General features: G+C 39.2%; 3 protein-coding genes across 20 annotated transcripts; 2 read left to right on the top strand and 1 right to left on the bottom strand.

Moving 5' to 3' along the window:
- Positions 1–101,125: 101,125 nt before the first annotated feature.
- SPATA17 (spermatogenesis associated 17) lies at positions 101,126–274,273 on the bottom strand. Of its 3 annotated transcripts, none has more exons than XM_033099356.1 (10): positions 274,189–274,273; positions 264,003–264,092; positions 262,725–262,806; positions 255,916–255,966; positions 249,211–249,314; positions 231,145–231,268; positions 204,427–204,630; positions 198,415–198,563; positions 150,712–150,794; positions 101,126–101,148 (listed from the first exon to the last, which is right to left on the bottom strand). In XM_033099356.1, exons 1-10 carry the CDS (start codon positions 274,254–274,256, stop codon positions 101,141–101,143), a joined length of 963 nt encoding a protein of 320 aa, XP_032955247.1. In that variant the 5' UTR covers positions 274,257–274,273; the 3' UTR covers positions 101,126–101,140. The 3 variants fall into 3 exon arrangements, with proteins under 3 accessions (XP_032955247.1, XP_032955245.1, XP_032955246.1); XM_033099354.1 differs by lacking the exon at positions 101,126–101,148 and adding an exon at positions 185,076–185,211; XM_033099355.1 differs by lacking the exons at positions 101,126–101,148; positions 150,712–150,794 and adding exons at positions 170,128–170,546; positions 185,076–185,211.
- A 275-nt stretch (positions 274,274–274,548) lies between these two features.
- On the top strand, positions 274,549–421,182 carry GPATCH2 (G-patch domain containing 2). 2 transcript variants are annotated; one of them, XM_033099743.1, is made up of 10 exons: positions 274,549–274,715; positions 283,356–284,072; positions 289,404–289,465; positions 292,225–292,407; positions 292,860–292,939; positions 367,248–367,315; positions 376,478–376,517; positions 382,824–382,894; positions 406,408–406,496; positions 418,178–421,182. In XM_033099743.1, the coding sequence occupies exons 1-10, from the start codon at positions 274,660–274,662 to the stop codon at positions 418,396–418,398; spliced, it is 1,587 nt and encodes a 528-aa protein (XP_032955634.1). In that variant the 5' UTR covers positions 274,549–274,659; the 3' UTR covers positions 418,399–421,182. The 2 variants fall into 2 exon arrangements, with proteins under 2 accessions (XP_032955634.1, XP_032955633.1); XM_033099742.1 differs by lacking the exons at positions 367,248–367,315; positions 376,478–376,517; positions 382,824–382,894; positions 406,408–406,496; positions 418,178–421,182 and adding an exon at positions 293,070–295,113.
- A 180,067-nt stretch (positions 421,183–601,249) lies between these two features.
- ESRRG (estrogen related receptor gamma) lies at positions 601,250–1,150,510 on the top strand. 15 transcript variants are annotated; one of them, XM_033099785.1, is made up of 9 exons: positions 601,250–601,293; positions 603,190–603,270; positions 761,473–761,570; positions 985,104–985,519; positions 1,007,206–1,007,322; positions 1,088,054–1,088,164; positions 1,091,785–1,091,946; positions 1,134,000–1,134,269; positions 1,146,667–1,150,510. In XM_033099785.1, exons 4-9 carry the CDS (start codon positions 985,117–985,119, stop codon positions 1,146,909–1,146,911), a joined length of 1,308 nt encoding a protein of 435 aa, XP_032955676.1. In that variant the 5' UTR covers positions 601,250–601,293; positions 603,190–603,270; positions 761,473–761,570; positions 985,104–985,116; the 3' UTR covers positions 1,146,912–1,150,510. The 15 variants fall into 15 exon arrangements, with proteins under 15 accessions (XP_032955676.1, XP_032955674.1, XP_032955675.1 ...); XM_033099784.1 differs by lacking the exons at positions 601,250–601,293; positions 603,190–603,270 and adding an exon at positions 638,587–638,935; XM_033099787.1 differs by lacking the exons at positions 601,250–601,293; positions 603,190–603,270 and adding an exon at positions 639,069–639,215.
- The last annotated feature ends 2,923 nt before the right edge of the window (positions 1,150,511–1,153,433 follow it).

The raw sequence follows: 1,153,433 nt of genomic DNA, 5'->3' as shown, positions 1-1,153,433 counted from the left end.
AGTAGCATTATTTGGGATCTTTTGTTAAGTATTTAATAAAAGCGCTCTCTCTCTCTTTCTCTCTCTCTCTCTCTCTCTCTCTCTCTCTCTTTCTCTCTCTCTCTCTTTTTTTTACAAACGAACTTCTGTCAAAGACACCCCATACCACAGTAATTGAAATTTTCATCCATTATTTATTCCAGTCTACTGAGCTCTGTTGAAAGCCTGCTTTTATGATCCAAGAGATAACTCCTTATTTCATCTTTGTCATCTCAAGATTTGATCAGCATGTCGTTAGACACACTGTGACCCAGTTTCCTTATCTATAAAATGGGGATAATAACACCTAATTCAAAGTCTTCTTCTGACTATTGAATGAGTAAATGCATGAAAAGTTTCTAGGAAACTCAATATTTAAAATACTGTTATTGTTACCATTGTTCAATAAATTGATTTAAGACAATGAAGAACTCAAACCAAGACAAAACTCCACATGCCACCACACATGATACTACAAGCCTCTTTCCAGGGAACAATGGCATAATAATCAAAATTGTTTGAGTTTCCTTGTTTTAACAGTGACAAATCCATGTCACTGGATCCACTGCCGACCAATCCATTGGTTGGACCAGCAGTCCGTCCATCTGCTTCATCTCCCAAGAATAAAACGTTAACAGTTTCTGATCATCGTGTTGCTCAAATCGAAGTGCCCCATGTATTCTCTTGATATAAATAAATAACCCCAAATCCACACAGGAAACAAATTTTCATTATATTTTATTTTTCCTCTGTGAATGTCTGGCATTCTAGAAATCATCACTGTCTTTCAAAAATGTTATGATACTCTTCGTGAATTCATTCTTTTGTTTTGATGAGTATGTTCTACGAGCTAGGGTAATGGTGTATACATGAGAGATAAAGAAATAGATGTATATTATTGTTTGGGATTTCTTATAGTTTAGGGAATTATAGATAATCATCATAATTTTATGGATAATTTTATGCAGGTGCCATGAAAGTTCAGAGGTGGGGTACATGTGCGATTTCCTTAACGATGCAACCTGCACCAAGTCTTGAAGACAAGTGAACCACAGTTAAAAGAGGAGGGCACTTTAAGAAGAAGTAAAGGTGTGCATGAAAGGAAAGAGGTGTGTGAGAAAGGCAACTGCTGAGACACAGGGAAATAGTCAGTGTGACCTGTAGGGTTGTTGGGAAATAGTAGGAAATGATGCTGGAGAGGTGGGCAAGATCAACTGACATCAATTAATTAGAGAATAATATCATATAACACATGGTTTAGTGCTAGATTACTTGTTAAAGACTGTGATGTCAAAGAAGTTGAAGGCCAAGAGACGGCTCTGGGATGAGGAAAGGTCATGTAAGAGGCTGATGGGGGATATGGCTGCTCCATGACTTGTGACTCTTAACCCTCCCAATACACCTCTTCTCTGGAAAGAGGTCATGAGGAGGGCACCATGCTCCAACATCAGTGCAGGTCACGAGGCCCATGGCAGCCCCAAGGACTTGACAGCTTTAACGCAACTCCCTTGTGGGCAGTGGGATGATGACTTTTCCTGTCTTCCCCGGTAGCCCTTAGTGAAGACATCCAATATGAAGCTAGTTCACCCGTTTCCCTGCAAAAGCAAAAACTAAGTGTAGCTTCCATTTTATAACTGGTGGCTTCTTGCATGTGTGGGTTCTTTTGTTCTCCACACAATGGGAAAGAAGAAAAACTTGTCTGAAGACCAAGCAACACGGGAATTGCTATCCAATTTCAACCCATTCTTAGTTCACGCCTCACTTCTGGTTTTACAAAGTTTTCTGTTTGAATCCCATAGGCTTTTTTAAAGCTCTCAGAATAATGAAACGAAAATGTCTATGTTCTACAGAGAAATTTGAATTCAATAAATTTCCTGGGACCTAGCCATTAAAGGATGTGACATTTTCCTTGAGTTGGAGCCTAAGACTTCAATGAGTGTTACTATATTAAGGGTCAAATGGTGTCACCAACCACTCCGGACCAATCCTTGCTGACTTAATCCCAAATTGATTAGTTTAAAGAACCCCAGGAAGTGTCTTACTTCTTAAGATTGTTGTTGTCACAAAATCTTAATGGTCCTTTCAAATGAAAATGTACCTCACAGGCCTAGTAACTGACCTATTTGATTCCAACATAGATCATAATAATTTGACAGTGTCACTTATTTTAGAGTCTGATTGCCTTCTTTGCCTCCGGGTGCGAAAGAAAGAAAGGGGTTTGTGACTGAAAGGGTTAAGTGGGTTTTATTACAATGTGCTCCTGTTTCATTTCCCTCCCTTCAGCTCCTTCACAAAATGTTAATCTAATTGTGATACTATCACTTTGATGACAATATGACAAGACAGACAAATTTGATTTTATTCTCCACAGAGCAAAGCATATGCTGCTTGGGAGGTTTTGACAGAGAGAAGGACATAAAACAAATGGAGTTCATGAATATACAATTTTTATTGTACACAGTAGTGACATCCAAACTTCAGAGAGTAGGTGGGTAAGACTGGGGCTTTCTTTACTATTGAGATTAATGGGTACGTAAAAAGGTGCCAACGGAGAGTACTACAAGTTTATGTTAAAAATGTCGATGTGTGTAAGAATAATTTTCTTCTCAAGATGAATGATGCACTTAATGGCTGTGAGACATTTGTGCCCAGTAGCAGTTCTTCCAAAGTAATTTTTTGTTGTTATTGTAAATTATATAATCTTAACTGCAATTATAGTCCTGTTTAGGTAAAGGTCAAGTTAGTGCTGCGGATGGTTATAAAGCCACAAGGAAATTGGCACGTGGAGTCCCCTGTTGATAGCTTATGAACGATTTCAAGATGATTTTTTGGTAACTCTATTTCTCGTTTAATGCAATATAGCAAGTAAAGACAGCACACATTAACAAAACACAAATTAGATTTCTCTAAGTAAATATGTATCTTCTAAAGGAGTAGGGCTGTTGGGGAAAGGACAGTTTGAAGGTTAAAGACAGTGTGAAACCAGGGGGTGCTCATTTTCAAGAAAATCAGAGAAATGAGAAGGGTTGAGAAATTCTTATTATTGGGTCTACATCTCTATTTTTTTAATGTGGCTCACTGAGACACAAAATCCAACATGACTCTTGGTCTTTGCTTTTAAAAGCCTACTCTGATATTAAATGAGGTTCAACACCCCTTAAACTAGAAAGGAAATGATTATCTGAATATCCCAGTTGCTAAACAGTAGTTTGGATTGTCATCTGATAATGAGCTCAGAATGATTCAATACAGGTCAAATTTGAATCTCAAAATTCCTTCTTCATTTTACAAAGAATAAATACCTAGATCACAATGTGAGGGGCAAAAGCAGCTTGTAAAACTTGAAAGATTTTTTTAAAAGAATGTAACACATTTCCTAAAATTAAAGACCTGAAAAAATATACGTGGAATTAACTGAGGTAATATGTCTCAAGAAGTACGAGACTTTATGATTTTAACTACATAATTTCCTTCCACTGGAGATTTCATATGATTCTGGTCAACAGGAAAATGTTCACAGAATATAGTGTTGAATGGAAAGGGTTAGACTAACCTTAATATTTGTCTTTTAAGATCATCTAGTGTAACTAGATTTTCTCCCCTTGAATAAACATATCCTTTTGGCTAGCCAGTGTCTTTGGGGGACATGCCTTTTCTTGAATCATGGTAGGGCTGACTCTCTCAAGCTGTGACAGTAGGTTTATGACTCAGGCACGCTCTGTCCATGCTCTCCTGGAGTTTTTTTCTAGAACACTCAAGAAAGAAGTACTGTCTTTTCTTCCCTAGCAGCCGGCCTCCATGTGGCTAGTGAAGCTCTTTGCCACTCTTGAGGAAACCCGCCTGAGAGTGACCCCATTCCAGGAGACAGCAAATCTGAGAGGAAGGAAGAGTGTGCATGGGAGTGCATGTCCTGGACCCAGCCATTGTCACGTAACTCTGAACATCCCAGAGACATGAGCCATCACATTTCTTTCTTGGTTAAGCAAGATGGAGCTTTGTTTCCTGTCCTTTATAAATGCAAGTATCTTAAGAAATTCTCTAAAGACCATTTTTGCTAATTCTCCTATAATATCCCTCATGTCTAAATGGAAAAAAATATATATATACAAATAACTAGGCTAGAAAGGAGAAGAGCAGAGTCTGTGAACAGTTTGGTTACTAACATGCTCTCTCCTTAGCAGAATATTCATTTATCATGAATTTTCTACTGTCTAATCCTTCTCACAAAAGATTCTCTTTTATTATTTCCTCTGGTGTACCCTGTGTTGTGTAAGATTGTGCCTGCTAAATCTGCTAATAATAACAAAGTCATTTTCCTGTTATCAAATAACTGAATATGCTTACACTTGATAATCAGAGTTTTAGATTAGTGGAGATACCAGTTTTAGTATTCTAAATTCTAAATTCCAGCCAAAAGCAAGTTCAATGACTTAATTGGCCTGTGCTGGCTCAAAATGAGCCAGGTACTTATACAATTTCCATTAGGGTTTTAAAAATACTGACAATATCTCACAGACCCTTTTTACTATCTTCAAGGGCACCTTTGCAAAACACAGCCTTGGGCCGTCATAAAGGTCACTTCTGGATTTGATGACATTCTCAGAAACCTCTTTAGGGGAGAACATGTTGTTCAACTGTGTTGGATTATCTTGGGTACCAACCATATACAGAAAGGTAATTATAAATTCAGTTTTGTTCCCATTTTTACTTGACACAAGTATTTTTAGTGTTACATAAAAAATAGCCTTGGAGCTATTCCAGACCACTTAGAGGCAAGAGAGTCTAGACGAGTGATTGAGAAGATGGATTCTTAACTCTTGCCAGGTTGGGTTTAAATCTTAACACTTGCCACTTACTAGATGTGTGATCTCAGGCAAAATACTTGATATATTTGTTCTTGATCTTCTGTCTAAACTGAAGAACCGAATTGTATTAGTGTGGGGAATAAATGAGAGAATACATGCAAATTACTTGGAGAAGTATTTGATGCTTACTATGTGCTTTGCACTTAACTGTTGTTATTATTGTTACTTTTCCCATCTGTATTTCATGTCTTTCCCCGCTCCCATCTGCCTGCCAAATCAGTGACTTCTTCCTCTGTGTGTTCTCCTGGGTCCTGTTATAGGTTATGGCAGCAATTCCACTTAAACCAGTTGTTCTCATCTTGGCTACACAGTAGAATCACTTAGAAAACATTAAAACACCTTAATGCCCAGTCTGGACCTCAGAACTCATAATATCAGATCTGGGGGTGGGCCTCAGACATGGGATCTTATGAAGTTCTTCAAAGCTTTAAGCAAATTAGCATTACCTGGGGTAGTTTTTAAGCAGTCTTGACACTGGTCCTCTACTTCCAGGAGTTCCATCTTAAGAAATCTGGGGTGGGACTGGGGACTGATATTTTTACAAAGCTCCTAAACTGATTTTCAAAATACAATTCAGGCAGAATTGTGAAACTGAGCAAGGAGAACCAGGACACATCATCAGAGCAGGATTTGCAGAAAAAGAAAAAAGAAAAGCAAGTGAAAGAGTAAACTTAAAACTAGTTGGAAACAGCTGACTAGAAGCTACAACAGGTAGAGCCAGGTTCTTACACAATTTCCATTAGGATTTCCAATGGAATTAAATTCCATTACATCCATTGAATAATTTAAAGGAGAGTAAGATAGATGGTATGGCTGGAGCACAAGTAGAGAATGATTTGGGGTGAGGCTGAGAAGAGTAGGTGGGGCTCAGACAGGTAAAGGCTTGCTGGCCATGTTAGGGCTTGATGTGCCTCATACGAAGATACTCGAACTATGACCACCTTTTCTCCCAGGTGGTCAACCCCCTTATTCAGCTTTAGGATGCTTCATAGCACTTATCACTGTCTTATTTACTATACATTTAATATGTTGAGCCATATGAAACACCTGATATAAAATCATTTTTTTTACCTACAAAAATGGCAATTTCATGTAGGACAATTTAATACTTGTTTAGCTTTATTTCTATGCCATTGGAATGCAAGTTGCATGAAGACAGGGGTTTTTGTCTTTTCTTTCTATTACTGTGCCCTTCGAGTTTAGAACAGTAACTGGCACCTAAAAAGTGTGCAATGAATATTTGTTGGATAAATAAATACATTCAATAGATAGTGCTCACTGAGGATTACAGAAAACCAATGAAAAAGATCTGTATTTGTGTCAGCTGGGGAGACGTTTGAATTTAAAGAAGAAAGAAAATTATATCTACATATGTTCAGACCAGAAAAAAAAACAAAAACAGATTTCCTGCCAAAGGAAAAAAAAAATCCCTTTGGTATCAGATTTTTTTGTTGCACTCAATTAACTAGTAGCCGCTGGAACACACCTCCCAGATTCGGGTGGAAAGAGCCATCACTCCAGAATTCTATATCTCACCCATTTTCCATTTATATGCAAAAGCAATAGAAAGATTCTCAGTCATAAAAGGACTAAATAAAAATAGGCTACAGTGTTTCTCCAAAAATAAGACCTACCCGGATCATCAGCTCTAATGCGTCTTTTGGAGCAAAAATTAATTTTACCATAATATAAGACCGGGTCTTAAATAATGGAATAGAATAGAATAGAATAGAATAGAATAGAATAGAATAGAATAGAATAGAATAGAATAGAATAGAATAGAATAGAATAGAATAGAATAGAATGCCGAGTCTTATATTAATTTTTGCTCCAAAAGACGCAGTAGAGCTGGTTGTCCAGCTAGGTCTTATTTTCGGGAAAACACAATATTTTCAAACTTTTCTGGAAAAAAAGATCTCCCGAAGAAAAACTGTAGAGGACTGAGAAATGAGTCATAATAAGGACTTAAGAATTGGAAACACTTGGTTTAGAAGTAAATAGTGCTGAGAAATGGAACCATAAAATGTGGTATTAACCTAGTGCCACTACAAGGCATAGCTGCATAGGGTTCCATGCACATTACTTGTTGGCACAATGCAAGTGGCAAAATAATTCCTGAAGGATAAAATTAAATATTACAACCCACATCTAAAATTCCAGATTAACTCAGTGAAAACTTGGAGACATAAAGAAGGAAGTTTAAAGACTATTATTTATAATAATAGAGAAATACAAATACACGTATATTAATTTCTGCCTCTGGGTCTACCATTCTTAAACAATTTCAACTTAAAAGAAGCAATATTTTGGGATATCAAGGTTAAGTTCATTGACTTAATTTATGTTCTTAAGAATTAATATTATATTTTATCTTACTTTTACATACGCAAAAACAGTTAATAAATGATATTACTCTCTCATACGTCCACCAATATTCATGGGATACTAGATAGCTCTGAATTTTATGCTTTTTTAAAAAATAGAAAACTACAAGCTATCACATATGCAACTGTGTCTAAGGTAATTCACCTCGCCAGTGGATTTGTATGGAACAAAATTATTAATTTTCTTTATAGTAAGTCTGTGTTCTCCAGTTCGCTGGAGGGGCAGGATGTGGATATCTGCCCACACTATGTAGGATGCTGGCAAACAGCTCCTGTAACCCATCCTAACTTCCCAAGAGTAGCAGGGGTGACAGGGCCCTTCCCCTCCCTCAATGAATGCCAAGGCTGACCTCTCTCCTTTATGACCTCCCTCTGCGACTCAAGTCATTCTCATTAACCAAAACTTTGTGAAAAATGAGCTCTGGGGCTATTTGCATGTTTTCGAGTATTCATCAATATCCTGCGGGGGTGAAGGCTTTACAAAGCAATTGTGACAGAGCTTGAAAAATGCCAGTTCTGTCCATCAATAGGTAGGAGCATTATAAAGCAATCCTTTCCCATGGTCTTTTTTGTCCCTTTGTTCTTTTAGTGTCCCCTTGTTTTGCGAGAATCATTTTTCCATGTGCAAGGCCTTATTTGCCAAAACAAACAAACAAACAAACAAACAACCTGCCAGAATGTGGGATTGAAAAGCCAGGGCGATTCATGGTGGATGGGCTTTCACAAGCTTCTAGAAGAATACACTTGGCAGGGCAGGGTATGAACAACGTATTCCATTTCCTGTAGGATGTTGTCAGATTTCAATTATAGGATGAATGAATTACATAGCTGCCTACGTAAGAACTATGTATGTGTATGACGCCTCTACTGGTTTTAAATTCCTTTAAGACCCTATCTTATGGGTTCCGTGGCCCTTCCCTTGTCTAGACAGTGTGACCTAGAGAAATTGAAGCAGTTTTAGGGCAGGTAAAAAGTTTTCTCCAATTCCATTTTTCTTCCTTACTATCTCTACTCTTTCATAACTGCGTGTCTCTCCACACACACCATATGCAATTGGCCACCAAACCCTGATCATTTTGCTTTCTAGATCTGAAATTAAAAAAAAAAAAAATCATTAAGAAAATGCCCAGATCTTGTTTCTGATTTGATGAATCTTTTATTTTGTGTATCTATCATTTATCTCTTTACCTATACATCAGAATAATCATCATTTCATTCAAGATATAGAACATATCCAACATCCCAGAAAGTTCTCCCATGCCCTTTTTGGCTACTTTCCTTCTCTTTCTCACAACCCCCCCCAAAAAATCACAGTTCTAATTATTCTCACTTTAGATTTCATTTTGCCCTTTTCTTGAACTTCTTACAAAAGGAATTTTAGAATATGTATTTTTTTCTGGTCTATTTCATTCAACATGATGTTTCTGAGCTTTATAGCTTTACATATGTATATATATGTATATAGCTTTACATATGAAATACATATATATATATATATATATATATATATATATATATATATATATATCAGCTGTTCATTCCTTTTTGCATTTATGTTCAGGAGGGAATTAAAAACTAGAACTGGAATGTACTTTTATTTTCTTGAAATATCTTTATTAGTGTTTTGGTATTAGGGTTATGTTGGACTCATAAAATGAGCTAAGACATGTTCTCACTTTCTCTTTTATTTTCTAAAAGAATTTATGTAAAATTAGTATTAATTCCTTCGAAAATATTTAAGAAAATTCACCAGTGAAACCATCCGGATATTGAGTTCTTTGTGAAAAGATTTTTGGGGATGAATTCAAAGTCTTTGATAGATATAGGGCAATTTTGAATTTTCTATATCTTCTTGCTTAATTTGGGTTGGTTGTATTTTTAAAGGAATTTGTTCTCTTTATCTAAACTGTCAAATGTGTTGATTATTCATAATATTTTCTTGTTATTCTTCAAATGTCTGCAATATATCCTTCATTCCTGAAATTGGTGGTCATCCATTTATTACTCTTTATAGAGAACCAGTTTCTTTCTTTGTTCATTTTCTCTGTTTATTTCTTACTTCATTGATAGCTGCTGTCTTTATATCCTTACTTCCACATACTTTGAGTTTAATTTACTCATCTTTTCCTAGCTTCTTAAGGTGTAAGCTTATAACATTTTTGTTATGCCTTTGATTTTCAACAATTTGACTATAATGTGCTTAAATGGTTCTCTTTACATTATCCTGAAAATTTTGGAAATTTTCAGCCACTTCTTTTGGAAGTTATTTTTTCCTGCCTCATCTCTCCTCTCCCTCTGGAACTTCTTTCATGGTTTTCTTTTTTTGAGACTTTTTTTTCTCTGTGTTCTTCAGGTTAGATAATATCTGTTGATTTGTCTTCAGGTACATTGAAGGTACATACTCTTCAGGTACATACTCTTTTTCTGTCTTCATATTGCTGTTAGGCTTTTTAGGTTTATTTTATTATTATTAAATTTCTGATGTGATCTTTTTTAGCTCTAGATTTTAGCACTTGGTTCTCTTTTTATCACTTCCATGTCTATGTTGAGAATCCCTGTTTCTTCACTCATCATAACTAGCTTTCCCTTTAAGCCTTGGAACATACTTACTCATATAATAACTCTTTTAAAGTCCTTGCCTACTAATTCCAATACGTGAGACATCTCAAATTCTATTTCTGTTCATTGTTTTTATTCTTGATTAAAATTTTTAATCAAGGCCATGTTTTCCTGTATCTAGGATTTTTTTAATTCTGTGTTAGACATTTGGGTGGTGTTGTAGGGATTCTGTATTATGTTAGCTTCTTTTAATTATTTTAATGTAGTTTTGTTCTGGAAGACAAATTACTGGCAGCTCCTTTTGAACTTGTCAATCTTGTTGTTGTTGTTGTTGTTGTTGTTGTCAGGGTCAATTTCTATGGTTTTGACAAGCCCTTGAGTGTGGCAATATCCTCATTCCTAATCTGTAGCTCTGGGGGGCCTCCACTAAATGCATGGGGGGCCTCCACTAAATTCCTTAGGTCTCTCTTCCCTGGCTGAGCTGGAACTCCAATTCCTCCCAGCCCTGTATGACTTGGATCTCACCATTTGGCTTTCAGTCCCACAGCTGTCACTCTCTGTTCGTTCTTGCAGAGTTGTTCCCATTCACATATGGCTTAGCTTTTAAGGGCACATGGGGAACTGCCCACACAGACTTTTAGTGACCTTTCGTCAACCCTTAAATGATTCCTTTTCATTTTTAAGAAAGAGTATTCCTTTTTATCGTGGTAAAATATGCATAAGAGTCGCGCAGCACTAAGTCCATTCACATCGGCACAGCTCCCTTTCCTCAGGTACCCTGTCCCCCAAATTCCAGCTACTGTAGCAACCTCAAATTCTGCTCTCTCCTCAATTCAGTCTGTCTACTGCTCTGTTCAAGCTCTGCCTCCCGCACTAGCCGTAGGGAAAGTGTCCCCATTCAGAGCTGCTTCATCGAGGAGGCTTGTTTCACGAGTTTCCCTTCTCTCAAGTTCCGTCTGTTTCCTACCTGAAAACAGTTGCATCACATATTTTGTCCACTTTTATACTTGCTTACTGCAGAAGGACAGATCTGATAGCAATTGCAGGGTCATGGACCAAAAGAGAAACTCCTGGAAGGTTTTTTGTTTTGTTTTGTTTTAATCATATAACTACTTTTCAGTATCTACAATCACCATTAATTTTTATTGGATAGTCTAGTTACTGATTGGCCCACTAATATTTACTCTGGTCCCTATCGATTTCTGTTCCCATTCAGAAGTCAAAACGGTGTCTTTCAAGTGTGGGTTTGATTATGCCATCCCGTTTCTTAAAGCCGGCACTGCTTCATAGTTCTTTCAGGTGAAAGGTGAGGTTTCTCCAGTGGGCTGCATGGCCTGGTCTGAATGCACGTCTTAAGCATCCTATAAACAAAGATCACTCCTGAGCTCTCTCTCTGGCCTAACCCTGTCAGACCTGCATATCCAGGGCTTATGCCTATTGCTTTTACTTCTCCCTGGAATTCTCTGTGCTCTGAATTAACTTCTTCAGAACTCAATTCAAGCATCACTTTTTAGAAAAGACTTCCTTGATCTCCTTGACAAGGTCAGACCCTACAAGGTCAGCTTCCTCAACACCTCAAACATCTTCTGCATAGCACTTACCAGTGTGGCAATTTTACATGTGTTTCTATAGTGATTGGACTAAGGTTCTCTCTCCCAGTAACCTAAAGGCTCTCATTGGGAGGGGACCACGCCTGGCTTTGCTCACTGTTACCTCCCCCCCCCCCCCCAATGCTTGGCTATAGCAGGCACAGAAGAAATATTTGCTGAATAAAAGAATTCCTGCAGTTAGGTCCCTGGACTCTTTGAAATATATTTGTAGGTATTCGATATAATTTCTGCACATTTATAAAGACAGAGGAAGCCAAAATCGATTTGATTGAGGGAATTTAGTAAACACTATATAAGCAGCTTGTGCAGGAAGGAAAAAACTGTTTGGCTGTGTCTATGCAAAGTTACACTATACAGTCAAAATATAAAAAGTCAATTAAACATTTGTATGCTTGGAAATAACTTATGGCATCCTATTTTATTTTCCATTCCCCAAATATCTATAGATTTACATCAGGAAATTTTCAATATAATTTTTGGAGCTAGAAACTCAAACAGCTGAAATTCTTTGGATAATTTTACTTGATGAAATAATTTTATGATTTCTTAAAAAAAAAATGTGAATTGCCCATTTCTAAAGGCTCAAACTCATGAATAAATACATCTGGCTTAGTTACAACGTATGTATTTTATTTATTTATTATATAAATAAGTAAATTTTGTTGGTATTCCATCAGAATTTAAGCTAGATTTAATATGAAAAATATATGAAGATGAAACTGACAAAAAAAACCCACACTGATATATAACAAATCACACTGAATTACAAGGAATTATAAACTTCATGAGACTGTACAGATTCTTTATTCTGATGATCATTATCTTTATTTTGCCTCAAATATTGCTAGAAATGCAATCACAGTATAAAAATTTATGCTGATATTTTAATTGTGACATTATTTATATCACAAGATTTTTCTATCAGTCTTCACTTTCAGACTTACAGCAGGACTGAAAGTCACTTAAATAAAGGACTTATTATTCATACAGTCACATATATAAGTGTGTGTGTGTGTGTGTGTGTGTGTGTCCCTTATTAAATAGCATGGCCATATAGTGGAATAGTAAGTAAAATTTACTGAATGAGTATTGAGAAAAAGCAGAGACCCTATGTAGTGTGAACTGCTCATAAAGCAACCAAGACTGTCGTATAACTGAAATAAGATTATTATCTATGTGAAGATCTCTGCTGTGGTTTTTGATATGAATGTCCCTTTCAGATTTCTTCTTAGATGAACTGGTTAAGAGACAAACAATTGTGTTTTCTTTTTTTCATGGCAGCTATAATTTCTTTCTTTTTTTCTTTTTTAACAATTGGGTTTTCGTATAGTTGAGAAAGAGATGAATAAATTGGGCAGCGTTTGGATATTTTGATTATAGTTTCTTTACTTTTGTTTAGAATCGTGCATTAATAGTGACAGATCATCTGATAAAAACGATGTAAAAAATGAGAGGATTTGTGTACTGAAAAACACATTTGGGGACAGGTGAGGTTCTGAGCATCTTGTGTAATATATGTAATTTCATCCTTTCTACCATAAACTAGAAGAGACTTGGGCAGGACTAGGGGTAGGAAAGAAAATGGTAAGGACAGGGGTGGCAACAAGGGAAAAAATACTTTTTCATTTTGTTTCGTTCTGTTTTAACAGCAGTCAGGTGGCACTTTGCATAAAACTACCTAACTTAATTTTGGAAACAAAATTAGTTTTGTTCCACCAAGTAGCTATTGTTACCTTATTTTGTTTTAAAGAAAGAAACCTGACGTACAGAGAGAGTTAAGTACCACGTCAATTATGAAGAGCTGATAAAGTTGGCTTGGACCTCAAAATAAACTTGAATGAAATCCTGACCCTTTTTCTAGCATGATACTTAGGGAGATCAGTCTGATTCTTTATTGTAAAATGTCTACAGTTTAACATCTTACCTGTGGCATTAGCTATCAAAAGGACACTTTAAATCTCCAAGGAAGTAGGATACTAGTATCCTCCATCTAATAAGATGTGATGGGAGATACAGGACAAGATGAGGCTGTGTTAACTAAGCTGGTCTGTGACACACTCGAGAAGAGAATATTCTTGCTTTGTCTCTTAACACTATCCGAAGGGGATGAACTGCCACTCGCAGGACGTGCTGAGCTTAAAGGAACTTGGGTGAGGGTGATATGCTGTGTCCTCTGCTGTGTGGATGCTTCTAGAAGGCTCCAAGCTGCCATGGGGCACTGTCTCAGCTTTCCCCTTCTCTTGTAACGTGCATTTGATTCAAGGTTAGTTTTCTCACATTTATAAAAGTGCTGCTACAGCTACAAATCAAACAGATGGTTGTTTCCCAAGCATAGTTAACCAAAAGGCATATACAATGTATTTTAAATTTCACCCCATACAACTATTATAATGTCATTCACCTTTAAAGATAAACAGGGCTCCTTACAGATAAAACTTAGTTATCCACATGAATATTAAGTGTTTTCTAGCAAAGTTTAGTACCAGACAGTATTTATGAAGATGGTAAGATTAAAGTAAGTGAAAAAGTTCTGGTCTCTCTGTTAACCACGTCAAAAGTATTATGCATGTCACTTCGGTTCTCAGTAGCTCAATATTTCTCACCCAGAAAATGTGTAACTGGATACGCGTGTAGGCAACAACTGAGACTTCCTCATGTATCCAGCCATTTCCACCCTGTCGAAACTCACTGTTAATCAAATAAAACCCAATTTTATTGTAAGCCTAGATAAATCCCAATTAGGAAGATAAATGTTCCAGTAAAGTCACATATTACAATCTCAGGTCAAATCGATCTGCATATAGTCTATGTACATACTTCCAGTAAAGTCCTATATTACAATCTGAGGTCGAATCGATCTACCTATGTTAGATGTACCTACACATGCACAAACGGACACACATTTTCGTGAATTTCATAAAGCATATAAATGATTTGTTGTTTTAGCTGATAAGCATCATTATTCCTCCGCCTGTTGCTGTATCCATATTCCTTCATCTACCCAGCGTTTATTCTTTGTGTTGTCTACCCGAGGCCCAGGTTCCACATAATCTAGGAATCACTCCTTCTCCTCACAGGAGCTATTTTTTTCCGCTACAGTTTTACAATATGAGACAATCCCCATGACTTCAGTTGCCTGTTTCAGAGGTGGGCACTTGACATAGTTGGGTGAATGAGATAATTTAATTTGGGGAATGAGCCAAGGACAGGTAGACTGAGGAGGATGCTAAGCGAGATGTGCTCGACCACTGATGTAGAAGGTACCAAAAAAAAACCCACTAAACAATTTACAAAAAGAAAAGAAATGGACAGATGTACAGAGGGATGTGGATGGAGAATGAGGACAAAAGTGTCCACACCTACTTCCCAACTGCTCCAAAGGCCAACTACATCTGTACCTTCAGATTCTGCAAAACACTCTTTCTTGTATTTCTACAATCAACTCCTTTTTTGGAAGGTGGCTTCAGAGGGGTGTTATTTGCAACCAAAGTAGTCCTAACCAATGCTGCTTCTGCGCAGTCAGGTTTCCCTCCTGTCAGTCAAATGTGTTTAATTCTTTCTCTGTGTAATAAGTACTGTGATCTGCACAACTTAGATCCAATGTGCATGCACTTTGATCAGTATGCACAGCTACCATAACAGCCTGTCAAGGTAACTTGCATTAAAAAATATTCTCTACTCCATTTCCCCATTTTTCTTGGTGTTGAGGAAAATAGACTAGATGGTTGCAGTTTATAAGGTGTTTCTTTTAAGAAATGAACTGAAATGTGTAAAGGACACTATTGTTTCTGACCTTATGATTTTAACAATATGTAAAGCATCGTAAAATCCACAAAACATTTTTGTTCTGTTCCGTTCATTCATCTATTCAGTCTGTCAGTCTTGACTAAATACTGCAGCATCCCAGACCCTCTCTTAGACCAGACACGGTCCATGCTCTCTGCAGCTAACTGTGGGTGTGGGCTGGATGGTGGGGAGGGATGTTCAACAGGTTCCTGAAATAGAAAATTTCAGGTTACTTGAACCCTTCGGTTCGGATTTGGGAAAGGCCTGATTGAGGAAATCAAGTTTAGTCTGAGACTTTAGAAACAATCATCAGTTAACTAGGTCAAGAGTGGAGAAAAGAAGGTTCCAGAGAGATGACAGAGCACTTGCACAGGCTTTAAGATGGGATAAAGCATCGAGCATTTCTGAGAAAATGCTCGTGGGACCGGAGTGCAGATGGACAGAGAACGTGAGTCAGATCACATGGGGTCTTTAAGGCCATGGATGGAATCTCATTGGAGGCAATGAGAAGCTATTCAAAGGTGCAGGTAGGGGGTTGCTATGATCAGATTTGCATTTTTAAGAGATCACTGGCTGCAAAGTGAGAAATTAATCAGAGGTGATGATAGTGAAAGTTGATACTAAAAAAAATCCACGGGAATCAACTGAAAAACTATCAGAAGTAATGGAAAAGGTTAGTAGATCAGAAAACTAAAGCTAATATTTTCCATATGCGTTGCAAGAATCCCCAGGAGGTTCAATGCATTTCTCAAGCTACACAGCTCATACATGGGAAGGCTGGAGACCGAAAGTTCTCCTGACTCATCCAGACTCAAAATTCCTGGACATGCAGATCTCTAAGGCTTGACTTATTTCAAGAAATAATTTATTTCAGTTTAGAAATTACCTTCTTTAAACAAACCAGATATTAGGAAATCCATAAACTAAAAAAACAGCTATTAATTGAAAAATATATTTAAAGATTTTTAAATGGTTTTTAAAATCACCAGAGCCCAGGTTTACAGATAGTATTAAATATCCTTGTACAACTCAATGGATTGATTAATGATATTGTCCCAGTTATCTCGTGCCAAATCACAAATTGCTTCTGAAACATGGTGGCTTAAAACAACTATTTTACGATATCTCTTGATTTTGTGGGTCAAGGATGAGAGGAGCTCAGCCGGGAGATTCTTTGGCTCCAGGTAGCACTGACCGATGTCATTCACTGGCATCCCTGTAGTGGCTGGACTGCTTTGGAGGGTCCAGAAGGACTTGCTCACATATCTGACCCCTTGGTGAAGATGGCCAAGGGTGGCCAGGAATAGCCAGAAGCTAGGAGAAAGCCATGGAACAGATTATTTCCTGGAGCCTTTGGAAGGACTGTAGTCCTCTCAACAACTTGATTTCAAACTTCTAGCCTCTGGAATTATAAGGGAATAAATTTCTGTTCTTTGAAGCTACCAGTTTATGGCAATTTTTTAAAGGCTGCCCTAGGAAATTAACACACCCACCAATGGTGGAACAGAGAAACAAAATGTAGTGATTCATACAATGGAATACTATGCGACAAGAAAAAAGAATAAATTACTGATCGATGCTACAACCAGGATTAATCTCAGTCTCACTATGTTGAGTGAAAGGAACAAGGCAGAGAAGAGTTTAAACTGTATGATTCTGTTTATATAATATTCTTCAAAACTGCAAATTAATGTACAGTAACACTACTATATAGTGAGCTGTAGCCTAGGGCGGAGGGCGGAAGGAAGGAGGGGCTGGGAAGTACCTGGGGGAATTTGGGGTGGGGAGGTGGCGTTTATTTTATTGTGTTAGTTTCAGAGATACATACAAATGTCAAAACCTATTGAATTGTATGCTCCAAGGGTACACTTTAAATGAATTGTACACATAAATTATACTGTAAAACATGGTTTATGATACATTAATTATACCTCAATGAAGTTGATTAAAAAATTGCCATGAGCTTGAATAAACCCAAGCTATAGACAATTCAACCAAAACAAAACAAAACAAAACAAAGCAATTCACTTGAGTATCCCTCACTTTCTGAAGTAAAGAACATGTAACCACTTCGATTACCGATGTTGTTTAAAGCAAAAGATCGTAGGCACGCGGAATGGTGTCATGCATATCTCTAGCGTTTAGCGACATAAAGTCATAATGTGCTGAAGCTCTTTGAACGTTGCCAAGTGGATGGATGGATGTGAAAGAAACAAGGTGGGCACTCAGGGGACGGTAACACGGCAGGAGGTAACCTCACTGAGATCTCGGGAGATGCAGAAATAAACTTGTTTCGATGTTTTCTGTTATTTCTAAACACAGATATCCATCTTAAAACTTAGAAGGCTTTTTCACAAACACATTAATGGCACCGTGCCATAAGGAATTCCACGGTCCTCCAGTAATGAAGCCCTACCATAAGGACCAGTCAATGATCTCGTTATTTTCCTCACTTTCCTGCCTGTGTGCCACACCTGCCTGTTCCTAAAACCACACTGTAATTTCTAGAAACATGTGTGAGCTGCATTGTACGCAGGACACATTGGGCCAGAAGGTCCCTGGCCAGCATCACACAGGCGGTTGACGTCCATCAGACTGCTACCGTGGCAGATGGCAGCCTTTTTGCAGCCTAGTGACATATGGTCTGTATTCTCCGTGGTGAGCAATTCTCCGATTGCTGCACCAGCCACTGTTCTTCCCGCCTCAGGTTCATCTTGCACAGATCACTATTCCTGAAGCACCATCCATGGTCATTATGTCTCACCCCTATTCAGAAATGACACAACATACTAGCGTTTATTGTGCTGTCCCTCCCAGGTATCGCTGTGCTAGTTGCTTTCCCGCATGTTATCTAAATGAGTTTTTACAATACACCCACGACGTGCTCAGGGATCTAGGGGGATGTCTTGGTCCCACTCAGATCACATTCCACTTACGGTATTCACACAGTGTGTACCTTAGACAGCCAACCCATCTCTCGTTACTCCTCATAAGCCTGGGTCAAGTAGGGCATGTCCTCCATATTTTCGCTCCATGTTTTCTCCTTGCCATAACAAGTCCTTGCTCTTCTCCACCTATTCAGGTTTTTAATTTCTTCAAGACGCACTCCCAGATCTCCTCCTCCAGAAAGCCATTTTTAACCAACTGCCTCTTCCCTTTCAAAGTGGTCTTTTCCTTTCATATTTATCCATCTGTAGAGTCTCTGCCTTCTTGGTACAGATGTGTCAATGCATTACTTTGAAATAAATAGTTGTCTAGATTCTTCCACGATTGTCTAATTATCCGTTTGAGTAGACTGTAATCACCTTAAAGACCTTATTTTCTCCCTCTACATATATATGTTGTAATTTCCTAGGGTGGCTTTTGTAGTCTTAGATATTGACATTAACCATTGAATTGAGTTGTATGCTCGTGAGAGAAAATTTAGGTGAATTTCCCTCGAACTTTAGGTTCCCATGATTTTAAATATGATAATGATCGCCTGAACATGGGTTGGAATGATGGTCGGGCTGGGTCCTTCTGTTACTCCGTGGGCCGCCTGTGCGGTGTTGTCTCAGGAGTGTTACTGCTATTGCCCCAGACCTTCTCCATCCAGAGTGAGTGTAGCGTCATGTCCATGAATGATGTCACATGGTGCAAAAGTGCTTCAGACACTCAAGCCTGTCAGAACATGACACTACAAAGGATGTCAAGTGAGCGATTGGAAAGAGTATTTATAGTACCTTCTATACAACCAATCAGAGCCTCATGTCCTTTTGGTCACAGCATCAGAAAAGACTTTCTTGGTCATTGGGACACATACTCTCTTGAAATAGAATGTCCTACATCCACCAGAGAGAGAGACAGAGAGTGTGTGTCTTGGTACAGAAGTAAGGTGCTCAGCCAGAAAGAGAATCTTAAGCGTTCCAACCCCGAAGTCCCGATTGCTTTGAACCAATGTCCGTCAGTTATTTTCACCTTTCTTTTTATGGCTGTTTAAATTACAGCACCCCTATTTCCGTTCTACTAAATATGAATGAAGCAGGTGAAGTGTGGCCCCGTTGGAGCATTACAGTGTTTGGGGCTGGTTACTGTCTTTAGCAGAAATGCTGGGATTCATTCTCATCTCATTTGCTGAGCGCTCTGTCATTAAAGTGTCATTGAGAACTGACACCACTTAATTTTAGCAGCTTTCAATTCTCGTTTGCAGCAAGAATAGCTTTAAATAGAGAGGAGTGCAAATTACAGAGAGAGGGATATTTTTACACCACACTCAGCATTTTATCAAACAAAGCAGCCTCCCGGGGAATAGAGGACAATACATTATAAAACCAAACTCTCTTCTGATCCTGGTAAATGGGTATTTAATCTTCCGATTGCAGACATCCACTCTGATGAGCCTGTAATGAATATACTGGCAGGGACATTATCTGAGCTGTTGTGCTTTCCTACTCCTTAAAATATCCTTGGTTTTTATTTCGGGTGTGGTCAAAATTAAAAAGGAAAAAAGAAAGAAAAAGAAAAAGCTTCAGAGCTCAGCTGTCCCCTGCAGGCCACAGTAGAACCTTTACCTCTTTGCAAATTACAGAGCTCTGGAGATTTTTCCCCTATTAATTGCATAATTGCTTTTCCTGCCAAAGTAATTTGAACCCTTGGGGGTTAAGAAAATCACTCACTGTGAAATAGTGGCAATTTTTAACCCATTCTGCTGAAGTTTCTTTGCCTAATTAAATGTAAAATGGCTGTTTGCTGCCCATGGTGTGTGTGTGTTTCAGATATTACTCAAATAGCTTTGCCCTAGAAGCTTCTGGGTATTTAAACCTTGACAGAATGGTGGCTTTCATGTGTCCTGGCTACTTGCATCATTTTTTTATGCAGGGAAAAAACTTTGCTTGATCACTGACTGATCTCTAATATTTGTGTCTCTTTCTGCGCATGAAAAAATAAAGCCATCATCTGTTATAGAGACTATTTTGGCTGCTGGAAAACTACTTTGCCGCGTGCTGGCTTTGAGGGCTGCTCAATGGGTTTTCATAGAAATCCAAGTTATTATTTCATGTCACAAAAAGTTGGGCCTAGAGGCTCAAGGAGTTCTACAAGGTCACACCTGAAGTCAACTTTTGTACTCCCAAATTACCCCCTGCATTTTTTTTTCTTTTTTGCCTCTTTGTTTCTTGCTTTAGCATAAGTCACATTCTTATATCACGAACCATTCATAAGAAGCAATTTAACCAAAAGGTTTTATGGTTCTAACCAGTAGATGTAATTTGGTGTTTTTCAGATAGAAATTTTTACCTGTGGCAAAGCAACTTTAAGCCCTGCCAAGGTAAGAACTGAAACCAATTCAAAATAATGAAGAGAATCCTGGAATGTGGAATCTGGAAGGAACTGAGGATGACAAGTTCAAGGCTTTATAGATGAGCAGACTCCGTATCAAAGAGATCCAAGTGACTTACTTGCCTGAGGTTTTACAGCTAATAAGGACCAGTGTTGGGACTCAAGTCTTGGTCTTTTTATTCCAAGCACATTGCTCATTTTGTCATGTGACAGCCAGCTCTGTGTGGAGGGCTCATTACTGAAAAGCCTGGTCAGCCCGGGGAATCTGGCGTCCATCCATTACCTTCTGGTGGCCAATGCGGTCTTCCCTTACTGCTCGTTGGCACATGATGTGTGTAGATCTAGCGGAAGACATGTAGCGATGAGAGTGGACTTAGGAGGGAGAGGAAAGGAAGTAACCCAGGGAGTAAAGATCAAAACGTACCCTTCCTCCATATTTTGAACCAGTGGCTTACATGGGGCCCTCTGAGGAAGAGATGCCCTTCAGCTGTGGCTCCACTCCTTTTGCTCTGTATTTCTGCAGCACTGAGATTCCAGGCCCTTCAGACTCGCTTTGTTTCTGTTTCCTTGAGTGTCTTGCCGCTCACCAGTGTCACAGTGGAACTCTTTCGCTTGGCATCGCGGCATGAAATATTTGAGAGGAAGCTGATACCCAACAGGTCTGCGCTGCTCTTGCAGGCAAAAGTGACCACGTGACCCACTACGATCATACGCTGCTGAGAGAATATACAGCAATGAGTCTAAACCATAGGGCACGATAATGTGTATCTTTGGAACACTGAACACAGATACTCACATTTCAAATTTAATTCTATTCTACATGTTGGAATTGGGCAGTCGTAATGGTATTTTTCCAAGAATTTGCATAGATCTTTATTTTTTTCATTCCAATCATTTCACTAGAATTCCACTTGGACAATATATGATGTTTCCTAAATTTAGTATTTTATTTTGCATGATAAGGGAGCATGTATTGTGGAGACTTTGTCTTTTGAATTTTTCTCCCCAACAAGGACCTGAAATCCCACAGCATGTCATTTATACATTTGTGTCTATTATTGTACAGGTCATAGATTAATCTGGTATTCTTAAAAGCTTATATAACAGTCGTCTGTCCCTCAAGGGGGATGACTTACCCCTTGAGTCATCCTTTGGAATTACTTTTATTGCATTGAGCATGGAATTGGACTGATCCATATACCTGACTCATACAACCTCTTTCTAAAAAGATGTCTTTTCCTAAGAAGGCCACACACAGTGACAGGTAGAGTCTAGAGTCAAGAGAGATAATGAGAAAATAGAACTTCTATGTGTAGACTGAAGCCCACTATTTTAAGCAGCTAAATCATCCAACCAAAAAAGCCTACTAAGGTACCACAGAAATATGATTAGGCCACCAAACCTTGATACTGTTGATGCTTTTCCTTTGGTGGTAGAACAACAGGATGTATTCTTTCACTCCTTTTTCTTATATTTCTGCCCATCCTTGCTTTACTAACCTACTAGATCAGGATATCAAAATTCCCTTTGCTCTGTTCTCAAGTCCTAGTTTTAATTCCTTTATCACGCTGCAGTTCATGATTATTAGATTTCCCTTGGACCTTTATTCAAAAGATAATACATCAAATATACAATACGCAGAGCTTCTCTGCATACTGAAAAAAACCATGTGCTTTAGTGTTTGGAACATGATATGATATCCACATACATAAATATATTTGAAATCTAAGTGTCTCCTTCAGATCTTCTTCTAAAAGAAGCCAGAAAGTAGATCATGGTGGGGGTGGGGTGGTGGATGTCTGGGGAGGGGGGGAGGGCAGAAAATTGAACTTTCCGAGATCAGTACTTAACATAAAAATTTCATCACAATCTTTATCATCTTGCAGTGGTTGCAGAAAAAGGCCTAGGCTCCTTCCACCTTTAACTTCCTAAAGTCGCCTCTTTTACCTTCAAATCTGATGAAGTGTCAAAGTCATTTACCAGTAATGAGTTCTGCGGCAAATTTTATTTTGCTTGGAATTTAATTAATGGGCCAAAGACTTTCCATTGTGATTTGAGCAAATGAATAATAAATCAAGAAAGGAGATTTGTCAGGGAACGAACATCTGTTTCTTACAAGCGTTACAACATGACTACAGCTTGGCCGTGCATCACCAGCACAAAGACGGTAGGAGTCCTCGCGGCTGACGCTCTCTTCATTTATTGCTCCACTGAAGGTGAACAGAGAGCGCGCTAATGGGCCTCTGGTGTTAATAAAGCCTTCGCGCTTCTCCCGTTGGCCTGCAGCCTCTTCCTTAAGGGTGCTCCTGTCCTTAGTCCATGGTTTGTTGAGCCACGTCAGGATTCTGCAGTGTCAGGACTTTATTGGATGATTAATAAGGGAAAGACAAATTCATAAGCAGAAACAATATGAAATTACCATCATATTAGTGTTCAGTGTCACGCTTTCTATTTTGGGGCGCGGGGTGGTTTGTAAATGAGACCGTGATGGAAGTTAAGTGTTTTGACTCGCACTGTCAAAAAGCAAAACTAGGTCACCCGACCTGTTGGATGGGCTTCGTCTAGTTAACCAGGAACAGGAGGGTGACTTTTGTAAGGGCGCCAACGTGACTGGCTGATGGTTCAAAAGAGGAGAATTAGTCTGATCCACCCAGGAGGTCTGCACCTGTGGGGAGAACAGGACACGGTAGTGCTTTCTCTGCCATTTATTGTTGGAACACACTTTGCTCCTGCACACCAAGGAGGTCTGAGTGCCCACGACGTAGGAATAAATTGCTTGATGAAAAGTGGCTCCAAAGGGCTCACGATAACCCTGTAATGTTGATAATGTATGTATAACAGTCACGGGCACGAATGTCACTCAGAAATAACACCAGGGCCCACGTGTTACCCCTTTTAAAACCCTTTTTTGGGAAGCTGGCATGATGATAAAACAGAATTTCAAATTTTATGATTTCTTTTGTATGTCTTGGAATACACACACCTGAGAGGAATGTTTCCTCGACGGACGCAGCACGTTCCATCATTGGAATAACATGTGGCCCCACAAACGATTCTTTCTAGCATCCTGTACAATGTGTCTTTGTTTGATACGGCATCCTTCATGCAATTTGTGTCTGAAATAGCTCTAGAGAGCGAAAATATACATATCAGCTATGAGAAAGAAGACATCATGAAGATAGAGAAAGGGGTTTTTTGGACTAACTATAGTATGTACTGAGTCAGTAAGACAGGCTGGGCTTGTTCCCGTTTTTTGATGGTTGGGAATCAAGAAAATAAACGTACCCCTAAAATTATTATATTGAAAGCCCCACTCACAATTTCTCCTACTCATTATTTTTGAATATAACAGAAGTAAATTCTTAATTCACTCTAGATAAAGGTTGCCAAATAAAATGCAGGACATTAGTTAAATTTGAATGTCAGAGAATATATTATATAGTAATATAATAGATTATGTCATATTATTATTACATAATATCTATAATATTACATAATATATTATTATATAATAATTTAGCATACGTAAACTTCTAAGAGGGGAACATACTCATACTAAAAATTATATATAAACATAGGTAAAGTTTATATAAACTTATAAAATGCATAAACTTACAAGTATGGGGCATACTTATACTAAAACATTATTCATTATTTATCTGAGATTGAATTGTAACCAGGCATTCTACACTTTATTTGCTAAATCTGGGTGCCTTATTCCAGAGAAAAGTTCATATAATAAGCATTAAAATTTCAAGTGCTCAACACATTATCTTCTGAATACAATCACTTAAATATATACTTGCAAATGGAAGAGGACAGAGAATAAGAAGTAGACATAGTCTGCCATTACATGCAATGATTTTAATGATAGACAATAATGTTTGGTGTTTAAAGTGAAGAAAACCCTTCTGTGAGACAGGCACAGGCTAACATATTTAACTGTGAAATGTGAAGGTATAAACATCATGTCATATATGCCCACCTATAATGTGAGCTCCAATATAAGGCAAGATTCATTTCTCTCATGTTTTAAAGTCTCAAGTTAAGACTTTAAAAATAATTACTGAACTTAAATAAAAAATTTGGTGATATATTTGGAATACGCAAATGTCTCCTTCCATAATTTACTTCAGAGATTTACAGACACATGGCCTAAGAGAGCAATTTTAACAATAAATGCTTGTCTACTCTCACATCTCACACGCGTCTTATTCAAACTCTTTCGTCACCTCTTTGACATCAATGTCTTGATCACAACTGAACCTCATTTGTCATCAGCGTTTTAGAGGGGTTTTCTTTTCATTTTCTTCTAAGCTGCTTGAGATGAAACACCTTTAAATCTGCATATGATAGTGTCACTAAACTATAATCCCAAACTATGGAAATATAGAGGTAACATCTGGATGACTTTTGGCTTTCTACTCATCCTATAAGTATACATTTGTAAGTATATAATAGTCACAGAGTGACTATTCATGGTACCGTTTTAAAGTGATCTTTAAAAGACTTGATTACAATGATAGACAATATTTGTAATTGTGGTTTATGCTCCCAGAATAATTACTAAGCTTTGTTGTGTTATACTTAAGACTTTTTTCTTCTTAAGCCATTTCCATTAGCAATATTAATTGAGGTCACTGAGGGCTGTTCATCTTTTTTTTCCTTAAACAATATGTTACTTTTCAAAGTGAAGTAACTGAGAGTAAACTGCTTGGCTGTGGAAAAGCTCCTAAGGCTTCGGCTATAAAGTGACTCTTTTCTGAGGAATAATTTTTGGAAAAATATCTTACTTTGTTATTGGCCATATAACAGGACTGTGGCCCATCACAAAAGCTTGCAGGTAGATTTTGCTATTGGAAGGTGTCAAGGTCATTTTGGGAACTAACTGACAGTCCTTTTAAGCCCCACAGATACGGCTATGCCCATTTTTCCTGTGAGTCACAGGAAACAAGAAAGACCTTCACATTTGGATATATATATACCACAGGACCTTAGAAATTGGAAACCCACCCAGGCATGGTCAAGAACAAAACAATTAATCAAGGTAAAGGGAACAGAGTTATAAGTATTATTATACTTTTGTGATTCCATCTTTCTTAATTGTCTAGGTAAATTATATGTTAAAGTGAGGGTCAGAGATCTTATATTTTATGTTGGAACGTTTGATATTAATTAAATGACCAAGCTCATGTGGTATATTAGTCACCTAATTCTGGATATTAATCTTTGGTTAATACAGTTAAATTGTGTGTGTCTGCATACCATGCACATGTAGATACATGTATATAATATGCAGTTATACAAATATACAGAACATTGAACTGGAAAGCTACTTAGGCTTAAAAAAAAGCATAAGGGAAATTCACTTCTCAAATTTCAAACTAGCTTTTATTTAGTTTTACACTCCTAATGATGAAATGCATCTGTTGGACTGGGTTTTGAGGCCAATTTAAGATTTGTTTTTCAATGCCCAATAAACCCAATAAACTGGCAACTCTCAGGGCTATACAATGTGGAATCGTGGAAACCCAGAATATAGAAAGTAGATGCACCAAAATGGACACTGAGTGAATGGACAGATAAGCAAAGTACAGACTGAAATGATTTCTTGATTTCTTCAATGAGCACTACCCTTCCCCAAACTGATGACGAAGAAAGAAGGGGAGGGTAGTAGTTTTGTTTCAAAACTTGTCGCGCAATCGTGAAAGCTGATTAATCCCCTATCATTCTTTTCTAGTTTTCTATCTCGGTTTGCTCATGCAAGGCTAGCCTTACAATCGGTCTAGAGTTTTAATCTTTGAACATGGAGGACTTAAATGCCATAATTGATGATGTCATTTTCAGTGTGATGCCCCTGAAACAGCTCAGTCATAAAACGCCTCATTTCTACTTAGTCTTTGCCATGTGACGGTCCCCTAGGGGCACATCTCAGAGTCACCTGAGGGACTTTTTCAACTCCTTCCCTCTATTCAGACTTGAACAGGCCCTCTCTCTACTTGAGAATTACTCTAACTGATGGCATGTGCTGTAACCCTCAGGTGTGGGGGGGTAGAAAATAATTTGAAAATAACCAATCAAATGAAAAGCCAAACATCTGGCCAATTATCAGTTACTTTCCTTTATGCCGATGTAGGTGTTATATTCGGATAACAGAATTTTCTTCTTAATCCAGTATTTGCCATCATGGAAATGCGGCTTTAGACTCAATAGAGTTTGTATAAAAACTACTCTTTTTATAGACATACAGAAATGTTAGCAGCCTAGCTGATCTTTTTCAAAACCTGGTAGGCAGTGAAATTTCTTCCTATGTTCTGATAACTTTTTTATGAACCTCTAACAATTATAAAGGGATTTCTATTCATAAAACAGAGAGTCTTAATGTAAGAGGAAATAATTTTCACTTCAATTCACCAATCAAATTTAACTAGATAACTTTATCTACATAGGGGGTCCTGAGAATGGGGACTGTGAAAGTTCTCAAAGTACGATGCCAAAATGTGGTCTAATGGAATATTTCAGCTGTTCATCAAGTCAGTTTTGGAAGACTTCTCTTTAGTGAGACATACACCATTTGGGCAGAGAAACAATACCCTTTGTCTCACAGGACACTCTAATCTGAGTACCATGTTTATGGTCTACTAGGATTTTCCCAACCAATCAAGTAAGTCTGTTATTTCAGAACACACCTTTCGTGGAAGGGGAAGTGCATGATCCCTCAGCCTGCATGTTCTTACATACTGGGTAGGAGACGCTCATCTTTAAAGAGCTCGGGCAGGGAAACGTTAGGGCTGGTTGACTTACATGTATGGAGGGATTGAAAAACTCTTCCCCGCTTTCCCAAAGTAGCAAGACATAGAAGGTCTTCTTTCCCCTCATCAGAGAAATTGCACTTGCTTTCCCTTTGCCTGTATCACCCTTCCCGCACGGCCCTCTCCCCACAACTTTCTATGGCTGGCTTCTTCTCATTTTTCAGGTCTTAGCTTATAGATTCTGAGAGGTTTACTCTCAAATTGATTCAATCTCTTCTTAGCCAACTACGCCCTCTCTATTTGCTATCACCACATCCTGATAGTTACCTTTGTCATACCTGTCATTTAAATTCCTTCTATTCCAGATATTCCCTTCTGTTCCCTTTACTGAAACTATTGATGCCAGATGCATGTCTGAATTTGATATATTTTTTTAATTTTAGAAAGATGATATGGTGCATCAACCTTATTTTAAAGAATCTGGGTCAGCACTTTGCCATCAAGCACATTTATATTTCTATAGTAAAGAGACAAATATTTTCACCAAGTGGGATGGATAGATAAATACATAAACAAACAAATGTGGCTTCAAGTCAATGCAGATAACGTTTTAATGCTAAAAGAATTAGGAAAATACTTTCTGGTTTCAGAGAAGATGTTTTCTGCTTTTATATCCTCATAGACATCAAAATAATTGCTAAGGAATGATGAACGGTATATATTTGTTTGTTTGTTCATGGTCTGTCATTACACTAGCCTAGAACTTCCAAAAGGAGAGGGACAAGGTCTGTTTTGTTCATTTCTGTAAGAGCCCCTCGCACCTGGCACTGTACTAGGTAATAACAGATATTCAAGAGATACATATTAAATGAATAAGTAAACATATATGATTTTGTTTATGAATGAGTCTTTACTTATCGTGTGTTGTCCCATAAAATACTGTAGTCATAATTAAGAGGCACTCATAATTCAGAGGTTCCACAGAAAACTTTCCATCTATTTGTTGTTTGTTCCTGTCCCAGGATGCATGGCACTGCGATATGTGACAGGAGAAACCAATGTATCTGCATTTTGGGGAGTGGGAGGTGTTATGAACTATCCTTGTTTTTCATGCGCAGACAATTATAATCAGAATTCAAGATAACATTCAGCAGGGGAAGGAAATCCTGTATCATCAGAGAAAGGCTGAGTAGCATTATTTTAATATTACTCTTTTTAAAAATTAGCAGTCCTCAAATGATACAAAGGTGATTATTTAAAATGTCATTTGTAAGTCAGTTTTTTGAAATTTAGAAATAGTTTTCCTAAGGAGGGAAAAGAGAGTGGGAAAGTGAGAAGGAAGAAGAGAGAAAAATGAAAGAAAGCAAATATGTCAAAAGGTTAGTGTTGATGAATTTGGTGAAGGGTAGAGGGTATTGTACTATTCATTCTTTTAACTTTTCTGTAAGTTTGACATATTCCAAAATGAAAGGTCAGAGGCCATTCATAATAGAAGCAAACAGAATAAAATAATGAGGAATAAATTTAACCAAAGAAGTGTAAGAGTGGTAAACTGAAAACCACAAAACGTTGTTGAAAGAAATTGAAGAAAGTCTAAAGAGATGGAACAATGTCCTAAATTGGAAGAATTGGACTGGAAGACTTAACACTGTTATGATTACAATACTCCCCCAACTGATTTACACAGAGTCAATGAAGTTGCCAAAATCCCAACTGCCTGTACTGCAGAAATGGACAAACTGCTCCAAAAATTTCTAGGGTAATGGATGGGTCCCATAATAACCGAAACAATCCAGAAAAAGAAGAAAGATGCAGGCATCACACATCCCTATTTCAAAACTTACTACACAGCTACAGTGATCAGAAGAGTGTGGTCGTGACATAAGGATAAACATACAGATTAAAGGAAGAAAACTGAGAGAACAGGTATCAACCCATATGTCTATGGTCAACTGATTTTTGACAGGGGTGCCACAAACATTCTGTGGGAGAAGAATAGTCTTTTCAACAAATGGTGATAGGACAACGGGATATCCACTTGTAAAAGAATGAACTTGAATCTCTACTTCACATAATAAGAAAAAATTAACTCAAAACTAATCAAAGATCTAAATGTAAGAGCTAAAATGATAAAACGCAGAATAAATCATAAGCATAAATCTTTGTGACCTTGGAATAGGCAACAGTTTCTTAGCTATGACATCAAAAGCACAAGCAACCAAAGAAAAAGTATATATGCTTGACTATTAAAATTAAAAATTTTTGTGCATCAAAAGATCATGTCAAGAAAGTGAAAAGACAATCCACAGAAGGGGAGAAAATCTTTGTAAATCGCATGTCTGATAAAGTTTTGGTACCTCGGATATATAAAGAATTCTTACAACTCAATGACAAAAAAAGAGAAATATCCAATTAAAAAATGGAGAATGAATTTGAATATACATTTTCCCAAAGAAGATATAGGAATGGCCAACAAGCACATGAAAAGATGTCTAGTTTGGTGGGGCTGGAAAGGGCCGAGACAAAAAGAGGGACATGCACACTCACATAAATAAATTGATAAAGTATAAACTCAAAGGTGAGAGCTGAGCTGTTTTCTGATGTTCTGGGAGACTTAGAAGCAACGTCATTTCACATTTGGCTACTATTGGACATGGGGGAAGCATTGTTCTTATGTTTTTAGTTGACACCTGGTTGACTGTGTTCAAATTCCCTAGAAGTCAGGGAACATGCTTTCCCTTTTTAAATGCCTTGTGGAAATCAGAGAATATTTTATCAAAAACGGCAATAAGGAACAATTGATTCAAAATTTCAGTGTCTTCTCACTGGGACATATGTAGTTGCAAATAAACATTTCACACATATGCAAACTGGAATCTGTCGGTAGTGTTTCATTGGTAAACCCAAATCTTCCTGATGAAAGTTTCCATAAAACACATCAAAACCACTCTGTTCCACTCTGGGTTTCCAGCCAAAATTAATTAGGGCCTAATCAAGAGAAGCACTCACCTTGACTTTCAATGAGCCATACATAAATAATGAACTAAGTTTCGGTTGATGATAAAAGGGGCTTACAGAGAAAAGAAGGTGCCAGGTTTAATACTTGGCTTGGACAGAGTCACCCAGGCCCCGTCTCTTATTCTTCCTCCTAATATCTGTCTATAAAGCCCCACCATAGCCCTCTGACTTGTCAAAAGAGAGCATGAGCCCCAAATGTAACTAAGTTTAGATAAAGACAAGTTTGGGGTCACATCTCTGTCCTCGAGAACAATGTTCCCTCAGACAACCAATCTCTTATAACTATCTCCAGAAGCCCCTGTGAGAAACGAATGCTAGGCAGGATGAGCACTGGGTCTGGACCTTTCCACACTGAGATTCTGATCACAGAACAATCTTTTATCCTCTGAACGCAGGCAGGCACCTTAGTACCCAAAGTAGCCAGCTCCTATCTCCCTGCTATATGCATTTCATTGTAGTTTGTGTAATAGATTTTGATTTGAGCTCAAAGCAACTCAAGTTAATGCATCTTTTAATAATAATGCAAAGCATTTATTTATCCAAGGAAGTCTTCACCGCCGTTGTCATACTTCACAAAACTGAGGTGCAACTTATTTGTTTGGACGGCAACTTAATCCATGGGCAAGAAACATTGATTCTACAGGTCCAGACCACATGTGACAGACACCCTGGATCTGAGTGAGAAGTTTGTGGGTTTGGAGTTATTATTTCTCTTTCAACCATGTCCTATTTGGAAGAGGGTAATAGTGCCCCACAGATCTTTTGTTTAGTGCTTCTTATATACAGTCAAATACTGTAATTTAACAGCTTGCTGGGGGAACAAGAATTTGTTCCAGTTCCTGATTTAAATGTTTATGCTAATTGCTATTTATTGGCCCAGATGCAAATGATAGGTTGGCCAAAGTGAAATTTTATGGCGAGCAAACTCCCCCCTTTTGTGCAAATTGAAAAAGTGAAACAAGAGGAGGATGAAATGAGCCGAAGATGGTCTTAATGGCTGCTTTTTAATGGGGAAGATAAAATTAAGACTGATTTACGCGGCCAACTCCCCTGTTTTCTCTTATCAGCTCATTTGGCAGGAAAAATGGAAAAGTAATTGTTCCTCTTTCAATGTGGGCCTCAAACCATTATTTATTGGCGGAAATTAATCGCTGTTTATCCTTCATTCACGTGGAAACCGCTCTATCAGCATTATGAACTCCAGCAACTCAACTAGTCCCTTGCAATTTAGTCGACAGCAAGCTCGGATCCTGATGAGGCGTGCCTTAATTTTCTGGGCTGTGGGAGTTAATGAAGACTCCTTCTGAGGTGGACATATTTGTATTTCTACAACATTAATAACAAAGACCCACACTTTCTCTTCGGCAGCAAAAAAAAAAAAAACTTTTTCAAAACAAAAAATTAAACAGGAAAAATTACTGAAAGTACAGTGCTTGGGGAGAAAATCTGAAATAGAATGATGAAGCCAGTTTGTTTTTTCTTCAAGCACGTCTACGACAGGAGGCGATGTGCTGACATTCGGAGGGTGGATGTAGACACAAGTGCTCCTGAGAATATCCCCCAAATCAGCAAAGGTGAAGGGAAGAAAGTGCGAAAGCCGAACATTCAAGAATAACTTCCCCGGTCTTTTTTCTTCCACTCTGCCTCTTCTCAACATTGCCTGATGCATGTAATTGACAGCCTGTGGTTTTTCTGGGGCAGAGCTTCCTGCATCGCCTCCTGTTCTTCCTCAGGGGACCATCTGGAACTGACAGTCTGTTCTTCAGACTCATATCTTTCTCCTTCCACTCAACCAGTCAATCACCAAGCATCCAGGCACACCTTATGTGCCCAACAGGCTCGCTTTGCCGTGGGATAAGCACACAGGATAGAGTGCCCCCGCCTCGACAAGAAGCACAGCAAAGTGTCACAAGTCAGATTAAATCTCTAGGAAGCCTTTGGGGGGGGCACGTTGTAATTGCAAGTTATTCAGAGACACATGGGGCTATCTGTGGGTTCCTTTGGATCCCATCTCGGGCATTTTCCTGCCAAGACTCATCTCCCCAACCTTGCCTGACTGATTATATCCTAGGGTTTTTGATCTAGGGGAATACGTCAGTAAATGTTTTCACAGATCTCCAGTACCCACAGTGAAAAGTTGAATTACCTTGCCACCTAATCGCTTAACAAATGTCGTGAGCACAAATTCTCACTTAAACTTTATTTGGTGTTTAATTATTTTTCCTGAAGAAACAAACAGCATATTTTTCAACTTTTAAGCGATTTATATATATACTTGGGCTATTACTCTACGTGCAATTTTATACCCTTTTTAAAATTATTTATTCTTCTAGTCAACAAGTATTTAGTGAGCACATATTATGTGTCAGATACTCTGGGTTGAGGCTCTGGGGCATAGAGTAGTGATCCAAAGACAAAATACCCCACCTCCATTATGGTGGACTCTTAACATTATGAGGCAAAAATTCGCTATATCCTCAAGTCTTCATAATTATGACCAGCCACATGCCGTCCATTTATATAACATAGTATATTTAATTTACTATAATAGCAAGTCACTAATTTGCTATTGTAAGTGAGTTGGTGATAGACATCTCTATGCATATTTGTTTTCCTCATTTCTGATTATTTCCTTAGGACGTGCAGATTTGCTATGCTCGGAATTTAGTTTTTTACCCTGACTACACACCAGAATCACTCCATCCCAGGCTTAATAAATCAGCCACGTCCAGGATAGTTTCCAGGCCATGTGTATCTCTGATTGTCAGCCAAAGTTTAGATATTATCTTGTTAGGATCATGCAATGTCACTGATTTTTTTCAATTGCATACTTACATATTTATTATATATTACATAGAATATTTATTATACGTATAATCTCAAACTTATCTAGTTTTTAATACTATTGTAATGTAATTAAACCATAGTTACACTGCTGTCCTGTTGGTTTGGATCCCATGGGAGCTGGGCTCAGTCTCTCTTATTCTACCAGCATTCATATTTTAAATAAAATGCTACCAAAAGAATGAAAAGAAAAAAGAAAAAAAAATGTGTTCATCTCGACTGTTCCTAACCTTCCCTAAGAAGAATTTTCTCAAGTTATATTGCAATATTGACTTTAGAATCCATATTATGGATTTTTATATACTGACGGTGTCTTTTAACTATTTCTATTGACTCTCCATTAGCACTTAACTGTATTAAAAAATAAACAAACCAAAGCATCAATTTTACTAATTCACAGAATTATTAAAAAAAAAAAATCCCATTTCTAAGTAAGATTCCTTTGGACTGGTAAAAATGGATAACCCTTTAGATTATTTGGATTAAGGTTGGGGATGGTAGTAAGTTTGTGTGAGTGTGCAGAGGTGGAGAAGTTACTGCCTAGTGAGAAATCTGGAATCTAGCATCTTAGAATTTCTCTCTTTTAGAAAAATTGTACCCTAGTCTGATATTTTTAAAATGAGGTATTTTAAAATAAAAATAAAAATCAGAGATAAAAATAATCATTTAGATTTGATATTTTACAGTATAAATACAGTATAAAAACCAAAAACAAAAACTTGGAGATCCATACAACTGTAGGTCACTAAATTCAATTATAAACATCCTGGCAGCCAAGAACAAAAAGGGGGGAAAACTATAGTTCTTACTGGTCTAGTGAACCATATCAGTTCATTTAGAAATCTTTCCCCTGGAAGGTTTTATGAGATACAGCCCCAAAACCTTTGAAATTAAAATAGTGTTTTCTGAGAATCAGAATGATTTCCAAAATCTTTCAAGACTTTCGATCCCATTTCTGCTTCTTATTCTCTTCATCACTTTTCTTGTTTTATCTTTATAATTTGGCCCTGTTTGGATTGAATTTTTAAAAACTAAAAAAAAAAAAAAATTATTGAATTAATTAAACATTGGTTAATAATTTTATGTAAATTTCAGGTGTACGACACTATGATTCAACATCTGTGTACTCTATTGTGTGCTCACCACCAGAAGTCTAGTTTCCTTCTGTCTCCATATATTTGACTCCTTTGACCCAATTATTCTTCTTCCTTAACCCCTTTGGTAACTATGCTTCTGTTGTCTGCATCTATGAATTTGTTATTGTTTTGTTTTGGTAGTTCACGCATGTGGAATATAAAACAAAACAAGTCACAAATGAACAAAAACAAGCTCATGGATATGGGCTGACTCGTAGGTGTTGTCATCAAAGACAAGTAGAGAGACTCCTGACGATGGCTCCACCCCTGCCTCCTGGGTACTTGAATTATTTAATGCAAGTGGGGAGAACTCACCAGAAGGCTGCTGTGTTTACTTACCTCAACCGAATTTTTCTAATTACATCATTAAATTCCATTAGACAAGGACAAGGAATGAACTTTTTTAGCATTAAAATAAAAAATTAATTTTACGATTTCAATTATTAAAATTATGTAAGATTGTTCTTAGCCCTTGGAGATCGTACTCATTTGTTTTCACTGCTATAAGAGTCCACTTGGGTATTTTTTTCATCTTTATGGTGAAGCCCTTAAATGCAGCTGTATGAATTATTGAATACTCTTTGACCTTGCTGATCAGCATATTTTCTGGTAGAAATTTTTGATAGAGAACATATTTTGGGTTGAAATAAATTTCGAGGCCCAAAATGGAGCCTTTCCTGCCCGGGGTCACAATAGCAAATTGAAAGGGAAATGAATTCGGTGTTCCTGTAAACGTTCCACTTGACCAGAAATAGTCTATCTGGTCAGCCAGGCCCGACACACCAAGTCAGCTGTGGGTTCTGTACTTATTTCCTATTCCTTCTCACTCCAAACAAGGTTGATTACTCGTATGTGGCTCCAGCCAATCAACTGTTTTCTATCTGTCTCTTCCTTGTTCTTTATTCTATCCTATAAAAGCTTCTTGCCTTCTGTCCCACTTTACAGTTCTCTGGATCCCGGCTTCATGGAATGTTAAATAGTTGTTTGTATCACCTAAATTGCCTCCTTTTAATCACTTTTTAATACTTGGTATTATAGTTCTCAGAAGACCAGGGATATTTGCTTTTTTAAATGGAATATTAGTGTTTTGGGAATAACGGCAATATGCAGTTCCAAGCAACAATTTAAATTTCTTATTTACTTAACAGATACGTATGTATCACAGACTGTTCACATACACTGTTCTAAATGCTTTAAAAATAACCTCATGTAATCATCATAAAAAATCCTATGAAACGGAGGCACGGAGAGGTTCAGGAAAAATACAACTATTCAAAGTTCTAGACATCACGATCCTGCTCTCTCTAATTCCTGTCCAGTAGAAACCAGAGGCCAAATAGATTTGCACTTTAAGGTAGATTTCACCAGCCCCTTACTACACTCTTGGCCCTAGCTGAAGAATAAGACTCGTCATGTATTCAACCTCACCCCACAGAACAATCTCTGCTGTAGTACAGAGGCTCAAATGTATTTATTGAATGACCAAGTAAGTAAATCCCTAAACGTGATACAACCAAGGATACAATCTTTCATATAGATCAGTGGAACATCTAAATAAATCTGTTCTAAAAACGGAAAGAATGCAGTCTTCATAATTCTGACTCAAGTTTCACCCATTCTCCGTAATTCAGATCTGTCTTCATTCCATGAATGCAGCTGTTCTTATTGTTGATGTTTAGCCACTTGATTGGAACATGTCGTTATTTATTCATTTACTTAAGAAATAAGCATTGAGCATGCAAGCTGTGATCTAGGCGTGGGGGTTGCCGCAATGGATACCAGAGTCTTTCGGGAGCCTACAGTCCAGTGTGGAAAACAGAACCTAAATAAACAAACACAAGTGTTACCTGCTTATCTCAAAAGGTTCTGCTACTAACTGGCAATGGGTCCTCTAGTTGGTCCCTTCAGCCTTCTAAGAGTCATTCTCTGCATCTGTGAAGTGGGAATTACAATCACTGTTTTGCTTACTTCACAGGAGTTTTTAAAAAGAATCAAGTGAGATGAGTTGTGTGAAAAGCCCTAGAGATGTACGAAATATTACAAATTTAAGGTTACAATGAGGTCTGTGTGTATTTGAAGAAAAGAAAGCTTAAGGTTAAATAGAAACTGTAAACAGACGTGGGAAGTTCCCACCAATCTGGCAGCACTGGGGAGAGTTTGTCACTCCCCTCCCTGTAGCCTGTGCTGAGTTTCAGTAACGGTGCTGATGATTGTATAACAGTATTTCATCCGTACCGTCACGGTGACCCTTCAAAGCAGCTCCAGAATTATCTTCTCCTGACTAAATACAGTTACCTCAACACACAAAAGGGCTTCCTAACGAGCAAATGGCCTTTATATTGGCTGTACTCACTTAGAAATAATAAAGAAGACAATTTGCTGAATTGGCAGCTTTCCCTTCTCAGAACTTTGAGTTTAAGTTGCCTGCAGGGAAAGGTTGTGTATGTAATATATATTTAGGAAAAGGAAAAACATCTTTCAAAAACAAAAGGTAAACTTTTTCTTGGTTAAAGGAGATTTGTTTAGTTTTACAATCTGTCTCTTGGGACTATTTAATCTTTGGAGTTTAAAAATGATTGCCCTGGACACACCTTTTCTCTTTCCTGATTCCTTTATTTAACCTTTGAATTGAGTAAAATGTTGTCTCAGTTTTATTACAGCTAAAATAAAGACTGACGCTGACTTTTACATTCTTTTTTTAAATTCAAAACTTGGGTCACTTTTCCTTTTTAATATGAGATAGTTACGTAAAATTGATCCACCTACAAATGATGCAGGAATTTGAAGGTCTCTCATTGAGGTTAGTCTCTATTAATTAATGATAAGATGCATTATTTACACTCGAAATGATAATTAGCCTTTTCTCTGATCTATTGCTGGTTTTCTCATTGGCTTCATACTTTCTGCAAATGAATATTTAAGTCTGAAACTTTGTCTGAAAGACTAACTTTATTAGTAAAGTTTCCTACATTGCTCAGAAGGTTTGAAAGGCTTGATCAATTGTAGAACTATTACGTAGCTATAAGTTAACAGCAGCATTATTATATATTCAATTTTGCTGTTTGCTGATTTCTCTCCAAACAGCTGCTTTACTCTTAAATCACTAGCACTGCATCTATTGTCATTGATCTTCCTTTGTCTCCTAACTTTTTTCCCATGAAATTCTCTTCCACTTTCTATCTTTTCTTTCTGTTGCCACCTTTGTCTAGACTCCTTTTCTCTGATTTGAAAACATGGATGTCCTCAATATTCTGTCCTTGGCTTGTCTCTGGGTTTGTTTCACCTATACTTTCTCCTTTAGTGATCCTTTTATCTCCGAACAATGATTCTTGAATTATATTATTTTATATGTTAATTCCTTCTTCTTAGTTATCAATTCCAGGGGCTTTAAGCCATCACTGGTGTGTGGGTGCACCCAGAATCTATAACCTATAGTCCCGAGCTCTGTTCCCACTCTAATACCACCCTTCTGCCTGCTGCCTGAGACCATGTTTTGGATATGCCCGGAGACGATCAATCTCACTTAAATCCTAACTCAGAATCTTTCTCCCTGGACTCGGTGTTTCTTTTCATAGTCCTATTTCTATTGCACCTCCTAACGTTGGCCCCCGGGAGTGACCTTGGCCTCTTTCTTTCACTCTCGATATCCAATCGGTCTCCAACTTCTATGGATTCAACTGCTAACATGCACTTTCTCTATATCCTAGAAAACCCTCATGAACACCTGCCTGGGTTCCTTGAAACAGTCTAACTGGCTTCCCCTCCGTGAAATGCAAATCTCTTTAACTGGTGTTCTAATTTCATTCGTGATCTAGCTTCAGCTTAGTTCCCAAACTTCTTTGCTATTGATTTTCTGTGGTCTAGCCAAACATAATTATTCACCTTTTCTAAAAATATCCCACTATTCGTGTTTCTTTGCTTACCCACTTACCTTGTTACTTCCACTCCTTTGAACTATCATTCTTATTCAAGTTCCAACTCAAATGTCACCACCTCCATGAAGCCAATATGATCTCCTCTCACTCTGAATTGCTATAGAAATTTGGACATTGTCAATGGCTTTCGTTACATATAGTCTAATATGATGGCTCTGTACGCATGTCATCTCTGTCATTGCCCTTGGGGGCTGAGTCTGTCACTAGTTGGCTCAATGCTTTGCACACGATAGGCGCACAATACACCATTGTGAATGACTGAATCGATTGATCCTGTAAGAGTCTTGACGTTGTGATTATCTTAAGACATTAGCCAGCAGGCCAACTTCAGTGAGCCACCCCACTGGATTTCCAGAAATCATCCCTTCCTCAAGATGAAAGGCCAAGGAGTCAACAAGAGTGCTTAATATTTTCCTAGACCATGTACTTTGCAGAGAAAAAAAAAAAAAAAGGATACAGCTCTCTAGGGAATTTTGAAATGTCCTTGAAGGGGGTGAAATTAACACAGGTATCCCCATGCTTTTAACAGTGGTCTTTTGATACACGTAAAAATGTCCGTGTTGACTAAAAATCCATCATTCAGTGAGAACTAATGGGAGCAAGACCTGTGAAGGTAAAGCACCTCAGACAGCCCAGTGTAAAGCTGCCAGAGCCTTCGGAGCAAAATGCTGTGCCACCTTAAGACCTGGAGGAAATAAACTTGGGTTACATACAGACACATTCCCCCATTATGTCTTTTCTCTCCAAGGATAAGGGATGGATTGCCGGGTCTCTCTTTGAGTCTGGTAGTTGCATTTATCCTGAAGTGGGCATGCACTTACTTGTAAAATATTGCTCCGTTTTAGAATATTAAAAACATTATTATTTCTGGCTTTCAGAGTGATGCTGTCACTTGCACCTATTATGGAGGACATCAGCTGTTATTTAGAAAACTGCAGAGAGAACACGGACGTGATACCGACTCTGAGAATTGGAAAATACCACATGGGAACAAGAATTATACTAAAGTCTAATTTACAGGGGGGCAAGTGGCAAAACTAACGCAGTAGCTGCTTTTAAACGATGATATTCAGATAAACGACCTCGGAGCACCTTGAGTTTTTAGGATTGAACATTTCAAGTTCCTCAGCTTGCTTGTCTAAACCTGGAAATGAGAGCAGAGGATAAAGTGACCTAGACGTTTTGCACATAAAGCTCCAGTTGCCTATCACCTCAAAAGCCTGCTGCTATCACTTTAACTCCCACCCGATTCCACCTGATTCCGAAGGGATAACATTGAGTATAACAAATTCTTTACCTTGCCTGTCTGTTGCTGGAAAATCATATCCCACATCTGAAAGGCAATTCGATAGTTCTAAAGCACATGACTTAAAATGTATATTGTAGACTTTTCCTTTCTAACAGCTTTGTGAGATAATTCACATACCACAGAATTCACCCATTTAAAGTGTACAATGCAATGGATTTTAGTATACTCACAGACATGTGCAACCATCACCACAGTCAATTTTAATAGATTTTCATCGCCTCAAAAACAAACCTGTGCGCTTTAGCTGCCATTCGTCTACCTGCCTCCCCCACCTCTTTCGCTTGTCCTACATAACTGCCAATTTACCTTCTATCCTTATAGATTTCCCTCTTCTGGACTTTCACATGAATGCAATCATAAAATACATGATCTTTTGTGCCTCGCTTATTTCCCTTAGCATAATGTCTTCAAGGTTCATCTATGTTGTAGGACATGTGCCAGTACATTCATTCTTTTTTATGGCTGAATAATATTCCAGTGTATGACAATATTGTTGGCCCTTGAAAAACACGGGTTTGACCTGCATGGGTCCACTTATCACAGATTTTTTTCAGTCAATACTGTAAATGTATTTTCTCTTCTTTATAATTTTCTTAAGACTTTCTTTTCTCTAGCTTACTTGATTGTAAGAATACAGTATGTAAAGAGATATAACATACAAAATAGGTGTTACTTAACTGTTTATGTTATTGGTAAGGCTTCTGGTCAACAGTAGGCTATTCGTAGTTAAGTTTTAGTGGAGTCAAAAGTTATACACAAGTTTTCAATTGCATGGGAGTCGTCACCCTTAGCTCTGTGTGTTCAAGGGGTCAACTGTACTATATTTTCTTTATCAATATGAGTCGATGGACATTTGGGTTGCTTCCAGCTTTTGCCTGTTATGAATATTACTGACTTAAACAGTCATGTATGGGTTTTACTGTGGTTATATGTTTTAATTCTCTTGAGTACATATACGTAGGAGTGGACTTGCTAGATCATATTAGTAACTCTATGTGTAATCATTGGAGGAAGTACCAGACTGTTTTCCAAAGCACCTGCACCCTTCTACATTCTGTCAGCAATGCATGAGTGTTTTGGTTTCTACTTATTCTTGACAATGCTGGTTATTGTCTGACGTTTTTGAGTCTAGCTTTTCTAAGGGATGTGAAATGGTATCTCATTGTAATTTCGATTTAATTTCTCTGATGACTAGTGGTATTGAACTGTTTTCACTCATGACACTGCTGACACCAAAAGTGTGAGGTCCCTCCCCCTCTACACCAACCCATTTTCCAACCCTTCAGATACCAACTGGGTGTCTTACACGACAATTCAAATCTGACACTAACTACCACATTAGCACAGAACCTACCAGTAAAGGGCTCAGTCCCACAAGACGGCCCCTAGTGCAGACACCAGATGCAAGTGTCAGATCCACCAACCAGCTTGAAATCCGGTGTTCCCATAGCCTGCTCCTCAGGTTTGATAATTTGCTAGAAAACATCTCAAAAAAGACTCAGGAAAGCGCTTTACTTATTATTACTGGCTTATTATAAAAAATATTATAAAAGATACAGATGAACAGCCCGATGAAGAGGCACATCGAGTAAGGTCTGGATAGGTTCCAAGCACAGGAGCTTCTATCCCCATGGAGTTGGGATGTGCCAACTTCCTGTCACGTGGATGTGTTCATCAGCCCAGAAGCTCTCCACAGCCCATCGTTAAAGGGCTTTTAGGGAGGTTTCAACCCATGGGCAGGATCAATTGTCAACTCAATCTCCAGCTCCTTTCCCCTTCCCAGAGGTTGGAAGTGGGGCTGAAAGTTCTGAGCTTCTAATCAAGATTTGGTCTTTTTGGTAACAAGCTCCCATCCTGAAGCTATGTGGGGCCCACCAAGAGTTGCCTTATTAGAACAAAAGATGTCCCCATCACTCTTATCACTCGGGAGATTCTAAGAGTTTTAGAAACTCTTGTGCTAGGAACCAGGGACAAAGACCAAAAATACATTTCTTATTATATCATAATATCACTGATGTTGAGCCTCTTTTCATATGCTTGTTGGTCATTTGCATGTATTGCTTAGAGAAATATCTATTCGGATACTTTGCTCATTTTAAATTGGATTTTCCTTATTATTAGGTTATAAGTGTTCTTTATATATTGTATTTATCAGTCCCTTATTGAATATATGATTTGCAAATATTTTCTCCCATCCTACCTTTTCAATTTCTTGATGGTGTCCTTTGAAGAACAAAAGCTTTTATTTTGTTGAAATTCAATATATCTATTTCTTTTCTTTTTTTGTTCATGGTTTTGATGCTAATTCTAAGAATCCTTTGAGAAATCAAAGGTAAGTAAGATTAATCTATGTTTTCTTGTAAGAGTTTGATAGTTTTAACTCTTCCATACAGGTTTTTGATCCATTTTCAGTTAATGTTTATGTGATGTGAGGTAAGAGTCCAACTTCATTCTCTTGCACATGGCTATCCAATTGTCTCAGTATCATTTCTTGGAAAAATACTATTCTTTCCCCATTGAATGGTCTTGGCCCCCTTGTTGAAAATCAGTTAACCATAGAGTATAGGGTTTCTTTCTGGACTCTCAGATCTATTCCATTGATCTATATGTCTATTCTTGTGCCAGTACCAAACTGTCTTGATTACTGTTGCTTTGTAGTAAGTTTTCAAATCAGGAAGTGTGAGTCCTTCAACTTTGTTTTTGTTTTTCAAGATCGCTTTGGCTATTTTGGTTCCCTTAGAATTCCATACGAATTTTAGAACCAAATCGTTAATTTTCGTAAAGAATTCAGCTAGGATTCTGACTAGGGATAATTTTCATAAAGGAATTCAGCCAGGAATAGCATTGAATCTGTACATCAGTTAGTAGACTATTGTCATCCTAACACTGGTAAGTCTTCCAATCCTTGAACATGGTATGTTTTCCCATTTAGTTGGTCCTTTTTTTTTTAGTTATTTTCAGTAATCGTTTGTTACATTTTCAGAGTATAAGTTTTGCACTTTTAAAATAAATTTATTCACAACTATTTTATTCTTTTTAAAGCTCTTGTGAATAAAATTGTTTCCTGAATTTCATTACCAGATTGTTCCTTACAAGCGAATAGAAAGGCAATTGACTTTTGTGTGTTGATCTTTTGTATCCTACAAGCTTGCTGAAGTCGTTTATTGGTACTACCAGTGTTTTAGTGGATTCCTTAGGATTCTCTCTATATAATGCCATATGAACAAAGATAGTTTTATTTCTTCCTTTCCAATCTCTATTCCTTTTATTTCTTTTTCTTGCCTAACTATCATAGCTTAAACCTCTAGTACAAATGTCAAACAGAAGTGGCAAGGACTTCTGTTATTTTATTCCTGATCTAAAGGAAACAGTCTTTCACCGCTAAATATAATGTTAGCTTGGGTTTCTGTAGAAGTCCCTCATTTGTTGAGTGCTTTTATTACAAGTGTCAGGTTTTGTTAAGTGATTCTGTGTCTATTGAGATATTGTGTGTTTTTTTTGGGTTTTATTCTATTGATATGATGTTTTCCATTAATTGATTTTGGGATGTTAAACTAACTTTTCACCCCTGGAATAGATTCCACTTGGACATAGTGCATCATTCTTTTTATTTGTTGCTGGATATACTGTAGACTTTTTAATGGGTTTCATGCATTATATAGAGCGTGGTCATATTCTTGGCAGCGTGATGATGCAAGAGAAACGCAGGCATTGCTCTGAAGGTTCTACATTTTATATTCATTGTAACATGTGAACATTATTTGTTGGCTGAAACTCTAACCATCATTAAAACGATTTGGCTTCCTCCACAATTACAAGTGAACTCACTTAGTCATGTGATAGTTTACTGCATTCTTATCAATCTAAATCTCAAATACCATTTGAGTAAAAAAAGGCCAACCCGCTCCTTACTGTTACATAGTCGATGCTCTGGACATATTTGTGGGCTGATTAATCAAGTGATCTATGTTTTTTCAACTGGGTCATGAGACAAGCAAGCAACTTACATGTCATGTCTGATATCATGAGCATATTCATCAGCTTTCCATAGAGAGAGTGTCAGCCTCAACATGGAGTGGCAGGCTGAGAGACCCAACACAGAAATTTAGAAGCAGGGCAAAGAAAGCATGTTATATTCAGGAAGCAGCTCCAAACCTTTCAGGAGTAGTTGTGTTGTGAGCTGAAGAAACACAACTTTAATTGAACTGTTAAGGAAGAATAGATAGGTGACTGTTGGTTGACCTGTGAGCTGGACCTGGGCAACCAGGAAAGCCTCTCCCCTTCCCTGTCCTTGGAATGGATGCTCTGTCCCTCTGTCCACCATTCCGACAGTGGGAGCTGTTACCAAGACTCAGCCTTGAGAGAGTAAGGAGTTGTTGAGACCACCTGAAAGGTGTTAAGTGACTGTACTTAACACCTAGTTAAGGGCTCAAAGTAAATTTTTCGGATTCTGGTGGGAGCCTGCAGAGATTTACTTGTCTTGGGGTCCCCTAAGACAAGCCTCGTATGTCAGGTCCCTTGCCTACTAAACCTGCCACCTTCCAATCTGGAGTGGTCTGCCTCTTTCTTATGTCTCTCCTTGCCCTCCGTCTGCAGGCGACAATTTGCAAACCAACAATGCCTTTCTCTGAGTTCCTATGTTGTCTGAATAGGCCTCAGTCATGACACTTATCACAGCTCACTACTGATTTACTTGCCAGGCTCCATAACTAGGATGTCTGTATATCAAAGGCTTGACATATGGAAAGTCTAATAATTGCTTGTTGAATGAATGAATGGTAAGCTGGATGATCCACTTGGTAGGTGGCAGAAAAAGGCAGACTGGCTTTGACCAAGCAAAACAAAGCAGATGGCAGGGAAAGAGGCAAAGACTATCACAAAAGATTCTTTTATAACGGTAGCTGCTGTGATCAAATAATATATTTCAATGGATCTGGCTTTAGCGGAAGTGTAATTCACGCCCTCTGTCAGATTTCTTAGATAACTTGAGCAATGCCATTTTATACTCCAAAAACCAAGCTGCTGTGCTCACATGCTTTACCTCTCATTTCTAGGAAACAATAATCAACTTCCATTTAACCCTCAAAAAGCAGTTTTTCCAAGGTTAAAACAGACTCAACAGATCAAAAATTTAAAAAGAATGTATATACCTTTAAGTTGTTCACAACATTTCCCTAATTCTAAGACATCTTCAATTATAACAGATTTTCTAGAATTAAAAAAAAAAAGTACTGTTAAATACGTAATTGATTGCAAGGTTGGATCCAAATTTTAGAAACATTAAAATATGCATTTTAGAAGTAAAGAAATGTGTTCTGTTTTCACTTTTCAATTCATGATATCTCACTAGAAAATCAAAAAGCATTTAAAACGTGCTTAATGTGTGGTGTGTTTTCTTCATTGTGTCATAACAACATGATAGAGAGGTACTTTACTGATCATACTTATGACCATAGTACTCTTTAAACCCTGCTTGGATATTTATCCAATAGGGCGTACCTTGTAGGTAAATAGATGTCTGATTATATCTATGCAAACCAATAGCAATTATTCTTGTCCTTCAGATAATAAGGGCTTCCTAGCTTTGTGTGGTTTCAAAGGAAAGCATTTTAGTCTTTGAAACACAATCACCAGCAGGCAGAAATTGGAACAACAGCATGTAAATTCCTGGGGAAAAGAGTATCTCTGTTATACAGAGTCAGAGAAAGCAAAACATGGCTCCCAACGTGGTTTTCTCTGACTTAAGCTCTTGGTTCTCAGTTCTCTTGGTTTCATAGTTGATAATTTCTTTCATTTAGGAAAATCAGTAGACGGGGAAGCCTTTTATCCTCTAAATATAACTGCTTAGCTCAGACAACAGGGATAACCTATTTGGTCTTAGTAATGTGTACGAGACATTTTCATTTCACCCAATGACTTAATAGGCTAAAACCTAAGATAGTAGACCGTTTGAGCTTACGGTATGTGAAAGTCCAGTGAAATTTTCAAAAGTCTCCACTCCTACCTGCACATCCCTGATGCAAGAGATGTTCTTGTTAATCTTCTTTAAGGTCCTATTCACTTAATGGAAATGCTTAGCTGCATAATTGCTTTGAGCCTATTGCTATTCGAAATGGAAAATATAATAATCTAATGGTATTGTCTCTATAAACGAATGAGAATTTCAGGAGTGGCTGTTGGTGCCACCCACGTGATCCAGAGAGGTTAATGCAGTTAAAGTTATTTCACAGTCCATTAAGGAGCTTACGGTGACCTCACGACCTTTGCGCCAACAACACAGAATCCATTATCATCACAATGGAAGAGCTGTGGGTTCGGCTGACTTGACAATGGGCCCGGGAAATCCCAAGTTAGTACTTAGTTTAAAAAAATGCACTTTTCTTTCTGCTTCTTGGGTATGGCTATTAATATGCCCTCCTATAATTTGTAACATTAACATTGCTGAAGGTACAGAAAAGGACATTGAAATGAAGATGTCAAAACTGCTGACTTAGTTCAGTGCATGATAATATTGGCTATGCATTGAAGTGGTAGATATCTAACAGGAAAATCAAGATGAAGACAGTCAAGGAACTCAGTTAATTAATGATAAATTATCACAGGTTGTGAAATTCACTTAGGCAAATAATAGCTTTCCTCCATTTTTAATGTTACATTCTCTTCTGAGATTTAGTATATGATTTAAAGAGAAGCAAACCCTTTGAATTTTAGAATAAAACTATCATAAATATAATTAAAACTTCATTAAACTATTTACTGCATCAGAATTCAAATTTCAGAGAAATATGACACACCACAGATTCTCAAGAATATCTCACCACAAGAAATAATGTCCCTCTACAGACATTAATCGTTTATCTTTCTTCTGTATGTAATTTGGTAAAAGACATCCCTGTCATTCACATTTAAAGACGGATTGAACGCATGGTGTTAAAATGCAAAGATTTTTTTCAAAACACTGGTTGATATGAAAGTGTTAATTAGCATTTTTGGCCTCTAAAATGAACTTGACCGCACAACAGTCTCCTTTGGAGAAATAAGAAGCATGGAATTTAAAATTAGACTTTGCAGTGCTTTGAATTAATAGAAAAGAAATACTAGATCAAATAATCCCTCTGCCCCCCGAAATAAATAAATAAACAAGATTGTTTATAGATATAAAGGTTAAATTGTAAACATGGACTCTGAAAGAACCATTTATATTCCCAGAACCCAAAAAGGAAGCATTTTGAAATAATTTAAGGAAAGCATTTAAAGGTAATTAAAGAATCCAGCAGCACGTTTCAAAGATAGTTATTGCTGATGGTAGTTAACATATCTTACCTCATTTAAACACAATAAGGTTTCAGCACTTTACTGCAGCTCTAAATGCCTGTAATATAATCACGCTAAAACGGAAGCCAAGTTCTCGAGTTAATTTTCAGGAACACATTGTGATGATGTCTTTTTATGGTTTGCTATCTGAGAAAATAATTGGAAAAAAAAAAGTATCACCTACTTCTAATGATTCAAAAGAAATTAACATGATCAAAGGGTGTTTCCTAAACATAGCCCTACTTGAAACCTATTTTATTTAATTATTCAAAGAATATATTATATTTAGTGTTTGAAACTGGTGTTAAAAAGTCTGTTTCAGAGTATTGAGAACTAAAACCAAAGTATCTTATAATAGGGTTATGTCAAGTTTGAATAAGTATAACTAACAAATAATGCACATAATAAGTATTTAATCATTTATTATTTAAAAAGTTTTCAAAAGCAGTAGTCACTAGGCATTAAACCTACAGGGGTGTTATTGCTAAAAGAGGATTTAACAGTATTCAGTTTTTGAATTTTTACATTGTTTTTTAAATTCTTGAATATCAAAGCCAACCAGGACCTTGTTTGAAAAAAATCATTAATTTAATTCTGTAATTCATTATATAATTTACAAAGCAAAAATGGCTAGATAATACGTTTCAGTTATCTGCTCTAATTCATTACCTGAAATGTTTTGCAAGATATTTACAGTCGTTGAAAGGTGCAGTTTTACTTATGACTTTCTAAAAGGGATGTTTTTAGTTTTTCTTCCTCAGCAAATATTTGTTTCAGGGACTAATCTAATTTTCATTGTACTGTGCCTCTACCTAAGCATTTTATTCCTTACATGAGCCAGGATTCCACACAAGAAGTGTAAAGAAGGAACAGAATGAAAAATTGGCAAAGAGAAGAGCAACCACAGTCAACGAATTAAAAAGAGTATATATTTTAAAGGTGAAGAGATAATACAAAGGAATCACAAGCCAGAATTTTATGTGAGCAAACTGTCTAATTTTGCTGGTGTCCTGATTATTTATGCATATAAATAAACAAATAAATAGATAAATAAATGAATTCCACAATTTATATATATATATATATGAATTCCACAATTTGCTAAGTAGAATATTAAAAATCATTTAAAGTACATTTAGACATGCAATGTACCTGATGCCAAAAGTGACACAGCCATCAGGATTGACTCCCTCATATTGTTGAATATGTACTGGATAGTATTATTAGTATCGTTATAAGCCCCATCAGAAACTGAAGATTCAAGCATTCACTGCTTTGGGCTTTAACTTTTCTTAGAACAATGCTGGTTCTGATGGTTCTGTTTCCCCGAGCTTCTACCGAAGTAAGAATCAATAATCAGAAAAAAAAAAAAACAACCCTGAGAAACTCTGTCAATATATAAAACAAGGCTCTTAGGGAAGGAATGTGTAGCAGACCTAATTTTGCTGGGTAAAGACGTCTCTATTGGACTGAAGAGAAAGTTATCGCTGAGAGGCGGGCATAAAGCGTGAAAGTGCAAATGATGCTACAAAGTGAGGCTCAGACTTCAGTAGCCAAAAATAAACTGGTTCTTGGCTGAAAGACATAAGTGCAATTGTGAAATTGATATCCCTCCTTGGCCGAGTCCCAGACAATATGTTGCCTTTCGGGGGCTGATCAACGTGATTGATGTGATCTGCGAAATCCAGGGGGGGCCTCCCCTTTAATCAACCCACTGTCCTCGACAGACAAGCAGCTGTGGACTAACAAGTTTCTTTAAGCTTCCTCCCTCCAGGTCTCCTTAGAAACCTGACAGCCCAGAAGGAGAAAAAGTGGCAAAACAGCCACAAAATGAACTCCACCCTGGAAAAGAAAAGCAGACAAGAGAGAGAAAAGACAAGCTATTGATTGAGACATAAGATGGCAGCAACTGAACAGTTTGTCATCTTTCAAAGAGAAATTCAGACTTCACTTTTAATGTCAAAGCAAACTTACTAAAGATATGCTAAGTGTTTTCTTCTTCTAAAAATATAGTTGTTTCTGTTTCTCTCTGTCAAATGGGGATGATCAGGGTCTACGTCTGTTTTTTTATTTCCTTCTTCAGTTTTCATGTTTGTGTCATATATTTTAGAGTTGTGGTAATCTGTCCCCAAAATAACACGTGAGGATAAAGTCACAGAGAGAAAATTAACCTAAAATCTTCCCAAGACCTACATTAAGCTTGCAGACATGCGGTGGGTATGAATGGTGAATTCTAAACACCAGTTCCCTAATCATATAAGCATTAATTCATCACTTATTCAGACTCTTCTCAACTGCAATTGATGAAAGAATAGGAATATCAAATTGGAGTTTTTGTACTTCCTATGGTAAATGTCTCGAAGCCTGTAACAAATTGGCATGTTGCTTCTGCAGCAATAATGTGTCAAATTAATTTTAGCTTAAAAGATCAATACTGGGATATAATTTACTTTTTCAGGGTTTCCTCTAATGTTTGAAAGGCTTCCAAATTGGTTAACCTTACCACACTCTCCTGCACTGTTGTCGTATTTGCACATAATATTCTGGTGCCAGATTGTCAGCTAATTATGTCACAGGCAATCAGCTAAAAAGCACAGCCATTGTCACCTGGAGAATGAACCTTGTTTCAGAGTTACTCCAAAGAAAAGAATAGTCCCCTTTTCACTGAAGAAATCTGGAGTGAGGGTTTTACACTTTACCCTACATTCCATTTCAGCACTGCTGTTTCCTTGGGTTGGAAGGATGCTGAGTGCTGGTTATTTCTTAAGCAGCTGTATGGGGAACATCCTGGTATCACTGAGCCCACGGTTCATCCCACACATATGGGAAGACACACAACTATTTGGCAAACTTCTATGAAGTTAATCTGTCAAATGAAAACCAATATGTTGTCTTCCTCCAAGAGGCCATTGGCTTCATCTCTTCAAACAATTATCTCAGCTTTCTTCCGTAAAGACCAAATATGGAATAGAAATACAGCAAGTTTTCCATGCTCTGTTTTAATGAAGACGAGATTTAGCAAAGACACGCAAACTAAGGGAATGCCCAGAGATCAATGACGGTAGAAAATGAGATGGGCAGAGTTGTCTGGATGTTTTCATAGCAGGTGAGAGAGTGTCTGCAATAGTATTGGCATTCAGTAAAGACTAGTTCCATCATTTGTGCAGGCAAACTTTAAAATTAATTCTCAGTTTTGGAGTTCATGCATCTTTGGAGGTAGAGAGAGCTAGCCAAGTGACACAGCAATAAAGAGTCTTCTTGGATAAAACATTTGCTAAGAATAAATGAGTTACATTGGTATTCTTCTTTCCATTCAACTCCTAAGGCTTTAATATTATTCATGAACTGATTAATAAAATAATAATAATTTAATGATGACTATATCTTAAAATCCTACTGGGGAGCAAGAACTAACACACAAGAAGGAAGTGGATAGAACATTACAATACGTAGTTATGTGGTGCACTCCATGGCATGTGTAATAAATGCAACAGAAATTCCGAAAATAGGAAAATTTGCTAATGGTCTCTTCTTAAGGTTTTGGGATTGTTTCCAGTGTTTTGAAGGCAGGAAGAGCTTTTGGGTTCTTGGTTATTAACAGACAGGAAAACAGTCTCTTGAAATATTGAAATATTATTATCCTCCTACTTCCTCTAACAATGAAAATTAAAAACTCTAAGTCCGGATAAATTAGGATTAGGATCAAAACTAAAGTTTTAAGTGCCACAATCACCAGGATTTCGGGTATGTTTTTTCTATCCTTTCTATCCTTTACTATAGAGCTCTACTTACTATTCTCATAGATTTCTTTAATTATATTGACTTGGAAAGAAGTATTTTCAAGGTGAGTCCTTTAAAAAATGCAAAATTGCCAAAGATATTAATGAGATCTTCATTAAAAATAGAGACAGAGAGAGAAATGTGTTTGGCACGCACACTTTGCATTTTCCGTAACACATGCTGTGTTTTCATCTAGTGCAACCACAACAAACACCTTCATCCAAAGGGTTTTATGTCTTATAACAGACGATTCTTAGAAAATAAAATCTGAGCTAGAGAAATGAGTAGATACACAGGAATATGGCAGAAAAGGATGCAATTCACAGTGTTTCACAAGCTGAAACAATTCAGCCTTGCAGCATCTTTACAAAATTATGATCTTGAAAGTACAAATAGAAGAAACCAAAGAAATAATTCACTAACGCTCTCATTATATTGACAATGCTCAGAACTTAGTTTCAAGGTCTTTAACTAAACGGGGTAAACTCGAATTCTTAAGAGAGTCATGGAAACAAAAATGGATGTTCAAATTAGGCGTATGGCAAAACCCGTAGAAATCTGCGTTTTCCAGCTTTGGTGAAGTGAAAACCAAGAAATGATTTGGGATTAATATCCTAGTGCCTAAGAAGTGAGAAGAAATTAAAGAGAATGTGTTCAGATAGTTGCAATTTCCACCAACATGGAGAAAAGAAAGGGTAAGTTTAAATGAATGAAGGGGATTAAGGTTAGAAATCCTGAAACAAGGAAGGATTTTCATTGTACTGAAATTTGTGAATAGAAAAAGTCTGAAACCATTTTCCCCTGGAGATCTTGGGAAATCGAAGAGAAATGATGCATTTTGGTCCAGAATGATTTTAATGCCATCCTTTCTAGAGTGAAACGATGGAGGGACCAAAAATGTCCATAAAGACTAAAAATGGCTTGGAGAACAAGACCCTTATTAAGTCAGCCTGCATTCTTCCAGTGAAAATATGTCAACTGGGAAAGGACAGTTAGGGTGTTTTTGGTGATAGAATAATGGGTTTAGTGTAACTTTTCTATTTATAAGTTGCACATTCAATAATACATTTTCTTCAAAGGTCTTCTTCTGCCCTCTTAAAAATTAAAACAGTCAACAAAGACAGGAGAGCTATCTACACACCTTCCTTTTCAGATCTGCTTTTCAGATCTGTAATTGGGGAGCCTCAGGTAGGTCTCTATCTTCATGGGACTCTTAAGACTTGATATTTGGAAGGAAATTTAGAAGTTCTAAGACATTAACGTGGCACAATTATTCCTATTTTAGCATTAGTTTGGGGACTTTTCAGGCATGATAGACTTTTCTTGCATTTTCTCTTCTGATAACAGAATGGAGAGACGCAAAGATTAACTAAAATAATAGTTCATAATTGCATCCACTTTGAAGCTGGAAGTCCTTCAATAAACAATTAGCAAAGGTATATATAGAACCTGCACGTGATAACAATTCTATTTTAGTGCCTCTTTAACTGAGAAGGGGAGAATAATATGATTGCACGCATACAATACATGCACTTTGCAATGAATTTTCAAAAGTTTTATTAATCACGTACACATGTTAAACCCGTGTGTACGTCTGCATGGTGCTCATAGAGTGACTGGTAGAAACTCCTTAGGGACTCTCAAGGACTCACTGTCCTTGGGTTAGGAATCTCTGTTTGAAAGGATGTAACAGTTGTCCTTTTTGGCATCTTTCCTCCTATAATGTAACATTATCATTAATAGAGGAATACATCTGTTTTTAGGACGAGCTCATATTTGAAATAAAGAACAACTGTGATGGGAGATGACTTAGAGCACAGAGAAAATAATACGCTATTTACTGTGACAGATTTCACAGTCGTTTAACTTCAACCCGTGTTAACTCTTTAGGGAAAATTTATTTATTCAGCCACTCAACTTAAAGAAAGCAGCCTCTGGAATTACCTAATTTATATTTTTTTAAGGTGTCTTTTTAAAAACCAGCACCTTATTTTTTGTCTACATTCTACATCAACATTTGAAAGGTCTTTCTTCAGTCCCTGTCAGACAGGCTTATTAGGAAGTGGGTAAATTTAATAAACACGCAACTGTACTAAGTATGCATTGCCTGATTTGCATGTCTGCCTGGGTCCAAGTGCAGGCAGAGTGGGTAAAGAGCTGTCTGCTCTGGGTTTGTGTGGGTGTGTAAATGAGACCCTCGGAAAGTGTATTTCTACCGGCACAGCATAGAAGGTTCTGGATGGGGGTTGCAGAAACCATCCAGGACATCTGCAGGTACAGTACATTCAAGCCATCCCAGGGGGGCATTAGTTTGCTTGTTAAGATGATTAGACGAGGATAGACCTCTGAAGAGAGTAGGCAAGAACAACATACGCGTAGGAGAAAAAAATATATACAGTGTGCATTTAAAATTCTTTTTTATGTTCAGTCTGATAGGAGGTATAGCACCATTATTTCATTCTGGATCACTCATTATTTTAAAAACTGGAATCAAAACCCATTTGCTGCAGAATGAAATATGTAAATCGATTAGCTGCTGTCTTTGCTTTCCACAGTAGTAAGCATTTGCGATATATACCATGCAGAGCATAATACCAAATAGGGTCCCAATATTGGGAAGAGTACGCAGGGCTGGGGTGAGGGGTTGTAGGTGATATGGGTCCCCTAGATCATTTATTAGATTCACTAGATTATACCAGCTTTGAAAAACAAAAAACCAAAACCAACATAGTACAGTCCCCTAGGAGTTAAACGTATAATTGAGTTCTGTAAACTTTTTCTATGTCCATACTTTGCGATACAGTGAGATTTAGCCAGAGAACTTTGTTTTCTTCCTATAAGTAAATCACTCACAATGTGCAGATCTTTGTGTTGTTTTGTGTTCTCAACCCACACAGCTTTTTGCATAAGAATCAAAAATCCTCGCAACGTAACAAGAGTCTGAGGGTGGTGGGGGGAGCCGGCTTCTCATCTCGAGCAGTTTCATAACGTCACGATACCATAAAAGATACAAGATAAACATTTCTAATATGAATCAGTTCCGTTGGCCACACATGTAAATGCATTTGCAATGATTGTACGCTAAGAGTAATGTTTATAGTCCTGTTAATGTGCATTCTTTGGAAATGCTTTCTCAGTGAATATCCCATTTATTAAAGTCTCAATAGAGGCACGCTCTGCAAGATTTTGCCATCTGATCTGGGGGCCGGGATACTGAGGTGGGTGCTACAGACACCGTCTGATGCATAGTTTCTGAACGTGGCTTATGTTGCCAAATTCTTATTTGTCCTTCAAATGAAGTCCATATTGACTGCTTCAAAAACTCTTTGTATGAGCTATTATTTTCAAATTGTTTCCCAACTTCTACTGCAATTGAAAATTGGACAGCTTTTCAATTGCTCTCGCATTCCAATTGATTACCAATACAGTTTTTCAGAATTAAGAATATCAGTCTATTCTCTTCCCTGGCGTCCTGTTGACTCTCTGTGGCTTTCATTTAAATATTGCAGGATAGTTTGTGCCTGACTCTGTGTTAAGATAATGTACAAGGCGATCCATTAGATTTATTATCTCTTCTCTTGACTCCGTGGTATGTGTCACTGTGAGAAAAACAAAACAAAACAAACAGACAACCCCCAGACATAACGTTGCCTTCACTTCACGGTCTCCGGGGGTCAGTATCTGAGCTTAGTTTCTGCAGCATCAGACAGGTCTCAAGGTTTGTGATTTTTTTTTTTTCATGCTTTAGGATGAGGCGGTTGTAATGATCAAGTGAGTAATATGTTTTCTGAATAAATGCATTCTAACACTGTTAAGTTATCAGATCAAATCGATAAATATGTATTGAGTGATTACTATGTATAAGGCACTATGCTAGACCCTGGAGGATGGGACAGGGAGAGCATTTCAAACCTTATCTTGAAACCTCAGAAAATACTTAAAAGTGAAATCAATAGGAAAGAGGGAAAGAATCATTTAATTTGTCTAAGGATTTTCTGAGTACTTTAAAAATCACTTTGTAACTTCCTTCGTGGTCCTGTGATCATTCATAGGAGTCACCATTTTCAGAGGGGACAATAACTTTTCTCAAGGTCACACAGCCATACAGAGGCAAAGCTGAGACGGCTACGGAAGCAGTGCTGTCCTGGCTTTGTGTTAAACTGTTCTGGAACAGTCCCTGGTGTGGGGGGTTGGGGCAGAGCGTGCTTCGGCTTGGCTGTGACTGCTAACTGGCATTTATGACATACTTAATTGACATAAAACTGCTGGCATTTAAATTAGCATAATATAACTTGTCTTCTATCAGTATGGGGTGCTCTCGGAGTCTAACCCCTCAGCTGTTATATGGCTAAAGATGCTTCTTTTGAATGAGGTCTCCCCCCAACATTGTCCTGTGAAGATTTCCCAAATGAACAAATTTGACAATGAATACCTGTATACCCGTCACCTCGATATTATCCTTTATATTTACTATACTTACTTTGGGGCATATTTAGCCTTTCTTCTATTCATCTATCAATCCGTCTTCGATTTTGAAGCATTTTAAAACAAAACGCAAATATAACCTTTCGGAAATTATTTGCACTATACGGCAAAAAGGCTTATAACAGTGGCAATGATGGTATGGGAGGAAGTAATTATAACTGATGTCCAAACAAATTTGTTCAAGATTCTACTAAGTATTGTGTGGTCCTACATTCATTAGTGGGTCTGATTCTGGCAATAAGTCCATAGGGATAGAAAGGCAGACAAAATAACTTCATGTTACAAATGAGAAAACTGAGGCTTGGAGATGAAACGTCAGGTTCAAGGTCACCCAGGAGGGGGCACATCTCCAAAACAAATGACTTCTTCTAGCTCCTGGCCCAGTGCTCTTCTCACTAGACCATGGCATCCAGCCTCTTGTCAAGAACCTCAAGGTATGTTTTTCATGAGTACTCTAGTAACTAGCTCTTAAAACATAAATATTTAAACAGCTGGATATATGCCGGAGCCACCACATTAACACCCATAATCTTGTTCCATTTGGTCCTTTTGTTAAACGTGGCTCCAAAACTTTTACTGAGAAAAAGCTGTAGGGCCAAGAAGGTCTTACACCAACTTCCCTGATACTGCTATGTTTTAGCAGTCCGTGGCTAAGTGCTTCTAAATATCCAATAATATTTCTTCTATCAGCTCTGTTTGTGGATTTCCTATGAAAACTTAACATGGAAAAAAAACTCGTTTGTAATCCTGTACATTAATCTTCCCTTACCTCCATTTCGCCAAACTTATTTTTTAAAAAGTTTTGGTTTTATATCATAACAATGATAATGTTTCTCATTAAAAACTTGAACAAAACAAAAATGTTCTAACACACTTACTATGGAATCCAACTCTCCAAAGAAAACTTTCCATTCGGCAGTTTGATTTGTATTCTCTAAGTCTGAGATTATCCTGCTTTGCAACTTGCTTTTTTCGCTGAGCAGTAAATCTATTTTGTGGTTTGCCAATGCTTCGTGGTCTCCCATTCAATAATTGTATCATGATGTACTTAATCTCTTATGATGGATATTTAGTTTGTTTGTGTTTTCCAATTATTACAAACAATGCCAAGTAGACACTCTTCTCATACTTTAGTTCTTGTTGGCTATATCTGCAGAGGACAGATTCCTAAAAGTGTGCGGTGGGGGAAGGAGGTATGAAAGACAAGTGAACAGAACCAAAATGGAGTTGCTTATGCTAAGTCCCACATCACCAAACCGAGACAATTTAATTACAGTTTTGGCTCTCTCAGACATGGAACCTTAAGCCAGTCAATAAGGAATCTCCTGATCAACACAAGTCAGGTCATCTGCCTGATAGGCCCCCGCCGTCCCCTGTAAGGGAAGTAACCTTGCAATAACCAATCTAGTTTTTTTCCCTAGTTTAAATTCTTTGTTCCAGGTCCCTCTGCCTATAAAACCTCTTGCTTTGTGTATCGTTTTGGAACTCCTTTCTATCTGCTAGATTGGATGTTCTCTGATTTATGAATCGCTGAATAAAGCCAATACGATCTTCAAAACTTACTCAGTTGAATGAAGGAATGGAGGCCCATAAGTGAGGAGCAGTCTTAAAGGTCAATATATTTTAGACAGGTTAAATTGGAGATACCTGCTAGAGGTAAGTGGAAAATGTAGACACCACGTGCTAGAGGAGAAGTTAGGAGAAGAGATACCGATTGGTGAATGCATGACATCTAGTTGGTGCTGAAAGCCTCAAGGTAGGATGAGATGGGATCGTCTGGGGGAGAGTATGGTTAAAGAATAAGATCAACAGACAACAGTTTAGTGGTTACCAGAGGGTAAGGGGGAAGAGGGGATACGATAGGAGAGGGCGAAGGGGGGGTCAAATATATGGTGATGGAAAGAGAACTAGCTCTGGGGGGTGAGCACACAGTGTGATATATAGATGATGTGTTATACAAATGCACACTTGAAGCCTATGTAATTTCACTAACTATTATTACCCCAATACATTTAATTAAAAAAAATAAAAAAGAATAGGGTCAAAACCTTTGGATGCTCCAACATGCAGAGGTTTGGCTGAAACAAAGTCCGCAAAGGAACCCAAGGAAAAGAGGACAGAATGTGAGACACCTATAGCTTAAGAATGTCAGAGTAGAAAAATGAGTGTGACAAGTGTCTGAACCTGAACAGACTTCTTGGTATGTGTGATAATTAGATTTCTATTTTTTAACACATGGTTGGGATTTATGTCACTTGCAGCTAAACACTTTTTCAGTAGATGTATATATTTATTACCAATTTTTATAATAACTTCCCAGTGAGTCCCCTCTACGCTATTGGACCTAGGTTTGTCTGCTGCATTTTTGCAATGACCCTCTATGTAAAGAATACAACCTCTGAAAAGTGCGTGAGATCTTTCCGTATATCCTATATATGAGTGCTAAATATTCCACATTCTCACAACTTCTTTGAATGTTTTCTCTACCTCACATGTCACGTCCATTGTGTCAACGAAGTCCTGAGGTTCTTCCTTCTTTCATGTCATTAATTGCCTCATGCTTAGACCTGGTTCCCCCGATTCCAGCCTTTCGGTTCTCTAGGTCACCCTATCGTCCTCTGCGGCCAAGGCTTTCCAAAGCTACCGTTATTTGATTTCTCTGCACCTGACGTAGCAAAGATTACTCAATATATTAGAAATAGGCAAATTCTTTAGCCTGAAATACTCTGTTGTCTCCATTGTCTTTCTGATCTCACTTTATAGTCTTGATTTTCACATGAACGGTTCATTCTAATAGAACGGTTTTCCCGGCCTAAGTATATCTATCAAATATACTTTCCTCTGTATTAACTCACTTTTATCCTCTCCTTTCCTCTTCAAATCCCACTCATTTCCCAAGATTCAGCTCAAATCCCACTCCTCTGTTAAAGCTTTCTTTTACAACACGAGCTGATCTTCTCTTTCCTTTTTCTTAAATCCCAGTTCTTAGGACCAGTATTATTTTCATCTTCCATGACATTTGCTCACCTACGATGTGCCCCAGTACCTTGGGCTAATCAACCATTCTCCAAACACACTTTATCTTTTGCTCAGGGTGTTCTCGGAACCTGAAATGCTTTCTCTCCTCTTCCCTTACCAGAAATGCTACTTATCATTCAAGACCCCGCTCAAAGGTTTCTTCCTCTTAACTCTTTCTTCATGCCTAGATTAAGATTACCAGCTTTTTCAACCAATTTGTTAGGACTTGTTTTGCCGTGTCTTATCTAAGTACTATTTGTTTACAAGATTTTTTCTTACAAAAATCTGCAACTCCTATGACCCAGTATACCAGGTACCGTGTCCTCAGTTTATCGTTCATCAAATCATAGCTCTCTTTGTGAGAAGAAATTGTACTCATCATTCTATCTAATCCTCCAGTTTATAAAAGAGGTAATAAACCTATAGACAGGTAGTGACTTGTACAAAGTCACAGAGTTCAGTTCCACAGGAAGGCCTAATCTGGTGTCAGTGCTCTGGATAAAACAATGAATGAGAGACAGCTCCCGCTTGCAAGAAGCTAATCATTTGATGACGATAATCACCCATATTTAATTAATAAGTCACAGCTTTATTTTCTGAAAACAAAAATCATGCTGTACTACTTCCTAAAGCTTCCATAATGCAAGAGAAGATTCATTCTATTTGGAGAGACAACATTAGAGAAGTTTTAAATGTCAGCAAATTAATTTCCTGCTAATTTAAAATTTAAAGGAGACAAACCATGAAAATGGGCAACCAAGATCATCTGAATCAAATTATTTTAGCAATATTATTTTAATTTTGCAAATTTCTCCATTGTTACATAAGCAAAGCAGTACAGAATGAAACAGACTAAGCACATGGATCATATCTTCATTTTAAATTAATGAAAAAAAAATTTTACCCATTGCTTCTATGTTTTAAGAATAATAAGAAAATAATTCTAATTCATGCCATGATACTCATGTTTCAGTCCATCTACTCTGTAATTTACAGGAGAGAACATAATGGAAAACGGGAAACCATTTGCCCACGACCCCTTAATGGGTTAGTTCTACCAGTTGTTTATTTTTTTCCAGAATGGACTGATGAATTTTTAGTGCAGTGATATGTGTAATTAGGGGAGTCAGAATTAGATATTGGGCCATATGTGTCAAAATCAAATTTATGTTTAAATAGTTTCTTGTTTTTGCATTACCTACTAAAAGACTCACTATATTTGTTTGTATAGTTGAATGTACTGTTAACTCTCAGTAAATTATTGTTAATAAAATTAAAATTATCCTTATTTTCCCCTCTAAACATCAACATAATTTAATACAGCTCAGTTTAAATTAAGTACAAACTGTGGTCATTCATAGAAAAAAAAAAAGAATCATTACTAGGCAAATTCAACATCCCATGAGTTACTGATGATCAAATCCTGTTAGAGCTTAAAGAACAATGTTTGATGCAATTAAATAGGATCTTGCAATTCTTTAGTCTGGTTGTATTAAGTACTATTTCTTTGCACTGGCTTTAATCTGAAACTACCTACATGTCATCATCTCCATTCAACAGGGTCCTCATTTCAGTGGCTGGTGGGAGCAATAGCTTTGCTTATCATAATTTGGAAACAAGGCTATTATTGTAAAAGGTGAGCACCTGGTTTCTTTTACTTTAAACTATTAGTGAACAAATTTAAAAATATATTGGAGACAGAAAGGAGGATGGGTTTTCAAAATACTCAGCAATTAATTTCTGAGTTATCCTGGGTATTTGTTCATTAAAATGTGAAATAAAACTGATTAATCAAAGTGACTAAAGTTGTTGACTTTGGAAGATTTATTAAGACCTGAAAACTCTAAACTGGGTTTAGATTACTTCTGACCGTGAGTCAAAAGACTTGAGTATCATCCAAAGTGAATGGTAATTATATTTGTAAGAGAAAAATCCACCAACATGCAATGAAACAGTAATGGTATAGATTTGGCAGCAGTTTAGACGGCAAATCAGAATAATGTGTCAAGCTCTGAATCAAGCGACAGGTGACCAAGTAGAATCAGAGGGGTAAGGGAACTTGGATTTTATTTAACCTGCCCAAATAACTAAGGAAATTTGTTAGTTTTGTTCTCCCCATGCATGGTTTTGTTTGGCATTAGTTATCTTTGGCTGTCAGTGGGTTAGTGGTTTGATACGATGGCTCAGAAGATCCTTATTTCACAGGCATAAACTTGGCCATCAAATGGTATGTAACTTCAATGCCTGAAGATCCCTAGTTGGACACAATTTTTATTCATGAAACTGATGGAAGAGCCAAAGGAACCGGAACACTCTTCCACCTTCCAAACTCAGGCACACACCCCAACCCAGAAGCCTAGACTTTGGCCTTAAGCAAAGATTAAAACTTTAACTCTTTTATCATTTGTGTATTTTTTTTAAACCTCGATTCACAAGATAACTGCAATCATTTGTTTTTATATCTACAACAAATGCTTATTGACTTTAGTCAAGTACCCGCAGAGTGCTGATTGCTTGGGATAAATCAAACTTCTTTCTCTTTCCCAGGCATGTCAAGTCGGTCTACAGTGGCAAATGGATGTCCAATGCCAACCAGTCCTGGAGTCAATCTCTGATAACAAAGTTGTTGTATGTTCGTGTTTTTCTGTTCGTTTGGTTGACTCTCCGTGATCCCCTGCAATCTGTTTTGTCTGTAGCTGCTGACAATATCTCAGGGAACCGGGCCTAGTTAGATTGATTGGAACCTCCAACTTAGCCCTTTCCTTGTGGAATGGTTACTTCCCACCTCCACCTCCCTCCTTCTTGTTCTCCCTGCAACAGCGATGCTACATTTGTCCTGCGGATGACGTACAGCACGCTGCCCAGGATGAACGGCGGGGCTCGGTTGTTCCTTCCTTGGCAAGTGCTCACACTTCACAGCAGCCCGCCTCGGCACCGTTAATATTATATATAGATTCCCTTGTCACAGATGGACATGCGGCGATCCGAAATCAGGACGGGAGGGTGAAGTGTGTGAGAGGAGGGGGTGGAGGAAAGCCGGCTGATTTACGGTGGGGGGTGTGAGAGAATACAAAGGAGGTGATCAAATTGATAGGAACGTCCTGACCTCTATTCTTTAAACTGCTTTTTGCTCATTTCAGTGCTTAAGCATTTTGCTGCCGGAAGCGAGAAAAGGGAAGGGAAAGGAAAGAAAAAGGGAAAAAAAGGGGGGGAAAAAAAGCACCATGTTGCCTTGTTATTTATTTATTCTCTTTATGTGCTGGAGAGTTGTTCACTTTATCATCCTCGTGTGAGCTTGAATGGAGAATATGAAGATGGAGTGTTTCTAGAGATTGACAGCCCCCGGTGTCTCCTTCTCCCTGGCAGCAGGCAGTGGAAGATTCTGTAGGTTTCATCTGTCCTGGCCGGATCTGGTTCCACAGAACCCAGAAAGACTTCTTAGGACACTAAAAACATTTCATTATATGTGGGTCATGTTCTGAAGGTCTAGAGGAAGATGTATTATCTAAGGTACTGAGGTAACGTTTGCGTGATCCTCCAAATGTCAGGCCTATTTTTGATGGATGGGTTGCCAACTTTTCAAATAAAATTAGAACTCATTGCTCTTTAGCTCATTGTTATTCTAAATTAAAGGAGTTACCAAGGTTCTAAAATTCTCCTCCATGTTTTATGTGTGTGTCTATCAATTTCTATCATTCTTCCTGCAAAGGATTTGTCAACCCTACCGCCCAGGACTCCTATTTCCCTGCTCAATAAAGACCACTCCCCATTGTGTTTGGGGACTAATCGGATATGGCCCTTAATGGCAGTCTCCCTTTCATGTACAGTAGCAAGGATTTCTGAGGCCCTCAAGTTTTTATTTGCTATTCAGGATTCATTATTAAAAACAGTTGGTTAGTGCAAAGAAAAATAAGGAGACTTCCTTTCTAGTCTTTCAAAATATTCTTAGCAATTTTACACAGCAAGCAGCTTTTTAAAGTACATACTTTCTGCATTTATCCCCTTTCCAAAGACACTCTATAGAATCAAAATCATCCCATCCCAAGGACGCGCGTATCAGAACCACTGACTAAACTGAGAGTCCCTGGTAGAGTGGAAAGTGGACAATGGTGAGCTCAGTGCTGAGAGTTCTACCTATTTACAGGTCAAAACGATATTTACATTCGGAAAAGTGTTCTGCGTGGTCGTTTGAGGTCTAAGAAAGTTTCATTTTTTGTGGTTTTGGTCATTTTCATTTACCGAGGCTCAGTTGTGTGTAGACCTCTGTAGTGGGTATTGGACTAAATCCCAATGTTAGTAGTTGGCGGTCCACCTGTCCTATGCTCTTGGTGGTACTTTAGCTAAATCCCTTCGTCCTAGCAGCTACTCCTTGTGAATTAAAGCACAAATTGTGGGCATTCATGAACTACGAATTGAAGGTGGCCTTTTTGTGAGTCCTATCTATTTTTACTTATGGGTATGATTAATAGAAATTGTAGATTGCCCCTAATTTCTCCTAGACCAGAATTATAATTTTCACTCCCCATTACTGTCTAGAAAGCTGCTCATAGACTGAGAGTTTACTCCAAAGCTGTTCTCCATTGTAATTATTCTACTCTTAAAAGCTACGTGTTGGACTCATCTCTCCATCCTTTGACTTTCCTCAGTAGGTGACTCTGACCCATTATTTGAAGACGTGCACTAGTGTTTTCTAAATGTGATCATTGTATTCTTCCTCTACAGAGGGGAACGTACTCTGCCAGGATTCTTGAGGTTGGTTGGGCACACTTGAGGCAGGTAGGGCCGGGGCCACCATCAGAGAATGCCAACTACTACAGGCAATTAATCACATTCCTCTTGGTTTGCACTTGCTTTGACAGACCTAAAAATGATGTGATGCTTTGGATTCTGTCCTCAGAGCCAGGCAAGAGGATCCAGGGTCTGCAAGTTAGGGGACACTGCGTATCACAAATGCTGAAACACGAGACCAGATTTATTTTCCTAAGAAAGTGTTTTGAAGGTTCTGTAATGAATGAGCAAAAAGGCCTTACAGGTGAGGAACTGAGGCTAGGGGCCCCAGGCCGGAGAGCAGAGCAGGCACTGTGTGAGTGTGTATGAGGGAGGAGAGGCTCTAACCCCTGTCCTGGGGCTGACTTTGAGACAGAGAGACAGAGAGCGGACTTTGCGGAAATTTGGCTGCTCCAGTCTCCAAGGTCTGTGCCTAGACAGAGCAGATTCCCCCAATACGGCACTCCCTCCCTCCTTCACGTTCAAGGCTTTCATTTTAGGAGGCATCTGGGACTGCCTGAGAAGCTTGAGTGGTCAAAGTGTGGTGAAGGGAACCTATCCTGCCTGGCTCCCTGAGGAGCTTGACTTGCTCAATTCCATTCTGCGTTTGGGCTGGTCCCCGTCCAGGGCCTGTGGTCTAGGCCTTGCCCCAGCACATCTGTGTTCCCACTCAGGCCAGCATGCCCTCGGAGTGAGCTACGGCCCCCAAGGAGGGAGCACCCAGGGAGGGAGGGAAGGTGAGCGGGTCTTGGGCAAAGCTTGAGTTATAACTAAAACCTAACACATATCGGATGTGGGCCTCCACCTGTATCACTGTATCAGGCCACGCACATTTTAGGCTTGGTCTCCTGATACTTTCTCTGCCCAGTCCAAATGCTGATTTTTCTGTCTTTGATGATAACATTGCATGCTGACTTTGAATATATTCTTTTCTCAAAAAATTGAGGTATAATTGACATGTAACATTATATTAATTTCAGGTATACAACATAATGGTTCAATATTTTTACATATTGAGAGATGATCATGTATTTGATTTCAATCTGCGTTTGCATCCTTCCCCTTCCCCTCCTATTTGACCTTCATATTTCTGACCCACGCTTCCTTTGCTTAACGGTGTCACATTGTGTATATTCCCCTTCTTGCCCTGGTCTAGAAATCACACCTAAGGTATCCCCTCTAAAAGGTTTAGCTGAAGGGACCTTACTGTAATTGTTCTCACGTAAATATTCTTTTGGGATGCATGGCATGGCAGGGTATATTGGGTGAGGTTGAAGCAAAAAAAGAAAAAAGAAAGACAAAAGGCAATACTAGCAGGAGGGTTTCTTAAACTTCAGCTACACGCTTTGGTTGTAATATTTGGTAACGTGAATAGGGGTTCATGAATTACTATTCGGGTCCCCAAGTAGAACTTAGCTCATGCCACTCGGACATTTACTTATAAGCTGAGTGCCAAGTGGCAATGTTATATTAGGGGCGCTATTTGACTGACGTTAAGCTGTCCTTGTTTGGTGGCTGTTCAATGGGGGTTCCCTGGGTGATTGTAAATGCAGGCAGCTAATGGTGCTGGCATCTTAGCCAATATTTTTTGCGGTAGGAACAGAAGTTGCAGATACAAACGCTTCACATGGATAGTAATCCACTTACGCCACAAAAATCATTGCAAATTAAGTCAATAGGTTTCCAGACAAATGAGTTAAGAGTCAATGTGGGGAGATACCACCATTGCCCCCGTTTATCACACTTGTTTTTTAATATGAAGATCACATTTGCTACCTTCTTGTTAGAGCGTAAAGAACACATGTTCTTTAGTTTCCTTTAGTTTTTATTTTAATGAACATTTGGACAATTTTAACAACTTATAAAAGATGGAGCAGGCTTTGAGGCACAGAGTGAGCTTTCTTCAAAACATCACAACTTTACAACATCTCAAGTTCAAGCTCACAGGGCGTACAGCGTGGGAAGGAAAAACAGACCAAAACAGACCGTCCCCTCTCTTGCCCACCAAGGAAGACCTTTTCTAAAGAAACTACACGAGGACGGAGGAGAGGGGCAACTAGGTTGTTTATCAGGGGGAGGGGCTTATTTGCATCTATGTATCTATTCTAGGTGCTTGTTGACCACTTTCCGTTTACCCAACGTTAACGTAGTACAGGGGACTGTTGTTTCAGGGGAAGGCCGTATTACGGCCAGACCAAGGTTTACTGTCGACTCCGCTCCTTACAAGATGAGTGAACTTGGGCATCCTCCTTACCGTCTCTAGGTTATCAGTTTTCTCGTTTCTAAACTAGAGACGACAGAACTTTCTGCATAAGGATGATGAGGGGAGTAAATGAGATGATCTGTGCCATGCAGAGATAGAGAGCAGAATGTCACAGTTGACTGAAGGTAGAAAGGCGCTAAGTAGTAAGACGGTACAGCTGTTCCTTAGCCTTCTCCTCTGCTGTGTTCATATGGACTGTGCTCGATCCCCCGTTGCTGTGTGTGGTCTTTAGCTTATTCAATTCTCTTTACAATGGGGCAACATTCAGTATGACATGCATTGTGCATCAAAACAGGCCTTATGGACTGGCTATCAGGAGTTTATCTCACGCTGATATGCTTTAGTCTAGGAGAACATGGCACACAAATACTGTCGTTATAGACAAACAGCGAGGACCTGGTCTGTCTTGCTCACTTCTGAACACTCAGCACACAGAATAGTGCCTGCCATACACTCAACAAATCCATGTTACAAAAATAAAAAAAATGCACAAAAAACTTTGGGAGGGGAGTGAGATTGGAACAGCAGAACAAGCTACTGAAATTGGGAAACTCCCATCCTTGCATTATGTTCTGCTGTTGGGACTGGCCCCTTTTGGTATTTTTTAGAAAATAGCAATAATACTTTATAGCACATAGGTCACTCTAAATGCGTAGATCTCATCTTTAGAGTAGGAGAGAGGAAAAAGAAGAGCCAGCATCTCATAAGAGGACATGAATTTAGTTGTGCTTGGGATATCAAATGATTATTGTTAACACAATTAGAGATAAGTTAATTTCCCTCAAGTTTTGGTCATAATTTTTATAAATGTCTTTTAATGTTTTAAATGTTAATTTTGTTATGAAGCCAGCATATTTAGATTAGGGAATTAAACTGAATTAATTTCAATGCCCAAGATTCTTAATTGCCAATCACACTAGAAGTCTCCTCTTGCCCACTTTACAATTAGCCCTAATTGTAGGTCTATAACGTGTTTATTTAGTTATTCAAAGCTTTGTGTGCTTTGGAGCATAAAACAATCCAAGGAGCACTTAAACTTATGGCCAAGAAAAAAATGAAAAAGCACTGTGGTCACAAAAGTTACTATTTGAAGTAACTGGGACATTACCTACAGACCTAGAGAAATGAATTACTGAGGCTCAATGTATCTATCAATAAAGAAAGATAAATATTTAAGTTGCACTATAATAATGTTATAGATAAGAGAAAAATAAGGACGTGATCCATCAATCAGCATTAGTGGCCACGACTATTTACTTACTGAGCTATTATAAAATTGGAGAGCAACTTTCTCATGGTCCCTTTTTGGCATCTCAAAAGTGCATGGCCAGGGTCAGGAAAGGAAAAGAGGAATCCTGAGAGATGGGAAATATGGGAAGGAGACGGAGAATTTGATGGAATTCATAGGAGAGGAAAGGAATCTGAATTGTATTGAGAACACGGACAAATAGATGATCTCAAACGACAAATGAGGGCATTTTATCCTCTGATATAGACAAAAGAACGGGAGTGGATATGGAGATATTTGTTATGGAAGGGAGATAAATGGAAAAACGCTCAAATGACCTTGCTTTCTTCACCTGGACGTGTCAGTAGAGTTAATCAGGTTCATAGTAGCTTCTATGGAGCACTGGTTGGGACTGGGAGAGAGTACCAGGTGTTTGGAAATGAGATGATGTGATGAGCTACTTTGTGGATTCAGCTGAGGTTTATACAATTTAATTTATGGCGAACCCAGCCAGTGCAAGTTGCATAATTTACCCGGAATCTGGAATGGATCAGAACAAAAAGATAAAAATATTTTGAGTTGGATGAATCCAAGTTGAGGGACGTATGACCTAGCACCATAAATGTGTAGTAATCTAAAGTGCTGATGATGAAAGAGTTGGAAGAGTGTCTAATAGCCAAACTAGGGAAGAAAATAAAGGTGGGAAGGACTTGTAGAATCTATGAAGAGAGAAAATTAAATGACTTGAGAATAAAGAGTTTGTTCTGTGGAAATATATGGCAAGGTACTGTCATGCGGTCGGCCTGCAGGGTCTCTGGTCCCGCTCCCCACATAAGAACGCAGGGTATGGCTAGGCCAAAAAGGAACACCCACGGAGCCATAGGTAGGGGAGTCACACCACTATGGTCTCACTGGAGGCTGGGTTTACACGACGTGCGACCTGCTGTCCACTTGCTAGCTCAGTCACCATCTTCTTGCTAGCCCCCTTTTTCTGCTAGCCTAGCCACGACAGTTATATTAGTGCCCAATGGCTCACTGGTTACAGCTGACGGCCAACTAGCCACAGCTGATGGCCATTTGATCGCAGTCGACGGCCATTTACTACCTGAGCCAGCACCTTTCTATGTGAGGCCGAGAGCCTGGAAACTGCTTTTTGGGGCTCTCTCCCCACAGGTACTTAGTAAAAACAATGTGTTTTTGGTAAAAGAGGTGAATTTCAGAATTGATCATCTTGGAGGTGGGCAGCTCACATATGGTTGGTATAATTGCTGGGGTGAAGATCTTACTATTTGTGTCCCTTTTCTATTGGAATAAATGCCAGAAGGCGAGGGGTTGGTGGTGGAAGAGATGGTGGTAGCCATCTTAGGCACTCTTTATTTTTGTTTTCGTTTATATCTTGCCCTGAATGTATAATTCCATGGAATACATAGAACTAGACTTAGGTTGTATTACCAATCTATGCTACTGAACCACATGCTATCATGTTCCATGATTTATACAGCTAGTTTCTTTTGTTTTTATACACCAGGACAATATGTCGGGATGTTGAGGGTTATGTCACACTGAGGGAGAAGTGCCAGGACACTGACCCACTAGGTACACCCCATCCAAGTAATGTCACCGGGATTATTCCACTGTGTGAAGCTCCTTGAGGGCAAACTCTCTGTCTTACTTATTTCTACATTTCTGACACTTAGCAGAATCTCTGACACTTAGGGAATATTTGATAAATGTTTGATGACTAAAGGGGTGAATGAATGAATGAACAAGAGCAAGGCTAGAACAGAAAACTATGAAGTCCCTTTGGAGAAAGTGGAGAAATAAAGACGGAGTTGGGTGGGTGACCTAAGGACAAGGAAATTAATGAAATGACATTAATTCTTCACATGAGGGAGTGTTATGGAACTGTATTTGTGGAGTCGCAGCAGGAAATGAGAAGAATTCAGGCCCTTCTCTTTAGTGCTGAGGGGGAGGCATGGGCAGTAACAAGAAAAGGTAGTAAGGAAAGAGGTGTCATGAGGGAAAGCCACAAACGGTGCGGACGTCTTTCAAGGAGAAATGATTCCCAGGAATACTGCGCACCCGTTAAAAGACATGACATTTTCCGTGGTGCTCGGCGGGCCTCCGCGCGCATATTTTAAAGTTTGCTGGAGTGTGGCTTTCATCGTTCAAGAAGTCTGAGGGCAGATGAGCTCTTCTTTGCTAAATATTTCTTATGGAAGTAATTTTTCAATCTTGTTCTTTGTATTGCTACCGTCTGTATAACATGATTTACAATTCTGGTCTCACGTGGCTAGTTTCAAAATACAGTTTTGATTAATCAGAGAATTGGTTTAATCATTTGTTGCAAGGAATAATGAATCATGGTGGCTGAACACTCTATGGCTGTCTTCCGAACTACGTCTGTTTTGGCCTACTGCTAATACGGTACCCTGTGATCATGTTCAAATAGGAGTGAATGATGTACAGACTCTGGAATTAAAAACAAAACAAAACAATGGTATGCAGATTAAAAGCAGGAAAACATATCAGAATTATATCAGATTGTTACTGTCTTACCTAACGAAAGAAGAAAATGCAAAATCATGGCAAAATACCAGATGAGTGGTTCATGTGTGGGCGCAACTGGGGCTAGATGATGAAACTAAGAGATCTTATAAAGCTCAAAAATGAGTTACAGCAAGTTCACAAACTGGTGGCTGATGACTTCTTAGAGTCTGAGTTGTTTACTCAAAATTATCTACCCTGCAAGACAGAGGCCATTCTCCTGTTTCTACCATATTCTTCCAACACGATAAGTTATTCGGTGTTTATTGTTGTCTAATACCAACTGCTTTCAAAAAGGGGAAAGGCCTATTATACAGCATCAAGCAAATTAAACAGCAGAACTGAAGTGCCACCTCATAAAATATTCATAAAGCAGCTTTCATTTGTTCTAACTCATGAAGCTGCCATGCAAAACCCACCCCAGTTTCTGACATGCCTCTCAGATTTCTGGGAATTCAGGAAGAAATTCAGAATTCCCAAGAAAATATAGAATAAGTGATTTTTTTTTTTTTTTTTGAAGGGAAGTTTCACTCAAATAAATTTCGGCTGCCAGACCCTGGTGACTTGCAGCAAAAATGAATACCAAATGATGTAATATAACATAGACATTTTTACAAAGCAAAACAAAACAGTATTTCCTGTGATGCGTCAAATCTGTAGAAAGAAAGGACAGGAAATCAATGCCTAGAGTAAGAAATGCAATGAAATGGGCTTTTTCTTAAGCATGTTGCTTCCTTCCATCTTATCTGTGTATCAATAGACCTTGTTTCTTTCTTCTCATTGCTCATCTTTCCCACAATGTCTCAGCCTGAAGTCGCTCACCACATTCTAGAAGAATCTCTGGTACACTTTCTCTCCTCACTCTGAGCTTTGCCTACACTGGTGGTTCTGACCTAGGGTGGGGGACAATCCTGCCTCCTGGGGTGCATTTTGGATGTCACAATGATGGGAGGTGATTTTGGCATTTAGGCTAGCGGTGGTAAAGTGACTATTCATGTGTCTGTTTTCTGCATACATTCTTGAAGTTATGGACCTTATATTATTCATCTTAGTTACTCTACCTCCTAGCTCAATAAATGTTTGTTGAATGCATGAGAAGTGAATGAATGAAAAAAACCAAGAAGTGTGTGTGTGTGTGTGTGTGTGTGTGTGTGTTTAATTAAAGATCGTGTTTGATGGAACCAATGGATTTTTAAAAATTTACTCTGTTAAATAAAAGATGTAAGGGACAATTAATGAATTTAAGATTTAGAGCAGTCACAAACTTTTGAATGGATAAGGAACCGTTTTTATAATAGCCTTTCAGATTTATTTACTGAGAGAATCATTGCACTTTTGACAGTTGTTGTGATTGATGAAAATGGCCAAGGAAATAATGGCCTTACAAAAATCAAAAGACTCTTGAATCCCCCTTTTAAGAAAATCTATTTTCTTAAATGATGAATATTAGAATTTGCTTCCGTGACCCGAGACAGAAACATGTTCAGAATCTTAAAAGCAACTCAAAAGAAAACCTTCCTGGAAGTTGATTTCTGCCGAATGCTGTAATTTCCTTTAGAAACTCCAGCTGTTCCACGGCATGCAGTTAAATTAAGTCTAAGCGCTCTTAAATAGGAGGTAACCATTAGAATATTTAAAAAAATATATGACTAGCATCCAATGTTTTAATCAAATAATTTGCTAATCGCTCGGTATGGTGTAGCCTTTCAATCAGCTACTCGGTTAACTCAATCCTCCCTGAGCCCTGCGTCCCCTCCTTCCTCCTCCTCTTCTTCCTCTTTCCCTCAGCGGCGACTAGGCCCTAATTTCTCTTTGGAATGTTCCTCAGATCCCATTAAGGACTGCTTTAATCCAAGTTATCTAGATGATCAAGAAAAATTAAGTTCCTAATAACAGCAAAATTGTAAGAAATTTGGACAAAATGACTCTCCGCATCACGGATTTTGTTTACTAGTGGGTAATTAATTCTCCACATATGTTGGGAACATCTGTCGCCGTGACCTGCCATCGGATCTGCGAAATGACTGCTGTGCGGCTTCCCCACAAGTCATTAGCAGTGCTCTGAAAGGAAGCTCTTTCCTCCTGCCCTCAGCCCCGGCAACTTTCTCTTTCGCCGGGAGGCTCTCCATGTAAGTTCCTCGGAGTGAGATGCCCTCTGCCACTTCTCCCTCTGTCACTGGAGGGCATCTCTGGCCACCTCCTGCTCTCCCCTCCCACCGGGTTGGAAACAAGAGGAAAACAGCTACCTGGTTGTGGGGGAAAAAGAAGCTGGAGGGTGAGATGCAGGACGAAGCCTTTCCACTGCCTTTCTGGCTGTCTGGTTCCATGTTCAAGCTGAATGGGATCCAACAGAAATCTGGACATTTCTGACTTATGACTTCCTAGTATAATTGGTGAGAAATTGGCCTCAGATTTCTAGGTTATCATTGCCAAGAGACCTTGTCTTTGACAGAAACTAAAGATGGCAGAGAAAGTCTGGGAAGGGGCTTTGGCAGACACAACGAAATGCTCACTGGTTGGCATTTGGGCAATCAAAGGAAAGGGGAGGGGAGGGAGGCTTGGGGAGAAGGAAGAGCATTTGCCCCTCTCTCTCTGAGGTTCTAGTCCAAGGTCAGCTCTCCTTCTGGCAGCTGTAGGAGCCACCAAGTAGCCTGGAAAAGCAGAGATGAAAAATCACCAATACAGAGGAACTTTTAAAATAAAATGGTGAGAGAAGGGACCCTGCTTACCACTGACTATGGGTTATAAAACTGGCACACGTTGTATGCTCCCTCAGCATCCTACCACAGCGCTTAGCACACTTTCTTCTTTGTTTACTTGTCTGTTCTCACTGGCAAAATCAAAAACTTCTCAACTATAGGGAATCTGCCTTACTCACCTTAGTATCTCTAGCCTCTTACTACGTTACCTGCTGCAGAGCAAATGCTCAAAAAATGCATTCTATATTATTTAAGGGAGCATACATAGAGATTTTGGAAAAGTGAGTGAGAGAAGAAGGAACACCTTTCCAACGCAAAAACGAAAACTGTCGGGGCACTTGCTAAACAGCAAACACAGAAGCACATTAGAACAGGGTTGAAAGGACACCTTGGTCTTTCCAATTGCACTCCCGTAGGCCCCTTCCCTCTATGGGGGCTGGAAGAGGACCACTGGCTAAGTTCTTCTAAGGTAAGTCACAGTCAGACAACCTTTACTTGTGAAAGTGCCTACGGTTCTACACCTCGTAGTTTATTTACTGGGCAGTTATTTTGGAGACTACAAGTTGGTATTTGTCCGTTTTTTCAATTTGCTGTTTCCGTTTAACACTTCCAAACTCCAGGGTCCATCTACAGATAGCTTCGAATGATGGCATATGGAACTGAAACTATGAAAAGCTCTTAAAAGATTTTATGTGGGAGAATGACGTGATAACTCAGCAGCATTTCAGGTTAGGAAAAACAGGAAAAGAGACTCAGCAAGTTGTAAAAGACCAGACGAGAATGGATGTATTGTGGAAGCCAGATAAGGAGGAATTTCAAGAATAAAAGTGTGGAAACCACTTCCAAGACTATGTTGAGAGGATTCTGTCTGACATTTTAAATCATGTGATAAATTATTCTTCTATGACAATCATTTCAACAGAGTGGTAGGTTTTAAATTTTAAGGAGTTAGTGGATGTTGAGACACTGAAGGCAATACCAGTAGACAATTTTGGCCACAGCAGCAGGGTGAAGGGTGATGGCTTGGAGACATCACGGGATTCAGGGAGAGGGCTTTCTTCCTGAGCACAGTTGTACATGGAGAGGAAGGTTCCAGGAGAACAGACAGATGGAACGAGGAAGTAAGAAAAGGCATAACTGAAGGGAGATAATTCAAGAAAAGGCAGGATCATTTTTAGGTGTGTTATGGTAAACCCGATTTCAAACAAGAATTTTGGTTTTCATGACCCAAATTTTAGGATAGTTAGACAAAAGATGCTTTGTTGATTTATTCGCCGAGGTTAGCATTGTGACTTTCCTCAAAATACAACTAGGCTATAAGACTGAAGGGATCCTTACTTTTTATACTCCAGCCTTTCTTTGATGCCTGTTTTATGCTGGTGTCTATAATTAGTATTCAAATGTCTTGATGGATGTATGGGAATTGTTTTAGTCTTTTGTAATCATTCAGTCCATTTTATCTTATAATTATGAGGAGCAGGATTAGCTGGAAAATCCTCTCCATCTATCAGGATTAAGCCTGAACTAAACAAAAACACAAACGCCACAGGACTAACTGAGAGGAAGTCATGCTCAGCAAATGTGCTGACTTTGTGTCATGCAAGCAGAGCTCTGGAGTGAGACAGTCACCCGGAAGCATCGTGTCAAGCAGGCGACGACAAAGGCTTCCTAATAGGAAGAATGTTGTGTCTTTAATAAAAGATAAAGACAACTGATGTTCAGCTTCTGCTTATTCCTTGGGAGAACAAGTCACTGGTGGGGAGATTGAAAAGGACGGAAGCACCCGCTGCCCACTCACTCTCGGACAGGCAGCCATCCTCTTCCCATCCACATCCTGCCAGGACCAAGTATACGTCACTATCTAGCAAAGCTTGAGGAGCTCCCCTTTGTTGGACAAGGGACAGCCTGACCTAGTACTAATGGCATTCAGGGATGCCTAAGTGTGAGAAATGCAAGAGGGGAAGATGGAGGCATCAGGGAGAGACGGTTGGAAACAGTTACCAGGAACCCTCCACATCTAAGGTCCTGATTACCAGAGCCGAGCTAAGTTCAACAGAGATTCCCAGCCTCAGTTTTGTTCAGACTGACGGCTGCCCTAACCGCCTTCCATCAAAGCACCCCAGAAACCTCTATGAGACAAATGCTTTAGACTGAAACAACCCAGTTTTTTTTTTTAATTAAAGCACACTTTTTTCCCCCTAAATTAACCAAAACATAGGATTATGGCTTACCTTGTACAAATGGTCACTAAGCTGTCAAAGAAGGTAAGTAGTTGTCAGATATTCTTTTTAAATTAGTAAATATTGCGAAGATACCTCTTCAAAAAAAAAATCCAGCAGGAAAGAAAAATATGACAGCCTGTATAGTATAGTGAACTCGGCACGTCCAAACCAAAGGTTCTTACCTTCTCCAGTAGCAGTCTTGCTCATCCGAATTCATGGCGATTCTTTTCTTCTGATTGTTCATCATTCAGTCCTCTGTTTTTCGCATATTCTCCATCCAATCAGGAACCCCAACCAGCTCAATTTTCACAATATACCCACTCTGACCACCGCCTTCACTGCCATTTCCTTAGTCTAGGTTCCGAGTGATCTCTTGCTAGATCCTCCACCTGCCAGCTTGCCCCCTGACAATCTTTTATCAAACCATCAGACAGAGTTATCCTTTTATCATATGAATCAAAAGGTGTCCTCTGTGACAGCGCTGCAGCGGCCCCCATGTCACTCCACATAAAACCCAAATCCTTCCATGGCTTCCAAGGCTTGGCCCCCGCTGGCCTGCCATTGATTCCCGAAGCTTGTCTCTGACACGTCTCTCACTGGCTCACCTCACTCCGGCTGCAGGGCCCTCCATGCTGTTCTTTTGGCTCCATCTATCAAGTTTTTGTCCAAATATATCCTTCTTACTAAGCTTACTCGGACCACCCTGGTTACTATCATACCACGCAATCCTCACCCCCAACCCTGGCGTGAAGGGTTCCCTTATCCTGCTCTGATTTTCTTTCCATATCACTTCTAACCTTCGGACATTGTCTCCCCCACCAAGAATATAAATTTCTTTGGAGAAGAAATTTTGTCTGTCTTGTTACTGATATATCTCTAGCATTTCAAAAAGCACGTAGTACATACAAAGTAGTAAACATTTGTTGAATAAATGAATGGAGTTGGACTTACCCCTGTGCTTCAGTTACTGTGAGACATGGAACAGCAGTGATCACTTCAAAGGGTTGCTGAGGGAATTAAATGAGATAATACATGTAAGGCACTCAGAATTTACCAGGGGCATAGTAAATAAGCAAAACATATTTTAGTTATTTTGTATATTTGGGTATACTATAGAATCAGACTCCTTAAAAAGTATTTTATGAGAGTTGTTTACGTTCCATGGGAAATACATTATTTAACCTTTACCTCAAGTTGTATGAGGTAGCCCCATTTAACGGATGAGGAAACTGAGGCTCAGAGATATGAAGTAATTTAGTTGAGGTGGCAGAGCTGGAGTTGGGATGAGGAAGTGTCCTAAGCCTATTGGACTCTAAAGCTGAGTCTTGTGATAAGCCTTTAACCACTCTTCTCCTCCAGACCCATGTACACAGATACGGTTTACCCTCCCAAGAAGTCTTTCATTAGCCTGGGATTCTGGCACACTTTTCCATGTTATCAGGGTCATTGTAGTGTTTAAAACAACACATGTGGGCTGTCACATCTGTGAGCATATTATTCTTCTCACTGTCTCCTGTCAGATCAGCTTTCACCTGTGTGTGAAATATTGGATATACCTGGTTCTCTGTCCTTGAACCTCTTCTCTTCTCACTCTAGTCTTCTCTCCAGACCCACTAATCCATTGTCATGACTGTAAGCGCCTGTGGCCAAGAACTCCTGCACGTGTACCTCCAGTCGCCACCTGTCTTCTGAGATCTGGACACATACACACCTCACTATTTAACTGCCCCACCATAAATCCACAGAGTATATCTCACAGGCTCCTCACAGACACCTTGCCCAACACGGAGTTTATAATTTTTGCTTCTAAATTCACTCCTCCTTATCATTACCTGGGTAGATGGCATACTTTCCTGTCTAGCCTTATAGGTTCCAATCAGTGGTAAACAATCCCTATTGCACGTGAGAAACCCAGAGTCCGTTTTGATTCTCCCGTCTCCCTCAGATTCACTCACTCACCAAGTCCAGTCTTCACTGGCTCCCAAAGCCGTCCTCTTAGTTCTGTCTTCACTCCTGCCACATTCGCTCGAGCCTTCATAATCTCCCTCTGTGGTCCCTGAATAACTTCCTGCCTGATTTTTCTACTCTCCAAACTTATTCCACTTCCAGGTCCCCTTCCACACGTTAGCCACAGCGATTGCAATCGTGCCACTTCTCTGCTGAAAACTCAAAGGCTTTCCATTGACCTTGCCATCAAGACCGTGTGATGACTTCTGATATTTCAAAGCGGGTAGGCTAAACTCAGTTCCCTGATGACCGATTAAACACGAATGTAGGTGCTACTGTGAAAGAATTTTTAGATGTAATTAAAGTCCCTAACAAATTAAATTTAAGTTGATCCAAAAGGAGATTATCCTGGGTGGGCCTCTCTTAGTCAGGCAAGACCTTTAAAAGATGGTTTAGGCCTTTCCTAAGTTTAGGGACTCCAACCAGCTCATGCCTGTGGGGTTGCAGCCTGCTGGGATCTTCTCTTCCTGACTGCTTGCGTTACAGACTTTAGACTTACTTAGTATTCCTCACAATTGTGTAAGCAATCAATGTGTGTGTATATATGTGTATGTGTGTGTATATATATGTATATTTGTATATACACACACACATATACATACACATACACACATATATTCATATATATATGCAAGCATGCTTGCATTCTGACTGTATCCACTCACACACATACACACATAGTTCTGCTTCTCTGATTAAACCCTGACTGATACAATCCTTAAAATGGCCTGTGAGGTCTGGCACTGTTAAGCCCTCGTCTATGTCTTCAATTCATCTTTCCTTTCCTGTATCACTTAGCTGCAAACAACAGCACTTAGCTGCAAACAACAGCAACTCCAAATAACCTTAGCCTAAAGATAGGGTTTATTTTTCTCACAAGCAAGAAGTCTGCCCCAGGTCTTAAAGAAGTCCAGGTTTGGGGACACTACACGACAGTGCTTCAGGGACCCAGGCGATACTTCCTCCTTCGCCAGTGTTTTGTCTCATGCTTGTCATCTCAGTGTGGCAAAATGGCAATTGCACTTTTGGGCATCACATGAATATACCAGAAGAAGGGAGAAGGTCATTAAAAGGAAAAAAAAAAAGCAAAGGGCAAAGGTGAAAGGACAAGAAAAGCTTTGTCATTGCAAAGCTTTGTCTTTTGATCAGGGAGGCAGTGCTCTAGTCAGAGATTTACAGCTCTAGCTCATGGCCAGAACAGCATGCATGACAACCACAGCTGGAAGGGAGTCTGGGAGATCACATTTTTAGCATACATTTGCGTGGTATAGGCAGGCAAGAAAAAGGGGCTGGAGATTGTCTTTGGGTCTGCCAACGGGTAGCATTTACAAAATTTCCTATCCCCTTTTTTGAGCTGACGAACTCGTACCTCATTTTGCAATTTCAACGTAAATATCATCTTCTCAGGAAAGGCCTTTTTCATTCATCAGACCACGTTGAGTCCAACTATTGATTATTGCACCCAATGCTTACTCCACCCAAGTCAATCTGCCCTGGTAGACGATAAGCTGCCCGGCAGGGCTGAGACCATATCGCTAATATTTTTAGTGTTTAGCACAACACCTGAACACATGTCCCCTTCATCGTCCTGGCGTGCCGGGTGAGCACTCTAGGCTGCGATGGAAGGCCGTCGGCCTCATCCATCCCGAAGGAAGAGCCTGGTGTGTTTACCAACAGGGCTCCCTTACTTCCGGCAGCAGTTTCCACTCCAGCAATGCTCAGGAAACGGCATCGTTGATTTCTAGTATGTGGGAGAAAGGAAGTCGCCAGGAGAGACAGCACACACACAATCTTCAAGGGAACCCCGGCGGCCTGCACCTAATTAGCTGTCATTTACTGGGCGGGTTTCTTCACCACATACAAAACATACGTAATTACAGTTCACTGAAAGAGGATTCAGTTCTTCACCAGCCAGTCCTTTTAGGTTTCACGGGATGCAAAAGATTGCGCTCTTGTCTTGGCTACTTGGATACTGAACCTGAGCAGAAGATGGCTCTGTAGGAGCCCCGGCGAGCTAAAGGACAGTCCACTTGACCAACGCTGCGGCCAGTGTCCCACATGCACTCACTCCTTCCTGGGGTCTACCTACTGCTCCCATCAGCGGGGGGATGCTCACACAGGGTGCTACAACACCCTTTCACTTTCAGGAACGGTCCCCAGATCCCCAGTGTGCTTTCTGGTGAGAATCTGTTGGCATTTGGGGGGGGGGGTCCTCTATTTTCAGGGCCACCAAAAGCCCCGTTGCTTCCTCTTTGCCTCTTCCTGCATGATGTCATGATACCACGTGGATCTCTTAGCATTTAATTGTCTCTACACGTTTTGGTGTTTTGACGTTTCTAGGGATACCCTGCCGTCGAGTGTTTCTGTAGATGGTCTCTGCGGATTTTTCATTTTACTGTCCGAGCTGATCTATGTATTTTGTGAAGAGAAAGAAAGGACGTAGAAAGCAAACCTGCTACCACCTTGTCCTTCTCTTTTCAACCCACTGTAATCAGGCTTTCAACCCCAGATTGTACCGAAGTTGTCTTGTAAATCTCGCTAATAATCTCCATCTTTCTCAATGCAACGGTCAATTTTCTTATTCCTTGACGTTCCTAGCAGCATTTGACTCCATTTTTACCACTCTCTTTTCCTTGATATTCTTTCTTCTTTAGCTTCTGGGACGCCCCCGCCCCCTTCAGTTTTCCATGTATTAATAGATTATTAGTTGATCCTACATAGTTTTCTTTGATGGTTTCTCCTCTTTTTTCCCAACCCCTTAATGTTGGACCTTGCTCTGGAATGAACTATGCCCCCCTCCCCAAATTCATATGTTGATGCCCCAACCCCATATGTAGAAGGACCTTCGGGGGGTGATTAGAGATCGATGATGTCATGGGAGTGGGGCCTTCATGATGGGGTCAGTGGGTTTATATGGAGGAGCGAGACAGAGATCACTTTCTCCACCAGTGAGGACACAGCGAGAAGGTAATCAGTCACCTGCAAGCCAGGTGGCAGACAGGAGAGTAAACTGTCCCAACTCTTACGATTTTAATACGAGTATTTATGAAAATCCACAGCATTGGTTATCTTTTCACTTTCTGTTCAGAGTTCATAGTTGTGAAAAAGCAGACATTATCACCAATAATTAATTACCTATAGTATTTCATCAATTCTAAGAGGTATTTTAATATGCTAACATCTGTGAAATCAAGCTGTATCTTATAATAGCATCTCATGTGTGATGAAATTGAGTAATATTTTGCGGTGTTTATTATCCATCAGGCAGTATTCTCATTGCTCTGGTTAATACTGCCATTGTTCAAAATTCCCATTAACACTACATGGAGGTGATACTATTCACCCCATTTTGCAGGCGGAGAAGTTGAGGCACAGGAAGATTAAATAACATCCTCAAGGCCACACATCTAATACGTGGCAGAAATGAGATTTGAACCTTCAGAGTCTGGTGCCAGAGCCTGCGTTCTTAACCAAAAAGGACATGCTGTCCACTCACTGCTCCCTTGGCCGGAGAGGAGTTGAACTCACAGAGATTAATGAAGGTTAGGAGGTTGACTGTATTATGTGGCCTTAACGTCCTTCCTTCCTCTCAGGCCTTCCTTCCAAACTTCCTTCTAGCACTGCGTTTTCATCAAGGATGTTGGGTCCATTTCTACAAGGCCAAACACTATGTGAAATAGGTAAAGAGAGGGGGAAGATGTCAGAAGCATATCACCCTGGAAAAGTTCTGACTGTGTTTTGCTCCCTGAAGGCCACTTGGCCACATACGAGAGGACATCTGGCATGAGCTGCGGGACTGACTTCCAGAATTTTTTTCCCTCCCATGCTTTTTTGGCCCTGAATTCAGTGGACACTTTGTGTTTTTGTTTTTGTTTGTGCTGAAACCAGGAAAGGAGAATGGAATGAAAAAAGGAGGGAATTGTTCCAATTATCCAGCTATACCTTCCAAATGCTGGTTGAAGTGCACATTAAAAAAAAACAAAAAAAACCCCACAAGACCCAAAGCTGATACAGATGTAGTTCTTATGATAAATCACTTTTTAATCAGTCATAATTTCACATTAAGTGCTGAATAAATGCCCTTTGTTTCATACTTAAACTGTCAGCGACTAACATTGGAGGGCAGACTAGTGTCTATCATTAGAGCAGAGAAAAATCAATACTATTTTTAATTAAAGGCAGGCACAGCTGAGCTTTGAGACAAGCACATCTTCTTGTCAGTTCATCTCCCCTTTCAACTCATAAGTTCAGTTCAGAAGTTAAGATGCAGCCAAATGCAGGAACAGAGTAACTAACATAAATGCTTTGGGGGGTGTGTGTGAGTGTGTTTTAGGGAGGGGAGGCAAATGGATGGAGAAGACAGAAGGAGACACTGGGAAATGCATGCTTTTCATTCAGCCAGCCCCTAAGGGACCATCTAAGGTATGATCAAAGGTAGAAACCTGCTCATGCTACAGAGATGATAGTTTCACTTGCAGACTGAAAGAGAATTAAAGGACAGTCAGACACATATTCTTGTCAGTCATATTTTTTTATGGGTTAGAAGCTAGCACATGGCATTTTTCAAATGATTCCTTTCATATTATGTTTTACAATTTTGGAACTTCCGAGTAAGAGTCTAGCAGGACAGAACTCACCACGGGCTTTTACAATGCAATGACAGGAGTGACATTCCGTCACTTTTTCTATACAGGCACATCTGTGAGTTTGGTTCCAGACCACAGCAATAGAGGGAGTGACAGGGATTTTTTGGTTTCCCGGTACATATTAAAGTTATGTTTACATTCGACTGCAGTCTATAATTGTGTGTCTAAAAAACAGTGTACACAACTTAACTAGAAATACTTTACTGCTAAAAAATGCTAACCATCACGTGAGCCTTCAGAGAGTTGTAATATTCTTGTTGGTGGGGAGGTCTTACCTCATTGTTGATGTAAATGCAAAAGTATCCGCAAAGTGTAATAAAGCGAAATGCAATAAAATGAACTGTGCCTGTATTCTATTTGTTGGAAGCAAGTCATCAGGCCAGCACACACTAAGAAGGGGATTACATAAGGTTGTGAATGAAAGTGGGGGAGAGTCACACACAGACATAGGTATGTATGTATATGTATGTATATATGTATATATACATATATCTACAAAAGAAACAGAATTTCTGAAGCTTGATCACTCAAATTATATAGCTTATGTAAGATCAGAAACATACACACACGCACACACACATTCATGAATGTATACACACACACACACATGAATGTATACACACACACACACACACACATACACACATATAGTCATGAGATAATTTGTCCTATGAGAAACAAGTTTGTTCAAATCTGGTTTATCTAAGGCTCAACCAAAGAATTCTTAATAATATTGTGCTGACATTTGATTGATTCACAAATTGTAATTCCCCATTTCCTATAAAATGATCAAAATTTTTGGTGGCCCCCATAGTTTTCCCTCCACCTCAGCTCTAACCGCCCATTCTTTCACATAGAACCTCTATTCTCTTCTAGTCATAATATCCATTGTTTCTTACTGTCATCCCTGTCCCATACCTCTGTGCCACACTTTTCCTAAATTCCCTATTTCCTACCAATTCCAGTCCGACACTGTTTCAAGGCCTGGCTCAAGTTCATTTGTTCCCCTTGCAAAACCGTGGCGTAAGAAACTGCAGTAACCCGCAACCCTGAATGGTCATTAGAAATGGTTATATTTACCGTTTATGCCAGTTATTTGGAGATTAACCACATAAACGTTCGATTCCAGCTTTGTCTTACGTTTTTCTTTAACTTTTTGTTCTGTTCTGTTCTGTTTTGGATTGCTCTTAGCAATTGCACAAAGTTGATTGTCACCATGTATGTATCTACTATATAAAGGGAATTGTACGGAATTCCAGACGGACCTTTGACCCAAGAGGTGATTCAATCAACTACAATTCACAGAGTTGGGTGATGGGGTTGGGTACAGAGTGTGACAAGTGTGTGAGAGTGAGAGACGGCGGCGAGAGAAATGCGTGTGACCACTGGATAATATTATACGCTACTTATTACAAGAAGTGTTTTACTAATAATGACACAGTGAAATAAGACCTACCTCTAAGTTAAAAAAAAAACACAAAAAAAACAAAGAAACAAAAACCCTCCCTACTGGATTTCTTACAGCCTTTTTTTGCAATTATAGAATAAACAATGAAGTAGTTCCAAATGATGTCAATAGTAACTAGTCCCTGATCTTTTTAATCTTAAAATTAAATCTGTAAGTCTAATTTGGCAATACTCTAGTGTTTTGATTATCTGATGAGGACCAACTGTACAGAAAAAGGAATTTATTCTAGAAGTCTCTGAATTTTTTCCCCACTTGACTGAAAGTTCTTTGAGAGCAGAGATATGTTATTCACTTTTTTAAATAGTCTTACTTTTTTTAGAACAGTTTCAGATTGATAGGAAAACTGAGATGATAACACAGAGGTCCCATACAGCCAAGCACCCAGTTTCCCTGATTACTAGTATCGTACACCAGGATGGTTCGTTTGTTACAAATACTGGACCAATATTCATATATGTTATTATTAATTCAAGTCCATACTTTATTCAGATTTCCTTACTTTTACCTCATGCCCTTTTTCTCTTCCAGGACCCTGCCTAGGATACCGCATTTTTCATTAAGTCATCATGTCTCCTAAGGTTCCTCTCAGCTGTGACATTTTCTCAGACTGTCATTGCTTTTTGTTGACCTTGACAGTTTGGAGAAGTTTTGGTCTGGTATTTTGAAGGATGCACATCTGTTGGAATTTATCTTTTTCTCTCATGATTAGACTGGGGCTATGGGTTTTTAGGAGAATGATCACAGAGGTAATGTGTCATTTCTACCACATCATACTAAGGGTTCATACTGTCAACATGGCATCACTATTAACGGTGACTTAAATCAACTGGTTGAGGTAGGGCTTGTCAGGTTTCCTCACTGTGAAATTGGTGTTTTCCCCCTTTCCCTTCCCGTCCTCTTTGGAAGGAAGCCACCACGCACAGAGCACACTTAAAGGAGTGGGGAGTTTATACTCTAGATCCTTGAGGAGCAGGTATCTGCATAAATTAATTGGAATTCTGCTACACAGGATATTTGTCTCTTCTCCCCATTAATTAATATCAGGATGCACTCGTGAATATTTAGATATTCATTTTATACGTTGGGTCTTAATCCTAGAGTACATTATTTTGTCGCCCAACTTATCTCAGCTTTGGGATCTCTTTTAGTTGGTTTCTGTCACCTTTTGATATGCCTCATTAATATACTGTTGTGGCTTTGAGAATTATCATACCTTCTGGTACATGTCATTCACTTTTGTCTACCTCCCACTCCTAGTGTCTCAATTAAGTATGTGTTAAATAAATGTGGTGTGTGTTGAATTATGGGGCAGCCTATTTTGTTAGCATATTTAGCCACAGTTAAGTTTGCAATAATGCCTCTGGGTGTAGTTTCACTCTTGTAGAGATACACATGCCACCTATGCTGACCAAATATATTTACATTTCCCTTTCTGAACATTTCTCTCTATATATTTCAGTTATTGGCAAGAAGTCTAGAGACATCTTAGCAACATTTTTGTGTATTTACTTAAATAATTCTAAGGCCCTGCTATAATTTAAAGAGCGCTAAAGCAAAACTCTCAGAGCTCGAATGATTCCATAGCCACGTTGGAGACAAAAGCTTTGATTTGTTTCCTTACTTTAGGGCTTGCTCTTCCATCTCCCAAGGCCAACATGAAACAAGACATTGACCTGGGAGTGGAAAAAGCAAAGAAAAGGCCCCGGCACACACGTAAGTGTGCGTCCACGCACTAAATCTACATCCTGGGTCAACGCAGTTTACTCCTGCTGCGCCCCCGCCCAGGTCTCCTTCACCCCCCTAGTCTTGCTTCAGACAATGAATTTCCAGGGAGTCTTTTGCCTTTTGATCTCCTCACTGATCTAATGCAATTGTCCACTGGCAGAAGCGCTGTGAGGTGCAGAATAAAGTAATGAAGCTAATTTGATTTGCACTCCACCTGCTCCCTTAAGATCTGCATGCCTTTATTGTATTAGATTCCTAATGAGATTCTCTGTGGGCACTCCGGCAAGGGACCCAGAGAACCGTGGGAGCTGTGTGTGTGTGTTTGGGGGGGGCGGGGGGGTCATCTCAGGAGATTTCCTCCCATTTACATTCCATCTTTAATGGATACGGACCTGCCTGCCCTTGAAGCATAAGGTGACCATATTTCCCTTCCCGGACTATCCCGGGCAAGAAGTGGCAAAGCAGCCACTGCCACAAGGAAGTGTGGGTTTCTTTTCAATTCCAGGGGGGAAAAGAAACAACAACAAAAAAACAGGACTAAAGATTAGTGCTGGGCTGAGCAGTTCATAGAAAGAGCTCCAAGCAAATTTCCAGCCTCACATCATATTTCAGAAAGAGATTTCCTTCTGTGTAGAAGAGCTCTTTTCTATTTTGCCACCAGTACTATAAATAGTGGGCAACACACATAACATTTCCAAAGACCTTCCCCCAGGGCACCGAGTTCCCTGAACCATTTCAGTTGCACTGAGGTGGTTCCAAGGATTCTAGATTATATCCTGGCAAAGCCTGGCTGGCCAGGGACCATTTAGAAAAGACATAAACAGGAAATTTAATTTGGAGAATGCTGTCCCTTACAATACAATCCTTATTCATTGCCTCCACCATCCCCACCAAATGAGAGATTTAAACCATTTCATAAATGTCTGTTTATCTAGCATCTTATTATATTCACCAAGATTTCTGCCGTGCAGCTGACATTACCCTTTTCCAATTTTCCAGACCCAAAACAGTTGATTTACCTATCTTCAATAATAACATACACCAGGAGTAGAGTGCGATGTAATTTTGCCTTTTTTTCAATCCCAGAACTGGTTGATCACCTTGGTGGAAACTGACTTAATTAATATAATGCACTTATTTATCTAATTTACTGAATTATTTTAAGACCCAGTTGGGCAGGGGGCAAACCTCGGGAATTCACAATTCACAAGTTTTCTGCTCCGACATAAAAGGGTTTTTGACTGTTTCAGAAAAATGCAGAAAAAGACGGAAACTGGAGTGCTAGCCAAAGAATCGTTTATAAAAGCAAACATTGCTCCGTTTGTTTTAGGTTTCCCTCGGATCCCTGAGATCATGGGAGGAAAGGAAAGGAGAAGTGATTGGCATCGTGGCAACTTTTCTAGTGGGAAAAAGGCAGTTTATATCTAATCTAAGGTCTTTAAGAGGAATCTATCAGCTCTGGTTTGGCTCTCAGTGGACAGGTGTTTGTATCACAGAAGCACCATACATAATTCACCACCAGAGAGCCCCAGAACTTAGCAAGAGGCTAAATTACCTGTCACTTCCAGGAAAGGTGTTCCCTTCAGGTCAAGGTTGAAAGCTCTGGTAAACCCCGGTGAGGAAGGGCACATCAGTCTGTACTGAAATGTCAGCACTGCTTCTCAGCGGCTGAGATGCAGGCTGGCTACGGTATCTGCCCCTCCACTCTGCCTACCTTTTCACAGGGCCAATTAGCACGTTCTCATTCTGAAATTAGACTGGAAAGAAGGAAGCGCAGTTGCTTGTTTTAATGATCAGAGACCACTTTGTTTGTTTATGTCAAATCGATGGATGCTGGAGAGCCTTACTCTCTTCACAGAGGAGGTGGGCTGGGGGTCCTGTCAAAAGTGTGAGCCATTACAGCTTACACGGAATACAAACACATCTCATTACTACCCGGGAGAGGACACTGAGCCTCGTCCCAGGCAGACTCGGACTTAGGAGCACACTCCATCTGGCTGTCATTAAGCTCCTGAATGTGCTTCTTGCCTTGATTGACAGGTGATGGATTGACAGGTGAAGGGGAGCCCAATGGAGCCTGCGTCAGGGAGATGGGGAGACTTTGTGTCTCACCTCTGTAGTTTTGGGGAACCTATTCGAGGCATCATGTGTGGATGTCCCTTTAGAGTTATCACCTATATTTCAGGAAACTTATTTTTGAAGCAATGCAATACAAAATGAAACATCATGTAAAGCACGACCAACCCTTCCCACAAATGGGTGGAGGAGGCAGAACAGAAAGCTTATTTTAAGAAATGTTTCCTAGGTTTAATTCTGAGGGCAGTGAGAGAAGGTTACTTGTGTAGCACTTTTACCTCTTCTGTTGCTTTACAATTTCTTATAGCTATGAAGCAAATTTATAATTTCAATTAAAGAATTGAGTTTTGTAAGTTCTTTATTTCTAATACAATGAAAAGGGTGAATGCTTAAGATTTCTGAGATCCTTGTATTAATATATTGAAGAATGTTTTGTTATATTAAAACACTAATCACATGTGTTAATCAAATTGATACAATCAAAATTAAGAATCAACTCTGCAATATCTGAGAAATTTTTTGTGTTTAGTAATGCAGGAGGAGAAAAATCACAGTCACAAAAATTCCTAAAAGCAAGAAGCAAAATGCAAGGCAACTGGGTGTCAGAATTACCAGATGTTGCTTGATAACATTTGATTGATTGATTGAGAACTACTGGCCCCAACTTGGAAAAATCTTTAGTGCTTAAATTCAGATGATCTTTTAGCAGAGAAAACTTTCTCAGCTGTATCTCAATAATAGAGATGTAGCTTTCTCAATAATAGCTTTCTAATTGTATTAAAATAAAGTGTGATTTTTAATTTGGTAAGCTCAGGAGAGGCAGAAGTAAAAATCATTAATTAATTCAACAAAGAGAATTTTCCACATTTTTGATGGTAGAAATTAATGCTCTCTTCAGAATATTATTTTGAGATGATATACGCATACATAAAACTAATGTGTTTTAAAATCTAGCTTTTATAAATATATATAATTTACAAAAATTAGTTAAATATGAAAAGTTCCTGCTAACTACTGATTCTGAAGTGAAAGCAAAATTTTCTCTTTTGCATATTATTTGTGTAAATGTACTTTTTATACATAGTTACACAGTATAAATTTTGTTTATATGCACATTCCAAGGTTCCTCTCTAGTTTTACTTCTATTAATAAATATTTCTCTCTATAACCAAATGAAAATGATTTTAATTAAAAACTGTCTGAAATCAAACATTATATATACCAGGGGTGCCAGAAAAATGTATACAAGTGGACACTTAGGTCAGTGTGACTCAAGCCGTAGTTCACCGTCATCAGAAGTGTCTGGAAGCTGATGGTAACCACTTTGAGCACCTCTTGTCATTGCAGAAATCAAACGTGACTTGTATTAATCTTTTGCTATTGGTATGTATTGAGTATTACAATTTTAATACAGTTTTCCTTTCTTGAAATGTGTGTACTTTTTTGGGGAGCACCCTCTGTATACTTATAGCAAATTCCTAGGTGACCTCACTTTAAAAGCCACTGCTCTGTGCACACCCTTGATACACAGGGGAATTCTCAGGAAGCAGATATGAAAACAAAAGGAGAAGCTTTTATTGCTATCATTTCAAGGCCAATTCTCACTTTCAGGTTAAATGTTTGGAAAAGCTCACTTCATGCTTCTTGCTGAGATTTCTGGGGAGTGGGGAGAGGTGCAGTGTATAGAAGCTAAGAGCTACGTTCTGTTTTGCAAAGGTGGAAGCATCTGGATATACCTATGGGACCCTTTGGTTGAGAAAATTATTTGAATGGGTTCCACGAGTCCAAACACCATCTACATACTGATGACACCCAAATTTACATCTCCTCCTTGGATTTCTCCCCTGAACTCCAAACTCATATACCAAACTGTCCACCAGACATCTCCACTTGGAAATCCACATTTCAAACGTAACAAATGAAAACATGAACTTGTATTTTGAACTGGTAATGTTCTCTTCCAGACCTGTTCTTCCAACAGCCGTTCTAGTTAACAGCAAGTCCATCCTTCCAGTAGATCAACCCCAAACATCCTTGACTTCACTCTTTCTCTTACCCTCTATATCTAGTCTGTGATGAAATCCTGTTATCTTTAATTCCAGGTATATCTAGGACCCAATGGCTCTTCACCAACTCTACCACCACCACCTTAGTCTAAGCCACCTCTCTCCGTGGACTGCACTAGTCCCCTGACTGGGTTCTCTCTTGTATTCCCTCCCACCCAAACCATAGACTCTATTTTCACACAGCAGCCATACTGATTCCTTTTAAGTGCAAATGCGATCTCATTGCTCCCGTACTTGAGACGCTCCAACAGCACTCCTTCTCACACAGAGTAAAGCCAAGGGTGACTAGAATCCTCACAAGACCCACCTCCCTGACCCTTCTGACCGACCTCCTTTCCCTCTGCTGTCCTTCCCAGCTCCCAGACCAGCCATATCTCTTCTTCTTCTTGGGTTGCACCAGGCACATTTCTCCCTCAGGACCTCAGTGCCTTTCCGTGGTCTTCCCTGAGATAACCACAGGGCCCATCCTCTTATCTTCTTCAAGACTTTGCTCAAATGTTACCTTCTTAGAGAAGCCCTCCTCTATATTTCTCATCTCTGCTTCCCTGTGCTCTACAGCACTTACCATGATCTAATCTTACTTAGTTATTTTGCTGACTGTCTTCCCCACTAGAATGAAAGCTCCCTGGACGCAGACGTTCTGTCTATTCACTGTTCCATCCCCAGGAACTACCAGGGCCTGTAATATAACAGTACTCACTAAATAATTGCTGAACGAATAAACACATTTCTTAAGCAAAGGTATAGCTGAAACCTGATAATGTCTATACTCCTTTGAATATATTTTGTAAAATTTCTTTTGTGTGAACATTGAGTGAAATTGAGCCTTTTTGGTGTGTAGTTTTGTGCATTTGACAAATGCATACAGTCATGTAACTCCCACCTCAACCAAGATACATACAATTCCATCACCCACCCCCCAAAAGAAAAAAAATACCTCATGCTGTCTCTTTCTAGTTAAACCCTTCTCCCATCTTTAATCCCCTGGCAACCACTGATCTGTTCTCCATTCTACAGTTTTGCCTTTTCCAGAATGTCATATAAATTCAACCCTATTGCACGTAGCTCTTTTAGGTCTGGCTTCTTTCTCTTAGCATAATGCTTTTGAGCTTCACCCATGTCCTTGTGTATATTAATAGTCCATACTGTTTTCTTACTGAGTAGGATCCCATTATAAGTATATACCAGTTTGAATTTTATGTATTTCCCGGAGACCGTGAAAGCAGGGAATATGCCATCAAGCTGCGTATCACAAAACCAAGTTTCCAGGAGAACACAAATACTTTGTAGAAATTATAGGACTAAGTTTAGTTGTTTGTTTCTGAACTGAGTTTGGAAAAAGACATGAAGAAAATACAATGAAAACATTAATAGTGGCTGTCTTTGTAAGTAACCTCTTTTCTTTTTTTCTATTTTTTATTTGTTTTTATAAAGGACACACATCACTTTTATAATAGAAAAACTTTATGTTGAAAAAAGATGATAAAATTATATGGATACTAAAATACCAGGAAATATAATTTGGAAAAAATGAGAATATACTTGATTTCCTTTTGATTTAAGTGATATCTAATCATCTTAGCTACACTTTTATTGAGGAATGAGGAACAATTGGGTTCAGCAACATGTTTACTTAACTCAGAGGAGGAAAATAGATACTAACTTTCAAATGACAATTTACAATTTTTCCAGTGATGATTTTATAACTGCCATCAAGAAGGCTGCTGCTTCTTTAAGAAGTGTGGGTCTCCAAACAGTTTATGAAGTAATAGATCATATATAAATAGGCTGTTTGCTCTCAGTACAGATGCCATCATTACTGACTACTTTCAGGCTCTTTGAGAGCTAAATAATTCCGTAATGCATCATTGAACATTTAGTTGCTTCATAGCAGATGGTTTCAGGGGTCCATCTGCTCACAGCAATGTTTTCAACAAGCCCCCTTCACCTTCACCAAAAGGTTCGGAAACATTAGAATATTCATTCTCCACTACAGGTGCATTTCCTTGGCTCCCCTGTATTAAGAAGGGGCCACTGTATTTTTTTTTTTTTTTCTTTTTTCCTGAAAGGAGATGCTGGACCGTGTAGTTTCAGAAGTCTTCCTGTGAGTGCCAGGGAGACAAGTGAAAGAGTACTTTGATTTAAAGAATTTGTAAACTCACCTAAGTTATCGTGCGTGCATGCATGTGTGTATATGTGTGTGTGGTGTTTGTGTGTATGGGTGTGTGGGTGAAGTGGCTAGGTTCCTGAGCTGACTGTGTTAAAAATAGGCAGTGGACTTTGTTCCATTACGCCCGTCCCTCATATGTGCAGGAGCATTGTCAGCTTCTTTCGGGGCTTTTGGGGGAAAGAATGCCTTCTCTCTGCCTTTGAGGCCACACAGGTGTTCTTCAGGTAGGTTACGATGAACACGAAATACACAAAAGAGTTCCAACTAAAACCATACGGATAAGAGCAAACTGAATATAAGAACTGTATGCTGAGGAGATCCAGGGGTGAGCGTTATGGGACCACGGCTGGTTTGATTCCAGAAAACCAACGGCCCCATTATCTAAGGGATCACTGAAATTTGCAGTCAGATGGCTGGAGAAACGGGGTGGTGGCATGCAATGAGTAAGAGCAGCAGCTGCTCTCTAAACACGTAGAGTGTTTTTTTCCCAGTTGGAAAATAGTAAGACAAAGGTGGTGGTTAGGAAGTATAGAACATTAAGTAGAGAACTTTTAAAAGACCACCAGAAACTCAGAGTCAATTATTTGGCTTGAGTCAATGGACATCCTTGATCCAATACATCAAACATGGATTCGACACCATGAACTATATATATAAATATCTTTCAGGTATTGAATAGAGATGTCGCTTTATCACCAATTGGTTAGCCAGGGGGACAGTGAAGAGCCTGCTGTTTCAGAGAACCGTGCAAATACTGTCTACTGCTGCTGTCTGTGGCCACTCAGGGGCATCTAGAGGGGACAGCAGTCTGTGTTTTGTGTCCAAGGGGCTGTATGTGAATGTGTCTTCAGAGAAGGAACACATGGATTCAGAGGAGGACATTAAAAAGAATTACTGAAGCTTTCAGAGTCATTGCAGAGAGCTGATTGAAGGCAAGTTACCTATTATCTCCTTCTTTTAAGAAGCAAAAAGTATTAGAAGAAAATGAGAATCTGTGGTTGACTGAAATGAATGGTACTTAGTCTATGCAGTTGTCACTGGTGGTGGCTCTAGCATTTTTAGTGCATTACACTAGAGACTGTCTTTCAAACTTTTAGGATCTTCCTAGTGTGTAAGCTGGAACTCCTTTGCTCAGTGGTTTGTGTCAGAGATGAATGATTTATTACCAGTAGTGAGTCCAAAGGAGTGGCCTGAGTAGGGGGATGGGAGGGAGCCCACACTCCTGATCGTGCCATCGGTGTCATCCTGATCATCCTGTCAAGAATATCCACGGAAATTGACGTTACCATCACTCCTACCGTTGCCGTGAAAGCACAAATACTATAGACATGCTTTGTTTTTCAGTTATTAGAATATGTAATGCTGAAAATTCAGGATGTTATCAGCTTAAAGTTTTCTATAAATCTGGTCCACCCTTTCCCTTATTTCTCAGTAATGCATTATTTCCCAAGAGATGACTAACTCTGACTCTGCAATCAAGGGGCAAATTCTTTCAGCATCTAAAGGTTTAATTCCCAGGAGTCCTGGAGTCCTGAACTCTGTTGAAGTGAGTGGATAGTCCTTCTTTCTCCACATATTGTGGGCTTCTTATTCAACATTAGGTTTGTTCATTTACATACACGAATGAAGCACCAGGATGTGCTGAACTTGGACAAATTGTTTTTGGACAAATTTTTTTAAAACGTGGAAGTCATTTTAGGTCTGTGTGTTTGGACAAAGGCAGAGCCTCTGAGTAACTGAATAACCAAGGAGTTTACTGTCCATTTGGAGATGGCCATCTGTATGTCTCCAGCCAATACGCACTCTCGTGTGAATGAAATGGATTGGATGGAGGAGATGAAATTCTGTATGTGAAAGGAGCTTGTCTTAAAGTTCTGAATTTCTAATACTACACTATGGATTTTCAGACTGTAAAGTTTGTCCCAGGGGCCATGGATAATGGTAAGAGTTTTATCTTGGAGGGGCTGGAGACTGGTTTCCGGGGGAAATTTTGATTTTTTTCTAGCTTTAAAATATTCTTTATTTTGTCTGGAAGATGGAAGCAATATAGTAAAATCCAACTCTCTCTTTATCTCTCTCTCTCTCTTTTTTTTTTTTCCCCCAGCTACTAAAATCATACCATTTCCCTCAGGCAATAGGCCTATTTCATTTTCTTTTTCTTTCTTTCTTTTTTTAAAAATTTTTATTAAACTTATTAGGGTGACATTGGTTAGTAAAATTATATAGATTTCAAGTGTACAATTCTATAATACATCATCTCTATATTGTACTGTGTGCTGACCACATATTTCTGTGTTTGTGAAAGCTTTAGACTCCAGTTAATTTTATCCAATTTTCTCTTTTAGGTATTAATTGACTATTCAAGTGTGTTCAGCACTATTAGTTGTGTGAATGAAAGGAAAGAACTTGTCCCGTGCCCTCAAGTAGTAACCTGTTGGCGAAAGAAGCTAGGCTTAACTGAAACTGTAAGGAACAGATACAGGACAGTCCAGGAGTGCATCATTAAGGACCGAGAGCCTTCTAACCAGGGAGAGGAGGAACGTGGAGTGGGGCAAATCAGAAAGACATCCATCTTCTTGGACCATCATGGACTCTGTCACTCATTTGATGTCTGTAGAGAAGAAGAGGGCTTGGGTTCACTGTAAGGAATTTTAGGTGAATTTTTTTAAAACGTGGAAGTCATTTTAGGTCTGTGTGTTTAGACAAAGGCAGAGCCTGAGTGAATAAACAGACAGTAGCAGATGGAGTAGAATCAAGGAATAGTTGTTGGCAGTGAGGGACGTAGCTGAAGCTGAAGGGCTGTGGTTTGAAATTGTGAGAAAGGAGGTAGCCAGACAAATTGGACCCTGGGAGCGGCTGGCCTTAAGTAGGGAGGCACACACACGGAAGCTGAACTCTATTTGACGTGTATCATTCACAACTCAACAGAGCACAACTCTTTGGTACAATGGAGACTGGCTGAGAGCCAGACCTGCCCAGGTAGAACCAGAGCACCAGAGAGCCTGGTTCTAATGAGCGTTTGTAACAAACAGCTTCAGTGAAGAGCACTGACCAGCAAGGATCTGACATCAGACCTCAGGAGACAGGCTTGGTTTTAGGAGATACACATATCAATTACTTCAAACTTTTCAGGAGGAAAATCACTTACGAGAAAGCATTGCCAAGAATAGGCTGATCAGAATGAGTGAGGATTCTCAGAGCCAGGGAGGTCCTTGCATTTTACAGATCAGAAAATAAATACACTACCACACGCGTTTAATTCTTTCAAAAGGTGTGCATTCAGTAGAACAAGTTATGATTAGAAGAATCGCTGATTCTTAAGTGTGGATTTCGATACGCCCAGGCGTGCTTCCAGTGATTGTTAAGGGATACTGTGAAATCGTGTGATCTCAAAAAACTGTAAGTGAATGAACTAATCAGAAACAGTTTTGGAGACAAAGAGGAAAAACTGAGGGTTGCTAGATGGGCGGGAGGGGTGCGGGGTGGGGGGGAGGGTGAGGGGATTGAAGGGCAGTCGGTGACCACAGGATGGCCATGGGTTTGAAAATTAATCTGGGGAACGTAATTTAGTAGTTACCAGAGGGTAAGGGGGTTGGGGGTTGGAAGATGAGGGTGAGGGGGATCAAATGTATGGTGATGGAAGGGGAGCTGACTCTGGGTGGTGAACACACAGTGTAATTTATGGATGATGTGATACAGAATTGCACACCTGAAATCTATGTAATTTTACTAACAATTGTCACCCCAATAAATTTTAAAAAAAATAAAAAATAAATAAAAAATAAAAAAACTGTATGTTAATTAACTTTGGATGGCTCCGTCTATCTACTTATCTACCTAGTGCCCATAACTGTGTAGGGTGGCAGCTTTAAAAAGTCATAGCAGGAAACGATGCCAAAGCAATTATTTCATTTTTTTTTTCCCCAAGCAGCCCAGCCCTGGTTTTAACTGAAACCTTCTGTAGGAGCCTAACATACGAACCTGGTAAAACAGGAGTCGTTTTTTGCTAATGTAGGAGACGTTAGACCCCAGGGCCTCCCCTTAGATCCCTGACCCCCACATCTTCCCAGACACGCTAGTGCTACCCAGCAAGCTTTCTGCCTGGGGTCAGACCTGAGGGGCCTGAATTTCTCACTTATCATCAATGCCTGTGATATCCACAACAACATGGGGTAGTTAGTTTTACTTGTGTACTGACCTACTTCCATCTTTCTATGTAACTGTACCTGTATTTTTCTTTACTCACCTGTGCAATAAATGATAATATCTTGCAGCATCTGTACTAAAATAGCCTTTCATATCGCACCACTAGAATATAGTCTATTTGCAGAGTCCTCAAAAAAGCTGTGTCAAAAATGACTTTATCTTAAGTACTCTAAAGTTAAATTTTCTTTACAGGATTTGTATACAATGACTCAGATTTTGTATCTTTGAACTAAAGAAAAACAACAACCATAATTTTCCATTTAATTGTAAGGAGATACAGAAGCCATTTAATTACAGGCCACTGTTTATAAATCTTAGTGTAAGGCAAACGTATTTGTTTCTTAAGGCTGCTATAACCAAGTACCCACAAACTAGGTGGCTTACACCACAGAAATGTACCGTCTTCTAGTTCCGGAGGCTGGAAATTTGAGATCAAGGTGTCATCAGTGTTGGCTCCTTCTGAGGGTTGGGAGGGAGAATCTCTTCCTTGTCTCTCCTAGCTTCCTGTGGTTTGCTGGCAACCTTAGGCATTCTCCGGCTTATAGAAGCATCACCCTGGTCTCTGCTTTCACCTTCACGTGGCATTCTCCCTCTGTGTGCGTGTGTTTCTGTGTTCAAATTTCCCCTTTTTATAAGGATGCCAGTCATATTGGATTATGTCCAACCTACTGACCTCATCTGAACTTGACTTCATCTGCAACGACCCTATTTCCAAATAAGGTTGCATTCAAACACAATGAGGGTTAGGGCTGCAATATCATTTTGGGGGGACACAAGTCAACCCATAAGAGCAAGTCCTATTTTGCTGCCATTCCACATAGGGATCACTTGTAAAGGCAAAGTCAGGTACACAGAGTCACAGCCAGCGTGACCTCCAGTTCCCGACTCAACAACACACAGAGATGTACCTATGTTGCTAAACTGAGAAGTGGCCTCTAAAAGAACATCTTTAAGGAAAGTTATTAGTTGACCAGAAAGCAAACTAATATTAGTGATTCAGTAAAAACAAACAAAAGTACTCTCAGGGACTTTTTGGGAACCTGCATAGATTCTCCCTAATCTCATGGGCCATTTACATCTACAACTATGGTCTACCACAAAGGTTATTATTATTTTTTAAAGTCTCTATCTCTTAAATAGAAAAGTTAATTCATTAATAGTGTTAGAGGCTTTCTACTGTTGAAGTTCATTCTTTCCAGATACCATGGAGGGGCTCGAGCCCCTCTCCTGCTAGCAATATTTGACCTCTTCTCTGGGTGCCTAGCCAGTTCTTAAATCCCTTGATTATTGAGAGATGGCCATGTGTCAGACACTGGGGGCGAAATGATAAGTAAGATAAAAGGAAGCCTCGTACAAGAGACAGACAAGTAAACAGATGACTAAGATGAAGTGGTTGAGTTTTGCATAGACTGGCAATGTATCTGAGGAATGCCAAGAAATTATGGAATCCCAGGGTATTTACTGAGTGCTTGCTATGAGCATGGAGCCATACCAGGCGCTCTGAGGTGACGAAATGTGATGGATTCAAGATACACGCGTGGACTCGTGAGGCAGAATTACCACGGGGTATGAAATTCAAAAGCCCTGACTTCAAATCCTGATTCCACCACTGAATAATTAGATCACTATGAGCACCTTATTTAATGTCTCAGAGACTCAGTCCATCATCCTTCCTGTGTAAAATGGGGGCGGTCTTACTCTCCTCATACCATTATCCGGATCACACAGGACAGCCTACCTCAGGGCCTACTAGATTGTGGGGACTGGAAAGTGTTTTAGAACGTGTGATTGGGGGAGAGAAGACAAGTCCATATTGGGAGACAAGGGCTAGCAGGAGAAAGTTTGTATTTGAATATATAGTAAATGAACTTTACTTGCTATGGAACCGGAGGGGGTAGGGAGATCACTAGGGCTTCCCTGGTAGGTGGTGGCCTCGCAGAGGAGCTGGCTGGGTCCGTCGCTAGTAAGAGAGAACATGGGCCCAGCAGTGCTTTTGTACCTAAACCGTTCAACTAAGAGCGATGCTTCATGGCACTTACTAGGTTGGCTAACAGTGGGTTACAAAACATTTATAGAAATGAGAAATTTATAGAAATGAGTCCTAGAGTGTGAGGATTTAAAATTCTTACCCCAAAGGCAGGCTGCATATTGCCACATAGAATTTTAGTGATTTGTCACAAAATGAAGCAAAGAGAAACCCTTGGTTGAACTTAGTGCCCTGAAAAAAATCTGCATTTTAGCAAACCCAAATTATGCACGTGTGTGAATTGGTCACAATTTCAAAACAATCTAGCTTCAGCTTTGTTAAATGTAAGGCTTCCTCAAGCTGATGTTTCAAATAACAACACATATTTGTATTGCCAAAGCTATGAAACGTGTCATACGCATTACAGCTCTACTATTGATAAAAATAGTAATTGTAGATGACAATAAATTTTTACTACATAACATTGATAATTTTGTATTTCTTTGGAATAAATTGACTCCAAATTTGAAGGTTATTAGTGAAAGAATGTGCTCTTTAAATTAAAAAAAAAAATCACTGCCAACAAATGGCTGACCTACATTTGAAAAATTACTAAATTATGGTGATTAAATCTGAGGCAATTTACAAATATATATATATATTTTTACAGTAGGAAATCGCCTTTCCTATCATGTTTACTTATTGGTACTAGCTGCTTATTTTAGCGTTTGGCTCAGTCTTTCTAAAATTAGCAGTGTTTTGTTGTCTTAGAATAAGAAAGAAGAAGGATATGTACAGCTGAATCAAAACACTTTCCTCATTCAGAACAAAGTTTGATTTAGTGAGAGGTGTACTTTCTAAACTGTGAAAGACGATTTTTGTCAAACCCACATTAACAAAAGGCCCTCGTGTTTCCGTTTGAATATTTTCTTTGGGCCCATGGAGTCACTTGGTTTCCACAATTAAGGTCTGGGTTACTCCACAACTTCTTTCAGAAGCACAATAAAATGAACCTACCCCTGGACTCTAAAGTAGAATTTAATCTCACGAAACCATCTCCCTCGTCCCTGTTCCATTTCATTTATATACAGTGAATGTCCAACAAGCTCTGACTGATGCCGCTTTCCTTCTTAACATTCCCAGTCTCCCAACACTAGTCCAGACGGAATCAGAGTCATTTACTTTTCAGTCTGCTGTGCCCGTGGTGCCAGACCAGTTGGAGAGGGTGACACAGCTGAGGAGCCAGCTAATCTCAATAGCCCTTGGGTCTTTCCTCTAAAAGACACAGCAAGCAAACATGCCAAGTGCTATATGTGAAAAGGTGGAATGTCATTGCTGTAGGAAAGCACTCACGGTGTTATGTGTCCACCGCCGTGATTTTTGAGATCATGTACAACTTGGAAAAGCACCCGTGGCAAGAACAGTTGCCACTCTGAATCACGGTTCCCTTTTTACAGTACTGGTGGAGAAGGGCTAATCAAGCTTTTGATTCTTCTCTGCAAATGCATGCAGACGGAGGTCTAAGTTGGACCGATACAAAATGGATCACTTAATTATTGTCTAACTGGACAGACAGATGAGTTCAGGAACAGGAAAAAGTCACTTTGGAGACCAGTTCTCTTTCCAAAAAGTGTACCAACCACGAATGGCCTTCTTTATGATAAATACAGCCCTTAGGTGAGGTAAATAGAAATCCTATAATTGACACGATACAACCAAATATGCTCTGAAAATCTCTGAATGCTAATGATCTTCAGAAGTGTCACCTCTCTTTTTTTTTATGATTTTCTCTATGACATTCAGCAATTTTTATTATAAAAAGTATGAAAAAGAATAGTTATGTTCTTAAATATTAATTGAATAGCTATTGTAGTAGCTTAATTATTCTAGGAGCTACACCAAGTCGTGTTTCAAATTAAAAAAAAAAACATAGATGAATTCTGATGTCTTCATAAAATAAAGCATATAAATATTTTAGTGAATGATACCATCATTCTCTTTTCTAAAAATCACTTATAATAAAATTGAAAGATTTTCATCTATGCAAATGGCATCTACTGGACTAAAAAAAGTATGAGCTTCTCTATGTTTGCTTTCCTAATACATGTACAAATGACCAGAAATGAAATATTTTAAATAAATTTTAAATGAAAGTGTCATAGTTCATAAGGATCATGAATTCAGAATAAACCTTAAAGGACTAATGTTAGCTTTACAAAATGCTTTTTAATAATCTCATGGGAAAAATTATTAAGAAAAATTAAATTGGGAAGATATAAATTTGTTAATGTTTTTAATCATTCAAAATGTTTTCTAAATTAAAAAAGAAAATTCTTTCTTGGAAAATTATGTGTTCACGTGCAGAGTTCCTGACACTATTGACAAGAGAAGCATATTAACTTTTATGTTTACTATAATTAGTTAAATTTTTTATCGTTTTGTCATAAATTATTAGTAATAATTAAACGTGCTATTATAGGACTGACCTACCAACCTCACAAAACCATTCTCTTTTCCACTGGACATAACATAATTTTGATTTTAATAAAATTTGAAAAATATTTTATAATTAATTGTTTACTGTGCCTTTGTACTTATTTCCACAGAGTAGAATTTCTCAAGAGAAGATGACTATAATCTTAATTAAACTATTATTTCAATTACTTAAACTATTCAGGGTATTAGCTGTAAGAAAGAAAAATCTAAGATTATTTAAGGTTTCCAACACTAGAATGCCTTGTGTTCTTTTTCTCTTGAATGAATGTGTTTTCAAGTTTAGAATCTTTGCAGTAGTGAAAAAAATGTTTTATCGCCGAGATACAAATGCTGGAAGCCAGCGTGTGGTGGTGGGCACATGGGGAGCAGGGGGAGGTGCGGAGAGCTGAGGGAGCTCTGTTTTCATTTCTTTTTATTATGTGTGAAATGCTGTCCACCTTTAGTAGCCATCACTCCAGGTCTTAAATAGTTTGGCCCAACAGCATTTGAAACCCTATAACCTCAATTTTTAAATGGCCTAGTTGGGCTGTGACATTATTTCGTCTGCCTTCCGAGTTAAGAAAATTACTTTTAGCAGGTCATAGTAAAGACAGGATTATTACATAATTGGAAGAAGCATGTTCCATTTTTCAGGAACCAGACAGTATTACCGGGGTGCTCGTATGTGTTTTCCTTTCTCTTCCACCATCTATACAAGTGCCCTGTGTTCCTTTTGGATAAAGACAAGACTTCTCAGCACCCATTTCGCCTCCAATTTAATGAAGTTGTTAAAGTAGCAAGACTGACAGGTTAATTATCCTTTATAAAAGGGGGACAAATTGAACTGTGTCTTTCCATCATTTTTTGATATATCAAGAAGCTCTGAGGTGCCCAGACGCGGCTCTGGTGAATAGAGCAGCTAATCCAGTCTGCAATTCAATGCTGACCCTGCTCTCCCCACCGGGGCCTCACTAGATTGCAGTTGGTTTTTGTTTCACATTCAACAGATCCCACTGTATTATAAATTCAGAAGGATTTTTTTTTTCTTCCTCTCTCCATATGTTGGCTGACAGCTCCCCTGAAATAACTGATGGCTAAATTTAAACTCTGATGAAAATTAACCCAAGTGTTAAGTGCAAACAGGAGCCGCTTGGAAGAGAAAAGAGTTATCATGGTAGATGCCAAACAGTGGAAAATGTGTATAAATTAATAGAGCCTGGCTGGTGACAAGCCGTCAGGCAGTTTGACGGCTCTTGCTAGCGTTTTAGTCCCACTGAAGTTGGCCAGAGGGCAGCACGGACAAGCCCTGCTTTTCAAAAAGACCGCGGGATGCTTGACAGTAACGCTAACTAGATCATCGAAAGTTCATGGTCAAATAAGAGAATCTTTTTTTTTTTTATTCCTGCAAAGCTTTGCACTAAACAGAGTTTGCAGACGGGTGAGCCATGAATGAGATATCAAATTGCAAGTGCAGCAAAATTATCAACAGGAGAGAAGAAAACCAGTGCGGAACGATTTAAAGAAACAAACTGACAAATATGCTGCTGATTTCAAAGTTAATGTTGAGAAATTAGTTTTGGTAAAAAATAATAGGCATTTGACGTGAAACATTTCCTACTTGGAGAATAATGCTTCACTTACTCTAGGCGTTTTCACAGAAATTACATTTGTATTTCTCAATTTTTCAGATTAAAATATGTAATTGTAGTGAAGCTCATTGAAAGGAAATGGAAATCTAATCAAATATAACACTGCTTCATGTTGTGGTGTGTCTGTGACATTCATATGAATCTGAGGAAAAAGGTTCAACCAGTCATCCACTTTTCTCCACAAATAAGGTAATATTTTGCTTCTATAAAAAGGTAACATTAATAACGTACTATTACAGCTTAATATTAGTAGGATATAATGGATAGGCTATTGAATCACGAAGTAGAAAACCTGTCCACGGGTCTGTTAAGTCCAGGCTCAATGTCTTACCAGACCCGTGACCTTGAACACGTCAGTCAGCCTCAGTTTGCTCATTTGTGAAAGGGGAGTAACAGTAATAACAGCCAATGGGATTCTGAAGGGGGAAGCTATTCTTACACCAAATGAGCTAAAGGAAACTTGCATCAACCAAACGCAGACTTCTGGGCGGGGAAGAAGGATCCTGAGTACGGGCTAGTGAGGCTGAAGTTAGAAAAGCAACGTCAAGTCTAGACTAGCTGATAGGCTGCATGTCTTTGGTCAATAGCAAAAAGGATGTCTCTCTCGCCCCGAGATCGTTCTGGGCATCCAGCACGCGATGAAGCATATGAAGTGGCTTTTTCTGTAAACTGCAACTTTCTATACACCTATTAGTTCTTCTTTGGTTGCCCCTCCTTCCTTCACTTGTCTAATCCTGCCCATCAAACGAAAGTGGAACATAAAGCTCACTTTTCTTACCTCCCAGGGCTCCAACCTCCTTCATTCAGTGTGCTTTTTTTCTTCAGCAGGGCTCAGTAGCCTGGGAATAAAAAGAGAATTTAGAAGATTGAGGTTTTGAAGGGTCAGCACATCAGAAAGACAATGAAGTGTGCTAAGTACAAATTTGAGTCCCCAAAGCTGCTCTGTGACAAGGTATGTATTTTTTTCCCTATAACTAAATTCAATTGGTATCTTGAGCCTCCTGTTCCTTTTTCTTGGCAGGAAACTTATCTGATAATTCTAGGTTAACTCAGTCAAATTTGCTCATTTAACAGTCATTTCAGGTCTAAATTCAGGCAAGAAAAGGATTTTCTTTTTTCTTTTTCTTTGTCCTCCTTCCTCCTTCTCCTGGGGTTTTCATAGTGTCATGGCAGCCCTGCAGGGGAGGAGGGGTATCTGGTCAACAGCTGAGGTCTTCAGTCCAATGTTGTACTGCGCTGAGTTGTAACTCTTCCCAACGTTTTGTTTTTTAAACTTCCTTTGTAGGGCAGTTTTGAGTTACAGCAATATTAAGGGGCAGGTACAGAGAGTTCCCGTATCCCCCGTACCCCACTCACACACAGCCTCCCCCATTATCAACATGCCCCACCAGAGTGGTACGTTTGTCACAACTGACAAACCTGCGTTGACACATCATAATTGCCCAAAGCCCGTTGCTCACTCTTGGTGTACGTTCTGTGGATTTGGACAAATATATAATGACATTTACCCATCATTATATCATAACGAGTATTTTCACTGCCTTAACAATCTTCTTTGTTCCACTTATTCATCTCCCCTTACCCATGTTTTTCAAGTGTATCATCTCCAAGGGGCTTCTGCTGAGAGATAAAGACTGATTTCCACTGTGTGGCCCAAACTGTTTCTTCCTTTTCAGCTTCTCCTCACATCGGTTGCAAACCTCCCTGCACCTCTCCCAGCTAGCTCAGCTAACTTTCACAACCCCCCCTGGGGCTAGTGGGAGCATTGGGGATTTAAAATGCTCTTTTTGCTCATTGGGGACGGCAGGAGACTCCCCCATCTCATTACTGCCTATTGTCCCTTGACCGTTCTGGTTGCGGGGCACCTATGCACCTATGGAAATTGGGCCTCTACTGTGTGACTTCAGATGCCCAAATACTTGAAGTAAGAGGATCGTGACCCTTATCTCCCCCGACACACACTCATATCTCATTTGTCTCCTTCCCCATCCTGCTTCTTTCTCCTTTTTATCCCCCTTGGAGGTCAGCAAGAAAAAATAAATTCTAAGTAATCGCGTATATTTCCTGCTCTTTCTTAACTGTGACCTAGACTGAGGCTTTTGAACAGGAGAAATAAGAGTGGGCTGTCTTCATCCATGACAGCTTTCTAATGCAGTGGCTGACCACCGGCCTAACTGCTTCAATTGGGGAAGGTCACAGACCAGCACATCCATTCAATATTTCATATATGGATTGAAGTTTTGATGTGTCTGTGCATGCATTAGGTGGGGTGGGAGGGGCCTAGGTCATAGGTGAGATAATGGTTGAACAAAGGAAACTTAGAACTTGGTTGGAGAGAGAAGGGTTACCGAGAGTTACCGAGATACGAAGCTCTCCTAAATAGTGTGAATCACGTAGCGAATGAGAGGAAGACAACTGGAGCAACTACAAGTTGTGTTCAGGGGGTGATGGATTTTAGTTAAAACTTCTAAGACAGAAAAGTTCTGAGTATTTCAGGATGAAGTGGGTTCCTGAAATGGAGAGGCAGTAAAGGTCATGGAATTGAGGAAGCTGAGAAGTATCCGTTCTCAGAAAGTTGGTAATCCTCTGGATTTTGAGCTTATGTGATTTATTGCTTAACTTCTAGCGCAACAATTATACTCACATATACTTTTAAAACTTGCCATTTCTTGTACAGTTAGTGTCCTTAGATGTGAGTTAGGGAGTTAGAGAGAGTTCTTTTCGTTGGGGTGAGGAACTGTACCTCTTGTACTCCAGAGGATAATATAAGACTATATCTCTATCTATATCTACATCTATAAAATCTATCAATCATCTATATATTATCTATCTATCTATCTACCTAACATCTATCTATTTTGCCAGGGAGAAAAAAAAGCGTAAATATTGCATTCCAAGTTGCAACATGCAACACTGCATTTGGATAATACATGACTTCGAAGTATCTATTTCCCTCCTTTTATAGTACATTTAAAAGGTTCATTCTATACCACCATCCTGATTTTACTTCTTTGAGTTTCTAAGCTGCCTCACCTCCCAATACAGCCAAAATGTATTCCTGAGTTTGTTGTTGGTTGAATCAAATCAAAACCGGGAAAGGAGTCTGTTGTCAAAATCATGTCATATGGCCAGAGAGCCATAGGTTTATTTTCTTAAAGTCCTGCCTTGGATTAAAAGAGCCAAATGTACCCATATCCAACTGGTTCTACATCCAAGAAGGGATCTGAAGGTCTGTGTTGCAGGAAGGCGGCGGGAATCCAGTGAGCAGTTCCTGCAGCCAGGCTGCGTCTGGGCCAGGTGCCGGGGAAGTCCCTCTGTGCCGGGTGGGAGTGATGGAAAGCTGCTGACATCTGACGGCCCTTCCCGTGGCCTCTGCCAAGAGAACAGGGACGGGTTTGGGTCCTCGGAGGACCCATCTCCACAGCACAGCTTGCACTAATTGGTCCTCTCGCTGGCTCTCACGGCGGGGAGGCCGGAGATTGGCACAGCGTCGTGTGTGCGGCCGGGCAGTGCACGCCCAGGTCGGCCGTGGCTACGGGCACACAGAGGCTCGGGGGCGCCCACGGTCCACTCAACTCGGCCCGGCGGCCCGCGCGGGAAGCCGAGTGAGAAACGGGGCCCTTCTGTGAGTCTGGCTCCAAGCGCCTGCAGGCTGCCCCCTAGTTTTAAAACCACTGGGCTGATTCCTTGGGAAATGTGGGAAGGGAACGTTTAAAACAGAAAGCTGCCTCCTCACCATATTTTTGTAAAAATTCTAAAGCTTTTTAATTATTGTCCTTTACTGCCTTCCGTTAATTGAAAGAAGAAGAAAAAAAAACACCAACAAACCTAAATCTCACATGACAAAGCATTTTATTTTTATGGAAGCTGTATGTACCTGTACATTTACCTACCTGTCCCTGTCCCCATCTCTCTCTCTCTCTCTCTCTCTCTCTCTCTCTCTCTCTCTCTCTCTCTCTCTCTCTCTCTCTGTCTCTATCTCTCTCCCTTCTTCCCATGGCCCTCACTGGACTCACTGGAGGCAAAGTCTAAGGTGAGACAGAGAAGATTTGGAAAATCACAGAACCATACAGACAGTAAGGGCAGGTGTGCAGGGTGGTGTTGGGGTACAGGGAAGGGAAATTGCAAAATGGGGGCCGTGAATGTCCTCCTGGGAGACTGATGCTTGAGTTGGCTTTGAAGGAAAATATATCTTAATCAGATTAAGGAGAGGGGAGAACATTCTCGGAGTCAGGAGGGGCCTGTTCAGAAGGACGTGGGTGTTACCAGCCACGTGCGTTCAGAGGACGGGACAGACTTGTGTGTGGCTGTGATGACAGCTATGAGGAAAGAACAGGACGTGAACACAGAGGTGGGTCCTGAAAGCATGGGAGGATGGAGGCAGGGGCACATCGGGAAAGGCCTTTGTGGAACGCTAACGGGACACAGAAGCTCAGATAAAGTGCTTGAGTTAGCACAGGCACATTCCGAAATGATTCAAGGAGAGACAGAATCTGAAAAAGATGGAGGGGTTTGGACCTGCGGAGGGAGGAGGATGGGCTTCTAAGTGAAGACGACACGTTGGCATAGCTGGGGGTGGGAAACCACATACACGACCAGGGTTGTCGGTGGGGGGGGGGGGGGGAGGCTCAGTTCAGCTTTGGGGCCAGATTATGTACTGACACGTTGTCACCTGCTGGGCACGACGTGATCTCACGGACATACATGCACACCACATACGTGGGCAGAGTACACAAATGAACAGGTAACTGCAGTGACGATACACGGATGATGGGACGAGCAACGTAACACTGATAATATCACCACTGCACACTCCTAACCGGAAGTCTGTGCCGCTTTGGGCTGCAGCCAGAGCACAGTTGTACGGTCCAAGTGTGCAGGGGGCTCCAGGATACAGGAGGGGAGGTCATGGCACTGTGGACAGGTCAGTGTAGGCCAGGGTAGATAGAATTTGGCTAAAACTGTGCTCCTCTAGACCCTTCTCCCTGGAGCTCCACAAGGGAACTCTGGGATTTTCCCTCTGTCCAGAGTCCCCAGCACTGGGCACTGGGTCTAAGAGGGCAGAAAGCCCATCCTTTGAAGCCATCACCGGGTCCCAGAGCTGTGGGGCTTCCCAGGATTCTTGGGGCTTTTCCAGAGGCTTTTTGGGTGGGAAGAACGGGAAAAGTGTGGATGAAATCACACATAGTATCTCTAGTTTCCTAGGGCTGCCATAACAAAGTGACTTGCTTAAACAACAGAAATGGATTGTCTCACAGGCCTGGATGCGAGAAGTGTGAGATGAAGGTGCCAAAGGGGCCATTCGCCCTCGGAAGGCTCGCGAGAAGGCTCTGTTCCAGGCATCTCTCCCAGCTCTGCTGGCGCCTTAGCTGGTGGTACCACAACTTCAGTCTTTACATGGCACTCTCCCCGAGTGGTTGCTTCTGTACCCACATTTCCTCTTTGTCTAATGACAAGAGTCTTACTCGGTTAAGGGTCCCCGCTACTCCAGCATGAGCTCATCGTGACTAATTACATCTGTAGTGACACTGAAGACCACATTCTGAGGCCCTAGGGGTTAGGACTTCCACGTATGAATTGGGGGAGAAGGGCCGGGGGGCACAGTGGAACCCACAGCAGTATCCGGCGAGGCAAGTGCCGAGCTAGCCCCTCAGCCTGTGCTTCCATCTCTGCACGTGGGCACAGCTGCAGATAAAGTGGGCAGTGGACTCTTGAGTGGGGTCACTTTTTACCACTGTGGCCCGAATGTGCGGATTTGACTGCTTTTTAAACCAACTGCTACATTCTCCCTGGGATGCAGCATGAGAGAGAGCGTAGCAATAACTAAACTTCAAAAACCACCGAGGGAGGCAGCAGGGGAGAACTGAAGAAATAAATGGCTCAGCTGCTGAGTAATTCACTGAACGCGCCCGTCCTTGCAGGCATTGCAGGAACCTCAGTATTGGAAAAGTGAATTAAATGAGAATGAGAACCCGCGAACGTGTTGTTAGCTCACGGTTACAATGCGCTGTGACATTTACTTTGAGAATCATGTGGAAGTGGTTAACAAATTCTATTACAGTATTTACACAACTTCGCCGCAGCTGCCTCTCCCTGAAAGGGAGGCCTGAAGCAGTTGATCAGAGCTCAGAAGTGGGGCCCCTGCACGTGCAGGTGGCAGAGGCAGAAGGGACAGTGAGAAGTCCCTGCGGGCTGGCCCAAGTGACTTAGCCTTTCAGAGCTTCACGGTCCTCACCCAAGAAAAGAGGATAAATGGTAACACAACAACACGGGTCAGCGTGCATCACAGCCCATAGGGCCAAAATGTGTATTAAAAAAAAAAAAAGAAAAGTAGTTAAGAGTCAAAAGGCATATGAACCAAGATAACTGAATTTGAAAGCTCTGGCTTCTTTCCATGACTCATGACGGAGCCAAAACATCTATTGTGCCTCAGTTTCCCCTTCCCCCTGAATATTATCAGGATTAATAGAGATCAAAGCCTTTGATTTTTTTTTTGAGGGGAGATAATTTTAGAGAAACTGTGGTATGCATACGAGTATATAGACATCAGCAGGCATTTATACTTTACTCTGCATGTGCCCCAAAATGGTTTAAAAAAGTGGGATGATTTCTACATCATTGCTACAAAAGACATAATAGCGCTGCCATCCAGCAGCCAGGTCAGTTTCTCAAAGACCAGAGTTATTCAAAGCATATTTAGCAGAGGGAAGAATTGAGGATTTCACATGGGTACAGTACTCTTTGCATCCCATTGATCAGGGGCCAGGAACCAGGAAGGACTTTCTCGCTAAGTGATGCCAATAGGATTAGGTGCCGGCGATTAGGAGAGGAAGAGGAGAAAGCTTGCTGGGCCTTGCGCTGTGAGGTGGCAGGGAGGAGACCAGAAGAGAACCCAGCGCAAGAATGAGGGGACTTGGGAGACCCAGCTGAGCCCCCGAGGGCTGCTACTGGTCCTCTTACCCCTTATCACACTTTTGTTTTGCTCCTGGCTTTTAAAACAACCCTAATTTACAGAGGTGCTGTGAATACAAAGCCAGATAAGCCAAGTGAACGTGTTATGAAATGTAAAAGGCCCAGTGGAAAGAGATGAGTATGTCTCCCACAAGCCCTCTCCGGAAGGGGCTTCCCGTCAGTGGGCCATTTGAAGGCCACGATTAGATCTGTGTATCAAGCTCCTCGTCCCTTCCCGTCTCCCTACGCTGCCAACGATGTTGACCCTGCAGTTTAGGCTGCATTCAGTATTTCCAGGATTTTAGGTGCCCGTCCTGGTATAAACTGAGCCACAGGAGCCCCATTCTCAGACCACAATGTGTGTTAAGTTCGCTGGGAGGCCTCAGGGGCCTCGGAGACAGTTGACAGGACCAGAGAGTGTGGGGTGAACAAGGGTGGTCTTATCCAACCTAAAACACCCCATCTGCTAATGGACTAGCTCAAGGAGACCTGGATCCCAGATCCATCCCAGTTAGATTTGATTGGAGGCACCCATTTTCCAGGCCCGTATTTTTTTCTTTTCTGTATGATAAGTAAATACCTTGGAAATACTAACCACCATTGCAGAGTGGGGGTGTATCTTGTATTTTCCTTGAGCCCAGGCCTTGGTTGAAAGCTTGGGAGACTAGAGAATGAGCGAGAACTGGATTTCTGACCCAGAATAGATGAGGTTTCTCTGAGTAGGCGTAGCAGGGAAGTCAAGGGTGCGTGGGTATCGGCAGAACCTGCCCCTGCCTTGTGCCTTTGAGGAAATGAGCCAGGAACAGAATGATCTCAATGAACCCAAGTCAAAAGGCTAGATGGAGCCTGACGCAGCCCACAGCGTTTCCCTAGCCTGGCCCAGCCCTGGCGCCCTAGACTCATAGCTGTGCAAGCCAGAAGGACCTGCAAGAAAGAGGACTAAGGGCGCCCAGGAAGGCCCTTGGACAGCAATCAGCATGGGCCACTGACCGTGGGCTGAAGGGATGACGGGTTTCTCAGCAAATAATAAAGCGGACCGACGACGACACGAAAACTTAATGCCCCTCCCTTGGAACTTTCTAAGTCTCCCCATATTTCCATGAATTCGAGCGGAAGGGAGGATGCTGAATGAAATAAACTTTCCGTCCCTCCAGCAGGGCATGACCAGAAAACAGAACTGAGTTCAGTTATAGAAAAATAAAGTTAGACATATTGCACGCGGGGGTTTGCAGACTGACATTCATTCAAGGGGCAAGAAATGGGCTCTCACTCCCCTTTCCTCTCTCTTCGTATCTCTGTCTCTATCGATATCTCCTTTTTGGCAGAAAGCAGAAATTCCTTTTTGGCAGAAAGCAGAAATTGAGTGTACACAAACCACGAGTGGAATGGGGGCCTGGCCCTGCAGGCCCGCGCGGAAGAATCCCGGGTGCCGTTGTCAGACGACGAACATCGTTCCACTGCGTCCAGAGTTCCCTGTGCCCTGAAGCAAGAGGCGGTGTTTAAGGATCACGGAGGCCCCATCCCTGTCCTGTGGGCTCCATCTGACTGCCCAGGCAACTGACATTCCACCTTTCCCCAGTCTCTCCAGCAAGTTGGGCTTCTCCATCTTTTTCCCTTCCTAGCCATCTGTTCCTGCTGCTCCCGCAGCCTCTCTGCTCTCCCCCCGCCAGGGCCTGTCTGAGCAGGACGGTGTGAGGGTCTCTGATGAGGTCGGCCTCGGCCCCTCCATCACTCGCAGCCGCGAGGAAAGCACCAGCTGTCTGGCTTCATTTGCATTTTTCTCTCCCAAATAATGAAATTAGCCATGAGTTTCCTGAGGTGATGCAAGACGCAAATTTAGGCTGGATGTGTCAGTGTGTGATGGAGAGGGAAGGAGAAGGTCAGGGAAGCATTTTGATAACAAATTTCCGGCACTGAAACAGAAAGGAAAATGATAACAAATTTTACTGGAGACGTACCTTTTAGCTCAGGGGAAAATGGACCTTTTTAGCTCAGAGGAAAGTTAGATGAGGCCTTTAAAAGGTAATTTCCCCAACCTCTGGGATAAAGGCACAACCATTTCATGAACAAACAGAGGAAGATGTCAGGCAAGGCTGAAGCAGTTCTCAGTTACTGAACATTTCTTTGGCCAGAAACAGAACTGTCTTACCATGACGGTATTTGCTGAGGTGCAGGGGCCAGGAAGCCAGACAGGGCAGCTACACCACTGGCGATGTGCAGAAGCGAACGGCTCTTTCCTCCAGATGCCCATTGGAAGCCTTCTGGTCACAAGTAAAGTGAGTCCCCTCATTTGCCATGAGGGTTTGGTTACCAGTTCCGTAAATCGTTCCGAAATTTGTCATCTCTTTTTCATATTTGTAACTAATTAATTTGTTCTCATCCCTGAGGCAAATATACAGACTCTTGGAGATTATATATATATAATATATATATATAACAACTCTCAATATAATATATATATTATATATATATATATATATAATATATATAATATATATAATATATATATAATAAATATATATATATATAATTACATATATATATAATCTCCAAGAGTCTGTGTGTGTAGGAGGGTGCTATTTAAAAGGAGTTTTAAAATAATTGAGAAGATGACCTCTGAACAAAGGTTTGAGGGAAGTGAAGGAGTGAGCCCTGAGGATATCAGAAGGTAGAGGCGTCTGGGCAAAGGAAGCAGCCAACACAAGAGGCTGGAAGCGGAAACAAGCCTGACATGTTGGAGGAGGTGCATGGAGGCCACTGTGGACAGAGTGGACAGAGGGCAGTGAGAAAGTAAAAAAAAGTAGTAGGAGATGATATCAAAGAGGCCACAGGGGCCAGATTTCGTGGGGTCCTGGAGGCTACGGTAAGGACTTGGGCAACACAACTCCAATCTCGGCCTCCATTGTCACATCGTCATCTTCTCTGTGTCCCTGTGCCTTCTCCTCATCTCCTAAGGTCAGCAGTCATTGGATTGAGGGCCCACCCTAACGCTGTATGACGTCATCACTATCCTGAACTAATTACATCTACAAAGACCCTATTTCCAAATAAAGTCACATCCTGAGGTTCTCGGTAGACACGGATATTAGGGTAACACTATTCAACCCACCACAGACAACCAATGGGGTTTTCACACCAGATAAATGAGAGTTGTGACAGAAAGAGAAGGATCAAAGACGATCCTTTTAGCCTAAGCAACTGGAAAAATGGAGTTGCCATTTACAGAGAGGAAATGATTGCAGGAGAAGCAGGTTTGCAATGGGGGTGGTATACAGAGTTTCATTTGGGTCACGCTAAGTTTGAGGTACACTTAGGCATCCAAGTGGAGATGTCAAGTCAGCAATTGGATTTGCAAGTCTTCCTGACACGGCTAGTTTTGATGTCATCATAGACCTATTTCATATAGAATGGAACGTTTTAAAACTCTCTATGTTTTGGAAAAACGTAAAATACAAGATGTCTTTGGAATGTCCTCTAAGCCATCTCAGCCTCGGCCATTTTCACAGACTGCCAAGTTTACCCAAGAATTCCATTGCCGCTGGCCACTTTCAACTTCCGCCATTAACTGTGTGACTTCAGGGAAGGTACTAACCTTAGTCTCTGTTTCCTCATCCATAAAAATGGGATGAAAACAATACCTATCTTAGAAGAGTGTTGTAAGAATTATATTAGATTTAATAGTATATGTAAAATGCCAGTGGGCACTAATGGAAAGATTATATAGGATTGCACTCTTGTACAACAGGGAAATCTGGGCTTTTTTCGACTCCTGCACTATGAGAGGCGAGTGTTTGGACATTTTTCCCTCCAGAACTCAGTCTGTATTGTGAACCTGTCTGATTTCCAAGTAGACATAGAATAAATTTCTTGGGGACACAGGGAGGAGATGTACATATTGGAGCCTTGTATAGACAAGGCCCCAATAGATGGTATGCCCAAGTAAGGATATTTACAAAGAGGTTCATCACAAAGTATGATGGGTTGTGGGGACCACTAGACATACTTGAAGAATCAATGAGAAAGTTGGTTAGCACAGCATCTGGTTGGGAAAGAGGCATCTAAGAGTAAAAGTGGCACCAGCCATCAAGTGAAGGGCATTCCGAGTTTGGGAAACCGCATGATTTAACAATGGAAACCTGCTGCTCTCAGGCTGCAGAATCACAACTCAAAAGTGAAAAGCTGAACTGTACAGTTACAGCTGCTGGACACATGGAGGCACCTAAATGAAATACCTTTCCGATATCAGTGGGATTAAAATAGAGAATAAATGATGTTACAAAAATAGGACACACATAACACCACTGCCCCTTGCAGAAGTCATATGCCCAAATGCTAAAGTAGGAACAGCACAGATTAGCTGTTCTGGAATACTCTCATATTCCCATGCATGTTTTTGTTGAAGGCTGCAAATTTTCCTCTGTGATTGCATGGGAAAATTTTACTATAAACTTTTTTTCTTGTAGTCATTGTGAAACAGGGATTAAAAATAATATTGGTAATAAGGTTTTATTTGATCGAGATGAACTTTAATTTCTTTCTAGTTTCATTCATGGAGCTCTCAGATTTCACCGGAATCGCCCTATCTTTCACCCAGCACAGGTACGGAATATAATCAGCAAACTTGCAGTTGCTGGGGGTGCACCTGGGGGGACACAGATGTGTCCACCAGGGCGTGAGGTCCTTCCCTGGGTTTCCTTTTCCTCCCTCTCCTCCCCTCCTGCCTCACTGTCATCACTGGAAAAGACGATTTCTTCTTGACAGCTCTTCATGTCAGTCAAAAGTCTAGGTCAGACACTTATCAATTGACCCGGTGTTAAAGGTAGACACTCATTTCAGCATCTGTCAATAGGCTCTTTTGATCCATTTAGACCAGAGCCTGCATCCCTGTAGTGATTTATACTGACGCGTGAACGGACTTTTAAAGACAGGGGAACATTTCTAGAGCTCTGGAAATCAGCTGGTGTGTGCACTGCTGTTTCTGTAGCTTTCAAACAAAGAACTCTAGAGAGAAGTTGGTACCTGGGGAATAATAATACCTAAGACCTTCAAAGACACTGACTATGCATCGGACCCTGAAGCTGGGCGCTCTCCCGGGCCTGAGGAGGGAAGCTCGGTGTTCATTTGCTGTGTCTTATGAAGCTTGTGGTCTCAGCACTCCTTGGACAGGGAAGGTCCCCACCAAGTCAGCTGAGCTAACTCCTGAGTCACCAGGCTGTGGAGCCGCGTTTCCAGGGGGCAGAGGCCACAGCTACTCTATGTACTCCCTGGGAGAAGTGCCCCAAAATAGAGAGCACAGGGCCAGTGGACAATGTCCCTGTAGCCTGCCGTCCCCTCCAAGTTGGCAAGATATCGGGAGACACTTCCCACTTGAACGCAAGAGCCTTCCCCCTCACCACCACCCCCCTTCCTAACAGGGACAATGCACATTTCTCTTTCCCAGGTGTTTGTCACCAAGCTGCCAATCCCTCCCTCCTTGTGAGACAGGAAAAGAAATGTGAACATGTAAGAAATTCAGAGGGGCTAAGGAAATTTTCCTGACACGCTCCTGCTGTGACACCACGGCAGTTGAAGAAGGCCTGTCATTGGGCTGTCAACCTTTAACCTCCCCCAGACGTATTTTGAAATGATGTGAAAAGAATTGCTGTGCTGTACCACTGGCTCCTTCCAGCTCTGCACGTCTGTCCTTGATGTCAGTCAAAAGTAGTTAACTGGCACCCATGGCGCCATAAAAAAAAAAAAAAAAGAAAAAAGAAAATTCCCTCCACAAAATATCGGTAATGACTTTGGTTAGGAAGACTAGCTCTTGTCAAGTAATGACTTTTTGACATAAGGTATTGTTTACCTAGGCAACGTTCTCTTACCTGCATTTTAATGAGCCTAATTAATAATAAGTTAGGAGTCCTCAGCTATTTCTTCACAGCTGGACCATATGCACTAATTACACTGATGATGCAAACCTAAAATAATTCATTTGGTCAGAGGAAATAGTTTGAATAGAGAGAAAAGTCTCAGTTTGTATGTATTTTTGCTTGATCCCCTTAACGATCTCAACAGTGATATCAAAGCAATTTGTAAATAATTAAGGCAGCTATCATCTTTAAAAGGTAGGTTTTGTTTGTGTTGTGTTGGCGGAAGTTTTCATTGGTAGAAGTCTGAAGAGTAGGCGTGAGGAAATGACTGAAAGATTTGCTTGGAACATCCTATGTACACATCCTACGTACACATTCTAAGTGTAACAAACCAGAAGAGCTCTCAAGTGGGATAATAAACATCAGTGGTAGAGAAGGGTAATCTATTAATGGGAATATTTCACTTATAAAGAATCAATAACCTCCAAAGGGCCATTTTGGAACTTATGAAACTCTTTTATGTATTCTATAAAGCGTGCTTTTATTGGCTTTCCTTAGTGTTAAGCTCCTATTTAGATTTTGTATGTTCCTCAATAGAATCTTAGGAAATAAAACAAGTATTTAGAATCAAGGCAAGACAACAATTCAAAAAAAGGCACCATGCCATGTCCCTGGACAGATTTCCCAAGAATGCCCAGACGCCTCTGCTTCACATGTGCAGGGTACCCGATGGCAGCTTCCTTGGGAAAGTGCAAGGGACCCTATTGTCTCAGAGAGAGTTCAGTCCTCTTCACAGGCAGACACAGAACTAGGGAAACTTTAGTGACTATTTGATCCTGGGACATGGGTACTGGGACTGTCACAGGAACAGCGAGAGCTCAGCTGCAGCTGTTGACGATAATCTGTAATGCAGCATTGATCGTCCGAGCTGAGAGTCAATTATTTATTTTTCTTTTTCAAAATAAATCGTGCCATGTAATTTTTCAGTTGTGGAAAGATCTTGGAGGAAATGTCGTGAGAAATGCTTCAGTGAAGGCGTTGCTCAGAATCTCTACCGAGATTCTTCCAGAAGTCAAAGTGACAACCTTGAGCACTGAAATCTCTAACTGCATTAAGTGGGAGAGAAATGTTGGCATCAGGGCTGTATCAGGAGGCTCGGTTCTCTTGGAGTGACTTTTGGACTTCTTCACCAGGTCCCCATCCACCCATGTTTTAACAAGGCATAGTTCAGAGCAGTCAGAGACGATTCGAGCTAATTGGTTGATTCAGCAAGAAACCTGGGAGAGGTGATGCTGAGGTTGGAAGGCATCAGGCTGGCAGGGTTAGCAGATGCTCTCCAGAAAGGGCCGTGGAGTGGAGGTGCCCCCTGCCAGGCACCATATGTGTGACGGACATGATGGTGAGCGCAGGATGCCTGAGCGAAGGTGACAGACTGGCTCTCGTTTGTAGAGGAGAAGACACAAGTGAAATAATGTCCACAAATTGCGCACATTTTCAGGCTACTGGCCACTTGGCAGACTTTTCCCTGCTGCCCTCCCTCCCCCAAGGAGGAAAAACACCCGCACTATTTGCCATGGCAGGACAGCCACGCCAGTTGTCCTCCAGGGCTCTCAAAGACACCAGAGGAGGAATGACACGATGGGGAGACACAAGCACCGAGCACGTCTACAACGCACCTCGCAAACACGTTCACACACATTCTCTCCCCAAATCTTCACGGCACTCACAGGTACAGGTACAATTAGTCGAGAGTGGAGCCAGAGCTCAAACTCATGTCTTCCTGACTCCACGGCCACTACTGGCTTCACTCTGCCTTCTTGAGTTTAAGTCACAGAGACTGGGTTGAACGTCATCACAAAATGTTACATTGAAAACTGCTGTTCCTTTTGAATAGGACAGATGTCACTCATTGAAGACATTTGTTAGGTCCCAAACAGTCCCCACGCTCTCCTTTCCCTGCCTCTGCTGCGAACTTCTTTGCATCCCCAATCTGTGCTTGGAAAACCTACTGTTAAAGATGCCCCACTCAATCCCATACCCTTTCCGAAATAGAAGATGCTTAAAATCTGCTCTAGTGTTACATAAAAATGTGATGTTTGAGCGCATGCAGGTGGATGGCGGTTTTAAAGACCGAACTCACCAAAGGACCTCCAGCAGTTTGCTGGATGTGGCTTCCAAGTAGAAACCATTTTTTGTCTTCCTTAGTCTCACTACAATCAGAGAACATTTATAAAGTACCTGTGTGACTGCAGAGGAAGGAGGTGGCAGAGAAGTCACAGAGGCACATCCTCTGACCCTAGGAGCTCACTGTCTTCACAGGTGATGAGAAGGAAGTTAGGAAAGAAGTTAGTCATCAGTCATCTCACCGAGGACGTGGCAATTGCCATCATTGCCGAGGTCTGGGCATCAGACAAGCCAACTGAATCATCACTTCCACCGCTTAGCACGGACCTGTAGCATCTGAGCTGTCTATCACACTTAAGCTTACAAATTGCCACTCACTCATAGGTCCAAGGCCACTAACGGATTCCACACAAGTAGAAGATGCCCATTTTATTAATCGTTATTTCCCAGTGGTCTTTGCGGTATAGTAGAGCTGCGAGAAGTCAGCGGGTGGACTGCATATTCTTTACTGAAATGAAAGGTTGGCAGTCATGAGCCCTGGCATCCATCGCTGCTGCCCCAATTGCCTCGCACCCAACCTCCAGCACCAGCTCCTCATCTAGTTGTCACCTGCCGGTGGGGTCAGCCTGAGATAGCCCCAGGGTAAGTGTTAACTTGACCCAGTCCTGGGACCTTCACACACACACACACACACACACACACACACACACAAGTTCATCTGGGATTGATCTCAAACCGGAATTTATCATCTTTAGTCTCAGCTGGCGGTCTTGGAGTGACACTGGATTGACATTCAGGCCAACATTTCATTCTGGAACCCCACCCTTGGATGAGCCTAAGCTAGAATTATCCTCCAGAACCCAGATGAGAAGAATATGACCCTGGGTGTTTTAGAGCACGTCCGGGTCCTCAGCTAGATCTTGAGCTCCCCCTCCCACTACCCTTCCTCCAGCTGCTTTCTCCTCTGGAAATTTCTCTGCACTGCACACCTCCTTGCCCAGTTTGATTATTTTAAACTTACTCTTTGAGATTCACATTTAATCCTGACTCCCCAACCCCCATCCCTTCCCAGTCCCTTACCTGCTAATGTAAATTCATCCCTTTTTGGAATGATGTCCCTTTGTTTCTGTCTCTTCCATGGTCCACTTATTGTATTCGTGTATTTCTGCCATAACAAATGACCACAGATTTAATGGCTTAAAAAAACGACACTTGTTATAGTCTCACAGCTCTGCAGGTCAGAAGTCTGTGCACAGGGCAGTTCATTTGGGTTCCCAGCTTACGGTCTCACGGGGCGAATGTCAAGCCGTTGGCCAGGGCTGTAGTTACCATCCGGGACTCAGATGGCCTCCCAGTCTCACTGGTTACTGGTAGAATTCATGCCCGTCTCACAATTCCCACATGTCTCCCTCCATCTTCTGCTCTTAGCAAGAAAAAAGGCCTGCTTTTAAGGGCTCACATAATTACATTGGGCGGGCCAGAATAATGCAGGAGAGTCGCCCTTTCCTAAGCCCCTGGTTAGGGACATCAGTTACAGCCGCGAAGTTCCCGTTGCCATGCAACAGGACATATTCATGGGCAAAACACCAGAGGGTGAAGGTCATGGAGGCCAAAATTCTGCTGTCACACATGTCAAGCAGCCCCTAGTGTGGGGCTAGCCCAGAGAGGTTGACTGTGAACTCCTGTGGAAAGGCTTCAATGCCCACTACGCCTCTTCCTTGGCTTCCCTGGAATTCGGCAAGGGCATCCCGCAGAGGTTCCCAAAGATCTGGGTGTGGTCCAAGAAGATTGGAGGATGTCCTGGTGCGAACTAAAGAAATCCTTCACAAAGGCAAATAAGGCCGAGACTTGAGTCCAGTTCAACTTCTAAGAAGTTACAAGCTTTTGAATTTGCCTCTCCCCACACCCTCACCCAGTTTCTGTCTTACCCAGAGATTACAGAAATCATTTATGGTCACACAGATGAAAGTATCCAAACAAAGCTAGAGGCACCACACCAATAGAGGGATAGCTTCCTATTGCTACTGCAACAAATGACTACAAACACAGTGGCTTACCAGAATACATATTTACCTTACAGTACTTACGGTGAGAAGCCTCAGTATCTCTGGGCTAAAACCGAAGTATCGGCAGGGCTGCATTCCTTTCGGGAAATTCTGGGGGAGAATCTACTCCCTTGACTTTCTAGTTTCTAAGGAGGCTGGCATTCCTTGGCTCCGGACATGCTTTCGTCTTCACAGCCAGTGACAGAAGGTGGAGTCTTTCTCACATCACATCACTCTGACACTGACGCTTCTGCCTCCAGCTTCCACTTCCAGGGACCCTGGTGACGCCATTGGGCCCACCCAGGCAATCCCGCATCGTGTCTGGATTTTGAAGTCTGTTGATTAGCAATCTGAGTTCCACAGGCAACTTGAACTTCTCACGTAACACGACATAGTCGTGAGTTCTGGGGATGAGCACATAGACAACTTTCAGGGGCCACTGTTCTGCCTGCCGCAGTGAGTAGGGGACCAGATCCCCACTCTCCTCCTTGAAGCCTGGTGTGCCTGCCTGCCCCGGTGTCAGGGCTGGGCCCACTTCTGCGCTTTGAGGAGCCACTGCTGGTTTCTCGCTCCTTTGTGGCACTTCTCACACCTCCTCTCCCATGGGCAGGTCAAAGTAAGAAGTGCTTTGCTAGTTCCCCACCCTGGGAGTCGCTGGTCACATGTGTGTGTGAGTGTGAGTGTGTGTGTGTGTGTGTGTGTGTTTAATCCTCCAGTCTCTGGCCCTCCATCTCTCTCTGACACTGCTCAAGTAGTACCAAATGGGTACTTCTCCCGCAACCTCCGCTTCAAACCATTTCTTGCTATCCTGCCCCATTCTCTCCATTTTCTACAGGTAGTTTGTATAAGTAATCAGATAGCGTAGGCTCCAGCTAGTATTCCCACCAAGCCACACAGTGCAAACTTTTGACTTCATTTATTCATTCACTAAAACACTTATTGAATGTGTATTATGTGCCATGCACATAACACGTCGCACAGACAACAGTCACCAGCTACACCTTCCTTGGACTAACCCTTAAAACAGTCGATTCTTGGTATTTGCAGTAGTTATGTCCTATAGTCACTGGATACACCGAATCAGCAGATACGGAAACTTTGCTTCTTGGGGTAAAAGCAGGGTTAGGTGGCTGCGAGCCTCTGGTCACAACATTTTTATCAACTGATCAACACACAAGCTCATTTTAGGTGTGTCCTGTTGAAACCCACCTTATTTAATATTGTTGATTCGTTAACACTGAACTCACAGCCAACGGCCCTATAACTCACGCCTGAACAAAGCTTCTCTCACACACTCATTTCCTCCATAAGGTACATATGGCCCCATTGCACTTGGAAACACTTTAGCACTACACCGGGGATCCATTGCAAACAGCAAAACCACCAACAAAAAGCACAAAAATATGAAAAAGGTAGCAGTAAATAGACCCTGAAAAGAACACTTACTTATAGTACACGAGAACTGAAACAAGCAGGTAAAACGTCGCTTTGTCCAACCTCAAGTGACTCATTTCTCAGCACTTTGCACACGCCTTCAAATGATCAGAAAACACCACGGGACTTGCTTTGAGGGGTTACAGATACATTTTAGTGAGTAGGTGCGTCCACAAACACAGAATCCGCGAATGAGCACTGACTAATTTACATAGAAAGGTATGCTTGAAAAGTCAGCTAAGAGGCAATGTTGTCACAGGGCCTCCAAACGAACACCTTGCTATTTTTTTAAACAGTGGTTAAAAAAAAAAAAAAAGGGCATCATTTGTGTTTACACAAAAGGGAACTTTTTCCGACACAGAATGAAAAATGCTGGAGGTTGGGATTCAGCAGCATTCCCTTGGATATCTGAAGGCTATTGATTACTTGTTTAATTGGTATCATTTCTTTCAGCTCCTTAGACAAATTGAGCTGTTTTGCCATCCGATCTGCCCTCAATTATGCATTTTATGTTCTTATCCTTTAGTTTCTCCCAACGCACGGAGGTAGCTAAGCTCATTCCAGCCTGCCCTAGCTTTCTCAGGATGGGTCTGCTGGAGGAGTGTGGACCCACTGTGTGCCTCCTGCCTTCATGCCTTGTGATCCTAGAGTGCTTGGCACTCAGTACTTTCATAGCAACTGCCACGCTGAACTTATCTCAAGAGGGAGATGAGCTAGGTAAGTAAACCCAGCCTGTCTTGGGTTGGGCTTTTTAAGTATAATGGTAAATTACTCTATTTCTGCATCTGTGAAATGGGAACACTGGGAACTGTCTCCCTTCTCCAAGGGCAGCTCTCATTATATCAGGCTGGAATGAGACAGAGCATGTTAGAGGTACTTATACATTGTAAGTGAATAATAAGATTGTTAAATTTATCTGGACCCTTTGCTTCTTTTCTTCTTCTTTTTTTCCCTGTCTCTCTCTGAGGCTTTCATCCTTAGAAAAGTAGCTAATAAACCCACGACAATTTTTTTTTTGGTGACCGGTTATAGCAAAATTGAAGTAAATATAAACCTTCTGACTAAACCAGATGTTGTTGTCCTCCCCCGGCCCCCGGCTCGTGCCCATAAGTAATGAATATGGTCTAGGTCTTGACTTCTTTTTCCTTATTTGTCAAACAAGCTCTTAGGTCTTGCGAGTTAAAAGCAGTGCTCTTTTAGCAGCAGCATCTCATAAAACAATTCCGCTGAAACATGTGCAACACTAAGCACTTATTAAAACGCTCACAGTGAGTGAGACCCATGACCTGTACTGCAGCCGATAGAAACGTTAAATCACGACCCTTCACTCTGAAGGCAACACGTCAAGAAAATACTTGGAGAACAGTTGACAACCCTTCTGAATTGTCAACTAATTGAATTTTGGAGAATGATTTAGGCAAAGGCAAATTATTTAAGCAAAGTTATTGGTGCCTAGAGAAGTCTTGATCACGCTCCATTGTGCCTGGAAAGCATACCTACCCCACACTGGATGCCTGAGGACGAGTCTCTTCCTTACGTAAGTGTGAGCTCAGATTAGTTACTCAACCTCTTTGAGCTTTAGCTTCCTCACGTACCACATGGGGAGCGCTGTGTCTCCTTCAGGAGGTTTTGTGAGAATTAGACACAATTTTGCCGGTGAGAACTCAAAGACTAGTGACGAGTACATAGGAGACAACCAAAAAAAAAAAAAAGATAGATGATCTTCTCTCAGGGAGCCCCTCGGTGGAACAATTCAGAGTGACTTTGTCTACATGGTCACATCCCCCCACCTTACATTTTTATGTTAATAGGCCCTCTACTAAGTATTGGGGATAAAGATAAAATAATATATACTTTTGCCCTAAAGGAACTTGCAACCTAGTGAATTTAATCAAAGGATAGATCACAGTCACTTCAAATTGAATAAAACTTCATTCAGAGAGGAACATTCTTCAAAAAGTCAATTTCAGAATCCCTGAATTCAGTCATTTCTCCACGGAGACAATATGGTGATGGCAGAAGTCATGCAGTACATTTATTTGCTTTCCCACCGAGGTCTTTTTTGAAAAATCCACTGAGTTCTGCCAGAAGAAATTCATGGCATGTTGTAAGTTTAATTATGTTCCATTCATTAACACAATTAGAGCTGTGAACAAATTTATCGACACAGCCAGATTCACTTAGTAACAGGAAGTAAGTTCGAGATTTAAAAACAACAACAACAACAACAAAACCTCATTCTTGTAGGCCTCTAAACTCAGGGAATGAGAAATGGGAAATTCATCTTTAGTTCCCTGGAACAGTTCCAGGAGACCTGACCAGAGGTTGCCACTAATAATTCATTGCGAGAACAGTTCATATTTTAAGAACGGTTCTTATGTCCCTTGGAACATAAATTGAATCTCCTTGAAATACTACTTTTCATTTTAACGTAATAAGTGATCCAAACAAGGAGATTTGATAAATACGAATTTGATTTTAGCGTAGCTGTGGGGGCTTCCCTCACAGTCAGGGGTGGAGTCACGCTCTTGCTTTTCTAGTGAAGACCAAAGGAATCCTGTGGGTTGAGAACCAAATGATCCACGGCCTTTGCTCTGGAATGAATCCCTTCCAGCTACATTTCTGCCCTTCTGCCGGAGTTGATTTGCACACACAAGTGGTCGAGAAACTTGAGGCACGTATCTGAAGCAAAGTTTACCAAGAAAGAATTTAGGATAGTTTTAAGAATATTCTTTCGGATAAGAGTCAATTTGTCCATCTTCATGCAAACAGTTTTGAAAGAAATCCTCAATAAAATACCACTTTTTTTTTAAGTTTTTTCTTTTTAAACATCACATATAATTAGCCCCTTTTTTTTCCCAGCCAGAATTGCCTGCTTTCTTGAACAATCCTTAGTTGACATAACACCATTGGCAACTTGATTCAAAGACAGTTTTACATATGTATTTTTGAAAACCAAGGCTAGGAAAGATACCTCAGGTAATCTCTACCTGGGTCTACTTACTTCCACTTTACAACTGTGTGCTTGTAACAATAAATAAAGTGAGTAGATATGCAAGTCCTTTAGCATCCTTCACTGACAACTTAGTAAGTTACTAGACTGATTTGGAGCACGTTTTTAGTGTTTCTGTGCCTTAGTTTCTACATCTATGAAAAATAGCCGTAATAATTGTGTCTCTCACAAGTATTTGCTTGAAGTGTAAATGAGATGTGAAAAAAACCTTAGAATAGTGGCTGACACGTTATAAGCACCCACAAAATGATAGCAGTTATCACCATGTACAGCCTCTCATCAATCCCACACCACCTGGTGGGGCTCACATTTTTAAGTTGCCCATTTCCCAGGTCCTGGAACCCAGGGACCTAACAATGACGGGTGGGATTCTTATATAACTTCTCAGGTATTTGTTGCTACTTATCAGATAACATCTTTGCACATACCACTAGCTCACCATCTTTGCAAAAGAGGAGATTTTTTAATTGGAAAAAAAAATCTGTATTTTATATCCGTTGTAAAGCAGTTTTTAAAATTTCAGCTGATAGGCAGTGCGTTTTAGTAAAGAGATGGGAAGTAGACTTATGGATGGAAAGTTCAACATGTGGCTTAGATGTTCTGAGAGCCATGACCTGGAAAATGTACTAAACACTTAGTAATGGTGAGCCATGGTCATAGCAAAATCTGATTTGGACGCAATCACAGGAGACACTATTCCTGGGCAAGCAACAAGTTGGTAGGTTTTAATTATCATGTGTTTTTGCGTCTCACACGATGGTGGGAAGTGGATGTTCTGTGAGACAAAAATCAGCTGGTACCCGCTGCACAGTGTACCATGTGGCACCCAGCTGAAGCTGAATGCTGAATGGTGAAGACGAGCACAGAAGTGCAGCAGCAGGTACTGGGGGCCATCATATGAGAGAAAATTCAACAGAGATCAATAAAAATGATTAAGGGACTCAGAGAATTGATTTTTGAGAATAAATATTAAGATGTATAAACGTGTACTGTGACACTTCGCCAAAGAGGAATGTGGTAACTGGGTGGTCAAATGAGGCACGCGAGACGCGGAGGGAAGGCGTTCATTCTCCAGGAAGGTGGAGACATTCCCTCTGGTCTCTGGGGAGAGTTTTCACCCAGAGGTGGTGGGAAGACCTGCCCCTGGAAGTGCTGACTCAAGTGGCCAGAAGCTTCGTGGTGCAGGATTTGGTGGCAGGCAGAAGTGGATGAGATGACCGTGTGTGTGTGTGTGTGTGTGTGTGTGTGTGTGTGTGTGTGTGTGTGTGTGTTTCCAGTGTGATTTTACTAATTTCTGGAAACAAGGGTACATAACGTGACAGAGTTACAATTCCAACCAAACTCCTATTTGCAGGTTGCTGTCGTTCAAACTACCTCAGCCCTCATAACTAAAGTTAAGGAACGAGGAATTACTAATCTGCAATTTGATATATCTCTGCCTTAAAACTAATACATACATACTATATGTGTATGTATAAACACATCTGTGGTATAAATACACACAAAACATGGCCATGACATACACACATATGTACATAGGTAACTATATCAATGGAATGTATTTCGTGGTGTACCGTCGTTTCCAAGTTGAGGTGGGTGATGATGGAACCCCTTAGTGAATTACCTCTGTCCTTTCGTTCGGGCAGTTTCCAGAAAAGGCACCTCTGCCAAGTATGAATCATCTTTTTCTGGCACTGAAAAAGCTATTTTCAGCAGAGCCACATTGCAGGGTCATCACTCTTACGGCTGCATTACAGGCATCAGCGGAAATGACATAATCCAAATCAATTCACAAAGATTGGCAAGTGGACGAAGCTTAAGGCTACCTCATACCATCTATATATTCTTTCCCCAAAGTCACACAACTTCCTCATCCAGTCCCTGAAGGAGAAAAATCTCTCTAAGGATAAATGGGAGGAAATGGCCAGAGATACATCCTGCTGGTATAAAAGTACCTTCCTATATTTATTGTAATAATAACTGGATTTAACAATAAACATAAAACTATAACACACCTTTATTTATATTAAAAATATACATATACTCAATGTTCAGCTGCTATTTTTCACACTTTCCACATAGCGCATGAGACCTTTTAATAACCATTATCATCATAAAATTGCACAGAGAATAAAATGACTGTGAAAAAGCACTGGGGAAAATGTTGACCTGCGTATTTTTGACGACGTTGCCTCCCACTCATTGTACGGTGTTACTTAGATTTACTTCCCTCATTATTGAAAGAATGCAGAGGGCTACTATGCCACCTTTTCGCTGCTTCAGGACTGAAAGAGAATTTGACTTTCCTCTCAAGTGAACAATGTGCTGGACTCCAGTGAACAGGTTTCCCAACAGGCCTTTCAGTGTTCGTATGCCTTGAAAAGGACTAAGTGGCCATGTTGTCATTGGTACCTGTGTCAACTGCATCAAAGCCAAACTTGAACTGACTCAGGTCAGTTTTTGCAGACTTCCTATCACATTGTTTGCTATTTCTTCGAGTGACTTGTTCTGCCCTGAAAAGATCTAAACGTTACTGTTTATAATTAAATTGTAACAAAGCAAAACAAAACAAGCCTTTCTGCTTCTCTGGGAGATAAGCGTAGCCTCTATAATAAACAGAAATTGGGAGGCAGGTCAGGATACCTACAGCGGGAGCTAGAGTTTCCGGACAGCTCTGAACCACTCATGGTTTTGCTGACCTTCATTATGTTTGTTTTTCTGAACCACATTGACACCCAAGCTGTTAGGAAGAATTACCAATGGCGTGTACAGTCCTGAATGTTTTCATTATATTTACATTCTCACTTGTCATTTCTTCTCTTTCTCCTCCATTACTCGTCATCCTTTATATGTGCTACTCTCCTTCCTCTATAAAACCTAAAGTGGAGACTAAGTGAATGGAATTTGCATAGAGTTTGTAGATTAGGGGAGAAAATTCCGATTCTTTTTTCTACCTTCTCTAATCTCCCATGGGAAGACAACACTGTTTCTCTGCTGTGTTTGAAAAATGAATTATTTGTAATGACATCTTACATAATTTATTTGTTTATTTATGCACATATGTGTGTATGCATTCATTTGTTTTAACTCTTTACTTTGGAACAAGTTTTAGATTTACAGAAAAGTTGCCAAGATAGAACAGACAGTTCCCATTCCACCCAGCTTTTTTTACTGTTAACTTCATACATAATTGTGCGATATTTGTCAAAACTAAGGAATTAACACTAGTATAATACCATTAACTAAGCTGCAGACTGTTTGGCTGTCACCAGTTTTTTTCACTAATGTCCTTTTTCTATCCCAGTATCTAATTCAGGACACCACAGTGCATTAATTTGTCATGTCTCCTTTGTTTCCTCTAATCTGTGATAATTTCCTCGTCTTTCTTTCTCTTTCAGAACCATGACAGTTTTGAAGGGTGCTGGTCAGGGATATTACAGAATGTCCCTCAATTTCAAAGGGGGGGTGAAAGGTTTTGGGGAAAAAATACCAGAGAGGTAAGCTACACGTCGTATCAGGGAGCACATGAGATAATATGTTTTATCATAAGTGATGTTAATCTTGATTATTTGGTCAACATGGCGTCAGCCAGGTTGTTCCACTGTAAAGGTATTATTTTTCCCTTTCCATATTCTATTCTTTGGAAGCACATCATTAAGTCCAGCCAATATAAGAGAGGGGAATGAAGCTTCACCTCCTAGACGGGGGAATTTCTACCTATATAATTGCAGATTCTTCTATAATATAAGGAACATTTCTTTGTTCTTTTCCATTTACGTATTGATGTCAGTATGCAGTCACGCGCTCATACATCTATAACATTATTTGGGTTTATAGTCCAATACTGCCATCATTACTTTGTCCCTCAATCTTCTAGTTTTGGCACCTAGGAGCTCTTTCAGGTTGGCTCCTGTGTTTTCTTGATGTGACCAAATCATCCATTCTCTGCCTTTTTTTTTTTTTTGAGCACTTTCTTAGCTCTGTCACTACAACACTGAAATGCTACAAGCTGCTCTAGAGCCATCCTGCATTTCTTTGGCTCAGGCCTAGAATCAGCTGTTTCTCATATGTCCAAGGGTACCTGGTCCCTATTGTTTGAGAGTGGTGTTTAGAAACCAGGGTTTGGAAACTAGGTGCGTTCACTGCTACTGGGGTATCATTGCTGTTAGGCTGTCTCAGGAGCCAGGGCTAGAATACATGTACGCATATTAATCCATGTACAAATATTTATCTGTTTCTATAGTTATCTATTTGTATATATGCAAACATAAATCATACTGCTATCTCCTCCTCCAAGCCACCACCACAGGAATTGTTCTAGCCTTTCCTCCACTGCTGCTTATTTGTAACTTGTTTCTCTGACATTGGGAATGCTGGCTTCCATTATTTCCAATCTATTTAATTATTTGTTCAGCCCTAGTATACATGTTGATTAGTTTCAGAATTGATAACCCATAACCCTTATGAGAAAAAATTACCAACCAGAGTAACCAAGATGTAGCTCAACAGGTGAATGGATGGTACCGCCATACAATAAAATGATACACAATTGATTCATGTAACAACATGGAAGAATCTTAAATGTATTTTGCTAAGTGCGAGAAGGCAGAACTAACCGTCTACATAGTATGCAATTAATTCCATTGATATGACGTTATAGAAAAAGGAAAATTATGGGGATGGAAAACAGATCAGTGGTTACCGAAGAATGGGGGAGGAAGGAAAGGGTTAAATATACAGCAGACACACAGGGAAGCTCTTAGGGCGATGGAACTCTTATGCATGGTACAGTGTTGGTAGATACACAACTCTGTGGATTTGCAAAAACATGCAGAACTGTATGCAACAAAGAGGAAGCCTTTCTGTGTGCAAATTAAAAGAAAAAAAAAATCAACCAAGATGTTGGGTACCACAGGATGGAAAGAAGTTTTACCTAATTTTATTATAAGCATGGCATAATAAAAGGATGCGGGGTGGGGGAGGAGACAATGTAAGTAACTTAGGAAAAACGGTGTTGTGACAGGACACTGTAATTCTAGAGAAAAAAAAATAGCTATGGATACACGATGTCCCACCTACTCTGCCTCATGGGAGTCCACATTTCTTCCATTATGAACTTTTTCTAAATAATGAAAATTGATAGTTCACTCTATTGTATACAATTAAGTATCTACCGTGAATGCGTTAAATCACCCTGTATTTCAAAGGCACCAGGTCCAATGAACTGAAGCTCACCTCTTTGAAGGGTGAAGGCACTCAAAGCCTCACCCACTTCCTGGCTCTGTAGTCACCCTGTCATGTTTAAAGGAATTGCCCCAGCGGTGCTCCAGCTGTCAGATGTTACCCCCCTCGGCCTGTGGAGCCAGTATGCCCCCGATCTTTTCTTTTTCCTAAAGCACCAGAACTGTGTCTATTGCTAGTGGAGTGACTGGGGTGGCCGGCAGGCACAGAGCTGACGGACGGACCGTGGCGCATCCCTCAATTAAGCAGAAGCTACTAACAAAAATGAACTTAGTGGGTGATTTGCAGGGTCCTAGCCACACAGCCTCACGGCACTAGGAAACAGGAGCGGCCCCCAGCTAGTATCCCAGCTGACAATGGAGATTAACATTTTACTGTAAAACGGGGAAATTTTTAGCAGCCCCCTTTGGCTTTGCAGAGTGAAAACTGAGAGCATCTGACCTAACACGTTGTTTGTATTATTTTCTGGCTCAGCTGCTCTGACATTGCCCCGCACTTCTGCCCTCCCCCACCGGGGAGAGCGGGAAGGGCCTAAGGGGTTCAGCTTAGTTTCCCCAAGGCCCTTCGGGGGCTGTATGGAGGGAATGCGAGGGGCAGAGACGAATGGACTGGGGGTGGGCTTCTGTGCATTTCCTTCCTTGCCTTTTGAAAAGTCTCAACTAATGTATTCCATGGAAAGGGCACTCTGTTTGTCCTGAGGAACTTATACATTCCAGAGAAAGTCTACGATGTGGTCAGATTACATTAGCCTTCTGTTCTTCCAGGAGCTCCTCCGATCTCACTTCCTCTATGACCCCATCATAATTAAGTGCCTGCCCAACACAGACGCTTGTTCCTTTGGCTGATGCTAGCAGACGGTGCCAACGTCTGATGTACTGCCCTCCATTTCTAGCTGTTCTTACTTTCTCTGTTGTCATGGCTGTGGACCAGATAAGCTCAGGGCCTCCCCATTCCTGAGTTGGTCAGCTCACACTGAAGTCTTAGACGCTGGGCTCCAGGCCCCTACCTTGTCAGGCAGACTTTCCCTGGTCACCCTAGGTCAAATTCCAACCCTTCTCCAATACCTCTTCTGACCACTGAGCACCCTCTAACACACTGTTTTTTCTTCTCTATTATCTCCCTCCCACTAAAATGTAAGCTCTGTGAGCTCGGGAATTTGGGTTTCATTTCATCTATCCTATATCCCCAGCTTGTAGAACAGTGCCCAGCAGAGTAAGTACTCAGTTAATACTTACTGAATGTAATAAATAAATGATCTTTTCTAGAGGCATTTTCCTAAGGCAGAGGGTGTCTATTTCGTTCAGACTATACAAGCCCTTGCAATAAATGGTCTTTAATAAAGGTCTTCGATGCTAAACATGAGGATTGTACTTTCATTTATGGTGGGTGATAACTATTTTGAACAGTAGGCCTATTGCTACTTCTAATGTGAGGACGTAGAGATATTTTGGTTTTTCTCCTATCCAGATCCTTTCTTCACACTGAAATCTTCTGCAAAGTCCTCTCCTGACTCTCAGGCATAAGGGGACATGGAAATCTAAGCCCATCATTTTTTTTTCTTTCTTTTTTCCAGCCTTAAGATCAGGCTGCCATCTGGCTGCCCAGCACATTTGGTGTCTGGAGGAAGTCATGAGTCTGAGTTAACGTCAACATTGTTTGGAACACAGCCTTTTCTTTTCTTTCCTTTTTCGTATATCGGTGGCTAACAAATAATACATATTCATAAATGCTGATGAGGTGGTATATCTGATTTGACATGGTCTCTGAAGAGCAGCAGGACAAGTGTGAGTTTGAGGATAGATGGAAAGCCATAATGTATTGCATACCTCCCTCGGGGGTAGAAGTCCTGTCCTATGGGACATTTTTTTTTTTTTTTTTTACAAAAGTCACATTTCCTGTAGTGCACCTAAAGTGAAGTTTCAGGGTTGATTTGACTTTTGTTGCTCTAGGTTTTTATTATTTGATTTTTTATTTTTGCCCAGGGATCATACAACACGTTTCTTTAGTATTTATTATATAAAGGGCACTGTGTTAAGGGCCAAAAACAAAGTCGCACATGGTCCTGTGCTTCCAACCAAGAAGCACGCATTGAATTTTACTTGGGTAAAGTAAAATTTACAGCGGTCTGGCAGCTGGCAGAGCTGTGTTTGGTGAGCATCTGCTTCTGGTTCATAGAGGGCTGTCTTCTTGCTGTGTCCTCACATGGTGGGAGGAGTGAGCAAACTCTCGGGGCTCCCTGATAAGGGCACTAATTCCACTCCTGGGGTGTTGCTTGCCAACGGCCCCACCTCCAAGTATCATCACGTTGGGGAACAGGTCTCAACATAAGAATTTTGGGGAGACACAAACATTCAGTCTATAGCAGTTGCTAATTTCTCAAAATCGGTCAACTAGCTCATATTAAGAATATATTGATGATGGAAGGAGAACTGACTCTGGGTGGTGAACACACAATGTAATTTATAGATGATGTGATACAGAATTGCACACCTGAAATCTATGTAATTTTACTAACAATTGTCACCCCAATAAATTTAAAAAATAAAAAAAATAATAAATTGAACCTAAAAAAAAAAGAATATATTTATTTCGCTTTACATTATAATCTCCAGATCCATCCATGTTGTTGCAAATGGCACTATTTCATCTTTTCTTATGGCAGAGTAGTATTCCATTGTGTGTGTGTGTGTGTGTGTGTGTGTGTGTGTATGTATATAATATATATACCACATCTTCTTTATCCAAGCATCTTTCGAAGGACACTTTGCTTGTTTCCACAGCTTGGCCACTGTAAATAAAGCTGCAATGAATGTCAGTGCACATATGTCTTTATGGATAAATGTTTTCAGATTTTTTGGAGAAAAAAAAAGAATTTATTTTTTTTACTTCACACATTTTTGATTATTTGTATTTGTTTCCTGAACTTTAATTTTAGTAAATTTAATGTTACTTTTGCTTAGACCAAGAGCAATTCTTCCACGATTAGAGTCTGTGCCATTCTTTCTCATTTTTGTAATAAATGAGCTCTTAACTTAATGGGATTGTTCTAGAATTACACAAACTGTGAACTGGCCATCACATCTCCCTTTCCGTGGTGATGTTTAATGATACATTGTCCCAATCTGCAGGAGTAATGATTTCCGATGACGGCCTCCTCCACCATTTGTAGAGATGCCATTCTCTCCAATCAGCGAGGCAAGTACCGCTCAGCAGCGAGCAGATGGCACGTCCTGGATGTTCACTGGCCTTGTTCAATGCTGAGTCAAATTCACCTGCTCAAATAGGCACTGACTGCCTTACTCTTGCAGTAGAAAATCTCTTTCCACAAAGGCACAGCCATGGTGGCTTTCAAATTCATTTCGGCGTCCTATGAACAGTCACCTTCCTCTTGCCGAGAACTGGGATACTAGCTCAGTACCTAAGGTGTAATCATCACAAATAACCTCAGTACTCCACAATGAATCCACCTTCTACCTGAGGTGGGAAGTGCCAAAAATATGCTCTGTCGACGAAAACATTCCATGCTGCTTTTGCAGCCTGATCTGCTGAGTTGACTCTGGATCTGGTTTAGCTTCTGAGCTTAGGAGTGTTTCAGCAGCAACAACAACAAAGGAATCTGGGTAAAGTCAGTCTAAATGTAAACTACCCAAGAGATAAAGGAATACACTTTCAGATTTTTTTTTCCCCTAGACAAGAGGACTCCATGAGGCTTGGTAACTATTTCAGTTTTTCATGTTCTTTTTAGTTAGCAAATTGTCCTCAAATTGAACCTAAATTCTTCTCGCCACAAAAGAAACACATCTCCCCCCCCCCCTTTTTTTTTCTTATTTTAAACAGCTGCTAAACACTACTTATCCGGCAGCAATTAGCCTGAACTAATCTTCAAAGTCTCCTGAGAGGCACTCATTTTCCAGAGATCTGGGTGGGGAGGGCCAAAAGAGGGTGGGGGTGCAACTTGAAAAATGCCAACCACTTGTCTTTACAAGCTGAATGCAAAGATAAAGAGAACTATGACCTAACTGTAAGAAATACACAAAAAAATGTGTCCTTGCTTTGCATACTGGCGTTTCTTAAACTATTTGCTGAAAGAGAATAGTTTTTAAAGCTTACTCGGCTTCTTTATAGCTTAAAAATTTAAATCAGTGGCCTCGCATTTTAGAGCTAGGCGTAGAGCTTGGTCCATATCTCGCCTTCACCTTAAGTTTATGGATGAAGACAACTAGGCACAGACAGAGGTCAAATGATGAACGGCAAAAGAGTAACTCAGGGCTATCCACATGCTGACCATCTCAGAGAAAGTTCTGGGCTTTGCCAGACTCCGACGGGTAAACCTATAAAGACCCGGAATGTCCTGCCAGATAAGATTGTCCTTGTGTACCCAAGAGTCTGTGCCAACAATGTGATTTGAGGTGGGGACCTCGGGCCATGTGGTATCAGGTTGACCTTTGGGGGCGTGGAGACTAAGGTCAGCCACATGGGTGGTCAGTCATGCCTCTGTGACTGACCCCCCAAAAAAATCCCTGGACACTAAGGCTCAAGTGAGCTTCCCTGGTTAGACAGCCACGTCTTGTCGAACATTGTAGCAGACTGGCTCCAGGGAGCCACCTCCCATGCAGAGCTTTCCCCAGCACCCTGAAGAGTAGACTTCTTTGTCACTCAGTGAGCCAGAGCCATGCCCTCCAACTGTCCTAGCATGTGGGCATGGCTCTGCCTTAGATGCTGCACGTCAGCCCCGGGGCTAGCAGCTGCCCTTGTCTCTGCAACTCCTATACTCTTTAGGGTTCCCTCTACGTTGTGCCCTTGGCACTCACTCTTGCGTTAGAGTTTCTAATTCTCTTTATACTAAACTTTCTCTGTCTCTCAAATTACTCTGTGGTTTTGTATCCTGATCAGACCCTGACTAATACATTCTGGTTTCTATGAGTAACTGCAAAGTAATTTATAGCGTGAGGATAGGGCTTGCATAATTGCTTATACTTATTTTTCCTATGAAATAAAGCAGCCATGTAATCTGCAAGTTTTTTTTTTTCCCCCTCTCCAAGCTTGCTTCTAAAAATGCTACTCTCAATGCTAGGTCAGATTTATTGATATTTTACTATAGAGCTTCATTTAGAGAGGTATTTCAATCCATGGCTTTCACCAAACATAACACCAAAGCCAGAATGATTTCACTGTCCAAGTCTCTTTGGAGAGCATTATATCAGAGCATATAAAAATTTGGGAAAGTGATCTCACTTCCTTCTCCCTTCTCCTTTAATCAGTCTCCTCTAGACAAACTCTGAGAGAACTTTTCACTGCCCTGTCCATCTTCTGCCTTTGCTGGGATGTATCATGGGCTACGTTTGAGCAAATAGAGGGTGAAACCAAGGTGTCTAAATTCAACCTCTCCAAGTCTAAACATGACAGATTAGACATTTGAAAAATCTTCAAATTTCCTTGACATCAGTGATAAAGATTTGAAGCAGGAATAGCAGGAGTAATCTGCTCACAACCTCTAAAGCATCCTATTAGTGAGATTACAAGACCTTGGAGACCTTATAAAACAGGCTGAACTGTAGTTATATCCCCAAGAAGGGAGAAATAGATAAGCTCTTCCAGACCTTGGGTTAATTTGAAATTGTCTTAAATGGCTTTGTATATTGTTTATTTATCAATTGTTATGGAATGGATAGCTCATTTGATCAGACATTCTTTTAACTATCTACTGCCTTTTCCGGTGACTTATTTTATGGGGGGGGGGCAGAAATTGATGGCAGCTTTTGGACATATTCCATAATTTGCTACTCTAAAAAAAATACATGGTGGTATTATAATCATGTTATTCAAGAAATTATAGAGTGAGTATTACATGTTTAAAATCCCAGAAGTAATTTGAAAGGTAGGTATACTGCCATATAAAGGAATGTGAATGACTTTGACGTCAATTTCTATAGTGTTAGGATGTCCGATATGATCGCTCGTTTCCTCTCTCTCAATCTGGATTGACGCTAGTTTAGGCTGATGGTATTTCGGTACGTAATCATGATTTGTCTGCCTCTGTAATAATCCATACAGACTTGTCAGCTCACCTCAAGAGCAACACGTGTTAGTTTCTTTTTGCTGCATAATGAATTACCACACATTGAGGCGCTTAAAACAGCACCCATTTAGTAGCTCATAGTTCTGTAGGTTAGAAGTCTGGTACAGTGGTCTGGGTTCTTTACGCAGGGAATCACAAGGATGGAATCAAAGTGTTGGCCAGGCTGAGTTTTCTCGTGGAGTATCTGCTTCCAAGTTCATCCTTGTTGTTGGCAGAACTTTGTTCCTTGTGGTTGGTTTCCTTGCTGGCTTTCAGTCTCAGGCTTCTCTCAGCTCCAAGAGGCCACCCACACTCCTCACATGTGGTTTCCTCCATCTTCAAGGCAATGACAACGCATCAGATTCTTCTCTTGCTTCAAATCTCACTCATTCTGTGACCCACCAGAGATAGCTCTGTTTTAAAGGAGTCATACGATTAGGTCAGACCAATCTGGATAATCTCCATACTGTGCCATATACTATTACTTGACCCACCTAATTCACACTCCTGGGGATTATACACGGTGTGCATACCTGAGGAGCAGGGAGTTTGGGCGCCATTTTAGAATTCTGCCCACCACACACGTATCAGATGGAAAAGAGTTAGGCAAAGTAAATGACCTAAAAGTTGCTTTGTGTGAACTGAGGTTCAAAAGAAGACGGTGGTGGAGAGATACATTTGAATTAAAAATAAATAAAAGCATGGATGTGGTCGATTAGAATTGTTCACCAAATGCTACAATAATAGAACCAGAGGGTACATCCTGAAACTCAAAGGAGGAAAAATAAGTATAGAATACATTTACACAAGAAAAATTGAAAATTCATCAAAGGAAAGGGTGACACACCCTGGAAACAACAGGTCCATTTAATGTAAATAAAATATTTGAGTTCCTATTATATGTCAGAAGCAGAAATCAACAGAAGGTACAGTAATAATTTTACTGAGGCCTTACTGTGTGCTAGAGCAGCCAGACACCATTCTAAAAGATGTGAATGTATTTGCTCATTTAATATTCAAAACATACCTAGGGACTATTATCATCCTTGTTTTGTATTTATGGAAAGTGAAGCAGAAAGACTGAGTAACTTGCCTGAGATCACCTTATAAGTGGCAGAGTCAAATTAAACCCAGGAAATTAGATCCTAGGGCCTGTACGAAAGGGAAGGAGAGAAGGAGGAAGTGAGAGGTGCAGGGAGGAAAGATGGAGAGAGAGAGGTCAAAGGGCAAGAGGAAGCCTACTTGGTACCTATCGTTCATAGTAAGAGCATTAGAGGTGTGATGACTAAGTGATCTCTCTTTTGGGTAGCGCTTGGATGGGCACCATTGCCTTTTGCCTTTGTGTCCCCCTGTTCAACTAACCTACATGAATACATGAAACCTCATTATAGGGAAGAATTGCTGACCAATGAATCATCCACCTCCTCTGTATTAATTCACTTATTCATTCATTTATTCAACAAATATTTGAGCACCCACTATGTGTCAGATATTGTTTGAGGTGCTGAGACTCCATTAGGAACACATTTTAGTTCTTAGGAAGCACATATTCCGGGAAGATCTTCAACAAACAAAGGGACATCAGGTAGTAGCAAGAACTATGAAGAAAATAAAATAGGGTTGAAGTATGGACGGAGGGATAGAGATGTTGGGTTTTGTGATCAGGGACGGTCTCTCTCAACAAGTAATATTTAAATTGTGACTATATTAACAAGAGGAGGTCAGCCTCTAGCTTTGTATATTTCTGTTCTGCTCTGTGTTGGTTTTACAGTTTTATCTATACGGACAATACATTTCCTTTCTAATTCTTGTAGGGGAAGACACCCCAGATTCTCGCAACACAAGGCATGCTATTAGATTTGGGGTTTTTTTTTGTTTTTTGTTTTTTTAAGTAAATTTTGGATGAAAGAACAGTCAACAGACTTAAGGGAAGTTAGGAATTTGAGTGGTGCCCCAACTTCTTCTCTCAAAGGAAAAAATGCTCCTACGATGCAGTCTGTGATAAACTATTTCTGCAGTAAAGGGATTTATCTACAGTCAGTTTTCGCAGTCATGAGCGAGCAGTGGTCATTTTGCCAGCCACTCTAAAGTACATTCTTGGTTCAGTGTTGTTACTCAAAGAGCATGAGATACAAACATGTTGCTTATTTTCAGAATAAACCCACTGCTTCAGTTCTTCCACACTGTTGCCTTTAATTAGGTTTTCCAATCAGTCATCTCTGTGTATTGTTCCATGTCCAGAAGTCCATATTAACAAAACGTCTGTTTACTTATAAGAATTTGGTGAAAAGTTTAATTTCAGGATGCTAATCCATCTGGCCTTGCCAACTGCAGAGCTACAGAAGGATACGTTGACAGTAAAGGGAACACCATCTGTTTCTGAGAATTTAGTTGATCTCTGCGTGATGAGCAGAAAGTCAATTGCAAGACTGAAGAGTCAAGATGGTGAACAGAAAGTGAAGAGTTTATTGGGCCTTTTATTTCAGACATGAGCACAATTTTCACAAGATGTATCATAGCCAATGACCAAAAGGTTCATCTAGTCACTTGGAAGAAATCATGCCCCATATGTTTGCTTTTTCTTTCTGCCTCTTTGGTAGCAACCAAATTGTTAGGGAACTATATTCTTTCTGCCTAAACATATGCTTCTTCAAATGAAATAACTTGTTTATCCATTAGTGTTGACTCAATCCGGCGTTATATAATACAATGCAACGTGAACCAAATGTTTAGGCTACTTAGCTCAGTTGATCGTGGCATATCAATGTCCCAAACTCCTCAACTTTTATATAGTCAGGTTAGTGTTACACAGGAATAGACTTCAATCCGTAACCGGAGCTCCATCCTATCCTTAGCTAAGCAGCTGAAAGACGCCATCAGGAGAGAGAGAGATGATGCAACCCATCACATTTATTCAATAAAAGTACTTCTAAGTTCATGTACTTGTGATGGCGACCTATTTGAATTGTGACTTGCGACCACTAAGAGCAGCACTTTACAAAAATCAGTGAGAATGGTTTGGTTACTGGGTACAATTGGAAGAGCCAGTGACAAGAAAAGTCAATTCAACTGAACTTTGTCTAACCACTGACACCACGTTCATAGGCAGCCTTTGGAGCAGACGGCCACTGCTTCTTTGAACTGTCTCTTCCTTCGGCTTCTATGACAGTTAAAAGTAATTCTGTTCTTACGCTGCTTCTTTTTCCTCTGCATTCTTCTCTTATGCTGAACTCCCACTCTGTGCACTTTTAATCACTTGAGTGAACTAATCCCCTATCATTGCTTCAGATACAACCTGAATCCTGATTGATACTTAAATTCATATTTTGGGTCCTGACTTTTCACCAGAACTACAGCTTCATAATTTCACATTTTACAAGACATTTTTACTTAAATATCATACAGTCACTTCAAAGTAAATGTATCTCAGACTGAGTCATCTTGCATACCAAACAAGGCCCTTTTCCAAGATTTACACAGTAGCAAGATTCTCTAAGTCAATAGGACTCTTCATTAGGGGTTCTTACCCATTTATTTCCCCACTAAGGCCTGCTTTTATCCACCCAACCATCTTCTTGGCATTCATTTTTTAAAATATGTTCACCAAAAGATTCATCTAAGTTTTAGTTTTTCCTTTCTTATTAAGCAAAGGCATTTGGGCTGTGATTCTAAGAAAATAAACTGTTACTACACTGAATTCCAGCGACAAGCAGAAATACTTTAGGTTTATTCAGTCTGTGCTACCAGCATATATAGAACATATAGGTCAAGTGGGAAGAAATTGAGTGCTCTGTTATTGTTTGAAAGCAAGGTATTGTTTGATTAAAAGATAATCAAACCTAACAAGTTTAATATTTCTTTATTTCAGATGGGCTCTGTATTTGTATGTGTAACTTCTTTACGAAAACTTGTACCCAAAGAGCCACAAAATTATATTAATGGTTATTCATCCATAAATTTCAATGGTTTCCTGATGCTGACAGATGGAGAAATATGTACTTTGGGTGGCCTGTCTGAAGTTTGGCAGAAGATGTGCATGATATCATGCAACAAAGACAGAACATTCTGCAGTTCTCTTGGCAGAAGATGACGAGGTACATAAAAGTAGATTGAGCTTCTGAGCAATATTTTCTTCTAAAATCTGCTGTAAGTGTTTAAGAAAGAAAGAACACTCCCACATGAAACCTGTCATGAACTTAAGGTACATTTTGCTGTCAAACAAGGATATTCTAAATTCTAGGTATTAAGACAAATCGTGAAATATAAGAACTTGAATAAAAAGCTAATTAATCATTTCTTAAACTAAGCCAAATCAACGTTCTGACATAATGTTTACAAATATCACTCAGGCATTCACTTTTATTGCCTAGCTTTCTTAATAATCTGGCACTGAGGATCTTGCCAAATATGGGTATTTTGATCGTAATGATCTGTACAGAAACAGTTCTTTTTAATGGAATCTGAATTATCAAGGTCAGCATTGGCACCCGATATAATTCCTTAATTTAATTTGAAGTAGAGGAAGCACTGACATCAACTTTGGACCAGTACCCAAAGTAGGTCATGTTCAGATTACTAAAGGGCTTTCTTTATTCCACTACCCGGTCTTCATCTTCACTGAGCTTTATCATGCTGAAACCACAATACCAAGGATGGTGAATGGGTTTCAATTTGCATTCCAGTTCAAATGCAATAGTCGCTGCGGGAGAGCCATGGGGAGAAGGATTCTGAGCTCAGTTTTGCAGAAATAAGGATTGTGATGAGCAATAATGTCTGCCATGGAGAGGCAGTGGTAGAAACAACTAGAGGATAAAGCTCTGGAACCCAAGGATGGTTAACAGAGAGAAACGAAATCTCAGGCAAGGCATAGCATCTTAGTTACATGCTTGAAGGATGGTAAATATGAAAAAGGGAATCAACTTACTGTAAAGCACCAAATTAGTACCAGTAAGTGAAATCACAAACTCCACAGAATGAAAAACTTAAATACTAATTAGAAAACACATTCTCTTGAAATGGAGAATTATCCCCAAGACTTAGAAGTACCCAAGTGGGGGTATGGATATCTTAGAATGGATTCTAGCAGATGAGGGAAGTTACAATGAATGATTTCTTAGGCATCTTACAACATGCCATCAAACCTCAAACAATGAAAAGCATTAACTTCTAGAGTAGAGTTATTTGTATGGAGACATAAACGAAGACAAATATCCAGCTATTTCAGATAAATATATTTAGTATTTCCACTGAAATTTCATCCCAATCTGACGCAATGTCTGCACCGTGATAGCACGTGAAAAAGATATTTTCTATTTGAAATAAAATATAGAAATAAAAACACTGAAATTGGACATCGTCTTTCAAAACCTCAGAATTCAGGATTCTAATGTGTGAAGGTGGATATACTTGAACTAGTATAGTCTTGCCCGGATGGAACGTTATCGAAAGCCTGTGTGCCATCCATTTGCAACCAATTGGTTGCCCTGGAAGGTTAGGTGTAGGATCTGTTATTGTCCCATCAGCCATCGGCAGTTTTGCCACAGAGTGAAGGAGGTGGGCAGAAAATCACACAAGACAGAGATGGAAGCTTTGTAGTGGGAAGAAAGAAGCCTTCTTGATTATGCTGTGGACTTTCTGGAGTCTTTAATTCTCCCTCTCGCCCATCTTCATTCTGGCATGTGGGACGTACCGTAGATGGATGACGATTCTCATCAGGGAAGCACGCACATATATCTTGTGGCTTGATTTTTTTATTTGCCAGCTCAAGAGGAGCGGGGAGATTTATTTGGAAGGATGGTAATGAAGGTGGGGAGGTGCTAGCTAGACTGCAGTTTCTGTTCCCCATACGTTATTCTCCCTGTTTTTTCCTTGTCTTGATACTGAGTTGCACTCTTTACTTTCACTTACTTTTCTTTCAAGGGGGATATGTTGGTATAATGAGCCAGGGGCTCGAGAGAGGATGGTAGTGAAGATACGGGAACAATAGAATTTCCGTGTGTGATATTTGCTGAGGTATTTCACATGTTTTAATTACACTCTATATTTTTATTATACACAGACGTATTTGCTTAGACACAATCATATCCTATCTGAAATAATTGTTTTCTTCACCCCCAAATGAGATGTCATATTTCCTTTCATGCTGTCTTTCTTTTGCGCTGCCTTGCAAGAATGAAATAGTTCACTACAATGAAAAAAATAACTTCCTGCCTTCATAACAATGGCACAAGGAAATGGGCTGGCTTTGCTGGATCTTATAAAATACAGCAAAAGAGATCCCCATCACCCTCTGATCTAAGCCAAAGGACGGAATTATTCACTAAAAGGAAGGAGTAACTTGCTACATTCTTGGCTTCCAGAATGCTGTTTCCTGCCAGGAGGCAAAGGCAGGGCCTGGAGGACAGTTACTCATCATCACTGGGGACGTCACTCTAATGTGACAACTAATCCCCTGAGTTGACGACTCACTAGACCTGAGTCTAATCTCAATTTTTCTATTTACCATGTGACATTCGTTTAGTTACCTATCCTGTCTTAATTTCCTCATCTGAATATGGGGAAAATAAATTCGAACCTCATAGGGCTTTGGAAATATTAATTAGAATAATTACGAGGCACACCATGCAAATGATGTTTGATTATTGACTGTTACTGATTTTCAGTGTAAACATTGTATAAAAGTGCCAGATGGAGAACTATACCCAAAAGCGTTTTGAATACCTAAAATCAACCGTAGATGGTCAAAATATAGGAGAGCAAGTTCTTGATTAGATAGGCGGTTGTTAATTCACTTTTTCATTTACCCTTAAGGTTTGTATCTCTCTGCCATGGCTTGTCTTTTGTTTTCCTTTTGTGCATATATGAAATTTAAGAGTCTTACTATTATGGTATAAGAAGCCCCATGTCAAAACACAGGTATGTACCAAATTTTCATTTTTAGGCAGTTTGAAATTGCAAATGCATACACACACTCACACACACACATCTGAAGATACTGCTGTATTATTTATCATGGATAGTGTCCAGAGCAGTTTACAAAACCTATCCAATTCATATCCTACTTTTTCTAGAACAGGAATACAATTTTAGAAATAAAGCACCATATACGGTAGTATTTCTATGAGGAAAAATGAGTTCAGAGACTCAACATGAGGGAATAGAAATAGATCTTCCAGCTGCCCCAGGCCCATTTTCATTCTAAACAAGTGGCGGTGGTTTCTGTGGTCTGTAGTAAGGCTCTGGCAGAGGAGATTTACGACAGGAAGGCAGTTAGTAGGAGAGGAGCAAGGGAGGGATGACAGGAAAATATGGGTGTGGAAAGCTGTAGCTGCATGTTTTTGTTTCAAGCCGTTACCCTTTTTTTCTTTTCAGATATCCCAGAGAGTACTCTGGCAATAATAATAATAATAATAATAATAATAATAATAATGGCAACATTTATCATTTATTGAGAGCTTCCTGAATTATAGGCACAGCATCAAGTGATTTTAACATGCAGCCAATCCTCTTTATAACTCTGAGAGGAATGTATTATTATTCTAATTCTTATAGATGAGAAAATTGAGGCTTTAGAGAGGCTGAGAAACGGTGCCAGGACCACGCACATGGTAAGTGACTGAGCCACCTGAAATACCCATGGCAGTTGCCAAAAGTGCCAACCAAGGTCAGAATCCAGCTCTGGTTGTGCTCTGTATGGTTTTCACAATGTTTTTATAATGGAAATCTTTGCTAACACCCGAAAATAGGAAATTTCGTGTAAATGTTTTCAGCTTCCCTTAAAACATAGATGGTTTGAAGTCATTGGGCGGCCTTCTCATTGGCAGAAGCAAGTGGCTGAGAAGGAGCTGCCGTCTTCAGAGAGAATGGGTGCTCTCCCGGGTTTCAGGTGTTTCCTCCGTCCTTACCCCCATTGTCCTTGTACTCTTACTGCATTAACTATAAATAAAGTTAAACATACACACACACACACACACACACACACATATGTGTATATATATATATATATATACACATACATACATATGAATGTGCACAATTCATGAAAAATACAGTTCATTACATCCTCAAGTGAAACATCAATGTATCTATAATGTGAGTCAATAAATAGAACATCCCCAGTACTTATACCCCTAGAAGGCCCATGATGCCCCCTTGCAGTCACTTTGCCTCATCCCAAATCACCAGAGACTAGTTCCATCTAGTTTTTACCTTATATAAGGGGACTTATTTATTTGTATGTATGCTGTGTATCTGACGGCTATTTCTCCACATGATATTTATGAGATTTTTCTGTGTGTTGAGAGGAGCGGTAGTTGTGGTAGTTTATTTTTGTTGTTGTATTGTTGGAGGAGGTCACTGAGAGGGTGTGGCTGCTGGTTGACCCGACGGCTGGCCCTAGGCAACTGGAGGCTCCCCCCGCTTCCCTGTTCCTGGAATGGACACTCTGTCCACCATTCCCACAGCGGGTGCTGTTCCAAGGACATAGCCTCGAGAGGGTCAGGTGTCGTTGAGACCATCTGGACTGTACATGTGCCTGAACCCAGTAAGGCCTCTATTACAAACTTTTAAGATTCTGGCAGGCAGGTGCAGAGATCTACATGTCTCGGGGTTGACCAAGACAAGCCTCATACGTTCCCTTGCTTATTAAGCCTGCCATCTACCAATCTTGAGTGCTCTGCCTCTTTCTTTGGTCTCTGCTTGACCTCCATGCATGAGGCCAGCTTGTGAGCCAATAGTATTCTATTTTATGATTCTACGGTAAAGTATTTATCATTTCTACTGCTGGTAGCCATGTGGGTTATTTCCAGTTTGGGGCTGTTACAATAGTATTTCCATTAACATTCTTGTATTTGTCTTTTAGTGAGCATATATACACATCTCTCTTAGGTCTACATATAAGAGAAGTACTGCATTATAGGATACACCCATGTTAAGTTTTTGTGGCTATATCTAAAACATTTTCCAAAGGCATTGTAATAATTTATATTCCTACAGACTAACTGGATGAACGCTACAGTAGTGCCATTGTCTTATGATCACTATTTTTTTTTTTAATTTTAGCTATTATAATGAGTATGTACTGGTATCTCACTGTGTTTTTAAAAACAGTTTCATTGGGTTACAATGAACATATCATAAAATTCACCCATTGCCCAAAGCAATCTACAGATTCAATGCAATCCACATAAAAATACAAATGGCATTTTTCATATAACTAGAACAAATTAATCCTTAATTTTGTATGGAACCACAAGAAACCTCGAATAGCCAAAGCAATCTTGAGAAAGAACAAAGTTGAAGTTATCACGCTCCCTGATTTCAAACTATATTACAAAACTATATCGTAATCAAAACATATGGTATTGGGATAAAAACAGACACATAGATTAATTCAACAGAATAGGGAGCCCAGAAATAAATACATGCATATATGGTCAATTAATTTATGACAAAGAAGCCAAGAATATACAATGGGGAAATGACAGTCATTTCAATAAATGCTGTTGGGAAAACTGGAGAGACATATGCAAAAGAATGAAAATGGACTATTTTACACCATACACAAAAACTAACTCAAAAATGCATTAAAGACTGTAATGTAAGACCTAAAACCATAAAATTCCTAGAGTAAAATATAGTTGGTAAGCTCCTTGATATAACTCTGCAATGATTTTTTTTGGATATCATTCCAAAAGCAAAGACAACAAAAGAAAAAAAAAAAACCTAGTGGGACTACATTAGACTGAAAAGCTCTGCACAGCAAAGGAAATCATCAACAAAATGAAAAGATAACCAATAGAATGGAAGAAAATATTGGCAAATGATATATCTGATAGGCGGTTAATATCCAAAATACAAAAAGACGTCAAACAACTCAATGGCAAAAAGACAAATAATCCTATTAAAAAATGGGTGGAGGATCTGAATATACTGTTTCCCAAGAAGACATACAGATGGCCACCAGGCACATGAAAAGATGCTCAATATCACTAATAACCAGGGAAATGCAAATTAAAACCACAATGACATATCATCTAACACCTGTTAGAATGGCTATTATCAATTAGATAACAAATGGCAAGTGATGACAAGGAGGTGGAGAAAAGGCAAAACTTGTGCCCTGTTGCTAGAACTGTAAACTGGTGCAGCCACTATGGAAGACAGCATGGAGCTTCCTCAAAAAATCAAGAATGGAACTGCTATATGATTGAGCCAATTCCACTTATGGGTATCTTTCTGAAAAAAACAAAAACACTAATTTGAAAAGATATATGCACCCCAATGTTCACTGCAGCATTATTTATAATAGCCAAGATACGGAACAACCTAAGTGTCTATCGACAGATGACTGAATTAAGAAAGTGTGGTGTGTATGTGTGTATATATATATATATATATATAATGGAATATTATACTCAGTCATAAAAAAGAATCAAATCTTGTCACCTGCAATAACATGGATGGACCCAGAGGGGATTATGCTAAGTGATATAAGCCTGACAGAGAAAGACAAATACCCTATGATTACACTTATATGTGGAATCTAAAAAACAAAACAAACAAAACAAAAACAAACTCATAGATACAGAAAACATTTTGATTGCTGCCAGATGGGAGGGGGGTTGAGGAAATGGGTAAAAAAGGGGAAGGGATTAAGCTGCACAAATTGCCAGTTATGAAAACAGTCACGGGGATATAAAGTACAGCACAGGGAATATAGTCAATAATTTTGTAATAACTATGTAACTGTCAGATGGGTACCAGACTTATGGGGTGATCACTTTGTAAGGTTAATAAATGTCTAATCACTATTTTGTACACCTGAAGCTAAGATAATATGGTATGTCAACAGTAATTGAAAAATAAAAAAAATTATTAAAAAGAGAATATAATCTAGACTTTAAAACCACAATGATATATTGCATAAATAAGGATAACTACTCAAAAATGTACAGATATGAATGGTTATTTACCAGAAGGAGCACCTTACACAAGCAGCAGTCATAACTTGAGTCAGCAGGAACCAACTTAATGTGTATCAAGACCTATATCCAAAGTCATATGCGACATAACTATACATTAATGAGACTAGTTAAAAATAACATTCCACAGCATGTGCCTGCAAATAAACAGTGTCTTTATCGGCATTATCTTAGAAAACTATCTGCTATTTTATAGCTTCTAGTCCTTGAAAACAATTTGGAACTTCCTTACCATTTATTCAACAGATATTTTACTCCGTGCCAGGTGCTCTGCTAGATGTTGGACATAGGACATTTATCAAAAGAGACAGTTTTTGCCCTTAAAGAAATTAGAGAGCAGTGGGGAAGAAAGACATTACCTGATTAAGTACAAGAGGTTGATGAGTATTTTGATTTCAGAAGAACTGGAGGGTCCGATTCTGAATGCTCCCAAGCTGTATGCCTTCACACAGCCACAGTGCTTTAGATCTTCTTAATGGTCAATATTCATTCAGAATCAAGTTTGGTGAATAAGACGGGTGACAGAGTTATCACCAGGTTTAGTAAAACACTAAGTCACACTCATTTTCTTGAGTGGCTTGTATTGAGAGTGCATGAAAAAAATTCTATGTAAGGTAATATAGTTAAATAGTTTCCCAGAAGAAACACACTAACTGCTTTCCCTGATTATATGCTCTAATAATATTCCATATCTCGTTCTCTCTCTTCAATGCAAAGGCATTTCTGACTCACCTGGACACCTCTACAGTTATCAGGAGCATGTATGTGTGCGTGCATGTGTGTGTATGTGTGTATGAGTGCGTGTGTGTATGTGTGCGTGCATGTGTGTGTACGTGTTTACCCTGTTTCCCCAAAAATAAGACCTAGTTGGACAATCAGTTCTAATATGTCTTTTGGAGCAAAAATTCATATAAGACCCAATCATTTCATTATATTATATTATATTATATTAATTATATATATTATATTTTATATTATACCTGGTCTTACATTATAGTAAAATAAGACCAGGTCTTATATGAATTTTTGCTCCAAAAGATGCATTAGAGCTGATTGTCCGGCTAGGTCTTATTTTCGGGAAAACACGGTATGTATGTGTGTATGTGTGTGCATGTGTGTGTGCATGTGTGTGTGTGTACGTGTGTGTGTAAGTGTGTGTATGAGGAACAGTAACATTACATAAATTGGCTATAGCGCACCTTAAGCATTAAAGAGCTTGAATCTCTGTAAGAGAGATAACTGGCATTCTCGACAGTGAAATACTTAGCAGTTCCCAAGAATAAATATGTCAAGAGCAGGAATTATTTCTCTTGGATGTACTAAGATAACTTAGAAGAAGAGGAAGAGGGGGAGGAGAGAAAAAGGGAGAGGGAGGCAGGGAGAGAGGAAAGGAGGGAGGAAAGATAGATGTGTTTAGATTACTGCATGTGAACCTCACAGACCCACACAGGTTAATTTACATTTTCTGAGTCGAGAAGTCAGATGGCACTCACAGTTACTCTAGTTTCTAAATTTCCAAGGACGGGTAACTTTGGAGTCCTGAGGCTGTGCAATAGCGTCTAACTGATGCTGAAAGTTATTTTAAAAGAATGACTTCCCAACATGTTGTGAGCCTTGGCAGCAGCATGAGAATAAGATTCCAGTCTCCTAATATTACTAGTAAAAGAGAACAGGAATCATTGATCACATTACTATAAATAATACAGCCTATTAAAAAGAGAGAGAGAGAGATAGAAATAATTGAGGAAGGGAACAAATAGGCTTACTAGAGTTCAGAACCATTATAATTAGAGGCCACGTGATATATTCCCCAAACCCCCAAAATGTCACCTTGGTTTTTTTCTTTCATTAGTTGTTTTTAGAGTAAATGAAGTTTGATTGTTGCCTTGTCATCTGGGATAGATCCAATACATAATGTTTCAAAGGACTGAATCTAGCTACTTCTACTCAATTCTTACACTCTACAGTTAACATATTTTTCTATTCTATATCCTCTAACCCCAAATGCCAGCAAAGTCCTCCTTGCAATAAATGTTTTTTATTAAGAAAGCATTTGCTTTTGTATTTGAATATTCTACAAACCCATACTTACTGTAACTCTCACCGTATTCACCAAATTTGGTTCTAAATGAATGTTAACTGTTTGAAAACAAACCCAAAAAACTAGCATTGAAGATATTTTAAAAAGGAATCTTTTTCACATACAACTCCACAAATCATCAACCCTTGCATAATACCTTGTTACATCAAACAGTTTTAGAAATTCTAGTTTAGATGATAGACAGACGGACAAGGGTAAGGTTATGGAACTAATCACAAGACTGGTCATGTAGCTTTGAAGTGGGCAAGACTCAGACTCTTTCTAATTCTAGCTAATTGTCTTACAGGTTTGTGCTAAGGTCAGAATCAACAAATATTCACCCAGAACCCAGACTGCCACTTGCTATTAAAGATTCAAAGGGCTAAAAGCACACTCTAAAATTTCACATTCTAATCAGCCAGACACGTGTTTCTCATTCGGAAACCCCTTGTTGAGTGAAGACGCTGTGCTAATATAACCCTAGCAACGAGATGCTCTCTTTGTAGAGGAGACTGGGAAATGTCTTCTCTATTTGAGGTGCCCACGAATCCGTGTCTGTGTGTTTCAAGTTCAGTGTACTGAGGAAGGTTTCTAATTGGTCTGATGAGTCACTATTACGCTCGGGACAAAGCTTTAATGCAAACCACTCCTTACCATTCATACTTGAAACCATTCGTCATTCCTACTTCTATGTTGGCTGCTCTTAACTTGGGTTCTCAACACTGGACTCAGCATTTGTGACTAAGGTGATGGGGTGTGAATGTGGCCACTTCAGGGGCACCATTTATGGCACTTTTGGTCACCAGGGGCTGTGGTTGTGACAGACATTCTCAGAGGTAAAAGACTCACTATTCACACACTATATAAAACTAGTCAGCTGTAAAATATTAAGAGTTTATTGAATCATAAGAAGAAGTATGATTTAAGTGTATTTTCTGTAGAATCCTCATTTGTGTTTTCCTTTTAGATTTGTAGAGTTTTTGAACAAACCACAGATGGTTCCCACATCTTCGTTGGACAGAGGAGAGAGAGAGAGGGAGAAACACTTCAGAGGTTAAGACACTTGTGTCAAGGTCACTGAGCCAGCCATGGAAGTAGGATTCCAGGCAGCGGGGTTCTTCCACACCTTAACCTCACTTTTACATTTTTGTCTTCTTTTATTTTCTAAAAACAAAACAGCAAAATGAAAGAAGATATTTTTCTAAAACCAAAATAATAAAATGAGAAAAGAAAAAGAACCCAATGACAGAAGAGTCCTCAAATTCTCTATTTGAATCGTCCTCACTTAGCATTAGCTCAGTTAAAAGTCTGGGAGGCTACAGCCCTGATTTGACTCATTTCTATCCCCCCTGTTCTCTGCTCTGTCTACACCACTGCAGATCCTCAGAAACAATGCTGATCACACAGAGTTTTCAGCCAGCCTGCCTCAGTCATGGAGCAACACAGAGAATGTCTTCCTATAGGCACATGTGTTGTTTATATCATCTTTATTCAAAGGAAAATTTTACCAAGAGAAAGATACTAAAGATACCTTAATTTTTAAATTTTTTTTTTTTTTTTTTGCCAATTCATTACAACAACACTGACAGGGTTATAAATTCACATAGTGCTAAACTGAACGACAAGGTTTAACAATTCTTCATGTCGAATTAAAAACTTTACTCCCACTGGGCACATATATACCTTATATGTCTGATTATTAGTCTTCCCTCATGTACCTTCTTTTTCCTTACACTGTTGCTAAGCCCGCATTTCCTCTAAAAAAGACAATGGAATTTAACCCCTTTCCCAATTCAGGTGCTAACCAAACTTATTTTTCATTTTAATTTTCTTTCTCAGCTATTTGAATATTTCAAATACCTAATTCCTTTGAAGAAGGAAAAAAGTACACTGTTTTTCATGCAAAACAAATAATTTAATTAAAACTCATCTCATCTAGCCTCAAAATTGACCTCCTTTTCAGCAGAAAGATAGCCTGGACCAAAGGACATTACAAAGAAGAATTTGAGAAAACTGAGAAGCACATAACACAAGAAACGGTCACTGAAGCCGGACCAACTCATGATTTCACCTGACCTTGCTAATTTTTCTTCAATCTCATCTTTAAAGATACTTTTCTACCTGGAAAGATGAAGGGAGCTAAAAGAGGGCAAAGCACTCTGACAGGATATAGTATATTCTGATTTAGACAAAGCCGTCTTTGGGAAACTATCACAGGTTACCAAAGCCATCGATTATAAATAAAAATTAAAGAACTTAAAAGGAGTCAGGTTATCCGTGTCAGAGAGTAGATTTCAAAATATGCGTGTGTTTAAAATCTAATTCATTCTGAGCAGTTTTCCAGGGGCTGAAATCTCAGTATACTAATCAAAATGGGTAGGGGTAGGCTCTGTTTTCCCTAAACTCAGGTGTGCTACAGGATAGGAAGATGAATCTGATAAAGGCACCAGTGTTTCTAATCCCACTGATGGGAGAACAGAGTTTGGGTGTGAGAGGAAAAGTTGGGTGAATTATAGTCAAGTGACGAACTACCTTGAAGCTGAAGCGGTCAAATGAACAGCTCTAAAAATTACTGTGGCGTTTTTATCTGACACTTTGGTGCAAGTGTCCCCGTCTTGGCCCTTTTTACAAAGAGCAGAAGCACTTTATCATATTTGGTGAAATTAAATTTTCATAGGAGAGCCTCAGCTAAGGCGGCTACTCTTCACTTACGAGAATTAAACACTAGACAGATTTCCTTTCTAAGAGGAGGAGATGACATTTTGACAACATTCTCAATTCACAAAATAGTTAAAAATCCAAGAGAAGAGTTAGCGAGCATTTTTTTTTCAATTTCTGTCATATATTTGTATCTGTGCATTGAGCACTGTTTTTAATGAAAAGTAATTGTGAAACATGTGCTATGCATCCTTGTCTTATAAATAATTTAGCCATAAATTGTTTGGTCTTCAGAAAAAAAAAAAGATAATCGTCTCTAAATTATTGTGATCGAATAGAATAAAGTCAAGGTGTGTAAGTAATTGGCAGAGAAGAGCAAGTAATTCCTATTGGAGTATTTTGTACTAACACTTTGTTTTTTGTCTGATGAAATAATTTTCAATAAATGAGAATACAAAGACGTATTTCCTAAAAAGCTATCTACAAAATTACTGTTCAGAAATAACTACCATTAACATTTTTGCACAATACAACATATAAATGTACACATATATATGTAATATAGAAGTACATGCTGGTGTGCTTTTTATAAAAGCATGCACATTATACAATGAGTGTGTGTGTGTGTGTGTGTGTGTGTGTACACACACATACAGGTTTTTTCTAAATGGAATTAAGCTACAGGTTCTTTTGAACCCAGCCTTCCTATTTTACAAAAATATTAAGGATTTTTTTTTCCTTCTAAGTAATAGGTAAAGACGTTTTCAATGTCTTCGCAGCATTGCATTTTATGTCTTATCATTTATTTAGCAGCGTATATCAATGACTATTTAAGTTGTTTTCAACCTTTCACCATTATAAATACACTATACCTTTGAGTTAAAATCTAAATCACACACAAATATGAAAAATTTTATTTAGACTACTTTATACTGTGAGTTACAAATACTAGATAAATGCTCCCGTGGGTAACGATACTTTATAAACCTTTGAAACTGCAATTCCACTTGGCGTTACTATATGTGTTCCCAATAGCTCAGAATATTTCATATTTCCCTTCATGTATTCCTTTGGAGTCATTACAAGGTGGATATCGGTATCTGTATTTAACATACTGACTTCCCTGCTGAAGCATCCAGAGTTATAATTGGTGGAGAGGAGACACAGATTACATCTAAGGAACCTAAGTTGCTGCCGTCCACTCTGTGTCCTTTCCAACGGACCAGAGCTTTCCCCCTGGTTCTCCGTGAGCAAAGACACCTGGGGGATCCTAACTAATGGGATTTCTCATTCTTGCCTCTTTCCATTGACTGCAGTGGTTGGTGCTGTCTTCATCCAATACTTCCTTCAACTTGGCTGAAAACGCCAGAATACCACCTATAAGTGTCAGTTTGATTGTAATCACTTCTCTATTTGTAAACACCTTAGCAATGAGACACAACACCTGTGGAGAGCTTGTTCTGTGATCCTGAATTCTATGTCAGTTTCTGTTGTTCTCTAGAGTGGAAACTCTGATAATCAGAGACCCCAGACACTATTTATAATACTTAGAATCTTCTGAAGACACTTCATACTTCAAATAACACACGTACTGAATGTACTGTTTTAAACTATACTGTATCAATAGAGTATTGAGAAAAGTTTTAGCTCAATATTTTTCATTGTATTGTGTAAAACTATGTATTTATTGTATTCATTTAAAGAGAAGGAGTACTTAAGATTTTTGTCAGTTCTACTTCTTAACATAGTTTGAGTCCATTTTGGAAAAGAGATTTGAAAAACAAAGCCCAGGATTTTTGAATGTTGAAAACCATTAAGCTAGAATGAAAAAGAGTGCCTAGTTTTGTTATGCATAAATGTTACTATAGCATGGTTTTTAAAACACTTGACAGCTAAGTCAATGTTATTTGATTTTTTTGATGTAACTTAAAATACTTTTTGAAGCACTTCTTAGGGAAAATGCTTACCTTTATAAAATTTGTCCAGCTTTTGAATACAGTTTTCCATACTTTGAGAAGAGATCAAATGCTGGCAATACAGTCTGGAAATCCTAGAAGGAAGAAAAGCAAAGATCACCACAAAGAACTTAACTGACTTTGTATTATTACTATTACTAGTATTATTATTGTATTATAATTTATATTATAATAAATGGCTGAACGACAGATTTTAACTGCACTTCAAATTTCCCATCATATTCTCAAATAAAACAAAATTAGCAGTTAGGTTTCATCAGTTGAACCAGGGAGATAGATGCTTTCGTAAATGACATCCCCAGAAGCTCTGGGCAATGTGATAATGAGACAAAGCTCCCTGTCTTCAAGGTGCTTACAATCTCATTAGTTTACCTTGACTTGTAAGGCTCTAAATGATCCTGCTTCTGGGTCCTTTTCTGACATGATTTATTGTCTTCCTCATTTCCCCATCATTTCTAGCGACACTTCCATCATCATCTCTAGCAACACTTCCGTTTCCTGAGCATGTTTCCTCTCAGAGTCTATAAATGCCTCCATCACGACAGTTATCGCCATGGTCCTTCCCTCCCTTCATCACTTCGCTGTTTGAGGAGGTCTCCCTGACCTGCGGGGCATGACATACCAGCCCTGAAACTCTCTATCACTTCAACTGACTCTATTTTCTTCACAGTAGTTACTGCTCTTTGATATTTTCTATTTATTGATTTTGTGTCCCTCATGAGTTTGCAAGCTTCGTTTTGTGCAAAGTAAATATCTGTTGAACGAACAAGTGAAAAGGGACAGGTGATACACCCAAGTAACTATAACAGAGGGCCACCTGTTGTAAGAACCACAGAATCGATGCAAAGGAATGCTACAGGTGTTCAGAGGGAAGAGGGGAAACCCATTTTCTGCTGAGTAGTCATAGAAGCAGCATTTGATTGAGGATGGAAATAAATGCTTTCATGCAGTTTAAACAGGCAAAGTCCTTAAAGAGGTAAAGTACTAAATCATCAGTGGATACTGTCAATAAATGGTCAGACTATATGTATAATGGCATATGCTTCTCCCTCTCTGGAGGCCTAACAGTAATGAAGATGCTTTTGGATAATTTTTTTTTTTTTCCCTTAAAGAACCTTGGAGAGAAATACACCTGCCCCGGGCCCAGCTCTTTAGAGGGTTCGTACATTACAAACGCAACAAATAACTGTATTAAAGAACATGCCGGTAATTGTCACCAGGGATTGGCTCTCCACTCCGGTACCACAGAGCCACTGACCCTACATATCTGCCTTTATACTAACGCCATTCAGGCCCCAGGGAACAGTTCCACATCTGTTGTTCTGTGTTTGTGAAACAAAAGTGACTAAGCCCAAGTGAGGTGAAGGCGGGTAGGTTGTAACAGACACTGCTTTCAAGTACGAAGAGAATTTGAGTGACAAACATGCTCAGATAAAAGACAAATTAATTGAATTGAATAACAGACTTCCTCTTGGATAGCATGAATGCAACAGATCCTTATATAATGAAGTTATTTCCCCGCGGAGCTGAATATCCATATTCCTGCTTTCTTTTTGTTCCAAATACTGATTCTAGAGGCACTCAGGAATTGACATAGTATTTGCAGCAGTTACATGTGACGTATCAGGTACATTTTGCAATGGTAAAGAATTCACACTACTCTTAAATTTGAGTGTATGAAACTTAGGCATGTGTGTAAAGCATGATAGTGATTTTTTATGTTGCTACTTGATGAACCTAGAACTGTGAATAGATTTAGTTTTAAAGACATATGTAACAATAATTAATTTAATTTTCAAAAAAGTACATGAAATGGTTAATTTTATGTAAATGATCTTAAACTTCTGATATTAATTACATTCATTTTTCATTTTAATATAATAGATAATTTTAAATATTTAAAATAACATTTCTAAAACATGTACATTTCAACTTCTGTTTTTTAAATTTACTTTGGATAAAAATATCGTAAAATTGTATATACTTTAAACGCATTGAATGCATATAGAAAAAAAGAAAGATCTAAAATCAAGAATCTAAGGTTCCATTTTAGGAAATTAGAAAAAAAAGCAAATTAAACCCCAAGGGAGTAGAAGTAAAGAAATAATAAAATCAGAGCAAAAGTCATGAAATTGAAAACAGGAAATGAATAAAGAAAATCAACAAAACCAAAAACTGATTCTTTGAAAACATCAAGAAAATTGATAAACAGGCTAAGAAAAAAGAGAGAAGACAGAAATTATAAATAATTACTAAAAAAGATGGGACATCACTTCTGATATCACGGACATGAAAAGGGTAAAGAAATATTATGAACAGCTGTCCACAAATTTGGTAACTAGATAACATGGACCAATTCTTGAAAGATACAACCTACCAAAACTCACACAAGAAGAAACATAGTAATAATCTGAATAGGCCTAAATATTTTTAAAAAATTGTATCAATAATTAACAACCTTCCCAAACAAGCCTAGATGATTTCACTGGCAAACTCAACCAAACAAGGAAAAAAAATGATACCATTTCTCTATAAATTGTTCTGGAAAACAGAAGCTTCCTACAGGAAGTACATCCTAATTCATTCTGTTTCATCATCTATAAAATGGAGATATCTACCTCACCGGGTTGTCGTGAGGATTACACAGGATTAAACAGCTGGCACTTGGCACTAGTATATTCCTCCCTCCTTCATTCAGTGGTAAAAGTCTATTCATATTCTACCCACCACGTTCTTTCAAATATCGAATTAAATACAGTTAACTCACACCTATGGGGGACTAATCATGGTGAATTAATGTAGTGAAACAGCACCCAAAGGATTTTGATCATATCCTTCTCCCCCCGTAAAAATATTTTGAGCAAACACTCTCAATATATATCTAATTATTTGTGCTAAGTTATATATGTGGTGGTGTAATGTAATGTGAAGTAAATATGTAAATGTGATAAAAATAAATAGCATTAGAAATTCTAGTATTTTCTTCCTACGTTCCTGTGGATCTTCTCGCCTACTTAATTTTGAACTCCTCCAACATAATGAATGAAGCATCACTTCATTTTGTGATACTTTCATCTGTACATTCCATGAACATGTGATCATCTGCAATGAGTCAGGACTGTAGTAGCTAGCTTCCAACTGATGGTAACCAAAACTTCCAGAGTAGGAGAGTCAGATGGGAGGCATTTAAAGTTGTGCAAATAAACTAGGATTCACTCTTTAGGTACCTACACTCTACATCCCTAAAAGAAAATTGGAAATTCTTTATCGCTCTTATTTTTTAATTTAAAATCCCACATTCTTACTTGGCCTCAGGCAACCGATAACTGTTATTACCTCTGATACAGGAAGAGGTGGATATGCCATTAAGACATCTTTGGTTTTGGAAAAAAATCTGGTGCTGATTTTCATTTGTTTAAAATTTGCCTCTACCACCTAAAACAGGCCACCCTGCCATGGGAAGCTATCGATGCGCTCAAGAAAACCACCTGCACAGCACTCGTGCAGTGTCACTTTTTCAGTGAGAGGTTGGGGACTGCTTTTCTGAAAAATAACCTCATGAAGACAAAACACTGGGGATGGTAATTCTAAATCCTGCCACAGCCCTTGCTTGCCAGAGCAGACAGCTTTTGCTATTAGGACGGCCAGCCAAACACAAATAATCCACTCTCCAAATGAGCTCCTTGGGACAATTTAGGAGTCTTTGGATGTGAACGGCTCTTTGAGCTGGAATGCAGCCCAGGTCCGTTTTCAAACCCAAGTCAAAATGACAAAGAGCGAATCTGCTGGGCCACTCACCCCCTAAGTGTAAGATGACTTTAGGTTGGCAGATGCACTGTGTATCGTTATTTAAAGCTTTGGTATGCACATTACTACTTTTATTTCAGTATGGGTACGTCCAAATTCTAAAGTGATGTAATTGTCTTTTCTTTTCTTTTTTCTTTTTTCTTTTTTTTTTTTTTTACATTTTTATGTATCTTCTTCTTAATAGTTTCATCTGTGTTTCTCTTATTTAGTTCATGTTCCTCCTCTACCTTTATAGCTTCGGCTATGAACGCACTAGTGGGGAAAAACAGGTCGGACATATACATTAAAACATGTAAACTCATTGTATTATGGTGTTTATGTATTAAGGCTACATAAAACATGCAAGATATAGTAGAAGGCATAGATCTAGAGAGAGAAATAGAGATAGATAAAATGTGGCTTTAATTGTTGAATTTCAACTAAAAACAGTAAGAATGTCATGTAAATAAAAGGCACTGGCATGGAACACCCAACTAGCTACAATGTGTAGTTAGAATGACCTGTAGCCTGTTAGCTGATCTAATAACTGAACTGACCATACCAGGACAAGAGGTTCCAGTGACATTATTTTCCTATACAAAGACAGACCATTTAAAATAGAGGAAATGCTATATGAAACCGGTACTAAAGGGGACATTTGGGCTTGCATATGGTTACTGTACTGGAAACTATGCTGCAAAAATGTTCAGAGATAGAATGGTTTAGGGGAACCACTTAGAGTAGAAATAACTAACATCAGGATTGTGACATTCCCAAATACCAAGTGTTTCTTAGTGGGAAAGAAACTGAATGTCTTTAAGTAATTAGGTACTCCTAGGAAATCCACAAGAGGGGGATTAACTGATTACAGACTGACCACACTGTGTTTCCAGCTGTATTCCCAGGGTCTGGTACAAAGTTGAGGCTTGATAAATATTATTTGGTCAAAGGAATGGCTGAGTAATGAATAAACGGTGTTGGCCCTGGCGAAGCCATGAACCCATTAGAAGTTTGAGAGTTTGGGCCTTCTGGAATAACACAGCCTTACTCTCTCATTCAACCCCGTCACTTTAGGAACCGAGAGGAGATGGAAACTGTATGCCCTGGACTCTGTCATCAAGAGGGTTTTCCCAAAGTGCACTCCACATGCTGAAACCTTTTCTCTTCCAGCTACTAGATGCTATGCTCAAGCCCCTCTGTACCTTCAGTAACTTCAGTCTAAAAGTACTTGGGGGGGGAGACAGAGAAATCAGGATGGAAGCAGGGAGGGAGGAAAAGAGGGAGGAAGGGAGGGAGGGAAGGAAAAAGGAGAGAGGGTAGGGAGAAGGAGGGAGGGAGGGGGAGATGGAAAGGGAGAGACATATTTATCTATGAGAACTGAGGAACGGGGGCGGGGGGCTCTGTCTGTCTTGTCTGCTGTATTATCATGACAGTGTTGGACACACATCATGACTCAATAAATCCTGGTTGAGTAGAAATACAGGATTTCTAATTGTGACCCTGTTTTGCACAGATAATAATGTCTAGAGTCATCAGTAAATAGGCTACAACGATGTGTTCACTGATGACTTTATAAAAAACTCTGTCACCATTGATTCTCATTATTCAGATTCCTTATTTGCAAGTTCACCTACTTGCTAAAATTTATCGGTAACCCCCAAAGCAGTAGTCACTGTGCCTGCAAGGTCACTCATCGACATGAGCAGAGTGGTAAAAAATTTGAGTCACCTGACACACACACACACATTCCCAGCGGAGCCTTGCTTTCCTCATGCTCTGTGTAGTGCCACCTTTTTCACATTTTTGTTCTTTTTGGTTGGAGATTTCACTGTTTAAAATGGACCCAAAGCATACTGCTGAACTGCTGTCTAGCGTCCCTACGTGCAAAAAGGCTACTGTGTGCCTTACAGAGAACAAACTTCATTGCGCCAGGAGTTATGGTGCTGTTTGCCATGAGTTCAAAGGTAATGAATCAACAATATACACAGCAAAGAAGGAGCCTTGAAACAGAAACACACATAAAATAATGTCATGCCATCGATTAGCTGACCAGAGGCTTGCAGGAACCCAGCCCTGCGTTTCCCCTAGGAGCGACGGCTCAGAATGACTGCCAAACACTAACTTCTGCAAATACAACAACCAACCTCGAATCCATAGAGCAGTTGGGCTCCATCGTGATGCAGTCACTGTTGTAGGAACTCGTGTATTCTACCAACATATTGCAAGTACCATGCCTTCTAGGGCGCGAGTAAGACTGAACAGACGAATGAATGAGACCACGAACACATAAAATCAACAAATGGATTCAATATTGTTTACCACTCTTGATGGGGTGGGTTGTAACGGACTCTTTGTGAATCCTAGCCATATCCAGACAATAACCTGAAATTTTAGTTTTATAAGAAACAGTTCTCATTTCAGTGTAATTTCCCTGAGATTAAAAATAAGATAAAGTACAAATGAAGCTTCAATAAACAGACTTCTCATAACCCTCTACCAAACCTAGATTTTCATATTATCATCAGGAATTCTGTTTGTGTAATTTCTTTCTGCTTTTGGAAGAATTGGTTTTTTAAACAGTTATTTCTCCTCCCTTCCTCCACTCCCTCTCTTCCTCTCTCTTTGCCTCCCTGTCTCCTTCCCTGCCTCCCTCTCTTCCTTTCTTCCTTTAAAAACCTATTAATCCAGTGCCTACACATGCCAAGCTCTGTTCCAGGACACAGAAACGAACAAGTTAGGCACAAATTCCTGTCTTTATAGAACTTAAATTTCTAGCGAGAAGAGACAGACAAGCAAACAAATGCCAGGTAATAACAAGCGCTACCGGTATAAAGAAAAAAACAAAGAGGTAAAGGCGAAAGGTTGAGGGAATTAGGACAAGGGCTGGCAACTTCCAATCAGGTGGCCAGGAAAGGCTGCTCTGAGGTGACACTTGTGCACCAACTTGAATGAGGTGAAAATGCCACCATGCCAACTAAGATCATAACTACAGCCAACAATTTTGTCACGATACCGCTACCAAACCACTTCAAGTAACGCAAACCTACTAAGCTACCCTAAAAAGATTGATTTGTCTGCTCTAAGATGTTTGGAGGGCAAAATGTTCCCAAGTCTGGAGCCTGTTAGAGCACTGGGACCTTTGCAGTATGCAGAATGTAGGTAAGCAGCAGGAAATAAAAAGGTATTGCCTTTTCCTGTAGGTAGCACAGAGCAGATACCGTGGTCTTCTCGCGTACGATTAGAGCTCCATTCATTTTCCTTCCTCCACAGGCACTGTCATATCCTAATGTGGTTGGCACACACATGTGCTGACAGCATCCCAGCTCTTGAAGAAGAGGTGTGCAATAGTTCAGCAAGCGATGGGGCCTAGCTCATAATTTCTAATTTCCACTGGGCCATTGATTTACCTTAAACAACACTATTCCAGAGACAGACGCATTTGGAGAAATAAAGAGAACTAGTAATCATGGCTACCTATTTCTTTCATTGATACCAAAAATGGTGTCTAATATATATATTAAAAAAAAGTAATTAGCCAGAAAAAAATTCACACAGAACTAACACTTGATGCATTGTCTGGATAAGTGGCAGCTGTAGATCTTTTTTTTTTTTTTTAAGAAAGCTATAACTAATTTTTGTCAGGTTGGGTTTTCTTTTGGAGATAGTGGGTTCCCATGAGAAAAGTGATCCTCCGCCAAGAGAAGTACTGACAGAATGCATCTTGCCTCCATTTCTCTTGAAATTGTCTACATCTAAGTTTCTGTTATTCTAATTTCTTAGTTAGCTGGAGGGGAGGCCTCAGTATAACGTGTTCATTTTCTAATTACCTCCTAAAACAGCAAATAAAATGAAGGGCAGGCAATTTTCTACTCATTTGAATGGCTTTAAAAGTACAAATTTTACCCTTGGAATCAACTAGTCATCAGATCTTAAAATAAACATTAATACTGCCTTGCCTTCATAAAAGCCAGCTTATCTCTTTCTGTAGCATATTGTTTTCATCAAACAATGTTTTCTACTTGTTGGTTTACTCTTTTACTGCGAAAATATGTATGATGATGTTTGGTATAAAAATCAAGAAATTAGTCTCGCAGCAGGGAGTCTGTTAACAACACCATTTTAATCTTACCCTTCAAGCAGCAGCAGAAAACATATTAATTGCAGTTTAATGTATGCAACACATATTTCGTTTTAATTACGCTTAATTTTTGTCAAGCTATAAAAATGTCAATAGTTCTGACATTTTTTTCTTACAAGTTTTTTTAAGTGAAAGAATTAAAATCAAGTGCTGTTCCTGAAAGAAATTATGAAAGATTTCTAATTACTGCTTATGTTTTTGAAAAATTGCTAATCTAGTAGCCCTCCAGATAACATCTGGGAACATGCGAACTTGAAGCTTTATTACTCAATATTTATAATTCTTAATAATACACATGCATCATTAACATGATGGAATTCTTACAGGAAGCATTTTTTTGTGGTAATTATAGGATATATCAATAACTGTCATTGAATGGTGAATTTTCTCTATAGAAATGTTTTTAATTCCTCTCAGGGAAACTAAGATAAGAATAAGTGAATCTGATTGCTGCCAATACACTGCAGTGAAGAGAAGACTATTTACCATTAACAAGAATGGAAAGAAAAATGGCAAACCACCAAAGCTGAATAGTATTAATTATAGTCAGTAAATATTTATTAAGCTCTTACTAGGTGCAAATCCTACCCAAACATTAAGTCTCACACAAGAAATGCTCCCTCCTCCTGGAAATCTTTCTCTCTTCAGATGTAAATTAAATCTGCCTGTACTGAATGTCTATGGTGCATAATTATACCTTTCTCATAGCCCTTTTAGATTTTCTGTTTTGTATCACAGTGATTCCCGGACATGTTTCAGCTCCTCCACTAGACTGATGAGGTTCTTGGGGGAAGGATCCAGGCCTTGTGTGTTTATACCTACCACCTCTCACATTCAGATACACTTGAAAATGAAAATCTGTCGGTATGCATAAACTGTTCTGGGAGTCATATTTTTGGAAATAACACTATTATTTCAAAAGCCTCTCTATAAAAGTTGTATAGACCTGTATTTTGAAATTTTTCATTTGGAAGACTTCTAGTTTTAAGGTGGCAGAGCAATGAATTTCCTACCTTATCTTATCCTTTCTGAAATGGCCCCTCAAAACATGGAGAATTCTAAACATCTACAAAACTGCCTGTTCAATGAAAGCAGGAGAAAGCAGTGACGCCAAATTACAATTTATGTTGAGAAATAGATGAGGAGTGGTGTCATGCCAGACCTAAGAGAAATGGAGAATAGAGACATCTTGAGGTATACCTGTGAAATTCCATTCTATTCTTCCCGCCTAAACCCATAACCCAGAGGCATTGGGATCTTCAGATATCTCAGGAGGCAGAGTGAGGTTCAGGGCTTGGCTGAAAGTCTAAACAAGGAACATTTAACTTCCAAGCTCCCTCTGCGTCTCTCCTCAGGTTCAGGTAGTTTGTTTTCTGAGGGAAAAACTGAAAAAAAAAAACAAAAACCCAAAAACAAACAAATAAAAAATGAACAACAAAACAAAACCTGAAGAGACTAGGTATAAGTAGAGCGCAAGGGTAGGGAATTCTACTGGGAATTCAGGGAAAGTTTTCATAATGAATGGTGAAGACACGGTCTTCCTCCCCACCCCTATTTCCAATTCCCAATTTGGGAGGAGATTAAAAAACTTTTTGTGTTTGAGAAACAGAATGGCCAGAATGGCCAAAAACAGTGGCCTCTCACAAGAAAGTCAGCTGTAAGTTGAAAGCCACTCGTCATCAAGCCTGCCCATACACACAGTGATTTCAACCAGCATTTCAAAATATGATGAACAGCCAAAGATCAACAGATATTTGAGAAAACCTCCATCCTAAAAGACAGAGATTAAAAAAAAAAGAATGTAAAACAAATATTCTAAGAAACATTGGAAAGGATGATGTATCTATTACGCAAGCACTATAGGTGCTACTATAAGATTTTTTTAAAAAAACAAACTTTATTGAATTAGTAATATGAAAGCAGAAAAACAAATTGATAGAAAAATTGGAACTTCACACTAAGGAACTCTCCAAGAAAGTAAAACAAACGGACAACAAAATTGAAAGAGGAGATGTGAGATTTAAAAAAAAAACAAGAAGCTGAGGATCAATGTAGAGAATCTCTTCTCTGGCTATAAGAGTTCCAAAACAAAAGAAAAATCTGAGAAAACAAAGAAGAATTAGGGAAGAATGCAAGAAAATGTCCCCAAAGCAGAATGACAGATCACAATGGCTTAAAACAGAATGGAAATAAGTTTCAAATTAAAATTCTATATCTAATTAATATCAATGACATGTGAGATGGAATTTTCAGAATTAAAAATTGTATTGAGAGGCTGTCACTGGGTATGAGGAAACTTGACAAGAGGTGTGAAGAAAACTGAGCAAATGGGGGAAACGGCAATTATTAACTCCAGGAAATATACGAAGTTATGCGAGAAGCAAACATCATCTTAAAAAACTTCTTGGATCAACAGGAAACAATCTTTGCATAGCTAAAAAAAAAAATAAAGTCTGAATACTTGTTGACTCAAGACTTATATTCTAGAAAATATGACTATGATGACATAAAAGGGCTAAATTCTCTTCCTGCATAGTTGAAGGTTAACGGCTAACATCCGCAACTGGTAAATCACGACATAGCCATATTATTTAGATAGAAGATAAAAGAGTTGAAAGTGGTCGCTGGAAAGAAGGATCATACATGAAAGACGGTGGAGGGCAGGAGTGTGCCACTTAGCATTTCAAATCTTTCAGCATATCTACTTAACTATCCACATGTTTTACTTCGATATAAATAAAGCAAAATAATAATAAGAAGAACAATAATTAGTGCATGAACATGTTTACTATTTCTCTTAGAATTAAGTATCCTTTCTACTCGGGGACTTAACCAACTGCATTCCTCTCAGTAATTGATACCCTACTTTGTATCATTTATACAAAATACCTAAACATGGTTTCTCATTTGTTTTTTTTGTTTTGTTTTTTTTACATTTTCCTTTCTAAGCACTTTTAACAATGCTTTCTGTAAGCAAGTCTACCTAATGAAACATACTAAAATGCAGATAAGATAGTCAATAGAAATAAATGTATTTTATAATGTCAAATCCCTTTACAAGCGTTGGGAAAATTATATACACATTTACTAGTCTATGTACAATACTTAATGTCTATATTTTGAACCCAAATTATTAAAGACAAAGATCTATTTTATGAACTAGTGTCCTTTTCCCCAACTAAATCAAATTAAGAAAGTAATGTGAATTTCCCCACAAGCTATTTCATACTTGGATGCCCTTGAACTTTACTGAGTCTGAACTCAAAAACATGTGTATGTAAAATACTTTGGTATTCAAAATACTGAGGAATGTTTATATGATGTTGCCATTAAAGCACAATTTATTACAGAACATTTCAATATAACTCCTAAGTTATTTAAACTTTATTAAAGAGAGACTGTGAACTCAAGAACACTGACATATGATACATATAAAATTCTCAATATTTAATACATTATTTCTGAACAATATAAGATGGTTTAAAGATTAAAAGGATATAAAAACAGAATAAAATTGTGACAAGTATACATTCATTTTACTTCAGAAAAGAAAGGAAGTATAAGAATTGTTGTGTATTGAAAAGCCAAATTAAAACTTGGTCAAAAATATAATATTAATACGCTAGACTGAAATAATTATGAGTTGTAGATTCCTTAATGCAAACATTATTTAGCAGTGTAGTTTAAGACATTAATGAGTAATACTTTACATATCTCTTATGTTGCCATGTGTTTAGCTAATATAGATTATGACATAGGTGTTGGTCATCATTAATGATATTTCTAAAAACCCATTAGTTTCTGGAAGCTTGGAAATTAATGGCCAAGTATTTCAATTAGTTTTGTCTGCTCTCCGAAGTATATGGTTAGGGCCTATCCAAATTTTCAAAACTGTTAATGTGATTTAGTGGATATTAACCTCACACACGTTCCATTAAGCTCTTATCCATCACGGGGGCTAGTTAATTAGCCTACAGGAAGCATTTCCTCTTCCAAGAAATCTTATTTTTAGAGCCCTCAGAACTCTTTGCCATCTCTACCATCAGGAGCTCCTGGAAGAATTGGCTTGGGACGTGGGAGGAAAATTGCAAATAACTACTACTAATATCGTTATCTTCATGGGTGGAACTGAAGAAGTCATCACATGGGGACCTGGTACTCACGCTGCTACCCCAATAAGTCACCTGAAGCTTTCAAACAGCAGGTAATTCTCAGTCTAAGTAAATTGCTCCAAAACTCCTCCTTACTGAACTTTTGACTTTCTCACAAGCATTCAAATTGTATTTTTTGGGGGGTCATTGTTTTTTCCAAGAGAAATTTCTATCCCTTCAAGAGAATTCAGGATAATGAGTGGAAAACACAATGGTTCAGCTACAGAAGCTAAACTGTAGTCTAGGCTTTCTACAGGTTCTTGCAGAATCGCTGCATGCAGGGCCTCTATGCCATGGAAAGAAGAGCTGTAAGAGGCCATACCGGGCTTGAATTATAAACTTTCATCTTTTCCACCAAGTATGAGTGTTGGAGAACTAGGAAATGGAGGCAGGGGAATTGGGTTGCCTTCCAACTGAAGCCTGAAAGTGTCCTTGATCCAGAGATTGAAGACGCAAATACAGTTCCTCTGTGTTGGTAAACAATAAAAATATCTAGTGCTTTGTGAATAGAAGAATGATAAAAGAGAAAATTACACAGGCTCATGGAAGAAAAACAGACCTGCATAGTAAAGACTCAGATGAAAAGCAGACATCTGAACATTATCATTTCCAGGAACCTGAAGAAAATTTCAGTGTTAGACAATAGTTGCCAACTTCATGGAGCTCCTGAAAATATGGATTCTATAGAAGAGACCTAAAGACCAAAAGGATAAACGAGTTTAAAATATCAGGACTAGATGCCCATAAGAACAACAAGGTCACAGATGGGAGGCAAAAAGAGTCAATAAGCTAAGATTACAACAGCAGAATTAAAGTTCACTTTAGAGGTAACAACTGGCTATTCCAAGTTGAACTGGTGATAAACATTATAGTATAAAGAAAATAATTTAAAAAAGGATCCCCTTACACATACACACACAAAGATTCAGTCTTATCTCTTATTTCTTTGGTAGCAGTAATTGATAGATAGATTACAAACTAATATCTATAAAACTAAGAGAAAAATGGTGTGAGCCTAGGATTTCAAACACGCTCTAGTGATCACTTACATATGAAAGCAACAGAAAGGCATCCTTAGATATTCTATTAATTGGGATTAGACACAGCTGCAGCTGCCAGAAAGACCAAATTAACAGTGCAATTAAATAATTGCAAAGTTTATTTCTCTTTTACACAAAAGTCCAGGGTTGGTGTAATACTCCACAGGATAATACACCCAGGATTCTTTTATGTTATTGCTCCATCTTTTGAGGCCTGCACGGATCCAAAGATTACAGTATGATGGAAGATGTCAACCCATCTCTAGCTATCAAATCCCACATTCCAGACATACTGAAGGAAGAAATGAGAATAACGACACTTACTTGTCTTTAAAAATGCTATGAAAGGCAGCCCACAATGGGACTCTTGAATTCCCACGTCTTGTTGAACGTGTCAGAATCACAAAGCCTTGATCATTCTTTTACCCAGAGCGAGGACCACTTCTCAAGTATTGTTTGTGTAACTGGCGATGTAACATCACCAAGAAGTTATGTAACACCTCACAGTACGTACGTGCCACAGACCTGCAAAGCACCTGGTCTCCCTCTAGACAGAACAGGATGGCTTACTGCTTCCTAGAAAAGTGGTGGATTTCCTATATGCAGGCTTTTTCTCCTAAGGCACACTGGCACGTGCAGCCCCACCTGGCTCTCTGTACCACACAATCGGATTTGAGAGTCAGGGAACTGGCACGACTATGCCAAAACTCCTCTGACTGAGGAGGCATGTGTCTCTTGCCAGCATCTGTGGAACTGTATCAGGCTAATTTACTAGTTTGTGTAGTTCTTTTTGTGTTCTGCTGTTGGCTGTCCTTCCCATTCTGACTTATTTACGTAGGGAAATTCCTGATCAATAATTCCTGGGAGTCGGAACTACATTTTGGCTTGCATTCCGTTTCCTGGTAGGACATGATCATAGGAAGATAACTAGTTTAAAAAGGTGGTTGATGAATGCACCTTCAAATTTCAGACAGCCCTATACCCAGCTATAAATCAGGGGTTCTATTAGTATAAAACAGAAGCCAACAAACTACAGCACACAAGCCCAAGACAGCCCATTTCCTCATTTTTAAATAAAGTTTTATTGGATCACAGTCATGCTCATTCTTTTATGTGTTGTCTACAGCTGCTTTTGTACTACAACGGCAGGCTTGAGTGTGGTAACGTGGACCACGTGGCCTTCGAAACCTAAAATATTTACTATTTGGCCCTTTAAGAGAATGTCGTGTGCTGGTAGAGAGGGGAACACGGATACTGAGGGACAATGAACTCTCTGCACATATACTCAAGGCCTCAGAAAATGTACTGTCCATGCCCACCTTTAAATAAAGCCTTCATTAGATAGCCCGTGCATCAAAGAAATGATTCATTTTAATATCTCAGGAAGAAGAGTCAGTAATACTGGTATCAGTCATCTCAATATGACCTCAAACAAACAAACAAACAAAAACATAAGGATGGAGAAAATTTGGACATTATTAACCTTGAGAAGACTGGTAAATACAGAACCCTGTATTCAACAATGGCAGAAAAATATATTCTTTTTAATGTAATTGGAACATTTACCACAGTTGACCAGATCGTAGGCTATAAATCAATTCTCAACAACATTCCGGAGATTAAAATCACAGAGTATGTTCTCTGACCACAGAGGAATTAAACTAGTAAATTAATAAAAATACAAACAGGAAATCTCCAAATGTTAGAAAATTCAGGAATACACTTCGAAACAAAACATGAGTCAAAATAGAAAACATTTTGAAATCTAATATGAAAATTTGTGGAATGTCACTAAATCCATGTTTTGAAACTTAAGAGCATTTGAGATATTTCTCCCTGGCATATGTCATCAATTTGGCTCCAAAAAACCTCATAAAAATTCTCTCTCTAAAAAAAAAGGAACTAATAGCCTTATATGCACATATTGGAAATACAGATTGAAAAATAATTATTTAATTATGTATCTCAAGAAGTAATAAAAAGAACAGCAAATTAAACCCAAAAAAGTTGAAAGAAAAAAAATAAAGAGCAAATATTAATGAAATAGAAAACATCATTCAATTAAGAAAATCAATAAAGTCAAAAGTTAGTTTTATAAATACATTGATGAAATTGAAAAATCCCTAGAAAAATTAATAAGAAAATATTTATCAACATCATGAATTAAAAAAAGGAAGATGTAAAATTTTTCTTGCTAAAAGATGATATAAGTGATTTATGATTGTTTATCATAAAAAGGTGACATCACTACATATGCTAAAGGCATTACTTATATAATAAAGAAAATTGTGAACAATGTTTGCCAGTAAATTTGAAAATTTAGCTAAATAGGTCAAACTATGAAAAAACACATTTTAACACAAAAGGCACAATGAGAAACAAAAATCTAAAATTGTCCTATAAAAATTAAAGGAATTGAATCATTAAATAAAAATCTATCCACAAAGAACACTCCAAACCCAGTGGGCACACTAGTGAATTTCCCCAAATATTTCAAGAAGAAATAACACAGTTGTACACAAGTTCTTCCAAAAATAGACATAGAGGGAACAGGATCCAAATGATTTTATGTGACCAGCATAACTTAATATCAAAATCTGACAAAAATGTTTATAAGAAAGAAAAACTAGAGACCCATCTATTTCACAAACATATGAGTAAAAAATATTTAAAAGTATTAGCAAATTAAATGCAGTGACATATAAAAAAAAAACTCATGCTCAAGTTTATGCTAAAATAAGAACTTTAAAAAATCAAACTATATAATTGACTACAATAACAAAGAAATCATATGATCATCTTTAGATGCAGAAGCATTTGATAAATATCTACTATTATCTTAAAATTAATCTTTTAGAAAAGAACAAAGGAAACATTTTTCATATGATAAAGTATTGATGAAATATGATTACTGAAAAACAGTGTAAGTATTAGTATTTACTTGATATCAGAAATGATGAGAAAGGAAGAAATAAAATAAAATTATATTTACAGAAAACATGAGTTTGCATATAGAAAAAATATCTATAGGTAAATTATTATTATTAGCAAATTTAGAAAAATCACTGGATATAAAGTCAGAGTTGAGAAAAAACATAGTTACAAAAGAATACATAAAATATGATATTATTTATGTATATTTTAACTATAAATAATATATATATATACATACCATGCACCCACCATTGAGGTTTAACCAATATATTTCGTTGTACTTTTTTATGTACCCATGTAGTGTATGTATGTACATACGTAAAATTCCTCATAATTAAAAAATGTTGTATGACTTTTAGTGAGAAAATAAAGAAGTACCAAAATTTATCAAATGTAGTCAAAACTCTTCTCAAAGGCTATTTATTACCATAAATATTGTCATCATTCTATCTTGATCTCTCCAAATTTTTCCTTGTCTATCTTTGAAAGTAATTTAATGTTTGGACAAAAAAGAGAAAGGTAAATAATCAAATAGGTTTAGAAACTTCATGTTGCACATCATTTCACTTCTTCATATTGTTTACTGGATCCTTAATAATAAAAATTGCATGGTTAAATGCAAAATTCTATCACTTCAATGCAAAAGTAAGTATTCTATTGTAAAAGAATCATGAAAACTCAGAGAAAATTTATTTCAAAAATTAATTGTAACACATTTAATATTTTATCAATGTGTATTTATACTTGTGCCTATGTATGTGTACACAATATATACATCTCTCTATATATTTATATCATTTATATGTGCATTTTTTCCCTAAATTCATAAACTAGAGCTAAATTATTTTCAACTTGACTTCCAGCTCCAATATTCTACAATAGTATGATTACCAGTAAGTCTTCTAAACATCTGGAAAGAATTGATAAAATCTTAGAAAATGGAATACGATAGGAGAAAGTAGGTTTAAAGAGCTAGTTGAGGTAGTAAAGTGTAATGGTTAATAGTCCAGACTTTAACAAAGATTTGATTTATTCTCATTTTTTAGTCTATACAATGAGAGGAAATGATAGTATCAACATCCTAGGTTAGTTCTGAAGGTTCAAAGTGATGACACAGTCAGCCCTCCGTATCCGTGGGTTCCGCGTTCTTGGATTCAACCAACCTCGGATAGAAACTGTCAGAAAATGAAAGGTATATTGTTGCTGACTGTACAATGTAGTTAGGTGTACAATGGTTGCTTCTGTACTGAACGTGTACAGACTATTTTTCTTGTCATTATTCCCTAAACAATACAGTATATCAATGATTTATGTAGCATTTACATTGTAGTAAGTATTCTAAATAATCTAGAGATGATTCAAATATGTGAGAGGATGTGAGTAAGGTTATATGCAAATCCCATGGCATTTTATATAAGGGACCTGATCAGCGGAGGACTTGGGGGCCTGCAGGGGGTCTTAGCACCAATCCCAGGCTATTGAGGGATGACTCTATATCTGTAGCTCTTTCTAAATATATGTCGGTTTACTAAGAACAATTTTAACTCCAAGATAATTTATCAATAAAAAGGGGAGAAACAAAACAAAACAGAGCAAAACTTTGTTGCTCATATAGCCTGCCTCCAAAGGAGAAAGAAATACAGAAAACATCCCAAAAGCCTTTTTCTTATTTTAAAGGACGTAACCCAGGCGAGTAGAATTGAATACCCATTTGATTGTTTGCCTTACAAATCGAGGCAGTGCTCTGTACATAATAATTAGTGCTCACCATTTGCTGTTGATGAACTCTTAACATTAAATATGAGATTTAATTGTTTAGAAATTGCAGTCATGCCTGCAAAATGACTGATTACCTTTTCTAGATAAGAGAAAAACCTTAAAACTCGGTTTTCTGAGTTGAACTTCAGGTTTATGCAGAGTGATTTAAGTGGAAATATACAGTTCTTTGGTTTTAATGTTTTAAAATGTTTGGTTCAATGCAAAATGTGGAAACCTTATAAACCAATGCTGAATGACAAATGGAAAACTAGTCCTCCCTAACCATAGATTACCACCTATGTATTCATTTCATAGATACTCTTGCTGGAATTTTAGTCACTAACCACCAACTATGATTCTCCTATGCTGTATTATACCTATATTTGAAAAAATAATGATATACATGGATATGCTTTATTGCTCCCTTTAGCGGGATTGAAACAGTATATCAAATTTTATTTTGGTGGTCCTTTTATTCGCTTTCTACCACTTGATCAGCTGATATCGCTAATAATAAATTTTTTATTTTTTTTTTTTTTATAAACTCGAGTTTACAGGTCCTGTCCTGAGACTGTAATATTTCAAAAAAACAGTCTAAGCTTTAGGGAAAAAACCAATTACAGAAACAGCATTAAAAATGCCAAGCGCCGGGCAAAAGCAATTCTGGATCAGTTTAAAAAAGTGATTGATGAAACTCTAATCCAAACTGAAGGAACAGTTTCACGACAAGCTGTGACCATTCCACACACTTCATTAGCTGCCATAATTAGCCTGGTGTTTCAATTTGTTAGAACTGGTGGGGACAATTTTCCTCAGAATGCAAACATCAAAAAACAGGGTCCCTCAGACTTCAGAAGAGGCTGATGAGAGGCTTTTCTAGCCTCTGTTAACTAAAAGATTAATTATTGCTGATGGGGGCCTGTGCTGTGATTGTCACTCTGTCTACGTGCATTACTTTGAGCATTAGAAGGAAGATATGGTTGACACCACACTACTCAATCAAGCAGCTTCACATTAGAGCACAGAGTCGGTTTTAATATCCAGGGTATTTTTGATTGATCTTTTCTTCCTGTTTTTGGAGTCCAAGACTCAAACTTATTTATTTGTACCAGAATTTTAAAACAGCCTCTAAAGTATTGAGCAGTTGGGTTAATGTACTTTGCCTCAAGCTAGAGCTTCCTTCTTTAATGATGGAGATCAGCAAAAGAGCAGTTTCATACAGTACTATGATTGCATAGTGACATCTTCCAAACATGTTTATAAATCTGCCAAGACTACAAATGTTCTAACCAGCCTATGAAGCTACATTAATTTTAACTGTATTTATAGCAATGCAATCTTATCCCTGGATGAAGGGGATATACTCTGATTTCCCAAAATATAAATTCATGAAATCTAATTAAAAGGGATGGTAGGAAGGAGATGCCTACTTAGTTTCCCTAGAACTAAAGTGATTTCTTTTAGTCCTTCGGCTATAGGCCAAGCTTATCCAAAACCAACAGTACACACCTATAGACAGTGTCAGTAAACTTGTCTCTCCCCTTGGCTTTATAATCATTTAATTATTTATAATACATTACATTACATTATGATAAATGAGAAATTGGGAGCTCTGGGATTATCTGTCCATTTAGTACCTGTGAAGTATAGTTAGCAAATAATTATACTTAGCAAGGTAACTATGAAGCCAAAACTTTAAGTATGTTTTTTTAAAAACTCATTGAGTGCACCAGAAGGAGCAACTTAGTGAACTGAGGAGGAAGCAGACATAGCCGAAGAAACTGGTGGTACTATCAAATACACTACATAGCAGTGAAAAAACAAACAAACAAACAAAAAAACACATAAGGACATCAGAGGCAAATGCTTGTCTGAGCTTCCAGAGGGAAATTTGCCAAAGGTTCCATTAAAATCAAGTCCTTTTTATCCCAACAACTGGGCAGATGTATGGTGTACAGCAGCGCTGGCCAATGGAAATACAACATGGGTCCCATCCGTAGTTTTAATTTTCTAGTAGCCCTATTAGAAATAGTAACAAGAAAGAGGTGAGATTACCTGTATGGTAACGAAACATGGTAATAAAACATTTTAACCCAGTAAGTCTAAAATATTGTCAGTGTAACATACGATTACTATAAAAATGTGGCTATATTGCTTCATTTTCATACTAAGCCTATGGAATCCAGTGTTTATTTCACACAGCCCATCTTGGGTCAGAGAAAATACAGGTCAAGTGCTCAGTGCCTACGAGTCCATGACTGTCATACTGAACAACCCACATTTAGGGAATGTGGAGCTTTCTTTCTCAGGAGTTTTTCTGTGACTTCGTGAGCAGAGCACTTCTGGAAGTCTATGGTGTCACATGGACAACAAGAAGATCTTTATGATCAGATGCAGTAACAGGCAAGTCAACTTTTTACAATGAAGAGTAGAAGTACTTCTCTCTTAATAAATGCACACGGATGCAATGCAAAAAAATGATAAGAATCCCAACCACCAGTGATGGTGAGACTTAAGAAATCAACAGACCAGGCATACCAGTGAGACAGAGAATAGCCACACACACAGGTCCAGAAAGATAGTGCCAATTCCTAGGCAGGAAAGTATGGTTAAAACAAGATCCACACTGTGACCAGAAATGACATGCAGCCAGCATGCACCGTATGGTCAGACTGGTTATTAACACATGGAAATGCTTTCATATTTTCATAGCTGTCAGTAAATACCTGCTAACGTAAGCACCACTTCCAACATCCCCCATAATCCAGCAGTTAAAGTTATCCCAGCAGGGAGCTCTGAGATGACTGTCCATTCTGACAATTTAGTACCTGTGAAGTATAGTTAGCAAATATTTCAATTTTACTCATGCCTATAATATATACATAATTAGCTTGGCAGATTGACCAGAGTTAATTATCTGGTAAATCTATGGTTAACTTCGCCATATTATTCTTTTTGATCTTCTCATCAAGTTGCTTTTTCCTAAAATCTCAAGAAACACGCTCAGAACCAAAATGTCTAAATTTAGTAGCTCTAAAAAGCCACGCCAGAGGCATATAGAAACTACTCTCAATCGAGTCTGCCAAGCCATTTGCAATTCAAAAGAGATTACAGAGATTATTTCTCCTTGAGTATTGCAATGCGGGGAAGGTTTTACCTCCGTAAGTCTACACCTTTACTATTTCTACTTGATTTAATTTTTGAACAGCGGAGGATATAACCAGAATAACTCTTGTAGTTAGTTCTACATAATATTAAAAACTGTGTGGAATCATTCATCTTAATATATAACAAAGAAACAGAATCCTGAGACTTAGAGTATCAAACAGCACAGAAAATGAACAACTTCTTGAGTAGTGAAGGTTCCACCATTAAAAACATGGATTAAATACAGCTGGAGCACTTCTGTCCTATGGGAAAGTACTTCAGAGGATGTGACTCTTTGTCAAAAAAAAAAGGGGGCTAGATTTGAGAAGGCTGGAAATGAACCAAACTATGATTTGCCCCATCCAAGGACCTCTGTGTGGAAATATTTCATAAGGCGAATAGAAGAAGCCACATAACACAGGGGAGAAATCATGTGCCATTCAAATAAATGTTGGAGATGATTTGTGACTTAGAATAAAATCGAAGAAATACTTCACATTCCCCCAAATAGTTGATATTTTCTAGCATGTCATAGAGTAAATGAGAGAGTCAACATTTTCCTTCAGAATACCACAATTCATGAGTTTGGACTGGTATATTCCTACTAACATCATGATAAAAAAAAAATCCTACTTTGTGAGCCCCTTTTGGAAACGATACAGGCTGTTTTCCTGACTTCAAAATGATTCAAAGCTCTTTTGATGAGCACAACTTCGACTGGAAGAAAAATCTTGAAATCTCATGACTAGGTACAGTACATTATCTGTAATCTCTGGAAACACATTTGGCTTTATAGTGTGGTGGAAAAAATTCCACATACCATCTTGATCACTTCTTTCTAAATTGGCAAGAATTACTGCCAAAGATGCCACCCCAAAACCCTGAATAGAGGCGTGCTTATGGCTTTAGAGCTGTCAAATTCAGAACCAGACTTTTCTCAGGGAATTTTTGTGAGAAAATGAGAGCCAAATATGAAAAGTCTTTAAGATAAGGAGTCAACTTTAAGTAAAAGTTTCAAAATATTTGAGAGAACTGGGAAGCCCTAGTCAGAACAATATGATAAAGAGTTCATTCATGGATTGGATTATTAGATCAATTACTATTATTATTATTATTATTATTATTATTATTATTCAATGCCCTATAGCAATAATATGCATGGTACTGAAAAGTCATGAATCAGTCTAAACAAGCTCTTACTCTGGAAAATAAGATTAGAGGAAGATAATTAAGCCAACTCTCTAATTCTGGAAGAAATGATTTTGTGGGCTGAAGTAGAAAATGACAATCTGCTTATTTCTTCTGCATAGGCAGAAATCTCTGAACATCTAGGAAGATTACAAATCTCTTCTGCTTCAGTATTACTAACATGATACACAGATTTATAACTTTCAGCTGTCACAGACTGTATCAATACCGCAGACTCCAAAACACACAACTTCAACAGCTTAAGGATAAAGAAAATGAAATGGCGTGAATTCAGCCTAGAGAGTCTTATAGAACTTTTATATTCCCTCACTCGTCTTTGCTCCCTGACAAAGCAAGTTGTTAGAGTTCTAATTCCATTTGACACTACATACCTAGGTAAATTATTATTTTTAACATTTGTGGCCACTAGAACAAAAATTTGAAATCGAATTCCTGTCAAAGATAGGTGCAGTGCCATATGAAAAGGCTACCCCAACCTTTCAAGATTTTACTCAAGTGCAACTATAGTGTTTTCACTGAAATTTACTTTTATGCAATTTCTTACTTACTAAATTTGGATTCCACATTTTTGTAAACCAGACACTTGAGAGCAATAATTGTAAACAAAAACTTGAAAAAAATGCCTTATTTGACCTCTGAAGGAAATGAGTTTCCACTAAAAGAAAATGGAGGGCATGAAAATGTTGTGATGCATTTGCACATTTGCCCTTACTTCTTCTCTGGAGAGAAGGACTACAGCTTCAAGTAGATTACCTAAAGAGTCAGATGTCAAAAAAGGTTTCAATTTATTCATTTGAAGATCTCACATTATTTCTGAAGAAAAACAGCAGTCTCCTGAATACAACTGAAAACCCACTTTGCCCCTCTCTATTTTAATCAAACTGCCTACATAAAATGAAATGAGGTTGGCAAAGAGAAATAAAACCACAGGGTTAATGGAAGAAAGGTAGTAAGTCTGTGTACGAGCCTACCACCATGTCACCGGCACTGGTAATGGATTATTTGTCTTGTGTCACTCTTGCTAACTATACTTCGAAAGGAAAATTATCACAGCGTAGAACATTACTTTTATATGTAACTTTCAATATGAGAGAGCTGGCTTTTCAATTATTTGTCCTTTCCATCCCATCCCATGATGCCTTTCCTGCATGTGGATTTTGTGTTTATAGTTTGCAGAAAAGGACTAGTGAGCTTAATGGGGCAAAGACAGACAAACCTTGAGTATATGCAGCAGACATACTTCAGTAAATGTGTCCTGAAGGTAACTAACTTTTTTACTATAATGTTGAAAATTAAAAATAAGTACACTGTTCATCCTACCAGACCATGATAGACAATAATGATGAAAATGATTATTTATCCAAAGTTAAAAAATATATATTGGAAAGAGGGAAAACTTGAAAAGAAGTGTCTTTTTTTTTTTTGCTTTGGAATAATAGACGACTTACTATGGCAGTATTTTAAGCTATACTGTACTCTAGAGTAGAAAGAAGCTTTCTTAAAAGTGAACTTTATGTCATCAAAAATCAATCCTTAAATCTACCAATGATTATTTCAATGCTACTGAGCCATAACTTTATATTAATATAGCAGCTACAGTCTGAGATGATTTTCTTCATAGAGTACCAAATACTTAACATTTAATACTTGAAAATCTCCCAATTGACAAAATCATGCAACTTCAGATCCTTTTTTAATATCAGCATTTATGTCTACGATAGATCAGTCAGATGAGAGTTAGGAAGTTAAAGGACGAGAAATTTTATCACTAGTATTTTGGGGTATGCAAGAAAGTTTTTATGTTAGCTAAAAATATATCTAACATGTCCTATCATCTTTTTTCTGAGATTTCTTTTAAATTTTTACTATACTTTGAAATTTGGGTAAACACTAGCTATGAATGTGGAAACTTTCAAAGTTGAGTATGCATTTTACACATAGTATTTTGTACTTTGTTAATTATTCTGTTAGAACTAGAAAGTGTATTCATACTTGCAGATTAGATTGCTTCCACCTTTTGGACATTATTTATGTATATTACATGTCAAAACTAAACTGACAAATGATTTCTGAATTCAATTAGAAAAACAATATGCCATGTCTCAAAAATCATATAGAGATAAAGCAAGCAAAGGTTCAGATTTCAACAAGTATAGTTTCACATTCCACTTGTTTCTTTTAAAAAATACTATTTTGAAGAAAATGCTTTAACCCTTTTTAATGGTTTTTTGGTGTTAGCAATATAAATGAGTTTCTACTAAATATGTTGACAAATAAAATAGAAGTGATTTTCTTAAAATAGTGAGGTGAAGGAAGAAAGTATATGGTAAATGCCATTTGCTCTTCATTATGGCTGTGATAAACGTAATCCTGATATACGGCATTAGGTTGGTGAGCTACAAAGAAATCCGGACAGACAAGCTTGCAACCCAGTCTTCTAATGACAAATAATTAGATTCACAACAAAACATACTCGGATAGAACATACAGTGAAAATAATAAAACACTGAATGAATGCACAGAAATGATATTTTATTTACCCTGAGAAAAACTAATTTTGGACTAGTGTGTAATATTTGAATCAGCGTTGAATTTTTTTGAAATACTGAACTTGCCAATCACAGACAGCTTCACTCGGGAGAGGGGATGGTGTTAGGAAAAAGCTTTCCAAAGGAAGCAAAGGGAGGAAACTAGTTGTCCCCTAGTATTTGGCATAAGTGCGTGACTGTGTAAATGAAGGGAATTTGGAAGAGACCAGGTGTCGGGGAGGAGATGCAGGCCTGTACTGGGCATAAGCCATGTGAGCTGTCTCTGGGATAAGCAAGGAAAACAATTGAGAGAGTAATACAGCAATATTTTTCTCTCATGCTGCTTACAGGCAAGTTACATGATTAAATGAAGAAGGTAGGCAAAGCAAGACATTTATAATACAACAGACAAATGACAATGCATTGCTAGCTAGACAGCATAATAAGTACCATCTAATTTTCTCTTTAAAATCCATTTATTCTTCAAAGCCCTAGATCATCATCAAGGGACCACATTTTCCAACTGAGGAATTACAAAGGAGGAAAACGAGATTTTATTAAATATTCCAATTGTTGTGAGCAAACTCTTTGCAAATAGCTCTTGGAATAGATTTAATAAGAAAGTAAGGTCAATATCTGCATCCTTACATCCTACATTGTGAAATATATTTTGACTACTTTTGCACCCTCAAAGTGTTTAATTAATATCCTTAAAGTCAGTTGCTGCCAAGACCATCGTTACCACTTTTTAGTCATCTGATATTTCATATTTGTTAAACTTTTAACATGTTCTCAGAGTTAAGATTTTCCTTAATAGTTTATAACCGTATAACAGCCACCTAAGAAGCAATTTGTAAATTAAGCCAGAATTAATCACACAATTATTAAACTGCCACTTAATAAAACTGAAGTTACAAATTGTAACATTCTCAAAATCAGTCTGGTAGTATGACTTCTAACAATTTTTCAGTCTGAATATAAAAGTTTAGTTAAATAACCCTGTGAAGAATGTCTGTAGGGGAAAATATATTACACTTAGGCATAATTTGGGAACTATTCAGTTAAGTATGTTAAAATAAATTAAATCCACAATAATAATTTTCACAATGGAACAATTTCTTCAAATTAATGCTCAGGCAGGAAGCCCAGGTGAGTAGAGTGAAACAGGTGAGTAGAGTTCTGGGAACCTACTGGTGCTCAATGTATAAGGTGGTATCAAGTGATAAGGCAACAAAATGAAGAGAAGTGTTTGGCTCGTCCTTTATTTTTTTATAGTCTGTGGCACTACTGGTTTCCTTTGCTTTTTTTTGTAAGAGTTAAAAAAAAAGTTTTAAGCACCAACTTGGAAGTTTACCAAAAATAATTTTCAAAGGACTGTTTTCACATAAAATCAACTGAAAGATACAAAGGATTTGAAATGTTACCTATACGTGAAAATTTGACTTGATGGCAAGCTTTTACGTATTTGCCTTAGAAGAAACACAAGTTCGATGTTTGATATGTTTAAATTTCAATATTTAATTTTTATAATATTAAAACATAAACTATATAGTATGGGAAATACATTTAAATTAATGAGAACCAAATTAATCTTTTAATCAACGTGAACTTGGTCAATTTATTCATGTGATTTTATTATTACTTTCTAAATAACTTATTATAATGCTAACACATGAAAATAGGACTAATAATAGATAAATTTTAAATGATACATACAGAGAGCACTAGAGATTTAGGATATCATTATTACATAAGTGATTAAAATATAGTAGGCCATATACTTATCTATAAAGTCCCCATGCCTGGGTGTGACATGGCACATGGTCAAGAAATTGACACCTGGGGCTGCAGAGGAGTAGGACGTTAAATAACCAGCACTCTTGAAAAATAGCATTCTTAGTAGGTGAGCTACAAAAGGTAAAAGACCCTACTAGGGAGACTTTGAGAAAGACCCCACCTCATTCTTGGTTCTGGGTTGAGTGGAGACAAGAAAAAAAAAAGAAAAGAATTTCCTAAGAGTTTCTATATAGGTTTGGATGTCAAACCAAAATGTAATTTTCAGAGTCCCAGGTGGGCAGTACCACTTGCTGTTGGCAGAAGCAAACAAAAACCTTCTCTGAAGAAATGCACTTTAACTCAGGTTTCAAAGAATTCCCATATATAAAGTTCCAAGGAACAAAAACTCACAAGCAAAAATTTTAAGACAATAAAAAAGGGTAAACAAACAAAATAATTGATGCTAAACTTCTTCCATCTTAAAAAAAAAGAGGAAACTTTACTGTATATCTCCCTGTAGCTATTGCCCTATCAATCTCTCTTCTTTTCACAGCCAAACTTATTAAAATTATCTGCACTCAATACATCCACCCCCCTTTTTTTTACTCCCCCTTCAACCTACTTCGATCTGGATTAGTCCCCCATATTGTTATTGAATCAGCTCTTGCTAAGTAACCGGTGACTTTCATTTTGCTAAATCAATGGGACTTTTCCAGGCCTCATTTTATTTGAGTTCACAGCATCATTTGCCATGGCTCATAATTCCTTTATTCGTATTGCATTATCTTTCTATGACTTCTTTGATAAGCATATTCTCTTGGTTTTCTTCAGTTTATCTACCTTTTTTCTACAGGCTCATCCCGTTCCAAATGATATATTAGTATTCCTCAAAAATTCCAGCTCTCCTCTCTTCTTATTCTATGTTTTTACTCTAGGTTATTTCATTAGCTTTCACGGTTTCAACTACAATTTATGAATCAAATATACTCAATTTTGTGACTCTGGTCAGGACTATTGTTCCAAGCAACAGGTTTATATATTCAGCTATCTGACTTTTCTATTTGGATGAATCAAAGTCATCCGCATTCAAACATGTCCAAGACTGACCTCAAGGTCTCTTCTCGACAGTTACTCCCCAAATTCTGATCCTTTTCTTTTTCCAATCTCAATAAATAGTATCACCATAAATTCAGTTTCCCCCTTGCAGGAACTTAGGAGTGATCAATGAATGAACTTCCTTCTTTCTTACTCCATCATATTCAATTCATTTCCAACTGTTAAGGTTATTTGTACTCTTAATACTTCTATTACCAATTCACATCTCTCCAAATTTACTGCCAGTCTTCTACAAAAACCTACCATTAATTCTGGTACTACAGCCTGCTCAAGCTGACACCTAAAACTAGCCATCACCGCCCTGACTCAGAAATTTCACTTTCAGGACTTCATTAGGGCAAAGCTGTATGTATAAGAATGGTCGCTGCAGTGGGAGTGCTCAGACATTATTAAGTGGTCTGACAGAGGCCTACCTAGAAGGACACACAAATACCCCTTTGATTTCCCTACGCCAAACCTGCAGACATAGCCAGAATGACACTGAATAAGTAGTGTGAATGCTAATTCTTGTGTTCATGTAATACTTCGGTGATTCCCAAGATCAAAGTCAGTCCCTTTCTAAGAGACTGAGTCTAATTCCTACTTATATTTCTAGTCATTTGGGGCTCTTGATTCTGGTAAAGCTACTCTTTTGCCAAGTCATATCAAGATATCACCTGGAGGTCACAAAAAGGAATTAAAGCTATGCTCCTATATATGGAAACTAAGACAATAGGTCTGGACCCCTGAAATTCCCACTGATAGGTTAACCTAGTTTCCAACAACAGCAACAACCACAACAAGGTAAGTTGGCCTTTAAGAAAAATTTAGAGCTTAATTGCAGAAAAGTGCAGGTAACACGTTTCGTAATCTTTGTCAGATGAAGAATTTAACTCGTTATTCTAGATTAGCAATAATGGACAGAAGATGAGAATATGTTGAATTTTTAAAGATAAAGGTTAAGAGAAACTGTTCATAAAGTTCAAGAATCACAATGGGATCCCAAGCTTTCAGAGGAAAATTTGATACACAAGCTAGACAACCTTTCGCTGTCAAACAAAGATTCTGTCGTATGCCACCGTGTACAGCTGCACCGCCAGGGCGAGCAGCTTACCTGGGGTAAGGTAAATCTTATAGGCCTCACACAGAAGGAAACGTCTGCCATGGTCTCTTTAGAGCTGAACGCTTGTTACTAATCTCATGGAGAGATCTTTCAATCTCAGACTTTACTGCAGTTATAAAATAGTTTTTAAACATGGCTTACCATGCTTTATAAAAATGCATTCCATTAGGCTTGCTCATCACTCAAATGTAATATTTTAGACTCAAATGAAAATTGAGCCCTTAGGTTAATAATTATAGACTAACAATGGTCCGATCTAATCTATTAAAAATCTTGGACACAACACTGCACATATTTTCATCCATAGGTTAAAATTCAAGTAAGAAACTCTTCTGAAGCCATTTTTAAAACTCTGATTAAAAAGTACTACAGAATGTAATAAATGTATCGGAAACAAGACAGTGATTAAAAAGCAAAGGTAGTGTAAATGTATACATCTTAACATTACACATTTAAACTATTCTATGGGTTAGATGTTATTTTAATAAACAATATGACAATGTTTGGTTGTGTCCAATTTTCTAAAGTGCATAATAGAGTATATATAAATATTATATGCAAATACCAAAGCAGCTATCGATGTATAATAAAAATTGTACAAACTTATACTTTTCCTTCAGCCCACTGACCTCAAGAAGATGGATACAAGAGTAATGAAAGAGGGGAAATTGAAGACTTTCAGTCCCTGATGTGTTGTGAGACAGAAAAAAAAAACACAAAACAAAAACCCTTAAGTTGAATATTTGATTATTGATGGCCATCCGCATAAGCAAAATATTTTCCCTCAATTACACCTAATTATTTAATTGTTTACACTTACTAATGAAACGAAACAACACAAAACAAACAAAGAGAAAGGGGCCGTTTTTCAGCAAGTGCATAATCATCAATCAACATGTACAGAAAGCTTCTTAAAATTATATGAAGCTGGTCTGTTTAAACAGAAAGGCATATTTTACCCCAATCAAATGCATAAACGTAAAATTATCCCTCACTGAGGCCTGTGCCTCTGCTGTACGGTTCAGCCGTAACGCTCCCCACACACTGCACTTGCACATCAATTATGATAATGATAATCACAGTCGTTAAGCCGAATGTTCATTATTATCAGGATGCTGGTGACAGCAGATTCAATCACCGGGTGCAGTGGGCAAGCAGTCACAGTCCCACCCAAGTTTCTGCAGACAGCGACGTGCCACATTAAATCTATGATGTGTTCCACAGCCCACTCCGTTCCAAAAGCCATAGACGGGAAAGGTCAACTTTATGTTCTGTGCAATATGCTTAGGCTCTCGAAATCCATTCTTTGGAGGATTCGATATTTTTATGCTTTGTAGCTTATCAAATCCTCGTTAGGACGAAAATGCACATGAAAATAACAAGAAAGGGCTGCTCTTCTGTTGTCATTCACCTGTAATAAGGCACGTGAGCAAGGCTCTAGCAACATGAACCACCTTAAAAAGTCTCTTCCTGAATTTTGCAAGCAAGGGAAAACATGAAACGCTTCCATTAAAGTCAGTTGTCTAAGGTGAACATGAAAAGTAATTTCAATTGAGATACAGGCCTTAGACCATCGTTTCTGCTTCGGTAAATACGAACATATGTGAATGTTTTGACAACCAAAAGAATGTTTTTAGTATACTGAAATTTTTATTGTCCAACTCTGTTAGACCTAACCAAAGCGATGAAATTAGTAGTGACTGATAGACTCTCCTTATTTAATTTCACTTCTGCTTTAAATACTGAAATCAGCACAATGAAGAATTTATAAATACAAAGTGGTTCCTTGAACCTAAAAAGTTTGACCATTGAAGACACAGAGCTAGAAGCTAGCAATTTAACATGGGGCCTTTTACAAATAGATCAAAGAATTATGAGTAAGTTAGTTATATGATACATACATTATTATCGATTTCTATACTTTCCAGAAAAATTCTATATACATGTTATTTTTCATTATTAATTTTCATACTTTCAAGGAAAAAATAGGATTATTTGTTCTCAATTTTCTGACTTTGTGATGTCTTTGTATAGTGTTCTTCAAATTAATGGCATTAAAATTAAAGCAAAAATATTAACTAATATTTGATATATTAATTCATTTAATGTGAATGTTATTAGAGAAAGAATATTTAATTAACATTTGATTTTCTTTCAACTGATATCCTTTAATACAATTGTGTAACAAATCATTTGAAAATTATAACTTTTGTGCTTGCAGATGACAAGAGAAAGAAAATTCTCCATGCAGACAATCTTAAAACATGATAGAAAGTTTGAGGAACAGGAACCAAATATACTTAACTGAGCTGTTTCTTGGCTGAAATTGATGTACTGCATTCAATTAAATCATATGTGCACTGAAATGTTTGTAAATAGTCCATCTCCCCATAATAGAAGCATAAAACCATATTAGTCTTTTTCTTCTTCAACAATTTGAACTTAACAGCTGTACACTGCCTAAAACTGTCTTCAATCAACTAAAAATGAGTAAGTTGTTGCCTATAATTTCTAAGATCAAGAGACAAAGCTTTATAAAAAAATAAAGAGTAAGTCTGCTTTTAGCATTTGGGCACAAGTAGCATGCAAGCCACTTATACTAAATCAAAATAAAAAATATTTTAATAGTGCTAAGATTTTACATATACATAATAGAATGACTACCTCCGTAGTATTGTGAGGTTATATTAGCTACACAGAGGGATAATTTATTTATTCACTATAGTTATTTGAAGAGATCAGAAAGAAGGTGGAAAGAAAGAAGGAAGGGAGGAAATAAAGGGAGGGAAGGAGGAACAGAGAAATTGAAGTTTGCATTTAATATTTTTCTACATGGTTTTGTGTAGGGTTAAGTAGATTTGTTAAATGTAAAGAATTCCTACACTTTTCTTTCTTTTTTTTTAATTAAAGTTTATTGGGGGTGACAATTGTTAGTAAAGTTACATAGATTTCAGGTGAACAATTCTGTATTACATCATCTATAAATCCCATTGTGTGTTCAGCACCTAGAGTCAGTTCTCCTTCCATCACCATATATTTGATCCCCCTTACCCTCATCTCCCACCCCCCACCCCCTTACCCTCTGGTAACCACTAAACTATTGTCTGTGTTCTATGAGTTTTTGTTTCTCATTTGTTTGTTTTGTTCTTTTGTTGTTTTGGGTTCATATACCACATGTCAGTGAAATCATATGGTTCTCTGTTTTTTCTGTCTGCCTTATTTCGCTTAGCATTATAATCTCAAAGATCCATCCATGCTGTCACAAATGTCACTTTTCTCACTTAACTTTCAGGGTCTACAAGAATAATTATTTGTCATTAAGTTTTTAACTATGTATACTTTCTAAAAGTATACAGGGGCAAACGATTCTTTCAAAAAACAAAATAAAATACTTTTCTTTTTAATAAATATCCAAAAGTCTCTTTATTTCCATGAACTTGTTTACTTCAACTAGATAAATGGATGTCCTCGGAATATGTCAGAATGTATGAAGTGAATCTGTTGCATAAAACTAAAAATACCATATTATTTTAGGAAAGAAACATTTGCACAAAGATCTTTGTTACTCTGAAGTAGCTTAATGTCCTAAGGAAAATCATTTATATTTTAAAGAGCTGAATCCTTCCTCGAATGAAAAAGAATAGTGAGAGGGCATAAAAGAGCAAAATGTTTATGTCAAAAAACAACAAAGGAACAAGACAAACAAATGAAGAAACAAAAACTCATAGACACAGACAATAGTTTAGTAGTTACCAGAGGGCGGGGGTAGATGGTAAAAGGGATCAAATATATGGTGACGGAAGGATAACTGATTCTGGATGGTGTAATACATATAGATGATGTATTACAGAATTATACACCTGAAACCTATGTACCTTTACTAACCATTGTCACCCCAATGAACTTTAATTTTAAAAAATAATTATAATACGAGCTCCACCAAAGCCCATGGAAGGAGCTAAGTCCTTAAGGACTGAAGAAATATTCTCTGGGGGAAAAAATAAAATGGAAATTATACTTAAAAAAAAAAAAAAAAAGGAAAGACAAAAAGAAAATGAGAAGTAGACCACATTATGTACATTCAAAATACAAAATTAAATATTTTAAATTCTTAGCCTATATTCTGAATGATTGCATGTTAGGTAAAAACAAATGCTAGAATAGTTTTAGTGGGGATTTTTATGAAATAACATTGTCACCGACATTTAGGTTCATCAATTAGTAGACCAAACTGAACCACTCATTGTACATATTCTTTATGCCATGGAATCATTATTTGGTGTTTTAGATGACCAATTTATTTGAAAGATGACCTTGTAGCTGCAAAAGAAAAACACACTTTCTGAAGTATCCAAGTTACTCCCTCGTATGACTTATCCTTGGTAATCCCATGTTTACAATGTCCTTTAAATAGGAACTTTTGCTAGAGTTTGGTAAGGAAAGGTCTTATTTTCCTTAAAGGCCTAATGTGTTTCTTCCTGTTGAGTAAAGAGTGTACCTCCACCACCTGTGTTCCAGCTTTGCCATCCACAGGCTAGGTCACTAGCCACCACAAAGATGTCCTCTTTTATTTTGTGGGTATAGGCACTCTTCTCATCTAAGGTCATTTCCCTTTATTTTTATTTCTAGAACATGACCTTTATTGTATTTTCCTCTTAGTAACAGGCCTTAAAAGCCTTTTGGAAGGAGATTGTGTGCAAATGAGTAAATTCTCTTCGGCCGACTATTAATAGAACCAATAGATTTGGTAGTGTAAGGAACTCAGTGGCCCTAACCACTTTCCATTTACTACTTCATTTTAGCTGTGCAATTTTGCTATAAATAAGTTGTATTTTCTAACTTCTAAACAATAGCTTAAACACATAGTAAGAACTTTTCACGAATAGTGTAAGACATTTGATGTTTTCCCAATTTAGAAATTTTTATCTAAGGGCTAACAAAGAGTCTGGAATCAGATAAGTACAGAGGGTGCTAAAAAAATGTATACACATCTTAAGAAAGGGAAACTGTATTAGAATTGCAATACTCAATATATACTGATAACAAAAGATGAATACAAGTCACGTTTGACTTCTGCAATGACAAGAGGTGCTCAAAGTGGTTCACATCAGCGTCCAGACACTTCTGATGACAGCGAACTACTGCTTGAGCAACACTGACCTAAGTGTCCACTGTACACATTTTTGGGCACCCCTGGTATTTATTTGCTTTCTGCTTTTCTCTATGATATACACATAGATATTATATCACAGCTATATCTATGTCTGTCTGTCTATCTAGCTACTGATCTAGCTACAAAGATGGAGAGAATCAAGCACTGGTCTCCATGCCTCAGCTTTAAGCTTAACTCCGTTCTGTGACCACAGATTCAAGCCTTGATTCTGGATGGCTTTGCCAAAGATAATGATCCATGCCATTGATCATAGGGTAGCTGAGCCATAAAACATAAGAACACAACACTAAACAAACACACAAGCAAACAAAACCCCTGAAAACAAATCTCTTACTGACATAGGTCAGCAGCAACCCTGTTACATTAAACAGCTGTAAATAATTTTGTAACCAGGACGGCATTCACTGTAATGAGACTATTTATATTTGCTGTAATCAGTGTGTATGTTTAGCCATTTAAAAGGGACACCATTTTTTTTAAATGTTGCACTAACTTACTTTGTCACAGATCCATTTCTTAGGATTTTCATCTCTGAAACATTGACGTCCAAGAGAATTGGGACCATACTTGCTCGAAGAATGCATTGATGGGATGTACGTTTTATTCTTATGGTAGGAAGAAAATGGCAAAAACCTGAAAGACAATTAAGGTGATAGTCTTAATTTGACTTCTTGAGACATTTGATTTTTTAAAAAAGTAGAATTTAGAAAAGAAGGATTTAGAAAAATTTTTTAAAAAGAAGAATTTAGAATGCATTGATGGGATGTAATTTTTATTCTTAGTGTAGGAAGAAAATGGCAAAAACCTGGAAGAACATTAAGGTGATATTCTTAATTTGACTTCTGGAGACATTTGATTTTTTCAAAAAGAAGAATTTAGAAGTATGGTGAAAAGAAAATGGCTTTGGACGGGAATGCCTGAGTCCCACTTCAGGTGTTCTATCGCTGCCTCTATCACTGTTAGTCACATCTAGGAATCTTCATTTCTTATTCTTCAAGTGGAGACACGAAACCTTTCTTCACAGAGTTTTTGTGAGTCTCAAATACTTTGTAAATAGAGAAAATGTTAAATACCACATTTATTATTGAATGGTGCTAAATAATTCCCAACTCATCATGTAAGTAAAAATGTTCTTAGTTTTAAAATGGTATCCGAAAATGAAAAGGATGGCCGAGATAGGCAATTCTCATTGAAGTGGGTTTTCTTCGGATCTTAACTCAACCAAATAAGGGTGGCAATTTGAGTAGCGCTTGTGAATAACGAGGCTACTGAGTCAGCCAGACCCGTATTCACATCTCAGCTTTGCCCTCAATAGCTGGGTCCCTTGTGCAAGTCACTTGACTTCTATGAGATTTTCTTTTCGCATGGAGTTATAGAGAATGAATAACTTAATATATGTAGAGCTTTTTATGGAGGCTGAAAAGGGCAAGTGTCCAGTAAATAAAAATCTCAATAAAAGTAGAAGTAGGTTGCCATTGTAGCTCTCCATCAGCGATTTTCGTCACCATCAGCGATTTTCGGTCTTAATTATGGTCAATTAAAAGATCAAATTTTTAAAACCCATATAAACTCTCCCAGAACGTCTAAGATTGTGGTCTGCTTTCAGTGTAACCTGGTGAATTATTTAGCTCCTGCACCAAAACCCTCTGAAATAAGAGTGAAGGAAGAAAAAAAAAGTTATAAACCCACAAGAAGAAAGATGACAAAAGAAGAGAAACAGCAGATGAAAAATACCAACAAATCTTTGGCACATGGAACGCAGATAGAAAGTTCAAACACTGAAGTCTAATGCCAGAACAGGGCGAGGCCAAAGAGAACAGGGGCCATTTGTCCCTCAGAAGCCCGGAAAAGCTCAGAAACCAAAGCTACGGTTATTGCATAGGGTAAGAGTGAGGGATACAGCTGAAAACAGATGCTAAGTCTATACAAGGAGGGATAAACCCCCAGATTCCTCACCTAGTTCATGTATCCACGAGAAGAGCCTATTCTCAGACAACTTGACACCAGAGAGCACAGATCTCAGGGAAAGCAGGAATGGCAGATGCTGGGAGGCACAGAATGCATATATGGATTTTCGTTCAAAATTTGCCCACTGGACCCTACTTGGTTCATCCCTCTAAGTCAGGGGTGTCCCAACTGCAGCCCACGGGCCAATTGCGGCCCGCAATCCATTTTTCATTGGCCTGCAGCAAATTCCAAAAATATATTTATTTTACTTAAATAAACCAGGTGAGGCAATACATACTTCACCTCAAGTGAGTGGCCCGGCTGTTTGTGTTTTTTACTGCATATGGCCCTTGGTGAGAAACGTTGAAAAATGTTTGGACACCCCTGCTCTAAGTGAACTGACTGTTGGACTTAATTCCTTCAGAAGACTGATGCTGCTTCTCAAAACATACTGAGAGTCCCAGAGAAGCAACTTCAAATATCAACATTTGGGGATTTCTTAATTAAAAGGTCGTACCACAGTGCAATCAAGTATATCAGTCAAAAAAAACCACTCTTGCACAGAAACACTGTTTTTAATCTGACTTTTAGAGTCGCCTTTTGAATATGAATTTAAGAACGGATTACCAGTTGGGGAAACTTCCAACGTGAAGGGAAGACACGAATCCAAACACGAAAGATAATTGAGAGGGAACAGATGTAATGCAGGAAACAGGGGTAAACCTCAGGAATTTTTAATTAATATAACCAAAGGACATACGGTATCAGTAAAATTAGAGGTTGATGTTTCAAATAAAAGGAACAGTTAAAGAAAAAGAGAAAGCTCTGGGAAATCAAAAGGTATATGTCGTAAAAGGAAATATTATGCCAAGAAAAATATTCTGAAATTCAGATTTTGAAAAACATTAAGTTGAAGTTCTACAAATTTGTTGAGCCATTACCATATGCAAATATTTTCACATATATTATCTCATGTAATTAAGCCAAAGAAGGGGCATTTTAAAATCTCAATTCAACTAAACATTTTGTTTTTACCATTATATTAATACATTGGTCTAAAAAATAATACACAGGAAAAGCAATGTCAGTTCATCAACTTCTACACCTCTCTATAATTTCTTTTTAATGCTTATGAATAGAGTCCTTTTTAATATTTTTGCCAACAAAATATTCCCTAATACTATCTAAAGTGAAAACAAACAGAACACAGAGCTTTGAATTGTACACAATTGCACAGCATGTGTTCTCTTGGGAAAAGAGCTCTCATATATGACAGAGTATGGTCCGTCCAGTGTTAATTTGCACATGGGATAGACATCACACACACAAAAATTAATGTAGCCCCAATGTCCCTGAGTATATAGCGGAGGTGCTGTGAGCCGGCTGTTGCACTTCACTTCTGAATTGCATTTTAATCGTACATTTTTCTTTTGTGTCTGAACAAAATTTGCTTTCTCAACGGAATGGATGGCTAAGTAGACAAGGCTGAAAAACTAGTATTTCTCCATCCACAAATTAATTTTACTTTCATTCAGTCATGATGTTGCATTCAAGTAACATGAATGCATATTCTTAAGTACAGGTATGTATGTGCATATGTAAATAGATCCAAAAATACTTAGATGTTTTGTAAATAATATTTAAATATTTACCCTCAAATTACGAAGAAATTACTTACTTCCTAAATAGGAGTTGCTCTACAAAAGTATAAACAGATTTGAAAACCATAAAAATCACTTTTAGTTTATAATCAAACTTTTAGATAGTTATCAGTTACTTTAAAAAATGTTATCTTTTACCGATTTTAAATGCATATGCAGAGGTATGTTATGCTTGCACTGAGTAAATTTCAATTAACTGAAAACCATATTAAAGAAGAAGATACGGGTTTGCCTATCATCTTTTATTATTTCACAAAAACACACATTTGGGAGAAATTCTTAACTATGTGGAGATATAGTGGTATATACAAACAAGCCGTTACTTGAATGTCTGAGCAGTTAGAGAGCAATTGATAGAGGCCTCAGAAGCAAAAATTAAAAATACTCAATTATTATAGCTTCAGGGAAAATAGATCCACTGCAAATATAGTCATGATTGAGAATTAATATACTTAATATTATTTTCTAAATAAGAAGACAATTATCATTTATCTTTTCTTCCCCTTCCAATTCTCTTTCATTTGAGCCAATTTTTACAGTCCTACTATTGTCATTCATAATTCTAGGTTTTCCTCTAACCCATTTATTTCACTGCCAGATAATTCAAATCTACAAATTATGAACCCTGTTGCCTACTGGTTCTGACCTATATTGTTCAGCCCAGCTGTCAGGCCTCTTAGAATGCACTGGGTCGGCTTGGTCTCACCAATCCTTCCCTCCCTCCCTCTATTCTTTCATCTCTGCCTCTCCCTCCCTCCCTCCCTTCTTTCCTTCCTTCTATCCTTTTCCTTTCCTTCCTTCCTTCCTTCCTTCCTTCCTTCCTTCCTTCCTTCCTTCCTTCCTTCCTTCCTTCCTTCCCTTTCCTTCTTTCTTTCTTTCTATATTTTCTTCCTACCTCTGCCTCTGTCCATCCATGCTCCTCTTCCTGAAATGCTGATCCATGCACCACTCACCTTTCAAACTCCAGCTTAACATCCAGCTTACCTGGGCAACGTAACTGTCCCACTTTAACCCACACTAATTTCTCTGCTTCCTTAATATGTATTCTTAAGCAAACGTTAAGCGAAATGCTTCCATATATGAAGTACCTTGACAATACTGGGATATAATGATGTGTGCCTCAAAGGAATTTCCCTTGGGGTAGGAGGTGGAGAATGGGGCAACACGGTGGGATGTGCTAAGTTTTGAGACGGATATGTGCACAAGACGCGGGTAAGGCACAGAGGAAGGTACGTGTTTGCACGTGCACAGTGTTCATAATATGCCTGCGTGTGACACAGGTTACCGGGGGTGGGGCCGGGAACAGCTATCTCCCCAGACCATGTACGGCACAGCTGAGTACTGAAAGACAAGTAGTGTCAGTCATGTTGAAAAGCTGGTGAAGGCTATTTTAGATAGAAGAAACAACATATGCCAAGTATGGAGGTGAGTTAGAGCATATAAAGAAATGCGGAAGGAGCCACAGCCAGAAAAACGGGTCCTTCACGAAAGACTCAAAGTAGCATGAACTCATGAACAGCATGGATTTGTCTCATGAACAGCCTGATGGTGGAGATGACTGCCAAGGAGACAATGTAAAGTGATACATTACATATCTTTATAAATTGCAAAACATTTTGCTTTATTTTTATGTAGATATAAATTTTGACTGTCCAGTAGGGTAATGATCCAAACCACAACGGATTCTGGCTTAGGTGAATCATTTCGAAATGAACATGGTCATAATGATTTTTAGAAATCAAGGTGCAGGCCTGTGGAAGAGTCTCAACCCCCAAAACGTCCCTAGATCAGCCCCACTCCAATAACGGGCTCTTAGTGAAATACATGCACTAAGCACAAAGTGGGATAAAAGGACACTTTGCTAAGTTAAGAATGTGGCTCCAGGTGACAATACATTCTCTACTGAGCTATGCAAGAGCAAGCAAATGTCTTTTTGCCTAGGATAGAGGCAGAAGAAACAGCAAACCAGTACAGGTTTGTCCCAAAATGTATAGCAGAATTTGTGTGATCCAATCTTTCTAATGGGGGGACTACTCCTTGTTCTGCCCTCAGAGTCTCGACAGCAAAAACTGAGGTGTGACAAGAGACAGTGCAGATGTTCCTTCAGAGAGGAAAGCCTTACTCTCTAAGCACTGGCCAGAAAGGAAAAGGAGGGATAGCTAGGCTTCTCCCCATGGAGCAAATCCAGGGCAGCACTTGACCGCATGCCTCCTGATAGGTCAGGAGAGAGTCTGGAGAGACGCAAACCTCAGTAGAACGTGGCCGCGTGTGGTTCTGACCACTCCTGTTCCTCGAGGGGAACGGAGACATCGCTGGGGAAGGAGAGGCCAGGGGAGGCCGAGCGAGCCTCAAGCTTTCCCTAAAGGCAGCAGCTCCTTCAATACTGAAATGGATACTTAGGTCTAGGCCTGCACCCAGTAAGCAAAGTCTGAGTATAATATAAAGGCTGGATGACTGGATTCATACCAGCTGTGTCTCAAATAACTGTGTCCAACGCATTGTACTTAGACACTCTGGGTACAGAAAGGTGAATAAGCAGATCCCTCACGCTCGGACCCTTAAAATCTAACGAGGAAGAAAGACAAATCACTACAATGATATCAAGGAGGGAAAGTGAAGGGTGACGAGAGAGGTAAACAACGGTGTGGTGCTGGAGCACTGGGGACGGGCTCTAGCCTGGGATTAACAAACAGGTCAGACTTCATTAGACAGACATGGAAACTGAGGAAGAAGATGCAAGTAGGGGAGCGGCATGAGGAGATGGTCAGCCGTGAAAGCTTGGAACGCACGTGTAAGGTCTTATAAGTCTGTCACGAATTTGCTGGAAAATAAAAGTGTATTCTTCCCAGGGTGCTTATACTGGCTCCTATCAGAACAGGCTAAACTTCTGCAGTCTTAGCATGTCTTACTTAAGATCTCCAGGGAATGTTTTCTCAGTTACTCTATCCACTGCTCACAGATACTGTGGCCAAACCTTGTAACCATCTCTGGGGTGTTGTGAGTCCCTGAGGGGCAGACTTGGCCACAGCGTCACAATCTCGGATATCAGACTAAGGAAGGGCGGGCCATGACACATGCCTCTCTCTCAAATAAGCTGCTGAATTACATGCCTTATCATTGCTTTAATACCAAGACACATCTGACATTTTCCACTGTTTATTGGAAGAGATGTCTTTTCTTATTTAGGAATTATGAAATACCTACAGGATTCTTAATGAAGTAACTACCACTCTTATCATGTGGGAAAAGAGAAACAAAAATATTTTTCCATCACTTCAGACTGGGTATAAACTGATTCAGACTTCAAGTGTTTAAAACTCCGACACTTTATACACAAGAAATTGTAATGTAATGAGATGATAGCATAGCAAATAGGGTCTTGTGAATTTCACTGTCTTATCAGTTTTATCTTGTATGCCACACGGAGTGGGAATGCCAATTGTTTTTTCTGTTCTTATAGCAAAACCATGGAACATGCTTAGAAGATCACAAGCTGCATTAGTAAAGACCTTAGTATATGAGTCGCCCGTCTCATGCCTCTTATGACAGGACAATCATGAGTGAGTGCCAGGATTCATCCCAGGAACTTGGCTTCAAAGGTACATCTAAGTTTTCATCGTTAAGAGCAGCATTTGATTGAGGATGGAAATAAATGCTTTCATGCAGGTTAAACAGGCAAAGTCTTTAAAGAGGTAACGTACTAAATCATCAGTGGATACTGCACATAAATGGTCGGACTGTATAATGGTATATGTTTCTCTTTGTAAAGAAGGCCTCATATTTCTGTAAGATTCCTCAATGTATCTCTCTAAACACATCCTTAATTTTTTGAGTTACCTTGAATGGATCTTTGTTCTTTGCAAATAAGAAAGCTCTAAGACAGTGACCCTATCTGTGCCCCTAACCACACTATTAGCAGGTTACCCCCTAATCAGGTTGATTGAGGGTTTATAGGGTGCTACCTATGAAGCGATTTGTCAACCTTTGTTTTCCCGTCCACCACCAATGTCCTTGTGCTATTACAAGTCTCTTTGTCTCTGGACTGGACTAAGGAAACAGCCTCCTAACTGGTCTCCCTCACCAGTGACACCCATTTCTTCACCACGGACATAACTAAGTGATGTTTCTAAGCTATCTGATCCTTTCAATCCGGTGATTAAAACAATATGATGCTTTTACTCTGTCGCTATATGGTCAAGTGCAAACACTTTATCGTAGGATTTATGGCGCCACCTATACTTTCCATATCATTGCTGCCACTTTGCACGAGGTACCAAAGTTATGAGCTAAGCTTTTCAAGATACCGCAGACAGCAAACCAAAACCCCCATGAGCTATCACTTTGGAACCTAAAGATGGCTTTGTCCAGGCCACCTCCTCTGGGCCAGGCTCCTTGCTCTGCCTGGCAAACTTCTGCTCAACCTTCAATTTTTCAATTCTCTTCTGATCCATGCCCCCCCCACACCCCGCATCGCTCCTTTGAACCCAAAATGGTAACAGGATAATCCAGGGTGTATAAATGCCACACCAACATAAGGAGGTAAGTGTGGCATAAAATGACGGTCTTTCACAAAGAAAATCCATGTGCCTCACAAGCTGACTGAAAGTCAACTGGCAAACCTTTAGTTATCATATGTTAGGAAGAGTGCTTACAATATGATAAAAATCTCACTAAAAAGACTGAAAGGGTCTTTTTTTATGACTTGTCGGATTGTATACACTGAAAGCATTCGTGATATTTTCAAGTATATCACTAAAAGTATTCCAAATTATCACCATTACGCTGATGTCATAAATCTTAAACTTCTTTAAACTTCTGCTTATAATAATGGAATTCCAGTACTCTGTGTTCATTTATTTAAAACACACACATACAAATACCTTTTTTTTTTTTTTTTTTTTTTTAAGGAACCAGTGGACAAAAAAAGAGAGCACAGTTTTTGCTTTATGGCCAAACTAATAAAGGGCTTTTTTGTAGACAAATTCTAGAACTTCTTAATTATATACAGCCTTATTATCTGTATCCCCAGTGTTATAAAGTACCAGAACTTCATTAGAAAAATTAAGCTGGGAAAATGAAGGCAGCACTTTGTAAATTTCCACTGGAAATTAGCCGGGAGAGGCAGAGGAATACTGGATCAAAAGAGGGTAATCATGCTTAACTGTGCCCTCGAGCACCCGCATGTGTAATGCGATTTGCACAGTAACTACCTCTCCTATTATTGCTTGTTTGGAGTATTCTGTGTTAATGGGGTTAGCTAATTCGGTATGTTAACTTAAAAAGGCTGTGCTGATTAATAAATGTTGCACACTGTGCTAGTAATTAAAATAAATGGAAGAGTTACAAATTAAAAGTTGAATTGTTAAGAACACATTCCCTGAAAATATATGATAATCCCTATTTATCATAATACAATACCAGTTCAGAAAAATATGCAAATCATAAAGGTCTAAAGTGTTTGAAAAAATCACAAAAGTCAAAAAAAGTTTGGAGGTGTGGTAAATTCTCTTACCACTATTCATTAGTGACAAGTAGAACCCAGATGTCATCTATATACATAAATCACATTTTTTCAAACGCCCTTTCTACAAACTGTTAATTGAAGATCCAGTTTCTTAACCTTGCCTACATTTTTCCTACGGTGCTTGTCTATGAAATGGTACTGATATTTAACTAGAAACAGTATTTAAAAGGTTGAAAAATGAGTAATCTTTTATTTACCAAGGCTTCTGCTGAGTTGGGCTGTGAATTTGGGGGAAGTGTAGGCAAATACCTAAGATTTGTAGCTACTCAACAATGAGTAGGAGCTCAGGAAATTGAGTTGCTACTTCTGCCATGTCACTGAATATATTGAAAGGATGTCTCTCATTTCACCTACTCTGCATAATGAAGGGTGGCAGAATATACCCCCAATAAAGCCACTTTGGTAAAGGATTATTTTGAGTTAAAGGTACTTGAAAACAACAGGTACAAGGAAAGGGATCTGAGCTCTGCTTTTTGCCCTAAAATCGGGAGCTAATACTCCCATATGACAACTGTCTTTCCTCTACTACGAGGGAAAAAACATTCTTATCACCAGATAAGGGGGAGTTGGGGCCGAGAGAAATCTGTACCAACAGACCTTATTAAATAACTTTTCTCTTCCTTTGGCCTCCCCAAATATTTTAGTTACTTTTTAACAATTGCTTCTCTTTGTTCAACCTAATATATATGTATATACATGTGTGTGTATATATATATATATATATATATATATATATATATATATAAGCATTATATATAATTATAATTATATATATAATATATATAAGCATTATATATAAACATTTTATATAAGCATTTTATATATATATAAACATTAGGGTTTGCCACTTTTGGGGTATTCATTTCCTTATGGGGGCTCCTATGTCACATAAAACTTAATCTGAATACTTTCCTCCTGTTAATCTGTTTTACAGCAATCTAATTCTCAGGCCCAGTGGAAGACCTGAACAGGGTAAAGTCTGGCCACCCTTCCAATCACTATCAAAAAATTAACACCTGTTATTTTTTGAAAAGATGTTGACACAGCTATTGAGCTGTCGGTACTCAGGTTCTCATGGAAGCCTATACCAGTTCAAAATAAAATATCCTTACAATATGATTTAATCCTAAACTTCTCTTGACAGGGAAGCTCAAGACAGTCAGATTTTCTTTACCCTAAACCTGCAGAAGAATGGTGAATCCTTAGGGATCGAAGGATTTCTCTCAAGTTTAGCTCAAGTCTATAATGAATCTAAACGCCAAAGGCTGATCTAGCAAGGTAACTCCTGGATTTGAAGAACATTTGTATTAGTTTCCTATGGCTGCTGTAACAAATCAGCACAAACTTAGTGGCTTAAAGAATAGAATTTTATTATCTTAGCATTCTGGAGGCCAGAAGTTGGAAATGGGTCTCGCTAGGCTAAAATCAAGGCTTTGGCAGAGGTGTATTCCTTTTGGGGGCTCAAAGGGAGAATCCATTTCTTTTATTTCCCCACTTTCTAGTGGCTGCCAGCATTTCTTGGTTGCGGCCTGTTCCTCCTTCTTGAAGTCCCTGTCACATGGCATCACTCCGACCTTGTATGTATTCAGATACCTTTCTGCCTCCCTCTTCCACTTTTAAGGACCCTTGTGACAAGACTGGGCCCACCCAGATAATCCAGATCACCTCCCCGTTTTTAAATCCTTCACCACATCTGCAAAGTCCTCTTTATAGGACTTTATCATCTAAGGGAACAGTCACAGGCTCCTGGACTAGGCCGTCAGCTCTGTAGGAGGACATTATTCTGGCTAGGAGAACACAGATGGACATTGGCTTCTATTGCCATGTCCTAAACCCACTGCATTTTGGATACGGTGGTAGTCAGCATAATTGTCGTCTCCAGGATTCAGCCAAGATGCTTACAGTGAATAGAAGGTATTAACTTCTAGGACCTCGGTTCCTCTCAGAAGATTTGAGTGAAGACTCTATCGCCTGATTTATGATCACCTGTTCTTTTCCATCTCTGCCATTCTGATGGGTAAATTAAACACGTACTTTGATAGCTCTGGTGCCGTTGTGGTCTTCTATTTCTGCTACCTCTTAATAATAATGACTTCTTTCCCCACTTATCTAGGCAACTTGCACTGTCCCATTTCACATCTGAAAATAGCCTTTAAAATACTCTTTGAAAAATACCCTAAAATGCTCTCTGACCACAATCTCCGATAAAGATGAAGTACAGGGTGTATAACATTCTGCCTTTTTAAAGTGAAGGAACAATATATACATATATAATTGCACATGCAAAAAGATAAATATCTGCATAAGACATACAAGACATGGTTAACAGCAGGTGCCTCTAAAAACCATGTTTTGCTGTTTCCGTTTTTTAAAAATACACAAGCCATCCTTTTTAAATTTGTTTTTTAAGTGAATTTGAGCAGATTCAGTAAAGCAGGAAGGTCGAAAATTACTTCGAGGAAGCAGAAGAAAACAGACTGTAAAGGGGAATGGAAACATCTGAGCCGCTTTAGAGCACAGTTTCCTATGGAATGTGGAAGATTTGCTAAAGAAAGGAGCCTAGATCAGATCCTGAATGGCCTGTGTCTTGCAATAAGGAAGTGACGTTTTTTCCTGGAGTTGATAAAAAGCCATTTTAAAGCATTTTGGCTAAATAAATGCTTGCTTAAATTGCTCTAGTGTTACGCTAATGCGCCGAACAGGACTGAGATTGGGCAGACCAGGCAGGCTTTGCACGGCAATTAAAAGCAGACATTGTAAGCGCCTAAATTAGAGTAGTAGACTGGAAAAGAGGGGCTGGATTTGAGATATACTTCAAAGACAGGATTTGAGGAGCAATACAGTGCTGCAAAAGGGAGAACAGGCTAACTCGCAAATCCCTCCCTTGGGCAGATGGCTGGTGCTGCAAATCACACTCAAGGCCAAAAAAACCAGGACAACGTGGGACATACTGAGTTTGGGGCCTCTGGTGGAGATGTACACAAAGCTGGCGACGGAAAAGGCAAATCTGGAATGCAGGAGTAAGGTCTTCGAGATTTAGAGACATCATTGGCATAGAGGTGGAAGTTGATGTCTTCCAAACAGAAGCGATTGGAGAGATTATGTATACAAAGAAGAAAGTACAGAAAGAAGACAGTAAAGAAAGAGTGGCATAGTGAATGCGGCCGTCACCTTAGTTCTATCGCACTACCTTTCACCAGAATTATTGCAATATTCTCCAAATGGGTTTCAGTCCCTCCAGCATATTTCTTCTTAAATACATCAGTCTCACAATCAACAAATTCATAATCTTTTTATAACATCTTCTTACTCAAAAGCATGAAATAATTCTCCATTATCTACCGATAAACCCTCAAACCGTTGGCCCTGAAGCCTCACACAATTTTTCTTTCTACTGTATTTCACATAAAACTTAGTTTCAAACAAATTGGTCTTATTATTCTGTGAACTTTTCCTACCATTACTATTTTTTTTTTCACACCATCAATCTGCTTTCATTGTTTCTCTTCCTTTCCCTATCAAAACCTAGATCATCAGAGACTAGAGCAAACTCTACAAAAAAAAACACAACAGTCATGGCACTTATGGTCTTTCACACACTCTGGACCATTTTGAATAGCTTTCCTATAGTCATTCCTCAGAATTTCATTAGGATTTCTGGTTCACTTTAAAGCTAGAAGCACAGAAGATCCATGAGACCAGAGATTGTGAATCTCCCTCCTGGCTATCTCCCTAGAGCCTAGACCTACAACAGACATGTAAACATTTACTGAATCAATACACATCCCTCCATATTTCTCACAATATCTAGCTGAGAGCTTTTCACATAAAAGGTACTCGGCAATTACTTACTAACTGCTTATGTAATATCCTGGCTTCATAAAGATATATGATTAAGGAAAATCATTTTCTTCAAGAATGCATGAGAAAATGGAATAAGTATTTTTAGGAACAAGAATAAACAAACAAAGCTTTCAAATGACTTCCAAAAAGACCCCTCTGGAATCCATACTTTATGTGTAAAATATTACTGTTCTACTTCCTATGCTTATTTAAAAGAACATGTAGAAAAAGAAAAAAGAAACAAAAAAGAAAATTAAAAAAATTATAAAAAAACATATTAAAGATTGTGATATAATAAGATGAGGTCATACCGGAGTAGGGTGGTCCCCTACTCCAATATGACTGGGGTTTTATATATATATATATATATATATATATATATATATATATATATATACACACACACACACACACACACACCAGGGGTGCCAAAAAATGTATACAAATGGACACTTTGGTCAACGTTGCTCAAGCAGTAGTTCACTGTCATCAGAAGTGTCTGGACGCTGATGGGAACCACTTTGAGCACTTTTGTCACTGCAGAAGTCAAACGGGACTTCTATTCATCTTTTGTTATTGGTATATATTGAATATTACAATTTTAATACAGTTTTCCTTTCTTAAAATGTGTACATTTTTTGGCACCCTCTGTATACACACACACACACAATCAACACTGTCATAAATGTTGACCTTATTTAAAACATCTGCATGTTGAAAAATGGTTGCTTCTGACAGGTCAAGGGTGACTTCACCTTTTTTCACAAATAAAAGAATCTCTACAATGTTAAGAAATAGAAAATAGTAGACAACTTAAGGCACCAAACGTGGTACAGCTATCTTTTTAAGCTGAGAACTCACATATTGTCATGAATGTTTTTGGTCCATTCTTGTCTTCTTAAGTCCTCTCTGGCTGCTTTTAGCTCATTGATTGGTTCTTCTGATCGCAAAGTTGGCTCCAACGGCTTGTAGCGCTGCTTCAATACTTCAGCAATGTCACGGAAGGGTCCCTGACAAGACAGAAGGAGGTAAATATTTTATTGTGGAGAAGTTTTTATCATATTATTGTTGACCAGGGCTACTGAATATCTATAAAGAATAGCAAGTTTACTAAGTTATTTTTAAGGAACAACTTGTTTTTTCCTGAATTAGAAAAATACATGACATAAGAACACACATCTTCAAGAAACGTTCACACTAATATAAGTGATTATACTAAATTCTTTTAAATGAAGCAGAATTTTCCTCACATCAGAAGAGTTTTTATGCTAGAACTGGTAAACTTGTCGTTATAGGTTGCTTAGCTTTCTAATTTTAAAAAGCATGTTTCTTCTAATATAATTTTAAAAGAATTCTCTCCTTTTTGAATAAGTAAAGATATTAAAAATGATTCGGAGCATAGCTTCCAAAGGGCATGCCTATAAACAGAAATAGGATACCAAGTGTTTTTTCATTAAAATAAAGCTTTTAGGTGAATGCCAAATATTATATTTAATTGGTGCCCCCCCAAAACATAGAAGGGCCCTATTTTTAATTATTTTAAGTGTTCTTTACTTAACATTCTAAATTTTATTGCTTAACAACTTTGATATAATAGCAACCATTTAATCACACAAATATATAGCAGAGGAAAGTCCAGAAGCTGCAACTGTGAAAAATGATTTATAACATATCCTACCTTTAAATTAGTAGTTACTTATACTAGTTATTAGAATTCACTGGCTGTGTAATTAGCATCATATAGAGAGCACAGCACACATCAGAGGTGGCTTGAGATTCTGCTGTGCCATCAATTACTATTGTTTTCTTTTTTCACCACTATTGTGCACGAGAGAAGTGATATAAAATGGACAAAGATTTCTAATCATCTTCTTATCATTAAAGATCTCTTCTTTAAATAGGTTATCACTAACAAGACACAGCTGGAGTTACTGCAAGCACTGAGTGAGGACTGTGGGCTAATAAAAAGAAATGATTCACGCCTCATTTATGTTCACTTATGTTTTACATTAATAGAAACCAATAATAGGAACCAGTTACCATAAAAGTCATGGACCGTAAATAACACAAATGGCAAATAAGTATCATCCAGTACTTTACGCAGCTGGACAGGAGGATTGCTATATTTGAAAGTAGTTAATGGATTTTTATTGGAACTTTACTTTTTAAAGATACAGAAACGTGATTCCAAGTTCATGATTAAGAAATTAAATGAGGATATATATATAAACATATATTACATATAAATTACATGTATATATACATGTATACATACACACACACATATATATACATATATACACACATACATGTATATACTTTAGAGGTTCTTAATCTTTTACTTTCAACAATTCTGTTTTAAAAATTAATATTTGATTGTTTTATCAGAGGTAAATTGCTTCTCTAGACCTTTTTTCCTCATATATACATAATGGAATGATAACTATCTCACAAAGTTGCCCTTAAGACAAGTTAAAATAATGTAGCACTTAGCATTGTACTTAGAACACAGTAAATACTCAAAAATGATACTGATGCCTTTATGATTATTTTCATTGCTATTATTATTAGTGTCAAGAGGAGTTTGAAAAAGATACTCGACAGGAGCAGCATCAAATACACGTGTATAAGCCAATGGCCAAGGTTATGACTTTGAAGGGGCCAGGATTCACCAGGAGAACTGGCCTTCTCGGCGGCCAAGCTCTGCCTTCTAACCTTTGTTGGTGTATCAGCATAACACACATCCATTTGTTGACTTGCCCCACTACTTGTTCCCCAACTCACTACCATATTTTCCCAAAAATAAGACCTAACCAGAAAAGAAGCCCTAGCACGATTTTTCAGGATGACATCCCCTGAACATAAGCCCTAATGCGTCTTTTGGAGCAAAAATTACTATAAGACACAGTCTTATTTTCGGGGAAACACGTTAGTTCCAACGAGCCTGGAAAATGAAAGAGGGGGAACCCTACTCGAGTAGCAAAATTTAGAATAAAGACAGACTCAAGTCACCCTCTGGAGGTTCACTACAATCTTTGTGGCCCCGATCCTCTTGGAATCATGTCCATCTTCTTATGTCTTTCAGTGCCTGGTCCATGTGTTTGTATCTGAGACAATCAGTGTCTTGCCTTTCAGCTCAGTAGTCCTCCTCCCTGGGACTGCCCGGGTTCTTGTTGCCGAAGCTTCTGTTAATTTTATATTTCTGTTGGTAGACTGACTGCCTGTTAGATCTCAAGGGATCACTCATATCAATCACGTCTGGAGCGATATGTGACCAGAGTTTGGACACAGCTTCAAACTTCAGATCTGCTCGTTGTACTCATTTCCAAATAGGAATCGTTAGAATGCCCAGATCATCAGGACTCAACTGGAAACTATAAATCTCCTTGGACCCCTAGCTAGTTTTCCAAAGTTCGACTTCCTTTGCCTCCAACCAAATCCTGATTATGAGTGTAATATATTTATATTCTTTTATATTCTTAATAGCCCATGACACTTTACAGTCATCTGGCATTTTAAATTTTTACTCAGAGCTTAAATAACAATGGAGTTATTTCTTAAACTTACAACAATTATCTCATGCATTTAAGAAATTCCCTCCACAAGTACAGACTGACTGTCAGAGTATAAATATTATCAGGCGGTCTATAACATATATAATCTCTTCAATGTTGTATATACCTTTTTATTATTAGGTTACATATAGGAAATGCAGTTTAGTCCACAATATTAAAAGTCCTCATATAACCCCAAGTAAAAGCACAATATTAAAAATCCCATTCTGTGAAAACAGAAAAAAGAAGGGAAGAAATTAAAAAAAAAAAAGAAGGGAAGAAAGAGACAAAGGAAGAAAGAATACAGTGGGAAGAAAGATGGATTAAGGAAGAATGGGAAGGAAGGGAGGACGAGATGGGGTGGAGGGGAGGGCGGAGGACCAGGGATAAGAAGGAAGGAATTAGGAAAAGGAAGGGAAAAAGAATAAGGGAAGAGAAAAGAAGGAAAAAAACAAGAGAGAAGGGAACAGGAAAATAAATAGTAGTAAGGAACACTATTTTGTGGTATGCTAGATAAATGTAATTGTGTGTGTGTGTGTATGTGTGTACACATATGCATATATATGTGTGTATAAGTATACACATATAAGTACACATGTATATATCTGCATAAGTATACATATATATACACATACACACATACACATACCATGTTTCCCCCAAAATAAGACCTACCCCAAAAATAAGCCCCAGTTAAGATCATCAGATGGGCACATTTAGTATGTTATGACGATGTTCCAGAAGAAGATGACATGACTGTATTTGAATAAATGTAGATGGTTGTACATGAAAAAAATAAGACATCCCCTGAAAATACACCTTAATGCATCTTTTGCAGCAAAAATTAATATAAGACCTGGTCTTATTTTTGGGGAAACACAGTATATATACACATATATATATATAAGTATACACACACACATATATATACACACACACATATATATATACACACACAATACATATACAATCTTCTATGTATACTATTTTCCACACATACATAGACATATACATATTTATATAAATATATATATATTTTCTGTACCTTCATATCATACCATTGTGATATAATAAGATATATACAGAGGGTGCCAAAAAATGTATACACATATTAAGACAGGAAAAAAGTGTATTAAAATTACACCGATGGTAACCACTTTGAGCACCTCTTGTAATTGCAGAAGTCAAATGTGACTTGTATTCATCTTTTGTTATCAGTATATATTGAGTATCACAATTTTAATACAGTTTTCCTAACTGGTTTGAATTGCTGAGCACCCATTTGGTAGCCAGAGAGCCAGGAAACTGGTTGTGGTTTTGGAAAACACCCCATCATATATACTCGTACATATATATCTTTCACATGTATTACATAAATATATATATGTTTAGATACACATAAATACATAAAGATATACATAAATATATATCTTTCATATGGATATATAATCATTTATATATTTTTTTATGTACATATATATAGTCCACATATATCTTTTATATAACTATATGTATAACATGTTTCATGTACATTCCAATTATACTAAATACATATATGCATATAAATGTACATATAAACAGAATGGTATGGGGGGAAGCCATGTGAAGTAATAAAAGTGGTTGTATTGAGAAAAGTGCATCAATAGAGATGAAGAGTGAATACAAACCATATTATAAAAGCATAAAAAAAATCAAAGCAGTGAAGCTAATGTGAAATATCAACATTATAAAACTCAAATAAGCTAATATTAAATGAGTCACGGTTCACGTTGTGAACACCAGACAGTGTGGCAGTTTGGTTTGAATGACCTCTAGAGTGTTCCCAACTCAGAAACATTTATGTACCCAAATCTTATTAATCCCGTATAATTTCACGTTTTCTATGAAGTTGCATGTAGAATTACTCTATAAATGCCATGTAGTGCCAACAGCTATCCCAGTGAATACAGCATGAAATATGGAATATTGACTATTCAACATACAATGTTATCTGACACTTAGCAACCATTGAACACTCGATACACATGCAATGGAAATAGTAGAGTTGTTTTTTCTTTATAGAATAAGTAATGCATGCATTGCTCATTTAGACGGCATATATAAAACCATTACTTGCATTAATAGAAATACTTCCTGGTATTCATGCCCTTGCATGGACTGGACTTATTCATATCTAACAAACAGAACATGGCAGAATGAGATGTCACTTGTGGCATTAGGTCATTAAAAGGCTGTGGCTTCTGTTTTGAGAGCTCTGTCTTACTCTTTCTTAGATCACTCACTCTGAGGAATGCCAGCTGCCATGTTTGAAGACATAAAAACAACCAATCATCAGAGTGACCTTCGTAATGGGTTTCCCCACCCTCTTCTTCTCTGCACAGCTGAGCTTTCCCATGAAATCACAGCCTTGGCTGACACCTTGAGTGCACCTTTCTGAGTGATCTTGAGTCAGAGGCACTCACCTAAGCTGTTCCTACAATGCTGACCCACAGAAATGGTGAGGTAAAAACTGCGTGTTAGCTTAAGCCACCAGGTTTTGGAGTAATTTATTGCACATCAAGAGATTAACAGACACAACTGTTTGCAGGGAACTAATAATTAGGAGTTTTGGGAGCTTGGCAGGGTGAACCAAAAATAAATCCACTTCTGGCTTGATACTACCTGGTGGCAGTTGTCTAGTGCAGTTTAAATGCTGATGAAAATGATGGAACTGTTGCTCTCTGGGGCTTTCCAGACGGTGACCCTCATCTCCCAACACACCCCACCCCACCTTTGGCCCTAGGAAGTCGTTTGCCAGTCCCGCTTTATTCCAATCCACAGAGAAGATACTTTTTCTCTCTGCTTGACTCTTCCATTGTTTTGAGCCCTCTCTAATTTACACTTTCTAAAGCACTCAAACTTACATTTTTTAAATCACTCAAACTTAAATTATGTTTACAATTGTATATGAAGATATGGCTCACCCGACGAGAGATTAAATATATTTGACAAAACGTAAGATTTTTCTAGAAACAACAGTTTATAACAAGCACTGCTATAACAATACTTTTACATAAAAAGCTAGATCCTAGCTCCAGACCCTATGTGGTAACTTCATCGTGAAAAATACAGTTCAATACCAAAGAAATGTTTGATTACTTCCTTGATACATATTTTAAACATACTTTATGCTTATTATTTCAAAGTAGATTCTGTAAAAAATAATTTTCCTTTCTTGGCACAACGACAAAACAACAGCAACTTAAAAAACAAACAAACAAACAAAAACCCCGCAAAGATACAATGATTGACAGAATTCTTATATAGGAGCAATGAGTACCTGACACGGTTTCCTATCAATGGGTGGCAGAAATTCGGACCGAGGAAAGGATCGAGCACTAGTACAAGCCAGCCAGCTGCTGAGCTGGACGGAGCGCGTGGGCTTGACCTGATATCTTCGGTGTGTTAAAGGCTTTGCCTTCTGTAGCCTCAGCTCCCACGGATCAGGTTCCTTTCTGAATGGTGAATTGTATATGCCTGGAATCTAAAGAAAAATAAATTAATTTTGATTTTTTTTAATCTTTAAATAAAAGGAAGATAAAGTGGAACCCTAAAATGTTTCATTTGTTTCAGGACTATTTTACACTACCACTGTAATTCTGAAACGGGAGGGGAATTTCAGATTTATCGAAGGAGATGACACAATACTCGTGCTTCGTCTTCACTCCAGACCAACAACTGCAGAATCATTCAAGGTGGAAGACTAAATATGCTACAAACGGCTGAACTATAGTTTCTATCTGCCACACAGGACCTGTTTTTTATCACTGTACTTATGAAAAAAATTTGCAGCAGGACCTTAAGTCATTTATTTTATATTCTAACCACTAACTATGCATATGTACATGTAACCATACCTGTACGTCACACATTCACTCACACAAACTCAAGTACATATGTTTGAACCAGTTTCAGGTACGAAATATGGACTCAATAAATATTTGATTGTTTGAGTGATTATTTATTACACAATGTAATTAATGGAAGCTATTTTAAGTACTTCAAAATAATAAAGTGAATACAGACACACTCAAACATATACAGTATCATTTAAAATAATGTCCTGTACTTTGTATTCATGTGGTCTGAAACTGTACTTCTGTAGTGTCACATTACCCTTGTTGTTCCATCATTGACCTTGTCACATTGCGTCAAAATAGTCAAGACTTACTTAGCACAACACCTGCTATGCAACAGAGGTTCAATATATGTATATATGACACATGCTAAATTCAAGTTCAGCAGATGTCCATTTTCTGAAAATTCAATGGTGTTTGAATATAAAATCATATTTTGATACCCTTTTAATATATACAAATGCATATTCATAAGGAAAAGTTACATTTTAAAGGACAATATGATTTGTTTGGTTGCTCTGCAGACACTCTAGACTAATGCAAAGAATGCATCTATTGAACCTGTTTTTCCTGAGAATGTGCTTTGCTCTCATGCCACCATCATAGCCACAAATATTTCTGGTTGCTACATTTACCTCCTGGAACCAGTTCCAAAGTATTATGATCAATTAGCATAGTTGTCTTTGAAAAACTATTCTAGAAAATTTTGTATTTGTAGCCCAACACTTTCAAAGAGTGTTCACCTCTACGTAATACCAGCTCAGGCTACATGCAGTTCCCTATCCCTAGCACTTCCTTAATAGCCTGGGGATAACTCTATCACAATACCTATCACATTGTTTCATTCTTATCTTTGCATGTGTCATTCTTTGCGTGTGTCAAGCACTCAAAAAACGAATGTTAAATGCTTATCTAGAATAACAACGCACCACGCGGAAAGGCACATGAAGCCTCTCTTTTCACTCGTTTTCCAAAGACACATAAATATGTTAGTAGAATGTTTGAGGTTTATTTCAAAATCCTATGACTTCTTTCAAAGAAGTTATAGATTGTATACCCTTTTATCTTTCTTTTTAAAACATTTTTATTAAATTTATTGGGGTGACATTGGTTAGTAAAATTATATAGGCTTCAAGTGTTTCAATTTGCTTTTGAGCACATTGTGATTGAGAATCAAATTACCACAGACCCACTTGAGTCATCTCCAACTACACTATGTTATAATCAAGAACCGAATTTTATTAGATAAAATAAAATTAATGTAAACATATTTACATATTTTAAAAATATTTTGAATTGGCTCTTCTTTGAAATATTTTTTCCTCTATATTTATACAAGAAAAAACTATTGGAAACATTATAGGCAATAGTTTCTACCATTTTTAATGTTACGTTAACATTCTCTCACTATACTATTAAATATAGAACAAGGTAGATACACAAACAGATAGTTAAATGATCTTAATAAAAGAAAAACAGCTTTCAGCAGATAGTAACTTTTGAGTGAATGGTAATTTTTAAGATAATTTTAGGATGCTTTTCTATGATGAGAATGTATCAACTGTAATGAGAAAAAAAACAATAAATATTATATTAAAAAGACTGTTCTGACATAAAATATAACTGAATCTACATAGTGTCTGAAAGAGATATAAGAAAAAACCATTCTGTTTAGTGATGATCTAGTTAAATGAAAGTCTGTTAGTTTATCATTTCCACAATCTTATAGATTTAAGTAGGAAAATACACAATTTAACTAGATTATAATTTATGCTTTAAAATATCTATCTACCTGAATAACTGCTACCAGCTATTAACTTTACCCGCATTAGAAATCTTCTTTGATCTTCTCCATTTGCATGCACATGTATACACAGGCTAGATGGGAAATGCAAATAGATCAGTAGACATGATAGCTTTCTTAAATTATATTTTGCAACCTATATGGAGACCTCCTCATGTGTATTCTCTTTGCAATTTAAATCAAATATAGATAGAAAATATATTTTAATTGAATTTAAAATGTATCATTTAAAATCTTCAAGGTGTCAGTATTTTAGAAATTAATTTAATACATTTGCTAACTTAATGACGGTGACCAAAGTTCAGCCTTCCCTCAGTCCCTATTTATTTAGACTGATACAATATTCATTTAATTATTATTCTTTAAGTAAATAAAACAACCTTAACTTACTACTGTCTCAATTGCTGTATTGCATAATTTGTAATCCACTTGTGAGTAATGGTCTGTTGTTGATTTTAAAAAATATTACTATGAGTCACAAAAGACAAAGTTAATCCTAAGAGACTCTGACATATTTTTCAGTTTTCACATTTTTCACAACTTAGAAGGGCTACTGCCAAGCTAGCTTTTGGGACTTCATTTTCAGCAATAATTTTCTAGAGTGACCAACACTATGGGGAAATCTGTGCTAACTGTTTAAAAAAAAAAAAAGCCTACAACTGAGTTATTTGCAGTACTGTCATGCTAACATTCAACTCAATAAGACCCAGGAAATCTCAGGAGAGGACTCTGCTAATAGCTTCTTACTGACCTCCTTGCATCAGGCCCGGCTGCTGACTGGTGGCCCAGTGGTGAATACGGCAAATGAGGTGTGAAAGCACTGATTTTTTTTAAAGGCTATGATTCTGACTCGTCAAAAGGGGGAAAAAAAAAAAGGCAATGAGTTATATAATAGATATATATTTTTCTTGAATTCCCTCCTCCAGACCCTTCATCATGGGAACTTAAGCATGACCTAGAATATTAATTATGGCAGGTTGAGCACCGAGGAAATGTACCGTTTGTTACCCAGTCACCCTTAGCGTTACATTAATAATTCGAACTATTCCATATTTCTAACAAACTATCCATTGGCTCTTTTTGTCTCAGTTTTCATTCTTACACTTAAGTGTTATATGGGAAAGCACTTTTAAAACGCAATGGATTTGAAAACAAATGGATATACTTTTTTATATTTGGAGTATCTGCTATTTTATCTCATGAAGAATGTTTTTATGGTCATTTTCCACTCATACACTGACCTTTATTTTGTAATTGCCTGGGGGAAGCCATGTTTAATTTTTTCCCCCTTCTCTTTGTTATTGAGGTTTACTTTTAAAACAAGTTTCTGTAAAATAAAAAGAATTTGAAACGGGACTATGTACACCTATAATACGCAAAGTACAACTACTAGTGTTGCAATGTCGTATTTTACCATAGGAGAATAACAATTTCTCATGATTTCAAAGTCATTGCTTATTTCAGGAATGAGGAACTATTAAGTATACAGGATAGGTGGGAAAATTCACGTTTTATTTTTGCTAATGACAATTTCACAGCAAACAGGAGTCCCCGATTGCCCCCCAAAAGGAACAATATCAAAAAGGATTTTCTTGCTCCATGATTCAGAATTTGTCAATACTGGGAGAGTCAAACAGTTTCAAAAGGAGGGCTGTCTACAAAATGCGTGAGTGTTAAGTTTTAATAAAAACTGCTTTTTAAGAAATAAGATACTAAGCAAGCCAGAAGAGCAGGAAAAGGAAAAGTGGGCCAGAGACCTGTGAATGAGACATTTGCCGGGGAGGAGACTGCTGAATCAACACTGACCAACGCACTTCGTCATAATTATCAGGACATACTAGTGCCAGGGGATTGATAAAAACCCCACTCAGCAAATAATTGCCCTGCTGTTAGGAGACAGTCAGAGTGTTAACACACTGTCACAGTCCAGCGTTTAGTAAGATATTCTACATTCAATTACTCTTGCTGAGAACTAAAAGGCAACGTGGTCATTTCTCAGAGACGGCAGTTATGCTGCCACATGCATTTCAGACAATAGTCCTGTTAACCTCAGATACAGTACCCCAGATGGAATAAGAATTCCATGGAAACATCAGGGATCCACAAAGAATATGCTTGGTGTAGAACTTAGATCTATGTAAAACAAGATTTGTTTTAAAAAACCTATTACTGATTACAAATGCTTTTTTCTGTTCTTTTAGTTAAGAAACAGAATTTTTAAATGCTCTGAGTCAAATTATATATGGGTCACATTAAATGTAGACCCCCACATGTAGCTGGCTTCTTTAGGGTAACAAATGATTTTTATAAATCATTTTGCTATCTTAATCACTATTATCACATATTAAAATATTCTCATGAAATATTGATTAAAATGAAGAAATTTAAATACGATACCATTCTCTACATAGTAATTCAATTCAATAATATTAAGCATCTACTAACTTAGAAACAGTTTGCTGGATTTAAGGTGGGTACAGAGATGAAAGAAAAGTGATTGGCCCATCATGCCCTTCTCCATGGTGGGGGGCGGGTGGGATTAAGAGAATGATTTTGTGACTGACAACATAACAAGCCTGTAATAAGTATCCTTTAATAACTGTTGTGAAAGAGGTATACACACCACAGGCTGTAATAATGGTGTATATCGTTTAGAAAACTCTGGAAAAAGTATCTGAATTTGTGCTAAAGATGAGTAGAATTTTGGCAATCAAAAAAAAAGGGGAGCGGGAGTATTCCAGGCTAAGGTTAAAATAAAGACATATTATGGGAAAACACAGGGTCACTGTTCACTGAATATTATGTTGGCCAGTTTAAACCTGAGGCTATAGTCAGAGATGAGTTTGCAAAGATAAAGTCGGTCTAAACCCTAGGAGGCTGCAAGACTGCATTTAATTCTTCATATAATGGGGATCTCTTGATTTTCACATTCTCTTTTAGCAGGTAAACTCAGGAGGAAGTCTGAAGCAGGCTCCACTGTTGCACGAAGCTCACAGAAAAACAGACTCCATAGAAACACACGCAAAAAACATACTTTGAAGAGACAGACAAGCACCAGAATTAGACTTGGATATGGCAGAGCTGTTGTAATTATCAGACCAGGTATTTAAGTCAACTATGATTAATAAGCTAAGGGATCTAATGGATAAAGTAGACAGCATGCAAGAACAGATGGTTAATGTTAGCAGAGAGATGGACATCTAAGAAGGAATTGGGAAGAAATACTGGGGATCAAAAACATTGTAACAGAAATGAGAATGCCTTTGATGGATTTATTTGTAGACTGGACATAGCTGAGGAAGGACTCTCCGAACTTGAGCATATATCAACAAAAACTTACTAAATAGAAGGGCAAAGAGAAAAAAAAAATCTGATGAAAATGGAACAGAATGTCCAAGGAGGCTGGGACAACTATCAAAGGAGACGTCATACATATAACGGGAATACCAGGAAGAGAAGGAAAAGAGAAAGGTAGAGAAGAAATATTTGCAATGATGATAACTGAGAACTTCCCCAAATTAATGTCAGATACCAAATCACAGATCCAAGAAGCTTAGGGAACAACAAGCAGGATAAGTGCAAACAAACAAATACATAAACCACAGGTACGCACATCATATTCAAACTTCAAAAAAATCAAAGATAAATCTTGTAAGTAGAGGGGATAAACACCTTACCTATGGAGGATCAAAAATAAGAATTATCGCCAACTTCTCCTCAGAACCATGCAAGCAAGATGAGCGTGAAATGGAATACACCACCCAGAGTGAACCCTAATGTAAGCTACGGACTTGGGGAGACAATGACATATGGAGCTAGAGAGTATATGGCAACATCCCCCTCAAGTTTGCTGTAAACCTAAAACTGCTTTAAAATATTCTAGTTTAAAAAAAGTTAAATGCATTTAGCGTATAACACAACAATTTCATTCCTGGGACTCTACACAAGAGAGATGAAAATACATGTCCACACCAAGACTTGCATACAGGTGGCTATAGCAGCATTATTTATAGATGCCAAAAATTGGAAACAACCCCAATGTTCATCAACAGGGTAACAGATTACTGAATATGGTAATTCATAGAATGGAACACTAGTCAACAAAAAAGAGACATGAAATGCTGATACGTGGCATAACATGGAAGAATCTCAAAAACAATATGCTAAATAAAAGAAGTTAGATGCAATAACACATACTGTATCTTTCCATTGATGTAAAATGTCCAGAAAAGGCAAATCTAGATAGAGGTATGGACTCATGGGCTATACGGGAAATTTCTGCACCTCCTCTCAATTTTGCTGTGAACCTAAAACTGCTTTAAAACAAAGTCTATCAGAGGAAAAAGTAAGTGGTGCCATCAGCCTGTTAAGCCAAAACCCTGAGCTCACCTTGATGATGAGTGCTTTTCCCTCATCCCTATGCCAAACCCACCACCAGGTTCTATTAATTCTACCTCCACAATATATCTTGACTCCATAGGCTTCTATTGATATCCACGGTCACTACCCTTGTCCAAACAACTATCATAATTTCACCAAAGTACTTCTAACTTACATTTAGTCTCTCTCCATTTGCTTTGCTTTGAACCTCTCTGATCCTCTATTAAGAAGCCAGAGAAATAAAGGTATTTTTGTTTCCTTTAAGAGACTGTCCAGTGTCTTTTCAGAGCACCTAAGAAAAATCTAACACTTTCTTAACAAAGGCCTTTTTCTCCCCTGTTCCCATCTCATTTCAGCCACTCTCCCCATCCCTCCCTAAATGCCATCCATATAGGCTTTCTTTCATATCCTCCGGACATTTCAGGCTCTTCCATGACTCAAATTCACCAAATATGTTTTTTTCCACCTGCTTATTTTATTTGTCTGACAAAGTTATGCTTATCCTTAAAAATTCACATTAAATATCGCTTCTTTAGAAAGACATTTTGTGACCCTCATACACATTGCCCTATTCTATTTTTCTTCTCAAAATCCCATTTATGTTCTTCATGGCACTAGAACCTTTAATTATACACATAAATGACTGTTTGTTTAATCTATCTCCCCACTAGAATTTAAGCTCAGTCACAACAAGAAAAGTTCTTATTTTCTTGACGTCTATGTGCTTAAGTTTGTGCTCATCACTGGCCACATGTCAGAGTCATTTTGGGATCATGAAAACACGGATGCCCAAGCTTGATCCTAGGCCAACCCAATCAAAATCTTTGCAGTGTGTGCCTGGGCACATCCATTAGTTTAGTTTTGTTCTTGAAAGGTGGGGTGCAGGCAAAGTTGAGAAACCCTGATTTCTTGTCTACCTCTGAATAGACAACCAATCCATGTGCATGTGAATAAATGAAAAAAAAAAGTCTGTAAAGGAGGCGAAAATTGCTTATTCAGAGGTAAGAAGAATGAGCAGCGGAAATAGGAGAATACCATGGACAGGGAGTATTCCATAGAAACAGAAAACACATTGATAGTAAGTTTATTTTTAATCAGAAGAATATAAGAGAATGGGGAGTTACAGAAAAGCTTGGATTTTGCACCCAGGCAGAGAAGGTAGAAAGAAAGAAGGGCATTTATGCAGGAATGTTACTCTCTGTTTTGGTGTTACTAAAATTGAGCTTCCCACAAATCACTCAGCTTGGAACTTAGGAAAGAGGTCATGGCTAGCAACTGTTGTGTTTTCAAATGAAAACAGCTGGAGGTGTGAAAATGGATGGGGTCACTGAGGAGGAGAATGTAAGGCGTACAGGAGGAAGTCTTAGGAGTCTGTATCTACAGACATACCTCGGAGACGATGTGGTTCGGTTCCAGACCACTGCAATAAAGCAAGTAGCACAATAAAGTGAGTCACACGCATTGTTTGGTTTCCCAGTGAATATAAAAGCTATGTTTATGGCATAGTGTGGTCTAACAAGGGTGCAATCTCACATTATGTCTGAAACACAACATGCATACGTAAAAAATGCTTTCTTGCTAAAAAAATATCCACTATTACCTGAACCTTCAGAGAGTTGTAATCTTTTTGCTGGTGGTTGCCACAAACCTTCAATTTGTAAAGAATGCAATATCTGTGAAGTGCAATAAAGCAAAGCACAATAAAGGGGGGTACACCTGTGGCAGAAGTAAGTGGGAGAAGAGAACCCTTGAAGGACACTCAAAGAGTACACGGCAAGGGAGGAGACAGGGCACCAGGGAGGAGACGTTTCCTGAAGGAGGCAGCTGTGTCAGGTGCTAGGGAGGAGAGAAGCATCATGGGAACAGAGAACGCACCACTGGAGTGGTAGCTAGAAGGTGACAGGTGACCTCTGCAGGAGCAGGTCTTGTTCCTGTGGCACAAGTCCTATCCTAACTCAATGATTGTGACGAAAGAAAGAGAAGTGGGGGCTGGTCGGAGTCTTCCAAAATACAGCAATATCGTAATGACTCAGAAAATCTTGGGGCGGAAACAATATCTTTATTTATTTGTTTATTTATTTATTTATTTTTTTTTCAGTCAAGATTTCCCTTTAACCACATTGCTTTTTGAAAGACTTTCTGGGAAATCGTCCCCATTACACAATTCCTTTATCTCTTTATCTGCAAATGTCAGATCACTGTCTCACTGTTCCCTGCAAGGTATCTTCTTGCTTAGGCCTGCGCCTCTCCCTGACCACAGACACCACTGCCACCGCCAATACAGTTTCGTGTATCTGTCCTCTGACTGCTACCTTGGCAATCTCTACAGATTTCGCTGTGATTCCTGCTTTTTCCATTTGAGTCACAGCCTTGATAGCTTCTAAATAAGTATAAAAGACTGAACTTCGTCTTGATATGGCCACTGTTCTGTGTAGTTCACATGCCTGGTGTTTGAGGAAAAGGATTTGTCTGGTGTGTAATGCGGAGAAGACATTTCCCAGAAACAAGAACACAAAGTGCAATGAAACAGAAACTTTAAATAACCTTGATATTATGGAACTATAAATAGCCCCACAAGGTATCAAAGTAAACAAACTACACAAGAATTATTGAGGGAGACTCAGAAGAAATGAGCAAAGACGAGGAGAGAAAGCCGAACAGAGTGTCACAAAGGCCGAAGGAGGTTTCCAGATAACAGGTGTGATGAGCAGTGTCAAATCTCCGAGAGGTCCCATGGATATCTAATCAGGAGATTCCTGGGTGACTTTGTCAAGAGTGATTTTCAGGACAGCAGGGGAAATGGACCCCTAATTCCACAGTGATTTGAAAACTCCCTATTGAGACTCCCCTAATACACAATTCCACACATTCTGAGCTGGATTATTATACATACAAACGAAGCCTGCGTGACCTAAGAAAAATAGTGAAGCATGGTTTAACGACCACCATCGCCCTAGAAACCTTCCATTATACACATTCCTTGCTCCCTCTGGAAACCCAGCCCTTTTCTCTTGCTTGGTTCTTCCACAGATATTTGATTTGAAAATGATTTCGTAGTTTGGATTTAAAAGATGAAATCCAGGACAATTAATGGCTAAAAGAAAAATACTTAGCATTACAGAAACAGGGAACTGAATGAAAATTCTCTTTTGTAAAAGAAAATGTACCAGTAGAGTGGGACATTTGTCAGACTTTATTCCCAGTGTTATATGGGGCTCTTCAAGAAACTGATTTCCCAAGAGTCTTTGAAGAAGGATTTTTTGAGCACACGGGAGGAAGGCATTTTAAGTTTTATCAAAGTACAGGACTGACTGCCTCCTGGGGGAACACTGTGCTGCCTTAATCTGGCGTCCAGATCCAAGGACCACTTCATTTTCAGATCACTAGGTTCTCACTCAGTCTTGTTCTGCAAATCTGCGGCTTCTTGTATGGAAATTATTCATTAGGCATAGGTTGGACCTGCCCCTTTGTGATAACTGAGATGAGTGATTAGGATTTTTGTGCTTTTCTGTATGTTATTCTTCAATACAAACTTTATCTTTTTAAGGTGACCTTTTGCTTTCCTATTTTGCTCTGATCTCCTTGATGCTACGGAGCCCAGAACATTCCACTATGCTTCACAACCCTGCTCTCTTTTATCACCACTCAAACTGGAAGCCCCTCCAGTGGTTAACATAATTAGGCCACAAAATAACTAGAGGGAAAGTACTTTAATCAAGAAAAGTTGGCTAATACAATATTTTGATCAAAAAAAAGGAGGTGGTCTAACATGAATAATTGTCTAGTTTAGGTTTTTTGGGTGTACTATTGGGTTGTTTCACAAGTTTTTATGTGTTTTTTAATTTTTTTGCTTTTCAAACTTTGGGGAAATAGTACTTGTTAATCCATAACTCACTTTCAGTCTATTATATCGTCACTGTGCTAATTGAACTAAGGAATAGGCACAGCAACTGAAATTTCTCCACAAGAGAAGACGGTTGGATAGAGCAACTATTTATCTATTTGCTTTTTGGTCAAATTGTTCACGCCCAAATAATTTTCTAACAAATTAATCACAGCTCCCCTTTATATTCTTCCATACTAATCCTCAACTACCCTGTTATTTTTCCCGACACTTCTGATTCCCTTGCCTCTATTCCTTTCAACCTTGCCTGTGGATCCCTGTGTCCATGCTGAACAACTTCCCAATGCCCCCAAACTTTTCGATAAATACATTCATTCTCTAGCATTTTATTATAACTGAAGCTTCCTTCACCTCTAGAACACTACTTCCCTTGTAGCCCTACTGAGCAAAGCATTGTAGTATTCCCCGTATCACAGGTGTGCATTACCTTAGTTCCCCAATGTCACTTTCAAACCAGTACTCTTTCTCCTTCTTGTAATGGGAATAATTTTTGTCCCTCAATATGGTTATCACACACAGACTCGCTGGTCATTCCCCCATAATCATGGTAGCCTTCGGCACTTAGTTCAACTGTCTTCCTTTCTGTTGCGTATTCTGGGATGATTTTCGGTGACTTCATCTATATATCCCAATGGTCTAGTGTCACAGCTCTTTGTTTCCTTCTCCACTGACCTTCACCTTTATACCCTCTACACTCACATCATCCAGAAGTGCTCTGTGTTCATAATTCAGTGATCTTAACCACCAATATCTTACCCTCTTACCACAATGTTCTCGTCAGCTCGTGTCCTTACATTCTTATTCTTCCTAACCATAAGATTCATCCCCTAAAACTAAAGCTGATGGATCCCTTGCGTTTTCCCTAATCTATTGTCTCCTTTTCGCCTTCACTTTTTTCCTTACTTATCAGAGTCATTTGGTTGATTATCTTAATTACTCATGTCCCTAACATCCACTGTTCTGCCATATCCACCCGGCCATACCCCAAACCAGAATCCATTCAACTATACAGTACAGCTTAGTGGTTAATTAATTAAATCTGAAATTCCCAACTCCACCTCTTATTACCTCTATGATCTTAGACTGCATCAGTAAACCTCACTGCATCATGGTTTTCTCTTCTGAAATAGCAGAACTATCTCAACAGGTTGATAAAGGTTGAACACAGCTAAAGCAGTTTGAGTAGTGCCTCATACAAAGTTAGAACACAATAAATGCTAACTTTTTGTAGCAGCAGTCCTTACGAACGTGGGCTCTGGAACTAGACCATCATGTACCAAGACTGACCTCAGGCTCCTTACTTAATCTCTTTGTGCCTCATCCATAAATTGGGGCTAAGAACAATGCACGTGTAGCACGGTATATGAGCATTAAAAGAGGTGATTCACGTAAAGCAGGTAGAAGAAGACTTGGCTCACAGTAAGCATTCAGGAAAATGTTGGCTGTTGTTATTATCTTATTCTGCATGCCTCAAGGCTACCGATAGCTGCTGGAATCCTCAGATAACCAGGCAGACTGGCCACACTACATACTTGTGGACTTCAAACCTAGTGGGCTCGTAGTGACACTAAACAACCCTCCCTCTCCGATTCTTCTTGGGATTATTTTAGAAGATCAATTACGAGGTCCTGAAACATTAATTACTTCAACCTCCAACCTTCCCTACAAAAGTATCCATATGTGATCCCACACTTATTTTATTCCTTCCTGACAGAGAGATTAAGGTCTCCTTCTACCTGGTTAAGCCGTATGACTTTATGCTCTTCATCATATCCTCTACCACCTTTTCTTGGCCCACAGTTATTTAGTAATTTCATCTCTTCCTGTATGCTCAAGCTTTCTCCCCCAGGCAGTTCTGTGAACGTGTACCAGTTTACCATGCTAAAAAACCTTTCTCTAGCTCTACTTCCTTGCCAAGCCTATAAATCTAATTAATGGGAGACATATTTCTGACTCCTCATGTTTTCGCTGGCCTTTCTCTTCCCTTCCTTATATAAGGAAGGAGTGAGTTCTCGATTTGGTATCTCAAAAAAGGAGCCAGTCCAGCCTGGGTTAGCCCCTTTCTTCCACATCTTGAAAGTTGGCCTGTTTAGAGGAAGTAAATATCCTATGCTCCTCTTGCTTTAAGATTCATAAGGACAGACCCGGTTTACCTGCTTAGCCTGTGACTGAGAGGTAGATTTAATTATCGAATGAAGTGGAAGTGAGCTCATTATTGCTTCAGATGTAAATTTCTAATCCAGGTTTCATTATGAATTAAACTTATAGTTTTGATCTCCATCTATCTGTCTTTTCTATTTTTTTTCTCAACTTTTTCTGAACTCAAGCAGGGAAAAGGGGGTACATGTACTGAGTTCTTCAGGACTTTATCACCTCTCTTTCCCTTCTCGGCCAACTTTTCACCCTGACTATTCCATAACAGTGCTTTAGCACATATCACATCTCACTTTTACCGTATTTTCGCATCTCAGATGGTGTGCAATATATCAATAAATATAGTTTGTTTTATCACTTGGGACCCCAAGTCAGTTATCTCACTCATATGAGTACTTATTAATTAAAAGATGCATCACTAGTTAAATCAGGACTGAGATGTCAAAGACATTTGCTTTCTCCTAGATATCTCTTCATCTCAAAGAAAATGATCACAAAATAACGTGTAACTCAGTGCTGAGTAGGATTTGTGCTGTATCAGAATTTCAGCTGATTCTGCAAAGATGGAAATATGTAAGTGATAACCGGTGCTCAGCATGACTCCTCTCTTCATGGCTCTTTTCATAACAACACAAACACACTGCCTAAGAGCTCAACCAGAAGTGTCCATGCGGGCAGGCTTGCCTTCCTGTGAGAGGGCCCTGCATCTTAGCCACCGTCCGCTTCTCACCTGACGTTGGAAAGAACTGAAGAGCTAATTCACACAAGGCATTAACGGCCAACAGGGTTGCATACCTGTTTACTTCAAATAAAAAGAAACTTGAGGATATGATTTCAGCCATCTTCCAGGAAAATATTCTTGAGATAGGACCTTTCTCAGCTTCCTTCCAACTATAACCATAAAGGGAAAGATGGTTTTGGCAGTAGCTGGGTCTGAGTTTGAATTTCAGCTCCACACTATCTAGTCGTGTAACCTGGTTTAATACGGGACACAAAGAGTCTTTAAAAATGTTAGCTAACCCTGTGCCTTTTTTTTGTATATCAGATTTTCACTTAAGAAAACACAGAAAATATATTTTAGCATATTATAGACTTCAGTTACTAAAAATTATTATAGCTTCCAAAATAACTGTTTCATTGGTAGTTTTTTTTCAGTTCAAGGAACAAATAGTGAATAATTGGGATTGAAATAAAAGCTGCCTTTCTTGTTTACAATCTACAAGCATTATAAATCAGAATTAGGATATGTATTTAAACCATTAATTATTAGTCAATCAATATTACTCATGAGCCTACCGTGGTATTAGAAATCAGGGACAGTAAAATGACTTGATTGTTCTCTTTTATGAATTAACCTACATTAGAAGGAAGTAGATGTAACTATAATGCCAATGTTCAATGTTACATTGAGACACAGACAGAGGAAAAAAGGAAAACTCTGCCTCGGGAGATCAGGGAAAGGTCAACAATTTCAGCATTCAAATAAGAACTGACAGAGAAGTAAATTTTGGTATGGCTATATAAATAAGAATAAAGGTTGAAAACATTGCACTGTTTTAATGATGAGTGTAAGAGTAAAACATGATCATAAATCAACTTATGTATGGAGCATAAATATAAATAACTAATATGAGTACTCTAAAATTATGTCATATTAATGATTAACAGTTTATTTCAAAGAGATATTAAAACTGAAATCATATACATATGTACATATTTTAATTTAAAAGTAAATAGAAGGCAGAATTGGAAGAAGGTGGTCAAAAGGCAAAAAACTCTAGTTATAAGATAAAGTATTAGGGACTTAATATACAATATGATGACTATAGCTATTAACACAGCTGTATGATATGTGAAAGTTGTTAAGAGACTAAATCCTAAGAGTTGTCATCAAAGGGAAATAAAGAAAGAAATAAAAGATCAATGGAATATAAAGCCAAATTTCAGAGAGAAAAAAAATAAAAATTCCACTTGTTAAGGAAACTAATAAACTGAGCAGAAATTCTTTACATTATATAAGCACCTTGAAAATGTAACATTTTTCTAACCTACGAAAGATTACATCTACTGAGACAAGTAGCTTATTTATTTGGGGCGTAAGAGGTATTCACAGATTAAGATTTAAGGACATAATCTTTCCCTTTCTTCTCTTCTGCACACTTTCCTTACATTCTCTCATCTTTTACTTTACTCTCTGCTGTGACACTGTGTGGGTGATGTACCTCATTCCCTCGTGACATACTTCCAACTGTCAAAAGATGCAGTGACATTATTGACAAGAGTATTAGTTTAACAGAAACCTGCCCCTTTGGACTAAAATGCTTAAAATCACATTCATCGCACCAAAATTAAACTATTTTTGTATATTTTTTCAAACAAAAAAATGTACTTCCTCTTTAGGTTTCTTTTGTGATTGTAATACACACGTAAAAAATGAGCAAACTTTCTATGTCTTTTCAAATATTTACCTATTTCATATTGCATAAAAATCTTAAGTTCATAGATGATTTCTTGTGTTGGACGATACCTTAAACTCAAAAGTTAAGAAATACTAATGCTCTTAATAGTGATCTTAACTAAATCAATGGTTAAGCTACTCAACCATTGACTAAGGCGGCTGATTTGATCATTAAGGTCACAGAAGAGCTAGGATAAATCATTATCTGACAAACTTTACATCTTCATTATTTATCAGGTATTATAGCTTTATAGCATCTAACTTATAACTGGTATCCATCCAAAATATTTTGAAGTGTCCTGAAAATAGAAAAGTATTTATAATAATAATAGGAACAAAATCTTTAAATCTACAAAACTATTACAGCCCCAATTACTTCATCAGAGCTAGTTAAAGCAATGGTATAACTTCCTCGTATTTCTAAGTTTTGGATTTCATTACGTTATAAACATGATTAGTGATATAAAAAGGAACCACCAAAAACTCAGTCTTCTGTAATCAATAAGAAAATTATCTGACTGACTGTAATTAACTTACGATATTAATTTTATACAAAACCAATAGAAATAAACATACACTAGTTAATTTTCAATTACCTTGTGTAAAATGTTTGTATACAATCCAACTTAAAATATGGTATGCTGTGGTACAAAGGGAAGTGGAGAAAGGTTTTACATTGAGGTAGGAAATGGGAACTACATTTATTATAAATTTTGTTCTAATTGTTCTCTGACTTTTGAATTTTCTATTAAAACTGTATTTGAAATTTTATACATGTCTATATTTGTGTGTGTATAAACATATATTAATATATACATATAAACACACATACAGAGGGTGCAAAAAATGTATATACATTTTAAGAAAGGAAAACTGTATTAAAATTGTAATACTCAATATATACCAATAACAAAAGATGAATACAAGTCACGTTTGACTTCTGCAATGACAAGAGGTGCTCAAAGTGGTTACCATCGGTGTCCAGACACTTCTGATTACGGTGAACTACTGCTTGAGCAACGTTGACCAAAGTGTCTACTTGCATACTTTTTCTGGCACCCCTGGTATATGTACATGTATGTAAATATAGGGTATTTTTAAGTACCTAACAAGAATTCTCTCTACCCCATAGCCTAATACGTTAACATTTTACCCAATTTACTGAATGGAAATAAACTGACCCACAGTTTAATGTCTGAAAATAAAAAGCATAAAATAAAAATTTAAAAATGAGAGCAGACTAAAGAAAATAAGGTGCTTCAATTTTAAAGATAGGACTAAAATAATAAGGTGTATTTAAATGCCTGAATGTTGGATTTGCTATCTGGTACACAGATGATTATTTATAGCACATTAAAATAAGAGTTAAGACTTCCTTGGGTAACTTGAACAAGAACTGCAGGGTTTGCACACAGTACAAAAATGAAATCCAACCAGAGGTGAAATTGGTGAAACATAACCTTTGGGGCCCCTCGTTCTCATAGGCCCTTTCCAAGACATAGGGAGGGACCCTGGCAATGTGCTCACATGGATTTTGGGGTAAAATTTGCAAGAGTAAGACATCAGTTAAATCCACTGTTCGTCTGACTTGTCCTCTGTCACACTTGGGTTGGGTGGATCGAGAGTGGCTGTGGGCAGGAAGGGATCAAGCTAGGGAGAAGCTGAGATGGGTATATATTTAATTTAGGTTAGTTGGATATCTTTATGTGGCTTTTCTGTTAACTCCAAGTATACTTAAAATTAGTTAGCACTCCCAACGCATGAAAAACTTCCAGGAATATTATTGCACCCACTGTGCAGACTCACCACACATCATGGATGAAGGTACAGGGCCAGAGGCTTCATTGCAATATGAACCTCCTAACGTGTCTGGCCATGGAAGTATATACGTACAGACAGATAAGTGGGGTTTGAAATGTGTACAGCCGGAAGCTAGACTATGGAAAATTATTCCAAAATTCACATGTGTAAATTATAAATGGCGAATTTCATCCTCCTTTCCTATACAAAATGGAAGACGTCCCCTTTCAAAAATATACCCAATAATGCAGCATAGGCAAATAGAACTACATTATTTCACTTTTTTATACTAATGAAAAATTTATATCAATATTCCTAGAGAAGAGAGTGAATAAACTTTCTCTTCTCACTCTACAAAATATAACAAAATTACTGTCAAATAAAAGCACAATCAAGGAGTAGGAAGCCAAAATATGAAGAACAAACATTATAGAGCTGTCAGACAATTAATAAAACTACTATATTTTTAGATTTTGAGTCGCATTGTCAGATGTAAAAGTTTGCAATCTGCTGGAAATACTTTTTTGCTCACTATACAAATATTTATCTTCTTGTACTTGTAACTTTGTCTTTCTTCTAAAAAAAGATGGATCCCAAAACTGTACAAGCTTCAGGCTCCACAACACATGAATCTACCCTGTCACACATATAGGAGAGGTTTATAGTGTGTTTTGCTAAAGAACTTTTAAAAAATAACTTAAAAAATGTAGCATATTGAAAAGGAAAAAATATATAAGAGAAGTAGCTAAAGCACTTTCCTACCTAAGTGGTCCCTCCTTTAATTAATTTCGATTTAATTTTTCTGCCTGTCGGCATTTTTACCTCCACTTCTTGAATGCCTGGTGGTTAAATGATGAGAAGGAGAGAAGAGCAGGGAAGGGATACATTCATCCGGGGACACAACAGGACATTTTTTTTTCTTTTAACCACTTCACTCTGTATTCAAAGAGTACTGACAATGGATAATAACTCCATCTCTTTTCTATATTACAGGATAATAAAAACGATAATGTTAACGCGGGAAGAAATACAATGTAAAAGTTAATAGCTAATTCATTCTCCATGCTAGTTCATTCCTTGGCCTTTTCTGAATAGAGACTGCCAATAGTAGCAAATTAGATGATGATTCTGTGATGTGGACTGTTCACTTGGGACCAAGAACAAATGACCAAACTTGAAGACCTGCCTTTTAAACTATGGATCCAAATATTATAGCCCAGACCTTTATTCATTACATAATCTTCTTGAAAGAATAAATCTGCCACACGTCCGGAGGAAAAATGAGTACCAAACAATAGCATTTTAGTCGCCGGGAAGATGATCGCTACTTTATCGAATATTGTGGGGATAAATGTAATAAAAGTGCTTTGAGTTATTCACAGGAAGGCACCACAGAAATCTCAAGTATGGTCCAGCTTGCTTCCCTCTTTTATAGGCAGACCCTAGTTTTTTCTTTAATTTTATACATGAACTTACTCAGAATCAATGTTTCTCATAAGTACTAAGCCATTACAGAGAAACGATGAAAAGTGAGTTCAATGAATTGAGGATAACTCACGGAGCAGTGTGTAACAAGGATGCTGGTGTTTTCAAGAGACATAACTGGAGAGTCATAAACCTAGGATCAAGTTCCTTCCAAGGAGACTTTATTTAGGGGAATCAGATGGAGACCACAGATGGAGACCACTCACTCAGATTTTCACTGTGGCTGCGTTGTTCTGAGGCTGCCCCAACATTACAGAGTTTATTCACACTAGTTATGCAACCTTGAGCAAGTTGCTTCATCTTCCACACCTGGTTTCTCTAATCTGTTAACAGACAGGGCTGGAAAGGTCATCTCTCAAGAGCCCATGCTGTTCTCGCACATTCCAATGAGGAGCCTTCCATTAGCGTGAGTGCCGTCTGTTAAATTTTTCTCCATGAAAAGATTCATACAAACTATTGGGAGGTTAGCAAAACACAATATAAGATCCTTCATCTAAAACTCCTGAATCAACCCTTCGCTTTGTACTTCCATTGATTCTCACTTTTAACTGCCAGACGTCTTCAACTCTTATAGACGTTTGCCATAACTACAGGGTCAGGATTGTAAGAATTAAGAATCTGTTGTTGAGAATGCTGTGTTATGTAGGAAAGAAATAAGAGACATCTAGAGTGATAGAGCTAATACATGATATTAAATAGCAGTGACCCTAAGCAAAATGACAAAATTGACAAGTTTCTTCTCTTGCACGTTCTCCTAATTTTCTTTTCAGGGCCATAAATACCTAGTATGTTCCTTCCTAGATATCCCATGGAGTCAAAATGTCTCTTAGCATCCCCTGATCCCTTCATTACCAATCTTTTGCCCACTTGGGTCTTCATAGGCTAGACATTGTCTCAGAGCCCTGGATGTATGTTTCTTCCTTCCTCTTATCATAACCTATTTATACCTATTATTTTTCACCAAGCTTTATTAATAAGAGCTTAATGGCTGTCTCTAGTCTAAAAGTGTTTTAATTTAATAGGGGACAAGCAATGCATCTTTCTTGGAAAAATAAAGGCAAAATCAAAGTATTAGTGGAAACTCTGTGAGATGTAGCCCCTTTTTATGTGAGAGGCAAAAGGGAAGCTTCTGAATATCCAGAATACGACAAGCCACAAAAGTCACCCAACTCATACATAAACAAAACCTTAGGATGAATTTTTCTAGTATATAACATCAGACTGTATCTGGATGTTTATATTGAGGAGCAAAAAGAAGGTAAGACTGAATAGGTAGGGTAGAGTTAGATTATGGAGAGTTTTTGAAAACTTATATTGAAAATGTTGGATTTTTATCTTAAAGACAACGGGGAAAGTTTGGAGGTTTATAACCTGGGTCAAAAATATAAGACAGAACAACAACAACAAAAAATCCTTTTAGAGATTGTTACCATTGCTTAGAGTTCAAGGAATAGACATGATGGAATTGATTTGAAAGAAACCTGGAAGGATGAATTGAAAGAAGTTGGTGATTTGATACAGAAAATAAAAAGAGCCAAAGATTTTAAAAATTTGGACAACAAAAGAATAGTTTAGAATTGTTGATCAAAATAAAAACTGATTTGGACAAATAAAGAAAAAAAACATGTAAAGGAAAAAAACAACAACAACAGAAAGCTCAGAAAGCTAAAGCAAGGAACCATGGGGATATCCCAAAGCGACAATCATAAATAGAATATTATTCAATACAGTAGATATAAAAGTACTATCAACAGGTGTTTGTATCAAGGCATACATCCTTTGCATATATTTCACGGAAATACAAAAGAGAGACAAACACAACGAGACAGAGTGGGGGGAGAGAAAAATGGTCCAACCTAGGAACTGGGAAGAAACAAAGTTAATGTTTTGAAGTCAAAGATGTGGTTCTGCAGTAAGAATCAAGAGGTCTAAAAGTGTACTCGGAGAGTCATTACAGGGGGACATTTTCACATCCCACTCAAAGGTCCTAGCCATTGCTGTGATGTGCCTAAACACAATACCTTACAACAAGGCTCTCCAAGGACACATTCCAAATATACCACATACAATGAGTATACAGTGACCCAGGACACAGAGGCAGGTGCACACCGAAATGCTGCCATGCTTCTATGACTTCATCACCTCAAATTGAAAGTGAGCAATCACATATTGGGTACTTAATACCATGCTTCCCCGAAAATAACACCTACCTGGACAATCAGCTCTAATGCGTCTTTTGGAGCAAAAATTAATATAAGACCCGGTCTTATTTTACTATAAGATAACATAACATAATATAATATAACATAATATGAGATCAGGTCTTATATTAATTTTTGTTCCAAAGGATGCATTAGAGCTGATTGTCCGGCTAGGTCTTATTTTCGGGGAAAAGGGTATATGTAAGGCATATAATCACGCCATTTATGATGCAGGGAAGACAGAGTCGAAAGCAATAAATGCTTTGGAAGACTCACTATATTTCTTAACTTATACATTTTTTTCACCTTATAAGATTTGTCTTATAAATGTGTTGTCCATGTCAACAAACTACCAATTAATTTTGGGTATATCAGGTACACTTTCTTTAAGATTGTTTTCCTTGTGCTTACAGATGTGAAATGATTTTGACAAAGAAGTAGCTGAAATCATTTGTTTCTCCCAAAAAATAAAGTAATTCAAAATAAAGTTTAATCAATATTAACCTTTAAAAGAATCATAAATAACTTGAAATTGTTCTTTCAGTGTCCATATGAAAATTTTCTCTATTCACTAAAGGGATAGCATTGGAAGCTTACTGTATAAAGGATAACATGAAAATTATTTCCAGAAAATATGTGTACAAATTTCAATTACATTTATAAATTTTCATTTTAGTTTTAACTTGAATATGCATAAACTATTGAATACCATGACTAAAGTAAATATAGTTAGAATATAGTGAGTTGTTAACATATTTTATATTTATTTATCCTTTATTATTAGCATATTAAAATAAAAAATCAGGGTGCATGTTCACCAAGCAGGAAATATTAATGTGTATAATTCTACATAATTATCTGTATTTCTAAACATTACCTTTTCATGATTTGGATCTTGAGTTTCACCTTTGTGTCTGTAACTTTGCTGATCTCCAGGAGGATCTCTAAAAATTCTGGCGACATTTTAGAAGCAGTACCTTTTAATGAATTCAACAATAGGCCTTTGCATATATCTACCAGTAGGTGGAGCAGACAACATAATTTATTACCCAAGAGCAAGGACAAGGGAATGAAAGTCAGTTTATCTGGAATAAAACAAATCTGCAAATGAGATTTTCTTCAAAGGAAATATGTCCTATATATGTTAGATTTAGTTTGACTGGTTACTGAATCAAAATAAATAACTTTATTAAATAATCAATCTTTGCAGAAAGATAAATTAAATTTACAAATGGAGACAATGTTTGCATTTTACTTATTCAAATCAACTAAAATTAGCTTTCTTTTCATAAAACTTTTACAAGGGACAAAGATTTTTTGATGTGTTCATTTAATAATGGTGTTAAACCCAGTCCTGTTTTATAGGTGATGGGTGCATAACAAACAGTATTTTCTGGGACATATAATTGACTAATCCTATTATATCTGTAGCAACAAATTAACCTTATTACTACTAGTAAATGGTGATTGATTATTTATGCAAATAAGTCACCAAATTCAGCTTTCTGATTGAAATAAACATATACAAAAGGTACTTTAATATGACTTGAACTTTTTAATTAATAAATCCCTGAGGGGTCTATTAATTCACTCAGTGTAATATTAGTCATTTAGTTGTGTAATTTCTCTTCATGCTAACATATTTACTTGCATAAAGGTGAGATAATTAATACCTATAAAAATTAGGAATAGATTTTACAACTATTTTAAGATATACATCGGATCTGTAATAAAAATAAGCTTAAAATTGACTTTGAACCTATGCTATCAGTATGAGTATGCAGTATATCAGCATAGTTGTCCTAAAATTATGAATACATTAAATAATACCTGCTTTCATTTATTATCTATGACTGAGTTTATAAAGACAATTTTGGCTTACAAAAATATTCACCTTTCCTGAAGAATTATTTGTATGAATCGTTTTATTTCTACTCATCTAAGTTAAGCTATCTTGCCTATGAAAGTTTAATATAAAATTAGTATTTTCCAAAATAGATCAAAATCACTTCTAAATTATTGAAATCACTAAGAAAATATTGTTTCTCTCCTTACTAAAATGCTATTCGAATATTCTTTTAAGCAGGTCAACAGAACATTTGTGATCCTGACATACTTCTTATAAAAATTATTTAGACTCGAATACTTATTTAGTAAATTTTCAAATATCTGCACAAATTGAGAGTAAAAAGTTACACAAGCCTTAAAAAACAGATACTCAATTCATACTTGGCTTTTATTGTGTGCTTAACTGTACATTTAATAGAATTTCAAATCAAAACTCTTAAAACAAGCAATCAAATTAATCTGTAAACATCTAACTCAGGAATATTTTCAATATCTACAGTTTAACTTCTCCTCATGAGCCAAGTCATGCCAAGAAAATCAGTAACACTACTTAGCCTCAAGTATGGGTCTTTCATTCTACCTGAGCCTTCCTTAGGTTTGAAAAAGTAAGATTTTTTAAATTAAAATAAACAAAATAGTAAATGGAAGCAGGAGAACTGTAAACATGCATGGTTGCTAATTTCAGTGACTACCTGTATAAACTGTAATAGAAAGTTGTTGATTTCCTTCTACTAAAACAATTAGCATTACACTGAAATTAAACTGAATTCTGCTCCTGTGGTTAAGCATCCCATAACATGCATTTCTATGTCCTAGTCCTAGTACAGTGACAGATAGATTGGAGGTACTCAAAAACACGTCAGTTGGAGTAATTAACTGATGGATTTTAAAGTTAAGATTTATGTTCACTCTATTAAATCTTACTGTTGCATATTCTTGCTTAGGTGAAGAAAAAATATTGCATGTTTTGCTTAGGTGAAGATCGTTTATAATTATGACTTGTAATATCAGTTTTAAAATTCCACCTCTTTATATTATGATGAAAAATACTGATATAAAGCTAATAAAGCAAATTCGGTGGATATAAGAAATAAAACATTTGAAATTTCCAGTACTATCCTGTCAGTACAACTAATCCCCCAACCAAACTTAACAGATGAAATTAGAGTGACAAAAAAAAAAAAAGCTTGCTTTGGAAATGAAAGTGTTTCCCTAGTTCAAACGGTTGTCCTTTTATCTCCAGTTACTTGTGATCAAATATTAAGATCATTTTAACAAAGTATACCACCTTGCCAGATCCAAATAAAAATCCTTGATATTTTTATAACATTTCTCCAAGAGAGGTTATTTGAGAACACAATCTCCCCTTTATTGCCCTCAGGTCTGTGAAACCAGGTGTGAAATGCAGGGGGTGGGGAGAAAGCAAAACAGCATTATAAAGTTTTCTAACTACTTTTTGTTACTAACTAAAGGGAAGCTAAGGAAGGAAATGAGAAGATGAATGACCCCAACAGCTAAGACAAACAGAAGGAAATGAAAAGTGTAGAATCTTAGTTTACCCTCCACAGGTTAAATTCTAATATGATTGTTATCATTCACTAAATGCCCTCTAGGGGAATAGCACTATTTAAATGCGTTACATTTAATCCTTGTAACAGTCTTTCCATGTGCCAAGTGAAAAGGAGGCTCAAAAAATTCAAGATAATGTCCTATTATCTTACCTTAATTGGGAGAGCTTTTGGATATCAACTCAGCTGTGTCGAAGACAAGGTCCATACTCTTTTGACTGTACCACAGCACCTCAAAAGCAATTATTTGATTGGATGCCAAGGAGTTCAGGAGAGAAGCAATCACTAAACTGAAGTCTACATACATTGATATTACCAGAAGCCAGTGTGATACAAACACAGAAAAATGGAATAGAGCACTGACAGCCTGGATTGGTTTAACACAGGTATACTTAAAACACAAGGGTAACATTATCTGAAAAATCATTAAGATCCATAGTCACAGACAACAGTTTAGTGGTTACCAGAGGGTAAGAGGGGAGCAAGGGTGGTAGATGAGGGTAAAGGCGGTCAAATATATGGTGATAGAAGGAGAACTGACTCTGGGTGGTGAACACACAGTGTGATATACAGACGATGTATTATAGAAATGCACACATGAAACCTATGTAATTTTACTGACCATTGTCACCCCAATAAATTTAATAAAAAAAATTAATCCATGAGTTGAGTCACATGGTCATTAGTGAAATAATTTGTTAAACCAGGCATTTAATTTTAAAACTGAAATGAAATAAAAATAATTAAAAACAAAACAAAACAAAAAAACCTAATGTATGTACTTACGATACTCTGGCATAAGGTTAGCACCCCATGGATATTTCCAAATTAGTTGTTATTAGCAGAACAACTAATTCTCTATGGACTTTCTAAATGATTCTACTACATACTGGATGTCTAGATAACCTCAGATAAAACAGAACAAAGAAATGTTTCAGTTAAACTGGATTTCACCATTTTAAAAATTGCTTTCTCACACTACACATATGTATAAACAGCACAATTAGAACTCAGATTAAGAAAGATTCAAAGTAAAGAAGATTCAGAGTTATCAAAACAACTCTACCTAAGAGTTATTATCAGGTTTAAACAATTGAAGCGTATATTTATGGCCCTCAAAATAGAAAGAAAGGAAGGAAGGAAGGAAGGAAGGAAGGAAGGAAGGAAGGAAGGAAGGAGGGAGGGAGGGAGGGAGGGAGGGAGGGAGGGATAGAGGGAGAGAGAAAGAGAGAGAGAGAGAGGGAGAGGGAGAGGGAGAGGGAGAGGGAGAGGGAGAGGGAGGAGAGAGAGAAGGAAAGAAAGAAAACATTTTGCTAAAAATAATTCTTGGTTTGTAATTCTGTATTTTATAAAAGGTAGCCTACCAATCACACAGCTAACATGTTTACATTGCTATGAATTTTATAATAAAAAAGTAAAAATACTTTGACTTTTTAGTTTAAAACTGTCTTTAAATGACTGCATAAGTAGAGTCAAAAGACCTCAGTGTGAGTACCAAATCTGTTAGTGCTAGTTTTGTGTCTATAAATCAGTCACAGAATTATCTGAGTTTCCGTTTCCTTGCCTGTTAAGTGAAGATAACTCAGCTATAGGAATCCAGGTCAACAATGAGATAGTCATCAGTATGGAAAAGCACTGTTATTTAGACTATGGCGTAGAGTCCAGAGGCGCGAGAAGCCTGTATCCCAAACGTACATGGCCACCCAGTACTTAATGTGTTTTCGAACTGGATGCCTCTGAGGATGAGTCAGCTTCGGATCTCACCGTGCACCATTGGAACTTGACTTGCCCGTGTTTAAAAACATTTAAATGTGTGACTCTAGCTACAACTATGAGACGGAACTTGAAAGTACAGAAGAAAAAATCAAAAACCCAGAGACTGCTAGTTTCCTGCCCAAAGCTCAAGCGATGCCCAAAGCTCAAGCGACAAAACCCAACTCAACACTCAACTTCAGGCTTTTTAGCCGTATCGCGTTGTGAGCAGAATATTCTACACATAATGTATTTTTTCTTAGCAACCTGTGAAGTACTCCGAATCCCACATTTATATGTCTGTGTGAAGATGTAACTGCTGAGGGACTTTTAGTTAAAAGCTATACCTTGAAAACGTGCATCAAAATTTGGAAAAGGTGCAAGAATGGTTTTAATCTCAACACGAGCTCAATTAAAAGAGAAAACCTGAAAACTGCCTCAACGGAATAACTCGTTGGTCCTTGCTCAGGTCACAACACAACAGTGAGCCACTCAGGCGGGGTTGGGAAAGCAAGGCTGTGCCCTTCGTGTTGTGTTGTCATAGTGGCAGATACACTGCTGACTTGGACCCTTCTGCCAGCGTCGCAGCAGCTGCCTCTAGGAAGCTGCTGTGACAGACGAGTCACGGTGTCTGCGTGCACCGACACAGAAGCACGAAATTGAACTCGAAGTAGTGTCTTTGTGATATCTTTTCAACAAGTCATGTCCTATTCAGCCTGCTAGTTTATCTCTGTCAGGCTAGGGGCCCCAGTGGCTCGTGGGAGCTGTCAGGGACAGGTAGACCAACCTGCTTTGTGCTGAGGAGGTAATGCATCTTTCGAGCCTGGTAATCTCTTTTCTTCTCTTCCCTTTCGAGTTCGGCCTTCTTCTCTTCTCTCTCTTTCATATCTGCAAACTCCTCCAGGGCCTCCCTGCATCCGAAGTCGGCCGTTATTTATGATAGTAAAAAATCTGCTTACATTTTAATTCTTTCGCTAATGATAATCAAGGAAGTTTTTGAGGGGCAACCATCGTCCACATCCATCAAAATCAGTGGTGTAATCTATCTTACCTGTACATTCCTGCAATCTTTAAAAAGCACCTAAAGTGATTATTTTCTAGTGGTTAAATTTTTAGAACCAAACAACTATATATTGTAAGTAAGTCAATAAGTATAGTGGAGCAAATATACCAAATGCAACATGATTGCTATATTAATTTCTTTGGCTGAAGATAAACCATTTTGGACATACTTAAATATCCCAAGAAAACATTTGACCTACTGATTTCCTTTAAATTTTGATTTTGTTTTTGCAAATCTCTTATCGTTTATTTTGTATACTAACTAATGAGATAATTTTAAAAGTGTGATAGGCTTTTATACATATGTTTAATTTATTATAAGCTTACTTCTGTTAACAGGACAGGTAATATCAACATGATTACATATATTTACCTGCACTCGAAAGGTTGACATTTTGTCCAATTATATAGATAATGAGAATAAAAGCTAAATTAGGTGAACAAGTTCATGGCATTCTGAGTATAATAAAGTCCATTAAAATAATGAGATTTTTTTTCATCATTTATGTGTGTGTATCTATACATTTAAACACAAAATAAGATTTTAAAATATACTATGTAAAAAAAAATACCTGCTAAATAGAATAATGTTATGAAATATGAAAAAAAACAAATCCTTTATTTGAATAGAACAGATATAATTTAACTATTCATCTTAAAATGTTTTGAAATTGCACTTTATTCTTTTTAAAAACTAGATATGTAACTTAGTGTCTAGTTCTATAAGTAAAATACTAAGTACATTATGTGGGTATTCACCTCAAAGATATCAGGGTAAGTAGAGAGGAAACTTCTAAAAATAGGAGATTCTCCTTTCTACTTCAATGTCTAGAAATATTTTTGTTGCGATTTCCTGTTAGAGGCGACTGATACAATACTTCATACAAGGTTACTCATGAAACACACTGACGTTTAAAAATCACTGTGCTAGACCAGTGCAGCACTGCAATTTTTTTCAACATAAGATTAAATTGCAAAATAAATGAATTACTTGAAGTGGCATGGCCCTCATTTTCCCACCCTTCTCTTGAAAATTGCTTATTAATGTGAAAAAAGGAGTCAGAAAATAGCCTGTTTTACCTTATGCATAGTATTTTGGGGGCTTCTGCACCCACAGAGCTGGGCTAACTGCTCATTTAGATTGTGTTGGTAGGCTGGTACAATGACCTTTACGACCTGTATCTCAAGGCTATTATTAATTGCTAAGTAACCTGGAAAAGCCAAACAAATTTGTTTCCATTGAAAGGATCTCTATCTGTGTCTGAGAATTTGTTCTGTACCAAACAAACCTCATTAACTGTGTCCATTTTTGACAAAGAACCCGGAATTAGAGGGACTGGTGACCTTTCTTTGTCCTTAAGGTACAAATTTCAAGGCAGTTACATATGAATAAATGAGATTTTTTTTACCAGGAAAAATATAATTGTATGTTATATAAAAAACTGAATATATTAATTTTCATCTTTACATTTTATGTTATATAAAAAAATAAATATTTTGTCTATAATTATTCTTGTAAGTCTTTAAGATAATTTAAAATAACCAAGGGACTGCCACTAAAAGGATAATTACTGATATTCATGTATATATTTGTGATTGCTCAGAAAACTACTGTACTTACCTTTGGAATGACATAAATTTATAGAGCACAAACTTCTTTGTAGATACACACACACACACACACACACACATATACGCACACATGTATGTATATATATATGTGTGTATATATATATACACATATATATACACATATATATACACATATATACAAAAAAGTTTGTGCTCTATAAATGATTCAATGAATATGAAGAGATCTCACCTCAGAAAGAAAAAAGGCCCAATACAATGAACACATACACGAACAGGTGAGCTACAAAGAAGAACATAGGACTTGACACAAAATCAAAACCGTGAATTATTTGAAGTAGTAAAAACGGTCCATCTTCAGGATAGGGAAACGTAAAATATAAACAGTGTGTACTTGGGGAGGTTGACAAGGAAAGCTAAATCTGTGAGACGTGTAAAAGAATTTCAGTTTCCAGTATACATAGAAAACACACAATAAACTCAGAAGGAACTGGGAAGCCCTAAAAATAAATCCAAGAAACTTGACAAAACACTAGAAAAGTTAATCTGGGATAATCTCCAAATAGAAAACAATTAATTTAATAAATTCATACAATTAATCAATCTTTCATTCCTGATTTACGGTCATACTTGAGAATAGACAGATATACTACACACCACAGTTATGTCAAAGAGTGTCTGTAAAAAGACCAAGTAGGAAGAATTGAATAAATCATTTATCCTTGATATATAAGTTTTTGTTACATCACTAGGGATGAAGCTATGGCTCAGTGTAAAGGATGTAATAAAAATTATGATCTCATTAAAGATTAAATGATGGAAACCATTCTAACTAGGATTACCCACAAAATTATAAAACTGTCTATTTTTTATACAGGGATTTTTAAATCTAGTACCTTTAAAATAGTTTTTTCCCCCCCAAATAATTTCAGGTTGTTTTTATTTCAGGTGTGCCATTTTATTTCTAATCCCACCCCCCCAAAAAAATCCTGCGATATATATGGGTTAGGTGTTACTAATCATCCTATTTTACAAATATGAAAACACATAAAGAGATAAAATGACCTACTCTGAATGAAACATTAGTTAATGACAGAAATGGAATCAGAATCCTTAGGTTTGTAGAGTCTCTAACTCCCGACCAAACTATAATCATCCTGATACAAGACATACTATGCAGAAGATCGTGCTTATTGACCTAACCATGCATATTTTCTTTTATCTTCTGATTCTGTTTCCTACCATATAGTGAAAGAAACTGGGGTAATTCCTAGAACCTCCTGTATCACTTTTCATACATCAAAAGCATTTTGTGATATTGGTATAACAATAAAGTTAAAAGTCACTGAAAAATGTGTGATGCCCTGAGGTGTCATTTCAGAATCTGCGCTGTCAATCATCCACTACGATTGCCTCCAAGTGGCTATCATCATTCTTATCATCATTAGAATATGTAAATATTTTATTATCATTACAAATAACAATAGCAAAATATATTCAAACGTAAGGCATATCCTTTTTGTCTCTGTTACGTGGCTATTACATTCTACAATATATTACAGCCGTACGCATGCGTCCACTTCCTGCACTCTGTCTACTGAGCGCTGAGGTCCTGAAGGCTTATCTATTGATGTGCCCCTCCCAAAGTAGTCGGCCTGTATCTGCCAGAAACTAGGTGCCAGTATCCCTTTTAACTATTTCTCAACCAACTACATTTCATCACCTGTGATGGTTTAGTGAGGAGAGGGAAGAAGCCACAGTGAGGAGCCTCTCTGGGAAAGAAGGGGGAAACCAGGACTCTGGCTCTTGGCCTGGGGCAGTGGTTCTCAGACTGTGGTCCCTGGAACAGCAGCACCTGGGGGTCGCTAGAAATGCACATTCTCAGGTCCCACAGCGGGCGGATTCAATCAGAAATTCTGGGGGGTGGAACCCTGAGACAATCACCTGCTTGCTCAGGTTTGAGAAGCACTAGATTACGCCAATGAAAACTGTCAGCTCTGTGGAGGGATTGAGATGCTTCTGTTCTATTCACTAGTGTGACATCATGAAGGGGTGCAATTACATTCAGTTAATAATCTTGATAGACTATCACCATATTAACTAAAGCACCATGGAGGACTATGAAGAGATGGGATATGCACATCACAATGCTTTCAGAGAAGTCATAATTTTGCCAGAGAAATACAAAAAATTATATGCAAATTGTTTTAAAAGCATAAATGCCCCAAATTTCAGAGGGAACTGAGAACAATATTACACAATTTCTCAAACAAAGACAAAATGCCATCATCTGCACTATCTTTAAAAAAACATAATTCTAAGAGAATGGATTTCAACAATTCTTTAGAGACCTCCCTCTGTTTTGATGGCAAAGTCAGTCATGTGTTTCTGTTGCAAGAAGCCTTCAAAATAAAAATAGCTGAATAGCGGTAGTTTCTGCTGTGGCATATTATGACATAAAAGCATTTTAGTTCAATTTACTGAATGTACTTACATGTTGTCTCTAATAATGGCTCCAATATATGCATATTAATTTAGCCAAATAACAAGAAAATAAAAGTGAAAAGAGATGGCTAAGTCTAAAATATAAGTCAAAATACTAACCACAAATAAAACCAATTATATGCCTGGACTTGGTGTGTGACACCCACAAATATTTTGAGACTGGTAAAACTTTAGAACAGATTATCTGGAAGTCACTGAGTCCCAAAACATTTGCATTAGAAACAGAAGCTTCACTTTAAGTCCGTCGGACCATATAAACCACTTATTTTATCCACCTGGTCACCTTGGCCCTGGAACTCTGGGACAGGTGCCACAAATTTCACAAATTTCTGTTTCCGACTAACAGAAAATACAGCTTCAAATTAAGCATTCTGTAGCACATCATCAATATTCAAGCACTCAGGTTGTTCCTGAACTTCAAACCTTACTCTGAAACCTGGAGATGAGACTTTGACATTTTACAAACATTTAGAAAACTCCTCTCATAATAAACAAACAAACTTTTCAGTTACTTAAAAAAAAACCTTAAAAATCCTTTGTTTGGTGCAGTATAAGTCAATTTCTCTTCAAAATAGCTAAGCTGCTTTAAGAGTTAATATCATAAAGAAAATCGACACTCATTTGTTTATTCAGTCTGTCATAAGACTGTTTAAAATATTAAACGAAATAAAGATGTGGAAAGCTCAGTCCCCGCGCCTTCAGGTAGCTTGCAAATGAAATAGCTGATAACTAAGTGGACTGTAGACAGAAGAAGTCTACAAAGAAATAAGCGCGCAGTTCTTCAGTTCAGAGAGCTCACTTCCAATTAGAGGGATCAGAAAAGTCTTCGTGTATGTGGAGACACTGGGGTGGGACAAGGAGCAGGTTTTCACTTAAGGAGAGAGCTGGGTTCCTAGCTTCACTTAAGGAGAGAGCTCCTCCCACAGAGGAGGGTGTAATGGAATGAAGCTGGGTTACTCACAGAAACTCTCCCTCTCTGGTAAGCTTGGTCCATCAACAGCAAAGAGGGGGAATGCACTTTAGAGTAGAAGAAAGGTTTCCTAACCAAAGGTGAATGGGCTCCCTATGGGGAATGCCAGAAAAGCTGTTCTCTATAGAGATTTTGAGAGTGAAAAAGTAAAAAAAAAAAAAAAAGGATAATGGTTGATGTTATAAAATTACAATACCATGACTTCACTCTGATCATAAAAAGGGATCATCCAATTGCTCCATTATTTAATTTTCCTACTTTGCATGATTTTAGAAAGCAATAAGGCTCTATTCAAACATCATTCATGAAAATCAAATTTTTTCTTCTTCAGGCTCTTCTGAATAAACTTAGTTGAAAAGAATTTTTTTGTATAGTACTCTTCCTAAAAATATGCACATAATTCATGTTAAAATTATTTTCTTTTTAAGAGTCTGGATACTTTCTTCCGTAAAAGGAAGTACATTTTTATATGACATGTATGATGTCAAATAATTGAGAGTCCCATTGAGCTAACACAGTAATAGGCATAATAACACATATGTACATCGTGCATTATTTTCAGGAGCTCCAAGTGCTTCACAGACATTAATCCACCCTCAAGACATTACACTGAGGTTGGAAAGGGCAGGTATTATGAACAAGGGTCCTGTTCTTCTTTGTGAAATGAAATGACGTTACATACAGGTGGTGACTCTGAGACACAGCGTGCAGGCTCCCTGCATAAAGGTAAACCAAGGCACATCATACTCTGGCCTCTCCTTTGTGTGTCTTTGCAGCGATTCATCTGTGCAGGATGAGGCTCAAACTACGGAAGTTTCATTTTGGGGTAGGGCTCAGAGTTGAGGTACCTACATTTTCCACTTCATAGGAAAAGAACTGCAAGAGCTTATTTACTTGGTGTTTCCTCAAAAATCACACCTTGTCTCTCACTTAAAAGGAGTTGACTCCATTGTAAAGCAAAACTAATTGCTGCTGCTTTTGCATGCAATCCACTCAGCACAGACCAGGGACATCTCCAAACAGATCCTGAGGCTGTCACAAAGCAAGACGATACCCGAGGATGAGGCCAACATATTTTAAAGCAGTATATCCCATGCAACTTCACAAAATTATCTAATGCATTTTAGAAAACGATGTATTGACCAACTGTCTCACAATCAATCTTAGAAATCACTTCCATATGAATGCCAAACAGAATCCCATCCTATTTACTGTTGGGCAGGATAGGAAAAGGTTACAAAATAGTAGTAGAAAGAACAGAGAGAGACAGAAACAAACTGGAGTGATTTTCTTTCTTCATTCTGTCCCATGTCACTCCTGAGAGAGGAAATAGGTTAGAAAGGAAACAAGAAGGAAAAAGCTGAAAAGCATTACAAAGGGGTTAATAAAAAGCCATTAAAAAAAACAAGTAATGCTTTATTAATTCACTGCTTTTGCAGTATGATACTACTGCATACCTTTCCTCTTTATCACAAAATTTGTTTATTATGTATATATAAACTCTAGGAATTCCCATTGTACAATAATATTTTAACTAAGATACATGTTAACAGTTTTCCTAATGATCCATGTTTTTAAGTATTAGACTATTTAAGAATATAATGCAAGTATTCATTTAGAGTTTGCTTTATTCTTATGCTAAGAAGATACTCTGAAATATAATTCCTATATTTCTAGGAACTCTAAGTCATCTTTTGCTATGAAACTCCTAAAAGGAAAGAGATAAGAGATTACATCGATCAGATTTGTATTTCAGAAGAATCACTCAGGCAGCAGTAGGAAGGATAGATGAGGAACGAGAACAGAGAACTAAGAAAAGAAATGATAGGTTTGGGGAAATAATTATTTTATACATAAGCATGCTTAGCTTGAGGTGTCTGTGGATGTCCAAGTGACAATGTTAGCTGGCATTTGAATAGATGGTTATAATAATCACAAGAAAAGTTCTGGGATAGAGAATACTCAAATTGGTGAATCATTCGAATACAATTGGTAGCAGAAATCACAGAAGTGGAAGAGATTGCCCATAGCATATAGACTGAAAAAGCAAGTGCATTAAGGAGAGAACACTGATATTTAGGTCCGGCAAATAAAAGAGAGTACACAAAGGAAATGGTGACAAAATCATTTTCTAAGTAGAAACCAGGAGAGAGTGATGTCTGAGAATTCAAGCTACAAGAGAGATTAGACAAGAAAATGATCAACACTGTCATATGCTTCAGAGGCCAGAGAAGATGAAGGCCGAACAGTCCACTGGAATTATAATTTTTTTTTTTAGTACTATTTACATTTTCTCCATACTGTTTCACAATAACTTAAACAGACCTTCAAGTATGACGAAAAATAGTTTATTAGTAACATATCCCGTACCTGAATCTGATTTCCACTATATATCTCAATCGGCAAGATTAAAAGTAGCATTGCCAGTCCTTATCGCAGAATTTAAAAGGGGAGAAAAGGAACTCCCTTTCATCTATCACGTATCACGACATCAGCTAGGCCAAGTGAGAGCTAAGAACTTCTAAACCTCCATTCCGCCAAGTTGGACAACCACAGGCTAAGTCCACGAAACCACATATTTCAGTCCTGGCTTTTAAGTTAGTAACCATTTAAACCTACACTCGGGCATTTTTAAAAAAAAAAACTGTCAGATTGAGAGAGAGAGAGAGAGAGAGAGAGAGAGAGAGAGAGAGAGAGAGAGAGAGAGAGAGAGAGAGAGAGACTTGAAATTCAGCAAGCTTTTTTCTGTTTAAAAAAAGAAGTTTACAGAAGTCACGGTTTATTGACTTATTTGGTGTCTCCTATTGAAGATTCATACGTGAAATATCTTTTAGAATCAGTGTTAGGAAAAGCTGTTTATTGGCACACGCAGTGATGTTTTCTCCACTTGACAATGGACGCCCTTAACTATCCACGTCCCCTGATCCATCACACCATTAGTGTTAACAGTCTGTATTTTCCTTCACTGTGGTCCTTATTTCCCTTACCCTTTTCTTATCTATCTTTTCCTAAACTGCTTGAAATTCATTGTGTAAAGAGTTAAATTTGAAAAAAAATTAATATACAGGTGAAGTAATTATACCCAGTGTAATAAGATTTTTCCTTCTATTAATTCTATCTTGGAAATGAAGCTTTTTCCCTGCCTCCTTTTTACATACTTTGCTTTTAAAACGTTTTGAAATAGCAAATTGTTAAAGGTAGTGCATTGCTAAAAATACCGTAAGTGAAAAGGCTGTGATCAAACGGTTGATATCATTCTATATTTTAAAGTGATTATATGGACTATGGCATTAATTTCTAATTATGGATGTTACAGACTGTTTGTAAAGCAAAGAACATTCACTGTATTTTAAGTTAGACACTCTAGTATGTTATCATCTAAATTCCACCAAATTAATTGCTATACTTATTGTATCTTCATATCCAAAATGATTCCACAGACAAAAGTCACGTTGTAGTTAACATTACAGACCAATGTGGCTCTTGAAAACTAAAATGTGATTTTCTTTACGTCTTAGGGAGCCCTTACTAAAAGAGCCTGTCGTCTAGATACAATTAGATAAAGCCAAACTGAGATCGTTTAGTTGGCTGACATCAGAATATTATATTTTTAAATGAGGTTTATTGAAATGTTATCTTTAAGTAATCGTATTTATTCTCCCTATTTACACACTATCTCTGTGCTCTACTTACGTCCTTGAAATCGGGAACGGGGACACCACAGTATGAAAAAGTGGCCTGGCTGCTGGAGTTCATAAATTTTGTTCAGCTTTGGATGAGTTCAAAGAATTGCCATGTAAGAAAAGCCTTACAGAGGGAATTTATCTGATTATGGCAGTAATAATTACCCAGCTGTTTATTGCAGATAGAGAAATAATTCATGCAGGCAATAGGCCATGGTGGCAATGACACTGTGCATTTAGTAAATATGCAAACTGTTCACTTCTAATTAACCAAGCTAGAGGATGCCCTTATTAAACGTATAAACTAAAAGTGCCTTCCTGACAAGTGATGAATTGTTACATCACACAAACTCTTGCCACAGAATTATTGCAGTGAACTTGGGGCTTAACTTCATTAAGAGATCTTGTGGGATAGTTAAATGAGGATGGACAGCATAACGAGGCTTCCCTGACAGCCAATGATATCTCAGAGCTTCATGGAACTGCACCTTTCCTTCCGCCCTGCCTAACTGGTCAGATTCTCGACAGATAGATAGATTGTGAAAGTGTGAAGTTCATTTGAGTGCAAATAATAAAAATAAATGAAATAACATGACAGCCCATTGACGGAGGCTACCTGACAGTTTACCTACCAAATGAATCTACAAAACAGCCAGTTTCCTAGGATGCAAATATCATTCATGTATCAAAAGTGGAAAATCTATCACTCTTTAACATAAAATGATTTGTTGAATAAAAATAAATAGTCTTATTGACTGGCAGTATAATATCTTTCAAAAAGTACATGAATGGGTTTTATAAAAGAAAATTAGTATAATACAGAAATTACTCTTAATATTGACTCTGACTGAGTTTCATTTAAGTTCACCACATAATTAGAAATAGTTCATTGTCTATATTCCTTTGCTTAGCCTTACTTTAAGATAACTATTCATTCTTTACCAAACATCCATACAGGTATTTCTATCCCGGTTAAGGATCTTATGGAAAATACCACTTAGACGGAAGCCCTAAACCTAACAAAGCAAAACTAAAATATTTCTAGCTAAACTGTAGAATGGGTAATAATGCCGACTTCACAGGACTGTTGTGAATTGAAGGTTATAATGAGAGCTTAGCACAATACTTGGTATACAGTAAGTGTTCAATGCATATTAACAATTTATAAAGTGCTTCTGTGAAAATAGCTCTATTTGATTAAAAGATTAATTCCTTGTATTTTCAATGGGAGGTTCACTCTGAGATTTGTTAAGACTCTACATTTGTTCTTTTATCTACATCACACAGCCTCTGAGAATATAAAATGTGTGAATTGGCATTTTGGGCAATATCAGAATATTATTGTAAATGTTTGCTTAATTACAAACTTATTGTAAAACATGAAATGATATATAAAAGTATTATGTATTCTAAGAGAATCAGACTTTGCCACTATTGAAAGTCTAATATAGTACTTCCAAATTTATTATATAACCTAATTAATGAATATTTATGTTCTACGAAAGAATACATGACCCCATCTTCAAAAAAAATTATGCATTCATATCGTTATATACAGCTTTTTTTGGTTTTTTGTTTGTTTGTTTGTTTGTTTTTTATTGGGGAAGGGGAACAGGACTTTATTGGGGAACAGTGTGTACTTCCAGGCCTTTTTTCCAAGTCAAGTTGTTGTCCTTTCAATCTTAGTTGTGGAGGGTGCCATTCAGCTTCAAGTTGTTGTCCTTTCAGTCTTAGTTGTGGAGGTCGCAGCTCAGCTCCAGGTCCAGTTGCCGTTGCTAGTTGCAGGGGGCACAGCCCACCATCCCTTGCGGGAGTCGAAAGCGGCAACGTTGTGGTTGAGAGGATACACTCCAACCAACTGAGCCACCCGGGAGCTCAGCGGCAGCTCCAGCTCAAGGTGCCGTGTTCAATTTTAGTTGTAGGAGGCACTGCCCACCACCCCCTGTGGGAGTCGAGGAATTGAACTGGCAACCCTGTGGTTGAGAGCCCACTGGCCCATGTGGGAATCGAACCGGCAGCCTTCGGAGTTAGGAGCATGGAGCTCTAACCGCCTGAGCCACCAGGCCGGCCTACAGTTTTTTAAATGAACACTTTATGTCAAGAACTGCAACCAAAGATATCAATATTATTATGAAGATAAAACTTCCATATCTTAATGAGAGAATATTATAATCAAGCATCAAAATAAAACTTTTATTAAGAAAGGAGCCATGTTTATGAATAATCCCCCCCCAAAAAAAAGCTTTATAAATGCAATACAACTTAGACTCCACACTTTGAAGAAAGGTTAAGATTAAAAAAAGTAAAGAAATGACACTCATTTTTAAGGAAAGCATAACAATAATCGCTAATATTGAGTTCTTACTAAAATAATTAGGTGTGGATTTCTAGTAAGATCGTAAATGTGTGCTCTTTTGACTCCACTTCCTTTCTCCAATCAGCCAAACGAACAAAAAGGACAAAAATATGGGGAAAGACAAGGAACATTCACAACGCCCATCATAAATTAGAAATTGAATGGACGAAGAGCATCTGTCATATTCAATTAAATTTCAACCACAAACATAGGGTATTTTCCTTATTCACAGAGTCTGTGCAGTATGAGGAAAATAACTGAGTAAGTCTGAAGAACCTAATAAGAACGGCAGACAAGTGGGATGAAGGCTGGGGGCAGTGGGGATGCAGGCCTGAAGGAAGAAGAGAGTGTCCAAGGGAGGTGAGGACAGAGTAACCTGTGCCCTGACCTCTAAACTCCAGGCCAAACCCTTGGAAGCCGAGAGAAATGGTGAGCAAATTGAGAGGGAGTCCGAAGACAGGGGAGTGTTTCCTATGATCTGCTGGGATCCTGGGGGGCACCCTTCGTGCAAGGCAGCCCAGGACAATAAGAAAAACGGCCAGGATGGTAAAGAGGATTAAACATTGTAGTCAGGGAGAGAGGGTTTGCTTCGCACTCGCAAGTTTTCCTTGGCTCCTGAATCACATACAAGATCAGAGGAGTTTGTGTACAACCTTTTCGGGACAATAAAGATCTAAGTGGAGAGCCAGGGGTCGAGAGATGATGCAGAGTCTGGTGAGCTACGAGGAACCACCAGACCTAAATCAAGCTGAGACCTGAGGTCTGAGACCAGTTACATCAAATGCGAGTCTTAGTGCCAGCGGCTCGCAGATCTAGACATATGCTGCCAACCACTGGGCTGCAGGCAGCAGCCACTGTTACCAAAGCACGTCAGGGCTGCCTCTTCACTACCAGGGCCACGGTGGAACATAGGCCCCTTCCATACACAGAAAACATCGCAGAGACGAGGAGGAAGAACTTCATTTTCAAAACAAATGATGAAAAAGACTGACTTGTTTTAAAAGGTTATTTACTCCATTGGGCCAAATTGGACAGGTTATTTCATTCCTTGCCCTCTCCCATCCCAAGGCTGGCATGGAATGAAGATTTCATAGAGCATATTCAAGTCAAAGGAATGAAGAGTCGTTGTGTGCCACTGTACAGTCGGCAGATGTTCTTTCATATAGGCAGGAGCAGCTTTGAGTTTATCCTTACATCTCTGAGGTCTCATCTTCTCCTGTACCTTGGCCAGGAGATTATTTACAATGTTGATAAAGCCCTTTGATGCTTAGATGTCGTCACGAGGATGGTTGGTCTGAAATACTTAGCCATTATCAGACAAGATAACATCCTTAATCTGATCTTTGTCTTGGGCATACCTGTCAGGGCCTGGGGTAGATCTCCAGCTAAGGGCCTAAACCTCACAACCACTGCTTATAACCACATCAGTTTGGGGTAGGGAAATGGGATTTTCAAGGCCACGAGGTTCCAATATGACTCTCCTTAAGAATACACACATCCCTTAGCAAAGCACTATTACCTCCCATCTCTGCTGGCAGATTGGCTACTTCCAGTCCAAATCCAAGTTCATCTAATATTTCTCGCAGAAATCTGCTGAAAGAGGTAAAGAGGAGGCCACCTATTCCAATGTCCTGAAATGGACCTACTCGTTTCACTGGTGTTGAAGCCTCGGTGTGAATGATGTGTAACATGTGGAAGGACAGGTGGGATCTGAGGACACGTTTTACACTACACAATAATGGTTTCCAATCTGACACCACATTGCCTCCAGGAGTCAAATTCTCGTTTGAAGTACTGTTCCTTTTAATACTTAACTCCATTGGCCATGACCAAGTCGCTCGGAACCTTCACTGCAAGGAAGTCTAAGAAAGTGAGTTTTCAGTTTTCCAGCTCCAAGGCAGAGAAGGCAATCTACTAGAACTTTGCAATGGGTTTTCAGTGAGCCTCGTTATGCTATATGCCACAACTGAAATACGTAGGACTGATACAACTTGCAATGATATAAAGGCACAAAGAGGCAGAGGGTTATATCTTTTTTTTTCCTAAAAAAAGACTGAGATCTGAAAAACCTCCAGATCCACACTGCTAAGGTCTGTGACCTCACCCAATTTCTTAAATCCTGAGTTTAGTTTTTCATCTTTAAAAAGAGGAATACACATCCCCAAAGAGATAACATGTAAGGTGTCGCACACATAACAGGTGCTTAAGAAATATGACTTACTGTGAGCTGGCCATTGTTCACAAGGTCTAAATCTGCCCATACAAATTTTTAGCTTGGGAATTAATTATGACATTTCTGATTACTACACACCAGATGGATCTTTCTCTTGTTGTTACCATGTCTCCCCAAAAATAAGACCTAGCCAGACAATCAGCTCTACTGCGTCTTTTGGAGCAAAAAGTAATATGAGACCCGGTCTTATATAAGACCCAGTCTTATATTATAGTAAAATAAGTCTGGGTCTCATGTTAATTTTTGCTCCTAAAGACGCAGTAGAGCTGATTGTCCGGATAGGTCTTATTTTCGGGGAAACACAGTACATACCAGAAATGCATAGGTATGCTATACGAACAGCCAGAAATTTTTGCTGAATCCGTAATTAAAGTACTTTTATGTTTGCACCATTTAAGCAACTACTGGGTTCTAATGCTTTTTATCTACACTGTGCACATGTCTAGAGAAAGTTATTACTATCAAGAATGTATTCTATATCAGTAGATGAAGAGCCCAGATTTTCTTGTTTACTTTCATATTTTCCCACTTAATATTAATTTTGACTTGAAAACAGAGTTGGCGAAGTTCTGAAGAACCCGTATGTGACACCACAGGAAGGGCAAACCAACCCTGCTCTCTGAATTTTCACTCTAGTAGTTACTGCTTTGAGTTTTGGGGGCTGCACATGTCACCAGTCAGAAAGGACATGCTGATTTCCTTCATGTTTCTATTTCTTTGCTAATAAAAGCACAACTGGAAACAAGCTGCCAACATAGCTTAATGTATTAAGAGTTTTCATGTCCGGAGAACTAGAAATCTATTTTAGCTCTGCGTTTCCCTGATATAAAATGTTACCTGAGCCCAGTGCTCTTCAGTTTTGTCATTAGCCTAATGCACTTGTTGACTATGTATGATTTTTCTGCCATAGAAAGATTACTTAAAGCATCCAATGGTTGTCATAGTGAGGCTCCCAGATAACCAGTTATAAAGATGAGAGATTATGCGCACATCTTTTGAACTGAATTTCCTAGAAACTAGACGCATATTCATAAAAATCACTCAAAGTCTTTTTGATTTATTCTTGAGAACAAATGCAAATTAACAGATTACAGAGATAGCATTTAACACAAATATTGATATAAATATTTTGAGACAGCAAGCTGTTAGTTAGCTGTTAATTCTGGATTGTGACTATCTCATTGGGAGCACCACTGACAGTTTAACAGGAAATACAGCACAGAGAGAGGAACTGTGAATTTTAAGAACTAAGACTTTATCATAGTTCCACGGGAAGTTGTCCATATAAAAATAACAGCAATACGCAAAAACCAGAAAGTCTGTTCTTGATATGGTGAGTTAAGCGTAGGGATGTATAAATTGCAGAATAACCAACAAAACCAAACACACAGCCCAGTCCATGCCAATACGGCAGAGCGACCTGGGATCTTGAAAGCACCAGAGGCTGTTCTCATACATGTGTTATTCCATCAGCACTACCCAGATCATATAATAAAAATGTTGACAGTGGATTTTAGTAGATGGTGCCTTCTCCAATGTAGCATTTTAGCAATCATGTCAATGAATCCAAGAACTCTTAAATATAACATTAAATTGGGATAATGGTCATAATAATGATAAACCCATTGGTAGTTCTTCTCCAAAACCTTGAAAGACCAATTCAGTGATTTGCGAAGATGCAGCCACATGTGAGAAAATCTTTTCTATGTATGGGAATGCAAAGCAACCTTTATGCTTCAGGAGGATATAAGATATTTCAATAATATCTTTTAGTTTTATAAATATTTTTAAAATCTCACGATAAACTTAGAGCACTTTTAACTCTGGATTAAGGGTTTTAAATACATAATTATAATGTGTACACAAGAATCTTGATTTACATGCACTATCACATCCATCTGGGTCATGGTAAATGATAATTTTATACCATACACTTTACTGTGACTCCCTTTTGCCATAGATTAGTCTCATTTAAATTTTCCTAGTGCCTTTAAGGAGTTCAAAATGCTTCGAGTTTTGTGGTAAATAAATATACAGATTTTGTGTCTTTCAAATATATTTATTACCATATTAAGCAAATGATCTCAGATTTAAAGGGAAATGGGAAATTTTCTACTCATCAAATGCAGAAATCCATTCTACACAAGTCCTGACATTCTGCCCTATGCATCTCTTCCATCTGGCTGTTCCTGAGTTGCAACCTTTGATAATAAACTGGTAACCTAGTAAATAAACTGTTTTTCTGCATTCTTGAGCCTTTCTAGCAAATGGTGGAGGTCCTGGGACTCTCTGATTTGTAGCCAAGTTGGATAGAAGTTGTGGGTAACTTGGGGCCCCAGCACTTGTGACTGGCATCTGAAGGTGAGGGAGTCAGGGAGATAGTCTTGTGGGACTGGGTCCTTAACCTGATGTTATCTCCAGGTAGAGAGTGTCAGAACTGGGTTAAATTGTAGGCCACTTAGCCACTATCTGAAGGGTCATTGGTATGGAAAACCCACACTTCTGATGACTACAAGTGTTGGGCATAGAGTGTCGGTAGATAGAAAACAGAAGTATTTTTCCTTTTCAATACAGTAATTCCCATGTCATAGAATCTACTCAATTCATCTAATACAGCAAAAATATAACAAGACCTGTAAGTTATAATACAAGAAAGAAAATTATAACTGACCATATATATAGAAGTGGATATTAGTATCCTATATAAAACATTGATATAATTTACTAATAAATCAGAAGGACACTCAATAATTTCCCAATAATATATATTCTTAGCACATAATGATGGTTTAACATGAATATATCTATTAATAAAAATACAATCAGTATTTTTCATATCAATAAGTCAACAAGGAAAGAAACATAATTATTTTAATAGATGATGGAAAAGCATTTGTTGCACTCAACTTCTATGGTGTTTTAAAAACTCTTAAGATGGCAGAAATAATGCAAGAATAAGTCTATAATATGATAAAGAATACCAGGATAAACCACATTGCCAGCACGGATACAATAGACTCTCTAGTGACTAGACATAGGCTCAGTAAAATCAGGAAGAATACAAGGATCAATGGAAATACCACCTGTTGAATACAAGATACAGGCCTTTCCAAAACCACCCTTCTACTGGTTTGTCTCTTTGAGGTTCTTCTCCTATTCAGGGGTGGGACGAGTCTGATGCAAGTGAGCCTCTACAGTGTAAAACCTAAGGATACACTCTCAGGGTTGTGAAAAGGCATGGTTGGCCCTTACATGCCCTTGGCAGTGAGAATGGTCCTTAACTTCTGTGCCTTCAGAGTCTCACTTGCCTTACCCTAGTCCCAGCTCTGCTCACATTCCCTCTTCACTAGCTCTTTCCCTCTGACTAACTCAAGCCTGCCATTTGCCTGTAGCCAGCTAATCTCTAGGAATTTGGATTTCTTAGAAAAAGTTAAATAGCTGTCCCCTATGGCCCACATGTTGCTGAGTTTTCCAGCTTCTCGCACTGACTACATACTATTGCAACCTCTACAAACATTTATTGTTATTTAAAAAAAAAATGAACTTCACAAATTCCCTATACTTAATCTCCAAAGACCAGATTTTTTTTTTTTTAAATATACACAACATATGTGAGATATTTAAAAGTTAGGAAATTAGTTTTTAGATATTTCTTAGGATAGACATAATTTTAAGGTCTCAGACAAAACCTTTATTTTAACAACTTATTGTCAATTATTCTCTTTAGTTCAAAGAATTTTGCAAGTAAAATAAGATTATGTATGGGGAAAAACAAAGAAACTATTAGGTTGGTGCAAAAGAAATTGCGGTTTAAAAGGTTAAAATTGCAAAACGGCAATTGCTTTTGCACCAACCTAATACAATATAAAGGCCAACTATTATTGGTTATACTCCTTGTTATCTAAAAATATGGTCACTTACATATTATTAGAACGGGGCATATTGCAACAGAAAAAAACTCACTATTTTTGCAGTAATATGAAAACTTACTATGCAGAGCTTTGGTAAAGCAGACTGAATAGTGTCGTCATAACTTTACTTTGCATAAATCTATAGAAGACATCAGCCTATGACCTAAGTCCAGGTGCTACCTTTGTATGTCTTCAAGGAAATAGAAACTGCCAGTAAAGCCGTCCATGCATCATGCGCCACGATATTTCATTCTTCTTTGAGAAGCAAGTTTTTGCTATTGAACGTGTTTCTCCAAATACATCTGAGGCAAGTCATGCTTAAGCCTTCATATCTAATAGCATCATTTTACAGATAAATTCATCTTCAAAATGAAGTAATTTTACTGAAGCTAAACTCTTTCGCATAGGACCAAGGCAGAATATAATTCAATTTACAGTCAAGATTACAAGACCAGAAATTATTTCTAAGTATGGTAATGATCAACATCTATCGAGTAACATTTTTAGAATTTTCACTAGTAGACTTGTGATTAAACCACTCACCTAATTGTATCATTGGTCTCTGAAACAGCTCTCAGGTACTCCTTCAAATAAAAATAATTAAAGCAGTATTTCCGAATCCTATAGCCTCGCCATCGTCTCTGAATCTATTGAAGTAAACAAAGATAAAATATGCCAGTGAATATTTTTCAGCGAAAACATTCATAGTTCTTCAAAATCAAGGCAATGATGGGTGATAACTCATATCAAATAAAGTCTTAGACTTCTCCACTAATCTAACTATATATATAAATGCATATGTATAACTATATATATATATATGTGTGTGTACATATATACACACATACATTTACAATGTAGGTGGTACTCAGAGAGTTATAAAATATTGTAAAAACAAAAACATACTTATAGATTATAATTTATTTGTAAACATGTATAATTGTTTCACGAATACTAAATGTGAAATTAACTATTGAAAGATTCAAATTTGGTTTGCCAGTTCCTACCATTTCCATTTCCTGACCAGTTTGTTTGTTTTGTTTCTGTTTTCCATAACCAACTGGCTTGAAGATTTTATTTGGTCTCATTGAAATCAACTTTTTTAAATAGGCATTTAAAATTCCGTGGTATCAAAACCTTTCACCAAAATGTCTTATATCTTCATGACATTTTAATATTTCTTTAACAATAACAATAGCTACCATTTATTCAGTTCTCATTATGTGAGAGCCACTATTCTACGGGTTTGCTTGTATTTATTCATTTAATCTTTAGAACACTCCTGTGAGATAAATAACTCTTATCAACTTATTTACAGATTAGAAACCAGCCACAAAGAGAAGTTACAGCATTTTCCCATTTTATAGCTATGAGTGATAAATCCAAAAATCAAATTAGAATTTCAGAGAGCTTATTCTCTAAAGTTTTGCAATGTACAATAGAAACAAAATGAACTGCAATGTTCAGTGAATGAACATTTCTGTTGAAAGTATCTGGATTTTTTTTTAGATGAAAAGCATGTTGAGGGTCTAAGAGAACATATTTAAATGGACTACTAGGTGTCTTATAAGAATCAACCTCCTTAAGCACTATCTCTTCCAATAACAACTCGGTTAGAAAAACTCAAAACAAAAAATAATAATGTACATATCTTAATTTTGTGGAATACAAAAATACTAAAATACTTCAACTTCTTTAAAGGCGGAGAAAGAAGAAATAACAAAAATGGGAAAAAATTTTAATTTAGCCTTGCATAAAGATTTAACTTCATTTCCTAAAATTTTCCATCAGTTTACATATACTTACAAATTGCTCTCATATTATGAATGATTCTCTTTTTGGATATGAAGCCTTTCCAATGTTTTAGACGTTTAGCTAGGCTAGAAATACACTCCTCTAAATGCTTATTTTAATAGGAAAAGGTAATTAATATAGAGACTATATCTTAATCCATTGGGTTTTAGCCCCAAAACCTATGCTTTTCAAACTAAATATGTTGAGTTTAAAATTTTTATGATTTGAATGCTGGATCTATAAGAATAAACAGGAAAAAATGTTCTACTCAAATTCTGACCCTTTATTTCTTTTTTAAATTATAGCCATTTAAAAAGTATTTTACACTCTGATATAGTAAACGTGAAAATTTTAAAGACGTGTTTTAGTGTGAAGAAAAATAATTGAAGATGTGCAAAACAGCTTGTAAGAACAATTAAACCAAAAACAATGATTCTAGAAAGTAAAGCTAACTAGACTAACAAGCTAATATAACAACATTGTGGAATGTTTTTCCAAGTATTTTTCAAATAATCTTATTTTAGAAATTAATTCTTTAAGAAAAAGTATTTTTTCTAAAATTATATATTCAATTTAGAAACTCTCCCCCTCCAATTTAACCAAAATTATATTACAACTAATAAAGAGAGGAATTAATACAAATCACTTTTCTAATGAAAAAGAATAATCAATGGGGACATGTATACATATGTAAATCACACACGCAAATAAGTGAATATTTTCCCAGTTTACCTAATTTAATCATTATAGTAGCATTCTGAGGTAAAGATTATTATTAGTCTCATTTGATAGAAGAGGGAATTGATACTTAGAGGTATTAAATAATTGCCTAAGGTTTTATAGGTGGTTAGATGGATTCAAATGTTTCACAACCTTTTATCGCATGTACAGTAACAATTGTATTAAAGAAGAGAACACTTGTAAATAAAAATACAAACAGAAAATCCATCATCAGCAATAGAAATGACTCAGGAAGCATGGGAAAATATTAGGATATCAGATAGGGTTAAAGGGAGGAACTACCTAACACATGAAAATATCATTAAATTCTAAATAAAATTTGATTAAATATACCAGAAAACATAACAGATGCATGCTGGAGTACTAAGAAGGAAAGAGGGAAGGTGGTGATTTATGATTCGAGCATACCAGATTAAAGTCAGAAAGGACAAAAACTGATATTGGCTGAAAAATCTGTGCCAGTAGGAAGGGTACTGAAAGAAGCCAAGGGCACGGCCTCCTTCTCACTCCAAAATGAGCAACTCTAGAAAGCGCACCAACCACCCCACAGAGTATATGTACAACTGGTGAGCTCTTCTCCTACCGTAACTGCTTAGACGTCTGTCTACCCAAAGGCAGAATAAAATTCCTTTCTGAGACAAACGCTTTTATTCACAGTTGGATGTTAAAAATGCATGATAGGGAAGTGATGGTTAACAAATTAAAACTCATTCCACATTAAAGTATAATCAATCAAACTTTAAGTGGCTTTGTCAGAGGTAAAAGGAGCTGGCACAAACTGGGCATTTGAGTAGTGAAGATGCTACCATCCAGTGAAGTGAAGGATAAAAAAATGTATTGAGCTCCTTGAATGTGCTGAGTATTATATGCTAACTGCTTTAATTCTCATGATGGCCTTCTGAATGAGGCATGATCTCCATGTTAAAGATCAAGAAACTGAGGTTAAATAACTTGATCAACTTTACATAACCAGTAAAAAAGTGAATGGCAGCCTGGCTACAAACCCAGCTCTGTGTTACTCCAAAGCCTAAACGTCTTGAATTTTGCCTGCAATTCCTACTGATATCCCAGCACTCGTTGAATAAACTCTGAATTTTTAAAAAAAGTACATTTAAGAGGCAAGATGACTTTTGGTAACGATATTTGCTCTTAATTTCAAGGCGAATAGGTGATGACTTCCAAAAAAAAAAAAAAAGCTAGTATTCATGTCCTTCGAAGTAATTAGCAACTTTCAGAAGTGATTGGTATAAAACAATTATTGTCATTGATCAGCTCTGAATAGATAATTTTAGACAAAGTCATTGTGTGCTCAGCAGATTACAGCTTGTTAACTGGCAACTTCCAAATGACCTCTTAAGCTAGTCAAATCAATGATGCATATTCCTCATTAAGTAACATCAAAATGTAAGTGGTCTTATAAATAATGTTTATTTTAAGCACTAAACCAAATGGCAAAACCTTCACATATTAAAAGTCATCTGCTCATAGAAAAGATCTTCCCTCTGTTGGGTTAACTTTTAGGCCTCAAAATTCACAGCAACCTTAATGTTATCAAAGGAGAAAAAAATAATATCTTCTCACCTAAATTAACATGAAGACATAGACAACAAATTCACTAATAACCCTAGCATTAGTGCTCTAATTGTATATGAGTGCATACAAGTAGAACTCTTATTCATAATGATAATTTTACTTAGTAGAATGTTCAACATTCTAGAAGACTATACAGTGAGCAAAGAAAAACCGGTTGACTAAATTTTCAAAGATAAGGTGTTTAAAAATGGTAATATCCAAGTTTTCATTCTACTGTGTTTCCCCAAAAATAAGACCTACCCGGACAATCAGCTCTAATGCGTCTTTTGGAACAAAAATTAATATAAGACCCGGTCTTATAGTAAAATAAGACCGGGTCTTAATATAATATAGTAAATATGATATATGATATGATATAATATAATGTAATATAATATAATATAATACTGGGTCATATATTAATTTTTGCTCCGAAAGACGCATTAGTTCTGATTGTCTGGCTTATTTCGGGGAAACACAGTAGGTGTCACTGCATTGTCATGTCAAAAACATATACACAAATGTGTAAATCTTAACTAGATATTTTTAGCTAGCTGAAAATTCTGGATAATTATTACATACTCTTCTTTTCTTTAATATTCTGCTTCCCCACTCTAGCTGACTTCCTACTTCCTTTTTCTATACTTTTCAAAAATCATTGCATAATAATTTGATATTAGAAGGAGTAAGAGGGAAGAAGAAATATTATTTTGGACCATGACGGAACATTTAAATATTTGTCCATCATCAGGCAAAAGCTTGGAGTTGTCTAGATGGTCCCTTCCCTTCTTATTCCTTAGACTGATATTTTGGGATATCTTTTTCTGAGTGAATGAAACTGTGTCTTATTCACTTTGTATGCCTAGAACTTAACATGTGTAGTATATGAGACTGTCAGGATTTTTTTCATGTATTAGTTTACCTTCTTATCTTCATTTAGCTAATCTTGGAGTCATTATTGTAAACATAAATCCTTCATAGTATTATAAATATAAAAATAGAATTATAGTTAAGGAGATGAAGATGGATCTTTATATATCTGACACATATTTACATTTTTAATTAAAGCCACCTTATATTTTTTTCATATATATATATATATATATATATATTTATATTTTAGACACAAGTGGGAAACAAAAGAAAATGGTTAGTTGACGTTTCAAGTTGGATTAATTTTTGCAAGTTAAAATTTTTACTATGTAGATCGAGAGCTCCAAGAGGGAAGAGCCAATAAACTTTTGGTTATTTTGCAAATTGGTTGTTTTAGGTGATCTTTAGTCTAGTGATGGTCTTGTTATTACAGTTTTTATTTCCCTTAAAGTGAGGATTTCTATCGAAACTGAAATGTTTTGCGGCACTGATTTCAAGCTAAATTATTTAAAATAATAAAGGAATGGCTGAGACTCTCCATGGTCCAGCAGACTATAACTAAGTAAATATATGTCATTGATCAATAACCTGTGACAGGTTTCCAGAGTTAATGGAATTCTACCTGTAACAACCAATTGCATCTGTAGTTCTTTAGAACTCTGTAAGCGTTAGGTCATTAACCATTTTGCATTCTCAGAGATCCTTGAAACTGAGAGGAAAAAGTCTGATGGAACATACTCTTTAAGAAAGCTCTCAAAGATACTACACATTAGCACTTCTTACAATTTGTATTCGTACGATACTCTGCATTTGCCCGAGTCCTCCAAATGAGGACTCAAGGAGTGTGTGATGACCCAATGGAGGCTTGCCAAAGGCATAACAAGGAATAAAAAAATCGCAGAGAGTTTACCTTGGTTAACTTCCAAAGTCAGTGACACATTACGTATCCTCATTAGTTTACGGAAGACCCATATATTCTAAGAGTTAATGCATAAAGAGAGGGATCCGCAGTTGAAATAGCAGACCTAGTAATGATTTTGTGGGGCTCCTAATGTTTTAACCAAGTTACAGTCCCCATTTCTTTTTCATTCCTGTGTCAGAGTCCAAAACAGGCACGTTGGAGGTGCAAATACACCAAATACAGATCTGGGCTTCACAGAAATCGGTGTGATCTGCACCTTGGACCCCAAACAGGAAAGAAATGACAGATTCTTTTTTAGTGTTGGCTGCATCCTATACAAAAAGCCACATAAAATTGCAGCAGGAAAGGTGCTTCATCTAGGAGTATGATGCATGACAAATACTGAAGCTAGCAGTAGCAATATGCGAAAGCCATAGCTTGAATATTCTTTTATAAGGTGAGGTTTGTAATCCTAAACCATCCACTTCTGTCTAAGAGGGGAAGCTGAATTTGGATGCCTTAACTTAGCCTTCTCCTAATTGTCACTAAATTTCATATTCCCCAAGTGAAATGTACTACCAGTAAGGATGCTTGTGAATTGTCAGGGCCATGCAGCCAGTTTATCAAGAAAACCAGAGTATAAGCAATAAAATTTCCCTAAGTGTTCAGTCTGGGGTTCATATGGTTGTTCTCCAGATTTGGAGAAAAGGAGAGGATGAAAAGTAAAAGCAAGACTACAAGTGACCAGAAATCACAGGAATGTGGGTACTGGACCTCTCTGTTTAGTTCCTAACACTGTCACTTAACTACTTTGTCTGAGACAAAAGAAATGTTTTTGTTCTGCCTATTCCCAAAATCTGTGCAAGCCAGATTCATAATCACTAAATTCAGCTTTCTATTAGGAAAATAACACATAAAAAATGAACATAGAAATGATAGAAATAAAACTTCTAAGCTGGAAACTGACTTTATTACTGTTAAATCATATGAATAATTTCTAATTGATTTGTATTGGGCAGGAATCTTATATTCCAGGACCACGTTCATCTATTTATCATAATATTCCATATGACATATGGAAACTAATACGTTGCTTCATTAATATTTAGTCTTTCTCCAGCTACGGCTCAGAGATATTTAACATTCTAAAACATAAGTACTGATAATTGCATGTTTTACATTTTACTCTAATTTTTAATACTGCCAAGATTATTTAGTACAGCTAACTTTTTAACTATGTACTCTTTTCTTTCTTTACCATTAGCATATCAATCAAATTTGCATTATTCTGGCTTGCTCGTTTTATTAAAAGCGAATTCAAGGCACAATTGACTTTTCATTTGTTTAACAAGTGAAGAAATATTTACCCTGACAGCCATTGCATTGTAGATATTCATCTTCATAGTATAATACGCTAACTGTGAATCAAGAAAAAAAAAAGATGGCATATATTTCAGTTACACAAAGACAGTGCAGCCTATTTTTACATATAAAAGATAAGAATCTTTATACATAATACATAATAAGAGTTCTAGGCTTAGAAAAATGAAATCAAACTTTGTATTGAAGAGATAGGCTTCCTAATACATAATGCAGGCTTAACCAGAAAAATCTATGGTAGTCAAACTAGGAGCTAATGGAGATATATGATCATAAAATGCTCTCCGCTGAGTTTGATAATCAATGGTGCTCTACTGAGAATAGAATAACAAAGCAGAAATATTCACAAGTGCTGGTGACATGTAGTATTGTATGATTTATTCACTGGGGTTCTTTTAGCCAAAACTCACAGAAACATAAAAGGAATTCATATTTCAAGACGTCTGGTTTAATGAAAAATTCAAAGAAATGCTGTCTTCAGTCGAAATCGTTCAAGGATATGGATGCAGTGACAGAGCAAAAGTGTGCCTTCCAACCATCTGTACAAAATGTTATGTACTTAGCTGCCTCCTGAGTCATCCTGGGGAATCTGGTTTCATTTAACATCCATTTTTAACACCATAAAATCATAAATACAATGATATCATGTTACAGCAAATCCCCTGATATAGTGAAGACTTCCTAAAGTCTTGGTTTCTTTCTAGTAGAGACACATTTGCTTATTTTTATATATATATATATATACATATATATACATATATATGTATATATATAGTCATATATATATCATGATATATATATATATATATATACATATATCATCCCTGTTATAGCAAATAATCATTTAGCAACTTAGCTTATTTCAATGAAAATATTGCTTTAAATAAAGCTTCCACATCTGTTCTATCTTTTAATTAAAAATATAAAATTAACATAATTCATGACAGGATAATAAACACTAAAGCAATGAAATACATATTTTTTTCCAACACAAAATATTTTATCTATTCTTATTCAATCAAAATGCATTCGACTAATACATTATAGGTCATAGGTGTTACATTTTAGGCAAAAATCAGAGATAAGCTCCTTACCCTTTTATATAGGGGTTTTCTTCCCCCATAAGAAGCAGGGATTCATGTGAAAGGATTTGATGGTAATTAGTATTGTTTGCATTGCCTGGTCTGATCCAAAGCAAATTGTCTGTGCAGAGCAGCAGGACTGGATTATTTATCAACAGTCTGAGCAATTAAGAAACAGTTGGCTGCAATATGGTATTTACAAATGAACGCAATGATGTTACTTCATTTTAAATTCTCTTCCTTTGTTACAGCAATCAAGGCATAATTCTTGGTGTTGGAGGTGAATGCAAAACACTTCAAAGCCATATTGCTCCAAGTCACATCGAGGCAGATACAACCATTAAATATTTTTATATGGGAGAATCATGTTGGAAATTAGACAGTATTTGAAAAAGTCTGGGTTCAGAAAAGAGATATGACTTCTTGTCTCTGGCATACTGCTGTTTCGTTAGCAGCAGTGAGTGTTGTGAGCGCTTCAGCCACAGACCTGCGTTCAAGTTCTGATGTTGCTTTTTCTAGCTACGTGGCTCTGAACAAGTTACTGAAGGTCTCCCAGTCTTCATGTCCATGCTTACAAAAGGGGATGGGACATTGCACACTTCCTAGAATTGTTGTGAAGACTAAAATGCGACAAAGTGAGGTGCTTGGGACAGAGTTGGTTGGCAGTCATTGTGAAAGGGATGGTCACACGTGCTATTACACATTTTGTGGCTAAAAGTATGTAATTTAACTATAAGTAAAAACCCACAATGTGTAAAAGGTTGCATTTCACTCTGAGTGAAGAGGAGAGAGAGATAGAGCTTTTAAGACTAAGAATTCTGAATTATATGGTTAAAAGGTAGAAAAGCACGTTGATTCTAATATATCAGTCTCATGGGAACCAGTAATTCTCTAGCCCAGATGCTTTTGAAAGTACCAAAAAAACATAAGTGAGACCTTTTTGAGTAATACATCTATATAAACTTGACCAGATCAACTGGATTTGTCGGGCAATACAGAGAAAATACTTGCATTAAAGTGATGACAATGGAACCTTTAGAAACCATGCACATATGGAAAACAGATTTGAGGAGCCTGAGCTTTTGTTATTTTCCACAATCAGTGTCATCCTCATTTCATAATTTTGAGTATAATCATTAAAATGATTTATTATCAAATAATCATGAATATTTTGTGCATATGCTTTGTCTTGTTTACTGGCAACTGATACCAACCTGGTCATTATCAGCAGCTGATCTTTTAAATAACCTTTCTTTTTCCACAAAAAAGTGAAAAACCAATTATATTATTTCTCAACGTTAGTACTAATATAATCTTTAAAAGAAGGTGAATCAAATCTAAATTAATTTCATAATTAAAATGAAAATATGATAGTAAAATTTTAAATTAATATTAGTAAGTCAGAGTCTTAAGTTATCCAGCCTTTGGTGTTTATTTAAAAGGCAAGACCCTGAAGGGAAAAAATATGTTATATTTCAGTTTTGTACTCTGACAGGAAAGGGTGATAAATGTTGCCTCATTAACTTATAAGTGATTTGGAAATCTTACAAAAAATTTTATAAAAAAGTGTTGGACAGTTTTTAATCTATAGAAGGAATATTTTACTCATTTAATAAAGAAAAAGAAAAATGTCTGTAAAAGCAACGTGTCAATCTCATCAGTTTTAAATAAAGTAACCAATATTTTATATATTTTTACTAACAATAAAAAAAAACCTACTGGTATTTATCATGGCAAAATATAATAGAATTTGATAGTAAATGGCACCCTTTGTCCCATTTAAAGTTAACGAAATTTCTTTCCATTATTACTCTTTCACATACTAATAAAATAAAAAGAACTTTGTAAGAAGAAGTAAAATGGTAAGCAGTATATAAATATTGTGAGCCTTGATTTTCAGCAATAAATTATTTTTATAATTTGAAAACTAATCTATGTTTAGTAATAATTATCTTTATAAATTAAATCATTCTACCATAGGCTATTAATACACCTTAACAAAAAGTTTTAATTAAATTCTGTTCATGTGGTTGCTATACATACATTATTCACTGAATTATCTCATTTCAAAAACATAACTTAGAGCTGTTTACGACTATAGTTACGGTATATTTATTTCATGGTGATACATTAGAATTAATCATGTATATTAGGGTAGTGTTTATACTTTGCTGTTGTGAGTGTGGTGAGTAAAAAAACAACAACAGTGTATTTGACAGTAAACATAATGTCAACTATGGCATGATAAAATATAAAAAATAACAGGAAATTTAAAAGGACATGATGTATATGGCCATCCTATATAGGTTGTGTTGATGAATCCATTCTAGTATTCCCTCTAGCTTGTGCTGCAAAAGAGACCAGTGAAAGAATATTTCAGCATTTCTCAGGAATGCCTATTTTCACTTCGCCATTTATGAAACGAAGCAGGGAGTGGTACGGACAAGCTACGCAGAACAAGATACAGTTGAAAAGAAGAAGGATCCCAGTCCCACAGTAGTAGGACCCTTTCGGGTATCCAATGGGAAGAGCGGGCAGCAGTAAACTGACTGCAAGAGCTCAGCAGGTAAGAAATGCATGTGCACTGAGCACACACAGCAGGGCCTATAAATCCATTGTAATAAAGAAAGGAATCAGAGCACATCCTCACTACCAGGAAAAGGTTTTCAAGGTTGTGAATCAGTGGTCCTGGACCCGTAAGATGGACAAATTTGGGTTATGTTGCCAGATATAGCAGCGTGAAGGTCAGCAGGAAGGCCTGAAATGAAGGTTTAAAATTTTAAGAAAAGCAAAAGCGATGGTCATCCAGGATGCACCGGAGAGTCAAATCACCCAAGAAACTTGGAATGGCTCTATTACTGTGGGTTAACGCGGCCACTGTAGTGGAGAACACATGACACTTTAGGACTGGAGAAGGTAGTTGACGACACTGTGAGAATTATTTACAAGCTGGATAGAAATGTTCTGGTGGAGTAGAATTGTGAGGGAGGCCGCCTAAAACTACAGAACCTGTCGAACGAGATCCTTGGACTTCTGTCTTCATTTTCTGTTTGACCTTTGTCACATCTGAGGCTGTGGACAACTTCATTTTCTCACAATTTCCTCCTCTGCTTCCTGTGATATTATGTCTCTGCTTTTCTATTTACCATCTAGTTCTAATTCCCTTTTCTCTGCCTAAATCCTACCTAATGCATTCCACAAGCCCCAGTTCTTGGTTCTCTGCTCTACTGTTCCCATACGTTTTCCATCAGGTGGAAAAGCCTGTCATCCTTTAGTGCTGCCACTAAAACCTTTATCTCCAGCTAGGACTCTTAATCTAAGCTCCCATTCAATAGTTCACTTGCATGAGCATTTGTTGAGTTGCCCACGCTCTGCTGAGAGCAAAATCTCCTTACAAGATACCACCACATGGAGGTGTGCTAACATCATCACACACTCCAAGAGCTCAAAAAGATCTTTCTGTAAGCATCACTGAGTGCACCATTCAGAATGTCTCTTATAAACAGCCATGCTTTCCTTATCATTCTAACCACTAATCAGCTTTGTTGAGATAAAACTGAAGCTATCTTAGTAGCTTACAAAACAGAAAGTTTATTTCTCACCCACAGTGCTTGTAGGCTAAGGTTCCCCGGAGCTGAGCTCCACTTGTCTCTCCATCTTAGCCCCGAGCCTAAAGGAGCAGCCCAAGAAAGCAAGAGAGGGAAAGCCTCTTCAAGCTTCATCTTGGCTGAGGCAAATACCCCCATTGCTTACAATACGTGGCCAAACCCATGAATGAACAGGGTGTCCCATTCATAAACTTGTCCCTCGCCACTGAGTTGCATGTTTTTTATTCCACCCAGCTGGACTGTAGAATCTATTACTCTACATATACTCTTATACGTTAATGTTATTGCTCACACTGGTCCTCTTTCCAAATTTTTGTCTGCCCACATCTCAGCGACCCTTCAAAGCGAATGCCAAATGTGAAATACTTCACAGAGCTCACCGCCACCCTCAAAGTCAGAAACGTGACCTTTCTCTTTGAGCCCTGTTGGTCTGATGTTTGCCCCTCTTCTAAAGGGCTGAGGATTCTTATCTTAAATCAGAGTTCTCTGCGTGCATGTTTTCAGCATTACTTTATGGCAAGCTCCTGTCTTATTCATCTTTGTATCACTTGTGCCACGTAGTCTCTGGGACACATTGCCTTGTTCACAATATTGACCAATCTGAATGTTTCAGAGTAAAGAAAAGTATGTTTTGGGAGGAAATCTTGGACATAAAATGAAGGGGTCAGTCCAAGAACCTTTGGACTTAAGCAAACTCCCTTCCTAACAATGAACAAGATTAGTGAGAAGCACTTTAAGTCTGTTACAGATGTAAGAGCAGGACTGTTTAGTTGAATTAAAAGAATAAACTTTTCACTGGTTTTGGTGGAATTTTAAAATCTTAAGTGGCATGCATTAAAGAACTGAGAATATGAAGTATTAAAATAGAAACAGAACTCAAGAAAAGCATGTTATTTAGAGAAGTTATCACTGAAAGAGTGTCATCTGTAGGGATTTAAATGATTTAGCTCTTAAATGTGTTAAATAACATTTTCATCAATGATTTACATAATTAAATGGACATAACATATGGGGAAGAGTAATAAAGCATTGGGGAAAAGTCATGGTAAGGGAGGTGATGATGTCAGGGCAAGGCCACCTTTAGATAACAAAAACGTGTAGAGGACATCCGATCTGCTTCATAAGAACGGAGCTATAAGAGAGAGCCAACACTTATAGAAGTTTACACCAGCACTATTGTTTGAATTCTCTAGTTGATTTCATTCAATCTAAAATATCAGGCTCTTCCTCCAAGCAGTGCCTGTACTTTATTACTGTTTTAAAATTTTCTTGCTAAAGGTGAACTCTTATCGATTTGTTATCTACTTATTGTTTTTTTCTTTTCCTTCTCTATATCTTTTAATTTCACTTGAACACAACCAATCAAGATAAATGAAGAACAAATTTAAACTATTACAGGAGAAAATAGTAACAAATCAGAAAATTAATGAAGCAGGCCACTAATTAGAAGACTTCACATTTTGTCTCAAGAAAATTACCTTTTTCTTAATTTCCTAGAGCTCAACCGAGTCTGAGTTGAGTAAAAGCTGACATATACTTCTGCAAGTCTATCGGTGGATATAGATGGTTGTGGTATGCAACATTTCTTAACATGAGTCTTCACAGTAATCCAACAGTCAAGAACAGAGAATGGTAAGTAGCATAGAGAAAAACTGCCTTATTTTTATTTTGTAGAATTAACTTGGGGCACTTCAATTCAACTGATGTTTATTGTCTGTGCTATGAGTTAGGGAAGAGTCTAAATATTGCTGATCCAAAAATGAACAAGCTACAGTATCTACACTGAAAGAGTTCCCATCTAGAAAGTAAAGAAAATCATCAAGAAATAAGTACATATAAATACATACACTATGAAATGTATTTTAACAAAAATAAAATATATGGTATAGTTTGGGTATAAAGAAATGAGCCATCAATTCTTCATGGAAAAATCAGAAAAGGCTTCACAGAAGAGGTCTTATACTAAAAAAAATCCAATTTTGATCTTATAGAAATATCATAAATAACTTCAAAACTACCTATAAATATGACCGAAGTAAATAAGTTACAGTATATTACATAACTTTAATGCTAATATATATATATATATATATTTATAATATTTACCTTCACAATTAGTTGGTAATGTTTTCTTGCTAAGTAACCTCTCCACCATTTTTGAATAACTACTACTATTCTTTGTAAATACCTGGGTGAAAAAATATACTTATTAGTACACTTTCATTGAAACAAAGATATTTCTTAATTTTTTTTGCTTAGAATATACCTTCCTAGAATTCAAGAAATCAAATCAAAGCCAAGTATGTGTGTACTTGTAAAGAACAGAGAGTTATCATTCTGGGATAAAATTCCTCATTCCTAGAAGTAGAGAAAAGGCATAGATAACTATTCAGCATTTCTTTTGGGCTTCTCATTAAACAATTTTTAAAATTTTCAATTACTCTTCAAAACTGTCTAAAATATTTTTCAATGTTAAGACCATAAGGCAGGTTACAGTGACGTGTTGAGAAATAAGCCAGGTACTATTGATGTGAATCACTGTAAAAACTTAGAAATAATTCTTGAGGTCAACACACAGATCCCCTTTTCATCCTTCCCTTGTACTACCGAGTCTGTCCAAGCTAATGTCACGTTAGTCTGCTGAACTCAAAACTACTTTCTTTGCAGCCATGTTCCTACTTTGTATCTTGGCCAAAGGAGAAACCTCATCTTCACACTCTAATTTGCATGTCTGGCTCCTACAGGCTAATAAAAGGTCATCTGAGTATACAGTACGATCCCCAGGTCACATTCTAAATTAGTACAGATGAGGCCTATTCTTTCTCTATCTTATCCCAGAAAACATTTTTGTCAGAATTGAAGGGAGAGTAAAGAAACGTTTGAGCACTGAAGAAGAAGTGGGAACGGTTAAGGGTCAACTTCAGTCTCTTTGTAATAGGAAGGGCATCATTTTGATATCATTTACCTTTACCTACCAACATGTTGAAAGGATTGGAATTGTTTCTCTCTGTGTTTGTGTGTATGTGTGTGTGTGTGTGTATGTGTGTGTCTGTTTTCTTTCTTAACAGTCATTGAATCATTGCTATAAATATAAGTCCAGACATTTGTCACACCCTATGGAACTGAAGAAAATCATTTAATCAAGTATGTTTATGATACCGAGAATTTTTAAAAATAGATATATTGCCAGTGTAATTTAGTTTTTGATATGCAAGAAACGATCAAAAGAGTTATATTTTTTAAAAGGGATATCACATAATTTATTAACTTCATTATAAGTAACATAAAAGATTATTTGAAATGAGTACTAGATGCATAAATTACATTTTCTAAGCAGTATATTTTTATGATATATCTAGATTTTCCATGTAAAAAACAACATACCTGATATATGACCGAATTTGACATCCTCGAAACCAACTCTGGATTTTAACTGCTGCATCATGTTCTTTTTTCCTAAATACATCCACAACGCTTAAAAAAGAAAACAAAAAAATTTTTAAGCCTTTTTCTTAGCCATTAATATAATTCTAAAGCAAATCAACCTGTTAAACTTAATCTTTAATTTCTTCCAAAATAATTATAATTCAAATGTCATTTTAAATGAAATTAAAATACTAAATAAAGCATTTTAGAAATCATGAGCTATGTTTTAAAATTAATCTTTCTCTGAGGGGGCACGTGCTTTCAACAGCTTTACTTTTTAAAATTTTTATAATCACCTATTTTGCAACTAATTAATTTCCAAGTGATTTTTATAAGGAAATAAAAAACAATGTGCTATTCTGTATTATTTTAAAAACACAGTATTTGAATTTACTATTCAAATGCCACTACACATATTGTACAAGATTAAAATGCTTGCATATTTCACTCAATGCGTCAGTTAAATGAATTGCTTCTAAAGTAAAATGAATCCACCACAGAATGCCAATTCTAGATAGAATTCTCAGAACGTCCATTTCAGTTAAATGAGGCTGGGGGCAGGGCCATATGCTTTATAAAGAGATAAAAAATTCAGCCATTAGATTTACTAACTTATACCGTTTCCCCAAAAATAAGGCCTACCTGGACAATCAGCTCTAATGTGTCTTTTGGAGCAAAAATTAATATAAGACACTTTATTATGTTATATTATATTATACTATATATTATATAAGACTGGGTCTTATATTACAGTAAATTAAAACCCGGTCTTATATTAATTTTTGCTCCAAAAGACGCATTACCACTGATTGTGAGGCTAGGTCGTATTTTCGGGGAAACATGGTAGCAATGAAAGGTTTAATCAAGACAGATCTCCGTCTAAATTTTCCCATCAATCCCTCCGCATCCCCATTTGATAAAGTGGTATCGCTTAGGTCTCTGGCTCATAACTAGCACTTTATGTTTGCTGAGTAAATAAAGAATGGCTAATTGATTTCTTATTTTTAAAAGAAAATTCCCTCAGAGTTGTGCTTTATGGGAGAGGTCATTTTTTTATTGTTGTCATTATAGTTTAAATATACAGACTTCATTAGATTTATTTTAATTAGAACAAAAAACAGAATGGAAAATAAAAGCACTTCGAAAAACAATTCTTAGACGATACCATGAAGTTAGCTGAAAGAAAACAGGATGAGCAATTAAGCTGTGGATGACAAGCAGCTGGAGAAACAAGTGGATGGATTATAGTTCTGGATAAGCAGGAAAGAGAGTGACCTAGAAACCCTGACTGGAAAGGACTCAAAAAGCAAAGGGAGGAACAAAGATGATGCAGCCACGTCAGTGACCCGGATATGAAAAAGGAGTTGTGGAGAAAACGCACAGCAGTCATTAAGGTGTGGTATATGTGTAGAACAAACTAAAAACTACACAAAGAGTGAGTTGCATTACCTGATCACAGAAGGCACTGTGATAAGAGTGCCATATGACACAATGAAATTTGCTGGAAATAACTAAGTATGGGAGATCACGCTAGACAGTAAGAAGAAAAAGTTTCATTGTAGTTGTATGCTTGCTCTGCATGTACCAAACGATAGCAGAGAGGCAGATAAATTCCTGTTAGGGCTCATGGTATGTCTTCCATGTGGCAGTGAGAACAGGCAAGCCCTTTCCTCCCTGGGAGGACTACATTAGGCCTCTCTCACAGGTCTTCATGCTATTTAACACGATCATATCTCATGGGTGTTTCATGATGGTCTCTCCACTATACTTTCAAATCCAAAAGGCAAGCCGGTAGTCTTGCCTGTTTTGTCCCACGCAGCATTCCCAGTGGTTCCAGAGAGAAAATGAATGCTACTCCTGCAGTAACACTCAGCCTTTGTCTTGCCAGAGCCATTCCCCTGGGGAACAGCACGCCTACTGGCATATTGAATCCCTGCAAGGAGGCAACCCCCAAGCTTCCTTCACTAGACTGACTCACAACATAGAAATCCCTCTCTATTTCAGGGTGACAAAGTTGTTGAGGTGGCCAACAGGTGCCCCCACACTCTTAATAAAACTCGAATTCTGGGGTGGTTACAGGTAAAAGACAGGAAGATACCTGAAAGAACCTGTTAAAAGAAAGAAAAAGAGTAGTAATACCTTAAACACTTCATGCGCCAAGCACGGTTCCTAGCATTTTGCATACCAATGAAGTAACTCATATATAATGCTTTCAACACCTCTATCCAGGAAATCATTATTATCCCCATTTTTAACTTTGAGGAAGATACTGAGGCAGAGAGAGGGGTATAGCAATGTGCCCAGGGTTACATATTCCAACGGATCAGAGCTGAGATTTGATCCTAGGTAGTCTGGTTCTAGAGACTGGCCTCTAAGGGAGAAGAATCATCAGTGCCTCTAAAAGAGAAGAAAGGATGAAAACAGGAGAGGAGGGAAAGTAAAAGGGGAAGAAAAAGAAAAAAAAGGGCAAAAGAAAGAATGGGGAGACTACATGTAGGCCATTTTCAAATATAATACTGAAATTTTGCTGCATTAAAATAACACCAATCTCCGTAAAATAATCAAATAATCTAAAGAGACTAAGATGTGAAAAGATACCAACATCTACAGCACAGAACAAAAATTTCTGACTATGACAGGTACCGATGAGAATGTATTGAAATGTGGATTTAAGTATATTACTGGTACAGATATAGTCTGGCCTTTGAACACACACAGAAAATTTTCATTTATATAAATGGAAAACTTGCAGACTTTAGACATGCTAATTAGGGATGCATACCTGTGTGAAAACTATAACGAGAATGATAAGCACAAATTTCAGGACAGACACGAGTAAATTTCTAAAACCTGTCATGTGTTCATATACTGAGAATTCATAAAGGAAAAAACTGAAGACTTTGTACTAAAGTCACTATATTTAAGGAAGAAAAAAAAAAAAACCTTTGAAAAAATTAAACCCAATTGAAAAGCAGAGCAAAAGACAGGCAATGTACAGAAAAAAATATATAAACAATTTTTAATTTTAAATGTTACATAAAAAAATGCTGAACTCTCAAGGCAAGAATCAGCAATTTTATCCCAAGAAATCTACTTTTTTATGATGTATCTATTGTACTGTTAAAATAATAGGAACTACCTAAATAAACAGATACACTGTAGTACATCCATAAAATAAAATACCAATTTGTCCTTACAAAAAATTAAGTGGATCAATATGTCTTGACATAGAGACACAACATGATGTAATGTGAAAAAAGATAGATACAAGTACAGCATTATATGTTTCCATATTTATAAATAATAAATTTAACTGTGTGTGTATGTGTGTGTATATATATATATATATATGAATGTATACACAGCAAAAGTCTTATTTTGTACAAAGGAAGTTATTAAAAGTGGTTGTCTTTAGGGAATGAAATGTAAAAGAATGCCCGTTACAAGCGACGCGTATTTTGCAGTGTGACAGGCATTAATGGAAAGGCGTCATAGAGGGAGACCATGATTAAGCCGTGTCCAATGCTATGAAGAAGTCAGGAAGGCAAGGTCAATGTTTCAAGGGGTTGCAGGGTTAGAGGGAATCTTTAATTTTTCTTTTAAAATCTTATCCTAGCCAACAGTAAGATGTGATAGTGCAGGATACAAAATGTCGTTTATGGCAAAAATAGGAAAGATATGGCAACACAGTTTCCAGTAGTGTAGACAATTCAAAGAAGATAGAGTGTGAAGAAGATAAGAGTAATTTTGTTCAATAATGCTGATGAGAAGTGAAATTCATGATAATGGAATATAACAGTTTCTTAAGGTTATTTAACCCTTCTTTGCCATTAACATTTACTATAGCATAGATTTATTTTCCTCCTTTTTAATATAATCTATTTAAATTACTGAGAACATGTGTCTCTGCTTCTCCAGCAATAATCAACAACTGACTACCTTTGCAAAAGAGGAAAAAAAGAATAAGGTATACAGATGCAGCTAGTACTTGCTTTGAACGAATGTATAGTTTGAATTTACCCTTTACTTATAATTATTGTTAGAAATGCAGAAGAGAAGCAATCAAATTATCTGTTTTGAGTTTATGTTTTCTAAGCTTTCCTGCTAATAATGCTAACATACTCAAGAGAAAAATTAAATTATCTCTTTTCAGAGTTACAAATAATAATGTACATAAAATACAAGCACACATATTACATGACACTAATAAGAACTACACAGAATAAAGCGAAACATTAAAAAAAATAATAGTTAACTTACTGCTAAGTTTTAACTTGTGTGCTGAAATTTGACTTCTATACACATTTTTCTCTTGCCCTTTTTTTAACTGCTTAAAAATGAAATTTACAGATACTTGGGTTACCATTGGGATGCTGACTACTTATACAGTATGTCATGAACTGCTAGACATTTTATGTTTAAAATGAAAAATGTGGGTAACACTTTATTTTAATGGTATATTAATTAGTTCCAAAGTACAATGAAAATCCTATAGCAGTGAATAAAATATGACATCTACACGAATTTGAAATAAATCTATTATGATCAGTATTATCACAATGAATACTAAATGAATTATTAATGATGAAAGACCAAAAGTATTACCAGGAATGTAATAAAACATCCAGAGAAAGCTGGAAGTTTCCAGTCACTTCATCATCAACTAGAAGTAAGTACTGTAACCCTGGATAACACTATAGTCATGTGTATCATTACTGGCCAGAAATTTACTGACAATAAACAGACATTGAAAAAATGTGTTGTTAAGTATCTTTCCAGTAATATGCAAAAACTATGCCTTTCACACATCAACATGCTGTGTTTATTCCGACCTATGTGTATTAGCTACTGAATAAACGCTCAATTAAAAACGCAATACTTTTCCTTTGTCATTATCATAACTTCCAATATTGGCGGTCCTGTATTATAAGATATATTGATGTGCAAAATTATTATTATTGTTATTATTTTGCAAATCATTCATTATTAGGTCTTAAGGGTGCCAAGCTCCTCAAAGGCAGAAACTATCCTTAATCTGTACTTTGTGCTCTGATTGTCACCTGGGTGCCTAGTAAGATGTCAGTAACTGCTGCTGATGAGAAGAAATAAGACTACAGTCTAGAAGCTAGAAGTCACGTTTTGTTTTCATTACTTGGCCTCCTGATCATTATTATCTCACAGCTCAATGAATAATGAGCTACAAATACATGAGAAGTAGATCATACAGGAGGAGTATCCTGCAGATTTAGAGTGTCCTTTTAAAATGCTTTAGTACTCCGTTTTCTACCACTTCCTTCTCACTTCATTTCCGGAACAATTAAGTCCTAAAGAAACTGGCAGTTGACAGGAAAGTAGGAACCTGCGCTAGACCCGGCGTGAGGGGAGGGGCTGCAGTGTGGAGTGTGGGTGCGAGAGCCTGGGCGGGATGAGGTGGGCCTCTGCTCGTGGGGGCTGCCTGCAGGGAGGGTGCCACGTCAGAGTAAGGAGAGTGTTAGCACGGAGAGAAGGCCTGGCTTCAGGGTGTGCAGGAAAGTGGAGGAAAGGTTCCACCTGAAGGGCAGCCAGCACCGGGAATCAGAGCCCACGAGTGAGGAAAAGGGAGTGGAAGTCAATGAGCACGTGGTTGTTCGGCGTGGGGAGGCAGAGCGCACAGCCGGGTGGAAGGGATGCATACACACCTTCAAATGACCTGCTGAAAAAATAATGCCTGTTAATTACGAAGGAAAGAAGAGAACATAATTTATGCCCCCAAATCATCTCTGTGCACTGGACAGAAGCCTTGCTAAGTTTCACTAGTCAGAATTGACTACAGTGAATAACAGAAAAATCAGCAGTTAATTACAACCAAGGGACTCATATCCAACTAAGCTGTCATTTGCTTAAGTTAACAGGACTCAGACGATTGTCCACATTCAAGCACAGGAGACCAACTAATTATTAGACTAAAATGCAATCAGGAACTGTTGCCTATATTAGAGTTAGAAAGACACTGACTAAGTTTATGGGAATAATGGATTCCAGAAGCAGCCAATAGGGAACACGATACTTTAGGCTGACACGGGTATGAAGCACAGGCAAACCACCTGTCTTGTACAAGAGTCCTTCCTACACCAGGTATTTTCCTTTCCTCAGCCTGACCTTAGAAAGCAGGTTAGACTTCCTGGGGTACAGGTGATCCTTCAACAACACGGGTTGGAACTGCACGGGTCCACTTAAAACGCGCCTTTTCCCCCCATACATACAGTGGGCCCCTTGTGTCCATGGATTTCATATCTGAGGGTTTCAAACCCAAGGATTCAACCAATCGTAGTTTAAAAACAGGATTTTCTCATTCCCAACTGCAGATTACCAATCATGGTTCACAACGATGGATTCCCAGCCACCAAAGGAAAATGCTGTTCTCCACACACAGTTGGTGGAATCTACGGATGTGAAGGGCCAACTTTAGAGTCAAAATAATATGTGGCTTCTTGACTTGCCCTTAACCCCCGACTTGTTCAGGGGCCAACTATACTTCCATGCAGAGACTTGATTTAAAGTCCCTCTGCCTCAAGCATAAGCTTTGGACTGAGATGTATCAAATGTCACTAGATCGTTGACAAGTAATTTACACTTGCTACATTTCATTGTCATCAGCTGTAAAATAGGAAAAAATTAAAATCACCTTGTAAGGTTATTGTGAATCTCAAAATAATGTTTGTGAAAGCATTTGACAGAGTTCTCTCAGCATACAGCAGATATTCAAAAACAATGATTTCCCTTTCTACTTCCTTCTCTGTCCTCATACCCCATGTTAGATGGCGAGAGATCTGGAAACTCGGCAGTTGGATAACTGGTCTGTATGGTGTCTCTGCAGAACTTCCTCCCTCTTCCTGAGTAAACTGCTGTCTCAATATTCCTCTACACGTATCTTCCCCTTCAGCTAAGTCAATTCAAAGAGATTGTATCTCTTCTACCATCTCTTTCATCATCACAAACTCCCTCAGTTTTGATTTTTTAAACTAGAAAATGTGCTGCTTGTAAAGAGAACTATGTATAATATGATTAACTTGTATCAAATAAAGGATGACTGACATTACTGTTACCAGTAGAATTTAAAGGTGAAACATTTTTCACGTAGAAAAACAAAACAGTATATAGCCAATGAAGAGTTTTACCCGTACACATGTAAAATCTAAATAACATAGCACCAAAAGATACCACTATAGAAACTCCGCCGAAGAGGGACATTTTAACTCATTCCAATTAGTATTTGACAGATTAACTAGACAACATTGAAAGAAGGATAAGGGGAAAATGAACACGTATTAAACTCTTCTATTCACAAATAGGATAGTATCAATAACCAATAAGTCACAAGAAAATCTCAACAATTCAGAAGAATAGAAATGGAACTAGAAATTTATAGTGAACTTTCTTTTTAAGGCCAATTATTTGTCAAATAACAATGGAGGACTATTTTGTTCCATCCTGTAACATCCTAGACACAATATTCAGCCTCTTCCAAAGGCAGGTCAAAACGTGAATACCGACCCACTTCCTGTGCCAGAACTTTCCAGGGGGCTTGGGTTGGCCAGGCAATGAACAGTCTCCCAAGTCTCCCAAGACTCCCTCGCTCTTTCATCGCATATGTGCTTCTTGGGAGTTCCACAGCCTTCCTCTGCATGAGGCAGAGGGGTTTCTCCCTTTCTGAGTGGACTTCCCAGGCCCTGGAGGACTCAGGTGCTAAGATAAGCACTTAGTAATAATACATGTCCCCGACAAAGTCTGCTTCCAATTTCAGAGGTATCCTGGTGCCAGCTATAAGTTAGAAACATTTTTGCCACACTGCCTTGTTACCAATATAGAACGAAGACATTGAAACAAACCAAGGAGATTAAAATTGTTTCCTCTAACTCTGCTCCCTGCATGTTAATGGATTTGGAACAGTATTATGCTCAGGCCAATTGGATTTCTGGGTCTCTGTGCTTGCTGCCACTTTGCTGATCAGACCAGTGTAGTGGGAAGAAAATCTTGCCGTGTGTGGCAGTGAAAAGCATAGGCCTTGGAGTTGGATTAATTGGGTTTGAGATATCGTAGTTGTGCGACCTTACACAAATTACCAAAATCTCTCTGAATCTCATTTTCTGTGAATTATATGAAAAGGGAATAAATACATGATCAGGAAGGATGTGTAAGAATTGAATGATAGGCCCACACACAGATCCTTTTCTAAAGTCTCCCTGTTTATGCCAAATGGGGCTTCACAGGAACTCCTGTGAGCAATGCAGATTCTTCTGGCCATAACTGTGACCCACTGAATCAGAATCTGCCTTTTAATAAGATCCTCAGTTGACTGCAATGTACACTGAGATTTGCGAAGCACTGATCTAATCAATAACAGATGGGAAATGACAATAATTTCCTAAAGATATTGCCTGTTTAGTTTTTCTGCTTATGTTAATGTTTTATACACTTTTTGCCCCCAAAGCTATCAATACCCTGTTGTTGTTTTTTTCAAACTAGGCAAACTTTGGAATTTTGATTCCTTTGCAATCTTTGAGACTTTCCTTCATACTGAAAATGCTACTGGGAATAGTAATGATAATAATAAATGAAATGGAGAACATGCCAACTTATTCTCCTCATGGCCTTTGCATAACCCTGTCTTTTCTCGAAGCAATCTCCAGTTTGGGGAAAATGTACCCACTGTCAAAAGCCAGGAGATGGGGACAAATGTTGACACTGAAATCTGTAAAAGAAATTATGTCTGTTTGCAGTGTGGCACTTCACCATCCTTTTCTAGAACATTGTTCTCAAGCTCTAAAAATATGGATTATTAATACATTAGCTTCTACCGTTGTGAAAGCCAAATGAGATGCTACGTGAAAAAGTTCATAGTCCATGCCCAGCATATAAACAGTGCTCAAGAAATGTTAGTTGTTTCCCTTCCTGTTCATCCTTAATATATAGTAATGATTTCTTAAATGCTGTATGCCATTTTAGGCTGTGAATATCAAGAGGGACGGAGCTTATTTCTTTTACATATATAAATAAACAAGGACCTGCTGCATCCGCTAAATGATTGCTAAATAATTTATCTGTAATTAAGATAACATATAGATAATAGATAATTACTATCTTTTGCTTTTTCAGTTATGTTTACTTAAACCAGGACCAATGACTGATTGAAAGATTCATTTATGGAATTATTAGATAAATAATTATTGTGTAGCTACTATGTGTCGGAACTATGATAGACATAGGAGACAGAAATAATGATGAGCAAAAAAATGACACTCTCCACTTCCAGTTTAAGAGGGACAATAGATACTGTCTCACAACAGAATGTAAAATTGAATCGTGATTAAGTGCTGTGAGAGAGGTACATGGCCCTATGAGAATGGAGTCGGTGAGATAAATGTTAAAATAAGAACAGCTCGGCAAATTCGTGTCTTACTGACTTATTTTCCATTGGTATGCCATGTCACAATACTCTATCATCCTCTAATTCACTTTTTTGGCATTTCTCTTAAGTTGGAAAAACCCCTGGGGCATTGCTCCCAGAAGGCCACTGTTAAAATGAACCTCTTCCTGATGGAGAAGTCTGGGAGGAGGGAGATGGACAGGCTGCTAGTATGTTCCTGAGCCCTCTTCTGTTACTTAATATACTGGTACTGGTTATCCAGATGGCTTAGACACGGTCACTTTAGGGACACAACTGAGTCACAGAACAGTTGAGTTCAATGATATTTGTGAAAATAATGGAGACATAAATTCCCAGGTAGATGGGGGCTGTACTAGCTCAGCCAGATAGGGGAGCCCAGGTAACCCCAATCAAGCTATTAAACCTTCAACAGCCAGGATGTAAGTTTCATCAAATTGCAGAGAGATGTCAAAAACAACAACAACAACAACAAAAACACTTCATTTTACAATTTTATCTATGCCGGGCTTTTACTTAAATCATCTCAAGCTGATATCTATGCCCCCCCCCCATCTATAATTCCCCTGTATGGTAATGCTACTTTTAAACTTGTGATTATGTTTGCAGCCAACAAATCAAGGGGAGAAGTGGGTGGTACTTATTGAATTTGCTGATAGAAAACTGGCTCTAGTCAAGCCAGCTCTTTGCGTGACCCCTCCCCCCCAGCGGATGACCTACCTGTTCCTAAAGTAGTACTGATGTCCTATAAACGTGGAGCGAGCTTGCAGCCGGGCTAAGGTGGCCATTGCCTCTCTGAGCCTGGTTTCCCACTGGTGTTACTATCGGTCTCCAAGGCAACCGAGCTCAACCATAACGCTAGTCCCGGGGGTTCCACTTCTCGTTTACTCCACTTTCTTTTCCCCCTTGTTTCAGTTTCTGGAATATTAGATAGACACATGAATAAATTCTGAGTAGGACAATGTTTTATTTATTTGCCTCTGTGTTTTCTGTGAGTAAAACTAGGAGGTTCTAGGCTAGAGGGGGGAGAGGAGCACTAATGGTCGCGCCGGGCATCCGGTTTCTGCCTCCCGTCTGCTTCCGGAAGCTCCGCTCAAAATGCTGAACTGCTCTTTGGAAGTCGTTAGTGCTGTGGTCGTTGGAGACTGTGCTCGGGCCTGAGCCTCGAGGCCAGGCTCCTGGGTGTCGTTAATGTTCGGGGCCGCCGGGCGCCCACCGATCGGAGCTCCAGCCGCCGGGAACAGCTGGTGAGGCTGGCGGCCCTGGGGATGGGCGATGAGGAAAGGGGGTGATGGCAGGAGGCCCCTGGACCTGGACTGGAAAGGGGGAGGGAGCGGTGACGGATGATCTGAAGACAGGTAGGCCTTGCTCTCACTCGTGCCTGGGATGGACGCAGTTTGAGGAAGGCGTTGAGGTGTGTGCAAAAGGTGGATGGAGGCAGACAGTAAATGCTGGCTGAGAGCTTGTCGAGCATGCGAAGGTATTTTTAGGAGAAAAGCTTTCTGTACTTCCAAGAGCAATTCATTTCCTCGTTGATGGGTGACAAGATGAGGTACAGGAAGAATTTATCTTAATCCAGGCTTTATTCCCTCCCCCCCACTTCTCTTTTAAAATTGACTAGATTATACCACGTGTCCTGGAAGCTCAAATCCCAGAAATCTTGAGTTCTGGAAGTTTGGTAGTGGAAGCGACCTCACTCGCCACCCTCTTTTTTTTTTTTTTTTTTTTTTTTGGAGTGAACGTAACCTACCTGTTTCTGGCCCTTGAACGTTCCTTTCTAGTTCAAATGAGGTATGTATGGGTGTTTCCTGAGATCATGTAAATGCCAGGATTAGGTTTGGGATTTGACTGTGTCTACAGTATCACATCACCAGTCCCACTTTAGAATAATATATTGCCTTGACTTTTCGAACTGCTTTCACATATTAAGATCCTTCACTTTATCCTTCGGACAGGCCTGTGATAGAAGATTATTACAGGCACAGAATAGTGAAGTGACTTATCGTCCTAGAGCTAGAAGCTGGGTGATGGATTCTAGTTGAAAACTCTAATGCCTGTCCTGTTTTTCTCCCTAGCTCTTTTCCTCCAAGCATACACAAGACAAGCAGTGAAACAAGCAGATTTTCCATTAATTCTCAAACATAAAGTGTTGAACATAAAGGTGAAATGTGGCTGAAAATGTATGTCCATTCCTAGATTCTGCAGCAGATGAGAACGAGAATTTAGCAGTCTGTGATCTCACTTTATTTTGCATCACCTGTTTCTGAAAAGTTATAAGAATATCTTGTCTAAAATGTTGTGAAGGAGATCAGATCATTCTGTAGTTCATTTTATAATGAGTATACATTTGATTTTACTTCTTTTAAATTCTCACATTTTCCATTCAGAAAAGCAGAGGGCACTTATTTTGTTTTTAATAGTGATGTAAGTAGTGTAAAATAAAACATATATTTCTAAGTGTTTAGTATTTTTAGTTTTGGCGGTTGTATATACCGTGTAACCAACACACCAAACAGGATATAAGACATTTCCATCACCCCAGACTTCCCTCTCCAGGCACCTTTCTTAATGTTTCACCATTCAGTATCTTGTTAAGGGAGGCGGACAAAGTGCTATGCAGGTCGGTCTTCTCTTACTCTGGGGATACTGGTTTCTAGGATAGATGGCTCTGTAATTCAAAAATATGACTTTCAACTCCTACCTCTCCCTTCCACCTTCTTCCTAAGGTTATGTCCTGCTTTAGAATACAGAGAGCCACCCTTCTCCAGCTCTCTGTTGTTTTCCTGTGGCAGTACACAACACATCCTTTTTTATGACACCAGAATATAACATAGTGCGTAGCACTTAATCAGTGTTTTTGAATACAGTTCTTAAAAATCATGCTTGATTTGGCAGAATGAATATGCTCCAGACAAAAGGAACTTTTATTTTCTAGCTTATCTGCACAACCATCCTCTTATTCAAAATTTCTTAATGGAATTTTTTTCATGCATTGATGAGACATGTATGTGCTCTACTATGCATGTATGTTTCATCCCAGTGTCCCTAGGTATACTACTACTAAGTAGTTACCAGGTTTTACATACATATATCATCATATTTAAATTTTTCAAGGTAGATTCTATCACTTTTCTTTTGCATTTTAGAGATGATGAGAGGGACAAATTTAGTTTGACTTGCCCAAGTGTCATATTTGCAGTATGATTCCAGAATGTTTTACAGAAATTCTTAACCACCCTGGTGTAATGCCTCTGATGTCTGAACAATATACACTATCTCAAGGAATATATAAACTGGAAAGTATATGCCTGGAGTTGTTAACCAACTTGCAATTCCTGATGGGTTTAACTCCCATCTTGACTACAACTTTTTCAACAATGTCAAGATTAGTTTTTCAATTTTTAGGTGCCAAAAGGGTAAATGTAGATGTTTAACAACTTGTTGAAAAGTATGACTGATAGTTTATAGTTAAGAAGCCTAAGGAAAAAAACGTGTACAATTAAATAAAGTTCCTGTGATTTGTTTTTTGTATGTGTGAGGAAATGAATATAATTTTAAGTTAATCTTATAAGTGATTCATGTTATGTTTTTCTAAAAACAATATTATAGCTGAGAGCATCTATCACTTTTTGCCTCATTACTCACATAGACTTTTGAAATTAGGGTCCAAAACATATCTGTCTTGGTACATCTAAGGTTAATGGTTTAAAATTTGATTTCATTTGGTGGATAAATCACAGTTAGAATTTAGATACACTATTCTTTATTACTTTTTATATTAATAATTTATATTTAAAGTCAGTTTCTGGGGATAGAACTAAACAAATTTTAAAAATTAAGTCCTTGATAATGAAAATAGTGAATCATTATTGACACTGAACTATAATGTCTATTTTTTTAACTTTATGTAGCTTTGCTTTTAAAAGGACATTAAAAATAAACTGTTGATTCTGGACCTTTGTTTCTATAGTTTCATTCCTATTTGGTATTTTGTGGGAGGTTTTTAACATTTTATTTTTTTGTTTTGTTTTAGAAAAAACTGCATAGTGAAAATGTGCATTTTTTAAAACAACAGCTTATTTGGTTGTTGTTGTCTTGAACTCAATTTCATAATGTCAGACTTGTTTGAGTCAAGTTTCTGTTTCAACAATCAGGAATCAAAGCAATGGCCAGCGTGATTTTGGGCAAATGACTCATTAATCTTGGTGGGGATTCTTAGCATCCTTATTTATGGCAAACTGAAAACGGTTGAACCATCTTCGATAATATGCCATTAACTGGCACATTTACTTCACTAAAAACTTAAGGTATCTAACTTGTTAATGTGGCAGAAATTTTGAAATCTGGATTGTCTAAATTTTTAGTCAAGTCATAGTTTTGTTATTTGTTCATTTATGTAGTCATTCATTAATTTGTTCATCCGACAGATTTTTTTTTAACAGTTGTGATGTGTCAAGCATTATGCTAGGTACTTTTAATTAATGTTCAGTTGTCTTCATTCTCATTGCTATTCTGAGAATTCAGAATAAATTACATATTCAATACATATGAGCAGTTAGCATGTATAAGCAATGAACGAGACTCATTTTCCTATATACTAGAAGCTTGCACAGATGTAGATACAGATATAGATATATGCATGTTGACAGGGATTGGAATGAATTATCTTAGGTTCTTTTTTTGTTTGTTTTAGCCTTTGATATTCTTTCACTTAGGCAATTTTTAGTCAATAGTTTATATTTTGAAAGCCATTAGAGTATGAGGACAGAAGTTGTGAATGACTTTTGAAGTCATTAAATGAAGTAACAAAAATCAAAAGTATGTTCTTCAAATTTAAAAAATAAATGAGCTTTCCTCATTAGATCACTAGTTGGTAAGTAGAATTAGACTTTTTTCCTTCAAAGCCACTTGTGGTTTGTTTTTCACTAAGTTGCGAGGGTAAAGAGGAAAACAAGCTTCGTGAGTGTTCCTGTGGTGACCAAAGTGAAAAAATAGCAACTGCCATTAGCACCCCAATTGCGTGCTCCCATTATGGGAAATGAGGGTTTTCTGGTGTGGTGAATAACTGTTTGACTGTTAACTTGGTGGGATGATTTTCTTTAATACTTTGTCTTATATCTCTATATATTACTAAGATAAGAGTAGGTCAGATACACAACATTGATTTTTTTTTTTTAACTTGAGATTTTTGGGGTTTTTTTGGGTTTTTTGTTTGTTTGTTTGTTTGAGATCTTTAGAGCCTTTAAGTAATCCCTAAATTTCTTGAAATTGTATGCAGGATTTTTGCAAATGTCTATTGTCCCCACTCTTCCCAACATTCAGAGTGGTGCAAGAATTCAGAGAAGTTGAAGGTCTTTGCTTTTATTATGACGTCTTCAGTACTTATAATATGATTGTACCTTAAAAGCAGACTGATTTGATATTTCAGTGACGAGTTTCTCTTATTTGTAGATAAGCTCTATCTACAACCTCTGTTGCAAGTTGAAAAAGCTGCTCTCACACATTCAAGACCCACTCTCATCCTCATAGAACCTCTTCAAGGTGGAAATTATACCTATTTTTATGATGTATGACCAATCAGAAGATAAGTAATTTGTTCACGGTCCTGTGGTTAGTGAATATCATAGGAAATAGCTTCCATATACATAGTTTGGACTCCAAAGCTCATGTTTCTCTACAGTTTCCCTAGAGAGTTTTATATTCTATATTTATTGCCCAATGTTAGCATAAAGTTATAATTAATCACTTATGTGTTTCAGAATAACATAGGTTCCCCCAAACCCACACTACCTTTCTCAGAAAGGAGAGAAAAGGTTACTTCTGATTAATGGTTTAAATAGGTCACAGAGTTTCTAAACTAGCTCAAGTAATGACATTTAATGTCAGGGTTATCCTTAAATTCCTAAGATGACCTCCCCCCAAATATGTAAGAGGAGAAAATGAAGACATAGTCTATTAATAAGTTATTAGGCTGAAATAAAGACTTATTTTGACAAATAATATCACCAAATTTATTAATTCCTGTGAGTAGCAGAAATCTTAAACAATCTAATTCTTCTGGATCCCATTTTGTTAAATTAGTCACAAAATTTAGTCCTTGATGTGTCGTCCTTAAGGCTCACCATTCGCATATCTAGTCACTCACTGTCATGGTCTACACTATTATGTGTTAATTGGAATCTGTACTGTTTGGCTGCTTCCTGTATACTTTTAGGACCAACCAACCTTTCCTGTCTTAAATGAAAGTTAACATGAGTACCGAGGCACGTAATTCCAAGACTGTTTTCTTCTTAAGTTTGTGAGCAGTCATCGCATACATTGATCGCCATAGGTCTTGACTCTGTACTGTGTTCATGTAGCGTCTTTGTACACATTGAATTCTTATTCATACCGAAACTAACACATAAATGGCTATTTCTTCCCTTAAAGTTCTGAAAGCCCGTTGTACTTAGCCACGGGTTACTTGGAGCTCTCCACTCCGAGAGTTACTTAACTTTGTAGAAGAAATAATCTGTTTTACAGAGATGAAGATGAGAATTTTACCATATGCTAGCTGATAACGAGTATTTGACTTTTTTTTTTCCTTAACTAGATACTTGATAGCTGTAATCAATTACCATTTAGTTACATCTGGAAGATTTTTGTTTTTTAATGAACTTGTTGGGTTTATTCAGTAGACACACATGTCTACTCTATTGTTATGTATGTATCAGTATCCAGGCAAGGAAATTATTCCCTAATTTTCTATACATGCAATATTTTTCCTTCTTAGGAACAGTAGTTATTGCTAATAGAGGCTTCAAAAAATAATAGTCACTGCCCAAATGTTGGGCTGTAGAGGGGGGTTGTCTTTTTCCTGGGCTTTCTTGGGTTTCAACTCCTGCTGTGCCCGCCTGCGTATTGTTGACTGCCATTTGCCAGCATGTGGTTCACCAGTCAACTGCCAGTCCTTTGCCGGCATTTGCTTGGTAAGTTAGGACTAAGTAGCTCCTGATTCTTCCTCCACGAATCAAAAATATTTGAAAGAAAACCCTAAACTTTGTGCCACATTTTCTACATGGATTGATCTTCCTCACTCTCAACCATACATTTTTAGGAAAACCTAGGGATTAAGGAAGACAAGGAGAGAGCAAGTCACTCATTTCACGAGATGTTTAGTATTACCTATAGGAGGACGAACGAACTTGACCTTTGGCGAAAAATTTTTTTTACCTAAAACTGATACATCAAATTTGAGATTGACTGTACGTATTACTCAGCATAATATAATACCAGTGGAAAAAAACGCAAAATACTTACCTACTCAAATCATTTCCCTTCACAAAATTCAGCTTTATATGGATAGTGGGACTATGATTTTATTCTATTTATTTGGATGATCTTAAGAAAACTATCAGTGAACTGTTAGACACTATGCCCAATACAAACTATTTCCAAAAGATTTCATTTCCAGATGAAGAGAAACAGTTTTATAAATGTGAATAGAAAAACCTTCAAATTAGCAAAGTGGTAATTCACTGAATTTTTTCATTTACAAACTTATTTCCTCTAATAGGAAAGGTCTTATTTAAGAAAACATCTTTAGGATGAAATGTTTCAGTACAGTGGTGTCTTCAATATCACTGTGAAGGCAAAGGAAATAAATGAGCTATTGATCCTGGGATGGTCTGCTATAATGACTGTGTCTGTGAGGCCAGTGAGGCCAGTTTTACCTGAACCATGCAAGTGAAGCAGCTTGATTGACTATATTATTGGCTCATTAACCGGTTTTGCTTGGGATTGACTTGTCTGAGTCTGGTTAGTTGAAACTGAAGAGGGAAAAAGTGATTTGAATTCCGAATGGCACTTCCATTAAATGTATTTTTTTCCTGTATTTTTATAGAGTTTTTTTTAAGAAAGCTCTTTTAAAATAGGCTTTTAGCTGATTCATATTGAGTGATATTGTGGAATAAATTGGATTCTTCTAGTTGAAATCTTTTTTTAAATATATTTTGTCTTGAGATAAACAATATAAAATCGAATAAGGCCAACAATATTAATGTTATAAAGAAATTTTGCTTTCATTCTTTGTATTGTTATGGATTATATTTTGTTAAACTGTGGTAGTTACAGCAATATATTTTTTTAAATGAAACTAATTGAAGAGTATCAGATTTTAATGGATTCACTCCGATTTGCTAACCTTTTTCTAATGTTAGGACCAAATCTTCTATTTGAAAGTAAGGCCCTAAATTGTAACTTCTAAAATAACCTGCAATTTCATTTGGAGAATATATTCATGTATTGAGTTAATTTAATTAATATTTAGAACTAGTAATTCACCCATTGAGAAGAAAGCTATATCTTCAAAAAGTAAGTTATTCCAGAACCAGGTGATACTGAGTCTTCTTTTTGACAAGGAATCTTTGTTGCAACACATATTAAACTGGCTTCCAATAAATTTTTTCAAGGTGCAAAATTATCTTTAAAGATAACAGTTCTTTCAGATTACATCTCTTCCAGAGAAATAGTGTTAAAAGAACAAAATATTGAAGCAATAAAGGGGAAACAGAAATGTTGTTAGTAATGTAATTAAATAACGGAGAAATCAGTGCAGTCAGAAATGTACCCCCTGCTGCTAAATCAATCATAAACAAAATACAGACTGGATACTGGAATCATGTAGCTGATTTTGGCTATAATTGGGCGCCATTCAGGCTCTAGAACAGAGCGCCTGAGTTCAAATCCTGTTTCTACCACTTCCTAGAAGTGCCACATTGCACAAGGTGCCCTTACTCTGTGTATTTCGTCGGCCACCTCATAGTGTTGTTATATGAGAATGAAATGAGGTAATGTATGGAACACTTAGAATCGTGGGCCTCGCACATAGTAAGTACTCAAGGATTAGAAGCTATTATGTGGGCATCCTTTTAGGAGTGGTAAATCCAGCTGAACCATAATGTATGTTTGTTTTCAGGTAATCATTAAAATGAAAAGGCAGAGTTGAAAGTTATTATAAGGAACTTGCAAACATCTATAAATATAAGCTACAGAGAATATGTAAAGCAGGGGTCAGCAAACTATGGCCCCCAGCCCTTGGCTTTGTAAATAAAATTTAATTAGAACACAGCCGTTCCCATTCATTTATGTATCGCCTATGGCTATTTGCTCCTTATGATGGTGAAAGTTGAGTTGTGACAGAGACCGAAAGGCCTGGAGAGCCTAAAATGCTTACTATTTGGCCCTTTACAGAAAAGTGTGCCTACCCCTGCTACAGATCCTAGAAACCATATAGTCCTCCATAATTAGGATATTTGGATCCCTACGTGCTTTTAGAACTCAGTTTAAGAAATGATTGTTCATGATCTTGCACAAATCTTGAAAGTGCCTGCCAGTCTTTCCGCCTACCCGGCATATCATGGCCGTGATTGGTAGAGCATGTGGTGAGTAGAGAGAGAATTGTGCGCTTCCTTCTTAGAAATGGGGTTGGGGGGAGGATTGAGAAAGTTCTCTCTATATCTGATCTAGGAAAACTGGCTGTAGGAAAAGTACAGGAGTGGACTACAGATCAGTTTTTAAGCGGAAGTAACTTTTCCGTAATTACACAGTCAAAATATGAAATTACTGAGACCTTTCATTGCTGATATTATGCTCACTGTATCTTGAAGTCATTCGTATGTTTAATAAAAGAACTTCTACAAGAAAAAGGAGCTTAAAATGAGTCAGAATATTTAAAAGTCTGATATCTTTTAGACAGGAAAATTAAAATAGCTTTTAAATACTTCTTTGTAATAACCCTTAATGTTAACCAGATTTAGTGTGAATTGTCTGCTGTAATAAGCTAGGTTAATACAGATAATACTGCCTATTTTCTTCACATTTTTTTTTCTTTCTTTAAAAAAATGAAGGCATTTCAGTCGAACCATGGAAGAACTGGTTCATGATCTTGTCTCAGCGTTGGAGGAGAGCTCAGAGCAAGCTCGAGGTGGATTTGCTGAAACGGGAGACCATTCTCGAAGCATATCGTGCCCTCTGAAACGCCAGGCAAGGAAAAGGAGAGGAAGAAAACGGAGGTCGTATAATGTTCACCACCCATGGGAAACCGGTCACTGCTTAAGTGAGGGCTCAGATTCTAGTTTAGAAGAACCGAGCAAAGACTACAGAGAGAATCACAATAATAACAAGAAAGATCATAGTGACTCTGATGACCAAATGCTAGTGGCCAAGCGCCGGCCATCATCAAACTTAAACAACAACGTCCGTGGGAAACGACCTCTGTGGCATGAGTCCGATTTTGCCATGGACAACCTTGGGAACAGGACTCTGCGCAGGAGGAGGAAGGTAAAACGCATGGCGGTTGACCTCCCACAGGACATCTCCAGCAAACGAACGATGACACAGCCCCCTGAAGCTTGTAGAGATCAGGACATGGACAGTGATCGAGCTTACCACTATCAAGAGTTCACCAAGAACAAAGTCAAGAAAAGGAAACTGAAAATCGTTAGACAAGGACCCAAAATCCAAGATGAAGGAGTGGTTTTAGAAAGTGAGGAAATAAACCAGACCAGTAAGGACAAAATGGAGTATGAAGAGCAAAAAATCTCCGATGAGCTCATGAGTGAAAGGTGACTTTTCTCTTTCCTCAATATAAACATGTGTGTCTGCAGTGTTTGTGGTTGAATGTGTTTTATGTTTTCATTCTATTTTAAAATAACTCTAAGTTATAATAATGGCAGTGATATTACTGTTTTAACCATGGTTATATTTTCTTATAATTTATGATGTTTAGCACAAAGGAAAATTGCTTATTGGATTTACACAAACTCTTTTGATTGTGTTATAATGACTTAATTTTCAGCTACAAAGAGAAAAGGAAATAGAGTTTCAATGGGAAAGGATGTGCATTTGAATAATAGCACATCTGTAACTCTTAGAATTGAATTTATAATTATTTATTTGTTTAATCATAGAGTTTTAGTCTTTGGTTCTTTTTAGTTTCACAATTCACCAGTTAGTTCTGATTACTGAGAATCAAAAGTTGACACCACTTCAACACGTGTGTGGCTTGACATTTTCAATCTGTAGCTTGCTAGGAATTCCAATCTCTTATGAATTGCAAAACCCAGTTTACAGTCTAGAAACACCTGGTCTTGTCACTAGACAAGTGGTAAAGCACTGATCCTTTGGTGGTTAGTCTAATCTATCCCTACCTGGAAAGCAGGTATACCACAGTGATAAGTACTAGTTTACCAGCATCAAAAGGTAAGTGATCATTTTCCTTTTCCACAGAACTAATGCCACTTGCAGGAGATGAGAAAATATTGACATTGTTCATCCTTTTAGGTGTGTCCTTAAAATCAAATGCTGAACTGTGAGGTGTATAAAAAACACTTAAAATAGTCTGGGTAGGAGTATTTGATTTTTAATTTGTAGGATTGGTATTTTATTAATGTGGTTGTGAACTGTAGGATATACCTATATATATATACACATATACATATATAGGTATATATACATATATATATATACATATTTGGTTTTGTGTCTAAATATGATTATATGATTACAGACATGAGTAGGACCTGGTAAAATTTTATAGAATGGACCCTTTTATTAGAGATAATTTGCTATTTATGCAATTTTTTCTAAAGCAGTAAAAATTACTTTAAAAATGTTTCGGGAAGGCTCTGAAAAGTTTATGGTATCTGCTTTTCTTCCAAGAAAGTTGTCATTTTTATAGCAGCATGGGAATTATTTGTATGCTAGTATTGGGCCACCGTGACTGAGGATTACTTAGATTGGCTTGAAAATAATTACTGCTCACTTGCTGGGAGGGAGGGTGGCCGTGGAGATAAGTACTCAATTCTGGATTATTCACAGAGGACCTGCTTTCTGGATTGATTGTGCAAGCCCCGCCTCTTATTGATGGCTGCCTTTTATTGACAGACATCTACCCTGGCAGAGAAATGAGATGAAACTCTTCATTTCTTTTCATTGTAAAATGTATTTGAATACCTAAGAAAAATATGATCAGTCTACCCAGCAGTCAACAGCCCAGGTACCAAATTTCAAAGAGGATGTGTTCACTCCTGAAGAAATTTAAAACAATTTCTTCCCCTCTTCTTTTAAACTTACCTCTGTAACTACTTTTTCTTGTCACTTTAAGAGTTAGGTGCATATTCCTTTTGTGGGAAGATTGTTAAATGCTTAAGGTACTTTCCCAACATGTATACATTTTCTGAGACTACTTCCAAAGCTTTCCTGCTATGGAAAGCTATATATTCCCTTGAAACTGATTTATGAATAAGAATTGAACTACTTGACTTTGTGTGCGTGATTGAACAGATCGCGCGTAACTGCTGTTTACTGTTCACTCCTGGTACCGAGACAATAAGACAGACCCTGTTTTCTGCAGCCTCATAATCTGGAATAGCAGACAAGCAAATGATGAAAATGAAGTGTGCTGAGGGGAACGTACTGGTGAGGGAAAATTGACTAAAGGAGCTCTGATTTTAAGCAGCGTGAATCCCATTCGGATACTGGGGGAGAGAAGGACAGAGGGAGATGGTATCGCTAGGCAGAGGGAGCGGTGCGTGCAAAGGCATGGATTGTGAAGCATGTGTGGTGTATTTGGGGAGATGTATGTACCTCGTTATTAGTAGAGTATAAAGGGGGGGTTGAGGCTACAGCAACAAGCAGGTCTCAAAGGGACTGTAAATAGTTTGAATTTCACCATCTAAGTAGTGGGAAGTCAGTGAAGAAACTAAGTTAGATTTACACGTTACCAGTCAGATGTACGTGTTAAGATAACCAGTGGGATCCTGACAGAGGTGTTTTGTGCAGCTTTCACTGGCCTCCAGTCCGTCCTTAGTGGGAGGGGAATTGTGGCAGTGATAACTGAAGGAAAAATATCACATATAGGAGAGCAGTATTAAGAGCTGGAATCAATGGAAGACTTACTGACTGTATTTGGGGGAGATGAATGAAAAAGAGGACTCTCAGATGGTGCCCAGGTTTGAAGAATAGAAAATACAGGAAATGAACAGATGGGGGCGGGAGTTTGGGATCAGTACACGCGCATTAATCCACTTAGCATTCGTGGCCCGTCCCCTCCGAATCCTGTGCTGTAAAAATCATACTTAAAGGAGTGGCAAGAGGTGTCCCTGCGTGGAAGCCAGAATGGTTACCAGATGCTAAAACTGAAAAGTCTTGCTTATATTTTTAAGTTCTTGGTCTGACCTACTGAAGACATTAGCAACTACTTGATACGCTTGGAGCATCTAGCTGGATGCCAATGAGGTGAACAATAAATAGGAAACGTTATTTAAAACACATGTAAAAATATCTGAAATTAGGATAGGATGGTTAAGGACGAAGAGCTGCTCTCAGAGAGGGACTCCTGATTTCCTTATATCTTTATAAGAAGAGGGGGCAAGCAGAGAGAAAGGAGGAGAAAATGTAAAAAAACAGGACCAGAGATGAGATGGGAAGAATTTAGGCTCTCAGCCACAGAGAGCCTTGAAATCTAAATTTAATCCAACAAGTGTGGAAAAATACTTTTAGATTTTTAATAGAAAACCATTTAGAATTAACGGAAAAGAGGCAAAGATGGGGCAGAGTTCTGTATATTCTGCCCCCATGTATCACACACCCAGCTTCCGCTATTGTTAATATCCTACGTTACAGTAGTTCATTTGTCAGAATTAATGAGCCAATGTTGACACATCATTAACAAAAGTCAATACTTGATCAGAAGTTCCTTTGTTTTTATTTAATGTCCTTTTTCTGTTCTAGGATCCCATCCAAGGATACCATGTTTTTAGTCAACAAGTTATATTTTGGGAAGATGAACCTGATTGTATATAAAATATATCAGAGGAGGTAAATCTGAATTCAGAGAGATTAGACAATCATTGTACGATAGATAGATAGATAGATAGATAGATAGATAGATAGATAGATAGATAGCATATAGACTCACAATCATTTATCTGCAAATCTAAATTATGAAAGCTGTGGAAAATTAATTCATTTGCTGCCAGACCTAACTGGACCTGTATTTAATATGGATATTCATTCATTTAATTGAAAAAAATACAGAAAGTGCCAAAAAAATGTATACACATTTTAAGCAAGGAAAAACTGTATTAAAATTGTAATAATATATACCGATAACAAAAGATGAATACAAGTCACGCATGACTTCTGTAATTACAAGAGGTGCTCAAAGTGGTTACCGTCAGCATAATTTTAATAGTTTTTTCCTTCCTTAAAATGCGTATACATTTGTTTTTGGCACCTTCTGTATATTAATGTGTTTGATTGTGGAGTGCTACCCCGGACTCCTAGGCATTTTTGAACATACCTTTCTAAAACTGAAGAATTTTGAATTTTATGTTTTGCTTCAAAGGTTTTAAAAAGAGAATTGATGACATGAATGAGGTATGTATGGTAAGGTCCTTTGTTAGAATTGTGTTGATGGGGGCAAACAGGAAAACACTACTCAGTCCAGAAGAGAGGGGAAAAAAAACAAAAACAAAAGACAGTAGTTTGGACAGCTAAATAGCAAAAAGATAAAGGTTTCCAAAGTGTTCTTCATCCTCTAACATCACTACGTGGACAAGCGTATATATTTGTAAATAAGAAAATATGCTCTTAGAAAGTATTATTTTGTTTTAGTAACACTTGTGCAGAATAGGGAGCATTATACATTCTCTTAATTTGAAGAAAATTCAAGGAAAAGGTACTAATTCATAGTTCCTTAGGACAATGTGTCACTTCAATTCTTCTATTTTCTGTTTATTTTTTAAAATATCAAACAAAAACTGAGATGATATTTTTATATTCGGAGAATGTATATGGATTTAGATCTCATGTATAATTTTAATCCTAAACTCTCAATTTAAATATTAGGATCTTATAAAAAGGATGCTTTTCATAAGAAAAAAAGAATTAGTCGGGTTACAGAGTTCTACATGGTGATGGAAAAAGTATTATAACATAAAAAAATTCCCCCGGGACAATTTTCTGATTGGTAAACTTAAGAACTACAGTAAAAAGAGAGTACATGAGAAGTTTTAAAGAGCATAATTCAGTTTTTTTAGTGACCAAATCTTTTGTCATAGGGCTTAGTTCTTGTGGGTTTTTTTAACTAATTATATTATGACATAATCATTGCTTCTGTTAGAACTACTAGTGTCAATTTATTCATGTCAATTGAATATTTACTATTTGTTGTAATTCATGTGTTAATTTTGACTGTGTCATGCTCTCAAACTTCTATGGAAGTAATGAGAACCTGTTATTTTTGCATACTCCCTCCTTCCTCCTGTTGGTAATGCTGTTTTCATTCAGTTTTTGCCCAGAGGGACCTTAACTTTGATTTAATTTGGATTGTTACCATTGTCAACGTATTTCTTTGTTGCCAAGTAATAGAGTTGTTGTGAATCCTAAGTAATATCTTTTCCCAGAATATCAGCAAATGTGTTTATGAAACAGTAATTTCATCCCAGGCCCTCGTATTTCGTGTGCTGAAGAAAGGCTTAGCCTGCTTGTGACTGAGACTTTTCCCATTTTCCTGAGCAGTGGTGTTCCCAGCTCAAGCTGAATTGCCTGGCATAAGAAAGGAGCACTGAGCATTTGATGAAAGCAGATAATAAAATGCATCAATTGTGTCAGCACCTCGTTGCTGTCACATCTGGCTTACTGTCAGGGTCCCATTAGATTCCTGTGGTTGTATGTGCCAAAAATAATATGCTCTGTAGTTAATGGAACCAGGATATCTGCAGTTTGATAAAAAAAAAAATCATCTTGTTTTCTTTCAGATCTTTGTCAGGTTTAAGTTCCATCTCTGAGCTGTCATGTCTCTTTAAAATTTTACAACTGAGAGATCAATTGTTCTTTTGATCTGTTTTTATTTTTTGTTTGTTTGTTTTTTTTCTTTCCCCTTATTACAGTGATTCCAGCAGTCTCAGCAGCACTGATGCTGGCTTGTTTACCAATGATGAGGGAAGACAAGGTACTGCAAAGTCATTTTTTTCCTCTGTTTGGAAAAACGTCTTCATTTTCAAGTTGTGCTTATTTACTAGTGGTCCCACAAGTTGATGGCTGCAATCCATTTGCCTAACACACACTACTTAGTGGACTGCAGTTTAATTCTCTTACATGCTATGAATGTGTGCTGTATTCATGCCCTAAAGTAATTGATCATCTCCAAAAGCTAGTATGTGGAGCTAATAATATTAAGGAAGGATTATCTTCCTTGAGAAAGCTTTACATACCTCAGTCTTTTCAATTTTGTCTCTTTTAGCAAGTTCACAAGACTGGTTCTCATTCTCTGCCTGATTCCAATGTCTTATTAATTCTGTTTAAGCATTTATAAAGTTGGATTTGCAAGTCATTTGTCATTTTTATTCAGCTGTGACATTTACTTATCCTATCCAGTTTGTAAGTAATTAGACGATTTTCATGAATTCAATATTGTAAACTGTTAAACTAATGTTTTTACAACTTAGATCTTTTCCATCTTTGAAATTTCCTGAAGCTTTTCATACTGTAGCGTGGAATTATTTTGAAACTACCTGTTCTGAAAGAAAATATGAAAAGCTTAATAAGGGGGCAGGAGGTATACTCATATATTGTATGTTCATTTCTTAACGATCTTTAGAGGAAAGCAGTAAATTCTAAGGGAAAAACACAATTATTGGTTGAAATTTTTAAAAGTTTAAAGATGTTATGGAAAAAAGGACAGCATAATAGCTGCCCCACATATGTTTTCTTGTTGTTAGACTATTTATCCTCTTGGCAATACCAGTAAAGTAAATTAAATGATCATTTTTTTTGTTGTTGTTTACTTATATAAACCATTTGTTTATAAGTAGGTACACAACTGTTAAATAGGTACATAACTATTTTAAAGGCCAAAGACTTTTAAAAGTTAAGAGAATTTGCTGAAATGTGGTAGAACTTCGGGGCTAAGAGTGAGTTTAACTATTTTGATAATATACCTAAATTGTCTTTGAAGTACATATCTCTGCCCAAAGTTATATTATACATGTTGAATTTGATAATGAAATGAAATTTAAAAATCTTAAAATAACATTTGGATAAGCCTACAAATCTTTGAAAAGCATTGAGGCTAAGAATAATATGCTCGCATTTATTGTGAGTTTATTATATTTCCCATTGCTAAGTGCTTTTTTTTTTACATTTAATTTAAGTTCTTATTTAATTCTTAAAACCATCCTACGGGATTTTTTTTTTTTTTAAGGTGATGAAACTTAGGCTAATAGAGTTGAAGTAACTTCCCCAATGTTACAAAACACTAGAACTCTAAATGGTCTGTCTCACTTCAAAGCCCAAATACTTCATATTTAGCTATTTGATTTCCCTGGTGAGAATAAGCTTTTGTATCACATCAAAAATAAAATAACCTTATTTTTCTGGAGTAATGTTGTCATAATTGGAATTAAGATATTGGGTAGTCAGTTTCAAGGGTCTTCTTTTCTTTTCTTATACCTAATCTGTGTGATTTCAATAGAATTCTCAGTAAAAGTACTAATATTTATGTGCTTTGAATCATGCTTTTTGAAAACTAATTTTTATTAAATCCTCAATTAAAATACTTTGGTGACTAGTTTTCCAAATGCTTTAAATTTTTCACTCCCACATAATTTGTTTTCCATAAAATCATCTCTAGTGGAAGCTTAAGATTTTTTTTTTCAGTTTTCATTTAAAAATATTTGTAGTGAGAGATTTTGGAAATCAGAAATCTCTTTTTCTAAAGGGAAAAAGTTTGTGGCAGTTGTGATGACCCTCTTAAAAACCAGAGCTAGTAGTTTTTCTAAGAATCATGAAGAATAAATACTTAAATGAATATCAGATCATATTGAAAATGCTGTTTGCCTCTTATTTTTTAAAAGCTACCTGCCTTCTTTTGTCTCTTTATACATCTCTTTATTATTCCTTTCTAAAAAAAAAAAATAACAAAATACTGTTGATTTATACCAAGGGTGCATTTCAAACTGAATTTTACTGTGAAAGGTGTTGTTTTAAAAATAACTTGCTTATAGTAGTCCAGGTAGAGTTTCTTTATAAACTCTGTGGTATTGTCACTCTTCATTTAAAATCAGCTTTTTCACAACTATTTCTTAATGAACTTAATCAGATTAATTTAATTTAGTCACATCTGTTCGTGATTGTTTCCCCTTTTACCCTCCATACAAATCCTGAAATTAAGCTAATATATACCATTATCAGCTGCAAAGAACAAATTCAACAGTTTTATACTTTTTAACTCCCCGCAGGAGATTAAGGCTCATTTTTCCTTAATGTGGAAAGGGTAGTAACTTAAATGGATTTCCCTACAGTTTTTGCCAAAGGATTAACCAGTTTATTATTATTTTTCACATTTTTACATTGGTTCTAAAACATAACATTTTATGTTTTTGTTGATGGCAGTTCTTGTTACAGTGTTCAAAAACATTTCTCCAGTGAAGCTGTGGGGTAGAATAAAAAGGTTTTATTTTTATTTTTTATAGACTATATTTATGATTGCAGGATCCCCAGTTAAATTTGAATTTTAGATAAATAACAAATTATGTCAAAATACTTCTACTAAATATTCCATACAAGTGCTATATGTTTGTATTAATAATTAATCATTTCTCCAAAGCTCAAATTTAACTGATGTCTTGTATTTTTAAAATCTAAACCTGACAACTCTGTTCATTTGGATGATGAAGCTGAATCTTTGGGGGATTTCTTGTATTTGCACAGGTGATGATGAGCAGAGTGACTGGTTTTACGAAAAGGAGTCAGGGGGAGCATGTGGCATCACTGGAGTCGTGCCGTGGTGGGAAAAGGAAGACCCCACCGAGCTAGACAAAAATTTACCAGATCCCGTCTTTGAAAGTATCCTAACTGGTTCTTTCCCCCTTATGTCGCATCCCGGAAGAAGAGGTCAGTAGCACTTCCTAACGGTTGGGTACAGTGGGCCTATAATCAGTCTAGGAATTACTGAAAGAGGAGAGGCTAAAATGGAAATGAAAGAATCTAAACACAAGATGCTGTGAGGAACGTGTTGACCAGTAATTCAGCTACTACACATGCTTTCAGATTATTAGGAAGTTGACTTTTGTCCTAGGCCCATCGCGAAAATGTTGAAATGATAGAAAGGGAAAGAAAAGCATTGGATAAATACCCTGATGCTTAAGTAGTCAGTAGTTGTGTGTGGACCACATTAGAACCCTACCTGGCATTGCTTCAGATGTTTTCACTGTGGGTTTTGCCCTTTCCCCACTGCTATTCAAGATGTTTCCTCCCTCCAACTGAGTTTTTGAATTCTGTAATTCATAGGATCTTTTTCTCCAATGATCACAGACTCGCCTACATTGAGTCCTTTGATTTTCCAGGTTTCCAAGCTAGACTCAGTCGCCTTCATGGAATGCCTTCCAAGAATATTAAAAAATCTGGAGGGACCCCATCTTCAATGGTAGGCATGCTTTTTTGTTTAATTTTTGTCATGTTTGGAAATGTATCCATTTCTATGGAATAAAAAGCCACATCCTCATCCTTTATGCATATTCTAATGTTATACTCAAAAATAATCCATTTTTTTGTAGGCTACAAACTGGACCAGTGAGATTCCCCTATAAACCAAATCTTCTAATGCTAATAAATTAGTTACGTTTTGAACATCTGGGGAATGACATTCGAGGGAACCTGGCTCCTGTCCTCTTCCCCTGGAGGAATATCATTGAAGTGAGAGCCTCTTTGGTGAAAAGATGGGGCTGTTTTTGCTGGAGGACTGGTATTCTTCCTTTAGTCAGAAGTGAACCTGGTGGGGAAAGCTTTCTAGGGATCTAGGTTGACCCAGGGTGGGTAGAAACTACTGTACATTTTATATATTTTTCTCTTTTAATGATTTTTTTTCTACATTGAAACCATTTATGTATCACTTGCTTTGCCAAACTGCTAACAAAAGCTAGAAAATTAAAAACGTCCAGATATCACATAAGTATTCCTTAATGTTTATATTGTGACTGGTTAAGTACTAATTTTTACATTACCTGACTGTTGTAAATAAAAAAAAAAAAAACGCAATGCATTAACCCTTATGGTTCATTTTTAGAGACATCCTATAGAACCAGCATTATTTAAAACATTTGCATTTTACTCAGGGTATTTTAACAAGGGCTAAGATGAGTAGTAGGTAAGGTTGCTAATTTTTGCTGGAGCTTGTATGTTGTTTAAGTTTTTTTTCTACTTGGATAATCTGCTCTGTATTGCCAACTCATTGTATTTTATACTGTAGTTTTCATTGTACTGCAAAAATCATCCTAGTTTTAACCTAGCCACAGTGATAACTAGTCTGTGCTAGTAGAATCATTTACTATTACCTTTTAATTATGTGCTTTGTCTGATACCCGGAACCAATTAAAATGATCATTTTGGCTTAGAGCTTATTGAAATCATGTGAAAGCTGATATTTCAACAAAACTGTATGCCTGAATCATTTTGTCATGTTTAAAAGTGAGAGCTGCTTGCACATCCTTAGAATGACAGACCATGTGTGTCACTGTGAGTGTCAGACATACTTGCATGAGCTCATTTTCACCAAGCAGAAGGGAAATGTAACATTTCTATTGACAGTATAATTTAGACACTATACTACATTCAGGCCATTTGAGTTCTTCAAAATGGTTATATTAAAATGATTCATATTTTTCGTAAGTTCTGATAATTGATGAAAACTGTGATTTAATACATGTATTTTTATATTATTGTATGGAGTAATTGTTAATTCAAAATTTAATGGCTAACTTAAATATGATGATTGGAAAAGAAACTTAGAGTCGACATTTCCTTTACCTAACGTTACTACAGTCTGAAGGATTTCAGCAAAGGTAGTAAGCAGGAATGTGTGATGTCTTTTAGATTGCTTTTCTAAACTGGAGAGATTAAAAATGATGAAGTACAACTTTGAGTCTCTTTACGTTTTCATATTTAAAGTGATATTTTAGTGGTACAGTAATGTGGTGTTTGGTAATTGTAAGTAAGCTTTTTTTGTGCTATGTCCTTTGCAGTGAAAATTCATGTGCTTTTTTTTTGTTGTTGTTGTTGTTGTTTGTTTTTTGTGCTTTTCTGACTTACATAAATGCTTTTATTTTGTATAATGACTGTCTTGTGGATCTGAATAAGTCCCTTTAAAACCTTGGCCTATGAACTTTGCCTTACCCATCATGAACCTAGATAAATGCTATCTAGTTCTTGGTTCAGTTTTACCTATTTTTATTTTTGGTTCACTGCTTGCTTGAGCATAGCTGGGATTTGTAGCCCATTTTCTAGGCTTATTGCAATCTCACTGTGGTATTTTATAGAAGCTATTACAACTGATAGGCTAGCTTCATGGTATTGATGATACATGGTCTAACCATAGTAAAAGCTGCCTTCCCTCTCTAAATTGTAAAAAGGTGATTAAGTTTCACTTGATGGAGCTATACTACATATGTGTGTTTATCATGGAACTAGTGCATTAGGCCATAAACGCTTTTCCTGCTCTATGTTTTTTGTGTTCAAAATTTTACTGAAGACAGTGGGCTTTTTCAGGTTTTCTTTCATTCAACCCTGAATTGTCCTTGTTTGGATTTTTAAGTACTGTAATTTTTTTTTGTTTTCAATAAAATATCTGACTTGGGCAAGAAAGGTAAGAGTTCCGATTTGTGGTGATATTTTTAAATTCCTGTGCTGAGTTCTTTTGTTGCTGTCGCCCATACTGTCCATATTATTTCCAATAATCCAGTTTTAAAAATCATAAGCTCACAAAAGTCATCTTTACATAGTACCTGTGATATCCAGTCATAAGAAATGAAATTTAACTCCTCAGCCTTTCACATTGGAGAGCTAGATTCCTTTTAAGACATTTGTTTTCTGAGCAAAGTCAAACACATGTAGCTATGACCCATCAAACAGAACGACAACAAAGGGTTTCTTCTTCTTAAGCAGATGAGTGATGACTGCAAAATATAATGATGGTCTTTGAAGGACATGACAGAAGGAGAATCTTTTACTGAAATCTCAATGCAAACATTGTTGGGGGGGGAAGTTTTCAATTTAATTTTTCATGATTCGCCATAGTTCTGTTCTGTAAAATGGCTGCAGACACTGAATTAACAAACACTGAACCGTTGCTCCTAAGGGCAAAACAGGGTTAGGTTCCTGTGATCACGACATTTTCATCAGGTGGTCAATACATAACCTTGTTTGATGTATGTTTGTGTTTTAAAATCTTTTTAAATATATATTGTTGATTCATTAACATTGAACACTCAGCCAAGAGCCCTGTAACTAACTCACGCCTGAACAGAGTTTATCTCATACATTCATTTCGTCCATGAGGCACACATGGCCTCCTTGCGCTTGGGAAACCAGAGAGCACGGCAGCACTGGGCCTGGGGGTGTTTACAACACTGACTCACCAACAAAAAGCACGGAAGTGTGAAAAACATGACACTAAATAAACCACAGAGAGATCACTTGTTTAGGGCATTAGAGCTGAAACAAGAAGGTAGAGTGGGGCCTTATTGACCTCAGTGGGGAAGAAATGCATACGTGCATCAGTGACTCAAAGTTTTCACTGCTCTGCTCATGTCTGTGGATGACCACGAATGTGCTACAAGTATTGATTTGGGGGTTTACAAATGAATGTTAGCAAGTATGCAAATTTGCAGCCGTGGAACCAGGACAGAGGAATGAGGGTTGACTATTGAGTTGTGTCGAGAGCCAAGTGGCGCTGTAGAAAATAAATAGGTTTTCAAGTCAGACCTTTGTGAATGAATCCCCACTTTGGTTGTTCTTTGACTTGTAATTACAGTGTGAACCTCATTGTCTCTTTCTGTTAAATCGAGACAATAGTCACTCTGCAGAAATGTTATGAGGATTAAATGAGATTATGTTTACGTACCACGTCCAGCATCATCTCTGTCACATTAGTGTATATTGAATAAATGATAGGTACTATTATTATTAGATATAGTGAATGCAGGAGCTCAGGATTTAGAGAACATTTGTACCATGGATCAAAGTGCAAAATTTTAGACTTTAAAACATTTCATGTTTTATACATAATATGCCTTAATATTTAAACTACTTTACATTGCAGGCGTCTCGGTTTCTTTCATACCTCATTTATTTTTGAGCCAGCCCTTGTCTTTAATGTGGTCTCTGAGGAATAATTTTGAATGAATTTTAGATTGACAGCTACTGTATTAAGTATCAAAACTTAATCGCAAACTAAAAACAATTCTAAACACTTCTTCCTCTCCCTCCGCCCCCGTGCAGTTATTAAGCTATTCATCGGTAGAAAGACCCATTCTGTTTAGGAGGTTTTGGTCCAGAGTTACCTGATTTTTAAAAATCATTTGGCTACCGACATGAGGGGTGAATGTAGACAGTCCTGAGAATTTCCTGTTGAGAGGAATTTACTACGCTACCCTTCTCACAGAATACAGCACCGGCTAACCAGCCTCTAATAGTCACGTCTTTTAGGAGACTCAAGCAAATGGTGATTCCAGGGCATATCCTGGGGCTATTATCCAGAATTTGTGCGAAGTACAATTCAGAATAATACTCCTCAGAATAATGATCCACCCCAGAACCAGTTTGGGGTACTGTCCTTCCGAAGTGATGCCAGTTAACCTGAGTTCAGCGCAGCATTTCAGTTGGCTGGGATATCCTACTCCTAAACACTCTAATTAATGTTTTCTGTAGGTGGTTTAGTTTATTCTTTTTTTTAAACTGAGGCTGTTTCAACAGGTATTACATTTATCTAAGTTAGCATTCAAATTCAGTAGTCTATTTAAAGATCAGGAAGTAAATGATTCCATTTAAAATATAGTATCTAAAATCCAATATAATATTGCCTACGGGTTATAGGATTCTATCTAAAAGTTTTGTAATTGTTTCCAGTTTCCAGTTTTCCAATGAGAAAAAAGGTTTCTGGTGATGGTGTTACTTATTCTGTCAAAGGACACGAATCTGATTTAATTGACTTTTCATTTGTACATGTTTATCTAGTTTAAATATCTGAGAAAAATGTGAACATCAATCCTTAATCTAAATTGCTATGCTGTGCAAGTAAGCATACTGTTTATAGTCAACAACACAATAGCTTGTATCTGTTCAGAATCTTGAGTCAGTTCACTCTACAAGAGAAAATTAATTTTGTATATTTTTTTCTCTTCTATAAAGTCACAAATGGCCACATTTCATGAATTGTACATTGATAATGATAATGATATTATAGTGATTTACTCTAGATCTTGTTCAACCTTTGTTTTATTGTTTTGTAGGACAGTAGACTAGGAATATTCAGTCTGATTTATAGCCTTGTACAACAGAAAAACCATTTTAAGTGGTTTTGTTTTAAGTAAGGGAACTAGATAGACATTTCTCTTAGGCTACTCTGAGATAAAAGAGAACTTTTATAACAGAAAACAAATCTAAAATGATTTTTAAGAATATACATGGCATATGTCCTCAACGGTAATTTGACCGTGGGCTAGCTAGTTATCTAATGTTTTTCGATAGAATCCAATCATTAAATGCTTAATTATAATCTCTGTGAACTGGTATTTATATCTTTAAAGCATTTTTGCAGAATGCTTTATATTCTGCAGAATATAAGAAGAATATATATTTAGAATTGTTTATATTCTATATATATGTTCTATTACTATGTATGTTAATAATTTAGTTTTTACCTTACCTTGAAATCAGCTTAAGATCCACATTTCATGCTAGAAACTGATATTTTTTTCTGAGAACTTATTTTGCGATAAAGTAGATTTTGTATCATAGAAAAGTACCGCTTAATAACATTGTAATAAATACTGCTTTTACAAAAGATGTCTTAACAGTATCTCTTAATAGACGTAAAATTCTCTTTTTATGTCATTCACAACTTTATAGTTCATATTATGTAAATTCAATATCCATAATTGACATTTGAAAATATGAAACTAACAGTTTTTCATTCTGTTTCAATAAAAACTATCAATATTAATATTGATATTTAGTCTTACTGTATTATACGTTATTAAAAGTGGAATAGATACATATACAAATTTAAATAGTACAGCTATGTAGTAATATATTCATTTATTCATTGAACAAGTGTTTGAATGCTCATTCTGTTTTTACCATAGGTTAATTAATATACAGAAGCATGCCAGTGGAACATAGTTCTTGTTTATACCAATTAGCCTATGGTCAGACTGGTTAAAGCTGAAGTTCCCAGGAAGCTACTGACAGCATTAAGTGAGGACTTACTGTATACCAGGAGTCTAAGCTCTCTACCTGTTCGCCCAGTAGATGAGATCCATAGTCAACTGAATCGCTATGTTTTACTGGACCTGATATTCTGATTCACTTTGGGGTAGTATCCATTCATTCAACAAATACTTATTGAGTCTCTACCATATACTAGACAGTGTAGACCTTGGGGGTTACTATGGTGAACAAGACAGACAAGCTTTCCTGGACCTTATATTTTAGTGAGTAAAAATAAATTTGGTTGGGCGGGAGAGGGTGAGTATGTGAATAAAAATGGCCACGGGGAAAATTAAATAGGGTCATCTGATAGAGAATTACAGAACATGAAGGTTATTGGAGAGAATGTGATTTGCAGGCTAGAATAATTTTCCGCCTTGGCTGATCTAGTGCTTTCTTCTCCTTGCTTTTGTAACAACATGAGGAAAGAAACAAGGGTATTATGCATTACTCTTACCTGTTCATTCAAGAAGTTGGAAGAGGTCCTAGATATCTCTCCTGATTCCTGACGAGGTTGAGCACAGCTTTTAATGTCACTGTAGGTAGGCCTGCAAATGGCAAAAGAATGTCACTTTTGTTTATAAAGTACAGTATCACTGCTGTTTTTGAATTTTTTTTTTTAATTAAAAAGCATTTGCAGGTGCCAAATATTTATATAGTATTTTTATTTTCCCCCTTTCATTTAATCATACTGAATGTTGTGATATTTAATATTACAATATGGTAATAGTTAAACTGCTTTCATGGCTATTTACTTACATATTGTACAGGGCAGCCAGTCTGTTACGTTTTTTTGAAATGCATGAAGTGCCCTGCTGTTTTTTCATTTTTTTTTCAATTTGGTAATGCATGCAAATTCTTAGGTCACTCACTTCGTTGTAAAGAAATGCCTTGTTTTAAGATTTTTTGTGTGTGTGTGTGGAAATGATCCATAGACTTTTTAATGAATCTCTTTTAAAACATTGCATACACAAATGTGAGGTTTTTTTAAAAATGCTTTTAACAAAGATTTTCCTTACCCCTAAAAAACTTTGGTATCCCAAGAAATCTTTGAAATATGTTCTAAAATGCTCTTTTTTAGAAATTAAGAGCGTTGATTGGTAATCATTTGACGTCACAGATAGAGACTGAAGACCTCTTATCCTTGCTACACTTTAAAATGGTGGTGACATTGCTAGAGGCCCTGTCAGTATTCATTTTTTTCCATCAAAATCGGGGAAACAGAAATGCTGCAAACATTTCACTTTTTTCGAAGCATCAACTCTGGTTTCCTGCCTTTTATGTTGCTGATAGGATTATTCTGATGGTCTATAAAACTCAGTTTTCTAATTTGCCTTCAGATATGTCAGATACATAATATCAGAAAAGTTCAAAATCAATGATGGGTAGAACACTTCCAAATAATATTTAACAAGTGCTTTCTATATCGAAGTCACCTGCACATCCTCCAACTGAAGGTCAATCTGAACAACTGAGAATGCACGCAGAAGCCCTCTAAATAAAAGGGGTTCCCTGTACTACAGTTAGCAAATGCCAACCAGGTGGTTGTTGTCTGTCATCCGGGCAGAGGGACCCTGACAAAACAAAGATATATGCCAACAGGTATTTATACATATTTTAAGCCAATAAAAACTTGTAACATTTTTGTTGTGAAAACACAATTGCCTGAAACATCGACCAGTACTTAATGGGGGAATAAAGTAGAGGTCTGATGATGTCTTTGTATACTAAAGAAGTGACGACTTGTGCTAGGAACAGTATAAATACCATCCTTCTCTTAGAACTTCGCATTTAAATCTGCTAATTGGTTAGAGACAGTTCACTATTACAGTGTTCCAGCTCAGCGCAGTTCTGTACTTGGCAGCTGTGTTTATCTTTAAGTTGCAATATTATTTTGGTAATATTTAATAGTATGTTCTTGGTCTTCATTTATACATTCATTTGTATAGATTTGTATGGATTTTGAAGTATGTATTCTAGAAATAAGTTCTTGAAAAACTACACAGTCTTTAAAAACGATAAAAGCAGTCAAATATATGGTGATGGAAAGAGAACTGACTCTGGGTGGTGAGCACACAATTTGATATATATAGATGATGTATTACAGAATTGTACACCTGAAACCTATGTAACTTTACTAACCACTGTCACCCCAATAAACTTTAATTTAAAAAAATACAAAACTAAACATTAGTGACATTTTATCTCATTCTATCTCATTTACATATATCTTTGGTAGACTCCTTCTAATTTTCGATCCACAATATTTTTAAAGGAGGATTTTATATCATTTTTGGATGAATGAATAAGTGTATGTGCAATTTGACGCAGAAACTCAATGTCTTGCTCGATGGCATTTTCAGCTGTAGATGTCTTGGTTTAGTCGTACACATGTGTAGTGAAAGCATATGGTGTCTTCATTGTGGGAAGGGCTGGGAACACAAAATGAGGAAGATATGCCTTTGTCCTCCATTACCTTCCAGTTTGGTTAGTAAAACCTCATTAGGAAAGGGAGAGAGAAGAGACCTAACATTTGTTAAGGGAAGCACGGCTGGTTTTATGTGTTGTCTTTGTGTTGCTCCACTCTTTGCATATCTAGGCCATCTGAATCTTATTTATTTATCTGTCATATTAGCCCCTTTTTTCTAATTTCATCTATCACTGCCCAAGGGTAGTTACTCATAAGCTTATGTTTTTTAAACTTTTATTAAATTTAGTGGGGTGGCGTTGGTTAGTAAAATTAGATAGATTTCGAGTGTACAGTTCTAGAATACATCATCTACATATTGCATTGTGTGTGCACCAGACACAGTCCGTTCTCCTTCCGTGAGCTGACATTCTGATAGCACAGTAATTTCCTCCCTCATCTCTCTTTCATCTGGTTTTCCTCCCCTCTTATCCAAATCACAGGAAACCTCCAAGTAAACATTTGTAAAACATGGTTGTGCCCTGGGCAGAAACTGGTTGTCACCGCCTTTATCACAAAAGCCAGGTTCGTTCCAGTCTCCCTCCGGCGCTCACCTCTGACCTAGAACACTGCACCCCGTTGCTGTGTGCTCTGCTCCCCTGCCCCTTGGACAGCTTCCCCATGCTCAGCCGTAGTCATTCATCCTATACCCTGGCTCCCAACAGCGCAGCCCTCTTCTTACTGTTAGCGTCACATCGTCAAGGAACACGTGCTATACTGTTTTTCTTTAAAACCTTCCCCAACTCTTCACACTTGAGAGATCACTCCATCTCCTGAAATGGCATTGCACCTATGCCCCTGCCATTCCTCCGTCATTGGTGGGCACCTTCTATTTTAGACTGTTATCGATCTGCTTATGTGTGTGTTGCATCCCGGAGCGCATGTGGCACCCAGTGATAGGAGTCCAGATGCTGGCACCTGGTGGATGCTCGATCATTTTTAAGATGTCGAGAGGAAGTTACTGGGAATATTACCCGGTTTTTTAGGTGGTTTGCCTCCACTACTTATACCGCCAGTGCAACCTTAAGTACATCCTTTCCTACCCATATCAGTGTCTACATTCATCATTGTTTGTAATTTGTTCTTTTATGTGTTTCACGATGTGACAGCCGGTACTATTGCACTGGAGAGAGCCCCAGAAGCTGACAGGATGCTTTGCGTGCAGACGCAGGGCTTGCTGGTTTTTGGGTTGAGGGGATGCTTCAGCGCTGCTATCCATAGGGATTTCCTGTGAAATAATCTCCTGATAAGGAATCCCCTGCCTCAGGGCCCGTGGGCTGGGCGTTGGGATAGTGTTTGAGTCCACTTGCCACCATTCGGATTGCAAAGCAGAGGACGGAGCCTTCCGTGTGCAGACGTCCATGGAAGCGCCTTGATTTCAGTGAGGCTGTCTGGTAATAGGTGGCCCATAGGTACATTGTCATAAGATAAACTCGGAGCTGCTCTTCTTTTATTGTCATTTTAGTGGGGCTTTGGGAGGGAGCTGAAATGTGTTTGATCAGTGGGTTATGTTTACTGGGACATCCAACCTACTGTCCTTTTACTTTTCGTTTTTAAAAAAGTTAATAGATACACCGGTTGTAAAAGTCACATCGGACAAGAAGGATCCAGGGAGCTGCACCCATTCTTTACGTACCCATCTGTGCAAATGTAGCATTTATCACTCAGCACCTTGGATTTTATACTTTAAAAAAAAAAATGCCTAAGAGACTGTAAATGATATTTATTCACTCATTTGTTTGGCTGTGTAATACTTCATTATAGTATATCATTAAACAATTTATTTCTCATCAGCTTTCATCTTACGTAACTAGTATTAAAGGACATAAATATTTGATTACTATTAATTATATTAGTTAACAATTATTGAGTTCTTATTTGCCAGGTGGCAGGCATTCTGATCTCTTTATGTACGTTAATTTAATCTTCCAAAAAAAGCCTACTGGGGTAAATATTATTTTCCTTTCCATCTTATAAATTTGGAAACAGAGACAATGGCTTAAATGACTTGTTCAAGGTCATAGCTGGTAATTGGCAGTGTCAGGACTTAAACCCTGGCCCTATGGCTCACTCCCCAAGTACTTACCCTAGCTACACACCTTCCCCGTCAAGGGTAAAAATTATATTTCCACTTGATTTTTAATCTGTAGAAAATCATACAGGCCTGATGGCCCACTAGCAAACGTCTCAGCCACATAGTTTGGTCAATTTAATGACTATATCGGACAAATCATTATTCTGTTTGGTTGATCAAGTTAAATCTACTTCATTGGATACATCTTCATTATGTAAATATGCTATCAACTCTCCTTATCCTTCTGCCTCACCTACGTTATCTCTCCTATCCTTTGATACCTGTTGATTTAACTGTTTAGGTCCTGCTGACATATAAATCTTTTTTTCCTCAAATTTATTACAAGGTAAATTTTTCTGTTACCTATCAGTTAGATTTTTGTTATATCCAAAAAGGTTAGTGACAATAGTAAATCTTTAAATAGCATTTAACATTTTGTAAAGAGTATCTTATAGTCTCCAAACATCCTGTGCTACAAATATTACTGTAATTACTATTTGATGGATTCACAGATTTTCAAAGAAGTAGCATCATTAAGAAGGATCAGACCCAGGTCTTCTGACTCCAATCCTTTCTTTTACAAATAAAAATTTTCAAAAGTTGTGCTCTTCTGTATTTTTAGCTGGAGCTGAAATGATTTTGCTTTTTTGAAATGTTAATTTTGGAAAATACCACAAGACTTGAAATTTAAATTTTTTGTCAACTTGTAAAAGTAGTCCATTGCAAAACTGGATGGGGTTCTCATTTTAAGGAAAGATTCAGGAGTTTTTATTGTTGAATTCTTACTTCGCCCTTTTAAATTTGTTGCAAAGTGTACTGAAAAATTTCATTCATATGACAAATTTAACACCAGACTTTTTTTATATTTATTAATATTACATTTCCCTCATCCTACTTCCTCATATAGCTTCTTAAAACACTAGTACCTGCCCGGCCTTTGGAATTGACTGTTTATAGGAAATACCAATTAATCTAACTCATTCCTTGATTGAACATAATGTCAGTCATCCTGTTTTCTAAAAAAAATTATTATACGTATTGTACGTATTACTAATCCATCATAAATACATTGTTTAATGAATCACACGTGTATGTTTGTTATTGAAATGCCTTTTCTTGCCGTTGGAACACTTCTTGAACTGGCTGTCTAGCTGACGGGATGGGTTTTCTTTCCTTCTGTTTTTCCCAGTATATAACTCCCAACTCCACACACAGCGTGGCACCGTGAAGGGCAAGCAGGGCAAAGCAGACACTTTATGAAGAAAGAGGCCTTTACACTCATGCACATACACACACGTGCACACACATTTTCTTTTTAGATTGTCTTATTTCTGGTAGGTAGGCTTTGATTTCATTTAGACACTATGAGGACATACACTTGTTTTCCCAATAGTCATAATCATAAACTTTGTTAAAAGTGAATTAAGATATGAATATGTATGAAGAAATTAGATGTTCTAACCATGAATATATAGCATCAATGTGTCTTGAGTGAATTACAGACTTTACTCATTTCTGGGCCATTTGTTTTAAATATAGATTAAATGTAGATAATTACTCATTTGACAGGTTACTTTATTACTTTGATATATCTCAAAGTGCCGCATGCAGTTATAGTGTGATTATTGTAATAATTTGGATTCATTAATAACTAAAATTAACATTTCATGTGCATTAAAATTTTAAAATTGAAATTCGATTTTGTTTAAAGTCAGTTTTCTGGCAGTTACTTTGATTTAATAACAGAATGTAGTTTTTATTTGCAGTTTTTAATTATTTTCAAGCTCACATGTAAATATGACAATGTTTATAATTATTCCCAAATTATTGTTAGAAATATTAACTTCTTTAGGTTAATCAGTTCATTTTGTCTTATGTCTCACTTTATGAAAAAATTATGAGTTAAATTTATTTGTTGGGAGCAAATGTGCACCACAAAATGTACTAAACTTAAATTTTATTTTTACATTTACGGGGCACTTAGCCAAATAGCTAGCACATTTAGATGTTCAATAATTGTTTTCCATTATAACTCTAATACTTCATCTTGCCCTTGTATGTGGTTCAGGTAGATATTAAATGGTTAAACTGCTTAGAAATTATTTGCACACTCATTAACATTTGTTATTTGAGGGAAGAAAATTAAACGATTCTAATCAAAGTGTGTTTTAATCTAGATTTTTATTTGATTTTGTTTTTCAATAAGGGTCCCGTGTTTCTGGTTCAAAGTGATTTTTACCTGCTCTTTTAGGTTAACACAGTTCTTTGGAAAAGCAGATCTATTCTGGCTATGTAATGCATTTTATTTAATTTTATAGTTTTTATGATATCATATATTAGAGATTGCCAAAAATACAGAAAAATTTTAGAGAACATTTTTGGATTTGATGGATTACCACTCTTGAAAGGGAAACAAAACACTAAATATTTCTAATCCCGCATTATTTACCGCATGGGTGGTTAAATGCTACTTTAAGCCTCATAAAATTAAAAGGGAGAAATCTGCCAACTGTAGCAGGAATTGGATTTAGGAAGAGTGGTACAGAGCCAAAATATTGCTACAGAATTAAATGTCAAAAATCTTCTTTAATAGTAGATATATAGTTCACAGTGCCTGGTTATGATTAATACATTTAATCTAAATCACTGAAAGTTGCACTCTCCTTTTCCATAAAATACAATAGGACACAAATCAGTTTTACTGTAGATGGATAACAATTGGAAAATAATGCATCTTCCCGCCCAATAAATTGTCAGTTATACCTTTTAACTAAAATCAATTCATCTTTCCAAAATTTATTGCAATTTCTAATAATAAATCTCCTCAAATGTTTATTCATTTGGTTTTTGATACATTTGTGCCACTTTTGCTATGGTCTAATGTTTTCTCTTTTGATTCATTGTAAATTAGAAAATCTATTTTGAGTCAGTTTTCTAGTTAAGAAGTTAAAATCTATAACCTAGCACCTTTTTCACTCTCCTTTGTACATTTTAATACCCTTGAACTTGAACTTAAATGCAATCCAGTGAATTCTTTTCAGAAGGAGATTAAAAGTCTTTTCAGTGTAACTTCTTGAGTAAGGGCCAGATTCACAAAGCAAGCACTTAGGAGGGTGTTAGATGATTGTTGCTATAGATCCATTCTTGAATCAAAATAAGGGAAGAGAGAGATACATGGGGTAGATACACGTACATGGGGTAGGGCTGTTATATCATGTATTTACTACCAAGAAGAATAGATACCCAAAAAGTGGCATTAAAAGGAAGCACAAATAATCAACTCTATCCTAGGTCTTCCCCTTATTAATCTCCAGATACATTTTTAAATCTCTCTATACATACATTTTCAGATTATTCTTTTTAAAAGTATCCTAAGTGTGAAATCAGATTGGTTTTTCACATACACTATGACTTAGAATGTAGTCATGATTATGTTTTCGTTTAGTATATGATACATGAGCATTTCTCATTCTTCATACACTTAATATTATCATTAGACTTAAAGTACATTTTTTCAAATACTGTATGGTGAACACTGACTCTTGTCATTTTAATTTTATACGTTTCTTCATTTATTCCACAGTGAAGTCAAATTGGTATCCCTTTTTTCCACCTCCATCTACACTGCACTATTATGTAAAATTTAAGAATGAAAGTGAGAATCATTTTACTGCTCCACAGATTTAATAAAAAATGCGTTTGCAATCAACATGTTCTAAGACTTGGTTAAGTCTACACATTTTAAGTCATCTATAATTCTAAAATTGATTTTTAGAATGGATACTATTAGAAATGAAAAGGACATTAATTTGAATCAAACCCGTAACTCATAGGCAAGTTTGTGCCACTGCTAATATAGAGGTTGCCAAAAAGTATACACATTTTAAGATAATCTCATAAATCTCTTATATACCCCTGGTATATTAGATGCTATACGATTAGTTTAGCAGTTAAAAAAGGTAATCTGTATAGCCAGAATAGCCAAAATAGAATTCATTAATTGGACTAACCACAGTGAAGAAATCATGTTTTCAAAGGCAAAGATCAGACATGAATTACAGGTCTTACTTCTTCATCTAAAAATAGTGCTTCTTTCTTTTGAAGCTGTCAACGTATTAATTTTTTTGATCTATGGATTCTTTAATATAAAGTATATTACTCATTTGTACTTCAAAATTAATTTCTATATGAACAAATTATAGATTTTAATGAATTTAGCTAGCTGTAAAAACTTTAAAAGTAATCTCTGACTTATGTGTACTTTCTAATTTGATTTCTCCATCATATTAAATATGAAAGTAAATCAAATCATGCTCTTTTAAATAAAAAAAAAAAGATAAACTGAATGCATATACGTTTCTTTTAAAATACTGATAATAGATTTTAGTGGTATTGCCCTGGTGGTTTTATAAACTGGTTAATGATACAGGGTCAATTTATCACTTAAGTGTTTAGGTGTTTTTATTACTGTCAGTTATAAAGACTTTTTAACAATAACTAAAAATGTCACCTTTGCATGGTAGTGTTCAGTTTTGTGAAGGACAACAGGTTTGTCTTACACCCCTTTCAAAGGAGGAAGTTAAGTTTCTGAGAAGATAACTGACATAACTAATAAGAGCCAGAGAGCCATGGTCTGCGACTTCCTGGTCCAGTGTACTTTTCTATTTTCCTTACCGGCCTCTCTCTAATATTTCTAGTCGAATGTGAATTCATCCGAGAGACTGAATTTTTGCTAATGTTTTTAACTGTTGGTTTAGGAGTCGCCAGGTAAAATTTATTACTTTCAAGCAAAAGGTATGTTTTTAAGGGGGTCAATTAATGATTGATACATTTTTTCCCTGACTCTCTAGTTCAGTCTCTTGGCTATTGACAGAACCTAACTGTTCTCCTTGTTCCGTCTTTCTCTACTTTGTCTCACACCGTCGTGAACTCGCCTCAAATTCTAATGTGATTCTTGTCACCCATTTGACTTCTAACTTTACTAGTGCCTCCCCTTGGTTTACCAAATAAAATATAAACTCTTTTTCTCCCTGTTCTAGGTCTTCGCCGTTAGGATTTCAACTTATTTTCCAATTTTCATATCCTAATGCTCCCCAGGTGATGCGTCCTGAGTATGCCTTGCACTTTCCAGCCTCTGTCACTTTACTCCTACTATTTTTATCATTTGAAACATCACACTTCATGTCAGTCTGTGGAAATCTTGCCCACTCATCAAAATATATTTTAGTTAGAACCTTATCTGAAAACTTCCCTGCCAGAAGGCATCTATCCTATCTTTCAGAGACCTCACTCCCACCACTTCATTACAAAAGTGTTTTAGCCACTTTTGGTGTAGTGCAAGCAAAAAGCATGGAACTAGAAATCAGGATAACTTCTCCCAGATCCATGATTTACTGGCTGTGTGACCTTAGAGGAATCACTTTTTGAGTTTCCTTTTCCTCATGACTAAAATTGGGATAATGAAAGCTAAGATGAAATAAGGTATGTAACGAGACTTTGTAAACTGTAAGGGAACTATTGGTACTCATTTACTCCGGGAAGTCCAAAGCAGTAATGCCTTCAGGGGACAAGGCAGATAATACATCAAGTGCCTTGGTGTTGAGGATGTAGCTGCACCCTAAAAGGGCGTTTCCTAGCTGAAGGTACTCAAGTTCTCTTGTGATGTCAGCCGAGAGTAGTGTATGACTGTTAACCTGTCTCAGAATTCACGATTTTAGGAGGTTATAATCCATTTCACTGGTTATGTACAGTGGTGTACATGAATGAGGATACTGAGTGAAGAATAAAGAACTGTCAAGAAGGTATTACTGAGTTTAAAATTTGCAAGCTGTGTCATTTTATTTTTTTACTTTTAGTTCATTTGAAAAGCACTTGGTTATATGATTGGGATTTTTCTGAGAATGTCACATTTGAATGATGTCTTATGATTCAGTTAAGTTTCAACAGAGAAAATGCTTCATTTAAAAAAAATCAGCCCTTTGAATGAAGAGACCATGCTGATAATTCTAATAAAAAGGTGTGAAAACACAACCCTATGCTTAAAATAATTGTTCCCATTGAAAGAGCGCTCTAATAGGTAGACCAGTACTCTTATTTTCCGACGCCCTGTCATTGGACCCAGTGTTATTCAGAGATCAGATTTAAATAACTGTTATCAGTTGTTCTTTGCAATTGAGTCTTTGGCTGTGCTGCTGAGAAGACACTAAGTTAGTTCTACTGCCAAGACAGTAACTGTCTTTCATTGATTTATCTTTTCCATGCTCTTGTAATTCCTTTAAGACTCCTCTCTGTCATCCTCTTCCTAGGTCACCACTGAAATCCTAGCTCTAATGATTCTTCAGCCTTATCTTTCTCAGCTATACTCTTCAGCATTTGTCACTTTAGCACCTTCCTGTTAGAACACCCTCCTTGGTTTCTCTTTATTGTACTTTTCTCAGTGTTCTTCTTCCTCTGTAACTGCTCCTCGCCACTCTGACTCTTTTAAAACCTTGTCTTTCCCTATATCTTAAAGAGTTGCATTCTGATGTTTGTTTTGTATTTGTTTTTAATCAGCTCTCTTACATCTATAGTCTTGTTTTGCTCTAGCAATGTTTGATCTTTACCCTCTGCAGATGGCACCTAGGTGTTTATCTTTAGCTCCATGTACCCTCTAGCTGATGGTTCTTGGTATTTCTCCATCCCAGTATACCTGAGAGATAATAATAACACATTATTACCTCCATATAGTGATTCACTCAAGGAGCAAGTCTTCACCGTGGGTAGGAGTCAGAGCTGAGTCCCGTCACTTCTACAGTAAGGAACAGCGTGTGTAGTTTGAAAATCCTGCCAACGTAGTTCTGATAGATGACCCGCGGTCGTGTCCCTTCTTCTCGTGTCAATCTCTGTTTTTTTTCTTCTTTTAAGCATCACTCTTCCACCCTCAGAACATGTCACTTTCTTTCTGGTCACCTCCATGAGGTTATAATTAATTTGATTTGACTTGATACTCCATTACTTATTGGCTCTTTTAGAACTTGCCCAAATATTTAATTGAAGAAGACATAGCTGATATAAAAATAGTTCTTATTTTGATCATATTTAAAAAGAAAATCATTGGGTTGAAGAACAAAAAGGTATTGAGATTTACTAGGGACCAGGTACTTTGCTGACGTCTGGAAGTCCAGAAGTAACGAATGACCCATGCATGTCCTTCCTCTTGAGGAGCCTAGTCAGTCGTTTGGGAAACACAGACTAACGCACAGCTAAAACCAGTTGTAAGGAGCACAACAGAGACCTTAACCAGTTGCACTATTAAGATCAGAAGAAAAAGGAGGATCACTGCTACTCAGGGGGTATCCAAAAAGGGTATCTGAGCTGTGTCTTTGACTGTTTTTTTCCACAAAGCAAAGGAAGGGTAGTATTACATAGTAGAAAGATCAGGAGATTTGGAATTAAAAGGAGCTTGATTTGAGGTGCTGCTGTTACACAACCTTAGGCAAACTTTGATCTGTTATCTGTCTCCATCATTTAATCTCTTTCCCTCACGTGACCTTCTCTCTTTCCTTCATAGCATTTACCATATCTGACTTTTCTTTTTCTTGTCTAGCGTCTCCAAATGCTAACGTAAGCTTCTTGGGGCAGAGACCCTCCTCTGTCTTGTTCACCTCTCTCCTCGGTGCCTAGAACAGTGCCTGACTCATCATAGGAACTCTGTGTTAGTGAGAATATTGAATGCGTGAAGATGGGATTCTTGTGAAGATTAATGTAGATTTGTTTCTTGATAGTCCTTTTGTGAGCAAACATAGGTCATCCCATTCTAAGTGCTTAAATCCAGCATTAAATGAAGATAAAAGAGTTGTAAACATGCGTGGCTAGCTTAAGAAATATTGAATACACAGGTAGGTGTTAAATTTAAGGTACATGGACAATAATGTCAGGACTTCTGACAATACAAGGACCATAATACACTCATTTTCTTTATCCTTCTTCAAACTTGAACATTCTCTTCTCCAACCTTTCAGTTTTATAAACCTATAAATTAGACCTTTGTATTAATATATAGTGTTTGTTTAGATCTCAAGGCTTATCAGATTCTGGCTTACCATTTTGTCTTACATTTCATAGTTTGCTTATGGAATCATTTTTCTTCGAGTATGGCTTTAGAAGGTATTTTAGTGAAGTTCTAAAACTGATAAATTCACTCTTTTTAACCTGAAACTAGATTCATTTCACCCTTATTTATGAAAACTAGTTTTTTGCATATATACATATATATATATATATATATATATATATATATTTATTTTTTCTTTTTTCTTTTTTTCTTTTCTGGATTAAATGATTTTTCTCAACATTTGGAGATACTCTATTACTATCTTCTGGCATTAACTGCTGCTATTAAGAAATCTGTTCTCAGACTAATGATAGATAATGTGTTTTTTCCTCCTTTAGCTGATTTTTTTTTTTGGATATTCTATAGTTTCACAACTTTATATGTAAATGTAAATTTATTTACTTTGCTTTTATGTTGTCTTCCCTATGTCTGGTAATTCCTGTCTTCAACCAGTTCTTAAAAAAAAAAAAATAGCTCTTATGTAAACACTGCCTCTTGTTTATTATCTTCCATCTTTCTGGGATTCCAGACAGACATATGTTGTACTTTCTCATTTTATTCTCAATGTCTCTTAACCTTTTTTTTTTTTTTTTTGTTTCCATTTCGTTGTCTTTTTGTGTTGCATTGTAGATATATTCTATAGCTTTGTTTTCTAGTTAAATAATTCTTTTGATCTGTGCCTAATCCGCTATTTAATACATTTATTCTGTTAATGGGAGTAATCTAATACTTGCAATAATTATTTATGAGATGTTCATCTTTTACTGAATTTTACCCAAGAAGGAGTTTACACACTCTAAAATTCGAATGTGTAATACTTTTTAGCATAAGGTTAGCTCTCCTTACAATGAATGGTGTATTCCTGTTGTAGTGTAAACTCTGCAACCCTAGTTGCCCATATTAATCACAGTTAAGTATACTTTTTACTCAAATGTCAGTTGGAAGTAAGGCACTAAATGAGTAACTGCGCTAGTCATTTAAATTGTTAACGTTCTCTCGTTTTACTGTTTTGCTGTCTAATTATGCTGTGAATTGCTTACACGCTTGCCACCTTCTTCTGGTCTTTAATAGGACACAATTTAATCCATTGTCACTAGCTCCACAATATTTTGATGTTAAGCCCTCATTTTTTAGCTTATGTGTATACACACACACACACACACACATATATATACTGGGGGGTTCCAAAAAAATGTATACACATGACTTGTATTCACCTTTTGTTATTGGTATACATTGAATATTACAATTTTAATACAGTTTTTCCCCTTCTTAAAATGTATATACATTTTTTTGGCACCCTCTGTGTATATAAACTTATTTTTATCCACTATAACAACTGGGTAATTTGCTTTCTTATAAGTAAAATTGTGGTGTTGCCTTTTCTGTAATTCATTTTTTTGTGTTTATTGCCTGAATATTTTTCTCTTCTTATGACTTTTTATAATGGTATTAATTGAGAAAAAAAAAAGTAAACAAATTTACCATGTCCAGGGAATGCTCGTATGTGGAGTCAATCTTTATATTCACTGTTATTCTCAAAAGCATTTTGACATTATTGTTTTATGATGGCCGTTAGAAAATATTTATGAAAATGCTTTATAAAAATACTTGGTACAGAATTTAATTATATTATTTGTATTAATTTATGTAGTGCTTTTCTCCCAAAGAGTGTCAAGCCTTTTACAAATATTTCTTCAACTTTGTCTTTTCTGTGGCAGTTGAAGAAAAGGAGCCAGGGGCGATGGAACAGGAAGAGGGTAGCGAAGAGGAGGAGGGATATGAAAGAAAGAAGTAGGGGAAAATGAACAATGGCAAATTCGAATAATAATGCCCAAGCCAGTTAAGGCCATTCGTGTCAACGGTTTAAATATATTTCACATGCCCTTTACTCATTACTTCCTGATTTCCACCCCTCAGATACCTCAGATATTTTTTGACAGAAGCACAAATGATCAATGTAGGAAAGGAAATTTGACCTTAAGCTGAAGAACTAGATGCCATATTTGTGTAAGTTGTGTTTTTATGCGTTTAATACTTAAAACCGTTCCTTTGTAAAGCCCTTCAGAGCTAGGCGTGCATGTGTGTTCACCTGTCATGTCAGAGACACACTCTCTCACACATCCCAATGAGAAATGAGGAGAGGCAAACATCTCTCAAACTCTGGCCTCATCTGGCTAGTCGTGTCATGAACTGGAATGAGCACGGGGCTTCGGAGTCAGCACGAGACACAGATTTTTGTTGGAGCCCAGCAACTCATTAACGACAGGAAGAGGTGTTAAGTCCTCAACCTCTTTCCGCTTCAGTTTCTCCTCTTGTCTTTGTCTTACCACTTGTCATTTATCGAGGACCTTTTTACACAAGGTCCTAAGCTGGATATTCATAATTATTTCTTGTTGCTCATCTGGAAAATGAACGTTTTGAAATCAGTGGTTTCTAAGATGTTTCCGCACTTTGTTACCCTGAAGACCAATAAAGACATTTAAAAGGTAAAGACCAGAAAAACAGACTGTGAAGGTAGAAATCCTTTCCAGCAAGCCTAGAGCAGTGCTTCTTTACATTAGTCTCCAGATAGGTCTTGGAGGATGGTGGGGTGGATCTTGTTAAAATGTAAATTCTAATTCAGAAATCTTGGGTGGGGCTTGAGAGTTTGCATTTCTAACTAGCTCCTAGATAAGGCCACCACTGGTGGTCTGAGGACTACTCTTTTAAGTAGCAAAGTTTAAGAGGATAAGTTGGGGAAGGGAAAGATTTTAATGGAGAAAGATGATAAAAGAAAAAAAACTACAGTAGGCAGTTATACACACATTATAATGAGAAATGACATTAATCAGATGTGAAAAGCAGATCTCTTTGAGATAATTGGGAAAATTTGGCTATGATCATATACGCTTTCTAACCCTTTATTTGATGTAGACTTTTTTTCTGAAGTATAACATTTCCCCTTTAACTTTCAAATTTGTAAGTTGAAAGGTTATCTTATTAGTGATCAGAGTTATGAATACTGTTTACCCTTGTTAGAGTATCTGCTAGGCATTATATTAAGATAGGGGAGTGGGGATAGTCCCAATTTATTTAAATTCAAGATGGTTTAGATTTATGGAGTCATTTACCAAATTAAACTTGTGAACATATAATAAATTCATGTAAAGAGATAAAGTTGAACTTGTGCTTGTCTGCGGAAGTGTCACTTTCTTTCCTAAATGGAGCACATTTTGTTCCCTGAAAATGTGTGTGATAGTAAGATTATTGTAGCAAAAATGATTGAGATGTTTTTACACTTTTTTTGTACTCAAAATCTGTTGTGTACTTTATACTTTCAAAACATCTTAATAACCACATAGGGTTGACGGCTACCATATTGGATAGCACGGTTAAGGCTTCTGACTGCATAGAAAATTACTAAGATTAGGGGGTACCCTCGTTTTTTGTTTGTTTGTTTTTTCTCATTGCGTTTGGAAAGATCGTAATAGCTTGTGAGTTGTATATAAAAAAAAGACTTTGTAAACAGCAGATAGGTGGTGCCCTGGTTGCAGGCTTTGATGGATTCTCAGTGAAATTCAGCTCATCTGGTGCTTCAGTAAATTTTGTGAAGATTGCCTTACATGTGCCATAAAACGTAAAAATTTTAATGATAAAAATTTAGTATTTGGCATTCACCCTTACATGTTGGTTAGCCCTAATATTATGTCTCAACATTCAAACTCTTGATGATTTTTATATGTGAGGTGCATAGATTTACTGCTGCAGTCTAAACATTTTTAAATTAAAATATATCTTTCATTCTGATTGTATTGATTTACACATCTCTGTGTCAATATTAAGTCAAGTGAATTTTTCAATAAGTTGAAAAGATCTGGCAGGGCAAGTTAAATTTATTAGATTTGCTAGAGGTTTTTTTCTTGCCTAGGTTTGGGCATCTCTGCTTTTCTATTCTTCCTTAGAATTTTACTTGTAAAATAGTATTAAAATTTTAATAACACTTTCTCATGTCTCTTAGTATTTTTTTGTGATTTTTCTCTTGAATGAATTGCCATTGGAAACCATGTCATTTCTCATTACATTCTTGGTATTCCTTGCCATTGTTTTTTGAAACAATATATTTTTAGTTTTGTTATATTATTCTTGTTTATAATAATATAAGTAACATATTATTGTTTGGATTTTATATATAATAGTAACATATATTATTGTTTGAATTTTATTTGAATCATAAAACTAAGTCATATTTCTTCTTATACTTTTTTGTAAATTTTAAGTTTAGGAGAATTTATACCTTTTAAAAAATCAGACTGAAGTAAAGTTACCTCACTCAGTTCACTGGAAATGAAAAAAAGAAATTTCATAAGGGTAGCAAAACTTTAGGCATAATTCACCAAAATTTCTAAGTGTGCATAGAATAAAGCATTTACTTTTCGTTGTTATAAGTGAAATTCTTGTTTACATATTTTGACTAACTCAGAATATCAGTTATCATGTACTTAGGATGGATGAGGGGGTCATTCATTGTATGTTCACACCCTAAGGAGACAGAAATTGGTAGCATCATGTGATATTAATCCAAGTTCACTGATACATTCATTAGATTTTAATTTCACACTGATATTTTAGACTGGCATGAAATACTCGTATCTATTATATATTTTACCACCTCAAGTTGACTTTAAAAGACAAAGGCTGTAAACAAATATGCTTAATATCAAAATATGTGAGTTGCGTGATAAGAAGATGACAGTGTTATTCAATCAGTAAAACACAGTCAGTGTGTAAATGGACAAAAACTTTGATACAAGAAAAGAATAGCAAAAAAAAAAAATGGTACCAGAAACTTTAGGGAACTAATCAAGCTGTGGAGGAAATATATCTATTTAAAACACCAAAACTATTATTTTTGTCTTGATGGTTTGGTATTATTTACAGTGTAGGCTGGAAATCGTCCCTCCATGAAATCGCACCTGCCCGATGCTTTGTGATTTTTTTCCTGGGAGAACTAGGGGTTGTAGTATAAAATAAAACCAGGTTTTATATAGGACTTTGGCATTGATAACTGATAACATTTATGGGTTCCCTGACTTTGAACCACTGAGCACCTCAGGAATTTCAAATCACCATGTAACAAAACTGAATTTTATCGGTAGACAAAATAACTAGCTGATTTTAATAGAAATTTAGCACTAATATTATATAATAGCAAAAGCTAACAATAGTTGAATGCTCTGCTAGGTTTTTTACTGCAGCAGACTCGCTGAATCCTCCCAATAACGTATGACGTGGGTATTATACCTCAGTTTTACAGACTGGGAAATTAAGACATAGGTTAAGTAATTTCCTCAAGGTCACAGAGCTGTAACAAGTGGCGGAGCCCAGACTTGAAACTAGGTCTCTAAAGTCAAAGATCACGCTCTTAAATATTCCATTATACTGCCTCCTCGTGCAAGAAGTGCTTTAGTTTCATAATCAGTTGAATTGTATTATTCTTACTTCTTAAGAAAAGATAGTTTTCAAAATGCAATTGGGGAGGTTTCTGCCTTAAAATATTAATGAATTTTTAAAATCTTTCATTTAATCTTTCCAGGGGCCCTGTATTGGTAGACAGGTGCAGATTCCTATTAAATCTTTGCCAAGCTGTTGAAAGTACACCTGTGTAAAATCATACCTTATGTGAAAATATTTGTGCATCATCCAGTTAGTAAACGTATTACAACTTGTATTTTCTCAGGCTTGACGTGAACAGTAGTTCATCTACTTTGCACATTTCCATTTGAGAATCTTAAAAAACTTTGTGCAGCATAAAACAAACTATGATCACCACTGCTGTCTAGATATTCAGGCATCTGCTTAATCCTTATCCCCTTCGCATTGTCAATACCCATCTAATTCCACTTTAACAACAGTAATTGGCTGATGGAGTAGAAGATATAGATTTGTTTTCTTGATGACTCCTTGACTTTTTTTTCCTCTGGTAATACTAATAGAATTCCAAATCCGTACTGGTGTGACCATGTCATGAGCAGGTCAACAGTCGTGTCAAGGTCCTATTGGAAACCTCATAGCCAACATCTTAATTTAGACTTAGCTACCTTTGTCACTTGTGTGTGCCATTGTAAGCAATTTTTTCAACTCTCCATTGTAACAATTCATTTCATTCAAAGGCGGAGAGTTCTGCATTTGAACTACGTGACTGGCCGCAATTGAGTAAATTGAATATATAAAACTCCGGGAACCCCATTTGCACGGATATATATAAATATAAATATATATAAATATATAGATATAGATATAGATATGTTTCTTTTCTAAAGTTACATAGGTTGAGCAAAAATAGGAAATCTCTTACCCATTTTCTTTTTCAATCAGTATTTTATATAATTTGTGGTAATGCAGCATGAATGATTTAGCAGCATTAAGTTCTAGGAAAGTAGACTTTAAATAGATTATTGAGTTATTACCAGCCATTTTGTCATCACTGTCCCAATTTTATTCCATCACTTATGGTAGGAACAATATGTATTCATAGTAAGAAGATGCTTTTTTAAATTATTAAACTGCTTTGATTGGGGAGGGGGTGGCAGATAAATCATGCAGGTTGAAGTATGTGTATAAATGTGTATGTGCGTGTGTGTTCATCTGCGCATTGCGCATAGATAGATGCCTTTCATAATGTCCATTGTCTCTGCTCGTAACATTGATTAATAAACATATTTCTATCAAGTGTAGCACTTTCTATATATAAAATGGCCCACGGTACTATGTTTTAAATGAGAATAGAGGATAATAACCATTAGGTTTGCCTTTTTTTTAAATTGGAATTTGAAAAAAATGTAAACTAAAATGCGAACAATGGGTTAAAAGATAGACTGCTAGCTTTTAAGATATATAGAAATGGATTTCTGTAGAGATTTTAAAAAAGAATAAGCAATCTGAGCAGTCTAAAATTCTTTAAAATTTTACATTTTTTAATTAGTTCGAATATTATTTTATTGAAACGTAGAGCAGATATTTACACTGATTTTGGTTTGTTTGTTTGTTTGTTACCCTCCAAGCACAGAGATTGTACACATCCAGGAGCAAGGCTTTATTATCATACTAATAGGTTTCTGGTACTTTCATTTATTTGTTTGGAAGGCCAAAGCAATCAAATTGAAAGCACATAAAGAATCAGTAACAGTTTTCTCATGTCATGATGTATTGATCTTTTACATCAGTTATATTTTAAATCTGAGCCTCCTGGAATTTTGACCAATAAATCCAAATTTTATTTTGGTTAAATAAGCTTACCTCGTTTTTGTCTTTTTCTTTATGCCATATGATTGTTTTTTTAAAACAAAATTGATATTAACCCAGATAATTGGTTTCCATTTTAAGGTAATGGTTGAATGTGTTAATTTTTGAGAGGATTTTTAATGCCATTCTCATTGCTGTATCATGTTTTTATGATATCTAACTGTTACAGTCTTTCCCAGAGCTGGGAAAAGGAAAATAAAAAACCCTAGCTCTTTGTAACAGAAAGAACAGTAAGCAGATCATAGGTCAGATCTGAGGTCTGATGCCAGCTTTGAAAAAGTCCAGCTCTGTGATTTTGGGCAAGACATTTAAGCATATTATGTCTCTGTTTCCTCAACTGTCAGAATCAGGAAGCCTTAAGGCCTTAAAAACAAACAAACAAACAAAAAAGTATAAATGTTATGATTCTAAGTGCAAAAGTCACCATAGAACCAAATCACTCCTCAGACCTAGGAAAAAAAACACATATAATTCCCAGATTCCCAAACCTGTGTGTAAATTTCTCAGGAATTAAAATGGAAATAATGATCTTTTACATTTCAAGTATGAATATGTGGGATTGGATTTTATATTTTCCTTATCTTTGAATTTGATCTTGAATTTTGCTTTTCTGTATAGCTTACTAGATAAGCATGTTCTTTGGAGACAAAAAGACCTGGACTCAAATTCTGGTTGGACCTGTCACTTCTTGACTGAGTGACTTTGGACAATTCATTTAACCTTTCTGCACCTCCATTTCTGCTTCTGCACATGGCAATAGTAATGTTCACCTGAAAAGGTTTATGGGAGAAGAGAGGTTGAATGAATATAACATATGTAAAGTATCTAGCAACATGACTGGCCCCTTGCAGGTGTTCAGAAATGTTGGGGTTTTTACCCCCACTTTCCTCTTTTTAAGTCTGTGATTACTTCATTTATTGTTTTGTCTCACTTTGATCAATTACAAGCCAGCTCTTCATAGGCAGGTGAACCATCCAGAAACGAAATGCAGTCCCTGACTGTCATTCCACATGATGGGCTTCACTAAAAGGGTACTTCCTGCAGTTAGACTGGTCTTGGAGCTCTGAGGATTCCGGGTCAATTCTGACAGCTCCAGGCTCTGCCTGGGGCTGCTGTGGGTGTCTTGGTTTCAATCTACATTTCCATGGCAGCTTCTGGGGCAAGATCTGGGGCGGGGCTTGGGGAAATGAGGACCACTGAGAAAATAAGACCATTGTAACTGAATATATAAAAATGTTTAAAAAAAAAAGGCACACTTTGTATCACTACCCTTCAAAAGACTTTTCCTTGGTCACTGTATTTCTCTTATTTGTCCATTTCCTGAGCATTTGAGAAACACTCTAAGAAATAATATTTTAGTGTTACATACATCAGTATGTAATCAGTATTTGTCTTGATAGCCTAAGAGTGGTTCCTACCCTTGAAGAAACATGTCAAGACTGCACATGTTTCTTTTCTTTCAAAAAGCATCTCTTTGGGTATCATTTTTGCAAAAGGCAAATTATGCTCATGGTCTCTGTAAAATAATGAAGTAAACATGTTTAGCTAAGTCATTAATTGAACTTTACCTATAACTTGTTCTGTGAGCATTAGAATCAGGCCGTTAACATTATTTGAACATAATTCTGTAATATAATTAACAGCCAGGATAGGTTGATTCTGAAAAGGACATGTAGTAGTTTTGACACCAAGAATTAATTATAAGAGAGAAGACAGATTTGTGCGCTGGCTAGAACTAACTAGCAGTTCAAAACATAAGCAGTCATGTTGGGTTCTTATAACAAAAAATGACTCTTCTTAATATCTAGCTTGTAAAGTTTATTTAGACAACTCATCTGGTTGTCAGCTCTGGTTTTTTTGTTGTTGTTTTTTATTTTCTGTTTAATTAAATTTAGAAAATAGTTCTTGCTTTTCTTTGACCACTCCAAAGTTCATGTTTGTTGAATTAGAAAAAAAAAGTCACATTTTATATGTGTTAGTGTTTAAGTGATTCAGATTCTTATCGGAGGTCATTCATTCCAGGAGGAAGAGGATGACATTCAACTTAACATTTCTTACCAATTTTAAAGAATATCTCTTTAATTAAAGAGCTGAAAACTGTATTAGTTGTTTGCAAGGAATAGCTCCCATAAAATGCTGGCACTGTATTTTGCTGATTTTTTTTTTCCAAGTGACCACAATTATTTTAATGCTTTTAATGCAACTTTTCTCATTTTACAACAACAAAGACCTTCTTCAAATATCTTACACTGGTTAATCCAAGAAACACTGATAGTGGGGTTAATTTTGAGTGCACAAAGAGCTATTGGAGGGTACAGAGAGGGCATCTGGTGGATAAGCTTTCAGTATGATGAGAATGATAAGAGATCTGCCACTTGTGCAAAAGACAAGTAATCTTTTACAGTATTTGACTTTAAAAAGTGTCATTTTATTTGTTTAAAACGCATATTTTAGATGAGTGGGTTATGAACTTTAGTGTCAGACTGCCTTTCTTCTTGTACTTGTAATGTTTTGGATCTCAAGATATCTGGATATTGTTTAAGCATAGCTTAAGTCGGTACAAAATTGCATTTCAAATTTATTTTTACAAAGATGATTAAACTTTCTATTTGCTAAGATCTTCCTACTTTTCACTGTTACCTCTTCCCTGAGGTCCCGGAAACATAGCTTTTCTCTCCTGTGGCCATGATTATACGAGTTGTTTGGGAAGTCATGTCCGAGGCTCAGCAACTGGCCTCAGTTCAGACAAATTCAATCAGGACCTCTGGAGGTGGACCCCAGACACTGGTGTTTGAAACGAGCATTGGGCAATTTTCATGTGCAGCCGGGGTGCGAGAAGGATGGAAGAGAGAACTGGGAACACCTGTGCTTGAATGCTGGTCCTTCATTTATTTGCTTTGAGACCTTGGGCAAATTATTTTAGTGTATAATAAGATTCAGTTTTTCCACTGGGGTTGTTGTACAGATTAAGGGATTATGGAATACCTGGCATAACAGTTCAGCAAATGCAGGGTGCCCATGAAGCCTGGAAACATAAGTAACAGATTTTTAAAGACTGCAGTTGTTCTCGATAGCGTTTTACGTGGCGTTTGTGTCCAGACTTTCTGGCAACTGTGAACATCACCACATAAGGTTGTAAGTGATTGTTTTGTTTGTATTTCTTCCTTCTAGTGCCCTGAAACCTGGTGTCACCCTGTAACTGGTTATAGCCCTACCCTGTGGAGTTAACGCAGAATACATTGGATTCCCCTTTTTCACCAGACCTAAATTTAAGTTCTAGTTCTTCTGCTAGCTATCTGCGTCACCTCTCTAAGCCTCATTTTTTTTTTTGTCATTTGTAAGACAGGTATGAAGATATTAGGCAAATGAAAGGAATTAAGCACTGCCACATGCTAGTCCCACAAATACTTGGACAGCTTTAGATCCTTTGCATACGATTATAGATCACCTCATTTCATTCCAGTTATTTTTCACATTTTCCCAAACGCCTTCACCTTTCTGACTGCTCTCTTTTAAACGTGCTTGTATGTTCATGTCCTTCGAATGTGGTCCCCAGAAGTAAATGCCATAGTACTTATCTGAACGACCACCTATATGTTTATTGTGTCTCCTCTCACTAGAATATTAGCTCTGTGAAGGCAGAGAGTCTTGTCTGTGTTGTTCGTAGCTGTGTGCCCATGGCCTAGAACAGTGCCTGCCATAGAGCAGACACACAATGTTTGCATGAACAAATGAAGGGATGAGTGAATGCACACTGCATATGCAGTTTCAAATCATGCCTTTTAACTTAACATGTAAATATATGAGTATATTAATAACTGTAGATTTTAATGTCTGCATAATATACCATCATGTACATGTAAAGTATTTCCTTTGTTTAGGCTATCATTTTTAAACTTATAAATAAATATTTTACTGAACGTCTTTGTACATGAGTTTCCCCAATCCAAGACACACACACACACAACACACACACACACACACACACACAGAAACAATTATTTTCTTAGCATGAGTTACTTCAATACAATTACTTACTTGAAGACTATCGATATTCTTAAATATTTAAAGCCCAAAGGTTTATACCAATTTACTAGTAGTATCTAAATAAATGTTTCATCCGTTACTCTTCAACATTACACGTGGGCAGTTTTCTGGCAGTATGTTCATAAAGCAAATTGGATAAAAGTGCATATTGTTTGAACTGAACCAGGGGAAAGTGTTTGCACCCAATACATCACAGTTGCATTGTTTCAGTGGCATTGTGCTTTATCATAGATAATAAATAATATATAAAGCACTGCATTAGTGATAATGATGATCAGGAATTGGAAAAGAAAGACCAATATTCATATGCACAAACTAGATATCATTAAGAGCTGCATTTGCTGAGCGATGTTTAGATTTCATAGCTCTACCCTAGTAGGCGTAAAGAAAAAAACTTTCAGTATTTTAACTATATTTACCTGAAAATAACTATGTTATTGTGAGTCTAAAAAAGTAATCTTTCAACCACATTTCCCATTGAAACAATTGTTCTCGTTACATTTTTAAAAATTGTGAAATTTCTTAGAAGTAAAACTCCTGCAATAGCAAAACAGTCTATAGCATATTTTAACTGCCTATTTTGTCTTCAATGCAAAAATGGTATGTCAGTGTTTTAGTTACATGTTTTAGTTGTGTGCTTCAAGATAACTCCTATTCATCCTTTAAATGCTCATTTAAATATCACTTTGGATACATATCTTTCTTGATCTTTTCCAAAGTGATCACACCGGTTAAATGAGTAATAAAGGAATGCAAACAAAAGAATGAATATTGCTCCATATATTTCATTAACAATTAGACTGATGAATTCATTTTTCATATACTGGATGTGATATTCATTCATATACTTTGCCCAAGTATTGATCTGAGTTCACCGCATATGGCAAATATGATAATTCCTCGTCTGTCATATTTGTGTGTAATTTCCTGTTTGGGAACACACAGTAGATGTCTGTGATAATACACGTCCACTTTCAGAGCTAATGATAGAAGAATATCTAAAGATTATGCAGTTGTATTCTCCTCACAGCAATTGGAGAACTGTGTGATGAGGAAGGCCAAGTGAGCACAAAAAAGACATTTTAACTTTTCATTGTCTTTAGTTTGTGTCTTTTCTCTGTATTCGAATTGTTTGAACCAAGGCTGGATGACTGTTAGTAAAGTTTATACAATAAATTTCTGCATTGAGAAGAAAGCTTCATTTATGAAATGTTTTTGTAAACAAACTAGCAAAATGTTGATTCTTTTATCTTCTTTCACTTAGTGTCACTTTGACTAGAGATATTGTAAAGTTAGACCACAAAGAAAAGCATAGACATTTTTTTTTGATGTATCTTGTCTATAAGTTAAGTTTCAAGCCTTGAATCTATTCATTGGAACAGTTAGTTAACTGAGAGTGTAGAGATATTTATGAACTATTTTAAAGATTAAAGAAAAAAACAGAAAGTGTATATATCACAGAAACTCATTTGCAAGTTTACAATGTTACAGTGAGCATTTAGCAATGAAACTTTGTGTAAAGTGTACACATACATATCTTTTTGTTTCTAATATTTTGAGAGTATAAAATAATATATTTTTCCACAGATATTTTGCTAATCATTATTGTGATGAATGAAATAAAACTCCTGGAAAGTACTGTTTTTCTCCTTAATAATTTCCTTAACTTTCATGCAAAATAGTGACTATTTATTTTTAAAAATTGAAATCTCCTACTTTGGAATATTTCCATATTCACTTATAACCTAAAGTTAATTTTTTTTCCCAAATACATTCCTTATATATAAATGCACTTGCCTTTATATGTTTGAATGTTTGAAGCTCAACATTCTCTGCCTAAGTCTTCTTGGACTAAAGCAATTCTGGGGACTTGGGGTTCTTAGGACTTAGGACTTCTTGTGTTGTCACTAGTGAGTAATTCAGTGTGTAAAATCTCAAAGGATAAACCAGTAGTCAGATTAGCGTTACCTCTGAGAGCTGAATGTAAATTTTAATGATAGGCCTAGTCATGACAGCACAGGAGCCTGCTTGCCAGTTCCTGTTTCTGGACCCTTCTTTTTAAACTCCCTTCAATCACCCCCTCACTACTTTTAGGGGGATAGAGTGGCTTTTAAATTCAATCTAAGGAAAAGTTTTAATGTAAAATGTGGAAAGGCGAATGAGATTACAGGACTCATCCGTTTAGGATATTACATATAAACACTTAAAATTTGTAGCCAGTACATTTGAAAAGTGTTTCTTTCCTAAAACATCTTTTGAAAATAAAGTCATAACTTAATAAGTAACTGTACCCAGGTTAGGACTTGACTGATTTCTTGATTTTTCTTTATGAAAAGAGAAAACTCCTTTGAAATCGATGGTAGGGAATTTCACATCCCCGATTGTTCAACACAGATACACCTATTGTACTATTTGGCCATAAACCAGAGAAAAGTTGTAGCTGAAATGGAGAAACGGGACAGTCTATCCCATTTTGAATATGCTTTGAAAAAGTGGCTGGAAGGTAAGCCTTGACTCAGTGAAGTAATGTGCGGAGTCAAACTGAGTATGTGCTGTGCTAGAGAAAACTAATGGAAACATTAACTTGGGGTAAGACAAATGGTATTAAATGAGAAAACACACCATGAATTGCAAATGGAGCTGAGTTAATTTGTTGCTACAGTAGTGTTGCCCTACTGTTAAATGAAGGCTGTGTAATTATCTTGCTGGCAGAGATAATGTCAAAACCTCATTTCTCCTTACATGCCTCGTTTTTACATGAGGGCTAATTGAGCTGCAAGGTGACAACTGATTATATATGGCTATCATCCGTTCCTCCTGCTCACTTTGCAAATAATGTTACCCCTTTTTTAAGTGAGGATTTTTATCATACTTCAAATAAGGCATTAAAGAAACTTTTTGAATTGTTTGAGTAATTTGCAGCATTCTTTTCTATCTGTAAATTATTTTGGAAAAATAAGTATCTTTTTTTTTAACATCTACTTCTTTAAAACTTTCTCTTCATCCATGTCTGACATGCTTATACACTGTAGTTAAAAGAGCGATACTAGTTTACTTTTTATTTTGTAGACATTATAGTTGTGTTTAGTTGAAATTTATTTGTTTTCTATTTTTTTTCATTTCTGGAACTTTAGACTTTTTTAGGTACTGAAAATAGAATGTCAGAAGTTCAAATAATAGGGAATAAAGTACTTCGTTTATCAAAGTCAATTGAATTAAAATTCAGGTTTCGCTCTTTTAGGTACCTAGGACTGTACTCATAACCCTGCAAGTCTTCTCTCTCCCTCGGTGTTAGTAGAAATAAAGATGCTTGTTTCCCTTAGATCTAGTCTCATCAATTGTGGCTCATCAGCACTTTATACAGTAAAATGTTCTGTGTATTAAAAATCAGGAGTGAATGGTGTGACTAGTTTTTGTGGTGGTTGCTGTTCCTGCATTTATACTAGACACAATTCATTATCTCAAGGAAAAGGCGAATAGTAGCTGTATAACCATAGTTCAAATAAATGGATAAAGTGTTACCCTATAATCTCCTAGCTTAGTGTAAAATTCTGAAAAGGAATTCAAGTTGAGATGATTGAACAGGGGCAGTCAGGAAGCAGGGTTTCTCCCACAGGGGGGACAGTGTAAGGTTCACAGTAAAGATCAGACGAGTGGGGACTCTTTGAAATCAAAGGGTAGTCTGGAACTCAGCAGAAACCCCTGGCAACTTACAGCTGATCAGCATCCTTGTGACAGCCAGTGACAACAAAAGGCTAATAACAGAACAGAAACAGGGTGTCGCCAAGTACTTTACAGCACTTTTACGTTTTCAAAGTTTACTACTGGAGAGTACTAGGAGACATAGCTGACCTTTGTTTTTTCATATGCCAAGTCTCCTTGTTAATCTTTACAATAGCCATAGAGGAAGCGAATGCCCATTTTTAACAGGTGAAGAAACTGAAGTACAGAGAGGTTAATAAGCAGGTCATTCAGGATCCCACTGCCAGTCAGTGACTCATTAGATATTAATCAAGCTCTGCGGTTTGGGCATGCGTGTCTGTCTCCAGCTCATTAAAGAGAAAATGGAAGCTCAGTGAGCTGACCACCTTGTTTCGGATGAGACGGCTAGGAAATGCACAATGTGGCTCACACGCCGATCCTCTGAGGCTTCACTTGGTTGTTGCTCGTGGCTTCGTTATTTTCCATTAACATTCTTAAGACCAGGCCTTCCGTTGTCTCCATCAGTGGTTTTCGTTTGTGTGTCTTTTTCTGTCCTAGTGGTTTTCTGAGGGTGCTGCATGGAGCCCTGAACTCCGCGAGTTGCCTGAGGCCCAGTGAAGGTATCAGGAAGTGGTTAAGAGGATAGCAATCCAGCCTGCGTCAGTCATAGTCACTCATTCAGCCTTCCGATTCTAAGCAAGAGTTGAGTAGGAAAATTTCCACTGCCTGAAACATTACAAAGCAATATGCTCTATCCCACGCAATGCACTAGAACTCTGTTTGCACCTGCTTATGAAGTTAGTATAAACTGCGTAGTTTAAAAAAAGGCATCCTTGGGTACCACTTTTCAGTGGTATTTGTCTCCTCCTTATACACCGGAGCACTTTTCAGGGCACTTTGAACGGCTAGAGGTGAGCCTGACACCAGGGGCACTGGTGCGGCTGTAGTTTTCCTGTGCCCTGGCACCTGGTGGGAAAAAGCAGAATAGGTATTTGCTCAAAGAGGGTCAGAACTCAGTGTTCTGATCACAGAGGGCTCTTCTTGGAAAGTCCAATATATGTCCCTGCTTAGAGGATCCCTAACCAGAATCAATCCTCAGAGGAGAGGAGCTTTCTGTTGTCAAGGGCATGGCATTGCCCAGGAAAGGTCATCTGGTTCAGATGAAAAGCAAAGCAAATAGCTAGACATACCCTGCAGGGGAGGGGTGTCTGTGAGCTCTGCACCCCGTGTTGTCCCTCTGCTTTATCTTCCGCACTTGTCACAGGATGAAAATAGAGACGGCGGTCCAGGCCATCGGAGCTCCGTCTGTAGGTGTGCCCTGCACACTTCCACTGAGCCCTCTAGATAACTGGTTACCTCAGAAGGAAGTGGGGAAAGGACCATTGGCAGAAGAGGAAGTAAACAATGGGTGGAAGATCCAATTTTGAAAATGAACTTGGCACAGATCAAAATTTGAAGAGTAATGGGATTATCTTACGAGGTCAAAAGGGGGGGTGGGGAGGAAGGGAGCTTCAGAGGAATGTGGGGGGCTTTCGTGAAATGCATTAGATACATGCACACACCAATGTCAAGTGTCCTCAAAGATCTTCTCACTGCTTGAAGCGGGACATATTTTTCCACTTTTTACTCCCCAAATTTAATTCATTGAAGTGACTGCTGTGTGTGTTTTTGGGTAAAACTTTTCTTCAGTTCTAATGCTATCAGAGCTCCTCCTGTCAGCAGAGCAGTGGTGTTTGTGATGATTTTATTAAGTTTGGTAGCAGATGCAGTTATTTACCCCCACGTGGGGTTGTAACTGTAAATGTTTGATTTCATTCTGCCTACACGGAGAAGGGTATTGCAGAACTGACTTTGAAAACTGCAGCATTCCAAAAAGGTGTAAATAATGCACAAATGATATCTTTTTTTTTTAAAGTGAATGGACCTGCTGATGTTATTAGAACTTTGTTTTCTTTTTTCTTTTTTTAATTGAGATATAATTGACACATCACATTGTATTAGTTTGAGGTGCACGTCATAATTATTTGATATATGTATATATTATAAAATAATTAGCACCATAAGTTTAGTTAACATCCATCTCCACAAATAGTTACACATTGGAAACTTCCTTTTCAGATATTGGTGTTCCCTTGCCTTTTGGAAGGAAGTTTGGGCTAATTGAGCTTTTTGGGGTTTTTTTCCTACTCTATGAAATAACCCATACCACAGTCTATGCCAAATTTAAGTTTAAAATCTTAAAATACAACTATCCTATAAGGAGAGAAAGTATGGAGACCAGAGAGTTGTAGTTGTCAAAACAGGGTGGGGGTGCTACTGGCATCTAGTGGGTAGAGGCCAGGAACGCGGCTAAACATCCTGCCTTTGCACAGGATGGCCCCACAGCAAGGAATTATCTGCCCCCAAATGACAGTAACACTGTGGGTCGAGAAACTACTTTGAATGAAGCACATACAAAAGCCATGGTTCACAATGGTGGGCCATGATAGTCAGAAAGTTGAGTTTTACATATTTATGTAGTGTCTTCTCTGATAACATTTAATCCTGATTAAAGATAAAATATGTTTGAGAAAGTGTGTGTGTGTGTGTGTGTGTGTGTGTGTGTGTGTGTGAGAGAGAGAGAGAGAGAGAGAGAGATAGGTGAGATTAGGACAATGCGTTTCTCCATTCGATTTAGAAACTGTTGGAGAAATTGAAAAATGAAGTTTTTTCCTGCCTTCTGTATTTGTTGAACCCCATTACGTGCAAGACACTGATGACTAAAGAAGGGGATAAAAATACTCCTAAGGAATTTGCAGTTGAATGGTGAAGAAAGGCGGAGAAGCCTTGAAGGAAGGACAAGTAGGAGGGCGGGAGGGAGGGAAGAAGAGGAGAAACGCCACACCCAGAACCCTCTCCGGCCTCTGCACGGTGTGTGTCTCCGTCTCTCCGTCTCTCTCGTGTGTGCAAACAGGGTCATCACTGTCCTCGGTTTCTGTCCTCGGCCACGCTCCGTGCCAGGTCTCCCCTGGACTACTGGGTGGAGCTGGCCAGCCAGCTCGGCCTCAGGCTCACTTGTTCTCTTGCACATCCAGCATCCACTCCCACTCAACCTTGAGCTCTCTTAGGACCACCCTGCCTCTGGCCTCCACCCTGCCTGGTTGTCAGCTGTTGTGAAAAGATGTCTGTGATGTGAAAAGATGACGGTAAGGACATTGTTAAGGACAGAGAGAAGAGTATAAGGTGGGTGGTGACAGTGAGAAGGAGGACTCGGGGAAAGCCGTGGGACCGCTCTCAGCAGCGTGTTAGAGAAAGGAGTTCGGTTTTTCATGTTGTAGGTAGAGAGGAGCCATTGAAGGATCTATTTTCAAAATACATCCAGAGTCAGATCATTTCTCCACACTTGTAAAGGAGTTTTTAGCGGGAGGTGTTCTAAGTTTACAATTTAGAATAAAGGATAAGTCACGGCCCATGGCACAGCATGTCGTTGAGAGGTGTATGTATTTTGGCATTAGCTGATCCGGTTGAAATTCTAGGTCTGTGTGTCGCCAGACATGCCATTTAAACTTGTCGTGCCTCCGTTTTCTCAGCGCTACAATAACCGTATTGTTTTCGTAGGATTTTGTTGTGACTTGCAAGAAGATTTGGTGCAGCTTTGTAATTGGTCAAGTGGACGCGATGACCCCCGTTGCTCGTTGCTGGGGGATGGTAGCCTGGGGCAGTCCGGCCGGTGGGCGGTGAGGACGGAGACGTGTGCTGGAGAGAGACGTGGTGGGGCTGGTGAACGGGAGTTCATTCCCACCTATTATACTTGGGTGGAGTGACCGGGTAGCGGGTGACTTCTAAGCTTTTGCCTGGGCACTGACTAAGTGTGGTCCTCTGTTTTGTCTTCTCTTGATGATAGCCCACAACTTCTTTGAGTTTGGATGGGGTAGGTTATGGGAATTCCAAACAGGGAAGATACTGGAGTTTAATTTTAAAAACTAGATGCTCAAGAACAGGTATTGGATGGCAGGATGGCTGGTGCGCTGCTTGGGCTGGTTCCTGACTTTGTACTAAGTCAGTCCGATGCCTTTGGTCAGCATAAGGGTCCATAGCGCACTGAGGTACCACAGCAGACAGTTCAATGTGGACATTCAGTCTCTGATCTCTGGTTGTCTCATGTTACCATATTAGTAAGCGGTACTTGAGTTCTTGTGTATTCAGTGTTAAAATATACATAATTTATTTCGTGCTCACTATTGCTCACTATACATCAAGCACAGTGCTAAGTGTTTAAATGTATTCCCTCCTACATACAGAAATCCTTTAAAGATAGTGGTTGAAACTGGACAGATGAGGTTACTGTAGCCTCAGAAAGGTAAGTGATGCACCATAGGTTTAGTCTGTCAGGCCCTGTTTTTCATCATTGTGTCTGTGCGTGTCTCCAAAGCCTATGCTTTCCCACAATACTATGAAGCCATTATAGATCATTAGCATCACTTTAATTCCAGATTACTGAGATAACATGAAAAAGCCAGTGGGTTAGAAAATCTTCAGTTTGAGAAATGTGAGATGTGGGTCGTGATTCAGAAGCATTTTACAGATTAACTTGTGTCTTCAGCTTATTAACTCGCAAAATGGTAATAAAGTTTGACTTCTGCTTATTTTACAGTATGAATATCATGTACTGACAATTTTTAGGACTTCAACATAGTATCTCATGAAAGGTTCATTAATCAATAGTTGGGCATTGATGCAGGAATAGAAAAATATACAAAGGAAACAGAACAGCGGGCCCAAAACAAAAACCATACAAATAGTGTCTTCTGACATATGGCAAGAGCAATATTGTAGGTCAGTGGGGAAAGGATGAATGTTTGAATCAGGGACAATGAGTTATCCACATGGGGACAATGGAATTGGAACCCCTACCTCACAGCCTATACAGAAATCGATTCCAAGGGAATTAAACACGTGAGCAGAAAGGCCAAGCATTAACACTTAGAACAAATATCGAAAAATGATGCTAAGGCCTCAAAGCAAAAGAAGTTCTTAAAGAAGAGAAAAAAGTATTAACCATTAAGGAAAAGACTCAGACATTCAACCATATTCAAATGTAAAACTTGACACTTGTTAAAGAGAGTGAACACTACAAATTGTTAGCAAGGCAGCTTGAACTATTTTGGAAAAAATACCCAGTCAAGAGTGCATGTCTCATGAATGTGCAAACTGCCCACAAGGAATATGCCCTAGAGAAAACTTTTGCCGTTTTTTGCTAGGAGTCATGTACAAAAATACTCATAGTAGCATTCTTTACAAGAGTGAAAAATTGGACCAAACTAATCCCATAAATGTGTATGAGCAGGAGAATGGATAAATTGAGGTATATTCTTTGAGTGGAATAGTACATTGACAGTTAAAACTGAATGAACCACAGTTCCGTGCATCAATATCAATGCATCTCAAAATACAATATGAGAAGAAAAAGGCAAACTGCAGGATAATATATACAGTATGATTTTGTTTGCATACGTGCAAAGATTGGCAAAACTAAATAGGATTGCTTAGAGATGTATAATCTGGTGATTTAACTACTGAAACAAGGAGAATGATGGCCTCAGAATTCAGGGTGGTCACCTCAGGAGAAAGGGGAAGATGTGGGGTCATATGAGTGGTTGGCTGTAGGTGATGGGATGGGTGGCTTTGAGATTTGGTAACATCCTAGTTCAGGGCCTGAGCTACTGTTCCTTAAACTATTCATGTGTTTTCTTACCATCTCAGCTATGTAAGCTGTATTCCGGGGGGGGGGGGGGGGGGGGGGGGGGGTGTGTGTGTGTGTGTGTGTGTGTGTGTGTGTGCGCGCGCGCGCGCGCGCGCGCGCAAAACAATGTATGTTATTTTCTGCTATATATTTGTTTCTGTCCCATTAGTAGTTTAGATTCACATTCTAGGAAAAATAAAAAAAGATAAGCTTTCTTGGAGAAAATATAAAGATGTAAATCCATTCATTACATAATCTCAAAAGTCTGAGGAAAGAAAGAGCAGTTCAAATGATTTTTAAATTACTCCCCCCACCCCCGACCCCGCCCCACTGTTCGTGCTTTAGTGCAACGTAGAGGATTTGGAGTATGGCCTGTGACCAAGAGGCAGCTGTACCATGTGAGCCAGTTTTGTGACTTTGGAAAAAGCCCTTCACTCTCTGAGCCTCAATCTTTCCATCTATAAAACAGATACGATATGAATCCTTACCTTCCAAGGCTGTTGTAGGGTCCAGTGTATGTGCCGGAAGTTCCCAAACTTCAAGGTGAAGTGTGGGGTCTTAGTTAAAAATGTATGCATGAGACCAGACCTCCAGCCACCCTTCTCTGTTGTGGAGCACCCCCGCCAACACCTCCCCAAAAGATGAACTGTATCTGCTGGATCTGATTTTGAAATTTTACATGACTCTTTCTTGAACCCTCAAGATTCCCTAAACAGGGTGGATAGGAATAGACGTCCTTAACCTGTGGTTCTTTAGTCATCTCTCCCGTCGAGTTTTCCCTCCCAGGTCAGTGAGCTTTCCACCTACAAGTTTTACTGCAGGGAGTTAGTAGTTCCCATATTCCTTTCCTTCTCAGCTGGTCAACGGAGAGGAAAGCTGAGGAGGAGAAGGGCTTTCAGCATCCAGTTCTTTGCAGTCTTCCAGCAAGTGCAAACCCAAGACAGCTAACGATGGTGTTACCTTATGTGACTTAGGTTTTTGGAGAAACAATCTGCTTAAAAAGTGCCATGGGCATTTCCATTCCTTACCTCACAGTGTTCCTGAAGTGAGTCCAAGTGAGACTCAAAATGGGACCAAACCTCTGACAGTAAACGTACATGATAACATCCAAACATACAAGCAAATATGAGCAAAGTGGGAGACACACCCTCTCAAGCTGCCTCCAGGGTCTGTGTGGCCGAAATCGACAACAGTGTATGTATCAAACCACTTGCAAAAGAATTTGCAGAGAGAAACTTTCCACTTGGAGGTTAGATTCTTCTACACCTTATAAAATCGAATCACTGAATATCGTTAGACTCTGGGGAATAAGACATAGACAATCTTTATAAATAGTTGAGGGTTTCTATTCAATTATGATGCTAGCTTACCTTTGTTTCTGCATTACTTGCCACGTTGACTTTTAAAAAGAAGACCTGGAGAAAAGAAAAAAAAATACCTATCTCAGTAAATCTTGGTTTTAAAAATCTATTATAATACATTGAGGGTGTAGACACCAAACAATGGCATTGATACCAAGTAGAAAAAGGTTCAGGTGTCATACATTTTCAAGCCACGTGTACACTAAGCACACTGATGAGTGAGTGAATCATATATTTTAGATGAATTGAAATCGTATAAGCTCCTGTTTTTGTAGCTGGCGGTGAAACCTTCAATGCTCAGTTGTACAGGCAAAAGCTCTCCAAAAATTTTCGAACTACTTTGGAGGGAAAATAAAAATATTTAAATGTTTTTAGAAAATAAGACTAAGAAATAAATATAGGAGAAAAGACTTAATTAAAAAATGGTTATTTTTATTATTGACTTTTTCCTCAAATTCAGTTAACATATTGGTGTAGTAACATTCAAACCCCAAACCTATGAGGGTTTCTTCTTCTTTTTTTTAATGTCTTGAATAGAAACAAAATGTCTCCACGTTTGACTTTAGCTATTCTACCAATGCTACCAAAGTACTGAGGTTTTTATAATATATGTAGGATTTACACTCCACCTGCTTCCCCAACAGATGTGCAGTTAGACTAGTTGGACTTCGGAAGATTAGCCGATTGTATCAGATTAAGTAAAAGAGATGCGCCTTGTGAATGGGTTTCTATGTTGCTGAATCAGACACACAGTAACTACGGCATTTACAACAACAATGCTCAGATCCTGGCAGCTCTAAGAGTTTCATTGTTTCTTTCCTGTAGTTGTAACCTTTCAGTGTTTGCCACTGGAGCAGGCTGTCCTGTAGATACAATTTAATCAATTGCCAGACAATGTGGCATTATTAATGTGTGTTTTATACTAGAGGCTGCCGTGACTTTTGGGGTTCAGTGAAGACTGCGCTGCCCTCGCGAGTGACCTCATAATTTCCAGAAGCAGGTGGAGGTGGCAATTATAGCTTCGGCCACTATCTTGAACTTTCTGTAGTAAGTGATGAATTGCAAATGGCCAGACCCTGTGCACAACAATAAACTCAAATAAATCTTCAATGTGTAATAATGACAAGACTGAAAGACTGGCAGCTATAACAAGGCTTCTGTTGTCACCCACTTTACCGTAGCCTCGATATTCATCATTATCAGCTGGAGCTAGCTCAAGAGCTGGACAAGAAGGTCCGAAGAAGGATGAGTTGTTTGCGCTGAAGCGTCCAGTTGGTCCCATCTGGACGAGAGTAAATGGGATTTTTTTTGCCTGTTCACTAGGCCAGAGCTGTCCATCATTTTAGGCAGGTATCTGATCACTTCATGCTGTGGGACAATATGGCTTTACACTGCCTGGTTCTCTCTTGGTAGTGCAATAGAACGTTTTTACCTTGTTTGGAAGCTTTTGGTTACTTTTCAGTTACATAAAAATGCAGTGCTATTTTATAAACCTGAGCTAATGACATTTTCCATTGTTGACAAATGACTTCTCAAATGAGAATATAATTTTAATACCACCTGAATCACCATTGAAATCTGTGTCTTGAATCATGAGATTGTTATGTAGAATAATAATTTTCTTCAGCATGATATAACTATTAATTTTAAAATAGTAATGTAGACAATGCAATTCTCAAAACCTTAAAATTATTTTTAAAGTATTACCTAAATTCCCTAAATACTTTACTATTGATGATATATATAGTATAAATAGTCTTGATAATAATAATGTGTCCCTGGCATTTCTGTCAAAATTGACAACTGAATACTGTTTGATGTAAAATAAAGCCATACTCACTTGATCCTTCAACATTTTAACACTGTGGTAAGATTAATCAATACAGTATTATTCTTCAGTTGATTGTTCTCCCCCTTAGAGGCATATCAGTTTTTTAAAAAATGTAGTCTGGTGAACATTCGTTTCTGAAGATCATATAATTATGTGTTTTATATGCTGTCTTTATTGTGATTATGGCATTCTTACAATGAAAATTTGAAAATTTACTACCTGATAGGTGGTTCATTTCCCTTTCTATTAACTGCAGCCTTCTTGAATAAAGGTTATAAACGTCCTCTTAGTGTGTTTTCATTACCTATTTTTCTGTTTATTTTCCATTTTTTAAAGGAAAAGATCATATAACTCTGTCTTAACATTTCAGATTTGGTGTTGGCCTTTAAGAAAAATGAACTCGTTAATAACAGACGGAACCCTTTGAGCACTTTTGCTTTTGATTTATGATACTCCTGTTATTATCACTTAAAAATATATTTTTAGATAAACCAATAATTATGTAATTCAAATTCACTTTAACTCCTGAGATGATTAAAAGGCAAGACTTGTGAGGTTTCTGTTTCTTCAGAATGCAGGTTCACTCCTAGGGTTCAGGCCTGCTGACATGCCATCCTTCATTTTGTCTTTCCTTCACAATAAATCTTTAAGCCTTGAGGCACCAGACTCATGCAGATTTCTTTGCATTTTAGTGTCTTGATAGAATAACAACTTCCAATTTAAAAGCCAAAGCATATTGTATTTCATCTCTGTGGACCTCACTTCACCCATAGTGGCCATGTGAAAATATATGTCAAGAATCCTGTTTTCTCCTATTGGAATTTAGGCAATTTGTTTTCGGACTGTGGGCAGTTTCAACCTATTTTTGGAACCCCTCTGTGGCCTGAGCGTTCGTTCTAACATAATTTATGGTGGCACTGGAACATACGGACTTTTCATCACTGTCCAGCTGAAAGTCTCTGTGGTACTAGACTCTTCTCCTCTTGCCCCCCTGTGGCCCCTTTCACTACCTTTGCTGCCTCTGGAACAGGTAAACCAGTATGAAATTTGTATTAGGCTACATACACCTTCAGCTAGACAAGTTACTAAATTACATGATGTCATTATACTTCGCATGGCAAATATATGGCTATGGATATGTCCTGTGAACCTGCTGAAGAATCTCATGCGTAGCACTTTGTTACATAAAGGCTGAACTTCCGTGCAGGTTGCTTCAGTCAATGAGAAAAGAGTAAAGGAGGCTTTATTCACACGCAGCGGCTGAACTATTAGCAGGTCGGCTGGTATTTTCTCTAGGTATTTCACATCCAGACATACAACTGGTAGTTATGTTAGAATGAGATACTCTTTAAAAATTTGTCAGAATCTCTTAATAAAGCCCTTGGCGTTTAATATTGAGAACTGCTGCCAATGGCACCTAAGACTGGTACAACTGAAAACCGAATAAGTGAAAAATGGAGGAGATGAAAATGATTATAGTGATTTTGTGATTTTCAAGCATGCTACTTTACTTACTTGCCCTGTGACCATACACAAGTTATATAACTCCCAACTGAATCCTAGTTTTCCCCCTTGTAAAATGGGTTAATAATAGTACTTCCTCAATAGCATTTTATTGTGTTCATGGATATACACTGTTTCGCATTATTTCTGGCACAACGTCCTTAAGAAGTGTTAGACATTATTATTCAAATACATTTGCGTTTCTGTTCCTCAGTTTATGGCTCCGATTGGTAATCTAGTGGGCAAAGTGAGCTTTCAGGGCCCTATTTTCAAGGTGAACATGGAAAGGAACAGCAGTCCTTCATCTCTGAATGCATTCACCTGGAGCAGAGAGGTTCGCAGACTTCTGCGTGTGTCAGAATCGCCTGGAGGGCTGCTTAAACTACAAGTGGCTGCCCCCCAACCCCACCTCCCAACGCCCAGTTTCTCCTTCAGAGGGTCTGGGTTCTGGTCTGAGAATTTGCGTTTCTAGCAAGTTCCCACGTGTTGCGAATGCTTTCAGGAACACTGATCTAGCCAGATACCTTCCTTACTGACACTGAGAGTGAGATGAACTCATTTATGGAGCTCCTCCTGCATTTGCTGTTTGGACATATTGGCCCCGAGCAGAATGTCCCTGCAGCCTACAGAGAGCAAAGACTTTGTTTATTGACCAAGCATCTTTTTCCGTTTCTGACCCTTCCAGATCTGCACTCCTGAGTTGTCTGGGCTTCTCTGTTTTATTCATGATTCATGAAAAATTCTTGTTTTATTCTGTAAGAAGTTGGAGGTTCTGAAACGATTCTGATTAAAATATTATTTCAAATTACAAACTTTTAAGAGATTTAGAATGCATCGTATGCATGTGAAAAATTATCTGTCCATGTAAGCAAAAATTCTCCTAAAAAGTCTATGATTGTGTGCTATGTAATTACACTTAACTAATCATGTAATTGCATATCTTAATTATCATGTCTTACTTGCTGCCCTACATATATTTAAATAATCATTTTAATATATAATTACAAAAATACAGCTCAGTAGCACAGACATTTTATTACTCATACTGAAAATATTTGTTCACTAAGATTTTGTAAAGCAGACAGTCATTTGTGACTGGCTGACAATAGAAGTTAAAAAAAAGCGTTTTAAAGTCACTTTTAAAAATTATTTCTGGTACAAAGTAAGCTACTTTCTTTTTGGAAATCAAGTTTATTTTGTGTGTTTCTGTTTGTGGAGCAAATTGTTACACACTATTGATCGATAGATTTTTGTATCGTTATTTTTTTTTAAACCAAGAAGGTAAAAAGAAAATGTGGCTTTCAGTTGTAGATAAGTATCTTTCCCTAAGAAGAATTACAATTAATGATGACAACATAATCAGTTTGTATTTAACATTATCTTAGACAGTTTTATTTTTTCACGTGACTGTAGTTGGCCTCCCATCATGGGAGTGGCAACTCTGAGGGCAATGACTGTCTACTCTGATCACTATCTACTCTGTGTCCCTCGGGTCACATACTACTGAGCCCTGAGCAGGTATCCCTAAATATTTAGTGAATAAATGAATAGTAAGTATTATTATTATTATTATTGTTATATTTTGCTGTTGTCTTTTTGAGCATCTACTATATGGGAGGTCTTTTGCTAGATATTTGCATGTCTCCAACCCTCATCACACCCTATAAAACTAGGTATTATTAATCATTGAGGAACGCCAGGCTTAGACAGATTAGAAACCTACCCTGTGTCACAGCTAACAAATGGTGGGCCCCTGTCTTTGTTACAGAACCTGTGCCCTTGTCACTAAACCATCTGCTTCTAAGTTTCCTACTCTGTGGATCAAATAGAAACATGTATATTATTCAGGGAGAGAATAATGAAACACTTACGAGATTTGCATTTAGGACAGGAATCTGAAGCTGAGGAACAGGCAGTTATTCATTGCATAACTCTCCCATTAAAGAACTAATCAGAAGGAAATGAGGTTTGATTTTGTTTGCACATAATTTAAAGCAATTCGCATACGACTAAAGCATGATTTTTGCACCCAACTAACCCGTGAACCTAAATGCAATGAAAGTTTTCAGTCATTAAACTTTCCTTTTTTCTAACTCCCATGAATTTGCATAGGAAGACTTGGTTTTCAGATTCACTTGCTGATTAAGAAATCCTATGTTTTGTACATATTGCTTAACCTCAGTGATTTAACTAAATTGGCCCTTTGTTTTTTTCTCATATGTAGCTCTAAGTAGACTTATCTTACCAAAGAATATGAGTGACCGGTAAATGCTTGTTGAATGAAGAATGAATAGACAAATTAGCGAATGAATGACAAGAGGCCATAAGCATTTCATGATTTCTCTTTGAAAAATCTCCTATGCGATATAATTCAGATGGCATGGAACCATTCATTTGTATCATTCAGTCAAAGATGGAAAAGAAAGATACCAAATCAAATAAATTTTTCTCATGGGATACTGATCTTTCTATACACAGTAGCAGGAGTATCTCAGATGCTTCTAGTGAATTTTTATCCCAAAGCAGCATCTACCATCTTCATTTGCCAAATGTTAGATATGTAAAAAAACAAACAATTGTGTACAACGACAAATGCTGGTTTGCACCTGGCAATGAAACCACCTCAGGTGTTACCTCTTATGGAGATTTTTTTTTTCTTTCTGTTTTTAAAGAGCATGGAGCACTACCACCGGAGAAACAAATGTTTTATTAAGAATTGTGTTAAATGAATAAGTTCTTGAATCCATTCTGTAAAGCCTGTAAATAGTCAAAGTATTCTTTTGACAACTGGCAGTTTTTATTTTGCAAGGATACAGAGAAGCAGGTGTCTTTCGGTGTTTGTTCAGTAATCATTTATTCTCTGTGATATAAAAATCTCACTGGGAAGACCATCTTCATTTCACAGGAAAGAACCAAACGTATTGGCGTATAGTGAGACCCACCATTTATCTCACCCATTGTCTAGCTTTTCAATCAGAGAAAAGGATGGAAATGACATTATTGGCTTTATAAGATGACAAATGTCTGTTAACACTTCCTTGGCCTACATATTACTATCTGGCTATGTGTAAAATAATTTTATGTTTGTCTTGTGCTTCACATTTTATAAAGCCTTTTTTATGCACTTTATGGATTTGATCTATACATCAGGGCCCCTCGAAATCCCAGTTTGGCCTCATGATTTTCTGGCCTGTTCTTATGACTACTTGTGCTTGGTCCTTTAGACAACACAGAGAAAAACAGTACATAGTTTCCGGCCAAGAAGATCCATGATTGAGTGTGAGGTCTTCAGACACCCAGCTATTCGATCAAATTACTATTTGTTAAGTGTTTAGACTGTCGATGAAGGACGGACCGTTTCTGACCGGGGAAATCTGATTTTCGTAGGAAAATCCCTTTCCTTGGTTTTCCCTTTCTTCAGGAAGAACATTTCCCTTTCTTCAGGATGCATCTTCATGCCCCCAGACTATAGGTGCTACTCCAGTGCCCTCTGTGGCCAGGGCTGTGGAGGCTAAGACCTCACCCCAGGCTCTCCCCAGCCGGTCCCCTGCCCTGAGTCCCACGTGTGCGTCTGGCACTGGTGGGATTCCTGTTGTAAATCAACAGTGTCACTGTTGTGCTTCCCATGTAAGCCTGGTTGGCAGTTACTGTGTGTGGAGAAGTCTTGGTTTGCTCATGAGGGCTGAGCTAGGCTGGTGTGTGGGCAAGAGAGTTGGCAAAGGGCACTGAACTCTTTTTTTCCCCACAAGAATTTTGGCGTCTGGTTTGGAAAGGAAAGAAAGTGGAAAGAGCAAGGGATGATCCCTATTTCCGGTGAGAGGAGAAGGATAATGAAGAGGGAAAGGCATAGCGTTTTGGTCAGAGCGAGATGTTCACGGAACTTGAACGCGACTGCATTTTCGTCCTATGAAGCACACCTGTAGTCATAATTATGGCTCCTCTTGACTTTTTCGTGTCTTGTTCTTGCCCCCATGAGATGTGGGCAGGACTGCATGTCATTTCCTCCTATCCGCTCATGTACGACACCTTGACAGAGTATTTAGATTTCTGTTTAGCGTTGTTCAATTTCAGGCTTTGCTGTTAGCAGCCTACAATATGCAAGTATCGTCAGAAACATTTGATGAGTAGCAGCTTCATTATCCTCACACGGTCCTGATGAGTCAGGTTCAAGGGTATTTTCCATCATAAGTGGGGAAACTGAGGCATAAAGAGGCCTGATCATTCTTTGCCATGGTGTAGCCTCTAAGAAATAAGTTTAAAACTGAGGCCAGAGCCGACACACTCCTCGGGGCTGAATTTTGATCAGTTATATTCCCCAACCAGCTTTCCTTACTCCTTAATGGGTGTGTCTCTCCCTCCTTCACAGTACTATGCAGATATGAAATAAAGTGAATGATATATGCAGAAAAAGCTGAGCGGCGCCTGGCTCCTTGCAGGTGCTCAGCAACCTTAGTCCCCTTTCCCGTTCCCAGATGCCACCTGCACCCGGTTTTTAAGCTCGGAAATGGTGTCAAATTATTAGTGAGCCGCAGACAGCTACTTCTCTCGGACCTCACTACATTGTACTGCCCATGAGAAAGCAGAGGGAAAACGTGCAGGTTAAGGAAAAGCAGGAAAGCTTGTGGAAAGGACATGGTGGCCAACTGGGGGGCAGGCACTCAGCTGAAGGCACCAGCAGAAGTTTCCAGTTTACTGAATTACCACTGATCCTTCAGACTTTTTTGGTTGCAAGGAACACCCCCCAATGCAGCCTGCCTTACGTAATTTAAGAACTGCATTGGCTCAGAGAACTACAACACTGAACCACAGGCTGAACAGTGGCCTTGGGACTAAATCCTGGCTCCGTTTTCCCTCATGTTTTCACCATCCTCAGGCAAGCTCTCCACCTTATGGAGGTAAAATGGCCATGAGAACTTGCAGGATATACCTACTAATAATGCACCCCCACCCCACTCCCCCGCAAGAAGAGGAATTTTCTCTTCCCAGTAGTTCCAAAACTATCCTGGAGTTGATTCTTAGTGATTTTGATGAGGTCACACCCCCAGGCCTGAACCAACCACAGTGTACATCCCATGGGAGGCGTGGGCCAGAAGAGCAGAGACGGCCCACCCCTCCTACTCTGAGGATGGGGGAAGAGTGTTTCCACGTGGGAAACAGTCAGGGCACTATTATCAGAGACGGAACAGATGCTCTCGCCCACCCAGTAGCTGCCACCACCGCCGGCCTAAACCAGCAAGTACTCCTCAGGAAACAAAGCTTGTAATCTAGACTCTCGTCTATCCTCAGGCTGTATATATATAGCCCACCTTAGAATTCTTTTCACCAAAATGAAAGTTTTTACATCATTTTGGAGCATGAAAGACATAGTTGGACCATAGAGCACGCTAGTAAGAAAATCAGGAGGTTTAGTCTTCATGTGGGGAACTCCACTCCATTCTGCCCACGGACAACACCTCAAGTATAAGTTATGAGAGGTTTTAACTGTTACTTTGGATGAAACTTGAAGGCTTTCAGATTCCACTGCATCGTTTCCCTGAAAGGTTTGTGTTGTGAACTTGCAGATCAGATTATTGTGTGACGTAATGAATTACTCAATCCACTGCACATAGTTGTGATAAATAAATACTGGCATGAATTAAGAAAAAATTTGGCTTTTCCCGATATGTGTGCATTGAACTATTGCCAATTCTTAGAGTACTGATGAGATTAAACAAAGTATGGAAGCTTCAATTTTACGATTTTATTTGCCTGTTTTCCCAATATAGGCTGCATTGTAGAACTTGCTAAAAAAAAGATCCCTTTCTTCAGATCAAGGACTTTTTGTATCAAGCTTCGAGAGACTTGACTTGTCAGACCCTAGTGACTCACAAGACTGTACTTTTTAACTGCTGTGACAGGACATCTATACACTGTAAATTTGAAACTGGGGGCAGAAAACAAGAGCATTACTGATTTGTCTTAGGGATTACAGGAGCCCAATCATTTCTTATTGCTGAATTTTCCTGAGTTCAATGCAATGAGAGATTTATGAAGCAATGTAGGCTTATTGGGGACATAAAGTCACGGTTTAGAAGAAATTGACAGTCCTATTTTTCCCTTCTTTGCCTTAAAAGATCAAACCTTAGAATGAGAGAAGCCGTATCAGTACATGGTGTTGCAAAAGGAGATAAGGAACCAGAAACAAATTTGTCTAAGACGGAAAGAACTTATTTTAGAAGCTACAGAAGAGTAAATTTGTTCCAGAATTGTTCTGATATGTCTAGCTTTGTGGCCAAACCCTGTGCCGTGTTTGCATCCAGTTAGTCGTAACTCATTACTGAGTCTCCAGAAAACCAACTTTCAGTAAATCTTTCTAGGAGGCGCTATTTCAGCCATAGTGTTAGAAGCAACAAGGGTATATTTGGGGGTGATTACCCCTGGGACAGGTCTGAAGAGAGAGGTTGTAAAATCCCAGATACCAGATGACACCTAGAGGATTTTTTAATTTTTTTTCGTTTTTCACCTTCAGCTACATAGTCGTAGGAACAACTACTTCATTTTTCATCTAGACTTTGTAGATAATAAATCCCTCACTACTAGAAATCAGAATTTTTTTTCATATTATTAATTTCATTAAAGGTTTATCTTGAATGTTAAGTCAAATAAAGTACCTGTTGAAATCTGTTTACCACCGGAATGATTCAAAGTGTCCTCATAAACTAGAATTAGAATCGATCAAAGAGTAGCGCTGTTGTGCAAGCATTGTGCACTTTAGCGCAATAAAGTTGACAAAATTGTTGTACTGTTTAGAGAGGGGTAATCACTACTATATTGCGAATGAAAACATTCTATATTTTTGAAAACGTTAACAGGCTATTATACATCACTGCTATCAAAATAAAAATTCGTCTTACTCCACCCGTAATTTATGTAGTGTTTTGTGGAAAACCCAGGGACTCTGAAGCTAGAGGATGAACGGATATCAGTAGATGGGTCCTAAGACATGTAAAGGAAGGGAACAGCCTGAAGCTATGCACTCCAGCCAATAGCACCCAGCAGCGAGGGGCAGAGGTAGCTCTTAGCTGCAGGTCTGTCTGCTCGATTTCTGTTCATCTGTCTGCTTTTCTTCCCCCCACCCCCTTCCCTTCTTCCGTTTTTCCTTCCTTTCCTAAATTTCAATCTAAAGAGCTTCGGAACCCCACTGTGATTGTACCTTAATCAATTGTGCTTTTCTTATCAGTCATAAAGTTGAAATACACTATTTAATTTTTAAACAGCTTAACCTCCAGAAACTTTTTAATGTAAAAAAAAAACCTCTAAAGAAATGTAATTTTAATATAGATATTGAAAAACGTTTGTTTGTATCTGATATGCTAATTTTTATCCTAAGCAATTTTTTATGTTTTACATATTTATCAAAACTAGGTGATTATAATAAAAGCAATAACTATTCCAAAAATACAGTTGGCATAGATGTGTATGCGTTGTTTTTATATAAATATATTTCTAAATAAACTGTAGAAACAATCAAGAAATCAAGTCTTTCAGGGTTATCTATTGCCATTGTTCCCTATGCATTGAAGCTCTCACCGTAGCCATTACTATAAACGTTCCCTAAGTACATAAAGGCTCTGATCGTTAAGATTTTTATTGCCAGCCACACATACAGAGCTGCAAATTGCCTTGTTTCAGATTTATTATGTATTACTCCAGAAATTCTATAAAGATCAAAAGAACTGATTACAATGTTGACCTTTGCATTAACTCATCTGAATTTAAATTCAAGTGTTTGATTTGGGAAAATAAGTCCATTTATCATAGGTCTGCAACTGAGGGGGTTGTGCAGCCCTGATTGGGAGTGCTGAGACCAAATTTATTTATTGAGCGTGGGCTTGAAAATTGTTTGTAGGACAAGAGGAACAAAAGTTTGACCTGCCATTGTGCAGCACCAAGGGGACGACGTGGACACTGCCCTTTTCAGATTTCAAGTAGTCAGTCTGTTTCAGTCTTGTTATTCTCTAGACATTAAATTGAGCAAATATTACTCTTTTAAAAATATAAACCATGCTTTGACTTAAAATTAACGATCCTTCTTTTACAGGGAAAATAACCATTTCTTCCACACGGAATTTACATTGTGGAGGGGCTATCGAGATGCTTCTCAGGCTGAAATTAGCCTTTATGTTACACTGGAACTTACCCTTGTCATTTTTTTTTTTCCTGAATGACTAAGAAAAAACTCTTTGTGGTAATGTCTTCCTATGTAGAATTACAGATTTAATTAACGTCCGTCTATTGAACTCTTCAGATTTCACCATATAAAAATTCTAAATTGAAACCCTTGCACTGTACCCACCCCCACCCCGTACATCGCATGTCTTGTCCACGTGGATAAACCTCTTCTGCCTTTGGATGGGCAGAGAGTTCTGGAAAGTGATTTGATAAAGAAAGGAGCGAGGGCAGTGAGCACCAGGTGTTGGCATGAGTCTGTCCCTGAATAGCCATGCTTTCAGCACAACATTCATAACAATGTGGAAACTTAGGGTCCACCACTGAGAAGTATCACGATGACGGACGCAACTTGCCCCATCAAAACCTGAAGAGCCTATTGGTAAGAAGGAGCAGCATACATCGTGGGTTAGGATTTACGCCCATCTTGACGCTTAAGGTTCAGCTCTCTCGCTCCTCGTGGTGATTATCCCTCCAACCCAAGTCACGGTCTGAATGGAGAGGCCAGGGTGTCACCCATTTGCTGAGTCTCAATGGGCAGAGTGGAAACAACTGCAGTAGACCCTTGACATGTGCAACTGATTGTCCTGAGACATCCCTGTGCTGCAAATGGGAAACTGTAACTGTGGCTTCTTATTGTCCCCATAAAGTAAAACTAAACAAAAAAATAAAAATCGGGCCGGCCCGGTGGCTCAGGCGGTTGGAGCTCCGTGTTCCTAACTCCGAAGGCTGCCGGTTCGATTCCCACAAGGGCCAGTGGGCTCTCAACCACAAGGTTGCCGGTTCGATTCCTCGAGTCCCGCAAGGGATGGTGGGCTGCGCCCCCTGCAACTAGCAAAGGCAATTGAACCTGGAGCTGAGCTGCACCCTCCACAACTAAGACTGAAAGGACAACAACTTGAAGCTGAAGGACACCCTCCACAACTAAGATTGAAAGGACAACTTGACTTGGAAAAAAGTTCTGGAAGTACACACTGTTCCCCAATAAAGTCCTATTCCCCTTCCCCAATAAAATCTAAAAAAAAAAAAAAAAATCCCCATTGAAAAATAATTAATTAATTAATTAATTAATTAATTAAAATCAAGTGACCCTTCAGGCCATTAGTGATTCTACAAACACAAGACCAAAGTACTTACAAGCTATTAAACCAAATTCTGCCACCAAAATAAACTCCGTATGACAGAACAACAGTATTTTAGTAACCCAAATGATTGACTGTAGGATGAAATTCCTATACCATTGTCAACTGACATTCTTGGAATTATCCAAATTATTGAGTTAGTGGGAACATTGTATTTACCAAATTAAACATTTCCTTTTTTTAATTAGTATTATTTAGCTTAAGCGGACGGTGAAGTCCTAGATGGTTTGCTAGTACTTCGATATATTTGACTCTTTTGTTCCACCATCCTTAGCATATAAGCTTGAAGTGGTTTCATTTATTGTATTGGTGATTACTTCACTCCTTATATTTTAGTATTTTTGAGTAGCACTGACATTATAGTAGTGAGAAGGTAGTGTGGGTGGCAATGGACAGGGTTTTGTAGACAGAGTACCTGTGATCTGTACAAAGCAAATAGCCTTATATGTTCTTCGCCCATTTCAAACCTCTTAAACTAATTAATTTCAATTTAGCAAATATATAATAAAATAAATGCCTACTATGTGCAAGACAGTATCTTAAGTAACCCCAGGTACATAGATTAATTGAAACAGGCCCTACTGTCAATGGATTTGCTATCTCGTAGGGTAGACATGTACTTAATCTAATGTGGTAGACCCGTGCTTTATTCATGGAATGAACTCTAAGGGCTGAAAATTCAGAGAGAAGGGAAAAGCCAGAAAGGACTACTTTTCTTTGATTTCTAATATCTATAAAAATGATCTAAGAACTCAACTTAGAATCCTTTTGAGTATGACATCAGAATGCTTTTGATGTAAAGGATTTTAGAGAAAAATTTTCTTTTTAACGGATTAGAAAATTGAGGTCCAGGGACATGAAGTGATTTCTCCAAGCTCATATATCTGTTTTTGTTTTTTGTTTTTGTTTTAAGTAGTAAATGATTAGGATTTAGTATACTCACAGAGGTTACCATTTAGGTAAAACCTTCCTAATGACTAGAGAGCAGGAAATTAAGTTCAAAATTTTATGTTATTCACCATAATTGTAATATGACTTCAAAGAAAGAAGATAAAATGTAGGCTGATATATATAGGAAATGCACTGCAGTAGACATCCATAAATTGGGCCTTATGTGTAGGTAAGGTCTGGACAGATGAAGGGGATCAGAAGCACAGTGCAAATAAAAGAAAAATAAAATAAGAGGCCGGGATAAGTTTGAAGTGTAAGAGTGACACTTCCTGGCACAAAAGTCTTGATAAAACATTAGTGTCTGTGTGTCTGCTATTCAGCGCTGTGTGCCAGAGTGTTGTGCTGCTTTTATCCTATGTGTTCTCTCATTTTAATCCTTGCAGAAAACCTGTGAGATCAGAATTAGGCCCAGTTTACGGATGAGACTAACTGAGGCACAGAAAAATTAATTTACATAGCGAGGTTCCACAGTTAATAGGTAGCAGAGCCAAGATGACTTCATCTGATTTTGCAAAGTACTCATTCTTTCTTCCATACCATGATGAAAGTTATGTGTTTCCCCCCAAATTTTTGTCTGTGAGACTAGAAAAATGCTGTCATTGACCAGTAGCCAAAAATAAATAAATAATAAAAATTGAGAAACGGAACTTCACGAGGTGAAGCTAATCAGACAAGGATTGTAATGAATTTATTTGGACATCCTGAGTTGGAGGTGATTCTCACATTTCCAAAAACAGACACCCAAAGGGTTACTAGAAATACAGGACTAGGTGTTAGAAGTATGGAACTTCAGGTGAGAAAGGCTGTGTATGTCTCATCAGTCAAGAAAAAGATGATAGTTAAAGCTAAGAGAGTTAATGCACTTTACAAGAAAGTAAGTATGTAGAGAAAGGAATGAAGGTCGAACGACATCACTCTGCAAAACTGCAATAGTTTCAATGGGAAGAGACAAGTAAGTGTGGATATGATGGCTTTGTCTTAACTATTTGGCAGGGGTTTTTTTTGTTTTGTTGTTTTGTTTTAATACTAATGCATCACTGTTAGGAACTATCAAATTTTATGTATACTTTAATTGTGTTTTCTTTACTCTGTAGTCCACAGTTTCTCATGCCTGTTGATACACACGTGGGTTTGAAGTTTTGCTAATTGTATAGAGTCGTAGTGATCAACCATACAAACAGAAAGTGCTGCAGGGTTTCCATTGAACCATACAAAGAAATAACAAAAAGTAAAAAGTAAATGATTTGGGGAAGGAAAAGAGGTGCGTCGAATGATAAGGAATATAACATTTTAAGCCATTTTTGAAATCCGCAATCAGTAGAGGTGATGATATGAATCGGTTGTTGGAGTCTGTGGTAGGCTGCTCATTTCTTTCTTGGTTTTCAGTTCCAGTTCCAAGTATGCTGAATTCCCACCGACAACCGGAAGTCAGTTGTCCATTCATTCATTCATTCAACAAATATTGTAGGTACTATTTTAGATACATAAGACGCATTTTGAACAGTCTTTTCTGTTTGGCTTTGACTTCATTTTGTACATTAACCTAAAAGGAAAATAATAACTTCCTCCTTTGTAGATTGTTACCTCAATTTCAAGAACGCACCCACTCAAGTTGAGCTGACAAGATACTTGACAGTGAGATAACAGTATAATACAGAAGTCATTTTTTTTTCATTTGGATTGAGTCAAATGATTGAAACTAAAAACCTAACAACAAGGTCTGAAGTGAAATTTCCAGCCTGTTGGTAAAGCACTTTGGGGCTACAATATCTCCATGTGCTACTACTATTCACTAAGTTAGCATTTATTGAGTCCTCACTACGTGCTAGGCATTTTTCCAAGGGTTTAACATGTGTTAACCAGTGTAATTCACCCAAGAGACCTGTGAGGCAGGTATCACAGTTATTGCCCATTGCCCTTTTACACATAAGGCAACAGAACTAAAAAGAAGGTAAATAACTCATAATAGCTAGGAAGTGGCAAAACATGAATTTGAACAAAACAGTATGACTTTAAATCTACACTAACCTCCAAATATTTAATGCCAAGTTGAGCTAAGTCACTGAACCAGGCATCCAGAGGGTCCTAAGCTGAATGGAGTTAGTACCTTTGCATTTCATGGTCCAGTAAATACCGTTCCCTAGGCAACTGTGTGGTCTTGGGACACCCGGTCTCCCTATGGGAATTGTGAGAGAGCCGCAGGTGTCCAGGTTGGGAGAGGACCATCAGTGGTTGCTTAGTCCAGGTGGTGGTGGGTACAGAGGGTACCACTTGTGAGCATTTATCATCTTTTGCTATTCTGAATTTTTTTTTCACAGACTCTAAATAGTTTAACAAACAGAAGCAGCAGCTTAAAGTAGAATTTCATTTTCAATATGAAATACAGCCTTGTTTCATATTAGGCTATCAAGGCCGGATCACTAGTAAGACCACGGGCAGTTTTTAGTTATAAAGCTAATACATTACCCAGTGAATAATAATTTTAAATCGTAGTCTAGGATTTCTCATTTGAAAATTGAATAATGTTATCTGGAATGTTTTCATGGCTGTTCCTGCGCCTTTAAAATGTCAGTGGTATAGAATTTTTTTTTTTTTTTAATATGGGGAGAGGGCAATTAACTGAAAGAGCTGTAAGAATCTTTTTGATAGACCTTACTTTGCATTCATTGAAATATTTCTCTACATAATTAAAAGAGCACATTGCATTTTCCCACTAATTATATTTGTTATTTCCATTGTCATTTACAGGAGACATGTATGTATTATTTACATTCAATAAGCAAGGACCTACTGGAAACGTGCACATAGGATTCTGTTATATGTGATTCAAAGCAGTTAAAGTCTCAGCCATGGCCTTTGGTGAGATTTCAATATACATGTCAAGATAAAACATAAAATACTTAAATCAGCAAGTGAATATTGTTTCACTTCCTATCCAGCATGTGCCAGATACTGCAATATATGGGAGAAAACAAAGTTGGATAAGACACGCTTCCTACTGTGTTTCCCTGAACGTAAAACCTAGCCGGACGGACCATCAGCTCTAATGAGTCTTTTGGAGCAAAAATTAATATAAAACCCAGTATTATATTATGTAATATAAGACCAGATATTATATAATACAATACAATATAATATAATATAATACTGGGTATAATAATAATATAATATTGGCTCTTATATAATATACTATACTATATGACCAGGTCTTATATTAATTTTTGCTCCCAAAGACAAATTAGAGCTGATGGTCCGGCTAGGTCTTATTTTTGGGGAAACATGGCAGTCTCTACATGCTGATGGTCTAGGAGGATGTTAGCTAAGAACTAATTAGAATACAATGCAATAAATGACATAAGTACAGTGGTTGGGATATACAGAGGTTGCTAGGAGCCCAAAGGACGATCATTATGTCATTATGGCTGCATGTACATAATAACGTTACAGGACTTACGTAAGATACAATGAAAGGAACCGGAATATTCATTGGTGCATAGTGACAGTTTTAAAATGAGTTAATGAAGATATTAATATGCATCACCAAACAAACTCATCTGTTTGTTCCTTTGTACTGCTCAACGAGGCTTGACAAGTTATGAGCAGTTATTCTCTTTAGGAAGAATTGTGAAAACAGGTATGATTTAATAAAGAGTAGCTTTTTGTCCTCATAAATAAATATATCACCCTGGTTAGCACCTCTTATATCGTGCATTATCCGTGGGCATCCATGTGCCTAAGACTGACACTTTTTTTAACACGAGCCCTTGGGTACTGTTCACCCCTGAAGACAGATGTTTGGATTTGCCGCCGTTATGTATTTGCAGAATCTGTCAGGGTTTCCAGTTTTTCCTCTTCAATTTCCATTCAGTCTGAAACCTCTGTGCGAAAAGAAGTCACCTTCTACTGATTCTCCTTCTTGCTACAGGGTTTTTCATTGTTTTCCCCCTTATTTGGTTTCAAACTGGTTTTATGCTTATGACAGCCAATTTGGGCATATTTCAAAAGAATTTCTTAAGACCTCCCTGCCGATGTTTCCACCCACTTTGTCCGGCCGTCTTTAGTACCATACAGAACAGTGGTCCCCAAACTTCAGTGAGCATCAGACTCACCTGGGCGGCCCGTTACAACACAGATGGCGGGCCTCTGCCTTGAGAGGTTTCAGTTCAAATGGAGGGTGAAGCCTGAGAATCTGCACTGCTAATAGGTTCTCAGGTGATGTTGGTAGCCGTGGTGTACAGCAGTGCTTCTCAAAGTGGGTCTGGGGACCCTTGGGTATCCCCGCGGCTCTTTCACGGGGTCCCCACAGGCAACACTGTTTTCATAATAATACTAATTTGTCTTTCTCACCCCATTCTTTTTCACAAGTATACAGTGGTGTGTTCCAGAATCTCCAGGAAGTGAGCTGTTTTAATTTCCAATACAGTAAATATCCAGAGATGAATCATACAGACCAAAGTTCTTGGGAGTCCTCAGTCATGTTTTAAGAGTATAAAGTTTGAGAACTACTGGTAGAAAGAAAAGCACACAACTTATTGGCATGAAGGTCACCAGGACCCAGCGTGGTCTTGCTCCTTTCGGTTCTCCGACCTCACTCCATACCAGTCTGCCCACGTGACCTCCATTCTATGCCTCGAAGGTGCACTTCCCTGCTTCCATATGTGATGAGGAATGTTCCCACTCCCCTCACCCTCAGCTTAGACACTCCACCTCGTCCATCCGTCGGGACTCAGCTCACCTGGGGTGCCACGTCCCCACCACCTTCTCCTTATTTATAGCCATCATAGAATTTACCCCAGTCTAGGCTATTCTCGTCCATTTGCTTGTTTTTCATTCAGTGTCTCCCTAGACTAAGATGCAAATGCCATAAATGCAGGGTCCTTGTCACCTTGTTCACCAATGCATCTCTTCCTCCTCCTTGCCCAGGACTCACAGCGAACGCACACGCTCTTTCCTTGTTGAGTAAATGCACCAGACACTTCTGGATTAAAATACTGTTACTTGTTAAGGAGGTGGTCTCAGGGGGATTGTTTTCATCTCTCTGGGACTCATTAGTGCGACTGCGATAATGATTAGAATCTTGCAGAGTCGTGAGCATTAGAAACACTGTATAGGCAGCCTCCAAGAGTCCCTGCGACCTGGACAGAGCTCAGTCAATGTGTGTGGAAATCAATAATGATGGAGACTATCAACTTAGGACGTACTAGGTTCGTCCCAGAGGGCAAAAGAATAAAACAGTACCCCTTCACTTGAAGTTGTTCACGGTCCAGTAGAGTGTGCTACAATTCTTGGCATTCTGTGTGTGCACCCAGTACGCAGAACTGGGTTGTACGCACATCACGTTGATGTTTCACAAAGTGACAAAGTTAGAAGATCTCATTGTTTCATACTCTGTGGTGTGGCTGAGTGGCCATGGATCTCACAGGTAGTACCCCGAGGTATTACCTGTGAGCTCCATGGCGGATAGCATTGCTTTGTGGATAGCTTCTTCTATAGCGAATTTTAAGAGCATATGATATCCTGCCATATTCTCAGCATATATGCCACTACTTGACAGCCTCCTTTCTCTCGAATTCTTGTAATTGTGTGCCGTCCCAGAAAGATAATTCATCTTATTTTTCTCTTTTTTCTTGTACACTTTTTTCTCTACTTCTTTTGACCAGCTTGAGTGAAAGCTGTTCTAGGAATTCTTCAGAGGTAGTATAGCATCTCGTTCATTTTCTGTACTTTGAACTATTCTTTATGCAAAACACCTGGTAAGTTATGGTCATTTACTCAGTTCATTCTCTGCATATTTCCTAAGTTTTACTTTTTTTTGTACTATTTAATTTTATGAAAGTGGTATTAGAATTATACAGATGGCAACATGACTTCTAAACCAATATATCCAGATTTTTGAAAGACTATAGTATTTAGGCTGTTTGCAAATTCACTGTGGTATATACTGAGTTGTTCTATGACTATCGCAGAATGCTAATCAGCTGTAGTGAAAAATATCAGTACTTTTGACTAATTCAACACATGGTTCCGGGTAGGCCACATACCAAGTTCTGTTGGTGACACAACAGTAAGACAATAGCTATTGCTTTTGAGAAATGCATATTCTTGTGGAGGAGACGAACATGAATATAAATGTAGCCCGATCATGAGGCAGTTTGTTAAGTAATAAAAGAAAGATACAAAGAAATACAGGAATTAAAAGTGGAGAGAGAAATTACCTGTGTTGTATGTGGTGAGAGAAGCCTTCAAGATTTTTCACTGTTATTTTGTGTAAAATCAAAGACAGTGTGTGTGTGTGTGTGTGTGTGTGTATGACAGAGAGAGAGAGAGAAAGAGGGAACAAGAAAATCTGGGCAAAAGGTGCATTTCTTTTATTACTTCAAGAGCATGTATTCGAATGGTCTGCTAGTTCATATTTCTTTCAGGCCCTTAAAATTGGCCAAGAACAGCAAATCAGCTGTAAAACATTCAATTTAGAGACCATTATTACAGATAAGATACTTAACTCTATTTTATTTAAACTCATGACCTTTACACTAATTGAAAAGCATCAGAAAAGCACCAGCCTATGTAGTCACTAATAATGTCGTTGTGGAAATGACTGAATTAAGTTTTGTGATCTAGACGGGCTACCGTGTAGTTTCAACTGAATTTGTAAAGTGACTCTTCTTTATAATTCCCTGTTTTCCCAATGAAATACGTACCCGCATTTTAATACGCTCATGAGAAACAATGGCTCATCTGATTTTTGTCAGCCCTCACTGAAAAGGGTGACGATGGCCCAACAGTAAACACCTCCAATTGCTCCATTTGTCTGCATGCAAACCCGCCTTGCTCCCAGATCCCACCAACCTGATAAAAGCCCCTTCTTCTTGCTTCCTGCATGCTGTATATATATTGTGCGATCTTACCTTTGAGGTTGTATCTTTCATTAGACTTGAAAACAATTAAGGCAAATAATGATAGTTAATAGACACTGATCTAGGTGCTTTACTGATTACCCCATTTAACGCTCACAATAACTATAAAATAGGTACTGGTTTTAATCCCCAGTTCATAGACGAGGAACCAGAGGCAATCACAGAGCTGAAACATGGACATATCAGGATTTGAACCCATACGATCTGGCTCTATTGCCCACACGTTTAATCGCTATGCTATTCTGTTCCTAAGAATGACATTCTACTGGAGAAAAAGAGAAAAATTAGGAAATTCATGAGTTCTGGTTTATTTTGTTATACCTGGTGGGTAATATATCTCATTGTGATCACTGCATTGGACAGCAAGGCTTACCGCTAGGACTCCGTATTGCTTTGTTTTCTAACCATATAAAAAGTATGTCTTTGTCACAACTGTTTCTTATAAACTCCAGGTTAAAAAATATTGTATACATTATGTGGAATTTTGCTGTAAAATAGTGAAAAAGCTTAAACTCGTAAAGTACGCGTCTGTAATGCTTTGCTTCTTACTTTTGGGTCATATATTTACCTCTATTCTAACGTAAGGATAACTTTCCTATTTATGAGTATATTTAAAGGGTTGATGTCAGTTTGTAAGTGTAGTGAGGCAAACATTTAACACTTGGGCAAAAGAAAATGTGGCTTCATTTACTACAGTTGATACGTCTCATGAGCTTCCACTGATTAGTACTGCGTGTGAGGTCCGTGGAGGGAGGGGTGTGTGGGTTGAGGCGCAAGAGTCTAGGGAAGTGAGCAGATGTGGCAATTAGATAGTTCAGTCTCAAGTATTTCTTGGGGCCGTTGAGCCTGTTTCTAACAAATCTTGGTCTTGCAGTTCTTCCCGCCACCCGACCCCACCCCATGTCTCTTTCCAAGATGGCAGTAGAGACCCTAAGTGCCCTGGGGAGTACAAAGGCGGTTACCTTAGAGGCATGCACCACCCCCACTGCCCATGCTACACTCTGGTCCTTGCTGGTCTGGCTGGCTGGTCTGAATCTTGGAACCACATTCACTTATGTGAGTCTGGTTCCATTTGACCTTTTACAATATCTTGCTGGTAACCATTACTGAAGCCCATGGTTTCCAGCCAGTGGCCTCCGCTCTCCGAGTCCCTGTGACCCTTTGGGTCCCATGAATGTGCACATCCGCTGGTCGCCTCATCAGGTCACAGAAAGTCCTGGATCACCCGGACTTTCCAGGACGGACCAAGAGTGTTCTCTCAGGCTATGTGTCTGGCCCTCTCCATCCACAAATGCAGCACTTTCACTCCTGCGCCAGGTTGGCAGGGTGCCAGCTCAAATGTGGGGTCTCCCCTACCGACCTGCCTCCTCACCAGCTGTGCCTGAGGAAGGAGACATTCCTCCATTTCCCCACACTTTTCTATCTGCCCCTCGTTTTACCCAGAGGAGTAGAGGCAGTTAAGAACATTGGCTTCCAATGTACGCCCCCTACTTCAGCCTCCATTCTCCTTTCCATGCTCTGCAGGAGGGAAAAGGGGCAGGAAGCCCCAGGACCCTCACATCTCAGGTGGAAGGGGCTGCCTCTTCACGCTCTGTGTAGAGGAAATACTTGCGTCTCCCAGACTCTTGATACGGGAACCCCAAAGAAACAAGGGGGTGGGGATGTGCTGAAAGTGAAAATACGCCCATTTAAAATATGACAATAATATATTCTTTTTTGTTTCTTTTTCTTCATTTTAATTTGGGGCACCGTTTTCTTACTGGAGTTGGGCAGTATCAACCAGTCGGTATAATCTACCTTCATTTTTGAAGACTTGGACTCAAGATTATTTTACAGAATGAACCATATTCCTAGATTTCTGAAACTCCAGTACTTACCCAACTTCTATTTCCAACAGACTTCTAGTCCAGTTGGGCTTATTTCCTCATTTCCAATTTGTATACTTTCTTGATTCATATTCTTGTATCTATGTTTAGCACGTAACTTTCCTCTTTCCACCAGTATAAATCCTACCCTATCTCTAGCACTCAACTAAAGCCTCATCTCCTCCAAAAAAAACCACACATTTGCTAAGTTGGGATTTAATGATCTCCTTTTTGAACTGCTTTTGTAGCTGTGACTAAATGCATACCATTGAACAGTGGCTTAATCTTTATTAATTTCATACAGTTTAAGTTTGCAACGTATTAGCTATGTAATTCTTTAGCAACTTCTATAGCACGTAGCATAGTGCTGGGCATTCAAAACAGTTGTTAAATATCTCTTTTCTTTTTGTAGATTTCTGACCCACTGGATGGCATTTTTTTTTTAATAAAGGTAGAATTTAATAGATATAATTGGCATTTATTATTATGATCATTATTTAGGGACTGAGCTTAGTGCGTGTAACAAGATGCCCAAATAATGGTGGCTTGAATGAAAGAGTTTTGTTTTGTTTTATTTCCTCCTGTCACAGGATTGCATTTGATGGCTTCATTATCCAGATAAAGAACAGCAGAGTGGAAACCTTTGATTCTTTTTGATCTTTCACTCCTAGTCAAAAAATGAATGTTGTTGCCTCCATCCCAGGCAACCTGAAGTACAAAAGGCACAAGGCCATGGCAGCCAAGTAAATCCTATGGAAAGAACTTTCCTTTGACGCTCCACCCACTCATGGCACATACACGTTACCTCACATGACCACCTCCAGCTGCCTGACTGATTTTATTACGCAGAGTTGAACTCGATATTTACTTGTTTCAATTTAAAGCTTATTCTACTAATACGTGTCCCAGAAATGTGAGAGCCTCTGTGATTTTTTTTACTTCAACTACATATTGGCCAAAGGATAGTAAAAGTTACAAGTTATTATTTGGGCTTTGTATTGCCATTCATTGAGAAAAGACAGTATGTAATATACGAAGGTTGTACTGTTCTCTATTAGCTAATATTTGAATTATTTTTAATTAACTCATTCACCCATATATTTATACCTTCAAGAATATTTTGCACGTGACTGTACTTGTGATCTTTTCCTTCCCCTCTTAAATCACAATTTTGTGATTTTTTTCCCCCAAGCTACAGAAGTTTTTTTAGTGCAATTAACAGCACAACAATCACATCTTGAACTCCATTCACACATGGCTGAGTGACTGCCTGCATGTTTGCTTCAGAAGAATCGTTGGTAGAATACAATATCTTAAGTGTTTTATTTGCTAAATATAAACTATGTTAAGATAATCAGTTTTAAAATGTGGAGACTATCAGCACTTTTGTTATAAATTACTATCAATGTATCCTTGAGATTCCTAGAAGCAGTCTTTTCAACATCAAAACCAGCTGTAACTTTTTTATCTCTTGCTGTAAATTAAGACTTTATATAACATCACTGTCAACTTAAGGTAGGAAGAAATTGACTAGCTTATAAAAACAATTTGAAAATGAGGAAAGATAAATATGCAATTCAAAAAGGTATATGTACAACTGAATGTTGTGATAAATTGTCAAATAATGAATACAGAAAGAAACTAGCTACTAAAATGTTGATCATGTAATTCAGAATAATTTAAGCAATTTATAACTAAGCATTTAGAAGTTCTCCTAATCTGCTTGCATTCTTAAATTTTTAATGTACATGGTAGAATTTTTGTCCAAACACTATGTTAATAATTTTTTATGTTATCAGTTGTGTTTGCTGAATACATAATTATCTTCACTGACATGTTACTCCTGACATCCTCAACTCCTAAAAAATAAATAATAATAGTAGTAATTTCACATGTACCAAGCTTTTCAGTATGTTGTAATTCTCATTAAGAATGAGAACTATAGAGTATCCTTTCTGTTTGTTTTTAAGTTCCATCCTTTATATAATAGACTCTGTATAAGCTAAGCTCCAAGTAGAATACATTTTCTAGCTTCCATTTTCCACATTTGTGACCCCTTTCTTTCTTTTTTAACTTCTGTAGAATTGCAGGAGATGGAAGGGGAGGTTTCAAAACACCCATTAGAATTTTTATTTATTATCTGAAATTCCTTTAAATAAATATTACTTTTAAAAGCATTTTCAATGTCCAGAGAGATATAAGGATTTTTATAAACAAATTCCCTGGCAGGAGCTATGGTATGTGCTATATATTTCAGGCCAATAATAAGGGCTTGCAGTGGGTCAGTATGTCATATCCCAGTGAGATAGAGGGTTATCTTATATGTCAGCTGGCTAACCCCATGAATAATTTTGAGCCGGCAAGCTAATGGGGCTGAATTCTGAAATGAGGATTGAAATATACTGGTAATTGTCACATGTGAGAACAATAACTTTTTAAAATAAATGTAGTCACCTTTTGACAACATTAGGCATATTTGATAATAACTTTTAATAGGGTATTATTTTAAGTGGTTAGACTGGGTAGCAGCTGAAGTGAATCATATATAATTGTATGTTTAAATAGATAAATAAAAAAATCACATTCTGTCACACACAGGAGATTTTTATTAATAGAAAGCTGTTGAGCAAAAAAGGGGGCACATTTCTTCTCTATTATGATTACTGAATTAACATTACCTAATGGTATATTACTAATGTAAGGCTTCAACTTCTTAAATGCTGTTTTGAATATCAAACTACTTCTACCCAAACATGGAGTTGCAATAATATAGAAATCTTTAAAATCACTTTGTTTTACTATGTTTCCAGAATTGTATCTTCATAAACCATTATATACATTAATGCCATTTTAAAAATGACAAATTCTTTAAAAGATACTTGTCTTTGTTTGTATTTCCCTGCAAAGTAGTTTTGCCAAACCTAAATATACACTTACTTTTGAGGAAAAGTTTGTATATGTGTAATGAACCTCAAGAAAATATTTATTTTTAAATAGATGTGACTTGTTTGATATGAATTGGATAAGGTAACCCACTTTTATACTATCATGGCATATAAATTAGAATTTTAGAAGATATATAGATTTTGAGTAGAATCTAAGTAGTTGCATGCAGTGGGAGGAAATTATAAACATTTTTACACTATTTTAGGCACATTTTGTTTATTTCTTTGGCATTTACTCTTATAAAAGGCAGGTCTTTATGCACAATGGATTTTATATACATATATGTGGACATATCCTTATTATCTTGAAGCCCAGAATATTGCAAACATCATACATGAGTGATTTAGGAAACCTTTGGTCAGCCAGCAGAGGCCACTCACAGCTTGCTACTAAAACTGGACGGCAAAATGAAACTCTTTCTGTAGTGAGTATTGGCTATCGTTCCGAGCTGATTAATTTTCAGTTTCTTACTCAAAACAATTCTGTCATGTGGCAGTATGAAAAAAAGTTGTTGCCATATTTCTTTCTTAATTATGCAGTGACTAATCTTTTCTATTAAAGCATTTAGATTGTTCATCTGCAGTGTATACCAGAAGTGAGAATGTATGCACTTAAAAATTAGAAGTATTCTAATAGGCCAATCATTCTAAATTCTCAATTATTAATGCTGACTTATTTCAACTAGGAAAGAAACTGGTTAAAGAGAAGATTTAAAATAATTGCATTGTTTAGATTTAGATTTAAAACATAACAATTGCTAACGCTATCATATGTACATATTTGTTTGTGTATGTGTTTCTAAACCTTCATCAGGTTAGTATAATTTGCATTTTAACAATTCTTTTAGAGAAATATAGGTGCTACTGTTCCTTGAAAATGTACTCAGATTACTTCCAGATTACCTGGTCTATCTTCATTTAGTATTTCATGTGATGCTAAAAGGTTCGCGTCTTCCCTTTGACACACATGATTCCTGTTAGCAAGGCTAATTATCAATTGAAAGGAAAGTCTTCCCTGTGCTTTATTTACTCTGATTTCTTTTGTTGTTGTTGTTCTTTATAAAACCTTTCTGGTTTGAAGGTGTAATATCACATTTACATTGATATCTGCTCTTGGAAGAAAAAACGGTCAAGTTCTCTAATTTTCCAAGTTCCTTCACATAGTATCATTATGGAATGCTTACACCTCTCTAGTACCATTTTTAAATGTTTTACTACCTTGGCTGTAATAACTAGTAGCAAAGCCATTTCTTATTCTCATTAGTCGACCCATAACATGCTGACAACCCTGTTGCAGCCTCCATGCTCACTCCTGTCTATATTTAAAATAGCCCCATAGGTTACCCTGAAGTTACAAGGACCACAGCGTCCTGGGGTGTATAATCCTAGGCTAAATATTTTCCAAGAGTGTAAAGTCGCCCTCCCTTATCTACAGCAGATATGTTCCAAGGCCCCCAGTGGAGGCCTGAAACCACCGATAGTACCAAACCCTGCATATTCTATGTTTTTTCTGAGACATGCAAACTTACGAGGAAGTTTAATTTATAAATTAGGCACAGTAAGAGATTAACAACAACGATAATAAAATAGAACATTCATAACAACATATTGTACTAAAAGTTATCTGAATATGGTCTCTCTCAAGATATCTTATCGTACTGTACTCACCCTTCTTCTTGTGATGATGTGAGATAATACAAGGCCGACGTGAGGAGATGAAGGGAGGTGGATGATGTCGGCATTCCCAGGTAGTGCTCGGCTGCTCTAAGACTGACTTGAACGCAAGTACTGCCATCGCATGACAGTCCCTCTGATAACCTAGATGGCCACTGAGTGACGAACAGGCAGGAGAGGGCTGCGTCTCTGCCCAGGAGACACTGGACGAAGAGATGCCTCACGTCCACCCAGGGCGGCAGGCGCGAGATTTCATCACGTTACTCAAAATGGCGCCCGAGATTTCATCACGCGACTCAGAATGGCGCCCGAGATTTCACTGCGCTGCTCAGCAAAGAGCGAGATTTCATGAAACTGCTCAGAAGGAGGCAGATTTCACTGCTGATCAGATCGGGGGCACAATTTAAAACGTATGAATTGTTTATTTCTGGAATTTTCCTGACATATTGTTGGACCACCCTTAACCATGGCTAACGGAAGCTTGCCGCAAGTGAAACCATGGATAAGAGGGCATTTCTCTATTCTAGATGCAGGCCAGCAGCTCCTGTTGTCAGTCCCCAGATACAGAAAACATTTGTTTTCGTGTATTGTCTCTTTTGGGCAGTTCCCTGGAGGGGAAAAAGTAGTAAGGTATGAATAGGACAACTTAGGGTCACAGCTGGCTCTGTTTAGTATTTGGGATCGTGGTCATGTGCCCTCACCTCAGCGAGTGTTACTTTCTTCATCTAGTGTGTGAAAATAATGTCAATTCACTAGCTCCCTTCCCTGTGAAAACACTTTAGAGGCAGGCAAGAACTATGAAGACTAGGATTTCATTAATACCATTAATGGAAATAATAATACTTCTATTAATTATATTAATGCTTGATGTGTCATAGGTGGTCATTATCACACTTTCCTTTGTTGGTTTATTCATGCTTACATCCTTCCAAGGAGGATTAAAAATTGCTTAATAAAGATACAATGGAACAATTTGGAACCTTTAACCTTGACAACCAGGTAAAAAACCATCAGATTCACCCACTGTCTTATATCCACTACAATATAATTTAGATAACATGAAAGCTATGAATATAAGATGCCACATAGATCCTAATACCAGGTTTTTTCCCTCAAAGTCTTAACCAGTGTGAGCTCTGCTGATAAGAGCAAGATTGTTGGTCAATATTGGTATATTAAAAGATATCAGTGATGATGAGAACTTGGTATAGCTTTCTTTGTAATGTTATTAGATTTTATAGAATTCCAAACTCTGAGTCATTTTCTTAGTTGAAAAACCAAGTTATGGGGTAAAAACTTAGCAATTTAATATGACAGTTTTTGAAGGGTCAGGAAATTCAGCTGTCCTCAGAAATGGATTGTCTTTCTTCCTGAATATTCCTTCTAGGAGGACATTGTCTGAAGCTAGAACTCCTGGTAGGTAAGGAGTTACATTGGCCTTTCCCTAGTATCCAGCCTCTTCCCAAGCACACATCAGGCATTCTGCTTGTGCCTATTTTTTATTTTTCTGTCAATGAAGAGGATTTCTCTTAGTGCACTGTATAATCCACATTTTACTTTTACAGAAATCTAAACAAATGAAGGTAAAATATGAATTATCATATAAATTACTTACTGATATTTTTATTTAAAAAAATTCACCCTTAGAATTAGAGGGGTTCCTTGAGTTAAAACTGTATCATGACATCAGAAAAGATTAGTTCAATATGACAATGTACTAAACTGACTTAACTGAATGAGAACCGTACGCCACTTATTATACAGTAAATTCAAACATGATTTTATATACACATAGGTAACTAGTAAATATTTGTTGAATTGTACCTTGTTTCCCCAAAATAAGACCTAGCCCGACCATCAGCTCTAATGCATCTTTTGAAGCAAGAATTAATGTAAGACTCAGTCTTATATTATATGAGACGTGGTATTATATCATATTATATTATATTATATTATATTATATTATATTATATTATATTATATTATACCAGGTCTTATATTAAAATAAGACCGGGTCTTATATTAATTTTTGCTCCAAAAAACGCATTAGAACTGATGCTCTGGCTAGGTCTTATTTTCGGGGAAACACGGTATCAAGTAGAGCTCTTTTGGGTTTAGAACCAGGAGCAGTTACTGCATAAGGAGAAGGACCACACTGGAAAGCAAGGATCAGAGGGCTTTGAATGGATTTCTCATTAGTTTTAATTTCACTTTCAGTGCAGATCTATGGATGGCTCTGGAATGAGGAAACAGACATGTGAAAAGCAGCAATTTCAAAAGTAGAATTTGGCAAGTTGGTTAAGATGGATTGGAGCAGGGAGAGATAAATTGCATACAACTCCCGTCTCAGAGGTGATTTTTGTCCCCTTATCCTTCTTAAGTCAGATAACTACTTTGTTTTCCTTTAATCTTATACGTGATATCCATTCATGCTACCTGAGTTGTCACGTTTTTGTACTTGCTTTAAGAGTAATTCCAAAGTAATCTTTACTTTTTTTGTATATTGGTTTAAAAGTCATTCTGATGTTATTTTCTTGAACATCCGCCCCCACCCGCATAGACTGTGCCTGTTGTGACTTGTGACCAAGCATGACACGTGAAATAATCTTATTCATTCTCTCAACTATCTTTTAACAGAACTTATTTACTGATTAACAAAACTCATTTGAAACACTTGGAGAATTTTTCTTTATTCTTCTGTATGGCATTCAAAGATAAATATTTCGCCCATTCATTTTAACAGCTATTAATTAAAATCAATTACTGCAAAATAGTTAGAATATCATTTTCTTAGGCTTGTTTTTTAATGAAAATAAACGTCTAGGTTTGCAATTACAATAAGTTTACTTTCATCCCTTTGTTCTCCTCCCCTTACTTCCTACCCTCAGGGTTTAAAGTCTTATTTTTTAAGCCTGTTTTTGTTGAGCTGTTTTCCTTAATATCTGTCACATGCATTTGACTGACACATTTGTCGAATGCACCAGGGGGCCTTCATTGCAGAGTCTACTCGACTTTAAAGGCATGTTTCTTTCTTCAAAGAAATTGAGTCAAATTAATAATGGTCCTTACAGAAGCGGGAAACTTCTGCGTCTTGACAAACTGGCAGGGAGGCTCAGGCCACGTCTCCCTTTAGCTTGGAGGCCTGGCAGGTTTGATGGACCAGTCCTCACAAAATCGAAAGGCTTTCTTTTGAATGGCAGCCTGCCACCAAACGTGTTTGTCAGTGTGGGCACTGGAGCCGAAAAGCACTTGGAAAGCAAATAAAATATAACTGTAAACGAGAGCAAAGTTGAAGGAGAATGGCTGTACTAAAGGGAGAGAAGAAAGGATGATGGCTTGTACTGACATAGAGACATCACACTTCATTAAAGTACTACATACAGAACCTTAATTATTGAGAATACCATCCTTAGGGAGCAACCTCTTTACTAATCCTTGTAAGACCACTGTGTTTCAGATACCTTTGCCTGATTTGGGATGTCGTTTATGCAACTATCTAAGTGCATTATAGAAGAACAGGATGGGCTGCAGTGGGTGTGGTAATAACAAAATGAAAAAGAGATATAAAACCAACTGTTTTGTTTATCTTTCGAGGAAAATCCTGAAACTGTTGTTATTAGAAAGAATAAGAAATTGCTTTGGATGTAGCTGATAAAATTGGGAAAATAGATATTCATTGATAATTTAGCTAAGTTTCCCATAGATTGCTACTTATGAACCTTATGAATTTTGATAGTGGTACTTTCACAACTGTTATTAAATTTTCATCTATTACTACTACATTCCTCTTTTCTGAGGTTGATAACTTGATTGAAAATAACAGCAAAAGCTATGACCCGTGTGGCCTTTTAGCATTATAGTTTATTTCACAATCTAAAAAGGCCAGAAGTTGACCTAAACATTATGTTATGTAGAGACCATCCAATCTTGCTAGCTTTGAGTTTTATTTTTGTAACATAGGTAATAAAAGAAATGTTCTTTATTTAGCATTGTAGTCACTATTGACGTAGTAATATTTAACAAATGAATCGTAAGAATTCAGGGCACATAGTGCCATGTCTAAGATTATCATCAGTAAATATTGGTTAATTATATAAATGGTGGTCTCCAGTGTTACAAGAAATAACAAGAATTGGTTCGTGGAGATACTGTTTTTTATGAAGAACCGACTACCTGTTCCCTATCTAATCTTGTGGAATAAAAATCATATTTTCTAACAAACTTTACCATAGGAATATTTTATTGGATGTTTAAAGATATATATATATATATATATATATATATATATATATATATATATATATATTTGTGATTCCTTTCTAAGACATTTCTGGAATAACTAACTGGAACACGTATTTTTTTGCAGAATAAAATTATTACCATATTTGGTTGTTCACTAGAAATTAACACTTGGATCTGATGCTGAAAATTGCTTCATTGTATTTTTATCAAGATTATTCCCTAACCCTGAGTTGTAAATTTGTAGAAAGAATGCTGTAAGAATGTTTCTTGACATTTTCTAATACTTCGAAGTATCTACTCATTATCACAATAAAACACGTTTTCAAGTTTAAAATATACTGCCACTCCAGTTTGGTACTGCTTCCCACAAGCTGAATTCTGTATTAAGATCTTATTCTCCGATTTTCAGTAAGGGTGTCTGGTCACTAAAGTAGCAAAGGTTCCCATTGTAACATTCTACTCCTGAGCAAGGCCAGTAATATTGACCCTGAGACCATCAAAATGCATGAATCTCAGTTGCTTAATGTCATTTAAAAATTCTAAATTATGCCTTTTTGCAAATCCCTAAAAGTAAAACAAAAGTTGAATCGAAATAACGGTAAAGGATATTCGCATCTTTTTTTATTTTTTAAAGGGCCATATACTAGGTAAATATGTAAAGTCATTTAAATATCTACATTTGCAACTGTAAGTCTTTTGTGAGTTATTTGCAGCAATTGAACTGAGCTTGTAGTTTATATATTTATATATATCTACATATATATATATGATTTCTGAGAAATAGATAGTATGATTATTTCTGACTAGATTGAAAGCTTACATTTGTATTGTGGTATAAATTAGTCATAAATTCTGTTTTATTGTATTCAGTTGCATTGTTTTCATCAGGCAATTTATCACATGGGTGTATGTGCAATTTCTTCATTTATTAAATTTCAGATTATGTATTTCAAGCCAGAGCAAGACTTTAAACATTTTTCCATAAGTATAGCTTCAGGTAAACAAGCAATTTTAGCCCTGAAAATAGCTTCTGCTTCTGTCAACACGTTGTTTATTCTTTCTCTGAGATAAAAAGTTCAGTTTTCTGATATTTGTACCAAGATAAAGTCAGTAAACAAGATTAATATAGTGTGGAAAAGGTTGTCAGCAGCCCTGGCAAAGGAAATAAGTTGCCTGTACATAGAACATACTGTAAACTGAATAAAAGTGTCAGGTCCACCCTGAGATAATGTGATCATGAACCTCTAACAAAGCATGACATAGGCACACTCGGCTTTTCTCATAGCCACAGTGGAGAAAATGGATTACTATATTCCAGGAGACCCACTGGAATAGCATGAAAACCTCATTTTGAGACGAATGCAGGATGTAGTCCCGGAGTTAGGCCACATGTTTACCTGGGGTGCTCAAACCTTCAACTGTGGGTTATGAATGTCATCATCTGTGCATATTTGCGATCTTTGCATTTCTTGGAATTTCAGGATATACGCTGGCATCCTTGTTACCCAAGTGATACAAGAAGAAATTAATTTTTGAAAAATATTACTTTCCCTCCCCCCGTCCCCAGGCTCTCCTCTGCCACATTATGCCTTTTTTGATTCTATACTCTAAGTGGCACTTCTATAATTATAGAGGGACTTTATTATGATGGGGCATGACAAGAACTTTTGTAGTAAGTTTCTGTCTTGTTGATTGTGATGGTAGGTTCATTTTTACATGGTGCAGTTTAGGTTCTTTTTGAGAGCTCTCTATGAGATAGGAAAATTGTGATTTTTTTTTTTAATGGGAGTAGGTTGCATTATGAAAAAATTTTGAACCTTTTAATTCTTTATCAAATTTTTAGTTTTATTAAGAAACAGAGGAATAAAATACTGTTCTTTTCGGTGAAATTACATTTTGTTCTATATAAAGACACACATGATTCCTAATGGGAAAACTATGAAAAGGACTAGTGACTAGTTCCTTAAGTTTTTGAATGCATTTAAATGTGTGCATTCTGATGCATGCTATTTATATATAGGAATTAACTCCAAATACATTGGATCTTGGAAATAGCATTTCCTCAGCACTAATCTAATTAAGTGAACCTGTTGTTGTTTTTTTCACCTATGATTAAATATATGCACAGTCAAACAGTATTTGAAAGGAAGAGTTGGTAGTCTAGTTCTTAAGAAAGATTTTTTTTTTTCCTATTAGAAAAGTACTTTTAAAATTCCAGCACAGGGACTCCAGTAGACCAAAAATACAGCATTCTTACCAGAAATTATGTTATACTTTTGGTCCGTGCCATTTTGTTTAGATTTTGAGAATTAATATCATGGTCTCCGTTTTAGCATGGATGTCTTCCAATGGGAATGTCTCTATTCTTCCTGGAAATGTCTCTATTCTTCTTTGTGTCTCTAGAAACTCATCTGTGGCTTTTTTGGTTTTAATTCTCCTTTTAGGGAAGCACTCCTGGCCCCGTGGGCAACAAGAGAATGGTTCATTTTTCCCCAGATTCTCATCGCCACGAGTGAGTACGCACTGAGTTTGTATGACCTTGTGGGGGTTAGTCTACGTCTCTCTTTTGAGACATTGGTAGCTATTGCCAGCAAAGGTGGTTTAATTTGTACCTATCTTGAGAACGAGTAAGTGTCATATACCCATGGCAGCTGTGCAAGAACCATTTCAGTGAACTTAAAAACAGGTTTTTAAATACAATGATTCTTTTATTTGTGATAGAATATGAAATGCATACATTATTGAAATTCATGTATTATCTTAAAACATTTACATGGTCATCACATTAAGTGGCATCAAGCTCTTCTCCGACTCTATTCTTATGCCCTTTCTCCCCCAACTCTTTTTAAAAGTATTAAAATGAAGAGTAAGTCACTCTTTCCCATTACTTCTCTGCTCTCTGCTCCTGTCCAGCTTGAGCTGGGAGGGGACCAGGATACATTTCCATTTAGCAACAAAAGGAAGAGACTAATTTACTACGTGATTCCAAAAGTTAAGTAATTGAGCTTTGACTTGGGTGAATTATAGGGTAAATTTCTAGGTGCTAATTCTATTTCTAAATATATCTTTGTTAGAAGAGCTTAAATACATTATATATTTTGGCTCAATACCATATGTCACCTGTGAAGTTGGTTGAACTTGAGAAAGGCCATAAAGTATGGAAAGACACGAATTAATTACTGAATGATTTTTTTTTTTTTCTGGCAAGCAGTCATATTAGGATCCATTAGATCCTATTTTTTAGAGTCTATCCTTAGCACATGTAAAACAGAAATTATTGTTCAGGGACAGCTTATTTTATATAGATTATTAATGTAATATAAATATATAAAATATAGATACTATTTAATATAGACATTCATTTTAATAGGCTATATCATAATTTCCCCTTTTAATACCTTACTTCCTTCATTTTTAATTATACTATAAGATCTTGTCTTTATTGTCCCTCAAACAAAAGAAAGAAAAAACAAAACAGAGTAAAGCATTGCTTTTCTCAAAATGACAACCAAAAGAGTTGTATATTTTCTTCTTAATTTTCTGTTCTGCTATAAAACAGATACTCTAGCAAGTAGATTTAGAGCTATTTTTAAACCAAAAATTGCATCTGGTAACGATTGTAAAAGCTCTGAGGGCAGACAAATGCCATTATCGCTTTGTCACCATGCTAATCTCATGCCAGCAGTGCCTGGTACACAGTAAATAGTTATTGAGTGAATAAAGACATGGAAGTGTGAATTTAGAATAGGACAGAGGGGTTAATGTCAACTGAGTATTGCTTCTCAAATTAGCAGGCGTGACCCTAATCGTATCCCCCTGATGTCCCTGCCACACCAATCTCCCCAGTGGTTCTCAGTCAATTAAATGAGATTTTTCTGAGGGTGGAACTCAGAGGTCACTATCTTCAGAGTTTCCTGGGTATCCCAATGTGTTTGATTACCATTCTCTCCACACTCGGGACTAAAAAGAAGCCATTCAGTTTCTTCAGTAGCTCATGCTGACCCCATCTTTTCCTCTTCCTGCTCCATGACTTTAATTAAACCTCTGTTATCTTTTACATTAGCATTCTAGTGGGTCTTTCCGTCTGTTCTCTTTTCAGTACATGCTACTCAAGTTCAGTTCTGATCCTTTCATTTCCCTACTGAAAACCTCCAGGATTGCCTCTTGCCAGTGGAGAAAACTCCCTGGCCTGTCATTAAACACCTTCCACAATCTGGCTCCAGTTTACCTTTTCACCTCAGCTGTTACCCCAAACACCTATGGTTCAGTTATCCAGTTGGCCTCTGTTCCCTGAATATGACCTTTTCATCACTGCCCGCTTTAGCCTGAGACTTTGCTCATACATTCCCTCCTACCCATATGTATCAAAATCCTATTGGTTATTCAAGATTAAAAAACATCTATTTTTCGGAATGTACTAGGTACACGTGACAGAATAACTCCAAGGGGGTTCAATAATCAAGTGACTGCTCTAACCAAATTCCTTTTATGTCCATTTACGAATCTGTGTGAACAAGATTTCTGAGCATTCAAATCAATACAAATAAAAAAATATGAATAGAATTGACGCTAAAGGTAATATGCAACAGATACATGAACTAATTTGGGGGAAAAGGTTACTTATGTGCCATTATAATTAAATTTTATTTTGTATCTTTAGTATTATCAAAATATATAATGTTTCTGCTGGTTTAATTAATTGAATATGAATGCTAACTGTTTCAGGTCTTAAATAACTGATTGTTATCAAGTAACAGTTGTTATCAGCATTGACTGTTAAACTTTTCCAAATAATTTTAACTCTAGTTTTATAATCATAGAAATTTAAGAAAATTATATATATACATACATATGTATATGTATGTATATATACTAGATAGATATATACATTCACATTTTTGCTATAGAGGAATATAATAGCGTCACTAATAAAAGCCTTTTGAGCATAAAAATACATTACATTAGGATAAACTTATGTGAGTTGGAAAGTCAAGGAGTTCAAGGGGGAAAATAATCCATGTAAAATTTTCAAGTTTTAAAGAAGTGCTTTAGTCGCTAAAGTGAAGAGTCCCTTTAGGCTATTACGTCTACTTGATTATAGAGTTTTTCACATTACTCCCTAGAATATAGTTATTATGTACTTGTTTCATACCCCTTGATGGACCATGAATTTGCCATGGTTAAAGACTTTGTGTTGTTCTTTTTTAAGTTTCTTACGATAAACAGCACAAGGCTGCACACATAAATCATAGGCTCTGGGTTCAAGGTTATCTTGTTCCACTGCTGGCTAGTGATGGAAAGACACACCCTTTTCCTGATGCTCGCACAAGAGTATATAGGGAAGCACAGATTAATTGTGCTGTTGTTTAATCCTTACTGCAGCTTAACTCAGAGTTGTAATAACAAACCTGTAAGAATGGCTATAAATAGTCATTAAATTATGAATATTTAGAAACCACTAATTGGATAGTAAGCAACAACTACTACTTGCATTCGGTTAATCATGATTCCTCTAATGCAATACATGTTTCACTTTGGAAAATCACGCCAAAAGCAGTCTGATGTAGGAATACTTAAAATAATTTTACTTCATAGAATTTCAAGCTTAAAAGTAGATTTTAATAACTAGGGGAAGATATTTTACAGGCTCTAACACAATAGCATTTAGGAATTTCAGTTTTGATATCATGTGGTTATGTGGTCCCATGGTTAACAAAGTTTTCTTGTAGGGCAGCCTAGAAATGATTAATCAGAAGAAACAGGGCTGCTGAGGTGGGGAACGGAAAAGGATGTTTTTAGTGTTAATAGAACAATACCCAGCATGCTGTTCAGGCTCACCTCACTGAAAGTGTTCAGCTCGCTAGATGAGAGTAGTGGAGGTAGGTCAATAAACTTTGGATAGTTTCTATAAAAATTATATTTTATAGTATTCAACTGTAAAAAAGAAATGACCATATTTTGCCATGTATAATGTGCACTTTGTTTGCCCAAGTTTGTGAGGGAAAAAGAAGGATGTGCATTATACATGGGTAGTACTAATTGCATATCTACATAAATATTTTTAATTCTTTTATTTATGCTTATGAGTTGAAAGTATAACTCTAGAAATCAATAAGGACATCTGTACACAAAATAATACACTGGAATACAATAATCAGTTTTGTTGAATTTACAATGAACTTATAATGATGAAGAGTTCTTGGCCTTCTAGGATGCGTAAATATCGTTAATTTGTTACCGGTACATGCAATTTCTTGTGCCTTTATCTGTTCTTGTATTTCGTAATTATTTGTAACATAAAATTTCTTGTACCATAATGTGTTAAGAAATAAATGCTAAAATTCCTTTATAATACAAAAAACAAGTATCTGGGGCCGGCCTGGTGGCTCAGGCGGTTAGAGCTCCATGCTCCTAACTCCAAAGGCTGCCGGTTCAATTCCCACATGGGCCAGTGGGCTCTCAACCACAAGGTTGCAGGTTCAACTCCTCGAGTCCCGCAAGGGATGGTGGGCTCCGCCCCCTACAACTAAAATTGAACAGGGCACCTTGAGCTGAGCTGCCGCTGAGCTCCCGGATGGCTCAGTTGGTTGGAATGGGTCCTCTGTACCACAAGGTTGCCGGTTCGACTCCCGCAAGGAATGGTGGGCTGCGCCCCCTGCAACTATCAACAGGCAACTGGACCTGGAGCTGAGCTGCGCCCTCCACAACTAAGACTGAAAGGACAACAACTTGACTTGGAAAAAAGTCCTGGAAGTACACACTGTTCCCCAATAAAGTCCTGTTCCCCTTCCCCAATAAAATCTTTAAAAAACAAAAACAAAAAAAACAAGTACCTAAATGTAAACAAATAAAAATTTGAATTAAAAAGTTAAAACGAAAGATGTTTTTCCCTGAAAGTTTGGGCCAAAAGCATGGGTGCACATTTTACATGGGAGCTCATTACACATGGGAGCTCATTATACAAGGCAAAACATTATTTATAGAAATTTGGTGAACAACTTTACTGTGCACCTGTCGGAATATGGAGTCTTGATTTTTAAGATAAACTAATGTGCTCCGTACAGATATTCTTGCAGTCATAGTAGTGAAAATGTGATTATTTTAATAAAATAACACTTATAATTGTACTAATTGTTTTATATACCATCTAATAATTATTTCCTTGGAAAATGTATTACTATATTTAAAGTCTAATTGTTAACAGATGACAGGTTTCATTTATAATGAATAAATGAAATATTCATTAAAATAACTATAAAGAGGTACATAAAAAGTGACAAGAACCTCAATTCTACTAAAAAAGAGAAATTAGTACCTTATTTCTGAGAAAAAATAATATGTTAAATTTTGAAATTCACAGTTAATCATTTTGTTCATTTTTTGAAAATACATATATTAAAATGTGTAAAATAAAATTAATACAGTGTTTCCTGGAAAATAAGACCTAGCCGGACCATCAGCTCTAATGCATCTTTTGGAGCAAAAATTAATACAAGACCCAGTCTTATATTATATAAGACCCGGTATTATATTATATTGTATTATATTATATTATATTATATTATATTATATTATATTACACTGGGTCTTATATTATATTAAAATAAGACTGGGTCTTATATTAATTTTTGCTCCAAAAGACGCATTAGAGCTGATGGTCCAGCTAGATCTTATTTTTGGGGAGACACGGTGTCTGACTTTTTTTTTTTTTTAATTTAAGACATCAAGTGGGGTTACTTTTTATTCACTCCACCTCCCTTTATGTACTGACTCTAAATAGCTACAGAATTTTATCCGGCTTTTTTCCAATCACTTATGAGATACTTTGAAATTGAGTAAATATGATTTTTTTTTTAATTTATATTTTGCTTTTCTTTCACTTTAAGGTATAGGATATTTACCTAAAGAATTGTATGAACATTAAAACTTATTTTAAATGCATGTAGGTGACTACTTATAATCCTGTGATGAACTTCTTTATAAAGCAGATATTCACCCTTTATTTTATAGTTTGTATAAATATTGAGTTTGTTTAAAGCAAGATCTTCCTGGATTAAAGGTTAAGTCCTTTGGGAATACTTTTACACTTTGAAATTTAACATCTATTGCTTTATCATGAAAGTAGCTTTAACTTTCGGTTGATATAAATAAGATATACCAGATCAATTCCTTCTCTGATTTACTGCGATTCCCTTGGGTAAGTCATTTAGTTTACATATGTCTTAATTTTCAGTTCTAGAACAAGTATAATAACAGTTCTTAGACATTTTTACAAAATGCTTATGTAAAATACCAAAACACTATTAAACTAGGTATAAAACATTTCAAGATGATATTGATGCTTTATTTGGATAGCATATTTTATTTTTCAGAGTATTTACATAAGCAGGGCTCTCTTCAATTGAAGCAGCCATAGCAGTATCACATCACTATTTTATAGATAATCTGATTTTTCTAAAATCATGCACTATACTCTACTCAACCAAAAATCAATTAAAGAAACAAATGTGTCAGGCGTCGGTTACATATTTGAAAACCTGCTGCACCTGTTGGGGAATCCTGTAAATATTACCCAAGCGCATTGGTGTTTCTACTTGACATTTAGGAATAAAAGTTCTCCTATTACTCTATTTCACTGTGTATTGTGGGAGAAGAGAATTGATATGTATTTTAAACAATAACTATATGCCAGATTCTTTCTTGGTCTTGTTTAAGCCTCCCAATACCGTAAGGGAGGTGGTGTTAATTTTATCATGCACGTGTCAAGCTTCCTCAACATGCCCAAACTGCATCTGTATCCTAGAGAGAGAACTGAGCTTGGAAACCGCATAAGGTTGTTGCGAGGTTTAAATGAGATCGTGTATGACCCTGAGCATGGTACCCAGCACATATCTGGCATTTACTGGGTGGTGGGGCTGTTTTTACTACTACTTCTCTTACTACCACTACTACCTTTTCTGCAACTACTATTACTCTTCTGTTACTTCTGTTATAATCACTCTCCCTGTCTCAAGAACCTCTGGGTATTTTCATCAGGATAAATAAACTACAACATATGAATACAACCGTGTTCGGCGGGCTCTGTGCAAAGACATTGAAAGCTGAGAACAGGACGCAGCTAATTCTGCCAGGGTGAGTTAGACAGGCTGTTCAAAGATAAGCCCGAGGGCACAGAGGCCACCACTGTCCTATCCCACATCACTGTCCCTTCCGGATCGTTCATCTTAAACTGCTGTGTAAAATGTCTTCCTTGTTTGAGGTTCATACTACCAGAAGGAAAGAAAGAAAAGAAAGAGTGATAAAAGAGGAGGGAAAAGAAAACGAATAACCAAATTTTCCTGCACTGGAAGACTCAGATCTCTAGACTGAAAGATCTTACCCAACACAGTATTGAAAAAGGCGCACTGCTAGTGAATTAGAAATCTCTAAAAGCATCAAAGGAAAAAAAAAAAATACGGCTCGCATTTTTAAAAAGAACAGAAAGAAGCATTGGATTGGTACATGGAAAACTAAGCACGGAAAGAAGAAAGCAGACCAAGACGAGAAAAGGTCAGCTCAAACAATGTGCTTCTCAAGCACTCTGAAGATACTAGTCAAGTGAGTGCTTTGGGAGAAGGCTGAGATGAACTGAGAAGCTGTGGGGTACAGGAAACGGAGGTACAGCAGATTGGAGATGACAAGAAAGCCCAGTGAAGGCAAAGGGGAGATCCAGGGCACACCTGGAGAACAGCAGCCCAGATGAGCCCAGGTGTACTACGGGCTGTGAGAAACAGATCTCTAGGGGCTGGACAAGGGGGGCAAGTAAGGGATGGGCATATTATCAGAGACTTTTTTTAATATTTGAAAAAATAACAGTATAAAGATTTGACAGACTTCATGAAGGCAGATAGTGGGTACATACTAGGAAAAACAGCAAAGGAAGAAAGACAAGGCAACTATCAACTTTAGGAGAAACAAAAAGAAAATTCAGCAGCACACAGTTTTCACATAGTTATATCCGTATTCACGACTGATTAATCAAAACTGGTGTCATAACTAGAAATCGGAGGTTGGGGGCTTCAAAGCAGCTAAATTTACAGTAATAGGAAATCAATCTTTATTGTCTAAAATCAATCACAGAATACCAACATTATCATATTTTTTAAAAGAAATACATCAGTACAAACCAAAAGAAAAGGCTAAAGGAGTTGACAGTGGTTTCTCTGGACAGAGCTTAGGGGTCAGGACAGACGAGACAAGACACTGCCGATTTTAAACCTCTTGTTTTTTATTAGGGGCTTTTAAAAACTGCATGTATGCATTTGATTTTTTAAAATATTTTTCTTTAAAGTGAAAGGCACAATCCATACCGAAGGGGAAATATGTCAGTCATATGTTGTCAGAGGAAATTACAGTGAATAATTTGTTTCTGGATTTGTCGGTAATTACTCCAGATGTCACGTACAACTACCAATAATTGTCCATTCCTGCATTAGAGGTGGAGTCTGACCTGCGAGGGAGCATCGCTGTCCATGAACTTGAGAAATGTCCCAATAGGAGCATAGACAAAGCCTATCAACGTTGTCGAGGCTGTTTATTCCCAAGCTTTAGTACCGCACAACCGAGAGAATATGCAGATCTTGTAGAGGGGACCAGAAAATGTGCCCTTTCAACAGAAGCCCCTTGCCTGCCTGCCTGTATCTGGTGTGGTGAAAGCACACCGTGGGCAAAGACCCTCTTATCTCAGCCTGCTTCTGCACCTGGGACATGAGAATAACCTTGGAAGCCTTTTGTGAGGATAGGAAATAATACATGCCACGTGTCTAAAGAGTGCTTGGGACACAGAGGTGCCCAAGATTACTGTTCCTGAAAAAAAAATAAAAAATAGCATTCGTAGTAATATGAATAATCATTCCCTAGGACTGTGGTCTTTTCGCAGTCTCTTTGCTATAGGTCTCTCTCCATCTTCTCGTGCTGGATGTTTACAATGAGTTTTTCCAGTGAGCTTGTGTGCAGAGCACTGCCGAGGGCTGGGGACATAGCTAACCATATAACTCCTGTTGAAAGGTGTTGCCAGAGAGGTCAGTAGTAAGAGTCCAGCGGAAGCACTGTGGGGTGGGCCAGGCAGGGTGAGGCAGTGGGGAGAAGGGAAGGGCTCCACCGTGCAGGGACGGATGCGATTGTTGACCGTGTTCTCAGCCAGAATCCAATGCGGTCAAGGTACCTTCTACTGATGCTCCAGAATTTCCACCATGGGCTCGGTCGGGGAGGCATAGTCAGAGGATATAATATTCCGTTTTTTTTTTTTTTTAACTGCAACAATCAGAAGGTCATAATTTGTTGTAATGATGCTATAATTAAGTTGTGGTAACGGATAGCATTTGTAGATTTTATAACCAGAATTGATTCGTACAATGAATACAGTCCCAGCAGTTTATGTTAACATAATTAAATGGAAATTTAATTCTAACTGAGTTTGCTTATTAAATTGAAAATTACTGGGTTATGAGCACTCTTGCATTTCTGTCAGAATTGGTGTAAGTCTAGAATTACATGAAATATCCATTAAAAGAACGCATATTTCAGGCTCCGTTGCTGGTGGTGAAACCATTTCTTAGAGCACATGCAGACTGATGAAGGGAGAGCCCGGGCTGCAGTTCGGCTCAGGCTAACTCCTCTTTTCTTTCCTCTGCAGCCATTGGTTCAGCCCTGGGGCTAGGACAGAGCACGGCCAGGTAAGAAACATCCGAATCCGAAGGCAATTCCTCAGTCTCTTTCAAATATTTCACTATCTCCCTTCAGCGTAGTAGGTCAGCTTTATGGTAAGGATGCAAATCCCAGTTTCCTTAGAAAACAGTTAACTATACTCAGGCCTGAGTCACTGACCAATTGGGTGCTCCTCGGTAAGCATCGGCATTCCCCCTGACTGCCACCTTCCTCGGTCACGTGTGTCACCTCCAAGAAAAGACTCTGGAACTCATGTTTGTGTTCTTCCCAAAGTTATAGTACCACATAGTACATATGTTTAAAACATAAATTTGTATTAAATGTGAGACCAGCCAGCAAGAGAGTATTTTTATCTTTGAAGTTTAAAAGGTGGCAAATAGTTTCTCACTAGTTTATATTTCTAGATGAGTTTTTTTTTTAATCTCGTATTAGTATACATGGCAGTACAATGATTAGTTAACAAGAACTTGATATTGATTTTGGGTAACTTGACATATAAAGTCGTTTACTTTCTTTGTCCCTTGAATGCACTACTTCTCTAAGACCAGCAGCATGCTAAGGCAATTTGGGGCTTAAATTTTTTAGTCAGTTTTAAACCACATATATTTTAGGCTTTGCATCCTTCCTAAGCTTTTTTTTTTTTCATTATTGATTATAAAAGTAATGTTTTTAGATGGGTCAAAAATATGATATGTAAAAAATATCTTTAAATAATGGAAATGATAAACCTCAAATCCACAGGGATCATTTCTTCTGGGGGGCAGGTAGGCAGGTAAGTAAAGAGGGGGTTGGACTTCCTAATCGTCACTGGAACCACTGCCATATTGGTGATGTTTAATTTCCTAAGCTGGGCAGCAGCTTGCTTGCAATAGGCCATACTTCCTCTTATAAAAGGAAGGTGCCGAGTATTTCATTATAAACTGTGCTGGAGTTCTTAACACACATGAGCCTAACTAACAGAAAATGTCTGGTGACAAATTCAGTTTTAATGATTTTCTTTGTAAACTTGCCTTTTTCCATGCCCTTTTAAAGATACTTCTCACGTAGTAATAGAACATGTACCACTATTTCTAAAGAGTTGGAAATTAACTAGGCTACATGGATGATGTATTCGTCTTATTATTCAGAATGTAAAAATTAGAGTTTCTGTTTCCCAAATGGTTCAAGTCTCTCTGTAGATGATGCTTTCAGTAAGATACTGCTTCTAGTAGTAGAAAGTTACATCGGCACATTCTTTATTGCCCAAAATACAGTTTTTTAAAAGCCCCTTTTCTACCTTGTAGAATTTGAGAAATACTACAGTAATGTTATAAATTTGTGTTTTAGATTTCAGTGTAACTGGTTGCTTCCAGCCCACTTTTATTTCTGCAGTTAAAAATTAACTAACAGCTAATAACATATAGATAAGGAAGTTCTCCAATTCCTTTTCTTATAATTTTTAAAATCTTTTCGATCAATTTTTGAATCAGCCTTTTGCTTAAACTTCAATACACCAGTTCAGATTTTTATCTTGACTATATAGATGATTCATTAATAAACACAGTTGATCCTTGCTCTTTGTGGTAGCTCTGTTCTGCTAAAGTTGATGCAAACGCCAAATTTGCAAATCCAGAAAGCTCAGCTTCCTGAGAGCCTCTGGTCACATCGTTGTCATTAACTAATCAATTCATAACCTTGTTTGATGTGTGTTTCTGTTTAAAGACACCTTATTTATTACCTATCACTGAGCTCACGACCAGCAGCACTGTAACTTATTCCTGTAGAAAGCTTACCTAACACACATATTTTCTCTGTAAGGCCCTTCACAGCTTTCTTGCACTTCTTCACCACTATGTTTGGGGACCACTTGAAGCAATGGAATCACGAACATGAACACAAAAATACCAAAAAAGAAAAAAATCGTAGCACTACAGAGACCGCAGGAAAGACACTCGTTTACAGTATGAAAGCTGAAACAAGAAGGCAGAGCGTGACCTTGTCAGACCTCAGCTGGGAACATAACGCTACAAGGGACGCACATTTTTACCCGTCTGTACATATCTGCAAATGTAGAAGTGCCAGAAGTGTTGATTTTGTCATGACAAATTTTAGCAAATAGACAAATTTGCAAATATGAAATCTGCAAATAATGAGGACAGACTGTATATAGGAGTGTATAAAATACACACACAGGCTACCGACATTTTGAGGGATAAAATTTTCTTAGTTCAGCTTGGACGTAACTATAGCACAGTAAACTGTTGGCCAAACCTAGGTGCAAGTGAAGAAATGCGAGACCATGAAGAAGTATACAACTTTCAATGTACTGCTGAATGAGTGACTGTCTATATATGATCACCTCTTATTTTTTCCAACTCATAAATTTAAAGAAATAATATTGTTATCCCCACTTCTTTTGAAATCCCACCCCTTGCTACTGTCCCTCATTTTATAATTTTTCTTTCTTTCTGTTCTTTTGTGTTAAATGTCATTTCTGTTGACATCATGCATACTCATCATTCTTTTATTACACACTTAATAAATACCTACTATCCATCAGCCATTATTTACTGGGTACTCTCCATTTTTGAAAAAAAAGAGGTATATGTAAAAACAGCATAGCTTTTCCCCTGACCTTAGGGGAGGAAAGAATAATTACAGTTTGCTGCTAGATATTAGAGACCACCACAGAGAGACCATCATGAAGACCACAAGGGAGAAAGAGCAAAGTGGAGGGAGGGCGGGAGAAGCAGCTATAGGAAGCGTTGGGTGTTTGGGTGGGTTTTTGTTTTGTTTTGCTTTGTCTTTTTAAATTCGGAGTCTTTTCCTCCTTGAACATCTAATGGTCTGACATTTTGACTGAGTTTACAGGTATCTTAATGAGTCATAGATCATAGCTGAGGTAGGTATTGCTTAGTTTTCCTTTTTAAGGTTGAGGACACCTTGGAGGCCGAGTGCAGAGACTTGAAATTATTTCGTAGATGCTTGAGGAGTAACCAGAAAAGTGGCTGCCGATATAAACACTCCTGAGCATGCATGCCTACTGAATATCAGGGGATAAGAGAGGGTCGCTGTGGAATAAGACTTCTGCTCTTTGCTTCTTCCTCTTGTGTTAGGAATTTGACACTTTCAGTAGTCTTGCAAATATATCAGGAGTAGCCACAGAAATTCTTAGCTTTCTTTCTTTAAGAGTAAGAACCGTTCTGCACAAGGAACTCTTCTCTTCCTCGTTTAATTCAGCCATTTGTAAAGTTGTGTCCCTTTGGTAAGCTTCACATCGTACTAGGTTTTGTGTTTATGGGTTTTAATATCATTCTTACGTGAGTCATTTTTAATATACACCTGCAGGTCACTAATAAGGGAGTTGTACCTCCGTTGGGCCTAAGTCCAGCAATCTGAAAGTTGGAAGGTAAGAAGCACTTCGCACCATATTCAGAAGTTCTGTATTTAATCAGAGTGGACGTTGTGGAGTCAGAATCCTGAAAAGTGACCTCACTTGTGACACTGATAGCAGTTCAAGGAAACAGAAAATGTTATCAATAAGAAGAGTGAAATGTTTCACAAAACCTCCTGAGCTATATACTCTTGCTGATTAGAGCAGAGCTGAAGGATTCTCGTCTCTTTGTATTGTGAATTCATGACCAGGTCCCTTTCCTCACGTTTTAGTTGTGGGGACATAACAGAAGCACGTTGGGACTCTTCCAAAATCAAATATGTTTTCTATTCTAGTAATATTCTGGATTAAGTTTTTTGTCTTTGTACCTTAAAAGATGTAGGTTTCCATATTAACTTGTTAAATTCATGACCCAGACATCTATCTGAGCATATATATATTTATCTGAGCTTGATTGTAAATTTGCAAAATTACTACAAGATTTATAATTTTATTGCTAAAGTGAGATGGTTTTGTGATGGCTTCTTAATAGAAGTGCATTATATGAAATAATTCCAATATTTGTCTTTTTATATACAAAGCCCATCAAAACTATAAATCTGAGGCAGAAAAGAAATCCCACATGAATCTAATGAAAGGAGCTCAAACGTCAGAGTTCAGAGAAGGTGCTGTCTCATGTAAATTCATCGAGGTGGTAGCCTCTCTGAGAACTAGTCAGACCCCTGTAGGCACAGCCTACTATTTATTTTCGTCATCATAGTTAACGTTTTTTTAAAACTAAACTACAGAATTATTTTCTTATTTCAAAACATTGTGTTGGGGATATTGAGTTCTTTGCTTTAACTGTTTTAACATAAACCTCAGGAACAGTGCTCAAATATCTCTCTTTTATCTTAAAATTAGAAAAGTCAGTTAACTACTGCCATTAATTTAAGGTGGAGGTAGAGATTTCATCACGTCACCTCTAGCTATCTGTGTCACAAATGTTGGTTTGTATATATATATTTTTTAAAAGGCACTAGACCCAGAAATACCAAAGCAATTAATTTTTTATTTTATTTTCAGAAACGATTTAGTTGTCATGGTACGAAGTGTTTCTAAATTGAAACACTTTCAGATTAATGGACTTAAGATAAATGGTTGCTATTTTCTATACGTAGTAATAATGAGATACGGCTTCAGCCACGTATCAGATACTAGATCTCATTCCCTATTTCTTTATCTCATTTATTCATTCATTCAACAAATATTTATTGAGCAATAAAAAGAAATCCCAGACACTGTGCTTAGAGCTTGGATGTGCAGGCCAAATGAATAACGGAAGTAAAGGGCCAAAGGTGAGTGAGAACATGATACATGCCCCAAACTAAAAAGTTCAATACGGCTGAGATACAGAATTTAGAAGAAAGTAGGTTGTTGGGTTAGGGGTAGGAGGAAGTGTAATACATTAGGAGTTTAGAAATGTAATTAAATCATGAAGGGCCCTGAAAGCCTCTCACAAGATTGTGGGGTTGATCTGAAGAGAGTAATGTAATCAGAGCTGATTTCAGACTTACTGGCTGTAATGGATTAGCTGGGACCAAGGCTGGAGGCAGGGAGACACTGGGAGGCTGTTATAGATGAGAGCAAATGATGGCCTGGACTAGGGTGGCGATAGTGGGGATGGAAAGACGTAGATATTTAAGAGACATTTAATATATACTTATTTGGTTAAGACATTCCTGAACGAATGAATGATCTAACCACATTCCTGGTGATCTAATGAAGGTCTGTTCCTGCTCAAAGATGGCCGAATATTGCTCATAGTTGACTCTAAGTGATGTCATTAAACAGTTTAAAGGAGGTATTTCATTAAAAGCCATGGACGCTGGTCAGACAATACCCTCCAATAGACAGGCTCATTAACTGTAGTCATAATTGTAGCATTTTTCAATTGTAGCATTTTCAAATTATAGCATCATTTGTACCATTTTTCAGTACTTCTTACATGCAGGTCCTAGTGCCAAGCATCTTACATGGTTTATCTCATTTAACACAGCAGCCGTACAGGTAGATAGTATCTCCATTTTACAGAGGAAGACTGGGTCTCAGAGAGGTTAAGTCCTTTGCCTAAGTTTACACAGCTTGTCAATGGTGTGTTTCTTATAAAAACCGCGTGACTTGTTCATTAGGGGCACAGGGGGGATTAGAATCCAGGTCTATCCTGCAGTCTTAGTTCTAAGATTTCTGTTTTTGTTAGGGTTAACTTCTGAGATGCTGGACAACTTTTTTTCAGCCTGCTCTTGTATATAATCATTTTCTGCATAAATAACCTACAGTTTGAATGAACACATAGTAAAGAGTATTGACTTGTTTTTTTTTTGTTTTTTTTTCTTTGAAATAAAGTGAAGTGGATGGTGAGGCATTTCCAGAAGGCAACCAAATATATATATTTTCTAATTATCTATTTCGAAGCTAATAGTTTATTTGAAAAAGAATGCGTTAGGTGGGTGTCTTCACCATGTTTGGCCGGTAAATACAGACAAAACAATACCAGAATTTTTAGTCCATGTAGGTGGCCAAGCCCCCAAACCTTGAGAGGTGACCGCAATGGTGGAGGCCGTTGGTAAGAAGGGGAGGTTGGTTATGTTATTTCACCAGGAATGTTCCAGAGAACCAGGGTTAGAGCCATGGTCGAGACTGCCTGCTCTAGGCTGTGTGATAACCTGCCTGCCAGGAGGCGAGGCTGTCAGGGAAGCCAGCTCTTACTCATATCTTCGCAGGATGGTCGATGGCACATTTAGGAGAAGGAGTAGTGTTTTAGAGAAGCCAGTAGGAAACTAAAGTAATGCAAGTGAACGACTAGTGTCCCTTTGAATGAGGAGAATACTTAGTTCTGCTTGCAAAATAATGTAATGAAAATATTTTTGTTTCCACAACTTTGTCTTAACACTTTGGCTAGCACCAGCTTCTGAGAGATAACCGAGCTGAGAGAGGACACAAGAAAACCTGTTCTGTGAAAACAGCCAGCAGGTAAGCAATTCAAAATCACTTTTAATCGTGACCCTTAAATCATGTGCCATTTTGTCTGTACCAGTGTGAATGCACTGACTTGTAGCTGGGTTGCCTTTTGTTCTGAAGAGCCAGCTTAAAACATTCTACGTGTTGCTTATAAGAATATAGTTCAGGATTACTAGTAGTGAGTAGAAAGATATCATTTTTATGTGTATTTTTAAAAGCTGGTGAAAATAAAGAATGAATTTTTAGAAGAAAATTTTGATCTCTCATAACTAATTAATTTTAGATAAGGATTTAGAATAATTATTTTTTTTAATTTCAATCCTTTTCCCCAAATGTAAGGGGTACTTAGACCTCATGAAAGAGCAACATGTGCATCTGTTCTTATATAAATGAGTATATAGAAAATATGCTCCTTATACTATGTAAATGAGTAAACAGAAAATACGCTTATTATAATTGAATATATAGGAAATATGCTTCTTATATAAATGAGTATATAGAAAATACGCTTTATTAAAAAGGGCTTCTAGGTTCTTGCTCATTTGATATTACTGAGTCAATGTTTTCTTTTTTTCTTTACTACAAAGAATTTGCCCCAGTTTATTGTTTTAGATGATATAGTTTCCAAGTTTACATGGGTGTTTCTGAAGACTTAATTTTTGTTTAGATGAAAGTGCCTATCAGAATATTTATCAGGTCGACTGCCCTGAGATTTACACTTAATTCAGTTTTAAACAAGATGAGACGACTGAGCTCAGCAGCTACCATTGCATCCCACGGCGTCCCACTGCTCGTACACTGACCACTGTGTCATAGTTCCCAAGCAGGACATACAGCTTTAAAGCACCATGTTGTACAAACTAACCCCAACTAATAACCCACAGGATATCTGCAGAAGTAAATGCAAATCCTATCTTGCATACCTAATTTAGACAATCAACAGCTGCCAAACATATAATAAGTGACAGTCAACAGAAAACCAATGTATTTACCCCTAAGAATGTCAGACCCTAAAATTATAAAATACAAATTGTAATCTGTATAAGTTTTGTATAGGTTATAAATAACTACAGATGAAATGTTTATAGAAATAAAATGAACAGGCAACAAATCACCATTACAATTAATCAGGCAGAGTTGAATAAAAATCATAACTGTTAGACATTAGAAATATGATTTTTAAAGAGACAGTTAGTGAAGTGGAATCACACAACTGAAGAAATAGGCCAGAATATAACATAAAAATACAAGGAGTTGGGGAAATGAAAGAGCAGTAAGAGACACAAGAAAGGTCTGAGATACATTTAATCAGAGTCCTTGATGGAGTGTATAGAAGGGCTGGGGAGGGAGAGAAGAAAAACTTATTTGAAGAGATGTTGGCCAAGAATTCCCATGAAAGTTATAAATCTGTAGATGCATGGACATAAAGCACTACATAAAGCAAGCAGAATAAATAAAAAGAAATCCACACCTAGTACTGGACTGTAGTACACTAAAAAGAAGGGGAGATTGTAAAAGAATCCAGAGAATAGGACAGATTATCTACAAAGGGGCTCAGCGCTGTATTTGTGAGGAGCTGGGAAACTTGATGGGACTTGGGGACAAATTATCTCTTCACTCCAGCCCCTACCAACTGGGACTGAGGAGAGGGAGAGAGAGTTTTCCTGACCAGAGGAGTTGTTTTGTGAGGTCAGGTGTGATGACTGTAGTTTTCTGGTGCCAGGGTCTCTTTACTCTAAGATTCATTTAACCCCAGTCATTGTTGGACTTGGGCTGACACAGAAGACTGGCCTTTCCCCAGACTGCTGCCTGACAGGACAAGAGAGTAAGACATTTGAGAACAGCCTTTTCAAAAGGAAAATAATAGTGGATTACTGATTCCAACAGAAGCAGAAGTGTTGGAACAAAAAGTTAAAAAATGTTAAATAAGCATAGTAAATATTAACTAAAAGAGATACAGGAAGATACAACAATATGAGGCAAGAAATAGAACACATAATTAAGAACCAAATACTTAGGTCTTTTTCAGTTTTTCTCAGCAGTGTTTTATAGTTTTCACTGTATAGGTCTTATACATATTTGATCAGATTTCTCCCTAAGCATTTCATCAAATTTTTGATGTATGAGAACATTGCTGAGAGAAATTGAAGAAGACCTACGTAACTGGAGAGATATACCTTGTTTGTGGGTCAGGAGACTCATTATTCTTAAGATGTCAGTTCTCCCCCAAATTTAACTATAGATTTAATAAAATCGAAACAAAAATCCCATCAGGCTATTTTATAGAAATTGACAACCTAATTCTAAAAGTCATATGGAAATGCAAAGGACTTAGAATAGCCAAACTTCTTTTAAAAAAAGAATAAAGTTGAAAGGTGAACACTACCTGATTTCAAGACTTATTTTAAAGCTACAGTAATCAAGAAAGGCTGGTATTGGTGCAAAGACAGACAAAATAATCAATGGACTGGAACACAGAGTTAAGAAATACACATACACATGTGCAGACAACTGATTTTTGAGCAAGTACAAAGGCAATTAATTAGTGGAGAAAAAAAGTGTTTTCAACAAATGATACTGGATCAACTGGATGTCCACTGGCAAAAAAATGAACTTGGATTCATACTTCATACAGTACAGCAAACTTAACTCAAATGGATCATACAGCTCAATACAAAACCTAAAACTATAAAACTTTAGGAAAACACAGGATAAAAACATTCTGACCTTGGATTAGCCAAAGACTTTTAGATAGAATCCCAGAGCGTGATCCATCAAAGAATAAATTGGTAAATTAGACTTAATCAAAACCGAAAACCTCTGCTCTTCAAAAGACACTTTAAGAGAATGAAAAGATAAGCCATAGACTAGAGGAAAATATTTGCAAATCATATGTCTGATAAAAGATCCATATCAAGAATATATAAAGAATTCTAAAAACTCAGTCAATCAACTCAATTAAAACCTAAGCAAAAGTTTTAAGAGCCATCTTGCCAAAGGTATGTGGATGGCAAATATGTTAAACATCACTACTCATTAGGAAAATCGGAAGTTAAATCACATTAAGGTACAACATACAACTATTAGAATGATCAGAATGAAAAAGGCTGACTTACACAGCGTAGAGGAAACAGAATTGTTATGGAGAATGTAAAATAGTGCACGCACTCTGGGAAATAATTTGGAAGTTTCTTAAAATGATAAACCTAGCCCTACTATGTGGTCCAGGTGAATACTTAAAAGACTTGTATACAGATATTCTTAGCAACTTTATTCATATTAGTTAAAAGAAAGAGAAGAAACAACCCAAATGTCCATCGACCAGTAAATGGATAAACAATCTGTGCTATATTCATACAGGGGAATACAAGGCAGCAGCAGAAATGAATGAAGAATCGATAACACGGAACACGTTTATATAAAATTCTAGGAAATGTAACGCACAGCTACAGTTTTTGAGTGGGCGTGGGATGAGGGTCAGGGAGATGACAAAGGGGCATCAAGAAATGGTTGGGGTGATGGGTATCTTCATTCTCTTGATGCGGTAATGGTTTCACGTGCATGTGCAAATTGTACCCTTAAAATGTGTGCATTTTGTTTGTGTCAATTACATCTCCATAAAGATCTTTAAAAAAAATTTTTTTTTTGAATAAAATCCTCGGTAGCTTTTGATTTCATTCCTAGTGAAAGCCCAAGTCATCTTGATTTCATTCCTAGTGAAAGCCCAAGGCCACATGTGATCTGGCCCCGCCCTTCTTTGCTTCCTCCCTGATTCAGCTCCTCCCACTTTAACTCGTATTTATCTGCTCCAGACACAGTGGCCTCTTCCCTGTTCCTCCGGAACACACACACCCTCACGTCTCAAGGCCTTTGCACTTGCTACTCCCTTTGCCCAGAACACCCCCTGCAACTATACATATGGTTTGTTCCCCATTTTCTCCAAGTCTCCGCTTAATGTAAGAAAGGCCCAGGCACCACCAATGCCATCGTCCCTTGCCTTACTATCTTCCTTATTGTCCCTATTACCCCTCCCTTTAAGCTTCATGAGGACAAAGTCTTTGCTTTACTCAATGGCATAGCCCCAGTACCGAAAACAACCCCTGATCCATAGGCCATAAGTACTTGTTGCAGAAACTATTTGTAGAATGAATTTAAAATGGAGTCTCCTGCAGTGCAGTGCACGGTTGGGTCCTACTCTTGGCCTCTGTGTGCAGCCTCTGCAGTTACAGAGCTTGGCTTCTAATCCTGCTTGCACCACCTACTAGCTCGGGAGACCCTGAGCAAAATACTTACCTTCTCTGTTCCTCAGTTTACTTAACCTGTAAAAGAGAGGAAACAGTAGTACCTATCTTATAACATTGTCTTAGGCATAGATGAGTTAATGCCTATAAAGCATTTGCAATGTAAGAGCTCAAATGTTAGCTGTTATTAAAAGTATGGTATTGTTATTTCCACCTGTGCATTTCCTGAGTACCTGTTAAATTTTATTTTTTATCATATTTTTCTTGTATATAGTTTAGAATGTCAACTCTTTCTGTAAGATTTCTAGCAAAGTACAGCAGGCCCCAGCCATATCCTTCCCCATTCCCTAATTTCACCTTCAAAGGAAACCACTTTCAACTCTTTTAGCTATTTCTTCTAGTAATGACCTAAATTACTATTTCTTAAAGTTTTAAATTTGGTGTTATTGACTTCCTGCTGTGTGCCCCCCACACACACACACATACCCCATATCTGCATTTCTTGCCCTCTTTCTCCATAATGGTTATATATCATAATATTCAGACCAGATCAATATTCATGGTTTCCATTAATATGATTATATATGTAGATATTATTCATGGATGTCTAACTTTTCTGTTGTTGTGAAGGTCATTGTCTGGTTTTTATTTTTCTTTGTTTTCTATGTACCCAGCCCCAATTCCATAACCACCCCTACATAGAAGTGTATCTCCTCTCAGTTCTTTTCTTGGCGGCGCCCCTCTTGGATCCCCCCTTCTTTCAGATCCATTCTGGACTGTTTGCTGTCTGGACCTGCTATACAGCTGACGTCCGGGCTCTCTCTTTACTGTCATCCTGGGGGTTTCCTACATCTACTCGGTGGGATTTCCTGTTCCTGGATCCCATGCCATTATTCATCCTGAGCTTTCTGAGACAGAGAACAGGCAATGTTAAATTTGTGGAACTTTGCTTGTCTGTAGATGTCTTTATTCTAGTCTCATATGGGTTAATTTAGCGGGGAGGGAATTGAATTCTGGTTTGGAAACAATTTTGCCTCAGGTTTTTGAAGGCATTCCTTCCATGTCTTCAGTTTTCAATGGTTGCCATTTTCTCTGTTCTCCTATTATTTGGATGTTGGAGTGGCCTCAAATATCCACCAATTTATTTTTAACTTTTCTTTTATATATTGTCGTCTTCAAAGATTTCTGGGAAGTTTTATCATTGTTATGTCCCAAATCTTTTACTGATTAAAAAAAATTTCTCTTAAACTTTTCATTTCCAAGAGCTCACCGTGTTTCTTTGAACGTTCCTTCATATGTCCTCTTTGTCTTATTTATGGATGCTGAGTATTTTCTTGTCTCTATGAGGGAATCAGTTGTATTAGGCACAGGGCAATTTGTAAGGATTAAATAAACACCAGGAGAGTAGGACTTACTCAAGTTTAGTTTTTGTTTTATTGAGTGCAAGACAAAAGTTCTTCACCTTCTGTATTTATATGCATTTTCCTGTGTTCCTCTCTTGAAAGCCATTTCTCTCTTAGTATTTTTAATATCATCTTGACTTTTCTTACGCCTTTTGGATGAGTGACTGCACTTCCCTTTTCTCAACTTGTGGAAAGTATAAAGGTTAGAGAAAAGAACTGTAATACATTAAATCAATGCATTTTAGGATCATTTACTCCCCAAAATACCAGGCAGGTAAGAAAAGATAAATGCACAGTGGTCTGCTGTTAATGACTCAAAGCTGAGAATCGGAAGTGCATGACTGCCGCGTGCCCTGGGGTAGACACTCCTCGCTGAATCCTGAATGAGTGAGGGCACTGCAGGCCCAGCGTTCGCCTTCCCAGCAAGTGTAGTGCATGTCACCCTCAGCTCCACACTGGACTTTTCAAGATCTCTATAAAAGGGCTTTAGGGACCTATTTACCAATGCCACTAATTATAATGGAATTCGGTAGTTTCCTGAGGTCCAGTTGGTGGTATTTCTCCTTTTTTTCCCACATCTACTGGAATGTTCATTGAGACTCTTTAAAATAATGATGGGTGCAGGGGACCTCTCTCTTTCCCAACTCTTAAGGGTATTTTATGTCTGACTGTATCAAGGGGTGACAACCTATTAGGGTCCTCTTTCTACAGAGTTCTCTCCGGAAATTCTACTTCGTCAGAAACGGACTTTGAGGTGTCCAATATTGTTTTGCAAGATGTCCTCTATTTCCTCCTCCTGAAAGGGCGGCGTTCCTTTGAATTTCCTACGGTGCCTCTCACTCCTCACACACGTTTCACTTACCAGCATCCGTGCTTCCTCATAGCGTGCCATTCCATCACATCCAAATAGTTATTTAATGCGATTTTAATGTATTTATTTGTTCATACGTTTATTGTAAACATAACTAACATTCTCATTCTTCTCAGGTACGATACTTAATGGGTCCTGTAATCAAACTTTTGACTGATTCTTAACATAGGTATAATGTAAACTAATTTAAACAAACACTAATTCTTAACAGAGGTATAATTTAATCTAATTGAGTCAAGGGATTAGTCTTATACATCTTCCTTTTAGTCTGTTGCTTCGTTTTTATTCCCTGTGGGAGCCCTTATCATAGAGTAGGTGTGTCAGATGCTGAGTGGTGTAAAAAATGTTCCTCATGACATTATCCTCAAATACTGTATTCGTTTGATGTGTTCTCCTAAGATTTTGCATGGCAGTGCTTGAAGTTATAGGTTTCCTGTCTTCCATTCTTCCACGTTGCTTATATCTTATTGACTGTTCCCATTTGGTACGTCTGTTTGGTTAATCTATGGGATTTCATTTTCCAGTCATACTTCTATTTCTTCAGTGTTCTCTGTCCCTTTTCCTACTATGAAGTTTTATCTTAGTTTTATTGTATATTGTCTGTCATCTAATATTGAAATAAAAACTCAGGAAAACACAAAAATCTTTCAATGAATAAATGCATGAAAGCATAGGCAACTGTCATTTTTAAAAACTACCTATTATCTGTCACTGTCAATATTTAATTATTAACAGGCATGGCTTTTGAGTGATCATTGCATGCAATAGATTATTAGCCGAAGTGAAACACACACACACACACACACACACACACACACACACACACACTCACTCAGCTCAACCTGAGGGCAATGCCACTAAATGTGTTATAGAAATACTAGTGAATCCACATTTATTTCTTCAATCCGTATCTTTCTCTTAAATTCCAGACTTGATAGCCAAGCCTTTTATTTTTAATTTCAGTATTCAAGTATAATGTTATACTTCTCAAAATTAGAAAGATCTTTCCCTCTGCCATCACCTAATTTGACACTGAAATTAATTTCACATTGTCACGTCCTAACCTTTGCTTAGCACCACAAAGTTCAATACAGCCTTCCCGAATTGAAAGTCAGAGTCTAATACTAGGTGATGTACCGCTCTTAACACATATTTATGTTTATGATTAGTCTTTGTTCTAAGAATTCATACAAAAAGACTGATAGTTTATCGCAAATTTATTCAATGTTTTAGATCATGTCAGGGCCTTTTATATCTGGTATCTTTTTTTTTTTTTTTGGAAGTTTACCCCTTCCTTTTCCTTACATGATTTTTTGTCATTTACTATTGTAAAGAACAAAGGCTAAATCATTTAGCAGCCTGATATACTATATGAAATAGAGTAAAAACATTTTTTATCAAGTAAAACATTATTAAATTCTACTTAATATTTTAAAATGTCTTTTAGAAACACATGTTTGTTAATTCATTTCATTTAGTTCTCAGAAGCATTACATTTTTCATTTACTTAGTGTCAAAAGATTTGGTAATCCCTGGATTTGTGTGTGCTACAATTTCTTATATTATCAATTAATAGTGAGGAGGAAGAAATAAACTTTTTTTTTTGCTGCCATCATGTCTGATTAGTAGTAAGAAGAGTCTTCTAAATTGAAAAAATGACAATAGATTTAATCACAGAATCAAAACCCCATCACATTTCCTCTCTCTCTCTCTCTCTCTCTTTCTCTCTCTCTGTCTTTCTCTCTCTCTCTCTAACACACACACACACACACACACACACACACACACGTCAACCTTCTTCTGTCAGGTCAGAAAGAACATTCCTGTTTACATTAACACAGAGCACATTTCTTTTCACATGATGATACAGTTCATTGTATTTTGTTGTAGATGCAACAAATAGAATCACGGCTGTTGCTTGATTTTCTAAAGATCTAAAGATGTTCAAGGATTCAGTTTGCTCAATTTTCCCCATAGTGTCATCTGTTATTTGGGAAGGAGACCTAATTTGCAACAGATAGAAAACTATTTGTCATTTTTCAGGTTTGCCAAAAGTAAATGAAACTATTAATTACTACATTTTTGAGCAGCTGTTAATAAATTGGGATAGAATAACTGTTCATTAGAGTACTGGTTAATGACATGGACAAATTTGTTTAGTGTTGCTTCTCACAGAAATATATCAACAAAATTAAATGTATCAACAAAAGTAATTGATGCATTATTTTAATTATTTAAGATGAGAAGTTACCTATCCTCTGTTAAAAAATTTAGGGTTTTAAAACAAATCTTCCTTTGTCATATTAAAACTAATGATTCAACACCATATTTCAAAGCAAGTTATATCACTCAACATTTTTTATTCAATTTGTTTTATATTTATGTGTCCAAAATAATTGCTTTTAAATACTAATTTTAAAAATAAAATTTCTAGTATTTTATCATTTTTTTCTTTTCAAGCCTAAAATTAGCATAAAATTTCATTGTTCTAAAAAAACTTACCTAATCCTCCAGATAGAAAATGTCTTTTAGATTATTTTAATTCATTCATATGAATGCATGAAGGAATAAATAGAAAGTATTTGTACATTTCCTTTAATTAGAATGTATACATTCCATATTTGTTTAATTTGAATACATTGAATTGCATATGTGTTCTAATTTCTAAAAAATTTTAATAGCTTCTCAGTATAAAGATACTTAGATTAGAATAATTGGAAACATATCACATGGACAACAGAAAATTGCTTCTAAGGGGTTTAATTAATCTCTTTTATTCTATATGACCAAATTATTATATTAAAAAAAGGCACTATTCTCAAATTGCCAGCTCTCATACCTCCTGTCCTTTTGGCATCCTGAAATTCTAACTGTCCTTTCCAAAACTGTAAACTAATGATTATAGAGCATCATTTTAAATTGTGACTATACTAAATAAAATTAGTTATTAGCCAATATAGAATTTTGAAGGGTTGCTTTCCATTTGATATCAATAACCCAGGCGGAAAAAATAGGGATTTGCCATTTGGAAATACGTAACGTGTCCAGTATGTAGTAACTAAAAAAGCAATCGAGTGGTCTCTGGTGGAACACTCAGTTCTGTGCCCCGCCCCCTTTCCTGAAATCTGGCAGGTGAACTCGATGTTTTCAAATGACTAAACGTGTGCACAGCCTGTCACCTCTAGACCAGCAGCTGAATTTGGCCACGGTCACTACTGATGGAAACTAGTTATCATGTGAAAGCTGTTCCAGTGACCTGTAGCTGGAATAAATTTGTTGTCTGAAGTCCATTTCCTTAAGGACAGGTGTCTGTTTCACAGTTGGCACTCTCCAAATTGGTCCTGTGATTAAATGGGCATGGCCACAGAAGTAACCTTTCAGTCCCAGAGATGGTTCCCCTAGGAAAGGATAAAGGTCCGCCTACAGGGCCACAGCACAGCAGCTTGTGTGACTACTGCTGCCTGCTTATAACTTCATTACTGGGACATTTAGGGATCTGTTCATCCGATGTGTGTATGTGCCGGAATACTTCCCACAACAACAAGCATTCCTAATTTATTAGTAAAAGAGTCGCTGTAAAAATTAACATTTTAAATCAGCAATACAATAAACACAGCTGCTACTTGATAATTTGTACCTTACGGTCCCCTGAATAAACCCAGTAGATTCATCTGCCAAATCGAAAACATTTAATTTAAAAATACTATTTTATGTCTATAGAACAGATCATATCAACTCTTGAATTTTGAGGTATATAACTGCTCATATTATAACAGGAATCCTCCTGTAATCTCAAAAGCTAAATGGATATATGAATGTAATTAGAATGCTTCAATGTTTTATTTAACAATTTATAAAAAATATTAAACCTTTATCACTTGTGTTAGCTAATTTTCATTACCTTTCAAATATGAGATAATTTGAAAATAAATATAAAAATTGCAATAACATCCCACAGAGTTAAAATTATGTTTTTAAAAGAATAATTTTCTTTATATTCAGTATTTTTCCTCACTCTTTCTCTTTAAAAATATTTTTTCATCATTCTGTAGTGACTTGTTTATATTCCAAGATATTATTGGAATTTACCTTTGTTTATTTCGTATACTTCTGATCAATTCCAACTCATGCCCAATTATATTACACTAAATTAACATAATTCAACAGATGTTGATATTTAAATGTTTTTTGGCATTCAAATCTTGGACAGCTGTCTTCGAGCTTGGGGAAAAGGCAAACATTTAGAGTTAAATGCTGAACATATGCTTAAATTACTAATTAGAAAGATGGGATAAAAACTATGCATTATCCTTCCTAAGGACAATAAACCTCAGATAGGGGTTTCTGTAATCTTTTTACATCTAGTTAGAGTCCAGGGGTCTATACAGCCTAGATAACATACACGTCATGGATAACTTAAAACTAATTTCAGTTTTGATCATTTAAAAATTATGGTGAGTCTCTCACTAAGATTTGAAACACCTACAGTGACTTGATACTAGCAGCCGTAAGAGTTGAAAAGATGCCTTTTCACTTGCGATGTCAGCAGTTTTTAACAATATTTTATCACGGAAAATTTCATCATATGCAGAAATATGGAGAAAAATATAAACTCAATGTGTCTGTCAACTGGCTTAGATATCTGGCAATATGTCGCCAACCTTGGTTTACCTGTATACCTACCACTCCTTTCTCTAACCTCTAAGCCCATCGATCATATTATTTCAACTGAAATCTGTCAACATGTTTCTCTGAAACACAGTAGCCTCTTTAAGAAAAAGCCACAGTACTGTTATCACATGTCTTTAAAAAAAACAATAATTCTTTAATATATATGAATGTGTGGAGTGTGTAGATACCATATTTCCCAATTATTTTAAAGCCTTTTATATTTGAATTGGAATTCAAATGAAATTTGTTATAATTCGTTGATATGTATCTCTTAAGTTCCCTTTGACTTATAAGTTCTATGCCCCCCCACCCCCACCTTTGTTTTTTTCCTGAAATTTTTCGGTTGAAGTCAGGTTGTTAGTTTTATGAAGTTTCCTACACCTGAAGAATGTCGCTGATTTTATCCACATGCTGTTATTTACCATATTCCTCTGCCCCGTGGTTTCCTGTAATTGGTATTTAGATCTAGAGAACTGATTGGATCCCGGTTCAGTTTTTTTCATTTTGTTTTTGTTTTGTTTCGTTTTGTTTTGTTTTGTTAAGACCCTTTCAGAAGTGGTCTTGTATACTTCCCCATTTTCACGTGTCTCTTTACGATATATTACCCATAATGACCATATGATTGCTGTTTGATCATTTGGCAGTTAGCTCCTGAAATTTAAAAAAATGTAGGGACTCTCATGTTTTGGGGAAGAAAAGCATTATATAAATGAGAAGAGGACAGACTTTGTTTATATTTGAAATTAATTTTTGGAGGGCAGTTTCTCCACAGTCATTTAAAGGCATTAGACCTTCCAAATACAGACAGTAATAGTCCTGAATTAACCAAATTATAAAGGATGTTTGGTTCAAAGATCTCGATGGCAATACTAATCCTGAATATAAGCTAGTGCACTCCAGCATTGTCCATCTTTCAATTGAATTGAATTAGGAGAATCCTGAAGTTCTCTTTCGCCTGATTACTGAGGTTTGTGTTCCTGCAGTCATCATGAGTCTCCTGATGTCTTACCTAGCTATTATGGCATTTTTCACAGTCTAGTAAACATTTGCTAACAAGTCTGTAAAAGTTTTATAGACATAATGTTCATTCACCTGCCAAAAACTATCATGGAAAAGGAGGAACTAAAAGCATTCTTTTCATAAAGTTACATTTAGCAAAATGCAAAGTTATGGAGAAAGAGTGCGAAGGTGTGTGCCTAGACTTTAAAAGCGGGTTTACGTGCACAAGCTTTATTTTTCATATGCTTATAACCTGAAGCCCCAGGTATGTATGGACTAAGTTTTGTGGTTTTCTAGTTCTATAGGTAATCATTTATTTATTATAGAAATTGGAAACTTGTTAAAAAAAATATTAACTATCATAAAAACAAGTGATTACAAGGACCCTGGCGTGCCTTATTAAATTTCATTCCATAACTTTTTAATAAGTGCTTGAGATTGCCACGGTTTGTAAATGCTAAGGAGAAATTTCTTAAAACACATAAATCAGATGTGGGCCCCACAGTCTTCAGTGTTAGTTCATGTATGTATAGAGATGTAGTTTAGGCAGAAAACATTGTGAGTGAGAGGTTATTCTGGCAATGGTAGTGCATGAAGGAGGAGATAGTTCAACCAGAACATCCATTCCCAATTGGATTCTATCAATAAACAATAATTTAACCTAAATTCAAGTAAGTTTACATTCTATGGTAACGCTGCCTGACATATTCCTAAGTAAAAATAACTCCTTCCTTCTTTCAGAAGTTTTGGATATTCTGGCCCATGGTTAAAATACCCTGCCTTTCCTTTACTACCTCTTCAGTATGGAGATAAAAGTGGCAACATTTTCCTTTGCTCTTTACTAGTCGCCGTCCTCAGCAAATGTCCGTTACAGCGTATAGAATTATGACATTAGTCCTTTCTCCATAAGCAAAGTCATGGGACTCTTTACAGCAAATCAAAGCTGAGCTCGGTCTGTATCTGCCAAGTCAGTCACGCAAGGATCGTGTAGACTATTGAATAAACTAAGCCCCTTGATTTCAAGAGCTACCTCGGGCAGGGATCCGCATTTGATTCCATCTCTCCACGAGAGACGTAACTTTCTGACTACAGCTGCAGTAATATCCAGAGCCACGTCTACAGAGAATGAGGGACTGGGCTTTTCCCACTGAATTCAACTATCAATTTAGTCAATAAACTGATTAATTCAGTCACACAGGCAGCTTCCTTCTTTGTTTTCTGGAGAATTTAAAATAATTGCAAGTGGACATTCGTTGAATTTATTAAAACTTGATATGATGTATGCAGGTATCATCTCCCCCCACGCCTCCTTGTGTCCCAACTCTTGTCATCTTGAAGGGCTCACACAGCCCCAGACGTGGCTCATCGGCCTGTGCGTCAAGGCGTTTATGGCTCTTCAGATGTGTTCTCTCACCTAAGGGCCTCGCCTGCCGTACGTGTGGGTTTGGAATTCTCTTTGAATATTGAGTTGAAATCATTTTCCCACATGATCAGTAGACTTTAACCCCTAGGAAATGAAACCCATATCTTTTTTATTTCTCAATCCTGTTTTATGGCACAGGGCATGGCGTGCATTACATTTTCAGTAGACTTTTATTAAATGGAGTCTAATAAACTAAGTTGAATGATGTTAGCATGGAAGAGGGGGACAAGTGACTCTTTGGAGGCAAGCATTCCCTGGTTCAAATGCACTAACTTTATTTTCTGTTTATGTGATTTTTGACAAGTAACAGTTTCCCTGGACCTCGGCTTCCTTGGACCTGTAAGGGGTTGTTGTGCGGATTAAACAAGAGAAAGTATAGGGAAATGTTTAGCATAATACCACATCTACTGTTGGCACTCAGTAAGCTTGGATGTTCCTGGTAATTCAGATGATAAATTCTAAGGCTTAAGAAACCAACATGTATTCAAAATAAATAATAATAATAATATATGGTATTCTCTGCCCTGCTCTTTTAACTCCGTCATTCCCTAAAGCTGGTGAAAGCAAGAAACTCACCACGTCTGTTCCAAAATGCTATCTCAGAACAGACTTAAAGCTTGGTTTAGAGTCAGAAATATCAAATAGGAAGGAGACTGTAGTTAAAAAGTCAGAACAACAAACATATTCAATTAATATGTACTGCACTGGATGAAGTAGGTATGAAAATGGAGTATTACGTGGGCTTCACTGAAAAGAGTTAAGAATATTAGGGATATCCTATAAATTTATGAATACACATTGTACATGCCAACCATACCATCCTAGCATTTTTCATCGTGTCGTTGTCAGAGAGGGAATGTGGAGTTATGTCTGAATCTCATTTGACGGTTCTTTTAGGTAAGGTGTCAGATGTTGTAAGGTCAACATCCCAGTTTTTAAAATGTAGACACAAATCTTGCATTGAAGGAAGATATCCAAAACAATCATGTTTATTTTGAGTAATTCTTTAGCTGTAAAAGTCAAGACTAGCTTTATTTTATCATTTTTAAGGAAATTAGAATAAGCTTACTATGTAATCTATACTAGATATCAATGATGTATGATTCCAAAAATGTATAGTGATAACTAGGAATCAAGTAACTTGCATCAATTTCAGTTTAGTAAGTGCCTACTGTTTCCGAGGTACTCTGGTGTAAAGAATTCAAGAATACTCCAAGATGCCTCAAATATCTTAGATTCTGCTTGGAGAGACAATATCCAAATTTGAACTCAGGCAAAATGAATTTTCCTCAATTTCCCCAAAAAGTTGGTCTGCTATTACAGCCCTGTGGACTTATGACATCGTATAGTAATTTTCTATCCGTGTGTGTTTCCTTCCTTAGGCTGTGACCCCTCATAGCAGGTGCTGTCTCAAACTTCTTTGTGTTTCATTTAGCGCCTAGTAGAATACCCGATTCATAGTCAAGTTTTGTTCACTGTTAAATGAGTGTTTTTGAGTGAATTTAAACAATAGTTCAAGAAAGTAGAAGCGTTATCATTAAAAAAAAATGCATGATTGACTGCCAAATGAATAGCTTGTTATAGTTTTAATTCAGTAAACAGTTATTGTGCTTCTCATGTGGGACAGAAACAAAGGTAGGTTCTGCAGATTAGACATGGTTCTGGGCCTCAAGTCGTTTCCAGGATCGATTTTAACTGACAATCTCCTCTAGTCTGAAAACAACTTGAGACCATGCTACACGGCAAGTGTAACAGCAGAGATAGGCACAGATTGATTGGAAATACCCAGAAAAAGCATTTGGAAGGGCAGTGAGGTTAGGAAAGTCTAAAGAAGACAGAGAACATTTAGATTGGAGTGCAATGAGAGAACTTTGAAAGCCGAGAGAACAGACTCTCTCAGAGGGTCAGAATTAGGAAATACAGAAAGGACGTTTTGTGAAGTAGGTACAATACATCGTGCAAGGCCTTGGTGACTAGGAGTTCCTTAAAAACACCTGAAGAAACTGGACAACTATGGGAAGCGTGATGCCAGCACCACAGAAGCCAAGATACAACAGCAGTTGTCTCTAATAGATTTTTTAGAAACCATAGTGAATACTTTGCTCTGTGCAAAGATGTCCTCACTCACACATACTCAGAACGTTCTAATAGCTACCTGAATTGCATGACAAATCCCCAGCACCTTGGGGTGACTGGTTAGCTCAGTTGGTTTGAGTGCAGTGCTCTTAACAACAAGGTCGCCGGTTTGATCCCCACATGGGCCTGTGAGCTGCGCCCTCCACAACTAGACTGAAACAACTACTTGACTTGGAGCTCAGGGGTCCTGGGAAAAGCACACTTAAAATAAATAGAAAGTTAAAAAAAAAAAATCCCCACCATCTTTCACGTACCATTTGTTTAGAATAATGAAGAGGTACAAAAAGAAGAAGCAGGTAAATGAGCTGTTGTGTCCTTGCTTATTAACACACACAGGGAATGCCATCGGTTAGAACAGCAGACCCGTTGGGCTTTAGATAAAGCTTGGAACACACCACGTGGAGGAAGCAAGACCTCTCTGACGTAGGAAGGACCAAGTGGTGGTCACAAGAAAACTGGCAGTAGTGGTCGGATGTGAGAGTCAGCGGGTTTCAGACTTGCAGGACTCTCGTGGAGTTTTATTGTGGTTTTGAAATGAAAGTGAGTACTTTATTCTTAGGTGCTGTGACACATGTAAAGCAAGCAGAATCAAACACTAAAGAAAAAATTAACTTTTCTCTTAACTACCAAAAAAGACCTACTTGACATTTAGAAAGGAACCTAATTATATCCTTATTGGAGCGTATTGATACCGTTCAGATGTAAGGACTCGATACTTTCTTGTGTTTGTTTGGTGTGTGTTCGGTGACACTCAACACTAGGCTCTCTTCTGGCTGGATTATACCCCCAGGGCCTATCATTGGTTCCCCTTAACTGTGCGATCCTGGCTACATCTTTTAACTTTTCTGTGCCCTGGGCTGCTTATCTGTAAAGTGCGGAGGATAATATTAGTAAGATTACTAGCTAACGGTTATCGATTGCTTCCCGTGTGCAGGCACTGTGCCAAATGTTTTACACAAGTGATTTCTAACTAAAGTCTTCAGAAACACCTTTGAGATAAGTACTAGTCTTATCACAGTTCTTGAAGAGAAGGACGTTGAAGCAAAACGTGTAAGCAACATGTCGAAGACTGGTGAAACTCAAACATTCACAAATATGGCGACACGTGGGCTTCTTCAGAGAACTAGGTGGGAAAGCAGAAATGGTGGTGTCACAGGGAGCAGGCTGTGACCCCCGACTACTCCCAAATGCCAATCAGCCCAACAGGACCGACCGACCGTTGGAACTAACACCACAGCTCCTGCAGTGTGGAGACTGATTGTGCCTTTGATAACAAAATCCCTCCAGCTACCCTAACTAGCTACATTTATTCACTCCATTGCTTGCTGTTTTCTAATTTATCTAGTAACAATTCGTATCTTTTCTGTTGCCGTTGTTGCATGCTCATTGTAAAAACAAAGTCCAATAACAATGAGAGGCATAAAGAAGAAAACTTCCAGAAAATGCCATCACACAGAGGTAATCGTCATTAGTATTTCATTGCACGATTTTCCATATCTTTCAGCAAACACCTATGCGTATTCATTGACTTGGAAATATTAGTTTAGTGTACCATGAAGAAAAGTAAATACGCAGGATAAGGAGATGGGGGATGAAGGAGGTTGCATATGATAAGTGTAGATATTTTGACGAGACCTTTTTTGTTTTAAGCTTACATTATTACATTCTATTGTTTGTCATACTGTTAATTAGCCAAGGTGGCCTATGGGTATGGAACATTTAAAAGATTCCATAGAAATTTTGGGGTAGATATTTTCTGATTTAGATGATGAGTAGTTTGGTATAAATCCAAAGTGTCTATTACTTGTATAACCAGAGCTCTCTGTGAACGTATCAGAAGCAGATAAGAACCATGGACCCCTTGCTACTAAAGGATGCATACGCACATTTTGCACAAGAGCTCGTGAGTTTCCTGGATGTGGCTCCCGCCATGTCCTCCATCTCTCCCCAGTGCTCACTGCGGTTCAGCCACGTGGCTGCCGCTCTGAGAAGCGGAAGAGTTCTGGCCGTGAAACTCGGCCCCAGCTCTCCAGAAGCCTCCTGACACACACCAGCCCCCCAGCCACCTCCCCTCACATACTCAGTGAGCCCTGGGAGCTGCAGGAGGAAAGTGTTTGTCTATGTGCACACAACCTGGCACACATTTTGTCTTAAGTCCTGAGCGTTACACTATGGTGTTTCCTATTACGTAGTATTCTAAAACCTTAGAGTCTTGCTGGGAACTACATTTTAAAAGTTCCTAGTTTCCAAGATTGACAACGTCATTATTTAAAAGAACAAAGATTTGGCTTGTGTCTATATAAAATGCTTTCTTTTAAAAGTAAAAATGATGAGACTTAACAAAACTTGTATACATTTTGCTACTTTTGCATTGGCTTCCTCTAATTTCTTCAAACGTTCCTAAGGTTACCATAAATAGAAAATACGATAAGAAGGAGGATATGGAAGTGAAATGGCTCATTGTAACCCAATAAAATGTTATGTGATTAAACAAAAAGAAGCAGTAAACATTAGTTCTGGCAGCAGCTGCCAGTCTGGACTCAAACCCTTGGACAAAGTGGAAGAGGCACTGGCGGGACAGGCCCATCTGACGCTGTGAGAGGAACTGCACACTGGCCAGGGGGTCACTGTGTCCGAGGGGCAGAGCCTCAGACAAGTAATCAGAGGTCCATGGACAGAGTAGAAGCATGTCCCAGCAGGTGGGCAGTGAACAGTGATGGAACCAGGAGCAGCTAAGAGCTGGACAGGGGTCAGCCACCTGCATTTGAGAACCTCAGGTACCTGGGTACATCTCAGGGCCAGACTTGAGCCTCTGGGGAGGTCCAGGCAGTGACCTAAATCCAAAAGAACTAGATACCAGATTTATGACGGGCTGGGATCGGTCCAGAAGAAAGGACGCCATCCCTGAATGGAAGTACTGAGCTCAGTGCACCGATTGGAAAGCTAAATTACCCCTTGCTAAAGTCAGGATGGTTCCAAAGAGAGAGGGTGTGCGCTGGAGGCAGAATGTGAAGTCAGATGACCAACACCATAGAGAAAGAAGGGTCCCGGACCAAGAACTGGTCAGGGTGTGGCCAACACCACCAAGCGCCAAGGGTTCTTCATGCCCAATAAAGGTGTGTGAATACCATAAAGAACAAGAACTTGCCATGACTCTAGTCGTTCAGAACAATTTATGCTTCAGGGTACTTGATACCTCATGTGCATTTTGATACCAGAGGAAAAGAGCTAGATAGTGATGTTTACTTGTTCAGTGTAATACACTGAGACATATTACACCCAATACATGGGCAGAGAGGGTAACTGGGGTCTGGAAGAGGAAGTGCTTTCCAGCCCCCATCCTCTCTCTCTGCCGCCCGATTGTTCCTCTGGTGACACCACAGACCCGCCTCATTTCTGTGCAGCTGATGCCCTGTCCAGGCGGATATTTTTCTCACTGACAGTGAGCGTTCTTGCCAAATGCCAGAGCCCCCAGTCACGTCTGTTTGTCTCCGCTCTGCAGCTTGTCTGAGGGTGCTTGGGAACACATTTTATCCAGGGGGCAGCTTTCACGAGGCCTAATTCTCTGAAAAGCCTCTATTTGTAAATCCACAGGAAGAAGAGACAGGTCCCTATTGTGTTCCCTCTACTATTATTGTGTTTGACACTGCCTGCTTCAGCCCATGTCAGCCCATGTCAAAGCCGGGTTTTCAGGCAAGGTGGTTCTCGCGAGGGTTTTTTCTTTCTGTTTTCTGCTTTTGAGGTTTTTTGTTCGTTTGTTTTTTCACTTTTTTCCCTCCAGATAAAATGCCCAGCTTCCTACCACCACACCGTCTAAAAGGATGATGGGATAAACCAGTGAAGTCTGTTTGGAAAGCAAATAAACTCCATTAAGACTTCTTTTTGAGCTCTGCTTTTCTAATATTTACTAGGAAAACTTTCAGAGTTAATACATGGGAAGCTATGTTTCCAATCACAACTGACAGTGCTAATTAATAATGAAACAGCATTACTTCTTTATCCTTTTCACTTAAAGATATGTGTGTGTTTACCCCTAATATTAAACATATCAGTAGTTTATAAAGGTAACAGGTCACGGTTTGTCTCCCCTCTTCTCTACTGCAAGCAAATACTCTAACTGAAACAAACGTACTGATGGAGCCCATTGGCAATTTCCACACAGTGCCTTACAAAAGGATCGTAGCATTATTATTTAGTATCTTTGGGTCTGTTCGTAGGACAACATATTGTCATTCTTCAAAAACACCACAGCAGAAAACGCACAAAAATTGCCGACTATCACCTTGAGTAATAATCCAAGTGTTAATGCTTTGCAAAGACAAACGACTCATTTAGACTGAAGCCAGTCAGGCTGCCTTTGAGACTTTCATTGATTTTAAATTAAAAAATAACTGCTGTGTTTTACATGAAGAGTGACAACTAAATAACGGAGTGGACCTTACTGGGTGTTATGGGCAGCAGCTCCATTGCACCTGTCTGAGGGAAAAAGGGGGAGGACAAACCCAAATGGGGTGCTCTCACTGATCAATAATCCAGATCTCGCAATGTGCTATATAGCAGGTAGTCAATTCTTGACAGAATTACTGAAATACAGCGAGCTGCTTTCCTTATGGATCAGGTCTCCGAGTTCAATGTATGGACTTAATTAACTTTAACTTTATTCTCCTTGAGCGTTTGGCTATTTTTCTTTATGTAGCTTTGTTGGGGGTGGGGAGAGAAGTTGAATGAAAATGAAAATGTTATATTCTATTGGTTCTGTAAAGAAGCCCAAACGGGAATTGTGGCTCCACGTGTGTGTGTGTGTGTGTGTGTGTGTGTGTGTGTGTTAACATTTTGTTTTCCCTAGCTTGCTTTCTTGTAAGAATACAGTTTAAAATATCTATAACATACAAAATATGTGTCAATAGACTGTTTATGTTATTAACAGGCTTCTGATCAACAGTAGGCTATTGATAGGACTGGGGTTTTCTACCGTGTGGAGGTCAGCACCCTCATCCTCTCAACTCTCTCGTTTTCCAAAGATCAACTACAGCCCTTCTGTAAACACTGCTCTCCAAACCTCCTGAACTATTCGCAATTCTCTGAACAGAACAAGCTCTGTCATTTAGAAATACTTCCAGCAATGAGTATGGAAAACCCCACCAGCAGTGGCTTAATCTGTAAGAATATTTATTCTGTGTTAACAAGAGGGTCAGAAGCAGATAGTCCATGGGTTGGTTTGCACAGGTCAAAAAGGGGCACGCTTCAGAATTCAGACTCCCCCTTCACTCCCGTTTTCCGAATGCTGCCTTCCCCTTCTCCTTAACTGTTCCCAATATCTGAGCCTGTCGGGGATATATGCTGTGCTCTGCAGAACGCAAGTTTTATTCCAGTCTTTTGCTAGGGGGAAGGTTTCAAGAGGGAGCAGAGCTGTTAAAGGATAATTTGTACCAAAAAGGTAAATTTGTGACTCTTTTACAGATGTAAAATGAATGTGTGTTTGACGTTTTATTTAATGCATTAATTAATGAGGGAACCAGGCAGATCTTACAATAGGTCCAAAGGAGAAATCAAAGAAACCCAGGAGTAAGGAGTATTGAAATGAGTGTGCAAATGGGTGCAAAACTAGCTTTTCCACAGGAGATGTGCTTGTCCTTCTTCCTCAGAACAGACCTCACTTGCATTTCGATAGACGAGAATTATTTCCCATCGCTTTCTGTTAGCTATAACTTAGCATTAGTGGAAGCATATAACCTAGTGGAAAAGCTCCCATGGAATCAGGAGCAGATGACTGGGAGAGTGTATTCTAAAAGCACAGTTTTCTATGGAAGCACAAAGTTTTCCCCAAAAAAGGAAAAAAATAAAAAAGGTACAGTCAATGCAACATGTTAAGAATTGTTATAAAAGACTAAACAATAAACTCTCTAGTAATAGTAAAGTTGGCTGTGCCTGTCACTGCCACCACTGTCCCCAGTCTCTTTGTGCCCTGAGGACTTTAGCTCCTGCTCAAACTTAAGCTCTTCCAGTAGCAGGACTTGAACATTTCATTTCCTTTGTATTTTCCACCCCCTCTTTTCCTACTCTCCACATTTTCACCACCACTGTGGGGTCTTGTGCTACATATGTCAGTAGTAGATATTAATGAGTGCTTGCTGAATAAGTGAATTCGTTAATTTTGTATGAGAAGGATGTGTCTGTTCTGATATTATTTTAAATTTTTTTTTAAATTTCTGCGTAGTTTTAAAAATAGATGTGATCATAACCATTCCTTTTGCCTTGGCACTGTGAGAGCCAAGAGTATGCCGTAGAAACCAATAAGAATGTTACAGTTATGCATGTTAATGAATATTTTGACATATTATATGTGATATATATACATATATCACATATAATATTATATATATTATATAATATATATATTTCTGCAAAGTTAGTCACTAACTGCACTAATTTTTAAAAAGTATTTAAATAATTATAAATGTTTATTCTGTAAGAGGGAAATAGTATGCACTCAATACAAAAAGAAGAGACAACTAGACAAATACCCATTCGCTCTTAGCTATATTGATAGGCTTTCTTCATAAGTATATTCCCTAGGTGTATTTCTTTGGTTGTGTACACCCTTCAATTAGTCTGATCATGACCTGTACTTTACTTTCTGCCTTCTAGCTAGAACTTATAGTTAAAGTAATATTGTTCCACAGCTCCAATTTTTCATAATTTTTAAAAACCTGAATGCACGTGTCTAAACATATATTTGGGGTCTTGCCTGAATTAATTTTTTTTTTCCTTTTAAATACTTCTCTGATAATCTGGTTGTTTTCCAATGGAGCCCTAGAAAACTTCAGGATACTACCGGATACCTCTCTGAATCACTGAAAGTGCTCTAATAAACCTGCTTTGTTTGTTTCTGCTTCATGCTCACCAGACACTATCCTAACCTCATATCTGGGATTATAACCCAGGAAATGAACACAGAATCCTCCTCTAACTTGAAAACTCTGAAGACTTTTAAATCCTTTCCAGCTTTGTATTCGTTTGTCTTGATTTCCAATGGACCGTTCCTAATTTTTCCAAAAACCTCTAATGTAGGGGTCCATGATTAAACAGAATAATCTAATTCTAACTAGTGCTAAGAATAGCAGGTCTACTTCTTCATTCTTGTATATCATGTCTTCACAAATATAATCATCCAGTGTCGTATTAGCCTTTGTAGTAGCAATAGACCAGCATTAATGCATTCAGAGTATGTTTCCTCACCTGATAAATAATTAACTGAAGGATTCTAATCATATGAATTATCAGGGGGAGCATCACTGTTTCCTTCTATTTAAAATGTTTTAGGAGAATTCACTGCCGCATCATATCCTCAAAGAAATTGATCACACTCTTCCTGTAACGAATGCTGTTCTGACAGTAAAGCATTAGTAACCAATTGATAACCTAGCAACAATATTGTGATCGCTTTAGCTAATTAATCTTCGCTATTTTCCTGTCAGAAGCAACAGTGCTTGATTTTATGTTGAGCCAGAAAGATTGCCAGTTTTGAAAATTAAAAAGCATTCCTTTTATATTATTCATTCCAGTAACAATTTATGATGGCGCATTTAGCTGCTGAACGCTTGTCAACAAACGTAATTATGTTTCGATATAAACAAGATTGGTGGTTTTACTATGCTGCTCCATCTTTGTGGAGAATGTTTTGATTTAGGTTCAGATTATACAAGCTGTGTATTTATGTGTCATGTTTTTCCCCTCCTTTGTTAATAGTTTTTTTTTTTTTTCCTGATAATTACTTATAGGCAAACAAGCATGCATTTGGGATCCTTATGCACAGGAGATATCAAACGGAGGAGGAAAGCTGCACCTTTGCCTGGACCTACTACAACAGGTAAAAGAAAAAGGGCTCGGGGCAGAGTGCAAATCCAAAGTTCGTAAAGCATCAGAGATAAAATACAGATAATTTTTAATCCTGTGCACTGAAGACGAGGCACAGTTGCAAGCAATTGTTAAACCATTTGCATCTAGTGTCGAGAGGGAGTACATGTGCCTTCTGAAGATTGTTCAGGCAGCCAATCCGTAAAATACTTGCCGCACACCTGCCCCAATGCACGACTTTGTATGAAGCATTGAAGGATGCAGAAACTTCAAAGGTTGTGTCTTTGGCCTCAAGAAATTACAGACTTGTTGGGAAAACAGGGCATTAATAGATGCAAAGGCAAATAAGCCCAGAAGAGATTAATAGTAATAAATTTGAATGTTCGGGGATTGCCCTCAAAACTCAAGCCCTATGTTGTGGATATTTCCATCTGGCCCTGAATGGGACAGTCTGGTTTCTTGCCCCAGCTCTGCTCTGCAGCAGTCTTAGATTTGTCTTTCCTTATGTAGGCAACAGTAGCTTTAGAATTAAAAAAAAAAAAAAAATCTCTCAGCATTTCACCTCAAAAACCATATCATTCAAAGAACATGTCATTCTAATGAGTGTGGAATAGGAAACCCACAAGTGCTGACAAAGAGAAGTCGCTGGACCAGAGGGGACAGGAATCCTTCCTGGAAAGGCGAAGAATCAAGCTTGGTTGTTGTGAAGGAGGTGAGTAAGATTCGTGCACATCACAAAATCTCCTGCAAGAGCAATAGTAAGGGAGGCTGAGAGAAAAGCAGTGATGGAAGGAAGCAACTGGTGTTAACATGTAGATGCCCACATCGGAATAAACAACAGTCGACCATAATAGTTGTGTGATGCAGCAAACTGACTAGAAAAAGTGTGTTCAGTGCAGGTACTTGGTCAGTTACAAAGAATAAGAGCCTTGGCCTCTTGCCTGGGGTCCTTAACCATTCAGATTTGTAAACTTTCTCTTCATTTCATTTGGGAAACCTTTTGGAGGAAAAGTTGTTTTTTCCATGATTAATTATAGAATAGAATATGAAAATAAGATTCATGTCAGCATGAGCGTAAGCAGTGAGAAGGTGGAAATATATACGTATATATATCTTGACATGGTGATTTTTCAAAGGAGATGAAAAATGTGAAGCTTAAATTCTCCATTTAGGGAACCTATCGCTTAGTTCAGCACTAAGAAGTTGAAGAATAATTTAAAATTGGAGCACGCGTAATGCAGTTCTTGCACCCATATAAAGGGCTACATTACAAAATTAGGCATGTGGTTATAATATCTGCTCCTCATCTTCTAGCTGTATTAAATTTTCAGAGATGGAAGTTGGAAACACCTGTGTGTTGAATGTGTTTGTATTTATGCAAAAAAAATACTTTACCACTCACTGGGTACCTACTATGTACGAGAAATTTTATTATGTCTTTTTATCTTCGCAACAACTTTATGTAAAGTTCATTATCATTACTTTATACCATAAAATTAAAATTCAGAGAAGTGTCAGGATCTTCTTAGCTACCTAAGAAGACATGATTATTGAATGGCAAAGGGAGGCTTCCAGCCTATACCTGCATGGCCCCTAAACACATGCTGTTTCCATGACAACATACTCATGGCCTTTTGGTAAGAATATATGGGTAAAGACTGTCTCATTGCATATGTTTCCATGAACCCACTACTGTATGTCTTAAGTTTCATAGAAGATTCATCTAAATGTTTCTATGCAGAGTATGCATTAGAATACTCCTAATATAGCTCTTTATACAGGAACATATAGCCACTTTTAGATTAAATCCGTGTCGTAAGTTCCTCAAATCTTTCCTAAGGCAGGTGTAGGATTCTTTAATTCCCCACTCCAGTTGAATGGTCCCCTGAATTCACTTATCTTTCAATGATTCGAGCATTAGTGGCAGAAATAGTCCAAGAACCATCTCAGGAATGTGACAAAAGCACCTTAGTGCCAGCGTAAGGAAGAGAGAATACCAGGGTCAAGTCCGAACACTCTGAACATGTGTGAGGTGAGAAGGAAAACGCATCAATGGTTGAGGATGATGCTATAATTATTTCTACAAGGTGATCTTGACATTACAACTCAACAGCATCAGAGGAAACCATTTATATGGAGTATGGGTATAAACGTTAAACTTTAACCTAAAACATTCCTAAGCTTCCACCAGAATATTCCAGATGTTATATCTCTCAAAACTGTTGTGATTCTCATAAGATTCGGGATTTTTATTATATTACCAGATTTTTTTACTTAATAAAATTCATAGAAATTTAATGCGATTGTGTAATGACTCAAAATGTAGTAGAGCAGGAGAATTATGTTGCTCGTTTTCAGTACATTTTTAAAATCCATGCATAACTGTTCCTCTCAGAGAGGAAGAGAATGAGGTTATTTAAAAGTCCTGAGTTTTAAAAAGAATATCTTCTAATAGTTTAAGGTGAAGATTATTATGCGTATCCAAGTAAGAAATGCATTTGCATAAATACATTTGATAATGAGGTTATGAATCCTAGATTATCTTGTCTCTGAAAATTATAATTTTGAAATTCTGGAATATAATAAGTCACATAATAAAACGTCAGTTATATTTGTAAGCTTCCAAAGTTGAGTTAGCACGTAGAATTAGAGGGATTTGTTTTTTATTTTTTATTTTTTTGCCATTTTATAGTCCCTTGCAGACCTCCCAAACAACACACTGAACTGAGATATACTTTCACAATTCCTTCTGTCTGTAGTCAACATTCAACTCTTTAACTCAACATTTAAACTCTCCTTTAAAATAGGGAATAAGTGTTAAAAGGCTGACAGCTTGACTATTGTTTAATAATCTCCTCAAATTTATATGTGAAATGTTATGCTGTCAAACAGCCGGTTTAGAAAAAACCAAAAAATTGTCAGAAAATTAGAATTAGGCACTTTAACTTTATAATCCCAAACTGGGTTTATACAACAATTTAAGACCCTAAAGATAAAGTTATATATTGTATAATGAATAATATTGTTGGAAAAGATTTAAAGTCCCCTCTCAAATGAATAACCCCACATTTGGTCATCTTTACCTGCTAGTATATTGAAAATTTTACTCACCCCATTTTAGTACTTGCATTGAAGCATAATTTCAGTTACTTTATAAGGCTGTGGACCAGCCAGCAGTGTTATCGGTTAAACATTTATTAATGGTGACAGGAACACCAAATTTATTTCAGTGCTTTGGCTTATTTACTGCTCTTTCACCTTTGTATTTTGTATTGACAAAGTAAAATGAATATTGATAAGGTGAGCTATTGATTTTTTAAATGTATGGCTTGTTCTCTGCCTCACCCAAAGTCACAGACCAAAAGATAGTGGATGTCTCAGTAGCAAAGGATGTAGATTTACTATTATAAAATTGAGAACTGTTGAAGCAAGAAGGTTTGCCAGCAGAATGCATTTTATAGTTTGAAAAATGTCATCTGTAAAGGTGAAGAAAAGCAGTGAACAAAATAGGAGGAATATTATTAACACATTTTGAAAAGGCAGTCAGCAGTGTTGGTTATGGGCTGTGTTTTGGGGAGAAGTCATAGCTTACTGAGGATTTGATAATAAAAAAGATTTAAATATGTTTATTGAGAGATTGTGGCTACCACATTTTTTTTAAAAAATGTTTTGTCCACTATATGTTACTAAATTCATTGTTTCCCACAATTAGTATTTGCTGTTATTGTTTTTGTTTTTTATTGAAAAAATATCATGGGGAAAATATTCATCATATGGGTCAACCTTTTTTACTATACAGTTTAAATTATGCAAAGAGATGCCTGTTGAACTTTAAGATCTCAGTATAGATATTGCTCTAAGGGGTTTTCATGGATATACAAGTTCTTGGCAAGAGGTTGCATTACAGCTTTAGTGACTTTTCAACTTTTCCCCTGCATTGTACTGATATTTCAATAATAAAATAATCTTTCTGGCCATTTAAGGCAATAAAGGCAGATTATAAATTATAATAATGGGTGAAGATTTTTTAAAGGTATGCTTTTCATTAAAAGTCATACTGAACATAATCAGGAAGGTTTTGTGTCACCAAGCTCCTTTTCAAGGTGCTATATGTCTTCAAGTCGTCCAAATCTATCTTACCAATAATTACACTTTATTTTCTTTTATCATGGATCTATGAGTATTGTAGATTATTCTTTTATTTCTTCCAGGATTTTAAAATAGGCAGATTTTTGAGGGGGATTGTTGTTATTAATTTGGAAACCACACTATCTCTGAACATATAGCAAAAGCCTAGAAAATAGATAATCCTGCGCCTCTTGATACATGGACCACCAAACTTCCCTGCAGTGGCATGCTTTAGTAGAGACTTAAACAGCAATCCATTACCATTTGGTACAAGAAATACCTAAGGAGAGGGTAAGCACACATATTAGGTAGAAAATAGTTGCTGTTCCTGCCAATATGAAAGACTAAATAATGAGAAAATCCTCAAACTACAGAATACCTGGACATGCTGAATAAAATGGAAAGCCATCTTTTTAGTTGCACAGCTGAGACTGCTGTGCAGGAAAGAAAGAGAAATGCTGATGACCAAAAACGGTCCTAAGCAGCCCCCAAGCCCATGTCCAGTTTTGTCAGTCACAGAAACCGTGCAGCATGTTGGTTAGTGTGGGAAGGGAGCCAAGCCAGGGAGCTGACCTTAGCAAGCCAGACCCTCTGGGAAGCTTAATTCTCAGAAAAGAGCAAATTAAAAACAAAACTCACTCACACGCACAGGAAAGTAAAGGACCTCATTGCCATCTGGGTCCAAGTAGAACATGCAAGATTTGTAGCCAAGAGCCTACCCTCACATGAGTTTCTAGTTGAAAACCCCACCAAGCCAAAGTATTTTCACAAAAGCTGGTCTGTGAAGCAAATGCACAAGCACTCTAGAGGTTCATGTCATCAACCCCAAGCCTCAAGAAGAACCACAAATGAAACCCTACTGAAGATGATCTCATAAAACAAAACTAAAAGAGTTACTAAAACAGATGCAAAAATGAAAAGGGATAACTGGCAAAGAAATAGACAAATGTAGTAAAGAACCAAGTAGAAATTTGAGATTATTTTATTTATTAAGAAAAAAAATTGAAAATTACAAACTTACTGGATGAGTTAAACAGAAGATTAAAGACAGCTGGGGAAAAAAAAACAGTGAATTTTAAGGACAATCTCAAGAAACTACCTAAAAGAAGCGCAGAGGGATAAAAATGTGGAAAATATAAAAGAATGGCTGGAGGACTTGAAGGAGAATGAAGTTAAACATCTGTCTAATACAACTTCCAGAAAGAGTAGAAAGAATAGGGAGGGATAACATTTTGGAGAATATTGACAGAATTCAATGATAATGGCAGCATTTTTATATCTGAAAAGAAATGTGAACTTTCATATTCATAAAATACAAGTTTTTATCGGGAAATAGTAAATATAAAAAATAAAGTCATACCTAGACATATTGTAATAAAACTTTAGAATACCAAAGACAAACAGAAGAACTCTAGAGCACCCAAGAAGGAAAGATATAACCTGTAGAGGAATGAAATTACACTGTTAGCAACCTTAAAAACAGGAGTACAATCCAGACGATGAGATACTTTCTGAGTGCTGAGATAAAATAACAGAAACAACCTAGAGTTTTGTATCCAGTTAAACTATTTCCCAAGAGTGATGTTAAAGACATTTTCAGGTTAAGACTGATCATTACTAAATTTAACACCTCAGATAGAAAAACAGAATCCATAAAAAAGAATGAAAATCAAGAAGCAATTTGTGATCAAATAAATTGTTAAACATGTGCATAAAGCTAAACTATTATAATAGTGAACGTATAAAATTAATAATGATGGTGACAGGGACCGTCAAGATGACTTGATTGTATAAAAAAATGGAACTAAAACTGTGGACAACAATAATACATAAAGTGTGAGGGCATAATAAACCAGATATGCGTGTCAACATTTAAAGGTAGTTACTAAAAGAACACAAATGTGTAATTTTCAAGCTAGTATAAGCAAATAATAGATGCCAGAAAGGAGGAAACAAAAATGTGTAGTAAAAGCAAGGTAAATAGCATTAAGTAACATAATAAAAACAAATCCAGATATGACAGTAATCACAGGAAATGTAAATGGGGTAAATGCATCAGTTAATTTCAGGGATTACGTGTCATAACAGATAAAAGAACAACACTCATTAAATGCTTTTATAATAAATACAACTAAAACATAAGTTGTAATTTAAATGGAAAGTCCAAGAAAGCTAGAGTAGCTGGATTTATAGCAAAATGAATCTTGATTTATTTCAGGAGAGTTGAAATACTCTCTTTAGACAGACTTAACTATGCTAGTTTAGACTACTAGTTTTTCTAGGAGTTTGACAGTTGTGAATAGGATAAAAATTTCAGTCATTTGGGAAAATGTGGCAGAATAAATGACATAGTAGAAATTTTGGTGATATTGTACTTTAATACAGTATCAATCAGTGAAAGGATAACATTTAGACGCAGATGTCCTAAGTTCATCTATACAGGGGAGCCAATGATGACCTTACAGTGATGAGGAAGATGAACAGAAATACAGAGACGGAAGCATTGGTAATCTCTAAGACCTAAAGACACTATTATATTCTGAGTTATCCAAGTATTTCAATGTGTGTATGCTGTATGTTGTCCACATGCAAAGTGAGAAGTTAATATTACAGTTTGCATATAATCCCATTAATTTTTTTTTAATGGCTTGCGAAACATCATCTCTACTGAAATTATTTATGTGCCATTAATTCTCATAGGGAAGCAGTGCAGGGAATAGAAAGTGTAAGCTTTTCGAGTGAATCTTAACCTACAAACTCCCTGTGTAGCAATGGTCAAGTCACTTCATCTCTCTGAGGTCCAGTATAATCACCCCCTGGCGCATCGTTATGAAGAATGGAGATAATGAATGTCATATGCCTAACAAGTAATCCACATGCTGGATTCACAGTGGGCAGACCATAGACGATCCTGATTATGTTTCAGCAAACATCCCTGTGTGCCTTCAGAACCGATACACTTTTATTTTGAGATTTTTGTTTGTTTGTTTGTTTTAGTTTTCTGAAAACCCTGTTGTTCGATACTTAATCATTCCATAAGAAATATATTTCTATAACCAAAACATCTGTTAGTAAACACACTCCCTTCTCCAAACATGTCAATACAGATCATGTCTTTTCTTCTCTACAACGTTTTCGCCACTGAAGAAAAAAACCTAGAAACTCGCTTTACGTTAGATTTTCATTATGTGAAAAGTAAGTGCCTTGTATTTTTGAGCACTTAACTACTTGAACTGATTTAACAAAATTCACATGAAAAATGTCTCCAGTATTGCAGATAAAATATAGAATGGTCTGAATCAATAAAGCTTTTCTATATTAAGAAATGAAATAATTAAAACATTCGACAGAAAGTAGTAACACCTACCACTTTCTCACAGCTCAAATTGTGCTTAATGCTGTTGAACAGTAATATTAGGTTGGTGCAAAGGAAACTGCGGGTTAAAAGGTTAAAAATCACTGCAAAAACCGCAATTTGCACCCACCTAATAAAATACTCGTGTTCCTAAGTTAGTGACTGAGAACAGAGGAGAGTGTTAAAATTTTGCAGTTTTAATAACATCACTAATAATAGCAGCCCTGCCCCTCAGCTGGCTCCTAAAGTGACGGGGAAGAGATGCAGGGAAGGAAGAATGAGCGAGAACCACCGAGTGCCTTCTGAATACAGGGAAGGGACTGCCTCAGACTGCGTGTGTCACCTCCCCTTCCATTGGCTGTTTATCCAACATCAATACGACACTTTAGGAGCCAAATTACTAAACAAGCTGCCAATTAGGCTTGCAGTCAGCTGGATAGATTAGCAGCTAAGAGAGTCTGATACAAGATTTTCATCTCTTGAGCCAATTACACAAGTGAATTGCCATCCACAATACTCTTTGGAAGATTTGCAGGGAAAGGACCGATTCAGCTATAAGAGGTATGAGACCCAGCATGAAGAGAGCTGGGAGTGGAACGTGGATGGGTTAGCAGGCTAGGAATTGCTGACACTGCCCAAGCAGGAAGACAGCCTTCTAGGAAAGGACGCAAAAGAGAAGGAAATCATGGTTGGAGTATGCTGTGCTGAGCCAGAGTTGTTCCCTCACATGTCTTAATCTCATAAAAAACAAAACAAAACAAAACAGGATGAGAGACCAACAGATCTCATTCTAGAAACATTTTCCATGAAAATCTGTTGTTGTCTTTTTGGTTTCTTTGTTTGTTTTTTAAGGTTAAACAGAAAATCCATTGCTTTTCTGTTTTGTTTTGCTTTGTCAGGAATCTGTGTTTCTAGGTGGAAAGATTTAGCATTTGAGAAATTTCGTGTTCCTCCTGTTTTTGTTGTTGTTGTTGTTTATCTTCAAAGTACAAGGTAATACTTTATTAAGAAGAGAAATGAAACCAGCATGTAAAAAAGAGAGAATGGTCTCTTGTCCAACTTTTGAAGAACACAAGCCGGGGAGGAGTAAGGAGGCCACTCCTGGGCCACCATGCTTAAAATAGCAACATTTTAAAATTCTGATAGTAAATCAATTACTAAAAAATTATGATGGTAAATCAGCTATCATTTGTTCACTTTGGAACTGAAAACTTACTACAATTTAGCATTTTTTGTGGGGATGTTTTAAGTTCTCCTTAAACATTAAACCCATTTGAATCTGAACTTTTGCAAGTTTTCGTATCAAAAATACAATTAAACAGATGTGTAGCCTAGAGCAGAATTAGATCGCCGATCTGATTTTAGCTTATAGGTGGAATTAAATTAAATCATAACAGTCACTAAAAAATCGGGAACATGGGACAGGATGCTAGTGCCCTATTTAACTTGACACACCTGATGAGCAGCTATTAGATGCCCTGGGGTTTTGTTTTGGTCTTCACCATAGTAATCATTTCAAAATAAAATTTTAATGGCCTTTTGTGTTGTTGTTCTATTAAGAAAGTGTTTGAATAGAAGACTTTTATTTATTTATGTATTTATTTATTTGTTTTTGTAACTAAGAGGTTCATTTCTTACATTTTATATATATGTGTGTGTATGTGCACATATATATATTTGCATATATATATGCACACATTTCGTATACACGTGTGTGTATATATATGTGTAGATATATATATATATATATATATATATATATATATGCAGAGATTTTACACACACACACACATTTTGCCCTTGGGAAGCAATAAATAATGTTAGTCAAGAATTTTTCCTTGCTATTAGTCCTTGCTATTCAGGCTTTTTGCAATTGAACGTTTTTCCTGTTACATGTGAAGGTACTTGTTTCAATGAGCTAAGAGCCAGCTGGATAAATCCCCAACCAACTCATTATTGTGCTAACCTTACAGTCTATTCTATTCTCGGTCCTAAAGTGCACTGAAGATGGAGACTCCCACAATGTTCAATATAGAGCTTTGAAAATCCGCTGATGATAACTCTAGTAAATAAGACAGTGTCCGTGCTTAAAACTCATCTCTAGCACTTTGCCGATTTCTTCTTCTGTAAGTCAGAATCACGAGGAACACCCCACTTGCTACTAGGCCCCAGAATGCGAGACACAAATTATCAGATTAGACTGTTGGATCAACCCTGGCATTTCTTTTATTATTATTTTATTTTTCCCTGTGAAATGACTGTGCCAGAGAATACATGGACATGCATAGGTACAGTTTAAAGAACAATAATAAGCTGGCCATTTGCGTCACCACCACCCAGGTCCAGAAACAGAATGCCATACTCTGTGGTCCCACGGGTAATATTTGTATTACTGCTACCGGTGCTTGAGGAGCCTTCTGTGCCTTGTATCACCCTCCTAAACATCGTCTTAGAGAAGGAGGAGGACAGAGTCCCAACTGGACGTGCAGTCATAATCCCGAGTCAGGGAGGAAAAACATCCTGATGATAATGATGGAGGAAAACAGGTGAAGGGCAGCTGTGAGTTGGTGCCAAGGAGACATAGCCAACAAGCCTTTGAGAGTAGTGAGTGATTTTGTCAACAACTGCTCATTTCAACTCTCAAACTCTCTAGGAAGACATTGCCCACACTTCAGAGCAGAAGTACGCTGGGTCCAGGACAGAGGGCTGAGGACTGGCTGATAAGACCACGGGTATCCTACATATCTTGAAAAGTGAGGCATCTTTATCCCTGGAGGCCCAAGGAGGGCATGATGGGCAAACACTACATCCCTGTACGTTTGTAACCTCAGAGTTCTAGGGATGCCTCGGTATAGGAGATTAGGCTGAATGTGGTCTCACTAAAACAAAGGCTGTTTCATGATACCCTCACCCCCTTTTACCTACACAATCTCCAATATTAGTTGGATAATCACTTCTTTCTTCTGCAAGGAGCATAACATAACCACAAGAAATGCTCTGGTAACGGAGAGTCCTGATTGCTTGTGTCTGGTTATCTCCAGATTTGCTACATTCCCTTTTCATACACCATAATCTAATATGTAGCTGCTGCTAGAGGATGAACAGAAATGGACCAATCAAAAAGAGCCAACTTGTGCCATAGCTGAGGCAGACAGACCAAGGCCAAGCCTGCAGCCGACAGAAAGCACTCAGGGTCTTGTGATTCCTTGACTTTTACGACAGTTGTTAATTTCTGACATTAGATGTTTAGTACTTCTACGTTTCCCCCTAGAATCAGATGCATAGTACATATGCTCAACTTTTTCCACAAGAGCCTACTAGACAGTTTAAATTAAAAATCAATCTTTGAAAATGTTATCGAACACAAAATGCTTAAGTAGATGCTTCTCTCAACGTCTCTACTAAGAAGATGGGGAAACAACTGCTGTTTCTAAAACTCGCGATAAGCACTAGCCAATCTTCTTTTCCAAACTTAGGAATGAAGGTAGATAGGAACGGAGTGATGGAGGTAAATAAGGACAATTTTTTACATAGTGTTATTTATACCTTTAATATTCCTTTCCTCTATTTTTCCCTCCGACCTGCGTCTCTGGTCATTAAGACATAGAAATGGAAGGAGGGGGAAGAAGAGAAGAGAATGAAACGATGTACACGTTACACATGAATAACAAATAACAAGAAGAGGCTGATAACCCGCCATCCCAAGGAATTAAGGATGCCATCAATGGTGCTTTTTGTATGGTTGGGTTTTAGTTTTGGTTTTATTAACTATCAAGGCCCTGGGCACATGTACGATACTATCGTACAAGCTGGTAATTTTCAGAACTATCCGTGAGGTGATGAAAAGAATTGCCTTTGTAAAGTACTTGGTCATTCACTGAGTACCTCCATCCCACATAGGGTCTCATCTGATCCTGACGACTTCCTGAGAGGTAGGCGGTGTACGTTCTTTTACTCCTGTTCATATGAGAAAACAAAAGCGCCAGGGGTTAAAGAGCTTATTGGCTATTATGCAGTAGAGCTGAAACTAACTGAGGTCCTTTTCCCTGTACTACAGCCAGCCACTTATCCAAAGAGGGACAAACAGCCCTCCCGGGTGCTTTGTTGGGTACTTTGTTGAAAGGTAAATGTAAGAGAACACAGTTTTCTTAGCCTGAGAGGATCTCCCACCTGTGTCCATACTGATGTCTTTGTTCCTTTTATAATTTCAGGGTTTGTGGGCGAAAATGCCCAGCCCATCGTAGAAAACAACATTGGAAACCGGATGCTCCAGAACATGGGCTGGACGCCTGGCTCGGGCCTCGGACGCGATGGCAAGGGGATTCCTGAGCCAATTCAAGCCTTGCAGAGGCCAAAAGGGCTAGGACTCGGGTATCCTCTACCAAAAAGCTCTCCTGCAGCCACAACCCCCACTCCAGGAAAATCAGCCTAAGAAGAAAAGCCAAGAAGAAACCAACGTTCTACAACTTTCTATTCACTCTACACATCCCATTGTTCTAAAAGTACAACATAGCTTCTGTTTTCGAAGCAGAAATCTACCTGGCCCTGAACGTGTCACTCTAGCTTCCTAACTGCGTCCAGTCCTGTCACAGGCATAGAAATGGGGTGTCGTCATAGTTCATGGTGCTACAGTACAAACCTTGACCTTTAAAACTTTTTCAGCAATTTTCAGCTGTTTCTCGGTATAAAGAACAGCTCATTTCTCTTATTTATTTTGATCTTGTACGTTACTAACGTCTAATGCTGTTTTAGCTTGATTCATTCGTGTGTGCTTGCGACGCCCAGGCAAATGTGAGCGTACCGTTGGGTTTCTCAAATGGGATGGGCCAGAAGGGATTGTGGGTCATGTCATCCGCATTGATGGTTATACAACAGACATATCATTGCATCAATGAAGTCCTAAAAAAATCTTTGATTGAAAGGCTTCCCGACTTCATATTTCTTGAGTTTGGCTTTTTTTTTTTTTTTTAAATCCTTGGACAATGTAGTATGAAGTTCACAGTTGACGCAATTAATGTTTCCCTCTGACGTTTTGACAAAAATGAACCTCACTGTTACCACCAGAGTGCCCTCAACATGATTGTAGTGCGTATTTTATAAATTTTACCTCATTTAGCACATAAAAGGATTATTGAAAGAAAAATGTATTTTTTAAATTCATCATGCCTGAACTGTAAATTCTATAAATCGAGACTTACTTCTACCTCTCTCTTCCCAAAGGTTGATATATATATTTTTTTTCAACATCAACTCAGCTGTAGAAAACTGATTTTAAATCCTAACCATTGATGGAAGTTAGAATATCAGATCAATTTATTTGAAGATGTAAATGGGTCTCCCAAGAATTCAGATTTCTGGCAGTGATCCAACCCATTTGCAAGGTGAACAAAAACGAATGGTACCCACTTGCCCTTTCTAACATCTAAGCAGTTACTTTCAAACCAAGCAAAGCAAGTCACGTTATGCTGTGCCTCGCGTTGTTTTTTTGAATCATCGGCTTCATAATGTCAGAGATTCTAAACTGCTCTCAATGTGGAAGATGTAGATTGGTTATCATTTTCATCATTAAGGACTCATAATAATATTCTATTTGTAATGGCCCTTATTGGTTGAATAAAGGCCAAGATAACACATGTGAATCACCTTTATAATGGGTTTTTTTTTTTTAAGGCTTTGGCTTTTTTAAGAGCAATTTTAGCTTCACTGCAAAATTAAGGCCAAGGCAGAGATTTCTCCTAGGCCCTCCACCCCCGCACATGCACTGCCCCCACTCCTTCAACCTTCCCCACCAGAGGGGTGCGTGTGTTATAGCTGATGAACCTACACGACACGTCATTATCACCCAAAGCCCACAATTTACATTACCGTTCACTCTTGGTGTGGTACATTTTATGGACTTGAATAAATGTATAAGGACATGTATCAGACACAGGCGTTTTGCTGCCCCCAAATTCCTCTGCTCCACTGTAATAGGGTTTTGAAAATTTGCAAATCAAGAGATTTTTAAAGGGGGGACGAGGAGTTTTGGGCATGCAATAGACCTTTCCCTGGTGGTCCCCTGCCAGTTAGGGAGAGGACGGTCAGCTGCTATTTGAAAGCCTCCTGATGGTTTGCCAAATGTATACATTTCTTTTAAGAATTACCTTCTTTCTTAGGGTTATTGTGGTAAGAGGCCAGGTCAATTAGAGGACCTATAAACTACCAGGTGAGTTGCTCTTTTGAAGCATTCTTGCTGGATAAAGTCACCTTGTTGTATGATTACTTTCTACAAATTTGTTACTTAGGAATTTGCCATTTTTAAAAAAAATGCTTTTTGTTAACTCATTCTCTCGATTACAAGCAGGAAAACCTGGGGGATACTGTCTATAATAACAGTTTAAAATTTCTTTATGGCAGTTTATAGTGCTCTGGTGTCTGTTCAAAAGATTTTTCTTTAAATTCCAATATTTTCTGAAAATCGGAAGATCTTCTAAAAATCTCAGCATTTTGGAAAGCCAAATGTGGAGCCACGAATAACACCCAATGAGGTTACTGGGAGACTGACCCCAAACTCCTGAGGACTTGGCTGCTCTTCTTCACTTTGCCAGGTTAACCCTCAAAGAGCAGAACATACACCGACTGGCGTAGGGGACTCTTCAATGAAATGTTGCGGTCTTCATGAACATTTTGTTGTCCTGGCGGCGTACTGCTCTTCTGAAGCAGCTCTTCTAAGATGCTCACTTCACTTGGGTGCCATTCTCTACACTCCTCCTTAATAATCCTTCTTTATAGTTTCAGCTGATAGAAGAAAGCTCTTAAACCTTGACATCTAAAGTCACAGAGGACTTACAATATTTCTTCATCTGTGGAAGTGTTTAACTATACAGAAGACATGAATCAATACTCAAAGTAGAGAAGTGGCAACATCCAAGCTTCCCCATGCTCTACACCAGGGGTGTCCAAACTGCGGCCTGCGATCCATTGTTAATTGGCCCGCAGCAAATGCCAAAAATAGATTTAGTTTACTTAAATAAACCAGGTGAGGCAATACGTACTTCACCTCGAGTGAGTGGCCCGGCTTTTTGTGTATTTTACCGCATACGGCCCTTGGTGAGAAACGTTGAAAAAGTTTGGACACCCCTGCTCTACACATACACCAGGAGTGCAGACGTCCCTTGAAATTAGCAATTCAACTTTTTGTCTTTAGATACTTGTTATACTTGATATTGACCACACTGTGTTCAATATCCCCTTTTCCCTCTTTTTCTCTTCCTCCCTCCCTCCTTCCCTCCCTCCTTCCCTCCATTGTTAAATTACACAGTACCCGCTTTAGAAGAAAATGCATTGCTAACTAAAATTCATTAATTAATTGGTCTCAACATTTGAATACATAGGTTTCATAACTCACACTGTGGCTATCAAACAGACGTTCAGACAGTAGGGTTAAACATAAACATAGTGTGTACCTATAGGTGTGTTTACAGGGCACCCAGTGTGCAATATACAGACATGATTGCAAAATACTGCATTTTATTCATATGCCTATTTTAACATTATGAATTGATATTCTTGCAATTAACTGACAATTGCTTCTCGTCAATATATTTTCATTTTGAGCAGATATTTCATGAAAGAGAAAAATTACTGTTGACATGCTTTTTAAAGTCATTTTCTAAAACAACAGTGACCTAAATTGATATTGTAAAATGCAGTTGTTTAGCAAGGACTATTTTGGATTTTCTTTTTTTTTTTTTAAGATTTTTTTTCTTTTGGTAGAAAGCTATACTAATAATACAACAAAGAATGAAAGAATAAACATATGTTTAAGAATGTTATTTATGAGCAGTCATTGTTTCATGCTTTAAATGTTTCCCTCTTACCTTAAACTAATGAAAAATAAAGGCGAAAGTACTTTTAAAAAACTTTTTTTTAACTGCTATCCATTGACAATTAATATTTAACAGTGCAGTTAAATTGATTGGTAATCTTTAAGCCATGGAAAATTTTCGATATTTTTCAAAAAAAATTAGAGAAAAGACTTGCTAAACAAATTTGACTTACACTTATTCACAGCTGATTGTGACCGGTTCTACCCCATTTCCCTGTTTTTGTTTGTTTTCTCTGAAGTTGGGCTGCACTCACTGGCTTAAGGTCTCTTTCCACTCAGATCCTACGATTCAGACACAGTGAGTACAGGTTCTCTCTCTGGCCACTTGAAATATCACAGCCACTCCATCTCCTTCTGAAAAACTGTACTTCTCGTTAACATGCTTGTCTATTTTTAATATTTTGTAATACTCATTCAAGTGTTGAAGTTTATCTTTTCTCCTGAAAATCTAAGTAGACTTAATGGAGGAAGTAGTTTTCTTTTTTTTTTTTTAATCCAATAGGTATTAAATACTCATTTATCTAACAGGCTTGCAGTAATATATACTCAACTGACAAGTGGACCATGAAGGCCCCTTCTGCTGGGTTCCTACTAAGCAAAGACTCATTACTTTACACACCTGACATTTTAAGTAGATCCAGATTTGTCTCTAGCGAGTCAGTGCCATCAATTGCCAGGAGTATGATCTAGTATTGTCACGTTTCCTTTATCTAGACATTAGAGTGGTCTTCTGTCTTTGAATTGTCACAGTTTAAATCATTCTCAGATTCACAGACCTCACTCCTGTTGCATTATCAGAATGTCCTGTGTTTAACTCCTTAATCTTTCAAGGATGAAGTTAGGTAACAATTGAAGGCTATTTTTGTGTTTCTCTAGGTTTTTGTTGTTGTTGTTCTTCGTTTGAATTTTCAAAATAAATTACTAGCATTTTAAATGCATGTATACTACTTGATTTTTCAGCTGTAAGATGGGAGGGACAAGACTATATTATGATAGCATCCTACGTAAAAAGAACACCCAAAACTATTTTCTACCTGTTTTCATCTTCCTAAGATATTTCAAAGAAAGGTACATTTCCTTCTGAAGCCAGAATTCTTTAATAAAAGTAGAAAGGATGAGAACTAGTATCCTAACTCATTATAAGCTTAGAAATATGCTTTCCAAAAGCAAACACATTCTTATATCTCTTATTGAGGTGAATTTCTTCAAACGTCAGAATTTCACAGTTACAATGAGCCAATGAGTTTGGGGGTGGGGGTGGAATTTAAGGTTCTGTGAGATGGCTGCATGGCTAATCTGTAATTCTGACGTTCTTTGTTGATGGCTGTAATTCATTATGGAAACTATGGACAACCCACGAGGTATGCAGTTCACAAAATAATTTTTAAGTGGATGTGAAGTGCTTGGCAGCACCCACTAAAGACGTGAAATTTAAAGTGCAAAACCACAATCTTTCTCATGCAATAGCCAGTGTCTTTGGGTCCTCAGCAGTCAGTACAGTGGGCCATATTCTGTCTGGCCCTCTTCTTGACCCGCCCACATCTCTACACACCTGTCCTTTTCCTGTACCACCTCTAATAATAACTTTCCATGCCTCTCAGTCTACCTCACATATTTTCCTATCGCAGCACAGCCTTCCAAATGGGGGAAACGATGGCCGAACACACAGGACACCGGCACGTTTTGACTCCCATGCCGTCGTACTTTTCCGTCAGGTCCCTTGACAACTCAGCTAGAAACAAGCAGCTGCAGATTTCGCCCCACTCAGTGAGTAATTGTCTGCACCACAGTGACAGATGTGCAATATAGCAGCTTCAGGAAAAAATTAACAGTTTGTCCAGCATGTCAGCTCGCTCTTTTTAGTGCTTGGGAGGTCTTGGCCCCATTACGGATGATTTAGAAATTGAGGCAAGCAAGGACCAGCTGCCCACGCTGAGAGTCTTCGTTAGTCGCCCTCATCTGCATTCCAGGACTCGCTCACATCTAGAAATTGGTGGAGCCCCTCTGGCCGCAAGATGAGTGTGGGCTGACAATGCCTTGATTTGTTGAGAGAGAGAATAAATGGGTTTTTCAGAAGATGAGGAAATATCACCATTACTGGCCAATTTACAGCATTTTATCTGTTCTTCAAACATGTCACTTTTGTTATTGTTGCATGGTAATTACATAGTGAAACGGAAAGAAAACAAATTCTGGTTACGTATTCAGATGGATTGCAAAATCATATAATCCTGATAAATGCCCATTTATGATACACATGGATGAAAGGTTCATTTTAATTTTGAATGGCTAGCTCAACCATAAATAGGATATAGGATTAAATTTCAGAGAATCTGATTACATGAAAGCAAACAGTCTTTCTCTCCGCTTTTTCAGATCCAGGAAATTCAGGGACTTTACTGTCAGGCATTTTCACCAACTGGATTTTCCTGAGACCATACGAAAAGTGAATTCAGAGCTGCATTGTGAAAAGAATGAACACTTTGAGTGAAGCCAGAGAGCTGTCTTGTTCTGGAGATCAGTCTGTCCTAAAGGCTTCTCAAAAACCAAGTGGGCCGTTGGTAGGCGAACTATTTCCAGCCTGGAGGAATAGCCCTACGTTTTGAAGCTTATATGTCCCAGTCATTCCTACAGTCTCACCAAACATTTGGATACTAGAAATCACATGCTTTTTATTGTGTTTGTCCCTCTTGGAGATTATTTTTCCCCATTCCCACTTCCCTGTTGTTGTACAAGAACGTTGCCTGCGGTGTTTAGCTGAGCACGCAGATAATGAAAAGCATAGAGACGAAAAGGAGCAAGGAGTCCGGGTCCCCAGGACAGCTACTTAAACTGTCAGGTGTGTAAAGTAATGAGTCTTTGCTTAGTAAGAACCCAGCAGAAGGGGCCTTCATGGTCCACTTATCAGGTGAGTATATATTACTGAAAATCTGTTAAATAAATGAGGATTTAATACCTGTTGGCTCCCAACTTTGCTATGGCAGGGAAAGAGAGAAGAGTCACTGAACTGCCTTGGCCCAGTTGTGACACGTGTCACCTCTGTTCAGAATCCATTGGCCAGAACTGGTCACACCAGCCCAACTGGATTTCAGGGAAGCTACAGAAAGTAGAGAAGCGCGTGGATATTTGTGAGCACTAACCATTCCTGCCGTAGTTATTTATTCATGCCACAATTATCCTATTTCTACATAGTCTTAACACAATACATCCAGACTGGTAAACATCAGAGCAACACCTACCATATTTCATTGAATATAAGATAGCAACAATTTTAAGATGCACCTTAATATTTTGTACCCTTGAGAAAGAAAAAAAATATAAAACACTGACAAACTATGATCCATCACCCATGGCAAGATGCACCCCAATTTCAGAAATACTAAAACGTGAAAAAATGATAAAGTATGTTCGTGTCAAAGGAATGGTGCAGATGAAAAAAAAACAAGGACTGTCAGGCGAAGCTAGGTGGATAGGTGGGATGAGAACTGCTTCTTGAAGAATGATAGGGTTTGACTAGAAAAAAAGAGGTCCATTTTTACCAATAGCTACGACTGTGGATGTGGACATTATAGATATAAATAGCACAGGCATTGGAGTTAGTCCGGTCTGGATTCAATGTCCAGCCTCAATGCCTTCTGTGTGATCTGGAGCTAATCTCACAAGTTTCAGGCTCTTGTGCCGAAGGTAGGAATAATAACAGCTACCTCATTAAGGTATGAGGGTTACGTGTAATAACACGCACAGAATACCCTCGGGCAGTGTCTGGCACACAGTATGTGCTTTAAATTAGGTGCCATTTCTTTTCCTGTTTCTACTGAAGTGATACATTGTTTTTGTTTGTTCTTCAGTTTGGAGGGTCAGAGAGAAGTGTTAACACATTTTTAGTACTTTGCTAACAGCTCTCAATATAAAGACAGTGAGATTAAACAATCTTCCCAATATCATAGCCACTGATGGACATTCCCTTAATAATAAACTTCAGCTATGGCTCCAAATGTTAGGTTTTTAAAAATGCACTCAACCAAAACCTATAAAATACAGAATTCAACCACCTGCACTCAGTAATTTCTTACTAGCGGACTGAAAATCCATTAGGAGCCATCGGTCATTCCCGGCAAGGCCTTTGGAACCCACTCCAGCTCTCTCTTCTATAAGTTGCTCATCCCGTTGAACTAGAAGACACAGATCCCAGTGAGAATGTAGTTAGTTGGCCCAGGACGAGTGCTAACATTTTGACAAATTCCCCAGGTCGGCTGCTTGCATAAGATGCTTAGGTTGAAACTGTGTCTTTTCACAGAATTTTTTTGAGACTACATTCTAGAAGAGTCCCTACCAAACTTCAGAGTACATAAGACTCACCAGGGAGCACTTTACAAATTTAGATTCTTCAGCTCCACTCTCAGAGGCACCTGAGGATGAGTATGCAGTTGAGAGAGACTGTTCTAGAAGAATCACACTCGGCAGTCTCCAAACCTTGACGCACATCCAAGCCCAGTGTTCTGTGGTACACCCTGTGGGATCATCTGCCCCAGCTCACATCTTCTCGGAACTGTTCTCAATGCCACCGCCCTTTCCTGCTTTCCCTATGACAATTCCCAGGAATTTGGAATCAACTAAGGTTTCATTCTGGCTTTGGTGTGACTGGTCTCTTCTTGAATGGAGAAGCCATCGGACTGGGAAGCAGAGGAAGCCAGGATAAAAATGAGGTCAAGGATGGAGGAGAGAATGAAGACGGAAGAAAATGCCTGGGTTTCTTTCCTACAGCCCTGGGGCCTCGTTGAAGGTTGTTAGATGTTCTTTTCATAAAAGAGAGAAGGACCGGTACTGGGAGAGTAGAGGAAGTAACACTGTTCTATAAAGTATGACCTCTCTCTCCATGAAACTGGGCGTTTACACTATGGGGCAGAATACTTAGCACATGAGTCTAAACATCTTATTATCAAACCGATAAATCAGTGAGTGAATCATTCACATTACACAAAGATTTTTCATGTTGAAGAAAGAGCACAGGATCCGTTTCGGTAGCATTTTCGCGATGCTTATTTATAGATCATTAAATACTTAACAGGGAAAACATAAAAGCTGAACTGCTTAAGCCCGTATTTATTAAGTTCCCATCACAGATTCAGATAAAGCAAATCTAAAATCATAATGACAGTTAATTGTCCAGTTTTTAGACTTTTACGTTCACAGACAGCAAGCTCAAATAACAGTCTGTCCGTGTTAATAAAGGAGTCCTGCATTCTACCATGGTTATAATTCTTTTCAGAGACTTATTTTCAGTCCCATAAGATGCCGTTTCACATTATAATAAATACTCCTTTTTTGTACAGGTTAACTTTAGCTTTCTGTTATTTCCATATAGTACTAATATTCTGCTAGATGTCGACTAATATTTCAATATATTATAAAAAAACTAAAACATACTACCATAACTTGACCAACTGAATTTGTCTCTGATTGTGCAATTATCTAAGAATTTGTAGTTTTAAAGGAGCTATTGCACCTTATAATGCTTTAATAAAGTTCCACCTGTGGCAATGGAGTATTTCAAATGGCTTGGCCTCATTTTTCTTTTTCTTTTCGTTTTAAACTCAGCCCAACTCTATCAAATTCTAACCCAGTAATTCCTATCAATAGAGCAGGCTCATTACTTCAATGGACTTGCATGAGACTGGAGAAGAATTCCGAACATGAGTTATTTTATTTTTTAAATATGTTAATGAATATATAACACACAATATTTTTCCCAGAGCGGTTTAACGATTCTTATGCATCCCAGAGGAGAGGAGAGTATGGTAAATCTGTAAAATATCATTAGAAGCCATACCCTTCAGTCTTTGTACCCCATCTCATAGCTACTTGCTTATCATACTCTCAAGCTATTCAGTTCCACTGTTGGTTGTTGAGCTGTCACTGCTAAGATAGTTTCCCCTCGAATCAGCAGTTCACCCATCCAGCTTACCACCTACCTCCAGACTATCAGACAGAGTTCCAGGACGCCCTCTACAGGAAGGAAGCAACTTTTTAAAAAAGGAAAAAAGGCAGAGAGCAGACAGCCATCTCTTCAATTCCAATGGTTTGGTTTCCGTTTACATCTGGGATCCAGAGGCAACAAATTACAGCAGAAGGAGCACTGGACTAGGAGCTGGCAGACCTGAATTCAAATTTGGTCCATCCCTTACCCATTCACCTAACTATCCAGGTTTCTGTATCCAGATTTATAAAATGAAGAGGTTACATGGGAAAAGGAGTTGATGTTTCTGAGTGCTTACTCTGTGCTGGAGATTTTGTACATGATTTCCAAGTGAACTTCACAGAAAGATATTACTACGTCTTGGTGGTCCTTCTCGGTCATAAAGATTAGACGACATTTAACTTCGATAATGCATACTAATTGGGAAAAAAATTAATTCTTGAAGTAGCAGAAAATCCAAATTATTTAATACTGAAGGACATGCAATGTTATCGTTTACAGGTAAATTACTAACAGTGAATAACATTTTATTTATTATTAATATTCAAATCAGTGTTTGCATGCAAATAGCATTTGAATAGGATCTAGAGTTTGGAAAATTTTATTTTCCCGAAGTACTTTATTTCCCCTATAACCACTTTCTGCTATTAATTTACTTGATAAAGATATCATTATAACGCACAGGCATACTAGCTCACCCCATGTCTCAATCACTGCAAATTCAAATTTTAGGGGGTCCATATAAATGGCATTTGACAGTATCCCCGGGTATATGTCTCATGACATGTCAGCCTCCTGATCACTGATACAGGATAACACTAGACAGTGTGACCTTGGGCGACAGCCCATGCATGATTTCCCAGAACAATGAAGAAGAAAGTGATGGGTTTTTTTCTTTTAGAGAACTGGGGGCCAGGGTAGTGACCTTAACTCCATATACAGTTTGAAGAATTGGAACAGATTCAGAAAAAAATCAAGACAAATGATTAAAGGCTAAAGGGACTGACTTTAAGAAAAATAGAGGCAATGAATAAAGCAGTTTGCTCAACAACAACCACAGAGAGAGTTTAAGAATCCCAAGAATATTTAAAGACACAAACATTCAGAAGGAATGGAATTATTTCGAGAATTACCCTTTCATTCCAGAACGGGGAAAGTGTGGATTGGTTGGTTGAAAATTTTTTTGTAAAGGAAAATGGTGTTTGAGTAAAAGGAAACAGAAAAGCATCTACTTTGATGGAAAACCTTAAACTAACCAAAGGAGGAGCTCTTGTGAAATCTCATTCTGAATTAAGGGAAGCCCTTTGTGAATCCATCGAAGGCAACAATACAGCCCAGCTCTGGAGTCGTGGGCAGGAATATTCTAACACACCTGAGAGTCCACCATGTCTCCACTTCCAAACCACGCTGGCTGGACGTTGTGCCAGGCCACACTTGGGGGGATTGGGGGGGCTCTCCACACGGAGGACAGCCATTCTGTCCATTCTGCGGCCGCTGAGTAGCAGAGGGTTTGGCTGGCACCCTTTTTGGGTCTCTCCTTTAATCTGACTTTTGCGGCTGAGAAAATAACCGAAGTACCGCACAGGTCATTAGGCTAAGTAAACTACTCGTTACAGAGCGAAATGAGACCAGAAATATAGTCATATTCTGCCCACGCAGAATGTGTCTACTTCCCACCATCTAATTAAATGCTACTTGCTGAGGATTTAGGGAGCATCCACCATATGCTTGTCGCTGAGCTGGTCATGGTGAGGCTTCATAAGAATTTCTGTGTCCTCCCTGCCCACAAGGGACTTGGGATCTTTCTTCGAGACACCCGACATATATGTCAGGAATGATATCTAAATATTTTATAATGAGACCAGCACAGGTACTGGCCAGTGAGAGGGGATGCTCATCTTATCGGAATGGATGCCAGCTGGAAATAATGGACATAGAGTAACAGTGCACATTGGTGAATACCAGCCCTACTCACGTCGGATTTTCTTTTTTTAATTGGAGAAGAAAAACACAACTACATCTAAAATGTTATACTGAATGTGATCAAATGCCAGTGTATATGATGGAACATAAATGCTGTACCTGCTGCCTTTCTCTGTCCACGGCAGACGATGTCGATCAATAATCGTGCTCTGTGATGGACGCAGGCAGAGTCCTCGGCGGTCAAATACGATGAAAGTTAACTCTTGTGATGAACTCCATTTACAACAATCCCTTATAGACACAGAAAGTGTTGATCACAGAAAGGGGCTAATACCAAGATAACCAACCACACAAGTCTCTCCAATGATACTTTCTTGATAATGTTAAAGAATTTTTTTCTTGCTTGTCCCTTAATCAAGTGAATCACCCTTCTTTCAAATGTGCACGTACTTGTTTTTCTCACTTGCTTTCCTTTGCCTATGGCCTTCCACTCGTCTGGCTAAAAAGAATCCCCAGTAATCCATGTCCGTTTAGAATCAGGTTAAATCTCACCTCTTTCTACCAATTTAAGTCCTGATCAACAGAGTAAAAATAATATTTAACCAGCACAGAAAGTACGTACTCACTTTTAGTGACACTATACACAATCACTGACCCATAATTGAAATTTGACTGAATAAATGAATGAATAAGGAAAAGAAATTCTACAGGCCCAAAGGCTATATGCAAAAATTAGGACTGATTAAATTAGCCTCAAGTTTTTGAGAATGCCAAAATCAGAATGGCTGCCTGCACAATTTTACTTACGGGAGAGTACGTTTTCAGGCAAATACAGCAGAAATGAGTGTAAATATTTCACACAGGTCTGCTTCCAGCCGATTTTCTTAACTAAAAGGAAAAGTTCACAGAAATCCATATAAATTGTCTGCCAGAGGTGAAAGAAAACACGAAATCGCATTCCCTCCAGTGAGTGTAATTTCTTCATGAGGCTGGCTGGCATTTTACGAAAGTTTACCTGGTGTCAAGCCTGCTGATAGCTGTGTTGTCCTGATTTAGAAATAAAGGATTGACTCAGAGGTGTCTCTACAATCATCCTGCAAGATGATAAATCCCAACTTTAACACCCAAATAAGAGGTGAACCATTAGCTCTGGCTGTTATGTGGACCTCATGCGTAACTCAATCTTCAGGCTGTCAGTGTGGCTAGAGCAGGGGCTCACTGGGCAGCTCCTGGGTGGGCTTAGCCAGCCCAGGCTGTCCTCGCTGTCTGCTTGATGCTGGGGGCTGCCTGCGGAGGATGCCCCATCTCCAGCCCTGTGTGAATGAACGGTCCATAAGTCCAGAAAGTGGTTTTTGAAATCTGAATAAGAGCTGAGCTATCATCTACAAAATTGTGGCTCATTGAATAGAAATTATGAAGAGATCCTGTTTTTTTTCGCTTTGTGTTATTGGCAAGCATCCTTAGTGAAACTGATTCTTTCCATAATAAGCTGTCATCGGATCCAATTGTGGTGGAATACGGTCTCGGTGTTTGATTGCAGGGTCTGCAGGCTTCAGACGGCAGGAATGCAATGCTTAAGTTTCTTCACTTATTGCCTGCTGGTGTACAAATACAGGATTTGGCAATTTAGCCTAACGTCTTAGTCTCGCCTGCTACAAACACCCACTCTGGGTGGTACTAGCCATGCAGCTTTCCACAGGCTTGGAGACAAGAGGGAGCCCGTAAAGCTGAAATCAGAGCCAAGGTGTGGGTCGGCCTCATGCATAATCAACCCACAAAATACTGTCTGATGGACCCCTTGCTACAGTTGACCTTTGGACTCCCACTACTTAAATAAACGAAATAAATAAAAAATAACAGTCAAATCCTCATAAACACTGAAAAGAAGCAGCTGGCTGCCCAAAGACCACTTTAATAACAGGAATGAAAATAAAACCAAAGCTGGATACAAAAAGGCTTATGTCTGCTAAAAAAAAAAAATAGAATACAGTAAAGAAGGGAATCAAAGCCGCATCCGCACCATACATGCCTGGAGCAGAGGAAGCAGGAAAAAGGAAGAAATTTCAAAATCAGAAACATCCTGACACGCCCCAGATAACAGCTAACTGTATTAACATACTCCATCAGGACACGTATAGGGTTATTCCAAGTTCCTCCTGCCATAGAGGAATCTCTATATAACGAAAATATTGATGGAATGGCATTCTTTGTACAGGGGCATCCATGCTGACCCTGCTTGGCAGCAAGTCCTCACTGAATTTTGTCAAAGAAAATGCTTTGCGATTAAATCTTAACTACATTCCCAGGTCCTTTATCATTTGCCAACCTCTCTATTTAATGAGGCTAGGGTCATTCTCACGGAATATTGATTAACCGTGACAAGATTTGAATACACGTGTGATACAAACAATGATTGATAAAATTCGGTGTTCCTGAAACTGTGCCGGCCACGTTTGGGGCTCTAGATCAGTGTAAAACCTGCAGTATTTGCAACCTTTGAGAGCAGTCAGCTGATCTTGTTTTCTTTCTGCCCTCACGTGATGTTCAGTCGAATAAGGAAAGATGAGAGTAAGATTTTGAGATCCAGTGCAGTGCACTAGAAAAAGTAACAGTTCATGATCAGAGCCCTGGCCTCAGACAGACTGGGTCATCTTGGATGGCCTGAATCTTTTGAAATCTTGGTTTTCTTTTTTTTCCTGATCCTTTTTTCCCAGTGGGATATAATGAAGAGAAATGAAGTAATATCATGTTAAAAACATTTTGAAAGTTAAAATGCTATAGAACTGTACAGAAGAGTTTATGCCAAGCACCCCCAAAATTTATACAACGCTATAGATGTTCGAAAATTAAAGATACCTGGTTACAGAAGTGATTAAAACAGGTTAGTGTTTCTGCTGAACCTTAAAGAAAATAAAGCCTTCCAGTTACAGAGATGGATGCAGACGTTGAAGATGGAGAGAACAGAGTGGAAATAGAGAGGAGACAATGTATATGTGGTGCGATGAAAATCTAGAAAGCAGTCTCATTTCATGAGAGTATGGGATAGCTACTATTAATTAAGAGAATTGCTGTTTTGGGGTGTCTATATTTTCAATGGCAAAATTTCCCATCCTTTCATTTCGAAAGTTAGTTACAGCAATACCAAAAACTCATATACCATATGCCACATCTCAATGAGTATACATTTACAACTCAATCTGTATTTTAGCTTTTTTACACAATAGTTCGCGCTGTAGACCACGTGAACATGAACCATAAAAAATTCAAAACAGTTTCCCAATTTCCTTTGCTGTTCTCTGCTATAATGGCTGATTGTTTATGTTAATGTTTCTATTGTTTTAATATTCTTGCTTTTCTCATTCATATTCTAAGAGATTATTGTTAGTGCCAACTCATTTGATTTATCATTGAGAGAAAGCACTTGTTCAAAAAGTCAGCGCAGGATATTAAATCATGATTGCCTGCAAGGAATTCCTTCTCAACATCTGCAAAGACAATTTTGCCTTTTCTTATTCCACTTAACTCTAAATGAGAGATCTTAAATATACTTAAATAGGTTTCATATCGGCTTACAGAATACCTTCTTAAAAGCCAGGATGGTGAAAACAGTAAAGCTTCTAATGCTTCTTTTTCTTGGTGAAACACCCATATGGGTAACAATGAAGTATGATACATATAATCTTCCACTGACATCCTAACTAACACTATATAATTAAAATAGTTAATTATATCTTTTCATATCATTTTATGTTATATTTATAGAGAACTTCAAAATTTATCCACTGCTCTTAATTTCAAAGAATATTTATTTCTTCTCGGCCATTGATTCATGTACATAGAAACAGGGAAGAAGTTGCTATTTTAAAATAAAGCTTTAAATTTGTTAAACGTGCCTCCAAATGGAAATACTTACATTAGAAATACTATGTGACAATCTAAACTGTATTTTTATTATGTGTATTGCGGGGTTAATTCCTAATAGTTGGCTGGTATTTCATAACATTCAGGTAATGCAAAATAGGATCAACCTAAGTTAAAACAACTCAAGAGAAAATATGATATAAACAAAAAATAATTATTTTGTCTTCAGAAGAGACATTACTGTGGACAGCAAACAATCCAAAATGTTACTTTCCTTGGTTTGTGTCACATTCGTGATCGTATCTGTTATTTTATTTGATGCTGCCATTCAGGAAACATTCTGTGCCCACTACCATGTGCTAGCCATGATACCGGGAGCTGAGTGGGAGAGGCAGAAACATAAAACTAAATAAGCTACAGTCCTTGCCTTAGATAATCTCGAATAAGAATAGAAGAACCAAGTACATAAATAAATAATGGTAATAGAATTTGATCCAAACTATAAGATAGGTCCATACAAAGCAGTACATAAGGACACGGGCGGGAATAACCCACTCTCTGTTCATAGATGTGATAACATTTTGGCTGGATCATAAAGAATGAGTGGGGACATGGCAAACAGAGACAGGATAAAGAATCATTCAAGGAAAAGGTAATCACTTAGACAACAGCACTGAACTGTGAGAGCATGATATATTTTTTAGGAAGGATAAATTGTTTGCTAAGAGTGGAATGAAGGGATTGGGGAAGCAGTGGCAGGAGATGACGATGGACGTAAAGTGAGCCCAGACAGAGAAGACCCATGTCTTCCATCCCAAGAAGAATGGAAATCTGTAGTCAGTGGGGAGCGGGAGTCAATGAAGTTTTTCACGTGGAGAGATGCCAGGCTGATGACCGTGATCAGTGACTATGGGAATCACTAACATTTATACAGCACACGCTTTTGCTCCGTGTGTTATTCTCTGAGTCAGCCCATGACAACTCCTCATGACAATTCCCTAAGGTTAGGATGGCAACATCTCTATTTTACAGATTGGAAAATGGAGACAAAGAACATTAAAATAAACAGCATACCTGTGATTTTGGCCCAATAGTCTAGCGCCCACACGCGTCACCACCAAGACAATAATGCATCATGGCACTCTTGTTTTAGAGGAAACCTGGCAGTGGTCTGCAGGATAGACTGAGTGGGAGAGAGATAGAGCACGTCTGGGAGACTCTGCATTAATTCCATTCTTACACACAGTGCCTACAGGTTGTCAGTGGATAATTTAGGTGTTGACAATAAGAGCAATGGATAAGATAATGTCCCCCTTTTCATAGAGGTATGATTATAGACTCATCTAAAAATGGTGAGTGTGTAAACTAAGTTAGAAATAATGTTAAATCAAGAATAGGGCACCAAATCAAGAGGTATTTAGGAGCATAAATGGACAAGCATTGGTGACATATGAAAAGTGAGCAAGCACGGCAAGGTGGAAATCCAAGAAGACTCTGAGTTTTCTAATGGGCCACTGGTCACATCATGATATCAACTGAAGGCAAGACCCATTTAGGAAAAAGACAAAGACTTTGAGATATATTGAAATGAAGATACCTTTGGGACATCCAAATGGGAATACAGGTCCAGAGAGCCTTTTGCAATATTGTTAAGCAAATATTTTTAAATACTTTCATGCCTTTTAGATCCCCCCTTGCCAATGTAAGGAGTCCTGAGATTATAATGCATGAATTCGCACTGTGTTAATAACCACAACACATGCTTAGTAAGTGTTTATTAAGGCCAAGAACAGAGCTAGGCACCGCAATCCAGCGATGATCAGAGACATGCACCCCCACCCCCTTCAGCTCAAGGTGATGGACGAAGCACATGGATACACCTGCCTCAGAGTCCATTAAAATGACCACAAAGACATGTTTACAAAAGAAGAACAAAAATCATCACAGTGCAATCAAAACAGGACAGGAGATCCTCTCTGGGCCAGAACCTCCGAGAGCCCTCTGCAATGTTGAAAGTCAATGGGATCAAGTGGACAGAAGATCTGCAAAAGAAACTGCAGCTCAATCATCAGGAAAAGTGTGATCTTCCCGGGAGCACTGGAGAAGCTCTGAGGTCTGCATCAACCAACATTAAGAGCCAGCGTGAGCTGTGTCTAACAGGCGGGATAAGTCATTTAAAACTTGCATTTCCAGCAAGCGGACTACGTAGTTGTTCCCTGTCACCAAAACAGCAGGCTAAACAGAAAAGCAGGCTGCTGTAACCCAGAGAGAATGAAGCGGTTCCCTATTGAGGGTTCCCAGAGAAGAGTCTGAAATACAGAAGCCCCCTTCCCTGGGCAGTTTGCCCCCACCTGCTCACTACTCCTCATAAGTGAAGAACAGCCTCTCTCAATTCCCTACCCACGGACACAGAGCTCACAAAGGAAGTGCTGTCCACCACTCAGCAGAGCCTTCCCAGCTACCTGCGTGAACCAGCAGAGCTCTCCACTTAGAAACAAACACACGGATCCCTTATGGGAGGGAAGAGAACAGCGAGAAAGAAAAGCCAAGATGGAATAAATACTTTAATTATAGGAGACTGGTAAACAACATGGATCCTGGAAACAGACTTGGCTGGATTTAAATGCTGGCTCAGTCACTTACTGACCCTATGGCCCTGGGGAAGTTACTCAACCTCTCTTGGTCTCAGTTTCTTCATATGTAAAATGGGAATAAAAATAGGGTCTACCTTAGAGGGTTTAGCAAGCTGTGGATGGTGTATTAAGTGAATGCAGCATTTACGCAGAATAACATTCATATCAGAAGCTCACTGAGGTTTCCCGAAGGAAGACCTTATATCTTTATACGTAGTCGAATGAACATGGGGAAAAATGTGAGAGGACACTGCAGAGGACCCTGTATTATCTCAGGTGGGTACAACTCGACTGAGGATTGCACACTACTGACTTGTCCATCTTTCCATAAAAGACATTAGTTTTTGTAACCTAAAACACATTTTTAAAAAGGACATGAAAGAAAATGCATAGATTTTTTTAAAACTAAAATTAGATATGGATTTATTTAATATATATATATATATACAGTTTGCTGGTTTAAAGAAAAAACTTGGCAGACTGAAAATAACAATTTTAGGCCTGTACTTTGTGATGTTTTATATTATTTTGTTCAATGGCATGACCTAATGCTTGTCACAAATATCCAACATGAAATTGAAAATAGTAACAATTAACTCAATGGAAAATTCTATCATCTAAATGTGCATCCCTACTATGGACAGATTTTTATTTTAATAGCATGTTCCCACTAGACTGTCATGGAGAAAATCTCAGAAATACAAAAAAGCACAAAGAAAAACGTGAAAATTTCCTTCATCCTACTTCTTACATCCCTTTTTTTAACAGCACAATATACACATCCTTCCAGACATCCATTCATATCTATAATTCATATCTGTATCTATATCTAATCTATATCTGACTATCACCTAATTGTACTTTTTTTTTAAATCATCAAAAATTCACATACAGTTTTGTAAACTGCTTTTTTCACTTGAGAATATCAGGAACATTTTCTTGTGCCTCTTACGATACCATTTTTTGTAGCCACTATTCTTCTGCATAGATGTATAACAACTTGCTCAGCCAGTCATCTATGACTAGAAATTTGGGCTGTTGAGTTATAGCAGAAAAAATATGTATAACACTTCTACTTACAATGTTACGAATGCTTTCTAAGAGCTTTGTTGCTACTTTTTCAGGTGGTTGTTGTTGTGGAAGGTAAACATAAATTTCCTTAGTCAATTAAAGATTGTGATTGGTAATGGTGTCTCAAACTTAACAGAATGTTGGCATCCCCTGGAGTTTTCCTCATGGCAGAACAAATAAATATAGATGGTGTATGGGCCTCAGTGTCCAGGGATGTAGAGGGCAAAGTCACTGGAACATTATCAGACCCGGACCACCACTTTATGACTTCGGACTTGGGATGCTAGAAGATCCCATAGCCAGTACTTTATTTTGCAGTAGACTTGAATGAAATGATGATAATTATTGATCCAACAAACTATAATAGCTTTCCCTAAGTCCTTGGGGACTGTTGTGCAAATGTGTACTTAGGGACTCTTAAATACTGCTTATTAATGGTTTGACAGGCCGAACAGCTCTGAAGGAGCCATTAGGGACCATGGTGTAAATCTTTGGGGGGTGTCACTTTTTAGACCCTACCTGTCAGAGACTGACACACAGGACTGAATCAGACTACTCAACGCATTAAGTGCTGCTCTCACTTCTGAACAAAACACCCACAGTATCCAGAGCAAACCAGCAATTTTCTGAAATTCACTGCTTCGCCCACTTTTTTCCCTTTAACACAAAGTGTGTAACTCATTCCCTTAGACTTTTAAAAATGGTGTGTATGGTTCCTTAGTAGTTTTATATCTAATTTTCTTAATTTATTTCTATAGATTTGAGTAGTAAAAAGAATTGGATACTTAGTAAAGTCTTTACAGTGACTAGAATAAAGTTTGAAAAATATATTCCTACAGTTTTTGCATTATTAAATATTTCATTATTGATTGTCGACCATATCAACATAATCCAACTAGTGAAAAAGAGAACTTTTAATCTTCATCATTAACTTTGGAGGTTTAATGCATCATGGTATATTTCACTGACATATTTTTGACAGTTTAGCATATATATATGTGTGTATATACATATACGTATATATATACACGTGTATATATATACATATGTGTGTGTATATATATATGTCTATATATATATGTTAAAGTGTCAAAAAATGTGTATACATGACTTGTATTCATCTTTCATTATCAGCATACTTGTATATTATTACAATACAGTTTTTTCCTTTCTTAAAATGTGTATACATTTTTTTGGCACTTTTATATATATATATAAATGTATATATATACATATATGTGTGTGTGTGCGTGTATATATATACACACACACACACACACACACACACACACACACATCTCCTCCCAGGCATCCATCCATATCTATATCTATATTTATATCTATTTCTGTCATCTAACCAAATACCTTCACAATAACATTGCAGTAGCAGGAACGCTGGGGAAACTTAACTGCCGGAGTCCCACCCACGGTACTGAAGTCAAGCATGCTTTTTCTTTCATAACCAAGTTCCACTGAGACACTTAGAGAGGCGAAATTACAATGTTTTGCCAGCATACATCTCCTTTTGAGTTATCTTCTTTGTTTTGCAAACCTAATCTGGAGGCCTGAACTTCCAAGGCCTGTGCTCTGTTGCTGGAGGGGCACACTAGGGTTTAAATTGCATCTCTTCAATGCATTCTGGCACTGCCGCCCGAAGCCAATCCTTGTTTTACTGGCAACCTGCCTTCCACGAATGGAGGAAGCAGATTGCCTCTTTGCTGAATAGTTAGACAAGGTACTGATATAACAACACTGGACAAGCAGCTGGGAGCGGGGCTGTCAGCTTGTCACACACTGACAAATCTGTTGTTCATATCCAGGCAGGATGTGTGTCCTCACGCGCCATCGGGACCATCCATCTAGCGCGGGCGGCGCGAAGAAGTAGCGTCTCCCCCACGCGCCTGTGGACCCCGCGCTGTTATTACACCCTTCCGAAGGCGCTCGGCTAAACAACAACGCATTTGCTTTTGTATGATGGGGACTGGCAAATGAGACAAGTACCAGAGCCGGCTCAGTTTTTGTTTCTCTTTCTTCGTTCAACACACCAAGACAGACTGTAGTATTGTCATTTCATGTCACATGCATAAAAATCACAACTCTAAATGGCTCCAAACTGCTCTCCTGAAAATCTACAAGGCAGAAGGGAGAGCAGATACGAGGAATATTAAAATAAGTGGTGTTGTTTGAAGGGGGAAAAAACCATTTGAACAAATGTGGGTTGAGTTTTTTGGTTTTGTTTTTGTTTGGGGATTTTGGGGACGGTAGGTCTTTTTTCAGGTAGGGCTGACTTTCAGGGTGATCCCTGACAAATTTCCCCTAGAGCCACCCAATGTGTGACACACACACTCTTACTCTCTCTGCAGAGTCATTTCAGGCTGAATGTGTAGCCTGCCTGAGACTAAATTTACAATTCCCTAGCCAAACCGTATCTATATTTATATGGGCCTTTCTAAACCAATGAAACATATTTTCTTTCGAAATGTAGGCCTGAGCAGGAATTTACAGGCTCTATCCCAGAATTTCTGGTATGATGCCATTTACCGTTTGTTGGTCCTTACCTGGGAAGTTTAAAAACAAAATTCTGGCTATGGACTATGGATTTGCATCAGTGAAACAATGTGGTGTGTCCTGGCATCTTTTTCATTTTCTAACCACAGCGCACTTTATTGCTCAGAAAAAAGAGACTAAATACATCAGAATTAGGACTGCAGTATAGAGTGTTTAGTGGACTGATCTGTGTTTTTGATTCTCATTTATCTTTTTTTTTTTTTTTCTGTTCCCATGGTCAGTACAAGAGCTCTTTCTTCCGAGGAAATATTTTGTGCAGTATTTCAGGTAATCTGCTCCGTAAGATTCACAAAAATGTGCACTAGCTCAAAGAGGCAAACATTTTAAGTTACAGACACAAATGATGCTGAAATGCCATGAGATTTTGGCACTAAAAAATTTCATATTGCCAATGTTATCGACAGCACATCATTGTAGTTTGTAATTTAATTTTAAAATTATTTTAGTAGAGATACTTTTCGTCGGTAAAAAAAAAAAACTAATAATAATATTTAGTATTTGTTGAGGTCTCACGAGTTGTTAGACTTTTTTTCTGTATTGATATTTCTTAGGAGAAAGAAATCTATTAATTATGTAATTGGTAGAGTAGAAGAGAACAACAGCTAACAAGCTAAGTGAAAAAAACCGCAAAGAATAGTTTTCATCTTCTGTTTACTATCTATAGTGCATATTACATCGACTATATAATTAGTCTTGCATAAACATAGAAATTAAGTAGTAACAGGTACTACTTATTTTCCTAAAATTCCTGAAATGACACAAACTTTCAAGGATTGTCAAGGAAGCAAGATTGTAGTAAAACTTTTATTTAATTAAATTAATTACATCTACATGTAAGGAAAAAATATATCTCTGTCATTCAGGAAATTCAGTTTTTGGATCTGTTTTTAAAGTAGCATCATATGAATGTTCTCTTAATTGGGGAAATACCCTTGATTACTAAAAATATTATCCCCTCGATTTACTTTTGTTTAAGGTATAACATAGCTTTAAGCAAATATTTATTACAATATGTTTTTTTACATTTTTATGGCTCTGAATGAGAGGGAAAGTGAAAATATGTTTAAATCAGTAGTGCAAAGAAATATGAAATGTTGATTCATACTTTGGAAATGAATTTGTTCTAATAGACAATAAATCATAAATATTCAAGAGGACTAAATAACTCTTGTCAACTTTAATAATAGCCACGTTAACTCCTCTATAGACTCTCAAATGTTAAGCTTTTGTCTATTTTTGTGTACAACAATGATGAAAATTCCCCATCCTTATAAAATTTCTGGGTGCTTTTTTTCTGCCCTGAGACTGGTGATTTTTGATTGACAGAAAGATTACCTAATAAACCTTCACTACAAACTAATTAATCACTTTGAATACAACGCTAAATTGGCAGGCATAAAAAAGCAAATGAAATGGGTGTTGGAGACCATTTTCAAATGACCTTAGTTAAAAGCCAAGTACAGACTTAATTCTTCTCTCCCAGTGCCTTCTTCATGTCACAGGAACTGGTTCCCGTGCACTTACTGGCCCCCATGCCTGCCTGACATCCCCTGACAAACGTTTAGCTTCTGTGAATAAAACCACACCAAGAATCAACAAGTATTTGTCAAGCTCTGGAATAAGACTACAACAGTGGTGCCAGTTGCAGTTCAAAATGTCAACTTTCCAGTGTAGTATCCTAAACCCCACACCTGCCTTTTGTGCTACAGGTGTTATAGGATCAAAGTACGAAAGGGGGTGATACAAAGCCCTGCAAGAACAAGAAACCTTTTCCAGATTCTCTGGGTTCCCACTTGCAACAAGTAGGATACCCCTCAAGGTGTATCCAATATTCATCTTCTAACCTCAGGCCTAAAAATAAATGAAGACAAAACCCAAACACGGGACAGTCTAAAGAAACACAACACTAGCAATGTATTACTTGGGAGGGACGTTACCCATCCCCAACTCTATGCTGCGTGGGCCCCTCTCTGCCTCCCAGTGTTGCCTGTGGTAGCTTTTGTCTGTTGACCTTGTTCATGGCTGGCTGCCTCCGCGAGATGAGTAGGTCCCAGGATCTGTCTGTTGAACTCATAATACAGACATCCTCCTACCAAACAAGCTGTGGCTTCCTGGGACACTAATGAGCCCTCGGCTATTTATTGGGTCTCCCTGCCCCCACGCCCCCGTCTCTGCTTCTGGTATCCCTTCCTGTCCCCACCCCGAGCCAGCCCTGCTTCTTCAGCTCCCTCTCCTCTCTGCTTTTATCCAGAGACAGAGAGGGAGAAAGGAATTATTTATTGTGCGTCTGTTTAAAATGAAAGGCTTTTACATTTTAATGAGCACTAAATAGGTGCGAGGAAATATTGTTCATTAGCTGTAATCTGCAGAATTGCTTGAGTGAACTTCCTTTGGAGGCTGCTTTAAACGGTTCACTCAAGTAAAGCAGTTTGTATGGTAATTAAGGGAGCATTTTTCTGTCAACATCTGTGCTGCTATTTATAACAAAGGAGGCAGCTCGCAGCAACACCGGAAGAGCAGGAAGGGGTCTGTCCTGAAAGATGCAGGTGGAGTGGGGTCTACTTTGGTTGTGGTGCCACCACTATTTCTTCTTGGCACCTTTACAACCATGACAAGCTCTTTATTCTTGTTTTGTTTCCACTCAGCCTCTAACAATTCTAAAAAAAAAAAAAAAAGAAATTTTTCCCCACTCTTCCTGGCTATGAAGAATTATCTCCTGACATCTCTTCATTAATCACATCCTTCACTTGGCAGCTCAGGCAGGAAGATTCAAGCTGCTTTGGAGAAGCAAGTGGTCTTCAGCGTTGTCAGATGGTTTCTTTCTGACTGTCATCCATTTTTCTCTTGGTTGCCCTTCCACACACACACAGTGGAGGCAAGATACCCGGATCAGAACTATGGAATCCAGGGCAGGCAAAGATTACTGGGAAACTAAGAACTAAATTGGATACCTCAAATTCCTGCTCTTGTAGGGAATCCATCATCACTCCAAAATGCATGACGTACAGTCCGCTGGACCAGCAACCAGCCTGATTTGATATTTCCCTACAGTGTCTGATAGGACTATTTGCATTCTCCCTAACTAGAGGAAGTCCTGGCCAGACATACGCTCAGACCAGAGAGACTCAGGACAGGGTGCTGATCTGAAAGTTCTAGAGACAGACAGCTGGAAAAAGGGAGGTTCATCAGGGAGGTGGCTTGCCTATGCTGAAGCCAGGACCAGGAAACACAGGAGCAGGCAATCAACACACACAAACAGCCTGTAGGAGGGCTGACGGTTCTATAGTCACGCCTGGGACTGGGCAAAACTCCAACACTTGGAGGGACTACAGAGGGGCAAGTTAGAACCACAACCCTTGAAGTGGGAATTAGTGAACATAGGGATTAAAGCAGGAATTTTTATTTGGGGAATAAGACAAGGCCCCGGCTCCTGAATCCAGTGAGGTTTAAGGTCTGAACCAAACCAGCAGTCATCCCAACTGGATGTGTTACCTTTGAACAACGGGTAGATCCTTCTAAATCTTCTCTGGCTAATGGCAGAACTATGCCAAAATTCTCAAGAAGAGCAGGTAGTTTTCTTAGCTGTGAAGGTTATACCAATACAGGGACAAGAATCCAGCAGATTTTAACTACTGAAGCAAGACAAGAGTATTTATCAGGTAGATTGCGATTCTAAAAAACAAATGAATATAAAATATTCTATTCAGTTTTTCCTTTCTTTTTTCCTTTCTTCCTTCCTTCCTTCCTCTCCTTTCTCTCTTCCTTCCTTTCCTTCCTTTTTTCCTTCCTTCCTTCCTCACTTCCTCCTTTCTCTCTTCCTTTCCTTCCTTCCTTCCTCTCCTTTCTCTCTTCTTTCCTTTCCTTCCTTCCTTCCTTCCTTCCTTCCTTCCTTCCTTCCTTCCTTCCTTCCTTCTTCTTCCTTTCTTCCTTCCTTCCTTCATGTAGACATTCTGAGGAATGTAACTTGTAGGCAATGGAGAATCACTGGAAAATTGAAATAGGAAGCAAACACTATCTTATATGAATCTTAGATCCCATGGGCAGCGGTAGAGATGGGATTAGAAGAGTAGAAGCCTTGAGCTAAGGGAAACTAATTGGGAGTCTCATTTTCATGAAATTATCTTTAATTTCTTAATATTACAAACTTGAAGAAAAGTCCACAGAGAAGACTATAGGAATCCTGGGAGAGACGACAAGATCCGGAACTAAGGCAATAGCACTGATGACGACGGAGAGAAAAAAATCAGATTTTCAGCAGATCCAATGTCTGTAGAACTCGGTGACTAACTAAATGTGGAGGGTGAAGAAAAGAGATTAAGTTTGGCATGAGTTATAAGATTTATTTATTCAACAAAGTGTTTCTGATTGCCCATTATTACTGTTTGGGCTCCATCATCATCCTCTTCCTCAATGAAACACAGAATTAGGCCCAGGAAATAAAATAAAGCATCCGACTTGGTATCTGCTCTAAGATTCCAGTGTGGGATAAGGAGCACCTTTCCTCATAACAGGGAATTTTGACACAGAAGCAACTGGCATTGTTTCTCTCTTATAACTGGGATATATTTCACACACACCATAAAACCCACTCTTCTACTGTGTGCCATTCACCAGCTTTTCAAAAATTCACAAAGTTTTACAACCATCACTACTGAGTCCAGAATATTTTCATCAGCTCCCAAAGAAACCCTGTATCCATTGGCAGCCATTCCCCATTCCACCATCTGCGTGAACGCAAGACCTTAAATGGGACTTATTTCAGGAATATTAATCAGAGATATCTGTGGGGTATCCAAGTGCAGGCGTCTGGGAGGTGTTTGGATCGGGAGCTCAGGGGAGAAATCTGTACTGAAAATGGAGATTCGCGAATCCTCAGGAAACGGAAGTTAGCGGAAGCCATGGGAGTAAAGATTTTCACAGAAGGAGAGAAGATCTCCAAGGATGGGTCCTGAAGAGTGTTGATATCTGCAGTTTAAGCAGATCATTGGCAGTGTGGTTTGAGTCATTCTGTGTCTTTCCACAAGTACGGAATTCCAGCCATTGACACACACACACGGCACTTATAAAAAGCCAGACATCAATGACCATTTGTCCAGATTGACCAAAGTGAGTACACCCATAGGGTCTTCATTACTCCTGCTGTTTTGGGTTTCATTTGCTGCAAATTATCTGCCCTAGTCACTTTTAGAAATTCTGAAAATATCAAATCTTTGCATTTATCTTGAGGAGAGGGATCAGGCCCCATAATTCTTTCTGTTCTCAACTGGACATAGTGCTTATCTGGTGCTTATATACATGGAGAGTGCAAAATAAATGTTGATAAGAATAAAATGATTCTATGGGTATTTATCACCAATTAGACATTTAATCTCCACATTCATTCATCTAATCATTTATTCATTTAACTAATATTTACTGAGTGCCTGTTATGTACAGCTATAAGCTTACGGATGCAGGATAAAGTGTAAAGGATGTCTTAGCTATTTTCTTATTTTATAGTTATATTTTATATTCACTCTCTCTGTTTATTAATGAAGCCAAGATAAATGTTGGATACGTTTTAAGAATTTTCAAAAATAAGTATGTTGATTTAATAAAACCAGTCAGATATCATCTTTAAAAATTATTTCTCTTCATGGTTGGCTTGTGTGATTGCTTTCTCTCTGGTCTATTTTTAGCCCACGTAGGTAACATAGAGTCAAATATTTTAAAACAATCTCTTTAAAACTGAGAGGGGGTTTTCCTTCATTGGCTTTGTGTTTAATTCGGTTATTTATTATTTATTAGGGAGACATTCTATGATGGGTGCTATCAGAATATTTTAAGCTTTAGCCAATTTTTATTACTGTATGGGCAAAAATAGATTTTGACAATGGAATTTGACACATGTAATCAACAAATGGCAACATTTTGCAAACTTCAGCTTCTAATCTAATTTAGCTGTCACTGCAGGTACCATCACACTAAAATCCATCATTAGGACCCAACAGGGCATATTTTGGCACTCTGTTAACATTTACCTTGGAATTATAACTTGACACATTCAACACTTGCTGCATATATTAATGGGTCCCTAAAACATGCCTCAGAGTGACACGTTTTAGTACACACACAGAATAGTTGTTTAACTTTCCACCTAATTTTAATCTTTCTTTCCCCAAAATTTTCTAGTAAATGCTTTTCTCAGCCAAAAACACTTTTTAAAAAAATTCACAACTGGAGTAGAAAAGACAATTAGAACACATTCACTAGATTGCTTTTCTCTCCTTGTTTATAAAACATTTCAATGAATGTGTAATTGGAGGCATACTTTATACATAGAAACTGAGAAGGAAACTTTTGCCTGGACCTGAGGTAGAAGAGGTGACTCTCAAACGTATTTTCAAAGCGTCAGCCAACTTTTGTCTGTAACACACTGAGTGGAGTTGGAAGGAGGAGCTGAATCATTTTGCACAGGAAGTGGGAATACGGTGATAAAGAAACACAGGGAGAGTCTGAGAAGGAATGAAGAAAGAGAGAAGACATAAGCGAAAGTCATTGTCAAGTGATATGACTAACAGACTGTTACTACCATGTTTCCCCGAAAATAAGACCTAGCTGGACCACCAGCTCTAATGCGTCTTTTGGAGCAAAAATGAATATAAGACCCAATCTTATATTATATTATATTACATAAGACCTAGTCTTATGTAATAGTAAAATAAGAGCGGGTCTTATATTCATTTTTGCTTCAAAAGACGCATTAGAGCTGATGGTCCAGCTAGGTCTTATTTTTGGGGAAACACAGTAGTAGGGATTTGTAATATCCAAGTTCTAGATGCTTTACTGCAAAAGAAACCCCTCCGTACCTCAAACTTCTGTACTGATATGCACACCAATGCCTTGTGCGACTACTATGTTGAATTGACAGTAATTTCTTTAATTCCTTTAATTTCCTATTGGAGTCTGATGTGATCTGGGAAAAGGAAAGTCCATATGGGTCAACCCCTCAATACACAAAGCTGTGCTTAGAGCCGGTGGTGATCAGTCTGAGAGCTTCTTCTTCCAAGGAGAGCTCTGGGCACCAGGCACAGCCCCCGCTCTCACTAACTGGGTGACCTTCAGGTAATTATTTACCTATTTTATTTACATTCGTGTCTCAACCGACAAAAGATTTTAGCCGGTGGATTACTTATTCCCCAATAGCCTCAATCTCCTCATTGGTGAAATAGTGATAATATTTCCCAAAGTATAGTTTTGAGAAGTGGTTTTCACACTTCCTTCGTCTTGATCCCCCAAATAGAAGGCTGGACAGCTCTCCCTATCTGAACCCACCAATTTGATCTTCTCTACTGACGAATTACTCTTGCAAGGCTTTGGTTTCTGCTTACTTCACCTACCATACTGTGGTTTGTTGTGGCTCCAATTTGACCTCAGCTCTAAATGTTAGTTCCAGTTTCTGTGTATCTTAATTGGAGAGAGGGAAAGAAAAGGGAGTGAAAAAGAAAAGAAACAGCAATCTCCTATAGATATAAGTTCCCCTCAGGTCAAGTCTTTACATCTAGTCCAATCAGCTGAAGCCGACTGGAGCAGTCATGAGGCATAAACAGGGCTGCCTAAGCCCGCTCACAGGGGCTACAATCTGGGAAGGAATTTCAAAGAAGGAAGTAGTAGCTGAACACAATGATATTCATTTCTACTCTGTCTCTTTAGGTCACTTGATAGAGCCCCTTTACGCAACGTGGATGACAAGGCTTGAAAAAGATGAAGGTGAAACGGAGAAATCGCTCTCTCTCGCTCTCCCTCTTTCTCTCTCTTACACACACACACACACACACACACACACACACACACTATAATTGTTTTAAACAACCTTCTGTCTCCCTTTTCTAAAAATTTTCCATAGATTTCACCTTGCCTTAATAAATACTATTCCATATGCTTCTAATTTTATGGTAATGATGGGGAAAGGAAAGGAGAAAAAGGAGATATGAAGTCAGATTATTATTACAGTTAAATGTTGGAAAACCAGCTGGCAAGTTATAATTTACTGCTCTTCATTAATCAGGTACTGCTTAGATCTCAAATACAAAATGTCCTACATGCATATTCTTGTACAAGTTTAGGAGATAAGCATGATAAAGGTAAACATTCAATGATAATATAAAGTTTTGCATAGTCTCGTAAATTACTCTGAGAATATGTTTTAAAACCTAAGAAGTTTTGTTTTATTTTGCTTCTCTGTGTAGAGCTTTTATTATAAATTTGTATGTATACCATGAAACTCAACCAAATACCGTAAGAGATATAATATTTTGATCTCATCAACCTTGGAGAGTAGATACAGGAAAAAGGTTGGAGTTTGGGGAGCTAAAAGGAAGAGGAGTGACAAAATAAAAGCTAATTTGGGAGTGTTTAGGGCTCAGGGAAGGCAGCCAGTGGTCAGAGCAGAATGAGGGATTTAGTGCCTGGACAGAGCACAGGTAGGCAAGTGAGGAAGCTGAGGGTCTGTACCTGGCAAGCAGGAGCTTGGGAGACCTTCCTGCTAGAAGAAAGGATGCCTTCTCCGGTCATACACAAGCCATAGATCTGGGCTACAGGCAGCTGTGTAGCCAACACCCAGAAATCTAGCTAAAGAGACACTGTATGAAGAAGGATTATGGGATCCAAGTGAAGAGCCTGACCAGCAAGTAGAGGGCACTAGTGCAAAGCAAAGAATTTCTGGCCAGAGACGTTTTGAATCACAGCTGTAACCGTTCTTGGCACAGGGAGTAAGGGAGGATAAGGATTCCTGCACTGGGGGTGCCTAGGGGAGAGACAAACCTCACATCTTTTATTAGGAAAGGCTTGATCTTGCTTATATAGTGGCATAGATCCTGCAGAAATAGCTAAGAATATAATCTGCTCTCTGATCTCGACACAAATACTGAAATATTCAAGAGGCAACATATACAGTAATCAATTGTATATAATTATTATCTTTAACTATAATATAGATTATGGCATCCACCTTGGCAAACACCTTAGTCATTTGAGGAACGCTATGTGAAAGCTTTGAAGTTAACGGTGGGAACATTCCTGCGCAGTCTTTCTTCCTTCATTTATTCAGACGTTTGACTAACTTGGTTAAAAACACCGCTTTCTACACTTTGCCAATAAGGTGCATTTCCTGCCTGCCCTCACAATGATTAGAACTTAATAAATTCACCTGATTTTGCCTAATATTAAATTATTAACGTACAGTTTTACTCAATAGTGACATTCAATGAAAATGTACTATTTTAATTTGAGGGAGAACATTCTCTTGGGAAGAAAAGTCTTTAACAGTTATTTATCAAGCCATTTACTCTAGCATTGACTCAGACAGGTAAATGCTCCCATCTGAACCCGTCTAAACATCACGTTCTATAATATTAGTGTAAATAATCACATTAATATAACATACATTGATAATACGTTGATATATTAATTTTAAAGTAATGTCAGTGCAGTGTTTATATTCTTTGGGTTACAACAAAGAGAGTTTTTATTTTTCAGGTTAAGTACTTCATCGTTATAGAATGATACAGCCTCATTAACAGAAGCCATAAGCAACCTGTTTATTTTGCTTGTGTGTAGGACCATTTGGATTGAAAACATTCAAAGCACCTCAACAGGGTGATAAAATACCTTCATTTTACAGAAACTTGATTAATTTCCTATCTCAAAGCTCTAAAGGCTAATAATCATATCTTGCAATGGAATTTCATTTCATTAAAAGGGGGCTAGAAAAAGTGATTTTGGGCCATGGACTGAAACGGTATCGGAACGTAATACGGTGTTTACTGAACAATAACTGTAAAATACGCTCTTTTTTTCAAGTGGCACACTCGAAGCCAGTGAGACTGGGATACGAAACTGATATGAAAGAAATTAAACCTAACGGAAGCACAACCATTGTGCCAGTTATAAAGCTCTTTTCAAACACGGTTGCATCGAGAATTATACTGTTAGCATTAACTACTCTGCTAAATGTAATTTCAGAGCAGCTTGGCTATGCTGGGACCAGTAATGTTTCAGCAGATGTTAACAGTGAGGGAATTTAAAGATTACCGAGTTTCATGGGGGCAGTAAAGCTGCAATGGGAACAGAAATATCACCGTAGCTGTTCTGTTCTGAGTGCACTGCATTTACTGACAAGTAATACATGAGTGATCGTGGGGACCCAGGGAACGGAACTTTCTACTTACTGGTCAGCAGCATATAAATTCCATAAATTAAAGAAAGTTTTATGTATTCCTCATTTCTTTTCAGACGGATCTTCCTCCGAGGGCTTTTGTTCCATGTTAATTCCATCATCAAAGCTTTGTTGGACCATCCTGTTCTCTTTATGAGTGTATATCTTCACTCAGGGTTTTCTGCCACACATACATCCCCATTATTTTTAAATCTTGGAGTGATCTCCATGTGGAACTTCAGGTCACCTCACTTTTTTTTTTGTTTTTAATCATGGACTCTATCAGTCTACCACTCCTTACAGAAATCCCATCCTTGTCCATTTAAAAGAGACCATGTTCAGCCTATATCTTTCTTTGATGATCTGAAAGGAGAAATACAGTGACCTGAAGACAGGAACGGGCGGAAATTCAGTTAATTTCCTTATGCTAGTAAGGAAAAGACAGTGAAAGAGAAGAGGGAAGCTTTACTCTATTTACGTAGGGACAGAGGGACAATGGCATAATGGTTCATATATTCCTCAGTGTGGCCGCCAGCTTTTCTCATGGGGCCAGATGATCAGCCCTTAGACAATAAAAAGTTCTTGATGGGCTGTGTGTATTGGATCCTACTAACCCCGCTGGTTCTTAAGACAAAGGCAAAGTTAGATCGTGAGAGGCAACAGTGAAGTTATACTTTTATACCACCAAGTCAGGAATATTTTTTAAAAATTTAGTTTGTATTAATGTTGGAAGTTATAAGAGTTAAACGCAGTGTGTGGTGACTTCCAATAGACATAAAATTAGCCATGTAAAAATTCATTTTTTTTCTAGTCATCTAGACACAAAGAAATTACCTCATATATCTTGACCTCACCCCACCACACTGACCAGACACTGGAGGAGAATTTTCAAGTACTAGATGACAGCCAGTGACAGTGAGAGCATAGATTGTTTTATTTCTCGTTCCTCCACTCACTAGCACTTTAATAGTGCTTTGCAAAGTAAGCAAAGAAATAATGGGAAGAAAGAGAAAGGAAGAAGACATTGCCAAAGATATTAGCCCTAGCTAGCTAGAAAGTACATCAATTTTAGGAAATTGTGTTAAAAGTATTATTGAGTTATATGTTACTCTGTAAACATGTATTTCTAAATTTGTATGCACACTGCTCTGTGGGTGTTGGAATTTACCACAGAAATTCCTTAATGCTTAAGTAAACGTGTGAATTGAAGAGCTGGAAGGGACATTGACTGGTCACCTGATCATTTAATTCATCGTGTTTTTTTATCAGAAGAGTAAGGATTTCCCCTGCCACCCAGAGATTCAAGAAAAGGACAGTTTCCTCAATAACCCTCGCCAACAACCATCACGATACTAGTTTCACATTGGTTATTGCCAAAGGAAAATTGTTCTCTCTTAGATGTGGAAATTTCAGGGAATAGGGTCATATGATGGATTAAGGAGTGCTAATCTCCTATTTATCTGAAAAACTACACAAATTGCTTTTCTAAGTCTGGTGGCTCTTACGAACTGGGAAGCGTCTGAGATCAGACCTATTTGGTTTTTTTTTTAAATTATTATTATTAGTTTCAGGTGTACAAAAAAATTGTAATAGACATTTCACCCCTCACAAAGTGGTAACCCCCTCCCCCAATCTATTGCCCCTCTGGCATCATATTTATCTATTACAACTCCATTGACTCTATTCTTTATGCTGTTCTCCATATCCCGTGACCATTTATATATATATATATATATATATATATATATATATATATATATATATATTTTAAATTTTAAATTATAATTGACATACAGTATCATTCAGCTTCAGCTTCAGGTGTACAGTGCAGTAATCAAGCATCTACACCATCCATGAAATGGTGTCCCTAATAAGACATGTGCCCATCTGACACCCTACAAAATCTTTACAACATTATAGATTATAGTTCCTAAACTGTCTTTCATGTCCCCGTGGCAATATTGTAGTTACCAATTTATGCTGTCTAATCCCTTCTCCTTAAAAAAAAAAAAAAAAGTATGGTACTGGCATAAAAACAGACATACAGGTCAATGGAACAGAATCGAGAGCCCCAGAAATAAATCCATTCATATGTGGTCATTTAGTCTATGACAATGGAAGCAAGAATTTACACTGGGGTAAAGACGGTCTATTTAACAAATGGTGCTGGGAAAACTTGACGAATTTGTAAGCTAAGAAGTTAGCCTGCTCATGGATGCTAGAAGAAGACGTGAGACTCCTGGGTCAAAGGACTGTATTATTTACGGCAAAAGCAGAAGGCAGAATACCAGCGTCTGGAGCAGTCAGCGTCTGGACCAGTTCCCTGAGCCCTAGTTCCCACAAGGCCAAGTGGGCCCTGTATACACAGTGGGTTACATTATACATAGGAGGAGAACTCTGAGCTTCAAACCTGCCCTTTGCTCCTGAGAGATCGCTGTACGGACAACATGAAAAGACTGTCCAGAGCTAAGGCAGAGAGTACCTCTGCTCTCAAAATGTATGGACATGTGAAAGACCCATGGAGAAATGTCTCCTAACAGTGATCATCTAGAAGTGTCAGGTTGTTAACCTTTTACCTAGGAAGCAGTTTTATCGAAATGTCATGTCTCCGACTCACATGAGTAGGCCCCCTAGAGTTCTGGGCTGTATGCAAGGTAAGAAGGCAGCAGAGCTCTCTGGTATTTAATCACGCTTGCAGGGACTCTTAAGACAGATCTTCTTTCCAACAAATTCTTAGTCCATCACAGGGCTTATAAAGGGTAGAACTTATGCGCTGTTGAAACAGAAGTGGTGAGAGCAGTTTTAATTTTCTCGGTGCCGCTATTATCTTTGAAGCCCTAACCATCTCTGTCATGCACAGGCCTCGAGCCTATAAATCTCTACAAGTTCAATTAGCACTGCTGTAGAACTTTTCCTCAACTGTGCGAGGCACTGATAAAAGCAAACAATGCAGCTCTAGCACGCTGCTTATTAAGAAGGGAGCCGCCCACACAGCTGACAACAGACCGAACGCCTTTTTATTGTGATGGTACTATTTCACTGTCTATCATAAACTTAGTGAAGCAGGCTTTCTCTCTCCTGCTCTCCTTCTACTGGATGTAAATCACCCCTGACAGGAAGTTTTATGCCTAAATCCCTTTACTGTCCTTGTTGGTAGTCTTTAAATTAATATTTATAAGCTGAAGGAGGCCTCAAAGGATGCAGCAGTAAAATAGCTAAATGCCCCAGGTGGGTTTGAACTGATTTCCACCTCCTTCCTTGACCATCACCATTTTTTAATTATTCCAGACTCAGGCAGCCATTGTCTAAGTCATTCCTAGGCCTCCAAATCAATGGCGTTGGTGGAACTGTGGTGGACAAAATAGGAGATCGGTAGGGTTTAGCCTTTGTGTTACATGTGATTTTTGCAAAGCTTTAGTAGACAAGGATAGAGACGGGAAAAAAAGAAAATTACCAATGAGGTCAGCAGTGGCTGAAAAGCAATGGCTCAGAAATGGTTCAAGTTGGAACTATGTAGTGATGGATCTTCTTAAATTCCATAAACGTTCACAGTGGATCCTAAAACTACCTCCAAGTCAAAACATTAAGCTAAATTCATTGTTGAATTTTCATGTACCCCGTTAGCCTCCCATCATAGAGCAGACGATGTGGACTCTATGACTTCGTTGCCGAGCCATGTGCTGTAGGCAAGCCGGTCAAGACCCACACGGTGACTCTTCAATGGTCTAAGTCAAATGAGGGGTGTGGCCTGGGAAGTTCTGGCCAATGAGGGCAAGTAGAATAGGGAGCTTCTGGGAAAGGTGCACTCACTTTCAAGAGACACAGTGAGGGACACTTCTTTGCTCATTGTCACTTCTGGAACGAATGTGGCCTTCTTGCCACTATGAAGGGAGGAGCCAGCAGGAGGTCAGATCTAACATGTAGAGGAAGACAGATCCAATGGTGTCTCAGAGAAGCAGACCGACTACACCTGGGTATGGCCCTAACTATGAACTTCTTGTTCCTAAGGTAATGCAGTCCTTTATTGTTTAAACCAATGAGAGTCGATGTTTTCTGGTACTTTCTGCTACAGCCATCCACTTTCTTTACAACAAAGCATTGAAACATGATAAGCATCTATATATTCAGTTCTCTGTGAGTACTTACTTTTTCCTTCATAAAATACATTTGCATCTCTCTAGGAAGGCTAGTATCTTAGAGTTCTACTTGTCCTCTATAATTCCCTCTGCAGGGTTACATCCATCCGTTCCTGTGAAGGTTGTTTCATGTGTATATTGCTTTCAAGTGTACCTGTTCAACTGCGCATCTTGCTTCTCTGCCGTTCTCTTTTTCCAACTCTTCACAGGAGGTTTAACTTAGTCTTGCAACATGCCAAAGTACTATCTTCCTCCAAACGAACACTACTTCTTTATTGTTTCCATTTCTGCCATTAGCAATATTCATCCATTTCATACTTCCCCTAGGAATTGTCCATGCTGTCCCTCATCCAGTCTGTCACCTAATCCTACCAATTCCTCCTCTATGGTGCCTCCTGATGTATCAGTTCGTGATATGGGCTACAAGCAAGAAAAATGTGACAACCTTTTGCAAATTAGGAATCAGTTGAAAAGACATTGGCAGCTCCAATACCTGAAGGATGGCTCCCAGAGCAAGCAAGAGGCAAGAGGGCTGAGCTTCCTAGCAGAGGAAGAGTCAGATCTCTTCACCTTCAGCCCACTGCCACCGCAATAAAGATGAGAATCTTCAACTCACTCCCCACCTATTCCTTTACACTTATTTAAAGATTCAGACTCCTAGGAGAATATGTCCCATTTGCCAAAGTGAAGTCTCATGCCCTATCCTCCACTTCCACTCCTACTATACCGTAGAGAAAAGGAGAACATGGCCCCTTTAGATTCCATAGTGGGAGATGCAGAGATGGACACTGACTCACCAAAACTGCATACATTAGGGGATTCCCTCAAAAGGGAGATCAAGAACTCATGGATGCTCCACAGTCCAAAACCAACTAATGTCCACTAACCATACATTTTATCATTCTCTTAATTTCCCCAACACAACTCAAACCCAGATTCCTGCCACTGTGTCTTTTTGTTGCTGAATCAGCCACATACCTGGTCTCTCTGCCTAATAGAACTGTCCACACTCCATGCCCACTTTAAACATCTTCAGCTTTTGGAATTACTGCCCTCAAATATGGCCTTAATTTGGAGATGTTCCTGCTCAAAGACCTTTCTTTCTAAACCTGAGCAGCTCATCAGCACATTTCAAGGCCTCTTTCTTATTTTATCTTCAACATGACCTTTTAACGTTTTCCAAAATTTATTGTTTCCATGTCTGTGTTATTTACTCTCAGCATATTTTGCGTATGTCATCTTTTGCTTCTGTATTTCCTTTTTCTTTTAAGCCCATGCAAACATATTCTTCAGTCAATCAATCCATCAATCAATACCTCTAAAGTTGTCTCCTACCAAATCTTACTATTTTTGTGTAACCTCCTCATACCCGATATCCCTTAATGTTTATGTATGAAGTAGATCAGTGAGCTATAGAACATGAATTAGGCAGTAAACTCTGAGAGCAGCAGGAATTGTACCCTACTTCCTGGTGAAGGCTAAGCCTATGGCAGGATGTGGCAGATAGGATTTGCCTCTTAACCTTTCCCCCTCCGTCCCCTACCCCAATCCATCAATATAGCAACTGTTTCATTTTTCCAAAATAGTTATACTACTGTTTTCAACTAAGGCATTATTTAGTAATTACATTATTGGGTCTATGGTAGTAGCATGCACATAATGACTGTAGTTATATTTTCTTTTTTCCCACAGTCTTTTTTCCTGGAGTTAATTACCTAGTTTTTCTCATTAGTTTAGGCTTATATGCGCCAGTCATTAATTTCTCCCCAAACTCCCCAACAGATTTCTATAAGTTCTTTCCATATGATCAACCACACAAAAAAATCTAAATGGTTTCATGTTTCTTTTGGCAATGTCCCTCCTAGAGCCCTCTGACTTCTTGCTCTGGCCTGTGCTATTAGCTTTTTATGGTACTACTCCGAGGGTGCTTCAGACTGTCATTTACCATCACCCTGGAAATACCTCTCGTCTCTCTTTTGTGTTGGATCCCTTGTCTTCTAGATTCCACGCTTCCTTCATTCTTCGTTTATTCTCTTGTTTTTATAGAGCACAAACTTCAGTAGTTTCCTGAGAGAAATGACACATGGGAGGGTAATTTTTTTTTAGGCCCTGAATGTCTAAAATGCCTTTACTCAGCCTCTCTTGATTGACAGTTTAGCTAGGAACAAAATTCCAGGTTGGAAATCATCACCTCTTAGAATCTGATGACATTGTTCCTCTGTTTTTTAGTTGCCAATGTTGCTGTTGAAAAGATTTATGACATTCCAACTCACAATCCCAGTAGTTCACATTTCTGGCGTGTGCTTTTTATGTTAGTTTGTTTATTTGTCTTTCTGGAAGATTTTAAAATCTCTTTACCCATAAAGTAAGTTCTGGAATACATGATGCCATGCCTTGGTATGGATTTAAAAAAAAAACACCATATTCACTGTGTTCTGAATCAGCTGGTCCATCTGGGTTTATATTCAATGCTCAGTTGCTAAGCCTCATCTGGCTTGATCTATCAGCTGCACTGACATAGTCAGTCACTTTCTTTTCTTCACTTGGCTTCCAGGAAACTCTTTCCTCCTCCTACCTCAATGGTCACTTGTTTACAATCTCCTTTACTAGTTCGTCTCCATTTCCCAGACCTGTTAAATGTGGTATGTCCCAGAACTCAGTCCTTGGACCTCTTCTCTTTTCTATCTTCACTAACTTTCTTGGTGATTATCTCCATGCCATCTATCTTGGGATGCCACCTATATACCTGAGAACAACAAATTCAACAGCTTTTTGATATCTCCACTTGGATGGCGAAAAAACACCTTAATATTAGGTACGCTCTCCTTTTAGAACCTTTGCTCCCTGGAAGATTTGCTCAACTTTATCCTATACTTGTTCCTATATTTGTCAGGTTTTCATTTATCCTATATTTGTCAGATTTTTAAACGTCTCTGATATTTACAGGAGCTATTTTTCTTTTCTTTTGTTATCATCCTGCTTTTGTATGCGTATTTTTATGTGGTTTCAATATCCTCTCTTATCTTTCTGAGGATATTAACTATAGGATTTAAAAAATGTTTTAATGTTTTACAGTTTTTATCAGTTCTGTGCACTGCCTCTCTTCTCTCCACTTTCCTTGGTAATAGTCTCTGCCTTTTCCTAGTACTTTCTTCATATATTTGGTGAACCCTTAGCTGTCTGTTTGTTCTTCGGAATGAATCACTAGGAAGCTCATTGGAAGCCTCACGGGGCTTGTTGACTGGCAGGCCTTACCATAGGGTTACTCAGTGGGGGCCAGGCCATTTCACTGGGGATCCTCAATTAGAGAGTTTTGTTTTATTTTGTTTTTTGGCTTTTCCCTTGGAATGTTCATATTTCTCAGTCTTCATCCTGGTAGGCTTAAGTCTGCATTTTGGTCATCATGCAAAAGGGAGCCGGGGGGTCTCAGGATGCATAGTTTCACTTACTGGCTCATGTTTAGTAAGGAATTCCACCCTCGTCTTGCAGACCAGTGTTCCAGAATGCAGCCTCTCTGGATGGGGATTTCAGATAATGAGCCTCATGTCTTCTTCAGGGGTTGAGAAGCGTTGTTGCTTGGCTGGAGCAAGGGATCTGGGGGTCTAATTGCTCCTTAAAGAAATTTTTAACAAGTCCATGTTATCACCCCTACCCAGGACTTCTGACTCTTTGAGTTGCTTGTAGCCTCTCATTCCTGCAGCAAGGTTCTCAGGTATAACCAGGCTCTCTCTGAGCTTTCCTCATGACAGGCTCAGATGTCAGCTTTCATGGGTCTCCCACGTCCATGGCCACCTCTCCATCCATTTCCCAGTTTTCAAAATATTGATTCCTGTTTCCTCCTGAAGCTTCTCTCTCACTTTCTTTGTTTTGCAGATGTATGATTTTTTTTTTCCTTTCTTCATTGTCACCGTGGCACAGTTTCAGAAGGAGACCGACATAAACAGGTGTGTTTATATAATAGATCTTCTTTTATTACATATTTGACTTGGAAAACATAGGAACTAAATCTGCTAACTAATATGCATCATCCTTCTGGGTAATGCTGTTTTTTGTCAAAAGCAAACTGTGATGTGAAATAATGAGATTGGCTTTCTGATGTGGCTCATAATCCACCTCCAAAGGCAATTTTAAAATATCAGTGTCAAAATGTTGTGAACAATAGCTGACTGCTTAAGATAAGTGACTAACCTCCAAGGGGAACTGCTTTGTAGGGGACAACACTTCTTTAGATATTTGAATTCTGGTTTTGTGTAACAGTCAATTTTTTTTTTTTTCTTTTTCACTTTGCTCAGAGAATGCTTCAAAAGTGCTCTTTAGCAGTTTCTCCTGGGTGTGTTTTATCATTGAAATCATTGACTCTACTAGGGAGTTCTGTGACTCTCCCAGACTGGTCATTGGACCGCCTCTATCAAAACCTTTGGAAAATTAGTAAAAACACATTTTCTTGAGCCCCAACTCAGGCTACCGTGTTTCCCCGAAAATCAGACCGGATCTTATAATAATTTTTGCTCCAAAAGACGCATTAGGGCTTATGTTCAGGGGATGTCATCCTGAAAAATCATGCTAGGGTTTATTTTCTGGTTAGGTTTTATTTTCGGGGAAACACGGTAACTGAGCTTGGATATCTTGAAGTTCTTGGCCTGGAATTAGATTTTTAAAAAGCACTTCAGGTGATTTTTATACATAGTAAATTCTGAAAACCACTGCTTTAACTTATGTAATTTATTGGGCCAGGAGCGAGTACAAATGGAAGCTCACATACTATATATCCAAATATTTAAACATCAGTCAATAAAAAGTCATAAATCAATCTAAAATTTGTTTAAAATAATACATTGCCTTCTCTTAACTTTCACAGGGTCCCTTCCTAACAACTTGGAAGGCCAGTGACAGGCTTCTTGAAGTTCCAGACAGAACGTGGAAACAGGAAGAGAGCTGGCCGCAGCCCCTGGACCCAGCCTGTGACCTATGCCCCTTCTCTTGCCATGCCAGCTGAGATTCTCACTGTCACTTACCTCAGGGACACATTCGGAACAGCCCTACATCCAAGCTCTGTGCAGTTCCTTCACAAACAGCATCCCTTTGTCCCAGGGGTGAGGACAACAGTTACAGTTCACGCTCAGGATGTTGCAGCCTGGGAAGAAGCCCATGCAGGTCCTGAAAATTGACTCCAGACCACCTGGGCAGACAATGCTGGGTTCTTCAGCGCCTGAACCAGAGCCTAGAGGGAGGAGCATGACCTCTGGGTCACTCTACAGGCTCCTCACCAGGGTGTGGTGTGGCCAGAGCAGGGGCTTTTTACCTAAGTTTACGGGTGGTGCTGCTCTTCCAGGCCCAGTGCAATGTGTAATAGGACTAAGTGTTTAATAGGATGTAATAAAAATAACATGATCTGATATTTTTTGTCTTGTTAAATGATATTAAAGCACTGCGGTGTGATCCTTCATGAGACACGCTATCGTTTTCTTCTTACAGAGAGGAAAACACCCAAGGACAAGGGGCTGGTCCCAGCTCACACAAGTGTGTCATCAAGAACACATCCTGACTCTTTAGTCCTTTGTTTAGCATACCGAGGCAGCCAAGACGTTCTGAAAAAGTGACACAGATTCCTGGGAAAGGTTCTGCATTACTTGAACCCATGTGAAAAAATTCTGACACCTACAAATATGACAGGTGTGAACTGGTTTCAGAATACCCAGCCTCTGTGAGAACTTGGAAGCTTGCTCAGACTTAGTTCAGCTTATTTACATTTTCGCAGCATATACATTCCAGCCAGAGAAGCATTAGGCAAGTCCTGCCTCTTGAGATGAAAGAAGGATTAGAAGAGTTTGCTTCATCCGGGGAATGTGGCTAAAGGACTGCATTATGCAGCTTCAGAGTGAGAACAGACACAATTTAGCCTGATGGTGGCCTGGAAGCCACTTGGGCAACAGCCACAGGGCTGTCCCTAGGGGCACTGGCTCCTGTCAACACCCCTGGGTGGAAAGAAAGGCCTGTTGTTATTCCTCTAACTCAGCTCACGGAGGGGTTCCCCACCGTTGATGTCAGCTCTCTACACACCTAAGTTTTATTCTCAGCTGCAATCTTTCCCCACACAGTTCTCCAGGCACTAGTCTAGGCAAAGCCAGGGGGGGAACTCCCAAATAGCAACCACAACAAAGAAGCCTATGCCTGGCAACATAGAGACAGGGCTATGGGGGACCAGGACCCCTCAGATGGATCGACTGTGCACTGTATTCTAATGTTCTTATGCGTTCTCCGAGACTAAGCCATGAAAGCCTGGGCTTTGGGATGGAAACAACTTGGGTGCCTTATCCAATGTTCCAAGCTTGTTATTCTTTTTCTCGTGTAAGAAATTTAGAAACTGAGAAAGAGAGGGGAGGAATCAGTTGCCCAAAGTCATATAGTTTCTAAATGCTGAATTTAAATTCAGTGTGCGTGGCCCCCACTGCCTCACGCTAGCAACCAACCAATTAAGAGAATCGCTACTGCATTCAGGCACGGTCCGCATAGATTGAAGAAAAGCAAATATAAATAAAGACCCCTTAAACTTCCTACTTTCTTTTTCAAGCAACTGCTCTGATTTCTGTACCTGAGCTAAGCACAATTAGAATCCTGTCACTGATTAGATTTCCCTGCAAATCTCTGTCATGACTCTGAATGCAGCCACTCTGTCTTAACTTCCTTCTCAGCCCCCATTCCCATTATTTTAGCAAAGACGACTTGGAATATTTTTTTATGATAAGTGCTTTTGAGGAATGCATCCACTTCTCTCTTGTATGAACCCATTTCTATTTCTGTTCTTCCTTTATTTTAAGGGACATGGAACCTGCATTGCCCCCAATGTTCTCTTTTCTGGTACAAGTTTGATAATACTATTATATTATCATTTATACATTGTTCTTAGCAGGGCCAAAATGCACAAAGCCCGTGGCCAGAATGTAACTCCCATTAGCATTATAACATACTAATACTGGACAAATAAGGGAGTGAGTAAATGAATGTCAGAGAGCTATAAAATCCGTGAGAGTAAAACACTTCCTTCAGCCATCTTTTATAGACAGGAGCTAGCCACCAGAAGATGTATAGGTCTAATAAATCAATGGGAAGGACTTCCAAAATAGATAAATCAATACCCAAGCAGTCGGAGAATCCTACAGGTGTATGACAGTGACCCATTGGGGCCTTTCAACCTCAACCAGAAGGTTTAGCCAAGATAGTCTACGATGACAAATGAACTGAAATGAGAAATACCTCTGCGAAGGAAGCTTGTATTATTTGCATTTTTCTCCAAACCAGCCTTTATACAATGGTACTACCATGTTTCCCTGAAAATAAGACCTAACCGGAAAATAAGCCCTAGCGTGAGTTTTTAGGATGATACCCCCTGAACATAAGCCCTAAGGCGTCTTTTGGAGCAAAAGTTAATATAAGACCCGGTCTTATTTTGGGAGAAACACGGTATAAACTGACTTCTTAAAAACTAAAGAACAGTTTCCAAGGAGGTTCCAATTGTAAATCCATACACTCAGGAAGATCCCTAAGGAATTAGGTCATTTGCAAACACAGTTTCGAGTATAACTAGTTATTATAGGAATTAGGCTGGTTACCATTTTTATTTTACAGATGTGCAGTCAGGCACTGGCTGCCGGTGAGAGTGTATGTTCATCCCTCCTTTCTGGAATACAATGTGGCAATATATGGAAAAATAGGAACAGCCTTTCACTGGTTACTTTACCTCTAGGAAGCTGACCTAAGAAAGTAGTGTTGGTAAAGATGTTCGTTTCATTGTTATTTATAATTTCAAAAAATAGAAATATTGTCCTAAATATCCATTGGTAGGAGACTTCTTAAATTAAGAATCCTATGTTCATAAAAAAATGTAAATACCCATATAGTAAAGAGATATTGTCAAGTAAATGTAATGATAGGCGAAAATCCTTACAATGTCAAGTTAGATTTAAAAACAGGCTACAAGACTATATACACAATGTGATTAGGATTATGTTTTTAAATGATTTTAAAAATTATGAAATGCAGAGATACAAAATTCCAGTTGTAAAATAAATGTTGTGGGGTTGTAATGTACAGTATGGTAACTACAGTTAATAAAACTACATTGCACATTTTAAATAAATAAATAAATAAATAAACAAATAGTTGGAAAATACACCAATCAAAGTATTATGCCTGGGTTATCTGTCTTCACATTTGTCTATATTTTTACATGTTTTTGAAAAAGATCTGAATTACTTTTATAATTAGAAAACCCTCTTATTTCAGTTGTTCTTTTTCCATTGACCTCTTAATTCTACTTTAGAGACTCTATCTTAAAGTATTTTTTAAAAAATTATTATTCACAATGATTGCTAATGTGAAAAAATAGAAACTTCCTAAATGTCTGACACTAGGTTGAGTAAGAAAACTATATACTGTTCCATGATAAAATATTTAAAAGCCACTAAAATTATAATGTTGTGAACTTTTAGCAATATGAACAAAGTAAATTAATGTTAAGTAAATAATTACTGTGTATTATTGCATATATGGTGTAAACATTCATAAATATAATAGCAAATGCTGTAAAATGTTAACTGTGGTTTAATCTTTGGGTGGTAAGACTATTAATATACATTTATTTTTATTACTTTATTTTTCAAATATTCTAGCACAAACACATTTAACATTCATAAGTGGATACTAACGAATGAACTCTATCATTTTTAAACCGTTCTTTGGATATTAGTCCACTGTTTGGCATTGCTTTTTCCTGCACAAATCATTCCAATAATGTACTCCCCAAGACTTACGTTTCATTATGAAAACTTAAAGATACTTGTAACACAATCTGAGTGTAGAAACTAGAATTTGGCAATTTTACCCCGTCTTTGTATATCTTTTCCCCTGTTTATTTTACAACATTTTTAGTGACTTGCCTCCACTAACTTTTCCAAAAAATTAACTTATTTTTCTTAGAAAGAACTCTTTTTCTCACTAATATATAATCAGTTTTCATAATACTTAATTTATATTTAAAATATCACATACAACTTGCATAACATAGGTTTGGAAACAGATGCAACTGACTCTTGATAAGCATTCAATTTGTCTGGGAGGGTCAGAGACACTTAGGTGTGTTGGAGAGTAGCTCACTCCTAGAAGGAGATCACGTGAATTTGTAGCAGTCAGCACATTGGCCGTTAAGTGGGGAGTACAAATTAATTTGGCCACTGAAGTAGCGTGCTCATTGAATGTTTAGCCCCAGTGCGAGATGCTAAAATATAAAGATGGATCAGACTCTGAGAGTTAGCATCAACAGTGACACGTGAGACCAGGCTGAAGTCCCTTAGTTTGCTCACTCCTATGATTGAAGAACAGATACTTGAGTCTCCTCTGAGACTATTTTAAATTTAATTTTGTGGAAGTTGCCCGTTCCTATCCTTACACTAAGCTTTGTTGAGGTGTTTGTTTTTTATTGCTTCATAGAAATTCTTTACATATTTTGGATGTCCTTACTCTATATTCTGTATATATCGTGAATATGTTTCCCAGCTTTGGGCTTGTGCTATAATTCCTTTTGACACAGCTTATAAATTTTTATTTAGTCAAATTTACCCATTAGTTTCCTTTACAGCTTGTACATTTTAGTCTTGTTGAAGAATGTCCCTGTGTACTCCCCTTTATGTGCGTCTAACGCTTTTATTTTTAACCGTGAGCTCTTTATCTGTAATTTATTTTTGTGAACTGTGTGAGGTAGTCACCTAACATTTTAGTTTTAAAATGGACAGTTAATCTTCCAACACAATTTGTTGATACCCTTTTTCACATTGACCTAATATTCTGTTATTATGTAAGAAATTTCCATGCATGCATGTGTCTGTTTCTGAATTCTCTCCACTGTTTCATTGATCTGTTTTTTTCCTAAACCAATACCATGGTGTTTTCATTACTAAGCTTTTAAAAAAGATTCTGAGATCTGGTAGCAGAAGCTGCTGCCCTCCAAAGTAGTCTACCAAAAAAAAAAAAACAACAAAAAAAAAAACCCTTGGTGTTTCTTTTACATTTTCTTGCTTTCAGATGAATTATAGAGTTAGCTTCACAAATGTCATTTTACAAACCCTACTGATAAATTCAAGTTGCCTTGAATTTAAGGAATAACTTGCAGAGTACTGCCAGCATTTAAACATCAAATTATTCCACATAATCCTATTACTTAAGAGTATGGGTAAATAATTTCCATATTAGTTGAGGAAAACATATGACCAGGGTAACATTTGCATTCTTCCAGTTTGTACTCCATCTTTCAGTAAACTTTTCAACACGGTTCTACCTGTTTCTCCTCCATAATATCCATAAGCAGGAATCAATTATAATGAAACTTTATTTTTAATTAGACGTGAGTCTAGGAAAATAGGCATTTTTAACTAAGGGAAGGCCAAATCAGCTGCAAACTGATCTACTTTTTCTGGTTGCCCCAATGCTGAATACAATATCTGTACTTTGCGTTTACTAGGAGCTAACCTCCTAGACGTGTGTTTAGCAGCCTTGTATGGCAAAGACATATTAATCTAGACTTCACTCTTTTAGGGTTTTGTGATAACTCAACGTTAGCTGGACTTATAATTCACTTTTGCCCTACTTAAAAAGCCAGGTTTACTTAGCAAATTAACAGTGTAAAGTGGCAATGAGCATGTTTAAGCCACTTTGAACACTTTTTAAAAGGGTTTGAGCAAATTAATTTTATGCAAATGGTGAAGCTAATGCTTGTGCTGCTAATCCGTTCATTAAAGCCAGAGGGAGCAAACTTTATTTTGGCAATTAGTTAAAGTTGCTATCTGTATTAAAAAGGACGAAACTGCATTTCTTTTAAAGCGTGCTATAAATACAGACGTTTCACTAATTCAGACTGTGCCCCATTATATAGTACGACCTAATGAGCTTAGACTTCTGCATTTGGGAGTTGGCGGGAGCTTGCATGGCTGGGAACCACTAACAAAGCATCACCGATGCTTTGACTTCAGGGAACATGAACTTGGTCGGCTTATACCTGGCACTGAAAGGTTCACCTGGCAGGAAGGCACTGCTGTCCCCCTGACTGAGAGAAGCAGGGAGATTGCCCTGGCCGGTCTTTCAAAGACAGCGAAGAATTGCCATTACTTAATAGGATAATGACGTGCCCTGATCCATTATCAAATGTCAGGCTGCCACTGCCTTCAACTTCCTTCCCTGCTCCAGAAATGCCATGTTGTCTGATAGTGTTTGGAACGAGAGACATAGCAGGTGGCAACTATCGATGTGACCTTTCAGGTTATCTACAGGACACTGAGTGCATTTAAAGGGATAAGGTTGACATTTGTGGTTATGATCATTCATATTCTCGTCATCTGTCCATTGACCAAGACACTGGTCACATCAATGTCTAGAAGCCCAGTGACAAACGTGACATCTGACTGATAGGCAAAAGCTCAAGTGCATTTTGCCATTTATTATTATAATTATTGTTGAGTCAATTTTCCTTTCCCCAATTATGGGGGCGTAGGATAGTGAGCTGTCAAAAGGAAAGATATGGCTGCCTAACATCATGGCAAACTATAGGAAATATTTTGATGTAGAAAAAAGGTTGTCTTTCAGCACCCATACCTACTTACTTCTCTACTATTTCCTCCATAACATAATTTTTTAAATGATGAAACCTATGCTTTCTTTTTTTTTTTTTTTTTGGGGGGGAGGTAGGGTGATCATATTGCACCAGATACTTCATATACTTTATTTCTTTTTATTCCCAGGTATACTTGATATCTATTGTTGTATAACAAATTACAAATTACACCAAATTCAGTGCCTTTAAACAATACTTAGTATTAACCAGCACAGGTGGTCAGGAATCCTGAGACAGCTTATTGGATAGGGTACCTCTGCCCAGGATTTCTCAAAAGCTTGCAATCAAGACGTCAGCCCAGGGTCGCTCACAAGGCTACATTCAAAGAGACAGCTTGGGACAGATTTGCTCCCAAGATAACTCACATGTTGTTGGCAGGTCTCTGATCCTTACTGGCTGTTAGCTGGAGACATCAGCTCCTCTTCACGTGGGTCTCTCCACAGGGCAGCTCACAATGTGACAGCTGGCTTCCCTCAGAAGAGCAAACTAGCAAGAGAATGAGAGAGGGTGCTTGAGATGGAAGCAACAGTCTGTGCTCAGAGACATTTCTTTTAAATTAACATCTCATCACTTTGCTACAAGTGAATCACTAGGTCCCGACCACACTTCAGGGGAGGGGACTACACAAAAGTTGAATACCAGGAGGCAAGGACAATTCAGGGCCACTAAAGGCTGCCTACCCCACCAGGGCAAAGGGATAAGGGACAGGTCACATTCCTTACCTGTTTCAGAGACAAGGCAACTGGGATTTACAGAGTTACTTATGTAAGAACACAGAGCTCATAGTCTAGATCAGGGATTCGAATCAGGTCATTCTCTCTCTCTCTCTCTCTCTCTCTCTCTCTCTCTCTCTCTATATATATATATATATATATATCTAATATATAATTGGTACTAAATTAGTTTCCTTTTCCCTCAATACCCCATCCAATTGCGGACATTCAGCAGACAGAAATATTAGTATTTTCTTTATGCAAAGGAGCTTTTCTTGAGCTACAAAAATCACTCAGATGGCTATCAATGCCTATGTTTATTCTGTCAAATATTTCCAGATATTCCACTCCTCACTGGTGAAAATTTTCAACTTCTTTACCTACCCCAAACTTTCACTTAGAGTCAGAGACATACTCTAGGGCACCAGGCCAGGAGAGAATGGGAGACGGTGCTAGGATGAACTGGGTCAGGTACAGGATTCGTGCCTGTGGAGGAGAAAGGTGCTTTGGATGGGAAATCAGTCTTAATTTTAGTATTGTTTTTGTCTCCCTCTCCTCTATGTATATCTCTGAATTGAATAGCATGGATTAAATACTGCTGTTAAGACAGAAGCACGTCTTCTCCCACCCCATACTTTTCCCATGTCTACCCTAGACTCTTGTTCTCCTGAGTGCAATTCTTCTGATCCTTAATGAATCCATAAAACCCACTTCTGGGTGGTGCAATTTTTCTGTCCCCAATGTCATAAATCTCTTCAAATGCCAGACTCCCAAACGACTAAAAGGGGTGGAAGTGAATGGATGTAGAGGACAGATTTCTGTTTCCTCTCTATATGAACTTTTCATAAACACAGACATTTCTTGGAGATATTTTGTTACAGAAAAATCTCAGCCAAACTTTTCATGAAAGGTATTTTTTCTACAGCTTATCTAAAAATGAGAATGGTGGTGACACTGGATGGTTTCACACACTAAAGTGTTAAGAGATTAGCAGCTATGTATCATTGGGCAGCTTATGATCTTTGATTTTGCTTTTTCTTAAGCTGGTTTTCCAAGTGAAATGATGGTTGGCCCCATTGCCCCACAGACTAATGGACAAAAGATACCCTGTAGAACACTTAAATGGGCCTGGAGTCCTACCTCATGTCTTCTTCAAACTATCTATCATCAATGCAAGACTAATTAAGTTAGATTAACCAAACTTTTTAAAGCAACTACTATGTGAAAAATACTGGGCTGAATATTTTCATCTCTATTATTTAATATTCATATCAAACCTTTTAATTATTATTAATCATCATTTTTTTTTTAATTTGGGGGATAAATGTAAGGAAATTAAATGATTTTCCCAAGGTTATATAGATAGTAATTCATAGAGCCAAGATTAGAACTTATATTTTCTGCTCCAAGTAAAAATCTCTTTGGTTCTATGTCAAACATGGATAGAAAGTGTAGCCACATTTTTAAATATGTTGCCATTAATTACGTAGGATAATACATTTGTGATGACATTGATTCTTCATTCATATTCCAAGGAAGTACTTTCAAGGGTCTTATTGTTTTTTCAGGAAAGCAATAAGAACTTCTTTGAATTTCAAATACTCTGCCAATTTCCTTACCCAAATTGCTTGCCATAAGAACCACAAGATTAGCATTTAAGGTTGAGATATTCTCTGGGATTGAAACCAGTCATGGCTAGGAAAAAGGAAACACAGCCAACTCTTGAAAAACTAAGATAATAGAAGACAGGAATTATGTACATAACTGAGGTCCGTGGTGAGTCCTCATTCTTAACTTTAGCCAGTGGTTTAAAAAAAAAAAAAAAAGACTATCTAAGATTTTCCTGAGTTCCACTAAGAAGCAGCAAAATTAAACAGTCTATGAGTTAGAATTAGGCTGGTCTGTGGTAAAGGACACTCCTCAAACAAGTTTAACACTTAGTTTCTCCGCCATATAAAAACAATCTGGCGATTGCCAGCCCAAGAGTAAGAGGGCAGCTCCAAGTCATCAGGACCCAGCCTCCTTCTAGAAGCTACTATTACAGCATTCCCCGAGTGTGGTCTCTGTGCTCCAAGATGGCCGTGGGCACCACCCACCGCAGACACATTTCAAGCAGTCGGATGGAAGACAGAAGGAATAGAACTTTACCCCCCTCTTATTTATTATTATTTTTTGTGACATGTTGAATGTTTATTAAAGTGAAGTTTTTTTGAACAGATCAAGATATTCTTGACTTCATAAGACCTTCCTTTGTAAGGTCAAGAATTATAAATTGCAAAGTGGAAGGAAAGCCTACAGAAAGAAATGCCTAAGTGAAAAAAGAAAAACAAAACGTACAATTAAAGCAGGAGATTCTATAAAGCATACCAACAGTGAGAGAGACTTTCCAGAAGTCTCACATGATGCTGCCCCTTACAACAAGGTGAGCGACATGAATCGCATGGAAAGCTAGGAAACGTAGTTTCAAAGAAGAGGCCAATATGTCAGGTGGAAAAGAAAGGTTCTGTTAATTTGAGAGAGAAGTTGAGGATAGACATAGTTGGTGGCAATGAGGAATCTCTACCTTACACATTCAGATACTTTTAATTTTTAGGAGGTACACAAAAATAATAATGTCTGATAAACTGACCAAAAAGCTGGTGATTAAAAGGAGAAGGATCAAAGACAATGTGTGTGTCCCTTCCTGGATAGCCAAAAATAGAATGTCAATTCTCCATATTTAATAACGTGCACTGTTGGAAAGTATGGAGACGACATTTTGCACAAAATAAGAGGAGCAGTGTCTGCCCAGACCTACGATCTAATAGACTTTGACCGTGGAGATAAGAAATGTGTGTAAAACAGAAGGATTACGTCTCTGATGAAAACCTGAAAGGTCTGTCCCAAGTGTCTCAGCTTTCAGTACTGACCTGTGTGGCCTGGGCATACAGTAAAATATTGAAGCTAGGTTTTGAACCTATTCAATCTTCAATCTACCTTCTGGTGTAATGAAAATGTGTTACTCACTAAATAAATTAGTGCTTGCGTTAGTTGTCCAAAATGTATCTCTGTCAAATGTCAAGTGCTTCTTCCTTTGAGCTACCTCGTGTTCTAGGCTGTGGTGTTTAAGGTTTGTCTCAGGCTCATTCGCTTACGAGGAAAAGGCATGGAATGCGTGTGCCCACCCTGATATTCTACCTATTTCTAGTTGATCCTGGCATTCCCTTTCCAAAAGAAAAATAGTGGAAGTCCTTATAATTTTTTTTTTAAATGCCCTCACACCTCCACACTAGTCCCTCTTGGCTTTTTCATCAATGTTCTTTCCTGTCCCTGATGACATTTTTTTCTTACTGACAATGCCCTGACTACCCCAGAAACTAGGGGTAATAGCGTAACCGATTGAATAATAAACATTGAAGACCTAACACTCACTAATTTTTCTTGTCTCGGCTCAGCAGTAACTATGTGACATTTTATCTCCCCGGGCGTCAGTTAACTCAATTGTAAAATGATGAATAGGGGCTAGACAGTTCCTGAGATACCTTGCAGCCCAGGGAAAACTCAATGATCCTGTGACTTGACTGGTAGAGGACCTGATAAGAGTGTTTTTTGGGGGAATCCCATTCTTTTAACCAGACAGTAGTGAATAGATAGACCTATTCCTAAAAATGATACGAAGGGTTCCTCTGCCCTCTGCTAACTGCTGATGGCAACCCAATTGTCTGGACACCTTGTAGCCTTAAGGAACTTACATTCTCTCTACACTACTCAATAAGGAAAAGAAATTACTCCACAATTTGACTTACCAATCGTCCACTCTCAATTAGCTAAACTAGAGAGGTCTAACGGCACGGATAGATACAGATGAATTTAATTAAAAGTCACTCATATTTAGTTTCAGCACGGTTGCACACTTTGTAGAGCACTGATTTATTTCTGCATAATTGTATATTCTTCTATGGAAAAAAGGACATGTCTGTACGTCTGACAATTCACATTTCATCCAGGAAAGAGCTCAAGTTGGAGGAAACCAGCCTAGACATGGTAGTTGGTACTCCACATGCAGATAATGGAGAATGTGCTTTTTGTCGACCATTTTTTTTTATCCTAAGAACTTGAAACAGTGTACAAAAGTACGTCTGACACCTTGTAATTGAGAATTTATTGTGTTCTGCTCAAGCCGAACCTCAGGCCAAGAAACTCACACATTCAATCAGGTGCATTTGCCTTTGGAAAGTTTGCAACTAGTCAAGATAGTATGTGTAAAAACTTTCCCAAATAAGGATAATAACAGCTCCCTTGCTGTATCATAAATCACCAAGTTCCTATGTGAGAAACTGACAGCAGCTGTCAGAACACAGTTTTCTTTGAAATGCTTCATAATACCATCTAAAGAGCCAGATTGTTCTTTAAACAGCTTGTTAGCCTAATGAAATCACTCTGCTTCCTAATTTTTGCCCAGACACCACCAAGGTTGGGCAAAGGAAGCTCCATCTCCCCAAATGACTCTAAAACACCAAGTTTGGATGACAGATTAATGATTGGATCTGCCTCCCCATTAATTTATTTGCAGGAGACACCTGTGCCAATAACCTCGTTAGGGGTTGAGCTTGTCCCTAGAAAGGGCATGCATTTGCTCTCACTGGATATGCTTCCCATAATTCTTAATTACTTTGTATTGCCTGGTGGGAAAAGGCACATGACATGGAAAATTTTACAGGGCCTAATCATTAACCAACTCTGTTCTTGAGTGGAATTCGAATATCAGAGAAATGGTCTGTCTCAATCCCCCATAACTACTTTCAAATCATTGGCCAAGGAATTTCCATGCACATTTTTCTGCTTGAGAGCCATTCCCCTGAGAGATAGCAGCAGACACTTTCAGAGCACTTACTTTGTGTCAGGCCCTGCTCTAAGCCCTTTATGGAGAATTCATTTAATCCCTGAACTCCCTTTATGGAGAATTCAGCAACTCCATGAGGAAAATCGTTGTATTCTAATTCCATAGTTAAGAAAACTGAGTCACAGAGAAGTATCACTTGCCCAATTGGTTGAGCCAGGATTCAAAGCCAAGGTTGTGGCTCTTACAACCATGCTCTTCTTTCTTTAAAAAAGAGACTTCATGAAAGAGAAAAACAACTTTTGAACTTAGTCTTCTTTGCTTTTGAACATTTTTATCCAGTCTGCATTGGAGATAAAGGGAGTCTGAGATATCCCTTCAGCATCTCAAAAGCAAATTGATCAGCAGTAAATATTACATTTTCATTCTAGCAGCTGAAAGTCTATGTTGTGTGTTCAGCTTTCACCCCAGTCCTGTGATTTCAACCTTCTGCACACTGGAATGGAGAGCTTTACAAAATCCTGATGTCCAGTTTTTCTTTCTTTCTTTCTTCCTTTCTCTTTTTCTTTCTCTTTCTTTTCTTTCTTTTCTTTTTTCTTTCTTTCTTTCTTTCTTTCTCTTTTTTCTTTCTTTCTTTCTTTCTCTTTTTCTTTCTTTTTTCTCTCTTCTCTCTTTCTTCTTCCTTCCTTTCTCTTCTTTCCTTTCTTCCCTTTTCTTTCCTTCCTTCCTTCCTTCCTTCCTTCCTTCCTTCCTTCCTTCCTTCCTCTCTCTCTCCATCTTTATAATCTATCACTAGCTCTATCATCTATTTGTATGTATAATATCCTTCTTTCCTATCTGTCTGTCTATCTATCATCTGTCATTTATCATGACATAATGTCAGACGACAGCAATGCTTTGAAGAAAACTAAAACAGGAACAGAATAGGGGTTGTTGAGAGAATGTGTTATTTTAAGAGGGTGTCACTTCTGAGAGAGGCTATTTGAGCAGCAGAATCTTGACTGAAGTGAGGGAGCCAGCCTGCAGATATCAGGAAGACTGTGTCAGGCAGATGGGACTGCCGGTGCAAAGGCCCTGAGATGGGATGGCACGTGCTTCCTTGGAAGAGCAGCCAGGAGCTTGGGGAGGCTGGAGTGCAGCTGAGAGAGGTGAAGACTGGTAGGAGATGGGCGTGAAGGGTGACCAGTCCCCAGCTCATGTGAGGCCTGGCAGATCACAGAGAGGAGTCTCAATTTTATTTAATGTATAGAAAAGCCCTTGGACTATATAGAGCGGGAGTGTGGGCTTATCTTCCTTATATTTTAAAAATATCTCTCTGGCCATGTGTAGCAAATGAACGAAGGAGCAAGTGTAGAAGACTAGGGACAAGTGGGGAGGTGTATGCAGTTGGTCCATGACAGAGGCTGTTGAATTGGGCCATGAGGTGAGCGGTGGAGGAAGGAAGAGGAATATGACACTTGATGGATTGGACATGGGGTAAGAAGACAAATGAAGGGTCAAGGATGACTCCTAGGCTGTATGCCTGAAAAACTGTATAACACTATTTATAGAGGTTAGGAAAAAAAAACAACAAAAACCAAAAAAGACTGGAGAGGTAGGATGATCCTGGAGTGGGACCAAGAATCAAGAGTTCAGCTTAAGACATAGTGAGTTTGATTTTCCTTTTACACATCCAAGTGAAACTGTCAAGTGGAGAGTTTAAGAATCAAATGTGGAACTCATGAAGGAAGTCAAGCACGGAGATATAAATCTGGAATCCGTCAGCATACAAATAGGTGGCTTCTGAATGTTTTATAAGCCTCCCAAACCATATTTCTAAAAATATATTAACTGCTATAATATTAACTGTTTTGCTAATGTATTTCGAGGTGCCTCAATCAAATTTAAATGTGACCAAAAACATTATGAATCATTTGCAGGCACCTACAGTCTCCTTGCCACATTCCGACTTTGAAGTAAATATAGTTTTCCCCATTTAAGTTCCAACCCATTTTTTTCCATTTCAGCTACAAATTCTTTTCCTTATCTCCTCTTACTTTACTAGACTATTCCCATTCCTTACAAGCCAAATACTTTCAGAAGAGGATTTCCTTTTACAAAGACACTAAAATCCTTCAGTGTGAGTTGAGCTATGAATGCCCAGGGATCGGGGTGGTTCAGTGAACTAATAACTGCCTTCTCACCTCTGGGATCCACGTTCTAATATAGCCTTTGATTAAAGTGGCTCTAAATCAACCTGATTATCCTTGCCCTTATTATCAAGTGTGCGCCACTCTAATTTGTGTCGAGTGCTTTAAGAAGTTTTTTATCATTCATGTAACTGCCTGCCCATGAACCTCTCATTAGATTTGCTCTTACCTCTTCAAGATTTGAGTGCGAATGGCCTGATGAGAAGAAGAGATTTGGCAATCATGTGTTTAATGTAAGACCTGCAGGTGGAAATTTACCTGCTGCTGAAAATATTTAAGGATCATCCGTGCTCTCTTTCTCCTCTCCCTCCTTCTCCTGCTTCTCTCTCCTCTTCCTCTTCCTTCTTTCTTTCCTCCTTCTTTTCTCTCTCTTTCTTTACACTAAGTATATTAATTTACTCTCTTGTTAACAGAAACTGGTAACTACCCACAATTCCAATTCATTTCTGTACTACAGTAGTGCCTCCTTATCCATGTACTACAGTCCACCGAGGTGTGGAAATAGTTAAAGAAAATTCCAGAAGTGAAAAATTTGTGTGTTGCTCTGAGAAGTGTGATGAAATCTTGAGAGTCCCCCTCTTTCCCACTGGGGACGTGATCATCTCTTTGTCCAGTGTCTCTGCATGGTACACGCTCCTGTCCGTGAGTCACTCAGCACTGGTCTGTTCTCAGATGGACTGTCACAGTACCACAGGACTTGTGTTCAGGTCACCCTTAGTTTACTTACTAACGGCCCCAAAGCACACTGGTTGTGATGCTGGGAATTCCGTATTTTAAAGAGAAGCCATAAACTGCTTCTTTTACGTGAAAAGGTGAAAGTTCTACGACTTAACAAAGGAAAGAAACAAAATCACAAGGTACAGTTGCTAAGATCTACAGTAAAAACAAACCTATCCGTGAAATTATGGAGAAGGGAAAAGAAATGTGTGCTAGTTTTTCTTGTAGCAACTTAAATTGCAAAAGTTGTGGCCCCAGTATGTAATAAGTGCTTAGTTACTGGAAGAGGCATGAATCTGCGGGCGGAGGACACAGACAGAAAACTTGTTTGATTGATTTTCAATGGTTTGTGTCAGAAGGTCCTAACCTAGATGAAGGCTTCAGGGAGGGATTCCCTAAAATGAGTGACGCTAAGCCATTTACTGTAAGGGATGGTTACCCAGATTCAGGAATTAGGTTTTGATTAAAAAGTATGAAAATTACTGGCACAATCCACGATTTCAGGCATCCACTAGGATTTGGAATGTATTGCCTATGGCTGAGGGTGACTACAGTATTTTCATATTTGACCCAAACATTAATATGAAGCAAATATGTTGACGATAGGTGAAAGACAAAAAATAATCCTAACTGAAATTAAAATGTATGGGTGTAAAGGTAAAGTCTTACACTGAGATTCAAAGATCAACGGTATGACCTTCGGGTAGTAGATGGATGGTATTTGGACTTGATAACTGGGAAAAAAACTTGGTGGGGGCGATCCGTTGGTCCAAGCTCTACGTGGATTAGCAGCATTGAGAAAGAGCTAGAGCTGGAAACAGCAGGAAGACACATGATAGTGCTTCTTAACTCTGGTTGCCCTTCTGAATCATCTGCAGAGTTTCCAAGAGTAGATTCCTGGGCCTCATCCCCTTTGATTCTGATTCACTGGCTCTCGGGTGGTGGGCTGGGTAATTTGTAGTTTTGAAAACATGTTATGGCAAACGGTGCTCAGCTTGGTTTGAGAACAACTCAGAGGAGGCAAATTTTCCCTGGAGACTGAATTTTCTAACAATTTCTACCATTCCAAAGGAGAAACTGAACCAGTCTATTCAGTGGGGGAAGTAGCCCCTTATCACTGAGAGTGTCCAAGCAGTGCTGAATATTGAAGGGAAAACTTATCCTTTAAGAGCAGCTTGGGCAGTTACTGCAGAAGCCATCGGGCACTTTAAGGACCTGTAGGCTCTAGGAGGGAAGGAGAGGTACCTGGGTGCATTGTGCCCTGGTGTTTGGGACATTGTGGGTGCTCAAATATCTGCTAACTATTGGATGAATAAATGCAAATAGCCTTCGACCAGCAGGTAACAGAGGCACAGTGGCTGAAATGTGATTTCTAAGACTCGTTTCTAAACCCAGGCCACCTCACACCCGAACTTCACTCCCTCTCTGCAGCACGGTCTTCTCTTTACTTCTGTGTTGGGACAACAGAAAGCTGCACATACAGATGCAATGTCACAGAACGGCAAACCAGCTAAAACATAATAGATGGTAGCATAGAACATAAAAGTGGCTTTTCAAGACAGCTAATAAAACAGTACGACCGACAATTGATGCCCTATGTCCATCACATCCTTGTACCACAGCCCCCACCCCCCAAGAAGCTGCTCTAAACCAGCCTCCAGCTGTAGTTTCTCCATTTGTCTGTTCTTTTGAATCACCAGGATTCCCAATATTGGTTCCCTTCAGAAAATGATCCTATAGGCTTTAAAATGCTTTCTTAACTTTCGATTCTTTGATTCTAACCAGAAGAGATCTTTAGTTACATTTTTGTCAGCTCAGAACCAAAATTTCCTCCCTATCCATTATATCGGCCATGTTTATTTTCCCTTCTCTGATGTGGTACACATCCTTCCTCCTTCCAAAAATACAAATTCTCCTTCCAAAATACAAACTTAAGATTTAACTCAATCTACACTTTCTTCAGTGAATTTTTCAGATAACTCCAGAATTTGCTAATCACTCCTATCTCAAAATTTCTATAATATTTATATTCTAATCCCACCATCTGTGGCTTCTCCAACTCCTCTCTTGAAATGTTGCCTAAGTGTTAGCCTCTGAGGATATACGATATTACATTAGTTGGTATTTTTCAGTGTTTTGACCTGAATGGCACACTGTATATTTCCTCAGAAAATGCATGCTTGTTGATTTCATGTAAGATTAAGTGTACAAATCTGTTATGCTGAAAATGCATCTAGCATTGAAATTTCTTTGATAATTTCTACATGAAGAGAATCAAAATCCAACATTCTGAATTATATATATCCTCAGAGAACTCTCTGTCTTCCAGAAAGTTCCATGTCTCATTCTGACTCATCTCCATTCTTACCACAGGCCCCACTCTCACCCAAGGCTGTAGAACATGATGAAGTCCAACTTGTCAGAATTTATTACTTGCTAGCAAAAATATTCACACCTTTGACAGAGCTGTCAGATTTTGTCCCCAAACCAAATGAGCACACAAACTGATTTTTCTCCCTCCAGAATGGAGGGCAGTGCTTGTAAATCAACTTTCAGAAATAGTTGAAGTGGTCTGTACCAGCAAAAGCCAAAGAGAGTGGTAACTCTTCATCTGTAATTCATGAGACTCTTAACAAAGGGTTGTCTCATCTTAAAAAATAATTATGCATCTTTCACTAGAGAGGGGCAATGGAGATGCTAGAGGTTAGACTATGTATATAAATGTATAATACCTTAATAAATGACAGACAATCAACCAAGTCTGTATTTTTACAATGAATGAAAAGTTAGATTAGTTAATTTGCTCAAGAAACACCCTCACAGACTTGCAGAGACCCAACTGTGAAAGGACAAATAGAAAATATTAGTAATTTTATTATATTAGTCATTAATAAATTATAATACTAATATATGCTCTAAATAAGACAAGATGATTTGAAAATAATAAATAGTAAAAGACACATGAAGGTAAGTGGTAAAGACATAAAGGGAAGTTGACTCCAAAGTATTATAGATATAGGCTCAGATCAGATCTTCCAATTTTTAAAATGCCAAATAAAACATTACTTGTAATGGTTTTTGTTACTAACAGTTACGGGTAAATAAAACCAGGAAAATCTAATTTGATTTACAGAATATTTTACAAGGGCAATTCTGGGACTAGACCGTATCCTCAATATATCCACCCTTCCCAGCTCCCTTCAAGCCAAACATCACTCTTTTATTGACCCCAAAGTACTCATACCATCCCCCCTTTAGAGTAACAATTGAAATGCATCACTATATTAAAGTGTACAGTATGATGGTTTGACTTACATATATTGTAAAATAATTTCCAGACTATGTTTAGTTAACACCCATCATCTCATAAAAGATACAAGAAAAAAAAAGCTCCTTGTGGTGAGAATTCTTAGGATTTACCCTCTTAACTACTTTCCCAAATATCATATAACAGTGTTGCTCTAGTCATCTCACTGTGCATCATGTCCTTAGTACTTATTTATCTTATAACTGGAAGTTAGTGCCTTTTAACCGCCTTCCTCCAACCTGCCCCTACCACCCTCGGATCTGGTAACCACACATCTGATCTCTTTTTCCTATGAGTTTGGTATTTTTTGTCTGTTTGTTTGTTTTTTAGATTCCACATATAACTGAGATCGTACTTAGTCTAGCTAAAAGTTTGTCAATTTTGTTTATCCTTAAAAAAAAAAAAAGCTGTTAGTTTCATTGATTTTTAAAAATTATTATTATTGTTTTTTTCTGGTCTGTACTCCATTTATTTCTGCTCTGATCTTTATTTCCTTTGTTCTGCTAATTTTGGGCTTAGTTTGTTCTTTTTCGAATTTCTTGATGTGTAAAGTTACGTTGTTTATTTGAGATCTTTCTTTTTTCTTAATGTAGGCATTTATCATTCTAAACTTCCCTTTTTGATCTGCTTTTGCTACATCTCACAAGTTTTGGCATGTTGCATTTCCACTTTCGTTTGTTTCCTTCCCCCCCCCCCTTTTGAGTTTTTCTTTGACCCAGGGGTTTCTCAGGAGCATCTTGTTTAATCTCCAAATATTTGTGAATTTTCCGGTTTTCTTATTGTAATTGATTTCTAGTTTAATACTATAATGGTCAAAATAGATAATTGGTATGATTTAAATTTTCACAAATTTGGAAAAAAGTTGTTTTGTGACCTATCATACAATCTATGCTGCAGAGTGTTCCACGTGTCCTTGAGAAGAATGAATAGTCCACTGCTGTGGGATGAAATGTCCTGTATCTGTCTATTAGGTTCATTAGACCTAAAGTGTAGTTCAAGTCCAGTGTTATCTTATTGATTTTCTGTCTGGGTGATCTATCCATTGTTGAAAGTGGTGTTTTAAAGTCCCTTACTATCATTGTCTTGTTGTGTATTTCTCTCTTCAGATCTGTTAATATTTGCTTAGGTGTTCTGATGTTGATTGTTATATCCTATTGATGAATTTACCCCGTTATCATTATATAACAACTTTTTGTTTGTTTCTTGTTACAGCTTTTGATTTAAAGTCTGTTTTGTCTGACAAACTATAGCAAACCCTGTTCTTTTTTGGTTTCCAGTTGCATGGAATGTCTTTTGCCATCCTTCACTTTGAGACTCTATGTATAGTTAAAGCTGAAGTGAGCCTCTTATAAGCAACATATATTTGGGTCTTGTTTTATTTATCCATCTACTATGTAACCATTCTATGCCTTTTGATTGGGGAATTTAATCCACTTACATCTAGAGTAATTATCAATAGGTAATGACTTAATGATGCATTCTTATTAATTCACAGATTTTTTTCTTCTCATTGATCCATTCTGTTGTTGCTGCTTTCTGTTCCATTTTTTTCATTTCATTCAGTGTATTTTTCAGCTACAGAATTTTTCTTTATGGTTTCTATCTCTTCGTTAAATTTCTCATTTTGTTCCTGTATTGTTTTTCTGATTTTGCTGACTTGTCATTCTGTGTTTTCTTATAGCTCATTGAAGTTTTTTTGTTTTTATTTTTGTTTTTCAAAACAGCTATTTTGAATTTTTTGTTAGGTAAATCACAGGTCTCCGTATCTTCACTGATGGTTACTGGAAAATTGTGATCCTTTGGTGATCACGTTTCCTTGACTTTTCATATTCCTTGAAGTTTTACGTTGCTGTCTTCACATTTGAGATAGCAAATTTCCTCCAGTTTTTACTGATTTAGGGATGAAAATACCTTCTGTCAGCAGCTAAGACATTTTTCTTATGGGGCTCTTATTTTCTTATGAGGCTATTTTCTTAAGAATCCTGAGACTTTCTCAGGTCTTCTATGGATACACCTGCTCCACACTTCTTCCTCTTGTGGAAGAATTCTTAAGCTTGTATGCCTTCTTTTGGTCCTGTAACCCACCAGTCCAGGTGCTGACAGCCTCCTTTTGCATTCTCGAGGGTGACACTAAAGCTTAGGTTTGTGGTCTCTCCCTGGCCCACACATTATGGCTGCTGTTTTGTGAATGTTCATGAGCCATATACCAAAGCTTGCTTTCATCACTGTTGGGAGGACACATAGGAAGCTGGCCACAGACTGTGTATGTGTGTGGGGGTGAGGTATACAGAGTACTGGGTGTGCTTGTGGATCAATGGGTGAAGTGACCCCAGTGGCTTGTGGGCAGGCCTCTTGTTGGAGTCTGTGATGTGGTCAGTAGGATCCATGTCCCTTTAATACCCTCCTATCTGCTGCTCTTCAAGGAGTGTAGCTCACAACTCAGTACTGTGGATGGAGTAAAAGAGAAGTCTGCCTCTTTGGCAGCATCCTGCACAGCTGAGAAGGCTGGGTGTTCACTCACACACTCTCACTTTACCCCACAGAAGAAATCATCACAGGCCAAGAAGGTTTCTCCTGGCACTGAATTGTGCTGCCTTGGAAAAGGGGTCAAATGGGTAAAATTCAACTATTTCTCTTACCCTCTCTAATGCATGCATTTTTGTTTTTGTTTAATTTTCTACTTTTTTGTTTGTTTGTGGTTTTTGGTGTTTTGGATTTTTTTTTCCCCTTTCTAATAATGTGTTGGAGCTTCTTCTCTGGAAACCTGGATTTCCACAAAGGCTCTCTCATCTTGGGGTGACTGTCCAAGACTGTTCTCCAGGGACTCCCAGATCATGACTAAGAGGGGCTAGAGCTGGTTCACAAGCCATTTCAGGGTCTACAGCTGAGATCAAAGTCTGTATGGCCATCAGCCAATGCATGGGTAGGTGAGACTCTTCCCAAGTCCCTTGGCATGGTGTGCTGGATCACACAGCTCCCACAAGAGTACTTTTGTCCCTAGATGGATGTCAAATTGTTGTTGTTGAAGAAAGGATATGAGTAAGAAACATTATTCAGCCATCTTGCTAACTTCATTCTGCTAGTTACTAAATATTAATGATGGTTATCACAAGATTGTGGACATTTAGGAGATTTTTATTCTCTTTTCTTTATCTTTATTGATTGGTTGGCTTTTAAATTCTTTCACAATGAGCAGGTGGTGTTTATATAATCAGAAAAAAATGACGCTAGTTTTACTGAGGAGAAAAGAGTCTTTATGATAATGAAATTATATGTTCTTGTGCCCATCCTTCGTTTTCGATTCTTCTTGAAGAAATAGCAAGCTTCTTATACAGTTTATGTCAAATTGCCAATCAATAATAGCTATATCCCGGCCACGGATGATTTAACTTTCAATATCATAAACTTATTTCTAGATTTTTATTCTGCATATATATGGTAGGAATTGGGAGCTAGGAGCTACCTACCATTTGTTAAACATTTACTGTGTGTCAGATCTCTAAAGTACATTATCTCAACTGTTTCTCAGGTAAGATTAATTATCTCCATATTTTTCTTTTTTTATTGCAGTATGATTGACATATGCCATTTATTAGTTTCAGGTATACAACGTAGTGATCTAATATTTGTATATATTGCAAAGTGATCATCGCAAGTCTAGTTAATATCTGTCACCATACATAGTGACACATTTTTCCCCGTAATTATTTCCATTTTTAAGATGAGAAAAGTAATACAAGTCAAAACGGCTAGTTAGGAACAAAGTCAGTATTCAAACCTGTTCCTGACTGATTTGAGGGCTTGTACTACTTACCAGTATTTTCTGTCAGTAACTTAACTGCAGTTTGTCTATTTATCTGCAGAGGAAGCTTATAAGTAGATATCAACTCATTTAATCCTCATAGTATCCCCATGAGGTAGAAATGTCTATTTTTAGAGATGAGGCAATTAAAGCCCAGAGAGAAGTTGAGTTCTTCCTAACACTTCACAGGGTATAGACAAATGATAGATTTTCTGCAAGAAGTTATTCCTGAACTCAACCGCACCATTTTGTTCTGCCTGGAAATTCTGGGTTTTGAGGTTTCTCACTGACTGGTGCTTTGAAGCAGCCTATCTGGGGGTCTGCCATTCGAGAGACATTTACGCATCCCAAACTAAAAATAATAATCAGTCCGCAAGAGGACTGATGAATACCTTCCAAATCATTGATGCCACACTAGACTTAACAAACCACCTTTTCCCCAAGAGCTCAGGGAAGATTTTTGTGTCACTGGACTCAACAGAAACATGATCATGTTTTTGCTTCTTGTGCAGATGAAAAAACAGGTTTAAAAGCATCAAGTCACCAAAAAACCTTTACTATTCCAGTGAAATTTAAATGTCCCTATCCAGGCTCAGGCATGTGCTCAAATATAATGGACCAAACAGGAGACTTGCTTGCTGCCAGTGGACCTACCTGAGGTCAGAGATGTCCTACCCATTTGCCTGCTATGTTCTCTTTGTTTTCAGTATGTTGCATACTGGGCAAAGGAAGTAAGGAACTGACACTGGTTATGCTTCTGTTTCTAAAGACCTCTGTCTAGCTATGGGTTATTTGAGTACAAGCCGCTTAGTGTCCGCGAGGGGTTTCTCCACCCACCCCAACCCCCATCTCTGGTCCAGACCTCCCTCGCATGGTCTCAGGACCACGTTCATCACCTCGAGTGAAAGCTGATGAGCAGCGAGACATGCATGTATTGTCATGCATGGCTGGCCAGCAGCCATCAGGGGCAATTAAACACGGAGAGCTCACGATCATTTTGGACAGGTTCACGTTCCCTGGCACTGCTGTGATCAGATGTTTTGCGCTGTTTCCCTGTAGTCAGGATGTGACATATTCCCTTCCTCTTGCTCTTTGCTCATTTCTTTTGTGCCTTCCTGGTATTGCCTGATCACTCAGTACAGACATTTAGATGACTTCATTTCAACGAGAGTTTGGTCCAAACACATGCAAGAGGAACCTAATCAGAAGCAATCCTAATTCAAGGGAAATCAGTTTTGAGAAATACTACATTATCTTCCAGATACATAAAGTTTAGCTCAGTAGGTATAACCTGCCAAGAGAGGATTCCGGCCGCTATTTCCTTTTCTTTGTGGTCATTTACACCCTGAGTTGGATTCTGCATTTTGGCTTCTTTAGAACGCTGCTGTTTTCAAGGAAACTGAAAGAATGCTAAGCTGTGCTTTTCACATGGTTTTTTTTTTTTTTTTTTAAAGATTTTATTGGGGAAGGGGAACAGGACTTTATTGGGGAACAGTGTGTACTTTCAGGACTTTTTTCCAAGTCAAGTTGTTGTCCTTTCAATCTTAGTTGTGGAGGATGCTGTTCAGCTTCAAGTTGTTGTCCTTTCAGTCTTAGTTGTGGAGGGCGCAGCTCAGCTCCAGGTCCAGTTGCCGTTTTCTAGTTGCAGGGGGCGGATCCCACCATCCCTTGCAGGATTCGAGGAATTGAACTGGCAACCTTGTGGTTGAGAGCCCACTGGCCCATGTGGGAATTGAACCGGCAGCCTTCGGAGTTAGGAGCATGGAGCTCTAACGACCTGAGCCACCGGGCCGGCCCCAACACGTGTTTTTTTGGTCACTTTATTCTCACAAAGTTTGAGATAGTCAGGTTGCTGTAATTCTTAAAGTAGCGAGTATGTAAATTAGCTGAATTATATTTATGAAATTGGCTTTGCAGGGAAAGAAAGTGGCTCATATTAACATGGTTAGATATCTAGCTTGGAGTATCTGGGGGAAGGAACTGATGAAAAAAAAAATCCTCTCTCTCTACAGATAAATAAGAGCAGAGGGATAAAATGGTCATTGATCTCCTGCCCCTAAGATCTGCCTACAACCTGATTTACTCTCCTTAGTTTGATCATTCCCATTGTTCCTCCATTAATTCAGTAATTCACAAATACTTAGAGAATTCCTTCTATGTAAAAAGAAAGGGAGTGTGTAGAGTAGGGGTACCGATGCGACAAACACTTATTAAGCCCCCATATGTATCAGGAACTGTCCTATCATGTTTCCCAGAAAATACGACCTAGCCGGACATCAGCTCTAAAGTGTCTTTTGGAGCAAAATTTAATATAAGACCCGATATGATATGATATATGATATGATATGATATATTATATTATATATTACATTATACCCAGTCTTATGTTATAGTAAAATAAGACCTGGTCTTATATTAATTTTTGCTCCAAAAGACGCATTAGAGCTGATTGTTTGGCTAGGTCTTCTTTTCAAGGAAACACAGTAGGCATCGGGCTACAGTGAAGACTAAGGTCTAGTAGGGGATGCAAACCTATCTAAACATAAGTGTAAATATGAGGATCTGCGAGACAGGCTCCACAGGGTGGGACTCTGAAGTCCCCAAATGACAAGGGCATCTGGATGTGGAGCAGACAGAAAACAAATGCCTATTTGACAGGACACAGTGAAATGATTTTATAAGCATAACTGAGGAGGGAGATACTAAAACGTAACTTGCAGGTAAGAGACGACCAATTAAATTATATTAAAAGCAAAGTGCCCATTTTTACCACTGTATGAAGTGTAAGATTTTATGGAGATGAGAGTGCTGTGCATTCTCTTATTATTGGGAGCATACACATATTGCTTAAAGCTGTTCGTTGCTTCAAAGGTGACCTCTCAAGTTTTTAAATATTGAGGTCTCCTTTTGGGGGGGAGGGTTAGGAATTTAATTCAGAAGTTTGGGAAGGGACTATCTACTCCGTTTGGCTCTGAGCTAGGAAGAAAGGCATCCAGTTTGTGACTTTATGTATTCTTTTTTTCCTCCTCATAACTTGGGATGAAAAGCCAATGCTGTGGACACAGAGAAGGCTCTTCTAGGGGTCTGCCAAGGATAACAGACCGAAGCTGTTTGAAAGTGAAGTCACTTATATTTTGATACATGACAGAGACTCTTTCTCACAGAGGAACGGTCCTTGTAGATACCTGTGGACGTGGGCTCATGTCTCGCATCCTGCACAAGGAAAAGGAAACAGGAATTATACTGGAGTCCATCCAGAGGAGGAAAGCGGTAAATGAGAAAGAACATAGACTGACCATGGTTTGAATTTCAGTTCTCTGCCTTACCAGCTGTGTGGTTTGGGGCTAGTTTCTTAACTTCTCTGGGCCTTAGATTCCTCTTGTGTATAAGGGAAATTATACCTATTAATGGGGTTATTGGGGCATCAGAGATAATGAATGTGAAAATTACCTAACACTCAGGAGATGATCAATAAATATTATCGATAATTACTTTATTATTGTATGGGGTCTGGTCTCTGCAGCCTTAGAACAGCCTAGATGTCTTATACACAGATGAGAGTTTCTGGTTAGAAAATAAGAGGTAAACAAACAAAACTAGACTCTGGCTTCATTAACTTTATAAACTCTATTTGAGCTCATGCTTATTGTTTAGGAGTCTAGATTTCAGGAAATGTGTACATGGCGTTAACTTCTCAACTCCTTTCTAAACATTTTTTTGTGTGTGACTGGTCCCTTGAAAAGTCTCAAAGAAGGCTTTATCTCTAATATATGGGCTCTAAAGAATTAAGCATGTCAGGCCATCAATACTAGAAAATCCTCATGACATTGATTTTTCCCCTCTGTGAGATGTGGATAAATGGATCATCCACTAGTAAGTGCACCTGAGAAGCAGTGAGTAAGGATGACAAGAAAACAATGTAGGAAGCACAGTGACTATATCATTTAGTTTTTGCTGTGTAACAAACCATCCCGGAATGTAGTGACTTAAAACAACCATCATTGGTTAACTCACAATTCCATGGGTTGGCCGTTTGGGGCTGGGTTCACTTGGGCAAGTGTCTTGAGATTTTCACTTAGGCTTAGCTGGCAGATAGATAGAGCTGGGTGGTCTAGGATGGCCCAACTCACATGTCTAACAGTTGGGAGGCATCCAGTCAAAGCTCCTAGGTTTTCCTTTATGTGGCCTCTCCAGAAGGCTCGCTTGTGCTTTTTCATATAATGGCCTCAGGATCCCAATTGCAACAACAGAAGGCAAACATTAATACCACAAACATTTTTTGAGCCTCTGTTAATTTAATTGCATCTCCTTTCCCTACCCCAGAAAATATGGAATAAACAATTCACAACGTTGAACGTATAAGTGCACTATTTATGTATGGAGGATTTGTCTAAGTTACACTGGAATTCCAACATAAACAAGCTAATGTCCATGATATTTCTCACTCACATGCTCTTAACATATATACTGTCCCTCTGGTGAAGATATTTTTCAGGTTTGGTTTTGCCTCAATGATGAAAGGCTCAGTGGGGTCCAACACACTGAGTTATCAATCAGGGTTCTGTAACCCTGTGCTACGTGATAGTTTGAGGTTGGGAGGATTGGTTCAGATGTTTCCCATGAGCACCTGCTCACAGGGCTGGACCTATCAGGATCTTCTGAAGACAAACATGTTAATAGAACAGGTATATAAGGTCTCCATTATCACTCCAGAGGAAACAGTTCCTGGGGTAATCCTAAATGTTTGGCTCATCTCACCACATCCCTCTCGGAAACATAACACTGTTCTCATACAATGAGATAATCTCTGTGGGGCGAAATTTTACCATTTGAGAAGGGAAATGGAGACTGACATTTCTCGTTCATTTGATAGTGATTTCCTAAACAAACAACTCACAGGCATATGAAATGAGTTATTTATTCTGTCTCTGATGCCCCGTCTCAGAACAAAAGCAAATGTACTATTAATTCTCATTTGCAACACTAGTTTAATTTCGATTTCCATCTCAATTTACTTTTATGCTTTGTGGTGGTGTGGGTATGTATTTAGGATCTAGAGATGTCACAATGGAAAGATTGCATTAAAACAATGCTTATGGGTTTTTTTGGTTTGTTTTTACCTCTTACCTGTCTTTTGGTAAGCTTTACCCCTAATCTGCAATATCAGTAATTTGGCAATACACCTATTCTTTAGAAAAGTGACGCCCCCCTTTTTTTTCCCTTTAAGAACATTTGAGTATTCCATTAACTGCTAGATTGGTTCCACAATGTCTTTGTAATGGCTTTTTGCCTCCTGGGAGATTTCTCTCTATCTTATATCCTTAATTAATAAGTTCTTTACCAATTGCCACACAATAACAGAGCATTCTTTTAAGCTTAGCAAATGTGTTGGTGCTTGTTAACTCATTCTAGGTCTCTGTCCTAGAATATCTGTGTTGATACTGTGATGGAATTTCTGTGATCATAAGAGTAGGTGTTGTAATCCTCAGACAAAAGGATGGCACAATTGATTCTCCGGCCTTCAGATGAGTGTAGGCAGGAAACTACTTGTGGATGGGAAAGGTGACTAGCCCATACAGTAGCAGCACTAGCTATAGTAGAAGAAAAGTTAAGAAAATCATTTTTATTCTTAAGAGTTGTCAAGGAAAGAAAAAAATATGATGCTCCTTGTCACAATGCACAAAACTATAACTGTTCAGTGGTCAGTAAGATGTAATCCAAGGGATATCTCCTCCTCATCACCTCATTTACCCATCCATCCATCCATCCATCCATCCATCCATCCATCCATCCATCCCTCATATTTTTCATCAGTTGTCATATGCCAGACTTGTACTGACAAAGAGGAATAAGACACAATGCTTACTCAAAAGTAAAAGGTCTATGTCAGCTACCTCCCTAGAAGAGCAAATGATTACTAGTTGAATATTATTCAGGCGGGCAAGACTATCCTACCGGGAGCCCTAAGGACATATGTGCTATAATTTAATGAAATATTTACCTGAAATTTTTTAAAGGTCTAAGGGCGTCCAAAATAAGAAGCTGAAATGATACCACAAACTGAGATGAGGATGAGAAGGGGAGACCTTGCTAAATCATTGGGAGTTTGATAAGATTAGAGGATTCTAAAATATGAGAAATTAATGGGACTGAAGGAATCGTTTTGGTCTCTCGTTCCGTAGATGAGGAAATAGGCAGAGAGGTGAAGTACACTGTCTAAGGAAAAGTAGCCAATTAGTGGTAATATGACTCTGGCCTTGTCTTTTTCCATTCAATCCAGGGGTGTCTTACTGGTATTTCTCAACTCATGTGCTCAGTTCTTCTCCTTCTTTCACGTTCCCTTTGCCTACCTCAGTCGCTCATTGTCTGCCATTCAGACAATACAAATAACCACTTTCTTGATTTTCCTCTCCTAGTGCTTTTTTCCTTCCATCCTCTACACAGGCCCCGCTCAGAATTCTCTACCTTAAGAAATCCCTATTCCAAAATCTTTGTCAGATCCCATGCCCTACTGAATAAAGGCCAATTGGGTACAGCATTCAAAAGTCTCCTAGATCTACTGCAAACCTATCTTTCTAGGCTCTCTCTACATTTTCTTAGGAATCCTGTGTTCCAGTAGCCCTGATCCTCCCTTTTACAGACCAGCTTTAAGTATTTGCCCAGGCTTTCCCCTCTGTTCCCATTCAACTAAAACATGCTAAGTACTATGTTAGGTGTTGGGAATACAAAGTTGACCAAAATGGACAAGGTCTCTGTTCTCTTGGGGGTGATGATCTAGTGTAGAGCCTTTGGCCAGAATCCTGGCCAAGAAAATACTACCCTTTTCTTTGTGTGCTATGATCCAAAAATCTTGGGAAACACTATTCCAGTAAATGACTTGCCCGTCTGTCAAAATCATAGCCATTCTTCAAGGGACAGATCAAATGCCAACTTCTTTATGAAGCCTTCCTCAGTTCCTCCCACTGGTAATTTCCCTTCTGTATGTTCATGACATTTATATGTTCATCCCATCAATAAATGTTTGTTAGCCACCCACTATAAATGCCAGGCTTGGAGCTTGGTATGAGGATTACAGCAATGAAGAAGAACAAGACTCCTGCCGTACCCCATTGCATCTTGAGGCAGGAACCATTGCTTAGGTATCTTGATAACTTCATCTTATTTAAAAGATGTTTTGAGTATTTCATTATCTTTTCGATGAATTCCACAACACGTTAGCTTAATATAATGTTGTATAATAATAGGGGCTTTTCATGCCCATTTATTTAATTGTCACAACAACCTTATGAAGTATTCTTATCATCCTCAGTTTACAAATGAGAAAACCGAAGCACAAAATTGTTAGCTAACTTCTTCAAGGTCACATAGGTGGAAGATGGCACAGATATTCAATAAATGCTTCATGAGGTGAAGTGTGTCACGTAATTGATCACATCTTGAGGGCGGGGTGATATTTAAAATTGAATTACTGAGAAATCGCTGGCATGTTTTAGAGATTTTTTTTTTAAGTCTGAATAACCAAAAATGTCTACAGTCTCTTTGTCCCAAAGTAAAATCTAGATCTTAACCCAGGAGAACTGAACAATAAACCACTTGCCAATCAAGCACAAGAAACACAGAGGGCATCAGCAATGCCCACGCAGTAAGGATTTTATTTGAGGAGAACTTCGGATCACTTGCCAAGGATGATAACACTGGCTGTCTAACAGCAGTGGTTTAATCATGCACCTTCCTGAGGGAGGAGACTGGCTCAGGTCATTTGCTGACGTCCCTCATCCTCTAGGGCTCTGTTCTGGTCACTGTTGCTCTACCACCCTTACTTGGTCCTACAGTTCTGCTGTAGAAAATCCACAGTGCCAATGGGCCTGCCGATACCTGCCTTCTCATTGAAGGGCAAAATCTCTTCAGAAAAATGCTGTGTCAAGAGTAAAACGCTGCAAAAACTAAAACTCGCAAGAAGATACAAAAGGACTAAACCTGCCAGAGGGATTTTGGGTAAGGGAGAATGTAATTACCTGAGTTGGAACTTGGCCCGCCAACAAGGATTAATGCAGAAACAGGAAGGCTTTCATCCTGTGAGAAGTTCCGAGCGAGCCTTTGGGACCGGAGGTGGTCAGGGTTTGTGCGTTATGTTTCACTCCATTCCTGCCATCCCTGCAAACACAGTGGCCCCTTTGCTGAAACTTTAGTTGCAAAGGGACTTGAAGGCCAGCATTGCTCACTAAAGCATGAGCATTATCAATTACTCCGGACAGTCTCGGAAGCAGAAGGGACTTAAGTGTTGGCTGGATTGTGCACCGCAGGTCAGTGTGTGAGACGGGAAGAGGAAGGAAGGAAGTGCTATGTTAGAAATGCGGACAGGTTGTACTTAGAAATTCCCTAGTGCCTTTCAAATCTTGTCCCTGCCTTCCCTTCCCACTTCCAAGTTTTTTGCACGGTATTTTTGTCCAGATTGTTGCAACGGGGGCACTACACTGTAGGGGGAGCTCAAGCTTCCCTGGTGGGTTCTATGCTCTAGGTGGGGAGGGAAAACTCTTAAGGCTGCTTCAAAATGCGCAGTTCACGGGCCTTGTGGGAAGAACCAAAGACTGCCCCTCTGTCAGGAGCCGTCTGTTCTCTTGGATAGTTCTTTTTATGTCTTGCTGTGGCAAAGTAGCCTGGGACTTCTTACAAGAAAAGCAAAACAGCTCAATGATGAAAAACACAAGGCAGGTTACCAGGGTCTGGGGGCGGGGGAGGTGGGATCTGGGGAAGTTATTGTTGAATGCGTTCAGTGTCAGTGTGGGGTGATGAAAGAGTTCTGAAAGTAGGTGGTGGTGATGGTTGCATAGCAATGTGAATGTACTTAACGCTCCAAATTGTACAATTAAAAAGGGTTAAAATGGTCCATTTTATGTTATGTATGTCTTACCACAATTCCCCCCCAAAAAATCCTTCATCGTGGATTTGGATAGATTCAAAGATTTAAATTCTAGTGTACTGGAATGTTGGCATCTTTAAATCAAGCTACCATGATGTCACTCTTTAAAACAAACCCATGGTGTTGGAGGCATATAGATCTGAATGAGGCTCTCAGGCAATTCACCCTCCAAATTCATTCTTTTTGTGGGAAAGATGCTCAGAAAAAGTCAAGAGTGAACTCCCGCCTCTCATCTTGCAGAGGAGAAAACGGACCGATCCAACCAGCCGTCTAAATTCCAGTGCACTAGCCCATCGCCCTGAAATTTTCATCTGTGCCCAAGATGCTTTTATCCTTCGTACTTTGTTCAGGCTGTTACCCAGGCCTCACCTCCCAGTGCTGTGTGTGGCTGGCTTACCCCATCAACACTTAACTTAGTCGTCACCTTCTTGTGGTGGGATGGGTTAGATACCTCTCCTCGCAGCTCACCTGAGTTCTCAGTCGTCACCCTCTTCTGGTGGGATGGGTTAGATACCTCTCCTCGCAGCTCACCTGAGTTTGTCTTTCGCCCCAAATTACACAGTGAACTTCTCGAGTATATGGACAGTCTCTCAATCCTCAATACATAGTACGGATTTCACAATATTTGTTGCACTTAACTTCACAGAGTACGATTCCCCTAAACACACCCTATTCTCCAATTCCTGCAAAGACATCAGAATGACCAAACTTAGAGAATGACTCACCTGTGCAAGGAGCTCACTGGAGAAATATGCAAGTGAAAGACCCAGGGCAGAACCAGGCTTCCAAACCCTAAATACAACTCTGAACTGGAAGCTTGCTGCACAGAACGATGATCTCCCACCACAGCCCCAAGGTAACTTGGCTATTTCATACACTCCTACTTCCACTTGATGTCACTCTCACAGCCCCGCAGAGCTATGTGGCAAAGGCCTTTGGTCACGAAGCTCTTACGTTCACAACCTTTAGAAAAGCACAGCTAAACCAGATTTGGGAGGAGTTGGGTGTTTCCTGGTGACAGTTACCTGCAATGCATCTCCCTGCCTGGACTCCCTCTCCCTTACTCCAAGAACAAGATGCCCTCGTTCTGTTTCATTTCCAAGTTCTCTGTCCTGAAGCCAACCCAGAGAGAGGTCTAGTACTTGTGGTGCTTGGTACTGAGCCAGGCATGAAAGGGCAAATACCTCTGCTTGCCTGAGCTGGGAATGTGGACTGGGGATTCCATTCAACAGCTTTTCTTCCTGCTCTCCATAGGGACTTTTTTTTTTTTTTTCTGCTGTGAATTCTCCAGTTTATGAGGTGACCAAGTACATTTTCCTCCCCAAGAGAGAAGTTTGCTTGGACTAATTTGTAGTTCCTGAGAACGCAAAAATAAAATAAGCAACTTTGCCTGGTCCATTACAGAGAGTAAAAGAGTTGGACTCCCTGCTTCTCTTACTGGTCCTGTACTCACTTGCTAGATGACCTTGCGTGGGTCACTTAACCAGGCTGTGTCTTTTTAATGTGTGTGTGTGTGTGTGTGTGTGTGTGTGTGTGTGTGTTTTAAACCAGATAAGCGACGTGGATAGTTTTGGTGTCATGATGAGAGAAACGTGACACTCTGTCTAGAGAACTTTTGAGGACAATGTACAGTGTAAAGCCTGGCTGGACCTACTCACCATTCTGAACCTGACCAGTGACTTACAACTTTGGGGATTTACAACCATAAATATGAGAGAGCCGAGATCTCGCATGTTCTTTCCCCTCTTCTCTCTTTCACCCTGTAGCAATCTCATCAAAGTGCCATATGATGGAAGACGAAGCACTTAGCTTTTCTGAGGCTGGATTTAAACAATTGCTCACAGGGAAACCCAGCTCTCCCTGGTGAGCCATTCAATTGCCAAAGCCCATTGCCCAGGATGAAGTACCCTGGGGACAGTTGTCTGCTGCTCAGAGGAGCCTTTATTCTCTCACTGTGGCCTGCGTACAGCCTGAGCAGCAAACACGTGTTGGTTCACAGTTATCTCTAGGTGTCACGGCCCAAATCAGACCTGGCTGCCACAGAGTTATTGTTCTTGTTCCTCTCTAGCCTGGGCTTTATTTTTCTTTGCTTCTGCTTCCTAATCAGTCAGTCGTCTTGAGCTCTCAGAAGGCTCTGGGGAGCGTCTCAGGAGGAGTATGACAAACAGTGCTCAACGCCTCAGCCATGCCTCCATTCTCTTAGGTGCCTGTGCCTTCCTGTGGCCGTGGGTGACACCCAGACACGTGTCACCCAGAAGGTGCTCAATTGACAAGACACAGTTTTGTTAGCCACATACGTAAATGATCCAAAGAGCCACAGAGAAGGTCAAGCTACTTCAGAAAATGAAGTGTTTTTGGAAAACTTTTCCTTCAGAGCACTTACCATTGGTAATACATTGTTACGCATTTTGTTTGTTTGTTTACAATTGTTTCCCACGGAGCAGGTGAATTCAACGAGAGCAGGAAACCATGCATATTTTCTCCTCATTAAACTCCAGAGCCTATACTCTCGGCTGTACTCACCAGGATACTATTTGGTGAAAAACAGCAAACTCTCCAGAAATCTTTATTTCATAGATTATTAGGGAGTTAAAGCTAGCAAAAAATGTTACTCTTTTACAGCCCATGAAATTGAATCCAAAAGAGGAATGCAACTTACCTAAGGTTATGATGATAGGGTAAGGAGATAGCTAGAAACGAGCAGGAATAGGAGAGGCCTTGCCCCCATTAGAAAGCCCCTTGCTGCAGCTCCTACTTACGACCCCTTGCGGCTGCGCTCACTTAAGGCACAAATGTCTTAAAAAAAAACTACCGTGTTTGCCCGAAAACAAGACCTAGCCGGACAATCCGCTCTAATGCATCTTTTGGAGCAAAAATTAATATAAGACCCGGTCTTATTTTAATATAAGACCGGGTCTTATAATATAATATAATATAATATAATATAATATAATATAATATAATATAAATACTGAGTCTTATGGTATATTAATTTTTGCTCCAAAAGACGCATTAGAGCTGATGGTCTGGCTAGGTCTTCTTTTCGGGGAAACAGGATAGCCCAGCAGGACTCCAGGCTTACACATGCCCCTAAGGGATGTATGGTTAGAAGTTAGAGACAGAGACCATCCTGCTTATCAGAATGTACGCTCTGCTTCTCAGGGTCACTGTAATGAGTTCAGACATCCTTGGGAGCAAGAAGGGAGCACGAGGCGTACCAGATGGGAAAACGAGAGGTATTGGAGAGGGAGAGGGGGAGACAATTCTACCCATAGAAATAAAAACCCTCACACAATGTAAGGAGAGGCTGATTCCCTCTCTTGGGTCAGCACGCTCCATGTCTCGGTGTGTACTTGCTTTTACTAATAAACTACTTGCGGTTCTAGGCTGCACAAACCCTGTCTCTTGTCTGAATTCTTTCCTTCAAGAAGACAAAGGGTGGAAGTACAGCGTCATTCCTAAGCGTCATTCCTGGTAACAATAACATATTAGCAGCAGGCGAGTATGCTCCGGGAAGTTCATTCATATCAATTCTATTTCTTCCCTCTGTGTCCCCAGGGCTCAAATAGTTCTTGGTACATGGTAGGTGTCAAGATGCAGTTCCAGGGACCACAGTTTGAGACCCACCTGTGTAATAACAGCAAGCTGCTCGTACTTAGCTGAGACATCACATACTTACCCCAAACATTTGTGACTTGCTTTGCCATCACCCCTCCACGTCTCAGTCTCACCCACTGTACCCACTTCCAGTACAGGACGTAACCATGGTAGACTATAACTTGTTCTGCCCGCCTGTCTCCACCACACACCTGCAGATTCCTTGAGGAAAGGCACCTCGTAATCTCACTGTCCGCCTCACAGAGAGCCTGGCACATAACAGGCACTCCAGAAATATATAGTGGTGAGAGAAGCACTAAAGGCACTTGTGAACATTCACTGTACACATTCCTTCAAACCTGTGTGCCAGAGGTATAGGTTTTACATACCCTGCTCTTCCAGACTCAGGAGACACCACAGAATAGTCCAGAATCATTACAATCAAGGGATGCAAGAGCATTCGCACCATGATATACTAACCATACCTCCTGGGTGTTCAGTGAGAGAAGGAGCAGTGCATGACAACGCCGACGGGATGAGGAGCTGTGTGTACAGAGAAGTAAGGATTAAGATAAATGAGGCTCGGTACTGGTGTGGAGCACCCACTCCCCAAATGCTGTTGTGAGTGTTCAATACATCAGGCCCATTACCCGACTTTCAAAGGGAATAATTTACAGCGGTGTCTCTGCAGCAGCAGAATTCTGGAAAACAGGCTGAAGAATCATGCCCAGGCCTCTGAAATGGGTGGGTGAGGGCACCACCGCTGTGAAAGCTTTGGGCGCATCACCTGCTGCACATCCTGACTGCGAATATTGCCGATGTCAGGAGTCCTGGCAAAGGCACGGACTTTGAAGTCAGAGCCCACTTAAAGTCCTGTCTCTGCGACTTTCTGACTATGTGAAGTTGCTGAGCCTTTGAGCTTTATTCAGTTCCTTCATCAGCAAAATGGAACTGAAACCTTGGCTAGCCTGAGGATGAGGTGGAGGTAATGGGTGCAAACACCCCGTACTGGGCAAGGCACATGGCACATAATGAATATCCAGGAGCTGTCATTATGCCACAGCAACTCCATAGTACTCTGTACAATCGCAGAAATGGTTAACATGTACTGAATGCATTATCTTACTATGTTTAATAAAAAAATTAGAAAGGCCTGATCAAATGATCCAAACAGAAGTCAACCTTCACGTGTGTCATGCAGGGTCTCAGCTCCCGCTCCCCACACAAGAACACAGGATATGGTGAGGCCAAAAAGGAACACCCATGGAGCCACAGATAGGGGAGACACACCACTACATCTCACTGGTGGCTGGGATGGAGACACAGGAAGCAGGAGCCACACGATCCGCAATCTGCCGTCCGCTTCTCTGCCAACCAACCAACAACCGACCCCCAGCGTAGCCACGGCAGTTATATTAGTGGCTAATGGCGAACTGGTAACAGCTGACGGCCAACTAGTCACAGCTGACGGCCATCTACTACCCGAGCCAGCACCTTTCCACGTGAGGCCGAGAGCCTGGACACTGCTCTCTGGGGCTCTGTCCCCACAACATGGCAGGGACGATGAGACTAGCATTTTAGGAAAGTTCTAGAGCATTTATTGGGATGTCGTCATTATTTGTTTCAATTCGGGAGTAGACATTGTTACTTACCATAAATCCAAAGTGGAAGTGGAAACTGAAAATGGCCTCATTATGGTTATTTCTTACTAATAGCTCTCATTAATGAATACCTACTATGTACCAAAAAACACACTAAAAGCTGTGTGATTATGATCCATTTACACCTCCCAAGAACTGGGAGGGACTTACCCTTATGATGAGGTGGGTTCTGTAAAGCAGGTACCGTTATTCCTGTAGTTCCCCCTTATGCGAAGTTTTGCTTTCCACGGTTTCAGTTACCCGTGGTCATCCATGGCCCGAAAACTTGAGGAGGGAGATGCAAGAAATAAACAATTGATAAGTTTTAAATTGTGAGCTATTCTGAGTAGCATGAGACTTCGTGCTGTTTTATTCCGTCCCACCTGGGACTGCGTAGGGTGATGGAATCTCACGTTATCTTGCTCCGCCCACACCACGCAGAACTGATCAGTGTGATGAATTCTCCTGCTGTTTTGCTCCGTCCCACCTGGGACTGCGTAGGGTGATGAAATCTCGCGTTGTCTTGCTCTAGGCCAGCCCGGGAGGTGACTCATCCCTTCGTCCAGCATTGCTCGCTGCGCGCCTGAAGCCAGCTCCGTTATCTGACCGACTGTGGCGGGATCACGGTGCTTGTGTTGAAGTCACCCTTATTTTACTTAATAATGGCCCCAAAGGGCAAGAGCAGTGATGCTGGCATTTCGGAAATGCTAAAGAGAAGCCATAAAGAGCTCCCCTTAAGTGGAAAGGTGAAAAGTTCCCAATTTAATAAGGCATTTTGGCATCTCACATCATCCCAAGAAGGGTGAGTACAGTACAATGAGATATTTCGAGAGAGAGAGACCATATTCACAAAACTTTTATTACAGTATGTTGTTATAATTGTTCTATTTTATTATTGTTTACTGTTGTTATTCTCTCATTAGGCCTAATTTATAAATTAAACTTTATCAGTGTACGTATGGGTAGGAGAAAACAGAGTATGTATAGAGTTTGGTACTGTCTGCAGTTTCAGGCCTCCACTGGGGGTCTTAGTACATGTCCCCTGCAGATAAGGGGGGAAGAATGTGTTGTGTGCAGTGGATAGTATCATTGCTGCCATTTTAGAGATGAGGAAGCTGAGGCTTGGAGATAAGCAGCTCAGGGGTGAATTCAGAGTTGAACACATGTGGCAACAGCAATTCAGTATCACACGGCAGAGTGGTTGGGTCAGGACTGAAACCGCTGTTGCCCTGACCTTCCGGGCAAGCCTTTATGGCTTTCCATATGTATAATATGGAATAATCCCATCACACCTAAGTCCTGAGTCCTGGTTTCTTAAATCCCTAAGCATTGCCGATTTTACTGACCAATTTAAGAAAACATTTAATGGGAATGATACTATTTTCAAAGCTCTGCGCCTGCCGTGGTGGGGAATCAAATAATGGACGAGTCCTCAGGTTGTCTTCAAAGCAATTTAAAAGCAAAAAAAAGGTATCGAAAGAAATTAAAGTTCTGTGTGGGCAAGGAGCAGAAATGCTGAGTAAGAATGTAGGCCATCTCTAGCTTCCAAATTGGAACTCTCTTGCTCTAGCGGGGGCCTCTTTTAACTCCTGTCTGAGTGGCACAGTTCAAGACAGACTTTTACCGAGGTCTGGGGCAGACAGGCTGAGTGGACGGCTTTTAAATCCACAAACTCCCCCACGTCTAGCTCATCAATTCAGGATGTTGTTTTTCTCCAAGATATCTCAGACACAGCTATCTTGCTTGGCAACGGAGTTGCTTATCTAAGTTGAAATCATGGGTTCAACTCTGCTGCTATCTTTCTAGTGGGCTGGCCTCTCACCTTTTCCCCTCTCTGTCTTTTAAAAATGTCAGCCTCTCATCTTCGCTGTGAACAGAGTATCTTAGGAAACTTTTCTCACACTTCTCAGGGTTTCTCACTTCCTCAGGGTTTCTCATTTCAGGGTACCCTGGGCTAAGGCTGGCTGGTTAGACGTGAGGGTGGGTCAGACTGGTTTGCAAAGTTTCTTACGATGCATTTTTTTATAACCTGCCTGCTGTGTGTCTGGGGAGTGATCTCACTACTTTTATGGTGGTGGTGTTAGAAATTAGTATGGGTTGATTTTTTGGTGTTTGACTTTATTTTTACTCAAACACCAGCTTCAGCCAGAAACGAAGGCCAAAACTGCATTTCAGTGACATAAATGAAGGTCATGATATAAATATCATGAGGCCTAGATATAAATATATATAGAATACAGCAGCACATCTTTCGCCCAGTAGCAGTGGTCCATGAGCATGGGACAGGGTGAAATATAGTGATCATGGAGAAATTAAAATGGAATAAACATTGCTAAGAGAGTTACTTAAAATAGAGTCCAGAGACTGTTACGGAAGTGGGGCTTATGCATGTCTGGTGCCTCAGTTCTCAGAGCTGTTATGAAGTTGCTAACTTACTGCTAAACTCAGCTCAAGGCTGCGCTATAAACATCCTGGAACAACTACTACATGGACATATATGGACTTTGTCTCCTTCCTTGTAATTTTCACCCATCCCCTCATTTGCATATCAGAACTCACCAATCCCTGTTAACCTAGCCAGCATCCTTCATCCGCACGAAAGAATTACTCTTTGTGGTTTTTTGCCTCTGTAAACCGTGCCTTTCTTTGTTCTCTTTGGAGCACAATTTGGGTTGCTACCTGGAACTCTGCTTCCTGGGTTGCAACTCTTTTTATGCAAATCAGTGCTTTTTGTTCTTTATTACAGATTCAACTTTCTTGGTGAATAATAGGAAGCAAACCTATAGGGATGCCAGGGACTTTTCAGTGTTCTCAGGAGGACTAAGACAATACCAAGAGACCATGGTAATGAGTAGTTCTGAGACTGAATGCAGGCACCAGTACAAAAACAATGGAAGCAAGGGAATGAAAGAGAAACAGACCCACCTGGACAGGTGGAGACGGGAGTAATGCTGGAGGAAAGACGGTGCTAGAGACAAATTCCTGTTTCACCATTTCCATCTTTCCATTTTCCGTTTTCAGAATTAGTTTCAGGCGATATTGAAAAATTGGGATGTGCAGGGCCCTCCAGCTACATTCAACTCACACGCCAACTCCTTTTCCTTGTCCTTCTCTGCTCTGCAGCTCAACTCCGCCCCTCCCTACACATACACACACACACACACACACACACACACACACACACACACACACACCTTCCATGGTTTTTGGCACCCCGTGCTTTCTCTACACCTGGGTGGAGAGGGAATATGCTTCTCTGAGACTCTTAAAGTATTCCCCAGGAGCTATAGCCCATTCTGTTTAGCCTCCGACTGGCTTTGGTCTTTTCCTTTACTGCTTTCCTTTGTCATTGTGCTCACCATCTCCAGAATATCCGGATTATTTGTTTTTATAGCAATTCAAATGGGACATGGGGTTGAACCCTCAAAAAAGCTGTAAGCGGGAGTCTAGAACCTACTGTGACCAATAGGAAAAACATTTCATCTCTTTAATATTAATTAGCATAATACCAAGACTAACTATTATATGTATTGAGCTCGAACTGTATCTTAGTAACTTTCAGTGGGGCACCTGCCAGTCATTTCTGATGGACGGGAAAGTTCATGCATAAGGTGAGTCAGGCGACCCTTGCTCGTCCCTGTCCCTTAGCTCTATACAGAGCCACATTATGTCACAGCTAAGTGGTGTAGCATTTCCTCCCACTTCATGGAATTTCCTGCCTTTTCCTGTTTTTCTTTTATTGTTCTCTACCCCCTTCTTCTGTGTGAGAAAATGCATTGTCTCCTCTCCCAGAGGCCACCGGCCCAAGTGTCCCCATCTGTCAGGCTCCATGTGGTCAGGGTAGAAGAACGGGAGTCTGCAAGTAGGGCGCATTTCAGAATTAAGTGCAGGGTGAGCCAGTGTTATTGACAGAAACTCTCCCCCTCGTAATTGGTCTGCAGGTATACTCAGAGACTTGGAAGGCCTCAGGCTTTGAAGAAGAGCCACGAGGTAAAGCTGTGTCCTGGCCTAGCCGGCTGGCCGTCGCTCTCTGAGTGATGGGTCGACACTATCGTCCTCTGTCAGCACTAATGTTTCTGTCATCCCTAGAGACCAAAGCAAGCACAAAACCTAAAAACAAAAAAACAAAAAACCACGAACTCAAAAGCAAATGGATTCACTCTCAAGGTTCTGTGAGCAGATTCCTTTGGTTTCCAAGCCCAAGAGGAGGGGAGACCCACTGCCATTTGTCTCTGAAGAATACCTTTTTTTTTTTTTTTTTTTTTAATTATATACTCCTCAACCGATCTTTTCACTGTGGGGGAAAAAAAAATTGCTTCTCTTTATTTACTTTCCCCCCAAATATAAAACACACCCTGCACTACAGGGAGGTCCACTATAGAGATCTCTTCTTTTTATTTTCTGTCTTTTCCCCCTTTTCTGGTGCTACATTATGACCATATCTATGAGAATTTGCACAATCTTATTAATATTTAACATTTATTGTTAGTCTCTTGAGCCACCACAGAGACATATATTATCTCTTTGCAAGATTTGGTGTCACCCTTAGTGATTCATATTCTCCATAGTATGCTCTCAACTTAGGAGGAAAAAAAAAACACACACACACACAAAAAAAACCTTCTTCTCCAAATTAAAGCATTCTGTGCCCAGATGAAGTTCCAGTGCTGGGGCAGAAAGAGTAGGTAGTAGACCATGAGGTTATTTATACTTTGTCCACTAAGGATCAGAAGCTTTTTACAGAAACTTTTGGAATTATTCAGCTCACGTCCTGTATTTCTATTTCTTTTGAAGTACCTTAAAATATAGACTTTGATTGAATTAAAACTTAGGCCAGACTGATTTACCTTTGCCCAGTCTTACGAGTAATGTTGGCGGGGCAAGCAGATATTATGAACTCAATATCGTGGGACTGATTTATCTATCGATGGGAACAAATTATGTTTAATGGTATCTATCCACATACCAACTAGTAACATGATAACTGAAAATTATTCTTACCGATTCAAAAACATCATCTACACATGTCACTTGGAAATATTTTGCTGGCTAATTTGAGTAACATAAACTCCAAACACATAAGCCTGATTTTCTTTTTAAAAAATATTCTCCTGTGCTGATTCTGTAATATTGCAAATTAATCATTCACGTAACCAGTGCTTTTGGCTTCAACTCTACAGTAACAATTTGAATTTACTCTCTAGTGTAAGCAGTTCAAAGCATCAAGGCTTGGATGTCAGACAGGCCCCGTTCTAACATTAACTCTGTCTTTTCCTTGCTGTATGGACTTATAGAACAAGCATTGAATCTCTTTAATAATATTAATTAGCACGATACCAAGAATAATAACTGAGCTATAACTATGTTTTAGTAACTTTCAGTGGGGTATCTTCTGGTCGTTTCTGGAGGATGGGAAATTTCACTCATTAAATGAGTCAGGTGACGCTGGCCCTGTCCCTTAGCTCTACACCAAGTCACATTTTGTCACAGCTAAGTGTTGTACCATTTCCTCCCGCCTCATGAAGCTCGGTGAGTTCAATACAACGCCATTGTATCCCTCGTGATCCACGGCAAGTGTTTTCTTGCTTTAGGTGGGGTTGTCATTATCATACTTTTCAAGAAGCATCATATCTTTCTGCAGTTGATTCTAAACAGCGAGGGCTTTTCACCTCCAAATATTAAGCCTCAGATTTAAGAGTACCTCTACAATGTCCCTTTTTATTCACTTAGTACTCTGCTTTAATATGGTGGAGGTGGTTGTTTCATTTCCATCTCCTTTTTAAGATCTTTCAGATAAACTTCCCTAACCCCAGCAATTCACCAGACAGACCTAGTCTGGAGGTTGAACAAAAAATAAGGAACATAAGAGGACAATCCACTTTCCTGGGTTTTCTCTTTGTTTTAATAACTAATGCTTATTAAGTGCATACTAATATTATTATCCCCATTTTATAGATGAAGAAACTGAGGCTCCCAGAGGTTGAATGACTTGTCCAAGCTCACACAGCTTGTAAGCAACAGAGCTGAGGCTCATACAGGGCACGTTGCCTCTTGAGCTAGTCTGTAAACTTCAGCCAGTCTTGCCTTTTTCTCTAAAACAATAACAACAACAAAAACACCACTATTTCAACCTCATTTGTTTTATTTTCTCACCTGAGATTCTCTCTACTTCTTCAGAGTACGCCATAGGAACAAATTAACATGTTCCTGCCAGTTGATCACACCTCTGTTCAGTAAGCAGCTGAGTTAGGTTCAACTCACTATATGTTCCTCATGAAATGCCTGAAAATTCTACTTTCTCCAAACAGCTTCATAAAATGATTTCATCTGGGTGCTTATGGGGGAAGGGTTTATAAACAACACACATTTCTTTTCCAAGTTAATAACCAATTGTCATATTGATACGGGAGACAGACAGATAGATTGTAATTAGATTGTTTGTTCTTTACTGTTGAATTTTAAGAGGGCTTTGTAATTTTGCATACCAGTCATTTAGCAGATATGTGTTTGATAAATATTTTCTTTCAGTCTGTGGCTTGTCTTCTCATTTTCTTAACAGTGCCTTCTGTAGCATGGAAGTTTTTAAATTTTATGAAGTCCGATTTATCAATTTTTTTTCTTTCATGAATCATGCTTTTGATGTTGTATATAAAAAGTCATTGCTAAGCCCAAGGTCACCTAGAGTTTCTCTTATTTTATCTCCCAGGAGTGTTAGAGTTTTGCATTTTACATTTAAGTCTATGATCCCTTTTGAATTAAGTTTTGTGAAAAGTGTAAGTTCTAGATTGATTGATTGATTGATTGATTGATTGATTGATTGATTTTTGCATGTGGATGTCCTGTTATTCCAGCACCATTTGTTGAAAAGACTATCTTTGTTCCTTTGTATTGCCTTTGGTTCTTTGTCAAAGATCAGTTGACTATGTAGTCTACTTCTGGGTTCTCTATTCTGTTTCATTGATTTAATGGTCTGTTCTTTCTGCAATACCACATTGTCTTGATGACTGTAGCTTTATACTAAGTTTTGAAGTCAGGTAGTGTCAGCTAACTAACTTTGTTCTTTTCCTTCAATATTGTGTTGGCTATTTTGGGTCTTTTGCCTCTCCATATAAATTTTAAAATCAGTTTGTCAATATCCACAAAATAACTTGCTGAGATTTTGATTGGGATTGTGGTAAATCTATAGATCCCGTTGGAAAGAACTGACATCTTGACAACGTTGAATCTTCTTATCCACGTACATGCATTATCTTCCCCATTTATTTAGATGTTCTTGGATTACTTTTTAGCAGAATTTATCTTTGTATAGATTTTTTAAATATATATATGTATATATATATATGTGTGTGTGTGTATATATATATACACATATACATACATACATACATATATATATACATACATACATATATATATATATATATATATATATTAGATTTACACCTATGTATTTCTCTTTATTTTTGGTGCTAATGCAAATGGGATTGTTTTTACTTTCAAATTCCAAGTGTTCATTTTGGCATGTAAGAAAGCAATTGCTTCCGTACATTAGATACAGATTTTAGAGATCAAATTCATCATCACTGAGTAAAGCTGATTTGAGGATACGCGTACAACTATGGGTCTCTCATGCTGGATAAAGCATTAGACCATCTTATCTACCCACTTTGACATGGCTGAACAGCCACAGGCAAAGGCCAGACTGCCCCAGAGACATCACCACAGAGAGGAGCTGAGAGTGTGTCCTGAGGACAGGCCCCTCCATAAAGGGAGAAGCCCAAGAGGGGCAGAGCCAGCTCTACTCTCAAATAAGTCACTCTTCTCAGGGGCAGAGGTGGGGCCAGGAACTGAGAGGGACAAGGAAATAACTCAAGCAGAAGCTGCCTATCGAGAAACATAAGACCAAGAGAAAGTCCCTCCATAACTCCCTCCAATATGAAAACAATTTAAAAAATCAAGACAGAAAACAAAAGCCAAAAGTAGCCTCAAAAAGTATTTTGCTGTGCGTTTGTGATTGTGTGCGGTTGTGTGTATACTTATACATCCCTTATGTCATGTGTATCAAACTTCTACAAAATCAGTTCTTTTAAAATATTGTCTCCTAATGTCTGGGACTCTTACATACATGGTACCTCACCAGGAATTCTGCTTGCTTGCTTTTCTTGTTTTTAAATAATGTGCCATTTAATAATATGTTATTAATCACAAAATGTGGACCAAAATAGCACAAATATGAATGTAAAGGCTACTTGTGTCACTACTTAGAGTTCAGTTTTTTCCTTTCTCTATCTCTCTCTCTCCCCCTCCTTATCTTTTACATATATATATGTAAAAGAGGATTGATTTTAACATGCATACATTTTTATTTTATAATATGCTTTTTAACTTCATATATCTTGAAAATTTCTCCATCATTAAATAGCCTTCCACAAGATGACTTTTAATGTCTGGGTAAATTTCCATTATATGGATATGTGTATATATCATAATTTATTACGTCCATCCTCTATTGCTAGTCTATAAGGTTGTTTGAAAATAAACTTCCTGCGTCACTAGGCATGCCTGTTTTTCATTCTTTTGAAACAACATTTTGTCAAACTATGCTCTCACCTGCGACTATTAATGGATTGATTCTCACAGTTTCTCAGTTACCCACTGGTAGTAGATTTGCCACTTTGCAAATTTTATACAACCATTTGGGTCATGCTTAAACCGTAGACATAGGATTTATTGAAATCATTCTGGAAAAACAATTCAATTCATGTACATTCAAAATTAGGCAGTGGCTAGATATGGAGCTAATCTGCCAAATACCATGGAGTATGGTGGTGCTTTTCTCCAACTTTCTAAACTTCTCAGAAGAATTGAGACTGTTTCTTTGGCTAAATGCCATGTGGAGAGAAGCTCCTTAAACTCTAAAATACCTTTTTACCTCGATCCTGATAGACAGCAAAGTCAGTGGTGTGACAAATGGCATCTGACATTCAGGAAGGATGATATCCTGAAAAATAAATCCATATCTCTCATCCATCTCTAATTTCAGGGGACAGGATCTTATGCAAGATCCATACCTGCCTCTGCCTTCACAGACACCAAGTCTCAGTTCTCTGGCCCTAGAATCAACCTGGCTGAAACACTTCTACACCCTAATCTGAGCAAAATGTCTTTCCCATAAAAAACCCTGACATAGTGCCTGCCTAAAATTGATTTCTAAGGAGAAAATATAAGTAAGCCGTTATTTTAAAAACACATATTTTTTGCTGGTTTATAAAAATGGATTTGAAGAATTCATTTTTGCATTTATATATATATGTGCTTATATATGAATATATACATAAATCATATACATAGTATACATATATGAATATATGTAAATCATATATATATAAATTATACATATAAATTATAAATATACACACACATATATACGTGTGTGTGTGTGTGTGTATGTGTGTATGTGTGTGTGTGTTTGGGTTATTTGAGAAGAATATAATAGACATTAGGTACCTAGGACCCTTATGATTGAGTTCCTACTATGTGTCAGCTTGCATTTGGTACTGGAGATAGTAAAATAAATAATGTTTTGAACCCAAACTTAAGAAACTTCCAACATTGGTGAAAAAATGTTCCACATCATTAGTCTACAGAGGGAGTCATCCCGAGTCAGAGAAATTAAATCAAAACAACATTAAGATAACACTTCATATTCACTTGGATGACTATAATAAAAACAGATGGACAATAACAGGTGTTGCTGAGGATGCAGAGAAATTGGAACCTTCATGGTGGGTTTGTAAAATGATGTAACCCCCTTTGGACAAGAGTTGGGCAGGTCCTCAAACTATTAAGCATGGAGTTACCCACATGACCCAGGCATTCCACTCCTAGGTATATACTCAGGAGAACTGCAGACACATGTACACACAAAATCTGTACATGATTGTTCATGGCAGCGTTATTCATAAGAGCCCCAAATTGGAAACAACCCAAATTACCATCAACTGATGAATGGATAAACAACCCATGGTATGTCCATACAAAGGAATATCATTCAGCAATAAAAAGGAATATCGCACCATAACATGGATGTCCCTTAAAAATATTGTTCTAAGGGAAAGAAGCCACGCACAAAAGGCTACATATTGTGCCAGTAAATTGTTGCTTTCCAGGAGCGGAGGGGAAGAGAAAGTGGAGAGTGAGTGATAACGGCGTGTGGCTTATTTTGAAGGTGCTAAAACTAGCCTGGGATGAGAGAGTGGTGATGGGTGCACAACCTTGTGAATGTATGAAATACCAGTAAAAGGAAGACATTTATGATGGGTGAATTATAGCTCAGTAAAAATGTCATTTACAAAAAGAAGAAAGGCATTCCCAGGATAATGTGATTCATTCCACCAGTAAGAAAGGTTTAAAAAGGGGGTTGTACTCATTGAATTATAATAATTTAAAGTAGAAAAAAAGGGAGGGGGTAGTAAAAGACCTCATGAAGGCACTAATATCTGCCCTAAATATTCAAGTGTGAGTAGGAGTCAAGTTGATGAAGGGAGCAAAAAAGGACATCTTGGAAATGGGAATGATACAAGCATGAATAGTAGATATTAAATAAATATTTTTAAATGAATTAATGATTTTGGAGAATTATGTACATGATTTGCATATGTCATGAGAGCCCCTTCTACAGTTTCCAAGATAAGTAGGGACCTGCCAACACAATAGGACCAAACTGGGTTGGGAACCACCTGTCCCACGGCAGATAGCACAGTGAAAAAATTATGATCTTATTAGTTTCCTCTGATACGAAACACCTGTAAACTTCTCTGTCTCTCTGACTGGACTGATCTCTGAGGAGCTCTTAGAATAGAGTTTTGCTATTCTTTTTATCCTAGACGGTGTCTACGAATACAGACATAACATCTGGCTAAATATTAAGCAAAGGCTAATCATCTCACATCATAAAAATAGACGAAGTTGTGTAGAATACTTTCTTTTTAAATTTTTCAACTAACTTCGTGGGAATACAGAACTGTAGACTTATGTCTATAAATTCTACACATTTTCTAAATTATGAGTAATGTCTATAGAATCCACAACTAGCCTCTTCTATTCCTAGATTTTAAGAACATTTTAACAAGCTAAAGTTTCAAAATACATTAAAATAAGTGCCAAAAACACCCCAATTTGAATACCAGTAATTTTTCAGCTACAGAAAAATTTAGTTGAATCCGTGAAGGTGGGAGATGGCCATTAAATGGTATTAGGTGCTGCACAATTTAACTTAAAAAAAAAACAAAAACATAATTAACCAGCATATCATTCCGTACAATTGATTATTTTTGAGACAAACAGTTGGGCCTGGCATGATAACAAGAGCCAACCTGAGTAGGAAACATTTTACCTGGGAGAAACTGTCAGTGGTTTGCAAACATAAAGATAAGAGATGTGTGAGAGACGGGTTAGAAGGTAATAGGATTTTGCCCTACTATGGAAAACTTAAGCTACCGATCGGAAAGCTTTTATGTGATATCGCCTTTTGAGTGACAACTGTCGATAGGAGTTGAACAGTGGTGAGGTCAGTATGGATTTTTTTCGAGGTTTCTCAGCTGCCATTGCCTGTCATGAGAGTTGTCAATTTCAAATCACATACATTCAGTATTTTACAGCATCGGTCAGTATGTAGAAAAGCAAAAGGGTCCTAATAATTACTCATTTTAAAATTTCTTCATCTCAATGCAATGCCAGGTTTCAAAATGCTCTGAAGGCCGTTGAAAGCTTCTTACTTTAAAAAATAGGTTAATAACCTGCAAGTAATTTTTTTCAAAGATTTGGATAATTCAATCTTACAGTGTATTTTGTTTCCTTTAATGAAGAGCAAATTACTTTTGTTTAAAAGACTTTCATTTGCTCTATTGTACATTTTTCATCTGATGTAGAGAAAAATCAATTATTCTAAGAGTTAAGTTCTTTCTGGCAGTTCATTTAAGTAAATCCTACTAAGTTAAATGACCATCAGTATTTTTTCCGTATTTATCAACTCCAGGAAAAGTGCTATAATGTACAGAAGTGGAATATAATTTGCTGTTGAGGAAATGGCATTGATTTTTCTGTCGGTTAAAGATTGCTAGTTGGAATGCAAGAATAATATGTTAACTTGTACTTGACAAAATTTACTTGATAAAAATCATTCTAGACTAGAAAGGAGGTGGCTATTCCCATATCCAATATAACTGGCTTCTGCCTGATGTAATAAAATCTCTGTTGGGAATAGAGAAAGGGTGCGAAATTTGGGATAATAATCACCAAAATAATAGATTACAGTTTATCTGCATGTAATGTTTTGAAATATATAAACCACTTTTATCTACATGCCATAATTTAATTACTAGCATATCAATTTTATGCAGTCAGGTCCTTGGATGGCTTCAAGGAAAGACTGCTTTCATACTGTAAAATTATATAAAACATCTCGGGGCTTGTATGCATTGGATCAAAATAGTGTACCTACCTATACTTGTTTCATTTCATGAGGTACTAACATTTGGTTAGGGGTCCACAAAACTGTCAAAATAGATCAACGATCAAAATATAAAAAACTAGGAAAATACATAAACTTTTCAAGGGTAAAAGACATATCTTTTTATTTGTTGATTTTTCTATACAAGTCCAGATACCGTGTTTCCCCGAAAATAAGACCTAGCCAGACAATCAGTTCTAATGTGTCTTTTGGAGCAAAAATTAATATAAGACCTGATCTTATTTTACTATAATGTAAGACCTGGTCTTATATAATATGGTAGAATAGAATAGAATAGAATAGAATACCCGGCCTTATTTTACTATAAGACCTGGTCTTACATACTAATATAATATAATACGGGGTTTTATATTAATTTTTGCTCCAAAAGACACATGAGAGCTGATTATCCGGCTAGGTCTTATTTTCAGGGAAACACGGTATTGACATGACAAGGTCAGTAACTATTTTGTATGCTATTTCTCCCCAAAGGCATTAAGTGGAAAGGACATATTTGTTGGAAATCTAGGCAGCTCCCAAATAGCTCTCCTCTCCCCCGGCCGAGCAGGACCAGTGGGGAGAGAGCCGAGGAGTGAGGCAGATGCTCAGGATGATGTGGTCCAGCTGTGCAGCAACAGTGGGCTTTCTCCATTCCCACCCAGCCCCTGGGAAACCAGAGTTCCCCTTCACAGGGCCAGAGCCTGCTGAGGTTAAAAATAGTGACACAAGGAGCAGGGATGACCGAGAACAGGTAGCAGAATGAATTAGGCTATGAAGTCCACTTTCTCCCCAAATTCATCAATCTGATTCTTTGGAAGTGTGGGTGAGATGGCAGAGGCCAGAGGGGCTCAAATGTATGTCCCCCCACATAAAACGTCCCTCCACTTGGAAACATGAGGCATATGGATAACTACTCTCAGTAAATAACAGAAAATAAGTACCTTATTATAATATTTCTCTAATACATAATGTTGCATTATGTGACATGTCTTCAAAAATAATTTTGTTAAGAGTTATTTTGGTGAATACTTGTAATATATGTAATTAAGCATACATTAAAGAAAAGAAATTCTATTAAGAATTCATCACCTTAAATACCAAAACTGTTTATGAGAAACATCCTCCTGGTTATTTCTTGCACTGCAAATTACCTCGAGTCAAGAGGGATTTAAAATAGTTTGAAACTGTGTATTCAGAAATTCACAGGGGAGCTGAAATCAACAATACTGCCAATAAATTTATAATTTGAAAGTTATAAGCTTTAAAATATCTATCACGTGGCAGCTTCTAACGGTAATCATTAAAATAATACAACCAATAATTATTGAGTAGATACTATGTTCCAAGTATTCTATTAAGCATTATATATGCATGGTTTCATTAAAACTTTACAACTACTTTATTAGGTAAGTGCTATTAGCATTTTTACTTAAGAAATGTGTACCTGACTTGAAAATTCTATATGGCAACACTTGAATTATATTTCATGTGTATTACCTGTGTTTTCCATTTTCTCTTAAAATTATTCTAGTCAGGGATGTGAAAGCTATTATATATGCCCACTGCCATGTAGATACTGAATAACATAATTAGTTTTGGGAAGCAACGTGTTATTTTAGGAATTACGGGTAAGAAAATAATCAGAAAGACTTAAATTCAAGTCCCAACAGCACCTTTGTCTAGCTGTGTTCCTTAATCTCTTAAAGATTTGGTTTTATCATTTCAAAAATGGGAATAATAAATGCGAGTTGCCTCACAGGGTTATTGTGAGAATCAAAGAAGGTATTAAATGAGAGAAGTGGTCTCAAGGGAGTTGCACCCATAGATGCAGGCTTTGTCCCCTGCGTTTTCTGATTGCCCCATCTTTTGCCAGCTCACTCCCTGTGCCCTCTTGTACACTCCTTCTAGAAGCTCGCTCCCTCCTTGGTAAGGCTGCAGGGCTTATCTCTCATGATGGAAGCCATTTCGACCATCTCTGGGGTCACATGTCATCATGGATTTCTGTCTGTAGCTTGACTCTTACATACTTATTTCTATGACAGTAAATACCCATTAACAACAACAAAAAAGCTGAAAAATACCTACTCAATTTTGGAATCAAGTCTAGACAGAAATGCTTTTTTTTTTTTTTATTTCCAAAAAGTCAAAGGCCGTGGAAAGGACATCTTTTGTCAACAAAACGAGATAACTTCCTTTAGAAATATATAGCTTTAAACTAAAATAATACATGTTAAATAAAGGCCATGACATTCAGCTCCTGAAAGACACAAGGCGTATGATTTTTTAAAATAATGCCTTTAGCTTTTCCTAAGGTACTCCTTTGATCAAGCTTTCTTGGATCTAGTTCCTATCCCTTTAGGTAGTTTTTTGAATTTTATTTGGAAATGAAACCAGAAACCCACACTGATAGTTGGAGACTGCCCTCTGAAGACCAGATATAAGCTAGAATTGGCTTCTGTCAAGCCACTGACATGGCATCTGTCCTCTATCCTCTTTGAATCATAAGGTGTTAGGATTGAAGGAATACCAGAGGTTCCCCTTCACTAGAATATCAGAACCTGTTGAGAGATTTTAAAACACACACATTACTTGGACCTAGAACAGCTGAATGGATGACAGAGGCAGATACTAATTTCTAGAGTTCAGGGACCTACTGGGTCACATAAAATACAAATCCTGTGCAGATATTTTCAGCCTGTGTACTCCTGCTGAAGGGCTTGATAATTTTTTTTTTCCCATCAGAATTTAATGTCTTAGCTGTCCCCTTTCTTTCCAGGACAATCCAACTTTTCATCTGCATATTTGATGACCGATATCATCTCTACTTTGCTTTCTCAAAGATACTTCTGAGAACAAACGTAAAAGTAAATTCAGGTGTTGCCTCCACAAAACATGATTGTCTTCTAGTTTTTCTATCTGGAACATAGAATATTCTTGACATCTGTCCATTTCACTCCTTCCCCTATACATCAAGTTCTATGACATTTTTCTCCAAACTGTATCTTAAATCCATCCACGTCTCTCAATCTCCATTACCATGACGTGAGTCCAAGCCGCCACTGTTTTCTTTTTGGATCTCTCATATATGGCCTCATATCTGCTAGCTTACACATATTCTTGCCTTCTTCCAATTCCTTTTCTACAGAGGAACTAGAGTGATGTCTTCAAGGTGACTCAAATCACATTATTCCCTCCCAAAAATTCTTCAGAAGATTTGTGATTGCCCTTAGAACAATGTCTATAATATTTGACATAACTTACAAGGACGTGTATGATGTCATCTCTGACTGCAGCTCCTGCATCATGCTGTGTCAGTGATCTCTCAAACACTATGATCCAGACACACTTTCCCAAATGAGCTCGTCCATATCTCTCTGTGTTGGTACTTTCCTTAGAGGGTTTAATCTTTCCTACGCCTGATGGTAATGGCTGCCATCATAGTCCCCGTTTACCTGGACAACCGGACCCATTGTTTGCCTTATTTGGGGCAAAGTCTTTTCAAAACCATAAAAAAAACAAAACAAAACAACAAAAAAAAACCCCTCTTATTTTATAGTCTCATAGCAGTATAAGTACTGCATTTGTTTAATGTCTCTCTTATTCAGTACTGTATTCTGAGTCCCTAGCACAGTACCTGGCCAATAATAGGTGCTCAGTAAGCCATGATTGGATACACAAGGATAAAAACAACCTGTGTTAGTTTCTTGTGGTTGCCATAATAAATTACCAGAAACTTGGTGTCTTAATACAATAGAAATTTATTCTCTCACAGTTCTGGAGGTTAGAAGTCCAAAATCAAGGTGTGGGCAAGAACATGCTCCCTCTGAAATCCCTAGGGAAGGATCCTCCTTTGCCTCTCCCAGCTTCTGGTGGCTCTGGGCATTCCTGGGCAGGTGGCAGCATCACTCCAATCTCTGCCTCCATCTGCACATGGCTGTCTTCTCCCTGTGTCCACTCTTCTTCTAAGCCAACAGGTGTTAGGATGCATACTAAAGCCAGGATGATTTCATCTAGAGATCCTTAGTTAATCACATCTAAAAAGATCCTATTTCTAAATAAGGTCAGACTCTGAGGATCCAGGTGGACATAATTTTTTTTTTGGGGGGGTCACCATTCAACTCTTCGACATAGCCCTCCCCCTAATACTTCTTGCTATTCCTTTTCCCTTCCTCCTGTCCCCTTATTAGCTGGAGTTCATTAGAAAAGCTGGCTCCATCGTTAACATTTATAGCAGGATCTTTCTCAGCTGCTCAATTAGAGCTTAATTCCTGAAATCAAAATAACACCTTAGGGGGGCAAAATCCCCTGTGATTATTCTTACTGGTGAAACAAGGAATATCTTTAGAAAATAGATATATCTCTGGAGAAGGGAGAGAATTATTTAGTTTTCCAAGAAGCCGAACTAAAAAATGACACATGGTACCTATTTTATGTGACTTGTTTCCTAATAAAAAGTGAACTTAAATATAATATCCACTTCAATTATATGTGTGAAAGTGGAGGGAGGGGAGTGTACTATTTTTGAAATCCATAGTCAGCTGTGAATAACGGAGAGGAGAAGATATCACTTGGCCCAAACACGCACTAGCATAGCTTAGTGTTCACTTTGCAAATGTGTCTTGGGAAGAACAGTCTGTGGCACTGATCTCATTCATAAAGAGACCCAGCCAGAAGGACTTGGGGCACCAGATTCATTAAGCAACCCCAACTCTCTGTCACTTAACCTACTACCCAAGAGAGAGAGAAGGTAATGATGTTCCTGTTTGTAGTCTATGATTCTATTTCCAGCATATTCCTGCCCCCACCCCCCCGCCGCCCTTCACCTTGCCAGACTTGCACCATTGATGACCATGTGTCACCATGAGAAAAACCTAACGCCGGTGTTGGCAGCAGATGGCGAACCTCTTCCACTCTTATGTTTTGGTGGCAATATCAATGAATACAAATAATTGTGAAAGTGATTCCAGGATACATATTTTTAATATGAAATTAATTGGTGTGCCTTGCAAATGGAAAAGATTTACAGATGTTTGCTGAGTATGGACTAGGCTTAGAGCCAGGCAGGGGGTAGACAGAGGTTAATAAGGAATGGTCCTGACCATTCGTTATTGACTCAGGGAGCTCAAGTTCTGCAGGGGAGACAGACACATAAATAAATAATTATGACACAGAGGGAAACGTTAAATAATAGAACTCTGCTCTTGGTTCAGAAATAGTACCAACCCCCGCCCCCTCTCAAAAAAACCCACCCAAGACAACAACAGCAACAAAGAAAAGTGTTGAGTGTATTTGTGTGCAGAGAAAGCTTCCTAGAAGAGGTAAATGAACATGTTTTTAAAGGATGCATGGGGACTTTTCTGGACAGGCAAATTTAATGAGGGTGGGTAGGGGGAGAAGCAGCAGGCTTTGGGCAAAGGGAATTAGATATGCAAAAGCAGGAGAGAGGAAGAACAGAGATCGTCCTTGGAACTATGAAAAACTTGATAACGGTGGGACATAAAGTGAGTTTGGTGACCAGAAGTTTGTCTCTGGAGGTGACAACGCTAGATGTGAAAGTTGGACTTAGATGAGGGGAGATTTACTGAAGAGTCTTAAGCTCTGTGTGTGTGTGTGTGTGTGTGTGTGCGCGCGCGCGCGCGTGCGTGTGTGTATGTGTGTGGTGGCGGTGGTTGGGGGAGGATATGGTCATATTTAATCCATTAATTTCATTCCTATAGTATTGAAATAACCCTAAAATGGTAAAAAATACATTTACTCATAATAATAAAATGATAGCCCGATAACAAAAAGAGAGTTTATTACATTCTTGCACATCAAATTAAGTAAATATTATGTCACACTTAAAGCATAATAAAAGACTGGATAGCCACACGGCAAAAATTATATATTCTGCTTTCATGTAAGTTAAAGGAGGTTCAGTGAAGTCATTCTTTTATCCAATTTTTGATTTTCTATTGCATTTCAGGTGACCTATAAATAATTGTCATCGTGAACATAAAATGTTTAATAAAAATTAAGACACCTAATGTTTATGGATGCCATTTTTAATGGAATTTTGGGGGAAAAACACATAAAATTCACTTTTTAAAAGGAAATTCTGTTATTATCACATTCTCATCCTGTAATATGTATTCAAATGTTATCTCTTGCGGTTGGTGCCAATGAATGATCATTGTTCTCTAAGTAACTGCCTGAGTCTATCAGTCGAGGAGAAATAAGTGAGCATAAATCACAACCTTCCATTCCTTTCATTTGTATCCTGCTTTGGAATTTGTAAAGGACTTTAACATACATTGTTAAAGCATGTGTCTGCTGCACAGGTATTAGCACACGACTGAAGTGCTTATTAAACAAATTTAGTTCTTGCCTGGGAAACTGAGTGTTTGGTTATTCAAGAACAGAGTGTAGTTTGTCTGGGTGCGAACCAGTCAGAGGTACCAAAGCTGCTGGTTCTCCAGCCCTTCTCAGAAGGAATATGTAGTACCAGAATCCTTCATTCAACAAGAACTACACAGTCTACCCTTCTCTATGGCCCAAGACAGGAGACACTGATGCTCCGGCCCCCAGGAAAACTCTCAGGTCACGATGGATTTGATTTTTGAATAATAGTTCAAGTGAATCAACTAAGGTAAAAAGAAAGGTCTAGTAAGGTATTAAAATATCTATAATGAATTTATTCATCCTTTCCAAGAGTTTGTTGGCTGCCTAGGAATGCCTAGCATTGAGTCTGGAGCTAGAGGGGATTCAAAAGAGATGTATGAAACTGTAAATTTACCCAAAAATATTGAAAGATACGCTCACAATGGGTGAATTTCACGGTATAAAAATTGTACTTCAATAGAGGTATTAAAGAAGGGGGAGGGGGATAGGAAGAAGAAAAACAGAGCAAGGGAGGAAAACGAATCAAATTACCCATGTGTTGCAGTGGGAATTCCAAACGGAAGAGGGCAGGAGGGAATACAGTCACTTTTCCCAAATTTTAATCATTTATTGGTAACTTTGCGATTTGCCTTATCATTTGATTGTCATATTTTTATTGATTGATTAATTCTCTATTTTTGGCTATTATTTTTTAAAAATGTAACATCTTTATTGGTAATATTTCTTTTTAAACCAGCTTATTTTACTTAAATTGATTACTTAAAACAAGAAAAAGGGGGAAAAATAGAATCCCTTGCCCTCTAGGAGCTGACAGTGTAGTTAGGGTAGGTAATATATGTAAATAAGCAAATTGTGTAACAAATCAAATGAACAGAAAACAAACATTATATATGTTGAGAGAAAAGTGAGATTACTGTGAGCTAAACTTGTAGAGAGAGTAAATTACAGAGTTACTTGGAATTGAGCTGGGCAGTTCAGAATGGATAAAACTTGGGAAAACAGAGGAACCATATTATCAACTATCACTTGTGCCACAATTATATGTTAAACACATGGGTGATTCACATACAAGTGGCATATACAGTGTTTCCTTGAAAATAAGACCAAGTCTTAATTTTTGCTCCAAAAGACGCTTTAGGGCTTTATGTTCGGGGGATGTCAGCCTGAAAAATCATGCTAGGGCTTATTTTCCAGTTAGGTCTTATTTTTGGGGAAACACAGTATTATCTTATTTAAATTTTATAGTAATTATGTAAAAGAGGTATTATTACTCATAGTTTACATTTAAGGAAATTAAGGCTCAGAAGTTAATGGATATACGCAAAATCACACAGTTTATAAGTGGTTTAGCCAGATTTCAAATCCATGTCTGTTTGATGACAGAGGCAGTGTTTCTTCCAGAGGGAAGAACATTCTAGGTAGGTGGAAACAGTATGAGTGAACGCATGAAGTCGTGTGTATGGTATGAGAGGAGCCTGTCCTGCTCAGAATAGAAGGTTGTTGAAAAATAGCTCATCATCTGTTTACAGAATTATGGTCTACTGTGGTAGTATGTCTTTCCACAGAAAGAAAAGGGATGTTTAGTATTAGGAGAGAAAGGAGACCTTGATCCTGGGGATTTCCACTGCCAGCCAGTTGGATGATTTAAAACTGTGGCTCTCTCTTCAGGAGCCTCATATCTTTAATACGATTCCATTTTTCTTTCTCTTTATGATGGAGGTCTTTCTCCGTCATATTGTTGTATAACGACAATACTAGTCTACAAGCAATCATTTTATTATTTCATATCTCATCAGGAAAATGTACCCCCTCCTAAACACACACATGCACACGTGCATGCACACACATGCATATGCACACACACATGCACACACGGCCGTTTGAAGGCATGTGAAAAAAGGATCAGAGCAGCTCCTTTCGTTCCTTTGCAGTGAAAACTTGTATACGTTGTGGTATGAGAGTAAAGAATTTGATTCTGCTTGGAGAGTCAACAATAATATTCCTGTTAAATTTTTTAAAATTTATTGTTTTTGTTGCTGTTGTTGTTTATCATTCTTTCTTATCCATTATTATCCCATATTAGTTTGGAAATTTTATACTTCGTCTTTAAAAAGAAAATATTTACCCTATAAAATGTGTACACATACTGGTTTGCCCTGTACAGAACCTTAGAACACTGAACTCTGATGTCTCCATTTGAATTGTCACTACTACAGTACAGTATTTTAGTTCTGCCCTTAATTCATCTGCACAAATTAAACCTTACCATTATTTTATGCAGACAATGTTTGTTGACATTTACCATTTTATGTAGTCACTATTTCTTTTTGTACTTCACATGACCCTTGAAATCATTTTCCTTCTCCCCGAAATGCATTCCTTAAAAGTCCCATTGGCACAGGCTTATTGATGAGGAATGCATTCAATATAAAATTATAAGATGAACTCCTTTACCTCTAAAATAAAATGTCTTTATTTTCCCCTCATCCTTAAAAGATAGTTTTTATAGATACTCAGTTCTAAGTCGATAGCCATTTTCTATCAACACTTAGAAATGATTCCCTGTCTTTTGGCTTCTTTTTTTGCTGTGGAGAAGTCTGTTGTCAGTCTCATTGTCGTTCTTGGGAAGGTGACCTTGCTTTTCTCTCCAGCGATTTTTAAAAAGCAGTCTTTGTCTTTGGTGTTCTGTAGTGTCGCTGTGCCCTGTGTAGGTATGGATTTTTTTCATTATTCTTGACTTGAGAATTGTTAAATTTCCTGAATGTGAGTTCATGCTTTTCATCAATTAGGAGAAATTCTCAGTACTTATGACTTTAAATTACCTGTGTGATCTCTTTTTTGAGACTGTGACTACTTATATGTCAGAATTCATATTACCCTCTCTGTCTCCTAATTTCTAGTTCATGCTTTATGTCTTCTTATGAGTTTGTGCTACATTCTTATTTTTTCAGATATATCTTGTAGGAACCTATCTCCTTAATTGTATTTAATTTGCTGTTTCATCCGTTCGTTGAGGGTTTTGTTTAACAATTGTATTTCCACTTGTGGACATACATTCTGTTCTTTTTCAGATCTACATAGACGTTCCTGGGGATCTCTGGTAGCTGCTCTGTTTTTTGTGATCCCATCCTTCAATTCTTTGTGTATTTCCTACACGACTATTCTGTAGTCTGTCTGTGATGATTCCAGTACGTGAAGGCCATTGGGATCTAAATCTGTTTCCTCTCCCCGAGGATGCTTGTTCTCTTTTGGGCTTACTGATCTTCGTGAACTCCACCTTGCACAATCTGCATCTGTGAAGATTCTGCAGGATTAAATTAGAGACGCTTTCCTTCAGATACAATACATGTTTGCCTCTGCTATGAGCAGATGGTGCCGTCAATCTACAATCTCTTAAACTCCCTACCTGGGTTCTGCCTTAATGAGAAGGTGTCCAGGCCCACCCCCTACTCTTCACTATTGACCCAAAGCATTTCGTCTTATTTGTAGGCTGTTAGGCAGCCATTGTTATTGCTGTCACCATAGCGCTCACCCTCTGGCTTGCTCATGGTTCCCAGCAATGCGTCTCCATGGTGCGGTCCCCCTGTTTTTAAATGGAGGTGGGGGGAAAGGCTTGGAGATTTTCTTCCTCTAAGACCAGCAGTGCAACCACAAGTATGTTTCACAGCAGGCAGTTCCCCAAGATTATCTGTTGTGCTAAACTTCCGAAAGTGAGAAATCCTTGTTTCATGTTTAGCAAGAAAATCATATGCATTGACTATAAAAATAAGAATGACAATCTAGTTCTTATCCTGTGAAATGCAAATAAGGTCCAGTCCAGTTTGAAATACAGTGACAAATAATTTGACTCTGCCTAAATTACACCAGGAAACTTATTTGATGTGAGAAAGAAGCACCTCGACTTACAAAGAGTTTAGATTTTGAAAGGCTCTTCCCAATCCCATTTGGTAGCAAATCCGATGGGACACTGTCAGATTGACTAGGGCATAGTATCTCAGTAACTTTTAGTTTCACTTCTATTTATATCATAATTGTTTACTTCTTCCAATCCTTTCAACATTCTCACTTTTTTTTATACTTGTATTACGGTGAATAACTCCCAAACCAGCAGAAAGACAGTGACTATGTGTAGACTATCACATAATCCCGTGGCAAAAACATGCAATGGCATGCTTGCTAACCATTTGTGTTGACCGTGAAGGTTGTGTTTCTTGCTTTGACTTAGCTTTGCTCTAGCTTCAGCCCTCTCTACTTCCCATGGCCTCAAACTAGATTCTTCAATGATTAATATACAAATCGATGGAGAAATTACAGCTACTGGGGAAGGAAGGTGCATAGAGGTAGGACTGACTTTGGTCAGAGCACATATTCATCCTCTAATAGCTTTTGGTACTATGCGGAATACTATTACTACGTGATTATACTGACGTGGCCTGGGAACCACAAGTATACAGACTATGTGAAGTATGTGAAAGAATGACAGAGAGCAGAATAAAGATGTTAATCCATTCCCCAAGAAGGTACTTATGTCACCTACAGGTTAGTCGAGTGTGTATTTTGGGCGTAGACAGGAGAAAATACTCATCTTGGAAATAAAAACAAAGCTTAGCCATTGCAAATCTTAGTTGAGCTGGGCTGACAAGGACTTATCAATAATTTGGTACCAATGTATATTGTTAAGAAGGGAATGCTACCTCCCACTCTTAGTGTTGCATTCATCATCAGTGACACACAGTCATGTAAGTCCTGGCTCTTCTCCATGCCTTTATTCATTTTCAAGGGGGTGGAGTAACTACTGGTAAAACTGGAAAGATAAAACTGGGGAGGTTTAACTTAGCCCCCCTTTTCCATCTTGGGAGCAAGCGGATCCCAGAGAGCAGGCTTCTCTTCAGGTCTAACAGGTCAGGTTCTTCCATTGTCATCATGTGAGGGGTGCTGTCACCATCCAGCCCTGCCTGATGTGGGCTGCATAAGTCGGCCTGATTGGTTCTCTTTTTCAGTTAGCAAGTTTATTTGGCCGAAAGTAGTATATGTGCTATATTGCCCAACTTACCTTTTATCACTGATAAAAGTGACATTTTGCTGTTATCTGGTGACTCTTGTCTTATACCTCAATTGCTCCAGAATTTGTGGGGGTAAGGGTAAAACTATTTATTATTTTATTGTTTTCATCAGTAACAGCGTTATGTAGCCATTCTTTTTTGTACTGTTTTGTTTATTGTGTTTTTCTTGTGGAATCAGAAGCCAAGATACCATTTATAAAATACATTGAGAAATGTGCTGCCTGAGAAATGTGCTCCCGTGTCACAACATCCACAGAGCCCAGTTCCCACCAGTGACACTTTGTGCAGGATAATAGACACTTTTTAATTCAGCTCATCTTCTATACATTTCTCCAACACTGCCCACGTTGTTGCTTTGTCATGTCATATTTGATGTGTTTTATCTCTCTAGGACATAGTTTAAGTCTATCTTCCAAATTCACGTTGCAGCAAGAGCTCTTCTTGTTGCATTTCTAGCTGTAGTGATTGCCAGGAAAGATGTTTAGAGAGAAGCTTCATTTATCATTTCTGTTTTCGTAATTTGAGAGAGTTTGCTGAATTTATTTCTTAAGACAGGGTTTAGAGAAGAAAAAGCAAAAAAACCCCTGTATTTTTATAGTAATGAATGTAGGAAAACATCTGTCGATAACCAAATCACAAGAATATTTAGTTCACCGTTTAGGGTGGTTTGTTCCATTTTGTGACAGCTAAAGATCTCCTCGGCAATGATAAAACTATTTTTCTCCCCCGTGGCTAAAATATTGAATTTACCCTGAGTTCCCATGTTGATGCTACTGGGATTACTACTGAGAATCTCTTTGCTTGTATAGCAGTTGATAGCACCTTTAGGTTTGTTTTGTTCTCCACTTCGTTCCTTGAATTCCTCAAGCACAATACAGTGTTTCTGTTGACTATGGCAGAAAAACTTCCTTTGGTTTGTTAATTATCATAAATTGGCTGTAATGGATGTTTTATACAAGATATTGATTCAAGTAGTTGATTTTTAAATATCAAGTTCTGAATGGGAGTACTGTACGATTGACCTTATTTTGCAGGGTCACATACCTAAATGGCCATCATATTGCCAATGCTAAAACTGACTCGTCCTGGGTACATCTACTCAGCAGTCCAGTTCAACATACATTCATTGAGTGCTTATTATGTGTGGTTCACTGTGATAGGCCCTAACCAAATACATGTTCCCCTTGGTGTCAATCAAGGAAACGGTTACTTTTAAATCAGTTTGATTTGGTGGCACCTTAAAAATATTTTGATCTGTTTAGGGATTGCTTTTTCTTTTTCATACAAACTACACCTAATGCTGTGTTCTTTGTGGTTTGTTTAAAGTATTTCTAATTATGTGCTGGGTAGAGATCAATTCCTAAAGCTGCTAATTCATAAGGCTGGTGACAAAGAATGTAAGGGACATCCATGGATGGACAATTTGGGGACTAAAAGTTTTAGTAAGTGGAAAAATAGTTCTAATCCATACTTTATTCCAAACAGAAACTTGCCTAACCTTAGAATATAGATTTCTCTGATTGTGATTTATTTTCCACTGGGTTTCCATGCTGTGAAGTAGAGCTACATGCAAAAAAAAAAAAAAAAAAAAAAAAAAGGAATGAAATACACAGGTTCCTGTGGTAATTTAGTAAGTTGGAAACTGTTTAAATTGTAGGTAACTCTTCAAAACAATACAACTAGGGAGTCTCCATTAATATGCACCTTTGTGGTAGCTGATTGTTGTTTTATTGAAATCCACAGTATTGTCCAGGCCAACAAAGCAAGAATTGGACCAGTGGTTCCCCTCTACTTTTCATCAGTGTCTTTCCACTCTTGGTTTGAGGAAAGTGAGGACCTAAAAAAGTGTTAGTTCAGAGTGAGAAGACTGCTGGGAAACTTGAGTTCTCTGAAACAGATTGCTTCTTATAATACCCAAGGCAGGGGACAAGATGCACTCAGCGTTCTGCTTTACGACCTGAAAATGAAGTCTGGCCTATTTATAAAGTAAAGCTTTTGATAAAAATGTATCTTGCAGCACATCTGGTTTGATTTAGCAAAGTCCACAGAAACAGTGTATTTGTCTTAGAAGCCTCATCTCTAGGGGTTTGGGCATACTGAATTATCCGTGAATATTATCGAGGCATGAATAATACAACGTTCTTGCCTTTATTAGCTCCCCAAATCACTAGTCATGAGCTTTTATTTTTGATATGTCATGTTTCTTTTCTGATGAGTCATGTTATATTACACACTCTTTGGCAGGGAAGAGGCGTGTCATTTTGCTGAAATGTATTACAGCCGGACACTGAAACAATGCATAAAATAACCTTGTTAAAAAAATCACCTGATTAATAGGCCTAAAATATCGAACAGTGACAATGAAAGGTACAGACTGTTCACACTGAAAGCCAGCTCAAAACCCCACCACCCACGTGTACTTTCACTGCGGTCTCATCAAGGACTGAAAAGAAATGCCAGGCTTCCCGTTTCTAACACCCTCTTCCAACATACTACTCTATTTTAAAACAATATATCACTTCCCTTTGCCCAAATGCAAATAACATGTTCTGCTGAAAAGAACCCAGCTTGGAGTCAGAAAAATTTGGGTTCAAAATCCACACAGGCCATTTACCAGTTCTGACTTCAGCCAAGTTAAATAAGTTCTCCCAGCTTCTGTGTCTTTATATGTAAAAGCTTCACAGACTTGTCGTGTGTTTTGAAAGAAATACCAGAGGGAAGATGCCGAGTACAATGTCTGTGGAGTCTGTGAATAGGTGGGAGTGACTTTTATACTGGTTTCTGGTTACCCTGCCTTTCGTAGATATGTACACGGGATGCCTTTCTTTGTGTGTTGTATTTATTCAATTCAGCCACCATTTTATTTCTATTTTTAGAGTATCAATCATGAAATTGTGTGAAACAGTGGCATAGGACCAAAATTATGAGTCAGAACTACTAATCTTGTATGTCCATTTGATCTCTCTGGAATTCCATTTTCTCTATGATATATGGGAATTGGAGCTCATCCCAAAGGGTCCTTCCAGTTCTGATCTGCTCTAATTTTATGATTCAAACTTTTAAGAGAGGTAAAACCCTATCAAGGAAAGGTTGGGTCCCTGGTTACTCTTTTAGATACTGATAGAAGCTGGTTAATGTCCAGTTTGTGAAACAAGCCTATTTGATGAAAGATTCCTGTAGTCAGAAAGAGACAACTTATTAGATGGCACACACGCTGGGGAACACAGTAAGGGTATATAAGTGAAAATTATTTCAGATCTGATTTTGACTTCTTGTCAGTATGGGGAATCTCATGGGCATGTTGAAAAAGAAAGATATGTTCTTTTGTAGACAAATTGACATTATCTGTAATGATGGCTAACGGTATGTATAACAAAAGCTTGATATAAATGACACGAAAGCTTACAAATTAAGACTAACACTTCGGATAACAATAGTTAGTCTTAGGCTCTATTATTATATCATTAAAATCAATAGCAATCATTGTTATTTGTTAAGTATCGACAGCATTCAATACTGGGCATATTTTATGACTGACATGTTCACCAAACACAGTGTTTATTCTTAAGGTTAATCGTTTCACAGAAAAAGTGAGTATTGATATCCACTGGCTGAGGGTGTTGTCTTTCAGAAGGGTCACATTTTCTGAAGCATTAGATCTGCGCAGGGTTGGGAACCTTGAGGGACAATGCTGTACTATTTAAAGGCCACGTGGGTGGTAGACGCTGAAACTCTGGAGGACCTATTACAGTTTCAGCTTTCTGGAGACATGATGACTTGCTAATGGGTACTTACTGTCTTGGTAACAATGCACTTGGCAGCTCACTGGAAACCTACTTTTATCTGTGAAACAAGGGCTAGTAAGAGTATCTACTTTATAGGATTGCTGTAAGGATTAAATAAGATACAGCTTTGCACATAATAAATGTTCAATAAGTGTAAGCTATTATTAGTAGTAATGATAATCTACTACCAGGGAATACTTGGAAATTTTCTAGAGATCAAAGTTTGCAAGAGATCTTATAGTCAGGAGACTAAGGACTAAGTAAGACATTTGTAAATCTTGAACCATATTAGGTTTTTGGGGGTTTTTTGGATACATTTTAAACTAAGGATATAGAGCAATATGTTTCTTAAGAGGATTCTGTGTGTATTCTTAATAAACTTAAGGTCTGACAGGTTTTTGTTTTCTTTTTTTTTTTTCCTGAGACTCATATATTGGAAAGCGGTGGAGAAAGAGCAGATTGTGGTACTTGGGACTTGTTGGAGAAGTAAATAACACATGGAAATCTCTTAGAATCCACTGTAAGACTTGTGATGTCAGAAGGAGTGGTCCTGGCTCCCGATTTGCTTTCTTAAATTTAGGGCACAGAGGGAGCCGAACCATAACACAGGAATTACCTAAAGGAGGGGAAAGATTCTTTGCCTGCCTCTGTGATTCCAAAGAAACCAGCCTTAATAAAGAAATGGGTGTCCTTTCATGTTAAAGCAGTATCATTGATTATGGCAGAGACCTATGTGATGGAAGCTCTTTATTTTTCTTACATAAGCTTTCTGAACAGTTAATTTACCACATAGGATTTGATTCTGGAAATTCAGGTAACACTGATAATCCATTAGGAAATTTTCTAGCTGCAGAATAAAAAAGTTGGTTTACATTACATCTGTGTTGAGAATTGGGAAAACATGTTTGTAGGATGTTTGCGTCTTAAACAACTACTCAAGACATTCCACGAGATTTGGTAATAATAGCAATAAAAGCATTATTCACAGTGTAAATTGGGTCAAACAGCAGGAAAGCATTAACAAAATCGCAGCTGAATATACGTAGAAGAAATAATTGGATCTGAATGAACTCAAACTGGATTTAAATATAAGAGTTGCGTCTTGAAGTAACTATTTTAAAACACAAATTACACGGTTCCCCTAGGTGCTAATTTTGTCATGTATAAAATTCCGTATTTTCTCACTTTTCGAACTAGGGATCTGCTAGAGGTGAGTAAAGCCATTCACAAACACTTCATTGCTTAGTCTTTCTTGGCTTTGACTGTTTCAAGACCATCCTTCTGATTCTCCTTTTCTGGCTGCTCTAGACGTTATAAAGTGCTCTCGAGTCACAGAAGCCAAAATAGTCTCACCACTGCCCTTGCAGAGAGAAGTAAACGCTCCCCTCTATATGCTCAGCAGTGCTTCCATCCAGGGCCCACCCACACACTAGTCTCCACCAGGTGCCACGTGGAGGGCATACTGTTAATCCTTACGGTGTCAACAGACAAATAGATGTGTGCTATGGAGACCGTGTTCGGTTGGGGCATTATCTTTTGTAATTCCAAATCAGACATAAATAGTAAATCATTGTGGAGACAAACTGGTGTTTACTGGAGGTGTTTCTTCACAGACACTCAGTCACTAGGATTTTTAGAGATTGTTTTTTCACTGTTTTGAAATGATTCAGTGGTTTCCTAGGGAGTCAGATACCCGAGACCAGAGTCTGTTGTTCTGATAAAACCCTAGAGTAAAAATAAACAGTTCCAAAGTACTACCTGATGTCTTTTTAATTTCCGGGGGCTCCTAGACTTTCCTAATGTGCCCACACATAGCTTTCTACTCCTAGATTTGATATCATTCGTACAAGCTTCAAAGAGAAGGCAGAACTAGGCTTTTCCAAAGAAACTCAGCTCGGAGTTTCAAAATGAGTTTTTCAGAGCCTGTAAGAGATAATGGTCTGAAAACTCAAAGGGCTTTTCGTTTACAAGAGTCAGGCTTATGAGAGAGACATGTTTGGGGGGAATCTAAAAACATGGTTAGCCTGGGTGTATGTTAGAAGTAAGGCTAGGAATCTTTGGTCTATGGTTCTACATTTTTTTCTGTACTCATCGTTCAGTTCATGGGCCAAGGGAAGCCAGTGGAGGGAGGCAGAGGAATGGTCTATGGTTTCCTTTAGTTGGAAGCAGTGGATCATGGACTTGGGAGACTAGGGACTTAGAAGAAGATGAGGCTAAATGGGGAGACCGAAGGCAGATGACGAAGTGCCCTTCATGCCATCCTGAGGACTTTAGATTTGATTCCAAAGGGTAGTAGGGATCCATTAAAGGGTGTGCTCCTGGACAGTCCTATGGCAGGTTTTCTTTTAGTAAGATTTCTCTGGCAGCAGTGAGGATGGTCTGTTAAGAGAGGTGGGTGTTATTTGATTTATAGTGACAGGAAGTGTAATCATCCAGGGAAGGCATAAAAAAGGACCAAAATTAAGGCAGTGAAACTGGAGGAGGAAGATGATGGGACAGATTATTTAGGCATACAACTTGTGGGACACCTTGACTGAGGATGTAGGAGGAAGAAGGAAAAGGAGACTCATGGAATGATCCCAACATTTTTATCTGAAGTGCTGGTTGTCCCATTCATTGAGCAAGGAACCAAGGACATTAAAAGAAGTTGGTATGTTGGGATGGGGTTGAAGATGAGAGAGATTTTGTCATCATAAGTTTGAAGAGGCAGTTGGAAGGAACTGAGGATTTAGATTTAAAAGTCAATATTCAGTAGCCAAACACCTGGGTGAGATTTTTCTTTTTTTTACCTGTATACTCTTTCCTATTCTAAACCGATAGTTTCCATCTCTTTTTCCACATAAGAAATTACCTTGATGATTTCATCCAATACAGAGTGGCGTACATTTGGTAAAGTGCTTTGAATTTCTTCAGGCCACAGAAACCAGGTAACGATGCCCATTATTTTCCAAACACAATTTCATTATAATCTGTGATTCACTATAAGCCCTCCTAACTTTGGAAAAATAGATATGTGTACCTTCCAAGCATACAAACTATCTTTGCCCTGCCTTCATTGTTGTGATTGAATGAATTGTTAGGTGTGAGGTTCGACTGGATTCAAAGTCTAGTTCAGTTTGCTTTCTAGGAGAGGAAATTGGGACCTACACTCAGCGTTCCTCCAGAAAGCCGTCCTCATGCTAGGGCTTCATACTTTCCTCTTTCTTCCCTCATCTACAGCTTAGCTATTTCCACCTCTAGTTCTTACATCATCTTTATTTTTTTCCTTCCTCTCAATACTTCTTCAAACATTCTATAGAACAAACTCTCACCCAATGAAGAATTAGAGGATTACAACATGTGTCAATAATATTTGTTATCTTTACATTGAAAAGACACATCCTCTTAAGGTTGTAATAAGGAAATGCCTTACTTGATATCCTTTAAAAATCATAAAAGGAGCGTTTTTAACCTTTCATTTGTATCACATAGCTCCGTATATGAATTCTTGCACGTTGAAAGAGTCTGATGGGTGTTTTTCTCTCTACAACACGGTGTTGAAGTTGGGTCTGGATGATGTATAGTGGTACTGATATATTTTTTATGCTTCATGTACTAAATTTTTAAAAAGTTACACCTGCAGATTTTTATCTGTGTTCCATCAGCATAAACGCTCCAGGATCAGCACTTTTCAGTTCTCCCATGAAAAGTGATGAGGTCTTGCAAGGGCTGGGGTCATATGATCCGTCTCAGGGCTGTCTTAAACCGTGCCAGAAGCCAGGGCATAAAGTGAGTGCTATTTTGGCCACACTTTATTGAATTCCCTCTCCAGATGCTCTACATATTTCACAGCAGAATTAGCAACAGCAATCCTTGTGGAAGATCATAAATGTCCTATCTCCTCTCAATCCCCAAACCAGTTCACAGCCACTATTCGCTGAAGATGATGACAAACTTATTCTATCCACCTGACAGTGCAAAAAAGCCATGTGCTTGAGGGCTCTAGAGTTCCAGGGGGGACAGAAAGGAGGTTGGGGGTAGCATCACGGGAGTGCAGAAAGTTTAGCTTTGAAGTCTGACACTTTTCCTTGCTTGCCATTCTCTATGTTTTATGGGGCCTAAGAGGGCAGCCAATGACCGTCAACCATGCTTCATACCTTGAGCCCCAAGCTGGACTTGTCACTTTCCTTCTAAAGTCACGTAATCTTCCTGCAAGCCTGTGTATCCAAACAACCCATGTTAGCAGGCAGTTTGCATAGACGAACCTTTCTCGAAAACTGTCTCTGAGGAGAGTTTACCTAGGATTCTCTATGGTGTCGTCTGAAATGGAGTGACCAGGATTTTAGTATTCATATTAAACTACAGTCTAGCTCAGCAGTTTCGTCAAAGTGGTGTGAATGCACACTAATAATCGTAAGAGCCCCTGAGTTGTGGGAAGGTATGTTGAGTAGTTTTTCTTTCTGTGCAGCTATTTAAGGCGCGTGGATCAGTCTCTTTAGCGTGGCATCCCCTCAAATATAGTAAGTGACTGTGAGCAAATAAATGCCAAAGTCCACCTAAATTTTCCTTTTTATGTGGCAAGATGGCAATGAAGCACACACCTGAACTTCAGGACTCCATGGCAGTCTTTATTATCAGTTATCTCTGTGCCCAACGTGATCTGATGATAATTTTCAGATGTATTTCTCAAATATTTATTTTCCTGATCAAACTCCATGAAAATGCCAAGTGCAGTCCTTCCCACATCCATGTTCATCGATAATTTTATGCATTCCGTACACGACTTGTCTTTCTAATATTTTCCCTCTGAAGAATTAGAAATGCTAGGAGATTCATTTAGGTGAATTATATATAGTTTTTACAACACGCATTTTTTAAAAATCCTGTGTCTCTTTAATAATTAGCATCTTGATGTTTAGACTTTTGGAATTAGACTGTAAGGTGTCAAAAGTGCCAGATTATCTAAAACTATTGTCAGTAGCCAGCTCATTTCCGCCAGCTTTTTAGGCTATTGACTATAGCGGTCACCAAACCTTGGACTACAGCCCTGATGGAAATTGTCACATGGAAAACGAGGTCTGAGTTTAACAACAAATTCCGCTTACTTAATGCTTGACCCAGTGGATTACATTATTTAAGGTGCAGATGGAAATAAATGGATGGCTTTAGTGGCTCCAAGTGGATTTGAGGCTCATTACATTTCATCTTATTTTGGTGATTTATTTAAAAGTTGGACTCATAGGCTTTGTGTAATGATAGGGGAAACATGTTCTCTCACCCTTAAGTCTCTCAGGAAAGCATAGATCCTTTGTCCTGGATGCTGTCTTGAGAAGCTGCCCAGATCAGCAACTGCCTTCAAGTAAAAACATACTTGTGTCCGTCTACATGTTTTTATTTTAAGCCTCAAGAAAGGAAAATTTCCCAGCTTCACACAATGCCCTTTCTGTTTTCTTTCCAATATCCATAATGATGTCTTCTCCAGTTTAAGGCTTTTGCTTCCCATCCAGTACCTGCACACACACACACACACACACACACACACACACACACACACACACACACACACACAGTTGTAACCCATTTCCTGCATGTTCACCTTCTGTAAAAACCTTTGTATATAACACTGACTTTACAGCAGTTGACAACACATCCTAGGCTTCTTAGCCAGCTTTCTCCTTTGGCTGGGGTTCTGAGGATGTTAATGGTGAATGGTGGGGGTGGAGTGAAACCCCTGTTATCATGCAAGCAATTGCTAACTGTGGACCTCTGCCTTTGTAATTTGTTCTTTATGGACTCGCCTGCAGCCAATAAGCAAAATCAATAGTCTTCGCTGAAAAGTAAGCAAGTGCCGGTGTGTTATGTGACAGGTGAAGATACATGTGCTTACCAGGGGTCAGGGGGCCACATGAAATTTCTCTCTGACTTCTTTTCAAAAAGCTCAATCCATTTAGGGAGCATTCGTCACTGGAAAATGTTGCAGCGGGGAATAAGAAAGGCGGTTGCTCTTCTTTTCTCATTTAACGATGTTTGTTTTCAACAGCCTGTTCAATAATGTCACTGAGAAGAAATTATGTGAGAAGAATAAAGTGCTTAGAGTCTATTTATTTATTCATTCATTCGTTTCTGTAGAATAACACTAGCTGTTGCTTTCTCATGTATATTAATACAGCGTTGGTTGTCCAAACCTTTGTTTGTTCTGTCCCTTTCCAAGAAATAGGTAAGTCTTTATTACCATGGAATTGATTACCTGTAGTTTAAGTCAGAGGGAAGGTTATATGAGCTTGATGGGAGACATACATATTTTTAAGCCAACATTATGGTAGAACGTAAATCTACTCAATAATTTGGCTTCTGATAAGACGCCAAGAACCTCTTTCATTTCCTCTTAAGAATCATCAGACATCAGGCAATTTTGGAGAAGAACATAAAATAAAAGACTAATGAGCAAAAGTGGATTTGAAGGAGCTAAAATAAAATGGGCTTTTAATCTTTGATGTTTTATCACTGCATTTCCCCATTTGGCTTCTCACACTCCAGTTTGTCTGAAGTTGAGTTCAGAAAACAGGGTTTCACTGGCAAGCAAGGTTTCTTAACCTGGTATTAAATTGAAACAAACAAATGAATAGGAGTTTTCTTTTTCGTTCCTTATTCGGGGTATTTTTGCAGAACCTGTAACAGACCATGAACCCACATGTGTAAGAGTAACCAGGTGGGGTTTTCATAGGAAGAAAGAGTTAAGTAGGCAACTGCCATGTGGTTGTCCATGGACAGGGTCTGACAACACGGGTTGCTCTGACATCTTTGGAGGATTCAAAATTCTGTAGCATCAGAATTGATGCTCAGTAAGATTACAGGTCATCTCATTGTATGACCTCATTACAATGAAAATTCCTACCTGCCAAAAGGTACACACTGCTTATTTCATGTTATATTTAATATCACAGAATTCCAGTACGTAAAAGTAATTTGGGCAGTATCTTAGCGTCCATTGGGCCTCAGGCTCTTCTTTCTAAACATAACGTAAATTCCTTGAGAGTAGCAACTGTGTCTTACATTTCTTTGTAGCCCCTGTATTTCAGCTACCAATTCACTCTTATATGAGCAAAATCTAAATCTGAATTTGAGACTGACATACACACACAAGTTTATCTGCTATATCTATATGTAAAATATGTATATGAGATACACAAAGCTTTGTCAAGGTGAGATAATTTGGTTTTGAATTAGACAAAACTGTGGAGTCGAGCTTCATTTTCATTAGAACATTATCACATTTATTTTGTATTTATGTTTATAATAACTATGATAATAGGAAATGAGATAGATGTCTTTCCTCTAAAGGAATTCAACACACATTGTAGTAAGTTTCCGCACTACACTGCCATGAAATAATTGTAGACGGGCAAATACTCATCTAGTTTATAGATACACAAACTGCTAGAAAAATGTAAAGCTATGCTGTCTAATGTGGTAGCCTCATGTGGCTATTGAGCCATTGAAGTGTGGTTAGTCAAAATGAATACCTGATTGAAGGGTAAAAATACGTACCAGAGCTTGAAGACAATATGAGAAACAGGATGTGAAAGATCTTATCCATTATTTTATTGATTAGATGTTGAGCTGATGATATTTGGATATGTTGCATTAAATACCATGCATTTACTAAAATTAATTTCACCTGTTTCTTTTAACTTTTTGGATTATGGCTGCTAGAAAACTTAAGGTTTGTAGCTCACATTATATTTCCATTGGATGGAGCTGATAAAGAGTGACTACCAAACTTAATGTAGACAGTCAGAACCAAATCATTATATCATAGCTACTTGACCACTTCTGTAAATATCATTTCCAGTTTGTAGAAGCTATAATTATTAGACTGTCCCATTTTGTCACATTTTTCCTTTCAAAAAAGACAGGCAAATGACTAACTACATGCAGTTAAATAATTCATTTTCATTATGATTTTTACAAAAATGAATTTTTCAACCAAACCCAAAGCTATGTGTGACCTGGTGTTCTGAGTTTGGGGGTGTAAAAAAGTAGATCCAAGCTAGCAATTTATAACTTTTTCATTGACAGATAGAAACCATCTGCAGGCTTTTCCCAGATTAGTAGTACACACTTAGCTCTTTGCTCCCCTCCGCCATTTCTGGCTGCCATGTTGTTCTTTATGGTTCCCCTCCACATCACTACATCCTCAGATTAATTCCAAAACTCCAACTCAGAGTTTTCCTGCTTGCACATTTTCACAACTCTACAATTGGGATGCAGCTCACCATCAGTGACGTTATCAGCACTATGACACAGTTTAATGGACAACACTTCTGTTTTTCTTTCTTAGAGAAAGATAATGTTCCCATCTGCAACGGATGGTATTTTAGATGTGATGACATGTAGCAAATCACGTAGAGAAACTCTATGAAATAGAGCTTTCAGGGCCTCACCCCATACTCAGTGAGCCATGATATGTGGGGAATGCAGCGTGGTTATCGGCTCTTGTTAAACACTCTCTTTGCGATTCTGATGGACTTCCAGTACCAGCTTCTCCAGGAACCACTCATCTGCAACCTTTATTGCAGTGTGGGCACCCCAACCAGTGAAGACAATTCAGTCCATCCACAGAACAGCCAGTCAACGAATAACAATATTTCCTTAATACCAACAATTGCTAGGCGCCAAGCAGACTGTAAGACATGGCTAAGGCAGTCCTTTTTTCAAGGAATTTATAATGTACCTTTCACAGTGTATCAAGATTTTTTTAAGTTCCAGCATTTTCTTGAAGATCAAATGTTGTGTCCCTTTTGTCCATCTAGACCATCAGAAGAGAAGCATCATTCATTGAGGCGTTGACGATGACCTTGAGAGAAGAGGCAAGACTGCATGACGACCACTCTGAAGTGCCTTTTGCTAGAAGTGGAGACTGCAGGTCCTGGCATATGGCAGTGATGGAATTTCAAAACATCACAAGCCGCACAGGAGGTAATGAATTCTCATTTTGACTTAATTAAGACATTAATGGTTATAAGGACCATGATCTCTCCTTAATTCCATACCAAAGCAGGACAGCAATTTCAGTCACCTTAAGAAGGTTGACCCAAAGGTACACAAGAAGGGGAAAAAAAGCCTGGCAGTACTAAGGACCTGTGTTATCCAGGTCACTTTGGACCCTACACCAAAAGAACATTACTATCCCATTGCTTAAGTTATCACCTAACTCTCACCCGTGAACCTACTGAGGCTTTTGAGTGGCCATTGGGAGGAAGGTGAGAGTTCACATTCTCAGAAATGGAGCTGGAATTTGAAGCCCTCTGGGAATGGGAGCAGTTATCCTAGATAACCTGGTAGGGAACTAGAGGGCTCCCTTTGCGGCATCGATCATGTGGTGACCAGACGGAGCTGCACCCTCTTCTCAGGTGAAGTTTTCTCCTTGTCCTGTTGCAGACTATAGAGATTTTCCACTGGAGATTTCTTTGGGGTAAGACCTTGTCTCCTCTAGGCAGCAAATGTCCTCAGTCCACATGGCATTAAAGTGTCATTATCCATGCCTGGAAGTTAAATCCTTAGTAATTTATTTAACCATTATTTATGGAGCCACAGTAGAGGTCACACACTGTGGTGGGCACTGGGAAAAGAATGTGAAGCAAAAGCAGATACAGCTCCTACACTCATGGAGTTTATAGTCTAGTATTCAAAATTAGTAGATACCCATGAAACAATGAATGCATGATCAGACACAGGTAAATAAAAGAGAACATCAGCTTCTGCACTAGTCACTAGTCACAAAAGGATCTGAAACTGAACGAGAAGGTCAAGGAAGGAAAGCTTCTTTGAGGAAGTGACCCTTGAACTCTGTCTGACATAAGAACAAAGCTGTGTAGGAACTGACGAGGCGAAGAAGGAAGACAGTGCTCCATCTTAACTACAATAGACTTCAGCCCTCTTCAGGACTGATTTTGTTTGCTAGAATTTCCTGTGGACGAATCAAGGAGGATGGTATAACTGTCGAAACATGAAAGTATCTTTGATAGAGAGATGATTTCTGGTGTGTTTTTGTGAAGTCAAACTTTGCATATTTATAAAACTTAATTGTTGGTAGTGAATAGAATTTATTTAAGGGAGTAGAGAAAAGATAAAACTGAGGTTATTGAGAGCTACATGCAATAGTATATTTACTTTAGAAAACACTTTACTTTCTTCTCTGAACCAGAATTGTTCTGGAGCATATAAAAACTGTGTGTGTGTGTGTGTGTGTGTGTGTGTGTGTGTGTGTGTGTGTGTGTTCTAGTACTGACATAGGAAATGACTGGCCATGAGGGGGAAGAATAAAAGAGAGGATAAAAACCCAGAATAGAAAGGGTATAAGGGTTTAGGTAATTCATTCTCAACGGTGGCAGGAGAAGAAGTCAAGTTTGAGGCAAGAAGGAAAAATATGAGATTCCAAGCCTCTAATAGTTGGACAGTGTGAGTATTTCCAAATGGTGACAACTGAGACCCCTGAGTCACTGGTGCTGCTTTACATCTTCTGGAAAGAGTAGCATGCAAAGAGTTGTTTTCTGTTCCTGAATGAATGGAATCCATATAGGTTATGTAGACCAAGTATGTTTCATCTTACATGCCAATCTGATAGGTCAAAGCACGGTTCAAGATGAGTTTGGGATGCAGAAACCACATGTGCGTTCAGCAGGAAGTAGCACCTACCTGATTAGCAAAGCCTGTCTATCATAGGCAAGGGAAGAGCAGTGCCTGCCTGTCACATTTTTGCTATCCCTGCTTTAGATAGTCTCATTCACCTGAGCTTTACAAGTTTTTCTCTTTCGTTTGGCCACCTAGAGCTATTGCAAGAGACAAGGAAAAGGAAACCGTTTTTTAGATCTTTAAAAATTGTTATTATTACAGAAGCAGTATCAGTGCTCCGGTATTTTTCTTTCTTTTAATGATTTCAGAGAAGGAATAAGATCAGCCAACATCAAAGGTAATTTTGTTTTTTAACATAAAGTTGAAAGTTCTAAAGAAATTTGCATTTCCAGTGCTGGGAAGTGTCAGGTCTTTCTTTTGGACTCAAATCCTCTTATGTCACACAGGGCAAGAAGGGTAATGTTTATAACATCTGAATCTCTGAACCAGTGAATAAAAGATATCACTGTTACTTAGCTGAGACGTGAATAAATATTCATAACAATGGCACATGCATAGCTAATTGAATGACTTTTGTTAATATTAAACTAGATATTCATGGACATGTGCCTTTTTCTATAATGAAAATACTGCCTTGGGCTAGTTTTGTTTTTCTTGTCTAGAACAATTTATGTGCTTTCACTGAAATGAATATAAACTCCTATTCTCATGACAAAAGAATTCACCATTAATTTGAGGAAAGAATTTCTTTATTCCTTTTGTAGTATAATTTATGGAAAAAGCAAACCGTAAACCTATCTTGAAACTTTTGTTCACGAATTATGTTTAAATTCAGCTACACATTCAATGTCTATAAATAGAGATTTCTAGGATTCTTAAGACCAGATGTATTGTTACCAAGTCCGTAAGAGATTTTCTTTTGATTAATTTATAAAGTAATAAAAACAAAGCAAAACAAAATAAAAATTCCTATGCAGCGACGTACCGTGTTTCCCCGAAAATAAGACCTAGCTGGACAGTCAGATCTAATGTGTCTTTTGGAGCAAAAATTAACATAAGACCGGTATTATATTACATTATATTATATTTTATTTTATTATATTATACCCGGTCTTATGTTACTATAAGACCGGGTCTTATGTTAATTTTTGCTCCAAAATACTCATTAGAGCTGACTGTCTGACTAGGTTTTCGGGGAAACATGGTATGTGAATTTTGAACCTAATGTTTTCCTTACTTCCTCAATTTTTTTGTTTCCCCGTCTTTTTTTTTTCTTCTTTTTTTTTTTTCTCCTCCTCATTTGTCTTATGAGCATGGCAATGGGTAGTTGTTTTTTTATTGGCTGCTTTGAGTTTATTCACTCTTCTTCTCAACACCTTGACTTCCTTTTGGAAAACGAGCATTTCTTTCTTGGGACGTGTCCTAGTTTGGCCTCCTCTGGGGACCTGTATTTACCCTCTCCCTGCCACTGGTACCATCAAAGGGTCTGGCAGTGACCTCAGTTTGACCAATTAGATATTTTCTCTGAGCTATTGGAGTGTTAACCAAGGTAGATGAGGCCAGCATGAGCTCTCGGAGGTCTTCCATCTCGATAGTGGTGGTGGTGACAGTGTCCTGGCCAGCCTGTTCTTGCTAATGAGACGATTATTGTGCTTTCCTGCTCCTTTACCTCCAAGCTTCCTGGAATTCTGCTCATTGACCTGCCCGTTCTTCTCTAAACGAATTGGTGAACTCCCCAATATTCTTCCAGCAAATTGCCTTTATCATAAGTTAGCCAATCTGAGACACACGGATACTCACCTATTTCCTACTCTGCTCGCTTTCTAGTAAGTGATGGCATTCAGAGCTCAGCAGTTGGGTTTATACAGTAGCCCCTGTTAGGTCCCAATTTGCCGATGAATTGATTCATCCCCTAACATTTGCCTGACAGGACCTGATGAAAAATTTCTGTGACCTGACTAATTCACTGAACACAGAGGTATATAAAATTCACAGCATGACCTAAGAGTTTCTCCAATTTGCAATCACTCTGTAGTGATGGTAATTGAATTGAAGTTGAAGCTGTTGTAGTAGACTTAGCATATCAGAGCCTCAATGTCACTCATTTATTTTCAGAATTAGAAAACCAAGAGATTATTTATATAGACCTGAAAATATACACAGGGGTTGGTGGCTATACGACCGACGACTTGGGGCTTGCTCACAATACTTGGTTTTCCTTGTCTAATTGTGTGCAAGATTTAAATTTACAATATAACTTTTAACACTCCCTTTTTCCTTATTTACCACCAGGCCAACTGAGTCATGGAGGTAAGCTCCATTACTCAAAAGAAAGCAAGGAGTAGGAGCCAACCACATCTTGTGTCTGCACTTGGTTTCTTGCATTTCCTCCACAGCATATTCACAGTTAAACCGTACATTTCTATCTGTAGGCTGAGTTGACTTGGCTTCAGAGAATAAACTAAACCAGTAGATACCTTGTTCAATCAGAGAACTTAAATAATAGTGACAATCAAAAAGTAAATCAAAAGGAAAAATAACTTGCCTACCAGTTTTAGCTCTCATGTTCGTATCTCTATTAATGTTATTGCATATCAAATTATCCAAATGCTTTGCTTTGAAGATACTTTCATTTCTTCCTCACAATACTCCTAGGTGTAGATTATGGATGACCATGAAGCACAGAGAGGTTAAGTGAATTGACCAAGCGAACACAGTAAGTTTGTGGCAAAACATATCATTAGTAAGAACAGGCTGCACTGTGGCTACTGGGGCTGCTTTCCCACACACCCAGAGAGCAAAATCCCACACTTGCTTGTGGTTTACCTCTCCTCTGGCTGGCCCTTACAAATGAACATCAGACACCGGAATGTGAAAGTCCAGCACCCTTGCTTCTGCTTGGGACAGTGAGGTTTAATTTATTCCCTGTAGTTCTGAAGGACCAACGTGAAACCCAAGTTCTGTAGCACTTTGCCTGAGAGCATGCATTTGCCTGGCTTCCTTCCTTTCCCTGTCCTATTTCTGACTTCCTTACTGGTCTCCCCTGGAATCACTTCCTAAATAAATCACTTACATTAGAATATTCATATCAGGGTTTGCTTCTGGAAAACCCAATGTAAGGCCCCAAACTTAGTCTCATATATTGTTGATGGAAGTAATTCTTGGACAGCAGTTTGGTAATATTGTCAAAGACAGTTAATAGACTTTCACACCATGAGTAACTTTCGGACTATCCACCACATGTAAATATTTATGTACTGTTGTATTTAATGTCGTGTGGTTTATAACAGCAGTGAAATAGAATGAAAATAAGTTAAATATACAGTAATAGGGGATTTAGCAAGCCATGGTAAATTCATATCATGGAATACTAGTGATTGAAAGTCAAATTATTTAAGAAACAAGAAAGAGGTGAAACACAAAATTCTTCCTATTCATTCAAGCTGGTCTTCACTATTCACCTTGCCAACCTAATATATTCTATTATGTCACAACTAGTTCATTCATAAATCTTGTAATGTTTTAAATCTTGTGGTAGTTCCCTGGGAACAAAACTGTACTGGAATGCCAAAATCTTGATTCACATCCCACTCTGTCTATGTATTACCTATATGAAGCCTTAAGCAAATCACTTTACCTCCATGGCGATGAGAAACATTTGTTTCTCGCATTATGAGGGCAATAAACAACTGGGGTTAATCAATGAAAGGATATGCTGGCTTCATTACAGTTGGAGTCAGTAACCAAGACATATTTAAAATATTAGCGCCAAGTAACTGGTAACTTTGTCCAACGGTTTAATCAGAGGATGGAGGCTGAAGCACAGTAGCCGACGTATAAACGTTAAATATGGTGGTCAGCAGTATGCAAGGCCGTTCGAGCGTGGGTGTAGGGAAGCTTGGCCATTGTTCCTCAGTGTACACTCTTTCTTTCTTTGATAGCAGTAGAACTTCTGTTTTAGACAAAAGAATAAATGAAGACTACATTTCTCAGGTTCCTTTGCAGTTAAGGGGAGCTATGTGATTAAGTTCTTCCAATAGGAGGCAGCCAATACAATGTGCAATTTCCGGGTGGTGCCTTAAAAAGAAGGGGTGTCCCCTCTCCTTTTCTCATCTTCTTATAGTTGGAATGTGGACATAGTGATAAGCCGTCGGGAACTTGCAAAAGAAAGTAGTGTCCTATTAATATTTCCATTTGTAAGTGTGAATAAATATTGGCTCTTGTTACGATGCACAGATTCTGGCACATAGCACATATTCAACAAATACTAGTTTATTTTTATATTAGTCTGCTTGGGCTGCCATAAGAGAATACAACTGGCTTAAACAACAGACTTGTGTTTTCTCACAGATCTGGGGTCTGAAAGTCTGAGATCAATGGGTGAACAAATGTGGTTCCTGGTGACAGTTCTCTTCCTGGCTCCCACTGTGTCCTCGTGTGGCCTTTCCCCTACACACACACACACACAGAGAGAGAGAGAGAGAGAGAGAGAGAGAGAGAGAGAGAGAGAGAGAGAGAGAGAGAGAGAGAGACAGAGAGACAGAGAGACAGAGACAGAGAGACAGAGAGAGAGAGAAAGAGAGAAAGAGCACACTGAACAGGAAGAACACACTGATTTCTCTTCCTGTTCTTATTAGGACTTTAGTCCTATCGTATTAGGACCCTACCCTTATAACCTCATTTAACCATAATTACCTCCTTATTGGCCCTACCTCCAAATACAGTCACGCTGGGGGGTAAGACTTTAACATGAATTGTAGAGGCACACAATTCAGTCTGTAACAACTCTGTTCATCCATCAATCAGTGTCTTGATATATAGTTATCATAAACAAAAGGCATATTAGTAAATGGGGAGACTCCTGGTAAGAGATCACATGGATTTCCTCAACATGGATATATGTGTGGAACGCTTTCTGTTGGATGTTCTAAAAATCATATCCTGGTCATATAACTATATCTAAACGGTTGACATCAGTACCTTATGAGGGATTTGATTTTAAATGGCTTAAATCAATACTTTGTTTTTGTTTCTCTGCTGGTAAAAAATGTTCAAGTTGGCTGAAAATCATGGTTGAAAGCTTTTGTCTTTTTCTGAGAGTGTAGTTTTGGCTCTGCAAAGGCAGGGATGATATTTCTCTAGTTCATGACTAACTCATAATAGGTGATTAGCAATACTTATGCATAAAAGAATCCTGTTTATTTTTTTCTTCTTTGCCTAAGCTATAAGCCCTTAGATGGATCAGGTTCTGTCTTACGGTTTTGATACTGATCTTGCTAACCTCACTCAATATGTCGCATGCTGGTGTCTATTCAGAAAATCCTTTATAAGGATGAATACTCATACATATAACACAGCATCTAATGGAAGTTTATTTGGAAGTTCGATTGGTATGACTCCTTGTCTTCAATTTAAGGAGCCTTTTTTAAAAAGCATGTATATTTTATAGAATTAATTGTATATTTTGGCCATAAGAATATTGAGCAAGACACTTGCTAGGCTATTTCTCAAAAAGCAAAATACAAAAACAAACCCAACATATTGATGTTATTTACAAGGAGATAATTTGCTTTTTAATGGAAGATTTGTTCAATTTTTAATATTTCTGTGAATCTTACAGACCAATTTTAATAGAATAGCCCTGAAATAGCTATCATTAAGTTAATGGGGACTCAGAAGTAGAGACACAATGACAGACTCCACGACAAGAATAAGTCAGTTTTCAGGGACCAATGTAGTAAGCACTACAGAAAGGGGGAGATACGAAAAGGGGTGGGAGAGAGGCATGTCAGAAGGGGCACAGAGGTAGGGCTGGGCATAGTGGACAACATATGAGGAGAGTGACAAGACTGGCTTCACCAAAATAGAGAAAGAATATTTCCATGTTTCCTCAACAATGAGGAAGAAGCTTTTCATGAAGGTCATACTCATCATGTGACTATTGCATTCAAGTTTCTTCCTTAAAATAGTGCATACGCACACACACAGACACACCACATCCACACACACACACACGCACACTTCCTGGACCCCCAGGATCCCCCGCTGCTTGTCTATCTTCCTCCTTCCCTTGGCAGGTACCCGTATTCTATGTCTGATATCACAGTTTAGCACTTACTTATTCTTCAATTTCAGCTCAGTTGTCTTCTCACAGGGGTATCTTTTGCCTCCTGTTACTCAGTGCCCCATATTCTGTGTTTTCTTAGCCTCAAGCATCTACTCTTTTAAACTTAGCAGAAGTGCAATTTTAAATATTTGTGCATGACAATTTGATGGATATAAGTAACTCCACTAAACTATGAGCTTCGTTTAGGGTAGAAATAGTATTTGATGATGGTGATGAGCAGGACTGATACAGACCCAATGTGTATGCCCCCTAAAATCTGTATTTCCAATGTGATAGTGTAATATTTGGAGGTGGGGCCTTTGGGAGGTAATTAGGTGGAGATAAGATTGTGAAGGTGGAGCCCCATGATGGGATTGGTGTCCTTATAAGAACAGGAAGAGACCAGAGCCCTTTCTTGCTCTCCCTGTCACGTGAGGACAGAGCAAGAAGGTGGCTGTCTGCAAACCAGGAAGAGAGCCCTCACCAAGAACTGCATCTGCCTGCATCTTACTCTTAGATGTCCAGTCTCCTGAACTAAGAGAAACAAATGTCTGTTTTCTAATCCACTCAGTCTATGGCATTTTGTTATAAGAGCCCAAGTTGACTAAAACTACCATTACTGTTTTTGTTGTTGTTATTTTCTATTTCCGAGCCCCTAGCTCTTAAATGAAGAAAAACATAGCATTAGGGGCAAGGAACTCTGAAAATCTGAGATGATGCCCAGACCCTGAACATCTCCTGTGTGTCACATGAAAGCTATTAATCCCCAATTGTGCTTCTCGGTGCCTTGACATTCTCTGGCACTTTTTGAGGTTGGCACTCAGCAGGACAGTCGCTTTTTCTCGTTATATACCTATAGCTCTGTGATTTGCCCTACGCCGGAGCTGCTGTGAGCACTTCTCTCCTTGCTGAGCTTTACCTTAGACAGCCGGTTTCTCGGGATGACCAGGTGAATTGTGTTCACAAGGCAAATGGACTTGAGCCTTCCTGGCTTTCCTCCACACGAGCTGTGTCTGGGTGACAGTGCTCCTTCCCTTTCCACATGAGAAGCTGTTATCAATCCACTGAAGGCTGAATGTGGGCATTCTTTCTATTGCAACTCTCTTTTCTAGGGCTTGCTTAGCTGAACTGATTATGTCTTTCTGGGTCTCTTATGAGCAAGCTGCCAACCAGGCCAAACTGTCTGCTCGGGAATTCGAGAGAAATGTTAACTGGCGATGAGTATGAGCTTGCCAAGTTCACAGCTCACCCTGACATTGAGTGGAGACATTCTGTGCATTTAGCACAGTGTCCGAGTTCTGTCCCACCTCCACTTTCGTTAGTGTGATGATTAATTAATTCCTTCCTTGCAGGGTAGAGTTCACTGAACCAAAGTACCTGCTCATGGCCTACATCTGCCCAGGAGATAGAATTCCCCTGGAAATATTTCTAGAACCCAGGTGGTTAGTCTCATGGGACTTGAGGCCTTCTCGGGGCTCAGATGTCTAAACTATTTGCCACAACATCTTTGGATGTCATCAGTCCTCCTTTCAGGAAAAATGCAGGGCATTTTGAAGTTTTCCATTAGGGGCCATGCAGCTCTGGCCTCCCCGGTGGCTCAGTGCATATTATAACCTCTGGTGAGAACAGTTTAAATGCACCATTAATCCCTCGATGGTCACGAGTAGTTGTACCCTCTGGGGTTTCAGTGGTGGTGCTATTGGCATCTACTTTCTCATGATTTAGCAGTGGCCTCGCATCTTGCTTCTCCTGCACAGTTTTATCCCTGATTCAATTTGTTAATTTTCTTTTCATGAGGACTTTCTTCACCTTCACCGTCTTGACTACCACTGCTTGGGCACAAGCATAATGCTTGTGTCTTCTTTAGAAGGTAAGCACATGAGAGAAAGGACAAGGTCATATATTCACCTGTGCTCCTAAAAGTTACGGCAACACCAGGAAAATTGTGGGTGATTGGTGTATATGTAGAATTGAACAAAAACCCTTCAAATCTTCTAAAATTAGAGCTCTGTGTTTTCCTACTGCATTATTTTGATTCCTTTAAAAGGAAGTTAGATACCAATTATCATCAATATCATGATACCATTTTCTCAGATGTTGTGCTGGTCGTTATAGAAAGAAAATTTTCTAAATGGAGTTTTGCTGCTATGGAAATGCAGTTCAAGATGGGAGATGGTGCCCTAAGGCTATGTTGCTAGAAGCACAAAAGAGTAAAAGCATGACATCAAAATAGGAATGCTAGGTCATATTTAGGGGGTGGAGATATATTTGAAGAGGGGGCTCAGATCTCATATAGAGGGGGTGCCGAAAATGTATACGCATGACTAGTATTCATCTTTTGTTATCAGTATATATTGAGAATTACAATTTTAATACAGTTTTTCCTTTCTTAAAGTGTGTATACGTATTTTTGGCACCCTCTGAATATATACAGGTGGGACTTGGGGAGAGGAGCTATGGGAGTGTCTTGCTAACAGACCACAGAGAAGAAGGGAGGCACGTTGCAAATGTCCAAGAGGCACCATTCACATTACAAACTATGGAGTACAGCATCCTCTGTGGCTCCTTCTAGACAGAGGGTCTGTTCTTTACCTGAAATCACTATGAAGACCTGGAAGAAACAATAGAGAACATCTAATCCAACCCCTTCATTTTACAAATCAAGAAACTACAACCCAGACAGCTGAAATGCCTTACCCAAAGTTGCAAAGGTGGCTGGTGGGAGAGCTATGCAGAGAATACAGGTTTCTGAAATTCAAAGTTAAGATAATATACGTAAAGTACCTAGAAGAGAACCCAATGCATGAGACATAGAGGGAATGTAATGTTAGCCCCCAAAGGTAGGTCCATGTTCCCATCTCCGTACCTCAATGTTTAAGAAATGACCTTGGATAATAGACTCAGTTTTGGGAGAACTCTTGAATCTTTTGGTCAAGTAATCCAAGCATTTAAATTTCACCCTAAAGAAAAAGCTGCCTAATCAATTGGCACAGTTCATTTTCAGGCTTCCCCCAAAGACTCTTTCCATTCCCCAATGGGATATTCATTAAATTAGGATTACTATTTGGCTCTGACAGACAAATGTGTTTCTTGGAGCAACGTTGCCTGTACATTAGAGTGTTATATTGCTTTGTTTTAAAAGACGTCGACTGTTTCTTGGTGTATTACCAAGAAAGCAACATTTATCCTGATGGCCTCAAGTAGGAATCCGTTCTCAGTGAATAGAGCAGTGGATTACGTCATTCCGAGATATAGATTTACACATCTCACTGCCATAAATCTAGGTTTTCACAATTTTTTTTTGCACTTCAACCAATGAGTAACAATACTATTTCAGAGACTATAGTAGTGGGATTACATCATTCAGGGATATAGATTTACACATTTCACTGCCATACATCTAGGTTTTCACAAATTTTTATACTTTAATGAATGAGTAAGAAAATTCTCTGAGATTTTCTGATTCATTCATTCATCCAGATTTTTTTTAAGTCAGCACTCAGCAATTATCTATTCTTCTGAGTGTCTATTCATTCTCTAGTTCTGAGTACAAGGTCCTTGAATTCTTTAATAGAAGTACCCCGATTGGCTTTTCTTCCATGAGTAACTGATGTTGACCATGATATGCCTTCCTAGTTTTCTTTGGCTCTTTATTTCTCTTGGAACTAGTCTTCTCATCATCAAACTTCTGGAAACCTCTTGTTCAATCCCTTTAAAACATTCTCCAAAACTGAAAAAGAGAAATTTGCATTTTCCTCTCGGAATGCCTCGAGTGACCTTGGTAAATATTAGTAGAAGCTGAATTCTTCTTCTTTTTTTCTAAGAGAAGAAAGCAAACACATAAGTCCCTTCGTGTCTGCGTTGATGTTGCTCTCATGCCCTGTGCAGGGTTACCAATATGGCAGATATTTGCAGGCTAAGAAAAACTAGTTTTAGAAATATAGGACCTTTCTGGCTTCTTATGTTCTAATGTCACTAAGAACAACAATGTTCCTTCAGGAGCTTCTGATGAGTCCTGAGCCTACAGGGAAGAGGAAAGCTCCTGGCCTTAAACAAATCAGTGCCTCAGCTCCAGGGACAAAAAGACTTGTACATGGGATGCCATCTATGACCTGAACCCTGCTTAAACCCTCAGAAGCAGGGAGCCAACGTTTGGAGGAGAGGAAGATTTGATTTGTCTTTGTTACCCATTTTTAAAACCAATATCTAAATAATCTCAAGAGTGCATGAATTTCTCAGATTCAAAAAAGTAACATGAAAGCAAGGAAAATTTATACCATCATTGAGAAGGCAGCACAAATAAGAGCTGAAACCAGGATAAAAGAGAACAATTGATGAGGGCTTTTTATTTAAATAGGTTTTTGTCAAATAGTCACAGTGAAAACATACTCAAATAAATCAACTGGCTTCATTTTTATCAGAGGCTGACATCACGTGAGGACGTGGGACTGGACATCAGTCAGTGCGTGACACACAGAATCCATGTCATTTTTTCCTTTCCAAAAGCAGCATTTAGACATAGTTCAGCACTTGCATTGAGTGTCCCTTATTTCACTTAAACCAATCAATATTTATTCATCTCATTGCAACAGAGCTCAAAATATAACAGAGAGCAGCATACTTATTAACTTAAACTCATATTTTATCTCCCAGCTGCCTCTTTGGTATGTGCATGTGTCATGCAGACATCGTAAGTGGGCACATGGCTGTTTGGGGGTTTTCATGGGTTGCTTGCTTGGATACCAACAACATCAGCACTGGAGAGGTCACGAGAAGGGTACCAAAACAATGTTCTTTCTATCCTTTACCCCGTATATCAAACCAATGCTCATGGTTGCAATTAAACCCTCCCTGTTTGAAAGATCTCTGGCAGCTCCAGTGCACGGTTTTCTCTTTCCTCTGAACTCTCAGCACCTGTCAAAGATAACGCTCATCACCGATGTGACATATACCCCATAAACTGCAGTGTGTTTGTTTAGCTGTTATGTGTGCTCATGCTCTATCACCTAAGTGAAACTGTTAACTGCTCAGAAGTTGAAATTAAGTCTTACACGTCATGGCCGCCCTACCTAGCAGAGAGCGAGGTGCACATTGGGGCTTTGAATAGTATTCATTAAAAAGTATACTTAATTATTTAATGATAAGTGATTTAATTAGCTAATAGTTAATAATAATCAGTTTTTAATTTACAGATGTTCATAAAGGATCTGCCATGTGCCTGACACCTAAATTTATAACCAGGTGAATCCAGTGTTGATGAGATCATGATGCGTAGCTCAGGTTGAGTCATTTGGGCCCCTGGTCAGATGTTCAGTGTCTACTGTGGCCAAGTAATACATCAGGAGCCGTTTTACATAGAATGGTATTCCGTCACATACATCATAGCCTTGTCCCAGCATCCTAAGGTTCTGAACTTTGACCTGCCTGTAGGGGGCTGGCCCCAGATGCCACACAGCAATCTTATCCATCACAGAAAGTGTAGCGCTGGAGGGTTTGCTGATATGGCCCACTCATCAGAAGAGCTCACACCATGCCTGGGACCACACAGAGTTCCCTCCTGTTCTGAGCTTCATTCAACACTGGACAATTTCTGGGCTACTTTGTAAATGAGTCATGAAAGTATTCCTCCATGCAGCGTAACCCTGCATCCAGAATTCACATGGACCCACCCAATAGGGAGTTGTGTTTCTAATGCTAGAGGAACAAGGTACAACAATTTGTTTTTTGTCGCGTCCTGCAAAGGCTGTAGAGAGGAGAGAAGGGGCGGCTTTGGGTTAAGCTATAATAAAGAGGTAGAGACTCAATACAGTTAAATTACAGAGACCAGGGGACCCGCAGACTGGGGCCCCGAATCGGGCCGACTGTAGGTATTTATTGATTTTAGACAAAGAAGTCACATGATTTAAGGATTTAAGGCATGGTCTGTGAAACTCTTACATCACATAGAAAGAAAGATCTCAAAATCCAATTATTTGTCCCAAAACAGCCTAGGCATCCAGTCCCATGATGACTAAGGTATGGTATGTACCTCCCTGGGGGGAGGGGAAGTCTCTTGAGGTAAAAACATGCCTTGAGCTGAGCAGAAAGAGCTTGATCTTATCGTTCTAATGATCCTCTCTCACAATTAGGTGAGAGGGAGAGGCAAGAGTCAGCAGCAGCTTTTCTCAAGCAGGGGGAAGGAATGACAAAGCCTCTTCCCATCAATCTTCATACAGCTCATCGGGGGGTCTCAACGGGGCTCAGTCTGGCTTAGGTTGTTTCTCCTGTGAGAAATCTTACCCGTCTTTGACTGCAAACCCTTCATCTGAAGACCAGGCGGAGAGACACAAGGTGTAACAAACTCAATCCCGGAGAGACACAGTTCCACAAATCCTTCCTTTCCTAGAGAAAGGCATGGGGAGACAGATGTCTAGGCTGTTGTGTGACCACAGTTTTTTATCCTGGAGGGGCTATCACGGCATGTCCCACACCACGAAACTCCTAACTCTTCACCAATATGGTAGGTCTATGAATTTTTATGGTTTTCTGCCACCTGCTAGCATGCAAATGACTTGCCGAGGCTGTTGCATACTTGTCCCGAAGGCCTTTTAACATAACATCATCAATGTGTGTGATATTTCATGCAATATCATGATTGATGTCCTCATGGATTATATTATGTCAAAAAGCAGAAGGGTTAGCATAGATGGGGAACAATATAATGAAGGTATACTCTTGTCTTGGCCATGTAAATACAAACTGCTTTGATCCTTCCTATTGCAGAGTTTTGAAAAGAAAGAATTTGTCCAATCAATACCTGCTGCCAAGTACGAGACGTTGTGTTTATCTTCAGTAATGATATCCTCTCCAGACAATAGCTGCAACTGAGTCTACTAACTCGGTAAGTTCACAGAAGCTCGCTATTATCTGTTAAGATCCACTAGGTTTTGCAGGAACCAAAAAGGTGAGTTCAATGAATAAATGAGAGACCGCCATGCTGGTATCCTTCTGGTTTTTAGTGACATTACTGATGTCTGTCATTGCTTCAGAAATGTGATTTGCTTCTGATTTATGATCTTCACCTGGGTGAAGAGTTGGCAGGGGCAGTTATTAGCACTGGTGCATTTCTTGGTCATTTTCCTAATATAATGAGCCTGATTTTCATGTTAGGGAAGAAATGCAATTACTCACTGTATTGTTTTACTAGGGCTGTCATAACAAAATATTACAGATCGAGTGGCCTAAAAAACAAAATTTATTTTCTCACATTTCTGGAGGCTAGAAGTTCAAGACCAAGGTGTTAGCAGGTTTGTTTTCTTCTGAGGCCTCTCTCCTTGGCTTGCAGACGTCCACCTTCTTGCTATGTCCTCATATGATTTTTCATCTGTGTACACCCATGCCTGTGTCCCAATCTCCTCTTCTAAGGAGGGCACTGGTCATATTGAATTCAGGCCTACCCTAAATAGACCTCATTTAACAATACTTCTTTAGAGATCATGTTTCCAAATATGAGATTACATTCTGAAATATTGGTGGTTACAGCTTCAATGTAGTATGACTTTGGGGGAACATAATTCACCTGTGTCTTAGGTTGGATTCTAAAATGCCATTATTATGAAATGATACATGAAAAAATTCAATTTAAGAGAAAATTTTGAGCTAGTTTATTTATGTTGGGATTAGGCTTGTGCTATCTCATTCAAAATGAACCCATTCATAAACAGCCTAAATATAAGTTCTTAATTGGGCTTATGATATATATTTTTTAAAACACCAGATGGTGTATGCTGCCTATTTCTTACTCATACTCCCGAGCATTCTCTGGAGGCAGACTTGCTGAAATGCACTAAGCCTGGGTCAGTGTGTGCAAATGGTTTTGCTAACATCTGGGTGTTAGAAAATTATTAGTGAGGAATCCTACAAATGACAGCCCCCGGGTGTTCCTGAAGAATCAAATCCCTGTGCAGTTTTCCCAGGAGAGCTAAGTATCATTGTTGGTGTTCACATGGGCAAAGTAAACAGGAGAATTGAGTCAAGTATCGGAATTATAGCTAGAATGAGCCCTTCTTTTCCTTCTCTAACTATTTCAGGAAAATATTTGGGGGCCGGGGCTTATTATGAGATGGCTGGTAAACTATCCCTATTCTCCATTTTCCTCCGAGTGTATACAAGTTCTCGATAAGACTACTTCTCACTCAGAGGTGATTTGTGTCCCCAGAGGAAATTTGGCAATATCTGCAGACATGTTTGATGATCTCAACTTAAAACATCTACGTGAATCTAGCAGATACCAGCAATGAATGCTGATAACCGGCTTGCAATACACGGGACAGACCCCCACAACAAAATTGTTCTAGTCCAGAATATCAATAGAGTCACGGTTGAGAACCCAACCATATCTCTATAAATTTATCTGTATCCATGACGTCATACCCAAAGATGTGTGTGGGAAAATTAGAGGCAATTAACAGGTTTTTGTTTTGCCACTTGTTTTTATAAATAAAGTTTTATTGGAACATAGTCACATGCAATTAGTTTTCCTCTTTGATTATATATCTTGACATTATGAAACAGAAATACTCATGCCTAAAGGAAAGGAAAGATAGTCTTACTTAGGATGTGATATAACTCACTAAATTGGACTAAGACAGGGACCCAGGATGCATATAAGAAGCCCATTCAACAATTGCAATTGTAATTTTGTTTTTAACAGATCAGCCGCACTTTTGAAGTCTTAGCCTAGCACTGAAAATATTCACTACCTCTTTGGTCATAATTTGGTTGGATTTAAGTTATTATCGTGTCTACACCTAGTTCCATGTTATGTATATGAATTCTTTATCTTCAAAACCTGACCTTTGCAAGCAAACTATTTTTAAAGAAAATTAAATATTGTGCAGAAGAGTAGTTAGGGTAACTGCATCTTTTAAAGTAGCAGATCCAAGTGGAAAGTCCAGAAATTTTTCTTGGGACATTAACTTTACTTAATGAAATGGGGAAGTGACCATTTTACCCAATGTCTTTCCTACTGTAAAAAATTTAACTGCATATTTACAAGAAACGTAATGGTCAGTCCTTAGATGAAGCATGTGGCCTTGCAAAATTACAGAAATTTTAGTCATTGAGAAATGTGGTTTTTGATTCCTGCCTCCCATCTCTCATCTTACATCTCATAGGAGAAAACATCCCCTAGTACATAGGAAACAGTAAGCTTGATTCTTTTCCCTAGGTTTTCCAAACTTGTCAGATTTTAAGGAGCACTAGAGTTGCTTATTTAAAACACAATTTGCATATGGATTTTAAAGCAAGCTCTTCAATTGATTCCTAAGACATGGAAATGTTGGGAATATCACTCCAGGGCATGGGTCTGCAAACTCCAGCCCATGGGCCAATGCTTTTGCCACCTGTTTTTATAAATACAGTTTTATTGGGACATAGTCACATCCATTCATTTACTTAGTATCGAGCACTGTTTTCACACTATGACAGCAAACTTGAGTTTTGCATATGGCCTGCAAAGTCAAAAATATTTTCTCCCTGGCCCCTTTATGGCAAGAGTTTGCTGGTCTAGACTGGTGAAGTGGGAAGTGGTAGGTATGGGCAAAACAGACTGCTCTCTGCCAAAAACTGCAACACAGCACTTGCTCGAAAAGTAACAGAGCCATTTATTGAATATCTGGGAATCAAGCAATTGGAAGGAACTAATTTTCCACTTCAGTTTATTGAGATTTATAGAGTCCAGAAATGCATTCAGAAATATTTTAAAATATGAAGACCTCTACCTTTTGGGAAGTTGGCCAAATATAATCTATCTATCTATCCATCCATCTATCTGTCTATCTATCTATCTATCTATCTATCTATCTATCTATCTATCTATCTATCTATGTCAATTAAATCAAAGTTATGTGCTAAACTGTATGACTGACTAGAAAAGGAACAGAAATGTAAAGAAGGCAAGATGAGATACGGAAGGTGCTGAGATTAAATATGAGATTATGCTGAGCATGGAAGAAGAGTAGAAAATACATTCTAGGTTGGGTGACTGCTTGACTGACTAATTTATTGATTGATCCATGTCAGGAGAATTTGCATCTCGATGAGCAAAGGAAAATAAGATTGGGTACTGAATTACTTATCTATTGCGCCATAACCAGTAACCCCCAAACTTAGTGACTTAAAATGGCAGATGTTGACTATTTCACATATTTTCTGACGAGTTTAGCTGAGAATCTGGGAAGAGTTTAGCTGAGTGATTCTGGTTTAGGGTCTCTCATGGGGTTGAGGTCAAGACGTAGTCTGAGGTTTCGGTCCAATGAAAGCTTGACTGGGGCTGGAGGACTTGCTTCCGAGGTGGCTCACGCCCATGGCTGTGGGTTGGAAGCCCCAACCCCTTGATGGCTGTAGGCAGGGGCCTTCGTTCCTTGACACACGGACTTCCTCATAAGGCTGCTGATGTGTCCTCACCAGAGGGCTACTGGCTTCCTGCACCATGAGTGGTCAAATGCAGAAAGAGCTCAAAGAAGAAGCCATAACGCCTTTTATGACTAAGACAGATATCACATCTCTTTTGCATATTCTATTTGTTAGAAGTGAGTCAGTAAGTCCAACCCCTATGCGAGAGGATGGGAATGAAACTCCAACATTTAGATGGAGGAGCATTGAAGCATTTAGGGACATATTGTAAAACCACCACAGATACTAACCACGATGTGAGTCAAAGCAAGAGACTAGAACTAGAAGAAAGAACTGATGTTCTTCTCACCAGGCTCAGGAAGACATAGGGTTTGTATGCATCTGTAAACCCCCAAACCATCAACCGTCATTAATCAACTGAATTATCTCACTTGTGGATTTTTCAGCTGGACTTGTCATGAAGCAGAAAATGGTTTCTCTTGATTTACACAGATAAAGAGGTTGTCCTCTTCAGTCCTACAGGCTCCTGTCTCTGAATTCCCTTTCTCTTTTACCAGAGAAAAACATGGGGGAAGAGTGGGAAATGCCACGTTTTTTACCCCTTTCACGGCTCCCTGTGTATATTGTGAAACCATGTAGAAAAATCAGAAGCTTAATGATAAAATGCTATAAAGCAAAAGGAAACCAAGTCCCTGGAGTCATTTATAATGAGAAATATAAAATCTTATTTTTCACAGGTATTTAATAATGGACTGTACCTGTACGTAATTATCCAAGTTTCATTTATGGCATTGACTTGGTGTTTGTACAGTTGTATCTTTATTCTTACATCTTTTTAAAACGTCACCCTCCATTAACATGTGTGCTAATACAAGCTACTGGTGATGAATTATGGGCACAGCTCAACTTATTATCACACTTTTAAAGATGATTCTAATAGTACCGTTCATTAATTAATGTATTCAGCCATTCCTCACACCTGTTTTACCTGCTTCTGTCTGTGGTTTGGGTCCTGTAGTACTCTCTCCCCACTCTTCTGGTAAAATATTACTTTCAATTTCTTTTGAGAAACCACCTGTGGTTGGCCCGGGATTGATGCTATTTTTAATGTCAAGGGGTGAACTTCTAGCCCTCCGGCCACAAGAATAGGAATGAGCATGTGACCCTATTAAGGTCAGTGAGAGGGAGGACCTGGGCTCTTTTTCAACTATCGCATGAAAAAATCTGAACTCCTTTCCTTGGAAGCCATTTCGTGATCACGTGGGAGCACCTTGCTTTCCAGGTGGAGAATAAGGATGACATTCCCGTCACAGAAGGAGAGACAGAGGAAAGCACAGGAGTCTTAGCAAAACCAACAGGAGCCTCTGGATCACGACTTAACCAAAACCAGAGCTGGGTTTCTGTCACTTGAAATACAAAAAAAATCCTCACTGACAAAATATTTATTTGTTTTCTTTTATTGAGCTCTTCTTCTTCTCTCTCTTTTTTTTTTTTTCTGTAGATTTGTTGGCTTTCAAAACTCTTTGTGTGTGGACAGCTCAAATTCTATCACTGGGCCATTTCTCAAGACTCTGGTTCCAGTAAATATTACAGTTGAGTTGTCTCATTTCTATGTGGGCTTGGAACGAGAGTGTGGTGATTTTTTTTTTTTTTTTTTTAAACATTAAGTCTCCCTGTGGGGCATGTCATTTGAGGCTTGTGTTTGTCATGCTTATGGTGCATTCAGAAACACTCGCTAAATTCAGTCTCTGAATTAAGCTGTAACCAAGCTTGTATATTCATTAGAGAAGAAAAATTCTCCTCGAAGAAGTTCAAATTGTTTATTGATTTTCATTTCTGTGTTCAAAGGAAGCCTGGGTAAGTCTGTCTCAGCACAGTTCCCGTGGGACTAAATAGCCAACAAGTGCCTCACATTTAAACCCAATGGAGCAGATGCCAAACAAAATGGGAGGATTCTTCTAAAACTTTATTAATAAATAGTAAGAGGATGAGATTTCCAGTTCAATAAAGTTGATTCTTAAAAAGGAATAACAAATTTGCCACCACTGGCAAGAAATGACAATCTAGGGGAAAGACTGAAGAAAAGAAAAGCAAAGAAGGGAAGTTGAAATGCATTTTGGTAGTCTCCTTTTGACTATGGCGAAGGGTAGAGAGAAAAAATGGTAAAAGCCATTTCTTCCTTAACTTTGATAATTTAACTCTCAGTGTGGTAATTCCATTACATAATCAATAGAGAGAATGTGTGAAGTGGTTCATGCAAATGGTTCAGGTAGGTAGGTGCTCCATTTGTTACGTAATAATGACACCTTTCTACATAAATACCCTTTCAGTTTATGAAAAAGAGTATAAATATGAATAGTTTGTGTGTCTTGAAGCAAAATCTAAAACCTTGCTTTTAAAAATGAATGTGAGGTTTGCTGAATTTTCATGGCTTTTTCATAAATGTTTACTATACAAAAAAAAAAAAAGTCACCAGGTTCTGGTACATAGAGACTGTAAAATCTCTTTATTATCTCCATTTCCTTTTAGAAATAAAATTAAGCATGTTTCATTCACTAAGCATAAACATAAGCTTAGGAACCTATACCTTCTCTCCCAGATTCAAGACTGTAGTTTTTGAAAGACACCTACTTTTTCATTTTTTATTGGTTCCGAAAGACTCAACAAGATAATGGACCAACCTCAGTTTTAAAATCAACCAGGTTTTGCGTTAGAAAGTTGTGAACTAAATTGACCTTTGTTGAATAAAATAGGAGAGGAAATTCCTTTCCTACCCTACTCCTCGAAGACTCAGGTTTTAGCCTCCTTTCTGCCGGTGCTGTCTGTAGGCCTGGGGAAGATTCCTTCAACTCTGTGTGTCAGTTTCCTCATCTGTAAACTGGGGAGAAAAGCACTGACTCTGCCTCGGAAGAATGTTTTGAGGATGAAATATGATAATGTTGGCAGTAATATTTTGCCAAACGACAGGCATGTGGAACTGTAAAGTTTACTAGTAGGACTGACACCAGTGTTATATGGAGGTCACATAAGACAAGGCCACATCGAAAGCAAGCGCTCAGAGCTGGTAGAAGCATTATCTAACCATGACTGTTGGATGAAATGCAAAAACCATTCCATGCCTTCCATGAAAACCATAGTATAGCAGGGAAAACCTATAAGGAAAGAGTTGAGGCCCTTCCAATCACCAGCAAGCCAACTGAAGTTCCCAGAAAGCCACCCGAGACATCTAAGTCAAGATGGTTCTCCAAAACTTTGCACACTCTGGGAATAGACTCAGTTTGGGAAGACTGAGAAAAGATAACATGTAATTACAGAATATCAAAGTGTTCAATCATGACTTATGAAAAAATAAGCAGTCAATGCTTAGAAGCTTGCAGCAGATGGAACGTTTTGACTGCTCTTGATCCAGATTTCCAGCACTGAAGAGTTTGTTCTGGACATGGCGGTCAGTTCTACAGCGAGCAAAATTTCTACCTGCTAAAGGTACAGAAGTCCTCTCTTAATGTTGTCCATACGTTCTTGGAACTGCAGAGAAATGAGGTACAATGAAACCAATTTGACTATAGGCTAATTGATATAAACACGTTACGTTCTTATGGCATCTCATCAACATTATAACCAAATGACATTGAATGGAAGGATGTTATTCAAGGACCTGCTATAGTGAAAGAAACTTTATCAAATCTAAGCGGAAAACATCCGGTTGCATCCCCAAAAAAGAAATTTAGAATTAACTGGCTAGATCAGTAGAAATTCTCACTGTGAACTATCTCTACATTATAACATTAGCGGGAGAAGCCTAGGGAAAGTGCACGGGCCAAGAGGGTTCTCCCATTTATTTGCAAGGCTTCATTAAGTGGCATAATTATCATTCTAGGAAAATAATTTTCACTGGTGCTTTTGTACTAACAGGAATAATTTGTTATTGAAAAACATGGTCTGATCAAGAAATCTAATTTTTAAACGATGCGGTGACCTCTAGTGTAACAAAGCACAGGTGAAACATTTCGTGCTGGTCCTGGATCAAGGACAGGGTTACTGTTCAAGCTGAAGTAACTCGGTTCTGCTTCTAGTGTCTGTGCGGACAAAGCAAACTTCCAGATAAGGCTAAAGAGCATTCAGTTTTTAACCCAGTTTTGTGTTAGAGTTTCTGGCCTGTACCTTTCTCTGGTGACGAGGATGTGCCCAGCAGAGTTCGGAGGGCGTTGGGTGCCTCGGGGTCCTATGCTCTACACAAAGACTCTCACCTTGAGTCCTTTGCTTTGAAGACCCGTGACATCAAGCAAAGCCAAGCTGCCCTCCCTCATAGAACTATAATCAGCTGATTTACAGGGTATTCCCTGATAGTCATTGACTACGGTGTTTCCCCAGAAATAAGACCTACCTGGACCATCAGCTCTAATGCGTCTTTTGGAACAAAAATTAATATAAGACCCCGTCTTATATCAATTATACAAGACCTTGTCTTATATTATGTTATATTATATTATATTATATGTATTATGTTATACCAGGTATTATATTGTACTATATTATTATATAAGACCTGACCTTATATTATATTAAAATAAGACTTGGTCTTATGTTAATTTTTGCTCCGAAAGACTCATTAGAGCCGATGGTCTGGCTAGGTCTTGTTTTCGGGGAAACACGGTAGTTTAGAATCCAACTTACAGATTTCCTCCTTATTCCACCTCCTGACATCATTGTTGATCATTACAATGTGCATGAAACTGAGCCAGTCAGTAGATCCTTGGCTCCAGGGATCCTCACTTCCGGTCTCTTCAAGCTCCTTCTTCTCAGGGTGACACGGTGGACCTTGTCTTCACCTAGGGCAACTCCATGTTGGACTTAAATATCTCACTCACAGAGCATTACATCCTCTCCTTGTATCTCTCTCACTGCTCTTCTACCCCAAAGAGAGATCAGTCCTTTGATCCCCTAATTGTTTTCCAATCTATCAGCCCTCCTGGCTTCACGGCCTTTGCTACCCAGCTTGAACCCCATATTTAATCATCTGGTCTGTTTTCTTACTGGTGCCCCCCACCAAGAATCTCTGTGGTCTCCTCCCTCATCCTCCAGCTTCATCACTAGGCACTGCCTGCCTCGTCCTCTGTGTAGGAAGAGTACCAAATACTCGTAGCTTACAGTTCTCTGCAAATATCTCCCAAGGCTGTGTTATGTCTTTGAGCCATGATGTCTGAAGATTTGGTTCACACATCTTCTTACGTGGAACTCACCCCTTGACACTTTTCCCCAAGCCTTTCCCAGAATGAGCTGGCAAACTCTGCGCCGGCACAGGCTGTTCTCACAGCTGTTCCAGTAGTGACTGCATGCTAGTGACTATGTTTGCTAACATTTCTGTCTTCCCCAAATAACTAGAAGCTCTTCTGTAAAAGAGATTTTGTTTTTTTAATCCTTGATTCTCCAACAGAATAGCTAGGATATTATAGGTGCTCCATAAATATTTCTTGAAATGAAATGAAATAACCCCCTGGCCCTCCTTCTATATTTGCCTTCTAATTCCCCTATCCAAAGCAATTAAGCAACCAGACTATTTATTCTCATACCACAGAAAATCACAAAACCATTATCCCTCCAGAAGACAAACTACATGAGAGCTTGGTTGAATCCACAGTGCCTAGAAGAACCCAGCATGTATTAGGTGTTTAAATATTTATGAAATTTCAGTATTGCGTCTAAATTTAAGGTTTTCCAATATAAGTGTGATCTTAAGATGCCAAATTTGATTTTTGCATTTAAACAAGTTTTTGTTTTGTTTTGTTGTTTGTTTTTTTTTAATCAGAGATTACTCCAAAGCTCTCTCAGTCTCTTCAAGCTTTCTAATACATCTCCACCTGACACTCTACTCTCTCCTTCCTGGATAAAATTGGACCATAGAGTGTGTGTTCCTTTAACCTCCCTCACCCTGATGTGCCATGGACTCTACATCTACATAAGAAATGGTGAGTTCATCTCATACTTCTGAGAAAAATTCACTCTGCCAAATATCAATATTTTTATCAACTTGATTACTGGTTAACACTAGTACTTTAACTTCGTGCTTTCAAACAAACACAGCTAATAAAACTAGGTCTATTGAAAGGCATAATTTGAACCGGAGTGGGGGGGCAGGCAGAAGCAGGGAGGGGGGAAATAAAAAAATAATTTGTATTATTGGTAATAATGGTCTTATTAAATAATTTTATAATAACCAAAAAGCCATATTTCACCATAGTTATCAATAAATAATTTATATAGTCTGCTCATGGATGTCTGATCATATGACCCACTATAGAAAAGCTAGGGTGATTCCAAGGTACAAAGATAGTATCTGCTAACAGGTGAGTCACTTTTAACCTATAAGAGAAGAAACAGAAAGATTTTTAAAAATTATTCAACACTCTTCTCATAGAGTTAGGACATTTTTTATTAGTGTTAGGTCCTAGAAACACTTGTCGGTAGTTCAAGACATTTATAAATCTTGCAAATAGTAATCCATCTAAATATTCTGGCATGCCTATTTATTCACAAAACAAAATCCAATTAAAAATGAAAAGATTAAATATGTGTTTGATCTTTTATCTATATTTAATCTATATAAATCATAAGACCAATTATTTTAGTTCCTAGATAATTTATTCCTTTTCATATATGCACTATGCCTTTAGCTCAAAAATCTTTTTTATCATAGCTTTCAGAAAAACTAAAAATAAATGCAGGTAAGCCACTTTTTCAAAGTTCTTGAGGGATCAATCAAACTTTCCTTGAGTTAGGATTTTGTTGCATCAAATGTTTTTTGAAATAGGGGAAAATAAGAGTTAAAATTCCTTGGCTCTTCAAAATATATTTATACCTAAAAATATAACCCTACCTAACATCTCAGGCCAAGCATTATCTTTGTAAAGCCCTCTCCTTTAAGAAAAAAAGTGTTTCTGGCTCTACAGGGAGATTTCATTGTAATACGATTTGTTGCAATGTAATTTAACCTAGAAATAAGCTATAATCAAAAGGCAGAAAATGACTCATTTGCAATTTAAGAGACATGGCCTGTCAAAGTACAGAAGCTTTATTTATTGCTTAAAAACACAGAAAATTTATTTATGACTTAAAAATTATGAAGTTAATTCTTTTAAAGTATTGAGTTCAGAAATAATGGGTTTAGAACTAATTAAATTAATATCATTGATTTGAAACTAAATAAAAGCTTTTTTATTATTGCCATGCTTTTGAACTCACTATGTCAATTCAATGTTTGTTAATTAAGTTAATTGTTTTGACTGAAGAAAAATAGACGTTTGCATTAATGTCATCATTTATTTCAATCTCAGAATCAGACTTTTTCCCATACTTGGAAAGTTTTCTGCTGGTTTGCAAACTATTTGTCCAATTTCCAAACACGCTGATTTCATTGTAAAGACCATTCTTTATATTCAAGGTCTAGAAGATTCTCAGAATGAATGTAAAAATCAAATGTGATTTAGGCTGAGAAATAAGCACTTCCTGGATTAGAATATCCATACTAACAGAAACGATTATTGAGTAGAATTTTGAAAATAAAGAATATGAACTAGAATGTATTACTGGGAGGAGAAATAATGTGTGTGAAGAAACAACAGGGTCAGAAGCAAATAAGGAGGAAAAGACTAGAAAATATGTTTAGCTGGAGGTAACACACCAATTATCTTGTCCAACGCATTTATGGCAATTTTAGTGCATGGTTTTATACCTGTGCAGCGAGTTGCATCATGGAAAGCCCAAGAGTTGAAAGGCTTTAAAACTGGCCTTGATTTTTAGATACCTAAGAAAATGATATTGTTGCAATTAACACCCTGTGCTGTTTAGAAACTGTCCCCAACCTTTCTTGGTATGCATACTAGTGACAAACCGTTACTGATTGATTTTGAGTTTGAATTCCGTTTTGGTGCAATCTTAGAGCTTATGAGAAAAAGATTCTTGCCAAAGGCCCTGTTACCATAGTTGTTGCAAAATAAGGCCCTATTGGTTCTTTCTTTGGTGTCTCTTTGACCACTGCCTTTTGAATGGCCTCTGATGTGCCACAGTGAGCCACAGGCCAACAAAGCAGCAGCTTCCAGCCTACCTCTCACCCTGTGGGCATAGCCCACTTAAAGGAGTTTCTGTGTCAGTTTTTGGGGTGTGTTCCAGTTTCTTAATACTCTTTAGCACATCTGTCTATAGACCTGCCCAGTTCATGCTTCATTCTTCTCACTCGGAAAGTAGACTTTATTACTAATTCTTTGAGATCTAGTCCAATCTCATAAAACTGCCTAGAATGGTGATTATGAAGCCACATTCTTCAGAGACTCCTGATGCTAACCCAGACTAAATTTGGGGGACAATGGCCTGTCTTTGCTACAGTCTTCTGGAAGTGACAACAGTGGTGTGAGAGATCTCCTCATGTTAGATTTCCCAGCCCCAAGTTCACTATTCCCATAAGAATGCCCTCTTTCTGTTCATTGGCTTTAAGTTCTAGATACTCATGGAACTAAGACTTTGAAAGTAGTGATCAACATCTTTGCTGACATTGGAACAAAATTTTATAAATACTGCTCCCTCACTTCTAAGAAAATACTGTCGGGCAGAAATTTGGTTATGGATATCTGACATGGCAAAGGTAGTTCCAATATTTCTGTGCGCCTAGATTTTCTGTGCAATCACGGTGCTGAACAAAAGGGATATTATGGTAAACCAGACAAAAAAAAATAATCACAATAGTCTAACTGGGGAGTTGGGCAAGTAAAAAGGTAGCAACATTATGATGTGTACATGGTGTCTTAGGTGCAAGAGTAGAGTGTAATGAGACATCTGAGGGATCCCTAATCCAGACTTAGGAGTTTCAAGGAAAACTCTTCATTAGAAATGACCACTATACTTTGATAGGAAGTATTAAGGAAATTTCTGGGTAAGGTAGAAGAAATAGGCTGAAATGTTAGGGGCAGGGGAGCTACAGAAAACAGTACAGGCAAAAGAACACAGATGAGAGAGATGACACATTTGGAATACCAAAAATATTTCATGCTTTATAGGATTAGAATCATTAGAAATGGATAGTTATGTAGGACCTAGAAGTCAACTCTAAAATCAAGCTTAAAATACCCAGCATCCATAAAATTCACTTCTAAATTCTCCAAGTGAGGCTGCTCAAAAATATTTGTTCTCTGGCAAATGTACCTACTCTCTTTGACTTCACCTATTATAGTTGGTCCTGATGTTTCAGCCCTCGACCTTAAAATCTATCTGTCTTAACCTCTTTGCCTTCAAGAGCTTTGATGATGGCAAAAATGAAAATCCATAATGAAATTCTGTACCTAACTTGGTTTGCTACAGCACAACAGTAGCTGACAGTTGTAATGCATGTGTAAAAAACAAAAAACATGGGAGCTGTAGGGTAGGGTGTTGTGGAGGGATAACCATGGGGAATGGCAGGCTGGAGGAGATCTGAATAACGATTTCAGAAGAATTGGCTGGTGGAGACTAAGGGACTTTTTTTTATTGTCGAGAGCATTGTGTAGACTATGCATACAGAATGTGGGACTCAAATTTTTTCCTGGTTCCTTGGTTTTCTGTTCTAACTGCTACAGTCACATCAGCCAGCACATTCAGATCCAGTCTTAGACAAAATGGTGAAATCATTTTCTGGACCTTTCTTACTTCCTCCATAATATTGACATTAGGTAGCCAACATCGCTTTTTTCCCTTTTCCTCTCTCTTCTGTGAAAATTTCTCTCTCAACTCCCTCAATCCCACTGAGGTACAAAGGCCTGATAACAGTTAGAACTCCCATGGGAATTGTATATTAATGGATACATTTCTGGCTCTTGAAATCCTAGGCATCAAATATTTCAGGGAGGCCATAGCACCTTCCTGTTACCCAGAATCCATATCAGTAAATGGACACCTATTCTGCCCCAAATGTATGCTTCTGAGAAAGTGTCCTCTTCAGTGGAAAGGTCACTATATCTAAAAAGTGCAGTTATAGATGACAAGCCCTTGTCCAGAAAAGCATCTCACCTAAGGGGGTCAGGCACATATTAGAACCAGCAGGCAGAACCAAAGAAGGGAGAAAGGAAGATGGTGGCAGGGAAGTCTTGGGTAGCAAGTTCCAGGCACAAAACTGACACTGAGGGCAGGACGAAGAATCAGATGCTCAATTATCTGCTGAGGAGGATTGGGGGTCAGGTTCAGGCCTGGCAGCAAGATTAAGGATGGGGAATCGCAGGCACTGTCTTTTTTGACTTTTAAGCCATAAGTCATTTAAACATACCCTTCCACCATGGAATAGACACAGGCCTTCTCAACTCTTCTTGACATTCAACCCCCACCCCAGTGCCTGTCTCTTGTATCTGTACCTCATTTATGATCTTGTTTCTCTCTATGCATCCCAACCCCCTATCCCAGACTAAGACTCCTCCATTGGCTCCCCTTAACCCTTTATCACCTTGGATGTTCTCACCATGGCCACCCCATCATGAGCCACCCCCCAGCTCCTGCCCACCATCTGCAACCCTATCTGACCTGTCTCACTTTTAGGGATGAGACATCGAGACGTTAGGATTACCCTGAAAGCCTGAGACAGGATAAATTTACAGATGAAGGAATCACACTCTTAGGAAAAAGATCTGAAGAGCCAGGCTACTAGGAGACACACCGTTAACATACAGATGGCTTCCCAGACAACACAGGATGTCTCTGATAATGAACACATAACATTTTGAACAGATACATTCTGTTTTTGTTACATCGTAACGAGTCAGGACCTCAGTATTCGCTTGGTCATGACTGCGATCCCTCTCTTTCCAGTCCTGGGTGGGTATTTTCCTCTCTGCGTGCTACTACTGCTTGTCTTCTAAGTTTATGCTTCTGAGCTCTGAGTTTACTCATACCATACCATGATCACTGAATGGACTAGGAGATATATATATATATATATATATATATATATATATATATATATATGTGATATATAAACATTTCCGGTGTCTTTCAAAACAAATTCAAAATGATTAACCATATTGCAGTCTAATTCAGACATTAAAGCAGCATTAAAAACCATGATTTTCAAACTCTTAATTAATTAATGTATTTATTTATTAAAGTTCATTGGGGTGACAATGGTTACCACAGTTACGTAGGTTTCAGGTGTACAATTCTGTAATACATCATCTATAAATCCCATTGTGTGTTCACCACCCAGAGTCAGTTCTCTTTCCATCACCATATATCTGATCCCCTTTACCCTCATCTACCACCCCTCCCCCGCTTACCCTCATGTAACCACCAGACTATTGTCTGTGTCTCTGAGTTTTTATTTCTTTTTTTCTTTGTCTTGTTCCTTGGTTGTTTTCAGTTTTATATCCCACATATTAGTGAAATCATAACCCACTCTTATTTTTAACTATGTGTTAAGATGCTAATAATTTCGACTGCTTTTCCATAACATCCGGGAGCATGCTCCATTCTCCGAGTCAAGGATGAAAATCTTCAAAAAGAAGCAAGGGGTCAGAGACTCCCTCCCGAAGGAGACCTCTTGTCCCTCACTCAGAGAGTCGGTGCACATTGGTATATTTCCATTAGTGAGAGATGCTTCCATGGACATGAAGATTCTCATCTGAAAAGCAGTTTTTATTGCATGTCATTGGCAAGTTGACTTGCTGAAGAGCATTCTAATCAGTAATGTTGAAAGCCTTCCATAAACGAGGTGACTGTCACCAGTGTTCTTTTTTTTTTTTCCTGTCCCAAGTGGCAATAAAAGAGAACAAATAAAAAGAGAAAACTATAATTGGTCTGGTAATTGAGCCATGAAAATGTACTATAAAGAATGGAAACTGAAAGGAAAGACGCAGAAATGGTGGCATTACAAATAAGTCACCAGTTCATCCCAGTTGGCACACCTGAAAACAGTTTTGTTTTTTGTGGTTTTTTTTTTTTTTAACTGTTGAACATTTAAAGGAATGTCAATTACACTTTGGAAAACAACAGGATTCGCTTTAGGATTTTCCTCACTTCACTAGTGAAATGTGAAGGAAACCATATCTAAAAACACTGTCATTTTATTCAGAGCTTTATGAATTTGACCCTTTGTCCTCACATCAGGAGAATAAAGGAAACCTTTTATATTATAGCTGGATGAAATATGATAGTCTGATTTTTTCCCTACTTCCTCTGCCCCAATTCTTTGTTTTCTACCTAATCCCTTATCAAAGGAAATTTCTTAACAATTTACAGTGTGGTAAATTGTTAATTCTGCAACCACGACCCATCCTTACATAAAGAAATTATGTCTTTGCTATACACTGCAACAGAAACCCCAACAAAAACAAACAAACAAACAAACATACTAAAAAACACCAAGCTGGCTCATTGATACAGTCTCTGTTAAGACCACTAGGCAGAAAAGAGGACCAAAAGAGCTAGCAAAAGGAAACAAAATGTTTCATTCCAAGACCTCACTTGCCTCGGGGAAGGGTAATTTCTGGGCATAGTATGTCACTATGACTAGTATAATTTCATAATCCAGCAGATCAAGCACTCTGGATATGCTTTTGAATGAAAAGCAATGACTATGTATAACACAGGTTCTAAACACTAGTAACCATTTTCAACCCAGGAAACTTTCATTCAAAAAAAATGAGAGAAAAGGTAAAGAAAAATATATTTTTTTCTTAAGAATTTATCTACAGGTCTTCCCTACTATCCAGAAAAACTAGCTCATTGCATTATATCTATTTTAAAAACAGAACTGGACTTCTGCCTCCAGCCACGACATCGTAACTAGTTCTAGACTTTCCCTCCTGCTGAAAACTAATGATAAAAATGGACAAAATATCTGAAGCCCACTGCTTTCATGCACTGAACAACAAGCATCCTGAGAGAATGAAAGCACACAAGGTAAGCCCCATGATTGTCCTGGATTTCTGCCTGCATCCCTTTTCTGCAATGATGATGAAGAGTTAGAACCCAAGGGGAGCGGGATTGATCTCTGTTCCTATCTTCCCTGAGCCTTTTTTGAAGACTAAAGTGGGTCATTTGGTCTCCATGGCTTCCACAGAAGCTGCCCCGGTCATGCTCACATCCCCCAGGAAACACACTCAGATTGTCTGCTCCCTAGCTGAACCTGATGGGATGTGGTTTTAGAACTGAGTATTTGAGGGGGCAGTGTGGCCCAAATTCACCTGGTAAATCTTAACTGAAATAATGTGTTTTTCTCTGCTCCCACTTGCCCAGCTCCCCAACAGACTGATAAGGAATTGTGTGAAGTCTTGGTATAGAACTTAATATAGAAATGCCTATCAGCTGCCTTACTCCTCTGGCTACCAGGAAGTAATAACCAAGTACTTTGGAAGAGGAATGGATGCCAAGCTAGCCAAAATGGCAGCAGGGACTGGCTGGAATTGTTGGAAGCCATAGCTTTTTCCATTCCCTCTATAAGGTCACAATGGAAAACACATCCTTGTATTATTCAGCTGTTACCCTAGATTCCACAGAATCTTAAATGATAGCCATTTGCACAAAGAGGATTCAAATGGACCCTAAATCTTATTCTAATTATGAACCAAAAAGCTGTGACAACAGACACATCAGGCCGTCTTGGCAATACTTTCCTATAGCACAGAAAAAACAGCTCTTAAAGATGGTGAGAAAATTTGATTACTTTTCTATCAACTGTGTCTACAGTCCGAAAAATTTTGAAAAATTGACTAATATCTGAGCATTTGTTTATCTGAATGCCATAATATAAACTGCTCTTAGATAGCTGTTTGTCCAGAGGGTGGTCAGTTAAAACCCTAGGTCCCAGATACATTTTAGTGACACCCATGCATGTGGTAAATGAAGGAATCATTTGCAAATGCTGGTACAGAGACTACCATATTTTTTATTTACCTCATTGCATCTGGTCTACCACCTGTTTTGTTCCTGAGCCCATTTCTCACTCCAAAGTAAACCTACTGTCTGATTTCTTAAAGAAGAGTTCATGGAGATAGTTCAGTGAAATGGAGAGCCCCTTCAAAGGCACACACACACACACAACCACCCAACAAGACCCTCCATCATTTCTTCATGATCCTATAAAAGGGACAAAGGGGAAGACAAACATTTATGGAGAGGGAGATTTTTCTCATAATGGCCCCAATAAATATGTTGGTTGTAGAAAAATAAATGTGGAGGGGAGACATGGAAGCCTGGTGTTGAAGAAAGGCTTGTTCATGCTTAATACATTGGAGAAATGTTCAAGAGCTGTTGAACCATGTTAAAAAATATTACCCCTGTAATGCTGCCAAGGACAGGCAGACCTATGGTAGCCAGCTGAATAAGTGCTGGCCGTTCCAGTTAAAGTGCTAGGGGCAGAAATAATTTACGTACCCAATTTTTCCAGCATGTCAACAACGGAAATCTCAAGGAGAAATACATGTATCATGGACATATGGGCTACTTGTTTATGAACACACACACACACACAAACACACGTGTGCACACATGTGTTGGCATACACTAGAGAATCCCTGAAATTCACTTATTTTCCAGAAAGGAAGAAACAGAGCAGAGGAAAATGTGCTGTCTGTTTCCACGGACAGGAGCCCTACCACCTTTCCCACATCCCAGAATTATCCGTAGGCTATGAAAACAACCTGAAAAACAGGTACAGCTATGCTATATCTAAGGGTACAGGATAATTCCAGAATATGGGGTTAACGATAGTCCCAAAGAGCAAAAAGAATAACCACATATCTGTAAGCTACTTCAAACTTTATCCACCATGACAAATTACTACAAGTATTAAAGCCAGAGGACTATTAGGCTTCTTTCTTCCAAATGATACTATTCACCAGTAATAAGATAGTTAAAAATTCAGATTTCACAATGGAATCAGGTCGGTATAAAATCCCTCTCTGCCTGTGGCAAAATTTATTGCAACTCTGAAAGTTCTCTGCCAATCACAATTATAATCACGAAACTGAACTAGTATCGCAGGTCATATAACCAAGTCTTCAAGGAGAGGATGACAGGATGGATGGGAATTTAATGGATTTATGGTATTAGACAATGAAGAAAAATACCTGTCTGGACTAATCATAAACTTTTCTTTAGCTGCAATTAACCTCATGTTGAAATACTATGTGGAGGCTATGTAACCGAGAGCACTTAAGGAAAGCAATGAATGTGTAATTGTCTGGAGCTTTTTGGAATAAAGAGCTCTTGAAAATGAACACTTTCACCAAATAATGTAACATTGTGCTTATACTGAGAATGAGCTTTAAAGAATATTTTAGAGCTTTTGCTCACAATGAGAGATACTCAAACATTGGCCCCAGCACTGAAGACAGTGACCAAAACGTATCTTTTGGTCAAAAAATTACTGCTAAATAATTAAGTGGACATGTAGATCATGAGTTAAGTAATATAATTAATTATTTACTTATCTAGTATTATTTAATTGTCTATGATAATTAGTTATCATAATTAACATAATAATGTTCAAAATGAATAAAAAAATTAAAGGGCTAGGCTATACGCTCCTTGAGAATATCAGTCTTACCTTTTGTTGTCACTATTGTAGTTTTTATTTCCTTTTTCTCCTCATTTTACGTTCAACACGACCCAATGCTTAGCAGTTAATGAGCACTCAAATATTTGTTAAAAGTGTATTCAATAAATAAAATTATTTCCAGACACTGTCTCTGGTAAAAATGGTGCCTGGTCCCTGACCTTATACTTCAAACCAGGTCATCTATCTTCACTTACCTGCCCTAGCAAGAATTTAGTCCTGTGTCAATCAGGAATTGTACCACAAAGTGCGGGGGAGGGCGGGCGCTGGGGAAATGATCAAATTTGGGCAAAAGAATGTTTTAGCTATTAGATTTTACTTGATTTTACTTGATTTCCGTGATATTTCTACATTCTTGGTCTCTGATTCTATACCTGATTTTTGGCGTTAGCTGCTTGAGTGACCTTCCCATGAAGATGGTTTTTAAAATATCACCTCTTATATCCAACGCCTTGGACCCACAGTTTTTTTGACCCAGATATATACATGTCCTTTGACCTTACATGGCATATATACGCTCCTCCCCCATCGATTGAAAGAATGATGTGGGAACATATAAAGAACTGTCTCATAATAATAATAATAATAATAATAATAATAATAATAATAATAATAATGGGAAGGCAAACATCCTGATTTTAGAAGGGACAAAATATTTGAACCCTTCACCAAAGAAGATATATACCCAATAAGCTACTAAAATATACTCAGATCATTAGTGACGAGGACTAATGTTCTTGGGACTAACTAAGGAAATGAAAATTAAAACCACAATGAAATACCGTATGCACCCGTACTAGAATGGCTACACTTTAAAAGTCTGAAAATACCAAGTGTCGACAAAGATGTAGAGCAAGCAGAATTCTCATATGTTACTGGTGGCAATGCAAAATGGTGCAACCCCTTTGAAAAAGAGTTTGGCAGTTTCTTATAAATTTAAATATATATTTACCTTACAATTCAACAATTCCACTCCTAAATATTTATCTGAGATGAATGAAAACATGTCTTGCACTAAGAGTTGTACATAGAGACTTATAGCAGTTTTATTAATAATAGCCATAGGCTGAAACCAATCCAAATGACTGTCAACTGGTGAATACATCAACAAACTGTGGTATGTCTATACAATACAATACTACTCTGCAATAAAAAAGGAACAAACTACAAATACATGCAACGTTATGTTTGAATCTCAAAAGTATTGTACTAAGTGAAAAAAGCCATTCATAAAAATCATATGTTTGCACTTCCAGAAAATTCTCCGATAGGTAAAACTCTTGTTATAGAAAACAGGTCAGAAGGAGCTGGAAGCCAGAGGTAGCGGGGAAAGGGTTAACCATAAAGAAAAATGAGGTAACTTTTGGGGATGATGGAAATATTCTACCTCTTGATCAGGGTAGCTGTTACACAAGTATTTGTCACATCTCATAGACTGATACAATGAGCAAATTTTATTGTATTTAAAGATTGAGATTTCAGTCCTGAGATTATCTAACCTCTCAGATACTGGACAGGGATATCGTGTTTCCCTGAAAATAAGACCTAGCCAGATAATCAGCTCTGATGCATCTTTTGGAGCAAAAATTAATATAAGACCTGGTCTTATATAAGACCCGGTATTTTATTTTATTTCATATTATGTTATGTTATATTATATTACTATACAAGACCTGGTCTTATATTATAGTCAAACAAGACCAGATCTTATATTAATTTTTGCTCCAAAAGACACATTAGAGCTGACTGTCCAGCTAGGTCTTATTTTCAGGGAAACAGGGTAATCGGGGTTGCTGCACATGGTTATATAAGCACTGAATGCAGATACCTGCCGAGAACTGCCGTCATCCGAGCGATCCACTAGCTTGTGTGGTTCTCCTGTCCTTGTGTTACCCAGACAAGGGCAGAGACCACCCTAAACCTGAATTGGTGACATAATTGCCTTCTAAAGCTTTAATCAGGACATCTTATCGATACGAGTATAAGAAATCTCAACTAAGTATGAGGCTTTACCACATTTATAGAATAAAGACTGAATAGACACTGGTACATGTGGTAGACACACCGTCTCCATATCCCTAACATCTTTTAACTTGGGCATCACACCTAGATGCTAGAATTATCTATGTGACTTGGTGTATATTGCCAAGTGGATATTGCTAAATATCATCTTGTTTGCTAATATGTAAGGTCTTTGTGTTTCATATTTCTCAGTGTCCCCGGGTGAAATTCTCCGTGGGTTTTGAAGTGAGAAACAGATAAAACTCAATCAGCTTAATTTTGCTGCTTGATTACAGCCCTGGAAAAGAAATTGGTACACGAGGAGATTGAAAATGTTTAAATGAGACTTAGGACTATTTGTTTTTTTCCAATGATCTAATCACCATGGAACAATCAAGAGTGGGTCACCCCATCAAGAACCGTCTTATGAATGGAATACAGCTTGTGTAAATGAGCTGCACTGTGTTCCTTTGGGCTACCTTGCAAGCTGAAGGGTGTTGATGCTTTGAACATGTCCGTTTTTAAATAGTATTGTAGCTACTACTTGTCACTGTTCAGGCACATATTTAGGAACTTAAATTATTTTTAAGTATTAAAAACAATTCTTTTCCCTAAGGAAAATTATCGATTATAAATTTTTATGTTATCAGAGAAAGGAATTAAATATTTTAAAAATTCTGAATGCTAATAACAATCAATACTAATTGAAAATAATTGCTTTATGTCCCTCTGTCACAGGAGGCCAGCTGCGCAAGGAGTGATCGTGTGGATGGAGAGCTGGTTTTCTCCTCTGTACCCACTCATGTGGCATCCATTTCTCCACCTACAAAGTGGAAGTAAAAATGGCTTTCTTTTTCCCTTACTGGTTTCTGGGAAAGATAACTGATACTGAGTCCCAGGCCAAGCACTTGGTGAAAAAAATGAAGATTTTAGTTAATCAACTCTTTTGGTGTTTTGAGACAACAGTAACAAAGAAAGTGTCTGATTTTTTTCTGCTAAATTCACTGACATTTAGCTTCACTGAATTGATGGACTTGACTGGCATTTTGGTCCAGACCATCAGCTCTTCTTAGGCTGATCCCACATCCAATCAAGTCCACGCCCTGCGGATTTTACTTTCAGACATTGCTCATAACTCCTCCTACCACGCAAGCTATGTCCCTGGTTCAGGGACATATTGGTTTTCAACAAATGTTGCAGTATTCTTAACAGACCTCTCGCTTCCATTTTTTGTCCTGTTTAGCTCTTGCCTTCACTGTAGCAATGGTCATGTTTCTAACACTCAACATGTAGTTTCCCATTTCCTGTGGGATTAAAGTCCCTACTCCTTAGGCCAACTTGCAAGAATTTTCATAAACTGGCTCCCTTAGGTCTTCAACTTTTGCTCTTCGTATTACCCACCTTGTATGTGAGGCCCTAGAACAGGTCCTTGCATACACCAAGCTGTTCATCCCTCTAAGACTTCCTTCTGCTTAGGACATCATTCTCACCTTTCTTCACCCAGGTCACAGTCCTTAAGGCTTTGTTAGTCACCATCTCCCCCTGGAAACCTTCCCTAAACATTTCATTTGAATTAAGCTTCCTCCTCTGTCTTCATAGCGCTTTGTGCTTCCCTCTTTCTACTGCACTGATTTCTGACAATAATGTGGCGTTCTGTCACAAAACTCTAAGTTCTTTGATGGCAGGGATTCTATTTTGATCATCTGTGTCTCCAAAACCACGGACAATGGATGGGACATGGTAACCTTCCATAACATCCCTGGCTCTGATTCTCCCTCTCTTTTCTATCCTCATTCTTTTATTTCTTCAGTAGAAATTTAAAGCTGAGATTAGACACCATTTGGTCCAATTGTTTTCTTTCTACTCTACTGACAGAAGAAGAGACTGAGGTCAGAGTTATGTGCCCAATATCATACAACTGAATAGAGTCAGAAATAGAACCCAGTTCTCCAGTGAACAAGGGCTAAACTAAATGATATAGAAGTTATGGTAAAGTTGTTGGCTAATGCCTACTAGCCATAGTAGGCTGTTCATAAGTGATAATCCTCTTGTCTTCTTAGACCAATTGCCTTTCCAGGATATTCCACTGCCTGCAGGAGAAACTCTTCTGATTGCTTTCTTTTTGCTTTCAGTCTCTTTGGTAGATACAGCTGCAGACTGGCTTTGAAAGTCCTCGAGAGGAGTGGTATTTTATAAATCCAACATTGCTGGCTGCTGAAAGTAAACCATTAAAAATGTGAACTCACCAGAACCTGAAACACCCCAATGGGGGTGCAGAGTTTTCCTGCTACATTTAATTAAGAGATCATTTTTATGACAACATCATATTAGGGGTGATAAAAGGATTGTAAATTGCTTCATGAGGTCACCAAGAAATTTCCAATGCCCCATTAGTTTTCATTGTCCAGTGCCTAGATATCAACACTCAGTTTGATCACAAAGTACATAAAACATATGACCTTTCTGGTGGCAGTACACAAATGTTCCCCAAAATCATATTGAGCTTGTTTCACATCTTAAACTTATTGCTGCCAAGGGCAGATGTAAAACACGACTAATATTTTATATGCTATAAAATGAGGAAGTTCTGGAAAATCACAGACGTCAGTGCTTCAGTCTCTGAGACACAACATGTCATTCTGTAAATAACACAAGTGCAACCTCCTATTTTCAATCATAGAATTGCAAACAGACACATATAGTGGGAAATTGTATGTAAGCAGAAATACTTGTGTGCAGGGATGATACTTAACAGAAGCATGTGAATTTGTTGTTTAGACTGGAAGGGAAAAACATTTTAATTTTGTTAGTTATGGAAATAAAGATGGCATTCTGCAAAGATGCATTTTTATCATAGTCATTAAGACATGGCTTTATACAGTGTCAAAAAAGGCTAACCTTGAACCATGGTTTTATGAAGCACCCATCAATTTCCACAGAAGTGACTGAATCTTCTGTGTCTTTGTTACTTTGATTTAGACATGCCTGCTTAATATGCAAAAAATCGTAGTGTGAAGGAATTTCCAGAAGTCAGATTCTCCAAAGTGGCTTTACAAAGCACTAATTTCTAAAGCCTTTATGAAATGATTTTATTAAGACCTTCAATGAAAAACCTTGACTTTTTTTTTAATCACCTGGTTTGCTCCTCTTTCCCAAGGAAGTGACCAGCCCAAACTGTCTGTATGCAACAAAAAGATAAAAATTTCAATTAGTCTCAGTGCTGTCATAAGCAGACCACATGAGAAAGCCTGAGATAATCCACGTTACATACTGATGTCTATCAGAGCCGAGACCACAGCCGTGTTTCATTCCGGGCCCCTTTTGTAGGTTTGGCAGCCACAGCACCCAATAAAGGCCTAATCGTATTAATTTATGCCCCTATCAATTATACATTCAGATTCCCCGATAGCTTGTCAGTTTTTATTCACTATTTTCCGAAAAATACGCCTATTACAGTTACTGTGCAAATAGTAGGACTGTCAGAAATGGAGATTTAAAGAATATTACTTAAAAGAGGTGGGCTTCCTTAATTTATAAATGTTGTATTATATGTCATACATGTGCGAGTTTAAAATCAGGTACGTTGTGGAGACGGATGTCACATGAAGGACTTTTAGGAAAGGGGGGAAAACTTCTCAACCCCTTTGTCGTGTTTTAATCGTTCTTTAAACCAAACAGTCTTTGGTCTATGGCTGTAAAACATCTCAGATATTTTTATTTTTGTCTCAAACAAGAAGCATCAATGAAATAAGACTTCAACGGCACTATTCCCACACTCTCCAAGGCTTCTGACGGTGGTTCTCGGAGCGTCTGTGTACTGTCTTTGAGATGGTATCTGAAGCCAGTGGCTGGGCAGGTATAGGGAGCCTCAGTGTGGTGGGAGAGTCCACTCTGTAGACCAGGGATACGACAGTATCTGGACCCCAGGATCCAGGAACAGTGGGCACAGGTCTGCATTAAAGAGTAATTCAAAACATCCGATTCTGGGAGTCTGGCAGTGACTTTGCTGGAGCGAGGGGGGAAACCAAGTCTATCATTGTGGCCTTCTGCCTTTGTTGGTCTCCATTCCCCAATCAGCTGCCCAATGATGCCCATGTTTATACTATTTGGCCAGCGGACAGCTGGTTCTTGATGACATAATTCTGAATCAGCTCCCAGCTGAGCCTCTCCAGGAAAAGGAACAGGAAAGGGTCTCTACCTGGCTGACCTGAGTGGTGACTAAACCACCCTGTGAATGAATGGCGAGTTTGGATCTGTTTAGAACACATTAGGCCGGGGAAAGTCCTTCATTCATTAAACATAAACATATAGAAGTCAATAAAAGAGATGCAGGCTGCTTTACGGAGTGTAGATTCTACTGGGAGAGTAGATTCTACTGGGAGAGTGATCATCCAATCCACAAACAAAGATGTAGTTACAAATTGTGTTGAATGCTATGAAGAGGAACGTAGGATCTAATGAGAGTGCAAAACAAGGGACCTCATTTGGACGGGAAGGTGCAGGAAGACTTCTCTGAGGAAGCGACATTGAAGCAGAGGAAGAAGAGGAATTTCAAGACACGTGTTCTCTCTCCACTGCCTAACTCTACGGAACTGACAATAAGGAATTTAAAAACCATAAACCCACATGGACAAAAAGAATGAGAGAAGAAACCACAGCAGACCTGTTAACAAGATGTTGGAAGTTGGAAAGTCTGGCCCCGCCTTAGGCTCCCCCGAAAGCAGAGGTGGAGACAAGGTGTGATACGAAAGTGAATCAGGACTGCAGAAATGAGAGGGTGGGGGATGGGAAACCGGGAAGAGCTGTTCAGGAGCCGCTTACTGCCGCGCAAAGCTGGGTTTCAGGCCCTTCTGCGCTTTCTGAGGAACCAGGTGGAACCAGCTCAGCGCACGCTAGAGCTTGTATTCACGACCCCCTCCCATAACCGTGATGGGCTGCCTCTAGGAGTCTCAAAACTTTTGTATTTGGGGGTTGCTGCCAGGGAAGGACTTCAGGCAGCCCCAGGGCAGCAAAGCCCAGAGAGGCTGAGGTCTTGCTTGACGTGGGAGGCAGACAATGCATGTGGGACTGTCTGCCACTGCCCTGGCATCAGCTGGACCGAGAGTTTAGATGACCCACAGGGCCCCACAAGTGTCTGCCTCGGGTAGAGAAGAACAGAAGAACTAAGACTGGCGGCAGGGGAAGCACCAGCAAGAATGACGCTGGCTCCCTTTACCAACCGCAGGACGTCTGCAAGCTGGGGTGTGAGATGGTGCTGACGACAGGAGAAATACTTGAAAGCCTATGTGAGGGGTAGTTCCTCACCCAAGCACCCCTTCTGCAGCCTGAGGAACCAAGCAGTTTCTCCTCCCTCTGCTAGAAGAAAGGAGGCTGTTTTTTAGGCATCCCAATGGGGGCCACTGCTGAAAAACAACCATTGACGATAGCAATCGCTCCTAATCTTGACCTTCTGTTTTCTTGTGTGTGTTTCTTCGTTTTTTTCCCTTCTCTTTTGCAGTTCTCTGAGTATCAGCTTTTTTTTCTACTTTTCCGCTTATTTCTAATTTTGTTTACGTGGTTCTGTTAGTTTTTAATATGCATCTTCCTCTATGTACTGTGAGTTACAAATGAACACGTGTGTGTGTCACCAGGAGTCACTACATGTCATGTGAATATTTCCTGAGTTCTACTCCCACCCCAGGGGAAGGAAATGTACTTACCCTTCAGCCAGACACCTACTCCTATTGCTTTCACCTTGATGGATACTCCTCAGAGAATTCCATTTCTCAGTGATACTGAGCTTCTTCCTTCCTTCTTCCATACCCCTCCCGACCCCCTTGGTCCCAGGGCTAAAAGTGATGGGAAATACTTTCACAAACATATCATTGAATAGAATGGTGCACATGGCCCCACTTAGATGAAAAGAAGGCTGGGATATGGGGGCCCCCTGTGACCAGAAGAGAACCAAAAGTAGCAAATAAACACATTGCCTTGTCTCCACAGTGACCTGGGTTGTTGGCCCATTTCAGCATTCTGGAATCCCGGGGATATTCTTCTACTGCCACCCCACAATCACCCCATTCAATTTTCACTTCTCAATTTGCAATCTGACTTTCAGGAACCAGATTTAAGGTATCCAGTGCAGTGCCTACGACGTTCTCTGCGTTTTGCGAAGATAATGGGATTTCCTTGGGGTGTCTGTGAGGACGTTGATGAAGGCTGGGGTAGAATAGAGGAGTCAGAAGTTGTTTCATTTAAGAAAGGGGAATGATGCTGGAGCAGACACGTGAATCGAATGCAGGAAAGTACCAGTAAAACAAGCTACCAATATCCCCTGGAAAGTAAAACTGCTGAAACTGGTGGGTCTAGAAAAAGCTAGACTCAATGAGAAGGAGAAAGGAAATGGAGAAAAAAGGAAAAGGACATGTCTTAGTTAGCTCCAGCTGCCATAACACAATACTGTACTTCTCACTGCTCTGAAGGCTGGAAATTCAAGACCTTGTCACTGTGTCCACATAGGCTGGAGAGAAGAAACTCTTGTGTCTCTTCCTGTTTTTACAAGAGCACGAATCCCATCGTGGGAGTTCTACCCTCACAACCTCTATTGAACCTAATCACCTCCAGAGGCTCCACCTTCAATACCATCACACTGAGGGTTAGGGCTTCAGCACATGAATTTGGGGTGAAACACAAACATTCAGTCCATAATAGGGAGTCAGTGGAGAAATAAAATTTGTGAATGAGAGGATTTTTGGCAAACATGTCAGAACAGACAGGAAGTAAGCATTAAGGACTTTCTTATTTATTATAGGATAATTGATTACTTGTTATTAATCAGAACAGAGAAGTTCAGGATGAGCAGTTGGCAGGATACCTACCCAGGGATTTAGGTGGCATTTGTTATAGCTTACATCACTGAGACGGAAATTCTTTAAAAAGAAAATTGACATCATCAGTTCCTTAAAATGGTAGTAAATATGACCCGAGCATCTAAAAGACAAATTTTTCTCCTATTTTAAGAAAATCATTTTCTATTGCTGTATCAACTGAAGGTATACAGATTTCATATAAACCTTAGCTGAACTGAGATCATTGAACTGTAGTCAGCTATCAGTTTTCCGTGGAGAAGCGATGGAGGTCAAGATAGGAAGCTTTAGAGATGAAGATAAAGTGAAGACACCTGGATGGATTTTAAGGGCATTATGCTGAATAAACAAACAAACAAACAAACAAACAAAAAACAGAAAAAAAGCCAGTCACAATAAATAACATACTGTATAATCCCATTTATGTAATTTTCTCAAAGTGACAAAATCATAGAGAATGGATCAAAGGTTAGTTGGGGGTGGTGGTGACGACAGAGTGATAAATGAGGGAGGTTCTTTGTGGTAATGGAACAATTCTATACTCTGAGTGTAATGATGGTTGCACAAAAGTTTATACATGGGATAAGATTTCTTAGAGGTATAACTGAACAAAAAAATGTGCTTGTAAAAACTGATGAATCCCAAATAAAAACGGGGGTGTAATTGAGTTATTGGTATTGTTGCAAAGTCAGTTTCCAGGTTGGGCTGCATGTGCTCTCTTACATCAGATGTTATCCGTGGGGGGAACCAGACAAAGGGCAGACAGGAACTCCCTGTGACATTTTGGTAACTTTCTGTGAATCTTAAACTCTTTCAAAAGAAAAAGGATATATTTTTAAAAATATAAAGACATACTTTCTGTAAAAGTGCTGGCTGTACATTTATTTAGATTTCCTTAAATGTCTTCCAATAAAATTTTATAATTTTCTACAGCCCGCCCCCCAAAAGAATAGAGTGTAACTAAATTCCTTTCATTCCTAGATTAAAATATTTTCATAAAGAAACAGACTGCAGGGAAAACTAATTTATAATACTGGAGGTCATTTGCTTCATTTATTTATTCAACTAAACCCATGTATCCATGATGTGCTGTACAACATGGTAGACAAAAGAGGGTGCACGTGTAAATAAATGGTGCACGGTCCTGCCCTCAGGGAGATCCCGTTCTAGTATGGGACAGGCAGCTAACAAGGAGCTACAATGCAATCTTTTGCAGGTGATTTAAAGTCCTTCCTTGTGATTGTCTTATGAAGGGAGTGTGGAAAGGCAAGCAAGTACCAGTTTAAAACCCCATAAATACAATTTTTTTAAGAAGGCAGAGACATTAACCTTGTATCAGTCTTCAAGGTCTGAGGACAAGATTATTTTGGTTTCCAATTTTGCCAGACTTCAGCTCTTAATACTATTAAATCGTTTTCTAAGCAAGAAAAATGACTTGGGTCAATAATAATTAGGCTATCCTTCTCCTGCTCAGACCTTAGAAGTAAATAAGCCAGTGAAAAGCCTGCCCCATTTTGATGTCCACTCAGTTAAGAAAGAAGAGGCAGGAAGGGATCCCTGCTTCTGATGGCAAGATGAGGTGAGAGAATTATAAAAGGACTGAGGCCTGATCCCAAGGAGGTGTTTGCTGCTGGGGTGGGTTTGTTCTTTTTATTGAGACTCAAACGACCCCTTTCAATGTTCTCCTCACAGAAGCTGAGAGGAGCTGAGATTCCAAAGGGAGATGCATAGACAGTGAGACTGACCTGCCCTGGCAGAGGGACGACTGGAGGTTAGTGTCACGTCCTTTTTTGCCCACTCTACCCAGTGAATTGCCTTCTTTTAAGAAAACGGTTGGGATTTGTTGAGGTACAGGTTATTTACATAGGCTTAAAGAATCTTCCACAAACGACTTACACATTTGTAAACTTAGAGACACCTAGCAGACACACCTGAGCCAATGGTCAGAGTCAACATCACCAAGACTGGGGGCGGGGGGGGGCAATTGACATCACTCAGTGAGGCATTGAGGACACAGCATCACGTCTGTGGCATTCCTGCCAAAAATGAAGAAGCTAAATCTAATCATATGGACACATCCGAGAAAACCACGTTGCAGGACATTCTACAAAAGTAGTGTCTCAGGCTCTTCACAATGTCAAGGTCAAGGCACAGAAGGCAGTGGGTGTGTTCCAGATTACAGGAGACTCAAGATATATGACAATTCATTGCAATGCGTGATCCTGTATTGGATTCTGGACTGGGACAGGGGAGGGGGCTGGCTAGCAAGGATATTATTGGTGCAGTTGATGAAATTCGAAAATGGACTGTGGACTAGGTAATAGTATTATATCAATATTAAATTTCCTGATTTTGGTTATTGTAGTCTAAGTGTCTGAGAGAATGTCTTTGTTTCTAGGAACTACACACTGAAGTATTTAGGGCCAAAGAAATACAATTGTCCCAACTTTCAAATAATAAAGGGAAAATTTTACATACATATGTATGCATAATATACAGTATACTTAATTTACTATAATACAAATATCTAATATATTTGAGAGAGAGAGAGAATAGCAGCGCAAATACGGCAAAATGTTAATTGGTGAATCTGAGAGAAAAAGGGAATATGGGAGTTCTTTGTATTATTTCGGCAACACGTCTCTATGTTTAAAGTTAAACTAAAATTAAAATTTTAGGACGTATGTGCCTGCCATTGAGTGCTGAATTTGGTCAGCCCCCTGTGTGCATGAGGTTCAAGTAGGGTCGTGGTTTTCCTCAGCCTCTGGCTGGCTCTGGCTCTGTCCTAGCAACACAATAGAGCCGATACTGAAGGTCGCACAGAAGCTCCCAACTCAGGCTGTGGGTAAGAGATGGCTTCCCAGGGTGGGTGATCCTTGATTAAGTCTTAAGGAATGACGAGGCCTTAGCCAGGCAGTGCAGCGCCTCCTGGGTGGTCGCAGTGTTTGCAAAGGCAGGACCATTTCATATCTCTTTTGCCCCTAAGATCTATTGTCTGCCCTTCCTTTCTCTGTGTCCAGGAGGCTGACCAGTAAGGATTGCATCACTTGGGCTTCCTATCCCGGGTCCTGTAGAGCTTTGACTAACGGAAGGCACCAGTAGGAGATGCAGGGGCAGGCAGACAGTGGCCGGGGTATTTATTCTCACGGTAGTTTGGACAGTGCTATGTGAAGCTTCTGTTACCGGACCCCCTTCCCAGCCCAACATGGTCCAGGCTTCAGCATCCCCATTTAGTCATCTTGCTTATTTAGACCTGGAGTCGGAATGGCTTCCTCCTATTGCGAGTCCCTGGGTGCCTCAGCAGCCTTGGTCGGTTCCCCTAATTGCCCTCTTTTCTGAAAATAATTCCTCATTCTTTTCAGTTACATTCATTTAGACTCCTGAGTTTCCTGCTAGGACCCTTCCTAAAACACAAGGTGTGGCTGAAGCAGATGGCCTGGTGGGTGAGGAGGCTTTCGTGGGGCCGGGGCTAGACCAGAAAAGACCAGCTCGGGCTTCTATCCTGGTATTTATTGCAACAATCCAGACACTACAGAAAAGACACTTCTGAATGCAGTAGAGAACGCTGCAGTTAGACCAGGGGTGTCCAAACTTTTGTCAACGTTTTTCACCATATGCGGTAAAATACACAAACAGCCGGGCCACTCACTCGAGGTGAAGTACGTATTGCCTCACCTGGTTTATTTAAGTAAACCAAATATATGTTTGGAATTTGCTGTGGGCCAATGAAAACTGGATTGCGGGCCGCAGTTTGGACACCCCTGAGTTAGACCTCAGCTGTGTGACCTTGGTAAGTGACTTAATCTGCCCGAGCTGCTTCCTCATTTCTGAAAAGAGGTTGACCTCACAGGGTTAATGTAAGGAATAGATAGGGCTGGAGCAAGTTCACCTTGGAGCCTAATCCTGGGCCCATCTCCAGAAGGCTCCTCTGACAGATCAGTCCCAAGCGACGGCTCGCTTCTCGGAGTGTCTGCTGTGTGCTCAGTCATAACCCAGAGTTCCTACCTCGTCACTGGTAATCATTTCACCGGTGTATACTTGTTTGCTGCGATTCTCCAGCGAGACTTTAAACCGTTCCAAGTTAAGTGTCCATGTCTTACACATCTTTGACTCTCCTCGTGTGGGTCTCCGTGGGGGCTGAATCACACTTGTTAGTTGGTAAGTGGAGAAAAATATGACCGTGTGTCATAGCATTCAAGGGCACATTTCTAATCCTTTCCCATTGTTTCTGATCGTTTCCCTCCCATAAAACATTCCAAAGCCAAAATTCAATGAAAATTTCTCTCTCTTTTCCTTCCTTCCTCCCTCCTTTTCTCTTTCCCTCCCTCCCTCCTTCCCTCCTTTTCTTCTTTCTAGCATATCTTTAGCACCTACTATATACAAGTAGCCATAGACATTTTAGATCTTTCATTAGCTATAATCATTTGGAGAGGGGAATTTCTAATGGATATAGTGTTCCAAAACTAGGCTATATTCATGCTCCTAAAAACAGGGCTGGGTGAAATGGTAAAGCGGAGGTGGTACCTCAGAAGTGGGCCTAAGAGGGTTCCCTCTGTGGCTGCGTGAAGTTGTTTCATTACCTTTGTTTTCTCCTCCGCCCTCTGTAGTATTAGGTCTTTCCATCTAACAACTTTTTCCTTGAAGAGAAATGAGAAGCTTAAAATCAGTGCCACGAGGACTAGCATTACCAATGCACGTGATAACTTTCTCACATTGTCTCATTAATGCTCGGGGTGCCCCGTGGGGTCACTCAACATGCTGATTATCACTTTTAGAAAAATTAAAATACCAAGGAACAAAGAGGTTAACTGAGTTCCCCACACCCTACTATGCAGTTATGGTTGGAACTTGTGAATGGTGCTCTTTCTATGATTCAGCCTGATTTTCATGGTTTCTTACACCCCTCTAAATGCTTTCTCTAGTTAAAAAATACACACACACACACACACACACACACACACACACACACACACACATATATCTCCTAAACCAGAACACTGTAGGATGTCTACCTTCTCCTAAAGCTCAGGAAGCTACCCAAGACAGCCGTGGTGGCCTGGACATGGTCAGAAAACCAACTGGTCCATAACATGGGCGTGGGGTCAGACCAGTCCTTTGCTTTCATGAGCTCCTTCCCAGGCACTCTCAGGAAGTGGGGTTTCTGAGAGTCATGGCCATGTAGCTCTGGGTCCAGGAATGAGCTAGGAAAGGTGCTTCTGAGCTTCCCTCACTTCCATGCTAAGAATGGGGCACCCATTCACCACAACCAAAACCACCAGTGGAGGCATGAGCCCAGCCTACCTCTTGTCCTTGCATGTATCAGCAACAAAGCCCGGTAGCCCAGTGCCCATTATAAGTCCAGTACCTGCAGGGGTCTTGCAGGGTGTACACAGGAGCATGGGGAGCAGAGTGGGCAGACATACTGCATTCCCGGAGCGAGTGGTCAGGCCTGGGGCAAGCTGCAGCATGCAGGACCAGGCTAGACAGACAGCAGGCCGCTGTGCGGGGATGTGGGCCCAGTGGGGTAGAGGCAGCAGTGTTTTAAAGAAGCAAGAAACCTAGATTCATGTGGTGGTATGATGAAGGAAATCACTTAAGTTTTGTTAAAAATATTGTGCAAAGCAAACGTGCTGTGAGTAACCCATTTAAGGTGACTTTGGTAAGCAGAGATGCTGTTGGATTGATGAATGTGGTACTCGTCTTCATTTGGGGCGCCTGAAGCAGAGCCTCCCTGAGATAAAATCTTAGGCGCAGGCATTTCATTTGGAAAGTGATCCTAGGAAACACGTGTGAACAAGAGAAGGCAGAAATGTCAGTAGAGGGTACGAGAACGGTCAAGTCGCCTTCATGGACCCCTGGGGTTCAAACTCAGCGGACCCACTGAGAAGGCTTGAGGCATACACTTCAGCATCAGGAAAACGAATGATCAGGGCAATTACTCATTGGCTCCCACCCCTCACTGGCTGAGAGTGGCCCCCCCGGAGCATTACGCTCACCTGTACACGTCCAGGTTGCTTGTGCTCACATGGTAGCAAGCTCCAGGGAGCCAGAGAAATCCTCGGGCAGAGAAGAGACATGCGTGTCAGTGGAGAAACTGACTATGTCCTGGGAACTGTCTCCGGGCCCTGCAGGTAAACTCAGGTGGGCCCAGGCAGTATGGGACAAGGCACAGACAGCACATGCTGTGTCATTCTCGTTGGAAAGGCACTTTTCCTCCTCCCTCACAGCTGCATGAGATGTGGAGACAAGCCTAAAGTGTAAATGATCCAAGTGGGGAAAAATGGGAACTCAGGATAACAGGGCACTGTTAGTACTGTTCCTTTGCTTCTGGGTGGCTCCAGCTAGGAGACAGAGGGAGATGATATGAATATTCTGGAGCCAGTTCGAACTGAGAAGGAAGATGTGGGAGCATAAGGAGAAGGTGCTAAAGAAACAGCATATTCTTTATGCTTTAAGACTAGGAGTTGCTACCATAGTGAAAGGGTTAAACCTGTACGGGGTGCCGCCTGTTGTGAGAGGCTCGAAGTTGTCTGGTTTGGGGGTGTTATGTTGCAGAGCAGAAAAAAAGTTGACTCACTTCTCTAAGATGGATCCGTTTCATAGATAGACATGCAGGGACCCTGAGAAGTCATCTGTTCAGTTCGGCAAGCAATTACCAAGCCTCGGCATTAAACCCACCCCTCTGCTTTCATGGCAGGGGGGATATGTCTGTCCACATTTTACATCGCGCTTTTGAGCTTTGGTGTGCCCAAGCGTCAACTGGAGAGCTTGCTCCATGCAGAATCAGGGAACTTGGAATCTTGCGTTTTAACAAAAGTCTACACGATCCTGGTGTAGGTGACACTTTGAGAAACAGAAACTCACAGCACAGCTTTCTACTGCCTCCACCACCTCTGGTCCTCAGGGATGGGCCCCATTGATGTCTTGGCCGTTTTGCTGGTGCCGAATCCTGACTTCTGGATTCGAAAAATGTATATGAATGAGTATGGGTTACAGTTACGGTGAAGTCTGCACATGTTTACTATAAAGTTTCCAAAGAAAGGACAGCTGTGTGAACATCCTGAGCTTTCAGAGGCAATCTCTGTAGGAGTGCATATGTGTGCGTTCCATGTGCGTGTGCGATGGAAGGACAGGAGGTGGAGGAAACTGGGATTAGAAGCTATGTTCATAGGAAACCAGCATCTAATAAAATCAAGTACTTGCTTTCTGTGGACACTGGCATTCTGGTATCTGGGATTCTTGTTTTAAGAGGAAGGTCACCATTAGTATAAGGTCCAGTTCTGTTGGTCTTTCCAAAGGGATGTTGATTGCCTCCGTCCAGTAGTTAATACGCAGTATTTATAATGTTTCTAGCTACGACCAGTAGCTTGCAGCTGATGTTTTCCCACCATACTTACCTACACTCTGGAAACTCTGCCCGATGAATTGAGGAACTTTCCCCGTCAGTTCTGTGGTGATTCCAGTCCATGAATAGGTAAGGTGCTGGAGTGGGTTCTGTGCCCTGGATGTCCTTCAAGACATACTATTGAGACTACTGAAGGTTAGGACAGAACTATTCAATGCTAAGAGAGGGTGGATGGTTTTCAACAATGTGGGGCCTGGGGAGCTTCACTTCACAGGAGAAGCACCTGGGTGACGTGTGCCAGACATGTCCCTTCACATCATGAAGGGACAGTATGACTCACGGACTGGAATGGGCCTGCTGGTTTCTGTTTCCACCTTGCATTTCAGAAGCCAATATATATCGGGGGCATCTATAGACTATCCCCAAATGTGTCCTGTTTCCCTCTAAGAAACTTACTTGAAGGGGATTGGGAGATCATGTTGTAGTTTACTTATGCGCCTTTTAAAATCCCCGTCTAGCCTATAGTGCTCTTGAGCTGAACGCCCAGGTATAATCACTTTCTCTAGCAAAAGAACTGTTTTAAGGGCCACCAAGATATGTTCTCCGTGACCTCTTCAGACGGTAAATGTGCTGGTCGTTCAGATGGCTGCTCAGGTCTCAGAGTGGCATCAGGAATGCCAAATACGCAGTCTCTTAAGTGGGAAGAGTTAATGAAACGCTACTACTATGAGTAGAGACTTTAGTTCCCATCCTTTTCCTCCATGTATTAAAAATTCAAGTGAGAGAGGTCAGGGAAAATAAGGAATCATATAGAAAGGGGAGGGAAGAGAATAATAATGTTTATTGTATTTGTCTGCTCAGGCTGCCATAAAAGAATACCACAGACTGGGTGATTTAACAGAAATTTATTTTCTGAGATGTCTGGATGCTGGAAGTTCATGATTAACGTATTTTCAGGGTTGGTTTCCGGTGAGATGTCTCTTTCTGGTTATAGATGGCCACCTTCTCATGACTGTGTCCTTACGCGTCCTCCTCTCTATGTGCATGTGGCAAGGGAGAGATCTCCGGTGTCTCTTCCTTTTGTTATAAGGACTAGTCCTATAGAATTGGGGCCTCACCCTGGTGACCTTGTTTAACCTTGATCATCTCCATAAACCCCTGAGCCGCAGTTTCAGTCACATTGGGTGTTAGGGGTTCAACATGTGAATTTTGTGAGAACACAACTGAGTTTATAACAGTTACTATTAAATTTTGATGTATAAATTTTAATCAAAAATTTTATCTAAATAGGCACATAATTCCTCTAACAAAAATCATTTCAATAAATATATATTTTTCTTATTTATGCTTTTATAACAATCCAAATAATCTCCTATAATCATTTTGTTAGTAAATTGTATATATAACAATAGCTATACAATATGTACATTTCACTAGCTAGCTATCTGTTTATACTTATACATAATTCATCTGTATTTGTAATATATAGGTATATAGGGAGATGCTGCACATAGGCAATATATCTATATGTATAATGTGTATATCTATGGATAGATCAATAGATAAATATAGATAGCTATATAGTATGTTCTTCTTTTTTCCCCATCATCCATTAAATGACATATGAAAGCATCAGTACGAACTTTAAGGCTTCCTATCCTCAAACTACCAAACTGTAGTCGTTCTCTGGGACTTACTCGAGGCAGACTTACTGGCTCGTCATTTGCATTCATCTGTTTCTCACTTGGCTTCCTCCTTCTGTGAATGACACGCCGCACCCCACCTTTCCTCTAAGCTTTGCCTTCATTTCTCTCTTCAAGTCGAATCCAAAGGTACTTTGTGTGAGGGAAAGAAAGAGACATACTGATTATAGAAGATATTCTGTGCTGGGGGAGAGAGGTAAGGAGGGAGGAGACGACCTCCCTGTCATGCCTCCGTCCTCCCAAAATGTCCCCCTTCAATCCAGCATCTTGTGAGCACCATTCAGTCGCATTACTTAGATTTGTCCTTTTCTTTGGACATTCTTAAATATTTGTCTCTACTTCCTGAAAACACAGAGGCTGAGGCTGATGGTAGAAAATACCAAACAACTCATCAGTTGAGTAGGAAAAGAATTAGTGGAGCTCTTTGCTTAACCGAATCAACTGTCAGAATGACTCCTCCTTCTGCCACTTCACCTGTTCTCGGCAACACAGCACAGCTCTTCAGTCTGCACTGGCGAGGGGCTCTCACAGAATACTGCCACAGGCCACGCCTAAGACATAGGGAACTCGCTGGTGGAAAAGTGACATTTTAGGTCTATAAAATTACCACAGAATGCCAAAAAACTGAATTAACGTAAAAAAGAAATTTGAACAATGTTTGATCTGAATTGGCACACTTGATTGTATGACAGTCATGAAATAACCATTTGATAATCTGTGTGGAGGGAGAGTAAAGAATTTTTATCTCAGAATACTTGCAATACATATAATTTTTAAAAAAATTTCTCTATGAAGGGGCTTTAATGGTGTTTCTCTTGAAACCATTTGAAGCAGTATTTTATTTAAGTGTGTTCTGGAAAACACTTGTCAAATGAGATGGTTCATAAGAAGGGGATTTTATGGTCAAGCAAGTTATGAAACATTGACTACTACGTCTCCCTGTAGGATATTCTTAATGTAGCTTAGCCTGTTACGGGCTCTGCAAAGCCCAAGAGTAAAGCAACCTGTTTCATCTTGTTTAAAACAATATCTACTAAACATAGGTGAGCATTAATTTTGTGTGTGTGTGTGTGAGTGTGTGTGTGACATTCCTTTGGGTAATGTTGGCGTACAGAATTTTAGTTTGGTCTTCGTCTAAACAAACTGATTGAACTTTTCAGTGATACAAACATTTCCAGGGCACTATCCTCTTCATGGCTAACTAATGTAAGGGAAACCACCACGCTTTTGAAAAATTCCAAGAGAAAGCAATTATGACAAAGAACCCATACTATTCCTCAAAAGAATAAAGGCACTAATGACACCACACCAGATACCTGTACTGCCTTATTTTTTCCCACTGCCATCAAGCTGGTTTTTCAAAGGGCAAACCCTGGGCTGCACCAGCTGACCCAGTGGGCTATTTGATAAGAATTTACTAGAGTCAAGTAGTGGAAAGGCTGCACAACTCACATTTACACACCAAGATTCTGTACCAAGGAGAAATGCATGCTGTAGTCTGTCCAAGTAATGCCCCTTTGGACACTGTTATTTTGTGCCTTTTGGGGTTGTGCTTCCTGCCAGTACATCTTAGAGATGACATTTTTCTGTAAAAATGGTGTGTGTGTGTGTGTGTGTGTGTGTGTGTGTGTGTGTCTGTGTCTGACAGTCATACCGTCTGAGATACATAAGGAAAGCTGAGGCATCAGACCAGTGGTGCTTTCCAAACCTGTATTTTATCTGGGCTTTGTTGTACCAGGCAATGATGGGATGGGTAAGTGTTCGTCCCGTCCCACACTTTCTACTAAGCAGTATGTTTTCTTGGCTTTACTGTCATCTTGAGCCTTGTTTTGGAGGGCAGAAGAATGCTTAGGTCATGTTTAGTTTTTATAGCCTCATTTAGTGGAAATGGATCCTTCGGGCCCAGTCTATGCCCACTGCCTAAATTTAAAGTTCCTTTTCTTGCAGGTGGCTTAATTTATATTTGTCGATGGCGCCAGGAATGCAAATAACCGCACGGGTGACCTTTAGGAAGTTGTACGCATCAAACCAGTTATACGAGTGACTTGAATTCAGAAAGGGGTTTTGACACATTTTTAGCATTTCTTCATATACGTTTTTTTTTGTTGTTTTTTGTTTGTTTGTTTGTTTGTTTTTTTGAGGAGGGAAAATATTTAATCATCCAGTAGGAATTTTGGAAACACCTAGAGAGCTAATCTGTGGTAAATGATCAGATGTTTCAATACCCCCCTACTAGATGAGTGACATGGTGAAAGGAAATCTGAGAAGAATTATGGGACCACTAGAATGGCACACCTGTTCAGCCCACTTCATCACATTCCTTTATATCCTGGAATATATATAGGTCTACACCTATACCTGAAATGAGAACAGAATTAACACTGAGTCATGACCTAATGTAAAGTTATATGTGCGAAATAAATTTTTTTTTCATAATCTCCGAGCTCTTAGTAGGGAATTCTGTCCAAGAACCTGTCCAGAATGATGCTTTGGCTTCCGTGGCCGAGGAGATCAGATAAATGAAACGCCTGATGCTTTACAACTGATTAGCTCTCAGCATGTTTCCAAAATACCTACTGTGTGATTAAACAGTCTCCTTCCTCAAGAAAAAGGTATTTACAGAAATGCTAATAATGAAAGAGACCCCGTGTCTGGAAGCAACAATGCAGAAGCCACTCAGTCCTCAAGTGGTTCCTCTGTTGGCCCAGTAGAGCTACGTCCATTAGTCTACCTGTTTAAAACTAATAAAACTTATAGACCTCCTTTCAAACATAAGCACCTCTAATTTAAAAATCAATTTTGGAATAAGAAGGCAGTGAGTCCTTTGCACAATCAGGGGGAAAAAAGAAAACATGAAGATGACGGAAACTTTTCACTCAGGTTTCTCTCACTCAGAATCTGTGAACTTCATAGCCTCTCCGTTTCTCCTCTCCGCCCAACTGAAGTCCTGCTCCAGCCCATCACCAAGTCCTACTTCACTATCTGAGGGTTGGTCTTGACCTTCCACACGAGATTTCCCCAGTCCCGCTGGAATCACTCTAATCACTGGCACTCCAGTCCCAAACACGGGGGCTCCAGCTTGTTCCACTGTACCCAGTTCTCTGGCTCAGAAGCCACCTTGACCTCAGCCTTAAGAAATGAGTGCTTTGGGCTTTTTGACAGGTGGTAGGCTAGAATTTGATGTCTGAAGTCCACCCTAGTTGCCTAACGACAGGAGCGGCATATAGACTTTCTACTCCCTCACACCTGCCACCTCGGGGCTCTGGGCATCTCCTGAAGGTGGTTTTCCCCATACTCTGCTTTGCTTGCAAGGTGATTCAATTAACTGAACCATTCTAGCTGCATTCTGTGAATAGCAGTGGCCTCATCTGTTACAGAACTGCAAAACTATACTATCCTGGCCTCCATAGAAGATTACAGCAAAGTAAGCCACTTTCGTGGCTTTTGCCATAGCCAAAAAAACGAAATAAAATGAAGTCTGGACTGGATATTCTAATAATATTAGGAAGAGCACCGGACTAGGATTTAGAAACTATGGGTTTGCATCTTAGCTTCTCCTAAGAAAGTACACTCATCTTCTCTGATCTACAGTCATATTTAAATGGGAATAATAATTGCTGCTTTGCCTGTGTCACAGAATTTTTATGAAGATCAAAGAGATAATGAATGTGAATTTTGAAAAAGTGTAAATCACTATATACATAAGGCATTATTATCCTATTTAACTGATGCAAATGAAGTGCTCCAAAGGAGTATTAATTCTATTTGAATATATTTCATTGTGAAAAAGACAGGACGTTATTTTATGTGAATATTCAAAGTATCCGTGATTATGTCCTTCCAGTCCAGCCCCAAAGCATTGATTTTCTTATTATTTTGCTTAAAGTCTGTTTCTCCTCTTGTCCCCTTATGCTCTATGACCCTGTCCCCAAAAGCTCCTCTCCACAAGTAGTTAAACTCCTAAATAGAAGATAACTCCTGTAATAAAGAAGATAATCTCAACATCCCTTCTCACCTGAACTGTAATTGTGAGTTATGGAATTATGTCCAGAGAGTTGAAGGACTATTTGTATTACCACGGAAATATGAGCTGTTAATATTTGGGCATGTTTTTTTAAAATCTGATTTAAAAAAATATTTAAAACTAAGTATAGACTCAAGTTGCAGAGCAGCACGGAGAGGTCTCACCTCCCCTTCGCTCACAGTCCTCCCAGTGGGGACACCTTATAGCTACAACACCTCATTAACACCAAGAAACCGGTATTGGAACAATTAACCAGACTACAGGAGGAATGCGAAAGACCCATGTTTGAGGAGTAGAGGAAATCAAAGGGAACTTTTCGAAAAAGAAAGATAAAAACCAAGAGTCACTCGTCTTCAAAGCACCCTGACCAAGTCGAAGGAGTGTGCCCATGTTGTGCTAAAAGAGAAAAGACAGAGGTCACGGGCCAGATGGGTAAAGAAGGTGTTTGAGGTGGGGTCCAGAAAAACACGTTCCCGTCAGTTTCTTAGTGACTTAAGATGATGTAAGCACCATCGTTAGGTTTACACTTGAGGTTTTGAGGAAGAGTGAAGAAGAACGAAAAATGGTTAAAATGTGTGCTGTACGTGAGCGTTTGTGGAGTTGAACTGACTGATACTAAGATTTTCTGCCCATAACTTGTCTGATTTGCACATGGTTGGTATCCCATGGGTATCCAACCAACTAGGTGAGGTGTCTGGGCAACCCCTATCAGGGGAACAAATATCACAAGTGGAGACCGTGGTGTTGCAGAGCAGGGAAGTATATGCGGAGAGAGGAAGAATCTTATGAAGAGCCCAGCCTCAGGACCAGAAAACCCTAATCCTTTTGGCAGGTGGTGAAGTAAAATCCATTTTCCCAAACAGAACATTTTCCGTTTGCCAACCTCCAGGGGCCATATTTCTTGATAGCTTCAATAAGAGTTCTTAAAGCATCAGAGACCATATGTTTATTGTAACAAATCAGTCACAATCAGAATGTATGACAAGCAGAAACATTTTCAGTATTCCAGTATGATAAGATAATTGGAACCTTATTTTTATTTCTATTATTTTCTTTATGAATGTATTCAATTCCTAAATTCAAAATTCCTCTGGTTTCTTTAGAGTCATTCTCCCCAGGAGTCATACAAAGAGTTGGAGAAAAGTCTAATTTACGTCTTTGATGCGCTTTAGGTGATCTTTACATTTGACCTTGTTTATGTTTCCAGAAGCCATGTGTAGAATCGTGGACTTGGTCAATAATGTAATCCAATCATCAATAAGATACAAACTTCTTGTTTATTAATACATGATTAAAATGTATATGATAAAAAGATATCGACTGTAGCCAAGTGTGTGGATGAAAGAACAATTATGGTTTGGATTTCTAATCACTGTGTAAGCTGTGTACCCCAGCAAAAGTCAATAGTCTGTTTAAAAGTCACAACACATCCTTTCCTTTTTCCTTCTTCTCCACCTCTTTTATTTTAATTGGAAGTCTAGCAATGGGACCTGTGGTCTTTCATTTTGTATCTGGGTTTCCTTTTGTAACTTTAACTCACTGAAGAAACATTTGTTGCACAGCTACTCTAGCTCAGGCACCCGTAGGGTCTGATAACACAGAAAAAAATTTCTGCCCACCGGGGCCACACTGACAGGATAGTATGTTAACCTTCAAACGGAAACAATGTGTATAAAATGAAGTGTGTCAATGTTTTACCTTCCTCCCTTGAAGATCAGTCATCAGGAAGTGTGAGGCCTGAGTTGTTTGAGCAAAGGCAGTGAAAACTTGCACACTCCCCTGCTTTCCCTCTGATAAACACATTTTCCAGAGGCTGTGGAAACGGGGGGTTCACTTTGTGACCAGGGGACCCAATGACAAGGTCTTATCATACGGGTACCATAAACCCAGACAATGAAAGTTTCATAGGGAATAAAATTATACTTTTAGAAATATGGGTATATGCATGTACTCGTATGTATAACTTGCATTCTGGCGAGCCTGAAATAGCTAAGCAGAGAGCTTTCAGGTGGCTGCAACCAAAGAGGATAGTTACTGTTTATATCAGATACAAGAAGGAATCTATGTTTCCTCAAGATCCAAGGAGGGATGAGAACATTTTTTTTTTTTTTTTTAAATCCCAATCTGGAAACCATTCTCCCCAGAAGATTAGAAACTGTGCCTTCTCACAGCCCAGCCTCTAGCCCCACAAAACATAGAACGCAGGTAACAGGGACAGAGAGAGAGAGATGACTGACAAAACTGCAAGGCGTTACAGACCCAAATTACTTCCTAGTAATAAAGAATAGCCACTTTGCAGAGCCCACTAAAAGAAAGCAGTCCTCTAAAATGCTGGCTTTGAACACATCTGGAAAGTACTATCATTTAACAATATGGTTGACAAAGATCTTATGCAAAGTATAAACTTTGGAGAACTAAAGCTAAGATTTGAGAGCTTGGGCATTCTTTGCAGTTTTATGAAAAACCCTTATACAAGGAAACAATTTGAGTCCATCCTGACATAATAATTGGATGCACAGAAAAAAAAAAAAGGATGAAAGTCATGGATAAGAGTTTCAAAGTTTATTTAAAAATTAGAGGGAAAAAAAGTGTGGAAGTTAATATCCCACTTAAAGCCATTTGTGCTTGCTCACTTTATCTTTTTGTTAATATTAAACCATCCCCATCCATAGTATAAAATCAGTTCTTCTCAAATAACCCTTTTGTAGCCTTTATGAATTTCCCGCTTAAGTTTGAATAAAACTACACAGAAAGATAAAGGAATCACTGAACAAGGTCTGCCAGCTGCCTGCCAAGAAACCTCCCAAGGTCATGTGTGTAGCCCAGGGAGAACTCACCAGGTCTAGAATATGGTCCTTAAATCCAGAGATGTGCTCGTGACAGTAGGTCAAGATGGTGTTCACTTCTGACGGTTAAACTCATATTACCACAGCTCACAAAAGACTATGAAACCAGCTTAGTGCCTAAGACTGTGGGGTTAGAGTGAAACAGACTAGTGCCTGAATTTTGGCGTGTACTTAGCTGTATGATCTACCCAAGCCTTTCCCCACCCCTCCCACCTGCAAAGTAGAGATAATAACTTACTTTAAAGTATTTTTTAAAGATTATTTGGAAATGTATGTAAACTGCTTGTCATACAGTAAGCCCTTAATAAATGGTGGCTATAGAAGCATGGGTTTATAATGAGTAATGATATAACTGTTCTAGAATCCAGTTCTCAGGTATAAATGTCCACTTTCTTGTCCATTCACCCTCTTAGATGTTACATGACTTCGCATATGTACAGGAAGCTCCTTGGTAGACACTCCCAGCGCCTAATTACATTGTCACATTTTACCTTCTTAGCAGCCAGCATTATTTGCTTTATTTCTAAATCGTTCTGGGGGGATTTCACTCCTACCCCCAAGCTCTGCAGATGTTCCCCAGCTAAAGACTCTTTCTAGTTTATGCTAGTAGATAGGTATCTCACTTAGAGCCCCACCTGATAGTGATACTTATTTTTGCAGCACATAGTGGACAGACCAGATAAATAGCCCCAGACGACTGCCATACAAAGGTTTTTCCTAAACTTACATGCCTCGGGTATTATGTTCCAGTGCACGCACGTACACAGAAATTTGTTGAAAAATAGCAAACCAAGTGCAAACCATCAGATTCCTAATGCTGATGGCATGTGTCCAGCAGGAGAGCACTTCCTGTATGTTAGTTTCCTCATTCGTATAACCGAGTAAACAGAGCAAACCTCACGGGCTGTGTGAGAATTAGCTGGGAGAGGACATATAAAGCACTAGCTCCGTGTCTGACACAGTGAGTACTCGGTAAATCACAAGCACAGACAGTCGTGAAGACCACGATGGTGGAGAAACATTGCACGTGTTTTGCCTCTTCCCCAGTAAGGTGCCTTATGTTTCCCTGCTGTACAGTTTATTGTTCCACTTAATATAATCCTGAATTACTCCCAAATATGTTCGTTGTCTCTCTTGGGAATATTTCTTGGGGTTAGTTTGCTTGTACTAACTCATGCTATTCAGAAGGCTATTTTAACATGTAGTGCTGTATATACATTCCCTCTTCGTCAATAGAGATGAAAACATTGATGGAAAGATTTTGCAAAACAGCTACTAATAACTTATGAGCAGTATGGCAAAGAAATGATTTTTTGTTATTAATTATTCAATTTTATTTTATAGAGCAGTGTTAGGTTCACAGCAAAACAAAAGTGGAAAGCAGAGAGAGTTCCCCCTTACCCCACACACCTAAAATGCACAGCCTCCCCCGTCAGCATCCCTCCCTAGAAGTGGTACATTTGTTACAACTGGTGAACCTACGTTGATACACTATTGCCATGAAAAGTCCGTAGTTTACATTAGGGTTCATCTCAGTGTTGTACATTCTGTGGGTTCTGATACATAATAACATAAATCCACCACTGCAGTATCATACAGAATACTTTCCCTGCCCTAAAAATTTTCTGGGCTCTATATACTCATCCCTCGGTCCCCCCGCCCCGCCCAAACCCTGGCAACTACAGATCCTTTCTTACTCTCTCCATGGTTTTGCCTCTTCCAGAATGTCATACAGTTGGAATCATACAGCCTTTTCAGATTGTCTTCTTTCCCTTACTAATATGCATTTAAGGTTCATCCATGCCCCTTCCTAGTTCATTTCTTTTTAGCCTTCAGTAATATTCCATTGTCTGGATGTACCACAGTTCATTTCATCATTAATTGACTGAGTCACCAATTGGTTGCTTCCAAATTTTGGAAATTATGATCTGTAAACATTATGTTATGCTGTAAACATTCAGGTGCAGATATTTGTGTGGAAGTAAGTTTTCAGTTCATTTGAGGAAATAAACATCAAGGAGGTCTATTGCTGGACTGTATGTAAGACTATGCTTAGTTTTGTAACCAATTGCCAGGCTGTCCTCCAAAGTAGCTATTTTGCATTCCCACCAGCAATGAATGAGTGTTTTTATTGTTCCACGGCTTCACCAGCATTTGGTGTTGTCAGTGTTTTGGATTGTGGCCATTCTAATAAGTGTGTAGTGCTACCTCATGGTTGTTTTAATTTGCAATCCCCTAATGACATGTGATATTGAACATGTTTTCATAAGCTCACCTGTCATCTGTGTATCTTCTTTGTTGAGGTATATGTTCAGGTCTTTTACCAATTTTTTAATCATGTTGTTAGTTTTTGTGGTATCGAGTTTTAAGGGTTCTTTATATAATTTGGGTAACAGTCCTGTATCAGATGTGTGGTTTGTCTTCTCATCACCTTGATTTTATCTTTCACAGAGTAGAAATTTTAAATTTTGAGTAAACAGTGTCCTTACTGGTTTTCTGCCTGCTGCATCTGTCCATTTCTGATAGCGAGGTTTTAAAGTCTTAAAGTATAAAAGTGAATGCATCTATTTCTCCTCGCAGTTCTAGTAGTTTTTGCTTCTCATAATTTGATAATCTGCTGTTAAGTGCATACACAGTAAGGATTGTTACGTATTCTTAGAGTATCGACCCCTTTATCATTATGTACTGCCTGCCCTTCTTTATCCCTGGTAACTTTCCTTGCTCTGAAATCTGCTTTGTCTGAAATTAGTACAGCTATTTCCACCTCCTTTTGATTAGTGTTAGCATATATATTTTCCTCCCTCCCTTTACTTTTAATCTATATTTGTCTTTATATTCCACATACTGTTGGACCTTGCTTTTTTTGAGCCACTGACTAATTTGTCTTTCAAGTTGTGTGTGTAGACCATTGATGTTTTAGGTGATTATTGATATAGTAGGATTAACTCTATTTATTTCTGTTGTTCTTTGTTACATTTTTGTAACAACTGGTGAACCTACGTTGACACACCATTGTCACCATATATCTCCTGGTCTGGTAATTCCAACACTCTTGTCATATCTGATTGATTATAACGCTTGTTCAGTCTCCTCATACTGTGCTTTTTGACTTTTTAGTATGCCTTATAATTTTTTGCTGAAAGAAAGACATGAGATACTGGGTACAGGAACCGCAGGAAATAAGCCTTCTGTAATGTGGTGGTGCAGAGTGAGGGGAGGGAAGTGTCCCTCGTCCTATGATGAGGTCTCGGCGTTTTGATGAGCCTGTGCCCCTGGACTGTGAATTTCACCAACGCATCTCAGCTTCCCACCCCTTAGTGGGCACAGGATATCGAGAGGGCCCGGCTTTGGGTATTTCCCTTTCCCCAGGTTGGTTAGGCTCTGATACACCCCAACAGATTAGGCTCTGGCAAACGAGTTCCTCCTGCAAGCAGGCCTTGTTGAGAAAAGCGGAATGTTATGGCATATTTTAAAATGTTTCCTTTTCTCTTCCTCCCACGGAAGTAAGAAGAGTTCTTTTCTCTGAGAGTCACTCTGAGGACCTGGTAGAGCTCCTGGACCAAAAACTCACAAAAGGACGTGTCCTGTCCATGATTGGCTCACTCTGGAGGTTTTAACTCACAGATTTGTCCACATTGAGTTTCCAGCAGTTTGTCTACCGCATTTCAGGTTTCCCTACCCCCGTCATAGTTCCTGAGGCAGTTTCAGCTCCTGGGTTTCTATTCCCACAAGTTGTAATTATCTCTATTCATTTGTCTGTTTCTCCAATTTGGGGCAGGGGGGAACGACAGTTTGCCCTGTGACCTTATTTCTCTGATGGATCTAACCGCAATTGATTTTTCAGTGTATTCAGCCTTTTACTTGTTGGTAAGATGGAATGGTGGCTTCTGAGCTCCTTACAGGCTGGACTACAATCCTGGGCTTTTGAATATCCATGTTAACTAGCTCCTAGTTCTTGAAAATGAGTGTAAATAAATGGTCATAGAGTGAAGTACCGATTTACGAATACTTCTGTCGGTTTTTGATTGGGATCTGTTATATCAAGAGTGACCCATTGTAACAGTCTGTTTTATCTTTGTTAACTACTGTATTTCAAAGAATCTGATATTGTGACCTATGGCAAAGAAAGCCTTTGAGAGAAAAATAGAAAGATTCTGTAAACATCACCAAGAGATGAATGGACGAGCAAATAAGTAATTCCCTCAGATTCCCCCGTATCCTAAATTTTACTGATACCATTCATACATCCAGAAATGTTTCATATCAAAATCCAATCTGAAAGGAGGTAAAAAAATTCTTTTTTATCTAAAGATAAGGAAATAGACATTAAGCAGTAGCATCTAATTTGTAAAATTTTAAATGACATAAAATTTTAAATGATAAATTTTTTTTTTAAATGATAAAAATTTAAATAATACCCAGGTAGGTGCGGCATTCTTCATCCTTCGTAAGCTCCAATGGGAGCTTCAATGAAATATTTTAGCTCCCTGTTCCTGCTCTTTGATACATCTTATGAGATTTATTTGGGATTGCAAACATATACACAATCTCTTTTGTACTTAATGCTGCAAATAAGATGTACACTTTTAAAAGTAAATAGTTTTCTTTGGTTTGTAGAAATTCATCCACATTCTCATGTGTTCCTCTTATTACTTCTGGTACATAATTGTCTAGGGTATGTGATATGTAGCTTTTGAGTATGAATACAAATGACCACAAGATTAATTTTGGGCCATGTTCTATACTACTAAGCTAACCAGCCCTAACAATTGGCTGTTCTAATTATCTCTGAAATAATTCATTGAGTACAATAATGTAGCTCGTTAATTTTTCCATTCCATAGTATCAAGCAACTGTTTTTACTCCACTGCCACCCTCCCCATTATATTCAATTATTGTTTTAAAGTTGAAGAGTTAAAGAAAAAACACAAAACAACTTTTGTGTGATGGAGAGCAGGAGAAATGTGTTCTGTGATGCCTAAAACATCTGTGATTCAATTGAATGGCCGAGGTCTTAGCTGCCTTCGGGTTAGGTCAAACCAATGCACTGGTGATATTTGCAAACATCTGGAAACAAGACATAAAAATAGATTATTATTTAGCCTCATGAATATTTATGTATCATTGTGCATGCACATTTGTACAACAATGCATGTTAGTTTCAAGTTTTAGGAAAAAATGGATGGCACTGTTTTTCTAATTATTGTCATTTCGTATTTTCCTCTAAATACCTTCTTTGGTGACCAAAAACACTTCACAAAAATGACAAAAAACATAATATCTCTAGGAGGATATCTTCTTTGGTCATCATGATTCCTGATAAGAATTATTCTCTGTGTGTGTTGTGTGTGTGTAAGATTTGGCTTCACTTTGTTATACACCTGAAATATACCCGTACTTTGAAAATCTGAGCATGATTATTCTCAAATAATTCCATGAAACCCTGAGTGTGAGCAGAAATAAGAGGTAATTTTTTGAAATGTGCTTATGTTAAGTCTCTTGGTTTGGGTTCCATATGCTTCCTAGTCACTATGGCTGATGGCCACAATTTAAGCGTAGAGTTTTCTTTTTATAAAAATAGCCTGAGTGTCTGAATGGAACCAGGCCAAATAAGAACCTGGTTTCCTTTTTAATTTCAATTTGACATTGTGGTTCCTGCTGTTTATAGATCTCTGGAACTCAGGGAGGATCACACACATGAAATAGAGTTTAGGGAGGATTGGATGAAGAATGGCTGTGGATATTAGATAGGGGCCTTTGCACAGCTCATGTACTATCTGAAGAAGTGAACGTCTTCTAGAACTGCTCTTGGGGGCTCTCTAAAACCATCTTGGCATGCCAGTGTGTGGCTGGGGCTTAGGTGTCTTGATTAAAAAATATTGCCTCTATCAAGTATCAGGAAGCAAAGACTGAAACCATAAAGGAGAATTTTTCTATTAAAAAATTTGTCTGTGAAGTCACTAAGCAAATTAACCAAAGAATGTTGATGACACCTTTTTCCTAAATATTGAGTCGAATCACCAAGGCTCCTTTCTCTGAACAATTCTTTCATTATATTTTTATACACTGTTAAACCATTATTGTAAATTAAAAAATCAATGTAACCGGGAAGGCTAGCTACTTCAAATATTCCAAAGTCCTCAAAAGACACTGGTTAGTACAGGCTAGTTAGGTGCCAGGGGCCTGAAGGACACAGAAACATTCATGTATCTTTAAAGTCTATATAGTTCTCCTATAAGCCACTTACCTACTTCCTTTGAGAAAGACAGAAGGGGAAGAAAAGATAAACGCTCACAGAACTGATGATATAATACCGTGCAGCTGCTAATGCATATGGATGTGGCATGCAAATGTCCCCAGCAGAAACACAGTCTTCAGTTTAAACCTGCAACCATATTCAGCAGGAAAAGAGTTTCCAAATCAAACTGCTGACTCCTTTTTTCCCCCTTCTAATCAAAACACCTCAACATACGTCTTACCAGGCAAAGGAAATCAAAAGCACCAGCTGGAGTTACCAAGTATTGTTTTCCCCTGGATATCAGGTGTGTGCAGCAGTTTTGCAGATCAATTTGTGAGCTGAAATAAGTAGCTGTGGTCCATCCACTAAAACTCAAAGCCATTTGGGCAATGCTCGCGCAAACTTTCCAAAGGCCTTATCTTTGCAAAGAGATATTGTAATTTACCAACTGGTTGTTGTTGTTGTTTTTCCTTCCTGACTGAAGAGGTGTATTGATTATGCCTTTATCGGAAAATAGAACAATCTGGAGGAACTCAGAGGAATAAGAACATTGTGCTCTTACTTTATCTTTTCTAGTTTTAAATTTGGCAGATGCTCTGATAAGTTGATAGGAAAAGTACATTCAAGAGAAGGACAAAAATAAAGGAGAATAAGAATAAGGAAAAAAAAAGAAAAGAAGTAGAAGGAATTTGGGGAGTAATCTTGTCACATTAAATTTCCCAAAGCAACGACATGGTTCGAGCAGATAGCTGTGGATTTACTGCCACACAGACTTCTGCTCGTGTTGGTACTGCGCATTTATTGAAAAGTTCTGTATTGGGGAATGAAAAATGTCAAACAAGAAACTTCAACTGTTACCTGGAGGGGACGTTAAATGGTAACGTGGGAGTGATTCCCTCCAACTTTTTTTATGGCTGGGGGAAGGAATACCACTTTGACATTTTTTTATAGGGATGTCTGCTAAAGCTAAGCACTTAGAAGAGCGAGGCGGTGGAGATGAGCTGCAGAAAGAGCAAATGAGTACGTATCTGGGGATCAACCCGCATCTGTGCTCTTCAGGGAGACGGGCGCAGCACTCACTTTGAGGGCACTACTCCAGTGAACCGCCTTCAGTTCTGAGTGAAATGACTTTGGGTGCAATTGCCTATCTGCAGGTGGCATCGTCTGTGCTGCATGCACCCTGGGCTTCTACCTCCCTTCAGACGGGACTTGACAGGCCTAGCTAGAAGATCTCCCCTGAACAGCCCAGACTCCTGTGCAAGGGCCTACCACCCTAAATTAGCGACGAGTTTCCCTTGCCGGCACCCGACCTCAGTGAGCCCCACACAGGAGAAACACCTTTTCCTCCTCAGACCTGGCACCCTGGAGTTTGTGGCTTAGCCTTGGAGAGCCTGGGGCGAAGGCCAGGAATTTGGGAGGAAAGGGCCAGAACCCGCAAAGGTAGTCAGTGGCTCCTCCTCTCTTTCCATAGGTTTCTTGGCCACCGCTTGGATTCTTGAACAGAGAACGCGGTCCATTCAAAGGGCCCAAGCCCAAGTCAGACTGGAGAGAAATGGCTTTGGGGGTTCTCCCTCCCATTCTCCCAACTCCCCCGCCCAGGGTCAAATCACACTAGAGGATGCAAGAAGCCTGCTCCAGGAGCTGGCCATTTACTCTGTTTCTTTGTTGTTTTCCTAGAGGTAAGGCGAGAAAAACGTTCGCAGAAAGAGAGCGAACGGTTGCAATTTGTATCCCCTCCCGGCCCTGGATGCAGGCAATTCCTCGCACGCAGCTGGCGGCGCAGGGCCCCGCGCCTTCCCAGCGGCTCATATACATATTTCGAGGAGGAGGCTGGGCGGCTGCTTCTTCGCCGGGTCAATGTGTTAATTAAAAGTTGGTCGGAGTTGGTCAGCACACAGTCCCAGATGTGCTTAACAGCATGCAATTAACACATAAGGCAAATCTTTTTGAAGATACCAGAATTGAAAACCCCCCAAAGAAACTCTACCCCGCCCCCGCCCTTAACATGAAATAGTAATGGCAAATAAGGAAAAAAGTCATTAAAAGACATAATTAAATGCGGGCCGCCGTTCTGGAAGGGGGGGGGGTCAGGCTGGGAAAAAAAAATCCCCGAAATCTATAGATTTCAAAAATAAATAGCAAATTGATTTTTTTTTTGAGTGTGTGTGTGCAGGATGTGATGGCTTGAGATCCGTTTCCCTGCGTTCCCACTCCATGTATATTAAACAGCGGGTGAGCGGCTGCCACGCGGCGCGGTGACCCAGCGAGCGCTGGGAGTCTCCGGTCCGAGCGCCGCCGCCGCCGCCGCCGCCGGCGATTGCACAGGGGCCTCTCGCAGCCAGATTGGTTTCACAGGCAGGGATAATTACCGCACGCCCACTTGCCTAGCTTCCTGTATATTTTCAAAAAGTGCAGGGGAAGTGTGTGTGTGTGTGTGTGTGTGTGTGTGTGTGTGTGCGCGCGCGCGCGCGCGCTCACGCGGGCGCGTTGTGATAGAGCCATCCTAGATAAAATACATTCACATGAGAAGTTCAAGTATTGATGGAGACACTTAATAGCATCCTGGCCTCCAGCGGAGAAGCTGGGCGGGATTATACTCGCCCCAGGCTGCTTCTGCCACCTGGCTCCTGCCCGCGGCTTCCTACCAGATGTAGCCTCTTGCACTTGGTGCTCAGGCCTCCAGGAGTCAGTTCGCTTCTATTTGTCTTTTCTTTCGGGTTGAATCATTAATTATTATTAGTATTATTATTATTTGCCACCTCTCAGAGTCAGAGATCCCGATCTGTTAGCCCCCCATTCTCCTCTGTATGCACACGTTCACACAGTCGTGCTTGCGCGCGCGAGTGCTCGCTGGCATACGCGTGAACACACACACACACACACACACACACACACCTGCAACTTCCTCACTTCCACAGCTTGAGGAAGCCAGAGCCCACTCCGGCACCTTGGCGCCACGCTGAGCCTCTAGTCAAGTTTTTGGTTATCATCCTAGACTTGTGTCTTAGGATGGTTTGGCATGTGTTTCCATCACCAATACCACCCAAAAGGGGACCATGGGGTAGCCAGTTTAGCTAGTTAATTGTATGTGTCCTATCTAAAGGGCGTGCCTTATTGATGACACCTAATGAAGCAAATAATGGATTTGCAGTGTCTCCGCTATTCATCTGGTCCTTCTAGAAACCTGGGTGTTAAGGAGAGATGGATATTGATGGATGGAGAGAAAGACAGAAAGAGAGAAAGGCGGGGGTGGGGGTAGAGAGGGGTCGGCTACAGATCCTTGGAAACGGATCAGATTTGTAGAGTGTCAGCTTGAAGAAGGCAGTCTGAGCCATGATTTAAACACGGGCAATGTAATTGTTAACTAGTGTCCGACGACTGCCCCGCCACCCCCACTCTGCCTTCCTGCCGCTCCCTTCTCTCCCTTTTGCAGGATACAGAAGGTGAATAATGAAACCATTTTGCTAATAGTTTATGAGCCATGAGATTGGAAATGTATATGGATAGACCGGAGCACCAGACTAAAATCATGTGAAAGGAACGTGAGGCTTGGCAGAGAAAGAAACCCGCCGTATCCTCCTCTCTCCTCAGCCCGGAGCGGATGGGACAGATGAGGTGGCCTCCTGCCTCTGGGTTCCATCCGAGGGCAGCGGCTTGGCCCGTCCTCCCTCCCACCTCTTACCCTCCTCTTCTCCCCGAGGGGCTGGAGCGAGGGAGATGCTTAGAGGCGACGGGGAGATAGCTTGAGCGGAAGATAATCGTTATCACCAGGATTTTTCTTCCAGTGATGGGATCTAAAAAGATCTATCACACTGGGCAGCTTTCCCCCAGGCAGCAAACAATAGACGTGAACTTCGGGCTGAAAACAGCCAAGGGGCCCCTGTGCGCCTGTCATTTCTGTCCCCATAGGGCCTGTTCTCCTAGTACGAACAACCAGAACCCTTGAGAAACGCGGAAAGCACCCATCTGACCTCCACGCTGGGCCCGCTTTGTTTGCGGCGTTACTACAGTTTCAAAGCCTGGGCTCCAGGGGTGGAAAGAAGGGGCGCCCAAAGGATTGGGGGGAGGTGTGGGTGAGGTAAAAAGTGAGGCGCTGGCCTGTACCCTTCCCTCAGCCCACAAAGGGACCGCAACGCCTGGGGTAATCCTGGAAGTCAGCTCCAAACAGTGGCCCAAGCCAATGGCCCGCGAGAGACCGCCCCACATCTGGCGGAGCGTCCCAGAGAGGGCGGGGGCGGGTCCGCTGGAGGCGGCTGGCTGGGGCCGGGCTCCCCAGCCCGGACAGCAGCTGGAGCCGGGAGGCCGGGCCAGGTACGTAGCAAGGGGAGCGCCAGCCAGGCAGGAGAACCCCAAGACTCCCGGATTCCGTCCTGTTCCTTCTGGGAGCACCCTGCAGCTCACCTTGGGGCAGGACGAGGGGGCTCCCTGTCCCTGGGGAAGCAGGGAAGCGCCGGCTTCCGCCGCAGCGCATGGAGCACGGGCTTCGCCCGGGCTGAAAATGAGGTGCTTGCCCCTCCACCCCGTGGAGTTGGGGGCGGTGGGTGCACAGAGAGCGGCCGCTGCCACCCCCTTAGCACCTCTGCCTTTTCCTCTCCTGCCAAACGTGGCTGGATTCTGGGGACAACAAAATAACTTTTCCGTGTACCGCGAGGTAACTGATGGGAAGCTGTGTTAAAAGAAGCGCCAATGGGGAGCAACTCCTCCACACCACCTGCGTGGGGGGTCTTATTTGATATTCCTCCGTGGGTGGGGGTAGAGGTTAGGCATCTGACATTTCCGTTTATGGAGGGCATGATGGTGGAGCAATGGAAAGATAAAGCTCCAGGTTCTCTGGCTCCCCACTCCATACCCCAGCTGGAGGCAGTGTTTAGCCCCATGGGGTTGGCTTGGTCCCCCTCTTGCCCCCGTCGCCGTCCGTCCGAAGGCCCTGAGTGGCGGGGGAAATGGAAACTTTAAGGAAAGCAGTGCGATCTCCTTTCACCTGCGGACCCTCGCCTGCAGCGTCCTCAGTTTCTCCAACCCGTGCACCCTCACCCAGCCCGATTGCCTGTCCTAAAAAATATGGTTCGTGTGTGACAGTCAAGATACATTTAATGAAGCGACCTCCTGAAGCCGGGGTTAGGCAGTGGACAGTGAGGGTCTGTTGTCCTGGGGGGTGGGGTAGTAGTTTTGAGAAAGCACCAAGAATGACAATGGAAACTGAGCTAACCTCAGCACCATTCGCACTCTCGCCCTGGCTCCAGGCGAAGAGGAGGATGGAGGGTTTGTGGTGTTCAGGACTCTAGGTTAAAGAGACCCCTTACTGTGGACTGGCAGGTGTGAGTGGGCCTCGGCCCTGGAGGGCTGGGGAGCAGGACCCGGGGCGCCACCCAGCAAGACCTGCTTCCGGGAGAGCTCGCGGCCCCCTGCCCAGTGAGGACAGAAGCCCGGTGTGGGCCTTCGCTCTCCTGCCGGGTTAGCGCCACAGGTTCAAGTACAGTTGCAGAGATGGGGGGTTTCAGGCCCTGGAATGCACCTGTTTGCCCCTGGGAAAGGCACTCCAGGAACGCCTTTGTGCCTTCTACCCTCACCCGTTAGCGCTTCCCTCCCAATCTCTGGCTTATTTAAATTCCCATCCTGGCTTGTAAAGAAAATCCGGAATCCTGGCAGTTTCCCTCTTTCCCTCCGTCTCTCCAGGAATCCCAGGGAAACCCGGCTCCGTGTCCAACCCCCCCCCCCCCCTTTCCTGCTTCCACAGCCAAGCCCAGGGAGTCTGCTCTCCTGAGCCTTTGCTCCTTCTATCTGCAGCCTGCAGTGCCCAGGTGGGGGTGGGGTGGCAGGAAGAGGAGCGAAGGTGGGCAGAAAGGGAAAGTCCAAGGGCAGAGTGGTCCCCCCTGCGAAAATAACAAAACTAGTGTAAATTCCAATACAATTAAATTTCAACCCCCTCTGCGAATCTGTCCCCACCCTCATCCTGCCTGGAGAGTGGCTGGAGGGGCGGTCGGGTGGACTCCGCAAAGGGGAATCCTGCGCAAATTTACGGCCTGCTCCTCTCATTTGTTAGTTGATTCTGTCTAAAAGTTCGCTATTTATAGGCTAGACTCCTCCGCCCGGAATCCCGCGCCTGCTTCCCGGTGCGGAGTGAGAGAGGTCCCCGCTGTGTCCACCTGCCTGTCTGGACTGTGTCGCGTGATTTGTTTTGTTTTTGTTTCTGCCCACACACCGCAGGCAGCCCGGGAGAAGATCGCGGGGAGCCCGGAAAGCACCCACCCGCAGTAGTTGAGAGAGCGGCTCCTGCAGTCAGACCATGTGAGTCGCTCTTGACCCGCCTGGGCGCGCACCGGGTTTCGGACCCAGGGGAGGCGCTGCGGCTAGGCCACCACGCCCGCCTGCACCCCAGGACTCCCCTCGGCCTCTGGCGCTGCCCCTCCGACCTCCAGCTCTTTTCTTCTTCCTCTCCCACTTTGATTTCTCCCTTCTCATTCTCTGTTTCTGTGCATCTTTGATTCTCCCCTGCTCTCCACTTCCAGCTGAGTTTGCATCTGGGCACAAAAAGAGACAAAACTTGCTATTACGTGGGAGGCGGGGTGGTCAGGGCTTGCGTGTTTCATAAAGAAGAAAATTGTGCGGGGCTAGGGGTGGGGGAGAAGCGGGATGGAGCGGCCCGCAGCGCAGCCCCAAGCACTGGGGGAGGGGACAGGCGCATTAGGATAGAGACCTTTCTTTCCGCCCTGACAGCCACCGCTGGATGGGAACGCAGCGCCGAAGGCTCGCCATTTGGGAGCATTTCTCTGCGATTTGGGGACAGATGTCTTAATTAGAGTCTCCGTACAGCCCCGGGCGGGAAGGAAAGAAGGACATGGGTACGGGGGCTGAGGCTAGCAGGGGAAATACTGGGGGTTAGGTCCCTAAATCCCAGATAGATCTGGGCGCTGCGACGCCTTTTCCCAGAGAGGCTACGGACAGGACTCGCTTGTACAGATAGCGAAAGGTGCGGTGGGCCTGGTCCTCGTTTTCTAAATGGCAAAGCCTTAGACGATGCTTCTGTATTTTAGAACTGAGACGTCAAGGGAGCAGGGGGCAGGGCAAGCTGGAGACGTCCCCCAAGTCCCGAGCGAAAGGAGCGCTACGGTTCGGGCATCTCTGGCGCAGGGAAGGGCTGTGCGTGCCCGGCTGCGATCAGGCGGGCTTGTCTCGCAAGCGCTCAGCCAAGGACGTGAGACTTGGCGCATGGCAGGTCAATCAACCCTTTCCCCCCAGAGCCAGGCTCTGCTTGTGGGGGAGGGATGGAGAAACTTGCGGTTGAATATAACCTGGGGCTGGGATGAATTTGGGCTAAGATCAGCGCCCCAGGGCGGAATGGGGAAGTGTGGGAAGGACTTGTGTAGCAGCGAGGGGAGAACTGCATCTTCCCCGATGAATTTATTACCTGCCACCAATTTCTCCTCTAACAGTGGATGTTGCTGTTAGAATCCCTTATGGCCCCGTACCCGAAGCGCTCCGTCTGCCATTGCGGATGGACTAGTAGAGAGCGAAAACCCAGCAACAGACGGTGGAAGTGCCACAGAAAGGGGACCTTCCTTTGCAGGGTGTGTGCACCCAAAATTGCCTGTCACAGAACCGGGAAAGTGGTCCGTTCTCAGCTCATGTCCTTGTTTCACCCCTGAGCTCACACTGCAAGGACAGTCTGGTTCAGACAGGAAAAGGACCGCTCCTACCTGGTCCAGAGCTGCCGGGATTCTCACCCCGGCGGGGCCCCAAACAGCTTTCAAAAACTCAGCTGCCAAGTTCAAAGCAGTTGCAAGTTTCTGCTAGTATCCCCTGGGCTGCATGCAGGGTTATGAGTAGATCTCAAACTTAGTACAATTTTACAGCTGGAAACTAGATTCAGGGACCTGTACATGCCGGGAATTTGGGAACTGGGAGTGTGAGGTCTTAATCTCTCTCCCCAACCCCATTCCCAGGCAGTAAATGCCACTCAACTCTCCTGTCAAGGGTTGGTCTGAGAGGCTAATCTTTTCGGAAATCCTAAAAGGAAGAAAAGAAGGAAGGAGTTAACAAGATCTAAGAAAGGTGGAAGTTAAGGAAAAGGAGAGAGAAAAGATGTGGTAAAAGGAAAGTTATGGGGAAAAAAATTAAAAAAAGAATGACCTCTAGCTGACTCTTTTTCCTCCTCGTCCTGTTTGAAAAGAGGTGTTGAGATGGTGTTAGCTCAAGAGTAACCTCCCGCCAAGCACCCAGGTTTCAGCCGGCTAGTGGACCTGCATTGACTAGACTAACTTGGCTTCTCAGCTTCCGCTGCTCCTGAACCTCAGCCACGTGCAAATGCCCTGTCTCGGCTGTTTTCAGACACTCCTTGCTCAGGAGAAGGCCGAGGGTGCCCTCGCCACCATCCCTGCGATTGTATTTGGCAGAGAATCTGGGGCTGGGGCTGGAAGGTGAGCACAGTGCGCCAGACTCCTGGACGTTGGTGGGGGAGGAGGGCTCGCCTTGATCATTCTGCTTTTAGGATTTTTTCGGATCACCGACGGGAATCTTAGAACTTGGGAGCTTCCAGGACTCAGCAAAGTAAAATAACCTTGCTCTGAGTTCTGCCTTAGCTTTCCACTCTGCTGCGCGGCTGGATCCTTCTAGTTCTCTCCTAGCTGCAGAGTCTTTTCTGTCCCTGCCCTTAGTGTTCTGCCTCTTACTGAATGGCCTCCAGACACTCTGGAGCTTTCCATGGAAATGGGGGCTCTAGATAGGAGGACCCCACGTTCTCTTCCTCAGTGTAAGATGACATTCCACCATCCAGACCAACCTAGAGAACAAATTGTCTGTGTATGGAAGGACGTGAGGGCAGAGAAAGGAGAGGCCTGTTGGTTTCCAAATGAGCTAGTGAATGCCAGAGGAAATTCCATTCTCCAAGACAGCTCCTGTTTTCAAGGAACTGTGGAAAGTGACAGGACAAGGGATTCTCCTCTTACACATTCATCAGTTTGAGAACCTCTAAGACCTGAGAAGAGCCAATGAGAGCGAGATGATGCAGGCAGGTTGAGCAGAGATGGCCACCTGTGCCACCTGCCTGCGGGCCTTGTTCTTCCTAGATGGCCTCCGATTGTGGTTATAAACCATGATCACCATTTTAGGATTAATCAGAGCAGAAACACCCGATAGACAGTCATGCTTTTCGTGGTGCCCTGAGTTGCTGTGTCCCCCGCCCCCCAGGTGGGATGATTAGCTTGAACTGTCCCAGACCCAAAGAGTTGCCTGTATGAGCCAGACACTGGTCGTCTGGGGATTACAATGGCCTGAGAACCAACTCCAGTCGCCCCTCTCCCTTTCCTTAGCTAGACCTTTGACTGGGGGGAGGGGGGATTACTCTGCTGGGTGTGTGTGGGTGGATGAAGGAAAGGGGCACTTTCTGGAAAAGCTGGAGCAATTCCTTTACATGTCCCCACAATCTTGGGTCTGTAACCCTAGGGTTCCAGCCATGGGGTGACTCCTAAACTATGTGTTCTCCTTTATAGAGACTTCTGTTAGTAAGAAGTGAGAGCTTTGAGGAGCTGAGTACAGTCTCCTTCCAGTATTTCATGGGATCATTAAATGTACATGTATGTGGGTAGAGAGCTGAGACCTGGACGGTGAATGGAGGGAACGAATGAAGGAGAAGCCAGAGAACTAAATGACTGTGTGTGACAAGGAATCTGCATGAATACAAAGCTTTCCTCATATGTCTCAGCAGAGTAACCTCACCCTTTCCCTTATGTGAAGGAACAGAATTCTCAGCATGTGTGACTGTTGTCACCACGTGTTCAGATGTAGATTCTGTCTGAACATTTTTCAAAGTCCGCCATTGGATACATATGTGACCTACAAAGTCTTCCATGCACTCTTCTGTCTCACCTGGTTTTTACAGAAAATCCTGCATAAGCATTGAGTTTCATCAAGTTCTTAGTCACCTTCAACAGGTTGGTTTCAGTTTCTGTATTTCTCAAATTTCCTTACAATAACAGTACGTGATCCAGATAGGTTTAGGTTCTCTGAGAAGGGATTATTCCCACTACAATTCTCCAGGTAATTCCGGCTAAAACCACCTTTGCATTCACCTAACTGAGACACATACTTGTGATGAAAGTGAGGGTCATAGTTTTAAAACCTGAATTATTCAAATACTTCCTCTTTCTTTTTTTCCTTTATGCCTGTTTGGAACACACCCGGCCATATTAACACTTAAATAGACATGTCATAAAAGATAAACATGATTTTTTATGTAGAAATTTTCTTTGAGATTTAAAAAAAAAATCATAGCATACGTATGTAACATTATTTCAGGAAATTGTATTTTTGAAGTTCATTGCCAACGATTTATATGCAGAAGTTTCCATGTAACTTTGTCATGCTTCTTTACAATTATCTCCTCTGTTTTAACTAAATCTGCCATCAACTACTTAATAAGTATATATTCAAATGAAAATTGTTTCCAGCTTTTAAATGTTTTCAACATTTTCCCCCTTGTATAACCTCGTTGACAGGAAAGTTTGCAGCTCAGAAAAATTAAGTTTGGAACATAGAGTGTATTTTACTGATATATTTAAATAATCTCTATTTTATTTTTAACATTGTAATGGTAAAAAAACAACAATAACATTTTCAGGAGAAAATATGTCTTCTTTTTTGGTGGGAGGTTATTGGATAATTAGTTTTTCTCCAATGTTCTTTATTTTTTTTATCAGATATATTATTGTTTTCTATTAATTCATCTCATATAAATTAAAGAAGTATACAAATTACTGACTTATGAGAAATCATATATATTCCTTCTCATAAGAATCACCAATACTCAATTATTTCAAATTAAACATTTTTATGTAATTTACAAGGGACAAGGTTCCCACATATGTTCATTAATCAGTGATGGCCAAATTGGCTAACCAAGTGACAAGAAACATTTGGAAGTGGAGATATAATGTCAGAAAAGTTGAAGTTTCTGTGGGAAACTGACAAACCAAAAATGCCATTCCAGGGCAACAGACTAATATTAAATGACACAATGAAATAAAGGGAATAAGGACAGATTGTCAGTCAGCCACTGATCTCCTAGATGGAGTACTCACTCCTTAATACCACTTGGTGATATCATATGAAATTACTTTGTATGGGAAGAAGAAGCTTCTTGCTTTTCCTACTTGGATTTCAAGCTCAGTATTTTCTTTTTTTTTTTCTCTCTAATGATGTGAAATTTCACATACCACAAAACTTGACATTTATGTCATTTGAAAGCCTACAATGTAATGACTTTTTACTACATTCACAATGATATACAACAATCACCACTGTTTTTAAGTCCAGAATATTTGCATCATGCCAAAGGAAACCTTGTACCCAGGAGGCAGTCACTCCCCATTCTCTTCTCTTCTTAAACAATGGCAATCACTACTCTTCATTCTGTCTCTATGGGTTTGCCTGTTCTGGGCATTTTATAACTAAAATAGTTTCATATTTGGCCTTTTGTGTCTGGCTTCTTTCACTGAGTATAATATTATCAAGTTTCATCCATGTTGTAGCAGGTTTCAGTACTTTGTTTCTCTTTATGTCTGGAGAATATTTCATTTTATGGATTTACCACATTTTGTTTACACTCTGTAGTAGGTGGGCATTTGCGTTTCCACTTTTTGGCTATTATGAATAATGCTGCTATGAACATCTGTGTACAGGTTTTCTTTGAACATATGTTTTCAGATCTGTTGGGTATATACATAGGAGTAGAATTGCTGGATCGCATCTTAACTCTATATTTTACTTTTTGAGGAGTCACCATACTGCTTTCAACAGTGACTGCACAGTTTTACAGACCATAAGTGTCTGAGGGTGCCAATTTCTTCACATCTTCACCAACATTTATTTTGTTTTCCATTTTTCCTTATAGCCATATCTAGTGAGTGTGTGTGGCATGTCACTGTTGTTTTGACTTGTATATGTTCCTAATGACGCTAAGCATCTTTCCATATGCTTCTTGGATACCTTCTTTGGAGAAATGTCTAGTCACAGCCTTTGGTCTTTGCCCATTTCAAAATTGGACTCTTTGTCTTTTCATTGTTGAATTATCAGAGTTCCTTATATTGTCTGTCTATTAGACCCTTGTCAGATACATGATTAGCAAATATTTATATTTTCTCCCATTCTCTGGATTGTTTTTCACTTTCTAGATAATGCCCTATGATTTATAACAGTGTTTGATTTTTCATGAAGTCCAATTTAGCAGTAGTGATTTCACACAATAGGTGCATTCCTCAGATTAAACACAACACAACACAAAATAGTAAATCTCCAAACTCTGAAAAAGGAGAAGACTCTTCTGGGATGTCCAAACAACAACTTTATCAAATGCAGATTATCAGGGAGCATGAAAAGCTTCTGCTGTTCTTCATGAAAAGGAAACAGCTATGGTTATATTGACCTTTTTCTTCGAAGAAGTCCTGAATTATTCAGATAAGGTGTCCACCCCAATGAATGAGATCTTTTATCTCAAGTTGACAGTAGGTTTTTGTGTTTTTTTTAATTATCACTATCAAATTCGTCTACCAAGAAATTTTAAATAGTCGCCAGTGTTTAAATAACATTAAGGATCTTCCTTAAACCAACAAGAACCAGGAAAATCAAAGAAAAGGTTGACAGAGTGTTCCTTACTTAGCAGCTTCTAACACACAGCCACACACAGGCCTGTTAAATGACTGGGAGGAAAGACCTTGGAGTCAGACAGTAAAGAAACGAAATTATTGCCAAAAATGTTAAAGATAAAAATTAATAAAAGAGTAAGACTATAAATGAACAGTATTGAATGTAAGGGCTTTGCCTAGCCTAGTCTGTCAAACTGGCTGCTTTGGGGCAATTAATTGAGGAATTAAAAATAACCACACAGTGGTTTGAATCAGATCCTCATTTTCTTTTTAATTTACTTAGTTATGGAGTAAGCGGGGTCATGGTGAACACCGATGTAGACATCTTTGATTCTGTCCATCCAAAGTCTTGGTCCAGATTCCTGCACGTGTCATTTTATGGAATGTGACCTTGTGCAAACCACGGAATGCTTTCTAAGTGTCCACACGCAGAATGCTTACATGAGCCACATACATGCGTGGCTGTCATCCTGAATAGCCCTGAAGGATCCTGAGGAAAACTCAGTTTCCTCATCTTCGTCCCCCAATTGTGGTGGGGAAAAAAACATGGAATGACACGTGTGAAACAGATAAGGCATTCCGAAGTTTCAGTGTGCGTTTCTTTGTTTCTATAGCACTTACAAGGTACCAGGTATTGTTGTCAGATGTAATAATATTAAAAAATGAAGTTCTCCATCAATCCTCTGGGGTAGGTGCTATCATTTCCCCCCATTTTACAGGTAAGAAAACTGAAGCACAGAGTTTTTAGATAACTCGCCCACGATCGTGCAGCTGATGATAAATGGCAGAGCTAGATTTGGAACCAGGCAGTCTGGCTCCTGAGCCCATGCTCTTACTTCCACATTATGCTTCTTAGATCTAAAAATCCAACGCTCTCCGATAAACATTACAATCTCTGTATGAATTGATTCCATACACATTTACTGAGTACCTGTTCTGTACCAGACTTTTCTTGAAACATGGCGGGTCTAGGAATGCTGGGGCTGCGTTAGTACTTTCTCTCATGGCAGCAATCAGCTATAGCCGGCTTGTCTCTGCCGTCTTTGGGTGGTGTCACCAAAATTGGCTTGATTCATCTCATTGTTTACCAGCACAAGCCCTGTAATCAATCACATTTGGTATTGCCAGCATGAGGCACGGGCAAGGAAAACAGATCACCACCAAAACATTAAGCAGAAAGGCAACAATAAACGCAGAAAATAAACATGCTGACATGAATTTAGTTCTGCAAAGTTGTCTCACTGCTATCATGAACCACAGATCAATGAGCCAAAGAGGCTGGGCGGGTGGTCCCTGCATGTTCGAGTTGTGGAGCAAGCACTTCAGTTTTAAAAGTTTAAAACCAGAAGGGCAAGAAAAACCAACAGAAAAAAAATGAATATAAGTTAATATGTAGGCAATACAGTAAAAAAAATCACACTCATTGGAAATCTTTAATAATTAGTCTTTTAGACAGAAGTCTTTCAGTCATAAAGTTATATATACATATATATACATATATATACATATATATATATATATGTATATATATATTCATAAAAGGTGAAGTACAAGCACTATCAGATCTGTTCCAAAAGGCAGGCTTCATAACATGCCTCAAAGTTGGGAAACAATCAGCTCTATCTCTAGTGTTTTCAAAGGATTCGTGCAGTATGAACAAATACTAATTACTCATTCCAATTCTGGTTCATACCAATTACTGAGGGCTCCAGACTCCAGAAGAGTCTTCTGAATGGAGCAAGAATTAAATACGCTGAGTACCACATTGTCATTACATGTATTCCATTGCATTCTAGTTTTTGAATAATTGTGAATTGTTATTAATGAGGATACTTGATAAGCAAGAACTTTCCTTTTGTAAATATATAGATGGCAATCAAAGCCATCTCAAAGCATTTACTCCAGAGTGAAGAGTCCATTTTTTGAAGGCCCGGTACCAAGCAGAGGAAACCTTCTGATATGCTATGTGTTGTGGCCAATGTCACATAGCTATGTCCATGAGTATGAGCCAGATGTTCTGTTCACCAGGCTGAGTGACTTGATGGGCACAGCAGAATTGGCCCAGCCCTATTTTGTGGCATTAAATCATCAGCAGAGACCCTTTTGGGGTTGAACACTTGCTGGGACATAGTTTGTTTAACACTAGAGGATGTTACCTTACTGATGTGTTGCTCCGTATGTATTGAGAACCTGCTAGATTTCAGGGACCAGCTTTATAAATGCTTTCTTGTTATCCAGATGACGAGGTACATGGCTAGGGAGCTAGGTTAAGAGACGTATTACAAATCCCACAGAGAGGAAAGCAAGGTTCAGAGATTACTGCCCATAACCACGTAGGTGGAACCCTAGCTTCTGATACCAAGCCGAGGACTCCTCTCCCACAGTGTCTCTTGAGCAGCACTTCTGAGAGTGTGTTCCACCTGACACCGATGTCAGAACGAGCTGGGAATGTTTTGTCAAATGTAGACTCCTGGGCCCAGGGCTACAAATACTGAATTCTCAGCCCTCTGCATTTTTAAGGGCCCACAATAGATTTTTCTACACAGTAAATTTTAAGCATTGCTGGTCTCAATCCTACAAATCTGGAAATATTTGGTTAGGTTAATTTGACACTAAGATAGTTTGAGGGGAAAAGGAGACATTTTCTGACTACCAGCAATAAATGCCAGTGTACTACTACTAGTAAACCTCACAAACTGGGATTTAAATAAGAGATTCAAAGGGATCTTCCCACTGGGGGAGGTTGTCCTTACTTGAAGTATTCCCTAGAACTGTCATGTTTTTATCACATAGTTTTACAAAGCATGCTCTGTGGAATCCTACTTCCATGGACATGCATTGATTCATCAAATATGTTTTGAAACGTCAAGGACAATGTTAAACAAGAAAATAGCATGGGCACTGACCTCACAGAACCCAGTCTATGGAGGAAAGATGTCAATGCGGTTTGACCCCGAAAGCTTTCTTGTAGACAAACATCTGTGAAATAGTGAGTTCAACAGGTTTCTTCAGATACAAGTAGATGTCAGAGACTTCTACGTACGTCGCAAGTGCTGTGACTCTCTGAAAGAAGATCGTTGTTTGTTTGATTATTAGTATTTTCCAGATTTATCACGGCATCCTTCATGGAAAGAACAATTCCTAGCCTAGGGCCTTGCAGAACACCTTTTGCATCACACTGTTTTACACGTTCCAGTGAAATCGTGGGCCCCCTGCAAGGCCCAGTTCTCTGGCACTGGAATAGACACGGGGTGTATTATACAAATCGCAGTGCACCCCCACCCCCAGGATACTTTTGCTCTGATGGTGAACACTGAGATAAGTGATTGGCAGGCTTTAGGCAAGGACCTAGTGTCCAGCGATACAGATCAGCTTCCAGCTGGCTTCAGGGGTGGGTTGAGCGTGAATTGGAACGTGGAGTAGACCCTTGGATGTGTCTCTGGTCTCTCAGCTGGGAGTGGTCAAGGCAGAATTTTTCAGGATGCTCCGGCATGCCGAGCCATCTTGGACGTTTGGTGTAGGAAGAGCAGCACTTACGGGGGTCCCCATGCTGGTTTCCCTACATGGAGGGATACCCCGACTTTGCCTAGGTGCATATAATCAGACCATTTGCTGAAAAATACCTCCTGTCTATGCATTGCCTATGTTTATCAGGACAGTTTTTGGGAAAAAGAAAGTACAGGCATTTTCAGAGGGTTATCTAAATCCAGTTAGTTCCAGGCTTTTCCTTTGTTCTTCGTCTTTTCTTCAGGCAGTAACAATATCTGAACGGAACAAAGTGAGTTGGCAACTGCTCAGATAACTCAGAGTGGCGTGTTCACCTGATGGATGGATTTAAATAGTTTGGTTGTTGACATTTATCAAATTACCCAGAGAATTGCCACGTCACCACCTCAATTCGTGCACGTGGAGCGTTCTTAAAGAAGCCTCTTTAGATCTGTTTGTTTTTCTTAGTTGTCATAATATTTAAAGATATGTTGCTTATTGTTCATTAAGTACTTGCTTTATTCATAAGCAGGTCTTACCACCCATGCTTCCTTATGGATATACAAAGTAAAATAAAGAAATGTAGCTGCATCCTAATAATTCAGGTAGCCACCACCTGAGTTTATAAACACTTGAGACAAACTGCCTTGTCCCCCACTTTCCAGAGTTGCCTGAATACATGTTCACCTTTTCATTCTTTGTGAGTGTCTCAAATCACTAATTGTTGGTCCCTTCAGTTCAAAGCCTAAAATCAGTTTCCTCTTTTAGTCCTTTGAACAAAAGGCATTAAATGCAGTTGTTTCTTCAGGGAGCTTACGACTTAGATTTGAAGATGGATATACTTGAAGGCTTGAAATGCGGGTACATACTCGTATATTGTTATAACACCAAACAAACATCTGATATGTGCCAACTGCACAGGTGGTAAGCGCTGTGCGTGGTGGTTCAAAAAGTTTAATCTGGACAGGAGGAATTAGAACAGGCTGAATCCAGGAGACTGCTACGCTGTGAGATCGGTCTTTAAAAATGGGTCTAGGTGGAATTAGTGGAGAGAAAGGAGAAGAAATAGGCTTAGGGTTTTGTACCTAAAGGCGAGGATGTGAATAAAGACACAGAGATGGGAAAACATGAGGTGTGTGTGGGACCCAGTAGAAATATATTTAGGGTGGTGGACCCTGGGAACTAACAGGGAAGGAGGTAGGACCTAACACTATCAAGGGCTCCTGAGACGTGACATACTGTTAGGTGCATTACCCATCCATTTTTGCTTTGCAACAAGCAGCGGAGATGACTTCTGAGGCCGCTGTTCACCATGGTTTGTGAACCAATTCCACCGTGTAACGTTTTTGCTGGGAAGTGACTGCCAAGGGGGCATCTTTCCCAGGCCCCATGGTATCTAGCTGGGACCAAATGATTGTTCTCAACAGTGAAAAGTGTACGTAACTTCCAGGCTAATGGAGCTAGGAGGTGTGTGTGCGCTTTCCACCATGGACCTCAAAGGGAAAAGTCTGTCCCACTCAGTGAGCAACTTGACTTCCCATGAATGAGGGACACATGTGTGTTCAGCTACTGAAATGTGAAGATGGATCTTTGTAGCAGCCAGAGGTGCCTTAATTATCACAGATACTATCCCAGGCTTGCACAACACAGTTTCATAGATGTAACGTCCTCAAACTCTCATAAAGAAGGAGGGAGGCCAGAATGCAAATCCAAGTCTGTCTTCAGAGTGATTCTTTTACAATTTTATTCCCCTGGCTTTCAGTACTATTTGTAGGCCAAAAGATATCAGTGTTTCATTGTCCGTCCAGATCTCTTTTTGGAGGTTTAGACTGGTGCAGACAGGTACCAACTGGATCTCCCTACGTGAAAGTCTGTATTATTCAGGGCATAAAATAAACTCTCTGTAATGAGAGTCTAATCTACAATGGAGTAAATAAGTAAAGTTTTAGTTTGCTGTGTTGTTTCTGCAGAGTAAGGGGTCCGAGGGAAAGGCTTGGTCTGGTTGGTGTGCTTCACCCTTGGTTCTTTCCATCTGGTTTACTTGCCCTCCCCTCAGGTGTAGTCTCAATTGCATAGTGAAAGCTAACCCAGCTTCTGGTTATCTGAGAAGAAATCCAGGACCAGCAATTTCCCTTTAACCCAATGAAACAGAGGTTGCCTGCTTGGGGCTCCTATTCCATTGTCAAGGACTTAGTCCTATGGACACATGAAGGCTGGGCGGTAGGGTCACTAACAGGTGGCTATTTGCTCAACTGAGGGAGGAGGAGAACTTAGGAGAACAACCATCATTCTGGCACAAAGGCTCCCAGATATGAAACCTCAGTGGGTTTCGAAACCCACTCGGCCACCTACCCACACTGACTTCTGATCTTCTCGTCCCTACCTGGGTTTATGACCACAGCCCCTCCTAGACACCCAGAGACCAGGGTGATGTACTGTGACTTTTTTCTTTTGCCTTACTCGCCATCGCCAGTCATTTTCATCTCTTCGATACCTTTTGAGACGCCCGCTCTACTTAGTCCACCAGGACTGCCCTGGTGTGTGCCCTCACCATCTCATGTAGAGTTGGAGTGTGGCCGCCTCACTGGTCACCCTGCCTGCAGTATCAACCTATCAAGGACATCCTTCACACTACCTCAAGAGCGATTTTTCTAAAATGCAAATCTGATGATCATTTTACTCCCTTTTTATTACCCTTCAGCGAGTTCCTATGGCAAAAGTCCAAATGGCTGGTAGAGCACAAAAGGCGCTCTGTGGTTCGGTCCCTGAGTCTCTCCAGCCTCATTTCTGACACTTTACTCTTCCCCTCCCCCAAGCAGATCACACCCCCAGCTTCCGTTGTACTGAGCTATGTCACAGTGTTTCATTTCTTTGTGTCTCTGCTCATATGTTCCTTCCGCCTGACGAATGATTATATATTCTTCAAGACCCAACACAGCTGACACCTCTTCTGTGACATTATCCCAATGCTTCTCCAGGCAGAGTTCATCACTCTTGTGATGTTTCATTTATTCCCTGGATTTTATTGAATGTCTGATCCTTTCAGGCATTGTGTAAAGCACTGGATGTGATGAGCAGCTGTACATATGGTGCCTGTCCTTCCGGTGTTGACAGTCTAACGGCAGAGTTGGACATTCATCAAGTATTCCCACAAACAAATGTAAAATTACAACTGTGATAAATACCACGAAGGAGAAAGGGCACAATGCTTAGCCCAGAGTAGGAGAATTTGACCTCGTAAGAGAGTACAGGGGAGACTTTCAGAAGGGACATATGCTTAAGCTGAAAGGTAAACGATGAATTAACCAGGTGAGAAAAATGAATTGTAGGCAGAGGTAACAATGTGTACAAAAACTTTGTGTTAGGAGGGAATTTGGGATGTCAGGGGAGGAAAATGTTTCCCTTGATACTCTTAGATTTTCTGAATGGGTCTGAAAATTAAATTGACAAAGACAGATTAATAGGACAAAATCACCCAGATTTATTTCCTGTATGTTTTATGTGACATGGGGACCTTTATAAGGAAATGAAGACCCAAACAAATAGTTAAACCTGAATGTTTTCATGCTAGTTTTGATGAAGGGTGGAAAGTCATGGAAAGATATGATAGGGCAAAGAGTATGAGCTACGTGTCGCAAACTGGGGGAAAACGAGCAAGGCGTGTTCATTGGGATTCTTCTTGGTGTCCCTCCACATGCGAGTCCAGAATGTTCCTTTCCTCTGTGTACAGAGAAGACAGCTCTGTCATGAGGAGCACATGACTGCTTCGCGGGAGGGGAGTGGGGGAAGGTCAGAGAGCCCTTCCTGCTTCTGCTGTTTTCTCAAACTCCCTCAGCTTAAAATATTTAGCATGGCAAGGGGCATCTTTGAAGTAACATGTCCTGAACCCCGAAAGATATATGAAGGGACTAAATAAAGAACAGGTGCAGTGGGGGCATGAGTGGGAGAATGGGGTGTGGGATGAGGCAGGAGAAGTAAGTAGAGACTAGACTCGGAGGACCTCAGAAGCCGTGTTAAGGATGTTTTTCTTTATTCCAAGAGGAATGGAAAGCCATTGCAATGAGATAGAGATGAAAGGATCAGGCTTTCTTTCTTTCTTTTTTTTTTTTAAGGAATTCATCCCGGCTACTGTGTGAAGATTGAGTTTGAGGGTTAGCTAAGTGGATGATACTGGACTTGTTAGTTTAGGCAAGAGGCACTGACATACCGAGTTTGGGTTGTGATACTGGAGACGAAATAATTAATGTTAGGACTAGATATGGGAGATGAGGGAGAAGGAGGCATTGAGGATAACCCCCACGTTCCTGGATGGATGATGATAAGTCACAGAGGTAAGAAACACTAGGAGAGAATGAGTTTGGAGAGAGTTTGCATGCGAAGTACTTTGGGGATATGTCTAGTCATTTCACTGTATTGTAAGCATACTTCTATTCCTTCACATACACTATTATAATTACTTTTCTGTGTGTTTCTCTTCATTGGACTGTGATTTTTCTCAAAGGAATGGATAAGTATTTATTAATTATTATTATGAATCATATTCTTTTTTGTATCCCTAGTACCTATGACTGTAATTTGCGCATATTTGTCCAGGAAATGTTTGTGAATGAATGATCTAACTGACCTCAAAGCCCACACAATTTCTCTCACACTAATAAGAAGGGCAAGAAAACACTGGAAAGGCAAGTTGGGGCACAATTGTAGAGTGTTTTAAATCCTTGGCTAAGAAGTTACATTATGACACGAAATGTAATTAAAACCTTAAGCTTGCATTTACTTTCCCATCCGACCTTTGTTTCAAGTAATGCTTCTGTTATTTTTAAAACCATATAATGTTTACTCAAGGGACAGTCTCTCCTCAGCAAATCAAATCTGGCCAAGCTACAAGAAAAGCACAGAAATCATACTCTAAAAAGGAACTATGCCTTTATGTTGCAGGATTAAATTAAATTAGGATGACTGTACGGGAAAGGGGTTGGCAGATACAAAAGCAGTGAGACCAGGCCTATTTTTTGCCACTTTCTTTCTTTTTGTCTTATATTGAAGGTTAATATTCAGTCATTAGGGCTGATCTAGAGAGGGGTTCAGTCGTCTACGTGGTCCATTGCCGGGTTGTTTTCACAGCATGGATATGAAGGGATTAACGTGAAAGGGTTACCACTGTTTCTTGGAGTCAGAGTGAGAGAAAGGTTTTGAATCTGTTGAGTCTAGTCCTAACCACATAAGCAGCTTCTATCGATGGAGAAACAAAGCTAAGTCGATAAATGCTCTGTGATGTGTTTGGGATGTGGGGCCCCTAAAATTGGCTTGTGGAAGACATCGTGTCAATTTAGTTTGTGCTCAGTAATGAATGGTGCTCTTTCGGTTTCATTAACCCAAATGGGGGTAAGAATTTCTTCTATTCTAATCCTGAAATTAGATAAATCATCTGTTACTGTTTTATTAAAAATCTGTATTTATAAAGCCCCATACCTCTCTTACCCCCACATGGAGTATGTAGATAATTGAGCCCAAAATGTATGTTTTTCTCCCTTTGTGTGTGTGTGTATGTGTGCGAGAGAGAGAGAGAAAGAGAGAGAGAGAGAGAGAGAGAGAGAGAGAGAGAGAGAGAGAGAGAGAGAGAGAGAGATTCGTTCTCTTCCTTTGGAAGATGTATAATCACTATCATAGGTGAGCAGAAGGGACAGTGGTTGGCTTGAATGAACCCAGAGTTCTTCTTGCAGATCTTAATGACGTGAACCACAATTGAGTATCATGTGACTCATGGCCCAATCATATTGATTTTAATGACTGGCTGAGGCAAGTTACCGACTCTGAGGCTGGGTCTACACAGTGCAAAGGGTAGACCTCGCCGTGACCCAGTATTTTCAGGCCACAAAGATGGCCAAGCTGCATGTAGGTCTTAGAACTGTCAGCGTTGGCATTAAGAAGTTTAGTAGAATGGTCAAGAGCCCAGGATCCAGAATCAGAACGGCCTGGGTTCATGTCTTCTCTTGGCCACTGACTAATGGGATGACTTTGGTCCTATTATGTAACTCTTTTTCTCTCAGTTCCCCCACATTTAAGATGAGATTAGTCATGAACTTATTGCATAGGCCTGTGGCAGAATTACAAGCATTAATATAGGTAAAATGCTTTGAACAGGGTTCACTGCATAGTAAGGTCTTAATAATTTCTAGCTACTATTATTACATTACGAGTCGCTTCAGATGTGGGCTTTATAACAACAATAGATTTGTGAAAGCAAGATCAGTGCAATTTTTGGTTAAATGTAAAGAATTTTGAACATTTTGGTGAAGCATTAAGCACCCATCCTCTGCTCGAGCTCTTAAACTGACTTAATTTAGAGACTGCTTTCTATAAATACTCTCTAAAAGTATTGCGAGTGTCAAAAAATATTCTAGAGAACTTGAAGATACAGGTGTCATTTAGTCAAATTTAAAGACTTCAAGATGATTTAGTTCTGTGAAGGGAAAGCCAAAGAAAATTTATCAGCCTGTACGTGGAAATAGGTTTATTAACAATTATGATACCATCAGCTACTTATTGAGTCATTACTGTGTCACAGGAACTTTTACTTCATTGAATCTTCACAAACTTTCATGACGTATTGTGATCTCTATCTTAGATGTAACTGAACTGAAGCTTAAAGAGACAATGTAGCTTTGGGAGGTTCCAAAGCTGTTTAGTACCAGAATTGGGCTTTGAACCCAGTTATGACAAATGGCAATGCCAGTGTTTTTAACCTCTGTGATATATTTTTCTCTATATGCTATTATTATTTATAGTGGTAACTATCATCAATGTGGCATTTCAAGCACTTTAAATGCCCTATAACCTGAGCATTCGTTAAGTCCCAATTTTACAGATAAGAAAATTGAAGCTTAATGAATTTGATTGATTTGCCCAGGATTACTCAATTACGAATAGCTCGTTTGTAAGACGCCCCATTTTCTGATTTGTCCACACCATCTAATAGTAGAGATTCTTGCCAATTACATAGTTATCACTGACCCAGTGGGCTGATTTAGGGAGAGAGGGTCAGCAGAAACACCCGTGGGAAAGAGATTCAAAGAAGGAGCCAAGCAGAAGGATGTGGGAGAAAAGCAGACCTCTAACTAATCTGCACAGTGTCTGCAAGTTAGAAAATATCTAACTTGGTTGCCACAGTCTCAATAACATGATGCATGTCTCCTTTTGTTTTCTGTTTTCCACTAATTTATGTCAAAATTATAATAGAAAATATCTAAGTGTGACTTTAGTATGAAGATTCGGACAGTACGGGTATTAACACATTAAGGGGTTATGAGGAATTGCTTTTCCCAAAAGCTTCTAAAAAATGATATTCATTCTACCTGTTACCGTGTCTGTTGTAAGCAAGTGTCATCAGGTGAAAACACTGAGCTTTTTGATAAAATATCAACAAGTCCACTAGATACTATAGGAGTTAGCTCTCTTCTTTAAAGACATCAGGCAAATCATGGGTGGTTATGAGTTTGGTTTGAATTAGTAACAAATCATTACACTCTATTTGGGAACTTGCCAATGAGATGACAACCAGAGTTAGGACCTGCCAGCGACTGCTGTATCCGTGGCGATGGCTTTGTACATTCTTTTCCTCAAGATAATTAAGATATTTATATCCACAAAATGGAAAAGTGCCTATCTTAATCTATTTTATCTATAACACCTGCATAGAATCCAGACATTTTAACAGGCTGAGTATATTAGGATCTTGGGGAAAAAACACACATTAACAAATCTTTCATTCAGTCTTCCTTCCCCTCTGTATCTACTTATAGCAGAGACTACTGCTGCAAAGGAGTCCATGGATTGGAAGTCAGCCTGCTATAAACTCATTCATTCATTCATTCATCAAATTTACAACATGCGGCTATTAAGTATCAGACACCGTGCCAGGTGCTGGGTAGTGAATGAAACAGACAAAAGTCCCCAGGCTAATGCAGCTTATATTCGAGTGGAGAGACAGTGAACAACATAAGTAGGTAAATATATAGGATATGAGACAATGAGAAGTGCTGTGAAGAAGAGAAAATGTAAGGGAAGGGGATCTGAGATGTTTGGGAGGGTGAAATATAGATGAGGCGGACAGAGAAGGCATCCGTGAGAAAGTGACCTCTGAGTGCACACCTGAAGGAAATGAGGAAGCCAGCCCTGCAGAAGCCTGGTGGGGGAGCATTTCGGGCAGAGGGAAGAGGTAGTGCAGACGTGCTGTGGGAGGAGAACGCCTGTTGTGTTTGGGCAAGGAGGAGTGAACCCGGAGCACAGTGAAGAAGAGGATGAGTGGAGGTCATGCAGCAGAGGTTATGCGTCGGGGGCTGTACAGACCACATGGGGCCGGACAATCCCAGTCTGCAGAATTGGGTTTCCCATCATGCCCAGTTGGTGGGTGGGAGCCGATAGGGAGGAAGGAGCGCCTCTGGAACATGCATGGATGAGACTCTTTACTTCAACTGACATTTATTGAACACCAACCACGTGGTATGCATAGTGCTATGCTCTGGAGGTTCATAGATGAAAGATAAATAAATGTGTTTCCCTCAAGTTATTCAGTCTGGTAGAAGAGCTAGACAAATAATCACTTAAAATGCTGTGCTCTAAACTTTGTCGAGTTGCACACTTGGAGCAAACACACAAACAAACATCAGGACTTTTCCTGGGACAAGTTGGCCATTTGGCCTCTATCCCTGAGTAGCATTCATGAAAAGACTGAAGTGGAAACAGGGCTGACTCTCAGAGGCAGGAAACTAAAGCCAGGAGTCACTTGGGTAAAAGTCAAGATCGGATGCCTGCAATGGCTTGGAAACTGAGAAATTGCGGCAAAAATCAAAGTCAGTTATGATGCCCTGTGGTCCATACTAAGCTAGGTTTGGAGGATAAGGCCAGGAAAGAGGCAAACAGGCATGGGGTTGCCATGGTTATCAGCAAGCTGAATTCTGTGAATCAGGTGGGCAAAGTGGTAAAAGGTAATCAAATTTGGAAGCCCAAATAAACACATTTAGGTGATTTGACCAGATTTCCTAACCCAGGGATGGTATCATGATTTCAACTCACTCTGATCAACTGGTAGTTGCTTTTCAGAGTCCTGTGTTGAGAATAATCCTGAGACCATGTTTGGTATATGCATAAAGGGATGCCATGCACGCCTAGGCTGGGTGGGGTTGGCAGTCTGTGCCATGTGGTTGTCATCTGTGGCCAAACTAATGAAAAGGAAGGTGGCACATGGACTTTAGGATGTGTCCTTGAAAAGCTCTCTGTTGAGCAATAAGGTAGGCTAGACGATGTGGTTTGGAATTAGAAATTAAACGAACAAGGATGATTTACTCCTTAAGAAGGTCAGGGTTCACCTACCTAAATTTAAAGACCCTTCAAGTAAATGGTGTGTTCTGGAAGCTGGAAATTCAGCCTCCTAGTAGCGTTCAGCAACACCAGAATTGTTCGTGAATTGTGACCATTTTGCCACTAGCCTCTTTGCTTTTTTTCATTCATTTTTTTTTTTAAACTTTGCTAACATCCTCTGTCTCATTCCCCCAACTTTGTCTTGAACATTGGATGACTTTAGACTTCCTTCCATGTAGAATACTTGGCTCCTTTGGCTACAAGGGCAGGCGTAGATGAAAGCAATTCCTCCGTTACCCAGGGCAGGGGTGTGTCTGGTGATGCAGTGAAACGTGTAGTGTAAGAAAACACGTAAGTAGATTTTGATAGGGCACCTAGCCAGGGTTCCTTTACCACCATTAAGAGTTGAGAATGTTCGCTCTTTCCCAGGATCCTTTGATGAGATATCCAGCACGGCTATATGCTTCAATTTGTTCACTCCAGAACATAAGCAAGCAGAACACATCTCACTGCATTTATTATAAGGAATAGGACCTTAGCCTTGTGCCTCTTGCCTGGGCTTGAGTTGGTCTCTGGATGTGGACCTGTACATCTTGAAAAAGAACAGACAGACAGAGTGTAGAGTTTGTAGCCATTTTCCATTGTGTTTTTGCTCAAAGCCTGTGTAAAGCAGCTTTGCATAGCATCTCAGTGGAAGGGAACTCCCATTCCCATTTCACGCCATGGAGTTTTCTTGGAATATTCTCTTCACGGACTCATACAGATTCGTTTCTGAGCACCTGGGTGAGAAAATCAAGCTGATGGCCTGCTGTTGTGTATTTGCTGTTGTCCAAAATCTATCTGATGGGCACAGCTCTTGTCTTTTAGACTATCTCAATGCATTTTGGGGTATGAGCTACCAGATATCCCAATTTTAACATGTTTTCTGTGTTATCTGTTGTAAATATATTATTGAAATGATTTTTTAAAGACCCATTTGATTTAATTAACCAGAGGTGTGGTAAATACCATGAGACAGCTGTAATGAACTGTGGAAGTCCAAGTGGTAGAGAAATGAGATGTTTCAGAGCAGATGAGGCATGGCTACAGGAAGTAGCATTTAGGGAGGGGTCTGAAGAGTAACTGGGATTTTGACAAATGGAAATAGTGGTGGAGTCTGGGAGAGAATCACAGGTTTGGATGTAGTGGCAACTATATCTGGTTTCTTTTGAATAGATTAAGAGTTTGTATGTTAAGAACGGGGAGAAAAGCCAGGCACAACTTTTTAAAATTGTGGAGGGACTTGAATACCAGTTTGGGGTATTCGTTTTTGACTTGGTAGGTTATGGGGAGGTACTGAAGTTTTTTCAGCATAGCAGTAATATTATCAGAGGTGGGGATGACATGCTTTAAACAGAGTTCATCTCAAATGGACCTCTCTGCTTATGAAGATTTTTATCTATATAAGCATGTAAATATGTACGTATAAATTTCCAAAGCCAAAGGAATAGTTTGTGTTTTATGGCATAACGTTATATGTTTTTTGGCTCTGACTCAGCAGTCATAAAATCTAACTATTTTCAAGTGTAAGAAAGATGGGAAACACTCTTTATAACATCTTAAATAATTGTGTGGAGGCCAATCCCATCGCCCTTGTGCATAAGTAGCTCACATTGAACTTCAGGGGAGTTTGTTTTTTTTTATGTATATATTTCAGCATTGAATTTGGTCATAGAAACAGACCATATATCTGATAGGTAACTCCTCTGTGAACTTCCAGACTCACTGTCTACAATGAAATGTTCGTATATGCATTTAAATGCAGCTATTAAGGAGAACTTGAACCTTTTCCTAAGTCTGTTGCCAAAAACAAAAACAAAAACAAAAAAAAATGCACAACAACTTTCCCAACTAAGGCCAAGTGGAAAAAAAGTGCACTATCTATGTATATTTCAGCTCGCAAGTAAAAGAAGATGACTCCAAATCACACAGGACCCTCTATCAAGAAATCATTGGCATTTAATTCAGACATGAACAAGTTGTACTGTGAACTCTGGGTAATGTCATTACTAATAAAAATTAATGTGACCCACGCTTTCAATTCAAGGCTGGAAAGTTGGAATCATGCAAAATCTGGCGAACATGTGCAAAGGGTATCTGGTTATCACAGATTCTCAGGAAAAGGAGACTTGAAGTGCTGTGATTTAGTTATCTTTAATTTTTCTGATCTAACATAACAGAGTGGTGAAATTCTCATTTCTTTTCCTCCGGGTCCTAAGATGAAGCCAGACGATTAACACTGGCCAGTGGAGATTGAGATTAGTGAAAGTTTGAGTTCGGCTGGAATATCTCTATTGAGCTTGCAAAACAGATGAATATATGGGAAATAATTAGCCTAATCAATATATCCAGATCTATTTAAACTGTCTTAACTGTTCCAGTTTTAAAATTTTCTCTATTCCGGGTAGGTGGTAAACTGAGGGAGATGGCAGGGAGACCAATTTTTAAATCACGATAGGCATTTAGAACATGGTAAAGGCATAAAATTGGGCAAAAATCTATTGTTTGCCAAGAAGAATTTTTGTAATGTTGTTCACGTCGGAGTGATAGGAGTGACTTTAGCACAATTCAGAGTCAGGCACACCAGGCTGTCAAGGTTAAGGCGGTAAGGCTGGAGACCAGGTGATGGTCATAGGGGGAGGGTGACAGAATTCAAAGCCAATGTCCCATGTCAGCAAAACTTCAGGCCGGTCAAGCCGCTTGGAAGAGGATAGCTCATGTTACCAAGCAGAATGCTGAGGGAGTTTTTGTTTAAAAAAAAACCCAAACCAACCCTTTCCTCCTAAGTGAGGCTCTTTCTCCCAGACAACTCAAGAGTTTTTCTTCTGTTATATCCTATACCTAAAAGGACAGCCATCAAGGCCCTTTGCACCCCTGTCATCCCGATTCACACTCACCTAAGTACTTTCAGGAACCCGTCATGGAACCACTTACAAACAGCCCCAGAGCACTGAGACCAGGTGGTGTGTGTGTGTGTGTCTGTGTGTGAGTGTGTGTGTGTGTGTGGTGTAAACTGAGGAGCTTCTGGAACAGGATGCACAACAGAAAGGAGGTCTGACCTTCACACTGCCCTTCACTCAGCGGTGCTCCCTTTGACCTCTTACACATTGAGGTCCCCAGTATCATTATTTTCAAGAACAATGGTTTCCTTGCTTGAAAATTGTTTGAGATCTATTGCTCAGAGACTGTCGCATTTAAAGACGCCTATCTTCTCTCAGGATTTAAACTACTTTTTTTTGTTTTTTGTGTTTTTTTTTTTTTTTTTTTTGGTCTGTGGAAGAAAACATACCTCTTATTCTTTAGCAATGAAGTCTACCATGTTGGTTGCCAATTTGGGGATGTTGCATGAACGTTTAATTTCTACACAGACAACTGATTTCACCACAGTCTGATTTAGTCACTCTGATTTAGTTCTTCAAATGATAAGTATGTGGTCTCAAGTTTTATTTTATTGATCTAGAAAGTGAAATAATGTGAAGATGAGTATTATCACTGGTGTCTTCTTTATGACCTCTAACCTTCCCCCTCGGAGACTCCAAGGTCACGAAGGTCAACAAATTCACATCCTTGGAAATCATGGGCCAGAAACACTGAGACTTGAGACTGCAGGTGGCTCCTGGGATGGGGCAGGTGCTGGGCCGATCATCCACATGGCTGATCAGGTTGGGAGATGAAGTCTAGCAGGAGAGCAAGGCGTAGAATCTGTTACCATGGAGACTGGCGGATGCTCCTGCACATGTCCAGCGAGTGGTAGGGGGAGGTGGTGGCTATTCTAGCCAGCCGGGGCGTTCAGGGGAGACCATGCAGCAGCGATCTTGACTTTAGAGAGGACCCCTGCACAGGACAGGGCCAGCATTCAGGAGCCACGCCGTTCTGATTAAGGCAGGGGAGATGGAGAGATCAACCCTGTCCTGGACCCACTGCTCGCTAACTCACGGCCCTGCCCAAGTTATTGAATCTCTCGAAACTCCGACTTCTGTAACGTCTATAAAAAGCAAGATACTGCCTATCTTGTAGGATCCTTGGGATGTTAAAAATAAAGTACTTAGCACATGCCTGAGCCACACTGAGTAAGAATACAACATGTGAAAGCTTTTTTTTTTTTTTTTTTTTTTTAATGCTGGTTAGGGCTATGCCTAGAACAAAATGGGGATTTGCTTATAGGAACAAGGAGTTTAGTTCTGTGCAGTTCAGGTACACAGTCAGCACAAGACCAGAAGAGTGATAGCAGCGACATGGTATTACGCGTTCTTGGAACAGCCCTGGCTAGGGGTCAGGATGGATATAGTGCGTTGGGAATGGAGCTGAATTTGCATGTGGGTCTGCTGGGGTCTCTGGGAATGAGAGAGTCACTAGTCCTGGCAACTCGATGGAGTGTTGCACTTCCTTTAATTAGGCAAATGAATTCACGTGGAACCCTGCTGGACCCATGATGCTTCAAAAGCTCTTTCCTAGAGACTAACCTGTCCTGTGAACTCCCCCCAGCTTGTTACTCTCCATAGAAGCATCACTTGTAAGGGAGAGTTTTATGATGAATCTCACAACATTGAGTTTATAATTTTTTTATTTTTTTTGCACAATTGAGAATGTCAGATGCGACATTTATTATGCATGGGAAAACTGCTGCTTTTCATCCCGTGATGAGGTCATTGTTTTCTTCCAATTCTCCTTACCTTGAAGGCCAATGTGCTGAACCACCCAACACTTGCTGTTCCAGACCCTTTCCGATGTCAGTCTCCACCTCAAGACGTTCCAGTTCTGGGGCTTGAAGACCTCGGTTGGGGACTAGTCAGCTGATAAGAGAATGATATCTCACTCTCATATCGCCCATTACCATTTACAAAGTGCTTTGCCCCTTTGAGCGCATTTTTATGTCCCTCCTTGCATATGTTCTCCTATTCCATAGGTTGCCTTTTCATTTTGTTGATTGTTTCTTTTGCCGTGCGGATGCTTTTTAGTGTCATGTAGTTCCACTTGTTTATTTTCATTTGGTGGCTTGTGCTTTGGGTGTCACATCCATAAAATCATTGCCATGACCAATATCAAGGAGCTTTTTCCCTATGTTTTCTTCCAGAAGTTTTATGGTTTCAGGTCTTACATTTAAGTCTTTAATCCATTTCAAGTTATTTTTTTTTTTTGAGTGGTATAGTGTCTACTTTCACTTTTTTGGCCTGTGAATATCCAGTTTTCCCAGCATCATTAAATGAAGAGACTAGGATTTTCTCCATTTTTTTCTTTCTCTTCATCTTTTCTCCATTTTCCATCTTTTCTTCATTGAATATTCTTTGTTCCCTTGTCAAATATTAGTTGCCAGGATTGACTCCCAGTTGCCAGAGTTACTTGCTGGTTGAACCCCAGCAAGTTTCCCAACCTCTTTGTGCCTCAGTTTTCATATCTTTAAAATGGAAATAATAATAACAATTCATAAGGTTGTTGTAAGCTTTATCTGAATTAATGCATGTATAATATTTAGAACTGGCATTTGTAATGTCTTAATAAACATAGGTTTAAAACACACACACACACACACAGAGTGGAAAGAAAAAATATCGAGGTAGAATCAACATGACTCTATAACCAAGTGAATGTGCATGTGGGTGGGTGTTTATTTGTAGGTGTGGGAGGTAGAGTAAGGTAGAAGAAAGAATCTGAAATAAATTTAGTTTGGGGACTTAATGACCCTACAGATAATTGACACCTTGGACGAAGATGGGGAGCAGGGAAGCTAGAATAAACTTGAGAAGTTGGGCCAAAACTGAATTCAGGTTGGTATCTGGTCAGTTTGAAATGGTGATGGGCAGCCAGCGGTAAGCGATGGAGGTTGGAATTTCAGGTCTAGAGTTTATGATTTAAGAACTATTCAGCTCTAAGTATTAAAGTGAATAATAAGTACTATTTATTGAAAATTATGAGCACTGTGCTAAACATTATTTCACTTAATCCTCTCAGCATCCCTAGGTGCTAGGTACAATGATTAGTTACATCTCACAGATGGGGAAGAGTGAGGCCCAGAGCAGATAAGTGACTAGTCCCAGGTCACTCGATTAGGTGGCCAGGAAGGGTTTGACTCCAGTTTTGTCCTGGAGCCTAGCTGTGAGCTTGGCCAAAAGAGCTGCTGCGAAAGAGGATGTGTCCCGTACGGATGTTTTAGACCAAACCGTTCATACCCTTTCACTCATTACCAACTGCGTCCTCTTTGTAAAACAGAATAGTAAGGGCGCAATACCTGTTAGGTGAGTGAATGAATGATTGAATGTTAGAGGTTCGGGCTTTGTGGCCATCAAGTAGAGGAAGGCAAACTGGCTCAGGTTAGGGTCCCCCTGCCCAGCCTGTCCTGGCAACAAGACCCCCAAACAGAGTTCACAAAGAAAAGCGGGGTGATTGCTTGAAAACTGACTCCCAGTGGCCAGCTGTGACCTACTGCACAGAGAATGGGGGTCAGCCTGGCACACTGTGTCTTCAGCAAATGCCTGGGAGATTCGGATGGGCAGCTCTGTTTCCCCAAAAATGAGACGTAGCCGGACCACCAGCTCCAATGCATCTTTTGGAGCAAAAATTAATATAAGACTCGGTCTTATTTTACTATAATATAAGAGCAGGTATAATTAATATAATATAATATAATGTAATATAATATAATATAATATAATACTGGATCTTATATTAATTTTTGCTGCAAAAGATGTATTAGAGCTGATGGTCCGGCTAGGTCTTATTTTCCGGGAAACATGGTACCTCACTGACTAACCAAGATGACCGGGGATCGAAGTGGGCTGTTTTTGTTACATAAAGTGCAGCCATAAAGAAATGATGTCAGGTGTTCGTATGTGAGTCCTAACCCAGTTATGAAGGTGATTTTCAAAGAGGAATTCCCAAAATGTTTAGAGCAATTGCGTGATCGCTGAGGTAATTACACAGGCTCCCCAAGGGACTGTTTTGTTGAGAAATGCTCGTTTGGATTTGTAGTTTCTGATGTGTTTAATAAATACCACTTTCTTTCCTAAAAGAGCCTCACTTCAGAAATGTGTTTTTTCTGGATGTAAAGGAAAGCATAGAGGAGCATCCAGCTGACATGTCTCCACCACTTCACTGGTACTCTCTGTGTTTGCAGAGGAATCGGTCATTTGGGACATTATCTGAGCTCCATGGACCATCATCCTCCCTGCTTATGTTTGAGTTGTTCACAGCACTTTCACCTTTACAGAGAACAGCTCTCCATTCATGTCAGGCATTGTGTTGATAGGGTGGAGCCCTTGAGAAATGGCAGGCAAGGACCCACCTAACCTTGGTGCTGTTTACTGACTTCCATGAGAACTTGATAGAATGTTCTCAGAATACAGTGTGACCAGAATACAGGAGAACCTCAATCCAGGCAGTGATCAATATTGTCTTATGAAGGGTCTGCTGAATTTTTGTACTTCCGCTTGGTCTGATTTGGGTAGACGGACAAAAGTTTCCTGACCTGATACGTTAGGTCTCGGTTGGTGCAATTCATTCATAGTTGTCCACATTTATATTAGGTTTCATAGATACTCTCAGAACTCTCTACCCTATATACTTTACTCCACAATAATTACACAGAAAATTACGAAGAATCAATTCCAGTTTAACAGTCTTTTTGCTTAACCAATGTTTTGCTCTGCTTGCAGGTTGAATTGCTTTAATTCTCATTTTATTTTTCTATAAGGTAGGGATCACATTCTCTTCATTAGATCCTTGGAAGGGATAACTGGCATTGGAAAAGATATCCTAACTGTGGAAAAGATATTTTCATTTGAATTTCTTCCATGGCACATTTCTCTTTGGCTATTCATTCCTTGTTGAACACCTACGCCATGCAGGTACTCTTGGGGGTGCAGGGGGTATTCCTGTAGGGAAAGAAATAGGCAGGTGATGCCCTTCCTTCAGAGAGTGTGCAGACACAGAGAGCCAGGCAGGGAGTAAGCAAAATATATGTCAGGAAATTATGACGTATTTTAGAAGCTGTTAAAGACTGTGGGGAAAACAAAGCAGGAACATGGGTGGGAGGATCGGGCAGGGGAAAAGGTGGTGTTTCGGTCTAAACCAGCTGCTCAGGGGGGTCCTGTCTGTGGGGACAACGCCTGAAGAAAACCTTGAAGGAGGTGAGGAGTGCCATGCGGCATTGATTGAATGGTGTTCCCTAGGACATTTGTCCTGAGAGACGCTGAGCTGAAAAAGAGTTTCACTGTTCTATACATTTGGAAATAATAACTTTTAGACATTCATAGTGCTTATTAGTGTCATAAATAATTGGAAAAGGCCTGCTGGAAGGAAACCTGTTTAACTCAAGCATATACAAAAATATTTTTCTCCCTCCCTCCCTCCATCCCTCCTTGTTTCCCTCCCTCCCTCCCTGTTTCCTTCCCTCCCTCCTTTTCTTCCTTCTTGGCTAACATGTCAGAGCAGCTAGACCATAGCTTAGAATCAAACTTCAGAGGTAGCTAGGACCCTGCTGAGTGATGATCAGTGGGGGCGTCTGAGGTAGAAGGGCCGGGAAGGTGCACCTTTCCTGGAACCCTGGACCTACGTGTGACCCGCGAATCTGCCACTTTGTGCCCGAGACAAGCTGAACCTTCCTTATTTTGGGTTTTCTTATCTACAAACCAGGCATAATAAGAATGTCAAGGATGCACGGTTCTTGAACATTAAGTACAATGAGGAGCAGAAGCTCTTTCTAAGTTGTAAAGTGCTGCAAAGACAGGTGCCTGACGTGCTTTTTTCTATCTGCTCTTTGGGTCCTTGCGATGCGTTGGTCCCCTGCTTTCACCCCGGCTAGGGGTCATTTCTAAAGAGCTTCCCAGAGGAGGGTTGAAGGAGATGGCCTAGGCACCCTGGGTGTGTGAAAGAGTAAAGCGCGGCCCTGTTCTGGACCAGAGTCCAAGACTGTGACCTTCTTTGCATCAGGCTCCCATCAGGCACATGGAGGGACCACTGGCTCATTTCTCTACATTAGCCAGTGGTTCCCAAACTCTGGTGTGCACTGGAAAAACTTGGGATTTTCTCTCTTTTGTTGCAAGTACTGTTGCCTGGCTCCAGCCCTCAGACATTCTGACTTAATTGCTATGGGGTGTGACTTGAGGATGAGGATTTTCCAAAGCTTTCCCAGGGATCCCAGTGTGAAGTCTGGAGTCCGCTGGCAGAAACTAATCCCTGGGATCCTATTTTTTAGCAGACTGGCCAAGAGAAAAGCTTACAAGTTGATTGTGGTTTACAAATTGATGGATTTTATTCTTTTTTTCTTCTGGGAAGGTAAATGGATGAGAAGGAAGAGAGGGCCCGGGGAGAATTTGCTTTTATCAGCTGCGTGTTTTGACAAGGCGTTATCTCATTTAATCCTCCCAGTGACCCCGATACTTAAATATTATAATTCCATTTTAAAGACGCAAGAACTGATGGTAGAGAGCTTAAGATCATTCCTTAGGAATTTAAAAGAGGACATTTGGTTCTGTTTTCTGGTTTTTCCCACTGCACTGTGCCAGCCATTCAACCCTCCTTTCGGATGCCCTCTCCGTGGCCTGTTCCACCCTCTTCATTTTCTTCTTAGCTTTCTGGCAAAACCTGGTATCCAGCATTTGTATATCAGTGTCAGATGATGTCAGTGTTAACATTTTTTTGGAGGGCGGGGAGGTTTTGCATGTTCAGCATAAGTATGATTGGGAAATGACATACTTTATTCCCTTATAATAACCGTGCACAGAGAGTAGCATAATAAACGACAAGCGTGGGAGTTTGACGAGAGAGAAGCCCCTTCTGTAGGATACAGTTTATGGCTATCAGTGAGGTTGACCCTGCTTTGTCCGTTTCCTAAACTAGCTAAAGACTTTTCAGGGACTAGGAACAGATGCAGGCACCTGATCTCCCCTGATAATAGTTTATTCATTTAATATTTATGGAGCACCTACTGTGTGCTTCGGCACTAGGAGTAACAAGATAACTAAAGGCATTTGTTACTCTAAAGGCGTTTGTCACTGAGCAGCAAAGACAGACATATTAATCCTAATTAAACTATGGTAAGCGCAGTCCTAGAAGTGTGTTGATAGAGGCAGCGACAAAGAGTGACGGATCCCACGGGCGGTCACAGGGAGGAGAGTGGGAGGCAGCTTCTTAGAGATGTTGATAATGAAAGTGACTTTTGAAGCATGTGTTTGGGCTCACTCATGCCACCACCCCTTTGGCCATCGCCTGAACACCGGTGCTCGAAGAATCATTCCCTGAGGACGGTAGGGCAGGTGTTAAAGGGGGGTGGGGGGGAACCCAGGTGGTAAGTAGTTGCATGACTTGCCCAGGGTCATGAATGTAGGAAGAGGTAGAAATTAGATGCTTACTCAAGTGTCCTGACTCCACGTTTAGTGTTCTTTCCATGACATTGACTTTCTTTCCTCTGCTGCTTCAGCAACTGGCAGGGCCACACGGCTGAGAACATAGTGGTTAACTTGTGGCATCAGGTGACATCTTGATGATTTTTTTCCAGTTGAACCTGGTTGCCAAGGTTCTTTCTCCCTTCTGAACCCAGGCAGTGAATGCACTATCTCAAATGGAAAAGAGAGCCTGAAATGAAAGGACTCCAGAAAACCTCAGGTGGAAAATAACAAAATCTGAGATGTCTAGTTCCATTCTGAAATGGATGGTGTAAATACAGGTGCCGATAAATATGTAAAATCACCAAGACTATTCTGCCTTGGGTGTTACGTAATTGCGTATTTCACAAATTGGAGTTTATTTAAATAAACGCAATCTTATTTCAGATGCTTCTAAATCCTTTACATTCATAACCCATCCCCACATTTTTATTACTAGCTGAAGCCACTGTCAGTTCACTCAGGAGTCACAAGTAAATTTCTCCAGCCACGGATTTCTCCAAAATCTTTCCCAAGGCCATGAAACCTAATATGTCCCAAACAAAATTCATTATTTTCTTAACATAGCCTTTATTGGTACCTCTTTAACATCCTATCATGAACTCAGTTGTGCAAGCCAGACACTAAAGTCTGTTGATCCCAGTTCCTCGCCAATTACCCCCCAATCTTCTTCCCCACGCCACTCTTACAATTCTGCTTCAGGCCCCCATTCTTTGCCACCTGACACTGCAGTGTACTTTAACTATGTTCCAGAAATAAGGAGTATTTTCCCACACTAATCCACCCTTCTTAGTGAACAGAGACTTGTCCAGCCAGCTTAAACAAAATCAGAACCCTCTTTTTAGTCTAATTCAATACTCAAATCTTTCTAAAAGGTTGGTACCTTTCCCCATGTCAGTTAAGTAGAATACCTTGAAAATAAATGTTTTTGATGAGTGAAGCTTTTATTGTGTCTCAATCCATGTTGTCGTCAGCATGGCATTTGGCTTAAACGGTTATGTCATTCTCTTTCCATTCAGTTTTAAAATAAACTATTCTTACATCCGTGGTTCTTAACGTTTTTGGAGCCATGAACCCTTCTGAGAATGTGATGAAAGCGATAGGTCTTCTCTTGAGAACAATGCACCTGTACGGACACACACACACACACACACACACACACTTTTGCCTCCAACTTCACCACTTCCTAACTCATCCATGGGTCCCTACCGCTGTCATGAAATCTGACTTGAGGACCCCTGCATTGTATGACATTGTTTTCATCCTTCCATGTCAGAGGCATGGTCTAAGTTTCTATTTTAAAGACATGCTCTAATGAAATGGATCCTAGTTGATTTGATTACCTGGAATACTATCCCACAGTTTGAGCCACGTCTTCTGAGGAGAGACTGGGACCGGCCGTTGATCTGCACAGTCGTCCTGATTCTACCTGTAAGGAGCTCCAGGACTTGACTGACACTAGCCAGACATAGCAGAGATCAACTTACACTCTCGGCCAGGTAACCTGAATTCTTGTCTTCATATGCCCTACTCACTTTGGGCAACTGTTTAGAAACACAGTTCTGGTGTAAAACAAGGCCCATCTGCTGTAAGAGTATTTTCTTGTATTGCTGTAGAGTGCTTTCACTTCTGCCATTGCATTTCTCCTAACAAAGACCTGGTGAGAAGGTCAATGAGTTGTAGATCTTTAATGCATGAGGATAAAGAAGGAAAGGGACACAGAGAGAGGCTTGTTTAAAATGCGTTACATCAGGAAATATGTAAAAAGTCCCATTCTGGTGCAAGCCCCCAAGTCTCTTCATCGCAGACCTGTACTCTTCAACTACACGATTTAATTCAAGTTACACACGAGCCTAAGGCATCCAGACAAAAATGGTTGGATCCATTCATATCAAAAGTCTCTACAGGAATCTGCAAGGAAGAAAGTAAATTATAGGCAAGTGTGAATGCTGACTAATAACGTTTGGCTGATATGGTCTGCTACTGGTACACTCGGTTATTGGTCGTTTTATCTCATATAAATGGGACCATCTTGGAAAAGGTAAATATGAAGGTATTTTTGTGTGTGGACTTTTTTCTGAGCCACCCTTAACTATGCTCAGGAATTAGAAATATGATCTTAGTTAACTTTACCCCAGGTCCCCAGCATATTTTTTATATTCCCCCCGCCAAAAATAAACAACAGAAAAAACAGTCTTACTAGGCTGAACCCTTTCTCTTTCATTCTCTTTTTCTCTCCTTCTCTCCCACATCCTGTTTCAAACTTGTAGAAGCTTTAAGCTGAAGGAAACTTGGAAATTGGTTAAATATCTCCTTTTATAAGAAGGAAACTGAGGCCCAGAATGATTAAGTAATTTGCCAGAAGACACACACAGCTGATTAGTAGCAAACCAAACATAAGATCACAGGTCTTTCTGACTTGTTTTCCTATCTTTTTAAGCAGAAAAATTGATTTCTTGACACTCAGAAAATTCAAAATATAGCAGAGAAAGGCTTATAACAGGTAAAAAGTCATAATGAGTAAGTTTACAATCGCTTTTCCAAAACTACAATTATATATATGTCCATGCTCTTACCCCCACGCTCTCATTAAGTTCTACCTCATTGAAATATGCTCTTCCAATGAAATAATTTCACCAGTGATTTTACTTGGGGGCTTTCTAGGGTCTGTCCAAAATATGGAGAAACAAACTTGCAATTTTTCCAGTTAAAAGGATCAAACTTTAGCTACATAAAACTTATAATTTCTATCAAATTAGAAATTGGCATCCTCGCTCTCCAAAGGGCAGTTTTGTTTCAGTTACTTCATCAGAAACTATTTGATGAGAGCTAGTGTTGGACTTGGCACCATGTCCGGCCAATGAACAGAGTCAGGGAAAAAACCTCACAATCCTGTCAGAAAGGAATTGGGAGGTGAAGAAGAGATGAAGGAAAAACAAACCCAGGAACAGTTAAAGAATAGTGGTGTCATATATAGAAGTGAACAATGTGGAACAGAGTTAAAGAATGATCAATACACCCAAAAATGGCCCATGTAAGTAGTAAATGGCTTTGTGGGCACAGTGGGATTTGAACTTGGCCCTTGAGCAATGCGTAGAATTTGAACAGCAGGAAATTAGAAGAGGATGTTGAATGACATTGAAGTAGGAATTAACACAAGTTGTGAGATGGGCGGTGGGTGATCAGCTGACTGGACCATGCATGCCAGGTTCCCGTCCTTGGAAAGAAAGTTGACTGTGTAAGTAAGTAGGCAGAGAGCTTGGTAGTAGGGGCTCAAGGCACTTTAATTTGAATCCCTGCTGTGTAACGTTGGGCAAATGACTTGACTTCTCTATGTCTCCATTTCCTTGGATAAAATGAGAATACCGATAATCCCTCTCATATTGTTGAGGAGATTGAATGAGATTTACAAGTTCTCAGCACAAGTGCAGGTTAGAATAGTGCTTTCTGTGTGCACCATTCACCTTAGTAAGCGTTTTTTACGCCCTTCGGTTTGGGTTGGGAGGTTAAACTAAACAGGCTACAACAATATTAACTATTATATTTAGGGTGAGGCCAGAAAATAAAGACTTGAAAGTAGCCTGAGGAGCTTGAACTTGAATAAACAACCGAGAGTGGTTCTTAGGCAGAACTGAATTTAGAGAATCTGGGTTTAGAAAGGATCTATTCAAACCTCCAGGGAACTTGAATACTCTGCCCCTACCCTTTGTTGGCTGCTCAGACATCTCACCCCTGGGGAAGGAAACCACGTGGCTGCCTGAACTGGCCTGTGGATTGGTGACAAACAGCATGGAAGGCATTTGTCTGAAAAAAAAAAAAAAAAAATGGATTTCAAGGGACTAGAGTGAGTCAAGTTTTTATGGTTCTTTTCCTTTAGTGGATCTTTAAGGGTCCAGTTTGGAGGTTAATAAGTAAAAAAGCTGGAGAACCAGGTTAGTGGATTGAATATTAACCAGCCCCTTTTGGATAGTTCCTGACAAGTTATCAGTGATGTGGAGAGGATACCTGTCCGGCTCTGAGTAGGCCCTTGTCTTCTTAAGAATCATCTTTGACACTGATAACCTCTAAGCACTGGCAAGACTGCACCAATTCATCCTTCTGGCATCCCAAGGAGATTGATAAGCAGGGCCAGAGAGCCGGTCCAACTGCTGAGGGTAGCGAGCCAGCATTCAATTTTCAGAATCTGTCTATGAGTCAGTAATTCTGAGACCCTCTTAGGTTTAAGTCGGAGAGGCTGTTCTCCAACTCTGATCATCTGGTCTTTGCACAGTTACAAGGTCTTTCCTATGGAATTTTCTAGGGATTCTTGGCCTGTGACTCTAAAGGGAAGAGATCTAACCAGTTACTTGCTCTTTTCACTAAACTTAGCCAACCTCTCCAATAGGTAAACTATTTTTAAACCTCCAACAGCTGCAGTTGATCTTGGATGAGTCCGAAAGTCTTTGCTTTTCAGATCTGACACTCTCCTCTGTGCTTTATTTTTCTGCAGCCTTGGCTTCTGCTGTCATCTTTCAGGAATTTGGAATCAGTAGGAACAGTGACTTTACCAATACATGACCAACACCCCAAGGTCAACAAGAGACTTGGGGGAAAAATTCCTAAACCTATTCTGCTGCTCCCAATGGGAAATTAGTGAGAAACCTGGGACAAATATTTGCCAAACCTGGCCCTAGGTATTTATTTTTCAGTAATATACACGAGGTGACTGATATCTACAATATCATTATGAACAGGAACAGCATACAACACACTAGAAACAAAGCACAAACAACACAAACTAAATATAATAAAACGACAAGCTTTCCGTTTTACCTGTTATATCATCACCCTACCTAAAATACATTTTCATGTGCGCAGAAATAAATACCGAGGGTTACACTTGAGACCATTTCTACTGATTCTAGAAAACATGATTGTTAGTGACAAATAACGTGATTAGCCAGCAATGATAGCTTTGTGTTTTAAAAAAACAAACAAAACAAAAACAAAAACTTTCTGGCTGTTGTAGAATTCAAATAAAAGCTGGTTATCCTTTCTGCTCTTTCAAACTCCTCTAGTGGGTCAGATGCCAGGAGCACCCCCGCCCCAAACCCCCAATTTCCTAATGTGTCCTTAGAGCCACTCAAATAGGGGCTTGGGCCTCTCTCTCTCTCTCTTTCTTTCTTTCTCTCTCTTTCTCCCTCTCTCTCTTCCCTGCCCCCTCCCCATTTTTAAAAGGCGTTAAAGAACATCTCTGGGAGACAAAAATAGCTCAGTTGTGAGAGGCCTACACTCTGGAAGGCAACTGAGAGATGCAAGTCAGCGAAGGCCAGCCCCGAACATGAGGGTCTGTCCCTGGGTGGATGCTTCTCGCCGCCTGGGTGCCGATTCTCTGCCTGGGCCCGGTGGGTAGAAGGAAAACCGGGTTTTCCGGGGGTGGGAGGTGGGCCGGATAGGTTTGGGGTCCGGAGTCAAAGGGAAGGAAACCCCCGCCATTCGGGACTGAGGGGCTGGCTCTTCCCTCCCTTCCCCCTACGTTTTGAAAATTTATTTTGCCCAGGCGGGGATTGGCGACGGTCAAAAGGGAGCAGTTGGCACTGAATGTCACCCTGAAGGTAAAATGAAAGACAAAAGATGAACGCATGCTTGCTTTCCGTTTGCAGCGGCTGCGGCGGCAGCAGTAGCAGCAGGATTTAAAGGGGAAAAAAACCCACACGTACAGACACACAGGGATACACACCCAGAGGCGCCAATTATGCAAACGCAATAATGCAATCAAATCATGACAGTGCCTGGAATTTTTAAAAAATATAGCGATATTTATTATTTTTTTTAAAAAAAAGGAGAGAGAGAAAAACGCATGCAAACAGAAACGTGCACATACCACGTAACCACCCGAGGAGAACCTGGCAGCCTCTCTCTTCTTCTGCCAAGTTATCATTGAGAAAACAGACAGGCATCATGACGTCCTGGGTCACAGGGAGTGCGGACCGACGCTACCAAGAGAAAAGGGAGGCGCCTGGGCGCTCCGGCTAGCCGCGGGCGCCCCTCTGCCCCTCGCAGCCCGGCTCGGTGAGTGCACAGCCGCTCGGGACGCGGACCCCGGGGGCCAGGCCGGCCCCGCGCCCGCGGGGGCCGAGCGGGTGGCCGTGCCCTTGCCACCGGCGGGCCGGCCAGCACCCCCTCGCTGGCTGAGGTCGCGGGAGCCCAGTGAAAGGAGGCGTGTGTAAGATGTGCAATGTTCCTGCATGGGGGTTTGGTAGACTTTTCTAGCCAAAGAAACCGGCTTGGGCTTCTTTAAAACCCCCGGCGACTCACCCGATTACCCTGCTGCAGTTCTGACCCTGCCAAGGTAACTGGTCCAAATCCTTATCATCAACATCTGGAGACAGACATTTGCATCTGGGGCATTCTTGATTTGCAGTCCTGGTTGAAACCTCTATTGCCACCCCCCCTTCCCCCTTCACTTGTTTAGAGTCTCTTGGAAAAAGAAAAAAAAAAAAAGCAGCAGAAGCAATCCCTCCCTCAATAACAGCCATAAGTACTGTCCGCCTCTTGTAGACGTGCCTTACCATGACTGCAAAACTGCCAGCGTGTGTGCTAGAGACACAGATACATTCTCTTTGCAAGGAGATTTGTTATTTAAACACCTTTCGCATCCCCCTTCCAGGATAGAGACTTCAGTGCTCGGTAAAGTGGCCCAGAGTGAGGGCAGAGTTAGGGCACCGGAACTGGGAGGGAAGTGGGTGAGTCCTCGGGTCTTCTGGGGCGAGGGGATGGGGGAGGGGGTCGTTGGGGTGAGGGTGGCCTCAGGAGTTTGGACTGCTGTCGGGGGCTGGAAAATCCTTCTGGTGATTGCTGCCACTGTCGTCCTGCGTGTCTCCCTCATGTCCTCTACGCCTCATTCCCTCCCAGTCCCCCAACCCGTTCACCTTCCCAAGGGAGTCTCTGAAGTTGCACGGAGGTCACCCGAGTATCATTTTAAGTATTGCAAACCACCTACCCCCTGCTACCCCTCAAGTCTGTCAGAAGCTTCTGCAGAAGAGAGGCCCCCCTCCCCCCCATGTTTGGTGATGGAAGATTCTCAGAGAAAGACACAGAGGGCAAAGCTTCCCTCCTCCCCTTGTCTTCCCTTCCAGCTGCACCCCCTCCCCCTTTCAGAATCTTAATGAGCATTTCTGGAAGAGTCCGGAAGGGCCTGGAGAAACCCCTGCATGCACAGTGCTGTGGAATGATTATGTATGTGTTTATTTATTGTGCTTGCTTCGGGTATGTTGTGAATTGCCACATGGGTCTGCTTAAGCTGGGGAAGCACGCTTGCTATGTTTGTGTTGTAGCAGCAGAACCAGTGGCCGTACAATAGACACAGGCACACACAGAAAGCAAATGATTTTGCTAACATAAAGTAGAGGGCAATGTTGAAAATATCACCTTCTGTCTCTCTGAGAGAGAGAGAGAGAGAGAGAGAGAGAGAGAGAGAGAGAGAGAGAGAGAGAGAGAAGAAAATTTCAGCATATGAGTTAAGAGAAGCTATTAGGTCCACATATGACCTCCTACTACTTTCAGAAAACTACTGCTTAATACTTTACGTCAAGATCCAGAGACCTGCAGATGTTTTGAAGTGTTTCAAAGCAGCTAAAAGACTCGGTCTGGTTTTGCAGAGAAACAGTCTTTTGTTTCTCATGCTGCCCAAAGAGCAAATAGGGGAGTGTGTTGGGAAGATGTCCAAATTCTAAAGCAGCAGGCCAGAGGGGAAGGCAGGGGAGGGGGCTGGGGAGTGCTGTCAGCATTCTTTTATCATATTTTTTCTGTCCCGTAGATTTGATGTTATCAACATGAGTTAACCAACCTGAGAAACGGTTCCGTCGTTGTGGGAAAGGGAGGGAAATTTGAACGGTTCTCAAATCTGAGCTGAGGAATAGCTGACAGAAGGAAGGTACATAGAAACCCTGATGGAGATGAAGTGACATGGATAGGGCCTCTTTTCCTGCAAATATGAAAAGAATCAAGTATGTCATCAAGGAGGCCTGCATGATCTTTCAAACATATGTGTGTCTGTTACGCCTGGCTTTGTGATTTTTGCGCAATCAATTCTTATAACTCTTTAAGCTCATGTTACATAGAAGTAGAATGTGTGTGTTGAGAGTGGTGTCAGAGCCCATAAAACTGTCCACTGACTGGGGTGATGAACATAGATAAAAGATCATTTATTTTCTTTAATAAATCAAAACAGCATTTAAATCTTCGTGCCTGCTGTACACTGAAACCTGCTGGTCTCCTTTAATGGGAATTGTGAGGGGCGCAAAGGGACTTTGTGACGGGTGATGCTTTAACAAACTACAGCAGATCAATCGATTAGGCTCCCCTGTGTGCTCTGCTCAATTTATTCTGTGCAATTTTTCCAGAAATTAAAAGGTTAGCAAGAGGGTGCCATGTTCCCATTTCCACGGGAGCACCAGTTATGACGGCGCCAGTATTTCAATATTAAGTGATTGTCAGGATATTTCATCTTTCATTTTGAGTTCTGAATTTGAATCAGAGTGAGAATGGCAGGGCCTCAAGACAAGGAGTAAGTAACTATGCAGATAGCCGGAGAGGCTGGTCGGGAAAGTGCGCTTTGCTCAGGAGACTTGTTTACAGGGACATTTTGGTTGCAGCTAGAATTTTAGCCAAAGCCTGCCAGAGGTAATGGGCTTATGTTTGAAATTGATCATGAGTGTCTCTCTCTTTTTTTTTTTTCTCCTTCCCTGACATTAGCTGAACACTCAAGGCAGAACTTTCATGATGCCCCATGACACTTTCAAATCTAGACAAGTCCCCAGACGAGTGTGTCACAGGAAAGGCAGTTATTTATGAGGTTCTCCTTTTGTTTACAGAGGTATCAATACAAGTAGCGTTAGTCTTCTTTATTATTTTTTTAAATGTCTTGAGTGCTTGACTGTATTAAATGCAAAACAAATTATATCTGAGGAAGTTAAAGTACGCCTTACAGATTGACCCATGAAATTGATTTCAATTAGACATGGAAGATCTCATTATCCTAGCGAGGGGAATTTAAGATATAACGTAGGAATTTTGTTATTTGTTTCAAAATTGTTGGAAAACTGCAGGGACAGAAAGATTTTGAGGGAAATGCCAAAAGCCACATTAATGAAGAAAAACACTGGTGAGATACTTTTGAATAATAGATAGGCGATGTAATGGTCAACCACAAGATAAAAATTTTACAGGATTTTTATGGCTTTAAATTGGCTGCATTGTAAACTAAGCTTACTACTCTATTAAGTCATTTATACTTTTCAATTATTTAACATCTCTGGCCAACCTATCTTCTGTGGTCTTTTTCTGTACACATCAGAAATATGTATAGTAGTAATTGCTTGTTGTTAGTGCGGGACTTTGCAATGGAGTAAGGTTTAATTTAACTTCTTGAGACAAATTATTACAAGAACGCACAGAGGAAAAGAATGTTATGCAAACAGTGCGAGCCTTATGAAGTGGAGAGAGCTACAACATCCAAAGTCCGTAATACAATTTAAATCCCTCTCACTAAGAATCTTTGACAGTATCTGTATTCCAGGGACTGTGCATTTGGAAATACTATCTCTCCATTTAAATGCAGATCTTCTGTTTTCTCCACGGAGCAGTTGGTGAACCTTTCAATCGAACTATTGGTATGTGAAAACCAATGGAAAATTTGCCACGAACATTAGAATCTGATGTTTTGAAGTAATGATTACCAAGTTCCGCAATGTTGTGATTTTTTTTTCATGCACTTAAAATATCTTTATAAAGTCAAAATAATGTGCTGGGGGCTCTTGTGCAAAGAAATTTTCTCTTGTCACTTTACTGTTAGTTTTTGAAAACTGAAATAATTCGGCTTTGCAAGTCAGTTTTTAGTTAGCATTGCCACGCCAGTAGAGTCCGGGGCCTCAGGAATCAGAACAGGGAATTAGGGATGAGATCTGGGAGAGCTTAAGGATCTTTCTCTGGAGCCACCTTCTTTGGACTATTCTAAACTTAATTCATGCAAGTGTTCTGTCTTGGAATCAATGGTGGTGGTGGCCAAAAAGGACAGCCAGAGCGTGTGGGGTCTTTAAGAGACGACTGCAGAAGGAAATACAGTCTTTTGGAATAGAACGGAGCCTTATAGTTTCCGATCTTCAAAGTCAGGCAACTAGAAAAATCTCGGCACATCTTCAAATACAAATTCCTGAGGTACACGTTGGGATAATGTTCAGACTCTGTGTGTCTTTATCACATAGCTAGGAAAATTTTATTTTTTTTGGAGATTAGACACCATTCATTTACTTAACCCGGATGATTTCCAACTGTGAAAGGGCACTCCCCCCTTAGTTTACCTCCTCCATGGTACTGGGTGTAAATCCCATCCCCATAGTCCTTCTGACATGTACATGATGTACAGATATTTCATACTGTGTTTATACCATTGTGCTTGATAATTCCAGTAGTTGTGAAGATGCATTATTGGTTGTTTTCAATCAGCCTCTGTTTATATTTCTATTATGAAGGCTACTTTGTTCTTTTAAACAAGGGGATGGTCACAGTTACCACAAAAGAGGGTTGATTGTGTTTGGAATACCTGTGAAGATATTTTATCTACTTATGAACACTTATGGCTGTTTCAGGTGGTACAGCTGCTAAAATAAATAACCTGGATAGGACTCTATAAAGGATGCTACTTAAGAAAGGAGCTTATTTTACTTCCCTTATGCATGTGAATGTTTTTTAGCTTGACAAATGTGCATATCTGACATAGCAACTTCTTACTGTTTTGAAGATTTCATTTCAGAAAGCTAAATTTATATGAAGCATGGCAAAACTTTTGTACTCTTATTTTGATAAATATTTATGTGGTAAGATAAACAGTGTTTCCAGATATCTATGTTACCAGAGTGGTCCATTTAAATTTGATCACACTCTAAGATATATTTGATTAATAAGGCTGATTTTTATGTCCAGTGTAATTTATGTTCACCGATACCTATTTTTATTAGCACAATTATAGATTGTGAAACACATTTTCATATATGTCAAATATTAAGAACAAGAATAACTAACATTTGTATAGTGTGTTATAGTTTATAATCATAAGCTGTTGTTTGGAAGAATATTTATTGCACTTTCATACTTAAGAAGGCAATCCATTTTTACCACGTAAACATTATATGAAAATGGATTTTTTTATCAGTGTCCTCCCTCCCTCTTTCCCTCACTCTCTCCCTTCCTTTTTTCTTCTTTCCTCTTTTAATGGGGAAAAAAAAATCTACTGATTTTTTTTTGTGTGTGGAGCATGTATAATTGCCTATCACACATTTCTATTAAAAAAGGAGCCATAGCAAGCAATCCAACATGATTTTTGGAATATATCTTCTGCCTACCAGTGTTCTTGAGGAAATGTAAGGTTGCAGAAGTCATTTCATGCCCTGTATGTTTTCAGACATAAATCAGGAAAATTGTTAGCGAGTTATAGCTCTTCTTAGAGACTGTGGCTATAGTACTATAGTAAACACAGGCTATATATTTTTCCAAGTTATTATGTGTGGAGAGAAATCCAAAGTTGGCTATTTAGAGGAATGGTTTAATTCAGTTATCAGAAATTCATTTTCTATCTAGTATGAGCATTTGTTTTCCAAAGGTTGCAGAAATGGGACATAATACCTGATGATCCTTTAGATCAATCACCTTCAGAGTTAGAAATTTGCTCTTTTTAGCTAATGTGTATCCTCTGCTTCCCCAAAAATAAGACCTAGCTGGACCATCAGCTCTAATGCGTCTTTTGGAGCTAAAATTAATATAAGAACCTGGTATTATATTATATTATATTATATTATATTATATTATATTATATTATATTATATTATATTACATGACCCAATCTTATAGTAAAATAAGACCGGGTCTTATGTTAATTTTTGCTCCAGAAGACGCATTAGAGCTGATGGTTGGCTAGGTCCTATTTTCGGGGGAACGCGGTACTACTGAATATCGGTCTTCAGTTAAGGATCAGTCGAAATGATGCCAAGCTGAATGATGATATAAACTGCCTACCATCTTCATCAGAGAGCAGTGAACCTTGTTTCTCTATTTCTGAAATGAAGGGGTTGGACTTGAAGCTCTCCAACTTACTTTACCCCTATGATTCTGAATTAAGCAGTTGATTAATAATGAATCAACCAATTACTTATACTCCTGTTTTTTTCTATTCTATAAAATAATTTTTTACTAAAGTGTGGTCTTATGTCATGGCCAGAAATATTAGTGTATAGAGTAATAAGTGAGCTCAGGTTCATTGGCTTGAAATGAAAGCTTCATGGACTTTAGGCACCCAAGTTTGCATTAAACTTTTGCAATTATTATGTCAATTATTAGATATTCAAAACATACTTTTTCACAGAAAACAATCTTCAATACCGAATACTTTTCTAGGCTTGACTATAAAAGCCTATGTTACTTACTAGTGTGTAATAGCGTCTATCAGTGATGAAAAATGTGAAAAACAGTTTGATATGAGTGATAAACATAAAAAGGAATTAGAACTGAATGATAGTTTATCATTTATCTAGACTCGGGAGGGTTGATGTTTAAGGGAATATACATATAAGTGGAAGTTAAAAAGATACGTGGAAACTATCGCAGAGTATCTGAAAGGGATTGTAAGCAACTTTCAGGATTTTTAGAAGTTGATTACAAAGTGTACAAGTTTTCTTTCCCTTGGAATTGTGTGACATTAGCACAATTTCTAAGATTGTCACCTGTGATGAGATTTGTTTTTTGACACCCAAATGCATTGAAAAGTGGGAGAGTGAAGAAAACTGGAGAGGAAAAATTATCCTCTAAAATAATTGGCCAAGATGTGGGAGAAGAAAAGGTGGATGGCAGTTGAAGGTGGAAGACAGAGGCGTATGTGAGTGTGTGAGTGTGTGAGTGTGTGTGTGTGTGTGTGTGTGTGTGTAAGATAGCCTGGTCTGCATTTAACTGATCTACCAAAGGAAAAATGGAAATGAATCTGTACACATTCTCCTATAGAGAAAGTACACTATATTAGTTAAGTGGAAAAGCTTTGGAATTAGAGTATCCATTTTGAAATTTTTGCTGGGTCACTTATTGCCTGCGTGATCTTGTGAAATTATTCAATTCTCTGAATTTGTCTTATCTGTAAAAATGAGAATAATAAAAGCATCTGCTTCCAAGATGGTTACGAGAGTCGAGTGAGACCCACGGGTACACACGTGCTTGAAAACCATATTTAGTTCAAGGTGGTGAGGAACAGCCATTGGGTCGACCAGTATCTCTGAGCTGACCAGGTCTGACTAAGTCTTAGGGGAATTTGTTTAGCTCCAAAGTGGTCTTTGAAAGGCATGTTTCTTGTCCACTGTGGTCAAAGAACTGGTGGGTACTTTACATATTACTTTATTTAGGGAGGGAGCAGGAAATAGTATGAGGCTGGCCAGTTGAATGTAGCAAGCCTGATAATTCTAATGTATGTCCTGTCAGTTTGGGAGGAGCATATTCCTTGTCCTTTACACATGGCCACAGCTTGCCGAAATAAATAGGGGAATGACTGAAAATGAAAACAATGTATTCAATACGTATTTTCTTGGTCTCAAACATTGCCTGTCATTTGCACTTCTGCCATGGCACTGGAATTAATCTGAATTTCCTGGATTTTTCCTAAGCCTGAAAGAATCATTGTTTGGCAGTAAATACTTGAAAATAATGATATAAATTCCATTAAAAAAGATTTTCAGGATATAACAGAAGTAATTAATGTAGTGCATGAATCTACTCCAAGTTCTAGATTCTATACAGATCTTTTTCAAGAATCTACTTATTTTTATTTATGATTCACTGATAAATGTCTAGCCAATTCTTCCACCAGAAACGGACTAAATTTCCAAACCTAAAATGAAGCAGTAGATCAAAAATTATTCACGAAATTTGGCTATTTGTATAGACAATATATTTTTAAAAGACAGATCCAGAAATCTACTTGGATTCTACCCAAGATTGGCCATGTGTTTTGCTCTGGTTCACAAGATAATGATCAATGGAATTGTACACTTTTTGATCTGTTAAACCTAGAAACTGAAGTGAACCTAGAAATCAAGAGATGTCTTGGGATCAAGTTTGAATTTAAAAGTAAATGTTGAATCTCTCTTACCAAAATTCATCAGGCCCTCAGTGTACAGAATATATGATAAACAAATGAAGAAAACTGTCTTTGGGTGGTTTAATTATGAGTCAATTTTAAAAACTTTGACATGTATATAATTATCTGGAAGTAACTGAAGACTCAGCATGAGCACTGGAAGGCCACACAAATAACATCCAAACCGTTGTTGAGGAATTGTAGTTTTCTATGAGATTGATTGTAAGTGGTGAAATTGACCCAGCTGGAGTTTGTTTTAATTTTGGGAAAAAATATTAAATATGTAATAATTTAAATATGTAAAATGTATTAAATATATTTAGTATCATGCTAGGGCTGTTAGCGAATACAAAGTTATTTTAAGATATAGGTCCTCTCTTTAAGGGACTTACACTCTCTTTATGGAAGTACAATATATACACGTGAAACTATTAAGATAGCAGTCCAATACAGAATTGTGAAGAAAATGAATGTTATATGGCAAATTGATATGTGTACCCTAAAGCAGAGTATGCAACAGAATCAGAGCTTGGGTTGACCTTCAGGTGACCGTATCTGAGCTGTGTGACCCTTACCTCTTTCAGCTGGAGTTTTCCCATTTGCAAATTGGGCAGAGTTTCGTCTGTCTCATTGGATTGCTATGAGACAAAGTATTTGAATGAGATGAGACAAAAAGAGTATTTGAAAGGTGGCTGTGCTTTATGATGGAGACGACAAAAATTGTAGGAATGATCTAGTACTCATGTCAGTGTCCTTGAGAGTAGGGGCTATGTCTCAGATGACTTTGTACACCCACTCCAACCCCGGTGTATGGCACTGTGCCTGGTTCTGAGAGGAGGCTCAATAAATGTCTGTAAAAATGCATGGATGCCAGGCAGTGTGGCCAGCCCTTGACATCTGTGATTCTTTCCATCTTCTCAATGATCTCGTACGATACATGTATTGCCTGCTTTTCATAGAGGAGACGAAAGTTGAGAGATTTTGAACAACTGGCGGTGCAATCAGGTAGAAAGTAGGAGGCCCAGGACAGGAAGCTAAACTTATCTGGCACCAGAGCCCAGACTTGTCATTACTTTCTGTGGGCTCTCCGAGGAAAGGAATTATGATTACTTCCGAACAACAGTGTGGCCACAATGAAAAGCCAAGGCCTCGCTCGGATCAAGCACCAGTTGCCCAGGCAGCTCCTGGGCCGCCTTTCAGAAAAGTGGGGGACACGTCTCTGTGCTGCTTGGCACAGTTCACCTGGCCTTTTGTTAAATTGTCAGTGCTGATTTCTGCCCTTTGAAGTAAAAATGCACAAGCGTGAGAAAATGCCATACGACGTATCATAACCTAGACTTGTCATAGGGACAGAAGGGAGGAGAAGGTCAGTAAGGGACACTCAGATAATGAAGAGGCTCACAAGTGACTTGGGCTCAGTTTGTTACAACAACCAGCAGCCCCCACCCACCCCCATCTCTTATCCTCTCTTAACTTTCCAGCGTAGAGTTTGGAGAGGTCTGGAATTTCCATTCTCCATATTAAGTGTGGTAAAGACGGACGTTCCAGTCCTGAGCAGTATATTCCACGAGCTGTGTTGTTGCATCCCTCTCCTAATTATCCCGACACGATAGCCTCATCCTAGCAGCAGGTTCTACTGGCGTTTATAACGAACACTCCTAAAATAGCCCCCAACGAACCCATAATTTTAAAACTGTAGCCTCTGAATTGGGAAGCACAGCTACCCAAATACTCTTATTATTTGTTTCCTCCATTGATTTGGGAGGAACATCAGAAAGTCATAAAATGCTCAACACAACATTAGTAACGCCGGTGAACTCGAAGGTTTATATAAAAAACCAGGGCACATACGTTTTAGAAATTGGGATTCTTTTTTCTTTTCTTTCCTTTTCTTTTTTTTTTCAATTCTGTGAGAACGTAGCCCCTGGTCGGTCAGGACGGCAGAGGTAGAGACTGTATTTCAGTGCAGGGAATACCTTTCACTGTTATCAGAGGCCGGTCGGTCACAGTGTTTGGTTTCCCAGGAAGAGCGCTAACCCACCCGAGAGTTAACCTGGTGGGGAGACATCTCCCACCCTCTTTCCTGACCTGTGGTAAAGGCGGCTGTGGAATTGTGTGAAGTTGTCAAAGGTTGCTCTGCTCTCCGGCACTTGGCACCAGCTCCACTGAAATGCGATGCCATTGGTTTTCAGTAAAGGTTCCTTTCTGCAGGGCTGCAAACACAGATCAGCTGCTACTGTGTATACACAACCAGGGAGCAAATCAAGCAGCACATTTAAAGCAGCCTTTTAACCCTGAGACTTTCCAAGATCTCCTCTGCACGCAGGAAGTTTTCTTCTCCTTCTCCTTTGTCAGATTTAGCACTGTGCTCTTGTCATCAGATCTGAGCTAGGCTCCTTGCTGCACAGTACTGAGGCCTCCTTAAGACATTTGTCCTTGAAACTGCACCAAACTCTTGGAAGAACCCAGAACGTGTAAGTATGTATGATTTAGGCAGCAGTAGTACAGGGCAAAGCTGCAATCAACCATTATACAATATCCGATTAGCAGTGCAGGAGAGGTTTTCCCGACGTTGTGTTACATTCATTTTCAATTCCTTCCGAGGAAACCAATCAATTCCAGCTTCTGATACAGTGACTTTGCAGTAGATGGGGTTGTACTATGTTAGCTTTAACTATTTGCTGTGCTCAGTTAGCATTTCGATGTGACTTGTGGGACAGTTATTGTGGGCATGAAACTATAAAACTTCTACATTTTTATTAGGAATGATAATTGTTGGTCATGTCCATCTTGAGAAACAAGTTTGCTTTGGGGAACGTTTTTTAAAGAATTAACCCTATAAATTCATGGACAACAGAATGAATCTGCACTTGTTCTTGTTCTCAATAAAACATAGTAGTTTGCAGTCCTAATTTATTTACTTGTAAAGAGTAAATTAAGTTCCATGGAGATTTTGTCTTAATTGAATCCTATCCATTGCTGTCTGTTTAGTATTTTACTGTCTCGTATGTATCAGTTTAAGTTACTTGGCTGGGATCGAAATCTGCTTAAACCTGTGTTTAGTCACTGTTTAGATCCTAAGACCATTCAGGTATAGTAAATGGTTACACAATTTTGGTCGGGGTGGGGGGTGGGTTTGTTTTTTAAGGGGTGGCGGTATTATCCTTGACAGCTGTGAATGGTTGTCAGACGTGGACCACGGACTAAATAAGGCTGCAAGTTCAATCTCAGCTTGTCCACATCTGTAACTCCAACCAGTAAAAGCCCATGCCCCCTTTCTATCAATTTTTAATATGCACTGATACTTAGGTTTATAAGATTAATTTCTCTCAGATTAGTCTGATTGATAGCTGGATTGTGGTTTCTTAAGAGCTTGCTCCCTGAAACCCACAGCAAAGCTGCATTCCATTTAACTAGTGAATGTAAAAACGGGTAACCATGGATTCAGCCACCAGTAACTGCCAGGGCAATGACTCGTTGTAAACAATACAAATGAACCAGGAGAGCAGGAGGCAACCAGACATGAAATGATTTTAATAGAAATTACGGTAAAAGGTCATGTGATGTGGTATCAGCTTCTGTTTGGTTTTAAAGGGAAAGTCTTTATTTTCTCCCCACTACCCCACATGCACCTATTTCCAATCAACCCAAGTAGATATCTCCACAAGCTTGGCAGTTCCCACTCTCTGCTTCCATGGAGAATGGTGGCCCGTGCGATTCTGGGCAAAGCGTGGTGACTGGTGGCTTTTCACAGTAAGTACCTTTATTTGGGAAACAAAAAGGAAGTCTGTGCATTCCAGGGCTTCTTTCATGGAAGGTCATGCTAATTGTGTGCTAGAAGGCCTCCAGCTTTGAAGTGAGAGGACTCGGTAGTTTTGTTTTCTAGCTTTTATGTCTTTTCTCTCTCTTCCTAAATCTCTGGGTTATTAAATCTCAGTCTTTCTGTAAGCTGTTATTTGCTTCCCAAGCAACTTCTGCAATATGGTAATGAGCACTCGCAAATACTGGGAGAAGTACCGTAACCTCAAGGTTTTCAGCCATGCAGACCTTGTCTGAGTTCTGCATGGACCACATTTTATAGTCCGGTGTGCATTTCTCTGGTAGAGACGGTTTCTGTGTATGAAAATGGTTGTATTTATAAATGGGCCTTCAACCAAGAAATTTTTAGAAGTCGTACCTGTGTGAAGTACTAATCTTGTGGTTTGTTTGGTATACCCACACCAGCTGTGCTTAGTGAAAGGCAATGAAAGAAGACACTCTGGTAAAACTTGGGTGGTGCTGGGGGGGTCACTTAAAAGCCAGCTTTGGAAGGTGGGCCTAGGCGGTACCCCAGGTGCAGGAATGAAGGGGTTCAGAGTCACTGTCTCAGACAATCACAGACCTTTTAAGCAAAGGTCTGTCTGTAGGTGTGTTGTATCTCAAGGTGAAAACAGACCTGAACTGTACTCCTGAGCCATCCCTCCTTCTACACACAGATGGTATAAATAATCAGACCATCTTGGAACAGAAGCTGATGGTGTGTTTATAGTTTACCTCCTTTTAACAGACAGGTCATTCTGGATACATCTGTAATTGTACATATATAGATATCTGACTGAATAACAGAATTTCAGGTGTTTGTTTTTATGTTAATACCAGAACTGTGACAAGGGCTGTGGCTTAGAAGCTTAGGAAGATGTAACAGCATCTGCCCCCACCTAGACCTGAATCGAGGAAATTCTTTGTTTAGACCTGTAACTGTTAACATAGTTCTTATAGTTAAGCTTTTTTTTTCCCCTTCAAGCTTTTTAATAAGAAGTTGGCATGCTTGACTGCATATTCATACTTAGACTGAAGAATTCTTCAAATGTCATGGTTAGCTGTGGCCTCGTGGTGCATTTGCTATCCGAAGACTAACTTTGCTTATCAGACGGAAACAAAAGAAGAAACTCTAGTAATTCATGTGGTGGGGGTTGGGGAAGGAGCAATTTGAAGCCAGTGTGGGAACACCAAGTTTAGGTGAGGTTTGGGTACACTATAATGAAATCTATGATTTCGTCTTTTCCTGGCCTTGATTCTCCAAGTTGAAATAGGAATCCAGTGTCGGCAACAGGGTGGTTAGGGAACGCTCTTTGGAGTCAGACGTGGGTGGGAGTCTTTGCGCTGAACTTCCCTATGCTTATGATTTTGGTCATAGTGACTTCTGAGCTTCCACATCCTCATATGTAAATTGCAGACAATCATGCACACCAGTGGGTGGGTGAAAGGTTAAAGGAGATAATGCATAGGAAGTGTTTCACACCGTGTTTAGCATGTAGTACGTGCTTAATAAACTGTTGCTAATTGCATTATTCTTTTCGTTTGAGGAAACAGTTCAGAAGAATCCTACTCTAAGTGTTGGGTCTAAGAGAAAGATAATGTTCCCATCCTAGGTTGGTTCTGTTCTAGTGACACAATGCAGTGCAGTGATTTGTCATCGCTTGAGAGATGGTGATTCAGGAGGTAGCATCATGTAGTGTTTTATATAACGTTTACTAAAGCCAAAAGTAGTATCTTATTGCAATATATATATAAAAAATCCTGAAAACAAACAATAACCAAAATATTTAGGAAAACTAAGTTTTTGTTTTTTGGTTTTTGGTTTTGTTTTATTTGGTATTTAGGATTTCTCATAGTCAGGGATTTAGGCGACATTCACATTTTATCTATGATCTTGTTGCCTGTGTTGAAAGCAGAAGGACACTTGAAGGTATAAGAAATTCGTAATGACATGAATCCTAAAACCTTAAAATCAGTGTTTACCAGTTGTTTTCAAAGATAAACATAGAGACTAAAGAGCAATAATAATTAGCAGGCTAGTAAACCTGGAGGTTATGTGCTGTCAAGGCAACACATCTTCAGAGGATTGTCTACGCGTGTTTGTGGTGTGCTGTGACCTTCCTGAAATCTAAGGATCTGATTTCCTCTTTCCTTCTTCCCTCCTTGTTTTCGCTCCTTCCTTTCTTTCTTCTTTCCTTTCATTTATTCTTCTTTCCTTCCTCTTAACTCTTCTATGTTCTCTCAGCTACATAGCGTTTTTTTTTTTTTTTCTTTGTGAACGAGAAAAGCTCAAAGAGTGAAGGAGGGACATGAGACCCATGGTCTTTTTATGTTGCCCTGGTTTTATAAATGGAAACTTGAAGCGGAGTTAGAAAAATCTGTTTTTCTTTCTCCTATTGAACTGCAGAGTCTCACCTGAAGTGACCTGCACACCCCAGGGAAGCCTGGCTCAGGACTATTTGTTGATTCATTGATTAAACGGCATGGAGGGAAGGGGCATCGAGCATGGAGATTCCCTTAGTAGTGAAAGCTTTGAAAGCCCAAGCTGCAGTGTACAGTCGGATGGCTTCTCTGTGACCTCCCAACCACTAATCTCCTTTAAGAACTGAATCAAAGCAGTTAAGGGGTTTTGTCAGATGGATTTTGCCTACAGTTGGGTTTTTGGCAGTTGCTTGTAGAAGGCAATACATTCTTCACAAGGATATGATGTTTTTCTTCCAGAGAGGAATGAAGACAAGGTGCCAGCAGATGTCTCTAGAGAGGGACCCTCGTTTATTCATGGTACCATGCAGGCTGGGACAGCTGCAAGGTAGATGACTTTCTCACACTTTGCAGCCAATCTTCTCAACCGCCCTTGTCTAATGGTCCATCCCGTAAACACACTAATCAGGGGGCTCCACTTCATAATCTCTTCCAAGAGCAGAGAAAGAGCCTGTGATTAGAATTGCTTTTGTATGAGTGACCATTTTTAATTAAAATTTGTTTTTCCCGTTCCCCTGCTTCCCTACCCTTTGGTTGCCATCAGCTTGTTCTCTCTCTCCATAGGGGTTTGTTTCTGTTTTGTGTATACTCCGGTTTTGTTCTTTGAGATTGCACATATAAGTGAAATCACATGGTATTTGTCTTCCTCTGTCTGACTTATTTCACTTAGCACCATGCCCTCTCTGTCCATCCATGTTGATGCCAATGGCAAGATTTCATTCTTTTTGATTGCTGAGTAATACTCCATTGTATAGCTCTACCACATCTTTACCCATTTGTCTATCCATGGACGTCTAGGTTGATTCCATATTTTGGCTATTGTAAATAATGGTACAATAAATATAGGGGTGCACATATATTTTTGAATTTGTGTTTTTGTTTACTTCTGATAAGTACCCAGAAGTGGAATTGCTGCGTCCTATGACTGCTCTATTTTTATTTTTTGAGGAACCTCTATTCTGCCTTGGAATGCATAGTGGCTGCACCAATTTATATTCCTATTGACAATGCACAGAGTTCCCTTCTCTCCACATCCTCGCCAGCACTTGTCGTTTGTTGATTTTTTGATGATAGCCATTCTGACAGGTGGGAGGTGATAGCTCATTGTCGTTTTGATTTATATTTTCCTGATGATTGGTGATGTTGAGCTTCTTTTCATATTTCTATTGGCCATCGGTATGTCCTCTTTGGAGAAATGTCTATTCAGGTCCTCTGCCCATTTTTAAATTGGATCATTTGTGGGGTTTTTGTTTTTGATGTTAAGTTGTATGAGTTCCTTATGTATTTTGGATATTGACTCCTTATCGAATGTATCATTTGCAAATATTTTCTCTCATTAAGCACGTGTTCTTTTCATTTTGTTGAGGGTTTCCTTTCCTGTGCAAAAACTTTTTAGTTTGGTGTGGTCCCGTTTGTTTATTTTTTCTTTTGTTTCCCTTGAGCAAAGAGACATATCCAAAAAGATATTGCTAAGAGTCATGTGCAAGACTTTGCTGCCTGTGTTTTCTTCTAGGAGTTTTATGGTTTCTTATATTTAAGTCTTTAATCTATCTTCAATTTATTTTTTATCTGATGTAATAAAGTGGTTCTGTATCTTTTTTTTTTTTGCATGTATGTGTCCTGTATTCCCAACACTACTTATTGAAGAGGTTTGTTGTGAGGATTAAATAAGATTACATATGCAAAGTATCTACTCCAGTGCTTGACACAAGGAAGATATCAGTAAATATTATTGCCATTCCTCTAGCCTTTTCAAGGTCAGTGGTGGAGTCATGTATGTTAGAATTATGATAAAAGTCTTGTAAGTATGCATCTGGAATGGTTTAGCTCAATGGTTTTCAGCATTCTCTTCTGCTGTAATACGTATAGAAAATATATGTGAAGAATTACCACATACTTGGCATGGAGCGATCAATAAATAGTAATATGATGGTGGTGATGAAAATGGTGGTGGTGGGGGTGACAAAGAGGCTGATGGGTGACGTGCACATGCCACAGATAAGCTCAGGGCTCTAAGCAATTCCCAAAGCTTTAGCCTGGATCTGACTGGTTTCTTTCCTACATAGAAAGGAAATCAGGATGTTGGTGCCATTTATAAGCACAACTATATTCTCTTAAATTGAAAAGAAAATACTCAGCAGACTTCAGTGCTTTATTGCCGGTAACAAGTTACTGGCATCACACCAGCTGGTCTAGAAGCTGCCATCTTTCCGGGAGAAAAAGGATTTTGAAAAATGCTTTCCATCTCTGCCCTCGAACTTGACTGCATGGTTGTGAATTCTGGATCAATCACGCACTAGCTGTGCTGACCTGGGGAAACAACTAAACTGCTGAAGTCTCTCTTTCTTCATCTTTAATTGGAATAATAGTGGTATCCACTTCATACAGTTGGTGTGGGGGTTACGTGAGTTAACACAGGCAAAGTACTCAGAAAAGTGGCACACAGTAGGTGCTCAGTGTTAGGCATTTTTAGAAATTTTTGTGTCCAAGTGGTTGGATGGGGGTAGCATCCTATCTTGAGATTCTCTCTCAAAATTGCCATTATTAATGTTAGCCATTGTTTCATTAATGCATAAAACTAATTTTTAGTTTTAACATAATAAAAGCTGTTCTTGATTGTGTTTTGACCATTGAAGCAGGCATTATATCATGTTTTGTGTGACATCATTGTTATAATTGATTTATTAATAATTCTGCCATTACTCTTATGAAATAGATAGTGTTGCCCCCATCTTATAAATGAGAAAACTGAGCCTATAAGACATGATAGAATTTTCCCATCTAGTGAGTGACAGAGCTACACCTAAAATTTATAATCTTCCCTACATACGTTTCCTACACTGCCTCATTAAGTTGGAGACAATCTGTAGAGGTGGTGAGAAGGGTGTATTTTCTGGAATGAAAGAGAAACCTAAGAATCATGAAATGGTATTTCAAAAGGACATTCAAAAGACTCAAACCAGAAACAGGAAAAGTGGTCACAGTAAAAAGCAACTTAATTTAGTTACTCAATAATCAGAAAACCTAGAAATAGAACTTAATTCCCTCTATGGACAGGAAAAACTAAGAGACAGAGGTGGAAAAGGATAAGAATAATGAGGAGAAAGGAGAGGAGGAAGAAAAGGAAGAGGGGAGGAGGGGGGGGGGAGAGAGAGAGAGAGAGAGAGAGAGAGAGAGAGAGAGAGAGAGAGAGAGAGAGAGAAAGCGAGAAAGAGAGAGACAAAGGGAAAAAGGGAAAGGGAGAGAGAGAGGCGTAAGTATTTGCCTGTCAGTTAACACTCAAGCATTTCTGGAAGCAGCTGACCCAGGGTCACCATCCTTATTTTAGACATTATTTTGTCCAAGGCTACACAACTAGAGATAATGGATTTGGGGTTTACAATACGGTATTGCACCTTTGAATCCAGTGTACTATTCTACTACATTATGCTACAATTTCAAACATAAAGGCATACAAAGATATAGACTCATGGAGAAGAAGTAGTATAGTTACACTGACATGGGGACAAAAGGTTAGAACTATCTGTTTTTTTTAGACCTTAACACAGGAGGTTTTCCTTAAATTCTGTTGTGCTTCTGCAACTCTAGGCATAAATTAGCTTAATCTATATCTAGAAGACTGTAGATGTTTAATAATATTTAATGCTTTTTATTTAAAAGTAGTTTTTACTACTCTTGTTGAATTGATTTTCAAAAAAAAAAAAATCTGTGCGCTAAGTGGGTCCCATTTTCCTCCCAATTTACAGATAAAGAAACTGAATTATGAGAGATGAAATATTTCCCTAAGATCCTGGCAACTTATAGCAGATACGAAAGTCATTCTCTGGTTTTTGACCCTCCAGAAAAACATTTTTCTCTTTAATGCGATGATATCTTCTAACTGTTGGGCTTATCACGTAATCAGCTTCTAAGAACTCGGGGACACGTGGATGGAGGACAGTCACAGCGGGGTATACAGTGAGGGCCATTCTGGGAAATAGAAATTGAGGAAGAACCTTTTATGCAGGTTCTGCTCTTCTCTTCAAGTCTGGAATCCCATCGTCTGGTCTTTGAGGAATGATGGAAGGGCTGTGTCTTCCCACATTCTTTTTCACCCTAGAATCCAGGCTGGGCACTGGAAAGAATCCCATGCCTTCTTGTGTTTTAGCTTCCTGGGGTCCAACAGATGCTACGGTGTCTTCCCCAGACAGATGCCTGCTGCTCCCACGATATGTCCAACTGGCACTGTGTAAAGCAGATGGAGTTCCCTTTTGAGAGCTACTTCCTGCCCTGCATGTTTATTTTGAAGATGTGGGTTTTGGGAAATAGAGAGGACCAGGGAAAGAGGGGGCATGAGAAGTGTGCGAGGTGAGTTGTGTGAGAAGTGAGATGTAGTCCAAGGCAGAGTGGAATGAGACAAAGGGGAAATCCTTGTAATTTCCATGGTGAAGGCCAAGGTCAGATCACCTTCTTAAATCAGTTTAAGCAGAATCTCTGAGGTTAGGCCATTAGGCCAAGGCCCCAGGGTCCTTCTCGGGAGTAAAAAACAACAACATGGTAGGCGTCAAATTCCCCCTTTTCAGTGTTTAAATGTGAAGGTGGAGAGGAGGGACTGAAAGGGGAAAAAGCAATGGCTTCCCACTTTATCCTGTAGAAGGTCATGGAACCTTATGGCCAGCTTTGAAAAACAAGCTGCCGAGAATAACCGTGCTTGTTGATAAATAATTGTTTGCTTCCTGCCTCCATTGAAATAACATGCAGAATGACTCCCTTTCACTGTTCCTCTAAATGTAAATATTTCCTCTAATAATACATGAAATTTGGGTAGTGAAAGTTTATGAAATCATAAATTATCATCTTCCTTTTACAGATGAGTTAAGAAGATTAAGTGTCTTGTTTAGAGTAATTTGTTAAAAAGAGAGCAGAAGACTAGCTATTGGGTCTTCTGACATCTAGCTCTGGATTGATTCTACCTCTTAAAGATTCTAGTCCTGGGAGGGAGTCTGCGTGGTGTAGGACTAGACACTGAGTGTGAAGAAAGCAAGGGGGAAAAACGTTAGAAGAAACAACTTGTCATGTTGGTTTTTTGTGTTGAGTGTGGTATCTATGATTACACAAGATGGTGCAAAGATTCTGAATTTGTCCTCAACTGAATAAATGAAGGAAAGGGGAATTGCTTCTCTCCATTCAGTCCTCCGGCTTTCCTCTCTTTCTGGGGTCAGGCAATAGAGTGGAAATATAATCTCTGCTTCTCAGAAGATGGAATTGAGGCAGCTATAAGCAAAAAAGAAATGACCTTGTACATGCAAGCTTAGTTCCCTTGTTTACCTGTAGTCCCACCCACTTTACCATGTAATAGAAGAGTAATCCCTGTGGGTAATACCATCTTAAAAGTGAAGGGACAGTTCCATGAGATCCAGTGCATGGGTAGACACTGTAGCATTCCTTTATCAAAGCAATTAATACCCTTAGGGTAAAACCATATTGGCCTAATACATAGTTAAAATATAGTATCCCCTCCCCACACTTTGGAATGAAACCTTATAAGTCATGTGGATATTAGAACGTGAAATGAATGTGTTCTTTCTCTTATGAGTTCTGTGTTACTAATATCAGGTAAACAAGATCCTAACACAGCTCAGTGTAGTAGGGGGAATTTCTTGGCTTGGCTTAATTCTAACACTATGATAGAGAAGTTACAGATTTGATAATGGCTCTGAAATCTTCACGTTGACCACAGATTCCCAGAAGGAAGTCCATTCAAGCTATTGCTAATGCTTCAAAAGTACAGTATGTGATTGACAGAATGAACAAACTGGTGTCATACAGATGTCAGCTTTTTGCCCTCAAACCATCATTAACCAGTAGCAGCCACCAGCTAATATTTCAATATTACATTTACAATGTCAAATTATTAGCCATCATATGGACACCACATGTGCTCAGGTTAAAGGATGCAAGCTTAATAGCAAAATGGTCTACCTCAGTGTTATTTGAACGCTAGAGCTTTACTCAGTATTTCTCTTCATTGGATTACTTAATAATCAATTTAATTTTAGTAAAGTTTCACTTTAATACTCCTGTAAATTAGAGGAAAATATTGCCTACATTCATTTGCTATGTTACACAGACATACTACACAGCAAAGGTAAAAGATAAAAGATCAATTCTTATGGATCTCACAGTTCCAAGCTTTTGAGGCTGTATTATAGAAACTTTGTAATTATTGTGGGTAATCTTGCAGAAAATTAAATGTTGAGTTTGCATATGTGAAGAAGTTTGGACTGTTTTGCTCACCGTAGCTTGTTAGTAAAGAGCATCTCACTGGCCCTGTCAGGCTTTTGTGTTTCACTTCACTGCTAGTAAAATGCTATTTGTGGCGGACGTGAGATTCTTGACGGGGGCCCACTATCTTATGTTTGAGGCATATTTTAGAGAATGTACTCCTGTAGTTTACTTGCCTGTTTCAAATTGACTCTACACCAGTAGCTCTCAGCTGGTGGCAGTTTTGCCCCCCCCCCCCCCAACTCCAAGGGCCATTTGGTGATTTTTGAAGACATTTTTCATGGTTATACCTGGGAAGTGGGTGCTATTGTCATGTGAGCAGAGACCAGAGCTGCTGCTAAACATCCTTCGATGCATAGGGTAGCCCTGCACACAACACAGAATTATCCAACCCAAAATGTCACCGGTGTTGACATTGGGAAGCCTTGCTCTAGACTCTTCCAAAGCTTACCAGGGGACGGAGAAGTAGAAAACTTAAATATTTTCATGTATATATTTTTTAAACTTTTAAAATGTATCTTAAGTGTGTTTTTCCAGGACCCGTCAGCTCCAAGTCAAGTAGTTGTTTCGATCTAGTTGTGGAGACGCAGCTCACAGTGGCCCATGTGGGATCGAACCGGCCACCTTGTTGTTAAGAGCCCTGTACTCTAACCACCTGAGCGAACCGGCTTCCCCCATATATATTTTTTTTAAATGGCTGATTTTATGATTAGAATTTTCCCCTCGGGGTGTAGACGAAAGATGAAAACTAAAAACACATCACATAGTTGCTTTAAAACATGCTTGAAATGTAATATATGCATTGTGGCTAAGCGAGCTACACATATCAGTCACCGTCCCAACAATATCAGTAGCTGTAATTTGCGTAGAGCTGCCCAGGACCCAGACGCTGTCCAAGGTGTCTGTCCAGATACTAATGCAGCTCATCCTCGAGGCGGCTCCATTGGGAGTTAACCATGCACATGCTCTTCAGTACTCAGACACGTCAGCACTCACGTCTGGAGGCATCAGGTGAGCTCCTGGCAGGACGTGTAAGGAACAGAGCCACGGCAGTACTGGTAATATATTGGGGAAGAGGGAGGCTTTATTTTTCTAAATGCCCCTGGTTGCTCAAGCTTTTATTCTGTGGTGCTATTATTGCGAAAGTGCTTCTATGGGAACCTAGGATTGCCCATCATAAAACAGGTTTATATTTGCTTCTGGAGGAAAACGTTTTATAACTCTGCTTGCCAGTTCTGCACCTGGTCCCGGGCCTATTTGTCTTTTCCTCTCCAATAAGCATTTTCAACTGAGCTGGTCTTTGGGTTGTATGTAAATGACAAGAGAGTGAGTGTCATTGCCGCTCAGTCTCATACAAACGAAGTGGTCACTCGCACGTGTGGATATCACCTTCCAGCTGGCTGTCCTCTGTCTCAATCTCCAGAGTTTGCAGTGGGGGTGTGAAGCTTTCCATTTGAAATCTCATCATCGGGGTGGGTCCAATCCACTAAAACCTCATGTTTGAAAGAAAAATAGGTAAAATTTCTCTACTCAGGCCTCATGGGAGATTCTCTAAGAACACAGTTAACAATGGAATTTTCACTGGAAATGCCACATCGAAAGTCATATTCCCAGTGGGGATTTCTGTGGGAGCGGAGAAGTTAGCTAGATTTGCTGCTTTCACACCTACTGAGGGATTCGAGTCCAAGGAATTAAGTGTGTCATAGCTAGACATCTTACCTTTGCCGAAGTGGTCTGTTGTATTAAACCTCGGTGGCCATCAAAAACCGGAAAGGAAAACATCACAAATCACTAGAAATATATCAGCGTTCTGAGCAGTAGGATTTATGGGATACTAATGGATATGCTAGGCTATTTTTCTCTCTAGTAACAGCTGAAACACCTCTGCCTTTTTCTTAGTGTAAAGGACCTTTCTATCAAGGAGCTATAAGAGTCCCCAACCTGGGACCGAAGTTGGAGAAAAGTGGCTCTTTGGTCCTCGTTTTCTTTAATTTCTTGCTCTCTTCACCCTTTTGCCTCTTTCCCGTGCTCACTGGAAACCCAAAATAGAACACAGTAAGGATATATCCACGTTTGGGGAGTCTGTACAGAGACTGACATAACTGGGGTAGAAAGTGAGATAGAAAGAGGCCTGGTTCATGTGTTCTTTATATCCTTCGGTTTCAGATGATCGAGACCATTCTTTTATTCATAGCAGCCTTCTCCGTGCCTAAGGGCTGGTTCCTACATGCAATTCAGATAGGCTATTTTGTTCATCAAATGCCAATACAATTTATAAGGAATGCCCATAATTTGGAGGGCGACATGTTAGTTTCAGCCCTTCCTCAAGCTCACTCAACTCTTGTCTTCCGTGGAGGAAAAGCCTCCAAAGCAGGTGAATTAGACCCACATCGGGAAGGACTCTGGCTCCTTTGCGACTTCTGCTTCTGGCAGTCGGGGGTTCCATTTGGTGGGGGCACATTTGGGTTTTGCGCCTGACATTTGCCACTTATTAGCTCGTGACGTTGGATCAAATTACTTAACATTCCTCAATTTCCATGACTGTAAAATGAATCAAATCATATAATATGTGTAGTAGAGATGAAATGATGTAAAACACAAACCCCAAAATGTAATAGGTGAAGGGTCTGGTGGCTTCTGGAGTCTTGCTACTGTATATAGTACTGAAATCTTAAGAAACTTGGTTCTGTACGTACCTCTGTGAAAGATGGAGTCCAAGGACTACAGATTTACAATCATCTCTGTCCTCATGAAAACGCAGATGCCATGCCTCTAGTTCAGGGTTTTGAATAAGCATCACTAGAGGTTGGGATCAGTAACTCGTATTTTTAAAAACCCCTCATATGACTCTCAGAGACGGAATTCGGGGTTTGAGGAGCCCTGGGTCCGCCGATATCTTTCCCGCTTCCTTCTGCCATAGTACAGCGAGATCTGTGGACTTCTAGCTCCTCTCGTTGAAGGTTATTCTAACCCTGGCGAAGTTTGTGTTTGCTTCTGTGAACTCCCTCTACCCAGTTTATAGGCTGTCCTTTTTATGGTAGGCCCCACGTGGTTGGGTCACCTAAATGATGTGCTAATGAGGATGGACCAAAGGTCACCAGATTGTTAACATGTGTGAGGAGATTGTAGGGCTTAGCCTATCCAGTGAGAGAAAGGTTAGCACACCAACTCGATCCACACTTCAAAGCGTGTAACTAGTTTGCTGCGCTAACTTAATTATCTGTGCTATTGATATCTTGGATGAACATATCTATACCCCAGATAGAGTTACTTCACAGGAGGCAATAGCGGGAGGTGGCTTGTTCAGTTGCCAGCTTCCTAAAATGCTTTTTAGAGTCAGCTGGGTTGCTTAGTCCTCTCTTGCTCTTGGATTAAATATAAAAATAACTACGTAAATCATATCAACCCTCTTTTCCCTGTCTGCTGAAACTGCAATCTCCTGTGCTTTTTCTAGAACCCATTAAAAAGGGAGGTGGAGAGGAGGGGTAACAATATGTAAAACCCCAAAGCTCCACGTCAGATCTCCTTACTGAAGGAGAGAAGAGTGGAGCACAGAGGTACCTATGCGTCCCTTCGTCATGGTGAAGGGCTGATTTAGCAGCAGGAATCTTGTCCTTATTCTCATTGTTCTTGTTTCTCTCTGTGGTCATATTCATTTTATTGACATTCCCACCAGAAGCCTGGCAGGGAAAGAAATGCCACCCAAGTCAGGTGATGCTTCCATGTCCAAACGTTAAGAAACATTTGACACTGTAGACGGAAGGGAGGGCTGTGTCTCCACCCAGTTTGGGCTGATGCAAACCAGTCTAGTCCCTGTTACCACAAAGACAGACGCACTGGTTTGCAGATGCTTTCCAGAGAGAAGGGCTTCAGTCTCCAACACTCCCTCTGGATAGGAGCTCTTGAGAACAGATTTTCTCTGCTAAGTGTTGCTTTAATTTGTAACCTCCTTCGAAGGAGTAATTTTGGGTTTGCGTGCCTGAGTGGTGGGCGTTATTTTGGAGGCCCTGATCTTTTCACTTTCTGCAAGTGGTGTGACCGGAAATATAAAGAGACCAGATTACCCAAACCCCTCACTGCACTGAAATTGAATTCAGCGCCCTGTTCTTTAACACCAAGACCTACCCTGCTGTTGAGAAGCGCGGGTGTTTAATAGGCAGAGACCAGGGGAGAAATTTTCAGCTTTTCATTCTTGTTATTCTCGTGAAGCCTTGGACACCGTATGCCACAGTTTTCAGGACGTCATTTTCCTGATAAAAATGCAGTGGAGAGAGTGCCGGAGCGTCACTCAAAACCAGCTGTGGTATCCTGTGTGACATTCCAAATATTAATACAAATAGAATTAATTCACACGCCAGGGGTGTCTCAGGAATCCATTTTAAGTTGGCACTTAACTTGAGTTTGCAATTTCCCCGTGACTGCCCAGGGTGAAAAATGTTAGCTAAAACAAGGCAGTGCTGGGCTGCCTTCAGTCTCTAAATTCACTCAAACTAATTTATTAACTAACGTTTGATTTTAACTATGTAAATGCACACGTAGGTTCAAATGTAGATAGCTGTTTCATGTCCCTGGTTAGCACTGAGGTTGTTACAAATGTTATACCTGGCAGATTGCTCTTCATCTGCTTTGGAGAAAGAGCAAAAATTATGTATTTATTATTAGTGGGTTATTCAATGACATCATTTCTTGGTTCATTAAGGATTTACTCTGGTTTGTAGATACAGTGAAGAAGCTCCTGGTTCTGTGTATCTTGCACTAAATTTAGTTTGTGGCTAGACTGAAGTAAGGCTTTCTGTGTCATTGTACTTCTCCCTGGACTTGTCTTTCTATCTCTGTGCAGTAAATTTAATAAAGAAACTATCTGGGAGTAATAATTCCAACAAGCCCTGGACATTCCTTTGGGGGAAAAGGACTGACCTTTTTCCTGTTTTTAATAAAACCTTGGTGAATTTGGGCTTGCTTCTTCTGCAGTCCAGTGCAACTGGTTTTCTATTCCATATTTAAGGGTGGGGTGAGCTCATTTATTTCCTCTGAATTGGACACCCAAAAGTGATCCTGGGAAAGATGGCTCTTAGGAGGTTTGTATTACTCATGCCTGTTCAATTTGATACTTAGTTACATGCATTTAGCTACTTGGATTTATGTGGTCTCTTTCTTTTGTTGTTGTTAGATTTTGTTGTTTATTTGTGATTTAATACCACACCTATTTCAAAAAGAACTGGGAAATAGTGCTTTTGTACTATGGGGTTGAATTTTGCTCCGGTGATTGGTAGGCCATTTTATCCTAACTGTGACACTGGCAATTTTAAAAGCTTCGTTTTTGTCTTTGTCTTGAACAAGGAGCGTTTTACACATTATTAACTCCTGAAAATCCCACTGGATGGATAATTTGGAATGAAAGAACTTAAGACCTTTAGGGGAAAAAAGAAAAAATCCACAAAACCTCTTATGCTTATTCTTTACAGTCACTAAAAATATGTGGCATACTAAATAAAGCAGCCTACCCACAAAAGTGTGATATATTTTAAAATGGAATAACAGGTATAAAATACCATTTCGAAGGGATATCTTCGCCACAGTCCCAAGATGCCTGTAAATAGGTTTTGATTGTTCTGGCATTACTCAGCCATTTATTCCCGTGTGTCTCTCTAGTTCAATGTCGTTTTGATTTTATAACTCAAAGTTGACTTTTTCTCCTGAGTCCTAGCATATTCCCAGAAAGAAGAAGAAGAAAAAGAGTAATTTAGATGCTTGAAAAGGCAAAAAGCCGTGGATGAACGTAGTTTAATGACACAGCAAGAAGGTTTGTATTAGATTCCAGTGAACAGGGTTAGTATGGTTCATCCATGATAACGGCGCGTGTCCATCACTCTTCAGCCACCTAGAACGACACTTTTGTGGCCATGGTTTATTTTCCAGTATCTTTCTGTAGCTCTCTCCGCTTAACTATACAAATATGAGAATCAAGTAAGTGATGGAGATGTTGAGAAGTTCAGAGGAAAGAGGAGATCACTGGACTCATAAAAACCTTTCAGTGGATGTGCATTCTCTTCAAATTAAAAAAAAAAAACAACAACACAAAAATCTCTGCAAAAACTTTGTTGACTTTCACAATATGACCTTAACCATCATGTCCTAGCATTCTTTTCCACGTCAGCCATGTGCTTGGCATTGCCTTCGCAGTAGGAGATTGAGTGGGAGTGAGAAACTCGGAGTCTTCTGAAAAATAAGTATTTTTTATTATAGATAAAACAGAGACAATTCCATGAATCAAATGCATGTCCTGATGTACTATATATTTACATATTGTATATAGTATAAAATATGTGTACATATATGTGTATATGTATATTGTGTATATATTGTATGCTACCCAGGGTAAGAAATGGAATTTTGCCACCCCTAAGTCACCCAGTCAAATCCTTTGTATCCCCCCAAAGTAACAATTATCCTATTATATCACTTCGTTATATTTTTAGAAATACATTTATCCCCGACTGTGCATCCCCCAAAACTATGTTTAGTCTTGGTCATTAAAAAAAAAAAAATCGATATGTCTTTTAAGGCTCTTGTAACCTGTAACTTCCTCCTTCATCTCTGTCATTTCCTTACAATTTCTCTATGGGAGAAGGTGGGCTGTTTGACCTACAGAGTTCCCTAGAGCCTGAGTTTTCTGGACTGCACACCCATAGTGCACTTCAACACGTTCTTCTGCCTCTGCATTTCCTGCAAGTTGGCATCTGGGTCCAGAAACTGGATCACACTCAAGTTTGATCCTTTTGGCAAGGTGGTTGGCAAGGTGCTGGTTGGCAAGGCTACAGTCATTATTGAAGATCAGGTTGTCTCACTTAGCCAGTGGGGACCTCTTCAAGTTGGGTCTTGAGCCTTTCTATCATCGCCTTACAAACCTTTAATAACTTCTCTGCTATCTGTTAACACAAGATGTTCTAGATTCATCTTGTACATTTCCTGCTATAGATTTGGAATCAGCCATTTCTCCAAGAAGGCCTCATTTATTTAGGGGAGAAATGTTACAGTCTAGGTACTAGGGATGTTCATTTTACTAGGGTTGGTCACTGTTTCCTACCCCTTTGTAGAGGACAGGATTGGAGATTGGTCACTTGATCTGTCTATCAAGTAAACTCATAAAATATAGACAGATATATCTACATTTTTAACAAGTTTAGTTTAATACATTTTTATGAATTTATGAGTTATTATTGATACTCCAATTCAAATTTGAGATGACAGCGTTTTATTTAACCTCTTCTGCTTTACATTTATATTCTTCCTTCCCTAAGAATCTTGATTTTCAAGGACACTTGGGATAATAGAGTGGGAATATCCCATAATTACTCATCTATTTCATTCCAAATTATCCACACAATAGTCTCAGGAGAACAATACTAATAATAGTACCAATGCAGTTACTGAAAACATAAAAATTGTTTTTGCATGTAGTTTCCCCCATCCTTCTCTCATTTTTAAATAGTTGCATCTACATTTTCAGAGTATTTAGCCATTAGATACTCTGCTCTCTACCCCTTATGCTTCTTTGAGTCTCGATTCCACATGTAACTATATGTTTTAATATTCACCACCAATCCCTATGTTGATGGTCTCCCTAATTGTTTTGATGGCTTCAAGCTCAGTCTCTACTATGTTCTTCAGAAAGGACTCATGAGAACAATATCCCTTCAGTTTTTGCTTATATCCGTAACAGTTTGTTTGAACCTTTTATAGTTGCAAGTGAGTTTTGCTGGATATAAAATTATTTTCTTTGTTCTAGTATATCAAATGAGCAACTCTCTTTTCTTCTGGCCTAAAGCATTGTTTTAGAAAAAAATCTGATGATACTTAATTTTTTTTTACACTATAAGTCATGTACTGACTTTGCTTAGAAACCCAAAGGATTTTATTACAACATGGCTTGGTGTTGGTTTTTACGGGTCCATATTGTCAAGTGCATGCTATAATTTTCAGTGTCATTCCAAGTTTTTTTTTTTTAAGAAAATTTTCTTGAATTTTAGTTATTAGTACTGTATTTGTTATATTTCCTTGCTTTTGTTTCTTCTTCAGAATCCCTTGTTATCCATATGTTCAGTTTTTGTCAGTTTTTACTATTTGTCTCTTTCTCTTCAAACGTTTTGTCTCTTTATTTTTTATTTTTTAGCTTTCTTCCTTTTTACGTTTTATACTTATTAAGGGATTATCTGTTTTATTTATTTGTTGCTAGTTTAGTTGGCATTTATGGAATATTTTTTCTTTTACAATTTTTTTTCTGAGTCCTATCGCCCTATTTATGAGTTGATCTAATCTGATTGTGCTGTTATTTTGTATCATTTCTTAATATCTGTACATTTCTTTTGAAATGATGTTATAGTTTTTCATCTGTGCTGTGAGACTATCTTTCCAATATGATTTTATTGTTTCTAGGGATGTTTTTCTGCTCCTTATTCCTTTTTGTAATGGTAATAACTTTGTATGGAATTTTACCTTGATACCATGTTTCCCCGAAAATAAAACCTAGCTGGACAATCAGCTCTAATGCGTTTTTTGGAGCAAAAATTAATATAAGCCCTGGTCTGATTTTAATATAAGACCGAGTATAATATAAGACTGGGTCTTACATTAATTTTTGCTCCAAAAGACACATTAGAGCTGATTGTCCAGCTAGATCTTATTTTCGGGGAAACACAATACTTTTCCATTGTTCATTTTTATGTGAAATTAATTTCCCTGACCTTTTGGAATGTGGTAGGTTTCCGCAAACTTCACTGACATTATAGAGGTTTTTTTTTTTTTTTTTGTGTGTGTGTGTGTGTGTGTGTGTGTGTGTGTAGTGTTAAAAAAATACAGTAGATTCTTTCTGACATTCCTGGGCTGTTTCCCCTTCCCCACTTTGACCTAGACCTTCTCTTTCTTTCAGATCTCTTACTCCATATTGCTCAAGTTTGATGCTACTCACAGAAGTTTCTCATCAGTGGGGGTTTAATCTGCAAGGGAGCCCTGCTGGCTTGACAGTTCATGGGGACTAAACTACTCTATCCCTTTCAGTTCTACTTACTATGGGCCCTTTGCACTTGGTTCTAAAAAGGATAAAATCCTTCCTAGTTATAGCTATTTTTCCAAATTGGCCTGCTGAGCATTCCATGAGTACTGTTGGCTATTTTGGGGGGTCTTCTTTTCTCAGGTCCATTAAATGCCACTCCCATTATTTCCTTCTTCCTGCCATCCAGATGCCAAGTTCTTATAGGATTTGTGGCTATTGGTTTGCCCTATCACCTGGTTTGGGATTCATAAGGAAATATTGTCTTCTAGTGCTGTTTTAAAGGTCCATGAATTTTGGCTTTCGTTATCCAGTTGTTCTATCATTATAGTATTTGAAGAATTGAAAAAATCTATGCTGTCATTGCTGCCAATATCTGTCTGGAATTTTCTCCTTTATTTCTCTGTCTTATATGATTATTGACACACATCTGAGAAGCAGCACCCCAAGGGAAAGGATGCAGCTTGGGTCTCCAAAAAGGCTTTCTTTTGTACCAGCTCACTAGCCCCAATAAACTGGAACCCATGAATACAATTTCAGCAGTACCATGTTCTTGTCAGCCCAGAAATGGAAAATGTCTCGCATAGTGTTGTTTTTGTTTTGGTAATACAGTCAGTTTCCTTCCCTTCAATAAACATGAGTTTCTATTTAAACCTAGACTTATTCCAAAAATAAACATATGGTGGCTTATAAAAATAAACACAATAACAAAAAATAAAATATAATTAATATGTGGTTGAGTCATAGTAGACTAACTCCTGACACAAGCACCTGAAATATCTTGGTGTTTTAATGTATTTCTCACTTATGCCACATTCTAACTTGGATTAGAGGGTGGAATGCAAAGGGTGCTCTGTTCCACATAGTTATTCAGGGACCCAGGGCCATCTGCAAGGGCCTCAGAGTCTAAAGCACTGGCAGGGAGAGATCATAGAGTATTCCAATGGAGGATTTTAGGGACCTGTGATGTCATACATCATTTCTACCCACATGCTACCACTGGCCAGAGGTCAGTGAGGTAGAATCTTCTAACAGCAAGGGGAGCTGGGAAAAGGAGTGTAACTGTGTATCCAGGGAGAAAAGGAAATGGGGTTTGGTGAGCCCAGGATCTGCCATGGTGAGGAAATGGGAAAAGGGAAGAATAATTTACCAGGGGAGGGAGAATGTTTCAGCCAGAAAATTATTGTTTAAAGACCTGGATGTTGGGAAGACGATGTTGGCTTTGGAAAACTGAAAGAATTTGGGTATGGTTGGAGCATCAGATGAACTCAGGAAAAAAGTCTGTGGTGGCCTTCTAAAATGGGGGTTAAATATTGTCTAAGGATGCTAACCCCATCCTGCATGAGAAAAGGGGCTCTTATTGGTTTGTAAGCAAGGGAGTACCATGAGCTAACTTCTGTTTTCGGAAGATAATTCTGGCCTTCAACTATGATGGCAACATCTCTGAAATTGAAGAAGAAACCTTTCCAAACCTTTCTTAATCACGCACTGAGTTATATAAACCGGGGAAAAACTGAATTCACCTCTGCCTCTGCCCATCTAAATCATGCTTACTTGGTAGGCCCCCAGTAATGCGCTACAATCACGACCAGAGTCTGCAGTGCTTCTATAAATTCCGACTGGAAATGTAATTTCGGATCGCACAGGGCCTGTGTTGTTTCAGTGGTATCATAATCAACGACTGTCACTCCCTTTGAAGCTCATAAAGTGACCTCTTTTGACATTGATTTGTCATCTATTTTTTTCTCTGACCTTTCTTCACCTTCCGTGTCTCTTTATTTGCTAAGGCACAGTATTTTATTGCCAGGCACCCGTATAATAACCACAGTATCCATACGTTTAGCTTTGTTCCAGTCACTTCTACCTAAATAGACACTGTTGGAGCAATATCTAGTCGTAGGAACCGATACTGCAAAGCTCTCAGGAGGAGACTGCTTTTCTTCCATTAGAAGACACCAAAGTGTCCTGTCGAGTAGTCTTCTTTGCTTAGATTGGAGTCCAGGAAGATTATCACACCTATTTTGTCCTTTCTTTCTAGTAGAGCCCTGACTTAAGAAAACCACAGAAAATGATCACAATCGTGGATTCAAATCTCACGTGGACATTTCCAAGACATTTCTCTGTCTTACTAAAAGCCTGTAGAAGGTTATAAACGGGATGTAAATGAAATGTGCATCTTCCTTACAGAAGTGTGTGGTTTCTCTGGCCTTTGTGCCCCCCTCCCCCCTCTCCCCCAGCATGACCTTTAGAAAAATATGATCAGTAATCTATTGGATCATCTCTAGTCTGGCGGTGAAGGTCCAGGAGGGGAAAGTTGAGGGATTTCAATGAAAGCACCTGAAATGGCTACATGCAAACTTAGAAAAATACTCCTGTTTTTTCAATAGTTTCCAGAAGGTTCCTAAGCACCTGATGTAGGATGGATTTTTTCATTTTGGGCATCTGCTAGCTTTGCCTCGCTGAACATTCCAGTGAGGGTATGTTTTGTGTGTGTGTGTGTGTGTGTGTGTGTGTTTGTTTTGTTTTTACCCTAAGAGTTCAAAACTGAACGTGTCAGCAGTGAGCAGCCACCCAGCTTTGTAAAGAAGACCACGGCTGACAACCTCACAGCTGCTGAGGGAGTGGGCTGAGCCTTTCTCATAATGCAGTACCACACACAAGAGCCCTTTTGCCGTGGGGGCACCAGGGCGTTTCCAAATGTTTTTACTCCCGGAAAAATGTGCCAACCCCTCTGTACCTGTCACCCCCATGTCTGGTGATAATAACTATGATGATTACCAGCCCTTTCGTCGTTCTTGAAAGAACACAAAAGGACCATTTTTTTGTCCTATCAGAGTGAAACAACCAAACAAAACTGAAACGGCCACCATATTTTAAGGACAAGACCATTACTTTCTTTGTCATGTACTCTAATTGTTTGGGACAAAAGAAATAATTCTGGTAACACATATGAACGTTTTGTTTTAATGTTTATTCTTGAATAGTTCAATAGATGTCTAATGACTAGAACAAGAATTGCACAAATTTTCTACACCATTTTGAGGTGTTGTTTTGCAACCACTTTAAGATATACGCTTCTGATACAATTAAGGAAGAATGAGTGAAGAGAGGTGAAAGAAACGTACGTCTTGGTCTCCACGTCTATCTGTAGGTGTCCTGTTTATTCTCATCAGACCCCCATAATACACAAGAGCCCTCTTAATGATTAAGGGTGATTAGTCTATGGACTCCGGCTGGAAGACATAAGATTCCTTAACCAATTCCCCCAGATTGCCTCTGAAAAACCATTTCAGGAACATCCAGCTGTTGGTAGCTATCACCACCAGTCAGCTTACAGACTTCATTGTCTCCCACCCCAGTAGGATGGTACAAACCATCCTAAAAGTGCTTCTTTGGTTATTGATTGGCAATGGCCCCGTCGTAAGTATAGAAACATTCAAGTCAGGTCAAGGGGGAGCTTGAGATTGTTTTGGATATTGTGTCAGAGAAGTTATTCAACCCCTGCTCGTGAACCCATAGATCTGCCTTAGATCATTTTAGAAAGACGGGGAATGAGACGGAGACTGAGACTATAACGTGAATGTAATATGCAGTTATGACTACAGTTGTAACAAGGAATTCATTTGGAATAATTTGCAGATGGCGGTTCCTTTGACGTTGATGCGTTCAGTCACTATGAAACTTGCCCTGGCATCTGCTTCAGGGTTACCCAATATGCCTTTGGGTCCGTGCAGATTATCCTCTGAACCAAATCTTAAAGTTGACCTGGTTTTAATCACCCCACTTCACTCCGTCGCACTTCTTCAAAAGTTGCATAACCACTTTCTTCAGAGTTTTAAGATTCAGTCTCCAAATCTAAGGTGTATTTCCATTTTCCATTCATAGTGTGTCTGCCTGTACACCTTGAAATGATCCGAAAGGGGTGCTTTATTCAAAAATGCTTTCCCTACTCTTGCCATTACTGTTTTCACAGCACTTTTGCGTATTTTATAAATGGGAAATAGGACTCCGGATGGGTGATGCTGCTTTTGCATAATACCACTCAGCTCTTTCAGAGCCTGGAGTACATCATCCAGGTATTCTGTCTCTCAGGCCAACTCCTATTCCATATGTCTCTTTTCTCTCTCACCTGTGAATACAAAAAATGGCAGTGACTGTTCCAGAAACATAAGTAAAGAGTGGACCATGCCAGTAGGCATGTGTTGATTCATAATCATTGCCCTTTTAATTTGAGGCTCTGGCAGATGGAAAATTCTTTGAATGTTGCAGTAACAGCAAAAATAATGTTGGCTTCCTCTCAGCTTTTGCCTTGAGAAGCCCAAGAAGCCTGTTTCTTATAATTAGAAGGTGTGTATGAACTTGAACAGTAGCACAGAGTCAGCCATCGTAAGCATGAACTGATTCACCTTTTAGAAGTGACAACTGAAGAACTAGCCTAAGGTTGCCTGGAGCTTCCTTCAGGACAATTCCCGAAGGGAAACCCTTGTGGGTTGAAGCCAAGAATTATCAAATGACCCAGTCTTTCCCTCCCCGTCCCTATCTGTTACTTTCTTGTCTCAAAACCACCTGAGGACCTGGAACTGCTGACTTCAGCTTCTTGGCCAGTGCATAGGCCTTAGATCCTGGATGTGAAATAGGAGGAAAAAAGTCTTTCGCAAAATCTTTCTTCCATCATTTCATTGTTTTCCTGTGTCAGCCTATACGAACACCTTAAAAAAATTTCTCTTATCTCCCTTGGAGTCTGTTCTGTTCACTGATTCTTTCCCACACCTCGCTATTTCTAACCTGATAGCCGAAGCAGTGTTCCTTGATCAGAGCAGTCACTTTAAATGGCACCATTTTTATCATTTGGAGCCTTACAAGGGTCTTCTCCTAGAGAATGCAGACACTCAAGTCCTTGTGACACAGTAGCTAGGCCATAGCTGTCGTCAGATTTCCTGATTATTAGTTTAGTGACTGACTTGCTTTGGTAGGAGTCCCTTGTACTGTGACTATTTATAAACCAGCAAGTTGAGGAACAGGCAGCCAGTAATAGAACAGAGGAGGAAATGTGACTAATTGATCCATGTCTACGTTTGGGCAATGGATAACTTGAACCTCCTTTTTCTGCCCGGAATTCTTGCTGTTCCAACCATTAGGTCATTCGGAGAGTATTGGTTATTGGAGGTTGGCATTTTCTCAATTGATCAATCCTCTGCCTCTCTATGGAGTTTCTTTTGAACAGAAGGAGATGCTTGGTTTCCCTGCCAGCAGCTTTCAGATGAGGAATCATTCAGATGCAGAATGCCTGGCCCCTCTGTTATTCAATCTTGAGTTGTCCCCAACTGACCTATGACCTCAGATGATAAAGTTGCCCAGGTTACGTGGTCTGTCCCATCTAATGGAAAATAATGTAGTTTTTCTGGGCAAGGGCTATCAAGCTCTTTCTCATGTGTAACCTAATTTTTGTTGGACTGCATTGAGTTTTACTACTTCAGCAACTTCCCTGGGCCAAAGAATCCATTTATTAAGCTGTGTTGCCAGAGTTCTTTTTCACCCCTTGGCTCAGATATCTTGGCACGTCACTGTCGACAGTCCTTGGGGTCCAGGTCAGAGGATCACATAGTGTGATCATCTTCTAATAAGGTTCTTTGACATCTCAGTTATTAAATGCTTTTGAATGGGGTTCAAGCACATCTGACTTACAGCGAAGTTTGCTCCAGGTGGAGAATGCCGTAAATCTTCTGGTGGGAAATTTTCTCCTATTTTTGCTGTTCTTTGAAGATTTACTTACTTATCCTGACTGATGCTATCTCTTTCCCAGAGCATGTAGTCTTCCCAAATGGGAAGCAGAGAAGACCAGCTTCCACTTTCCTTTCTGCCCTATCCTGGCTCACTTTGTTTTCTTGAGGCCTCTTTCTTCAGACTGGCCGAAGAGCTGCTGTTGACTTCTCACGAGTGGCACTGGCTGGTGTCCCAGGATTGAAACCAACTCCAGTGCATCCTGTGGCATGAGAAGAAGGTGCTTGGAGCTCAGGCTACAGCCATTGGCCTAGGCATTGAGAAGAGGACACTGGTCAGGGGGGAGACCATGAATTCCCAGTCTGGGGTAAACCAGATGAGTACACCAGTTATCCCTTCCTTTCCTGGTCTCTGCTGTGTTACCACCTTATTGCCTCCTCCAAAGAAATTCAACATGGGATTTTCCTACCACGGGAAAAGTAGTTCTTCTCTTGTTCAGGAAGACTTACTAACCTCAGTTGTTCTTTGGTTTTCGAAGAATCGCTGTGAATCTCATGGGTCAGCATTTACCAGATGATTTCTTACAGGTCTAATTCTGAGAGATGGAGAGAAGTGTTCCACGTGAATAAGTTTGGGAAACTGTGCCTACTGCATCCTGCTTTGTGGAGATTCATAATAGCATAGCAAAGGCTCTGAGGAATCCCGTAGTCAGGAAATTAGTTTTGTGGGTACTCTAGAATTTCCCATGGATAAAAATTCTGGCCAGAGAAAGCTTGCATGAGGAAGAAACAGTTAAGTTCTGACTTATATGCTGAATAGAACTTGAACCAAGGGAGAAACTTTGGAGGTAATATTCTGGAGCTAGGGAAGATATATTCCAGAAACTCTGAAGACCACTGTGGCTGGAGAATAGTGCACCGAAGTGAGAGAGGGGCTCGGGGAAGTGGGATAAGGCTGGGACCACCGGAGGACCGCTTATGAAGGGCTTTTTGGCCACATTAGCTATTTTGATCCCCTTCCAATGGGCAAAGGAAAACCTTCAAAGGATTTCCGGTCAATATAATTAGATATGCATTGTCAAAACACCACTGTGGTTACACGCTGAGAGCAGATAGGAGGAAAATCTTCTCACACTGTAAGTTCCTCCTCTAATAGGTCAAAGGGGATGACATTGTATCCTAGTCTCTTCCAGTTTTAAATCATTTTGTTTCATTTAGAATGGTCCCTTTCACGTAGCTGCTTAGTCAGTTATCCACCCGGCCTCCCCTTCACCGAGTCACTAGTGCAGTGGGAGAGCTTCCTCTTTGGGTTGGGGGGGCCTGGACATGGTTCCCCTGCATATGGTTCCTTGGTGGGCTCTGTGGGTCTCACTGCTCCCCTCTGCAGAGAATGCTACCTCATTGTGGGCCTGGTCACGGCGGCCCTGCCCCCATTTGCTACTGAACAGTTTGCTGGATGAACTCTCTGTCCCATTTCAGCTTGGTTAAGGCCTGGGGATCCCCTTCACTGCCTCGTTTCATCTGAGCTTTCTCTGGCATTGTGACATCATGGCGGTCTGAGGTCTGGCTCTGTGTTCCAGCTGGACTGTAGTAGGATACCCATGCCCTCCCAGCCCTGGCCTCTGCTAGTGTCCCCACCCAGCAGCATCAGAGACTGTCCCCATCCCTCCACAGGGCACAAGGACCATAGGCAGCCTTCTGTCCCACACTCAACCCAAGGGAACAACTAGGAAGCAAGACTCAGGCTTCCCCTCTGCTTGTCTATGTTTTCCCAACTTTACTCTGCTGCGTTGCTCCAGGTTGGGAGGTGGGGAGCACCTGGTGAGATGGTCCCAAATAGAAAAAGGAGAAAAACTTTACATGTCTACCTACTCCAGCACGTCAACCCAGAGAAGTGAGTCAAGAGGCACATTTCAGGGTCAGCTACTGCTGCTTCTGCATACCTTCTTCCTCCCCTGACACCTTGGGCTGGAAGGGTGGGCTAGATCTTACCTCTAGTCCCATTTTATATTCTCTCCCTTGGCCTGATGTCAAACCCTAAAATCCAGTATAAAAGCCAAAAATCTTACTTTGGAATTGAGAATTCCCGTTCTTGCTCTCTATGAGGCTTGGCTTAGAGGCGTCTGTCCAGCTACAGAGGTCAAGCAAGGCAGCTTCGAAGCTCACAGCTGAGCAGCTTGTTCTTCTCGGTCATTGCCATCTAGTGCCCCTGTTGGGGCCGTAATCCTCATGGCTCAGCCATGGAGATGGATAGGTGCAAAGGATTACAATTTAATGCCTCGATTTAGGATTTCCAAAATATTCTCCCTGTTGAAAGTAGGAGCAAGGTCTGCTAAGAGACATACTTGAATTTGGACTTAGGTGATGATAATGGGGATGGAAAGAAATTAATGGCTTAGAACAATATCTAGATGGTAGGATTTACAGTACTCGGTGCTTGATTAAATAAGGTGACTTGGCCGAATGTGAGGCTCTCAGGTTTCTGGTTGAATGGATGGATGGTGATGCCATTTACTGAAACCCAGGACACTGGAAAAAGAATTGTTCGGGGTCGGGGGACTAATCCACTTGTGCGCATGCTGAATTTGAAGTTCATGCAAGACATCTAAGTGGAGATACCATGTAACAAGTAGGAGATACAGATTAATAGCTCAAAAATTGATATTTCTACGGGAAATTGTATCATAATCGTAGGTTTGGTTGGTGTCTATGAAATTAGAAGAATAACTAGAATAACCAAATGGTAAATAGTTTGATGCAACCATCTCGCTGTAGGCAGAGGCTTACCAGTGAGACCAGACAATGCATATGTCTACTGGTTAATATGTCCTCTCTCAGGCCACATCCCATGTTTCATCACTCTGCCTCTCCTTGAAGGACACAGTTCACATTTACATATATTAATATATTCAATCAGTTTACGGGAAACTCTTACCAACTAGGAAACAATTTTGTCTCTCTCCAATGATGTTGCATATCTCTATTCTGATCCCATTCTGGGTTCCTCTTAAGATTTTCCTTTCCAAAGTCCATTTTATTTCTGATATTACTGTATTCTCCAAATACTTGAACACATATTGATGAGCAATGAAGCTAGAAATGTAGGTAGGGGCTAAGTAACTAGAAGATAGTTGGGCTTTATCCTACAGTAGGCCCTGGAAAGCCATCGGTGGGTTGTAAGCCAATGAGCCAGTAACGCAACTTGGGTGTGCTTGCCTGGGGATGACCTCCATGATCTAATGCCAGTAAGTTGACTAATTGAGTTAATTCAATACCTATGTATTGATCATCTCTTTTGCATAAGACACTGTGCTAGATGTTATGTGGATGTAAATGTATGAGTTCAAAAAATCTGTCCAGTTAATTCTGCTACCATCCATTTGCGATACAAGTAGAAAAATCAGCACTAATTTTAGGTTTGATTTGTAAAGAAATGCCCATTCTGTTTGTAATGGAATGTCAATGGTTCCTGGCATAAATACTTTATTAATGAAAAGCTTTAACCCTTCCAGATCACATCAAGCTCTGTAAACATTCTCTTTTTTTCAGCTCTGGAAATGCCCGACTACTTGTTCTTGGGACATTCCTTTTGTCATTTAGCAGAATTATATTATTTTCTTCAGATTCCTAATGGAAAATATAACCTAACTATATATTTTTATTTTATTAAAAAAAAATGAAGAAGCAAACACACCAAAGACTTTTGCGTGAAAATTACATGTTTCAAAAGAAACATAGACGAGAAAGTAGTCAAGGGATTCTTTCAGGATTGGATTTTAACATCTCTGACCAGTTGGGCGAAAATTGTTTTGAAGATGTATTACATTCCCTGATCAAATGGAAAAAAAAAAAGGCACCTGCCATCGTATCTAGGAAACACCGGGCTAACATGGCCACAAGCCACACACGCCTTCCCACATGGCCTTACTGTGAAAGCCTTCCAGTGTCCCATTTTTAGCAACTAGAGCAACTTTGTGCCTCTTCATGGAGACTGGCCATCTCAGAAAATTAGGGAAAACTCTAGACTTGTCATTATTTTCCCTTGGAAGTCCCCAAGTGTAGTTAATGGATGATCTTTTCTTTCTAATGTTTAACCTAGCAATTCCTTTGTTTCTGCCACTTTTAATACCCGAGTTAACTTTGTAGATGCCTGTACTTTAAATATATGAGTCAGGGGGTTTTGTTGAAACAGTGTTATGTTAAAAATTTCTATCAGGTGCACTTCAGAGATGTGTCAATAGTTGCCCAGGTTTTCAACTTCCTACAACTTGGTATTATGGTTTTTTTCAGTCCTGCAAGGGTTAATTTTCTTTGCTGCTGGGAGTGTTTGATGTGAATCCTCCTATATTAATGTGGTTTTTGAAATGAAAAATCCCTACATGCACAAAGAGTGCCTTGGATAGTTTTGCATTTGCAAATAAAGCCCTAACAAATGCTCATTTAAAAAAATATATTTTCCCAGCTGAGCACATTAAGGCTATATGCAGCATCTTTGTATTCACTTCAATAAACCAGGTGTGCTTCTGGAGATTAGCTATTTTTTATAAAGAATGATTTCAAAATAAATGACAATGGCCTCATTTCTCTTTATGCTGACGATAACATGAAAGGGAAACTGCCGTGATTAGTTTTAATATCTCAGATAGCTTAATGAGTACTTACTAAAAATGTGAGTGTGTGTGTGTGTGTGTGTGTGTGTGTGTGTGTGTGTGTTTGAGCGCACAAGCATAGAAAGTGGATATATGTGCACACATGTGCCTGAATAATTTTCTAACATCTTAAGTAATACCTGTCAGGGATTTTAATAACCCAGCACCAGTGAATTATTCTGGTGGCTGTTTTTACTGAGGCTTTCTGTAGGAAGTCCATTTCCCCATGGAGCTGGGTTTTTTTGTATGTGTGTGTTTGTTTTTTTTTGAGTGCCAGTCAGAAAATATGAAAATGGACTGGGATTTTCTGTGTCAGTTGGAGTCAGCTATTGCCTGCCTCTTCATAAGTTCTCTGGAGCGCTTTTGCACCTTCTGTCTCCTCTGTAACATGAGTGGGAAGTCAGCGTAGGCATGTGAGGTGTATGGGTTATGTTTGGAATAGTTAGTATGTGGATTGCACTAGGAACTGATGAGAGGTGGATTTAAGATTTCGAAGAAGGGGTCACATTCATTTATATAGAGTGAACTTGGTATGGGGTGGAATTGTGTCACTCCACAGATCGTTCTTGTACATTCCTGCGGTTAATGAATAGAGGGAGCGCATACAGATGGTGGGAGGGGCCTATGGTGGAGAAGTTAGGTAAGCGACAGAGCTGAGAGTATTAGTAGGGCTGATGTTCAAGTGGCTGATCTCGGAGGCCAATCTGGGCAGGGATTCCCATGTCGCCAGAGGGAGGGTGGTCAGCAGGCAGAATGATTCCAGAGGGATCACGTGGATATCCTGGGGAAGGGAAGGCCAGCCAGCCTTGAGCTTCTGCATTTCAAGGTCTGCTACCATGTTTGGTAAACTGGAGAGGTAATTATTACTTTATTAGAGAATTGACTAAGTCTTGATTATTTAAAGATGGATTATTCAGGGCGCAATAGTCAAAGGATCCATAGGTGCTGTTTTATTTCCTTTTTTCTTGCCTTTGGCTATTTTCATGCTATTGATATCTTTTCTAGAAATTGAAGAGAGAAAGGTAAAATTAAAATATGGCATTTTCTTGTCCCTTTCATTCAGAATTCTGGGGGATGGTGTAAGCAAAGGGACTGGATTGAAGCTGTTGCTGAATATGCACCGGGGGGCGGTGAATATCTAGGAAACACAGTTATCCATATTTTCTGTAACCCCTGGTAATTGATCTTGAGTTCTCCATTTTGAGTTCCTAGTTTTTGTTTTGTTCCTGTGTGGGCACAATCTATATAAAGAACATTAGCACTTTGTCTTTAGAATTATGACTTAAATTACTGATTATGTGTGTTTTTAAGAGCCAGGATGTGGGTGCAGATAAACATTATTCTTTTGGCTCTTAGCCTGAGAAGCTGGCTCAATGTGAGCATAATGAAAATAAGATTAAAAATAGCTAAATTTAAAACTCTGGGTTAAGATAATGGCCCTTTAATAAAAATATTGAGGAGCACTATTGTCGCAGGATGCTTTTTTTGGCTATTGCAAAACTGAAAAGGGTCAGCAGTGATGCGTTTCACTTCAGGAAGTATGACTGAGAATTTTTGGTTAACTAGAGCTAAATGGCGCAATCCTCATTTATTATTGATAGGTTTTGAAAAGGACACAAACTTTTCAGGTTGAATGTGGTGGTTTGATATTATTTGAGTAAATGAGAGAGAGCGAGGCTTCCTCTCTGTAACTGAACTCAGCTTCCTTCTTTCCATTTATGGAAAGCATCTTTGAGGCCCAATGTAGCTGTGGGCTGGTCACTTTGCTGTGTCTGGAGCTAGAATGTGGTATGACTGCCCCATAGATGTATAAGGTTTGTCTTTGCTGAATTTCCTGCTGGATGTTGGGGCTTGAGCATCTATACATAGGTTATTATGGAGTGGCGGATTTCTTTTTGTTTTTGGGGGGGATGCCAAGAAATGCTTAATGTTTGGCATTAGATTTGAACTGGAGCTGGGAGCAAAAGGAGAAATAGGAATTTATGAGAGTGTAATTTTGAGGCTAGCCGGGAGATCAGGCCACTGAGGAATGAAGGGGGTGATTAACGTCCTGTGCCGGAGAAGGTGGTATCCTCCCATCACAATGGGTGAAAATCGTGGCTGTCTTCCTTATGAACTGGGAAGCAACCTCAGGGTACAGTGGGAAAGCTGACAAACAGCAGCTCCCTGGCTGTGTCACAGCCGTTGCTCCTTGCCAAATCAAAGCCTACTGGCTGCTCTCGTTTAAATAAACCCCTTTGGAGAGCTTTTGAAAAGGCAAATAAAAAAAAAAATGAACAGATTGGGTTTCTAATTTTAGCCGTGACAGCTTATAATTAGAAACTTCTCCAAACTTACCTGTTTACAAACACCTGCACCGATACTGTGTGTTTTCTGTTATAGAATGGGCCTGTGGTGGCAAGGAAAGTGGGGGGGAGGTGGGAGGGGAAGGGGGTTTGGCAGGGTCCCTCTGTTTGTGTATTCTTTTACTGCTGCAGGATGTCTGCAGTGTGCCTGTGTGTGTGCACGTGTGTGCATGTGTGTGAATGTGTGTATGTTCACTTGTGTGCGTGTGTGCGTGCGAATGACTTCTTTACTTGCCTCCTGGGTGAATGCTTCACTGCCATCCAGCAAATGCTATGGCCTGCGTCATATCACAGAGATCTCCTTTCTGGGGAATCAAAGAAATTGGTGGTCAGTTGTTATTTGGGACAAGGTTAGATTCTAAATGACACCCTAGAGAGAAATTTCAGCCACTAATTTTAGCAACTCAGGATCTGCACTGGATAAAATGCTTTCTCTATTTCCATAATTTCTATATTTATATGTCATTCAGCATACTGTATAGCTGAGTGATTCAAGACAAACAAATAGAGCTCCCCATAATATAAATAATTCTACATTTTATCAAAGCAGAAATACGTATCTGGGGTTAGAATGAGCCCATCTAGTGAAGGGATGGTGTCTTTCAACCAGAAATGGAATGCTATCAGGAAGCATCATGGTGAGTGACAACTGTACCGCGGTACTCACTGATTCCACATCGTAAAATGTCTGTTGAGAACCTACTGGGTGCATTGCTTTGAATATAATCTTAATGATTTATCAGGACAAGTGTCATTATTCCTTTCAAAGAAGGAAAAAAAAATGTATTGCATGCCAAAGCAAGATTTAAAATAAAAAGTAAAATTAGAATACATATTCACAGACCAATACCTAATTTTAATTTAAGTGGAGAGTTTGTAGGAAACTAAGCAGGTGTGGGCTTTAGCTGTGACACTTGAGTCTGCCAGTTGGTTGGGTGACAGTCAGATGCCTGATGACCACTTAATGTTGCAAGGAAGAAACAAAGTAAAAACAATAAACAAAAACTATATATATAGGGTTTGTTATGGAAACTGATTTTTCCGGAGAAGCAAAAGTTGGAAAATTGACTTCTCAGATCTAATCTGGACTTAGCTCAGTTCTTGCCCTGTCATATGTGGGATCAATTAGATTAAATGACTATTTTAAATCTCTCCTGACCTATTCATTTTAGGACTCTGTACTGTATTACGTAGGGATGGACGTGAGCTCACATACGTGTGCGTATGTATACAGACATTCTTTCAACGCTTAAAAAGCACTAGCTTTATACCAACTTGCAATGAATGTTTAAAGGAGTTAATGCGTTCGCTGTCTTGTAGCAGAAGAGTAATGGGGGTATTAGGGGAGGAAAAAGGGCTTTTGGCACAGCTTGTAGGCTGTTATTTTAACCAACTGTGGTGTCAGCTATGATCCTTTTTCAGTGTTTCTGACTATGGAGCCTCTTAGCTAGAGATCCCTGGGTCTTCATGATTTCATTTTGGTTATGAAAAAGATGAGAATATTTTTAATGCTTTTATACTCCGCATAGAGTTTTAAGCCAAAATTGAGGAGGAGGCCGTGAACTAGTGGAGGAGACTGTTAAGAGTACCCAGTGTGGAAGGGAGTAACGGAATATGCTATAGGGCAGTGGGATGTATTGCCAGAAGCTACAAATGGAACTCAGCGTGCTCTGTGCTCACGTGATTGATCTGGTATGTCTTTCCTTCAAGCCTAGCAAATTTCCGAGCCTCCCTTTGGGTTGAGGGGAGTAGGGGCCCTCAGCATCAATTGAGTGTCACCCCGTATCTAGCACAGGTACAGGAGTAGGGGGTGGAGTCAAATGAAGTCGGTTTGAGTCTCAACCCAAATGCCTGCTGACAGTGTGTTGCCTGGGACAAATTACCTAACCTCCCTCCGTCACAATTTTCGCGTAATGAAAAGCCATCTCAGGAATTTTTTTTTTTTTGAAGGTTAAAGGTACTAGAATTGTGAAGCTATTTCACAGGACAAGAAACAAATTAACAGTAGCTAGAAAAAAATCCTGACATATTCCCAAGCTAAAACTCTCATCAGTTAAAAAAAAAAAAAAAAAAAGAAAGAAAGAAAGTTTTTGATTGCTCACTCAACTGCCATGAAAATTTAACCAAAGCAACTCCTTTACAATAATACTAAATCTCAAAGGAGTAAGGTGAATAACTGGAAAAGAATTACAGATTTCCCATTCAAGGGCAGGTGAATATGGAAAGGAAAGGAAAAGGGACATTTCTTTCCTGTGGCAGACAAGGATTAAGATGACACAAGCATCCTCAGCTCCTTTCTCCATCGGACTGGAGACAAGGCAGTGACTTCAGAAGGTTCTCGGCCAAGATGCTGAAGAGACAGACTTTGAACTCACCAGCCTCATGCCCCATGACCAGTCCAAAAGTTTATTCCATTGCCACTTACATCACCCAATTTGAGACCATTAGTCTGAAATTAAATATGTATAAACAGTGTCAGTTCTTATGAAACAGAAGCCAAGAATATGGGGCCAATATGTATTCTGTGGGAGATATCACTGCATTAAACTTAAGCTAGTAGTTCTTGCCATCCTTCCATTTTCTCCCTCCTCTCGTGTGTGTGTGTGTGTGTGTGAGTGAGTGAGTGTGTGCTGTTTATTTCCACATTCTTCCATCGTGTCCAGCCTGCGAGGATGAAGACAGATTTGATGGGGTCATGTGAATCACTCTGTGACTGGTTACAAACTACTACTATTCAGGAGGCATTGACAGGGTTAAAAACCAATGACAGTCTTCCAATTGGAGGCGCTTACATTGGTGGGGGAAGAGCAGAACATATCAAGGTATAAACAATTTGCAAACACACGAAAAGTTTGTGAAAACGCGTGCAAATTGATAGGGTGTGGAGTGTGTGTGTGTAAGCGCTTTGAAATGAAACTCATCGTGGATTTAGTTAAGTCAGAAAATATACACAACTTTTGGAGGAGTGAAAATAGTCTTCAAAAAAAAAAAGGTGGAGGGGGATGGACATTAAATATCTACCCTATCTGTGTATTAGGGTAGAATCTCAGGAGCCCAGAGATAAAGGCGAAGCAAAATATTTGTCATTGGGGAGCAGAGTGAGGCTCCTTGAGACATTTGTCGATACCTCACCCAGTTTTTACACAACAGGCTCAGGCAATGGCACACAGGAAGTGATTCCTTTGACGTTGGAGGAGAGACTCTTGTGGTCAGTGTTTTCCAGCTGGGATTCAAAGAAAGGATGCTGCTTAGCTGACAAGCCCGGTATGACTGAGGAGTGTCAAAAAGGGACAAGTAGAGACCGGCTTGAGAACAGAAGCATTGTGATGTGAACTGACTGGTTTCTTGTCACATATGATACTCTTAGCAATGGAGTGGCGGATTGGTGGTCAGTTGTTATTACGTAGGGATGGATTACGTAGGGGAACGAACTTTGGCCAGAGGCACAGATGTGACTTGGGCTAAGACGGCAGTCCTAGATCGTCTTTAAACTCTGAGGAGTACTTTAGAATAACTCTGCCTCCAGTTCATAGTTTTTTCACTGAATCATTAGAGTTTGCACTGCCATCAAATTTTTGACTTTTGTATTAAACCTAAACATCCTGTTGTGTATTGCAGGACCCTGTGATTTTTTTTTTTCTTTTCTATCTATATCTCACTTCTGTGGCCAGAGATATTTGAAGGGGCTGGCCTTGTGGAGAAAACTGTGTGTAGTTTACTAAGAATATAGGCCTGCTTCTAGATCAGAGTGCTAAATAACCTCCACTTCCGATTTCTACTATTAAGACTATTCATAACAACAGTAGCTATTCATTACTCTAAAAATGCATTAGCACTTTACTAAAGACTTGAAAAAATTTGAGACATAAATGACATACAAGATTACATTGATGCCAGGTACACTAAACACTTTTCATACATCATCCATTTAATTCTCACAGCAATCCTAATGAGGGATCTTATTAGTTCCATTTCAACAATGATGACACTGCAGCAAAGACATTTAGAAACCCGACCAAAGTCACACAGCTGGGATTTGAACTCAAGACCGGCCTACTCTATCTTGTCCCTCATCCACAAAGAGGCTTTGACATTGAGTTAGAAGACCTTTTGAAATACTGTGAACATGTTAAAAACAAGGGAATGTATAGATACTGGTCGATAAAAGGTGTTTTTTTTTCCCATTTTTTCCATGGCATGGAAATGTTCCCAAATGGCATGGAAATGTTCTCATTGCAACACAGGAAATCCTACTTCTGGATCCTGTAATTTGTGGTGCCATGTTTCATTCTGGGTTGCTTGTCAATGACTCTTCCATGTTACTAGAAGAACCGTGAAGCACATGCTGTACTTGCTGTGACACAGTGTGCCCGCAGCCTGCTCCCTTCTCTGTCCTCCCAGAGCCTCTGTGCATAACTCTGGGGACAAGGCAGGAAGGGACCGAGGCTGACTCCCCTTGCTTCCATGTCTTCCGCTCGCCCCTGTCTTTGTTAAAGGTTTTGTGGGAGAAAGTCGGCTTTTGTCTCAGCGGAAGAAGCAGCAATGCTTCCGGTAGTTCAGGTGTCAATACCCTGCAGGACAGAACAATGTGTTTCCTCGTTGGTGGCCAGCGTACATCCCCCATTGGTCCCTAGGACTTGGCTGAATTAGAGAGGAAAGTCCATGCAGGCCTATCTGAACTTCAGAGTCAGGAGCGGCAGGGCTTGGGACAGACCAAAGAGGACAAAGAGATATCAAAAGACATGTGTCGACACAATAATAACAACAGAAGAAAATCTGACGTCTGACTTTGCCATATAAGGAAAAGAGAGAATTGCAGTCATGTGAGAGCAACAGGGATGTCTTTGGCATTCAGAGGGCATCTCAGTTGTCAGTGAGCTGAGCTCGCAGGGATGGGAGGATGCTGTGGAGAGTTCAGCTGAGGAATGGCCTCTGGGACTGGTGGGTTTAGAATGGGTGATGTGTGGGGTAAGGGAGCCAGGTGGCACTGGGTCCTGCAGACAGAGACAGGTGCTTCTGTGGGGAGAACGGCTAGGACACAGCAGGGTTTTTTTCCTTTCTTTCTCAGTCTTCTTTCTGTCCGGGGCATGGACCACTTCACCTCCCTTAGCAGGCGGCACTCTGGGTGAAATCCTTGCTGGAGACTTGACACAGCATGCAGCCATTGCTAATGAGGTTGTGTGGGTGCTTTCCTAATCTAAATAAAGGATTAGAGGTGCACCCCCATTTCATCCATCCCTCCCTTCCATAAGCCTTAGTCATGGGTTGCTGCAGGCGTGTGGCCACAGGAGACCGTCTGTGCCTCAGGCTATCAGTGGAGATAGCTATTTAAGAGGTTTTACTTTTACATCTGAGCAGCCAAATTGTGCATGTAACAATGGGGACCAATTATTGCACAATAGAGCATCCCAGATGAAACGTAGAGAGTGTGTGTTTAATATGCAACGAATGACACTACCTTCTCCTAAACAATGAGAACATTTCCATGCCATTTGGGAGAAGGGGAATTCCACTCTAAAGTTTCCATTGTTTGTGAAAGTGATACATGCGATCATTTCATCCATGATTTTCAAAACAGTCGCCCCCAAATGAAACAAGTGATAATAAAATGTTGCCATTTAGGTTCATGTATATGGGCTATATAACTTCTGGGTTTGAAATGTCATTTTTATACCCCTTTCTTTGGAAATTGGATCTTGTTGGGTTTTATTTCATCTCCTGTTCAAGCAATCGTAATGTTGAAGAGATGGATTTAAAAATCCATCCTATTGACAGTCGTCCGGTCATCCTGAATTGAACATGAATCCTGAATTGAGACTCCTTACTTCCCTCAAGGCTCTTAAAGTCTACTTTCATGGCCTCCAACAGAAGTCAGTGGGAAGAATCTGCTCAGCATGTTTCACAGAGGAAAAAGTGAGTCCCAGAGCAGATGAGGGATTTGATCCAAAATCACAAAATGAAAGAACTGACCAGTCGGTTAATGGAGGACTTACTGAAAACTTAATTTTCAATAACTAAAAGGCAATGAAAGCAGAAGAGGCAAAAAATCAACAGGCCACTTTATTAAAGAAAGCAATTTTTCTATTAAAAATGTAATTAGCCTGGAATCTTTTATGTAATATAGTAACCTCGTTTTCATTGGTCAAATTTAACATGACCAACTCATCCTGGTTTGCTCAGGACTGGCCTAGTTTTGCACCGTAGAATGTGGAAAATTCCGAAGTCCAGAAACCCCTGAGTTCAGGACAGACAGAGACAGTTGGTCCTACTGAATATGGTCCCCCAAAAGCTTGAAGTTTTAGTTAAAGTTGTCATATGTCTGTCCCCTCCCCACCAGGCTAAGTTACTTCATGCTCAGCGATTTCTCTTAAGAGGGAAACTGAAATCTGTGAAGTAGAAATGTATGTAAACTTTGCTGCTGCCATGCTTAGACAGGGAGACAATCAGCATTGAGTCTGTACTATGTCTTCCTTTTTCTTCTGGAATTCTCCTCTTACCCTCTCCTCCACATTTAGGACGGTGGCGGGATTATGGAGGTTGGTGGGAGAAATGTTCTCTAAGCATAATCTTTCTGGCATTGGGTTCAAGACTGGAGTAGACTGTAGCATTCATACCCAGCAAGGAGAGACATGGCGAGCATCAAGCATCGGCAAACTTTCTCCATAAAGGACAAGATGATCAATAGTTGAACCATTTCTGGCCACGCATGGTCTCTATAACACAGTTTTTGTTTTTTTTTAAACAACTTTTTGAAAATGTTTTTCTTTTTAGCTTTCAAAGGGCATGGACCCGATTTGGCCTCCATGCCAAACTCTCCTGTAGAGTTTTGTGTGCAAACGAAATATAATCTGAGTCACTTCAATTTTAAATTTTCTAGTATCCACATGGAAAAAAGTCAAAAGAAAGTTAATTTTAACAACGCATTTTATTTAACCCAGTTATCCTAAATCTTACCATTTCAACATGTAACCAATATAAAAATTATTAATGAGCTATTTTGCATTTTTTTGATATTAAGTCTCTGAAATCCTGACAAGTTGCTTTTCAAGAGTCCAGTAAATGCATATGCCCGGTGGTTACCACCACACTGGACAGCTCAGCTCTGCAGCCTCTTTGACAAGGGGTCAGCCAGTCTCCTGTAGTCCATCCACCTTCAGTGAGCACAGGAAAAAAAAGAAAATGAAGACGGTAGAACTGGAAGGAGACTTAGAGATCGTCTAGCCTAATCCTTCATTTTGTAAACGAGGAAGCCGAGGGTCAGAAAGGGTAAGCAGCAGCAAAACTCGGATCTCTGGACCCGCCAGTGGCCTCCAGTCCACGCTGTGAGATGCAGAGTGGTCATGAACGACCTTTACCTTGGGGTCACCAGGAAATTTTTTCTGGTCGCGGTGATGTGTTCATTCGATGCACAGCTTATGATCTGTGGCAAATGGGTGAGAGGTCTTGTTGGGAAAAGGGGTGCTGTCTGTGGGAATAGAGAAAAGGGAAGGGAAAGGAAGATCTGTGCTCTGATCACCTGGTTGATGGACATGTAGATAAGAATATGTGCGCCGTGCGTGGGTGTCTTTGTGGGACATTGCTTCTGGACCGTCTTCTTGTCTCTTTAACCGAGGCTTCATCCTAGATGAAGGGAGGGACATGGGGGCTGAAGCTAGTGGGGTGGTGAGGATACTGAATGGTGCTTGTTCTCTTTTCTTTGCCTGGGAAGTGCCCGTCCTTTGGGGTAAAAGGAGGACTAAGCTGAGTAAATATTAGTTGTGCGATCAGAGTAAATGGAAGAAAGCAAAGTTTCCTTGCTTCAAAGTAGCCTGAACCCATGCCTGTCCTTGGGCATTTTCTTTCTTTTTGGTCAGTGTGCGTTTTTCCGTTTTAGATCTGACTCCTTTTCTCCTCACTTAAGGGAGACACAGACCAGCTAAAGAATTTTATGAATAGAAAAGCCCTGTAGTGCATTTAGCTTGGGGAAAATGTCCCTTAGAATAGATTGTTTCTGAGTCAAGTGTATAAATATTCTGGCTCAAGACTATACCCTTTTTTCTTAATGAATTGGCCTGGCAGTAGGTAAAGCCAAGTGTGGTCTAGTGGAGTGTTCCAGAAAGAAAAACTGAATGGACACAAAGCCCAGTCATAGTTTTCAACTTTATATAATGGGTTTCACAATATATTAGAAAATTTACTTTATGACAACTGGCAGGACCTGTTGTGTAAGTCAGTCAGTTTGGAAGGAGTTTGGTGTCTCCTCTTACCTCAGGCTCCCTAGTGGGTGAATTTTGAAGACACAACCAGTTGCCAAGGGGCCTGTACTGTTTCCTGGTAAGTCATTGAAGTTTATCATCCCTTACGGTCGCTTTCCAAGCCAGTGAGTATAAAAAAAAGGGAATTTTTCATGGATTACTTTAAAAGAGGGCTGCTAATCAATTTTTATTATTTTACGCCCTCTGCTTTTTATACCACCCCCACCAGCTGGTTAATCATGCAAAAGCTGAACACTTCATTAGTCAGTACATGTTTGCCCATGGGCATTTCTATAGTAAATTAGTTCTTTCTATTTATACAGGTAAGTCACGGCCAAAAGTCTTACAAGGTATCAAAGGTAAAGGTTAGAATTAATTTCTTCTCCTTATTCTTCTCCTTCTTCTCCTCCTTCTTCTTCTCCCTTTCTTTTTACTGCTCTTTCTCCCCCTACTCCCTCTCCTCCTCCTCCTTCAAGTATTTTCGAGCACTCGTTTTAAACTCTGAGCTCTAGTGATGCACAATTATTTTTGAATTAAAGAGAAGATAGTTTTCTGGAGGGCTCAGTGTGACAGTATAGGAATGGCGAACGTGGTTTTTGGTACAACCCTTGATTTTTCAGAAAGCAGGCGCCTAGGGTGTCAATACTTAGTATTTTATTCCAGGCAAGACCTGGGGAACTATTGTGAAGAGCCTCTTTCAATTCAAACAGAAGGCAGAATAGAGGTTAGACAGAGTCATCAACAAATTCTTTTTGAACACTGGTGCCATGTACTCATGTAGTTGGGTGTATGACTTGTGTACAAACCCATTAGCTACATATAGGTGGGCTTTTTTTTTTTTTTTGACATTTTGTGCTAATTTCCAGAAAGTGGAAAAATATTCTTTGCTGGCTTTATTTTGTCAGAAAAAAATTACTGGTGTATTTAAGGGGAAATAATGATGGCTGACTGTCTCCTGAAATTTGCTCTTCCTAAAGACACAGAATTCAACTCAGAAGTTTCTCTCACCTCCATTCTGGGAAGAATTGTTTTTAATAGAGGTTCTACAGTTGTGCAAATTCAGCTAAACGGGCAAAGCTCAGGCCTCTTCTGACCTTGGCATCAAATCTTGATAATGCTGTACTCAAAAGGAGGGTCAGCTTGTGTCTGCTGGCCACGGTTCTCTGTATGCAGGAATCAAGTTTCTGCCTCCCATGTGGGTTCTTTTAGTCTTCTCTCTGCAGAGCTTTTCCAGCCGAAGAGTCTTCGGGCAACATCTACTCTAGTGGTCTTCTCCATGGAGGTTTTAAGTCCTTCCAGATCTCTGTGGAGAGAGGAAATGGTGGTAACGGTTGCATCCATTCCTTCCATAAAGCTGAAATAAGATGCTATTCTGTAAGGTCAATGTCCGTAGATCATCTGGAAACAAGGAACGTGCACCAGTGGAAGTGACAGGGCTGTGGGGGTTGAATAGGAATTTTAGGAATGGGATTCAGAGGGAAGTGCAAGGTCAAAATCTGCTCATTTTTTGAATCTCTGTGATTCTTGTTGCGGTTTTTAGAAAATGGGGATAAATACGAGTGGCCTGTTGTTTGCTCTCCTTCCACCTCGGATAGGAAGGCATTCGATTAGAAAACCTTGATAGACATGGCAATCAGAGAAAGGCTAGCTGGACATAACAATTATGCCCGAGTGATACTCTTGACTGAGAAGACGTCTTTCATCGCTTCACCCTTAAAGTGCAAGTGTTGTACCATATTGTGACCTGTCTGCTTTATTTTGTCATATTTTTGTGCTCAGGGTTTTGACAAAACTCCACCCCAAACAAGGAACCCAAGCTTTGCCTCCCATGTGCCACCTCCCTTCTGATCTGTGGGTAGCTCTGCGTGGTGGGTTGATGATTGCTGGGAGTGAAACCTTTTCTTTTCACATTGGTTTAATTCCAGTTTAACGGTGTGGTTTGCGGCTCCCTGCTTGCAGTTTCTGTTCCTGTTTAAAGACTCAAACCTATTGTTGGCGAAAACCCATTTCTAGCCAACATAATTGCGTTGCTGACTGGCAGGGGTAATGCAATGGACAATATTATGGAAAAAAGAACCTGTTGCGGGCCCTAAGATTTAGCTTGATTTCTAATTACGTTGAATCCCTCTGTAAGGGTGGCTTGGTAGGGCTGAAGAACACATTTCATGAAGAACTGGAGTGTAAGGTGAGGAGGAGGGCATTTGGGAGGTTTGGGGGAGCTGATCTTCTCTAAGATGGCACCTGTAATTGGCCAGAAGATTGGTCACCATTTCTTCTGTGTATCATATGGGTTCAACTTTATTCATTCTCTTTTGGGCTCTCTGTGATTTTCCTGAATTATTATGGTCAGTAGGAAGTTGGTCTTGGGGACAGTGTATTTTGGGAACAGGATAAACACGTGGCCTTTGTAATGGGTGATTTGGTTTTTAAACTTTTATTTATTTTACGTGTGTTTTTCCAGGACCCATCAGATCCACATCAAGTTGTTGTTTCAATCTAGTTGTGGAGGGCGCAGCTCACAGTGGCCCATATGAGGATCGAACCGGCAACCTTGTTGTTAAGAGCACCGCGCTCTAACCAATTGAGCTAACCAGCCACCTCATGGGTGATTTTTAAAAATTTACATAGAATATTGGAAAGTCTTACCTTATAAGATACATCTTTTTGAACAATTTTGGGGGACTCGGTCCACAGTAAAAACTAGAAAAGAAAGGGGTGCTGCTTGGTCAGAAACATCCTGGCAGTTGAGTAAAACCATTAATACCCAAGACTAGGCTCTTTACGTGTTGGCAGGGTGGGCAGGAAGGGCATCCCTTCTGATGGAACACCATTTTCTAGCACTGGGGCTCTGGGTGGAATGTTTTTTATTAAGCAAGTCATCCATAAGGCATGGTAGGCTGTTTGTGTGTAGCAGAATGTTGCAGCCTGCAAAGTTAATGCAGTTAATAGTCAACTGAACTTTGGGGGTGGAGTGAGGTTACTAATCCCTTAGATTTGCTAGAAAAGGCTACACATTAATAGTACTCCAAATCAGACACCCCCAAGTGGATCGCCACATGTGTCATCACATGTCAAACATCACACCACTTCAGCCAAACTTAGGGCAAAGGGGCTGTTGAATCACCTTTTCACTGAAGCGCTGGCCTTCCCTGAACCCATAACTCTTTGGGAAGACGTGAATGGCCTTACGTGACTGTATATTTTACATAGTCTTTAATTAACATTGAGTAATGTCCTTAAAACTCTTGCCATTTGCAGTTCTTCCAATAAACGGGACCAATTTGGTTCTGATTCTCTGCTGAATTTAATTGAAATGAAGCATGTCTGGCATCTCTTTCTTTGCCTTAAAGGGCACGATGTTCTGTGGCTTCGTTGGGCTCAGGGGCTGGATCTTGGAGGGGGGTCTAGTCAGCAGGTAGAGGGGCAGGTGTCTCACAGGCCACAGGTCGGGGCTCTGTTCATGCCTCCAACTCAGGTCGGACTTAAATCATGAGTTGCTGAAAGTTCCATGGGGCTCAGCAGGCCCGACGAGAGGTCAGAAAACCAAATGTAAGGTGTTAAGTCACCATGCACGGCTGCCCTCAGAGGGGAAGAGTTAGGAACCGGTTGTTCTCTGCTGAGGCTTTGCTTTTCCTCGTTCACAGGAATTTTCCTTTTTCAGCTGTTTCTTCTCTCGTCGTAGGCTGTGTTTTATTCCAGTTAGGAATAATGTGTAAAAGGGAGAATAGAAAGTCAGAATGAAAATGGCCTAGCGTGACTATGGTGATTCAGTCGTACTGTGACCATATCACGTTATATTAGTGGTTCTCCAGGATGGGGTCTCCTAAGACGCTGGTGTGGTCCTCCCTCTTAGAAATGATTTTATTGGTATAATGAACATTCAGCTAATGGTTTTCCGGACACTTGACGTACGTTGTATTCTTCTGTCTACCACAGCAGATGTCTTGATTCTGGAGTTCTGTATGATACAGCTATGGTCTGCTTTTGGACCTTTCTTTGTAAAAGTGTGGACAGAGATAAGCTGAAGCTTGTAGAGGTCACGGTTTTTCGGGTGAACGTCCTTAACAGGTGGTGGGAAAGCATTCGCGTTTGAAAATAACTACAGTGGAGTGTGCAGTGATCTGTGGGTGGTCTTTGCTCTCTTCACGGCCCGTGACCACCGAGACTTGAGTTGATTTTCTTGTGCATCTACTTTTTCCACAGTACATATTGATTCACGCCAGCAGTTAGAACCAAAACCCCAGACTGAGGTTATTCAGGAGTTTTAAAAAGACATTTATTTTCGGCCACAATTATTCAAAGTAGACATTACCCTATTGAGCGTTTAATGACGGAAACTGGCAAAGTCATTGTGCAGGAAGACTGAGGGGTGGCTGTTTCCCTATGTCCTAGGTTTCTAAAGACTTTTGACGCTGATGACCCTACAGACTCCAGGACCGAGCAGGCGATCCTGGTCCCCACATCTTCTAGCCTCTGAGGAAGGCAGGGGCATGTTTAGAAGCTCAGCTCCACAGTCAGGTGACCTGGCTCACAAACTGGTGCTGCCCCTGCCTAGAGAAGTGACCTTGGGCCTGTATCTGAAAGTCTCCAGGCCTCCGTTGCCTCATGGAACGTGCAAAGGATGTTACAGAGTCCCTTACACGGTGGTGGTGAGGAATGGCCACAATGGCGTTCACAAAGGACTTAGCACGTGGCTGGCCTGCAGTAAATGCGCAGTAGCATTTCGTAGGTGCAACAGACTGTATAATGGTCTGAAGCCAAGTCTCAGGAGCCCACCTGCCTGTTTTCTTAATAAAACATATCCCTGTTGCTAATCCGCTGAGTCCTCTTGAGTAAATTACCTAATCTCTCTCTGATAGATGAGCCTCGCTTTGCTCATATATAATACCACGCAAAAATAATAGTACCTACCTCATCGGGCTGTTGTGAAGGATACATGAGGTGGTGCATATTAAAGCACTCAGAATAGTTCCTGGCACAATTAGGGCTGCATGAATCTTGGGCGTGATTATTCTTTCAGCTGCGAGGGAGGAACACCGAAAGCATAGTTAAGGAGAAGTAAAAGAACATAAAGATTGAAGCAAGTGAGTAGAAATGGAGAGGAGTACAAAGGGAAAGATGGAGCAGAGAGAAAAAGAGATTAATATTAAGGGAAAGAAATGCATTTGAAGACGGGTGACTGAATGATGCTCCTATGTCCAGGGCTCGGTGGCTTCATCTCTTTTTCATGGAAATTGGAGTGGGTGGGTGACCGCTAAGGTCCCTCTTGCTCTAACCTCTGTGGTGTCATGAAGCAGCCGTGATAAAGACAATCCACTTGTCCGAGCCAGAAGTATGTACAGCTCTTAAATTTCCTTGGAAACGATACACGGTTGTATCCCTCCTGTTCATTGCAAAACCATCGTTTTCCAAAAGTATCTTCTAGGTTTATGATATATTTCGACTGTCATGACTGTATCTTCTAACTGTCATCTCTACTTAAAAGATGGCCTGTGCACTCCTCCGTCAGCACACATTGATGATTCGTCACAGACTGATCTGAGACTGGTTCGTCCTGATGGGCAGTCGGGGAAACTGATGTATGACACACATGGTCACCAGCATTTTAGGTTCTCAGTTGCTGGGAGGGTGAGTATTCTGCTTTGCCACCTCCAACTTTTAGTTTGGGGGTGAGGGTGGGGAGGTCAGTGAGCAGAGGAGTAGATCATATCACAACCCAAGTGCCGAGGAAGTCCCCACTCCTGTAATTGTTCCAGGAAGCGTCACAGAGAAGAAGATTCCATAATTTTGAACAAGGGTGGAAGGTGAATTTTAAAATTGTAATTGGTATTACATAAATTTATCTCTGAAGGATTTCTTCTTCCTTTCAAGTACGTCCAAGAAACGGTAAAAACTCTCCCTAACTCTGGTGATTCCAGTATCTCTAGGCTCTCCACTGGAATTGAGGAACTAGCTTCAGGACAAATCACACTTATCCTACCAGAAATGGGAGTAACTTGAGGCCCTGGGAAACTCCCCGCAGACACCATGTAGAGGCAGGAGCTTCTCTGGGCACCTTCCGTCCAGTTCCTGGGCTCCTGCTGTCCCTTCTGCACCCTCCAGATTGGTCTTATTGGTCTGCATGGAATTAATACACAATCACAGCTGATTCCTTGTGTGAAAATACATTGAGAGGTAAAATGCAGGAAAATTAGGAGACCTTTGCTAGGCACACTGGTTTTTGTTCAAGACCTTTTGATAGAATAATCTAGATACATTAAATTAAAATATTGTATTTGCTTCTTTTCTCCATTGGGAATGGATGCTGGCCAAGGTAGAAGGAAGTAATGGTTTGACAAAAGACAGTTGTTTTCTGTGCTTCCAACCTAGGTTAGTTTTCCAAAAGGAGTTCATCTTAATGCACAAAAAGAATATTTATTTAAAGGAGGAACAGACTGAATACCTTCATCCCACTGGACTATTAGCTTGCCTGCTTCTTTCCTTCCTTCTGCCGACACATATCTGTTGAGTGCCTGCAAGGGGCAGATATTGCTTCAGACACTGGGGGTACCACTCTGAACAGAGCCTACGTTGCTTCCTAAAGCCCCTGTACTGGGTCATGGAATCCTACAGTCACTAGACATACCTGTCAAGGTGCCAGGCAAACATGGGGTTGATGCCCCCATTAAACCAGTGTTGCGACAGCCTCCCAGCAGTGAGGACCACTGGGGAGAACTCATTTGCCATAAAGTGCAATCAGCGTTACAAGAAATGACCATCAGTAAATTTGGGAAGTGTTAGTTTTAATTTCCTCGCCTCACTGTGTGCATATGAACCGGCTGCCATTTGCATATGGGAATCCTGTCATAACAGTTTCAGGAAGTGATTTGTTAATAATCAAGTTCTCCGAATGGCTCTAAATCTGTAATTGATGTCGGTCTGGATAAAGTAACTCTTCTACCCGCCTATTTTGGGGACCATTTTTTTTTTTTTTTTTTTTTGGCAGTGTGAGCCAGAATGAAAACTAGCCATCAGAACAAAATTTAGGACAGCTGGGGTGCTTTGCAGCAAAGGCTTTTGGCTCCACAGTTCAAATAATCACAATAGCAGCTCAATTTAGCCTTTGGCTGAATGGCTTTGGCAGGGCACAATGAAAAATAATTATTTCATGGCCTGCTTATTTTTCCCTTAACCAATGAACTCTCAGACCTCTTCAGGCTTATGTAAATATTCTGCTGTGCGTGAGGATGTGGCGATTACCCATAATATCCCTACTTAGGAAATGGTTGTATTTCACCCTTGTGGGGTGGAAAGCAAAACTCAACAACTTTTTGAGATATCTGTTTAGAGTGGGGAACAGAAAAAAAAAAAAAAAAGGGAGGAAGACATTTAATAGCTGGAAAGTGAGGCCATAATCACAGCTGCTCAATAAAAAATGGTGGAGTCCAGGCCCTCGTTTAGAAGGCAGTGTATTAGGATGTGTTACTGTGTCTGATGTGGAAGGAACAATGCTGCACAGAGGATGTTGGAGTACGCTAAGTGTAGTCGAGTGACAAGGAGGAACAAGTCGAGCCCTTCGTAGCTGGAACTTTTGAGGCTATATACAGAATGGCTCGCAAGAGTTTTAAGTGCTTGCCTGATTTGCTCTTGTTACCATCGCTATGCTGTACGCCTGCCCCTGTTCCGTCAGTCGGTGCCTTTGCCTTGGGTTGTTCGAATGAAGTCATGGAGAGGTGGATGGGATAAATTAAGCATGGCAGCCACCCTAGTCCTGAAGCCCTTCGAGGGTTTTGCTCAGATCCCATCAATCTCCTGTATTTTTTATCTGCCTTTTCAGGTCAGCTGTACCTCAGCACAGGGCATCTGTGCCACCCAATGACCAATTCCCGTTCAATGAGAGTCCATGGCTTTGCAGCTCAGTTGGTCAAAGCAGAGTGGTAATGAGATCAGTCATGGGTTTGATCCCTACAGGAGCCAGTTAACTCCGTTCTGTCCCTTTAACCCCTGCCAGCTGCCTTAGGTCATGGGTGGAAGGCGGTGAGAGAGCGTGAATGGCTCACTGCAAACCATCCCCACTGCTGGGCAGCCAGCTAGTCCCACTGACAGTGGGGCAGGAATGTTCTCTCTGAATGGCAGCAGATGGGGCATTAGAAACAGAGACGCAACCATGAGCTTAATGCCCTTTTTCCTCGTCTGTGTGAGCTGGGGGATGGGGTGAAGTAGGGGTGGGTCTTTCTCCTATTAGCGAAGTGCAGGGTGTTTTCTTGCTTTGAGAACCTGCACCAAATGAAACCCGTGCTATGATCCACATGATCTGGGTTTAATGAGTGGCATTTCTTCTCAAAGTATCTTTAAAAGAAATTGGTAGTCATGTCATGTATCAGGATGAATTTCTAAATGTAAATGAGATTCTCCCAGTAATTTATTTACATTTGTTTTCAGCACAACAAATGAGACATCACGTAGCTTCATAATTTTCCATGACCGAGTCACCAGCATGCACTGTGTAATTTACCATGATTTAAGATGCTTATCTGTAGAGTTTTCAACAGTACCTTATAAGGCTTAAGCGAGAGAAAGGGATCCTCTGTAACATTTCACTTCTTTCTCTCCTTGTCCTTGTGCCCCGACCTGCAAGGGTTCTGGGACCCACTAAAATCTACAGTCTTGCTTGCTTCTTTGAAAGGTCTTACATGGAGGGTAGGAGACGTTGGTCTTTTTTCCCATTTCGGGTAGGGCTGTTATCACTGACAAAACTCCTGTATAAAGAAGAGGAAGCACTATTTCCTTTCAAATATTAGAATGTGTGCACTCGCATAAGTTAATGTTCAAGGCTTGGTTTCCTCATTGTACAGTTTTGTACGTAGTAGGTGATCTGGACAGTTGAGCCATAACATTCCAGGTCAAGGTGGAAGATAGAGTGTGTCTGACGGATATGCGGATACTTACAAACTCTGTCCAGAAGTCTTGAACATTTGTTATATTTTCCTGCAGTTTTACATCTTCAGTTGGATGATGTGGCACTATGATACCAGCCTTCCTTAATGGTCAGCACCCTGGTCCAAAATAAAGAGGGATATTCTGTATGGGCCACTTAAATGCTGTTTTCCCCCAGGGATTTTTATTTTTGTGCTGTTTGGTTGATTTGAGAAAAACAATGTGAGGGAACACGAGGACTTTTGAGACTTGGGACAGAGCAAGAAAGGAGGTGCCACTTAGTAATTCCGTGACCCTGAGTGAGCTTATGGCTAACAGTCCGTGGAGAGCGGTGTTAGGAATTCCAGAGTTCTGATCATTTTACAGAATCATGAGTAATTTACAGTATGGCCTCACCCTCCTTCAAACAACCGCTGATATCAGTAAAATCCGAAATACTTTCTAATTAGAGCTAAAATGTAGAAAGAGACTTTTTTACACGTATGTTCTCTAAGCCAAACTTTCTGGTGTTGTTCAGTGAATGACTGTTATTCAGAGCTTTCAGCGGGACAGCCGTTGTACTAGCCCTCGAGGATGGATAAGATATAGCCACTCACACCACGGTTTGCTCTGGTCCTCTTTATATGAAAGAAAGCCTCATTTCCAGAAGCAACGAATAAAGATAAATGAAAGAGAAGGACAAATGCGATCGGCTCAGTGTTTCTTAATACTTAAAGCATCTTGTTTAATTATTTGTCCCAAAGTCCCTTGGGATATACTTGTCAGTAGTCCCACTGAATGGTATGTGCATACCTCAGATGTATGTTTTGGTCCTGGCAGGCTACGCTTTCCATAGTATTGATGTACACGCTAAGCATTGTTTTGCTTGCATCATTTTTCTCCTTAGCATAGAAATGCTCGTAAGATATGTGTTGGGGTTGTTCAGGCATTGACATGTAAGGCAAATGTGATCAACACATGAAAAATCATATTCTTTTTGGAAGTGGTGGGAAAGTCATACATTTGTGGAAAATTCTACAGACTTAAGTCTTCCCTCTACATTTCTCTCTGCTGGCAATTTTAAAGCAACTTCCAAGGAAGGCCTCACTGGCCAAATGCTAATCTCTGCTTCAAGGTGAGATATTTTCAGTCCGGTTAATAAAGCCAGTTGAAAAGAAGAGGGTTGTGTTCAACCTGATTCCTTGGACTGTTTAAACTTCTTCCATGAGAACTGCAGATAGAGAACACACCTACAATTCATCTTCTACAGAAAAGACATCTGAACTTTCCTCCAACTGGAAAGTTAGCAGGTGGTGGCTTTTCATTGCCTTGAGCCCCTATGGGTTTGGTGAGATGTTCAGTGATGACGCGCTCTTCTGCCCGAGGCAGATCTTGCTAAGCACACCCTTTGGGCAGTTCCTGGTCTCCTTGCTGCCCTGCGTGTGCCAGCTTAAGGAGTCAGGGAAGACGAGTGGATACATAATGACAGCGTGTCGTCGTGCCCTAGTGTGGCCCGTGTAGCAGAGTGATAAGTACACGATAACAACAGGCTTCAGATGCTATGGGAAGGAAACGCCAAGGAGTCAGGTTAGACTTCACAGATAACGTTTTGTTTGAGAGCGTGGACACAGGATGAGTGGTTGTCACCCGGCAGACTTCACTGGGAGGGGCAGTCACGCACTGCAGAAGGGACAGTGTGAGCAAAAGAGCAGAAGTAGGAAATTACTTCATATTCAGAGAACGGCACGTCATTTTGCTGGACTGGAATATGGGCTTCGTGGATCGGAAAGGAGGGAGCCCAGCAGGAAAGCGAGGCTGGAAAAAGAGAGGCAGGAGCTCAATCACAAAAGGCTTTGTGCACTATATTAAAAAGCTTCGTCTGTGTTGAGTAGAATGATGGCGGGGCATTGAAAGATTTTAGCAGAAAGGTGACACGTCTCAGTTTTCATTTGGAAAAGATTACTCACTACTGGGTGGGGATGGAAACAGCAGACCAGACGAGGAGGCTGTTAGGTGAGAATAGTCCTTTATATCTTATTTGTGAGTGTTTATCTTTCTGTATGCTAGAGAACCTGGCCGACCAGTGTGGAGATGTTAGAGAGTTTGAAAAGAAAAGCAATGGGACGATTAAAGAGTTGGGGTGTCAAGTCAGGAAGGAAAGTGAAATGAGAATAATTTAGTCAAAATGCTAAGGGAAAATTTAAGAACCACATTTCCATAGCACTTTCACTCATATATATCAGTGTATTAGTTCAAATCCAAAATCTGTTATCCACAATTTGGAAATCTAAAAGAAGTTGTTGGTTTTTATTTTTGTATGTATTTTATAAATGGGGCCACAAAACTTACTTGGCACCAAAACCTAACCTTTACTGACATTAGGCTAATTATATTCTTTTGTTTATTCCACTATGTGTGATTATTTGCTATCTTTTGCTGCAGAAATATGAACGTGTTTGTTTCTTTTCTTACAGTTGTTGGTGCTACTGCTACCACCATTAACTGTTGCTGTTAACTAACATTTATATAGCGTAATGCAGTTTTTAGGACACTTAATATTTTTAAATTGACTTTTTCAAAAACCCTATGGGCTAAACACTATTATTGCCTCAAATTAAATACATGAAAAAAACCGAGGCACAAAAAGTTAGGTGACTTGCCTAAAATAATATATTTAATAAGAGGACAAGCTGGAAACTAAACTTGTACTTCTCTTTTTTCTATAACTTTAAACAAAATAAGCAAAAATGTCCTGATAGTGAACCCTGCAAATAGTGAGGAATAGATTCCCCCCTTTTTGAGTTCTGTGGACTCTCTTTTTCTCCTGAGATCTTGTAAGTAAAAAAAAATCACGATAGATTCCGTCGAGTCTGACACGACTCAGATGTGAACCTGTGTGACAGCACTGTGAATAATAACACTTCCATTTCTTCTCAATGTAGAAGAGGCTGAGAAGAGTGGTTTTTATTATATTATGTGCTTCTCCTTTTGTGTCTTGGTAATTTCCTCTATAATATATGGCAGTTTCCCCCCACTGCCAGGGTAGAAACCATCGTGAAAAGACCAGCGAGATGGCTGAAGATTCCACACTATTCGACAGCATAGTACGGTTGCAGAGCTGGTCACTGGATAAGATAATTGATGTCTGTAGTTCTAAACTAAGAAGCTTTTTAAATGTGCCTCGTTGCAGAGTATTCTGTCCCAACTTCGGATCTATGGAATGCTTATTACAGAAGTCAATACCCTAACGGTACCTACATCAGCTACTGATTTGCAGTCTGTTCAAAAGTGACAACAGGCTGTTTTGGTGATATCCCTCAGTAAAAAAAGAGTTCACTGATTAGATTTTTCAGTTTTCTGTGTCGTATGAGGATAAACTAGAACGACATATGTTTGGGTATATAGGCATCAGGTATCCGAGCTGACAATTAGTTTCTGCAAGTAAATTCTGCAAATACTTATGTTTTACTCAGATTGTGCATTTCTTAGTGACATTGGTCAGACTGGTTCCATTTATAGCAACATTTAACAGAACGCATAGCTTCAGAGAAATGATCAGTAGAGTCAGAGAGGCGATATAAGGGAAATAGCCTTTTGGGGGTTCTCTTCCTGCAGGAAACACATGCTAACACAGGCCTTCCAGCCTAAATATTTCCCCCAAGTCACGACGGTGATTATGATGAAAAGGGTGATAATGGGAGTAAAGATCGGAGAGGACGCAGAGGAGGGAGAAGGGGCCAAAGGATGAAAATAACAATGACTTTGATTCCAAGAGCGGTTTAGAGTTTCCCTAAATGCTCTCAGAGGTTGTCAAGTAGTCAAGGCTCTGTTTTAAAAATGAGATTTTTGTCTCAACTAAATTGTTACTTGAGTAAGGTCCCTTACCCAGTGCCTTGAGAAGCCAAAATCCTGCTTATCTGACTCAAGGTCAGTAATTGTCCTATTACACACAGAAAGAAATTGTACCTATCTTTGTAGAATATATGAATAATGCCACACTTACGAAGAGTAAGTTGATAGCATCTCAGTCTATATATTATGATAGTACATATTTCTGCACTGTTTAGCATTTTGTTAGATTGGATTTTATTCTCATGCCATCAGTCTTCCTTTTTCCCAACCTCTTTCATTTCCCACCATTTTTTATCTGTGTTCTAAGATTTGTGCTTCTCACTGGACTCATCGGACATTTTGCAGTAAGATCAGAGAAATAGAATTCCCTTCCAGTCTGCCTCCCAAGTCGGCTCTTTCAGCCATAGGAAGGAGAAGGTAATATTAACCCAAGTCTCTTTCTCAGGATATTTCCTCCCATTGTTACTCTAAAGGCTAGCCAGAAAAAATCTGATGTCCCTAAAATGTCAAACCATGCTTTAATGAAGATTCTCAGTAATATCTTGGATCTTATGGATATATTTCCAACTAGTAAGAAAATATGATAAGTCTACAATTTTCATTCATTAAGCAAATTTTCATACATCCAGAGAGTATAAAGTCTTAGAGAATCTGTGTAGAGAAAAAGGAATCCTTCTATAAACCTCCAATGGAATGATAAAAAAAAAATTGTGTGAGTTTGACCCAGATTTCAAGAAAATAAATTGATGTTCCTATATACTTATTTCCTCCAAACTATGGATATAATTCATATTTAGATAATATAAATGCAAAGCATTAACAAGGAGAAAAATCTACTTTTCCAGCAGGGGTCTGGATGATGGCCTTTAACAAATACAAAATTTTACATTCCTATGAAAGGGAGCTAAGTAATACCAATAAGGAGATGGTAGAAGTTGACTGCAGCCAGAAAAATGCAAAGTGATACACTCAGCCTTGTGCTGTTTTCAGAAGTCCAGTAGCTGACCAATCAGGGGTCCTGGGCAGTGTTGGCATGTGGGGTAGTATAGAGAGGTGCCTGTTATAAAGAAAATAGATGGTTGGTTGGATTCAGGTTTCAAGGAAGCTGAGGTTAGAGGAGAATCACTCTTCCTTATTTGCTGAGAATATTATTTCTTGGGGGGTCTCTCTCTCTCTCTCTCTTTCCCTCTTTCTCTCTTTTTAATGATGTTTGGAAAGTATTCTGAATTCAGTTGCTTTGGGGGCTGTAATGAATGGGGTGTGAGGGTCCTAAGAAATAGGAGAGTTGGGTCTGATTCTTATTTGGTATGGAATCCTGCATATTATTTAATCATATACCCAACTGTCTAAGGGTCTAGGAAAGGTGGAGAAGAAATGAATGGATAGAAATAAGAATAATTTAAGTTGGGTTCAATTTAAGGTACTTAATATGTTCTTATTTTCACCTCACACATGTGTTTTCTCATGTCCTGAATTCTCTCTTTAAAAGCCTGGGATGAAGAACTTGCCCAGTCAATATAGCTCCAGCATGGAGCGGGCAGGCTGTCAAGTCCGTGATTGCACTAGGTGGGAATTTCTTTGGAGAGACTATTCAATGCCTTCCATTACTTCACTCTCCTTACCTGGACAATTTCAGAGGGACTAGTATCATAGGAGAACAGGTAACCAGTGAGAGAAAACAATATTGGAAAGCATTTGTTTTAAAGCAAAAAGTTATGACTACAGATGCACAACAGAAGGGTACAGAATGAAAACAATTGCAGGTTTTGATAGGTATGTTAGAATAGAGTCACAGAGAGATTTCCTATTAATTCCAGGGGAACTTATACTATTTTAAAAATATCCCACAAACCTTTGCCTGACAAAGGAAACGTATGAAATAAAGCCTTAGTCTCTGCACTGACAGCTATTTCCATAGCAACCTGCCTGTCAGTCAACACCCACTTAATCAAGGTTCAGAAAACACCCCCAGAAATAAATGTCAAAAGTCTTATGTGGGTTCCAAATTTAAATCAAACTTTGAAATAAATTAAAATAAGAACCCAAACACCCACAGTAGTCAGAAAAGTAAATTTTATTTTGGAAGGAGGGAAAAGAGGGTAAAGAAATAAAGGCCAAAGGAGTTCTTGAAACAGATGCAAGAAGGAAAAGAGGGAAGGATAGCCTTTTCCTAGCATTATTGGATGAAACATAACTTACCTAGAGGAGCATTAGCTGTAGCTGATCTGTATCCTTTTCCTCTTGCTTTGCTGATTGGCTTCCGTTTTCATGGTAACGTTACATAAACCCTAATGTCACACTCAGGCATGTGTCACCCGACGTCACTTCTGGCTTCTGTAAGTCTGAACTGACCTACTAGCAGAGGGGCATTTTCAGGAACTACAGTTTCCCAGAGACTACAGAATTCTTGTTCCTCAAAACGTTGGAACATGGCGAGTTCACTTGTTAAAACGTCTATGGACACAAAGTCAAATCGACAAGGATTATACACATGCACCTATTTACGAATTTATTATAATTGTCTCTCAACATTATATCAATTTTTAAATCTTTATTTTTTTTTTTTGTTAGTGACATGTGTTCTTCAAACACTCCTTTGGCCTCCTAAAGTACTATATGCTCAGAAAAATTACTTGTATATGGTCACCTTAGCTGTACATCTTTTTCTCAAAAGTCCATACTAATGAGAGCTTGTGATAATACCGGGATGGGTTTAAATGCATCCCTCCTACCCCCCAGAAAACGTATTTTGGAGTCCTAATCCCCAGCACCTCAGAATGGGACCCTATCTGAAGACAGGGTCTTTATAAAGGTAACCTTGTAGCCAGGCTGTTAGGGTGGGCCCCAATCCAATAAGAACAGTGTCCTTGTCAAAAAGGTACATTTGGGCACAGACAGAAAAGCACCGAGGAAAGACAATGTGAAGAGCTCAGGAAGAAGACAGCCATCTACACACCGATGAAAGGAGCCTGGAACAGATCCTGTCCTCACAGCCTTTGAAAAGAACCCACGCCATCAACGCCTTGGTTTCAGATTCCTAGCCTTTACGACTGGGACAGCACATTTCTGGTGCTGAAGCTGCCCAACTTGTGGCCCTTTGTCACAGCAGCCCTAGCAAAGGAATACAAGTTCCAAGGGTCTAGTTCGGTGGGGTTGAAAGGATACAGAAAAGAGGGAGCAAAGAGCCTTGTCTACTGGTCAGCCTATGAAAGAGCCTGGAGGGCTCCCTGGCAGAGCGCAGGACTGAGGGCAACTGTGGGAGGCCAGGGAAGGGCCAAAGCTTGAGAAACTGTGGAAGGAAGGAGAGAGGTACTCTCCAGTTCCTTTAGCCTAAATGTAGCCTTTGATTTTGCCTTTTCTCTCTCTCTCTCTCTCTCTCTCTCTCTCTCTCTCTCTCTCTCTGTCTCTCTCTCTCTTTTAATTAAAGTTTATTGGGGTGACAATGGTTAGTAAAGTTACATAGGTTTAAGGTGTACAATTCTGTATTACATCATCTATATATTACATTGTGTGTTCACCACCCGGAGTCAGTTCTCCTTTCATCACCATATATTTGATCCCCTTTACCCTCATCTCCCACCCTCTCCTCCCTTACCCTCTGGTAACCAGTAAACTATTTTCTGTGTCTGTGAGTTTTTGTTTCTTTGTTTGTCTTGTTCTTTTGTAGTTTTCTGTTTTATATCCCACATAGCAGTGAAATCATGTGGTCCTTGATGTTTTCTGTCTGACTTATTTCGCTTGCCATTACTTCTTGGTTTCAGTAACTCCAAACGGGGTTTCTGATGCTCTCAAGTGAGGAGCTGTTTGAAATGCTGTCCAGGTAGGTCTGCATCACTAACTGCTCTCTAGATAATAAATTGGGTGTCTGAGCTTCTTTTTCCTTAAATTTTATGCATTGGAAGTTTGGGGCCTCTGTAATCCCGTCTTATCATCACTTGCGTTATTTACGTCAGTGGATATTGATTGTATGCCTCTTGTACACATATACCCTTGTAAGTTTTATTAAGTTCTCAAATTCTAAAGGAAAACAAAGTCTTAAGTGCTATAGAAATAGATGGGCTTCTCAGAAGATGGGCCAAAAATCAGATGGCAGTTGGGTAGAATTATAGAGATCTAGTCATGCAGAGATTTATAGAGAAGCTGGTGAAATTTAAGCACCAGATCATCTCACTTTCCTGGGCCCCCTCCAGTGCTGCGTTTATAATTTTACATTTATATTTTGTACTTTTATTAAAGAGAGTCTCATTGCTTCCGTGTCACGAAAGCTGAGTATGCCCCGGGTTCCAGGGATGGTGGGACTTCTAGGTACCAGTACATCCTGTGAAGGGGGCAGGAAACCGAAGCAAGGGGACGTTACAACAAGGCTGAATATAAAAACCAGGGCTGAACATGTGAAGAGTCCAAATGAGACAAGGGCTCAGACACAAGTGATCAAACTTTTCAGCTGGGCGAGAGTGAGGAGTGTGGGAACTAGGGTTGGAGCAAGAGGATGCAGAGTTACAGTCCGAAGCGGGGCCACAGGGACCACTGAAGAATTCCCTAGAGAAGTTAGATTAAGAACGAGATATGACTGGATTAAGAAACTGTGGTACATTTATACAATGGAGTATTATGCAGCCATAAAGAAGAAAGAAATCTTACCATTTGCAACAACATGGATGGACCTAGAGAACATTATGTTAAGTGAAATAAGTCAGACAGAGAAAGATAAGTACCATATGATCTCACTTATTTGTGGATTCTAAAGAAAAGAATAAGTGAATGAACTAATTAGAAACAGTTTGGGAGACAATGAGGAAAAACTGAGGGTTGCTAGATGGGCGGGGGGGTGGGGGGTGGGGGGGAGGGTGAGGGGATTGGAGGGCAGTCGGTGACCACAGGATGGCCACGGGGTTTGAAAATTAATCTGGGGAACGTAATTTGGTGGTTACCAGAGCGTAAGGGGGTTGGGGGGGGGGGGATGAGGGTGAGGGGGATCAAATGTATGGTGATGGAAGGGGAGCTGTCTCTGGGTGGTGAACACACAGTGTGATTTATGGATGATGTGATACAGAATTGCACAACTGAAATCTGTGTAATTCTACTAACAATTGTCACCCCAATAAATTAAAAATAAATTAAAAAAAAAAAAAAAATAGAACGAGATATGAGCTACCCACAAGTGAGCCTTCTTCCCCACCCCCCCAGGGTGCGCATGCAGGAAATCACTTACATCCTTTCCAGAACAAAAGCAAGGAGAGGTGAGTTCACAGGCTGTCATCTTAACTGAAGGGTAAAGATTTTAGAGCCCTTGGGAGCCCGTCTAGCAAAGTGCTTTGTATGTAGACACTCACCCCATTACCTAAAGTCTAGAGGAAGCAGGGAAAGTTGAGCCATTGGCAGCCTCTCTTCCCTATGAAGCCAGTGAAAAGATTCAGCTCCTTTCAGTCGTCCCCGGCACCACTCAGGTAGGCTCTGAGAAGGTCAGCCTCGCTTCCTGGCATTGTAGCGCCCACCTATAAACCTGTTTATTGATGCCCAGAGAACTCTCATTTCAGTTGGGACTTCCTTTTATGCTCCAAATAAAACCTGAAATCAGGAGAACCAGGTTTGGAAGCCAGCATTTTGACATCATTTGCGCTTGGCTTTTTACGGTGATAGTTATTTTCTCTGTAGAGTCTGTATGCTGCTGGGGAATGAGTTATTTATAATATCACCGCTTTGCACATAGGTGGACATGTGCATAGTAAGCAGATCGTATGGAGTTGGTGGCGTCTGGTGGGTAACCTTGAAATCAACAGTAGGTCTAATTATTTAAGGTGGCTTGTTGGAATCTGCAAGCCATTGCCCATGAATATTTTAGCCTAGTGGCACTGAAAAATGCCCACCAGAGGCATTTGCCGATCTAATCTGTCTCTAGGGATGGGTCAGGAGGTACGGAAGGGGCCGATACTGTAGAAAAGAGAGTTCGATTTCCCTGTCTTCCTTCTCCACTTGAGCTTCCCGGTCTCGACTACCCACCTAGCCTAATCTTCCCATAATTTTGCATTCAAGGTCATTGTTTCCTTGGCTCTGGCTATTTTATTCAAATTCTCTTAGCCTCTTCAGACAGTCATTCAATGATTTCTGTTCACAGGGCCAAATGTGGTGTGAAGTTATATCTTCACCTTTCGTTCTGTACTTTTGAATCAAATGATAACCTTTGGCAGTGCTCAGTTCTTTATATGAATATCAGTATTAGCACATTGCCCAACGGGTGGCATGGATGTGGGAGAATGCATATGAACAGATTTTCTATCGGAGGATAAATGCACCCCCAAATCACAATGGTAATCAGAGCTAGCCGCCTCGTTTCTGATGATCTTACAAATCAGCTGGGCTTCAGAGATGTGTCAACATGACACTGTTCCCACACTGAGTTGTTTTGGCTGCAGGGGTAGCTGCATTGCTCTCTCTCTCTCTCTCTCTCTCTCTCTCTCTCTCTCTCTCTCTCTTTCTTTCTCTCTTGCTTTCCAGCTGCATTTGTGAGTGTTTTCGGCCTTTGCTAAAATACGTTTCTCAAAAATGTGATTAACAGTCATTTTCGGATATAGACTTTGGCTCTCCTTTGCTAAAGCGACACAGACGCAAAAACAGGCAAATATCAAAATCATACAAAAGGGTATGTTTATTCACAGGAAACTGTGTTAATGACCACATCTGCCCTTCTCCTGTTGGCTGGCTGGGATCATCTCTGGTCTTCTGATTTGCTGATGTTTCCCCTACGGTGAAATCTCATTGTTTTGTGCCCCATAACTCAAAAAATTCCCCACAGTTGGTCTGATGTTTGTGCTCCGAGTGTAAGTGAGAGCAATTTAAAATTTGGAAACTGTGCTCCATGGGATGGGCTCACGAGTTCCATGGACACAGAGGTCTGGCACTCAGAACATTCCTTAAGCAACTTTCAGATTGAAAGTTTTTGTGGCAAACACCATGAACAGGAGGCAGTGACTTCACACACGAGCAGAGCATCATACAGCAATGAGAAGTTCACATTTGTTTTCTGGCCTGTTTATTTTTCAAGTCACATCAAAGAGTGGGCTTATTTGAGTTGCTTGAGGTTGTGTCTTTGAATATGTTGGACTGGAGAACTTTGAAAGCCCCAAAGCCAGTGACTGGATCACCGGAGTGGCATCTATTGTAGGCCAGTTTTGGCAAAAGCGTACATTGTCTACCACCCTATGGCATTCATTTTGAAGAGCAGTCTTTATGCTCAGACCTTAAAGGAAAAAGTCAACCAGCACACAGTATCGGCCTGTGATCTCTGCATGGTGCTGGGTGTTGTGAGAGAGGTAGGACAGGGTAATACTTAGGCTTTGACACATAGAATTGGTATCAGATTGACTTGAGCAGGAAGCATTTTAGTAATCAGGAAGCAGGGTGCCATGACAGAAATGGAAATGAATACGAGATCCATTGAGACATAAAATATATCTCTTACCATGAAGAATGAGGATGTATTAACTCCTTTCAAATAAATGTTGGCACGTGTGCAAGATAATTCTCCCAAATACGTTCTCATCGCGACCTAAAAACCTGGCCACTAACATCTCTGGTTCAAGTTTTAGAAACGTCCTCTTGAGTTTCTCAGTCCTGCGCAATATTCCTGGTGTCCGGTGGGAAGATGTTCATTTAGCTAGCAATTATTTGGGGAACACTGGTCTATTTCAGTAAGTCTCTTTACCACAGAAGGAAGTGGGATTTGTTTCAACTCAGCCACAGCCTAAAATCTGGGAAGTGTGGACTTCTGTGATAAATCAAGGGCCCTTGTCTCTGATTAAGAAAATAAGACTGGTAACATTTCTGGACGTTGAAGTTGGGATGCTATTTCCCATGGCAACTTGTCATAGACACCTGTGCTGCTTTCAGGTTTTAAATCTCTATCAGTACTTGTCTTGCTTGCTCCCCTACTTCCCACTCCAAGAGTTCTGACAATCCCTGGGAGCACCAGCCTAGGGAGTACAAAGAATCTAAGGAAATACGGTGTATTTTCCATGCAACTTCAAGGAAGTCTTCTTTCCCTACCAGTAGCCATCTCATATCCTGTTGTGTAGATAGCCTACAGTGGTCTTTGGAGGAAAGGGAGTGGATTCAGGTACTCTGTCCATTCACGGAGGACATATTCTGACAGTGGAGAAATAATAGTATGCATGGAAAGAGCTCTATTTGCAATCAGAAGTTCAAGGCCTTAGCTTTACTATTTAGATTTTTAACCTTGAACAACTCCTTTGTAACGTGCTGCGTTTCAAGATCCTTACCTGTACAATGGAGGTAACACAACTTATCTAGCCCACATCACACTTTGGCCATCAGGCTCAAAGGAGTTAAAAAGTATGAATGGTTTGTAATGGTGAAGCTTTTAATATCTGCTGCACTGGGTTTGCGGTTTTAGTGTTGTAGCTGTTTTGTCTAAGTGTCTAGCTCCTTTAGGATACGGTGGAGCCTAGTGGGGGAAAGGTGAGACTGTGACGTGGGACTAGACCCATGGACGGGAAGATGGGAGTTTTTGGCAGGTCATGCTTCTCGTTTATGTACTGTGATCACTTAGCAGCGTTCTCTTCCTCTACCACGATTGGGTTGGGATGCTTTTTTTTCTTATGTACCCCTGACTCCCCAATACCTAGAACAGTGTTTGATGCATAGTAAATGCTCAGTACATAAATATTGAATGAACACTTGAAGGAAGAAAGGAAAGAAGGAAGGAAGGAAGGGAGGGAGGAAGGAAGGAAACCGAGAAGGAGGAAAGAAGGAAGGCCAAGTAAAAACATCTTGGACAGATTTAGAAAGCTTGGTTTCCTTCAAGAAAAATCCCCTAAGACTAGAACAGGCAGGGGAAGAATTTTATGGAGACAGACTTGATAAAGATATTTGCAATATGAAAGTTTTCCACTACCTGGTCCTGTAAAAGGAAGTCATAAATGGTTTTTGACAATAATCCTTACAAGTGCTTATATTTTCAGGCACTGAGCTGAAGATAAGGATAATGTCCTTGAATTATCCAGTAGCACAATGATAATGTTCCAGAGTTTGTTATGAAAATGCCATTGGCTTCGTGTTTCTTTCCTGCCCCTTCTTCCCGCTTTGGAAGGAGAAACTAAAGTGATTGAGTTAGTAATAACATGGTAGCCTAAGAAAATATCTTCAACATTTTTAACTGAAAGCGTAGAGTAATGGCTCACAGTCTTTCTGGCTCTCTCAACTTTACCCCCATAATTTCCAGAGGAATTGAGAAGTCACATTCAAGTGTTAACATTTTGGAATGGTGGGCCATTCTAGTACATTTACAATACTGTATTTCTATGTAGAAGGGATGATAAAATGTCCCTTTTGCTCTTTTTGTGAGTATTCTGTGAATTTGATCTCTGTCATGTCTGAACTCATTACAGTCCTTTTAAAGATCTAAAGAAAAATCTTGATGGGCTATTTAAAGCCTTAAATCACATAGAATTACGGTAGTTATTAGAAGGCTTAAACCGGTGATAAGATTTAGCAAGTATTGAGGGGAAGTTAGCCTTTATCACTGATGACAATAAATAAAATAGCATGGCAGTTTAAAAAACTAGTTTTTGAAAACAGTTCAATTTGATAAATAGTTAAAATGTATCCTTATTATTAAGCCAGTTCCAAGGTAACTATACTGCAATGTTGGCTCCACGTATCTTATGAGTCTTATTGAAATTACAAGTATATTGTAGTCTTGAAGTGAATAAACTAAATTATCAATGACATTGTTAATAAAATAAATTGAAGTTGTATATATTAATAATTCAGGTAAGTATATCACTAATAATACTAAAAAAAATACTGTGGGTCTTTACCAAATTACTTGTTCCATTATTTATTTTACTTTTTAACATACTTTAAAATGATCTATAGATGTATTCTTAGCATGATAAATGATATTAAATATTGACCATGTGTTTATTTTTCTGCACTGTATTGTAGTGTACAGAAAAAGTCTGATAATAAATCAAAAGTACTCAATCCCATGGTTTCAAACCATTCCAATTCAAACGACTCAGCTATGTGAGTTAAACAAAGGTCTCTGGGTTTTAAGAGTGAACCAATTCTGTCCTTAATTGTTAGCTGTTACTCTGTTGAAAACAAGTTATAACATACTTGGGGGAAAAATATCCATCAATAAAGACAACGTGGTAATGAGTTTACTGGCTCTGAAGTTGACAAGTTAAAAGTAAGTGAAAGAGTCGTTTTCCTATAAAATTGTGTAGGCTACCTGACTTAGAAATGCATAGGGGAAAAAAAAAAAAACGAGAGACAGTTTTGATATAGAAAAGTTGCAGTTTGGGCCTCTTATTAAATTTTTTTTCCCTAATGGTCAGAAGAGCCAACTCTAATGTTGCCCTATAATACATTAAATAAGACTCTAGGGCACTGTAGATGTCAGGTTATCTTTTGAGTTAAGTGGAATAAACCGCAGAACTTTCTCTTTGGTCGACTATGACATTTTGAGAAGGAAAACATTTCCGAACAGGTCTATCTGTGGTCCATCTCTTTAGCCTTGCTTGACTTCTGAGAGTGTCCCGTTACTTGGAGAGCTTACTGCGAATGCCAAACAACTGTGATGCGAGTTTTGATTGATTTGACGGATTGAGCTCATTGTTGTTGAGTGAGGACCCATAGTGATTTTAGCACCAGTCTTGAGTTGAAAACTTACTTTCCAGTCCTGTTTATTCTACGTTTAAACTATGCGTCCTTGGGCTAATCCTAGAACCTTTCTGGTCTTTATTTATTTACTTCTTTTAAAGAAGGCAATTGGTTCTGAATACTTAGTTCTCACTTCAGGATCCTTAGAGAAAGTAATGGGGGAATGACCATTTGCAGGATTGTAGAAGTCTAATGAAAATATGACGTGCAATCAAAGTGTGGACAAGCTGACTAAAGCAGATATCTGTTTGTACTTTTGGTTGGGATTATATACACACTCAAGCCACTCCCCACCCCCTTTTCTTTGCAACACAGAGTTCAACAAATTACAAATTCTAATTGGCAATAATACAGCTCTTTAAAAGTAGCAATTGGGACTCCTTCCGGGCTTCTGTGGTCTTGCTGAAGGCAAACTACTCAACCCCAGTGCCTTCTTCTGTAACATGAAGAGATTAGATAATTTCCATGTTTACTTCTTAGGGGGTAATAGCTCTTCATGACTCTGTCCTGACACTCAAAATAATATCTACTGTCATTTTGTAGCAGTTATGTCAATATCACACTATTGCAATTACCAAATAGCATCATAAATAGTACATCACTTTGAAATTACTGAACTGAAAATAGGAAAGAAAACTCTGGACTTTTTACTACCAAGAACATGTGACATCTCTTAGAGTTTTCTCTCATAAGTACTATTATTTTGTGTTCGGCAATCCAACTGTATTTAGTTAATAGCAATGGTTTCACTTAGCGATTTGGCTTGTTTCTAGTAGAGATTCCTTGTGAAGGGCCGTTTACATGTGTTGAACTGGTTTAAGCTGTCAGTGCTCAGCCATTCACATTTGATGAGCAGGTGACTTTTCTGAGGTAAAAGAGACTTTAAAACATAACTCTAGTTATTCACTCTGTTCAAAATGCTGTTCTGGCTTTCCATTTCCCTCAGTAAAAGTCAAACTATGTGCCCTGTCCCCGAAGACCTGACCTGAGCCGGATCCCATCTCCTCCCTCCCCTGGCTTCTCTCATTCCTCTCCCCTCGGGTCTCTGTTCCTGCCTCAGGGCCTTGGCACTGGCTGTTGCCACTACTTGAAATACTCTCTTATATATCCTTGCAATGAACTCTTTCCATGCTTCAAGTCTTTCCTCAAATGTTAACTTCTCAATGAAGTCTACACCAACCATCCTATTTAAAATTGCTGCTTCTGTTTAGAACAATGAACCTCAGACATAGGAGGTGCTCAGAACATCTTTTATGGAAGGAAGGGATTATTATATTAATGAAGGAACAGGGAGGTGCTGATGCTGCTTTTTATGGCCCAAGACCATTTGGTATCATCCACTTGGCTCCCTTTCAGACACAAGCCCTTGGTCTTCGCAAAGAATCTCTAAAGACAGTAATCAAATGTGAATGAGCTTTATTTCTGTGGGAGATTTCCTGTCATTCAGAAGTCAGTGCTGGTTCCATCCGCATATCTTTAGAATTTTAACATAGAACAGAAGAAAAACACTTCTACTAAGAGTTATTATATGGGGCAGTTTGGTATTATTTAAGAGAGGGAATTAATTGAGCCATTTCTGTAGACGTTAGGCAAATTGTTTCACTCAGAGTTAAAAAGCATCTTGGGAGCGTTAAAGTGTAGGGTTCCTGCATGCACTTTATGATGGGCCTAGCGTACGATAACCTTCTAGCACTTTTATTTCTCTATTAAATCAAGATATATCTCACTGATGCCGCCATCCCACATGACACACCATGGCTCATTGTGGTGTGTGTGACCAGAATTGTCTCGGATGGAATGGAAAGGTGTATCTGTCATTGACATGTGCCTCATGGAGATGGTCTCTCGGATGGAATTTCGATCAGCATGGCTCTCCATGGAATGGGAACAGAGTGCACAAGCCCTTGCCATGTTGGTTGAGGGATTTGTTGAGCTTCTGCCTTCCCTAATCTAGAAACTGTGTCTTTTCATCACCTGTGTGGGTTTCCAGTGCAATGTCCCTACATGGTCCTTTATGTGAAGTTAGTACAACAGGAGACAACTGAGCTTTTAAAATAATGAAACAGCTAATGAAATTAAACCTCTATAAAAGATAACTGTTATGGGTCGAATTGTGTCCCCCCAAAAGATGTGAAAGTTCTAACCCCTAGTATCACAGAGTGTGACCTTAATTGGAAAGAGAGTCTTCATAGATAATCAAGTTAAGATGAGATGAGGTCTTCAGGGTGGGTCTTCATCCAGTATGACTGGTGTCCTTATACAAGGGGGAGATTTGGACACAGAGGGAGATATAGGCAGACATAGAAGATTAGTTTCCGGGGCCATAAACCAAAGAACTCCAAAGATGGCCAGCAAACCACCAGCAGGTAGGAGAGAGGAATGGAACAAATGCACCCCCACAACCCTCCAGAGCCGACCCTGCTGACATCTTAATTTGGGACTTCCAACCTCCAGAACTGGGAGACAACAAATGTCTGTTGTTTCAGCCACCCAGTCTGTAGTACTTTGTCACAGTAGCCCTAGCAAACTAATACAATAACTGTTGATGTATGTATCGTAAAGAAAGCATTAAGCAGCATTCTGATGACACTACAACAATCCACTTAGCACCTTGTACAAGTGAAAAAAAATTGGGGAATAAACAAAGTTGTATGGAATTGGTTATGTTCATGTTATGAAGTATTTAACCCACATTTTCATGGAATGCGATTAGTTAATTTCAATAGCACGCTATTGGCATAACTGCTACAAAATGACTGTAGATGTTATTTTGAGTGTCAGGACAGACTCATGAAGAGGTATTACCCCCTTAAGAAGCAAACATAGAAATGATCTTATCTAATCTCTTCATGTTACAGAAGAAGGCACTGGGATTGAGTTTGCCTTCAGCAAGACCACAGAAGCCGGGAAAGAGGCTTGATTCAAAAGTCCCAGTCACCCTTTTTCTAAACCAAATTTCCTCTCTTATGCACTGTGAATCATTCCAGAATAGCTACTGAACTAGTGTTTGCTGAATGAATAGACAAATCTAAAGATTTTTCAGAAGGTTGAGGTAAAATCTCGGCTATCTTTCAATAGTTTGAAGTGGATAAGACTTTTACATCTTGGAATAGGCAGGAAAGCAGACCTGGGCTGGTCTTGAATCCCTGCGTACCCACACTTTGCTGTGTGAAGTTGGGCAAGGTAAGCACCCCAGCCTCGGTTCCATCATCCTTATTGCAGAGATGAGAATGCCTTGCCAGGCTACTGTTAGTGTGAGATAATGTACGTAAAGTACTGAGCACACTTCTTAGCATAGAAATGCTCAATTGTGGTTTTTTGAGAGAATCACCTTTAAAGATAGTACACATAATAATAATATCTAAACTGCATTGTTGATATGGCAAGAGCATTTGAACTGGCTTTCTTTTCATGATGGTGAGGTGTGAACCCAGTTCCAGCTCTTGTCTTCTCCCGATTTTCTTTTTATGGAAGGGCTGGTATTCTTATGTAGGTAATTGAGGCAGCGTGGTCCAGAGAGGGCCAAACTACATAGTTCACCCATGAGTCCAAGCTACAGCATTCTCTTTTCTGATGCCCTGTTGTACATAACCACAGGAGAGAGTCACAATGACAGGCAGTAGACCATGCCATGTGTGCTTATTTTAGCGGCACACAGGAGAAGAGGAGGTGGCCTACTAGCTCTAGCCCATGTTTCCTGATTCTTGCATGAACCATGCAAATGGAAGAGACCAAGTGGTTATGTTTCCTGAAATCTGCTTCAAAGGCCGATAATCCCCCAGGTTCTCTAATTGGTCATTTATCATTTTCTCATATAGTTTTTACAAATTATATAAATTTGTCAAAATACATTTTAAATCCATTTATATTTTTCTTGCTTGTCCAATAACTAGGGTTTATGAGATCTAGACATTCATTTCCTGCTGTGTGAAGGAATATTTCTAGTTATCTCTTATAAATAGAGTGATTAGAGGTATACTCACCTAAGCACACTGCTGAGACTAAAATCACTGAAAACTGATTCTTAATTGTGTTAATATAAATAATAAAATGTGAGCAAAATGCTAAATTATATAGGGATAATGGAATAATAGAAAATATTATAAGTGGCTTCATATCTGCAAAAATAATGTCTAGATAAAATGTGCCATTTTCAAAACCCGTTTTTAGACTGATATTGCTCAGTGAAATGAGGATAATATGGTAAAATAATAAGAATATAATTTTCCCAGGTTGGTAGGCAAACAACACGGGCAAAGGTGTATGAAAAGCATGTGGTGAACATTTAAAGTTCATTTTTAGTTTCTGTTGTCTTTTCCCTTGTCCCAACTTTTTTCTGCAGCTTTAAGAAGTAGAGAGTCATAGACAGTGTTTGTATTTCTTCTTCCAGGAAGTCATCCATTTTACATTTTCAGGTGCCTAGCGTTTCTTGAATTTTATTCTAAGAAGCAATTGCTTGAAAACAGGGTCTTTGTTTCGTAAGAGGTGAGCTGCTTCCACTTGAAACCACAATCCTGTGTGATACTAACTTTAGCCCCTTCCCCAGGAACTATGATGTCACCAAGGGGGACAAGCAGCAGCAGGACGTAGCAAGGCGGTCAGTCCTTAGGAAACCAAGGTCCTGTTTTCATGCAAACACCTTTAGTGGTTAGAGAAGAGCAAAAATCAAACATGGATGGAGGAAAGGCCTGTGGATGTTTCGTTGTAGAGAAATTGCTGAAAGCTATTTAGCCATGCACACTCATGACCTCTACAGTTCTCTCAAGGTTAAAGGGGTCCAGGAAACTGGTAATGTAATAATTTGGGTTTCTGGGATGTCCCACTGACTTCAATTGTATGTCCCTCCAATTTGCTAGCATTTTGTATGGTGGAGGAGAGTAGCGTGGATTGTTTAATGTGTCTGGAATCCCTCTGTCCTTATTCTAAGTTCCTTTCTATTTGGAATCAGCCAAAGTATATGAGGAAAGGTGACCTCCGTGGGGACATTCTATAAATTCTGCCTTTTTATTCCAATTAAATAGGAAGCTACAACTTGGAGCCCAAAGATCAAATAGTAAAGCGTATTGGTTACAGGAAATGTGTAGAGGGATAATATCAGAACTCTTTAAGTCTAAGACAATCGTAGCCAGAAAACCTTAAAAGTTGGGGATTCGCTGAGATCATACAGCTGAAATAAACATCTCAAAAGTCTCCCCTCTGTCCCCTCGAGAAGAGCAAAGGGAAGCCGTTCACTTTTCTGCTGAGGATGCAGGGAGGAAGGCCGTTCTGTGTTTCTGCCAAATGAAGCTGTGGGTTCTGTGCATGGATATCCAGCTTGTGGCAGGCTCTGCAGGGCGTCCCTCAAGGAGCTCTTGAGAGGCCAAGTGTTTGGGTGTTATCAAGAGGGGCTCATTATACCAAGGGAATCCATTTAGAGTGACTTTAATGGGACTGGGAGTGAAACTGCAGTAGAGCACGATGACAAAGGGAATTTAAAGTACCCGGTATTTATTATGCCTTTCTCTCTTTAATTATGTCTGTCCTTAATATTCGACTCTTAGCTCCTTTAATGTTTTTCTTCTCCACGTTTTTGGCACTTTTATGATTTGCAGTTCCTTTCTAAATGGGCACATGACATAATGTCTTCGAATTCTATTGAGAAAAGCACCCCAGCCTCCTGTGGCCGTTGGCCAAGCCGTACTATTACTTTTGATTCAGATTTTTTTTTTTTCACAGATTACAGAGGCTGTGCCATATAAAGTAGAAGATTCTTTCCAATTTAAAAAAGAGAGTTCATGCTTTCTTTCGCAGTCTCCTTAGGGGCGTAAGTGGTATGTCTTTTAGTCAGATTCTTAACACCTAATGCAATGTCTGGTCTATTGAGGGTGTTTAGTAAATTTGGTAGAATAAATGAATGAATGAGTGAATGATGTCAGCATGCAGACCTAATCATATTATATTTTTAATATAAAATACTGTTTTGGCCTCCATTGACTGGGGGTAGGGTGGGCTCAGCACTTTTGGGGTATAGTGGATACATAGTATAGTAGACTGGAATCCAAGTCCAAGTAGTTTAACCTTTTTGGACATTCCTTGACTTTTTCTCATCTCTCCTTCATTCATTTTTTTATTCAATTATGAAAATGAGGTCCTTCCTATGTGCAAATTACTGTATTACATTTTCTTGACTTTTTCTCATCTCTCCATTCATTTTTTTTAATTCAATTGTGAAAACAAGGCCCTTCCTATACGCAAATTACCGTATTGCATTTCCCTTTTCTTTTCTTCTTCTTGACTGTTCTTTTTCACTCCTCTGGTTTATCTATTTTGACTTTACTCTTCTTTTTCCCCAAGATCTTACCTATCTGCCTATAATCTGTTTTTCTTCTAATCTCCTTACTCTCTCCATGCTTTTCACTTCCTTTCCTTGAGCTTCTTTAGTAGTTAACCATTTTTACTTCCAGTCCTCTGCATGTATATATTTCTTATACTCCCTTTTACATATATATATATATAGTCAATCTATCTACTGGTTCCTTCTCATTTCCTTCTTTTTCTTCTCTGTAAGGTCCCAAGAAGCAGGGACATAGTCATGTCAAGAAACCATCGCAGTCTCTTCACCTTCATTTCAAAATCTTGTTCAGATCTATTTGTGGCAACCAGGGACCCAGTTGATTTCATTATCTTCAGGGAAGATCATGTGGAAAACAGTTGAGCACAGGAAAAATCTGTCCTTAAACGAAATGTAAATAAAAGCCCTCCCAAAGGCTATTGTTTGGTTTTCCTTAGTAGCTCACCTTTTGAATTCTGGCTTTGAGTGGAGATCCCAGCCCTCTCTCCATTTTTGTTTTCCTCTGCTTTACGTACAGAGAGACAATGCGGTAAGCCATTTCTAAAATTCTGACCTCATGTATTTATTTATTAAAACAAAATTCTGGATACCATATTAGTGGCCACGGACTGAACAGTGAACGAGATTCAGCTCCTCCTAAGGGAGAGAGTATTCCACTTACTCCACTGTAGTGTGGTGAGTGATACGATAGCGTTATAAGAACGGCACCTGACTTGGAAGGATCACGACACTTCCCTCAGAAAAAAATGACGATTACGCTGAGTCAGGAGGGATAATTTAACGGTAACTAGGAAATGTGGTAGAAGACAGAGATCCGTACCTGGCAACCTGGCAGTTGGAGGCATTGTAGGAATGGCATGGCTGGGGCGGGTGGTTGCTGTGATGTGAATACAGAAAAGGAGGCCTCAGGGGTGAAATCAGGAAGACCTTCTGATAAAGGAGTATGTTCCTCACTCTGAAGCTGGCAGTGGGGGCAGGGGGACCACTGAAGGGTTTTAACGAGGAGAAGACATTTTGGAGAGCTGCTGTAGAAGTATGATGGAGAATGGATGGAGTAAAATCATAGGGACAGCGAGGAGGTTGTCATGAGCAAGGGGAGAGAGGGCGGCACCTTCCGTAAGGTGGTAATGGTGACGATGGAATCACAGATGAATTCAGGGTATACAAAGAGGGTAGAAAACCAGGCCATGGTGACAGATTGGATATGAGAGCCAGGGAGGAGAGGGCATCAGGAATGGCAGCTGGTGTCTTGGGTTCTGAGGAGAGGTCTATTTCTGAGCAGTCATCTCAGCTGTCTTTGATCTGTACGTGCAGGCTAGTGTTCCTAAAAGCTTCCAGATTGACATCCCTGAAGACTAATGCCATCTTCTATTTCATCCCAGTGAGCAGCAAGGCTGGCTGATGAAGTTGCTCTCATCTGTTTGCAGAAATCCTGCAAAGCAAGAGCAGGACCACAGAGAGTTGTAGACATATTCTTAAGTTGTTGAACAGTGTGCATTGAATGAAGTGTCGAATAGATGGTTGAAATATATTTCTTACTGATGAGTGAGATGAATTTAGTTATAGATAAGTTCAGTGAAAATAGTTGTACAAGCATGTGTGTGTGTGTGTTTGTACGCATGTATTTATACATGTATGTCCACTCACAGTGTGCATGTGTGTATACTTGTGTACACAGATTCATCTCTTCCAGTTCTTCCATCACTGGGATGGTCTTATTTAATGTCTCTGAGATGATGATGGTTCTTGTGGTCGGCTACCTAGGAAGTAGGTACTGGAGAGGAGTCACTAACTCATTCCCACAACAGTAAGCCAAACAATTGTCAGTTATAATGATTTTTTTTTTTCACTGCCTAACGTCTAGACTAAATTTGAGCTGGTGACATCAAAGTGAGTGACTCCATAGCCCGTCACCAGTCCTCTGAGACATGTAATTCATTTTAAAGATACATTTTAAATAGCCTACTATGGGAAATGTAGTTAGCAAGCTCAGAGAGACGCTTACATTTAAGAACTCTCAGACATGCACTTATAGATTTAAGAAAAATAAATCTTAGCAAAGAGTAAAATGCACATGGAAGAGATGATTCATTTTATTAGAGCAATTGAAACAGTGGCTCCTGTTTCATCCATCATATTCAGGAAATAAAAATATATTGGAGAAAACGTGATATTTACCTGGAGATAAAAATTTAAATGTGATGAGGATAAAAGTCCAGTTTTCTGGAGGAAGTAGCTGAAAATCTTCTTAGGTTATAATTCAGGCACAACCTCATCATTATGGACCAGGAGCCGGAGTGAGATCACCGTGGAACGGGAGCCAGGGTGAGCAATCTCTACCCAATATTTTCTGAGCACAGATGGAGCCAGGAGTGAGTCATTCAACAGGGTCCCTCAGAGGTGGAGGGTCTTGGATATAAATGGGCCAGACTGCGGTACAGGAAAACCCGCCACCTTAACCTCGGATGCGCCGTCCTCATCTCTGGGTGAGTTCACAGAAATCAACTACTCCGATTCCGGTCCCCACCTTAGGCCATGTCCACACAGCAGTGAGGCTTCAGGTGACTCAGAGATGGCTCATCAATCTGACCATCTCTGTCCCCAAGCTCCAGGTGATTTAACATTTCCTCCTTGGGTTGCAAATAAGTTATGTAAAAATAACGTGGGAAATTATTCATTTGTGTGGACTTTGCTCACTGCCTTCCTCTGAGAATGTGCCAGGGAAAGAGAGGACTGGAGACTTTGCTTCTGTCAAGGAAAGGTAGGAGAGGGAGGGATGGTTTATTTATTCGATATGTGTCAGCACAGAGTACCAGGAAGAGCCTGGGACTCAGAGAAACACAGGTGCCATTTCTTGGGGCTAAATGCATTACTCTGCAGCGTTGTTTTAAAAGGCGAATGAAATCATTCATACATGCATTCATTCATCAACTATTTACTGGGTTACTAATTGCTAAAGAACCCAGAGTGAATAATATCATGTCCCTGTTCTCATACAACTTGCATTCAAGTGGGTAGAGCTGGATCTAATAAATAAGTGAACAGATCAATGTATAAAACAGTAAATAAGTGATAAAGCAAGGTAAGGAGTGAGGACCAAATAGTGGTGCTGTTTTAGATATGGTAGTCATGGGAAACCTCTTTGATGGAGGAGGTGCCATTGTGTAGTGACCTGCTGAATATAGTGAAGCAGGAAGAGTGTCTGGAAGCTTCTAGCACAGTGCTCAGCCCACAGTTAGCATTTACTGTTATTACTATTGTTACGATTGCTATCATCGTTAGTATCGATAATAATGGTGTACTTTAAGCTTGGGTGCCCTTTAGAAATGTTAGGGGTCTGTAAAGCATTATAGGAAGTTCGGTATAGAGCACACTTAATGATAAAATTCTATGTCATATATATAAAGATTCTTTTTTATTTTGTGACAGCTTATCTTTGTAAATAGCTAATAATGTTCAAAGGAAAATGAAAAACAGCTGATTGTTTTGTGTGGTTAAATATTTTGTAAATTGTTTGCCCATTGGTACAATTAAAATTTTTTGCCCACCCACCTTGTGTCAGGTGCTGTGCTGGGCACTGGGGAAATGAAAATGTGAAATAGAGTCTTTGCCCTCAGGAAGCTTATAATCTCATTTTCCTCCTTCATAATTCAGGACTCTTGCACTGTTTGAATAGAAGCAGCAGAAGGGTCTTCCATGTAGACAACATTCTGCCGAGTGTAGAAAAAACAAGTTGCATTTTGAGTGTTAACTTGGACGCTTGTTTAGTTTTATAAAATATGTAAGAGGCTTTTCCATTAGTGCATAAGACTTAGAAAGCTTTCAGAATCTCGTGTCACAAGTAGTTAAATATCACTTAAGGGGAGTCCGAAAGACTGACAGCTTGGAAACTTAAGCACCGTATGTGGTTTAGGAAGTGTGGCCAAAGTGAAGCCCCCTTCCCACCTTCACTGAGGTCCCTCAGGCCCCGTGGATTCATTTGGTCTGAAAAATCCAGGTTCCTCGGGAATCCAGGATTCCCTTAGCAACGCTCTACTCATCTTTGGCTTTTCTAAGTAACGTATCACACCCTTCCTGGGGAAAGTTAGGGACGGAAATTTCAGCCTTAGTGATGGAATGAAGTGGAACTTGATAAAAGTGATTTATACCTGAGAGACACATATGGGTTCCATTAAACGGCACAAATAAAATACACCTGGAAATTGCTTTCCAGAGTCTATTTCTGCTATGTGCGAGTCTATAGTTTGCATTGGGACCAGACGTGACACCTGCTCAGGGAGGTCTCCCTGGACTCTAACTTAACCAGGGGTCATCACACTCTACCTCCTGTCTCTGCGTTTTGTTCCTCTGAGGAATGTCCTGTCCTGTCCTGTAATGTCCCATCCCATCCCGTAGTTCCCTATTAGGTATGCATATACGTATTCCTTGGCTGTCTCCCTCATCAGACATATGAACCTCGTGAGGGCAGGAACTTTGTCCTGTTCCCCTTTGTATGTCCAGTGCTTGGCTCAGACTAGGTTTCCAGTAAGTATTTGCTGATAATGACTTTTAACGAGGGTGGATGAGAGCAGAAGCAGCAGAAACAACAGCAAAACGCGGGGGATTCAGGGAAGCTTAGCTGAAGACAGGCAAACTGTGAAATCAGAGCAAGACTTCTCATGTCGCTCACGAGGCCCACCCCTTGCTTGGTGCTCTTTGTAGGACATGTGAAGCGGTAGCGCATACTAACCTCAGCGATTTGCACTGAACTTCGTGATACACAAGTGAGACTAGCCAGATGTTAAAAGAATGATGGGAATCGGGACGAATAAGTTGTTGGCTCTGATTATTTTTAAATACATGTAACTTTAACCTTTAATTTTTAAAAACTTTTGCAGTTTGCTTAAGGGGAGTTATTACTCAACGTTAACAAGAGGACTCATGGATTCAGGTTGCAAAACATTCATGTTCTGGGTGTGAGTGCCTATTGGTAAACATCCATAGCTGTAGAAACGTCATTCTGCCCTTCCTGCTTTCCTTTAGGCTATACTCTTTGTTAATACCACTGGCGAAATCTGGATGATTTGAGCCCAAATTAGATCCATGTTGGAAAAGTCTCTGATGACGTTTCTTTGTGAGTTCAGATAATTTTAGAAGAATTGCAGGATGTAGCAGAGGTTTTCCTAATGGTGCTATAGGTTATTTATGTAGCTTTTCAGTCATTCACATCTCAACTAACAGTCATTATGAGGGGCTCAGGACATCTCGCCTTTCCCCCGCCCCCCCCCCCCCACACACATACGTATTCATCTAGGCCAAAGCCAAACCACCGTTCTCAGGAAGCAAACTTCAGGAAACTATTCAAACAGCCCAGCAATTACAGATACAGAAGACCTTTCTTCTACCAACTCTGACCAGTGGAAAACTGGACAGAGGTGTTTTGTAAGCACAGTAGGTGTTTTGTCAACACAGTAAATGTTTTGTCAACACCTGCTGGTGAGCCATACGTGAAACCCATGGCAGTTAAGGTATACTGCCTGGGAGCAGAGAGCTGTAGGGACACAGTTTTTCTCTGAATAAAAAGCAAGTGTGAGCCATCGATCTGTTGTGGGACATAAGTGAATAACGGGTACACATCAGAACGGGAAATTGAATGAAGGAAATATGATGTATTTAAAACACACACTCGTGTATACACTCGTTATCAAAGATTGGGGTTGAGTTTTTTGATTGGTGGTATCTTAGAAGTCGTATTGTCACCTACTGGGTGATGATTTTAACTAGAGAAAGGATGATACATTCGGTAAATCTACAAATCTCTTTCAATAAAAAGATACTCGATGTTTAGTGTTGTCTGCTTGACAGGAATTAGCCACACCTTGATTTCCAGACAAGGAATTAAGTAGAAACAATGGGCACTTACACTGTGTAGGCAAGAAAGACTCCATCTGTAACATGTGCCTTTCAGGTCTCTTGGTGAAATGGCTGAGGTCCAAGGTTAACGCTTAGCCATCGTGCTAGTAGAATAGAAAACGAGGCACTCCAGAGATGCCTGTGAGGTTACTTTCTTGTTCTTTATGCACATGTGTTTTCTTATTTCGTCTGAATAATTATTCATAATAGGTACTGTTCTTGAACATGTAGTCCATTAGTGGAGTAAAAGGGGAAGGCCACCCGGAAGTGTCTGTTCCTGCCCTGTGAAAGGCACAGGTCGAGTGGGAAGACACCAAGAGTAGCACTTGTGATGACCAGCATCTCAGCCAGGGAAAGGAATGGATGTCAGGTTACCAACCCAAAGAGTTACCGTAGAAAAAGAGCCAAGAACAAACTGAAGAGTTGAAGCCACCCAATCAGAACCCACCAGATCTGAAGGGACAGGCTTCTCAAACAAAAGGGCAGAGACTCAGGATGAGACCAAAGCCAAGTGCGAGACAGGGAAGCTGAGGAAGGATTTCCATAAAGCAGGCAGGGAGGGGGAGGGAGCTCCTTTGTCCGTAGGTCATCACGCCCTGAGCGTAGAAATCACAGTGAGGAAAGCAAAGGACAAGTATGAGTGTCCTTTATGGGTAGACATCAGGGTGAGATGAAAAATCGTCTTTCAGTCTTGTTGGCCCAGCTATGGCTGCATGCTTCCTCTGCTCCGCACAGCTCTTTTAGAGAAAGGATATAAAAGGAAAACTGAAAAAGTAGCTACGGCAGTGAACATTTATTCAGAATGAGCGAGGAAGGAAATCACAACAAATTTTAGATTTAACAAAGCTTACACATATCACAACATTAAAAAAATTCAGAAAAATGAAATTGTAATTAGCTGTCTGGCACTTTTCTATAAAACATTTTTTTCCCCTACATTTTTTGGCTATGTGCTCTTTGGTTGCTTTTTCATATGACAACAAAGATGTTGTCATATCTTTTTCTATGGAACAAATAGAAAGATAACTTAGTTTTTCCTCTCGTATGTTGATTAAAAAATTTGGCTTTTATTGATGGTTTGAAAAAGCTGCTTTTGGTTACACTACTCATTATTGGCAATGTTTTATAAATTTTTATGATGTCAGATTTTGGGAAAAAAAACTCTTATCAAGCTTCATTCACATATGAGCTGCGAGATTTAGAAGAATTTTCTAGACTAGCATCTTGCTTCGCGCATTTCCAACCTTATTTCTCTTCCATGACCACATAGGTTCAGCGCCAGGCCCACAAAGGACATGTTTACATCTCTGTGTGACCTCTGGCCCTGCATTCTCAGACATGGCCCCATGGTGGTTGAAGTGGTAAGAGCACTCCTGCAAGTTATTCCACCGTGGGGATGATGAACAATAATTTATGTGGAAGTGCTTGTAAGCCACATAAATATAAACTTTTAAACCCAAGCTATATGTATGGACAGTTCAACTGCCCCTTAGCCAAATTCCAAGAATGCCTGTGGCCACTCCTAGGCCACTGAACCAAAAAGAAGTGAGGAGTGAAAATCACAGATCAATTTTCGTTAAAATGTCTTCTTTAAGAAACGTCGCCAAAACATACAACCATGTATACAGAGGACTTTGGGAGGGGCCTCTTGGTAGGAACCTAAAGTTTAGATTCCTACAGTTTCACAGTCAATCTACCTTTGCCCACAACATGGTTTTTAGACTCTATTGTGGACTTGACTTATTTCCCGTCTTGTCTAGGAGATTTATCTTCTGGCCCCCAAGGAGTGATCTATATTTGTATGGATCTTGCCCAGTCGTTGTTCCCCAATTCCTTGCCTGTCTCTGAGTGGCAGACCCTCACCCTTTGGATCAGGTCGCAGGTAAAGGTTTCAATGCATTTACCTTCTTAGGGCTTTGCCACTGGCTATCCTGAGAGTCCCCAGGAGTAATAGGATTACGGTCACTGATACCATGAATGACATCAGACAAATGGCTTTTAAGTAAGGCTTGACCACCATTGCTTTCTACAATATAGAAAAGATGAGGTTTATCCTGTTTAACTTTATGGAAAAGCGGTTTCTTAACTGGAAGGGGGAAGCATGTCATTTATATGACAAGTATAAGAGTGGGGGCATAATTCCACCATAGGGAGGCGGAAAGCCATTGATTGGAATTTGGTCATCAGGGGAGCAGCTGTGCCTTTGAACTGTTGGGAAGAACTTGGGCCAGTTCATCTGAGGGTGAAGTTTCCAGCATGTCCCTCTGGGTGTTATCGGCCAGCCTTTTCCAGTGTGTGGAGGTTTTTTGGGGGAGGCACATCTGTTAGCTAAAGAATCTCTTTAACAGGGATCATTTCCTGTGGGGTTAGGCAGAACCGGAAGGTAATTTATAAAGCTGTTCAAAAGAACTACCCACCAGCCTGCGATAGTTATAAATACATTTTGACATTCAGAGATATACACAGACTCTCTCCAAGTGATCTTTTACAGGTTTGGATTTTGTGAAAGTAGCCTTGGGATCTGGACCTGCCTTAAAAAGGTTCCACACTGGCAAACCCCACCATGATTTTGAAACTGGAGACTGACTTTTGCCTGTGAGGAAGTCATGGTCCTAATAAGGAATAGTAGTTACATACACTGGTGGTTTGCACGGAATTATTCTTCAGTTTATTATTTCATAAAGAATATTCAGAAATAGGCAAGGAAAAATGTCATTGATGTCACAGATGAAAAAGCTACGTATATGTATTAATGGAATTCATTCACTGGTTTATGGACCCCAACTTCTCCTGGGACTCTACACATCCACGTACGTGTGGACCCCTCAATTGGACAGGAATGCCAGTTCGTCATCAAGTGTTCTCTGGGAATAGCCCAGGATTATGCAAATAATTCTCTAGTGGGCTGAATAAGGGATCATTGGTGGCAGATAGCCTAAAATGTTTTTGAAGGGAGACAGCCCAGAGATATTCAGCAATGTTGGTTGGTTGTGCTTTTGCTGAGCAGACGTTTTTATAGACACCTGGGCCCTCCTCGGTGCACAAAGAACCTTTGGAAACGTTTCCTCTGGTCAGCACTTCCCCATGATAGGAATGGTTAGTTAAAATGATCAGGTGTCACCCCCCAAACAGATGTTTGTTGCCGCCAAAACATTGTAAAAAGCCCCCGTCTTGAAGACGTTAGAGAAACAGATACTTGCCCCTGAGCTAGAGCCTCAGCTTGTTAGGATTTTGCCCAATAAAACTTTTATGTTTCGGGAGCTATTTTGCATGAAGCCCGTGCCACGCAGTGTGAGCAGGTCATTGCTGAGACGTGTAGTGTGAGTGCAGCTTGGGGATTAGGAGGGCTTCCAGTGATCCTAAGGTGTTTTTTTTTTTGGAGCTCTCCGGTCTTCAAAAGCAAAAAAAAAAAAAAAAAAAATATACAGAAGAGTACCTTCCTGCCAAAGGCTCAGAGAAACCTGGGCATAGCCCTTGTTCTTTTGTTTCATGAAACAAAGCAGGAGATTTGCTTGGATCCTTTACATGGGGAGCTCGAAATGTATTCGTGCTCTCTGGTTATTTATAGCGTATGAGCCTCCACCTCCCTGCCCTTCTTCTTGCCGCTCAGCCCCCTCCCCCGGCGCCACGACCCTATATTTAGACCTGAAGCGTCATCTTCAGATGCTGTGTGACCACAGCAAGGTTGTACTTCTGAGACGTGTGGCAGGATATGGGGTATTTTGCGTAATGGAGGAGATATCCATCTGGGATATTTTCACCTTCTAGGGATAAGGTTTTGCTCTATGTAAGAAACCCAATTAGCAGGCAGGGTCTCTTTGATGTTATTTTATAGAAAGAAGCATTTTTGAATTCATCTCGTATTTGTTGCAAAAAGCCCTGCTGTCGTGTAGTACCAACTTTTTGGGATAGAGTCTATAGGTAGATGGTTCATTTTATTCATCTTTGAGTAAAATAAAAATTCTAGTTAACAACAACAAAAATTTTTCACCCAGAAAGGTCTGCTGTATTTCCCTGAAAATAAGACCTAGCCGGACCATCAGCTCTAATGTGTCTTTTGGAGCAAAAATTAATATAAGACCCGGTCTTATTTTACTATAATATAAGGTCTTATTTTCGGGGAAACATGGTATGATACCCACCTTAGAAAAAGAAAATAAATATTTGAAGATGTGTCAGGAAATTAACAACAAAAAACTAATGCCCCTGTGTTTGATACTGATTTTAATAATAGCTAATAATTTGAATAATGTGCTAAGCACATTTCTTATGTTGTTTCCTTTAATCACCTTGTTACATATTAGTTGTGCAGTACCAGTACTATTTTACAGGTAAAGCAGCTGAGGCTTCGGGAGTTAAATAAGCCACTCACGGTCAGGTCACTGAGCTGGAGAGGTTTCAAACTCAGGTGATCAGACTCCTGGGTTTGGAACCTTTGACCATTATGCTAATTGCCCTTACATATGATTCTCTAATTGTTCATGTTGTCTTCTGCGTGTGAAGGTAAAATTGACAATGATTGTGACCGAGGCATCTGCAGGTGATTGGAAAGTCCCGTGCTTGTGATGCTTGGACAGAGTCCTTATTGTTAATTAACTCTAGGTCTTGATTCAGAAATACCAGGAAGAGCCTCTTTGTCTATCGCTTATTGTGGAGTAGAGCTCTCCCCTACGGTTCTCCTGCCACTAAAAACCAGTCATCGGGCTGAAAAGAGTCAGTTTGGAAGCCACGGCTTGGTTTTAAGTACGGTGTCCTACTATCTACTATTCCATTCCATTCATATAATTTCCCTTCTTTCCTTTTTCTCCTGAAAGTTGTTTATAAAACCACAAGCTCTGCAGAAATTACCCTTGTCACCCTCCAATTGCATTCTCATCCATGAGTAGAGCCTGGATGAGCAAGCATACTCTGTAAGGGAGGAATGCGGAAGGATACATGGCTGGGCTTTGTTTAGGGGGGAAAAGCAAACAGTGGGAGATAAACTGTCAGATCTGCTTGTTTAGACCAGCACATCATTGGCCATCTAGGGCAAATAACTTTGGCCTTGTTCCTTTTCAGATCTAAAAGAAACAATACTTCTTGCTTAGCAAATACCCAACGCACATCTGCGTGTTTTCTATCCAGTGACAGACAATGCTATTGTGCTTGTATTAGAGAACTTACATTTCATCATTTTCTTCTTCTTCAAGTGGCGTTGGGTGCAGCTAAGCCTTTGCCGACTTGATGTCAAAGTTTCATGTTTAAAAAGCACCAGCTTTTTGTGTGTTGGTTTGTTTGTTTTTTTCAAATGAGGGCAAAATCCTGGCATTTTAGGGAAAGGTTTGCTCTGAAGGAGGGAGGAGAAAAATATGGAGAATAATGAATTCATCAAGCTGAAAATGCACGAGGCAGCGAAGCGCTCAGGCTTCAATACGTGGCAAATGGAAAGAGAGCTCCCATTACTGCCGAGATGCACAGACACAACCCTGCTAATCGCTTGGTCATGCTTGGGAGACACTAAGTCATCACAGGCCATGACATGGTGAGAACAGGTTGCCAGGGGTTTGTTGTAAGAAAAAAATGTTGCTTTAACATCCATAACCAGCAGCACTCCCTTCCCCAACCCTCATCCTCAGATGACAAGCCTTGGTTGGAAAAATGCATGTGTGTGTGTGTGTGTGTGTGTGTGTGTGTGTGTGTAACTCTTTCAGCTCAACACAGTTGGAAATTGTGTGGGGAGTAAAAGTTGTGAAGTAAGTGACTGCCTGAACCAAAAGATTCATTTTCATTTATTTCCACAATGTGTTGTCTCTTCCATACGTAGATGTGCAGGGTTAAATATGAAATAATAAAAGTTAACATTCATTGAAGAGTTGCTTTGTGCCAGGCGCTGTTTTAGGTTATTTACATGTGTTAACCTCTCTGACTCCTCGTGATGGTCCCATGAAATAGGGCACCATTGTTGTCTCTGTTTTGATAGAAGATGAGTGGCCTGCACAAGGTCACATAGATCATGAAAAGCGGAACCAAATTTGCCACTGAGATTGTCTGACTCCCAAGCCCATAGTGTTGACACTGTGCCTTGTATGAAATTATGTCCTTTGAGAAATCCAATGAAACCGGCGAAAAAATTAGTTGAGGAGAGAGAGTATACATTTTCATTCTTTCAACACATATTTTTGTTTTTTAGTATTATGCTTATGCTAGAGTGGAAAGACTCACATGCACTCCAACTTCATACCATTCTTGCTGTAATGGAAAGATGCATTAGGGCCGGAATGGCATGGGGGAAAGGCACCCCTGTCTCTGGGAATGGCTTTCAGGTGCACTGCTATGTAACCAGCGCCTAGCATGGCGTCTGGCTATTTGAGTAGGTACTCATTAAATACCCTAGTCAGGATAGATGCAAGCGGGTCACATTTGAGCTGAGACTTTGTGGATAAATAGTAGTTTCCCTATGAACAAGGTGGGAAAAGGCATTCCAGGATGAGAGAAGAGCGTGTGTGAAAACAGCAGACCACCTGGAATGTTTTGGAAACTACAGGTTCTGTATTGCTGGGGTGTAAAAGGAAAGCTGATTGAGTGGAGACAAGAGAGGAAGCCAGGATCGTTCAGTCCGTGGGAAGTTATCTTGGACTTCCTGTGTAGGCACTAGGATGTGGGTTTTTCTGGAGAAATGAGGATGCCATTGAAGAAATGCGGGACTGGGGGTGGGGGTGGGGGACTGGTCCAGGTGAGGTTAGTGGAGCAACACCTTGGACGATGGCTTGAAGGGGTTCAGGGAGTGGTCAAGACTAAATCTATAGCACTGGTCCTGCATGAGAACTGGTCCAGTGTCTGTAGAGTTGGGGAGGTGGGATTGATTTAAGAGATATTCGGTGAGTACAATAGACCAGGATGCTCATTCATGAGACATGAGGAAAGAGGAGATAGATGGGAGGAACTGAGGACAGATTTCTGGTTTGACATAAAATTAGCCAGCAATGGTGCCATTAATTTGAGGAGGAATATAAAAAAAATGGAACAGATTTGGGTTAAACACTGTGAGTTTAATTTTGTCATGTTTGTCAGGTTTGAGGTTCCTTTGGGACATATATCTGGAGATGTATGGAAGACAGTTGGGCATGCATGACTCAAACTTAGGCCACAGGGCCGTTCCAGCAAGAGTGCTCAGAAGACATGAAGGTCGTAGCTAGTGAATTTTACTCCACAAGGTGGTTGTTCCATGCATGGTGGTACAACGGAGAAGGTAAGCATGAGTACTGCACAAATTCACAAATAGGCAAGAGAGAATAGGGTTGAGTAGCGCATAGGCGGGTTTATTAAAAGGACTTTATGAAAGATGGGATTAGAAAGTCTTTGTAGAGACTCAAGGTACTTAGTCAGGCTCTTGGAGGCTCAGACACCGGTCAGCTGTGGGATCTTGGCCTTGCGCTTATTCTCAACATTTAAGGACCTTCTCAGCTCTTACACTCTATGTGGAAGGATTGGAGGAAGTGCTCAAATATAAAGTAAAATGAACACTGTAAGTATAGTCAAACATTTGTTTCGGAACCTTGTCCGTCTCATTTCTTAAAGATGTTAAAAAAAAAATGAGGTTAAAAACAAAAATAGAAATACTCACTGGAAAGTTAGTTTGTGTAGTCTCTAATCTGCAAGCATTTTCCCTCTGAATATTGTTACGATACGTTAGAACTAGACTCTTAAGGGGTTGATAGATCAGGTTCACTGCCTTAGCAGGAGGCAGAGGAAATGTACTTTTCTACAGAATGGCAAAGACAGTTTCTCTTAAAATTATTTTAAGCCAATAATGAAACAAATGTAGACTTTCTTACTCCAATACTATTCCCCAAATTTCTCCAAACAATGCAAAAAACAGAAAAAGAGATGGCATTCCTTTGCCTTTAACTCTTTTATAAATATAAATGTAAAAAGTACTGAGCATAATATAAGAAAGAAAATGATTCCATTTTTGCTCTGGTTGCTCCATTCTCTGGAGTCTGCCATGATTAAACTAATGAGGGTTGGTGGGAGGACTAGATTTCCTTATTTCCCCTCTACTGCTCTTGATTTACGGCAGAATACAGAATGAAATGTGCCTAAACACTCTCTCTCCTTCCTTATGAAAGTCATAAGAGTAATAATAATAAGGAAGAAAGACAGATTCATTTGGAGGCAGTCCATCGTTTAAGCACAAAACAAAACCTAAACCTCATTATTGAAGGGTAATAAAAATGAGCCTAAGTGGCAGTTAGGTTCCTACAAATAAAAATTGCTACCAGTCGCTTGTCTTTGTGAAATGAAGAGATAAATGGTACTTTTGTTCCACGAGCCTGTAATTAAAAGGTGTTTAACATCAAGGCTATTGCTTTAAAAAGATATTGCCATGTATATGTCAGACCAGTGGTGACACTGGGTAATGAAGGTTATACCCGCTAAAGGTAAGCTTAATAAAACAGCCAATGGCACTGACATGGTTTAGAGAGTCAACCAATAGCTTAAACATTTGCAACCTCATGGAGTAGCATCCTGGTTTAATTCATTCCATCTCATTTTTATTTTAAGCTGGGAGTGCTGGAGTGGATGAGGGAAGGGAGTAATATGTATGTTCTGTACACACGTACACACACATCTTCTTCTACTTTGACATGCTAGGTTATACTTATGAAGCTTTCAGTGAGGATTAATTTAAAATTATTAAAGTGATTTGTATTTTGCATATTTGTACATCTTCAATACCTAACAATTTCTTCATACTTTTTGTATTAACATTGGCAGTTTTTTTTGGATACACATTTCCGAGTAATTGGGATTGGACATTTCCATTAGCTGGTGTTAGATAAGATGCAAAATGTGCTCTGAAGTACATCTCTGGGAGAATTGCAGAGCAATGAACTTCCAGAAGATGTTTGGAAGTATCATGGAGAGCAGTCCTTTTTGCTATCTTTGTTATAGGGTAAGACAATTTGATGCTGAGCTTTTGGGGGTAAGAGGGTAAGGTGATTTTGTCCCAGGTATCATCTGTTCCTTGAAATGCGATATGTGAAAAATCCTACATGCAGTAAGCTTAACAGCTTGTCCATTGGTGTAAGAGACGTCCTGATGAATCTATCGCATGCCTCTTTTTTGATCTCTTTGATTAAGGGTGGCTCTCTGCAATCAGAGATTAGATCCCAGACCTCTGTGTCTCTAGCATCTCTTCTCAAGGCCTATAAGTAGAGCAGCAGAGTACGTAAAGGCTGAGAATTTGGAGTAAACACTTTCAGAATTCTGTGTGCGTCTTTTAATGAGCAGTGTTTATTTCCAAAGTGTTTGAGAATCATTTATTTCTCCAACTCAATAAAGACCAGAGCCAGAATAAAGGAAGGACCCTCCAAAATCATCTACCAAATTGGCAGGACACCTACATTGCGATGGAAGAATTTATGACTCCCGTCACCTGAGCTCACCCTCATCCTGGCTTACTGTATTTTCTGGTTTGCTTTCTTTCAGATAATGGCGTTGCCAATTAAACAGAAACTGCTGCTTTTTGTCTCCCCTTTCCATATCTGTCCTTGATCTGACTAGATTGGTGTATTAAAAAGGTAGTAAAAGATAGGACGCTAAAAGAAGAATGTGAAATACAATGACGGTTGTCCCTTGGTTGATAAAGCAACCTGATCTCATTTCTGAGTCCCCAGCTGATGTTTTTGTTTTTATTAAAAATGTCTGTAAGGGTAACTATTCTGCGTATATTATCCAAAATAATGACATTAACTAGCTTTGCTGCAGAGTCATTAGCAGTAACAAAAATATATGTCTGCTGACTAAGAATGACACAAAACAGTTTGTTAGCTAAAACAGAGAGCTTTGGAGGTTTAAGCATGCATCATATGATGCTCAAATCCTGTCTCTGGTTCTTATTATTTTTTGGAAAAAAAAAATTACTTTTTAAAGTATGTTTGTAGCCTGCTGAGAAAATTCTGGGAAAAAAAAAATGGAAGGGTAACCCAGAAATTGCCCTCCCTGTCCTCCGAGGGGAGAGAAGAAGAGAAAGGGAATGGTGGCGGGTGGGGAGAGAAAGAGACCTGTGTACTTCATCCAGGGAAAGTAATTGAAAATGCTAATTCTGTGCCCACAGACTAAAACTTTGAAGGACAGGTCCTTGTCATTGGACTCCTCGAGAAACAGCAGAGCAGAAATAAAAATAGATCATTGACCAAAAATATCCCTTTCCAACTGAGAAGTTTTAAAGTGCTGCTGCCCATTTTTTTTCTGTTTAAAAAATTGTATGCCAGCCTTTTTCTTCTCTACTTTGTAAACATTGGAGACTAATGTATATGTGGTTGAGGAATAGAAATAGTAGGAATCTCAGTTTAAGAAATGTTGAGGCGTTTTTATTGCTATTTTTCCCCCTTTGGAAAATGAGTTATCTGCAAGGGTCAAACTCAGGTTATTATCAAGTCCGGAATTTCAGAGGCTCAAGGCAATTAGCAGTTTTTAGAAAGATGAACATAGGTTAAGTTACCTACTTTTTTTCTTTGAATAAACAGAAATGTAATGATTACGATTATAATAGCAGTCCCTTTCTACTTTAACTTAAGCTCAAGAGTTATACCAGAATTTGTGACTGATTTCTAGTGTTTATAACCAGTGGGGTGGGGACAACTAGGGCAAGGTAGTTTTGGAACATGCCCTGATCATATAGTTTATTAAGCACTAGTCATACGCTTACTGGTTCATGAGATTCAAGAATATGGCTAGAATACAGGGCTAGATTTGGGGTCTTTCCCTTCCCCCCTCCCTTTCTTTTATTCTTTAACATCCATTTATTGATTTAATGCTATTCTGGGCACGCAACAGTGAACAAAGGAGATGGAACCTCTGCCCACATAGAGCTTACATTCTAGGAGAAAATAGACAAATAAAAATGGAAAATAGACACTATGTCTGATGATGGAAAGAAACAGCGTGAGGAAAGGAGGGTTGGAAGACTGCACTGAGATGACAGTTGCAAAAAGAGCTGGAGAACTTAAGGGAGTGGTTGCGTTGTGTGCATGACTGGGGAGTCTCTTCCAGGTCATGGGAACAGCAGGTACCAGCATGCCGAGGAAGGGAGGTGTCTGCTATCCAGGAAAGCGAGGCCAGCAGTGGGCTGGAGGGAAGTATATACTACGGAGAGAACAGGGAGAGGGGATGTCAGGGAAGAAGTGGGGCAGAGCTGCATGTGCAGGGCAATTTAGGTCCCTGTCAGAGTTATGACATGTACTATGAATGACATGAAGCCATCGGTAGGATTTTGAGGAAAGGAGTGACATGATATAACTTACATTTGTACAGGATCATTCCAGTAGCTGTTTAAATCGACTGAGGAAACAGAGAAACTCAGTAGGAGGCAACTGCAATAATCCAGGAAGAGATAACAGTGGCTTGGACCCTAGAGGTACACGTGGGCGTAAGAAGAAGTAGTTCGGGTCTCTGGATATACTTTGAAGGTAGTGCCAATAGGATTTGGTGATGGTTTGGATGTGGGATAAGAGAGAAGGAAAATCTTTGAACTGCAGACTCTCATTCCACAATCTGAAAAAAATCTTAGTTTCTCACTCCAGTATGAACTACAACAACAAAAAACATATGTGCACTGCATGATACGGTACAAATTGAAAAGTTTTTGCTTACATTGTTTTAGTTGAACTTATGCAATAGGCTTTAACTCATCTTTCAGACTAAGGAACAGATAGATGCCTGGTGATAGTAAGTCCTCTAACTACATTTATATAGCTAGTCAATGGCAGCCCAGACACTTCAAATCAGACTTCCTGCAGAATTGGTATCATCAAGATAATTTTCCTTATTGAGTGCTGGGACCATAACTTAGGGGTTCTAGCATTTTAATCATCTGAAAAGTCCTTTGAGGAGCTAAGTCAAGGCAAGACATCTCAAATACTATTATTAGGAGTTATCGTAATGTGTAACCGTGGAGCTAGAGGTGTGGATGACCTACAGCGAAGTACTTTAGACCATGCATTTAGTGTTTTGTTTTGTGTTTTCCTCATAACTAGTGACTAATTTACCCAGTTTTGGCCGCTGCACTCTCATCTGGTGACTCTCACGTAACCCATGGTCAGTTTTTGTGGCTTAGGGATGCCTTCTGAATTACTGAAAAATTACGCGCCTAATTAGCCTAACCAACAATTAAAAATATGACTTCGACTCTGGATATTTAAGATGCCAAACAGCTGAAGGTCCTATCACAGTTACCATCTTTTTATGGATGTGGGCGACACCTGGCATTGTGTGAGCACACGAAGGGCTTTGGCAGTGGAGAAAGCCACCTGGCCGCACCAGTTTTTAGCATGATGGATGGATTCAAAATGAAGAGCAAGTTGAACTATCAATTAATGGAAAATAATATAAATAGGAAAAAAAAGCCCTACAATTTAGTCCATCAGAGGTAATAATATCTAAGCACCTTAACCTCAAAATCATTAGTCCTGAATATTTCAATCAATATGGATTCTCTCAAAAATCAATTTGCTGCTACAAATATGATTGTTTAATAATTCATAAGTTATGGGCCTTCAGGCTAGAAAAGGTGAGGGTAGCTGAAGGAAAGAAGTTATCTCCCCCTTAGATAAGGTTTCTATTAAAAGAAGAGAATGTCTACAAAATGCAGTTTAATGTTAGATGTGACACTCTTTTATCTGTGCGTGATAATCTGTGTTTTGAGCTGTATGTCCTCCTGAGGAGATATCAATTTAGTTCAGTCCCATTGTTCACTTTCACAGTAGAGATCTTCTAGTGTCATAAATATTTTATGAAAATAAACCATAGCAAATTACGGTTTTACTTACTAGATTAAAAACAATAATTTTAAAGAGCGAATGACTGGTGTCAAATCCTGCAGACATTCTTCTCTACAGTATCAGAGAGAAAGGCCATCTGAATCTCATAAGGCATTTGGGTAACTATGGCGTGGCTTTTCTGTTTTATATCAGAGAAGGTGATACAGTTTTATACATTTTGCCTTTGGAGTGGCTCTTATCCAATGTCATCACTTCGGATCACATGAATTCCTAGTTCTTATGATTCTTTCTAAAATGTCACTTTCGTGCTAAATCTGCTCACCGAAAAGATGTTTTTAAGTCTGGCTTCATGAGAGCTTCCCCCCCTGCCCCGCATCCAATTATACAGTGTGGACATATCCATTACTAATTAATCTTACAGGTCGCGCTTTGATTCTCTTCTGTCTCTAGTCTCCATCAAGAGTTATCTGGCCCAAGAATCTTTTAAGCTGTGTTGAAGAGATACTGGTTTTTTGTTTTGTTTTGTTTTTTTGCTTTGTTTTGTTTTGTTTTTTCTCCAACAGTTTTGGTAGCCAGTGCCTATCATGTTTGTGTACGTTCTTTTTTTTACATTATCTAATAACAGAATAGATAACTATTGGAGTGGAGGTTGCAAGGGTCACTGCTATACACCCAGGAGAATGTCCTGTCACCTGAATGACTTGGTCCTGCCCCTACCCTGGGCCACACCCCCATGTAGGACTAAGTGACCTTTCTGCCTATTTGCATAATCTCCCTTCCTTGGATGTATTCTCCACGCCTGGGTCAAAAAATGGGGCTCATTAATAAACATTTATTGAGCACCAACAGGGTATTCTGTTCCAAATATATTCCCTTCCCTGTAGGTTTGGAATCCACAATTTTGGCTCCCAGCAGTCACCTCTGCCCTGATTTGAGAAGAGTAAGTTATCTAAGCAAGTGAAAGGACATTCAAATATTTGTGAACTTCAAAGGGAGCTAGTCCTTCATCTAAAATGTCCTTTACATAGTCAACATTTCTGAATATCCTACTTGTCTAGTGAAGTCCACTGAACTGTTTCTGGGATGCAGATAAACCCTGATAAGGTTAAAAATATTAAGCCTCATAGATAATAATTAGGCTATCAAGTTAAAAGCATCTGTTCAGTTAGATGTGAGGACTGTAGAAAGAGGAAAAAAAAAGAACCTCATAAAAATTGAAGAACATTGTCAAGGTCATGGGGTTATAATTTTTAAAGTCATCTGGACTAGGTGCCATTGTGCTAAAAACTCGATCAGTAGGCAACGTTGAAGAAGACACTGCGTTGCTCGGATGTGTGAAGCTTTTTACTGAAGCATGATAAATAATTGAAAACGCCTTTAGCAAATTCCTGTTTTAATGGGAAAATACTTTGTCATGCAGTTTTTTCAATTAGTATTCACTAATTCACAATGGTTTATCATTTAGCCAACTGCTCATTAGATTTTCTGAGGTGCAGTTTCGCATCTTCATGTTTATTTGTGGATTTTCCACTTGATAGTAAAACTTTCGGTTGCTTTTATAACATTTCGACTAGTGGTTTTCAGTATTTCTCTGCCTGACGCAACACCTGGAGATTAAGTTTAAAAATCTTAATCAGTGATTCAGTTGAACCTGATTTGGGTGAAGGGTGATGGGATTGTAACTGCTGGAATTAGAATCTGGGGTAGGGAAAGGGATATATTTTAAATTGAAATAAAGAAGATGGTAATTCTTTTATGTGCGTCTACCCCTTCCCCTCAGATTCAAAGGGCTGATAGTTCAAAACGTGCTTCCTAAAATATCAGTCACTGAGCCTTTCTTAAGCACCAAAGGGGATCGCACCATTGAATTAGTTAAGGGGCTACACCTGGTAGAAACATAAAAGAGATCCTCTATTTTTATTTTTTTTCCAATTTGGTGGCATAAAAGGCTAACCAAAGATAAAGTACCTGGGTCTTCATAAGGAACGTGAACATTCATTCATTCATTATTTAAGGAGTACTCCATAGGTTAATTACTGCTGTCCAAAAGCTCTGTCTGCATTTGTTCTTTGCCCACCTTCCCCATTAGACTGTAAGTTCTACGAGAGTAGAGAATTTTATGTCTTGGTCTTCTCCGCAGAGCTTCGAACAACTGGCACGTAATAGGAATTCCATCTATATTTGCTAAATGAATGCGTACGTGATTGAGTGAATAATTAAATGTGTGCTTCAGAGTGATTTCTCAAAGTGGTGGGAAGTCTGAGACCTGACGGTCCAATAGGAGTTAGCCTAAACAAGGAAGTGTAAAAGGGGTAAATGTCTTGCACGAGAAAAAGTGGATGGCAATACCATTGACATTAGCACCCCGCAAAAAAGAAATATTTAGGTAGAGATCTAACAAAATATGTACAAGATCTATATGAGGAAAACTACCGAGCTCTGATGAAAACGACATCAAAGAACTAAATAAATGGAGAGATGTCCCATTCATTCCTGGGGCCTCAGGATGAGGCTGGAATGAGGAAAGTCATGAGAAACTTGCGCCCTGTGAGGGAGGAAGGGCTAGTAGGAGAACCCCCAGGAGAGTCAGATGTCTAAATCACAGGGGTGCCTGCACCCACAGAAGGCAGACATTTTTCTAGGTAGGAGTGACAAGTGTCTACTCTTTGATCCAGTTCCCTTAGTTTCTGTGTACGAGATGACACTATGAACTAGAGTGGTACCCAAATGCTTGGGAATAGTGAAGGTGGATAAGTGGGTTTGGATGAATCCCCACTCTGTTCACAGTGTGAGAATTAGCATCCATGGACAGCCTGGGCATCTCTCTGACACATCCCCTTGACTGTATAGACTTCTCAGACCATTGACAAGGGAAGAACCAAAGCAGAGCCAGCTGAAGTGCAGGGCCAGGCAGAGCCCTCTGCCCTGGTCTAGGAGTAGTGCTGCTGCACAAATGTATCCTTTTCTCTAGGTGTGAGGTTATTGTGGTGATGGCTTTTGAGCCAGTGTCTTCACCGAAATCAGGCAATGAATAGATGGACGCTTGCACTGGAAAACTCTTCCACATATTGAAAAAAAATAGAGCTGTTGAAAGACACCCAGGAACCTAGAACCCCATGGGGATTGATACCTCTAACTGAGGTCTGACTTCCCTGCCATGTGGGATGGTTTGGAGGAAAGACGTGTCATGAGACCCTTAGGAGACTGACGACTTACACAGTGAATCTGAGGAACGGGACGGGGTGAGGGAGAGGAAGGGAGCATACGTGCAACTTTTCAGTTGCATGATATTTGGAGTGTCCATCAGGAGTTTGAGTTGCATTTTCATGGTTAGTCAAAAGCTGGCTCCCTAAAAGACATTTTGTACCATCTTTCAAAATCGGACTCTCCATCAAATGGAATTTCTCTTAAAAAAAAAAAAAGTAATGAAATGTGATTAGCGCAAATGTCTGTGAAATTTATTGTACTATTAAAATCCTATTGGGTCTTTGTTTATGAAATGTATTTTTCTGTATTTGAGGTTTAGGGAGGCTTGATAATGAGGCTTTGAAGATTCATAGCCTCTTTTCTATGGCTTAATTTAGGCTCTATATCAAATATGTAAAATAACACTACATCTTTCCACCACCTCTGTGGAGCATACATTTTGTTATTATTTCCCTGCCGGAGATTTTTTTTTTTTCCCCATCTCCTTTTATAAATACAGAACTACTAATAGTAGGAGCATTTTTAATAGAGTGAGCCATTATCTAGAGCAGAAAAGGGTGTACATTTGGATGATGATGTCTCCTCGGCCTACCCCTCGGGTTAGGGGGTTGTATACTGATTCCCACTCAGCATCTGCTGCCACCCTCACCCCTCCGTACACTTATTCTACTTTAGGGAGTGCATATTTCTTCATGGGCTGATGTACCCAAACTCCTCCTGGCCCACCATCCAGTTTCTGTAGGAGGCGAGTGACTTGCTCAGCAGAGTTGTCTGTCCCTGGGGTACAGAAATCAGGGTGATCAGGTGCATGTCCCACTTTAGGAAGAGAAAGGATTGCTGGCAGCACACCGGTGACTCAAGGAACCAGCCCGTGATGCTCGAGCCTCCCTCCACGTTGTCCCAGGACAGTTAAGACCTTTCCTTATCCTTTCCACCAGCAATCCTTAGGTTCTGTGATTTACTTATCTCTCAACCTTCGTTGTACCAGTGACTTCTCATTGCTCTGAAGATAAAGACCAGGATCCTAAACGTGGCCCCAAAGTCCCTGCCTGCTCAGGCCTTACCCATCTCTCTTATCTCAGCTCGTGTCCCCACCCTGCATGCCTGTCCAGATGCTGTCTTCTAGGGCCCTGGACTCATCATGCTTCATTTTTCCCCAGGACCTTTGCACCTGCTGTTCCTGCTACTTAGAAACCTCCAAGTTTTATCTTTGCCTAGTTACTACCTCCTGTTATCTCAGATATCTGCTTCATCTTCTCATCCTCAAATAACCCTTTCTTGGCTTCTCTGTGTTGGTCAAATCCCTCCATCGTACACGTCCAAGGCACTTATTTTAAGTAGTACCTGCCTCTCCCGCTGGACTGAAACGCCTCGGGGGCAGAGACTGTGTCTGCTTTAGCTTTTCCTCTGTCTTTCCAGCACTTTCTATTGCACCCTGCACAGAGTAGGCCCTCGGTATCCCTTGTGGGAAGGATCAGAGAGCAGTTTGATGTTGGTCTTCCCTGCATTCCCCTAAGGACAGCCCTGCATGGTTTGATATTTGGCAAACTCCCATCAAATTACTTTTATAGGTTGGTGACTCATTTAAAGATGTTCATTTGGGGATAACAGAGGGGCATAGACAGATCTGCATTCAACTTTTACAAGAGGGAGCCAGCAACGGCTTTAGAATTACTGAGTTTGATACTGTTAGATTCCTTCGGGCCCCAGGAAACATGGTGAAAAAGCTCTTTAGATGACTGAACTGGCTAGGGAATTTTATTAACTTTCAGCCCAAATTTTATCCTGGATGGCACCAGAAAGGGTCACATACTTTTCCCCTCTATCTCCAGGCAGGATTGTTTTAATTCTCTTAAGCAATGGTGTCTCATTCCTCAGGAAGCAACTTTGTTGCCTCCCTTGTATTCAGTGTCATCGTCAGGATGCTTTTCCTGCTGCTTAATATAAATTCCTTTTGCTATAATTCAATAAGCCCATTTCCTTTGTTCTTTCCTCAGGGAGAAACCGTTTTGATAATTCTTCTTTAAATAGATGAATCATGTTTCTATAATGCCTTGCAGTTTACAAAGCATTTTAAGTACATCATCTCATCAGATCTTTGAACAACTCAGGGAGTTGAGTATTAATTCTTTCCTTTCACAAAACAGCCCAGAGAGATTATTGAACTTGTTCAGGATCTCATGGCTTGCACGTGACACCGATGGACAGATGGGTCTCAAACCCAGGTGTCTGTGTTTCTAAACCCCAAGTTGTTTTCACAATTTCAGCAGCCACCATCTGTATGCCGGAAGAGTGACACTCTACCTAGCTCTTCCTTTGCCTTATCACCATCTTGTCATATTTGTATATATGTTTCCCAGTTGTTAATTTCCCACCTGTTTTCATTTTCACTGTCCTTTTCTGAGCTCTAAGTATTCCATGTGTAATATTGCTTATGTAACCCTGAAATACAATGTCTTCAAATTTTTAGAAATGATTAGATTTCAATGGTTCTTTATACAGTGCATACCTAGTTATACCTTGTGGAATTGTGCTTGTTTTTGTTTTTTTGACAATGGGATTTGTTAGCCTAACAATGACTTTAAAATTTAGCAAAGAGAAAAAAGAAAGGAGGTCCCTATTAGTGGGAACTCGTGATCTAATGGACGAGATGACAGATGCCAGACTTTACAGATTAAATTTCGAGTCTGTCATGTGCGTCCACACCCCTCTCTCTGAGATGCTTTCATGTGGGAACACGGTTTTAAAAATTCACAGACAGGGAATGTTAGGCACTTAGATTCACTCACTCGTGTCTTCTCGGAATAGAAACAGAAAGGATATCAGAAAAAGTCAAAGACTTTCCCGGAGGTCCCTGTCAGGGCCACTAGCCAGGTCAATTCACACCGTCATTATCAGCCTGCCACCATATTGCCATCTGTAGTAAGGGGGCTGCTCCCAGATTCTTCCAAATCACTCCTTCCTCTCTCCACGTCTTTTCATTCCTTTGTGTTTATTCCATCGTTTAGACAAGAACCAAGCTGAAAAGTTGGACTTTCTGTTTGCACTCTGAAAAAAAAAAGGGAGGAGGAAGCACTGGCATTTTTTTCTTTAGCTGGGTCGTGTAAGTTCTGTCATGTTTGACTATTTTAGAATCTTAAGAACATTTGCCAATTAAAATAATTGCGATAATGACCTTGTGACGAGAACCATACTAGGTAATTCTTTTAAGAGGAATAATCTGTCGTAAAGAGGATGTCAACGTTTATTTTGTGTGTGTATATGTGTATGTTTTTCTCTGTTAGCCAAATAGGTTTTCGATAGCAGTTACTGAAGTGTCAATGACCTTCTGGTTCAATGGAATTAAAAAACTGAAATGAAGTTTTACTAGTATCAGACTTTGCTGCCATACAGGTAATTGAGCACATGATATATGCTACAACAATGCCACCTATAGTTAGGAGACTTTGTTTAAAACAAGGTAAAATTTTATATATGCTGCCACAGAGAACAGTTTAAAATAAAAGTCTGTTAATCAACAGTGTTTATGTAGTACCTACCCTTCAAAGAACTAGGAAGAAATAGACAAAAAAAAAACAGGGAAAGGACGATGCTCAAGTAGTGACTATTTCAGGGACGATGAGCCAGCACTTAAAAAGGAAATTCTTAATAAAGAATAGATAATATGTTCTAAATATCTTCACAGATTTGTGACATCTCCATTTATTTTCCTTACATTTACTTTGTGAGTATCTACGTGTACACACAGGTATCTTTTGATGAAAATATCCTCTTTATTAATCTTTTCCTTTATGGTTAGCACTTGTTTGGCTGTCAAAAATATTTTTTTCAACTGGAGGTCATAAGGCGATTCCATTATATTGTCCTCTTAAAGTTTAGGGGTTTGCTTTTCAGCTTTAATCCATCTGGAATTTGCTGTTGAGTGTAGTATAAGGCCGGGTTTCTTTTCAGGATAATCAATTATCTTAGCACCCCTTACTGAATAGTTCCTCCTTTCCCCACAGATAAGCAATTTACTTTTGTTAGATACCAAGTTACCATCTGCTGTGGTCCTGTCTCCAAGCTTTCTACTTGGTTCTGTTGATCACTTTGTCTATCATTGTGTAAATATCATGTTGTCTTCCAGTAGCTTTATAATGTGTTTTGATGTCTACAGAAGAAGTCCGCAGAAGGATGGACAAATAAATTTCGTATAGTCATAAAATGGAAGGCAGTGGAACAGTGAAATCAATGAACCACAGCTCTATATGAACATAGATGAATCGTAGGGGCATTAACATTTAATGAGAAAACAAAAAACAACCCAAAAGAACTATATACAGAATGAGAACATCTTAAAAGATCACATAGAAATAAATCCGAACAATATATTATCTAGGGACACAGTCTTGTGGTAAAATCTCTAAAACAAACAACCAAAGGAATGATACGAACACAATTCCAAATGGCGTTTATTTCTGGTGAGGAAAGGAGCTGAGTATGACTGACGAAGGGGCCATGGCTGGTTTCAACAGGTGGGGCAGTGCTTGCTACTGACGCTGGAGGGTAGGTTCCTGAGAGCATGTTTCAAAATTTACATAGATGATACATAAATTCTTTTTATTTTAACTATTAAAAATAAAATTTAAAAACTATAAAAATATGTCCATTATGATAATTTTATAGAAGCATATGAATGTTAAAATTTTACTACCTCCAAGGGGCTAGAATTGTTGTTTACTTTATAGTCTAGACTTCTTTATTTAATGTTCTATTTCTAATTCAAATTACCATATACATATAGAGATAAATTGAAAAGCGCTTAGTGGACATAGGAAGCACAGTGGGGTGCCATTACAGTCGCCCAGGAGGGAGAGGATGGTGGGGTGGATCCAGGTGTAAGGATGAGGTGATAAGAACTGCTCAGGCTCTGAACGTATTTTGAAGGAAGAGCTGAATGGATTGCATTCAGAGTGGTTTAGGAGAAGGAAAGCATTAAGGACGTCTCTAAAGTTTTTGGTCTGAGCAACCAGAAGATGAAAAATATCGGGGAAGTCTAGATGTAGTTAAAAGGCGGGGATAACAGGTATCATTTTGAGATGCATGGTAGACATCCAAATGAACTGTGCTGAGTAGGAAGATGGATCAATGAGCCTGGAGTTCAGCACAGACATCTCAGCTAAAGTCATAAATGTGGGATTCGTCAGCCTATACTATTCAAAACCATGGAGGCTAGCTGTGGCCACCTAGGAAGTGAATGTAGAAGATAAAAGAAAAGGTCCAAGGACTTAGCTTCTCTAACAACTGGAGGACAAGGAAATGAGGAATAATCAGCAGAAGATACGGGAAGTGGTAACCAGTGAGGAAGAGGGCAAAAAGAAAATGGTATCCCCAAAGTTCAACAAAGAAGTGTAAGAATTTAATTGAGCCTTTTCCACTTCTAGGTTCTTTGGCATCACTTTATCCACTGCTCAATACTTTTGGCATCGCACTGATACAGTGACAAAATGCATTTCATAATCCGTCTTCATCATCTTGAACTCTTTACCACCTTTAGGACTGAAAGTATAATTTTAAGATTATTGCAGATTACTGGGTTTCATATGTTTGCTTGTTTTTTAAAGATTTTTTTTTCTATTTGGTTAAATTTTTGTGTTTGTTTACTCCTTGACTGAAAGCTATTGATAGATAAAATGATTGGTGCGTGAGTGACACAGGAATTGTTCACACTAACCTCTGCTAGCTTTTTAATGATTTCTTCTGAAAGACTTGGCCGTTTCTGTGGTCTCTACCTGCATCGTCAAGCATGTGACAGGCTGGCTCCTATGCACACAATGGCTGTATTTCCCGTCAGTACCACAGGGCAATCTTTTCAGAAGACACTTTAAGAGATTCAAATTTGAGTTAAAGCCAACTCCATATGCCGTTGCCAATGCGAATAATTCCAGTGAGGTGACAATCAGATGAACAGGTAAAGTTGACTCATGCTCAGGCAGGAGCATTACGGAGATGTGGTCCGGGGATGTCCTAACTTTCTCTTCTGCCTGTCAGCTGCCAAGTACCTTAACTGTGGAGGCCCAGCACATCACATCGGTGAACATGTACCATACCCACCCATAGATGATACCTGTGATAGCCTGAGGCGTACATTATCTGCACATTTTAGAATCTGATTAGCTAATCCGAATGTTATTCAATGGGTGGAACTCTCAAACCATGGTCATTGGCTCATCTTATGGAAGGTCCCCTATTGATGCTTCTTGAGCAAGTCATTAGGAACTTTTGATGCGTTATATGGAAACTTGCATGTTACATTCTGTTCTTGTTTCTTTAGAAGAGGCCAAGATTCATCGTGTTAAATTAAGCGAGAAGAGGTAGGAATACTGGTGGTGTTTCTGGGCACAGAATGAAGCCAACTCAGCTGGGTTTTGATGGCTCCAGTGTAGGACAGGGATTTCTTGTTGACTGTCTTTACAGAACTTTCTTGAAAATAGCCACCTGCCATGTGTGATTACTTCTTCGATGGAGAAGGGCTGTATTGAGGTTTAAAAAAAAAAATGCTATACTGAGTTATAATTTATGTCACTTTTTACCCATGCAGTCTTATAATTTTAAAAAAAATAGTGATGGAACTCATATTAAGAAGTTCATTTTTTCATTAAAAAATGTCCAGAGATAAGATACTGTGATGCAATTTTACTTATAAGCTAAAGAACCAAGATGACAATTAATTGATGTTTAGAGACAATTTCTCTTCCCTTTAACAATTGAGAAAATAGGGTTGAGACTGGAGTCTAGAGAGAATGCAAAGTAATGGTAGTAAAATATAGTATCGGGTTCATTTTTCGTGTCGCATAGGCTTTTTAATGTTTTCCTTACTAGTCTTATGATGTTTTTCCATTGCCGCCCAAGTTTGATAAATCATTAATAGTGAAACACATGATTGCTTTCATTATGTACAACTTTACCTATAAAAAGAGCATGGATTCATTCCTTCCTCTAAGTGTTTTAAAATAAGACATACAAGAATATTTGAGCTACAGTTTATATTACTTCCAAATAATTTTGGCATTCTTTCAACTTTGCAAGTGGAGCCCTTGCTCAGGAACTCTTTGATTTATGATGACATCACGTCCTTTCAGAGACAACATTATTATGTCACTTAACCTGAAGTGGTGAGGTCAGAAGTACATGTGAAGTAATTATGAGCCTGGAAGACCATGCTTCAGTTCAGAGGGCTGTGAGCAAGGCCAGGAGGGAGGCTGGAGGATTCAGGGTGAGGCAGGGGGCGGAGAAGAGGAAAGAGAAAAAGAGCAAATCCTGAAATATGGTCATTGGCATGACCAGAAATTTTACCCTCAGCGTTTTCATACTATGCTTTGGGAAATGGAAAAAAAAAATTAGGGGAAAAAAGCCCTCACGCCTTTAAAACATCGCTCTATTGCATTACTAAGAAAGGCTTTGGAACACAGAAGGGTTACATAAATGAGAGCAGGTGCTGGCGTGCAGAGGTAACTATTCAGCATATGTAAGTGCAGTTGGAAAACCATTGACTTGCAGAGAACACTTGAAATTGGTCCCTAATGGCCTTGGTTTTTGTCATATGGTCCTGATTATAAGGCTAAAATTGCATTGCCATGGCTTTAGTGTGTGAACGAGATGGATGGATAATTATTACGTGCGCTGAATACCTTTCTGCAAGGAGGAGCCACGGCCGCCCTGGTCAGTGTCGCCACCATCTCGCCCGGCTGTCAGAAAAGCTCCGAGCGGTCGATTCCTCACCGTATTTATATGGAAGAGAGAGGGAGATGTGCCTTTGGTTGGGTGTGCACACCTCGCACGTACGTGCACACATGCAGACGGTACGTGCACACATGCAGACGGTGGACCAACCAAAGTGGCCCGGTGTGAGTGATTGTGACGCAGTGTTCGCAGAAGCAGCAGTGTTCGTGGGAATGAAGGGTGCAGAAAGGAAATGGTGAGCTCTGTACACGTGACTCTGGGTGGTAGTAGCTGGCACCAAAGCTGTGTCAGGAAAGGTTTGGGGCTCAGTTTGAAGTGTTGCAGGAAGTTTAAAATGATTGACTTTGGGAGCTGTTGAGTAAACAAGACATGTTTGTGGAAGACCTATGTTTTTAGATACATTCAAAGAAAAAAAAAAACTTCCCTTCATTAATACTTTTAAACCACTTGTACTATTTTACACAGCTCTCAGGATCCTCTGAGAAGGTGGTTGTCATAACAGTAACTAAAATTCCAGCTGCCGAGAATATATTTCATAGTTGTCACCACCATCCCTTCTGGTGAGCACATCAGGGGAGGATGCTTTGCGGAGTAAGAGCAAACCCAGTGGTTTGTCCCGAATGGGTAGGATTGAGGACAGTGCTAAGATCCCCGCGCGTGACCGCACGACTCATTCATCACGAGAATATTTATGATGGCTCCTGGCCTTGGGGGGGTGGGACTTGCCCTTTGCATGCAGCTCTTTGCAAAATATGGGCAGGCAGGTATGAGGGCCCCTCTCTCTTCTCACCGAGCCTTGACTTTGGGGGCCAGCCCTGAGGGGAGAAATAACTCACAGTTTGCTGAAGGGCTCATCGAAAGTCTAATGTGAGAGCAGACATGGGCTTTAGAGAACCACATTCTGAGTCCAAAATCAGCGTTTGGAAGTTGTCTGATTGTGGTATATAATATATCACTCAAAGCCCAAACTGCGTGTTTGGGTGGGAGGGGTTACTATGAATTGGTTGATCAGATAATTAGCCAATCACCCCAGTTGTTCTACTGGTGATATTTTGATTGCTTTGATGCTGGATACATATTGCAAGGTAAGGAATAGCCAAAACATTAAGGATGGATGTTTCTTTGTAGATGAAAAGATAAAGTGGGGGAAAAATGAAAGTGTAGAACTAACCTATATATATGCAGGACCAGCATATGTGTGTGTTTATGTATATTCCTTTACAAACATATTTAATGGAAAGGATCAGAAAAAACGTAATAATTATTTTAGCATATTTAATACAAGCTTTTATTTCAGGTAAATATAATGATACACGGCTCCTTTACATCCATTCCTATGCTAGACCACATGGTAATTAGATCTGGGATTCTAGGGAAATAAACCATGAGAGTTACACTATTTTGGTCCTGTTTCTAGCTTCCATTTCTATTGAAAAATGCTAAATTAGTAGCATTTGATGATTCCTGATTTAGCTCTTTTAATAAGAAGCGGAAGCTAAAAACAGCCCCAGCAACCAGTTGAAGTCTTATCACAAGCCGGTAAGATCAATAAGCTAAAAAAAGGATGAAAAGTTTTTGAGTGACAGCTTAAAAATGGAAAATTTAAATATATATCGCTGCCTTCTGCTCCACTGTGGAATGCACAAAGCCCATTTGGGCAGTATATTTTTAAGCAATCAAGGTGATTTATTCGTATCACTGGGTTTGTGTTTATGTTCCATGCTGTAAACTATGCTTATAGCAATATAGCTGTATTAAAGGCATTAATACTTGTAATGCTACCTAAGCGTAACGTTACTACTATTGTTCAAAGTGTAGTTTATTGGGCTATAAATAGTATCATCAGTATTGACACTTGCTGCTTCATCTAAGTGCCTGGGTAACTGTGTCTGATGCTGCAGCAGACAGTAAATAAAACAAAAATAGTGACTCCGAGTGACATTTCATGGCTACCGCTGGTGTTTCAACTCTTGTTTGGTCCGTCGAGAAGGAGACCTGTATCGGCAGAGACCTCACCAGATTTTCCTAGTGTTTGTTAGACGGATACGTTTAAAGGAAGTTACGTCTTGGTTTGAAACATTCTTATTTCACATGACCGCTCATGGGTCACAAATAAGAATGAATACTCGTTGTCCACAGTAATGGAAGGATATTTGGCAAATCAGGGCCTGAAAGTTGTGGTTTAACTTTCTGCACCCAAGCTGGTCTTCACCTTGATATGAGGCTGGTTGATAGTCATTCATGTAACACATTTTAATTGAGGGTTGACTGCTGCCTTAGTTCGTTTGGGCTGCTGCAACAAAATCCCATCAACTGGGTGCCGTATAAATAACAGAAGTTTATTTCTCACAGTTTTGGAAGCTGCGGAGTCCAACAGCATGGCACCTGCAGATTTGGTATCTGGCGAGGTTCGTTCCCTAGATGGCCGTCTTTTTGATGTAATGTGTCATGGCAGAAGGGTTAGGGAATCTCTTGAGGGCCCCTTTTGTAAGGGCGCGACTCCCACCATGAAGGGCCCACCCTCATTATCTAAGCACCTCCTGAAGGCTCACTTCCAAATGTCATCATACTGGGTGTTAGGATTCAACCTATGAATTTTGGGTGGACACAGATATTCAGTCTGCGGAACTACTGTATGTAGGCCACTGCTGCCACAAAGTGTATGTTGTCGGTTTCATTCCTTTTGATGAAAATCAAGGCAGCATAGCAAGTCTGGCTGAATTTCACCACATACTCCTTTATTAAAAGCTACAAAAAGTGAAAACAGTCTTTCTTAAAAGTTGCCTCCCGGAGGAGGCAAAACGATCATATAAATCATGAATATGCTACTTTTCTTGGTGTTTTTGTAAAGACCAATGCTATATGTTAAGTTAAGCTTTGAGTTCTTCAGGATAAGAAGAGAATAATCTTATCTAGTAATTCATTCCTTCCATCACTCAGCAAACTTTTACGGAGCACCATCTACCTGCTAGAGACCGTGTGGTTCTCTGGAGAATCGATGATAAATGGAGCACATCCCTTTTTCTAAAAACAGAGTCAAAGGAGACCACATTTTGCTGAGGTCATCCATAAGAGTCATGGAAAAAGTTATTTTCCCCCCACACTAATAAAGTAGAAGAGTCAAGTGCATCAAATGATAATGATCAAAGACATTTTTGTTTGTAATTTCTGGCTAGTTTTGTTATAGAATATGATAGAGGCAAGCTCACTGAAATGCTGAGATATTCATGTATTTCCCCTGCCCTTTTCACCTCAAGTATCTATTTCTTAGAACTGATTGGGTGGTGACAAAAAAGGTACCATTTTGAGTACCCACAAAGGACAGAAAGCTTGTGATGTAAGGGATTAATACTGGGTGTCCTAACTATGCTGAATGTTATTAATCTTATTAAAAATGAAGATAAGCAAGTATGGACTGTCTTCTTTCAGTTGAAATAAAGTAAGCATCAGAATAGACAATGAGTGACATACAAGAAAGTGATTTTCTCAAAGCTCTGAAAGTTTGTGCCTTGATGAAACCTTTCATTCTCCCTGAAGGAACCTTTATCATTATTTGATTTATTTTGTGGTAAATAAACTTACATTCTTTGCCTGTTTGCAGATAGTGGCTGTGTGGTTCATGTACAGAAAGCAAAGAATAGGGGAGTCCCCAGGAATGTTTTCTTTCTCTGTTTTCATCCACATCCAGAAGGAAGGAACTGGAGATGGATGTGGCTCAGTTCAGAAATCAGCAGAAACAGGAAACGTTAAGTTCTAGAGCTTCAGAATGATGAAGGTGTTGAGAAGGCAGAGAGCTGTGTTCTCTTCCAGTTGCTCCACTGCAGAAGACTGCAGAGCCCATGTAGACACCAACCTCCACCAAAGTCTGTCAGACTTTCATAAAGAACTCCAAGCACCTTAAACATGTGTTGCTGTTTCATGGACCCTAAATGCATCTATAAAAGTGCACAAAATGATGGCAGCTCAGGGACCTATGAATTCCAGTCATTTTTCATTAATTCCTCATTGCCTCCTTTGTTCATTGAAATATTCAGCTTGGGTCTAAAAAGTAGCTAAAAATCCATATGCAAAGAGCTTGTAAACAAACACCCACTTGCGCCATCTGGTCTTGTAACACATCAAGTGATTAAGCTTCAGAGCTATGATGGTTAAAATTTTAAAGACACAACAATCCCAAACACCCCCAAATAGACTCCTTATACCAGTTTACAGGGAGGAAACCATGTGATGCTGTATATAGTAAACAATATGGAGAGATTACAACGATTTTTTAATTTCCTTTCTTCTCTCCTTTTATCCCTTCCTTTCTTTCTTCATCACGAGTGTTTCAGAAAGAGAAAGGCATAAGACACAAGCATATGAACTAAAACTACATTTATAGTTCCACTATACTGAGTCTACATGGTTAACAGTTATGAATGGTTCCTTACCTTTACCTTCGTTATTATTATTTTTGCCCTCGATAGAGGGAGAAACATGCATGCTTGAATGTATGTGTGTGCATGTGCACAAAAGGGGGTGTCTGAGTTCCTTCCAGAATATATTAAGCACTCTGAGCTATTTGCAAATAATGAATTCATACTTTTTGTCCATAATGGCTGAAGAAAGTCATGTCGGGGGAAATTAAATATGTTAAGAGCTCTCATTTTAATTGTATAATATCGATACTGTCTTTATAGTTAATTTCCTTGACAAGTCATAGGGCATATAGATTGGATTCTTCAGATATTTCTAATGTGGAAATGATTCTAAATTGGAACATTTCATTTAGGTGACATCACTAAAAGGAAAGAGAATAAGCTGCAAGCCTGTGGAGCTAGCCAGCTTTCTAGCTGATGGCTGTTGAAATGAACAACACATAGAACCAAAAACTCTCAAGTGAAATAAAAACTCTAAGTGAGAAATCAATATCATATTAGGCCCCTTGTTTCTGGCTTCTCAGTCTTGGCTAGTACTCACCCCGAAATTTATCCGATCAGCTAGAGAGAGGAAAGACAATAGTTGAAAGAAGAGGAGAAAGAGTGTTTAGTTACTGTAACGGTGACTGGTATCTCACACCCTCACATTTTAAATGGTCCAGACATAATAAACATTCTTTCTTCTCTCACATAAAATCTGCAGTGAGTGTTCTTGGTTGCGGTGGGTCTCTTTCACATGGTGATTTGAGAGTTGAGCTCCTTCTGTTTTGTTGTTCTCTGACTTCAGTGGATGGTGGCTGAAGTTGCCCATTTCATCTGCAAAAGTCTATGGAAAGGGAGCCGGCATGGACTGCTCTGTGGGGGAGGGTTCTATGGACCAAATATGGAGAGGCTTCTGTCACTGCTCCTCTCTTTCCATGGAGGAAAACTCAATGATGTGCCCACACCCAACTGCAAGGGTGGCTGGGGGCTACAGTCTAGCTGTGTGCCACTGAAAAAGAGGAGACGGATTTAATAGACTGATGGCTAGTCTCCACCATAAGGAGGAAAGAAGAAAAAGATGGGTGCTGATGAAGGACACTCTACTACTTTGTATATGGTAAGAAGGAAATAATAAAGCCTTTTTCAGGCATGTGCTAGTCAACTATGGGGGGTAAAAAAACCAAAACTGATGTGTAATGTTTGCTGATTTCCTTGGTATAAATACTCCCACTATGGCTGGTTTCAAGCTACCCAACATGAAGTCACTCAACATGGACCTGGAAAGAGATGCACGGACTAAGCTCCTGCTCTAGTGGAACAGACCACTCTAGCATGGCATTATCCTGATGAATTCTGAGAAAACACAACTGAGGCAGCCATGTTGTGGGAAGAAAGTGAGCCAGCACATTCCCTTTCATATTTGACACAAGGAAAGATTCCCTTCAGAATGGATTTATCATCTAAAAAACCATTAACGTGATGTGTTCATATCAAGAACAGATGGTAGTATACAATTTTTAAGTCAGAGAAAAATAGCAAGAACACGATAAGTCAAGGCTGCCCATCTGTATGAATCCTGGGTGAAAGGTCAAGCCTCTAGAGCTTTCCAAGGAATGTACCAAGAAGTCAAATGCCACTTCTGGAATTTCCCATGATTGTTCCCGTAATTGTTTTCCCAAAGCAGGGAAAGATTTGCAGATGGAATGGATGATGATGATGAGAGAAAAGAAATGCCAAGGATGGTTCCTTTGTTTCTATCCATAAGACAAGCTGGATGGTGGTGTCCTTCCCTGTGAGAGAAGCAAAGAAGTGATATGAGCCGAAATAACTGTGGCATTTAAATGGATTCTCCAATCTCCATTGGCTAATTAACTACAATTGTTATTAATAGACCAGTGGCTGTATATACTTCTGAAATTTCCGCTATCGCTTGTCTCTTTTTGCTGTCCAAAGAATCAAGGCATGTAATGATCTCTTTGCTTCACTCTTTCCATTCTGCTTGATCCATGCACATGTGATGTTCTTGCATCAAAGTCCAGGGGTCCAGGATGGAAAATGGAGACATGTGATGCCCCAGGCTTCATCCCAGTGGTATTGCTATGTGTGGGTGTGTTTTCAAGTTTCAAGTTTAGTTTCACTAAAGACATAGTGCCATCTGAAATGATGGTGTGGTCTGAGTCTACACTGTGAAAACCTGGGGTTTTATATTTGATGCTTATTGGTTTGTTTAATTGGCAGGGTTACAAAGACGTCACTTAAATTCCGGTCTCTGTACTTTTTTTTGGTACACAAGCCAAGGCAGATCAAAACCCTAAGACTGAATTAAATCTGCGATTTATTGGTTCTAGTTGGTTGCTGGTTCATTTTAGGCCAATTGCTATTTTTGGAACGTACTAAGACTGGTAATGACAGACGCAGGTATTGAGGTTTCTCAAAAAGTTAATCGATTCACTTAGTAAATAATAAGCTGTTCCAGGGAGCAGCTCTCCTCCTTCCATGTTTTTTAATGATGGGGGAAAAGTAAGCTATTCTGAACCTAACTTTCCTTATGCCAACCTACCCTATTGAATGTTTTCGTAACTGTGGTCTGCCAAAAAGCAGAACTAGGGCTTGGCACACCAGTTTTGATCAGACTAACCGTCAGAATTTTAATGTCCCAAGTACAAAGCTCACTAATTGAATTTCATTTACTGGACTGAAACATAGCAGCCAAGACAGAGAATACTGTCGGCTGTCAGCTGTTTTTTATGAGGTCTGGAGTCTAAAGTCATTTTTAAAATGAGTGATGCAATTTCTTGCATCTTTTATTTAAAATGCTCGTTGGTAAACAGTGTTTCAGATTAGCGTATTTGTAATTTAAATGAAGACAGTACATCACATTGAATCTGAAAAGAAAGGAGAAATTTCGGAATTGATTCACTCCCCTTTTTGTGGGATCTGTAGAAAATCAAAAGCAAATAGGTAAAGAGGGAGGGCTGCAAAGGTTTGTGGATCTTAGGAGACAAAACTGAACTATTTCTAAAACTGAGTGAGTCCCCATAGTTAAATCTTTATTTTCTTCAAGCAGACTAATACACTCTGCCTAATTCATTTTTTATTTTCTCTCGGGGTCGGCTAGCAGATTTGCCTCAACAAAGGAAGCATCATGTTACATCTTTTAAATAATTGATGGCTCTTGGTCCAGGCTGGCTTGAAGGAAATTCTGAAAATAGGTACTGATTGAGCAAATGCTCCTTCCTGCCTTCAGTCCCCTCTTCAGCTCCCCACTCATCTTTGCTTATCAAAACCTGCTTGTCCCTCCTTCTGGATGGTGACAGTATCATTTGCTCTTAGGTTTTACCTACCACTTGCTATCCTCCTTTATTTCATAGCATTCGATGTATTTTATTAAAGACAGGGAGAGCTGTTCGTTCTAAGCTGCCTGATGTAATGAAGAACCGTTAATTAGTCATCAGAAATGTTATGTCATAATCACCACCCGAGACAATTTATTGGGACTATAAAATACTGGGTTTAGAGCTTGTCCCTCTAAACTTGGAATATGCTACCTCCAAGGGTCAAATTACCCGGGAAGCGGGGTCAGCCGTGGTCTTGCCCAACTCCCGCTGCTCCTGCAGTTTCAAATACTGTGAGTTGATCTCTGTTGTGCTCCCCCACCCCACCCCCGGAGAGAGAAGGGCTTCTCAGTCTTAGCTCACTGTTGGGGTCATTAACGATTGTCTAAGACTTGGAAAAGCCATTCCTGTTTTCAGGCAGCTGCAGATGGTAAAGCATTAGACTGGTCCACAGTGACTCTTTCTTCTAGTCATGACTTTGTAAGTCACTTTGATTTCCAGGGCCTCTGCTTCCTCTCTGGTAGCATGGGGGCTTTGTAGTGGATCATCTCCATGAACTCTGATGAGAGCTTTCTCGCGTCCTCCAGGAAGGGGATGAGAATCCCAGGGGGAGCTGCATGCCATTTGATTCTGTGTGCGTTCGTGCTATTCTGAGTTTGTGTGAGTCGACTGTGGTTTCCTCATTGTTAATCTTCCTCTTTCTTTCCATTCTTTTTCCTTTCTCTTAGTTTTTTACTTATTTCTTCTCTACTGCTACACATCCCCTTTCCTTTTCCATCTTGGCTTTCCACGTTTCCGGGGTTGAAGTGGAAGGAAGATGATTGGCGCTGTGTTAGACTAGATTTCACTGACTTCAGGAAGAAATCACCTGTTTAAAAAATAGTCTCTCCTCACTTACAGAAAAGCTTTCTCCTTCAGAAACTGCATCAGAAAGTAGCCAATATTACTGAATTGGGGAAGACTAACTATAGAGTGGCAAGTATTGAGAGGTGTAAATCTGGAATTCTCTGTCTGAGCTCAGTTTAACTGGGAGAAAGCCGCACGTTGTATCCATCACTGAGAAAGCTGTATCTAAATTGATGTAGAGTAGTCTCCCCTTATCCGTGGTTTCACTTTCTGAAGTTTCAGTTACCCACAATCAACCATGGTCTGAAAATATGAAATGGAAAATTCCAGAGCTAAACAATTCATAAGTTTTAAATTGTGCGCCATGCTGAATAGCATGACGAAATCTCAAGTTGTCTTGTTCCAACCTGCCCGGGATATGAAGCATCCCTTTGTCTAGCATCTCCACCTCATTCCATCTTGGCAAGTTGTCATCTCATACCATCACAAGAAGAGGAAGGGTGAATACAGTGCAGTAAGATATTTTGAGAGAGAGAGACCACATTCACATGACTTTTATTACAGTTGTTCTATTTTATTAGCAGTTATTGTTAATCTCTTACTGTGCCTAATTTATAATTAAACTTTATCATAGATAGGAAACTTTATCATGCATAGGAAAATGCATATATAGGGTCTAATACTGTCCATAGTTTCAAGCATCCAGTGTGGGTCTTGAAAATAGCCCTTGCAAATAAGGGGTTACTAATGTATCATTGTCATTCTCAAAAGTGTATCACAGTTTCTGACCCACTCTTCTTGTCAAGGAACACTTTTAAGCATTATATTGATTATATTCTTCCATTTTTCTCTATTAGAAAAAGTTTGGGGGGGTGCTTGAGGGTGCTGAAGTGATCTTTGCTCCAAATCTTCCCTGTAACCAGTAGCTCGTTTGTATATCCCATGCCTGCCCAGGATAATCTTTTCTGATTGCCTTTATTGAAATACTAGGGGGGAAAAATCTTCCAATAATGACACCTATTTAGACCCACACAAACATACCTTTGGGCTCAGAACCCTCCACATTCTTCCATGAGGAATTATAGAAGCATTGGGCATCCATCTTTTCTCTCTTGCAGCAACTCCTGAAGGTCTGAGGCATGACTGAAAGGGAGTTTAATGACTTGGTGCGTAATTCTTCCTCTCCCAGACTCAGAGGGCAGGACCCATTACCGGCAGACCTGGGCTGCCCCTGCAAGCATGGGAGATCACACCTAAAATGATTCTGAGTTGGATGCCTCTGCTCAGAGATCAATTTTATGTGTGAGATCCAAAGGAGAACTCATTCCAAAAACAGCTGTTCCAATATGCACATTATTTTGAATGTTCATTGATTTCAGAGATGGGCTTTTACAAGGGATATATTTTAAATGTTAACCCGAAGTCATAGCCATATCAATCATGACCATTGGTGATATCACACTGTCACATGGGCCGCAACTTATCTGACAAAATTAACACCTGACGGGTTTTTGTTCCTTCACATCCTTCTTTTGTACTTCTTGAGTCCTAAGCTTTCTTGAAAAAGGAGGTAGCGAATTAGTTCCCCTCAGGCTTCTCACCCTGTAGTGTCAGCTAGCAGGTTATCTCCTAATGTTTCTTTATAGTTATACAAATTACAGCTTTTTAACAGACCTCCTGCATTCACAGTCCTAGAAAATAAATACGGTTGGATTCTCACTTTCAAGTGATCTTGGGTTCTTTCTCACTCATGAATACACTGGAAGCATTCTTCTATTTTTATTTATTTATTTATTTATTTTTGCAAAGCACCTTTCTTTTTTTTATTTATTTTATTTTTTATTATTAGTTTCAGGTGTACAAAACAACATAATCATTGGACATTTACACCCCTCACAAAGTGATAATCCCAACTAGTCTACTACCCACCTGACACCGTACATAGCTGTTATAATACCATTGACTATATTCCCTTTACAACACATAATTATAGTTGGCATTCAATATTATTTTATATTAGTTTCAGGTGTACAGAGCAGTGGTTAGGCATTTGTATAATTTATGAAGTGATCCCTCTAATAAGTCTAATACCCATCTGACACCGTACATATTCGTTTTTATAACATTATTGATAATATTCCCCATAATTTTAAATCCCTGTGACTATCTTGTGACTACCAATTTGTACTTCTTAATCCCTTCACCTTTCTCACCCATCCCATCTAGCAACCATGAGTTTGTTCTCTGTATTTCTGAGTCTGTTTCTGCTTTGTTAGTTTATTCTGTTCTTCAGATTCCACATATCAGTGAGATTATATGGTATTTATCTTTCTTAGTCTGATTTATTTCACTTAGCATAACATCCTCTAGGTTCATCCATGTTGTCACAGATGGTAAGATTCCATTCTTTTTGTATGGCGGAGTAATATTCCATTGTATAAATGCACCATAATTTCTTTATTCAGTTATCTATTGAGGGGCATTCCGGTTATTTCCATCCTACAAGGGGTTAATATCCAAAAATTTATAAAGTGCCTTTCTTTCTTGGTTCTAGACCCTCTGAAATTCCAATCTACCCTGTAAGTCTTCTTGGTCTCTAGGCTTACTTGATTTTCAGCTCTCACTGTATGCAAGGATTTATTTTGAAATTAAAGAATTTATTTAAATCTTTGTTTTCTAGTACTCAAATACTTTCTCATTAGCATGAAAGCGAATGATCAAAGTTTGTTTGATTCCAGTTGCTTTTTTGTAGTCTTGGAGTGTTAAGGTGAAGTTGAAATTGAAACCGCCATCTTGTTTAATTGTCAAGCCTCTTACTTTTAACTTTCTTCTTTAAAGAAAAGGGGGAAAGCTGTGGGTTTGAAGGGTGTCTTTAGTGGATACAGTTTAGAGCTCTGTGAGTCCTCTGATCACGATACAGGCATCTCTTTGAGGTGTTCACTTCCCCAAAGTCTACAGTCACCACGTTCATGCCTCAAGGGGAGTGAAAGAAAGCGGCCTGGTGCCACCTGACTGCTGAGTATTCCCACGTCTTTTTTTTACTGAATAAACAGCCCCGGAGTGTGCACCACACAAATCGTTAGGGGCCTTTCAGTTGTCCACGGGTAGTAACCTTGCCTTCCCCTCCTTCTCCTTTTTTCTGGCTGCAAGTCCAGCACAGAATCCCCTGGATATCTGAGGGGTCACTTACTTGCTCTGAAGAGTTTTCTCTCATATGAGGGAAAAGGTAGGAGTATTGCGTTAAATCATATGGAATTGCCTTTTTTGTAAGTCAGGATTGGTAGACTATCGGCAGTTTCATGAGATTCAGCCTAATCTCTTCCTCCGATAGACATTCTACCTAAAACAGCCGTTTGAAGAGCATGTTTGGTTAAAACCCTCTGTGGAGTCATCTAAAACAGAAGCTTCAAGCTTTTCCAATCAGGAAACCCGTGCTTCTATGTTGGCGCCCTCTTAGCTTTTCTGAGGATCAGAGAAATAAGAAACAAAGCCCTCCTATGAGGAGAAATTCTTATATTTTGAGACCAATGTGAAATACGTAGAAAGTCCTTTGGTCCCTGCGGTAGAATTTTTTTTTCCTGAAAGTTATAAATGGGTGTTATAATGGAAAGTGCTTTGAAATCTTAACCAGAGCATCACTATAAATAAGACAGGAGTAAAAGATTAATAAATCGGACAAAGCTAAGAAGGAAGAAAACTTAAAATAAGAGATGAGGGATGTGCCTTAGTTTAAGTTGATATAGCCCGGAGTGTGTGTGTGTGTGTGTGTGTATATATATAGAGAGAGAGAGAGAGAGGAAAACTAAAGATTTGACTAAAGGCAGACTTTACTGTTACAGCTATTAATGTGTGTTTAATTCTATTGCCTGGGACATTTTATTCAATGCAGTGGCCAAGGAAATTGACCTCACTTTTTTGTTTTTTTTCCCTTTTGGGTTGGATCCTTGCTCACGTCACGTAAATGAATAGAGCTGACAGTTTACTGGTTCATCAATGAAACAAAACAGTATTAAATTATGAAGATGTAAAGAAAACAATCCTACGCTAACGTTGTTGCAATTTGAAAGGTAAGCTGTTTCCTACAAGATTAGGAGACATTAATGTTCATTTAAAGCCGACATAACATAAGGCCACGTGATACACGTCGGAGGGTTAAGTGGCCTCTTGACATCACTGATGATCACTGTGGTCCTGCAAAGTATTTCATTAGCGACATACATGAAGAGGTGCCGTGTTTCCCTCATTTTGTGTTTTAAAGTGTGAAACATTATTTTTTTATGCCTTTAACGTGTTTTATTGTATTGGCTAGCTTGACAAATTGGACTTTCCTGGGTGTGAGTTGCGGTGATCCCGGGGTTCCTTTGGAAAGGGTTTGCCCTTATTTCTACTGATTCACTATATTGACCATCACGCCATGTTTGTCACAGTCAAACCATTTCTGAATTCTGGTCTTTTGGCGATGCACAAGAAGTCAGGTAGTATTTTTCTCTGTGTTTTGCCCTGTGCTTAACTAGGAAGCCTTCTCTTCCTAAGTCTGCCTTCTGTGAACTTCAAAAAGTTCTTGGGATACTGTCAGTTACCAATTGAATACCGAGTTCTTCCCAAGTATATCCAGATGTTAAGTCTCCTTAACTTTAATTTTGAATGACAAAAATCTTGTCATCCCCAGTTTTCTGGGCTACCATCAATTACTCAGTTGGTCCTTCACTCGTTGGATCCATGAATCCTATGGTGTTGACTGTCACAAAAGGCCAGAGGGTGGGGTGGAGAAGGGCTCTGCTCCTATCTGACTCTCAAACCGGTTCACAACTCAGGAAAGGGGGCAAACGACCCCCCTGAATGGTTAGCTCTTGCGAGGCAGTATCAGTAATTCATCCATTACCCCCAGGACCTGCTGTCGTGCCTGCACCCAGCAGGTTTGCAGGAAGTCCGTCCGTCCACACTTCCTGCCTGTGACGCCACTCCATCCTTCTTGGTACTGAGCCCTGTGGAGTAAGTCAGAATTTCTGAACTGTGTTCAGCAGATTTCCTGTTTCCATGTGGAAAATGGCACTTTCGAAGTTGAATTACCTTTTTCATGACACCCAAGTTGCTTTACTTGCAAACTGAGAATAATTTAGGCAGTGGGAGAATATGTTTCCACGTGTGACGAGGATTGAAATGAGTGTGGTATTCTCTCCACAACTTCAGTTCAAACTATCATATAATAGGGTCCTGGCCCCAAATCAATTACATGATTCTGGGATATCATCTGTTGTTTTGTGTAACATCAGCTGACTTTTATTTATTGGTGATACTTTGATCTGTGCGTCTTAAAAACTGCAGGCGTGCCTTGCTTTAAGAAAACTGGATGCGCTTTCAATTCGTGCTTACTAAGCCATTGCATAAAGGGACCATCATTTGCACTCTAAAAATAGCTGGGCTTTATAAAATAATTTATCACAAGATTCCTTTAAATAACCAACTCTCTTGGTGCACTTAAAATATGATTTGATTTGGAAAATCAATGTCCACTCACTCAACTTTTTAAGAACACATCTGCTTTGTAACGTGGAGGGGGGGAAATCAAGCCGCAAAGAAAGAGGGTCTTAAGTGAGCTAAAGAGGAATTAATTTTAATTTAGGAAAGCATTTGTTTTTCTAGAGTTTCTCAGGGAAAACACTTTCACCTTTATCACCTCCAAAGTACATAAGGAAAAAAAAAAAAGCAGGCCAATTTGAGTTTGGAGAAGATAAATCTAGTTCTTTGGTGGGTCGCATTCTGCATTATGCATGTGCGTAAAAGTGAGGTTTGCTTTGATCCTGACTATTAAAAGTTTTTTTTTAAACTCAGACTGGGCAGGAATCCAGAGATGCTCTTTCACCCTATGGCACATCCTGGTTTCAGGTCCCTAGCTTAGCAAAATGCAGTTAAGTAGCAGGAAGTCATTGAAAAGTATGGAGGCTTGATGGGTACTGAGGTTTTTTTTTTTTTTTTTCCCCTCCTTCCTCCCCTCCATTTTTGAAATTCAAATTGAATGCAATTTTCAGCTCATTTGAGCCAGAATATACTGTTGCTGAGCTTCAGTGGCTCTTAAATTCAAACTCACAGAGGAAACAGATATCATCTGTCACAGAGGTTGGGAGAGAGGACACTCCCCGCATTTTATTCACGGGAGGCAGAGCTTTAGTAACTAATTCAAACCTTTCTGACTAATGGACTGGTCATTCACCAGAGAACTTATCAACTAATCAATGAAACCGTTAAGACGCTCATCTTATGAAGTCTGGGAGCCTTGCCCCCATCCCTTTAAAAAAAATAACTGTTCAAGTTTATTTTTGCATCTTTGGTATTTTAATACCTGTTTTTGCAAACCGAGACAGAATATCTTAGCAATCTTTTTTCTGCCCTTCCTATTTTTATTGTTTCCATCATTAATGCCTTTGTCAATGCTATTTCTTTATGACTAAGAATTAGCAGATAGCTTATTGCTGCCTAAGTGAGGCCAGAATTTTGAGGGTTTTTTTCCCTTCACTAAACAGACTGCCTGAAAAAAATGCTTCTTGGGGCAAATATAAGTACCAATTAAACAAAAAAAAATCCTCTCATCCAGCCCTTGAGTTTGCAAGTGTGTTTTATCTGCAAGGTGGCTGTTTCAAGATGGCTTGTGAATGTTTCTTGGGAAACTTCGGCCACTGGTGTGTGCCCAGGGAATGCAAATGAATTTGAACAAATGACCATCGGAATTCCCTCTTCCGATTTCAGAAAGGGTGTGGTGTGACAATTCTGGTTCTGACATGTAGGTTTTATGCTTTAGCACTGCTGCTTATTTTTGGCTCTTTTAGTGTAAGCCATAATGTCCCTGAGAAGTGCAGGCCACTAGCTTTTTCTTGCTGTTTTTTATTGCGATCCATGAGAGACAAATTAATTATGATGCTATTTCAAACTAAGTTGGAGTAAAACAATTTGATCTCTAAATACTATCTAGTTGAAGTTCATTCATAATTATCACATTTGGAGTTGACAAATGTTTTGCAGTAAGTGTATGATCAGGCCGTGTGTGTGTGTGTCTGTGTGTGTGTGTGTGTGTGTGTGCGCGCGCGCGCGCGTACACGCGTCCCCAAGTTCTCCAAGAACATGACAGCAGAAATTTCTCAACAGTCATTTTCACATTAATAAAAGGCATCAACCACTTTATTCTCTTAGTGGTAATGAGCTTGTACGTTAGGTCTCCAGTGGAAGGCATTGATTTCATTTACTTTATAAGAAAGAACACCTTGACTCATTAGCCTGTTTTCTCGCTGTTCTGTCTCAGTACAACTACCAGGACTACATTGTTGTTACTTGGACGTAGCTATAAGAAACCAAACACCTACCTTGACAAGGAATCCGCATTTTTAGCTCATGACGGAATTAGTTAATAGAATTTTAGTTTTTCTGCTAGAATATCTGATCTCTTCAATTTGCAAGCAATTCGTGAGTGCTTGCTATGTGCCAGCCACTCATGGTGCTAAGATTTGTAATGTATAAACGAGCAATTTTCTAACCTAAGTGTGGCGGACATTGGACGTGAAACATCAGCATCAAATGGCTGAGAGAAGATGAGGCTTGCAAAGGCTCCCAGGTTCTCCAGTGTTCTGCCCCCTCCTTTTCCTCAGTTGATAATCACGGGTGTGAAACAAATATGATGTAAATTGGAAGTGGGAGAAAAGATGACATACAAAATCATCCGTGAGAAGGACAACAAAATACGCAGACAGAGGTGCTACATGTACCGTATTCCTCAGAACTGCTTTGTGGGATGCTGCCATCTTGTTAGGCCAGGAGTCACGGACGGAGGTACAGGGGGCCCAGCTCAGGAGAAGGGACAGCCGGGTCACAGGGGGGGGCTCAGTGGTGTGTTGGAGCCTGCTCCTGCCAACAGGGCCAACTGCTACATTTCTAGGGCTCTCGTGAGCCAGCTTTTGTGAAATATTATTACAAATTAAATGACATAAACGTACAGTAAATCAATTATACTTTAGAAAGCAATTAATGTGTGAAATGTATAATTTCCTCATTATTGCCCCCCATAAACTGCCTCGCAATGCTTTTGAAGTCCGTCTGTTGAATATGATGGTGGGAATCCTACATAGTAGCACCTGCCTTCCCACCTCCATGTACCGTAACGTCACATTGGCAGCTTGAAACGAGCCATGGTAGAAGTACTTAAACTACAGAAACTGGAAATACTAAACACCGGGACTGTGTTTTTCATTTGAGAGACAATTATTAATATTTACCAGGGGCTGGGGTAGGGAATGGGTGCTAAAGAACTGAAGAGCCGGAGTGGAGAAGTGTCACCAGATGGGGTTCTATACAGAGAAAGGTTTCAATGGCAAGCATGGCCTGCAGTTAGCCAAATGGTTTATAGTGGATTTAGAAATCATTGGGAGCCATTGACTGTTTTGATACTTCTTTTATTGTCCGTATTATATATGTGCCCTACAGAAAATTTGGAAAATAGAATCATAGCTTACACTTCTCTGCTGCTTTCTGTGTATCCCACACATTTTAAGGGCTTTCAATATAATAAATCACCTAATCACGGAAAGGGCCCCATCAAGTCGTTGCTATTATCCCATTTTGAAGATGGGGAAGTTGAGGTAGGGAGAAGTTACGAAGGTTGGCCAAGGAGAGAAGCTGTGATTTGAACGCAGCCTGTTCCAGCTTGGAGTTCACTCTGCTGTGCTGCCCCTTAGTGGAGAAAACCAGCAATAACCCCCCACCTTGAGTGTCTGAGAAAGGGATGAATACCAGTATTATTTAGGAGGGAGAAGGGACTCTGCCAGTTGTAGACGACTGGGATTTGAGGTGTGGGGCATCTAGTGGTGAGGCTCCCATCGCAAATCAGCCTGTGGAAGGGATGCAGGACCAACGTTAGAACACCCCCTGCCTGTCATCGTGAGCAAAAGTTGATCATCACAGGGATCAAGCATCGAAAGAAGAGCTTCAAAAAAAATTAAGCATTAGGAAGAAAAAACAAAAGAGTCAGTGAATGAGCAGGTAGCAAGGAAAGAGAAAGATTAGAGAGGCATAAAGAACAGTGTCATGAAGAAGAGGAAGCAAAGTTTGGAGAAGTTGTCACTAATGAACAATGCCGAGGACCTCAGCGAGTTCTCATAATGGCGACCATGCAGTTTATCCTCCATATTGAATCCCATTTGTGTGTGAAAGAGGGTGCTATTAATAATTAGGTCGGGAAACAGATGTTATCAGCAAACAGTGATGTGTGGTCCCGCTAGGTTTGCAGACGGATGAAACTGGCAGATTTCTAAGAGTTCATGATGGTCTGGAAAGGACTTCCCTTTCACCATCATTGGCGGAGCTTCTACCGTAATTGATGCTATTTGATGAGGATCAAGATATATATGGCAAAGTTAGAAAATACTTTTGGGGAGGGAAAACAAAAAATCACCAGAAGATTGGTACATGCAGCATAACTAATCTTGCCACGCACACCCAGAAGTAGTTCCTATTTACAGTTTATTAATAGTTCTTTCTGCATATTCCACTGTATAGAGAGAGCTGTCTAACTAGTGTTGTCTTCAACTAAAAAACTGCGACCATGCCACACATAGGTCTGCAATTTACTTGTTAAACATATAAACATCTTTTCAGGTGAGTACATATTTATTACCCTCTAAAATGAACATAGCATAACGTAGTTGACCGTCCTCTTATTGATTGATGCACATTTTGCCTTTTACTTGACTTTGTTTGTTTGTTTGTTTGTTTGTTTTGCTATTTCCAATACTGCTGTGTAAATTTTTTTTTATTCTTGTGCTTTTATATCTGTAGGATAGATATCTAGAGTGGGATGGCTGAACCAAATGTATCTACATTTTCAGTTTTATAAGAAACTCAGTGGATGGTTAAAAAATTGTGTAAATTAACACTTCTACGAATAGTGTATTATGGGTACCCCTTTCCTACTAGTTAGCCATGGTTATATCAGACTTTCAAATGTTACATTATTATTGGGAAATGGTATCATATAGTTATTTTTAATTTGCATGTAAAAAATTATGGATGAAGCTGATCATCTTAATTTTTATGGGACATTTGTATTTTTAGTGATTTTATGTTTTCATATTCTCTTTCCAATTTTTTTCTGTTGAAATCATCATCTGTTTCCCTATTTGTTATCCTGAACACTAAGGACATAAACCCCTTTTCTCTGAAATGGGTTACAGAAATCTTTCCCTATTTTATTTCACCTTTGCGTTTTCCTTTGGATTATCTTTGAACAAAGAGACGTAGTCAAACATGTTTAGTTTGATTTTTTTGTGGCTTCACATTTTCCTGGGTTGCTTAGATCAGATCTTTCTCTCTCAAAAGAAAGAAAAACAATATTTAGTTTATTTTACATTTTTTGCATATTTTTCAACATGATCCTTGATCCCCATAGCTCGTAGACTAGTTGGGAAGACGGCTGCAGGGAGCAGGTCTTCCCATGTCAGTGGGTGAGGGCTCGGAGTGAATAGCCCTAGTGCCATGTGATCCCCAGGAGGGCATTCCATTGGCTGGATGGAAGGAGAGAGGGGCGTGGCTGGGCTTCCCGAGGGGTTGATGTCTGAACCGAACCTTTAAAGCAGGGGTGGCAGGGGGACAGAGGGTTTCCAGCTGAGGGAAATGGAATAATAAAGAGACTTGAAAACTGAAAAGTCAGTACTTTTTATAGAGCAGGAAAAGAGAGGCCATGCAGGTCAATGGAAAGCATTTGTAATAGGAGGGGAAAACTATTTTCCTGAATTTTTCAAAGTGTTAACAACGACTAGGTATTACTTTTATGGTCAGGAAAAGAAATTGTAAGGGAAGAAAAACCACCTCTGAGAGTGGGATTAAATAAAATAAGCTAAACAATCAATCAAAGAGGATCAGAAACACCTCCTCCCCACCCCAAAGGATTAGGGATGGGACAAAGGGGACGGGGTCCTCGTTTGCAGAGTAGGGAGAGCGTGACCATCGTCTCTAATATCCATGAGCCTTCCTCCTGTTCCGTTCGGACCAGCTGGTGACAGGGGCCTCCTCACTGAACTTGCCCTTCACCCTCTCGACTTTCAGGCCTCACCGCCGGCCCCTCCAGAATAATATCCCATCGGCTATAATGAGGTATTTCCTGACCAACATAGCGCTTAACTCTCTACAGCGTCATCCCATCACACTTCTCATCTATTACGTTGTTGTGTTGTTCTGCTCCTGACTAGATAGAGCACAACCCCATTGCACAATAGATACAAACACCAAATCTCTATGTTGTATGCCTGCACCTAATACTGTTGGCCCTTGAACAACACAAGTTGGAACTGTGTGGGTCTACTTCTACGTGGATTTTTTTCGATCAACAATTTGAACTGCCTAAAACAGACCATGTAACTTCACGGGATCAATAAATACCTACAGTATGTAATTGTAATTTTTCTTTCTTATGATTTTCTTAACATTTTGTTTTCTCTAGCTTTCTCTATGAAGAATACAGTGTATAATACATACAACATACCAAATATGTGTTAATCGGCTGTTTATGTTATTGGTAAGGCTTCTGGTCAACAGGAGGTTATTAGTACTTAGTTAAGTTTTGAGGGCGTCAAAATTTATATGTGGATTTTTGATTTTGCGGGGGTCAATAGTCCTAACCCCCATGGTGTTCAAGGGTCAACTGTATAATGTTGCATGTCAATTACATCTCAAAAAAAAAAATCATAACCAACATAGATGGTGTGTGTTCCGCCTACATGCTTCAAACTTGCTGTTCCTTCTATTTGAGACCCCCTCCGTGACTCTCTGTCAGGCCTGCTGGAATCCCACTCATCCTTCAAGGCTCAGCCTAACTTCTCCTTTCTGCAGTCTTTCCTGACCTCTTCAGGTAGGAGAAACCTGTGTGTTGAAATGTGCACTGGTGCTATTGTAGACATCCTAAAACAACAAAGTATTATAGTAATATAATCCTGCATATTCCTAACTAGGAATAAATTTCTGGGAAGACAAAAATCATGACTTACATGTCTTGGCAGTTCTTAGGTCTTTAACATGGTGAAGTCCCATCCTCCCTAAAAAAGGCTGGAAGACCAACACATCTGTAGAAACAGACCCCTAGACAGCAAAGACAAGGACAGATGAGGGGTGAGGGGCCCACCTGAAGAATAAATAGAATGTAAGTTCATTTCATGAAAACAAGGGGTCAGGAGCTTGAGGAGAGGACATAAACCCCTGAAGGAAGTGAACCCATGAATGCACAGGTGATGATTAAAGGTGGAGAGCCAAGGTGGAGTTCCACAGAATGAACTGACAATGAGCCAACGTCACAGCTTCCTTCAAACTGGATGACCACAGAGCAATGTGGGTGCAGAAGAGATCCAAGACTATCTGAAGCAGAGAGAAAGAGGGGTGAAGAGAGATTAAAGACGCAGGAGAAAAAGGAAGGTGCTTATGAAAAGGGAGAAGTGAGTCAGAGAAAGGTTCTTCAGGGGATGTGAGTCAGAGAGGAAGATTACATAATCAGCTTGGCAGAATGTCTCTGAAGTGGGGACGGCGGTGAGAAAAGATGCCCAATGAAACCGTGCAGTGCCTAATAATGCGAGTGAGGTAATAATGACATGGTATGTGGGACGGGAAGGTGTTGAGGGGTGTTGTGGGGTGGGAGGAAGGAGGCACAGTTTCTGTGAGGACACCGGGAGGGGGATGACATAACAGGCAAGACTTTGTGCTTAGAAATCGATCTCAGACTTAGCATCTTCACAGCTGAATAGCATCGTAAGCCAGGAAGGGGCCCAGGAGATCTGGTTCAATATTCTCATTTGGTGTTTAGGGAAAAAGACAAAAAAAAAAATCTAAAATGCTCCGTGTCGTCTCCCAGGCCTTTCACGGTTACTCGCTGTCAGCCTTTCTGGCCTCATCTCATGGTTCTGTTCTCTCTCTAAACTCCAGCCAAGCTAATCTCCATCCTCTAAGCCTTACATTCCTTCCCACTGACACCTACAGCTCTCTTGGTCTGGAATATTCCATTCTTTACCTAACTCCTATTCAAATTTTAGGTCTCCACTTAAAATCGTTTCCTCCAACGAGCCTCCCTTTCTCCTCTCCGATACATTAGGTAAGGGCCTCAGTATATCCTTCCACGCATTTGTCTCCTGTTTCTTAACTTGTGTGAGACGTAGAGTTACTTCCCGACTTTTCGATTGTGATTTCCCTTCAGTTTCATCTTCTGGCACTCTACCCCTCACCCAATAGTTGCCCAATGAATATCTCTTGAGAGAAGGAAGGAAGGAAGGAACATAAATTTAAGTGACAAATTTTCACCCCCAGTTGTTGATAGAGACTGACGTGCTTCTTCCGAAACTCACTACAAGCAGGCTTGATTCAAGTGGGACTTGAACGTTCATATGCAGCATTTGGAGACCAGCGGTTGGGTTTTTTCCCCCATTATTTGAACCATTTCTAAATGGACTTTTCAGTGGCATTAAGCACATTCACATTGTTGTGCAGCCGTCATCACCACCCGCCATCTCTAGAACATTTCATCATCTCAAACTGAACCTCTGTGTCTATTAAACAATAATTTCCCATTGCCCTCGCGCACTAGCCCCTAACATCTGCTATTCTACTTTCGGACCCTGTGCGTTTCACTAGTGTAGGTACCTCACGTGCATGGAATCGTATTACATCGTCTGGCTTATTTCACTCAGTGTAATGTTCCATTCATGTTGTGGCATGTCTTAGAATCGTTCTCCTTTCTAAAGCTGAATGAGATTCCATTGTATTTGCCACGTTTTGTTTTTCCCTTTATTCACTGATGGATATTTAGGTTGTTTCCACAGGAGACGAGTGTTTCAAATCCTGAGACGTGTAATCTATCATGTCATGTAGTAACCTGGGGGATGGCCAGTCGTGCAGAGGCTGGTGGGTTCAAGCAGGGGAGGAAGGGGAGATTGAAGAATCATCCCGTGTGTGGCAATGTCCACAAAAGTGTCCAGGAACATGGAGACTTAGACAGGAAGCAGAGGAAATGTTGCAGTTGGGCCATGGTGGCCTTGATACCAAAAGGGTGAGGGAGACGAGTGCCATGAACTTCAAATGGTTGTAAGTACGGAGAAGTAGGACTGAGAGAGGCTCCTTTTTCCTTTTCCCTTGTTACCAAACTGGAGAAGGGGGATAGATGAGAAGGGGCAGAAAAAAGAAGGAGACGTTATCTGAGAGGAGAAACTGGGTGAAAGAGGTGAGAGAGAAATGGAGAAAGGGGAGTGACCACAGTCTTAACAGATATCCCACGGGACACACGGCAAAGATGAAATGGTGAGGGAAGAACCAATCAAGTCTTAAGTCAAAGCCATTCTACAGTATTCGTGTAGGACGAGCCCTTAGCACAAATGAGATCGATGAATATATTCTAGAGCTAATGACAATATGAAGGAAGAGATTACACAGCCACCATTTGGCACCATACCTCAAGTTCAAGACTTTCTTCTTTTCAGCTAGACTAGTTTGGGCTCCTTTCTTTACCTTGGCTTTTCAGTGGCTGCAAAAGACTTACTCATCCTCCATCCATCAAACTCCCTCACACGCCTGAATTCTTTCTCAATTAAAGATGGGAACTGGATTAAATCTTTTCCCTTAAAACCTCCTTAGCTGTAGTTCTCTAAGCCTTTAATGCCCTTTGCATTGTCTCCTCTAAGTTCTCTTGGGCTCAAGTACCCAGGGAGCAATAGCTAGATTTGGTCACATCCTGTTTGCAGCCGGTGTTCTCCATCACCTGGTACCTGCCCCTCACTGTGCCAGCGTCCAGTGTGGCCCTGGCCTTGCCGTACAGTGAAAGGGCTGCCATGTGTCTGACAGCAGCCAGATGGTAGGAGGCTCAATCCATACCCTACCCATCAAGCTCAACCTCTCAGCCTAGAGGCAGAGCAAGTAACTCTCCAAGATATCGCTGGCCCTGAGAGTGTGTTATCTTTCGGGAAGTATTATTTCTCTCCTTTTTACTTCACAAGTCCAACTCAAGTTGCCTCTGATCTTTAACTGCTGGTCCTGAGCCCCTTGAATGCATCCTTGGGGAGACTCTCACCGGTGACTTCGCAGAGCCCACTCAGGCCAAGAAAATCTCTTTCACTTTGTTTCCACTTAACCCTTGACCTTCATGGCAGGGAGGCACCTTCTCTGGGCTTCCTTCCTTGTAGTCTGTTGCTACTTGCAGGTGATTAGCAGGTGGCTTCTAAGCAGAAAGGAACATTGCCCGGGGCACCGCTCTCCCACAGGCTCTTGCCATTTTGCTACAAAAGAGAAAAATGGAGTCTTTGAAGACTGCAAATACACTATTCATGTACTTAGAAAGAAAGGGGTGTCTATAAAATTTCAGGAATGATATTAGATTTTACTCAGTTATCAGAGGGCAGAACTACTGGGTTCTGGCTCGGATTGCTTTTGGAATGAAAAAGACGTGGTTGCCATAGCTAAACGTCTCGTCTTTTAGTAAAAGCTTATTTGAGAGTTTCTCTCTCGACACTCATCACCCAACAAGTTGTATTCCAGGAAGACAGACTGTCCATGAAATATAGTAATTGGGGCTATTCTTCTTGTAGGGGAGCTAGCGTTGTGACAGCACGTTGCATTCAGCATTCCACCGCCTAGCTCTCCGGCTACTCATCTGACCAGATGAGAGAAAGCCCTTCTCTACCTCAGTTCCCCCAGGCTTTTTTTTTTTTTTGTCACTTACTCTGCTACCTTCAGATCCCTCAGGGGAAATATCATATGCTTCTTTCAACATCCTGAACTACTGTCCCAAACATTAAGTGAAACATTATACTTTTGGGGTTTTATTTTATTTTGTTTTGTTTTTGTTTTGTTGGGTCTCTACTGCTACAAGTGCAATGTCCCTCTCAAAACCCCTTCCCGCAAAAAATGACCAGTTCATTTTCCTGAGTTTTAAATTGCTCGTTTCTCTCCTGTTATTTTTAATTGAAAATTAAAATTAAAAAGCCCAGTAGAAATTCCTCCCCTCCTCTGCCAAATAAATATGAGCAAGCCATCCAATAACTGGATTCAAGGTGTGTAAGAGCCACAAGAACATGCATGGCAAAACTTTTTGCTCTGGATGTGCCCCAGATTCCTGCCAAGGAAGCTGGTTGTGTGGGAGTGGCTGGCTGTGTAGCAGGACAGGCCACAGAACAAATTCTCTGTGTCCTCAGGTGCTTTGTCTCCGCACTTCAGTCTTTAGTCAGGTATGAACATGTGGCATGTTCCTCAGAGCACCTGGCCAAGTTCATTGCTTCCGGTGTTTCCCAGATGTGCCCAGACCTGCTGAAGCAGAGTCCCCGGTGCAGAAGCCTGGCACTCTCCATCTTAACAATTGCCCGAGGTACCTCTTTGGGTCCGATGAGGCTGGGAAACACTGGTCCCTTCATTCCCACGTCTCCCTAGTGGAGGCGTGCCAGCTCTCAGGGGCGTCTGAGCAGGTGTGGACTTGTTTGCGTGGCCTTTTTCTCTTTCTTTTGGCTCAGATTATGTTGTCCTAAGGAGATCGTGAACATAGAACAGCAGGTTTATTTTGAACGGACCAGGAAAAGCGGGAACCTATTAAAAAAAAAAAAAAAGGAAAAAGAAAGAAAATTAAAGAAACTCAACCAAAACCGAAAACTGGGCAGCGGTGTGTTCCCTTTTGTTTGAGAATAACCTTAGGACATAGGAAGTTGAAATCCTTCTCAGAGCGATTGCTGCTGCCTTGCCTGTCTCAATGTGTTTCACATCCCAACAGGAATAAAGGCTGTTCCGCCATCCTGTTTAAGTTACAAAACCAAGTGGATGCTTTGTCTCTCTGCGGGAGAACCGCATGTGGTTCCCATTGCCTGATAAGGTGGCTTAGAAAAGTGACCTGTTGCGGTGACCTGGAAATCTTCTTGAGTATAATCCTCGAGATCGTGGTAGATGATAGAGTAGGAAATGTGTAAGCTTTGGGGTATGCAGGGGAGAGCTGCTGGATGTAAATAAGGAAGACAGCCGAGTTTTATTATCTGTTGAATAAGGCAGGCTGGAGACTGGGGAACAATTGAAAACCGGATCTTGGGTACACAATTGAGTTTTAGATTTTCTCACCTCACTTGGTGTCGCTCTGCTCTTGGCTCAAGTCACGTTTCCGCCCTGCCTTAAAAGAGACCAAGCTGGGGATGCAAACTCTAGCCACCACAACAAAAAAAGCTATGGCCTTAGCCTTTTGTATACTTGCAACATGCTTTGGACTGCCATGGCAACGAGAGTTTTAATTATGGAGAGCCAAAATGATAACTTGTATATCAGATGGAGCTCACTTGTCCCTGTGGACAAAACTCTGATTTGAGACATGCTTTGTATGTGGATTTTCCTCCTAGGCTGGATTTTATTATCTGCTCTAACAGACAGCTCTTTTGCTCACGGAATGATCCAGAGGAAGCTGATGTACTGGCCGAAGGGGCTGCTGGACGGAGGTCCTCGTGGAGATGAACTGGACCTTTTTGTCTCAGTGGCAGCCTGATGTGCTCACTTCCTCATGAATTTAAGACCCCAGAGAGCCATTACTTTCAGGGCTGCTTTTGGCTTCCCCTTTCGACTAGTGGAAATCCACATGATAGGATAGAGACTTACATGAAGTATCATCTGATAATCATCCTGGACAGCATTCAGGATTATGTTGGGGGTTGGGGTGGTAAACAAGCAATTCCACTGCAGGAGTAATCGTGGAAATACACAAATCATGGCAGCTTTGCAATCAGAGCTGAGGAGGGAGAAATGAGGGACAGAGCACAGCTGCCTATGCATGTGTCCCCCACCTTTCATTTCTGGATCGGCTTGCCCGTTTTCTGAATTTCTCTACAGGCTTGGAGAAGTAGCACCCCGTATCTAAATATTTCTGGGCTGACTCCTTCTGAAAGCTCTTGCAAAGCTAAATAATCTTCCCCTCAGGTAAACATAAATCATTGTCTACCTTCTTTGCTCCTTGAGTAGACCTTTTGATACGTTCATTAATTATGGCCACTGCCTGGTGGCACCGTGATGGCTGAGTCACCGCTGTGAGCATCTTTCCTGGAACGCCCCCATTTCTGACACTGAGCCCTAAAATCCAGTTCAGCGTTAAAGAGGCCCTGCTTGTTTGCCGTGCACAGCCAGCCGGATGGTAGCAAGTAGAAGAAATATTCCTGGAAAATGCAGCAGTGGGGTTGCAGGAGCGAGGGCAGCAGAGGGAGGACGCGTGGACTTTGATGGGAAGATGCCCTTAAACAGGAGACCACTGTTTCTAATCTCGGGCAACCCCTGGAATAAGGCCCTGATCCTCTGCTCAGTAGAGATGCCGTCGCCAGCAACAGTCCAGTTAATCACAATCCCAGCTTTTGAAGGCCAGGACGCCCATGCAGAACTGCTTAGAAATAGGCACTGTGGTTCTGATTTCTAATCCCACTCTATTAAAAAAAAAAAAAAATCCCCATTTTGGTAAATCTTGCTTAACTAATAACCCAGTCTCTCTGTTTGTTTTTGCTTCCACGTTTGCTTTGCGGCTATGATTTTGATTTTGGAGTTTAGGCATGTTAATTAAGCCTTTGTATGAAAGCAGAGGGGTTCTGTTTCTTGTTTGTTAGTTTAATAAGATTTTGTGTTAAGAATGGCACTGAGAAGCTGTCAGAATTAGCTCGGCTGCATACATGTTGCTTTGAGACCCTTGAAATGTCTGTTTTTAGGACATCAGCAGGGGGCTAATGAAAAGGCTTTGTTGATTTTAACGAATTGCAAGCCACTGTAGCCAAAATAAATATAATCTACTTTTTGGATTAGTTGTCACAGATGATTTTACCTACTAACAGTGATTAAAGAACCCGAGTGGACCAGACGCATAGCTGCTCTCCAGTGACTCTTGCTAAAATAGCAATAAACAGAAGTAAATAAAGACTTAGGGCATTAGTTATCTTTAATAAACAGTGACACCAAATATACTGCGTTTCAGGCGTGAAGGGGTGGGAGTGGGGGCTCAGGGAAGATCGGGGTGTCAAGTACCTGCATGGCACTCGATTGTTAGAAACAAAACAAAACAAAAACAAACAAAAACTGGAGTGATCACTGGTGATGTTCATGTTTGTAGTTGTACCTCATTAGGAAATAGTGAGAAGCCCACCTTGTATTCCAGCCCCGTCTCCAAAGTCAATCCCATTCACTGGCATTCTGCTCCCATCTTTCTGTGGACTCTGGGACCAAAGTTGAAATCCTGCAACCATAGGATTGAAGTATGAAAATCAAGGCAGTGTTAATGACTTATGGAAAGGTTCGCCTTCTTGCTGCAGCAGTTCTGCCCCGTTAATGAACATGAGACTAGTACTGTGTCCCTCCCTGTAGTTTTCTACCCGGATGAAAAGCACGGCTTGCCCCCAGTGGGCAAACCTGATCCTCAGACATTCCCAGGAAAGTCTGACTGTGATTTCGCTCCTTGCTGCTTAACTTTAACCCAAAGAAGAGAGGCTATGGCTGAAACCCGCTGAGGTGGGGTGTGTGAGTGTCCACTGAAGGATGACTTTAGTAAGTGGAAAAATCAGACATGAGAAGCTATACTTTTTCCTATTTTTAATCTTATCAAGTGTTTTAAATCGCACTGGGGAGACTTGATCTCAGCTGGCAAAGCAAGTGACAAAGAGAGCTTTCCTTAGCTTCTTTTCCCCCCGGGGGTAGATATTATTGTATTTGTTTATGGATGCAGAAGCTGGTGTTCCCAAAGCCCACAGATGAGTCATGGGGAGGCCCAACAATAGAACTGTGGCCTTCCAGTACCCTGGGGTAACCCAGGTGTCAGTTGCACTGTAGACTGGCCAAAAGCAGCACACGCACACTCACAATTCTAAAGCTTCTCATCTTACCCAGGGTCAGATACCCTCAAGAAGTAAAAGCTGTCGTTTATGCCGTTCTTACCGTGTGCCAGGCACTGTGCTCAATGATTTACAGATGACATGCTATCTGACCCCTGCTGGACAATCTGTCCTTCCTGTTGTTATTTATTGCCATATCCCTAGTAACAGGACCAGCTGTAGGGACACAGCAGGGAATTATGTCGGTGAAACTCCTGCCCTCTTGAAGTTTTTATTCTGGGGCAAGGAGTTAAGGCAATAAGCACAATAAATTAGCAAGTGGTTATCAGAAGTGGTTAGCAGAAGGTAAGTGCCATGAAGAGAAAGCAGAGGGGCAGAGAGAGGCTGGATTCTAAATGAGTTAGGTAGAAAAGCTCAGTGAGCAGGTGGCCTCTGAGTGAAGACCTGAAGGAAGTGAGGGAGCAGCCACATGAGTATCTGGGGACATGCCATGACCCGGAGAACAGAGTGTTCCCGGAATGTTCTAGAAACAGCAGGCAGGCCAGTCGGAAGGGAAGACTAGGGGAAGTCAGAGGGAATCAGCAGTCAGGTCTGCAGCATTTGCAGCCTTTTGAAAGGATTTTGCCTTTAACCCGGCAGGAGATAGGAAGCCCTGGGAAAGTTTTAGGCAGAGGAGTGGCAGGATCTGTCTTACATTTTCAAACCCTAAGAGTCAGCGAGCATTTCCGTACTTCACTGGTGGAACTCAGAGTGCAGAGTGAGCTCAGGGAAGTACACGCAGGAAGTCACAGTGTGACTGAGACCTGGCGTGCCTACTTCCCCACGTCTGTGGCTGGGGTCTGTGTGATGTCTTTCTGATCACATGGGAAAAATCTTGTACATATTACTTTTTTAGGTGATACCTTTTGAATATCTAGATTCAAAGTCATGAATAATCGGACCGTGCAGGATTCCCTTTGCATCATTAAATTCGCTTTCCAAACAAGACCGCAGAATATAGTGACATCTGTAAACCGGGTAAAACTGCTCAAGGTCACAGATGCAGCAAGTGTCAGATTTGGAATTGGAACCTCCTTCTGTTGTCTGACTGGGAATCTCAGGCCCTGCTCACGATGTCGTGCTGCCTTCCCCGCCTTTATAACTCTAGACACTAAGGTGCATTTGACACACAGGCAACGAGGTGCTGCACCCTGTTGGCATTGAGCAGACACCTGCACCCGCGACCTTCCTGCGTGGCTTCTTCCTTTAATGTCTTCCTCCAAATTCCACAGCAGATCTTTGGGTAGTTGCCCAATTACCAGATGGGTGGGTAGTGAAACCCTATAGCTTGGGAAGGCAGCAGTGTAGTAAGTGACATAGCTTTGCATAGAAGTAGTCAACTGGGGACTGTCCCTGCATTTCATTTGTCTTACAGTAAGTCCACTTAACATCATGGATCGATTCTGCGACTTTAAGTGAAACAGAGTATAACTAAACCAGTTTTACCATTGGCTAGTGGATATAAACAAGAATTATGTTCCTACAGCATCTCATCAACATTATAATGAAATGATGTTAGGTAAAACAACGTTATTTGAGGATCTGCTGTAACTCAGGAATTTGTATTTTTCCAAATCCTATAAACTACCACTAAGTGCTATAGGTCTCATTGGATATCATATCCGTAAGGTCCTGTTCTTTCATGGTGAATTTGAAATGTAAACAGTCATCATTAAATATTCTAACCTAATTCTTATAATGAATGTGAAAGACCCTGCCCGGTCAGACAAATGCAGGCACACAATTGTTCATACAGACACATCTACACACACACACTGATAACACAACCGGAGTTCTTTGTTCTCTCAGTCTTCCGTGCAGCTTTGGTGATAGTTATCTTGATGAAGTCAATTTGTAAGACTGAAATAGTTATGCTCCCTTTTATGATGAGTTATGCCTGGCAGGGGTCGAGCCGGAACTCTGGGCATGCCTTTTAAAGAAGACTTGACACCTAAAATCTTTTGAATTTTGATGGACTAAATAAACAATAGTTTCATAGCACAAGCACAGCATTGCTACTTTCCTCCTGTAAATCACCTTGGATTTCGACCTTGTATTTTTTTTTTTTTTGTACCAAGGAGGCTCTGCTACATGAATGAATGATATACAATTTCATCTTGCTTCCTGCATATTTTCCCCCGAGTATATTTCTGAAGTTCTCACACACTGTGGTTCTGCCTTTTTGTAGGGTTTATGCAGCATCTGCCACCATTTCCCTGAATAACATAACAAGTTGCCAGGAATACTCAGCCTTAGACTCATTAGAATAAAATTTAATACAGGTGCTCTCTTCATTTTCCATGGAAGTCTTCCTTGGGTGTCTGGCATTTTGAAATAAGAGGAAGTAATTATCTTGTTATACTACTCTACACTGGCAGGTGGGATGGACCTGAGCAAAAGCTTGATTCTGCTTAAAATTCAAATTAACACCCGGGTCAGCTCTGCGGTGGTACAGAAACATGATATTCTTTCCCCATGCAAGGCTAATCTGGGTGTGCAATCTGAGTGGCTCTTGTCTGATTTCTGGAGAAAGGGGCCAGTTATGGGGATAGCCTATTTGTGTTTTTCCTTGCATTCTTTAAGAGAAAAATAAAGAGAATGCACTCTGTTTAAATAAGTTATTAAGGAAGCAAACTTTGTTTACTAGAAAACACTGTTAACCTAGCAATGGATTTATACTGGTCGGTGTTCAGATTTGAGCTCATCTTTTCAGTCTGAGCCCAGGGTTCTAGCTGCATGGTTGGTCTCCACGCCAAAGTATTGGGAAGAGGGTGTTCCTCTGTTCAAACCCATAAATGCCATTCCTGGCGTGATCAACATTTTAACAAATTGAACATAAAGATATCAGTGCCATGTGGATGGCATTTCTTTACCAAGGAACAGACAACTGCCCTCTGCTCAGCAGGTGAACTTGGAGTTAGCAAACCCTTGGTTCTAGGAGGAAGAGTATGAACCTGAACAAATAAACACACAAGACCTCACTTTGTGATCTTCTGAGTCACGGCAACTAACTTCCCATAGTTTCTTTAGTGGTGAGACGTAAATATTTCTGCTCTGAAATGGAATCATTAGAGAAGAAAGCAAATTTCATCAGTTTATATTTGAAAGTGGAATAAAAATACACAATGACGATTACCAGCTATTTATTATCACTACTCTTATTTGTAGTTGATGAAATATTATATTACTTATTTGATATTCATAGTATGTCTTTGATGGGCTGGTGTAGACTACCTCATGTTATAGACTGATAAAGTCAGAGCTTGATTTGTCTAAGATCACTGACCTTATTCTCGTTTTCAGATTTTTTTTCTCTCAATTTTTCTTATTTAAAACATAGAGCTTTTAAAATTATATAACATTAGAACATTATATAGCATATAAATTGACTTTTATAGATTATTTTGCTTTTTAGCTAATGCTCTGCTTTATGGTATATATTTATTCTAATTCAAATTGCAGTTAACTTTTCACAGAAATTTGAGTTACGGAGAGATCCCTTAGATTGTTATTATTTTTTTAAATCTCACAATGAAAATGTTAAACAATAATAGAGACAAGGGAGAAGACGAAGAAAAAGGTTTGATGAAGTTTGAATGTCAAGGGTAAGATGAGCACACAGTGTGTCTATGTAGAGAACTGTGCACTGTAGAAAAGAAAACTGGTACTTTGTTTTACCCTTACAATTAGGTTAAAAATGGCAATTTTACTTTCCCCTCTAGCCCCCACCCCCCACCACCAAGGTACAGAGTTGAGATAGAATGAAATGATATAGCAAGGTGTTCTTTCCAAGGAACGATAGGTCCCAAATAATTTTCTAAACTCTCTGTGAACACACAGGTGATCACATTCATTAGTACATTTAAGACAAAAGAAAAGAGAATTTTGAGTATGTAAAATAAATTTTGTAAGGCTGTCTCTGAAAATGGGAATTTTCCCAGGTGTAAATAAAATTAACTCTCCCAGAAGCTGATTTTTGGAACAAAATCTGCCTTTGTAGATTTTAAATTTGGCAAAATATGTTCTACCATCATTTTAAAATAACAACTTTAAAGGGCTTATAAATAAAGATATAAGAGGCATAAAGATATAAGAGGCATTTTGACATTTAATACAAAAACAGCATTTTGATGAACTGAGTAAAAATCAATCACAGACATATGGATTACATATTTCTCATAGTGTGCCCAAGTTTCAAAATTAAGGCAGAGGAAATCTGGCAAAATATTTTTGGGAAATTTGCTATATCTATACTATATTTAAAAAGAGGTGAAGATGAACTCCAGACTGCTATGATTGCTCATGACATTGAATTTGATAACTGTTCACTCGCATGAAAGAAATTCTTGTGAAATAGCTCAGTCTGTCTATGTGTTGAGGGAGTGAGTTGTTGGAGACAGAGTATACCAATTCATTTGGTGACATAATCAGTCAACAAGCACTTATTTCCAGGTGCTTGCTGAATGCCAGGCTCTGTACCAAGCACTGGCATGATGTAAGATGGTTAACATGAACTGTGGGCTCTGCCGTCTTGAGAGGGGTCACCAGTGTGGTAGGGAGGGGCTCAGGAGTTTTGGGGTAATCCAAGTACTTTGGGACATACGAAAGAGACTATTTTCAGAGTATTTCCTGTGTGCCAGTCACTTTGCTAACCCCTTTTTACATTAATTTTCACATTTAATTGTTAGATCTCCAGAAAAATAAGGATATTATTATTCTCTTTTAATGAGTGGGGAAACTGATGTTACAGGCAAATGTAGAAATGGATGGTTTGTTGAGCTCCTTGGTGGCTCCAAATGGTCTACGCCTCCTATAGTCCCACCCCTGTGTGGTTACCATCCCTGGAATCTGGGCTGGCCCTGAGATTCACTTGAACCAACAGATCATGGCAGAAATGGTGTTGTCCCAGGTCCAGACCTGAGCCTTAATCAGCTTCCTCTTTTGTTTTCTTGGAAGTCCTGAGTCACCCAGTAAAAATGTCTACTTACCGTGGGGGAGAGGCTGTGTGCTCAGACCAGGTAGAGAGACACGTGGAGAGGGGGAGAGAGTTCAGTTAGCTGAGCACCCCAGCAAGCCCCCCGAATGCATCCATGTGAGTGACTACCGACAGAAGAACAGTCCAACTGAGCCCAGCCCAAATCGTAGAATTGTAGGCAAATACAGTGGTGGTTGTTTTTCAGCCACAGAATTTTGTGGTCAGTTACACAGCAAAAGAAGACCGAAGTGGTGGCTGCGTAGGACCTGAACCCAGGTCAGTCAGACTCTAATGTATATTTGTTATTACTGTGTCTGCTCATGGGTTGGTGGGCGTAAGGAATCTAGTGATATTTGAACACCTCTCAAAATGCACTGCATCTGACATGAATGAATTGTGAGAAGTTTCACTTCATATTTTAGAGGAAAAGAGACACATGCCAGGCGTATAGAATCCATCTCTAAGGCCTTTGTGCTCGTAGACGTTGTAGTGCTTGTCTCAGAAAGAACAGGAGCCAATGAGCAAAACTTGTCATTGCTGATCCTCTTCCTGGGTGAATGCCGTATATATGTGTGCATTGACTTTATGTGGAATTATCAAGCTAATAACTGATGCTAATGAATTCTTCTCTTTCACTTGGGAGTTCATAAAATGATCACGAACAGGAGTTTTGAAAGTATACAAGTGCAACACACACGTATCCACACGGGGGATGTTATGAATGGTGATATAAAGCAAATGGTGATCAAAAGATATGAAACAGGGGCAGCGTGCAGTGGTCAGGGAGAACGGAGGGTCCCTGGCTGGTAACACAGGGGAACACTTGAAAGGATAATTTGCTGGCAAGTCCACGTTTGAAGTGATGTCATCTTTTTTAGTCTCTCACCTCAATTGCTCCTCTGAAGCTCTTTCTTTCCATTGTGATGAGGAGCAAAAATGTTACATCAAAGGTGAATGCTTGAATTGAGGCTGAAAGGGAGAGGGAAGTGGGTGAGTGCATGTACACACACACACACACACACACACACACACACACGAGGTAGAGAAAGATTGAATCACAAATGACTAAAAGTTCTTAAAAGTATGATATAAAGAAAAACAGCCCTCTTCCTCCCCTGATGAATAGTTCACAGCATTGCCTGGAGTTTGGAGGTGAGCCCTCACCATGCATACCAACAAGGGTACTGTCGCTGGCTGTTACCTTTGGAAGTTTGTGGTGGTAAAGTGTGTGAAAAGGGAGCTTGTAGGACTATCAGCGCTTCCGGTCCACACAGCAAGTCCCTGATTTGCAGAAACAGCCATCCCTGGCTTCTTTTCTCAGCATCACCATGATATGACTTTGTGTTATTTATCCAATCCTCCTTTGGAGATGATCTTGAGTCGACTACCCTTGCACTCTGTGTGTGTGGTACGAAGACAGCAGTTCGAATTTCTCTTTGCAAGTAGTCTGTATTTGCAGGGTGTGTTTGAAGCTCTATGGACTGTTTTGGATTGGGTGGTCGAGAGGTTTACTTCTGTGTTAACACAATCCACGTGTTGAAAGATTTCAACATGACTCTCTCCTTTTTTCCTCTCCGCCCATCTGGAAACTCCCTGAGGATAGTAGAATGTGGGTTGCTTTTCTCCAAGTTGTTCTAACTTGTGGCGCTCTGTTTGGCCTCTTTACGCCAACCCAGGGATGAGAGGGCGAAGGACAGCCCGGTACCTGGGCATTGCTTCAGAAGCAAAGCAGAAGCGACACTGCTGTTTCATCTTCACCCATCTTCTTCCAGTAGCCCCACAGAGTGGGGGACCAGAAGCTTCCTGGGTAACTAGCCACCCCGGGATGCCCTCCATAGCTCCGCAAGGAGTGGTGGCAGTCTCCAATAGCCAGACAAAGAGAAGCCGAGTCAATGGAAGGGATTCTGAGGAACCTCCTGAGTTTACTGATGGAAATTAGAGGGAGAAATTTGAGTATCCATATTTTCTCACACACTAGTGACTAATACTCTCTTACCTCTAGTTTCTTCAAGTTGTATTCGGATATTGAATAAGGGTCTAAGAAACGATACCTGAAATGCTTTCTGTCCTCTGAACATTTTCTCAGAACCTAGTATTTCTGGTTGGGGTGAGGAAAGAGGTGAAGGATATATTCCCTATCGCCTTCTTGTCTGTGGAATCCTTATGTCCCCCAGCGGGGCGGCAGTTATGGTGGCTGATGCCAAATAAGCTGCCTCCAGGCTCAAGAGATGGGTGACCTCCTGTTAACCGAGCACCAGGAACACGGGCATTGGGCATCCTGCTGGTTTAGCAGCGGAAGCAGTAAGGGTTCATGTACAAAGAGAGAGCCATCCACACAGCTAGCTAAGTGAGCTCTCTGGAAATGGTACAACTCAGTTTTTTAGTGATTTAATCTGACCATTGGACATGTGTACATGGACAAAGTCCTGTCTCCTACTGAGACATTTTACCTGAGTGCCCCTTCTGAGAAAAACTGAAAGTTTGAGAAAATTGCCTCACCTCTAATGATTTGAAAAATGACCTCTTAGCAGCGTGTTTGAATTACAGCTTGGAAAGAGTATTTTTATAAGTAACGTTTTATTTGTGTAACAAAGCTCATGTAATAATCAATATTAAATACGCAATGTTGTGTTGGGGCCAAGTACACATATGGATATGTTGCTAATATAATAATAAAAAAAAACACCCAGAATTTTCCTCTTCAGGAAACATTACAAATATTTGTTTATTAATCCCCCATGTCGGAGCTGAGATTAGAACTCCAGCTTTTGCCTGCCAGCCGATTCACTTTATCCTCTCATGATAGCAGAGATCACGGAAAAGGCAGTACAGGAAGTCAGTACAAAGTTTTAAAAAATGGCACGGAGGTTGATCGGATTTTTAAGAACTTGAAATACATTTTTCCTGACCGAGCCTCACTAGAACACGTTTTTCTGGTGCTTCCAGTGTTGTCATTTTCTTTCGCAGGTATAGCGTTATAGTTTGCTATGAACACAGTAGACATGTAATGCATTGCGTCTTTTTTTTTTTTCCTTCCTAATTCCTCAGCCTGTAACTATCTGTGGTCCTTTCAAAGTCTTAAAAGGGCAAAAAGCAACAACGACTGCTTTAATCATAAACGTCCTCAAAGTGTATAATTATCACGAATAATGATGCTCACAGCACATAGAGTTTTATAGATGTCAAGTCCCTGTGGCATGGACTGTATTACTTGCTAGCACAACTGCCCTTTGAGGTAGATGGGGCAGAGATTTTTATTCCCATCTTAGAAATAGTTAAATATTTCTAAATATTTATTCCCATCTTAGAAATAGTCCCGTCTCAGCATATTTAAAGGGTCTTCACAGTCTCCAGAGTGAGTAAGCTTAAAAAAAGTATGGAGTCAGTGCTTGAACCTGGATCTCCTGGCTCGAAAACCACTATCCATTGATGCAATGGAGCAATAGTGGCACATCAAAAACAAACAAACAAACAAACAACAAAACCAAAAACTATCGACTAAAACCTTCTATATACTTTCTCCTTTGGTCTGACTAGGATAAAATATAAGTACAAAGGATGCATATGTATACAAATACTGAACCAGAATTTCCTATGGGCACACCGTATGGTTTTTAAAATAATGATAATAGTATCATCAGTAGTATAGAATTGAACATGTAGTAGGTACTTATTTAATAGAATGTCATTGTATGTTGTTTACCAGTAAGAATAGAATTGCAAATACATTTGGGGAGAGACAGATGTAAAACCAGTTGGCTTGAGTAAAAATATGTATGAATCCTCCAGGTATTTTAAAAGTGTAACTAAGTGTGGAAAAGCATGGGCTTTATCGATGTGCAGGTCTGGGTTTGCATCCTACTTCTGCCACATGTAAGTGACTGCAAGACTTTGGGTCTATTAACGTATCTTTTCCAGGGCCCCTTTTTTTTTCAACTGTAAAACCATGATGAAAAGACCTACTGGATAAGATGATGTATACTGGTTAAATGAGTGCTCAGTAGATGTATATGCAATGCACTCTACGTAAAAATCACTCAATAAATGGTTGTTACTAACATACAAAAGTGACAGTTGTAGAGCGCTACCGTTTCTGTTGAAGTATGTAGTTCACTGAGTATCATACCCTGCAGTTCCATTCATGTTGTCGCACAGGGAAAGATTTCATTCTCTTTCATCACTGAGTAATATTCCATTGTATATATGTGTCGTACCTTCTTTATTCATTCATCTGTCAAGGGACATCTAGGTTGCCTCCATATCTTGGCTACTGTAAATAACGTTGCAGTGAACATAGGGGTGCCGATATCTTTTTGAATTCATGTTTTCATTTTATTCCGATAAACACCAATTATATGCTTCTCAATGTGGACATGCCAACAGTTTTCTTAGTAGAGATCATTGCAGTGTATCTTTTTCTCTTTAGGGCTCAGTTTTTTATCACTGTGCATAGGTGAGTTTTTAATAAGGTAACGATCCTGCTAAGAGCTCCTCACTTCACATTTGGTTTGCTCCAAGTCAGGCTTTCCTGTCTGTGATGTCAGTGATGTACAATGCCCCTTGCCATAACAAGGAAAGCATTGTCTGCCCCATTTCCTGACATCAAGAGTATAAAAGTGTTCTGTCAAACTTATTCAATGGTGTCCTCTTTATTCGACATGCCAGAATTTCATCCTCTGCCCAGTCCTGTGACTTGTGCTGAATTATTGTGAATTGTTTTTGTCAGGTCAAGGCCTTGGTGACAATACAGTGAAAGTTCCAAGGAAGGTGGTGATGATGGATTTCTCTTTAATTCGTTGGAGTGCTTGCAATAAAACTAATGAATGGAAAGGACTGAACATTTTCAATTAGCTGCGTATAGTAATATCCGAAAAATAATTAGTGGCTGAGCTGGTGTATAGTTGTTTTAAAATACTGCCTCTAGTTTGTAAAGATCTTGTTTTAGTTTGCTTTGGAATCAAGCCATTTGGGAGAGAGAGAAAAACCTACAGTGTGTCCGTGCGTGTTTCTGTGTGTGTGTGTGTGTGTGTGTGTGTGTGTGTGCGCGCGCCAAGCCTTTTCATTTCCATGCAAAAGTATAATAATAGCCAGTAGCTAATGTGTTTCAGTGCTTTATAATTTCACAAATTTTTCTCTTATTCATATTAACTCATTCTTCACAACAACACTTTGAGATTAGCATTATTATTCTATTTATTTTAATGAGAAAATAGGATGTACATGATTGAGATTAGCCTTTTAAGTTTACCTAGCTAAAAAAACAAACAAACAAACGAAAAAATCAGGAGTTCAGGGAGGTAAGCCAGGTCTTGTGGCTCGAATTCCAATGGTCTTTGTCCTGTACCCCATTCACAGTTCTGGGTTTTGTTTTCTTTCTGCTCATTTGTTTTGTTTGTTGTTGATGGGGATGGTTTGGTTTTGTTTTCGAAACAAGTCTGTGATACTTCAGTGCCTTTAGGTTGAATCATATGCGTCTGTCCTTCAGATCTCAGTTCAACAAATAGTTGTTCTGCTGACACCGTGTCTAACATACTGAGCGCTCAGTACAGGGGGTGTGCTCGGTTCTAGGAAGTTAAAAACAAATTTGGAAAGGCCTTTCTCCTCAAGGAGAGGATAGTATAACGCACAGTGTCACATCTTGCTGGTCTACTTTTGCCTTCTGGGAACTGGATGCCCTCCATGATATTGTAGTTTGATAACTCAAACCACCAGGCGACTCTGATCTTAAGACGAGAGAAAGATGCAGAGTTATTGGTCAAAACTGGATTTCAGCAAATCTGGATCAAATGCATTCTTGACTGAGACTTTATAGCTATCACTGATTTGTCAATTATGATATTCTTCACGTGTATTTTCTCATTGGATTTCCACGTTAGCCTGTGAAATATTTATTATTACCTTCATTTTAAAGTTGAGGTGCCTAAGGTTGTACAAGGTCAAGGCACGGGGCCCCATTTTTCTTATCTCTATTGTGATCTAGCCGGAAGTTTCTGAGAATTTCTACCCATGTACTCCAAGAGCAGAGGTCCAGGGACATGTATGTGGGCATGTAATTTGCGGGCATAATAGTTCTGGATGCTAGAATCAAATACCATAGACTGGGTGGTTTAAACAGCAAACATTTATTTATTTCTGGAGGTTGGGAAGATGGTGACCAAGGCCCTGGTAGGTTCATTGTCTGATGCGGTGCCACTTCCTCGTTCATATGGCCATCCTCTTGCTGTTCGTCACGTGATGGAAGATAGATGAAGGGACTCTTGGGGTCTCTTTCATAAGGTTTCTAATCCCGTTCATGAGGATTCCACCCCATGACCTAATCACCCCCCACAACCCTACCTCCTAAAACCATTATATTGAGGTTTGGTATTTCAACATATGAAATTTTGGGAGGACAAACACATTCATTCCATACCAGCAGAGGCCTGGCCTGAAATGGCCAGTAGCAATTATTATTATTATTATTTTTTTAAGTCTCTGCCTTATCTTTACTATGCATGTAGAATTTGCATTTTTCTCCATGATACATGTTTTAATATAAAAATTGATCCCCAAACCCAAATCAGAATAAAATGTATGCTACAGAGGGTACCCCAGGTTTCTTCCTGGGGGTCCGTATCCTGTGGCATTCTCCCTTACACTGGAGAGGAAGATGAAGTCAACCCCAAGTTCTTCCAGCTCTAGCTATTCTGTGGTTGGATTAGTGACCTCAGATTTATCCCAAGGTTTTACAGTTTTCCTTTTGTTTTCTCTCTCTCCTTTCGTCTACCTCATTTGTGATCTATTTTATTCCAAAAAAAAAAAAATGATTTGGGGGGTTTCTCCTAAGGATATGCAATAAAATATAAAAACATCTGAAAATGAGAGGGAAAGAAAAACCAGGCTCTCCTGGCAAGATTACATTGGGATGTGTGTTGGGGGAGATACTTGTTTTATGTTTCTGCAAATTGGCTAGAAATAGACAATTGATGTGGCTCGAAGCTTCCTCCCAACCAGACCCTCTGAGCCCAGGATTTTGCCTTGTCTGTGCAAGCCACACTTAGGTGGAGCCCAGGGTACCCTAACCCTGAGGTCTGAGGGAAATTTCTCCTTCATGTCCACAGAAGGTGGGCATACGCTGGGACTGCCAGCCATCCTGATTGACACTCACATGGCAAAGCCCACACAGAGTGTCTTTTGGCTGGCTGTTACAGCATTCCCGAGGAAAGCTGGCAGATAGAACACCAAAACGCAGTGTGAGCATGGCAGCCCAACACTCCGGTTTTCTGCCTGCAAGTCCACTATGGTTTCCGATGAATATGGATTACACTCTTGTTTCTTTGCCATCCAAATAGCATTCTGGATGGAGTTAAGAGGCAATGTACAGCAGTATTTTCAGTGTAGCGTTTTTCTCAATAGGAGAGAAAATGAGTAAGCTGGAATTTTATCAGTGACCCTTGTTAATAGCAATCTTTATGACTTATTATTCTCCTTGGGATTTTATTCACAGTCTTAAAAATCTTTATATATATATATATATATATATATATACACACACACATATACATACATATGTATATGAGTTGGCTTCTCCCTGTGGAACAAGTTTTAACATGAGAGAAAGATACATTGGCACAGGAGACTCAGAAAGGTTGGTCTTGGTTTTCTGTGCCTTCCTTCATTAGATGGATGTGAATAAGAGTCAGCAAGAATTAAAAAAAGAAAATCAATCATCATTGTTCTGATCAAACACTTATTTCAAACTTTTGATTTGGAGAGGTCTCAGATTATGCACTCTTTAAAAAAGATACGTTTCCAGGGTTTATATGTCTCTGGCTTAGTTTACTTTGTATACATAATGGAGAACCACATGTGAATCCAAATCTGTGCGATGTCACTATACAAAGGGGTCTCCAACTGGCAGCAGGCATGGCCGAACCGCGATTCCTTGGCAACGGAGGTCGGCCAACAGTTGTGACAAAAAAATGAGTGGACTACTCCCATCATACTCGTTCATTCTGAACTAGGCTTGTGGATTGCTGCAAAGCCCTTGCTGCTGCTTTACAGCGCTTTCCTGGTTCCAGACGTTTGATCACAAATGCAGCATTTCCCCGCTAATACTGTGCAGGTTGATAAAACAGTTGCCGAGCCGGAATCCCTAAAGAAATTATTAATTATCTGGTTAATGTGCATCAGGCTGTGGGAGTGTGAGATTAATCACCAGCCGTGGGATGAGTTGCTGAAGTGGATTTTGGTTTTTCGTCTCCTGTCACTCGGTAATGGCTTTTCCTTCCTTCACCATCAGGTGAACAGGTGCAGAGATGCTGTATTTTCATTTTCCCAGAGTCAGTAACAGCCGGTGGCCAGGCGATGCCTTCTCCTCAGTCCTGCTGCATGAGCAGTTTACAACATGGAGTCTTACCTACTCAGAGTGTTCCAGCTCTCAGAGACTCTCCCAGCGTGACAGGTCCTACCTCTACTTTTTCAGTGTTCCAAATGAGTGCACGTGTGCAGCCACATTCCCCAACACTCACCCGTGGACCCCCATATGCAGACAGTCACAAATATACACAAAAGCATTTCGAGAGATTTCTGGGTAGAAACATGTTCTTTATCTCTACATGTGTTTAAAAAAGAAAGAAAGAAAAAGCTATATGCAGCTACTTCTTTGGGAGAGAAAGAGAAGTTTGACACTAGTCATTTGATAGTGGGTACTATAAAACAGGTATGGTAAGAATTCTCTGGATGTTTATTTCTTTTTCTCTTTACATTCTCTCTTTTGGGTGCTGGGTCCCAAGTCCCAGGAAGTTATCTTCATTCGGGTCTATCACTCATGTGTGACATAATCTCCTCCTTATGATAAGAGTATTTGCAGAGTGTGAACCTTTCGCTTCCAGGATGTTAATGTACCTGGAGCACGTGCAGTCGTTGAGGAAGGCCAGCTAGCATTGTAGGTGGTGGGAGGCGACGCGCGTCCTTGGAGTGTGTCACAGGAGAGCTTTGCTGTTCAGTTAAGGCTGTTCTCCATCCTTTGTGCAATGAAAGAGGCCCAAGTAGGCCATGGATGCTGGAGGATTCTGTGGATGGTTTGAGTCCTGTCAAATTTAGCATCTCTATCTCTCTTTCTCTCGTCACCTGAGACTAGAGGCTGAGACTTCTCAGGAGAGTATTCTGCTGCTTCACGGTGATGCTGAGACTACGAAACTATCAGAACTGTTGATTTTGGCTGATTGTATTTATCTAGAGTGGGACAGTTCTTCTCTTTGAGTTTAATAAATAAAAAGGAAATGGCGGCATTGACGGTGGGACGGTAGGGAGAAGTAACCAGTGCAAAGTCTAAAATGTACAATTTATGAAAGTGGGATATTCCATTACTCTCCAGTCCATCTTCAAATTATTTCTAAGTAGATGTCTTTCGGAAACTTCTTTAACAAATTTATTAGATGTTTTGTAATTAATTTTCCTTTAATAAATATGTATTTGTTGGAAGCCAGGGTTATGCTGGGTCTACAGTGGTGACAAGACAGAGTCTAAGCATTCATAGACCTTCAAGCTGAGTGGGGGTGTTCCATTATTAAATGGGTGTACAATGAGAACTATATAGAATTCCAGACAGTGGTGAGTGTTAGAAAGGGAAGGGAGGGGAAGGGAAGGGAAGGGAAGGGAAAGGAAGGGAAGGGAAGGGAAGGTAGGGAAGGGAAGGGAAGGAAAAGAAAAGAAAGGAAAGGAAAGGCATGATGGAGAATGACTCGCGGTCAGAGAAGGCTTGAACTCTGAGCTGAGGGTTGACGAATGCGAAGGAGCCCACCCTGTAAAGAATGTTCTTGGCAGATGCAACTGCCTTGAGGTAGGAATGAGCTGGGCAGGTTCAAATAACAACAAAAATGACCCACAGAACCGGAGGCTAATGAACGAAGGAATGTCTGGGCGTGAGGTGGCAGGTAAGCTGAGACCGGATGATGTTCAGCCCTGAAACCCCCAGTGAAAATTATGCAATCCATTCGCTGTGTAGTGGGCAGCCATGAGCGTCTGTTTGCAGACAATGTGTTGGAAACCTTAAAGTTCATTTAGGTACACACCGGGCAGTAGCCCTTGCATCTTTAATTCGCTTGGCTAATCTTTAGTTATGCATAGGATGAAGAAAAATTCAGTGTATATTGTATTCTCACAAGAATTCTGGAATGATTCCAGTTTGAATGAAATGCCATTTTGTGCTGGATGGCATTGAAATGGATGTCACAGGCGGGTATCTTCCCTGGGCCCTTAATCTCATTTGGGGTGAGGAATTCTCCTTGAGCAGTTCAGAAAAGGGGAGCCTTCTGCTGTGTGTATTCTCTTACTATCTCTGCTCGGTGCTACGATCCCAGACCCTGCTTAGAGCCGCAGAATGTCCACCTTGTCCTAAACTTCCGGGCAGTGGATAGGGTTTACAGCCACATAAAATGCAGACGACGCACTCGTGTTTCTAAAACCTAAGCCTGCCTAATAATCCTGTAGCTGCTGGGGGGTGCTTGGCGTTAAACCATCTTGTACACTGCTTGCTGAGTGTCACATCTCTGGTGTTTGGGTGACTCCTCCTCTTAGGGTTTCCTGAGCTCACGCTGATAAGTAAAACCAAGTTTGCTTTGTTAAGCTCAGCAGTTCCCAGCAGTAAGGAGATAAGAAAGAGAGAGAGAGAAAAAGTGTCTTTAGGAGAAAAGACACCGTTTCTGTTTATAACAGGCACCAAGTACACACCGAATGACTTTATTTGATTTTAACAATCTCACACGGCGTTTACCAGAATACCCGGAATATCTCGTAAACTTTAAAGTTGCATAGAGGGTTTGAGGAAGACATTGGTCTCTGGTAGAACCACTTCACCAGCAGGTAGAATCTTCTGAGTCATCTCAGGAATGTAAGTTGCAGTGTGTCATCCATGAGGGAAATTAGTGTTACTTAATCTTATTTAGAGAATTAAGAAATGGAATCTAACTAATTATCAGTTGGGGAGATGGCATTTGCAGTAAACGCTACAATTTGTAGCCCTCGCTGGAGTTTTCACTGAGTTACCACTTCCTGAGTCCTGCCGGTTCTGTGAGGGGCTCTATTGAAGTCGTCTTTCATATTCACAGCAGCCCTGCAAGGTAGGGGATGGACATGGAACCATCCAGAGGTTCCGAGATGTGCCTGTTTGGAGAGGTGCAACCAGGCTCTTAGCGCTGGGCGTGCTGCCTTCTTTCCTTGTGCCCTAGGCTTTGAATGCCACGTCCAAGTGTCCAGGCAAGATCACCATCAGATCTTGTGTAGAGCCACCTCTTGTTAATAAGATAATGATTAGTCCCTGGCAGCATGCTGTCAGCAGAGCAGCCGAGGATGGTGGTGTGTAAGTGGCATTTAATTTAACCAGGACGTCTCCTGTCCTCATCCTCAGTGCCCCAAGGCGCTTCCTACATCCTCAGATGGATGTATCTCTGGGTATTTCTCCAAATGAGACTCAGTCTGTCCTCTGAGCACATAGGGCAGCAGCTGGTACCCGCTATGAGGGTTCCGCTGCCGGCTGTGCCCTTTGTCAGTGACTCTCCCACCTTCCATTCCTTATAGCTGGGGAATCGGAGCCGGAGCATATCTCTTCCAACCTGTAATCTGGTTATTTCCCTTCTTTCCTCTATTGTGGCCCCTGTACACACACACACACACACACACACACACACACACACACACACACACCTCTTTGCCTCAGTGCCTTTTATCTTAAAAAAGAGATTTACCTTGGTACTAGATATGTCATGGTCTTTCAAAAAAGCACTCCACGAAGAATTCCATGCTGGTAATGTCTCTTATAGATATTTCCTGTGACAGGGGTTTGCCACGATGCGGCATTATGTGCTGCTGGTAAGACGTGCTGATGACCTGGCTTTGGACGCACAGTAGTGTAAGGTAGAGAACAAGAGTGACTCAGCTCCAGGTGTGTTCTGCCAAGCTGAAAAAGTGTGTATACATGTTCGCACACATACGCAAGCACACACATATGTATAATTACACACAATGACGCCCTCTAAAGGAGCTACGGAGGCAACTCCAGCTCTGCGCTCTTCACACAAGGGCTGCTCATCAATGCTTGATGGAGCAATGACAGCTTTGCGCTCTTGGGACAAGTAGGAACGTGAAAACAGAAAGATGTTCCGTTGGCCTGAGGTCACTGTGGCCCTCAGGCCAATTGTGTCCACAGTAGAGACCCGTCACTACAAAGGCTGGCGGACCCAGTGCTGTACATGTTGACATGTCATGTATCAGCAGGCCCCTGTGGTGGGCATTTTCTGTACTGAGTATCGTTTCGGCCGTTAGTATTGTTTCCGGAAGGAGCCACAGAACTACTTCAAAAGCTCTCCTGTTTTCTTAGCTGGTGGAAGTCTCAGAAGAGATGGGAATCTTCACCAACTCACTATGAGCTCTAGAAGGTGCTAGAAACAGTCCAGTGTTGAGGCATGTGTGTAGGCAGATACCCTGGAGGATGGGCAGCGAGGATTTCTCCCTTCTTTTTTCATAGAGACAGGAACAATTACCATTGTTTCCAAGGTCAGAACCAGCCTGGACCATCATACAGGACTGATCAAGAGGGTGAAGAGATGGTTCAGAAATGAGAAGTTTAGGAAACAGTAGTTGGGAGGTAAACCTTGTGAAGATCATGGTGATGGACTTCCGGCATAGAAAGAAGTATTGGTGGCACCTTGTCACTGAGTAGATTGTGAGAATACAGATATGCAGCAAAAGAGAATAAATACATTTACATTTTAGAAAGAAGAGGGATGATTTTAATTATATTCTGAGAAGACTCTCTTGGGACAAGATATCATAGCCTATATGTTAGGAACTTGAGAAAGGGGGATTAATAATACTGTGTAGGCGAATTGACTATAAACTCTGCTTGGAACTCCCCATAAATTCCCACGGGGTTTTCTAGCTTCTGACTCTCTGATTCTACACTTCCCCCTGTGAACACAGTAGATGTATTTCCTGACTTTCCCAGCCCAACTTCACTCTTTCAGCTCCAATCATGTTTTCCTTGCACGGATACATAATCACAGGATTAAGCGACCAACTGAATCCGGGATTCCTACTCATTGTCTAGCCTTCGTTTCCTCCAGCATGACAGCTAGGAGCAAGTGGGTGAGAAATTTGGGCTCCCTCCATGAATATTCTAGAAACTTATTTCACTTGGCAGTGTGACACCCGTAGTGCACGTCTATCTTCTGCTATTTCTCTTCATCGTCATTATCTGAGATTCACGAGAACTGGATATGGTTACACGTCCTGGAGTTCTCTCCAGTGTACACTTTGCAATTTAAAGATACAGATAGAGTAAATGTATTATGATTACCTGTGAGCCCTTAGTGTAACTAAAGGAGATCAAGCTGCCGTGGTTTAAAATTTTATTACATAATCTACCCTTGGTCCACTCCTTAAAATGTCAAGGTCCTTATGATTTGGGACCAAGCGATAAAACATAAGGCTAATTCTTCATATAAAGTTTTGAGATAATATGGTGCGTATCTTAAGATAAAATTTATACACTACGTCAATAGTCTTTCCACTCAGACCCAACTGAATTGTTTCAGACTAGACACTGCACCACACACACACATCTCTCTCTCACACACACATACACCCAGATATAATTTTGCTGAATTTTCTAATGGTTCTGGGAGTACTGTTCCCATTACTGCTTTAATCTGGGAGCTTTCCAATGTCCACAGTCCGAGCGCCAGTTTGAAGGGCAGGTGTTTTCTCCCACTGTTCTGGAGAAAACAGTAAGCACGTTGTATTAAAACTGAATAGTTAGAAGATTTTGTTTGTGTTTGGCAAAGCTCTCAGGATTCCAGATTTGTGAATTGTCAGCCTGGAAGTGTCGGTACATTGTTAGAGAGACAACTTAGTTCACCTTCTTTGACTCTCTCTATAGCCCCTGACCATTGAGGGCTGTGTTAGGTACAACACATACTTGTTTATGGGGTGTTCCATGCTTGATTATTTAAATCTTTTATAAAGAGGTAATACAAGCTCCTGAATGTGAGGGGTGGAAAAATGCCGAATTTGGATTTCTTAAGCAGCTTTATGATATCTTAGAGGACAGAACTGTTGGATTTACAAAAGGAAAGAGGTGAAGAGAAAGCAGCCGTCTGGTGTACAGGAGTGAGTGGTTCTGATATACCTGTCTTCGGCAGCAGACATAACTCAGCGGATGAAGCGGTGGGTTATCGTTCTACATCCCGAGACTTGGCAGGTCATCCAGGTACCTTCTGGGCTATGGTGGCTATGGGCACCTGTCAGACCCACCTTCTGGATGGGCTGATTAGCTGCTCCTCCTTTTGCCACCCACACTGGTTTGGGCTTTAGCCAGACTTCCCCTGTCTTCCTCCACAAGCCCATCAGTGTAAGCACCACCGGAGTGTCTCCGACAGCTTCTCTACGTGCTGGGTGAGTTCTGTCACCACATTGTTGTCCATGCAGATGGGGAGCGAGGCTGCTGAAGGACCCTATGCCAAGCCCCTAACACTTTTGTCATGGCTCGTCATCCCATTCATGCGTTCACACGCTGAAGTCAGAAAGGATGTCAGAAGATAATCTGCTCCAGTGGAAATTCCAACATGATCCCCTAGGTCTCCAGAATCGCGAAGCATAAATGGAGCATTTCTTTGCCTCATCTTCAGCGGCCCTGAGCAGACAGCTCACTGCCCTTGAGCCTGCTCCAAAGCTTCTGTTTTCAAGGATGAAATTAGTGGCTCAAGGCATAGAAAGGATAGCACGAACTTATTCCTTTCCCATCACTGCTCAAAGATATTGAAGAACAGAAACCCTCTGAACGTTGTCTATACAATTTCACACTCATTAGAATATTCCGAAAATAAATTCCAAATGTCCCAGCACATACTATCAATGAAAGTAGTTAAGTACTAGTAGGGAATTAAAATCTAGGTTATGATATATGTGTCTTTGATTCTCAGCCCTGAAACTTTCTTGCTATGATCCATACAGTTTCTTAACAATGTATTTTCTAAAAGTCTTCCAGATGTTTTCTGTAAAGGAAATTAACAACAGATGTACAGCTGCCCAACTTGCTGTGTCCCCCTACTTTCTCCAAGACCTTAGAGGTCCTCTCTAGTTCTCTCTGTGACCTAGGATCCTGCTGGAGAGAGACGCATGCGGTTACACTTCGGAGGCACTTGAGTTCATGGAAGTCTATTAAGTCGAAGGAACTAGGGCGGGGATGGTCCAGGGAAGAAAATTTCCTTTCTACCTTGGACAGCAGTCGAAGATGTTCCCACTGTTCCACAGACATGTTTTCCCATAAAAACAATAATTCATTTACTTGTAAGTTAAATAGGCTTAGGGAAAGTGACTTAGGAACCTAAGCTTCAAGGATGACTTGGTGTTGATGGGAGATAATCATTCTAAGTTCAAAATAATCATGAAATTCCAATACTTTCAGAATATGAACATTCTCATGAGTTCTTGGTCAAGTTGTCGGAGGACCAGCGTCCTATAGCACTCTTAGCTTAGTTAGTAAGAGTATATGAAATGGGGCCCCCCTTGCACTATCAAATCTTAATGACTCCTTAAAATAAACAACTTAGCTCTCATCATTTGAGTCAGGAAATGAATGTCCCAACCTGAGTCCCTGAAATTTGAAGTCCTAACACTTGGTTTGACTCACAGATTTCTCTGATTTTGTGTGTGTGTGTGTGTGTATGTGTGTGCCCTTCTCCTGTTCCAGATTCTGTGTTAAGGATACAGCTTCATTATCTCATTTTACGCTCATGTTTTGTGAAGTCGTGGTTTATATTTATTGTGTAAAAGTCTGCATTGGCCTAGAATGTATATCCATCGTGCAGATGAGGGATGCCTACTGTGTGCCGAGAAATGAGCTAGGTCCTACCCAAGACTGCACCACTAGTAAGGGATGGGTGGGACTGGATGTAGACGCAGCAATCTCTCCCCATCTGCCATGCTGCTCATGTGGTCACAGCGTTACTGAGATGGCCACTGCTCTGTACAATGAGAGGTGATATGTCACTTTTTTCAATGACTGGATCCTTTGAAATTGTGCCTGCCACAAAAGGAAATGATTACCAATTTTCCTAAAATTGAACCGAAGCAATTGAACCCTGGGATGACAGTTAGAACAACACCATCCTGTGTTTTGGGTGAACAAGGTAATGTCACATATTTGAACCACTATTGATTCTTCTTCTAATCCTTTCTCCCCTTTGCTTTCTGTGCTAATCATACTCTTGCAGGCTTGACTATAAATCATAATTGTGTGCTTTGCAGGGAAAGCCTATACGAATACATTTAAAGTCTTTTTGAAATGGTATTTGTCATTTTTAAAAAATCCGTGTGCTTTTAACATCACAGAGCCATTTTCTTGAAGTATCCACAAACTTAATGGAAGTGCTAGTTAAAAATCCCTTGATCTATTTAATCCAGGTTTCTCAGGGTGGCCCAGAACTCTGCATTGTAAATACTTTACAAGGTGATGCTTAGGCACACTGATTTTGGAGAACTAGTGACTCCAAAAATAAATAAATAAATAAAAGCGTTCTAAGGTAAAAACGGTCAGGGGCCCGTAAAGTGCTCCCCTTCCAAGAGTAACTTACAACTGGTTTTACTCATTAAGTGCTTTCTTTGTATGGAAAATCCAGCAGGGCCTTCTCATTTGTACATTTCCTTCCCTCCGCCATTCATTTCTTCCCAGAGTTACTTTTTCAAACTTCCGTGCAGTGACTGATCAATGAACGTACAGATGAAAGACAAACTTAAACTCATCTCTTTTCATCCCGTCCGTAGTAAATGCCCTTTCATCTTCTCAGAGGTTCCAAAATGTGGTGGGGGGGGGGGGGAAGAAAAAAAGATGGCTCTGCAACAGATGCAATTCTTTCTAGGTCTCTAGGTAACATTTTAACCTGTGTAATGTTCACTGCACAGCATCTTAAGTAATATTCCAGGAAATACGCTGCTGCTTGTTAAAAAGGATAGGACCCCAGAGATGTCTTTAAATATGCCTGTAAAGTGAGAGGTGCCAAGAGAAAGATAATATGGCTGATTATAGTTATTTACCTTACATTTTCATTCGCTTTTAACTGGGTGTAATTTAGGGGCATGAAATCTCTTATTGGAAGTGTATTTGCATTAAACAGCTCTAAGCAACCATGAAAGTGCAGAAACTGAAAAATTGACAGAGTGGGTTCCTAGAATCCCAAAGTAGCATTTTTGTAATAGGCATACAAACAAATCGAATAAACATGTTTTGCTTCAACGATTGAAAGAATATGGTCTTTGGAGTAATTTGTCTTTTTTTAACTATCATTTCTAACCTTTTCATTGCCTATCTCTAGTTTGCAGCTCCCCCTAACAGTCGGTGGCAATTTCCCAACCAGCTGCTGGTGTCCTAGTGCTTGGCGCTTTGTTTCTATTTCCTTGAGTTATCAAATCAACCTATAAAGGGGATTACCTGAGTGCTGTTGTTCCCCAGGTTTGCATTTAGCAGTAGATGTGTTTTTTGTTTTTGTTTTCTCAAGGTGCTTCATTGTGTGGAAAGGAGGCTTACAAAAAACTGCAATGGCCCTGAATTACAACACTCAGGCCAAGTATCAAAAGATGCTTCCAGTAACGGGAGCTGCTCTTTCTTCCCAATTAATAGCAACAAACCTAGGCATCGATCTGTTGAAATTGTAACTTGATTTTGTTTTTGTTTTTTCCAGGTATGAGTAAAGGTTTGCATAGACTTTCTTTGGAAGAGACTGTCAATTTATTTCATTATTCTTGGCATGGTGTTAAAAAAAAAAAAATCATTTGTATACTCTTACCCCTGGGAGATAATGATGGATAAATGAAGTCACTGTTTACCCTTGGACTTGGAGGAGGAATGAGTGAAAGGAGAAGCTTCAACTTCCACTTAGGATGTTGAATCTCAGCTAAAACGCAAGGAAACCCATCGCTTATGATCTCTGTAGTTAGCTTCTTATTCTACTTGGACGCACTGTGTAAACACTGATTTTTCTGCATAATGACAGGATACTGCCTGCCACTTGTACAGTTATTAAATAGAAAGAAGAGAAGAGGGAGAAAAAAGAGGCAAGAGAAAGGCACTTTTTAGTTCTCCTATTTTCCTTTATCCCCCCCTTCTCCGTTTCCCCACCAAATTGTATTTTAATTCAAGTCTGTCTGACTATAGCTGGTGTAAGTACGTTTACTAACGCATCCAGCGTTAGGAGGAAAAGTTGACTGTCAGCTTGTTGCCAGAGTTGTGAATAAGATTTTCTCATGTCGAAGTCCCTTTAGTTTATTTAGAACTTGCGAAGGTAGAAGAACATTTGTATCCTTCAGAGGAATATTTTATCTTCCAATTAGAGCTGAGGAAGGAATTCTCAAAGAGAGACGTTCTCTGTTTAAACAGGCGTCCCTGGTTTTTCTACCATCCTGATAAAATGACAAAGAATTTTTCCCCCCTAATTGGCCCTCTAGTTTTTGATCCCTATATGTTGTGATGTGCCTTCTATTTAAAACCAAACAAACAAGCAAACAAACACAGATCAGTGGGTCTTAATTAATAGGCTATGTTCTTGCTCTTAGATATCATATTTTTTAAAAGTGAGAAACAAGGAAAAATATTTTCCAAGTAATTTTCATCACACTTGAAAGATGTCAGAGAAGAGTCTTAGTTCCTGTCAATAGATTTTTTAAAAAAATGAAATATTCCACTTACAAAAAAAAAAAAATAGGGCTCTTTTACTTCTCAAGAAAAAGTGATGTTTTCTAATAAACCAAAACAACATGACCCCCTCTGAAAAGAAGGTGAAAAGAAAAAGCATATTTCAGGTATGGTGCAGATCTTTATGTTCCTCCTCCCCCTAATTTTTATGGTTTGTCTGATGAATTAAAAGAAAAAAGCATAGGGAGCTGTACTGTAAATATATAAACGAGAGCTGTACCCTAGCTTTGAACAGAAATATACTTTTGTGCGGTTTTTTTTTCATTATTAATTAATGGAGGGTTTTTTGTGTCAGAATAAAATAAAAATAAACAGCTGTATACTACTTCATTAAGCTGCTGCTTCGAGTGGTTTTCCCATTGATTAGTCTCAGGGCTAATGCTGGTTCATTCCTCATTTCGTTCTTAATTAACAGGAGCGCTGCTTCTGAGCACTTGACCGTGTTCTCTGGTGAACTTGTGCTGGTTTGGCAAGCTCTCTGCTCCTGCCCTGCCCCCCATGGCCTCCTTCCCCGGGCCCTCAGCTTTTCTTCGTCCTACAAATAAGATTTTGAGGTAGAAGGCAAGGAGGCCAGCCTTTAAGTTATAGCCTTTGAGTTCCTCTGTAGCGACAGTAAACTTAATAAAGAGATTATGTGATGATGTGCAAGCAGGAGAAATAGCTACTCTACACAAGCACTGGATTGAGGGGTGATGTAAATAGAAAGGAATCACTGAGGCTGCTCTGTGAACTGGCTGGCTTGGTTCCTTTTGCATTTGTCTCGTTGAGTCAGGCTTTTCTAGAATATTTTCAAGACAAATTACCTGACTCAGGGTGTTGTGAGCAAAAAGCTTTAAAAAGAGAAATTGACCATTGGCTTTAAGACACCTATTTGAAGACTGTGTACCCTGTGGTTCCTGAGTCTGTGAAATGGCATTCACTGCCAGGTCAGAGTTTCCTGATCTGATCTATACTTACAGCTTTTGCAAGACGATCCACAATCAAGCACAACGTAGCTTGTAATCAGAGCGGAATACTCCATTTGGCAACTCAGGATTGGGGATGGACAAAATCCACGGTGTGGACATAATGAAAATCACTTGCTTCTGTTCCAGGTCAGGAGGTCAATATTTCCATAAACTCCAGCCAGCGTGCATTTTGGAAAGGCTTTTCCACAATCATTGAGTAATGTGTTGTTTTCACTCAATTCCACATCATTGCATCTCTTCTAATTGAATCAAACATTGCATTGCATTTAGAAAATAATTTCAAATTCGCTTTTCATTCTTGTAGTTTGACGCATTTGTGTTCCCCCTTTTAGGGGCGATCAGACAGACAGCCTTTTCATTTCCAATGCTTTGCAGTACAGTCACTTTCCTTGCCAACACTGTTTTTTCCACAGGCATTTTAGTATGTTTTTCTTGCCTATTTGTGTACATCTTATAGTCTTTATAAGATTGTAAGCTCCTTTCTGGGAAAGGACTATGTCCTATTCATGTATATAATTAAATAAGCATATATTGGTGGCTTCTTATTTGCCAAACCGTACGCTAAGGGACACATGATGCCCTCAGCTGAATGAATGAGGAGCTGAATGTTTCTTTAATTGTAACATTATTGCTTCCTTATTTATCTTTCAAGTTCGTTTTATTCATATCTTTAAAGTTCATACGACGGACTCCTGTGTACCTCATGAAGCCCTTGCACTCTCCGAGGCACTGGGGGATTTCATCTGATCTGATGGAGAATTGGGGTGGTTGCTACTTCCTCAAGCCTCAAGAATACATTGGGAATTCTGGCTGAGAATCTGAGGATGGTTTAGAGTTTGAGTAGATTGTAAGCTTCCTGAATTCAAGTGCTGTGTCTCCTTATTTGCCGGTATATTTTCATTGATAGTGGTATTGCCTGGCCAATTGTTTGCTCAATAAATGCTATTGAAGGGAGGAGGATGGCTGGCAGGGAGCATTCTAGGCGGTAAGATCTATATGAACAGAAGCTTGGACGCTGCATGTGGATGTATTGTTACAAGAAACAGCAGATGGTTTGTTCAGTGTGGTATACGAAAAGGTCAGACGATTAAGTTCGAGAACGTTCCACCGTGCGCTTCACACAGGGGAACGTTCGCAAACTTAATTGATCTCGTACATTACAAGAAATCATGGAAATTAAGTTTGGAAGGCTAGCTTGGGACCAGACTGTGAATCCTTTTAAATGTCCAGCGAAGGGATTTGGACTTAATCCCGGTACCCGGACACTGAATAAGGTTCATGACTGATAAGTGTGGAGAAAATTACCTTAAAACAAGGTGATCTTGGCCATGATATGGTAAGAACACAGAGGTGGCTTTTATTCCCGTTCTAAAGATACGAAGCAGGCGGGTGGTAGAGAGGACAATTTAATAATTCAGATGTGCCGGCTGTAATTGCTGTAATAGCTGGATGCTGGTAAAGGATAAGGGGACATTGCTGTGTCTGTTGCCATAGATCAGCCACTGCTTCGCCCTTCCACGGAATGTAGTTCCTCCTTCTGGTTTTTGCTCTTTATCCCGCTGGGATACATTGGTTCAGAAAGAAGCTAACTGGCTTGGTTTGCATAAGCTGAGGCCCTCTCAACCCCCAAGATCTACTTTTGCTTCCTTAAAGAGACTAGAAGGAACGGAAATAGTGCCCCTGAGCCTTAAATACCACAGATAAACTCCTCATAACATTATTTCTGTTAAATAGCAGCTACTTTTCTTTCCCCTGTTGGAGGTAATGTGTAAACCACCCAGGGAACCTTCAGGAATAGAAGACAACGCTCTTACTTGAAATCGAGAGCGTCCGGGACTGCACATCAGGGAGAGGGTCTCATTGGTAGGCACATCGGATACAATATTTGCTCCTGACATTTTGTACGGCCAGAGTTTAAGATTTATGTTCAAGTTATCCAAACGCCAAAACAAGCGCTCTGAACATTCTTGGTCAAAGAATATTTTCTTTTGCAAAGTGTATGGTAAATTCAGATTTTAATATCTGCTCGCAAAGAATCCACTGACCTAAAAGCAGATACAGCACAAAGGACACATTTTCCCAAGTCTCCTGTTTTCTCTTGATACCACCATTCTCTTTGCCCACTAAAGGGAAAAGGCCTCACTGAGCAAAATTTAGGAGACAAGATGGAAACTTGATGGAGAATTCATCTCTTAACTGACCTTTCACTGTCTCCCTGGTATGTGACTCTCCAGATTACACACTAATGAGGTACCTGCAAGTGTCTGCTGCCACGGTCGGGGTGGCCACTCAAGACAGAGGCAGGATCCTAAGTGAACCACCTATTGCACGCGTGTGTGTGTGTGTGTGTGTGTGTGTGCATGCACACACGCTCGTGCACATGTGTATTAAGGAAAGGATTTACTTACTGAGGTTCTGAAAAAAAAAATGTGTCATCGAGGAGGGTTTCGGCAACAGGACTGTTAGAAGCCTCACCGTCTTACTAAAAATCCATTACTTGTTGCGCTATTAAGTGATGAAAAGGATTAAGAGAATTTTTTAAAAAGCCTCTAATAAAGATGATAACAGTGCGGCAGTTTGTGAAATTTACATGTGAATTAATAACATTAGAATCCATCTGCAGACAACATTATTCGGCAGAAGGGAAAAACTGTACCACACATATAGGCATAAAAAATGCAACAGCAGAGTTTCCGGCCAGGAAACCTTTTTTTCCATATGGGCATCCATATGTTTTATCTTGAAATCCATATTTTTGGCCTTGATACCCATATGTTAGCTTTATGCCCAAATAAGATCGTGTAATCATTCTTTATTATTTTTTCTTTCCTAGAAGTTATTACTCTAAGGTTTGGAGGGGAGGAAAGAAAGCAAATGGACTGTTTTACATACTAGGAATATAGACATAGAAAAGAAACAGTGCTATAAGAGGGGCATACAGCGTGTGTGTGTGTGTGTGTGTGTGTGTGTGTGTGTGTGTGTATTCATTTTTAAATATTAGGTTCATGTCTGTTTGGTCAAATGGACATTCCCATAGGTTGGGTTTTTATATCACAGGCCATCTGTCTCAGGTTGATGCATCCATGTGTCCATCTGGGCAATGGAGAACACTTTCAGAATTGGGGCAGAGAGGGATGGATTTGGCTGGGTACACTCTTCTGTATGTTGGAATTGCTCAGTAAATATTTGCTGATTTTGTCATTTCCAGCCCAACAGGAACAGTGATTGGGGTACTTCACTCTTGGTATCATAAATGTCCCATTATGTTTAAGGCTTCGCTCTAGATCGTGAATTCCTGGAGAGTAAAACTGGGATTGTATCTGATTCATTTGTGTATCCCTGACTCATAATTTATCGTTAGGTTTCAATAAAAGATTTTAGACCTATTAATCTATCAATGTTCCTTCACAAGGGAAACATATAACAGGCTTTTAGAACACCCCCAAATCAACAAGTTCTCCAGCAAATAAACTCACTTTATTACAAGAATTTAACAGGCAGGTAAAATTATTTTTTATTCAGTCTGCATACTAAGCTATTTCCTTATTAGAGTCCACCTAATATTTTCAGCTCTAGTCTGAAGTAAATGAAAAGAGACCACCTTTTCATCTTTTTTTTCCTTCTTCTACGCACAATAAAATAATTATTAGATTTCAATTACCTCACATAAATTTACCTATAATTAATTCTTGATTTACTGAGAATTGATTTACCAAGAAAGCAAAGTCAATGGATATATGAGATATCCTACCCAATGAGAAAATCTAATGAGAAACAAACGAAAACCAAAACTATGAATACCTGCTTCTAAAAGGAGAGGCACATGAGTGCTCCCCAAACCCTTTTTTCCAAATGACAGTACCACATTTGCCGTCTGCAAGTTTAGGTGAAAACATAGGATGGTGCACAATGGATTTGCACAGGAGGCCAGAGTAGAGAAATTCTTTTTGTAGTAATTTTACTTTTGTGTTATTTCATTGGTGCTATTTCTTCCATCAGCCACTTTTTATCCTCCTTGTCCTGGTGGCCCAGCAAGGTCAGAAGTGGCTGTTCGTGGTCTGTCAGCCTCAGGGCCTTTGATTGACAGACTGCTGAATTGCTCTTTGCAGAAAAGGCTGCTGCAGTGTGCCTAGCATGTGCAAAAACCCTCTACGTTGACCATTTCTCAGGCATTTTGGCTGGAAATTTGTGCTTCAGCAACCTTCTTAGAAATGTCCAGTCAGAGCATGTGTCAGGGCCACCTCTGCTGGATATCTCTCAGTGTGGAGAGTCAGCATTTGGACCCCCTCCCACCAAACTAGAAAGATGTCAGCAATCTTTCACTTATATTCCTAGGAAAACATGCTGAGATGACTCTGTAACGACTCAGGGTGTAACTTCAGTTGATAAACGAAGGAAATAGAAGTTCACCCCTCCCGTTTCTCGGGGCTTTAGACTCTGACATTCTGTCCTTTGCGTTTTGTCATTCTTCTGAGGATTGGGAGGCGAGTGTGAGCTTATTTTAAGATTCCTCAGGGCAGCACTTCAAGCCTCCACTCTTCTGTTCTTTGCCGCATTACCTCACTGCATTAGGGCTTGTATCTCGCCCTCTGATGGTATCCAGTTTCTTTTCCATTCACAGTGGTGGGGGATCATATCTCTGATCCACTTAGAAACGCAGCGAGCTCTACCCCTGAGAATGCAAACGCTTCTCAGTCACATCTATTGATCTTCAGGGCTCTTTTCCTGGGTTTCCATTCACAGACTCATTTGGTATTTGGGATATTGGCTGTTCTATTGAGGGAGCAGAGTCAAGATGGGTGCTAGGAACTAGATAAAGGATGTTGCTTTGGTTCTGTGGAAGCAAGTTTTGGTATCGGTATCCAGGAGAGTCTGTGTGAATCCCATACTCCTGGAAGTTAAAGAAAAGTAAAACCTAGTAAATTTATCTTGCTGAGAATGCTGAAGAAAAAGAGCATTAAACAAAAAAGATTTTCTGACTCTGGGTGGTGAACACACAATGGAATATATAGATGATGTAATACAGAATTGTACACCTGAAATCTATGTAGTTTTACTAACAATTGTCACACCAATAAACTTTAAAACAAACAAACAAACAAACAAAAATGTTAATAAGGTGGTCATTTCATTGAAGCTTGTTATTGTAGAGCTAAGTGTGAATTATGTGAATAAATAAAATGGAAAAAAAAAAGTGGACGAATAGTCAAAGAAATTGAGTGGATTATTCCCAGATTAAAATTCCTGTCTCTGAAGACCAACAGAGTGCATTCCTTTGAAGAGCCAGTGGCTGCTACAATTTGGAGATAACACATTTTATGATGTTGTCGGAAATAGGAAATAAGGAAAGGGAAGCCTAGAATTGGGTTAAAAAAATTCTCTAGCTGTAATAATGAATTGTTGCCGTGAGAAAAACATCTAAATTAGAGGAGAATGACTGTCTGTCTTAATAAGAGCCATAGTAGAAAGCCTTTCTTGAAATAGAAGTAAAATAAGGGAAAAATTGCATTGTTGCAAGGCTAATTTGATGAAAAGCCCTCAGGAAATTGTGATTGCACAGTTAATAAACCCTAGAGCTCTTTTTTTTTTTTTTGGAAGACAAAATTATTTGTTCAGTGGTGGTAAAAAAAAAATCAATTACAAATTGTGTTGTCTTCTTTAATGAATCAGGAAGAGAAACCTCTCTAATAATGAATGCGCAAAGTGAAAAGAACCTCACTGCATCTAAGACTTAACTCCATTTTTCAACTGGAGACTGAAAACAAATATTTCTAAATGGGGGAACTATTCCTTCTGATCGTGCTGAAGGAGTGTTTTCCTCTGGAAGACCTAATGGAGAGGGATGAATGTGTTAGGTAATTTTTCAAATACAAATCAGTGAGAATGAGTAACTTGCACTGTATTCAGAGAGGAAGAATCACCCATTCAAGGGAAAGGGGTGGATGTTTCTGTGTGTGACAGAACAGTGACAAACACTTATAAGTAGGTCAGTTATGTTACTTGATAGGAAAGTACAGGGTTCCATAAACAGAACCATAGTATATGTATTTTTTGAAAAGCATTGTCACTTTTGTGAAGCACTTCCAAGTACAGGCGAGGATGTACGTGTAGTATCATCTTTTTACAAAGGTGACAGGACCAAGAGTAAGGCTTCCCATTTCTGACCTAAGTCAGACATGTATTAGGGTAGAAAGTCTCGGAATTAATAGTGATTGTGTTCTGATAGCTTTAATAGCTAGAGTTTAAAATCAGTTCCTGGAAACGTAGAAGCTGTTGTTCCATTGTGAGAACGCAGTGTATGGCAATTGGACTATTACAGGAGGCCTTACCTAGTGGACATGTACCTGGGATACTGCACATAAGAAACATTGAGTTAAGTTGGTGACAGTGGCCATGTGGGAACTTGGGCTTTGCAGTCAGCCAAAGCCAAGTTCACATCTTTCTGTCAACTCAGGGACTCTGGATAAGTTATGTTGCCATTGGGACCCTCAGTTTCCTAATCTGAAAAATGGGATGGTGGGTAAATGCCCAAAGAATGGAAGCGGTTGTTATAATATTTGTAGATCCTGGCAATCTAGTAATCAACAAAATAGAAAAAACAAAACACTATTTTAAAAATTCAATGATAGTTTTTAGCTGTTACACGGATTCTTGAGGGAATACACATTTATAGGAGGATGGGGAAGCTTTGAAAGGACTGTTAACAGCACAACGCGGATCGTGTTGGTGTTGCCAGTTCTTCATTACATTTCTTTCCATACCCAAATATGGCCTCACTTTTATTTCTTACGTGTTTTGCTATTAGATATGCTTCGTCTATGAACACATGTGTACACTGCATTTAAAATATTAGGTTGTAACTATCAGTTTATGTGAATATCCTCCCACAAAAGTATTCTTATGTTAACCAGACAAGCAGATGAGGAGACAGGGGATTGTGTCAGCTCTGACCAGTCAGGTATCAGGAGGGACAGTTCCCTATTGTACTCCAGGTGACCCAGTAGGTATCAGGAGGGACAGTGTGTTGTTTCAAGTGAAAGTGTAGAACGGAATGGATAAAGCTCAGTTTGGCTGGAATAGGAGAAGGAAAAAGGACGTCTTTTGCATTCAGCTGGTTGTTCACAGTCATACTCAGAGATCATCCCTGCTAGGTTTAGTCTGGAAATTCGAAACTGAAAGTGAATTAGAAAACATGGGCAATATCTTCAGAAACCAAAGACGTTAATTAAAAGGTCAAATAGAGGGAAAGGGACTAAGAAAAGGGACGAAGGTTCTTATAGGCTAGAGTTTAGGGGAGCGGCCAGAGTTTGGCCTTGAAGATTGAGTAGTAGTAATTGGATGGGTGGATTGAAGCAGAAGTGGCAATAAACATAGCTTGTTTCATCAGAGGAAGAGAAGAGGACCATGTAAAGCTCAACTTGCAGGAAGAAAAGGTAGTATGTACCTTTGGGAAGTAGTGAAAAACCAGAGTGGAAAAGTAATGAGGGAGAGTGAGGCTTATCCCAAACAAAATCTAACTTGGAAACTTGGAACCCTAATTGATAGAATAGGTAAAATGGAGCCCCTGAAGTCGTTAAGTTCACATCTGCTGCCTCCCCTCAGCTCCCCCGACCTATGTCCCCTCTGCCCAGACAACCTCAGGAGCAAATCTGAGCAACTCTGACTCATAGTTCTAGTCACATGCATGTGCATAGACCTAATCGCTAATGTATACATATATCCTGTGCATATATCACACTATATATGTTCAGATAGTATATGGTATATGGATAACATATTTTACACATGATTAAATGAATAAACATTACATCAATGCGCAAATTATACTTTTATATTTAAATGAACCAAATTTGCCCTTTCCAGCATGTCTCCTGCTACCCTCCCAAAATCTGCTCTGAACCACAAGCCACTTTGCGTCTTCCACCTGGAGCAGGTGGTCTTCCAAATGTAGTGATTGATTCTGCCCTTTATTTGACGCTCCCAGTAAAGCCATTTGACTTCATCCTCCTCCTTACACGCCAAGAACAAAACCCAAAACCAAAAGAACAAGGTATAAAAATACGTGGCCTGTAGCAGCCTCTTTATTTACTGCTGTACCGTGTAGTTACCACGAGAGGTTTAGATGCTTCCTTAGGAGATTCTTTGTAAACTGGAATAAGGCAGCTGTGAACATCACTGCAAGGAGATCAGAGTCTAATACAGAGAGTAGGGAATGTGCCGTCAGATATGTTCGAGGTGAGATATATGTCTGTGTCTCTGTCCGGGTCCTGTATAGAAAATTCCAGAGAGAGATGTGCTCCCCTAGACTAAAGCAAACCAAGAGGACAGCTCCTGATATCGACAAACTCTCCAAGCAAAGATTTTAGCAGCCAGTGAGAAGTTTTATGTGCCTCTGAGAATCCTCCCTTTGTGGGGATGCTTGTTCTAAACCTTGAATCCAAGAGAAGTCTGAGGAAGGGTCAGGCGGCCACGACACACATACAGCAGGGGAAATAAATGGATTTTTAAAGAAAGATAAAGTTGCCACTAGCTGCCTTGAGCATAGTAGGCGCTCAGTAAGTGTTTCATGAATTAAGTTGTATTTTTTTCTGGGCTCTTGTGGATGACAAAGAGTGTATTTGATTCTGTGGACTTTTGAACATGGCATTTGTCCTTCTGGGTAAGTCCTCTTTGCAAATATATCTGTAACCCAGCAGGCTGGATTCTTAATATCTATTCATAAAGCCACAGATTTATGCTTCAGTCTAAACCTCGTTTCCCACAGCAAAGCATTTAGTGATTTGCTGGTGGGATTCTGGAATATTCCTCACAAGCCAAAAGGGGAGCCAAGAAAAGGTGAAACTTTAGGAGAGCAGAGTCAACAAGATAAGAAGTTTGGTAACGCTGATTTATAAAGACACTGTAACTTTTAAACGCGTACTTTCCATCTGAAGGACTGCAGTGGGGATTTAAAATACGACGATTTAATTTTTTAAAATTACATAAATTAAGTGAACAGCCCATTAGCAGGATGCCATCAGGATCACATGGCCAATTTAGGTCCAGTTATATTATCTTGCCTGCCAGATTTGAATAAGAATTAAGAAATTACTATTCCAAAGAGGTGTTGGACGTTGATCCTCATTTGTGGTGATATTCTTCATGGTAACCAGCTGGAACTGACTGCTCTGACAGGCGTGCCCTGGAATCTTTGTGGTGCCACCACCGGGGGGTGCATGCGTGGAAGAGAAGCAGCTCATTCATTAATTGTTCTAGCTGCCTTCCAGGAAGGCTGATACTGCAGGGACCTCACGCTGGAGCAAAAGCGTGCCTGATTCAAAAGAACCCAGTACGACAATCAGTGAGCTTCTCATTTCTGTCCACTTCTCTGGGCTAAACTCAAGTTTCATGGCGCCATGGAAGTAGCAGACTCTTTCTAGTCACTGCTGACGCCTTTCTGTAGCCTGCATGTTTGAACTTTTGATTTAGACTGTAATTTCCTATTAATCCATCGTTTGCCTCTTGGACTCTTCAACAGCTGACAGACCGTGAAAATGATTAAATTTCTGATGATGACGTCTTAGAAATTCAAGACAAAACAAATTTGTTTTGCCAATGTCCTTTTTAATGCTATTTTTAAAGACTATGATTTTGCTTGCGCTTTATTTTTGTGTATTTAAAGGTCATTTTCTACTTCTTCCCATTTTCTCCACCATTGATGAGTTTAGTATTTCCAGGTACAAGTGAAATTCTAACTTCTATGTGAGACATGCTTGACGACTCTGGTGCTTACGCTTTATGCTGAATAATTTAGTATTAATAATATCTTGTACTTTGCTCTTTCCATTTTGGTACTCTTATTGGGACACAAATCTATATTTTGTTTATATATTATAGCATTTACCACATTTCTGAGTACATTCTAGATGGTAGGAATGGCTTGGTGTTCCTTTCTTAATTCATTCAACAACCTTTCATTGTTCACCTGACTACAAAGGTACCGCCAGCCACTGGGAATCCTTAGTCCCTCCCCTCAAGGAGCCTACACCTAGCTCATGAGCAGTCAGCTAAGCCAAGAGAGAGAATGCTCTGATCGCCAACAAGGCTTGTATTCTGACTCAAACCCTACAGGCAGGCTGAGGAAGTAAAGAAATCCAGAAACATATAGCCCAGGATCCTGACTACACAACAAACCGTTACCCAGGTAACCCTGGGAAAGTCACTGAAGCCCTCTGCATCTCAGTCACCTGTCTGTAAAATGGTGATTACAGTCCTAATGCCCGCCTACCACTGAAGTGGTTGTGACGGCTAATGGAGGCTTGTGTTAACCTTTAAAACACCATACAGAATTTTATTTAGAGGTCAAGTCCAATACTATTCGTGACTTTTTTTTTTTTTTTAAATCCAGTGCTGCAAACTCATTGCATTCAGAAGGCTTGTCAGCACAGTGTTGGAATTCTGTACTTTGAAAACATGACAACAGATGCTAACGTATGGGGCTATATAAGTCACTTACCAGATGGTTCACAACACATCTTTCCTATTAGATTTATGCAATAAATCTTCATTCCCCTTGGAACGTTTGTTTGAACGTGTCCATAGCTTTATATCCTCCCCTCTTTTGTTTGCATAGTACACATCTGGCTTCCTTAGCATCAGACTGTAATCAGGGTCAGGTATTCTTTTCCTCGACCTGTATGGCAAAATGAATCCTTACCTTTTTTTTCTTTTTTTTCGTTTGGTAGGAAGAAAGGTGGCAGCAGAAGAGTATGCAATAATGGTGGGAACCCTAGATAAATAAGGAAATTTTTTTTGGTCTTGATTTGTTTACACCTCTTTTGACGTCCCTGTCCTCCAACCCTTAACTCCATTCTCACTCCCCCTTCTGTGCAATATTATGAGTGAATCATGGGAAATCGTGTGGCGACTCACGGATAGAGGAAATATAGTTTACATCTGTTAATGTCTTTGAAAAATGACTTTCCAGTCCTCGAGATACTTATTAACAGTTCTTCAAATGAGAATACCATATTTGACAAGCTACCAAGATTTGCAATGGTTTTGAGGAGAATCTGCATGTGCTTTTTATCGTCTTTATATATCTGGAGAGTATCCTTCTTTAAGGAGAAAATGTGGGATGTGTTGGAGAAATTGAGACTTTATTTAGAAACTGGTTCAGTCCAAATAATTTTTACCAAGATTTTCTTCGGTCACATTTGTCATACTCATCATAAGAAGCATATAATATACATAAAAGTAGAAGCATTTGAACTTTGCTAGTTTAATTTATGCATTTTTTTCTTTTATGTTGTATCTTAGGGATTTTCCCTGTGGTTTACTACAGAACGACCTCAGCTTCAATTAATATTTATTTTTTATCTGTAGGTTCAATTGTTTCAAGGCAGAAAGAAAGCATTTTAAAAGGCAAAAATTATCCTAGTGTGTGTGCAATAATAATGAATCAACCATACTTTTCTTCTTTATAAAATAGTTACTTTTTTGTCTTTATATTGAATACTTTTAATAAAAATGAGAGTATATTTCAGAGTTCTAATTTTCTCTTGATTATGGATTCATCCTGATGTTCCTTAATAATGTACTGTCCCACCAGTTTTACTCTCATATGATTATAAATCAGTATGTTAAATGAAATGAAATGCAAGGGAGAGAGTAAATGATGTTGGCGTTACAAATGTAATTCTAAAGTTAGAAGGATTTGCCTGGTCAAAGTCAAGTAAAACATTCACAAGTACATTAGAACATTGTGAATGCAGTTTTGGAACTGCATTTGGGTTAAGCCAATGGGAACTTGCTGAGTAGAAATCTTTCGGTGTCTGTCTGAATGAATACACCAAGTCTCTCCTGCTTTCCAGGTTTTAGGTTCTTCATCTGGAAGCACAATCTTAGCTAAAATTATCTTTGTAATTTCTTATGGTACTAATGTATCAGCCTTCTAAATATTTTTTGCACTCAGAGTATTTAAGGTACATGAAAATCGTTGATTGTTTTTTAAGTTGTTTAAGATTATTTATGATAATTTCTAAATAATTACCTCATTAACAGTGATTTCGGAAGAATAACTATAATAGGTCACAAATTCAAAAATCAAAAAATCCTAGAAAATTATGTTTTACTTGATTTCATTGATGCCATCGAAACATTTTGCTAGTTTAAATGTGATATAAGTCTACCTTAGAGGAAGGGCTCTGGATGGGGATGATTTAGGGAGAGGAAGATGGCTGCTGAATCTCCTACACTGGAAGGAGGACTGCATTGGGATTGAGGTAATGACGAAGGGTCACCATTTTGTTGTCCAGAAAATTCCATGACAGTGCTTCCATTAACTTCCTAGTGATATTGTCACTAAAGGGGTAGGAAAAAAAGAAGAGAAACTAAACAGCAAACTAGACATCCTATCTTCACGCTGCTGTGTCTGCATTTAATGCAGCATCCTAGCAGCTGCTATCATTTTTAAACAACCTTTTTTTTTTCTTTTTTTTTTTAATCCTGGTGGCCTTCTTTGTTCCCCTGTCGAGGAAGCTGATCAGATTTTCACTTTACAAAATTGGGACAGCCTCACAGGGGATGAGAGTTTCCATGAACCATCTTCTGGGGATAATAATATCAGTAACCAGAGACTGCCATGGCAGTTGCAGAGAGAGGGGAATTGCATTAGACAGGAAGTCAACACTGTGTTGTTCATGTGTTCTTTCCTGAGAGTGAGTTCAGTGCTCCACAACCATTTACCAAAAAGTTGAGCTTGAGTGCAACCCTGCGTAAACTCTGGAACTCAAAGTTGTTTGGAGACAAAGACAGATGGCAAAACAGATTTGCTACAGAATTCTATAGATGGACTCCATTGCAATGTCTCTATGTCCACCTACTTGCCATTACGACTGAACTGTCTGTGCTTAAGCCAAAACTGTCAATTAACGTTCAGTTTCTCTCGTCTCACATTTGCTCTTTGTCTGTACGCACTGAACACTTTTTTTATATGCCTGCATAGTTGTAATTCAATAATTTCTTTACTCAAAACGTATTTTATAGCCAATTTTATCCGAGCCATGATGCTGTATAGTAGGAAATACAAGGATAAATAAGCAAATCCAAAATTTACACAAAAGAATAAAAATCTCCTAGCACTTTGTCCACACTTTTGTGAAATTCTAACATCCATACTTTTCTAAAACTATAGAATAATTCACACTTTTGTAAAATCCGTACTTTGATAAAATGAAAATTTGTTCATTCAGCAACTTATTTTGAATACTTTAAACAGATGAGAGACCAGTAGTACAGAATAAAAGCGCAGAGAAACTAAGTTGTGAAAACTTAACTACTTGTTAAAGATGGCATCAAAAATTAATGGGGAAAGAACATATTGTGTTTTATGCGGCCTTTTGAAAATGGTGACTTCATGGAGAAATATAAAACTGGATCTCTTTCTAAAGCTTTTACAAAAATAATCTCTAGATATATTATAGAGATAAATGTGGAAGGTAAAACTATAAAAATAATAGAAGAAAATTCAGAATATCTTTGTGACTTAGAGATGGAAACATTATTTTTAAAATCTCAAACAGATAAATTAAGACAAACAGCATTGATTAACTTATTTATACAAAATTTAAGGAAAGAAAAAGGTAGCAATACCAATTGAAAAAACAGGTGAAGAATATGATCATGCAGTTTATAGTAGAGAAAAACCCAACGAGCTAGCAAGTACAGTTAGAGGTGCTCAAAGTCATTAAAAACAAGGGAGATGAAGATTTCAACAGCATGAATTAGATAGGCAAAAATTTGAAATAGGAATTGCATAGTGCCAAGTGTTGGCAAAAATGTGAGTCTTGAAACTCCTCATGAGTGGTTGGTGGAACTATAGACTGGTGTAGCCAGCATAAGCATACCACATGCTGTAAACATGTGTGTGACAGTTTTGATTCTGGGACAGCTCACAAAGAACTTTTCACACTGTCTATAATGACATGTAAGAAAGGGTGTTTATTGCAGTATTATTTGTGGTGGTGAGTAGCTGGAAGACTGGATCGGTACAACATGGTGGATGTATGCCTTGATGTACAGTTAGAAGCAATGGTATGGATGTACTTGAAGCAGTCTCGATGGATCTGTAAGATAGTGCTGAATGAGAAAAGGAAGGAAACAGATTGGTTTATATAACATGATACCTTTCAGGTATATTAAAATCACGGGCATGCAAAATAACAATATATACATTACAAGAATACTAAACATATATGAATGAGAATACTTGCAATTTTGCAGGAAGGGCATGAGAAATAGAAACAGATGAAACATGAGTCAGATCTTCATGTCTTGCACAGACCAAGACTGATGATGGCAGGGGTGGTGGGTGAGAATAATCCCTATCCATAAGGAGCTCACAGTATAGGGAAGGAGAAAGACATATAAGTAACTATAATGATGTGTGGTAAGTACAATTACAGGGACCTGTAAAGAGTATTAACATGTGTTACCTTTCTATTAGATTAAGGTTTCCATTAGGGCAAATATTGTTGTTTTTGTTTACTCTTGTATTCCTTCATACATCATATATTTTATATAATCCCTCGTTTTGTGTGTGTGTGTGTGTGTGTGTGTGTGTTAGCATAAAGGTCCTCAAAGCACTGGGAAAGATTTGAAAAGTGCTTTATTTCATCATTGGCACCATGGGTTTGGTTTTATTCAGTGTAACTCCGTTAAAATGTAAAGAGGCTAAACCTAGGTGCATATTATTTACTACTGAGCATGTAACTTGACGGCAGGTAGCTAGCTCATTATGGCACGGTGGTGGGGGTGGTGAACTCTGCTTCAGTCAGTTATTTCTTGGCTTAACAATTGGTTGTATGGCCGCCATGAATATAACTGGCCATGATTAATCATCTCACAATTTCCAGTTACTAGTTACCAAAAACAGATGATGCAAGTATGCAAATCACCCCTGTAAAAAATGAAGGATGATGGAGATGATACTCTAGTTTAAATCATTAAATGAAAAGTAGACTTCCTTTGTTAGTTGCTTCTCTCTCTTTGGAAATATATATTTCTATATGTAATGGTAGTAGGAATTTCTGACATTATAACAGACATATGGAGGGTTCTGCTTTGTCAAGTAGGTCCTTTTGAATCTTTCAAACATTCCCCAGGCAGCTCCATGTATTTCCTACAGAATGTGGGTCAATAATGAAAGTTAGCTCATAACTTTATATATTTGGTCATTTATTATATAAAACTATTCAAAAATATTAGAAGTACCTACATTTTAAGAACTATCATGAACTCTTCAAATCATTTAATTACTCTTTGGGAGCTTTGGAGTAAAAAAGAAAAATTCATATAAGAAAATAATATTTTAGTCTCTGTGTAGAATAATCCAAATATTATACTGTTCCAGGAGGTGTATACCTTTATTTTATTTTCATATTTTAAAGCTCCCCTTCTTTCTTTCTTTCTTTCTTTCTTTCTTTCTTTCTTTCTTTCTTTCTTTCTTTCTTTCTTTCTTTCTTTCCTTTTTCCTTTCTTTCTTCCTTCCTTCCTTCCCTTCCCTTCCTCTTCCTCTTCCTCTTCTTCTTCTTATTAGTTTCAGGTGTACAAAGCAATTAATAGTTAGACATTTATATTTCTCACAAAGTGATAACCCCCTCCCCCAATCTACTACTCCTCTGACATCGCACACAGCCATTACATTTCCACTGTAAAAGTTTCCCTTATTTCTTATAATCTTTTAGTTTATCAATTTAGAACTTTTAGTTTATCAATTTAGAAGGGCATCTTCCAGCAATGACATTAGTCATGAGATTGAAGGTCCAGGTATAAATCTATGAAGCATCCTCATTCGAGTGTTTCATTTTTTGTCTGATATCTATTCAAGATGATGGCATTTCTCTCTAACAGTGGCTCTTTTTCTATCAAAAATACCTTCCTTCTGCAATTAGAGTGCTCGTATCTGCTGGTGGGAGTGTTGGTTGTCAAAACCACTCTGGAAATCTGTAATATCTACTAATGCTGAACATACACGTAACCTCTGGGCCAGCAATCCCATTTCTAGAAACATACCTGACAAAAGATGAATACATATATGCACCAAAAGATATGCATAAAATATTTTTATGACATTATCACAAAAAAACTGGAAAGAACCCAAATATCAACATAAGAATGAAGAAATAACTGAGTATAAGTAAACACAGTATTAATATAGTATTTGTATAAAGGAATATGGTATAGCAATGAAACTATGCGACTCGTGCTATATGCAGCATGGATAGATCTCATAAATGTACTGTCAGTGACATAAAACATGCATTTTGTATGGTTCTATTTATATAAAAGTTCAAAACAGATAAAAATGATCTGAGATAATAGAAGTCAGGATACTGGTTGGTCTTTGTGGAAGAAGTTAGAGATTCTGATTCAGAGAGGTCTTAGGTGCCTCTGGGAGCAGGTGATGTTTTACATGTGGATCAGGTGGTAGTTAAAAAGTATGTTCACTTTGGAATAGTTAATCAAGTGTATGTAAATGATCAGGAGCCTAAGAGAGGGGGCTCTTCTCACATCAATGGAGCTATGGTTCCCCCAAGGGTGGAACATACCCATTGCTTTTTAATCTCTCTGTGTTCTTGTAATACTTGGTGGTGGAATAAGATAATTAAAGCCGTGCATTTATATTTATAGGTAGAGGGCTGTAAATGGGAGCCCAAGGAAATAGAAAATACCAGGGATAATGAAATGGGTTAGTGACCCCATAAAAGTGACTTGGGAAAGTGACCCCATAAAGATGTTTATATACTCCTGGATTCACCCCTGGGCTGATATGCACAGATCTAATTCTAATTTGTTGTATCAAAACTTTGAGAATTAACAGATAAACCACTGCCTGTGTCTATACTGGCCACTGGATGGCGCACACCTAGGCGAAATCTGAATAGCACTGCAAAGACTTGAAAACTGGCTTAACATTGGAACCATAGCCCACAGAAGATGAGTTGGAACTTGTGGGATGCATTCCCCTACTTTGATTGACTGCTGAAACAAAACTATCTCATTGTCTTTAGAATTTAAATAAGGTACAAAGTCTCATAACATAAAATTAAAAATGTCCAAGATACCACCCAAGATTACTTAGCATATAAAGCACCAGGAAAATCTCAACCTCCCTTGAAAAGACAATAAACAGATGCCAATTATGAGAAAATAAAGATTTTGGAATTATCTGACAAAGACTTATAGAAGCTATTATTTAAAAAAAAATGCTCCAACAAGTAGTCACAAACACTCTTAAAACAAACGATAAAATAGAAAGTCTTAGCAAAGAAATAGGAAATATAAAGAAGAATCTAGTGGTAATTTTAGAACTAAAAAAAAAAAAAATGCAAGAGCCACAATAAAAATCCTACTGGACTAGCTCGATAGCAGAATGGAAATGAAAGACTAAATAGTGTATAAACTTGAAAATAGGTCAATAGAAATTATCCAACTTGATAAACAGAGAGGAAAAAAAAATAGGAGAAATAAACAGAGCCTAAAAGACCTGTGGGACAAAAACAAAAAGTCTAAGATTTGTGTCATTGAAGTTCTAGAAGGAGAAATGAAAGAGCATAGCACTAAAAATTTTTTTTTGAAGACATATGGTCCACAACTTCCCTTATTGGAGGATAGAAAATAACTTACAGATTCAAGAAGCACAGTGAAAAACAAAGAGGATAAACTCAAATAAATCCATGTTCAGACACGTCATAATTGAAATGCTATAAAATATAAATGCACAAAAAATCTTGAAAGTGGCCAGAGATAAGATATGAATTTCCCATAGGGGAACAATAATTTGAATGTGCATTTCTCATCAAAGCCTACAAAGGGCAGAAGAAAGTGACATAACATTTTTAAATTACTGAAAAGAACTGCCAATCCAGAATTCTGTATCCAGGAAAAATACTGCTCACAAATGGAGGTTAAATAAAGACATCTTCAGATGAAGGAGAACTAACAATTTGTTGCCAGCCCTAAAAGAATTTCTAAAGGAAGTTCCTTACATATTGTGCAGGAATATAATACCAGAAGGAAACTTGGAACATCAAGAATGAAAGAATAGAGGAAATAGTAAGTATTTGGGTGCATACACATCACAGACTATTCTTTTCCTTTGGAGTTCTTTAAAATATGTTTGATGGTTGAAAGCAAAAATTTTAACACTGAATGATAGAATTTTCAATGTAAATTGATGTAATGCTAGTATGTAAAGCAACTATAACATAATGGAAAAGAACAAAGGGAACTCTGAGATGGTAAGTTTTCACATTCCTCTTGAAGTGGTCAAATTGATTCTAAGTAGACTGAAAAGTTAAGGATATATATTATACTTCCTAGAGCAATCACAACAAAACTGTACAAGAGATAATAAAAAACACAATAGATAAAAATAGAATGCTAAAACATTTCTAAGTAACTTAAGTTTCTGTTTAGAAATGGAGAACTAAATAACAAAGAGAACAAATAGAAAACAAATAATAAGTTGGTAGATATAAATCCAAATGTATCAATAAATATATGTAAATGGTCTAAATGAAACAAATAATAAGAGATTATCAGAGAGGAGTAAAAGAAACCATGACTCAACTCTATACTATCCGTAAGAAACTTTCTTCTAATATAAAGACATATGTAGATTAAAAGTAAAAAAATAGAATAAAGATGTTCTATTCAAACACTAATCAAAAGAAAGCTGGGACAGCTATGTTAAAAGATAAAATAGACTTTGTAGTTAATAATAATAATAATAATAATAATATCAGGAATAAAAGATACATAATAATAAAGGGTTCAGTCCACCAGGAAGATGTAACAATTATAAATGTGCATGAACTTAAAAACTAAGCCTCCAACGATGTGAAGCAAAAACTAACAGAACTGAGATGAGAAATTGACAAACTCAGTCATAGTTGGAGACTTCAGCACTCCCTCTGATAGATAAAACTAGTAGACAGAAAATCATCAAGATTATAGAAGAATTAAATACCATCACCAACCATCTGGATCTAACTGATATATTTTAGAACACTCTGCCCAGTAAGAGTAGAATACGTATTATTTTCAAGGGAACATAGAATATTCATCAAGATAGACCTATGCTGGATCCTAAAACAAATTAAAATTTTTTTTAAATAATTGAAATAATACAAAATATATTCCTTGGCTATGAAGAATTAATTCATTAATAATAGAAAGATAAGAAAATATTCAAACTTGAATATTAGACAATTCATTTATAAATAATACATCCCAAAGAGGAAGTCTTGAGGAAAATTAGAAAATATTTTGAACTGAATGAAAACCAAAATACACATATTGAAATGTGTGTGATACAATTAAAACAGTGCTTACTTGGAAATTTATGGCATTGTACGCTTATACTAGAAAAAAATGACAAATCTTCAATCAATAGTCCAAGTTTCCATCTTAAACTAGAAAAAGAACAAAATAAACCCAAAGAAACACTATGAAGAGAATAATAAAAATGAGCAGAAATTAATACAATTTAAAACTACAGAGAAAAACAATAAAAATAAAAGCTTTTCATTGAAAAGATCAATAAAATTGATAAACTTCTAGCAAAACTGACAAAGGGAAAAAAGAAAATATACAAATTATCAATATCAGGAATGAAATAGGGCATATAACTGCGGATCCTATAACCATTAAAAGGTTAATAAGAGAATATTATGAACAATTCAATGCAGAGAAAGAAGTTTTACAACACAGATGAAATGGGCAAATTCCTTGAAAACAATGAAGTTCTAAAACTCATCCAAGATAATTTAAGTTCCTTAAATATTCCTAATTGGGTTAAAGAAATTGAATTCCTCTTAAAGTCCTTCTGAAAATTAAATCTCTCATACCAAATAATTTAAGAAGGAATGATGCCAGTTCCTCAAAATCTCCTCTGGAAAATAGAATGGAACACTTACCAACTCATTTTATGAGATCAGAAGTGTAACACTGATTCCAAAACCAGACAAAAATAGTAAAAAAAATAAAAATAAAAATAAAACCCATGAATGCAAAGGAATATTCCTCATGACTACAGACGCAAAAAATTGTCCGTAAAATATTAGCAAATTAAATCTATATCAAAATATAAAAAGAATAGTACGTAATTGCAAAGTAGAGTTTATTGTGGAATTGCAAGGCCAGTTCAATATTAGAAAATCAATCACTATAATTCACCATAATAGCAGACTAAAGGTAAAACCACTGGTTCATGTCAATTAAACAGAAAAAATATATATTTGCCAAAATTTATTATTGACTGATGATAAAAACTCTCTACAAAGTAGGAATAGAAAGAAACTTGATCCGATAAAGGCCATCTACAAAATGCCTACAGTTAATTCAGTTAATGATGAAAGACTAAATGCTTTCCTCCTGAGACTGGGGACAGATGAAGTATGTCCACTTATAAAACTCCTATTCAATGTTCTACCGGAAGTCCTAGTCAGAGAGGTATGTCACTGAACAAGCAAAACACAAAAGCCATATAGATTGGAAAGAAGGAAAGAAAATCGTCTCTTTAGGTAGGCAATATGATTGTCTCCATAGGAAATCATAAGAAAATTACAAAAAATATCTTCCAGAGATAATATGTGATTTCAGCAAGTTTGCAGTATAGAAAATCACATACAAAACTCATTACATTTCTATATACCAGCAAGGTACAGTTGGAATCTGAGCTTTAAAATAAAATAAAAAAAGTTTAAATAGTTCCAAAATGAACTACATAGATCAGAATCTAGCAAATTTTTTACAGGCACCGTATGCTGAAAACTACTGATGTAGGAAAACCAAAGAAGACGTAAATAAATTGAGAGAGACACTGAGTTCATTAATCAAAAGATGCAAAAGAGTAAAGACAATTCTCTCCAAGTTGAGCAATAGATTTAATGACGTTTCAATAAAAGTCCCAGCAGGATTTTTCTTGTAGACATAGAAAAGCCAGTTCTCAAAATTTTACGGAAAGGCAAAGGCACTCGCCTAGCTAAAATGATTTTTAAAGTAGAACAAAGTTCCAGAAATCATAGTTCTGGATTATAGGACTAACTATGTCACTACGTTAATCAAGACAATGTGATATCTACAGAAGAACAGCAGATTACCAGTGAATCATGACACAGAATCTAGAAATAAACCCACACAGATGTGGCCACTGGATTTTGACAGTGGTGCAAAAGCAGCTTGGTCTTTTTAGCAAGTGGTGTTAGCACAATCGGACATCAATATACAAACAAAAAAAAAAGTGAATCTTGACCTAACACTCATGCCTTATGCAAAAAACAACTTAAAATTGACTAACAAGCTAAAAACAAAATAAAACAAAACAAAAAAAAACCAACCATTTAAGGGACATTTAAGGGACAGCATAGGAGAAATTTTTCATGATCTGGAGTTTGGCAGAAATCTCTTACACGTGACACCAAAAGCATATAATCTACAAAAGAACAAAAATGATACACTGTTTTTTGTCGAAAGCTAAAACTTTTGCTATCCCACTGCTAAAAACATGAAAAGACAAGTTCCATACTGGGAAAAAAATTTACAAGGCACCCGACAAAACTCTTGTGTCAAGAGTCAATAAAAAAAAACTCTCAAAACTGGGCAGTGTGAAAACCAGCTGATTTTAAAATGGGCAAAAGACTTGAGCAGACACTGCATGTGAGAGAATGTATATAAGTACACGAAAACATGTCCATTATCATTAATCATTAGGGAAACGCATATTAAAATCTTGATAAGATCTACTACACCTCTACTAAAATGGCTAATTTCTAAAAGTCTGACAGTGCTAAGTACTGATGAGCATATGGAGAAATTGGAACTTGCATTCATTGCTGGGAGAAATGCAAAATGACAGAGCCACTCTGAGAAACAACTTGTCAGTTTTTTATAATCATATACCTACCATATGATGCAGAAATCCCATTCCTGGGTAAGAAACGTATAGAGAAATGTAAGCTTATGTTCACACAAAAGCCTGTATATGACTCTTTATGCCAGTTCTATTCATAAGTGTCCCAAACTGGAAACAATCCAAATGACCTTTGTGCGGGGGCGGGGCGGGACTGATGAATGGGTTAACAAACTGCAATACATCCACACAATGGAACATGGCTCTGCATTAAAAGGGAAGAAAGAATTGATACGCAAAACATTTTGGATGACTCTTCACGCTGAATCAAAGAAGCCAGTCTCAAAAGGTTATATACTGTGTGATGCCATTTACATGACATCCACAAAAAAACATAACTGTAATGTTGGAGACAGAGCAGGATTTGCCAGGAGTTAGCGGCGAGGGGCAGTTTGACTATAAAGAAGAAACTCCGAAGGGAATTTTGAGGTGGGGTGGGGTGGGGTTAATGGAATCGCTCTATATCCAGATTCTACGGTAATTACATCAATTTTTTCATGTGTTAAAATTCACAGGACTGTACACCAAAAGAAGTGTTGATTTTACTGTATTGGAATTTAGAAAATAAGAATTTTTTATACCGAAAAGAAATAAAATTCCTGCCATGATGGCAGCTACAGAGTGAGAGAGGAAAGGTGGGAGAGAGACAAGGAATAAAATTAACTCAAACAGAATTGGGGATTGGATATACAACGCCTGCTAATAGAGGTACTGGATTTTATTTAGAGCCATTATTTAAAATAAACTTAGGGATGATTTGCTTATCAGTTTTGCTGTAGTAAAATGGTTGCTTCCAAATTAACTGTGATCCAGAAAGCTATTTGATCTTACATGGTTGGACATCCCTATGCAAATTTATTTTGCTGTTAATTTACTTAGTGGAATTTTTCTTCAGAGATCTATGAAGGCAAAATTCTGCCCAAGCCATCAATAGTATTGTAAATTTGCGATAATGATGTTTGAATTGATATTCCAACTTTGGCTGAGAATTTGACTGTGTGTATAAATGAAAGGTGAGGAAAACATTACTGAAGCAAAAGGAGAGTTATTTGGCAAAATGATTTGAATTAAATTGCCCTGTCTCCCTCCGAATCATTTTGTACATGCAGATGCAGTCTTTCCGAGTTGTTGGACAAGTGGTTGCATTCTGTGCCTCAGTTTTCCCATCTGCATAACACAAGGCTAGTTATTCCGGCAACTGATTTCATATCAGTATACATATGGCATATATTTAAGCTCAAGGCTTAAAGGCTCCTGAGGAAGAACATCAGAATTTACAAAGTTTCATCATTTTATTTCTTTAAACCAAATATATCTTTTCCTCATTTCACAGTTTGAAACCTGAGGAAGAAATTGTCAGAAACGTGTAATTAGGGAAATTTAAACTATTTAAAGTTAGGAAAATGTCTGTGTGGCAGAAAAAAAAAGAGAGAGATTGCTTTATACTCTCTTTTTAAGTTTGGAAACCCACATCAAAGAATGAAAGGAAATTTAATTACAGATGCTAGAGTTGGAAGGCTGTAAGAAAAGCCATGTGGAAGAAGCAATATGGACATACCTTAATCTCTTTTAGAAGATAAAGATATAATAAAATATATATATGTGTGTGTATATATATATATACACACACATATGTATGTATATATATTTGTATTTCTACTACATTGCAGAGCTAGTATATGTGATTTTAATATGGTTGTCCTAGAAAGCTTAAAACAGAGGTTTAGTGGAAATAAATATGCATACTTGTTGTTTTCCTTTAAAAATACATATTTCAATATTGGTGAAGACATGTATTTAAATACCGATAAGCACATTCTTTCACACATATCATTGTGTTGTTGTAGTGGCACAATATAAAGGGATATACATACATATTATATTGTATATAAACTTATATTATGGCTACTTACTATTCTGTCCAATAAAATGTGTGTATGTATGGATGTATCCATCGCTTGTAAGGAGACCTATTTAATAAATATTATTCCTCTAGAGCATGTTTTACAATATTACTATTCATGAAATAGGTAGAGATGACATCCGCTGCTGTTAAACAGCTTGTTCACAATATTTGCATTTACTGAACAAGAACTAATGGTAACCGAATTCCTGCGTTAACACAAATATCTGGGCAGCTTAATTCGAGCATAGTTTAGAATTGCGCTTTCTAAAGATAAACTCAAGACTCTGCAAAATGTCATGTCTTCTTTCGGATGATCTTTCCTTCAACATTTTTGTTGCTATTACTATCAGGTGTTAAGACTCTTTTACAATGTGAAAAAAAAAATAGTTAAGTATGGGTGTAAAAGCTTCTAACATTGCCTAACGTAGGGGCTCAGCACGTAGATACTCTTGTTACGTCCACTTTCTTTGCTATTGTGACGTCCCAAAAGGAATGTCAGTGTAAGTGACATCTCAGTGTCACCAGAGAAACGTTGCACTTTTCTTTCCTTTTAACCATTATTCATTAGTCGAGTAGGAAAAGTAAAATCTTAAAAACCAAATAAAGTTATCTATTGGATTATATATTTAATATGTATTGGAATTTTGTATTGTTCCAGCTGCTAAGGCAATGGCAACATTTTGCTTTTGAAGTTTCCCCTGATTTTTTTTTTCTGTTTTAATTATAACGTAAAGTTTTCAAAGAGTAAAATGAACCAAGACCAGCGGTCCCACAGAAGCTATGAAGCCAGGCAGAAATCTTAGCTACTTCTCACTACGGCACACTGTGTAAATGTGTTTCTGACACCCTTAAGGTAAGACTTTAAAAAAAAAAGTGGACAATTGTCAAGGATGGTTGATTTTTAAGGCTTAACTACCTGAGCAGTGTTCATTTAAAATAACATATGAGCCTCAATCAAAATGATCTAAGCTGAGCAAACGGCTGCTTTGTCCTTCCCTTTCAAGGAAGTCGGAGGTGCTGAAAATCTGTGAGAGTGAAATTTCTTTGGTTACTGCTGTCTTTATTCTTTCTCACTTTTATATATATATATATATATTTTTTCTTTTTTTTTTTCTCTGCAGAGCTTTAAAAATGTTCAAGCCTATTGGAAACCTTCTTATAAGAAATTTTTCTACTCAGAATCCAACTTTTTTTTTTTTTTCTCATTCATCAAAGTATAAGTCCACCAGAAAGAGTGTGAGGTAATAGTATTATTTCCCTTTGGGAATCAGATTTTCCTGTCAGAGGAATAGAGGCCTTTCTAGATTAGTTTCCATTGTATTGAGGGCTGAGATCCATTATGATTTTGGGGAGTGTGGCCCCCAACTGTTGGCCAAGGCAGTGGTGGTAGCACCTGGGAGCCAGGGGCCAGTATCTCAGACCTGCTGCTTTGCTGGGCTGGGTTTATTCAGTGTTGTCCTGCCTTTCAAATATTGGCTTACCTTCCCAGAGAACTTCGGATGCTCTCCCAGCATGCTGGGCCTGTGGGCAGCATTTCCCAAAGTGAACAGATACTCCCTGATGCTTCTTGCTTAAGTGGGTCCACGTACTCCATTCCAAACTACCAACCCCTAAAAGTGCGACAAGATCAAGGTCATTTCTGAGACATGCCTCAGTGGCCCCTACTTTACTTGACGTTGTTGGCACGTCCTTCACTTCTACTTAGAATGAACAATTTCAGGAAAGATTCTTTTTCCTGCATCATATTTATTGTTTTGTTTCTATCAGCCCTTGTTTCGGACTGTTGTAGCAAAAGTCTAAAATCATGAGAAAGTACAATCAGGATACCCGAATTCAGGAGCAGACATTTTTTTTTTTTTTTAAATGGCTCTCATAAATGTTTTAAATGTGGTCCAAAATAGTGCTGACCTCCTCCGAAGCAATTCTGTTGACAAGTCTCAGTTTTGGTTGCTTTTTTACTGACCTGTTGATTCAGGGATCAGCTGCCTCGTAGGAAATTGGGATCAAATGCTATAAAAGCAGACTATAGCAAGGTCACATGCATGAGTCGGAATTGGGAAACTTGGTTTGTCCAGCGATCCAATCTGAGTTAAAGCTGAGTGCCCCTTGATATCCTTGGAGACGGCGGGAACAGCCCCCCAAATAGTATGTATGTGCAAGTTTGCTTGCGTCTGTTGTGGATTTATCATTTCATCCCAAGTCCTCCCTCTCCAGTCTTAGGACTACAGATTTTGTTACCTGTCTCCCCGCTTCTCTACCTGTAACACTGTCTGTAACTCAGGGAGGCTCAGAGAAGCTGGACCGTCCCAAATGTTACTTCATTAAATTAAAGAGAAGTACATTATTTCTTTAAGAAGTAGAAAGAAATGGGATGTGTGTGGTAAAATGGTTGAGAAGAAAGCACTCAAGAGTAAACCCTTGGAAGTTCCAATGGAGGTATACAGTAGGGGTCCAGGCAGCAGAAGCACAGCCTCAGCAGAAGGGTGGGTGTCGGACTGTGCGAGAAAAAGTCTCTCGGAGAGCTGATGCCTAAGCTCAGACTTAATTAGAATTAGCCGGATGAAAGTGAGGAGGTAGGATAAAATTGTTACACTCCAAGGGAATAGCAAGGACCGAAGGAAGCCTGTGATTGATAAGGAGACATTAAATACTTAAATTAGTGTGGGCCTACAATAGTAACTGTTTCTCAAAAGGGTGGAAGAGAAGACTTAGTTGAGATGTGACAGACAGTGGGAGCCAGGGGTTTCCTAGTTGCATTGCTCCCTGGCTTGAGCCTAAATTTAAGTCTCCTGGATTTGAGATTTAATTGCTCTCCGAAAGGATGGTGAGTTGTTTTTGAGCCAATGCAATTTGTATAAGATATGCCTGAAATGCCTGGAATTTCTGTAACAACGTAGCAAAATTTTAGTTTTGTTATCAACATCCAGAGGGTAAATTTGCTGCCACTGATGAATCTGTATTGATGATACACATCACTCCCCAAAGCCCACGGTTTACATTAGGGTTCATTCTTAGGTGTTACACATTCTAGGGGTTTCGAGGGAAATACGTATATACTTCATACATCATGTATGAATATACTTCATATATCATGTAATCAATACAACTATTTGTCAAAACCCACAGAACTGAGAGAGAGAGTGGGAAGGATGGAGAGAGAGAGAGTCAGGATGGGGGAGGGCGGGTAAAGGAAGGGAAAAGGAGAGAGAAGAGAGAGAGAGAGAGAGATCCACCATTTAATCCTACAGCATAGTTTCGCTGCCCTAAAAAAATCTTGTTCTCTGCGTGTTCATCCCTCTCTACCCTCCGACCCCTGGCAAGCACTGATCATTATACTGTTTCCATAGTTTTGCCTTTTCCAGAATGCCACAGGGTTGGAATCGTACTCAGATTGGCTTCTTTCACTTAGTAATGGGCATCAAAGTTTCTCCCTGACTCTTCAAGGCTTGATAGCACATTTCTTTTTAGTGCTGAACAATATTTCATTGTCTGGGTGTAACGTAGTTTATTCATCCACTCACGTACTTAAAGACATTTTGGTTGCTTCCAAGTTTGGGCAATCATGAATACAGCTGCCGGAATCATCCGTGTGCAGGTTTTTGTGTGGACATATGTTTTCAGCTTACCTGGGTAAATACCAGTGTCCATCCACAATTACTGGATCGAATGTCAGGTAAATTCTCCAGCCCCACTGCAGACATATTGAATCTGAAACTCGGTTTTCTGACTTACTCTGTTTTCAACAAGAGATGTGCCGTCATACTTACCTTTGGGTCTGTACCAGTGTGTCCTGTCTCTGGTGACTATTACGATGTTTACTTATGATTTTGAGCAACTTGATTATAAGGTGCCTTCATGTAGTTTTCTTTATGTTGGGGTTTGTAGAGATCCTTTGATGTGTAGGCTTAGAAATCTCCCTTGATTCAACTTTGGAGCATATAAAATACAGTTATTATAACTTTTGATATCTTTGTCTGTTAATTCTACCATCTGGGTCAGTTTGGGGTCTGTTTCAACTAACTGATTTTTTTTTTCTCCTCCTTTAGGGTTTTATGTTCCTGCTTTTGTTTGAATATCTTGTAACTTTTGATTGGATGCCAGACAGTGAGAATTTACCTTGTTGTATGCTGGGTCTTTTGTATTTCTGTTACTATTCCTGAAGCTTGCATTGAGATGCAGCCACATTTCTTGGAGAAAGCTTGATTCTTTACGATCGTACTTTGAAGATCTGTTTACTTGAATTGGAAGTGTGCTCAGTTTTCTGTGGACCTTCCCCAGTGGCTCATGAACCATGACGTTTTTCCAGTCTGGCTGACGTTTTTCCTATGCCTGTCCTGGTGTGAGAAGAGATCTACTGCTGATCTCTTCTACCTTTTGGAATGGCTCTTTCCCTGGCGGTGGTTAGTTTGTTTGCATACACACCCCCGTTAGTATTCAGCTGAATACTTGAAGGGGGCCACCTGCAAAGTTCTCAGTCTACTTGCGTAGACTTTTCTTCTCCAGGACTCTCTCCTACACACCCCTGCTGCCTTGATGGCCCGGACTCTCTGCTTTCCCTTCTTAACTGAAGGAGTCGGCTGCAGTCTGCGTACTTCACTGCTTCCTGGATGGGAACCTCTCTTCAGGCAGAAAGTTGAGACGATCAGAGGTCTTACCTCATTTGTTTCTTATCTCTCCCTCTGCAGTTACTGTCTCTCCCTACCTCATTCCAGTGTCTTGCAAATTGTTTATTTTGGGAGGGAGGGTGAATCTGGTCCCCGTTACTCCATCTTCACTAGATGCAGACATTACCCATCTTTTTAAACGTTAGAGTTCGCTACACAGTGCTGGAGGTTAAAGGTAATAATATTTGTTCACATTATTGAATGCTTGGTATTAGCCAGGTGTGTTTCTGAACACTGTACCTGGATTAGTTTATTTGATCCTCACAATAACCCCAGGAGACAGATGTTATCTGTACTTTGCAGGTGCAGAAGCTGAGGAATGAATGGCCGTGGGGCAGCAAAGCCAGTAAATAGCAGCCACTGTGTCAGCATGGGCTTCCTGAACTTGTGTCTTAACCTTGCTTGACACGCAGAACTGCTGTCCCCAGAAGTAGCTCACCATGGGGAGGTGCCTGAAGAGTAGGTCACAGCTTGGGCTTCAGGCTCCAATCTCAGTTCTGCCACTTAGGCAAATCACTAAATTTTCCTAGGCCTCAGTTTCTTCATTTGTGAATAGTGGCCGATCACCCCAACCATAGAGAGTTCTTGTGACAATGAAATAAAATAGCAGAAGCAGAGAACTTGGCACAGTACCAGCCCCTCTACTGAGTGCTGGCTGATGAAGTCGAAGGTGTGGCCCTACTCAGCGTTTAAACGTCACGCACTACTAACTGGGTAACAGATCTTTCCCTGCAACTGCGGTGGGGGTGTCCAGCCTCTTGGTTTCATTATTTATTTGTTATTACAATGTATAGCAGTTTCGTTTTCATAGCCATCTTCTCATTTCGTCTTTACAATCACGCTTGAAGAAAGAGCTATTTTCCTTCCTTCTTTTATAAAAAGAGAAACTGAGACTCAGAGAAGTTAGAAGATGTGGTCATAACCCCAGGATTAGCAGGTGGCAGAGCTAAGGTTGCCATGCATGACTTTTCGTTCTCTTTATTAAATTTATTGGGGTGACATTGGGTAGTAAAATTACGTAGGTTTCAAATGTACATTTCTACAGTACATCATGTACCTATTGCATTGTGTGTTCACCACCCAGAACCAGTTCTCCTCCCATCACCATATATTTGACCCTCTTGACTTGTATCCACTTCTCTTTATACTGTAGGCAAAATATCAATCAAAATTTGAAAAATGCATTGAGAAAGTCAGTGAACTTATAAGTGGCTGTATTTGTATTCTGTATGTGATAATGAAAACCCAAATAAGGGCTATTTTTCCAACTACTGGACATGTGTTTTGGTGAAGGAGTCCCTGGGTTGCTAAGAACGAAGGGGGAAGATTTTCAACTCTGGCTTTGTTGCGAATTAACATCTTGGCTAGACTTCGTTTTCTGAATGCCGGGTGACTCTCGCAGGATTCCCAGAGATGATGAGATGTACAGAGTTGCAGGATCGAGTTTTTGTTTCTCCTTCTCAACTTTCATATTGTGTGCGTTTTTTTAAGAACAGCTTTAATGTTTATTTTTAAATGTGATCCTGTGTGGGTGATACTGGTGCATTTCTTTTTGTGTGTCCGGCATTGACACCTGCAGGTGATCAGAGAGCTATAGTGAAACTGGCCCGAGACACTTAATAAATTCTAAGCAGAGATGCATAAATCAGCAAAGGGTATTTTTTTTTTAACTTTTTTCCCCCCTAAAGGGTGTCAAAGGAGAACAGGAAAGCAATGTCTTTAGAGAATTGTTTTCGATCAGTTCAGAAAATACAGGAAAGCCAGGGCAGTGCCCAGCGCCGCTTAGCTGATTGTCATTTTTAGGTTTGACGTTCCAGGGTTTAATTGCCTTTCATGTGAACAATAGCAGACATTCTCTGGTGTACTTTGCTAGGACGATAAAAGGGGGTCGTTCTTGCATAGCAATGCCTTTTTTTATTATTAGCGTAAAAAATTAGCAAGCTGGAAGTCGTTAGAAGGAGTTCCACTGGCATTAATTGTAATGCAGCTTGAATTTGTTTGCAGACCAATGCAGCAAGACAATAGCAGGGAGAAAAAAGAGCAATATTAATAGCCTTCTACTTATTGTATCATTTTAGTGGGCCTTAATAAGGTGTCTGCTGTCAACCGGATTTATTAAAAAAAAAAAAAAAAGGACATAGTAATTGATGTATTGCAGTAAGTATGGATGAGGGCTCAACTTGATTAATGTATGAGTTGGCTTTTTAAGGCATTTTAAAAAGGCTTCTTAACTGGGTCTTAAGAGACTGGCAGAAGCCCACAGTAAACTACCTCTTTGCAGTTGGAAAACAGCCTGACAGCTGCGGATGTCTCTTGTGGGTTTTTCTCTTTTTTTCCCTTCCTGATCAGAGAAAAGCAAAGCAATATACTCCTCGTCAATAATTGCAGTGCTTAAAAATCTTATAAAAGGACTCTGACTCTTCTCTCCAGAGGTAACTTTCCAAAGGTTAAATTGGTTTTACTTGTGTGTGCTTCAAATATCATCACTTTCAATGAGGTGTGAATTTGATTTTTAAATAAGCGGCTATTTTGTGGGTTGCTTGAACCCAGATCCTAGGTAACATACACTGTTTTGATATCAGGGATGGACTTGGTCCAAGAGCAGTTTCAGGTCAAGATCAAGTTCTGTTTCTTTCCTCTCAAATGGCTTGTGATGTTTCCGCAGTGTGTGTGTGTGTGTGTGTGTGTGTGTGAGAGAGAGAGAGAGAGAGAGAGAGAGAGAGAGAGAGAGAGAGAAAGAGAGAGAGAGAAGATGTAGAAAAGGACTGATTAAGCAACTAGTCATATTTTTATGGAAAAAGTAAAGAGCAGTCTTCTCAGAAAATTTCATCAGTGTGAGATCCGTTCATCCATTTCTCCTTTTGCTCAACACACTGCCTTTCAACTCAACTCAATATTTTCTATTCACAAGAAGTTTTTGATAGGAACCAAAACAACTGAGTTATAGTCTTATAGTCCCAGGGGAGACAGGGGCAAAAAAAAAAAAAAAAAAAAAAAAAAAAAAGAAGAAGAAGAAGAAAATCGAAATATATTTTGCTTTCTTTGGTATCCATAGGTGTCAACACAATGCCCCAGGTAGTAGGTCACCTCTTTTGATAATCATAAAAAGAAGATACTTGAAGAATTGCAAGCTGGCTGGAACTGTCAGGCTGTCACGTGGGGGAAGGGCTGAGGGAGGCACCTCATTGTCATTCAGCACCACTGCCTTAACCTGAATTGAGAGAAAGCCCATAAACATGAGAGGCAGAAATAAAGGTGGAAGGAGCGGGAGGGGAAACGTGTGACTCCTTTGCTCAGCTGAATTTCCAAGCTGCCAACTGTCATGAGGCATGTCAGGTAGGTGCATGGGCGGGGCATCGTCACAGCTGGGCTTCTGTGGTTGGTTCATAGGTGATGTGACGTGTTTGTGGGCGGGCAAGCGAGCAGGTGGAAACAGCTGATTGGGCGGATTAAGTGTCGATGTGTCACAGAAAGGACGCGTCCCTCCGCAGGGTTACGCATTCAGACTTGTTGCTGCCTTGGTTTATCATCTTTACACTGAGTTTTTAAAAAAAAAAAGCATTTGTTTGCCACTTCAGCTGGCCTCCAGACCTCACTTACCTTTTAATTTCACACTTTTTTTTTTAACTGTTCATAGTTTGTCTTTTCTCATCTGTAAGATGGAAAAATATACCCATAGAGATGTTTCCAAGAATTAAATGAGATAATTCACAGGAAGCACTTACCCGGTGTCTGGCCCCAAATAGACATGCATGTCAGCTGTAATAACATCCACAGCCACTTTAAACTCAAGACGGAGCTACTGTTTGTTGTTTCTTAAGTGCTGTCGCCAGGAACCTGGCTTTATCCCTAATCCCTGTTATTGTTAAAGCCAACTTTAACAGGAGTGTTTTGTTGTTGTTATTGTTCCAGAAGATTGAATCCCAGCGTCATACCAGTTGCCCATAAGTCCCAACAGATTTTGAAAACAACCAAAAAAATGTTACCTTGTTTGTTTTTTTTTTTTTCCTTCTGCATGAAAATACATGTGGGCTGCGTTCTTCCCAGATGGAGTCCAGCATTGACCCAGAGAGCTAATCCAACAGACTGGCCAAGGCCTTTCTGTTGGTCCCCAGGTGTTTGCAGAGACAAGGTGTTTCTAGAGCATTGAACAGTGTGACTGCCATTACTGGTGGCCGCTGGCAGCCCCCAATCCGTGCAGATACCCCCATTCCCACGGTGTTCACCTCCTTCTGTGTCTTCTGTCCTGAAACATGGAAGTGGAAAGGGGGAGTACGCTGACCCTGGGCAATTGATTCAATTGCATTTCAACAAAATGTACTGACTGCCTCTTGTGCCCACCCTTGTGTATACATTTGAGTACCTACAAGGTATTTGTTAGATGCGCTAAGGTGTAGAAAAGTGGATAAGCCAACGCCCTGATCTTCAGGGAGATTACAGCCTAATAAGGAAGACAGGGGACCTTGGTGGCAGCTGCAGAAAGCATCCAGCTGAGCCTCATGCCCCGCTTCTTCACAAAGTAGTTGATGGTGCTGTGTCTGAGTTTTCCCTTCTCTATATCAGGATTATCAGTGTCACAGATTTAATAGAAAGTATGCGTCTTCTAGAAGGTATAAATAGAGTTCGAAAAAGGACAAATGGTGTGTGTGTGTGTGTGTGTGTATACACATAGTGAGAGAGAGAGGCAGAAAGAGATTAAACTAATTCAACTGCTTATCCATCTCTTCCGGCTGTTGAATTAGTTGAACCATTTCATGAAGAAATTATCATGAAGTGGTTGGAAACTAGGAAAGGTGGAATAAAAAGACGATAGCTAGAGACAGAGATCAAAGGAAACACAGTGGATATTTATAAGAATAAAGGTTTCGTTGGGACTGGGGGCAGGGAATGGCATCTGGGAGAACCAGCCAACTTAGCTGGTCTTCGACAGAGTAGAATGGGATGGATGCATACAATGGGAGTGGGGGAGGGGGACATAAGTGAGTAGGTATATGTGTAAGGGGGTATTTATGGCTCTGGGAGTGTGTGAATTAAGACAAGGATGTTTGAGAGACAGAAAGCTGAGGAGCTGGAGTGGGGAGGTATGTGTGTGTGTTGTGTAGAATTGGTGGGATTGCTAAATAGAAGCTAAATTCAGGGCACATTAGGGAAGATCTCAAATATTATACAAAAGAGTTTGGAGTTTATTGTTTACTATGTAGGAACCCATGCCATTGAACATTTTTGAGGTTGGATATGACATGGTCCACAAAGGATATTGGAAGCCAAGTGGCAACCTGTGAAAGAGGAGTTGACGAAGGCATAGAGTCCACTCTGAAAATTAAGCCTAGATTATTTGGCCACCTAATTTTTAAACTGTATACATATGTATTTGAAATCTCGGTAAATATATTTAGCACATTACAGGCATAATGAAATGTTCTGTAGAACTGATCAGTACTTCTTGTAGAAGGATGGAAGGTAAAATGCATTACACCTCTCAGAGTCTCCATTTATGCAGAATGAAAATTTGAAGGTATACTTAGAAATATTCGTAATAAATCATCCACCCAAAAAGAAACTTTATAAACTTCTTGCTACTGAAGAAAATACCTTCAGTGTGTACAGTTCAAGGAGTCATGTCCTATTTTTAACCCAGGACAGGAGCTGGGAAAATGGTAGTGTGAATGGCTCAATATTTTCATTGTTCGTGTAAGCTGTATTGAAGGAATCCAGACGGCCTTCTAATGGGGACGACACTGAAAGTTCAACTAAAGCGGTTGACATTTCTTAATATTTGAGGAACATGGGCTTTGAAATTTCTTTCGTTAATCTGTTTCCCAAATAATCAGTATCAAAGCTAGTTTTTAAAATAGATTGTTGGTGATAGCCAATGCTGAAATGAAGCAGGAAGAACCCTTTTGATCGCTTGGGAGTAAACTGGGTTTGCAGATAATCCTGAACAAGAGCATTTCTGTTCATTTGCTATCCAATGTAATACAAACAAGGGGAATTTGAGTTCAGCGAAAGATAAATAAATACATAAATAAATGAAAGTCTCCTATAGGCTTTTGAATGCATACCTTTAAATATCACAAGATAACGATTTGTATAGCATTGTTACATAAGGCATTTCTTGTCTTCTGCTGGGCTCATGTGACAAATTCCAGTTGATAAGCCTCAGACTCTGGAGTCACTTGTCTGGCTAGTTATTAAGATTAAGATAAGTACTAAGAACGAAAGATACAGTGCTTTGTACTACTTTCATGGGACTTGGCCACCTAGGATTCTGAGTGTAAACAATGAATTAATTCACCCTGATTCCCTTTCAAACCTGAGGGGAACACTGTAAATATTGGTAAAATATGATTGAAGCAGAGTATGAAGATTATTTTTTAATAGAGAATATTTTAATTACCCAAAATCCTAAAATATGTATAAATGTGGCAATAAGTTTGTAGAAAAGAGATTTAATGTCTAATTTTCTTGTTATATTGGTATTCAGAAATAAAGAAATAATAATGGATCATACATAGGTAGTTCATATAAAGGCAGTTTATTCTCATAGGATAGGCCAAGAGGAAAAAATACAAGCTATTTAAGTGCATTTAGGGGACTTTAAATGAAAGATATATTAGTAAAGAAATCTATTTCTAATGCATATTCAAAGCTAATATTGCCTATTAAATGCTTCTCACTAATTTTTCAAAGAGTTGAAAAAGTGCCCACACTGCTCTCTAAAACTGATGGAATGTTCCAGAGGCACACCAAAGAGAGACAAATATTTTCTGAAGTTCAGTCAATGATTCACACTAAATATAGTAAATATGGGCTTTGCTGCAAATTGGTAGGCCACATTTCCAGCCCAGCAAAGTTTAACTGTCTCTGAGATTGCCGGAGGAGTGATAGAAAGGGGCAATTTAGCAAGCATCCCGTAGCAACACGCTGTGCGATGGAGAGCACTGGGTAGCTATTAATTTTTGTTAATGAATTTAAAACTAGATGTATGGAAATGGTTATATGAAATGTATACACTGCTAAACAGTTAACTAGTCCTTAGGGCTTAAGTTTAATTATCTCTGTGTAAATCATTTTTGAGCGGGGAGATCTAATGAGTCAAAAGAAAAACAGAAAAAAAAAACAACCACCAAGACACCCGTATCTAGCTTTGTAATGACTGCTGAACACGACAAGCCAGCTACTCCAACCTGCAGGGAGAGAAAGAGTCCCATGCCCGTGTCCGTGGAGGGCTCAGTGCGCTTGGTAGCCCTGGGCAGGGCTGTGTGGTTTGCTGCCTTTCCATTCCAGAACTGTATTCGGCGGAGGAGATGGTCCAGGGCAGTGTGTGCTTCTGGACACCTCTCTGCTGTTTGGGTGTCATCCGAGGTCCCTTTAATCCAGTGGTTCTCAACCAGGATGGTTTTTCCCTCCGAGGGGACACTTTTGGTTGTCACAATTGGGTGGTGGCTACTAGTATGAGAGGCCACAAATGCCACTAACCATCCTACACTGCAAGAGAGTGATCTGGCCCCAAAAGTCAGAAGTGCTGAGGTTGAGAAGTGCTTTCTTATTTCAACACGTTAGAACACTGATATGTGATACAGTTTTTAAAAATATAGTAGCCACAGAAGGAGGCAAAAATGGCGCTGTCACCCTTCCACGCCCTACACCCATGGGTGTGTTTTAGAGCTTTAGAGGACAAAGCCAACCAGATTTCCAGTGTCGTGCCTGGACCGTTCACCTCAGCAGTTGTGGTGTATTGATAACAGGCCAGTAATGAAGGGCAAGTTCGTCCAGGGCTTAGTACCCCTCTGTCACAGAGTTGCAGACCTGAACATGCCCACGTTGCAGAGACACAATATGGCTAAGGATAATGACAACTGCTCTGCCGACACAGGAACCGGGACCGAAGTGACTCATGCGATTCACTCCAGATCCGTCCTCCCTGATTGGCTGTGGGGAAAGGGATATGTCTGTACAGTTAGGAGGAAAACACGACAGGATGCACTAAAACCTGCCTGGTCCTCTGAAGAAAGACGTTTCTGGAATTAAAATGTATCCCTTTCTACCCCCGTTAAATCACGGTGCCTTTTGAATTCCCTTGAGGCATTCATTGAGATTCCTTCTCTGCGGAGAATAAAGATAAACAGCACATAGGCCCTTTAGTTTCTGAAGGAAAACTAAAACTGGAACATAATGCCACGCTAGAGTCAATGTGTAGGGAAAATGCTAAATGTTACTTGAGAACTCTAGATAGAAGATATTTGTACCGGCACATATTTTCAAATATTAATAATATAGCTTCCTGGTAACAGGAATTGTGCAGACAGCCTTGATATACTGTAACTGGTGTTGTCAACTCAGCTTTGTGGCTTAAGCAGCAATCATAATATGTGATTCACAACCCTCTGTCCTGCTCATTTTAAAATTTAAAAAAAAAAGGTGGCAGTCACCCTGGTGTTGATGGCCATGCATTACTTACCTGGAAGGGATACGGAGTTAGCAAGCCCTGCAAATTCAAGCAACTCCATCTTGTCTTGGTTTCTGTGACTAAATAGAAGGTTATCTTTGAAGAGAATTGCATAAGAGAGTGTCAAGTGAAACTGAAGACCCAGGCTCAGACTTACCTGATTCTCAGCTTCCCTTCTTCTGAGGAACGTTATTTGGCTCAGGACTCCTCCGCATATCCAAAATAATGATTTTGTTATTATAAAAAATGAAGCACACACCGTATTTGAGATCACTGACGGGAATGAAAAAAAATCTGTCACAAATGTTCACAGCCTTTGACACAGCGATTCCACTTTTAGGCCTCTTGAGAAAGATCAGAGATATCTATTCTAGACCAGGGGTGGGAAAGGCTAACTGCGGTCCTGGGGCCAAACCCTGTCCAGTGTCTATTTTTGTAAATAAAGTTTTATTGGAATACACTCATATCCATTTCTATGTTGTCTAAGTTGTGGCAGAATTGAGTAGTTGAGACAGAAACCATATGACTTGCAAAAAATAAAAAATACTGCAGAAAAATTTGCCAGCCCCCAAAAATAGACAAAGACATTTGTTTACTTTTTGGTTTATAATAGAAATTTATTATAGCGCATTGCTAACAGGATAGCAATAAATACCTCCAATAAAATGTTCTGTCTTGCCCAAAATGTTTATCAAGAATTTTTGAAGACATAGAAATATTTTCACAATTCAGTAAATGGGAAAAAAATAAACTTGTAAACTGTATAAAGGGTAAGATATTAACTATGTAAAGATATCCAAAGAGAATAGATGAATTGCAAACAAAGCACAGAACAGTTATTTAGGGGTGATAGGATTATGGGTAATTTTAATTTTCTTTTTTTCACATGATCTAAATTTTCTAGGTTTTCTAAATTTTCTGGGTTTTTCTGTTTTGTTTTTTAATTTCACTATCAGGGGTTTTAAAAGGCTACATGGTTTTGATTTAAAAAACAAAACAAAACAAAACAACAACAAAAAAGGAGAAGAGGCAGTGAAAATCCTCCTGTCGATTGCTTCCTTCTTGGAACAATGGAATCGCAGTTTGCTTTCTCTTCTTCTCAGAGACACCCGAGCTGGAGGCTGCCTCGCTTTGCCAGGAGAATGGAGTCGAGTTCACTATAGCACCTGCTATTCCTCTTTAGATCCAGAAGTGTATCAGATGAGCTGAACTCAAAGAGTAAAGACTTGGGGAGAATGTGATGCCTGAAGTTGGATATTTTGGAAGAAATTTGCAGAAGTAGATTGTCCTGGGAGAGGGCAAAACTGAGTTAGGTCCTCAGAGGAAGCCACGGGCACTCTGAGGTAGAATAAGGAAAGCGATGAAATTTATAGGCGGGGACTGGCGCCAAATAGGAGAGACTAAGAAGCAGCTCTGGCAGGCATCACCCACTTCCCCATTTTGCCAGACCCCCTTTGCTCTGAGTTAGCATTCTTTTTCAGTTCTTCCATGTCTCCCCACCGAAGCAGATGATAACTACCATGACCAGCTTTGTCTTTCTACAGGAAGTGGAATAAGCATACTGTATGAATATTATTGTTACATTAGATTCTTTATTGTGTCACTGGTAAAATTAGGCGAAGAAAATTTGTGTCATCTGTAACCCTATTCTGATAAAGAATTTTGCATGTTTGACTAGCTCTGGCTGAATTAGATTGATTCACATTTAACAAATATTTATGGCACCCTTTCTATGAGTACATGCCAAATACTATTCCTAGCACTAAAGACACCAAGAAGAACAAGGCAGAAAGACATTTTTCTGCCCTCCTGTAGTTTGAGTCATCGGGTGGGGAAACAGACAGTAAACATGCCTGTGTACATACATGCACCATTTCAGATACTGATAAATGATAAGAAGACAGTAAAACAAGGTAATAAGCTTTGGGAGTGTGGGTCGGGAAAGTGCTACTTTAGGTAAGAGTCACCTGGGGGTCCTCTGTGGAGAAAACATTTGATCTGAGACAGGAATAATGAGGCAGAATCAGCCAATGCAAAAATTCAGTTCTGTTCAACTAAACAAATATTTGAATTGCGTCAGGTACTATGTGGTCACTTGGGCTGTAGTAGTGAGTGAAACGAAGTCTCTCCTTGTATGGAGGTAGGTGTGTATGCGTGTGTGTGTGCATGCATGTATGGTATGTATATTACTATTTTGCATGCACACACACAGAGAGGAATGCTATGAAGAAAAGTAAAGCAGGATGAGAGAGAGCGAGCCCATAACTTGCATGGCACAGGGTGCCTGCGTGTTATTTTACATGCAGAGTCAGGGAACAACCTATGTGTTTTCCTCTGAGTAGAAAACTGAGTCGTTAGGGCCACGTTTCAGAGGAAAGTATCCAAGCAGAGGGCCTTAACAGGGGAGAAATTTGGTGTGTCTGGATTATAGGCAGAAGGCCTGTGTGGCCAGAGCTCTGTGCGTGGGTTGGACTGTAGTACGTATGGCATCAAACTGGGCACAGTGGAGTGTGTCAGGCCTTTTAGACTAAGGGGGACATGTGGATTTTATTCACTTGACCAGAAGCAAGCTTTGGGAAGTTTGGAGGGGAGTGATGCCGGGAGGTTTCCCCTTAGCTGAGGAACTTAATAAAGATAAAGGTGCAAAAGAAGGTATAAATACTTATTTTAGAGTGTAAACTTTCCAGACGATACCCATCCATTCAGTTCTCCCCGATCAGAATGTTTACTTGAATTGACCTCAGAAAGAATGAAAGATTTAGGGAGGATCCGGTTCCAAAGTCCCCAGCTTTGTGATGAATGTCGATCTGGAAGGAGGCTGGAAGGAGGAGAAGCAGAAGTATTCTTCCTCTCCTTTTCTCCCTCCACTCATCCCCTTAGTTTTATTACAAAAAGAATTGTATTTTCGTCTCCTAAGCGCTGCTGCATATTAAGATAACAAGCCAAAGGAGAATGCACCCACACAGTATGAGAGGTAAAACTGGGGCAATTCTTCGATTCCTGAGGGCTATAATTAAAGTTATCTGGATTTAAAAAAGACTCATTCCTATTCAGTAATTTATGTTCCAAGGAAACAACAACAACAACAACAAAAAAAAAAAAAAAAAAGGAGAAAGAGAAGGGAAGTGAAATACCAAAAAAAAAAAAAAAAAAAAAAACCCTCTTAATTCCAATGTATTCAACTCACCCATCAGAAGAAATGGCATTAATTCAGGTACCCAATTACGGTAATGTGGTTCAGAGCACCTCCATAGGTGTTTCAGTCTCAAGCCAGGACTAACATTTGTAATCCTTTAAATGCACTTAAGAAATTGATGTTACAGCCCCACGATCTGTTAGGGGCCTTGCTTGCTGGGTGATTGCAAAGTGTCCCGCCATTAATTGGATCATCAGAATGTGATCCGCGTCCTGGTTTCTGGATTATGGAAGACTGACTCTGCTCTGACGTGTTGAACCAGGAGCGCCTTTTGTTGCAGAATTTGACCCTTAATGTAGATAAGTGGTATTTTTCATCAATCTTAGCTTGCATTAAAAAAGGGGAAATGTCAATTCAATATGGGGCATTTAACTTAATTCAACATCTTTTAATTTAATACCTTGGAAAAGTTCGTCTCTATGACCTGCCTCACACTTTCTGCTGATGGAATCTTTTGTAAAGTCCTGGTGAAAAAGGTTGTCTTCCATTTGTTAATAAAAATCACACTTTGGAAACTCCCTGCTTGTCATGTTACAGTTGCCAAAAAAACAAATTCGCAAAACTCAGGCAAAACAGAGCAAGACAAAAATCAGTTTCTCGACAGCTCCCTTTGTTGGGACAGTGTTGGAAAGATGCATAGAAATAATTTTTTTTTTTTTTTTTAAAACAAGAACCTGTGTTTGAGCTATGGACCAACTGAATGGTCTGTTAGAGTGCCTGGTCTTCATGAATTTAGGATGAGGTAGAAAGGGTGATTTTATCCCTGAAAGAAAGAAAGAATTAATCCACCCTAGTGCCTGTTCACAGTCACTAATGTTTTGATGGTGTATGTCCCACAGGAATAAAGTCTTGATTCCGGTTTAGTGGGTTTATATGAAATTCTACCAGCTCAGGGAAGAATACTGTCCTCACATTCGTGTATATCAGCTCACACCTGGCACCAGAAGCTATAACACAGTTGTCAGCCATGTTTTACTTCTTCAGAGATTTGTGGTAAATACACACTGTCAAATCTATAGCACGTCTGCTTCTTGGGTTGGTAGGGGCACTTTCCTGCCAATGGATAGAGACGCAGGTCTTCCTGTGAAAATGATTTGCAACTCATTAAGATGGTCCGGTTGTTCTCTGGCTGGGTTCTCCTGTAAGCATGTCACATACCCCTTAATTGGAGTCTTGGGTGATGGTTTGGTTGCTGCTGCAACTCCAGACAGAAAGTGTATCTGCCTCTTGCTTTAAGGATGTTATGGGTTGGCGAGAGAAGTGGAGTTTGTGACAGGGTACACTCTGCTGGCTCCTGGTACTCTGACACATAGAATCCCAGCCATAGCTGCTGCGACCAGCCCCCTGCTGTTCGCTTGCCCACAGCTTCCCGTTCCGACTTCTGTATGCCCTCGGTCCTAATGGGTCCCTTGGTAGTACGTGGTATGCACCCACAGATGGATGAGGTACCTTGTGAACTTATGCTAGACTCCCCTTGTAAGCAATATCTTAATTGAACTATGGGCCAGGGTTTTCCTAAGCCACAGTATGAGGATATAAATTCAACTCTGAGACAGAAAAGGAAATTAAGAGCCTTACATAGAACCAGGCACTGTGATAGGTTTATAGCATAGAATTTTGTAAGTAAGGTTGTCCTGCCTCAAAAATGATCTTTGGTTGTTGAGTATTGTAGTCATTTTTGCCAGTATGCATAGTGGTGACAAATATCTTCTGGCCTCATGTTGTCCCATCTGACAACGAGCTTCTAGACAAATGAGCTTTATCCTCTTTAATGGCCAAAAGTCTGTTTTCTATTCAGGGTTACTTATTTAGGTTTGAAAAATGAAAACTAGATATGAACACTAGACCTCATTATGAAAAATATGTCCCCCCGTTTTATTTTTAATCATCTATGCCACCCTAAGCCCACATAGTTCCTTTTTGTTTTTCTTTTTTAAATGTAAAGATCAATTTTTTTTAAAGTGGTGTTGCTCTATTTGCTGAACCTGGATGTCCATTTCCCAAAAATTTTATGTTGAACCAGACACTTGCCTTTTTGTCTTTTATTCCAAACTGCAAACTATGTCTGCCCCTGCAGGGCAGAGGTGAGGTTCAGAGGTGCTAGCATGATAAAGTAAACCTGCCATAAGCCACCTGTCTTATTGTTTTCGGTTTTCACCTGGTCTCCCCGGTCCGAGGAGGCATTCTTCTTAACTGTTCTCCAAAGTGGCAGCAGAATGCTCATTGGCCCCTTCCTCCATGTTAAAGCCCCACCCTCAGTGAAGCTGGCGGCTGTTTTTGCTCAGTGTTCATGTACCTTTACAGTTTCCTTCCTGACTGAATTCTTCTAGAACCCCTCCAGGACAAGGGTAGTGAGCAAACCAGTGCTGACCACACCACCAGCCCCTGGTGTTAAGAGTCAGATGTTTACCCTGAAAACAGGGCTGTTTTGTGTACTCAGATTTCCTGAAAAAAGGAGAAGAGCTGTTGGGAGGCCATTGCTGGGAGTTTGTCCAGTGTGTGTGTGGGGGAGAAAAAAAAAATTTCCCCCTACTCTGCTAGGTTCTTAGCTGAAATCACCCCTGTAATAAAAAGATTAACAGGAGAGGAAAAGAAAGTTTAATAACACGTATACCTCCTGTGCACATGGGAGAGACCCAGGATAACCAAGTCACTCCCCAAAATGGTCCAAGCCATCACCTTAATATGCTGAAGACCAACACTTTTGGAGACTGAAAAACAAATCAGTTTCTGTAGCCCTATCACAGCTTCTTTTATCCGTTACCAGAATCAGAACCGACTTTCACTCGATGACATGAAAAGGTTATGATTTGAGTAAATAGGAAATGATTTCATCCTTTCTTCTCAATACCTGGTTTCAGGTGCTCTGCTAGGAGAGAGAACATAGGCAGGAGAAAAGGGTTTCTTCTTACAGGCACGGAGAATACAAGAGCTAGCAGTCAGAGTGGCTTTGGTCTCCATTCCATGCCTTCTGAGGTACAGCTAGACAAGTGAAGAGCCAGTTTAGGGGAAACAGATTTTTAAAAAGCTAACTCCGAATTTTGGGTTGTAGTAGAGTTAGCTGTAGGCCGTCCTAAATCTGCTCTCCCTATTAAAAAACAAACAAACAAAAAAAGAAAGACTCAAACCTTGCAATGTAAAGCTTCTGAAAGCTAGATGACCTTGTAACCTATTTTATAAGAAGTCTGCACCCATAATCTTAGACAAAATTAATTTCAGCACTTTTTAAATTGTTAATCTCACAAAAGACAGCTCCCCGGCTGATCCCACAGGTCGCCTTTTCACGTGTGCAAAGCTAGTCTGCTGGAAGCTGTGGTCAAGGTCTGCAGCTCAGGGCCCCCCCAGCCTGCTCTTTAGTTTCTCATTGACTTTCAGAATGAATCCCCATCGCCTCTATCCCACTAGGTCAAATTCCCTGGATAACCGGTTGACTTGAGGAACCTCTGGCTCTTGACACAAACCCATCGGTTTATCTCAGGATTTGCTTGTCCTAAATCAGTGACTCCCCACTTCTCCTCGTGATGACCATCAGACCGCAGCACATTCATTCAAGCATCACACGACTGTTTGGGTAGTCTAAGCATTGGAGATTTCTATAGAAAGGATTACGTGTTTAAACAGTTAACTGTATCAATACCTTACAGTTAACTAAGTGGACTAGTGCTTCAGATAGTTTATTTGGTATCCCTTCTTCGTATGGGGTGGTCTTATGCTTGATCTGCCCAGTAGTAAAGCGTGCAAGCATTTGCCTTTTCTTCTTCTTCTTTCTTCTTCTCCTTCTCCTTCTCCATCTCCCTCTCCCTCTCCATCTCCATGTCTCTCTCTCTCTCTCTCTCTTCCTCTCTCTCTTCTCTCTCTCTCTCTCTCTCTCTCTCTCCCTCTCTCTCTCTCTCTCTTTGTGTGGGCGTGCCTGTACACCTAGCAGTCTGTTTTATGGGGATTATCATTCTCAGTGATTTCTCTTCTTTCCCCCCCTTTTGTCTCTGCCATTCAATGCAATTTCAGCCATCCACCAGCTCTCATTTGAGATAATAGCCTCTTCTTTTGCCATCGTCTTGTCATGTTTGATTCGGCTGCACAAGGGTTTTAAATTAGCCCAAACGTTTGCATGCTGTGCTCAGTCTGCTGCCACGGCGTGTTCTGAAGCCACCACACCACTCGGTGCTGGTATTGATGCTGCTCAGAACACAGGAAGACATGGTGGTGGCTGTAGTAAACTATTCATGCAAGCCTCTTTCATACGACAGAGAAGGAGGAGGAGAGAGAGCTCCTGTAGTCTGTTCTTCCCATCGTGCTAATGCCGGACCCCGCTGGGAGATTATGGTCTTGCTAGGCCGGTGATTGGAGAAATAAAAACAGTAGAAAAGTAAAGTAAGTAAGAGCTGTGCGGTGGAAATGTAATGGCTGTATGCGATGTCACAGGGGTAGTAGGTTGGGGGAGGGGGTTATCACTTTGTGAGGGGTATCAATGATAAATGCCTAACTATTGCAGTGTTCTGTACACATGAAACTTAAAAACAAACAAACAAACAAAAAAGATGTGCGGTAGAATTCAGTGCCTTCCTGCTGATGGATTTTAACTCACTGGTGAGAGACCAACCTAATTTTCTTATTTCGTTTTCCTCACCCTGTCCTATGCTAATTTGTTGGAGACTAACAGGACAGATCTGGCCCATGAAGCTTGCAGGTATAATCACAATAAAGGAAAGGAGGACAAGAAAGGTTTTTGTTTCTAAAATGATCTGCTCTTGATATGTCTGAATTGGTCCGTAGCATAATCCAAAACCTACCAGTTACTTTCATATCTTGGTTCGGTTTGAAAATCACTCTAGGGATAAACAATAGATTTCTAATTTACCCTTCCAGATTTTTGTTAAGATAGCAAGATTGGCTTCCTCCCACACCCAACATAAGCAGCACCTAGAGCCCCCAAAATATTCCACTTGTTTCAGAGGTAAATACCTAGGTGAGCGTATACAGTTTTTTTATTTAACTCTGCTGCTTGAGACAATGTGACTCTATTGAGCTAGGTTCCCATGATTCTAGAATGATAAGATACAAAGTAGAAACTTCAATGAATCAAACCATTGTTTTGTTTACAAAGCATCACAAAAATCACTTTAGCTAAGGTCTCTCATTAAACGTTGTAATTTAAACTATTGCAGCCTTATATCTTTTTTGAGCCTAGCTTTACTATTTTATGTGACTCCTGTTACCGGTAGCTTTTAATTCTTTTAAAAGACTGGAAGTTGTCGTGCATTTATTGCCACGTGCTACTCCATCCATTGGCAAGTTAATCAGAGCTTTTGGTGTCTTCTCTCCTCTCCCACCTCTGGTGAAGTGTCCCTCCCTGTCAAAGTTGATCCAATCCTTCCAGTGTTCTCGAAGATTCGACTGTCAGTTCCCTCCAAACATGCTGGATTTCTCGTCCTACTATAGGAAAAGAGAAAGAAAACATAAAGCAAACACACAAAAACATCTTCCCTACACCTTGACAGCGGGTCACACTGCTGCCTTGCTTTTCTCATTTTCTTCACCATCAGTTGTCTCATAAAAATGTTCTGTGAACCTGATCTCCACCGAGTTGGCACAAACTACTCCTCAACCCCTTGTGATCTGATGCCACTTCGCCATGTCCTTCAGTTGCTGCCTGTTTGGTCACCAAGTAACCTACCAACCATGGAACACAGTGATGTTTTCTCAGTCCTCATATTCTTGAACTTTCTGCTGCATTTAATGGGCCATTTTTTTTTTTTTTTTGCTAATATGTCCTTGGTCCTCGGCTTACACGACCCTGTACATGCCTGAGTTTCTCCGTGTTTCCTAGCCAACATTTTATTTTCATTGCCACTCAACCGCTGGCCCCTGCCACCATCATTTTTTCCACGAGTAGGACTTCAAAGCTTAGGTCTATGCGTGCAATACCCAACTGTACATTCCGGTCTGGACCTGTCTCCCAATTTCCAATAAGACTTCAAAATGCTGGTCAAAACCACTTGGAAGAGCTGCCTGAAGCTCAACATGTCAAACGTTTTTCTTCTCTTCCTTTTCCAGCTATCGCTTCCCAACTGTCTGATTCTGTGAATGGTCTACCCCTTACTCCAGTGTCCACCCTAAAAAACTTCCAAGTCGTCTATGATTCTACCTCTTTCTCATCCAGTTCTACAGCTTGTGAAATGCGTTAATGGTAGAATGTTTTATTTCATCCTCTTTGCGGTGCTGTTAGTTGGACAATGGTGTCCCCAAATTTATTCTACAAAGAAGGAGCCAGAGACCCCAGGTGTCATCTCCCCTTTGACATTCAAATGCCCTGTACCCTTAACTGTGCAGAAAATAAGCCTCTAACATGACAGTTGGGGTCATCAGGCCAGCCTCCACAAGTGTGTTACCCGTATTATTACGCTGACACTTGCTTTTCTTGTACAGCTATGTGTGAGTAGCAGAGCTATGGGTGGCAGGTTTTCCCCGGCAGTGTCTCTGAACTACACTTTTTAGGTGAATTATATGGCGGCAACTCTGCGGAGAGAAATTTGGTAATTGGATTAACCAACTTGATTTCGACAGATGATCTTTTTCTCCCCTAAATTGAGCCTTAAGTAGTGTCTAACTGTCCATTGCTTTAAAAAAGGAATAAGAATGAACACGAATGAGGGTACTAATTGGCTAATTTTCTATGTCAATTTTTTTCCCAGAAACAATGAGGCCAGATTTTGAAGAATGACCAAACTACCTAGAAGCTGTAAAATGTCAACATACCATAAAGCCTGCAGAGCTACAAACAGATATTTTGTAATTATTATTAGAACAGATAGACAGTCTAGGAAATCGTGGCTAAGGTTACTGATGATACATACAGCTTTGGAACTGGATATCAAATGCTCTGCATCTTTTATTGAATTCTTGAGACTAAATGGATTACCTCACCTGATGTGTTTCTTCTAAATTACTCATTTTCAAAATGCTCTGTGATCAAATGCCATTTTTATAAAATCAGAAGTATAATATTTGTTCTTTTGATAAAATATGTAATTTTCCCGTCAAAGATCAATCCACAGGTGACTTTTTTAAGCACTCTTCGATATGCAAGATACCACATGAGACAAGTGAAGAGGTTTGGGCTCATCCGTTCTGGGGCTTCAGAGCAACACGGGTGAAGAATCGTGAACTGTCGTGCTAGTTTCATCATTGCCTCTCAGTCCTTCTCACAGCAGGTCCTTGAATACATTGTTTCGTCCCTCGTCAGGTTCTTTGTAACATTGATGAGATGCCATAGGAACTTAACTCTTCTTTACATCAAGTAGCCTCTGATAAAATTGGTTTCATTATACATCTTGTGCTAAAAGTCAAAGAACCTAATCAATGATGCGAACTCCCCTTCTGATGTAACTCCCCTAAATCTTGGGGGATAACCTCTGGGGGAAACATGGCAGCAAATTAAAAAGTGATGGTGGTGGTAATGAAGGGATTTAAAGAAGAAAAGGGTAGACTGAAGGTGAGGTACATTGTCTGCCCCCAGACTTGGGTGTGTTGGGGGTCCACTATCAGATGGGACAGTTTATTAGTGAATATGATCATCTTACCACAGTTGCTTGCACGCTTTCATTTCCAGAGTTGTCAGATGTAAGATAGTTCTTGGGCCTTGGCTGTTTATAGAAACGGTTTATGCTGTATATATGACTCCGAAGCAGGATGACATTTCCGTCGGTAACTTGTCTCTCTCTCCTGGAGAAGGAGAATAATGCTCCCATTTTCCACCTACTTGAGGAACCTGGCCAAAACTAATAGTCAAAAGGAACTTTCTGTTCAGCTTAGGAGCTTCAGTCATTATTGAGCAAGAAGGAATTCCCCAAAATGTGTGTCATAGTTGTCCTTTTCCCATGCAGTGTTTTACTTTTCTATAAAGTACCTGCTGTTTTTGAGTAGAAATTGTGGTGGCTTTAGAAAAAAGGAAGGGGAGTTGTTTAAAGGAAAATAATTGATCAAAATGATATAATGTTACATGCAAATGATAGCCAGTGAGCAATTCCGCCGTGCGTGCTTGTGCAGATGAATGCACTGTCTGGTTTTGCATTGCTGTGTTGCCACGTGTACAGTGTGAGAGCCCAAAGGGATTTGGGGCACCTGGAGGTTTCCATGTAGCAAAATAAATCATTTGCAGACCACTGGCAGCTCTTGGCTGTCCACCCAGGTGAAGGGTACCACCAACCACCACCACTATCACCATCGCTAACCATCGCCACCATCGCCACCACCACCACCACCACCACCACCACCACATTGTACCACAACACACCGGGTAAACGGCCCAGTGAGTGGAATCTTCCTCAGTATTCTTGGGCTTATTTTTCCTCCATTTGACCAGCCCTACATTTAAAGACCCAACAAGGGCCTCAGTGATAATAACAAATCCTGGTTTTCTTCAGTTCATTGCTGGAAAAATTATTTGTAGATGATCAAGAATTAACTATGTCCAAATGCCTATTGCGTTGTCCTGGGGGAGAATGACCTAAAGTTGTTACCTAATACTTTACCTAAGATAATGTCAAATGTACTTGCTACTGTATTTCTAATCCTGATTTGGTAATAAAGTTTAAGTTCTCTCTCTCTCCTCTCTCCTCTCTCCTCTCACTCTCTCCTCGTCTCGCTCACTCTCTCTCCTCTCTCTCTCTCTCTCTCTCTCTCTCTCTCTTCTCTCTCTCTTCTTCTCTTCCTCTCTTTCTCTCTCTCTAGAAAGAGAGACAGAAAACCCCTTGTTTTCCCCAGAGCATGGTCTCCTCGGGCTCCATTTGGTAAAAGCAAGTTTAGATTAGATAATTTTAGTTCTTTGTGTGGAGCTATTTTTAAACGTAATTTTTGCTAATAATGCAATTAGTTGTGTCTTTTGCATAATTTGCAATGTGGTGTGGAAGTTTAAGACGCTTCATTTTATTTTAATTAACAAGTGATCACTAATAATAACCAAGAAGCATCTGCTAACATTACGAGCCTTAACTCTTAAAAAAAAAAAAAAAAAAAAAAAAAAAAAAAAAAAAAAAAAAAGCCTCAGCTACAGGACTCCTTCCCCTCCCCACTTTGGAGTATTTAATAAGAATGCCGCATGTAAAATTACACTGTTGGAGAGACCAGGAACTGCATTCCAATACAGATCTTAGTGGACAATCACTCAAAATTGCCTGATGTGCTCCCTCCCCAGCCTCCCCTCCGACCCCTCCTCCTCTCCCCCCCCCGACCCTTTTCTAATTGTCTGTCTCATAGTTCATGTGAGAGGGGTGGGAGTGTGCAAAGGGCTGTTGTGACATTTCAGGTTACTGTTCCCACCAACCCCTTTGCGCATTCCGTTAGCACGTGATGTATAGCTTCATAACAATATCCTTGCATCTCTGATGACCAGGCTATCTGAGGGACGAGCTGTTAGTTAGTTATTTTCGTTCATCTGTCCTGTGACTTGACTCCTCATTGGCTCATTCTATTTGGCAATACTCCTGTCACACTGAAAACGCAGCTCGCACATCTTCGCAAGACACGAGGCTCAAATCTTGCCGTTGCAGAAAGTCCAAAGCACCGATTTCCTCCATCTTCCAACCTGTGGGTCCCCGGGTCCCCTGAACTTCGAATTTGTACTAACAAGACTCCAAGATGTCATTCCCTCGTCCTGCTCATAAGCTTGCCCCTGATGAGCCTCTGAAAGCCAGAGGGCTGTGTTTTCCCTAATAAATTCCTTTGTGAACCCACTTGTTAGTCAAGTGTTGTGCACACTAACTAGAAAGGGACCCTGTGTCTGGGGCATAAATTACTCTTCTGTGCCACTGTCTTCGAGCACCCCCAGTTATGGATTAGTTCGTTCTGGACTTGACAGGAACATAATTAGAACTGTTGATGAAATCTACCAAATTGTTCCTCCGTGGCCTCCATGGTCAGGAAATTCGGCTGAGTCGTATTTGTCACTGATGTGGAGGCCCTAAACACTTCATATTAACTACGTTATTAATGTGCCCGCGAATTGGTGACACTTGCAGTGAGCCCGGCCCTAATGGCGACTGGCAATGAATACATTGTAGGGCTGTGTTAAAAGTTTCAGCAGGGAGAAAATGTTAATAAAATTTCTGAGTGCCTGTGTGTGTTTTCTGCGGGCACATGGAGGCTTTCATTTCAAAACATGGCCTTTGTTAGGACTTCACGGATACCAGAGGTCTTGTATTGTTGAGTTTGCTGCTATTTCAGCCACTGCTAGTTCCCATAAATCCTCTAAAAGGTGAGAAGGCAGGGAAGTGGAGTGGTGAAGGATGAAGCTTTTTGGAGAGAGACAGGTCTGTGTTCAAATCCTGGCTTCCTTGCTTCTTAGCTGTGGGCTTTTTAAACATGTTACTGAATGTTGTTATGCCTCATTTTCCTCATCCATGAAACGGGAATCGTGTAGTTGTAAGGAATTAAATGAAAACATCACTGAGAAGCTTTAGCTCGGTGTCTGGTTAGTGGCAAGTGAATGGTCCTGTGAGGAGGAGGATGAAGATGATGGTGATGATGATGATAATGGTGGTGGTGATGATGGTGGTGGTGATGGTGATGATGGTGATGATTGTGGTGCTGGTGATAATTGTGGTGGTGATGATGGTGGTGGTGATGATGGTGATGATTGTGGTGGTGATGATGGTGATGATTGTGGTGATGGTGATGATGGTGGGGGTGATGATGGTGGTGGTGATGATGGTGATGATTGTGGTGATGGTGATGATGGTGGGGGTGATGATGGTGGTGGTGATGATGGTGATGATTGTGGTGATGGTGATGATGTGGGGGGTGATGATGGTGGTGTGATGATGGTGATGATTGTGGTGATGGTGATGATGGTGGGGGTGATGATGGCGGTGGTGATGATGTTGATGATGATGATGATGGTGGGGGTGATAATGGTGGTGGTGATGATGGTGGTGGTGATGGTGATGATGGTGATGATTGTGGTGATGGTGATAATTGTGGTGGTGATGATGGTGGTGGTGATGATGGTGATGATGGTGATGAGATGGTGATGGTGATGATGGTGATGATGATGGTGATGGTGATGATGGGTGACAACGATGATGGTGACGAGTTTGCATGTTCTCTCCCATGTCTATGTTGGGTTTTGTCCTGGGGATCTGGTTTCCTCCCATGTGCCAAAGATGTGCTCGTCAGGTGAACTGGCATGTCTGCATCGTCCCAATCTGCGCAAGTGTGAGTATGGGTGTGATGAGCCCTGCGATGGAAGGGTGTCCTGTGCAGGGTGGTCCCGCCTTGTGCCCTGAGCTGCTGGGAGAGGCTCCGGCCAACTGGAAAAAGCGGGTCGGAAAATAATGATCTTACTTGTTTTTGTTTATCATTCTTAAATGTATGTATAAGCTCACACTTATTTCAATGCTCAATGTTAGAAGTGTTTGGGTTCTGTATTTAGAAGTTGGGGATGTTTTTGTGAGCAGAAATTGGCTATAGGGAACTTAACCTCTTGTTCATAGCAATTAGTCCTATGGTAACATTGATTTCCTTATGTATTGTTTTACTTGAAGTCGCAGTTTCCCAAGAACCTATTGACACTAAGTGAGGACTTACTGTAGACAGATACCTATATTTTCATTGTTTTTAACAAGGACTTGAGCCCCTTCTCTGTGTGTATTCCATAGGATGACCCTTAATGTTGCCTCTAACCATGGGACATTGGGACACCAACAAGTTGACAAATGCTGAGTGAGCTGTGTACCATAGTCAACTGTTATAAAAGCAATGTGGACTGAGATGACGGGTTAATAAGAAAACATAAAAGATGGGCCAGTGCGGAGAGGATATCATTCTATACATACAGGTTCCAGCATCATGGAAAACAGTACCAAAGTTATCAGTCACTGAAATAGAGCCTCAGGGTTCATCTGCTAATCAGACATGAAAAAAAAAATTTTACAGGACTGTTTTATGACCAGTTGTCCTTTTATAGTTTAATGCACTGTGCCGGGTTGTCGAAAATACAAATGCCGATACATGTAGAGACAGGAAGCAAATTCTAGAACTTTGTGTTTGTGTATATGTGCGCCTCTCCACCTCCAAGAATAATGAGATAATTTTGTTGAGAGGATGATGTCGGTACTATTAGCACCTCCACTTGGCAGATGTGGAAATACAGGTTAGGTAACGTGGTCTCCGTTTGCCTCTGCATATTGTCCTTCTGTGAAGGGTGTGCTTTGCAAAAAACCCAACCAACCAAACAAACAAACACACAAAGAAAAGTAAATAAGTCCTTATATTTAGGTAATTTCAGAGTTGTAAGCCCAAACCAACCAAACAAAAAAACACAACTTACTTTCAGTTTCTTAAAGTTGCAGAATATATATAAAATTTTGGCTTCGCAACTGGACTCTTGTCAAGTATTACAAGAATCCATTTCCTTCCTAGCTAAGAGGGCTACGAAGGTCCTGGGCTCCAGACCAACTCTCTTGCCTCTGGGAAATCAACCCTCAAATTCAGGTTCTGGTTCTTCCTTGGGCTCAAGAGATGTTTAATCATTGCTAATTTCAATGAGGAAAGAGTTATATTTTAAGCAGTGAGTAATGAACAACAAACAGTGGAAAACGATTTGCGCAAGCGTGATGCTAAGTCATAGAGATGCGAAGAGAATTCAGAAGTTCATAATTTTTTTGATCGTGCCCCCAGTTTCCAGCCTATGAAATTCTGCTCATCCTTCAAGACAACTAATTAAAAAACGCCACATTATATCCAAACTCTTTCTTGCTCTTCTGGTTCTATTTAAAATGAACCTTCCGCTTCCTCCCCAATTCCCCTTAACATTTAACTTGTATTGTCATTATTTATGGGGTTCTACAAGGTCCTACTTGATTATGATTGACCAGGTCTTATTTACCTTTCATATTCTCTACACATCCAACCTGACACTGTAGACAGTTTTATACCCTTTCATTCATTGATTCATTTGACTAATTGGTGACATAGGATGATAATTCACACAAAGTCAACTTTAAAAAGTCTAAGTGTCCAATGAGTTATATGAAATGAGTTCCACAATTATCAACAGGGAATACAACTTATGGAGGACTAGAGAATTTTAAGAAACTTCACCACGATGCAAGGAGACATGTATTATTACTACTGTTTTATAGGTGAGGAAATGAAGAGGTTAAATTGCCCCAGGTCATGCAGTTGATGAGGGGCAGAACTAGGATTTTATCACGGTTTTCTGCCACAGTTACTCTCAGATGCTAAAAGTCAGAAGAGAAACCAGACAGCATCAAATAGATATATAACTACAGATCACTTTTAATAAGTTTTAAAAACCAGAGTGGAATAAGGTGTCTTAGTAAAATGAGAGAATATGTTAGAGACGTCTTTTTAGATGAAATCATCGGACCTATATATCACGATGTTATTTTTATCATAACTTTTTCAGAAACAAAATAATGCATGTCTAGTGTAAAATATTTTAAGAATAGAGACATCTAAAGAAGTAAATGAACATCACGATTATTCCATTATACGCAAAATTCTCCACTGTTATCATTTGGTATGAATAATCCTTCAGGCCTTTGCTATGGTAATACCTGTAAAGCTAAGATGTGTTTTTCTTTCAGTTTTGAAGCAATCAATACTTCAAAGTCAATGTCTGTGACAGATAGCAAAGATCACCTTCCTTCTGATACAGCTGGGATGGGGACAAGAGCTTCAAATGCTCTCATGAAAATTCTGCCCTGACTTTCGATACAGAAGTTTACGGATCCATAATCACTTGGTCAGTTGATCATTGCACAATTTTCCAAACCTTTCTAGAACCAAAGTGTGAAAAACTATGGAGGAACAATTTCAAGTTCCTTTCTTGAACTGAGGACCAGAAGCAATAATAGTATCATTCTACTGAAGACTCTAGGGTAGAACCTGACCTTGGAATGTATGTGGCGTGGCCCACAATTAAGTGCAGGACCTTTGGATTCAGAAATATTAGGTCCGTTACCTGCAGTTGCCTTATCTGTAAAATGGGATCGATAACAGTATTGATATCCACTACAAAGTCTTATTAGTATAAGGATGGAATTAAATCGGGAAAAGTTTATAAAACAATGTTCACATGTTATCCATTAATATCCTGATAGTATAATGGCAGTATTATCATTAACTTCTGCTTATCACTCGTCTTGACTTCTGAGCCAGGTGGTTAGCTGTACTTGGTATGCCCACATCACACAGCTGGCACTTAAATCCTCAAGGTCAGTGGGTGTTACGGCACACGTATATTTGATTCTGATACGACATTTCAGCGTACCATTTGTGTACAAGCCCAGATAAACGTATTGTGTTAGAATTGTACCTTTATCCGATGTGCATTGACTTACTGATTGTACGCCATCTATATGTCTCTATGAACGTGTGTGTGTTTTCCTTAAACGTGTGCTTGGGTCATGGTGACTTGAGCACTGTATCATTAGGACTCAGCTTAAACTCAAAGCAACTCTACCTGCCCTCCCTTTATCTGTCAGCAGGTGAGAATATGTAGGTAAGTCTTGCTGTTCCCTTGGTTTCTTTAGCAAGGGGAACATAAGAAACTTGAGTGGGAGTTTATACTCCTAACCAGATGCTATAAAATTGACATGGATTAATCCCTTCATATCAGGCAATAGGCTGGCTATATTGATTGGGACGGTTTTGCCACAGAAGAGCTGAAGGATTCAGTTTAAATCTGAGGACTTAGTAAGTAATGAGAGACTCAACTGCCCACAACTATGTACCTTTCAGTGCTAGGCTAAGGATCCTGTCATTACGATTCCAGAGGGTTCTTGTTAGGATGTTGGTGCCAGGAAATCGTGTTACATGATGTCCTTCTTCTTCTCAAAAGCTTCTTTAGCAACCTTAGCAAGGTGACACAGCTCCTCGGTGGCAGGGACTGGATTTGAAACCCCAGGCTGCTTAGCTCTACTCACCGTGTAGATGTCCAGTATCAATAGGAACCAGCCTGATTTGTCTCATTCATTTAGTAGCTTGTTTGTCTTGCATTAAATATACTTAGAATCCACCACCTCAGTTTTCAGGCTGATCTTTCCTTCTTTCAGTCTATGAAGTGATGCTAACAAATCCAAAGTTCTGATTTCCCATTTCGTAATTCATTGCTTTTGCAAGCTCCTCACACTATATCTTCCCCTGCGTTATTCTGTTGGACACTTACAACCCACTGTAGGTATGATTATCCAGATGTTACTGTTTTCTTTTTGCAAGGAAAACATCTAAGCAGTATTCAGACTGTATCCAGACGTGGTGGAGCTCAGTCTCACATTCTGTTCTGATCAGGCCAAGGATTCTCCATGTAAACCTTCCCTTACAGGGCATAGAAATGTACCAGAAGGACTTGTCTCTGGACCGAGAGCTTTCAGAACTGACATGCACTGGTAACGATGCCCACATTTTCAGCACCTTGTCATGAAGTGGGAAGAAGGGCCCACTGTCACTGTCATGAAATTCATGGAGTCGGGCCAGAACTTGATGACAAAGAGGTTCTCGTCAGAAGCAGGAGATGGGTCAGGTTCAATGGCAGGCCTCTGTGCGACCGTGACAGATTCTGTAGGCTACTGACCTACTGATCCTGGTCCAATCTCTGTCTTCAAGCAGGACCACATGCAGACAGATTGAATATATGTTTTATACAACATTATTCTTCATTTAGTAAGATGTAGCAAGTAGACGGCAAACTCAGTATGGTTCATAGTTGGTTGCTTCTCTTGTCTCCATTTTACAGACAAAAATGTTCTATACAAGACAAACAAATGAGAACACAAAACTCATAGACACAGATAATAGTTAGTGGTTACCAGAGGGTAACGGGGGTGGGGGGTGGGAGATGAGGGTAAGGGAGATCAAATATATGGTGATGGAAGTAGAACAGACTCTGGGTGGTGAACACCACAATGGGATTTATAGATGATGTAATACAGAATTGTACACCTGAAATCTATGTAATTTCACACTAACAATTATCACCCCAATAAATTAAAAAAAAAAGTGCTGTAAGTCCATCCACCATAATAAGACATACTGGTATGCGCCCTCAGTATTTTTTATTTATTTATATGGAGCATATGCTAGTAGATGCTCAGGTTTGAAAGGATGACTCCCAGTTAATCATTTGAAGAAATAGGCTTACCACTTCAAAAATTCTAGGAAAGACTGTTGACTTTTCTAAACACTTAAATGACTTAGCCATTTATGCATTAAAACCCAATGATAACTTTTTAGTACATTGGAGAATTTCAAAAGCTGTCCCTGCAGGATTTGTGCCGAAGACTACATTTTAACATTTGGTAGTTCACACTTTAACATAGGCTTAAAAATCCCACACACACAGAGGCACTTGACATCATCGGACATTGCTCCCCAGTATGGCAGTTCTCGAGGAATGTGGGAGAAAGAAAGTAATTTTCCAGCTTCTCTGGACTTTGCTTCATTGTCAGGTGTGTACGTTTGAGTCTATCAGGAAAGGGATAACAAATAGAAGCATCCTACCTGTTATTTATCAGGGGAAAACCTGTCCCCATGTTCTGTAGAGCTCCAGCCGAGGCTGGATACCAACAGCCTTGTCCTTCGTTGTAATGGAGGCTAGTCTGTCAATAGCAAAAGTGTGAACATTACTTTAATGCCTTTTGCGTTGTAGGTTATGAAATAAGAGGCCAATAGCCAGTGAAAGTTTTAGATTTCCCTGAGAATTTTATTTTTTGTTTTCTAATAACCTGAGTGCTGTAAAGAAAGTTTCCATTCCCACCAGAAACCTGGTGGCTCTAACATGCTAGAGGAGAAAATAAACAAGTTGGTTCAATTTGAAAACCTAACAATTGGGAAGGACTGGAATTCAACTTAGGGGGTCAATGGAGAGGAAAAAAAAATGGGGGGAATAAAGTTAAGTGACTGAAACTTCTTAAAAGAATGTGTTTTCTTCTGTGGTTTTCCTCCCGGTGCTAAAACAAAGCCATATCTCAGAAGTAACTAAAGTAAGATGATGAAATTCCCAAGGGACGTGGAAAGCATGAATTTCCAGCATGTCCAACCCCATCACAATAGTCACATGTCCAAAAATCACCAGAGAAACATGCAGTTAGTATCTTCTAAACATAAAGGAAATAACCCAAAACATCCATTGTCTTTTGGGGAATATTGTATATGACAGTATGTGAAACAGCACCCCAGTGGTCTTTCTCTAGCTACCCATATGAATCAATCAATCGATTTTGCCTTTGTAAATGCATTAAAGAGAATAATTGGCTATTAGAGTTGAAGGGGGTCTTTGCATCCAGTCCTACTCCCACCTTTTACAGGTCAGAGACATGGTTCTCAGCCTACTGATGCACGGTTTTTCAATAATGGGAAAGATGGGACTGAAATCCAGGTACCCTTATGTTAATCTAAGGTTCTCATTACAGGATTTCTCTCTGAAATATCTTTGAGTTCAGGGAGTGAGTGTAGGAGGGAATCAGAAAGCTAGAGGCTAAAATGTACGTTCAAGACCCTCTTTCCTTCTCTAGTCGGGTAGACATCTTCACCGGAACAAAAATTAAAACAAGTTAAATGACTAGGTGGGAGCATTATTTTTTTGCACCTCGTCTCCAATTGGGATGCTTATGTTCCGTGTGGAGCCATAGGTAAGATAAGTGTCACTGCTGTGTGCCTTCCTTATAAATCTGGAATATCTTATTAAGGTTCTAAATGATATTGAGATTTATTTGCCAAGTAAAGACCAACTTGTCAATAGCCCTTGTTGTTGGGTATTTAAAGTTCAAGAGCTTTGTTTGCTTTGGTTAAGTGCTCTGAAGTGTTTCAACAGCCACTGGCCATTTATATAAACAAATGAAAGAACACACTGATAATCCATGATACAGGAAACAGCCTGAGCCTAAGGTGTAACAGAAATCCTCAATGGCTCAAAGATAAGCCTTCTACTCACCTACCTAATTCACTTTATGAAACAACAACTTTATTACCTAATTCACTTTATGAAAATTCACTTTATGGCAGAAACCGCCTGTGAATGGCTTAAGAGGGAGGCCCTGGGAAAAAATGATTTACCGCTTTAAGTACATGTTTCTTTAAACGTATTCATTTGGGAGCGTTTTTGCTAAGAAATGGAATTACAACCTTGATGTCATTATTTGTTTTTACAAGATACGTTTTTCTTTTGTTGTTAGTCATCTCATTTATGCTTGAGATGATTTTAATTGGGTTTGTTAGAAAATTAGTTTCCTGCAAGTATTCATTATTTCATATAATTTGTCATCCATTCAGATTTTAGAGAGTATCATTATTTCTTAAGGAAACTCCATTTTAGAATAGTGACTTTTAAGCGACTTGGGTACAATGCATATCTATGCATAGGTTGAAATTTGCTATCAGATAATATAGTCTTCAAACAACTCTTAAAAAAGAAATTACATCTCCATCTTTATAGAGAGAGTAAGATGGTCCCCACCTGACATCCTCTGACTTATTATGCCGGTTCCCTAACATTTACAAGGTGGGAGTGTTTGTGCCAAAGTTCTAACTCTTATCCTGGGCAGCCAGGTCACTGAGGGACTTCAGAACCTGAAGGTCTGCAGCCTGAGCTTTGAATCTGTACAATCCCACTTTTAAAACCCAGCTTTTTATCCATGACTAGTCATGTGACACTACCCAATGATAGTAAAATGGAGCTAATAGTATTTACTACAGAAATATCATTGTGGCGACTAATAAATGAGACAATTTATTAGGTTGGCTCATAGGGAATTTTCAATATTTGACCTTTATTAATCTCACGGTACCAAATGGTACAGTAGAATGGGTAACACAGTTTCCCATCAAATGGAAACTCTTACTAAATAGCAGCTTCAAAGAAAGAGAGAATGGTCTGGAAGGAGGGAAATCTGAATTTACTAGTGAAGATAAAACACACATCTGCCCCAGGTAGAAGGAACAGATAAGACCCTTCTTTCCAAGGGTCTATGACAGTTGGCCTAACCCTGATATGTCCTTATTAGCTACTATTTTTATATGAATGAACGCACATATAACTGAATCTATAAAATCCAGCCAGGCTCTAGAAACTTCATAATATAGTTCATTCATGTTTTAGAAATATCCCAAAAAACCTCTGATCAAATATTAGTATCCCATGAAGGTAAGGAAAGTAAAGTTCATGAAACCATGAAGAGAGCAGGCAGACAAGAGAAGGAATACATCTGTGGTTAATGGAAGACAAGCTTTCGTGAATGGAGTTGGCACTTGGCATAGAATTTAAAATGATCAAAGTCTTACCTCTTTCTCTGCCCCATTGTATGTGACACCTCGACCCGTTGTCGACAGGTATAGCTATCGGGTAATTTATTAACCCTAAGAAGGCTGTGTGGCTAACTGCAAAGCAGTGTATTATCTGTTAGAGGCTTTAGCCAAATGCTGCGTGTCCTCAGCAAAGAATCTCAAAGCAATTGAACCACCTGCTTTGGGCTGACACATCTTGGTTCGCACAAGAACTTGAGAACACTCCTGAATTCTTGAATGACTGCCTGGAGTCAAAGGGCGTACTGCCATGGGAACTTGAGATGAAAAAAAGATGGTATCACGTCGTAGACGGGATCATAATTAGAATTGGAGGCAGTTTATTCTGACATAAGACAGGGTGTAAGAAGACATGAGATTTGTTTTTTTCCTACAATTTTTGTCGGCTTTCGTAAGTTGTTTTCTCCTCTTTCCCTTTTGCCATTTATTATTCCACATTTTGAATATTTTTCTCCTTTGAGTTATCTTAATGTCTTTCAAGGGGAATGAAGGAATGAGCTTAAAATCTTCAAGAAGGAATTGGATTAAAATTAGATGGAGTCTTGGTTTATCTTGACTCTGGAATAGACCGTGAGGGTTACAGAGACATGGTGACACATTCCTGCCAGACCAATAGCAAAGAGAGGTTGGCAAAAGACTTTAAGTGCCGTAACCTGGAATGTAAGAACTTTCTTACCGTTTTCCTTCTCTTTTAAAATTTTTGCAGGCTCTGCTTTCATGTTTATTTGATTTGAGCATCTCTGTCCCTAAAGAATCTCTTCTTTTTCTCTCCTAAGTGAACTCTTCTCTTTTCCTCTCTGCCACATACCCCCTTCATTTCCGGTACATTTTTCCATTTCTTGGTGGTAACCAGAATTTTTATTTCTAACATTTTCTTGTTTATATCCCCTCCACATCCTGTCGACATTTGCAGTTTTCCGCTGAGCTGCATTCTGTGTTTTCTGTTGGGTCAGTGTTTGAGGTGGTGCGGCATGCGAGTCTCTCTCTCAGTTCTTTTCTGAAAGGTGTTGTTCTGTGTTTAGCATCAGTCATGGTGACTAACCACACCCACAGCTGGTGGAATTATCAAATTGGAGCAGTATACTCAAAAACAGTGAGTATGACAGAAATAAAAACACTTAATAAAACTAGTTTCAATCAATTCAACAACAATAATTCCTAAAGACCCACTAGGTGGAAAGAGATGTGATCAGTACTAGAAGAGAGAGAATAAAGGAAAAGAAGATCCATCCTTTTCCGTGACAGTTTCAATCCCAGGAAAGTCAAGCTTATAAGGCTAAGGACCAGACTGGAAGCAGACTGGGATTTGGGCCGTAAGAAATTTGCTAGCAGCATTAGCATAAAGGAGTAACCCATTCTTTCTGGTGAATGGAAGAAGGCCTCTTACAGAAGGAGAAGTGCGTGAAGCTTGAAAGAATAGGTAACGTTTTAAGTGGTTTCTGTTTTGTTGGTTCTCCTCCTTATGATAAGGCAATAAGTGCTTATTTAAGAAAAAACAAAAAGAAAAGATACATACAAAGAAAGCGAGTAATTTTAGAATGCCATACCTGCTGGTAACAACTGCTGTTACCATGGGGTGATTAGAACATGGACTGACGGGGTGGGTATAGCTGCCAGACACGGGACAGTTGAATTGACGGCAGCTGATGTCCAGTGTGTCCTGTCCCTTCCCGAGATGCCCGGGTACTTTCCCAGAAGGGCACATACCAAGCTTGGTGATGGTGGCTCACTCTTCTGCAGTTGTCTGTTCCTTGTTACAATACTTACAAGCGCCCAGCAGACAATCTCATCTCTCTGCAAAGATGAACTGCCAGCTTTTAGCTCTTCTTGTCAGTATGTAAAAGTAATATTTTTATCAATCCATTCATTGGTAATTAAATGACAAAAACATCACTTTGTTTCCCCCATACATGACACCAACTTTTCTTTTTCCCAAAAAGCTCTTTCCGGAGCTTTTAGTGGGATGAATAAACTGCATTTCTTTTAACACTTTTGTTGTTTAAAAATGCTATTGTTTCATTTGAGGTGTGAAGAAATGTGCTAACCTCATCAGCGTTGGTGCAGTAGTGCAGAAATGATAACTGTATATACATTTTTTAAAATAAAAATGGAGAGGAGCAGGAAGGAGAGAGACAACTTATTTAAATCCCGAATACAGTCAGACCTCATATGCATTGTTAAAAAAAAAAAAAGCCCTAAAGAATTGCATATGGATTAGAGGGATGAATATTCTATTATTTCAGTCTGTTCTGCTGATCTTCTTATTGTGACTTTGTGCTTCAGGAATCTGCTAGGAATTTGCCTTTGCCGGAGTAGGCAGTAATTTTAAATGTGTATCAAGCACTTGATAGTGTATGATTTGCGTGCTGTTGCATTCCTGTTCCCTAAAATTTCCACCAATTTATTACTTTTTTCACACTGTTTTAATATTTCAGGATGATGAATATATACAGCATCATTAAAGGTAAATAAAAAATGCATGAAATTAAAAAATGGAATATTAGATGTTTCTGTGCTGTAATCCCTCAGCCCAATAGGAATGAAATGTGTCTGTTCCATCTAGTAATCCCTAAACATGATTAGGACTCTGGGAGTGTCCACGCAACCTGCAGAATATTTGTATCACCTAAGCCTATTTATGTAAGGTTGGAGTAAAAGTTGTTATTAGAAGACCTATAAACCCATTTTACAATTCCAAAAGATAGGCTTGCCTCTTAAGGTTTTCTACCTTTATTATTTCTGCTGGAGTTGATAACAATGTGTTCTTAATTCATTTTTCAGAATGCTGTTTCTGTACATCTTTTTCATACTTACATGATACATTGGCTATTCTATGGAAATGCATTGTAAAGACAAAGGATTGAGTTCAGTAGTTTATTTGCATCTCCTAATTGTCCTTTTTTTTTTCCCCCATATTTGTAGGAAGGAGAGGAGTTGGTTTCCTAGGGTCCTTTACAACTTCCAGACGTTATTTCATGTGTGTCTATAGCAAGTTTTCCCAAAGTTTATTGCCTCTTTTTAAGGAAGCTCTTTCTTCTATATTGCCTCACTAAGCTCCTGTTTTGTTTGTTTATTTTGTTTTTGTTTTTATTGTTTTTTTCTCTAATAGCAGTGTGTACTATGAGACACTATGCTAAAAATTTGATTAAATTTAGTTTTTATTTTTGAGCCAAAGAAAGCAGTGTTTTTTAAAGAGAATATTTGAGTATAACAAGGATCGAAAAATGATTTCTCTAAATCATGAATAAGACAAAGCAGCCTTGATATCTGCCCCACATTGCTTAAAGGACTGCTTTGGAAAGATATTTTTTCTTTATTAGCAAACCTTTAATGCTTGCCGTCTTTGGAAGGCCTCCTTATAGGGAGACGTTTTTCAAAACCCCTTCAAAGTTTTAGGTGTGATGATTCCTTTTTTTCTCCTCTCTCCAATTATATTTTAGTCGGTACCAACCTTCTCTTAACCCAGTTTAGTTCTTTTAAATGTGCAAATGTTGGTCTAGCAATTGCATGTAAAGGCTCTTGAATTTTAGGAGCGTTAGGTGTGTACCAGTTGCAGTCTTATTCCTAACACGTTAAAGCACGAGGGTGTTTCTGAAAATTTGGTTCTTTTAGCACTATAGCATTTCTTCTTTATTGCTTATTTGTTTTTGGCTTAAGCACAAAAGGCATTATTTTACTGTTCGCTGCTTAACTAAAGTCATGGGATGTGAAGAAAAACAGCTCTTATTAAGTTCAGCATTATAAATGTGTTAAATTACCATAGTTTCCGGGGAACACTCACTGATGTCCATTTTAAAACCGTGTTTCATAGAACACCCACCTCCGCCCCCAAATATGATGTGACCTTTGAAACCTTTGCTCCTGTTTTGGCAAGTTAGCTACGATGAATTCTAGTAGTGAAAGAGGCATTCCACTGGCACCTGGGTAAATCAAGGTTGAGTTGGCTTTTCCTGCAAACATCAGTTTTGAGTGGAGGAGTCACAGTGTTTGTTCCTTTACACTTGCAAGCATGCCATTTGGGGTACATGCTGTTGGTAATTGTGAACATTTTCTTCTGGGAGCCAGTTTCTGTGCGTTGGTTCCTCATTTTGCAAAGGAAAAAAATATATATATATAAATATATATCTATGACACCAAACAACATGTGGCCGATCATCCCCTAGCTGAACCTAGGAAGGCCCTTAATGCTGCGAGGGGAAAAACAGTTTTAAATAGTCCCCACACTTACCGCTAGGAAAATTGGAGCGAGCATGTGCTTTCGTAATGGTGGTGTGACAGTGCTTCTCTATTGTGTGAGTTCCTCGGAAATCTGAACCTCCCTCCACCAGCTGCGCTCAGCCATCCCCAGATGTCTCGGGTTCACTTGGCAGATAAATCTCGGCTGTGTTGCAAGTGCAGTGTGTGTGGGGCCCACCAGGTGCAACGCAGGCAGAGGGGCCTGGGTGGTCCTCCCGAGGCCGGTGGCAGGCGTGGTCTAGCGATTTGGGAGAATAGGCACAGAGCTCCAAGAGCAGAGGGCGCATCTGAACCCCTGTTCTGAATGCTTTTGGGATTGGAGTCGGAGGACATGCCATGCCTGGAAGCCCTTCTAGATAATGCTGAAACCAACGACGCGGAGAAGGATCTCTTCCCATAGGTTAGAGCTCAGCCTTTGCAGTTAGTTCCCAGCTGTGCAACCTGGAGCCAATTACTTCATGTCTCTGTGCTTCAGTTATCTTGTTTGTAAATTTAGGGTAATCATAGTATCTACTTCCAAGGATTAAATAAGGTCATCCTTTTAAAGCATTTAGCTCTGGGCCTGTCAGGTAGGTGGCGCTCAGCAGTATCACCACTGTGAAGCTCTTATTTGTGGGATGTGCACCGCCTTCCTTTTATAAATGGAGAAACTGAGGCTGTTTATCATGAGCTCACCTAAGACCACTTGGCCAAGAATAGAATCCGCGTTTCCGGGCTTTCAGGCTATTATGCTAACCACTAATCTATGCTTCTTCCCAGAATCATGCCCTTTGCATTCCTATTCTTGATTAAAGCGAGGGGAGGATTTAAGAAAATAATGGTAAGAAATAACCTCATAGAGATTAACTTAATCTGCTGCATCTCATCCTTAGAGCAGGTCATATTTGAAATAAAAAAAAAACAAAAAAAAAACAATACGTTTTCAGTCAGGACCCCTCCACCGTTAAAATGATCAGATTTTTAAAATGTAAGTTGTACATTGTTGGTGAAATTGACAAGCTTAAAAAAGAAAAAAAATAATGATATTTGGTGACTCTGTGGAGTCTTGTTGCTTCTGAAACTATCCACAGACATTTAAATGGGCTCTGAGCCTTGGGCAGAGTAAGGTAGAAAAATGTTTACAGTTTATAGTTGTGAATGTCGGCTGGAATATTTTGCCTTAAGCAATACAGAAACTCCTGGGATAAGCAAAAAGCATATTTTCAAAGTGAAACAGACTGGAGAAAGTAGCAGAAACATTACACGGTAAGGTTAAAAACCATTTATATGGCTGGGTTAAAAAGCATAGACAATGAGAAATCTTCATGCTGCTTCTCTTCATAATGAGTTGTGTCTACATTCACCAATTAGTTTGCGAGTTCTTATTTGGAGTTGGCTACACAACTGGGTATTCATTTTTTTTTTACAAGAAAAGAGTTGAATCCACCAGTTATTGGAGTGTTTTTGACACGCAATTCCCCAAACAAGCAAATAAGACAGTTTGGGTATCGAGGCAGGGAATAATTCAGCTCCCTCTGGGTTGTGAATTTCACTCTACAGATGGAATTCCTTTCCAGCCCAAAAAATAAATACTAAAAAAGCACAGGTCTGTCACTCATGACCACGGCTGTCAGGCTGCTAATTTGGTTTGATCACTAGATATGGCCCAGGGGTCCGGGGGTGTTTCTTCTCACCAAATGACAACAGTCTTGTGGTGTATAGACCAGGAGGGGTTTTTTTGTTTGTTTGTTTTTGTCTTCCCACCACCAAGGAGCAAAGCTTTTGGGGGCACATTAGCTCTACTTTTAGCAACTAATGCAAAATGGGTAATAATTGGGTTGAGGAGCTCCTGGGATGTCAGTGGTGCTGCAGGCAGGAAAGCAGGCAGTGGAACAGAAATGACAAATTAGTCTGCTTAATCTCTTTATTGAGAACGAGATCCACAGCAGAGGTTCCTAATACATCAACAAACACCACTGAATGCCACTGAGATACTATTCCTCCAATTCACAAGAGCAGTAAGAATTCTGTCCCTCAGGAGCGATCCGCCCCACTACCTATGCGGGACTTGGTGGTGAAAATCCAGGTGAATATTAGGTTGGTGCAACAGTGATGGCGGTTTAAATGGTTAAACATAATGGCCGGAACCGCGATTAGTTTGCACCAACCTAATAGTAACCAGTCCCATGCTTAAACATTTGTGGGCAAATTTCACACACATCCAGCTATTGAGCTTCACTAGAACCTCCCTGGGAGGGGCAAGATTTTTGTATTTCCCCATTTTGCAGACCAGCCAGCTGAGACGTAACATGGCCTACCAAATGTTGCTCGATGGTGGTCAGGCAAAAGTTTGGATTTGGATTTCTTTGGCTTCCAAACTTGTGTCCTTGGCTACTCCTGTCTCTTCCCTCCACCTACGTAGACTCACAGTCTGATAGAGGCGTATACCTCTATCTGATATAAATTCTGAGATTTTTTTTTTTTTAGTTGAGTCATATTTCCTGAACCATTTTAACTAAATTCCATAACTAAATTCCATGACAAGTGCAACAAAATTTCAGAGTATTCCTAAGTTCCTGATATGGCAAAGACTGCTTTTACATGTCCCCATAGCCCTGATGACATAAAGGAGTCCCATGACATTTTACATACGGAAACTCTGAGACACATGGCCAGTCACAGCTGAGCCGGTTAGCGTCCAGAAGTATCACTCACCAGGATGATGACGGTTACTTCTCTAGGTGCTCTGACTTTTAGCTGATCACATCATGTGTTTAACAGACAGGAGCATCTGAATCGTGGGCTTTCCACTTTAGCATGTCCAGAACATGAGTCAGCCAGCACAACTCACGGGATCTGTTAGTGACCGGGCATCAGGACAACAATCCCATCCAACTGAGCTTTGGCTGCCCCTCTCGCTCAGACTGCACAGGGTTTATACTTAACTGCTCAGTTGTCCAGGGTTCTTCTGTCCTGGTGAACATGATGTTTGTCCTTTTTCTAATATTTGTTATGAGAGGGATGTTTCTGTCTCGTGAGCCACTTCGCTCTTCATTTAGTCATCTCTGTCCCCATTGCGATATGGCGTACAAAACAGGCACTAATTTTATGCTTACTGGTCAGTTGTCCAGAAGGGCTTTGGCTAACTACCCACATCCCCTCATATTTGTCCACACAAGATCATCTCTCCTATGGTTACTTAAGATAGTATCATAATAGTAAAGCGAAGGGGAAGATATCTGGCCAAGGTCATTGAGAGGAGGGGATTAAAAAAAAGAAAGAAGGAAGACGTACAAGGGGTGCAAACTACAGAAATTAGACTTATATTTGAGCCAGAATTATCAAAATGTGTTTCTAAGAAAGGAACACTGATTGTTAATGAGAAAAAGACAAATCATAGTACGTAAGGAAGAATGCCCAAAGCAAGAATATCTCTCATTGTCTTAAAGCATCTGGGAATGCTCTGATGTGGTCAGAAATAGTTGCTATCTTTTTTTTTTTTTTTTTTTTGGCCTGTTCATTATGTAATCTACTTCGTGAACAGATAGCTCTGCAGAACGTGGAGACGAATGACCACCCCCGCCCCCCCCCCCCACAAATAAGTGAAATACAAAAATTATCCATTCAGTGATTATGCAAACATAAACTTTTTTTTTCCATTTGGTTTTTGCAAAGCACTTAAATGTATCGAATTAGTGATGTCAGGCAACGTCTAAAATGTTCCCTATTTCTAAACGAACTTTAAAGAAGGTGTGAAAAACAGACAAGGTAGAAAAAAAATAACTCATGGATTTAGTTTCTTTATAGAAGATCTCGTAAACATAGTTCAGTCTTCAACTTGATTGTTTCTTTTGGTATCTTCTCTAGAGAGAGGGACCTGGAGACTTCCAGGGTAATTATGTCTTCCGCCTTCTTAAGGGCAGCCTGTTACTGTTTTCTCTAAATAAGCTGTGATCATGTCATGGATAAGCAGGATTACCTCTGTTTTAATGCTCCCCCCCCCCCCCCCGATTTTACAGTGGCCGGCAGGGTGCCAGAGTCAGCTCCTCGGACTCTGTTTTTGTTCTCCATTCCTCAGTACTACCACAAAAACTATTTACGTTTTGCTTGAATAGCTTAAACACCATTTTAGAAGACTTTAGATTGCTTTTGAACATATTTGAATGCATCTTTAGCCATCACTGGGCTTAAAATGGAAACCCTTTTTTCAGCTTATCTGTATTAAACACCTGTAAAAATCAATGGGACTGTATTTTTTTTCTTATAATGCTCTGTTCCTTTAACTAATGCCAGAAATAATGCACAATTTATTCTAGCGTGTTCTTTTCCCATTGCCTGATGTTCTCCCGTAGTAAGTGGCATGGTGTGTAAGAACTCACTTCTGCTGACTTAATAGTAAAATTGCCAGGTTGGTGTTGAAATTCAACCAATTGGAGCCTAATCCTCGAGAAGAAATGTGCTGCTTCTCCTACTGATTGTCAGCCGTCTTCTTCATAATGAATATGCAGAAAGTTTATTTTTGCAAGTGCACACTCTTACATAAATGACCGATAGGGGAAGTTACCATTAACTAGTGATTTTTTTTTTTAAGCATTGTTATTTTTCCCTAAAATCAGAAGTCATTATATTTATATTGAAAATACTGAGTGGTGTGTATGAGATTTATGCCAAACTGAGATTAGTGTGCTGTAGCCCATTACAAATGTGGAAGATTGACCATTTTTTATGAGTTAGAATAAAAAATATGATAATAATGTCTTCTCATCATCGTAAAGAGAAATGATAATGACTAAATGAAATATTTATATTATGTCATTCTATTTGATAGGCTCCATCTCCTCCCATACCAAACCCTTCCTCGAGTGTAACCGAGCCTCCCGTTTAAAAAAAGAACCCTTTGTAGAATTCAGATTCTCCATATGCGTGCCAATAAATCCAGCAATCTGATGTCTTACTGTCTTTATTTTGGGAAATTAGTTTTACCTCTCGAAACAGAGCCCAGTGATCTCATGTCTTTTGGTCAGAGCTGTGCATGAAGAAAGACAGGTTACATTTTTAGTTTCTCAAGGCGTCTAATATGGTTCCCAAATATTGCTATTGGGAAAGTGGGCTAATTCTTAACCAAAAATCTGTGTGTGTGTGCATGCACACGTGCACCTACATACACATATACATCTCATACATACCATGCATATTGTGTACTACATAGATGACATATATGTAACATATATGCTGTATTCCCCCTGATGTAGGCCCACCAATTCCATATACCACTCGGTCCCTCCCTCAACTACATTTGAGGCTCTCCGTAGACTGTGTCTCTAAGGTTGTGCTTCTCCCCCATACACCATGTTGCCTTCTTCCCAGCTGGACTCTTTTCAGACTTTGACACCTTCCTTGAGGAATCTGGAATACATACAGGAATACTGACATACGTGCCACCTAAAAGACATGGAAGGATTGTTTTATAACACTCATGCTCTGAGCCTAGATGTGCAGGTGGGTTACAACCAGGAGCAGAAAGGAACAGACATGGCATGCGACCAAAGGTCAGGTGTCCCTGCCATTTGCAGAAGGGCATCGACGCCCGTCTTGAAGTACTGGTGCACGCTTGAGGAAGAAGCCTGAGCCCTGGTGATCTGAATGTGGGAAAGCAAGCGGGTGACCCCACCACTGCTCTTTTTCACTGCTGCCACTCATAAAAGGCCGAAGAGTTCCCAGGAACTGTTTTCAGGCGTGTAGCTGTGTCACAGTGCTTTCATGTGACCTGAACTGTCCTTCTCTTTTCCTCCATCTCTCTTTCTCCCTCATTCCCCGAGCTCATCGTATTGAAGTTAGAAAAAAAGAATCAAAAGAGATTTGAGGCTTGCCCAATTTGCTCTGACATAAAGAGATGTTTAGCTCTGTGAAAGGTGGTGGAGGCAAGCCGGGTGCCTGAGTGACATTTCCACAGCGCCTGTGGGGACTGCCCCTTCTAGGCCCCCCACTGGGTGTTTCCTGGCTCCCGGAGGGCTCTTATCTACCTTACCCTAAGAGGGGCCAGAGGGGCGACAGTCCCTCGGGCTTGATGCCGCACACCTTGTTAGAGCTGCTGACAAAGACGCTGTTTTTTGTTTTCAGTTTCGCACTTGTCTTCTGCAGGAGATGCTCAGATTTACTAAAAGCCTGAAGAAAACATTTGTGAGGAATTTTAGCATTTAAGGTGGGAAAAAAAAAAAAAAAAGGCCTAGTTCCTGACCATGTTGATTTGCTTTAAAATTTCCTTACATTTCAGGAAGACATGTTGGATTCAGCCCAGCAGTGCTGCTGTCCCCACCGTGTTCCTTAAATCCTAATCTGCGAGCCTTCCAATGATGGAGAGGTCACTCCTAATACTGCTTGGTACTTGGAGCTATTGTCCCCGATTCATTGTGATCGGGTTTTAATGGTGACGACCAGAGGCCTTGTTGTGCTTTCTTTTCTTTTACTATCACAAAGCAGCCAGACCCTGAGTCGGTTCAGACATTACATTAAATTTTAACAACCACACCAAAAAAACACCAAAGAGCCTGGGTAGTGTGGGGAAGGAGTCAAGTTTTAGAAGCAAAGTTTGTTCCAGGACTTTGGCTGAATCAATTATCCTGTCTAAAGGCTTCTTGACTTATCATTAGCATTTACAGAAGTTATAGTTGGAAAAATAGTACCCACCTTGCAGAGTTGTTGTGAAAACCCAATGAGGGAATACGGAAAGTTAGCACAGTGCCTGGTATGTAAATACGTAGACGTGTAAACCCACTGGTAGCCACTTAAGTTCCTCCTCTGGCCTCTCTTTCCCTTTCTAACTTTCCTTCTCATTTAAGGGAAAAAAAATTATATATATATATATAAATTCCTCTGAGAAATCACATGAAACGAAACTTGCTGTTATGCATAATGGCGTTAGGGGCTAGGAAGGGTTCAGTTGGGACCGAACAGAGCTGTAATAATATCACAAGTAAACCATTGCCTTCGGTTGTTACCAAACCTTATGTTAAATGGTTAATTTTAGATTCATTGAGGATCCCTCGTCACGACTCATCCAAGCTTCTAGCTCAGATGGGCTTTTTTCAGCCTCGTCATCTTAGATGGGTTTTATCTCACCCTTGGATGTGACCAAAGCCCAGATGTTGTGGCGTCCCATGCTGTCTGTGGTCGATGCTTTCGCTTTAGAGTGTTCATAGCACCCGCATATCAGGAATTCTAAGTTTTTGTATCAGCCAGAGTCCAGGGACTTCTGAAATATATTTGGCTGTGTCTCTAAGTTCCCCCAAAGAGACTCCTCTTGGAGGGATCTCATTTCACTTGGGGAGAACCTGTGTAGGAGAGGGGGTTTCGGTGAGTACATTTCTAAGATGGCATTCCACTCTAGGGTTCCAAAGTGGGGATGCACCAAACCTTCCAGAATCTTAATGCCCAGCTATGAAATTGGTAAATTCCTTTTGTCCTGTACCCACTTCACGTGCCAAGTCCACGCCGGTTGGGATGAGTGCTGTCCTGGCCCCTGGAAAGCGCTCAGCGACGGTTAGCTATTATTCCTACTTAATGAGCCGGGTGTCTTGGCGAACCATCCTCATCCTGGTTCTCTCTCTCAATCAACCCCCTTTGAAAATTCTCATCACAATTTCTGATAAACTTTTATATTGGCAGAGGAATGAAGAATTTATCAGAGGCCCAATGTCTTCTCCCAAGTAGCACAGCTGAGCCCCACCTCCTTTCTGTCAACTCTCTGTACCCCAAGGTCCCTTACCCTCCCTCACCAAGATGCAAAACCCGTACCCCCAAAGAAAAAGCATTATGCTCCATCCATTTAATGTTTTCTGTACTACATTTTACGTATTTTTAATGATGTCAGAAATGGAAAACAACAAAACAAAACAAAAAAACAATGCTCATAAATGGAAACAAATTAGGATGGAAAATCTAGTTTGCAAACTAAATGTTTCCAATAGCATGGTGTTGTGTTTTTCTGTGACTCCAGAGGACCATTCTATTATGACTTCAAGACTTGAGCCATATCCCAGGAAGAAAAGAGTTTTTAGACCCTTACAAAATGGTAACCCATTTCTCACAGAAAATTGTGGGATGCCTGAGAGAGGCCCCTGTGTCTTTGCAGGTAACACAATGCCATTAGGCAGTGGACCAATAGTATTAGAATCTGGGGTACTTCCAAGTTGTTCTCCAAACCGGAAGTGAGTTTACTTACAATGCATGTCAAACCATGACTCAAGGTTGCCATGAACTCGATTGTTAATTGGCAGTTACTGATTATAGCTACCTCCAGACTGCATGAGAGCTCAAGAAATACAAAATCGGTTCCTTAACGAAGACTATGGAATTGCCAGGCTGGCACAGACGAACGGATGCTGCAGCTGATTTCTGGAGCCTTGGACTCGCTCACAGATAGGATTCCTTTACAAGCCCACAGGTGCCCATTATGCATTCTCTCTCTACCATGGTGAGGTAAAGGCAATAACATCATTTGATGATGGGTTTATTCTCTTCAAATTTCAAGATTGAAATAGAAAGACGACACCTGAATGTAATCCCCAGGGCAGCCAAGCGCTGTCCAGCCCTCACGAGATCTACGAAAGCAAGTGAAGCTCCAAAGAAGTCTATTAGGGGATTTGTTTCGTCCAGCTCAGTATTTCTTACATTGGAGTTTTACCCGATACTTAATTTAACTCCTCGAGTAATATAATACACTGGGGCAGGACTAGAGCGAGGTAAATGGTATTGCATCCTGCACCTCATGGCTGACCTTGCAGCTGAGTATTAATTTGAAGTCGCGGAATTAAAATTTTCTATTCTTTTGCATTGTCATGCCTCACATTGATAAGCACAAAGAAATGTAAATAAAAAAGACCTATTTCAAAACCTCCCGTACAACCTTTTTGTTTTATGACAAAACACAGTTAATTAACATACTGGCAGGAAGCAGCCTTCCCAAACTCCTGCTAATTATGTATTCTGTTGACCGTGACTCTAGTCATAAGGTAATTGGCTTGCAGCAACATGACATTTCAAATCATCTCTTGAAATTACATCAAAAAGCCAGCCTGTTTTGTTTTGATAGGGGAACAATCAATTTGATAAGTGGTAACACAGCTCATTGTTTCACATTAATTAGACTAATTGCTGCATGTTAGCCTCTGAAATAGACAGAACTTGGAGAAGACAAAGGCTGCGCCCTTTAGCATGCAGTGCGTGTGATGGTTCCACTTGCTTGCACAGACTGGAGGCAGAAAACAGAGCTGTTAGGAGGCAGCCTTGCGGGAGGCTGGGTGTTAACAGTAGTTTGATGTGTTATACTTAATACACTGGCTTTCAATTATAGCGTCCAGGTTCCAAGTCCCACAGAGCAAAGAAAGGACGCCTCTGAATACCTGTTTCTCAGCTAACCAGGTTTGGGTTTGAAGGAGTTACAACAGCCTTTCTGCCACCCTCTCTCCTTCCAAACCCATACATAGTGTGTCCCTGCCAGGGAGGCGCTCCTCCTTTCCCGTGTAGTACTCTGGGCATACATGCCTTAAGAAAACAAACTGAAATAAGGCAGAGCCAAGGCAAAACAACATACCGAAAGAGAATCTTTTTTTGTCCCTCCCCCAATTACAAACCAGAGTGTTTTAAGCCACAGAGATTCAGCAAACTGTCATTGCAGAAACCTAACACTTGAGCCCGGCAAACGCCTTTCACTTTGACAGACTGTACCTTTGTTTATTCTCAAGACCACCGAGGTGGCCAAATTGGACAGTGTGATCTTTATGACAACAGCACATGTCAATCTCAGCTGGCAACGGAGAGCGTTTCACTTGTGATCCGTCCGGACTTCTGATGCTCCCTTAGGTGGATGGGATCGTGTTACCCGGAGTCTGATGCAATGGAACAGAACTTCTTTCCAAGTAAGAGGCACCCAGCGCTTTAAAAAAGCCGGGACACTGCCTCTGTCACTCTGACGCTGTCTAGTTATCCACGCACAACTTCGGAATATTGCTAGCTGTTTAAATGGATGTGCAAATCGGGGGCCTGGTGTGTGTATACCTCGTCATGTCTATTCCGCTTTTATATATGAAGTGGGAAATCAGTCTAAGTGTTTGATTCTGCAGTTGCGCACCACCAAATTCAGTGAGGTTAGATGGTACATCATCTTGTTGGCTTTGGGCTGAAATTGATCTAAGAGACAAACTCTCAAACAACAACAGACTCTGCTAACTGCTACGGCAGCTCGATTCAAAGACTAGTGTTCACATGCTTCTGGTGTGGAAAGGACTTTGGTTCTCACTAGTTTCTTCAGCTTTCCCAAGAGTGGTGTTGTCTTTGAACAGGAAGGACAGCAACATATAAACATAACAGGTTTTTTTCATACGATACACAGCTGCATTACACATCCCAAAATTGTAAGTACGATGTTCCTCCATTTGTAAATGCTTATGGGCTTTCATTGAAATTACAGAGGGAACTATGACAGTGAGATTCGGACCTGGCTTGGAAAATGGATTTGAAACATTTAAACGAGAATGATTTGCTTCTGTATGTGAAGGCATCTTGGGCGGGGAAGGGGAGGGTATGTGTGCAGACATTTGTACCCAAGGAGAGTGTTTCAATTCTTCGTTTTATCACTCTCTCAAAGGAATGATCCTTTAGCAGGAATTTCAAAGCACAAATTTGTGTGGCAGGTTTAATTTGGTCATTTGAAAGAAAAAAAATTGTGTGTGTGGTGTAGCAGTGGCAAGCAATTAAATGATTGCTCCTATGAGTTAATAAATCTTCAGCGGCCTCTTTCAAAGGTACAAGGTTTTGTGATTTAAGTGTACTAACGTGCTGTTTTCCCTGGAAAATCCCAGGGTTAATTCAGAAAATAAATGATAAAAAAAAAAAAAAAGAAAGAAAGAAAGGCCTCAGATTGAAGGCCCTTAGCCTTCAGTTTAAGTGCCGGTTCCACTTGCCTGAGCTCAAGTTGGAAGCAGCTTTGTTAGGATTCCAGGCGGCGCCCTGGTTGTCACTTCTGGGTCTTGTATAGTCATAGCCCCAATCCATGCACAGCAAAGCGTTGCTCAGTTAAGCGAGCGTCAGTCACTGGTAAGCTTGGCTGTCGGCCAGGGTTGCTAGGTTTTTCCATGCTACACCTGCATGAACTATTGACAAGACATTGCCACCCAAACAGAGTTGAGACACTGGATATAAATAATAATAATAATAATAATAATAATAAATTAAGTTGTCATGGGGCTGACAAAACAATTTTGAAAAAGCAACTTACACTTCCAGGGGTACAAGCAGAACTACGAAACTCCTGCTCCCTTGGTGTGAGGTGGCAGATCATTTGATTGGTTGAATTTTTTTCTTTGTGTCCACTTCTCCACTGTGGATTTAGAATGGGAGGGGATGTGTGGGGGGAGGGGGCGTGTAGCAGTGGGGGTTGGTGGGGGGAAGAGAGGTACTAGCAGGTGATTAACCTATGGAGAACTTTTTTGATCGGTTACTTGCCTAATTCCAATAGGCCCATTATCTGCTGAACAAAAGCTCCCCAAAACAAAACACTGTGGAATAAAGTTACAAGGCTTTGGAGTGGGGAGGAAACTGTGAGAGTAGGTAATTTCTGCTGAGAAGAAAAATAAGAGTCAGAGAAAATGAGGGACGGAGTGGGGGGAAAAAGACATAATGTAGGCATAGTTTTTCAATAGGGATGGCTGGCAGAGCTATTAATCACACACTACTCTGACTTACAGAGGTTGTGTGTGTGCAGCTAAGACCAAAAGACAGAAAGCCCTGAATACACCACCAAAAGCCCCCCTAAAAGTGTAAGAGGGATCACCTATTCAAATAGGCTAAAAACAAGTATATGAAAATCTAAGAAGTTTTAGTACATATTTAGATTCTTTGGTTTTTACTGTTGAATTCATGTGCTGGTGTGATCTTGGCAGTTCTGATTTTTATTCCTAAGTGGAAAAACTGAATTTCACTGATGGCTGTAGGTTCTTCAGGTTATAAGGGTAGCGTTGATGGTGGAAGGCTGTGGGTGGAGGAGCGCGGACAAATGAACCTGAATATTCTAGTTAGCTTTTGTTTCCAGAAACGATTAATTGGAGGTTTGCTGGGAGATATCAGAAATGACTGTAGGTTCTGAAGATTGAACAATGAACTTCTTTTAAAATTAGATTCAGGACTCTCGCAGTCCATAATTTCTCATAGAAATTATGTAATTTTTCCTTATAGCTGTGTCAGTATTGCAAAGGGACAATTCTGAGAGTGGCTGGCATTTTGCTTCCTCCTAGAAGTGGATGCTGTAGGACTTCCTGGGGTGGTGTAACTGGAATGGTGAGTGGTCCCCTTCACGCGCCAGTCTTTTGTTCACTTCGTAAGCACAAACTCTCTGGTTAACTTCAGAGAACTGGGACTTCCATGGATCAGTCAGAGAGGAACCCATAGCAAAGAAATAAAAGCACCATTTACAAGTCACTATTGAGCACCCACTGCAATACAGCTGGAACAAAGGCATTGAGAGAATAACTTCAAGATGTGTAAGATCATGTTTCCCTTCGGTATAGATTACTTTACCTCTCTTAACCTTGCTTTTATAATCCATAAGTGGGAATAGAAATATCTATCTCATAGGATTGCTGAGAAAATTAAGTGAATGTAAAGCTCCCAGCCTGGTACTTGGAGCATATTAAGTGCTTTGTGGGCGTCATTTTGGAAAATGTCGGTTATTTGTCTGTGGTAACAAAGAATAGGTGTGAACATTTGAAGTTTTCTTCTAATATAATCAGGGCCAGATTCAAGGACATGTGACCCAAGCTGAGATAAGCCCTGTGTTGGGTGTAATGCTCAGCTGTCGCCATCTTGAAATTCTTCATTTTTTTAATGGGCCCTGAATTTTCATATTTCATTAGGCCCCACCAATTACTTAGTTGGTCCTGAATGTAGTTTTTGTTTGTATATTTGTTTGTTTGTTTGTTTGTTTGTTATTTTGCCTACGGTATCTATTTCCTTTCTAACTGCTTTTTATTGGGTATTGTAAACTAGCTTTTGGCACATTACACGACACAAATCGAGCACCACTCAATGAATTCTCTCTTTTTTGACTTTCTCTCTGCTACTGTTCCTTTCATTAATGGCCGGCTGCCTCAACATCCCATTCCCTTGAGAAGAAGCTCATTGCTATTTCTTTTGTGTCACAAGTACCTTTCCTGTTCCTCCTGGATGAGTGTCACTGGCCACCATACAGCTCAATTTCTCTACTTCCCCAAGAAGAAAGAACCCATCCTTGGTGGGGTCCTCATGTCCTCACCGAACCTTGTTATACTAACCCTTCTCCAGTCAGTGCACTAGCCAGTGAACTCTTTCAAGAGGAGGGACTAATCTCTTTTTCAAACCTGCTCCCTCCCACCAGCATAACGCAGTGTAGATATTCATAGTTGGTTGACTGAATAAGCAAACAAACAAACAAACCAGTTACCAGCGCTGCCAAAAGCACAACTGACTCATTTTTGTCTCACCCATTAAATATCTTTTATTCTCTGCTTTTGTTCTGCAAAGTATTTTTGTGTGATAGAATGCCTCAAATGCATGCAGTAGGGACTAAATGGAAAGAGTAAAATAGGCAGGATTGCCTCTGAGGTAGAAATGAGCTCCTACATATCAAGAATTGGTACAAAATTAAATGGGTGTCATTATATACAACACAGTCGGTATATTGGAATACTTGTAATTCCTGTTCTATTTAATAATGTATTAAGATTCTTGTTCCGAGGCCTTTTGCGTGTTTCTGTAGTACAGGGGTTTATAAATTCAGGGGTTTATAAGCCTTTAACACATAGGCGCACAAGACAATGGGGAACTCACATAGGGATGGGTTTGGTGGTCAGCAGAGAGGTAAGTCAGTAAATTCTAATGAAATTGAACGCTATATTTTGTGAGCATATGCAATTTTCTGAGGAAAAATTCCCTGGCTTTCATCAAGTCCTCAAAGGAACCTCTGGCCCAAAAGTTATTAAGACCCCTGCTTTAGTCTTTCAATTTGAGAAAATGATGTTTCTTTCTTATTAACAGAGTGTGGTTTATAATGACTTACCGTTATTAAAGGGATGTTTTCCTGGCTTTTAGCAACCCCACCACATATACCCCAGTTTATCAACTGTAATTTTGAAAAGATGTTTCTTAAATGGTCTCAAGTTGGTCGACATATCTGTGCTTGCTTGTCAGAATTATCTGCATGAATTTCCTCCTTTTCTCTCCAGCCTGTATTCTTCCTGCTTTTGCAAATGCTTCAGCGTGTAGAGATACACCAAGAAAGGGCAGGTGTGTGGCACTGGCTGGTTAGTAATGCATTCCTTTTGTTCTTCTGGGTTGTTTGTAGAATTCATATCATTGATGTGTTTTGGGTACTGGTGACAAGATGTTAATGGTTCCCTGACTGGGCGGACAGCTGTGTTGAGAGGTGTTAAGTTTTCAGTAAAATCATCTGTTTTATTAGTTCAGATTTACCTGCGATGTTAGCTCATTTACAACTGAATTTTCGGTCTATTTTTTTTTTCACCTGTAACAACTTCTGTTGCCTTTCTTTGTTTTCGTGTAATTTTATTTGGAAGTGACTGAGATTCCTCCCTAAGTTAGGATATTTTTACTTACAAATAAAAGTTGGTTTGGGAGGGCACCCCTTCCTCAAGAACAGGACATTGTTCTCGGGGTCCATAGTGAAAATCCCTTTACTGACAAATGAAACACACCCAGTGATCATAGGTAGATTCACCGAGCTTCGTAGCAGGGTCTGGCTTGTTTCTGTTTTGCTTCTTCTAGCTTGTGTTTGTATTGAGGAGGTTAGTTGTGCCTGGGATGGGTCGAAGCACCATTTTATCATCTTGGTTGAGATTTCACAAGCTTTTCGTTGATGTAAAAACTTCATTGTGATAAGAATGTCCTTGTCTCTTTTTGTCATTGCATGTCCCTCAGTCCCTCTCCTCTGAATTCTCTCCCTTCTGCCTACAGTCTGAATGGAGACATCATTCATAATTTCTATAATGTTATCTTTAGTCTTCTCGCGTATGGATTACCTTTACCCCTTACCGCCTCCGTCAGTTGTAAGCTTCTGGAAGACAAGGGTCTGTCTTCCTTATCCTGTCCGTAATCCCTGCATAATGCCAGCCCGATCATCAATGCCTTGAGTCCTTGCTGATTCGCTGATTACAAGGACTCTCTTCTATCCCGAAGAATCAAATTGTCCATTTAAGCTGCGGTTCGGTGTCTTTGGATAGTTACAGCCTGTTGAGATAGATTCTTTCCTGAAATACTTTTTCAACGTGGCAGCCAAGCAAGATAGAGTCTCTGTGTAAAGGGTAGAGATGGAGACCAAATTCTGCTGGTCCTGAATGTAAAATGTTTAGAAATAAAAAAAAAAATCCAATTCATATTTATCAGAATTCCTTCGTCAGGAAAACACTTTTCCATCTGTTGTCAGTCTTTTTTTTTGAAAAGGGTCTGATGGGTATCGCAATGGCATAGGTTAAATAAGATAAGGTAACATTTATTCACTGAGCTCTTGGGGATAGCATACATAAGAGCTTCTGGTCCTCTCGGACTAGCAAAGAATAATGGCTTAGAATACTATCCACTTAGGGCCGGAGAAGGTGTTGGAAATTATAAAGCCAGTCTTCCTCATTTGGTCTCTGAGGGGATTGACAGCCTGACTGATTTTGATACCTATTCAAGAAGATGTAACTGATAATAACAGCAGTTTTTCTATGAGCCCGGCCCTTCTTTAACTGTTTTGCTTATATTAACTCAATACCTCACAGCTCTATGTGGTCAGCATATGAGTATCTCCTTTTTACAGATGAAGAAACTGAGATACAGAGAAGTCAAGTCACTCCATCCAGGATCACATATTTCTGTCTGTCTCTTACATCGGTCCTTTTTCCTCCATCGCCATGGTCCCTGTCTTAGGCCAAGCTAGCATTGCCTCTCTGGACTGCTGTAAGGTCTCCTGTCCTGGTCAGCCTGTCTCCATTCTTACTGCCCACATAGATTTTGGCAGATTTAACAATCTATTTAAAACTCCAATCTGTGCACGATACTGCCTTGCTGTTGGTGGCCACACAAAGCTTATAAGATTTGTAGGAAGCAGCCCTTCCTGGCTTTCCTGAGGCCGTTTTGATCCGTGCGTGTGGTACCGTCGCCCTTCCCCCAACTCCCTCACATGTCAGAGTCTTTCCACATGCAGTTCCTCTAGAATGCTCTCTTCTTTCTTGTCTCCCCTTTTCACGGGCTTACTTCACCATTCAGATCTTGAGTCAAAAGTCACCACCTCAGGGAAGCCTTCTCTGACTTCCCAGCTAAATTGGGTGCCACTCTTACAAGCCTTTGAGCCCCCGGGGACTGTCTCTGTTTGACTGGCCTTTGTGTTCCTGAAGCTCATACAGTACCTAGTGCATAGCAGACAGTTATTTGTTGAAAAAGGGAAAGGAGACAGGAAGAAAGCCCTAAGGTGCCAGATATAGTTCAATCTCTCCCCTTTGAATCCGGAGAGTCAGGGCTTGGAGTTACAGTATCTGACTTGGAGGCTGCTGTACTACTTACTTATGGGGGTGGTGAATGAAATGGGGAGCAAGGGGACAAGGGGAGAGAAGACTTCCAAGTATCTCCCTTAAACGAAGAAGGACGCTGCTCCCCACTTCTTAAGAGTGGGCTCTGATTAATGACCTTCTTTCCAAAAGTACAGCATGGAAAGAGGGGTGGGGGAGAGTAACCACAATGGAGAAACTTGACAAATGATGACCTCAGCCAGGTGATCAAGGTCAACATCAACAGTAATAAGTCAAGGTCATAGTGTGCACCTTCGATAGGATGTGATGAAACGGCACTTACCTTTGTGGTCTTCCACCCCAGAACCCAGGACCCAAGTCTAATCATGAGAGAAACATCAAGCAAATCTCAAATGAGGAGTTCCATGAAATACTTGTCCAGTACCCCTCAAAATGTCAAGGTCATCAAAAACAGGGACAGCCTGAGGAACTGGTACATACAGTCAAGGGGAGCCTAAGGAGAGATGGCAACTAAATGTGAGATCCTGAATGGGATCCTGAAACAGAGAAGGGAAAATAGGTCAGAATTAAGGTACTTTGAGTAAAGTATGGAGGTTAGTTAATAATGATGAATCGATATTGGTTCATTGGTTGTGACGAATGGACCCTCCTAACATAAGATGCTAGCGGTAGGAGGAACTGGGTGTGATATACTTAGAAGAGAACTCTGCTGTGCTATCCATCGTCACAGCTGTGTTGCAAATTTCAAACTACTCTCACATAAAAAAAGTGTATTTTTTTAAGAGAAGTGACTCTGAGGTTTTGAGGTTGGGGACCAAGAGCCAGGAGCGTCAGAACAGCAGGGGAATCAACCCAGAAGTCACTGGCTTTGAGCATCGGGAAGTGTGGAGGGGCTGGTGGTAAAATCAGACAGACCTCGGGGTTAGTGAGAAGCCAGGAGAGAAAGAGGAACTTCCACAGGAAGTTAGGCAGGGAAAAGAAGGAAGGGAAGCGGACTGGAGATAGAAGAGACCGTAGAGGCCGGTGAAGGATTTTTTTTTGGAGATCGGAAAGTCATGCATTTACGAATATTCGTAATGGAGGAGAAGAAATTCCTCAAATGCTTGTTCCACTCATATTTAAGAGTGAGGCCCTAAAAAGGTGTTCATTAGATACATGCTTAGGGATTGTGGAAGGGACAGTTTTACTCTAGCGTGATTTTGTAAGCCAGTTTTTTCTGTTGTTGTTGAGAGAACCCCAAGATATTGGTGTCTGTAGTTCTTTTCTCTGGAACCTTCTATTTCTCCCGAACAGAGTCCTCCGGTACCCTGCCTTGGAGAAAAACAAGTACCTGAGGGTGTCCTAGGAGCCCAGTGGGGAAAAGGGGTGAGGATATGCTGGCTTTCCTGGAATGCCCTCATTTTCAGCAAGGGGTCCTGAGGCACCCCCTGCTTTTCCCTCACTCCAAGGCTCCTGGCATTGCCATCATGAGTTTCTCCAGCTCAAGTTCTCCAAAGCAAAGGGAGCAGGAGGGCTGGTTGCTATGCTTGTAAGGCGTAGGTAGAGGATGTAGGGGCAGACTTGCGACCATCTCCGTCTGGTTTTAGCCCCTCACCTCAGCCCTACCGTACGCCAGTACCTGGCACCCAATGCCCTTGATTCCTGAGCTTTCAGAGTGAAGAGGGCTGCTCGTGGATATCCCCGTTTGCTTACATTTTCTGCTTACTTCCTGCACGGCTCTTGAATGGTTGCTATTCTACTCTCTGCTTTTCAACTTCGCATACCAGAGTTCAGACAAAAGTATGTCTCCTATTTTTATCAAAGACGGAGAATGTGTATCTGTTACTCCTTCTTGTGGTTTTACTGATAATTACTGAGATAGAGACAGAAAAGTCTTTCCCATCTTAAATCAAAATCCCAGGAGTCAACATTTAAAAATCACCTTTATTTTCGTATATAGGTATGTGTTTGTGTTTTGAAAACTGTATGTTAAATTTTAATGTATTACATGGTCGGATTATTTATTTGTTTATTTTCCAGAAAATGCAGATGTAATTAAGAAACGGGGCTGTCAATTTATTTTATTTTTCAAGTCTGTTGGTTTAAGGTTTAGTCCTTAGAGCATATTACTTTATTATGCCTTTGGGGCAGTCCTCTCATTTTTTGAGAGTAAGCAGTCTTTGTCAAGAGATGCAAGAATCAAGGGCTTGTTTTCTGGAATGGAAATTAACTGAACCTAAGGCCCTTCCTTGTACCATGCCATTCGGTTCTTTTCTCTTTCAATATTTTAGTGATTTTTCTTAAATGACAGAAAAATGATTTTGGTTCTTGGCTGCTTGAGCTGTATTCACTTGTCAGCAATTTGATGGTGGACAGAGGAAGTCAGCTTTCCTGAGTCCTTTCTTTCCCAGGAGAAGAAGGCTGGAGATTACCCAGGTCCCTGAAGATACAGCTCATACCCTCCAGGGAAATGATCTCCCAGTGAAATATCCGTTTTATTCATACAACTTGAACTTTCCTTTGGTGAAACGTCAGCTGTGAACTGTGCTAAGCAAAACCTTTGCTTTTCTTCTCTCCACTCATCGAACCCTTTTCACTATCTCTGGAGTAATAGCTCTCTCCCCAGAGGAGATCACTGTCTAGGAAAGGGGCCTAGTCAGTGAGGAAAAAGAAAAAAAAAAAAAAAAAGGAGAAAAAAATGTTGCCCTGTTAATGAATGTCAACTCAAGCCCCTCCCCTAAGAGGTTTCCAAATGGTTGCATGTTCGCTTCTCGACGTGGTGATGGAATTATTTTACCCTATTCCTATAACCACTGTTTTCCCAGTAGGAAATGTGGTAGAATACGGAAGCTTATCAGAACAGATTCTGTTCCTGCAGACTAGAGTTCCCACCCACCGAAGCTGAGAAGGTGCTTGGTTCTTGATTCTCTCCAAACTGTCAGGTGACTGAGGAAGACTTACCTTTAGGAATACTTTCCCCAGGTCTTATTCAGTGTAAGTCTACTGTCCCCTAAAACCCAAGCCCTGTAGGAGTTTATTCCTTTTACACTTACGTCAGCCTTTAGTCTTTCCCATCATGCTGTCATGTCTTAGCTGGTGAGGCCAAGATTTAGTTTGCAATCATGAATGCTTATAAGGCAAGAGGCCAAGGCTTCCTAAATTGCTCACTGAGCCTCATTGTAAATTTATATTGAACTCTTAATGGTGGAAGCATTAAAAAAATTGGAGCTTTTGAAAGGTGATCTCATTTCAGAATTTTTTTCTCTTCTATATTTTCTGGGTTAAACCACACCATTAAAAAAAAAAAAAAAAAATCCTTAGTTAAGCCAGAAGTCTGTAAGTGCAATTGTCATTGAATTTACTTTAATGATTAAAAAAAAAAAAAAAAAAAAAAAAAACCAGGAAGGAGATAATCATTCATTCAGAAAATGGTTATTGGATTTGCCATGTCCTTAGGCTCTCTTGCTAAACCGAAAAATGAATAAGCTATGGCTTCTATCCTCAAGTCGCTCAAAGATTAGAAGAAAAACAAAACAAAACCCAAACCAAAACCTTATAGTACCTATTACTATACATTATGCTGCATAACAAATTATCTGAAAACTTAATGACTTAGAACAGTAAATATTTATTATGTCACAGAGTTTCTGAGCGTCAGGAGCCTGGGAGCGGCTTCGTTGGCTCGTGCTGGCTATACGTGTCTCCTGAGGAGGTGCTGGCAGGACCCTAGTCGTCTGAAGGCATGACAAGGCAGGCAGATCTGCTCCCAAGTTCACTCACGTGGACTGTCTCTGGAGGGTCTTGGGGGCTTACCACATGGGCCTCTCCATATGGCTGCTCACCACATGGCAGATGATCTGAGAGAGAAGAGGGAAAACGGAAGTCCCGGTGCTCTTCACATAACCGAATTTCAGAAGTGACATCCAGTCACTGTTGCTGTATCCCATGGACTGATGTTCCTGGACGAACATTCAATATGGAGGGACCTATGGAAAGTCATGAATGTGGGAGTGAGACATCCCTGGGGAATACCACCGCCTTCCATCTGAGTCCTGACCTGCTCCGTTTCCAAGATTAGCCATGGAGATAACAGGTCCAGATGTTAGCCAACACCCCGGGAAGGAAAGGGCAGTGCAACTTAGAGGTGGGGAGTGGACACGGAGGTAAATGTGGACCAGTCAGAAGGGACAACAGCCTCGGATGTTCGTCCAGGAAACTTGTTATTTAAAAATTTCTAGCTGTCTGACATGATTCTGATTTTGCAATAAAGGGACTTACGGTTACTGATCGTAGTCCTATGAGTAGCAGACCAGGGGAGATTCTTTCTCACTAAGGGATCATGGTGCCTTATGAAAATTGACATGGGAACAGCAGGACAGGCTGTATTGGAATGAGCCCCTCTCACAGCTGCAGCTGCACAGGTTTCCTTCGTGTACCACGATATGTAACACACCAGTGTCCGGTTGTTGTGAGATCATCGAAGAACGATTTTGTCAGTGCATTTGCAACAGTGTTTCTGATTTGGACTGAAGCGACATAGTCTACTGCATAGTTCTCTTCTTAATGACTGAATTGTTTAAGTACATAAGTCTTTCCAAATGCATTTATTCAGTCTGAGAAAATGCCCTAGAGTACTTTAGGCATTTCCCCTCTTACCCCCACCCTGTCTTGACTTCAAATATGTAAAAGATACCTAAGGAGACCCACTTATTTTGCCTCCTCTCTTCTCCTGAATGTTTGTTTTTGACGTAGTGATTAAGGGCAATAAATATCTAACGTGGTATTTCTCCCCAGCCCTTCCGCTTTAATCCGGCAAAAAGCTTTGGGAATATACAGAGAATAATAACAGCTAGAGAATGAGGAAGAATGCATTGCATTGCTGTTACTTTCTGGTTCTCTACTTATGTTCAGACTGACTTCCCATCCTTGCTTAATTTAGGACTAGCTCTCGGGAAATAGGACATGATATGAAGTGAGATATTTAATGTATCATAGATGGGTGGCACAGAGATAGTGAGTCATATTGACAACATGCTTCTTCTGGTGGATGCGCTTACATAGGTTCTACGGGTCCAAATGTTATTAAAATATTCTGTTTTAAATTTGATATTTAGATACATAGGCTATTGTAAGATGTACTGGTTACAGGTGATGCCATGAAAACTTGACCTTCCCTCTTTGAGCTTTAAAATAAAATTTTCATGTATTTCTTACACTGGGAGCAAAAAGAAAATCTAGCTGACAACAAGGGGACTAATTGTGATTTCTTTTAATGTAAAAAAAAGTGGGGGCTGGGTTCTAGGTTGTGACTTTTAGCAAGTACCTAGGCCCGAAATTTCCTCTGTAAAATTATACAGACGATCTAGTTGATTCATCAGGGTTTTCCTAGCTCTAAAATTTTATTGGAAAACTTCAACTGGCTGGCTTTCTTTTGATTATATATGCAATTTTTAGGCAACAGTGGTAAGATACAAATGCTATGCTTGTAAAATAAACATACATTGTCAATAACAAAAAAGTTTCTTTCTTCTCATGTGAACTTCTAGATTGCTTTTATAAATATATCTTAGAGTGTTTTGTGAGGGTCCATGGCTCCGAAGGGCACATGTCTGAGAAATTAAAGTGATGGTTTTGCTAGTAATTTTTTCAGAAATCAAGTCTTTGCCCAGATATGTTGTTCTCTGTGACACAAAGTTAACAGTTTCCACTGCTTACTCTTTAAGAATGCTTCCAGCTGCAAGTGACAGAAATGCCAATTAATGTTGGTTAAACAATACGCATTTAATTTATCCCATATCACAGAAAGATTAGAGATAAGTGCTTATAGGTTGGTTCAACTGCTCTGCAGTGGTGAGATTCTGGGTTGGCACCTGTCTGTTCTCTCATTTTCTTGGCCTTGGCATTAAGACCACAGATGGCTATCCCAGATCCAAGCAACACATCTCTACAGAGCAGTGTCTCAAGCAAATATCTATCCTCAACCAAGCATAGGTAAAGAGGATGAAATTGCCACCACTCACTAAGACGAATCAGAATTCATTATTCTAGTGTTCAAGTCTTTCTTACCTCCCACGATCTGGCTCTCAAATTTATCTTCCAGCCTTCTTTTCTGTTACCCTTCTGCTAGATTTCTCTACTGTCACCAAACTGTTGTCTGTTATTCACTGAAAAATGCGCGATTTTTAATTTTGAGCCATGCTTTTTATACCATCTGTATACATCCTCTTTGCAAGTTAAAATCCTATCCAAACATTACTACTAAGATTCATCTCGAGTTCTCTTTAGTATTCTCTGATCATTCCAGCTAGAAAGAATTGCTCTTTCCTCTGAACTCCTATAACAGTTTATCTTTTATGGTTGTATAACAGCATTTTACAGGATGATATGTGTCCATAGGTTAAAACGGGAAAATATGAGGATGCCCATTTTACAGATGGGAAACCAGCTCAAAAGGGGCAGAGTGACTTTCCCAAGGCATTGTATTACCCAATGTCACATTCAGGATGTGGATGAGTTGGGGGTAAAAACTTCTGTACCAAACATCCCCCAAAACAGTGCAGAAGAGTGTGTTTATTTTTTTTTTATTTCTCGCTCACTGGAAGACCGACATGAATGGTCTAGGTTGACCGGTGGCTCTGCCACTCACATGTATTTTGGAGACTTAGGCTGCCAGTTGTTTTGGATCTTTAACACATGGCCGCCAAAGGTTCACTGACCTTGGTCATTCTAGTCAATGAAAGGGGACGAGAACAAATTCCAGGTCCAGGTATTTTGTCATGAATACGTGAAGGGGAAGTTGTACCTTTTCTCTTAATGCATGGGGCAAGAGCTTGGTCATGTGTCCTACCAGCCGCTGGACTGGGAAATGCAGTATGGCCTTGGGTCCAGGAAACAAGGAGAGCACATTTGGATGGACAAGTAGCCCTGTCTGCCACAGACCAGGAATGCAGTTCTCGTACCCCTAAGGGTGTATTGTCGGTCGTTGCCCTGTCCTTCCTTGTAATAAAGCCAACAAGGAAAGAAGTCGGGTGGGGGGCTGTTATCCTTGCAGACCATGGATCTCTATGTGAATTGCAATGATTAAACCTTGTAGAAGAGGGAATTCCCTTAGTACTCCTGGGCGACTCATATCCCATTTTAAAAACTCTCACCAGCAGTTTTCTTTTACAGACACACAGAAATAGCACCCCAGGCATTGTCCACTTCCCCAGTGGCTGACCTTTAGGGAGTAGCAGATCGGATAGTTTCTGTGCCATTTCATTGATTGTTCCATTCCTACACCCCCGCCCCTATGGTCTCGGCGTGCTATGTGCCATCCCTGCTTCAAGCATGCAGCAAAACATGCAAAATGTTATGATTTGTTGCCATGCTGACAGTGTCAACTTAACTACAGCTGACAAACAGTTTTTAAATAGAACATGTCAGTTCATTACAGTATTTTCCATCTGTGTTGTTTTTTTTTTCCTTTCCCACACTTAACACCAAACATTTGAAGAATGTCGCCACAAAGGTTTAGTTTACACTTCCAGTCACTTTCATTAATGACTTGCTAAAAGTCATATTTTGGAAATGAGCGAAACAATGAACAGTGACTTGAGGGCAAAAAAGGAGACCCTTCTCTTGTTTGAGAAGGCATTTCTCAAAACCATTTTCCGTTGTTTGGTTTTCCCTGCCTCGCGTCCGTCTTTGCTTTCTCTTGCTATCTTCAGCTCTGTCTTGATATTGCCGCTGAAACTAGCTTTCTCCCTTCAACTCTGAGCAGAATTCCTATGAAGTTCAGAGGGCCCGCTGCTTGACATACAGGTCTGTGCAAACTGTGCCCTAACACTGTGATGTCTAAAATATCGGCCATCGTAAAGGCTCATCAAGCCAGCTCTTGACGTTTTGCTGAGAGTGCATTTCTGCTCTATACCCGACCTTCTTTACACTTACCTGCTCAGATGCACCCCTTTCCTTTCCTCCTGCCTCTTACTGAACACACACTGACATTGCCCATTGGTGACTTTTAATGTCACAACCACACAAAGTGCCTTAATTGTGTTTTAAATGATGTCTTGGGTCTGTGTCCTTATAATGAAAATATAGAGTGACAATGTAAGTCTTGAAAGTCTATTTCTGTGATGGTTCAATTTTGCGAGCTTTTGTGTTCCTACAGATTTTTAAATTCTAAAGAAATTTGATTTTTTTTTTTTAAAGGTCTTGTTAATACTCTACTTTTTATTCTGGGCACTGAGGGTGTTCCTTGCTGTTTTCGTAGTTTAGGCTTTGGCTGCAAATGTTTGGACATCAGCTCAGAACATCGTCTCCAAGGGAACATTTTGCAAGTGTTATCTCCTTGTTCCCAGGAATCCAAGGAGAACCAAGTGGAGAATTGTTTAGTGATAGAAACTGAAATAGCAATAAAAAGAGGGATGGCCAAATTATGTAAAATCAGAGGGCATGAATAATTCAGGACTCGCTTGAGTGCGATTTTTATTTTTATTGTTAAATAATACTAGCATTTCCATGAACTAATAACACACTGACTAACCAACTGGTAAGCTTTTTGTTGGGGGTTTGGGATGACAGGGAGGAGGACGGAAGAAAGGAAACTGGGGCCAAATAGTCGTCTTTTAGAAATGGAGTATGCTTAGTGAAACATTGATAGAATCATCTGTTTTATAATTTTTTTTTAACGTTATTGAAGGGAAGGAAATGAAACCACAGAAAAGTTCATTAGAGCATCTTTATTTTTAGATCACCCAGAATAATTGCAGTGTTACATGAACTCCCTTCTCTAGCGAACCTCAGCATTTGGATATAGTGCTTTACACATTTTTTTTTACTATACGTTCTGGGATAAGCGTGTGTGTTTCTGTGTTCGTAGAAACAAACTATATAGGGTTTCTTTAATTATGACTCATGAAGTGTAACGTAGATATAAAGTTACAGTGGAATAAAACGCAGGCCTCTGCAAGAAACTTATTTTAATCTCAAGCAAAAGTTATTCTTAGCTAAAAAGGGAAAAGTCTCGACTACAATTAACTACACTAACATCATGGATATTTAAAACAGGTTAGGAGAGGAATGGAAAATGAGCAAAGGTGTTAAATTATTGAGAAAACACTATACATTAGTGAGAGGGAGAAATAAGATATAAATTATGAAAAAGAAGCTCTCAGAGGAATATGATAGGGTGACAGGAACTTTTAGCTGGTGTAATGAATGGACAAGCACTGCTTTTAATGGCCTCCCTTAATCTAATGAAATTGTAATTAGCTCAAGAAGAACTGTATTAACTAAGGAATCAAACAAAAGCAAGAGGCATGGTGCAAAACAAGTAGATGGTATCCCCAAATTATGGTGGCATCATTCAGTATTGCAGAAGGATGCAAGATGATAAGACTTTGAAGCTTGAAATCAAATATATTCTTTTGTATTCTAATTCCTTCAGAGGGGGGCAAGACATTTTATGAACCAATAGTGGGAAATGTTTTGGACTGAATGTAGACTAGAGAACATTGAGAGAGTCAGGGCAGAACTCAGGTGGGAGTCCTCTGGAATACATGGCAGGGTCCCTTAGAATACAGTTTGGTCACCTCAGATATCACCACAGTATTGTCCGGACACTGGAAAGAGGCACAGAAGGATTTGAATACCCCTAGGAACCTGTGAGAAATTGATGAGAGATTAAACGAGGTCAGGCAACTGAACACATCAACGACTAGTCTTTTAGCCCCAGGGGATATAGTTATAGAAATACAATGGAACCTAAAGGTAGGATCAGAAAGTACAATTTCCCTGGAGGTCAAATCATCTAAATTATTTTTTATTGAAGTTAAAAACTAAGGATAAAAAAAACACTGTTTTGCACAAGACAATTTCTGAAGGACCTAGTTGTTATAAGAGAGATGGGGCTAAAGTTAAATACATTAATATTAGTAATTGTGCAGCTAATAAATTAGCGTAGCTTTTACAAACATCCCATATGTGTGTATGTACAAAATAAATAATGAACATAGGAACGTATACAAAAGGTAATTATAATCAGCCCCATTCCTTAGATATAGTCACGGCAAAGGGTCTCTTCTAGTAAACGTATTCTTCTAAGGAAAGAGAGGTTAGAGCCGTTCGTTGTAATTAACATATATGATCAGGAAGCGAGCTCATACATTCTCAGTTCTCAACCAAAAGATATATCAGAACCACCCAAAAATCATTTTCAAACTGCCCAAGCCCATCCCCCAATCCCACAAACCTCAGCCTCCCAGGCAATTCTACTATGCCCGGTGACTCTTCTTAGGAGAAACATATGCTTGGAAGTCATTCCTTTATTCCGCTGTCTGATAACTGCATGTGAGATTATTTATAATGAAGAGGGGACATCCAAGGAGATTTTTTTTTTAAAGGGGGTGAAGAGACAAGGAGAAAGTATTTCCCCAAATTTCATATTGCTTCAAAAGATGGAATACCTGTTAAAACTGACAAAAGGTATTTTTCTTATTCTCAAGCACACGTTTCCATTCACCTTCTCAGGCATGCTTGTTTTAGTTGTTTGTATGGTGGAGCATGATTACTGTCAAGCTGTTTTTGTCTAAGATCTCATAATTGGTGAAAGGAATAAAATGGAGATCTGAGCTTTCATTAATAATGATTATTAGCCCTGTTCTGAACTATTGACAAAATGTTGTAGCAAACTTGGGAGCAAAACCTGTATTGTTTTAAATAAAGAACTATTTACCTAGAAGCTCTTTCTAATGAAAATGACCTAATTCTGCTGCTAAGTGCTAACTTAAAAAAAAAAAAAAAAAGCTAAAAGATAATTTGCAAAAATGCATATTGATTCACATAAATCAATAAGTTAGAACATGATTGAGGCTTGGATTCCTCTAGTTTCTAAAGCGTATTCTGGCTTCCTTGTGCAGTAGCAGAAAATGTTTGTCTGCATTTTGATAACCAACATGGAAATTAGATATTAATATATACAGGGGAAGACAGACACAGAGAGAAAATACTTAACACCCAAAGAAGGAAGGAATCTTGCCATTACTCACAAGTGGCAGTGCCACGAGTGACTCAGTCATGTTGTAACAAGTCCAAATCTGTCTCTTGAACCAAAAGGAAAAGGGATTTGAAAGACATCTACCGGCCCTATTATATTTAAGTACTCTTGTGCTTTGCTTGAAAAATCAAGGCTTTGTAATTGGTCTGGAACTATTTCCTCACACAAGACTTGCAAATAACAGAAACAATTGTGAAATTAGTTTGTTGTTTTTTTTTAAGTGGGAAGAAATGGTGTGTCATAATTGGAAATGGAGGCCAAGCTGTTTAAAGCTGATTAGGGTTCATTTTGTAAAAATTTCCTCTTTGTCAGCCAAGGTGACAGCCAGGCCGGGTGACCCTAGATGAGACTTATTGACCTCCAGACTTTTCAGTCAGAGGCTTGTCACCTTGAAATGGCCAGTATTTGCACACGGCGTGTCTGTATACCCCTATGCTGGACATAAATATGAAGCTGGACAATCTGGCTCCTACTTTGCACGTTAACGATTCCCTGGAATTGTCTGGAAGTGAAAGAGATGTGCCACTCCCCTGTGATTTCCATCGTATGGTTGCACGCCTGGCTTTACGAGGCAACTGCAGACAGAAGTGAAAAGGGGTTGTTTGCATGTGCAGAGGTGAGTTCCCCTGTGTTAGGGCGCCAAGAGTCGTATGTATGTTGGCTGCCTCCTTTTTTGCTTGCTTTGAGTCATCTGCTGAAATATAAGCTCTTTTGACATGTGACAGTGTGTCTGGTTTAGTGTTTGAAATGCAGATGGCCTTATATAAATGTTCACTGATTTGCTGATGGACCTCTTCCGCAAATGTTCACATAATTAACTCCATCGCTGGCCATTGAGAAATAAGAAAACATGGAAGGCTCCTTAAGACACTCACAGATATTTATTGTGCGCTGTTTTCATCCCTGCTCCTTAAAAGCAGCAACGAGGAAATAAATGCACCTTGATTTCTCAATGGTCTTACTCTGCAGCAAAGGATTGAGACAAGAGATTGTCTTTGCTGATGTTCAGGGATGCACCCCTAGCGCTGAGCAATGTCTGTCTCACAGTAGGTGCTCATTAAATATTTGCTGCAGGAGAGAAGGAATGCGTTATGCAAATAATAGAGAAGGTGAGATAGTAGCATGCTGTCCTCTTCTGTAGACTTATTACCACAAACCAGGTGTGTTTCTTAGTTGCTTTGGAGAAGACAGTGACATTGCTTGTCACTTTTAATATGGCTACCAAAATAAGTGCATAGTGAGCAATTTTACATTGCATGACAAAATTATTTATTTTGACATTTACTAGGTAAATGCAGCGCTCAAACAGAAAGACACAGTACCCATACATGTTGCTGGTAAACCAAGGAGTCACAGCAGTCACAAGACTTACTTCTGTGTCATGAACCTATGAATTTGTTTTGCTGAATATGTTCTAATCTGTTATGAATATGTTCTGAATATGTTCTAATCCAGGAAGGACATAAGGGAATGTGAAAAAGAACACAGGCCTGGGAATTGAGTTCCAGTCATTGCGTTGTCACTAACTAGCTGTGGGACCTTGCAAATCTCTCCTGTGGATCTCTGTTTTCTTTTTAAACCCTACTCCCACGATGTGGTTTGTTATAGAGATAATACCATGCTTCCCCGAAAATAAGACCTAGCTGGACCATCAGCTCTAATGTGTCTTTTAGAGCAAAAATTAATATAAGACCTGGTATTATATTATATTATATTATATTATATTATATTATATTATATTATATTATATTATATGACCTGGTCTTATATTATGTTACATAGGACCGGGTCTTATATTATAGTAAAATAAGACCAGGTCTTATATTAGTTTTTGCTCATCATTGGAGCTGATGGTCCGGCTAGGTCTTATTTTCGGGAAAACACGGTATGGATTAGAGGAGAGCAACCTGGACTCAAAGAGCCTCCTGACCTCCCCCTGCTTTAGTTTTCTCTTTGGTAAAATGAAGATTATGATAGTAACAGACCCATAGAATTTCTGTGACAATTAAAGAGAGAATTTATGCAAGCGCCTAGCTCAGTAAGCATTGAGCAAGTTTCAGTAATTACTAGCTCTTATTCTATAGCTAAATATATATGATTCCATGAGAAATTGTCCCAAACTATCAATCACTTAAGAAATGTTCAGGCACTCCCAGGGTCCATACTGATAACTTCTGTCAGGTAAAGAGAAGAATTGCTTGGTTTTCCATCTCACATCTTATATATGGAGCATTTTCAATTTTGAAAATGTCAGTGCTTTGACAGTACACCTTTAAAAGCAGCTTTGTTGTTTTTAAATTACATTTGTTAAGCTTGAAATCCATAATGTGAATGATAGGCCCTGGTGGTATTTATATAAAAATTAAAACTGTCAAGTTGTATTAAGCTTTAATCACTGGTTATGGCCCATGAGCCACAATTTCTTTGCACTAACCTTCTTCAAGCATTTTTTTTTTGTCTTTTGCTATAAATCTGAGCTATGGAAACATCTTATGCCTTTTAAATTCCTCAGTGAGTGCAGGCAGGAGATGGAAGCAAAAGAAACTAACATTGTTCTATGTGAGATGTGTGTAATGAGCTGGATGCTAGTCACGTGACATACGGTAGCTCATGTCATCTTTAACATTACCCAGTGGTACATCACTATGCCCTTTGTATGGATGAAAATACTGAGTCTCAGGAGGGACAAGCCAGTTGGTCAAGATCATTCCCCAAATAACTGAATCCTAACCTTTTATCGTGTTCTTCTAACATCTGCCTAGATGAATCTTACCTCCCTTTCGTCGACCTCAAAAAGTACTTCCAATTACCTTAACACTTGTGACTCAATTGTTAGGAAGATGTGTTAAGATCATTTTAAATCCACTGTGGTTCCGAAAGTAAGCGTGTAACTAATAGTACCTTTCGAAGATAGTGGAAGTCGTTGGATAAATGTATTTGCCCTGGCAGAAAAGAATACATATATGTTTCAAAAGGCTTCTCGTAATACTAGAGATACAGAGAACATTTGCATGACAACTGAAAAAGGGATTTCTGCACTGTTCGGGTTTGCATGGTGCCATTGTTTTGGTGGTGTTGTGTCTGAGCTGACTGGAGTGACCTTGAGAAGGCCCAGGGAGTCACAGGTCATTGCTGCTTCACCATGTCCCTCTGAGGACCTCCTGGCATGAATAGGTTCCTGTGCAAAAGTTTAGGTTCCCTCTCAACCCCAGTATGTTTATCAGGATTGAGTAATAAGCCTGTGTTGTTCCTATTTCCTCCTCTCCGAACAATGAAGTTAGCTTTTTCTTCCTTATGGGTTTATTCCCAACTAGATGTCCTCAAAGTAGAGGAAGATTTATTATTTTTAATCCAAGTAGTAAAATGTTGTAATAGGAGCACCGTGCACTGCAGCCAGAGGTAAGCCTCTCCTGCCTGTCTCCAGTCTGTTGGGGCCCGGTGAGCCCTTCCTGGTCTGGCATTGTTTCCGGGGCACTGGCAGCCCAGCCTCTGACCTCCGGGGTGGGCTAAGAAAGGTAAAGAGAGACTGCTGTTCTGCAGCCAGGTGACCCAGGAATTGATAGACCTGACAGTCAGGCTCCCTTGCCTCAAATGGAGACAGGCAGGAGTTTTTTCTGTTTGGTCAGTTTTAAAATTTCCACAGGTGTGATGCCAGATATCCAAAACGGCTCCTAGATAGCTGCTCACTAATATTCGTCCAGCCTGCTGCTCTTCTGATAATTAGTTTGCAGTGACAGGTACCAGGCGGGTGGCAGCAGCTATTGTTCGAATTGAAGGCAGCAGACAACTCTGGGTGTGACTGTTGTTGATCCAGCCCTGGTTGTCTTCCTGAGTCAGCACAGGAGGAATAAGGGAATAGTGAGTACACGTAACATTTCACAGTTAGAGATCTCAGGGAAATATTCCTGTCTGGGTATTCAGAAGAGCAAATGCCAGTATGTGTGTGTAGGGGGAGTGTGAATCATTTGCAGCAGGACTACTGCAATGCACTAGATATTGGGACTTCAGAAATGAATAAGCCAAGACGCCCATTTTACAGATGAAGAAACTGAGTCTCCATGATTACCCAATAGTAACAGACAGCAGTCATCCTTAAACGATGTATTTCACTCAACGTTGTTTTGGGATCATGTTGATGAGAGGCTGTAGGAACGTACCTCCTGTGCATATCAGAGAGTCTGTGGTATAATTGGTTTCCTTCTACTTCACTTCGCCCAAGTTCCACGCACCTATGGGTGACATTAGCGAGGACTTGCTGTAATTATTCAGCAATGAGGTTAGAATTCAGACTTTCATTTGACTCCAGTACTGATGTCCTTTTCATGGCCCCTTGCTGATTTTTATCAGTGGTCTGTAACATATTCAAAAGAAAAGCCTCTATGACAAAACGGGTAGAATGAAAACTAAAATAACACTCTGGATATGTGAGTTGAGGTCGTGCGTATTTGTGGAAACTCCTCAGGAGCTCTTGTCGAGAAGGGCTTCACGTTGAGCTGGCTCGTACCTAGACGGCTGGGTTACCGTTGGGGAAAGGATGAGCTGCCAGGCAGAATTTTAACTTCCCCTCAGAATGCCATCTCTCCCGGGCTGCAATCCTAGTAGGACCCTCTCTGCTAGAGGAGTCTATCTGTGGTGCTTTATATTCTATTACCCCATAATATACAATGCGTTTTATTTATGTTAGTCATCTTTTATACAGAACTGTCACAAAATACGTCACTGCTGATTACAGCCTGTGTGGGCAAACTACCCTAGTGAATTATGCCCCTTGTCATAGATCACGCCAGTCGTGCCTGGCTGGGAAGAGAGGAGGATAAATCCAGAACAATGATAGATGTACTTTAAGAGGTTAAGAGATGCCTGGGTGTAGAGACAAAGCTCAAGTTCAGAGCGCCTAGAGGTGGCCTCTTTCATCTTCTGACTTCTTAGCTTCCTCTCTGCCCAACTGTTGGGAACATCTGTGGCTCCTCCCTGCCCGCTGGCCACCCTCCTAGGAGGGCCTCTTGTCTCTCAGGAGTGGCCCTGACGGTCACTGCTTTCTCTTTGAACTGTAACAGGATATGGAGAAGGTCCGCCCTCTCTTGGAGTATCTTTTGGAAGTCATAGAATATTCCTTTACGTCCTGAATTCTGTAAAATCCTCCCTACTAATTTTTTGAAAGAAGGGGATCTATATTAAGTGGGTCTATAACAAATCGATAACTACATGTAAATGCTGTCTTTGCTAACAACACATTGGATATTGGAATAGAACTTGATCTTTAGAAATCGCCATTTGGCATCTATTGATGTTATAATAAGCTGTTGGAGGGATTGTCTAGGGATGCCCAGCGATGGATAAGACAGAGATCCAACCCGGAAAGCCTGAGGTCCAGCCAGGGAGTGCCGACTCAGGAGCGGGCGATTATAAAGTGCTAGAACGAGGATGGGCCCAGGGTCCTTGGGATCACCTGAGGAGCATCTAAGTCAACTCAGGAAGCTGGGAAAGGCCTGAAGGACAGACACTGTGATGAGGCAGAGGACACTGGTGCTGGGAGTGGGGTGGGGGTGGGGCGGAGGTTGCCACATTATGCAAAGGGCAGAGTATTGTTGGAGAACTGTGAGCCCCGGCTCATGGTAGTTATGGTTGGCTGTGGTTATTAACAAGGTTGGAGGGAAGGGAGTCTTGACAGCAGTGAGAAAGGAGTCTACATGTAGTCTTAGGTCAGGTGGAAAACGGCCTTATAAAATATACCGTAGTAAGCAGTTTGGCCTTAGTCCTGAAAGTAACGGGGAGCAGTTATAGGATTTCACATCAAAGAGTAGCGGGAAGAACTCCTTGTTTTAAAATGATCATCCCTCTGGCCTCGCTGGAGAGAAGTAAGGAGCGATTGGGCCTTTTGCAGCGGTGCTGGTGAGAGGTCAGAGTAGCCTCAGTTGTCACAGTTGTCACAGTGGCAATGAGAAAGAGATGAGGCAATAGTACACAAAATGACATTTGATTTATGTAGGAAGGACTCGATGGGGTCCTGTCTGAGCCGTTGGGAGCAGAGCAGTGAGGTTCGCCGGCATAAAGAACACAGCAGAAGGAACGGGTATGGAGGGGATGATAACATTGGAAGTGGAGGTCCTTACAGGACAGGGGAGCCATGTTGTCCAGGAGACCACAGTTCCATGGCTGCAGAGCTCAAGAGCTAGAGACGGAGACCATTACAGTGGTTACCAGGGAATTAAAGGGATGAGGTGGATGAATTGATGCAGGGAAAACTGGAAATCTAAGAGACAACTGATGGGGGAACCCAGAAAACATGCTCGTTACACAGTAAATAGATGAACAACAGATGGCAGAAGGCAAACTGAAAATAGGGCAGTATTTACACCTTCACATTTTTCATACAGCACCAGTCACATTTTCCACAACAGTTGAAAACTAAGAAAAGAAAGCATTCACTGTCCCACTGTTGTGATTGTTTGCACATCCCTGTTCAGACACATTCATGGTTTTCACACCCTTTAACCAGAGCATGGTTAGAGAGCTGCATTCTAACCCTTTTCAATAATATATTATCAGCATTTTTCACATTACTTCAGAGTCTTCATTTGTGAACAATGGCTTTGAAACATGACAGTGCCGTTAAGCAAGGGTTTAGTTCTCTCCTTGAAGGATTAAAGAAAAGAGACCGATTTGGAGGGTTTCACAACAAAGGTGTTCATTCATAAAGTAAGGGAGTAATATGATGATGGCACAGCATGACTGATGTACGGAGGAGACTGAAGTTTAGAATTTCATGTTGCTTTTGCAGTTCATAACCTCCGACCGCACTATGTAATGGAACATCATGTGCTCTCACATCCGTGACAGGAGCAGAGCTGTAATACGGCCTGACTTGTGGCCCCTGCTGCAGACTTGTGACATGGGGCAAATCGTCATCCTCAAAGGGACCTAAACGTGTGTTTTCCGACACAGTTCCTTCCAAAGTACAAAGAGACAGGAGCAGGGAGAGCGACGGAACACCAGCTCTGTTGCCTCTGGGTGGAAATTCTGACCAAGCTCTTTTAAAGAAGCACAGGGACTCAGTCCACCGGATCTGATGGCAGAAGGCCTAGTTTAGGTTCCAGTCTTGGCTGTGCCGCTTATCAACTTATCAGCATTATGGTCTGCATGGCTGTGGATGCTTTCATCGCTAAATGTGGCTAAACACTCCTGTTACAGAATTGTTACGAAGGGTAAATGAAATGATAGATAAATGACATCATACTTCAATATTAGTTGCTGTTTCATTATTTGTATTATTAGAACCCTCTACTACTTATGCTTTATGTATAAAATCCCTTTAGGACTTTGCCGTGTTGTAACTGGAGCAGTATTTGGTAACTGTGCCAAGGAACCTATCACGGTCTTGTCCTGCAGGATTTATAAAGGCTGCTTATTTCTAAAATGCATGAGCCTCTTCATTCCCGTTACACTGAGATCCCCCCACCCCCAAATTGTTCATCCTATCTTTTTAAGTCTCAAACAAACTGATCTGCAGCTGCTTTCTAAAAAAGATCCAAGTCTATTTTCCCTTACATGGATCTATCCTTTTCCTTCCTGAAAGAACTTAGAAGCTGCCTGTTGGGGATTTATGAATGTGTTTCTATTTTTAGATATTTATTGAAGCCCTAATATCTTCTTTTTTTTCTTCTTTTTCTGATTAGGTCTACTGATATAAGTTTGGTGCAACAGTAATTGCGGTTTAAATGGTTAAAAATAATTGCAAAAACCACAATTACTTTTGCACCAACCTGATACAAAAGTATTTTTATAGTTAACCACAGTTATCAATTTCATCAAAAGTGGGGAGCTCCCTAAGGTGTTTGGTACTCTTCAGTGGGGTCAGGAGTTCAGAAATAAACTCCCTAAGAAAAATACTGTATCTACATCAGGGCTGTCCATGGAGTAAATAAAACTATCTGTTGCTTAAATTAGATCCCTATCTTTCTGGTGGAAGTTTTAAACCAACAGCATGGTCTGTCTGTGTGGGAAATGCATGAATTCCATGGTGAATCTTTTCGCTAGTTGGTAAACCATCCAAATTTCTAATTTCTATCTCTTGAAAACAAAAATATGTTACCCTCTTTTACTAGGAATATGATGGAAAAGCATATGTAGTTTAAGTCCAAATTTTCTCAATTTCACATCATAGTTTCTTTGATTGAGATTTTTTTCATATCTTGCTTTGCTTGTTCGACTTCTTTGTCCACTAAGAAGATCAGATCAAGAGCAGGGTCAGACCTTTAGAAACCATGTTGAGTATTCAAAGGGATGCTCATGTCTTTATCTCCTACCGAACGGTATTTAAAAATAAAAACATAAAAACAATACCAAACTATAGGATTGTGTAAGAAATTAACGACGTTTTTCACCGAACAGGACTTCATTTCTGTTTTCTTTTCTGGAAACATCAAATATCAGTTTCTTTTTTAAAAATGTATCACTGTTCCTGCTTTGCTGCTGCCCCAGCACATTTCTTAACCTCTCTTTGGGTAATCTGACACTGGGTCAGATCTACTGAGCTATTTGGAAATCTAGTTCCAAAGCCAGAAGATGTTGGTAAGCGAAAAAGAGCTCAGTACATTGTTCTCCTTTACAAAACTTTCTGATATCATTGGCAAGTAACATATACCCTTCAGGCTAAAGATTTTGCCTTTAAATGTTGAGGAATGACAAAGAATGTTTTGACTGTTTAAAACATCCTGTTGGAGAGAGAATGCGTTCTTATTTTCATATCTTGGTGTCGGAATTATTGTTTGTCTCACATTGTGTTCCAGCTATCGGAGAAAAGCAAAGCCGTAGAGTTAGAAGTTTTTGAAATGCTGTGGAGTTGAAGAATCTTCTGGAATTTGTCATGAGCAGCTTCTGCATTTCTCTGGCATGTTAGAGTAGAGGGAGAGAGGGCATGACAGGGGCGGAGTTCTCTGGGGGCTCAGCATCACAGGCCCACTATTTTAGGACCGGAAATGACCTTTGCGATCATCCAGTGAAGGTTTTGCTAACTGGCTGTATGTGCCAAATCTGCTTTGTTTCTTTGTTGGTGTGAACAGTGTTCCTAGAATTTGAATGCGTTTAGCTGGGGCCTCTTTGCTCCAGTTCACTATGGATCCCACTATCCCATATTGCTTCAACCTGCCTGGCCCCATAGGCAGTTGAGTTTGTGGAACTGACACCTTTTTATAGAACTGCCATCAGTTTATGCTGATGCCGTCTCCTTTGAATAAAGGGATGGTCTCAGAGGCTGTGAGAGACGGTGTTTTCCTAAGGTCATGTAGCGTTAAGGCCAGAACTCAGTCAGAATTCGTGACTCCTAGAGCGATGTCATTTTCATCACACAATTAGGAGTTGGAAACTTAAATTTACCCCATTAGCTATAGCTTTCAAAAGAAAGGGAGGATGGAAGGAAGGAAGGAAGGAAGGAAGGAAGGAAGGAAGGAAGGAAGGAAGGAAGGAAGGAAAGGAGAAAGAAAGAAAACACACAGATTTAAAAACAAATATTATAAGTAAATTCACAACCTGCTTATCTAATGCTATCACAGGGGGGAAAAATACAGTAGATAAACTCAACAGGACTGCCCCACGTTATTTTCTCAAAACATTTCTAGGTAGAGGCCTATTAATTATTTTTCTAGCAGTACTTAAGGAAGCTTTTAAATACAATATATGAGCATCAAGGAATAACGACATATTTTTCCCTGTGGCAGGAATATTTTAGATGCATAGTTGGACATAGTTATCAGCATCTCCCAGTTACAAAATTTTGACAAACTCTGACTTTAGATGTATATTTCACACACCATTAGAATACATTAGAATATATTATCAATTCCCTTAGGGCAGGGCTCTTCTTCCTTGTTCTACATATTTTGCTTATTAGATAACTGTATGCACATGTTATGGCAGAGATAATAAGGCATTAAATTAGGAATGTGCCTGATTGAAATTTTCCAATTGAATTTTTTCATACTGCTCTAAGCATATGTGTATTTATGTTAAAGAACTATTGAGCATCTTTATTAGATGAGTAAAATTAATATAAAAGGCAAGTACCATTGTCTTTTCTTATTGATCTGGAGTTTAAAAAAATCTCCAGGATTTGAAATATGGTGTTTGGTTTATCTGACAAAAAAAAAAGAAAGGTGTCTTTGAAATTATTTGTCACAAAGTGAGATGATACCAAGGCTGATGTTTTACCTTACCTAGTACCTGGCATAGAGAAGCCATATTTGATGAATGAATGAATGAATGAATGAATGAGTAGATGAGATGAATGGGTTGATCAATAGTTCTTTGTAGCAGGGCCTTGACAGTGGATCTATTATCAGCTTTTTAAGGGTAAGAATAGTTAGTTATGTATAAAATGTAATCCAAAAATGAAACAGGTATTGTTCAAAATGTGGCTTTTAGAGGTTAAATGAGATAATTCATGTAAAGTATTGTGTACTTAATGGTTAACAGTTTACCTGTTATTATTATTGTTATTATTATTATTTGTTCCTTTTTCCTGTTATTTTTTGATTGTAAGTACCTGAGGACTATAGATGTATCTAAATGTGATCAATGAAATAAAAATATTGATCTTCTACTATGATTTGCGATTATATGTGAAGCAAAAAGCAAATGCTGAAAGACCTTGGCACATGCTTGAAACATGTACTGGTGAAAAGATGCAAACGTTTGTGGAGTAAAGGATGAGTAAATGCTAATTAATGCAAGAGAATCCTGCACCACGCAACTGGCTTTCTGGCTGCTTCCTTTTCTTGCATGATCAAGTCTCCTACGTGCTTAATAAAAAATTAAACCCACCTCGACCCAACTATGTTCGTGATTTACCTCTTTTACCCTTTTACCTCTTACTTGGCTGCGCCTGGGTCGGTCTGCCCTAATTCACTTCTCAGTTTTCCTTGGTTGGTAGTTCTCTCTCTTTTGTTCTCCTTCCTAAAAGTGGGCTTATCCTGAGTTTACATTCCTCTCTACTATTTCTCTGTTCTCTTTCTTAATGATATTATCTACCTACCAACTTTATGCAGGAGAAATCCAAAATCACAATCTCCAAGCCAACTCACGTCTTCTCTCAATTTCCATGTCTATAAATGTCTACCAGAAATCTTAATCCTGATTTGCCTTCAGCATTGCAAATTCAATGTGTCAGAATCTATACCACTCCATTACTAGTCATTTGAAAGTTCCTGACAATTTATCCTTGGCCTTGCTTCCTAATTTTGTCATTTCTTGCCATCAGGACTGCTCGTCTCCATACCTACACAGAACTGTAATTAGCATTAATACTTACCCTATTGCTATAGCCTCCTAACCAATTTCTTACCTAATGTTTAAACCCTCTGGCCAACTTACACATGGCTGCTTCATATATACCCCAGATTGTCCCTCTCCCTTATGATGATAGCTTCTGTAGTTTCCCAAGCCCTCCAACAACGACCATACTTTTTAGCTGGGAAGTTGAAACTTTTGATGGCCGTAAATGCTCTTTCCAATGTCATCTCACACTGTTTTCTTATATACTCAACATACTTAAGTTGATTTGGCCCAATCACTCTTTCCTTCTTACCCATGGTGACTTATGCCGTTTTGTCGAACTGGAATGTCTCGTCGAAATCCGTTATTCAAAGACCACTTCGTAGAACGCCTTCAGGAAATAACCCCGAATCAGTACCTTTGGAAGTGATCTCTTGTCTGACGTGGCACTGCCCTCTCTTCGATCTCCTTTTGGGACACTAACGTGAACACTTCCTGCATCGTGGTTTTGTCACTTTTCTTTAATTCTCCTACTGAATTCTAAGTGCTCTGAGATCAGGAGGTGATGTTTTAATTATTTTTTTTCTCTTCATTTCCCAAAGCTTCTACTTCACGCTGCTGATATCAATGACATGTATTAGGCATCTGTTGAAGGATTTTCTGGTAAAAATGTGGTTTAAAATAAGTTCTATTTTAAGACTAGATTTTGAGTCTTAACTACAGTAGTTATAGCAGTGGCCCTAAACCAGACATGGTGGGATTTAATCCCTGCCTTCTGTTCTTTGTAGAGTCTGAGACTAGATAAGATAATAACTTTACTTACATTGAGTTTTCTTGTGTGCTGAACTTAATTATAATATTTGCCTCCTAGGATAATTATCGGCAGTCAATAAATAAAAGTGTGTTTTCTTTTTTTTTTTCTCCAAGAAATGTTTTAAAGAAGTTCTAGGATATTATAGAACATTATCAGGATATTGTACCATAGCTGGTTTCCCTGAAGTCATTTCATACCAACCCTTTGTCAAGGGTACATGTGTATTTTATAGACTATAAACCCAGTAGCATAGTTCAAGAATATGGTTTAGACTTGGGAGCAAGACAGTCTGAATTTGAGTGTAGATTCTGTCATTAGCTATGTGGTCTTGCTCTTAGAACAGTTCTAAGCTATTTTCTCAACTGCAAGTGGGCTCATAATTCCTTTTGTGTAGGATTTGTGTGAGGATTAGAGATAATATACCTTAAATGCTGACCAGATCACAGGCCACATTCAGTAAGAAAGCCGAACAACAATCTGGGTAGGCGCAAAGGCTTTGTGGACTTTTAACCTTGACTTTTAACATTTTATTTTAGCCAATAATCTCAAGTGTAGCTCCTTAATGGTTTCCAATCCTCTCATGGAAATACTGTTTCGTGAACAGAGTCATCTGACATTTTAATCGGTTCCTTTTCGAATAGACCCTGGTTTCCCTGCCTGTCTTGTCCCCAGATCTTGTCCTAGGATCAAAATGCATACTTAATTTTTGAAGTCCAGAATCAATTTTCTCATAATGAGAAAATTCGGCTGAAGAAGGAAAAAACATGCAAAAGACTCTCCTGTGCCATTTAGACATCCCCATTGCCATAACCATGTGACTGCTTTCTAGTTACTCAGATATCTGCTCGGTGCTGTGTAAGTTATGTATCTATTTAAGTAAACTGTACTAGTAGCAATCAAAGGCTTAATGATTGCTTATATTTTTCCACTATGAGATATATTGAAAATTGCAGACATCATGGAGCTATAGCTGACAGAAACCCAGTATCTTGTTATTCAAATAGCTTTAAACCTATTGTTATAGCCCACGATAAACATTGCCTGTGATTAGATTATGAGTAACCTATCTGGGTGGCATTTTAGGCATTAGGCTAAAAAATGTCCCCCCCTTTTCTTATGCCCTTATTTTTCAGAAATACTGTCTTTGAAATTTTGGCCAGTACCCACTCCTTTGTGTGTGTGAGTGTATGTGTGTTCTTTTTTTCTTTTCTTTTTTTAGAAGCCAATGTGACTTTAAAAATATAAGGAACAAGGAAAGAAAGGGAAACCTTGTTAACTTAGGATAGTTTGCTGAGTCAGCATGATGAGATGAATCAAACACAATTTGAGTCAGGTTTGCTACTTCTTATGACCTTGGACAAGTGTCGTTCCATTTGCTGGGCCTCAGTTATCTGTTAGAATGGGGACTTGGATTATATGGGTTTAAGACCTCTTCCCGTTCTTCAGTTCAGTGATTTTAAGTGATTTGAACTTCATCAAGTTTTGTAGGGGAAGAGAAGTTGGTTTAGATCAGAAAAGAGATTATGTAATGACCACAATTAAATATATAGCACTGCACTAGCTGAATAATGGATAGAGAAGCCTGGATCTCTAGCCAGAGGCGTTTGGTCTGAGTCATGTCTGAACAGACAGAGCAGAATGACTGAGATCGGGATGGATAAAGTACAGGAGTCTAAGGGGACTCTGACTCTCCTTTTATATAAATGCTGACAGTAGGTCAGTGCCTGTGGCGTAACTTCTGGTATAAATTATGAATTTCTTCTTGATATTTAATGAAATGCTCATTGCCATGTCAAGATGTCATACTACTTTTCCTACTACGTCAGGTGAAGATTTTCAAAGTGACAAAATGTTTTAGACCTGAAACCCACGGAACGTGCTGCTGTCCCGAGCAGTTCGTAAGGCGTTGGGAAAGTTCCAGGAAACGAATGAACGGTTTTCTCATTTCGTTTTCAGTCTTAGGGTTCAGGAATTTAAGCCGGGGTTGTGAGAATGAGAGGGAAAGGTAGAGGGGTGAGAGCCTCACCACAAACCAAATAGTTGTGAAGGGAAAGTCAGGATTGTTTTTCATCGACTCTCTGATAACATTTTCCTCCATCTTCTTCCCGACATAATCCCTCCCCTCCCAGACACACACACACCTTCTTTGCATCACTGTACCTCCTGGGCACCCCAACAGGAGCAGCTGTAAACTCCAATATCCCAAGGGAGGCGTCATCCTTTTCATCCTTGTGGCGGGCTGAGAATTGATTTGAGCAAAGAGAGAGAGGAAGACAGACATCACAGTAACAGAATAATAAGGACCCAGTTTTTCTGTCACAGTTTAATACGTGAGTGTCCTCCATGAGGACAAGCATGCTGAATAAAGAGATCAAAACCCGACAGGTTCGCATGACCAGATTTGGGATGCAGGTTGCCTTGCTCTACTAAGACATTCTATTTTGCGCCTCCGCTGCCTTGAGAAATTTTGAGTTTGTGTTTCTATTGCTACTGATGAAACTTTTATATCAGGAACAAGAAATGAAAGGGGAGAAAGAACCAAGAATCTATACTACTCCACGTGTGAGTAACAGTAAAACTGTCTTCCACTTCAGCAGTGGAGTTCAGCCCAGATCCAAGGATTAGCTGGCTGCCCAGGTCATAGGAGCGCGTGTTCAAAAGCTTTGTGAGGCAGCAGACGCCCCACTCAGTGCCAGTGAGAAGGAAAGCAACTCCAAGGGATGGTGGTCAAGGCTTTCTCCTCTCTCCAGATCCCTTAGGGTCTGGCCACAGCACTGGTTTCGTGTTTTCCTCACACTACCATTCATTTCCCTCCTCAGCTTGGAACCCACAGCGATCAGCACAATCCCCAGGGGTGGGGGTGGGGATGGGGGCAGCTTGCCTACACTCACCTTGGCTTTCGGTTAATGAGCTCGCTGTAACCTGAGGCAGGTAAGTTAACCTTTCCGTGCCTCAGGTTCCTCAGGTTCCTTGCTCTGCCTTAGAACAGCAAAACGTAGCAGAAACTCAGTAAATACGTACAGCTATTGTGATCATTGGTGTCGGTGTTCACATGTTAGTCCTTCTCAAACCTTAAGAGCTGCTTTCTTTGTGTAGTCTCCCTATCCCGACTGTCATCTGGCCACGCCAGTTACCTTCCATCTGCCCCTTCAGATCACCCTCCAACCATCCCCACTGGCTTCTGCTCCAGGAGTGACTTCTGGAGACCATATCCACAGGGTTCCTGCGTTCTGTGCCTTCTTGCTGGTTTCAGCAGATGCACAAGCTCAGTAGGAGATTAGAGAGAGGAAGACAAGCGAGGACAGAATATTTATTCTCCAAATGACTGCCACCGACAACCCTCAGCCTGTTCTGGCTCTATGCTTCAAGCAAAGGTCACAGCTTCTGAAAAGCAAGGCTCCTGCACCGCTGTCCATCTCCCTGGCTCCGCAGCCATCCTTCAGGCCTTGGGGTGTTAACAGCTCCCCTGCTCCTCACTCTGGGTTCCCATGTGGCCTCGTGTGGGTCCCCTACACACTGTAATTAGTCCCCTTTACAGTGAGTCCCTCTCTGTAAACCCTTCTGCAATCATCCCAGGTTGACTGTGCCATCTGTTTCCTTTGAATCCCTTACTGATACATTTCCTCTTTCTTCCTAGTAGAGATTCTCAAACTTTACTGTGCACGAGAACCAATTAGTGAGTTTGTTAAAAATGCAAATCTGCAGATTCCTGACTCCAAACCCTGGAGACTCTGCTGTGCAGGTCTGACATGGGACCCAGAAATATACATGATTAACAAGAGCCCTGGGGACTCCAATAGCTATGGAAGTGCCCTGCTTATGAAATATTGCTTTTAACTGCCCTAGCATTTATTTCAGTCTGTTTGGAATTTTAATCTTTTTACAGATTTGCCTTCTCGGCAAGACTATAACACATCACATACCTACTGTGTGCTAAACACCCTCCTAAGTTTTTACATCCACAATAGTTAAGGATCACAAACCTGTTTAAGGTAGTATTATTCTTACTTTATAGATGACAAAATCAAGCGTACCTTGAGTGGTCTGCTAAGAGCTGTAGTTCTCAGAGATCAATCCACCTCTCTGTCTGCTGGGATCCAAAATCTCTGCTCTTCTCCTGCTGTGCTGCTACCCTACATGTGACGAAAACTTGGCGAACTTAACATTGGAGTGATTTTAAGCACCACTGCAAATAAAAAAACAAAAAACAAAATAGAATTGAACTTAGCCTTGCAATACCAAGGGAGGGGCTAATTGATTTTAACAAGCTGAAAACTCTAGGCATACATGAATTTTGTAACTAGTTTTCTCTTTGATGATGTATTTGCAGGTTCCTCTCTCATTGTCCTCCCTTTTTCTTGCCCTCACTCTCCCTTGCTCGTACTTTTCCCCTCCACTATCCTTTATTGGTCGACACGTGACCTGAAATATGATTTGTAAAAGGAAAGTATTGAAAACTAGCATAACCCATGTGAATGAGAACAGGGACTTTTTCAAATAATCAAAATTCTGTTTTTCTTGGTGATTTATTAAAAACTGTAGTCCTGCCTGACACAGCCTTAGCATCAACAAGAACGTGTGATGGCCTGAAAATATTCACAATCCAGCCATTGATTTATGTGCTATTATGTGAAAGTGTATTTAATGCATTTACGAAGGAAAGCAAAATGAAGATGTAAGGAAAATGAGCTCCACTGACTTTTCTCCCATAAATGCTATTTTCTTGTATAAATGGTTCCCAGTATAATTGTCCCCCTTTCTTGCCCTCACTAATTTTGCCTTCCATTGTTTAATTACTTTTTTTTTGTCTGTCAATGATGAGAATGGATCTGAGAAATAATTCTGTAGGAGGTGGTACTCTTGGGCAACTTGTGAGTTTAATCCAAAAAGTACTTATTAAATGCCTGCCACATAATACTGTCAAAAATTTACAAGCTTGGCAATTCTACTCCAGTAATAATCCAAGGATTTGTTTGTGTAAGGTACTTCTATACTAGATATTGTCATTCAGTGTCTACCTTGGGAAAGCGTCGTGAGCTTGAGAATTATGTCAAGTTTACAGGGCTAAGAATTGTACGTAGAAGTACTCCCTGACCTTATTACTTCCTACAGGGCACTAGTTCTTACTAGCTGGTGGCCTTGGACAATTACACAGCTCTCTAAGCTCCATCTTTTTATCTGTAGGAAAAAGAGCCACTGAACGTAACAGTCATCCTTGAGAGTTATTGTGAGAATGAGAGTAAAAACAGTAGATCTCACACACTCGTATTATTATTGTTATTAATATTACCAAGTGTCATTCTTATAGTACCTGAGTGTCAGACAACTGGAGAACTAGATACACGCCTGTGGGCTGTAAACCAGGAAACTGATTTCCTCAAAACTGGGCAATGCGTGGGAGAGCTGGACAGCTCCAAGTTTTATACCTCAAGTCGCAAACAAGTTTGTATACCGGTTCAGAAAAAGAAAGGCTTTATAAATGAGCTCAGCTGCTTTTTTCCTTTACTTGACAAGTATTAAGGTATTTCAAACTGTGGTCCTATTTAAGCCTGCTACAGAAAGCATGGGCTTCTCGGGGCTTGAAAATACAGACAAAACATTGATTTTGCTTCTTTTCAAAGTATTTTGTTGTTACTACTCTTGTTGTTTTTCCTATTGTTTTCTTTAGAGAGTAGGAACAGGCAGAGGCAGGGGGAATACAGTGAACTCCCCCAGTCAGCCCATTTGGTGGTTTATAGTACATATTTACAGTGAATGTGAAATTGTGGATTATGCATTCACTCAACAAACATTTACCCTGAGTCAGGAAATAGAGGAAGTGCAAGATTTTAATTTTTTTCCTGGTTTCCATTAGTCAGGTTTGCTACTTTAAAATCTTGTTTGATGCTGAAAACCATCAATTAATAATCATTTTACTTAGAGCTGACCCTGAAATGTCTCGAGTTTGCAAAAGGGACGTGCCAGTTATCGATAGGAAAGAGTGTATGAGGTGGCGGAACCTCACTTCCTGAATCTGTTTTTCGCTTCTGCACCTCATGGTGGTCTCCTCCCAGCAGAGGTGAAGGTGGACTCTGGGAGAGGAACCACTGGGTTGGAGCTGCGAGACTGAGCCTACGTGAACAAAGGAGACTGAACAAAGGAGACACTAGTAACCCTTCAAGGGAAATTCTGTGTCGTCACTGTCTTTGCCTTCTTCTCTATTCCTCTGCTCACACATTCTTAGGATTAAACTGTTTTAATCGTCTTTGACCACCTCCTCATGCCTCCTGGCTTGCTTGCCTTGTCAGCTCACACCCAGTGATGACTGGTCCTCCTGAATGGACATGTCTTGATAAAATACCAGTGCCCTCGGTCAAAATTGCAAAAGATAAAAGGTATTCATGTCCTTTTCTTCTGATCCCGCTACACCTCTACTGAAGTCTGCCATGACTCTCTCTGAGAAGTTTTAAATTCCATCCAGAATGTTCTGTATCTGACTCTTAATTCTAATTTTAGCACTACAAAATCCCAGGCCGTGGACATTAGTTAGCTGCCATTCTTCAGCTGATATCTATATGATATTATACATATATATACATATATATACACACATATGTATGTATATATATGTATATACCTGTGTATATGTATGTATGTGCATGCATATATATATATATGTATACATTTAAAAAAAAAGATTTGAGATCATGTTGACTGATTATAAGAACAAAATAATTTCAGATAGGCATCCATCCATCCATCCGTCTGTCCGTCCGTCCGTCTGTCCATCCATCCATCCATCCATGCATCCGTGCTGGCGGTATCTACTGAGCACCACCTCTGTATCAGTCATTGAACTTCATGTTGGGAAGACACCAACACCAAAAGCGTGGGCTGAATTTAAGTGCCTAACAAGTGGGTGGATGGCCGAGGGGTATGTGGTGGAGACACCGAGGGTTTGGCAGGGTACCCAGGGCTGTAAACGGTTCCTGAAATTCTCACCTGTGGAGACAGAGTTAGCTTGGCCCGAGTCCCTCTGTGGCGCTATGGTGAGGACATTGGGTAGTGAAGTGTTGTAACTCTGCTGTGACCTTCACTATCTAGACCTGGGGCAGCTACTGGCAGCCTTCTGCTCCTGGAAACGCTAGCCTAGAATCGTGGCAATATTTTCCACTGAAAATCTCAGGCACATTGTCTGGTAGAAGTATGAAAATACTTCTAGGTTAGAAGCCTCCGAGGAACTCCAGAATAGATGATCATTATAGACATGAAATTTGAAATCAGAATGATGACCAGTTGGATAGGAACATATGCTGTAAAGCCAGTTAGGCCTTTGTTTAAATGATGGCTCTGCCTGGTACCAACGGTGTGACCTTGGCAAATTTCTTCACCTCTCGAGGCCTCAGTTGCTTTATCCTAAAATGGGGAGAATACCTTCTGAGATGTTGTTTGGCTGAGTCAGTGGGAAAAAAAAGAAAAACATCCAATGAGTCTTAGGATCATGGCTGTGACAAAATGCATACTAAATATTACCAATAATAATAATGATAATAATAATACACTTAATGTATGGGGATAATCAGACCGTCTGGGAGTATATAACCCCTTGAAGTTTTTGACTTTCCATGTACCCATCATCCCCAGCTCTGTAAATGTGTTTTTGTTCTCACTTTAGCCTTTTATCAGGATTCCCCAAACTCACTGATTAGCCTGGCTCTTAGGCGCCAGCCTGAAAAAGAATTTGACTTTGTCAGTATTGGGAAAATATTTGTAGAATAGTATAGGCAATAAATAAATATGGTGTAGACTTTGAGTCGCTTTAAAAAAAAAATTGTGCGTGGGGTAAAAAAAAAAAAAAAAATTTCAGACGTACAATGTTAACTGGGTTTGGTTTAGTATTTGGACAAAGAAATCCCTGAACTGAGCAGAGAGATAAGCGCCTTGACTTGCAATAGATTAAGAGGCCTGCGTTGGTGAGAACAAACCCGTTTGAGGCGCTCGCTGAGTGCCACCACATTTAGATTTAAGATTAACTGCAGCCGAATGGTGCAGCGGCTGTTTGTTTTATGAAACAATCGCTAATGACATTAAACAGACGGAGCCCCTTCCAACATGATTGTTCATTTGCGATAAACTGAGAGAAGCCCACAAGAGACTGCAAAAGAAAACTCATGAGTGCTTCATTCTGAGGCTCTCGCGATATTCTGTTGGAGGTGACAGTTCATGGAAGTGAGTGGGGACCTAAATCAGATCACATTTAGATTGGGGGGGTGTAAATCAGTAGAGAATCAATGTGAACTTGCTTGGTTTTACATTTATATTAAGGAATTGAGTAATCATAATTTCATGACAAGTTTTCCAAGGGGTATTTGTTTCCTTCCCACCTTCCCTCCCTCCCTCCCTTCTTTCTTTCCTTCCTTCCTAATGCTCTTTATTCATTTCTCTTACCCCTGCAGCTCCTGGAAGCATAAAACTGGCACTGAGCATCAGCTATATTTAAAAGAGTACTATCTATTAGTTCAATTAGACGTTAGACATTTACTTTTCAATAGATTTGAAGCCTGATTTGATTTAGACTCTGTCATTTAAAATTAAGAAAGCAGAACTGTGTACAGATACTTTCAGCTCTTAACGTCTTAATTGCAAATTCAGATAAGGATGAGACGGGACGATCTCTCCAAACCAAAGGTATTTGCTAATATCTGAGCTGGAAGTGTTGGTAGATTCTGTATTTACTAGTTCAAGCATTCACCTCTGGGTTTTTATTGAACTTTCAATATTTTTTTGGTTGAAACAACTCAGTGTGTGCCAACATGAAGAGACTGGATGTGGGTAACATGTAAACAAGCCTGACTTGCATTTTCGTTGTTTTGGTCCAGTTCAAAACTGAAATAGTGTACATTTAAGAGAAAAAAAACAAGTCAAAGGCCACGTTGCAGCATTAAGCCTTTGTTTTATACACAAAGAAATATATTAACGAAAAGTGTTTTAAGTGCTTATTATAGAGATGGTTTGTTTTGAAACATGGGCTTTTTCACAGCAGTTTTACACTTCATTGTGTACCATGAAAGACATTCTAAGTAGAGGTTGTCAGTCTCCCATCAGAAGTAGAGTACTGCTGGGGAATGGAGCCATTTAGGATGTCACTCAAGCAGGACTAATCTAGAGTAGATATCTTATAAATAACCAGTAACGAAAAAACAAATCATTCCTCTCCCCGCCAGAGCAGAGAGAATTACTGCTTAGGAGAAGGAAATCTTCATGATAAAGATTTACAGTTTGAATTAGTGAATTGTTTGGAGCAAAGCACTGCAAAGAGTTGCGATGACAATCTTTAGGGTAGAGTTCAGGAAGCTGGAGCGATGCCATTACAGGAGGCTTTTGTACACCTGCACCTTTCTCTTTGCTCTTGAGGAGGTGGGGTTAGAAACCCTAAAAACCTACCAGTTACTAGATAAGGGTTTATGATCATGTTTTGTTCAATGTCTACTGTAATATATGCTCTTCCTCTGGCACCCCAAAGATATTTTCCATATTAATAATGACCTTTTTTTTTTTTTTGTTCTACACATTTAAAGTGATGGTAGCACATAATGAGTATTTTTTTTAACTTTATGTTATTTCAGTTGTCTATTTCATTCTGTAATTTCTTGAAATAAACACTGGCTTGTGTAGGTATTTGCAAGTTCCTTGGTTTTGGAAATCTTACTCATACTTCCCTCTCTTCTCCTGTCCTCTTTAAAGTGCCTAAAAGGAGCTATCCTAATTCTAGGAAAGGGGGAGGGTAGACGGACAGGCTTTATGAAGACCCATTCTGATAGCCATAGTTGTCAGAGAGGCAGAACCTGATTTTCTTGATTCTGATAAGTACAAATTCCTCTTGTTGGGGCTCCTGTTATGCCCAGGTTGTGGTGATGTGCAGGTGAATGAATAGGAATGCTTTGCTGGTTAAAATAATCTCGGTTCCCCCAGCGCACTCCAAATCATTCTTTTATTCCGAGACCAAGAAAGGGCCTATTTCCTGGATTTTTGAGCCTGTCTATTATAGTAATATACCATTCTGATACCCTAGCAAACAGAGAAGAGGGGAAACGTCTATTTATATATCACTTTTTATTATTTTTATTTTTTTAGTAGCTCTATTTTGATGGGGTTGGGGGTACAATGGATTTTATGGAATGCCAGAGCTTTCCATTTTATTGCAGCTATTCCCACACATGCTGCAAGTTGGAGAGAACAGATGCTATCTGTATTTTTCAGGTGAGAAAATGAAAGTACACAGGCTTCCTTAAGATCTGGCATATAGATTTATCTGGGATATATCAGAGTTGGCAAAGCACCTTCCTGAAGGATCAGGACCCACTTTGGGTTTCTGGCGCAAAATAGTCATCTTAGATTCCTCGTAACCTGCAGTGGGGGCCAGGGTCAGGAAGCATCCCTTGATTGCTATTTATAGGGGCCCCTCATCCAGGGGGAAAGTCCTCATTGCTAAACTAGAATCCTTGGAGTCAGCAGAGGCGAATAGTCCCTGGTACATGGGAAGCTGACAAGCTTTTTGAACATTGCATGTTGCAAAGTAAATCCTTAGTATAAAAATGCATATGCTGCATCTTGTTGTCTGGGCCGTTAGTCATTTACACTGAAAAGAGAGGATGCAGTTCTAGAACCAGGCTGTGTGCTCTGAGAATCCACAGACTTTGGAGACTGGGTGTCTGGGGGCGGATTAACAGCATGGGCTGAATTCAAGGGCATTCTGCCCTGATATGTGGGGCCATGTCAGGTAGATGTAAGTAAATATGACTAAAAATGAATTTGCTTTCCACCAACAACAGTGTAATATACTGTCCTATAATACAGATATAGATCGATCGATAGATACATATAGGTATATAATCAATAATTCAGGATAAGAAGTTCTCTGTAAAAAATGCATGATGTAGTTACTTTGACGATTCATTTGGATATTTATTTAACCACGAGCTCCCTTTTCCGAACGTAATACGCAGTTTCATAGTATGCAGAACTCATTTAACCTGAGTTTTGTGGGTTCTAGTCTAGATGGAATAAAGACAGACTTGATATGCCCAAATTAATGTCTGTTTTGAAGAAAAGTCATGCCATTTGCTACCCCTCTGAGTGAGATTTAATAGAAACCATAGTATAGGAAGTTACAAGACATCGAAAATTCACCAATTTAGTTCTTTGAAAAAAGTAAAGTCAAATTTTATTAAAATATCTCTTCTAATTAAAAAAAAAATCGTAGAACAGATAAAGACATGAATTGCTTCGAAACCCACAAAATATCCTTTGTGCCGGCCCCTTGTTTGTAAATGTGTGCATAGAGTACCTGAAATATACAAACAAAAAAAGATATACTGTCCTTCTTTCAGATCCTGTCATAATCTAGCTCTGTAAGGAGGCCTCGTTACATGTTAGCCGATTTGATGCCCCTGTCATCCTCTTGAAATATTTGTTGAATGAATGGATGGATGCATTCCCCATCTGTGTAGTCGGCTCTCAATTATCCATTGTAATGGAGTTGAAATGGAAAAGGAACATTTGAGAGTGAAATCCACAAATCATTGAGAAAGTTCACGGGAGCCGTTCCATTCAAAGTTTCCCACCAAATCTTTGATCCAACTTCACTTAAATGTGGCAAAAATGGCCACAGGTGACTTTTTTTCTCTTGTTCCTGGCTCTACTGACGAGTTCCTCAGGAACAGAATTCTAAGTTAAGAAGCGGAACAAATGTTTACGTAGAGCCAACCGGCTGAATGATTGTCTCTGAATAATCACAGCCGTGGCTTAGGCCTCAGTCATTCTCCCTGTAGAGTTTAGGGGAGAATTTCTTTTTTAATCAGTTGTTGGTAAACGTGGACTAAGAGGATGCTGAACATCTTTGCAGATGACTGTCACCTCTGCAAAGGCATAGAGAGGGTAAAACACAATTTAAATGTTCTAGGGAGTGCTTTCAGGTACTGAACTTGGGTAAAAGAGAGCTAGGCGTGTCCTTTTGGAAGAGTGAATTAAAGATAGGACTGGCATGTGTCCATGTGTGCATGTGTGTGTGTTTCCATCTGTGCACTCATGCTCCGGAGGGGGAACACTTGGGGTTCCCTAGGTCCTAGACCCCTTGGAGAAATGAATAGGCTGTGTCAAGGTCACATTCATTCTTGGCCTGTGTTTCAGAATATTTGGAAGGAAGGAATTTTTTTTTCCTTTTCTTTGAAAATGTCTAGCGGCTTCCCATTAAGTTACTTTTGAAAGCTCTTATGGTTTGGGAAGAAAAACGTGGCCATAAAATCGGCATGGTTTCTGACTAAAGGCCTGCAAGCGACAATGGTAGGCTAACCAAATGCCAGCCAGAGTTGATAACACCGAGTGGAGTCATGGCTGAGCTGCACAAGCCCAGGAAACCAGCTTTATGTTGCATGCAAGATCGCTGGTGACTGATTTTATTCCTGTTGGGAAGAAAATGCAGACAACACACGCGTATCTTCTTTCTTACCAAGCACCGCCCCACCCCAACACCACCCTCCTCCTGTGATATTTGAAAATGGGGTTTCTTACATTTGGATATAAAGTCATAAAACATAATCTTTAATACCTCCAAATAGCCTTTGATTTTCAGCTAGGAAATAATATACGCCTTAAGTGTATTGTCGTTATACCTACAGACTTTGCTAAATGACTACAACACCTGAATGTAAGACTATATACATTTTAATGTATTTGCATAACAATTATAGCATATACAAAAAGCCCAAATGTACCTCTGAGATGAATTTATTAAAAATGGAACCTATACTTCAGGAAAAAGGCAATCTGTAAGCAGTAGTAGTATTAGTTTGTTAAACTCCTTTACTGATGTTTTCTTTCAGTTTTTGTTTTTTAAGAGGGTAGCCGCAATAGTTAATAGGAACTTTTAGAATACCCTTTGATGGTTTTCTTTTGCCGTGTCTCATATATACCAACCTTCTTTGATAATGAAAGCAGTCTGATATTACAGACCACGCAAAAAAGTCTCTGAACGTACGTTCATTGAAAGCATCCAATTGAATTGACATATCTTTGCAAAGAAGTAAGCATATCTATAAGCACTGGTGTACAGTTTTAAATGATTAATACAAGAAACATGTTTACGTATGCATAGGAACATCTAATGATACACTGGGCTGTGTGTGTGTGTGTGTATGTGTGTGTGTGTTTGTGCTTCTTTGTCTTTAGTTATCATTTGCCCGTGTTAATTGGTAATGCCGGTAGGTCATGAAGACTGCAAAATCCCATCTACCATTTCCAAAGAGAAGTGAGACATCATCTTGGTGTAAACTTACCTCTGGTTCTTACTCTTACCTGTCTTTCATTTTCAATCTGTAGATGAAAATACAATTTAGTGAGAAGAGAGCAAAGGGTTCACTTTGGACTGGTTTTGTTCTAAGCAGCATATCATTTTCACTCTTTTAAGCCTCCCAACAGTCCAGTGAAGTAGTTACTTTTATCCACCCATTTTATAGGAGAAGAAACTGAGACACAGAAATGTTAAATAACTTTCCCAAAGCTAGTCAGCTGACCAGAGCCATCTGTGGGGCCCAGCCACTGGTTCTGGAATTCATGCTCTAGATCACTGTGCTGTATGCTCCTCAAATACCGTGATATGGTAAAGACATAGATAAAGGAAGGAATGTGGAAGAGTAGAGTAATTACTAATTCCTGTCATGCTCAATCGTGCTGGGCTAACCAGTTCTTTAATTAGACCACTTTTAGTTTCAATACCCAGCAGTTCTTGCTGAAAAGAATAGGACCTCTGGCAGTGTGTTCTGAACTGCTTGCCAGAGGTAAAGAGAGGTGTGTTTCTCCTGTTTGCTTCAGGAAAGAAACATACATAAAAGTAAAGAATTAGTTCCTGTCTGGCATTTTATCAACTTCAGTAAAAAACTTTTATTATTTTTCCCTAGAGGCAGCTTGGATGAATTGTTTCAAAGTGCCTACCTGTTCAATGAGAAATCTATTCTCGCCTGTCACATGCACCTGTAACTTCCATTGATAGAACCTTTCAGAAAATGGAAATGAAATGTATGTGAGATTTCTCAAACGGAGAGAAAGCAGTGAAAGGAGAGGACTTGTGGCTCTCTTGTTATTGAAACAAAGAGTCAAATCTGGCTTTCTTTTTTTCTTGCTTGATTTTGAAAAAGCTGTTTATAAATAAAACACTTAACTCTTTTATGTCTCAGTTTCCCCATCTGTTAAATGGGAATAATAGACTCTCCAAGTGCCTGGACATTCTTGGGTTAAAAGGCCAAGTGAGTTTGGAATGAAAATATATCTATTTTCTTCTTCTGCTGCTGAGGGCCCCTTGAAGTAAGCAAGCCACAGAGCAAAGATGATGGCCTTTGTCATGTAGAGAGTGGACGGCCAGATGGCAAAGCCCATTCAACATAATGACTCTGACTCTGGTGGTTTGTAATTTATGAAGTAGTCTTCTAATCATAGGCGCTGTTGGCTGCCGGAGAGCTCACAGCATGGAAACAGTTTCTTCCAAAAAGAGAAGAAAAAAAAATCGTCACCCTGATATTCTTCCACCTAATACGATAAACAGTCTAAACCACGACATTAGCAAAGACAATTCTGATTTTTCTGTCATGAACCTTGAGGAAAGATATGGGACAGGTTCTCCAGGGAGACCTCTTCTCTTGACTTTCTCAAGGAAGAGGCAGTAACCGTTTTAGCCACCATTGTAACTTGTGTCTCCCAGGCCCTGATGCCTGGTGGGGAGAGACAAAAAGGGAAAAGGATAAAGAGTGAATGAAAAGAACAGGACAGAAATAATGAAAGGGGTTTGCACAGCTGGGCTGAGACAGAATATCCCCACCCCAAGGCAGGAGCCTGCGTTTTCCACTAGAAATCATAGACATCAGAAGGACATTAGCAGAATGTGTCTGACTTCCATAACCAAAACTTTTTTAAAAAAAAAATCTGACATACAATGCATATGGTGACTGTTCTGTAACCTCTTCTCACAATCTCTAAGATTCTGCCCCTCATCTCCTTTCCTGGAGCTAAAATTCTATTGTTTACGATCCCGGTTCTCTTTCTAATGTGACAATCGCCTTGCTCATCTAGCTACAGCTGAAGTCCGAGTTTCCACAGGATTTTGCTTCATTTAGAGACACGCACTGCCCCATTTTTTCTTAGGCGTGTAAGGAGACTAAGAATAACCCATCCACTACTTGGTGTTGGGTACATTTTCAATCTGGCATGCCCAAATTCCCACCTCCAGGGTGAGAAATAAATCAGTTTCTTTGAATAGCAATGAGAAGGAGGGGCAAGCATTTCAAAAGGGTAGATGATGTGACAGCAGGTTGTGGTGCCAAATGGGATTTTATGTTCTTATGAACCATTCAGTGTGAAATGATAGAGTCTTATCTGATTACGTGACTTTAGCCTTTATGGTGAGAAAATGGTTAAACACAGACAGAACCCTCTCCTCAGGTATTTCTTCTAACGCTTTTCTTCTTTCTGGAAAGCACGGCAGGAAAATGGATGATTTAGTTCATTTGATTCAAGTGGAACAGTTTAAATTGTTATGGCTTTGAGGTTTTTTGGTTCTTTTTTTTTTTTTAAGTAAATAGCTCTTTTTAGTAAAGAACTGTATCTACAGTATGTTCTTTTGCAGGTGGAGGCCTGTTGTGTGTCAGTTGATCAATTTGTGACATTTGTCAGCCACTGTGTCATCAGACAGTAGGCTGTCGGGACTTATATTAACAGGTCACAGCCAATGGAACTTTCTTTTTTTTAAAGCCAAGATGCTCAAAGTAGCCCAATCTCTGAATGAATTCTATTTAAATGAGGTTAGAAAGAAGCGCAGTAATACTGTGAGAACAGATATTCATAATAAGAAAAGCCAGGAGATATTAAAAAAAGATCACAAGCGATTACGGAATAAGAGCTTTCTTAAGCAGTGCTTTGAAAACTGGAAGTCGAATATAGACTAACCGAGCAAGAATAAAGGCAGCTTTCTTAGGAGAGAGAGAATGCCTACAGCTACTGGAATGTGGGACCCGGAAGTCAGCGAGCTGGGAGACAGGCCACCGGGAGAGGAGAAGAGTCTGTTCTCTCTGAGGTGGTATGTTTGCCAGATTAGAAGCATCAGTGCCCTCTGTTGTTCGCAAGAGAACTGCAGAATTGTCTGAGAACAGGCCAGGCATTTTTGCCTGTAAACAGACTTCTCTGCAAACTGTGATTGATGATATTCGGTAGAGGGCGGGAGGGAAGGAGGGAGAGAAGGCCTGATAAATTTCTGGCCACCTTTGTTTATTTGAGCACTAACTATTGTCCAAATGTTTAAAATATGAAATGTGCTAAATATGTTTTTTTTTTTCTGGCCTAGCTATTTGAGTTTATGGACTAAAGAAGGGCTCTTCAGAAGAAATTTAAATTTAGTAATTTAAATTTAGTGATGAAGATGGGATCAAAAAATGGAAACGTTTGTCTCTTAATTTCATCACTTCATTGTACTTTTTTGTTTTTGTTTTTGTGTTTGTTTTGTAAACCTCTATTTATACCTCGGCATGGAACAAACTTTGATAGGAGAATACTGGCGTTAGTATCTTGTGTTCTCCTTTGCACAATTTACGTTTCTCAGTACTGATCGTTATCTGTTGCCGACATGAGAAATACAGGCATTGGAAACTTTGTTTTTTTAAAACTAAAATAACGTTAAAATGAACATTGCTCAGCTATGTGTTTTACTGAATTCAAGATTACTGCAAGAATGACAACTTCATTCAAGCAGATCATTGGGAATTACATTAAACAGCTGCTGTTAAACAGCTGACGACAAGGGAGCCCATTTTCACGTCTGCAGCTCGGGGGGCTCCCCGCTCAGGGCTCAGAAACACACATTGTGTTCCTGCAGACCCACACACAGCGTGCTCCCTGATGCGCTGGTTGCCAAACATGGGGCTTTCTAATCACTGTCAGAGATCCAGGAAGTCCAAACCCAGCCAGACAAATGCAGGACAGCTTAGCAGAAGCAGCTTTCACAGGTGTCATCGGTAAGGTTTTAGGGAACCTGAGAGACATAACAAACAGTGGGGGATATTGGTCCGCAGCACCTGTTTGTCCGACAGCGCTTTGCCACGGGGGCTGGTGAATGGATCTGTCACTGATAGTATAACCGTGCAAAAAAATTTCTGGACACCTGAGCTGTGCAGGCTGCCTGCAAGCAGACTGCTGCTGGATGTCTCCTGGCTACTCCCCCTGTTCCATACACAGAATGGGCTGGAATATAGAGCATGGACCTGCTCAGCATGAAAAGAGATGGATGAGAGAGTTAAGTGAAGGGGGTGCCGTCCTATTTTAAAAGTTGGCATCTGAAGAATGCCACATAAACATAGATATCCTGGGGTGGGTCCGTGTCCCATTATGTCCTCGTTTGCTGGGATATGTGGTACACTCCAGCAGACCACACGTGTAGGCTACGTCTCGTGGTCATTTCTAGTTCACGAGGCCCCCTTTATTCAGCTGTGGATTTGCTCCGTGTATCGTGTTCTCGGTCACCTGCCTCAACACTCACACTCGATTCAAGTGAGCTTGAAAAAGTTGGCCTACCCTACAACACCCTTCCAAGTCCCATCACTTCCTAAATATGGGGATGATTTGCACTCACCATAAGGAGTAAGAAATTGTAAATTGACAGAAAGTCCAGGAACTTACGTGTGAACCCTGAGCAAGCACTACAGGGAAACTTAGAGGGGCCTGTGTGTTTAGATAGAACAAATTGCAAGGGAAACAGGGAAAATCTGCATTAAGGAGGAAAATAGCCTATGCAAATAGTCCTATTCATATTCAGACTCTTGGTTTGGTACTGATAGTAAAAAAATAGAGAGAAACAAGGCCACATTTTCAGTTCTTTGAAATGACTGGGAAAGTGTTTGCAGTTGGGGAAACAGTTGATGGCTTTGTATGTTGTCTTTTATTCTGCTAATTCTGGATGAAAAAGGAGGTCGCCAAGTAGAGTAGTCAGGCATTCTGGTAATTCTGGTATCACGGAATGCCCATTTCTTTCCCATTGGGGTAACGTGGATTACAAAATGTGACACTTGTCACCTCTTCTGAGCAAGTCTTGATCAAGGATGGAGAAGTCCTGGTGCTTTGATAAGTCTCCAGTTCTACCCTCTGCTTCAAAGAGCCTCTTCTTTCCTAACCTATATTTGTAAATCAGTAATTACATTGCGATACAGCCCTCTCAGAACACATATGTTTAAGTTTTGTATTTCAAGAGGAATGACTGTATTTCAGTAATAGTCATCATTTGAAGAGCATGTTACTGATATCGTAGAGCTAATCTTTATACACGCCCCTTTGTAGGTCAGTTGCAGGAAACAAGCAAAATGGGGTTGAGAGATTAAGCAATCGTGTACACACAATAAAGGTGGACATTTATTGGCCTCTACTCATTAATCATGTTTGGGGGCCTCAGGAGCACTGGTGTTCTTTGACTTATACCAAATACCATTTCTATAGATTAATATGATTTGGGGATTTGAATAGATTCTATGTAAATGGGTCCATGTCTCTCACTGTAAAATCAGTAAACTGAGGCTTAAAGCGATCGAATAGTTTGCCCAAAGCCACACAAATTTGTTCATAGTAGAACCAGAATCGGGAGAGCTTACACAGAGCTATTTTGGTATTAAGTGTCTACAAATTGTTTGACAAAAATCATAATATCTAGTGTAGGAGGTAATGCCCCATGCATCCAGTTCTTCTGCATTCCTGTATCAGGGATATCTGGAGAAAGAGAGAGAAACTGCTGGTGAGGGTGGGGTGGGAGTTAGGAAAGGGAGTCAGCCGTTTCGTTACATCCTTGTGATGACATAAAGGAACTATGCAGAGAAACTGAGCTGTATGAATGATCTTATGAGGACCCAGCCCTGGGACAACAGGTATATGAACACTGCCGTTATTTTTATCACGTGGCATTGTCACAGAGGCCAGTGAAAGAGTGAAGGGGGTGGTAAAGCAGACAGAGGAAGCCTGGTGGAATGGCGTCCTTACGTTAGGGTTTGTCTCTGCCACTTATGGGTTGATATGTTCCACGGCAATTTCAATAACTTCTCAGAATGTTTGTCTCAGAATCTATAAAAGGGGAAAACGAGCATTATTTATCTCACAAGTAGGGACAAGGACTAAATGAGATTGTGTGTACACAAGGATTTCGGAAGCTTTGAAGTCATATGTTTGTGCTAGACATGAATAAAATGATCGTGACACCTATAAAATTTATCAATTCTGTGCAGCCCGTTTTATGGGTTCTTCGTCCAGTGAAGTTCCTTTGCTAAATCCTACTGATAATTACTGCTGATAATCCACAGCCTTTTGAATGTGTTTTAACAAAATTAAATTAGGCTGCTTTAAGGAAAAAGTTCAGAACTTTATACAAACAGGTATGACACAAAACAAAGTGGAATGGTGTGTGTGTGTGTGTGTATGTGTGTGCACTCACACATGCACACGGGAGCATTACACACACTATTTGATAAGTAGACAATTTTTGGAATTAGGGACCGATTTTTGTTTACTTAGCACTTGGAAACTCTCTAAGATCTCCAAGGTGGGGTGAAGAATCAATGGTTAGTTTTACTCTTTCATTGGAAGTTTACCCGTCTACTTACACAAGCCACTTGTCAGCTGCAGAATATAAATACATGGCATAGTATTCCAAGTGATATCTTTGAACATTAATAATTCTGTCTACATTTTCAACTTCGTTAGAGTTCTTGTTCTCACATCAGGCAAGGAAAAAAAATGCTATGAAAATTAAGAAGTCTTAGCAAACAATTATTTTAGAAGTTGGCTCTGATACTTTAGCCATTTGCAATTATGTGGATTCCAGACTGGGTTGTAAAACACTGTACACATGAAGTTAATATTTTGCCAATTGGAGCATTTTGCCTGTAAGTATCAATGTTTAATCAGTGTGGTATTATTTTTCTTTTATTTAGCCTACCCTGGGCCTGTCATACATTTGTCTCATCCGGAAAAAGCGTATGCCATAGCATCAAGAGTGTAGCCTCTGGCAACAGAAATTCCTGGGATAATACCCTGGTTCTGTCACTTACTGGCTGGGTTTCCTTGGATTGGTTAATTTCTGAGCTGTATTTATTTCTCTTCACTTCTTCATAAAATGGTATGATAACATTTCTTCATGATAAAATGGTAGTTTCCATAAAATTAGATAACTGTACAAGGAAAGAATGCTTTGAACTTTTTGAGGTGAAACAAAATAACATATAAATCACGCCGTACAGTGCTTGAGACATAGTAGGTGCTCAATGAATGTTTTCCGTCACAAACTCTATATGAAAGGCTATATTAACCCTTATATTAAATAATAATATCATCTTATATTTGTAGACTGCTTTATAATTTACAGACTGAATTTAATACACAGGTAATTGCCCTATCAGGAAGACTGAACTATAAATATAAATCACCGTAATACAATTAGAAAAATAATAGCCACCCTTTATTGAGTGTGCTCTTTCCAGATGAAGACGCTAAGTACAGAGAGGCGAAGTAACTTTCCCAAGGACAAACCCCTAATAAGGGACAGAGCTGACTTGGAAACCTGGCAACCTCATCACCCATGTAGACTGCCCGGTCTGCGTGACTATATGCCGTGAGATGCTTGACAAAGGGAAAGTTGAGGGGAAATCCCAGGCTTCACCTCAAGAGAGTAAATATTCCTGTCCCGAGCAGAATCTGGACTAGAGCAGGTACTGGATAAATGTTTCCTCAATACATGACAGAAGGAAAAGCAACCTTCAAACGAAGATGGGACAATTCAGGGAGAAGTATCTTTAACAGACCCACCTCTAAATGCCATCTGGTTATAAAAGGAAAAGTAAGGTCCTGTGCTGAGTTGAGTTGAGCCAACGATTTCTTGAGGAATATGAGACTCTCTGTTTGACCCTAGCAAAGTAAGCTGCAAGCTTTGATAAATAGAGCAGAAAACATAGGCGTTAGCTAATATGGAACTCAAATTAAAACCTGCGCAGGGAATGAAAGAAAAATACACTTGCCTGATCTCACCTGGAGAGCGACCCAAATGGGGACTAGAGGAAACCTAGTCGAGTGACATCATGAAGGCTGGTGGAGCTCTAGTGGCAGTAGGCCAGCGATAGTGCTAGAAGAACAGATGGAAGATGGGACACGTTTGTAGCCAAAAGGAGACGACTCAGGTAACACAGCAGGCATGGCCAGGAATGAAGATGGTGAGATGTGGAAATAACCTCTATGAGTCCTGTATGCGTGCGTGTCTGAAACTCAGGTTTGCTTCTTTTTATTGGGACATACGTTTTGAAAGTCTTCGACTCAAATCTTTGGATTGCTGACATTGTTGAACCTTTGCTTTCCGGAGTGTGTGGAGAGGGGGCTGTGTGCATGTGTGGGACTAGACTCAGAGGAGATCAAAGATTTGATTAAAACATCAGAGGGGTTACTCTCTGATTGTCGTACAGTTGATGTTTACTGTCTAAGGAAAGGACATGGGCTTGCACTTCTCTTGTGTGTGAATATTTTGTTTCACACCTAGTGCGGTGCTAACAACCATGTGGTAAGTGATTGCCAGATGTAGTATAAATAAATAAATTGACTGGATTCCCTGAAGTTTGGCATTCTTTTTCACTGCCATTTGTTCAGACACAAAGTAAAAGAGACTGGAGCAGACAGTGCATTCCTTACTCCCTCCTGGTTCTTTGCCCACCCCAGATTGCTCTCTTTGTTCTCTTAAATCATTTCACCCTTTCAGACCTTCCTCTCAGCACCTTAGATTAAAAGAGGGACGCAGCCAATAAATAAACAGAAGCAGACTCCATGGAGTACTGTATTCAGAGCGATTACAGATAAAGGAAGGTCTGGTACTTCACGGCAAAAAGTGGTTAAGGGTCCCGTGAACCGGGTGAGAACCGTTCCTGCCCGTGACCCACTGTGGAAGTTGTAGTACCTTAGGAAGCCTCAGTTTCCCAATCAGCAAAATTGGAATTTTGTTAAGGTGATCTTGAGGCTCAGATGAGCGAAGTGATGGAAAATGCTGAGCACAGACCTGGAACGTGGTCAACTCGCGGTGCTAGCAGCATTGTGGGTGCTGGCAATCCTGATGCCGGTGACCCTGACGATGATGCTGATGATGGCACTGGTGACGATGACACTGTTGAGAGCCCTTGGTGGCTGGCAGTTTGCTGGGCAAACCCCTAAGATTTACTTCTAGTTTGTGTTGCGGGAACTCAGACTTCCTTCAAATATGCTCTTTGTTTTTGGAAAACTTAAACCAGCTTTCTAAATTACCCTGAAGACTTGATGTTTTTCATACGGAATCAGATTTGCTGAATTCTGTGCCATAGCCAGACAAGCGGTTTTATTACTGAGCTATTTGTCCCGGGGTTCTCTCCATGACCTGAAAGTCGCTTTGAGGATGGTTTATGGTTCTATTTCAGGCACCTTGGCACACTCTCCTTCCACTAATAGCCAATGAATAGATTGTGCCTGTGTTGTGACTTTCGTTTTCTACTCAACGGCCTTTCTCATACTTAGCAAATTTGGCAACGGGGTGGACTTCCATTGTGTGCTACTGGTGCAAAGTCATCTTGTGTTTTAAGGCACTCCTTTTTTACAAAGACCTGTCGTCCAGCTAGCAGCCTCATTCCACTGGGCTCTAGTGGCTCTCATGGTGAGGTTGTGACATTAACAAAAGGAAGAATTCACTCCATTAAACAAATACACTGGAGGCTCCATACCTTGTTGGAGTTAAGAATTCAGTCTTTGAACACTGAAGCAAAGTTGACAGACACGACACTGCCCGTCCAATGCTACGCTCATTTTCCATTTATTGGGAAAGGTGGAGCCCTCCTATTTTTTTTTTTTTTTTTTTTTTTTTTTTTTTTTTTGAGGCAAAATCTCCCTATACTCTTAACTTGGAGGTATTCTGGGTCTGCAAGAGTCCAACACCAGAGGGCGGTATGAATACAACATTTTGACTAATTTTTATTTACAGTTTATTTTGGGTGTGTAAACAAAATACGATTATTTTGTGTTCGTAACCATTAATTTTGCTTCATCAGAATTTTTTTTCTAGGAACTGAAATTCCATTCAGTCTCTCTCCCCCATGTTCGCATTTTTCAAAGAACTGAAAGATTAAAAAATCATTCATTAACTGGTATTTCCTGAATAGCGACTATATGGAAGATACCATATTAAAGATTTGGAAGAAGTTAGTACAGGAACGGATAAAGAGTCATTGAAGAAATCGCTGTTGGTCAACTGCTGTAAACAAGCACTCTTATAGGTACTATTGGAACTATTAAGATGAAGCAGGATGCTTTTGTCCTCAAGGAACTTACAGTCCATTGGGGGTGGGGGAGGGAACCGACCCTGCGCTTCTCTTCTGTCATTAGAGACTGTTTCACTTACCTCGAATCCTTCCTCCCCTGACCGTCTTTTAAGACTTGGCTCAGAAAACCTACCTCCTTTCTCTCCTCTCCCAAGTAGAATTGGCCCTGTCGTTCTTTTAAGGCTCTAACCTTGTTTGTAAAGACACAGCACATGTAGGAAGAGCATTACAAATGGGTACATTTTTCAATATATGATTGGGGTCGGGGGGGGGGGGGGGGGGGGGGAATAGCTGGACCCAAATCCTGGAAATAGGAACGTATTTCAGTACGTTCCAGTTAAGTGGAGATTGTTCTACTTAGGTTGTTTGAAGCAGGATTGTGAAAAATATGCTAGGAAAGAAGACTTAGGTCAGATTGTGAACAGACTTGAATTTCAGGTTACGAAAATCTTGATTTTTGTCCTGTAGACATAGAAAAGCATGGAGTCAAGTGCTTGAACAGCATATGCAATGGATTAGAAAGAAGCGGGAAAATGGGGGGACGGAGACCAGTTAAATCACTCCTTAGGAGATTCTGGCAGTTGGAATTTAACTTTGAGACTATGGAGATGACGTAAAGTTAGAACCAAGCGTTCTTAGAAACTTACAAATTTTTTCCAAGCACGCCTGTGCGAAAGTGTGGCATTTTTTGGTGACTGTAAGTTAATTTTTCTCATAACTTACAATTCAAAGCTCAGAAGGCAGGTGCCCTGTTATGCTTGTATTCATTCGTTTATTCATTCATTCATTCATTCAATCAGTCGACATCTATTGAACATACTCTGGGTCAGGTCTTTGGGTTGTATTCCAAGTATTTGAGATGAATAAGACAGGATTCCTGCCTTCAAGGAGCTCGCAGTTTAATGGGGGAAATAAAATTTTGTACAAACTGATATGAGAGCACAAAATGATGGTGTGATAAGAAATGCCTCCAGGGAGGAGTTACTCTTTCTGAGTGTCCAGGTAAGAAAAGCGATCTGTAGGTGTGTGCAGGTATGTTGGGGATGGCGTTTTCACCTGAGGGATCTCCGTGTGTAGTGACATAGGATTGTGAACAGGTATAAAGAAACAATTATAAATTACACTGACCCCAAAGAGCTTTTAATTCTCTAGTAATGGCTCCTCTGTTTAGACAATGTTTTGCTTTTATATCCATTGTGAGTCCATTATGTTGGACAGTCTTCCCATTGGGGACAAGGTCGTGAAAGACGAGAGAAGACACAGGTGCCAGTTATATTCGAGAATCCATTTCTTAGATGATTAAAAAAAAATATCCACTGAAAATGAACACTTCAAATTCTGCCCAATGATACCGTTAAATACAGAAGGTGGAAAAACTAAAGAAGGTCAATATCAATATATATAAAATCCCATATTGATAATGGTGACAGTGTAAGTTCATAACTACTCGAAAAACATGTCAAGTTTAATACAGAACACTTCTGCTTGCAAATGAACTCTAGGAGTGAGCAAAGTAGTACAAATAAAAATTTGAACCCTTTGAGTTCTTGATAATTTTTTAATTACTCTGTTGGTTATATAGAAAGGTCTGTGGAAAGCGTTATTTTTCCAAAGCGCATCTAAGTCAGGATTACTGTTTCTTTCTTCGTCTTTTTTTTTTTTTTTTTTAAATGGTAAACTCGTTCCTTTTCAGGGCTTAGAAATCTCTCTCCTCCAAAACTGAACAAAAATGGCCTCCCCTTGTGCTTTTTTTTGATCAGGCTGATGAAGCCGTATAGAAATGGAAATGTAATGTAAGGATTGGCATGTGGGAAGCTAGTGTTGCGCTCTTCCCTGGTAGAAAAAAGTGCTCTGGTTTAGCTGTGTGTGTAGGTCTCTTGTGTAGGGTATTTAATTAGTTACAAGTTACAACAAAGACTTCTGAAAGGAGAGTGTATCTGTGGCATGCATGCCTTTATTTTCGTTCGGTGAACAGCCACGTTTCTACCTCCCTTATCAAGAGCTGCATGAACTGCCCTGACTAAATTGGGAACATCGCCACACTGTTTGACAAATAGATTTTTTTTGTAAACTGATTTAGCCTTTTCATGGTTTGCATTTCATTATAGAGCAGACTTCATGTCACAAAATCGGTAGTCATTCAAAATAGAGAATTTAGAGAGAAGACCGTAGCCAGATAAAAAAGATTGCACAGGTCAGGCCTATTAAGCATAGAATAATAGCAAGTCAGTGATGCAAAGGTTGGTCTTCAGCGGGAGAGAGGCTACCATTTTGGAGGTCAGGATCAGACTCAGGACTGGAGATAAGTCCATGGTCACAGCTACAAGACCATCTGCAGGGAAAATAGAAGGAAGGCATCTGGCTGGATAGACTCTAGAAAAGAAACAGGGTGGTCGTGTGTGTCTTAAACCTCTTCCTTCTGAGGGGCCAGAGATGAGAATTGTAAAGTTAGCTGTGTCTTGGTGTGTTCAGAAACCCTCGTTCATCAGAGCTTGGGGTGCCATGGCCAATAGAGAAGAGCTAGATTAGGGAAATGACGTTGAAAAGAAGTTGAACACTGAGACTGTTTTGTGTTGTTTTTTTTTTTTTTTTTCACTCTCATTCATTAGCTTGGACCGGTGGGTCTCAAACTTGCGTTAAGATCACCTGGAAGATTTGATAAGACAGATTTTTTGGCTCTGCCCTCAGGGTTTCTGCAGGGGGAGCCTGAGAATTTACAGGAATTGTTTCCAGGTAACAGTGATGTTTCGCATGGAGAACCACTGGTATAGACTCTGCGCCAGTCCCTAGAGAATCAAACATTACCATTTCAAGGAATCTACTACCAGTTATGTCCACTGGGTAAGCGCCCTTGGCAGCTCTCTCACTTAACCTCCAGTAGAAAGTCCGAAAGATAACCGAAGACAGTTATACAGGAACCTTCTTTGCTAAGTGTTGTTATCAAACAACAGAGCTATGAACAGATGACAACCTATTGTTGCCCCTCTAGGAACTCCTGCCTCTTTCCCGCAGCCAGACAGCTTTTTACTTCAGTTTAATGAGTCTATAGAGATCATCTTTTGTGCACTTGTCCTAAGAGCTGGGATTATTCATAAAGTTGAACAGGACGCAGTTTTATTCTCAAGAAGCTTACAGTTAAGGGGGAGTCAGACAAATAGGAGGAAAACGTCAATAGCATGTAGTGAGTGGAGTTGCTCCAGGAATGCTGGGCTCTCCATACAAGAAGCCTGCTCTGAAACCCCAGAGTGGACTAAGTATTAAGGGTAAGTAAGATTTTGCTAAGCAGACGGAACAGAGAAAAGTAGAGAGGAGTAATAGACAGGGGTGCATGTTCAGGAATCTGTCAGATGTTTGAAAGTTCTAGAATCTTTTATGTATAAGTGAGACATTTTTTTTTTTACCTCTCAGGTCTAGAATCTGGTGTCTCCACTCACTACTTCGCCCGCACTCATTCTATCCCCCTCCCCCCTGTTATTATCAATTAGAAAAATCATCCACATTCATTACGAAGCCATTCACGCGAGGCCTAAGAATATAAGGAAGAAGACGAAAAGCAACTGATTGTATTGTTTATGCTACCACATTACTATTTTGTTGCACCATTGCACATCTGTTTGTATTCTGAAGCACAGTGTGAGGGCATAGTGTTAGATTAGACTCCTCCCCTCCGTAATCAACACTTTGGGGTTCACTTTTTTCTCCTAGAGCCTTGGCGGCGTTGCACATATTTTCGTTAGAATGTCATAAATTGATGGATCCATGTCGATTTGGTCCCTCAGCGTTCCATCACACAAAGCTGAGGCCCACGTGTGCTTTTCGGTTTACCATAAGCCACCTCCCCAGTGCTTAATTCACCTTTTTTGTCTCATTGCGGGACTGGTGAAGGTTTAGAAGGCACTTGAATTTAGTGAGCTAACCCGTAACAGGGCCACTGACATTTCTGCAGGTTACTGGGCTATATGTAAGCATACCTCTCCTTACATTTGCATAATTCACAATGGGCTCCGATTTACATGACCTCATTTGTTTTCAGGACAACCTTGTGAAGGACACAGGCCAGGTAGTTTTTTTTCATCCTCTCTTCTCTCTTGTTCATTGTTTTTCTTAAAAAATGGTAACGCCGGGACAAAACAATTCAGGTACTTGCCCAAAATCACACAGCCAATGAGCTGAAGAACCAGGATGGAAACGAGGTTGTCCGATATCGGAGTTTATGCGTTTACTTACACTTCCTTTATGTGGTTCAATGATGGTAAAATAATGATCCCACGTCCTGTGGGAAGCAATTTGCCAGTGGTTCTCAAATCTCAACTTTGGCAGCTGATTGAATTTGCCTGGGGAGATTTTAAAAATCCTGATGCTTGCGATTATAAATGAATTGGCCTGGGGATCAGCATTTTTCACATGTTGAAACCACTGATATTGGGACCATTTGATTTAATCCTCTTAACAACAATGTGAGATCAAAGTCATCACCATTTTAAGATGAGGAAACTGAGACAAAAGGACCAACCCACCAGCTCATCAGTCACCAGCTAAAGAATGGCAAAAGCCAGGCTCAAAGCAGGAAGTGAACCACTCCCAGCAATTCTGGTCACCACCTCACGCCTCACATTTCTAAGGTTTTTACTTCAGATCTGGAAGCATGAACAGCTGATGAAACAAGCGGGGATACACTCACTAAAAAAGTAACCCAATTTACAGTTTTCTAAATGCTCGAGAGCCACGTTCCTGCCTGAATTGGCCCGAGTTGTCAACAGCAGTTTATTTATTTAGTTATTTATTTGTGATTTGTACAGCGTTATTCCTAAGACTCAGGGCATTGCCACATAAAGTTTAAAAAAACAATAAGTGAATAGCAAAGTGAATTCCGAGCTCTTTGTTTTAACAGTTCTGTGTGTTCCTGATGATGAAACTAGAATTTTAGAGCCAAAAAGAACGATAGCGACCCTCTAGCCCAGCGGTTCTCACCCGTTGGCATGTTTTCAGAGTCACCTTGGGGGTTTATTGAAACACAGATTGCCCGGCTCCAGCCCATGGTTTCTGATTCAGGAGGTCTGGGGTAGGGCCCAAGAATGTGCATTTCTAACCAGTTGCCGCAGATCCTTCTAGTCTGGAATCCACACTCTGAGAACTACTGCACTGGTCCAATCCCATTCTTCACTGAAGCCCAATGAAATGAAATGCCAAGTCCAACGTCACAAGGTCACAGATGACCGAGAAGAACCATTACTCCTCGTGTCTGTTCTTTCTACCACTTCTCCCTTTTCTGGAGGAGATGGGGTAACTTCAGAGGTGCTCTTTTACACCCTACCCTAAAATGCAGCTTGACTTTAACCTGAGGGGAAAAATATTGGCTTTAAAATGCTCTGTAACTCTTTCGAAACATCAGATTGTGGATGAATTGTACAGTCTAGAATGGGTACTCATTAATACTTTAGGAAAAGCCACTTGGGAATTTTTCTTCCTGTCTTCTCTCAAGAAGAGATGAGTGTAGTGACCCAGAAAAATCAAGCTGTTGAGTAAATCATTCAGTTAACTGAGCCCACTCAGGGCCACTTAGGGATATAGATTCATTTAGGAGTATGATTTTACATATTCAAAATGCTAAACAGTGGTTCTAGAGGTTCTCTCATGGATGGCAGGGTAGGGAGAGGACAGGGTTTTGCCATCACTGTGCAACAAAATGAATATTGAATAACGCAGTCGATATTTTCTTCTTATCCACTGGATTAGGGGATCGGAATTCAATAGTAACAATATTCTTTTCCTCATAAGTCAAAAGTTTCATTTAGTGAGCAGTTAATTATGAAAGAGTGAATATATTACCCCCATTAAAGTACTGACAGGATTTCTTCAGAGAAACATTGAAACTCATTTACAAAGAAATCAGGCAGCGTGAATGTGACAATTTTTGTCAAAATCAGTAATTTCTTGGGCAAATATTTATTGAGAGCCTAAAATGTCCAGATTACAGTTCTAGTCACAGCAGAGATGATTAAAGGCTATCAAGATGCTTACTAAATGGAGATAATAGAGACATAGTGTAACCTACCTTGATATAATCAATCCAGTTAGACCAGTTAGTGCAAAGCATTATGGGACACAGGAGAGAGCCTTTGATCCACCTGTGGCCCCCCTAGAGGAGGCTCACAGAAGAGGAGACATTGCAGCTAGCCTGGAAGTACTGGACAGGGGGTTCTGTCTACCACAGGGTAGATTGTGTGGTTAAACATTGTAGCTGACTCAAGAAAGCCAGAATTATAAGGAAAGGAGCACTTTCTTTCCAATACGCCATGAGTTATTTATAAAATATGACTTTCTCCCCCCACCCCCAGCCCCCAGCAAGAGCCCATGAATTAAATCTGGTAAAAATAAACAAAATGTTTACATGTACACTCCCTCCCTCTCCAAATATTGATAGGGATTGAATAATTGAATAGGAGTAACTGCTCAATCAATGGAAATGAAGCCATTGGTGGGGCCAAAATGGGAAGCTCGAACCACAGAAAGAACCCATTAAAACGAATATTGTCTCATTTAATCATGTTTGCTAATAGAGAAAACAAATTGTGGCCATGTTTCCTTCCAAGATCTTCTGAGCAATAATACACCCAAACCCAAGAGCGCCTGGCCCTATCCAATGCAGTCCCCTTCTACAGCATTCTGGAAAGATCAGAGACACGACACAGAACAGTTCTAAAATGAACCCTGAGGTTTATAAAGCTCTTGCATCATACGTCAATCAGGGTTCTTTTTTTTTTTATTAATGAAGAAACCTTGGAAACATTCCAGGCAAATCTGATGATTTTTAAATGAAATGTAAAGTTTTAAAAATTGTTGTTACTTCTGTTCTAGTGACGAATGGTTCTGTGCCTCTTAGGTCTCTTGTTCCTTGGTTTAGATGTTGAGAATTAGACACTGGTTGCATTGCTGTGAAACTTGGGGAAAAGAAACTAATCCACGGGAAACTAAACCACACCTTTCTGAGTGAAATCAATGAGAGAGAAGGGAAATTGAGACCCCAGGTTTCCTTTTGGTATTTCAAATTCTCACTTGTATGGGTTTATCCTGGGAAACTCCGACAGGGTCTGGTACAGAGCAGACATCCCAAAGGAGAGCATTTCCTCAAAAAGAAAGGAAGAATGAGGTGTGTAGTGGTAAGGAACAACTTTATTCCACTTTCCTAAAACAAAATAAACTGCAGACTGGTGATGGCTTTTCTGTATTCCTTGGGTATCTTTTTAAGAGGATGCAAAAAGATTCATAGGAAACAGCTTGAGATTGGGAATTTAAGAAAACAAGAAATTCAGGTCCTGACTTTGTAACATAACAAGCTAATGTCTTTGGGCCTTCAAATAAATCCTTCAGATGTCAGTTTTATCATCTGTAAAATGGGGACAATAATAATATAGCTTCTGCCTGCCCTGCAAGGTTGTTGTGAGAAACAAAAGATATGTGTGGAAAACTGCTTTGTTAATGTTAAATTATAGCAAAAATATTAGATATTCTACTTATTACAATTTAAAAATTTTTGAAGCAGCCAAGCTTTTCTACCTGGCTGTATTTTAAAAACCTGAACTTTGAAAAATCTTATTCCTTTGTTAAATTTTACTCCTTTGTTTAGAGTTCTCATTTATTGAAGGATGAATTTATCTGCTGCTTTTCTCGCGAATGAAAATTGTCCTTGGTTTACTTAATTGTCGAATTCAAGTGATCACTGAACTCTGGAAAAAACAACAGCGGTCTTTCATTATGTGATGTGCTTTTCTGTAACACAAGGTTTGATTGGATGAAGCTGGTGCTACAAATAGCTGTGTACTTAGTGACAAACTACAGGTGACATAAGGCCTTCAGGGTTTCAGGGTCCAGTATCATCCTTGTACTCCCTTCCCCCGTCACCTTTCCTGTTATTTTAATCTACCAGGGGAATGAGAAAGGAATTCTTTGCCTCACTCTGTTTTGTACCCAAAATGTGGTTTTCTAGAAATTTCGGCTGGGGGGTTTGGTGGGGGGTGGGGGCTCTCCCTGATGTGGTGTGTTCTCATCTGCATCTTGCTTTTGGAATGAAACCACCAAACAGAACATATAGGACTCGGTTAGAGAATTAGAGGCAGCAAAGAGGCAGAGAGTGGCCTAAAGGTCAGACCTTCGTCTCTTTCTGCTGATTCATTCATTCCCTTCGACTTCTCCCAGCAGAGGAGAAACCCACCGCCTCTCCGAAAGTATTCAGCATTCAGTGGAATAAATAAGTAAGAGTAAGTGAAAACTAGGGTACCGTAGTACAGCAGTCCTGGGCTTCTTATTCTTCCTTCTCTTTTGTCTTTTTCTACCAACCTCCCTCCTCTCCATTTACTTTTTTTTTCTTTAATCATCTTACTTTTTAAATTTCCTTATATTGCTCTAATAATCCATCTGAATTATAATCTTTACATTTGGCAGGCTCCCTTAAACTGATTAATAATAAACTGAGTAATAACATTTGCCATTAGTTTATTCATTCATTCTCTCATCCATCACATACTGACTGTGTTCCTAAACCATGGACAGACAGGAATAGTTACCAAGTTCCATTCCTGGCCCTGGGGATACTGTCAGATCTGATGCAGCTCCCCAGGTCACAGCTGAGTACAGGTTAGGGTAGGGAAAGGAGGGACCATTCAATAAAAACTGGATCCTTCAAAGGAGTGATAGTCAAAATATGCTTAGAAAAAGGCAACTAAGTAGCTGGGGAAACAAGAGAGAATTTGTCTCTAATTCGTCCCCCCTTCTCTTTTAACAGGTGACTCATTTTATTTTTCTAGATTTTTGGAGAAGGCAGAGGACAGTTTGGTATACACTTGGATATTAATCTCTTGGGATCAGGCATGCCTTGGCTCTTACTTGGGACCTCTGTCCTGGGAGGGCTCAGCTCTCAGCTTGAGTTTGATGCACTGGCTTTGTCAACCATTGTGAGATTAACATTCTTACTGTATTTCCTTGAAAATAGGACTGGGTCTTATATTAATTTTTGCTCCAAAAAATGCATTAGGGCTTATTTTTAGGGGATGTCTTATTTTTTTCATGTACAACCATTTATTCAAATACAGTCATGTCACCTTCTTCTGGAACATCATCATAACATACTACATGTGCCCATCTGATGATTTTAACTGGGGCTTATTTTCGGGATAGGTCTTATTTTCAGGGAAACTCAGTAGCTTTTTGCTGAGTAAGCACTGGAAAGGGGCAAAATGCAGTCTTTTCTAATACGAGTTTTTTTGCTACCTGGATGTGCTCCCTGGGTCAAGGCTCTTAACCACTCTGAGCCTTGTTTTCCTCACCTGTAAGGTAACCAGGTTGGATTTCCATTCCCCACGGTCTTCTCCTGCCTGCAATCCATGTACCCCCAGACTTTCTGTGCTGCCATAGATGACTGATCATTCAGTGTAACAACAGCGAAGACTTGAGAAGAAATTAAGTTCTTGGGATATCTGATCAGAGGACCTCCTGGGTGAATGAGCTTATGCTCGGGATAGTAATAAAAATCAATAGCATTCTTGACTGAACGGCCAGGTAGAGGGATGCGGAAGAAGTGTCTTAAAGGAAGAGAAAAGGAGTATGAACGATTTCTCTCGCCACTTTTTTCTGGTAGACAATGTACAATCGAATGCTCTGGACATTCAACAGAATCCCTTCACTTTGCCAAGTCTGTGTTCCTCACACACTCACACACTTCAGGGGACATCTTTTATTTTTTCCTGTTATTACATTGAGCCAATAGGTACGTGGCAGTATGCTAGCAAGCGGTTCTCATCATCTTATGGTAAAAGTTTGGGGCATTTTCCTTGGGGAAATACTTGCACTGCATTTTCCTTTCTGTATTAAGTCCCTTGAGCTCTGAGTCCAAGATGAAGGCCAAATGAATGGACAGCACCATTGTCTTATGTCTCCTCTTTCATTTAATAAGATTTAAAAATAGCATGGCTAACACTGACAGAAGGCTCACTCGGTGTAAGATGACAGTAAAATGTATTATCCAAACTGAGGCACTTTTGAGAGTATAGGGAGGAAGTATGGTAAATTATTAGACTAGGACAGCTGGTATAAGTCAGAATGTCCTTAAGTCACTGGGTCACGTGGTCCCCTCAAGTAGGACCAGACTGTGCTACAATGGCTTAACTCAATCTCCATAACAGTTTCGCAAGGTCGTTATTGTGGTTATTCCCATTTAATGGAGGAGGAAACTGAGACTTAGATGGGTGGTGACTCCATTCCAAAGCCTCATTCCTCAGAATCAGAACCTGGGTCTAAGTAAGGTATATCTCTGTAATAGGCTATTACGCCTTTACTAGAAGACCTCTACAGTTTCCTGCTTTCTGCCAGGCACGACAAACACACACCTCTAATTAATCCCCCTTGGCTGGGGGAAGTAGATTTTTATCAACTATATTCATTTATAAAAAGGGACCTTTGAAGTGAGTCAGAGAATCCTAACATCAAAAAAGTGCAATAACCTCTTGAAGCCTGTTTATATGGACACCAGATGCTAAATATCTCACTTTTTTCTTTACTGGTCCTTTGAAAATTTGGACCAAAGGGTTAAAGGAAGCAAACGCAAAAGAACTTTCAAATAGTGTCGAACCTTTACATACATCGGGACCAAAAATACTTTGTGCTTTTTGATGTTCCATGGACGTACATTTTTGGCTTCAAATGTCTGTTGAATGGGATGGTTAATGCGGATAATTTGATCGGTTTACTGGTATCAAAGCAAGTACTGCCTATTCTGAAATCTGTCATATGGTGTCACCTCCACCTCCTTCTCTGTCTCCACTCCTCCCCCCGCCTTCCCCTCAGAGCTGAGCCACCCTTTATTTTGGACAAGACTATCACACACATGATTGAGTCAACAATTTATGGCTTTTAAAAATAGGGATTTTTGTCCTCTCTTAGGTTTATTGTTTATCATAATCATCTTTCAAGTGAAAAGGCTAATTTACTCTTTCTATAGGAATATTTTAAGCTTGATTATCATAATATTACAGCTGCCTGAAAAGGTCTAAAACGGGACACTGACCTTGAATGTTTTCTGCATTTAGCTCATGGTGCTTAACATTCAGGAAAGAATATAACTGCAACAATTTATTAATGTGTAATCTCAAAATGTTAACGATTGCTCTGTAAATACATGCCGTGCAGATCACAGAAAGCTTGTAGGGTAGTATCAAATGCATTGGGTATTTTACCATGGTAAGTATGTGGGAAACACAGCATAACTGAAGTCAGTTTTCCCATTGGAGCTACTGTAGTTTATAATTTAATTTTTACTGACATTTTACCATGTATATTATTAGCTTGACAAAATGAAAGTGAAATAATCCTGAATTAATTAAACAGAAACTGGGTTGCCTCTATTAGATTCTCTGTCTTCCTTTGATTGTTCCACCCCCCCACCCCCCTCCATCCCCACTCTTTCACAAACACACTGGGAAAAAGTGTTTGGTGTGTTACTGAGGTGATGTAATTGCCCCCCAGAGAATGGGCCTTTTTTTTTTTTTTTTTTTTTTTAACATGGACTCAGTAATTTGGATATGGGATGGATTTACAGGACAAGTGGTTTGTCAAAAGGAGAGGATTTTATTAGTGCTTCTGTGGAAGTGATCATTTTCAGTAGACATGATTGCTTCTTGCCAATCGAGACAATAATTTAAATATCAAAGCCTGTGCCCTAGAAATGAAAAGCAACAGAAAATGAGGTATGATGAATTGATAGAGGTTTGGTGGAAATATAGAGTAAAGTAGGCATACGGACGTCGCAAGACGGCTTCGTGATCTCAGTGGGAAAAGTATGTTAAGCAGGTTTCCAGCATAAAAGAAATCCCAAGGCCCAGAGGAGGAAACTAGAGACAGATCAGTGAGGTGACCTGCTCAAGGCCACACAACTCATGACGGGGCAGAAGGGAGTTTGGGCTTCAGGCTTCCTGCTTGTCCTCTAAGCATTTTTTTCCAGGGATCCTCATTGTGTGTTTTCTTTTGGTGTTAAAGTTAGGAGTTTATAAGAGTCTTGGTTTGCTTTCTGTAGCATTGGTATGTTACATAACGTGCGCTATATGAAAGACAGCAGGAAAGAGCGTTCAAAAAGCCAAACAGCTTTTCAAAGGTTTTATGATCTGGGGGAAAGATCTGCAGAGGTAGATTACGAGGCAATTCGAAAAAAATCTATAAATTTGCGATGCCTCGTTGGGTTTTAAATATTTAACAAATGGCACCTGTGCAATACAAAAATCAAAATTTGCTTCCAACATTAGGGCAGTGACTATATGCATGTTAATTCAGGTTAGTCCTGTTAATTTTCAGAAAAGGAAAGTGGGACCTAGAAATAGCTGTTAATATGCAGTAATGATAGCAAGACTGAAGCGGTCTCATCACCTTTTAGCAACAGAAGTATGCATTAGTAGAATGTTTTAGGAAATGATGCTGATTAAAATACAGTAAAAATTCTGCTATAGACACCAGGGATCTATCTACCTTTTGTTTCCACTTCAGTTTTGTTTATTGCCATTCCTTGTTTCAAATGGAAACGAAATACATTTTCTGCCTGGTGTCCCTGTGTCACTTGGCGCCTAAGAATGCGGTTGTTTGGATTGTGGGACTATATTGTTTGAAGAACATGTTGACACTATGATTGGACACTGGGCATGATGCATAATAGACTGATATTAACTAATTTATTAATATTCTTTGTGAAACAATCCGAAGAGGTCCTTTTGTTTGGTCCCATGTATCCTGCTTTGGGTAGACTCCTTGTGGTAAGATTGTGAAGTGTTAGCAAAATGTGTTATTCTAGGCTGTTATCTATTTGTTTCATTTCCCGCCCCCAAATCCTTGAAGTTGTGACTCTTAACGGTTTATGCCCAGTATTGCTCGTGCTGTGTATATTTCCTGTGATTATCCGCTCTTTCCTCTTTCAAGATGAGAAAACTCTATCACTCGGGAAGATTCTTGAACTGACTAAGCTATGTGTTTAGAAAATATTCTGGAGGCTATCTCACAAGTTTAGGGCCATAGAGATCATTTTAAATTTTAAATTGGTTAAACTGGATTCAAGACAGTAGGTGTAATCTTAGGTCCTGGACTTGTAGAGGTGACATATTAATCCCAAGGGGAAAACAGAGAGCTCTGAAAACCTAGTGCACTTCTGGTCATTCGGAAAGCAGCTAGCTTAGTGGACACTGCACCTTGCATAGATGAAATATGGTTCCTGAGAGATCAATGGGGACTAAACTGGGGACGCTTGTACATGGATCTCTGTGAGCACAGAAAAAAGACGTACACATGAATATGAGTCTAACCATGTTAAAAATCTATATATACTAACAAAATCAAATGGTTCATAATGGGTCAAATAAGTACCTAAAGGGCATAAGAAAATTCTGGGAAATAAAAGATAACTCCTGTGAAATGTGGTGACTTAAGGTCCATCGGTAAATAATTGACGACAAATCTTGTCTTTAAAAAGCCATTTCGACGGAGGAATAAACAGGTTCTGTCACAGCATGATAATGCAAAGAAACTGACGGCAGTACAGGATTCTGCACAGGTGCAGAATCTGAATGCGTCGATCCATTAAATAATTTATTATTATTATTTTTAAGTAGGTCTCTGGATAAAGTAAGAAGAAAACTTTTTTTTTTGTAAATCTTTTAAAAATATGTAACAATTGGATCCATTCAGTACCCAGAAGATTTCAGTTTATTCAGAAGTCAAGATAGTAATCTGAATCAAAGATATTTTTTAAGCTGTCTTTATAATGCAGTATTAGCTTCCATATTTCTTTTATTGTATTTCAGAAAAATCATGTTTCTTTTTCAAATGCCTTTTCATTTATTTTTTAATTACAAAGTGATTCCATGTCTCATTTTAGATTGAATAGGCAAATCTTCCCCCACTCCTTGGTATCTGCAGAATGCTTGGATATTCTACATCTCAAAGCTCTTTTAATTCACTACTCACAACCAAATTTACATCTTAATTGCAGAGTTCACATTTAACAATATAGACAGCATAATGCTACTAGTAATTAAGCTTTTACTACCTGCTTTTATACAGTATTTTCAGGCACAGTTTTTGCTATGTGAGTTCCCCTCTAGAAACTTGTATGTATTTAAACCACAAATAAAAGGAATCAGGCCTGTATCTTAGCTCTGACTAAATACATGGTAGAAAAATTGCTTTTTTTCAGTGGGGGGACCAAATGATGCCTGTCGTTTTTATATTCTGCATTTTAATGTGGTTGTTCTATTTTTGTATTGTGTTTTGTTTTGTTTTTTGAAGACCTAGAAAATTTGAGAGCATTGAGAAAAAGAATCAAGTTCTGATTTAGTGAATTTAACACACGCTGACTATCTGAATTAATTTATTTTAATTTCAAAGATTATACTATTTATGTCATGTAAGACATTTGATACAAAAGGTTGGTAAGCAGTAGCACTGCATTATATCAAAATTGTGAGACTTCCACTCTCCATACGGTAGCAGTCATCTCTTTGCCATAAATAGGTGGTATTTATTCCAAGTACATTTGCTAGTCTAAAAAATCCTGTATTTTAAAATAGCACCTAACAAAACTCTTTGTCACGTGGAAACTGAAAACACGCTATATACTATTGGAGGAAAAAACACCCTCCTCTTCTTATATTCTCTGAAAAAGATACTTTTTATTGAGAATTCTTATTTTTGTAAATTATTATGTTTGAAGCTAGTCCTTATAATGATCAGACTGTGTGATGATTTCCAAAATATTTCTGAGCTGATTTTTTTTAAAGTATTCAGGGTGTATTATGTATAGGAACAAATATGTAAACAGCCTTTTATTAGAAAGCTGATCTTTTGGGTAAAATCATATATATTTGTATATGTCTCCTAGTTTGGAAGCTTGTATTGAAATAAGTATATGACTGAGAACACTTGGAGTGCACTATTTTGTGATGCTCTCCCTACCATAAAAAATAAAAAATAAAAAATGCAGCCTTTATTTTGTCAAAATGCTCTGAGATGGATTTTAGGTACCATTTACACTACAGTTCTCAGTCTCCCATCCCTGAAAGTGGAAAAGCCAATTTGTCCTGCAGTTTTGAAAAGCTATGCATCGTATATCTATAGGTAGGGAGACAGCAGCAGGTAAAGAAATGTTTACACAGATAATTTAAATAGGCATCCTCTCAAAATTGTCTCCAGGCACTATTTCCCCACTCTGTACTTGTGAAAAACTGAATTCCTCCTCAAAGATGAGATCTCCATTCACCTGCCCCAACAATTGAGAAGAATATCTTTGATTCTTTAAACTGCCCCGTCTACATCAGGAAAACAGGAAAAGACACGATGACGAATGCACGAGAAAGTACAGCGCTCAATAAGCCGCAGCCCCCAGTGGAGTAGGACACACACAACCGCAGGACAAACTTCATTCTCTACCTTCCCGCAGAATCCTTTCCCAAATTAACTGAGAGTCTGCGTGAGTTCTTCTTTGCAAGGCAAAACGGATCTTACGTAGGAGAGAAACCCAATGCCTCCAGTGCTTAGAGAGTTAAGTTAGTTATGTTTCTTTGGCAGCTTCCCAGGAAAAAAAAAAAAGAGAGAGAGAGAAAGAAAAAAAGAAGAAAGGAAAGGAAAGGAAAAAGAAAAGAGAGGAAAGCAGAAGCCCAGGATCCACAGACTGCGTTTCTATCCCTGGTCTTGGCTCTCTGTTTCTCTCCCACTCTGTTTTCACCCCTTGCTTGTCTGCACCCGTCCTACCTGCCTGGCTGCGTTGCTCGGTGCAGCCTCCCGTGGCCTCCCTCCTGATTGGGCAGACGCCCCCCAATCGGCTGCGCGGCTGGGCCAGTGGGACTGCATATGTAAAGCCCTACTTCATATTAATAAGCTCCAATCGGGGCTTTAAGTCCTTGATTAGGAGAGTGTGAGAGCTTTGGTCCCAACTGGCCGTGCCTATAGGCTTGTCACTAGGAGAACATTTGTGTTAATTGCACTGTGCTCTGTCAAGGAAACTTTGATTTATAGCTGGGGTGCACACATAATGGTTGCCGGTCGCACATGGATTCGGTAGAACTTTGCCTCCCTGAATCTTTTTCCCTGCACTACGAGGAAGAGTAGGTACCTTTTTCTTTCCTTTTTAAAACTCGGCGTGGGGGTGCGTGTGTCTCAGTGTGTGTGTGTGTGTGTGTGTGTGTGTGTGTGTGTGTGTGTGTGTGGAGGGGGGTGGACAGAATGTCTCTTTGCACACTGATTCAGGTAATGCCCTGGGTGTTTTGTGTGCACTGTGCTTGTTTGCGTCTGTCTGGTGCCTTTTGTGTGGAGCGTGATCTCCTAATTCAGTAAGTCGAGAATTGTTCTGACTACAATATTACCTTTGAGGCGAAGCTCAGTGACTGTCCGTAAAACAGCTGTGTGACAGTCACTTCTTATTCAGGTGCTAAGAATAGGCACTTGGCACAAATGCTTAGTGAACTGTTAAAATGCATCTTTTCCTAGGACCCATTTTCCCAAGGAAAGATGTTTTAAAATACAATATTCAAAATGATTTATACTATGGAGCGCTTCTTATGGATGTGCAGTTTGACAGATATTTTCAGCGCCCTGTCATTTCTTAACCCGGCAGAGTTAGAGGCAAAATTGCACATTTACTAATTCTCCTTCAGAAAACAATTTAAAAACTAGCCCTTTGCAGTTCAGGGCTAGAATAATGTTATTTGCATGGTTAGCGTTAAGTCAGCACTTAACTGACAAATCAGTCCATTAAGTAACATGAGATTTTCACACATTATTAATATTTAAGGGAGAAAAAAAGCCCTAAAGAAACAGTAGTGACTTTTAAAATTTCCCCTTGAAGAGACTCTGTTGAGATTGTGAATTTGTTTCGTGATTCATGTCCAGAAAATATAGAAAAGTAGTTTTGTTCTTACATGCAGTTTAATTTGTATTTATGAACATCTTTATGCCCATGGATCTATATATTTGGATTAGTAAAGGTGGGGTAGATAGGGGGTTAGGTGAAGTAAATTAGGCATTCCTGTATAAATGAGTAGGTCATAAACTTAATTTCAACCCACTGTTAAGATAAAATATTAGTATGTCACTGGAGCTGTCACTGGTCCATCTTTCTGTTGAGTCAGTTATATTGCTTTGCTTTCAGATTACATTAATATCAACTGTTATAATAATTCTGAAAAGAGTGCTCTTGGCAAACATTTCTCTCTATAGATTGTGGAGAAAATATAAAACTGTAGAAGATGAGGCAGTGCATTATAGGGAAATGTCCACTAGCTGTCCTTAGTGATTGCATATTGCACTGCTTTGTAATTAAGTAAGAGATGAAAGTGACTTGCAGCCTGAGTGGCTGTGTGTGTGTGTGTGTGTACACACACACAGACTCATATACACACTCATGCAGAGGATATTAGCCAAGAGGTAGACTTAGGAAGAGCTGAAAGGTTGGAAGGCTGTGCTTCCATCAGTTGGAAACACTCGAGAAACAAGCTTAAACTGTGTGAAAATAAAAATGAAAAATAAACAAAAGTAGGACTGCGCACTCCAATGTAGGGTGAAGGTTAGAGGACTGGGGACTGGAGAATTGGAGAGTTTAAAATGTCTTCATGTCAGGAAGAACACATTATCCGAACTCACCCAGGTTCTGAACTTTTCTCTCTTAAATAAAGAAATAAAAGAAACTTTAAAAATCCCCTAGAGGCGTCTTTTTAAAGTAGTTTCCTTGAATTTAACTTTTATAGCTAATTTGAATAATTGGTTTAGATAAGCCTCTTAAAGCAGATGCATTTAAATGAAATCAGGGCACATGTCCTTTTGGCTTTGGCGCAAGATTCAAACTAGCTTTCTTTTGGGCTCCATTAAAAGTCATCTTTAAAAAAAATACAGATTTATTGTCTGGATGCAGTTCTGATGGTTACGTGGTTCACTGGACAGACAGAAAGATCTAATGCTAAGCAACACATCTGCCTCTCTGTCTCAATTAATAAACCCTAGAATTTATACATGCTATTAATATTCATAGTAATTGTACTGGGTTAAACCCCATCACGTGTGTGTATACATAGAAATGAAACCAGTTATGCAGTTTCACAGGAAAATATTGGACAATTTCTGCTTCGGAGGCGATTAAAAAAAGGTTCGTACAATTTATTGACCACCGTTAGAAGAGCCTAAAATGTTAACCTATAACTATGTATTTTTTTTTTTTTAATTTAGGAAATGGGCCAGCACATTAAAGAACATAATACTTGAAAGCTTGTTTCACATTTAATAGCAGTAATAACTGATAGCATAAATAGATGAAAATAATATATCTGCTCATTTTGACATACGTGTCAGTCTAATCATGCTAAATGAGTGTGCTCATCACATGAATCCCTTTCAACCTCTGATTAAAATGTAACATTGACTACAGGATTATAGAGCGGACTTAATTTTACTGACTGTTTTAACAGTTGTCACAGCTGTTGGAAGAAGGAAAGGCAATTGAAACACTCCAAAACAGGCAAGACGAGGAGGGAATAGTTCAGTAAATTTCAGCTTGATCACTGAAATCCAGACACTGACAATTAAACAAATTTGGGTTTTCAGAATGCTGTTTGGAGCTATGTAAGTTTTATTTTGCATGGTCCACTCTTTCTGTTTCAGGGTTTTGGTTATTTTTTTTTTTCTCTGCCTCATCTCTCCTTATTAGAAGCTGAAGTAAATTGAAATATAACTGTCCAAAAGTAATACTGTAATGTCAAAATCTATGGGATAAAAATAGACAGGAAGGAAAAATGTATACAGTAACAACAACAGAAAGCTTAAATCAGAGTGGATGCAATTTTTTTTTTTAAAGATAAGAGCTTGCCTAAGCCACTATAGGTGTGATATTATTTGAGAACTACGAGCAGACACTTTATTTTTCTAAGAAAGAATACTTAAACTCCAGACTTGGAGCTCATGTTACTTTTCTTCCTGATTCTTTTCTATAAATCTTTTGAAAACACCTGCCGCCTTAAAGGTAGGTGGTATAGGTGGGGTTTTCAGATGATTTCTTTGTAAATTGCTCTAAGTGACAACCAGCTGTAGAGTTTTGTAATCTTGCCCATCACCTCACTAAAGCGAACAGATTAATTTTATTTTTCTGAAAATTAAATAACCGCTGTACGTATTCCAGACCATATATAGTTGAAATAGCCAGACAGTGTGTATTATGTAACATACAATTTTTCTCCTTAGAGTAAGCAAAAAAAAAAAAAAAAAAAAAAAGTGTTCCTGAGTTCATGGAATAAAGGCTGAATGGGAGTGGTGAGTAAATGATGGGGACACGTTTCCCCGGCCCTTTGTGTCAGTGTATTTATGTATCCCCCCTGCACATTGGGTGGTAAGTTTAGAAATCCTCCTTTTACGGAAAGGGCTAGCAAACAGCTTTCCATTGCCTGGGCAGAGGCGAGGGTGATGGTGTTGGTTGGTCCTTACAGTGATGGTTTCTCATCTTAATGTGTTTATGGCACTGCTGCTTTATTTACTGAGCCTAGCGTGTTGCAGCGGTAATTAACCCATGTTATTAGCAAAACCCTTGTGGATATCCATTAATTCTCTTGCATGGATGATCATTTTTCCAGTGTTTTCTCTCCAATAAGGTATCATTGTTCTTTTTTTTTTAATTCTAAATTGACGGCCTTTGATATATTTCTTTGATTTAATCTGACCTGCAATATATATTGGCCATCTGATACAGAATGCTATTGTAATTCAGCTTTAAAATAATGCTAATAGGAGCCGTAGGAAATTATTTTTGTTGTTCTTTTCAAAGTAAAAAAAAAAAGACAAGAAATTAAGGTTTAAGAAACAAATCATGTAGGAAAATCAGTTTTAACTCCAAATTTTCCAGATCTTAGAATTTATGATAATTTGTGTCTTTGAGGTCTTTGAATCAGATTTTTACTTAGTTAATAATACTTTAGGCATTTTTGTAAAATATTGAGCCAGCAGAAAAATACTGGTGCTTCCTGTGCTGGAAAAAGATAAGGACCATCTCATTAGCCAGGCCATACTTTTGCAATTAATTTTAGGTACATGGTGCTATTCATCAAAAAGGGCAGGTAACTTCTCTATGAGTCTATTTAACAATACTTTCACAGGACCTCACGCCTGCCAGAACTACAGACAAAGAAGAGACGGTTCTTTGGGAAGGTAGGCATAATGCCCAATCTCACGTCCGTATCACTTGGGAAAGATTCCTCAACATTTGTTTCAGCCTAGTGACTAAACAAAATATTTCTTTGTGTTACTTCTAAAGTGCCAGGGAGCACGGAAGGTTTTGCTTATATTATTTCATTAAGTAAATTGAAATCTGAACTTCTGGTGGATACTTTTGTCGTACAAGGGGCAATTAATAGCAATCGTTTCAATTAATTAATAACAAATGAACTTTTTAGAATCACCTGCCAAGCATTTAGAAATAAGGGAAGAGCGTCTGAGTTATCTCAGTAGAACTTTAAAGTCCTGCAGCCGATAAGCTTTGCCCTGAATTTTTCTTCGTAGCCAATTCATGGAAGAGAGGCATAATACAGTGTTGATCTGTTATAAGTGCATACGAGCTCCGGCCCTAGCTAGCTCTCTGGAGAAAAATCTTTGATTACACTGGCCCAGTTTGTTCAGTTTTTATCTCTTTTACATCCACTGGCCTGGTATTAAATTGTCATTGTCCTAACAGGAGATAGAAATGAATTGCAGCGCTCTGCATTCTCTGACAGTGAAATATTTAGGTTCTCTTTCTGCAATCATACTTATGTGTGTATTTGATAGTTCAGGGGCAAACCAAGCAGCTCGGCCGCTTGACAGTCTTCTTAGTGCATTTTGTATGTTTTGCTGTTGATTATTATTTTCATAGCCATGTGTATATGAATAGACATGGTCTAGACCAGTATAAATAAATAAATACTCCTATGGTGCTTTAAAATCCAATCCAGCCGATGGAAGACACACACGTGTCTGTTTGTGTGTGTGTAGAGGATGCATGTGAAACACGCAGATAGCTGGGAAGAGGGATATATGTAGAATATAGTTAGGCTGCTAAGGTTGTTCATGTGCTTTTATCTAATAAAGTGGAGCTAAAGTATGTTTTCTAATCACTTAGCTGCCAATTAAATTTGCCAGGCATGATTTTAACCTGGAATTAGGATTTCAGGTACTTATCAGGTCTGGTTTTAAACTCCATTGGTTAAACTGCCATGTAAAAGACAGGTTAACAGGTAACCTAATGAGTAAATTTGTTTCTGATTTTATACATTTGTAATTTGTATTATTCCTAAATCCAATGTCTACTAGTCATAAATAATTTGTAAAATAGGAAATAAACAACTAATAATATTAAATACATAATTTAATGGTTTGGGCCCATAGCCAATAAATAGTTTGGAATTAGCTCTTGGCTACATTCTCTTCTTCTCCAATCGGGCCTGACAAATATATCTTAATGTAAACATGACAGCTTTCAAATAAATGCAAAATAGGAATTTCATTTATCTGCACTATATAAATATATCATTTGCTTTTTTTTTTTTTTTTTTTTGCTAAAAGCAAACATAGAAAATCAATAAGTATTCTATTTGCGTGAAGTACATCATAGATTTCAGAATTTTCTACTTTTTTTCCAGGAGATAATTTTAGAAGTCTGTGATTTGCTTAGTAAACCTGAATGAGTGCAGAGAGAAAATTCTCTTTCTGTTCTAGTTCTTGTTCTAATTCATACTCTTGCTTGAATTCCTAGATTCATGTCTTACCTTTCTTTGTTTGTATAGCACTTTAACAAATTTAATGTTTCTGGGTTTAAAAAAAAGGAAAAAAAAAAATCCTGCTGTTACGTTTTGCCAACCCATCAGATCAAAGTTAGTTTCTTTATTACCTAAGGTTGATGATAAATGACAGTTTTCTGCCTTTTGAAGGATTTGCCTGGCATCTTTTTCTTGTTTCAAGTTCATTTTAGACTTATACTTTCTCAGGTGTAGGAAACCTCAGCTAATAAGAGCAATTTCCATTCGGAGTTTTAGCAAACACATCTTTCCTCTCTACTTTTCCTTAGAAAAGTGCCAGACGTTTCTTTTTCTCTGATTTGGTATTTCTCTCTGTTTTCCAAATGTGTTTCCTAGTCAATTATACAAAACCCCTGGACTGAGAAGATTTAGATTTTGTGTTGTGTGTGTGTGTGGTGCATGTTTAAAATATTTTTAAATGTTTGGAGGAAACTTGCTTTTTATGTTTTGATTTCTTCAAATGTTATGCCATTTTAATTTATGGCTATGCATATATATTTGGCAGATAACTCACTAAGGCAAAGAAAATAAAAGGTATAGTTTTAAATAAATTGGCTTCTTACTGGTCAATTAAAGTCCATTTCAATATACTGGGATAGAGCTACATGTGCATGTGACTATAGACATATAATATCCAGCACTAGCCATTAGAAATATAACCTCTGGCTATATATGGAATTCTTTCACACAATATAATAAATGAAAACACTGGCTTCTGGCATTTAAAAATCTATAAATGTTTATTTAAAGTGTTGAATTCATGGAAAGCCTACCTGAGATTAGATTACATTGGTAACAAAAAAGTAAATTTATATTTTAATTATAAAAGGCAGTCTGTGTCATATACATTCTTCTGTGCCATCTCGTATTGCTTTGAGTGCAACACAATTGCATATATACTTTTCATCATTTTGATTGGAAGTGCACATTACGTGTAATATGCTTTGGCAGTACTTACGTAGCCAAAAAAAACAAATTAATATTGGGCATACTGAGGGCTGTCAGGCACATCACAGACATGTCAATTTGACTTTGCTTCATCATACACCTTCTCCGCAAACAGTTGGTTAAGATGGTGCTAAATAAAGGGGAAGCTACCAATAAATTCTCATATTATCGCAGAGATTGATGGCTACTAGAAGTGTAATGAAAAGCAGTGTGCTTGCTTACTTCTCTGGAAAACTCTCACTGTGGGAGTATAGATAACACAGATAAAAATGAGGCTTTTTTAAAGAGTATAACTTAAGCTTGTTCAAATCGTTCTACTGTGTTGGAAGTAATAATGGGATTTATTTTTTTAAAAAAGTCTGACGTGGTGAATCTCAGGTGTTCTTACGTGTGAAGTAAAGGAAGACTTCAGGAAGTGAAGTGTTACAAGGAGTTCTGGCAATGCACTTTGAACAAGAGGCATCTCTTTTTTGTTGTACTTTAAATACTGTTTCTGAGCAAGGGGGAAAAAAGCATCTGTGCTTTCTTCTTGTATGGCTTATTCAGTATGCAAAATGTGAAGTTTAAAAATGTATATCAAGAACTCATGCACAGAAAAATAGGCAGAGGCACACTAAGTTCTTTTTTGTCACCTCTGTGATCAGAATGTATCTTTGTACATGATAATTCCTTTTTTATCTATTCTAGGGAGATTTTACTCATTCGTAATGGCTTTTGAAAATTGAAACAAAGGACTCATGAAATAAATATATTTACTTTCCGTTTAATACTCCCAATGTGAGTTAAAATGTTTTAAAAGGTGGGCTTAGTGAATATGTTGTTACATTTTATAAGAATTTAATGTGCTTTGAAAAGGTCTAAAATTATTTTCAGAGTTAGTAAAAATAGTGGGTACTATGAAAAATGATGTAGACTAGAGTGCTTATTTAAGAGAAAACATTCAAATGTGAGGTTGTTCAGTGAATTACCCTTTGACCTCTATAATTCCAAATGATCATAGTCCTTGAAGTTCTCCAAAAATGTAAGATAGCCATGTTAAATTGTATTTATTTTTCCATAGATGAAAAAATACTCTGAAAATGCTTTCTTCCCAGCCATTAATCTAATAAAATGGATCAGATATTTTAAGGAGGAATATGATACTTGTAACCAAGTGATCATGACCGAGGAGAGGGAAAGATATATACGTAGAGTTGACAAGAATCGTGTCATTTTCCTATGAGAAAGTGACTATGTACATTTGGCGCTGGGTCCTATGAAATGACAGAAGCATCCCCTTTATCCGTAAACTTAAATGAGACCTGCCTCATCAGTCATGGGATCATAGTGTCACAGATGGAAAAGCAACCATCAGCTGAATTGTCCTGAGCTACATACTTGGCTAATTCATCTTACTGTTCCACGTGTCTTAGGCGAGACTCAGTCTGTTTTTGGAGTCTGGACAGAAGCTGGAGTAGGGCTCAGGTGGGGGCCTGTGGCTGCCTTTTCCGGTTCTCTCCTAGCCATTCAGTGCAGGGATGTGAGGGACATGTGAACAGTTTATACACAGAAGCCCAAGCAGAGATTCTTGCCTAGGCTCAAGGATTTGTTACTCAGTTATTGAAGTAAACTTCAGATTCCTCTTATGTTCCAGAAATGTCACTGCTGTCTTTCATGCTCCAGAGAACTACCCATACATGATTCGGTCTGTCTCTGTTCGCATGAACCACAAACTGGTGTCAACAGTTTTTTAATAGGCAGAAGTGGAGAGGAAGCCATCGACGTACATTCTCCTGGCTGATGAGTCTGTCTTCATACCTCTACCTGGAACTATTTAATGGGTGAAATCTGAAGAATGAGAAAAATACCGAGGTTCGGCACTCAGTGGTCTTTATGTATTTTTTATTCCTTATAGTGAACAAAACTTTAATGTCTAGATCATTTATAAGGGGGGGTTAATGATTGGAGAATCTATCCTGAGAATGTGGTCACCATAGGTGACAGCCTTGCTTTCTCTTTTGTCTTCAGTTCATGGGGTAAGTTCGGTGATAGTGTCTATTGTCTTCCTTTGCTTACGTCATAATACTTCTCTGCCTCAACAATGAGATAATCTGGGATGTGGGGAAAATGCCTGCTCTGTCCCTACAGAACTTTCCTGAACCCCTTTGATCCCAGCAGAATTTTCTTTTAAAATTTCCCTTCTTGTCGTCTGTTTTGCTCAAGTCCCATTTACTTTGGAGAAAGGTTAAGTGCATGATATTCATCCCCATTTTCATCCACAGTACATTTTATTCTCTCCACCCTCTCTCCCCCATGAATTCCAAAGAGATTACCTTCAACTTTTCATATTTGTTTTTCTTTTGTTTCTGTTTGGTATGCATTCTACTTGAGTGCTTTTATAGTGTTTTCTTGATTGTTGTCAGTTTGGGGTACTCGTGGCTGACATTTTTGTTAAGTTAATGTCACAGCAGAAAAACCTATGGCAAACTGGAATCTGGCTACGGTGCGTGGAAGATACAACTTACATTTGATTGTGTGTAAATACAGTTAGTTAGCTGAGGGTTGATCAGATAGCTTGGCAGAAAGAGAGAGGAGCAGTACAAACTGTTTTCAGTAACTGTGCTGTTCATACACCTGATAAGATTGAGAGAGCTTTTCGCAATGCTGATAGCCTGTGAATAAGAAAAGAATAATCACTTCTCTTGGCACCAGCTTATCAGGAATGAAGTAAAATGCCAACACTTTTACATTAGCAAAAGTAAATGTTTCAGACACTCTGTGCCTTTTTTCACTCAAGTTAAATAGTAGAGGTGCTTTTGAGTGCACTGTAATGAATAGAAGGATTTATTACCTTGACTAAATTACAGGTGAATATGTTGATAAAAGAAACTTTAGCGTCAACAGCAGCTTGCTTGATAAGCAGGAGCATCTATGCTGTACTTTCTCTGGAGAAATTTAGTTTTCCTGTTTCCACTCCAATTCCATTAAACATCTTTTCTGATATTAGAAGATGCGGTTATGTCCTATGTCATTTGGGTCTTATTTTCCAGCAGGTGGGTGATAGGCATTTGTCAGACTTGTAAACTGTTGGTGCACTGTTGTTAAGTAAGTTGGAGCATCTTCAAGTGTATGTCGTCTGGGCTGAACCAGCAAACTCCTATGCAAGAAAATCGTATTTTTTCTCGGGAATGGAATGAGATTCGTCGTAAGTTTAAGACCCTCTCGTGAGAAGGGAAACACATTTGTCCACCTCATAGTCCATTTTTAAAGCACCTCCCCTTAAAAAAAATAAATAAATAAAAAGAGCTGTTGGTTTTGCTTTTCGATACAAACCATTCACTTCCCCAGCTCTGTCATTTTCTCCTCTTTGTAATTTGAAGCCTACAAATAATTTGGCGTATTCAGATTTGATAAATGATAGTGCACGAGCAGATGGATTGATTTTGGATTACTATTGATTACTCCCAATGAGATCACTGTGACACACTCGAATCAATAGTATTCGATTAAGCAAGGCACCGCCATTCTATGCATTCAGCAGCCAGGTTGCTCAGGAGCAGAATGTTCACAAGCTGATAAATTGACAAAGCGTTCAGCTTTAAATAGCGCTTTGTTCAGCACTCGGTCCTTAAAATATATTTCATGGGGAAGTTCGCTTTTTGCAACTCTGGGCCTTTCTGTGCAAGAAAGGTCATCCGTTTAAGGTTTATTAAATTTTAACTAAAAACAACTGGGCGCCATGTAGGTGTAAAATAATTTAAGTACTTATTGCAGGCAACTGTCATGCTTTCGAGCTGTTGCTCAAAGGTTTCATTCTTTTATGAAGATGTCAATTGTAAACATAAAAACGCATCCCTGGAAATGTAATGGTTTAAGATTCAAACAGAAGAAGAAAAAAAAAACATTCCTGCCTGAGGAAAGCAGTGTAATCAGAAGAAGGTGGCCTTAACTTTCTTCAGAAGTGGGCATGCTTGGGAGGCAGGATGAGGGGGAGAGCGCCTTGGCCCAGCATACAGCTGCCGCTTTCGTCCCTTCTGATCTGAAGGTATTCGTCATGTCGCCCTTCCATGCAAAATACTAAATGTCATTTGATCCGGAAGCCGCTACTGCTGCTGATATACTCAAGTCTTTCTGTCCTGAGCACACTTACAAAGTCACAGGGGCTGGGGGAGAATCCAGGTTCCACGTCCTTTCGTGAAGGACCCCATGCATAAGATTTTCCATCAGATTCCATCCTTGTGCAGCCCTGGCACTTGGAAGGAAGCATTTGCTCTTATGTGGGATTGCCAAGTTGCTTCGCAAAAAAGGTGAGCATTATATTAGGTTGGTGCAAAAGGGATTGCGGTTTAGAAGGTTAAAAGGAATTGCAAAAACCGCAATTACCTTTGCACTAACCTAATAGTAAACTCTCCAGGGACGGCATGAATGTGTAAGACTTGATGGCCAGTGAAATGTTGGCTCCTAGGACCTGTGTACCCCAAAATCTTAAGAGGCTCAAGTCTTGAAATATACTTGGATTAATGCTCTCATTTTGATAGTAATGGAAAAGAACACAACCAAATTAGAGACGGCTTTCTGAGGGAAAATCAGTAGGAAGGTCAAGTTTGGAATCATGACATCCCCTGATAAAACTTCAGACTTCTTTGCATGAAAGTCAGGTGATAGGATTCTAATTATATTAGGTTGAACCACGTGAAATTGCCGATTTTGTAGGTCAAAAATTGGTCAAAAATCAGCAATTTCATGTGATTCAACATAATAATTGAATTTATTCCTCGACTGTTCATATTCCATAAACAAATTGAAAGCGACAACTGTTTTTTTTTATTATTATTTTATGATGGACTGTGTGAGGTTATGGAAGACACATGAATTCTATATATAATTATGCCAAGTGCCTTATAGTGTAATTTTTTCATAACTTTTTTTTTTCTGTAACATCATCAGAGAGTTCCCAAGTGTGCAGTATCATACACACTGAAAAAGCTCACATGTACCTGGCTTCTCAGCTGCCGTAGCTAAGCCGCTTCTGAGCATCCATGTAAATTTTTCCTCTGCTGAGGAAGAGTGTAGCCAGAACAAGTCTTGACCCTCCAAAAAGAGCATGTTGCAGAGGGTAAATAGTGCGAGAGCATGTTGGCCCAAAGATGCCGACACTTCAGATATTTCATCTTCACTTTCGTTCGTTAACAGAACCTTAATATGCTAGTTAGCGCTTTTCATCCTTCCCCCTAGAGAAGTATTAAAACTGTGCTCCATTAAATCTATGTACCGTTGTGGGTGAGGCAGGTGCATAACCCCAAAATGATGCTTTATTGGCTATACAGGTAGGAAAGGTGCTTCGGGAGACATAACATGATCCCAGATCTTCCACTTGACCCCCCGGATGTGCAGCTCTTGTTGGAGCTGTGCTATGCTGGCCAGTAGGAGCTCCCGGTGCCCACCTGTGGGCAGAATCTGTCTCCCAGATAGGAAGGAAATTGACTCTGTTTTTAGGTAGAAGGGAGGGGCTCCAGTGTCACCGCTGGGATGTCAGCACAAAGTGTATCCTGACTTAGGGTCACAGCAGGACTGGGTATGTTTTTCTCGCTCTGGGTAAGTGCACGACAGCTTACATCTTGTTTCAGAGAGAGAGAGGGTGGGCATCCTTTCCTGGGACTTGACTGAGGGAAAGCGTCCAACTGGTCCCACTGTCAGCCTTGAACTTGTCCCTTACTTGTGTATTTCCCCCCAGTCTGTGGCACTGAATTTGATTTATCGCTGCTACTAAGATCAAAAAAGAAGTCATCCATTTGATGTTGGTTATTAGGCACGTGCAGTGCAGGGTGGAAGGTGGGGAGAATGGTCTTATCATACAAGTCACTGTTCTGGCCACACAGTGGCCACTGATGGCAGCGTATGTATTTTGTATTTCTGTTCATTTTGAATATAAACTTCTAGGAATAGAGAGGTGAGCTATAGAGTATTTGAAATTAATAATTTTGTTTGTTTCAGGCACAAATTCTTTAGGTAAGAACACACAGAGTGGCTGGCATGTATGCTTGATTAGAATGACTTCCTTTTTTTTTTTTTTTTTTTTAACTATGTTGGCATTAATTTTACCAAAAGACATAAAAGGCTGAGGGATATACATCCGCCAGTGGGGTCTCAAAAAAGAGCATCTGGTTGCGTTTATTCTTGGGTGTCCACCTTGGGACATCCTGAGGGGAAAGATCTTTGGGGTCTGCTTCTCCTGTACGCTGGACCCTGATCAGGCTTTGTTTCCGGACAGTAGCTTTTGTCCAGCTTCTCAGTTATTGGGATTTCTCTGAGCAGTCTGAGCCCCAGCCCATCAGCAGGCTGCTAGTCAACAGCAGGTGTGAACAACATAAAACAGGATTAACACTGAACCAGAGTGTGTACTAAAAACAGAACCCCTGCCTTGCTTTTTAAAAGGATGGCAGGACTGGAAGACAGAAGCCACTTTGGTCCTGTGCATTGCTTGTTTACTAAACAGTGTTCAATGGACGATACAAATGGCTCTGTTTAGGTGCCGAGAAGGCATGCAAGGGATCATGGACTCATTCTCTTTCTCTCGTTTTCAAACGATAAGCTCAAAACTTACTTAGAAAATTCTCAGACTTTCAGAGGGGGAGAACAGAACAGAACAAAAGGGGTCTGGGTAAATCTTGAATCAGGATTACAGGTTATTGTCACAAAGATACTTACAGATTAAAAGTTGATAGTCATTCAGCGTGCTGTATTTCTCACCTCTAAAAAAAAAATATTGGTTGCTTTATTCTAAGATACCTTTTGCATTTAATTATATGACCTAATTTAAATTTCACCGAGGCAGGTATACCACAAATAAGTAATATCTTAGAGATTATACCCCCACTCCAATTTCTTTTCATCAGTGCTACATACATAGGAAGCAAGAAAGCCAGCAAAAAAAAAAAAAAGAAAGAAAAAGAAAAAAATCATAATTAGTATAGGAGACTGCATGAATTTAACAAATTGGGCATTGCATTGAATTTCTGGCATTTCAGTCACTTTATCAATATTTTGTTTAGGAAAGAGAAAGGTAGCATTTAAAAATATGTTTCTCTTTAAATACTAATTCTAGCATATGCTATATATGAGATTAAACTTTGGATATCTGTGTTTTCTTTGTTAGGTTTAGACTAACTTGTATTTTGAAACTTTAAGATTTGTTCACATCCAGATTGGGGTCTAAAATAAGGAAGTAACAATTCAATCAGAGGAATTTTATTTTACACACAGACACACACACACGTACATTAACTAATTCTTTAAACACTTGCAAAGCAAATATAGTTTTGTTTTTTTTGCATTTGTGTATAATGGCATTATATTAATTTCTAATACTCCAAAAATATGTTCAAATACAGGCGTTTGTATAAGATGAATCTGTTTAAAAATATCATAGAGACTTTACTAAAAAAAATATTTTGAAATGTCAAAAATCAAAATTTTGTCTTTTCTTTTCAGCAGCATCTTATAATAAACATTACCTTTATTATCTTTTATCCAGGGCTTAAGTTGAAATTTCCTACTTATCCCTTCACCCTTTGCTTATACTTACTGTTTTTTATTTTTAAAATGACAGTTTTTTAGCTGAGACTTTGCTACTACTTTTATTTTAGAATATCATCTGCCAGTTTAATTGCGGCAGTTTTGACACACATTGAATGTACCAAGACTATCCAAATCATTATGACATATAAACTCTAAAAATATTTTAATTCCACAGTTACTATCTTTACATGTTAATGTATTACTATTTGCCTTATCATGTGTTTCTAAGAAATGTCCATCCCCTTTTGTTTCATATTATTAAGTACCCCTTTTGTTTCATATTATTAAGTACCCTCAGTTATGTACATTAATTAGGTTGTGGGCAAATAGCTTAATGATAGTTAATGAAATCAAATTTTAGAAGATATTAGTTTAAAATTGATTTTTGAAGTGTATTTTTCATAACTAACTCTCTGGGGTGTCAAATTGATTGCTTATAGTAACTTCTTGTGTTGCCTCAAAAACGATTACATGCATTCCTTTGCAATTTTTTAAATCATTCAAGTAATCAATTTAGTGCATTAAACCGCATTTTCCTGGTCCTTCATTCAAAAATATTTGACTGTATGCAGGCACTGTCCTGGGCACCAAGATCCTGAACTAAGTGATAAAATTATAAAATGATATTGAGTGCCTTAGAAAACCCTTAAAAATGGGAATTTTTGTCCCTAAGTCTCCCACTTAAACTTGGGTCAGACTTCAGAAAAATGGATTTCAGGAACGTAGGTAGCCGGCGTGTTATATACAACTTGAGCAAATTGCAACCTCCATCCTGATTTTTCTGGTTTTGGCTTTTGAGAGATTATATGAAGTTGGCATCATGCACACAAGTAGGAACTGTATACATTAAGATCCCGCCTATTGTAGGAGTAGATTGGGGTCTTGGAGAAGTCACGTCTGGTCTAGCGTGAGCTCCCTCCGCTAAAAACGCAGGCCCTCCTCTGCTTCCTGGGGAAGCCTGTAAAGATTTGTTCCCCAGAGTTGCCATTACTCCTTAAAATGCTCTAAATTACTTGGATGTGGTTTGTTTTTTAGACTGGAAATGAAAGGGAATAAACTGCTTTAAAAGATCATGTCAGAAAAAACTATTTCCCAGATTGTAGGGAAAGCAAAGCAGATTTATTTGAACTCTAGAAGGTTTCTGCGGTTTGACTTTGAGGGAGTGGTCTGACTTAGTAAATTCATTCTCATCAACGTAAATGACTCTTGGAAGGTAGATTTCCTAAGGAAACTTTCCCCTTCATCTTGAGATAATCTTCCAGCTAATGTCTCTGTCCAGCATTCCTACGAAACTGCCTGGTAAAGTTCCCCAAAGCCTGGGATTTAGATTTTCCTTGAGGACTGGAAGATGGAATTCAAAGTGGCCCTCTGGCTCTTTACAGTTTTGCTTTAGTGAATGCATTTTATTAAAATGTTGTATTTATTTATTCATTTATTTTGAAGATACTTATGGTTTGCTGTAGATCATCAAAATTATTGTCTTTTGCATTTTTAGATGTTTATAGTTAGATGATTAGTGAAGTTAGGTAATACGATTTATATTGGCACCAGTGAAGTTTACTGAAGGAGTCAAGTCATGCTATCATGGTACCACGCCCAATCGGAATATGCCAGAAATATCTCGGGAGAATTTTTGTTCAGTGTTTATGCTCAATTAAAATGTATACTGTATACTACAGGGTGATTGTCTCATGATAGATTGGCATCATGATGTTGCAAATTTCCTATTTCACGTGATATGCAATGCAAATTTTTATTGTTGTTATATACTTTAGATTTGCAAACTTCGGAACGGAAATGCCACCCTTTTCAGAAATGAGAAATATGAGATAAAGAACTGTCTCAATTGGGGCACGGCTAATATTTTCTGCAACACCAGAAAGCTACAAAAATATAGTTTTTATCTCCTCCCTTCGATAGTTGCAGAGGGCAGCTTACCTTTATATAAGAGCACTGCAGACGTGAGCTGAGTCATCTCACCTACGTTTTCAATCCATTTGTGTTGTGTGCAAAATATTCGTGAAAATACATTTTTCTCCCCATAGCCTTCCTGACTTTTCTGGTATCACTCCCCTTGAATCCTTATTTCTTCACTTTTTATGAAGCTGAGATAGAATCCTAAAATTGGTATGTCCTTCTTTATGCGTAGTGCCAAAATGCTTTGGGAAACCTTCAACGCAGTCTTAAAAAACAAACAAAACAAACAAACAAACAAAAAAACCCTGACAAACAGCCTAAGACCTCGGGGGTTGCTAGGGGTGGGGGGCCGCGGGCTGGTAATTTATGACTCCTCTAGTATTGCGTGTAAGGGATTTGCCAGCGCCCCACTTCCACCCTGCACCCCCCACCCCCACTCCACAGTGTCAGGATGATGATAATATACCTGAGAGGAAAAGGCAGTCAGCCCGTGCCGGAGCCGGCAGCATCAGACAGGGTGCCTTGCCATCTGCCCCACCTGCTGCATTCAGGAGTCCATCTGGTGACTGCAGTAGCTCATTGTAGGCCCTTCTGCGGAGCATTCGGGCTGGAAAGCAGGCGGTGTGAATTATTTAGGTAGCTAGTATAAATAAATAGAGGGAAAGGAGAAGAGTGGCTGGGGAAGATCATCTGTAAAGAGGCCCCCTCGCCCTCCCGGAAGCCTGGGTGCTCTGAGGCTCAAGAGCATTTGATTTGCATATAGATTTAGATGTATAGATCCCGGGGCAGATTACAAGCCAATGAGTTTTATCTAGATTTAGATAGCGTGCAGCCTGTTTTGCTCTTAAAATGTGGCCAGCTTCAGGTAGAGAACCTGGGGGACTTTTATCATAAAGGAAACTGATGAAATGTAATTTATTTAGGCATTGGTTTAGCAGAACTAAAACAACTGTGTGTCTTTTCTGAAATAGATGGGTGTGGGTGTGTGTGTGTGTGTGTGTGTGTGTGTGTGTGTGTGTCAGGGGGACAACACATTGGGCTTTTTTATGGATTGTGATTTGTACATATTGTGTCCTTTCTCTTCTACTAGGTAGAAAAAAAAATTAGAAAAAACATTTCTATGTTAATTTTATTTGTGTGTATCGCCAGTCAAAAATATTTTAGTTAGCTACTGTGTACAAAACACTGTTACTGAACTCAGCATACACATTAATATATACCAAATATGTAATGAAAACCTTCAATCATAGAAATCTGTGTATGGCTTTGTGTGTTTGGGGTCTAGACAAATCACATGGACGGGTACAAATGCCCTAGGAACCACCGGAAGCATGCAAAAATGAAATACTTAAAGAAACGGTAAACTGGACTCAAGTCCTTTATACTGAAACAGACTCTGTCGAAATAGGGAAAGTTTAACAAAATGGTTTTAAAAGACTTACTGCTATCCTTTTCTAGCTAACAAGATAGGTTTACAAGGCTGTAATTGTTAACTGCAATCCCAGAATATCCTAGTTTGTATAAAAATGATTCTAAATTGTAAATGAAGGTTTAGAACCATGAATGGAATGGGTAGTATCCAAATATGAAACAAACTATTCCTATTTTCTTTCCTCAGAATCATTTAGAGGATAATTTTCGGGTGGGGATAGGGGCTTCATTTAAATTAATTTCTAATTCTTTATACACTCTTCTTGCTTTTACTTAATAGAGTAACACAGATCGATGAGGAATGTTATACGTTATATCTAACCTGTTTATGCTTTAACTGATAGAGCCATGAAAAGAATGTGTGAGTGAATAGTTGTATTCTGGAATAGACTAGATTCTTTAGGGTGTGTTTACTCCATCCCACCTGACTTGAGTGGCTGCAAAGTAAATTTAATGGATCTGCTTTTTTACGCCAGTAAAGCTCCAGCCTTCACTTAAATAAGCAAACAACGACGATCTGAAGCAAAATATGCATGAGAGTAAATCATATTGCTACCTCAAAATATACCTTGTTACCCACTTCTTATTTGTTCAAATAAAATACTTTTTATTTCAAGGAAATTTATTTATAACCAGTCTCTCCAAAAAGTCTTTGAGATGATTCCTTTTCATATGCATTTGAAACCACTTTCCAGTGCTAAATAAAATGAGGTATTTGTCTTCAGCTGAGAAACTCCATAAAATACAGTGTTTCCCTGAAAATAAGACCTAGCCAGACAATGAGCTCTAATGTGTCTTTTGGAGCAAAAATTAGTATAAGACCCGATCTTGTTTTACTATAAGACTGGGTCTTTATAATATAACATAATATAATAATATAATATAATAATATAATATAATATAATAATATAATATAATATAATAATATAATATAATATAAAATACTGGGTCTTATATTAAGTCTTGCTCCAAAAGATGCATTAGAGCTGATTGTCCTGCTAGGTCTTATTTTCAGGGAAACGGTATAAAGGCATTAATGAAATTCGGGAGCGTTAGGCAATACCTAGTCCATCTCCTCATCCAGTCTTTCCTCCTCCATCCCACATCCCAGGTCTCCTCCTGGGACATCCCAGCTTCCTTTCTCCCCAGCCCCACATTGAACAATACTCCCGCCCCCCCCACCCCCAAAAAAGGGTTATATGTTTCTAGAAATAGTAACAAGGACTTTTATTTACTCTTCTTAAATTACCTTTTCTTGGAAAACATTCTCTTCCTACTGGAGTCACTTGGATACTGTTTGCTGCTGATTGAATGACTACTCTTGACAGGCAAAGAAGGACAAAGTTGACAGTGATTCATGTCAATTAATTAGAAGTAACATGTAAGCATTAGTGGTAGTGGTTAATACAAGAGCAGGAGTTGACTTAGTGTTTAATTGTCAACTTCTGGGAACACATAGAGATATTTTGAGGCTTTGTAAATGTACGGTGTAGTGAAATGTTTCAGAAAAAAAAATTAAATACATCTATATAAGAACACTTAACCTTCTTATGCATTGCCTTGAATTGCTTTTATTCACCATGACTTGCTGTGCTTATTTTGTTAATTTTGTTTTTATTTAAGATTTACAGGCAAGAGTCCTTCTGAGCATTGAGTTATCTCCTTTTGTATTCTGATGTTAGGGTTTTATGATGTCCCTGATCTAATCTGGGCCAGCTTTATTTTATCTGAATAATTCCCATGTATATGACATCATCAGATCATGTGCTTATAACAGCTTTGCCTGGAATATGTAATCACTTATTTTATCCAAAGATCATGATACAAAATGTATTTGGTTTGACAGAAGGAGTTTAGAGTTTGGTTATTTTCATTAAACGACAATGGAATCTTAGTAAAATGAACGTGTATCTGCACATTATACTTGCTCTAACCTTCTTTTACCATTTTACAGACTTCTTCCTTCATCTTCTCTGCTAAGACCAGAAAATCCATAATCTGGATGTTAATTTTATTTTCATTTGATTGGCATTTTCATTGAAAGTGTTATTTAAAGACATGAATGTTAACTTTTGAGGAAAGCTAGGTGCCCAAGTATTTGTCAGGAATTTTAGAAAAGAAATTTCATAATTTGTCATGGAAATACCCACAAAGGAATTAATTAGTGTGACTACTTGGTTTTTAAGAATGCTGACTTTATAAGTATGTAGTCAGTTGGTAAATCTAATGATTTTATTAGAGCCAAAAAAAAATACGATAAATGTTAATAAAAGCCTTTGTGTAACACATTATATATTTAAAAAGTGAATCTCCTTTTAGTGGTTCTTTTTGAAATTTGCCATTGACAGTTTAGTCAAATCAGCTATATTTATGGAAGATTGGCTGCTTGAAATACTGCTCTCTAATAGCCGTTATGGTGTTATTAATTATACAGAATAAATAGCAAATAGTAGCATTCATGTTGCTTCTTACTAGCCTCCCATAAAGAACTTCATTACCTCATTCATAGGGAAGAAGAGGGATGGAATAATAAATCACAGGTATTTTATGGGCCCACAAGTGGGGAGGGAAGGTGTCCATTTGTGGTCTCCCCAAAAGTAAGACTAATAAATAGAGTGGTATTTCCTTACGCACTGAAGCCAGCCAGTGTGGCCTGGTCATCTTTTGTTTGGGGTGTCACAATTGGCGGACACGATGCCAGATTTCTTTATTTTCTTGAAATATACAGATTAAAACTTGGTCGTACTTGGTGGGACAGAACCCATGGCAAGAGAGGAGACAGGTCTGCTGATGACTGACAACAGACGGAACGTCTGTGCATACAGAGGGATGAAGCAGTTAAGAGGCGCCTACCAGGACCTTTCTGCTGCCATTTCCTGTCACAATCTGGCAGAATGTCCTACTGTTAATCTCAGGATCATTGTTTGATGGTCACCGTGGGTGCAGGTTGTAAAAATAATGTGCTTTATTTTGGGATGTGAGATGCTATGGTATACATAGATGACGGGTTTGGGAGCCAGAGTGTTCCTTACAGTATGTTGAGTTTAATATTCTAATAAAATGCTCAGTGAGAGTGGGCACCCAATAAATATTTCATGCCCCCTCCTACTTTGCTCTTAATAATGGGGTTGTTAGTAGCACTGAGATTTCACTTCTCAAAGCCAAATTGGCTTTTTACCTCAACCGACAAATTCTGAAGTCGAAATGAGTCATAATAAGGATTAGTCAGGGAAGCTTGAATTGAACCTATTTCTTGTGCCTGTGTGACTCTTTATCAACCTCCTCCTGCTTATAATTGCCAGACTCGCTTTCTGAAATTAGCAAAGAGGAAAGCAGCATAAAGACAGAAACCTCGCCCCTTGCACTTTTCTCCCTTGCCTAGAAAGTTAGGGAAAGACGAGGGCTATAAAAATATAGTATTTAATTAGCATTATTAGGAGACATGTACATAAAACTCTGCAGGACCAAGTGTGGATGTTAGCCATTAACGGTGAGGTTAAAGGTATTTGAAGAGGTTCTCTTTCCCTCTCTCTCTCTCTCTCTCTCTCTCTCTCTCTCTCTCTCTCTCTCTCTCTCTTTTTCACTTTTAAAAACTTTGTCGATGCTAGCTGACCGTCAGCCTCAACACGACTTCTTGTTCGTATCCTCCGTTACAGGGATTCTGTTCAGCTTGTCTTCAAGTGGTTCTCAAGGGTTGTTCTATAATTTCTAAGAGGTTCTCCTGTCTTCAGTTTCTCTTGTCTCTTTAAAAGCACAGGAATACTTCTCTTTGATACTAATCCAGTAAACACTGAAATCTGGCTTCTGAAGTTAGAAGCCCCCCTATAAGACCTGTTCTCAGTAGCATGAATGCCCAGCTCACATTTGTACGAGGTGTGAGGGAATAAGTGTGCATGTGTGCGTGTGCATGCGTGCGTGTGTGCGTGTGTGTGTGTGTGTGTGTGTGTCTGGGATGGTCCTCAGTCTATTTCAGGTAAGTTTCCTGAAGGAAGGGTTAAACCAACTGCTTGAGCTGATTTTACTCTCCTGTGGTGATATTTTATTTATATGGTAAAATGCTTGGGAAGTGATTAATTTGTCAAGGGAACATCTTGTTATTGTAAATTTGCTGAATATGTAATAAAATTGCCATGCCATGGATGGGAAAAGGAAGGTTTCTAAAAACCGAAATAGCCAGAGGGTCTTCCTATATTTCCATCAGTTTATTTTCACTCGGGCTTCTCCCTTTAAAAACAACAGCTCTGAAACTCTCCTAGCTTGCAGCTAAGAGAGGCCTCTGAGCTGGTGAGTTAAAAAAAATAAATAAATAAAGGTGTGGGGGAGAGTGTAATGGAAGAAATAGAAATGGGGTGGTACATGTGTGTGCCTCGTTTTCTCTCCCCGGACCAACGGCAACTGATACATCCATTAAATTTTAGCCCAGGCTGATTGACTGAGTGGATTTATATAAATTAAAAAATACAGGTTATATACCTTTTCTGATAGACTGTAAATGAGAAATAGGAATTCCTTTAAACCTCAAAGGAGGAAATCCATAGACGAGGCTTTCTAGTCAATAAAACACTACAGCATCAACTCCTCTTGCTGTGTTTGTACAATAGGGTTTAGTTAATAGACAAATATTATACCAGCCTTTCCCTGACTTTTTCCAGCAAGAGGTAATTTGTAAATGAACTCATGTGGTGTAGAAGAACTTCTAGCTTTGCAGTTTGAACTTGTGCTTTCCAGACCTGAAGGAGGCAGAAATCATTCCTTACTCCATTTTTTTTTTTTTTTTTTTAGTGTAACAAGTGACAATGACATTAGTTAAGGAGCAGTGACTTTTATTCACACTCATTCACTCAGCTCCGTGTCCATTTGTCCACTGGAATCAGCCACTTATCATGCTTCCAGGTTTTTCCTCTTTCAACAGCAAGAGTTATGAAAGGAAAATTCCATTTTTTCCCAGCCCTCCATGACAGGCAAACGGAAGATTGTGGTCATTTGGGTTAAAAACATATCCATCACCAGCAGCCGGGAGGTTATTATTATGTCTCCTTTGAATATATGAATTTCATATACTGCATGTTGGAAGTCTAAGAATGCCAACTTTTTAGGTAAATAATTATCCCATTGGTGATGGACAGCCCACGGTTGCCATATTTTCTCACTTTTACAGCATTCTTGCCCTTATCACCCATATCATAAATCTTTTGCTTTCATATTTAATAAAAGTAGTAGAGTAACAACCCCCCGTGCTTGGTAGAGTCAACCAATCACACACCATCATTTGCCTATCATTATTTGTTTTCTTGCGACAGATATTTTAGGAGATAGTCTAGTTTAAATTTGACAGCATATTTGATACATCAGTGCAGGTAAGTGAGCAGATGACCTTATTTATGTGTTCGCTATGACCTCCGGATGCAGCCCTCAGCTTCCTGAGCTTCCATGGATAGAAAGATGGATGAATGAATAAAATTCCCAGCATCCATCAGTGTTAGTATCTGAGCCTGCTAATCTGTCAGCTGAATTTTGGAGAGGAGAGGGAAATATATACATGTGGGGCAAGGCTAGACTAGGAGTGACCATTTCTCAAGAGATTCATGTTTTTCTAAGCCTCCATTCCCCAAGTCACCGAATCTTTGTTTCCTTAGGCGTAGGGGAGAGGCTTTACTCTGTCTCTGTATACAGGTTTCTGAAGTGATGACACCACATTCCTTACTCCATTTCCCATTTCTTTCTCTGATCTCCCTCCCACCACACTTTATTTCTCCCCATAAATCTTAGTTTCCTCATCTGTAAAGTTCATACTTACATGCTGACCATGACTGTGAGATTTGTGGGTTTCCAGTAAACAAACAGGTTTTGTTATGAAGCACAGAGTTTGTACGATGATGTATATGCTCTAAGAGGAGACTTGAAATCTTCCATATCTGACTAGTTAACTACTAAGTAGCACTCACTGGTCAAGTGGTCCAGGAGATGGACTGCACTCATTTTTCCCTTTTCCCGTTTGCCCTCAATGTTCTCATCTGGGCTTTGGAGAAGAACAAGAAATATGCCTGCCCTGTCTGTTTGCCTTTTGGAAGATGGACAGATGGACTGTCAGAGAACAACCTTCCCTGAGGGGCCAGTGAAGGAGGCAGGGACGTAGGTCTCTATAACTGTGACCCAGCAGCTGCTGAGGCTGAGAACCACCATAACTAATATTGGGCATTGCTGAAGTGACTCCATAGAGAAGTTTTCCATGGTTTTTGCATGAACACTATGAGTCTAGTCATAAGAGTCAGTTTTTGTTGTTGTTGTTGTTTCCCCACAGAAGTGGTAATGGATAGGTTTATCCCCACTATCTTGTCTTGTTCTCTTGTTCTCCTTGGGGTTAGTGGCTATGATGTTTGAATGCAGCTAAGTGGTTTCGGAAGTTTTCTCTAACTACATTTTTCTCCCCAGACCTGTGTTAAATTAATTGTTATCCACATAGAATCTGATGGGGGTGGGGGGCGGCTCTAATCTCATTCGTTTCATGCCTAGCTTTCACACAACCTTGATTCTTGACCTTCTCGGAAACTCACCATGTTTTCCTTTGGAAAAAGACCTCACTATGCTTCATTGCCAGCATCATTGCCTGCACACAGTAGATACTCAGTAAAGATTTGTGAGTTGATTTGTTTAAAGCTCTGACACAAACAAGTAGCATAACCTCTTACTCTTAGGTACTGAGAAGTCAGGGAGGTCATTTGGTGTGATAACTGTGAGTTATTGTTGGAGAGAATCAGTAGAAATCAGAATGTATTCTCCAACTGTTTAAACAAACAGAAATCACAGCAAACTTCAAAAGCTGAATGCTTTTTTTTGTGAGAACCCCAGGTAACTATGGATTGATATTTCAAAACTAGGTACAGATTTACTTTCAGATTTGATTATTCCAAAGATGAAAAGTCCTATTTTGTCCTACAAATGTATCATAACGCTTTAGATCTGCATAACTCTTTAGGCTTTTCAAAGGTTTTCATATCTAGTTTCTCTTTTGAGTCCCAACATTCTATTAGATAGTATAGGCATTAATTAGTATCCCCATTTTAATTGTTAGGTAACTGAGGCACAATAAGTTAATTAACATATATTAATTATACATTTTGATACAATTAATAACAGCAACTATTGGCCAGGAAGTTCTGCCTCATATCTAGGTCCTATTTTCCATGCTGTAAAATAAGTCAGTTTCCCCTTATTGGAAAGCTGTAATCCTATACCAGTTCAATAATAATCATCATTTAGCCTTCTCCTTTCTATGATATAAATAGTCTAGTATTTTCTAAGTTGCTCAGTAATTTTGATTTTTCATCACTATTATTCTTTGTTCTTGGTCATTTAAGGAGTAAGCTTCTTTTTCTTTTGTTTTGGTCATATGTTTGTTATCATGGGTTCAAATAGTCATCTCAGATACATCATAGTACTTACTGAAAACACAGTTGTTTGAGAATATTAAAGCACTGAAAAATAAAATATTTAGAAGATTGAAGGGTATTACTCAGTTGACATATTTCGTTGGCTGTTATAAGTATTGTTTTTAACTCTTTGTGGCACAGCATTTTGTAGTTCAGAGTACAGAATTTAGACACAGAAAGTTCATGTTCTGACTCTATCATAGCCCTGTTTTCTCACCTGTACAGCTATGACTTGTCTCACTAGGTTGTCTTAAGAACCAATGAGTAACTTCTTCTCCCACCAATAAAGAGGAAAAAAAAATCAGGTATCTTCTTGGGACATAGGAAATTATATCACTATTTTTTAAGCACATTATCTTAAGAATTCACCATCCACTCTGACAAGTGGTAGAAGAGAGGACCATCTATGCCGCCATCTTCATAATCTTTGTTTAATCTTCCTACAACTCACTATGAGATATCCCTCCCATTTAACAGATTCAGCAACAGACGTTTGTCGATAATATGTCAGGGCTCACGTTTGTAAATGACAGTATTGGTGAACTCAAAGCCAGGGCATCTCATTAAAAATCGTATAATCCTTTATTAGTTCACCCTGCAGGGTTTTTTGTTTGGTTTGGTTATGTTTCATATGAAATCTCTTAGCAGGTTTATTGTGACCTAAGGAGACATAAAAATAGCTTTGTGTGCTTAATGCTTTATCTCACAAATTCTGGAAATTGTATGAACAACACTTTAATTTAGGCAATTTGTGCTCCAACATTTAAAGTCCACCGCTTTTCGTGTGTATGTGGATTCGTGGTTTGTGCATCCATTCAACAACCCTGACAAAGGGTTGCAATTAGGAGCAGAAAACAATGCACAGTCCTCCACAAGTGGAGGGACAGAAACACAAGTGTATGCATTAAAAGTGAGGTGTTAAGTGCAATTGTAGAAATAGGCTTCTGGAATTATGAGAACATGAGGGGGAGAGGTGTCCGGAAAGACTGGAGATGTAATAACTCAATTGAATTTTTAACCAGTGAATACAAGCTAGCCAGATGATGGGGAAAAGGGAAGGGAGACAGGGAGAAGGGAAAGCTGATTGGGATGGGGAATAGCAAATCTGTGAGCACTGGGGATCTATGAGGTCTGAGTCTAGGAGAAGTGAGATTTGGGGTTGAAGACGATGGCTGGGTCAGCTCAGGGAAGGTGAGATCTGGACCGTGGCTAAAGGGCTTGGTTTTCAACTTCTAGAGTATGTGGAGCCATGAAAAGGGATCAGTTGTAAACCTGGCCAGATTTGTCTCCAGGAATCCATACAGTTTTATTATTCTGCAGCATGCTCTTTTCAGGAAAACATGAATTAGCTGTATAATCATGTTGTTTCTCCTTAGCTCGTACTAAACGCTGTAACCTTCATGGGTATGAAAGTTAAACAGTGGAAGAAATGTGCTGTGTGATCTATTTCGTTTCCTGCTAAGGAAAGCCATCTAGAGATCCCTTCTTGAGAAGCATCTGGTAAATCGGTGATGAAATAATTTTTTAATTTGGTTCAGTTAACTATGCAGATTTTCTTTCCTGGAAGCTTCTTAGAATTATACATTTCTTTCGAACAAAACCTACTTAGGTTTTGTATATTGCACCTTTTCTCCTAACACTTTGTACTTATATCTAAACCATAGTTTTAAAAAATCAGATGACTTTCCTCTTTTTCTAATATTTACTTCTTGAATCCTAAATTTCTCCTTGTTCTATCTCCCATGACTCCTAATTCCTTGTTGCAAACACAAAAGCAAAGCAAGCCAGAAAAACTTAAAAGCTGCCCCCACCTTGAATTACTTACAATGACACCTTAGCATTCACATATTGTGTACTTGCTGAAGCCATTTTATCATGGGCCCCATTTTGTGGTTAGACAATGGGGAATGAAGTCAGGTTAGCTTTCTTTACTGCCAAAATATGCACAAGAATGCATGGAATTATTTTGTGTTTACAGTAAGAGGTATTTTATAAGTTTTTAGAAACAAAATACAGACATGTGCTTATCATTCACTGTTCACTATGGCTCTAATTTTGATCTCATCTTCGCCTCTCTATTAAGTTAGAAAAAGACATGGATACCTGGAATTTGGACTCGGTCCTCCCTCTAATTCCAGATGTCCTTGAGTAAGTCTGTATCTCACTTCCCTGACCCGTTGTATCCTTGTGTGTAAATGAAAAGTAGAAATAGATATTGATGAAATATATTCTCGATCTGGGTATATGAGACCTGGGACAGGGTAAAGGAATCAGTGAACAATTCTGGTCAAAGTTACTATATTTAACTTACTGTTTCAAATTTCCTTTTTAGATCAATTTTATTGAGATAAAATGTACATATAACAAAACACATTTTCAGTGCACGGTTAGATGACTTTTGACAAATGTGATTCCTATAGCACAGACAGCCACCAGTTTTCTTATGTCCCCTTCTAGGCAATCCACAGTGGTCACTGGTGACTTCTATCCCTATAGAGTAGTCTGGCCTGTTCTAGAACTTCATGTAAACAGAATCTTAGAGTGTGTGCTCTTTTGTATTGACCTTGTTTTTGCTCACCAAGGTATCTTTGATATTCAGACATGTTAATGCATCTATCACAGTTCATTTCTTTTTTATTGTTGACTAGACTTCCCCTGTGTATGTATGTATATATATATATATGTATATACATCATAATTAATTTATCTGATTTGTTTTTAGCTAAGGGCTACTATGGATAAAGCTGGGTTACACATTTATGTATAGTTATTTTGTGGACATATGTTTTCATTTTTTAGTAAATATCTAGGAATAAATTGGTGTAAAAATGGTAAATATCTGTTTAACGTTATAAGAAACTTCCAAACACGTTTTCCAAAAGGGTTGTACCATTTTATACCATACCGGCAATGTATATGAGTTCCAGTTGCTCCATATCCTCACCAGCATTTGGTGTTGTCAGTCTTATGAATTTTAGCCATTTTTATCAGCACAAAGAAAATAAAAATTTCTTTTTAGTTTACAACTGTAATAGAAACTTTAAAAATTATATAATACAAATTACTATTAACATATACAATTGAAGGATATCAGAATTAGCATATTTCTTAGTGAATATTGAAAACTATCATCTTTATAAGCTTTAATAAGCTTTTTTTTGTTTGTTTATGACACCCATTGATGTTTTTATAGGTGATGTGTATGTAATATGTTCGTGTGTGTATAAACATTTATTGTAGTTTCAAATTTTCTTGTTTGTGACAATGTGAACAGTTTGTCGTCTTTCATAATCTCTCATAGCTCTTAAATATTAAGCTTTTATTGTTGCTGATAATCGAAAATATCTTTATAATTGGTCAACCAGAAGATTCCATCAATAAAATGAGATATTCTTTCCTGAAAGTCATTATCTTTTTATAATAGATTTAGGATTATTTTTATGTTGGGTAATATGATACTACCAGTTCAGTGATAGAGTTTACGTGTTGACGTTTTCTCTACAAAAATATATTTATGGGTGATAATCATACCAATCATGAAAATAAATATGTTGATCACAGCCTCCCCAATTATTTACTGAAAGTGAGGGATTGATATCATGTAACCCAGCTAGTGTTTTATGCTACTGGGTTAGAGAACAGAAGGATAATTCTTCTAATATTCACAAAAGAATTAGGTAGTGACCCAGCTAACGAAATGTGTAATCAAAACTTCTCACTTAGCATGTAAACATCTTTTTGTTTTCTTTTGTTATGTAATGTATGCCTGTGGATATTTACTATTGCCTTTAGAGAAAACAAATATTCACTGAGTTAGAAAACAATGAAATATATTTAACACTAAATCTTTATTGAGCATAGTTTAATCTTTCTCTGATGCACAACCTCATTATGTTCAATGCCAGTTATTATATTGGCTAAGACTAGAAATGACGGGGAATCCAAAGTATATGCTAACAGAATCTTAGATTGCAGGAGGTGAATGTGTGTTTAACCACACATATCTTTTTATTTTTAATGATACATGACTTTTTCCATTTCCATTTCTCCTAGATTTTGCCCTACCCTGCTCTACTCTCTCTCAATATATACATCACTCTCTTGAGTTTCCTTAACACAAGTACAGTTTTAGGCTTTCTCTACGTGAAAACCATGACAAAGTCATTTTATAGCCAGTTCTGAAAGTCACTAAACTTGACAATGATTGTATTTTATGACAACCTTTGCTTTCATGTCCCTGGCCTACTTTCATTTCAGCATTTCTCTTTGACCCCAAAATATGAACAATTTCATATCTCTGCATTAGCTGAAAACAAATCCCTTTACCAGAAATACATTGTAATGGAGAAGAAAGAGCATGTTTCGCTCAAGTCACCAGACTTAACACCCTAGCTCTATGATATTCAGTTTCTCACTTACCAAGAACCAGAGCCTTTTTTTTTCTTTTTTCTTTTTTTTTTCTTTTTGGTGGTTTGTGTTCTTAGGGGTTGAGGAAGAATTAGTATTATGGAACTAAACCAGATTAAGGGGGAATGTGAATTAGATTTGGTAACAGATGGTGCTGTGGAAATTAAAGGTTCTTTGCGAATGGAAGCGACAGCAGCTTGCCTCTGTTCCCTCTGTTTCTCCAGTCCGTGAACTTGATAGACGGGTATAAATCACGACAATCCTGTCTTGACAGCCAATTTCGAGAATTTGATCTGGTTAAAGACATAGCTTTCCTGCTCCGCTCACCGAAACCTGCTTTTATTTTATTTTTACCCAGCAGCCTGTCCTATTTAGAAAAGCAGTCACTTGCCTCCCCGTAATGAAAAATTTCTTAATTACAGTTTTAGCTCTTTAGTTTTAATTACTTTTTCATTCAGCCTGAATTTTCGTAATATCTCTGTGGGATTTTTTTCCTTCCTTTTTTTCCCCCACCCTTTTGATTCATGCATATGTTTTTGTTGTTTCTAAAGATGCTTTTCATTGTCAGAACTTGTTATCAGACACACTCTTTGAGAATCCTAATTACCAAAATCATTATTTTTAAGGAGAAAAGCTCTCATGGGATATAATAAAGTTATCAAATAAAAAACAAAATGTAAAAGGCGTCAGAAGCAGCACCAAAAGATAGCAATGAGTTCAACCAAATTGCATGAGAAGGTGAACAGAACACTTTTTCTGGTTAACAAAGGCTGCAGAACTATCTGCTACATAAGGCTGAAATAAGCCCTCCCCGCTCCCCCCCCCCCAGGAGAAGGATGTGACCACAGTGCCACGCAACCAGTTTGTGTTGGCATTGACCTTGTGGCAATCTAGGAAATCAGAACTCAAATGCAGAGACTCCGAGGGAAAGGCTAGCACCAATTGCATGGACCCTTTATGTCCAGGCCCTGAGGCCTGATGAACTCGGGAGACAAATACTGAGGTTTCCTCTTCCAAATCCACGTGGCCTTTGGACTTACAACATATCAAGGAAAAGGAAACAGAAGAGAGGGGAAAGTCACTCCAGAAATGAAGAGAAGATTCTCTGAGCGAGCAACTAACAGTTGGTAGAAATGAAGCTTCCTACTGGTAGTCAAATCAAATGTAGTAACAACTCAGCGGCACCCCACTGCTTGCTGACAGCGTGGAGTCACACACGGGGACAAACATTCACTTAAGCACTGATTGCAGGGAATTGCCCTTTCCACCAACGCCTCCCACCAAAAACACGTAATGAGCAAAAGGAGAACCATTTCTAGGAAAGACCAAGAGGCCTGCCCCCCCCCCAACTCCCCTCAAAATGATCACTGCTCCGTTTGTCCGATTGTAGCCCACTGGGGAGGGTTCCTCAGTCACATGTGTGTGCTGCAGTTTCACTGTTATGTAGCAAGTTTTTTCTGTAATTATTCCTTCATCACACACACACACACACACCCCACGCTGCCATATCCTGAATGGTGGCTGGGCGCAGTAGCCCCTAAGAAAATGGGAATTTGGGGAGTGCGACTGAGTCCGACAGCCCTTGCTCTCTGGTCTAATCTGAATCACAGGCCAGTGGGGCTTTTATTTGAGTAAAATATAGTTTTTTTAAAAAAATGGCAGAATTTACTTTAGAAAGTCTATCGGTGTATCCTGTCATTTTACAAGTGAGGAGGACACGGAGGGTCCCAGGGGTGCAGTGACATGTCTCAGGTCTCACAGATCCATAGCTGGATATCCTATGTCTGCCACTCCATCCTATGCTGTAAGAAGTAAGGTTTCCTGGGAAAGGAGAAGACGTGCAAACTGTGGGAACTCTGGTGCCTTTTTTTTTTTTCTTAAATCAGTTTTTTAGAATTGCAGAGAAGATTTAGAAATTTTACTCCGCACGTTTGTTTTGGACCTTTGAATGACAAATGCCAGGCACCTCCTTCGGATCTGAACTCCTGGCTTGTCCGTGGCTTCCGCTGGCTTCACTGGATGCCATCCCACGGCTCAACAGTCCCTGTCACAAAACCCGTTGTGACAAAGCCATCATTATTTCCATGGCTTGAATTCAATATGTGAGTGTATATGTTCTTTCCCCTGGCCTGCAAAGAGCGGCTCCTGTGTTTAAGCTTCACCTTCTCTTCAAGCAGCTAGCTCATTGAAATGTTTAAAAAGAGGACGGAGGAAGAAGTCTTAGGATTAATGATGAGCTGATGTCCCGTCCTCTCTGCCTCTCCTCACTCCTACTTCAGCCAAACAGCACCCGATACCAACAGAATATAATCGTAACCTCTGCTATCCTAAACCACCCCAGACCAGCTGCATTTGCACCCACATGTTAACCACCGCAGACAAAGCTGTTAAGTTGAAAGTATAAATATAGTTTAACTGCTGTCCAACAGGGAAAGATGTGGTTTACTATCTCTGGTTGTATGGTGAATCTCTCTCTATTATGGAAATGTTCAGATGTGCTCGAAGCAACCTTTATTTAAACCATGATTCCTTCTCAGCATTTAGATTTTTCTCACCACTGTAGTTCATACAGTTTCAGGGTATGTTTTTAAGTTCCACTCCAAATGAACTGGCCTATCTTAACGGAGGCTTATTGGTCATTGCAATTGCTTTTGCAAAACATTTTTTTAATGAGTAAAGGATGACATCAATATTGTGATCTCAGTATCCTTACATCAACTCCTGATAGCATTCTTATTTCCTGATTCAGCGTAGCAAAGAGAAGAGGAAAGAGGACTTCAGGCAGCCTGAGCTTTCATTGACCTGGATTTGATTTGTGAACTCCGTCACTGGAGAATGTGTGTAACGCGTCTACATTCGATTGTAATTTGTAAAGATCAGTGCATAGACTTTCTATGAGTTGAATGTCTGTTTATTTCTCCTCTAGCGAGATGATGTGAGAAGGTCTTCATTTAGCTGTCAGTCCCTTCCTGTTGTGTCGGCTTTTTCTCTTCGGAGTGCTCCTTGACTGCTTGAAAATGGAATTGTCTGAACACAAGCAAACTTTATTGATCCATATTTCTGTTTGAAAGACCAGAGATTTGTAGAAGTTGGAGACTATTTCTTTTCTCTAGAAAGCTTACTGCAGAGAAGGTCTGCTCGTGGCATAGTAAATCTCTTAGACCGAATAAATGTTATACTCAGCATATATTGCAAGCTTCATTTTGATGATTTATCTCATGTAGTTTTTTTTTTTTTTTTTTTAACCCAAACTAACCTTCCTTTCTAGCAGTGGTCCTCACCTTGTGCTCAGGGCTATTTCACTGTGACCTGGTCAACACTTGGGCCCTGACACAGGGTACACTGTTCCAAAGCCCTTCTGGTCTTTTAGGCTTTGGTCCCAGGAGAGTAACTTGTGTAAGGAAAGAAATATTTTTAGGTATCAGAGCTAAAATGCTTGTTTTACATCTGGTATACATTTGAGTTTCTGACTAGGCAATTCTGGAGTTTCTCTTTGAACAGGTGCCATGGAGTTGGGCAGTTGTAAGGTTATAGTTAATTAAGCTGCATGAGGGCAAATACACACACTTGTTAAAACATTTAATTTGCCTCAATAATATTGATTACATGGCAGAAGTTTGTTTAAACTAAATGGTAGTTTCCCCCCTACTGTTACAGTCCTCGAGTGCAATCTGTATAATAGCTAATAGCCATCATCAGTTAAATATCATGTTAGTTATAAAGTAATGTCATAAGAATTGATTTGAACTTGGCAGTGGAGGAGAGCTCTCCCTTCAAAGCCGATGGGGATGATTAGCCAGAGTTTTCAACAGAATCATGGTTCATATAAACTGTATGTTTTATAGACTTATCGGTCCTCTATATTACATGAGTGCCCATTATAGTGAAGAAAAGCTCAGACAGTTAATTATGCAAAACATCATGTATGCAATTACCCAGCGTTATTATGCACTTAACAGTTTTATTGATCTGCTAGTAGCTCACTTTACTGTATTTAGAGCTATAAACAAGGGATGCTCACCCCAGGATTGAAATAGGTCCAAGAAAACAAGCTGAGGATAAATTACACTACGAAGCACCTTTGCATCAGATCGAATCCTTAAATACGGAAGCCGTCAACAAACGTAATGAACAACAACACACTGTGCTATCACAGGACCGTTTCTTTTCTCATTAATAAAGTTTATCAACCAGGAAGCATCAGAAATCACCTGGCAATACAAATGCAAGCAACCGCGGTTTTCTACATTTCAAACAGCCTAGATAACTGAACACGGCCATCGGCAGTGGCCTTGGTTCATGTGGCACAGTAAGATGGGAGGCCGGGGTCTTGGCGGGCATTTCCTAAGACATACATGTTTGTCACACTCCCGGTCTGGTTAGGTTGCACACTCTTCTTAGTGCATTTCTCTTGCCATCTTGTTAGACCTTCATGGCTGAAAATGAAAAATTCTCCATTTCCCTTTCTTTGGTTTAGATTTAACGGTATGGGTGGGCGTCATACACCTCTGTAGGTCTCTCTGTGTGTCAGATCAGATGGCCAACCATCCTGGTTTGCCTGAGACTGACAGGTTCCCAGGACGTGGGATTTTAGTGACTAAATCAGGATGGTTGACCAACCTAAGGTCACAACAAAATTGAATAAGAAAAGATCATTGAACTTTGGAACACTAAAAGCAGATAGGGTCTAGGCAAAATCCCTTCCCGGTCGTGGTTTAGTCATTAGGTACGAAATTATATTCATGAAGCACTTTTCTTTTCAATGACTGGCCAGAAATGTGTTGCAAGTCTCTTGTTTATTTGTCCTAAATTTCCTTTTTTTTTTTGGCATAGCTCACAGCCTTTTACAAAACTGGGAAAGATTTCAGCTCAGATGGAGGTTCTGATTTGTTATTTTAGAGAGCTGGCCCCTTGTCCCCACACTACTTAGCTACTTGTCAGCTACTCAAGCACCAGTTTTGCAGGGAGCTGTCTGCGTACTCTTGTTCTTGATGGAGTTAAGTTGGAAAGAGTCTCTTAGATTAAATGCACAAGGTGTTTGTTCAGAGAATCAAGAAGTAGCATTACTAAATCAATGTGATCCTTTTCTGCAGAAATCGGTCCCATGAGATGGGCCTCGATGCTTCTTAAAGATGGCCTAAAATTATACCTAAGTGTGTGTGCGTATGTGTGCACGTGTGTTAATATTTCTGAGCATATGGATTCCGACTTACAATGCTTTCTTTACAATCAATGCTCTCCTTCTGGTAGGTTAACCAAGCAGACGTTAAGATATTTCTTATTAAAAGAGAAAAATCCTTTCTCTTCCTTCCTCAACTAAGCCAGTGTACCTTAATGCAATGATGATATGTTAGACCCAGCAGTTGTCAAAGCATCGTATTACTGTGATGCCATAATGACACCCTGTCTCTGTAAAGTAGTCATGTTTTCTCAAATCACACGTTGCACAGTTGATTTCTGACATGACACTTCATTCGGTCGCTTTCCCTTCCTTTAGCATTGCCATTCTCTGACAATAGCAGCTGGTGCCCATTTTGTTACTAAGTGATTCGCATTTTGCCACTTTACAAGAGTGCAATTAGTTGAAGCAGGAAAAGAAAAAAAGAAAAAAAAGCTGACTGTAAAGTAGGGTGCTTGAAGTTGTAACTCAGGCCACAGAGGGAGCTGTTGGGGCCATGGTCTCTGAAGTTGGGCCTCCATTACTCTTGGAGGTTTTCTTCCAAAAGCATAAAAACAAAACAAAACCAAAAAGAACCTATAGGCTAATAAAAGCTTTTTATTATTTTTTTTTTAAACAAAATTACTTAAATATTTAATCTGGTGATTTCAGAAGGGACCAACCCTCATAGATTCATTCCTACTCTGAATAGGTTAGTGATTCGGTGGTAGGACTTGATATGCTTCTTTTCCAGCCCTGAAATTCTGTGGTTCAGTGAGACAACTAAGGACTCTGTCCTCTGCTTTCCCCTTCTCTCTTTGTCTCTCTTTTCTCCTTTCTCTCTCTTCCTCTCTCCCGTTCCCTTCTCTCTTTCTTCCCGTATTTGTAAACTTGCATAAAATTTTTCGATATAAATTGATAAAGTGTTTGGAATTTGTAATGAATGGCACTGGGTTCCTTTTTGGTCTGTTACGGGTGACAAGGAAGAAAATATAATAGTGACTCATGTAGTTGTCATTCATTTAGCCTATTAAAGTGACTGTCACTGATACAGGTGTAATAAAAGTTTCGAAAACGCTTGCATACATGTAACAATCAGAAAAGGCCAAGGACACACGTTTTTTTAGGCACCTTTTTAAAATTTTTTTTAAGTAGGGAAATAAAGCAGCAAATAGATTCGAGTTTGTTAGGAAATTCAAAGGATGAAATACAGATGTTTGTTAACAACTTATATTTTGATGAAAGGGTTAATAATGTATAAGCCGAGGGAACGTTGTTGTTATACCAGCATTTAACAATTAATATCTTGGCTACGTGTAAGTTCCTTCTGGGGAATGCAGACCATCCAGGGCAGCTACACGTGAGTGTGGCAATTCACAGCAATTAGCTCGAGATCACACGTTTACCTGGATCTAGCTAGAATCTCCGAAAACAATTCAGCTTGATAATTATAATATAAATGGAATGTTAACTTACAGATTATCTTTGTTTTCCCCTCCAGCAGCAACGCTGCATGTGATTCTTTTCTTTTACTCTCAATTTCTCTTTGTACTGGCACACGTATACACGCAGTTAACTTTCAAAAATTACATTTTTATACAGTCCAGCAGCCCAGAAGTTTTATTGGCTTGACGATTGATAGCTAACACCAAAGATAAATTTTTTTCCCCCTTCCTGGCCCTCAGGCAAGGTGAAGCAACAAGTTTCTGTGATGAAGTGTGATAATCAGAATTACTCGAGACATACCTCAAACTGTGTTGAAAGTGCTTTTTAAAGCACTGAAATTTCCCTGGTCCCAAGAAGGCTGTTAAACCCCTCAAACTGAGTTTCTTATACAAAAACTGAATGTTTATTCTTGCATAGTTATCCATGCCAATCCCCAGTTCATTTGCAGGGTGTTCACTCAGGGAAGGTTTTTGGAAAATCACTGTCTTGTTCCCTTGTGCTATTCTCATCGTTTCTCTTAAAATAAGAGAATAAAAGCAACCGCACTAAGGCCTTAAAATAAATATTTCCCACCGTTTCCAGTGCCTTATTTGTATTCATAATTCTTAACTAAATTCAAATTTGTATTAATCCAATGTGACCTAAAATTTCTGCCTTAACAGCACAATGTGGAATTGGGCTTATTCTCTTTGGCTACAGATAAAGCCATCATCTTGAAAATGGCTCTTTTTGACAAAAAAGGTGTTCTTTAGAAATAAAGTCTTATTCACTCTATTCCTCTTACAGTTAATGTGAATTTTAGTGCCTCTAATTTTAGATTGAAGGGAAGTCTAGAATAAAACCCACCAGCTGACAATTGAATTTATAGATAGTTGTGAATATTTCAGCCTTGAATAATAGAGCTGTAGCATTTCAGAGACAGAGACGGAGGGAATTAAGACCCGCTGTAGTTTTCGGGTATAATGGAACGATGTCTGGAAGTGTTCAGTGTAACGAGATGAGTCGTCATTAGGACACAGCTGTGTTCTTTCAGTAGTTTCCGTGTAGGCGATGCTCCATCAGCGGAGAGGGTGACTCCACAGGGCCAACCTACAGCTGGTTTGTTGGCCTCTCTGGTCCCTTTCCACTCCTGGCTGAGCTGTGGATGCAACACACCTCTGTGTGAGCTACCTGTCCCTCTGCTTGCTTCACCATTAATATATATATTTATATATATGAACACCTTTAAAATCTGTCTGTTGACTTCAAAACATTTCTGCACTGGACTTTGGTGTCAGACCTGTGTTCGAATCCCTTCTCTTCTACTTCTAGCTGTATGACTTTCAGGAAGTTATGTGTGACGGCTGGAGCTGTTTCCTAAAATGCAATACCTCGCTCGCAAGGTTATGTTGGGGATTACATCTGGTAATACTTTGCAACGTGTCCAGGTTAGTGCCTGGCACCCAGTAAGCACTTGATAAATGGCAACTCGACTATTACTATTTCCACTGGGCAAAATGTATTCATTTAGGAGGTTGTGCGTGTCTGAAAAGAAATACATGCCGCCTAGAGCCCAAGTCCAATTTGTTCCCTTTCACTTACATCTGATGTGGCCAGACCTTGTGTAGGAGGAGATGGTGCCGGTCCAAAGACTTCCCCGGCAACTTGAACTTCCCGAATTTCCTTGTTTCCATCCAGGTTTTTGCAAAGTTTTATGGACAGAGATTTTAGATGAGACAGCTGGCTGGAGACTCCCATTTTCCAGGCACTTTAGCAACACGCATTCGACACATAAATATTTGGTGACTTAGCAAATAACTGTTCTATAAAATGGGAGGGTCATTTCTGGCCTTGCTCCTTAATCAAGAGTTCTGCAAATTTTAGAAGCTCATGAGAAAAAACATGAGAGAGACAAAACAGGGGATCAGGGGTGGGGGGGAGGGGGACTTGTTCATAGATGATATAAGAAAAGAGAGAAAGAAAAAAGAGCCTGGAGAAAATGTGATCTGTTTTGTCATCAAGCGGCTCACCACGACTCTCTGGAAAAAGAGAAAAGAAATGGTGCTTGTCGACAGAGGCGAAACAGTTAATTGTCATAGCCGTGAGAAATTCAGTGCCAGAGAGAGGAAAGGGGAGCAACCATGTTTTAGTACCCTAATAACTTCTAACTCTAGTCTGAGATCGTAATGTATGTGCGAGCGGTCCAGTAATTATAAGGTAATAAGTGAAGTGGTGTAAGTGATCTAAATTAAAAGGGATTTGCAGGGCTGTTGTAAGTCAGCGCCACCCGCTTTCTTTCCGACGTGGAGTTGGGGAAAAGTGCTTTGCCCTGAGTGCAAGCAGGGAGACAGCCAGAGTGATCTATTAATTACAACCCTCGTTAACAGTGACGGGTACAAGGCACAGATGCAGAAGGGAGAGGACACTGTCGTTCAGGCTGGCGAGGGGCCGATTTTTCCTTTCGCTGGTTCTTGAGGAAAGGACAACACGAGTGGGCGGGCGAAGAGCGAGGAGATCTTGGGGGTTGGGGGTGGGGGGCTATCTCTTTCCAGTTTGCTTTCCTCACATCCTGATCCTGCTTCACTTCAGATAGAACACAGTGTCCAATGGGAAATTTATCGGTTAAGAGGCAAATTCTTGCTTCTGATGCTTTGCTCTTGGGACTGCCTGTTTGGAACAGTTGCGTAAACATCCCCGGATAGGAAATCCCATGTTTTTCTTCATTTTAGAGAAAGAGAACAGTGACAGGGGGAGGGGGAGGAGAAGCTGGAGGAGAACATGACATTTGTGCCATGATAAAATATCACCTGATTCAGAGTGAAAGAGATAATTGTGTCCATTTGGTTATGTTGTGACTACTCCCCCAAATTCTGGTGAGTGACCATTATTACCCTGTGGCATTCCCATAAATCACCGTTCCACTGGGAAGCACTTTTCTAACTCCCTTTCTCAACTGTCACCTCTTCTTTCCATAGTGGGCTCTGAGAAGGTTCTCAGAGACTACGCGAAAAGGGGTTTTGCACTATGGCCAAGTGGAAAGAAAATAGGACCAATTATGTCTTTTCATCTTATTACCTTATTACCTATTATACACCTTTTCAGAAGTGTAATCCCTTCTGGGCCCAAGAAGGAAAGCCAGGCAGTAGGTTTCTTCTCGATAAGAGAGCTTGTCACAATAGATGTTCATATTTTCTTTGAGGAGGTATCGTGTTAAAAGACCAAAAGATGGGGAGGAAAGGGGAACTTCACAGATCTCATTTTTTCTTTTCAGTACAAAATTTGATACCTTCTTACTTTGCTGAATATCCAGGATCAGATTTATGGGCTCACAGGTATACTTGAGACTCAGATGTCTTTTAGTGACTCATCTCTTCAACAGTGAGAAATACACACACACACAGGGATACACAGAGACACAAACATATGGACATATGTTTGTATTTATTTAAGTGATCAATGTTGGTGATTATTTCACTAAGTTTTGTGGGCTCTGGGGAGTAATTCTTAAATATTGGCTAGAATTTTATACTTGACGTCTTCTTGTATTGCTCAATGCCTATGAAACAGAGCCATTTAAATAAAGAATATGTCCTCATATGTTCCCTGTGTGTCTGAGATCAATAAAAGACACTGTTAGGCTTATGGAAGCTTTCCAACAAACAGTAGATAGAGAGCCGAGAAATCATCAGTGTAGTCTTGAAAATAAAAGTTTGACTCTGCTCGTAATACAACCATTGCATCCGAAAGTAGGAGGGGAAAGTTGAGTGAGGATAACTACAATTTTAGAAATGATAATGGACTTTGCAATTCACTCTTCCTTCATGGATATATTTAGAATCTAGAGAGTTGATTTAGATGTTGATAGTGGTTCTCCAAGAGAAAGGTAGAATAAAAGGAATTGGACCCTGTAGAGCTTTTGTTCATGGCCTGTCTGGGTGCTTTTATGTAACCCTGTCATGCCCCTATGGTGATTACCTTCTTGTAGAACAAGAGATATTGACTACAGAATAAATGATGTGTCATCCCAGCTCTTAGGTCAACCTCTCAAAGAGCAATGTCTTTAACGTATGAATTCTTCTATTTTTTTCTCCTTTCATACTTCCCTTTCACTTTCTCTATTTTTTTCCCCACCTTCTCTTTGTTTCTACCTCTTTTGTTTCTACCTCTGTATTTGACCCTCTCTTCTTTTCTTTCTACCTCTGTTTGTGTCTCCCTGAATCACAGGCTTCTCTGCAGAATGTCAAACAAAGATCGACACATTGATTCCAGCTGTTCGTCCTTCATCAAGACGGAACCCTCCAGCCCGGCCTCCCTGACGGACAGCGTCAACCACCACAGCCCAGGTGGCTCTTCAGACGCCAGTGGGAGCTACAGTTCAACCATGAATGGCCATCAGAACGGACTTGACTCGCCACCTCTCTACCCTTCTGCTCCTATCCTAGGAGGCAGTGGGCCTGTCAGGAAACTGTATGATGACTGCTCTAGCACCATTGTTGAAGACCCCCAGACCAAGTGTGAATACATGCTCAACTCGATGCCCAAGAGACTGTGTTTAGTGTGTGGTGACATCGCTTCTGGGTACCACTATGGGGTAGCCTCATGTGAAGCCTGCAAGGCATTCTTCAAGAGGACGATTCAAGGTTAGTGTTGGACCTGGGAATAAATACCCTACCCTCTTCCAACCTCACGTGATGGTTTGTGTGTTTTCTTAGTTCTTCTATTCCTAGTTGTTAGTCAAGTTTTATAATCTTAATTCTATTCTCATTGGAAAATAGAAATAGATTAAAATTGATATTAGGGGCTTTATAGAATACCCCCGCCCCCAAATATGCCCCTTGTCAATTCTATGTTCACTGTTGAGCTCAAAGGATGGAAGCATGATACGCTTCGTGTGGAGTTGAAAAGAGCAAGGCTGTTATTAGAGCAATGTGGGGTTGTATAGCAACTGAACAAATGAAAACTGGATAATCAGTGCTTTTACATCTTCTGTTCATCTTACAGATGCATGGAAATAATAAGTACTTTGTTTAGACCATTGGGTTTCCACAATTGAAAGTGCATCAAACCACCTGGAAATCTGGTCAAAATGCAAATCATTGGGCCCCGTCCCCAGAGTTTCTAATTCATCAGACCCGGGGTTGGGGCCTGAGAATTTATATTTTTAACAAAATTTCGGGTTATTCTGATGCTGCTGGTCCAGGAACCAGACATCAAGAACCACTGCCCTAGTCAACTTTAATTATCTACTACGGTACTTTCCTTCTTTCTCTATCATTGGATATACTTTCCCCACTTTTTTATTTATTTATTTTAATTTATGAATTTGTATAAAAAAAGTCTTCTAAATTTTACCAAATTATAAAATACACCTCCACCATATCTAAGACATACCCAAACTTTTATAGGTCTCCCAATTTGTAAGTACCAATATTATTTCCAACATTAAATATATAGAAAATTATGTCTGAGAGTTATATGTACCCCTTTAAACTAGCAATCCACAAATACAGAACTCAGCTCATTTTAAAAGCTATCTTATGCCTATGTTCTTACGGAAAATTATGTTTCACTTTTTTAGATCTTTTGTGATAAATTTTGGAGAGAATAGGGGATGCATAGACTCATTATTTGTTGAGAATTCACAGAGCATCAGTGATTCCATTCTGCTCCGTGGTTTACAAAATGTGTATTCTTAAATGGAGCTCACCTTGTCAGTTCACTGGAATCACCTGGAGACTTTTAATCAGACTGATACCAACTCATACTCACGTCCCATAATTCCAAATGAATCGGCCTTGGGTGTGGCCAGGGCAGGGGGGTTATTGAAAGCTTCCTGATTGGTGCCCAGTGTGAAGACAGGGTGAAGAATCACAGCATTGTCCTGTGATGTGACCTATAACAGAGCTTCTCAAAGTGCGGTCCCTGGACCAGCAGTTACCAGCATCGCCTGGGTGGGGCATAGCTGAGATAGTTAATAACTTTGTGATGCTCTGGTTTTTAAAGTACAAAAGAGAGTCTGTTTGTTTAACTCAATTCCTTGTAAATAGTTTAACAAAAAGTGAAACCCTTTCTGTGCATCGAGAGTGATCTCCTACCCTTTTCTTTTAAGAGTATCTAGGAGGGCACGTCTTGTACTGAAGGGCCTGGGGACTGTTGTGGAGTAGGTTGCACCATGTCCCGCTGGCTTTGCTGTTGTCTATTACATAGCTTTCTTGATTTGTGGTTGATCAAGAGCCTTTCCTTAAAGTACACAGCTTTTCAAGAGGTCTTAACTCTTATAGAAGAGAGCAGATATTTAAGCCGCACCTTTTCATCGTTTTAACTGAAGAACACAAGCCAAATTAGTGTGGAGTACATATGAATTACTTAATTTTTAAATAGCTGTCTCTTCATATTTTATTAGCATTTCCTTACCAAAATCCTTCATCTGTTGGATCTTTATTTTCTTATTAGCCCCTATAAATTCAAGGCTTTAATACCTACCTCATAGAATGCTTAAGGATAAATGAAATGTAAATAACACGTAAAGTAAATAAAACTAGTGGTGGTTTATGGGAAAAGCTTCCCTTCACTTTGTAGCACTGGAAAAATCTTTTCAGCCTCTTTAAAAAATTGCAAAACTGGAGAATGAAACACACTTCCAGTGTTTGGGTTCTGACCACATTATCCAACAGTATTAGAATGCTTATGCTACAAAGTATCTATAATTGAAACTGTTAGTCGTTTGATTTTGTTAATTCAGTTTATCCAGCTCTGGATCTACCCACATAAAGATAAGCACATATTTTGGGGTATGTTAACGAATACTGTGTATACTGACCTAAGAAGGAGGTTCTCAATATGCCCATTTCCTCAGCAAACATTCCCAGAGATCTTTCTGTGAGGCAGGGAGCCTGGTGGATGGAGTTCCATCTTACCTACACTTTATTAAAGCTTTGTTCCCAAAGGTTGGGAGATTGGGGCGAATTCTGGGTGCAAATGCCTCCTGCCTTCAGGGAATACCAGATTTTTGGGATGGGTGTGGGGGATTTAGCTCCTCCGTCTTCACTATGTTTTCCAAAGATTGAACAACTATGTGGAAAGATTTCCTGTTAGTTGTCTTTAAAAAAAAAAAATCATCTAGCTTAGATATTAATAGCTGCACAAGACGTATTTACTGAGCAATAACGAGAACAGAACAATTGGAATTCTATGCCTGCTTATTCCTTAGGAAGCTGAAATGCCACCAAAAGTGTAACACAGGGTGGTTCTTGGCATTGATGGGTCGTGCTCAATTCTACTCCGTATTGGACAGAGCGACTTGCAAGGATTTTGAGCAGGAGACAGAGATGTCACTGTTCAGATTAGCACTCTGGACTGGCCCTCCTGGCTGTGCTTGTAGCTGGCAGCTGGGCGGCACTCAGTAAGGCTCTCCTGCTAACTCCATCAGCAGGCGTCCCACCGTGGTGCTTACTTAGCCCCAAAAAGGCAGTGAGGCAAATAAAGGGATTAAATTGTGAAAGTATAATGTAATAATTAGGGTGGTGATTGTAAGGGAGAGTGGAACAGCCCCTCCTTCCTGGGGCCAAGTAGTGGGAGCAATTGAACTCAAAAGATGTTGACAGTGGCCAAATCTATTGTATCATCATGACTTTTCTTATTCTGATGCTGAAAGGACCAGGAATCCATTCTCATGCCTTGAGGCAGCATTGCCGCCAAAACTATCTTTGACCGATAAGAGCCTGTCCCTTCCCTCCTTTAAAGCTCTCCAGAAAATGAGACAGGATTACGCAACTCCCAACTCCCCTTAAGAACAATTCTTTCTACTGTGTCACAGCCCTTATGGCCAGGACGTTATATAAATGTGGTTTCTGTTCCCATTGACTTGACAAAAGGACACGTACCCCCCCCCAAGGCACAGTCATGGAAAATAGTGCCTCTTCAGAATCTTTATTTTTTGTTAAAATAACTTATTTTTAAGACTGGTTATACAATATGTAGTATGTCTAAGTTTTAAAAGTTGGGAAAAATGCTTCTTACATTTAGAACCAAAAGAGCATATATCCAGAGCACGTTTTGAGAAAGTAATGAGAATTATTCTTTTCAAAGCTGAGCATGGTATTCCGGTTGTGAAAGGCAATTAATCATAGATTTCAGTGAAAGTCAACCAGAAAGGCATATTTTACTTATTGACTGTTTCCTGGGTATCATTGGAAAACTATTGAATTAGGTCAGCACTTAGGTAAAAGTCAAGGTTGTTTTTGTTTGCTGCTTGTTTGTTTGTCTTTTTGTTAAACAGAAACTTTTCAGAGACTTAAGTGCGTTTCCTTATCATCCCACAGGGTTACAATGGCAGCAATGGTTTCCTTGTCATTTTCTAGGCTGAATAATTTATTCTGATTTTTTTTTTCTAATTCTAGTTTTGGCCTCAATTCATAACTGAGTGGGAAATTTTTTGTTGTTGTTGTTGATCTTAAGAGTTTTCCCTGCATCCTTGTTAAGGAGGCAAGACAAGGAAAATATCTTTATACTCAAAAAAGTCAATACATGTTTTATTATTTCATACACAAAACACTAGCTCCCCTGAAGTTTTTATTTCTATATAAGACTATGAAAAATAGGATATATACGAATATATATATGTATATATACATATATGTATATATATGTGTGTGTGTATATATATATGTGTGTGTGTGTGTGTGTATATATGTGTGTGTGTGTGTGTATATATATATATATATGTATATATATATATACATACATACACAGAGAGTGCCAAAAAATGCATGCATTTTAAGAAAGGAGAAAACTGTATTAAAATTACACTGATGGTAACCATTTTGAGCACCTCTTGTAATTGCAGAAGTCAAACGTGACTTGTATCATCTTTGTTATCGGTATATATTGAGTATTACAATTTTAATACAGTTTTTTTCGTTTCTTAAAATGTGTATACATTTTTTGGGCACCCTGTGTGTTTGTGTGTGTATGTATCATGTTAATATAGCTTTTGAACTGCTCATTCTGGTGCTACAGATGATACATTCTTTTTTCCCCTGCTTTTAAAGGAAGGAAATTATATATTAATTTTTTTTTTTTTAAAGATACTCATTATAGCATGGGTTTGGATTCAGATAAAACCAGGTCCCCAAGTCTCAGCTCTTTACCAGCTGAGGGAACTTAGCTTCTCTGTGCCTCCATTTCCCAGGTGGCGAGGATTAAAATGAGAGATGTCCCAAGTAGCTGGCCCATAGTAGGTGCTTAATAAATAAGCAACCTTGCTTGATATTGGCAACACAAACGCAATACTCAAGCACTGGGTAGCTCAAATATTCTAGCACAAAGAAGTGTCCTGGAGGCTACCCTCAAGGGACATGTAACCTTTCTCAGTTCACAGCTGTCCACCCTTTGCTATGATAATAAACCCTCTTTCCCTGTAGTCACTTCTCACCCTTTTAGACTAGGAGCCATTTAGGTGTGCCAACTGGAAATTCGATTGCTTTTATTTAGTTTTATGGTGATCAGTGAACTTTTTTCCTGTGACCACGGATGGCAAACTGGTAAATCGGAAAGGGAGCCAGAATCTTGGAACTTGTCACTCATCAGATTCCCAGTTAAGCTTCACATGTGGGATTTAGGAAATGAAGCACGTGCCTTTGCATCTTAAGATGCAGGAATGAACATTATGAGAACTGAGTCCACTCTGGGCGTTTACGGGCCCTGGGACAGGAGTACAGAGTATACTTAAGCATTCAAGTTTGTAAATCTAGAACAAACTACTAAGTAAAATATGCTCTCTTCTCTTACTTGACACCCTGGACCTTCCTAATGGCCTGGAAGGCCAGCTTTGCATTTCAATTCTTAGACTCCTATGGTGTTTCCCAGAAAATAAGACCTAGCTGGTCCATGAGCTCTAATGTGTCTTTTGGAGCAAAAATTAATATAAGACCCGGTTTTTATTTTACTATTATATAAGACTGGGTCATATAATATAATATAATATAATATAATATAATATAATATAATATAATATAATACCGGGTCTTATATTAATTTTGCTACAAAAGGTGCATTAGAGCTTATTGTCTGGCTAGGTCTAATTTTCAGGGAAAACACGGTAGGAGTTTTGTTTCTGAGTGGGACAGAAGGCTAGTCAACCCTCGGCCTGCGGTGCTGTGCATTTCTCTTCCTTTCTCTCTGCCTCCCGTGATGTCTCGCACATAGTGTGGACACTCCTGCCCACATGTCCAGGTCCATTGGCCCCTTCCAAATAGCTTCTCCTTGACCATGCACTGGTTCACAATGTGCCCACCAGTCAAGGCCACCTTCCAGAGAGTGGACCTGGGCAGGATCCCAGAATGGGGCATGTGGTGATTTAGCCAGAAAATTCCAGGAGCCCAGGTACTCTGGATTGGGTGGTACCAGGGATTGGCTCCAGCTGTGCTTGTCCCTTAGCTTGTTCAAGGGTTCCTTGTACCACAGGTGCCTTTTAAAGCCCAGGGCCTCAGGTAGGGGCTCTTCTTGCCAGAGTCTAAAGGTGACACTGATAAAAGCCTGATTATCACCTTAAATGGGGCATTTAAGATTAGGCATCTGCCTGCAAGGTCCATGGCAAAGGCTACCAGGTGTGGACCTCTTGCTGCTGACTGATTTACTACTGTGAAATGCGAAATGCGGAGGGACTCTTTCTGAACAGACGGTGTAGTCTTAGAGGAGATTTCCTGGATGGTGCATTTCTTTTGCCATCACGTGCTAGTTTGGTCTTAGAATAGAGTATTTGCAGCAATGGAGGAGCTAAGACATTGCAAATTGTGTGCCTATCCATCATAAGACCCTTCCAAAGAGAAATAATAAAATTCTTTCTATTTAACTTCGTGTTTAGAGAAAATAATTACCCTGGTTGGTAAATGAGAGCTTTAATACTCTAATATGTTCTAAAGTTAAAATCAGAAAATACAAGGATGTTATTCTGGATTAAATCAGAAAATACAAGGATGTTATTCTGGATTATCTTTACATATGTATTTTTTTTTTGTATACTTATTTTTTCTTTACTGAAATCTTCTGTACTCAGAAATAAAACCAATTTCCCATGGCTCCCTGAGCCAGTGGCCTCAGAAGTAGTGCACAGATGGAAAGGTGCCCTCAGGTGATGACTGGGGGTGGAGCTGGCGTGAGGGCTCCTACCCTCTCTGGCTCCAGTGTGGTCACTAACCTTATCGTCTCTCACCTGGGCCATGCAAACATCCCTGCTCCAGCTGCAGTTACTTTGTGATGGAAAGAAAGCCCGTGCTTCGCCATTTCACCAACCATTTTGTTGGTGACTCATTCTCTCTTCTCAGCTTGCACCCTGGCCGACAACTTGTCAATTGTAAAGCCCTCTTCTAGACTCCACGTCAGTTCTTCCCCCAGCAAGCCCCGGCAGAAGGAAGCTGGCATTTTTCACATGCTCCTGTCTGAAGGACTTCGTGGATGCGTTCCAGTGAAATTCTTTTAAAATACCATTTACTTTCCTGTCTGTGGGGGAGGTGGATTTTTTACATTGGTCTCGGAATTTCTTAGGTAGTAGGGTGTGGCTGACATTTGGACTTTCCTTTGAGGACCTGCCGCCCTCCTCCACCCTCCTCTTCTCAGATGGCTGTTTTGAGGAAGGGGCTGGAGGCTGTTCTTTGATTACAAGGTAAACTTCCAAGCTGAGTTATCAGTGCCTCTTTTAATATTCTAATAGCTTCCTTCTTCCTTCTGGTTCTCTCTTAACCCAGAACCAAGCCCTGATAAGTAAGGTTGTTCCATTCAGAGAAAGCACCCATAAATCGTGAGGCTAGCCACTGTTGGCGGCGGAGTACCATATCAAATGCTTGAATACGAATAGTAGGAACGACACCTTGTGCTTTATATTTTTCAAAACGCATGTGTCAAAAAACTTATGTGACAAGACCTTCCCCTCCAATCAACTCAGAATCGGTGATGGCTGAAATCAGTTAGAGTAGATTAAAACGTTCATCTCAAAGGAAGGAAAGAAAACAAAACAATGAGTGAGGGGACTTGTGTTGTCTGAAGTTCCTTTTGATGGCAAGGTGCGTCACTTCTTTGGTAGTTTCAGGAGGAGGTGTCTCGATGTGATTTGTTGAATCCTGAGGACTGGGGAACATCGGTCCTTGTTAAAATTCAGGTTTTGGAAGCTGTGGGAAATGGCAGGGTGGGGTTCCGTGTCATGGGGCAGAATTTCTTTTTCTTTACTGTTCAAGCCCAGGGCAATGATTCATTTTCTGATAAACTTAGGTAATATCTTAGAAGTAATAAAGTATACACACTGCCCTAATTCACTTTCTTTTGAAGTTGCTGATAATAGGCTTCAGCCATGTGAAAGTCTTGTTTTTAGAGTTCACTTATGCAGTTTAAAAAGGTTTACACGAAAGCAAAAAAAGATAAAGGATTCCGGTCAAGTATTCTAGTTTATACCGAAAGTCAATATAAGTTTATATTTAAAAGAAGTGCTGTTTCAGCATTTATTTGTGTTTTTTTTTCACGATTTCTTTATTGTGATAAACCAAAAACACAGAGCATACAGTTTTTCACCTTCATCCTCTTTAAGTATGCAGTTCCTGAGCGTTGCACATTGTGATGGAATATCTGGCGCAACTGAAACTATACCAGTGAAACACCGATTCCCCATTTCCTCCTCTCCCGGCAGCCCCCAAGGTCCTTTCAATTTCTTTGAGTTTAATGACTTTGGATACCTCCTCTGAGTGAAATCCTGTCGTATTTATTTGTCTTTCTGTGACTGCCTTAGCATCACGTCCTCAGTTTATGCTGCAGTGAATGGCCAGGCTTCCTTTTTTCAGGCTGAATAGTATTTATTGCATGTTTATAGCACATTAGCCACTCGCCTCTCAGTGGACGTTAGGGGGGTGACCCCCCTTGGCCGTTGTGAATAAGGCTGCAGTAATCATGGGTGTGCAGAGTATATCGCTTCAACGATTCTGTTTTCAGTTGTTTTGGATAAATACCCTGAAGTGGAATCAGCTGGGTCATAGGTAGTTCTATTTTTAATTTTTGAGGAACCTCCACACTGTCTGCTATAGTGGCTGCACCATTTTACATTTCTACCAACAGTGCACGAGGGTTCCGGTTTCTCTGCACCCTTTCAAGCACGTCTTATTTTCTTCCTCCTCTTCCTCTTCCTTCTCCTTCTTCTTCTCCTTCTCTGAGTTCAATACAATGCCTTGGTACCATATCAGTAATGGATGGAGGATTTCTTAACTTATAATACTGATGAATATATTCATTTTTAGAATGTGCCCACACATTTTTCTAAGTGCTTTATGTTAATTATCTCCTTTAATTCTTCTATGGCTCCAATAAAGTAGATAGTACTTTATGATCTTAGTGGTCGATGTGAAACTTGAGGCCCGGAGAACTAGTTACCCGACGCTGTCTCAGTCTGAACCCAGCGCCTGTGCTCTTACCCTCTCCTCATCCTGCCTTGTATATTTAAAAGCAACAATGAGTAATGTTAGAATGACTTTTTCTTGAGAGATGTTAGTCCATGGGCAACATTTTTTATTAAGTTGTTAAAATAAAGTAATCATGGGGAATGAAGAATATGCCCAAAGTTATGATTGGATGGCAGTGAAGAGTTTTCAAGAGGAGGCAGTCAAAAGTAAGTCTTAAAAATATTTGATTTTTTTTATAAACCATATTCAGAAATCCCCCTAAATATGAAGTTTGAAAGTTCAACTCTTCAGTCCCACCGTATGAGTTTTTCTGTCTCCGTTCCCTGGATTTTATCTGCTAAAACTCATCTAGCCACTGGATTTTTAGTTATTAGTTTAGATTGATCTGAAAGTTGTACTTCCACACCGACCCCTGATCACACTTCCTGGACTCTTTAAGTTTTGAATCTAGGAGGAAAAAGGCTCATTTCTCCTCCTGTTTTGATGTAGGGTGATGGTCCACTTGCTTAAACTTTGTGACTACAAAAGAGGGCAGCTCAGAATTGATTTTATTTTTTTCCTTTTGATGAATACTAGCCAGAAGAAGAAAAAGAAGAAAAGTGATATTGGAATGGATCTGTACTTTTTAAAGGAAAATGTTATATTCTTAGGATTAAACCTTGTTTTAAAAAGTTTAATGAAACAACCATATTTTTATATGCTTCCAGAATACTCTCTCTGTGCCCCAGAATCTTTAGACTATATTTTGTATAGAGGACAGTTTTCAAATTTTGTAGATATTTTCAATCTAAAGCACCCCCACTCACTCGTCCATTTGTTCTCGGATTTTATCAATTTACTAAGACTTTTTTCCTTTTCTTTTTTTAAATATTTGTACCTAACTTGTAGAGCTGTGAGCAGGAAAGGAAATAATGGATAACAGTTTGTATTTTTGAACATTGCTCCCTTTCGTCCATGTGTTTTAGACCAGAGATCAGTAAATCAAGGCTCAGGGGCCAAATTGGTTTTGCTACAGAACGTTTTATTGGAGCAGAGCCACACCCTTTCTTGTCTGTGGTGGCCTTTGCGCTTCGGCAGAGAGCCGAGTGTGACCTGAAAAGCAGAAATGTTCACTCTGTGGGCCTTTGGGCTTGTCAACCTCTGCTGTTATGTGGAGATTGAGAGTTATACAAGTATTCATTGGAGGAGGCAGCACTACCCTACCTCTGCTGGACTATCGTCAAATCTGAAGCCCCCCGAAGCCCCTCCCTCCCCCACACTCGCCCCTGCTGAGTTTTCCTCTATACTCTTCCTCCCTGAGGTGATGCCAGGTGTTTTCTGCCTCCCTATGATAGCAGACAATTTAGGTGCACAGGTTATATTTCCAGAGGAAACTTCCAGCAGAAGTACTACCTGTCAGGAGCTTTCATTGTTGTCGTCTAGGCTTTCTTTTGCTCTAAATCCAGCTGGTGGCCCTGTCCGAGTTCTCCAATCCTTGGAGTAATTAGTAATTACTCATTTTTCAAATGTTTGTTTGCTTATGCTTCTCATAATGTGTCTGTTGATTTAACAGGCCTACTATGTTTACAAGCCTTTTGGCTTACGAGCACCAGGCCAGAAGAAATTCTCTGCCCGGCATTTCCACGTCTATGCTGAGAACGAGCATCTGTGCACTTCTCAAGTCCCTCTTAGCTCTTCTCCTGTGTCCCCAATCCCTTCCCTGAGTATTCCCTGAAATTATTTTGATAATCAGTATTACCGCGATAGGTCTCGGTACTTTAAATACACGCTCTCATTTGATTTTTACAGCAACCTCCCAAGGTATCGACATGACCCAAGAGTATATAACTTCAAATTTAAAATTGTCCCCTGACTCATACGGAAAATGGTGGAACCGGGATTTGAACCCACTTTGGCTCTGGCATCTTAGTTTGTAATCCTGGTTATACTGCCTCCAACAGTTTAAATACAGATCAATTACCATCACTTGTATCAAGCAGGATTTCCCCAAATCCTCACCTACTTTGGAAGAAGCAGAGAGATACTTGTTGAATACATGAACTTGACCGTGAAGTTAGAATCTAACAGTCATCTCTCTTTTCTGCAAAGTTCTGGGCACCTTGATAGTGTTTAAGAACCGAAGCACTTAGGGACAGGATTAGGAAAGGATGTGCTTTTTTTTTTTACTTGTTTAAGGTACAAGGACAATCTGAAGATTGGTGTGAAGTCAATCCCTATTTGAGTCATTTGCTTCTGTCAACATACAGTAAGATCCAAATGCCTCGAACGCTTGTCACTTGGACTTACTGTACCATGAGTAACAGCCACTGCAAAACACACACATTGAAAGTTTTTCTATCCAACGATAGTGGCTGCAGGGAGCTTGTGTCGCATTTCTTTCTTTCAGCAAGAGTATTTTGTTAATAAACCTTTTTTTTTTAAAGTCGTGGTTTAAAGAGAGATACGCAGCAGGCTCATATCAGGTTTCTCAAAATTTGTACGCAGAAAGAGAACCTTTAAAAGTTGATGGATGTTCAGCGCAGCAAATTGGGGGTTATGCTTAGCTCAGATATAACGCCTTGCTCGTGGCAGGGGCCCTCTCTGAGTTTTGTTTTTTGAAGACGGCTGTCACATGATCCCTACATTGTAAGAGCTTGAAAACAAAGATGAAGTGGTTTCACACATCACACATAGGATGCATCCCACACGGGGAGCACAGTTGCCTTTTCTGAGAAGACATCACCAGGTCAAAGCTAAACACACTTCATTTCTGCATAACGTTGATGAAAGAGATTTATCTTCTACATCTACATTTTCACCAGCGAGTGTATTTTTGTTCTACACGTTCTCTTTGAAATGCATTTCAGAACACACCCTCCTGACTAGTGAGGGTTAGTGTTGTTGTTTTTGGTTTGTTTTTTTCCCTCCCTGTCATGAACAATAGATTATGTGGAATCTTTAAAACGTATTGTTTACAGTGACACCCGTTGCTTTGGTGACAAGGTCTGTTTGGTTTCTGTGGAATTAAACTGGACACACACCATAGTGGGACAGAGATAAGTTGGGAGATTTCTTTTGGAGGTGTGGAGAGATTCCATTCTCTGGACAGCAACCCTATCCTCCCCCACAGCTGCCCTTGCACCGGAAGTCTGACAACAGCAAAAGACCAATGCCAGAATCACCCTTGTTTCCAACCGCTGCCGGGCGTCAACACCCCTTTCCAGCCCGCACCAAGAACAACAGCTACACAAAGCACCCTCTCAGAAGAAAGGAATTTCGCTTTTCATTTCTATCACCAAACAACACGCAGTTCATTCCTTTGGAAAGATTAGAGTCAGGCAGCATGGCATCATAGTTCAGAGCACAGGCTGTGGGTCCACAGGGCCTGGGTTCCAATCCTGGCTCTGACGCTTGTTAACTCTGGAGCACTATGTTATGTTACCTCTTTTCTCTGTGCCTTCATTCTCTCATCTGCAGAATGGGTGTTGGTGTCTGTAAAGCACATAAAAGAGTTCTTGACACTCTTAGTGTTTATTATAGGCATTGATAGGTACGTTTAATGGGTGCATTAAATATAATAGTTGAGTTTAGTCTTTTCCTGCAATTAACTAGCCCATATCCTTGTAAAGATGGTCAGGTGGTCCTAGGTGCGTCAGTACATATTCACCTATCTGTGGTCCACATACAATGAGGGGGCTGAACCAACTGGAACATAGGATCTCTTCGAAGCCTAATATCCTATAAATCTGTGTAGCTTTAGGCCAGATGCTATATTTTTGGGTTGCTATCAGTTTTATTCTGTGTAATGGACTATGCTTAGTTTTTTTTTTTACTGAATAATTCGGGGCTAAGTATTAAAATGAGGGAATGACGAAGAGGATCACTAAAAATCAAGTGGACGGATGATGAGTATTTCCAGTGTGTCACTGACTTGACAAGACAGTCTGTTGGACACAGGGGACTCCAAGGGGAGAGAGTCCCTGCTCTCAGGGAATATACAGTTGGGACAGGAGGCAAACTATTTGATAGACACATTGGATAAAGCATGTTAAGTGATAAGAGCAGGATTCACGTGAAGATCAGCGTGAGATGAACTAGTTACACTTATAAGGACCCCCTAACTCAGCCTTGTGCACCCGGGAAAGCGTCATTGAAGGAATGATAAAAGAAGCGCTTGAGGCCAGAAGGAAAGACAGTGCTGCTTTCTAGGAAGGTGGAGTAATTCAGTGTGGACGTCAGATCAGGGAGTGGGCCTGGGATCGGGGTAGAAATTGACCTGAAACTGTGGCAAGAGATAAGGCTGAGGTGAGATTTTGAAGAGCTTTGCAAATGCTTTCCTCTCAATTATAATCCGATTGCACTCAGGGATAGGCAGTTTATGAGCTCCAGGGGAATGACAGGGAGTGTGCATGAGGAGATGTAGTTTGATGTCTCAGAAATTCACTTCTTAGACAATTTGGTGCTTTTGAAAATGACTTCAGTTATTCTACTTTTTCCTCCCCTCTTAGTATCCGTGAAATATAGCTGCAGTTGTTGGCCAGACAGAATCCTTTGTCAGCTTCTTGGGATGAATGGCACACTCATTTTCACACCCTTGCATGCATCTGAGGAAAGTTGTTTTTCTACGATTCCCCGACTCCAGATTTAGGTCTTAGAGTCAAAGTCTTTAATAATCGATGGAATCTTAGAATATTTCTCCCCTTTATTCTCAGGAGGGAGAATACAACTGTATATTGTTTTAATACCCACATTTCAGGTAATGCTTATAGTGTATAAAGCATATATGATTCCTCTTTTGTCATTGAGCTGACCGAGAGTAATAAAGGTAAAGGAAATAATAAATGGCAGAGCTGGGATTTGAACCTAGCTCTAGCGTTTCTTTCCTCCCTCTTTTCTCCTCTTCTCCCCTCACTCATTCAGCCTCAGATGGTTTCCTGAACCATATGCAAGACACTGTGCTAAGAATGGACAGATGGCGGGCTCACAGTGAATGTTTCCACCTTTTTTTTTTTTTTTTTTTAGGTGTTCTTGCACAGTGCCTGGTGTTTAGTTAATAGTTGTGGAATTAAAGCCGTAAAGGAGTAACCATGTTTACAAATTTGGGGAAAACTGAGGATATGCTTTGTTTAAACTGGGGCGGGGGGGAAAGCTAAATTATTTCATGTCATTGTACAGCATTGTTTGCCTGCTGGAACATTTTTTTATTCACTGCAAAAGGGAAATTTAACATCAGAGTTAGATGCGAGGTGGGACAGTTAAGTTTGCAAACTCATCCTAGAAAAAGTGCTACATACCTCATTGCTGAATATCACCACGGTCACCTTCGAAGGACTCCCCTTGGGAAGCTATGCACCACGCCAGCACCTAGTGCACCCTTCAAAGCAATTTTGGAACTGTTTTTCTGGAATGGCCATCAGAGCTGTCATCGTATAACCCTTGATGTCCTAAATGTCATCTTCCTTTCAGTATTTCCTTTATCTTCAGGTAAAGGAAGAAGTCATTGGGGGCCCAGATCAGGTGAGTAGGGAGTGTGTTCCAATACAGTTATTTGTTTCCTGGCTAAAAACTCCCTCACAGACAGTGCTGTGTGAGCTGGTGCACTGTCCTGATGCAAGAGCCATGAATTGTTGGCGAAAAGTTCAGGTCGTTTCTGTCTAACTGTTTCATGCAGCCTTTTCAGCACTTCCACATAGTAAAGTTGGTTAGCTGTTTGTCCAGTTGGTACAAATTCCTATGAATCATCCCTCTGATATCAAGAAAAGGTTAGCAGCATAGTTGCAACAAGTTTGCGAACTTAATTGTCAGACGTCGTTCCTCGTAGGGAGACTGCTGACCATGGTTCCCATTGTAGGCTTAGTGCCCCCCCACATGGTTCCCTGGACGATGACACCAGAGTGTATGGTCTTGGTCTCCAGTCACTAGACATCGTTCAGGGTTGACAAGCCTGCCTGCTTGTGGGTTTCTTTCTGGTCTTTTTCTCCCCGTAAAGGCAAAGCATCATCTAGTCCCATCTGAGAGCCAAACTGGAGCATCACTGTGGAAATGCCCCAATTTCTGCCAACAAACTATTATGGCTCTTCTTTACTACATTTGTGATTACGAGAATTGAATCATGTGGCACCTTAAAGGACCAAGTATCAAAAGATCTGTCCTATACCCACCTGTCTCCCACCTCATTTTTTAGGGGTGAGCGGGGCATGTGAGACTCTGGCATAACCCTGCTTATGCAATTGCTCTGATAAGAGGTGAATGCCACTGTTAACCTCATGGGGTGCTCCTCTCTTCCTGTCTCAACAGGCCACAACCTACGCATCATGGGTGGCTCGGGGGTCCCTTTACCAGTCTGGTGCTATCATTCTTTGTAATATTTTTGGGCATCCTCTTAGAGCTGGAGGCAGAGTCTTGAAATATCTGTAGTGATCTGTAGATGTTTGAAATTGTTCAGGTAGATGTAAAATTGAATAATGCACAAACATCGTTTGGCGTCTTGTGATAAGGGGGCAGCCACATGCTCTGGGTGAAGACGAATGAAATGTAGTTTGACTCTTCTTCCTCACCCCCCTTTGTAGTTTGTAAAGTGACTTCAGTGGAAGTTCTAAAAAAAGTTTCATAAAGTGTTTGAAACAGTCCTTGGGGAACCTACATAGCGTCTCAGAGTAACTTGTTTTGAAGTCTAGCTTTGGGTGTATTCTTTGATTAAAAAGTAGCACTCAACTTAAATGCTCATTGGTGGAATTATGACTTTTTTTGTTACAGAGATGTAACCAATTATTATTCCATATTATATACTCCCAACTATAGATAGTAAGATAGTATTGTTTGTTTGTTTGTTTGTTTAATTTCAGGTGGGGTGAGCAGAGAGTAGCTAGAAACAAAGAAGCCTTAAAAACAAGAAAGAAAAGAAAAGAAAGGGAAGTTATCTCTCTATGGAAAAAACCTTTACTGCTTACTTTCGAGGGTTTTGTTTCTTTCTTTCGTTTTCGGGCATTTAAAACAAAAATACGACAGGTTATTGCCTGCCTATTTTTAATGCTCTGTAATTGTGTGCTGAGGCAAATCCCATTATTTTTAAATCACTTAATGTTGGAAAACAATTGGATAAACCCCACTTGGAGTGCCCTGTGGTCGTCTCAAGCCATTTGATTCTGTTAATAAAATTAAAACAATTGGGGGAAATATGCAGATGCTTTCAAATGGGCTTTATAATTGTGATGTCTGTGTGTATGAAAGAGAGGGCACCACTCAGGAAGTACATAAAGCCAGATGCATTATTACTGTGTGTGAGTGATGTGAGTTGGGAGTAAAGGTTTGACGTATATTTTATTTTGAGACTCCATGCTAATTTACATCATTCAGCCCTTCCACTGCCAAACTGTAAAAGTCCATTAAGTGACTGAAAGGCATATACAAATTATCCACTGGCACTCCAGACTGGAGTTTCATGTACACCCTGTTATTCTATCTGCCAGCTAGCTGCAAGATTCTATTAAGCAGTAAGTGAGAAAATTATATTGCCTGCAAACTAATTGTGCAAAAGGCTCTGAAATAAGGAATCAGAGCCCAGGACTTTGTAAAAAGCCGCCAGGAGATATTAGAAATTGCTTTCTCCTTCTTGTCAGCTTGGTTAAAAAACCCAGCGCTTCTGTGTTGATTTGGGTCCCTGTGCCGCAGAGCTCACTCCCCCAGCTATTGACAAAACTGGGAAAATTCTCGTCCTGTCATCAGTTGCTGCCCAATTCAGTCCCTGGTGCCATCTAACAAATGTGTCCCAGAAAATAGCAAGCTATAATCCAAGAAAGCCCTGTGTCTGAAATGAGAATCCTAGGCTTTGAACAATAACTTCTGTGTCGTCCTCAATGACGGTCCAGTGTTAACATTCCAGGTTCTCACAGTTGCTATTGGAAATATTTTCGTCTAGTTTCCACTTTCATGAATCGAAGAAAACAAGTGCCCCATAGAGATCATAAGGTCTGCTGGGAGTAACGTCGTTGAGCCATTACCAAAATAGATGTGACATTGTTACCCAGGTGCTTGGGGCACCACATTTTTAGGATAAAATGCTTTCTTTATGGAGTAGCAAAAGCACCAGGGAAGGTATTTCAAGGGCAGAATCTCTCTAGACGCTAATGTGGATCAAAGACTGTGTACAGCCACAACAATGAACTAAGTGACTCAATGGGAGGGCTTGGAAATGAGAAGGTTTTCCTGCAGCAAATAAGTTCTTTCAAATGATGTTGATTAGTTTTTCAAGATACGCACCAGTGTTACTTAGTGAAATCAAGGTTATCATCCATATATGCCAAGACAAGTTTATTGAATCAGGACATTTGGCCGAAGGATACCTGATTTCATCATGAATGATTTCTCTGCACTTAAGCTGAAAACATATCATTTATGAAAACATTCAGGACCACTAAATGATCCATCCCTTCACAGTGAAATTCTTATGAAAATGTTATTTTTCCTGCAGCTTTGGGAAGATGCTTGTACCCCAGTGTGGTGATTTACTCATTTTTTTCGCAGCACAGTTCAAGCGTTTGTCCCCGTGTGAAGAATTCGCTCACTTTCCTGAGCATAATCTCTGCATTTGTGGAAATGCATGTGTGTGAACGTGCTAGTTCTGAATCCAGAGCCTTCACACCAAAGTTGCACTAAGTTGCACTCTTATTTGTTTATGTCTCTTGTCTCTTCTGTAAGATGGTAGAATCCTCAAGTGCAGGAACCATCCCTCTTATCCCAACCCAGCACATGACACAGATTTCCGGACTCATTGATGAGCATTGAGGATTCACGATGAATAAGACAGAGTTCCTCTTTCAAGAATTCATTCTAAGGCACTACTACAAATTTTCTTGCCTTTACATTTCTCTTTGTCATTGAAGAATGATGGCATGTAACAGCTAGGCAGGAAGCTAGAATAGTCCTCTGTATGCAATCTAAAAGTCGCATGTGGCTATTTGACAATTCTGGTTTTTGAAGAAAGTTAGAAATCTTTATAGAGGCAGTCATAGATTTAGCTACTATTCCTGAATCGCTCCTAAATATAGTCTCCAATGTGGCTATAATTCTGAGAGCACCTATTTTGGAAATAACAGGTATTATAATTAGATAAAAATTAACTCATTTGGTGCCATCTATCTGTGTTTTCATTTTTCCTTTTATTTTTATCCTATTCATATCAAGGTGCATTATTATTTCCTGTAAAGCCTCTTACCATTTTTTTTTTCCTTTTCACATTTTATTCCCCAGAAGCCCTTGTATTTTTTGGGTTTCCTCTTGATAATCTCTCCCTGTTTTGCTATGCGTCTCCATTTTTGTTAAAGCTACTTTTCAAGGTTTTGAAAAATGAACTAGATTTTCTTCTACTTTTTCTGATTTGTGGAATGGCTTTCCGAGTGTGCTTCCTAATTTTGTTTCCTAATGGGACATCCAGCTCACTCGACCTTGCGGACGTTACTACATTACAGCACCATAATTGATGTGCATGGACGTGACCTTGAGATATCGAGAAAATACTAAGTTATTCGAAGAGTATTATTTTACTTACGTACTATTCTTTGCCTGGCAGATTTCTATACTGCCTAAGGAATGGTTCTTGCCTCCAGGAGCTGATCGTCTAATGCGTAATATGCATGGGGATAGATAGGTGCAACAAAATATGGCATGTCTGGATCTGATGAGAATACCTGGAAAGATATGAGAACCAAGAAATCATTTTCTGCTAGGATGGGCTGAGACATTTTCATGAAAGATTTGACTGGAATTTGAGTTGAACATCGAGACTTGGAAGTAATTTTAAGAAGCAAAGGGGGGGGCAGAGATAGATCATTCTCAGAGGGAAGTCTGAAGGACACAGTGAACATGAATAAATTGAATTGGCTCCATCAGAAAGTTCATATAAGGTAATAATTGTAATATTGCTGGAGAAGTAGATGAGAATTGGATTGGGGGGACTTTGTTAGCTAGTCTAATATTCCTGATTTAATTCAGGAGGCCACAGGAATACATTGATTTCTTTTAAAATTAGGGTGATGAATGATCAAAGCAGTTAGAGGAAGAGGAATATGATTGTGGTATGCAGCATGGATTAGAGCGGGGCAGAACAGAGGCAAAATACCCAGCGAGGAGAGAACTGCCATAGGCTGGGTGTGAGCTCACACATGGCCTGGTTCAGGTTCCTGTCGGAAGTACGCTATTGTGAAGGATGAGGATATAACTTTCAAAGAGGAAGAGGAACTAATTTGAAAGGAAGATGATTATTTGGGGGTGGGGAATGGTGGGGCATTTCGGTGGAAGTTTCCAGCACTGGGTTCAAGTGTCGGACTGGTGCTCATGCTTCGCTATTGGAAAGTGAACAAGCCATACTGACGTTTCAGGTACACAAAAGGGAAGAAATGCTGGCTGGAAAACATTTATTTTGTTTTATTTATTTTTTATTTTTCATCCTCACTAGTCATTGTTCAGCTCTTTCCAAGAAAGCAGAGACCTGGGTTGCTTTTTAAATAAGTCTAGGGAGAGCCAGGTAGATGGAAAGATCTGGTAGTGGAGTACTAATTAACCCCTAGGAAATTACTAGCAACACTCTCTCGATGCAAAATAAATTTTCGGTGATAGTTAAAGAAACTCGGCAGTGAAACATGATGTATCTAAAGTTCATATTCTAAATCCGTTTATTCTCAGACATGACCCAGCCAGTCTGGTTCCTTTGCCTTTTCCTCGGTTTTCTATGAATATAGCATCAGTAATGTCTCTGAGGAAGGTGACGGTGTGTGCTTCTGTTGATGCAGTTAATATTATTCTTAATATTTCACCCCTTCCGTTGCAAAGTAGTTGCTTTTATTATTGTAAACGCCCTGAATTAGAAGGCTGATTTAGTCAAACAATTTTGATAGGCTTATCTTCAGTTATAACGGCATACTTAACCAACTTTCAGTAGCTATAAGTGGTTAGGTATTACTTCCTGTTGAATTAGCAGTTGCTGAGCAGCTGAACTGGTACAATCCTGCAACCCACTAATGTGATATTTACTGAGGAGACATCAGTCTGGAGAAAGGTAGTCAATATAAATCGGTGTTTACAAAGTGTGATTAACTCTGAAATATTTCATCAATGCCGGGGTCCCAGGCAGACTCTATGCTAATTACTGGAATCTGCGCATGTTGCAGGGGACTAGGACGGACCCTGACTATGGCAAACACACAGCAGCAAAATTGCAATTATGCTCGGACCGTCTCTGATGACAATTTATGCATTTGGTGTGATGACCTCCCCTTTCCCAGGAGGGCAATAAACAGAATGCATTTTCATTAAGATACTAATACACTTAATCACAAGGGAAAAGGGTTCGGGAGGAACAGAAGACCTTCAAGCCCTGTGTGACAGAGCTGATGGGGAGAGAGGCTTTATTTTAAAGGCAGCTTCTTTACAAAGCTGTAGGCAGGCCCAGGGCACATCCCGCATGCTGTCATTGCCACTAATTGGGGGGGAAAAAAAATCAAGTTACAGTTTGGATCTTCTTCTCTCTCCCTAACATTTCAAATGTGTGGGTACTACCGTCAGGGATATAACCTCTAAAATCAAAATGTAATGTTCGCATTGGTTTATTGTTATTTAAAACACTTCCTTGGAACTTGAGTGTTCCGAACGCGTTATACAAGTGGTATAACAAACCTGGTGATGATGGTGATGATGGTGGTGGTGATGACCGTTCACCAATAAGAAGCATTTACCAAGCGTACAATTGTTTTTGTAAGACTGTGGTTAGTGTTGCAGCCAAAAACCATGGAATTTAAGTCGCTGCCCTTTCGGAGCTTTCTGCAAGGTCCCACATGAGCTCAACAATCATTTTTCACGGTGAAGATTATGCTGTTCCGTGTCAGAAAGACAACAAGCGTGATGCATCCCAGCATCAGGAGCCAGAAGAAACCCAGGCTCGATGGTACAAGAATACAGTTTTAATGTGTGTGTTTTTCTGGAAATCGCCTGCTTCGAAATTTCTCTTGGATCTTCAGATGCTGGAAGACATTGCCTGGGTGTTCTAAGCATCACGTTTTAAAGGCTTATTGTATTTGTTTGTTTGTTTATATTTTATTTTTTATTAGTTTCAGGTGTACAAAACAATGCAATCGTTAAACATTTATACCCCTCACAAAGTGGTCACCCCCATCCCCCAATCTGTGGCCCCTCTGGCATCGTACATATCTATTACAATTCCATTGACTCTATTCCTTATGCTATTCTCCGTATCCTGTGACTATATATATATATATTAAATTACAGTTGACATACAGTATCATTCAGCTTCAGCTTCAGGTGTGCAGTGCAGTAGTCAAGCTTCTACACCATCCATGAAGAGGTGTCCCTAATAAGACATGTGCCCAGCTGACACCCTACACAATCTTTACAACATTATTGGTTCTATTCCCCACACTGTCTTTCATATCCTTGTGGCAACACTGTGGTTATCAGCGTATGCTGCCTAATCCCTACCCTTCTCCCTCATCCCTACCCTCCTCCCTTCTGGCGACCGTCAGTAGTTCCTCTGTATCTCCCGGACTATTTCTTTTGACTTTGCTCATGTATTCAGTTCTTTACATAAGACATATAAGTGAGATCATATGGTATTTGTCTTTTGCCATCTGACTGATTTCACTTAGCATAATGTAAAGGCTCATTTTAAATGGAATCTTTTGTAGAGTGTCTCTAGTTCTCTTCTCGTGTAATGCAGCTTCTTCGTTGGTTGTAGCAGAGCATCCAGCTTTGTGACACTTGTGACATTCTCATGAGTCCCATGTGACGTTTTGGGGCGAGGGGTTCGGAATCACAGAGTCGGCATTGCCTTTGGGATGCTAATATTTCCTGGGTCTTGCACATCTAACGGCTTCCTTTTTTCCACCTCTGTGTTATAGGTAACATAGAATATAGCTGTCCTGCCACGAACGAATGTGAAATCACAAAGCGCAGACGTAAATCCTGCCAGGCTTGCCGTTTCATGAAGTGTTTAAAAGTGGGCATGCTGAAGGAAGGTAAGGCCCCTTGCTCATAGCCCTGTGTTTTAGGTTGGGAATGGGGGACGGGGTGCACAGGGAGTTCCAAACGTGTCAGACAATCCAGGAAAGAATGGGGTCCCAGTAAGTGCCCTGAATCTGATGGCAGAATGCTCCTTCTTTACGACTGAACTTGCTGGTACCCCCTTGGCTAACTGCCTGACACCCACAGGAAGGCACAAGGTAGGATATGTCTGATGTGCAACTAAACCCACCAGGTGTGTTTAAGCAGTTCTGGTTCTTTTCACCTGTGTAATTTCCGGAAGGTGGAGGATGGGCAACCAGGCTGTTACTGTTTCTGTCATTTTGCATTTTGTCTCATTATTAAGTTCACAGAGAAATAGTTCCCCCATCTTTATTGAGGTAGGATTGACAAAGTATATATTTAACGTGCATGAGTTACTGTTTTGATACACATATATTTTGTAAAATAATTGCCACATGTAGCTACTTAATATATCTATCACTTGTTATAGTTACCGTTTTCTTTTTCTTAATCTTAGATTTCAAGCATTCTTTCTTTCGTTTCTAATCTTATCTTTTGGACTTATTTTCTATTATAAAGAGCTTGGAATAATGATACTAAAATTATTGATTTCAGTTGGGAATGACAGCAACAAACACAAAGTAATGACCATGAACATGTATTCTGTGTTAAACATATTGTCTAAAAACTCACATACTCGTAGCTGGGAACTGAACCCAAATAGTCAGGTTATGGAATTCATTCAGTTGTTTCATCCGTATCAAAGGCCCTGAAATATTTGTGTATCTCAGCATGTCTAGTGAAACTAACATTTTAGCTTAGAGAGAGAACAATTGTTCATTTTGTTGGGAGCCCTAGATTTAGTTTGTTTGTTTGTTTTTAACATATCTTTGTACGTGTGTGCTTTCATAGATGTGCAATTCACGTACTGCATTTAAATTTCACTTTTTCCTTTTCTTCAGAAAATTTGCCAGAGTTTAAAATAAATACGATAATTCTAAAAATTGATAAAATGAAAATGTAATCATTGAAGCCTGAAAGAAAATTGGGTAAATTAATGTTTAAATTGGTTAGCTTCTATTAAGTCATAGAATATTCCTTGATCCTAGCTTTCGCCTATGAGTTGTATCTTGTATTGTTACTGGAGATGGCTATTTTTTTTTTTTTTAACTTATATATCCAAATGGATCCGAGTGTGTTCCCCAAGAATGAACGAGAGCTTCAGTTAGGTGTAGCTTTACCAGTCTTATAATATTTCCTTGTTTGTTCTTATTCCAAGATTTTTTCTGTGAACAATGTTATAGGAAGATGAGTGGACCAGAGGATATTTGGGTCCATGGACTTCATGCTGGATTTCTGTCTTGTCTCCTGAGAACTAACTCTTCCCTTGACTAGGAACAAAGATGCTTAAATGTTTCTCATCTTCAACTTGAAAAAAGCTATTAAAAAACAAGTGTATAACTTTGTAATGAAAGCCTTCAGAAAAGATAGCCAAGATACATTGTAGCCAAGTAACACTAAAATTTTTATAAAAACATATATTTTAATAACTTACATTATATAGGTAGAGAAAGAAAGGAGAAAGAACAGTAGAAGGTGATAGATACTCCAGTGGTGTACAGATAAAGATTGGTGACAATGTTACACTGGTGAATACAAATTAGGATGGGGGATGTGTACTTCCCTCCCCCCCCATGTAACCTTTGGTCCTGTTAGGATTTTTCACAGTTAACATGGTTTATAGTTATATCCATTTGCTAAATATTTATTAAGCTTCTCCCATGTGCTAGGTGCTATTAGACCCAGTGATGAAACAGTGAAAAAACAGATATAGGTGCTCTTGTAGAGAGAGCTTATATGAAAATGCCAAAAGGACAGTTTTGCAAAGGAACACATGCAAATAGAAACCCCACAATAAAAACCCCGCCCACATGACAGAGTTTTAGTTAGGAGGATGGTGACAGCTTACTTTTTTGTGATGAAAGACATTATCTTAGTAATTCCCTTAAGCCCTATAGCAGAGTAACAAACAAAACACATTTCACTATATAACGTTGAATGATTGACAGTTAACTCTTGGTCTTTATATTGCTACTTAATTGAGCTATTCAGACTCAAAATAAATTGATGCTCATTTAAAAAGGCTTACGAGTTGGGAGTTAGGAATCAGCATTTTCCAAAAGCAAACCAAGTTTTTCAACAATGTTATAAACAGTAATATATTAATTAACACTTTGAATTGAGGTGTCTTAGATTTGGATTTTATTTTCAAAAACTGGAATACATTGGACTGTGTCTCCATTTCCAGATAGACAGAATTTTTTGATCAATTTGATTTTACTACTGTAATTTACTCAACTGTTTGCCCCTCCAGGTTGAAGGAGGACATAGGGGAAAAAAAGTGCTTTTCCCCTAAATAATTTTCACCATTGTGGTTTTCAAGCAGGAGCAATGTTGAAAGGTGGACGGAGTGACTGAAGAGGTGTGAACTGTGTTTAATTAAACATTGTTGGTGAAAGTAAATGGGACAGTGCTTATCTATAATTCACACCTCTCCAGTTGCTGTTATCAAGCCCTTCGAGGGCCTGTTTTCAAGGGAATTGCTGCTGTGGCTGATATACTCATATAATAATTTATTTTCCTTTACCCCTTATGCCCACGTAGGTGGGAAAATATCAGTTCTCTAAACCCCCTCCTTCCAAAGAGAATGGATAGAATGGTTATGAGAAAAATATAGAATAGTCTTTTTCTTTTGTACTTAAAAAAATGCAGTGAAATATAGCATTACACCCTGCATATAAATGCACAATTATGTTCGGCCGTCTCCTTGGCTCAAGACCTGCCTCCTCAGCCTGGAGAGAATGATACTGTCTTAAATGTATCTTTATGGATGGAAAGGGATTTTAGTCCCATGCAGTATGTCAGAGATCATGATGTAGTAAATCTATTCAAATGTAAACCTGTTCAATTCAATTACCAGTCCATAATAAAATTTGCTACTATAACCCCCGTGTTGACCACAGCAGTCCATACAGGCTGATGGCACAGCAGGTCTGGAAATTGACAGACAAAATCTATTTAAACAAAAAACAACATTAGTTCTAGAATCTGCAATGAAATCAGATTTCAACAGCTTTGATGGGACCCTTCTTTCCTTTAACAGGTATTGTTGTTCAACTCGCCAAATATGCATCTTAGATAAAGTGCTTCCTGAGGGAAATGAAGAAGTTTTTATTAAGAGAGTACTTGATAGAAAAATGAGGCTGTTATTCTTAAATTGCACGCCTTAGTTTTATTGACCGCCATTTCTATTAATGACGTGGGGTGTAAAAGGACAGTGATGGCTTAGTGGGTAAACAATTATATAAGTCACATTGTGCATGATTAAATTCTTATCAGATATGCCTTCTCATAAGCCCGCACCAAAATCATGTCTGAATGAACGATCTTTGATTTTAACATTAGAGGTATTGAATCCAGAAATTGTTACCAGTCGAAGCAATGAAACAGTTGTGTGGAGAGAAAAAACAAGACCACAATATAATAACACTTCAAGAAGCACACTTAAAAAATGATAGTTTGTTCAAAGCCAAGTAGTTTGTTCAAGCCAATTCTGCATCCTGAGAAATCCCCCCTTTTGGGGGAGGGAGCTGGTGATCTTCATGGATGATGGTCCAGCATTATTTTTTCGGCGTTCTACCATACTGTATGTCACAGAAAACCCATCTATTACAACATATCTGGTCTCAACATTCCCCTTTCATTTTTGTAGGTATTGCTTATTTGAAGGGAAACACAACAAAACCTAATCAAGGTACACCTATAAATCTGGTCAGGATTTATTTTTATTTTGATCTCTGTCCTTGGTTATTTAAAGGCTACTACAGGACATACTTGTTCAGTTTTCTCTCTGTCAGTGGCAAACAGAGACATTTTATGAAAGCAATCTTTATTTAGGTATAGAATTCACTGATCAAAGGATGGAAGGGCTTTTTGCTGTTTATTGCTCTGATGGGCTTCACCTTGGCAGCTCAAGTATTTTTCTTTTACTCTTGCAGATGAGAATAAGACCCCACATTTATGCTCACCATGACTTTCCCCAGCCAGCCCAGCCCGTATGCCCAAGTGTGGAGGACCAGTTTTGTCATTTCATGCCAAAAATGTGTGTAACTAGGCCTTAAAAAAAAAAAAATGGTGACTTAACCTTCCTAAACTTCAGTTTCATCATTTATAAAATGGTGGTTGCAGTAATGGTATTTGCAAATCATGTGTTGTGAATATCCAATAAGATGCCGCAGGTTACGTGTGCATGTGGCTTAGCATAACGGCCAGATCAACATTGCTACAGAGAGGACAGGTGAAGTTTTAGGGTCAGGTGGACCTAGAGGTAAGCCCAGGTTCTACCACTTCCTGGTCCTGAGGCAAGTTGTGTTACCTCCAAGACTCAGCCTGTTTGTTTATAAATATGGGACTGATGATAGAACTTCTGTTGTGAGGTGTTGGTGAAAACCAAGAGTGCTAATACAGACACAGGGTCTGGCATGGGATTAGTGACTGGCACCGCAAGCTAGAATTCAGATACCATATAGCATATTGACCTGCTGGACTAACACAAATTCATGCAAAATCGGTTATCCTTTGGCAGTATCAATGACCTGAAGTTTCCTTCCCAAACTTTTCATAGAAGCACATCAGTAGGTGAAACTTTTCTCAGGAATTTCATGAGGAAATGTAATCCTTAATATCTAATCTTAAGTGAAGTGAAGCAAAGAGACAATAATATAAAAAGGGAAAAAGGGATTTCGACCCAAGCAGAAGTTTTTACCACGGACTTTACAGGTGAAGAATGCTTTTAATTACTGGTCCACATTCAGAAAGGAGAATTCATTCCTTTGTCTACCAAAGAAAATGGACAAATCGCACACCTTTTAAAATGCGCAAGAAAAAAATTATAAGAATTCTATTAGCCTCATAGATACATTAAGTTTTAGTGAGGAAATTTTGCTATGGCATAGTGGGAAAAAATGAGAGGCTGGAAATAAGTTTGAGTGCAGCTCAATAAATATTAACTGAGCTTTCCCCCAGGTGTCTGGCAAAATACTGTGCTTTAGCTTTTAATTCTGATTTCCACCCCCTAACTAGCTTGTGATTTGGGGCAGCTCCATTCATTCAACTCTGTTTCCATATCCATATGTACAGGGGAGCAATTAGCCTAGATTCTTTCTCACCCCTTCTATTCTAGTATAAGTTTTATTAAAAACCATATTATTTCTAGAGAAATAGTACATCAGTATATGACATGAAAATACTTAAAATTATGATAATGGTGGTGTTAATATCTGTGAGGTTGGAAGTACAATGCAACTATTGTTTGACAGACATGGCTACTGAATTGTGCTGTTTTGTAAATTTTGCTTAACTAAATAATTCTTTCATCTTTCTAGAAAAAAAACAGGAAGCGTGTTATTTTTGTCAAAGTTAATAGAAGTGATAGTTGAAGGAACAGTAGAACAATGAATAGATATTTAAATACTTAGGAACTGAATTCTTAATTAGGCATTTTTGCCTGTGTTTGAGAAACTTTTTCTCTATATTTCCTCACAATCCCTGCCATTTCTTGTCAGTGTATTGAAGAGTAGTCAGTAGAGTTTCATTTCTAGGGACATCTGAAATCTCATCAGAGATTACGAAATTACTGCTAGTCAGATTTATTGGAAATTTTGTTGTGACATTTTTTAAAGAAAATGGCTGACATAAGTAGGAGAGAAGAGTGAGTTTATAAAATTTTAAATACCTTCTAAATGTGTCCTCTGGGGGAAGTGATTCATTGAAACAAATGAAATAAATAACTTAGTTATGTGTGTTGTTGATAACTACATTTGATTTGACACCTTGAAAGTAAGCTTCTACTACAGAGAGGCTCAGTATTTCCCTGTGCTCTTTAAAAGTCTGAAAACTACAAGCATGCAGATTCCAGGTAGGCAGTTAAATGGATGGGAGAATTGTGAGCGTTCCTCTTGAGGATAAACGGGAACCGGCATTTGGCGTAAATGGCCATTCAAGGTAGAAAGGGCACAGGATATTCAGGTTTCATTCACTTAACACCTAACCCAGTAGAGGAAAGTGGGACCCCGGGTGTTAGAGTCTCATTAATCAGATGAGGAACCCAAGGTTTCAAACGTGTCACTGGTTCACCCTTTGACCTGTTGCAGATAAAGTGGGAGTGGGATTTAAAGTTGGCCGTGTCATCTTCCCAGGCTCATCCTGCATCTCTATCAAGCTGCGTCACAGCCTGGGCCCAACAAGGGGTCTGACCTGCTCCAGTCTTGGGTCATATGCCCAGTCTCAGCACAGCAGGCCAGCGGTGGCCCAGAATATTCATTGGAGGGGGGAGGAAATGGGAGAGCCCTGGTGCAATCAGGAAGGAGCAGAGTTTAGGGGTCAGAGCAATTGCTCTGTTTATCAGAGCAATAAACAGCCTAAGGTATATGTGTGAGTGACATTCGTAAAGATGGGACTTTGCTTAGGATTCTGATGTCAGGAAACCAAGTGTCTCACCTGGGGTTTGATGAGGCCACTGAGGATACGGATAATGGGGGGGACAGTTGAGGAAAGGTCTCTGTAGGATAACTGAGCAGGCTGGAGTGCTGGGCTCCTTGTGAACTGGAGAGACATCGTGTCTCAGGAGCTATGGAGCTCAGGACGGCAAGGTTTATGACCCTGCGTAGAGCAATACGTTTGGGTCTATTCATTTTGGTCAAGCTGAGTTAGTGTTGTCTCTGGGTAGGTCCCTGGGAAAGAAGTTAACCTGAAACACTACGAGGGTCTCAAAGGATCTCTTATTTTCATTCCTTGGTGGATCTCCCATATTTGAGAAAGGGCATGTCGCCTATGCCCTGCTCAAATGGTCTGGCACATCATCTAACATCCATCATGGAATGCCAGTCTCTCTAGAATGGAAGGTCCTTGCCTTTTGCTCTGCCTCAGGGATTAATAGTGTTAACATAGTGCTTAGAAATCTTTGGGTGGAAGAAATGGGGGACGTCCAGTGATGGTAGTAAGTCCTCTTCTTCTACCTTAGAGGATTCTTTGTCCAGAGGCCCCACTGATTCTAAGCTATCTCATCACTATCCATAAGGTATATTTCCTATTTCTACCTTTAAGTTTAGAGAGGCGACTGTGTGTGTGTGTGTGTGTGTGTGTGTGTGTGTGTGTGTGTGTATGTACATACCAGGGGTGCCAAAAGAATGTATACAAGCAGACACTTTGGTCAATGTGGCTCAAGAGCAGTTCGCCATCATCAGAAGTGTCTGGACACTGACGGGAACCACTTTGAGCACCTCTTGTCATTGCAGAAGTCAAACGTGACTTGTATTCATCTTTGGTTATCGGTATCTATTGAGTATTTCCATTTTAATAGTTTTTTCCTTTCTTAAAATGTGTATACATTTTTTGGCACCCTCTGTATATACATGTATAGGAGGTCCCTAATTTAGGATGGTTCGACTTACGATTTTTCCACTCTACGATGGTACAAAAGTGATGCACATTGTGTAGAAACCATAGTTTGAATTTCGATCTATTCCCTGTCGAGCGTTATGCAGTACAATCCTCTGTTGTGATGCTTGCTGGGCAGTTGCAACGAGCTCACAAGGGTCAGCCCCTGATATTCTGCAGTGTATTCATTGCATGAGATGATTCTGCCCAACTGTCGGTTACTGTGAGTGTTCTGAGCACGTTTCAGGTGGGCTAGGCTAAGCTGCGATGTTCAGTAGGTGAAGTGTAGTAAAAGCATTTTCGACAAATGATATTTTCAACTTAAAGTGGGTTGATCAGGGCATAATTTCGTCATAAGTCGAGGAGAAATTATATATGAGGCAGTGCAGATTTATTCATTTAGCTGCTATTACATCTCTCCAATCAGTTGTCTTGAGCCCCCAGGATCTAAAGAAAAATTATCCCAGAACTGTTTTTGCTGCATCCACCGCTTGTGTCTTGATTTATATATGGCGGTGGGACTCTGAGAATCCTCTGGGTTTAGCCTATCAGCAGGAGAAGCGAAGAGCAACTTACTTGTCTAATTACCCTTCTGTTTCCTAGCTTCTATTTTAATAAAATGTTCGTTTAAAGGGTGTAGCATTTTCTAGGTAGGTTCTCTTTAAAAAAAAATATAAAGCTACTCAGGTCATTTAGTAACAAGCAGCTGTGTTTTTGCTTACTTAAAGAACCTGCTTAGTACAAGTCATCCTAACAAAATATCTTTTGTGAAAACCTCTGAAGAAAACATTGCCAAGGTGATTTTTTTTTTTTTCTCAAGTCTAATATCATTATGCTGCCAAGTCGAAAACAGAAATTATTGGTAGGGAAATTTGGGTTCTTACTGCCTTCAAAAAGCAGAACAAAGAAAAGGAGAAAGCTTTAATGGTATTCAAGGAAAATATTTCTGTGTTAGATGACAGTTAATAGAACTGCATTGACCTCACTGGTATTTCTTGCACTCTCTGTTGTAATATTATCCCAAGAAGCTCTCTCATTAATGCAGAGTATTAAACAAAATTCGCAAGTTGCAATATAAGCAATAGAAAGAGCACCTTCTTTGTGAGCTCAGACTTGACATTATGCCACTGGGGAATATTTTTAAGGTGCCCCAAAAAGTTATTTCATGTACAGATACTGCATTACGAGCTGGTGTTTTTTTTTGTTTTTGTTGGGGGGGGGAACGGGTCATGCTTTGTTGATATGAAATTTGAATAATCTTTCTCGAAATGATGAGCAAAGATTTTGCAGGTAAAGGTAATAACACATATCTTTGAGAGCTTAATATGTATTAGGCTATGTACTTTAGTTGGATTTTTATTTTTTTGCTAATCCTTGCAGTTACCCCCCCGCCCCCCCACCTGCAGAGGTGAGTATTTCCCCATTTCACAGAGGTAATGGAGGTTTACAGAGATGATGTTACTTGCCAAAGTTCTCATAGTGGTGTATATGATGGGGTCTGGATTTTCTAGCAGGCCTGTGCTCTGTATTTGTTTAATATAGTTTTTCTTTGTGAACTGTAGAAATAATCCAGTATATATTTAGCTTGGGATTCTTCAGAGGCCATGGGTATTATGAGATCTTGAGCTCTTAAAAGATTACTTAAGTAAACCATGTTTTGTTTTTGTATTTTTTCTGTTTTGCTTCTTCTTCTTCTTCTTCTTTTTTTTTTTTTTAACCAGGCCTCATGGCATTATTTTGAGTTTTTCACTTACTGTCAGAAATAGGATGAACTGTGTTGGAAGGCAGTAAGTTTCCCATCAGTGTGACAGATGTTAAGAGCACATCCAAGTATCAGGTGGGGGTGAGACTAGAATATCTTTTATGGCGACTTCCAACTCTGAGATTCTTGGGCTCCCAGCGTAAACTTTGGAATAACTTCCCAGTTATAAACTGTGTGAATAAACATTAGCAACACTCGAGCCGTGCTGTTCCTGGGAACCCGATTTCAGGGGTCTGTGTTTTTGTGAAACAGTGGATGACATCTTATTTGAGTCTAAATTAGAGCACAGAGGCACCTTTTGCCTTGTGGTATAGTTTGACTCTTCTGGTTCCAGTTTTTAGAAAGTGAACTTTAGAACCAAATTCCTTGCAAGTTTTGCTTTTGCACAGAGGAGAGGATTTGATTCACTGACTTTGAGCATCGTGTGCCTCAGTTGTTTTGAGGATCTGGCCATCGTGTCCTGCTAACATGTTACAACCTTATCTGTTTTATAAGTGGGGAAAGTTGAGGTACTAATGTTTTAAAGATTTGCCCGTGATTCTGTATGTCATCCATGTGGCTCTTACTCCCTGTGACGTCTGCCTGTTCCTCTGGGGCGATTTTACAGTTATATAATATTCAAAATTAACAATTACATTAGAAACGAAGTGGAGAGATTCTCTCATGCGAACTTACCAGTTGAAGCACCAAGAATCATTTGACCTGGAGAAATCTACCCTTGCTGCATTTGTGTTGGAAAGGACGGAAGGATTGAAATTATAAGAAATAGTTCTTTTAGCTCTCTTCCTCTTGCTTTAATTGGAATACTGTTAAAAGTTAATCATGTATTTGGCTGTCCCCAATTGTCATTTCCATTTGTGAACTTCAAATAGGAAGCCAGCAGTTATCTAATACGCTACAAATTTTTATTCCTTTTGGATTATAAAAAAATCCCCAATGGATTTTGCCCCCAGGGGGGAAACCTGCTTCAACATTTGTTCATCCGCTGAAAGTCCAGTGACACCACGGTGAGTGGTGAGGGAGGAGGGGGTCTCCCCCAGCCACATAGGACTCTGATGTGGAATTTTTTTCCATGGGCCTCCAGACAACAGATTTTTGCTCCTTTTCACCAGTGCACACATATATCAACGCGGCATTGATGTTTATGCCATTGTGCTTAAATTTAATGTAAAGGAATTCTGGTATACATTTTAATGAAGTGCACCATTCCTAATTTGTTAGTTGCCTTTTAGGTAAGGCTCTGCAGCGTTCTACTCTATCTATACTGTATCAGGTAGCATGCATGGTTTTGTTCATTCCTAACTCTCCCTCAAAGCAAACCGAGCGCTGGCCATTTCTTGAGAGACTGTTCGGTAGTTTTGTCTCTCTCTTGCTTAGTAGGTTGTCGAGCCACCAACCAGCTTCCCTAAGGCAAGCTGTCTGCAAAGGAACAAGCCAGCTGGCTGGGCCAAGGTTGATCAATGATGAGAGGCAGGCCGGATTCCAGGTTCACAAAAGCCACTCAGTGGAGAGTAGGTCAGCGGCTTCCCCAAAGCCAATTAGCTGGCAGAAGGCTGAGGTGCCTGGTGCTCGCCAAATTCCCTGAGCCTCCTGGTACTGGTGGGGAGTCCATCCTTGGGCTTCCTGGCAAACCAGCCTTAAGTGAATGGCAGATTGTGTTTTTTGAGAGCCATTGTGGCTTTGTGGCTCCTACAACAAATATCAGGGCCCTGCCACGCCTACTCAGCCGTGATACCCAGGTACACTGCACAGCCTGGGCTCAACAATTGTGGGCCCTCAGCGGATTCTCCACGTCATAAGTTTGTTTTTACCCCACTTCAGCTTAAATGCTTTTTAAAGTTGACATGACTGTGAATCATGCCATTAAAAGAGCATGACATGGAAATGGTTTGGGAAGCCGGAAGCGTCATAGAGATCTTCGACGGAAATGTGAGTGTATCTAGCGTTTTAAAGCCCCCACTGTGACAGCCTCTTCTTTTGTAGATGACTGGGGTGAATAAATGGGACCCGTGGCAAAACCCAAAGGGAGGGTATGTTAGCAATTGCCCTTTGGTTAACCTGTTTCTCCAAAGATTATGTGTAGCTAAGATCATACTCCCTTCCCTATTTTTCTCAACTTTTACATTTTCAGCCCTCACGTCGGTTCTACACAGGCTGTGTCATCATAATTTTAAGATGCCTGGACTCTTTTATTAGAGTGTTCAAGTATATTGGGGACGTGGGGAATTTAAGGAGTAGAATATGCATGACTGAGATAATTCACCATTCCTCGTATAACTTAGCATGTGTTTCTACCTCGATCTGTACTAATTTCCAGTTCTGTGTCTCAGGTCCAGTTAGCATGTCACCTCCTTAGGAAGTTCAGTCCGTTTTGCCTGGTCAGCTTCTCAGTTCTCAGCTCGAAGTGTTTTCCTTGAGGCCACCTGAGCCCTTGTTTAGTGGCACCTCTCCGGACTGTCCAGTTAATTTCCCTCAACGAAATGTTCCCCTCACATATAACTTTTTGGGGCCCACAACTTTCTTTTCCTCTTCTTCCCATCCTCACCCCTTGCCCCTTTTTAAAAACTTGTGTTGCTCCTGTCGTTCCAAAATTCCCCCTAAAAAGCAAAGTTACTTCCCGACTGTCGTGAGTAGCCATTTGGTGACTCCCAAGCTTATAATCTCCATAATGGTCTCCGCCCCACCCCCACTTCTCATGGAGTCACCTCTCTGCTCTCTTAGACATTTATCTCCAGACCTATTAAGTCTCTTCATATCAACATTATCATAATTATTAGTATGTTTGAAGCCAATTAAATGGCAATTACTCTGACCTTAGCCAGTCTTAGGTTATTATCAATTCATGCATAATTTGGAAATATTTGGAAGGAAATGCTATGGTCTAATCTGCATAAATATTTTTATCGGCTCTCGGAGAAATACACCTTGTTCTTTAGAATATCTCAAGTTGGGGTCAGGTTATTCCTTATGGAGCTATTTATAGCTACGTGCGGATCCAAAATGATGTGTATTCATCAAGCCCATCTCCAAACATGCATTCATTCACTCTTTATCTATCCATTCAATGAATAGTTTTGGAGACATGGCTCCATTACACTCACTGTATTAAGTACTGGAGCTTAAAAGTGAACGTGACAGACAAGAGTCTGCGCTCATCGAGTTTATCATAAACCTCATTACTTACAATTATATACATCCCCTCTCCGCTTCTGAATTTCACTAGCATTTATATTGTTTCATACAATTTAGCGTTTTAACGTCATGTTTTCCACAGAGGGAAGTAGAGTGTAAAGATACAAAGCTTGGTCTCTCAGACCTGATGGAGTCTGTGAATATTCATTGAAATATGTGTAATACAACTGAAGAATTGAATTTTTCATTTTAGTTAAATAGCCCCCATGTGGCTGGTGACGGCTGGACAGTGCAGGGGTAGAATCTGGGTTCTTTTCAAACTGTATTACTTACTGTGTTAGCTGTGTTATCTCAAGCCAGTTACTTTATCCTTTCTAGGCCTTATCTGTAAAACGGGGCTTGTAATGATGACTTCAGAGGGTTGTTTTGAGTTTCAAATAAGGTAAATGATATAATACTCTTGGTACCATGCCCTGAAAACAATAAGTACTCAGAAAATATTAAATGTTAGTGTTAAATTTTAGTATTCTATTACTCACTTAGTAGGTCTCACAGAGAAAAGCATAAAGAACTTGAGAACAGGGGCTGCGTTTGTTTATTTTTTAGTTCTCCATGACACTTAGCATAATTATGATCTAATAGTAGGTATTTAATAAAGTATAACTGATTTTCTTTCTTTGTTTTAGCCTACTTTAGTGGGCTTTTAGTTACATTACGAAAACTTAAGTACAGGAATAATTTTGTCATAAATAAGATTTTAGAAACAATGCATATATTATTTCTGCATTTTTCCTTTATATACATATGTGTGACTATGACAGAAGTGTATTTCAGAAGTCATGTTGTATTAAATTTATGTTGAATACCCGACAATATAACAACTGGTGTATCCTGAGTCAAAAAGAATAAAAAATATGAGAAATGACATTGTTTTTTTATCTATCTTCTAGAGACATTTGATAAGTTAGTGACTAGAAGTCAGAAAACTATGACCTATTTAAAACAGAAAAACAAACCAAAAATCTTGTATAAATAACTTCCTTCGGATCAGACAACTAGTAAATGGTAAAGCCGGGATTTGATCTGTGTTTCTCAGACTTGGAAACCCGCATGCTGTACCGATATTCATAATGAAGTCTTTTGGTTCTCTTCTTCATTAGTTAATCTTATCAGAGTGTCACGAGGAAAAATATAATTTCTGTCACATGGAAGCCACTGGTCTCTGCTGTTACTTCCTTTTGTGAGCAAAGAGACCTTGATTTGAGAGAATGCTTTTGGTGCTGGAGCTGTTAGAATTCCAGAATCATTCTTTGGGGTACATGCTCTAAAACGAGAGGGTTAGGATATCACCAGGATGTTTTCTGATTTCTGAAAATACTTTTCTCCATGGGACCACAATAGTGTTTCTTAAAATGTCTATAGAGAGTATTTCTATTTTTCCTTAGAAATGGTTTGAATAATGTTGAAGCTACTCATATTTCTGAGCAGCACCCCTTCCATATAGATGGTCAGAGGTTATTGTTTAGCAGAACAGACGGCCAATGCCCAGCACCTGTCCTCAAGAGGCGGTCCAGGTCATTGTCCGATGATTTCATTTTCAATTTGTAGCATCACTTTCATGCTCTGCAGTCCACAGGTACAAATTTGCGGTCTGTGAACCAATGTATTTCTCAGCGATTCTGTATATGTTTGGAGGTCTCCGCAGAAGTCATTAGTTAGGATCTGGAGGGGACAGTGTAGGAAAATGAAGCTTCACTAACGGTGACAAAGTAAAAGGAACAGAAATTCAATTCACATACCATGTGCCTCAGCAATGTTAGCGGCTCTCCTGGTCATCTCACGCATTTTGATTTAGTCATGTGCTCCAGAAAAGAAAACCTATCAAAAGTTTTCTTGAGGTAGCAAGAGCACCTCCATTCCCCCGGCCTCCCCCAGCTCTTACAAGTAATGCTATTTGAATGTCACTCAGGAACTGGCCTCTTTGAAACTTCCCAGGTTTAGAAAGCTAGCGATTCTCCTCTTCCTCACCTTTCTTTCGTAACTTGCAATTGCAGACTCTAGCAGCCTCAGTTAATGCATTGATTTTAACTGGAAACCCAGAGGGAGATAGTACTGGAGTCAGTTGAACTCTGAGAAAATCCTGGGAGACCAGAATCATTTGCACATCGGAAAACAGCTAATGGGCCAGGGAAGCTGAGGTTAGTGGCTCAGTGGTGGGGTTTTACAACTGTCTCCTTTCCATCACAGGAAGAGAGATCCCTGACACAGAGTCTTGTGACGTGAAGTGCTAAGGCACCTGTACCTGATGCTTGTATTAAATTTTTACTTTTATTTTTCTTCCTGGCTGGATAGCTTAAAAAAAAAAAAATCTGGCCTGTGGGAAGTGGAGGAAAAAAAGTATCAATTGTTAGTTTCCTCTGACATTGCAAAATTCCAGTAGGTAGTGTGATATCTTACAAAAGCATGGGCTTAGTATATTTGCAAACTAAAGACAGTGCATGTGGAATTGTATTATCAACACACTGTTCGGTATAGCAGATTGAGATCGTGGAGCTTGTTAAATAGGTAGCTCTCAGTTACTGTTCAGTTGCCAGTTACTAGCACATTTCTTACTGTCTGTTGCCTCTGTTTCTTCATCTATGAAGTAGAGATGGTGATACTAATTATGCCTGCCCTACAGAATTTGCTGTGAGGATTGAATTAGATAAAGGATTCAAAATACGTTGCACGATGCCTGACAGGGATGAGCCCTCAGTAAATGTGAGCCACCGTCACTACCATTGTCGCTACGATTTTGTTGTCCAGGTGTTCAGGACACTGCCTCGCTAAAACCTAAAACATATCAGCTCTGCTTGGTCTCAAATGTCATCTTGCTGGAATTTTTTTTCCCTCCAAAATGACCGAGTGCTGTGTTCACAGCAGGCCTGGCTTGTCCTCACGCTGCTGCTCTTTATGACTCGCTGGGGTCAGAGGTCCCCGATCAAGCTCTGTGTGACTCCAGCCTAAGACCCTCTCCTGTGCTCAGGAGAGCTGAAGGTGACAGGCAGGGTCAGCAGAACCTGCCAAAATTACAGAGACCCCTCCATGGGCTGTGAGGATGGGGGGTGGGGGCAGCAGGAAAGTCTGTCATGGACCAGCAACAAATAACCTTGACTCTATGGACTCCCTTCTCAGCTAGATCATTGCTAACGTTTTCCAAAGCGTAACTTGCGGCCCCTACAGTTCCTTTTGTATATGCGAACGTGTTCATGCACTTCTGGTTTTTCCGGGTAAACAGTGTGATGCGTCACAAGTGAAGAAAAAGCTTCTACCCCCACCTAGAAGTTTTAACAACTACATGATCCCGTAAACATTGTTCTATTTTAGGTTTTTTGTTTTTAGGTCGCCAATCAACTTGGGTTTAAAGTTGTTGCAGGTGACTTGGAACCTGGAGTGCTTTGCTTGTCTTCTCAAGTTCTGTCTCAAAGCCATTATTCCAGCCAAGAAGTAGAGAGTACACATTACTTCTGTGTGGCAATTGTTCTTGCGTCTCCTTCTTTTCCCTTTAGTCACCCCCTTTCCACCCAGGATTGGCTGCAGAACATCAAATCGGTGGCGGCATCTGAGTTCTGTACGGCACCCATGCACTTTAATGCTGCTTTGTACCTTCTCCTGCAGTTCTGCGGCAGTGGTTTTAGTCCCAGGGTTGGAAGGTTTGGCCAGGAGAGAAACAGAATGCCAAGAGGAAAGGTGGGCTGAAAGAGAAAGGCAGGGAAACAAAAAGGGAAACTAGGCTTACACAGCACAGATGACTTAGTTCTCTGCATCTCAAAAAAACTTGCTTTCTGTAACACCTTTTCTAGTCTTTCTCTGTGCAGACATTGGTAAATGGGCAGAATAGTGAAGAGGCCAGGATGCTGTTTGAACCCCTCTCTGTAGCCCACCCACCCACACCCCCAATGTCTTATGGGATGGAGGAAATGGATTGGCCCCGGGTTTGTCCCTTTACTCCGATCGTGGTTGAGAAGGAGACTTCTCCCCACTGGGCTGTCTGGTGACTGGGTGGACACAGTGCCTCGCGAGCTTTTCCTGCTCTGGCTCATCTCTAATTAAAGTACTTGCTATGAACGATTTTTAAGCACTGGAGCTTAATGAAGTTAGAAAAAGGATTTGGATACAGTTTGTGAAGACTTCAAATTATTTGAGTTTTTTTCTCTAGGGAGAGCTGTAAAGTCTGGAGGCATTTTGAATGATTTACGGGGTATTCCATTTTGTTCTTCTAAAAATTCCTTTTTGTGGGGTGTAGTTGAAAAAGCCCACGGCCTACCTCCTCCCGCTCCCCCCCCCCCCGCACTCCCTTCCCCCCCCCAAAAAAAGAACAGAACACTTGCTTTGCAAAGTGGCTTCTTGGGAATTTACAAACCTTTGAATACTGGTCTCTAATTAAAGGGTGCCTGTGTCTTTAAGGCTCATTGGCAGTTGTTTACCTTTGACCCTGCAGCACTAGGGGGTGAAAGGAACAGTTGCCTTCCTCCAAGATAACCTGAAGTTTGTACATTTCGATGCTTATGCTCTTTGCTGATGCCCCAAGCTCTGTGCCTCAGAGATACTGGGCTGAGCAGGAAAACAGTGATCTGTGTAGCTCCATGGAGCAAATTTCTTCGTCCATTGGTGGTTTACTGCTGACCAGTCAAATGCTGGCTAATACCTTTTGTTAGAGATCGGAGTAGCAGTAATTTGTCATCAATAGCCGTAATTAGGTTTATCTACCCTTTTAACCAATACCGTCATCTTCGCCAGATTGTTATTGTTTGGGGCTATTGAGAGAAATTCTGAAAAAAAAACACAACACAACACACTATTGTACGGATTGATTTCAAAGCAGTTCAACGCTTTAGGGAGCCGTCCTTTTATCCCTCCCTTATTCATTTCCTTCTCAAATATTCAAATGCCTTTTCAGAATAAAATGTCATGAAAGCATGTCATGTATCTGAAAAATAATTAATATAATTGACAGGAATGTCGGTTTTCTGCTGAGGTGTGTTCCTCCTAATCCCAGAGTGCAATCTTTAGCATCGATCCAATTGTTAGGGAATCTTGTCACTCTCCACTTACCTGGACTACATATTTTCAGGACCCAAGATCCTTGAACTCCATAACCTTTACATCTGTATTATAATACGCTTTTGACCAAAAAAAAAAAAAAAAAAAAAAAAAAAGTGGGTCTGCTTTCACTTCTGTGCCGGGGCACGTATCCATGACATCTGTGTGTGCAAGACGTGTGCGGACGATGCATCCAGTGCTTGCCTGGAGGTGACAGTTTATTCACTGTGTACATTGCATATAAGATTGCAAATGGCACGTCGGAGTGTTGGAATCTAGGCGGTAGGAGTTTAGCACTCGAGTGTCCAGGTTGCACCTGAACTAGCTGGAGCCTGCCAGCCCCTGCAAGCCCACTGAGAGCATCTGTCTCGCCACCGCCTGGCTCATGCTGTCTCCTCCGCAGGCCCTCCGATTCTTCTGACTACGAGCATAAATCATCCACCTGTCAGGAGCTCTTGCTGCCTGGATTATGCAATGTGCCTGCCTTCATTTGGAGGTGGTGTGCGCCGGAGATTGCTGCAAATGGTTTGCATTCATTTTAATGCCATCCCAGCATTTCTTCAGCTTTAATGAGGGGATTAGGGTGGTGACAATGACTTTCCGAGACAATGAAAGTCTTCAAGATTCTGGAATTTGCTTTGTGTGTTGGGGATAGCTTCGTGTGAGATTTCATTTTTTTTTTTTTTTTTTTTTGTAAATCCCAAATAAATCAAGGGTTTAAACATTTAGGCAAAGGAGCCGGGAATTGCACAAAGCCAGCTGTCTACAGCTCTATTTATTGGCTTCATAATAGTTCCCTCCAGCTGACAAACTTAAAATCAGTCAAATTTATTGCTGATCCTTAATTAGTTACTTTTATCTTCTTTCATGGGTTGGATTTACCCATATTGGGAGGCCCCAATCCTCCTCTACCCCTGACACTGCTTTCCCCCCTTTGCTTGCTTTTCTTTCTCTGGAATTAAAAAAAAAACAACAAAAAAAACCCAAACAAACTAGAAACTCTTAAATAATTTCAGCTTCATTAATTGTTAAGGTGAATCATGCTTTAAGAAATAACTCTTGTGTTTTTCGTTGTAATCCTTCCTGGTATATTTAGAATAACCTCTATTGCAAAGATTGATTGAGATCCCCTCCACTCCACTAAAATGTCCTAATTTTTAATTAAGAGAGCTCTCTAGTAATGCCAGCTTTATACACGTGATACATACAAACACATGACATTATCATTTTCTTTAATGAATTGGCCCTTTTGGCATCTCCAGACCCCAACCAAAATGAAATATAACTAGGACTGTGTTTATTTGAAGTTGACTGAATGAGCATTGCAGAGATTCTCCTGCGTTTGAACAGTGAAAAGACTTCTCAAATGCTGTCATCACATGTAGAACATAAGTTACCGTGACATCAGGGGACTAGAGGAAATACTGCTTTAAAAATGGGACTTGAATCAGTGACTTGAATCAGTGACTTGAATCAGTGAAGCCGTCAGAGGAAATCAGGCTACTCAGACTGAGGTTGTATGTGTTTCCTAATACCTTTTAAAAATGTTTGGGTATAGTTTAATATAGGAATATTAATGAATTAAATTATATATTATCTGTGCTTTCCAACACATAAGGTTCTTTTATCGTCACACAGCCTGAGATAAAGTAGGCATTTGAATTTACATTTCTACATAGGCTTTCTTTCTTAGAAGACTTCGGGACCTCTTGCATGTGTTTTTGTGGTGGAGGTGGTATTCAGTACACCTCAGGAGAGAGACAATGACAGTTCTCTGCTGGCTTCCCGTCCCCCTGCTTTGTCATCCGAACCTCTTTCCACCTCTTCCACTCAAAGCCAGAGAGCTTCCCAGTTTTCCTTGGGTACACACATGTGTGAATTTTATTAAAGTCTGAGATACTAACATTCATGGAAAGTAACACTTTGACATTCTTTCCACTGTGTGTGCACACGTGTGTGCCTGTACATATTATACATGTACACTTCTACACAGTATAATATTATATGTACACATATACATATGCATATGTATGGTACATGCCTTTTATATACACCTATACTGCATATGCATGGTATGTAATATGCATTTTATATACACATACATATACTTACACACGTACATGTACACACATGTACATGTACTCTGGAGAAAATACCTAAATTAGATGTGTGGTTTTTTATGTGTTTTTTTTTTTTCAAAGGAACACATTGAGCTTTTTATCTACGTGGGGTGGGTAGGGAGCAGAGTTAATGATCTAGAAAACTTGGGCTTTTTATAAAACAGCTCTTCATACCTGAAAAGAAACTATTTTTTCCCCTTTACAATAGTACTTTTTAACATCTTAGTTACACACAAAATTCTTTAATGTGTTGAAATGGGTTGAAAACCCATTTTCCCAGCATTCAGACAACCAACCGACACAGTGTACTAAGATAACAGAACCCTCCGATGTTAAGTAGTGGCTGTTTCGCTACATGTTCGCAAGTCACAGATTTTCTGGTGCACGGAGGGTGTGACTTCCTGGAGAGAGTTCAAACAGCCACTACCTGTGGGTGTTTTGGGGGAAGCTAGTGGCCTCCGTGCATGAAGCGTACAGAACTGGAGAGCAGAACTTGGAAGTTTCTGAGACAAGTTAGTAACAAGTTAGCCTCCCTCTCTTCTTGGCTCTTTTTAATGTGATAGAAAAAGCATTAGGGTTTTTTTCTTTGCGTGTTTTTTCCTTTTTTTCCCCATTTTCCCTCCGTGGTAACCTGATGGACTCAGCTTCCTCGAACAGAACGTGTGTCTCATCATCATTTTGTTTTTCACCCCCATCGCTGCCAAATCTAAATTTATGTATATTAAAAAAAAAGAGCAAGAAAGAAAACAGGAACATTTGAAGAGATAAATGCAACACAACACTGATAAAATCTGATGAAAAATCTCACTCTTTTATCTATGGAGAAATTAGGTTTATCATCAGGAAAGCATTCTCTTTTCATTTCCTGAAAGGTGCTTTTTGACAGACCCTTTGCCGTGGACGTCACACTCACAAAACTTGCTGTCACAGGGCTATTTGAATATGGTGACAGGCTCATTATCATGTTGAAGAGTCCTGACAACACTGCAGAGGGGAAATGGACAGGCCTGCCAATCAGCTGTTGAAAAGACTGTGGTTGAAATAGGGTTTTTTGTTCCGAGAACAGTAGTACAAATTGACTGCATTAATTCTTTTTATTATAGCCGTGCATACTATAGTTAAGGACTCGGGAGGGTTTCCATTATCAACCCCTATTTTCAGCAGGTTGATTAGCTGGCCATAAAATTGTGTTCCCAGCTGAAATTTGGCAGAGGTAGAAGGCTTTGCCTATAAGATTTAATTGTGTGTGTGTGTGTGTGTGTGTGTGTGTGTGTGTGTGTCTTAGTTTTCCTAACAGTTGTTTAGGAAAAAAAATGCTAACATGAGGTTTGATGAGCAGATACACAGGACTGGCAAAGTCTTACTATAATTCAGTGAGTATTCTGTGTTGGGAGGGAAAACTAATTCAAGCTGATGATCTGTGATTGTGATTTAGTACATCGAAGCCTCTCTGATCACAGAAAAGGGAAGAATTTGATGATTTACACACCAAAATTTGGAAGTGTGGCTGCCGTGAAGCACATAGTTTTTCATGGCAGCCCTCCTGTTTGTCTGTCGTCTCCTTCAGACTTCATGGTAAAAAAACAATAGATGATTAACAGTGATTATTTCCCCAGTGTTTCCAGTGACTTCACTGCTCCCCCAGGATTTGGCTTCTCACGGTGGTGTCAAGAGTTTTCATTTTTGTGGGTATGGGTGGCTTTTGTTTTTCATTTTTGTTTCTGTTTGTTTGTTTGTTTTTACAAGTGAATTAACTCACTAGATTATCTCAGGTAATGTTATTCTAGCAGTGTTTGAAGCCGGCAGTAGACAACCACAGGTAATGTCAACTGGCTTTTTTTCCTGACTTTGAACCCTGTGAATGTGGGCAAGACTTGATATTTTCCCTAAGTCTCCACTCCAAAGGCACTTAAAACAACATCATCACATTGCAACCTTTGCATAAAGCAAGGGTATTTCTCTTCATACGTTTCGCATAATTCTGTCTACCGATCCCTGTTCTGTTCAGTGCCTGAGTCTTACCGCTTCTCGGTGGTGAGACACGTCAGGAACCCAGGCGAGGGACATTTATTCTCCTCTGCCATTTGGTGTCCTGTGGCATGTACACACCTGATGAGACTTTGCTCCCATGAAGAAAAGTTAGCATTCTCATAGAAGAGCCCAATTCTCCCCAGGGAGTGACTTAGATATTAGAGCTAATAAGTCCAGTAGGGAAATTTCACTTACCTTTCCAGCATTCTCCCATTGTGACTTCACTCACTAACCGTGTCTTCAGTTTGCTTCTCACGGCACTCAATTCCTCCACATGCACCCAACCCGCAACATTATTTGGCATCCACACATTGCTTTTGGGGCGGGGGGAAATTTCCCTTCTTATTTTTATGTTTTAAAAAATTGAACCCTGAACTATCCATTGTCAGCTCCTCATTTTCTGTGCCAGTGATCCCCTGGGATCTTAGGATCATTCCATGGTTTATTCATTGACACATTCAACAAATGTATGTTAACTACCTCCATTGTTCCAAGCAGTATTTTTTCTCGGTGATGAGGGTGAACAGTGAAGGAGAGTTGAAGGAACTCACTGTCTGGTTGATGGTGGGAAGGAGTGTTAGTGGCAGCAAGGTGGCATGGGATCCCATTGGAGGGGTGCTTCCATGCTACCTTGAGTTTTGAAGGAAGCGATGTTGCAAAGTGATACCAGAAGAAAGAGCACGGGGTGGAGGGAGGCAAGGAGGACAGCAGAGGTCCAAGTGGAGAGGTCAGTTCATACTAAAGCTCAGAGGCGTTGAGACAGTTTTGTCCCTTTGAGGGAGTGAATGTTGTTCAGTGTGACTGAAGGATCATGGGATCAAAGAGTCAGGCTCATCGTGATGAGGATGGCGTCAGGGACTTGGTAGCACAGGACTTGAAATCCAATTCAGGACTGTAGGCTTTGCCTGAGGTTCATGAGGATGTTTGAATGTCTTGTCCTTTCTTGTTTTGGGTAGGGGTAGATTTATGTTTTAGGGAGAATACTGTGGCTACAGCTTGGGGAATGAATGAATGAAGGAATGAATGAATGAATGAGCCAGTGGTGTTGGCACGAGGATGGGTAGGCCTAGACTTGCTGTCATTTTCAGAAAGAATTTTTTTTTTTTCATTTTTCTTTCCAGTTTGTTTCTGTGACCTTTCTCTTCCCGATCAAATTCAAAAATAGGGATTTTTATTCACATGATGGTAATAATTAGGCCATGTTCATTCATGTGCTTCTCAGCTCCAGAAGTAAGACCATAGGGAGCCCACTCCCAATTGGCTGTTAGCTTGAGTCTTGAAGATTTGATCCTGTCAGGCTCAACAGAGTTGTTTGTATTCACAAACAGAGTGTCCACGATGAACATAGAAAGGGCACGAAATTAACTTTGTGGCTCTAGACTCTGAGATCCTTTCCAACACCAAAAAAAACATTGTTCTAAGCATGAGACTATTATACGCAGATTAATCAGGGTTCATCAGAAGGAAATATACCATCAGGCTCTAGGTATACTGTATAGTCCATTTTCCATGAATATGGGAGAATAATTATCCTCACAGAGGAATATAGAATATGTTTTCCAGAGAGCCATATCCATGCCCTTGTCAGGAAATTAATTTTCATGTGATTCTAAGCACACCTTGTATTCTATAAATATAAGAAAGCAAAGCAAAGAAATAGCTTCCGTTTCCTAATAGTTTAGACTTTATCACCCAATATAAGAGGACAAAAAAAAAGTTTTGGTAGAAGAGGGAAAAGGAGGTCAATATCCGGTGATGAAAGGAGAACTGACTCGGGTGATGGACCCACCATGCAATATATAGATGATATATTATGGAAATACACCCTTGAAACTGATATAATTTTACTAACCAATGTCACCCCAATAAATTCATTAAATAAAAACAGAGAAAAAAATTATTAATGATATCTAGACCTTTTTCACAATTATAGAATAATAATTTATATTTAATAGGACCGTGTTAATGAAGCTTCCATAACAGAGAAAATAATCACTTGTCTGTCTTTTATCTCTTGACAGAATAGCCCTTATAAAGCACAATGCTTATGCTATTATTGGGTTGAATACATTTCCACTTTCTTCAAATAACCATGTTGCCAGACTTCTAGGTTTATGTCCAGGTATTTGGGAAATGGGACTTAAGTTTTCTAACCAAGGTAAAACATTTCATACCTTTATGTAGATATTGCATCCTATGTTTATTTCTTGACCTTCACAGCAAAATAGAGTTAGTACTTTTTTTTTTTTTTTTTTTTTAAAGCAGACACCACATCCCACTAGAAGAAACAGAATAGAAGTAGAATGAAGCAGGAGTGGACGTGTTGACAAGCTGACTTGGCATCTGACAAAGTCAGAACCAGATGCAATGTACCCACAAAGCACAGGAAGGGAACTCAGGGGTGAGATGCATGGTAAGCTAGAGGTAGAGAGAAGTGGGGAGCGAGGAAGGATTATAAATGGCCAGGAAATTCGTGAATAAAAAAGAATGGTACTTGGGGCCAAAGGGATTTCCAGGTTTACAGATGACATTTAAAAATTCATAGCCAGACATTAGTTATTTTGGTATGGATTAGAGACATTTTCAAAATTATTCGCTATACAAGGAACACGACTTTCTGTTCCATACCATCATAACCTTACATGCTATTTGTTCCAGTTCTGGAAACTAGTGCCTTGAAAATAGGTTAGAAATTCTGTTCTTGAGGATTTCCTCGCCCTTTTATATACATTTGTGGCCCCAAACCCCAGAGCAACTGCCTTTCTTTGCTTTAATTCTTTTAGGCTCTGGCAGAGCCTCTGAGCGTAAAGATAGGGAAAAAGAAATCAGCTCCATGGAAAAAACTGCTACTTTTGACTCCAACCAATTTGTCTATTCTTGCCCTGACTCGAGCTCAATATAAATAACTCTTTTACTGCCTTTCTTGAACATCAGCTGATGCTCTGTACGTTTGCCTTATGGAGCCACACAGAAGTTTATACTTTTGTGCACATGAAAGGGATTTAAAGATCAGAAACTGCTTGCTTTTCCCTCCATCATGCTTTTCCAGGCTAAGTATCTTTCATTCTTCCCTAAAACTATACTACTTTTGGATCCCTGATCATGCTGGGTGTCTTCCTTTCATTATTTCTTACTTAATAAATGTCCTGCTTGAAAGTATGGTTCTCAGACCTGCAGAAAGACTGCTGCCATATAATGACTAAGTACTACCTACCAGATCTGTTGGCTCCTTTTGATCATTTCACAGGCTGTTTGATCTTCCCAGGCTGGAGGGCCCGCTAACCTTTTCAGCGTCAGCCCTCAGGTGTTTTTTTTCATGAGTCATTATCTAGTTTTGACTCCCCCAGTCTTTACTTACCTAATTGATTTTCAGCCTAATCTTGAATTTTATATTTAGCCTGATTAGATTTTTTAAAAAATCTTCTTGAATTGGAACCTAGAGAACACTTAGTCATTCTGGATAAGCTAGGCACGTCTTCTTTGGCTCACCTGCAAATCTCATAATAAATTTGCAATCTTTGACTTCAAGTCATTGTCGCTAATATTGAGCAGGAATTACCGTAAAAATTCCTAATTTACCTCTGGAGTTCTCCTTCCCTACAAATTGGCATCAATTCATTAATACGGATGCTTTGAGTATGATAAGGCATCCAGTTCTGAGTTCGTTTAACTCTAATGTCATTCAGCTTTAAAACCTTCTGCACTTACTATCATCTACTCCATGTGTTTCAGTCTTGTCCACAGGATTTTCATGGAGATTTCGTTAAGTTCCTTGTTGAAAGCACTATCTAGATGTCTGATACACCACTCATCTACTAGGAGAATAACCCCATCAAAACAGCATATGAGGGTTTTCATGGTACGATACCATTTGACTTTTAAATTTGTTTTCTTCCATTTTGAAAGGATTAACTATTCATTGTAGAAAATGCGGAAAATGCAGGATAGAAGGAAAGAGAAAAATTCACCATTAAAAGGCAAGTACTGTTTCTATTGTGTGCTTGAGTAAGCGCTTGCTTGTTCAGAGGGCACTGAGCCTAATTCGCTCCAAAATTTGGTAAAAGATGCACAGCAGGATGTGTCGTCTATGAAAACTTCTCTTTCCCCTTTTCTGGAGAGTCTAGACATGTTTCTATTTGTAGATGTGATTCTTCTATTCCCATGGTGTCTCAAAGATGAAAGGAAGTGCATCTTTAGTTTCAGAAGTACATTATCTTAGTCATCTGGATATGATATCCTGTATTCACAAACAGAGGGTCCACTATGAACATAGAAAGGGCACGAAATTAGCTTTTGTGGCTCTAGACTCTGAGATCCTTTCCAACACTAAAAAAATATTATTCTAAGCATGAGACTATTATACACAGATTAATCAGAGTTCATCAGAAGGAATATACCATCAGGCTCTAGGTATACTGTATAGTCCATTTTCCATGAATATGGGAGAATAATTATCCTCATAGAGGAATATAGAATATGTTTTCCAGAGAGCCATACCCATGCCCAAATCCTGGGGCCCAGAAATTTGATTTTTATTTATGTATGTAGATGTTCTCTTATTATTTTACTTTGTGGTGTATTCAGGTTCACCCTGCTCTAGCTGAGATCATTCTGTTTGATGGAGGGAATGGAGATAGGGGAATAGCAGCAAAATAGTTTACCATTATTTGGTCAGTTGTTTCTATTACATTATTCTTCCTGCCATGGCTCTTGGTTGAAATCAACAGAAATCAACTTTAGTTAACTTAAACAAAAAACGAATATACATGGGCAGGAACATTGTTAGCTTAACAATCAATAGAATCCCTGAGAAACAGACTCAGGAAATGGGCAGGAGCTGCAAGAATCTGAGTGACTGGACCACAGCTAAATTTATGCCCAGAAACATCCTCTAAAGGACACTGGTGTGGCCACAGCTGGAGCTGCTGCCACCGGGCACTGGGTACTGCTACAGTGGGATTGGCTCTAGAGTGAGTTCTCAGCACTCCCTGTTCTCTGAGTCATATTTCCTATTGGGAGATGGGGCAGGGTTTCCTGATTGGCTGAGCGTGTACCCACGCACCACTGCTGGGGTTCAGGTCAGCAAGTGTCTTGAGTTTTAATTGTCTTGTGGTGGGAGGTAGGACTCTCTACTTTCCCAATATTCACACCCTAGTGGATGCTCGAAATATAAGGGGCTAGTGCCAACCATCGATAAGTAAGGACATACTTACTGTAAACATCTTTCTTAAGCAAATGGAAAATAAGACAGTTAGATATACTAAAAGTTATTTGGTGTTTTGATATCTCTTATAAGCCTTGGCATATTTGGGAATATGTATTATTTATAACTTCTTTACTTCCTTTTGGAATTTTATTTTTCCTTTTTCTCTCCTTTTTCCTTGTGTTTTTGTTTGTTTGTTTGTTTGTTTGTTTTATGGTTTGTTTGTTAAAATTCAAATTTTTGAAAGAATGGTCTGCACCAGGATGGTGTATCAGAAAGATTCAATTCTGGATCAGACCCAAGGTGTCGTTGGGTTTGACTTTTGACTGTATCACTCAGTAGCTTTGAGCCTTAAATAAGCCATTGAGCCTCTCTGAGGCTCAAATTCCTCAGCTCTAGAATGGAAATAACAGTACCTACCTTGTAAAGTAATTGGAAGGACTAAAAACAAAATGTTTCAAAGGACCTAGTTTATGATAGATGTTCAGTTAATTATAGCTTTATATTACCGTTAGCTACATTAGGTTCTAAAGATATTGCATTTTTTTTCGAAATTGTTAGCAACTTAGTAATTAGATGTGAAAAACTAATTACATATCTAAAAACTGACTATCCTATTAGAGTCCTGCTTTGTTTTTAATCTTTTAATTTTTCTATTTTGAAAACAAATTTATAGCAAAAATAATTTTTATTTTTATTTCTTTCTGATCCCTTTATTCACACATATATTTTATAGTTGTAATCATAGTGTATACATTATTTCTTACATATACTTTTGTATTTTCCTTAAATGCCAGGTAATTAAATATTAATGTCATAATTCACCTAATTATTTACTTCATGGGGTCATTTGTTGACCCACTGTTTTTTTCCCCCATTGTAAGATCATCTTACTTATCTTTCTAGCATTTTCCTTATTTTGAGTAATTTTGTTAGGGCAACATCTTAAGGGAGGGAGAACTGGGTCAAGTTGTACGGGCAGGTTTGTAGTTCATGATATGACATAACCATCACTCTGATTTGTTTCACATCTATAGAGCATGCCAAAAAAATGTATACACATTTTAAGAAAGGAAAAAAAAAACTGGATTAAAATTGTAATCCTCGATATATACGAAAATCCTCGGTAGGTAACAAAAGATGAACACAAGTCATGTGTATACGTTTTCTCGGCACCCCCGGTATATCTATATATACATATATACCGATCTCAGAGCCTAAGGTCCATGGTTCATACTGCCAGCATCACCTCTTTCACTATCACAAACCGCAGGATGATATGTTCACTTACTCTTGATGTTTCTTTCACTTCCACACCCACCAATATTTTTATAAACAGTACTTCCTTTTCATGGAGAATGACACTGTTAATTCTCTTGATATCATCTCCTTCTCCGGAGACATCGCATGATCAAGCTAATCATGAATTTAAATATTTGTTAGACCAGGAGTATGACGGTGACGCTCATTATCGTGGTATCGAGAACTGCAGCTCGGCTCACTCATTCTTTCATTTAATAAATGCATAGAGATCAGCTACTAGCTACGAGTTACTTTGTTGTGGTCGGGGGATAAAATGATGAATAAGGCATGAATCTCATCCCTAAAGAATTTACTCTAGAAGAGGGAAAGACAGTAATTATGAAATAACAAGAATTGCAATACAATAGGTATGCAGAAGGTGCAAATGAAACACAAAGGAGGAGTGCCTGATTCAATCTAGGGAAGTCAGGGAGGGCTTATTGCAGAGGTGACATCCAAATCTAACCCTAAAGGACAAGGAAGAGTTAGGGAATCAGAGAGAAGGGTGATGCGAGAGAATTACAAACAGAGGGAGTGGAGTCTGAAGAAGAATTGCACCGCTTGGGGCGTGCAGGTCCCTCAGTTTGGAGTTGGAGAAGGGGAATGATGAGAGATGAGGCCGGTAAGACAAGTAGAGTCCTGATGAAGATTTCCCCCAAAGAGTGTGTATTTTATCAGACAGTAGTGGGAGACACAGTGAAAGATTTAACCCCGTTTTTAAGAAGATAGTCAGACTGTTGTGTGGTCAAGGATTAGGCAGCCTGCAAGGCTAGTTGCAAAGATACCAGTTCGGAACCTGCATGGGAATTCAGGGTAGAAACGATGACAGACTGAAATCAGATGTGAGCCCTGGACTGAGAGAAGTGAAGAGTCAGGAGGCACGGAGGTAGTGGAATGGACATGGGACACACACAGGCATCTGTGACTTAGGGCGCTGCTGCATTGCACTGCCTTGGGGAGCCCAAGATGAGGAGCCGGGTTTGGGGGTGAAGAGGGAGAAAGGATGAGATATCCAGCAGGTGGATTGCAGTGCCAGAGGAGATATGGGCTGAAGATGAAATTGTGGGAGCTGTCAGTGTACGGAACCCATGGTAATGGAACTCTTGGCGAAATTGGTTTAAAACATAAGAAGAGTGAGTGCAAGACCGAATCCGGGGGTGGCAGCGATGACAAGTTGATGAAGAGGAGTCTACAGGACATTAAGATCAGAGGTGGGAGGAAAACCCAAGACAATGTGGTATCACGGAGGCCAAGGCAATGGAGACTGAAGGAGGGAGTGGTTAACAAAATATGAAAAGGCATAGGATGGTTCACGAAAGAACTGCAAATACCTCTGGGCTTGGCAACAAAGAGGCCAAAGCGGACTTTGGCAAGGACGGTTTCATGAGAATGGTGTGGGCAGGAATGAGAAATCAGGCAGTTTCACTCTGAGACTTGCATGGAAAGGATGAGGTAGAGCAATGAGCGTGGACAAATGTTCTCCCAATCTTGACAGTGAGGAAGAGGAGAGAGAGAAGAGGGAGAGGGAGAGGGAGAGGATAAATGAGAAGAGTGGCTACAACAAATACAGCAGTAACTAAAAGTAGTTGAGTTATTACCATGCCATGTATTTTTCTGACTCTCTCTGTGTCTCTCTGTCTCTCTGTCTCTCTTTCTCTCTCGCCTCGTATATGCATATACTCATTGGATTCTTACAACCACCGTATGAAGTAGATATTATTATTTTCACTTTTCATATGAGAATACTGAGACACAGAAGTGAAAAGCCTTGCTTACAGTCATAAAACTTTTAAGTGCTAGAGCTGGGATTTGAACCCAGGCAGTCTACTCCAGAATGTGGATCACTGTAGTATATTGCCTCTTATATCACTATGTCTAGCAACATGGAATTTAGTCTTTGGGGAAAATTAATGTTCTCAGGTGAAGAAAATCAGAAGTGAGATAGTATTATAAAGATCAACCTCATACAGAAAACAAATATGTCTATATATATATATATATATATATATATATATACACCCCCCCAGTAGAACAACAGTAAAGTGTTGGCCTAAGTGTGGTTAGTTAGGACAAAAGCAATCAAATGGTGCTTTGGGGGTATTCCCTAGATGATAATGATTGATAGGTAGGACAGACTCTGTCTAGAGGAGACGTCGAAAGATAGCTGTGGTGGTTTAGAGTTAATGTAACACATGGTTGGGAGCCAGTATGGGTTCCTATAAAAGGAGCAAAGCTGTTATTTTTATGAATCCTAATCCTTTAGGAGTAGTCCGATTAGATGGAAAGGGAAAGAGACGGCTGGTCGTTGTGCTAAACTAGGGGACAGTTTCATTGGCCCAGGTGATCAGTATCTGAGTGAGAGTTGTAGCATTCAAAAAGGTAATTCTGATGGAATTTATGGAGAAAGAATTGAGAGATTTGATGAGTATTTGAATGAGGGGTGGGGTGGGAGGCCAGCCTGGGGGAAACAGTAAGACTCAATTGTTTCAGAGAAGCAAAGGAAACCAGTGGCTGGGAAACAGAATTGGGGACTGTGAGAGTAGAAATTGGTATGAGAAAAAACAACAATTCACTAAACATGTATTTGTTGAGTGCTTTCTCTGTCCTATGAGCTAACCCCTCTGATGAGTCCTGAATTCGTTATGACTTTAGTTCACATGTGCTGGGTTTCAGGTAATATCGGGGTGTCCAAATCAAAATGACTCTCAGCCATTAAGACTATGAGGTAGGAATCTGGGCAAGAATTTCAGGGATGGAGACATTAATTTGAGAGCAGTAGCATATAGGTAAGAGCTGGGTCATCTGTCTATTTAAGGAGAGCCTAAGCTGAAGAGGAATGTCATTTTTTCTTGTGTCTCTATGTCAATTTCCATGTGGTATTGAGGTGGGTGTGCTGAATATTCATTTCCGAGAATATTATCTGGTCCACATAGAGTGTGAAGATGATGTCTTAATCACCTGTCATCAAATATCTCATGGTACTTTTTTAGAGTTAGCACTTGGACCCAAGGGTCATGACCACCGTCTACTGTAGGTCATTGCTTCTTACCTCTGGGAAATTTTGACAGGTTTCTTAGAGGTCTGGAATTATTTGAGTTCTCAAATGTCTCCTATTATTAGACACAGTTAAGTATCTGAATACTTTTTCATCTTTGCAATGATAAGTGAGCGCAGTAACAGAAACTCACAGTCTTGCTGGAAATGAGCAAAGACAAGTTTCTATTCATGGTTCTAGGAACGTATTCCTTTTCAGATGTTTTGCGCTCCAAGGCTAGCATTTGGTCGTCCCTCGTGGGGTGTCTTGTGCCTCTCTGGGCTTTTTTTCTAGGACTTAGCGGAAATGATATGGTCCTAGCATATTTTGGGGAAAAGGAGAGTGTTTCAGATCTTTTCCAAATAACACTGGTCTGAAAATATGGACTTGGCTGGTAGAGTTTGAGATATAAATGATGATCTTGCTAAAACAGTGCATTTGAGTCACATGGATATGTGCCCTTGGACACAATAAATATTTACTGTCTGTGTAGACCAGTCTTTGTTATGTATTTGCCTTATTTAGTTACTACTAACTTTAACATCATTGAGGGTTATGTCACCTACAGAGGTCATTAGTTTAATATGACATGGGTACATTTCCAGGGCCACATGGTCTGGTTATGTTTGTCAGTATTTGCAAGCATCTGTCTAGTTTTAACTTGTCTGTTTTCCTTCCTGAACCTTCAAAAGCTGTTAAAGTAACTCTTCAATTTCTTAGTCATTCAATAGCAGAACTTGTCACTGGCACCTCACCTGCTCTGCTAGAAGAACAGGGGCAGGCAGTATTTTACATCAGTACTTTCTGGCCTCGACCTGTGGGTGTATGGTTTATAGAATGCAAAAATTTAGCTAGATAATAATATCATCTAGGTGTGGAATATGAATCTGTATAAGGTTGCAAACAAGATTTTTCCCGCTCCCTGTTTTTAAAAGGTAGAATTTCATGATTCCGACTGAGGCCAAGTTTGGTTATAAGTTGCATTGCACTGTAACTATAGAAATAAATATTTTGAACTAGAGAGAAAAAAGGAGAATATTGTTAAAATGATGATATCTTCTATAGGAAGCATTTAGATTACTTCACAAGACTATCTCTCTTTTTGATTTTTTTTTATTTCCATATCTTTAAAAAGTGCCAATCTCATCTAGAAATACAGAAATTCCTTTCAAATACACTAGTAATTTATTTATTTTCAGACTTCACAAAGCTCAAATCAATGTAGAACATTTTGAAAAAGGAAACTTGTAACCAGAGTGATTCATATGCATCTAAATTTCTTGTACAGGAAAATTCTGACCTTATAAATTGAGCTCACAAGAAGGAGAACACTGATAAAAAGCATAGTCTACTAATGAAATAATGATTCACTACCTTATGGGGGAAAATATATATAATTTATATTTATCTATGTACATAAAATTATATCTATCAATATATAATTTTACATAATTATGTGTATAATTTTTCTTTGTTTTCTACTGGAGCTATTTAATACAAGGGAATACCACAGTTTTGTTTTGTTTTTAATGTCATAGGGAACAAATTTTCCATTATGTATAGGTCACTCTAATATGTACAGAGAATTTCAAATATAAAGATTGTGTCCCTAAAAGGCTGATGAAAGATCAGAAAACACCTAAAAGAAAATTAACAATTCATGAGAGCACAGAAGAGGTCCCATATAAATATGGCAGACAGTAGCTCTCAGAATTCAGTTCCTGAACTGATTAAAACTGACCAGATTGTTTTAAGAAGTACTTTAGAAGTAGACTTTCTCCTATTCTTAAAGAAATGTTAGTTCTTAGAACTGCAGAGGTCACAAGGGAAAGCTTTCCTCGTAGGGGTAATTATGATCAGCAAAGTCACACAGTTATAACTGAAGTGGTGTTTTCAGGGTACGGTAAGTAGCATTCTGGCTAGAGTCAATTTTTGTGAAAGGCAGAATTTGGAGATAAGGATGGAGAAGTAGACAAGGATTGAGAGTTTTGCTTGATTCCCAGGCCAAATTTATGTCCTGCATCCTGTACAGAGTAGACAGCCAGTTAATGCTTTTGTGCCTTAATGGAAGCCCCAGGTGCACATGTGTCTATGATGGAAGAATGGAGAAAGGGCCAAGGCATGGACTTTGGTGAGCACATCACTGCAGATATTTCAAGTATGGAAACAATCAGGTTCCCCACGGAGTGGTGGCTGTGGGACTAGAAAGGAAGAGATGGAACTCAAGAAACATTTGAAAGGCAGAATTAACCTGCCCCAGTGCCTGAGTGGATTTGGGAATATTGTTGGAAGGAGCAGTCCTCACTTTATCAGAAATTTCAGTGGAGCCATCCCATTGAGATTCGATTAATCCCAGCATGCCATGAATTTGTAGTTCTGAACAGCAAAACCAAGATGACTTGGGAGGGTCATCTTTTGTCTTCTGTGGTTGATGCCTTGCCCCCAAATGGCTTGACTACTTATGGGACATTATGTTTCTTCATGATGACCACGTGGGACTTACATTGTTGAGAACTTCAAGTGTTGACTAGAGATGAGAAATATCGGAGGGGATCCTTTCTTCTAAGGAGCTTGGCTTTATCATCACATACCCTGAACTTGGAGGTTGAGGTCTTTGTCCATCTTCTTTTCCCTCACCTAGCAGCAACACACAAGGCAGCAACCCATGGCTGTCTGTTGAGTGGATGTATGGAATTGACAAAAATAATGACCGCGTGTGACCCTCGATATTGTACCTCTTTGTCAAAAGTCTTTTAAGCACACGTCACGAGGGTGTTTCTCTTCGTAGTACTATGAGGTGGACAGGCATAATTTTCCAATAAAACACACAAAAAAGAAAACTCTTTAATTGGATAATAAATTGGATTTTTGCCCACATGGCTAGGGTAGGTCAAGGTTAGTGCACTGAGTGCTTTAACCTAGAATAAGTAAGCAACATTTTATACATAAATATCACTTATATGCCACTTACATTAAGTTTCTTTCTGCTGTGGCTACATATCTAGGGCTGCTTTCAGGGTCTTATTCATATTCATTGGCTGATGTAAAAGCAAAATGGGATAGGAAGCTTCATTGCAAAACATACTGCATCTTGATGTCTGGTGTCCAAACTTGATGTCGATGTTGATATTATCCCCAGGGATAGCATATTTCAGCTTGGTGAGCCAAATATATTTAGAGATCAATCCCCTTTTCTGTATCATTCAAAATGCTGCTCTGTCTTCTACTGTTTCCTGCAAATGGAGAATATTTAAGTAGATAGATGCTCCAAATGTTAATTATAGACACAAATCACAGAATAGAGGCAGATTACCACCTTGCAGGAATGTACATTATTGTAAATATAAAATAAAATACATCTTAAACTTTTCCCCGGGTCACATATAAGTGACTAAACCTCTTACTCATTCTGTACCCACAGTGTGACGTGAATGAATTAGAATTAGTGAAAGAATTGGCTTATATAGTTCAAATAATTACTCCAGTCCATCAAAATGCATGCTATTGTCAAGAGTAGGCCTTATTAATTCTTTTTATTGGTTTGCCATTCCTTTAGTGGTATATCCTTTTCCAAACTCTTTTGGATAACATGAACAATTGACTGAATGGGTGAATAAAGAATGAATAGTTAAATGGGATTCTCTGGGGTCCGCATTGCATTTAAAGTAGCCAATTGGTTCTGTGATGGACTGATTTAAAATGTATTAGATAATGATGGTTTACAGTTATTGCTTTATGTATATCAAGTCATGTCATCATCAAAACAACGCTATGGATTAGGTGCTATTTTTTAACCCATGTTGCAGATGAGAAAACTGGGGAACAGACGTATTAAATAACTTGTTCAGAATCACACAGCTGGTAAGAGAGCTGGGATTCACACCCAGAAATTTAGTGTTGAGCCCAGACTTTTGAAAACTATACTATACTATCCGCTAGTATGAAGTGAAGACTCCTAAATTACATGAAAAATTATTTTCTACATGTATTGAGAGCTTTTTAGTATCAAAAAGAATCATTCTTAATTTTTGAACCATTTGGAAGGACCATGGGATGGCACAGTTGTGTGCTTTGGGTCTTGGTGAGTCAATGTTGTATATTCAGGGCTTCTCTAATTCCTACTGAATGAGCATTTTAATTTAAAAAAACATTTTAATGTATTTTGCTGACTAGGTATTTTTAGTTAAACTTGACTATCTGCTAACCACATGTATTGGGCATACTCCGTGGATTATTCAGTTATCGAGTCAGCTTTCTGGATACCTATTAACTCTTCAACAAAACAAACCACTCTATGTCATGAAAACTGTAATCGGATTTTGATATTAACCTCAAAAAATATGATTGGGAAGGTAAACATGTTTCAGGAGAAGGACCCATAATACATTGCAAATTATTCTTTGTACTCTTTTGTCTTCCATCACCATGGCATACATTTCAGAATGTAGGAGAACGTCTAGCTGAGTGTTAACTATAGTTGTGCAGAAAACGTTAACACCCTAACTGTAATACGGCTGCCATATAAATTGTTGCTCAGTCTCATCTGACAGTCAATGAAAGTGAGAGACTTTAATTCGTATTTCTTTGAAGAAAAGGAGTAGGCAGAATGATACTGAGGGGCTTTTTGATGAATTTGTCATCCGCAATACAATGAAGAGAGCCCCAAACATTTCTGATGGTATCTTTGTTGATTTAGATAATATTTCTGAAAATGTCATTTGACGTTTTCTATTTAATATTTCCAATACATTTCTGACATTAGGGATCTATAATTTCTGTGATTATCTCCCTGTCTCATACATATGAATGTGTACACACACACACACACACACACACACACACACACACACCCCAGGACTGTGGGGTATTAGGAAGTCTTTCACTTCTGTGATTTCACAGTGTTAGATACTTTGTACATGCACTAAACAAGGAAAACAGCTAGGGACTCATATACTGGTGTCACTTATTTATCCCTCATTGGATTCTGTAAATGAGAACTCATGAGTCTCAAATTCTGACAGGGCCTAAAGGGTTCTAGTGGATGTGTTTGCCGGTAAGTCGCTCCCCCCAAGGAAACCAGAATGACCTGTGTGGATGGTACAGCTGTTCTCAGAAGGCTTGGTTGTTGACCCCAGGCCACCCACCTTCCCTGAGCGCCTACATATCTATCTCTCTTTGAGAATTTCTGGTGGCCTACTGTTTATTCAAGTTCATTGAATTGACCATGATCACTCTTAACCTGAAACATATAAGATAAAGGAAACAAATCTCACCAATAATTTTAGTTTTATGTTCTATACTAGATTTGTGAGCAAATTGGAAGGGTCACAATTTTGAAAATTATTTTCGTCAGTGTTCTAAAATGCTGTGAAAAATCAGCTAAATAGTCTCCATATCAAAATGCTTAAGGACTAGAACATAAATATTTTAAAAAATGTTAAAATGAAAGCAAGCCACATATATATACATATACAGGTGTGTGTGTATATATATATATATATATACACATACATATATATAAATGCATATATATACGTACATATATACACACATACATATATACATATATATAATATATATAACATACGTATAAAATTTGGTGGTGTACTTATATATGTATAAAATTCTGTGTGGTTAGCTGAGCAAAATAGGACATAATACTAAATGAGGCAAAGGTTGCAGACTCAACTCCAATGCAGCCTGTTTAGTTAATTCTTCATCCATAGATTGAACCCCTTGGTCCTATCTTCTTGTATTATATTGCAGCTAGCCCAAAAAGTCAGAGTGAATGAGTCGGTGGAACTCACCCCACTATTGGGAAAACAACCAAATTTATCCGGATAGATCCATGGTGTGTCTGTTCTTTTGAGGGCAAGTTTAATTTTACTCCCAAATTCAATGTGATTCTGATATTACTATGTAAGTCTTAAAATATGTAAATAGGGCATTTGCTAAACTGTCTTTATTTAGTGTTCTTTTAAGTGATCATTAAATTCCAATGACTATTATTACTGATACTCTAATGAGTACTTCATTGAATTTTTCTGATGGTTAAATATAATTTGTATATTCCTCCAGAATCTCAATATGGGGATTTTAATATTGAAACATTACTATAAAATATTCATGCCATCAGCCTCCCATATTGCTATACCATAGAATAAATGCATGTTGATTTGAACTTAAATCTTTCTGACATTCAGTGGTTTGGGTATCACAAAATCTTGTAATGCATTAGTCATTCAGCCGAGGGAAAGTGACTTGCATTTTCAGAGCATTTATAAATTGATGTTAAAAACCATTTGAATCTAGCCAAGAAGGCTCTGGCTTTACAGTCTAATTTTGGACATATATGTGGGTTACTTAAATAGAGAGATAATATTAATCTCTCAGTAGCAACAAGTGCTGGGTGAGGTGCAGGCCAAGAGTTTCAAATTTCTGTTATCAAAATTCTATTGTCAGACTTAAGGACCACCCTCTCTGATCATTGGTGAATGTTCAAATAATTTGGATTCTTTTAAACTCTGTGATGTGATACTAGCTTCCTGACATTGTAGGTCCTCCACACCCCTTGCATTTTACTTATTTTTATTTTTTTTTTAAGGCAGACCATCAATTAGTAGGAAAGGTTTCATCGCCTCCTATGCCTGAGATTAGCTTGAGGCCGAACAAAGCGGCCCATGGTACTATGTTCATGCGGCTATTTATATAGACCTCAGCCCTGGAACAGGTTAGGAACAATATGAAGGCATGGGCTTTATGTTACACATCGTGCAACATTTCGTTCATGCTTTATAAATAGTGTCACCTATTTATAACCTTCCGCCACTATTCTTTTGGTGGCATTCTCAAGTGGCTTTTGCTTTGGTTAACATCAGCCACTCATGTGCACTTCTGTTAGGCGGCTTGAAAAGTTAAGTGGGAGTATGTGCGTTTTAGCTAGCTAACCTAATGAAACACTGGGAAATTATTAGAGGTAGGGAAGTTATGAGAGAGTTGACATCAACATAGCAAACACTGAAAAAGTTGAAAAGAAATGCATTGGGTGAGTGTTCTATTATGACAATGTCGTTTGACAGAGGCAGAACAGAAATATTATTTGAAAAGGTTTCTACATACACTGAGAGCCTCATATTCCATTAAAAGAAAAAAAAAAAAAAAAAACAAAGAAAAAACCCGAGGTGACAGGAGATTCCTGTGGGGGAAGAGCTGTCTGTGTGTATCTCAGGAGCTCTTTGGGGAGCATTTATTCTCATCTTGGAGGAAGAGGGAAGATTTTAAAGTTAATAATATTTCTGCCACCTTATTTCTTCCTCCCCTTGTGCTTACAGGCAAAGGTGAAAACCTGCCCTGTGTCCCCTGTGTCTCATACAGAATCTACATCAAAAGCAGGAAAGGGAGAGAAGAGAGAGGAAAGGGAGGAAAAAAGATCCGCTCAGTGGTTTGTGGCAGTCTATAAAATCTGCAAAGGCTTTTACAGACAGGCAGGACTCACACAAAGTAGAAGTAATCTGTTAACAAAGGCAGGCCAGAGGGCTGTTTGTCATCACAATGAGTACAAGTCAACAAACAACTGTCACACATTTGCATTTATAAACAATGTAGAGAAATAGCTAGAGGAAAGGAAAGGGGAAAAAAAAATCAGCCTTTCTAAAATTTTTCACGTGGCACTTTTTGTCTTAGTCGGAAAGATGATTGGGAAGAGGACAGTGCCAAACCTACGTTTTCCGTGTCATATATCCACTCCCCAACTGGTTCAGTGAAGCACGTACAGTACTTTTAATCCACTCCCAACCTGGTGGGCTTCAAGTGATTACAAGAGCCACTCACACCCACGGCTCAGGGTAGCTGTGTGTTACCTTCTAGACAGCTCTGATCACACAGCAGTGGGGCCAAAATCCAATGGTCCTTCTTCTGTGATTACCCACAGCAGCACCCCCTTCCGGCCCCCCTGAGCTACTCCTGACACAATAGAGTGGCTGGCCAGTGTCCCTGGAGCCCTCTTAGGGGGTGGAATGCCTCTTCCTGGCTATAGAAAGCAAATGCATGGCTTCTACAATGTGTTCCCACTGAGGCTGAGATCCTGCTTTGACAGGCAAGCTCTGTGGGTCTTCAGGGTCATAGTTTCACTTTCCCTGTAGGGGAAACAAGAGGGTGATGACAGGCAATAAAGCCTGGAGAGGATATAAAGGTCCATCATTGTAAGGATGATTAGTCTATATCCCGATGCCATTTGCCAAAAATGGAGGTGATGTTTCTGTCCCAGCTGATTACCTAGAAATGCCCTAAACTTGGGTCTGCTCTGTAGCCAGCTGGGATTCTGAAGCTAAGTCATTAACAGGCATCCTACATTAAGTGGGACAGTTACTTGAAAATGTGGGCAAATAAGCACCAGGTTAAGGAACTAAACCAGGGTGAGCAGAATAACCCGAGTACACCCACTTAGGAAGATCACACAGTGAGCTCCACAGTAGAAAAACATTTAATGCACTAAAAGCCTTAAAGTCTAACCCTAAAGAAAGTGCTCAAAGTCTCTACCTATACTTTCATACTCTGTAAACAAAGTGATTTCAGAGCGATTTCCCTGAAGGTTGGCGTTACCCTGCCTAAAGGTTTGTGGTCAACAAAAGTCTTTTGGGAAAGATCTTTAGCCACTTTGAAGTAGAAAGTCAATGCCTGTTCTGAAATGTGACAGGCTCGTAAACCCTACACAGGTCTGAATGGAGTGGAAGCAGGAGAGAATCAATTGTCCCTGCCAACCTCGTAGTTAAAAACATTAGAAATTATCCTCAGTCCGTCTCCTGAATCTTTTATTTCCTTCATTTAAGGTTAAGCTACTATAATAGTCCAGCCGATTTTACAATTAAAGTGCACAGAGAGGTCTGTTAATTTATCTGGGATATGTGTTCTATGAAGCATTCCTCAATTATTTCCCAGAGTCAGTATTTTTTTTTTTCTTTTTTCTTTTTTTAAACCTGGCAATGATGTCAACTTCAGTAAGTTAAGATGCTACGCTCCCTTTGCTGTTTATGCTTCAGTGCCTTATTAAATGCACCAGCTAAAAAGAAAATGCGGTATAAATATGTTTCATGAGTCATTTCAGGATTCAGCCAAGAGACATTGCAATTGACTTTTGAGTCCATTTTTAGAACAAACTCTTTAAGACTCTTCTCAACGGGAACACTTCCCCCTGCACTAGAACTGACAAGACTGTATGCATTACTTTATTTTGATACTGACATTTAAACAATAAAATAAAGCCATTTAAAACAAATAGTAGTGCTTTAAGTGTCTGGGCTGTCAAGATATCAAATTATATAACTTGGAAAAAATCAGAATTCCTTGTTAATGGTATGCACTTAACACAGAGGGTCGCTGGAGTGCTCACCAGATATATATATTCAGCTAGCATGTCGGAGCTAACAGGCTGTATTCCTTTAGATACAATTGACTCTATTCACTTAAATGGACTTGACTCCAGCACAATCACTGTATTCAAATGTCACCAAAAAAAAAAAAAAAAAAAAAAAAAGAGAGAAAGAGGATGTCACAGAGGGTCACAAATTATGTTGGATTTTGACAGATTGTAGCCTTGCTTTACAAGAGCAGTAACATCTCATTTGTCACCGTTTGATCTGTAAGTGCGGGAATGGAAGTGGAAGGCCCTCCATCTCCGCCACAATTTAATCGCTCTGAGGCCGACGGTGGTGGTGGGAGCCACCTGCCCAAGCACTGCACTGCTGATCTGTTTTAATTTAATCGTCTGTCAGCTGGATGAAAGCATAAATCGTCTCTCTTTGATCTGCAAATGGTGTGTTTTTGTAAAGCAGGGTGTGGAATCAGGGAGCCCGGGCTTCAAATTTGGGGCTGCCTGGCCAATGTGGCCCTTGGAGACGCTGAAAGTATTGTTTCACGCTACAGGAGTGGCAAAGCAAGAAAACACTCTCGTAGGTAACGTAGGAGAAGGCAGGGAAAATCGCGGAAGGAAACCTATTTGTGTTAAAAGGTGAGCAGTGAACTAAAAGCGTGTGAGCGTAGTAGATACTGTTTTCAGAAAAGTAAAGAACACTTCTCCAATTTGTATCCGTCATTTTTCAAACCCATTTTGTTGGTGGTGGTGGTGTTAGTGCTTGAACTTGGGCTACAAGAGAAACAGCAGAGGAGAATGTTTGCAAAGGAGGTTTTCTATTGCCCCTGTGAATGGTCATCACCGTTACGAAGGCAACCTGGAGTTTTCCTAAGGAAGACGTGAACAGTAAAAGGTGATTTTGTTAAAACTGGGATGTGGAGAGAGGCGTATGCTTTTAAATAAAATAAATGACATGATACTGAACAGAATAAATGTTATATCAAAATAGTTACTGTGAGCTTTTAAGTGGTCTCGTAGCCATGTGAGGGTGCTTTCCACAGCATTTCATAGTCTGTTTCCCAGAATCACAAGTAATGTATTTTTTTTTTAATAAATAAAAAGGGAACACTTTATAGTGCTTCTGCCAAAAATAAACTGAGTAATGAAGAATTGTCAAAAAACACATTCTGTATTTTGTAGTTTTTAAAATAATGAGTTCTTACTGTGGAGATTAAAACAGAAGCACAAGGTTTCGTAACAATTAGTAGGAATTCTTCCACCATTACAAGATACCGCCATCGTGATAGTATTTTTATGACCCCTGCAAATAGACACTTGGAGCCATGCTACCAATTTTGTACAACAATGTTCCATTTTATATATATATATCTTTAAAATTAATAACCAAAATATTTCTAAAGAAGAGTCCATTTCAGGAAAAATCCCCAACAGTAACCCAGAAATTTCCAAGAGACTTCCCCTACTCCACAGGGAATCGTTCCACAAACCAGAGAAAAATTCCCCCTGAAATTCCTTTAGGAAACCATGGAAAGCAGAAACAATTTACAGGGCACTTCGAAAAGCTAAGAATTTCTTCACTGGTAATGGTTCTAATAAAATTACCAGCAGAGGAGAAGGTCCCTGAAGACCAGCTGAGTCATGGTGCTTATTCTGGCCCATGCATTTACTTGGCTTTCCCCACCCATAACTCCCATTAATGGCTTTTCTAAGCAGTATTTGCATAGGAAACATAAAGGTGTCTCCGCCACTTCCATTTATTAAGTTATTCCACTGCGCTGCTGTGGGCTCAGAGGTAAACATCGCTGAGCTTCTTCGGTTAACTAAGTCCCACCAAGCAGTTTGGAAGGAACCTGCACTTTTTATAACGGGATTTTGAGGAGTGTGAAGTCAGTTGTGGTTGTGACACTAATATCGGCGTGAGGGAAACGGGAGAGCAGGTGACAGGGCTCCTTCCCGCCTTGTAGGGCTGCGCTCTGCTGGTGTATTTGGGGCTAGGACAGACCACAGAGAAGAGGGGAGGGAAAGGGGAAAGGAGAGAAGGGAGGTAGAAGAGGAATGGAGAAAGACAGTGGAGAGTGTTATGTTATGTGTACATGTTGGGAATTGGTGAAAAGCCCCCAGGGAGCGCCTTTAGGTATTCTTTTCTACAGCCCATGGTATCTGCTCTTTTATTTCAATTTCATGGTAGCCTAGAATGGAAAATAGTTGTTTTTCTGCCTTCTCCTCAAAGGCAAGTCCCTCCTTCTCTACTTCCTTCTCTCCTTCCCTCCCTCCCTCCTTCCCTCCTCCATTCCTTCCTTTGTGAGCAAGAGTAAGACTTAAGAGCATCAAGAACATTGACTAGCATTAGACACATCCATTCATCCTTTTCCTAACTGTCGAAGTCGCTTCAATTCCTAAGCCAAGCGGACTCTTCCTACAATCCTAGGAATCCATCTTTCTGTCTATCGCATTTGCCACTATTGCAGTACAGATCACTTCCTTTATCACCAGGGCTATAGAAATACCCACCATCAAATGCCCTGTCTTCCCATCATTTTCAGCACTGCTTCGAATAAACTCCAAACTCCCTAGCGGTCCTGTAAGCAGTCCTGTATCCTTAGAACCTCATTCATCTCCCTAATCTTCTTCCGGTATCACATGTTTTGGCCGCCTTGTTCTTGTCACGGTTGCCCGCACATGGCCGGCTTTGCATGCCTCCCGATCTCTGCTTGTTCAGGCTCTCACCCTGGAATGCCCTTCTCACCTTCATTTTTACCTGGAGAAGTTCAACATCCAGAAGAAATCGCTTTCACTTTGTGAAGACTTCTTAAATCCTCAGGCAGAATTAATTGTTTCTTGCTGTGCATTCCCCTAGGATTTTTAACATACCTCTAGTATAGTGCAAAATATATTACAGTGAGTTATTAAAGAGTCCCCCGGTAGATTCCGGGCCCTTGAGGCAGACAATAAATTTTATCCTTGTCTGACCTCTTCCCCTCCTGCCTCTAAACCCAGCATAGGGTTTGCCACCTGAGTCCGTGCTCCATCAATACTGAGGATAAACTCACTGGCAGTGGATATTCCAAGAACTTTCTTTGGAGACTTACTTAAATTTGGTGTGTGTGTGTACATGCACACATGTGTGTTCTATTTATTAGTAGGCTTAATATTTATATATGCTCTTAGAAGATTTGGTATCTAGTGACTCCCTGCTAGGATGAGTTATACCAACTGAATTAGTCCTTCAGGCCACTCTAAGAGAATCTGGCTGTGATTTATGTGAAAAGGAAACCCAAGGAACCGAGAGACAGAGCTAGAGAGAGAAGAATCTACCATTAATATTGAGGACCTACTGTGTGCCAAACTCGATCCTAGATGCTCTTTCTAATCTTAGTTATGCCTCCCAGAGGCAGTACAATTCCTAGATCTCAGCGCGGCCATTTCTGGTTGACTAAACTTGGGCAAATACTGAGCCACTATGTGTGTCTGTTTCCTTGGCTTTTTTCCTGATAGGGTTGTTGTCAGAAATAAATGAGTTAACACACGTAAAGCACTTAAGACATTGCTTTGCACATGACAAGGGCTCAGTCAACAAATAAGGGGTGTGTGTGTGTGTGTGTGTGTGCGCACAGGCACACAATTTTTAGTAGCAATTAACTGTCCTCATATCCTTATAGATACGGGCGTTGAGGCTTAGAGCATGGTATTTGGATATGCTGCCTGCAGTCACTTAGCTGGTAAATGGCAGAGCTGGGTGGGGTGGGGTGGCGGGTGAGGGGATTAGGTTTTTTCCCCCAGTGCAGCATGGCTCACTCTACAATACTCACCATCAGGGCCTGTCCTAATCATTGGCTTAAAGATTGAGAAGAGACAAATTAGGATAGCCTTACAATGTTGAAGCTAAGTGAAACAGGAAACAACAAAAAAAATACTCCTCTAAATATTCTTTAAATGGCTTTGAGCCCTGTAAGCTGCTTACAGAGAAGGGGAAATTAGGCAAGGATAAAGTTGGATGATGGGCCTATTTTAAGCTTCTATTTTTTCTAATGTCAATGTTAAAGTCTGCCAACAATAGGAATTCTGGTTTGGGAAATAGCAGCATCTTTAGGATCATTTTGGAACCTGGAGCCAAGGAAAATACACACATTGAATTTTGTACAATTATCTAGACTTGACTCTAAGGGCACTTCATGTTTTTAAAGATTACAAGTCTATTTTCATAACTGATATTTCTGTTGCTAAATGTGTGACCTCTAAATTGAAGGCACACGTGCTATTGTACACTCCGCTCTGTACCAAATACTATATAGGGAAATAAATGAGGGCTAGGCCATTCTGTGACAGTGAACTTCACTTTCGTGGAGACTGATCGCTCTTGAGAGGTGATAAATGCCAGTAGAATGGTACAGTAAGCCATCATATATTAAATATGGAAAAGTACTTTTAAATAATACTGAAACGTGCAAAATACAAGCTGACAGCCACCACCAAATAGAATTGTAGGTCAAGAATTTGTTTGACAGAATTAACTCCAAATGAAGATTTTGACAAGAAATGCCAACATGCACAACCAGTATGTTTGCTGATGTGTCAACAATCATGCTATTTTTATATCTATGGCTCCTGTCTTTTTCATGGCAGATTATTTTAAGAAAAAAGTCGACGCGTTACTTCTAAAGTGATTGTTAGCCAAGCTTATTGGGCGAATCCCAAGAATATTCTGCTTTATTGCGTCGGATTAAAATAGTGAGGGATCCCATTTTGCATTTTTTCCATAAAGCACATATTGCCAACACATGAAACCTCAGTTATTGCTTGTGTGATTTCTGGATCGAAATGAGAATGTATGAGTATCAGACAGTGCCTACCTGGAGTTCAGGGCTCTGTTGCAGAAGCTGTGGTAAGGATGCGCAGCTAGATAAGGTGTGACTACATCGAAGGCTTCCTGGAGACAAGAGTAAGTGTTGGCTTCTTTGAGAAAAGGTCTGTGTTCTCTCTCTCTCTCTCTCTCTCTCTCTCTCTCTCTCTCTCTCTCTCTCTCTCTCTCTCTCTCTCTCTCTCAATGTTTGTGTGCCACACATTGTGCTAGTTTTTAAGTATACAATCATAAATTATTTAAGGCAGAACGATCCATGTTGTAGAAAAGTTTGTAATCTGATACATAATGATCGCATGGGAAAATGTGCCTGAATGTGCTGCGTAACAGAGGTAGGTGATGCCATGAAGTGCGTGTAAAAGATGAACAAAGTCAGCTCGTGCAGACATCTCATGTTCCACACTTCACAAACACCCATGAGTGACAGACTTGCTGCAGAGACTTAGCTTTCATTGGAGATTGTACAATGCACAAGAGAAGGTGAAAGAAAATTCAAAACCAATAACCAGGAAAGAATTTCATGTACTGGAGATACCCCTGAACAATACGGAAGATACCTATGTCATTTATTTGTGTATCTTTCAGAAGACATAATCCTTCCTCTTTTTTTCCCCCCTAGATTATTCTGAGTATACTAATTTCAGAGGTGTTTTGTGGACTGGAGGACATTGATAAAAGTGTTTTTATTACAAGATGCAATCCGATTGCTTCACTGGATTTTAATACTGTGCTTGGTGATTTCTGCCTGTTTTAAATGAGCTCCAATCCCCATCAGACATGGGAACTTTGTAACTGTGCCTCTGGTTGGGGACACGGTTTAAGCTAAAGGTGGTACCTCGTTGGCTGTAGGGCCAAAAATAGAACACTGGCTTCTGAGTTCCGTGTCTGGGCACTAGAATATCCTGCACATTCCACAAACAAGGGCCCACTAATATCTTCCAGTCCCACTGTTTCTGTGAATCGTACACCAGGTGTCCCAGACAGGATTAAGTTCTGATTTGGTGAATCTGTGATTCCCTAAAACGGTCTTAGGATGTCTAAAAATACCTTCCTTTTCTCTCTTGACACTTAGAGGAAATCTGCTTCATGATCCACTCAGAAAGAGGACTGAAATGAATTTATGACCGGAACGCTTATGTTAAATATTTGCCCTAAAAGCAGTGAGACCAAGGCAACTGTGCCTGTATGAAATACCCATTGTTTCAGGAGACTATTTTCAGATTCTACAGTCCTGACAAAAGCAATAAAGGAGGATAATATTTAAGTTGATAAAAGATGCAAACATGGCTTTATTGGGTTTCTAAATTCAAATTAAAAGAATAAATATTTCATCAGTGATACTAATTAAAGATTGGTCAAAGATTTGTCTGTGTCTCATATAGCAAATACCAATCAGAACTGATTAAGAGAAGTAACATTTATTGGACTGCTCAGATATAGAAAGAAATGATTACTGTGAAGTCCATTTTACAGAGTAATAGTTATTTGATTATAACTTGAATTTCAAATGACATTAGTACTCCTTGATATCATGCCACTCTGTTCTTTCCATGGAGTAATTTTGTTCTGCAAGTGGGAGGGAATAATGCTTTGGGATGGTTAATTATATAAACTTTATTAGTCATTTTGTGTAGTTACCTATACTTTCAGTGTTTTTCCTTTGGTGCCATCCTTGCTTTAAAAAAAAAAAAAGTCAATTAAAAAATTGATTGAAAGGATTGATATCCAGGCACTTATCATTGGATCAACAGAGTCCTATATTCCTTTTCTGTTTTAAGTATTTATGTCTTATTAGATGCAAAATTCTGATAAAATAGTTTGTGTACTCAGGAAAAAGAGCAGTTGAGAAAATAGAAAATCAAAGAAACGCTTCTCAATGATAATGGTAATATTGAGACTGTGGTTCGTAGCCTGGGTTCCCTGGGGTATCAGATTGGGGATGTTCTGTGGTAGGATACAGGGGCTGGTGATTTAGAAACAGGTGTGAGTATGGACACATAGGGTTTATGCTGCAACATCTTTCTAACTAATTTCATTCTTTAGACTTTGAAGCATGCAAATTGCCATACAACTGCTCACTCTGTCCATTCTTCTGGACCACTGTGTTTGCTGTAGATTTCCTTACTTTTATTTTGTATGTTAGGTTGATGCAAATGTATTTTGGCTTGTCCGCATAATAAATGTTAAAAAAAAATGAATCAGAGGCCACCGTGGTAAAGCCTGTACTAATGTCAGCCTTAGTCACCAGTTTTTGGGTATCGAACTCCATCTCCTTTTCTCAAGGACAAGGTCATGGGGGCTGTGGGGATGTGGTCAGCATTGAGATGGAACTATCTTTAACCCTCTCAGGAAGTCTGAATGTGATCAGAATGGACTGGATATTTCTTTTATACTTTCTAGGCGACATGCTTTCATAAATGTAGAAATTTTTCAGGTTCCTAAGGACAACCAAACTATTATGGATTCAATTGCTATTAGATGATGAAAGAGTTCTCTGTCAACAGCCTCTTTTCAAAGATCTACAGCTCAATCTGTGGATTTATGTAACAATAAATTACCTTTCTCTTTTAACCAGGTGAAAAGTACTAGAGTGCTGTGACATCTCTTTTCCCTACCCCAGCCCGTTGTGCTGTGCGGTGATGTAGACCCATGTCTATTGGCAGCTGTTTTTGCAAGCACATATGGGAAACAATGAAGAGTTAAAATCATTCTCAAACAGACCCATGCATGCTGCTCCCGCACTCTCTGTATATGTGTGTATGTATGTGTTACATACCAGCTACGTTACAATGCACATTTAAATTTCAAATGAGTTAAGTACACCATTGCTTTCAAATAAGTGACTGATTTTTTTCCTCTCATGCTATATTAATATTAATATTATAGAACCTTGTACCCTTGCATTCCTTGCTGACTATCTGATAATTGGGTTTGGGGGGGAGGACTGAGGGTCATCTTGTTTAGCTTATCTCTGCAAGAGAAAGAGTGGCCGATAATAAGGGAAAGCGGCAATAAAATGGTAACAAAAAATTGAAAAGAAGATTTAATCTCTGGCCAATTTGAAACATATCCCAGGGAATCCAGAGAGAAAAAGATAAAGTGTGACTATGAGTAAGTTAACTAAACATATTACACCGTGTGAGACCAAATGGAGTTAGTCCATTGTACATGTTTAATTTCCTATTAGTCTCTGGCGTTTACTACCACGTCGGAGTTGGGGCATCTGTAAATTCAGTTAAATACAGTGCATTGTCTAAACATATCACAGCTCCAATCAGTCACCCCAGCTGCTGATAAGAAGCCTCTTGTATTATTGAATCTACAATGGGGAGGCTCTGCAGGCACCAAGATAACAGCTAGGTATTTCACTTTTAAGTATGGAAAGGAAAAAAAAAAAAAAAAAAAGGAACCTAGCTTCTGCCTTTGCTTTTATAGCTCCGACATTTATTGTTGCTCTCAGATTGGCTTTATGCTAGTGATGTGATTTTTGTGTTTTGTTTTTGGATGTATCATGTCTTTCTTTGGTTTTAACTTAAACACTGTGAATCAGAGAGAAAGGCGACCAGGGGCAGCAAAATATTACAAACAAACAAAAATTAGCTTTTCTGCTATTAAGAAGACAGTAACAACTCTTCGGCATAGTTCTGTTTGTGTGGTTGGTTTCTAATGTGAGCACTGTTTATTGATTTTTGCTTTTCGTTTACTTTTCTCTTTCATATAGTTTCATTGAAATTTTTATCAGTAGTCCTCTAATGATTGATTTGCTCAGAAAGCAAATCACTTTGGCTCTGAGGAACTATAGGGCAGGTCTAGGCATAATAGAGCAGATGTTTTTCCCAAGTTTCACGTACAATTTTTCTTTCCTGGTGTTATTATTACTTTATCTAGCCTTGTGTAATTATACGATGCCAATCATTCTACTGTCGGTGACAATATAGACACTTATAGTTACTTTTAGATGTAATGCTATTTTATATTCATTTTTTTTTTCTTTTTGCAAGGGAGCTGTTAAGAACTACTCTCATTTTTGAGAAATATTCACATATCATTTTCTAAAATCTTTTTCAGATACTGGCTATTACGTTGCCTGAAGATCATGATATTACCTGTTTCACACTTTGTTTTCTAATAGAATGATTGATCATCTTTTGCAAACTGCTCCATATGTCTGCTACCCGCGTATCTGTGAAAGTACAGATCACGTTGCCTTCATTTGATTTTATGAGTTGATATCTCCTTTTTCCCAAACAGATGTTTTACTACAGCTGCTATTTGTTTAGTAAATGGGTTCACCGGCCATAGTTCTGTTTTCATATAACATTAAGGATCTGACCCAAAACAGTAATGCCCCAAAAAAAAAAAAAAAAAAAAAATAGAACACAGAAGTCCTTTATTAAGTTCTGGTTTGAGCTGTTCCGGGTGCCATTTTTTTGGCCTAGTTTTGTGCTGCGCTTCTCTTTATACAGCGTTGTGCACACATATTCATCCACCCCTCACATACTGGCACTCCCCCCTCCCCCTTCCATCCACCTGTCCACCTGGTAACCAGCCAAAGCAGCCCCAAGGCCCCAGGGCTAGGGTTTCCATATATTCCAAAGATGTAGTCAGCCTGCACAGAAATACTACTGCGTGTTTCGTGACCAATGATGATATAATTTGTCTTGTTAAAGTTAAAAGGTCAACAATAAGCGTGTAGATCAAGGAGCAACAGAGAAACATTTTCGGTGATACAGGATGCCATGTGGGAAGTAGGGGGCAAGTACTAGGCGTTAGGAACAGATTATTGGCTCAGGAAAGTGGTCCAGCCCCTTTCTAATGGCATCGGGTGCACTCTGAGGGAAAGGTTACTCTTCCTTAGAGATGAGGTTGATGATCCAGCTATGGAAACCCTCTGAAGCCTATGTGCCCTTTATCAAGCGCTAAACCCACCTTTTGTGGGGGGAAAGCGGGAGGGGAGAGGATGTGTGGGCTCAGATTCAAGGCAGGAGGCCGGAGAAGAAATTTGATCTTTATGTTTGTTTCCTGTTGGCTTGTTCCCGACAGTGCCACCCTATCAAAGGCCCAATGCCCTGGCATTGACAGTTGGCATAGTTTCTAGCTCTTTCTGCCACTCCAGATCCAGCCCCGTACTGCACCTGGGAAGACCCAGCTACTTGCTTCAGCTCCTCAGGGGTCTGACTCTCAGCCCAACACTGCGTCTTCCAGGGGCTCGCAGATTCTGATAGTGTGAACCCTTCCTTTCATCCCCATATTTTACAAAAGCAGTAGTTGCTCCTACAGTTATTATCCCTGTCTCATTGTTGGATATCGCAATTCTCCAACACCCTTTGAACCAACGTCCCATGTGAAATTCTCCCTGTTGAAATGGCCTAGTGTGGTTTCTGTTCTCCTGCCTGGACTCGGACACAGGTGGATCAACAATTTCCTAATTATTTCATACATTACTTCTTTTACCATCACATCCTTATTTCCTTCCCGGGTGCTGGAATGTGTGAGTAGGATGTTGTGGCCTAAATTAAACAATTTTTCTGTTTACTTGACCGGAAATCCAGAGTTTTATAAATTGGTTTGAAAATTACTGAAATTGATGAATCGCTGTGCTTTTTCATGTTTATTTTTTGTACGTCTGCAAGTTTAGCTGATCTGCAGTGAATAATCTATTGTAGAATATTCAGAGGCTCCTTAGCATTCAGTAGTGTCTTTTTATGGTGAGGATTTAATAGAAATCTGTTTTCATTCAGCTAGTAGCCAAACTAGATAAAGCAGATAAGTAATAAAGTTATAGCAAATATTTGCAAACTACTTCAGTGAAAGTTAAGGTTGATTCATAGGTTGTGTCACTCTTTTGGAGAATAAGATACATTTTGAAAAACTTAGTGAAGTGTGTGGGTTTTGAGTTAGGTTTTAAAGTAAGCAAAGGAGTTTAGTATCAAAAATGAACAAGAGGAAATATTCGTGAAAATTAAATTACTTAAAAACTGCATAAATTAATTTCCTTTAAATTGTCATTTAGCATATTTAAGGATTAAAATGGGATTTTAAGTAATATAAAATATAAAAGCAAGAAAATTAATGTAGTTATTGTGATCAATATATTAATAGATAGCAGCTCAATTCAGTAATTCAAGTAAAAAGATAATGCTTTGAAATCTTTATTATCAGATTTTGCTATCTATAGCAATCAGATTAAACAGGGTATTTCTACCTATTGTCTTCCTTCCTGCTGTATAAATATAGTTTAACATAAAGTGATGATATAGCTGAAAAATTATTTTGTCTCAATTTTCTTCATGTAAGCAATGAAAACAATGTCAGATTATTGATCAGGTATTCCTTGAAAGACTAAATTAACTTACAGCGAGTTTACATTTATTTTCTGAACCTTGAGCTGAGGAAAATCATTTCGGTGTTCGGTTAAGCTGTGAGGATGTTGCTTGGCTAGGTGATTCATGAATCATAATATTGAAAACCTGATTCATTGAGACTGTATGTCAGAGAAATTCCTGTAAATTTCAGAATAAGCCCAACAGCCTTTCTCTCCATTGCACGAATCAGCTATCCACTGAGGAACATGGAACCTGGAATAGATAACCCGGGGAGGCCTGACATTAAAATGGCCAAAGTCTTCATGGTCAGAGTAGGTATTATACCCACACCATGGTTCATGGAAACATTTTATTAGCACTGGTTATAGTTGGCCCTAGTTCTGATTTTTGTATCCCAGCCTTTTTGTTGGAAAAGTGCAAAGAAACCGATATTTGGTATTGACGAAAATTTGCTTTCCCAGGCAAAATTTTATTTTTGCATTATGTTTCTTATCAAAAGCTTGTATGTATGTAAAATAGTCACAGTCTTGTCGGGCTCATGACAAGCTAGGGTCCGTGAGCATTTGGACTCCTCGGGTAAATGCAATTTAATGGAAGAGGAACCTTTTGCACAGGGTAGCCAGGCCTCCTCCTTGCCCTCACTAACCATCAGAAATACCCTACAGATGTCAAAGGCTCCTTTAGGCCAGCACTTTCTGTGCTAATGTGGGTAGAGACCCTCACTGTGTATTAAACATATTATTTGAAAGCTCCAGGGATGTAAGCAGAACACAGAAAGACTAGGATTTTTCGAGGCATTTTCATATACTTTTAGCTTATGCGTATCTCCTAGCAGTGTAACCTTAGACAGGTCATTCAACCATTTTGAGCCTTCGTTTATTTGTTTGTTCAATGGAGGCATTTTAATAATACTCCCGCAGGCCCATTTCAGTTGTAAGGGCTTTGAATGGATTTCAGTTTTTAATGATAAGTAGGGTACTTTAAAATGTTCTGGAATTTTACAAAGTATACTATAGAAATTCTGGCAGATGAATAATAGTTCAGGAGCCATACAATGTGATACTTTGTTTGTGTTGAGGCAAGTCACTTCTTCCTGTGTTTTTATTGCCCCTTGTAAATTGTAGGTAATAATAGCTGTCTCCTGTGGTGGTGATTAATGAAATAATCTTCTGACCAGTGGGCAAGGGGTGGTGGGCACAAGGGACGTGGAAAGAAGCCACTAAAGGGAAAACAACTGAGGAACCTGAATTACGCATACACCCTGCGCCCAACCACATGCCTGAATCAAGGTGCCTTCTTGCTTACTCACTTCAAAGTCCTGTTTCTCTGTCAGAACCCAAACAACTCCTGAGCATTAATACTGTTTAGTAAACGTCTGAAATAATATGCCCCCGTGTTTCCCCATAACACTCAAGATGCATTCCTTATGGTTTAGTCTCTAGGTTCCGGGCACTCCCCTTCTTCCCCTGTCACACAGGTTGTGCATCTTTGTGTTGGCTCTGAAGCTGGCTCTTGATGCACAGCAGTCCCTGGAAATCTGCTTGGAGGGGAGCCCCAGGGAGGCCCCGGGGTGCCCTGGCTGCCAGCCAGGTTTCCTTCACAGGGCGTCCCCTCCACCCCAGCTGCCTGTCGTGCCAGCAGGACCCCTGGCCTGGTGCCCATCTGGGGCTGGTGGGCAGCCAGTGGGTGGCCTCGGGCGGGAGCTGGCAGTTTGGGGTGGGCGTCCCCCCCCACGTCCCGTCCCAGCTGCAGGGTTCGGTGGCCTCTGCAAGGCCCTTACCAACTCACGGGAGCCAAATCCCAGCAGAGGGTTTGGGAGGAATGCAGAAGCAGTTTTTGCTTATAATTTGAGATACTATTTTATCTTTAACAATCTGCTCAGAAGGGAAAGCTTAGGTGATATTATCTGTCAAGGAAACAGAATGCAGCCTATGTATACAGCCAGAATGCCATCCTTGTGTTTTCTGAGACCAGCTTGAAGACCAGTCATGCTGCATTGTTTACTCTGGGGTGTGTGTGTGTGTGTGTGTGTGTGTGTGTGTGTTAAAATAATGAATTCAATGAGGAAATCTAGCGGAAAACTACACGATTTTTATTCTAAAGTTTTTTCACAGGACTTGGGAAAAATACAGTAATCCTGTGGACCCCAAAAGTAGGTTTTTGAAGGGAGGATTCTATCCTTTTTTTTTCTTCTTTTTTTAGGTTCACGTCCAAATTGAGTGGAAAGCAGTTCCGATAGATAGACACCCCCTCTGCCCCCACACCATATGCTCCCCCATTATCACACCCCGTAACAGAGGGGTCCATTTATTACAGTCAAACCTGCGTCCATACATGACCGCCACCCAAAGTTCACAGTTTACAGAGTTGGTGCTTTGTGGGTTTGGACCAGTGGATGATGAGGCGTGCCCACCATTGTATTATGCCCAGAATAATTTCACTGCCCGAGAGATCCTGTGCACTCGGCTGCTTCATCTCTTCCTACTGTGTAAACCCTGACCACAAGTGGGCTTTTTTTAAAGAACGTGTCAGACAAGGAGTTTCTCTCTAACGAGTGGCTTGTTTACCTTATGGACTGCTTCCACCTCATTGAGAGGACATTGTAGCATGAAGCATTCTCTCCTGGGTTAGGTTTTCTTAGCAGGGGTTATTACGTGACTTGTACGTGACTTCCTAAAGCCCCTCTGCTGAGGGGTTTCTCCAACCCAACCAGTTTTAATGAACAGGCAAATGCTCCTCTATTCTTTTGGTACACTGGTTACAGGCAAAGCCTAAGCAAAAGTCAGTTTGGTATCCCAAGGGATTTCAATGTTAAAAGATACATAAGGAACCCTGTCTCTTCTTTTTCTCTTTCTTTCTTTCTCTCTCTCTCACTCTCTCCCTCCCTCCTTTCCTTCCTTCCTTCATTCTTTCTTTCCCTCCCTCCCTTCCTCTCTCTCTCCCTCCTTCCTTCCCTCCTTTCTTTTCTTTCTTCCTCTTTCTCTCTCTCTCTTTCTTTCATTCCTTTTTTTTGTTTTAATTCTCCCCCTCCACAACTCCAGATAAGCAGCAGGCGCGAGCCAGATTTTATTACCATCACGCACTCTTCATGGTCATCTTTTAATATTTGAAAGGATCATTTGTTAAGTGGAAATGGTCAATTTTTTTTTTCCTTTGGCTTTTGAAATATAATTTTCAATTTTTAATTTGATTCATTTAGATGAAATCATTAATCAGGGTTGAAACTGAGTTAATTTTCTGGAAAATAAATGAGGTTGTTAGAGTGAACATTATTAAGTGGGCTCTTTGTAAGAAAGGGATAATAGCTGGAAATGTGGAATACTTGGAGAACTGTAGCATGTGGGCAAAAATCGAAAGGATTTCTTTTCCTTGTTAAGTGGAATAATTCATTTTAAAAATTAGTTAGATCAGAGGATTTTCAGCATTAAGCATTATAAACACGCCATTAATTATATTAGAAATTGTAAATAGCAAAGTTTTGAGAAATTATAAGGAAAGGACACGGTGTAAAGTTCTCTTTCATATTGTGAGATGTGTAAGGCCTTGATTCCTAATATGATTTGACTCTTTTTCTTTAAAAAGGACTTACGAACCAGTACAGTAAGTCCTCACTTAATGTTGTCAGTAGATTCTGTGATTTTAAGTGAAACAGCATATAAGGAAATGGATTTACCACAGCCTCTCTGATGATAAACAAGAGTTAAGTTCCTACAGTATTTCATCAGTGTTTTAATCAAATGATGCTGACAAAAATGACATTATTTGGGGACCCTTTGTACTAGTTTCTTATACTTTTGTCTCTTATCTCTCTTTTCAGATTTTTAAAACCTCTGGTTGTGGTTTTGTTATAAAATAAACTAGAAAGAATTCATGGGGACGCATTATAAATATCCAAATGTACAATGTTTTTAGTTCCCGCCATTTCCTTCGCCATCTGACTGACAACCGATTTCCTTCACGTGGTCTCCCGTTGTCAGCCCTATGTCACTTTGCTCATCGCTTTATCCTAAATTCTCAAATCCCCGTAGCACTCAAGTATTCAACTTATAACATGATATGTTAAATATTGACTATCTGTTGCTTTTTAATTGTTAGATGATTTTCTGTATGTATATTTTGTCTCTTTTAACTAGATTTTTGAAACATTGAGCGTCAAAATTATGTTTATATTCCATGAGCTCTTCTCTGCACACAGTAGGCATTCAATTAGTTCTTTTTGACTGAGCCACTCAGTGAATTAGAGAAAAGTAGCAGGAAGGAGATCCAGGCCCTAGACCATATCGGCATGAATGTAAGTGATTAGGGATGGTGAGCAAAATACCCTACCCAAGAAAATCAAGCAAGCTGACATTTGGCCAGACATCCAGCCACCCCAATTCACCATTTAAGTGAGATGCAGGTCACTAGAAAATTCACTGCTTGTAGGTGTCTCCCTTTCCTAAAAATTTACACTGTGGGTTTTCAATATGAACAGTTTCCATCAGGGCTTTTCGTTGGATGTTCTGTGTAGAGAGGTTCCCATTAATGCAACTGAAGAGATTATTCTTGACACTTTCCTGAATGACATGTTGCCTTTTGTGAGTGCAGGTAACAAGCAGAATCCACTCAGCCTCCAGGTTCTGTGATAACCTGCTTCAGTCTTACGTTTGCTTGGCAGGATGAAATCCACCATTGATTGAGCCTGTCCACATGTTTGTCTGTAGTTATTTCTAGTCACCGTTCTTTGTTTCTAGTCCCAGAAAACAAAATAGAGGAAGAATTAAATGGACATATTGGCCTAGAGAGGTCAACGTGGTTCTCCAAGGTATCTTTTCACTGCTCGATCCTAATGCGTTAATGCATGTGAAATATTTGGGGCAGTGCCTAGTCCACAGTAAACATTCTATAAATAATAATAATCATAATATTGCTACTGAAAAATAAAAGAAGAAAAAGCATATATGGTTGGTATACATGTGTGTGGAATGCGTTTGTGTGTGTGTGTGTGTGTGTGTGTGTGAATGTACCTGTGTGTGTGTGCATGTGTGTATGTGTGCTGCCATTCCCATTGTGACTTGAATAAAGTTCTCTCTAAAACACAATCTAATCAAGCCATCCACTTTTGTTTTCTCTTCTTCATTTACCCACACTACTTACTCCACCACTTAAATTCACCTGTGACTCTTCAAATGCTGTGAACTACAGTCTCCATTTCCTGGAGTGGTTTCTCAGGAGCTACAGACCCAGGACCCCTCCTATATGTCAGACCTTGCGGCGTGTCAGTCCCCGAGTCTCCATTCCCGAATCAGCACTGGCCACTAGAACTTTGTGCTGTGATGGAAATGCTCTGTACCTGAACCTCTAGTCCGGTGGCCACTAGCCATGTGCGACTCTAGCGCATTGGAACCTTAGCTGGTGTAACTGCGAAACTGAATTTTAGATTTTGTTTCATTCATTTACATGGACATTTAAATGGCCACCTATTGGGCAGCACAGTTCCAGATCCTGTTTTTCTTTGCTTCTATGCCACTGCTATTCTCTGCGACTAAAATGTCCTTCTGTCTTCCTCATCTACATAGGCATCTTCAGGTCTTAGTGTCATGATGCCCCAATACTGCCTTGATTTCCCCAGGAATTTAAACGTTCTTCCTTAGGCACCGCCTGGGGCCTGACCCATGCCTTATTTAGAAAGCAAACATTTCACGGTCGTAATTATTTATCTGAATGCCTGCCTCTCCACCAAACTGTGAGCCCTGGAGAGAATAATAATACCCCATGCCTACCACAGAGACTGGCACAAAATAAGCACTTCATATATATTTGAATCAATTGAATTGGGTGAATATATGAGGCCAAAGATAAGACCAATCTCTTTCAGATTTAATAGGGAATTAAATGTGTGTTCCACGTATTGTTATTGATTATTATTATTATTATTATTATTGTTGGATGGTCCATGTTGAAACATTTTAAAAATACAGCAGAGCTTGTCAGCCGCTCTTACCTTTATCACAAACAGGGTAGATATCCAAGGGGTCAAAAAGCAATGCATATTCTTAATTAGTTACCCTGTCTCCCTCTGCTGTTTGCAATACATTTAACTCTAGGAATTGCATGGCCTTGGTACTCAGGATGCCACGGCCAGATCAGATTTGGCCCAAGTCGTATTGTAGACAGATGCAAACATATGCCACTGATTGCAAAAAAATTAAACGTAGTTACTGTTTGGACGAGGAAGCCTACGCCGCGATTCACTTATTTGGGATTGACTGAATTGTGATGGTTGAACCATCTGTCCCACATGTGAACTATTCAGTGCACATACTCGTGTGGTGTTGATATTGGCTAGTGCCGTTGGCCAAAGGGAATGCAAATGTTTAATGTTCACAAACAGAAATTGGTTTAGAGGTAGTTGCCCGGTGCCCCCCCCTCCTTGCCCCCCACCCCTGGCTCCCTCCACTCCCAAGTGTTCAGGCATTGTGAAAGGAAAGCGAGGCCGGTAGAGGAGTGTAATGGCTCAGCTTTACGTTCCTTATTTCAAGAGAGGCTCCCTGGTCAGTTTCAATCCCTTTCAAGCATCCTCCTCTGACTTTGAAGACACAGCACCACCCCCACCACCTCGGAAGCTGGGCAGGGGCCCCCCCCTTTTTTTTTTTTTTGTTTTGTTTTCCGCACACTGAAAATAAAGTGTTCACATGAGCTCATTTACTGAGAGTGGAGTTGGCAGTCTTATCAGGAGAAGAGAAAGGAGCTCTGAAGATGAAAAGCCCTCGCAGTGACAGAAGTCTTTATTACTTTGGGCAGTAATGGCATGCGGTGTACACAGAGTAAAGTGAAGCCTGCTAGAGCATTTAGGGAAAACTAGAGCAGTAATCGTGTTTTATGTTGTTCCTCATCTGACTTTCTCGGTGAGCCAGTTGACCCCAGGGAAGGGGCTTGTACAGGTTGGAAGCGATGTAAGAACACGTGTTCTTCTCTGGAGAAAACGGAGCTGCAGGTAATCCGTGATCGCTCCTTGAATTGGCTTTCGGAAAGCCTGCGTCCACATAATGCATATGAAACATGGCAGTAAGCCCTCTCTTTTCCCCAGACTGCTAAAACACCCAACTTGTTGCACATTTTTTTTCTGAGTTCTATCATTTTCTACCAAAGTTATGCAGAGGATAAATGCTATTGATACTTTGTATAATTATTTTCATAATCTGGCATGATAGAAAATAAAATTGTCACTTGATCCCAAGGGCTACTGGTTTAAGCAGAAATTCAGCATTTTGAGGAGTCAGAAGTTAGGGGGAAACCACCAGGGTGCTCTTAGTTTTTTCACTGAGTTGTACTTGAACAGACCGCTAATTAGGCCCTTTCAAAATTTATTTTTCTCCAGAAATAGAGGAAAGATGCTAAAAACAGAAATGAAATCTGGGCTGCACCCTTTCCAAGAAACTGACATTTTATGCCTTTGACATTTGACATTTGATACTAGTAGCCTTTTATTTTTTAAGTTATTTGAAATTTAATTCTCTGAAATAATTGAAACATGTTCTTATTGTACATGCTTCTCAACAAATTTCCAGAATATGTTTTCTCAAGTGGAAAAGTAAATAAATCCAATTGTGACTGATTATGTTTGACTCTCGCAGTTGGGCCGAATCAGAGTTTCCTGTTTTTTGTATGGCCCTGTCATTTTTGAGCTAACCCGAGTTCTCAAAGTAATGAGAGCTAAGTGTCAAGAAAACTATAGAATTTTGGATATCAAGTAAGGCTTCACAAGTAATAATACTGATCTGGAACAAAACAAACAAACAAACATGTTTTTCTATGATTAAACATTGTTTGACATGCTACATAATGTTTTGTTTTAACCATGCTGGTTTTCTCTTTTCGAACATGTATATCAAATATTGGCCTAAAAAACAACGCCTCTCTTGTTTCTCTAGGAAAGAGGGAGTAGAGATAGATTTCCCCTTGTCACACAAGTACTTGGAGGGTTTCTCCTAGAGGAGTTGATAGAAGCTTCACCTCTAGCCACAGCCAACTCTCTGCAGGATGGATTCAGTGGTTGCCTATTGTGATATGACAAGTGCTAGAAATGTCTCAGGTCTCAAAATATCTTCTTACCAAGATACTATAAGATACTATGTCCTAGAAATCCCACCAGTAAAGACTGTTTTCTTTGCATTGCCGCTTTGCACATTCATACTTCCTGGGAGGGAATAAAATGAAGGCCACAGGAAATCAATATTTACCAAACGCCTGCTATGTGCCAGGTACAGTGTAAGGCCTTTTAGAAGCGTTCTTTTTCTAATTCCTCACTTTTACTCTACGGGAGAGGAGGAAAAGTATATTCAGAGATGCTAATGAATTATGCCAAAGTCACAACACAATGAAGTGGTGGAGCGGTGATACAAACTCAACCAACCATTTTTTTTCCCATTTCTCTTTACTGTGTGACCAGATTTCACCAGCTGGTTCCAGGGTGCTGGGCACTCTGGTCAGCTGGTAGGATAGAGGTAGAGGACCACTGAAAGGTGGGAATGAGAGAAGACTGTTTGCTGCTGGAACCATTGAGCTCATAGATATTTGTGGAATTTTGTTAACCTCAAACTATTACAACTCGAAATAGTATTCAAAAGAGGTAGAAATGATACTATTGTTTTATATAAAACTAAAACGCATTCATTTCTAGAACAGAATTGGAAGAAGCAAAACAAAGTCTAAAGGATAGTAACGTGCATTTGTGATGCCAACGTCAGTACGAATAATAGCTGACGTGTTTTGGTACCAGAGACACATCATCTCATGCAGTCATCCTAAGCAAGCGGAAGCCCAAAGAGACAGAGCTCTCACCACTGGGAAGTGGTGGGGTGGGGATTTGACCCACCGCATAAATGTAAAGTTCCAATGCCACCACTGAAGTGTTCCCTTCGTACCAATTACAAGAGGTTTCCCTTGGGTTTCAGGATTCATACGACTATGAAGATGCGGTCCAGGTAGATGGAATAAATCTTAGAATTATTCACTGAGAATTTACCGAAACTCATAGAGAGTCCCTTTTGATTTTAAATCTGGTAACCATCAAATTACTTCAAACTGGATAGCTATTCAAACGTTATGAAAAGTGGACAAACGCGGATAGCCTTGTAATTAGTAAGCTTTTTGGAGGAATAATTGGGATGCACGTGGTGATTTACAACTGACCGTTATTATCATCTCGTCTTCCAGACAGTGGTTGGTCTGTTTGTCATAGATGTTCTAACTTAAAAAGACACGGTTGCCCTGGGGGAGGGCCGGTATCGGCCCTGGGATTGTCTTTTTAATGTCTTTAAAACAATGGGTCTATATTTCCATTTAATTAAAACAGTAAAGTTGTGCCTCAAACATATGGAATTCACCAACCGTCATCATTGATTTTGTTCATTTTCTTTTTTCTTCTCAAAGAAAAAACATCACAATTAACAATAAAGGATTGTCCATTTTAGTTAAAAAGCGAAGCAATAATGGAAAAGAAGATAGATTACTGCAGCTTTCCATACGTTAATTGAGATGGCATTAGTGACTGTTATTCATTCACATTGAGCATCCTGAACAATACCAACTTATTTCTTTGTCTAATTGATTTCTTCTCCTTTTTTATAATGCCAGAATACAGACAGTCCCTTGTATAGAAAGAAAGCAGCCATGTGGTACTGATGTTAGAGCATTCACAGTAATCCACAAACCTTCTGATGGCTTGAACCTGCCTCAGTTTCCTTATTTGTGAAATGGGAACTATAGCAATATCTATCTCTCGGAGAGGAAAGGAGAGTCTGATGAGGTAAGCTAGGAGGTGAAGTGCTTCATAAACCTAAAAGCAGTGCACGAGCATTCTTCAAATGATCACCTCTGACAACTTTTACCAAGATGGTAGCACCAGCTTCAAATTACACTAACTCCAATGTCATTAAAATCAGTGGAAAATACAGGTTCAGGATGAGGAAAAAGGAAATCAAAATCCATTTGCAGATGGGCATTTTAATAATATTGCTACCAGGTAGCACTAACCTTTTGAAGACCAAGAAAAGAAGGAGAGATGAGGATAAAAGGCAGAAGGAAATCAGAAGAGAGAGTGAGCCACACTGGAAGAACTAAAAATGAAAACATTAAGCTCAAGGGATTACAGAAAACTCTTAAAACCAATCTATTTCCATTGACACAAAATAAGAGCTTATAATTAATTTTACATTATTTCCTTGTATTACATTATTTCCTTTCAATTTTGAAGATTTCAGGCCAGTCTTTTGGTAGAATGTCCTTCAATTTGGTTTATTACAACGTTTCTTCATGATTAGATTCAGGGTATGTGCCTTTGGCAGGAATATCACAGACATGATGCAGGGATCTCATTGCTTCATATCAGGTGAGCTATCCGTCCCCCTTGTCACATTACAGATGACATTAGCTTGGTCACTTGCTTAAAGGTATTTGCCAGGCCTCTCCACTATAAGGTTGCCATTTTCACCTTTAAGAGAAATAAGAACTTTGTGGGGTGATAATTTGAGACTTATGTAAATATTCCATTCCCCATCCAACCTTCCCTTTGTTCATCTTTTTGTTTATGTTAATACAGACTCATGAATTTCTATTTCATTCTGTGAGTTACAATCCATTGTTATTAGTAGTTATTGTGATGCTCAAATTGTCCCAGATTTATCCAGTGGGATCCTCTTCAAGCTAACTTCATGTGAGTTATTGACACGTCCCTCTCATTCTTGGCTTACTTTCTTGCTTTTCTGGCACAAAAAGACAGCCCAGGTTCATTTTCTACTTTCTGTGCCCCAGCCTGAGAGTCAGCCATTTCTCCAAGGAGCTTCAGTTCTTTGTGGTACAGATGGTACTAAGAAACCAAGATCTGGATGCTGTTGCTATTGGTTTTTTGTCATCCTGAGCTGTTTTCCAACCCCAACTACCAATTCTCTGATTCTCTGGGAACCAACTGGGTGTCCAACAGTTCAGTTTAGTTCTGACACTATCTACCTGGAGTTAACATCAGATCCGACACGTTAAGAGCTCTGACCCAGAAGACTGTCCCTAATTCAAATGCCAATCACAAGTCACAGTCCATCCATATTTTGGACTAACGGGCTATAAATCAAAGATTCCCATAGCTCTCCTGAGGTTTGCTAATTGGCCGGAATGGCTCACAGAATGCAGGAAAGCACTTCACTTATTATTACTGGTTACGATGAAGAATACCCCTGCAGAACAGCCAAATGGAAGATACGCGTAGGCCAAGATGTGGCAGAGTTTCCAGAAAGTCCATGCCCTTTCGGGGCGCACCTTTCTCTCAGCACCTCCATGTGTTCATCCACTTGGAAGTTCTCCAAACCTGTGCCATCCTTTAGGGTATTTTATGGAGGTTTTCATGAAATAAGTGTGATGGATTCCATTATTGGCTACTGGTGAGGAACTCCATTTCTAGCTCTTCTACCCTCCCTGGAGGTTGGGGGTTGGGGCTGAAAGTTCCAAGCTTCAAATCAGGGCTCGGTCTTTCTGGTGACCAGCTCCCATCCTGAAGCTATCTAGAACTGCTTCATTAGCACCGGTGTGTCTCCTATCACATTTATAACGGAGGCAATTCCAAGGATTTTAGCAGCTGTGTGCCAGGAATAAGGACAAAAAGTAAATCTATTTCTATAATGCCACAGTCTTTGTTTGATTGTTTGTGTAAAGGGAACCTGACCACCAGGGTAGTGGTCACGTATCAGTAAAACTTAAGCTTTGGAGGGTCATTTGTCAATAAAGTATAAACTTCAGGAGACAATAGAGGGAACATATGTTATCATCCCATCTTTTACTTACTGTGTATTAGTCTGAGATATGCTCTATGACCTACCTCTGTGTAAAATGAGGTTGGGTTTGTAGTTCTCATGTTTCCCTTTCATACTCCCTAATGAGTTGTCAGATAATACTGTATATATTTAAAGATTTGCAATCACAGAATAGCATTCAGTCTTTTAGATTTTCATCATTGGACCTAATTCTACTGCCCTCTGCTTTCATTTTCTTCCCAAATCTCTAACTAAATCTCTAGATGTGAAAACATATCAATGATCCTTGTAAGTAAAACCTAACTTCACAGGGTGTAAGATTTTAGGAGTCTTCTTATTCCCTGAATTCCAGACAGTAAAGAAGCCAGTTTGAACTCCTTTTAATGTGTATATCCAAATTCTTCTTCACATCCTCAACAGATGTGACGTCCTTATATAAATCAGTGTTGATTGTACAATTTTTTAATTTTATAACATCCAGAATACTTAAAAGTACTCTAGAAGGATGTATCATATGAGATTGGTTCTATTTGGAATTTAAGGGAAAATAAATAACAATCACTAAAATTAATCCAGCCCCATATCATGGATCTTAGAACTGCTGGTAGCATGAAACTTTGTGGTTTTTCTTAGAAGACATAAGGCTGCTGACACTCCTACAGTCTAATTTTTTGTTGATATCTACCTTTTTGGCTTTGGTATTTTTTACAGTGTGTTAAGAAAATACAAGGATATTTGCAACCCAAACACTAAAGTTTACCTTTTACCACACATACACACACAAACACACATGCATGCACACAAATACAGCAGTTATGATAGGATGTAATAATTTCCTTTTTGATATAATGCATTATAATTATATATTAGTCATACCATTAATAATGATTACTTTAGGAGAGGTTTGGTTTAGATAAGGATCTGTGATGCAGAATATATTTTCATCATGGATGATTGAAAAAATATTTTGAAAAAATATTAAAAGATATATTCTCACTATTTTTAAGACACTTAGTTTTATCATAACTTCTAGTAGTATTGCTATGTGTTCCGTAAGTTGCTATTATATTATTTCATCAGTTTTAGTATCTTCATGCTTCCTGCTAAAATTGTATAAATTCCATTTCTTAATGGTTTCTCCTCCCTTGCTTTGCATGTATAATCGTCACCAATTTTTCCCTCTGACTTAAAATCGCTCATTCTTTGTTTCTTTCTCTGGTTTCACTTATTGTTTCACTTCTATATTTTTGACTAGTTCCCAAGATTGATCCTAGCCCTTCTAGTCTACTCTTTGAAAAATAAATCTACACTTACAATTTCAAATATCTGTGTTATGGCTCAAATGTACACCAGTCCTGTATTCTTACCTGAGCTTCAGTTTTGAGTTTTGGGTGATATATCTTAGATATCCCCAAATCATCTCAAACTTGACAAGCATAAAATCATACTTCTTATCTTTGTTTAGAAACCGGTGCCCTCTTCCAGTTTCCCCCATTTTGGCTAAGAGCCAATAATATCTCATTTACTGATCCTTAAATATGATCAAGGAATTATCAATCGTATAACAGTATATTTAATATAAAACATTTAGACATACGTTCTATGGCATTCTAAGCAAGAAAATCGTTTTTGATTTATTCTTTACTTTGGACTCTAAATTTGGACACTCTCTTTGATGCAGTCTTTTTTTTCCCCTTCCATATATTCAGTTGTGAGTCTCAATGACCGTGCACTCACGATTCCTGTCATTTCACTTTATAACCATTGACAGTAAGTCCTCACAGAAGGACCCAGTAGACACTCAAAGCACTTGTTTCAGGGGTAGAGGAGTGGGAGATTCAATGAGTGAATCATCTGCTTTCCTTTGGTTTATTTCTTTCCTTTTCTATTTGTTCTTATTTCAAACATTTTTTTTTTTTTAGTGTTTTGGAAAATGGAGACATATACATATGAGAGTATAAAGAGCACTTGGAATTAGAAAAAAACAAATCCAAGATCTTGATGACAAGTCGCTTAAGTCCTCAGAGACTTCTGACTGGACACAGTAGTCCTGAACTTATAGTACCGAGGTAGAACAGTTAAGTGAGATAATTTACATGCAAGTGCTTTGTAAATACTAAGAATTTACTTGGGTGTTTTCACTTAACTGTATTCCAAGGTCTTTGAAATAGAGGTGATTGATATCTTTGAAATGTCTGGGGCATAAAGGCATGGAATTTATAGTTATTTATCTGTATTTTATATAAAGCAATGCCACAGTTCATTCATACTATTTATTAGTAGAAACAGTCCCGATTACCTTAGTTGGGTGTTTTTGTTGTTTCATGGACTACTTCCTCATGCTTAGGTCTTCACATATCCAAAGGCTGTAGAAGAAACAACAGCCCAAAGAGACAAGAGAGGTAACAGCCATATGATTTGCAAGTTTGCTAAACTTAAATAGTACTGATTTCGTAGGCTAAATCCCCAACGATCAGTGGACATTGATCAAATTAAACCATTAGATTGAACGTAAAGGTGGAATCACAGGTGTTATCCACTTATTTATTGAGATTGGTTCGAATTAATTGATAATTGAGCGTTAACCAGGAGGAACGTATGTTAATGTGCCAAGCCCTTAAACACATGGAGGGATTCCCACAACCGTCCCTAAGACGTGTCATACTCGTTTCCTATGTATACTGTTGCTGCTAAAATGGAATGTTATTTTCTTCAGAGCTCAGTTTCAGAAAATGTTTAATGTAAAATTAGGATGAATGACTTAATGTAACCTTTCTAAATAGAGTCCTGCTTAGGAAATGGACACACCTCAGCAATAACACACTGCTTGTATGAACACTAATTCTCATGTGTTATGTTTGTAGTGACCCTGCAGGCTCTCTCTGCTTTGAAAAACTTATTACTAACCGGGGGGGGGGGGGGACTGTACATGTTTCTTGCTCCATAGTGGTTTCCTTGCAGATTCCTTTTCTTTTGTTTCTTTCCCAGTAGTTTTATTGAGCAATATGAATTCTTCTTTGAAATCCCAAACATAGACACTTTCATAAAAGCAGAAAGGAAGGCAAGCCTTCTCTTCTGACAATTATTGTCCTTATTTTTTTATTTATTCATTTTTGGCTTAATTTAGTCTGGCTAAAATTACATACATATTCATGTATCTTAATAAGAGCAAAGCTTTACTCTTGCTTATTTTCCATAAATTTGTCCTCATAAGCAATTGGATAGACCTGTAGTTTAACTATTAGAATGAAAGTTCACAGTGAAGCTGGGGAACTTGATTTCCAATCTATATAATTCACTAACTCCTTCCCCAAAGGTCCAAATGCTTCTTTACCAGATTACAATAAAATTGCGACTGCTTTCTTTTTAAATCTCAGAGTGGGCACATATTGTAATCGAGGTGTAGATTGTCTAACTATTACTAAATTCATTAGAGTTTCTGAACCTAATTTTATTTTGGGCCAAAGCATTGATCTGAAGCCAAATTATGGACTGGGAAACAAGTTATAATTTTTCAAAAAATGATTTTCTTGCTTAGGCTGCCATAGAATGTGTGTCTAATTTTTTTATATTAAATATACTGTTATACAATGTATAATGCCTTATTCATATTTAAGTTATCAGCAATAGGATGCTATTTAATAAACTTTCAATCCCCATATGGGTATTGGTTGGACAACAGATATACAATTTGTAGCAGGATAAAAAGTTGCAAGCATTATGACAGTGCTAATAAAGGAAGATTTTGGAAACCCAGAGGTTATTACTTAGGCGATCAGCTTCCATGGACAAATAGAAGCTGATTTATGTTTATGTATTTTTATTGGATTCAGTCATTGGGATTGTTGAAATGTACATAATCGGTCCTATATTGCTGTCTATGTGGCACTATTCCATAGCGACATGTTATTCAGTAACAGTAGGTTATGATGATATTTTTAAACTTAGGCACAACTGTTCACAAACATCTATTTTGATATTAGTTGAGATAATTAACATCCTACTTTTGAAAGTATGTTTTTCCTCAAAGGTCAGTTTTCCTTCCCCATTTATTTAGCAGTTTAGTAAATGAGGCAGTGTCAATTGTCAATTTATAAAGTCCACGTCATATTCTGTTTTCCCATTTTCTTTAAGTGCATTCCATTCTTGAAAAAGAAAATCCATAAGAAACACCAGGGGAACACAAAAAATACTAAGTCATATTCTGTGTAGGTGATTTCCTTTTTACTTCCATAGAAGTTCCCTACCATATCGTATTTAAGTTTGTAAATGCATCTCAATTTGGGGCCGAATATGTGTTGATAGATGAATGAACTCTCATTTTATTAGAACCAATAATTAAAATAAATCAAATTATTTTTATTTTCATCCTTGTTAACAATGAACTTTTGTAGAATATTTTTGGTACCATAAGCTCGGGGACACGTTAACATTTTCCAGTATTTAGCTTACAAGTGGTCTTCAAACTACATCATTACGCATTGACATTGTCGAGTCATAACCTCAGCGGTAAAATGGACACTACATTATGGAGAGATGTGCAGAGCATTTTAGAACTGATATTTATTCTCCCCATCTTAATACTAGATCAGCAGGACCTTTCTTATTTTCCTTGATTGTGTAAGTAGCAAGTAAGATACATGTAAAAGCGATGTGAAAATTGTAAGAGATATCAGTTTTTTTTCATGGCTGGGAAATTATTTGAAATATGTGAAATAATTTGAATAGTGAGTATGCAAGGAATGCTTAGAAGATTTTCCCATTTACAATCCTAAGATGTACTTAGGATTTTCCCATTTACAATGTTTATGATTTTAAAAACAGTACATTGATTTACAAAAAATGTAATGTATTTTAAAAAGATCTGATCAATCCTATACATATATACATAATGTGTGTGTGTGTGTGTGTGTGTGTGTAAATATATGCAAAATTAAATTGGTTGGCCAGATGGGAGAATGAGGGAAGAATGACTTTTCTATATTTTGCCCCTAAACCACATAAATTCTAACTATGTACTTTAGGACATGGTTAAATGCATGAGTAAAGCAAGATACATGACTATCCAAAACTTTTTTGAAATCTAAGTATTGTACTTATTTCCAGTCTCAGCATTGTGATGGAAATGTCATGATGGCATTATTTTTCTGGACTGCTTTGGTGGCCCAATTGCTGTGCTTTTTTGACCCGCCATGTGATGACTTGGGTTCACAGTCTTTCATTTCCTGGGCCAGCCAGAACTCTGAGTGCTGAGAGGGGGCCAGGAGGCCCCTATCGATGGAGGGGACGCCTCATGCTGCCAGCAGCCACCTTTTTGACTGTTGGGGTACTGTCCTGAGACTTTCTAGGGGATTCCCATCTAGTTCTCTTGATGGCAGCAGAAATGAGAGACTTTGAAAAGACAGTTTTCTGAAATATGTATAGTTAGAAGAAGTCACTACCTTTCAGTCAGAGACTCATGTTGCTGAAGTGGTTTGGTGTTAATAGGAATTCTGGAAAAACCATTTATTTACTTCAGCAGGTGTATACAGTTAGCTTTCATCTGTTACAAACAAGTTTATAATTTTATTGATCCCGGGTGCAATGATATTTTAATCCAGGACCTATTGCTGGCTGCCCGGTACATGTCATGGATTGTTTAAAAAATCTCACTTTTTCACCCTATGTAATATGTTATTTGGCATATGGAGAATTTTCAGAATGTGCTTGCGTATTCTTGAAGAGATTTTTACCACCTTACTTCAAACTTACAGGTTTTATTTTTTAAACACTCAGGACTCTTTTCAAATCAAATGTCTTTCTCTTGCCTTTCTCTCATTTTGTCTTTAATAGTTACTCCATCTTGGTCATCTTCCACCACACCCACCCCTCCAGTTTCCCATTCTAGTGGCATCTTCTGGTCCTTTGTATTCTTTGATCTACTAACCCAAAGAAAACACTTTTAAAACCTATTTTTTCCTGGGACTGTTCCAAAAACCCTTCTGCATCATCTTATTCTTTTGTCACTTTCAAGACCTTCTCTTCCACATACTGCAGAAAGTTGGGGGAGATCAGGGGCCAGGGCAACTGAAGAGTGATTCTTTATCAGCTAATTCCCAGTAATGATTAATTTGGTTATTTTAGTGACAATGGAGATGCACCAGTTTTCTGTATTACAAGAACTGGCACGCGGATGCCAACAGATTTTACTAGGCTGAAAGATGTCCCTTCAAAAAGGGAAAACATTTAGTGAATATAATGGATGAATTTCAAGGAAGCCTTTGCTGCTTATCATAAATAACAGTGGATACTTGTGCTTAATAACAGAGCATTTGAGGCTGACGTGGACCAAAACATATCAGCATTCCTAACTGACAGGTGCTATGTTTGGGCATAGAAGATTGCATTTTATTCTTGTTTGAAATGATTTCTAATGAAAGCCATTTTTCTTTTAGACATTATTATTATTATTATTATTATTATTAATAATATACATGGAAGCCTACTAACTACCGTGTTTCCCCGAAAATAAAACAGTCAGACAATCAGCTCTAATGCGTCTTTTGGAGCAAAACGTAATATAAGACCTGGTCTTATTTTACTATAATATCAGGCTCGGTCTTTATACTATACTATACTATACTATATTATACTATACTATACTATACTATACTGTACTATACTATACTATACTATAATACTGGGTCTAATATAATATAACATAATATAATATAATATAATATAATATAATATAATATAATATAATATAATATAATACTGAGTCTCAATATAATATAATGTAATACTGGGTCTTATATTAATTTTTGCTCCAAACGATGCATTAGAACTGATTGTCCGGCTAGGTTTTATTTTCGGGGAAACAGGGTAGCATTTTAAAATTAGAATTTCAAGATGTAGCCCATAGAACAACTTCAGCAATTGGCAATTTATGTTCATATATCACGAGGGCCTAAATAAAATAAAAGGATAACTTCTACATAGCCACCAACTGGTAATAGGATCAGTTTCACCAGCCAGTTGTCAGACTCGACTTCTATCACGGAACTTCTAACAGGTGGCCCCTGTATAAAAGAGTGTAGAACAAGGGCTATGAACTGGTAGCCCGAGGGCCACCAATTAGCTTAAAAAAAAAAAATGGTGTGATTGCTGGCTTCTTTTGCAAATGGGAACTCTGATAACACTGGGCTCACATGCCCGTGTGCCTACCCGACCCCCACAAGGCAATGTCGTGTTGGTGGGTGCAGTGGGGCCGCGCCCTCTGTGGAGTCTTGCTCTGCGGTTCACCACGGTACAAACCCCTCATGTTTTTTTAACACGTGGTCCATTTCACTCATCACTTTACATTGGTTGTTCCTGTAGTTCTGTGAATTTGCAAATCCTGGTGTAAATATCAATATAAACACACATAACATGGGTTTTCTTTGGATGGAAAAATTTTGTAAATAAATAAGTCTCGTAAAATCATTTAGCCAGCCAAATCATTATCATGGAAATAAAGAAATTGAATAATGTCTTATTGGTTTAGAATAATATATGATGTGTATTCATCTCTATATCTATATATCTATGTGCATATATGCATATGCTATAATTTCTGAAAACAGGGTAACTAAAGATGTTGAGATGAAAAATTACCCATTGTAGTATATTTACTGAAATCTGGTCATAAAGGTCTTTTTATTTCTACACTCCAGGTGAAATTCAGTTAAATAACAGAGGAGCCGTTGGCTATCGTCAGTTGTTTTCAAAATCTCCGTTAGTAGGTCATATTCTTCTCTCCATAGCATAATCTAGTCTCAATGTTTGCAAAATGTCTACAAATCTGAAGCTGCTTATGATTTTCCATACTCCAGGCTCTACAGCGTCGTGCAACAGGCATTGATCTTTCCCTCATGCAGTAATAAGCTAGAAGCATTTTTCAAGCCTGGGCACTTTACTTGCTTGATTATCATCAAGAACAAAAGGAAATGCATTTGGCCAAGGTCAGCGTGAGGGGAATGCTAAGACCTGTGCCAGAAAGCCTTCTGCTCTTCTGGTTCATTACTGCCACCCATTTGGCTCTGGTCTTCCCTGATTTAAGATATGAAGTGTGTTGATGTTTCCCACTGCCAAGGCAGTCATTGTACTCTGAGTCTGTGGGTCGATTCCATCTTTTTAAGTACAGCATTTCATTCATAGAATCTTAGAACTGGAAGAGCGCTTAACACGTGATGCAGCTCATTCATCTGCTTCCAGGCAGGAGAGCAATAAAAATGTCTCGGAAAGGGAATGGTTTTCTTCATTTGTCAAGTTTCCCAAGGATGGGGACCTATGGTCTTTCTTTCTTAATATTCAGTGTCCAAATAGAATTCTCTTTAGTCAGTTGTTCTTAATATCTATCTGAGGTTTTCCCAGAAAATCAAATGTTTCCTCATATGTTGTCCAGGATGAAAAATTAAATTCTGCTGTCATACATTTCAGCGACTTCTTTTTTTTTCAGTGCTTCATGCTGTTTTGTTGTCTTCAAGTTTTCTATATCTTTCCAAAGTAATCATATACTAGTGCATTAAAAAACATGACAAACAAAAATTATTGACAAGTATACATTCCAGGTTTAGAAGTATCAAAAGAAAAAGAAACAAACAAACAAACAAAAACTCCTGATTACTACATGGCTATAATGCACATTATAAATTTAATTATTTATTCACTTAGTACGTTTGAGACTTACTATGTGGCAGGCATGTGATATATACATGACGAGCAATACACAATTAAAGCATGTGCCAAAATCTTTTGGCTATATTTTGATCCTTTGAAGCTGTTTCACTTAGAATGTCTTTCTTCACCAATTTGTCAAATTAATCTGGATATATGTAATAAATAAAATACCTTGATGTTTGATTTTAGTCCAAATTGTGTTTCAAAAATAGAGAGAGACCCTGTTGACAGGAAAGACTAAGAAAAGGTGGTTTGGGAAATTGCAAGGAGCGTTTCATGGGGAGGGAATTCTACCTCCTCCGACGTGAAGCAGGCACACTTGAAATCTTTGCTCCCAGGACCTAGCCTTGAGCTGCCTGTGACTAGAAAGTGTGTTTGTCTTTTCTTGGCACACTTTGGGATTTAAAGGTTCCTTCGAGCATCGTGGACCCTTCTGAAGGTGAAGCAGTATTCTGCCATCTTTCCCCTCATGTAGCAGGGAACTCTAGCAGGAAATTCAAGACCTGCTTCAAGTACAGGCTTTCCTCAGCTAAGACCTGGTGTATTTAGCATCTGGAAATATTAGTGTTTTCTGTATGCTCTCACACACTCTTCATACATCCTAATTTAAGAAGAAAAGTACGGGCTGTAGACTACACCCTGCCACAACACGTTAATGTACAGTTTTCTTACTGGCGTTCAGAGTATGCACTTCCCCAATTGTACTTTTCCTTGGCAGAAATTTTTGATATGTTTAGATTGACTTATGTATAACTCTCCCCACATCTTGAAGCTATATATCAATTAACCAATGCATCTGGAGTAGCTCTTTATTAAAATCTAGATGCTCAGAGTAGTAAAATAAAAATGCGATTGAACATTGGTCTTGAAAACTAGAGGTAAAAAGAAAAATGTCTTTTCATATGCTTATTGTCTACAACAAATCAAGCTGAATTTCTAGTCAGCGTGTAGGAGGATTCTGAAAGTATGCAAGAGATCAAAGGATGATAAATGGAAATTAATTGTACAGGACATGTTACTTATTTAGTGGGTCTGTTGTTACTCTTTTCATATTTGTCTTTATTTTAGTGAACATATGATGTACATATAAGTGCTTTATTATCACTGCCACTCTTGCTTTTCCTACCTCAGGGGTTTTTCTTTTTTTCCCCACAAAGTCTTGAATCCCTCAACAGTGTCATTTGTCAACTGTGGGGCACACGAAAAAAAGTGTATTTTAATTAGCTTGAAAGTGTGCCCGCCACGGCTGTGTGCTATTGTGGACCTCTCAGGGCTTATGGCAATGGGAAAGGTTCTTCTGTGCATGTTTTCTCCACTTCTGACTGTTTATAAGATTTATACTGTTCTCTCAGCGCTCCTCTTGTTTTTCTTCTCTTTTTCTCTATTCACGTTCCTCACAAATATTGAACAGCATAGTTGGCAGATGAATGAGGGTTGGAGATGATCTGCAGAGTTGGCTGAGAAGGGGATGAAGCCATTATGTTGTCTTTATTTCATAGCACACCCTGTATCAGCCCATTCTAGAGTCTGTCTGTAACTCCTGTTTTTTTTTGTTTGTTTGTTTTTTATGGTCCTTCATGACTTCACATTTTAATTTAGTCTTTTCAGACTGCAATAGCAGAATAGACACTCTATGGTATAAGAAACAAGCGTCACAGTGTCCCAAGAAAAGTTCTCCCTGGTATGAGGTTCAGGCTTGTGTGCATTCATGTTATATTATCATTTAATTTCTATTGAACTGATGTTTGTCCCTACATATTTTATGTGTGAGGTATAATTTCCGTTTCACGTGACCTGCATAGCATGGTCTTTGTACTAGATTTACTTTCTTTCAAATCTCAACTTTGTCCAGTCATAATCACCAGAATAATATTATTAAGCATCGTACATCACTTTGATACCTTGTAATTGGTTCTCTGAATTTCTGCCTCAGTCTGGTAATGCAGTTCTATTACCTTTGCTGAGTTACTAACAAATTAGTCAGGACGTAGCATTTTTACTTATTAAAATCACCGTAAGCTTCTCTTTGGAGCTTCATACATGGGCTCTTCCTAGGTTGCCGAGGTGATCTAGAGTCACATATGTTGAACCAAATGACCTCCAGACTCACCGCCACCTTTCTCTGTCACCTACCGTGTTTCCCCGAAAATAAGACCTCTCCAGAAGATAAGCCCTAGCATGATTTTTCCGGATGACATCCCCTGAACATAAACCCTAATGCGTCTTTTGGAGCAAAACTTAATATAAGACCCGGTCTTATTTTCGGGGAAACACAGTAGTTCCTTTTTATTTTTTAAACGTATATTCTCTTTAAAATCTGTGTTGGCTTTTTTTGGTAATGAGACGCCACTCTATTCCTCTCCACAGAGTGAAACGGAGTAACTGGCTCTCAACCCAGCTACTTGTAAACCAGCTTGGTTGATTTCATATTTAATTCATTTTTACAGGGCGTTGAATTTTGCATAAATAATATTTGTGCTTCTGTTTACACAGAGCATCCCCATGGGGTGCTGTGCACTGTTATTACTGTATTATTGTGTTAAACTTATTGCTGCCAGTGTCACATTTAATTGTGAATTAGTAGAAATACTTTTCCTGACACTGACGAGCAGCCACATTGCACGTGCTTACCCACTGATCATAACTTTATTCACATGAGAAGGCGGTTTTGGAAAGGATAAAGGGAAGAGGCACCAGGATTAAACAGTAGTAACAAGAGAAAACAGAGTTTGGATAGACATAAGTTATAGCAGTCTCTTTTCCAGTAGTTTATGAAATTTTTAACAGGCAAAAAGAAGGAAAGGGAAGCTATTTTTTTTTTTAATGCAGTCTCTGTGTTTCACAAATGCAGGCCAAGCATTCTCTCTCTCTCTCTCTCTCTCTCTCTCTCTCTCTCTCTCTCTCTCTCTCTTTCTCCAAGCAAAGTAAGAAATAGTACCTTTTGAATAGGCGATTTCCTTTAATTACATCGGGTAAATGATAATAGTAGGTATTGCATATTTAATGTAATGTTCTGGATGCCCCTTTTTCTTTCTTTCTTTCTTTCTTTTTTTCTTTCTTTCTTTCTTTCTTTCTTTTTCCCTTCACAGCCACCTCATCTTGAGCAGAAATAAAGGGTTCAGGGCTTGTCAGCGTCAGTTTATAGATAGCTGTTTAAAAATAATGAGATATTGGGTATTGTAAGGCTCAGGGCCGTCTTGCAAGACTCATTTGTTTCCATTCACCTTTTGTCAGAATTGAAGACAGAAGACATTCAATTAAAACTTGTCACCTGTTGCAGATGACCTAATTTGTACTTGTATGTGCCATAGATTAGGATGAAGCAACTTCACCCCGATGGAACAACCTTTCTCCTGCAAAGTATTTTGTCTATGGTTATTTCAAATTTCTTTCATTTTGATGTCGCCTGTAATCCAGATTATAAATTTAGCATATGTGCCTCTGAACCAGCCAAGAGCAGCGAATCCCACCTTGAAAAAATGGTGGGGCTTCTTTGGGGTTGTGTCCTATGCACAGAAATGTGCAAATGTATTTTGGATGCAAGTTGAGTCTGAAACAGAGGGAAGCCTTTGTAATTTCCTAGGCAAGCCTCACATGTTTAATAGTCCAGATAGCTATCAGGAGACCAAAACGAAAGACTTCCCCTTGCTAATTGTTAATTCATCTGTAGAGCAAGGAAGCTTTAATGTGAGTCATGGCTTTTATCTCTTTTAGTGACTGAGGACTTAGTATAAAAAAAAAAAGTTCACCTAATGGATATGCATTTTCTCTCCCAGTGTGATTTTTTCCCCCCCTGTTAGTTCAGCAGATCTCTCAGCGTTTCCACATGCGATCTAGCAATTTGCAAAGTTCCTGAGTTGTCATGATATTCCAGCAGGAATACATGTAACCAGGTGTCTGTGGAAAAGCCTGGGCCTTTGTTCTGAACTGTAAAATCACACTGCTTCTGTGGCCCGGACAAAACAGCCCTTGTTTACAGCGAAGTCACATTTTAAGGATAAACAAGGAGAAGGAAATTAATATCTCTGGGTTGCGGCCTCAGTGCAAAAGCAGAGTGACTGAATCTTTTTAGCACTTTTGGTTTGCGTTCAGTCTTACAGCTATATACTTTTCTAAGTGAGGTCACCAGATGGACTGATAGATGCAAAATGACTCGCCTTTCCATTGCATAAAGAGATTCATTTCCCCCTACTTGTTCATCATTCCGTTACCTTTTTGCATGCACCCCATATCATGACATGAATATTGTTTACCTCCATAACCGGGTTTTGTCTGGCCGTGCTTCTGCTTTTCGTACATATGCCAAATGCCCTTTCCCCAAAACAGAGTTCAATGGCAGAGAAGCAGTTCAAACACAGAGCTTAAGAATGTGGGTTCCGCAGCCATTTTCCCCAACTTTCCTCCTGGCTCTGCCTCTTGCTATTTTCAGTTTTCTCCTTTGTAAAATGGGATATTAATAGTCCCCCACCTTATTAAGATTGCTGTAAGGATTAAATGTGTTGATACAGGTACAGCCCATTGCCTGGAATATAGTAAGGTCTTGACAACCCAGGACTGCTAGGAACTGGCTCCTATTTTGGTTTATTGGAAGACACTTCATGTAGGGATTGATTCATTCAATTAATGATGAAGACGTTGCTCGGTAAGGAGATGAAGGCATGAGGAGGCAAAGACTGCTGCAACAGGAAGAAAGGAACTCAATCATGACACCTTGTTTTAACACCACCACTGTCTACCGTGAGAAGGGACGGTACCAGTTAGAGAAGCGATCTAGGGCTTGGCGTGCTTTATTTTCTCAGCTGATCCTCAGAATTTAAAATGGTTAGATTCTCCCTGGAGTATACGAGTGAATACACAAATAATTGTCACTCATCACCTTACCTAGAAGCCTATGAATATGCACAAATCCTCTGGCTTAAACTGGTACACTGTCGAGACATTGTCCCCACAGAGAACCCCGTCCAAGGTGGCCACTAAAATACCCTCTGTGGTGTCTGCCACTGCTCATCTGCCTCTGCTTCTTGTCCTATAGTTCCTCCAAGGAATGTCTCCATCCTCTGTTCATCATGGTTCCTTCACAGAAATCTCGGGAGACTTCTAGAACACTGCTGGGTACTTGAAGGAGTGAAGTTTCCTCACAGAGGAAAGGGAGCTGCGGTATCAGGAAGACCTTTTGTGGAGGAGAAAATGCCCTCCGTCTTCACCTTGTTGTTTCAGAAGTCTTGCTTTTCCAGTTTGCTCTCGGTGCTCAATTACAAGTCACGTTTGATAACAATTATTTAAGTCTTGATTTAGTAGTCATTAAATTCAGTGTCTTTTAAAAATTATTTTTACTTTCTATTTGCATCTTTCTTAAGTATTCCAGGGGTCTGTGTAATTCATGTTTTTAGCAGACCTTTGTTTGGGAACATTACAAAAGGCATGCATTTAATATAGGAGAGTAAGCTAAGGTATCTGAGTAGTTCTCTGAAGGGAAGATCTTTTATTATCCTATGAAATGACTTTGTGCTCTTAAAAATGTGAAAAATACTTTTGACTTTGGACTATATAATATGAAAATTTGCATTTGAGCATAAAATGTAGACTTAAAATTAGCTGACCTAAGAAGACCTTGTGCTGAACTGTTTTACTTCTTTTGGCGTTTATTTGCCTCACAGCATATTTTTTTTCCTCCTTGCCTTATTCTGGCTTTCTCAATTTTGTAAATTCTGACAATGTATAAGATTTGTAATTCCCTCGTGGCAGTGTAGGCACATGCAGTGTTTGAAAGAAGAAGCAATGTGAAACGTTCAACTTGGTAGGTAATGCCAACTATTAAAATCTTTTATTAAAAAAAAAAAGAGATGATGGCAGTCTCCACATGAATAAAAATCTAGCTGCCTTAATTAACTTCAAATCCTGTCAAACACTGAACATTGTGGGTAGCTTATTTCCTGGGAGAAATTTTATTTTTAAACTTTTTAAACACTGGCTTACAAGAGAATTTGAAACAGAAATCGTTTGTATTTAAAATTGTAAAGATGTAAACAGGCAGGCTTTGTCACCTTCTTTGGAAATATTTAGATTAGACTGATGTTTGTTTATATCACATCTGGATTCCCCAGGCTCTAATCATAAATACTGCTGTTTTTCTTTGTTCCTTTCTGCTAAAATAGTTAGCTTTAACTGTATCAGGTTAATTGTATGATTATCAATTCTCTACTCAGCTTTGGATTGTGTACTTATAACTAAACTCAGGGAAAACATCCTTTTTTTTTGATAGAATTTGGATTGGTTTCTGTATCTATTCTAAAATAGTCACATACCTAAATGATATTATTCCTGAGAGAGATGAGCAGTAAGTTTAATGGGATACCAAATATTTCCATAAATCACTTGGACATCAAATAGAATCATTATTTGGCTTGTATTGTTTGAATGATCTTACCACTCCATCATACCTCAAATCTGTTTACCTACAACGGAGGCAGGCTAAACTATCGAACAATATGGAAATAGATATTCAATAAGTGATCATGATGCAAAATGCATTTTAAATAGAATAATAGAGCAATATTGGAACACAATTATAGTGACAACTTCCTCATTTTCCTTGTCATTTTAAGGTCTGTCAAATATTTTCATAATGCGTTTGTATACTATCCAATTATTTTAATATAATATTAGATCCTGACAGCAAAACATTCGGGAGGATACTGTCTTTATATTTGGAAAAGCAAATAAGTTAAACTCATCAAAGTTTACAGAGCTAGTTAACAAAAGAACGGGTCAAAAAAAAAAACAAAACCCCTCAACCATCTGACTTGCGGACCATGCTTTATTTTAAACATATTTTTTGTTACTATTTAAAAATAATTTATTATGTTATAACATATAGCTTCTTTGTGACTCATATGCAGTGTAATTTTCAGTGCATACTTAGACACTACCTAATTTCTTTATTTTTTGATATTTGTTTGTCTAAATCTACTTCATTGCTCTTCACTTGTCCTTCTGATTTCATTTAAACTCTGCTCTGATGTTTCAGTATGAGATGTCAGGCTTTTCCTAGACCAAGTATATGCTTGTGTGTTTCACTAAAAGATAACCAACTCTTAAAGTAGTATTATTAAGATAATGTGAAAAATTGTGTTTTTCTTTATTTTGTGGATTAATCCTTAACCTTTGAGTACATATATTCACCTTCAGGATTCACATACCTGTATATCAACCTTTCCCAAACTGTTTCGTATAACTGAGATAACCCACAGCTCACATGATATTAATACATATTCCAAACACCGGATCCTTGGTTAACTTGGTTTGCAAAACCTTATATAGGCTATACCTCCCTCTGAGAGTTTTATAGAGGTCATTTGCATATTAAAAGCTCTGAGAAACCCTTCAGTAAAATAATATGGATGCTGCTGTTAAATCAAATCTATGTTCTAAATAGTTTGAGAAATGCTAAAATACGTGCAATGAATTACTTGGTTGAATTTATTAATGGATAGTGTTACAGTGTTCTATTAAGTAAGATACCACCTAACACTGCAAAAAGAAGCTCTCACCTCACTTTTTCTCCCTCGCTTTTTATTTGATACAGATTTTCATGGTCGTGTTCTAAACTTTACAATTACAGACTGGACACCAGATTTATTAACAAGCTCTTCCCCACCAATCCCCCATATAAATGAACGTTCCTTGATTTTTAATCCGTTTCTTTTCCTTTGGCTCTTTCCTTAATCTTTTAAATGCACTGCCAGCAAACACTCCCTGAATCTTGACCCAGTCCATCACTCTTTGGAAGAAAGTTTTACTAAAGCCAGTCCACGCGTGCCTTCTTCCTAGCTTCACCCTTCAGCGCTGCTTTACTAACATACCCCTGCTTTAACATCCTGGCCTTCTGAGTTCTTTCAGGAAGCCCCTCTTTCTCTCCTGTGTTCAGTCCAAACTTGCTCCCAGTATTCTGTCATTTGAAAGAGCAGACAATTGTGTGCCAGAATGTAAATAACATTCTCCTTCTGAGACATGTGGACATGAAAATATGGAACAATCCTTGCATCTCATCTGGTGTAGTATAATTCCGGCTTTCCACGGCATGTAGGTGCTTTCAGTGCAATTCGGTTCCAGAGGTCCTTATTGACTCCTCTGGCAGACTGCACACAGTTGGGCAGCTGGTCTACTGGTCTACCTGAGCCTACACATTGAGCTTCTGGGGGTCATCGAGAAAGAGGATACAAATTGCCATTGTCTTTGAGAAACGGTTTCTCTGTATTAATTCACATGAAAACATGCCTTTTCTTTGATGTGTAAATGTGACTTTGATGGCCTTACATAAAATATCTTTTGGGTTTCTTGTCCCCTGCCTGATTTGGTTTCCAACCACTGCCCATCTTGGTTTAGCCACCACTTGTTTTATATTCCTCTAATACCCCTGACTCATTCTGCCTTCTGTCTCCCTAGCACCCATGGGTAATACTCTCTATGTATTTGATTGGTCTCAAAGAAAAGCATCTCAACAGTAAACTGTCTTTGCCTACAGGGGTGCGTCTGGACAGAGTACGTGGCGGTCGGCAGAAGTACAAGCGCAGAATAGACGCGGAGAACAGCCCATACCTGAACCCTCAGCTGGTTCAGCCAGCCAAAAAGCCATGTGAGTACAGCAGACATGTCTGGTTTCCCAGCTCTGTGTGTATCCAGTTTTGGAATGCCCATCGCTACTGACTCCAAGAAAGCTTGCTTTTGAGGGGCCGTGACTCCATTTCCTAGGATTACCTTTGAGCAGCAATAGCAATTCAGCTAATGATCTTTTTTTCTCCCCCTGTGTTTTTTTTCCCTCTTACCCGTTTTTTTCCCCTAGTCATTTTGTGGAAGCATAAGCATATTAAGGTGTAGCTCATACAGTGCGAATTTTACATTTACTGGTTATCTTTATTTTCAGAGGTACATAAAATGGATCATACTGTGATCATTAGTTCATTGGAGCTGTTCGTTTCAGATTTCACAAGAAAGTGATTTTTGTAGTTTTCACTAACTAAATGACTTTGACTGCTCAACCTCCCAATGAAAATACATTAGGAGCTTCATTAATTTGGAGCTATAGGAGGTTAACACACTTGCTTGCAATAGATTAAAACAAGAATGGGCCCTACTAATAACAAGCATAGGTTGATGGTTCCATCTCAGGTGCCCTTATGGGCAGTATGAATTGTTTTTAAAGAGCCCATGGTTTTATAATGCCAAGTTGCAATTTGAAAGGATGACGAGCACGTTGCTAAAATGCAAGCCCCATTCTCTTTGTCATTAACTAAAAAGAGCTGGAATATAGATTGAGGCAATAACTGTATCCCATTTTCTGAAAACTCAGTTCATGGCTGTCGTGCAACAGAGCTAGCTAGCATTTTAGGATGTTTATGCAAAGAGTTCATGTTAGGCCCTGGGAAGTGCCGTCGTGGAAACAGTTCTCACATTTAGCTATCTTAGATTCCGAAGACACCAGCAGCACTCACTAGAGGATGCTGCATCTATAGCAGTTCTAGAAAAGATGCAGGTAATTTTTGCTCTACTTTCAAGAGAAGGGAAAAACGTGTCCGCTTCTAAATTCAGATTCTCCAGGAGGGGTCGCTGCTGTGCATCGTACATGTGGGCATATGGGGATGAGTTAAATAAATAAAACAGACCCTGAACTGTAAATGAAAGGACACTTTTGCTATGTCAAAGGAAGAACAACCAGTTTTACATAAAATTAAAGCTTGAGTGAACATATGGCATAGTTTCCTTTTGCCTTTCCAAAAAACATTATGTTGATTATACCTTCAATTGTCCAATCTGGCATCTTTTCCTCAGCCTGCATAAGCTGTTTGGCATTCTGCAAATACAATCTAGGACGGCATTAAGCAGATTTTGCACATTATAATAAAAAAAAAAACTTTTTGATAATACAATAAAATGCAATAAACACTAATGCTTAATTTCACTAGAGGTTTCGTTTTCCTGGATTCAGTAATACACAGACTGCCCGTTTCTCATTCATTTTACACAAACATTGACTATCCCCATTGATAGTTTCCTCTACTGAGAGAAAAACGAGCATCAGCCCATTTCTAAGTCCACATTGGTAGAGGAACATCTATGGTTTTCTGTGCAAACCTGAGAAATTGGGAAGTGACTTGTCAAGTATCTTTAAGAAGATTACAGCAATTTCAGTGAGCTTCATTTGTCTGAGATAAAGAGGACTTCTAATAAATCATTACTCATTATCTCAAGGCCTCTGTGTTAATTTTCCTGAGTCCATCCAATTAGTGTGTTTTTGTAACAAACATTTATAAAACTTAATTTTCAGATCCTGTCAGATAAGTGTCAGGAGACTGCACAGGCTTTGCAGAGAAAGTGGCTGGGGGAGATTTCTGGACCCTGACTGATTGTGTACCACAAAAGCCCAAGAATGAAAATTGAGTTTTATTGATTCTAATTAGGGAAACATTAAATAAGATTTACCTAGAAACCGTGCTGCCGGCTATTCCATGTTCTGAATGATAGGAATTTCTAAGCTTTAACCCAGTTTCTCTGAGCCCAAGTCAAGTATCCATTGACTTGGGTAAAACAGGTAGCATTTTTCTTGTACTAAAAAGAAGCAAACTCAGGATTTCCTTTGGTTACATTTTTGTGCCTTTTCTTTTTTGCATTTTCTTCTAATCCTGAGAATCTAGTAGTTGCTGACAGGTTTTGTTGCATTGTCAGAGCAATGAAAGTTGAAACTTTTCCAAGCGTAACTGAAAATACAGGGTGTTGTTTCTATAGCATATACAAGAAAAAAATGTCATTCTTTGCAGATCCTGCAAATTAAAAAAAAAAAAAAAGAATTCCTATTTAATGTTTTGTTTTTTTCCGTAGAAAATGGTATTTGGGAATATTTCCTCCCAAATTTGCATTTTCAATTTGATCATAATTGAATATCACTGCTTCTGAATGGCTATCTGTTGATTATTTGCAATAAATATAATTCCTATGGCAGCTATACAAATAACATTTTGAAATACGTCAGGAAAATTGCTAATTATAGCTTGGATAAATCTCCTTGTTACTGTGTTAAAGGAGAATAAAAGAATGCTGTGTTTTCAATTCTAAGGTCAGGGAGTCTTTCATTTTAGTTTAAAAAGTTAAAAACTTATAGTGAAAGGAAAATGATCTAGTAAACACAGAAGCAACTTTGGCTGCACTCACAAAACTCCCATTTCATGCCCTAGTTTTGTAGAGTAATAGTACATAGAACACTAAAATATTTGGGTTTATTCCTACCCATTTCTATGTCCTCACTTAGCAGAAAATATAAAATCTAAAGCTACTCACAGAAATTGAGACTTGGGCCAACAAGACAAATCATTCTGTTAGCAAGGCTTTACAACCCCTTCCATAAACTCTCTCATGCCCCTGAGCAATAAAACACATTCGATGTGATGCTTTCCATTTGTCTCTAGTGTTTATTTTATGAAGGATTTTAAAAACATCTATCACAAATTTTAGACAGATAAATCTGAACCAGAGAATGAACTAAAGACAACAGATGAAAATAGAGGAATAAAGAAGTAGACACTCCAAAGAGGAAAATGCTGTAACGTTTAAGTAGGGGTATTTTTCTGGAAACTGCTATTGGCTATATTTGGAAGATCGGTTGGGTGTGTGGGGCTGGGGAGAAAGGAAAGAAATTCCTATTTAATGCATTCCACAGAGATGGAGTTATATAGTCAGTAATTCACCCAGGCAGAAGGCCCTGACCTTTGCTCTTCTTTAAAGGAATTAAGATAATTAATGACTTTCATGGCCATTATGACAACGGGCATTAGTAGCTCTTAGCCTTCCACATTATATTCTAGAGTTCAGTGGTTTACTGTGGATTTTTATTTGAAAGCTGTTGTAGGGTATTTAAGCGGCTTCCCCAAATCCCACTTAAGAATCAAAGCGCGCACCCAGAGAGCATCTAACTTCTCTTATCTGTTTGCTAGAAAGAATTCCATTCTCGGGCAGGTGCTTCCTTCCAGCAAAGGCAGGCAGAGCAGAGAAGAAAGGAACGTATTCCGTTCCGAGCGCAGCAGCTTGTCTTGCTACCAGTTTTCCTGTACGCTGCGTCATATGCATATATTGCACCATCACTAGACTAGGTTGGGTTTGTGGTCGGCGATGTGAATTGTTTTTCCAAACACAACATACTTTACGGTTTGTAAAAGAAGGATGATGCTACTAGTGATTTTGTAGTACTCTGGTCTGATCCTGCAGATAACAAGATTGTTTCACATTTGTTGGTGGCTGAACCGGAGAAGATCTATGCCATGCCCGACCCGACTATCCCCGACAGTGACATCAAAGCCCTCACTACACTGTGTGACTTGGCCGACCGAGAGCTGGTGGTTATCATTGGATGGGCGAAGCATATTCCAGGTACATGTTCTGAAAAAAAAAAAAAAAAAAAAAAAAAAAAGGTTGCAATTAATTCCCTCGGTTGTATATGTACAGGTAGGCAAATTGAACATTTTCTCATTAGGCTTTCTTTTAGCCGTTACATGTGTTTTAATGGTAATTTAGAGTTTGGCTGACCCTCACAGAATCATAAACCTTTTCATGTCTGTACCACCTTGAACTCTTGTTAATTATGTTTTCATATATGAAGGTATCCTGGGCAACATAAGATAAAGAGAATATAACTCTTCAAACCATTTCTTTATCTCCTTTAACATTCTGACCGTTCTCCTCAGGAAATACTTCTACTCGTTTTCTTTTCGCGTTCAAACATGTTTTTGTCAGCAGTAGTCTAATGGGCCTTTTTTCCTTTTAAGAATCACTCATTTCATTGTTCATGCTGGCCATTTAAACGGAATTGTATTCACAGTCACAAGCTTTGCTTTGGTTTACAATGAGATATTTACCAAGAATTTATATACAGACATGATGAAAAGAACTGTTAAATTGACATCAGAAGTTTTCTCATATGGTAACTTAAAAGTAATATTTTAAAATGTCCTGTTACTTTTCTTTCTTGACCCATCCTGTAACATCAAGCATATGCCTGATCACAAGTTTTGAGAGCTTGAGTAGTCTACTTGAATTATGATTTTTTTTTTGTCTGAATTTTAATCTCCAAATAGTTTATAAACAAGTTTTTGAACGATGAGCAATGTTTTTCTGGTACAGTTAACTTCTTTCTGTCTCCTTAAACTAGTTTGTCTTTATGCTTTGAATGCTACAGTAATTTCTTTAATCAAATTGATGGAAGTCCCTTTCCCAGCCCACACGGAAACCAATTTATTGGTCATGATACGCCAGCTATGTTGCTAACAGTCGTAACGAACTGTCAGGCGATATCGCAGTGAAGCTAATTTGAAGTCATTAGGTGTGCAGCGTTCAGGCGACAATTTGTTACAGTGGTTAGGAACACAGCTGACATTTCTGAATGGCTTTGTTCGGCGCTGTTCTAGATGAGGCCAAGCAAATTGTAAACTAATTTAAACATCACTCTGTATTATACTAGCTACTTTGTCTTACACTGTTTGCTAATAAAGTACCCCAAATTAAGTCAAAACTAGTTAAATAGGTGAGCTTGAGTGTGTACTTCAGAAGATATCTACACAAGGGTCACTGCCTATAAAAAAAAATACAAAAAACAACAACACAAAAAACAGGATGAGAATTTGCTCATATGGATAGTTGAAACTGCATTTGGATTGTAATCACATCTGTATGACTTTTAGAAGAAGCAAAAAAAGAATATGCTAAAAGATGTTAAGATATTTGGGAATCGTGGCAGTGGGAACAGTAAAGATTGGCTTGAACAGTGTGTGTAAACTTATCTGGAAGGAAGGTGGGGTTTTAAAGCTGAAAGAAACAAAACTAACATTTGTTGAAATGTCCACAATTTTTTAGGTAATCAATGATGTGTTTCTCTGAAAATAAGACTGGGTCTTATATTAGTTTTTGCTCCAAAATATGCATTAGGACTTATATTCAGGGGATGTCATCCTGAAAAATCATGCTAGGGCTTATTTTCCGGTTAGGTGTTGTTTTCAGGGAAACACGGTATATATACAGAGAGTGGCAAAAAAAATGTATACACATTTTAAGAAAGGAAAGCTGTATTGAAATTGTAATACTCAATATATACCGATAACAGAAGGTGAATACAAGTCACTCCTGACTTCTGCAATGACAAGACGTGCTCAAAGTGGTTACCATCAGCGTCCAGACACTTCTGATGATAGCAAACTACTGCTTGAGTGATGTTGACCAAAATGTATATATTTTTTTGGCACCTGGTGTATGCTCATACATTTAAAATAGCATCATTCCATTATTACTACCGAGGGCTTCTGAGCTTTGACACTCTTGATATTTGGAACCAGATTATCCATTGTTCTGGGGACTGTCCTGTTCATGGTGGGGTAGTTAGCAGCATTCTTGGCTTCTACCCAGTAGCGCCCTTGAGTTGTGACACACAAAAATGTCTTCAGACATTGCCACATGTCCTCTCGGGGGCAAAACCGTGCCTCTTGTCCCAAATGAGAATCGCTGTTCCCAACAAGGAATCAGTTATGATTATCATTAATTCAAAGATAGGGAAACTCGAGGTAGAAAGAGGTAAAAACACGCGCACACGTTCCCAGGTAAATGCAGTGTGCTCAATGCATACATTCAGCACTACTTCCTGGAGTTGAATCAGGATATGTCAGTGCCCTGGTTGATTGCTCTCCAAAGAATTGTTTCAAAGTCATAATGATACTATTGTTATTAATCACAACAGCGTGAAACGCTGTGTCACTGTGACTCCAAACCACCCATTACTTCAGAGAACTCTGCCCAAGTTCCACCTGGATTAGGGATTTGTTAAGTCAGAATTTGGGTGTTGTACAGACGTTCCATAAAAAGGACCAATACAACTCAACACCTCCTTCCAGTGTTCTCTGGGAAGCAAAAGTCAGTGCCGAATCTGTGGGTCCCATTGTGCATCGAAGTAGAAATGTCAGTTTACAAAGGAACTTGTCCCAGAAAAGGGACTCTAGTGACTTTTCTGAAAACAATAACTTTAAATAACGATGAGTCACAGCGGTTCCAGTGGTGGAAGCAATTCCTATACGGTTATGTGTTCAGTGTTAAGCTGAGGCTTAGAATTGGTGGGGACTGACGTTATTCTCTCTCTGTAGAAAATGCCAGAAGAGGTCATTGTGGAGTGACGATTCAGAGCTCTGGTTTCCCTGACACCCCGAAGGTGCTTTCAAAGCAAGGGGTATCTTGGCTTTTCAGAAAGGGATTAGCAAAACAAGAATTCACTGGAATTCTTTTTACCTTTTTAACAGTAATTGTGCACACAGTGTTTTGAGGTAGAAGGATGCTGTGTTGCTTTACCCTGGATTCTGGGAGGTCGGGCACAGCTGCAGTGTGGGAGAGGGGTACGAGGACAGAAAAATAGGAAGACTAAAGGCACATTACTGCCTTGCTAAAAGTGAAATCGTGTTCTTGATAACATGACCCAGCCCTGATAACTTCAAAACTCTTTGTTTGGTTACACTAGTGAAATGTCTACACACACACACACACACACACACACACACACACACACACACAAACACACACAAACAAAATTATAAGCCTTTCCTCTCTTGATCCTGTTCTCTCTCTCTCTCTCTCTCTCTCTCTCTCTCTCTCTCTCTCTCACTGCCCCCCCCACCACACACACACACTTTTTAAGAATTAAGTTTAACATCTAAGATAAGATCAGTAGTCTTTGTGCACTACTGGGGACATACTTTTTGTATACTTGCTTTTGCTATATAAAAAAAGTGAAGAATGCAGCAAAAGAAAATATTGAAGAAAAATACATATGGAGTGGGCCTTTTTTTTATCAGTAAATAGAATTAGTTCACTTACTTTAATAAATCATATAAATGGAAAAGTGTGTTGTTATGAAACATGACCATACTTTATCTATAGGAAGAAAAAAAAAAGATCACAAAGGCTTTAGAAAACGCTTGACTTTAGTTGGAGGAGCATAAGGGCACAAGAACAGATGATGGTACCCTAATAGCCCTTTTTAAGAATGACAGGGTGCCGCCATTAGCATCCTTTTATATCCTTGGAAATTGCTCATGCCTCGCTTTTCTGGTTCCTATCTGCCTGACTCTTTTTTATTTCTCTTTCAATTTCGTCCGCGCTCGGATAAGCGCATGCTAACACAATATGATTGAGCTGTAAAATGGAACGCTGTCGCCTCTAATCTCTTTTATGTAGATATGGAGGTACTGCACACTCCACTTCATTCTCTCTCCATTGTTGGCCTTTTTCAGAATGGGCTGCCAAGTAATGGAGGCTCCATCAAATATTAGAGCTAGGTTTCACAGGGTGTGATAAGACGATTATCAGCCCAGCAGTCAGATCTATTATTGTTCTTTGTGGTGGATTCAAATATTATTATGTACTGTAACTCGGTTAGCAAAATGCACAATGTGCTTAGTCAGATGGTGCTTTAAAAAGAATAACCCATATTAACTGACCTATAAAAATGGCTTAAATATATGTATGGATCTTTCAGACGGTTTACTTTGAAAGAATAGGTGTTTGAACAATTAAGTGAATACATGCATTTTAGACGATTTTTTTTCTTTATCAAATATGGCAAATTTTTAGGTAGGCTTGTTTATTTTTAACATGACAGATTCAACAACTATATTTGGGGTCTCTTAGCTACATTTTTAAAATTATGTCTATTGTAATGACATCAAACAAAAAACTTACAATTTTGCTTCCTACAAAGTGAAGGCATAATATTAAACTCTAAAAGAAAACCACACTAGGAAGATAATGTGATAAAATAGACTTTACATATAGTTATTCACATTAGAAACAGAAATCTGAAGTGTAGAAGCCAGTATTTTCCATTTACACAGAAATAGTTTTTGTGAAAACATTTAGTTAGAAGAATGTATCAAAAATTACTTATTGAGTTGGCTTATTATATTTTTTCAAGAGAAGTATTTAGACTTTTCTAGAAATAACATAAGTCTCTAAAAAGCATGGATAAACTATTTCTACATTAGGATATAAATTTTGTGGGAGAATACCCAAGAATATTTTGAACATTCATTGCTAATGATATTGCTGAAAGTTACATCATATGTTCTAATGCATTTTATGTAGAGACCATTTTTTAAGGTTATATCATTCCCTCAACCAAAGTTGTGGGAGTTTCATTTTTTAAATGCTCGTTACATATCTTAAATTGGTAGCACCATTACGTGATTATGATATGTGCAAAAGCACAAAAAAATGTGATGGAAATAATTACTGTAAAATTACTTTCCCATTTGTAACACAAAGTATGTTTCCATGAATAAGTGTGTGAGTATGGTTTAATGTGTAGGAAAGAGGGCATTGTTGACAGAGAGAGTTATATATAAATAGCAGCCCATGCTCTGTTTTGGATCTGTATCATTGGCACTGGATAAATGTTTTATTGATTAGTTGATTAAAAATATGTGTAGCACAGGACCGTGAATTGGCCATGAGGCTCCACGCACTACCTGCTCCTGTAACTTAATTTACATGTAGTTGTAATTTGTATTTTGCTATGAATGAATTAAAGCAGATACAGCTTCTTTTCTCAGCATTAATTTTTCCATTGTGCCTGTAAGTTAATGATTTCAGAACTAAGAAATAGTTGAGTCTTTTAGATAAGTGGAGAAAATATAAATTTAAGACCAAAGCCTTGGCACTTAAGAATACCACTCAAATTATAAGCATATTCCATTACCAAGTATTTGGAGGTTATATTTAAAGGACCTGGTCATTGTTGAACAGTGTGCCTATGCTTGTGATTTATAAGGGTAGAATGATTTTGAAAGTCAAATCTAAAAACCTGATTTGTACTTGTTTGAGTAATTTTTTCTAAGTTACTTAATTGCTGTAGCCATTAGTTATACATGGCAACCAAATGAGGAAAAAATACACATGCAAGTTCTACACATATGTTTAATTAATTTGCAAGTTGTAAAGCATTACCTAAACATAAAATATTCAGTGTTCATTTTAGTTTCTAAGATACTGCACATAGATTGTCATTTTGTTGCAATTAAAATCAAGTTATCCAAAAAGTTACTGTTAATCAAAGCCATTTCAAAAAATATTCAGAATAAATATTGGTTGTAATAGAGAGGGAGTGAGCTTATTTGACCAGGAGGATTATTGTATGGCTGTTGTCATCATTTTGTCCTAGGTGGACAGGATCATTAGCGTCTAAATAATTTAGTCACTCCTCTTTGGCCAAACCTAAAATAACTCAATGAAGTCACAACCGTGATATGGAAATAGAAACCACCAAGTTGGGAAGTATTTAACTTAAATATGATTGTGAAAAACATACTCTGAAGTACCTCCTAAGGACTTGGTCATTTTCCACAGCTACCCTTGCTAGAAAAGAAAATGTATAGACCAACACACAAGTTGCCAGGTTTTCCTAGACAGAGACCTCAAGAGGCTTCAAGAGACACCGAAATGTTCTTCAAGATACAGAGATGTCTTCATATGCGGTGCCACTGTTTGTGACCTAAGTCACTGTTCTGTCACCATGCTGAGTTACCTGTGCTCTTGTGACCTCTATTCCAGCATTACTTCTGCTCAGTTACTAGCTGTCCCAAAAATATACATAGGCATGCCATTGGACACCTCTGATCAAAGAGGAATCATGATTTCATAGCAACCGTGAATATAATTTAAGCACTTGAGTGTCTGCTATGTACCTAACACTGTGTTTGGTACTAGGGAAAAGATTCATATGACATGCTATTTACTCTAACTCATGCATCCGTGTCTACGTAAATATATATGCATGCCTGTGCGTATATGTGGTCATCTCCTTTTTCATGGGATTAAGCTTAAATGCAGAAATAACAAACATCTATGTAGTTCTTCGTTTACAAAGCACTTTTACAAACTTTTATTTGACGTTTACAACAATCCGTAGGTATCCTGTATGTGGGACTCACACTATTAGAAATGGTCCTTGAACCTATAGAATATTTACCTTCATTGACTTTTCACCAGTAGCTTCCACATGTCTTTCTTCCCACTTGTAACCGCCTTCCCCCACGTTCGTTGTCACTTTTCCACGTTACCTACCTGCTTTTCAGAACAAGTCTAGGCAAATGTAACACACTTGTCCTGTTCTCAAATGGTGTCTTCTACACGATTACAAAATTAAAGATTAAAGGAAAGGAGAATAACTTAAAGAAGGAAATGGAGGACACATCTTCAAATCAGTACAACCCAGGTTCTGCTTTTAAGACCCTCACAGCATAGTGGGTGATTCAGAAAGATGAACTGACAGCCACAACCCAGGGATGAGGGTGGTGATGTAGTTCTCTCACCCAGAATCACATGGACGGATGAAAGGAGTCCATGGGTGAAGGTATGGCATGAGGCTGGAGACACAGGCAGCGGCCCCGTCGTGAAAGATCTTGAATTTCATGCTAAGGAAATAACATTTTATACTGAAAGCGACAGGGAGCCATTGAAATTTTAAACTGAGCCATATGATTGGAACTGCCTTTTGAAAAGATTAAAATCATAGCTTTTGAGTCAACTCACATAAAGAAAGATAACCCAATACTTTTTGAAAATATGTTACGTTCCTGAGAGTTGAAGGTTTCTATTTGTACTGGGTCCTAAACTATGATATCATTTTCAGGCAAGGTCTTGGTAAGTGCTAAGCTTCTTTGAATGATAAGGTGATAGGATAAGTCCCGTCATTCAGTTTACTATATATCATGATCTTCCAGAAGCCTGAAATAGCCCAAAATCTACCTGAGGATGATCAAATTATTGGTATTTTATAGACCTAGCCTAATTCCTATCTTGCTGTTTTGGAATTCTGTTTGTGAATGGAGCTGTTACCTCTGAGTTTTAGAGATTCTTCTCACGGCTGCTTCATGAGTTAAAGAGAGAAGGGCTTTTGTGTCTTGTGAGAAAATTGTTATACGAAAACTAGTATAATTAGTACAATCCATATATGCTTCCATGCTTAATTAAAATTTTTTTCCCACCTCTAAAAGAATCGGAGGAAGAAGAACAGAATGTGATGCCAATGTATTTTGTTTCTCACTTGGCTCCTTTTTTGACCCTCTCTCCAACCCAAATCCCACCTCCCTTTGGTGGCCTAGTGGCACTTTTTCCCCTGCGTCCCCCTTTATCTGCCTCAGCCAATCTCCAAATGAATGCATGTCTATCCTGGCCTTGGCTTTGACACTCTGGATATATTGATTAATAGTTGCCCTAAGCTCCTTTTAGCAAATCAAATTTTCACTTTTAGCAAGGATTTCGCCTCTGATTTATTCAGCAAAGTGAAATGCACTAAATTGACTTTGACATTCAGGGAAAATGGCTGAAAAACAAAGAGCAGAGGAAAGAGATATAAATTGTGTGGCAGCTGGAGACTTCAGGCATCAGAGAAACAGTTTTCTATAGAATACAGAGCAATTTAAAATCACTATTTAAACACACGGAGAAGTGAATTCTTAAAAAAAAGGTAACTGCTGAGTTTTCTTTTTGAGAGGGTGCATTACTCAGCTGAACTCAGGATTTCTGGTACAGTGCATTATATTTTGTACATAAAAATAGCTGTGTAATGCAGGATTACACGTATCAAATTTAGTCTGTGAAAGCTCAGACGTAACCTAGTTATTTGGGAAAATAAATATTCAAGTCATCCCACACAAAACGGAACGATTAACTTGAAAGTACTTGTGCTTTGAAGTAGTAGCAGTAGGGTGTGTGTGTGTGTTAAAGAATGGAGCTTTTTCATCACCATGAAGAGAATTTGAAATAATTTTGGATCCTAAACTTCAGTATAGAAAAGCCCTAGACCTTGGCCCTTCTGTGTGCCTTTTCCCCAAGAATGTCAGCCTTTGCTGTGTTGTGTGTGTGTGTGTGTGTGTGTGTGTGTGTGTGTGAGTGTCTGTGTGTGAGAGTGTGTGAGTGTGTGCGTATGTGTGAGTGTGTGTGTGAGTGTGTGTGTGTGACTAAGTCATCCTACTTCCTTGTTAGAACAAGGTTGAGTGAATAAGGAACCATCAGGCTCAAGACACAAAGTGTGGTTTTGATGTGTAAAAAGAAATGGTGTGGGTGTGGATGAGGAAAGAGGAAAGGGAGTTGAGCGGAACTCACTGTGGGTACTTGGGGAGGAATGAAAGGTGTGAGGGCTATCAGAGAATATTTTTTGGTATTGAGTTTCCAGTAGACTGTTGCATCACCTCCGTGGAGGGGTTGTCAGAGTAGAGAAAGGAGAAGAGGGAGGTGAAATCTACAGCTGGAACTTGCGTCTTTCCTGTTCAGCATAAATTTATTAACCAGAGTCAAGGTCACGTAGTCAAGGCACTGCCCTCCCTTTATCTATATATGTTATTATTCTTTTAATTTCTGACAAATCTATGTCCAAACAACCCAAGCTGTGCATATCAGTGACATTTCACAAATCAGAGAATATCTTAACAGATACGGCTATAAGCATTTAATTTCCCTAAAATCAAACTGCTTGCTCCCTAATTCATGCCACCTTCAACCATTCTGACTCTTGCTTCGAACAGTACAATTAAAAGAACCTATTTAACCTGCCAAACTCACTTTAATTGACCAAACTTTCTAAGAAGTTTATGCCGTATGACAAACACTTCTGTTTGTTTATAAAATACCTTCATATTCATTTTAAAAAGAAAATTGTTTCCTTTTTTTACCAGAAAGAAAATACATATGATTTTTTTCTCTATGAAGCATTCAACAACTTTTATTTTTTATTTATTTTTGCCAAGTTACTTATTTTTTTTCTTCACCAGGAGTCAGGAATGATGTACACAGCATACAAACTCCAAGTAGATTGGATGTTCAGCTTTTGTTTTATACTTGGATCTCTCCTAGTGTAGGTCAGTATTATTCTTATATGAATGAAAAAGTACTGGTGAATTGTAATTTAGTGAAAGTGAACAATATAATGGATAAATACCACCCCTTGGTAATGCCGAGAGCTGGAGTCAATTCAACTTAGTAAATCCCGAAATTTGATCCCATTAATCACATACCTTGGCTTCCAAATAAGGACATTCTATTTCCAGTGCTAGAACAGCCATTAGGTCCTAAGTGCAGGTTGTTTATAAAATGAAGAAGGAGAAAGGACCTGTTTCTCCAACTGGATTTCGATGAAGCGAGTGGAGACCTGGCTGGCCAGGTGGGCAGCACGCTCTCAGGTTGGAGTCATCGGAGCCCAATTAAATACCGTCACTCCAGGGGTGTCCCTAAAGAGTAGCGCCCTCCTCTCCCCATGAAGGAGGCTCACACCTGCTTAACCTACATTAGGAAAGGATTAATTACCTGAAGTGCTGGGCCCCCTCAGCCAGTCAGCACGTTTGTGGCAGGGCACATGGTGGCCTGGGCTGAGGAGGGAGAGAGGGAAAAGAAGCAGCTGGGGTTCCTGGAAAGACTAACTCCTCCTGACGTCGTCAGCACTTTAGGAAAAAAACGTCCAGCCGTACTGGTTTTTGTGATTTTCTGTGTCCTGGTGGCAGAAGCCAGTGGCAGGTATTGTCTTCAGCACAGATGTCTACACCTAAAGAAGGAGGACACTCCAAAGAGGGCTTTTCAATGGTGCGTGTTACTCAGATTAACCTTTTGTGGAAAAACACGGAGTGATTACTTAAGGCATTTCTGATGTATTTCTGTTACTGTTATTGTGATATCAGGGGCTGTATGATCGATTTCCCCAAGGCTTTAAAAATGTGCTTGCTTATTGAGAAACAATAAGCCTAGAGGAAGCTTTGTGACACCCTTTTTAAGTAAATGAGATGATGCGAAAGAGAGAACTCTTTCCCCCCCCAAAAAAATTAATTCTCAGATGTTTAAGCCTGAATGGACCGTCGGGATAATTGGCTAGAACTTGGCATTTTAAGAGAAGCGACGACAGTTATTGTAGTGGGCAGTGTACCATCTTTGCAGTTACAGATCTGGGTTTAAATTCTGATATTGCTGCCTTCCATGAACTCAGTTTGTTTATGTGTAAGATGGAGAGAATAATGTCTACTTTGTAGGTTGCTAGGACAATTCAGTGAACTAATGCATATAAAGTGCCCAATCCAGTCTTTGACGTGTAATTGTAAGTGTTCGATAACGGCAACTGCCTTCCCTTACTCATTCACTTATGGAGAAAGACACTGAAGACCAGGAAAGGTGAGTGACTTACCCAAAGTCACAAGACAGTCAGTGACAGAGTTGAGACTAAAACTCGGGTCTTTTAACTCCAAGTTGGGCACCAATTGATATTTGTCACTATCAGTTTTTCAGAAAAAAAAAAAAAAGTATACATTCTTATGCATAGTAGTAAATATTAGCAAATTATCTTGATTGTATCTCTTTATACACCACATCCTATTACATTATCTATAAACACGTACATATATTTATATGGACAATACATTTCTTAAAGATAGATTAGCCGTGAAAATGTTATAGAAAAGTGATTGTGGTGTATTTTAAAAATTGTATACCACAAATTATAAGCAATAAACCCATCTGTTGGTTATCTTTGATATGGACTGGATGTATTATCGAGATACATCTGATCAAACCCCTTCCCGAAGCATTATACGTCTCTAGGTCTGGCTCAGGATCCTCTGTTTTCGGGAGATATAGTAGAGAGAAATCCCTGGCGAGGCTTGAGGTTAGGCAGTGTAGCCAACAGCCAAAGTGGCCACGAATTTGCTGGACAGACGACCATGGCGTAGAGCTAAGTGTCTCGATAACATAAGGATAAAATAACATGAATACATGTGATATGATGTTTATAAAGTATCACTGAATACACCTGCTCTGTAAAGCCTGATACTATCTTTGAAAACAATGTCTGGAAGATCAGTACATTTTTCAACATTTGGTTGAAATTAGCTCATGAATAATTTACAGATTTCAATGAATCTGGTCAGTTATCGAACCCATTTCTACTCAGTAAGGGGTGTAGGTTTTAATCTCTCTGTATTTGCTCTGAAACTTTAACTCAAACTTCCAAGGCAATTTTATATAGCCAGAATAGAATTATTTATTATTTCATTTGAATCTGATCACACTGTGTTGGTATGGTTGAATACATTTTATATGGGCTGAGAATGGGTATTGGGATATCATCAAAACGTCAACTACAGTAATATTTGAGATATCTGAAGATGGCAATAAGCTCTAGAAATTCAACTTGACATTTTTCTAAATACTTTGTAATATTTAATTCACCACCAAAAATATTGTGCGTGATATATTTTTGCAGCAAAGTCAGTACCCATTCATTCATGCACTGAACCAATATATGCAGGGAGAGCCTACTCTCTGATAGGCCTTACACTAAAGTTGCTATTCTCGGGAGACTGTCTGTGTTATCACTCTATGATTATGAGGCATCGTTGACCTACAGTTGACATACTTTTTGAATTTTGATTTCAAGAATGTGTTGCCTTGTAGCTCACTCAGAATCATGGTTTCCATTTTTCTGTCACACGTACTCAAGAGTCTTGCAGAAATGTTTTGAGAGTGATCGAAGTCAGATGTCAGCCATGCCTCCTGGCCCAGTATTTCAGAGTTTACCACCCTACAGCTCTTCTTTCTGTGTTCTGTATAGTAGTGATATTCTGTGAACTAAATTGAAGGCCGTGGACTGCCTGAGAGGGTTTTTATGCTGTTTTCAAACCATGCATATGTGGTTGTTCTGAACCTATTTGACTTTTCAATGGTTGAACTACCTCAGAAACGAAATCTCTTTAGGAACGGGGGCCTTCTTTATTGCCTGAGTGTGTCAGAGTTCCTTTGCTTTCAGAAAAGGGTCTTCATTTACCTTGACTTATCATGGGCAGGTAGAGCTGATCACAGCAACAGCTTTTCTCAGGATTGTTCAGATCGCGTTGCATCTCCTGTCGTTAACTTTTGTTCTCGCTGCCACGGCACAGTTCAGAGGTACAGGCTCCATGTTGCATCCATACTTGGCTTGTTATCCTCTTATCAAGCTCTTAGCATCCCTTTGTTTATTTGAGGCGACAGGAAGACTGTGTAAAGGCTGCTTAGTCAGGGATATCAGCCTTGTTGGCAGGGGAGTGATTGCCAGTTGAAAAACAAGGCATTATTGCTCATTTTTTCCCTCTTATTAGTTTGATTACATTTGCAAATCAAATCAATCCATCAGACATGATCAGGCCTCGTCCGCATTTTAAGGAATAGTAATCTCCGTCTAATAAGATGCAAATGTGTCACATCGGTAAGTAACCAATAAATCATCGTCTTGTCTTTGGCAATCATTAAATATCAGAACCAACAGTCAATTTTTAGTATTTTCAATTTGCGATATGCCGCTGGAATATAAAGATAGATGGACGTAATTACACAAACCAAACACTATTTCAGTTCATTCCAGACAGCAAATTTAGTGGAAGGTATAACTGGCTTGTCATCACACTACATTATTCCTAGCGGTTCATGCAAAGTTCACAGACGAGCTTCAAATGGACATTGCTTTTTTTCAACTTCTAACAATGTCCCCACCGTGGCACAAACTTTGATGGAAGGACTTGAACTGACGTGCACATGGCTGTGGCAGTCAGATGCCAACATGACAGGAAACATATGCTTTCTCCCATCAGAAACTACTGGCAGTGCCAGGTCCAATCTTCTGTATTCGCTATTAAAAAGAAAATGAACTCACACATGTAAAAATAAAGAAAAGCCAAAACAACCAAGAGCTCGTCCGATGATTTATTTCATCCTCATCTAGTTTGACAGAATGGTTTCCTCAGGGGAAAAAAGTGAACAAAAACTTTTTATTTTTCTGAGTTTCACATTTTTAGCACTTGTCTGTTGGAGCAATGTATTCTTTTCATCTAAGTCATTCTCTGTGAAAATGTGCATGTATGCAGTGTCTTCCTATGGCCAGGGAAGAAAGAGTGTGTTAATTCTGGACACAATAGGGAAATGATGACACGTAGAAAATGTTATAATTCAAAGGATAAGAAAATAAATTGTTTGGATGGAATATCTGATCTGAGTGTCTTTGCCCTAATTATGCTTGCTGGGCAGCTCAATATCTTCTGATCAACTGTGACAATTGCCCATTCATTCATTCATTTGCAGAAATTCTCACAAATGGAGGCTTCTGCCCAGTCTCTCTTGGCTCTATATGGTTACTTCAGTACAATCAATATTCACACTTTCTCATCCTTTCTCAGTATTTGTCCCTTGTCTATCTATTTCCCTTTTTCTGAGTTCTAATATTAAAACAAAAACAAAACAAACCAAAAACACAAAAGAACAAAAAAAACCCCTTAACAATAAGTGATCCAATGATATTTAAAATGTACAACATTTCTCTTTTTGATTTCTGTTTTTCACCTTCACCTCCTCTAGTTACTGACGTCACTTTGGTCCTTTCTTCTCTGCAAAAGTTATTTGCTTTCTCCAGTGTAAGTTGCTAAATACGATGTGAAGAACATATTGCTATGACCTTGGTGCACCTGCTACTTATTTCGGTGGCAGTTCCAGTCGTCACTGACTGATTTCAGTTTGTCTTGACAGATTTATCATATCCTTTATGGTTAAACTCAGTGCTTAACATTGGGCAGTGCCAGTCTGTGGATTACTAGAGAAAAGGAGTGAGAAAAGCAAACTCTGTGGAGTATTAGTGAATAAAACATCTGATTTAAAGTCGACAAATTTAGATTTTGACTGCATTCCTTATCGATTTTAAATGTATTGGTATCTTGATGCTAATCCCACTGCTTGGCAGTGGGACACAAAGGCCAACAGGATACATGTGTTTACACCATTGTAGAGCTTAGGGGTCTGCTTGGGGGGAAACAAATGAGCCAAGAGGCAGTAATAATACAGTGTTCCAGTGCATTGGCGGGGGAGCACGGCATACTAACGTCACATCGTGGTGGGAACGCTAACTTTGGGAAACAGGGAAGGCTTCTTAAAGCCTTGAAGGCTTCTGACGTAGTAATCCAGTGATGATAAATGTATGGAGAAGCATTGAGATGGCGTTAGAGGTGAGCATTAGCTTCCTTCTGGTAATGAAACCCATGATGTAGGTTACGTGAGCCCCCTTTCCATATCTCTGCCCCATTGGTTAGCAGGACTGAAGAACAGCATTCATTGAATGAAGAACAGTCTTCCAAATTTTAAGAAATTATAATTTACAATCTGGATTAGATTATGAAGAGAGGCCAGGAGGCTTCAAATTTAGGCCATGAGAATCTGCAGTAGCTTGAGCCAGCGAGCGGTCAGGCACCTATGTGCATCTGTGTAATGAACTTTGGAAATGTCTCCCATGTGCCCGTTGGATGCACTCTACGTGCCACACATTAGGGCAGGCCAAATGCACCATCACTTTATGAAAACAATTTTATGCACCTCTTCCTATCTTCACATCCACTCTAGGTAAGAAGATTTCCAGCAGTCTTTTCCTTTCTGCAAAACTGTTGTGAATTTTTAAAATACAGCTCCGGTCTTTCCAGGGGATGGTTTTGCCAGCCAGCCCATGGAGCTCAAGGAACCCCATACGTAGCAGCCATTGCCAGGAACCCCTGTGAGTTACAGCGGGTGAAAGCTATACAGCCCAGGCCTTTGAAGCTTTGTACCAGAACCTTATGCTCTCTCTAACCGATTTACATACCACCATGGTATGTTTAATTTGCTTTTTCATCAAATCAATAATGGGTCTAATTGAAAAAATTGGCAGTGCTACGTGCAGCCTAACTACGGATCTCAATGTTTGCCGGCTAACGGGAGTGTTGCATAGCTCTGTGTCAGACACCTGTGTTATTGGTGTGCTCCTGCTTCTAACGCGTACAAAAACAAACATTAATACAGGTGGAGTGTGTGCACCAATTGATCACTGTGCTACAAGAATTAATCACCTGGCTTTCAGCTTGAAGAATAAAATTTACATCTTTAATGTAGGAAATGTATTAACACACACGCTTGCACCATCGACTTAGGGTGATGTCAGCAGTCAGGCACATGCAGCCCCATGTAGACGTGTTCCCATGGACACGTGGACCTGGGTGTACAGACTCATGGCCAGGTTTGACATCCCTGATAGCGTATTTAAAATTTGCATCGGAGACTGTGTGTGTGTGTGTGTGTGTGTGTGTGTAAATAGTGATTGGAAAATATTAGGCAAGTATGATTCAACCTAAGTCACTTCAACTTTGAACTCCGGAAATCTGCCTTCAAAACCCTATGACAAAGCTTTTGAATTGAATGTTATTTTCTCATCCCAATCCGGAATGGATTTTGATAACATCACCATCATCATCACCATGGAGCTACATTTTGAGCACTTACTACGTGTCAGGCCCCGTGTTTTTTTATGTACATGATGTCAGTTATTCTTCAAAGCAACCCTATAGCTGAGGATTTGCTTCTGAGGCCATTTTATAATGGAGAAAATTGAAGTTTAGAAAAGTCAAACAACTTGCCTAAAGTCCCAAAGCCAGTGAGGTTGTGAAGACGAGATTTAAATTCAGATAAATTGGATTCCAAAGCCTGATTTTTACTATGCTAACCCAACTTACCAGTATATACTAGTTCAATCTCTTTCTCTCTCTCTCTCTTTCTCTTTCTCTCTCTCTCTCCCTCTCTCTCTCTTTCTCTCTCTCAATGGGATCTCAAAAACTTCTGCTAGCGAAACATAGATTTCATTGGTGCATCCCCATAATGTTGATTTCATAGTTATTGCGGGACTGGCTACATAATTGGTGGGGTCCAATCAAAACAAAAATGCAGAACTCATTAAAAATTATCAAGAATTTCAAAATGGCAACAGCAGAGCATGAAACCAAGTATGGCTCCCTACACAGGCTGCATACCCTGGAGCTGGCCTGGTACTGCTCTGAGTGATGGACATTTTGCTTGGGGACACGTTTTGCAGATAGAGGAGTCCCTCTCATTCAGGTCTGTGCATGGTTAGATCTGGGGAAATGCTGCATTGACCAGACAAGCAATTTTAAATATCAACATTATCAGTAATGAACACTTTATTTAGGAAAGAGAAGATGTTTTTCATCATCCCTAACCAGGTTCCCATCTGGGGGCACTTTTGCCTCATAGGGAATATTTGCAATGTCTAGAGGCATTTTGATGGTCATAGTCAGAGAGGCAGCTAAATGATCGACCATTCACAGGACGGCCTCCCACTCCTTCCTCTCCAACAAAGAATTATCCAGCCTAAAATATCAGTAGTGTTGAGGTTGAGAAACCTGTCATAAACCATCACACTGGTGAGGTGTTTGAGTTTAGTATTCAGGTTTGCAAATCTTATAAATGAATCCATAAATAAATATGGTGGCTTTATGACCAAAGAGAAGGCCTCACTTCACAAGATGCCACCTTCATGTACAAGACCAATAAATAATTATTGGGCGGCCAAGGTGCATTTGTACCAGCACTTTGTGGCCCAGCTGTAAGTTTTATCTTTGGTATTTAAAGACAGAACAGAAAGGTTAGTGGACTCTAAAAAGTGACCATGACACATTTGAATTAAGAGCTTTATTGGAAATTTTATAGGAGATACTTATTCTATGGCTAATTACATATTCCCACATGCTGGTGAGAAAGGAAGAGTTGTAGCACGTGGAATAAACAACATGCATTTTAACAAATATATAAATGTGTATTTATTCATCAAACAGAAACCTCTTCTTAGTTATTTGGATGTAAATAATGTTTATAAAAATTTACAAACGTTAAGTGATAAATGTTCAAAAATACTCAGGTACATGCTATATTTAAAGACATATGAATTTTTGATGGAGAAATGTTTCATAATAGCTTACATAAATAACATCAAAATAATTCTAAATATGTTACTATGAATCTGGACAGTCTTAGAATCAGTAGGTTGAAATGAATATGTCATAAGCTTGTCAGTGAATTTTATAAAGTTTGTGTAAAACCATTTATTATACGTTAATATATTGCTATATTGATCAATACTTTGGCAATTACTCATAAACATGTCTGAGGCTATATAACACAACTCTTGCTGGCATGTTCTAATTCTTAAATTGCTTTTCTAATCATTTAAGAGGAAAAATAAACGATAATTACCATCTTTACACACAGAAATTTCCATTTAAGTAAATATGATGTAACTATCTTTCAGCTCCGTTTCTCTCCACCTAAGGATAAATATGTCAAATTTCAAACAGCCCAACTGCGTACAGCATTGCTGAAAAGGAACAAATATTTTTTTTTTCTGGGTAACCTCCAAGCGTGTTATAATTGTGAAGGAGTCCCTTAGCCCTTCCCTCAGAGGCCATTTAAACTCTTTCTAGGAGCCATTCCAACGGGCTTAAGTCTTCTTCTAATTTGAGCAGGTTTGGGAGGAGGTAAATGTCAAAGGGAATCCCATGGATGTGACAGAAAGTAAGAGTCTGCACACAGAAATAAGAAACGCAGGTTGAGGACTGAGAGACCTAGCACTGCAGCCTCTGTAATGTGGGTTTGCACGGGCCCACCTTCCTCGTTCCCAGCTCAGTGGAGCTTGGATCTCCTGGTGCTCCTAATGGTGTGTGGCTTCTGAATCACCAGGAAACTTAAATATGTATTTCATAGATGTAGTTTAAGAAGACCAAGAAATATGGCATCGTGTTTTTTTTTTTTTTTTTTTTTTTTTTAAAGGAATCGCTCCAAGATGATTACAACGTAAAAATATATATATCTATTTTGGAGTTTTATGTAATGAAATTCACCGAGGTCAGATGCCTCCTTCCTTTGTAATTGTGAATTTTTGCTGTGAATGAAACAGTCTTCACAATGATGGTCACAGGCACAGTGATGTTCACATTACAAGATGTTTCCAAATACATTTGATGTTCATTTGCATTTGAGACCTTCACGATCCCTGGGAGGGTGTTATGGTCACTCTCTTAATTTGAGCGGATAAGGAAACCAACACCCAAAGGTTTCATGGTTTCCTCTAGCGTCACACAGTTGACTCTGCACATCTACGTCTTGAAGAATATCACTTGGGTCAGTGTTCATCACATCTTGCAAGATACGTGAATTCAAGGTAGCTGAAATTTCCGTTATTGTAACACTTGAAATAATTTTCTAAAATTTAAACATGTTTTGCATGTGTTGAGCATAAAGATGTGTTGAGATAAGATTCTGTAATCTCTATTTTTTTGGAAATAGGTCTTTCTCTTAAAAATATGTGACGTAACTTGTCACTATGATTTTAAGTATAAATAGAATCCTGCATGGCACGTGCAAGTCTGTATGAACCATGCAAAAGTGTGGACCTAGAACGACTTTAGTCAATGAATAGATAAATACATAAATAGAAAAAAATTCAATCCTACAACATTATTGAATATTTTTATATTTAATGTGGTGTTTGTTAAACACCATTCAATTATTCAAATGTATTTGGAAAAAACAGTATAAAAATGTGACCATTTGAAAAAAAACAAAGATTTCAAGGACAATTCAAGATGCATGTGGAATAAATGTTACAGTGTGTTCTAACTCAGGATGGGAAACCAGTCACTTTCGTAATATTGTTGAAGTGTAGGCTTCCATCTCTTCACTCTCCTGTTCCATTGGATTCTGATAGAAACCTCTATGCAGATAGGTGCCTCAGCGTCCTTCCTTGCCTGGATGTGGCTCTCTGTTATGTAACTACATGTTGATGTCTCATTTATATCTGTGTCTAAGAATGAGAGCTTGTTTTTAAGCATTATTTATAAGGCACTGAAAAAAGATGCATCCTTCAGGAAAACAAAAACCTTGAATCTTACTGCAGTGATTAAATAAAAAGTCCACCCTTTAGGAGGGAGATAGAACATAGTTTCAGAAAGAGGGGGAAAAAGTGGAATTCAGCAGAATGTGAGCATTAGAAAGAATTTCCTCTGCAAGTAGCATAGAAAGAAAGGATAGGAGTTGATCACTGAAGATCTGTAGTAGAACCAGAAAACTCGCTGCCCCCACCCACACACAGACAAAAAATAACCCACACATACTATACCCACAGAACGTAGTATATCTAGTTTGTGAATTCACCAAAGAGTATGTTTAGGTCAATGTATTACCAGGTAACGAACCTGGGGTAGGCCCTTGGAAGTTGAAGTTCCTGGGAACCTGGTCTGTGATTGTACTAGGGGTTCACGAGAAAGTTTGGGGTGAGAGGTTTAGGATAAAGGTAAACGCACTATTTGAGAAAAACGAAAGGCTTGCCTGAGAGAAATTTCTGGCAGGATTTTGCTCTATCAATGATTGCAGACATACAATAAAATACAAGTTAAAAAATATATTTGGAATCCATATGCTGACCTTGTTTAAGAGGCAGGAAGACTTGGAGCTTCTCTATAGTCTCTCATCTTCTGCTTTGGGTCGGGGTAAATATCACAAAAAATAACCAACAGACTCGACATGTCTGAACAAGCCCTTCTTCCTCAAATATCATTATTTCCTAAACTTACTATTAAACAGAGGTTCACACTCCGTAATGGCTAACAACATATGGGAGATGATAATGCCATTGGCTAAGAGATAACATTTAGTTCTCAATCCTTCTGTGATCCCATTGAATTTGCCTGTTAAATTCTTGGTGTAATTAAAGCAGATAGGAGCATTCATACACTTTGTTGCAAATTGATATGATCTCCTTTGTCTGTGATCTAAGTGAGATTGCCCTGTAGTTTTTAATTTAGCAGGTTAAGAGGCACAATTAAAATATCATGAAAAAGATCATAATCAGAAACCGTCTTTTGGGTTGTCCCCGCCAAGTTGATAAAGGGATCGGTGTATTTAATAATTACCTCCTTTGCTCTTCATTTGTTCTATTTGTGAGAAGAAGTGTTAATAAATACCTCCCACTATTCCAGTGGGAAAGGCTTTCCACCTAATTAATAAAACTTGGAAGAATAGCTAGGACATTGAACCATATCGTTCTTCCTGGGGCTGCCTGCCTCAAAAAAGAAGCCATGTCTCCTTTCTGTGTTAGTAAACGTCATCTTCCTGGGTTATAAAGGAATCTCTTGAAAAACTGTCAGTATTCAATAGGAATAAACAAAGCACATTTTTGGATTTTTTTTTTAAGACATTATTCAACCGTTGAATTTTAAGTGGTGAAAATTCCTAATCAAGTAGAATTATTCTTTCTAAAGAATATACCTTAGTAAAAGCACCAGAATAAAGAAAGGTTCACATTGGTGTGTAATTGACTTTGAATAAGTCTTTATTTCTAGCTATTGTTTCTCCTGTAGTTCAATTAATGAAGTACTTTCTAGGCCTTGAACCTGCATTTAGCATGGAGCACCCTTACATCTAAACCTTAACTGTCAATTTTCAAATGCTGAGTTACTTGTGAATATTTTTATATATACGAAAATGGAATTTGAAATGAAAAATTTGAAAACATACCATTCGTTCAAACATGCTAGGGACTGATAGACATCTTGCTCTTGTGAGTTTATGCGTTTAGTGCATATTTGAGCTTCTACGTTATGATGGTAAAGACCAGTCAACAAATTAAACAAGGTCCTTTGTCTATGCCCACTTGCAATCTTCAGTTAGAGGCTTAAATTATGAGTCTGATGTTACACCTTTTTGTCCTAATTAAAAATGTGTAGCAAATGTAAATAAGTGTAACAAATGATCTCTAAAATTTTTTCTCGGCATAGAATATGGAAGGAATACACCCATTTCATAATATATGAATTGTTGAGTCCATTGGCTTGGTTGAGATTCTTCAGAATATGAAAATAGCAATATCTAAAACCTATGAGATGTGTTAATAAGGGAGAAAACTCACAAGGCTACCTCTGTCTTAAGTATATGACAAGCTGGAAATATTAAAGTACATGAATTCTACATGCCACGTGGCCAGACAGTATCTCCTAGAATGATTAGGGAAAGGGACATCGGGTGTTAAATTCTGGTAATTTTTTTTCCTGTTTCTAACTTTAACTATTCTTCTAATTACATTTTAAAATAGCATTTTTTTTTTAGACTGTTCTTCAGAGGGCAGATAGAAGAAATATTTGGGGAGAAAAAAATTTTTGTAGGTATTGCTTAGATCTCAAGTTAAATAGGTCTTCCTTTGCATTGAAGATGGGATAAGAAACATTTTAAACACCTTCTATTAAAAACCTACTAAATTCACCATGCAATGTTAGTGTTGAGCATAGCATCCTTCATTCATTCATTCATTCATTCATTCATTCATTCATTCAAGTATTTTATAAAGTGTACTCTGTGTGAAGCTCTGCTTAATACTAGTGATATAATAGTGAACAAAAGTTATAAAAAAAAATCCCCACTCTTGTGGAGTGTGAACTCTAGTGGGGGAGACAGAAAATAGATGGGAGAAACTGCATGTGCAAAAGTCTGAGGCAGGAGTGTGTTTGAATATTACAGGACAAGTGAGGACGCCCAAATGAATGAGATCAAGGTAGGGGGAGGAGGTAGAACATGAGGTCTGGGAGAGGAGGGGAGAGGAAGTGACTGTCCTGGTGCTTTCGAGTGTAGCACTTCATTTAATCATCTGTTTGTCCATAGCCTCAATAATCAACCGAGTTAACATTCTGTACTTTCAAGGGATGCTCGGAACATGGTGTCCTTGTGCAAGGATGATACTATCCGTGAAGATTCTTCAAATTCATCCAATAAAGAAACGGTCAGCCCTTGTGTAACATCTGGCTTGGCCCAAAATGCCCATGTTGACGTTGTCCTTTCTTGTGCCTGAGGAGCGATCCCTCCACAGACTTGAAATTAGGCTTCATTTTATTTGTAGAATTAGAAGGATCATCCTTATTTCCTAGGCTGTACTGAACATGTTGGGCTTAGAGTGTAGGAAATGAAAATACATATCGCAATCTGTTGTTAACATAGATCATGCCAACGCACGTGTGAGTCCCACTTTTGTTAATGACAGTGCCATTGACCTTGAACAATGCAGAGGTTAGGGGTGCTGACCTCTTGCATGATCGAAAATCCATGCCTCACTTTGGACTCCCCCAAATCTTGAGTTGTCCCTCGGTTATTTATACAGGATTAGTTCCAGGACACCCCCCACCCCCACAGATACCAAAATTTGTCATCCTCAAGGTCCCAATATCCAATAGAGCAGATCGATGCTACAGTTGGTCCTCTGTATCTATGGACACCCAACTGCAAATCGAAAACCGTACAGGTATTGACTCAAAAAAATCTGCGTGTAAGCGGACTCATGCAGTTCTAACTCGTGTTGTGCAAACTCAAACGTAATTGTTAACCAGTGTATGTCTCATGCAACGATGGACTTTGTTTTCCTAAGGGCTGTGAGCATCTTCATCTTTTACAGGAGCATTTTGAATAAGATAGTTTTTAAATCCCGTTCCTAGGCTTATTTCCTGTGTGTGTATGGACTACATTTAATATACATCTGGTAACTTCATCGTACTGTGGCATTTAGCTTTTCCGAGTTACCTTGCAAGGATTTTGCTGTTAATTGGGTGTCTGGCCGACTGGAAAATGACAGCCAGGACTGTAGAGCAGTAGCTTGCTATTAAGCCGGGGAAGATGATGATGGTTAGGGCCCTTTTGAGAGGTGTACCATGTTCTTTTTGGTCCAAGGGTTGTTTTGCGGCCTTTTCACTCTCAAGCTCTTCCAGCTTCTCAGGCTTATCCTGTGTTCCCCTTAAGGAGTTACTAGCTGCCTGAGTCACCTCTAGCTGGGCAGCTGCTGTGGAAAGTCCTCACTATGCTCTGATTTCCAGCCTTTAGAGCAGAAAGCGGGGCCAGTGATGGGGTGCAGGGATGAGGGGGGCATGGGAGTAGGTGCCAGAAAGTTCTTTAGCTGCTTTGCCCTTAGCTCTTCTCACAATCACTGCTTTCACCCTTACTCAAGCTGTCACCATTGTCCCGTCCCACCCGTCATTTCTTTTTTTCATTCCCCAAACGTGGATTAAAACCATTTAGGTTCTTGAGACCATGCAAGCTCTGGGTGCGTCGTGCGTGCGCACACACACACACACACACACACACGCTCAATTAAAACACACACACAATGCTATTTACCATGCACTGGGAATACAAAGATGAATGCATGGTGGTTTGAAGTCATAGACAAGATAATGGCGTCAGGAGTGTCAACACAATATGATAACAGAAATAGGGCAAAGCAGGAGAGGAGGAAGCATCGCTGCCCGAGATTGCTAGGGGGATGCTGATAGAATCTTTCAGATATCTATGGATGGTGTCCAGCTAGTTTAAGAGGTGTTTGCCCTGTAGACAGAAAGGGAAAAGGCATGCCACCCTACGAGAAAAAAAATTATCAAAATACATTATCAAAAGCACAGCAATACAAACCAGTGTGGCCTGTTTGGGAATGGATGAAAGGTGGTTGGAACATAGAATGAGAAGCTGTGCTGCAAGGTGGTTAAATGATAGATTCTGAGCTCAGAGAGCATGGGTGCGAGTCATAACCCTAATACTTTTAACTGTGTGACCTTCAGTGGGTTTGTACCTCCGTTTCCTCAGGTGTCCAGTGGGAAAGAGAAGAGTGCCTGTTCCATGAGGTTTCAGTGAGAATTAAATGCTTGTAGGCGTCTCCTGCCTCTCCTGCACGCCATCAGCTCTTTAAAATGCAAGTCAGGTCCTGTTTCCTCTTTGCTCAAAGCCCCCAGTGGCTTCTCGTCTCATTCAAAGTAGAAGCTGCAAAAGTTAGCAAAGAGTTGCAAAGCTCTTGTGACATGCCTGTTCCGGTCACCTCGCCAGCCAAACCTGTGTTCTGCGCTTCCTTTCTGGCCACACCGGCTTCCTAGCAATTCCCTGCACAGCAGAAAGAGGGCTCCTACTTCAGGGCCTGTGTCTTTGCCATTCCCCAGCAGACGATGTCTGCTCATTCTAGGTCGGGAAAGGGTGAGATTGGAAGCGGGGAACGTGTGAATTCGGTTTGGGTAGAAGATCATAAAGGACTGAATTTGGCAGTGGGGCTGGAAATTAGAGGTGGAATTAAGAGATACTTCACGGGAAACATTGGGCATAGGAGAAGAAGAGCGAAAGAGAACTGCCAAACAAAACCGAATCTGTCGTGTTGAGTACTTGATCATGCTCAGTGGAATGAAGGCACTGGAATAAATTGAGGGTGGAGAACAGAGTTTAATTGTAAACATTTTGAGGTGAGTTTCCTGCAGTGCATTTCGATGGGAGCGGCCTGCGGGGAGTTGGAGATACAACATTCCAGGTCTTTGGGGAGAAGTGTATCTTGGTCGTTATAGGTTTGTTACAGCCATAGCAGTGGCAGGGGGAGGGGGAGTAGGGGAAGAAGAGGAGAAGCAAGGCAGAATCATTGAAAGCATCACATGGAAAGGACTGGCATGCAAGAAAGAAGGAAGACCAGGAGAAAGATGTGGTACAAATGCCAAATGGGCAGGGCCGGGGTTGTTGAGAAGGAAGAGAGAGCACAGCATGAGGTAAATATCTCAGAAACCTCAAACAGGATCTCAAGGAGGATGGGCCATGCAATTTGGCAGTTAGGTGATTTTGGTGACTCTAATATGATGGCGCTGCTGAGACATGACCCAGGCTTCAGGGGACTACAGATGAATGGTAGCAGAGAAGTCTGATTGCACTATTGAGTCAGGCATTTTGAGGGCGAGAGGGTGGGGGCAGTAGAGAGGGAGAGACAGACAGAGACAGAGCTAGCTACTGAGGAGCAGCCAGTGTGAAGGAAAGATTTTATGAGACTAGAGGGATGAAGGAATAGAACCTCAGGAGAAGGAGAGATTAACAGGCGCAAGAAAGGGAGATGAGCAGAGCAAAAAATTGATGGAACAAAATTGTCAAGGTGGCCAGAGCAAATGGGACTGAGAACATAGCAAAGAGCTTCTTTGAAAGAAGTAGCAAATCCTTTTCTTTAGAGACAAGCGCGAAGGGGTTAGGAATTGGTCCTGGTCCAGATGAGAAGGGAAATGAGGTAAGGGCATTTTTATCCAATATTCTCTATTTCTCCGCCACCTTACCCACCACCCCAAAAAAAAATTTCCAAAAACAGGAGGTGAGATCACATTGGCAAAATAAAATGCAGTCAAGCCCAGAAAGGGATTCAGGTAGAGACCATCCATTCATGTAAGAAAGGTGTGTTTTGGATCCATGCTTTTTCCTGCCCAAAACAGAGAACACCAAAGATAATGGAATGTTCATTCTGGAGTGTTCTGTGCACTGGCACATCCGGCCCAGCATCCCTGTTTGACAGATGAGGAAATCGATCAATGCTGTGACTAGCTGCAGGTTACACAGCTAGTTAGTAGCCAACATTGTGCTGAAACCATTTTCTCTTCCTCTCAAGGTGTACTTTTAGTGAACTGTTTCAAGCGGTGCTTTCCAGAGACTTGGTGCCACTTAAACCGGCATTGCATCCTTTTTGATACGCACCACCCCCCTCTCACGCACACATACATCCTACTCCCATGCCAGTCTTCCATCTCAAAACCAGCCTTCATGCCTCCTGATACCTTTCTTTCTTGCCCTGCGTGGTCCACCGTTTTCAGCCTGCAGCCTGAATGCGATTGACCCTCAGATTGGCTTTTTCTCCTGGATGAGCCAGGTCGCAGGCTGGCTGTCCGGTCGTATTCATGCACTGAGCCAGCGTGAGGCTGATGCCATCGTTTGGGGGCATTAGCTCCTCAAAGTTACTGCCACATCCCAGAGACAGACTTGCACTAGATGCTCCCTGGAGTGCAGTACTTACGGTTTTCAGATGCACCTCCTCGATGGCCCTTTTCCATTTAACTTGATACGGAAAAGGCTCTCCATAAATACTGAATTCACAAAAAAGAGGTATTGGAAATCACGTTCAGCAAACCACACTTTTATCAGGTCTCCGCCGATACGAATGCTTACCCTCCAAAATGAAAACGCTTTTGAGCTACAAACATTTTAGTTACAGATGAATATGCTTTTACGTTCCCTGCCTACATGGAAGCATGCGTTTCTGTTGTTTTTGAATCATTTTAAAATAAATGTTAAAACATATAAAAACAATGTTCATGGGCGGTAATCACATTTGTCTCCAGGTACTCATTTTGGATTACGGTATTAGTGCTACCAACGTGCAGGGAAAAATAAATTCCAGGTATCTAGCCTTTTTTTTTCCCCCCCACTATTGAAATAGATGTTAGGATATGTGGGTAGTTTCTGCCCTTTAAATAATGCACTTAAATACAATGGTCACAAACACACTCACACCCCTTCCTTCTCTCGTTTGATTTCGAGATACAGAGAATAAATGAGACGCTCACTTGGGTTTCGCTGTCTTTTATGAAATCCAACCCATTCTGCAGTGAATGAGCGAGCGATGCAGGAGGCCGCCTTCGTGGGAGCCACTGCCTTTCCCAAGTGTCTCATCCTCTCTCTGTCATCCCCAGGCGACGTGCCTGCATTTGTGTGTATAGATTTATAGTTTATCTTTATCTATGGCTTCATCTGTAGGTAGCTATTATAGCTGCCTCGCCTGGATATTGTTTGGGCCTGATAGATCTGTCTGTAGTTCATCAAAGGGGACCCGAGTGCCTAAAAGCCATCGGGTCCAGCTGAGGATGAAATACGAGCCATCAGCCTTGGTAATGGCTGTAAAATTTCATAATTACACGGCCTTTATTACATTGCATAATGATCCTGAAGCAGTATGGAACAATTAATTAAGATTTTCAACCGTGGCTCTTTCAGAAATTAAAAGGTGCTCGTCGCTGAGAAATGGGGATCTGTCTTGTCCTAAAAGCATTAGGGATGCTTAAGAAATACTTTCCTAGGCACTTTCATTTTTTGCTAACAGGAACATCTCCTGTTAGAGAACAAGCATTAGTATACCATGCTTATTATCAAGTTTTTATTCCAACTTCAAAACTGACACACACACACACACACACACACACACACACACACACACACTTTTAAATGGGAGTAAAAGAGTGCTAAGCGCCTATATAACTCCCCAAGTTCCCTTTTCTCCTCTTTGAAAAATTCTATTCAGCCTCCTGCTGTGGCCATTTATCACATTTATGGTTGTCCATCTCTACACATTAAATAAATGCAGGCTCTAAAAGAGGGGGGTCAGTTAACTGCCCACTCTAGTCTACTGACCAAGGAGTGTCGCTTATACACTCTCTCGTATCTTGAGGCATTAAAATTCTTCCAAGATCTCTACGGTTTTGACAGTCATCCCCAAAGGAAGACTTTACTGTTTTCATTTATTATCCTGTGAATGCAGCGTGTCACCTCGAATATGTACCCTTTATTTTTTTCCCCCATAATCTCATCTTCACACCCCGTAAAGAGTAATTAAATTGGATGAGGGCCTGTAAAAGCTGCTAGGAATTTGCTATTTTTTTTTCAATAATAACAGAAGCTAAAGTAAAATAGACAGTACACACACATGTCTGAGCATTTACACATGCAAATTATGACCCACTCGTGACTTTATTTTCCATGTCTGAGAAGTTTTGCTTGAGATGGCGGCATGCCATAAAATACTAATGAAAAGATAATGAAAACAAATTCAGCATTTTTATTATGATGATTCTAAGCCATATCCTGAGCTTTCTCTCGTGTATTCAATAGGAAATAGGTATATTTCAAGGAAACATTATCAATGATATTGTCAATTTAAATAATAATAAAAAAAAGACCGAAACCCCTAACAGCCTTGTGATTTAGACATAACTCCTGGATATTTGTTCACGTCAAGTGTTATTGTTTTTAAATTGACACTCATCATATACCATTTTATGGATCTAAATATTTCATGGGAGACTAAAACTTCCCTTGGGCATCCCCCGTAATAAACTTTCCGCAGAAAATTTGGAAAGGATTATGTGTTTTCAAGGAGGAGCTGCAGCTCGGAGTAAATTCTCTTGTTGAGGCATTTAGTCCCTTAATAGGAATTTTCTGATCTGCTGTCATTCTTGTTCACACCCCGAGTGTCACTGCCTCTAAAACACTTGTCATTCTTTAATGGAAACAAAATAGTCATTGCAGCCACAGCCGCAATGTCATTCCACTGCCCCTTGCTGCGTCGGCAATAGTGAAAATGACAGAGCGGCTCTCAGTAGGGGTAATTAAAATGTAAATATTGATATTTTATTATTTGAAATTACTTTCCAGTGTGGCATTTAATATCTCTCCATCTGTGCGGCTCTGTTTAGCGGTCACTTTAGTGCAGCTCTGGGATACCAAGCAGCGGCTTGATCCCCGTTATGTCAAAATGCTTGTTGCTGCTTAATTTTGATATCTAATTAAGTGGAAAAGTACAGTCCACACTGTAATCCATGGCATCTTAACCAGCTGCTTGGGTATATTTAGAATTAATCTCCACTATGGAATCATCCTAATGTATGCAATTAAGAGTCTGCCGATGGCTAATTAGGTGTATTAGAATCAGGCAGCCTTTTTTTTTTTTTTCTTTCTCCTTTTTTTCCCCTTTCATTTTGGACTGTTGCAGACATCGAAGAGCCTCTGACTGCAGAGGTAGTCTTCACGCGACTCAAATGGAGTTAGAAAACAGTGCAACTTCTGAATCCAGGGACGTAACCCTTGTGTTTTCCTCGACTTATTTCCCGGAATCAACCCCATGTAGGAATTTCTAGGATTTCCTGGATCTATTTGCAGGGTGTCAGTGACGTGAAAAGGACTGGTCACGGCACAGAGGAAAGTTGGGGTACAAAGATAAATACACTTTCCAACAGATCAAAGCAGGGAGACTGAGCAGTGCTGAAGGAGCTGGGGTTTACTGGGGAGGAAAGGGACTGACTATAAGGTGAGAGCTTTTTCCGCAGCTGCACTGCCCTTCTCTCTACTTCTGAATGGAAGAGTGTCTCAGCAAGAGTTATGCTAAGATTTGGTTTGTGTAGATCCGTGATACATAGCGACAGGCAGCCTTTTATTACTGATAACAATTCTGCATTCATGGGGTTGAGGAATTCCAAGAGCTGTGTTGTTTCACGGTTTGGCTTTTGTGTCCTTTTAACTTGGCCAGTTATCCAAACTGGGGGCAGTGTGCAGAGGAAGAAGGGGGGTGCAGAGAAGAATCAAGGGGTTGCCTCTGTTGTCAGTAAGATAACTGCTAGCCGCCCCAGTGCCACGGATGCCAAGCCGTAATGACTTAGCTCTGCTTGAGCCAGCAAATAACCAGCCGTGAACTTGGGAGGAAATATTCCTAAACAGATCTTCACTAGCCACAGAGAAAAATAGTGCAGGAGCCTGACTTTAAACAGAACTCTCGGGGCTAGAAATTCAGAGAAGCTGTTTTGCCATGTTGTCCAGAGCACAAATTATGCCCAGGTCTTTACATACAGAGAGTGAGGATTTCTAATATTATTTGAATGTGGAGTTTCAGGGTCAGTGTGCTATAATTTCCTATCTGTGACATGCATCTCATGGATAACATATTTCTTGGATAACATAGTTCTTTCATGAATACATATGACACTTTGTTTTTAATGGCCTGTGCTATAAATTCTTTAACTTGCGTTTATGCTGAAGATCTGATTTTTCCCCTACCCCTAGGGCATATGTTGGAGACTCTGAGTTATAGTGTCTTTCTTTTTTGAGAAAGTCAAGAAAAGCACACCTGAAGGATTTTCTCTTCTTTTCTTTTTTTTTTCTTTTCTGCTTTACTTGTAACTAGTAAAAGTGAGAGAGGAGAAATATTAATATTAATGTCACAAACACTGAGACTCTAATTATTAGTACTCTTGTTGGAATTTGTGTCTCTATACCAAGGGACCAATTAGGTAAATTTGAAAAGATCTGAAGGCATGTTATTTAAAATTAATATAGAAATTATAAGTGATTTTCTCTTCGGGATCCGAGGTAGAATCAACTCTTGGTTACCTCAGTGAAAGCACACAAGATGATCAGCCGTCTCCATTCTTTTGTAATTGGTAGCTAAAATAAAAAATTCAAATTTTTAGGTGAGCTCATGAAATTACGCAGGTTTTCATGACACCAACATCATGGTGTGCCTTAGCGTGTCCGCAGGTATGCTCTTCACTCATGGGAAAATGGTGACAAAAACGCCTTTTACAAGACACCCTGAGCCTTAAGGCCAGCAACTTTGCCTTCATTGATTCAATCAGATGCACGGGGAGAATGTTGGAGCTCTCAGCTTCCTTGGCTAAACAGTGTTTCATCCACTATTAGGCTGGGTTGGATTGAGCAGTTCTCTTTGCCTTATATATATATTTTTTGTGCTGTCTTAGTATAATACATATATATATATATATGTATATATGTATACACACACACACACACAGGATGCCAAAAATAGTCTGTATATGCATATATTTTAAGAAAGGAAAACTGTATTAAAATTGTAATACTCAATATATACAGATAACAAAAGATGAACACAAGTCACACTTGACTTCTGCAATTACAAGAGGTGCTCAGAGTGGTTCCCATCAGCGTCCAGACACTTCTGATTACGGCGAACTACTGCTTGAGCAACGTTGACCAAAGTGTCCACTTGTATACATTTTTTTGGCACGCCTGGGGTATATATATATACCCCACACACATATATATACACACACACGCATATATGCATGTGTATACATGTGTATACATGTATATCCATGCATAAGTATATATATATATTTATACATATGTGTGTGTGTGTATTTTTAATCCATTACAGCTTATTCCTAATTTATCCAATGTGTGTGATGTGCTTTTAGATTCTTCAATACCAGAATATTATGTAGGGTCACATACAACAGAAACAAAGCCGCGATGGCTAACTTACTGTTTATAGATTTCCTTTAATGGTTGAATGTTCCCAAGAGAAGTAGTTCATCTTTAAAAGGAAAAAAAGTTAAACATCACATGTGGGTGAAAAACAAAATTCACAAAAATGCATTTTTAATTTAAAGTATATTTTTGGGACATAAACACAGTCAACAATCCAATACTAGAAATTATAAAGAAAGGTAAAATGTGTGAATAATTTTTTGTTTATAAAAAGCTAATCAAAACTTACAGTTGGGATTATTTCTCTAACAGCTAAAAAGTTTATTCAAGGTACAGCTTTCTTTTGCTAAAATCGGACAAGTGACATGCTTTATGAATAACTTATTGGTTAGATTATTAAAACTTTGTGATGAAAAAAATGAGTTTGATCCTAAAATTTACGTTAGCAAAACCTATCTTCTTGTTTTTCTCCCTATGTATCTATTTTAAATGGAAAATGATGGTCTCAAACAGACAATTTGTTTGTTCTTAAGTCCAAACACTCAGTTAAATATGTACCAAAAAAATGGAAAATGAAGTTTATACAAAAATAATGTGAACCTACTACCAACCTATTAAAAATCTTTTGGCCCCCTGCACGATTTCCTCCAGGGCCAAGCTGGCTTCTTTTAGATTCAATGGACCCTCCTTTACTTGCTCAGAATATTTGCATAGGGCTAGTTCTCAGTAGCAAGTGGAAATGGTTGTCCTCAAAAATTATTCCATAACAATGGATATACAAACCAGTTTGATAAACCTGAAACATGTCTAAGTGGCATTTAAATTACATTAACACCTACTTGTACAGACACAGTGAAAGGTCGTAACCGACAAGTACCAACTTCACTGTTGGTAAATGTCTAATTTGCTGCTTTAAAACGGGAAGCACCTCCCCTCCCTTGGTGCTGCTGCATGGCTGTCGTGTTGCAAATACATCTGACAAGTGAATATTTACTTAGTGAGAATCTATTGTTGTAAAATGGACTGAGAGGGAGCTGCCTTATGAATCCATTTTTTTTTTTTTTTGCATTGCCTTTCCTTTGCTGTTTTTGATTCAAGGGGAGGAAACCCATCATGATAAAAACCCAGGATTTCTCAGTCTGCTTGCCTTTTCTTTAAGTGTGGAAAGTGCCTTTGTCACTTACTTGGGCTTTACAAAAATTAGATTTGGAATTTCCTAAGAATTTACGTTAAAAAGGTAGACATACAATTTTTGAATCCTGAAAGTAGAAAGAAACAAATAGCGAGAATCCATGAGCATGTTTTCATTCCTGACAAAACGAGGTTAGGATTTCAGAGGTTTAAAATTCTAGCTACAGAAAATAAATTTGCACATTGTCAAATAATTATACAACTAGGATAAATTAGAGAAATTAATTATAGCTACTTGAAAATAATTTAAAAAGTCATTGTGACATTATCATGGAATCTGTTGTGAATGGCTATTTGTAAATATAAGAGAAAATAGGCCATATGATTAAAATGTCAACATTAATTACAAATTAAAAAAGAATAGGCTGAGGTTGAAAAATTTTGGCAGGACTTTTATCAGAGTTTAAGTGGCTCCAAAGAAAATCTGTAACTATATAGTCACTTACAAGCAACGAGCATTACATATAATCAGTGCCTTAAACACTTGTTGAATGAGGAGAAAACCTTAGGCAACTTTTTTTGTTAGGTATCCAGGTATCTTTCTGTGGAGGAAGAGGCTGACATTGGCCATGCTGTCTTCATTTCTAGCCTTCCATTCTTTTGGAAAGCCAGTCAATGAGTTGTTAAGAGATTATGCACTCATTTACTTGGCTTGTGTTTATTGAGCACCTGCTATGTGGCAGGCGCCGTTGGAGGTGCTGGGGGTACGGCAAGGAGCAAGGAACAGGAGGTCTCCACTGTGAAGAGCTCAGACAACATGGCAGCCCACTGAGAAGGGTACCGATGTATCTGTTAGTGGCAGGCACGTCATGACATCCCCTACTTTACTTGCTTATGTCTTTCCCTGGAGCTCGACATTTATATTTTACAACTTACATCTGTCAATTCCCCTGGATGCCACAAGGAACAGTGATGATAGCGGTAAGAATGGAAAGGAATGTATGCACTCGATTCGAGAAATATAAAAATGATAGGTCAGCGAAAGGCTAGGAGTGAAGAAGCCGGGTGGCGGTGCTGTTAAGCCGGGAAATAGTCAAACTGTGGGTTTTGACATTCTGGGAGGGGGAAATGTGCTCACTTTTCAGCATGGTAGACCATCTACAGAGAAGTCACCAGGGGAGGATTTTTCAGAAAATAAGGCAGGAAAGGGAGAAAAGGGCCACGGAATGCGAGAAATTCCATAGTGTTGGAGAGTTTCAGTTTTGTCCTTTAGAAGACATGGATGCCAAGAAAGCAGTCTGATCAGCGGATGGCATACTTAGATTTCATAGTTAAAAGAAACCTTGAATAGCCATGAGCAGGATGGAAAAGAGGAGACCAAATATAAGGATTTTGATGTCCCTTTATCCTAAAAGATATGATGGAGGCCGGAACCAAAGCTGTGAGGGGGAAAGGAAGAGACAATGAGGGAGACATTTAGAAGGACCCGTGCAGCCAAACACGGGTATTTGCGCTTCTGCATGCATATACACTTTGATCACTCTGTGTCACTTACCTTCTCTCCCTCATTGTGCTCTAACCTACACTCCCTGTGCTGTAAAATCTCAGAGGGCAAGGATTACATTGTGCTTGTCTTGTCTGTTTTAATGGTTCTAAGCACAGTGTTCCACTAGACCTAGGTGCACTAAATATCAATTGATTTGATTTCCGCTCCAGTGGAACCACTGGAAACCTACTAGGGTAGGACTGGACCAAACCTTCGGGAACATTTTCCTCCCCTACTCATTTTACAGGTGAGAAATCAGGAACCAGAGAAATTGAATCATTTCTCAGAGTCACACACTTACTTTCTTGGTGGCAGGGGGGTCACTGGGTTCTAGGTCTGCTTACTCCCGGTCCGGTGACATTTGTATGAGGTGCCCACCCAGTCTTGTGCTTCATGTAAGTAGTTCTCAGTTTGTTACTTTGAATCAGACAGTACTGGACCCGGAAGATCCTTCTGATGTGTCAAGACCACCTTTTGCATTTGACAGGTGAAGCGTCAGCTGGGGATCTGCCTCAGTTTGTTGGGGCTGCTGTAAGAAAGTGCCACTGCCTGGGTGGCTTAAACAACAGAAATCACTTGTCTCACAGTTCTGGAGGCCGGAAGTCTGAGAGCAAGGTTTCAGGAGAGCTGGTTCCTTCCAAGGGCCATGAGGGAGAATCTGTTCCACGCTTCTCTCGTAGCTTCTGGTAGCCTCAGGCATTTTACGTGGCATTCTCTCTGTGTATCTTCACGTCATGCTCCCTCTGTTTTTGTCTGTTTCTGTCTAACGTTCCCCTTTTCATAAAGTTACAGTCATATTAGGTTAGGACCCACCCTAATGACCTTTTCTTAACTTCATTGTCTTCCAAAGACTCTATTTCCAAAGAAGGTCACATTTACAACTACTGGGAGGTGGGATTCCAAAATCTTTTGCAGAGACACCGTTCAACCTACAACAAGGGGGCAAGTTAAAACCATTGGTGGCAGCATGGATGGAGCTAGAACCCACATTGCCAAACCTCAAGGTCACTGCTCCCACCGGAGCCTCTTCCCTCATGTATCACTCAATGACAGTAAACCCTTAGCTTTTGGGTATTGGACATTAAATGTTTCCCCACAGACTCTTTAACTGTCTTTGGAAATGTCTGTCAGCTTTACAGATCCCCAAAATGCAAGATAGAGTCACTGTGCGTTTATTTTGGAGTCTTGATTTTTAAATCAAATGTTAGACCAAATCTGATGCAGAGTTCTTGGGGATTTCCTGACGAGGATACCCTGTTTCCCCGAAAATAAGACCCAGCCGGACCATCAGCTCTAATGTGTCTTTTGGAGCAAAAATTAATGTAAGACCCGGTATTATATTATATTATATTATATTATATTATATTATATTATATTATATTATTATATTATATTATATTAAAGACCCGCTCTTATATTATAGTGAAATAAGACCGGGTCTTATATTAATTTTTGCTCCAAAAGATGTATTAGAGCTAGTCCGGCTCTAATAATAAAATAAGATGGTCCGGCTACGTCTTATTTTCGGGAAAACACGGTAGTGCCTGTATATCAGATGTCCAGGCTGACCTGGTGTTCTTTGGACTACTGGTCAGGACTATTGTCCTGTGACACCCTAGGGCATTTCTTGACCCAGTCCTACCAGTGATTGGGTAGAGCATGTCAGACTCCCACACAGGCTCTTTTTCTTTCAAATCAGAAATATGGCTTCAAAACAATGCCTCTCCCTACTCAGCGTCCATCTAATCCCAAAGCAAGACTGCAAATGCCCTTTTATAAGATATTTTTTAGAGTCCTATATTATATGGCAAGCCTTCCCTTTTTCTTGACAGTCAGACAAATTTTAGTCACATCAAAAAGGAGCGCTTTCCAGGCAGAACTTTCTTGTTTTCAACTGGTACAAAATGACGGTTGTAGGAAAAAAAACATAAAAACACCATTAGGTTTCCCTCCTTTAAAGCAGCTCGGCCCACGCTTGCCTCCATGCCTTGCAACAATTGTCCTTTCTTCTTGGCTTAGATAAAAGGACAGAAGAAGTTAAGTTGAGGTCAAGTAAGAAGCAGTTTGGGAAAAGCTAAGGGGATTATTTCAGATCCTCTGTAGTCATTCAGACGGGGTAGGTAAGTGGGATTTGCAGAGAGGAACTGCACACTCCATGTAGATATTCTCTGCATTTTTATTTTGCATTCAACTGCTCTATATCCAATCCTTTTTTTCAAAGCAGTTTGGCAGTTAAAAACAGCCCACTCACAGAAACAAACAAACAAAAAAACCTCTTGTCATCATTTTGAGGCTTTCCTGTGTTGTCACTTGAGAATACCTTTTTTTAGCTGCTGTTATATTCTTAATTTTTCTAGCAAGCTGGACTGGGAGACAGGAACAATTGCTAAAGAAAGCATTTCACCAGTGCCATGGGCCGTGTTTTCAATTTCTGTGCCCATGAGTAGGCAAACTGTAAACTCATCTGCCAGCTGCACTTGTAAACTCAGTTAATAGTGACAATTCTGTCCTGGAATGGTAGACATTACCTTTACTGTTTTAGCGCCCCCCCTTTAACTTATAACCACCACCCAAATCATTTGCTAAATTTTGTCAGTGGTGGTCAGTTCCTCCACATAGATATTAAGTACATTTTGAATCTGAGTTCTTTCACATTTTCACATGTGTCCTGTGAAACTACTATGTAAAAATAATGGTTCCATAAAATCTCTGTGAACCCTGCTTAAAGTATAAAAACAGAACTAAAGAAACAGACTTCTTATGGAATCCACAAATTGTGAAACATATTATTAAATTAGCAAGAAAGGGAGCTACCCCATTTCTGTCAGTTATTCTTACATTTCCTTACATATTCTTACATTTCACCCAAACCTATTGTGACTGAATCTAAATGATTGAAATCTGGATTTTGGTCAGTCTAAAAGAATTCAAAGAGTAGCATTGTAGGTATATCTAATGCTTAAGTCCCAAGATAACAGAAAGATAATACTTATTATTCCTTATAAAGAAGATTTTTAAATAGAATGTGCCGAGCAGTACCAGGTAGATATTCCAGCTCTCACCTTGGCACTTGATCATTTGTATCTGTTTAACTCTGGCCTCTACTGAGATCTAGTCCATGAAGACCATCTCTATAATTAAAAAAAAAAAAAAAGGGGGAGAAAAAAAAGGTCTTCGTAGAGTACACCCACACACACACACCCCCCACACTACAAGCCCCTGAGCTGTGTTTTGTGGATCATAGAACATATGATATGTCTGCTCACACATAAAAAGAACATGTGGCTTAAAGAGTAATCTTCTCTCTAAGAAGGGTTACATATCTGTGCATCTATTGGTAGTTAGGACCAAGTCTTCGTGCCGTTCCTCTTTCTCCGCCTAGTTCCTGTAAACATCAGGTGTATCTGCATGGGGGAGAAAGCATGTCACTTAGCTCAGTCAGCACCCCTCAATGGACTCCGTTTGTGACCTCACTGAGTCATTATGGCATAATTACAATTCTAGCATGATATGCTATTTGTTGAAACGTGTCCATTTTTTTTTTTTGTGGAACAGAGAAACGACAGTTAAAAAACAGTGAGCAGGAGAATCAATGCCATGATTAACTGATATTAACAGACACCCAGAAGATTTCAAATGCTTGCTCTGTTTCAGAGAAGCAGCCGAGAAGAAAATGCCTGGCAGGGGTTAAACCCAAAATGCCTGCACGGTAGCCTATTTCTGTCAACACTCAGTTTGGGAAATAAACATGTATGCTTTCTGAAATGAAAGTGTATTTTTGAAGACTAACCGTCAGATATTTTTTGCCCTTCACACTTTCAAATGCTTACCCTTTTTTGTAAGTTGACTGCAAAGTGCATCAGTTTGCCAGGCTAAGGGGGCAGAAAAAGTACTCAGCGATGCCCATGGCACCACCGTCATCCTCCCACGGTGCCAGTAGACAGAGGCAAGAGGCTTGGCACAAAGCATACTTACTTCAAGCCTATGACTTAAGGGGTACCCACCTCTTGAGAAGCTTTTCAGTCCTTTCAAATGATGTTACTCCCAACTGTCATCTGGTTTATTTGGAGCGCACTGTACTGCAGGTAAACATGCTATTTAACTGCGGGTCAAGCTAGAGAGTTAGTCTGCTAGCAAAATGCCCACGATACATTAAATGGCACTGACTCCAGGACGGAGATGAGGGGAGATCAGAGTTGTCAGCGATATGCGTGGAATGGGCTGTAGCTAGGGAAGAAAAAAATGTGCCGTGGTATCAGTGTATTTTAAAAAGCTGTAATACGGCTGAGCGTTTCAAACTATAACCTGTCACACACCAAAGATTAAGGTCCTGCGATGTACAAAACATGAAGTTCAAGCGACACAACTGCAAAGCATATTTTATTTCACTTGGGAAGGAGGCTTCTCTCCAAAGATAGCTAAATGTTATAGATGACGAGGACCTCTAACTTGTAGCCCGATAGCTATAAAACACCATTAAATGCCGGTTCAAGCACAAACAAGTAATTATCATGCGGCTACAACGTGTGTGCCAATAAAGCAATAGTGTTCTTGGAAAATTCCTTAGGCTGAGTTTATTTCAAACATGCATTTTCATTTAGATCTTTGGTCATTTAGATTTTTATACTTTGCTCAGGTCTACTGAGGAAAATAGTATTTTCCCCATGTGTCTTTATGTATATAAAATATAGCTAGCACTCCTAAAGTGTGGAAAGAACTCTGTGGAATTAAAATATAATCTCTTACATATTCAGCCTCCTTAGTGTCCAGGGGAGCACATCTCATAACAAGGCTGTTCCCTTGGCATTTGGGAGGGAGAGCTCTTTGTGCCAGTTTCTAGCTTGCAGAGAAGTGGGGTAGGAAACGGTTAACCCGTTGAGATTCAGCTATTTCCAGACTGAGAAGAGATAAAAGTCAAGACTTTTATTTATGTTGTTTAAAGCTGTGGATTGTTGCTTTTCGTATCATTTTGCAAAATTACACCACCTTTAATCAGCTAAAATAGACTAGAAGATAGGAGGCAAGCAAACTTGTCAAACCTTCTGTGTTATATCCATCTTCCCATCCTCCCCGATCAAAAAAAAAAAAAAAAAAAAAAACCCTTTCTTTACCTTTTGCCTTCTTTTTATTTCATTAAGAAGTGAAAGGAAAAAGTGAAAAAGTTAGGTTTACAGGAAGGATCCGTACACCTATCTAGCTGAAACAAATCGCAGGATCCACCTAAACAATGCAATTGTGTTTTATTTTATTTTGCGGAATTCAACCTCCGAAAGAAATGTGTGAGACGTTGTTATGGGTGAAAAATTGTTCATTTGTAAATCGCAGGGACAAAAGGGCCCCGATGCAACTTTAAAGTTTCCGTGCACGTAAACGTCAATAGCGTGTCTTCTCCATCATCAGCACTAAATTCACATTGATGCCTCTTTTCTTCTCCGTATTGATCCTTCCATGAGAACGCAGATTTGTATCTGTTAATTAATGCGTCCTGAAACAGCGTTTGTATTAATCAGGCAGATAAGAAAAATTGGATGCCTGCACCTTCCTGACAACCGTAAAAGTGCTGGCCCTGATAAAATCGTGGATGGACCTCAATAAAAAAGTTCCTCCTTCCACTCAATAAACTAATCATCCTGCTTTTAATTATTCGGCAGAAAGATGTGTGGAGATTGGAGAATGTGTAAATCTATTTACTAACAGCAGTGTCTGGGAGGGAGAATAGGGCTGTCACAGGACGGGGCTGCAGGCCCTGTCCATCTGCCACTGCAGAAAAACTGCTGCTGGGAGCATGCAAAGGGAGAGGAAAACTAAGGTGAATTGAAAATGTCTTTTTGCTCATCACTTCCTAGATGATCCTTTATTATTATTATTATTATTTTGTCTATTTCATTTACAAGAGAAATTCCTCCTTTGTCCCTTTTCCTGAATTTGATATTTGGCTGTGCATTGCATCTTTTTTCTTGGGGGTTGGCGGGGACGGGGTAGGAAAAGGACAATATTGCTTGTTGTTTGTTGGTTGTGAGTATAACATTCTGAAAATTGAAGGCAAATGTTGCCAAACCTACTGGGACCAAATCATTGTTTTTCTCTTCTGAATCCCTGTTTAAAATGTTACCAATTGTTATATCTAATTCTAAGAGGAGAGTTATTAATGTAAGCCCATATTGCGATGAAAAAAAAACAAATGGAAAAAAGGAAAAAGAAAGGTATTACGCAGCCAGTCCAAAAGAAGTTCTGCCAAGTAATGTCTGCAGCTTGAAAGGCAATGAAATAAATGCTTTTTACAGATGCTTGAAGACCCTCTTCAGAACAGCTCCACTAATCCCTCTTGATGATTTTATTAACACTTCTAGTTAATGGTGCCAAGTGGCAAACTACTAGTTTTCACGAACAGGCCAGGAAATCTCCTTTTCCTTATTGTGCTGTAGTTTCTAATATCACACGCGATATGAACAATTTGATATGAATAAAAATGACAGCAGTGACCACAGCAAGAGCCTAAGAAGGTTAGGCGGCAGTGGATATTTAACAATTTGGGTGATGGGGCTTCGAAGGGGAGTGCAAATAGCTCTTATAAGTTGCATTATTAACAGTTTCCTCCTTCTATAGAATTACTGGTGGCAGTAGCTTAAATCGTGGTTCTCATTGTCCTAAAGACCATAGGAGTGGTTGTTCACCCTTGGAATTCCTGGGGATAACCTCGGAAATGAAAGCGAGATTCTAAGAAACATTTGTCTTTTAGGACTCTTGGAAAAAGTATGTGGTTGATTATCAGGTATATTTCCTAAGACCTTGTTCCTTAAATTTCTTTTAGAATTTAGATCTGGTCCCTCTAAGCTATAAACATATATATTTTATTCCTAAGTATGTTTATTGTACTACTTCACTGAACTACATTTTCTTACATATATATATATATATATATGTAATATATATATATACACATATATATGTACATATATATACACATATATATGTACATATATATACACATATATACACATACACACATACACACACACACACACACACACACACACACACATAATTTTGCATATGTTTTTCCATGCTCAGAAGGGACTGTAAGCCTGTATGTGTGAGTGCAGACCAGATTTTTAGTAAACAATTGAAGCAGTCATCCAGATATTTGAGATAAAAATAATATACAATATAGCTGCACTCATTGAATGCATATTACAAATACGTGTTTTGTTGGATTTTTTTTTTTTCAAAAACCAAAGTTAAGGTACAAGTAAATTGTCTTGCTCAAAGTGAAACAGCCACTAAGTAGCTCAGTGAAGCCAAAATTTAAATTCAGGGTCCAGCCCTGCTTCTATCTTACCCACCAAACCCCACTGCCTCCATATTCAACTTTTTAAATAACTGGTTCTTAATCCCAAGAACAAACTTGCTTTTCTACTTGAGGAGAAGGCTTGGATGGTAAGTATTCCACTCTCTTTTACACCAATACCGCTTTAGAAAGGAATTCATGTTAAATATCAGTGGGGACAAATAGCCAATCAGGAAGGCTGTTTTGGGTGGAAGCATACTCATCACTCATGGTGCTTTATTATAGAGAAATGTTTCCAAATTCCACTCTACTCTCTGACCTGAATTATTTGTTTTCTTGTATTTGTTTTTCTTTTTAAAAACTTTTATGTTGTTTATGAATAGTAGTTTTTAAAGATGAGGTTGTAAATCTGACTTCCTGTAAGACAGTCGTTAAGACTTCAGCCGGAAATGTATGTGGCATTTTCTTCTCAAGCGAAAGAAACCAAACTATTTCTTTATTACATTCCCTTCATCTGTGTCTAGGAAATCCAGAGGTAACAGCACCAAGTGGAAGCTGGCTTGTGGCTTTTGCTTTGCTACTTGCAGAGTGATCAGGGGAACACTTACGAGCATCTCTTCGCACGCAGCTCAGCATAATTTGGGGCACACACGCAAAGGCCAAGCCCCGTAGAAGGCTAATGTTGCATTATGAAATGATGACTGTAGAGTAACTCGATCTGCCCATCTTCCCATGCAGGCTTCTCCACACTGTCCCTGGCCGACCAGATGAGCCTCCTGCAGAGTGCGTGGATGGAAATTTTGATCCTGGGTGTCGTATACCGATCCCTTTCCTTTGAGGATGAACTTGTCTATGCAGACGATTATATAATGGATGAAGACCAGTCCAAACTAGCAGGCCTTCTTGACCTAAATAATGCTATCCTGCAGCTGGTAAAGAAATACAAAAGCATGAAGCTGGAGAAAGAAGAATTTGTCACCCTCAAAGCGATCGCTCTTGCTAATTCAGGTTGGCATATTGACATGGTTGCTGTTACATTTTTTACTATGTCACTTTCACCCTTTCCCTTAACTTCTTCAGAGATTTGCTAGACCTAGTTGTAAATTCTGTACGGATCAGCAAAGTTAGAGTCATTATAGCTTTCTAGTGAAAAGTGAGAAATAAGAAAAATCAATTTAAAGGGAATTCTTTCTATGATATTTGCCTATTGGAAGCTGTGGACCTTTTACCACCTAATGCATTTACTAATTTGTAATGTAAAGGGACACTCTTGGGACAAAATCACCTCCATTGTCTTGTGCGCACAAGTGAAAACAAGAATGAATTACAAATGCACATAAACCATTTTTCCCCTCAAAAACGTAAATTTGGCAATTGGAAAGCGATGGTGAGTGCTGTTTTTAATTCTGGTTATCAAAGAGTACTCTGTTTTCTTACCTTCTGGCACTCTCTAGAAGTCAGATTCTGCTAAGAGAGTGTTTCCCTCCAAGGTATTATCCATGCAGTCAGGCTTAAGAATCATGGGAATAAACAGCCTTTACATTGGAACTGAAACGTAGTAAAATAGGGAGCAACCTCTGATAAGTAAAAATCGTTGGCGCTTTGTTGTTTTTCCCCTTGTGCCTCTCCGAATGCTTTATTGTGGTCTTAAGTCCGTTTCTGCATTTGCATAAAGTTCCGGATAGATCCCTCCTTAATGACTGACGTGTCGATCGTTAGATACCTGCGTGTCAATAACACGCTCTGATGGTAGGTGGCATTGACAGTTACACCATGCCTCTCCATCTGCTTTTGTTTTGACCCTATCTTTGAACTTTATCTTGGTTGCCGGCCAGTAGTTTTCCCTTTAATTACAAGAAGGAAACTGTCAATAAAATCTGTTAAATGGGATGCAATGAGCGGCTTGAATGGGCGGACGGCTATTTGTTCAAATTCTGCAGCATTCAAGGTATTGACAGTTTGTTTTCTGGGGCCATATGTGACGATGAATCTCAGGCTGGGCTCAGCCGCCCTGAAAAATGAAAAACCAGATTGCTTTTGCTTAGTTGTGGATGACGACTTTGTGATTTGGCGCAGTCCTAGTGAGATGAGACCTTCTGCCCAAATTGCCCCCATGAGAGCCGGGGATGCGTGACTGTTTTTAGAAATAATTTTTAATTGATTTTGTAATTAACAGTTCATCTACAATATTGATGCATGAATCCTTGGACTGATAGGAGGGAAATTGTTTTCAACAATGAAGTTGTACTTTCCTTATTTGTCTTTTTAATGGAGTTTAGCATTTCACACTTTTAATTGTGTGAAATTACCCGTCTTCCTTATGCCTCCATTTACTTCTCTTCTCCTCCTCCCCTGTGAAACTGTAAAAATATGACTCCTTATGGCAAAGGGCATTGTTGTTACAAACCCTCACGTACCCCTCGTCCTGCTCTCTAAAATACCAAAGTGGGAGATGGGATCGAACTTTTCTGAGAATTTATTAGCTTGCCCAGACTTTGCATTACACCGTCTCTCATAATTAGATGAAAGATTTGGGGAAGAATTTGTAGTTGGTAATCATACAGTAATTCACATTTAAAACATTTACTCGGTTAATTATTTATAAAGTACAGCAAGCATGTTTCATATCTTCTATGTTTCCGATTGCTTTTTTTATTTATTATTATTAACCAATCGTGAATGCTGAGCAAGGCAAAATTTTATCATCAAAATTGCTAAAATTTTGTAATTGTAGATGTTACAGGCATACTTTATGGCTACGGGTTATAATTTAGAGTGCTTGAATTAATTAATAGCAGCATTTCTATCTCTGCTGTTTGGAAGTATAATCATTAATATTTTGATAAATATTTGATATCAAATCTTTGATAAATATCCCATGTACTCTTCTGTTAGGAGGAGCAAGTGACCTACTTTAGAGCAGTCACTGGTGAATAGAGAGTATTTAAAGAACTAGTTAATTTTTTTTGTTTAAAGCCACAAATAATTAACAAGCCCTCCCTGTTTTCCTGTACCATAGTATCTAGTATTACTTTTTCTCATAAATTTCTCCATGTAACAAAAATTTTCTGCAAGTTATTTTAACAGTCTTTTAGTCTCTGAATACCAAGAGAAATTAATTGAGTCAGAGTCCATAATAAAGGAGAAATGATTAAGTACAATAAGGACCTTTAAAATGTCTAAGTTGTGTTTTCTATATTGTATAAATATGGCTTTCCTTTTGTCCACCCGACCTGTGAGCCCCACCATTTTAGTTTGGGATAAATGACTCAGAAAGTCATTTAATTTGATACCGTCAGTATAATGCCATTTCATTCTGGTTTTTTTTTTTTTTTACCATGATTTGGAGGACAGTGATAAAGTTGTAAGATTCGAGCTTGCTTAAATCCAATGATTCTTAAACTGCTCATAAATACATCAATATGAAAATGCTTTAATAATTTTCAGACACCCTAAAAAGCTCATAGATCTTCTTTTAGTATTTACAAATTTCAGGTCAACAGTAAGTGACTTTTTGTGCAAAAAACAAACAAACAAAAACGAACAATTATTTTAATATTATTTATGGGTCTCTTAGCATTCCCTGAATAGTTTAGGTGTGAACAACCATTGTCTCATTAATCTAAATTTCAGCTTATTTTAAACATCTGAAAAAAAATCCAATTATAAATGTTGTGCTTATGCTTGGGAAACAGGGAATTGGCTTCCTGATAATGGCTGTCATATTTTTTGTTGCTATGTTTCTGTCATTTATGAATTCAGGAATATTTGTAATTCCAGAGCACCAGTGGAAGTGTAGTCCCTATTTCCAGTTATATGATGTATGTATGTATGTGTGTGTGTGTGTATATATATATATATATATATACACACACACACACATACATATATATATATATATATATATATATATATATATGGAGAGAGACAAAAAAATGTATACACAATTTAAGAAAGGAAAAAAATACTATTAACATTGTAATTCTCAATATATACCAATAACAAAGATGGATACAACTTACAATTGACTTCTGCAATTACAAGAGGTGTTCAAAGTGGTTACCATCAGCGCCATTTGTGATTATGGCGAACTACTGCTTGAGCAACGTTGACTAAAGTGTCCACTTGTATACAATTTTTTGGCACCCGTGTGTGTGTGTTTATGTTTATATTTGTTTGTTTATATTTATCTATCTATATATATACACATAATATATATATATATATATATATTACAGTATTAATTCATGCACTAATACTGTAATTCTTACATTCAAATATGTGGAACCCTAAATCATAGCTCCAGTTCTTTTTGAAGGTAAGAAAACTCACTAAACTACATGTTTTCTTATTTCTGAGTGCCAACAATCTGTTGAGCAATGACTGCATCTCTGGTACACCTCGGTGGGATCTAATTTAAAAGGGAAAAATCACCGTTTTAAACATTGTAATTGTTAGGCTCCAGTTTTCTCATGTGCACATCAAGAGGCTAGACGGATCCCTAGAATTTTTTCCATATGGGGAATTCTATGAGTCTGTAATTAATTTTATGCTTTCATTGGAAAATACAATGAAATATGACTACAAGCATTTGGGGTAAGATTATATCATGCAATTCTATTCTCTCGATTGGTCCTATTGATTCTTATGTCTAAGAATTTGTTTGAGGCTATTATCACTGGCCCCAAGGTAATATACTCATTTTTATATAGTGGAAGATTAAAGCAGTTTAAGATTTTACTTCCACACAGTTGTTCTAGAATAATAGCATCTATTGATATAAAGCTACAAGTAATATTCAGGTCATCAATTTTAATTCCTAAGTAATTATAACCACCTCAGGACGGTATTTTGTTCTTGAGGACCAATGGTGTACGTTCAGAATTGTGGAGTAATTTCAAGGATAGAAAGTTTATGACTGTTGTAGGAGACTGGGGGGCACATTTAATCAGAATATTTGGACTTTCATAAAGGTTTGGATTAGTGTTTCTCAATCTCTTTTCATTATACCTTTAAAGATAGTCTCTTTAAACATGGTTTCCGCAATGAAATATTAATATCACAAATATACTATATTTCTCTATATCTCAATGTATAGACATATATATATGTATATATCCATATATATACATATATATATGTATATATATAAATTTTATCTAAGAAGAGAGATTTTTCTTCTGCTCTTCAATTCTAAATTTTATCTCGTTTGAGAATGCATGGTTTAGTCATATAACTTTTTTCTTGTCTGTAAAATGAGGCTGGTAAATTAAACAATGTCTAATCTTTCCTAACTGGCCTAAAATGTTTACACCAGTTACTTTTAAGTGAGGGTGGTAAGTGGGTCATATATATTTTTTTTTTAATTTATTGGGGTGACAATTGTTAGTAGAATTACATAGATTTCAGTTGTGCAATTCTGTATCACATCATCCATAAATCACATTGTGTGTTCACCACCCAGAGTCAGCTCCCCTTCCATCACCGTACATTTGATCCCCCTCACCCTCATCCCCCAGGGTCATATATTTTGTGTGGGGTGTGTATTTGTGATAAATCTGTAGTGTAGAAATATTAACATCTTCACAGATCTGAACACCGGGTGTGAAAGTGAAAAAAACCTTTCAGTTCTTTAGTAGCTACTAAAGGGGACCCTCAAACAGTTTTACTGAGATTTTGGCTAAATTGGCTGATTCAATATTCTGGTAATTGTTGTAGCTATTGGTCAAGAGAGTATTCTTGTTTTAGACTCTTCCTGGCAGCTTTTTTTTTTTTTTTTTTTTGCCTTCTCTTGGGAATCTCATTTGATTTCCAAAACATGTCTGTGAGATACATGTGTCCGATGCCATTTTACAGGTAACTAAGTGAGCTGATAAAGATATGTGGCTCCTTTGAGGCAGAGGGTTGGACCTTCTGTCCCTTGTTATCAATAAGCTATTTCTGTTCCACAAATAATTCTATTCTATGTCTTTGCAAGTGTCAGTGCAGAAGAATTTAGTCATTGCAATTTCACATCTGCCAACCTCAACTGGTATTTTTAATTCAATTTTGAATTTTGTGTCCACTTCCTTTATCTTGCTATCTTCTTGAAATTATTGCAGTAGACCACCATCCAGGGAAATGACAAAAATAATTGCAGACAAGATATTTATTATAGTGTATTTTAAGAAATAAATATGGGTAGGTCTTTTGTGTCGGGTGGATATTTATGCTTAACTTTTACCCAGACCAAACTGTAATTAATACTATCACGTGGTAAATAAGAAATCGACATTTTGACTTTTCATCTCCTAGTCTGTTTTTCTTTGGTTTTTGCTCAAATCTGCCCTGTTTGGATAATTTTCATTTTATTTAATTTATATATTAGGGTTGTTTTTTTTTAATTTAATGCAACCCTTATATTTTCTACAAATTATGATAGTTCAAATTTGTATGTAAAAAGAAAGGCTGGTTCTTCAATGTTACTTAGCATGGAGCATAGTATAGGAAAGATTTACTTCGAGTATTATCTGTACTTCCAACCTGGTTAATAGCGTATAAACTACTTAGCAACTGCATTACTTCTAAGGAGGTAACATTTTCATTTACAGGTCTTAAGGTAATGAACATGCGGTTCCAAAAGGTCATCAGCGTGGTACAAATCATTTCTGATGTTGTGGCAGGTTGACATAGTTACCACTCAAATTGGTATCATCATTCACTTATTGAGTATAATTGTCTGTATCACTTCTAATAAAGGGAGTTAGAAAGCGCCTAGGAGAGTGTAACATACTGGAGGGAGAGAGAAGGCCTTGAGTACTTGTAGGGAAATTGAAAAGACCTAGCCGGGAAATCCCATTATGCAAGGGAAACATAACAATGCTAACAATAATTTGGATTCGTAAGGGAAGCCTGGAGGAAAGAAAATACAGGCCACAAGGTTTTTCTGTGGTTCAACATTTTATGTAAATCCTGCAGAAGAGTGATTTGTGTGGCTGGTATAAATGTATACGTAGAAGGCTGGCTTGATAGCCGGAGCAAGAAATAAGGAAAACAACTTTCCCCCAAAATACTGTGTTTCCCCGAAAATAAGACCTAGCCAGATAATGAGCTCTAATGCATCTTTTGGAGCAAAAATTAATGTAAGACCCATCTTATTTTACTATAAGACTGGGTCTTATATAAGACCGGGTATAATATAATATAATATAATATAATATAATATAATATAATATAATATAATATAAAATATAATATAATACCTGGTCTTGACCGGGTCTTATTTTACTATAAGACCGGATCTTATATTAATTTTTGCTACAAAAGACGCATTAAAGCCGATAGTCCAGCTAGGGTCTTATTTTCGGGGAAACACGGTAAGTGTGTCTTAATGGAAAGCTGTAAACTCAGAAGTTCTGTTTTTTTCACTATGGTTAAGCACAAAATCAGAATTATTACTGTTTTTAATATTAGAATTATACCTTCTCTAGATTGGAAAAGACCTAACAGATCTTTGGTACAACTCCCTACTTGACATGTGAACACCTTGGTATTTTTGCCAAGTGTTTCTACAGTCGGGATGGGGATTCTCCTTGACTCGCTACTTTCTAGAAGGGACCATTCCATCAGAAGTTCCTCACTCCCTCTCTATCTCCTTCTGTCTCCTCTCTATCTCTATTTTGATGTGAAATAAAACACACACATAAAATGTATAACTTAAATACATTTCCTATGGCTGCTCTACAAAGTTACCACAACTTGGTGGCTTTAAACGACACATATTTATTCTGTTCCATTTCTGGAGCTTGGATGTGCATAATCAGTCTCCGTGGGTTGAAGACCAGGTGTCAGCAGGGTCGCCGCCCCTGTGGAGGTCCTTGGGGGTGGTTCCTTGCCTTTCCCAGTTTCTAGAGCAGGGTCCCTTGCATTCCTTGACTCATGGCACCTTCCTCCATCTTCAAAATTAGCAGTGTGGCATGTTGCTCCTGAGGTGACATTGCCTTTTTTTTCCTTTGCCTCCATCTTAAGACACTTTTGATTTCACGGAGGGCCCATTTTCCAGCCCACCACAATGAATATGTAAGCAAGATGAAGAATGAAACTTGGTGAGGTATCCTAGGAACCCCTCCGTGTATCTTAATCTGTGTCTCCAGCCCTTCCCACCAAAGTAACCACTGTCCTGTCCTGACTTTTAGAGTCATGACTCCCTTATCTTTCATAATGGTTTTATTTCTAAATGTATATCCCCAGACATGACAGATTAGTCTTGTCCATTATTTTTTTTTCTGATGCAATTTTAAGTCTCCTTTAAAATTTCCTTTTTCATTGTTATTTTCTTACAACTGATATGTCGAAGATGTCAGTGTGTACTTTGCAGATTGCATGCACTAGGTGCAGTTTGCCATGCTTCTCTGCCCTTTGCATTTTGTGCAAATTGGCATCTGGGTCCAGAGACTGAATCACACTTGGGTGCAATCCCTATGGTACCTGCAGGTGGTGTGTATGCCCTGGGAGACACGTAATGTCTGGTGGTCTCTTTTTGTGATGATGGAGGCCGTTGCCACTCATAACCTAAATCCACTCATCACTGGGGGTTGCAAAAATGGTGATTTGTAATTCCATTATTTCTTCTTTCACTCAATAGCTGGTATACTTATATAAAGTGATGCTTTCACTCGTCCTTATTTGTTCTACAGTGATACAATTTGTATAGCAAAAGTAGGTTAAATGCTTGATTCTTCCTGTTTCTTCACCAGTTTTCAAGATAAAGAATTGGTGCCCTCTCTTTTTTTTTTAATGTAATTATAAACACATGTATTTAAACATATTCAATGGATTTCAATCAATTGCAATTATAATACTTTTTGACCCTGGGAAATTGTCCCATTTGGAGGCAGTTACTTTGGGTCACAGGTATTGATTTTCTTTAGTGTTTGCCCCATGTTGGGTCAGTCTTCAGGTTACCTTCTGAAATGTTTCTGAATGACTTATAGTTTAGATAATGCCTTTCTTCTACCTTGGCAGGGTGTTCTATACTCATCTTAAACATTTCCTGGCCAGTGCCTGGAATCTAATTGCAACCTGGGTGCTAGTCTTTTCCTTACTCATTACTGCAGTCCTGGGTTGGCCATTCTTCCTAGGCCTCTTCAGTGGACGGAGGTAGTAGGAACACAAACACATAATAATCCTGATACTGTGTATATATGTGTCTTGGGGATACCATGTCACCTGTTTTTTGTGTAAGTGTAATCAGTGGGTTTTTTTGTTTTGCCATCTATCTGTTCTTGATTTTTACATTCAAATTTAGACAGATTATTTTCCTGCCACCACTGCCATCTTCCTAGAATCCAGTCTACCTATTCTGAATCTAAACTTCATGACTGGCACAATTTTTTAAACATGCAGGGCCACCTACCCACATTGATCATGAGCTTCTGTTTCATGGCAGTTCACCAGTATCCCAGCTCCTTGCAACCCCAAGGACTGCTCTGTTGGACTCCTTATACGCGTATACTGCATATAATAATTTTGAGACACAATTCCCTTTTAGAGAATTTGCTTACTTCTCTGTCTTTTTCCATCATATTGTGTTTCATTCTTTTAGTAACTGGAGAGTCCCATTGGTTCCACCCTTCCTACCCTTCTTCATGTAGGCAGCTTGCAAACACTAAAGAAAATCAGTGCCTGTGTTCCACAGAAAAGGTTATTCTAAATGTGGGATTATGTTATGACTCCGAATATACTTTATTTATAATATTTGATCTCACCCTCAAAATGAGGTTTAGCACCATTGAGAAACGATTGCCAAAAGTGAGTCCTCAACACCATTCCCAAATGGAACTTGGGCATTTTCGAGGAGCTCCGCCTATGCCCGCAATAATTAATATGTTTACTCTGAGAAGGGCAGTGTTTTACTCCAGGTAAGATGTGAAACAGAAAAGCCTCTTTTGCAATGGCTGTTAAGTCTCACTGAATTTTGCAGCTCTCAGTACAAGGATATTTATCTTTATCTTCCCAAAGTCAATGATCTGAACTACACACATTCCTTTATGATCCCACTAAACAGAGTAAAATATTGGAAATTAACAGATGGGTACTAATTTATTATTAGGTGTTAAAACTTAATAAATGGGTGATAATGTATGCATAATTTGAACTCTGGTTATCTTTTGAAATCTTGATTATCTTAAAATAGCATGTTTATTTTATTGTCTAGTTCAATAGTTCTCAACCATGGCTTTAAGTTACCTCAATTAAAAACAAAACAAAACAAACTTATATCCTGATCCAGGCCCAATTTTCTGATTTAATAGGTCTGGGCTTGGGCCCAGGCATCTTTTTTGTTTTGTTTTGTTTTTTGATTTTTAACAGCTTACCCAGAATTTTAAAAGTATAGCCTTACCCCATCTAGTTAGTTCATACACCTATGATTTGCATTAAGTTTAGTTGGTTCCCATTAGCGCAAATACTGGAATTATTTCCTCTAAAATATAAAGTTAAAAAGATCATCAACAACAACCAGAGATAAATGATTGTATCACTTAATGCCAGTTCTATCAAGCTTGGCATAAATGTGTAAGTTTAGCCAAAAGAGTAAAACAGAGGTTAAAGCCATAGAATCAGAACTTGAACTAGGCTCTCTAATGGAGATTAATATTTTCTTCAGAAGTCTGCCAGCTGAATCATGGTCTAATTAAATAGTTCAGATTTAGTGAGTTTGCATTTAAAGTATTAGCAGATCTGAGAATGGGGAAAGCTAAAATGAGTTAGAATCTTTTCTGTAAATGGGAAGTTAAATTATCATAGTAATTTGATTAAATCATTTTTAAATCTCACAAGCTAAATCACAGCCTTTAAAGAATAGTTTGAAGTCTTAATTGCTGTTTGTGAGCGTATCACTTTGCTATTTGTTCTCGCCTCATTTCCTGTGACATCCTATAATATATCTCCTGCTGGGCAAGAGTAGTGGGGAAGGCAAAACTTGGGGTGGGGGCTGAGGTGACTAAAGCTGTCTTCAAGCAAACGATCTGCCATGTAGAGGAAGGAAATCTACCCTGCATTGTTCCAGTAGTTAGATCCAGGACCAAAGGATGAAAATTGGAGACCGATTTGGGAAAATAGGAAGATGTTTCTAATAATTAGTTCTGTTCCTTGTCAAATGGAATGTCTTCATTAGAAATGTTGTCGAGAAGATTTCCGATGAAGATGGAAGGTTAAACGAGATGATCTCAGAGGACAATTTCAACTCTTTTTAAAGGATTCTTTTTAAAGGAAAAGGATTCTTTTTAAAGGAAATGTCATGTCGGTGTTAAATTCTGGAAGCATGTTTATGATTCAAAGAAACCTGAGTTTAAGCCTAATTCTGACCCTTACTACCAGTGCCATGTAATTTTCAGGGCTGCTGGGAGATGAAATGAGGCAGTGTTTATAAAGTGCTGATTAGACATGTCACCTGAAACAGGTACTTCATACATCGTATATTTATGATGGTTTTTCTTTTTTTGGTTTGCTTGGGAAATACTTGTTTTGTCTGTGAAGAATGTGATTCCTATGTTTCCCGTCCATGTATTGCCCTCTGTTTTTCTTCTGAGTGCTACTTTTCAGTCCCAGGACAGGTTGGGTGACTCCATCTCATCTCAGTCCCCTTAATGTACAAGGTCAATCTTCTGTGTCCCTGCACACACACTGTTACGGTGTGTCTGTGCCTGCTGTTTCCCCCTCAGACAGTGTATAAGTGCAAAAATAGAGAGCAAAACACACCAAAGGACGTTGTTGTCGCCTCCGTGACTGCTTTTTGGTCATTAACATTACCAACCCTTAGATGACTTTGGCAATTGCGTGAGCTTGTTTTAAAGACAAGGCACACAGGAAGCGGATGGGATTGCCATCCATCCAGGAACCAGGTTGGAGAGAAGCCTAGAAAGAAACAATCCACAGGGAAAGGAAAGGGTGTGTGTTGGGGGAATGTGTTGAGTTTCATTCACTCCGGGGCCCCACTACAGACATTTCAACCTGGAAGCATTCCTTCTTTGGGCTCCTCCGGGTAGGAATCACACCTTGCGCAGGAAACACTGATAAACACCCATAGTCCAGATTATTCAAAATTCTTTCTAAGAATTATGTCATGAACGACCTACTGTAAATGGTGGTCACTGCACCAGTGATGTGGTGAAATGATTCCCAATGATGATGCAAAAGGAAAAACAAGAATACACAAAATACAAAAGAATTAAAAAAAAAAAAGATGTTAGCGCTTATAAATCGGAAGTCAATCTTTTAATGACATTGCCATCATTTTTTTTTTTGGTCGTATGTTTAGCCACTGTATTTTAAATTTCATTTCGTCTCTCTTTTTGTGCATGTGCACTGATATTTGCATTACATGAAAGAGGAGGCCAACTGCATATATCTTGGAGCTCTGCGTTCTCAGAGAAGTAGAATTATTAAACATGCGCAATTCCCCCAAAGACCACATTATGTGTAATTAACAGATAAACTGTCATCAGAATCAATAAAACGTGCTAAATGATTCAAACTTGTATATAATTAAGTGTCTGTTTTAGGGCTCGAGTGGTAACTTTAATCCCCCCCCCCCCAATCTCACATTTCTCACAAGAATAATTGTGGCAACCCTGTTAACCCTTTCCTTGCTTGATCAAACTCGATTTTTAAATTAGTCACCGAAGGGCAAAGTTCACCTTCACAAATGTGAGAAATAGTTCAGAACTCATTAATCTAAAGGCTTCCTTTGTACTTCAGTAGAGAGGCAGGCTCTGTTAAGGATCTTTTAAGGAAGCATGAATAATAGTACACTAAACATTCTAAAAGGATATGCAATTTATGGTGGTTTCTGGGTAGTCTACAACTGAACACTGTTCGGTTTGGTGTATTTATTTAAAATTTAAGAGTTCTGAAAATCTTGGTCATCAATTTTATTCCATCCTTGTGGGCAATACGAGCTTTTTGAGGGTCAGATCAGAATTTTAGACAACTTTACCTCCAGAGCACTTAGAGCAATGACTTTTAGTAGATGGCCTTCCATGATTGTTGAATGAATGAATAAATACATGACTGAGGTGATGAATAAAACAACCAAGATTGTAATCTGTTAAAAGAAAGTCTTCTCTTGCTCCTTATTAGTAGGGGGGAAAAAAACCCTAAAACACCCCCAAAAACAACACACATTTTACATAATGGATCTTTTATCGTAATACCCGTGTTCTAATTCAGCCTTGCAAATTGTCTACTGTAGATAAATTTAGACCGAAAAAAAAAAAAAATAGAGTTTGGACAGGTGAGACTCTGAGCCAATCACAGCTCAGCGTTAGAGAAGTTCAAGGACACTATGGAACTTTCGTGACTCTCCAGTGCACTGGTTTTTATGACCGCTAATACTACTGTTTCTGTTTGTTGCCTTGTCGTACAGACTCCATGCACATAGAAGATGTGGAAGCCGTCCAGAAACTTCAGGATGTCTTGCACGAGGCCCTGCAGGATTACGAAGCTGGCCAGCACATGGAAGACCCTCGCAGGGCTGGCAAGATGCTGATGACACTGCCCCTCCTGAGGCAGACATCCACCAAGGCTGTGCAGCATTTCTACAACATCAAACTAGAAGGCAAAGTCCCCATGCACAAACTTTTTTTGGAAATGCTGGAGGCCAAGGTCTGACTAAGAGCTTCCTGGGCCTTCCTATCCTGCACGCCGAAAAAGGGAAACGAAACCCAAGGGTGATGTCGAAGAATCTTAGAGTTTAGTTAACACCATCAAAAATCAACCAAGACTGCACTGATGATTGAGCAGCAAGAATTTAACGCAGCTTTCAGAGTTCTCCATATCTTCCTGATGAATTTCTTTCCACCGGATCGCATCCTTCTCCTTTTCTCATTTCTCTTCCTCTTTTTTCCGCCCTCCTCCCTTACTCCTCCTATCTCACATTTTTTGGCTTCCTGGATTACTGGTTTCCTCTCTTTCTCATTTCCTTCTCTTCCTTCCCTTCCTCCCTCCCTCCCTCCCTCCGTCCCTCCCTTCTCCTCCTCTCCTCCCTTTCGTCTCATCCTTCCCCTTTCTTCTAAAGTTTAAATAGCTCTAGTTGTAAGAAAAATTTTTTCTTCCTTCCTTCTGCTGCTGAACTTTTAAAAGAGGTCTCTAATGGAAGAGCATAGGAAGCCAGCCCTGCCAAAGGATGGAAATCCATAATATGGATGCCAGTGAACTTGTGAACCATAATGTCCCCAGTGATTAAGGAATCAAAGAGACAGAACCACTGTACCTAAAGTCCAGTGCGCCGTAGACGAATTGACTGAAAGCAGTATTAGATTTCATGGGAGCAGCCCCTAATTACACAACTTAAGAACACGTTGCATCGGCTGCTTTTTATCATTGCTTTTCCATCTAGATCAGTTATAGCCATCTGATTCCTTAATTGTTTTTTCAAGTCTTCCAGGTATTTGTTAGTTTAGCTACTATGTAACTTTTTCAGGGAATAGTTTAAGCTTTATTCATTCATGCAATACTTAAGAGGAATAAGAATACTGCGATTTTGTGCTGGCTTTGAACACTTATGAACACTAATGAAGGACAAATGAATCCTGAAGGAAGATTTTTAAAAATGTTTTGTTTCTTCTTACAAATGGAGATTTTTTTGTACCAGCTTTACCACTTCTCAGCCATTTATTAATATGGGAATTAAACTTAAGCAATAGTTGAAGGGAAGGTGCATATTATCACGGATGCAATTTATGTTGTGTGCCAGTCTGGTCCCAAGCATCAGTTTCTTACCGTGAGCTCCAGTTTACCTAAATGCTCACCGGCACAAAGGATTCGATTACACCTGCAGTGACTCTGGGTAGTCACACATGTAAGCACTGCACATGGAATCCAGATCCGTAGAATTTCAGGAGTCACCTCTACCTGGGAGGTACAGTTGCCATATGATTTCTAGCTGCCGCGGTGGTTAGGAACGAGTTACTGCCTGTTTGCAAAGTTACAGACCTTGTCCCCAAGGAGCTGTGAGCCAGTATTCATTTAAAAGGCAATAAGACAAATGCCAGAATTTGAACAACAACAACAACAACAACAACAACAAATCATCAAAGACAACAGACGCCTGACCAAATTCTAAAGCCTATCTATATGAGTTTATTCATTTAGGGATGTTTGTTTAAATTAATCTGCAATTTTTACCAAGCGCTAAGCCAATATATCTGCTTTTCAACCAGTATTGTCACAGCAAGAAAGTCAGTCAGGTTCCAGACTGTTAAGAGGTGTAATCTAATGAAGAAATCAATTAGATGCCCCCGAAATCTAGAGTCGCTGAATAACCAATAAACAGTAACCTCCATCAAATGCTATACCAACGGACCAGTGTTAGTAGCTGCTCCCTGTACTATGTGAACAGTCTTATTCTATGTACACAGATGTAATTAAAATTGTAATCCTAACAAACAAAAGAAATGTAGTTCAGCTTTTCAATGTTTCATGTTTGCTGTGCTTTTCGGAATTTTATGTTGCATTCGGAGACTGTTGTCTTGTTCTTCTTGTGGTGTTTGGATTCTTGTGGTGTGTGCTTTAGACACAGGGTAGAATTAGAGACAATATTGGATGTACAATTGCTCAGGAGACTACAGTAGTATATTCTATTCCTTACCAGTAATAAGGTTCTTCCTAATAATAATTAAGAGATCAAAACTCCAAACAAGTATTCATTATGAACAGATACACATCAAAATCATCATAATATTTTCAAAACAAGGAATCATTTCTTTAATGGTTTATTATAGAATACCAATGTATAGCTTAGAAATAAAACTTTGAATATTTCAAGAATATAGATAAGTCTAATTTTTAAATGCTGTATATATGGCTTTCACTCAGTCATCTCTCAGATGTTGTTATTAACTCGCTCTGTGTTGTTGCAAAACTTTTTGGTGCGGACACGTTTCCAAAACTATTGCTACTTTGTGTGCTTTAAACAAAATATCTTGGGTTGATGTTACATCAACCTCATGCTAGGAATACTGTGTATCTATCATTAGCTATATGGGACTATATCGTAGATTGTGGTTTCTCTGTAGAGAAGTGACTGTAGTGTGATTCTAGATAAATCATCATTAGCAATTCATTCAGATGGTCAATAACTTGAAATTTATAGCTGTGATAGGAGTTCAGAAATTGGCACATCCCTTTAAAAATAACAACAGAAAATCCAACTCCTGGGAAAAAAAGGTGCTGATTCTATAAGATTATTTATATATGTAAGTGTTTCAAAAGATTATTTTCCAGGAAGTCTGTGCAGGGTTTAAGTTGCTACTGTTCAACCACACTATATATAAATAAAATATATACAACATATGTGTTGTTTTTACTGTATCACATTAAAGTACTTGGGCTTCAGAAGGAAGAGCCAACCAACTAAAAACAGGAGCTGGAGATATGTGAAGAGAAGGAAGTACAATTTTTAGCTTTCAGTTTAAGTAAAACAAGTATCGCATAAATAGGAAACACAATTAAGTGGAGACCTAAAAGAACTGTACGAGCTTTAGGGTAAATGCTTACCTTTAAACCTCACTTGAGGTAAGTTGTTTCAACTTTCAAGCAAGACCATTTACTTAATGTGAAGTTTTGAAAAGTTACAAAGGTGTATGTTTTAGCCACATGATTTTAATTTTTATTTTGCTTCTTTTCGGTTTGTTATTTAAAGCAATATGATTGTGTGACTACCTGCAGTTACACTTGTGTTTCAATCAGATCAGATTGTTGTATTTATTCCACTATTTTGCATTTAAATGATAACATAAAAGATATAAAAAATTTAAAACTGCTATTTTTCTTATAGAAGAGAAAATGGGTGTTGGTGATTGTATTTTAATTATTTAAGCGTCTCTGTTTACCTGCCTAGGAAAACATTTTATGGCAGTCTTATGTGCAAAGATCGTAAAAGGACAAAAAAATTTAAACTGCTTATAATAATCCAGGAGTTGCATTATAGACAGTAGTAAAAAGAATAATAATAATAATAAAACCATGTCTATAGCTGTAGATGGGCTTCACATCTGTAAAGCAATCAATTGTATATTTTTGTGATGTGTACCATACTGTGTGCTCCAGCCAATGTCCATTTGTGTAAATGTATTTATTTTATATTGTATATATTGTTAAATGCAAAAAGGAGATATGATTCTGTAACTCCAATCAGTTCAGATGTGTAACTCAAATTATTATGCCTTTCAGGATGATGGTAGAGCAATATTAAACAAGCTTCCACTTTTGATCGTTCTTTTGTATTGTGTTGCTTTATTTTCCCCACGAAAAGAACCAAATCAATCACCACTGCCCTTGGTTGCTTCCGCTGAAAGAGTATCTCTGAGTACCTGTTCCCTAAAAATAAAGTGGGAGTTTAAATAAGAGCTATATAAAGGCTTGTCAGAATGAATTCGAGGGTGCCAAGAGACATTTTGCATATTTAAGAGTATGCAAAGTGTCTTGTGGCACATTAGAATTCATTCTGACAAGCCTTTATATAGCTCTTATTTAATCTCAAAGCATCTCCACATCATCCTGCATTCCTCAAAATCATCGCCTCTATATCAATGTCATAACAGAAAACTTTCCCCCTATTTTAAGATCATATTCAAACTAGAGATATCTATTATTTCCCTCCATCCACAATTAAATCGTGTGTTTGCACTGAGCTCGTCAGCAAGCTGCATGCTTTCTGGAGCAGCCGTGGGGTTGCTGACCAGATTTCCTGAATGAGAAATCAACACCAGAGTTTATAGATCCGTGTGTGCGTGAGGCGGGGGAGCTGTCTGCAGATTCCAGAGGGCTAAGCAGCGCTGCTGACAGCAAATGGCCTCCTCTCCCTTTTTCACTCAGAGAGGTCACAGCCCTTGCTGCTCAGGGTCACACTGCGCCTCCCTGGGACCCGCCTGGAGCCATCACCAAGGTGCTAATATGTGCTTTCTTGTCTTCTCTGCCTATCTTGAGAGTGTTTTGTCATTGTGTTTGCCCACTGTATTTCTCACCTTTCAGCAGTGGCTGGTTCTCTAGAGAAGCAAGCTAATGATACTTAGGCCACTAAACGAAATTCAGATTTCGGGATGTGAGATTACCTAACCACTAAGATGCATCCGCTAGCAACAAAACTCAGAGTTGTCTTTTCCTATTTTAATGTCCTTTCAGTGGTGGTGGAGCAGCATAGAATCGGATGTGTTTTACTTGGGGTATTTTCAAAGTACTTGGATGAAACTGAGCGAAGACAAGATACAAAGCTAAAAGGAAAAAAAAAAATGCCTGTAATCTTCCAGTGAGGTCTTCATTAAAAAATATGTTACGTGCACATGCATTTAAGAACTAAAACGTCAGAATCCTCTTGCTGGTTTTTGTAAGTTAGAATTATCACGGAGCAACTGTTTTGGAGCTGTGCTGTTTACCACGCATGCCTCAGGTGTAAAAGGAAATAACCAAGTCGGACTTTGGCATTTGAGCATGTTGTGTTTCTGGATACATAAATGAGTAGCTCTGACCAATTGGTTTATGTTGATGGTGTCAAGGGATCACTTTTATTTGCACCTGTTGTTTATAAGTGATTTTTTTTCTTTTTTCTTCCTTTAAACTTGTGTTTTCCAAACTTGGCTGCATCTTAGAATCACCTGAAGATTATCAAGAATTCCTGACGATCATATCCACCCCTCCACCCCCACCCATCACCAAGCCTGGGGTTTAATTGGTTTGAGATGTGGCCTGGGCTTTGCAATGATGAAAACAATATATACCCAGGTCATTCTAATGTGAAGACAAGATGACGAAACCACAGCTTTAAATTGTATGCATTCCTCAAATAGCCAGGAATGTCCTAAACAATTAAAAAAAAAAGAAACTTTTCATACATTGGTTCTGAATTTTTGTATTTTAGACTATTTTTTTAAATAGCAAAATGAAAGAACTTAATGTTTTTACTCAAATCCAAATCCAATGAAATACATTTGGACTGTTTTGACCTCCACCCTGCCCCCCATATTGGCCCTTCCCATCTCTGTCTTTCCCCAACACGCATGGAGAACACATCTTATTGGATAACTCTCACACCACATCTGGTGATGCCCTATATGAAAATAGAGGTACCTGCTCAACAACTCATGCAGAATATCTCACAGTCTTTAATTTTTTAATTTTTAATCCTACTCATTTGGCTCTCTCATGTGCTTTAACGTGGATTTAGGTGTGGTTTAAAATACCTGTGTTTCTCTACTGAAAAAACAAAACAAAACAGCAACAAAATTAGAACAACATTGAATTCTCCAAATAACTTCTCTTACCTCTATTTTCCAAGCCGTGAGAAAAACAAGCAGTGATTGAGTGAGGTAAGAGGTAGAGACGAGACAGAACAGAGATAGACTAGCTCACTCTTGGGCCTGTGCAAAAACTTCAGGTATGCTTTGCTTATTGCAAAACTTAATCTGTGGATACACTGTAAAAGGAAAGAGAGAGATGCTTAAGGCTCTTATTTCACCCACAATGGCTTACACGCCGAATGGTTGTGCCATAGTCCAATAGATATAGAAGTGTTTCCATCAGTGTTTCCAACCCACAAGTCCAGCTTCGTGCTCTTTGCTAGTGTATGTGTGTGTGTGTGTGTGTGTGTGTGTGTGTGGGTAGGGGGCGCGGGGGGTGGAAATGAAGCAAGTAGCAATAGATTGATGGCATGCTGCATCTTATTATGAAACAAAATAGAAAAGAAAGGAATTTCAAAATAGAATCCCCGTTTCCCAGGAGTATTTGTCTTGTTCTCCATGAAGTTAAAGGTCTGAAATAATGTGCCCATCAGGGGCTCAATGTTGCATGTCCATGCCAGTTGGTCCAAGGGCTTGTTATGACGGTAATCACCGACGGAAACGTGAGCTTGGATTGCAACAATACAATTGCTACCAGCTCACCCGCTGGGAGAAATCTTTTATTATTGTCAAATGCCCTCCATAGAGATTTGTTTTGCCTGTTCCTGTTTCAATTAAATTCAAAGCAGAACTGTATTACTAGTTCTCTGGAGTATATTTGAGATAAACAACTAGTCTCCAAAGTTAGGATTCCTGGCTAGCTCCAATTTATTTATTAGCAGCAGAAACATTACAATAGGTGACACCATAGCTGCAGGGATATTATGATTGCAGCCTCACAAGAGATGTACATACTGAA

The sequence above is a fragment of the Rhinolophus ferrumequinum genome, chromosome 27 (assembly GCF_004115265.2).
Source record: "Rhinolophus ferrumequinum isolate MPI-CBG mRhiFer1 chromosome 27, mRhiFer1_v1.p, whole genome shotgun sequence".
NCBI lineage: Eukaryota > Metazoa > Chordata > Mammalia > Chiroptera > Rhinolophidae > Rhinolophus > Rhinolophus ferrumequinum.
This window is presented reverse-complemented; position numbering and strand designations above follow the sequence as displayed.

Excerpts from the sequence above, each read along its gene's own strand:
- SPATA17 (XM_033099354.1), bottom strand. The coding sequence starts at position 274,256 with ATGGCCACCTTAGCCCGGCTGCAAGCTCGCTCCACGTTTATAGGACAT. Across the intron at positions 262,807-264,002 it reads CAAATTCGGTCATATATCAG|GTATTTACAAAGAATAGTAG; the intron begins GTATGTTGTTTT and ends TTTTTCACCCAG. Across the intron at positions 231,269-249,210 it reads GAGACCAATGATACAATTAG|GGAGGCCCTGGAGGAGTTTG; the intron begins GTGAGTGGTTTA and ends CTTCGGATGCAG.
- GPATCH2 (XM_033099743.1), top strand. The coding sequence starts at position 274,660 with ATGTTCGGGGCCGCCGGGCGCCCACCGATCGGAGCTCCAGCCGCCGGG. Across the intron at positions 274,716-283,355 it reads CCAGCCGCCGGGAACAGCTG|GCATTTCAGTCGAACCATGG; the intron begins GTGAGGCTGGCG and ends AAAAAAATGAAG. Across the intron at positions 289,466-292,224 it reads CAATGATGAGGGAAGACAAG|GTGATGATGAGCAGAGTGAC; the intron begins GTACTGCAAAGT and ends GTATTTGCACAG.
- ESRRG (XM_033099782.1), top strand. The coding sequence starts at position 944,851 with ATGGATTCGGTAGAACTTTGCCTCCCTGAATCTTTTTCCCTGCACTAC. Across the intron at positions 1,007,323-1,088,053 it reads AGTGGGCATGCTGAAGGAAG|GGGTGCGTCTGGACAGAGTA; the intron begins GTAAGGCCCCTT and ends CTTTGCCTACAG. Across the intron at positions 1,091,947-1,133,999 it reads ATGGGCGAAGCATATTCCAG|GCTTCTCCACACTGTCCCTG; the intron begins GTACATGTTCTG and ends CTTCCCATGCAG.